Genomic DNA, 1,001,980 nt, shown 5'->3' on the forward strand with positions numbered 1-1,001,980 from the left:
CATTGACAGTCTCCAGAATATACTAGAACGTCCAGAAGGCTTCAGATGGGACTATGGATTCTTCGAAAAGTACTTGAGGTATTTTAGAGAAAATAAAGCAGAAAATCAAAATTTTGATTTCTTTAGAGTGTTTGCTTGAAGATGCATTAGATCAAACCACGAATTGACTGGAAAATCATCCTTCGACCTTAGTTGAAGTTGAAGATATTGTGAATAACAGCTCCAGTCTTAGAGTCTTCCCTCTAAGTCTTAATTTCAATCGCAAAAGTTATTTATTTGGTCTAAAAGAACAAGCTCGAAGAAAAAATGACTTTAATTCACAATATTGATACATTGATACTTACATATTTGAAAAAATGAGCGAAAACATTTATATATTTGTCATTTTGTGTGTCATTTATCAAAAACAAGAGAATATTCATTCGATTGAATCGAAGAGTGAACCATTTGATGTCACTTAAATAACAGTTCCAGCTCCATTGGTCACATCCTCCCCTCTCGATCAAGTCAATCGTGCTCAGCATCGAAGAAAACTGTTGATCTACGCCAAAATGGCGAACGTGGGATAGACAATCTTTTCTTGTTTTTTTTTCGGTAGTGAGAGTTGTTTTGTATTGTTTGTGTGGTGATAAGAGTAATCTTTATATCTGTTCTAGTGAAACTGATACAGCTGAAACTGAGTATTTTTGCAGTTGTTTCCTTATTAATTCTGCAAGTAAGATTTTCACTGTAGTGCTCAAGTTTATCAAACATAAATAAGTACGAGTGTAGTAAGATTACAAAGTGATAATCCAGTGGTAGCTGAAAGGTACAAAGACGAATTTGAAGCTTGAGGTGGAGTTCGTTAGATGAAAACTGCTTTAGAATCCTCCTCATTTTCCACAAGTTTCCAGTTTACTTGCTTTTCAGACTATATTCACCGCTTATCTAGTCTTTCGCACTTTTTTAAGTAGTAACTCTTCAAAAAGAACTTATTTTCCCCACGGCGGCCATTTCTAAATTGGCATCAGCTGATTTTAACAATTGCTCAATTGCAGAATCTCTGTATCATACGTCGGGTGAAATATGTCACTACAATTAATACTCAGAAGTGTAGCACAGTTTCCGAATTAATATGAAGTACTGAAATCAATTTAAAAAGTTGAACTCTTTACTTATGTAAGTTGAAAGTTATGGGAAGTAGACTGGGGTGATATCTAGTGGCGGTGTAACTAAATAAATTAGACATCTATAGTTATTAATATGAATTGAAATAAAACACTTTGTCAAAAAACAGTTTTATTTATCTATAAAATAAATATTAAATTACAATACTACGTTTATAAACTTGAATTTAAAAATTTTATTTATGAATTTCTGTTAGATAACCATCAAAATAACTCAAATCAATGGGATATTTACATGAAGTGAGATGGGAACTTGACTTTGATTGAAAAATAATAAATATTACTTAAGTTATTAAATAATTTTGTTTATAGAACTTTTAACTATTATATATAATGATTTTTCTTAGAATCTGCGTAAAAAAAAGGAAATTGTTGAATGTTTTGTCGATTTTGAATGAAAAATCTGCATTACAACTATGACAAGATACCTTGTAACAAAATGAATTTAATTTCTTGTATTTCATTCTATAAAAAAATACTGATTGATGAGTGAATATTTTTTTTCAAATATACTAATTAATTTTATACAAAAGTAACGAATTTCTGTAGTAAAAGATTCAAAATACGTAGATCTACGTAAAAAACGTTGAGTTGACAACGCTGTTTAGACGTACAACCTCGCAGTTTTAAATATTCGTTTATAAATCTCTTTTTGATGATTTTTAATTGTGAGAATGAGTGTCATATTAAATAAAAGAAAATTTGATGTTTTATTTGTTTATAATTCAAAATATGAGCAGTTAAATTCGATAGGAACATGAATAAATTATTGCAAAGATTGATAATGTATCTTAAGTTATAAGGACTAGAAAAACCGCTCCACTTAATTACGAATGATAAAATGGCTGTTTAAATATTTTGTAAAATATCAGTCAAAAGACGTTTTTGGTTTATTATTGTTTTTCAAGTACTTAAATAACGACGTTATCGGCTTTAGAAATTTCTACCATTTCTTGTGGTTGTGTATTTATGTTATCAGAATCTGGTAAAGTGCCTAATTCTCCAACACTCAAGTAATCCACCAATTGGGCACCCAAACAATCGCACATCACGTTAATAGTAGTCCTGAATCTATCACTGAAAATCAATATAAATATCCTTCAACATTCTCTTAAATGGATTCCAATGATCAAAAATAACCTCAAAATAACTTTTTTCCGCATATTTTTCTATTATTTAAATGATTATCAGTTTAATTAGGATGTCAGATATACATTCAATTAATAAATTGATACTCACAGAAGCCAGTCTACTGCTATGATGTTAATTACTTCCTCAGAAGGGAGACCAACTGTGTCAAGTACCATCACCATAGTGACGAGACCAGCTTGTGGAATGCCGGCAGCTCCGATACTCGCAGCTGTAGCCGTCACACTATAAGTGAATTTTTCGCGATTATATACGATTTATATCATCTAGATATTATATAGGGTGTCTAATATATAATGTCTATATCCATTCACTTTGTTTATTAAATAATCATACGAAAAGAAAACCTCAATATTCGAAGTAGTTCAACAAGCTCTTCGAGACCTTGGTGAAACCATTCTTTCGGCATGGATCTGAATAAATATATATTAAATCTGACGGTACAAGGTCTGGATTAAATGCTGCTTTTGTTTGAGTTAGTTTATAATTAATAATCATAATGAACAACAACATAAAAAAATAAAAACATTACTCAACTAACTTACCAAACAGCAACCGTTTTCCCAAAAGTTAAAGGAATGTCTTTAAGTTGAGCTATGAAAATAGCAGCTACTGCTTCATATAAAGCAGTACCGTCCATATTTATTGTAGCTCCAATAGGGATAACGAATCTGGTTACTCTCGGATCAACGCCCATTTTATCCATAGTTTGAATACTAATCGGCATCGTCGCTGAACTAAATATAATTTATACTCAATTAGTGTTTCGTAGAAGTTCACGTCTTGAACAAATCAGAAGTTTGTGATTGGTGAGTGTGAAACGAAATGTTTTGGAAACAGTTCCATCCCTGCTTAAAATGTGAGGGAGGTTTAAAGATAGTGAGTAGTTTTGTTCAACAAGTAACTGCAACAAATTGTTTGTTTTGTGGTTGAGGTTGCTGCATCCAAAAAAAAAAATGATTAAGATGAACAGGGATATCTCCCACGACTAGTCACTATAAATATAGTTTGGAGGTAAACGGAAGGTAGGATCAATTTGAGGACAGTTTGTTTTACTTTAGGTTTCACTGAAGTTAAAAAGTGACTGTCAGAACATAAAACAGAATACTTTTAAATAGAATGTAATATATCGAAAGTTTCCAGCAAAAAACGTCATACAAAAGTCGGCATAAGATAACAAAGGGATTCGAAAAAGGGCTCAAATTTATTTACGGCAACGTTTCTTAATAGAGAGGCAGGTCAATTTGTCCGCGAAAAGTTTTAAATTATTCTTCAATTGCAATTCGAAGGTCGAGAAGGGAGCGTGGTCTTCCTGCAAAAACGCGGTCCTTGAGAAGACCCTACAGGAAGAAATCACAGGTGTCAGTTCACATGAGCGTGCGGGCCCTCAATGAATCCTTTTCTGCATATCCATTCTCCAAAATTAAGTTCCATCCTGCATGAAATGATGATATCCATTTGCCCACGTAAATCTTCGAGCATTTCCAGACAAAAAAGTATGGACCCGTGAGACTTCCCGCATGGATACCTGCCCATACACACACCCCATAAAAGTTAAATTATTCTTAAATGAAGACGTGAAGATTCCGGTCGTTCCAGTAAACGCAGTTAAGCCGATAGCAGTACCGTTCATCTTGAAGGTTGCTTCATCCGATCACAAAATGGAGCGCTGGAGCTACAGATTATCCTTTCTGCACTCGCAAAATTCCAATCTGCGATCGAAATCATCTTCGTGAAATACGTGGAGGAAACGCGGACAGTAAATTCTCCCAATAGCCGCACTGAATATTGGTTCGGCTGCTCCACCAACGCCACCACCACTGTTTCTATATTTTTGTTAGTGGTTACAGATACCGGTCGTCCAAAACGTGGTGTGTCGGCAACAGAGCCCGTTTGTTAAAATTTCTTGTACGTCTTCATTCTGAAAACGCGTCTACTCGACGTGTACGTGTTATCATGACACAGAACAACTGTCAGCACGATATTGCTTCGTTTTCATCTTATTTGACAGCGTTGCTAGACGATTTTTCGTTGCCTGGCTTATGCCGACCTCTGTATTCTGGTTAACTAACCAATAAGTTTTATTATATACGTTTTTAAAAATGGCGATCATACCTGGAAGCTGTTCCGAACGCAGTAACCAACACCTGACTGAGCTGTATAATGGTTTTGAAAGGTAGTTTCCTTACAGCAACGAAATAAATTATGGAAAGACTGCCGAAACCGTGTAAAAATAATCCAGTCAAAACTGTCGCGAAGTATAATCCAAGTCTGCCAACGAGATCAGCGAAACTTACAATTTCTAAAACTTTGGCAGCTACTAGGAAATATACTCCGATCGGCGAAATCCTAAAACATATAATGATCGATCAAAGTTTTTTATTTATAATACATGCCATGAGTAGAAAAACAGTATAGATTATATTTTTAACTTTAATCGACCCGTTTCTCTCTAAACTCAAGCAATAACAGAAGCCGAAAGAAAATATTAATTAGTTTCTTAAACAGCTGCTTGCTACAAGTATAAGTAGCGTTTCCAGGTGTGTGGATGAAGCTGGATATAATTAGGATTTTTGATTACCCATTAAGGTACACATCTGATATCACCGTAAATCATTACCTCATGCGTTGGGTATTAATACTCAGTCTGTATGTCGCATTTCTAATTGAGAGCATTTTGTAGAAGGCTTCGGCGCGCGGCGTCATTTACATACAGATTCTTCAGCAACGTCTCCTTTGTTTAGCTTTCTTTTTGGTAATGAGGTCATTCATAACGATAAAAACACACAGAAAAGGACGCAAATTGTGAATTTCCTTCGCGAATTTGCATACATACACATACACCACTGTGTGCTGCAACGTTCGTTGAAAAAAATGACGGATAGCGTGCTTCGTGTGTGTCAAAAATTTTTGTTTACTACGTCACTACGTTTAGACATGAATCATGTGCGTCGTAAAAAATTTGAGGTGTGGACCCGACTTTAAGACTCCTCATCTCCATTGTTTTCCAATGAAAACATCGAATCGAAAACACAAACGCATTTCAATTGGCCGAAGCGGTCGGAAGACGTATGCACAAAATTTCTTTGAAATATTTCGGCTAGACAGTCTACGATAAGCAGTGGCGTAGCTCGGTGAGATTTATTTAATTCACAAATTTCTTTAAATTCATAGAAATATGGCGTTCTTTAGACCATCGGTGAATTAAGACAATGAAATTGCACAGTGTAGTGTAGTTTTGTCAACATGTGGTTTTATACAAAAAAGAAACTGAATAAATGGATGGCAATAACCGAATCGTCAAAGATAATTCGACGGCGACAAGATTATTCGCGTCAGATAAAAGACTACCGAGCTCTAATAGACGAATGGGGTACAAAAAAGGCTCAGTTCACGTCTGGTGCCTTGTTTAAACCAAACGCACTTACAAACAGGTACATTTCACTCGTCTATTTACGTTTTATAAAAGAATTTATAAAAAGGGTGATTCTACGCCTACAGTCGATGAAACAAAACTTTGAGGTTTTTCTTTGGCAGGTCAACATTACACAAAATAACGCAATAGATTGACACTGCGGTAAAAATTTTGTTTCCTTTGCTTCGGAAGGAAGACTTGTACAAGTGCCTTTCATAAGAATTTAAGAGATATTTGAAAATGTTTGATTTTAACTTATACTAAAACACAAAATTCTCGACGAAATCCGGTATTTTTAGCAAAATTTTTTGGTCTGTACGAGCATGAACGAAAGCACAATCATGATGAGTATTCCTTTGACTTATTCCATAGAACCCGATCGATCGTTTTAGAATACTGGCGATTATCTGCGATACGAAATAGCTTTAGTCGAAAAACCTACTATCGAGCTAAGCAGAAACATCTACTTGCACTATGAGATCATGTGACAGGGTAGTAAAAACGAACGCAGTTCATTCTCGGTCTACCAGTTTTTCCCTTATATTCTATTTTTTGGACGAGAGAGTAATAAAACCCAATTACCATTCCAAAACTTATTAGAAATAAATGAATATTTTCTATAAATGTAGATACCTGAGCTAATATAAAAACCTTTAATTGGTCTTTCATAATCATAGTTGTACAGAACAATAGAAAAATGTTTGGAGTGGTTAAAAGCCCTGGTATTAAAAACAAAAGTAATTTCAATTCCAAGAGTCTCTTCCTGATGAATTTCGCCCCGAAAATACGATTTTCATTAGTCTTTTATAACCTTTAGTTGTACAGAGCAATAGAAAAATGTTTGGAGTGATTAAAAGCACCGGTATTAAAAACAAAAGTTAGAAATTTCAATTCCAAGAATCTGTTCCCGATGAATTTCGCCCCGAAAATACGATTTTCATTAGTCTTTCATAACCTTTAGTTGTACAGAACAATAGAAAAATGTGTGGAGTGGTTAAAAGCACCGGTATTAAAAACAAAAGTTAGAAATTTCAATTCCAAGAGTCTCTTCCCGATGAATTTCGCCCCGAAAATACGATTTTCATTAGTCTTTCATAACCTTTAGTTGTACAGAACAATAGAAAAATGTTTGGAGTGGTTAAAAGCACCGGTATTAAAAACAAAAGTTAGAAATTTCAATTCCAAGAGTCTCTTCCCGATGAATTTCGCCCCGAAAATACGATTTTCATTAGTCTTTCAAAACCTTTAGTTGTACAGAACAATAGAAAAATGTTTGGAGTGGTTAAAAGCACCGGTATTAAAAACAAAAGTTAGAAATTTCAATTCCAAGAGTCTCTTCCCGATGAATTTCGCCCCGAAAATACGATTTTCATTAGTATTTTATAACCTTTAGTTGTACAGAACAATAGAAAAATGTTTGGAGTGGTTAAAAGCACCGGTATTAAAAACAAAAGTTAGAAATTTCAATTCCAAGAGTCTCTTCCCGATGAATTTCGCCCCGAAAATACGATTTTCATTAGTCTTTCATAACCTTTAGTTGTACAGAACAATAGAAAAATGTTTGGAGTGGTTAAAAGCACCGGTATTAAAAACAAAAGTTAGAAATTTCAATTCCAAGAATCTCTTCCCGATGAATTTCGCCCCGAAAATACGATTTTCATTAGTCTTTCATAACCTTTAGTTGTACAGAACAATAGAAAAATGTTTGGAGTGGTTAAAAGCACCGGTATTAAAAACAAAAGTTAGAAATTTCAATTCCAAGAGTCTCTTCCCGATGAATTTCGCCCCGAAAATACGATTTTCATTAGTCTTTCATAACCTTTAGTTGTACAGAACAATAGAAAAATGTTTGGAGTGGTTAAAAGCACCGGTATTAAAAACAAAAGTTAGAAATTTCAATTCCAAGAGTCTCTTCCCGATGAATTTCGCCCCGAAAATACGATTTTCATTAGTATTTTATAACCTTTAGTTGTACAGAACAATAGAAAAATGTTTGGAGTGGTTAAAAGCACCGGTATTAAAAACAAAAGTTAGAAATTTCAATTCCAAGAGTCTCTTCCCGATGAAAATCGCCCCGAAAATACGATTTTCATTAGTCTTTCATAACCTTTAGTTGTACAGAACAATAGAAAAATGTTTGGAGTGGTTAAAAGCACCGGTATTAAAAACAAAAGTTAGAAATTTCAATTCCAAGAGTCTCTTCCCGATGAATTTCGCCCCGAAAATACGATTTTCATTAGTATTTTATAACCTTTAGTTGTACAGAACAATAGAAAAATGTTTGGAGTGGTTAAAAGCACCGGTATTAAAAACAAAAGTTAGAAATTTCAATTCCAAGAGTCTCTTCCCGATGAATTTCGCCCCGAAAATACGATTTTCATTAGTATTTTATAACCTTTAGTTGTACAGAACAATAGAAAAATGTTTGGAGTGGTTAAAAGCACCGGTATTAACAACAAAAGTTGGAAATTTCAATTCCAAGAGTCTCTTCCCGATGAATTTCGCCCCGAAAATACGATTTTCATTAGTCTTTCATAACCTTTAGTTGTACAGAACAATAGAAAAATGTTTGGAGTGGTTAAAAGCACCGGTATTAACAACAAAAGTTAGAAATTTCAATTCCAAGAGTCTCTTCCCGATGAATTTCGCCCCGAAAATACGATTTTCATTAGTATTTTATAACCTTTAGTTGTACAGAACAATAGAAAAATGTTTGGAGTGGTTAAAAGCACCGGTATTAAAAACAAAAGTTAGAAATTTCAATTCCAAGAGTCTCTTCCCGATGAATTTCGCCCCGAAAATACGATTTTCATTAGTATTTTATAACCTTTAGTTGTACAGAACAATAGAAAAATGTTTGGAGTGGTTAAAAGCACCGGTATTAAAAACAAAAGTTAGAAATTTCAATTCCAAGAGTCTCTTCCCGATGAATTTCGCCCCGAAAATACGATTTTCATTAGTCTTTCATAACCTTTAGTTGTACAGAACAATAGAAAAATGTTTGGAGTGGTTAAAAGCACCGGTATTAAAAACAAAAGTTAGAAATTTCAATTCCAAGAGTCTCTTCCCGATGAATTTCGCCCCGAAAATACGATTTTCATTAGTCTTTCATAACCTTTAGTTGTACAGAACAATAGAAAAATGTTTGGAGTGGTTAAAAGCACCGGTATTAAAAACAAAAGTTAGAAATTTCAATTCCAAGAGTCTCTTCCCGATGAATTTCGCCCCGAAAATACGATTTTCATTAGTCTTTCATAACCTTTAGTTGTACAGAACAATAGAAAAATGTTTGGAGTGGTTAAAAGCACCGGTATTAAAAACAAAAGTTAGAAATTTCAATTCCAAGAGTCTCTTCCCGATGAATTTCGCCCCGAAAATACGATTTTCATTAGTCTTTCATAACCTTTAGTTGTACAGAACAATAGAAAAATGTTTGGAGTGGTTAAAAGCACCGGTATTAAAAACAAAAGTTAGAAATTTCAATTCCAAGAATCTCTTCCCGATGAATTTCGCCGCGAAAATACGATTTTCATTAGTCTTTCATAACCTTTAGTTGTACAGAACAATAGAAAAATGTTTGGAGTGGTTAAAAGCACCGGTATTAAAAACAAAGGTTAGAAATTTCAATTCCAAGAATCTCTTCCCGATGAATTTCGCCCCGAAAATACGATTTTCATTAGTCTTTCATAACCTTTAGTTGTACAGAATAATAGAAAAATGTTTGGAGTGGTTAAAAGCACCGGTATTAAAAACAAAAGTTAGGAATTTCAATTCCAAGAATCTCTTCCCGATGAATTTCGCCCCGAAAAAACGATTTTCATTAGTCTTTCATAACCTTTAGTTGTACAGAACAATAGAAAAATGTTTGGAGTGGTTAAAAGCACCGGTATTAAAAACAAAAGTTAGAAATTTCAATTCCAAGAATCTCTTCCCGATGAATTTCGCCCCGAAAATACGATTTTCATTAGTCTTTCATAACCTTTAGTTGTACAGAACAATAGAAAAATGTTTGGAGTGGTTAAAAGCACCGGTATTAAAAACAAAAGTTAGAAATTTCAATTCCAAGAATCTCTTCCCGATGAATTTCGCCCCGAAAATACGATTTTCATTAGTCTTTCATAACCTTTAGTTGTACAGAACAATAGAAAAATGTTTGGAGTGGTTAAAAGCACCGGTATTAAAAACAAAAGTTAGAAATTTCAATTCCAAGAGTCTCTTCCCGATGAATTTCGCCCCGAAAATACGATTTTCATTAGTCTTTCATAACCTTTAGTTGTACAGAACAATAGAAAAATGTTTGGAGTGGTTAAAAGCACCGGTATTAAAAACAAAAGTTAGAAATTTCAATTCCAAGAATCTCTTCCCGATGAATTTCGCCCCGAAAATACGATTTTCATTAGTCTTTCATAACCTTTAGTTGTACAGAACAATAGAAAAATGTTTGGAGTGGTTAAAAGCACCGGTATTAAAAACAAAAGTTAGAAATTTCAATTCCAAGAGTCTCTTCCCGATGAATTTCGCCCCGAAAATACGATTTTCATTAGTCTTTCATAACCTTTAGTTGTACAGAACAATAGAAAAATGTTTGGAGTGGTTAAAAGCACCGGTATTAAAAACAAAAGTTAGAAATTTCAATTCCAAGAGTCTCTTCCCGATGAATTTCGCCCCGAAAATACGATTTTCATTAGTCTTTCATAACCTTTAGTTGTACAGAACAATAGAAAAATGTTTGGAGTGGTTAAAAGCACCGGTATTAAAAACAAAAGTTAGAAATTTCAATTCCAAGAATCTCTTCCCGATGAATTTCGCCCCGAAAATACGATTTTCATTAGTCTTTCATAACCTTTAGTTGTACAGAACAATAGAAAAATGTTTGGAGTGGTTAAAAGCACCGGTATTAAAAACAAAAGTTAGAAATTTCAATTCCAAGAGTCTCTTCCCGATGAATTTCGCCCCGAAAATACGATTTTCATTAGTCTTTCATAACCTTTAGTTGTACAGAACAATAGAAAAATGTTTGGAGTGGTTAAAAGCACCGGTATTAAAAACAAAAGTTAGAAATTTCAATTCCAAGAGTCTCTTCCTGATAAATTACGCCCCGAAAATACGATTTTCATTAGTCTTTCATAACCTTTAGTTGTACAGAATAATAGAAAAATGTTTGGAGTGGTTAAAAGCACCGGTATTAAAAACAAAAGTTAGAAATTTCAATTCCAAGAGTCTCTTCCCGATGAATTTCGCCCCGAAAATACGATTTTCATTAGTATTTTATAACCTTTAGTTGTACAGAACAATAGAAAAATGTTTGGAGTGGTTAAAAGCACCGGTATTAACAACAAAAGTTAGAAATTTCAATTCCAAGAGTCTCTTCCCGATGAATTTCGCCCCGAAAATACGATTTTCATTAGTCTTTCATAACCTTTAGTTGTACAGAACAATAGAAAAATGTTTGGAGTGGTTAAAAGCACCGGTATTAACAACAAAAGTTAGAAATTTCAATTCCAAGAGTCTCTTCCCGATGAATTTCGCCCCGAAAATACGATTTTCATTAGTATTTTATAACCTTTAGTTGTACAGAACAATAGAAAAATGTTTGGAGTGGTTAAAAGCACCGGTATTAAAAACAAAAGTTAGAAATTTCAATTCCAAGAGTCTCTTCCCGATGAATTTCGCCCCGAAAATACGATTTTCATTAGTATTTTATAACCTTTAGTTGTACAGAACAATAGAAAAATGTTTGGAGTGGTTAAAAGCACCGGTATTAAAAACAAAAGTTAGAAATTTCAATTCCAAGAGTCTCTTCCCGATGAATTTCGCCCCGAAAATACGATTTTCATTAGTCTTTCATAACCTTTAGTTGTACAGAACAATAGAAAAATGTTTGGAGTGGTTAAAAGCACCGGTATTAAAAACAAAAGTTAGAAATTTCAATTCCAAGAGTCTCTTCCCGATGAATTTCGCCCCGAAAATACGATTTTCATTAGTCTTTCATAACCTTTAGTTGTACAGAACAATAGAAAAATGTTTGGAGTGGTTAAAAGCACCGGTATTAAAAACAAAAGTTAGAAATTTCAATTCCAAGAGTCTCTTCCCGATGAATTTCGCCCCGAAAATACGATTTTCATTAGTCTTTCATAACCTTTAGTTGTACAGAACAATAGAAAAATGTTTGGAGTGGTTAAAAGCACCGGTATTAAAAACAAAAGTTAGAAATTTCAATTCCAAGAGTCTCTTCCCGATGAATTTCGCCCCGAAAATACGATTTTCATTAGTCTTTCATAACCTTTAGTTGTACAGAACAATAGAAAAATGTTTGGAGTGGTTAAAAGCACCGGTATTAAAAACAAAAGTTAGAAATTTCAATTCCAAGAGTCTCTTCCCGATGAATTTCGCCCCGAAAATACGATTTTCATTAGTCTTTCATAACCTTTAGTTGTACAGAACAATAGAAAAATGTTTGGAGTGGTTAAAAGCACCGGTATTAAAAACAAAAGTTAGAAATTTCAATTCCAAGAGTCTCTTCCCGATGAATTTCGCCCCGAAAATACGATTTTCATTAGTCTTTCATAACCTTTAGTTGTACAGAACAATAGAAAAATGTTTGGAGTGGTTAAAAGCACCGGTATTAAAAACAAAAGTTAGAAATTTCAATTCCAAGAGTCTCTTCCCGATGAATTTCGCCCCGAAAATACGATTTTCATTAGTCTTTCATAACCTTTAGTTGTACAGAACAATAGAAAAATGTTTGGAGTGGTTAAAAGCACCGGTATTAAAAACAAAAGTTAGAAATTTCAATTCCAAGAGTCTCTTCCCGATGAATTTCGCCCCGAAAATACGATTTTCATTAGTCTTTCATAACCTTTAGTTGTACAGAACAATAGAAAAATGTTTGGAGTGGTTAAAAGCACCGGTATTAAAAACAAAAGTTAGAAATTTCAATTCCAAGAGTCTCTTCCCGATGAATTTCGCCCCGAAAATACGATTTTCATTAGTCTTTCATAACCTTTAGTTGTACAGAACAATAGAAAAATGTTTGGAGTGGTTAAAAGCACCGGTATTAAAAACAAAAGTTAGAAATTTCAATTCCAAGAGTCTCTTCCCGATGAATTTCGCCCCGAAAATACGATTTTCATTAGTCTTTCATAACCTTTAGTTGTACAGAACAATAGAAAAATGTTTGGAGTGGTTAAAAGCACCGGTATTAAAAACAAAAGTTAGAAATTTCAATTCCAAGAGTCTCTTCCCGATGAATTTCGCCCCGAAAATACGATTTTCATTAGTCTTTCATAACCTTTAGTTGTACAGAACAATAGAAAAATGTTTGGAGTGGTTAAAAGCACCGGTATTAAAAACAAAAGTTAGAAATTTCAATTCCAAGAGTCTCTTCCCGATGAATTTCGCCCCGAAAATACGATTTTCATTAGTCTTTCATAACCTTTAGTTGTACAGAACAATAGAAAAATGTTTGGAGTGGTTAAAAGCACCGGTATTAAAAACAAAAGTTAGAAATTTCAATTCCAAGAGTCTCTTCCCGATGAATTTCGCCCCGAAAATACGATTTTCATTAGTCTTTCATAACCTTTAGTTGTACAGAACAATAGAAAAATGTTTGGAGTGGTTAAAAGCACCGGTATTAAAAACAAAAGTTAGAAATTTCAATTCCAAGAGTCTCTTCCCGATGAATTTCGCCCCGAAAATACGATTTTCATTAGTCTTTCATAACCTTTAGTTGTACAGAACAATAGAAAAATGTTTGGAGTGGTTAAAAGCACCGGTATTAAAAACAAAAGTTAGAAATTTCAATTCCAAGAGTCTCTTCCCGATGAATTTCGCCCCGAAAATACGATTTTCATTAGTCTTTCATAACCTTTAGTTGTACAGAACAATAGAAAAATGTTTGGAGTGGTTAAAAGCACCGGTATTAAAAACAAAAGTTAGAAATTTCAATTCCAAGAGTCTCTTCCCGATGAATTTCGCCCCGAAAATACGATTTTCATTAGTCTTTCATAACCTTTAGTTGTACAGAACAATAGAAAAATGTTTGGAGTGGTTAAAAGCACCGGTATTAAAAACAAAAGTTAGAAATTTCAATTCCAAGAGTCTCTTCCCGATGAATTTCGCCCCGAAAATACGATTTTCATTAGTATTTTATAACCTTTAGTTGTACAGAACAATAGAAAAATGTTTGGAGTGGTTAAAAGCACCGGTATTAAAAACAAAAGTTAGAAATTTCAATTCCAAGAGTCTCTTCCCGATGAATTTCGCCCCGAAAATACGATTTTCATTAGTATTTTATAACCTTTAGTTGTACAGAACAATAGAAAAATGTTTGGAGTGGTTAAAAGCACCGGTATTAAAAACAAAAGTTAGAAATTTCAATTCCAAGAGTCTCTTCCCGATGAAAATCGCCCCGAAAATACGATTTTCATTAGTCTTTCATAACCTTTAGTTGTACAGAACAATAGAAAAATGTTTGGAGTGGTTAAAAGCACCGGTATTAAAAACAAAAGTTAGAAATTTCAATTCCAAGAGTCTCTTCCCGATGAATTTCGCCCCGAAAATACGATTTTCATTAGTATTTTATAACCTTTAGTTGTACAGAACAATAGAAAAATGTTTGGAGTGGTTAAAAGCACCGGTATTAAAAACAAAAGTTAGAAATTTCAATTCCAAGAGTCTCTTCCCGATGAAAATCGCCCCGAAAATACGATTTTCATTAGTCTTTCATAACCTTTAGTTGTACAGAACAATAGAAAAATGTTTGGAGTGGTTAAAAGCACCGGTATTAAAAACAAAAGTTAGAAATTTCAATTCCAAGAGTCTCTTCCCGATGAATTTCGCCCCGAAAATACGATTTTCATTAGTATTTTATAACCTTTAGTTGTACAGAACAATAGAAAAATGTTTGGAGTGGTTAAAAGCACCGGTATTAAAAACAAAAGTTAGAAATTTCAATTCCAAGAGTCTCTTCCCGATGAATTTCGCCCCGAAAATACGATTTTCATTAGTATTTTATAACCTTTAGTTGTACAGAACAATAGAAAAATGTTTGGAGTGGTTAAAAGCACCGGTATTAACAACAAAAGTTGGAAATTTCAATTCCAAGAGTCTCTTCCCGATGAATTTCGCCCCGAAAATACGATTTTCATTAGTCTTTCATAACCTTTAGTTGTACAGAACAATAGAAAAATGTTTGGAGTGGTTAAAAGCACCGGTATTAACAACAAAAGTTAGAAATTTCAATTCCAAGAGTCTCTTCCCGATGAATTTCGCCCCGAAAATACGATTTTCATTAGTATTTTATAACCTTTAGTTGTACAGAACAATAGAAAAATGATTGGAGTGGTTAAAAGCACCGGTATTAAAAACAAAAGTTAGAAATTTCAATTCCAAGAGTCTCTTCCCGATGAATTTCGCCCCGAAAATACGATTTTCATTAGTATTTTATAACCTTTAGTTGTACAGAACAATAGAAAAATGTTTGGAGTGGTTAAAAGCACCGGTATTAAAAACAAAAGTTAGAAATTTCAATTCCAAGAGTCTCTTCCCGATGAATTTCGCCCCGAAAATACGATTTTCATTAGTCTTTCATAACCTTTAGTTGTACAGAACAATAGAAAAATGTTTGGAGTGGTTAAAAGCACCGGTATTAAAAACAAAAGTTAGAAATTTCAATTCCAAGAGTCTCTTCCCGATGAATTTCGCCCCGAAAATACGATTTTCATTAGTCTTTCATAACCTTTAGTTGTACAGAACAATAGAAAAATGTTTGGAGTGGTTAAAAGCACCGGTATTAAAAACAAAAGTTAGAAATTTCAATTCCAAGAGTCTCTTCCCGATGAATTTCGCCCCGAAAATACGATTTTCATTAGTCTTTCATAACCTTTAGTTGTACAGAACAATAGAAAAATGTTTGGAGTGGTTAAAAGCACCGGTATTAAAAACAAAAGTTAGAAATTTCAATTCCAAGAGTCTCTTCCCGATGAATTTCGCCCCGAAAATACGATTTTCATTAGTCTTTCATAACCTTTAGTTGTACAGAACAATAGAAAAATGTTTGGAGTGGTTGAAAGCACCGGTATTAAAAACAAAAGTTAGAAATTTCAATTCCAAGAATCTCTTCCCGATGAATTTCGCCGCGAAAATACGATTTTCATTAGTCTTTCATAACCTTTAGTTGTACAGAACAATAGAAAAATGTTTGGAGTGGTTAAAAGCACCGGTATTAAAAACAAAGGTTAGAAATTTCAATTCCAAGAATCTCTTCCCGATGAATTTCGCCCCGAAAATACGATTTTCATTAGTCTTTCATAACCTTTAGTTGTACAGAATAATAGAAAAATGTTTGGAGTGGTTAAAAGCACCGGTATTAAAAACAAAAGTTAGGAATTTCAATTCCAAGAATCTCTTCCCGATGAATTTCGCCCCGAAAAAACGATTTTCATTAGTCTTTCATAACCTTTAGTTGTACAGAACAATAGAAAAATGTTTGGAGTGGTTAAAAGCACCGGTATTAAAAACAAAAGTTAGAAATTTCAATTCCAAGAATCTCTTCCCGATGAATTTCGCCCCGAAAATACGATTTTCATTAGTCTTTCATAACCTTTAGTTGTACAGAACAATAGAAAAATGTTTGGAGTGGTTAAAAGCACCGGTATTAAAAACAAAAGTTAGAAATTTCAATTCCAAGAATCTCTTCCCGATGAATTTCGCCCCGAAAATACGATTTTCATTAGTCTTTCATAACCTTTAGTTGTACAGAACAATAGAAAAATGTTTGGAGTGGTTAAAAGCACCGGTATTAAAAACAAAAGTTAGAAATTTCAATTCCAAGAGTCTCTTCCCGATGAATTTCGCCCCGAAAATACGATTTTCATTAGTCTTTCATAACCTTTAGTTGTACAGAACAATAGAAAAATGTTTGGAGTGGTTAAAAGCACCGGTATTAAAAACAAAAGTTAGAAATTTCAATTCCAAGAATCTCTTCCCGATGAATTTCGCCCCGAAAATACGATTTTCATTAGTCTTTCATAACCTTTAGTTGTACAGAACAATAGAAAAATGTTTGGAGTGGTTAAAAGCACCGGTATTAAAAACAAAAGTTAGAAATTTCAATTCCAAGAGTCTCTTCCCGATGAATTTCGCCCCGAAAATACGATTTTCATTAGTCTTTCATAACCTTTAGTTGTACAGAACAATAGAAAAATGTTTGGAGTGGTTAAAAGCACCGGTATTAAAAACAAAAGTTAGAAATTTCAATTCCAAGAGTCTCTTCCTGATAAATTACGCCCCGAAAATACGATTTTCATTAGTCTTTCATAACCTTTAGTTGTACAGAATAATAGAAAAATGTTTGGAGTGGTTAAAAGCACCGGTATTAAAATCAAAAAATAGAAATTTCAATTCCAAGAATCTCTTCCCGATGAATTTCGCCCCGAAAATACGATTTTCATTAGTCTTTCATAACCTTTAGTTGTACAGAACAATAGAAAAATGTTTGGAGTGGTTAAAAGCACCGGTATTAAAAACAAAAGTTAGAAATTTCAATTCCAAGAATCTCTTCCCGATGAATTTCGCCCCGAAAATACGATTTTCATTAGTCTTTCATAACCTTTAGTTGTACAGAACAATAGAAAAATGTTTGGAGTGGTTAAAAGCACCGGTATTAAAAACAAAAGTTAGGAATTTCAATTCCAAGAATCTCTTCCCGATGAATTTCGCCCCGAAAATACGATTTTCATTAGTCTTTCATAACCTTTAGTTGTACAGAACAATAGAAAAATGTTTGGAGTGGTTAAAAGCACCGGTATTAAAAACAAAAGTTAGAAATTTCAATTCCAAGAGTCTCTTCCCGATGAATTTCGCCCCGAAAATACGATTTTCATTAGTCTTTCATAACCTTTAGTTGTACAGAACAATAGAAAAATGTTTGGAGTGGTTAAAAGCACCGGTATTAAAAACAAAAGTTAGAAATTTCAATTCCAAGAATCTCTTCCCGATGAATTTCGCCCCGAAAATACGATTTTCATTAGTCTTTCATAACCTTTAGTTGTACAGAATAATAGAAAAATGTTTGGAGTGGTTAAAAGCACCGGTATTAAAATCAAAAGTTAGAAATTTCAATTCCAAGAATCTCTTCCCGATGAATTTCGCCCCGAAAATACGATTTTCATTAGTCTTTCATAACCTTTAGTTGTACAGAACAATAGAAAAATGTTTGGAGTGGTTAAAAGCACCGGTATTAAAAACAAAAGTTAGAAATTTCAATTCCAAGAATCTCTTCCCGATGAATTTCGCCCCGAAAATACGATTTTCATTAGTCTTTCATAACCTTTAGTTGTACAGAACAATAGAAAAATGTTTGGAGTGGTTAAAAGCACCGGTATTAAAAACAAAAGTTAGAAATTTCAATTCCAAGAGTCTCTTCCCGATGAATTTCGCCCCGAAAATACGATTTTCATTAGTCTTTCATAACCTTTAGTTGTACAGAACAATAGAAAAATGTTTGGAGTGGTTAAAAGCACCGGTATTAAAAACAAAAGTTAGAAATTTCAATTCCAAGAATCTCTTCCCGATGAATTTCGCCCCGAAAATACGATTTTCATTAGTCTTTCATAACCTTTAGTTGTACAGAACAATAGAAAAATGTTTGGAGTGGTTAAAAGCACCGGTATTAAAAACAAAAGTTAGAAATTTCAATTCCAAGAGTCTCTTCCCGATGAATTTCGCCCCGAAAATACGATTTTCATTAGTCTTTCATAACCTTTAGTTGTACAGAACAATAGAAAAATGTGTGGAGTGGTTAAAAGCCCTGGTATTAAGAAAAAAAGTTAGAAATTTCAATTCCAAGAGTCTCTTCCCGATGAATTTCGCCCCGAAAATACGATTTTCATTAGTCTTTCATAACCTTCAGTTGTACAGAACAATAGAAAAATGTTTGGAGTGGTTAAAAGCACCTGTATTAAAAACAAAAGTTAGAAATTTCAATTCCAAGAGTCTCTTCCCGATGAATTTCGCCCCGAAAATACGATTTTCATTAGTCTTTCATAACCTTTAGTTGTACAGAACAATAGAAAAATGTTTGGAGTGGTTAAAAGCACCGGTATTAAAAACAAAAGTTAGAAATTTCAATTCCAAGAGTCTCTTCCCGATGAATTTCGCCCCGAAAATACGATTTTCATTAGTCTTTCATAACCTTCAGTTGTACAGAACAATAGAAAAATGTTTGGAGTGGTTAAAAGCACCTGTATTAAAAACAAAAGTTAGAAATTTCAATTCCAAGAGTCTCTTCCCGATGAATTTCGCCCCGAAAATACGATTTTCATTAGTCTTTCATAACCTTTAGTTGTACAGAACAATAGAAAAATGTTTGGAGTGGTTAAAAGCACCGGTATTAAAAACAAAAGTTAGAAATTTCAATTCCAAGAGTCTCTTCCCGATAAATTTCGCCCCGAAAATACGATTTTCATTAGTCTTTCATAACCTTCAGTTGTACAGAACAATAGAAAAATGTTTGGAGTGGTTAAAAGCACCTGTATTAAAAACAAAAGTTAGAAATTTCAATTCCAAGAGTCTCTTCCCGATGAATTTCGCCCCGAAAATACGATTTTCATTAGTCTTTCATAACCTTTAGTTGTACAGAACAATAGAAAAATGTTTGGAGTGGTTAAAAGCACCGGTATTAAAAACAAAAGTTAGAAATTTCAATTCCAAGAGTCTCTTCCCGATGAATTTCGCCCCGAAAATACGATTTTCATTAGTCTTTCATAACCTTTAGTTGTACAGAACAATAGAAAAATGTTTGGAGTGGTTAAAAGCACCTGTATTAAAAACAAAAGTTAGAAATTTCAATTCCAAGAGTCTCTTCCCGATGAATTTCGCCCCGAAAATACGATTTTCATTAGTCTTTCATAACCTTTAGTTGTACAGAACAATAGAAAAATGTTTGGAGTGGTTAAAAGCCCTGGTATTAAAAACAAAAGTTAGAAATTTCAATTCCAAGAGTCTCTTCCCGATGAATTTCGCCCCGAAAATACGATTTTCATTAGTCTTTCATAACCTTTAGTTGTACAGAACAATAGAAAAATGTTTGGAGTGATTAAAAGCCCTGGTATTAAGAAAAAAAGTTAGAAATTTCAATTCCAAGAGTCTCTTCCCGATGAATTTCGCCCCGAAAATACGATTTTCATTAGTCTTTCATAACCTTTAGTTGTACAGAACAATAGAAAAATGTTTGGAGTGGTTAAAAGCACCTGTATTAAAAACAAAAGTTAGAAATTTCAATTCCAAGAGTCTCTTCCCGATGAATTTCGCCCCGAAAATACGATTTTCATTAGTCTTTCATAACCTTTAGTTGTACAGAACAATAGAAAAATGTTTGGAGTGGTTAAAAGCACCGGTATTAAAAACAAAAGTTAGAAATTTCAATTCCAAGAGTCTCTTCCCGATGAATTTCGCCCCGAAAATACGATTTTCATTAGTCTTTCATAACCTTTAGTTGTACAGAACAATAGAAAAATGTTTGGAGTGGTTAAAAGCACCGGTATTAAAAACAAAAGTTAGAAATTTCAATTCCAAGAGTCTCTTCCCGATGAATTTCGCCCCGAAAATACGATTTTCATTAGTCTTTCATAACCTTTAGTTGTACAGAACAATAGAAAAATGTTTGGAGTGGTTAAAAGCACCGGTATTAAAAACAAAAGTTAGAAATTTCAATTCCAAGAGTCTCTTCCCGATGAATTTCGCCCCGAAAATACGATTTTCATTAGTCTTTCATAACCTTTAGTTGTACAGAACAATAGAAAAATGTTTGGAGTGGTTAAAAGCACCGGTATTAAAAACAAAAGTTAGAAATTTCAATTCCAAGAGTCTCTTCCCGATGAATTTCGCCCCGAAAATACGATTTTCATTAGTCTTTCATAACCTTTAGTTGTACAGAACAATAGAAAAATGTTTGGAGTGGTTAAAAGCACCGGTATTAAAAACAAAAGTTAGAAATTTCAATTCCAAGAGACTCTTCCTGATAAATTACGCCCCGAAAATACGATTTTCATTAGTCTTTCATAACCTTTAGTTGTACAGAACAATAGAAAAATGTTTGGAGTGGTTAAAAGCACCGGTATTAAAAACAAAAGTTAGAAATTTCAATTCCAAGAGTCTCTTCCCGATGAATTTCGCCCCGAAAATACGATTTTCATTAGTCTTTCATAACCTTTAGTTGTACAGAACAATAGAAAAATGTTTGGAGTGGTTAAAAGCACCGGTATTAAAAACAAAAGTTAGAAATTTCAATTCCAAGAGTCTCTTCCCGATGAATTTCGCCCCGAAAATACGATTTTCATTAGTCTTTCATAACCTTTAGTTGTACAGAACAATAGAAAAATGTTTGGAGTGGTTAAAAGCACCGGTATTGAAAACAAAAGTTAGAAATTTCAATTCCAAGAGTCTCTTCCCGATGAATTTCGCCCCGAAAATACGATTTTCATTAGTCTTTCATAACCTTTAGTTGTACAGAACAATAGAAAAATGTTTGGAGTGGTTAAAAGCACCGGTATTAAAAACAAAAGTTAGAAATTTCAATTCCAAGAGTCTCTTCCCGATGAATTTCGCCCCGAAAATACGATTTTCATTAGTCTTTCATAACCTTTAGTTGTACAGAACAATAGAAAAATGTTTGGAGTGGTTAAAAGCACCGGTATTAAAAACAAAAGTTAGAAATTTCAATTCCAAGAGACTCTTCCTGATAAATTACGCCCCGAAAATACGATTTTCATTAGTCTTTCATAACCTTTAGTTGTACAGAATAATAGAAAAATGTTTGGAGTGGTTAAAAGCACCGGTATTAAAATCAAAAGTTAGAAATTTCAATTCCAAGAATCTCTTCCCGATGAATTTCGCCCCGAAAATACGATTTTCATTAGTCTTTCATAACCTTTAGTTGTACAGAACAATAGAAAAATGTTTGGAGTGGTTAAAAGCACCGGTATTAAAAACAAAAGTTAGAAATTTCAATTCCAAGAATCTCTTCCCGATGAATTTCGCCCCGAAAATACGATTTTCATTAGTCTTTCATAACCTTTAGTTGTACAGAACAATAGAAAAATGTTTGGAGTGGTTAAAAGCACCGGTATTAAAAACAAAAGTTAGAAATTTCAATTCCAAGAATCTCTTCCCGATGAATTTCGCCCCGAAAATACGATTTTCATTTGTCTTTCATAACCTTTAGTTGTACAGAACAATAGAAAAATGTTTGGAGTGGTTAAAAGCACCGGTATTAAAAACAAAAGTTAGAAATTTCAATTCCAAGAGTCTCTTCCCGATGAATTTCGCCCCGAAAATACGATTTTCATTAGTCTTTCATAACCTTTAGTTGTACAGAATAATAGAAAAATGTTTGGAGTGGTTAAAAGCACCGGTATTAAAAACAAAAGTTAGAAATTTCAATTCCAAGAGTCTCTTCCCGATGAATTTCGCCCCGAAAATACGATTTTCATTAGTCTTTCATAACCTTTAGTTGTACAGAACAATAGAAAAATGTTTGGAGTGGTTAAAAGCACCGGTATTAAAAACAAAAGTTAGAAATTTCAATTCCAAGAGTCTCTTCCCGATGAATTTCGCCCCGAAAATACGATTTTCATTAGTCTTTCATAACCTTTAGTTGTACAGAACAATAGAAAAATGTTTGGAGTGGTTAAAAGCACCGGTATTAAAAACAAAAGTTAGAAATTTCAATTCCAAGAGTCTCTTCCCGATGAATTTCGCCCCGAAAATACGATTTTCATTAGTCTTTCATAACCTTTAGTTGTACAGAATAATAGAAAAATGTTTGGAGTGGTTAAAAGCACCGGTATTAAAAACAAAAGTTAGAAATTTCAATTCCAAGAGTCTCTTCCCGATGAATTTCGCCCCGAAAATACGATTTTCATTAGTCTTTCATAACCTTTAGTTGTACAGAATAATAGAAAAATGTTTGGAGTGGTTAAAAGCACCGGTATTAAAAACAAAAGTTAGAAATTTCAATTCCAAGAGTCTCTTCCTGATAAATTACGCCCCGAAAATACGATTTTCATTAGTCTTTCATAACCTTTAGTTGTACAGAATAATAGAAAAATGTTTGGAGTGGTTAAAAGCACCGGTATTAAAATCAAAAGTTAGAAATTTCAATTCCAAGAATCTCTTCCCGATGAATTTCGCCCCGAAAATACGATTTTCATTTGTCTTTCATAACCTTTAGTTGTACAGAACAATAGAAAAATGTTTGGAGTGGTTAAAAGCACCGGTATTAAAAACAAAAGTTAGAAATTTCAATTCCAAGAGTCTCTTCCCGATGAATTTCGCCCCGAAAATACGATTTTCATTAGTCTTTCATAACCTTTAGTTGTACAGAACAATAGAAAAATGTTTGGAGTGGTTAAAAGCACCGGTATTAAAAACAAAAGTTAGAAATTTCAATTCCAAGAGTCTCTTCCCGATGAATTTCGCCCCGAAAATACGATTTTCATTAGTCTTTCATAACCTTTAGTTGTACAGAACAATAGAAAAATGTTTGGAGTGGTTAAAAGCACCGGTATTAAAAACAAAAGTTAGAAATTTCAATTCCAAGAGTCTCTTCCCGATGAATTTCGCCCCGAAAATACGATTTTCATTTGTCTTTCATAACCTTTAGTTGTACAGAACAATAGAAAAATGTTTGGAGTGGTTAAAAGCACCGGTATTAAAAACAAAAGTTAGAAATTTCAATTCCAAGAGTCTCTTCCCGATGAATTTCGCCCCGAAAATACGATTTTCATTAGTCTTTCATAACCTTTAGTTGTACAGAACAATAGAAAAATGTTTGGAGTGGTTAAAAGCACCGGTATTAAAAACAAAAGTTAGAAATTTCAATTCCAAGAATCTCTTCCCGATGAATTTCGCCCCGAAAATACGATTTTCATTTGTCTTTCATAACCTTTAGTTGTACAGAACAATAGAAAAATGTTTGGAGTGGTTAAAAGCACCGGTATTAAAAACAAAAGTTAGAAATTTCAATTCCAAGAGTCTCTTCCCGATGAATTTCGCCCCGAAAATACGATTTTCATTAGTCTTTCATAACCTTTAGTTGTACAGAATAATAGAAAAATGTTTGGAGTGGTTAAAAGCACCGGTATTAAAAACAAAAGTTAGAAATTTCAATTCCAAGAGTCTCTTCCCGATGAATTTCGCCCCGAAAATACGATTTTCATTAGTCTTTCATAACCTTTAGTTGTACAGAACAATAGAAAAATGTTTGGAGTGGTTAAAAGCACCGGTATTAAAAACAAAAGTTAGAAATTTCAATTCCAAGAATCTCTTCCCGATGAATTTCGCCCCGAAAATACGATTTTCATTTGTCTTTCATAACCTTTAGTTGTACAGAACAATAGAAAAATGTTTGGAGTGGTTAAAAGCACCGGTATTAAAAACAAAAGTTAGAAATTTCAATTCCAAGAGTCTCTTCCCGATGAATTTCGCCCCGAAAATACGATTTTCATTAGTCTTTCATAACCTTTAGTTGTACAGAACAATAGAAAAATGTTTGGAGTGGTTAAAAGCACCGGTATTAAAAACAAAAGTTAGAAATTTCAATTCCAAGAATCTCTTCCCGATGAATTTCGCCCCGAAAATACGATTTTCATTAGTCTTTCATAACCTTTAGTTGTACAGAACAATAGAAAAATGTTTGGAGTGGTTAAAAGCACCGGTATTAAAAACAAAAGTTAGAAATTTCAATTCCAAGAATCTCTTCCCGATGAATTTCGCCCCGAAAATACGATTTTCATTAGTCTTTCATAACCTTTAGTTGTACAGAACAATAGAAAAATGTTTGGAGTGGTTAAAAGCACCGGTATTAAAAACAAAAGTTAGAAATTTCAATTCCAAGAATCTCTTCCCGATGAATTTCGCCCCGAAAATACGATTTTCATTAGTCTTTCATAACCTTTAGTTGTACAGAATAATAGAAAAATGTTTGGAGTGGTTAAAAGCACCGGTATTAAAAACAAAAGTTAGGAATTTCAATTCCAAGAGTCTCTTCCCGATGAATTTCGCCCCGAAAATACGATTTTCATTAGTCTTTCATAACCTTTAGTTGTACAGAACAATAGAAAAATGTTTGGAGTGGTTAAAAGCACCGGTATTAAAAACAAAAGTTAGAAATTTCAATTCCAAGAATCTCTTCCCGATGAATTTCGCCCCGAAAATACGATTTTCATTAGTCTTTCATAACCTTTAGTTGTACAGAACAATAGAAAAATGTTTGGAGTGGTTAAAAGCACCGGTATTAAAAACAAAAGTTAGAAATTTCAATTCCAAGAATCTCTTCCCGATGAATTTCGCCCCGAAAATACGATTTTCATTAGTCTTTCATAACCTTTAGTTGTACAGAACAATAGAAAAATCTTTGGAGTGGTTAAAAGCACCGGTATTAAAAACAAAAGTTAGAAATTTCAATTCCAAGAATCTCTTCCCGATGAATTTCGCCCCGAAAATACGATTTTCATTAGTCTTTCATAACCTATAGTTGTACAGAACAATACAAAAATGTTTGGAGTGGTTAAAAGCACCGGTATTAAAAACAAAAGTTAGAAATTTCAATTCCAAGAATCTCTTCCCGATGAATTTCGCCCCGAAAATACGATTTTCATTAGTCTTTCATAACCTTTAGTTGTACAGAACAATAGAAAAATGTTTGGAGTGGTTAAAAGCACCGGTATTAAAAACAAAAGTTAGAAATTTCAATTCCAAGAGTCTCTTCCCGATGAATTTCGCCCCGAAAATACGATTTTCATTAGTCTTTCATAACCTTTAGTTGTACAGAACAATAGAAAAATGTTTGGAGTGGTTAAAAGCACCGGTATTAAAAACAAAAGTTAGAAATTTCAATTCCAAGAATCTCTTCCCGATGAATTTCGCCCCGAAAATACGATTTTCATTAGTCTTTCATAACCTTTAGTTGTACAGAACAATAGAAAAATGTTTGGAGTGGTTAAAAGCACCGGTATTAAAAACAAAAGTTAGAAATTTCAATTCCAAGAATCTGTTCCCGATGAATTTCGCCCCGAAAATACGATGTTCATTAGTCTTTCATAACCTTTAGTTGTACAGAACAATAGAAAAATGTTTGGAGTGGTTAAAAGCACCGGTATTAAAAACAAAAGTTAGAAATTTCAATTCCAAGAGTCTCTTCCTGATAAATTACGCCACGAAAATACGATTTTCATTAGTCTTTCATAACCTTTAGTTGTACAGAACAATAGAAAAATGTTTGGAGTGGTTAAAAGCCCTGGTATTAAGAAAAAAAGTTAGAAATTTCAATTCCAAGAGTCTCTTCCCGATGAATTTCGCCCCGAAAATACGATTTTCATTAGTCTTTCATAACCTTTAGTTGTACAGAACAATAGAAAAATGTTTGGAGTGGTTAAAAGCCCTGGTATTAAAAACAAAAGTTAGAAATTTCAATTCCAAGAATCTCTTCCTGATAAATTACGCCACAAAAATACGATTTTCATTAGTCTTTCATAACCTTTAGTTGTACAGAACAATAGAAAAATGTTTGGAGTGGTTAAAAGCCCTGGTATTAAGAAAAAAAGTTAGAAATTTCAATTCCAAGAGTCTCTTCCCGATGAACTTCGCCCCGAAAATACGATTTTCATTAGTCTTTCATAACCTTTAGTTGTACAGAACAATAGAAAAATGTTTGGAGTGGTTAAAAGCCCTGGTATTAAAAACAAAAGTTAGAAATTTCAATTCCAAGAGTCTCTTCCTGATAAATTACGCCACGAAAATACGATTTTCATTAGTCTTTCATAACCTTTAGTTGTACAGAACAATAGAAAAATGTTTGGAGTGGTTAAAAGCCCTGGTATTAAGAAAAAAAGTTAGAAATTTCAATTCCAAGAGTCTCTTCCCGATGAATTTCGCCCCGAAAATACGATTTTCATTAGTCTTTCATAACCTTTAGTTGTACAGAACAATAGAAAAATGTTTGGAGTGGTTAAAAGCCCTGGTATTAAAAACAAAAGTTAGAAATTTCAATTCCAAGAGTCTCTTCCTGATAAATTACGCCACAAAAATACGATTTTCATTAGTCTTTCATAACCTTTAGTTGTACAGAACAATAGAAAAATGTTTGGAGTGGTTAAAAGCCCTGGTATTAAGAAAAAAAGTTAGAAATTTCAATTCCAAGAGTCTCTTCCCGATGAACTTCGCCCCGAAAATACGATTTTCATTAGTCTTTCATAACCTTTAGTTGTACAGAACAATAGAAAAATGTTTGGAGTGGTTAAAAGCACCGGTATTAAAAACAAAAGTTAGAAATTTCAATTCCAAGAGTCTCTTCCTGATAAATTACGCCACGAAAATACGATTTTCATTAGTCTTTCATAACCTTTAGTTGTACAGAACAATAGAAAAATGTTTGGAGTGGTTAAAAGCACCGGTATTAAAAACAAAAGTTAGAAATTTCAATTCCAAGAGTCTCTTCCTGATAAATTACGCCACGAAAATACGATTTTCATTAGTCTTTCATAACCTTTAGTTGTACAGAACAATAGAAAAATGTTTGGAGTGGTTAAAAGCCCTGGTATTAAGAAAAAAAGTTAGAAATTTCAATTCCAAGAGTCTCTTCCCGATGAATTTCGCCCCGAAAATACGATTTTCATTAGTCTTTCATAACCTTTAGTTGTACAGAACAATAGAAAAATGTTTGGAGTGGTTAAAAGCACCGGTATTAAAAACAAAAGTTAGAAATTTCAATTCCAAGAGTCTCTTCCTGATAAATTACGCCACGAAAATACGATTTTCATTAGTCTTTCATAACCTTTAGTTGTACAGAACAATAGAAAAATGTTTGGAGTGGTTAAAAGCCCTGGTATTAAGAACAAAAGTTAGAAATTTCAATTCCAAGAGTCTCTTCCTGATAAATTACGCCACAAAAATACGATTTTCATTAGTCTTTCATAACCTTTAGTTGTACAGAACAATAGAAAAATGTTTGGAGTGGTTAAAAGCCCTGGTATTAAGAACAAAAGTTAGAAATTTCAATTCCAAGAGTCTCTTCCTGATAAATTTCGCCCCGAAAATACGATTTTCATTAGTCTTTCATAACCTTTAGTTGTACAGAACAATAGAAAAATGTTTGGAGTGGTTAAAAGCCCTGGTATTAAGAAAAAAAGTTAGAAATTTCAATTCCAAGAGTCTCTTCCCGATGAATTTCGCCCCGAAAATACGATTTTCATTAGTCTTTCATAACCTTTAGTTGTACAGAACAATAGAAAAATGTTTGGAGTGGTTAAAAGCCCTGGTATTAAGAAAAAAAGTTAGAAATTTCAATTCCAAGAGTCTCTTCCCGATGAATTTCGCCCCGAAAATACGATTTTCATTAGTCTTTCATAACCTTTAGTTGTACAGAACAATAGAAAAATGTTTGGAGTGGTTAAAAGCCCTGGTATTAAGAAAAAAAGTTAGAAATTTCAATTCCAAGAGTCTCTTCCTGATAAATTACGCCACGAAAATACGATTTTCATTAGTCTTTCATAACCTTTAGTTGTACAGAACAATAGAAAAATGTTTGGAGTGGTTAAAAGCCCTGGTATTAAGAAAAAAAGTTAGAAATTTCAATTCCAAGAGTCTCTTCCTGATAAATTACGCCACGAAAATACGATTTTCATTAGTCTTTCATAACCTTTAGTTGTACAGAACAATAGAAAAATGTTTGGAGTGGTTAAAAGCCCTGGTATTAAGAAAAAAAGTTAGAAATTTCAATTCCAAGAGTCTCTTCCCGATGAATTTCGCCCCGAAAATACGATTTTCATTAGTCTTTCATAACCTTTAGTTGTACAGAACAATAGAAAAATGTTTGGAGTGGTTAAAAGCACCGGTATTAAAAACAAAAGTTAGAAATTTCAATTCCAAGAGTCTCTTCCTGATAAATTACGCCACGAAAATACGATTTTCATTAGTCTTTCATAACCTTTAGTTGTACAGAACAATAGAAAAATGTTTGGAGTGGTTAAAAGCACCGGTATTAAAAACAAAAGTTAGAAATTTCAATTCCAAGAGTCTCTTCCTGATAAATTACGCCACGAAAATACGATTTTCATTAGTCTTTCATAACCTTTAGTTGTACAGAACAATAGAAAAATGTTTGGAGTGGTTAAAAGCACCGGTATTAAAAACAAAAGTTAGAAATTTCAATTCCAAGAGTCTCTTCCTGATAAATTACGCCACAAAAATACGATTTTCATTAGTCTTTCATAACCTTTAGTTGTACAGAACAATAGAAAAATGTTTGGAGTGGTTAAAAGCCCTGGTATTAAGAAAAAATTTAGAAATGTCAATTCCAAGAGTCTCTTCCCGATGAATTTCGCCCCGAAAATACGATGTTCATTAGTCTTTCATAACCTTTAGTTGTACAGAACAATAGAAAAATGTTTGGAGTGGTTAAAAGCCCTGGTATTAAGAAAAAAAGTTAGAAATTTCAATTCCAAGAGTCTCTTCCCGATGAATTTCGCCCCGAAAATACGATGTTCATTAGTCTTTCATAACCTTTAGTTGTACAGAACAATAGAAAAATGTTTGGAGTGGTTAAAAGCCCTGGTATTAAGAAAAAAAGTTAGAAATTTCAATTCCAAGAGTCTCTTCCCGATGAATTTCGCCCCGAAAATACGATGTTCATTAGTCTTTCATAACCTTTAGTTGTACAGAACAATAGAAAAATGTTTGGAGTGGTTAAAAGCCCTGGTATTAAGAAAAAAAGTTAGAAATTTCAATTCCAAGAGTCTCTTCCCGATGAATTTCGACCCGAAAATACGATTTTCATTAGTCTTTCATAACCTTTAGTTGTACAGAACAATAGAAAAATGTTTGGAGTGGTTAAAAGCACCGGTATTAAAAAAAAAGTTAGAAATTTCAATTCCAAGAGTCTCTTCCCGATAAATTTCGCCCGAAAATACGATTTTCATTAGTCTTTCATAACCTTTAGTTGTACAGAACAATAGAAAAATGTTTGGAGTGGTTAAAAGCCCTGGTATTAAGAAAAAAAGTTAGAAATTTCAATTCCAAGAGTCTCTTCCCGATGAATTTCGCCCCGAAAATACGATGTTCATTAGTCTTTCATAACCTTTAGTTGTACAGAACAATAGAAAAATGTTTGGAGTGGTTAAAAGCCCTGGTATTAAGAAAAAAAGTTAGAAATTTCAATTCCAAGAGTCTCTTCCCGATGAATTTCGCCCCGAAAATACGATGTTCATTAGTCTTTCATAACCTTTAGTTGTACAGAACAATAGAAAAATGTTTGGAGTGGTTAAAAGCCCTGGTATTAAGAAAAAAAGTTAGAAATTTCAATTCCAAGAGTCTCTTCCCGATGAATTTCGCCCCGAAAAAACGATGTTCATTAGTCTTTCATAACCTTTAGTTGTACAGAACAATAGAAAAATGTTTGGAGTGGTTAAAAGCCCTGGTATTAAGAAAAAAAGTTAGAAATTTCAATTCCAAGAGTCTCTTCCCGATGAATTTCGACCCGAAAATACGATTTTCATTAGTCTTTCATAACCTTTAGTTGTACAGAACAATAGAAAAATGTTTGGAGTGGTTAAAAGCACCGGTATTAAAAACAAAAGTTAGAAATTTCAATTCCAAGAGTCTCTTCCCGATGAATTTCGCCCGAAAATACGATTTTCATTAGTCTTTCATAACCTTTAGTTGTACAGAACAATAGAAAAATGTTTGGAGTGGTTAAAAGCAACGGTATTAAAAACAAAAGTTAGGAATTTCAATTCCAAGAGTCTCTTCCCGATGAATTTCGCCCCGAAAATACGATTTTCATTAGTCTTTCATAACCTTTAGTTGTACAGAACAATAGAAAAATATTTGGAGTGGTTAAAAGCCCTGGTATTAAGAAAAAAAGTTAGAAATTTCAATTCCAAGAGTCTCTTCCTGATAAATTACGCCACGAAAATACGATTTTCATTAGTCTTTTATAGCCTTTAGTTGTACAGAACAATAGAAAAATGTTTGGAGTGGTTAAAAGCACCGGTATTAAAAACAAAAGTTAGAAATTTCAATTCCAAGAGTCTCTTCCCGATGAATTTCGCCCCGAAAATACGATTTTCATTAGTCTTTCATAACCTTTAGTTGTACAGAACAATAGAAAAATGTTTGGAGTGGTTAAAAGCCCTGGTATTAAGAAAAAAAGTTAGAAATTTCAATTCCAAGAGTCTCTTCCCGATGAATTTCGCCCCGAAAATACGATTTTCATTAGTCTTTCATAACCTTTAGTTGTACAGAACAATAGAAAAATGTTTGGAGTGGTTAAAAGCACCGGTATTAAAAACAAAAGTTAGAAATTTCAATTCCAAGAGTCTCTTCCCGATGAATTTCGCCCCGAAAATACGATTTTCATTAGTCTTTCATAACCTTTAGTTGTACAGAACAATAGAAAAATGTTTGGAGTGGTTAAAAGCCCTGGTATTAAGAAAAAAAGTTAGAAATTTCAATTCCAAGAGTCTCTTCCCGATGAATTTCGCCCCGAAAATACGATGTTCATTAGTCTTTCATAACCTTTAGTTGTACAGAACAATAGAAAAATGTTTGGAGTGGTTAAAAGCCCTGGTATTAAGAAAAAAAGTTAGAAATTTCAATTCCAAGAGTCTCTTCCCGATGAATTTCGCCCCGAAAAAACGATGTTCATTAGTCTTTCATAACCTTTAGTTGTACAGAACAATAGAAAAATGTTTGGAGTGGTTAAAAGCCCTGGTATTAAGAAAAAAAGTTAGAAATTTCAATTCCAAGAGTCTCTTCCCGATGAATTTCGCCCGAAAATACGATTTTCATTAGTCTTTCATAACCTTTAGTTGTACAGAACAATAGAAAAATGTTTGGAGTGGTTAAAAGCCCTGGTATTAAGAAAAAAAGTTAGAAATTTCAATTCCAAGAGTCTCTTCCCGATGAATTTCGCCCCGAAAATACGATGTTCATTAGTCTTTCATAACCTTTAGTTGTACAGAACAATAGAAAAATGTTTGGAGTGGTTAAAAGCCCTGGTATTAAGAAAAAAAGTTAGAAATTTCAATTCCAAGAGTCTCTTCCCGATGAATTTCGCCCCGAAAATACGATGTTCATTAGTCTTTCATAACCTTTAGTTGTACAGAACAATAGAAAAATGTTTGGAGTGGTTAAAAGCCCTGGTATTAAGAAAAAAAGTTAGAAATTTCAATTCCAAGAGTCTCTTCCCGATGAATTTCGCCCCGAAAAAACGATGTTCATTAGTCTTTCATAACCTTTAGTTGTACAGAACAATAGAAAAATGTTTGGAGTGGTTAAAAGCCCTGGTATTAAGAATAAAAGTTAGAAATTTCAATTCCAAGAGTCTCTTCCCGATGAATTTCGCCCCGAAAATACGATGTTCATTAGTCTTTCATAACCTTTAGTTGTACAGAACAATAGAAAAATGTTTGGAGTGGTTAAAAGCACCGGTATTAAAAACAAAAGTTAGAAATTTCAATTCCAAGAGTCTCTTCCCGATGAATTTCGCCCGAAAATACGATTTTCATTAGTCTTTCATAACCTTTAGTTGTACAGAACAATAGAAAAATGTTTGGAGTGGTTAAAAGCAACGGTATTAAAAACAAAAGTTAGGAATTTCAATTCCAAGAGTCTCTTCCCGATGAATTTCGCCCCGAAAATACGATTTTCATTAGTCTTTCATAACCTTTAGTTGTACAGAACAATAGAAAAATGTTTGGAGTGGTTAAAAGCACCGGTATTAAAAACAAAAGTTAGAAATTTCAATTCCAAGAGTCTCTTCCCGATGAATTTCGCCCCGAAAATACGATTTTCATTAGTCTTTCATAACCTTTAGTTGTACAGAACAATAGAAAAATGTTTGGAGTGGTTAAAAGCCCTGGTATTAAGAAAAAAAATTAGAAATTTCAATTCCAAGAGTCTCTTCCCGATGAATTTCGCCCCGAAAATACGATGTTCATTAGTCTTTCATAACCTTTAGTTGTACAGAACAATAGAAAAATGTTTGGAGTGGTTAAAAGCCCTGGTATTAAGAAAAAAAGTTAGAAATTTCAATTCCAAGAGTCTCTTCCCGATGAATTTCGCCCCGAAAATACGATTTTCATTAGTCTTTCATAACCTTTAGTTGTACAGAACAATAGAAAAATGTTTGGAGTGGTTAAAAGCACCGGTATTAGAAACAAAAGTTAGAAATTTCAATTCCAAGAGTCTCTTCCCGATGAATTTCGCCCCGAAAATACGATTTTCATTAGTCTTTCATAACCTTTAGTTGTACAGAACAATAGAAAAATGTTTGGAGTGGTTAAAAGCACCGGTATTAAAAACAAAATTTAGAAATTTCAATTCCAAGAGTCTCTTCCCGATGAATTTCGCCCCGAAAATACGATTTTCATTAGTCTTTCATAACCTTTAGTTGTACAGAACAATAGAAAAATGTTTGGAGTGGTTAAAAGCACCGGTATTAAAAACAAAAGTTAGAAATTTCAATTCCAAGAGTCTCTTCCCGATGAATTTCGCCCCGAAAATACGATTTTCATTAGTCTTTCATAACCTTTAGTTGTACAGAACAATAGAAAAATGTTTGGAGTGGTTAAAAGCCCTGGTATTAAGAAAAAAAGTTAGAAATTTCAATTCCAAGAGTCTCTTCCCGATGAATTTCGCCCCGAAAATACGATTTTCATTAGTCTTTCATAACCTTTAGTTGTACAGAACAATAGAAAAATGTTTGGAGTGGTTAAAAGCACCGGTATTAGAAACAAAAGTTAGAAATTTCAATTCCAAGAGTCTCTTCCCGATGAATTTCGCCCCGAAAATACGATTTTCATTAGTCTTTCATAACCTTTAGTTGTACAGAACAATAGAAAAATGTTTGGAGTGGTTAAAAGCACCGGTATTAAAAACAAAATTTAGAAATTTCAATTCCAAGAGTCTCTTCCCGATGAATTTCGCCCCGAAAATACGATTTTCATTAGTCTTTCATAACCTTTAGTTGTACAGAACAATAGAAAAATGTTTGGAGTGGTTAAAAGCACCGGTATTAAAAACAAAAGTTAGAAATTTCAATTCCAAGAGTCTCTTCCCGATGAATTTCGCCCCGAAAATACGATTTTCATTAGTCTTTCATAACCTTTAGTTGTACAGAACAATAGAAAAATGTTTGGAGTGGTTAAAAGCCCTGGTATTAAGAACAAAAGTTAGAAATTTCAATTCCAAGAGTCTCTTCCCGATGAATTTCGCCCCGAAAATACGATTTTCATTAGTCTTTCATAACCTTTAGTTGTACAGAACAATAGAAAAATGTTTGGAGTGGTTAAAAGCCCTGGTATTAAGAACAAAAGTTAGAAATTTCAATTCCAAGAGTCTCTTCCCGATGAATTTCGCCCCGAAAATACGATTTTCATTAGTCTTTCATAACCTTTAGTTGTACAGAACAATAGAAAAATGTTTGGAGTGGTTAAAAGCACCGGTATTAAAAACAAAAGTTAGAAATTTCAATTCCAAGAGTCTCTTCCCGATGAATTTCGCCCCGAAAATACGATTTTCATTAGTCTTTCATAACCTTTAGTTGTACAGAACAATAGAAAAATGTTTGGAGTGGTTAAAAGCCCTGGTATTAAGAACAAAAGTTAGAAATTTCAATTCCAAGAGTCTCTTCCCGATGAATTTCGCCCCGAAAATACGATTTTCATTAGTCTTTCATAACCTTTAGTTGTACAGAACAATAGAAAAATGTTTGGAGTGGTTAAAAGCACCGGTATTAAGAACAAAAGTTAGAAATTTCAATTCCAAGAGTCTCTTCCCGATGAATTTCGCCCCGAAAATACGATTTTCATTAGTCTTTCATAACCTTTAGTTGTACAGAACAATAGAAAAATGTTTGGAGTGGTTAAAAGCACCGGTATTAAAAACAAAAGTTAGAAATTTCAATTCCAAGAGTCTCTTCCCGATGAATTTCGCCCCGAAAATACGATTTTCATTAGTCTTTCATAACCTTTAGTTGTACAGAACAATAGAAAAATGTTTGGAGTGGTTAAAAGCCCTGGTATTAAGAACAAAAGTTAGAAATTTCAATTCCAAGAGTCTCTTCCCGATGAATTTCGCCCGAAAATACGATTTTCATTAGTCTTTCATAACCTTTAGTTGTACAGAACAATAGAAAAATGTTTGGAGTGGTTAAAAGCACCGGTATTAAGAACAAAAGTTAGAAATTTCAATTCCAAGAGTCTCTTCCCGATGAATTTCGCCCCGAAAATACGATTTTCATTAGTCTTTCATAACCTTTAGTTGTACAGAACAATAGAAAAATGTTTGGAGTGGTTAAAAGCACCGGTATTAAGAACAAAAGTTAGAAATTTCAATTCAAAGAATCTCTTCCCGATGAATTTCGCCCCGAAAATACGATTTTCATTAGTCTTTCATAACCTTTAGTTGTACAGAACAATAGAAAAATGTTTGGAGTGGTTAAAAGCACCGGTATTCAAAACAAAAGTTAGAAATTTCAATTCCAAGAGTCTCTTCCCGATGAATTTCGCTCCGAAAATACGATTTTCATTAGTCTTTCATAACCTTTAGTTGTACAGAACAATAGAAAAATGTTTGGAGTGGTTAAAAGCACCGGTATTAAAAACAAAAGTTAGAAATTTCAATTCAAAGAATCTCTTCCCGATGAATTTCGCCCCGAAAATACGATTTTCATTAGTCTTTCATAACCTTTAGTTGTACAGAACAATAGAAAAATGTTTGGAGTGGTTAAAAGCACCGGTATTAACAACAAAAGTTAGAAATTTCAATTCCAAGAGTCTCTTCCCGATGAATTTCGCCCCGAAAATACGATTTTCATTAGTCTTTCATAACCTTTAGTTGTACAGAACAATAGAAAAATGTTTGGAGTGGTTAAAAGCACCGGTATTAACAACAAAAGTTAGAAATTTCAATTCCAAGAGTCTCTTCCCGATGAATTTCGCTCCGAAAATACGATTTCCATTAGTCTTTCATAACCTTTAGTTGTACAGAACAATAGAAAAATGTTTGGAGTGGTTAAAAGCACCGGTATTCAAAACAAAAGTTAGAAATTTCAATTCCAAGAGTCTCTTCCCGATGAATTTCGCTCCGAAAATACGATTTTCATTAGTCTTTCATAACCTTTAGTTGTACAGAACAATAGAAAAATGTTTGGAGTGGTTAAAAGCACCGGTATTAAGAACAAAAGTTAGAAATTTCAATTCAAAGAATCTCTTCCCGATGAATTTCGCTCCGAAAATACGATTTTCATTAGTCTTTCATAACCTTTAGTTGTACAGAACAATAGAAAAATGTTTGGAGTGGTTAAAAGCACCGGTATTAAGAACAAAAGTTAGAAATTTCAATTCAAAGAATCTCTTCCCGATGAATTTCGCCCCGAAAATACGATTTTCATTAGTCTTTCATAACCTTTAGTTGTACAGAACAATAGAAAAATGTTTGGAGTGGTTAAAAGCACCGGTATTAACAACAAAAGTTAGAAATTTCAATTCCAAGAGTCTCTTCCCGATGAATTTCGCCCCGAAAATACGATTTTCATTAGTCTTTCATAACCTTTAGTTGTACAGAACAATAGAAAAATGTTTGGAGTGGTTAAAAGCACCGGTATTAAAAACAAAAGTTAGAAATTTCAATTCCAAGAGTCTCTTCCCGATGAATTTCGCCCCGAAAATACGATTTTCATTAGTCTTTCATAACCTTTAGTTGTACAGAACAATAGAAAAATGTTTGGAGTGGTTAAAAGCACCGGTATTAAGAACAAAAGTTAGAAATTTCAATTCCAAGAGTCTCTTCCCGATGAATTTCGCCCCGAAAATACGATTTTCATTAGTCTCTCATAACCTTTAGTTGTACAGAACAATAGAAAAATGTTTGGAGTGGTTAAAAGCACCGGTATTAAAAACAAAAGTTAGAAATTTCAATTCCAAGAGTCTCTTCCCGATGAATTTCGCCCCGAAAATACGATTTTCATTAGTCTTTCATAACCTTTAGTTGTACAGAACAATAGAAAAATGTTTGGAGTGGTTAAAAGCACCGGTATTAACAACAAAAGTTAGAAATTTCAATTCCAAGAGTCTCTTCCCGATGAATTTCGCTCCGAAAATACGATTTCCATTAGTCTTTCATAACCTTTAGTTGTACAGAACAATAGAAAAATGTTTGGAGTGGTTAAAAGCACCGGTATTAACAACAAAAGTTAGAAATTTCAATTCCAAGAGTCTCTTCCCGATGAATTTCGCCCCGAAAATACGATTTTCATTAGTCTTTCATAACCTTTAGTTGTACAGAACAATAGAAAAATGTTTGGAGTGGTTAAAAGCACCGGTATTAACAACAAAAGTTAGAAATTTCAATTCCAAGAGTCTCTTCCCGATGAATTTCGCCCCGAAAATACGATTTTCATTAGTCTTTCATAACCTTTAGTTGTACAGAACAATAGAAAAATGTTTGGAGTGGTTAAAAGCACCGGTATAAAAACAAAAGTTAGAAATTTCAATTCCAAGAGTCTCTTCCCGATGAATTTCGCCCCGAAAATACGATTTTCATTAGTCTCTCATAACCTTTAGTTGTACAGAACAATAGAAAAATGTTTGGAGTGGTTAAAAGCCCTGGTATTAAGAACAAAAGTTAGAAATTTCAATTCCAAGAAACAAGCAAAAATAATACAGTTTCATATCTATACATCTTACCAAATTACCCAACTAGTAATTGTCATCATAGTCTCGCTGAGTACGCTGAAGAAGTCCAACAAAATTTTCGCTCTATCGCCCATTTTACCTAGAGCAATTCCGAAAGTGATCGAAAAAACAACCAAACCCAAAACGTTCGTTGTGGGTTCATAACGTTCTTCGAATCTCCAGTATTCGTGTCCCATGTTCTTTACTTAAAAATTTCGTATTCATTTTCAATAGTTTCTTAAAATTTATCTTACTTACCAGTGTCATTTTTGGGAAGTGTCAGGAACGTTTGAGACTGAAATCCAATAAAAAATTTCAAAATCCAAATGAAACAATGTACTTCATCCATTTACGTTAAATTCTGCCGGTCAAAAGTTTTTGTCCACCCTATAGTTTAAGTGATATAAAACAAATAATAAAATGTGATTTTGACATATTTCAATTTTTGATTCATCGAAGTAAATCCCTTTTGTTTTTTTTTTGTTTCCGTGTACAATTTATGCATTCTCTAAAACAATTTGCTTTTCAGGATATTCCTAAGATGAAAAGTGGAAATAGGACACTGCTTTCTGATTTCCATGTCCATTTTACCCCACTGTGATAATTTTTTCCTATATTCTTCCTTTCCAATTCCAAAAGAATGGTTGGGATCGTTACCATACTAAAAGAAAATTTCACCGCCAATCAGGAGCTGGCCTTAACGAACTTCATATCGTTATAGCCTTTTTTCTTCAAAGTACCTTCAATTTTTACCAGGTCTCCAGTAGTCGTTCCTCCAAAACATCCTTAAATCATCACTAGGCCTCCGCCTTATGTTTTACAGTCGGGATTACATCTAACATCCATTCTTCCTTTGATATGTCACAAGCCTTCTTCTCTTAAACTCCAGAACTTTAAACTTTGACTCGCGACTCCATAAAACTCTATTCTACTGTACATGCATCCAATTTTTATGCTGCACTGCAGGTTAATCTCCTTCAATCTCCTCTTCACGGTAGACGTACTCAAAGGTAGATCTCTAGATTCCTTGATCTGAGCTTCTACATCTGGGGCCATAAATTATCGATGACGTTTACTGATCAATACGTTTATCTTCAGCTATTGTGGTTTTTCGAGGCCGCCTTCAACGTTTTCTATCAACTCCTGGTGGATGCATATTTTTTCACGTCGTAGTCCATCCACGGTACGTCAAAGTATTTTTAATTGATACGATCACTTTTGCCTAGACTATGAAGACTTGAAATTACTGCACGAGCTTCAACCGATAATTTTTGGTTTTACCCATTTTAAAACTTAAAAGTCTGAATTTTCGAGAACAAAAATAATTCATATACCTACGAATTTCACACCAAACCACTTGGACCTTCACTTGATAATATGAAATTTGTTAAATTATCATTTTGAAATTAAATGAATTGATTTTAAGGTGAGATAAAACTTTTAACCGGTAGTGTAAATCGTAAATCCAGTTCTGTTTTCATATGTTACCGAAGCTAAATGTTGGCGGATGTACCGGGTATTTTTTGTTTTTTTTTTTCTTAGATATGCTCACCTTCTTTGTGACTGTTTTCCCTTAAACAATAACTAAAAACGCCTTTTTGTTTGTTTACTAGAGATTTCCAGAAATCAAAGGTTCTAGAATGTGTTTATAATATATAAAGCGAGAGTCTAGCAGTCGTACTTGTATAAACAAACTTCAGTCTCTGAAGACGATAACTTGGTTATCGAAACGCGTGTCAGACAGTGTGTTGTTGTAGTGGTAGTGTAAACAGTATTCATTAAGAATATCGCCGACGGTTCCAGCAATTTCAATTTATTCGTACTTTTATATAATTTAAAAACATGCCTTTTAAAGCTCTTTATATTGCTTTATATGTTAATATACTATTTTTTTAATGCTCCTGTAGACCCCATTTATATGGAAAACTGTAAGTTTTACCACAAGAGAATAAATTGGGCAAAAATTTTAGATCCTAAAATTATTTACAAAAACGGTCCATATACTTTTTTCGCTGAGATATCGCTATGTACTAAATACTTCATCAATTCGATACTATTTGAAGCTATTTGAAGTAAGATATATCGCAATTGCGCTAAGATATCGCAATGTAGTAAATACTTCTTCAGTCCGACACTATTTGAAGCTATTTGCAGTAAGATATATCGCAATTGCTCTGAGGTATCGTAATTTAGTAAATACTTCTTCAGTCCGGCACTATTTGAAGCTATTTGCAGTAAGATATATCGCAATTGCGCTGAGATATCGCAATTTAGTAAATACTTCTTCAGTCCGACACTATTTGAAGCTATTTGCAGTAAGATATATCGCAATTGCGTTGAGATATCGCAATTTAGTAAATACTTCTTCAGTCCGACACTATTTGAAGCTATTTGCAGTAAGATATATCGCAATTGCGCTGAGATATCGCAATTTAGTAAATACTTCTTCAGTCCGACACTATTTGAAGCTATTTGAAGTAAGATATATCGCAATTGCGCTGAGATATCGCAATTTAGTAAATACTTCTTCAGTCCGACACTATTTGAAGCTATTTGCAGTAAGATATATCGCAATTGCGTTGAGATATCGCAATTTAGTAAATACTTCTTCAGTCCGACACTATTTGAAGCTATTTGCAGTAAGATATATCGCAATTGCGCTGATATATCGCAATGTAGTTAATACTTCTTCAGTCCGGCACTATTTGAAGCTATTTGAAGTAAGATATATCGCAATTGCGCTGAGATATCGCAATTTAGTAAATACTTCTTCAGTCCGACACTATTTGAAGCTATTTGCAGTAAGATATATCGCAATTGCGTTGAGATATCGCAATTTAGTAAATACTTCTTCAGTCCGACACTATTTGAAGCTATTTGCAGTAAGATATATCGCAATTGCGCTGATATATCGCAATGTAGTTAATACTTCTTCAGTCCGGCACTATTTGAAGCTATTTGCAGTAAGATATATCGCAATTGCGCTGAGATATCGCAATTTAGTAAATACTTCTTCAGTCCGACACTATTTGAAGCTATTTGAAGTAAGATATATCGCAATTGCGCTGAGATATCGCAATTTAGTAAATACTTCTTTAGTCCGACACTATTTGAAGCTATTTGAAGTAAGATATATCGCAATTGCGCTGAGATATCGCAATTTAGTAAATACTTCTTCAGTCCGACACTATTTGAAGCTATTTGCAGTAAGATATATCGCAATTGCGCTGAGATATCGCAATTTAGTAAATACTTCTTCAGTCCGACACTATTTGAAGCTATTTGAAGTAAGATATATCGCAATTGCGCTGAGATATCGCAATTTAGTAAATACTTCTTCAGTCCGACACTATTTGAAGCTATTTGCAGTAAGATATATCGCAATTGCTCTGAGGTATCGTAATTTAGTAAATACTTCTTCAGTCCGGCACTATTTGAAGCTATTTGCAGTAAGATATATCGCAATTGCGCTAAGATATCGCAATGTAGTAAATACTTCTTCAGTCCGACACTATTTGAAGCTATTTGCAGTAAGATATATCGCAATTGCTCTGAGGTATCGTAATTTAGTAAATACTTCTTCAGTCCGGCACTATTTGAAGCTATTTGCAGTAAGATATATCGCAATTGCGCTAAGATATCGCAATGTAGTAAATACTTCTTCAGTCCGACACTATTTGAAGCTATTTGCAGTAAGATATATCGCAATTGCGTTGAGATATCGCAATTTAGTAAATACTTCTTCAGTCCGACACTATTTGAAGCTATTTGAAGTAAGATATATCGCAATTGCGCTGAGATATCGCAATTTAGTAAATACTTCTTTAGTCCGACACTATTTGAAGCTATTTGAAGTAAGATATATCGCAATTGCGCTGAGATATCGCAATTTAGTAAATACTTCTTCAGTCCGACACTATTTGAAGCTATTTGAAGTAAGATATATCGCAATTGCGCTGAGATATCGCAATTTAGTAAATACTTCTTCAGTCCGACACTATTTGAAGCTATTTGAAGTAAGATATATCGCAATTGCGCTGAGATATCACAATTTAGTAAATACTTCTTCAGTCCGACACTATTTGAAGCTATTTGAAGTAAGATATATCGCAATTGCGCTGAGATATCGCAATTTAGTAAATACTTCTTTAGTCCGACACTATTTGAAGCTATTTGAAGTAAGATATATCGCAATTGCTCTGAGGTATCGCAATTTAGTAAATACTTCTTCAGTCCGACACTATTTGAAGCTATTTGAAGTAAGATATATCGCAATTGCGCTGAGATATCGCAATTTAGTAAATACTTCTTCAGTCCGACACAATTTGAAGCTATTTGAAGTAAGATATATCGCAATCGCACTGAGATATCACAATGTGGTCAATACTTCATCAGTCCGGCACTATTTGAAATAGGGCTTCCGCATAGTTACAGCTTGAAATAACTTCGAATCCCTAGACCACCATTTAGAGACAAAATTAAGTAGTCTTTGAAGAAGTTTCTCGATAGAAAATTCTATTCTAGTTAGTCACAAGAAGAGTATGTTTTCCAGGTAGAATTTTTTTGGAATTTGGAAGTAAAACTATCCTTTTAATGATAAAAATAGTCTTGGTATTTACATATTTGTTAACTTACCTGTGAAATGCATGCTTGTACAATATTAGGAGGAAACAAATTCCTGAAAAATAGAGAAAAAACCATTATCATTAATAGCTCATATAAAATCGTCATAATGATGGGTAGAGAAACTGCTGAGCTTCGAGAAAAAATTCTTGCTGTTGCAAGACTGTCGCCGCTTGCTGACTCTATTTAAACGCGAATCTTCACTACAGAGGAAAGATGAATAAGCTTATGTGTACTTTATTCTGCGACTGACGGATTACCGTACGTTCACTTGGATCACTGAATGAAGCCTTCGTAAGTCAAAAACACCTTCGTCGAGGTAGAGAAGTTTGTACGCTTATTGCTGACTAAGATGCCCAAGGAATTCCTCGATACAGACATGAGAAAGTTTCAGGAGAGGTGGCAAAAACATCAAAAGAATTACCTAGGAAAATTTTTATAAATATTTCCGATAATTCGAGCGTTAAAACTAACATTAAAAAGTGAAATAACTAGTCGCGAAATAAGTCGAGGCCAAAGAGCAATAAAAGATCCGGAAAAAATTGATATTTTTTTCGTTATAATAACTTTAGCAAAGCAAGACATCCTGGTCCTGATGCAGGGATATTTTTTTTTGAGGGTGGTTTTCGCGAGCGCGTGTATGCGTATGCTTTATATCGTAGGGAAAAACATAGAAACTAAACGAAAAATATCACGTCGAAACAAAGCATAATTTAATGAAGCAGAATAGGCAAATGAGTAGAAACAACTGCATTAATCCCTAGCGTCAACCAATTTCTATATGATGAACAATATAATCAGGGAAATCGCAGAAAACTAGCGACATCTAGGAGCAACTTCTGTGGTGCATGGGCGTCACCAGTCTTCACAGTCTTCACCCGAACAAAAAGGTTTGAATCAAATCGCGGAGTTTGATTATTCTCAACCATCAACATCCATCAGAACTAGTGAAACAAACAATAAATCAATAGATTCCACACCCGATGAAAGTGATAAAGCTGCAAGATCATCATCAAGCAGTCCCAATCCCAGTGAAGCCGAATGTGAAGATGAGAGCAAAGAGGAAGAGGGCTCTGCTCAAGTGGCACTAGATGATCCAGGTACTTGGCCTAACATTTTAACAAAAAAATATATTGATTTATTGGTAGAACACGGTCCCAAACAAGGGCAGAAAATTTGGCTGTTCATATTATAACAAACCTTAAGTAAACGGGGAGAAAATAAATCTCGCGTGGCTCTGCCATTCCATAAAACTAAATAGTATTTTTTGTTTTGCATGTAAATTATTTAGTACAGATAGTTCAACACAACTTGTAAGTACTGGCTTTTCTGATAGGCGTCAATAAGCATGAAAATACTCTAAAACACTTTAACTCTATAAGATCAAGTATATTACTTACCTAATAAGATCCAATAGAGTATCCTGAGTGAGTACGTGTCTAGTAACTTTCTCCGATGCATCTCCGGTCCATGGAGTGGCTCCTACTCCGGGTCTTATCGTCAATACCAAACATATTCCTAATACTACAGCGAAAACCGTGGTTGTCGCGTAATATAATATAGATCTGATGGCTATTTTTTTCGATAAACTCAAATCTAAAGAGCCTATCGCTTGTATAACCGACGACGATAAAAGCGGTATTATGAGACATTTCAACATCCGAAGGAAAATTTCCCCGGGAAAAGCTAGATACATAACGTCCCTTTTACTCCAATGGTTGCCAGTTGTAGCTCTGATTATAACGCCGGTTAAAGTCCCTCCTACCACTCCTGCTACCGTTAAGATTGTGAGCAAATTTCGACGGATAAACAATTTTTTTCCCATTTCTGAAACAAAAAATTTAAATAAGAAATAGTTTATTCCACAAGTGAAAAGATAAATGACCACCACTCAATAAATCGTGTGACTAATTAAGAAAAACACATTTTTTGGCCAAAAATCGATTATATTCATCAATTTAATCTCCTACAAGAGAAATAAAATCATTTCAACGCTTCTCTAACTTCTCGATGTCGTGCTTGTAGAAGAATTTGTCTTTTGCTTCAGTTTTAGCAATTGCTTCTGCATTTGAGCTGAATGTCTCACCGGCCAGCATTTTTCTTGAGGTCAGCGAATAACCAGTAACCAGATCTGGACTATACGGTGGATTAGGAAGCACTTCGAGGTGTAATTCGTTCAATTTAACCATAATTGCCATCGACTTGTGAATAGGTGCATTGTCTTGGTGAAATAGTAGATTTTTCTTCGACATATGACACTGTTTTTTCTTGATTTTCACATTCAAACGATCCAACAGTTCTATGTAGAACTAGCTATTGATTGTTTCTCCTTTTTGGAAGTCAATGAATAATATTCGCTGCGCATCCCAACTTCCCAGTTGACTGTTGTACCTTCTGACGCTTCGAACGTGGTTCACCGGCGGCAGTCTACTAAGATGAAGATCGTTTTGATTCCGGAGTGAAGGACATAAAAAATCTGATTTATTACGTGAAAACACGGCCAAACACTGTTCTGCATCATCAGCAAGTTGTTATTTTGATCGACTGTGAGTAAACGCGGCTTCCACTTTAAAAAAAGCTTTCTCATGGTTTAATTCATGCATAATCATAAACACACTGCCTTCTGACTTTTTTATGTTTCCTGGAGTAACCACCTCAATTGGACAACCAGAACGTTCACCATCATCGATGTCTGTACGAGCACATTTAAATTCAATGAACCAATAACAAATGGTTCTTTTCGATGGAGAAAAGTCCGGATAACACTTTTAAAGCAATTGCTGAGCTTGTACAGTGTTTTTTTTTTCATCAAGAAGCAGTGATAGATTAACACACGAGATTGTTTTATTCAAAAGTAGCTTCACTTAAATGGTTGTCACTTTTTTAGACCAATCGAAATGTCATGAAACTTCTCACATAGTTTTTTGAATGTTGGTATTTCATAAACGTCATATGTTTTTACAATGACAGTGCCATCTATGTGTCAGTCACACGACTTATTGAGTGATGATATATTACGCCAAAGCAACATCGGATCTAGATCATTCTGAAAGCATTGTGGTACTTTTGGAATATTTTTAGACTATTTACTCGATTTATCGAAAAGATAGACACCATAGAATATGGCTTATCAAGGAGTAGCTTATTTAGTACTAAGTCACGAACGTATACAAGGTAAGATGAAACGTTGGTGACAAAAAACAGCTTAATAGACGATTGAAGAAAAATTCTCGACGTCTACGCATATCTTAAGATAATAATAATTGTTATTAATAAAATTTTTATACGGTTATTCGGTTTAGATCGAGGATATATTTGAATATAACAACTTTTATCCTTATGTTCTAAATTATTAGATAAACAATGGACAATTGGTCCAATTTTCGTATTATCTTTTTCAAGTAGTTATTGTCCTTGTTTCTTCAATGAATTGAAATGAATTTATTGACTTTAAGAAGGGTTCGAAAATTGTGTAATACTAATAAAGTTTTTAGTTTTATGTACAAAAGAGTAATAAAACTTACTAATTACTAATCCAAATCTTAATACAGTGATTTCAAATATTATTACAGAATTTTCTAAATATTTCTTAAAATTTTCACACATTTCGGTATTTTTTGTTCTTTTATAATCATAAGTTGTACAGAACAATAGAAAAATGTTTGCACTGGTCAAAAGCGCTGGTATTAAGGATTGCATGGTCGTATTATATGATTTATAAGTACTTATAAGGACAAAAAACTAGAAATGTCTTCTTGTTTTAATTTCAGATAGCTTTTCAAAATATTTCCATCTTTTTTCAATGAATTCAAAATAAAAAAACTAATAAAATTGTTCTTTAAGTTTTACTCAACAATTTTTGAGGTTATATAAAAAATCAATAAACAAACTTTTTTCATTTAAACCGAAAATTGCGAAAAAACGCCTCTCCATCCCTTTCAACCCCCAACATTCAGGTGTTGGACTTAATTTCTCAAAATTCTTGAATCATTTTTCTACCATTTTTCCCGCTGAGTTTCCCTTGTTAAAAATTTCTTCATCACATGGTATAACGTGATTTTAACTTCCATATTTTTCTGTAATCATCACACTTTTCAACAAATTCTTGTACTACCAAATATTAGATTCAAATTATCATGTAAGTATATATCAAATTTTCGCTCTAAATATCATTTCAAACCGGTGTTTAATATTTCACGACCTGTATAAAGGTTCATTTTTCAGACCTAATTTATTTTTATTGGAAATTTCCTGTAGAGCGCTGGTATTATATTCAATATTAGCTATGCAGAAAACTAAGAGATAATAAATTAACAAAGTGTACATCGAGGATAAAAAAATGGCTTGCATATTTTTGTTCGCCATTTGCTTTTTGCACAACTTACATCATTCCATTAATCTATAGTTATCTCATTTAAATATATTCATTAGTCAACAGTAATTAGTAAAATAATATCCTAATTCATAGTAAATATCAGTTCATTCAGAATGAATTAGCAACATCGCCAAAAATAGCTTTTAAAATTCAAAGAATATTTGAGGTTATGTATGTAAGCTTGAACCTAGACAGTGTTTGAAGAATGTAGACTATTATTTAAAATTATAAAATACAGAAAGGAATGACTCTATGAAATTTTTTTAAGAAAATTATTGTCTGCTTGTACTTAAAATTTTTCATAAATTGTTTCAAAAATATGATAAATTCGATATGATTACTTATTTCGATTTATAACGCTTCCTTCAATTTCCGCTGTTGCCGAACGTTTTTTCTCTCAAATTGAATTATCTATCAACAGATATTGAAAATAACATTTTATTGAGTAAATTAAATAAAACAGCATAAAAAATTTGTAATATGCTGTAAGTTACAGGATGTAATTTTCGATAATGTCCAAAATGGGTTATTTATTACTTGAAAATGTTAATATAATTAACCGCATAAAATCAAATGTCAATGTTACATTGCCAAGAAATGAGTCATCTTTATACCAGTGTCGTTAAACATTTACAAACAATCAAAAATATGAAAAAATGTCTATGAATATGTATAAATATGAATGACTATAAAAAAACATGTATAAAAATCGATAGATGTGAATCGACATAAATAAATATGAGTAATATTAAGAAATATGACTGATTATTAATAAATATAGATGAATGTGAATAAATATGAATAAACATGTATATAAATAAACAAATATGTTTAAATTGTAAAGAAATATGAATAAACATCGATAAACATAAATTAATGTGATTCAAGTGAATAAATCTGAGTAAATATGAATGAATTAACATGTATAGAAATAAATTAATACGAAGAATTATGACTAAAAATGAATAAATATGGTTTTATATCGATGAATATGAATAAGTGAATTCGAAGAAATATGACTCAATACGAATAATACGAATAAACATAAATAAATACGAAAAATTATGAGTTAATATAAGTAAAAATGAAAAATATGAATTAATATGAAAAAACATGTATAAAAATCAATAGATGTGAATCGACATGAATAAATATGAGTAAATATTAAGAAATATGACTGAACATAAAAAAATATAGATGAATGTGAATAAATATGAGTGAATATGTATAGACATGTATATAAATAAACAAATATGAATAAATATAAAGAAATATGAATAAATCTGAGTGAATATGAATGAATTAACATGTATAAAAATAAATAGATACGAAGAATGAATATGAATAAGTGAATTTGAATAAATATGAATTAATACGAATAAATATGAATAAACATAGATAAATGCGAAAAATTGTGAGTTAATATAAGTAAAAATGAAAAAATATGAATTAGTATGAAAAAACATATATAAAAATGAACAAATATGGATAAATATTGAGAAATATAACTGAGAACATAAATAAATATAGATGAATGTGAATAAATATGAATAAACATTAAGAAATATGAATAAGAAAGGATAAACATATATAAAAATAAAAAAATATGAAGAATTATGACTAAAGATGAATAAATATGAGTTTATATCAATGAATATGAATAAATATGAATGAATACATAAAAATGTGTTCATGGATGTGAATATCAAATGAATGTAAATCAACTTATATGTATATGGCTTAAAATGAATATGAATAACTATTGAAGAATCCGAATTCGGAAGAGAAGAAGTAAGCAGGATGTAAATCAAAGAAACGCGTTGTTTACGTCGTGAAAAATTTTATAATCATAATTTTCGCAAACAAGCAACAACTATACGAGGTGGGAACCAAAAATTTATTAAGATTTATTTTATTAAAAACAAAGACTTTCCCCAACGTTGAATCATTGAGGTTTCTTTCGAAATAGCTTTTATCTGATGTGTTTGTTTTTTGGAAAAAACAGAAGCCGCATGGTGCTAAATCAGGTGAGTGATGCGGATGTGGACTGACAGGAACACTTTTGTGAGCCAAAATCTCGCGATTGGAAAGATGCTTTCGACTTATTTATTAAAATAATACATAATTTGTTCTATTTTGCATATTTTCTAATTCTTCACTGACTCTCTACCATGTAATCGGTCATGTCATTAGTAAATCTTCACTAGATTATCGCCGTAGAGGTATTTTGACATTTAGTGGATTCCTTTGGACTTTTTTTAACTTTAAATCAAACTTTAGTAACTTATGGAAATGCGTACCCTGTATTTTTTATAATGCCTCGTATAAGTGATTTATTTTGTTGATATATGCGTCATTTTTTCGAATTTATTTTTTTACCTTTTGTTATAATATGTAAAATTAAAATTGGTTGAATTTTATAGAAATAACAGAGGAAGGAATAGGAATAACAACAGAGATTCATTTCGTTGGATGTGTTAAAAATGAACGTTAGTAATAAAAAAAAATTTAGTTCGCCAATCTCAATATGCAATTGCTAAAAATCTCTGATAAAGACCGTTAAATATTTATTTCCATTGTATATTAATCGTCTGCGGTGCAAACGATGTGAAAAAAACCATAAACAACTTTCATTAAAATGATTCTTGTGAAAAAAGTTACCAGCTTTAGAAAAATTAACATGAATCATCAAAAATTGAATTCAAAGTTTCTTTCATGCGAGAAAATACGTGAAATTTATACAAATAAAAATCCATATAACTATTCAATAACTTCGACCAAACCAATTTTGTGAAATTAAAAGTTTGTTTGGTTCAAATCACAATTTGTATTTAAAAAAAAAAAACTGATTAGGTATAAAAATTCAAACTCACTTAATCCAAAGTATTTCCGGTGGGCAATTGGGAGCAATTAGATCTGGAGGGAGTACTTCTGGAAGGGAACAGGATCACACATCAACTGTTATCACATACGCAAAACGAACCCCCGCCAAACATGCACAAACCGGCTTGCGAACTGCGCTTGGATTAATGCCGTAAGTGGCGGAGATGGCGAACAAATTTACAATTGGCGTTATTGTGATCCCACCAAATCTTGCAACATGAAATTAAAATGGGGGGATTCATTATTATTATTATTATTACTATTCCGCAGGATTTACCAGTCATTTATACTGTTGATCGGTTTTCAAGTTACAGGATGTTACACGTATTTTCGTATTAAAACATTTTTTTTTTAATTGAATGAATGTAATAACGAGAATTTGATTTAAAAGGTGAAATAATAACATTCAAAATAATTCATAAAAAAAGTTACTATTACTATTACCAAAATTTATAAAATGTAAACAAATCAGCTAGGATGTAATTTTATTAAATGTTATATAATAAACATTCTGAAATAAAAGCTTTATCCGAAATATTCGCAAAAAATAGATTTCAAAGATCTATCCATTTAAATACTATACACGATGATTTCGTTCGTTTTGTTAATCCCGTACAGATCGGATCAGTTTGTGCATCGCTACTTTACGTCAACTGATTTGAGATTTGATCAAATTATTACGATTCGTAGATAGTTCTATGAAACATGTAATATTGATACGGCTAATAAATATCTAATAGCATACAAATTTATTCATCTCATCGTCAATATGTTCTTAGTCATATATTATATTTCGATTATAATTTCAAAGTTTTATTTTTCGTCAAATTTAATTATTGAACACTTAACTTATTCTATAAAAGACCAACAGGAATAGAAGAATACGACTTTTGGTTGACGTTATAAATTGTCATGTATAAACTCATCTGTCATTTGATTTTTTGGAAAACATTAACATAGAGAAATAATACGATTAATTTTTAAAATGCCCAAAGTTCGAAGAAGCAAAAAGCCTCCACCTGAAGGTTGGGAACTTATAGAACCGACTTTAGATGAATTAGAACAAAAAATGAGAGAAGGTAATTAATTTTTTTATAATATATTTCATAGGTGATGTTATTTCGATGTTTCAGCTGAAACAGAATCTCACGAAGGAAAACGAAAAAACGAATCATTATGGCCAATTTTCAAGATTCATCACCAAAAATCAAGATATATATTCGATTTATTTTATAGACGGAAAGCTATTAGTAGAGAATTATATGAATATTGTTTAATGGAGAATATAGCAGATAAAAATTTAATAGCTAAATGGAAGAAGCAAGGATATGAAAGTCTATGCTGTCTAAGATGCATCCAAACAAGAGATACCAATTTTGGAACAAATTGTATTTGTCGTGTTCCCAAATCTAAATTGGAAGAAGGTAGAATTGTAGAATGCGTTCATTGCGGTTGTAGAGGTTGTTCAGGATAGAGAACTAAGCGAAATCTTGGGTAAAATATGTTATTTTATACATTGCAGTACAGTTAAAAACAATTTTTTTCTAGTAACTAAGTATCCTTAAGTTCTTATTAACGTATTGTATTTGAGTGTATGTTTATTCCACTAATGCTAATCATTGTGAAAATTTTTGAATAAAACATACTTTATCAGCTTGTTTTTTGATTTGTGTAAAGTCTCTAATAATCTACAGGAAATAGTTGCTTTGAATCCAAATGAAATAGAGGCTTTCTTAGTTAGTATCAATTTGGGAAAAATAATCTTCCAGATTGAGCAATGATGCCCTAAAATCTATTTTGTCCTAGTTTTGATCCTAGAAGTGATCTAATCCAAGAAGGTGCTACCAGATTAATTCTTTTAGTTTCCTCCATAACAACCTTTTTATACAAGCATTTTACTGTTAAAATCAAGATATATTTAAGTCCATGTTGTCTTGGTTATAGATTCAGAAATAAGGATCTTGGCAATAAAAAATATATTTAGATGGATCTGGCATTAGATTCAAAAAGAATCAAACAAAATACATAAATCTGATATAAATAAAACAGCAAGAGATGGACCAATAAAAAGGGGTTTTTTTCCTTCTAGCAAGCTTGAAACATTTTGTCTCTATGTTGTAGTGTCTGTTATAGATTCACAACTAAGGACCTCAACAATAAAAAATATATTTAGATGGATCTGGCATTAGATTCAAGAAGAATCAAACCAAATAGATGAATCTCACAAGCATTTGGAAAAATAGCAAGAAATGAATCAACAGAGAGAGTTTTAAACTTTTTCCTTATGATAGGCTTTTCAGAGCTACAGTAACTCATAGAAAAAGTGAATTTCTAAAATAAAACAATCAAAATCTGTCAAAAATTTATTTAAATTATATTTATAATCTTTACATTTCTGGTATATTGAAATTCCTCTTAATTATTTGTTAGTCAGTCAATTATAATAAATAATTATCTTCGTAATTTTCTCTTAAAGTAAATAAATTATCCAAACACTCTTCATAATCATCTTTATCAATTCCACCGCTCGAAAACTGATTAAATTTCGCTATTTTGATTTTTCTCGCTTCGGTATGTAAAGATTCCAACATATCCCCAATTTCAGATCCGTTATGTATCCCCGCAAGAAGTGGTATACTCTCTATTGCTGAAAAAAATTTAATAACAAGAATTTTTCTCACTGTAATTTAGACTTACGAAAATTTTCTTGCTGGTTGCTACCATTATTATTAAAAAATTTAGGAAACGGTGTTTTAACACTTAGAGGACTGTGCACAACCGTTACATTATTGGCAGTAGCTTCTGTTGTGTAAGATAAATATAAAGATAACATTTCTTCTATCGTATTACATCTATATGCTGGTAATTCTATTTGTTTACCAACTTTTTCCATTGGTTTCTTCAATTTTTCCTCTTTTATACCTCTTAATGTTATATGTTGCATCAAACGACGAATACCTAAAAAAGAAAATAGTAAAACATTGAATACCATTATGATTTTTTTATAAAACTCACCCAAGTTACAACTAGGTGTAATACTTTGGTACAAAGGTCCGTTCCAGTTATCCAAACATTCGAGAAGGTCACTATTTTCTTCAATGTGGAACGGAATTTGTATACTAGCTGCACTTGCTTTCCTTTCGTTTATAGTCAGATCTGCAATAAGGTCTCTTAAAGTAAATGATGAATTTTTTACTCTATGTTTCAATGTTATAGTATCCAAAGCAGCTGCTAGAATTGCACTAGAATGATATGGTAGTGTATGCTAAAAATATTTTATTAAAAAAAATTATAAAAGAAATTATTCAATCTCACATTATACTTCAAATTGTTGAATTTCCGTTCAGGTCCTGGTTGTCTCCAGCCCTTACTACCAACACTCAAAGGCACAAACATTGAAGAGTACATATTAAATTGATTAAAACTCAAAGCTAAATTAATTACTCTAACTGAATCATTTAATATTGATTGTGATTTTTCTATTTGATCATTTATATTTGGATAACTTGATGGTAAAACTGGAAAAACTAAAACTGATTTTCTGTCATATTCGTCTCTGATATACTCTAAGCAAGATGAGGTCATGCCAGAGAAAGCATTGGTACAATCTGTAAGAAAATGGAAACCCTGAAAATATAAAATTACTGAGGGACAGTAAGAAAAAAAATACACTACCAAGCAAAAGAAATGTGTATTTATTCATAAAAAAATATAATGCCACTATGTAAAAAGGTAGTTTGGAATAAAATGTAAAAAACAATGAAAGGGCTAATTTTAATGGCATTATTACCCCTTGGTATTAAGCAAACCTTCTATTCACCCTCCCATATACTGGGTCATGATTATTAATGCCAAATAGGCAAAGTTTGAATGCATCTAAGAAAATTGTATTCATTCATTTGTCATTTTCCTAGTCCAAACTTTAATTATTGTCTTAAATGTACTGGGATGTATTGAGATCCAGTTATAGAAACTGGGCCTCAAATCAAACTCTCTGAGTAGTTTTTTTGTTGATAAAGCCACGTAAAATTTTGCTGAAGTGGAGTAAACACAAATAAACTTTATCTTAAAAGCCTCAAGTTCTGGTTTCCATTAGTTTCATATCTATGGCCTACCAAACCTGGGACATGCCTCAGGGTAAAATAAAATAAAAAAGTTTAGCTTCGATGGAAAATTCACCTCAATACTAAGCTGTAGAAGTAAGAGAAATGTGCACAAACAACTCTAAAGCAGCAGAAAGAAGTGGAATAGGAGTGGTAACATACCATTTTTGATGCAGAAATGTATGCTATTGAAAAATGAAGAACCTACTAACACTAACAGGAGTCCTAAAGGGTCACTTTTGCCTCAATGGACACATAAAGATGCTAGACTTAGCAGATAATGTGGTGGTGTGAAAGATGATTTTTGACATGTAAATTAAGTTACAAGGCTTAGTACACTTACTGAGAGCATTTCTTGTATTTAGATAAATTTTCCTAATGTTTGTTTATAAAAATTTCTACCCAGACAACAAATTTCACATTAATTTTGCTTGGGTATGTGTAAACTGAACAAAAAACTAATTTTAGGATAAATGATAAAGTTATTCAATTTTATAAATATAGTTTGATAGAAGTGTACGAAGAAGCTTCAATTTAGTACAGAAAACATAAAACTGTAAAATTTCAATTTCAGCCATTTAAAATAAATAAATTTGAGATTAATTTGTACAATAAAAGATAATAATGGAAGTATACACAGAAATTCAATACTTACTTGGAAATTATCACATTCCTCTATGTAATTTCTGATTTTATCTGTGAAGTCTTCTGTGAATTGACGAGTTTTCCAAACGGCATTGCCAAGTGGAAATACATCAAAAGGTGTATTTTCATTGCAGTGTTGATATTGTTTCACGACTTCAACAGTCCTAGGATGAAATCTGGCATACAGGAAATCTGACCATACATTAACAGTTTCTTCTAAATTATAGTTTTTAGTCAAAACATTAGTGGATTGTATGGGATCTTCCAAATCGCGTTTAAATTTGTTTTTAATTTTACTCGGTCCCGCTTGAACTTCAATCGAATTTTCTTCCCAAATAACATTTTCTTTAGAACAATCAGGTATTGGTTCATACAAGTCCCCTTGTTCAGGTAATGATCCTAAACTGTTTTGTAAATCCACCAATAGCAATCTAGGAGTGAACGTGACTTCTCGCTAAAATGTCCATTAGTGAAATAAATAAATAAAGATAAAGTAAATAGAAATATAGGATCCTTCCAGTTTCAATTAATCATTTCACCTTGTTCGTAATCCCTTCGCGATATAATACATCGTGGTTAATTTCTGATGGATTATCCGAACCGTATTGAAAACTTAATTCCTGAATATTCCACAAATGTGCTCCTACGAAGTTTGAATAGTGACCTAATTGTAAAGTTAGAATCTCGCTTCCCATTATATATTAACTACTAAGATATATTTTTATTTGAAATAATTTGTATCAATAACAAAGCTAGAGGTTATGTGATTACAAAGAAAACATGTGCTTTCCCAACCATAGAACTATACTTAGGCTCCTATGGAAATATGCAACTTTAAAAGTTCGCGGGTCCATGACTTCTCCCACCCACGAATGACACTTTTGAAAGGGCCCATGCGATACTAAACTGATTCGGAATCACACCCACGAAAAGCTAATAAAAATGTAATGATTATATAGGGAGTTAGGAAAATATTGATAATTCGATTCTCAATAAAGATCACTCTTAGGTACATTAAATTAAAATGGCTAAGTACTATATAACAATATACACATAAAAATGATAAAAAATCTAGAGAATTACCATTTGTTATAATCAAATACATGATTTACCGGCGAACTGGGTCTAATAGAAAATGTAATGAGATTCACATTTTTTGCTTATTACTTTCACATTTAAAATATAATGTAAGCTATTTCAAATTTTTTTACCATATGGTAATTTAATAAAACGATATTGTTTTCTAGACCATAGACTTAAATTTGTTTATACTATTCTGTTTGTTCTATGGTCTTCAACCCCACCATAGCGAAGCGGATGTACCTTTTGTTACATTGGTAACAGTGTTATTGAAGCTTTCATCGAAGGCGAAGATAGTTGGTCGTCAAAGCTAACCTTCATTTTTTGCTGTACTCGCTTACACGTTTTTATATTTTGTGACGAAGTAATTAATATAAGCCCAAAAGTAAGTTATGTTTTTGTTTATTTACTTTACTTGATATTATATTTAATACTTTTTGATATATTAGGGGTTTATAAACTGAACTAATGTTTTTGCGTCCGTAAGCGGCGTTTTGCCTCGTGGGTACAGAAAATATATTTAGGATCAAATAATGTTTCAACATAAGAAATATATATTTAGTTTATTGTGTAGTGTTGTGTGTAGAGGTTTTTTTATATAGAAAAGTTTAAAATAATTTTTATATTAATTTTACTTAGGTGTTTCTGATTTACTTTAAGATATTCCATATTTCAATAGACCCGAATGCATTGTCTTTCTTATTTTCAGAAATGACTGACGTTGCACCAAAAACTCCTAATAAAAGGAAAAGTCAAGGTGGTAAGTCCGAGTCTCCGAAAAAAATTAAATTAGAAAATGGACAGACACCATCTCAAAAATTTGGATCAGCTAAGAAACAAAAGGGACAGACACCAAAAGTGCAACATCCCAATAATACACCTAAGTCTTCTCCAAAACCACAAAAGTTTAAGAATACGCCTAAAATTGAAAAAAATGAGGATACACCCAAACAGATGAAGAAACAACAAAAACAAGATACACCTATGCCCCAAAAGGCTAAACAATCACCAAAACAGATCAAAAATAAGCAGTCTCAGCCTCAAAACCAAGTTATTGTTGAACAAATACAGATAAATCAGCAAAAGATTAAAACTGAAGTAGTTACTGATAAAATCAAAAAACAAAAGAAAGGTGAACAGTCCAAGGTAGCTCCGTTTAAGGGTACATCACAAATAGAGCAGCCAAAAAAGAAATTCAACAAGAAATCTATAAAACCTGAAGATAAATCAGATTCTCCTAACAAAAAATCAATGAAAACAGCAGACAAATCAGGTTCTCCCAAAAAAAGAAAATCTATGTTCTATAGTATTAAACAAAAAATGCATTCAACGGATGCTAATGATAAACAAGAAGCTATTAAAATCATAGAAAATAAGCTTAAAACTATGGAGGGAAGAGAAAATCTTTCTAAATCAGCAATGCGTAAAATAAAGGTGTTGAAGAAATTTAAAAGGATAGCACAAGGTGATTCTGTGAAACCAGAACAATCAGAAACGAAGAATGCTCATCCTAAATCAGAAGCAACAAAAAGAAGGGAAAGGAAAAAGAACGCTAAAACAGCTACAGAAGCAAACGTTAAAGCTAAATCAGAACCTGTAGTATCTAAAAAGAAACCACTAGTCCTTAAACCTGAACCTATGGATGATGATGATGACGACGACAGTGAAGAAGAAGTGCTTGTAAATAAGAAAATGAAAGCTGAAAATAAAGGTAATGAAAGTGAAGAAGAAAGTGGCGATGAAGCAGAAAGTGATGATGAAGATGATGGTGAAAATGATGAAGAAAGTGGAGAAGAAGATGAGGATGACAAAGAAAGTGGAGACGAAGGGGAAGAGGAAACTGATGATAGTGAAGATGATTCTGATTAATTTTTATCAGATATACTTATTATATAAGTAAAATCAAAATAAAATGTATTTGCCATTAATTGATTTGGCTTATATTATATGTTTTTATGTGAATTACATTTTTTTGATAGGTTATTTATTGTTTCATTTCCAATATTGACCATTTCCACATAATGCTCAATGATTATTTGGTTTTGGGAAAATTATCTTTAAGAAAATATATTCATTTTGTAGTTTTATAGTCATTTTAATTTGATTTAATTCAAGTTCAGGGTGTATACGCAGGGTTGTGACTTTTATTATTTTCATTTTTTTGGGAGTAACAGCATATTCAATGTTTCAGATATGAGTAATTCGAAAGCAAAAAACCTTCAAAAGACGAAAAATTTTGGAAATTCTACAAAAAAGCGTAGAAATTTTGGCTCTATCAAAAAGAACAAGCAAAATAGTTCAAAGAAAAGGATAAATGCCCAAAAAAAATTCAAAAAAGCCAAAGAAACATTGTTAAGTGATGTAAAATTAAATATGGAAACAGGAAAAACTGATCAACAACCACAGACAGTTGATAGTCAACAAGTAGAGGTGAAAAAGCCAAAAAAAGATCAGTTTTTTCTCTTGAAACAAAAAATTAACTCCTCAAATGATGGGGATAAACAAGAGGCTATTGAATTAATTGAAAAAGGTCTGAAGGCTATCGAAAGTAGAAAGGAATTAACTAAAACGGCGAAAAGGAAAATGAGACAGTTAAAAAAAATTAAAAAATCCGCCGAAGGAGAAGTGACACCAGTTCCCTCAAAGAACATCAACGCCAAATCAAAATCGACTAAACGACGAGAAAGAAGAATTGCAGCTGCAAAACAAAAAGCCGAGAATGAAATCAAAACAGAAACCTGTAATGAAATGGAAAAAAAATAAACTTTATTTTTTTATGTAATTAATTCAGGATTAAACTTTAAATAAAATAAAACATTAAATGGCACATTTTATTTAGGGACTTAATTTATCACTTTAAAAGGGTGTTGTACTATCCAGTGTTAAGTGTCTCTAAAAAGGATAGCTCCTATGAGGAAAATCAAGCTTTAGGACAGTAAAATTTACCCCAAAATATGTTTTAATTAATAAAATACCAAATAACTTTGATTTGATAAAAAAGACCAGTAACGAATAGATATTTACTCACCTCAAATCTTATGCGATTCTTCAAGACTACAGAGAACCCTCTTTAACACGATTTTGTTAACCACTAGCATTCTATTCCTTTTATATAACTCGAAACCGGTCGAAAATAACATTTTTAAAGTTTTTATTAAAATATGAAATCTCCTGACTGATTTTGATTTAAAAATGCCCGATCAAATGTAAAAAATTTCTCATCATTCGCCAATATAAAAAAACCGATTGTGAACTTGTTGTTTTGGTTATCTACCTCCCAGGAAAATGACAAAAAATTGTGAAGAACAACAACAAACAATTTACAAATAAAAGGAAAAATCATAATTGGGATTCGTGTTTCGGCTTTCGAGAAGGTAACACGTGCGTAAGAAAATGAAGTATATTAAGTGCAACCAAGTGCCATTTTAGAAGGATAATTGGTAAGTGAGCTTATACTAATATAAACCTTTGTATAAAACAACCTTCATTCCTGGAAACTTTTCTTTTCTATCTTAAAAATTTTTGTTCTTTTTTTAAATATATTTAACAGATTTGAATGAATGCAGAAGAAATTGATATCGATTGTCAAGAACCGGCAGGTTCGAAAAAAGACAAACAAAATATAAAAACTAGTGATAAATACTCGTATTTAGACAAAGCACCGTTCGAAGTTTATATTGAGGCAGGTTCGGAAAATAAAAATATTGGAAACTATAATTATCTCGCAATTGCTAGAGCAATCTTTGATTAAAAAATAAATAAAAAAGGAAAAACTGGATCAGTGTAGAATTTTCAAAATACCGATGCTAATGCTAATGAATTTTTGATAAATCAAGATGTCAGGAATAAAGGGTAAAAAGTAAAGAAAAAACATTTCATGTGAAGGAATAGTCAAATACATAGACACATCAATTTCGGATGAAATATTAAATAAATATTCACAAGTAAATGATGGGGCTATAAAAGTTTTAGAAGCAAAGCGATTTCCAAGGAAAAAGAAATTCATAGACCGGGTAGATTTAAGGGCGGAAACAACAAATAATTCGAAGGATGGTGACGAAGAAACTAATAAGATAGAATTAGTGCCAACAGAGACTATAAGATATACGTTTTCGGGAACAACCCTGCCGACAAGTGTCTAGATATGCGGAATAGAGCACAGAGTACTACCATACATTATGCCAATTTTACAATTTACTATTTAAACTACGGACATATCAAAAAACACTGTAAAACCAAAAAGGAAAAAATGCTTGAATTGTGGTGAAACACACTTAGAGGAAGACAGAGCGGAATGCATAATGAAATGTAAACACCGCGCGAGTATGGATTGTCCAGAGAGAGAGAGACAACAACTTAAAAGAGAAGCGATGTCACTAGATAACATATCCTTTTACGAGGCAAATGATTTCCCAAAAGAAATCCAAAGAGAAATACACAAGAGGTATTTATGAGAAGATACAACGAATTCCCGGAACTGCCTGGCAATCCGACAAAACAAGACAACGGAATCACAATAAGCGAGAGAAGAAGCATATAATATAACAATCAAAACACTTCTAAAAGAAACACTTTCACACAAATAGTAAAAACCAAAAAAAGAAAACCCACTTCACCAGGTTACGATAAGGAAGCTCATCAAGGGGCCTTGATAACTCCCAATGGACAAATACCATATCATCAGTAAGAGACTAACCAACAACAATCACCAGCATCAACATACTACATACCACCCTCGATGATAGATAGTGAAGATAAAGCAGATACTAAAACATCAAGTGAAAACTCAGATATTTTACATGAAATTATGAATACGGCTAACAAACTTAATAAATACGATAGGGAATATACGTTCCAATTTATGGCAAGGCTACTGAACAAACCAGGAAACAGAATCTTCAACAATTAATTACAACCGAAGCACGAAAACCAATAAAGGAGATGATAAAAACCGAGACCAAGGTGGAAATCAAAACTTCAAAATAGTACAGTGGAACATTAGAAGAATCAGAGCAAATTATGATCAATTAAAATTTTTACTATATGAACTAAAACCACATGTCATTTTATTGAACGAAACATGGATGAACGACAACTATCTTTTTAACATAAAAAAGTATAGCATATACAGACAAGGCAGAACTGACGGATATGGGGGAATTAGCACCCTTCTTTAAAATGGTATAGACCATCATATCATATCATCAAAAAGCAATATTTCTAGAACTCTATAGGTAATAACAATTACGGTACCATCATTAAAAATTAATATAACTAACATATACAATCCAGCAGGACAAAAATTAAACTTGGAAGAATGTAATGAAATTGTATCTAATACAACAAATCAACACATAATCATGGGAGATTTTAATGCTCATGACAGCATGTGGGGATGCTAATGGCAAAATAATTAAAGAACTACTAGAACGCGAAAATTTAATAGCACTAAATGATGGCAAGTACACACTTATGGGGGAGCACAATCGCAACCCATCGGCACTAGATTTAACGTATTTAAAGTATTTGAAGACCCAGGTAATAGTGACCATTTCCCCACCATCTGTGAATTTTCTAATGGAATGAACTTTATGAAGGAGGTAATAGTAATAACAGATAAATTAACAGAAAAACAGGAAAATTTGGACTACAACGATTTTTATGACACCCTAAATGTAGCAGCAAACGAAACTATACCTATGAGTAAGATAAGAATGAACCAATCAAAATATGCAGCTTGATGGGACAAGGAATGCTTCGAACTAATCAAAAAACGTAGAGAAAACATCAACAAATTTATAAATTCACCTAACTTGGAAAATTACATTGAACTCAAAAGGATAAAAGCATAAGTAAAACTAAAATTAAAAAATAAAAAGAAACACCAACCAATAAAATTTGGAAAATAATCAAAGGCTTCAAAAATTATTCTCAGAACAATTACACTAATCTTCCGAACCATCAAATAGCAGAGAAAATTTTGGAAAGCCTAACTAATTGTAATATCAACCCAGAATTCAGTCTAGCAACTTGTAATGACAAGTTTGAACAGATAACATATAACGAATTCAACAACATAATTTCAAGAAAAAAAGACAAAGCAATTGGGAAAGATGGAATCGCCTACTCGATGATTAAAAATCTAGACAAAAACACAAAACAAACTAATTCCGATAGAATGGAAAGAAACCATCATACTACCATTTCTGAAACCTGGAAAAAATGCAGAAAACCACAACAGTTACTGACCTATTGCATTAACATCATGCGCAGGTAAAGTATTAGAGGGCATTATAAAAACAAGAATAGAATGGATAATCGAAAATCAAAAAATTCTCTGGAAATTCCAATTAGGATTTCGTAGAAACAAGGGATGCAATGAAGCTATATCATTATTAACACATTCTGTCTTAGAAGCATTCACCGAAAAAAAGCTCCGGCTAGCAGTATTCGTTGACTTAAAGGCAGTCTATGACAGTGTCGACCTACATATGCTATACAACGTAATGAGTGAAATTAAAATACCAATTAAGATAACAAACTTTATATTTAATTTATTCTGCAACAGAAATTTATATGTAAAAGATACAGAAGGGAATCTAATAGGACCAAAAAACAACAGTCAAGGCTTAACCCAAGGCTCACCCCTGAGCCCAGTCCTTTTCAACATCTACACCAAATCAGTACATGATATTAACAAAATATTCAGGATAATACAATACGCCGACGATATGGTAATTACATTGGAAGGAACGGATCGTCAAAAAATGATCAAAGAAATGAATAAATATCTGATTGAATTTCATCAGTGGACTAACAGGCATAACTTTCAAATATCCACTGACAAATGCGCGGCAATAATTTTCAGAAACAATAGAAGAAACTGGGCAACAAGTGAAAATATTAAAATAAACGGCAAGGAAATTGACTTCAAGGACAATATTAAATATTTAGAGGTAATAATGAACAAACACTTAAATTGGGGATCATACATTCAACACATTGAAAACAAAGTAAACAAGGGGTTAAACATAATGAGAGCTGTTTGTGGAACATACTGGGGAGCAGATCCAGTCACATACTACTATATAAAGGATTAATAAGATCTCTTCTAAATTATGCTTCTACTACACTTAAGCCAGGCAATAAAAAACACTTGATTAAACTAGATCAAAACCAATGTAAGGGACTGAGAATCATAACTGGAACCATGAAATCTACTCCAACTAATAGTCTTTTAGCAGAATGTGGAAAAATGGCGTTAGAATACCGTAGAAAATTATTAAGTACTAAATACTACTTGAAATTATACACAGAAGATCAAAATCCTTTAAAAGAATTAACTGACAAACTTTGGGAAAAGTGTAGAGAAAAAACAGGGTACTGGAAAAACAAAGAATGGCCGTACCTAATTCTTAATGTACCAACCGAAAGTTTTAAAAAAGATTAAGAAGACATTTGTATACATTTTAAAGAACAAATTAAAACAGAACACAACGAACACTGATAAAATTTTTTTGCAAACAAAGGAAAATGGTTTAATTCGATTCAACACGAGTTCCCGAAAACACCTTTCTTCTAAAAAATTCCATTTATAGATAGAAGGCATCTAACAATAATAAGCAAACTCAGAACTTAGAATTGGATGTGCTACTGATCCATACTGTATCTGTGGACAAACGGAAGATCTAAACCACATTTTTTTCGGATACTCCAGTAATCGAACCCCCAATTTTGATTTATATAACAAGCTAATTGAACTAAAAATACCTACACCAATTACGTTATCCAACATTTTAAACAGATGAAACTACAAAATTATAAATCTAATCATGAAATTTATCAAAATATAAAAAATTGAAATATAAACAAAAATAATAATTATAATACACATATACATTGAAAACTAAATATGAAAATAAGTCAAAAGAGAATCCTTCCTATTAAGACCTGGGTCCTATTTTTCCTAACCGAGGCAACATCCCAAATGTGTGAAATGCTCGGCCGGTGCCCCTGAGCGAGAAGAGTTTTAACTTTGTTGTGATTGTCTTTTTTTAACATGTCTAGCTCACAAGAAGAACAGAAGTTATTAAAAAAGAAACAGAAAAAGTATAAGCTTTGGTTTAAAATAAATCAAAGCGAAAACAAGTGCTGACCAAATACTGTTTAGGTGGAGGCCAAAATAGAGAAAAAAATCATAGTTGTTTGAATATTTTGGAAAATAACACTGCGATATTTGATCTTTTAATTGTATTGTGTTTCATCATTACAATAAAAGTGCTTCTTCATAATCTCTTCTTATATTCGACTTCTTTAATGTATCAACACGTCGGTTATAATTCTTATATTCATGTAATCACTAAAAATTTCACCTATACAGTTCTAGTCACAGTAAATGTAGTATTATGAATCACCGCTTAGAATTCTAACTGAACATATTACCTCAGTCTGGTCCTTCGAGCCGGATATGATCCAGTAACGTATGGGAGGCTATAAGGACCGATTCCAAGACTCCTATTATCCGTAACGGCGTTTTATAGACATATTTATTTCAGGAATAGGTGATTCGTTTTGAGAAAATGGTTTTGAAAAATGCGTTTTGGTTATTGAAGGGAACTAGAAACTTTATTATTGCTTCTTTTTATTAAAACAATGCCCCGATAATTATCATTTATTTTATAAATAAATCTTTGTACATTTTACTTTCGAATTGTACCTCTAGTGAATTGCTTTTATTTCTTAAAATAGTGATTGAAAACTTAGGCAATATTTTTTTAAGGAAAAAAATCATGTTACATGACAAAACAACATCCACTCTTTTAAGAAACAAAATTGAAATATTTACATCAAACAGGATAGAAAAAAAAACGAACAATGTAAACATATAATAAATTTATATATATCTATATATACACACACGTTTTCATTTTGGAAAAAAAACAAAAAAAATCTGATTCTGTATATCAATATTTTAATATTTCAGACGATAAAAAATAGAATGATGATGGTGAAATTCGTAAAAAACAAATTAAGAATCTAATTTTGAATGATTAATTTCATCCAACAACGTTATGTGGCCATGGGGGGCCAAGAACATATGGGAACGAAACCATAGGAACATACTGATACAAATTAACTTACCAGGTTTTCTTTAAGGTATACACTAAATAACGGAACATTCTGAAGAAATGTACATTGACAGATGAAATAAGTACGACATGTACAGGTAACTCAAATTTTTGTGATTTTACCCCCAGAAAAGTTAGAAAGATCGTCAAGGTATACCTCTTTGCCTTCATTCATGGTACTTTTTAGAAATGGAATAAATGAAAATAGTCTACATTAAATGACCGATTATTCTAAAGAATTGTACATTGATAGATAAAATATGTACGACATATGTAAGAAACTCAACTTTCCATAAATTTAACCCCATGAATGTTTATAAAGATTGCCTTCGCTCATGGTATTTTCCATAAATTGAACTGATCGAGTATGAAGCTGAAAATCGTCAACAGTAACTGCCAATTAATCTAAAGATTGGTGAAAAAAGTCAACATATGCAACTATCTTCCAGAAACAACTAAAAATATTGTATAACAAAATATGTAGTACAAACTAAGACTATTGGAATATCAGTACCAACCTGGACTAACAGTATCCACGGATTTGATCTGAAAAATCTAAATCAGTAAACAACCTTGGTTTAAACATTATAGAGTAATACAACCACCATATGAGAGTAAACTTTTAATGTGATTTATTCAAATCCAAAAACTTCTTCCACAAAGATAGATGTAAACAAGATCTTAATTCAAAAAATTAATAATCGAATATATAAAAAAAAAACTTATTGTCAGAATGCAATCTGATCTAAATAAATTATAAACAAGCAAAAGGATAGAACGGATAGGCGGTGTAAAGAACTGCGGACAAAATCTAGACGAAACGTTTGAACATAAAAAATTGAGAACTTAGTACAAACAACAAGTATATTTTTTATGATTCCTGTATTTGTTCTTACCGTCAGAAATATTTAAATAATAATCAATCCTTATAGTAAAAAAAACACAAAACTCAACAGTTCGACTATGCTATAAAATAAACTACTTATATCAAAACCCACCCCTGAAATTTCCTCGGAAATTGTTACCTCCTCTTTGAAAAAATCCTCTGTTGCCCCTGTTATTCCCTCCTCGATTACCCCAATGTCCTCTGAAGTTACCTCTGAAATTTTCTTGGTGAAAATTCTGTCCTTGGCCGCCTCGACCTCGTCCTAGATAACATAAACAAATAGAAAAACGTTCATGATGAAGAAACTGAAAAATTTACCTCTTTTAATGAAGAATCCTCTATTTCCTCTACCTCGAAATCCGGGACTACCTCCAGGATGTATCATAGGATGACCCATCCAATGAAGCTGTTGAGGATCCATATCTGACGGAAACGTTTCGTCTGACCAATTATTCTCATCGGTATTTCCTTGACTATTTACGGACATAAGATCTAATTCCTCGTCGCGTATCCACGGATTCGGATGCGGTACAAGTCCCGATTGACCCATCATCATAGGAGGCGGTTGTAAAGGCGGTGGCGGAGGTAACGACGAATTCATTGGTGGCGGCATTAACGGAGGACCTACCAATTCATTGAAATTCATCATGGGAGGAGGCGGTAAAAGCATAGACGTATTTAGAGATTCTAAAAAAATAATTATATTTATATTTAAATTCGCGTATTCAGCTTAAATCTACCTTCTAAATTTTCCATGTTTCCAAAATCGCCGCTTACATCGGTATTGAGATCATCGAGGAAATTATTAGTATCAACGTCATCGAGAAGCTCCGGTAAAGGTGGAGGCGGTTCCAACAAGAACGACTGATCATCACTTTTTGTACCGTCAATGATCACCTACAAAATAATAACACGATATAATGAAGCACGAATATACAAAAACAATAAAGAAAAATTGAAGAGGAGCTGAACAGAAGAAATGAATATAGCAGGGAAACAACGAGGAATAAGATAACAGGAATTAAGAAGAAAGACCCGGGATAGGAAAGAATGGAAACAGCTGTGGGAAAGGAAGTCCACGTAATGACTCATCTCCAACAATTTTTACAACTGAAAAGGTAGGAAGGTATCAGGATAGAGGTAAGGATAAATAATTAGAAGGTGATAACAGTTAATCACAAAGTCTCTAAATAACAATAATAACTAAAAATGTGTCTAGAAGTAGGTAGGAAACGATTGTAATTAAAAAAGTGTCCAGAAGTTATTATGGCCATAAAAAAGTGTCTAGAAAGTGATTGTGGTCATAAAAAATGTCTAGAAAGAAATTTTGGCCATAAAAATATGTCTAAGAGTGATTGTGGACATTAAAAATGTATCTAGGAAACTAATAATTAATTGTGAAATTAGTTATCAAAAAGTATCTAAAAAATTATACTAATTCATAAAAACATATCTAGAAATAAATAAGATACAATAATAATTAGAAAAATGTTAATAAAGTGATTGTGGTCACAAAAACTGACTAGAAAGTGATATTAATCATAAAAAAGTGTCAAAAAAGTCATTGTAACCATAAAAAGTTTTTAGAAAGTGATTGTAGCTATAGAAAATGTCAATAAAGCGATTGTGGACATAAAAAAGTGTCTATAAAGTGATTGTGGTGATAAAAGGTGTCTAAAAAGGTATTGTAATCATAAAAACTTTCTAGAAAGTGATTGTAGCTTTGTGGAAAGTGTCTACAAAGTGATTCTAGAAAGTTTTTATGATAGTAGTGATAGTAGCCACATAAGTGTCTAGAAAGTGATATTGGTCATAAGAAAGTGTCCAGGAAATGATAGTGGTCATAACAAAGTGCCTAGAAAATGATAGTGGCCACAAAAAAGTGTCTAGAAAGTGATATTGGTCAAAAAATGTCTAAGACGTGATTGTGGCCATAAAAAGTGTCTAGAAAACGAAAATAATGTTAGTGGTTATTAAAAAACTATCTAAAAAATAATATTAAAAAAAAATAAATAAAAAAATAGTTAGAAGGTGATTGGGGATAAATAAAATATATTTCACCTTCAAGTTGTCGTGTTTGTGCCTGCCTTCGTCGTCGCTCATATCCATATCGACATTCTCTGGTGAGGAAACTTGCGGCGGCGAAATCGATTTTTCGACGGGTAAAAGAGTCGGCGGTTCGTGATGATCTTGAAATTTCGTAGGTGGCGGAGGCGGCGGTGGAAGTTTTAACTGATCCAAATTGAAACCTAACCTATAATCTTGATCCCTATTTCTATGAGATTGAACCATCGGTGGGGGTATCCTATAATCCTATTAAAAATATTCATAAATGATTCAAATTAGTTTCAGTGTCAGCTTAATCCAAAGCTCTCAATTTTCATTCTTGCAATCAGAGTAGTCTTATTAGCTTGTTAATATCGCACAAAACCGTTTACAAACAATATAATGTAACGAATTGTTTGACTAGAGTTTGTGCTAAAAAAGGGTAAAATGGTACGTAACCTACCTGGTCTGTTTGATTCCACACATCATCCGGTAGAGAAGTTTGGGAATTCGATTGACCAGGTGATCCCGTCAGACTTATAAGATTTCGATGATCCACATCTTTAGTTCCAAGACTACCCATAGAATCTTCTGGAAAGTAAATATAGGATTTTAAAAGTTTGGAAAGAAAAATATGTCTGATTTTTATTTTTGTGCAGTTTTAGTAGTGGTTTCGAAAGTATTGCATTCTTTTTAAACTTGATAACAATGTTGATTCCTGAGTTTTTGTCTGTTCACATTCGCTTTAGTCACCAGATTTAGCTCCACGATAATTCTATCTAAAAGATAAAACGTTTTGACACCATTCCTGTCAGAACCGATGACAATCATTCCAGATATGCTTTATCAATTCCATTTGATATGATATGATAAATTCGTCATGATAACTTACCCAGTTCGTTAGTTATTCCAGGAAGAACTCTATGATCTACATCTAGCACGCCACGTGGTATTATAGCATCGTGGTACTCGATAGGATTATTGTAACCTTCTTTTTCGAACATCGGAGGACTTTCTGGTGTATCTAATAAAAGATATAAGGATCTTACATTTCTCAACTTCTTTTTTTTCAAGTGTCTAATAATTAACTGAAATAATTCATTTAAATAAACTGAATAGAAGAGTTAAAGTCTGTATAGGATTTTGATGAAGTTTGGTGTAAGGAGTTGAAGTACAAAATGGAAGATGTACTTGCATCATATACAGTTCTTCGACATCTTAGAATCTCACAAAGTCACTTCAGAATTAAACAATTGAAAGCCTATTTTGGTCTTGAGAATGCCACTGGGCAGTGTTTCGAGACCTCTTGTAGATAAATAGTACATGAATAAATTAGAAAATGAAACTTTAAGCTACCTGTGTAGACAACTGTAGGGACTTCACCAATAGAGCTCAACAATACATATTTATATGCTTAGATACTTAGATTAACATCGATCTACATTGATCGTCAAACCAATCCTTTCTTGTGCTTCTTTTTGCCTGACCTACACATTCTTGCAGGGTTTTTATCAGTGTGGATTTTATTTGTTTTCATTCCTCTATATCTGGATTTTTATTCAGCTTTGTTGTTACTGGGTTTTCTTTATCCCTTCCTATTACTTCACTTTTCAGTTTTTTTATATTAAACTTATTCATAACCTTTAATCCATTACTTCCAGTTTCTCATCCATGTATTCTTTTCCCAATTCTGACTTTTTTTTTCGCATCACATTTTCTTTTATTACTATACATTCTTGGACGGTTTCTATCCGTGGTGATTTTATTTGTTTTTATTCCTCTATTTCTTGCTTTTTACTTTGCTTTTAGTTTGCTCCTATTAAATTTATTCATAACCTTAATTTTTGGTTTTTTGATGTTTGGTACCTTCTGGTTTATTTTAGTTGTAACCAGAACACGATCCGAGTCTGCACCAGCCTCCTTGAAACCATAATAAGCACATGGTCTGTTTTTTATTTCCTTATGGTTCCTGCTTTTGATATCCATTTTGTTTTCATAGTCCAAACTAATGACCATCTTTCCATTTTCATTGCTAACCTGGTGTTTACTTTTTCTCCCTGTTACGTACTTGAATTTTTCTTATTTGCCTACCTTTGTATTCATGTATTATTTTAATATTAAAGGATGCTGTAACTAAAGAGTTTGTCATTGGAAGTAACTGCACAACTAACACTGGAGGCTGTTTTAATTTTTTTTGTGGAATTATAATAAATACTCTCTTTGTAAGTTTGTAGTTTCCATCAAATTATGGAATTTTTTTAAAATTAAAAACACTAATACCCCCATAATTAATTTTAACCAAAAAATAATTCACACAATTCACAGGACCTTGAAAAAAGTGTACATAGAAGACTTTTAATTATATATACAGTGTGTGTTCATAAAGTAACTCAACATTTATTAATAGTTTTCAAAAATTCGATGAAGAAACTAAATAATTAGTCAACAGACCTGTATCTGGAACTGCCGGTATGCCATTCCAACTAGGATCTGGTTCCCATGTAGAAACTTCATCTTCGGGATTGTATTCTTCACTGGGAGGATAGGGGTTAGCGCCGATGGGTGGTTCGAATATATCTTCACCAAAATTTTCTTCAGTCGTGTAATTAACGTTTGTTGTGTCATATGAAGGAGTCGCATATGTATTACCTACAATGAAAAGTCAGTAAATAGTATAAAAATCGATTATTTATAATAAAAAACTTATTATAATCATTTTTATGTTTACCATATGAGTTCGAGTTTGTCGTGGTTGTACCATAGCTGCCTGAATTACCGAAAGTAACTTCAGATTTTGAAAAAGGTGGCATCGGAGGTGGCAATAAAGGTATATGGCTAGTATCGTAATTAAAAGACTGTTGAGTCGATGGTGTTTCGACTTGCACGGGAATAATTTGTGTTGCCTTCGTTACAGGAGACGTGAACTCGTTTTCCAAACTAGAATCGTTTGTACTATTAAAGTTGCTGACGTTACTAAAAAGACTACTGCTGAAATTCTGCAAAAAAATTTAATAAAAAATCAATAAATTTCGTTATAAATGGATAACGATGCTCGAACTTACTTCTAAGTTAAAAGTTTCTGATCCTATAAAACTTGAAAAGCCGTTGGTACTCAAAAAACTGCTGGACGCATCAGCACTGGTATTGGCAGTAGTCGTTTGAACTGGAGTGTAATATCCAGCATTAAATTGTAATTCTGCCTTTGGATTATACAATGCAGGAATAACTAAAATTAAAATATTTTAGTGAAAAAAATCTGCTCATAAACCACAAGTAGCCAGTATAAATGAATTTTTTTGTGCTTTCAAAAGATTTGTAATCACAATCTGATGTAAAGGGAAATTAATGTTATTAACAGAGTTTAATAGTTTGTATTAATACAGGGTTTGTCCGGAAAGTAATAGGACTGATTTTCTTCCGCCGCGATTGTACTTCAGAGCGTGCGGTAGAGGGCGTTCCTAGCTAACAAACGAGCGGCTGGTCAGTTGTCTCCGAGCACCTGGAGAGTCAGGACAGGCATTTTCGCGCGACGTGTTTCTGTGAGTTATGCAAGCCGAAAATGCAGTGTTCGTTACAGCAGAGGTACGCGATTAAATTCTGTGTGAAACTCGGTAAATCTGCGACAGAGACGTTTGATATGATCAAGCAGGCTTACCGAGATGTTGCTTTAGCAAGAAGTGGTGTATTTCGGTGGCACCAGGCCTTTTTGGAGGGCCAGGAAGAGATCGCCGATGAAGACCGTGCTGGAAGACCTTCGACTTCGACAAACACCGACAATGTGACTCGTGTGCGCAAAGTTTTGAACACAGACCGTCGACTAAGTATTCGTTTGATTGCCCAGATGTTAAATTTTCCAAAATCTGTGGTTCATGACATTGTGACGGAGCATTTGAACATGCGCAAGGTGTGCGCGAAGATGGTCCCAAAAGTGCTCACTGACGACCTGACTAAGGCCGGCATTCCAACGCTTCCGCAGCCGCCCTACAGCCCAGATGTGGCCCCCCCGGACTTTTTTTTGTTTCCTCGCCTGAAAAGGCCGATGAAACGCAAGCATTTCGAGACGACAGGGGGGATCCAAGCAGCATGCACCGCGGCTGCCTATTCCGGAGAATGCCTTCCATGACGCCTTCAATGCTTGGAAATCGCGCTGGCAGCGCTGCATCGACGCAGAAGGAGCCTATTTTGAAAGTTTTTAAAGAATTGTAACGATTGGCTCAATAAATTTTTTAAAATCGACTCAGTCCTATTACTTTCCGGACAAACCCTGTAAAAATCTTTCAAATAACTGTAATGTAGGATTCTTACAATAAAAATTGTGAAAGTACGAATTACCTTCTTTCACATTCGATATTATTTCTTCTGTTGTTTCCTCAGGTAAATCTAAATCGGAATCTGGACTAGGAGATGGGGCATTGACATCTGGAGAAGGTATCGGACTAGTTAATGTTTCTTTATGTTCTTCCAATTTCCTCTGGAAGGTTTTGACTCTGGTACCAAACATTTTATACGCCTATAATCAAAAAATTTACATTCAAAGTCCTTTATAAATGTGCAAATAATAATGTGAGTTCAGTTTAGATCAGACAAAGAGCTGGATGAAATAAAAAAGTAATAAACTCACATTTGCTACTACTTTGACATCTTTTCTGTCGGCCTCCAGTTGTGACTCCGCTTGCTTCAATACACTAATTAGTGTTATCCTATTTTTTATTTCCAATTTCAACGCATTCATATATTCTTCCATATGTGTAATATACACTTCTATTTCTTTCTCTACATCATCCATGTGAGCACGATCTTAAATTAAAATGATTATTAACAAAGTTTTATTCTAAAGCTTCCAAGTGGTTTCATTGTAAATTACCTTTCAACGATGTTATAAGCCCGTCGTCTAATTGAATCTTGGGATTATGTTCTTTAAGTAGCTTCAATTTTGTGTCCGTATCTTTCTCCAGTTTAGCACAGTTCTTAATTTTATTTATCACATAGTTTGGCTAAAGTAGAATATCGATACAAAATTAAACTATGCATGTTTATGTTATAAATAAATTAGATATAGTATAAAAAAATAAGTCAGGAAAATTACTGCAATGATGAAGTAAAGCTGCCCCCTAGCAAACTTCCAAGGTCCCTGCAAGAACTTACTACCCCTAGTTTCTACTGGTATCGTAGCTCCAGCCAGTGTAAAAAAAGGAGAAGACCAAAGCTGCTGAGAGCTCAGTGCTTAATGGTTCCTGATCCTAGGGTTGCCTCGACCTCCCATCCTACTCCACCTAATGCTTTCAACGCGGAAGTCCGGGTAAAACCTGTTAAGAGGCCAAGAGCCCCTAGTTCCATGCCTATCAAACAAAGAATTGGATCCAAAAGCTGTAGTATTGGATCTGTTATAGTAGATGATAATTCATCGAGTGTCTAATCGGTTTTTCAAACGACTTCGCCCTTTGGTTATTTCAAGTGGGGCCTATGTGCTTAACAACCCTTGGCTGTCCACTATTTTACCATGAAGTAAAAGTCTTTCACAAGGAAAGGAAAAACCAATTAGGCAATAGAAAAGCTCTATTGCATTTTATATTGGTATATTGTAATTAAGTTGGTTAAAGATTTGATATGTACCTCAAAATTTTTTCCTATACTGTAAACCATATACAATGAGAACTAACAAATTATGACATTCGCATTTTATGTCTAATGAGCCACTTCTCATCCAAATAAACAGAAAAGTGATAACAGATGAAAAAAATTTAGTTTTGTTATGAGAAAGCAACATAAACAAGATATTACCTTATGTTTAGCACATATCTTTGATAAGATAATAACAAAAAGAATGATCATGCAAAATAAAAAGCCACAATAATTATTTACATTTAATTGGTTTAAGATCTTGTGCTACCTTAGAATTTTCAACAATCGATTTTATTTTAAATGGTACCCTAGGACATTAAAATTCATGTTCCAACAGATTTTGGAGGGGAAAAACGATTTTCAGCATCACAGATCAAGGATATCTCCAACTTATTCATGATTTTTTACTACCAAAAACTTTTAACACGATTATCTCAATACTGCTTTTTTTGAGATAGTTGGATTCATAGCTCAGACAATTTTCAACCAATTGACTTGAAATTTTGATATATATTGGAAAATATATTATTTTTGAAAGTACATAGGATTTTTTCTTTATATTGCATAGTTCATTTGTTATTAACAATTATCTGACGATTTTTTAGGGAAGTTTTTCAAATTACAAGTGCGCCAATATATCCCAAAAATTCTATGTATTTCTATAGCAGTTAATATAGATAATCAAAAAAATTCATTGGCTCATGATGATTAAAAAAATTACAGACTGTTAGTATAAGGTAGACCTTAAACATTGCACAGCCGCTATTTTGAAATAAATTGCCTCAACAAAATTATTGGGAGCAGTCACTGATATGTACAATAAAATCACTCTTCTGTTATCTCGATTTATTTTGTACTCTGGAAAGAAATCGTCGAAAAGCCCATTTTTTGGCCTAATGCAATAAGTGAACAAACAAGTGTTACACTCCATTGTATTATATTTATTATCATATCTCTTTCTAATAAAGGGTATCAAATAAAACAACTCAATTGGCATTTGAAAAGGAAATCATTTCACGAAGACAATGGAGCATGACACTTGCTTGTTCACTTGTTCCTTTTTGTCTATCTTTTTCCACTCTGCATATAAATCGCTAACACAGAGTTTCTAAAAATGAATGAATGAATGAAACAGTCAAAGTTGAAATGGCATTTAACCACACAGCATTCTGAGTTCTCTAATAAACCAATTAACTTTTTTACTGATCAGAAAAATGAATTGATTGCTGCTCAAAACAAAATGAAAATTACACTCTTACCCAACCAGTCAAATGAAAACCTTACTGTGACATACGATTTCCAAATTAATAGCTGATGAAATGGAATCTTTATGGTGCTAAAGAAACATTAAAAATTGCCACTTTGAAAATTGTTGTAATTAATATTTATGCGGAATAAAGAAAAAATTTTTATTTTCGGCAAAACCATTATCAAAAGATAAATTTAAATAGAGATTAGATGAACATTTAGAAGAACTAGTTGCTCAAGTAAAAGAAATCAAGTTTCTTTCCTTGCAAATAGATCAAGCACATAAATCGATGATAATGCAAATCTAATGTGTTTCATAAAATAAATTGACAATGACACCATCTAAAAAAATTTTGTGAAAGGCAAACAAGGTGGGTCGTGAAAAAATTACAAATCTTGTACTGAGCCACCATAAAAAAATTTGGACATCGCTAATTTAATGTAAAAAAACTAGCGATATTTTTTAAACCAAAGTTTATAATATTAATAGCAATTGTTAAAAAGGAATTAAACTTAACAAAGAAGACATATTAGTTTGCAATACATCATTTTTGTATTAGTTTTTAGTTGGCTTACCTGAAATTCATGTGGCTCATCATTTTTAGGAGCACTAGGTAAAACACTAAGTAATCCACACAAATCTGATATGAACTCTTCATTATAAACACATCTTTGTTCCCAGATTTTAAATATCCTAAGTATTTTGTGTTTAACCTTTTCATCCCTTGAAAACATATGATACTCAGTGAAGCAATTCTCTTTTCAGTTTAATTATCATATAAAACAACTAAAACCTACCTAACCATTGTTGTTGCTTTTTGTAAAGCGATGCCCCAGCTTTCGACGAATTCCAAATTTCGTCTTTTGGAATATTGAACAACATCGTTGGCTAAATAAAAGAGAATAAGTCTTTGTTCAACTTTAACTCGTTTCAAAACGTTTAGCCAAGCATTGACAATTTTTTTGTGATGAGCTCTGTTTTGTAAACACCACTGACAACAATTATTAATAGCCTCTTGAGAATCCTTCAAAGTGGTCAGTTGCTTTTCAAATTGTAAGACGTTAAATTCGCCTTCTAATAATGTTTGAGTCCCCATTAGAAATACATTTATCTCGAAAGTTCAATGTTTCTCAAACATTCTACAAATGTTTTACTAATTATAATACCATAATGCTATTTGTATGGTATAGTTTTATTAATCTAAAGATCATATCAACTAATGTATCCTCAAAAACTACACGTTACACCAAATTGGTATGGACGCCGACTTTTCTGTTTACAGTGCTTCTGTCAGAACAATTTTGAGAATTTACTTATAAAAAACTGTTTATATCAGCATGTATTCACTCAAAAGTAGTTTGAATAATATTTGTATTTCTTTATAATAGCAATCAATTTTACAAAATTAGTTTTGCTGTCAAAATACAAATGCATCCATTTATCAAAATTTTTGCAGCTGATACACTGCTACCAATTTCTCTAGAAATCAACCAATAAGAAAATCTTAGAATATTCACTGTACTATGATTGGCTGAAAATTTTTAGATGACATTTGTATTTTTTATTATGTTTTACATGTGAAGCTACATTAAAGTAATGGAAATAGCGGAAGATTTTTAGCGTACAGTTTTGTATGTTCCACGTTTTCAAATTTGACACTTGACACAAAACTTACCGAAATTTGTTCCAATTAATTCTTGTGTGCCAAGCTCATGAGCGTCGAGCCCATGAGTTTCGTGCTCAAAGTGCTTAATAAATTAAAAAGCAACTTTGGTGTTTGGTTTCCGAAAAGCCCTATTTAGAACGGATGACTTGTAGATAAGGGAATCTAATTATCTCTATAAAGTGGGCAGTGATTATAAAAAATGGATGTTTTTTAGTTTTGATAAAATAGAAGAAGAAAAAAAGTTATTTTCTACGATTTTCATTAAAATGCGAAATTTTCGATATTTGTGAATAAAATATGGAAACCGGTACAAATAGAAAGAAAAGGGAAGATAAAGACCTATTAGAAGCAGTTAATTCAAAAAATTTAGACGAAGTATTGGAAAAAGTGAAAGCAATTGATTTTCGATGCCCGTTTCAAAAATGTAAAAATAAAACTAAAGATTTTTCCATTGACTGCAAATTTTGTAAGTGTAGATTTTGTATTAGTCATGGTTTACCAGAAATTCATGGATGTGGAGAGGCAGTTAAAAGGGAAGAAAGAGCGAAAATGGTACATCCCGTACCACAAGTTTCGCAACAAAAATCTTCAGAAAACGCAGCAAAATTAACAAAAAAATTGAAACAATTACAATTAGAGAGAAAAAGTAAAGGCCCAAAGAAAAAATAACAATTTACTATTTTAAAAAATTACCATTGTATTTGAAAGTTATGTTGATAGTAACTAATAATAGTCAATTACTATTCTGAATTTTATTTTTTATGCTATTAACCATTGGTAAAAAATCATTTTTATGCTGCATTTGGTAACTATTCTGGATATGATGTAACAGAAAAAGAAAACTACAATTGATATACAAAAATTTAATCATTATTTCTCTTACATAAACTGATATATTCATAATAATATAAAACATACAAATAAAGTACTTCAATATTAATAATAGATATTTCTCTAAATGATCCTTCCCTATTTCCCCATTCCCACTAAAGCTTCATCCATCAATTCGTCGTCAGTTATGCCCGGAGAAGCAGATAAAGGACTTCTATTAATCAACGGACTCGGCGCTGGTGATTTTACTATATGAACACTAACAGAAGGAGACTGAGGTAGAGGTTGTTGCGGCTTTGCGCTAAAATCCAATACTTCTTCGTTTTTTCTTACATCTTTACGTTCATCTCTAGGCGCCGGTGCAATAAACTTCGATGAAGTAAAATCTATATTTTTTAATAATGTCGACGAAAATCCCATTGGATCCGGATATAATTTTGATGTAGATTCCATTCTGTTGTTGTCCTCCTTGCTGCCTGTAAAGGTAACCGAAGATTACACATCATGGAAGAATGGAGAAAAAATACAAAGTGAATTGAAACTTAAACAGTAACAGAAAATTACACTTCATGGAGGAATTGAGGAAAAATACAATGTGAAATGAAACCAAACCTTCAAGACAACACTAGAAGCCTTCAACATGTGGGCCTACCGCATCTAATCTGACCCATTAAGGGCTGCAGCTTTCAAAGTCAAAATAGCTATGAAGATGTATAAAACATGCATGTTTGGAAGTTCATTTGGGAGTATATCAAGTAAAAAAAAAGAACCTCCAAAAATTTGTCAATGGAGGAGGTGATGCGAGCATCGACTCTCCTGAATGAAGGATATTCAATATAAGTTGCTGGTTTGTTAGGAAGACATTAATCCAGCATCGGTCGCATAGAGAAATGGGTTCATACCATTGAAGACCATGAGAGGGGCGAAAACGTTTCACTAATCAAATTTATGATAGTTTTTTGAGACAACATGCAGGAAAGTCATCAGGAATCTGCTAAAAAATGGAATTATCAGACGTTTGAAATATCAAACGGTTAGAAGACGTTTACATGAAGCAACAAAGTAATCTTTGCTTACCAGAGAACACAAAGTTTAGATATTAAATTTTTTAAGACTACATCAGAATTGGACTATCAATGTTTCTGTTCTTTGATGAAACTAGATTTAGCCTTCAAGCTCCAGATGGACGTGAGTGTATCTGGCGAAGGCAAGGAGAAAGGTTTGCCTGTTGTAATATCCCTCCTAAAGTTTCTTTGGTGGTGGTTTTAAAATTTTTTGGGGAGCAATTTGCTTCGATGCTCTTACGAGGTCTACAAATGCCCAATATTACTTAGACAACATTTACCGTTTGCTGGGCCTAATTTTTCATTCACCTCCACGTGGCTATACAGGCTACTTACATGACGTCAATATCCCTTTATTAGAGTAACCACCTAACAGTCCGGATATGAATAGAATATCTATGGGACTATCTCAAAAAGCGGATTTGAAGTCATAGCCCCCCTGTTTCTAATCATAACCAACTCATAGAGGTCGCTATTGAATTTACCGGAAGCTTTTGTTGAACGTTTGATATCAGGCATACCACGACGCATGTATGCAGCGATATGAAGTAGAGGAGGGCCTACGTGGTATTATTGTTGACCCATATGCATTTATTATCTTTTACTAATTTTTTTTTTCAATTTGGTGTTTGATGTATTTCCAACAAAAACTTTTATGGATAAAATTGAGGTTATGTTAAGGTCATACTCGATTAATTTGTAGATATTCATTATTAAAGTGGTGCGTTAATTTTGTGCACTAGTTTATAAAGATGATACCATTATAATATACACTCACCTTGGATAGTGGATAAATTATGAGGAACCTCCTTTTTCCCTTGATTATCTTCATTAATTTCCTGTAAATTATTTCTAACTGCTGAGTTATCAAATAATTGATTTCCGATGAGATATTTCGAATCGTTTTTCGAAATTGTATCGTATACTTTTTGATCAATTTTATCTCTATTTGTTATATTGGTACCGTCGTTTCTGACTGATTTCTTTTCGTCTGATATCCTAGCAGACAATTTGGGAATTTGAAAATTTTTATCCAACGTTTTGATTCTACCTTCCATAAGGGTGGATTGGGATATTTTGTATACGTTATCTGCTTCTTCTCTACTCAAAATCGGACTAGATTTTCTACTTTCCCGTAACGATGATAAAAGAGATTTTTCCGAATTAGTTTTACCGAATTTTATTTTATCTTTCGATCGATTCAGTTCAATCGATGAATTTAATTTTGGCGAGCTTGTTATTTTCGAATTCGATTTTGATAAATTTGTGCTGTTACTGTTGCATGATGATCCCGATGAACTTTTCGAATAGTTGGTCGAGGTTGATTTGGCACTGGGAGAAAAAGTTTTAGAGCTACTACCACTACCGGCAGTGTTGCTACTGGAATTCATCGTTGGGATAGGAGAATATGAGTTTGTTGATTTTTGGACTTGCGGTTTCTTTGAAGCTGGTCCACTGTTAACACCTGGTTTCAAGCCAGTGTGTGTTTTCGGTGAATTGGTACTATTGGCTGTAAATAGAAAAACAAAATGATTTATTTATAAAAATTAAGGTAAATGAAAGGAAAAATGTAAAGCAAAATAATTTAATGTAGAATAAATTGATGTTTTCCAAATAATAAGCGAATAGTGTTTCAGGATGTAAGAGAAATTATTTAAAGTGTAAAAATAGAATCTAGATTATATAATATAGAATATATGCATACAGGGTATATTCTGGAAGTCTGTTCTGAAAGTAGTAGAACCCTACTTTTTTAACATATTATTTAATGAAAATAGTAAAAACGATTAGATTTTTTTCAAATTAGCACTTTCGCTTCTATTTACTGCTGCTTTCAGTTTTTGTACGCCTGTACCGGAATGTTATTGCGTCACGGCTTGTTGAACTGTGTCTACAGAGTCGTGACAATATGAAATAATGAAAGATTGCGATAGAATTGCATGTACAATCATATTCAAGTTATTACAAAAAAATTCTAATAATAGTAGCGTTCCTTTTGCATGAAATCTCACATAATTTGAACTCATTTAAGTGTAGCTCAATCAATTCAACATCCCATTCAATTTTACTCAAATCAGATTCACCTCCCCCATTAGCGATGCAACATAACTTTTGTTTTACAGAAATAACTCAAAATCAGTTCAGTTATTTGACGAATGATTGAAACTTTTTAGGTTAGATTTACTTGTTTTTTTATTAGAGCCCACAATGTAGTTAAAATTTGTGAATTTATTTTTATCTCACTTTTTTAACGACTAGTACATTTTGGTTTAGAATACAATGAACTCTCAGTTTGTCATTACATTTGACCCACCTTATCAAAGTGCTGATATTAACTTAATTTGAAATAAATCAAATCATTTGAAAAAGGAACGCAATGAATAGCCGCTTTCCATTTACATTTAAGTCAACTGAGACACTCAGTTATGTATCTTATAACTGAATAATGACGTCACTACTCAGTAAATAAAAGGAACACGTAGTGTTAATTAATATTCAATGACTATTTTCATTAATTTAGTATTGCTTATTTTGATGACAAAATCTGACAACGTGACGTCCTCAACTTCACGGAGCTCACTAAAGCGCATGGTCTCAAGCTTGCGCAGATGGCGGATAAGAACTCAGGTCTTAATTACGTAAAATAATCTTAAATGAGAATAATCTGATTTTTGGTGGAAATGGAAAACATCTATCGATTTAAAAACATGTAGATAAAGTGGAAATGATGTTTTTCGATATTATACAGATTTTAAAAATATAGTAAATAAATTTCCACTCACCTTTATTTACTAAAGCCAAACCGGATTGTTTACCCGACGAATTATCTTTACTTCTAGTTTTATTTATGGTAATTTTCATTCCATCCGAACTAGGTTTGACCATGTATTCGGAATTTTTAACGTCCCCAATTTTAACTATACCCTTACCGGATTCGCTCAATTTACTTATAGTTCTATCTTTATTACCGCTCGATTTGCCGGTTATATCCGATGCGTTATCGCAATGCTGAGCGTTCACTTTCAACTTATCGACGATGGCAGATAAAGATCCTTTCCGATTTATCCGAAGTTGATTCGAATTTATTTTAGAAGGATCGACGTTGCTATTCGGAGATGACGAATTATCGATTGCCATTTCGCTTACGTTCGATTCTAACGATTTTGATTTGTTCGAGGACGTTTTGATTTTTTGATTGAGAATGTTAATGGCGTTGGAAGTTTTTTTATCTTTGTCGCGTGAACTGTCTTTGGGGCATTTGGATTTCGAATCGGTACCGCTTTTACCGGAAGGTGAATTGGCGGCGTTTTTTAACGCGGACATACTGGGTTTACCGCTACCGGTTACCGAAGGATGTTTAGGGGAACTACCCAGATGTTTGGGACTGGAAAGCTCGGTTAGATTTTGTTTTGGACTGCTCGGTATGTGAGCCGGGGAATGTTTGGGACTGTGATGCGAAGAACTCGATTTGATACTGGATGATTTCATCATGTTAGGACTTAATTTTCCACTTAAAGAGCTTGGTCGATTCGGTACCGGTGGACTGAATTTTCTTGCTGCACTTGGTGAAGAAGGAGTCGAGGCTGGAGGTGATTCTGTCGATTTTAAAGATATTCCGATAGGTTTTGCACTGAATTCTTGTTTGTGGGGAACTTTTTCTGGCGGTCCCATCGGACTTTCGTCGCGTTTTCTCTTCCTTTTCTTCTCCAATTTATTTTTTTCGTCTCTCAACGATTTACTTTTCCTATCCCTCGTTTTTTCTTCGGGATTTTTAATTGAATTCATAACTGGGGTGATAGTAAGAGTATCTGTAACGACTAGTGGATCCGATGTTGGTCTTTTTTCTTTTACCGATGTTATAGGAGTTATACTTATTCCGTGTATCGTTTCTTCCACGTCATTCGGTAAATTCAAAGTCGTTTCTTCGTTTTCTCCTTTAAAATCTTTTGTTGATATTTCCTCCAGATCTAAATCGTCCAAATTTTCGAAAGCTTCATGTTTATCGGTTACATTCAATAAATCCATCGGATCTAAACTAGATAATTCAAGATCGGTATGAAACCCCAAAATAGAGTTTGGTGTTCTGATTTCCGTTTCTTGTGACACTGGGGTACTTCTCGATGTCGAATCGCAGCTCGACGATTCTAATATATCAGATTCTTCAGTTCCCACCTTCCGTTTGCCACTTTTGTTGCTATCGTCGTGTTTTCGCTTTTGACGCTTGGAATCTTTATCCACATTTTCTAAAAACAGAACAAACATTAACACAAGACAATATTTAATACAATTTACAACTTAAAATAAGAAAAATATCACAAAAAATGGGATATTGAAATATTTAAAATAGTTAAAAATAAATATTTCATCGACACTATTATTCTTTAAACTAGAAAAATTGCATACCCTTTTCTGAAATAGATTCAATCAGGATTTTAAAAAAATAAGCCTTTTGTAAAAAATCTACAGTGCACTCAATATTTTTCATTTTTGGACCCATCACTAGCATAAAAAAATTCAAATGTACCAATATCAACTACAGGTCTTTTTTTATATGATACATATTGTTTCACTTAATAACACATAATGGAAACATAAGAAATAGTTACATCTAAAGAAAAATGCATATTTGAGAAAATTATAAACAAATTATAGATAATTTTCACTGAAAACAGTGTCTTTTTCACTTTTCCCTTCGTTGTCTTCAGTAACGTTATCAATATCATTTCCAATTCATAACAGCCTGTATAAAAATTAAAAATGAAGAAATTGATCCCCTTGTAAATTATATCAAATTATCAATGTTGCTGTTGTACAGTGAGAGATAAAAGAAATTATCTTATTAGCTTGGTATAATTTGCAAATTTTTTGTTATGAAAGAAATTTTTTATGCTGCTAAAAAAAAAGTATGCAGTTGCAACTTCTAACAACAAAAAGTATTGCTTCAAATGTAGTTTTAGCTGACTTCCTTTTATACTTTGAATCATCTCTATGAAGTGTTTATAGTTTTTTTTTCAAATTTGTAGGGAGAAAAAACAAGCTGAGGTACCCAAAAGTCACATTCTTTTTTATATGGTCTCCCAGTAAACTAACTAAGGGGTGTTAATAGTTCTATCTTTTCACAAGCCAAATTTCTTGAGGTATTTTTCAGTATCAAGAGGAAAAAATCAATGTTGGTACCCAAAAGTTACATTGGAAACCTATATAGGCTCCCAGTAAACAAACTAAGGGGTATTGATAGTTTCTACCTGGTTACCATTGGATTTTTTTGGTATTCTTAAATATCAAGGATAAAAATAAATTGTTAATACTCGTAAGTTAAATGGGAACTCTATATAGGCTCACCTGAAACTAACTAAAAGGTGTTAATAGTTTCTACCTTGTAACAAGTCAAATTTCTTGTGGTATTCTTCAGTATCAAGAGGGAAAAATCAATTTTTGGTACTCAAAAGTTACAATGGAACCCTGTATATACAAACAGTAAACAAACTAAGGGGTATTAATAGCTTCTACCTTGTCACATATCAAATTGCACTGGTAGTCTTCAGTATCAAGAGCCTCACAACTTGCCCAATGACATTAAAGGGACGGAGGCTTCTCCAAGGTCATCTGCCTTTGGTAACATCAAGTGGGGCACGACGCCTATGTTCTCAAGGGCCGTCTACAATTAACTATGAATAACTTCTGAGAAATTTTAAAAGTAATCAAAATTTGATTTATTTGGATTTTTTAACAAAAACATCAAACTGCCACAGATTTAACCCGTCAGAGATCTGGAGTTAAATGATTAGAGTCATTGAAAAGACAAATTCTCCAATGATACATCTACATAATCAAATTCAAGTTTTGATTAAAAAAAAAAAGAAAATGTGTGCAACGCCCCTGACAATATCTGAATAAATCGTTGGCAAAATTGAGAGTTGGGTTAAGTTTTCAATTTATTCAGTTGGAAAATTAATTCCGGAAAGGTGAGGAACATTGTAGAATCTTCAATACGAGATACGAAATGTTTTAGTACAAAAAAAGAATAGTTTTTTATCTGTTTCAAATTGGTTAACTCACCGGAAAGAATGTTAGTAAGTTCCAAAGTCGTCAGTACCCCATCGGAAGGTGGGAAATTTGGAAAATTTGAGCTCATCATAGTTTCGTTTAAAAACATATCTTGACTTGCTTGCATCATCATATTGTGACCAGAATTTCCTGAAGATTCTTGCTTAATTTTATCGTTCAATCCCCCGAATTCAACTAAATTGGTGCCGGTTGGATCTTTAGGTCCTCCCGGATCACCAGAACCGAGAGGTAAATTAAAATTTTCGTGTCCCCCGTAATGATTCCTTTTCATCGATTGTTGTTCCCATAATTTTATCACAGATCGAAGGGTTATAGGAACTGATAAAGATTTATTCAATATTTTTGAACTTAATTCGGTGGCTATGTCGGGAGGAGGGTGGACAGGAGACGACGAACTAGGACTGTGTATTCGGCAAATGACGTTAGAAATATCGGACAAATCTATCTCTGCGGTCGCCATACTTTCCTCGACCGGATGCTCCAAAGAGATGGAAATGTGAACTGACGAAAGGGCGCTTACTTCGAACATTGTCATATTTTCAAAATCTAAAAATATTTAATTATCATTAAGGTATTTTAATAATTACTAATTACCTTGTTTGCTGTTAGGTCGAACGCAACTACTAATAATTGTGTTGAATAGAGCTTGTTCTCTTAATATCATCAAAATACTAGCGACGTTGGCAGGATGTGTGAAAGGAATTGTGGTTACTAAAACCCCTTCCATATTTTTACTTTCTGTCATAAAATAGCAGTGATTTTGATCTGGCAGTGTCTAAAAAAAACACTGCATCAGCTAGCAACAAAGGGATGTTGTACTTAATAAAATAAATGTTGAAATACTTACAACAAACAGTCCTTTATTGTTGGCAGATTGCATTTTATTATTACTACATTCGCTTACAATTAGATTAAGCATCGGTTGTACTGGAGCACTATCTACTTCAGTCCAAGGATATATTTGCTGGATTTTTCTTATCAAAGAAAGACACATCGGGAGTGGTTTATTCAATTTCAATAAAAAACATGCCGGAATTACAGCACTATTCTGGCTATTCACAGGTGCGTAAGACGGTGTACTGAAATAATACATTTGAAATACTGAATTATTGTTTTGTATTCAAAGAATCCTACATGATATGGAACATAAGTCAAAAAAGGTCCAGAACTATCAGGTGACCCTAAAGATCAACATAAGATCACTAAGAACAAAAAAATTGACAATATACTGAAAAGAGAAAACGTAGTAAAAAATAATAAATGTTACAGGCCCCTGTACAAGAAGGAATTACTAAAAAATGGAAATAAAAACATATCGGAATTATAACACTATTTTGGGTATTCAAAAATTTGTAAGACTGTGTACTGAAATAATACATTTAACTCTTAAAGTATAGTTTTGTTTCCAATAAATCCCATATAATAGGGAAAGATCCAGAAATATTAGGTGACCCAAAAGAGTACTAAATGATCTAAATTAGTCCACTGAGAACAATGAAATTGACAAGATACTAAAAACAGAAAACATAGTAAGAAATAATAAATAGTACAAACCCTTGTACAAGTAGGAAGACATCAAGACAGTTTACTGAAATGGTACGTTTGAACTATTAAAGTATTATTTTGCTTCCAACAAATCCTACATGATATGGAAAGGTCTAGAAATATCAGGTGACCCAAAAAAAAGGGCACTAAAGGATCAAAATAAGACCATTGAGAACAATGAAATTGACAAGATACTAAAAAGAGAAAACAGTAAGAAATAATAAAGGTACAAACCCTTGTACAAGAAGGAAGAAAGTAAGAAAATGGGAACATGCCGGAATTACAGCACCATTTTGGCTATTCAAAAATTCGTAAGATGGTGTAATAAATTTTAACTAGAGCTACTATCAGGAAAACAGATAACCGATATTCAAGAAATTAACAAAATACTAAGGGGAGGAAACTAAGTAAGAAAAACTAAATGATACAGACCCGTATACAGAAAGTGGAGACAGAAAGAAGAAGCAATCAAGAAAACGAAAGTAAAAAACTAGAAAAGCCACAAAGAAAAGAATGGATAAAAGTTTGGAACAGTTTTCAAAATACGAATTATATACACAACAATGGTATCTGATAGATAATAAAATGACAAATAAGAGCCTTGAAGAAAAGAAGGAAGTAACCACAAAGAAGAACTGATTTGATACTACTGAATTACAAGACAAAAATTAAGATTGGAAGAACAAGTAGAATTACCACCTGAAGGAAAAAAAATAGAGAGAAAAGTTACTGCGAAAGCATGAACATAGACAAGGACCTATAAAAAAACACACAAACGATTTCTATTTCAGTTTATACACGCATCTGTATTTAAAACAAAATGAAATAAAAATTTTTAAATTTTATATAATGATTTCTTACCTTTTACCATTTATATTTTTGTTGACCGTTATCAAAGTTGTTGTTTGTAATTTGTGAGCTGCGGATCCTTCCATACACACAGTCACACTGTATCCCAAATTTTTATTAATTATTGTATCAATATTAATTGGCTCGATTTCATTCTTCTCTATATTCAATAAATCGTAAGGAGATACAAAGTATGTTAACTTCATAGGATGACCACCTTTCCTTTTTTCCAATATACCAACAGGAGATTTGTGTATTAAATTGAAGGGTTCTTTTATAAACGTTTGCAGTTGTGATAGTGTTATCAAATCTGCTTCTAATGATTCCAAAGCTGTGAAAGCTTTGCATTTAATCTTCTTTTCGGCATTCAATTGGTAAATCGAAGTGAAACCTTCCAATTGAGCTGTAAAATCGCTGAAATCGCCCTTAGAAAGACAATTTACTAATTCGGTGCAGCTTTGTTGTTCCTTTTTACCTTCATGATGAATTTTTACATCTTCTACTGAACCGGTTGCACCCAGTACTATTTCCAAGTAGAACATATCTGATGAAATGAAAACACCTGAAGGTTCTACTACAAATTTTAATCTACAAAATATGAAATCTAGGTTTTAAAAAAAATCAATTTATAGCATGTAATTTGAAAATACTGTCATAATGATAATTATTATGGCATTCTAGAAAATTAAACAAATAGCTAAATAAAGAAAAACTGGTCAATTTTCAAAGACTAAGAGTTTTTTAATTTCCTTTATTTTCTAAACATTTTTGTGTGATTAGAACAAAAAGTTGTGTTCAAGAATCGGTCTAAAAATGATGAAAATTGAAGTAACCCTTTTTAACACAATGAAATATATTGGAGTTGGAAGCAGACCACTAAAAGAAGGTGAAGCAGTTTCTAATGAGGAACATAAAGTATTATGTGGACTAGAAGGAGCAAATTCAAAAACTATTAAAAGTTTATGTCTAGAGATGCCAAGTCTAACTTCCCAGCCTCTTGAAATAACAATTAAACTGAGTGATGTAGTTAAAGATTGGAAATGCATTTATTTATGTAAGTACGGGAGGAAGAAATTTGAATATTCCCACGAAACTACCTAAAAAGGGCACAAGAGTTTTATAGGCCTCGAGAATACGATTTTAACAACTAGTACATTTGTAGCGCTAGAACTTTTACCAGTGCACCTTATCGATGGGTAGTTGTTTTCATCTCGGAAAAGCACTTACTTTACTATTTAGACTAGAATTTCAAATAACATTTATAAAACAACAAAAATAATTTGTATTGTGGCTTTGTTGTTCATATATATTGAAATTTGAAAGAAAATTAACAAATTAGCCGGCAGTTGATTATATGAGTGAGATGGAATTGCATTTATTTATCATATAACTAAGTTAGAAAGTTGTATTTTCAATTATTGTCAAAAAATGTCAAATAGTCCATGAAAATTGAATTTTTTGGAAAACCATATTTTTGATCCAGGTACTAAAACAGATATTTCAGAAAAAATATATAATTTTCAATGGTTTTACCTATACTTTAGTTATAAATGTGTATTTTCAGCAATTATGTCAAAAAATCCAAAAATTTGACAAGCTTGTATAAAAAATACTATATCTCCAAAAACCATTTGAGATCAGAAATATTAATTACTTTTTTTTGTTGTTATTGGGTCCCTCCAGTTTCATATTTCTAAGAAATATACAGGGTAACAGTTGGAATAATTTTATTTCGAAAAATTACTCTATATAAATTTAGAGTACTTATAATTGTCAAAAGACAACGTTATAATATTGGAAGAATGTTGATATTATAATGGAAAAAATACTACAGCTTTTTCGTGATTTTACAATCATGATTTTTATATTTTTCAAAAAAAATGCATAATTTTCAATAGTTTTACACATACTTTCACTATAGAAGTATATTTTTGACTATTATGTCAAAAAATCCAAAAATTTAACAGAACATTTTGATACAAATCAATTGTGAAAACATGTGCCTAAGTCATAAAAATTGGATTTTCCGAAAAACTATAGATCTGATCCAAAGACTAACATGATTTTTACATTTTTGGGACAAAAATATAAAATAATCCACGGTTTTTTCTGATACTTTTGCTATTAATAATTCTAGTTCATAAAATAAAAAATAACAAGTATATTTTAGTTATTAAAAAAGAAAACGTAGATTTAAAAACTTTTCAACATGTGGATAAAGTAAAAATAATGTATTTCCACAAACTTAAAGAGTATGGAAAAAATGCAGTTGTAACACTAGTGATTGAAGAAGGAACATTTATTCTGGCATATTTACACTACAAGACTTTCCAAGCATTTCTCACAAACCAATTGCATTGAATTTCCATTTTATACTCACCCTAACTGTCTTGTTAAACTTTCCAATCTTTCCACCATGCTCTGTAATGAAGTAACTTTAATACAATGTTGTAAAGTGTCTAAACATTTTTGATGTTGACTTTTTTCAACACTATCAGAGGCATATCTCTTTTCCTACAAAAACAAATTATTATAAACTTATTTTACATATTACGTATATAGGCCCTACAAGTAAAGTCATTCTAACATTTTTTGATATTTCTTGTAGACTTTTGCATTGAGAAGCTTTCGATCTCAATTTTTCCATCAATATTTCCAATTGCCAGTCTTTTGCTTTGTCTTTATGCTCATTTTTAATTCCATTGGCTGAAAATAATGTGAAAACTAATATTGTAATTCTTTGCATTTTTTAATACTCACCGTTCTGTATTCGATTCATCGTTGGATTTAGTACATTCAAACGTTTTTAATTGCTTTTATTATTTTTAAGTATATCATTTTTTGCACCATGCTCTAAGCACAGGTTTATTCTACTAAATTCACATCAGTAGATTAAAATACCTCCATTATGTTTGCAGTTTATGTATTTATCTCAGTTTCTGTATCGTATATCTGTCACACAGAATAAACGATTAATAGTAAAATACAAATGATAAACAAAATATAGTTAAGCAATAATACGTGGCGCCACTCAAGTCCCGAAGGCACCTGCATAAACTAATTATGTATTAGTATTTCTGAAATTGTCCACCACATAAACTGAGAATTAAATTTTTCTATGTCCACAGAGAATCAACCGAAGAGCTGGTTGCTCCACGAAAGTGGCTCAATCGATATAATATAATTTCACTTTTCTAGGTTATATTCATGACATCACTAGGTGTCCTAACAGTTTTACTTACATTAGGATTTTAAATAGTTTTTGATAGTTATTATTAAAAACTTTATGTACGTTTATTTTTCATTTATTTTTTTTTGTAATGTAGTTCGAAATGACTGTTTTTGGCTGTTTTTTGATCCTTTTTTTAATAATTTCCAAAACACCAAGCTATAATAGAGGCTTTTAAAATTCAATAAAATATAGCAAGAAGCACAAGAAAAGCCACCATATTAAAAAAATTATGCTGAAATCACACATGATTTATGTATAATTTAAATATCCCAACATTATAGTAAATGTCACTGGATTTTGCAGTGTGATAATTCTCAGAAAACTAAGAAAGATTAATGCAACCATAATCATATTAAAACATTTTTAATAAGTCATTTATAATTCACTTGTTGAATTTAATTTAACTGCTAATTCAGTAACAAAAAAAATATACTGAACCATCCTTTCCTCGAACATATTCTATGATATATAGTACCTTTTTCAACCGCTAGGGGATTATTATGACGTACAATGTCAGTTGTTAGTATACAAGGCCGAAAAGGGAAGGGTATTGAGTTTTTAATTGGTACAAAACAATAAGAATAAGTGAAGAGATTTCTGTTTAAAATAAAATGGCTAAGAGCCCCCAAGAAGTAGTTTTCGAAGGATGGCTTACTAAATCGCCCCCAACGAAAAGAATATGGAGAGCTGTAAGTTTAATTATTTACACATACTTTTATCTATAATTCGATATTTTAAATTGATGATTCATATATTATAACAATGCAGTAATTAGGAGTTTTTATAAAGATACGATCTCGTATCATTTTTCCTCAGAATATATTCAAATATTCGGAAAATGATTTCACTTGGTTCAACACTAAATTGTATATAGCATATCTTAAAAACCTTTTGAGTAATTTCTAACTGAATATAACAGTACAGGATAAAGTCTGTCGAATTAAAATGAAAATGAATTGACACTCATTACACAAGAACACATTATTTTATATTTTTCATATTATATTTTATAATTATTGTAGGTTACTTTACATACATTAAATTTCAAAATAATATACTTCAACAAATTTCTTTTTCATATTGTCAAGTGAAGGTCGAAACTATGTCTTACAAACTAAAAATAATAGTGTCCGCTATTTGTTTACTTTATAAGAGCATATGTTTACATTTTGTCAGTGAGTGTGACAAGGTAAAACTTGCAAGCACCTGCTGATTTGTTTCTTATTCTTTAACTGCAAATTATTTCTTCAGTGATTATGATGTAGCTTAGTCCCAAAACATGTTATTATGAAGTTCGTTTATAAAATGTTTTAGTTCTTGCAAATTCAGACTTGTAAGTTTTAAAATAGGTCAAACCAAGGAACTATCATTTGAAACAGCATTAATTGCAAGTCTTCATAGTTTAGCTAAAAGTAACCGTATCATTGCCGCCGAATTAAAAATACGTCGACGTACCGTGGACTACAATGTGAAAAACTATGCAGCTTTGGCTGATAAAAAACATCAGTAAAGGTGATTGATGATTCATGAGCTTAGAGATAGCAGCTCAAATCTATGAATCTAGAGATCTGCATTTGAGTCATTCTACAGTGAAAAGGAGATTGAGAGAAGCTGGCAAGAAGAGTGGGAGATAGTTTTATGTAGAGATAAGTCAATTTTTGAGATTTTTGGGACATTTTTGGACAGAAAATGTATCTTCCAGCAAGACAACAATCTCAAGCATTCCTTGAAGTTGTGCAAAGAGAATTTAACAGAATTGGGAAGGAAGGATGTACATCACAGTGCCGCAATCCAATGGAGTTGTTGTGGGACAAATGGGTCAGGGAAGTCAGAAAGTAGTTTCCTAGTTCCATATCACTTCCCTTGAATATCCTGAAAAGCAAATGGAATCAAATAGATGACAATTATTAGTCAAAATTGTTACCCAGAAGGCCAAAATTGTGCACTGAAATAATAAAAGTACAATTACAAAATGTAATTTTATTATTACTAAATTCTAATCTATATATGTTCTTTAAAATATAAATATCTTTTGACTAGTAGATTTAGCATTCCATGAAAATTATTTATTAGATTATGGTGTTTTCTTGTGAAAATTATCCTTATATCTCCAGCAGAAGTTTTTTCTAACCCTGTATGTTGACTTTTCTCCTTATACTATTAATCAAATGCCGTGTAAAGTTTTCATAATTGTTCATAGTTTTTGAATTTTATAAAGAGGGATATAATATTACACCATTTTAGAGATGGAGAAGAAGATGGTTTTTACTTACACATTCTGGAGAGCTCCCCGGTCAGTATATTCTCACTTACTACACAGATAGGAATTGTAGAAAGCTGAAAGGAGTCATTCACCTGGACCAATGTGAACAAGTCGATTTAGGACTAAAATTAGATGAAAGAAAATTGAAATTTGATCATGTTTTTGACATAAAAACGCCAACTCGCACATATTACTTAGCAGCAGACACAGACAACGAAATGAGGTCATGGGTAACTTATATTTGTAAAGTTTGCAGTTTAAAACCTACTAATGAAGATGATGGTGAGTCTAACTCAATTTTAACGAATATTCTATCTAAATTAATTAAAATAACTCTTCGGGAGAGTTATGGGAGTGTGGAATGAACATGTTTCAGTTCAACAGGGACAGTTGAAACAAATATATTTAGAAATAATAAAGATGAGCTGATAAACAAATAAGCCACCAAATATAATTTGTGAATATGCATTTTCATTTCACAGCATTAAGCGTGGGTCTTGAAGGATTCTGTCCATCAACGCAACTACAAACTACTTGCCCTGAAGTAGAAATAACTGAAGAATATTGTGACAGGGTGAAAGTAATGGATCATTTTAATCAGACACCACCTGTAACACCAATCAGCTCTAGTCCTTATATTCCCATTTCGGAATGTATTACGGGGAAATCACCTGTTTTTAATACTGAGGTGAGTTGTTCAATCCATCATTTGAGTTTATAAATTTTTTCTTTTACCTTTGGGATTAGTAAGCACCTGTGCGAGTTTGATGTAACAAGAAGCACTTACTATATATTTATAATAGTTATTGTAAAAATTTTACTAATAACAAATTTTATTTTGATATATGCAGATAATACAAAATCAGACATTCGTTAATAGAGTGAAAGTCATAGAAAAAACTAATATTAAGGTGACAATATGTTTCAATATATATTTTTTTTTCATTTCAGGATCTTAAGAAATTGTTAAATTACAGTAAGAATGATTATTTTAATAAAGACCAAGGTGCCTATTATAATGACGAAGAGTTTATAAGTAGAGATTATTTAAATTGTAAAAATGTACAGGAAACTGTAAAATTTTATGATTGTCCAAGGAAATTAGCACCACAATGCCCTCAGTTGTATATAGATAAAGTTGAATCTTGTAGTGAAAAACATGGGTCTCCTTTACAAAGCCCTACTGACTCTGACAGTGTTTTTACTGATGAATATTGGTGTCATAATACACCTTATGAATTGGGTAAGTAAAATATTTTTAATCATTTTATTTTTTCCTAAAACGTCACCTATTACCTCTTTATTCTCCTTTCATTTACTTACTTTTTATGTCTGTATCCTGCGGGAGTGTAAAGTTAGAACATTTTTAATTTTCGTTAAGACAGTATGTAGAAATGTAGATATTTCAGATACATCAAAATCCAAAAAGTCGGAAAGTTCGGATGAAGATGGAAATTTCACTGTAACTAAAAAGTTTACTAAAGCAAATGCACCTAATGACAACATATTGAGACAACCACCACCTAGACCTCCAAAACCTACGCACATTTTCACTAGTATCCCATGTAGTAGTACAACGGTGTAAGTATATTCTTCATGTATATTTATTTTGATCATAAGGGAAAATGATACAATTTGAAATATTATACTTCAATTTTCCAGCATTAAAAGCTATTTTAATACAGTTTTTATCCAGGTGATTACAAATTCCGCATTATATCTTAAAATTCATACCATACTAAAGTAAAGATTGTTGTCTTTATAATTCTTTTTGCCACTTAGCCTTACAAAAAAGTTGTTCTACAAATTACCCGTTTTCTAGAAGGGGTATTTTCACTACAAAAGCCTTTCATTAAGGGTATGCTTCTATTTTTTAGTATAAAAAGCCAGTTAATACATATGTAGTTGTGATAATAGTTCATTTCACTAAAATTTTTCTGTCGTGGTGATTAAAATGTGTAATTCATACAGAAATTGATGTTTAAAATTTTAGAAAAGAACCAGAAGTAGTACCCCAGCAAAAAGTGTTAACAGATGATATGTATGACTTTCCTAGATCACATCATGTAGAAACAGAAACCACAACAATGAAAAAAAGACATTGTTATAATAATGCTGCCCCTTCGCAATGTCCAGAGGGTATCATTTTTAGATACGATATCTCCCCAAAGGCAGAAACTTCAACAGCAGTAAGTGTATCAATATCACAATTATTATATAATTATTATATAATATAATATTTATTGTTTTAGGTGTTCCAATATGAAATAGAAGATCAAGAAGAACCTCCATCTCCTGCACACTCTCATTCTTCATCGGCTCCCACTTACTCCAATTTACCCAGTCCGTCGTTAAGTGTCAACCAAACCATGCTACCACCAACTGTAAACAGGGAATTGAAACCCAAAAGAAAATCGTCCGATTCTCATTCGGTTGCTTCCAATCCGGAACCATCTTCTCCTAGAAACGTCCCATCAGTAGATAGAAAATTAAAACCACCGACACCTTTGCAGGTTAGTCCATTTATTTTTTTTTTTAATTTAATGCTAATTGTTTATATTGTTGATTTTAATTTGTGTTTGATTCTTCAGGAGGCTCACATGAGGAAACCTTTCCATTCGGAAGAAGAGCAAAGGAAACATCGTGCAGCACCAAGTCCAACTCCAACGCCACTTAATATACATCGATCTCACGATAGTTTATTATCTCAAAACGACGATGAACAAATGTATCATTATCTTTCGGGTAAAATGCAATATTTGGATCTAGATCTCGATGGTGCTAACTCTAGTTTTGGTGGTACCAGTATGGCACCAACAACTAAATCACAAGAAGACACCGTTTACAAAAAAGTCGATTTTATGAAAACTGAGGCGTTTAATCTCACGAGAAATATATTAGAGAAGGAACGACAGGTGAAAAAATGAAAGTTTTTGTATATACAGGGTGATTTACAACCATCTATTAATCTATTATTACGAAAGAAATTATTTTATTGTAGATATTTTTTTCTATAAGGTTTTTTTATACTTAAAGTGTTTTTGATTTTATAGTTTTGAATGATTGAATTTTCTTTTATAAGTAGATTCGATAGATTTCTATATATTGTACAATTTATGACATATCGCCTACAATTTTTCAAATTTTTATAAATCTTTTTCTAATTACATTTTTTTATATTTTTATAATTTGTTGGAAATTATCATTTGAAAACAATTTTTTTAGTAGATTTTGTAAATTTTTCGAATCATTCCGGGGTTTTTCAAAATTTTATACATAAATATCTGACAGGATCTCATTCAATATTCAATTTTATATACTAAAATTTAGTGAAATAGCTTTTTATAGTTATATGGGGGCCGTATAGACCTAATTACATATTTTTAAATAATAATCAATTTGAAAAAAAAAGAATATACTTTTTCAATTAATTAGTCGTCTTAAATTAATTAAAATCGTTTGATTACGTCACTAACCATGAAAAAAGCTATCATAACATACATTATCATACATAACATTTTGCTGTTTTATAATATAATGTTTTTCTTTTATATTGATATACATACACTAAACTACTCGCTATTCACTGAATTATCCACTAAAACTTAACTATTCACTAATCTATTTAAATTCGTCGTTTACTGAACTACAGTTAAGTAATTCAAAGTGGCCCTTATCACAGTGCCGCACCATTATCAATTACTTATTTATTACTCCTTGAGTTTATCATCATGATAAATTGTTTGTATTTCATATTTATGTCAGTTTTATGGATTGTCAACTTTAACCCCATTTAGGTATCATCTTTAATTATTTATTTTATATTAATGTGAGTGTACTCAACCAAATCTACTGATTTTATTTATTCATAATTATAATTGCATGAAATAAGAATCAGTATTTAAGGAAGTTTGTATACTAATACCGTGTTCTCGATAGTTTGATATTCGTAGAGTATGCCAGTCAGATTATTGAAACGAAATGTAACTTTAATTTATTATTAAATTCTCAGTTTGCTAAATAAATTGTTTTTTAAGAATTGAGTTATTTAATTCTATTACAACGCACCAAAAACTCATTTTTGGTCAGTTAACTTTAACAGAACTCTTTGTTTATCGGTTTGACATAGATCATAGTCAAGTGACACTTTTAACTGTTTTATTGGAGATTTTGAAAACTATTTTCATTGTTATGTTTTTTTAAACATAATTTATCATATTTTGTGTACAATGATTATGTTCTTGTTTATATAGGGTATATCTTACCTTACCAGGATATTTTTCTTCTGCTAAGTAATCTTTTGAAGATGTAAAGATGAGATGCTAGTTTTTAATTATTTTTAAAAAAGTTCTTTATATTTTCAAGTCTGTCATATCAAAATTATAAGGCAATAATTGAAATATATTATAGTTTAATGAGAATGTTTTTTATTGCAAACACCTTTAATTTTCGAAATTATTTGAATTTGCACTAAAATAATTTCTCTATATTTTGTTCCTTCAATAATTTTAATTATAAACAAAATTTAGCGAATTAATTTAAAAACAATTTAGTTCAAAAAATGTCGATTAATTTCTAAAAATATGTTCAAAAATAAAGGCACCTATTTGTCTTTATTTTTACCTTTCCAGGTGCCAGATAACGGTGCTCTTTATTCCCATTCCTTTCACTATCTTCTGCCTTAATTTCTCTAAAATATTTCCTTTTTTCTTTCTTTCTATTTCTTTTGTTTTTATTTGCTATCTCAATTATTTTCTCGTCAATCTATCTATCTTTCAATATTTCCACACCAATTTTATTGCTTTTTATTCTGTTAATTTTCATTTTCAGGTGTCTGGTGGAGGTTTCGATCCTTCTTCTATCAATTTCTTTGTTATTTTACCATATTTTTAATTCCTTTAGTGCCTTCCCTTTTCTTGTGTTCAAGATCTAGAATTTTATTGCTTTTTGTTCTGTTAATTTTCATGTTCATGTTTTAGATCCTCATTGTACCCTTTTCTTCGTTCACTTACCATATTTTTTAATTCCTTTAGAGTCTTTCCTTTTTTGTGTCCAGTTTCTTCTAGAACTAATAATAAGGAAAATACAACCCTTTAAATGGTTACATTGATAACCTTGTTTCAAGGGTTTATAAAAAATTGATTTCATGTCTCCATCCACTCCATTCTTCATGAATACAAGGTGGCTCTGGATAGCTAGTCACATTTGTCTTAATTATTTGCAGAAACTATTCCCTAAATTGTTGCCTGAGGCTTTTCTACTCAAAGTACTCTTGTGATCCGATAGATATCACCATTTTGAAAGCATTTACTGTAACCCTTACTATCCTACCATAAAATTACTTCGTATTCATATAGGGTAAGGCAGATGATGACATGAAATGCCTTATATGCCTTATGGGCACACTAATGGAACCTGTTTGGAAGATATTTGAGGAAATACTCTCAGTTTAGACATACCTTTACCTCTAGAAATAATTCTGGAATACATTGTGTATTATATCAGAATCATACCAAATTTATTAGTTTTGCTGGTATTTCCTGGACTTCTCATTTGGGCTTCCTACATCAAATACTGTCAAAAGTTTTTTTAAAATCAACAAAAAGGATATTTAGATCAATAATTATAGATAATTTTTCTTACCAAAATACACTGCCCTAATATATATATTTTTTTTTCAATTAAAAATGTTTTTGAGAATTTCCATTCTAGCTCAATCACTTAATTGATCTGTAATAGCATTTTTATCACATTTTCCACCTCGGTTGGTACTTTGTAATGTTGTTGAGTATTTTTTCTCAATTTCCAATAGTTATGGCATTTCTTCAATAAATGAAATGTGAAATATACCCCCAGGCAAAATTATAGCAAAATTCATTTCAAAAAGGCTCTATTGGAATTAGATCGGGGCTATTAGCTGGCCGTATCATTTTACACATTTTGTTCCTTCTCCTATGCCCTAGGAGAAATCGATTAATGCCAAATGGGCAAAATTTGAACACATCTGTGAACATAATATTCCACTACTGGTAGTTCAAATGATCCCAGTAAACTGTAGTCAGGATATAAAGTGCCTTTGTAGTTGCAGGACAAAATTGAACTTAAAGCAGTGCAACGCTGTTGGAAGGATATAAAGCAAAATAGACGGAGACATCTGTGACTACTGGTAATTCAAATGATCCCCAGCAAACTGTAGCCAGGATTTGCAAAGTGCTTGGGTTGAAGAATATCTAGTTGCAGGAATAAATTGAACCTTAAGCGGATACTTGAGTGACTACTAGTAGTTCAAATGATCCCCAGTAAACTGTACGGGTACAAAATAAAATGAATGGACACATTTGTGAACATAACATTCGATTACTGGTAGTTCAAATGATCTCCAGTAAACTGTAGTCAGGATCTTTGAATATTCTATTGTTAAATGAGGTCTAGTTGCAGGATCAAATTGAATTTCGAGTAATGAAGTAAAGTGAATGAATACTCTTTCAGAAGAAAGTGGCATTTGGCCTCATTTAAAATTTATTCAACAGATGATGTCAACAATTAATATAATATTGGACGCTATCAGTTTTTTAACGAAAAATAATTTACAAATAAAAAAGAAGAGCTAAAAATACTTCATATAAAAAATAATTTCAAATGATAAACAATACCCTCTAACAGATAGGCAAAATCTTGATATGAAGTGGGGAATTCCAAAAAAAATTTTGTTTTGTTTTTAAAGTGCTTATACAACAGAAATTGCAAGAGAGGCAGGTTGATTTATTGATTATAAGAGATTTTTGTGAAAAAACGTAAAAGGTCGATTGGGATGTTGAAAAAATTTTGTCTTAACTTTTTTAGTGCTAAAAATCGGTTTTCTAGTTATGTTTGACTTATTCCCGTGTCTTAGTAATTTGTACTTATGAAAGTCTTCAATGAATGCAATAGCTGCAGTACACTCATCGGGTTAAGCATATTTATATGTTGGGCAGTGTATTTATAATGGTAGTAGAACTAAATGGTAATAATTAATAATAATTTTCTCGTTTATTAACAATCATTAAATTTAAAACCAACAACACATGGACATATTTAATGTAAAAAGTATTCACAATAAATTAAAACAAATAAAAAATAAAGCATGTATTCCTTATACATATAATTTAACTACAAATGTATCTGTCATGGGCATTTAGTTATCGAAATTCAGTTGCAAATCATTCAACTGATTTGGACTGGGTGATGCCATTTTGATTGTGATAGGAGTCCTTTGCAGTGATTTAGCGGTAAGGGTTTGTTGTTGTTGTTGGACAGTCGTCTGTTGAGTTCTTGATCTTTGTAGCGGTGTTATCAATTGGAAAGATTGTCCACTTTGAGCTATTGACACGGTCTGTGAAGGGGACGATGTTCGAATGCCTTGTGAAGTTACAGCTTTTACTCCGGAAGTAACTAATTGCGCTAAAAAAATATTTTCCACTAAAAATATTCAACTACATTTCAAAGAGCAATATAAATGCCAATTTTTGAAACTCTAAATTTCCTCTGTGTCTCTTTCACCCCATAAATAATAATACTGGATGTTCCAATAAGAATTTTCAAAATTTCATATGAGTGTACTTGATAATTGCTATAATTGATAAAGGTATCGATTTCCAATTGATGGGTCAATGGTAATGGGAATTGGGACCCTCAGTAATTACATAACCCAAAATTCACAAACGAAGCTCTCCAAAACAAACGAGGAGGCATAGTGACTCATCAAAATATTCGAATCCATGTTAAGCTAGAGTAACCCAAAGACTCCTTCAGGAATTTAAATGGGATATTTTCATCCACAATTTAACACCGACTAAGCTCCTAGTGACTTTCTTATCTTTCTTGAACTGAAGCATTGCTTCCAAACTGAAATTGACATCAAAGAAACTTGCTTGCTATTAAGGGGGAAAAATCAAATATGTGGAGAGTTTTTGATTATAAAATCCTCAAGGCCCATTGGAGGTTGAAGAAAAAAACAGTTCTCGTATACACCGAAGTAATGATAGTATAACAGAAGTGGAAATGGAAAAGTAGATTAGATGCGGATTCCACCAGGAGAGCTGATGGATATGTGGAACACCAGTAACCTAGCCACTAAGCCACCATCTTCTGTCATCTCCGTCCAACCAGGGACTATTGTGATATTACTTTTGGTTGGCGGGTCTGTCCGTGTTACGTTTTTATGATATCGTGAAGAATTGAGTTTCTCCGGCCGTGGTCCGTTAAGTAGCTCAAAGATGCTGTCCTCTCGGTCGCTTTTTGAGCTTCTTCCGAATGTGGGGCCTAGGAAGACATCTTCGTATCTAAGGTCACTCCCAAATAGTTTAATTCGAATCTAGACTTTATTTCGTCTGACCCGATCTCAGTGGGCTGTCTTGTCCGTATCCGTTTCCGTTTCCTTTTGAGAAGCATCAGTTTTTTCTGTGGCGAGTTAAAGTTCGGGACCTGTCATATATCCCCCTACTCCTCTCAATGTCTGGGTAGATTATCAACGGTACTAGTGATATTAGAGGTTATGTTATTGTTATTTAGAGGTATTAATGTTAAAAGTTTATCATAAGTTTGGTATTAGCACGTTTTTGTCCCTGGATCGGAGTTTGGTTCTCTTCTATTTAAAACAATCTTCTCACATTTATTCCTTGACTACTAAATAATAGAGTGATCTGTAAGGAATTTAAGCTTAAATATGGACAAAGGGTCATCATTTCCCTATAGCCCACTATATAGTTTAGTAGTTTAAATGTGAAGATTCCCGCCAATGAGGTGCTCCCGCCGGAATTAATTTTCGCGGGAAAAGGTTTATTGGAGGGAAAATTTTGTATAAAACAGGTCAAGTCAAGTTATTAGGTTTTAGTTTACCTTCAGTTTCTGAAGACGGTAACTTGGTTATCGAAACGCGCTTCAGACAGTGTAATTGTGAGTATTGGTGTAGTGGTGGTGTAAACTCACCCAAATTTGAATTGCCGGAATTGGTCAACATAACGGTCTGAGGATTTATACCAACACTATTAACTCCACTAACGTTACTAGTTACAGCTGCTTGGGTAACCGAATTAGAAGTCTGTGTCGTGGTGGTCGGCAGGGTTACTATCAAACTCGCGGGATGCGCTTGTATATTACCGGCGGATGAAACGTTAAGCGAAAGCGAAATTGGTTGGGAGAAACCGGGTAATTGTACTTGTATACCGGGTATGCCGTGTAACTGCGCGATATTTAAACCTTGAACGTTTATTGTACCGCTCGTTTGAGGCGGGGGACTAGATATCGAATTAAGTACGGTAGTATTCCCTTTAGGGGGCTGAACCATGTATTGCTGATTCGGCTTTGAACTTTGAATGTAATGAGTTTGTTGTACGTTATTGGGTCCTAATTTTTCTAGTAATAACGAATTTGTATTGGGTCCTATTATATCCGGTCTGTCCGCCGCCGGAGTACCTACTAACAACGCCGACAGAGCGGATTTATTATCACCAGAATTATTTCCTATTAGTCTTTGGTTAGTTACTTGTTGTTTTATTGGCACCGTAGTTAAATTCGATAAATTGTTTGTATTAACCGAAGCCAACGTTATAGTCTGTTGACCCAAATCTTGCAAATTTAACCGAGAACTATTCAAAGTTATCAAATTATTGTGACTCAAAACTCTGGCGTTAGCCACGCTCGGAATTGTCATTTTACGAGAAACTATTTTTTGATTAACCGCTTGAAGTTGAGGTATTATTTGGGAATTGTTTATGGCGTTCACTACCGCGTCGGTATTTATATTCGAAGCCGGTGAGCTGTTTAATAAATTTAATATGGCGGTGTTGCCGGATAATCTGGATTGTTGTTGTTGAGGTGGTTCTTGTAACTGATGTTGGGACGACAGTTGTTGCGGTTGTTGTTGTTGTTGTTGTTCTTTTTTTGCGGATTCTGTAAAAAGGAAATTTTTAAGTGGCGCAAACTTTGGGATCGCATGTATTTCAATTTTTTTAACAAAATTCACTTAAAAAGACAAATGTCGGTTTGTTTTTGGAAAAAAGCCAATTTTTAAAGACAAGTATCAGTATATTTTTGGAAAAGGCAGTATTACAAGAAATACGTCGGTAAGTTTTTGAAAAAAGCCAATTTACAAAGACACATTGATTAGTTTTTGAAAAAAGGCGGTTTTCGCAGACAAATGTCGGTTATTTTTTGGAAAAAGGCAATTTTCGAAGCCAATTAGAGGCAATTTTTGGAAAAGGCCAATTTTCAAAGACATATTGGTTAGTTTTTGAAAATAAAAAGCAGTTTTCAAAGACAAATATCGGATTACGTTTGAAAAAATCCAATAAGAAACAAATGCTAGTTTTTTTTGAAAAATCAATTTTTCGAGACAAACAACGACTAATTTTGAAAAATCATTTTTCAAACGCAGTTTCAATCCAACAACCTAAAAAGGTGATCGAACGTAAAATATAAATTGACATTATCAAATTATGGAAATGCGTTTGGTGTTTTGATGAGTAAAAGATAAAGAAGGCGATGAAAATTTCTAATATTACATACCTGCTTGAAATTGCTGAGCGGAATTCATCAATTTAGTAGCCAAAGCACTTATGGCCAGCTCCTGAGTAGAGGGTTTCGCAGATCCCTGTAAATGACTTTTCTAAAAACATATAAAAAGTATACCGGTATTAACAATTCCAAATAACATATCATTATATATTAAAGTTAGTGATAAAACTGATACGACAAATTACATTTGTTTGAATTTAATGTAGTAGAAAAAATAAACGAGAAGTAATTGATTTGGTACATACAGTTACATGGACTGCTACTTTTGCTTAGAAACTGGCAAAACATCCAACGGGACTAACATATTCCATATTCCCTTTAACTGGATGCCTTTATCCAGTTACACGGTCTGCTGATTATTCCTAACAGAAGGAATAGTTGGGATTTTCTAGTCTTTTCTAGTCCTAATCGATGTTTTACTATTTTTTTTGTCGAGGAGAAGTGGGGAGCAGTGACAGTCCATGTAACTATTGATTTATTGTATGGATACATCGTAAGAATAAAGTTGAACTAATGGATGCTAGAATTACCATTAAAAAAAGAAATAGGAGACCAAGAAAGAAATAATAGTGACAAATAAACGGAATGGGGAGGAAAAGGGAAAAGAGTAAAAATTTAAGAGGAATTGAGGGAGATATTATTGCGCGAATGGAAACGTAATAGAAATAATGTAATAGAAACACGAACAAATTATTATCAGTTACTTCAAATTATTCTAATTAATTTTTTTATTCTTTAAACGTTTCCAGTAATTTTGATTCATTCCTCTTTATTTTTGGATTTATTTATCGATTATAATACATTTAAATATAAGACGAGCTATTTCTAAATTATTTCCAGTAACGTATATAATTATTTTGAGATATTCCAATTTATTTCAAGGTTTCTTTCCAGTTTTTTGAGTGATTCTAGTATATTTTCAGTTGTTTCAACTCCTTTTGTTATTATATATTTGTTTTATTTGTTTCAGTGATTTCTAGTATATTTTGAGTTATTTCTAATAATTTTGAGCTACTCCAATTTCTTTTAAATTTTTTAGTGATTCTAATATATTTGAAGATATTATGAGTTATTTTTTCAGTTATTTATAATTTTGACTTACTCCAAATATTTTTATAGTTATTCTGATATATTTGAAGATTTTTTGAGTTATTCTTTAATCGTTTCTAATTAATTTCTAATAATTTTGAGTTATTCCAATTTAGTTTGAAGTTCTTTTTTAGGTTTTTGAGTTATTTTTCAGGTATTTCCAGTATTTTCAAATAATTTTTCCCATTCCTCTTCATTTTAGATTTATTTGTGATTCTAATACATTTAAAGAAATTTTGAGTTATTCCTTAGCGATTTTCAATAATTTCAAATAATTTTGAGTTATTTCAATTTATTGGAAGTATTTTCTCAAGTTTATTTGAGCGATTCTAGTATATTCTTAATTGTTTTAACTAGGTTAGGAGTTAATGCAGGTTTTTTTATTTGTTTGAGTTACTTCTAGTACATTTTAATTAGTTACCAGCAATTTTGAGTCACTCCGATTTAGTTTGAGGATTTGTTTTAGATTTTTGAGTGATTCCTAGTATATTTTGAGTTACTTTTCAGTTATTTCCAATAATTTCAAATCATTTTGACTTAATCCTCTTCCTTTTTGAATTTCTTACTGATTCTAATACATTTAAAAAATTTTTGAGTTATTCTTTAGTGATTTCCAGTAATTAAAATAATTTTCAGTTATTCCAATTTATTGTGAGTCTTTATTCTAGTTTTTTGGGGCGATTCTAGTATATTTTCAATTATTTTAACTAGGTTATTAGTTGATTCAGGTTTTTTTTACTTGTTTGAGTTCTTCCTAGTATATTTTAATAAGTTACTATTAATTATGAGTTGTTTGAGTTCTTCCTAGTATATTTTAATAAGTTACTATTAATTATGAGTTGTTTCAATTTAGTTTGAGGTTTTCTTTAGTTTTTTAAGCGATTCTAATATATTTTGAGTTATTGTTCAGTTTTTTCCAGTAATTTCAAATAATTCTGAGTTATTCCTCTTCATTTTTGGATTTCCTAGTGATTCTTATACATTTAAAGAAATTTTTGAGTTATACCTCTTCATTTTTGGATTTTTAACTAGGCTAGGAGTTATTTCAGTTTTTTTTATTTGTTTGAGTTATTCCTAGTTACTAGTAGTTTTGAGTCATTCCAATTAATTTTCCAATGTTTGGGATGGTTTTAATATATTTTGAGTTATCTTTGACACATTTCAATTAATTTTAATTTTTTTAGGGCGATTCTAATGTATTTGAAGATATTTTGAGTTATTTTTTTAGCTATTTCCAGTCGTATCTAATAATTTTGACTTAATCCAATTAATTTTAACTTTTTTAGAGTCATTCTAATATATTTGGAAATTTTTTGAGTTAATATTTAGGTGCTCCTAGTAATTTTTAATGATTCCTCTTCATTTTTGGATATTTTCAAGAATTTTAATAACATTTAAATATAACACGAGTTATTTTTTAGGCGTTTCCAATAATTTCATATAATTTCGAGTTATTCCACGTTTTTTGAGCGATTCTAGTATATTTTTAGTTGTTTCTAGTAATTTCAAATTATTCCAAATCATTTTAAACTTTTTAAACAAACAAAATGGTAGAATCACAACTAAAGTATCGACAGGATATCGAGACTATTTCTCTATAATACATTTATCTGTATAAACTAGCTAAAAAGGTGGATCATATTCACTTAAATCTACTCTAATTTTTATTATTTTTTGTAGATATTAATTTCAAATTATTTTGACACTTTTCTGTTGTCCCAACTTTGATACCAACTGATTTTGATTCTAATAAATAGAATCTATCATAACTCATACTAGTAGATTGTAACTAAGAAGATTTTATGTTGAAATTCCTATTTTACATACTACTTTCTATATACAGTACGTAAAAAATTTCTTACCAATATTGTAACATTAGGAGCTTCTTGATTTGGTGTATTTAAAGAATTAACAACTGTACCATTCATCGCGACCGCCGCCGTCAATTGTTGTAAATGTTGTTGAGGTAAGTTGGTATTTTGAATGGTATTTTGTAATTGAACTTGTGCCTGCGCTTGAGCTATCCTCTCTTTATACCCCGGACTCAACCTATAACTTATCCTAACCGATTTTCTTCCGCTTTCCGTGAAAATTTCCGTAAATTGGTGGATGTATCTGTTGGCGTTCATACGAGAACCGAGCGAAAACATACAAGCCACGCCGTTTTGTTCGTTCTTTTTATGATCCCTATCTAAATAGAGTTCACCGAGGTATTCTGAATCTGACGGTCTTTGTAATATTGATAATTTAATGTGGTACACTCTCGGACTACCTTTTTCTTTTGAAGGCATATCCGTTTCCAGGATATATTCTTCTATTAATTGTGGCATGCAATCGTTCGTCTCTTTCGGTCTTTGATAAGGTTTAAATTCGGTTATATTAATTTCTTGAGGTGGGGTTAATATGGGAGAATCTAAATTTGGCACTGGTATATCTTTTTTAATATTGGTTCCTGTAATTTTTGAGGTTATGGAGGAGTTTGCGTTCGATTTAGTTTTGTTCCTCGTTCTAGTAAGAAACTCGTAAAATTCTAAACCGGGTCTATAAGTGAATTGGTCTAATTTCCTTTTGCGATTAACTGTTACTTGTGAAAACTTCTTAGCCATTCGTCGGAATTTGTATGTGTTCCACATTTTTCTCCTATTGTACACTTCTGTTACTTCTTCGCCTATTGTATGGTCAGGATCTAAACATAATCCCGGTGAGTTCGCCATCAAAAGCTGGCTCTCCAACTGTTCCTTTTCTTCGTTACTCCACTCGGGTTTTTCTTCCATTATATTATGTATATCTGCCATAACGCTCTACAAAAAATTATTTATAAATATGAAATATATATTAGATAAAGTTTATGTTTACCCTTTGTGTAGGCTTTAGGAGAACATGGTGGCTATCACATTTAAAATGAGGGTACGCCTGTCTATAGTCTTTAACTTCTGCTATTATACATCCATTATAAAAAAGGTAACTAAACTGTGGTTCTAAAAGATCCAAAATAAACGGTGGAAGTTCTTCGTTATCAACATATCGAAGGAGATCATCCTCTTCATAAGGCCACGGTTTGGTTTCTATCATATTGGCAGTATCTTCAGTGTAGTTGGGGTCAGAACGAGATAAAGTTCTAAATGCCAGTGAGTAACCTTTATTGCCGGGATAAAGGTTTAAAATCAATGTGTTCAGTCTTTCTTTAGCTACTAATTTTTCTAATAGGAGAGAGTAGTACTTTACATTCTAAAATAAATACTTTCATAAGAACATTCAATAAAATATAATTTAGATAAATACTAACAAAAAATCTACAGAACTTATGGCAGTGAACGTTAGGTAATCATACAAAAAAAAATTGTGAATATTTGAGATAAAAGTTATCAGAAGATTATATGGAGGAATTAGAATGAATGAATCAGACTGAAGAATCTGAAATAATAGAGAAATAGGTGATATACTATGTAATAACATCATCCAAATCATTAAAACCCGAAGGTTGTAGATGATTTTGCTACATTAAAAGAATGGAGGACAGAAGAAATATGAGTGCCAAAATATACAGCAGGAGGAAAAGAGGCAGACTCCGCAACAGATGGACTGATCAAGTTTACAAAGACTTACAATGAATGTGAGAGGATGTGAACATTAACACAATGATAATGCCATAAAAGAATGTGGATTTTATGAAATTTACAAATAAGCCAAACAAAACCAAAGATATGTAAATAGAATAAATAAGAAATGGGAATTAAAAGATTGATAAACCTGTAAAGGTCAATAATCAATGATAGAAATTTTAAAAAAGGCCAAATTCTTGAGGACAAAATTGATAAACTGTAAAAAGTAGTTTGGTCACTTAAGAAGAGTCAGAAACTATTGAAAAGTAATGAATTAAAAGATAAATAGAAGGTCTAATGGTCCAAAAAGAATTAAAAATTGAGGATCTAAACATTAGAATAGCTAAAAAGATTATTAATCAATGACAAGAATTTAAAAAAAGACAAAAAACACTCAGGAACCATTGGATTGGAGAGATTGTTAAGGACACAATAGGCAATACAATAAACTATAATTTGATCATGAAACAAGAGGTGAGGGAATAAAAGATAAACGGAATGTCTAAAGGCACAAAAATAATTAAAAATTGGAGATTTAAACATTAGAATAGCTAAACACATGATTAATCAATGATAAAAATTTTAAAAAAGACCAAAAACATTCAGGAACAATTGAATCGGGGAAATTCTTAGTGACAATTGATAATACTGTAAAAAGTAGTTTGATACATAAGAAACAATTGAGAGATAAGGAAATAAAAAATAAATAGAAGGTTTAAGAGTGCAAAAAGGTCCATATATAAGTGTAATGCTTTCTATATTCAACTATCAATATTGTTAGGTTTCTTCTGATTTTGAACAACCCTATATATTTTGAAAATATCCAATTATTTACTTCCAAATCGTTTTCCTCTTCCTCCTTAAATTTTTTGTCTTTTTCACAACATTCCTCTTTATGCAATTCTAAAAGTTTCTCAAAAATATCAATAGGAGGCTTTCCAGATGGATTTTCAGTTATTTCTTGTGAAGCGGCATTCACTGCCGTGAACTGTTCTTGATTATTCAGTTGAGATAATTGCGGTTGACTTGTTTTATACCTCTTTACGGAATTCTGTAAAACATCAAAATTTATTAACCAATAATTTATTTTGGGAGTTTTCTATTAACAAAAACAATTAATATAATAAATACTTACATCTCCCTCATCACAAGTTGTTTCTAAGCTTTGCATTTTTATTAAAACAAACTTTTATCAACATTGAGATGACCACATAGTCCACAAGTCACCAAAAAATTGTCCTATACCTACAACATATGATAAATCCCCTGTAAAATGTGTGTATTTAATTTGAAAAATTAATTAGTTGGGAAATGAAATTCAAAATACTTACTTGGACAGTATATCTATGGAATTTGTAATTTTGGACATGATCCATTGAGTGTTTCATCAAACTTGTGTGAAAGTAGGTCTGTTGATTGCTTGAGCTTGTTTTGTAAGATATTCTTATTTTCAGAATTAAAATTATTTCATTTTTTTTCAACTTAAATTGGTACTATTTACATAATGACGAAAAAGAGAAAGTTATACTATAGTTTTAACTGAATCGCTATAATTATGATGTTAGTTTTATTTATGCAGTCTTTTCAATTTATGATAATTAAAAGTATGAAACGTTTGATCCAATTTAATTATTAAATAAAACTAGCTGGTGAAATATGTATCTATAGCTGAAAAAAAACTTTAAAGGTAAATTTCAAATGTTGTGATGTCTCTGTGTTGTGTATTGTGATAGAAATAATAAATTAATTCAAAATCTAATATAACAAACATAGTTAGTAAAAATGGCAATGAATTTAATGTTACTATCTTATGTTTACAATAGTGTTAACCTAACCCTTCAATAATACAACAATAACAGGTAAAAACATAAATACCTGGTTCAACAAATAGTACTTCTATTTATTCATTTATTGGCAGGAACAAATTATTTCCGTATTTTTATTTTATTTAAAATCTGTAGAGTATTGAATATAGAGGATTCCAAATTATAAACATAGCACCATTAATCTGACAACACTGCTGTAAAAAGTGAAGATACCTTGTATCATATGCAGATAGATTGGGATCATAGTTGGGATGATACTACGGTAACATGATCAAATACCTGTTCGTCTAGAACAGGTTTATGACAATTTAAGGAAAGTAATCTTCATCGAAGAACAGCTGCTATACTATAAAAAAATGTCTGTTTACATTATCAATATAATAAAGTTATTCTAAAGTTGCTCTCTCTATTTTTTTTCATAATTGAAACAAACATCAATTGGCTACAGCTACAGCACCTTTCAGTGTAAAATACACTTAACGAGGTATACTGTCATTTAATAGGTAAAACGTCACTTGTCAATTACTCTGACATGACAGCTTCTATTTTGTTTGCTTACCAGATGGCCAAAATAATTGAAGTATAGCTGTCAACATTTGTAATTACGCGCGTTAATAGAGTTTAAATATAAATTAATTTCTTGTAACATTAGAAAAAGAGAAAATATCGATCAAGCCTAAGTGTTATGTAGTTCCGTTTTGTACAGAAAAATGCCAAATTTTTAGACTGTAACATTTAATACATGACCTGATATTGCTGTACTAGTTGTTATTTTGGAGACCTCACTCTATATTAGCGCCTCTAGTAGTGAATTTAAGAACGGTGCCCTTCATTTGATAGCCAAAAAGCTTGGAAATCAGTGAAATAATTTCACAAAAATATATGTCAATGTATGAATATCCAAAAGAAACAATTCAAATTTTTAAATTAGAACATTTGGAAGTACGCAAACAAAATTATTTTTCCCTAACGAAATGACATAAATAAAAAAAGAAGTGCGCTCTACTTATACTTTTGTCAAAATGGTCTATTTCTATTGAGTATGTAGTATTTTTATATTACCAATTATTTCATACCACACGAAAGAAATGACATTATTATTACTCTCATAACTAGTGTCATTTTAAATAAGTAAATTTTTGATTGTTAACTGTACATATTTATTAGCAATTGAAAAACTATCTTCAATATGATTGGTCAATTAAATGAAATCTGCGTCAAAACATCAGTTAAATAGTCACTCCTAATAAAAGAGAATGAAACCGGTATTTCTATCTCTTTCTTTCTTTTAATATTGAGGAGTGTTGTAGAAATGGCAGCAGGGGTAATTTTGACAATTTTTTTCAAAATCTACATCTTATTTAATCAATCCTTTGCTTTCAATATATTTTTTCAATTGTTAGATTGATACATTTCGCTAATAATATTATATTTTTTTTAGACTCTCTATACTTATCCCGATAACTTTCGGGCTGCCAAAACTCTTATTGCAGCTCAATATGCAAAAGCTGATATCAAAATTGCTCCAAATTTTGTTTTTGGAGAAACTAATAAAACCAGTGATTTTTTAAAGAAATTTCCTACTGGAAAGGTAAATAAACTTCATTTATTCAAGTATAGAATTAGCTTACATAAATTCTTTTAGGTTCCAGCTTTTGAGTCAAAGGATGGTAAATACCTACAAGATACTAACGCAATAGCATATTACGTCGCAAATGATGAATTAAGAGGTAAAAATGATTACGATAGAGCACAAATATTGCAATGGATTGGTTTTGCCGAAGGAGAAATTTTACCCGTTGTATGTGCTTGGGTATTCCCCGTCTTAGGAATTTTAAAGAACGATTCTGCAAAAGACGTATGTGTTACAACTTAATTTGTTTCAGCAAGCAATCAAAAGTTGTTTTTTTTTTCAGTCTTTCCAGAGGGTGAAGGATGATATTAAAATTCCATTAACAATTCTCAACAGCCATTTACTAACAAGGACTTATTTAGTTGGAGAAAGAATAACTTTGGCTGATATCGTAATTGCTTGCAATCTCCTTAACGCCTATAAATATGTACTCGATCCGAGTTTCAGGAAACCTTTCGTTGCTCTTAACAGATGGTTTACAACTTTAATTAACCAACCACAATTCAAAGCAGTGCTCGGTGATGTAGTATTCTGCGATAAAGTTGCTCAACTTGGAAATTTGGATGTATCAGCTCAATCGCAAGGTAAGTGGAAAAAAATTTACTTTTGAATAACTAGAAAAGTTGCAAAAACGAAATATATTTCAAGTAGACATAATAATTTTAACTTGCAATCACAAATTCAAAAGATTTTTGTGGAAAAACCTTGAAAATGTTTCACTACTTTGGGCTGATAAGCTTCCAACTGACGGTTTGTGATTTTTGAGAAAAACCTCAAAATTTTGAATTGTTTTATCTCCATTATTATAAAGAATTGATTATTCATTTTTGGCACATAGTCTAGTGACATTATTACTTTGAGTGAAATTTTATTTTTTATATATTTTTATCAGTTACAAGGTAAAAACTTATATATTTCCTTACTGTACTCGCAATACCATTGCCCTCCCTTCCAACCATGGTTTCTTTGTCCACAGAGCATTATAGATCTTGTTTTGTGTCTTTTTACAATATAAATTGAGTTATATTGTAAAAAGACACAAATTTTTTCAAAAATATCAGAACCATGTCAAACCAAGGTTTAATTCAAAAATTTGAATATTCTGATTCAAGTATACAGATGAATCAACACTACTGATTTACATAAGTTATTAACTGAATTAATTTTTATTGTTGGTTATTTATTGTGGAACATTTGTCTAAACCTACTAATGAATATCTTTGTTACAAACTTGTTCTGTCATAATAATTTCCTATTTAAAATTAGGCAACATTATATGAATGTAACCCAGACAGAGATACAGCCTCTTGTGTTGGGAACCATTAGGATAGGATTTGATACAAAGTGTCCCTTATTTTACCCTCCATTTATGTATTGTCTCTGATTACTTAATTTTTGTCTTACCGCTCCTAATGGGAACCAAAGTAATAGTTAAGCGATTCCATGTGTCCCTTAGACACTTGTAGATCCATTAACGTATCAAATTACTTTTATTTTATATTAGTGACCATAAATAAAATCAATTCTAGCTTTTGAGTACAATAGGATTTGAGTATTTAAAGAGGTTTGTAAACAGATACGAGATTCTTGATAGTTTTGGAATCTGCCGAATATGGTAGTCAGATTATTAAAACCAAGTTTAATTATTTTCTTGTGTGATAATAGATTTTTTATAAAGTAGTTTTAATACGAAGAATATGGAAAACCATCATTGGTTAGCCCGAAAATAAATTACAAAACTGACAAATTTCAAAACCACAATTTCATTGTCATAGTTATCTGTTATTTATACATAATTACCAAGTTTTGAAGGCTTCTTCACGGGAATTACAGTATAAAGGAAATTTTTCTTAAATAATTGAAGAAAATCATATATGAACAATGTTTCGTTTGATAGGTAAGAGCAAAAAGAAGGAAGCTAAGAAACAAGAACCGAAATCAGAAAAGAAACAAACTCCCAAAAAAGAAAAGGAACCTGAAGAAGAACTAGATGCTGCTGATGCCGTTCTAGCAGCTGAACCTCCAAGCAAAGACCCGTTCGCCGAATTACCAAAAGGGTAACTAAATATTTAAATTATTTTTACTATTTGTTAATCACAATATTTTTTTAAGAACTTTCAATATGGACGATTTCAAACGCGTTTATTCCAATGAAGAAGAAAGCAAATCAATCCCGTATTTCTGGGAAAAATTCGATCCAGAATGTTATTCAATTTGGTATAGCGAATACAAATATCCCAAAGAACTAACTAAAGTGTTCATGAGTTGTAATTTGATTACTGGAATGCAACAGAGATTGGACAAGATGCGAAAACAAACTTTTGCATCCGTGTGTTTATTTGGCACTGACAATGACAGTACCATCTCTGGTATTTGGGTGTGGAGAGGTCAAGACTTGGCTTTCACGGTAAGTTACATAAAAATCATACAGTGACATTCCAATTTAATTTCAATACTACTTTCAAAGTTTGGCAACAGTGTTCAAAAATGATCTATGACATGCAATTTTATCTATTCAATTCAGAAATCAGAGTAATATTTAAAATTTTTCCAAAGTTTCTTCTTTCCTGTTATGTTTAATTATTATAGACAAATATTAGATTAGATATAAATTTTTCTGTCTATTTTTTTTCCTGTTATGTTTGGTTATTGCAGACAAATTGAGACATTAGATTAGATCTAATTTTTTTGTCGACATTTCATTCTTTCCTGTCATGTATAATATAGACAAATTGAGACATTAGATCGAAATTTTCCTGTCAAATTTTCTTCCTGTCATATTTATTTGCTCAATTATTTTTTTTTGTTTATATATGTATCCTTCATATTCCAGGCTCTATAATTTCCATTAGTGCTCACTGTTACTTCCATTACAATTACCCTGCTGGTCCTTAGAGTCTTGCTGATTCAAATCTGGCTCGAAGGACCAGACAATAATTGTTAATGTAGTGTGATTTTGTTTATACAAATTAATTTTAGTTATCACCCGATTGGCAAATAGATTATGAAAGCTATGAATGGAAAAAACTGGATCCCAAATCCGAAGAAACGAAAAAACTTGTAGAACAATACTTTTCATGGACCGGTACTGATAAAGAAGGCAGAAAATTCAACCAAGGAAAAATTTTCAAGTGATTGGAAAATCGATATATGAAAAGAAGTCATGTTTTGTTTCATCCTATTAATTTTTATTTTTACTTAATGAAACTTTTATGAAGTCTACGTTTGTGTGTTATTTTCCTCTCTTTTTAATTCAACCAATACTTGAGAAATTGAATCTTAAGGTTCTTATTTGATTAAACATTATTTAATCACAAAACGGGTGGGATAGATTTAAACACACGCTATATCTTGCTTATCATTTACACACTAACTTTTTGCTAACACTTACACGCATACACTTAACTAATTTATTTATATAAATATACGGTTTTGTTCACTTTTGTATTGACTTGTCACTGTTCTGATGTATCCACTATGTCATCAATGTCCTATGGTTGCTAGATCCTCGCTTTATATATTGAAATCATTTTCTGGAAGCATCGGATTCTTGAAATTTCTCGATTGTAAACATATCTTAAAAATATCCTTAACTCTACCCAAACCTTAGTTTCGATGGTACAGGACAGGCTTCCGGTCTATATCAATGGACGAGTTTGTAACAATATAAATACAGAATGAGTCAACAATATCTTAGTTTATTTCATACTTTAACTGCGTCTGGAACTAAATATGCTTTAGATTTTTAATATTGTTATAAAATCGAAATATAACCTTAAAACGGTATTTTAATTATTTATTTCATACATAGAATTTGAAAACTTTTTTTTAAACTTCTCTTCCCTCCTATTGTGCGCTGATACAGAGACAAAAAATTCTCGTAGGGATGACTGTGTAATCATATAGGCAAAGGCCGCATAACAGAAAGAAAAAGAAGACCAACCTAATAATAAATTTTATTATGAAAAAATAAATAATTCAATTATTAATATCAAATTTTAATAATAAAGATATACAGAGAAGTGTGACAATTGTCTCCAAAATCGATTTAATTAGATGAATAATTTTTTAATATGATCCTAAGACACCGCTTGGACTGCATCTGAAAAAGATATTTTACATAGTTGCTACGTTGTAATTATTTTCCTACAATTGTTGGAATAAAATAATTGAAAGTAGATTATGGTTACATTACATAAAATAATCATAAGAAAACTATGGAAAGAGGAAATTCTTTGAAATTCCTTTTTGTTATATCTTATAATGGTTTATTTGAATTACCACTAAAACGGGCACGGCACACCAATAAAATACATAGAGATATTACCAATAGAGTAGGCATGCCTACCAGTGAGAGCGTCTTGCGAATGAAAAGAGAAAGATAATCATTTATGTATTTCTATTTCTTTCTTTTGTTGCGTACTGCGCATGCGTGTCTCTACGTACGTAACCTGTACGTCTGTAAATAAATATATTTGCCCAATTTAAATAAAGTCTAAAGTCATTGATCGTGATGGGTCGAAGACTGTATTAAACTCTTCGCCGTATGGTTTCATAAAATTATTTGTTATGGATCTCGATATAGATAAAACAAATCGACTCTTGTAAATCTCATTATTAAGATACTGTGCGAAATAATTTATAATGAGCGTAAAAAAGGCTAATCGTCTGTTATTTATAGCTGACAAATATTTTATGAAGGAACTTACAGTTTTAAGTAAACACAAGCTTTTTGGAAACTTGAATATATTAAATTTTATTGAGTAGCAAAAAATAGCTGATGAGCATGACTTACGATTTGAAATATAATATAATCGAATGTATCATATGCAATTAAAAAGATTTTATTGAAAAGCCGGAAGTAATATTAGTATACGTACTGGTTTTTTATGTAGTACTAATTTATTAATAAAGAATTGTTAAATAAAGTGTTTCATCTAATTCTAATTGAGTTTTGGTCCTTCAGAGTATTCCATTTTGATTACGTACTGATAAACTGGATTTATTCTTCAAATCACGTGCACTTTTGATAAATAATGTTGACTTAATGGAATGCAATAAAAAATTTTGTTTGATACAATAGGATTAAATTTTCAGATATAATGATAATTAATTAACCTTGCACAATTAATTTCACAAATGAAATATACAAGAATACCAAAAAATTCTCTCAAAACAATATCCCTATAAATATATTTTTATTGAATATTACTTGGTAAATATACAATTGTTTTCATTGCACTAGATTTTGTTTATCAACAGTATTGAAGGAAAAATCTTATTCTGTTTCAATTCATGTTCTGACACGAAATCTAATCAACGTGCATGTGCCATTAGACAGAGACAGCAATACATAAATTATTCCCTCTCTCTTTCTATCGGCCAAAAGCTCCCAATTTTATGGGCACCTATGGCATGCCTACTGTATCTGTAATATCTCTATGATAAAATACGAAGTTACAAAAGATTTTCCTGAAAATGAAAGCAGCACCATCTGTCGGGATGAATTGAAATTATAATGAAATACTTTTAAATATTCGGCAATGCGATCGTAGCGCAGTCTGTCGGATTCAACGTGAAACATTCTAAGTTCAACAATTTATTATTAATTAAATAAATAAACATTATCCATTGGACCGAATTGTGAATCTCAACTATTCTCGAGACATTAATAGGATATAACAAACAAAACAAAGCAATCGTTGCCACGTTATAATTTTTTTCTCACAACTGTTGGCATAAAATAATCGAAAGTAGATTATGGTTACATTAGGTAAAATGATTGTGAGTAGACAAAGTGAATTATTCATTAAAATTTAATTTTTGTTGCATACGGTGGTAATATCAATATCTCAATAAAACAGATACTAATAAAATTTTTCACTTTCACATTATTTTATTTTTATTTAATATGACATTGTAACATTAAACTGTTTCTAAAAGATTTTGATTACAAGTTCATAAATTTTGTATGTTTGTATTCACGTTTAAAACTCAATTTCAACTTTCGACGCTGTGTTTAACCCCTTTCTATTGAATAATTATTAAAACAATTGACATAATCACCTGATTTTGACAATAATAAATTTGTCAATATCTACGCTACACGACTGTCAATGTTGAGAATTTAATTTGTTCCAAATATACCTGCAATGCTTTCATTTACACTTTGAATATTTAGATTTTCGTCAGTGGTTGTTAATTTCCGCAATAAATGTCAAAATTTTAAACTTAATGTAAAGGTGCTTTCGATAATGGGTATGCAAAATACTTTTTGAAACTTCTTTTCTTCAAAAATGAGGATTTTTTTTTAAAAAGACTGACCATATTTTTCCAAGGTGAAAAAATGAACAAAATTTACTAAATCTACCAAATTTTTTTGATTAACTACTATACAATGGAGTTTACATAATAAAATTTGACCCTACTGTAACTTGAACAACTAAGCTAACAACTTAGTTTGTAAACTGATTCCGAATCAGCTTAGCATACACTGAAAATTGTCATTCGCGGTGGCAAGAAGTCATAGAATTAAATGTATTTTGAACTACAAAAATTTAGTAAAAATTGAATAACCTCAAGCATAACCTTAAAAACACTAAATATTTTTTCTCATTTTTATATGTTTAGAAATATCGAAAGTGAAGTGTATGATTGGATTTTCAATATTTTGTTTTTTAAATAAATTATTTGATTAATTATAAAGTGTATTTTATTTGTAATTCATTATTACGTTCAGTAGACTATAGTGTATTGTGTGTTGCCTGCATACTGCAATTTCTCTACCGAAACCTTGAACTCCCTGCAAAATAGGGAGTATTCCAAATTGCAATTATCGAGTATGCGCTTTAAAGCTTCTCTTTAGAATATTAGTTATATAAAAAATACAGTAAAAGCTATGTGAAGTAAGTGAGAGAATAAAACTTTATCATTTATTTGCAATTCTTGACGAAAATATCATGAATATTCACCGGATCACAAGCAAATAAGTAAGTAATAAGTTTTTATTAAATTATGTAAATTGAAGTGATAGTATCAGTTTAAGTATTTTTTATAATATTTATTTATTTATTACTTTAACATAATGAAAACTTCTAATGATTTTTTAATAAAATTTTACCAAATATGGTAATTGTTTTGTGGTTCCGTATTATCCGCTAGAGTTGAGTTATCGATCGAGTCCGTTCTTTTGCTTACGTATTTATTTGGATAAAGTATACGCGCAATTAAGTGATAAGGTGCGTAAAAATGCTTATTCGTCAATATTTTATTTAGTAAGTAGACATAATTAACAGAGAATTTAATTTTAGTCACCTAACAATTGAACTAATTAAATCCATTCGTAAATAATACCAAATTAAACAATTTTTGCCTGAAAAATTACAGAAAAATATTTTTATATAATAATTTTTGATAAAAATTGGTCAAATCAATGTATTATTCGTAAATTATTGATTCTGATTTAGTTTCTGATAGTTTTCCTTTACAGGATTGTTTTATCTTTTCGAGGTCAGGGTCTTTCTTCTACTATAGCGATCAATTTCTATAATACAATTCAATAAACAGTTTTACATTTCGTAATCTTCTCTATAATATCTCATTTTTCTTCAATAGAGTTTTTTTTTAAAAAACAATTATACAGAAGGTTATTTCAATACTATCTACATATACAATGCCCTAAATAACACAATACAGTATAAGCAAATTCTAATATAAGTTCTTTAAATTTATTTTATTACTTTATATAACTATTGTTATGTAATTTAACTACCTCGTATAATTAAGGCTGTGAGTATTGAAAACACTATGGATGATGGACCTCCTGTTTCGATATCTGACTGAAATATGAAAGAATCATTAAAAATAAATTCTGTATGACGACCTCCAGCATAACTATTATCTAGAATTGTCAGACTAACGTAAGTTAAGGTTATGGGATTGTGTCAATCAAACACCAAAGTAACTCTTTTTAAAATATATTGCGAGCTTTCGATTACTCATGTATTTCATCATCGGGGACTGATTTACGGGCGTAGTAAAATGTAAAAATATGTAGAAAACAATAACGATATGAAAAAATAACTCACATCGATCAATTCAGAATTGTGTTGAAGTTTTTTTTCTGTAAAAAATGATCAAAATCATAGGAATAAATAATCAATATGACACGTGACATGAATATGAAGTTTATTGATTTTTTTGTAGCTATTTTTTCTTAATACGTCAATTTTAGGATAGGTTCGGTTAAATAGTTGTGAACGAGAGTGAATTTTTATTGGTTAGATTATGAATGACATTGAGTTTTTTATAGGTTAAATTAGGTTATGAATGATATTGAGTTTTATAGGTAAGGTTAGTTGGTTATTCGATTCATATAAGTTTTTTTTATTGATGTACTTATCATTTTTAGCAATATAAGTTGTTTCTAAAAACGTTGGCTCCTTTATTGTCTCAGCCACGCGAATAGAAAATTTTTCAGGTGATTTCAATAGAATATTACTACACTATACACCACTTATAATAAGTTCTAAAAGACAATTTAGGTGTGTTCCAGCCTATAAAAAAATCGTTCTTGGTACGGTTACGATTCTGCGCAATAAAGATTTATCCTTCGAACCGGGTGGTTACCCTTATACGAACGATTCTGTTTTGTGTTCCAACCGACTTAGGTATCGTTTATGGACGATATTATCGAATATCATTGGAACGCTTCCAATAATCGTTTCAATGACGGTCCAGTTTAGCAAGTTGGAACCTGAACCATAAACACTAAACAATGCAATGTTTACATGCATCGCCATATTGGTAATAGGCGATTTGTGATAATAATATAAAAAAAAATATCATAATTTTGTTAAATGTTAAATTTAGTGGTATGATATATCATTTAAACTATTTTACAAAATATGTTAAATAGCCCATCGAACAACGTTATACCTAAGAAGGTTTTTTTTTCAAAATGAGATATTTACGTCCATGATCCGCAATATCCACGACAGTTTAATTTTTTCATTAGCTTCGTTCGCGGTAGATAATTTGAGCACATTCCGAATGTATTCTGAATATATTCCGGACATTTCAAATGCGTATGGTTTGTTCAGGATATGTTCTGAACCTACATTCCTCCAAGAACAATTTATAAACATCTAAAATTATACTATGAATTCAAAACTGGCTAAAAGAATGAAATGTATTTAATTAATCAGTCGAAGGTTTATTTCTGATATTTGCGAATGTAAAGTTAACTACCACGTTTTTTAAATATAATTACGTAAAAAACCACATAGATTAGAGGTTATTTCGTGGTAAATAATACAAAAAAGATGAATGCACATGCGCCATATTGAAAATCCTTCCTCATGTCCGAGCGTAATCAGAACACGTTCGGAATTAGAAATCTGTGCTCCACGACCACAGAACTGTAAATCCTGAACATGTTTTATTAGCAGCGCGAACGTACAATTCTACACTGCGCATGAATCTGGTGACGGAACATGTTCAGGATGTCTATCTCGAACAAAGCTATTATATAACTTGATACAGGGATAAAATATAACCTTAGAAGGTTACCAAGGTTAGTTGAAAACATTAAATACGAATGAATTGTTTCATTATCACTAAATTTTCTTTTTGCTTTTCATTAAATGTATCACCACATTTTTGATGACAGTAGAGCTGCCATAGAAGCTATAACGGCTGAAAAAGTGTACTCTAGTCTAGTGCTGAAGTGCAAGAGAGTTCTATAGAATCTGGCGAGTGATGGCTGCAAAATCCAGCTTGTTTGAGTGCCGGTCAGTGACGAAGCGGACTCATTCGCTAGAGTGGGATCGGCGAACCCACCAATGTGACCTAAACCCGTCCTTGGTGTGGCCAAAAGCGTCGCCATCGCGTCTTTCAACGGTCTACTCGCAAGGCGGGCTGGGCAGAGATGGATAGAGACACCTGGCATGAGACAAGCGAAGGCCCATAGAGTGACATAACTTCTAACCGGACACTGCCAGTTAAGACACCATCTCCATGCAAGGAGGAGGACGAAACCACAGACCAAGTTATCTGCGAGTGCCCTGCACTCACTCGAGCGCGGTTTAAACACCTGGGGGGTCTATGTGCTCAACGGCTCCCTAGCAGCCCACATATTTGATTATACTGTATGTTTGGAAATGAAACTTTAAGTCAGTTTTTTTACATTTTATTTTTTCGTTATTGAATCCCAGTCATATGTAATGAATCGTAGTTCTTCTATTGACTGTAGAAACACTTTTTTATTTAAAATAAGATTTGATATTATTACGAATAATTAGATAATTTATTTTCTTCAATTGTAAATCAATAAATGGCAAAAATTTCTTGTTTGTATACTTAATTTGAAATCATTATGATGCAAATATCGCCACATTTGTTAAAATAGTAGTTATTGCCCGCATAACGATAAGAAACTGTTATCGTGATTAATTCCGGTGAATTTCTATATTTATCAACGTAATTCTAGTTTGAATTTAGGTACTTGTGATACGTTGACTTGAATATTATAATAAAAAGAAAGAAAAAGTGTTATTGAATTCTAAAAGTGGTAAAACATGCTTATAACTATTGAATTTTACGGTAAGTTAAAGAGATCAAAGATGTAACGTCTAGTTGTGGAGATATATATATATAAATCTATGCTACGTTAATTAAAATTTCCAAAAAACAAACTTGTTCTCTCTAACAATCATAATAAAATGAGTCATACTTGGATGTTTAAAATGGATGTTTCCGTCGTACTGGCTGTCAATGTAAACTTTGAATTCGCTTGAGCAATCTAACCAAATGTCAAAATCCATTTAAAAATGGCAGCCGTAGGATAAACAAATGCTTTTGTTGTAAAATAATACAAAACAACCGAACTACTAGAAAGTCGATTGTTAACCCCACGGCCGTCATCGTAGATCAGCTGTTTGCCTAATGATCCTAACTACAGATCAATACATTTAGATAGAGCAAGACATTTTTGTTTGATCTAACCGAAATAGCGCCATGTTGGAGTATAAACCTTAACTACCATATTAAATAATGGTAAATTTAAATTTAAGTGTTATTTTACTGCAGCTTGAGAGTATTTGAAATCACTTGAGCTTTTAAATGCTTCCATTTTTTGACTTAGTGTTGAAATTGATTGTTGGAAATAAGTATGCTACAATGTCCATATTGGAAGCTGGTGAAAAATGAGGGCGATTCTGACGAAAGCTCTTGCCATTTATTTAAAAGGGGTCAACTGAACCTATAACTGTAAGTTTGTTCTTATACCTTTCAGCTGCCACTAGGTTATCACTTTGCGACCTTAAAAAGTATTCACGCATGTTTGATGAACTTAATAGATAAATTTGAACGTTCCCATTGACAAATAATGCTACAAAAATTATCGTGTTTTACGCACCAAATGAATGGAAGCGTTTTAAATTTGGTAAATTACTTGAAAGCTTGCTTGCCAGACTGACTAAAAATAATTCAGAAATACTAACTTCACTGAAATAGAAAAAAAGTATTTATGGAGTTCTTTTAACGTCAGAAAACGAAAAAAAAATATATAAAACAACTCGGGTAAATACGAGGAAATCGATAGTTTACTCCACGACCACCATTTTGACGTAAATTAGCTTTTTGCATAGATTGGCCAATTGTTGATATCGAGTCGCCATCTTGTGAAACGTTTCAAATCATTATGAGGAAATGAAAAAAAACGCATTATTGCTAAGTAAAACTTTATTCAACTTAACTAAATGAATTATTTTTATACTCCATTTGCTTAGGTCAAATGATACAATAGTTGCAAAAAAGTTTGATAGACGCCTGGTCAATTTAAAAATCTCCTTATTTGATATTACGATATGTTTGTTGCAGGTTAAATGACCGTTGATATTTAAAATCATCGTTGTATGGATTTGATAGATAGGTGACCCTTCCAAAACAGACAAAATGTTTGTGGATGTTGAGAGGCAGCTAATATGCCCTCGACTAATAGATTACCTGACTATAGTCGGGGTACGATACAGCAATAGTACTTCTAGACAAAATACTGGGGCACATGTGCAGGTACTATAAAATAATAATCAAATTTGAAAACAAAAACTCGTCGATATATTATATTAATATATATTTATAGATTCCAGAACTTCTTCGGAGATATCCCATTCAAGATCACAAAGATTTTCCTATGCCTTTAGACATGGTTTATTTTTGTCAACCTGAAGGTTGTTCTTCGGTAGGACCTCGAAGGACGGCGCTTAAGGAAGCTTCTTCATTCGTATTTACGTTAACTGATAAAGATTCCGGGAAGACTCGTTATGGAATTTGCGTTAATTTTTATAGACCTATAGAAAAATTACCGACTAATTTAACTGTAGGTAAAGGAAAAGGTAATACAACTTTACGGAGGGATTCTTGGAGAAAAAGCATGGAAAAGAGTTCCGATTCTGCTTTCTCGAGGTAATAACGAAACTAGTATATTTTTAAATTATTTTCATTACCGAATTCTCATTATTGATTTGAAATAACCACTTTTTATCGATCCTACACATACTTTGGACCCTGTATTATATCTTGTAGTAAAATTCATCGAAATTTTTGTAACTGGACTCACTTTTCACACTACCACTACACTAACACTCACAATTACTCTGTCTGACGCGCGTTTCGACAACCAAGTTATCGTCTTCAGCGACTGAAGGTGATTAAATATCACCGACGCTTCCAGAAATTCCATCTTAGTTCGAATATAATAACAGTCCCCAGGAGTAAAACATTTTTACGCCATTTCTAGTGATTTTTATAGTCAACAAGATAATAAATAAGAAACTAGGCGTAAATACGATTAACATTTAATAGACAGGGAAATTGAGACTTGAAAGTTGGTACTACTTCACGATGTTGTTTAGGTTAGGTTCAGTTTCTCAGGCATCAATTTCGGAATTAAAGTGTTCTATGTACCGGATGGGCAACTAAAGACGGCCGCTGACCATATCCAAGAACGGAGCTTCAGTAAAAAACATTATAACAGAAGTGGCCCCGGTATGTGCTACACTTAAATGAGTTCAAATCTTCTACGAGGATGGTTCGAGAAGTACCTGGTCTGATACCAAGAATCTTAACTTAGCTCCACGGGTCAATTGAGGAGTAGTTTAAGATAATCTCCAGAATTTCTTATAATATTTCTTACATTTCGAGCTTCAGCTCTTCAACTCTTGTTTTATCTCTCTTGCCGTTGCATGTCTTCTTTCTAAATCTTGCCATATCAAACGTATAATTTTCTGCTTATTCGACTTCAGTATGTTGATTTCATTATCTTATGCTGCAAATATTAAGAAACGATGAAGACGTACATCAATTAACATTTTAGCGACTACAGAAGTAGCAATTTAGGTCCTAGTGACTCTGAAAAAGATTGTCCGAGCAGAAGAGATTCTGAACCAATAACAACTAACCTTCCTCGATTGGGCGTTATACCAGCTAATGATTCTGAAAGCGGAGGAAGTCATTCGCCATCTCCTAGAGCTAGTCGTCGACGACAAGTAAATAATTTTTGTATCCATAAAGTTTTAATACCGAATTGTAATGGTATTTTCAGAGATTGCGAAATTTATCGTTAACATCATTATGTATTCTATCGCATCATCCATTTTTCACGATGTTTCGAGAATGTTTATTCATCCTCAAGAAATTAATTGATGCTTGTAATGAATCTTCGAACCCAAGAAGAGTTGGCGGTTCTAAACAGCTGTTAAGGTAAATACTTTATATAATTATCGATTTTTATTCATTTTCTTATTTATAGGGATACTGTTTGGAGTGTACTGACAGGTCGTGCTACAGATACAACATCTTCGATTGTCATTCATGATGTGAAAGAAATTGAAACGTGGATATTAAGATTACTTTCTTCACCTGTACCAATACCTGGTAAAACTAGGTATACTATAAGAATAGTCATTCAATATCAAAAATTTTATACTATAATTTGATTTTTAGAGTTGAAATTGAAATATTATCAACAAGTTTATATGATCCACTGGTGTTTGCGCTACCAAATCATACAAGGTTTAGTTTGATAGATTTTCCTTTACATTTGCCCTTGGAACTATTGGGTGATTATACTACAATCTAATTCTGAATCTTTTGGTAATTTTTCAAATGTTTTTGTAGGTGTGGAGACATGTTTAAAAGTAATGACAATAATTTTATTGGAACATAAAGTAGTTTTTCAGTCGAGGGACTATAATGCTTTGTCGATGTCTGTCATGGCATTTGTAGCAATGATATACCCTCTCGAGTACATGTTTCCCGTCATTCCTTTGTTACCAACTTGCATGAGTTGTGCTGAACAGGTAATTTCCAACAATACATTCATTATACAATTCTAATCTTTTTCTTTAGCTTTTATTAGCTCCAACACCATTCGTTATTGGACTTCCTGCTAGTTTTTTAATGTATAAAAAGAATTTCAAGTAAGTATATACACAATGGAATATGATAAACCCGAAAAAATAACTTTTTAGGTTCATTCATTAATATTAAGCTGTTCAATGTTCTTTATTCTATATTTGTTAAAGTTTTTTGTCTTTTCTGTCTTTTCTGTACTTTCTAGACTAATATATCTAGGATTCTGGTATCTTCTTCAATTTGGTTTGTCCAGGTATTTTGGTCTGCCTCTGCCTCTTGGCCATAGAGGTATCTTCCTCATTATTTCTGTGGGTTACCTTTTCATGATGTATTATTCTTTTTCTTTATTTTTCTTGAATCTTCTCTCTCCATCTTCTGTAATATTTAGTCAAAGTATTTTTCTCTCGATTATCTTCAGATGTTCTTCCTTTTTATAAATGACTGTTGTTTGCATGGTGTACGCAATCTTATTAATGTTTGATATATTTTCAAACTTTTCAGGTTACCCGATGATATTTGGCTGGTAGATTTGGATTCTAATAAACTGATATTTCCATCCGAGGTTCCTCCATTGCCAGAGCCAGAGGGTACCATCTTGAAAAACCATTTAAAGCAAGTAAGTCGATTCATTTCTTCGTTTTTTGGTAAATGGGATTCATACTAAAATGATTGGAGTTTCTTCTACATTTTATCGAGCAATTAGGATATCGAAACATTGGAAAAGTTGCAAAAATGTCGAAATGAGATGTGGACGTTGGTTTCCATCTACATATCAAATAAAAAAGGTTCTAAATGGTTATGGTGATTTGTCTTCCATCTTCAATTTCCTCAAGCATTATTGGACACAATTTAGACACCTTTGGATATTTTGTAATGTGCTACTGGTATATCATAAGCGCCTAGGATAGTACCCTGCGACAATCCTCAAATAATTTTCAATTGAAATCTTCTGCCTAGTTTCAGAAAACATCAATGAAATAATAATAGACAACAAGATCTTAGATATGAAAAAATAAAAAAATTAACAGTTTAAGTAAAAACAAAAAGGGAAATCATGGAAAAAAAAGTTTGGTTCCATAAACTTATTGGATAGTTTATGCTTTCCACTACTGATTTATACTTGCGTATATAGAAATCAGCGCACTGTTAACTTTTGACTTTAACTATTTTATGTTTTTTCAATACCTATCGGATTAAAAAATATGCTGTTTGAAAGACAATTTAATATGCTTTAATGGTTACAAGAGGAGCGTTAGTAAGCCAATCTATTCAAATTATAACCTAACCCAACCAACCCGAACATGGAAAATCAGTAATTAGACGAAGGACTTCGCAAAGAAAGGCCGAATCGAGCGAAAAGGTGTATGTTTGGTGGAATTATAAAGGTTTGACATGCTACCAAATAATTCCAGATGATCGGGTTATTAATGCCGCGGTATGTAAGTTTTATCGGAGAGATATCTAGGTTTAATTAACCTAAAATGGGTTCTTCCACAACCAGACAATGCTAAACCACATACTGCAAAAGTTACATAGATCATTTAGTCTGGATCTTGCACAGTTGCACGTATTTTGGGTGGGAAAAATGTTGATTTCAAAGGAGATTTTGAAAATCTAAGCTCAAAAATGGTTTTACCAAGGTTAGCATTAAGATTTTTACTATCAACATAAATAGAGTTATTGACAATTTATAACTTAACACTTAACTTCTTAATAATGGGTATAACTTCATCTTGTACCACTAACATCTCTCATACGATTAGGCATAGGTCTAATCAAGTTAGCTTTTATTTCTTGTGGGATGCTAAGCAACTTTTCTTCTCCCGAAACAAAAAGTTCTGAGATAGAGTTTGGGGTAGGATATGGAGGAAATGTTCTATTGGATTTAGGTCAGGACTGTATGCTTATCACTCCATAATCCGAAAACCGACTTCTGCATTATAATCTTGCACAGTTCTAGCGGTGTGCGGCCTTGCATTGTCATGCAATAGTCGACGAGGTACCACATGAATTGCTAAAATCTCCTCGACATATCTATCAGCGGTTGAACCTATTCTACCTTGAACACGATCTTCCCGAATGGACACTGTCGGTTCGTGCTCCTACAGAAGTTGCAACCCAGATCATGCAGGAATCACCTCCATAAGCACTGTCTCTTGGTCTTCGGTACTTTTTCCTTCTTCGGTGGCTACCATGGAGGCATATTTTGTCATTGTTAGAACCTCCAATTAAGACGATCCTGTACAAAAAGCAGGCGTGCTTGCCGATGAGTTGGAGTAAGCTTTGGACCAATCGCAGGTGTTTTAGGTGTCAGGTTATTTCCTGCAGTCTTAGTCTTACTGCCCACTGACTAGTAGTTATTTCTCGCACTTCACGGAGCTGTACCTGCACTAGATTAAGGTGACTATATCTCAATGTTGTTGACACAATAAAGCGGTCATCAGGAGCTGTTGTAAATCGCTTTCTGCCTGTTACAGGTCGCCTATGAAAGGATCCAGTTTTCTCAAAACACACTCTTCGAACTGCTGCGTGGGTCATACCCAATTGTCTAGCAACTGATCATCAACCAAGTCCATTTTCGATTAAAGCATATTTCTTTTTGTGATCTGATGAATTATTTGATAAAAAATATGTAGTTGAAGTCAAAACTTTCCATTGGACCGAGTTCTATGCACGCAAGTGTAGATTTCTTGTGGTAGATCTACTAAAGGCTTAAGACCTATTATCCAAAGTGAAAGTAGTAAGGAAACTGAGTACAATAGACAACACAAAAGATTTTCCAGGTCTAAGTGAATTATATTCCATTCAAGCAAACATAGATACATAAAAATCTTGATTTTATTCTCAATTTTTTATACGATTATTATTGTCATTAATATTAGCAGTTTCTTTACTAGAATTTAGATTAGTGTGGATATTAGACAACTTCGTATGTAGGTAAAAATAAAAATTTAAAATTATTCAAGAAATTTAATGATATTTATTGAGGTTACGGTATATTGCAGGCTATAATAAATTTATCAGCTCCGTCTACAGCAGCTCAACAACTACAGTCTTCTCAAAGAGAAAGTACATATTTACAAAATACTTTTAGGTAAGTGTAGTGAAAGAAATTGAATGAAATGTGATAAATAATCAATATTTTTTGTTTATAGTATATCGAAAAGTAGAATGTCAGATCCGGAAGATATTCATCAACAACAATCACCACATATTCCAACGGTTCGTCCCCCTTCACCTTCGACTGGCTTTAGTCCTTTCGTTTATGGAAATGATGTTGATTCTGTCGATGTAGCAACTAGAATAGCAATGGTAAGCAGGGAATAATACGAAGTTTAATATCTCACTACAATTGTTTTATAAATATTAGACTCAGTTTTAATCCCAATTTCTCCTCGAAAACTAGCTTAAAAGTAATGTGGCTATAGAACGGAAATAAATGTACTTCTTTGCTGGTTTTGATATGAAAGGGACTTTTTGATTTGCCCATAACTTGGGCTACAACTTGGTTACACAAAATTTGCTAAAAGGACAGCCGAGACAGGAAAAGTTACTGCACAAAGGAAGCATGGCCCAAGTGTGGATTACCTATGTCTAAAGATGACAGCGGATTCTTATACCTGGAAGAGAAATTTCTCAAATTCAGCAAGGCAAAAATTGAAAAGGGAATATTTATTGGTTCACAAATACGTAAACTAATGAAATATACAAACTTTGAAGAAAAGCTGAACGACCTGGAACTTGTTGTCTAAAATTTCCATTAATTACAAAGACTTAACCAATGATCTTTCCTTATTTTTAGGTACGTTTCTTCAATTCTCAAAATCTATTAGCTAATTTCTCAGAACATACACGAACTCTTCGTCTTTATCCACGTCCCGTTGTGGCGTTTCAAATCAATAGTTTCCTTCGATCCCGTCCAAGAACTTCAAATTTTCTCAACAGATTTTCGAGAACCCAAGCAGTGGAATTTTTCGCCGAATGGTCGTTAACACCGACGAATGTCGCTTTCCAAAGGGTTCAAACAGGAGTTTTGGATCCCTCTTTAATCGGAGATAAACCCAAGTGGTACATGCATACTTTGGAACCGATAAAATTCATAGTATGGGACGATAACAGTTCGTTGAATAGTAAGTATGATAATGATCTACTGGGTGTATTTACAAGATATACCAATTTATAGGTGCCTTGAGGAGTATGCAAACTGTGGAACATCAACCAACAGACGAAAGCGGTTCTGATTCTGAAGAAGGAGAAAGTACAAGTTCTAGTTATTCATCGTTGAGTGATTTTGTTTCTGAGATGGTATCGTCGGATTTATCACCGGGTTATACTTCTTGTCAAGAATATAGGAAAGCGAACGCACAAACATTCCATTTTTCTTCTAGTATTGACGTTGAAACAGTTTATAATCCTCCATCTCAGCTTCAATATCCCGAAGGTACGTTGTGGCTACTTCTACATTCTCGTGTGCCTAAATGTTTAAACGCATATCATAAAAAGCTTCGTGATTCTTGAAAAATGACAATTGACTGAGAAGATTCAATTGAATCCGAAATATCGATTGTCACTATATATTTTTAATGCCATAGGGTTATTAGGAATCTAAAAAAATATTTGTTGTTACTTAAAAGACAGTTATGCGCATTATTGTACACGTCTGGGATGAGCTTTTAATTTTTAGGTGACTGACTTTGTATCTGGAGGCTTTTTTGAGATTAATTCAGTTGAAATTTGGCTTTTCTAAGTTTAATTTAGTCAAAAAATAGTAATTTCAAGTTTAGTTTGGCTCAAAGTTGACTTCTGAATTTTATCTGATCGAAAAGGGGTTTCTGAATTTAGTTATGGTCAGAAATTAGCTTTTCTGGATTTAATTTGGTAAAAAAATTGTTACTCGAAATCATGTTTGGTTGAAAATTGGCATTCCCGAGTTTAATTTAGCCAAAAACTGGTTTTTTGAATTTTAATTTGATCAAAATAGAGCTACTATGAATTTACTTTCGTCAAAGAGTTATTTTTTAGTTTAATTTGGTTGAATCTGTGCTTTTCTGCATTAGGTATGGTCAAAAATTGACTTCTGAATTTGATTTGATCGAACAAGGGCTTTTAAATTTAGTACTGGTCAGAAATTATCCTTTCTAGATTTAATTTGATCAAAGCAGCTTTTTGGTTTAACATTTGCTTTTCTAGAAAAATTTTGAATGTAGTATATTCAAAAATGTGCTTTTTGAGGTTTATTTTGATTGAAAATAGTTTCTATATTTTTCATTTTGTGATAAATTGACTTTTTTGGCCTTAATCTGTGCAAAAATTCATTTTTTGAATTCATTGAGCTAAAAATTGTCCCATAAAAGTTCAATTGGGTGAAAAACATGAATTGAATTCCATGAAAAATTGGATTTTAAAATATAAATTCCATAAAAAAATAGTTGCTATGAGGCAAGTTCAATCTCAAAAGTTTAATACAGTCAAAAATTGACTTTTATTTGGTTAACAAATAGTTTCTATAAGTTATTTTCACAAAAATTCGCTTTTTTGAGTCAGAGAGAAATTTTTTGAATTCAATTTGGTCAAAAATTGACTTTTAAAAGTTTGATTCGATCAAAATATTGTCAATATGAGTCAAGTTTAATCACAAATTGGATTTTACAAGCTTAATCTGTTCAAAAATTAGGTTCAGTTTCCTTTAAAAGGGTTGTTTTCAGCTTAATTTGATTAAAAACTTCTTTTTCTTGAATGAATTTGGACAAAAAATTGGCCATCGACCTTTGTGTCGACATCAATATCCCTAAATGTTCGCAATTGTTGACTAGTTTCGAAGTACTTGCGTCTCTTCAGAGCGGCGTAGAGATTTATCTATAAATTAAGAATTTTTTTCTTTTAGGTGAAATTCCAGTCACAAGATCAGATTCTCCCCGTTCCACATCTAGTAGCGAATCTGACGTGAGTTCTCTTTCGTTCAATAGAGACTCAGAATTAGAATTTGGTCATAGACTTAAAGAAGAGGCCGTAACATCTTCGAAAATCGATAGAGACGAAACAGGAAGTAATGAAAATGAATCTGATTCTAATTCTACTACAACACCCAAAACTGTTGTCAGCGCAAATAACGCTAGATCCATATCACCTACCAGTGAATTAGATAAATCTAGTAGTTCGAGGAAAACGAGAAGAACAGTAACGCCGGTAAGTTGATCATCAATTGGAGCTCCAAACACATAGCAATAATTTTTCGTTAGGTTCCTCCAATAGGTCCAATGTTGCAAAAACAACCCAGCGTCGGTAACGTTTTGGCGAGAACTGGTAGCTTCAGTTCATCCGGTAATGTGAGTCCAGTTCCTTTTTCATCAACCAGTAGCATGGTAACTAGACAAAACTCTCAAGGATCAATTTTTGAACATTTCACTTCCCAAGCCAAAGAACTAGTCAAAGAAACTACTAGACAGAGTAGTCAAGACGGAATTCTTGCTCAAATGGATAAGGTACCACTCTCTATTATATTCAATTTATATACATTCTTTTATTTAATGTATCAGTTAGTTTAGGTAACTATAAGATCAATATGTCTCAATGGTGATTACAAAGTTCATTTGTAAATTGGTAAAAGAAATTATGCAGTACAATTGAAGATCGGTACAGCAATGTGGATTGTAGATTGTCTATTACTATGATTCGTAAACTAAACAAGTAGATCACTTGAAAGTATTGTGATGTAACTGAATTGTTGTCAGCTTTTTTACCACGAAATCTTCTAAGAAATCAATTGGTTGAAATTGGGATTTTGGGATTCGAAGTAGTTGATTTGAGTTTATGTATCTTTGCAGTGGAGATGCTTGAAAGACTTTAGTAGGAATCAAGCAATGTCTTTCCAAAACACTGGATTGTTTTAGATGGATGTAAACATTATTTAAATTCAGTTATAACATTCTTAAAGTGATTCCTTAACTAAAATGAGTTTGATCATATAAAAATATCAGTATATCTATCATTGAACATATCATGGACTAGTTTTGCTTTGATTGTTTCTTAGTCTCGACCTAAAAAAGTAGGTCAGTCGAAAATGTTGCGATGAAGTTGAGTTGCTGTCAGATGTGTCGTGAGGTGGAATCAACTGGTTGGGATTCAAGAAGAGATGATTAATTTGAGAAGAATGAAGATTCTTCTAATTCACTTTCTCCGATTTTTTCTTCTTTGTCTTAAACTAAAGACGCAAATCACTCAATATTTTGAGATGTAGCTAAATTGCTCTGAGCTTTGTTACCACGAAATCTTCTAGGAAATCAATTGGTTGAAATTGGGATTTTGGGATTCGAAGTAGTTGATTTGAGTTTATGTATCTTTGCAGTGGAGATGCTTGAAAGACTTTAGTAGGAATCAAGCAATGTCTTTCCAAAACACTGGATTGTATTAGGTGGATGTAAACATTATTTAAATTCAGTTATAACATTCTTAAAGTGATTCCTTAACTAAAATGAGTTTGATCATATAAAAATATCAGTATATCTATCATTGAATATATCATGGACTAGTTTTGCTTTGATTGTTTCTTAGTTTCGACCTAAAAAAGTAGGTCAGTCGAAAATTTTGCGATGAAGTTGAGTTGCTGTCAGATGTGTCGTGAGGTGGAATCAACTGGTTGGGATTCAAGAAGAGATGATTAATTTGAGATTCTGTAGTGTTTTGTAGTGAAGATGCAAGCAAGTTTCTTCTAATTCACTTACTCCGATTTTTTCTTCTTAGTCTTAAACTAAAGACGCAAATCACTCAATATTTTGAGATGTAGCTAAATTGCTCTGAGCTTTGTTACCACGAAATCTTCTAGGAAATCAATTGGTTGAAATTGGGATTTTGGGATTCGAAGTAGTTGATTTGAGTTTATGTATCTTTGCAGTGGAGATGCTTGAAAGACTTTAGTAGGAATCAAGCAATGTCTTTCCAAAACACTGGATTGTATTAGGTGGATGTAAACATTATTTAAATTCAGTTATAACATTCTTAAAGTGATTCCTTAACTAAAATGAGTTTGATCATATAAAAATATCAGTATATCTATCATTGAATATATCATGGACTAGTTTTGCTTTGATTGTTTCTTAGTTTCGACCTAAAAAAGTAGGTCAGTCGAAAATTTTGCGATGAAGTTGAGTTGCTGTCAGATGTGTCGTGAGGTGGAATCAACTGGTTGGGATTCAAGAAGAGATGATTAATTTGAGAAGAATGAAGATTCTTCTAATTCACTTTCTCCGATTTTTTCTTCTTTGTCTTAAACTAAAGACGCAAATCACTCAATATTTTGAGATGTAGCTAAATTGCTCTGAGCTTTGTTACCACGAAATCTTAGAAGAAATCAATTGGTTAAGATTGGGATTTTGGGATTCGAGAAGAGGTAGTTGATTTGAGGTTATAAAGTTCCGTAGTTAAAATGATTGCAAGGAACTAGAGCTGCTGCTGGTTATATCAGAGTTTCTTAAAGACTTCATGCAGTGGCTTCTTGAAGATCAGTATACCTAGAACACCTTCAATCACACAAAATGGTTTCTAACTACCATTGAAATTGCTATTGTGAACTGATTTTATGACGGAAGTATTTTTTGCTACAAGCAGTGTTTCTTAGTCTTTGATAACTTATATGATTTTCTAGTTTACGTCCCAAGCGAAAAAAGCAGCTGAAGAAGCTACGAAAAGTGTACAAGTAGCAGGAAAAAGCGCGATAGAAGCAAGTAAAACCGCAACCGCTATGAGTAAAACGACTCTAGATGATCTGACTTACGTTGGAAAATCGACATTGGGAGATTTGACGAAAAGTGCGAAAGAAGCAGTTACGAAGAAAGGTTTATTGAGGGTAATATACAGAAATATACTACCAGGCTTGTTCTATTTTAGTGTTTTATATATTTCTAGACTGATTCGTTCACAAAACAAGATCCGGGTTTAAGTAACACCGCATTAGCTACCTCGAATGTCATAACAGGAGCCGGTAGAGATTTTTTCTCTAATATAAGTTCAGATATAAATGGTTTGGCCGTTTCGACGACCAACATGTTTTCTGATTTATTTGGTAGTAAAAAAGAACAAACCAAAGTTGTAGAACAAAGACAGAGCGTTTCGAAGCCTAAAGAATCAACGAAAAGTATGTTCGGACCGTTTAATAGAGGCCCCAAGGGATTAGCCGAGAAAAGTCCTTTGATAAAACATACTTCCAGAGGACAGGATGAATTGCAGTGGAAACAAGTGGCTGACAAAACTACTACTAATACCGAGAACCAAGCTTTTCTGAAAGATGTAAGTGTACACTATAAAAAATATTTTATTCGACCTTCTTTTCAGTATTTTTTGTAAGTTATAAATCTGGTATCATAATTGTAGGTCATTACAAATGTTTTGGATGGCGAAGGAATCGGTTGGCTCAAGCTGAACCGATTAAAAAAGTTGATGGAGGACGAATCCTATAGAAACTTTGTTTTGAGTAAACTGAACAAGACTATAGATAAAAAAATAGGACCTGATGATCATATAGATGATGTGGTGAGTCATATTTTGATATCTAAATTTGAATTAAATAGTTCATTAACACGTAAGTGAAGTACAAAACAAACTACCACATTCGAATTTCTTAAATTAAGTTGACGATGAAAATCCTTTGAAAGAACTGGAAAACTTGTTCTGGTAGATTTTTTTAAAATAGTTTTTTACAATTTAGTGTTGAATCAAATTTTATCCTACACTATAAAATAATTTTTTTCAGTCCTTGGAAACTATTTTTGGATCATATGAACACTAACCGGTTCCAATCTATTAGTATTCAAATAGAATAATGAACTTTTCCACTGGATTCTCACTCTACACTAAGTATTCTAATGTTTCCTGTAACTTTATTACAATATAAAACGATTAGTGTCAAAACAAGAGCGATTAGGTGGACCCCAATCCACAAAAATGATCTGCTTCTTATTTCTTCCATAATAGTTCTAGCGCCTATTCCTTCTTCGATATCTTCGATTGTCACTTCTCTGTCGACCTCTACGTGTTCCAATTGCATTCCACTTTATATTGGATTCATTATTTTTTACGCTGTGATGTTTTCGATTCTTTCCCGGTTTAATAGTGTTGTTTCCGAGATCCGCCTGAGAATTTTTTTTCTGTGGTGTCCAAAAGTTTCTGGTCTTGTTTCTGATGTAAAGGTCTGATTGTCGCTTTATAAATTTGTGGTTTTGTTTCTTATCTTAGGTTAGTTCCGCCATATTAGTTTCTGAAAACATCCCGCGCACTTTATTTGCTCTGGATACTTGTTTCTGGATACGTCCCCATAACTGGTTATGTCAACTCCAAAGTACTTCCATTCAATTGAAAAAAATATTTTTGTGACAAATAATTTGAATTGAAAAAAAGTGTTTGCTATAAGATCTTGGAAGTAAAATGCATTAAAAAGTAATTATAAAGATGAACTTTAGGATAATTTAACAAAATTTAAAGGATTGGATTAATCCACATTTGTCAATTAAAAATTGTTTAATAATCTATTATACAGCTTCCCATTGACTGTAATTATATGTTTATCTCCCATATTTTATTTATTTTGATCAATTATTAATTAATTGCCGAGCCTACTGACTGCGCCAATTATAATTTTCAATTAAAGATTGTTTGATAATCTATTATACAGAAAATGAATGAGATTATTTGAAATTACATCACAAACTTGCATTATTTTTCTTCTTTAATCATTTGGAACTAAATCTGGTGATTTCGGAGGACACTTAACAGAACCACGAGAAGAAATACTTCTGTTGTAAAGAGTAAAACTTCAGTTTGGTGTAATTCATCTCAAAGTTATATTCAATATACCCCTTCTAGAATGTATTTAATTTTGTTATTTCATTCAACATTGATATTTTCATATTTTGAGTAGTATTTTTCCAGTAAAGTTGGACTAATTAGATCTTATAAATCACGAATTTTTTAGTGCGTGTCCAAACCTGTTTGGAAAGGAACTTTGAAAATATTATTGGCAATAGTTCATGGATTAGAAGTGACTTATAGCAATTTCGGATTAGGTGGAATGGCTTCAGTTTTTCAATTGTGTGAAATAGCCCATACGCATTATTGGTCGAAAGATATGACCGAGAATGTTCATGATATGACACAGGTGAGAATTTAAAACAAATATTTGAACAAATATGTAAATATTCATCGAAGAAGGCCAACTCTTGTATTGTCCCTTTTCATGATAGTTTACACTGAATTCCAATTTTTGTCCATTAATAGCTTTACATCTGTAGAGAGCGTCTAAAACATTTTAAGTTCCTCTTTTTTACTCTAAGCTAAATTTTTTCACTTCTCCTAATGAATCTACCTTCCAATGACCATATAGATGCTCTAACTGAACCAATGCTATCACGAAATGCTTTATAATATATTTAGAGAGCTATCGGTACTTTCAGGGCCAATTAAACATCATTTACTCCTTTTATTTTTGTCAATTCGGCTTCTAATTTCCAAAACATTCATTGTGATGACTACTTCGTTATCTATTCGTAAATCGTAGACATCATTAACCAGAACTACTTTGTCTGTAGAATTAGGTGTGACAATATATAATCATTGATGGTAGGCTAATATATATTAATTGAAATTTTTAGAGTTCCAGTCCAAGATCTCCACAAAGCCCAAGATATTCTTTACAATCTTCGGATTGGGATGCTTCGAGGAAATCCTCGCAAGCAGGTAATAGTTCACAACTGTTTATCTTTTTTATTCAATTGTCGATTAATTGTTGAACCTATTGACTGCGCCAGTTATAATTTTCATAATCTAGTAAACTTTCAGCTTCCTATTGAAGCTAATATTATAATTATATGTTAATCTCCCATATTTTATTTATTTTTATTCAATTGTCTATTAATTGTTGAACCTACTCACTAATCACAGAAATGACAGACTTCGAAGTTTAGGGATGAGATACTTGATTTGGTTCAATGTAGCAAATTTTTTGGCTTTTATTTTATCTTATTTTATATAACACCCCCAATTTTTGTAATTATTAACAGGTGTTTTATTTTTGTACATTTAAAAGGGGTTACTTGTCTTCTTCTTTTTTTTAGACATCAATCTCACACTATAATAGGATCACTAATCTAAAAAATCTTTTTTTCTTTATAAACTAGTACCTCTATTCTCAACATTAGATAACTTGAAAAAATTTGCAATATATATAAAAAATAAGGAACACTAGGAATAATGAAACAATTAGAATAATCAGGTAGAAACAGCGAGAAAACTAGAAGAATTTGAAATATAAGACAAACTGGAAAAATTAGAAAAAAATTGTAAAACTAGACTTCAAAAAAACAAGTTTTATTTATTTATATACAGAGCCCCCAGAAGTGCGTTTAATTCAAGGCGACGATTCCGACAAAGAGCAATCAACAAGTGAGGTGTTCAAAGACATGCTTACCCAAAAGAAAAATCTACTGTTGAGTAAACTGACGTCTTTCGATTCAGACGTAAGTATTATTCACTATATCTTTGTTTTTTCAAATTTCGTCACCTATTTATATGTTCTTTTGCAAAAAATATGTACTTAACTTACTTATTAATTGATTATCTAGCTTATAATGTCATCTTAGAGCTTAAAAATTTGAGCAATCGATTATAAATGAAAAATTTATAGTCACAGAAAACAGAATGAAACGAATTTGAAGCAACAATAGTTTTTTTTGTCAAGTTTTGTAGTAAATAACATTTTTTTTGGATATCGTGACATAATTTTTGCAATAGAACATTTATATGTCCTTGGTTTGATGTGTGTTAGGGTGAGAGCACTGTGCATGGTTCTGGAGGTACTCTATCTCCTTCCGCTGGTTCTATAACCATGGGACCCGCTTGCAATCTTAATAGAGGCGGTAATCAGGCTTCGTTTCGATCCACAGTTTCCGATACTGAAGTGGAAACTTTACAGGTAAGTTTCTATATGAATTTTGACAGAAAGTTACATACAAATAGACAACTTTATAACTTAACAACAAGAGATAGAGTGTATTGTATTTATCTAAATCCAATCCAATCCAATCGGTGGTTTAAAGAAAAACTAACCGGGGTCACTGATTGAGTTAATTGTATAGGTTACTAAGACTTGAGGTTTTTTATCATTTTAACAAATAAATATATGAATCACCTGGTGCCTGACATCTACTGTAGCTCTGTGGAAATTCGTTATGCAATTGGCCGAATATATATCCTGGAGGTTTTCGAGATATCTGAACACGCATGTTACGACGGCGATGACCCCCAAGGTCACTAGTACTCTGGGTAGCTGGTTTATACGTCATCTCTTGGTGTCCTGTGGACATTCGTTATAAAATTGGCCGAATGTCACGACGGCTTGATAAAAGTTTATTTACAAGTGCACATGAGGCTTTTCGGGGAGTTATACTTGCAATTTTCAATAATGAGAACCTGGTAATTGGCCAATTATATAACGAATTTCCACAAAATTCCAGGAGATGACGTATAAACCAGCCTTAGGTAGCAAGAGTGATAAAAATCTGGTTCTGGGCTAGGATCCGCAATCAGCTGATAGATGATCTAATCGATCTTAAATCTTTCCGAAAAGCCCTTCAGGAATACGTTCTGTTTATTATTATTTATAGCCGTGATTTCCAAATTTATTAGACCTACAGCAATAGAAAAATATTTCTCAGCGCCCCTGTATATATATTTATATATTTTTTTAATTTAAACAACAATTAAACAGTTTTCACCCTTTTTTAAAATTATAGTGAGAAAGGGAGAGGGAAGTAATTGTGAAACTTGAAATAGAAAGAAAATAAAACAGAAGTAAAAGTTTCAAAATCATCGTAATGGAAAGTCTTTTCTTTTGCAGCCAAAATTAATTATAATCGCTTTCGAAGTTGAATCAATATTTTCCCATTCTTATTTTATGTTATAAACACTTCCTTACCCTCCAAATTAACTTATATCCTTTCTTGAACCGCTATAGCACGTGAGCGTCCACCTGGAAATCAATAATTTAAAGGTATCACCTTCATTTTCATATACTTTTGTTGAATGTCTTCAAATATTTTTTCCTCGAATATTTTTTCTTATATCTGTAGTTTAGTATTCTCAATAATTGTTTGTTTCCCAGATAACTCAGTTAGGCACTTAGGAAAATAGAAGCATTAAAAAGCTGTATGTGAATTTATGATACAGGTGTATCCAAAAAGTTACTTGGAATAAACAACTTAATACAGAAAAAATAAAATGAAGAACCTGTGTTTCTGACTACATGAAGAAGAAAAATTTTAAGAAGAGAGCAAAAATGAACAAAGAAAGGCAAGATATAGTTAAAGAATTCAATTTGTTGGACAAACTGAAAAAAAGAATCTCTATATCTTGCTAGAGATAGAAGATCTCATAGGAGACTAGTGAAACTATTGAATTTGGAGCTTCACATCAAGAAAATGTTGAGGCAACGATGGAAGTAATTCCAAATCGAAAACTATCGAGGAGAATGGTAAAATAGATGATGGAGATCCTAGGAGTTTTTGAATTTGGTGCTTTTTGCAAATTTTCTTTCTCAACAGATTGAGAAACAAAATGTGTGGCAGTTAATAATGTGACTGAATGAAGAAGTGAGTGAAAACATGAAGAAGCAGAAAACGAAAAATATCGAGGAGCATGGTGAAATAGATGGTGTAGATCCTAGGAGTTTTTAATTTGGTATTTTTTGCAAATTTTCTTCCTCCTAATTTGAAATTTATATATAGTACAAGTGAATTCATTTCACTGTAGATACTAAATAATGGAAAGTTTGGAAATTGAGCAAAGGAAGTTTGAGAAAAACCTTAAAAAATATGAGATAAATCAACAGATTGAGATAAACAAAATGTGTAGTAGATTGTAATGTGACTCAATAAAGGAGTGAGCAAAAAAATAGAAAAGCAGGCAATGAAAGCGATAGAAAAGATGATAAAGATAAATAATTCACTTGAGCTACAAAATTTGAGCAATGAATATCAAAAACTTGTCAACCATAAGACAGATGTTCCTTGAAATTTTGATTTTGACCAGTTTCTCGTTTATCTTCCATTTAAGTAATTCCATATTGAAAAATATGTCAGATACAATGAAATTTATTATATTGCAGTTTACAAAGATACCAAAACAGCGTACCTCCAGTGTATGGTCGAGCAAATCCTCGTTGAGTACTGGATTTAGATATCACGGTGGAAATATAATCAACACTGCTTCATCTCCGAGTCCAGATGGTGTAAGAACTTATTTATTCGAAGGTCTTTTAGCAAAAGACAGATCGACTCTTTGGGATCAGATGCAATTTTGGGAAGATGCGTTCTTAGATGCTGTTTCTCAAGAAAGGGACATGATAGGAATGGATCAGGTAATAATTTCTATCGCTTCTCCATATTTCGATGATAAAAATTGATTTATTTTCATCAGGGACCGCAAGAAATGATGGAGCGCTATAAAAGCTTGAGCGATACCGAAAGGAAGAGGCTGGAACACGAAGAAGATAAACTATTAGCTACGCAACTGTACAATCTAGTTGCAATATTGGTGATGTTGAATTGTAATAAAGAAGAAATCAAAAGGAAAATCAGGAGATTACTAGGAAAGAGCCATATTGGTTTGGTATACAGCCAAGAAGTTAACCAACTGTTAGACCAGATTACACATTTGGTGAGTTTTATTTATTAAAATTATCAATGCAATCTCCGATTAAGTTATTTCAATGGCAATTTAATGCCAATGTTTCTCGGTACTTCTTTCTAGCTGTGCTAGAAGATGAGGTATATTTATTTAATGTTTATATAGCATGGAAATGATATAGACTTGAAGCCTTTGGGTTCGAGACTTCTTCATCGGCAAAGTTTTACAGTTCATCATGGCACCGACTGTACTGGAGATCTTAGGTGAGCGAAAAAAATATATTGATATGCGGTTCATTATTTACTATTCATTTGAACACTTTAGACATAATTTAATATGTAGTTTGACATTTCCATACTTCCAAACTGAACATTGCGCTCTTTATATTGGAAATTGACATTCTAGACGTTGTTGTATCTATTTTTATATTAGTGTACTACGATACCGTGATCCAAAGGATCTATATTTTCTTGCTGGAGATCTTCTTCTCTCTTAGAAAGTGTGGGATTGCTTTAGCAAGTAGAGATCTTCGTCTTCTCTTTCATATTCTCCCAGTGTAGTGCTCTGGAGTTTTGTAGTGTATCACACTCCGAGAGAATGTGGATAGAAGCTTCGTCCTCTGCGCAAAACAATCTGCATGGTGTCTTTTCTGTTAAGTTTAGGATCTTCGAATGTCCATTGAGTCGACATGGCAGCGTCCCGACAGGATTCCTGCTATACTTAGTTTGATACATTCAGCAGATTTTTTCTGGTTATAGTTTCCCAAAAGAGTTTTTGCCTCTTTAAGCCTCTGAAAGTTGTCCCAGTATTTTACGGTGCTTTTTCTATTGTTCTGTAGCTTATATCACAAAGGTGTTCAGGTCCAATGAAGGGATTATCTGGCGTTATTTTAGCGAGTCTCTCAGATATTTCGTTTCCTTCCACTCCTGTGTGTCCTGGATTGTATTGAAGGAAAACTTCATTCTTGTTGTCTAGCTCTTTTAGGTTGTCCAGGCATTCCCAAACTATTTTGAATGATGATGGTCTCCTGTTTGTGATAATTCCTTTCTAGATTGAACTACGCACATTTTCCAATTGCATATATTTCTGAAAAGTGCTTGTTGTGTTGCCCAGGTTTTCACTGTACAGTACAATTTTTTTGAATTTATTTAGTATTGGACTCGATATTGACTAAACCAAAGCTAAAAAAAAGTTTTTATGAATAAATGTTCTTCAATTTAAATTTTTGTTTAGGTTTATGGAAGTGAGGGATGACGGTCTAGTATTAAGGTCAGTTAATGGTGTTATTATAGAACGATGGTGGTTCGAAAGATTGGTAAATATGACGTACAGTCCCAAAAATAAAGTTCTGTGTCTTTGGAGGAGGAATGGTCAACAGACGCAGCTACATAAATATTATACAAAAAAGGTATGTTTTAAATTTTGTATTTTGGATAAAGTTATTTTTGATAAAAAGTTCTGCATGTGCTAAAATCTGGAATACAATATTGCACTTTTTCAGTTGTATACGAGGGTTGTGAAAAAATATGAATTTTAATTACATTAGAAATTTTTTTAAATGGCTTTGATTGAATATTTGAAAGTAATTTTTAGTTCTAATCAACTTTTTATTATCAATATTATTAAATATACTCAGAAAACATTATTTTCATTTAGTATTATTTGTTATATACGATTTGATGATCTAAATATAAATTTTTGCTCATAAATTCAGTAATGGGATAAAGCTTCTCCACTTCCACAACCCTCCAGGCATAGTCATGGTGAGTTGTTCAATAGTTTCTTCTTCCATACCACCTCTTATCTCATGGCAAGAAGCCATCGTGTTTGAGGAAGATGTAAATGTCCCACATATTCTCAATTGGGCATTTTTGGAACTTATGATGAAGACTAAAGGTGATTTTGCACCAGAAGCAATAGCACCCTTTATCATAACTCTACCATGTAACCAGGTGATGAGATCATGCCCAACAGCTGCACTAGAAGTGATACTAAATCTCCCACCTTCATGCTTAAGGAAGAAATCCCAAAAAAGTTAAGCTTTGTGAATAAATTTCAATACTAAGCTGTAGAAGCAAGCGGGATCAGAACACCAGACGAGAACTGAGCAGAAATATTATTAAATGGTGAAAGGATTGCTCTAAAACAAAATTAGAATAGGAGTGTACGAGCATAGAACCAAACATTCTGGAAGTGGAAATGGGTCCAGTTCAATCTAGATAGAAACTATCGCAATCAGGACATCATCCTGTCCTGCTCTAAGCTTCATAATCATAAAATCCAAAATAGTTTGAGAATGCGTGGACAATTTAAACGAGTAAGGCAAGAAAAATAAAGTTACATTGCTATGGATTGGAGTGGAGAGGAACGAAATAGCTGACAGACTTGTTAAAGTAAGTGCAGACAAACACTTCATAGGGTCTTAGCCCTTCTGTGGTATCAGCTACAAAACAATGGAGAAAGCATTAAAAAGAATGTAGATAGGAGTAAAATCAGTAACTGGAATAATCTACAGGGAGTGAAGGCTCTCCTGGGAAACTATAACCAGAGAAGATCTACTGAATGTATCTACGTGGGCAACATCAACCTACGAATAATACTAGGAGTCTTGTAGGGATATGATAGTCTCGATGAACATCTAGACTTATCAGATAATGCAGCGTGTAGATTCAGTTGCGCAGTGCACGAAACCTCTCTTGAAGCTCTACACCTGGGAGTGTATGAAATAAAAAACGAAAATCTGTGGCAGTTACAGCCATCCCACAACCTGAAATTTATAAAAGGATTGGGATTACTAGATCAGCTGAAAACACTGTGTCTCCTAGTATCGTAGATAGAAATGGGATAAAATAGTTATTTTGGGTCGCGATGTCCATGGTATCCGAATATACATATATACTTATATCCCATAACTGTAATATTGTGATATACATGCCATTCAACAAAAATTTAGGGTAACTTTTAACCCTCTTCTGTACATAATACATATCTAGGCAGAACTAGGATTAATCCTTACAGATATACTGTTTTATCTCGCAAATATACATGAAGTATTTTAAAAATAATATAAAATAATATTTACTGGGTGTTCAGGGTCTTATGTTATATATTTCACTCCTAATTCGAATTAATATTTTTGACAAACCCACTAGGCATATGGTATAATATTAGGGTAGTTCTCTTAAAAAAAAAACTAAATTAGGGATCAACTTCCGAAATAACTGAAAATCGTAGGCAACTGAAAACATTTGGATTGAAGGATCCTTTCTATACAAATTAAAAAAATATATATTTGTAGTTTTCAATATACGACGATCGTCCCAGAAGGCCTGATCAGGATTATGTGATAGTAACAAATAAACATACAGATGGTTCCTTCGACAAAATTACTGTGATAAAATATAATGGAAACTCCTCGAATCAAGAATGTTTATATGCTTTTCCCGTTTCCTCAAAATATTGATATTTATTCCAGAAAAATTTATGTAAATCATTATCGAGGTTTTCCGTTTTACTAATTGTGTTGACGTCGTAGAAATACAATAAAATTTTCGCTATTTCAACAGATATCTTCGTAAAAATTGATATAAGTGCCCCTCTACGAGGATGGTGCCAACAGTACCTAGCCTGACCTAGAGATGGCGGTTGTTGCCTTGAAAAATACCACTATATTGAAGAATATACAATCTATACAGCATATGTTTCAAATTTGAAGACACCAGGCTGTTTAGTATTTGGCAGCCATCAATAGTCAACGAATTAACTGAAAATTTAGACATGAGAAAGATGTGTACAGGATGGGTGCCGCGTTTGCTCACAATGTCACAACGGAACAAAGACAGCGTCGTTTCCATCGAGCGTTTGGGTCGAAACGTGGGTCACACATACAAAATAAAGCTTTAAAGAAGGCAAGATCGTTCCAGCTGCAGGTCAAGTCATCAAGTCAAGTTTTTTTTGGGATGAGCGTGGGATAATCTTTATTGCAACGTTTGAGCAAAGAAATCAAGCAAATCGGCCGCATTTGACCAAGAAAAAAGTGTTGTTTCATCAAGACAATGCATCAGCTCACATATTAGTTAATGCAATGGTCAAAATTAATGAATTCAAGTTTGACCTGCTACGTCATGCACCCCATTCGTCAGATTTAGACCTCTGGGATTATTTTTTGTTCCCAGACTTAAAAATGATTCGAAGGTCAAAGATTTTCCAACAATTGAGAGGAAATGTATTCAGTTAATAGCTGGGAAAAGCATTTTTTTCTGAAATTTGTGTGTTTTCTTTGTTGGACCAGGAACTTCTGGGACCATCCTCGTACATGTCGTTTCAGCCCATCATATACCAAGAACAAAATCATGTGTTATCACGAAATTAAATATATTTTTTAGTGTAAGCAGCTCTATTACTGTATAAAAGATGCAATGGAAAAAGGAGGTGTTGCAGGTACTGCTCCTGAATTGGGAGGGGAGTTTCCTGTTCAGGATATGAGTACCGGGGAGGGCGGTTTATTGCAGGTTTGCATGGAAGGAGTAGGGTTACTTTTTGCAAACAGCAAGGTATTTGTACAGTTTCACTATATCATTCGTAGTAATAATTATATTGTTGTTTTTAGAATTTGGTGCTCATTGATTAGAGCAACATTAAAAAAAATGTAAAAATACATAAATATATTAACAATTTTTGCGAATAATAATTAAAAAAATGTAAAATGATCATGAGTTTACTGAAAATTTTATAATACTTGAACTTATTAGTTCTTAGACCTTTTTTATTTGTTTTTATTGATAGACCATATTGATTTTAGGATTTTTCTATTTTAATATTAATTTTTGAAACATATTTTGATGACGACAGTGATTTTTTTTAAATATTTATTATAATAATAGTGTTTTTTTATATAAATAACATCTATGAGCACCAATTTTATCATTTAATATGTCGTGAAAAATATGAAGATTAAAGTACACTCCGTATTTTGATTTTCATGGTTTTTGTTAAATTTTGTTACGTGTCGTTTGATGCGCTAATGTGCATTTGTTTGCAAGGACCACTCAAACTTTCCTATTTGCTCTTGCCACTCGCTCGGTCGCTTTATTTTCATTTTTCTTTCAACATATAATCGATTGGGTAACAAAGTTTTTTTTCATATCTCACGTATATCTAAAATCAAACAGTATATTAATGAAGTGTTCAGAAGTTTATAGAAAAAAATGACATTTGAATGTGTTTGTCTTGATTAATAATTGTGCTATTATTTTCCAGCATACAAATTGTAGTATCGATTTTAAAATTCTGGGTTGTAACCTCCACTTTCTAACTATGGTCCAAATTGATACTTTTTTTTTTCTCAATACTTCTATATTATCAAAAATACCTATTCTGGGGTAAATAATTACCTAGTAGTTTCTTTAGTATACATGGTATAATTTACTAAATAATTCATATTATAAATTCATTTATATACCATCCTGAAGCTTTAAAATTCTAGATAGTTCGACGTTTAAAGTGAATTTTCTTTTATATGATTAATATTCAGGAGCCTAATGATAATAATTGTTTAAATATTGTGGTTTAATTCATATATGATCTTGGAAACAATCCGAGGCTACGATTGAAGAGATCCTCAACGCAAACTTCTATTTAGAAATCATCAATATCGATAGTTCTCCTTTATCTGAATTTCTGTTAATTTTTTTTACCCCTACATATTTTTGATTATCCTTATAACATACTTCCTATGCCATAATGATACCACTCATGGAAGCAATTTGATTGTTCTAATTTCTAATGTCAAATTGTTGTTTTTTATATAATTTAATAAAAACCGTGTGTATAACATCTGTTGAAAGTTGGCAGCACTGTTGATAGCCCAGTGTCTGTATGACGATGCTTGATTCGCCATAGCTTTGTGATTCATGTATGTCTATTTTCAAAAAATGCAGTGACATTTATTCTATTTAATCATTTCAATTATCTTGTTTTATAATTCAATATCTCAGACAATAATTTGTGCTTTTTTATTTCAAACTATCAACTTTTTTCTTTTTTGAATTCAGTGGCAGAAATTTGACGCATACTGAAATGACATAAAGTTGGCGGCGATAGTGACAGCTGACAGCCCAGAGTCTGTATGACGATACTTGATGTGCCATAGCATCATAAAATAAAATAATTAAACAGAATAAATGTCACTGCATTTTTTGAATATATGCATATATGAATCACAATGCTATTGCGCATCAAGCAGCGTCATACAGTCTCTGGGCTGTCACAAGTGCTGCCAACTTTATGTCAATAGCACAAAATCTCAGTATGCGTCAAATTCCTGCGAATGAGTCCAAAAAAGTTGATGGTTTGAAATAAAAACGCACAAATTATTAGTATTGTTTGAGATATACAGATACTGGGCTCAGATAATTTGTTCTTTTTTATTTCAAAATATCAACTTTTTTGGAATCATTTGTTGAAATTTTTACACTCAAATTTTGTGAGCTTGAATGATCCAACACAATAATTGTCACTAAATACACAATGTATGAATTACAACGCGCAAAAAACACCTTCATACAGACTTGTGACTATCACCAGTTTTGCCAAATTTATGCTTTCAACAGAAAATATACACCATATCTTAGAAACGTTAATTAATATAAAAGTTTCAAATTATGAGTATATGGTATCATTAAAATGACAAGATACTTTGGGAGAAACATTTATAGTGATATTTGAAATGAAATATATTTCGACATATTCATGCTTTTTGTAATTTTTTTTCACGCACTCTTTCTGACAATCTTGTTGATTTTATCGAAGCTGCAGAAATTTATATAAATTCTTGTAAAGAACTTTCCAAATAACAATTTAACGTTCGGTTCCTAAAAAGTGAATCTTAATTTTTTACTTTGGGCCACACTGTATGATGAATTAGTTAAAATATCTCTAATATAGATTAATGGATACTGCACTTGGTTCATTCAAGATTTTTGATTTGTGAAAAAAAGTTTATTTTGTTTACATCGTTTTTGGAAATGCAGGAAAAGTTTTTTTTGTCTTGATTCTTACTAATAAATTATTTTTTCCACCGTTACTTTTCAAAGGAAACTTTTTTATCCAAATACTTGGCATATTTTGCCGCTGGATTTCACTAATTGTCATAGATGGGGCTCATAAATACGAGGGCGTCTGAAATATAAGCCGAAATTTTGCTTTAAAAAACTTATTCAGTTAAAAGAGCTGGAATTTTGCAATTTTTCTAGATGCCACCTCTCCGGAAGCATCCGAAAGCTTTTTTCGTAAAAACTTCTCGGTTTCTCACGTAAATAATCACGAAGGATTCAACACCAACATTGCTTTCGAATCGTAGCCCGCCAAGTGACTATTTCAATTAATCAAAGAAATGAAAGTCACATGGCGATAAATCGGGACTAGAAGGAGGGTGTACGTGTCTTGAGGCAATATCTCACTACGGATTGGAATATAGCGTCGTTTTTATTTGTAGAAAGATTTGAACGTGTTTTTTAGAAGGTTATTATAATACTTCGCGTTTATCGTTCGTTGTTCAGTGGAAAAATCCACCGCAATGACTCCTTTCATGTCTCAAAACACAGTATAACGCGTGTTTACTCTCCGGAATATAGTCCTGTGTCCAAGTTTCGTCCATAGGGAAAATCTTCTTTCTGTTCATAGGAGATGCGAACAAACTTCCAAGTGTGTTGATTTCTGCTCAAAATTCAGAAGTCTTGGCATCCTTCTGGATGGAGTTTTGTGGTTATTGAGCCGTTCATGAATCATTACCATAACTTTTCGGCCTTTTCGGAAAGCAAACAATATTCATACTCTATTGTATTTGAGAGGTACTCATCCCCGAATTCCACAGGTAATTTTCGAAATTTTGACCAAACAACGAATAATGATGCGTTGCAAAACAGACACTGGTACATCTCTTTGGCTATTGGCTATAAGTAAACTAAAAAGCGAGGTTATATGATCGCTGCTGATCTCTACGCTTCGTAATAAACCAGTTTAACATCCAGTGCACAAAATTTTTTGCACGTTTATTCAAAAATTCCGGTATATATTTTAATCCGCCAGTATAGAATCATTTTTAATTATAAATTGTCTTCGTAGAACTGGGATTATGTTGGTACGAGGTAGAAGTACAGTCATTTGATAAGGCTTTGGATCACTAATGTAGAATTAGCCCTTTGAAAAATACAAGATGGGATCAAATTAACATGAGAGGATTTATTATTTTGCTAATACGTCAATTAAATAGGATTTGTGAGGTATCTGGATAAAGTTGAAGTGAAATATTGGTTTTTGGTAATCAAGACGACTACAAAATAGTTTGATTTCACGTGCTGTGGAAATGAAAGTGACAAGCATGAATATGTCATTAGAAGGAAGTTTTTTTTAAGTACAAAATATAAATCTTTAAATGGAACCATATTTTTTTTGTTTTGTTTATCATGCGATTTTCTATTTTGCATGCTGCTAGATGTGATCTTTTAGCTGTATTAATATTTTAAGTATATCTTCTTGAATGCTGAATGTTTGGTTTTTGATATCATCCTTTATCTATTTCTATCAACTTAATGTTCGACTGAGTGGTCATTATTGCCGATACATATTCGGCAGGAGTTGTCTTATTGAGAAAACTTAGCTTAATAGGAACTTTTGAGATGGTCCTTTTTTGTCAAGTACAGTACTAATTGTTTATTATTATTTTTTTCTATCTCTCTCCATATGTCCACGTCGATACGTTGCTGCTGCTTGCAGGACTTTGAGGTATATACATAAATAAATCTAGAGTTATTTATAGTTAGTCTTAGTCGATAGTCTTTGTTTAGATTAGTTGCTTTCCTGTAGATTTCAGCTATTGCATCCTTCCGATTTGTTCACAAACGGCACCGGATTTCCTTAACAGACACGTTTTAAATATTCAATCAGTTTTTCTGCTTGAATTTTATTGAATCGACATCTAATTGGTGTCCCAAAATTAACGCAAAATTTGAGTTACATAGAAAACACAGTTTTCAGTCTATTGATTGTAATTTTTTATTGAATCATAAAGTACATAAATGTTACCGAATTTCGTCAATGCAACGTTGAATATCTTCCTTTAATAAACGTGTGGTTGTGGCCTCGCTTACGTGATTCCAAATAATCTCACAAAAATAAATCTAATGGTGTTAAATCACACGATATAGGAGGCCAATTCTAGTCACTGAAACAATTGGCCACATGTGTTACAAAAGTAACAGTAACTGCTTGACCAGACTCATTTTCAAAAAAGTATGTCTCCAGTCCAAAATTCACCTCAAACATTGTGGCTGCATTTATTTCTCGACAATCACTTGTGGGTTTTCAGAGCCCCAAAAGCGGCAATTTTGGCAATTAACAAACGGATAAAGGTGAAAAATCAGCATTTGTTGATGCTAAATAATCCATTCAAAAAACTTCACTGTGCATGGTCATCAGGCTTCAGTTGTTGTGTTGATTGAAATTAGTAAGCATGGAAATGTGGGTACACGCCGTAGAGAACTTCTTGAACTTCAAAATTCTTGTCCACGATGTCGAATTGACGTTCCTGGATTTCATCGACATTTTCACGCATTGCTTCAATATTGTCATTTGAACGATTTATTTCTAAACCTGTGACCCGGAATTTTTCAATGAATCTCTTTACGTTCGACGTTGCTAGAACCTACTATATTTTTGCCAAGTTTTCATTATTTTTGAAATATTGTTCAATAATGAAGACATTTTGTTTTATCCTGTAACGCTCCATTTTTAATAACCCCAAACTGTCAGCTGTCGATTTGATTTTTTTAGTGTTGTCAACACTTTACTGCATAAATGGCGGCAAATTTGAATCTTGCGTTAATTTTAGCTGAATAAACCACTGACTTTGGATAAAATATTTTTTTGATATATAAAGGGATCAATATGAAATTATTCACTTTACTATTACTATTATTCATATAATTCCATAAACGTTTTATAAGATCATCTTTACACACTAGAATTGAATACTACTCACAACTAATTTCATATAGAACTTGGAAAATTCCATAATTATATGGCGTCTTATCATAATTTCACTATAAAACACTTTCATCACCATAATATCACGATAACCATTGATTTTACCATGAAATATTGAAAATTGCATTTACCCTCATAAAGATACTTAACTCAGATAACCAAATATTTTAAACTAACGAATTTACGTACTACTATTCAATTACTAACATTTGGAATTTATTGCAATGATTGTTATCAATTCACATTGATAATTGTGGAAATCCCGACGTTTTTCTTCGTATGTGTCATTTTTTTACGTATTGTAGTTGCAAATGGCTGATCACGAAATTCAACAAACTTCTTCGTCTTCTTTTTTATTGTGGGTGTGGACTAGATTAAAAAAAAAACTATTAACGATGTAAAAGCCAATATTCAAAAGTAGAAAACAATATTTATGATATTGTAAAGTAAAAAGAAGAATACAAAATTGAAAACACTGGATTTATATCAAATAATAAATCTGTTTTTTGTAGCTATTAATTAATTGAAATGAAGTTGAAACGGATAAAAATAATCTAGATAATATGATACTGAAATTACTTAACAAAAAAATATTTTATTGAATAGTAGCCTATATAAATGAATAGATTTTGTCGTAAAACGTGTCGTGTAACCTTTTTTGGTTATCTCACTAATTTAGTTTTATATATAAATTATTAATGAACCAAGACAAATTAGTGCTGCGCATATTTGTAGCCAACGTAGCTGCTTATTTTTGCGGATGACCTACCGCATGGTAACAAACACTTAAATTGTTGCACAATTTTTTTTAAAACACCGTTTCGACACTAATACACGTCATATACACTCTAATTAGGTACAAAAACGTAGAATCATATCAACATTATCAAACCATCTCTAAAGTTGCCTAAGGCTCTAAGCACGATCGCTTTTGCGCATGTATATTATGCTTTATTTGTTTATAACAATTTATATTTGAAACTTCGACTGAATTTTAACGAGTTCTAGCATGAATTTTGAAAATTTCTTGACAAAAAAATTGAGTTTGATTTTGATTTTACAGTTTTTCGTACGGATAGTCCACATAAGGAAATGTTTCACCCAGAAATCGAATATATTTGTTATAGAAGAATTTAGTAAGTTAATAATACATATTTGGTGTTTAATTATAACGAATAAATTATTTATTAACATTTTTTTCTGTCTTACAGATCCAAAAACTCGACATATTATCCAAAGAAAGTACAAGTCACCAATGGTGAGTAGTATAACATAATTTCTTATATTAACCGTTCATTGTACCCATTTTTCTCGTTACATACTGTGTTATCATATTTTCACGAAGGTAAAACAATTATTGGTTTCATTTTGTCTATCGGAATTTTCTTTATTTCTCAAATTCATCGCTTTTTCACTTCTGGGCTTTCAATTTCATACTAGTAGTGGCTTTATCGACTTTATCTAAAAGTAGACGACTTTGCACTTATTTTATATGGTGATGCTTTCAGCACTGCCGTTTTAGATACTTCCATAAATTTCTTTCGAAAATTGTTTTTCGGAATAATTTGAAAATATGAATTGATAAATATACAATAGACTTTTAGGTAATTGAATGAAAATGTTATATTTAGAAAACAAAACGAGGTACTTTTGTTTTTCAACCTCCGATCGCTCCGTGCAGAAGAGGTCGGAAATGCCCTGTAGGTGACTGCGAAGCTCTCGCTCTACACACTCCGCCATTGTTGACATTCGACGTCAGTCGGCGTTGTGCTACAGCCACTTAAACATGTCCGCCATTTTTAATGCTACCGCCAAGTGTGAATTGATCATGATTGATGGTGAAGTGCGTGAATGGTGTCAAAAGCTTAAATATGGCCGTAATGATGTGTATGATGAAGGGGACTAAGGACGCAAATCTGTCGTTTCAGATGACTACCAATCTTTTGGTAATGAAATTACTGATTACTGTCTTTTATTTATAGCCTATCGGAGGTTGAAAAAAAAAACAGCCGTCGTATGTTTAGATCCTTAAATGATATTTTCTTGTGTAATTCTTTTCCAAATTGAAATTTTAATGAATTTGTTAAGACATAATTTCTTCTATTCACTGTTTCTGTAATAACTTTCTACAATAAATTCTTGAAAACAGAAGAAGAAAATTTGAGAAAATATTAGAGAAAACTTGTCAGGGAACAGGAGTAGTGTAGACTACAAATTTACTAAAAGGGACTGCGTTCGCTGAGCTGGCAGGAAGGACGGAAATCCGCGACTACAGATAAACACAAGACAAAATAATCGATTAATTTTTGTTTGATTTAATATACTGAAAATTTTATTGGAAATGACGAAAAAATAGTGTACAAATTGGAGCTATCAAAGATGACGAATCGCAAATTTCAATTTCACATTTCAATGATATTTGAACTTCTGTCTCTAAAGTTCTTATAAAAAATTTGGAGATCTACAAAAAAGCTCTCCAACAATTTTTTCATACATTCACTCATTCAAAAGTCAATCAAGGTAAAAGTTGGATTCATATCAAATTTCAACATTCTTTAATTTGCAACCATCAACCAGCGAATTTGGAAATTTGCGCTCTTTTAACAGACAGAATAAGTGGTATCAACAAATCTTAAACGTAAAATATAACCCCGTGTAAGGGATTGTCTTCAGGGCGTCATTCTTCCGAAATCTCCAAATCGGAAATTTTGTTGCTTAGAATATAATTTCAAATGGAGGAATCAAAAGAAAACTATCAAAAAATTTTTTAAAATGCCAACGTTTCGATCTTTTATTTGATCTTCATCGAGGCTAAAAATGTTTTGTATATTATAACTCAAACGTTGATGAAGATGAACAAGTAAAAAAGAATTGTGAACTTGGAAGTTACACAATAATTAGATAGTTTAACAGTATAAAAATGAATAGGACAAACTGTATATGAGACAAAAATTTAGACAAACTAGTTTAGTGGTTAGTTTTACTTCCAATTACACAATTTTTCTTTGATTTATTCATCTTCATCAATGTTTGAGTTATAATGTACAATATATTATTAGCCTTGATGAAGATCAAATAAAAGATCGAAATTTCGAGTCCCCAACCCGCAACATCATTCGAAATTACATAAAAATAATGTCGCTGAGAATGTCGATCGGCGGATCCATTCAGATGATTTTCAAATAAAACGTTTTATTTTTATAACGTCTTTGGTGGCATGCCATTTTTTTCAAATTTCACCTGCATTAATGTTTTAGTTTGCATGAATTTTTTTTGTTGATTGTAGGCTAGCCATATCTTGCATAATTTCCACAGGATATTATCTATTTGCATGGCACAACAATTAGCCGCCGAATTAAAAAGTAAGAAATTTTTTGTTGCATAATAATTATTTATACCATAATAATATTATTTACATTTATCGATATATTCTCTATTTTTCAGGCTGACCAAATCTGTTACTCGGTATTGTGTGTCTTTTCGTACGTAGCCGCTGGAACTGATAAGTCTAAAACCGTCAAAAAACCAGTAGACGTATCGCAATTCGATATGACTGCTAGTCTAAAAGTATCCAGTCCGGTAGAAGCTCCTCCTGTATTGACACACTTTACCGCCGTGCCTCCACCGCCGAGTCCCGAACCAGGATCCGTTACACCAATCGGAGGTCCACCGAAATATCCTCCACCGGCGTTACCTCCGGGTGTAGCTCCGCCTGCTCCACCACCTGGCGTTAAAACGATTCATTCTCAATTGTCGTTACCTTCTAGCAAACCTCCTCCTATTCCCAGTAGAAGTATGCAGTCCAGACAAATGACTATCTCTTCTCAACCACCTCAACCTCCTCCTCGACCAAAGTGACATTATAAACGATACTCCTTACCGTTTATTTATGGGGCTGATTGTAAAGGGCCGTCTTGTCTTCCTTGGGTGTGATCTCCGTTTTAGTTTTAGAATTGAGGCTAGAAACATATTCGTTTTTTGGATTTTGATAATTTTTTATTTCCTGATTCAGAAAATGTAGGAAAAATATATGTAATAACAGGAAATGGATCGGAAAGATTTTTATTTATATATCGAATATTTGATTCATTTTTTTGGGTTTATAAAAAGAATTCTCTTAAATAAACACTCTTGTATTTCACTATTTGTATTTCTTTCACAAGTAATTAAAAGGAAAACTTTCCAGAGTCGATGGAAAAATATTTTTTGACAACCATTTTGACACACAAATTCCTTCACAAGAAAAAATAGATCAAAAATAATTGAGAAATTCGATCTCAAAATTTGTAGTAGCGAAAATTACGCGAATCATTTTAATTCCTCTTTGGTCCAGGATTAAAATTTTTAAAGGGGAAAAGGGACTATAACATTGAGTAATATTTTAGTGCATCATAATTTTCTATAAGTTTTCATTTGAAATAATCTGTTAATAAAAATAAAAACCTAACCTAACATAACCTGATCTGTTCTAACCTTTTTTCCCTTTAGATTTGAGGTGGAGTTTAATGTCTGATTCAAGGCTCGTCTGTAAAGTTGTTTTGGAATTGTGTAGGGTTCACACCTCATTCACACCCTCCTCGTTTTATGGGAAAGTTGGAAAAATGCTCCTCCTTCTACTATACCACAATGGACCTCAGGCAATCAATCTAGATCGAGTTTATCTGTACTAACCTAACCTAACTTAATTTATCTTGATTATTCCTACTATTCACTTTTACTATTAATACCTCTGTGGTCTCTACCCTTGAGCTCTTTTTTTTCATTAGTATCAAAACGTAATTGTACGTTATCCTATTTTCGATCGAACTCAACCTAATCTAATCTTACAAACTTAATTTAATCTAACGCAACCTTCTATAACCTAACTTAATCTAACCTTTTTTTTGGCCCTGAGGTGGCGTGGAAGCTAATACTGTGAGTTTGTGTGGGACTCTCACCCACTAAACCACTCTCCTCCTTCCTAAATCTTTGGGAGTTGCGTACGCCGGGAGGATCACAAGTTGTTATTACATAAGCGTAACTTAATGTAACCTAAGCTAATTTCATCAAACGTAATCTATCATAACCTCACTGAATCTAACCCAACCTAACCTATTTCAACCTAACCTTTTTTTTGTCGAAAGGGAATTTGTTGGAGAAGCAATCTTTATAGACACCCGATTTAACCATTTTTTCTGATTCTGAACTTCAACTCTGTATGCATTTTCCCATTCTTGTTTATTCCTTACTTTACTGCCTATGAACTATGTCTGTTTACAAGGCCTAACCTAGCCCAACCTAACCTAATGTTACCTAACCTAACTTTAACCTAATCTAATCGAACCGAACCTAATCTACTATTCTAATCCTAATCTTTTGCGAGACGGCTCTTCCTATTCTTTAAGAGGATATCCGGAGGCAATTTGTATTTGCAACGATCCTCTTCTTTCTTATGTTCTTTCCAATATTCTGAGCTCCTTATATAGTTGTTACGTTTTCTTCCAATGCTGGGAGCTCATCTATTTTCTCCCCTGCTCTTCCTAATAACCACGTTCATCCTAGGTCATTTCAGCTACCACACCGTCTACGTAAGTCATCAGCTGTCCTCTTCAATTCCTTGACTTGTGAAGAGTTGCGAGGCTTAGAGAATTATCTACTTCATAGATGAAGCACCTCTTACTACCATGACAGCAACTGACAGATCGCTGGAGATTCTTCCTCTGAATCGCTACCAATTTTATCTATCGCATTGGTTTTTGTTTTTTCTTTTGTTTCTAGAAACTTATGTAACATATAAGATCACACTCCTTACTAAAGCTTATTAAAGTCTCCCCAGATCCTGTTAAGTTGGTCATATTTCAAACACACTGTTTATACTACTACTACACCAACAATCAAAATTCTAGTGTTTGACGCGTGTCTCTGAAGATGATGATTTGGTAATGGAAACGCGCGTCAGATAGTGTAATTATGAGTGTTGGTGTAGTGGTATTGAATTCAGTATAATCCTTTTAAATTAATTCAGCTCTGGTTTTGCTGCTATTGGAATATCATTATTTCTTGTCCACTACAATTAGTTGGGAGTACGCATCATTTTAGAATTAGCCCCCGCGAAACTTACCTATCGGTAAATGGGTGATTCCGTTCTAACTGTGATTTTTTGTATTCAAAATTTCAAGATTTTAAAATTTAACTTTTCTAACTTTTTTATGCATATTATTCATCTATTTTACTGTAAAAATAAAACTCTAAGAGGAATTTACTACAACTTCAAAGTATCACGAGCAAGACACAAATGTCGGATTTTGAGTTCCACGGTACTGACTCATTTATCCACGGTACTGACATTGTAACTTAAGATATTAAACAACAAGTGCATCAATTTTCCTCAGTTTGATCATAAACATTAGAATTTATAAGGTAATTAGTTTAAATCATTTGTTACGACAAAAAAAATTAATAATTTATCGGTAAATTCTAGGAATGGACATGACACGGTACTGACATTCAAGTGATGTAGTATAAGTTTTCTTTAAGTGGCAAGTTATATTGTATAAAAATAATGTTTAAATATCTTAAGAATTATTCAATTAACACAAAATTTTTATTAATTGATTATTAATTAATGACTAGTACAAAAAAACAATACAGGACATTGAATATCACAGTTAGAACGGAATCACCCAAATACATTTTGAGATCGAATTTTTCAACGCCCCTTCCTAGAAATTCTAAAAGATATTTTATTCTTTCGACACCAAGAAAGTTTTTGTGATTTTTTTTAGTTTCAATAATTTCTTACATACTTTTAGGGAAATAAAATTTTTTTTGAATTCTATCATATCGTAAACGCGAATTTTTAAAATTTATGATCGTTTTTGGGTAGTTTAGATCCTACGAATAAATTTAAACAAATTCGAGTGAGCATACTGTATATCGTAATAACTATTGTGCCTCAATTATAGTTTTATGTATAGAAGTGTTCTGTATATATATATGAATTTATTTATTTGTAAAAAAAACATGATTTTAGTGAGCAATACTAGTCACTTTTGTTGTTGAATGATTTAACAGAAATGCTTGGAATGTATGACGTTTTACATGTTAATAAAATTGAGAAAAACATTTGTATTTTAATTACAAAACTCCCCATCATTCCAGAACTTTAACGACGCAGGAATATCACACAAAACGTATTGGATATGTCAGCAACTACTTGAACTTTCGTCCCACTAATAACTATTAAATAACGAGACTACTGATATTTTTATATTATTGTAATATTTTTCTTATTTATTTATACGATTTCTATTTGTTGGGTGAATTAATAAATACGGTCCCTAACGTTCTTAATTCAATTAAAAACTATACACTACACTAACTTATAATAGTTCACTTATCATTATCACTTTACTAACTTGAATGATTTATTCAAATTCTTCAATCAGTTTCTATTTCGGTTTGTTCACTACGACTATTTATTATAAACTAAACTAAACAGCGCGAAACAAACTCCCTATATATATCCGAAAAGAATTCTTAAAATTTCAGAAATTAAAGAAACTAAACAAACAAATTAATAGACCGTCCTAGAAATCATTCAAAATAAATCAAATCTTGTTCCTTGCAATGCAGATTTAATCTTATGAAATAGGTAGGAGTCGCACGGTGCAAAATCCGGCAAATAAGGTGGGTGGTCTAACAGCGGGATGCTACAATCGACTAGAAAACGTTTGAGCGACAAAATTCAAGAGGTGATTGCTCGTATAAAATTAAGATGGGTGTTTCCTATAACAAAATTTCCTCAGCCCACCCCTTCTCGAGATATCACCCTTAAAACGTGACTAAAATTGAGTTTTTATTTGTTTTTCCTACAAATTCAGTGAAGCTAGAAACATGGAATTCTGTAATGTTTGTGTATTCGCAAAGGACTAACCAAGGGTATTTTCACAGTATATATTTCCTGTTTTATTATACGGTACTGCAATTAGCAGCCCTTAATTTATTTGGAATCAAAACTTTTTTTTAGATAAAGTTTTATGAAATAGATTTATTACTTAAAACACCCTGTAGATTTAGTAGTCGCACGAATACTTAGAAGTGAAAGGGCGATCCGAACGTGAATCATCTTCAAAATCTTTTTGAAAACTCTTAAATCACTCAAAAACACTTGGACAAACATTCACATTGCCTTACACTTGTTTCAAGTTTAATGTGAAATTGCACAACAATCTGTCGTTTTATTCCAACTTCGATCATTTTTACGGCAAAATAAGAAAAAACGTAGAGCACGACTACACTGGTTTGTCTACAGACACGGTAAATATCGTATTTGAAAGATGAAAAAAAAAAATGAAACGCATATCTCCAGCATTGCAGACCCACTAAGATACATAGAGATTGGAGTAAAATTGAATTTAACAAGAATTCCCTTGGATTTTTGATACAACTGACATTACAATGACAGTTTTTGGATTGTAAGTAATTTATTTCGTTCTGTTGATTTTCAACCACAGCTCGTTTTGATCCACCAATATTGCATCGGCGAAATGACCGGGACGCTCAAGACCGAATTCATTGGGTACGTTCTAACTTTGACAATGATCTCGTCAGCAACCACTGAAATATTCGTTCCACTTGCACTAGAAGACCATGATGGTTGTGTATGGGAGTGTTTCACACGTCTTCAGTACTATCGACATCATGATTGTACGTGCAGGTTAGAGTAAAACTGGATTTACCATGAATTCACGAGAAATTGTTTGTGTTTTCGACCGAATTGAAACAAAACATTTGTTTTTTATTTAAAAAACTCTCCCACAGCTAAGAACATAGCAAGAAGTGGTCGAAAGATTTTGATAATGCACAAATAGGACATCAAATGCATTGGGTACGTTCTGTTCAATGTTAGCTATGCTCTGGTCAGCAACCACTGAAATATTCGTTCCACTAGCACTAGAAGACCATGATGGTTGTGTATGGGAGTGTTTCACACGTCTTCAGCACTATAGACATCATGATTGTACGTGCAGGTTAGGGTAAAACTGGATTTAACAAGAAATCACGAGAAATTGTTTGTGTTTTCGACCAAATTGAAACAAAACATTTGTTTTTTATCTAAAAAACTCTCCCACAGCTGAGAATATAGCAAGAAGTGGTCGAAAGATTTTTATAATGTACAAATAGGACATCAAATGCATCGGGTAAGTTCCGTTCAATGTTAGCAAAGCTCTCGTCAGCAACCACTGAAATATTCGTTCCACTAGCACTAGAAGACCATGATGGTTGTGTATGGGAGTGTTTTACACGTCTTCAGTACTATCGACCTCATGATTGTACGTGCAGTTTGGGGTGAAATTGGATTTAACATGAATTCACGAGAAATTGTTTGTGTTTTCGACCAAATTGAAACAAAACATTTGTTTTTTATTTAAAAAACTCTCCCACAGCTAAGAATATAGCAAGAAGTGGTCGAAAGATTTTGATAATGCACAAATAGGACATCAAATGCATTGGGTACGTTCTGTTCAATGTTAGCTATGCTCTGGTCAGCAACCACTGAAATATTCGTTCCACTAGCACTAGAAGACCATGATGGTTGTGTATGGGAGTGTTTTACACGTCTTCAGTACTATCGACCTCATGATTGTACGTGCAGTTTGGGGTGAAATTGGATTTAACATGAATTCACGAGAAATTGTTTGTGTTTTCGACCAAATTGAAACAAAACATTTGTTTTTTATTTAAAAAGCTCTCCCTCAGCTGAGAATATAGCAAGAAGTGGTCGAAAGATTTTGATAATGCAAAAATAGGACATCAAATGCATTGGGTACGTTCTGTTCAATGTTAGCTATGCTCTGGTCAGCAACCACTGAAATATTCGTTCCACTAGCACTAGAAGACCATGATGGTTGTGTATGGGAGTGTTTTACACGTCTTCAGTACTATCGACCTCATGATTGTACGTGCAGTTTGGGGTGAAATTGGATTTAACATGAATTCACGAGAAATTGTTTGTGTTTTCGACCAAATTGAAACAAAACATTTGTTTTTTATCTAAAAAACTCTCCCACAGCTGAGAATATAGCAAGAAGTGGTCCAAAGATTTTGATAATGCAAAAATAGGACATCAAATGCATTGGGTACGTTCTGTTCAATGTTAGCTATGCTCTGGTCAGCAACCACTGAAATATTCGTTCCACTAGCACTAGAAGACCATGATGGTTGTGTATGGGAGTGTTTTACACGTCTTCAGCACTATAGACATCATGATTGTACGTGCAGGCTAGGGTAAAATTGGATTTAACATGAATTCACGAGAAATTGTTTGTGTTTTCGACCAAATTGAAACAAAACATTTGTTTTTTATTTAAAAAGCTCTCCCTCAGCTGAGAATATAGCAAGAAGTGGTCGAAAGATTTTGATAATGCAAAAATAGGACATCAAATGCATTGGGTACGTTCTGTTCAATGTTAGCTATGCTCTGGTCAGCAACCACTGAAATATTCGTTCCACTAGCACTAGAAGACCATGATGGTTGTGTATGGGAGTGTTTTACACGTCTTCAGTACTATCGACCTCATGATTGTACGTGCAGTTTGGGGTGAAATTGGATTTAACATGAATTCACGAGAAATTGTTTGTGTTTTCGACCAAATTGAAACAAAACATTTGTTTTTTATTTAAAAAGCTCTCCCTCAGCTGAGAATATAGCAAGAAGTGGTCGAAAGATTTTGATAATGCAAAAATAGGACATCAAATGCATTGGGTACGTTCTGTTCAATGTTAGCTATGCTCTGGTCAGCAACCACTGAAATATTCGTTCCACTAGCACTAGAAGACCATGATGGTTGTGTATGGGAGTGTTTTACACGTCTTCAGCACTATAGACATCATGATTGTACGTGCAGGCTAGGGTAAAATTGGATTTAACATGAATTCACGAGAAATTGTTTGTGTTTTCGAACAAATTGAAACAAAACATTTGTTTTTTATTTAAAAAACTCTCCCACAGCTAAGAATATAGCAAGAAGTGGTCGAAAGATTTTGATAATGCAAAAATAGGACATCAAATGCACTGGGTACGTTCTGTTCAATGTTAACTATGCACTCGTCAGCAACCACTGAAATATTCGTTCGAAAGTCCAAGCGAGTTAATCGTTGGTCCAATCCACATTCGAAACCATCTTACAAAAATGTTTTAATTTTATTTTTTGACCAAGATTAACAATTCAAGTAACTATATACAACTCAAATAGCACTCGTATGACAACACGTTCTGAATACGTTGACCATTGACAATAAACTTTAGTAGCAATCCTCGCAGCTATAGTATTCAACGCATAACTTTTTATTATGAATTATCAAGTTTACTTGCGTGAGTTATGGCCTACATTACAGCTCAATATATTATAAAAAACAATAATAAACAACAATGAAAGTGAACAATATTCTTAATAAACTCGTACGGGTGTATTATAAGCACGTTTTAGTAAAGGTGCATGCAATCACCTGGATAAACACATAAAATGTTTTAAAGAATGTCGCTAGTTGAATAATATAATGAATTGTATGAGCGAAATTTATAGAATATTCTCGATTATTTTATAACAAATATATAAACTGAAAAGGTTTCATATGGCGCACTGCTTGAAGCTCAACTCCGCAGCAACGTTGGCGGCTAGAGATCGTTCAGTTTACCGCCAACTTCATAACAAACAGGACCTACTGTTCGATATATCCGGGATAATATCAACCGAATTTCGTTACTACGTTCAATTTTTTCGTATTAATTTTGTTTACGGAGATTAATACGAGCGCGTTTTGACTTTTTTTCTCTCAATTTTAGAAATTCATTCATGTTATAACAGTGCTGTTCACGAAATATCAGACAGACAATTGTTTAAATCTCAGTAAGCACATTATCAAGGTATGATTTTTCATGAATTTGTTTCCATAGAAATTTTTCTCACTACAATACTTATTACCCAATACACATTCAATTTTATTTATATCATAAAATGATAGACGCTAGATATCGTTACAAAACGTCAGGTATGAGCAGAAATCTAAAGGAACAAAATCAGGCGATCTCAAATACTGCATCGAGTGAACTCCTAACCTTTGTTTATAATATCACATATATAGTAATATTTACATTAGCTGGAATAGGTTAAAACAACCCTTTTCTTTGTTCTTTGAAGCTTTTGCAACGTTTTTAACAATGAAAGGCTTGCTGACTATCTCGGTGATTAACAGAAGTCTACCATCAAGCGATTTTGATAACTTATTAGTATAATTCTCATATTCTGGCTTATGGCCAAATAACATCTTTCATATTGTTTAAGAATTAATAAGGAAGAATCTCAAACTCGTTATGAATCCAACAAAAACTGTCAACTATAATAGCGAGTCAACAGGAATTGTAAAATGAGGTTAGTTAGTCAAAACATCAGTTTATGGAGGATAGAGGTGAGCAGAATCATCTCTGTTTAATGTTTAAATCAAGTTCTAAAACTTAAAAACCGTGGAGAAGTAGATAAAACGGCCTTCATGATGGTTCTATTGTCTTTATAATAGTGGGGATTGTGCGAAAGTTTTCAGTTATGTAAGCTTAGAATATGTCGTATGGATTAATATAAAATTGAACTGAGCATGAATTTCCGTAAATTTACGGCTGCGATTTGAATAAAACTGAATGCAATTTCACTGAAACGTCAGTGGGGGACGTGACAAGTTATTTATTTCGACACATTGTTGAATTACCGCCATATTTTGATGAGAGTTACGTAGCGGTACGAACGACGTTAAGTGGAACGTACCTAATATAGCAGCGCTACCAATTTCATCTATGCGTATTAAACCTAGTGGTTTTTTACGTCAACTGTCATTCCATAAAATTCTTCTATACTTTCTCTTTACTTCTGTAGGTAGCAGATTCATTTGTGGTGATGCATTTAGATTTCATCAAAAATACTCGATCTAAGTGTAGTTTACGTGATACATAATAGTTATGAACAATTCGATCGATTTTGATTTTAATATGTTAAAAAACTTATGAGTAGATATTATCATAAATGTACTGTCTGTAATTTACATTTTTAGAATTTTGATTTATCGATGTAGCCCTATTTTTCTTTTATTATTTTGGTGCCCAATGCGTTCTTTGTAATCATTTCTATTACAAATAATCGACATCTATTTGATTCCGTTCTCAACTCAAAATATTCAAAAGATGTAAAGTAGGAGAAGGAGACGATTGTTTCTCAAAATTTCCTGTCCAATTTGTCTCACAACAACTCAAACGGGTTGAGGGCGTGTGTGGCAGCCAAATCATTACTTTCAGTACTTTCTTCCATTCCAATTCTGTCAAATACAAACACTTATAGACAGTGTCAGTAGCTTTCCACATTTGCATGACAAAAAAGGGCCTATACAGGGAATTTCTATTGGTTTACCAGTAATTTATAATTATCCCCAATTTACTGCATAAATCATTAAATTACCACCAAGAGTTTAGTTTAATGTTAATTTTAATTTTGACTGCATAAACCAAGCTTAAGTTAACCTAACTTAACTTAACCAAAAATCCATTCCTCTGTCTGCTTAATATGCGTTAAGAGACAATTCCCAATCGTTGAATAAATACAAACGCCAACAACAATTATTAGCATTTATTCACTCACTCACCCTCTAGGTAAAACCCGTTCAATTTATAAATCAAGTCCAAAAAGACGAATCGGAAGTTCACCAATGAAATAAATTGGTAAAATAGAAAATACTACATCTAGGACATAGATAAATGGATTCTAAGATTTCGAAAAACGCTAAACTAATATGTTTTTTTCAATATATTTTATAATTTATATATATTTAATAATTTTTTATAGTCTTTTTTCAAAATATGTTCAAAAATTACCAGGTCTCTAGTCGTTTTTCTTTCAAAACATGCCTAAGATCACTATACTGATCAATAAAATACTTTCACCGGTTCTAGTTTTTCGAGGCCGCTCTGATCATTTTCTATCGCCAAAGCTCCTCGTGGATGCATATTTTTTCACGTTGTAGTCCAAGGAACGTCGAGGTATTTTCAATTCGGCGGCATTGATACAGTTACTTTTGCCTATGCGATTAATGCATAAGATTCGAATACAAAAAATATGTCTTGTGGACTAAACTAAATCACAAACACTAAATGACTAATAACAGTTGAAGAAAAGTCGAAAAATGCGCTCGTATAAAGTATACAAATAACTATTTCGACCTTGCCTTGACAATATGAAATAGTTATTTGTATGGCAAGGACAGAAAGTGCTACTTGTCTATTTTCAGACGCGGCGTACACAACATTTTTTAGACGACGCATAAGATCCAAAATTTTTTCAATTACTCGGACTAAAGAATATAAATAAGAGAGAATCATAAACATTTTATTAATATTAATTTATTACTTATCTGCAAAAAGATATTGTGACTGTACCTCCAGGACAATTATTGATATTTATTGGATTGGTTGCAGATGAAATATGTATATCTCTACTAGATGTTGATGGATTCGATTAACTCTTCATCGCTGATGTATTTTTTTACATCATCATTAATTATTATTCATTAATTTAGACAAAATTTCGGATAAAACGAATAATTTCCAAAAAATTAAAAATTAAAGGTTATGCAAAATCATTGAAGTGAAACTGTCAACTGTCAACATTGAAGTGGCTAGAGTGACATTTAAGGAAGTTGAAGTTGTTTACTCCAGAGCGTCCCGAAAATATTTTGCAGTACGGAACTGTCATTTTCACTACATGGAGCAATCAAAACGCAACTTTCGGTATGTAAATGAATACAGAACGAACAACTTCCAGATGGCGTTGTCTAAAAAAGAAATTTGTTAAACTGAATTATTTCGAAATTTAACCAGTTGATTCAGGCAGAAAATTCTGACTGGATTATGTGATAGTTGCAGACACAATATACAGATCGTTTCCCTTACTAATAATTACTGTGATAAAATATAATGGAAACTCCTCGAATTAAGACTGTTTATATAATTTTCCCATTTCCTCCTAGTATTAATATTTATTACAGAAAACTTTATGTAAAACATTGCCAAGGTTTCCTGTTTTACTAATTGTGTTGACGTTGTAGAAATAAAATGTTTTGTCAGTAGTAGAGTCATGCATCATATTATGTTAAACAAACACATCATTTAGTGGATATAATAGGTAACATGAATGTATATATACATACCAATATATAGGTCGATTGTAATCAGGATAAATTGTAATTTTCATATATAACGACAATAAATTAAAACGTGACATATACTTAACTTATGTCTCGCATCAATTACAGATAAACTGGACAAATCCTCGTAAGTTTCTCTATTTTTTCTAACCGATCAATATTTCTTTTTGATATTAGGGACTTATGTCAGAAGATATGTTTCATTTGGATTAGACATTTTTGCTATCTCAACAGATATCTTCATATATAATATAAATATAAATCTTCAGAAGTAATTGCTTAAGAAATACCACCGCGTTACACAATCTATACAGCATATGTTTCAAATTTGAAGACACCAGGCTGTTTAGTATTTGTTTGTTAACCATCAAAAGTAAACGTTTTCAGTGATTTGTAAACATGTCATTTTTAATTGATTCAATACTTTTATTTGGAGGGCATTAGCCCAACCAATGTGAAAGCTGAGCTAGATTCTATTTTGGGTGAAACTGCTCCTTCGTTATCAACAGTAAAATATTGGACAGCAGAATTTAAACAAGGCCGTACGACCTGCGAAGACCAGCATCGCAGTGGTCGACCAAATGAAGTGACCCTTCCAGAAATGTTGAAGGAAATTCTCAAAGCGGTACTAGATTATCTTCGACTGAAAATACACAAATTAGTAGACAAAGAAAGGTCATGGCGTCAATTTTTTGGGATGCATGTGGGATAAATTTCATTGAATATCTTGAAAAAACTATCGACGAGAATTATACAAACTTATTGCAACGTTTGAATTCATAATTGAAGCCCAGCCCACACATCCGTTATGGCAATGGTCAAAATGAATGAATTAAAGTTTTAATTGCTACCTCATGCACCCTATTCACCATATTTAGCTCCCTCAGATTATTTTCTGTTCCCAGACTTGAAAAAATGGCTGAGTCGTCAGAGATTTTCCAGCAATGGAGAGGTGATATGGGCAGTTTTAGGAGCTTGACGATTTTTATTATAAAAACGGTATCGAAGTTATTGAAAATTACTGTGAAAAGTGTTTAAATCGTCTTGGGATTGAACTCTAATATTCTCCTTTATGAAGCTTCATCATTTGATATCAAACATTGGCGATTGTTACTTTAATCTGATCTAGATACAATTTGTGAGTAGTGCAGATAGAATGCACTTCCTCTGAACATTTCAAAATGTAATACCTTATTTGATTTCCAATAATGTGCTTAAAAGTTCTACAGTAAAGTAAATTTTGATGAGAATATTAATATCATCCTTGGTGGAGCTTTTAGAAAGCTGTGGTGAAAGTTTGACAAGTTTTATCCACTACTTCAAAGCACAGTGTTACAACGTTTTAACCTAAGCGAATCTTCAAATTTAATTATTAACTTCTATGTATGTTTTTTTCCTTTTAAATTGGGGCTTGGGCTGTGGAGTAGTGTGAATAAATGAATAAATAAAAGATAGGAGCAATTAAAGCAATAAAATGATTCATATCATCGATCGAAAATCCAATTTTCTTAGTAAATGCTTCTACGAAGTCCTATTTGTCCCACCTCACCGTATTTGCTTCATTTTTCACTTAAATGATTTGTTTAGCTATAGATTTATGTATAATTCATGATCGCATTATATATGAAGTCGGTAAAGATATCCCATGACAATGGTGGAAGCGGATCCAGTGAAAGCCACATAGAAAAATTTACAGCTGACCTGGTACGTTCATTAATCAATGGGCTGTTTTGTTGAGATGAAAAGCGCCTCCTTTATCTTCTGTTTCGTGAATCGTTAGACCGATACAATATTCTCTTACAAATTCATTGTTTTGTTTTCTTGTTTTTTAGAGATTAATACATTCGACTGTTGTTTTTTGAAAATAATCGAACGTGTTATATATTTTGAAAAAAGTTTGTCAATAGAAAGTTTTTGAATGAGAACAGAGACGCTTTGTGAGAATCCTCTCCAGAATTAAAAACCCTTTTAAATTGTTTTACTGCATTCAATCTTCTGATTAGCTTACATTGTTCATTAGTAGCTTCCATTTTGATGGAAATAGTGGTTTATATCTCTTAGATAAGAGATTTCCAGCTGTTTGAGCGAGAAGATAATATAAAATAAGAGAATTTTCTTTATTTTACTAAATTTATTAGTCAGTTAAATTGGTTTAGTGTGCAAAGCATTATGTCCTTTGTGTTATTTTTTCACAAAAATTTCGAATGAGATTAGAATACGTTTTAAATTGTTTTACTTCGTCACAAATTTTGATTACTTCTTATTGTTTATTAATAACTTTCATTTTGATTGAAATAGAAATCTACTTTTTAGTGTGACTTTTTCAATATTTATTAAGAGGAAAATAGGAAGAAAAATAATAAGATGAATATTTGAAACTGGCTTAGGTAGGGATTTCTTTTGTGTATCGTTTAGTCTTTAATCCCTCCTCTCCACCGCCAGTTTCAATACAAACCAATTTTGTTAAGTATTCCATTGAAATATCCACCCAGACCATCCAGGAACCTCGTGTAAAAGCCACGTTTTCTTTCATACAACACTGCACGAATCTACCTCAAGTTTCCAATCCAATTAAAGTGTTCTCTGGCAAATCGTAGAGGGGATACTCGGTGGATTGGGGTTAATTTAGGGCTGGGCTGGAACTGTTCACCTACTCACAGCGACTCCTCGCGTTTCTCTGAGCTCTTTTTGAACTTGAGCACCAGTAAATGTATGTGCTAACAATGAATTGATCATCTTTCTCGAATGTGCACGTTTTCTATTTTCGGAACCACGTCTTCGACTGATTCATGTTCAGCGTACTGGCCACTTCTCGCTGACTCTGGCTTTGTCGTAATAGAGTGAGACCGCTTGAGTTGCTTCCTCACAATTGTAAACAACCATATCGATGATTGTATAAGTTTAAAGATTTCACTGATTAATTTTGTGTCAGTGACTTGCGATTGTATGTATTGGAAGATAGTTAAAATATATTTGAACTGGTACGAACATACGGAGAGAAGCCTAAGAAGAGAAAGTACAGAAGCAAAAAACCAGATAGAGAAGGAGAGGAAGACCCAGGAAACCTTGGTTACAACAAGCAGCACAGGAAGGGGAAGACAAGGGAAGGATCGAAAAGAGTGGAAACAAAATAGTTAAAATATATTTGAACTAGTACAAACATACGGAGAGAAGCCTAAGAAGAGAAAGTACAGAAGCAAAAAACCAGATAGAGAAGGAGAGGAAGACCCAGGAAACCTTGGTTACAACAAGCAGCACAGGAAGGGGAAGACAAGGGAAGGATCGAAAAGAGTGGAAACAAAATAGTTAAAATATATTTGAACTAGTACAAACATACGGAGAGAAGCCTAAGAAGAGAAAGTACAGAAGCAAAAAACCAGATAGAGAAGGAGAGGAAGACCCAGGAAACCTTGGTTACAACAAGCAGCACAGGAAGGGGAAGACAAGGGAAGGATCGAAAAGAGTGGATACAAAATAGTTAAAATATATTTGAACTGGTACAAACATACGGAGAGAAGCCTAAGAAGAGAAATTACAGCAGCAAAAAGCAGAAAGAGAAGGAAAGGAAGACCTAGGTAACCTTGGTTACAACAAGCAGCATAGGAAGGGGAAGACAAGGGAAGGATCGAAAAGAGTGGAAACAAAATAGTTAAAATATATTTGAACTGGTACAAACATACGGAGAGAAGCCTAAGAAGAGAAAGTACAGAAGCAAAAAGCAGAAAGAGAAGGAAAGGAAGACCTAGGTAACCTTGGTTACAACAAGCAGCATAGGAAGGGGAAGACAAGGGAAGGATCGAAAAGAGTGGAAACAAAATAGTTAAAATATATTTGAACTGGTACAAACATACGGAGAGAAGCCTAAGAAGAGAAAGTACAGAAGCAAAAAACCAGATAGCGAAGGAGAGGAAGACCCAGGAAACCTTGGTTACAACAAGCAGCACAGGAAGGGGAAGACAAGGGAAGGATCGAAAAGAGTGGAAACAAAATAGTTAAAATATATTTGAACTAGTACAAACATACGGAGAGAAGCCTAAGAAGAGAAAGTACAGAAGCAAAAAACCAGATAGCGAAGGAGAGGAAGACCCAGGAAACCTTGGTTACAACAAGCAGCACAGGAAGGGGAAGACAAGGGAAGGATCGAAAAGAGTGGATACAAAATAGTTAAAATATATTTGAACTGGTACAAACATACGGAGAGAAGCCTAAGAAGAGAAATTACAGCAGCAAAAAGCAGAAAGAGAAGGAAAGGAAGACCTAGGTAACCTTGGTTACAACAAGCAGCATAGGAAGGGGAAGACAAGGGAAGGATCGAAAAGAGTGGAAACAAAATAGTTAAAATATATTTGAACTAGTACAAACATACGGAGAGAAGCCTAAGAAGAGAAAGTACAGAAGCAAAAAACCAGATAGAGAAGGAGAGGAAGACCCAGGAAACCTTGGTTACAACAAGCAGCACAGGAAGGGGAAGACAAGGGAAGGATCGAAAAGAGTGGATACAAAATAGTTAAAATATATTTGAACTGGTACAAACATACGGAGAGAAGCCTAAGAAGAGAAATTACAGCAGCAAAAAGCAGAAAGAGAAGGAAAGGAAGACCTAGGTAACCTTGGTTACAACAAGCAGCATAGGAAGGGGAAGACAAGGGAAGGATCGAAAAGAGTGGAAACAAAATAGTTAAAATATATTTGAACTGGTACAAACATACGGAGAGAAGCCTAAGAAGAGAAAGTACAGAAGCAAAAAACCAGATAGAGAAGGAGAGGAAGACCCAGGAAACCTTGGTTACAACAAGCAGCACAGGAAGGGGAAGACAAGGGAAGGATCGAAAAGAGTGGAAACAAAATAGTTAAAATATATTTGAACTAGTACAAACATACGGAGAGAAGCCTAAGAAGAGAAAGTACAGAAGCAAAAAACCAGATAGAGAAGGAGAGGAAGACCCAGGAAACCTTGGTTACAACAAGCAGCACAGGAAGGGGAAGACAAGGGAAAGATCGAAAAGATTGGAAACAATGAATAAAAGAAGAATGAAAACTAAAATTCAAATACTCTGGCGTTCGAAAAAGTATAAAGAGTTCTAGACATTTGATTATTACCAAAAGCCTGTTCGTTAGTTTTTTTGAACTAAATATAATATATTGGGAAAATAATTTCTCACTAATATTGTCAATTTCAATATACGAGGCAAAGCGAGCGTCGAATTTAAGAAAAACATGCATTTTGATACAACGGTAATTATTACCGTGAAGTTATATGATGAATTACCACATTTACTGGGTAAGTTATTTCAAAGAGATCAAAAGAAACTCATAAACTACCTGAAAGATTCGCCAACTAACCAACAACATCTAGATTACATCTAGATTGTGATCCCGGAGGTATTAAACCTCAATTACTCATTACGTGGTAGATCCGAAAAGAAAGATCTTGATTTGTTTTTTGTCTGGAGGCCTATATTTAGGGAAATTCTTTTTCCACTATTAGGCCTCGTCATGCTTATTTTCTTCAAGTCATCACTGCGAAGAGTAAGACCGTTACACTATTTTATGCGTGCTAAAATTTTCGAACGATCTAAGCTTAGTTTCTCATTACATATTTTTGTATAAATGGACATTTATTAAAAAAAATACAAGTGCTTGTTGATTTTTATGAGCGAAAATATAATTATTATAGCATTTCGGTAGGGTCAGATTAAAAAATATCTCACTAAAGACAGATTTGAGGAGGAAATTTATTAGGAAACTTTGTCGTTTTCATGCCGCAGATGATACTCGATTCTTTTATATACTCCCACGAAATTCTCTAACAATATAGGTCAAACGTAATATAAAACTCAAGGGTCATATAGATCCGTACAAGATACAGACGTAAATTTCTTCGAGACGTCAGAAATTTTATTTGATATCTCTCTACCTGTCTCACTCCATATGTATAAGAGAGTTGAGTTCGATAAATGTAGTCCTACTATTTATTAATTTTGTGATGGGAATTGATGTTCCAATTACCCTGTTTGAGTTAGTTTTGGTTTCAATGCTAATTAGAAAATATCCAAGCTTTATTTAGGACAAGGTTGTTCAATTTCAAGTACTACTTTACAAATATAGTTTGTGGAAACTGCAATATAGAATAATTCGTATGCAACGATATTAGTTTTCATCAACTGATGCATCAATGTTAAGTTTGATATTTCATGCAGTTTCTTAGCTAAATTTTGATTCATTTATTAAGCACCTTTTTGTTTCTTTGGACTATTTTGCAAAAGAATTAATATCATGCAATAAGTCGTGTGACTTACTAATAATCGTGTTCACACGATCAAACAACTATTTGCTTCTGCTTTTCTTTCCCTTTTGGATAGTCGATGAACAATATTCCATACACATTCCAAAATACTGAAGCCATAACCTTCCTACCTGACTGTTGTGCCTTTTAACGCTTCGGACGTGGTTTAACGGCTGCAGTTCACTCAGATGATGATCTGGAGGAATATAAGGGATCCATTTTTCATCCATTGTTACATATCGATGCAGAAAATCTAATTTATTACATGTTAATATAGTCAAACATTGATCTGAATCATCAATACTTCGTTGTTTTTGATCGACTGTGAGTAAACGCGTCACCTACTTTGAAAAAAGGTTTCTAATGGTCAAATTGTAAATACACTGCCTTCTGATAACTTTATAGCCTCAGCTATTTCACGCAATTCCAATTTACGATTAGATATAACCAATTTGTGGACCTTTTTGATGTTTTCTGGAGTAACCACCTCAATTGAAGGACCAGAACGTTCACCATAATCGGTGTCTGTACGACTACGTTTAAATTCAGCAAATAACACAGTATAGAAATGATATGTTGTTTTCCAACTACAGCCTAAGCACTTTTTTGAAAATAGCCAAGCATCCTTAGTAGATGATTAGCAAGGATTCGAAAGGGGTAGATACAGAAGCAAATAGTGGTTTTGAGAATAAAGATGAAATTTGATGAAATTACCACGAAAACGAAGTTGATAACATCAAAAACATTACTTAGATGAAAAATAGAATTGTGAAGGAAGCTTATTCCGAAGGAAATGAAATTTAAGTGAAAAGAAATAAAAATATCAGACGTCGAGGAGAAGGTTAATTATTATAAACTCGATATTCGTTATTTTTCTTTTACTATGGCTATTAGCTTTTGTAGTACGTATTTCTTCCGCGAGACGCTAATCAACCGTCCGAATATACAAAAATTCGAAATCTTGTACTAGTGAATATTGAACAAGTATTAGAGAATGATGAGTTATCTAGGAGTTCGCTTCCGAGGATTTGAGAACGGAAAGGGTTGCTTCGAAATTTGTTCCTGCAGCTTTATCTAATAAATAGAAATAAGATCGAGTTGAAATATGTCTCATTCTGAAAGAACAGCTAAAAACCGATCCAGATTTCTTGTTAAGGGTGGATAGTCATGATGCTATGGGACAAAATTAAAAAAAAAAACAGTACAATTGTTGAGTGAGGCGTCATTAATTTGCTCACAAAAGTCAAATCGAAAATAAAATCCAACTTGATTTGCTTCTTTCGTGACAAGAGTGTAAGACGTAAGACTAGACATTGTTATGTCCTCATGAGTTAAATGTTTTTACCGCATGCTCACCAAAAATGTTGACGGGTTTTTGAAATTTTGGCGAAAACGCAATCGCATTCACCATTTTTTCAAATAGAATCTAGGCTACTTGTTAATATCATTTTCGATTCTTTTTTACTGAATAATGATTTTTAATAATTGAATTTTAGATAATTTTTTTTGTAATATATCATCACGTGTTAACTTGCGAACAACCTCTGTTGAAAAGAAAGATCGTTGGGCTTATTTATAGGTTAACAGAAATCTAATATTTCGGAATAGCCCTGATACAGTTGTAGGGCGATGTTTTATGTAATAGTAATAGAAAATAGACTTCAATTGAGCTAAATCAACATGAATTAATATAATAGACGTCAAATATATCAATCGATGTCAATTGACATCAAAATATATCAATCGACGTCAATCTATATCAATCGACTTTAATAGACATCACTAAACATCAATTGACAATCGACTTCAATGGACGTCAATCGACATAAATTGATAAAAATAGATTTCAATTGACCTTAATTGACATGAATCAATATCAATCAATATCAATTGACAATAGACATGTATTGATAAAAATATACTTCAATTGACATAAATCAAATGATCTCAAATGACTTAGATTATCATGAATCGACATCAATCGACGTTAATAGACATCAATTGACAATCGTCATCAATCAACTACAATGGACGTCAATAGATATGAATTGTCAATAATATATTTCAATTCACCTAAATCAAATGACCTCAAATGACTTAGATTGTCATGAATCGACATTAATCGACGTTAATAGACATCAATTGACAATTGACATAAATCGACTTCAGTGGACGTCAATCGACATGAATTGAGAAAAATATACTTCAATTGACTTGAATCAAATGACCTCAAATGACTTAGACTGTCATGAATCGACTTAAATCGTCATGAATCGACATAATTCATCTTGAATTGATAAAAATATACTTCAATTGACCTAAATCAATTGATCTCAAATGACAATCGACATCAATCGATTTCAATGGACGTCAATTGACATGAATTGACAAAAATATACTACAATTGACCTAAATCGAATCACCTCAATGACTTAGATCGTCATGAATCGACATTAATCGACGTTAATAGACATCAATTGACAATCGACATCAATCAACTACAATGGACGTCAATAGATATGAATTGTCAATAATATATTTCAATTGATCTAAATCAAATGACCTCAAATGACTTAGATTGTCATGAATCGACATTAATCGACGTTAATAGACATCAATTGACAATTGACATAAATCGACTTCAGTGGACGTCAATCGACATGAATTGAGAAAAATATACTTCAATTGACTTGAATCAAATGACCTCAAATGACTTAGACTGTCATGAATCGACTTAAATCGTCATGAATCGACATAATTCATCTTGAATTGATAAAAATATACTTCAATTGACCTAAATCAATTGATCTCAAATGACAATCGACATCAATCGATTTCAATGGACGTCAATTGACATGAATTGACAAAAATATACTACAATTGACCTAAATCGAATCACCTCAATGACTTAGATCGTCATGAATCGACATTAATCGACGTTAATAGACATCAATTGACAATCGACATCAATCAACTACAATGGACGTCAATAGACATGAATTGTCAATAATATATTTCAATTGATCTAAATCAAATGACCTCAAATGACTTAGATTGTCATGAATCGACATTAATCGACGTTAATAGACATCAATTGACAATTGACATAAATCGACTTCAGTGGACGTCAATCGACATGAATTGAGAAAAATATACTTCAATTGACTTGAATCAAATGACCTCAAATGACTTAGACTGTCATGAATCGACTTAAATCGTCATGAATCGACATAATTCATCTTGAATTGATAAAAATATACTTCAATTGACCTAAATCAATTGATCTCAAATGACAATCGACATCAATCGATTTCAATGGACGTCAATCGACATAAATTGACAAAAATCTACTTCAATTGACCTGAATCAAATGACCTCAAATAACTTAGATTGTCATGAATCGACTTAAATCGACATAATTCATCTTGAATTGATAAAAATATACTTCAATTGACCTAAATCAATTGATCTCAAATGACAATCGACATCAATCGATTTCAATGGACGTCAATCGACATAAATTGACAAAAATCTACTTCAATTGACCTGAATCAAATGACCTCAAATGACTTAGATTGTCATAAATCAATATCAAGCGACATCAATCGATGTTAATAAACAACAAAAGACATCAATCAACATCAATTGACAATCGATATTAATGAATGTGAATCTACATCAAATGACCTCAATTGATATGAATAGACGTCAGTCGACATCAATAGACAGCAATTAACATTATATCACAATCGACTCCCATTGATGTCAATCAATATGAATTGACAAAAAATAGAATTCAATTGACATGTATAGCGTCAATCGATGTCAATAGACATCATGTATTATTGCTTGTCTTCAACATTTTGTTGATTAAGATGTTCATGAGGTTACAGGAAAACCGCAAATATCGAATAGCAACTTATTTGTATCAGTGATGCACGTGTATTTATGTTTGGAGTACATTTCTTCTTTCTTCATTTTTTATTATGATGAAAAGTAGCAACAGTTAAATAAAAAATATTTCCATTGAATATTTTATATACAATAAGACCCCTTCCACATTTTACGAACTTATGAAACGACTTATAAAATTCATTAGCTCGAAAGTTCAGTTGTTCTTCAAGTTCCTTAAGAAATCTCACATCTTGTGCAATCTAAAACTTGTTGCTCCGCACTTCTTCAAGATAGCTTCAAATGACGCTAGAGAAATATGTAATAAAAAGTTTTTACGCTTTTTTATAATCAAACGAAAGTTTGAAAAATCCTTTTCTTGTGAGGAGCAGATTCAAATCTACAAGCTGCGGTTGATAGTTCGCGATGAATATCTATGTTTAAGACTTGGAATAGCCAATTTATTCCTTCTTCATACTTTAATCCACGAATATTCTCAATAAATAAAAGTAATGAAATGTAATGAATACAATAATAAGGAAAAAACTCATATACTCATGCATAAAAAATTCTTACCAATTTGGAGAACAGATCATCAAAGTTTATTTCTTCCACGCACGAAACGAATAATTTTACACAGATGCAATTCTTCCATATGGCACAAATAAAATCAAACACACTCTATTATAGTACATTCTTACCAAGTTTATGTTATCTTTAAGAAGTAGACAGTTCGGAAAACCGCGACAAAATTGACCATTCTAAGGATTATCCTGTATTGAATACAGCGAACTACTCCAGTTGTACACGCTACTGTTTTAAGCCGCCGTGGTTCATCGTAGGCTATGGAAAGAGCGCGTAGAGCACTTTAAAGAGTTGTTTATTACAAGATCACTAAATTATTTTTATCAAAAAACAAAGGAGTTTAGTGTTGTAGCTTCTAATGGTTAGTTCGTGTGATGATTAGTTGTGACGGCAACTTCTTTTCTTTCTCTCATTTCTTCAGCTTATCTATTGATAATTTTCTGTGCTTATCATGAAGAAAGTATAGAATTTTTCTGAATATTATACGTTTAATAATTTGATGTTATTGTGAAAATATTTTTGTTGGGTGTATAACTAGCTATGAAAAAATACTAGTTACGTTTGATGTTACGTTTTACATGTTTTGTAAGCCCTTTTGTACAATTACTGTAAACATACACAAAAAACAAAGGAAAATTATGACCTTTGTCTATGTTAATGTGTTGGTAGAGCATAAACTTTCAGTGTCAGGTCGACGTTTACCCAAGAGTTGGATGGTTCACAAAATCAATACCACGAACACTGTTGTAGCATTCCGTATTATCATGGTATCTTGATTTCGGTACCTAGTTTTTTACAAAAGGTGACGCATTTTTAATTCCGATTCCTTAAAATTATTTCTCTCAAGGCACTAATGGTTTGGATTCTTAATAGTAACGAAACTATATCCTTCTCATGAAATGATTTGATTAGAATACTACTAGTGAAGTCTTCTTAACCCATTTACACCCAAAAATTTTGATTAAATAGCAATATGCTATGTCAAAATTTCATTTTGAACAAAATGAGAAGACTTATTTCACTTTGTGACTCATACATAAGGTACAGTTGCTTATCAGGATTTATAAATTCACCATAATCGTGAATAGCGGCCATAAACATTTCGGCCACCCATGAAGCGGTTGTATGTTTGAAAAAGCAGCTTGGGGTCATTAATTATTGACTTTTCTCAGTTAGATTAACGTTTCACTTCGCCTAAAGGCTCTACTTTATCATAATCCGTTTCCATGGTAACCACATTATTGTCTTGATTTTATAAAACCCACTTTCTTCTTTTTTGAAAAGTTTTGTCGTCTTGTACATTTTTCTTTGCGTTCTCATAATTCATAATTCGCGAAACAGTTATCGAAGGAAACCTCAAAGAAGTTTCTGGTGGAAGCATCTAGAAATCTCAGAAGGATCTTAGACAGAGAACTTTATCCTGGCATCATCAATCGATAGCTTGATATGAAAAATTCTTTATTGCTTAAACTTTTGATGGAGAAAAGACATAAGTTTCTTGACATTAATACAGGGACAAGTATAACACATGAAGATCTTCATAAAGGCTTCAATGCATTCCCAAGGATTTCCAAAGAAGTTCTTATATCAGTATAGAAACTATAATCGTTGTTTTGTGCCGAGAACAGATTTGTTGTTCCACAATTAAACTAACAATATCATCATTAACAATTTTATTAAATACTTCAGCAAGATTTAGATCTTCTTACTTCCGACTATTCATATTCATAGTTCTTAAGGCTTCTCTTGGGAAATAATCGTACTAAAAGAAAAACGTCATCTCAAAAGCATCGTCACTGCTTTAAAATCGTCTTTAACGTGGCCAGGAATATCAGGAAGTGACTTTTATTTGATTTGACAATCGACTGCAGAAGGAAGACTTACGAAATGAAGATCACCAGTGCGTTCAGACGAATCTATATCAGCGATGGCGCAGATACTATATACTATATGAAACTGGCCTTTGTTCATCTCAAATTTTTCTACGTTAGAAAAAAATAACTTGATCGTATATAGGTCTCTGTGAATGTACAGGAAATGGAAATATTTTGCTGTTTTCTAGCAAGCTCAAGAGGGTAAACCTCGAAACATTTATGTGATTAGAGTGATGTCTGCAGTCTGGAGATGCCTGTTGATGTTTAACTTCTGTATTTGGCCACGTGACCATGCCAGGACCTACTGCTCCCAAATTCAACACCCAACAAATAATGTCGTAGTGCTAAGCCTGGGTATTTGCTGCATTAAACCTTTCTGAGGTACGAACATCAATAACGACTTGGTACTCAATTTATTTAGAACGATGACAGGCGAAATCCTGAAAATACTTCGCTATGTCCAGAGCGATTGCTCGAGATTCATATTGAGGGACGCTGAGTAATCGGATGGTACTTTCTGGGAACTTTTTTTTGCTTGGGATGAGACCGATCAAGTTACCAATTTGCAGGGTACGATGGGCTCTAATGGGTTAAGAGATACTTAGAATTCAAAGTCGTTAACATGTTGTGGGGAAATAGCTGTTATGCTCAATAGTCGAATTGCTGTTTTTTTTTTTATTTCGAAACTATATTTTTCATATAATACTCAAAGATATTTAACATACTGACATTTTTATTACACAATATAATGTTAGAATGAAAATTCTGCGGTTTGCTAATGTAAGTAATTTATATAAAATTCTGGAGTTTTTATTGATAGTATTTTATCTAAATGATAGTCATCAATTATCACTTTGTTATTTTTACAGCTAATATATATAAAATTTGTCCGTAATAGTACATTTTTCCCCACCGAATACGAATTTAAAGGTGAGCCGTCTTATTTCATTTATAAAAAACGCGTCACGTAAAACGGAATCAGTAAAAAGTTAGTTTTATAGCTGAAACTGCGGCGGCCCAGCACTGAAAAATTAATATCGTACAACAGAGTTGTCGCACATAAAAATAAACTAAGGGTCGCACGCTTCTTGCCATTATATTCAAGTGTTTAATGACTATCACTTTAAGGGAAATTGGAGTAAGACGGGGAAGTCCAAAGCATAATAAATTAAAGACTTGTATAGTGAATATAAAGCAGTAGACCAGTACTAATATTGACCAATCTTCCCAGCTTCAGCTTTATCAGTTTTAAAAGGGCTAAGTTTTCATTTTTTATAGCTAACTAATATGACAAATATTTCGAATTTGCATTTATTTCCGAGACAAAATGCAGAAGCGTTTTTGATTGCTAGGAGATGTAATTTGGTAGATCTCCAATAGTTATATAAAGTTTCCTCCAATTTCAATAAAATAACTTAGACATCATCGCCTCATTGACAAAAATCTTCGTTGAATAAGAACTTTGAAATCTAATGAAATGATTGGAAAGCTCATCACATGGTTTTGTTCAAAAAAATAATTTAAAGTTAATTAGTCTAAGCGAATTGCAAATTCGACAGAGATGCTTTAGAACCGCAAACGACTGATGGGAAATATTCGTAGGATGATGGGTATTCAGCTTATAAACGTCCGTAGTCAGCGTCGCATCGACAATTTTAAATTGGAGTCATTTGGGATGTTGCCAAATTTTTATTTGAATTATATTTATTCAGTTTTTGAAAGATAAAGTTGAATTATTTTTTTGCCAACAAAGTAACGAACTAACATAAGTAACTTTCTAACACAGAAAGAGTTTTTTATCAATTTCCTAACGTCGCATTCTATTTTTACAGTGGAAATTTTAAATTTGAAACTTATGGAAATCTTTCATTTTTATCATTAGTTTTGTGAAACAGTATCTAGCAGTTTATGAGAAGAAAGCAGTTAAAGAGAACGAGCCCTTGGAATATAGAGAGAAAATTTGTTAAAAAAAAGAAAGCATGGGGAAAATATATCACAACAAATACAAAAAAAAACGTTTAGAATTGGTACAATGAAACAAAAAAAACAGAAAGGGGAAATATTTGCTGAGAAGTTGCCAGAATGATGTAGATGATCGAAAATTCCAGACAAAGATAAAAATATTGAAACAAAGTAAAAAAAAGGACTTGAAGCAGTTAAAAATATAAATAATTAACTAAAAATTTCAATGAAAATGAAAACAGAGAATATCACAAAGTAAGCAATGAGCAAGTGGATTAGGAGTGCTACAATAACTGTAGATAAAACAGATCTCCCCCACTAATATAAAAGTTGAACGAAAAATCTCCATTGGTTGTAACCCCCAAGGTAGCCTGAGCTTCTTGGAGTTGTAATCTTCATCTGTGTCATGCGTGTCTGGAAGCTGCTTTGATGTTGCGTTCTTCTTACTAAGGCTGGTAATGCAAACTTTTGGCGTGTGACCTTTTTTTGAACAGAGTTCGTAGAAAAGCTTCTTTTGATCTATATAGCAATCGTTTGATCTATTGGAGGCCGAGGCACAGTTGAAACAAAAACCGTGAATACCCCACGCGCGATTTTTCGTTGCTGACTCTGAGGTTGCTGACTTTTTGTTGGATGGAGAATGGTAGTTACGGCATGGCATGTTATATGTGGCATTTCCAAGAGTTAAACTAAAAACTACCTTGATAGTTATTCCAAATGAAAAATCTAGACAAATCCCGCTATATAGTATGGAAGGAAATATTAGATTAAGGCCCGATTTCAAAATTAAAATTGTGATGACTCATATATAAGTACGGATAGTCTTTGTTGACTAGTTATAACAAAAATCAATAAATTGGAACTTGCAGCAAATTTCCGAAAGATCCAAGGTTTCGGGAAGTGTTTTCCCCATCATCAGGGTAACTACAATATAAGTGGAGAAGTAAATAAAAATCAAACAATGTATATAACACGAAATATATTTTGAAGTCTACTAACGTTCAATTTGAGGATGAATTTCTAGGTGTTGGGTTAGGTTAGTAGTAACTCGGTGTTTTCGTAATCTTCTACTATACAGGGTGTCTCACGAGGAGTTAAAACTATCTGTATACGGCAAAATACTTATAGTAAAATCATGAAAATTTCTACGTTTGGGTTTTCGGATACGATCTTTTTAAGTAAAACATTGTCAAAGATACATATAGACCACGATAGAATCCTCAACAATTTGAAGGTATTAGGTTCACTTTAAGCAAAAGTTAATAACGAACGAAATCCACGATTTTTTTTGATATCCTCCTCGTAAACAGACAAATTATTTCTAAATTAGTTGCATCGAATGTCATGTATATGAGTTGAATAATAAAAGATTTGAGTTACTAATAATAAACAAATCAACTAAGATTTCTCGGAAATGTTTTAAAGTAAATGTTCAAAAATTTTCAACATAGATTCAAATACGTCTGAACCTGCTAAAAGCAACCGAACAGAAACCATTTTCATATCTTTAAGGATATCTTCGTAAAAAAATAATTTATAAGGATCTGCAACGGTCAAATTTCTAAACAAAAAATTAATAATTCAAAAAGTATGCGTTTTTCGAAAAAAGTTTGTAGACAAAATTATACTAAAATTTTACATCGATTTCAAAAATGTATTAATATACAGGATGTTTTATTTAAAATAACAAAGTTCCGGTTCTATCGAATGCAGGCTATCATTGAAAATATTTCAGTTAAAAAGATCGTATCCGGAAACTCAAACGTAGAAATTTTCATGATTTTACTACAAGTATTTTGCCATATACAGATAGTATTAACTCGTCGTGTATAAACCAAAACAAAAACTTGGAGCAAATTTTGGAAAGTGAGAGCTCTTTATTATTTAAATCACCAATTCATGCTTTTTATTATTTTGTGAAAAATATTATTTATTTTCCATCATTTAATCAGTATTTAAATATAATTTCTAAAAAAATAAATTAACAAAAAAAAAAGACCTAGCAAATCTTTTACAATTAGGTACTAGTACTTATAAATACAATTTCAAAAAAAAACGTTAATGATCCAAAATCCTCAGCATTTATTGAATGAAAGATTCTATTTTGCAGATCGTTATGGTCGTTCATACTTTATATACAGGGAATTTCTGATGTATCCTAATTCCATACCTATCATTATAATCAGGGTGAATATTTCCCATTTAAATTATTGAAAACAAAACAATTATCCGACCGAAATTTGAATTTTAGATACATTTAGTATTAGTTGTTGAAGAAAATTGGGAATTTAGTTGAATAGATTGCGTGTATTTAACTTTATACATGTCATGATACAAACAGACTTCACGATTGAATAATACCAGAAATCATAAAACTGCCTTAACATTTTCGTCCCACTTTCAAATTTATCGTTACCGTTATATGTCATGCCATTTACTTCCGAGATACTAGAAACTAAAATAGTAACAACACAAATTTACAAATTCCGTTCCGACTAATTTGAATGAAAATAAAAATAGAAAGAAAAAAATCATTGTAAACAAACATTTAAAAAAAGACTATAATTGAAATCCATATTTATATATAGACAAAAAGTACACACAGCAAATAAAACTGTGCATATACACCTTAACTATAAGACCTGTTTCACACGTATGCGTTTCCATTCGGCTCGGTTCGTTTTCTGTTGAATGCATTACCTCATAAATGTATTTTGGCGTTGAAGACGGCTCCTATCTTCACATAAAATTCATGAAATGATTTGGTTAAAATCCTGAAGTATTTAAAAAATTTATTAGCTTCGGAAAAATAGTGAAAATGCTCCAAATTTTTACTGCAAAGTGATGAGAGGATACACCCAATGAATTCCTGTCTTTCTCATTGGTTTTTTCATTCTTCTACACAGTACAAACTTGGCCATAACTTGCCTTCTTTGCACGATTACTGTACCATGATTCACTTAGCTTGACAGTTTATTTTGTTTTTTATTAGTTTTTTTATAAGACTTGTTTTTGCATTTTACGTCCATTACTGTCTATTAATCCTTTTGTGCAGACAAACCAGTGTAGCAGTAGCCTTCGTTTGTATTGGTGCTAATAGAGCAACGAATTGTCGTGAAATTTCACATTAAACATAGAAAAACTGTAACTGAAACTTATATTCTATCGAAACAAGTGTTTTTAAGGGGTTTAACGGTTCTAAAGATGGCCGACAAGTTGCTTCACGTTCGAGTCGCCTTTTCACGACAAATACTAATCAAAACATCAAAAAATTCCTGCATGAGCATTCGGGTATACGAAAGTTGTGTTCGATGTAGCTGCTTCGTAAGCTTATAATCGACCAAAAACAACAAATATGTTATAGAGCAGCTTTTGGAGATACTGAAACGTAATAAGCCGAATTTTTGCATCGACATGTTTAAACGACGTAATCACCGACAGACAGCCCAATTCGAATAAGTACTATAATAAAACTGATACAAAATTTTATGAATTGAATTGCTTCCGTATTCAGATTTGACCCCTAGCGACTTTTTCTAGTTCTCAGACCTCAAGAAGATGCTAGTTGCAACTGAAGCTTATTTTGAGGCAAAAGATAAATAGTACCACGAAAATGATATAAAAAATTGTATGAACGTTGTATTGTCCTCGAAGGAGAATATATTGATAAAAAAAATCAAATTCTATATGAAAACAGACGTTTTTTATACTAACCTACGTACTTTTTAAGCTGGTGTTATATAAATAATCAATTAATAAATTTTCTTTCAATATATTTACTACAAACAGCCCCATCTTCCTAATTCTCACTGAAGTATTTTCTCACTGACATCTAGTGTCGGCGTCCCGAACTCAAGTTTCGATGTGATCGTGCACAAAAGTGTATGAATGAAAAGTTTTACTTCAAAGGAGTTCGCAAGAGGTCGCATTAGTAGAAAGGGAGTTTATTTCTTAATTATTGATTGAAAATTTGTAGGATTTCCGGGTGAAAAGGGCGTGTATTAAATAGCTTCATGTAATTATTAAAATCCGATATAGAATAATACTTCGTAATGTATGGCTGCGGGAAATCATTAAAGGAAATTGAATTTATTAACTATGGAAATCGATTATTTGAAAAGTCGTTTACATTTTTCAAAATGTCAGTTCACTAATTTACGTCATTAGCCTTTCTCTTTTTGATTTAATATTCGAATAATCGATTTAAATATGTCATTCAACCTTAACCATATGATATAAAATAGAATATGCATGAATCTACAGGGTGTGATATTCTTTACGATGTATTCGTGGAGTAACTTACTAACCAAACTAGCGGAGCTAAAACAAGTTTGTTTTTTATTTAATTTCCGATGAGCTGTAAAGAAAAGGCGGATTAATATAGAAAAAATATTTATTACTAAATGTAAGTTACAATAAATTTTCTACCTTGATGATAAAGGTATATGTCATATCGGTCAACAAGCTTGACAAACCATTTACACAAAATGTATTCACCAATGATTGGAAGTGAATTGTGAATTGACATCGACGTCAGTTTGGAAGCGCCGTTCTCCAAGTCACTGCCTCAGTTCAAGGAAAACATGGAAATCACTCAGTGCTAAGTCGAAACGGTATGGTGGGCGTTCGAAAATGTCCCATTGAAATTGCTGAAAGAGTTGTTGGGTTACTCAAGAGCTATGATGACAGGCATTGCAACAGAAGTCATGTCTCTTTGTTCTTTCAAATAAATTTCCGTAAGTTTCACAATATGAATCGACATTAATTGTTGTTTCAGTCTGCATAAACTCCACAAGACTTATCACAACTCTTTTTGAGCTTAAAAAAAGTTGTCATAAGAGAATTTTATGGCTGTTGATTGTTCGTGCGAATTTTGTGGGTCTCTTTGGAGAATTTTTGTGCATCCATAGGTGTAATTATCGTTTCGTGTCGGGCGTGGCATACAGATTTCAGAAAAACTTCTCCATCAATATTGTAATGGTGAAGAAACTCCAAAGCTGCATCAATTCGGTGAGTTTTGTGGTTTTCATTCAACATTATTGAACTCAACTGAACTAGAAATTACGTGCTGGACTCTTCAGCGATAGAGTGTTTGAGTGCAGTTGTCTAGTGAGCAAACCAATCACCTGCTGTATTCCTGGTCATCATAGAGTGCATTCGAAGGTTGCAGAAGATATTCTGGATTGCACTTTGGTATTTTTATAATCTTGATGGAGCCTAAGAATCATTTAAATGATATTTTTGCGTAGTAGATGTTAAATGTTTCAATTGAAATAAAACGTGGAGATACTCAGAATTACAGTCTACGAACTGTCCGATTCTAAATAGTGAAAATATATTTCATCCTATTTATGCCTCTAAAGTAATTCACATGCAGAAACAATGATGTTGCTAAATTTACAGCAATCGGGACCGTCTACCATAGTTTGGAAAAGCTTTGTGTTGGTTGTCGATAATTTCCTAGGTAATCATAAAGCAGCAAATTATGAAGAAATGGTGCAAAATATGCTGAGAAACTTTCAGACTTTAGGAGCAAATATGAGGATTAACCATCTAGATACATTTGCGGATAATTTAGTTCCACCAAGAGAAGAGATCAGGGTCGATGTCGAAAAAACATATAAAAGGAAAAATAAAATATATTTTCGACATTTTCCTCTTTATTCACTTCGATGTATCCTAATGTCTCAAAACGTAACTGATTTTTTAACTGTATCTTTTATTGTGTTTTTCTTTTTTTTTGATTTTAGTAAAGTAAAATGAAAATGAAGGCTTCAAAAAAATTGGAGTGAACCTTACAAAAGCATTGATAGTTTTATGAATTCTCTGCATATATACACCCCAAAATCATTTTCATATCTAGTGTATAGTAAAATTTTCTTCATAATTATTTATTCTAGAGTATATTTTCACACTAATATACAGGGTGTCCCATCTGTATATGGTAAAATCATGAAAATTTCTACGTTTGGTTTTTCGGATACGATCTTTTTGAGTGAAATATTTTGGCCGACTTCCAGTTTTACCGGGATTCGACTGCAACTTTGTTATTTTAAATAGAACACCCTATATATTAACACATTTTTGAAATATAAGTAAAATTTTAGTATACTTTTGTTTAAAAACTTTCTAAGTTATTAATTTTTTTGTGACAAATTTGACCATTACAGACCCTTTTTATGAAGAAACCCTCAATGATATTAAAAAGGTTTCCATTCGGTTGTTTTAAGTAATGTCAGAGGTATTTGAATCTATGTTAAAAATTTTTCATTTTATACAGGGTTTGTATAAAAAGTGTTCAAAGTTTAACTTCATAAATATCAAATATCTTTATTTTTTTTTAAATTGAACCACCCGGTTTTTTCAATGTTAATGCATTCAGGGTTAAAAATAAAATAATTTCATGTATACTTTCCCATAACTAAACCTTACCGTTATCCAGATATTGATTGTATTCTGTAAATTTCTAGAGATGCAGATGCAGGTCAATAACTGGTTTGAATCGAACTTTTGCTTCAAATAAACCGTATGGATTTGCCTTATTTTTCATCCTTGAATGCATTAAAATAGAAAAAGCTGGGTGGTTCTGTTCAAAAAAATGTAGAAATTTGATATTTATGAAGTTAAACTTTGCACACTTTTTATACACACCCTGTATATGATGCAAAATTTTTCAACATAGATTCAGATACGGCTGACTTTGCTTGAAGCAACCGAATAGAAACCATTTTCATATCTCTAAGGGTATCTTCGTAAAAAAATTATTTATAAGAGACTGCAACGGTAAAATTTTTTACAAAAAAATTGATAACTAAAAAGTATGCATTTTTCGAAGAAAGTTTTGAGACAAAAGTATACTAAAAATTTCCTTATATATATATATATATATATATATATATATATATATATATATATATATATATATATATATATATATATGTATATTAGCACGAATTCTTCTTCTTGTAAACTAACGCGTGATTCGAGCTTAATCCACGGTATAAATCTAGAATTCGTTTAGCTTCATATTGCTAGGATATCAGCCATTATTGATCATATTGTGTCATTAGTTTCCCCTTCGTGATGTAAACACGCTGGGGAAAACAAATATCACTAACCCTTCCGGTGTTGGTCATCCAGATTGTTTAATGCACCACCATAGAACAAACGCGTCGTAATTTCGGGTCAAATGTATCGAATTTTGTAGTGAAATGATTATTTTTATCTCAGCGGAATCGACTTCTCGTTATCTACATGTCGCTATTTTTCCATTATGGAAAATATACTGATTAAATAGAGAAGATCTTTTTAAAATATTGATGGATATGGAGCTAAAAGGAAATATACAAACAGCCAGGTTTTATCATTTCACGTTTCTAATACACATTCTCGTTTCACTAGTAAACACCGAAATGATTTTTATTCATGTTGCTCTATTCTCATTACATTATGTATGATATTTTTTTTAATCACGTTCATTTTTTTTGTCTGGAAACAGAAAATAATCTGATTAGGCTAAATCTGGCGAATAGGGTGCATGAGGTAGCAACTCAAACTTTGAGTTATTAATTTTGGCCATCGCAATAACGGATGTGTGTACTGGTGAAACAACACTTTCTTCTTAGCCAAATGCGGCCGTTTTAGCTCGATTTTTTTCCTCAAACGTTGCAATTAGTTCGCATAATACACGCTGCTTTCTTTTTCAAGATAGTCAATGAAAATTATTCCACGCCCATACAAAAAAAAAACGATGCCATTATCTTGCCTACAGATTAAACGGTCTTTGCCTTTTTTGAAGTCTGTAAAGTGATTGTTATGAAAAGGCGCAAAAGTTTGTCTTTATTTCTTTGAAAGATTGCTAAACACTCGATGGATACATCTTCAAGGCGCTGTTTTTGTTCTATTGTGAGCAAATATGGCACCCAACTTGCGCACAGCTCTGTCATGTTCAAATTTCCAGTTAATATGGGATGTATGGCACTTTTTAAAATATTATATTTGCTAGCTAGTGCCCGTTCAGTCGATTCGACAATCATCCAGTACTGAACATACCTCCTCCTCTTTCCATTATCCTCCAAAGGATGAAGTGACACCATTTATATTTGATATAGCAGTTGTTTCCATGCTTGCCTATCCTGTACAATTTTTTCGGCATGATTCAGTCTCATAATTATTAAGGGTTTTGTTTGGTCTACCCATCTAGTTGAACATCTACCTCTTGGGTACTTCTACTTTCCCTTCCATAATTAATTCTGATATTCTAGCTATATGTCCCAGGTATTGCAGATACATGTGGTTTATCTTGAATAGCATGTATATATCTTGTACATGGACCAATTTCTTGTAATACGGTTACGTTGGTTCGGTGTTTTATCCATGATGATGGTCTATAAACCCACATTTCAAAAACTCTATTAGGTTGCAATTGGGAATATAAGAGAATCAACTAGACGGAGTTTCGTTGTTTTCTTGATAGATTTGTCTTTCCATATTTTATTTAACTTGGTAGTCGCTGGTCATAGTAAAACGACGGCGTATTTTGCTTTCGCATTTTCCAGTGTTGGTAATTGAGGAACCAATATAGTTAAAATTGTTTACCAATTCGTAGCCTGCAATTTCTGATGTTTATGGAGAATTGTTGTCCGACAACTGCAGATGCGCGTGAGATAATTTTCATCAACTATATTTGAAAAAGGGAAAACTATCAAGTACGAGTATCATGCGAACTTATTGCAAAGTTTAAGCGAAGAACACGAGGAAAAACGGCCGTATTTGGCTAAAAAGAAAGTGTTTTTCATCACTAGCTCACTTAACCATTATTGCGCAATGGTCATAATTAATAATTAAAGTTTGAATTGCTACCTCTCACACCTTATTCGATAGATTAAGCTACCTTGGGTTATTGTCTATTCCCAGACTTCAAAATATGGTTCTGTGGTCAAAGATTTTCCAACAATGAAGAGGCGAAGTCGGCAGTTAATGACCATTTTAAAGAGCTAGAAGATTCTTATTAAAAGAATGGTATCGAACTTATTGAACATCGCTGGGAAAAAAGGAAATTACGTTGAAAAACAAATATATTTTTTTTCAAAATTTTTGTATTTTGTTTGTTGTGCCAGGCTTTTTGGGATTCGTGCTAGAGGCTCTCTGCTTTATAAGATTATCGCCCCAACGAGATAATCATCTACTTAGTATTTTTGAAATATAAATAAATTGACTTTTCGATTTATTTCGCTCTCTATCATAATATATTTTTTCATACTGTACTGTAAAAGTCGACTTAACAGTACTAATTTGAGTCCGGAAAATGTCACCGTTTGAAATAATTATATATAAAAAAACAATGACCATCAACAACTAAATTTTTATTCTATACTTTTACCAGAAACATTTATTGGAGGAATAACTGGATGTACTTTTTTATTTTGGTTAAACATTTGTACTAAAGTTTTACTCACTTGTATAATTCTTGGTATTTTCTTTCTGCTCTCGACGGATTCTTCCACATATTTTTCAGTCAACGATGAACTCTTCTATCCACCATGCCGTTTTAAAACATTGATATCATCTCCAGCGTTGGCCAACAGCAGCGTTGACGAAGTCCTTCTGACACAATGTTCGGTATACTTAACTGGATGCTCAAGATTTGAGGAAACGTATTCTCTACATCGTCATAACTATCAATTTTTTTAATAAATATTCTTGATTCTAGGTCCAGGAATAACTGGATGTTCTTCTTTATTTTGGTTAAACCCTTGTACTAAAGTTTTACTCACTTGTATAATTCTTGGTATTTTCTTTTTGCTTTCGACGGAATCTTCCACATATGTTTCAGTCAACGATGAACTCTTCTATCCACCATGCCGTTTTAAAACATTGATATCAGCTCCAGCGTTGGCCAACAGCAGCGTTGACGGAGTCCTTCTGACACAATGTTCGGTTTACTTTTCTGGATGCTCAAGATTTGAGGAAACGTATTCTCCACATCGTCATAACTATCAATTTTTTTAATAAATATTCTTGATTCTAGGTCCAGGAATAACTGGATGTTCTTCTTTATTTTGGTTAAACCCTTGTACTAAAGTTTTACTCACTTGTATAATTCTTGGTATTTTCTTTTTGCTTTCGACGGAATCTTCCACATATGTTTCAGTCAACGATGAACTCTTCTATCCACCATGCCGTTTTAAAACATTGATATCAGCTCCAGCGTTGGCCAACAGCAGCGTTGACGGAGTCCTTCTGACACAATGTTCGGTTTACTTTTCTGGATGCTCAAGATTTGAGGAAACGTATTCTCCACATCGTCATAACTATCAATTTTTTTAATAAATATTCTTGATTCTAGGTCCAGGAATAACTGGATGTTCTTCTTTATTTTGGTTAAACCCTTGTACTAAAGTTTTACTCACTTGTATAATTCTTGGTATTTTCTTTTTGCTTTCGACGGAATCTTCCACATATGTTTCAGTCAACGATGAACTCTTCTATCCACCATGCCGTTTTAAAACATTGATATCAGCTCCAGCGTTGGCCAACAGCAGCGTTGACGGAGTCCTTCTGACACAATGTTCGGTTTACTTTTCTGGATGCTCAAGATTTGAGGAAACGTATTCTCCACATCGTCATAACTATCAATTTTTTTAATAAATATTCTAGATTCTAGGTCCAGGAATAACTGGATGTACTTCTTTATTTTGGTTAAACATTTGTACTAAAGTTTTACTCACTTGTATAATTTTTGGTATTTTCTTTCTGCTCTCGACGGATTCTTCCACATATGTTTCAGTCAACGATGAACTCTTCTATCCACCATGCCGTTTTAAAACATTGATATCAGCTCCAGCGTTGGCCAATAGCAGCGTTGACGAAGTCCTTCTGACACAATGTTCGGTTTACTTTTCTGGATGCTCAAGATTTGAGGAAACGTATTCTCCACATCGTCATAACTATCAATTTTTTTAATAAATATTCTTGATTCTAGGTCCAGGAATAACTGGATGTACTTCTTTATTTTGGTTAAACCCTTGTACTAAAGTTTTACTCACTTGTATAATTCTTGGTATTTTCTTTTTGCTTTCGACGGATTCTTCCACATATGTTTCAGTCAACGATGAACTCTTCTATCCACCATGCCGTTTTAAAACATTGATATCAGCTCCAGCGTTGGCCAACAGCAGCGTTGACGGAGTCCTTCTGACACAATGTTTGGTATACTTTTCTGGATGCTCAAGATTTGAGGAAACATAACCAAATATCGCACTGTATTCCTGGTGATAACAGTAAAAACCCGTCGAACGTATGTTTTTGTGTGATTAATATGAACCCCTAACTGAGAACCAGTATCCTCTACAGTCTACATCGTCTACTTCTAAATTATGAATGTCTTTCCTTCGAAAACCTCCAGCAATACCAATTAATACGATAACTTTCATCAGTAAATAGTCTTTGTTGGAAGCGTCCCTTATAAATGTTTCAACTTCTTTTTTTGTTTTTTTTTTAAAACTGGTAACTTAGAATAATGGGAAATGTTGACATTTTCATTAACCATAATCATTGATTTTACTATCGACTATTTAGACCATAATGAAGAGTTATCCGATGTTGTTGACTAAAAATTTAAGGTTTGAAAAGAATTTTTTCACCACATCAAAAAAATAAGTCAACATCACATTTTGATCAGTACTTTTTACATGCTTTTGTCTGCCTTTGTTTACAAGAGACATTTGTTAATTTTTATTTTTTTAAATAATAAGAGAATAATCAAAAGAGTTATTTTTCAATAAGATTGACAAATATGACATTTCATATTTCAATATAATTTTGTTATAAGTCCGGGAAGTGAATTAGTACGAGATAGATGTTTATGGACGAGGCGACGAAGGAGCCGAGTCAAGAATATCTAATCGAGTACCGTAGTAATAATTTTTGGTTTTAACTAAAAAGCAAAATTATATTAAAATATGAAATGTTATATTTGACAATTTGACTGAAAAATAGCTCCTTTGATTATTCTCTTATTATTTGAAATAATGAAAGTTAATAGAAGTTACTAAGATAACATTGTGAACAAAGATTTTTTATTTCTAATTAATTCAAATGGGATTGGGAGACTTTAAGAGTACTGTAAAGTACAAGATTACCGTAAAGTGTCATTTTCCGACTGAAATTAGTACTGTACAGTCGACTTTACAGTACAATATGAAAAAAAAAAAACATATTACGATATCCGTGAAGTTATTTTTACAGTACTCGAATAGATATTATTGACTCGGCTGCTTCGTCGCCTCGTCCATAAACATCTATCTCGTATCGTACTGAATTACTTCCCGGGCTTATAACGTAAATAACTAATTCTGATATCGAAAACCAACTAATAGTCGGAGAGGTGGTCGCAACTTCCACTAAGGTACTTTACAAGGCTGAAATTTTTTCTATATGTTATTCAATATATTTAAAGTGGAAAAATCAACTTCTGGCAGGGCTAGCGGGGTTGCAATAATATCCACTGTTTTTTGCACATTGCAAATTTTTTATTTAAAAATTTTTAGTATAAAAAAATTGCCAGATGATTTGCCGGTTGCAAGTATCTGTAAAAGTGATCGAAAGCTGCTAATCACAAAAAAAGTTTTTACCTTTAAGTTTGTCAGTTGCAACGCTGCTTATTTCGGAGCAAGTTGACTTAGTCATATTTACTAACGAAATATATAAAAATTGCATTTTTATACTATTTTTGAATACTTAATTATTCAATATCCGTTTTTTCCATATTTGAATGTTTTTAGAGTCAGTTTTCTTATATTTTTTTCATATCTCAGCTACATTATTGTGATCAGTTGTGCGTAATAATTTTCTATAAGTAACAAAATCGAAAAATCTACTTGTTTTCATCAATTATGGGAGTTTTTTGATGAAAAAATAATAATAAATTGGGTTAAATTTGAACCTTGATCAAAAATCAATGAGGTATTGAACATCAGAAAATCTCTGAGACATAAATATAGTTATATTGTTTTACCTGATGAAATAAACTATACAGCAGGATATCATAGTGAATTTTCCTGCAATAATGACAAAATATTCGTCGGCAACCGAGCGAATTTTTTTATACTCATAATTGTCTAATTAGAAATATACTTAAAAGCCAGATTTGTGAAGATACATATTTTTAAATAAAAAATTAATCCGATCAATTTAGACAATCGAAGTTACATAAATTCCCATCAAGCTGAAAATCACTAAAATTGTTGAAATTGAACATAGAATTGGAATGTTCTCAATCATTTCCGTGTATAGAAAAAATTTTAATCAAGGTCAAAGGTCAATAAAATGAGTTTTAAGCAAAACGGTGAGTTTTATCATAAAAATAATTTAGACAAAAATTGTAGATTATGAAATTAAATAAAAAAACGTTTTAGTATTTTTTTTTCCTGCAAGCCACTGTTTCTGAGATATAATGATTCAAAATTGTGTGTGTCAGCTCCGACGCACGACTGGAGTTTACTCCTTAAGTTCGATAGTCTAACCAGACGCAAAAAGAGTTTATTTAACTTAAAAAAAATTGGTGATTGCCAGAATATTTTGGGCTTCCATTAATTTTTTTTTAATCTGTAAGCTCGCTGTCTCTCGGCTGGAGTTTTTGGAGGTTTAGATTTTTTCCTAGTCAAAAAATATAAAAAAAAATTAGAAAACTTATAAATGCATAATTATAAAAATTTTAACCGACTTTAAGAAAATTGATAAAAAAAGGTTTTTATAAACATTTTTTTTTAAATTATTATAATTAATTTTTTATTTAAAATATAATATTATCTTAATAATTAACAAAAATGGTTATAAAAAGATAATTATGTCACTAAATCTTTTACATACAATAATAAATAGTACATGAAAATTATTTAAATAAGCTAAAAAATAACTTTTCGAAATTATATAAAAACATTATTATAATGAAAAAATATTGTCGATTTTTCTGATAATATTATCGAATTATTGACTACAGTTGTTAATTTTTAAAAATTATTCATAAAATAAATCATAATAAAGTTGAAGAATTTATAGACATCGACAAAAAAATTAATTTTTGGTTAGGTTAGAAATTTTCTATTTTATGTGGATGCGCTCGATAATTCATATTGGGTTGATTATCTAATTTTATGTATTGTTTTCAAATATATATTTATATGAATTACATCGATAATTATTAAAATATTTAATAAATACAAATTGCACATGCTCATACATATAATACATGAATTATAACGTACCTTGCAACCACGTGTTTGTTAGATGTTCCGGCAATATCATCTACACCTTTTTCTGCCATAGTTATTTGAAAATACTTTCAGTTCACTTTAGCGGAACACAATGATAATAAAACTTCACAATGACAGCAATATAAGTATGTCGACACTGACAAATTAGAAAGTTGCGCATCATAGGGTGCGCACCAAAAACGTAACGAGGTCATTCATCGATAGATTTTACTCCTCACATTTTTCTCATACCGGGCCCCTTATATATGCAAATCGATTCTTAAGGAGTAAACTCCAAAAAGTTGTAAAAGTTTTCGTATTTAATAGTTGCACCAATATATTTTCAGCAGTAAACTTTTCTTACAACATTGAAATGAATCGAGACTTGTGAGTATTTGTTAGAAATTTCTGTTGACTGGTTGGAACTGTCATAAGTTCATCAAATAAATTATCAATTGACGAATATGTTGCTAAAGTCCGACGATGTTGTAGTGCAGCTTTGGTATTTCTCGTGCAATCATTACAGCCATTAAATACGACAGAAAATCTGAAACATTATAACTTTTACAACTTTTTGAAACGTTATATCTCAGAAACGATGGCTCGTAGGAAAAAAAGTATACATATGTTTTTTGTAGACAATTTTATGATCTACAATTTTTGTCTGAGGTATTTTTATGATAAAACTTACTATTTTGCTGATAATCGCGATAATCTTTGACCTTGAATAAAATGTTTTTCATACACGGAAATGATGGGGAACATTCAAATTTTATCTTCGATTGTATTTTGAACAATTTTACTGTTTTCAGCTTAATGGGAATTTATGTATCTTCACTCTTATTTTTTAGTCTAATTTGACCGGACTAAATTTGCAATGTGTAAAGAACAGTGGATATTGTTGCAACCGCGCTAACCCTACCAGAAGTTGATTTTTCTATCTTAAATATAACAAATAACATATAGAAAAAGTTTTAGTCTTGTGAAAGTACCTTAGTCGAATTAGCGACCAGCTCTTAGACTACAAATAGAATAACATCTTATTAAGGACACCACTACGACAGATGAATGATTACCTCAAAATGGATAAATTACCGTAGTTTGCGAAACTTTGTTGTTATTATTAATAAATTTCCGTATTTGATAATGATTTGTATTCAAAATGTTTTATAACAAACTGATGATGTACTAGAACGAAAACATCCCATTGGACCGCCAATATTCAAACATTTATTCTTCTAGTTTTATGAGGATAAAATGCCATTAGTAACAGAAAATTTACGATTATTATGTCGGCTGTAAAAACTCACCAGAACTGATGCTATAAAATTGTCGTAAAAATGCTTTATTCCATTAATTTCTCTATTTTGAATTGTTCTAGATATATTCATTAAAACTTCCGTCTATATAAAATAATGTAAAGAACGTAATTGGTTTGAATATTTCCATTTAAAAGCGACGATATATTCAAAAAGAATTATTTTTGAAATTCTAGTAATTCGATGAATACTTACCAAACTCCAACAATCTTCACCATACCCGTTTAGTTCCAGTACTTATTTCATTTTATAAATAATTTATTGTGTGTAATTTGTGCGGTCTTTTAGTATCCACCCGCTCTCATTCATTATCCTAATCTAGTCAATAGAAGGAAACTCAACAAGGATTTACAGGGTCGCTCTTTTTACGCTTAGGTGCTCATCAAAGCGACGTTGACAAGACAAATAGAAAACGGTTAGAAAGGGGATTGATGCTCTGCTATATTACGGGAGAATAAGTTTATTGTTGCTGAGAGGTACTATAGAAAGAAGTTATCAAATATTTTCATAAATTTTGAGTGACTTAAGATGACAATTAACGTTGAGGGTACCGTTGTAATAATAACAGTAACTACTACTAGTAGAGAACGATTTTGCGAATCAAGTTCGAGACTAGTAAATTTACTTATTACCCGTGAAGTGTGAAGCTCTAGTTTCTCGGCTGTTTTCTTCGGCTTTTTCAATAATTTTTTACGAACGAACCATTGGAGTAATCAATCTAATTGTTGTTGCTTAATCTTTATTAACATTTGAATAAGATTCACAAATTTTTTTAAAGTCGGAATATATAATATAATATAAGTTTTAGAGGCCAAAAAAAAGACGTAAATTCGCAGAGCTGCTTGACGGTCATCAATATTGCGGCTGTTTTGCTTATACGAAATCAAAACTCCAAACGGCACTTTAATCTTCATATTTATAAATAAAGTGTTTCTCTCTTAGAATGAAAACTATCGTAACAATCATAATAATCTTCGCTGGCTCATGACATAGTGAAGATACTATATAAATTTGAACAAGATCGAAACAGTAGTTTATAAAATATCGTGGTTACCGTTGCGAAAAATGTTTTCGAGAAAAAGGCGTTTGAAAGGTCGCGTGTGATTTATACTAAAAGTTTCATTTCAATGTCAAACTATCCCCTACAAATAAGAGTACAAAGAAATCTGTTAAACCTCACTTCAGAATTTTTATTTTGACCAAGTTTTTCCGCTGACATCGATGTAAACGAACTGTCTTGTTCAAAAGTGTGCTAGTTCTATGCGAATATTCGCTTTTTAGCTAGATCTTCACATCCTTTCATCAACATGTTGAAAATAATTTTCAACTGAACTAACCGACGCTTTATGGCGTCTATCAACAGCTCCAGCTCCCCCCTTTTTGTTTTAAACGACTTATCGCACTTCCACAGCAAATAGTTTTGCTGGGAAACTTTCACTTCCACTGCGGGTTCCTGCGTCGCGGTGGGGCTCGGACGGATTGTATGTCACTTTTATCTGAACTCCGCTCATTTGTCATTATGGCACCATTAACAAATATTTCTTCATAGTGATGAGCTGCCTTTCTTGTGATTCCTTCTTTTCTGTTTTGCTCCCTACGTCTCCCTTCCCCTGCTACATGCAGGGATGAGGAGTTCGGGTCTATCTATTATCTTCTAATGTTGCTGTGTGTTTAGACCTCTTTGTCTACTGTCCTGTTTCTTTCTTTTTAGAATTTTTTCCACCATACTCTCAACAGCTTTTCATTTAAAATCTGCTTCCATCATGATCTGCACTATATTTTCTGGTCGTAACTCAGCTCTTACTGTTATTTCAGACAAGTTTCTAATATCCGCCCACGCAGGACATTTGAAAATTGTGTGCTCTGCATTATCTATCTCCGAGCTACAGTATAGGCAGAGGTCATTTTCAGCTTTACCTATTCTCCTAACATAACTTTGGAAGGAGCCATGGGCTGTCATTGTTTGGGTCAAATAGTATTCAATTTCACCACAGGATCTCTCATACCACGGCGTAATATCTGGTACAGCAGTTTGTGAAGCCACACGTACTTGTCGCTGGCGTTCCATCTATTTTGCCATTTCTGTACCGTTTCTTTTCGAAGAGCCTTTTTCTCACCTGCTGTCATTCCTATCGCTCTCGATCTCTCTTCAACTAGAAGATCTATAGGTATTATTCGTGCAAGTACTCTTGCAGCCTCGGTTGAGATAGTACGATAGCCCCTGCATATTCTCAGCGCTACTCTTCTTTGTACTCGGCTGGCTACGGTGTCATATTTGTTAATCTCTAGAACACTTCCCCAGATTGGAGCTGCGTATAATAGTATGGGTTCCGCCACGCACCCCAGAATCCTCCTTTTTGCTTCACATGGGCCTTCCATATTAGGCATTAGACGACTGAGAGCAGAAACTGTAACGTTCGCCTTGTTACTCACATATCTGAGGTGTTCAGTGAACTTGAGCCTTCTGTCTATGATTACACCTAGGTATTTCACATGGTTCTTTGGGTGAATGGCGAGATCTCCGATCTTAAGTTCTATTGGGCCATGACGTTTCTTCTTATCTATCATCACAGCTTCTGTTTTATCGGGAGCTATCTTAAGTCCAGCTGACCTCATCCAAGCTTCTATTTCTTCCAGAGCATCATTGCACCTTTCCATTAGAACTTATTCTGTTTTGGCTTTGATCATGACTGCGAGATCATCTGCATAGGCCACTGTCGATATTCCTTCCATTAGTCCTAAGTTTAAAACCCCCCGGCTCCCCTTTACTTATGCCTGATTCACCTAAACTTCCGGTAGTAGTTAGATCTAGAAATATCAGTAAGAGTACAATGGTCAGCTCCAGGGTTATATCTTGTGAACCACTTCGAATACCAAAAATCCTTTGGCACACATTTTCCCTTAACGTGACAGTTGAACACGTGTCCTTTCTCTTTGTGAAAGAATGTTGTTTGACGTTTCTTCATTTATTGTAGAGCGGTATTGTTTGAGGTAGATGAAGATGGCAGACATATTGATTTGCAGTGTCCGAGATGCTGCAGCTGGATCTTGGTGAGAGGATAGGACAGCAGTGTCTTTTGCATATTTCGGACCCTAGGCTCATGAATTACTCAATATTATTTTAGAGGCGCGTTTCGATAACCAACATAACGTCTTCGGTGATTAAAACCTATCAACCTATTTCATATTAAATTTTCCTACCCATGAACCGTCTACTGCGAAAAATAAATGGAAAACGGGTATGTCCATAAAGGCAGTGGAAAAGGGGTGAACTTGTTCTAGGGTACTGTGCTGTGATATAAAGCCAAACTAGTGGTCAGGTATTAAGAGCTTAGTCCCCATGTTTCTCCAGCAGTAATTTTTGAAGTAGTTTGGACATGTTTGGTGGAAGACTTCACTTTTTCAATTGGTTTTCCCGTCTTTGATATCAGTATGACTACATTCCATGATAGTAGAAAGTTGCCAGCTGCGTTAAATATCCCTTTTAACAAAGTTCTTCTCAGTATAAAGTTCTTTTAAAGTGTATTTTTTCAAAAATGGTATATTTTTTTTCGTTTTCAGTAATAACTAACTTTGAATTTCTCAGTGTTTTCAAACTACCTTTTTTTGATACGCCAATTTAATATGTACAGATGTGTTGATGGTTGTATCTCCATTATGTACGCCTAGAACTGCGCGCTTACGTAGTTCTCCCACTAACTCTATCTTTCCTACTCTCGTGCAAAGGATACGAAAAAAAATCAATGGCAAACCTAATCAAGATAATCAGATATTTTGGCGTCAAGAAGTCAGTTCCAAACATACAAACACAGCTGGAGTTAATGTTCAAACGCCAATTTTAACTTGGTTTGTGCTATAAGCTTCATAATTTTCCAATAATTCCACTATCCAATCTTCTCTTTCTTTATCGCTAATTGTGTTGGTCAATATTTCGTAAGATTTCGTTGCATTTCGGATTCTTTTGCCTAAATATGTCCGAATTATATTGTTACGAACGCGTCTCCACCTTGGAGTCACTCCTCCCTAGATGAAGTGGAATTCTAAAAGTCGGTAACGGAGTGCGGAGCCTTTCACATACCTTTTATAAACAACGGAATTCCTTTGATGTTTGTTTTATATAAGTAGTTATATTATAATATGTCGTTTATTCACATTGTTTCTTTAGAATAATTTCTAATAAGGTTCATTTGTTTTGCTTCTTTATTTTCTAGAACTTTTGAGAATTCTTTTCGGATATATATCAAGAGGTTGTGTAGCCCAGTTTAGTTAGTTTATAATAGTCATAGTAAACACAACGAAATAGTAAATTATGGAAAGAATTTAAATAAATTAGTGTTAGTGATGAGTTAATTATTATTAAGTTAGTTGAGTGTAATGGAAAGTGCTTAAATAAATTAAGAATGTTAAAGGCAATTTTTTTATAAATTCACTCCACGAATAGAAAGAGTGTAAATAATTAAGAAAAATATTTCAATAGATAAATTTATGAGTTTTAAGTTTGGTGATATTATAGATGCAAATCAAAGAGACGTTCACATTTCAAGTAACATTTCCCCACAGACAATTCGTGTTTGACTAAATTCATCATCGTATAAATATTGACATTGACATTGACATTGACATTGACATTGTCATTGACTAATTTCATTCAATTGCTTTACATCTCCTGAACCCTTCCACTAACTTGATTATATTATAGAAGGTATAAAAATGTTGTTTTTAGACTATTTAAGGCAATTTTTAAAATTTTTCTTTCCGTAATGACCTTCCTTATACTTCAAGGAATATTATAAAAAAAAACTAGCGAGATCTGTTAAGCTGTTCTGAAAATTTGCACTTAGCAACATATTCAGCGATTAATTTTTATATATATATAATTGTTATTCATCTGAAATTGCTTCAATTTGCTTTATATTATAGCAAAGTCAAGGCTGATTTTACTCTACTTGTACGGTTTCTCGGTAGACGAGAATCGTCGAACGGTTTAAATTTCAAAGTGTGCACCCACATGAAATTCTAACTTCGAATATATGTAAATAGGAGAGAATTTACGAACATCTGGAATGACTTGACGAAAGTAAACTTCTTCAACTCTAAATCTAAGCAACCGTCACTGCGGCAGTCCAGAAACCACAAACCACTACAGATTACATATTCCTCAGTTTCCAGAAGCGAAAAGTTTCCGAACTTTGCTGCAGATATTTCATGCATTTATATTTATCATTATGATAAAGATATTCTTTGAACTATTTTCAGTTTATTCTAATTTCTATACGTACGGATAACTAATAGGGGTCACAGTCTTTTGGATGTTTTCCGTAGCTCAAAAATGTGAAGCCTACCAATGTCTTGATACTTGTTTACAAACATCTTACCTTTAATAAACAAGTATGCTACAACGGCTTCATATATCTAGTAAATAAGTTTTAGTCCTTTGGATATTTTAGAAATATTAGATTGGATTTTTCATAAAAGTTATTCACTTATTTTATCAAAAAAGTAATCCTCTTGTAAATACGTCAGATAGTATATTGTTTATGCTCGAACTAGAACCAGTAGATGGCACGTGAAGTTTCTTAACAAGCTGCATTGTTTAACTTCTGGAATATTATTGAGAAAACTTTTTAAATAAACTGAGTTACCTGTAAAGTTCGAAAGGCACCCGAGGTTATGTCGGATAAATACTGACAAAATGCTGTTTTCTGGAATACATTTTCGAGATTACTTCAAGGGCTTATAAGCTGTTTTTATATTTTTACCGACTTTAATAAAAAGTTGGTCGATGAAAGGACGATTAGACGTACTTCTTTGGAGAAAAACGTGATTGAGAAAATATTCTTATTTCTATCATAGAATTTTTTTTCTTCAAAATGAAAAAAAAAGTGTCTCATACAGATATTTTTGAGTGCGACAAACAAAATTCTAAAAAATATATTTCAATAATATTTTTCTCAGCAGTTTTTAGGTTATGTAGAAGATCTAACTAAGTAAGCTAGAGATTTTTTAATATCTTACAATTCACCTTCGGTATCTGAAGACGATAACTTGATTATGATCTTTTGGTGTGGTGATTTCATCCAGAGAGATTTGGGATGGAATATTTGTACATATACAGATTTTAGGGTGTTAATTTATAACCAAAAACAACTCAATTAAATAACATAAAAATATGAGTAAGAAAAATTGAATAGTACAGATATGTATATGTAGATCTGTATTCTTAAAATGGAAATTCATAAAGCTGCCGATTATACGAATTGAAACCTAACCTAACCTAGCCTGTATTACTTTTTGGCCGAATTTACCAATGAATTTAAAACGATTTTTGTAATACCCTAGGTCGAATTTACATCCTCCGGAGCAACAGTTAATTTTATTTGTGTATATATAAACAACTTATATAAGTTAGAATACAATACAAAATAGTTAATTTTGATTATACTGCAAGAAAATTAATATTTCTTTCATAAATATCTCTAAGCTTCCTAAATTTGGTGCTCAATAATGGTTTGGTGAGATTGTCAGTCAATTAATCAATCCACTGAACAGCAGTATTCAGTCCATTATTATTTTGTTCAAAGGACCAGATTTTATCAAATTATTGCACTCTATTGATTAATCAATATACCAAATACATTTTGGAGATTTGTTAATTTTGTTTCAAATATTTTTAATTATTCTTTCTGCTTGCAAAATTCTGTAGTAGAAAACTTTTCTGTTACTGCAGTTAACAGTATATACTGGATTGATTGATACTTTAACGAGGAAAAAATATAATAATATTCTGAGCTTTTGAATACGGTGACGTTAGCTTAACATTAAGTAAGGTACATTTCTTTTTTTGGTTTTCATAGTTACCGAAAATGTCGAGTTTTTCACTCAAGTAGAATAGACTGTTTCTCTATAAGGAAGACTTAATGTTTTATCATTATCTTGTTATTTTCTGGTATTATTGGTGTTTGGTTTACTCTATTTCAATTTTGTAAATAAAGTTTTGAGATTCTTTGAGTCTTTATCGATCAAAATTCCATTATTTCCATGAATAGCTTGATAATGAGCTTTTCTTGCCATACTTTTTTTTTTGATAAAACGTTTGTACTTAAAAATTTTTTTGACCAACTATAGGAAATAATACTTAATGATTTAATTTCGTCAATTGAACTGAAAATGTCTTCAAAGTTCAAACTTTCACCTTTCTTTTTACATATTTTAACAATTTCTAATTCATATATTACATGGCAATTGGATTAATCAGTTTTTTATTGATTTGAGTTGAAGTCATAGATGATACAAAGTAATCAATTTGCGGTTATTGTTGAAACTCAACTGATCAGTTGCAACAAACTTCATCTGAGTGACTTATGCCTTGTCACGTTTCGTAAACAAATAAATATTCAAAATACTCTTATAAATATTGAACAAGTTCAATAAAATTTGATTGAAACGACTAGTTATAATTAAAAAATATTAACCTTCATATCTAAATTAATACGCACGTACAATTTATTTATTTAGGCATTTGAAATACGTACTTCATTTCGAGGCGTAAAAATTATACGTTCTAATAAACTCCATCCCTTAAAGTTTATTATAACGTCATAAAGTTATGACGCATATAATGTCATGAAAGTTCTCGACAACCAATCCACACCATTTTTGATTTCTAATAGCTGCTATTTTCTCTTATAAAGGGAGCCGAAAATATATTGCTCAAACATAAATAAAAATATTTAATAGGTTTTGTGAAGCAATATTACTGAAATGGGATTTTTGTGTCTCTTTATTCCTACGGAGACATATTTGCGGTCTTTCAAACTACACTTTAAGATACTTTCAATATACAGTGTATCTCTTGTGTACACACGGACTACTCCGGTTAAAAAAATACAATGATAAAGGGCGATAAAGGCAATAAAAAGGTAAGAAACAGCGTTATAGATTATTACAAGAGACCACTCTGTATATTTTGAGATACCATGACGAGCTAGGGCTGGCAACATTGCATTTTTGAATACCTTGATTTGACTTCAACCTGAAGAAATTGATAAATGAAGAAAATTCATTAATTGTTTGAGAGCAAAGATCGACTGACCTCAAGCTGTTAATTTGTGGAAACTACAATTGAAAAAGAAGTTTTCAAAATTGGATTAATGCAGACGAGAATGAATATTAAATATACTGTACAACTTTCAATATATTACCAAAGAACATCGTTTGGCATGCAACTTTAATTACAGGTGATTCAGCAGCACATTTTCCATATCTTTCCCCTTTGAGTGCTTCAGTTTTTCAAACCTTCATTTTTCGTGATGTAAGGAAAACTGAAGGACGAAAATTCAGGAATCTTGAAACCAACGAATAAAAACTGAAGTTTGATTATCGATCTTGAGGCAGTAAATCATTACTTGTTTTATGTGCTTGAAATCAAATTACAAATCAATCAACTTCCAGGTAGTGCTTCACAATGAACCTTATTACAAAAAAGTTTTTGGTTAAACCCTTCAATATTTCATTGACTAATTATTTGCAACAACAGTTATATGCTTACTATTACCAAGAAAAGAGAGGCCTCATCCTAATTGCCTATGTAAAATATTTATAATATCACTGGTCTCTTCAGCCTTTGTTCTTGGTGTCTGTCCAAAGCTAGAGAATGCTCGAGGCGCCGCTGGATTTAAATTTAAATTTGTCTTCTTGTGTTGATAAGAGCTTGACTGCATTGACTGCAGAGAATATCTGTTCTAGTTTTTTCTTAATTCCCTAGAACAAGTTGATTTATTATGGATTGAACATAGATAAAGTCATGTAAATAAAAACCAGTAGTAGTTTTCATGTATCTTCTGGTGTACCGCGTTAAACTATTACTGCGCTTAAGAAAATATTTATATGCATCAATTATCGAAAATCATTAATGGTAGATCTAATATCTAGGTAGATCTAGATGCTTAAAATGGAAATTCATAAAGCTGCCGATTATACGAATTGGAGCCTAACCTATCTAGCATGTATTACTTTTTGGCCGAATTTACCAATGAATTTAAAACGATCTTTGTAACACCCTAAGTCGAATTTAGATCCTCCGGAGCAACAGTTAATTTTATTTGTGTATATATAATCAACTTTATTATTATTTCTTCCATAAATATCTCTAAACTTTCTAAATTTGGTGCTCAATAATGGTTTGGTGAGATTATCAGTCAATTAATCAATCCACTGAACAGCAGTATTCAGTCCATTATTATTTTGTTCAAAGGACCAGATTTTATCAAATTATTGCACTCTATTGATTAATCAATATACCAAATACATTTTGGAGATTTGTTAATTTTGTTTCAAATATTTTTAATTATTCTTTCTGCTTGCAAAATTCTGCAGTAGAAAACTTTTCTGTTACTGCAGTTAACAGTATATACTGGATTGATTGATACTCAGAGTTACAATGTATTTAAAAAATGAGTTCATTTGACTTTAACGAGGAAAAAATATAATAATATTCTGAGCTTTTGAATACGGTGACGTTAGCTTAACATTAAGAGGTGTAAGGAAAACAGAACGACGATTGTCTATACAATGAAATTAACAAATGGAGCAACAAAGAAACCAACTAATAAAAACTGAAATTTGTTTCACGGTTTTGAGGTAGTAAATCATGACTTGTTTTTTGTATATGAAATCAAATTACAAATTAATGTACTATATATATATATGAACTAGAACTTCCAGGTAGTGTTTTTACGCTTAATAATGATCCTTATCACATGAAAGTTTTTGGTAAAACCCTCCAACATTTCATTGACCAATTATTCCCAGGATTTGTCTTCTTGTGTTGATAATAATGGTTAATACATCAACTTTCCAGATTTATCATATTTTTTTTGATATCACAGCTAGAATGGTTCAATGAAGTTCACATCAAAATTTGAATCAAACTTCTAAAGCGGGACATATTGCTGTCCCCACGCTAAATCTGGAATATCTCGCCAAAACCGAAACGTTTATACACCTCAAATATATGCTAATTTACTTTTAGCAAGAATACAGAGGCCTTTTCAGTCCTAATTGCTTATGTAAAACTTTCATAATATCACTGGTATCTTCAGCGTTTACACTTGGAAGCTGTCCAAAGCTAGAGAATCATCGAGGCACCGCTGACTTTGAAGTAAGGCTATTCAGTTAAGTCAAAGCTCGGGATTTTTTTTCTGGGTTGATAAGAGCATCACAGCAAAGAATATCTGTTCAAGTTCCGTGTTTATTCCTTAGAATTAGTTGATTTACTATGAGATTTAATACAGAACCTCGTTTTGAACATATAAAAACAAAACAACACTGAAAAAAGTACAGTCTACGTCAAAAATATCATATTTCCTGTATTCAGAAGTCTAAAAACCACAAATTCATCTAATGGATAAGGAGAGAAGTCACATAAAGGAGGAACTCACTCTCTGAAACGAGTCAAAAAAATACTTCAAGACAGCAACAAATATATTAGGAGACGAGTCTACTAACCTATAATTTACCAAAGGAATACTTACTCCTTCTTTTTTCATAGAAAACTTTCTAATGTTGATTTGAATTATTAAAATTCTATCCAAAAACACTTTTTTCCTCCTCAATATTAACGGTTTGATTGGTATGTCAAAATATATTTTTTCTACTACCGTGCATAAAGTACGTACTTCAGACACACTTGTAAAGACGTGTAAAGAAACAAACTTCAAGCAGTAGTGCGTTAAAAATGTTTTATTAAGGTCTCCGTAGTGTAGTGGCTAGAATACAAGGCTCATAAGCGGGAGGTCCCAGGTTCAAGTCGAACTGATGCCATTTTTTATGTTTCTACTTATGTAGAGAGAAAAGTTGACAAAACTAATAACATAAATTTGTTTGCTGATTTGTTCTAATTCAAATGTTCAAAATATTAATAAAACTATAATATATTTTATAACGGAAATTACCATAAAACTTCCGTATTTTGATAAAATTTTCGATAGTAGAAAAAAATTGTATGTTATTCGTATGTAAAGTCCTTTTTTAGACGAATGTGAATATTGTCATATGAACTGCCGTCGAAAAACGCTACTTTACATACTTGTTACATAAATAACGTTTTTTTTAAACATTTAAAGATTACGGCTAGAATGATTAAAAGAAGCTTAAGCAAATATATTTTTATTTCCAGATGAATGTTCCACAAATGTGATAAAAAACATCTTTTATTCGTAACATCGAAAAAAACTTTTACCCATGTCGGGAATCAGAAGAAAAAGAAGTCTAGAATGGCAAGACAGATGTTACAGTTCAAGCGAAGAAGAAATGCCTGCTAGGACAATTGATACTCACGTATTCGCTTCTCTGTTGGCTAAAGCACAACAAGAATATTCAGGTTAGTCTCATTTCGAGCTTATAATTTATATTAAGACAATATCAAATGAATTATTTTGATATGTATAGTAGTTGTAGTATAAAATCTATGCTAAAGCTAAGTAATTCAAAACAACCCTCTTCACAGCGGCGCATCATTAACAATTATTTATTTATTATTATGAACTCTAGCCTCATTGAATTATCGTTGCTATAAATTTGTCTATGTTTAGTCTGTCTGTCAGTTTTATAGATTCCACTTCAACCCCATCAAAGTGTTGTCTTCAATTATTTATTATTAATGTGACTATAATGAACCATAAATATATTTATCTAACCTTATGATTATTATTCTATAAGATAAGAACTAATATATAAAAAAGTCTGTAAAACTAATAATTCGTTCATTCAATTTGATATTCGTTTAGCTCGCCAGTCATATTAGTGAAACTAATTGTAACTTTAAATTATTAAATCCTCAGTTTGATAAATAAATGGTTTTTTTAAAAGCAAGTTGATGAATTGAATTATTTAATTCCAGTATAAGAAGTGACTTCTACTAAGACAAGAAGCTCTCAATATGAGGTATATAGGAAAAGCACCGCTACTTACAGGTATATCCCGGTTAAAATGTCAATTTCCAATTTCTGGTACATCGTCAAATTCATTTTCTACTCAAGATTAAAAGTTACAACGAGAAAAGAACTCAGCGGTTTTGATAAGATAATTGTATATAGGTTCATGAAATCTCTCTCTGAAACCATCTTTTTATCAAAATCATAATGAAAAACACGAGTAATTTCCTCGGTATTTTCCAGTCTTAAGGAATTGAGAGGAATTTTCAATAGAGTGCGCTCAAAATTGGTTTATAAATACAGAAATACATTAAAACAATTATTGTGTGGCGATCTGTAATAATTATGACAGGAAGTATGTTGGGCAGACTCAGAGACGCGTTCATATTAGATTTAAAGAGCATATGGCTCGTTTAAAACATAATTGGACCAAAAAATCGGGTATTGCCCATCACGCCGCCAGTAATAATCATGAAATAAGTAGAAACAATGTTAAATTGTTATAAAATTGATCCGACAATTATTCGTTGGATTCATTTGGAAGCATTGAGATTGTTAAATGTAAAATAGTTTGAATAGGTATAAAGGGCTTATTCTTTACAGCTCAGTTTACAGTTTAGGTCAAATCAATAGGTTTTAGTTTGAAGTCTGAAGGCGATAACTTGGTTATCGAAACGCGCGTCAGACAGCGTCGGTGTTGGTATAATGAGACGAAAAATATGCTGTTTTTTACAGATTTGATTTCTGATAACTTGACATTTATTTGAAATAGATATGACACTTTTTTGATTTAATCACTTAAATCATTGAACAACGGCAATTGTTTATTTAGCATTCCTTATATTTATGTTTCAACTGCTAAAAAAAAACTTCAATTGAAAAAATGTAGAACAATACGACACAAATATGCATATGAAAGTAACTTATGTGGGAAATGTGGGTTGTTATACCATAAATTACGTTTTCTAGCCAAACGAACAATTTAAATGGAACTATTCGGTGGCACGTTATATTCGTTTCATGAATACGCTTTTTTTTCGTTTAAATTCTTGTGAGCTACAATAAATTAACAGTTATCTCATTATGATAATGGATATATTTCATGTCAACTCGTAATAGTGATGTTAGAAAGTGATATCTCTTGTTTATTTTACTTTAAACTTTTCAAAAACGATACTTCCTAAAAGAGATGGTATACTTTTATTCATTTATTAACGATGAGAACGTTTGTAAACAAAATCGACCATTTTATTATTAGACGGGCTGAAAAATTTCATCGGTTTACATCTAGATGGCGCTATCTGCATTGAATCCATATGATTTTCATTCAGTCTCAGCATTCAGAATATACGTGTATAGATTTGACAGCTTCAGTATTGTCAGTTTGTGAGTTGTAGCATTTTGAGTGAAGCAGCTTTTGTTGGTTTTAGAAAATGTATAAAAAAGAACATCACATATTAACAAAGCTTTGCTTTTTTGTAAAAAAAGACTATAGAAGTCACCACTTGACTTGATTATAAGGCTTCACCCTAGTAAAATCAACCCTTAAGAACGTGGTTTGCTTTAAGTTTAAACGAAACGAGTACCGCGGACGATGCACGCAGGGGACGCCTCAAAAAGCTTTGATCAATAAAAACCTAAATAATGTTCAAAAAATAAATTTCCGATGACCGTCAGATTAAACTCATTGAGCTAAAATTCTACAGATATCAATGTGTTGGATATAACTTGAATGAATATTTAGGTATGCGAAAGGTCTTTGCAAAGTCACTATCGATCAAAAACAATATGAATTTATGTTCTGGGCAGTGTTTTGAGCTATTAAATCGTGGAAAATCTTTACTATTGACGTCGATATGTAGTAATGAATGAAGTATTTCATATTGGAGCCCCAATCGACAGTCAGTCAAGTGACCTGCTCTAAATCAACCAACTCCAAAGCGAGGAAAAACGCAAAACTTGGCTGTCAAAGATATGACATAAGTATTTAGGGGTACGCATGGTATAATATTCATCATCAACAATAAAAAAATCCCTAAAAAGCGACTATTTTGTAGCGTTATTGGAGCTTTTGAAGAAAGAAGTTGAGAAAAACGGTACCATTTGAGAAATAAAAAATTATTGTTTCATCAACTCAATGCACAGTGTCTCAAATCAATAATGAAATTGCACAAATTGGGTCCAAATTGCTTCCACATCTATCGTATTTTCCAAATCTGTATACCAGAAACTTTTTTCTCTTCCCAGACCTTAAGAGGATGCTCGCCGGACTAAAATTACGCGCTGATGAAGAAGTTATCGCTGAAACAGATGCCTATTTTAAAGTAAAAGAAAAGTCGTATTATGAAAAGATTTTCTAGTCTACAAACTTGATGATGACGATATTTAATGATCAATAGAAATATCTAATATATTTTTTGCATATATTTATTCATTTTAAAACATACAAGATGTTAGGTTAGGTTAGATTAGATTAGGTTAGGTTATTTTAAATAAGTTTCATTGACAATAGTCACATAAAAAGCTTTTCATTAAACAAGATATTAAAAATGATGAATTTCATATTCATTTTCTGAATAAAACTCACTCGTTTTCAAATTTCATAGCATGATGATATTTTGATTCACACAAACGCAATACCTCTTTTCCTCAATCAATGTTTTTGATTTTCCTGCTTAAAATTTATGATTCTTAACATCTCAACATGTTAAAGTAACCAATGGTTGTCGAAACAAGTTGAGATTGTTCATGATAATCTGACATTCGTGATTCGTTAACTTTCAAGTCAAAGAATATATATATTTACCACGTTTATCAGGCTAGGATTTTGTTTGGACAATTGAGATGTCCTTTTTCAAGTCTTTGATGGTAAATTGAGGGAGAATCAAGTGATAAAAGTAACTAGTAGAATTTAAGAAAGACACTACAACTGGTTCGGTGATATATCGTTTACGTAACTGAATGAGTTTCAGAAACTACTCTGGGCTAGTAACGGAATCGTTGTTCTATATGGGTGATTCCGTTCTAACTGTGATATTCAATGTCCTGTATTGTTTTTTTGTACTAGTCATTAATTAATAATCAATTAATAAAAATTTTGTGTTAATTGAATAATTCTTAAGATATTTAAACATTATTTTTATACAATATAACTTGCCACTTAAAGAAAACTTATACTACATCACTTGAATGTCAGTACCGTGTCATGTCCATTCCTAGAATTTACCGATAAATTATTAATTTTTTTTGTCGTAACAAATGATTTAAACTAATTACCTTATAAATTCTAATGTTTATGATCAAACTGAGGAAAATTGATGCACTTGTTGTTTAATATCTTAAGTTACCATGTCAGTACCGTGTCATGTCCATTCCTAGAATTTACCGATAAATTATTAATTTTTTTTGTCGTAACAAATGATTTAAACTAATTACCTTATAAATTCTAATGTTTATGATCAAACTGAGGAAAATTGATGCACTTGTTGTTTAATATCTTAAGTTACCATGTCAGTACCGTGGATAAATGAGTCAGTACCGTGGAACTCAAAATCCGACATTTGTGTCTTGCTCGTGATACTTTGAAGTTGTAGTAAATTCCTCTTAGAGTTTTATTTTTACAGTAAAATAGATGAATAATATGCATAAAAAAGTTAGAAAAGTTAAATTTTAAAATCTTGAAATTTTGAATACAAAAAATCACAGTTAGAACGGAATCACCCATATATTTGAAGCCCTCCAATATTTTTTCTATATGATAATTTTGTTTCCTTTAAACTTCAGATTCGTATCCATATTTTTGAGGATGTTATGAATTTCATGATCAATTTTTATATGAATCCATAAATCGTATTTTTCTCTTAAAAGGTAAATAATATGTGCCCACCTCGACATTCGCATCAGAATGTAACATTCGTGAAGACCTTTTCGCAAACGCAAAAACTTGGAATAAGTATATGCCTGAACGGCTTCATTTCATTCAAATATATTCAAAAATAACATTCCTATCCTTCCGTATTCCTTTTATTATGCCGGTATAACAGATAGAACAGAACTGGATATTGTTTGCATCAAAGAAAAAGTTTGCAATATGAACGTTCCAAAAAATGGGATAAAAATTCAATAAAGTTATTTTCATTTGTTACAATATTTGCACGATTTTTTCTTGGCACAAGATTGAATTATGGCAGTTAACTATAATTGAATAGATTAAATACATGAAAGTAATAGAAAAGCCCAATAAAAGCAGCAAAACTCAACAGAGGTTTACCGTAACCTCTAATACTAACAGGAATTCGACGAGGTGATAGTCTGGACCCATTATTGTTAGCGTAAAAGAAGTTTCTGGAGAATACAAGATGGAACGATGATCAATAAAGATATGATACTACATCGACGACCCTAAAACGAGGATGACCTGCAGCGTTTGATATAACGGTTCAAAACAACAGCCGAAAACCTTAAAATATCTGCAGAAAAAAAAACAGAATCAATTAGCAGAAGATGTGAACTAGCTGTGAACAACTGTTCCATTCACCAGATATAACTTGAATTGGGTATGTGAAAGGTCTCTGCGAAGTAGGTGCCACGCAAAGTCACTATCGATCAAAAACAATATGAATTAATGATTCTGAGCAGTGTTTTGAGCTATTCAAACGTGAAAAATCTCTACTATTGACGTCGATATGTGGCAATGAATGAAACATTTCATATTGAAGTCCAATCGACAGTCGGACAAGTGAACTGCACTTAATCAACCGACTCCAAAGCAAGGAAAGACGTAAAACTTGACTGTCAAAGAAATGACATAAGTATTTAGGGGTACGCATGATATAATATTCATCATTAACAATAAAAAAATTCCTAAAAAGCGACTATTTTGTGTCGTTATTGAAGTTTTTGAAGAACGAGGTTAAGAGTAACGAAACGGTACCATTTGAGACAGAAAAAAAGAGTTTTTTCAGCAACTTAATGCACAATGTCACAAATATACGGTTCAAAACAACAGCCGAAAACCTTATATGCAAACATCTGCAGAAAAAAAAACAGAATTAATTAGCAGGAGATCCTACAAGATGTAAACTAGCTGTCAACGACTGTCCCATTCACTAGTGTATGCAATGTACATACTTAAGAGATCTCAAGGGCTAGCAACTCATAATAGAAGGTACCCAAGTAAATAAGGTTCCAAGGATTTTTGGTTATCCGCGAGACCTCATATGGAACAACAAATATATGTCCACAGATATTATATATGCAGGAGAAAGTTGAGAAACTTGATACAACAAAAACGAAAATTGTGATGATTGCAGAAGAGATTAAAACATTGAGTACTATTGAAGGAGCGAGCCTTAGAGATCAATTAAGAGACAAAACTATGAGAGAAGATTCAGGATATCTCATCTCAATTTTGTTATACAAACTATTTTCGGTAATTAATTAGTTTAAGTTGCATATGCCCGATTTCCTTTAAATTTGAGTATGTTATATAGTTTTTGATGCTGGAAAATAATATATATGTTGGGTGCGGAAAACATTCCTTCACATAGTTTTTAAGGTTTGAACATTGGAAAATGTACACTATCTTGATTAGCTGATATATTTTGCAAATACTTGATGTTGGAGAGGATTAGGGGCGGGGGGTTGGTTCTGTTAAAAATTTTAAACTATCTTTTAACACCCCCCGCCCCCAATCCTCTCCAACATTGAATATAATTAGTTACGACTAATGTAATGACACAAATCAATTTCTAACAATAATTATTTATTTACACAATCATTTATATTGGATACATTCGGGACATTTTCTTCAATAAATACTTCATTTCTATATAAATAGAAATTTCTATATAAATTTAAATAGAAATATCACCAAAATACTGATGATAATGGGATATAGTTCCTTTATAACAAGGTATGTTATCACGGATATCTCGTAAAATTCGTACAATATTTTGAGTATGAGCCTATATATTAAATTAATCAGCATAATTTTCTCCACAACATACTAAAATTTCAAGGTAATCGGGCGTATGGAACCCAAACTAAATAATTATGGATGGATGGATGTAATGCTGCAGGCTTTTTCCTGAAAAAGTAACCTGTATCAATCACATCTTGAATAAATTTATTGATATTATCCCATGATAAAGCTTTCCTTAGCATCCCACGCTGTTCTTATTTACGAGCGAGACTCTAAACAAATATTTTCCTTAACAATCAATGTACTTTTTCAATGTATACACTTTATAACATAGGGGATTTCATCATTTTTGGTTTTTACTGAAAATATCACATTTTCAGAAACTTTTTCTACACGTTTTACATTCACGAAAACGGTCATATTCATGACGGTAACATATTAAATACTATTGCATTTGCTTCCTCAGTTATATCTGATTAAGTATCACTATCATAATCAAGATCCAGCATTTTGAAAATAACTGGAAATAGGAGCAACTGCGAGCAAACACAGTCAAACCGTTTCTAGAGTAACTGCAAAGAATGATCAATGGATGTTTTGAAATTGTATTGAAAGAATTGATAACATGTATGAAAATGACAAATATTCAATTCAACAGTTGCTTAAAAGGACAGAAAACCATGTAAAATTGCATTGGAAATATTTATTTTCGATATATTCCAAACGATGTAAATTCATCTTCATAGTTGTACAAAAAATATTATTCGTATCTCGTGTTTTTTTAGTAGATTTGAGAAGATATTTGGCCTCGACCAGCACACTCTAATGTGCCAATTTACGCACTGAAAACAAAAATAGCAGTTTTATAAAGAACAAGACTCGAAAATTGAAACATCTCGTTCTAATTTTTCACAATTCAAATATTTTCTATATTTATATTCTAAAATATCCTTTTCGCTTTTCCTTTTTCACTTTCCTCTACTGATTTCCTGTTTACAATCGCGCATACTTATGAGTTCATAAAAATCACACTCATAACAAAATTTCCGTATCTATCTTGAATCTCAATCTGCAAGTTATTTTACCGATTTTTCCTCAAGTTGTTACCACTTTTCGACGCTTCATTGCACATCACCCTCTTGCGGAAAGTTGTTTCCCCTTCATATAAGAAATATTCGTCAATTCTGTAATCAAAGGACATCTTCTCTTACTGGGTTCAAGTTCGTTACCACTTTGAAGCAAAAATTAGAACAATAACTTCTTCAAATAATTTCATTTGGTATATACAAGATGTTTCAAGTCAACAGAATGCCACCGAATGCTCAAGATTTATTAATAAATTGAAATTAGAGGCGATTTGTTTAACCAATTTTTTGATTTATACCGAGAAACTGAAAAAAAAATGAGCGAAGTGAAACAATTGCCAAGAACCAAATCAAGATTTGAAGAACAAAAAACATAACAAAAATGCCACAAAAGAGAAGATAAGCTTTAGTTCAAGCAGGTTATAGAAAACTGGGAACGAAAATCGACACCCAAATATTCTGAGATGCAACAAATCAAAACCTAGAAGTATCAGTGACAACGAGCTTGCTCCCGCTAAAGTATTGGGAATCTTTATCGAGCGAGTTTTATTTTACTTTTGACAGTAACGGCAATAATGAGACTTATTATTCTCAGAAATAAATTCAAGAGTGTATTTCAAAAGACGCAAAAGGTTCATCGTACATTTATCCTTCTGGAAATTCTGTAATCTCTAAAATTTATGGAAAAGAGTTTGTGAAGGTATGGTTCCGTTTTATAATGGAAACAGTTTTGTTGACGCGGCTCGTGTCATCTGTCTAAAATAATTCCTGACGCGAGCGCCATCGCTTTCTCTTTGACCGCGCTCTAATTTACTGAGAATAGTGTAGTAGTCCACAAATTGGATATTGGTAGATCAAATGCGTGATTTCCTCTCGTATGGAAAGTAATAACCTCATATTATCATCATCCAATATAATCAATGCACCTAAATTTTGCATTATAATTTCTCGGATCTCTGTTTTCACATCTATTTCAAAAAAAACGACTGTCAAACCTCATATGTAGACTTTTTAACCAAAGCATATGACTGGCAGTCTCAATGAAATTATAACTTTAGATTTAGATTATTGCAGTTCATGAAGAAAAAGCATAACAAAAGAAATTTTGTGTTTGGCCGGATATAGTAACTGGTCAATATGCAAAGGACGTTGTGGAAGCTTTTGCGGAATTGAATATTTTGTTTACTTGGGGATATTCTTAATGTACCTCAACTGAAGTCAATTGAACGATTTTGGTGAAATTTGAAACCAAACGTTTATTCTGAAGATTGGGAAGCAACTTTATATGAAGAATTAGCAAAAAAATTGACTTCAATATTTTATATTTCAAAATTTAAAAACAAATGTTACAAACAAGTTAGCGAAATGGTTTCTTAAGCCGGCCCTGTTCGGCTATTATAGAATTCTAAAATTCGGCGAAAGCGTACTTTTGATGTACGATTAAAATATCAGGAATTCTAAAATACACCGGCCCCCTTCCTTTGATATTTGATTTTTATATAACTTTTTATTATAAGTGGTGGTCTGTATACATCAGGGCTTCTCAAACTTTTTTATATAGCGACCCCCTTCAAGCTTAGGAAATTTTAAACGACCCCCTCCTCTATATAAACGTTCAGTTGAAAATCGAGGAGCGCGTTGTATTTATTATTTTAAATGCTACTTCCATTTTGCATTGCCACTTTTTTCAAAAAATAGTTATAATAAAACTACAATAGTATTTTGTATGATTTTTATTTGTATTTATATTTGTACGTAGTGTGTATACTAATTTTAAAATTTTATTTATAATGATTGAAAAGCATCAGATCTTTGCGACCCTTTTTCAGTAGTCTCGTGACCCCCCTGGGGGTCGCGACTCACAGTTTAAGAAGCCCTCGTATACATTATTCCTTTTGAATAATTCCTAGGAATGTCCCTTTAAATATTTGTTTTGTTCCTTTATTTTCTAGAAGTTTTTAGAATTCTTTTGGGATATATAAGAAGTTTGTGCAGCGCAGTTTAGTTAGTATATAATAAATAGTCGTTGTGAACAGAACTAATTAGCAAAGTAAATAAATTATTTAATTTAGTTGAGTGATTGTGATAAGGGAATTATATCATAAGTTACAGTAGTGTAAAGTATTTTAATAAATTTAGAACGTAAAAGACAGTGTTTATCGATTCTCCCCACGATTAGAAAGAGTGTAAATAAATATGAAAAACATTACGCAAATATTCTAGTATATAGTAACCATTATTTTATACAGTAAAGTGCTAATAATTAAATTGAAGCAAACAGTTGGTACAGTTTTTCCTCCACACCATTATTCTACAATTTGGTCATTCTTTCTTCGCCTCTATGCCTAGTTATGTTAAAGAATGTCGCTTCACTTCAGTTTCGTTCGTTCTATATTTTTGTGACCCGGAGGTTCCTGTTATTAATTTGCTCTTTATCTATCGATGATATTAACACCCAAGAAGCCTTTTCAGCTGTCACATTTTACTGTCTGTCTTTATTGATTTGATTATTGCCTTATAAATTGTGATCTTCGTTTTTGTTTTGGCTTGCTCAATTGATGGGTAGATTGAGCAGCTTGCTGGTGATATTGGCACCGGAAATTCTACCATGAAGTACTAGAATTTCGAAAAGAAAATTATGGAATCAACTGTATATTAGATTATTGATAATGCAGATTTTTTCGCGAATTGCTTGTGAATACTAATATTTTTAATATACTAATAATTTTTCCATACTTAGATAAAGAGAAACCTTTAAAACGAAAATTTATCCATTTCTATATCCAAGAGTCAATGAACTTAATAATATTTGAGGTTTTATATTCAAAATTGTAGTCCTGGTGGTGAATAAAAGAATAAAGGAGAAATATTATGCAAAATAATCATCGAAATGCACAACGATTGTATTATTTTGCGTTACCTTGTTAAAACGGAATTTCATTGTGAATCTCTTCTGCTCGACAAAGCTTAAAAATAAACGACGGGCGTTTTAGTAGCAACAAGTGACATGATTAGGCATAACAGAGTTAAATTGCAGACCCTACCGACAGTTAGCTGTGCATTTCCCAGATTCAACGTGTCTGGAATTTGCATTCCCTCATAATTTGGAGTCTGGACGCATATAACTAGCATGCCAATTATGACCTGAACCCCAGCCTCCCTTGGTGCCGTTAAATACCAACAAATTCAACTGTTTACTATACGTAGTGTCTCGAAATAATGTGCAAAATGAATAATTCCAATAGTACATATGAACTTTGAAAAAAAAAAAGTAGATAAACAGATTGTTACTCACTTTGTCGTTCCTTGAGTTGAAATATCTGTCAATATTTCTTTTAATTCAAATTTTCACTTCGTAAAAGCTTTCGGTTCATTTTTTTTGTTCTATATTTTCAATCATAGGAAATTGTTAATGGATAATTCACTGTCCATTTTATTGTTGTCTTCCTCTTCTTAATCAAGCTGTCTATCTATTTCTGTCTTTCTAGTCGTCGGTTCTCTAATTCTTTATTGCTTCATCGACATTATCTTACCAAGATTTTCTCGGTTTTCTTCGTTTCCTTCTTCCCATGAGACTCCAAGCTTTTTATCCATCTGGTATTTCCGATCTTCTTGTATCTCATGTATCCGCAAAACATTTGCTCTAATTCCATTCAGATCAATCTTTATTTATTTATGAATTATATTAGGATGAGGTGGATGAAATGGAATGAAAATTTAGAAAAGGTAGAAAAACATCTAAGCCTGAACTTGTTTCTCCGAGATCTTACGTGCTCCGTTAGCTCACCTTGTGAATTTTTAGATACTAACATGCCAGAAGAAGAAATCCTGTTGGTAAATAACCAGAATGAATTTATAAAAAGTTTTCTCATTCTTCATTGAATATTTTAAGAGCTATTACAAATTTTATTTAAGGAAAAAGCTGATAATAATTGGACCTTCACCTTCAGATTTGATGAACAACTGATATTGCAAGTACTTTTCAATATTTGTGCCATGGAATTTTCAGTTGCTTCACACCCATATATTTTTACGAAAATTCATTTCAATACTGTTTTTGACATATGATATGTAGCTTCGTCTTGTCAAAATCCTTTTCCGAGTTCGAAGTTTTTTGTATTATGTGTAAAAAATGTTTTTAAGAAGATAAAAATATTTCCCCGATATCTTTGGTTGACGTAGACCCCCACATTATAACATATGTTGAAAATTCAACTTTTCTTTTAAGATAAAATTGATAAAAGTCTCATTTCTTTCACGGACTACGTAACTCTGTTGCCACCTATACAGATATCAAATCGATACTCATCACTCCAATGTATTTTATTTCACTGTTCTCTTAACCATTTCAATATTCTGTGTTGAGGTCAATAATGGTTCTATATCCTAAAGAAAAAGGTATTTAACGATAAAAATTAGTATTAAAGAGATTCCAAATTGTACTACCCAAGTTCAAATTTCTTGACTCCTCGACCTGGGATCATTAGGTATGTCTTCTTAGTCTTTACACTAAGTGACCCTAATTAGCAACCCTATAATTGAATATTTCAAAGCTTTTTCTACGTATTATGGGGTTTTGAAGTTGGTTTAAAAAATATCGGTTAACCTACATCGGTTGGATTCGAATTGCATCCAGAGGATTTGTATAGAACTTTGGAAAATGAGTCTGTAAGGAAAAATCGCAATCAAAACGTACAAGTTGTGCTGTAAATGTTGATGTGTACACCAGAGTCATTTTCGTTGCTAAATGAGGGAAAGGAAAGGTTATAGCAGGCTCAATTCATTTTCTATCGTTTACATAAACTCAAAATAATGCAGAATATGTTGACTCGTTTTTTGTACAAAATATAATTCCGTTAATTTTATAGTAGAACGTAGCTAGAGTCCCGTAGATTGTATTATTGAATTGATGTATCCATTTTCCTCAACAGCAATTTACTGTTTTTTTTTTTACTGTTTGTAAACATTTGAATATAATTTGTTTCATTATTTATAACATCAACACTAGACCCTCAAGTGGGGGCGCAAGAAAATATTAATAGCGTTATCCTAAGTGAATCCCATAGCTGTCCAGTTGAACTTGATGATGATGAGGTGAACCAGATCTCAATGGGAGATACTCTATAAGAGTTTGAGCAAATTTCCAATGTTAGATCATAATATTTGTTGACGAGATTTGAGAATACAAAGAAGGATAACATCAAATTGTTTTGTACTTAGATTTGAACTAAAAAAGTCGAAATTTCATTCTAGGTTTTTATTAGGAAATTAATTGTGCTCTTCAACATTTTTAATGAAAGTTGCTTTCATATTTCTGCTTTATTTGTGAACTTTTGTTCAAAATATCGTGTAACATACATTGAAGTTAACCTAACAAACCTCACTGATAAGCCACTACACTAAACATTTAGTAGCTAATTATAGTAGAAGATTCGTTAGCTTTGTAACCGAGCGACGTCTCTGGTAATTAGGTGGTCTTCGCAACATTGTTATAATTGACATTTACCGGATCCAACGGCGGCGGTGATATTGGAGAATAGCCATTTGGTTGCACGGTGTGCACATTGCGCGCTGTTGCCGTTAATGAATTGGGTGTCGTGTTCTAACGGTTGCATACTCATTTTGCGACAATGTATTTCGACCCCTTGTACTGGTGATGAAATTTGTGCGCTTTAGGTTTGGGTCATTATCATTTTAAGGTGGAAGCAATTAATTATCTCATGGTGGTTTTCGGTAACAGTGGATACAAAAATATTTGGAAGTTTATTCAACGGTAAAATCTTTCATTGAATAATTTTCATTTTTTTTTTCTGATATCTATTTTACAAGAGCGATTTAATGAAACAAAATACGAGTTTCAAATAGAAAGGATGTGAGTGAATTAAAGTCACTTTCAACACAAATGTCACACAACTTTTTTTGTTCAACTACCTTATTTTGATAATAAAATAGGCGCATTTAGAATGACATTAGAATAGAATTAGACATTTTATAAACCAAAAAACACAAGGTTGTTGTGAGTGCTAAAACGTTGCTAACTATGGATATTTACAAATACAAAAGATGCTATCATTTAGATTGAGCTCTTGTCCAATTTTTGTTATTGGTTCGTGATTACTTAATATGTTTTTCGACATTGGAATAATTCATAAAAGTGTTGATTTGGTTGTATATTGAAGAGCTTTCAAGAAGAGCATCTTTTGGATACCTAATCTAAAAATCAGATCGGCAATACGATATTGCTTATACCTGACTTGGTGTAAACTGAAAATTATGAGAAGGAATATTAGTGAATCTGTTTTGGGCATACTTACAAGAAAAATCAAAAATATAGAGCTCATCAACTTTGTGAAACAAATTTTCAATCATCAAATCAAGCGCCTTTATTGAAAATGGTGTTGATGATGGTAAATACTTCATGGTAATGGTATATATAAATAAGAAAAAAGAAAGACATCGACTCGAAAAAAATCAAAAGTTCTCACACATGAACAAGATAAGATGTTTATAAGTGAAATGCGGATTATTTTATGTCTGTCAGCGTGAAGAGTTTATAATTTATAATAAATCATTGGTTATACAACTTCCAAACACAAAAATGAAACTTATTCGTTCTTTATATATTATCAGAAAGTATGCTAGAGATGGAAATACATATTGGATTGAAGTCTACGATGATTCATTCCATTGCCTATAGAAATGCCGTGGCGAAACAAATTTTTTAACCTCTACCAACTCAGCAGATTTGGAAACCTCATCAGAAAATATTGTACTTCCGGTTTCTACTAGTTATGATGGTACTGGAGATTCTGTTAATGTATTGCCCTAAAGTTAATGTTCGTAAGCAATTATTGATTTGCCATTCGGAAAAATATTTTTATACTTCGAAATGATTATAGAGATTGGAGCTGGAAGGCTGAGCTGACGTTCCAACGAGGAAACGTATTTGATAAAGGCACTTTTAAATTACTATTCCAAGGAGTAAAACAGAAGCACATTTGTGGTCACTACTGGAAATATTGACGGTGTCAATCCTTTTGACCTTCTCAAAAAGTATAGAAATATTAGATTTCCAGCTTTGAAGTACGACAAATTTTTTGAAACATATTATATTGGAAAATGTGGTATATAATCTACGGGCATGAATACCATTGGAAAATTACCAGTAAAGCTTGCTCACCTGGGGATACACGCTCGTCAGTGACTCTCCTGACAGACTCAGGAGCGGACATTCTGGAAATAAATCAGCACGGAGGATGGAAATTCAACAGTGTAGCCAACGGCTTCATATGAAATTAACATTAGACAGAAAGTTCAAGAGGATATTCACCCAGAAAATGGACTAACTTCAAATAAATGTGCCAGTTTTCACAGTAATTAATAATTTGAAACTTAAACAATAACATGAAGCTTTACATAACTAATTTTTATAACCGATATATGAAGGTTATGAAAAGTGACGTTTCCTAGTGTCAAGGAGTGACTTGGAGTGTCACATTTGATAGCAGAATTGAGTAAATACTAAACATAGATGAAAAATAGTATACGCACCCCGAGAGAAAAGTAGGGTTTCCTCCCCCGCGATTTTTGTCACCCTACCACTCTCCCTAGGTGCGTAATGTACTATTAACTGTTGTTTGTCATTGAAAGTTTCACTTTTATTGGCAGTTGTACAAAATGAACTTTGTTCTATGATCATGAGAATTTTCGTTAGTCTGCAATTATTGCAGACAAACTAACCGCATTGTTTCTCATACACTTTTTATGCATCCTGTCATGGAGCTTAAAATGATGAAAGATAAGTGCTACTCATTGAATAATTTTCAGTAAGTGAAAAAAATCATTCGGAGAGTCGCTGGACTGGAAATCAGACTCATATCTATTGATTCCTAAAGACAAAATTTAAAAACGTCGTTGGAAGTACCCTAGGTTTTATTATAGTGTGTAAGCATTTTTATATTTTAATTCGAATTTAGCCCTCTAGGGAGGGAATTTTTTGAGAGATTAGGTTGGTAACACTGATCGAGTTTTGGGTAGACAGATGTGAACACAATTAAAATGAAGATCATTTTAAAAAAGTTTTTTTTTTGAATTTACACTGTCCATCCAAAAAAGAAGTTTACAAGTCAAATTAGTTTTTTAGTCGGTGATTTTAATCTCACATCAAGAATTATTTCTCATTTTTCAGTTTTGGTTACCAAAATCGTGTTAGATTGACATTTTTGAAGGGTATTTTTCGCAAAAAAATCCATTTTAAACGTCCGTTCGTCTGTCTGGAACAGCAATATCTACTCACAGGTCGCATATAGCCTAAATTTTTTGCATTTAATACCTGTATAGTTGTAGATGTGCAGAGACGGAATAAATTATTAGGACAAAATTAATTAAATTAACCGAAATTCATTTCTAAAACAAAATATTATAATTAATTATTTATTTATTATTGATATTTTTCTTCATGGAAACTTCGTTGTATAAGTTTTTCTTAATATTTAGTGCTAACGGTAAAAATTGGGCTAGTCTTTGGCGCCTAGAGTGCGCTGACTTTTTTACTTGTTTTTTAAGTGATCATTTTCGTAATATAAACAAAAATTCTCTAAAAATCCCTTATACAGTAATCAAATTCACAATAGGTACTCTGGTAAGAATCAATTTAGAAGAAAATAAACTGTCCCTTTCCAAATGTTAAATACTACGCTTCTTTCTTTCCCATTTCGAATTAATTCTCTTCACATTCCAAATACCTCGCATTCGCTTAGTTTGTTAAACATATATAGGTAAAACATTTCGCTTAATTGCTCGACAGGAAGTATTTTTGAGTTTTGATTAATTATGCTTGGGGCGGTAATGTGTGGCCGAATGGAATTATGAGTGGTCGTTAGAAATGAGACGAGTAGCTACCGTTCGAAGTCGAAATGAATTATTAAGTTCCAGAGGTAACGAAAACAGCAGTAACGGTAGGTAGGGCGAGGCGTATTGTTTCAACTTTACGCTCGAATGGTTTCTGCAAGGTAGCGTATTGTAAATTACATTTCGTGCCGTAGCTTTCAATATAATGTTCTATTTACTAATATCATATTGGAGAGATAGAATGCAGTGCAAGTGGATTTTGTTATATAGTGAATTCAGAAAATCACATTGATGAACAAAACCAGATTAAAACTGGGTTCTCACAAATGTAGAAAAAGCAACACGTTTACAAAATACTTAGCTAAAGTTTTTATCCCACTTCTATCAAATAATCCAATAATAGATTTCGAGATAGAATCTGCCAACCAATTATCACCTCTCCTAGGAGCAACCCTATCAGAAGTGTACAGAGAAATTCAGTTGGAAGTATGCACAGATGTTAGCGAAGCCAGGAAAACCTCACCATGAACCCAACTCATACAGACCTCTTAGTTTACTACCACAACTATCTAAACTCTTCGAAAAAATCTATCATAGATTAGGGAACAATATCAAGCAAGCACTAGAACAAAAGGAATCATGTGTATCAGAATTTTTAGACACCCAGCAGGCTTTCGACAAAGTATTGCACCAAGAACTACTGTTCAAAAATAAAACAAAAATTACCCGATCATATCTCCCTTTTACCTTAATCTTACCTAAGTAATGGACAGGTCAAAGTCCAAACTTCCTTATCCAATTATCAACCCATAAAATCAAGCGTTCCCCAAGGAAGTGTCCTTGGCCCTTATCTGTACCTTATGTATATTGCTGATATTCCAACTACCGATGATACTCTAATCGCTACTTTTGCAGATGATACTGCAATAATGTCTTCAGAGACAGACCTTACAAAAGCTACAATACAACCCGAATGTTCTACAAGAATGGCTACATCAGTGGAGAATGAAAATCAACACATACAAATCCAAACAAATCACGTTCACCACAAAACGAGGTATCTGCCCGCATATGGCCATTAACTAGATGCCGATTCCAGTGAAAATAGAAGTCAAATACCTCGGACTACACTTGAACCAAAAGTGGGCTTGGAAGAAACACATACAAGCTAAAAAAACACAACTGAGAACTTCAAAATAAGATACTTATGTACAAAATCATCATAAAACTAATATGGATATATGGCATAGAGCTATGAGGTTGCAGTAAACCATCAAACACCAAGATACCGCAAACTTTTCAATTCATAATAGCTAATGCTCCATGGTTTATAAGCAACCGCACACTATACACAAACTTCGGTATTCCAACCATCAGTGAACTGCGATAAGAAACAAAAACGCAACGAAAACCATCAAAATCCACTAATATCTGAGCTTCACACTGTTCCAATGGAACAGAGAAGATTGAAAAGACGCTAGCCAGAAGACCTTATAGAGTCATCTACGGAGACCCATCAGTGGATAGTACCCGCCTCAAGTCATTTAGCAAGAAACCATATCATTTACTTATTACTCTGTATTTTTTTTGAGTGAGATTGTAAATTTGCAATTGAATTAAAAAAAATGTACAATAACATCGCAAATAATTCAGTCAGAACAAACAGGAGAAATAATAAAAATTGACATAATTGAAGAAACAGAAATAAAAAATTAGTAAAGAAAAGAGGTGAAGAATGGAAAAGCACCAGGATACAACAAAGTAACTTTGGAAATGATAAAAAATATGAGTTTAAGAGAAAAAGACATGCTGTTACACATTTTCAATAGAGCCATAGAAGTTGAGACACTTCCAAAAGACTAGCAGAAGGAATTGATACTACCAATATTTAAAAATGATGAAAATAATTAGTTTAACAATAGAAGATATACTTGAAGAATCTCATAGAGGATTTTGAATGGGAACAAGCACCCAGGATCATGTATTCTACTATAAAACACATAACAGAAAAAGCAATATAAGAAAAGACGAAATTGTATGTGGCCTTCTTAGATCTTGAAAAACCTTTGATAGAGGACTTAGAGAGGAAAATACAAAATATTTGTGAAAATAATGAGAGCTGTCATAAAAAATGACAAAATCTTTAAAGTATTCACTATAAATATAGGATTAAGACCATGGGGAAGCTTAAGTCCATTATTATTTATCATATTCATGGACGAAATAAATAAAGATGTGCACGAAGTTGAGTGAGAAAATATCTGTGGGGCATTCGCAACTACAAAGAATAACATTAGCGTGGAATATGTGCAAAGTACGAAAAATAATTATAAGAAGAGACCAAGATAAATTTGAGAATTGATACGGAAACACTGGAACAAGATACACACTACCAATACCAAGGAACAATGAAAGACGAAAATGGGACACAAGATGCAAATATAACTAACAGAATTGCAAAAACCAATAAACTATATAACGCCAAGAACACTAAATTGATAAATAAAAAAGAACTGAAGATATTCAAAACAATGTGTTGACCAATTCTAGCATTTGGATGTGATTCTTGGGTATTGGCAGAATGACAGAAAAGTAAAATTCAGGGTACAGAAATGAAACTCCTAAGAAGAGTGGAATGTGTGACAAATTAAGAAGAAATGAGAAACATAGATACAAGAAAAGACCGAAATATACAATATACATTAGATTATATAGAGGATAGACAACTGAAATAGTGGGGACCCTTACAACTGATAAATAAGAAACGAGCTGTTGAAAGAATATGGAAAGCTAAAATTGGAAAAAACAAATAAAGAATGAAAGAGGAATGAATTGTAAAGAAAGGGCTAGTTCCTAACAGGGATAAATGGAAGAATCATAATCATTAACACCCTACACCACTAAGTGGTAGAAGGGCTTCCATGTAAAATAACGTTAAGGGAAAATCCAGTATTTCACATTGCATCATTTTACCCACAATATTACTATTTTCTTACTGTAATAATAGATGTTGAAGCTTTCTTTTTGACGTTATTTGAGCATGAAACAAATGTTGAATTGAAGAAGAAGAATTTTATTCTTAATATATAGAACTGAAAATATCCCTTCTTTTTCCAGCTTTTCTCAAAGAACTTGGAAACCTAAACTTTTTCCATAGAATTCACACAATCACACCAAGTTCAATGTCCAGTATCTGTGATAAGTATCTTGAATGATATTTTCTTCTTCCACTTATTCTAGGACTTGCCCCGTATTCTAAAATTTTTTCATTTTCAATCTGAGGAAGTCTATATCAATGATGCGGCCCATCTCTTTGGAGGTCCATGGGCTGATCTTCTGGAGGTTGGCTCCTCCTTGGATGCTTTTTCCACCAGCCGAACCTTCATCATTCTGGAGAGGTGCGCCTTCCGCGTCTTCTCCTCCGTACCCATTTGCTGCGTTTTCTGGTTATTGATTTAAGGGTTTTCATCTCTTTTGTTCGTAAAGCTGTTCTCTCCTGCTTGTATACGATTTTAAACTTGAAAGCTTGAGGTCAGTCTTTTCTGATTAAAGAAGAACTATAAATCCCAGATGGTCAAATCAGACGAAGAGAGTGAATGTTCAAAGACTGAGTTACGATTTGATATTTGACAGCTGTTTTAGCTACAGGTATACAATATGATCTGCTTATCCTGATGTCTAATATTGGAGGAATTCACACTACCAAGGGAAATACAAGCTGTGCTTTTACATACTTCCACATCTGATCAAAAATCAAAAATTTGGGACGTTTTTGACTGAGTATTATCTCTGAGTCTACGACCACGTGCATCACCACCAAGCCATATCCTTCTTCTTTTAAATTTTCTATCCCAGCGAGACTCAGTTTCAATTCATTCAAAAATGTAGTACTGCCAGTTCTAGCTACTCCTATTCCAATGCACCTCAAACACAATTTGTGGGTCTAGTATTTTTAATAATGTATATCCTAACGGAATTCTATAAGCAGCTTTGATACAGAAACTTGAGATTCGATTTGATAATCTATAGATTTGATCGAGACAATCCGTATAACTTCAATTCCACCGTTTGTATACCAAAAACAACTTCAAAATGATCAATACTTCACACGGAGAAATATCGAAAATACTTATAAAAACCGTATTTACACCAAACATAATATACAGTACAACACTCTCGCTATTAAATATCGTTCCGCCCGCCCGATGTATTGGCTTCTGTTTGTGTTGTGTCGGTTATGGTCTATAGAGGGAAACGGGTGTAAGGAAGGTACTTTGATTGATAGACGTTTCCTATAATAAAACCAATCAATCCTTTTCACCCTTCTAAGTTCGTGGTCTTCTTTAATCACCAAACGCGCCGACCGACGAAGCGTTTGAAGGGTAGAAAATAAAAAGGTATTTGGAAAAGTATATTTTCTTAATGTCGGTAAATACTTATTAAAATAGAATTACGATTATTACCAAAGAAAAAATAGAAATGTACAGAAAAGCGTTACATACGAGGCCGGTTATACCGTACAGATACTAATCGAAGAGCACCAGATTAATTTTCTGCGATAACAGTGGATGAATAGGAAGTTTCATCTAAAAATGTTCTATAATCACAAATTTGGTATTTTTTTTCCTATTTCGGAATCAAGACGTGTCAAAAAATCAGCATAATATTGGTCAATTATCATCTTTTCTATTTCTATATAATAAAAAATTATTTAACCTTTAAAATGGTATTTTATTGTTAGAAACATGTTCTATTCTATGTTCTATCAAGTGTATTTTCATTTCTGAAGTACCTTAGCGTCATCTTCTATGATGTATTGTTGGTAAAAATCATTTAGTCCAATCAAAATTTTCACAACGGTTTCAAAAATTACAATTTAGCTTAAAATTGAATCCAGAAGCTTCCATTTGATGGAGACAGTTCGCATCATTATTAAAATGATTCTTTTACCAATGGTGAAAAGAGCATTTAGATTTATTTGAAAAATTTTTTCCGCCTTTTCAACGAAGGTGGTATGAGGTGCTTTTATCTTCTAGCAAATGTCGGTTTTGCGTTTTTCAATTGATATCATCACAAGTCATCTTACGTTTACCTTATTTGGAGATATTTATATAAAGTGAAAAAGTGGATCAAGAAAGTATACAATGAACAAAACATTCAGCTAACTTGGAATATAGATATTCTCAAAAATTATAAGGTATCCATTAATATGGTCACCAATGTCATATCTTCCAAATTAGGCTTTATCAAAAACTATGATATGATGAATTAAATTGACCGGACTAACATTATTTGGTACATATTTAAACAATATTATATCAAATTTGTGTAAATTCGCGTGGAGGTTGATTTGTTCAAGTTTCTTGATCATTTGGGCTTTCGAGGTCCAGGTTTTCCACTCCGTACAGCAGTACTGACCAGACATAACATTCCATGAATCCTAATCTGACGTTTGACCACTTTTATGTCCAAATTGACTGGACTAACATTATTTGGTACATATTTAAACAACATTATATCAAATTTGTGTAAATTCGCTTGGAGGTTGATTCTTTTGTTCAAGTTTCTTGATCATTTGGGCTTTCAAAGTCAGGTTTTCCACTCCGTACAGCAGTACTGACCAGACATAACATTCCATGAATCCTATTCTGACGTTTGACCACTTTTATGTTCAAATTGACTGGACTAACATTATTTGGTACATATTTAAACAATATTATATCAAATTTGTGTGAATTCGCGTGGAGGTTGATTCCTTTGTTCAAGTTTCTTGATCATTTGGGCTTTCGAGGTCCAGGTTTTCCACTCCGTACAGCAGTTCTGACCAGACATAACATTCCATGAATCCTATTCTGACGTTTGACCACTATTATGTCTAAATTGACCGGACTAACATTATTTGGTACATATTTAAACAACATTATATCAAATTTGTGTAAATTCGCTTGGAGGTTGATTCTTTTGTTCAAGTTTCTTGATCATTTGGGCATTCGAGGTCCAGGTTTACCACTCCGTACAGCAGTACTGACCAGACATAACATTCCATGAATCCTATTCTGACGTTTGACCACTTTTATGTCCAAATTGACTGGACTAACATTATTTGGTACATATTTAAACAATATTATATCAAATTTGTGTGAATTCGCGTGGAGGTTGATTCCTTTGTTCAAGTTTCTTGATCATTTGGGCTTTCGAGGTCCAGGTTTTCCACTCCGTACAGCAGTTCTGACCAGACATAACATTCCATGAATCCTATTCTGACGTTTGACCACTATTATGTCTAAATTGACCGGACTAACATTATTTGGTACATATTTAAACAACATTATATCAAATTTGTGTAAATTCGCTTGGAGGTTGATTCTTTTGTTCAAGTTTCTTGATCATTTGGGCTTTCGAGGTCAGGTTTTCCACTCCGTACAGCAGTACTGACCAGACATAACATTCCATGAATCCTATTCTGACGTTTGACCACTTTTATGTTCAAATTGACTGAACTAACATTATTTGGTACATATTTAAACAATATTATATCAAATTTGTGTGAATTCGCGTGGAGGTTGATTCCTTTGTTCAAGTTTCTTGATCATTTGGGCTTTCGAGGTCCAGGTTTTCCACTCCGTACAGCAGTTCTGACCAGACATAACATTCCATGAATCCTATTCTGACGTTTGACCACTATTATGTCTAAATTGACCGGACTAACATTATTTGGTACATAATCAAACAACATTATATCAAATTTGTGTAAATTCGCTTGGAGGTTGATTCTTTTGTTCAAGTTTCTTGATCATTTGGGCATTCGAGGTCCAGGTTTACCACTCCGTACAGCAGTACTGACCAGACATAACATTCCATGAAGCCTATTCTGACGTTTGACCACTTTTATGTCCAAATTGACTGGACTAACATTATTTGGTACATATTTAAACAATATTATATCAAATTTGTGTAAATTCGCTTGGAGGTTGATTCTTTTGTTCAAGTTTCTTGATCATTTGGGCTTTCGAGGTCCAGGTTTTCCACTCCGTACAGCAGTACTGACCAGACATAACATTCCATGAATCCTATTCTGACGTTTGACCACTATTATGTCTAAATTGACTGAACTAACATTATTTGGTACATATTTAAACAACATTATATCAAATTTGTGTAAATTCGCTTGGAGGTTGATTCTTTTGTTCAAGTTTCTTGATCATTTGGGCTTTCGAGGTCAGGTTTTCCACTCCGTACAGCAGTACTGACCAGACATAACATTCCATGAAGCCTATTCTGACGTTTGACCACTTTTATGTCCAAATTGACTGGACTAACATTATTTGGTACATATTTAAACAATATTATATCAAATTTGTGTAAATTCGCTTGGAGGTTGATTCTTTTGTTCAAGTTTCTTGATCATTTGGGCTTTCGAGGTCCAGGTTTTCCACTCCGTACAGCAGTACTGACCAGACATAACATTCCATGAATCCTATTCTGACGTTTGACCACTATTATGTCTAAATTGACTGAACTAACATTATTTGGTACATATTTAAACAACATTATATCAAATTTGTGTAAATTCGCTTGGAGGTTGATTCTTTTGTTCAAGTTTCTTGATCATTTGGGCTTTCGAGGTCAGGTTTTCCACTCCGTACAGCAGTACTGACCAGACATAACATTCCATGAAGCCGATTCTGACGTTTGACCACTTTTATGTCCAAATTGACTGGACTAACATTATTTGGTACATATTTAAACAATATTATATCAAATTTGTGTAAATTCGCTTGGAGGTTGATTCTTTTGTTCAAGTTTCTTGATCATTTGAGCTTTCGAGGTCAGGTTTTCCACTCCGTACAGCAGTACTGACCAGACATAACATTCCATGAATCCTATTCTGACGTTTAACCAATATTATGTCTAAATTGACTGGACTAACATTATTTGGTACATATTTAAACAATATTATATCAAATTTGTGAGAATTCGCGTCGATTTTTGGATATTATCCATATTGATCCTTCGAATTTAACATTATTTTGAATATAAACATATGAATCATTTTTAGAGTTGAAGTATAATCTAATTTTCTAAAAATTATGAAACGTAAAACGATGTCGTATCTCGTTCTTAATAAATAATTATTTGTTAGTTCAGTATTTTCTTCGTCGTATAATCAAGAACATAATTTATATCGAAAATAGATACAAATTGTTGTTTTAATTTGAGTTGAATGTAGCAATCGGGATCTCATTATGCCTTAATACTAAACAACGCCCAACTTTGAAATCTCAATCCAATAATAGTAAATGTTTAACAGCATCATTTCCTTCTCGCATTACGTATTTCTGGTACATTTGATCGTTTGATTTAACAATTAAAGGAAAGATCTAGCACAAATTTATTATGTCTGCGTGTTATTACAGTTTCAATTACATTTTCGTTCAGTAAATTAGTTCATTACAACCGCAGTTTAGAAACTATAATGGATGCGAAATATCCCGTGACAATATAATAAAACGCACACTTGAAGTAGTTGATGAGGAGGTAGCAAAACAATTAAATCGACTGAAACAGTACAGATGTAATTGTAATTAGAATGGAATTTAATTATTTAGTACTTAGTTATAAATTTACCTCCTATTTAAATTTATTTTCAATATATTCGTAAATATTTATACTAAATAATAGGAAGGAAACTTCAGAGACCTTGGAAATTAGTTTTAGTGTAGTGTTAGTGTAAATAGTGGAGTGGTTGTGTATATAGTGTGTTCAGTCTGAATATCACCAACGCTTCCAAATTCCAACGTAATACGCCAGTTTAATGAACTAAATTTATATTGTTCATTATTAATTTCCTATCCAAAGTAAAATATCAGGTTATAGGAATGCTATTACATCTATAAATATGAAATGAGGTAGTGTTAGTTATACTATTTATAACTAAAGATCGGCCGAACCAATATGGCTGAAAATTGGTCGGAAGGTAGATTAGAACCCCGTTTCCGTGGGACGGGACATAAAACCAGGTATAACAAAATGCAACAGAGGAAGAAATGTAAAATTTATCAGTAAAAACATCAGTCTAGCCGTTCATTTATTTAAAATGGTATAGCAAAACGCAACTGAAAGCTAAACGAATTGTTACGAACAAGCTCACGAAATGTGTACTTCGGCCGGTCCCGTCCAACTATAATGATATTTTAAAATTCGGCGAACCTTTCATCATTTTTTATAAATGGCGGAAGCGCCTTTTGATGTTTTCTTTTAGAACTAAAATATTATAGCGGGCGGTTTATTTATACTATTTTTTTGAAATAGTTTCTAGGAAGGTCTATTTATTTATTCCTTTTGTTTCTTTTCGTTCTAGAACTTTTTAGAATTTCATTTAGGTATATAAATGATTCATGTAAATACAGTTAGTCAGCTTAAAATAAAAAATCCTAGTGAAAAGAACGAAATAGTGAAAGTAATCGCAGAAATTGCTTGAGTGATATTTATAAGTAAAGTATTGTAAGTTAAGTGTATTGTTTAGTGTGTAAATAAATTAAGAACGTGGAAGACAGTGTTTATTAATTAACCTCACAAATATAAAGAACATGAATAAACACGAAAAACGTTACAGTATTATTATCTATGGATAAGTATGATTTAAAATTTGGCAATTAGAAGTTTTGAAGTTGACTGGTAGATGTCTTTATTAGCTTATCGAGTCAATATTATCATTAACAATGCCGCGACAATGACGACAACATTTTTCCTGCCAAATCCGTAATACAAATAGAATCAATCTCAAGAGAGACAATGAGACAGCCCGCAAAACGGTTCGGTTGGGTTTGAAATGTATGAAGTACTGATTTGAATCAAGTAACATGCTGCCATCAGCCATTGCATTCATTGCTTCGTGGTGAAACATTCGAATAAAAAAATTGACTAGAAAACAATCAAAAATACAACAGATGTTATTAATTTGAGTAAGATATAATCAAAGAACAAGGATTTCGAAACATAAACCAACCAAACTGGGTAACGGAACGCGTTTGGTGGTAAGTATAGGAAAATAGCTGCATACCAAATTGAAACACCAAATCACAGCTTAAACGCGCTGGGGTACATATGGGTGATTCCGTTCTAACTGTGATATTCAATGTCCTGTATTGTTTTTTTGTACTAGTCATTAATTAATAATCAATTAATAAAAATTTTGTGTTAATTGAATAATTCTTAAGATATTTAAACATTATTTTTATACAATATAACTTGCCACTTAAAGAAAACTTATACTACATCACTTGAATGTCAGTACCGTGTCATGTCCATTCCTAGAATTTACCGATAAATTATTAATTTTTTTTGTCGTAACAAATGATTTAAACTAATTACCTTATAAATTCTAATGTTTATGATCAAACTGAGGAAAATTGATGCACTTGTTGTTTAATATCTTAAGTTACCTTGTCAGTACCGTGTCATGTCCATTCCTAGAATTTACCGATAAATTATTAATTTTTTTTGTCGTAACAAATGATTTAAACTAATTACCTTATAAATTCTAATGTTTATGATCAAACTGAGGAAAATTGATGCACTTGTTGTTTAATATCTCAAGTTACCATGTCAGTACCGTGTCATGTCCATTCCTAGAATTTACCGATAAATTATTAATTTTTTTTGTCGTAACAAATGATTTAAACTAATTATCTTATAAATTCTAATGTTTATGATCAAACTGAGGAAAATTGATGCACTTGTTGTTTAATATCTTAAGTTACCATGTCAGTACCGGGGATAAATGAGTCAGTACCGTGGAACTCAAAATCCGACATTTGTGTCTTGCTCGTGATACTTTGAAGTTGTAGTAAATTCCTCTTAGAGTTTTATTTTTACAGTAAAATAGATGAATAATATGCATAAAAAAGTTAGAAAAGTTAAATTTTAAAATCTTGAAATTTTGAATACAAAAAATCACAGTTAGAACGGAATCACCCATATGTATCCCAATAGCCGTTACGTAGATTTTTGGGCTTAGGGTGATGAAGGTTAATATATGATTTTTTTGAATATTTTCTTTGAGTTTGAATATAATAGAAGGTTTCCCATCTTTATATTTAGTGAGCTGTAAGCTCTGGTTTGTAAGTAAGCTGACTATTCGTTTTATGGACAGGCTGATCCTAGCAGTTGGATTTTGTTTTTGCTTAGTTTTGGAATACTGTGATGATGATATTATAAAAAAACTAGTAGAAGATCAAGGCACTCAGACTCTTTATAAAGTTGTTTAATTCCATAAACAAAGAATTAAAGAAAGTGAAGCAATTGTACTCTTCAGAGAATTAGACTAGTCTTAATAAACTTGAATTGAAACATAGAATTTTTCTCAAATGAAAACCAACATAACTTATTAGACACCCTCGGTAATATCAGCCGTAGAAAAGGGGACAACTTGGTAGTGGAAAGACAGATTCGAACTAGAAAAAAAAATCAATGTGATTTGTGATTGCAGCATGATTTTCACAGTTTCAAATTTCTTGCATCTTTTGATGATCTCTTTTATTTGAAATATATAGAAAAAAAACTTTCCAGGCACGTTTTGAAACATTTCTCTAGTACATTATCTTTCCACTTCGTCATACTCAGAAAAATGTCAACGAAAGTGTTGATGTGATAGATGAGATTTACCGAGTCGACATTTTGGTCTCCAGTAACGATAACATGAAACCCTCTCTCTCTTCTTTCAAGAACTTTCATGCCTAATGTGTCACGTTCACGATTTGTGTTGAAGGAAATCACCGGACTGTTGAACCGATCGAACAACACCCTTGAGAACACGTTACTGGATGTTATTACAGTTGTTTTGTTTCTAGAGAAACGCACCAGCCCTTTTTATTAGCGTTCTCTTAGAATAACGATCGGACGGCAAAACTTAGAGGATTTGTCGAGTAGAAAGTTTGATTTTCATCACCTCAATATTTTATTAACTACGTGGTCGTCAATTACCTTGCATACTATAACGGTTTTTCCAATATATACTAAACTTACAAGTGTTAAATTAACATTAAAACGTATCTTTATCGTCACACGAGTTAAATAACTTAATTCATAACTTTGTGAAAGCAATTGACATAAAATATAAATAAAAAAGTTTCAATAATCTGACTACTCGTACTCGTTGGAAGTCAAAACTATTAAGAACACACTATGTGTGTATTTACTCTTTCAAATACTAATCCTATTGTATACAAAAGTTATAATTAATTATATTTATGTTTCTAAATGTTCCTGGTTTTAGGTCCCTTCTGTTTTAAAATTGGTTTTTTTTATAATTTTTGAAAGACAGATAGGGATTTTTAAAAGAAATTGATTATATTCCTGATCATTAGAGTCACATCAATACAAAAATAAGGATAAGTAATTTGATAAGTGGATGGAACTTCAAATGTCTAAGGGACATATGGAATCGCTCAATTAAGACGTTGGTTCCCGTCAGGGGATGGTCGGTTTAAAATAAATCTTAACGAATACAATAGCAAATAAAAATTCTTCACAATCACATCAATATAAGACACAAATTAGGTAATCCGAGACGATACGTTAATGGGGAATAAAAAATTATGTTAGGAGATCTACAGGGAATTGCACGTAGTCCGATCCTCTGTCTTATGTACACAACTGATATTCTCACATACAACAACGTAACTACCGCGATATTTGGAGACGATATTGCTGCTTAGAGAATAAAAGTGAATGGAAATAAATCTGTTTATGTTACCTACACCCAACGGAGAAGGACCTGTCCTGAATCTTAAACAGGCATCTTCTGTAGCAAAAAGAGAATGCAAAATATTTTGGGATTCAAATAGACCAACGACTAATCTGGAGCATTAACCAAGAGAAAGCAATTGAGACTAATACTCAGCAAACAGTTTTGGTTAATAGGTCGTAGACCCTAATTAAAAATCAACAACAAGCTGCTAATATACTAAGTCATACTGAAACCCATGTGGAGTTATGGTATTCAAATATAGGGCACTGCATCCAACTCAAATATAGTAAAAAGTACTCAGAACTATTGTTAATGCTTCTTGGTTTGTCTCTAATAACTTTAGTATTTGTGACCTTCAAATTAAGTCAGATAAAGAAGAAATATCTCCCTTCTCTTAAAAATATTCTCACAGCTTTGGAACCCATCTTAACCAATTGGCTCTTCAACCTCTAATTAGACCTCTTACCCAGCGAAGGTTTAGAAGACATATTCCGTGTGATTTGCCTGACAGATATCAATGTCGTAGTGATATCTTGTGAAGTTACCATCAATCAAACTATTTTTTTTTAAAGCAATTTTCACTGTGTAATCTTCCTATAAGATAATAGAGATATTGATCTCGAAAAGGACTATGACACGGTGGCGTTGAAAATTTTTTTGATAGAAAGTCAAAGTCAAGTTCGGAAATACAAAACCATTTTTGTATTCGAAAGGTTTCAGACAAGGGTGCAGTATTCAGGAATCCCTGAGTAGTTGGAGAACTGGAACAAAAACAAAATTTCTGCCAGTAGGAAGTGAACAAGGAGTTCCCGATACGCTAATGAATAAGATTAGAGGATGTAGACAATTCAAATACCTAGGAAGCATAACTTCGGAAGATGGAACAACAGAAGACGAAATAAGAAATAGAGAAAAAACTACGCAAACTCTGAATGAACACAAAAATGAGTATATAAAAAGTAATAGTGGAACCCAGTGCTGGAGAGGAGAACATTATTGAGGCTGTGGAAATGGACTACTCGAGATATACAACGAAGAACAGGTCGAGTATAAACGACTTCAAAGAGAATCAACTAATCAACTGCTCTGGTATGGACATGTGAAGAGGATGGAGCAGAACAGGTGGCTGAAGAAACTATACAGAATAGAAGGAGACGATGAAGACAATCAAGAACCTGAAAGATGGAAGCAACTGCTCTGGAACGGACATGTGATGGGGATGGATCAGAACAGATGGCCTATGAAAGCTTTGATTGAACAAAATATGGAAGATATGGAAGATAAAAATATATATTCGGACGCACGCAAAATAACCTCCAGAACTAACTAGATGTTTGTCATTAAATTATTGTTTCAATTTAATGTAAAAATATAAATTTGTTCTATGCGGTTGTGGGTTGATTGATGATACTTTCAATATGTTGCTAACAAGAATTTTGAAATAAAGATAAAAATATTCTGATTCATTCCGACATAACATAAATACTGTATTCACCTGTCTGTACGATTGTATCATTTAAATCACTTTCATATCCTAACTGTACATTTATTATAGCAATAGCAAAGAGAAAGTAAAAATACTGGAACGAAAGAAAATTCGAAAGAAATGTAACTTTCATTATTACCGGGTAGACTTGTACGAGAAAATCGAACAAGTTGAAGCGAGTCTAGCGTTCTCCCTCGGGCGAACAACTCAAGATTGAATATGAAAATTTAATCAGGTAATTTCATAGGGGATGATGCTTTCGGGCGCTACGAAATTGTATTTGTAGCTGCTCCTTTACTTACTCCTATGCTTCAAAACTCCACCTTTAGAACACGACCTTAGTCGGTTTAAAATGTAATTATCGATAAACTAGCTTATCACCCAATTCATTCTCTACTCCAATCGTGAACCAATTATGGCGGAAAGAAGTTTTATGAAGTAGATGGATTAGCAACTTACAAGCGTTATGAATTTTTAACATGTTGTCGTCGCAGCCAAACTTTTTTCATTATATAATTTATGATAAATATAACTGATAGATGCTAGGAATTGATCATAGCTACGGCTTGGCAACGTGAACTTACAGGCGCGTACAGGTGAAACCTGTATATACCGTATATGGGTGATTCCGTTCTAACTGTGATATTCAATGTCCTGTATTGTTTTTTTGTACTAGTCATTAATTAATAATCAATTAATAAAAATTTTGTGTTAATTGAATAATTCTTAAGATATTCAAACATTATTTTTATACAATATAACTTGCCACTTAAAGAAAACTTATACTACATCACTTGAATGTCAGTACCGTGTCATGTCCATTCCTAGAATTTACCGATAAATTATTAATTTTTTTTGTCGTAACAAATGATTTAAACTAATTACCTTATAAATTCTAATGTTTATGATCAAACTGAGGAAAATCGATGCACTTGTTGTTTAATATCTCAAGTTACCATGTCAGTACCGTGTCATGTCCATTCCTAGAATTTACCGATAAATTATTAATTTTTTTTGTCGTAACAAATGATTTAAACTAATTACCTTATAAATTCTAATGTTTATGATCAAACTGAGGAAAATTGATGCACTTGTTGTTTAATATCTTAAGTTACCATGTCAGTACCGTGTCATGTCCATTCCTAGAATTTACCGATAAATTATTAATTTTTTTTGTCGTAACAAATGATTTAAACTAATTACCTTATAAATTCTAATGTTTATGATCAAACTGAGGAAAATTGATGCACTTGTTGTTTAATATCTTAAGTTACCATGTCAGTACCGTGGATAAATGAGTCAGTACCGTGGAACTCAAAATCCGACATTTGTGTCTTGCTCGTGATACTTTGAAGTTGTAGTAAATTCCTCTTAGAGTTTTATTTTTACAGTAAAATAGATGAATAATATGCATAAAAAAGTTAGAAAAGTTAAATTTTGAAATCTTGAAATTTTGAATACAAAAAATCACAGTTAGAACGGAATCACCCATATACAGGTACGCTAATGGCCGTTGTTGACGGGAGCTCACAACACGTGTTTATTTACATGAGATTACATAATTAGTTACAACTGTCTTTATCATTTATCAATAAATTGTGATTAAATAATTATTCCACTGAAAAATTCGTTCATTATTGACTCATGTCTATCAAGGAGGACACAATATGAATTATGGATCTGTCAAATTTTTGACAACTGACAAAAACTACATAAAACGTTAGAAACAACATATATCGCCCAAAATGCAATGAATCAATAAAAAACTAATTCAAATAATCTTAGTGTAATTAATGCATATCTTTTAGATTTAAAAAATAACAAATTCTATAACAATTCAACGCCATCAACAACCAATGAACCTCACCTAACCTATAAATTTCAACTTCACTTATAACGACTTAACCTATAAATTTTATTGTCATTTATATTCTAACCAATAAATATTCAGAGAAATTTACGATGAGATTAAAATTAACATGAGAGTTGCACAGAAAAATTATACGTATAACAGTCACTGCTACGATCGATTCACAAATAAAACCAAAAAAAACTGATCGATTGATAATTGGTCGGTTATCGACCGGTTAAGGCGGAAGATCAAATTTGATTGAGAAAAAAATCACAATTGAAGCAAATTATAAAAAATACAAAAATTTCGATGGAAAAATGAGGGTTTATAGTAGAGGGGTGAAAAATTCAGAGTGATATAATATTTTTTATGTCAAAAAAATATAAATCCAAATAATAATTAACAAATAAAAAATAGGAGTTGATAGTAGAGGGTTGAAAATTTTGGGTTGTATGCATCATAAATAAAATAAATAAGAACATAAAATTTAGGTATGGACCACCCTTAACATTTAGGGGGATAAAAAATATGTTGTTCGATTCTCAGATCTACCCGATATGCACACAAATTTGATGAGAATCGGTCAAGCCGTTTCGGAGAATTTCAATTACAAACACCGCGACACATTAGATATATTTCAAAAATACCTCGTATTTGGATATGGATTTTTATCAGGAAAGTGATCCAATTGATGAATTCACAAACACGAAAAATATCATTACCTATAAAATTTCGTTTGTACAAATGAAACATAGAAATATCTAACATATATTTTTAGGGTGAATTGATTTCTTCTAACTTTACATATATCATCCACATTCACAACTTCTGAAAGTATTGGGTCCCATATTCCATTTAAGGACGTGATATATCTAATAAATTTACATATAGTATCTGATAGAAACCTATAAAAATCCAAAATCCCTTTTTATACGATGTGTCCCTTTTATAAACATATTTATATTAACTATTTCGCGTAGAAAACTCAGGATTTCAGAAGAAATTTGATAAATTGACCAAGGTGAATGCATGTCGAGAATTTGTTAAAACAACTGAAGCGTTTGGTCACGTAAACTGTGAGTTCTAATGAATTTGGAAAGGTGATAGTTTGCAAAGTTTACAAACTCTTATTTGTAGATAAATTGGTCACTGTTTTGAGCGGTTATTCTTCTCTGTTCACGATTCTACAGCTAATTTGTTGAATAAAATAACATCAGGGTTCAATTAAAAATTATGCTGTAGGTAGAGCATTGAGGAATTGGTGCGAAAGCTGGAAGAAGCTTCAAAATAAAGCTATGTCGTGGAAGAAGAGTCAGAAGAAGAAGATTGTCTAAAGTTGGTCTTAGAAAGTAACGAAGATTTAAAATTGTTAAAACTTTTTCCAAAACAAAAGGAAGACCACAGATAGACCACCAAATAATAATCACAGGAAAAATTGTTAGAGAATTTTCATCAAGCAAGGAAAGAGAACAGAACGAAAAATTAGAATGTCCAAGCTGGACTACACAAACCTTAGGAAGAAAGCCCATCAATTGCTTCAAAACAGAGCTATATTTCTCGAACATAGAGCAAAGGCAGAAAATGTTACAACTATAGTGACAGAAGAGTGTGAATAAGAATTTTCATCAACTGAATTAAGACTAATTACAAATATACCAACGAAAAATTGATCTGAAAGATTGACTTCATAGACCCAAGAACGAGGCCTAGTAGTAGGTTTGAGCTACTAAAAGAAGAGTTAGAAGAATAATGTGATGATAAATATGGTCACATAAGAGATCGGAAGAATTGATATCATCTTTGATATCATTATATACTGATTTGAAATCATATTCTGAATAACGTTTTCCAATAAATCTGTATAAAAAATGAAATTTGATGTAACTTACGAAATTATGGATCTTTTATGATTTGAGATCCGACATAGTATATATTATTGGAAAGAGAAAATACCCATTCGATAGAGAAGTTAGATTTGTCGTATAAAACCTTTTTCTCATCCATCGCTCTCAGTTTTGAAATTTGTAGACCTGTTGGTATTAATACGTTGAAAGGTACATGAATTTTTAAACTGCATGCCGTTAGATAGAGCTTCCTACATTTTACAACACAAGATTTTCTTTTGCTTTCGAACAACCGTTAGAAAATCTGATCTTGGAGGATATAATTTTGTGAAGATGTTGAATAATTGCTGCTCTTATTTTCCCAGACTGAAAAGTTGAAATTGACGTTATTTATTTAAGAAAATTGTCTTAGCAATTTAAACTTTTTTGGTAGTACAGTCCACATTTGATGATGCCATTCAGTTATTCTTGAAATTTAAGCATTACGAGATAGAGTCATCAAAAATTCTGATAAACAATTTCCACCATAAGCACAAAACTTTTCTAAATTTCCAAATTAAAGAACCTTCATCCATACAAATTTCTGTCTTTTTTTTAGTATCCAGTTACGTTTAAAAAATTCTTCTTTTCAAATTAAATGATTGGAGCTTCAGTAGTTTCTTCTTGTAACGTCCAAGGATGGATACTGAACAGGGTATTCAATTACCCTTCGTCTGCTAGTTCTGTAGAAGATTCTTTTCGTGAAGGGTTAGCTTCGGTGGCTCTAAATACTTGTCATTGTAGTTTGCGTGTTTATATTGCTGTCTGGAGTGAAACTTTCTTAACCTTCTTCAAGAAGTGAAGCTTTTATCCGAATGATCCTTCGCCTCATATCCTTCTGTCCTTGATCAACAACTCATCACATGCTTATCACGCAAGGTTTCAAATAATATTCTTATACAGAAACTCAGTCGCAGTTTCAACTGTATCTTCTATTAGCTCCACAAACTACGATGTTCAATACCCTTTTAATAACAAGAATAGTCAAACTCTTCAAAATAGCCATCAACTCTTCATTGTTAATACATCTTTGACCACCAAGCCAATCATTTAAGTCTGGGAACAAAAAAATAATCCAAAGGTGTTAAATCTGGTGAAAAAGGTGCATGAGGAAGCGAATCAAATTTTAATTCATTTTTGGCCAATGCAATAAGGATGTGTGAGCTGTTGCATTTACTTAATGAAACAACATTTTCTTTTTTGTACCATTATGAGCAAAAGATTTCTCATATTCAAAATCTCAGTTAATATTCGATGTACCGCAATTTTTAAATTTCCTACTATGTCTACTAGCCCGTGTACTTTAAGTCGACGATCATCCAGTACCGCTTTGTGTATCTGGAGTCGTCACTCATTTGATCGACCAATGCAATGCAGGTCGTACGGCCTCGTTTGAATTTTTTTGATCAAAATTTTACTGTTGATGTCGAAGGAGCAGTTTACAAATTCACTAAAAACGTTGATGGCTGCCAAACGAATATTAATCAACGTGGCGTCTTCAAACCCGAAACTAATGCTGTATAGAATGTATACTTTCTAATACAGTAGTTTTTTCAAGCAGCAATCGCCATCTTTAGGTCATACCAGGTATTTCTGGGACCATCCAGACAAGATGCTATTCCATTTATTCAGTCACTATGGAGCAATATGAATTACAGTAGTTTGTCTGTGACAGCTAGAAGAATCTTGGTCCAAGAAGATGTTAAGAAGTTGATAGGAAATTAACTATACACGAATAGAATAAAAGAAAAAGTTTGAACATTTAGGTTTAATGATATCAATAGATGGAAAAGGAACGGGAACCAGCGGGAGAACGACTGTTCGATGATAAAAAAAAACACATTTCCTTGAGAAAAAAAGGGATTCAGTTGATGAGAAAGTACTTCAAGGAATAATTAAATGTAATGCAGAAATCGAAGACAATAAGATGAGTAGTAAAACAAAAACTTATAATAATAATGAATAGTACAAAAAGGTTATTGTACACAAGAAAATCAAGAAAATTATTCAAATGTTGAAGCTAATGAGAGAAAAATAAAAAAAATGGAAAGAAATAGATAGGTCAGAAATGATTGGATATTGAGAAATGGGAAATATTTTGATTAGTTTCCTCATTAACTCGATGATTTTCTGGAACAAATCTTTGGAAAACATGAAGAATATTCATGCGGTTATATTCAATGAACACGCTTAAGGATATAACGCAGAATGTACGGCATTAATATTCATTTCTTCTTCATTATTTCGTGTATAAAAATTAAGATGGATAGATAATTATTTCGAACTGTCTAATGAGAAACAATTACCTGTGGCAATATGGAAAACAGCATCAGTCATTTGAATAAAATGAAATCGTATACTTTGAAAACAATAAGAGAATAATAAATATCATAATAAAAATAAACCGCATATTGGAATTTAAAAAGGAATAAAATCTCATTATTATACTGAAATTTATTTAATGAAAAAGTTATTTGGAAAAATAAGCCGAATTGTAAATGTGAATAGAAAAAAATTGATATGTCAGGTTTCTTTGTGGCATCAAAGCATATACTTTCTTAGAAAGTACAAACATCAGCTGCATTGAGAGAAATTATTGCTCAATATAAGGAAAATATTTATGATTTTCATAAACATTTAGCTCCAGGAAAGTTTTCAACAATAATCTTGAGGTCCGTTTCTCTTGATTGCGCTTTATCATTAAGAAAATTTCCTGATGAAACCTCTCGCCACTCAAAACACCCCAATTAGCCGAAAAGAAATCTAGCTGAGAGTCCAGCATATGTAGTGACATTTTCTTGAAAGTTTTGAAGCCTTTCTAGAAATGGTTCAGGAGTTCTCTAAAGTTCTAGTGACATTTTAGGTCTCTTTAAGATATTTGAATCCGTTTTTGAAAGCTTTGAAGCTTTTTTAATTAATTCTTATCATTTTTTACAATCTTGGTGATGTTCTATGTCTTTTTGGATATTATGAGCCTTTGCTTCAAAGTTTTGAAGCCTGTCTAAAAGAGTTTAAGAGTTTCTTTATAGTTCAAGTGACATTTTCCTGAAAGTTTTGAAGCCTTTCTAGAAATGGTTCAGGAGTTCTCTAAAGTTCTAGTGATATTTTAGGTCTCATTCAGATATTTGAATCCGTTTTTGAAAGCTTTGAAGCTTTTTTAATTAATTCTTATCATTTTTTACAATCTTGGTGATGTTCTATGTTTTTTTGGAAAATATGAGCCTTTGCTAAAAGTTTTGAAGCCTTTCTAAAAGAGTTTAAGAGTTTCTTTATAGTTCAAGCGACATTTTCTTAAAAGTTTTGAAGCTTTTCTAGATATGGTTCAGGAGTTCTCTAAAGTTTTAGTTACATTATAGGTCTCTTTAAGATATTTGAATCCGTTTTCGGAAACTTTGAAGCTTTTTTAAACAATTCTAATTATTTTTTATCAAAAATTATGTGATCGTGGTACATCATTTTTAGCATTTCTATGGCCTGGAGTGAGGTTCTACATGACAGCAATTGTTTTGAAATTATTTGCTTCTCGAACAGACCCTGGTAGTTGTATTTTTTCTTCTTGCAAACGTTACGAACAAAACCAAATTTTCATCATTTGCTACCATCTTTTGTATAATAATATAAACGTCTATCCTCTTCTAGTTCAGTATCTACTTCTGCTTTGGCATCACTTTATTAGGTCCCTCCACTACCAATGTCTGAATTCTATAAGATCTGAGTGCGATACGGAACTATCTGAATCTTCAGCTCCTTCTTTCTTTCCTTTCATATGGATCCATTTTAATTAACACTAACATAAAACGTGAAAAAGTTTAGTCAATTATATTTCTATGTGAAAACCGACAGAGATCTGGATCAGGTTTACCATAAATGATCCATATCATGATTACCTTGTATGTTTCTGATCAGGATTACTTCAAATTGTTTCAAATACTTTCTGGTCAGGCTCTTTCAACGTGGTATTGATCAGATTATCCTTGTATGCATGGAGTCCGTATCTAGTTTGTATGGGGGGTTAAAACAAGCAGATTGATCATGGATATTCATCAGGTTAACCATAGATATTCGATGCAGGACAGTCTGAAGAACCTTGAATAGGATTATATTGATGTTATCCTAGCGTGAACCTTGTCAGGATAGGCCTAATAAGGTTAACCTTGAATTAGGTCCTCATGATGTTTCAAGATAATGAAGAATCGGGTACATGGTGTTGCGTGAGTTAATCCAGAGTGCAAAAACCTATGTAACTAAAAAATTCATGATTTTTTCTCTGTACAATCTTAGCTGTAATGGTAGGAACGTATATAGGAGATGAATATTTCTTTATCATCAACGGAAATGTTTATATACAACGTTATACAGTGTTGAGAGTAATGCTGGACTATTACGTTCAAAATTTTAATCAACAAGTTTTCAAATTATGATATTTACTAAAAAAAAAATGAAAATATCTACCCTCTTCTTGAAATTTTGTAATGAAAATATTAGAAAAGGTGAAATCCTTGGATTGAAATCATACTTAAGTCTCCTTTCTTTGGTAGTGCATCTTACAGCTAAAGTGATCTAAACTTTTCCGTTTCCATCTATTTTTCATTTGGAAAAATTATAAAAACTCCATTTCCAGTATAAATTTATATTTTTTAAAACGTGACTACCCTGTAGTCGAAGGAAAAGCCCACGATTCGCTTCCTATGACCTCTCAACCAACTCCATTTTTATGTGTCGTTTCAGGTATAGAAAGGTCGTACAGATCGGACGATACAGAAGACGCCGCGACAACTGATAATCCGACAACCCCTTTCCCGACACCCCCTCCGACGTTAGCGTCACCCAGATCGCCCATTCCTCTTCATCGGCAGGCTTCACCTTTCCCTTTGGAGAACACCAACTCAAGAAGGATGCATTATCAGACACCGCAAGATAGACTGAGGGGAAATAACGGTAAGTGAAACGTTATTAATACACAGAATACGACGATCTATTGGAGATAAAGAATCCGGAGTTAAGATAAAAAGGGAAGCAATGCCACATACGGGGTGACATATATAAACTCTTTTATAGAAAAAAATAATTTTTAATAGTTTTAATAGTTTTTTAATGAGCAATCTAAGAAAGTGCCTTTACTATTCACTATAGAAATCTATATAAAGTTCGATAAGACCCAAAAGTCGTTAATTTATGGCTATTTATTGGGAGGGCATTGTGCAGGGCTGAACTATTATATTAAAATTACTGGTAATTTTCTTTATCGTTTAAAAAGAGATTTGAATTTTATAGAATTTATTTGATTTAAATAGAGGTTATATTTACTTTATATTGTTGTATTAGTGTTAGTCTTGAAATAACATACAGTGTATTGATACTTGTTACGTAAGATTTTAAATAGGCAAATAAAAACAAATATCTATAATATAATCAATACACTTCTGCATGTGTTTGAACAAATTGTTGAAGCATTTTTTCCATTCCGATTGAGGCACCTCCAAAATATGTGATTTTAACGCATCAACCGCTTCTTCAGGAGAAGGCAAACCGATCATTAGATGCTAAACAAGGACTGTACGTCAGATGAATCATCATTTCGATGTATTGACAGTTTAAAGAACGTTTTTGTTCGAACTGGTGTGCGAGAGCTCGCATTGTTAATCTCTACAATGATTCGTCTTCGGCGATAGTTTTCACAATAGCGGTAGCTAAATGTCCAATTATTTCGAAAAAATAGGCGACCATTTGCTTCGAAGTACTTTGTTGGATTTGGTATGTCTTGAAAGATCCGTTGCGGTAAATAAAGTTTTAGAGACATTATAAGTCTCTTTTAGAAATTTCCAAAGCTTTGAAGTTTTTTTAAGCAATTCTAATAATTTTTTACAATCTTGGTGATGGTGATGTATATGTCTTTTTGGAAAATTAGAACTTTTCCTTAAAGCTTTTGAAGCCTTTCTAAAAATGTTTAAGGGTTTCTTTATAGTTCTAGTGACATTATAAGTCTCTTAGAAATTTCGAAAGCTTTGAGGTTTTTTTAATCAATTCTAATAATTTTTCACAATCTTGGTGATGTCTATATCTTTTTGGGAAATTTGAGCTTTTCCTTAAAACTTTTGAAGCCTTTCTAAAAATGTTTAAGAGTTTTTTCATAGTTCTAGTGATATTATAAGTCTCTTTTAGAAATTTCGAAAGCTTTGAAGTTTTTTAAAGCAATTCTAATAATTTTTCAAAATCTTGGTGATGTCTATATCTTTTTGGGAAATAAGAGCTTTTCCTTAAAGCTTTTAAAGCCTTTCTAAAAATATTTAAGATTTTCTTTATAGTTCTAGTGATATTATAAGTCTCTTTTAGAAATTTCGAAAGCTTCGAAGTTTTTTTAAGCAATTCTAATAATTTTTCAAAATCTTGGTGATGTCTATATCTTTTTGGGAAATTTGAGCTTTTCCTTAAAACTTTTGAAGCCTTTCTAAAAATGTTTAAGATTTTCTTTATAGTTCTAGTGACATTATAAGTCTCTTTTAGAAATTTCGAAAACTTTGAAGTTTTTTTAAGCAATTCTTATAATTTTTCAAAATCTTGGTGATGTCTATATCTTTTTGGGAAATTTGAGCTTTTCCTTAAAAGTTTTGAAGCCTTTCTAGAAATGTTTAAGAGTTTCTTTATAGTTCTATTGACATTATAAGTCTCTTTTAGAAATTTCGAAAGCTTTGAAGTTTTTTTAAGCAATTCTAATAGTTTTTTACAATCTTGGAGATGTTCTATGTCTTTTTGGGAAATTTGAGCTTTTCCTTAAAGCTTTTGAAGCCTTTCTAGAAATGTTTAAGAGTTTCTTTATAGTTCTATTGACATTATAAGTCTCTTTTAGAAATTTCGAAAGCTTTGAAGTTTTTTTAAGGAATTCTAATAATTTTTCAAAATCTTGGTGATGTCTATATCTTTTTGTGAAATTTGAGCTTTTCCTTAAAACTTTTGAAGCCTTTCTAAAAATGTTTAAGATTTTCTTTATAGTTCTAGTGACATTATAAGTCTCTTTTAGAAATTTCGAAAACTTTGAAGTTTTTTTAAGCAATTCTTATAATTTTTCAAAATCTTGGTGATGTCTATATCTTTTTGGGAAATTTGAGCTTTTCCTTAAAAGTTTTGAAGCCTTTCTAGAAATGTTTAAGAGTTTCTTTATAGTTCTATTGACATTATAAGTCTCTTTTAGAAATTTCGAAAGCTTTGAAGTTTTTTTAAGCAATTCTAATAGTTTTTTACAATCTTGGAGATGTTCTATGTCTTTTTGGGAAATTTGAGCTTTTCCTTAAAGCTTTTGAAGCCTTTCTAGAAATGTTTAAGAGTTTCTTTATAGTTCTATTGACATTATAAGTCTCTTTTAGAAATTTCGAAAGCTTTGAAGTTTTTTTAAGGAATTCTAATAATTTTTCAAAATCTTGGTGATGTCTATATCTTTTTGTGAAATTTGAGCTTTTCCTTAAAACTTTTGAAGCCTTTCTAAAAATGTTTAAGATTTTCTTTATAGTTCTAGTGACATTATAAGTCTCTTTTAGAAATTTCGAAAACTTTGAAGTTTTTTTAAGCAATTCTTATAATTTTTCAAAATCTTGGTGATGTCTATATCTTTTTGGGAAATTTGAGCTTTTCCTTAAAAGTTTTGAAGCCTTTCTAGAAATGTTTAAGAGTTTCTTTATAGTTCTATTGACATTATAAGTCTCTTTTAGAAATTTCGAAAGCTTTGAAGTTTTTTTAAGCAATTCTAATAGTTTTTTACAATCTTGGAGATGTTCTATGTCTTTTTGGGAAATTTGAGCTTTTCCTTAAAGCCTTTGAAGCCTTTCTAGAAATGTTTAAGAGTTTCTTTATAGTTCTATTGACATTATAAGTCTCTTTTAGAAATTTCGAAAGCTTTGAAGTTTTTTTGAGCGATTCTAATAATTTTTTAAAATCTTGGAGATGTTCTATGTCTTTTTGGGAAATTTGAGCTTTTCCTTAAAGCCTTTGAAGCCTTTCTAGAAATGTTTAAGAGTTTCTTTATAGTTCTATTGACATTATAAGTCTCTTTTAGAAATTTCGAAAGCTTTGAAGTTTTTTTAAGCAATTCTAATAGTTTTTTACAATCTTGGAGATGTTCTATGTCTTTTTGGGAAATTTGAGCTTTTCCTTAAAGCCTTTGAAGCCTTTCTAGAAATGTTTAAGAGTTTCTTTATAGTTCTATTGACATTATAAGTCTCTTTTAGAAATTTCGAAAGCTTTGAAGTTTTTTTAAGGAATTCTAATAATTTTTCAAAATCTTGGTGATGTCTATATCTTTTTGTGAAATTTGAGCTTTTCCTTAAAACTTTTGAAGCCTTTCTAAAAATGTTTAAGATTTTCTTTATAGTTCTAGTGACATTATAAGTCTCTTTTAGAAATTTCGAAAACTTTGAAGTTTTTTTAAGCAATTCTTATAATTTTTCAAAATCTTGGTGATGTCTATATCTTTTTGGGAAATTTGAGCTTTTCCTTAAAAGTTTTGAAGCCTTTCTAGAAATGTTTAAGAGTTTCTTTATAGTTCTATTGACATTATAAGTCTCTTTTAGAAATTTCGAAAGCTTTGAAGTTTTTTTAAGCAATTCTAATAGTTTTTTACAATCTTGGAGATGTTCTATGTCTTTTTGGGAAATTTGAGCTTTTCCTTAAAGCTTTTGAAGCCTTTCTAGAAATGTTTAAGAGTTTCTTTATAGTTCTATTGACATTATAAGTCTCTTTTAGAAATTTCGAAAGCTTTGAAGTTTTTTTAAGGAATTCTAATAATTTTTCAAAATCTTGGTGATGTCTATATCTTTTTGTGAAATTTGAGCTTTTCCTTAAAACTTTTGAAGCCTTTCTAAAAATGTTTAAGATTTTCTTTATAGTTCTAATGACATTATAAGTCTCTTTTAGAAATTTCGAAAACTTTGAAGTTTTTTTAAGCAATTCTTATAATTTTTCAAAATCTTGGTGATGTCTATATCTTTTTGGGAAATTTGAGCTTTTCCTTAAAAGTTTTGAAGCCTTTCTAGAAATGTTTAAGAGTTTCTTTATAGTTCTATTGACATTATAAGTCTCTTTTAGAAATTTCGAAAGCTTTGAAGTTTTTTTAAGCAATTCTAATAGTTTTTTACAATCTTGGAGATGTTCTATGTCTTTTTGGGAAATTTGAGCTTTTCCTTAAAAGTTTTGAAGCCTTTCTAGAAATGTTTAAGAGTTTCTTTATAGTTCTATTGACATTATAAGTCTCTTTTAAAAATTTCGAAAGCTTTGAAGTTTTTTTAAGCAATTCTAATAGTTTTTTACAATCTTGGAGATGTTCTATGTCTTTTTGGGAAATTTGAGCTTTTCCTTAAAAGTTTTGAAGCCTTTCTAGAAATGTTTAAGAGTTTCTTTATAGTTCTATTGACATTATAAGTCTCTTTTAGAAATTTCGAAAGCTTTGAAGTTTTTTTAAGCAATTCTAATAGTTTTTTACAATCTTGGAGATGTTCTATGTCTTTTTGGGAAATTTGAGCTTTTCCTTAAAGCTTTTGAAGCCTTTCTAGAAATGTTTAAGAGTTTCTTTATAGTTCTATTGACATTATAAGTCTCTTTTAGAAATTTCGAAAGCTTTGAAGTTTTTTTAAGGAATTCTAATAATTTTTCAAAATCTTGGTGATGTCTATATCTTTTTGTGAAATTTGAGCTTTTCCTTAAAACTTTTGAAGCCTTTCTAAAAATGTTTAAGGGTTTCTTTATAGTTCTAGTGACATTATAAGTCTCTTTTAGAAATTTCGAAAGCTTTGAAGTTTTTTTAATCAATTCTAATAATTTTTCACAATCTTGGTGATGTCTATATCTTTTTGGGAAATTTGAGCTTTTCTTTAAAGCTTTTGAAGCCTTTCTAGAAATGTTTAAGAGTTTCTTTATAGTTCTATTGACATTATAAGTCTCTTTTAGAAATTTTGAAAGCTTTGAAGTTTTTTTAAGCAATTCTAATAATTTTTCAAAATCTTGGTGATGTCTATATCTTTTTGGGAAATAAGAGCTTTTCCTTAAAGCTTTTGAAGCCTTTCTAAAAATGTTTAAGATTTTCTTTATAGTTCTAGTGACATTATAAGTCTCTTTTAGAAATTTCGAAAACTTTGAAGTTTTTTTAAGCAATTCTTATAATTTTTCAAAATCTTGGTGATGTCTATATCTTTTTGGGAAATTTGAGCTTTTCCTTAAAAGTTTTGAAGCCTTTCTAGAAATGTTTAAGAGTTTCTTTATAGTTCTATTGACATTATAAGTCTCTTTTAGAAATTTCGAAAGCTTTGAAGTTTTTTTAAGCAATTCTAATAGTTTTTTACAATCTTGGAGATGTTCTATGTCTTTTTGGGAAATTTGAGCTTTTCCTTAAAGCTTTTGAAGCCTTTCTAGAAATGTTTAAGAGTTTCTTTATAGTTCTATTGACATTATAAGTCTCTTTTAGAAATTTCGAAAGCTTTGAAGTTTTTTTAAGGAATTCTAATAATTTTTCAAAATCTTGGTGATGTCTATATCTTTTTGTGAAATTTGAGCTTTTCCTTAAAACTTTTGAAGCCTTTCTAAAAATGTTTAAGGGTTTCTTTATAGTTCTAGTGACATTATAAGTCTCTTTTAGAAATTTCGAAAGCTTTGAAGTTTTTTTAATCAATTCTAATAATTTTTCACAATCTTGGTGATGTCTATATCTTTTTGGGAAATTTGAGCTTTTCTTTAAAGCTTTTGAAGCCTTTCTAGAAATGTTTAAGAGTTTCTTTATAGTTCTATTGACATTATAAGTCTCTTTTAGAAATTTTGAAAGCTTTGAAGTTTTTTTAAGCAATTCTAATAATTTTTCAAAATCTTGGTGATGTCTATATCTTTTTGGGAAATAAGAGCTTTTCCTTAAAGCTTTTGAAGCCTTTCTAAAAATGTTTAAGATTTTCTTTATAGTTCTAGTGACATTATAAGTCTCTTTTAGAAATTTCGAAAGCTTTGAAGTTTTTTTAAGCAATTCTAATAGTTTTTTACAATCTTGGAGATGTTCTATGTCTTTTTGGGAAATTTGAGCTTTTCCTTAAAGCCTTTGAAGCCTTTCTAGAAATGTTTAAGAGTTTCTTTATAGTTCTATTGACATTATAAGTCTCTTTTAGAAATTTCGAAAGCTTTGAAGTTTTTTTGAGCGATTCTAATAATTTTTTAAAATCTTGGAGATGTTCTATGTCTTTTTGGGAAATTTGAGCTTTTCCTTAAAGCCTTTGAAGCCTTTCTAGAAATGTTTAAGAGTTTCTTTATAGTTCTATTGACATTATAAGTCTCTTTTAGAAATTTCGAAAGCTTTGAAGTTTTTTTAAGCAATTCTAATAGTTTTTTACAATATTGGAGATGTTCTATGTCTTTTTGGGAAATTTGAGCTTTTCCTTAGAACTTTTGAAGCCTTTCTAAAAATGTTAAAGATTTTCTTTATAGTTCTAGTGACATTATAAGTCTCTTTTAGAAATTTCGAAAGCTTTGAAGTTTTTTTGAGTGATTCTAATAATTTTTTAAAATTTTGGTGATGTCTATATCTTTTTGGGAAATTTTTGAAAGTTTTGGGATCTTTGTGCGAGAGCTCGTATTGTCGTAGTCGAGAATGATTCGTCTTCTGCGATTAGGTTCCACGATTTTTTACGGCAAACAAATGCCAATGTACTATTCAGAAATCACAATTCCACGTTGCTCTTATAAAATGGTAGCGAAATGTCCAATTATTCCGAAAAAACAGGCGAAAATTTGCTTCGAAGTGCTTTATTGCATTTGGTTCTTGAAAGATCCGTTGCGGCAAATGAAGTCTTCTTGAAAGGAATCAATACACCATGGTCTTTTGGTGTTATTTTAGAAGCTTTATACAATTTTCCAAATTTTTATATCGCATATAATTGAGTAGTCATAGACTGACATAGAACAAATCTTGTACTTCTTTTTCCTAGGCATTTTATTTCACTAGTTCACCGTTTTGGTCCTCCATATTTCTCTTTCATTCCCATCTTGAAATCGGTCGTCTTTTAAGTCCCTAAAGGTTCCCTTCCTCATTTTTCATGGCCACCTGTATTCTAATTTCAAAGCTCTCCTTAATGAGAATTAAGTATTTTGTCGGTTCTTGTAATTTGTAGGCACCTTCTCCTATAATCCAATTCGACCAAACATAACCGAATGGTTATGAAATATTTTGGATGACAAGCTGTTAATTAAAAAATTATCTGCATGTTATGCTGATCAAAGTTCCAAAAGAAAACGCGATTTTATGCGGAATTGAAGGCAAAACGACTGCATTTGTGAAAAAGAGATTTCCTTTTACACCACAAAAGAGCCTGCGCATTAATCCGTTATTATTGCAGAAAAATCAGCTGAAAATGGTTCAATGTAAAGTAATATCAGACAAATGAAGAGGTGACTGCAAAGATCTGATAAAACTTCCAAAAGGATATTTTTTGGAAACTCCGAATGAAACTATTCAAGAATATTATCAAAGACTACAATGTTTGTAGTATTAGATTCATAAGCCTAAACGGCTTCAATCTAATCACTGGTCTTCTGAACACATTCTGAGGTTATTCGTTGAGTGTTTTTTTTTCATATTTCAGGTGATATGATCTATGCTCAAAGTAATAAAATGAGCAGCTCTGTACTGGGGGTATCAGGAGGAAACATAACATCCAGTAGTAGTGGAACTTCTTGTAACAGTTGTAGTGATAACGTGATGGTTTCGAACGGTGACATCCCCTATCACGAGAACAACCAACAACAAAGGATGTCTTTGAATAATGGTAAGAATTTGTTCAAGTTTCATAATTGGTAATATTAACTATTAAATTTAAGTATATTGCATATGAGATGCAGGTTAACCAAGTATCGTGGTGCTTATAAATTCATGTTAAATTATGATAAATCTTATACAAAATTTTATCACTATTACCAGTAGGTGGAAATGTTTATTTGATATGAAGATTCTTATTGATAATTCAAATGATCACCAGAAGTTTTCTGGTTAATTCTTAATTATATTTATCTGGTCGTCAGCAAATGATTTCAATAGAAAGAAAGTTGGATTTGAAAAAATCTAATAAATAAATGAGAAATTAATCGAATTTGTCGGTTTGAGTTATGGAAAATATTTAATAAGGTCACTTTATAGCTTCTCCAATTTCAGTACAGGTGAATACTGATATGTTGTCGACTCTTTGAAAATTATCTTAAGTAGAGAGAAAGGAAAATTGTTTATTGTAAAAAAATTGTTACAATTTGTAGACAAAAGCTTGTGAAAACTAAAAAACAACCATAAAAATAACTAAATAGAGATACAATAAATAAACAATAAAATTTCAATATACAGAAGAAACCTGCAATGAGTAACAAAATTATATCAAATATTATTATTAGAATAGTCGTTTATAGAGTAGAAGGAATTTCAATTGGCAAGTGATTGTTCATTTTTTGCATTGTAAAATACTGAGCCCTCAACTAATTTTGAACGTAGAGTAGGTAGGTAAAGGTTGTGATCCGCGTTCTTAAGATGATAACCGTGCTTACGAATTAGACAAACGGATTTAAAGATTAATAAGGAAGGAAGAGTCAGAATTTTTAAATTTTCAATGAGCCCTGCTCCGAGTCCGAGTGAATATCTAACAGCTCTCCTTTGTAGTTTGAATATTCGCTCAAATTGAGTCGCACCACACGTACCCCAGAAGGAAAGGGCATATAGTAGATTCGACTCAAGGTGGTGGATAATTTTAGTTCTTTGGAAACTGAACTGAGTGCAAAATGGGAGGGTATATAAAGCTTCCAATAGATGGTGGTTAGTTTGAGTTAATAGTTTGTCTTAGACACGTTTTTGTGTCGACTCTGTTAACCATTTTCATATAAAGTAGTTTTGGTGTGAGCCAGATTACTGTTCATTACAAATCAGGTACAACAATTTGTGATTCATATACTTTTTTAGCAAATAGATACGAGGAAAGCTAGCAGATTTTTACTAGTTTTATTTTGAATACAGTCACGTTATATTCCAAATTAGAAAAAAATAATGGAAAATAATGTTGTTATGTCATGTAGATGATGGAAAATCAGTGACAGAGAATAAGGATTATATACATTGCCTACTACATAGGATAAAGACAAACGTAATAAATATAATATTACCATTATAACTAAGAATATTCAAAAAATGATCGTAAAGAGTGTACAGAAGAGCAGAAATATTAACGAGTACGACTGGACTGATGAAAATGCTAAGAAAAATTAAGGAGGCGTGTCTCTGCGATAGAATGACCAGTCAGGAATTACGGATGGAGCTAAGATGAGTTAGAGAAAATTGAAGAGGCTGGAGAGATCATATTGAAAGAATATCAGAAGATAGATGGGAGGAATGGGAAAAAATCAAACGCATGGAGACCACTAGATGGATTAACAAAAATTTGGTATGAAAACTGGAGGCCAGCATCTTAAGAAGAACTCAGTATGAGGTTTAAAATTTGGAATTAAACAGGACATCGTTTTATTAGAGGAAAAAAAGAACAAAAGGATGCAAAATATACAACTTTATATAAATTTTAAAAATAATTTTTTTTCACAAACCCAATTATATCAACTGGTCTATTATGGGGAAATGGAAATGATCATTTCCATTCTCTCGATTACTATTTTCGAACGATTTTATGCAATTCAATTAGCAAATGTTATTAATTCAATTTTGAGCATATTAACAAAAATACAGTGTTCATTAAAATATGCATAAATGAAATCTAATCTGGATAAATTTGCATATTTTATGAGTTATATGAATTTTATGTAAATGCCATAGTTTACTATATTTCTAAATTTGCTTCAGTGTACGCGTTAATGTAGCAGTTAATACAAAAAAAATTCTAATTTGATCAATTTGATATTTCATATAATTTTACTCAGAGGAACTAGAAAGAAATATTTCTTGAGAGAAAATCATTGTACGTTATTCAGAATGAAATGTATAATATATTTTACTGAGAATTGTGATAGTGACAATAATATTTGTACTATTTTGGGCAGTAATTACTGATAGGTCGTTTTGCTTCATTAAATTTGAGATAAATAAGTCCAGTTGGAAGTTGAAGTTGACGGGGTAACGTATGGAGCTTCTACAGCATTTTTTTATTCTGATTTTTGATATTTAAATTGTGTCGATAAAGGCTGCAATAAATTTCCAATTTCTATGAATTCTTAGAGTTAAAACATCTGCCCATGCATTAGTTGAGATACTTTGAGAATCAATTGCCTGTATATAATTTCGGATTCGATAATCCCGAAAATTTCAGCTACATCTTTTGTTGTAGCGCCACATATATTTTTCCCAAGGGTTCTTATGGTACAATTGCTGAAAAAATCTGAAATTAAAGCTGAAAATACAATATTCCATGAGATTTATCAAGCTTACCTTTACCAAATACTCATCAGTCATCATACAGTCTCCTCTCTGTTCAATTTGGCTTTTGTAGATTTGAATCAGCTCTGGAACATTTTATTTCTTTTAGTACCTCATCTTTAGCTCTCTTTATTATTTCATTCTGATCTTTCAAGCTGTTTATTCTTTATTTCTTCATGTAACCTTCTCAAAGAGCTTCTTTTTCCTCCTGGTTCCTATTGGACGAGTTGTCTATCTATGTTATCTTGTATAATTTTTTCGCTGATCCTCTACATTGTAATCTCGCTATCCTGGGTTTCTCCGGTTTTATATACAAGCAATCCTTCACTTTCACCACTCTTTTCAACTGTACGAAGATGGTTCCAGATAACATGACACAACAAAGAAATTTGAGAGTAAAGAATATTTATTTCAGCTTCTCGAAATAGCCACTAACTGCCGACATCACCTCTTCATTACTGGAAAATCTTTGACTACCGAGCCATTTTGTCCAATTTGAGAACAGAAAATAGGTTGCATGAGGTGATAATTCAAACTTTAATTTATCAATTTTGGCCAATGCAATAACGGCACCCATTTTGCGCGTCTGTATAGATTGTGTACTTTTTAATAGAGTGGTTGTTTCAATCAGCTAACGCCATCTCTAGGTCAGACCTGGTACTTCTGGAACCATCCTGGTATGTTATGATTATCTTTTTATTGTCCAAATTCTCTTCTATTTATAGAGTTAATCAAAGATATTGCCTTCATCCCAGAAGCACAGATTAATTGGTTATACTTGTATTATTGTGTATGTATGTCACCTTTCTGCGAAATTAGAGTAATCAGAGTTTATGGAAAACTGTACAAAGTTAGTTATTAACATCTTTGGAACAATCAAAGATTCACAGTCATTTAAGAAATAAACTAGAATAGATGGTAAATGATTACCGTAATGGGATTAACCAATAACATTTAAAGTATGGTAATGAATGTCGACTTCTAATTAACTTAGATCTAGATAGGTGGCGGCAGTAGTACAAGTATCTCGCATCTACTAACGAGATTACGTCGTTATCTCGAGGTATCCACCCGCATGCAATAGGGAATTCAACTGAAAATGACAGAGTTTTCTCATTACTCTTTTTAATTTCTCTTTTGTATTTGACGTGACGAAATAGAATTAAAAAGAATTCGCCCAACTTGGAATTGAATCAATGTCGTGATTCGTTTGTCTGTTTAAAATTTCAACGGATTAGAATAAAATGGAAAGGTTTTTACATAATTTCATTCTCAATATTGGAAACGAATACTGACATTAGTAGAAATAAGATCAAATTGTATGAACGTGTTTCCCACCTACAGTCGACCAAATTAATCTTTAGTTCAACGACACTAATAGCAAAAAGACAAATCTCCTTTGATAATAATTCTAATACTTTTGGTGGAGATATGAATAGTAACAAGTTTGATAGATTACATTCAGACAATAAAAATGTTAACAAAAATAATTTTTGACCGAATTGAATACAAAATAAGCATATTTTTGGGCAAATTATCGGTGAGGAAGCTCATATTCTGATAGATTACACTCAAATAACCCAAATCTCGCCAAACTAGATTAACAAAATCAATTTTTGACCAAAGTAGAATCTAAGAATCATGTAGTTAAAGGAAAAAACACGTTTTTGGGGTAAAACTTGAGTCTTTGAACATATTATGGATTGATAGATCCTTTTTTGATGAATTTAAAATCGGAAAAGCAGAATATTACAAAAATTAACTAAGAAAAACAGTTTGCTACGAAATAAAGAATTGAAAGTATAGTTTTGAGCAACTAATGGATGGTAAAACTCGTATTCTGACAGATTACACTCAAAAAACCAGGATTTTGCCAAATTATATTTACAAGAATAATTTTTGAACAAATTAGGAACTAACAATCATGCTTCCACCAAATTATTGGAAAAAACACTTTTTTGAGGAAAAACTTAAATTTTTGAACATATTATGGATTGATAGATCTTTTTTTGATGAACTTAAAATCGGAAAAGCAAAATATCCCAAGAAATTAACACAGAAAAACAGTTTGCTACGAAATAAAGAATTGAAAGTATATTTTTGAGCAACTAATGGATGGTAAAACTCGTATTCTGACAGATTACACTCAAAAAATCAGGATTTTGCCAAATTATATTTACAAGAATAATTTTTGAACAAATTAGGAACTAACAATCATGCTTCCACCAAATTATTGGAAAAAACACTTTTTTGAGGAAAAACTTAAGTTTTTGAACATATTATGGATTGATAAATCTTTTTTTGATGAACTTAAAATTGGAAAAGCAAAATATCCCAAAAATTAACACAGAAAAACAGTTTGCTACGAAATAAAGAATTGAAAGTATATTTTTGAGCAACTAATGGATGGTAAAACTCGTATTCTGACAGATTACACTCAAAAAATCAGGATTTTGCCAAATTATATTTACAAGAATAATTTTTGAACAAATTAGGAACTAACAATCATGCTTCCACCAAATTATTGGAAAAAACACTTTTTTGAGGAAAAACTTAAATTTTTGAACATATTATGGATTGATAGATCTTTTTTTGATGAACTTAAAATCGGAAAAGCAGAATAGTACAAAAATTAACTAAGAAAAACCGTTTGCTACGAAATAAAGAATTGAAAGTATATTTTTGAGCAACTAATGGATGGTAAAACTCGTATTCTGACAGATTACACTCAAAAAATCAGGATTTTGCCAAATTATATTTACAAGAATAATTTTTGAACAAATTAGGAACTAACAATCATGCTTCCACCAAATTATTGGAAAAAACACTTTTTTGAGGAAAAACTTAAATTTTTGAACATATTATGGATTGATAGATCTTTTTTTGATGAACTTAAAATCGGAAAAGCAGAATAGTACAAAAATTAACTAAGAAAAACCGTTTGCTACGAAATAAAGAATTGAAAGTATATTTTTGATCAAATGATGGATGAGAAAACTCATATTCTGATAAATTACACTCAGAAAACCCAAATCTCGCTAAACTAGATTCACAAGATCAATTTTTTTATCAAATTAGAATCTAAAAATCATGTATTTGAAGAAAAAAACACATTTTTTAAGGAAAAACTTGAGTTTTTGAACATGTTATAGATTGATAGATTCTTTTTTGATGAACTTAGAATCAGAAGACCAAATATCACTAAAATAAACTAAGAAAAGCCGTTTGCTACCAAAGAAAGAATTGAAAGTATATTTTAGAGCAAACTATTAATGGAAAAACTCGTATTCTGATATTTAACACTCATAAAATCCAAATCTTGCCAAACTAGATTCACTATATCACCATTGTGATATAGTGAACTCCAATTAACATGAATGAAGATTTGTGAAAATTTAAGAATAACGAGAACGTTAGAGACTGGATGGTATGAATAGAATCACCATCACGATGGAGAAGCTTGAGACGCCCTCAAAAACAAAGGATCGACAATCCATCAGTACACTAGGCCGACTGACAACGAGAAAGAAGCTTATTTAAAAGAAGACAAATATTTTTTTTGAGATGAAATATTTATTGATCATTTAGAAGCAAATCAATTTGAATCTAAAGACACGTAATAAATAACAGATTTTATAACCCCACGTATCCACTGATGATGCAATAAATTCCAATAACTATTCAATTTTTCATTACACGCATTCATATAAATTTTCTTTCAGATATGGATGAAGAATCTCCTCCCGAACCAGCTCCACCAGAAGTTCCTCCAAGAGGTCAATCTTTACACGCTGCATCTCTGAGACGTCTAACCGAGTTCAGTATACAAGGAGAAGCCAAACCAATCAACCAGGAGTCGCATTTCTTCAGCCAAACAGGTGAGATTTTTAAGAATAATTCATACGATGGAATTTATTATACTTGTTTCATATAATTCACAAAATTTTGATTATGTTTGACGTAATGAAAATTTCCGAAATAACTTCTTTGACCTACCAAACATTCTGTATATTTATCTAAATAAAAATTCGTAATTTCGGCAACAATTCTGGCGATTTTTTCTCAAAACTACGTAAAAGATAAAAACAAATAGTTATATCTTGTTACCTACTTACATATTTATGTGAAATGGAGAAAAAATCCTTTGTGCCTTATATATACACACACACGTCTCCGCCGTGTATTTCTAGAGAAACTTATGAGAAACGGCGTTCTCAGAAATAAGACGTTCAATAGTTCTTAATAAAGGAAAAGGGACGTTGTAAAAACACATGGTTGTTCCCTATACGAATTTTTGGAAATGAAGACTTTCATAAAATTCTCTCTCTGCTCATATTTTGTGAAAAAAAATTTGAATCATGAATGGAATGGTATTTTGTTATTAAGGCTACACATTAGAAGGAAAAATATAAGAACTATATACGTGAATTGGTAGCTTTGTATAGCCCTAAACTTTTTCTGCCAGAACCGATCTTATGATCCACTTGTATATTGAAATCACATTTTACTTTGTACTATGATGTACTGTATCCATTTTTTTTTCAGTTCATATTTTTTCAGATATTCTCGTTGAATGTGTGTTTTTTGCAATCGATTTATTACAGTTACAAACGACGTGAAGCTGGATATTCTAATAAAAAGAATGTAGCAGTACTCTGTCTAATATAAATTGTAACATGCCATTCGACTTATCACGTTTTTCTTCGACAATTTTGAATATTCCTTTGTTATTGTGACACAGAAGTCAGTTCTGATTTATTTATTCGAGTTTGTGAAGTAATTAATTTGTTATCGGCATCCGACTCCAATCGAAAAATTCAATAAAATCGTCCTCTACCTACCTACACTCCAGTGTTTAAATCAAAGTAAATTTCAGTAAATTTGTGGTGATTTTGTCATTTATATTCGCTGGTAAGTTTTTCAAATGTCTTCTTAACTTTGCTTTTTTATTATAGTGCTCGCAAAAAGCTCCAGTTATCTTCATTAATTTCCTTTTGTTTGAAGAAAATTTTGTATAAAAGTTTTCAGGTAAATTGATATTTTCTATTTATTTATGCAACAGAACGAATAGAATGAAACATATTCTTGTTAAGTTATATTCTAAAAAAATATAAATTCAGTTTTTCTTATGCTAGATCAGAAGCAGTACTTTTTGTGAACACTGTGATAAAGAAGCAAAGCTAAAAAGGATATGTGAATAACTTAATATGAACACTGGAGTGTAGGTAGTTAGAGGACGATTTTGAATACATTCCGAGGTTTTATTTCTCGAATGTTAGAATAAATAGATCCGAATAGGTGAACAAAGGAATATTGAAAATGTTCGAAGAAGAACGTAACAAGCCTAATGGCCGAATTCTTCTTTGTGTCTACACTGTTACTCTTTCATCAGTTCTCCAAAGGTGCTACGATCCAACAAACATTCGATTTTTCTGTAAACTCACAAAATTAAACAACCAAACAGTTCATTGAAAGGTTCAAGTTCTTCCAATCTTTTCCTGGCGTTGTTTTTCATAATCTCTTGATTCTTCTTCTTGTCCTACTCACTATAGAGCTACTGGATATTGATCTACAAAATGGCGTCCACCACTTGCCTCAGTCTTATATTCTGCTAGACTTGGAGCTTTTTTCGGTAGCTTCAAGCCGTGTTTTCCTAAGTTACATGATAGAGATAGATTCCGCGATTTAATCTTTGATCTCCTTCCTAGTACTAGTTATTTTTTTCCATTTCTCCACTTGATAGTAGATATAGAACAACAATGGTTGCTACAGAGTAACTACTTTGAAGTGTGATTTTCTAGTATCTTATTGTGAAGCTAGGGAACTTCTGTGTAGATATTAGTATACTAACAGTTGAATTAGGGGCTTAAAATAGTAGAGAATGCAAAAACAAAAACAAAAAATGGATGGTAAGTTGGGTTTACTCGAATTTAAAAAGTAGATTGAATAACTTAGATATATTCTATTTGATTGTGAATTAGCGCTCTTGATTTTTTACCTCAAAATAGCTAGATTTTCGATCATTAATGCTGAGGAACATTACTACTTCTCAACTAAAGTCACTTCTTTTTTCTGTTGTTCTTTATTGGAGTTTATAAATTCTTTATAATATACTCCATTATAACTATAATGATATATGGAGTAATGCAAAGAATAGAATTTTCATCTATTTTTTAACCTTTTTCCAAATCTTGATGTTCCAAATCAAGATCAATCGTCTCTTAGAAAGTTTCTTATCCAATTCTGTTTTGTTCCGGAAACTATGGAAAGTAAACAGTCCTTGTCAATACGTTAGGACATCTTTTCAAATCGAAATTTATTTTCGAATGATTATGAAGGAACGAGTTAATGAGCTGAATTCCATATCTTCTTTCGTGTATTAGGCGTAGCTGCCTGTTTTATCTTCGACATCCTTGCCTCCTATCCTGCTTCAAGGTTGTCGCTCCACCTTTTTCTGGGTCGATAGAACCCATTCGTTGACGTCATCTATTTTGCACAATCTTCTGATGTTCTAACTTCTTTTCCTGTCCAGTAGGGTTTTTCCGGCTATCCTGCGTAGATGAAAGTCATCTCATCAGATTAAAAGATAAAAACAACATTAACCCAAACGAGGCAGAGAACACCATTTGGAAAAAGATAGAATTCCATATGTAAAACAAAATCTACAAGCTTTTTATAATTCTATAATCGTTATCTACTCTCATTTCTCTAATAATTCTAGCAATTCACGATTATAGTTCAAATATTTTAGAGAACCAGCATTATAGTGTTAACAATGTTATGATTATCAACGTTGGGGTAGGAAAATCTGTTTTACTACCTGTTACTTTAACGGGATAATCGACAGGACGAATTATGTAAGCTTATCCTACACATTATTGCACTCTACAGGATGCAATAATCGTAATCATCATCATGTTTAATCGATTATTACAAAGTGCTGGAAGTGATAGTGCTAAATTAGACAAACAAAATCGTTATGATACAGTAAATTTAGATGTCTCCTTACGGTACAATCAATCTTGTTCAACATTATCGATTAGAGCGTAGTAAATAGCTGAAATATTCCAGGCGAGGTGTATCGGGAGTTGAAATAAGATAATCCAATGTACAGTGATAAGTTCAAACCAAGACACAAAAAGTCATCCTAGGCTCCCTCTTGAATATCAGATACCACTCTTTTTATTCTAATGAATGCTTCCTATTGTAAGGAATCCTTTTGTCCAAACTCCAATCAGTGCTTTTGTCTATTGCAGTATAACATTAAATCACAAGAACTTTTCTGATAAACTGGTGCACATTCATACTTCACTTATGCCTTTTCAGGTGTAAAGTTTGTTGAAGTTGAGTCTCACATAGCTCCCTTTTACCCTGTATTTTTCATTTTATTTACTGCCATCTTATTTCTCTATTTTCTTCTGTCACCTTAATTTCTTCTGTTCGATTCTTTCCTCTTTTTGCGAAAGTTCGTGCTACATTTATCTTTCGTATTCAACTTTCCTCATCCTCGCGACATGGCTTAACCATTTAGAAAACTTCTTCTTGTACTTCATATTTTGATTTTTTGTTTCTTCGTTTTATATGTCAAATATAGCCGTGGCTACTTTTTTAGGTATTTTCTATTTGGCTAGATACTGTGGCTTAATAGCTTTGACTAATCCTCCAGTTTTCTCGTTTATCTCTTGTCCCAATCTTCATCTTGGGGTAGGGTCATGCTAAGGTATTTACAGCTCTTCACCTGCCCTATTTTTGCTTCTTCTAATTTAGTCCCATGTTTCTTCATTTTCGGATTTTTTTATAATCGTCTTAGTCTTGAGCTCTTTTATTTTCATATTCATTTTCTGCTCATAGTATCTCTGATATTTTAATATCTCCCAGTTTCCAGTGTCCTATTTTACACTGATTTACTTATAATTTGATAAATAATAACGGCTTTTCAAAGATTTGTCATCTGCTATAGCTTTTCGTTATTCTCCACTAATTTTGAATCTTTTATGGCTTTTTTCTAGATCTTCTCTAGTCTTGCTTCTATTATTATTGTGTATATGTTTCTGAAAGAACTCAGTAATGTGATTCCTCTATAATTGTTATAGTTTATCGTGTCTCCTTTCTTGTATATTTTCCAATATTCCGGATCTTTGGTATCATATATTTGATACAAAATGATTTGTGGTATCTCTGTTATTTTCATTTCTGCCGCTTTTATCATGTGTTAGCTTTTCTTATTTGGTCAATTCCTCGTGCGTTCCCTAGTTTCAGTTCGTGTATTGCCTAATGAAATTCTTTTGTTCTTTGGGTTTCTGCTACTGCTATTTATTCTTCAGTCTCTTTTTGGTTTTTGAAATAAACGTCAAAGAATTTGGAGTTTGATATCGGGACCTAAATATTGCAACGTATTTATCTACACCCTTTCTATTCATGATGTGAATTAATAAGCACTGACTCTTACGTTATTAATTTATATACACACTATATAATATACTTAATTCATAATAATTTACTTATAAATATTACTTACATTATGTACTTATATACCCATTTCAAAAGAATCCTCTAGATTTAGAACATAAAGAAACAAAGCAATTAAATAGACTTTCTTGCAAATTATTTAGAAGAAATACTATAAATAAACCGTCCGCTATAGTAAAAAGTTCTAAAAGGAGCCATCAAAGGCGCTTCCGCCTTTTGTAAAGCCGTGAAAGACGCCGCGCAAATTCACCGAATTCTCGAATTTCCATAGAAGTAACCCTGTATACTTCTCGTATAAATAAGAAATCGATATAAAAATTTCGAAAATTATTGTTGGATATTGTTATTGTGATGTTGGTAGAATTTTTTTGTATTTTTCTTCTTGTATTGTCGAACAAATCAAGAAAATATATAATGTTGTCAAACACCATCTTTTCTTCCAATATATCCAATTCTTTCGCCATCAAATAAAGTAATTTTTCGCAAGAGGCAACGGTAATCTTTTCCTCTTGAAAACGATAATGGTCCGAGCATTATATCTCACCTTGTCAATGGCAGTGTCCCCTCAAGACATGAGTTGTAGACGTTATTAAAATGAACGGAAGCTGCAAATCAAGTTCACAATAGCTCAGTCGGAGAGCGTAGCACGCTTTATGAGATCATTAGTTCAATTTGCAACGAAAGGGCGGTCAAAGTACGGTAAACCTTTGGCACTGATACAGAGTGAGACTTTGGAGAGTATGAGATACCTAATCTGCATATAAACGTAGAAAATCGATTTTCTAAGAATTTTCTCAGTGACGAATACAAATAAGTTTCGATATAATAGTTATTTATGTAACAACTGTATAAAGTGGTACTTTTTCGACGAATGTAAATATTTTCGACATTCACATGAGTCGAAAAAAGGCCTTTAAATACGAATTGCATACAATATTTTGTCTACTAGCGAGAATTTCATCAAAATAGAGAAATTTCATAATAATTTTCCTTATAAAATATATTAATAATAATATTTCTTGCCAAATAGGTGAAGAGCATTTCCGTAGTGGGAATGTGGCGAAGTAAACACAAAAGTGTAGTAGTTTTTTCGAGCTTTCGCATACTTTTAAACTGTATAGTTTCTTGTAAAAACATGGATTCCAAAATTCAATATTCAAATTGACGCTTCATAGATTTAATTGTTTGAAATATTGATTCTGTTTGCTATAGAATCATTATTTTCATTGGTTGGCTTATGAATGACGTTGAATTTTTATAGGTTAGACAAGTTTAGGTTGTTGTGAATGATTTTGAATACTGATTGGTTAGTTTATGAATGACAACAAATTTTTTATAGGCTTTGTTTTTAAAAATTTGAAAAATATTGGCCTTAATCTAGTATTGAACCTACAATCACTAAAGATATTTCGAATAAAACTTTGTTAAATAATTATGTCTTGTACACAAAATGAACAAGAAAGAAATGTCGTTGTAGCCAAAACAAAAATTTAACGAACCATATTGATAAACCCAAACAATCTTCTATATTTAGAGATCTATTATATCCAATGAAAAAAAATTTTTTGAAGAAAATCCAAATGTAATAGTCATTACATCTGACAAAGGTAATGTCACAATAGTTTTTAAAGAAACAATAATATTTAGATGTATTCAAAGAACTAATCTACAATAATACATCATACAAAGAATTTACTAATGATACAACGTTCAAAACAACTAATAATTTTGATAAATTAATAAAATCATCGATGTGATAAACTAACAAAAAAAATTGTTTTGAATCCATTGTTTTGAAAATAACAAAAGTAACTTCACTTTTTTCAGACTAATCGAATTGTTACGAAATTCTACACATAGTCTTCTAAAAGTTGATACTTCATAAACGTCATATGGATTTGATAATAGCAGCGCCATCTGTGCTACGGAAAATAGATTTATCTAAACAATCCGAACATGGAAAATCAGTGGCTAGACAAAGGATAAATACCAGAAGCCAGGGCCGGATTAAGCTAGGGGCTTGGGGGGGCTATAGCCCAGGGGCCCAAGTCCAAGAGGGCCCCATCATTTGGAAATCATTCTGTATTTGATGTGTTGATACCACAAATCTAATGTATTGATATTATTTTGTGAATTTTTCCGGGTTTTCAAATTCCTTAAGGGGGCCCCGTCATTATTTTAGCCCCGGGCCTTATAAATCGTAATCCGGCCCTGCCAGAAGCCATCACAAAGAGAGATCGATTCTATCGGAAAATCTTGAAAGACCATTCTAGATGGTCGAACTATCAATGATGGACATCAATAAGACAATGCTAAGCCATATACTGTCGAAGTTACGTGAAACAGAATCGAAGAAATTGATGGTATTGAATTCCTACTACATCCAGTATTTAGTCCGGACTTGGCCCAGTCAGATTACTATTTATTCAGATTCATTAGAAATTTTTTGGGTAGTAAAAATTATAATCCAAAGGAGGTGTTGAAAATGCGGGAAATTTTTTTAGTGTAAGCCTAAAGAATAGTTTCACCAAGGTCTTAAAGAGATTTCTGAATTCGAATAATGAGGCTTTTTTGTTATATGACCATTTAATAACCAAAGAAATCAAAATTATTCATGAGACACTCTCTATAAATTCAAAACAATCATCAATTTCATTCTAGTTTTGAGAAATATATGTGGAAGAGTTCACCATATACATCTTGCTGTGATGAATACTAATTCGTGTACTCTTTGAAGGTTGTTACCTCTTAGCAAAGCATTAGAACTGATTGCGAACCTTGTCGTGTTCACCTCATTGTAGTGATTAGTTTCGCCATTTGTCGAAGTGGGTGAATTAAAAAAGGATTTCAGATTGGAACTGCGTAGTTTTTTTACCTCGTCGGAGGGGTATGTCATTTTATTAATGCTTTTTGTAATGGTAGAATAATGTCCGACAGGGAATGCGAACGCGGCCCTAGTTTAGAATTCCATTCGAGTTACTAGCTTTACGTTTAGTGCATGAATAATTTTATGAGGATATACGACGTGTTTTACAAGAAACTTTCAAAATGTTTCGAAATATATTTATTTCTATATGGATAATATATAGAGACGTTTGAGAAACATTCGCAAAATTCTTTTTAAAATGTATTCATTAATGGAAGAGTATTAAAATAATAGTGCATTTGCAATACATAGGCGTATCACTTTTTCAGTAGAGAAGTTGAAACATTTTTTCAAGTTATACATCGAGTATTTTCGTATGAAATAATGAATGCACTGTTATATTTTTATCTTATTAACCTGCCTATTACTTTTAAATAAAATAAGGTGAAGAAGTGCATATTTTTTGAAAAATGTTTCGTTTTTTCACAAAATATCTCAAGAACGTTGTGTCCCTCTCGTTATATAGGCATGTGGGTTCAAACTTTGACTCTTAAACAACGTTACGTGCATAATTAATGCCTTTGATATGAAAATGCACCAGTATGAGAAGAGCTTCTTCTAAATTGGAATCTGCCTTTCCCCGTTATCAGGCTCCACATTATTTGCATTCTCTTAAAACAACTGTTCAACATCAATAATTTTGAAAGAACCATTTTATCTTCAAATCTCTTCCTCTGTGCGCAAACCAGTTCAATCGGGTTCAGTCTCCAATGAACGATTTTCTTAAATTTAATTTTTCTGTAATTTCTCTTTATTTTCATATTTTCTCTTACAGAATTGAAATAAAACTGAATATTGTTCGATTAGGCAATTCTGCGAATCTGTTTTCAACCACCTGGTTATCTGAGAGTTTTTTCAAAATTCCGAATTATAACTTGCATTATCCATCACTTTGATCAAGTTCTGAGAAAGAAAATTTACCATTTGGTCTTTCCCTTGAAAGTTCTTCCTCTGTTTGTGCGCTAACCAGTTCAATCGAGTTCTGTCTCCAATGAGTGATGTTCTAACGATTTCCTGCAAATATATATTCTTGTAATTTCTCTTTATTTTTTATTTTCTCTAAGAGAATTGAAATAAAACTGAATATTGTTCGATTAGGCAATTCTGCGAATCTTTTTTCAACCACTTGGTTATCTGAGAGTTTGTTAAAAATTCCGAATTATAACTTGCATTATCCATCACTTTGATTAAGTTCTGAGAAAGAAAATTTACCATTTGGTCTTTCCCTTGAAAGTTCTTCCTCTGTTTGTGCGCTAACCAGTTCAATCGAGTTCTGTCTCCAATGAGTGATGTTCTAACGATTTCCTGCAATTATATATTTTTGTAATTTCTCTTTATTTTCATATTTTCTCTAAGAGAATTGAAATAAAACTGAATATTGTTCGATTAGGCAATTCTGCGAATCTTTTTTCAACCATTTGGTTATCTGAGAGTTTTCTTAAAATTCCGAATTATAACTTGCATTATCCATCACTTTGATTAAGTTCTGAGAAAGAAAATTTACCATTTGGTCTTTCCCTTGAAAGTTCTTCCTCTGTTTGTGCGCTAACCAGTTCAATCGAGTTCAATCTCCAATGAGTGATGTTCTAACGATTTCCTGCAATTATATATTTTTGTAATTTCTCTTTATTTTCATATTTTCTCTAAGAGAATTGAAATAAAACTGAATATTGTTCGATTAGGCAATTCTGCGAATCTTTTTTCAACCACTTGGTTATCTGAGAGTTTGTTAAAAATTCCGAATTATAACTTGCATTATCCATCACTTTGATTAAGTTCTGAGAAAGAAAATTTACCATTTGGTCTTTCCCTTGAAAGTTCTTCCTCTGTTTGTGCGCTAACCAGTTCAATCGAGTTCTGTCTCCAATGAGTGATGTTCTAACGATTTCCTGCAATTATATATTTTTGTAATTTCTCTTTATTTTCATATTTTCTCTAAGAGAATTGAAATAAAACTGAATATTGTTCGATTAGGCAATTCTGCGAATCTTTTTTCAACCATTTGGTTATCTGAGAGTTTTCTTAAAATTCCGAATTATAACTTGCATTATCCATCACTTTGATTAAGTTCTGAGAAAGAAAATTTACCATTTGGTCTTTCCCTTGAAAGTTCTTCCTCTGTTTGTGCGCTAACCAGTTCAATCGAGTTCAATCTCCAATGAGTGATGTTCTAACGATTTCCTGCAATTATATATTTTTGTAATTTCTCTTTATTTTCATATTTTCTCTAAGAGAATTGAAATAAAACTGAATATTGTTCGATTAGGCAATTCTGCGAATCTTTTTTCAACCACTTTTTTATCTGAGAGTTTGTTAAAAATTCCGAATTATAACTTGCATTATCCATCACTTTGCTTATGTTCTGAGAAAGAAAATTTATCATTTGGTCTTTCCCTTAAAAGTTCTTCCTCTGTTTGTGCGCTAACCAGTTCAATCGAGTTCTGTCTCCAATGAGTGATGTTCTAACGATTTCCTGCAATTATATATTTTTGTAATTTCTCTTTATTTTCATATTTTCTCTAAGAGAATTGAAATAAAACTGAATATTGTTCGATTAGGCAATTCTGCGAATCTTTTTTCAACCATTTGGTTATCTGAGAGTTTTCTTAAAATTCCGAATTATAACTTGCATTATCCATCACTTTGATTAAGTTCTGAGAAAGAAAATTTACCATTTGGTCTTTCCCTTGAAAGTTCTTCCTCTGTTTGTGCGCTAACCAGTTCAATCGAGTTCAATCTCCAATGAGTGATGTTCTAACGATTTCCTGCAATTATATATTTTTGTAATTTCTCTTTATTTCCATATTTTCTCTAAGAGAATTGAAATAAAACTGAATATTGTTCGATTAGGCAATTCTGCGAATCTTTTTTCAACCACTTGGTTATCTGAGAGTTTGTTAAAAATTCCGAATTATAACTTGCATTATCCATCACTTTGATTAAGTTCTGAGAAAGAAAATTTACCATTTGGTCTTTCCCTTGAAAGTTCTTCCTCTGTTTGTGCGCTAACCAGTTCAATCGAGTTCTGTCTCCAATGAGTGATGTTCTAACGATTTCCTGCAATTATATATTTTTGTAATTTCTCTTTATTTTCATATTTTCTCTAAGAGAATTGAAATAAAACTGAATATTGTTCGATTAGGCAATTCTGCGAATCTTTTTTCAACCATTTGGTTATCTGAGAGTTTTCTTTAAATTCCGAATTATAACTTGCATTATCCATCACTTTGATTAAGTTCTGAGAAAGAAAATTTACCATTTGGTCTTTCCCTTGAAAGTTCTTCCTCTGTTTGTGCGCTAACCAGTTCAATCGAGTTCAATCTCCAATGAGTGATGTTCTAACGATTTCCTGCAATTATATATTTTTGTAATTTCTCTTTATTTTCATATTTTCTCTAAGAGAATTGAAATAAAACTGAATATTGTTCGATTAGGCAATTCTGCGAATCTTTTTTCAACCATTTGGTTATCTGAGAGTTTTCTTAAAATTCCGAATTATAACTTGCATTATCCATCACTTTGATTAAGTTCTGAGAAAGAAAATTTACCATTTGGTCTTTCCCTTGAAAGTTCTTCCTCTGTTTGTGCGCTAACCAGTTCAATCGAGTTCAATCTCCAATGAGTGATGTTCTAACGATTTCCTGCAATTATATATTTTTGTAATTTCTCTTTATTTTCATATTTTCTCTAAGAGAATTGAAATAAAACTGAATATTGTTCGATTAGGCAATTCTGCGAATCTTTTTTCAACCACTTGGTTATCTGAGAGTTTGTTAAAAATTCCGAATTATAACTTGCATTATCCATCACTTTGATTAAGTTCTGAGAAAGAAAATTTACCATTTGGTCTTTCCCTTGAAAGTTCTTCCTCTGTTTGTGCGCTAACCAGTTCAATCGAGTTCTGTCTCCAATGAGTGATGTTCTAACGATTTCCTGCAATTATATATTTTTGTAATTTCTCTTTATTTTCATATTTTCTCTAAGAGAATTGAAATAAAACTGAATATTGTTCGATTAGGCAATTCTGCGAATCTTTTTTCAACCATTTGGTTATCTGAGAGTTTTCTTAAAATTCCGAATTATAACTTGCATTATCCATCACTTTGATTAAGTTCTGAGAAAGAAAATTTACCATTTGGTCTTTCCCTTGAAAGTTCTTCCTCTGTTTGTGCGCTAACCAGTTCAATCGAGTTCAATCTCCAATGAGTGATGTTCTAACGATTTCCTGCAATTATATATTTTTGTAATTTCTCTTTATTTTCATATTTTCTCTAAGAGAATTGAAATAAAACTGAATATTGTTCGATTAGGCAATTCTGCGAATCTTTTTTCAACCACTTGGTTATCTGAGAGTTTGTTAAAAATTCCGAATTATAACTTGCATTATCCATCACTTTGATTAAGTTCTGAGAAAGAAAATTTACCATTTGGTCTTTCCCTTGAAAGTTCTTCCTCTGTTTGTGCGCTAACCAGTTCAATCGAGTTCTGTCTCCAATGAGTGATGTTCTAACGATTTCCTGCAATTATATATTTTTGTAATTTCTCTTTATTTCCATATTTTCTCTAAGAGAATTGAAATAAAACTGAATATTGTTCGATTAGGCAATTCTGCGAATCTTTTTTCAACCACTTGGTTATCTGAGAGTTTGTTAAAAATTCCGAATTATAACTTGCATTATCCATCACTTTGATTAAGTTCTGAGAAAGAAAATTTACCATTTGGTCTTTCCCTTGAAAGTTCTTCCTCTGTTTGTGCGCTAACCAGTTCAATCGAGTTCTGTCTCCAATGAGTGATGTTCTAACGATTTCCTGCAATTATATATTTTTGTAATTTCTCTTTATTTTCATATTTTCTCTAAGAGAATTGAAATAAAACTGAATATTGTTCGATTAGGCAATTCTGCGAATCTTTTTTCAACCATTTGGTTATCTGAGAGTTTTCTTAAAATTCCGAATTATAACTTGCATTATCCATCACTTTGATTAAGTTCTGAGAAAGAAAATTTACCATTTGGTCTTTCCCTTGAAAGTTCTTCCTCTGTTTGTGCGCTAACCAGTTCAATCGAGTTCAATCTCCAATGAGTGATGTTCTAACGATTTCCTGCAATTATATATTTTTGTAATTTCTCTTTATTTTCATATTTTCTCTAAGAGAATTGAAATAAAACTGAATATTGTTCGATTAGGCAATTCTGCGAATCTTTTTTCAACCACTTGGTTATCTGAGAGTTTGTTAAAAATTCCGAATTATAACTTGCATTATCCATCACTTTGCTTATGTTCTGAGAAAGAAAATTTACCATTTGGTCTTTCCCTTGAAAGTTCTTCCTCTGTTTGTGCGCTAACCAGTTCAATCGAGTTCAATCTCCAATGAGTGATGTTCTAACGATTTCCTGCAATTATATATTTTTGTAATTTCTCTTTATTTCCATATTTTCTCTAAGAGAATTGAAATAAAACTGAATATTGTTCGATTAGGCAATTCTGCGAATCTTTTTTCAACCACTTGGTTATCTGAGAGTTTGTTAAAAATTCCGAATTATAACTTGCATTATCCATCACTTTGATTAAGTTCTGAGAAAGAAAATTTACCATTTGGTCTTTCCCTTGAAAGTTCTTCCTCTGTTTGTGCGCTAACCAGTTCAATCGAGTTCAATCTCCAATGAGTGATGTTCTAACGATTTCCTGCAATTATATATTTTTGTAATTTCTCTTTATTTCCATATTTTCTCTAAGAGAATTGAAATAAAACTGAATATTGTTCGATTAGGCAATTCTGCGAATCTTTTTTCAACCACTTGGTTATCTGAGAGTTTGTTAAAAATTCCGAATTATAACTTGCATTATCCATCACTTTGATTAAGTTCTGAGAAAGAAAATTTACCATTTGGTCTTTCCCTTGAAAGTTCTTCCTCTGTTTGTGCGCTAACCAGTTCAATCGAGTTCTGTCTCCAATGAGTGATGTTCTAACGATTTCCTGCAATTATATATTTTTGTAATTTCTCTTTATTTTCATATTTTCTCTAAGAGAATTGAAATAAAACTGAATATTGTTCGATTAGGCAATTCTGCGAATCTTTTTTCAACCATTTGGTTATCTGAGAGTTTTCTTAAAATTCCGAATTATAACTTGCATTATCCATCACTTTGATTAAGTTCTGAGAAAGAAAATTTACCATTTGGTCTTTCCCTTGAAAGTTCTTCCTCTGTTTGTGCGCTAACCAGTTCAATCGAGTTCAATCTCCAATGAGTGATGTTCTAACGATTTCCTGCAATTATATATTTTTGTAATTTCTCTTTATTTTCATATTTTCTCTAAGAGAATTGAAATAAAACTGAATATTGTTCGATTAGGCAATTCTGCGAATCTTTTTTCAACCACTTGGTTATCTGAGAGTTTGTTAAAAATTCCGAATTATAACTTGCATTATCCATCACTTTGCTTATGTTCTGAGAAAGAAAATTTATCATTTGGTCTTTCCCTTAAAAGTTCTTCCTCTGTTTGTGCGCTAACCAGTTCAATCGGGATCAGTCTCCAATGAGTGATGTTCTAACGATTTCCTGCAATTATATATTTTTGTAATTTCTCTTTATTTTCATATTTTCTCTAAGAGAATTGAAATAAAACTGAATATTGTTCGATTAGGAAATTCAGTAAATCTTTTTCCAACCACCTGGTTATCTGAGAGTTTTCTTAAAATTCAGAATTATAACTTGCATTATCCATCACTTTGATTAAGTTCTGGGAAAGAAAATGTATCATTTGGTCTTTCCCTTGAAAGTTCTTCCTCTGTTTGTGCGCTAACCAGTTCAATCGAGTTCTGTCTCCAATGAGTGATGTTCTAACGATTTCCTGCAATTATATATTTTTGTAATTTCTCTTTATTTTTTATTTTCCCTAAGAGAATTGAAATAAAACTGAATATTGTTCGATTAGGCAATTCAGTAAATCTTTTTTCAACCACCTGGTTATCTGAGAGTTTTCTTAAAATTCAGAATTATAACTTGCATTATCCATCACTTTGATTGAGTTCTGGGAAAGAAAATGTATCATTTGGTCTTTCCCTTGAATGTTCTTCCTCTGTTTGTGCGCTAACCAGTTCAATCGAGTTCTGTCTCCAATGAGTGATGTTCTAACGATTTCCTGCAATTATATATTCTTGTAATTTCTCTTTATTTTTATATTTACTCTAAGAGAATTGAAATAAAACTGAATATTGTTCGATTAGGCAATTCAGTAAATCTTTTTTCAACCACCTGGTTATCTGAGAGTTTTTTCAAAATTCCGAATTATAACTTGCATTATCCATCACTTTGATTAAGTTCTGGGAAAGAAAATGTATCATTTGGTCTTTCCCTCGAAAGTTCTTCCTCTGTTTGTGCGCTAACCAGTTCAATCGAGTTCTGTCTCCAATGAGTGATGTTCTAACGATTTCCTGCAATTATATATTTTTGTAATTTCTCTTTATTTTTTATTTTCCCTAAGAGAATTGAAATAAAACTGAATATTGTTCGATTAGGCAATTCTGCGAATCTTTTTTCAACCACTTGGTTATCTGAGAGTTTTTTCAAAATTCCGAATTATAACTTGCATTATCCATCACTTTGCTTATGTTCTGAGAAAGAAAATGTATCATTTGGTCTTTCCCTTGAAAGTTCTTCCTCTGTTTGTGCGCTAACCAGTTCAATCGAGTTCTGTCTCCAATGAGTGATGTTCTAACGATTTCCTGCAATTATATATTTTTGTAATTTCTCTTTATTTTCATATTTTCTCTAAGAGAATTGAAATAAAACTGAATATTGTTCGATTAGGCAATTCTGCGAATCTTTTTTCAACCACTTGGTTATCTGAGAGTTTTCTTAAAATTCAGAATTATAACTTGCATTATCCATCACTTTGATTGAGTTCTGGGAAAGAAAATGTATCATTTGGTCTTTCCCTTGAATGTTCTTCCTCTGTTTGTGCGCTAACCAGTTCAATCGAGTTCTGTCTCCAATGAGTGATGTTCTAACGATTTCCTGCAATTATATATTCTTGTAATTTCTCTTTATTTTTATATTTACTCTAAGAGAATTGAAATAAAACTGAATATTGTTCGATTAGGCAATTCAGTAAATCTTTTTTCAACCACCTGGTTATCTGAGAGTTTTTTCAAAATTCCGAATTATAACTTGCATTATCCATCACTTTGATTAAGTTCTGGGAAAGAAAATGTATCATTTGGTCTTTCCCTCGAAAGTTCTTCCTCTGTTTGTGCGCTAACCAGTTCAATCGAGTTCTGTCTCCAATGAGTGATGTTCTAACGATTTCCTGCAATTATAAATTTTTGTAATTTCTCTTTATTTTTCATTTTCTCTAAGAGAATTGAAATAAAACTGAATATTGTTCGATTAGGCAATTCTGCGAATCTTTTTTCAACCACTTGGTTATCTGAAAGTTTTTTCAAAATTCCGAATTATAACTTGCATTATCCATCACTTTGATTAAGTTCTGAGAAAGAAAATTTACCATTTGGTCTTTCCCTTGAATGTTCTTCCTCTGTTTGTGCGCTAACCAGTTCAATCGAGTTCTGTCTCCAATGAGTGATGTTCTAACGATTTCCTGCAATTATATATTCTTGTAATTTCTCTTTATTTTTATATTTACTCTAAGAGAATTGAAATAAAACTGAATATTGTTCGATTAGGCAATTCAGTAAATCTTTTTTCAACCACCTGGTTATCTGAGAGTTTTTTCAAAATTCCGAATTATAACTTGCATTATCCATCACTTTGATTAAGTTCTGGGAAAGAAAATGTATCATTTGGTCTTTCCCTCGAAAGTTCTTCCTCTGTTTGTGCGCTAACCAGTTCAATCGAGTTCTGTCTCCAATGAGTGATGTTCTAACGATTTCCTGCAATTATAAATTTTTGTAATTTCTCTTTATCTTTCATTTTCTCTAAGAGAATTGAAATAAAACTGAATATTGTTCGATTAGGCAATTCTGCGAATCTTTTTTCAACCACTTGGTTATCTGAGAGTTTTCTTAAAATTCAGAATTATAACTTGCATTATCCATCACTTTGATTGAGTTCTGGGAAAGAAAATGTATCATTTGGTCTTTCCCTTGAATGTTCTTCCTCTGTTTGTGCGCTAACCAGTTCAATCGAGTTCTGTCTCCAATGAGTGATGTTCTAACGATTTCCTGCAATTATAAATTTTTGTAATTTCTCTTTATTTTTCATTTTCTCTAAGAGAATTGAAATAAAACTGAATATTGTTCGATTAGGCAATTCTGCGAATCTTTTTTCAACCACTTGGTTATCTGAGAGTTTTCTTAAAATTCAGAATTATAACTTGCATTATCCATCACTTTGATTGAGTTCTGGGAAAGAAAATGTATCATTTGGTCTTTCCCTCGAAAGTTCTTCCTCTGTTTGTGCGCTAACCAGTTCAATCGAGTTCTGTCTCCAATGAGTGATGTTCTAACGATTTCCTGCAATTATAAATTTTTGTAATTTCTCTTTATTTTTCATTTTCTCTAAGAGAATTGAAATAAAACTGAATATTGTTCGATTAGGCAATTCTGCGAATCTTTTTTCAACCACTTGGTTATCTGAGAGTTTTCTTAAAATTCAGAATTATAACTTGCATTATCCATCACTTTGATTGAGTTCTGGGAAAGAAAATGTATCATTTGGTCTTTCCCTTGAATGTTCTTCCTCTGTTTGTGCGCTAACCAGTTCAATCGAGTTCTGTCTCCAATGAGTGATGTTCTAACGATTTCCTGCAATTATATATTCTTGTAATTTCTCTTTATTTTTATATTTACTCTAAGAGAATTGAAATAAAACTGAATATTGTTCGATTAGGCAATTCAGTAAATCTTTTTTCAACCACCTGGTTATCTGAGAGTTTTTTCAAAATTCCGAATTATAACTTGCATTATCCATCACTTTGATTAAGTTCTGGGAAAGAAAATGTATCATTTGGTCTTTCCCTCGAAAGTTCTTCCTCTGTTTGTGCGCTAACCAGTTCAATCGAGTTCTGTCTCCAATGAGTGATGTTCTAACGATTTCCTGCAATTATAAATTTTTGTAATTTCTCTTTATTTTTCATTTTCTCTAAGAGAATTGAAATAAAACTGAATATTGTTCGATTAGGCAATTCTGCGAATCTTTTTTCAACCACTTGGTTATCTGAAAGTTTTTTCAAAATTCCGAATTATAACTTGCATTATCCATCACTTTGATTAAGTTCTGAGAAAGAAAATTTACCATTTGGTCTTTCCCTTGAAAGTTCTTCCTCTGTTTGTGCGCTAACCAGTTCAATCGAGTTCTGTCTCCAATGAGTGATGTTCTAACGATTTCCTGCAATTATATATTTTTGTAATTTCTCTTTATTTTTTATTTTCCCTAAGAGAATTGAAATAAAACTGAATATTGTTCGATTAGGCAATTCAGTAAATCTTTTTTCAACCACCTGGTTATCTGAGAGTTTTCTTAAAATTCAGAATTATAACTTGCATTATCCATCACTTTGATTGAGTTCTGGGAAAGAAAATGTATCATTTGGTCTTTCCCTTGAAAGTTCTTCCTCTGTTTGTGCGCTAACCAGTTCAATCGAGTTCTGTCTCCAATGAGTGATGTTCTAACGATTTCCTGCAATTATATATTCTTGTAATTTCTCTTTATTTTTATATTTACTCTAAGAGAATTGAAATAAAACTGAATATTGTTCGATTAGGCAATTCAGTAAATCTTTTTTCAACCACCTGGTTATCTGAGAGTTTTTTCAAAATTCCGAATTATAACTTGCATTATCCATCACTTTGATTAAGTTCTGGGAAAGAAAATGTATCATTTGGTCTTTCCCTCGAAAGTTCTTCCTCTGTTTGTGCGCTAACCAGTTCAATCGAGTTCTGTCTCCAATGAGTGATGTTCTAACGATTTCCTGCAATTATATATTTTTGTAATTTCTCTTTATTTTTTATTTTCCCTAAGAGAATTGAAATAAAACTGAATATTGTTCGATTAGGCAATTCTGCGAATCTTTTTTCAACCACTTGGTTATCTGAGAGTTTTTTCAAAATTCCGAATTATAACTTGCATTATCCATCACTTTGATTAAGTTCTGAGAAAGAAAATTTACCATTTGGTCTTTCCCTTGAAAGTTCTTCCTCTGTTTGTGCGCTAACCAGTTCAATCGAGTTCTGTCTCCAATGAGTGATGTTCTAACGATTTCCTGCAATTATAAATTTTTGTAATTTCTCTTTATTTTTCATTTTCTCTAAGAGAATTGAAATAAAACTGAATATTGTTCGATTAGGCAATTCTGCGAATCTTTTTTCAACCACTTGGTTATCTGAGAGTTTTTTCAAAATTCCGAATTATAACTTGCATTATCCATCACTTTGATTAAGTTCTGAGAAAGAAAATTTACCATTTGGTCTTTCCCTTGAAAGTTCTTCCTCTGTTTGTGCGCTAACCAGTTCAATCGAGTTCTGTCTCCAATGAGTGATGTTCTAACGATTTCCTGCAATTATATATTTTTGTAATTTCTCTTTATTTTCATATTTTCTCTAAGAGAATTGAAATAAAACTGAATATTGTTCGATTAGGCAATTCTGCGAATCTTTTTTCAACCACCTGGTTATCTGAGAGTTTTTTCAAAATTCAGAATTATAACTTGCATTATCCATCACTTTGATTAAGTTCTGAGAAAGAAAATTTACCATTTGGTCTTTCCCTTGAAAGTTCTTCCTCTGTTTGTGCGCTAACCAGTTCAATCGAGTTCTGTCTCCAATGAGTGATGTTCTAACGATTTCCTGCAATTATAAATTTTTGTAATTTCTCTTTATTTTTCATTTTCTCTAAGAGAATTGAAATAAAACTGAATATTGTTCGATTAGGCAATTCTGCGAATCTTTTTTCAACCACTTGGTTATCTGAGAGTTTTTTCAAAATTCCGAATTATAACTTGCATTATCCATCACTTTGATTAAGTTCTGAGAAAGAAAATTTACCATTTGGTCTTTCCCTTGAAAGTTCTTCCTCTGTTTGTGCGCTAACCAGTTCAATCGAGTTCTGTCTCCAATGAGTGATGTTCTAACGATTTCCTGCAATTATAAATTTTTGTAATTTCTCTTTATTTTTCATTTTCTCTAAGAGAATTGAAATAAAACTGAATATTGTTCGATTAGGCAATTCTGCGAATCTTTTTTCAACCACTTGGTTATCTGAGAGTTTTTTCAAAATTCCGAATTATAACTTGCATTATCCATCACTTTGATTAAGTTCTGAGAAAGAAAATTTACCATTTGGTCTTTCCCTTGAAAGTTCTTCCTCTGTTTGTGCGCTAACCAGTTCAATCGAGTTCTGTCTCCAATGAGTGATGTTCTAACGATTTCCTGCAATTATAAATTTTTGTAATTTCTCTTTATTTTTCATTTTCTCTAAGAGAATTGAAATAAAACTGAATATTGTTCGATTAGGCAATTCTGCGAATCTTTTTTCAACCACTTGGTTATCTGAGAGTTTTTTCAAAATTCCGAATTATAACTTGCATTATCCATCACTTTGATTAAGTTCTGAGAAAGAAAATTTACCATTTGGTCTTTCCCTTGAAAGTTCTTCCTCTGTTTGTGCGCTAACCAGTTCAATCGAGTTCTGTCTCCAATGAGTGATGTTCTAACGATTTCCTGCAATTATATATTTTTGTAATTTCTCTTTATTTTCATATTTTCTCTAAGAGAATTGAAATAAAACTGAATATTGTTCGATTAGGCAATTCTGCGAATCTTTTTTCAACCACCTGGTTATCTGAGAGTTTTTTCAAAATTCAGAATTATAACTTGCATTATCCATCACTTTGATTAAGTTCTGGGAAAGAAAATGTATCATTTGGTCTTTCCCTTGAAAGTTCTTCCTCTGTTTGTGCGCTAACCAGTTCAATCGAGTTCTGTCTCCAATGAGTGATGTTCTAACGATTTCGTGCAATTATATATTCTTGTAATTTCTCTTTATTTTTATATTTTCTCTAAGAGAATTGAAATAAAACTGAATATTGTTCGATTAGGCAATTCTGTGAATCTTTTTTCAACCACCTGGTTATCTGAGAGTTTTTTCAAAATTCCGAATTATAACTTGCATTATCCATCACTTTGATTAAGTTCTGGGAAAGAAAATGTATCATTTGGTCTTTCCCTTGAAAGTTCTTCCTCTGTTTGTGCGCTAACCAGTTCAATCGAGTTCTGTCTCCAATGAGTGATGTTCTAACGATTTCCTGCAATTATATATTTTTGTAATTTCTCTTTATTTTTATATTTTCTCTAAGAGAATTGAAATAAAACTGAATATTGTTCGATTAGGCAATTCTGCGAATCTTTTTTCAACCACTTGGTTATCTGAGAGTTTTTTCAAAATTCCGAATTATAACTTGCATTATCCATCACTTTGATTAAGTTCTGAGAAAGAAAATTTACCATTTGGTCTTTCCCTTGAAAGTTCTTCCTCTGTTTGTGCGCTAACCAGTTCAATCGAGTTCTGTCTCCAATGAGTGATGTTCTAACGATTTCCTGCAATTATATATTTTTGTAATTTCTCTGTATTTTCATATTTTCTCTAAGAGAATTGAAATAAAACTGAATATTGTTCGATTAGGCAATTCTGCGAATCTTTTTTCAACCACTTGGTTATCTGGGAGTTTTTTCAAAATTCCGAATTATAACTTGCATTATCCATCACTTTGATTAAGTTCTGAGAAAGAAAATTTACCATTTGGTCTTTCCCTTAAAAGTTCTTCCTCTGTTTGTGCGCTAACCAGTTCAATCGAGTTCTGTCTCCAATGAGTGATGTTCTAACGATTTCCTGCAATTATATATTTTTGTAATTTCTCTTTATTTTCATATTTTCTCTAAGAGAATTGAAATAAAACTGAATATTGTTCGATTAGGCAATTCTGCGAATCTTTTTTCAACCACTTGGTTATCTGAGAGTTTTTTCAAAATTCCGAATTATAACTTGCATTATCCATCACTTTGATTAAGTTCTGAGAAAGAAAATTTACCATTTGGTCTTTCCCTTGAAAGTTCTTCCTCTGTTTGTGCGCTAACCAGTTCAATCGAGTTCTGTCTCCAATGAGTGATGTTCTAACGATTTCCTGCAATTATATATTTTTGTAATTTCTCTTTATTTTCATATTTTCTCTAAGAGAATTGAAATAAAACTGAATATTGTTCGATTAGGCAATTCTGTGAATCTTTTTTCAACCATTTGGTTATCTGAGAGTTTTCTTAAAATTCCGAATAATAATTTGCATTATCCATCACTTTCTTTCAGTTCTGAGAAAGAAAATTATCATTTGATTGAACTATTCTTCGAATATATCTGCATTCAGGTCCTCATGGAAGTCAACGGAACGATTAGATTCTTAAGTTAATAAACCACCATCCGCTGCGCCACTTTCCTGATGGTGGAATCAAACCGCTAGATGAATCATCTAAAAAAACTGTTTTCTATTTGCAGCAGTCGCATCTTTCTATATAAAATAGATTTTCTTGAATGCTTTTTCCAGCTAGAATTTATTTCCTTCAAAACTTTCCATAATGTAATTCCTTATCGTTATCATCTCGAACAATGTAAGGACGTTGTACACTGTCCACTATGTTCTTCAAAGTCTTCCTTCCAAATAATTTTCTATTCGAAATTTTGTTATTCTAATTTGACTAGTTTTACTGGCGAGGAGGTAAGGAGGTAACTCAATAAACAAAATTCGATAACCTAAACTTACTATAATACATCAACAAAACTATATATAAGGAAAGATTAAACTACGCGCGAGCAGGGTGAATTGTTTTTTTCCAGAAAGTGTATCATGTATATAAGGGAGGATTAATTTAATTGTATTTGCTATCAGGACATGAACAAAGTTACTTGGAATATCCTGGTTCAGGTATCGGTCAGTCAGATGTAGACGGATTATCGTTTTAAAAAGGAAGTGAGTCTAGAAATGAGTTGCATACATAAGGACTAGAAGGCTGTCAAAAATGACATAAACAGTGAAATTTTAGTTCTATTTCAGAAATTTAATAGAATTCAATAATAAATAATTCAATTGATGAGATCTAACAACTGAGGAAAAATGATTTTTTGTGGGTGGAACAGATTTAAATTTCGATATTCATGAGACGATTCATCAAGAGGAACATATGAAAGACGAATTAGGAAGTTGAAGGAATTTCTCAAGTTAGGGTTTCCTTAGGATTGTTTCCTCGCTCTTACTGGACTCTCCGTCTTTTATGTTCAATTAAGAATGGAGCAATAACCTGTAGAAATCCAAGTAGAGTAGGTGATGATCTTTACAACGACACAATTCGTGACCTAATTTCTGAATCTATTAGATATGTGTTCGATATTGAATCAATACAAAATTTCTAATACTGAGCTGGAAAGACTCACACACAACCGAGCCTTGGAACGTTCAACAGTAACTGAATTCGATTTACGGAATACGTGCTGGTTATTTTTAGTAGTGGAATCGATTTCAAATTATGCTTTTAATAATTTAAAAGAAAATTACTCCCAATTCTCTTTTGACCTCTTTAACTGGCTTTCAAAATTTCCTCATCAAGTTCCTTAATACAAAGTTTTCATCCAGCTTTGTTATATTCACATTTTTGTTTATTGCCTCATATTTCAATTGAAAAAAGGAAGTCCTTTTCTATACACATCGTTGCATAATCGTTACATTTACATAGAATCGATGAGTGACGATGTGAGCTTTGAGGATTAAAGTTTTGAAAGAAATCGTGAAGGGAGGAGACCGGAAAGTAGGGTGAAAGTTGTACAAAGTGCCTCACTTTAGTAAAGAGCACCGATTCATCATAAACAGTCTAACTTACATAACCCCTGTAGTAGTTTGATTGTTTAGAGATCCTAACAAATAAGTGAAATAAATTACGCGTTTCAATAAATGTGATTTCTCCATATTGGGATCAATATGTCCATTAATATCCATTATTATCACATTACAAATATTATTAATTTAATCGACACCTAATCAGCACTGTATTTTTTATTTTATTTAACTAATAAAACTTTCAGCGAGTCGGTCGTAAGCTAATACTAATACAGGATGAGGCATGAGGAACTTTACATACTTTCACCACATGTGGAGCCTCTCTGGGAGGATATGATGTGGTTACTAAAGAGTGTAAACTCCTTTTTTTAATAATGTATAGGGTTATTCCAGATATTGACAATCAATTCTAATTGGCTTCAGTGTTTACACGGCTCATTTAGCTGAACTACTAGAAGCAATCCCCATCTCAAATTTCTCGTTAAATTGGAAAAAACTCCGACTTAGTGCTATGAATTGTTACAATCTATCTCGTGCGCGTGTTTTTGAGTGGTGTAAGCGCTTTAGTGAGTACTGAAGATGACCAGCGCCCAGGTCGTCCTGTGACTGTTTCAACTCCGGAAATAGTGACCAAAATCAACCGAATTGTGCGTGCAGATCGTCGAATGAACATCCGGATGATTTCTGAGGCTGTAATTGCCGATAAAGAAACGGTTAGAAACATTTTACACGAGGAATCACACATGAAAAAAGTCTGTGCAAAATTAGTGCCAAAATATCTGACTCCTGACCAAAAGATCTTGCGTCAACGGTTCTGCTCAGATTTACTTGAAAGGTTAGAAAAAGATCTGCTTTGAAAGGGACTCAATTTCAGTCGATGGAAGCGGTAAAGCAAAAAATAGCAGAGCTCCTGAAGACCATCACCAAAGAAGACCTCCAGCACTGCTTCGATCAATGGAAAATTCGTATGGAAAGGTGGTGGGGGGAGGGGAGTGTATTGAAGGGGAGCATTCGAATAAAGAATAATTTTTATAGTGAAACTCTTTTTCGTAACCAGTTCCGTTATTTAATAACCAGACCTCGTAAATTCTAGGTCCTACTTTGGAAAAATCAATTTGAGGATTCGTATTCAATATTGAGTCCTATAAAATATTTTTTATAAATGCAATAAATGATTTTTAAACTAACAAATAACCAATGAAAACAACATGGCGACAAAGCTGTCGCATTTTCATTCAATTTTCAGTGTAATATCAAATGATGTAGTTATTAAATCACTTATTGCATTAAAAAATATTATACAAGATACAATTTTCAATCTGAACCCCTAAATTGATTTGTCCACAAGTGGTCCTGAAATTTTAGCTAATACCAGTCGAATGCTTGATAGTAGTGAGGAGCATCATGAAAAAAATTTTGAATCAATATAAATTAATAAAAGAGAGAAGTTGACGCGTTTTAGTAGCTTCCCTGAGCTTTTTTCCTTGATTTAACATTGGTCTGTATTGAGTAGATCCGTCGAGTTAGTCGATTAGCGAGTGGGTGATTATTTTTTACCATGATACATCCATTAGTTCACGTCATTTTGAAAGATTCAACAACATGACACTGCGACATGAAGTGGAGAAATTGAATACTATTGAGGAAATAAGTAGACTTCAAAAAATATGACTTTGCTAGGAAATATTCCATTTTGTACTCCATAGATTCATGATATAATTCATAAAAACCGTGAGCTACAGTTAGGAAATATAAAGATCAAGGCTTTGCTTTTTTCTAATAGCTTTTTTCAAATATTAGTAATTATTAATATCAGTTCTAAAGTACAATGACTTTTACTTAATCCTCATTTCTTTCACGTAATTGATTGTATGTTTTTTGGTATTAAATCATTTGTTAATGTTCTATTTTTTTTTTCATCGTTTTGATGAGTTTTAAATTTATTTTCTGAATAGATATATAATATTACTTCTTTCAGTTTTGGGTGATTGAGATTGGAGTTGAATAAAAAAGGTGATAAATTTTTCATATTTTGATGTATTATTCCTTAATTGATTATAGTATCTGCTTATCGTTTTCTTCGTGTCATTTTTGAATTTTTGAGGACAACTATTTTCATTCAATGCAGTTTTTGTTGCTTGTTGTAGTGAGGTAAAATTCTCGAGAGATGATCAAGAAGGTCTCACAGTATTGAAAAAAATCATCCACGCCAAAATAACAAGAGTATTGAGCTGAAATTCTAGGGTGGTGTATATGAAGGTTGACGGTACGTAGAAAAAATCCAGGACTATGCCCATTGAGCCCATCATTTGATATGGATGCTCTCATAGCACAACCATCAATTTTTTCATATATTTCATTTCCAAATTTAAAGTACTACTAGCTTTTACCCGCGGCTTCGCTCGCATCGAATCCATTAAATAAATATCAGAAATCATTATAATAGAACAGAACGAACTCTGTAGCTATATTAGAACCTGAGATATAGATCTTGCCAAAAACCTACAAAAATCCATAACTCCACATTGAATGTCCGCGCCTAGCTCCTCTTCAACTCAACCGATTTAAGTTTTCAAAAACTCAAAAGAAAGAAAGTATTTCAGCGAGTGTTCTTAAACCAAAACGAACTCTGTAGCTATATTAGAACCCGAGATATAGAATGTAGAAAAATTGCCAAAAAACTACAAAAATCCATAACTACACATTGAATGCCCGCGCCTAGCTCCTCTTCAACTCAACCGATTTAAGTGTCCAAAAACTCAAAAGAAAGAAGATGTGTCAGCGAGTGTTCTTAAACCAAAACGAACTCTGTAGCTATATTAGAACCCGAGATATAGAATGTAGAAAAATTGCCAAAAAACTACAAAAATCCATAACTACACATTGAATGTCCGCGCCTAGCTCCTCTTCAACTCAACCGATTTAAGTGTCCAAAAACTCAAAAGAAAGAAGATGTGTCAGCGAGTGTTCTTAAACTAAAACGAACTCTGTAGCTATATTAGAACCCCAGATATAGAATGTAGAAAAATTGCCAAAAACCTACAAAAATCCATAACTCCACATTGAATGCCCGCGCCTAGCTCCTCTTCAACTCAACCGATTTAAGTGTCCAAAAACTCAAAAGAAAGAAGATGTGTCAGCGAGTGTTTTGAAACCAAAACGAACTCTGCAGCTATATTAGAACCTGAGATATAGATCTTTGAATGTAAAAAAATTGCCAAAAACCTACAAAAATCCATAACTCCACATTGAATGTCCGCGCCTAGCTCCTCTCCAACTTAACCGATTCAAGTGTTCAAAAACTCAAAAGAAAGAAGATGTGTCAGCGAGTGTTCTTAAACCAAAACGAACTCTGTAGCTATATTAGAACCCCAGATATAGAATGTAGAAAAATTGCCAAAAACCTACAAAAATCCATAACTCCACATTGAATGCCCGCGCCTAGCTCCTCTTCAACTCAACCGATTTAAGTGTCCAAAAACTCAAAAGAAAGAAGATGTGTCAGCGAGTGTTCTTAAACCAAAACGAACTCTGTAGCTATATTAGAACCCGAGATATAGAATGTAGAAAAATTGCCAAAAACCTACAAAAATCCATAACTCCACATTGAATGCCCGCGCCTAGCTCCTCTTCAACTCAACCGATTTAAGTGTCCAAAAACTCAAAAGAAAGAAGATGTGTCAGCAAGTGTTCTTCAACCAAAACGAACTCTGTAGCTATATCAGAACCCGAGATATAGAATGTAGAAAAATTGCCAAAAACCTACAAAAATCCATAACTCCACATTGAATGTTCGCGCCTAGCTCCTCTTCAACTCAACCGATTTAAGTTTTCAAAAACTCAAAAGAAAGAAAGTATTTCAGCGAGTGTTTTGAAACCAAAACGAACTCTGCAGCTATATTAGAACCTGAGATATAGATCTTTGAATGTAGAAAAATTGCCAAAAACCTACAAAAATCCATAACTCCACATTGAATGTCCGCGCCTAGCTCCTCTCCAACTCAACCGATTTAAGTGTCCAAAAACTCAAAAGAAAGAAGATGTGTCAGCGAGTGTTCTTAAACCAAAACGAACTCTGTAGCTATATTAGAACCCCAGATATAGAATGTAGAAAAATTGCCAAAAACCTACAAAAATCCATAACTCCACATTGAATGCCCGCGCCTAGCTCCTCTTCAACTCAACCGATTTAAGTGTCCAAAAACTCAAAAGAAAGAAGATGTGTCAGCGAGTGTTTTGAAACCAAAACGAACTCTGCAGCTATATTAGAACCTGAGATATAGATCTTTGAATGTAGAAAAATTGCCAAAAACCTACAAAAATCCATAACTCCACATTGAATGTCCGCGCCTAGCTCCTCTCCAACTTAACCGATTCAAGTGTTCAAAAACTCAAAAGAAAGAAGATGTTTCAGCAAGTGTTCTTAAACCAAAACGAACTCTGTAGCTATATTAGAACCCGAGATATAGAATGTAGAAAAATTGCCAAAAACCTACAAAAATCCATAACTCCACATTGAATGTTCGCGCCTAGCTCCTCTTCAACTCAACCGATTTAAGTTTTCAAAAACTCAAAAGAAAGAAAGTATTTCAGCGAGTGTTTTGAAACCAAAACGAACTCTGCAGCTATATTAGAACCTGAGATATAGATCTTTGAATGTAGAAAAATTGCCAAAAACCTACAAAAATCCATAACTCCACATTGAATGTCCGCGCCTAGCTCCTCTCCAACTCAACCGATTTAAGTGTTCAAAAACATAAAAGAAAGAAGGTGCTTCAGCGAGTGTTCTTAAACCAAAACGAAGTGTCTATCTTGAATAGAACCTGATATATTGAGGATAGAACGTGTGTATGTGAAAAGCCATAAGTAATGTACAGGGGGAAATCGCATTTGAGTATAACTTGAAAATGATGAAAATTAGATGAAATCCGATGGTTGATGGCTAATCTGTGCATCAATACCTTTCATTAAAAAAAAATTAAGCAAATCGGTTGGGTAGAACGCCTGAACGGACTCGGAATGGAAATCAAAGATATTCAGTAAATCTGGTGATACTATTTGTATTATTTGTTCTCGGTAATTGTCTCATATGAATTTTCTGGTCCATTTGGATCCATTTTGTCCTATATAGAATAGATTCTCAACTCATCAACAGTCAAAAGTGATCATTTTCGTTTAAAAATCTCCCATTTACTCCCAAAGTTGAATTTTAACAAGACTTACTAGAGTTATTTAGTTCTAGTATACAAAGCAACCATGAATGTCTGAATTTAGTTTTAACGAAATTAGTAGTGGCAGATAATTGATGAAGAAAGGAGAAGTTAGAAAGCCTGAGTTTTCTTACCTTGTTTAAATGAAATAAAAAAAAAAATTTGGCGAATCTAGTAATTGATTCGAATTATTTTCTATAAGAAATAAATTAATGGAACCTGAGCATCTGCGACATTACTTACTTCTTTTTCAATTGCTATAATTTACATTTAATTCGTTTACAATGGAATGGGGCAAGGCGTAATGCGGAGATCTGCACTACAGTCCCGAATGTTAGTACATTTGTACTCACAATTTTGTACATACACATCAAATGATTGATTATTATTATATACAAGGAAGAAGAAGAGATTGAATTGCAGCTTTATTCTTGTTAAATATTCAGGTCACATTCAAGTTGGTTTTCCTTATCTAAAACCTTTTTCGTATTTCCCTATTTTTAATTCCATTAATTTTTTCACTCTTTCATTTATTATTGTTGTTAGTATTGAAGGTATTCCTCTCTAATTGCTTCATATCGTCGATTTAGGAATAGTTCTCAGTTTTTACTGATCCATTTCTTGCTGTTCACCCCTTTTTCCGAATTCCCTGCACGGTCTCAAAGAGAGATGACGAATCACTAATCACTAATTTGTGAAGAGTAGCTTGCATCATCAATGCTATCGATAGCTGCAGAAGGAGGTGAAGAATTCGACGACAAATAATAAGTTGAGCAGCCTTAGGAACTGTATACTGTGTGTTTTTTCCCTTTTATGGGATTAATCAATTACGTTCTTCAATTATTGAGCAACTATCATTGATTTCTGTGTAACTTATGGCTTCAACAATGAATGGTTTGTGGTCTCAGAGCCAACCTCCATCAAGCAATAAACATCCCAACATTGAAAAAGCATAACCAAACAAATAAGAGCTGCTGTCAGTTCAGTTTTGGAGTTTTGCTTCGTAGGGTAAGTGCTTATGGTAAAATATGTCATCTTGCTAGGAGCTGCAACAAGTATCAGCTGCATGTTGATTACTATTGTGAGGAAGAGAAGCTCTTGAGATTGGACAACTGAAGCAAGATTTCCTTGATGGTTATGTTGGTAGTCTCTACTCATGTCCTCTGCTGAGAGATTCTCTTTTAGATAAAATGTTTTTCATGCAAGATGCACAAGCTTCTAAACTCGACCTCCGTTCATTTGCTAAAAAGAAGCGCTTAGAGAATAAATTCAAATTAGGGGGTATGTAATTATTAAGTGGCCAAGAAGATTCTTCATGTCTGTAATAGATAGATAGATAGATAGATAAAGATACCTAATTTCAATTTTTAGACGAGATAATACAAGAACAAACATTTTTGCATGAAAAAACTAGTGATTTATTATATTTCGAGAATCAGGCAAAAACTACGAGTGCATTTTAATTCGGCATAGTTTTCTAGGTAAACAATTAACCTTCATAGAAGAGTTCAAGATGAAGACTGAAGTGCAAGATGTTATATTTGACGAAAGAAGCTCTAACGTCAGAAATGAAAAACTCTCTTCCACATAATTCTTCATGTCATTTTGAATTAATTGGTTTTATTATAGAAAAAATAACATCCTTTCGAAATATCGTAGACTATTCTCCAAGCATTGTTTTTGATTCCCATACAATTTCCATGTGAAAATTCTGTGCCTCAGGTTAGTTTTTGTTGGAATGAAAAGGTTGTTATATAACCTCAAAATAATGTTTCTGCCTCAAATTACTATCAAATATAAATCGTTTCAGTAAATCAATTCAGTCCACGTATCACCATCCTACATTCTAGCCCTAATCACGAGATGATCACAAATTTACCAAGCGAATGAAAAAAAAATTAGCATCGGTGCGAAGTCGGTGGATATATTTCCGGTACTAATGTAGGATAATTTATCAAGAAGTGATATTGAATTTGACGAATGGATCTGCTAATGGCATTTTTAAGAAAATTATTTTAGATAGCTTTCAGAGATGAACGTCGTTTCCGTTTTTCTGATGGTTTTCAGATGTAGAGATATTTAGATGTAAGGAACTTACAGAGTCGTAGTTATAAGAACTCCTCGAAGCCTATTTCGTTATTCTTTCTGTTGTTTTATGTGACTCTGTGAGTAGAATCCCTTAAATTGAGCTCTATTTGATTGGATAACACTTTTTGCTAGAAACTGTAGTCCTGGATGTCAGTTTTAAAGTTCTTTCAAGTGAATTCACTGCATTGGCTTCAATCATCTTTTTGTCATGGAAACAATTTTTAATTTGGGAAACATCAAGTAGTCGAAAGACTCATATAGATTGGGAGGCTTTGCAACTAGGTTCCTTAGGTGCCTTAGTAGATACTCCTATACGAGGTTAGAATTAATTAATTAATTAATCAATCTTGTCCACTATATTTCACTATCAGGACAAAACTTCACTAAAAATAAAACAGTCAATATTTATGTCGTGTTTTTTTTTGATCTTAGTATTTTGGAATACAGTGAATATTGTAGTTTTCTCTTTGTATTAGGGTAAACACTTTTTGGAAAAAAATTGTGACTCTATTTAAATTTTTTTCATACAAAATTGAGAAAACGACTTCAATGTTTGTGTACCACAATCCACGGAATTAAACAGTTTTCTTTCATGATGGGTAGTACAATTTTGAAATATGGACATTCTAGGCGTCCTTCCAGTAGGAAGAGTTGTCGTGGTCAAAAGATGGGGAGATGGCACAACGTAGTAATGATAGAGTAGATATCCCTTTCAAGTCCACACGTCGACAGATAATACACAAATTGGAATGAATTGTGCAGATATTGTGTAACTATTTTGGACATTTTATGAATTGAATCTAGTCTACTTTCAGTATTGTTTTGTTATACTGCTCAAAACATTCTACGCATCGGCTGTCTGAGTTCGGTTAACCATCATCAACTCTGGCTAAATTTGATTAGATTTATTCATCACTGTTGTCATAGTCTGCTTTCTTATTCGACTTTGATAATGGTGCAACTTTTCTTCGTATTTCTTAGCTGTCATTTATTAATTTATATGTGAGAAATCTCTTTGTGGTAATATTGAAACCTCGGACTTAGTTTTTGCAACATTTTACCTTGTGTAATATCAGAAACAGTTGATTCAGAGCTTGAAGTGATAGAGCTGTGGCAAAGAACTCAGTTTCTTCCTCCGAGAGACCGTTGCTTACCCAGTAATTTTTTTCAACAATACTTTGCTTAGCTATGTCTTAAATAACAGTTCTTTTAAACCTACAATTGGTTTTGCGCGTTTATCAGCATGAAACCACGCTTTCCACTAAATTTCGCCTACGTCTCGTATGGTTCATTAATCAAATTCTGGCAAAGCAGAGTTTTAGTAGTAGTAGTTTTATTCTGCTATCTCTAGTCTGTCTACAATTAACAAGGTTTTTTCAACTGGGTTCTTAGAATATGAACTGCTCTTTAAGCAATTTAGAAAAAATTGGAATTAATGAAAGATGTTTATCTTAACCTAACTAAAGATACCAACATCAGTACTGTCATTGAGTAGTCAGCCCTTTTCTATTATATTGATCTATGTTTAAGTTTGGCGGATGAGCGGAGCAGTTTTAGTTAGATCTGTTTACATATTTTTTGTAACCAGTTTACATTGTAATTGTTTGTATGGAAACAATTTCTTAGAGGTTTGTTTATTTGATGTTAGTGATTCAGTAATTATCAATACATGCAAATAAAGTTGAAATGAGAGTGTTAAATTCTTAAATCATGAGCTCAAAATTCAGCTAGTTAAGTGGTTAAGGTATGTATGAAAACAAGGTAAAAATCTATAGCATACAAGATGATGCAATGGAATTTCGGTGGTAATAAAAGACGCAGTAGGCTTCGTACAAAATGATTAAAAGAGGTGGAAGGTATATGGGGACTAATCCACCCCAGAAAGGGTAAGTATTTACAATGTCATCAAACACACATCCGACATAATATAAAAGTTAGTATTGGGAACTGTCTGTTGACACACCCTTTGGAATTTTTTTGAAATCGAAATTAGAAATATAAATAGACGTGTTTTCCCAACCGCTTTCATTTTTTAACAAATTTATTCCATTCCAAGTACTTTTTATAAAAGTTTCGAATAGAATAAAATATATACATTATTCTTTTATTTTTTGAACGAAAAACTAATTCAGGTCAGGTAGGTTTTGACTAAGTTAAAATGAAGTTTTCTCGTCTTGGCGAATCCATATTGTGCATTAGGAACACGTACAATATGGAATACGGAAAAGTCACCCCAACCGATTTGACCGTTCTGATTTTTAAACCGAATCATCAAAGATGACCAACTCGTATATAGCAAATATGGTTCGAAGTCATTTGGGATTTCCCTTTAGAGCTTCTACACTTACTTCTCTTTTAATTTTCAAGACGTTACGTTTCAGTTTCTACAGGGTTATTCGTCACAAAGTACCCATCCCTTTTACGTTGTCTACTCCAAATGGAAGCTTCTATTAACAATTAGAATATTTTTTACATTATACGAGTTAATTTTCAAGTGCTAGATAATTCAAAATATTTATAATGTCTTGGTGGTGCAACCTCATATTAGGTCTATTGATCAGCTTTCCACTTTTTTTTCAGTCTGGAGTTGCTGCATTGAAATTGACAATCTGAACTGATCTTTTGGATGAGACAAATCTACGCGGGTTTTTCTGGATAGGAGCAGATTAACCATACATCGTACTATCCAGACTTAGCCCTGGATGTTTTTTACTTTTTCCGCTATGCAAAAAAGTTTTCCACATTCACACTCAAAATCTAAACATATTTTTTGGTTGAAAATACATCGTACGGTGCAGACTTAGCGCTTCAAAAGAGTTTCTGGGTGACAAATCAGGCAATAGAGATCTACAATTTAGGCATATACAAAATTGTAAAAAATAGATACATGGATGGAATGTAAGCTTTTGAAAAATCTTGAATATTTCATGATTTATAAGTAATTGCCCTCAGTTTTTAAATTTGTCCCTTTCTCATTCATTAGAATATCAATTAATCATAATTTAATAATCCACATATGATACTTTATACTTTCGTTGATAATTTTATAACCCAGTTTCATAAATTTGAAACAAAAGCACTCAAAAAATTATTACTCATCTAGTTAGCAGCTGTCATGAACCAAATTTCTGGTTTTTCCATGTAATAGGCCAGGCTAGTGATGTTCTTACAAAAAAAATTAGCAGTAAACCTTTTGATCAGTTTTATAAAAGGCGAATGAATATTTGTTTTGTTGAAAGAGATAATTCGTAGATAACGAAACTATATAGAAATGAGACTACAATCTTATAATTAGAGACACACAAAATTAGGAGAAACTAGAAAATTTGGCGTTATTTCGAAAAATCGTAGCTTGGAAAAAACCTCATTTAAATAATTTCTAGCTGTACTTGTGAAATGCGGTGGAGCTACGTCTTGTTGATAGTTAATAGATCGATCTGATTTGGATGATTATCAGTAGGAAAAAGTCTTTGCAATGTGCCCTCGAAAATAAGTGCCAATAATTTTATTGTTAATGATACCAGTCCAAACGTTCACTCTCTTAGGATATTGAATGTGAACCTTACATATCCAGTGACGATTTTCTCTGCTCCAAAATCTACAGTTCTGTTTGTTAAACTTCATCAAAAAAAATTATTTTGCTCATGAACTGCGTTCATTCTGTCCATCAATGATATTAAATATTTCGAAAGCTCTAAATCAAAAGATTTACTTAAGTAACAACGCTCTGAAGAAGTAAATCCGATTAATCGACAGCACCTGCCTTTTGGAGATATAAATCATCAAATCTTAAATGACTTATATACAAAATAAACGCAATATTCTAGTCCAAAATATATTTATTGGACACAATAACGAAGTTTTGAATCGCTACAGTTTGGCCTACAACCTTGTCGACATTTAAACGAAATAGCCGTTAAAAAAGTTTGAACATCAAACGAGATTAACTGTATAATTTAGGGGCGAAATGATATTAAATATGTACGCTATGAAATATTAACTAACTTATGCTTGTACGCGAAAAAAGTCTTTACGTCTATCTTACTTGATTACAAAAAATATTTTATATGTTATACTGAATATATGATAAATTGTTTCCATTACATTACAGCAAATATCAAGATTAAAATGAAGCATTTCACAATGAATAACCGATACAACAATTATTTCGGAAATCGCGACTCCCAAATTATTTAACATTGTGAGAGACGTAACAGAGATTCTTGAAAACGGGCTCTGTTGTCGACGCGCCGCTTTTTGACCGACCACTGGAGTTAGTTGAGAAGCAGAATCAATTTGCAGTACGGCTATCGTGTACTGGATCTACCAGAATCCTCACGTCTTTATTGAAGAATAATCAAACCTGTTTGGGGTGTGTGTTTGTGGAAGGTTACAACACAAAGTTATCTAGAACTGCTCGAAGATCTGTGTGGGTAAATGGACAACGATTAAATACTGGTGAGCCTTCGTCATTCGTTGAGTGTCTCTACAACCTGTGATTTTTTCCTAGGGGTCTTCTCAAGGAACGCGTTTTTGAAGAGGATCACGCATCCTTCTCGATTTCCGAACTGCAATTGAGTAGGCCGGATCCTATGTTGAGAAATAGTTGCTCTAAAAGCATTGATCAAAATTGGCATCAATTTGAACAATCACAGCTACCCTTTTTTTGTAATATTTTGACGCTGCATTTTTCTCACTTAATCCAAATGCCCACTTGGCTATTGTTGTATTTCAGCTTTTTGACTATTTGGAATAGAAATATTTCCATTGTAGTGTCCATGGAAAAGTGTCATCTATCACAAAAATTGATTGATATTCTATACGTTGCTGAAAAGATTTAAAACACACTTTGAAGCAATTTATGTCGAAGATCGTGTTATTTTCCTTCACAAATCAGCTATTGCTTCTTTATACGACTCGGTTCTTTAGCCTGTTGGTGCTTCAAAGTATGTCAAAATACCTCCAAAGCGTAGCGAGTGTTGGTGATTGTTAAAAAAAAACTCAAACTTTTTTATACAATGTTTTCTTATATTTCATTCAAACGGTAGTATATTTGCTGAGGCTGTTTCATCGTCTGATGATTATTTCTTGTTTTTTTATTAGTTCCCACTCATGATTGGCGATTCTTCATATATATTGAAGGGTAGGAATCGATTCTATGGTTTTACATTTAGATTATTCCCTTGAAAATATTTATATTTACACGAAAATCTACGAAGTCCGTAACACTTTCGATAATTTGCTGAAATATTACAATTATTCATTACATTAAACAGTGAATTTATACACAACTCGGTAAGTGGCGCCCTCGTCTATTTCCAAGCTAACCATAGCTTGATATTGAGCGATGCTGTCCCTCTTCCTGTCTCTTTTCGCTCCCACTTGTTGTCTCCCTTCTGCGCCAGTGAAACACGAATTTACGGATCGACATTTGCCGGCATTTTCATTTTCAGACGATTCTTTATAATCTTGCATGCTCTTTTGAATAATAAAATGCCTTCCATTCTACTCACTCTACGTATATTTGGAACTAATGGTAGCGAGAATGATTTTAAAAAAAATTATATAAGAGTATCGATAGAATGCTAAAACAATATTTGTATCAATAGAATTTTTTTTTTCGTTCCACAGAAAGGTAAACATAAAAAGGCACGATGATAATGAAAGATAAACTATTCTTAAATCAGTTGTAGTTGATCGATCCAAAATCTTATACAAATTTATTTATCTGAAGACTTAAAGAATGGAAAATTTCGATTTCCAACAATTATCATAAACAAAAACGCACTTGTGACTTACTAGTTTCCATTTTGAGATATAGAAGTCAAAGGACTACTAATTCAGTATAAGTGGTTTCCATCTTAACAATCAGAGGCAGTTGATATTACTAGCGTTTAAAAAAAATCGTCTAAGGTAGGCATTATTATTATTGGAAATAACCTAATTCAATTCACACTTTGAATCACTGGGTTAGTTTTTCAGGATTAGGAAAAGAATGAGATCTGAATGTGCTGAATCTGGCAAAAAAGTCAAATAAGTTATCAATTCAAACTTCAATCCATTGAATTTCGTTAACGGATTTTTGAGCTGGTGAATTGTATTGATGAAACAATATCTTCATCTTAACCAAATATATTGGCTGGAAACTCTCATAATACTCATCTCATTCATAATTGATAATTTCTTATTGGTTTTACCTTCTCAATCTATTATTTTGAATCTTCATTTGACTCCAGTGCAGATCTAGAGTATGAAATATTGTAAAAATTCTGCTTTCTTGCTTTAAAAGTTTGCTAATTACTAAATTAGAATGCTGCTTTTGATGGAATTGGAATAAACGCTGCAACCATCCTTATTTTGACACATTTTCAGATAATATGCGATGTATTGTACTTTTTTAAAAGCCCACCATGTGTATACTGAATATACTGGAGACGATAACTTGGTTGTCAAAACCGCGCATCAGTTTACTTTCAGTCTCTGGGTTATCGAAACGCACGTCGGACAGTGTGATGAATGTTGGTGTAGTGGATTCAGTATGAGCTGCTATACAATATTCCATCGTTGTAAATTCATTAAAAAAGTTTGATATTCATAGTTAGCAAAGAAATATTACAAAAAGTGGAGTCTTTATATTTGTAACACACTAGGTCATAATGGTCTAACGTCCTTTCGTCGCTACGTGTCGGTTTGACGCCAAACTTTAGATATTGGGCTCCTCGAGTGCCTTTTTTATCGTGGTATACTCCGGGTAGCTAAAGACAGTTGAAAAGATTTTACTTAAATATAATAAACACAGACCTCGGTGGCTAGCCTGAGCGGTCTTCGGCGGCTGTTGCAGGTACTTGACTTATAACAGTTTATATGGGTTTCTCCCACTTCAGTTCGGACGAACTGGTGCAAAATCCTGGCAACAAGTTTCTACTCTTCTACGGATGTTGTCTTCGCTGTAGGCTGCGTGGTTTCCCAGTTGTTGGTTCTCCGAGAACCTACCGATCCGCTAGACCTGCGTGGATTCCAGTTGAGACAAAAATCGCTCCGATGAGGACGGTGGAACGACTTTTCTTGGTATTTTTCTTGGTTATAAACTTAACATTTTTGTGTTAAAAATGGGGGAAATATGAATTTACATGTAAAATTGACAATCTCTTTGCTTGGTACTCTTATAATGGGTACTTATGAGACCTATCAGGTAAAAGATCAAATTCACCAGAATGTAATACAAGTTAAAAACAAGCTGCCTTCGTCTTTTGGTCAGTAGAAAGGAATTTGAATATTTACTGTTACTTTTGTCAATTTTTTATTTAGTGTGTGTTTATTATTGAACAAATATTTTATGATAATAAACAACGTTTGATTTTTTGTTAAGTCTGTATCAATTTCAATCAAATTGTGGTATATTTTTGGAATTAATTCAGTAGATTTGAAAAAAGCTATTAGTAACAATCTCCGAGTTCATATTATAGATATCACTTGGGAGATTATCCAATATTCGACCGTCAATATCCTACTTGGAAATTAGATATGGAATTTTATATGTTTACATTTACTTTTAAAGTTACACTTTGTATGAAAATAAACGAGGACGTCAGTTATCCTCTGTTGGAAATCTGGGAGTCATAAAAATACTTTTACCAAAAGTTTACGTTTATGGCGGAATACTTTTCCGTCCGGTATCTTTGCCTTCTCGCACTTTCTCTGATACGATGTACTAAATGAAAAATGTTCTACGGCAAGTTTTTTAAACTCAGTATTTTCACCTTTTAATCTGTGATACCGTGAAAAATGAATTGAATTCACCCTTCGTTTAATTTTTTGAAAGTGAAATATATCCTTATTTTTTTTAAGTGAAAGTGTGAAAACTCTCAAGTGTGATAATTGATTTTCACAATGAATGAAAATAAGTTGATAGGGATCAATAAAGATATCATTACACATTCTTTCTGACTGCCTTTAAAAGACTTGGAATCAGTATTTTACCTATACCTTAGTTATCAAAAATTCAAATTATCATTACAAAGCATCAGTTTTCAAACGATTTCTCACTATATACTTAACTATGATCTATTTAGCTTCTTCTGTGCCCCTATGGTATCCCAAGTTTCTTGGTTTTATGACATTGTTGATAATAATATTCATAAATTGGAATGTTTTCAACCGTACGTATGTTATGATGATTGATTAATCTGTTTTCTAAATATTGAGATGACTGTCCTATGTTAACAACAATTAAATTATTATAAGGAACCTCATATTTATTTTTTTCTATTTCACTTTAGTGAAACATTTTCATTTTGATTGTTTTATATGTATTTTCACCATAATTAGTTTTTCTTAAAACAGTTTTCTTAATAGAATTCATGATCTGTTACATGGATGACCTGACTTCAAGTTGAAATATCTTGAATGAATTCCTGTCATATCTCGAGGTGGTGAGAGAAGATTTTGGCAAATGTGTTGTATTTACAATGAAATTGTTACGAGATTGGGTTAATTTGGTTTGAATCATGTCCATAATTTGATGTCTATTGAAATCTTTTATGGGAATAGAAACTAAACTTACTTTATCTCGGTGTTCTTTACAACACTAGCTATGCAATAGATAAAAAGTTTATCTACATTAATTGAATATTTTTTTCATATTTTCAACAGTAATGAAAAATAAAACTTTAGATTGAGTTTATTCAAGATCTGCTATCACTAATTGGTCGTTTCGAGTAACGTAATTTGAGATATTGGCCGTATTGTCGTGATGAATAAAGACTTTATTTCATTTGTGTATGAAAAATTGATTGTTCCGAGTTTTCTCTTAATTGAAATGAATATCTTGTCCAAAAAACACGAAAATGAAGCAAAGGGCTGTTTTTTTCAACCTCCGATACACTATGATAGAAGAAAAGTTCATATAAAACAATAATTTTATTACCAAAAGATAGGGTTACTTTTGGACATAATCACCGAAGCAAATCACCGTAAACAAGCTTTTCAATACCCTCTTCAAAGAAAGTTGCCGCCAATGTAGCCAAGCCGTTGAGAATACAAAACAGACCTTGAAACTTCTGGAAATTCCGTAGACAAAGCAGTAATGGTGAATCTGCGGTTTTCTTTAACCATTCTGTCAACTTGTTGAACCAGGTCATCTGAAACGACAAATTTGTGTCCTTGGTTCCCTTCATCATTACGGCCATCACGAATTACACTTGGCGGAAGCTGTAGCACAACGCCGACTGACGCCTAAATGTCACAACAATGGCAGAGTGTGTGGTGCGAGAGCTTCGCAGTCGCCTATATATATACGAGGGTGGTTAAAATATAGAGCGGAATTTAATGTCGTGAAAGTGGTTGCACTGAGAACGTAAGCGCTGTAGAAAAACTCATTTCGAGAGACCGACGGATCAGTTATCGCAAAATCTCAGCCAAATGGGTGCCGACGAAAAACAAAGATCATACTGTCAGCGAGGAAGGTTTTGTGTAGCGGGTTTTGGAATACGCGATTAATTTTCCTGCTGAACAACGAACTGTGAGCTCGCCGTACTATAGTAACCTCCTAGAAAACATGGCAAAACTTATTTACAGATCATAACGATGATTTATTCTAATCCCTAGTGCGATATTGCTGCAAGACAACGTCAAATAGTATACAGCTCGCTTTTTATGGAAACGTTAAACAACAAACGAGTTAAAAACTCTCTCTTATAGTTCCCATTTGTCGCAACGCGACTATTATTTATTTGGTCCATTCAAAGAGGCACTTGGAGAATAGAGATTCGGAAGCAATGGTTACTTAACTTAATAATAAATTTTTCATAGCAAAATTTCAATATATATTCCAACCAACCTCGTATAATGGAACAAGAAAAGAACTTAATGTTATTTTTACTTGAGATATTTCATCGCTAATTCTGCTATAATATTTGATTCAGCACCTTCGTCAAATTGAATATATAATTAAATCTTAATGGCTGTTTTTTGATTTGTGTCCCAGTTTATTTTATTCTGTTTTATTGGTAACATTTTTACGAAGTTTGAAGTTGAAAATGTTTTTATTTGATGATAAATAGTACCGTTTTAACCGTATGTTCATGTCAGGTTTTATTATTTTCCTTCTACACCCTTTGATTTTATACTTAGTTTTTATATAACCTCCTATTTGTTTGTGGTACTTTATTCATTATCACAATTGACAAGTGTCTCTGTTCTTGAAGTTGCTAGTGCACTGCTTTTAATTTAGATATGATACCTAGAATTTGCCTCTTCACAAATTTCTTTCTCTAAGATTTTTCAATTGATGACCTTATCTTTTTACTCTCAAATTGGATTGAATTCATCTTTGCCTTGAAATCATTATCAGTAAACGTTAATAAACAATCCATTATCTACTGTTAGTACTGAAACACATCCTCTTCTTCTTATTTATATTTCATGTTGTTAGTTTTTCTCCACCGTCTTCTATATTCTGTATCTGTTTTTAGTTCATTACAATCTTTTACTAAGTTGATGTCATTAACATTTGTATGATAAAACTAACAAATATTAAATTTTCATTCTAACAATAAAGTTTTTGATGACTCTGCATCGTACATTAGTAAAGAGATTATTATCTAATTTATCATGTCCTGGAATATGCTCAACAAACATATTTTTTTAGAATGTATAGAAAAAATCACTAGTGAAAGGTGATAACTTTTATCTAAATTCAATAATACCTCTCTCTAAAGGACGATTAGTGATTCCCGAATTGTTCACAGCATCGAATAGTAACGGTTCTTCCGACGTCCATTGCATTATAGTTGCTACATTTAAACTGATAATTGATGTTCAACGCCAGATTCTCCGGAAATCTACCCTTAACCCTGAAATGAGAACTAAGCCTCTACATTGGGGTAAACGCAAGCTGAATATCTAATGTTCTGGAATCGTCTTGTAAGAAATTACCACTTTTTTAAGAATGCAGCTCCAATTCCACATGTGGGAAGTTGACATTTTGCTTGGTGTGTACCATAATATCATCATAGTTATATATATATTTTCTCCATCATCAAGATGGAAAACAGTTTTACCCCTGGATACAGATTTCCCACAAGAAAAAATTCTGTTGAACAAAATTGTAATCCATTCATATTAAAAAAAAGATCAACGTTGATTATTTCGATACAAATATGATAATTATAACAACCCCAAACAATGAGAAATAAGATTGCCATAAAACTATCTGAAATATGCCCAAAGGTTTTTTATTGATGGAGATGTTCCTATAACTCATATTTTTGCACAGAACAATATAATTTGGATTAATGCTTTACTCAACGAACACAAATCTTCGGGTTTCTGAAAAAATTGTTATGTATTTGACTTCAAAAACCACTGAATAATAAGCTAAAACTAATTTTGGACAAATTTTATACATTATGGTTTATGCAATTTGTACTGTCACAAAGAATGGTTCTGCAAGAACTATATGAAGGAATCTTCGAGTTCATGGTCCCCTTTTTTTGTACCATAACCTTGTGTTGTATTCTTCTCTTAAGATGTTTGTCCAACGACAGATCCGATGTCTATATTGAGATATAGGTACTATACTATTGCTGATTGGCGATTGGCAATGAACTTCCTTTTTATATGAAGCTGAAAATCTTCTTTTACTGATGGATTATGAGTGATATTCGACACCCTATGGCTAGAAACAACCTTAGACTTTTTAATAGAATTCAGTTCGCTCTGAATCTCTTGTCTGAAGTAAATCAACTTTATCTGTTTTGGATGCGCCTTCAGTATCACAAATCTTTTGGATGTAAATCTCTTTCCACGAATAGTGAGCTTGGAATCAAAACTTAGTAATAAAGGACAAAGTTGCTGGAGATGCCTGTGGATCTTGTACTTCTGTAAATAGTAATGTTCGAGAAAGGTGTCTTGGTAGCTGATTTCATATGCTTGCTCTTCTCTAAAGCTTCAGCCGTCGTAGTATCGGTACAACAAAGTCAAGTTAGGGACCTTTCTTTCATGCTCTAAGATGTCCAAGCTTCACATTAACTCTGTAAGTCGAATTGCTCTTTTCTGTATTGAGTCGAGAAATCACAGACTTACCAGCCGAGCTCGAAATGTACAAGTAATACTCTAAAGATATATGAATCTGAACCTTGCATAAATTAATGGTAGTTTTATGGTATCAAAGAGGGCTCCAAGTTTTTGTGAATCTGCCTCAACTAATTTAGCCACGTGACTATGCCAGGACATTATGCATGCAACCTCGACACCCAATAAGGGAATTTGCGGTAATGGTGATATTTTATGTCCATATCCAGAACCGCAGTGCCAGTCTTCTTCGTAAAAACAGTATCTAGAGTCTTTGCTGCATCGAACTTATTCGGATTGCTTCCATTCCACTCCAGAATGTTTTTAGTATTGATTGTAGTGATCTGTTGCTATCTCAGAATCTGGATGTTAGCCGGGCTTATTGAGGCGGCTGATTAAAATCTCAATTTATTTAGAAGTTTGGAATGGCATAGATCGTTGAATAGAAGAAACAGTTTCAAAATGGTATATAGTTTATGTTGCTTACTACATACTTAACAAAAGTCATACACAACAAACTTAAGTAGCCCAACTTTTATTGTGATAACTGCATAATCTAGACAGGAAAATTGGTATTTTAGATTCTTAGAAATATGTTCTGGGGTTTATAATAATTAATATGAATTCAATATTTTGTTTTAAAAAAATTATACGTTGCAGGACTTTTTTCTAAGTTATTTTTTGTTGTTATTTATTATTTGCTAGTATGTCGAAATACGTAATCTGTGAATTGAAGTTTATGATTTTGTTATATTTTGTTAATAAAAAAGAGCGTCGACTTTAAGCTTACCATGCAATTTAAATCTAAAGAGACCTAATAATTCCAGATTAACATACACTATATTTACCATCCTGACAATATGATACAAATATAATACTATACTTTCTTTATGGTGTGTATCAACTTTTATATTGTAACCGTCGATATGGAAAAGCATTTTGTATGTTAAATCGAAAGAAAATGTTGATTTAACCAGCTGAAAAATGCCGATAAACTTGACGTTTCGAACACGTCAAACCTAGAAATAATCAACTTGATGTTTTGATGAGTTTTTATTGCTGCGAATTTCTTCATTCGATATGATTATTCGTTCATCCAGAATCTAAATCGAAGTTTCAGCAGACGTATTTCAACTGGACGCGATGCGGATACCGTCGCCGTCATTGGACTTATCGCAACTGCATTGGAATGGTAATTCAATGATTAACTGATATTATTGTAGTCATCTGTACGGATAGAAAATTACTTTAGTGATATATAATTTCATATATGACAATGTCGTTTGAAATTTACGAGGTCTGTGTCCTCAAATTCTCATTACATTACATGCTGTACCCAATAAAAAAAATTCCAGTTTTTTGAGTCTAACTTTGAAATAAACTCAAGAAATGATTCAATTTATTTCATACTTTCACTTGGAAGCAGACTCTGGTTCTCAGAAGATAGATAAAAAATTAAAATCATGTTTTTGGAGACCAAAAAGTTTTTATTTTGCCAAGACGAAAAATAATTTACCAGAAAAAAGTTATTAATAAGAAAAAAACAGCGATTGATGCGAGTAAAGTCTCGATTGTGTTGTTAGAAGTGGAAATCAATTGGTCTACATGCCAATCAAACTCTCTTTTTTCCTAAGAAGTATACCAGGTGCGATTAGAGTGTTTATCTGAAACAAATTCATCAAAATAAGATACAGAGAAGTATGAAAAAAACGGAGAGGCGACCCCGTATTACTACTCACAACAAACATGACTCGTACTAAATGATTAGATAATCTACAGCTGGAAAAATCCGGTTATAACTTCATAGATTATTTTTTCTATGAGAGCTATTGAAGACAGAATATATACTTAGTGTATGAAGTTGTTCAGCTTTCGGGAAGATATTAATAATGGTCACACACTATTGAATAATTTGTAAATTAGTTCTTAAATACTTCAAATAGTCGGAACATTACCAGAACATAATTTTTCATTCATATCGAGTCAACTCTGTACTATTGAAAAAGTGTTGTTGAATAGAGATGACAATCTAGTTTTTGTACCAAACGGCAATCAGTCCAGAGGTAATGGCTGAAAATCAAAGCAGAAAAAGTGCAATTATTTTCATTCCACTAGACACCGTGAAACTATATAACAAATGAAAAGCAGATAGACAACCACCTAAACCAAATAAAACAGACATTAGCAATGGAAACAAAATTGTCAAACATCAATGAATCAAAGTATGAATTGCTACAAACTGTGATAACCACAGATACCTTAAAAATTGCTCAACTAGTCATATTTATAACAGAAAAGAATTTCGAGAAGCTTTCAAGTCTTTTAATGAAGATAATCTTGTGACTACATAAATTGTGATGTTTCAAAAGTTTGAGAAAGATGATCCTATCCTGGTAGTGTATGGAACAACAACTGATAAATTCAAAATAAAAGATGTGTGACATATTTCTCTAATTCTATTCTTTCGTATAAACAGTACAACACGAAAATGCACAAAGAGAGTTTATTTTCACAAAAGATTTATTATTTAACGATAGAAAATTCAATTGGAACATGTTATATGTGAAAAATATTTCAACAGACCAAAACCAGATGTAAAAAGTACACAAATAGGCAAATTTATCACGAGAGATGGTCGAATAGATATTTAGAAAGTAGGATGCAGGGAACAGATTGCTAATCTATCGACCCAAATTCTAATTCCGACCAAGTTTAGATCCCGAGAAGCCTAATGGGCTGATATTCATCTAGGCATGATGTTAAGTTTTCCAATGCCAAGTTTTATTGATAAGAAAATCTAATTTTCTTGATTATACATCATAGTACTTTAGGCCCTCAAGGCCGATGGCTAAATATTTTTACAATTAAGAAATTCACAAAATATCTATTTAAAAATCTTAAAATCATCAAATGTTTTTACTTCTTTGTTTACTTTTCTTAGTATATCTCTTCGATTTCAGTTCTCTGTTCTCTCTCTGCACTCAGTTATTCCCAGTCTTCTTAAATTTGATGTTACTTCTCTCATCCATTTCTTTCTCGACCTGTCTATTTTTCTCCTAATTTCCTCTACCTATGTTTGTGCTCTTTCGACAATTTTTTGTGCAATCCCTCTGCATATATGTCTTTGACACTTTGGACTCTGATTTGGCTTATTTTATATTTCTTTCAGCTCAGTATTTTCCAGAATTTTTCTGGGTTAGCACCCAGGACACACACCCATACAGGTCTGTCGGTCTAATCACTGTTTTGTACAATCTTATCTCTGTTGCTTTGGAGATGGATTTTGCTTTTAAAATGTTTTTCAAAAACTCCATTGCTATTCCGTTTTTCTAGCTCTAGTCGACGGATTGCACTTTTTCAAAATGCTATTCCTCGTTTTCCGCCCTGAAGGGTCTATTTTCCCTCGATTCTTGTCGTTACATTTTCATCTATTTAGTCTATTCGCTATTCATCCTTAGGGCAAATCTTTTTGATTCCTTTTCCAATCTACTATAGACTTTCTCCAATTTCCCCAGGTTCTGCATATGCCAAAAATTTGATAATTTCGTGATAGATCACTTCTAATGTGAGGTTGAAAGATGGAGTGGTAAAGAGGTCCCTCTGATTCAGGTCTCTTTTTACTACTTGAAAACTTTTTGATAGCTGATCTTAGTTCTATTCAAATTCAGCTTCACCATTCTGATTAATTTTCTGAGGATACACCTAAAAGTGGAGAGCTGTGAATTTAGTCTAGCATTAGTGAACGATAGAGTCTCTTATGGTTCAATATTAGGACCACTTAGTTTCTGATATATTTTAACGATTTTAACGTCTCTCAAATATCGATCAGTTTTGCTTGCCGACGATGTTGTATTTCTAATAAAAGGGGTTGAAAACGTCAACATCGAGAATCTAGATCTTTGTTTGATTCTATTTGAAATCAAATGAAGCAAAAACTGTGCTAAAAGAGGCATTAGTGGGGATCACATTAGACCTCGGTATCAATTGGGGAGAGAATATGCTCAAAAATATCATCACAGCTTTTTGCAATGGGAAAATTGAGCTCCTCTATTGGCAGTAATTGCGTTATACGCAGGATTTAAATTGATTTGATCTACATTCACTTGGCTTATGGTATCTCTCTCTATGGGACAACTCTAGCAGAGTCCAAAAAGTCTTCAGAAGACTGCTTTGATTATTATTCACAATGCAAGTCGAGAACATTGTCTTCATGGAATATGGGATCTTTCCATTACCTTGCATGTTCATATTTGAAACAATTTTGTGTATTTATAGGGGTGTATGAGGTAAGGTGATATACCACCAGAGATGCAGGTGCACTCATTGTACTATTTTCTAGGCTACATCAAAAACAATATGAAAAACTTGACTTTAGACTGTATAACAAGTTTCTAGCTTTGCATACTGATCAAAATTCGCTACGCTTGGCCCCTCACTAAAGCCTCCTTGATATTTACTGAATAGGTCCCAGTTTGATCATAATCAATTCACCAACACCTCTTGCATTTATTCTTGATAATGCAAGTTCTTCACAAGATGGCGTCTACAGTTCTATCCAGCTTTTGTGGAATATGAGGGAAGCCTATCCAATTTGAACCGTTCTTAATGAACTTCAACTGAACAATCATCGAAAGAAAATGATAACGAACTTCTAAGTACATTTATTTATACAACGCCACCAGAACAAACTAATGTTGTTTTTCTTTTATTTTGAAACATTCAACCTGCCGATTTTTTCTACCTCTATCAATTGTTTTGGTAGAGATAAATATATAACTGTGGTTAGTTCATGAATCTTCAACAGTGAACCTCATGTAGGTAAATAATTATCTCGAAAACAAAGTTATATTAAAAGAATGGTCTAACGATAAATATCCTATATACAGTTTATAATGAAATTGTATTTGACCCCAAGAAAGAAATATAAATGTTCAGACGAGAAAAAACAAAATAAATGAATTCAAGTTTTGGTATACACAGCAGTATGGAGTGACAACTGGACTAATTTGTGTTTTTTAATTTACCAATGGAATAATCTGTTTCTTTTAGGAAAACAGAGAAACCGTTAGCTCGAGTCAAAGTAATTTACGTTCAGAAAAGGTAAGTCAATAAAATTTTAATTAGAGCGAAAAAAAAACAAAAGGGAAGCAACATTTCGATTAAGGATTAATTGTATCCTTTACAGGCATCCAACGGTGAAGTAAATTGGCTTTAAATGCGTCAACTTGTCTACGTCAATATAGTAGTAATTAATCATGTGAAAATTTATTCATGATATCTGCATTCGATGTTAGTAGAAGAGGTATTTACAAAACAATATTTATTTGTATTTTGGAAATTCCTAATTTGCAGAAACTTCGAAAAGACATCAAATAAAAGTCATTTATTACAGTGAATACTGGCGGTTATTAGTTGAAATAGAAAGTGTTTTCTCGTTTAGTTCGCTGAATATGAATTGATGGTTTTCCAGTTTAATTCTCTTCCTTATTTTGCCTACATCTCTTTAGTACCTTTTTGATATTTCTTGCAGTTGATGTGAGACATTCATACATATTGACACCAAAACGTTTAAATATGTCATTCATCAAATGTCAACAATGTTTTTTCGATTCTGAAGCTGTAAATCAAATCAATTTTTCTACAACTTAATTTCAGAACCACATATTGCTCTTACTGTGAGAAATATTATTTCTCACGGTACTTTGTTCACACCACATACATTTATATGGAGAATCAACAAAAATCGATGAAAACTTAGTTGGCTATGGTCAAATTTAAATACACATCTATACACAGCTCATTGCTTCAGACGTTCTTCTGCAACAATTGCAGGAGGTTACATGTTAGCCTTGAAGCGCCATGGAGGATGGAAATCCAATACCTTGGCAGAAGGATACGTCGAAGAGTCCAGTAAGAAAATTAACGTTGCCAATAAAATCGTTATCTCCATTGAAAAACCCCTCAAACCCTTTACAAAATGGTAAGACAGATACATTGTATATGATCTATCAACTCTCAACATCTAAAATTAACATAACAGAAAATTTAATAAAAAGAAATGACGTTTAACTATGAAAAATTATAAAAATTTCACTAAAACTACAATTTTAGATAATATTATTTAGCAGTTAAATTAGATTTTGGTTTTACTAATCATAAAAATGAACATTAAGTTCCATTACTTTTATTATTTCAATTTGTGCAGTTGTAGGAAAAGTATAGTGTGCAACATGTGGGAAAAGTACTTTTCTCACTTGCGCGTTAGCGGCACTCGCTCTTCAAGTTCGTGTCACAATCTTCCACACTCGTGAGAAAAGTTAAACTTTTCCCACTTTGCTCATGTATAAATAAGGGTGTTATATACACTTTTGATGTATGAATCCAAGCCTCTATTTTTTTATAGTGTTTTCTTTATTGTCCTGTAGTTTTTTTCAAAAAAAGAGTTCATCCACCCCTTCTTCAGCAAATCTGTCTGCTATTCAATTTTCTTTCACTCTAGCGTTTTTTTATGTAAAAAGCAAGCATAAAAGAATAAATCCCTTTTATACTCGAGTAGTTCGAGTGCTGCTTACCGTGTGAAGATATTGATCTCAAGCCTCTGTAGGTTGTAATGTTCGGAAAAGCCTTGGTAGCTGATTCTACAGGCTTGCACTTCTCCAAAGAAATGAGTCTTTATGAATTGACGTTCTGAACGTCAGTAGTTGAACTCGGTGTTCATGAGCCACGTCTGCTCTTAGAGTAGATCTTGTAATTACTTCCCTGGGATTATGCTGGATATAAGAGCATCTGCCATGATAGTATCGGCAAAACAGAGTCAGTTAAGTGACCTTTCTTGTATGCTTTAAGCTGTCCAAAATTCTAGCTAACTCCGGATTGCATGTAAGTCGAATTGTTCGCTTCTGTATTGAGTATTCTTAGGATATTTTAGGAAGCCAAGTTCAAATGTGCGAGCAATACTTCAAAGATTCTGGGCTTTGTAGAAGATTAAAAGCTGTCTCGGAGTATACAGTTTTTTGAGGTTCATGTTTTTATAAGACCGCCTTAGATAATTCAGCAACGTGACTATGGTAGGACATGTTGCCTCCAAACTGAACATCCAGCAGTGAATTTGTAGTGATGATGTAATTTTATGTCCAGACAGGACCAAATGCTCATTGTAGTGTCAACAGTAATATATAAATCAGCAGCCTGGGTATTTGTTGCCTTAAAATTGATCAGATTACTACCACCCCAATTGAGAATGTTTCTAAGATCGGTATTGATAGTGGTGATCTGTTGCTGCTTACGGATTTGGGTGTTTTTGCGGCTGCTGATTTGAACGACGACACTAGTATGCTATTATCGGTGAAGCTGTAGATGGGGGTTGCAGTTTTAGAACCCATTAAACTGTAACTTTGTGTCTACACAGCTTATTGTCTAGGTATGCTCAAACCTCCACATTTTCCAATAATATATGGAGTATTGGAAGATTTATCACTACTAATGTAGCCGTTGGGCATGTTCTCATGCCAATAAATATGATTTCTTATGTCGTCTGTCAAATTTCTACTAAAATCTAACAGATAAATCAGTTTTAACACTCATATTCTGTTGTAGGGTAGATATAAAAAAAATAATTTAGTTGATGCTTGAGGCGAAGAGTTGATTGGGAAATTATTATAATGATTCTTCCGCAAATAAACATCCAAAATGGTTTGAATTTGAATGACTACGTTCAGAAACTTCAACCATTTGTTATCGTATACGAGTCCCATTCACGTTTTTTTGTGATTCAATAAATAAATAAAATAAATAAAAGAGAAGAATGATTTTAGATGATAATCATCATGAGAATTCATTAAGTCAACCTAAAGGTCGATTTGATTTTCAAAATAAGTAAATTGGATTAATACATACTGTTTTTTTATATAGTCTTCTCTTCTCATTTTTCTATCTGACCTCTCTATGCCGTCAAAATTGTATTTATTATCGATTTATCAAATCTCTTAATCTTTTCCTGTACTAGTATCATTATTTGATTTATCGTCTTTTTCTATATCTGCTATTTGTTCGTTCTATGTTTTCCTTGGTCTGCTCATTTTTCTTCTTTCCATAGTTGTCGTTTCCCATATTCGTTTTGTTAATCTATCTTATTCCATTCTTATTGAATGTCCAAACTAACTCAAGATTCTTATTCATTTTTTCTTTGATTTTTTCTTGATGTTAGTTGTTTCTCATAATTCCAATTCTTATCCCTTCCATTTTTGTAGTTACTTCATTTCGATTGTGTTTACTCTACTATCTATTTTATTATCATTTACCCACGTTCCACTTCCATATGTCAGTGTCATTGTATTGAATATGCTCAGTTTTACTTTCTTCAATATCTTCTACCGTTTCATGCACATTATATATTTGTTGCTATTTTGATTTTGATTGTAGCCTCCGTTTCCATTGTGACTTGTTCTATTTCTTTTACTATTAATCAGACTTTAGTTTGTCAGCAGAGTGAAAATATTAGAACGAATGCCATCAAATGAAAATCTCGATCTTAACGTCCATTTGAATGTCAGTGCCTCCGTCATTGACATACTCGAAGAAGATTCGCCGGTCCAGGGGAAAAAAGCTAATGTAGTAGCTGGAAAAAGCATTTCAATCGGCGATAAAAACAACCAGTTGCGGGTCCTAGTGGTGGCTTCATGCCCTACCAAAAAAACTGGGATGATGTCCAGTGACTTCGACAGCTCTGTTATAATATTTCCCTTCAATCGGAAGGAGACCAAGGCTTCAAAGAACTTGAAAGTTATAGCTAGACTTACTAGAAAATACAAGAACTGGATGTAACGAAGAACTTGAAATCGGAAAGTTTATTCTGCTTTTATTTGAGAAAAAGGTTTATCCTGGAAAGAGTGGTTATTATTCAGAAAAATGTGGAGCAATATAAAATAAAATCTCTTGCACCTAGTGGAGTGTTTCAGTGAAAATGGCCCACGCAAAAAAAGAGATTCTGCAGATTATAGAGGAACCTATTCCATCCAAGAGAGGTTTCTTTAAGATACCGGAAATAGAAAAATACTCCTCCTAAGCTAGTGTGGGATGACTCGATTTTTTTGACCAAAGAATGTTAATTTTATTTACCATTATTCTTTCCAAAGAATGTTCCCTTATTCTACAATTGAAATCATCATAAAACATTTTGTTTCTACAATCATTGTTATACTTATATGCCTAAAAGCAAGAATAATAACACAAACCTATTTGGCAATCATAACCATGGCCAGAGTCCCTTATATCCCTGCGTGTTCTCACGTTTCCTAGATAAAGCAATTTGTGGCCAAAGTAACCTAATTTGTCTGTCTGACTTTGGTACTCCAATTTAAAAAAAATGGATTTAGATATCCTTCAGCTTTTTGCTAATTTCAAAGTTGAAAGTACTAATATTGACCTACAAAATAAAACTAAGAACAAGTATTTATAACATTTAGCTCGATAATTATGAGAATGTATAGTTTAAAAATGGACCAGAGTGACCCAAAATCAATATTGTTTGTTCCAATTGCCACTGTGTACCACAGCAAGTGCTGTTTTATTTCATTTACTTGGCGTATTATACCAAACACAAGATATAACGCAAAATACAGAAAATTGGAAGATACTACCCAATTAAGTCCCCTGACAAAATATTACTGCAATCTAAACATAATTCCGAAGGAATTATGCCGAGTTTTCTCTGCCGAGAACAAATAGAACAATTCATTAAAAGATGGGAAAGTTTGTTAAGTGATAAAGTACTAGGAAAGCTGACAATTTAGCCGTCGAGTTTCTTTGGGGGTGAAAATCCTACGGAACATTTATAGAGACCGTGCACATATTGGCGAAGGCCAGAAAAACAACAGCCGTTTTCTGATAAAATATTAATTCAAAAATTTCGTTAGTGCTAACGATCCATATATTTTCCCAAGCAACTGTTCCAGTGAAAATTTTCTCAGGAATGAATAATGAATCTACAAGGTATTTCAAAATATTTCCTACGTCGATTAGAGTAAAAAATATGACTTAGTAGTCTGGAAGAATCGGTTGATTGTAATAAATATAATGTTTTCATTTATTGTAATGGAATATCAACCAATTTTTTCGAACATGTCGCTCCAATATCGCAATTTTATGAATTAAATTTTTCACTTGAGACACCCGGTAGTGGCGGAAGCTTTCCTTATTCACGTGACCGTCAAGAGACATGTCTTGGTATTAAATTACTAATGGTTGTTTTATACATGGAGGGATTTCAAAACTCGTTTAATTCATATTAAAATTAGATTTCATCATTTTATTATGATTTAAATATAATTAAACCTCAGAAAACATCCCTTATATTTCGATACAATTTTTATATGATAGTCACATCATCAGCAAACCATAGGCCTGGCATTTTGAATTAATTTTATATTAATCTAGATTGTTTTCGATGCCTTTCTAAAGATATATATTACATATTCAAAAAATGAGGGAAAAAAAGTAGAAAGGAGAAAATTCTTCAGAATCTCAGTTGTATATTAAGAGCTCTTAGACTAATTTTTTGCTTTAATCATAAGTTCCTTCGCATATTTATGATTTTTCCGCTATTTTTCTGCATTTTTCCACTTCTAGCTATTACTTTACCATCCGCGGACTCCCATTGTATTTGCCTTGATTTCATTACTCCAGTGATAGTTTCTTTATTTAATATTTCTCTAATTTCAGCGTGTTTGATAGACACCTCAATTGAAATCCCATCACAACAGCTAAATATCGGACTATTTTCTGTAGCTCACTCTGTATATCCTCCAATACAGTTGATATATTTGTTATGAAACACTCACCTCATAATGGGTTATTTTGAAATAATGGAGTAAAAACGAATCAATAGTTAATTTTACTTTGGTTTCACGTCGATTCCTGTCTTTAAACTCATGTATCCAAAGATTTGATTCTCAGATCAGATGAACTATTTCCATTTATCAAATCGTAGACATTACTTCAAAATCGTTGCCGATTCCATCTTCTAATATTTAAAATGGTGCTTGGGAAAAGTTCCAATTATAAGTAATCGTATTTCATCACTTCCTAATTAAGATTATAAGATGTGGACTGATAAACAATCAGCAAAACTTTTAAGAACTTGGCGCAATTAAAAAGTCAAGTTGATTAAGTCGAGATACCGTCCGCATTGAGGGCATTTCAAATTAGAACGAACTAGTGAAAAATAAGCGAAAAGTTATACTTAAATGAATTCGATAATACTCAAGAAAATTTTTAAAAACCATTGCCTATTGTGATATGAAAATTCATATTTTGTGATGTTATATGAAATTGTTATAGAAATATTGCTCATGCTAGCTTATAGATGGTTGAAAAAGTCTTAGTTTTTGTCATTTTTGTAGAGTATTTTCTCTTGAAGAAGCTAAAACATCTGAACCACAATGAAACTCATGTATCTCTCTGCGATACTGGAGATAATGGAGAACCAGCTTAACCAGCGATGACGGTGGGTTGTAGTCGAAGAAAGGAGAATACCGAAGGCTTAAATTTGATGATATAGTATAGAAACGGATCTATCTTCTTTTTCAAATCATTGATCAATAATTTGATGCTGTCGTAGGTTCAATTCCTGAAATTGTCGATTCTGAATAACATTTCCATCGGCTACCACTCTAATTAGGTCTAAATAGCTAACACAAGTAGATGAACAAGTGATATATGTATTATTTGGTTTCCATGAATAGATTCTAATTATAAAAGATGAATTATTTGTACCTAATTTGTAATTATGAAAAAAACACGCTATTTCTTATATATTGACTTTTTACTCTTTGTTCCAAAAGTTTTGGTACAAAATATTTAACAATATATCATTTTAATAATATATTGATAAGTATCGTTGCCACCGTTCATCATACACATGATAAAATTGCCGCAAAATTGTCATTTGTCTGGGATTAAGGTAAATTAACCCTGTATAATATCTTGGATACACCTCTTGTCGCATACTAGACCAGAACTTTACCAGCGAATTTTGTTTTTTCTTTATATTTCAAATTGTTGTCTTCTATATTGTCCGTATGTAAATTATCGGTTCCTTTGATATCCCTAGGCCGGTCCTGTACAGCTACTATGAAATTTTGCAAATTCAGCGAATTGGCGCGGACTTTTTCACATATATTTGTGTACAATTTTTTCAGTAGCAGGCGGTTTATTCACTGTATTTGTTTTAAATAATTTCTAAGAAAGTTTATTTATCCATTTATCATGTTTCTTTTTGTTCTAGAACTCCGTAGAATTTTATTTAGGTATATAAATGATTTGTGTAAATGCAGTTAGTTTAGTTTTAAATAAATAGTCGTAGTGAGAAGAACGAGTTAGTAGAAACAATCGAAGAAATTATAAGTAAATTATTATAAGATAAGTGTATTATATAGTGTGTGAACAAATTAAGACCGTAAGAGACAGTGTTTATTAATTCATCCCACGAACGAGAAAGAGTGTGAATGAATAAAAAAACATCACAATAACAATGACTTTCTCTTTTTTCCAAATTTTTTGATATTTTTGAAGATTTCTTGCTAATTCTAGCGATAGGGTACCCTTTGAAATAAGTGCTAATCCCGACTGTGTCTTGCTTTTCTCACCAATCTTTCTGCTATTTCTCGAGTGAAAGTTCTTGATTTTCTTCGTTATGGGTAGTTTAGACGTGATATATCTTTTTCACATTCAACTATAGCTTCAAAATAAATGAATTATACCAGACTTAGGATCTGTCAATCAAATTAATGTATGTTTTGTCTCATTTACAAATTTGAGTGAAATGAATGAATGAAAAATGAATAATTTTATGATTTTATTTTGCTACAATTTATCTTCAAACTCATGAATTCGATGCTAAAACTATTCCGACACAGGTTAGTTCAACGGAATTTTTGTTTAAAGATGATTTAAGTTCTACTGAAAAATATCATGTGAATGTAAATAAGTTCAGTTACGAATTTTAATTTATCTTTTCATCTTTTCGTAAGGTCATCGATTTGAAATCTACTGAAAATCAAATTATTTGTAATTAATTTTGAACAATAAAAAAGAAATAATTATGTGAAATTTCCCCAGTTTCCTATCTTCAATCTTCAGCGAGACAAAGCGTATTGAATGTCACCTAGGTCGCAATAAATCGTGCTCAAAGTGTCACTACGAACGAAAAAGTAGACCTTCGGGTATTTGAGGCGTTTGCTTTGGTACATTCATTGTATACAGATGAACAATATTTTAAAACTATTATATCTGCTTACGATTATTTTTACAGTTTCATTTTTGTATTAATCATAATCTAATACACTGAAAATTATGATTTGAAACGCAGTTACTGAATAAATACACAGTTGTTGAATTAAAGAAAGGTTGAACAGAATGAAATGAAACAAATGATTGAGGCCAGGTTTCTTCACGTACAAATTGTCTCGTTGAATATCTAGCATTCGCCCATAGAATAATAAGGAAAGAAATTAGCAAAAATTCTATTGATAAATGTTTTGGTAACGTTTGATGTTGAAGTAGCCGCTTAAGTTTGAAAATGAACATTCACCATCCTAGACAAAGATGATTTTAATAATAAAAATATTATCCTGATTAGTATGGATAAGAACCAGGATAAATAGTCAAAAACTTCCCTACGTCGAAGCAAAAATAAAAAGTTTCAAGTGTCGAAAAACAGACTCATGCGATAAATTTTCGAAAATGAGTATTATCGAAAGGAGTTGGTGGACATCCAACTTGCTATTGCAAGAAAAGAGAAGACGTTTTAAGAAGAGAAGCCAGCTTAGAAAGATAGAGAGCGAAAGAGTAACATTTAAAAAAATGCTTTTATTATGAAAAAAAAATTGAACTTGTAGGGTCAGAATTTATAATGGGAATACAAAATAAACGATGTGAATAATGAAAGGTTACTTAAATAATATTTTTTCTGTTCATAATTCATTCATTGCGTATTTCTACGATAATCAACAAATTTTTATTATGTTGTCGAATATTATAAATTTCAAAATTCTCTTGGGTTATTTCCTGGTGTATTGTCAGGATCGTTAAAACAACAGAAGGACATTTTTAAACCACGTATATTCTAATAATAATAAATTATCTGTCTACTAGCTTATTACCTTATTAAATACGAAGATGGCCCCAGAAGTACCTGGCCCAATAAAGAAAACACAAAAATTTTGGAAACAAATAAATATTTTTAACGTAATCTCCTTTTAACTCTAAACCTTGTTTGAATTCTGTTTTCATTCGATTGTTTTGATTGTTTTCATTGTTTTTTTGTTTCGGTTGTGAAGTGATGGATCCACGTTTCGTCCATGGTTATGAAACAGCGCAAAAATCTGGTTTTATTTCTATGAATCATTGCCAAATACTCGAAGCAAACATCTTCGCGACGCTGTTTTTATTCCTTTGTGAGAAAACAGGTCATCCATCTCGCACACAGCTTTTTCATGACTAAATTTTCAGTTAATATTCGATGTACCGCACTTTTTCAAATGGCTTCTATGTCTATTAGCTCGTGCACTTTCAGTCGACAATCATCCAGCGCCGCTTTGTGGATTTTCTTCAACATTAGACCTTATATGGTCGATCAACTGCCATGCTGGGCGTACAGCCTTGTTTAAACTCTGCTACCCAATATTCTACTGTTAATAACTATGGAGCAATGCCACACAGAGTAGAAGCTAGTTCAGTTTTTATGTTGGTTGGGTTAACTTATTTCAAATAAAATTAAGCGATGACAATATTTTCCATGCTTACAAATCAACGTTAACTATTGATGGCTGCCATACAAATACTAAACAGCCTGATTGAAAGTGGTACTTTTCAAGCAACTACCGCCATCTCTAGGTCATGCCAGGTACTTACCATACAATAAATATATGAGTTGAATGAATCCTAGTGTTTAAAGTTAATGTAATGGTGTTAGTAAATATTTTATATCTGCTTCCTGCTGCATTTGATAGTTTGATGAACTGAATTATTTCGCTATTTGTCTTCTTCAATATCTGGAATATAGCACAAGTAGTGGTAATGTTCATTTTTAAATTTTGGTGCACCTCATCCCTGTAGATCAGGGGTGCTCAAACTTGAACTGCTGGCGATCTACCTCAATATTTTTAGACTACTTACGATCGACTCTGAGAGGCTGCAAGTATGTGTGATGCAGGGTTGTCGTACATACACGATACACCCTACCTACCTAGGTAGGATGTACCGTAGCATATATAGATATTAGCTTTCTGCACAATATTTTAGTCAAGGTTTGGGTTAGGTTTAGTTAGGTTCTTCTCTGCAATATCAATGAAAAAACTCATAGTTATTCAAAATTGCGAGTTTATTGGTTGTTACAAAACAAAAGAGTTACATATGGTGTTAAACCTAACTAAAGAGTGGCTTTGGATGTTGAAGCGTGGCACTACATGTCCTCAGCATACTTTTCATAAGATGGTACGTAGCCACTGAGTGCTAATCGCAAGCATAATGACATATGATCGTCAGTTAGTCGATTGCGATATTTTGACTTAATTATCTTCATTTCAGAAAATGCAGACTCGCATAAGTAAGTTGACCCAAACAATGCCGTCAGTTGAAGGGCGATTTGCCTCAGATTCGGATATTTATCTTCAGATATAAAACAACAGAAATTTGTATCAGATGCTGTAGCTTTGAGATGTATATCTGATATAATCTGCACCAACTCATTTTCAACAGAACATGAGTTCATATTAAACTGACTTGCTATTTCAGTAGCTAATTCCTCAATGTTTTTTACATGAAAAAGGATAACTCATAAATGATGCTATATTTTCCAATTTACGGCAATCATAAAAACGCATTTCGAATTGTCCCAAAATATTTGATAATTCAGCCTCATACGTATCATAATTAAACTGAGGAATCCTTGCTTTCAAAGACGGAAAATGTTTCAGATCCTTTCTTTTCAGTTGATCTATCATACGTTGCAATTTACTTTTAAATGCGTTTACTGCGCTAATCATCTCAATAATAATTTTTTCTTTACCTTGAAGCTCCAAGTTAACGATGTTTAAGTGCATTGTGATGTCAGTCAAAAATGCCAAATCAGTCAGCCATTTTTCGTTTTTCAAAATCTGAGTGTCATCACCTCTTTCGTCTAGAAAAGCTGTTATTTCGGGCAATAATTCTTGAAACCTTTGTAGGAACTTTCCGCGACTCAACCACCTGACGTCTGTGTGAAGAACTAAATCAGTGTGTTCAGCTGACTCCCTATCTTCCAACTGCAACTGAAAGAGCCGCCGTTGCAAGCTACGTGCACGGATGGAATTCACAATTTTTGTTGCAATGCTCATAATTTCCTCCGTGTTTAAAACTTTGGAACACAAAACTTGTTGATGTATAATGCAATGGAATGAAAAAAATTAAGGGAATTCTTCATTAGCTCGACACAATGCCACAAAACCGTTTTTGTTTCCAGTCATTGCTGGTGCTCCATCGGTTGTAATGCACACTAATTTATATATTGGTAGCTCGTAGTTTTTTACAAAATTAAAGAAAACTTCATATATATCTTCGCCACGGGTCTTCCCCTTCAGAGGAATGATTGTCAAAAATTCTTCCTTAGCCGAAATGTCATTGAATACCATCTGAATAAAAATACACAGCTGGACAGTGTCTGTCATATCGGTGGATTCGTCGAACTGTAAAGAAAAGTATGTACATTCCATGATATCATGATTTAGTTTATCTGCGATGTCCTGACTCATGACTTCAATACGCCTTGTGACAGTCGGACGAGATAACTGAAGATCTCTAATAGCAGACATGATTTCTGTTTTATTTTTAAAATCTCCAAATAAAGTCTCACCCGCTTCAATAAATGCTTCCTTCACCACCGATCCATCTTCGAATGGTTTCTTTTGTTTCGCCAATATATGAGATATTTTAAATGACGCGATCGTAGCAGCTTTTGATTGTTTGGCTGGTCTTGTAAACATGGTTTGTTCTTTTTTCAAACAAGATATAAAATCACTTACTTTTCGTTTTCTTAATTCACTCTGTGGCGGAAAATCCTTTTGATAGTTTTTATGAACCGTTTTATGATGCCTCTCTAAGTTACCACGCTTAGGTATTGCAACTGACGCACGACAAATAACACAAATGCACTTATCCTTCACCATACAAAAGAAAAATTCTTCCTCCCAATTCTTATTAAAATGATACGTTTTAGATTTCTTCACTGCACTCATTTTCCACTATTTAATAATAAACTTTGTATCGACGTAGTATCGCTATCAAGTTACAATTCAGAAGGACTCCAATTCATGCAGGCGCAACGTTTATATCGACGTGAAAGAAAGTCTCGAATGTTCCCGTTAAACGCGCCGCCCGAAACTAGACAGTACAGTCTAGTCTAGAAACAACGCGGCTTTTCTTTGACAAGTGCCGCGCGTTCCTTTGATAAAGCCGCCTTTTGCCGCAAGCAGTTTTATTTTATTACGTAATACATTTTTGTAGTTAAGTTACCTACCCCTACTTATTAAAAATTTTTTTCTTCTCGAGATCTACTCAAAAAGCACTCGCGATCAACTGGTCGATCGCGATCGACCGTTTGAGCACCCCTGCTGTAGATAATATAGGAAATCGTCTTTCTCTAAAGAATCGTTTGATGCAGTTTCTTCTTATTTGTGATTCATAATACAAATTTTCCCATTCTTCATGTGGATATGAAAATAGGGTTGAAAGATAGGGGCGAAGGGGATGTCTATTATCTCCATCTTATTTAGCCAACTTTAAACCTCATTTTTATTTGTGCCTCATCAAAAATCTGACTATCCGAGTTGATCCTGGCTAACTTGCCATATACTTGAAAATTTAGGCTTAGCATCACAGATAAATGAATTGAAAATTAAGATTTCCTGTTTCTAAACGTTTCAAATCGATTTTGTTCCAAAAATTAGTATGAAAAAACAAAAATAACATATTTGAGAATCATCCATACAATTCATCATCGGACCAAACATTTGTGATGATCAATTTAATGTCAATTGGAATAAGCTCGTTGATCTGGCATTCCCTGTATTTTTTCAATCAATTTCTCATCAAACAAATCTTCTAAATTTTATATTAAATAAACGAAGCCCAAGACATCTAAATAAATAAGAATTCATTGATTATAAGATCAAAACAATGATAAAATCATTAAACGTCTGTGTTTCTGTATCATTTCCTTCTAGAAAAAGTTCAAAATTATTAGTTGTAATTCGGTTTGGGTGAGATATAAAAATCGTCAAGCTGGATGGTTTTGAAAATAATACGTGCATGCGAGTGTGTGTATGTGGGGTGACCAACGGTACATGAAATATGAACTCCATGTACTATTGCGAGATCAAGCCCCGAGACCTTCCCCCGACTTGTTCGACGCATCCGGCGGACGATGCGACGGGGTTGATAGCATGTAACCAGTGGTGATACACTATCCCCTATCTTCCATTCTACACAGTCAATGGCGTACAAAATGGTTTTAGAGGAAAATAAAAAATTATTGTTTTAGTAGAACTTCCAAGGAATTTAGTATTGTGTATAAAAACTCAAAGTCGTAGGTATTAATTTCGTATCGATTTCAGATACATTACCGATCAAAGTTTTTGTCCATTCCATAATCCAATAACTAAACTTCAGAATAATACACTCTAACAAATTTATCTTTCACATTGTCAAGGGTAGGTTTATAAGGGCGCATGTTTTTCGATGAGTTTAATCAATTAAAACCTTCAAGTACCAACTAATTTGTTTATTATTCTCTACCTTCGAATTATTTCTTCGGTGTTTATGATTCTAGTTTAGTCCCAGCTAGCCTGTGGAAGGGTGCCAGTGATAAAAGGTCAAAATAAAATTAATATGTTGCAGTGGACTGGAAAAAATGGAAAAGAAGAACGGGTTCATGTGAAATCTTTACTGTAAAACATTGCAGAGACTCGGTGATGATTTGGAGATGTCTTAGAGGAAGGTCGATTGAGGAGCTAGTAAAAATTGAAGAAAATTTGAGGAATGAAAAATGTATCTTCCAGCATGACATTTCTCGAAGCTATGATATGATTTGACCATTACAGTCGACTAGTCTCAAACTGATAAATTTTTTGTGGGACAAATTGGACAGGGAAGTCACAAAGCAGTGTCCTGTCTCTTCATATTTGTAGAATATCCTGAAAAACAAATGGAACCAAATAGACGTTGATTATGTGTCAAAATTGTTGCAGAGAATACCAGAATGTGTAATAGCAAAAGGCAGTTTTATCGTGGTTTTTTTCGAGTATCACATTGTGGAGATCACATTGTAGAAGAATAGCTTCTAAAACTAATTTAGATTATATCTGTTTCTTTCTCCTAATTGGCCGTCGAAGACTGAAGGCACAAAGAAGGAAATTATAGCAGTCTTTATGAAGCTTCGAAGTCGGAAATCATCTATATTCTCTAAATTGACATAACCTCAATACAATTCTATTTGTTACCAATTTTTTTCTCAGATTTCACATCAATTTCGTTCGATTCACAGAACTGAGAGTGTTCAACAAATAAGAAAAAGTTTTGGCACATCTACGTTATATTTCAATTATAATGTTCATTTCAGTGTTAGTTTTTTTTCTTTTTTTATTATTTTTTCCCGCTTACTTTTGTATTTACACAGATTTCAAATTCCGTAATTCAGATGGTTTTCAAATTTTGCTGATTTTTTTGTATAATTGAGTGGAATTATCTTTTTACTTGTATATGCTGGTTACTCATTATACGTAAATGGTCCCAAAAGTACCTTTCTTGACCTAGAGATGGCGATAGTTGCTGAAAATGCCACTTAAAAAATACACGATATATACAGCATATGTTTCAAGTTTGAAGACGCCACGCTGTTGAGTATTTGTTTGGCAGCAATAAATAGTAAACGTTTTCAGTAAATTTGTAAACATGGAAAAAATTGTCATCGCAGAGGTCGACCAAATTAAATGGCGACTCCAAAAATGCTACTAGCAGATATGGTAGCATTTCAAAAAGTGCGTTGTATCGTATTTAAACTGAAAATTTGGACATGAGTAAGCTGCGCGCAATCTGGGTGGCTTGCTCACAATGGAACAAAAACAATGCCGTGAAGACGTTTTCATCGCGTGTTTGGTAATGTTTCACAGAAATAAAGCCGATTGAACATTCTTGGGTACAGTGTATGAAACTAAAAGGAGATTATTTTGAAAAATAAATGTATCTTTTTTCAAAATTTTTGTGTTTTTTTGTGCCATATAATTGACAATTGATACATAGATAATCTTTGGAAATGATCAATGAAAAATTTGGAAATATTATCTCAAAATAATATCTAGTTCACGAAAAAACGAAAAAATTTTATTTGTAACACTAATATATCAAAAAAACTACAAAAATGATTCTTGTACCAAATTTTGGATTTGTTTGTCACGCCACTGCATAAACTTCCATTTCTAAGGCTCCTAAATTGGACCTGAACAGGGGAGAATCGTGATTTGGATTTCTACGTAGTTCTTTGATGAATACCTATTAAATGGGACATTAATAAGGGTTCCTTTTTAGCATGTTGACCCTAAAAAGCTACATATTACTTTATTGATTCAGTCAAAGGGCTTTAATATTTTCCAAACTCGCTTTTCCAATCTCAAATTGTTAACGTTGTAGTGGCTATATAATTATACGTAATAATTATAAATTTTGTTATCGCGCGGTAATTTGAAATTGAAAAAGGCGAGACATTCGAGAACGTTAAGTGACTGATAAGAATTGGTGACAGATTTATTATTCAAACACATGCAATATTTTATGTCACTAAAATTATAAAATCATATGTCAATGGACTTTGACTCTTAACATACAATTTTTTCCAGGTTTCATGACAGTCATTTGGGCGGAAATAAACTGTAAATCTTTTTAAGACAATGAGAAATTCCAAAGATATGAGCTCGGATTTAACTGTATACGAGTATTCGTACATAATTTCTCTTTTACAAATATTTCTTCCCATTTCTTACAATCATTATTTCATTCCTACAAATTTTTTTGTTCGTTTATTAGTGTTTGTTCTAAATTTGGCTTCAGTAAAACTATTTTATCAAAGAAAATACATTAACTTTCCATTTAAACGTCATGTAAGTATAATGTCCAATTACCTAAGAGAGAAATTACAAAAATTTTGGGAGAAAAATATATTTATTGTTCAGCGTAATCTCTTTTTGCTTCATAGACTTTTTCCAACGATGTTCAGTAAGTTCGATACCTTTTTTTTTTAATAAGAATCGTAAAGTCTCTCAAAATAACCATTACCTCTTCATTGCTGAAAAATATTTGACCACCGAGCTATTTTTTTAATTCTGGGAACATAAAAATATTCGAGGAGATTGAATCTGGCAAATAGGATGCATGAGGTAGCAATTCAAATTTAATTTATTTATTTTCCTCATTTCAATGACGGATGACGGCTGGTTCATTGTCTTGATGAAACAACACTTTCTTCTTAGCCAAATGCGGCCGTTTTTTCTTGATTTCTTCTTTTGAACGTTGCAATGAGTTCGCTTAATTCTCGTAGTTGATAGTTTTTCATTTTTCAAGATATTCATTGAAAATTATCCCTATACTCGTATTAAAAATCCGACGCTATGACCTTGCCTGCAGACGGAAATATCTCTGCCTTTTTGGAGCCGATTCTCTCATTTTAGTCCATTGTTTTGATTGTTTATTTTATTTCAGGTGTGAAGTGATGGATCCACATTTAATCTATCGTTATAAAATGTTGCAAAAATTGAATTTATTTCTGAAAAAAATTGCCATATACACAATAGAAGCATCATTGTGTGCAAATTTTCAGTTAATATGCACTTTTTGTAATGCGTACCAAGTCTGCTAGCTCGCGCACTTCCGGTCGACGATCATCCAATACTGTTTTTGCATTTTATTTAACATTTCTGGAGTATTCAGCTCATTTGGTCGACCACATCGACAATTACTAAACAACATGGCGTCTTCAAACTTAAAATATATGCTGTATAGATTGTAATACAGTGGTACTTCTCAAGCAATTACCGCTATCTCTAGATCAGGTCAGGTACTACTGGGATCTTAGCGCCTTCGTTTGGTCTTGTTAATCAATATATGTTTTGTTTTTCTTTAGACTTTGAGACTGTTTATATATTTGTCAAATCTATGCTACAATTATCATGAATTTTCAATTTTTCACGAGACATACAAAGTTCAAATCGATAATTTATATGTTTTATTTTTCCAAACCATGCGAAATTGAAAGTATAGACCATTAGTGGAATGAAAATATACGTTTCTTTGTGTCATTCGACATAACACATCATTCGTTTATGTATACAGTGGATATACACTACTCCAACAAATTAACGTATTAATGATGAACAAATGGAAAAACTATATAGAGAGATAATCGTTGCAATCTTCGACATTCATCTTGAAGTACCAAGTTCGAAGAGTTAAATCTAATGGTTGATTTGGAACATATTCAGTAACTATTTTAATAAAAAGTAATTGACTAAAAGTAGAAAACTACATATAGATTTTCCATTATAAATAATTCATTTCCCGATGTATTTATTCAAATATAAATAGGAAAATTTCAGGTAAACTAACTATTAATAGAATTGATTCTCGATGCATTCGCTCCCAAATGATATTTTTCACAATAGCATCGTGATATATCGTATAATTTATAGTTTTGAAAACAACGATTTTATCAGCATAACTCATCAATCATCTGGAAAATTAAAAAAGCTGATGAGTCACTCTGCAATAAATGGGTACAACAAGTGTTTCTCATTACCACATGTTGGTACAATCGATCTCGGCTGTCAAACTAACGTGGAAAGCTGCTCATTTCATACAAAACATATTATTGGGTCCAAAATATATGTGTCATAAACACAATACGTAGTTAAATCTCATGTTTTGTATTATGTTTGACGTTATCAAGGGTGGCTGCTAGAAACATTTCAACTGGTAATTTCTTGGAAGTTCGAGGGAACAGATATTGAATTTGAAATGTGGTAGTTACACTTGACGACAAAAAAAATTACGACACCTCATGATATTATGTAAACAAGGTTTTTTATAACAAAATTTCCTCAACCCATCCATTTCCTCGAGTTTTTACTCATTTTTTTTTTCAAATTTCCGTGATGCTAGAAGAAGACATCGCACTCAATATCAGACAAAACATGTGGTTCATGCACTATTAGTGTATTCATTAGGATTGCTAGGTAACATTTAGATGCAACACATCCCCAACCGTAGGATTGGTTGAGAAGTGCCCCAGAATTGACCTCCTCGATTTCCAGTGTTAAATTCTTGTGATTTCTGTTTATTAGTTAACCTTGAATCCAGGTATTTTGGCTAGAGATGGATATTTCCAGCAGTTACATCTTTACTGTTTTCTACTCAATTTATTGAAAAGATTATAATTATCTCATGAAACTTGTCTTGAAAAAGTTGTGATATTAAATAAAGTAAGGGTTGCTAATTAAACCCCCGTATAATGTAACAGGAATATTGAAAAAAATCTTTGCAGTGTTTCAATTTTCTAGCTTCACTGAAATTTTAGATACTACTTTAAGGTTGGGCCACATATCATCTATATTTAGATGGATTACGACAATGTTATTTGTTCTAACCAGATAGACATCGACTGAGGGTCTGAGCTTGAATAACTAATATAACATCCTCTACAAAATACTGGTAAATTTGAATTTTATTTATGGCGCGTGATTTGAATTATTCGAGATAGTTCATACTGCTATCTTACCACTAATAAACTTCCAAATTTATGTTTTTTTGATAATATTTCTCAGAATATAACATTTTCAATATATTGTATCACAAAATTTGAAACTTTAGAAACTATTATGAGCAAAAAAGATAAATTTGAAAATTGTAAAAGCACTTTTTTCCTTACTTAAGTAAAATGTAGACTAATCGTGCTTCGGAAGTGATATCAATTATGATAATAATCTAAACAGAATGTCTTGTTATTTATTGATCAATTAAAATGTAACGTATCAAATACTTAATAACTAATTTTAATAAATATCATTACTTCATACCAAATTCCTTGCGTCTAATTTAGTATTCTTCATAGTCGGCAGCCATATTAAAACATACTAAGTCCTTATGAGGATTTGGGAACAAATGCATTACATTAATCGATTCATAATGTCATACACAACATTTATTGAAACCCATTTTAATAAATTAACAATAACTGACATTATAAACAATCAAAAAGATACAAAAACCTGACCTAAACATCAAGTTCATATATAGTTATGCTGGCAGATCCATCTAGGGTTCCGAACTTCAATTACCAAAATGATTCAACCATCTATATGCTTCTATATGGACAGTTTTCATAAATGGAAGCTGTTCCTACTAAACAAGACAGAATAGCAACAATTTAACTATCCTTCGAGGTTAAGGCTCGGTTCTGAGCATTCTCAAGCATGCGCAGTAAAGATAAAGTGTCTCGAACCTTGAGCCATCTGTGCGAAACGTCTATAAAAGAGGTTCGTGAGGTGTGTTGAGGAAATTTTGTTGTGGGAAAGACCCATCTTAATTTCATACGAGCAATCACCTCCCGAATTTTCAAATACCCTGTGTATTTCGTTGAAAAAACTGTTATAGGTGTATCAATGAGAATTATTATTTGCTATATATGAGAAATTTTTTATTTGAAATTGTTCAGAAAATAAGTAATTTACAATATTAAACTAAGCATTGAGACAACAATATTTTTTCGTTTCAATGTTGTTGCAGTATCTTAAAATTTACAAAAATCACATCTCACTTCTCCTTTTTCTATCCAAAAATATTTTGTAATCGAATCCTCGAAGTAACCAGACTAGATCTGCTAAAGAATAAGTACTCATGCGTCAAACGTTAACACTGTCAGTTGTTTAGCATGAAGCGTATTCTTTTGTATGCGATATCTACTGTGTCTATGTGTCAAATCTGTGTAGCCGTTGTCTTGAAATTTCACATGACACTTGGAAAACCTACAGCTGAAACTAAAATTCACGGAAACAACTATGTGGAAATGAATATTTTTCGCGTGTACGTGTTTTAGCGTGTTCACGCCTAAAAAAGATGAAAATATCGAAATATTTAGTTATATTGTTCGATTTGCCTGCGTATTCGTGCAATTTCTTAATCTTTAAGAACTGACAAAGAATATGTGCGACAAGCATACTCTTTCGAATACGATATCTACCGTGTCTGTTGTCAAACTAGTGTAGCCGTGCCCTTAGTTTGTATAGGGGCTGTTTTTTTGTTTTGCCATAAAAATAGAGCAACGGATTGTTATGAAAGTTCCCATGACACTTGGTAAAACTTATAAATAACGGAAACACAAGTATGGTGATGACTGTTTGTCGCGTGTACGTGTTTGAACGTGCGATTGTTTAATCTATAGGAAATGATGAAATAAGGATGAGTGCGGCGAATTTTACATGGGAATTTCAATTTGTGAAGTGTTTGCAAGACTAGTGACTAAAATCCTCGCGAAAACATTCGTTTTGTCGCTTTGAATGCAATTGAATATCAGATCTTACATCGTGCGACTGCTACATGTTTCCTAAGATCAATAAAAATCTTATCAAGATTTAATCAGTATAATCATAGATGAGTGAGAAGAAAATATTATGACTTCCACATATATTTATATCAATATTTGCTTGTAAATACCGAGATCTGGAATTTCTTCATTCCATAAGTGATAAATTTCATGAAAACAAATAGAAAATATGAATAAATATAAGAAGAAGAAAAAAGTTAATAACTTATAAAATTATTGCTAACTGAATATTTATCTAAATACTGTTAAATAGTTAATATTATATATGTATTTTGAGTTGATGTACGATTATATCAAATTGAGTTCACAAAACTCATTTTAAATAGGACAACCAGGATTTATTACTCTACATTTAACATACATTAGATTAGATATGTCGTTTCCGACGATAATAAATAGAAATACATGCAGTACAAATGGCCTCTGTCAAATTAATCTTTGCTAAATTATTAATTTGAGTATTTCTTGTAACAATATCTGGATTTACGTCACTATTTCAATTGAAAATTTGTAAATACAGTCATAAATTTGAATTATTACCGCAATGTTATGAATTTGATACTAGACGTGGTAACAATGAATATTTTGTACTTCAGTTTGTTTGAAAAGGTTTTCTGCACGTTAACTTATGGAGATGTTTTCTCGAACCACCTAATATCTCGCTGGTTTGGCCGATCTCGATCTAAATAAGTCAGCATTTTGGAATATTTTCACTTATTAAGCCACTTTGAACTTTCAAGATACTTGTAATTCATTGCTTGTTGTATTATTTGGGCTTCTAGTTCTTGTATCTAACATAACCTCCAATTTTACTAAATTCCTTTTCACTATTAACAACTTGGTAAGGGCCGTCAGGCTGTTTCCCCACGTATATTTCCAAGTTGTAAGTTTAATAAATTCTTGCATCCACTACGGATAAGATCTTTATGCCTTACTTAGACGGCTTGGATGATATAAATTGACGAAATGGACATTTGCCCCGGAATGCCGGTAACATTTCATCAATTGTAACATATTCGACAACTCAATAGTTTTTCTGACAATTTACAACAAAACTCAATTATTTGTCTGATAGGAGCAGGTTTACCAATGACTCTCCTTCATTTCTGGCGTCAGTGGCCCAAAGATCCTCAGTATTTATTCTGCTATTTCTATGGAATCCTGCCATCTACAAAAGCCCTACAAAAGCTTTCATTTCCTCCAAATATACTTATCAGTAGGATTGACAATAGAAATTAACATCTAATCAGTGAAAAACAAACCCTAACATACCGAATCGGACTGTGAAAGTTTCCCTGTGCCCTTAACGCCAGGTAAATGACTAACAATGTTATGTGAACATGTTCTTACCTTCTAAGCAGGGGTATCTAACCTCCATTTAGTTGTCCCATCTCTTCCGAATACAAATTTAGCGTGACATTACAAATCATCTTGATTTTCTTCTCCATCGCCACTCGTATTTTGTTGTTGTTCCTCTAAATCGTCTCCTTTGCCTTCTTTGCTATCGTTTGGCTCTGAACATTCTTGATCCATTCCAATACCATCTTCTGCAAGAAGAACGTGAATGAATACATTCACCTGTTAAAGATGCAACCGGTTGAGCTAATTCAACTTTTAATACCTTTCTGTAGGTTTAAATTGAGTTTCTGGTGTAGACCGTAGAGATAGAAAACCAAAAACCGTGGCTCAAGTCTATAAAATGAAGATCTTGAAAGTTATAAAACGGACCTTCAAAAAATAGTAACAATCATTTTGAGTTTTTGAGCATCAAAATTAACATATGATCTTTTCGCATACAAAAAGAAAAAAACGAAAAAGAAGTTTAATATTAACAACCACTCCGACGTCATGGCGGTCTTAGCAGAAGTCTTCAAACGGTGATGATAATCAGTGAGCGCATCCAATCCAAAGCTGTTGTGAGATCTTTGATTCATGCCCATATAGGATTTTACGATGGGTCCAGTATATGCCCAGACTTGGGCTAAGTCTGTAAAACTCTTTCATCAAGAGGATCATACTTCTTTTTGTACACCTGTGATTATAAATATTATTGTATATATGTTACGTCCCAAGCCCGATCTTGTACGGAGTCGAGCTTCGTACAACGAATTTGTACGAAGTCCGATATGTACAAGCCATTTTGTACGAAGCCGAGATTGGCGGACTTCGGACAGAGATGATTGTACGAAGTCGACTCTGTACAACGCTGGTTGTACGGAGTCGGAGCATCGATACTCACTCGGTAATGAGCGCGTTATTCCAAAGTAGTACACGCAACCTAACCTAACCTAACCTAACCTAACAATAGATGGTAGCCAACTAGCCGGAGAACATACTTTCAATCACAATAACTACGTTTGTGTTTACTAACATCTTAATAGCGCGCTCATTACCGAGTGAGTATCGATGCTCCGACTCCGTACAACCAGCGTTGTACAGAGTCGACTTCGTACAATCATCTCTGTCCGAAGTCCGCCAATCTCGGCTTCGTACAAAATGGCTTGTACATATCGGACTTCGTACAAATTCATTGTACGAAGCTCGACTCCGTACAAGATCGGGCTTGGGACGTAACATATATATGTTATTCCAAAGAAATTCCAATATATATAAAACTCGCCTTTGTGCAAACATAGATATAGATCAAATTACAATAAAATTTATGTAATAAAAATATGAACGTGTGTACATGAACTGTGACCAATCGCTCTAAACATTCTTCAGTCTAAATATGAAGGAGCTGTTGAGTTGCTTGCAACCGGTATCAGATAAAGGAGGTTCTCTGGCGTTTTGTAGACGCCACGCGAGCAACGGAGGGTTAATGACTCCGTCACTAGAAGTACCTGTAATATCTTCGTCCCGAGTTCGCGCATCAGATTAAAAATCATCACGAGCTGTACCTATACACTCAAACAACATTTGGTACAAAAGTAATTAAAAGCTTTTCTAATATGAATACCACTGAACATTACAAATATTTTTTTTATAATTTAATGAAACTTTTGTAGAAGTTTTCAGTCTATTTTCGATTAATATTTGGTATTAACACTAAACGAAAAATATAAGTGTCGTTGAGAAAATACAATAGAAACGGTAATACAAATTTAATCACCATTTTTCACCGATAAATGTAACCGTTACACGAAAGTTACGATCTTCGAACGAATTTCAATGTAGTTTATATTCAAATGCACCATTCTTGAAGCTCGAGCTTGTTACAATTCGTGGTTTTTGATTACTTTAATATTTATTTTACTGCACCAATTTTAGAGCAGATATCTCTTGAATCTTATACTTAAACGACACGACATTTTATCGTATGAGACAGAAATAAAACGAAACAATGTTATTTTCATAAATATAGTCATAAATCTACACTAAACTAGGTAACTGGCAATAATAATTAAAAATACCATACGGCCCATTCTCTACATCAAGAGTTCCCAAACTTTTTTTCCCTGGAAGCCAATTTCAAAATATCAACTCGTCAAAAAATAGATCTTACTATGGAAATTCAAGTAAACTCTTGTCGAAGAGCTTCCCGGGGATCCCTGGGAGTTCACCTAGACTAATTTGGGAATTACTGTTCCACAGTAACTTCTGAATTTACGAATAATTTGCACATTTCCACAAACTCACTAAAACTAAACACCGAAACATTAAATGTCTTTTTACAGCATGCGATCTGTATGAACACTTGATCAAAACTAATGCGCTTTGTTATATCTTACCATAAAGAAACCATACTTTAGGCTTCTTCCTACGGTTCATGTGCTTGTTCCTTTCTTTCGTCCTTCCATAGTTTCAGTTTTGTCAAAAGCAAAAACTAACAAAATTATTGAATTAGTAGAAATAATACAGGTTTCTTGGAAGTAAAAAAATCGTTCTAAAATATCAAAACAATAAAGTAAAAATAGTAATAAGATGGCTTATATTAAAATTTTTAGTAACACTGATTGTTTCAGATCATCACCAACATTTCCAGTCACATCTTCAATAGCTTAAAGTTACTTCTTGTGTTGTGTTTTTAGGAATATAAAGTATATTTTGGTTGATAAACTAAACCTTCTGTAGTAATGCATTGTTAGAGTTCGTTAATTTGCTTAGACGATTTTAATCTAATGTAGTTAGTACTGTGCATTCTGGCAAATGAAGATAAAAGCAACTTTCTCATAATCTCACTACATCGGCAACCACACCGACATATCAAGCTTTCTATTTAATTTTAACCGAGTCTGGAGTAATCCAAGTGCATTTCTTAAGTACTGGAATTCACAAATGTGCTCGTAGAGCTTCTGTTTGTTTCAGTTCCCATTAACATTAAGTCGAAGTCCCCAGTGGTGGGACATTCTTTCATTTAAAATAGCGAATGAATGCATTGTTACACAATGTTTAAAAATAATATTTTATATTTGAGGACTTCTCTTATATGATAAAATTTTGTCCATATCATTTTATGAATCGTCTAAATTTGATTCAAAGCTTTACAAATATAATTGATGATATAAATAGTCAGTGGAAGTGTTGGTTTGGAAGCCTTTTAAAGAGGCAGTAGAAGTATCATGCAGACCTCAAATTGAAAGAATTAAAAACACCATTCACACAGATACCGGTAAAGTCTATGAGGATTTCCAATATAGAACGCACTGCTCTCAGCGGAGGATACCGACAAATAGCTATCGAATCTCTTATAAATAAGGAAAGGAGTGAAACTGTTTATTTATATAAGAAATACAAAAACAATTTGAAGGTAGACATTATTCTTGAAAATGTATCTGTCTCCAGGTTGCATCAATAGTAGATGAGGATGACAACGACGAAAATGACAAAGCCAACCAAAGTAGATACCAAAAATAAAAAATATTTTGAGAAACACTTTGAGCTATGAAAATTCACCTATAGAATCGTATTTTCATAAAACCAGCATGAATGCTGAAACATATCTATGGAACGGAATGTTTATCTAACGACGTATAGTGGGTATAGATTATGAACAGAGATAATTCCGCCTTGGAATACTTGGCTAGTAATCGATTATCCTGTAGACATATTGAATTCTACAAGAAGCTAGTTCTTCATTGTTATAAAAACTACCAATTTATTGAAATCTTGCAAAATCCTTCAAGAATCTTGACCAGAATCATAATTTTGTTACCAAATTGTGATTCCCAGTATAGCATTTAACATGAATAGAAAATTACTTCTGATGAAAAAAAAATTCTAGGTAATTCCCCTATGAAACAAATAATTTACATACTGATTGTTTCCCCTATGGAATATTCTATCTGCCAAACAGAACGTCTAACTTGTCTACGGATAATTTTAGATGTACTATAGGACCATATAAATACCTGAGAACATTATATTTTGACCAAGAAACAGTTTTCCAGCCTAAAGAATATTTTACATGCATTATAGAATAACACACATGCCTCTAAAATATACATACCTATAGAATATTTTACATGCAATACAGAATATCTCACTTGTCTACGGACCATTTTAAAAGTATTATAAAACCATTGAAATACTTGTAGAGCATTATATATTGACTATGAAACAACTCACTCACATAGGAACATTATAAAACAGCTATAGAATAACCCTCATGCCTATGGAACATTTTGTCACCTGTCTATAGATTATTTTACATGTGTTGTAGAACAACTTAGATGCTTGTAGAACATTATATATTAACTATGGAACAACCTACATGTCTATAGACTATTTTTTGTTAGCTATGGAATGACTAACATACTTATAGAATATTTTATAAGTACTTTAGTACTATAGAACTACTGAAATGCCCGTAGAACATTATATATTGATTATGGAACAACTCACATGCCTATAGAACATTTTCTATTCTCGATGGAACATCTAACATACTTATGGAATATTTTACATGCAATCCGGAGCATCTCACTTGTCTATGGATCATTTTACATGTACTGTAGAACCATTAAAATGCCTGTAAAACATTATATATTGACTATGGAACAACTCACTTACCTAGGAAATATTATAAAACAGCTTATATATCTATAGAACAACCCTCATGCCTATAGAACATTTGCTATTTGTGATGGAACATTATGGAGCATTATATAATCACTATGGAACAACTCACTTACCTAGGTAACAGCTTACATGCCTATAGAATAACCCTTATGACTAGAACATTTTGTCATCTGTCTATAGATCATTTTACATGCACCGTAGAACAACTTAAATGCCTGTAAAACATTATATATTGACTACGGAGCAACTGATTTACCTGGGAAATATTATATAGAACAACCCACATGCCTATAGAACATTTTCTATTTATAATGGAACATCTAACATACTTATAGAATATTTTACATGTACTATAGTACTATAGAACCACTGAAATGCCTGTAGAACATTATATTTTGATTATGGAACACCTTACTTGTCTATGGATTATTTTTCCTGTACTATAGAACCATTAAAATGACTGTAGAGTATTATATATTATTATGTAATAGTATAAAACAGCTTATATATCTATAGAACAACCCTCATGCCTATAGAACATTTGCTATTAGTGATGGAACATTATGGAGCAATATATATTCACTATGGAACAACTCACTTACCTAGGGAACAGCTTACATGCCTATAGAATAACCCTTATAACTATAGAACATTTTGTCATCTGTCTATAGATCATTTTACATGCACTCTAGAACAACTTAAATGTCTGTAGAGCATTGTATATTGACTATGGAACAACTCACTCGCGTTTGGAATATTTTACATTCAATATTCATATCTATGCAACTTTTTATGTACCCATGGAATCACTCACATCCCCACAGAATATTTTATATTCACTCTAATGACGATAAACGTGTCTATGGAATATCTTACATAATTATGGAATATTTTATATACACTAAAGGACACCTTATATGTGATTGGAGCATTTCATATGCCCTATAGAATATTTCATATGTACTATGGAAGATTACATGTGTGCATAAACTATAGAATGTTTTGTGGGCGTATTTTCTATGAATATAATAAAATAAAATCAGAGCCTCAACTTAAATAGGAGAAAATGTGATTAACTTGGTTTGAACAGCCAAGAAAAAATTCAATTCGAACTAAAGTTGATGTTGAAGGAACAAAGGATGGTTTCTATTACGGAAGATAAAAAAATAATCAAAATCACTTTAAATAAGCTGGAAATTAGTTGCATCATTACATCATACTTTTGTTTGAGTATCGATAAAATCGATATAAACATCTGTCATTAATTACGAAAATTAATGAATGGATTTGTTTAGCACCCGTCTGAAAATCATCACTTGAGATGTTCTTTTGTATTATTTCGAGTTTTCATGTCCCCACATTTAACGTAACAAACCAAGCATAACACTTGACCATTATGTTCATGAGCTTGAGACTCCGACACTTAAGAGGGGCTTCGATGAACGAACGCTCTTTCTGAATACAGATCGACTAATATTGAAGTTGGAATGTAACCCAGTTTGAGAATTCTTTTCATTAGGAAGTGAATGATGATTGTTATTTATGTAGCCTGTCTCGGATGTTATATCTTGTGATGGCTTAATTTGCTGTGTAAGATCTTTGAATGAAAATTGGGTTAATCGTGGGATTTTTGAAAATGAATCAAAATATATGATTCGAAATATTTAATAAATTCATACGTTTTTGAAATGGAACGTATCTTGATATATAAAATTATCAATACTAAATCGGCTTGATTTTTAACAATGAATTTCGAATTTGAAGAGACCTTGAATAAAGACGATTTATGAACAAGGCATATTGAAATATTTAACTAATATGAAATGAGATAACATTATAATTTTTTTCTTTAACACTAAATGAAAAAGCCGCAAAGTTTGATAATCAGTTTCAACTGATTTTCTGAAATATTCTTAATATTAAGCTACAATTTGAATTATATATCATTTGACACAATTTTCAACAATATTGCTTACTACATAAGTTGAATGGAAGTGAAATATTCGTTGGACCTCGAAAAGATATAATCCCTAAGAAGGATACATATTGAAAAGGACAAACCAAGAAATAAAGAGTCTGTATGAAGAAGAAAAATTTATGATATCCTGAATACTAAAATGGCTGGAGCACTTAGAAAGAATGCCGGAATCAATAATTGGAAATATAATGAATGATATAAATCCAGGAAACCTAAGGAAGACTTAAAAAGAGATGGTATGCGGAGGTACCAGGAGATTGGATGGAACGTGAAGTCAAGAACAGAAAAAAAAAATGACAGAAAATTACTACCACGCTATGGTTCTAGATGGTGTGTGTAGCACTATATAAAAATAAGTATATAAATTGGAAGGAAGCCTTTGCCACCAAAGTGTAGTACTTCTAATATATCACCTAGCTTTCGAATGTATTCTTTATCAGGCAATTGATTAATTGAGAACTGTGGTGTATTTCATTATTTTTTCTGAAAACATTAAATTCATAAAATTCAATAATCAAAATGACCTATATTGGAAACATTTCTATGATAAATGAAGATGAAGGGCCAGTTAGTTTCTGTCTTCTTGCTAGTTAGCTAACGTTAATTGACGAGTTATTCGTTTCTTTGGTAAAATCAATACCTACAGAAACGGACTTCATCTAATAATTATTATAAAAAAGTAGGATTGGATAAACTATACGGAAAATTAATGAGAATATGAGAAATTAATCAAATATTATTCAGATAAATAGGATCCTTTACTTTTATAATGACCACCAACGTTAATACAATACCAATGACAGACGTTTGTTCTTCAAATACATTGAATTTCGACAAGGAAATAAAATAATTGTCATGGAAAATATATAAAACTAACCATCACTTCATAAGTTGTGTGACTAATTAAGAAAAACAAATTTTTTTGTCAAAAATCGATTTTATTTATCACTTTACTCTCTTTCAAGAGCAATACGATCATTCCAACGCTTCTATAACTTCTAGATGTGCTTATAAGATTTGTATTTTATCTCAATATACGCTTCATTTTCTGCAATTACTTCTTCATTTGAGCTGAATTTCTTACCGGGGACCATTTTTTGGGGATTAGCGAATAGCCAGTAGTCACCGGGGGAAAGATCTGGACTATACGGTGGATGAGGAAGCGATTCGAAGAGTAATCCGTTCAATTTAACCATCGTTGACATCTACTTGTGAATCTGTGCATTGTCTTGGTGAAACAGTGAGTTTCTTTCTTCGACACATGAGGCCGTTTTTTCTTTGATTTTTGCATTCAAACGATCCAACAACTCTATGTGGCATTCGCTATTGATTTACTCTGGCATAAAATTTGATTTAGCTGGTTGTTGTTTTTGATTGACTGCGAGTAAACGCGGCACCCACTTTGAAATAAGGTTTTTCATGGTTAAATTCATGAATTATCGTAAAGACACTACCTTCTGCTATCTTTACGGCCTCAGCTATCTCAGTTAATTTCAATTTACGATTAAATATAACCAATTTGTGATTTTTTAAAATGCTTTCTGGTGTAACCATCTCAATCGGGCGACCATAACGTTCACCATCATCATTGTCTGTACGTCCACGTTTAAATTCAGCAAACCAATAACAAATGGTTATTTTCGATGTAACAGAGTCCGGATAATAATTTTGAAGCCATTGCATTTTTTTTAAAAAATAACAAAAGTAGCTACACTTAAACGGATGTCACTTTTTTCTGATCAATCGAAATTTCATGAAACTTCTCACATAGTTCTTTGGTTAGGTAAGTTGGTGCTTCCTAAACGTCATATGGATTTGACAATGGCAACGCCATCTGTGTGTCAGTCACACGATTTGGAATGTGTATGTGTGTTATGTTTCATACGTGATTAAGTGACAACAAATTGACGTCAGATTTTACATTTTAATCGATTCTTTTCAACGTATAAATCTAGGTAAATTAATGGTTTTAGCAGAATGATTTTTTGATTTCAGTTCATGAAAACAGCTACTACCATTATTGTGGAAGTACTATTTGTTGGATTTGTAATGTTTGAATGGTCCATATGTTACTAGTTATATTTTTCACATATGTCTAAAATATACAAACTGTATTTACGTAGTGAACTCCACCTAGGCCAGTATCGATTGTTTGGATTGTACGAATCCGACAGTGCCAATCTTGTCGAATAGAGGATTGTGTAAATACAATTAGATTAAGTGTCAGTCGTTTCGGCACAATACATTCATTGTTATTGTTATAGTCCGAACGAAACTGAGCTGAATAGATATAATTTGTTAAAGCGAAACCGACAATGACTAGGATTATTCCAAGCTGAAAGCCAGAGATTTAGATTTTGAGGAAATAATTTTTAAAAGCATCGCGTTTCCTTCGGTCTAGACTGGATATTTTCTGGAATTCAATGAATGTATCGGTTCTCCTACTTATTCATAAAATCAAATATCTTTTAACGACCCGTCTGGTAGTTTCAGATCGTTGAGTTCATTATTTCATACTCGATTTAATTAAAATCGATTTTGGTGAATAGTTAAATTATTTATACGGCGATGCGTAGCAACTAAAATACCAATCAATTTCGGTTTTGTATTGTTTGCATTTTTTCGAGCCGTGGAGAAACTCATTTGGCTTCTAAAGCTATACAAGCACATAACATAGCAAATTACAAAACGAAATTGGTCATTAAAACGATTTATTCGTCTTCTGCTCATATGAAATTTTCTGCAATTTTCATATAATTGAGGCTAGGATTTATATGCTCAAATTTTTGGAAGAGTATCTCGAAATATGCAATAATAAATATATGCCCCTAAAATCAAAAAAAATGATATGAGAAATTTATCTACTTAATACTTATACTTATTTAGAAATATTTCTTTCTTATTAAACCTCTTTTATATGGTTTTGTTGATCAATTATCTTACACATAATGAATATCAAAATAACAATAAAATCAAAATAGAAATTCATGTTAGATTAAGATTTATATTCAAGATTTATAAAATGAAACTACAAATTTAAGTTATTTAGACCTTTTTTTAGCTTCTTCATTTTTATGAATATGAACCAATTCTAAAAATTCCCTTTTCCATGTATTTGATTCCGTTTAAAGAATTTTTGAATCTTTATAACTGAATGTGTTTTTTTGATATTCCGTGGTTCGTTAATACAAATTTATTTTTTCTTCATATTGATGACTGTTTAGTCAATTTTCTAAATACTGAAAAGTCTGCCCTATATATGAAATATTCGAATAATATATTTTGTTCTTCATGGCTCATACTTATATCATATTTATTGAAATAATTCGATAGTTGTTGAGAAAGTCCTTGTACATATCGTAAGGAAAAATGTTTGGTTTTGATATTTAGTTTCTGTTTTTCTCAATTGATTATAGAAATTATATAATCATTTTCACACAAAACAGTTTTTACTTTTTGAATAGCCAAGTATTCAAATTCAGAATCTGATAGTTGGATAGATCTATTAACCAAACTTATCATCACGGATCTCGGAAGATGTTACTATTAAATATTAACGCTGTTAACAGAACAAGTGGATCTAGCATTTGTAAAAAAATCTTTCATCATTCTTTAGAGGTGTGAAATTACTGCATTGGAAAAGCACTTTCATGGTACTTTAATGAAACCCGCGCTTCTTCTTTGAACCCAAAATTGTTTAGCGTTCCAGTGTTTATACCAAAATACAGAAGCTATAAACTTGCCAGCCAATTTTTGCATTCAAGCTCGCTTTGGACATCTTTGCTGGGTCCAATTTACTGAGATGACTGCCAATATGTTTACTTACTTGCTTGGAAAGACTGAATATTGGAAATTGAATGAAGAGGAAGGAAAAATTAAAGGAGAAGTGATCCCATTTACTCCTTATGAACATTTTACCCAATATAAGATCTTGACCTGACGTTGTTACCAGAACGAGTGGATTTAACATTTGTAAAAAATCTCTCATCATTCTTTAAAGGTGTGAAATTACTGTATTGGAAAAGCACTTTTATGGCACTTTAATGAAATCCACGCTTCTTCTTTGAACCCAAAATTGTTTAGCGTTCCAGTATTTATACCAAAATACAGAAGCTATAAACTTGCCAGCCAATTTTTGCATTCAAGCTCGCTTTGGACATCTTTGCTGGGTTCAATTTACTGAGATGACTGCCAATATGTTTACTTACTTGCTTGGAAAGACTGAATATTGGAAATTGAATGAAGAGGAAGGAAAAATTAAAGGAGAAGTGATCCCATTTACTCCTTATGAACATTTTACCCAATATAAGATCTTGACCTGACGTTGTTACCAGAACGAGTGGATCTAACATTTGTAAGAAAACTTCTCATCATTCTTTAGAGGTGTGAAATTACTGCATTGGAAAAGCACTTTCATGGTACTTTAATGAAACCCGCGCTTCTTCTTTGAACCCAAAATTGTTTAGCGTTCCAGTATTTATACCAAAATACAGAAGCTATAAACTTGCCAGCCAATTTTTGCATTCAAGCTCGCTTTGGACATCTTTGCTGGGTTCAATTTACTGAGATGACTGCCAATATGTTTACTTACTTGCTTGGAAAGACTGAATATTGGAAATTGAATGAAGAGGAAGGAAAAATTAAAGGAGAAGTGATCCCATTTACTCCTTATGAACATTTTACCCAATATAAGATCTTGACCTGACGTTGTTACCAGAACGAGTGGATCTAACATTTGTAAGAAAACTTCTCATCATTCTTTAGAGGTGTGAAATTACTGCATTGGAAAAGCACTTTCATGGTACTTTAATGAAACCCGCGCTTCTTCTTTGAACCCAAAATTGTTTAGCGTTCCAGTATTTATACCAAAATACAGAAGCTATAAACTTGCCAGCCAATTTTTGCATTCAAGCTCGCTTTGGACATCTTTGCTGGGTCCAATTTACTGAGATGACTGCCAATATGTTTACTTACTTGCTTGGAAAGACTGAATATTGGAAATTGAATGAAGAGGAAGGAAAAATTAAAGGAGAAGTGATCCCATTTACTCCTTATGAACATTTTACCCAATATAAGATCTTGACCTGACGTTGTTACCAGAACGAGTGGATCTAACATTTGTAAAAAAATCTCTCATCATTCTTTAAAGGTGTGAAATTACTGCATTGGAAAAGCACTTTCATGGCACTTTAATGAAACCCGCGCTTCTTCTTTGAACCCAAAATTGTTTAGCGTTCAAGTGATGATTCAATTGATTCGAATTTTTTCCTTGGAGTATTGGTTCAGGATATGAAGCAGTCTGTATTCGTTCTTTACTACTAATTCAATTCACGGCATTTGATAATTAGTTTTCAAGGTGCATTATTTTGTGCTTATACCAAAATACAGAGGCTATAAACTTGCCAGCCAATTTTAGCATTCAAGCTCGCTTTGGACATCTTTGACTGGGTCCAGTTTACACGGATGACTGTCATTATGATTTGGATCTAGTAGAATACAAATTGACGTGAAACTTCTTTCTTATTTTATCCAAACAACTTCAAACAGTGCTCGGAATCACTAATACGTTTATGCGTTTGTTCAATATCATTTGGAAATAAGCTTTTCTCTTTTTCTTTCTTTCTCTTTTTCTTAAATCCCTATGTAAAATGTTATGAATACATCTATATGATATCGAAGCGATTTCTACTATTATTTTCGTTTTTACTAAGTGGTTTTCCTTTACAGTAAGACGAAGTCGAATTGCTAGCTATGAATCTATCGATGATGTCATGTAATTATAATTAAAAAGTCCAGTGAGCAGAAAACGACGTTATCTTTCAAAATAAATTATATTAAGCATTATTTTCCTTGACTTTATACTTTTCATACCTTTCTATGTGTTTTTCGTGATAATTTGTCTTGATTTTAGTTGTCTTCTCTATGAAAATCACTTAAAAATAAAATTAAATTAACATTAAATTAAAAATTGACGTTCCGACCAACTTCGGAAATATATTTTGAACAGTTATCAAGTTAAACATAATTCTGATATTTCCTCGTACTCATTATATGATTAAGAAGTACGTAAAGCCACTAAATCTTATTGATGCCCGATAAATTTCTAAACTTTTTCAATATTAATAATTAATTTTTTACATCTGATTGATGAATTATGTCAGTTTACTTGATATGCAGGGTGTTTCAGGGTTTAATGCAAAAAATTCGAGAGTAAGTAGATGATATGGAAATAATGCTGTAACTAAAAAAAAACTTTCTCATACGACCCCTAGTTATAGACCTTTTGAGTTATAGGTCTTTGAAGTTGCGAAATCATAACTTATATTTAAGAATGTTTTCAAAATTATATATTCGAATATTATGATTTTTAATGGATGATTACGTAAGTCTATGTAGTATATTTGACGAAATAAATAATTCTATACTACTATCTGAAGGCCAGAGGCGGCGCATGCTCAATAGTTATCAATCCGTAACTTTTACAGGGACAATCGGTAGAACCATTGGGCCGCCCCGCGCCTATTTATTCTATTAAACATACTACATAGACATACGTCCATTAAAAAATCATAATGTCCGAATGTATAAATTATGAAATATTCTTGCATTCTCATTCCGCAACCTTTGAAACCTATAACTCAAAAATGAGTGGTTTTATGACTCCCGATTTTTTTGCATCAAGTCCTGGAAATTACATATCAACGTTTAAGTATCAGAAATTGTGGTTTGAAACAATTTCTGAAACGTTAATTATGAATTAATTCATAGAATGTATTATGTATGTAAACAACCACCATTGTTTGTTTAATATTTCAGATGTACATAAATTGTATTTTTCTAGCAAAATTCTCTCCCTTTCAGCTGCTGGTAAAGCTTATTCAAATAACAACCATTGAATTTAATTTTGTTGTATTTGTGTTAGCGTTACCTTATATTCGCTATATCTGGCACTTGGATAGGGGACTATTATCCCCAGGACAGTGTTTAGTGTATACAGTTTAACATGATTCCATATGTACATTTTAGACATATGTGGTAAATATAATTACGTGATTCTTTTATAATGTTGGGGATTTCTTTTCGTTTACACATATTACTAAGAGTATTGATATTTGTAATAGTTATTGATAATATTGATAATTTTATAGTTGAAACTCGCTAGGATTGTCAGTAACCTTTCAGGCAATCTAATACTTTTAACCAATTTTCAAAATTTAGAACACTCGTATTTATTTTTAGCTCAAAATACGGTCGTAACAACCCTTAAACCTCCAGGTGATACTCATTAGAAAAAAAAAGAACGTTAGCTAGAATCCTTATACAAGTTTCCGATATGTTTGATTCTAAAAAAAACAACAAAGCTACGTTCCTAAGAAGAAATTTTATACTTTTCCTAGTGAAAACTCTTCAAGAAACCACAAAACACATGTGGTTTCAACACGATGGGGCATCTGTTCATTTTGCTGCAGCTGTAAGAAATTACTTGAACAGACGTTTTAGAGAAAAATGGATTGGTTGGGATTTTTTGCCTCCAGGATCACCTGACTTAAATCCTATTGATTTTTCATGCGGGGCTATATGGAGTGTTTAATGTACGAAACAATTATCGAATCTAAACAAGATCTCATATCTAGAATTCAAGCTGTGGCAGAAATCATTCAATCCCATCCAGATTTGGATTATTTGGTATTATTTAAATATAGTTTTGTTTGAAAATGAGATTATGAATAATTTTTATTTATTTTAAACTACTTGAATAATTAATTTGTACATTACTTACGTGCTAGCAGACTTTTGTTTAGAGGCAAATTTCTACAACATACAACCCCGTTCATTTTAGCTTCATAAAAGGTTATTAGTTTTTTCAACTAAAAATAATCATGCAATTTAGAACAAAATTGAAAAAAAGAATTTGCTCCAGTGGCGTAAAAAATAGGGAGATAAAAGTTACAACTAACCCTGACAGCGCGCCACTGTTTGCGCCAAATTTGAAAGCGTTCTTGATTTATCGCAAATTTTTGATTAAAAATTTTGAACACACCATATCTCACCAACTAGGCCTCGTAAGGATTCGTATTCCTATATAAAAATGAATCGTTTATTGAGATCTCTTTGTGGTAGAGCATTGTCGGTCGAATATAGAAACACCCTGTCTATACATTCATTTAGATTGTCGTAGTTGGACCAACTCCACTAAGATATGGTTCATAATCACATTCTCTAGTATCCTATGCATATACAGTACTCTGTTCGGCAGTCGATGAACTAGTAAAATAAAAAAAAAAAACGAATAAACGGAAAAAGTAACAGGGTTAAAAGCACCGCATTACCATAGCGAAGTAACGCTTTCATAAGCAAATATAACGGTTCTGCAAGCATTTTTCTGCGTCGACTAAAATGGTAATCTCTTTGAGACAATGTTGGACGTGACATTCGAGCAATTACGGTTTTGTCACGGTCTCCGAAGCTGGTATGAAACTGGGTTTGAAACAACACACGTCAGAGCAGGAATTTGCAATAACCAAAAGCTCCATCAAGTGGCTGCTAAGTGTTTCAGTAGCGTATCGCTTTATTGGAAATTCAATTTTCTCAAATTGAATTTGAATATAAACCACTAATATTTTTCCATAGTAGATTCAAAGCGAATATTTTATAAATATAAAATTGAGGGTAGACAAGGACATGACCCGCTCTTGGAATATTTAGATACTGTTGTTATTTTTTAATTATCACTTTATTATGGAGAGTAGAGGAAAGGAGACTAATCTGTGTATATGAAAAGTGTTAATTGATGGTGTGAATATTTTCATATTATATTTACTATATAATTTTGTATAACTGCTTGAGTCGAAACCGGTTTAACATTTTTTAACTCGGTACACTTCAATTCATCTACAATTAGTACATTTATCCCTTTGTCTACATCAGCACTAGTCCGAAAGGTTTTCGAATGTTATTTAACGTATACAACTGGGCACTTTTTCAACTTTTCTCCCTTCCTCATTCACTCTACCCACCATACACTGTATACATACGTTACCAAGTGTTTTTAGAGTGAAACTTTGTACGAACACATTCATTGAAATGAATCAGTCTACTCAGGTAAACACATCAACGTTATTATTTATGTAACATTGTTCCTGAATTGATTCATAACATTCTTCTAGAATATTCACTACATGTGAGTGCAACGTTGCCATATAATGTTTGAAGTATCTGTGTATACAAAATGCTGATAGAAGTGTTGAAATTGGAAGTTTCAGCGGTATTTTCATTTTCTTGTTACCCCATGATGAACAGGGTTATAATTTTTTCAAAAGCAGAAGGTCAAATATGAGTTTCTCCAGGATTGAATTCATGAAATAGCAGCTCACGAAATTACTAGGGAACGTTGGGTTAAAACGATCTCAGACTGAAAAATCGAAAGTACCGTGTTTTAGAATACTCAGAGGATGTTGTCCACGAGGTTTTATGAGACTGACAAAACAATATGCCGAATAGAAGCAAACTTTTGCCTATCTAAGCAGAATCCAAGATTGAAACGTTTTGTAGAAATAATCTTCTTACATTCCCGATTTAGTTCGTAGTGACTATTTGAAGATGAAAGTTAAAAGCCAATTGGACGGTACGGATAAATCTCCCAATTATATCAAGGAGTAAGCTGAGGTAAATGATTTCTACTTGAAGTTTTGGGATAGACAAATTACGATCGAGGTGATTTGGAAGCGTCAACCGTTCTTCAGGTAAATAAAAACGTTGATCTCGCAGTTTATTTTTGATCTGCGAAAATAAGGAAAAATCAATAGGTGTCAAACAAGGACTGTACAGCGGATAATTCATGAATTCGGTGTTTTGAGTGTTCAAAAACGTTTTGGTTTGAACTGACTTGTGAGAGCTCACATTGCTGTGGTGGAGATTGATTGGTCTTCCAGAAGTACCGCATTTACTTTTTTTTAAAATTTATTTGTACTAATCGTCACAAACTTTGATCATGTTTAATGTTTATGCAATATTGAATTTATCCGTGTGGAAATGATGCCGGAATATGCCTTCTCACAGTATGTCACAGGACGATCCTGCAACAACCGATTTTGGACGACTTTCGCACGAGAATGTTGGCAATTTTTTCTATGTCTAGTTTATTTCCTGCTTCAGTATACAATTACCTTCAATTGTAATTAATAATCCATCAAAATCGGAGGTTTTTCTTATTTGTCTCGATCTTTCACCTAGTGATTTTTCACTAGTGATTCAATTTGGTTACAATGCAAATAAGATAAACTGAAGTCGCTCTTTCAGATCTAGAAATAACATTTTCCTCGCACTTAATTTTTTCTTGTACTCCAAAGCCCTCTCCATTTTTTGAGTAGCCTTCGTATTATGACTATTTAACGTATTGTTGAGGAAACGTTTGATGTTTTATTTTTATACAAGACGAATTATGGTTTGATTATCTTTTAGTTGAAGTTATTTCGCAGTTCATAATTAGCTTCTTCGATGCATAAATGTTTTAATTATATTTTTGAAACGTAAAGATAAAAACAAAACAATTTCCCTTCATAATCATAACACATTCCGAGTTCTTATCTGAAAAAAGTTCACTAACAAAATTACACGAAATTCTATTCACGAGTAAAATTTAATAATAACCTGAGGACATTTTCAGACATAATTAGAGGTCAGGACGAAGCTCTCCACTTCTCCAGTTCTCCTTCATTTTTGCGTCGTTTTTCCCTGCTCTCGCTATTCCGATTTTCATATTTGAACGCAATATGAATATTAGATTTCCAAGTTTTACGTTTTGTAAAGACCTTATTGAATTCATGCCATATTGCCACAAATTGACGAAAGCAAAGAAAAAAGAAGCTGCTCTTTGGTATATGCTCATTTTGGAGTTACATCATTGTTCGATTTCAATATGAAATTAATTGAAAGCAAATTATTACGAACCCAAAATTACTTATAATGATACGATGTAATTGCAAGCTCTGTGAAGTAAGTTAACATTTCAAAAATTAAGCAAAATGTTGTACCATGTATTGAACTCTTGAAATCGAAGTATTTATGAAATTAAAAAAATAAACTCAATAATTTTGTCCACACAACACCATTAAAATGGTAACCTTAATCATTTGGTGTGAATCGTATTAATTACCAGAAGCTTGATCTTATCAACAACCCAGATATAATCCAGTCATTATAGTACTTGTATATTGACACCCCAAAAGTTGTCTCAAAGCCTACATATGATAGGGTGTAAGCAACTATTAAATTTAAATGTCAAATGTGACAAAGATCGGCTTCTTGTGGTTTTTTTGTATACATATACATACAAAATTATCTATCAATTTTGTTTGAAAAAATTTCTTATACGGTGAACCGATTTCGAGATAGAGGGCGGAGAAAGCGCAGTCACAGGATCACTTCAGGTCAACTGGTGCCTCCGGTTGAAAACGGATCATATATAGTTGTTAAACTATCGATAAATCAGTGGTTATAACTGTTTGTCAATTTTTATTAACTATTATATTATATTTTATCATTTTTTGCCTAACTCATCCACTTTCCGTTCAGTATTAATTTATTTAACAACACTTACCTGCCCATGTAATTGCAGAATTGTTAATGAATTATTATTAATAACTTTTTACATGATAACAAGAAAATAAATAAATTATGAAATAATCTTTTTATTAAAAAATATCATTCAATACATTTATTTTTATTAAAAATGAAAAAATGGAATAAATGGTACAAAAACTACAATTTATCATTTTAATCATCTTTTTCGTCTTCATCGTCGTCTTCCGGCTGCTGGTAAATTTCAAACTGATCTTCATTATCGTCTTTAACGACCTTTGTCTCAAGTTCTTCCATGATTTCAGGATAAAAGGTTATATCTTCGTTAATGTTGTTCTGATATGGTAGAGCATTGAGACAAGCTTGCCCATTACATTGGCCACAAACATAGCAAACCCGCTTTCCTGTATCCGCATCGCGAACCACAACCACTCTTGCAGCTGCAGAAAATTGTAGTTAGCAAATCTTCTGGAGCAGGTCGTGAAATTGGCATGATAGGCTCCAGAAAATCGTTTCGCCATACCTGGGGTTCCAAATCATGCCCTAACCAAGTTTGAGCTTGATAATACACACGTTTGAAATGTTGAGCAGCTGCACTTGTTGGTGGAATATTTGAAAGCTGCACAGGTTTATTAAGTTTTGAAGACTTGACGTAATGCATATAACGAAGATGATCGAGACTTTTCACAGATTTCCAAGCATTATAGACTGCCAATAAGGTTTGAGCTCCACTCTCTAATAATCTCTGGACCGAACAATTTTCTTCCTCAAATGCTGCAGCTAGTTCATCCAAATTTGTCAGTTTTCAAAAATTTTTTAAAATGATTTTTTTCTTTTTCTAAAAAGCGCAGAAGTTGAGTCACAGCCACTTAATGCGTGCAGAAATGAAACATGTGTTTTGGAATGAGGATTATTATCAAAAATTTTAGTCGAGTATATCTCCGTTTTTACATTTGCTTTCCCAACTTTTTTAAAGAAAATTTCTTGTTCGTACGCCCAATTAAAATGAAAAGTGAATCAATATCTTGTCCTATTATAACTGCGGTTTTATCAGACTTTGATTCTTCAGTTTAGTAGTAATATTTGCCGCTTGTAATTTTTCAATTAACATATTAATGAGCATATCTTTGTTATTTCGATTTGATAAAAATTTTTCTTGAGTAACTGGTACAACCAACCGTATATGGCGCGTTCTCTACCAGAGGCACCGGTTGATCTGAAGTGATGCTGTGATTACGCGATCTCCGCCCTGAATCTCGAAAACGGTTCACCGAATGAAAAATTCTTTCGAACAAAATTTGTAGAGAATTTTGTTTTCTACAATATTGGTAGGAAATACAAACATCAAAAAACCCATAGGAAATGAGATATTTACAAAAAAGCGCAAAAAACCGATTTTTATGAACTTTGACCTTGAAATTTAATAGTTGCGTACCATGTGTAGGTTCTGAGACAACTTTTAGGGTGTCAATATTTACGGATTTACAGCTGAGTATCTCAAATTCCGAGATTCTTACCTAATTTAAGCTTAAATGACTGGACTAATAGTTAAAGTGACATTTTACATGAAGTTAATAGTTGAATTCCAGAGTTGGTAAAGTAAATCACTCATGTAATTGAATTGTTCATTCCCGTTAATTTTTTTTGGTAATTTTGGATTTTCCTGTAAGTGTGCTTTGCTTGGAAGTGGTTTTTTGCAGTTCTTATACAAGTTATAGAAACATATTGATCATTTGACATCACTATTATCAAGTTAACGTAATCTGAAACGAACGCACAAAGTACATTTTATTTCACATAACTCTCTCGTAGGAGATATATAAAGAGCAAAAATATACTACTCCGCTTTTGGTAAATTGAAAATACGCCATAAAATGTCGAAGATTACAACTCTCCCCTAAACTCAATTCGGAAATAGTTGTTGGCCAGAAAAGAGGATTATTTTTTATATCTAAATGTCACATATGTCCGTATACTGTTATCAGACTGTTATTTTGCAGTGAGATTTTCCCTTTCCGCGTTTTTCCGTTTTGAAACACTGTCGAGTTGTCGGATAAAATCTCACGTCAAGCGGATATTTCGAATGAGATTTACAATTAACTTGAAATAATCTATTTTTTAGGATTCGTATTTTGCCTCTGAATTTTTAACTACGTTCAAAAGAGATTTTCCAAAAAACAAATGTCTCATTTATCTCTATTATAATCCTTGTCCTTAAAAAATATATAAAGATGTATACACTATGGAATAGTTGAATGTATTATCTCGTATACCAATCTTCCACATATATATGGCTGTACACCTCTTACGAAGTTGACTTGTGTAAAGCTTTCTGTTTATTTTTGCGTGATGGATCAATTCTGAATGTCCATTCTTCCAATTTCTTCTTTAATACCGTTTTCTCTATCCCTTGAATCCCGCTAAAGCTCGTTTTGATTCCAAATCCGCTGAGCTAAGGATGCGCCAACTCGGGACGAGTTATTTCAGGTGAACGAAAAGGTAGTCCAAGTACATAATACAACTCGTGACGGATTCATTAGTATATAAGTATTACCTGGAATTTAGTACCAATCCACTTCGTAAAGCTGGAAAACCCAAACATTGAATCCTAGAATTTCCAAATTTCCAAATAAAATTTCATGGCATGGTTAAGTTTGATTAAGTTGGGATACAAAATGTAATATTTTGTTTTTTTATTTGTTTTGTTATGTGTTTAGAAAGTAAAATATCTTTTACTTAGATACATTGTGAACATATATTTTATTATTTCATAATTAGAACCTCGAACTGCAAAATCTTCCATCACAAGTTGTCTAATCTTCATGACAATCACAATCACGAGTTGGCATATTGTAATAGAAGTTAAAATTTTATGGTGAGTATTCAAATCACGAGTTTGCGTACGCCCGATTTCCATTCGACTCAGGTCTCCTTTTAACCAATTCGATATGGCTTTTCTCCTCATTCTTCTACCTCTTGGATCTACCATTATAGTATCGACTTGTGTACCTTCAGCCGCTTCTCACAGATGTAATTATATCTTCCTGTTCCAATTTCCACTTTATTTCATAATTCATACGTAGTCTGTATTTATTTTATCAATCTTAATTGTTTCTATTATTGTTCTTATTATCTTTCTATACATTATTCTCCACTTCTTTTCTTCTCTTTTTGTTATTGTCATTATCATGTTATTCTCAGATATTTGAAAGTTTCTACTTCTTCGAATTCATGATCTCCCACTTTTATTGTTTTATTTTTGTTAGTTACTTCCCTATAACTTTCTTCCGTGTTATGATCTAGTCTTTTCCAACGTTTCTTTTCTTCTGATTCATTTATAACATCTATATTTTAGTGGATAAAAATACTCCTTCCAGATTTCTTTAATTTTTTTCTCGTTTTTCATTACTTCTCGACTTTTATTATTTATTCCTTGTATTTCAACTCTATACTTAGTTATTTCCCTATAACTTTGTTTCGTGTTATGATCTAGTCTTCTCCAATGTTTCTCTTTTTGTTTATCTAAATTATCTATTATTTTATTACTGTTTTCTGTAAACGCTTCATATTTCTTTTGTTTCTCCCATCTCGTTTATTTTTACATCATGTGGTTATTTTCCATTGTACTATTTTTTTATCTTTTCTCTACTCCAAATTATTAATGCACTGCTTTTAGTAGATATTACTCAATATTTTTTCATTCTTCTTCAATATGTGGAATATAATCAATGTACGAGAGCCATTTTTGGAGTAAAAACTTTTATTGCATTATTCGAATGCTTTAAATATTATCTACATTTGAAAGATCAACTAATATCAATTTTTATTACAAAAACATACAATGTACGTTCTAAAATTGACAAATAATGAAACGGACATAATTAATGTTTGTCATTTAAAACATACAAAATTCATAGAGAAACTGTTTCCTTCATAGGAAGAGGATTTTTCTGCATTTCGTATAATTCCTCTTCCCCCTTTTTTTCTCTGTTGATTATCAAAAATAATTAATATAATCTCTATATACAGCTACCCTTCAGTAAAACTAATTATTTTATTAAGGTCTTACTGTTTCCATTAACCTTTTTTGTATAGTTGTTACTCGAAATCCGCTTAGTCTACACCAGTATCCACACTCGTACGATATGAGGGTGTCTGCAAGCATTAACACAACGTGGTTTGACGGTGTTTCCGATGCCGGGATGCTATACGGTTACCTATAGAAACCACATATTGTCTTAAGTCGAACTTTGGGAATCGACTTTAATGAGAACTAATGTATCTAATTGAAGCCAATATCGCCACCTAATTAGTAGGGACTTACTCGAGTTGGTATCTGATAAATTAGTCGAGTGACGGGGCTCACATTATAACGTGCTATAACATAATAAGTTAATTAAAGCAATAAATATAATCAATCATTATTGAAATAATATTAATTAATATATTAATTAGTTTTCGCGTACTAACGGCTCTTTTATAGCAATGGCTTTATCGAAAATTTTTTATAGGCTTAACAAGTTTTTTCCAATGAGATTGCTCTGCTATCCCAAATACAAATCAAGCAAGAGTTGTTCGTGTTTTCACATTCTTCTTCTTCCTCTTTCAATAGAACCATGTCCTGTTCAATCCTGTGCGTTTGGCCTTTTTCCTGGACCTTCCTGGACCTCTTTGGTGGTCTGTCTACAGGTCTGCGTGTTTTAGCCCTCTTTGGCAGTCTTTCTACGTAATCCTTTCAGAATCTTGACCTATCTTACCACATACTGTACGCTCAATTCTTCTCTTATGTCATCACTCCTTATTCGGTTCCTGAGGGTGGCTCCCTTGATGGTCCACAGTATTTTCATCTCTGTGGTTCTCATTATTCTTCTTGTTGTTGATATCCCGACTCTGATTTCTGAGGCATGTGTGATAATAGATCTCACATACGTTTTATAGATTCTGGTCTTGCTCTGTGAGCTCATCGCTTTGTTTTTCCACACTATATCTCTCAAACTTTTGATGCTTTCATCGCTTGTGTTTGCGCCTCCTCTGTCAGGTTTCCTTAACTAGATATATTCACTTCAAGGTAATTGTTTGTTGTTTTCACTTTGTTGTTAAGAATCAACCATTTTGAGAGAATTGCTGTGAAGAATTTGGCAACATCAGCTAATTACTTTTGAAACGTAAATAGTCACATTTCACAGACTATAAGTCTGAATATGTCCACAGTTGATTTTGATTAAAGTTTTCAGCATCTACTACTCAAGTTTATTATCATCTGAAAATTTCTCATAATGAAGTTTTTTTGAGTGTAATTGAAAATACTTACTTGGATCTGGAAATATCCGAGCCAACTTAGGTATAATACTATTTTCCAATAAATCTAAATTCGCCCGACCATTTAAGTTACCCTCAATAAAAAATGGATCAATTATTTTGTTGTTATTCGAGTCCATGCATCCAGTTTTTCAGGATATTGGGTGTGGGATTCACGCATCCAACAAGGATTGTTACGTGATCAGTATCTACAATTATCCCGATTTACCTTTCCATTAGTTTAAAAAGTATTCTCATCGCAGAACATAACATCACTTAAAAAATGTCTCTTCACGTCTAACAAAATCGTCATCTGCCAACTCTTGAACCAACGTTACTTTGTATGGATGGAATTTATTACCACCTGAAATTTTCATTAAGGATGTTTGCGAAATATCAAGTTCCCTGGATATTTGTCTAGTACTCAAGTGTGGATCGTCTTCTAACAGGACACAAATATCTTGTTTTCAGTCCATGCAGTTGTTCTGCGTCTTGATTTGAATAAATCTTGTACTGAACCAGTTCCGTTAAACATTTTCACTAATTTACTGACAGTAAGGGATTTCGGTTAGGATATAAATTATTATACGTTTCTTGTTGACTTCGTTCTTTTCCAGATAAACGATCTATTGAGACTTTCAATAAACTTCAAAAATAATAATTTATCGAAATGTCAAATTTGTTATTATAGCAGTCATAGTCACCTAAATGTATTATTTTAACTTCGGCGAGGAACATCAGATGAAAAATAAGGATTTCGGAAAGTTAAAAATGTACAGGGCTATCCTTTGAAATAACAAAGTTCATATAATACCGGCCGTATCACAAGACCTTTTTCGAAGTTAATTGAGGCGTTCCATACATAAAACTCACTCTGTATTTTTAATATGGGCATAAATATTTGAGACAACAGAAAACAATTTTTTTTCTAGAGCTCTGTAAAATCTAACCTCACCTAACCTTCTTGACTATCCAGAAGATTAAGGAAATAGGTGGAGCTGCTTGAGGGTTTTTATTAAACCCATATTAAATAAAAGTTAAATAAAAAGTACTTTGATGTTTTTTTCTTACAAAGAATGTTGTATTATGAGAAACAATTACAAAGTAATATATTTAATATGAACATATATATACATATACTTTTCTAGAAAATAGAATGGAAACCTGATTATTTTTCTTGATATTATATCCGAAAAAAAAGAACAAAACATGAAACGAGTTTATATATAAAGAAAGCATATTATTCAGCTTTTTGTACAATTGAACAATTCTTTGTGCATAACATGCTTATTACGTAAAGTAAATGAAGTTTTCAATGCTACAATGGTTATTACGAAATGTCAGAAACAAATGTTTTTCAAGTTTATCAAACTATTATCAGATTTTCCTTATCTACTTTGAACTTTGTTCAGCAGACTGAGCAACTGAATGTAGGAGGATATCGTCTTTGAATTTTACGCTTCTCATAACTTCAGGTTATCCTTAATATGCGTTTAACGTTAAGTTCTTCCTTTGAAAGAAACTAGGATTATATCTGATTACGTTTGCAAATTTGAGATTTAATTTTCTAGATAATGACAATTAATTTTCCACAGTTTCTGCTTATACAGACGTAAGTTTTAGCTTTAACAATTTCCTGGCACAATTTTAAACACTATGTTGATTATGATAGGGCCTTTGAGACCGTTTTCAATTTATGGATGATTGTACCTATTTAGAATCACTAATCTTGACACAAATTAGGAAATATATCTGTCATTAACTACGATTTAACAATGACAAGATTGAAGAATGAATTGAATGTATTTTCGTAACAGTACATCCTGTAGGTATTTTTACCTCTTCATAAGTCTTATTATTCGTTTCATCATAATTTTCTCGTATGTAATGATTGTGATATATGTCTTTGTCGAAAAATAAATCATAATTAATGCATCTGTATGATTTCGATTTTACGATTCATCTGTTTTAAAATTAATTTTTGGAAGATAAAATTTGACGTTTCGACTTTTCTTTTGATAAAGACCCAAAGAAAAGTCGAAACATCAAATTTCATCTTCCAAAAATTATTAAAAAAAACTAATTTTAAAACAAAATAGACCTTAAATCAAGAACATTTAGGTGCATTAATATATCAAAAGGTCTAAAAAATAAGAAATTGAAAAAATAAATCATTATTCAATGATTCTTAAAAAATTTACTTTATAAATGTTACCAAAAACCACTTTTACTCTTCACCGACGTTTTAACTTCAATTCTATTTTGCTTTTATTAAATTTCAAGAGAGTTTGCTAAATTTCAATTTTCGAAAATGTCCTGAACAACTATTGATGGGAAATCATAAGACTAAAGCGGAGTTTCTATAGGTATTTGAATATATTTTTTGCTTGTACCATTAAATTACAAGAGAGGTTTTATTTGGTGTCAACCTGAGTCATACACTATATTTTTTAGGATCTCGAAACGTAGTTTTTTTTAAAATATCAGTAGATGCAAATCTGGTAGTTTTTACATAACCAAACCAAAATTTTCGGCATAGCAATATATAATATAGTAAAAATAATGATCTTTTTTCAAATTAATCCTCAAATCCCTGCATGTTAGTTGCTTATCATCGCTACTCCATCATAATTTTATTCTGTATTTTTTGGAGATTCTTTTACTGTCAAAAAATTTTTTAGGTGCTTACTTAAAACTGCATCTATTCTAGATAAAAGGTGTTCATAATCTTCGCTGAGTGTCAATTCAAAATTTGATACTTTAAGTAGTCTCTCTGATTTTCGAAAAATTCTCAGTTATTTTTGTTGCCCACCATTTTAAACGTATTAAATCCAAATCAAATACAATAAAAATCGTTGATTTGGTCAATTTAATTTCGAAAAAGTATCCCAAACATCATTTCGTCTTGGTTAGCTGATGATATTTAAAGAGCTGTTGAATATTCACGTACATGACACTGTCACAAACCGAACGCCGTTAAAAGCACGAACATCGAAAACAAATCTTCAACAATAGGATTGGAATCAACACGAAAATTTGATTACTGGATTAAAGAAATTATGGTTCTTCCAACTACACTGGTAAATCATTTTTTGTTATTGTTTCAATAACTTCAAACCACGTACCCATTTTGAATAATAAAACTGAATTTGTTTTTCGAGCTAAAAGATGATTCTCTTTTATATTAAATTAGTATTAGATATTTTTAATATATTTTAGGGTAGGTTGATGTGAATAACAGTAAACAACTCAACAAAGAACCAAGGAAAAATTTATTAATAACCAATTTCAACGTCTACTTTACTATTATTTTCTTCTACGTTGGGATTTGAGTCTCCTCTGTAGCAATTATGATATTTGCGTGCAGGAGGGATACAAGTATGGTGTTTGGTCTGATGTTATTGATGTATGTATAGGGTAGCTCTTATGGGGAGAGTTAAGCCTTAGGACTGTACAATTTATCCAAAAATATGCTTGAAATTGAGTTTGAATTAATAAGATATCAAATTAGTTTTGATTCTGAAAAATAACTGGTAACGAATATAGATTTACTCACCTCAGATCATATTTAGTTCGTTAGAACTTCAGAGAGCTTCTTCAAGACAGGTTCGGTAATAATCAGCAGTATTTTAATTTCATATCATAAAATCGTCGAAAATCTGGAATCCGTTGTAAAAATGCTCCTACTCGCTCGAAATTCACAGGTAGAGATCAATATATTCCATTCCCGAACATACAACTAGTTACCAACTTGTTATTTTGGTTGTCTACGTCACAGAAAAAGAATCAAACTATATGTATTGAATAGAAATCTGACAGACGATGAAATATTTTTTCAACAGTTAGTGCACAGTTATTTACATAAATTTTTAACATATTCTACTAAAAACTTCTTTCTTGTTTTTTATCTCCACTTTCTTTTTTATTTTATGAATACTAAAGCACGTTTTGTTTCAAATATTTGCTGATATTTGTCAGAGGTTAAACCTTATGGTGTTTTTTTGGTTTGGCATTCATTTTTGCATTTGAGGGAATGTGACCACATTAGAAATAGTGAAAATGAAGTACCATCCTTCTGAATCTTAGAAATAAAATTAATTTTGCACCGCGCGTTGGTCCAAAGTAGACGTACAAGTAAATGAAACAGCAATACTAATATAGAACAATTTTCATTTAGCTGCCATTCCAATTTTTCATTAAGTATATGTACTGGACTTGATCTTGTATAAGAGCTTTGCAGTTGTGGTCTGGAATCAAGAAATTCGTTAACTATTGGATAACATGTCCAATAGTTGAAAATCATAAATGTGTAAGTTAAGTCGAGACTTCAGATCCAAGAAAATAGTGTATATTTAACTTTAATATAGTACAGCAGCACTATACATGAATTTTCTTGTAATTATTTGATCTTATAGCGCGAAATTATTTGTAAGTAATGACTTCTAGTGACAAGAACCGGAATAATCGAGGCGCCTTTGCTTAATATAGATTCTCAAAATATATTTGTCCAATAATTGTGTACTGTCCTATTCCCTACGCAAATTATATTACAAAAGCTATATTATATTCGGCAATATTTCATGGTAATCTGATAAAATAAGAAGAATGGTTTCAAGATATCACAGTGCATATCAATAAGTCAACAGGTAAGAGATTTAAGCCGTTATGGTTCCAAAGTTACCTTGAATAAAAGTTGTGGACAATGATAAAGCCACTAAAAAACTACTGTGACTTTCTACAAAATCCTCGAAGCTTAGTCAACATCATAGACATTGAAACCATTTGATCAGAAATTTTGCAAAATATCCAACACCAAAATAAAATCAAAATATGAAGAATGAAAAATACTAGAACAAATTACAGATATTGGATATAAAATATAATAATAAAGAAGTTGAACTGGATAATGAATAAATGGAATGAATTTTGAAAATTTTGTGTGAAAACGCATCCAATTACCTCTGATTGCATTGATAAATATTCCTATGACAATGAAGTTACCTAGATATTCACCAACTTCTTTGGTTCTCCGTTTGTTTCTTATTATCCTGCCCAAAATTTTGTGGGTCACTTCCAGAATTGTTATACCTCTGTAGCTCTAGCAGCAGTTCTTGTCACCTTGCTTATAGGTAGGGCATATTACAGCGTTGCTCCAATCATTTGGTAGCCGCCCTTAATCGCAAATTTTTCTTATCAATATGCAAATACTTCTATACACCTCTCGCCCACCCATTATTGAAATCTCCACTATTTTCTCTTCCACTCTTATTAATTTTTCATTTGCCACATTCCACATTCTATCTCTGTATCTAAACATTCTTCTACGTCCCTCGCATCTTCCTGATTTGCTGCTTGAGATTTCTCTATTATCTTTCTCGGCCACCTCTTTAATATCAAGTGCTGGTTTCATCTCCTCTATTTTTTACCTTGTGCTTTTTTCATCTCCTAGTGAAGATTTCTCATTTCATTATCCACATACTTTTCTCTATCTGGCATTCTACTTTTCCATGTTTTATTTTCACATCACATTTTCTATTGTTGCTATCTGTATTTTGATTTATTAGTCTGAGTTTTTTTTATAGCATCTATATTGTCAAATAAATCCTTTTCTAGAAATTCTTACATGGTCTCTATCAGTGATAATTCTATTTGCTTTTATTCCCTCATGAACAACCTCTATTTCTGGCTTTTCATTCCGCTTCCTTGTTACTGTGTCTTCTATATCCTTTTCTATTACTTCACTTTTCAGTTTGTTGATATTAAACTTATTCTTCAATTTACTATTCGATCCAAGTTTGCATCTGTCCCTCTTCATATATAGGTTTCCAAAGTTTTAAATCATTGACTATAAAAAATATGATAATGGATTTTATGAATGATTAAGTTTAGATATAAAATAATTAGATGTATTTATGTCAAAATTATACGAAGCCGATTTTTTTTTGAGATGCGGTTTGTTATAGTAATTTTGACGAACATTTCTCTTGAAACTAACGATGCATAATGAATGATTTTATGAAGTAAGCACTCAGCGACCGGGAGCCAGTGGTAGCACCGGAACGAGAAGGGTGGTCAGGTGAATTGCTAAACTACTCGTTTCTATGGTAATAAGAGTTGATTACAGCACTAGAGTGGATAAAGTCGCCAATTAGAAAGGGTTGAAAACCGTCAGGATTAATAAAAGTTCGAGTCGGTGCCAAAAAGGACGAACTCCTTACGCTTTTAAACAATAATTATTCACGCTGGAAACGAGTTTTGGATCGTTTTTGATAAAAGCATTGTCCGTTGCAATGAGTACGAGCACGAGGAACTTTGTCCGCGGCTCTAATACTCATATTATTATTCAGCTAAAATTTAGATATATTGTGCGTATCGCAAACTTTATACAACAATATGTCGTTATACAGGGTGTCTCGCATAAAAACCAACAGAGATCAGATGCTTAGAATATGATGATTGGGGGCAATTTAAGTCTGTACCAAATTGCTTCCTTTAGGAGTTATAGAGCGTTCAAATAGAGCCCAAGGTTTCGAAAACATCAATTTCTTCGCAACCCTTCAACTTGAAAACATCGAATTGAGTATTGCTAAGTAAGAGGCGATCTAACCATTCTGGAGAGTTGATTAGAGGTATTAACCTTCAAATTATTATCGACCAGAGATTTCACCAAAGAAAGTTAATTGAAGTTTTTCCAAAATATTCTTCCAAATTAAAACATTGGTTTATGTATGCTGGAACTCCACCTAATTTGTTATAGGGTTAAAGGGCCTTCAAATAGAGCCCAATGTTTCGAAAACATCAATTTCTTCGCAACCCTTCAACTTGAAAACATCGAATTGAGTATTGCTAAGTAAGAGGCGATCTAACCATTCTGGAGAGTTGATTAGAGGTATTAACCTTCAAATTATTATCGACCAGAGATTTCGCCAAAGAAAGTTAATTGAAGTTTTTCCAAAATATTCTTCCAAATTAAAACATTGGTTTATGTATGCTGGAACTCCACCTAATTTGTTATAGGGTTAAAGGGCCTTCAAATAGAGCCCAAGGTTTCGAAAACATAAATTTCTTCGCAACCCTTCAACTTGAAAACATCGAATTGAGTATTGCTAAGTAAGAGGCGATCTAACCATTCTGGAGAGTTGATTAGAGGTATTAACCTTCAAATTATTATCGACCAGAGATTTCACCAAAGAAAGTTAATTGAAGTTTTTCCAAAATATTCTTCCAAATTAAAACATTGGTTTATGTATGCTGGAACTCCACCTAATTTGTTATAGGGTTAAAGGGCCTTCAAATAGAGCCCAATGTTTCGAAAACATCAATTTCTTCGCAACCCTTCAACTTAAAAACATCGAATTGAGTATTGCTAAGTAAGAGGGGATCTAACCATTCTGGAGATTTGATTAGAGGTATTAACCTTCAAATTATTATCGACCAGAGATTTCACCAAAGAAAGATAATTGAAGTTTTTCCAAAATATTCTTCCAGATGGAAATAGTCTGTTTATTCTTCTCCAGTTGATTCTCAAAAAAAATTGCAAAACCCCATTATAGACAACAAATGAAATTCGATAAAAAATCATTATCAGTCATCAGTAATTGGCCAGACTCGACTCGATTTTCAGTAATTTCCTTAAATTATAAATATTCAAGTTCTCTTCATAATATTATAAATTTATTTTACATTAAATTGTATTATAAATATTTTTTTCAAATCAACTGAAATTGCAAGTTTAAAGAGTTTGAAATGAAATTATCCTTAGTATCAATATAAAATTATTTTGTCCACAATTCGTAATTAATTTCATGTGATTACGAACAAAAAAAATATACTGTACTGAAGTGGCAAAATATGTCAAAACTGTAGTGTAAAGTTTATGAGAAATAATTTTATTCTTTTTCCGTGATAACCAGAAGTAAATGTATTAATAATTGATGATAACTTGGAATATCACCCTACATTGATGTTATTTGAAAAGTATTTGTGTTTTCAATATGTTTCTCTGATCAGTTTCACTTATTTTTATAATTATTCAGGTATTATAATAAGTCTCCTTCAAAGTACTCTCTCTGAGACTTTGCCAATTTTGATTGCTGGAAGTCCTCAGTTGTGACGCTGTTCATTTGCCGTGTCGTTTCTGCCTTGATGGCTTCCTCATCTCCCCCGAAGCACCATGTTGCGTGTCAGGTACAAGAAGAAGTCACAAGTCACTCACTGACTGGAAGGGATGACAACAATAAACATCGTCTTCATATTGGACCTTGATTTGCTCAATTTTTTGTTCTCAATTTTTCTGTTAGATTCCATTCCTCGTTGTGAGATTTGAGCTCCACATCGAATACGTAAAACCAGTACTCGTCTCCAATGGTTAAGAAAGTCTCATCTTTTCTCTATTTCGGTACGATTTTCGTACACAATTTCTTCACCCCAAGTTTTTGTGTGTATGAACGATTATTTTGGGGATTGACAGCTCGTCAACTATCTGATGATCTTCGAAATCCCGTCCTGGGGAAGTCTCCTTTCACTCCTTCTCGACCTTCCAGAAACCTTTTTAATTGCTTGTTCACAGTTGACTTCTTCAGAAAATTGTCTCCGTAAACTTGTTTCAAGCAATCAAAACTCTCTCGGTCTAGATTTGTAAGAAACTTTGTACTGATGCGTTCCAAATGAACAATGGTGACTTTCAACAAACAGCCATTCACTTATACAAGCAGAGCGCTCCAACTCGAACTGAGCTTGGATGGGATTGGATACCTGTGAAATGAAGTTATTATTCAACTTTAATACGTATATGTTCGTAACCGAACACGATTGTCAAGTACAAACAGTCAGGGATTGTTGGTAATACACTATTTCAATATTTTTATCCGATTTTTTGTATCAGATGAATCAGAATTAACAATTTCCCACGTGAGAAACTATATTAGTTTTTTGCTCTGTAGATGCATAAGTGACTAATTACTATGACGTTAATAGAAATATTGAAAATTGTTGAGTATAAATCGTGAATAAGATGCAATAATATACGATATATCATTATGTATATAATTAAGTATTAGTCTGGATATGTTTATGTAGTAGCATTTATGGTACGGTGTATGAGAACTCAAAATTAACGATCAAAGACTAATGTAACGATGAAATATTAGATGAAAGGATTGGATGGCGAATTGATACATAACATGAACTATAAAAGCGTGTTTTCCAGTATTTTTTCAAATCCTAATGTATCTTCCTCTTTCAGGACAAATAAACAATGAAGAAACATAATTGAATTATTGATTGTGTTCGTATTTTACATTTAGTTGGGGTGAATCATGATGCATAGAATCGACGATGTGTTGGTTACTTCGTCAATAGTATTTTTGTGAGATGAAAACGAACTTTAATTAAAATATATTGTTCATCGTGATAAAAGATAAAAAAGACTTACTGGTTACACTACAGTGGATATTATTTATAATTAATTGTTGCGACCATAACAAGCTAATATGGTTTACCCGAAATTCTGCTTTCACGATATGTGCACGAGTTCATAAAGGGAATATTATAATAATGTTTCTGTGTGAAAATAAGGCTGAATAGAAAATTCGAGGCGAATAATTCATGCGGATGTGTTTCGGACGAGTATACAATTAAGTTTGGGTTTCCAGTAAAGAGATAAATATAATCATCCTATACGAATTCAAAATGCAAACGGGTGGAAACTAAAAATATAACAAGATTAAGTCTAATTATATATCTCTCTCATACCGTATCTTTTTTTTATAGGCAATACGATTCAATTTCAAATATTATCGTAGTGTCTTGGAAGAAGTCGTGTTCAAAACATTCCGGAATCTACTACTTCTTAATCTGTAATTCTTCTTGAAAACTGTTCACATGTATGACTTTTCAACATTTTTACTTTAATATCTGACCACCTGTTGATAATAAGTGCTTAGAAGTATACATTAGTAACAGAAAATAGTGGAAAAGGGATTCCAAACTCACGATACTAAAAAATTATGCCACCTGGTGCCGGATGGTTCCAAATTGCTCCTGAGGACACAAAGTATCTGCTATGATAGAATGTGAGATCAGTTTGCTGATCTTTCTCGCCAGAAAGATCAGAAAAACTCTCAGTAGACCCAGAGCGAATTTTTAGTCTACTAGCTGAAAGATTAACTATATAGATGAGCATTCTAGCTGTCTTTCCGCTTAAGTAGGCACGAAATAGGACTGGTCTTTTGACTTCAATTTCTATGGATCGGAATGGCGCTAATGCAACAATCAAAAGTACAAAGTTGAAATACTTGTCCAGAAGCTTTATAGTTTCGCCAGGTTCAAACTAAAGTACCTGATCAATCTGTCCAGTGACATCGGTTTCTGTGAGGTTACGAAGGGCCTAATTGAACGCCAACTATGAACTAGGACTGCAAGAAATGCGAATAGGAGTGTACGAGGACTGCTACTTAGGTTTTGAGATAGACAAATAGTGTATATTGTTTAACAAAATATTCTCTATTTAGATCAATACACTTTTGCATGGGTTTAAACCAATGTTTCGCCTTCTGCGATTGGTTTCTCTGACCTTTGTTCTTCTCCTCGAAAACAAATGCTAGTGCACTTTTCAGAATTATTCGTTCTACGTGGCTCTAATGGAAGGTGGCAACACGTCCAGTTATACCGAAAAAAACAGGCGACCGTTATAGATGCATAGATCCAAGATTCGTCGCCAGTGATGATCTGTCTGATGTCTTTTGAAACACTACGATTGAATTTATCCATCTCTATTTTGCACCAATCGATACGAGCTTTTTTTTGAGCGATTTTCAAATTATTCTATTCAAATCTGAAAGTACGTATATTGACGCAACGTTGCACTCTGTTTCTATATTTTCTTTTTTAATTGATTCAATTGCTTCCAGTTGTTTTAGTAACTTGATTATCCTTGCTTGTTAATGTTTTTCTTCGTCTCAATTGCTTGTATTTAATTACTTTCTTTTCTAAATCAGTCCTTTATTCTTGTTAGGCTTTGTTAAGTTGAATATACTTTTTAAGGTTATCATTAAACTTCAATTAAATCAAAAATGGATCGATTTGATCATGTGAATACAAATGTAATTATTGGCAGCGACTAGTATAAAAACGAGGAACAGTGAAATTTATGCGGAAAACTTTCATCTATATCCAATAAATCGAGCGGAAGTTTGTTCTAGAGCTTGTTCCTCGCCTCCGTATCAACTTTTGATGAGATTATTCTCAATTTTTATTTTTGCTTGTAAGGATCGCTGTTCAACACTATAGTTAAACAAATATGTAAAGCTGTACGTGATTTATCTCCTAATATCGTCAATATTTGCCAGAGTCATAAGTGCAAATACCAGAAGAATTTTCAAGTATAAGTAGTAGCAAAAAATGGGCTTTTGTTATTTGGAGAATAATCTTTTAGTGTTGTTATTATAACTATATAAAAACGAATTTGTGAAAAAATTCTGCAATAGATCAATTACATTATTAGAATCTTTTTATTCATGATTATATATATTATTAAACATATTAAGTCTGGTCGTAGTTCCGGGGGGGGCAACTGAGAATGGCAGTTGATTATATTTCAGGAGAAAAAAATTGAAAAAGTGGCCACAAAAAACAAATAAATTTCATTTGGTTTGAGAGAACTTTTGTCCGATAATATCAAATATATGAATTTCAAGCAATTTAACTAGCAACGTGAATGCTAGAGAGCGTGCTTCATATATTTTAAATACTGCTAAATAAAAAAGATACCACATAACGATATCTTTTTTATGTCCCGAGATATCTCAAGAAATGCATCTAGCAGCGAAGAAAACATGTTGATGAAGTCTTTTCTCGTGTCTTTTTGGTAAATTGATTATATATCTTTCGATAGCTTTCAACTTGTGGTCACCATCAAGAGTACTATCAGCTTCCATAGTTCCATAGCAGAAGTTCTTTATGTGAATATAGCATGAACCTACGAACCAAAACATTTTCCTATATCTGTTTCCAAATTTTTCTCTCTCTTTCTTCAGCATGAGGTTTCCAGTAGAGCTTCACATCGAGCGTTGTTGACATATTATATCGTTAAAGTTGACATTCACAGATTTTGCTCCATTCTTTCTGATTTCTCAGTCCAAATAATTGGAAGTTATTCATAACTTTTCAATTGCTTCTTCACCATTTTTCACTGCTTCTGTTATAGCTGTAAGGTCAGTGAATTGATAATAGCTTCTTCGATAGCTTCTATCTTCTGATTCCCATCAAGAATACTGTCACGATTTTACCAGAAGACATATCTGATTAATACAGCTTCCATAGTTATCATCTGACTTTAATATTTGCTTGTATAGCAGAAGTTCTTTATGTGAATATAGCAAGTAGTTTCTCCCTATGGATCAATACATTTTCCTATGTCTGTTTCCAAATTTTTCTCTCTCTTTCTTCAGCATGAGGTTTCCAGTAGAGCTTCACATCGAGCGTTGTTGACATATTATATCGTTAAAGTTGACATTCACAGATTTTGCTCCATTTTTACTGATTTCTCAGTCCAAATAATTGGAAGTTATTCATAACTTTTCAATTGCTTCTTCACCATTTTTCACTGCTTCTGTTATAGCTGTAAGGTCAGTGAATTGATAATAGCTTCTTCGATAGCTTCTATCTTCTGATTCCCATCAAGAATACTGTCACGATTTTACCAGAAGACATATCTGATTAATACAGCTTCCATAGTTATCATCTGACTTTAATATTTGCTTGTATAGCAGAAGTTCTTTATGTGAATATAGCAAGTAGTTTCTCCCTATGGATCAATACATTTTCCTATGTCTGTTTCCAAATTTTTCTCTCTCTTTCTTCAGCATGAGGTTTCCAGTAGAGCTTCACATCGAGCGTTGTTGACATATTATATCGTTAAAGTTGACATTCACAGATTTTGCTCCATTTTTACTGATTTCTCAGTCCAAATAATTGGAAGTTATTCATAACTTTTCAATTGCTTCTTCACCATTTTTCACTGCTTCTGTTATAGCTGTAAGGTCAGTGAATTGATAATAGCTTCTTCGATAGCTTCTATCTTCTGATTCCCATCAAGAATACTGTCACGATTTTACCAGAAGACATATCTGATTAATACAGCTTCCATAGTTACCATCTGACTTTAATATTTGCTTGTATAGCAGAAGTTCTTTATGTGAATATAGCAAGTAGTTTCTCCCTATGGATCAATACATTTTCCTATGTCTGTTTCCAAATTTTTCTCTCTCTTTCTTCAGCATGAGGTTTCCAGTAGAGCTTCACATCGAGCGTTGTTGACATACTGTATCGTTAAAGCTGACAGTCACCAGTTAATTGGAAGTTATTCATATTTCAGTTGCTTCTTCACAATTTTATACTGCTGCTGTCATAGATGTATCGTCAGTAAATTGATAATAGCTTGTTCGATAGCTTCTATCTTCAGATCCCACTCAAGAATACTATCACGAATATACCAGGAGACATATCTGATTGCTACAACTTCCATAGTTATAAGATCATCTGACTTCAATATTTGCTTGTATAGCAGAAGTTCTTTATGTGAAGATAGAATGGAGAATAGATAAGTAAAGAGGTACAGATTCCGACCCAAGACTCTAGATTCACTAGGTTTCAGTTCTGGATATGCTTTTTCTCTTTTCTTCTCAAAATATCTTTCTCATGTGTACATATGAACGTGTGATTGCAAAGTACTGTTTCATTCTTGGTTCAGTATCATGTCAAATGCTTGAGCTACATCCATAAATATTGTATATCACGCAATTTTTTCTTCTAGACATTTTCAAGTATATCTGGTATAACGTATAACTTGTTTATTTATGGATCCAAATTAGTGATTAAGGATTAATTCTTTAACTTTATCATGGATTTTAATCTTTTTAGTATAAGTTTCTCGAACAATTCTGATAACAGCTTGGGAACTAATGAAAATGAAGAAAATAAGAAAAAATGATAATTTTCCACAAAAAATGGAATAAAGAATATCAAAATAAAGGGTTGAATTGAAAATAACTATAAGAATTGGACGAGTTCTTAATTTCTTTCTCATCGAAAATATTCCCTATCTGCTTGCATTATTTAAAAAAAAAACTAACATATTGAGATATAAAATTTGAATTCAAAATATATGAACCGAATTAACATTTAGACATGCATTGAATCGTTTTGTGTCCGGCTCTGAGTACCAAAAACTAGGGCAATCGATATAGAGGAACACCCGTAGAGCAAATCCGTCGCATCTCGCCCGCTTTCAAAGTGCGTGCCGACTGTCAAATAATGTGAATTCCTTATTCGAAAAACACAACAATCCGTGAGTTTTGTTCAAAGTTCGTTTTGCGGCATCTGTAGGTCTTCTCTTGAAACTCACATGCATTCTAGAAGTGTGAAGAAGGATCGGAATATGGTGGAGTACGTCGATAGGATTGGTGAGTTGGTAGAAATGACATTTGTTGAGATTTAAAATGTGTGTCAGATGTTCATCGGCATGTCCAGTTTTCTTCAACAGATATAAAAATGATAAAAAAAATATAACAAGGATATGTTTGAAGCAGTTTCTCGTTTTTCTACAAGGAAAATTATATATTTCATTTTTCATTTACAAAATATGATTACCATCACTTGATTTGACATGTGAACGATATTTTTCTAATATTTATCAGTTCCGTTTGGATTTTTTTTGCTCAAAGTAAAAATGCGAATCTATAGTACGTATTCTAAAAACTTCATTCTATACTGAATGATTTTAAAATAAACAAGAGTAAATATATTTCTTCCCATCACACACTTAATTTTCACTAGCTTAGTTCATTCACAAATAAAATCTGATCATTATGATCAATAATGACCAATAATGAATTTGATGTCGCTAGTATTTGAAAATTAAAACTGAGATTTACTCAGCAACGTCTCAAATTCTATGGTATTGCATTACTTGTGTACTTAGAAGCTTTCTTTTGATCTGAAATCAGTAATCAAAGAGCTTGATCTTTTTCTTTATAGCCCAGCAGAGTTAAGAAACTGGATGGTCTCAGTACTAACATGGTGATTAACTCTTGGTTGATCATTTGATGGACTGGTCAACAGTCCAATATCCTTTTCCAGGTCCCTATAGAGATTACTACTATATTCATCAGTTCTTTGCTTCGGAATCTTTGGATGATTGCTAAATTAGTTTCTTCAGTGTATTATCACCATCACCGCAAATTCGCTTGTTGAATGTTGAGGTTGGAGGCAATATATCCAACAAGCTGGAGCTCTCTTTTAGATCAAAAAGCCCTATATACCTCACAACAGCTTCTAATTCTCTACAAAAGCTCAGATTTGTCCATCTTTAGAGAAATTCGACTTAAAGGCTATCCAGAGTTGACCAAAAAGATCGCTAGCCTGTTTTTTTGATCGATACTACCAGGGCAGAGATACTCTTCCGAGCTTTCCATCATAATCCCCCTAGAGACAAGCAGACGTGGGTCATAAATACAAAGTTTGTCTGCAGATGCCCTAAACGTAATGTATCTGGTATATTTTTCTATATTTAAGACGAAGTTTACTTTTCAACATGCACTTTCCATTGAAATTCGTTATCTGAGGAAAGTATTTTGATATGTTTATGCGTGGAATCAGGTTATTATTCATTGTGACAGGGATATGATTCATAAGTTTATAAAATCAATTTGGACTGATTTGGCTCCATTAAATTTGATAGATAAGTATCAGTAGCTTGTTGATTGCTTCTTGGTTTTCCAATTTCGAAATGTCACATGTCTACATCTAAGTATAAGTACACTTCCTCGTGGTATTCCAGCTGCAATTTCTAGAAGTTCTGAGAAGGTTACTTGCTTGATTCTCAAATATCTTTTCCATGTATGAATTTTGTTCATTGTTTTGGAAGAAAAAGCTGAAACTTATGTATCAAACGATAAGGCCATATTAAGAGAAAATCTAGTGAAAATGTTTTTGTTTTCTCAATATTTCCAAAGATCGTTATTTCTAAATTGAACATTGGTGATTATGGATAATTTATGGTTTTAGTGTCATGACTAAGTGTGTCACAAATAGTTTAGATATGACAGCAATAAGATTGGTACCTAAGATGATACTGCCTGTGGTAGTTCCCTTCTATTAGAGCGCTTAGGTAAGCAGATGGTCGGGTTATTAATGCCAGGGTATAAAGTTGACAGCAAATGCGAATATATGAGGTTTTATTTGAGAAATATCCAGGTTTGCTTAACCGAAAGCAGATTCTGCCAAAACAAAATAATGTTATACCACAAACTACGAAAGTTGTTTGTTAAATTATTGTGTGGCAAAAATTTTGCATACAAGCGAGATATTGAGATTTCTTTTTTATGTGATTATTAACTATTAACTCTCTAAATTTAGATTTGTTACATTAAAAATTTATATTGAAGTAACAAAAATTTAAATCATAATTTTCTTAGATCGATGACATATGATTCAGAGCAATACAAAATGTCTCCGTATATCCGAGCATAAGATATTCATATTGTTATAAACGCATCTCCGCACATACGCTACCCTTATTAATTTTTTCCGCATCCATATAATCAAAAATTCACCAGCATTCAACAAATTTTGTAGAACTCCGTTTGGATTTTATCTCATTTGAAAAGTGGCAGTGAGAAGCGTTGTAAGAAGCAACGCAGTACATTCATTTCTATTCAATTCCCAATGGCAATTATTCGCTGTCTAACTGACACTGATGGACTTTGGATTCGGAGGAACTTGACAAATTCTGATAAAATATTGTACGGAGGGATGAAGGGTTGTTACAAACAACTTGTTTATTTCCTAGCTAGTTCGATTGGACCTACAGTGGAAATGAAAAGATGGGGTTGGTAGATTTAATTTGTTAACTTGAAGAGTTCATAAATATAGTTCATAGTATAGTACTGGAATATATTGGTCAAAAATATATTTTAAATTCCAGTATCCAATCTCTTCTTGGGATATTTTAATGGAAATTAAATAGTTATCTCAGACAGAGTGGGCGGTATTGTCGGTAAAGTTAACGATTGATATCAAGTCATACCTTACCAACAGAAGTCAGCTTGTAGGGGTTCATACAACGGTGTCTCCTTGCAAGTCAATAGAATGTGGAGTGCCCCAAGGCTCAGTACTAGGTCCTATTTGTTTTTTTTTCTGTTTATAAACGACATCGCGGTATAATATATCTATTTGCAGACGACACTAGTTTCTTTTGGAGCAACCTTGATCTCACGGCACTTCATAGAACTATATACAGTGACCTAATCAACCTTAAATCATGGAACGATTCTAATTTTCTGTGTCCTAACGTTCTTAAAACCAAAATTTAATTAAATAAAAATACATTGCAGCCTTCTTTATTAAATAACTGCTCTTCCCTTCTGGGGTACTTGTGGTGCGACTCAATTTGAGCGAATCTTCAAACTACAAAAGAGAGCAGTTAGATTTTAACTCGGACTAAACATCAGGGCTCACTGCAGGGATTTCTTCAACTAATTAAAAATTCTGACTTTTCACGGCTATCTACTTGGGAACGGCTAGCACGACTTTTACCTACCTAATTCACGCTTAGAATTAGTTAAGGGCTCAATATTTTACAATGCAAAAAATGCACAATCACTTGCAAATTAAAATTTCGCTTTCGAGTTATATAGGAATTATTACCTATTACTATTACCTGTAATTTTGTTACTCACTGTGATTTTCTTGTATTTGTATCTACATTTAGTTATTTTCATGTTAGTGTTTTAGTTTTCACAAACTTTTGTCTACAAATTGTCACAATAAAGCATTTCTCTCTCATAAATCAATTTTTTCGCAATTACATCCTTATATTTAGTAAAAATGTCGCATTGAACAAGCCCGACAGATATTTTTGACGTTTAGAAGAGTGCTTACTTGTCCCGATTTTGATCTTAACATACGACTTTGGTTCGTGAAGTGCTACGTTTAGTCGGTGCTTCTCTACAGCATGGAAGGCTGAACATTGAAGCCGAATGCGATTAACAAGTTGGAATCTTTCGAGATGTGGCTGCACCGCAGAATCTAGCCTTGGACGGCTAGATGGAAAAACAAAGAAATTCTGAGACGGATCGGCAAACAACATGAATCATTTGAATTAATTGAGAAGAGAAAAACTGCGTACCTAGGGCGTATTATGCAAAATAAGAAATATCAATTTTTGCACCTATTGATCAAAGGTAAAATTGGAGGAGAGAGAGAGATCGGAAGGAAGGAAATATTTTGACTGCGAAACATCAGGCAGTCGAGAGGACTACACGATATAAAATCCGCACACACCGCAAGAAAAAGAGAAGAAGATTTAGTAACATTCTTCATTTCTCAGTTTTGTTAAGCATAAAATCATGTCTAATAGTTATTTTTTGCTATTAATAATCATTTTTTCATGACTTGTGCATCCTTTTCAAGTTATTTTTAACGGATTAATTTTTTTTCGGTTTTTCTCTTGTTGATATGAATTTTTTCACCACAACAATCTACAATAGATTTTTAGACGACGCCATCTGAAAGTTGTTCGTTCTGTATTCATTTACATACCGAATGTTGCGTTTTGATTGCTCCATTTAGTGAAAATAACAGTTCCGTACTGCAAAACACTTCCGGGACGCTCTGGAGTAGACAACTTTAACTTGCTTAAATGTGACTCTAGCCACTTCAATGTTGACAGTTGACAGTTTCATTTCGATGATTTTGCATAACCTTAAATTTTCAATTTTCTGAAATGATTTAATTTATACGATGTTTTATCTTATGCGTCGTTTAAAAAATGTTGTGTACGCCGCGGCTGAAATAATACGCGTCTGTTGCTCGCCTCGCATCGCTCGTCTCGCAATTATCAGACTCGTCCAGCAAAGTATTACTTTCAGTCCTTGGCATACAAATAACTAATGATGTGAGTGAGTGTTGGATATAATTAGTTTTATCACTATAACTTAATCCTCAGACAGTTGGAAATATTGAACAATTTGTTTCTTATCAAACTCAACTACTATTAAATTGTTATGTAGAAATTATGTAATGCTAGGGAGTTGTTATACAAAGTTACGAACTTATAATGACTAGAAATCGATATCCATTCTCTATCAAATTCAAACCGTCTCCGAGAATTCTTATTAAGAATATCATATTTCTCCAAAAACAAAACTAATCAAGTTTTTAATTCAGCATGAATCGATACCCTTCGTTCCTATCGAAGTAAACATATTTCCTCCCTTGACAGGCGATATCAACTTCGAGATATTAATTCCACTGCACCAGTTTCTCAGAATTTTTGCATATCCTTACCAAGACAGATTTACTTGTTATCTACCCTAAGCTATATTTCACAGATGACTGAATTCAAGAAAGATCAGTGCCGCGTTTGTGTCTCGAGAAAGAGATAGGTAGTTGATCACTGTCGCTCGGCAACCAACTCAAATGGCAATTAGCAATTAACTCACTCGCTCTGTATGTATGTGTGAATCAACACCCCATGGCTTTGAGTAATGTTACCCTCTCTGCTCTATTACTGGACTTTCACCGTTGCGTTTACAAGGTAAACAGGTCTCTTATATAGTCCAGGTACTTTGAAATTGAATATTTTCTTCTTGTGGAAAATATTGATAAAAATAGGTTATTTGGGTCAATTGAGGTAACTTCAAACTCTAAAATTTTTCATACCTATATCGATTTCGAATCAAAACTGTCGGCATATTGAATTGTCTCAAGTTAATTCGTGTAAAATCCAATTATCGAGCTCCTATTAATACGTAAAATTGTTAAAAATTGGTTTTGTTCATCGACTTATTTAATGATTTGTCTCTATGCCTCTAATAAATAATATGTCGAAATCTATATGTGAAATGTAATGTGTGAGTTATTTAAATATTATTCCAGGTGTTCTGAGAACACTGTGAAGCCGGTCGTGTTCTGTTATGATTGAGGTATAAAAATTAACGAATTCGCTGCGTACCAACACCTGTACGAATCGCAGCTGTAGAACCGAAGTACGAAGAGGTTCTTCAAGAGTACGAGATAGACCTTCCCTGATTTGTCCGATTCCCTTATCCAGCACCAAAGAACTTGATGGAATGTTTGGGCATCCACTGATGGCCTGCGCGACCATTACATGTGGATTAACCCTTCAGAAAACCTTAGTACATACCTTGACTGCTGCTCTTGAATTTGATACAGCCACGAAAGCTTCGAAATATAACGAGAATGGAGCTATACAAGAAGAAGGTGACGAGACTGAACCAGGTCATCAACTTGTTGAAAGGTACGGTTAACTAGAAGCCGAAAAAAAGCAAATGTCGGAATTGTGGTAAGATGAGGCATGTACGCAGTTCGTGTAAGCGTTCCGAAACTTCCGCAAACAACAAAGTCCAGTTTCAGGGAAAACAATAACGAGTCGTTTACAAGAAGGCTCATAACTTTGTTTTCCACTACTGTAGTCACCGAAAGGCCGGTACCATGTCTGGACATCCGTACCCATCACCTACACGCGGTCAACAGCTCCCGAAGTACCCGAAGTCAATTGTTTTTTGTACAATCTATAGTTGATGATTCATACATTGCTCAACATAAACTAGGGCCACCTTGTAATTTGATGTTATTTGACAATTCCTTAATTTTCGCATTTTTTTTTCGGTTGTAACGTAGTTTGTTTGGCATGATTTCCCATTCTGCGGAAGACTGTCCCATTCGTGTACCAGTATATCGTGAAACACTCTACAATTTATGGTTCAGTAAAACGTCTTCCTATCTTATTCCAAATGTGTTCAATGGGATATAAATCTGGACTGCACGCAAATCAAACAAATCCATGGTGAAGAGATATCGATTCGAGCGAAAAATATTTTCGTGTGTCTGCTGAAATTATGAATGTCAGTATACTTCAAAATTGTTATACACGTTCAGTTAACCTAAATCATATTTCTCATATTTTTTTCAATATTTTCGAGTCCTTTTTCTATGTGCTCCGTTTTTTTTTTGTTTCATAATTATAATAGAAGTTTTATGTGGTGTTCAAAACTTGTATCCTCTGTAGTTGCTACATTATAGGCTATTTCCCGTTTCAAATATTGGAATAAATTGTCCAATATTAGGTATTGACCCTTATTTATTCAATCAGTTTATAGATTTTTTTTTAATATTTCACCTTTTATATACAAGCTCAGTTCGTTTCGTGCCGTTCCTCTTTACTTGCTCAATTTTAAAACTATACAATCACTCACAAATCCATTTCAGGATAATGATTTTCTCCCAAGCTATTCTTTTGAATGCGATATATACGTCGTGTAGACAAACCAGTGTAGCTGTGTCTATTGTTTGTATAGCGACTGTTTTTTTGTTTTGCTGTAAAAATGATCGATGTGGAAACAGAACAACGGATTGTTGTGAAATTTCACATAAAAATTTGGTAAAACTTCAACTGAAGTTTATAATTTATTGAAGTAAATGTATAGCAATGGATATTTGTCGAGTTCACGTGACCGTGTCGCCCTTCCACGTTAAAAAATGATGAAAATTTCCAAAAACAAGAAAGATCGTGAAAATCTTTGTATCGACACTTTGAATGCGAATGACTCATTAGAAGAGTTAAGAATGTATGACGAATCAATCACGCATTAAAATAAAGCAGATTTGAGTTTATTGAGGCTGTATCAAAATAAAATGTTTCATATCACCAGCCTTGTTATTTAATACCCAATCCTCGTATTTTGAAATTAATTATTTCATACGAAAAAGGCTAGAAAAAACTACCAATAATAAATGAGAATAAAAACTAAATTTATTATAGAAGTGTTTAAGTGACGTAACTTTTTGTGTTATGTCTTTATCAAGATGAGATTCGACGAATAAATATTCTGATCATTTTTCACGGCAATATTCTCCATTTCCCATAAATTCTGTAGTATGATACATCAACAGCACTTTAGTATTACAAACTCGATTTAAATCTCATTTTCCTCCTGATTTTCGACTTACATCTAAGTCGTAAAGTTTAGAATCCCATTGGAAAGTGTCACATGTAATTCCAAGAACACGACTAGATGATAGAGATGTACAGTTAATTTAGGAAGTGTTGAGAGGTAGGAAAAAACAAGAAAACTCGAAGCGGTTTCGGACAGTAATCTAAATTGAGCAGGGTTAAATTGAGTGCTGGGGCGCTCCAGAGCCGGTACAGTGAAGATAATGAATGTTTATCGGATTGAATCTCAGCATTTGCTATTAAAATAGGGAATGTCTGGTATCTGCAATTCTTTTATGAGGAAATTACTTCCACGGAATAGATAGCTTCTAATATTTTACTTCCTATATAGTAATCAAATTTTAACAAAAAAATATTTTTAGTTCGTAAATAGTTGCTTCAAATATTTCTACTCATTTTTCCAAATTCATCGATTTCTCATATTCTCTTCCTAATTATTAACATGGTTGATCTTTCAAAGTTTTGTTATTTCTTTTATCTCTCTTCATATTTCAAAAGGGTTTCTGTATAGCACCATCTCGCAAAAAACGTCACGTCTGGCTTACTTTATATTTTGTGTTGTGATTGAGATGAAAAGTTTCTGAGACAGTCAACTGAATGTCAAAATTCGTACTACTATGAGTTGATAACTGAGGCTGTAAACTCACATTTTATACTTACAATATTCACCATAAACTTTTTCATGCGTTGAAACCAATTGTCGAAGCATTTTTTCAATTGCAATTGAGGAACCTCCGAAACATGTGATTTGGACACATCAACCGCTTCTTCAGGTATAGAAAAACGTCGCCTTCGTAATTTATTTTTAATATTTCTAATATCTGTAAACAACTCAAATAGCAATCGAATGACAACACGTTCTAAATATTCACTATTAAAAATGTCAAACTTCATGATGGTAATGTCAGATTTGACATCAGTGTTGCCATATGTCCAAGCTTAGTAGCAGTCCTCGTATACCAAGCAGGCGACTTGGAACGGGAATTTGTTATATTAAGTCTTCGGGAAAATTATAACAATATTGGTCCTGAGAATCATGTCGAAATTATTTACAGAATTATAGATCCACCACTTGAGAAAATATCAAATTAAAAAAACAAACATTAACCAATTGCAAATTTGAAAAGAAACTTGAATGTTCAAGTATATACTTTGAAAGTTAATTGAATTGACATCAAAATAGTGCAAACAGCTTGTCAATATCTTTTTGATTTCCCGAGTTATCTTGAAAAATAATACGAGTCTGGTTACAAAAAAGGGTTTTACTATAGAAATTACTCTACATTCGAATGCCCCTCTTCAATATACTCCCCACCCCTTGCCACACACCTTTCCATACGTTTATTTCCATTGATCGAAGCAGTGCTGGAAGTATTCTTTGGTGAGCGCCTTTAGGAGCTCTACCGTTTTTTGCTTTACCGCTTCCATCGACTCAAATCGGGTCCCTGACCAAGCAGACCTTTTTCTAATCTTTCAAGGTAATCTGAGTAGACCCGTTGACGCAAGAGCTTTTGGTGAAAAGTCAGATTTTTTGGCACAAACTTCCCACAGACTTTTGTCATATGTGTGAAATTTTTCCAACCGTTTCTTTATCGGCGTTTATAGCCTCGGAAATCATCCAGATGCTCATTAGACGATCTGCACGCACAATTTGGTTGATTTTGGTCACTGCTTTCGGAATTGAAACAGTCACAAGGCGACCTGGGCGCTGGTCATCTTCACTGTTTTCTCGGCCATCACTAAACCTCTTACACCACTCAAAAACTTTCTCATGTAAGAATTTAGAGCGCTCAGTCGCAGCTTTTTTCAATTTAACAAACCGCTACTGTACAAATACCATAATAGTGACAGAAACGTGGTTTGAGATGTGCGAAGACAAGATATCTAGACACCCAATGCTCTAAGAGTTTTTTACCCCACATCTCTAGGGTGCCCTCTAGGCACGCAATATCGTTATTTAATAGTCAGACCTCGTAGGCTCTTTAAAACCTTTCATTTATCTTCGCAAAGACTTAGTTGTCTCATTGACCATACTTCTACGTCGACAATTATAAACTAATACAAAAGTCGGAATACATCATCACAACGCGATCAACATTACACGCGAGAGTGTTACAATATTTCCTTCTTCATTTGTTTTAATATATGATGCACCCCATTATCTTTGCTATGAAAAGCTGAAAAAAAAAGTAACGGTACATACGACAAAATATGGTATACTAACTACAGGATACTTCATCCATCCATCACAATAAGAAAAAACAGCTAAAAATCCTAAAAACAAATACTAGCCAGGAAAAACTCAAATTGAAGTTGGATTTACCACGAGGTCGAAATGATTAGTATTACGGAAGTCAGCTGATCTGAGACGGTTGGTTGTTAAGTCAAAAGTAACTAGATTTTTCCCACAAATTGTAACTTCTGTGAGATCTTGTATGAAACAATCATCTAGCATGCTTTTGATCAAGAAGTATTGCGTTTTGTATTGCATCGCACGTTTTCTTGCATCATACCAAGCTAGCTCAAGTTTCTGCCAACGTTCGACGGAGTAGAAAGAGATTTTGGAGCTTAAAAATTATATTTCAAACTCTTTGAGTTGCTTGGAAGGAAATGTACAACATCCTTTGGATTCATCAAAATAATATGACAATAAGTATTTCAGATACCTCAAATTTGTTTATAGATTTTACTATATTTTTGGCAAGTTTTTGAAAATAAATTAAGTATGTGATAAGTTCCAATCAACCCCTCTTTCTAATTCCAATTCCGCTAGATAATTAATGTAATTAAATAGCCTAAAAACACTTCCCCTTCAAAATAAATGATGTTGACGTTTCTATAAGGGCTGAATATATACGGTGATTAGTTTTCATATTGATATCTTCTATAATGAATACAACACTTATGATATCAAATTATTCTTGTCTATCGAGAAATAATTTTATAGTAACAACTTTACATTGAAAGATGCAAATATTAGTACCTTTGGTACTCTGATTAAAGGACTAGCTCGTATGCTTTTACATCTACTAATAAATTGAGTTTTCTGAAAGGCAGAGAGATTCAAAAGGTATGAATCAATTAGGCGAACGACATGACAAAGTGAATTTATTCTTATTGGGTAAGGTAGAAGCTAATATGCAATATCACTGAGAAGTGGAGTGAACAAAGCGAAGTTTTCTTAAAAGAAAAACGAATTTTTCTCTTGAATATGATTTAGATTGAAGAACTTGCTACGGTAACAATTTTAATTTTCATTTGAAAATTTAAAATTCATCACGTGGATCTCCCGACATTCGTAGTCTTCCTTATTGTTATTATAATGTTATTGTTAGAATCGAATAAATATCATTTTTCTAACTAACTTTTTGGTATATTATTCCAAGAAGTTTGAAGAGCTTACCAAAGATCATCCGAAGTACTGGGAATCAATTTTCTAGCTTACCGATCCAGTTCATTTCGCAATAATTCTATTGGATTTAGATCTGGAGATTGTGGAGGCCATTTGATTATTTTTAGCTCACCAGTATCTGCTTTATTTTTTTAATAGCTGAGACAAAGTTTAAACGTGTGCTTTGGGCTGGCTGAAACGTTTACCCACGATCAATTAGGTGCATCGCAAAAGGGTTAGAATGCGTTTTTAATATATAATGAGAACAATTTCTGCTTGGGGTTCCTTTAATTCTTTAGATATCCCCCACTTCACCATATGAAAAACACCCCATCACCATCATAGAGCCACCTTCATGTTTAATAGTTGGTGACGAAATTAACAATGAAAAAAATGATTTTTTTCTTCTGAGTATCAATAACTGACAATTTCCGGAGCAACACTGATGAGCAGATGTTATTTAAAAGTTTTCAAATTTGTAATTAGCTGACAGGTATACTGGACTAAATTTTTTTTGTGAAACAGTTCAAACAATTATTTTTCTAAGGCTAATACTTTCCAACTAATAGAAAAAATATTGATACCAATTGCCCAAGTAGAAATATTTCATAATCTTTCATTTAGTTAACATTTGAGTTTTGAAGTAAATGGTTATGTGGTTTTTTTAACGACAAAAATGGTTAGCTGCGAAAATTCTCCTGTCAATTCTGCACAAATAAAAAAGAATTTGTGCAGAATTCCTTTTCCACCTTTCTTACAAAGTTGTACAATTTTTCGCAACAACTTCAGAAATCGAAGTAACTTCATCTTGTTCTACAATAATTCCTTCCTATTGTAGATCAAAATCAATCATCAGGAGCAAAATAATGTACCTAACTCTATATAGCGTTCTCGATTCACTTATTTTTTTCAATGGTTACTTAACGGTGGGGTAAATTCATATACACGATCTTCATTGAAAATAATTTATTCATAAGAAAACTGAACTATGCACTATAAGCTAAAATATTCACTAACACTTATTATTAAACTATTCACTAATTTATTTAAATACATCGTTTGATTTACTTTCCATTAACCCGATGACATCAATTGTTAACTGACTTTCCGGCTGACTGACTATCTCATTTTCCAAATTGTACGGTTTTTTAGAAATCTTGAATTTGGCGTAAAAAAATGGAAAGACTTCGAAATTTTATTTATAAAAACAGTTACAACATAATGTGAACAGCTCCTAATTGCCGCTACATTCGAAGTAGCTAAAAAGTAATTGAAATTGTCAAACTTTAGTATCGATTAACGAACTGGATCGGCTGCACAGTCTGTGTTAGTGGACGAGTATGATGATAATAATTGGAATTATTTGCAAACGCCTTTATATTTGTTTATAGACAATTAATGCAATACATTCTGTGAATTTGCTACGTGGTAATTCGTATAAATTCACGTATTTTTTCAGCACAAAATTTTCACTCATTTTGTAATAACTTAATAGGAAAAAAGTCACATTACTTTCCATAATAATAATTATGGAGAAGAGATAACATTTTTTTGAATTTTGAAGGGACAACCTAAACGTATATTCTTTGGGGTAAAAGAAAAAAGTATTTGTACATTTGGGAAACATTGAATAGTTTAACCTATAGGCCGCTTGGTTTTTTCAAACTAATCTGACTTTTTTTGTACATTCAAAAACAACTATAAAAAAAGCCGTGAGCAGCAGAGCTCCATCACGAAAGTCGAATATTTCGTCGAATGAAGAATTTAACTAATACACAAACAAATCTTTCCCGGTGGTCTCGAACCCTCTTGTTCAATTCCAATTGACAACAAAGAAAAAATTATCATAATGACAAGAAATTTCGAAATTGGGAAGTAAAAAAAATCACCCTAGCAACGATCATACTAGTATAATTCATTAAATAGGAGACGGTCCAGTTCAACAATTACAACGATCAAAATGATTTCGGGCGTTTTGTGCTAGAAGAAATGAAGAAGAAAACTTTGAACTTGAGAAAGACAATTCTTCAACATCACCCCTACTTGCATGCGAAGTTCGAACTCTCTAGTTAAACTTTTTCTGGCCAAAAAATAAAAAAATATAACAAAAATGACTATAAAATGAAGAGGGGTGAAGATGGAAAGTTTCGACCTTAGACAGGAAATCATCTCGCAACTAATTGAACCTACATGTGAAATTTCATTTTTCAGTCGCTTTTCGTTTGACCTGCAGAGGTGAGCAAAGGTCAAAAACCAATTTTTTTGCACTGCGACCCGTCGAAATATTCATTTGTTTCATCAATCCGCCGCCAAAAAAGCCATGTATGCTAATTTTGAACCAAATCGGACCCATAGCAATTGCTCGAGAGACGAAAATAAGAATTGTAGCTTAAACAGACTTCAGACTACATTAGAAAAACCATCATAATCGTGTTCAGGAGGTCTCGAAAAATGATGTGCCCCCCATTTTTCTTCGAAAAATTCGACTCAAAAACAACTTTTTAGTACGTCTAATTTGATTGGACTACAAAATCGCTCTACAATATGAGTAAATTCTACGATTGTGGGATTCAACTGTAGTGAGTTATAGTAGTGAGTTATTATAACCCATATTTGTTTATGGATCACTATTAGTTGCCTAATGCAGTTGGATAATTAATAGATGAATTAATAGAATTGAATAAATTTATTTAATAGTTCAAGTAAACATTACAAATATTTTGTAATCATTAATACTGATGAAAACTGAAACGTAATCTGTTGATAGGCATTTTCATTTATTTTACGTTCTGCTATAGAGGAGTTTAATGTTTTTAAACGGTACATTTGCTTTATCTGTTTTTTATGTTTCCAAACGCGCTAATTTATACTCTAAATGGCATTTTTCATTTTATAGACGTCTTAAATTGATGGAGCGTCCCTCATCTTTTCGAAATATACATAAATGCTTTTATTTGTTATAAAATGGTTAGTTGATAAGGTTTGTGAACAAGCTTAAACTTGCCACATAAAATTAACGAAGGATCCAATCGTATATTATTTCAGCAGAATGTTTTTACGAATCACAAATATTGAAGATAATTTTGTTATCTAGTTTACAGTTATTATTCAGTGATTCGGATAGTTGATAATATTTTTCTATGCAGACTACCAAATTATGCTCGAATAGATACTTTACACTGCTCAGAATAAATCAAAATAAATACGACGGTTGATACTTAAGTTTCGATATAGACACATTAAACGTTGACCTTGCTATTCATTTTTGATCTGCGGAATCATTGTATACCAAAGATTATACGGTGGATGATTATTTCGATGATTTGACTGTTCAAAAGGTTTTTATTCGAACTGAAGTACCAGAGCTTGCATCGTCGTTGAGGAGAATAATTCCTGTTCTGAGATTGATTCCTCTGAATTTTACAAAAACTTCCAGCAAACAAATGCTGATGTACCATTCAAAATTGAAAGTTCTAAAAGATTTAATTGCCTACTAGCGACATGTCGAGTTATTCCAGAAATAGACGACCATTTGCTTCGAAGCAGCGTGATTGATTTTTGTTGGATTCAAGACACCAACACAGTCAATTGATGTTTAGTTTCGGTTTCTTATGCATAAATCCATGATTCGTCGTTGTCACAATATTATAGCCGTCGTTTGATACGATTTTTCCAGCACTAATCGACACCAGCTCTTTTTGAGTGATTGTCAAATTATGCGGTATCCAAATCAGCAGTTTTGCATGTATGCAAGTTGAACTGATGCCCTAGTATGCATCAATCTCACTATATGCATGATTTTGGACGACCTTGATTGAATTCGGAAAACCCACGGTAGCTGGACTTGGTGCTTCATCACCAAAAGTCGATGCAGCACGGTAGGTGGACTTGGTGCTTCATCACCAAAAGTCGATGCAGCTGTTGCTATTGGTTTAATCTAAGTCACATTTTTTACCTGTAAACAATTCTAATAACATTCACATGACAACACGTTCTGAGTACGTTCAGTTTTGAAAATTGCATGCTTCATGGTGGCAATGTCAAATTTGACATATTCATATTAGTGTTGCTGTATCTGCTCTAAAAACTGAAACTGAAAAATATGAAGCTGTTGAAGAATACCTACTGTAAATTACCCAATTCGAGTATCGTAATGAATCATGTACAGTGATTAAATACTTGCTTTCAAAAGTGTTTTATATTAGGAGAATCTGGATGATCAGATGACATATGGAGTGGACAATGACGTGAGTTTGAATGTAGTAGACAGTCGTGTATAATGATGATGTCACAATCGTTATTACCAGAAAGAGTTGCTAGCTAAAAATCATTGAAGATTCGACTATATTGTGAGTGTGTTAATTGGGTTAATGTGGAGGAATCAGCCATTAATATTCTTTTGGTTAAGGCTATAAACCATAGAGCTTTTTTTGGCCCTAGAGTAGGGAGCTCTATACGATAGAGCTTCATTTTTCATAAAGATAGTGCGTCACCTCATTGAAGCCATGAGGTCAGCTGTACTTAATTATATCTGATCGCTGGATCAACCACAAAGACAGGATTTGTTTACTATGGTCTCCATAGTCACTAGATCCGACGCCATCAGCTTCTTATTTTATAAGCTTATTACTACCAAATCACCTTACAAAATTATTAACAAGCAGCTACTACAATAATAAGTAGAGAAGCACACTGATCAATATTTGTCATTTGTATTTGTAATGCGCTACAATGATTTTGAATTTTTGAATATTTGAAGATTTTGAAAAGCTCGAACGCCAGACTTTTTGGATTAAATGATTTTATTCATAGTTAACGAGCTATTAACCGTTATCTTACCGTTATCTATGTTCCATTTGGAAATTTATCTATTGTTATTTTTGTCAGTCTATCGTCAGTCATTCGTCTTAAATGTCCCTAGATCCTCCTGAGAATTTTCTCTTCTGAGGTCAAAACAGCTTCAATGGGCTTGTTTCATGCATAAAGTTTACTTGTGAGATTGAAGATATCCAATAATCTTTGAAGATCAACTCCCTTTTCGGCACATATTCCATGACGTTATCAGCAAAGCAAAGGATTTTGATATTTCTGTCACCTATTTCGTATTTTTGCTTAGCCGCACCTCTTTTATGATCCCATCCATATTGATGTCGTATAACGTCTTCTTGACTGATACCGCTGTTGACTGCTACTTTTGTTTACCACTAATGCGAGCCTGAACTTTCTTATCTGAGTTTTCTTTGATCTGGATTATATTGATAGATATGTCAATGAAGCAAAGAAATGCTGGTAAATACTGCGTCTAAGCAGGATCTTCCTAATCTGAATCCTTGCTGTTCATCTTCTAGTGTTGTGATCGAGTTAATTTTGTTGGTGATAATTTTTGAAACGAGTTTGAATGTTGTATCTAGTAAATTCATTTTCCTGTAATTAATCTCTTTTTTTAAACATGTTTATAATTGTATTGGGAGATTTTTTTCGTGGGAGATGATGGCCACTGTAATTTAGTAGTTCATTATGGACTCCATCCTGTCCTGGAGAATTTCTGCTTTTACAGTCAGCCCACATTATGCGGTATGTCGCTTTTTTTTATTATTACCTTCTCCTTTAAAAATTTCGTATTCAAGTAATCATTTTAACTTGTTATGACAAAATAAGATCATTTTTCCTTATTAATATCAATAAAAAAAACTTCCATGATTCTAATGATACTCATTTTATTGATTTTAAGTTGGAATCGAGATAGGATCGCTTATGAATACAGAACATTTGTTTGAAGTATTATTCCCATGATACCGAAGGCAGATACTTGGGGGAGACGCAATTGTCAACTCTACACCCATCAGAAGTTATGGCCGTTATTTTTCTTATTCTATTTTGATACACGTTTTTCAAGCGTGCCGTTGTAATATGCTGATTAAATTTAAATTCTTAAAATATTGCGTGTCTAGAGGAAGGCCAGAAAGATATGTTTACAATGAAGAACTACTGAAAGTGGATGATATATCATTGCAACTGTGGTTATAAAAAAATGGGTATCATTAACATATATTTGAAAGCATTCTTTAGATTTTTGCTTTATATTCAAAATCGAAATTGGATCATGAGGTGATAGGTGATACTGAAAATTTATAATGAAAATCATCTATATCAAATGCTGCTGACAGAAGCTGTTTCATACACGTCGATTCTCCTCCCGTTCTCTGTCCATAAAGCATGTTGAATGGTGTTTTAACACAGAGTGGCTGAAAGTTTAATAAAAAACACAAATTAGAAAATAATTCTTGGCAAAAGAATAAAATTATAACGGTATGACTAAATTTGCACATTGTAATCATTAGATCTGAATCTGTAAGTACCGGGACTGTCTGATTGATTTTTTCTACTGATAACGTCATAAAAATCACCTCACACTTTTTTTTAAAGATAATTCTTATATGCCAAGAGTTACTTTCCACTTTTTAATATAACTTACTCTACTGTATCTTATTTTTTGTTCGTCAGTTGGATTTTGAACCTGTCTTCAATATGTACAGATCTGTTGATGGTTGCATCTCGATAGCTGTTGAAAAATTAGTTACATTCGCTATTGAAAGCGAGTTGAATTTTGTGTAGTATCCTAAAATTATGTGTCCTTTTTCTCCATTTTGTCTACAATATTTACAAACATACCCATTATTAAAAGAACGTGGTTTGTTTTCTGTATCACGATGTAGTAGTAAATAAGTACTTTTGGAAATTGACTCGCCATCTACTTTATTGCTATTTGTTTGTATTGTTAGTACTTCTGATTCATTGTTACTTGGAGGCTTTGATTGATTCTGTGGAAATATAAAACATTTTTTACACATGATTCAATGTTTATCTGTTTCTGAGATGTTTTTTATGCTGATTTTATATCTACTTTTCGTTTCATCACGTCTATATTTTGTACAATTTCATAATATAATTTCTCTCGACTGTGATATGTATTTTATGAAGAAAAACACGATGTTTTATAAATGAACAATAAAGTATTTTGGTTTTCAATTTCAGTTTACATGCACAGAGATGTATGAATGAAAATGAATAGTTGTACAGGATGATCTTTTAATTAATTTTTAAAAAATCATGGCATTTTGAAACATCGAAAATTGGATAAGATAGTAACGTAAAAGTATCTAAGTTTAGCTTTTGAAATTTCTTTTTTTTATTTGCTGCATACTCTTGGGTGTCTTAACAATTCTTCTTGAGATTTCACCAGTGGTACGCCATCATATTTTTATTCCACCTACCTTGGTACCCTTTTTCCATTTCTTCTATGTCTTAATAGAACCGTTTATCTTGCTCTTTACTACAAAGAACATCATTCCTATTAAATAAACCGTACACAAGTTCATCCAAGCTAGTTTTTCTTTCTGATTCATACTTTTTCCAAAATTTGCGCCTTTCACCAAAATTCGAATTTGTTGACCCAAGAGTATTCCTGTCTTGATTCTGATCCTGTCTGAGCTAATGCGGGAAAATTTGTATGAAAGATACTTGAGACAGGCACCTCCTTTTGATTAAACGGTCACAAATTGCTCCATCAATCAGAGCTTTTTGTGCAGCGGTGGTAGCAAAATATTTTTAGGGTAATGTAGGATACTTTTCATAGCAAGTACAAAATTTTGTCGTTTGAGCCAGAATCTGTGTCTATCTAATTAATTATTACCCGGGAACGAATTACCATGATAGAAATTATCCGTTTGTAAGTTAAACAGACGTGGTAGAGATAAAAAACGAATTACATTTTTGAAATCATGATAGAAAATTGCTCGTATAAGATCTATTTCCATTTCATTATAGATTTTGATGCAGGAAGGTGTATCATCCATTTAATCTACTGAATTATAATATCTTTGTTATGCCTAACTACATATATCGTTGCGCAGCCTGGAATTTTTTCATGAATTATTTTTCCAGTGACTATTCAAGCTTTAGGTAGTTAGTCCAAACTTCCCTTTTTCAGTTTGAGTTGAATTATACACGTGATATCATTTCTTATGAATTCTTGTCATACCAATTTCATCTATTATCTTCATCATATATTATGATGAAGATGTAAATAAATGCGATCAAGAAAGATACTTGAAATTGAGATAATTTTCTGAGACACCCGTATATGTCTGGGATAGAATACCACGATATTAATATATCATAACAAAGATTGCTCACCCTACGAAATGATTAACAATTTAAACGTAGTAATTAGTCTGTATGTGGTTAGCTTACTCTTACCGTCGAAAATTCTCATTAATTGTAAATATGTAAATTCTGTTTCAGAGTATGTGCTTAGCGGAAGCCCCAGGGCGTCTGCATTTCCGGCCAGATCGCCAGTGGCAACAAATTCTGCAGCTACTACTGCGAATTCTCAACTCAGGTAAGATAAAATTTTAACAAGCTATTTATCAGGCTATTCAGGATTTCAAGTTAAATACTCGAACATACTGTTTAACATATTATATTAACACAGTGTATTTGTGTAGAACAAGTTGAAAAAAGAAACTAGTGGGAATATAATAATAGAGAAGCTCATGAAATATTAATTCGTTTGATATGCAAATTAAGGAAAAAATAATAGAACATGAAATACGATTCGTAATTGCACACTGAATAGTATAACTGAGAAAGATGTAAAAAAATTGGGATAAAAAGAAAACATCCAAATTTTATATCAATTATTGTAAAATAGTGACGTGATTGTTCAGTTTCGACCGGAGATTTGGGCCTCAAAAATAATCACAAATTTCACAAGTATCGACACTTATTCTGTGAAAAATCACAACAATTCTTGTTTGCGAGAGTTTCGTCTCGTCTGGTCCCGCTTTTAAGACCAGACGAGACGCTAAATATTCCTTGCGAGATAAGACGAGAGAAAGAAGTTTTAATTATGATTGATGTTATTGAAACATATTTTTTTGAGACGCACAATAGCGAGCAGCATTTTCCGAGATACTGCCGTTTGTACTACTATTATACTAGAATTATTTCTTCGGATAATTTTAAATCTTATATATTAAAAAAATTGATGATTTCCATTCCGAGTCCGTTCAGGCGTTCTACCCAACCGATTTGATTAATTTTTTTTTTCAATGAAAGGTATTGATGCACAGATTAGCCATCAACCATCGGATTTCATCCAATTTTCACCATTCTCAAGTTATACTCAAATGCGATTTCCCCCTGTACATTACTTATGGGAGTTTTTCACATACACACGTTCTATCCTCAATATATCAGGTTCTATTCAAGATAGAGGCTTCGTTTTGGTTTAAGAACACTCGCTGAAGCACCCTCTTTCTTTTATGTTTTTGAACACTTAAATCGGTTAAGTTGGAGAGGAGCTAGTCGCAGCCATTCAATGTGGAGTTATGGATTTTTGTAGGTTTTTGGCAATTTTTCTACATTCAAAGATCTATATCTCAGGTTCTAATATAGCTAAAGAGTTCGTTCTTCTCCATTATAATGATTTCTGATACTTATTTAATGGATTCGATGCGAGGGAAAATTAAAATATTTTCCTATACGTCAGATAAATAATTTATATTGGGAAAACATCTATCCCATTTAAACTTTCTAGTACCGTACACCAAAGATAAAAACATTATATATGACCCCAATTTACTCATTTTCTAATAACTTCTCCATGAATGTTAACACTTCCACCATCCGAAGTCGAATCTTGGTTGGTAGATTTTTCTTGGAGCTTATCAGATCGGGTCTTATTATGGTTCTAGTTGGTTCAATGTTTACCTGCAAAGAATATTTCTTCCCATCCACTTCTCCATCCACATATACACTGTAACTGCTACATCTGACAAAAACTCTCAATAAGAGACAGTCTTTCGAATAATCCTGGGTCGGATGCGAGTTCTTCATGCGCGGGAGTACTTCGTACATGCTTTAGCTCTCCACAATTCCAGCATCGAATTATTGAAAGTTCCTATTAGATGAAAATACATTTCATTATTGATCTCATGGTCATTCCAAACTCAAAAGTATGAACAGAACTGATATTTTACCATATATTTATTCTTTTTCGCATACCGTGACCATTATCGATTGTTGACTGCCATGTTGGCTATCATATTGATTATAATTGCTTCGTTCACTACAGCGGGGAATAGCTGAGCCCTGAACGATTGACGACGATTATCTAATCACGATGTTGTGCATTACCAAGTAAAGACCACGTCTTTGGAATGTTTAAGATGTTAACAGTAATAAGGAACATCTAGGAAGAAGCAGCAGAAATACTATACATAAAAAATATAACCTATTCGATCATAATCGTGCTTAAAAAGTGAAATTAAACATTTAATTACTGTGACAAAGTTATTAAAACCCTTTTTTCTGCTTTTATTCAAGTACCAGATATTTAGATCTCAACCTTATCAATTTTCACGGCTTTTCTTCAAGTAGATTAATTATTTCCATTTCCATTAGACACTCTTCATATTATAACAATTATAAAATGAAATTTATATTCATTATGTTGTAAATCATTAATTTCTTTTTTCTGAAAACCATTCAAAGCGTATTATATTCCGTTATATAAGTAATAACGAGCGAACCTCTTGTTAAGGGTTTAACTTAAATATGCAAAGTCCTCAGTTTCAACCACACGCACGTTTGAATTTCTCCCGTTTTCACGTTTTCTTATGAATTGCTAGCGAAACAAGAGAGATCAATAGGTAGAAATTACATAAAGACGATCCGACATCTACGAGTATTGGATTTAAAGTAGTTCAAAGAAGTGATTCAAATATGAATCCATAGTATAAATATTCGATACGATTTTTATAGAAATTGATCTTTTGATTTGTAATCTAAGTTGGAATTTCTAAAGACGTTGTTGTTTCCATAACCAAGTTATCATCTTCAGAGAACGAAGGTCAAATGTTTTACTTCTGGAGATAATAACTTCGTTATGAGAACGTGCTTCGGATAGTATAATTGTATGTCGGTGTAGTAGTATCCTGGAAGAAGTCGAGTCAAATTAAAAAGTTTCGAAATAATCTCAAAGTGCGCAGTTTTCACCTGAAAAAAGTATAATCCAGACCCTTGACTTTTTTTTTGACTATATTATCAGTTATATGATCAAATTCTTACGATACTTTTGTACGCAACTTTCAGTGCCCTAACACATACAGCTACATTAAGGGGCTGCAGTAAATGATTGAATTTGAGTAGGCACCGAAATTAGACGATAGGAGAGTTCAATATGATGCATAGACATCCAAAAACAGTATAACTCGTTCTCTAGTCAAGTATTGAACACATTTTATATGTATTTATGAAATGTAGCTACATATATCCACCCATTGAAGTTCCGATACCCAATTTAGCAAATTACTTGAAGCAAAGTGTCCAAGATCTGGCTTGCAAGGAAAAACAATCATTGCTAGCACAATAATCCCAGCAACGTTTATAAAAATCAGAACTGTGGAATTCATATTTTCATCACCAGAGGCTATGTATAATTTGAAAATAAATCAAAAAATCCTCTTCTGATTGGATCGCTCGGGATCAAAAATACTCTTGCTCTGTCAAGTAACATTTTACTTCTTCAACGCAGATCCTGATTCCATATTTGCTCTTCTTGTGAGCTCCGTAAAAGTTTTTGACTAGATTCATCCATTATTTTTTGAACTGATTGGAATAATTGAGCTTTTGTCACTAGGAAATGTTTTTTAGACATTGACAACTTAATTGATATTGTTACTGGATCTGTAGTGAGTGTAGTAGCAGGACCAGGAAGATAAAAAACTGATGATTTTCCTTGTATAATGTTGATTATGCAGTTCTTGGAAAACCGTACATCCTGTAGCCTAGAAATTGCCTTAAAACTAGTTTTCACAGCTCTAGAGAAAATTCTGTCGTGCGATTTTTCTAATTTTCTGAAAGATCATGAAATTTTGAAAACCCTGTAGTTTTTGCGAATATAGGATTATTCCTATACTATAATCTATAATTCCCACTATTAACTACTCAAGCTACACTTTCATCTCACTGCTTATCTTCCAGAGCCGGACCATTTTTTGGGGTGATAGGTTCTTCTAATTGGGCAGATGTCTATATAAAAACAAAAATCTCATGTCTAAGTAGAGAAGAAAAAAAGTAGAAGGAAATTATCCAAAACAAAGTAATAAGGTAACATCATATCCTCATGTTTTACTCAAATCGAGAAGCCTTTTTAGGGAGAAGTAAGTCACTGACCTCCCAGAGTTTTATAGGAGACTTTATATCAATTTCAATTTTATTAATCTTCAGTATCAATTTTGATAATAAAGACAGATTTGAACATTTAGAAAGTTTCTTTGGAACTTTTTTGAACTTGAAACAAAACTCAATGTAAATGATTTTTGTTACGTGATAGACAAGTGATTGTAGTATCAAATTGACAAGCCGAAACAAGTTCTTGATTACTTGAAGAAAATGCCACTACAGAAATTCATCGAAAACGTTCCTTATTACACCTCGTAGTATTTTTGTTTCAAATTTATAGTGTGAGATGGAGCTATAATCCTTCTTTATGATGAATAAACAGAAATCCTTCAATCCCGAACGTTAATACTATGAAAATAAGTACATCCCTTTCATTTCTTCTTCTTAACAGAGACGACTTTCGAATTTAGTCTCGAAATACCTTATCAAGTTATTCTCTATTCCACGATTGTTCACTGCAATGTCCACTGATAAATATCAGAAGGAATTTATTTAATTAAGACAGTATCGATCGATATAAATTTTTTATTAAATTTAGTGTTCTCTGTTTTATTACTTGTAATAATTCCTTATTGCCAACTGAAGTGATAAGAAAATGTCATTATTGTTATGTGAAATAAATAGGAAGAATGGTCGCTGAACGGCTTTGTTTGCTTTTAATTAATTCCAAATGCATTACGTCGTCCCGACGTCTTGAAGTACATCAAATTTTCGATGATATTATATTTGCGCCTCAAGCAAACTAGTTTAGTTAAGTAATTGAATACATAATGGAGAAATGTTATATGAAAAATTGGCTATTTGTAACTTTATTAATTGATTATTCCAACACTTTTATAAGAGCCCTTCTAGAATATCCGATAAACAACAAAAAATAAGTTCAGATAATCGCAAAATGCAGTTAATTGCGATAACTTGGGTATTCGAAGGCTCTGTTCAAAGTGGGCGCCGTGTCAGCTCTAAATCAACCAAAAACTCTAACGAATTGATGATTATCAGCAATATTTGGAGCTGTAAATGTGATGAACCCAAATTTTAACGTTGATATGTGAAAACATAGCTCTAATATTTCACAACGGAGTTCAATCGACCGTCCACCGAGTGGACTGAAATTGATAAATCACCTTAAAAACGGTTGGTAAGGTTACTATCTTGAAAAAGCAAAATTGTAGACGGCAACTATGACATTGAGTTATTGGAGCATTTGGAAGAGATGATCGCGGAAAACCAGTTCCATTTGGAGAAAAAAGAACTGTTCTATCAACACAAGTTTTAAACTGCTATCACATCCACCATATTTTTCAAATCTGGTCTCCAGTACCTTAAAAATTTCACTCCGAGAAAGAGGCTATTGTCGAAACTAAAGCCTATTTTGAAGCTAAAGTTCAATAGTCTATATATAGCTAACTATATTGAGTATAATAGAAACTGAATGTATTAGAAAATATAGAGGTGCGATTAGAAACGATTTAATCAATAATTTGGTTAGAATTTAAACTTCTGATACCAGAAACAGTCAATTTGAAATAACAACGTAGCAACTTCTAACTTTCAATTTAGATAAAAATCTCTAGAGAATGAGAATTGAAAGCAGCGACGATGAAGATTTCGTGATGGTAAAAATAAAATACAAGTACCTTTATAATATGTTTTATTGTGAAGTTGGAGATTAAAACTGCTAGCGTACTCCAAGAGACCATTTATTAGTAGTAACATCAACTTGCATCTTGACTGTTCACTCGCATACTTACCACGTGGTTAACGTGGTATAAAACAATGTCTTCAATTCATTATAAGCATTTTTTTAACAGAATGCAATGTAACATAATGTATAACAATAATACTGGGACTTACTATATACATTTAAATATAAATAATTGATATTTGATACGAGATACTTGCAAGCAATGAAAAATGCTTAGAAATCATAATGTAATCAATATCGATTTTGTATTATGATACTGATTGTCTCATAAACCATTTCACCCTCTGGACCTATACGAATAGCTTAATTCGCAGCTCTCGACTTCAGTTCATAGATAAACTTTTAAAATTTCACAATATTTTGTTATATAAGGAGCAGACATTTTTATACGAAAAGTATGATTGTCAATTTGAATATTGTAGAAGATTCTTCCTAAGCCCGGTGCTGTACCAATTTAGCTAAACACTTTCTTATGACCCAGTTCCAACAAATAAATTAGGAATTTTCTCTTCTCATTGTTTCTTTCATCTTTGATCCCTTTGAGCCTTTAAATAATACGAATAATTCAAGTGTAAGTTTTGTAAGTCTTAATTTTTCCGCTTTCTTTCAGTCATCACTTTGTAAAAAATTGCTCAATTTATCTTTTTGTTCAAAATTTGAAAAGAAGCGCCGAAGATTCATCAGATATATCAGACATTAAAATGGGTGGCAAACTGTTTCATTGGTAAGTATCATTAGATCACTATTTCCATTAAATACCAAATTAGTTTTAAATAAAATCTATTCAAAAGTAATTACAAAAACTTGATATAGAAAACATTCACTGTTAATTAAAATTCCAACACTTGGCAATCAGATACAAAAAAAAACAAAATAATGAAATATTTACTTACTTAGGTGAAGATGTCATAAAGCTGTACAAGAGTTTTTTGAAATGCCAACCAATCTTTTATTTGATCTTTATCAAGACTAAAAATTATAACTGAGTTAAGATGTATTCAACACGCAACACTATTCGAAATTATCTACTTACTTCTAAGCATTTTGTACCTCCATGGAGTTTAATAACCACTAGCAATCGTCGAGGGAAACTAGTTATCATATTTAATGTGATTGTTTCATGAATGTTCTTCTAAACAAATATTTTTTGAACATTCAAAAACTCTCTTGAACTTTAGCCAAAGCTGAGTTCGTATTGTATATACCTAACGTTGTAATTCTGCATCAATACACCTTGGACGAATAGGAAGCAGCTCTGTGTCTATCTCAAAAAAAAATCCTCCCAGAACTAACAACAAATGATTCCTTTGGATTTGGATTTGGTTCTACTCAAACTTTTTCACGATTATATGGTTACGACACACTTAAGTTACATGAATTAAACTTTTTGTAAACAAAATCTTGTTAAAACTGGAAAACAAGCATAAAAATCACTAAATAAAGATAAAAATAGAATAAAATTTCAATATATAATGAGTAACAAAATTATATCAAATATTATTATTAGAATAGTCGTTTACAAAGTAGAAGGCACTTTCCAGTAAATCTGTCCTCAAATTATTGCGAAAGGTGGGAAAAGATTATATGGATTTGATTTCAAATGGCAAGTGATTGTGCATATTTTTGCATTGTAAAATATTGAGCCCTCAACTAATTCTGAACGTGGAGTAGGTAGGTAAAGATCGTGCTCCGCGTTCCTAAGTGCAACGATCTTTCTGAAATTGGAGAAGCGTGCTTACGAATTAGGCAAACGGATTCAAATATAAATAAGGAAGAAAGAGTCAGAATTTTAAATCTTTTAAAGAAGTCCCCGCAGTAAGACCAGCTCTATTTTAAAGTTTGAAGATTCGCTCAAATTGAGTCGCAGTATACGTTCCCCAGAAGGGAAGGACATATCGGAGATGCGACTCAATAAGGACATAATAAACAGTTGAGGAGGTGGATAAGTTCAGTTTCTTGGAAACTGATCTTAGCGCAAAACGAGAGGAACTTGCTGTGATCTACTGTTGTGCTGGCATATCTTCTATTAGCCTATTCCTAGATCATTTGTCAAGTTAATAATTCAAATATGGAGAAAAGAATATTCAGTAGACATCTTTAGTGTTTGGTGAAAGTGATTATAGTTGTTTGATTCTCAGACGCCGAACCATATCAGCTTTATACCAAGAATCACCTTCTCATTTATTGTTCGAAAATAAATTCATGATGCAAATTCACGTTCTAGAAGGTCAATTTTCCTTCTAAACGTTGTAGTATGGTTTTGAAATTAGAATTAAATTCTATTCCTAACATAGAAAGGAAGGTCATAACTAATATTACTTCCACATACTTCCAAATGTTTATACAGTTTCAATAAAATCAATAAAAAAGATATCCTCGCATTCCCAATATCTTGTAGCAATATTTTTTCCATACTTTTCGTGACCTACACGTTTATTGACACTGGTTCTCTTTTACGATGCCTCTCCATGGAATTTTGTTGGGTTCATCACTTATCACAATTGATAGGATTACACTTCCTTGGTCATCGCGGCTACGTCCAAAAATCGCTCAAAACCGAAATTAAACGTTATTTTTGAACTACGCTAAGAATTCGAAACATCCTCCTGCTCTAATTTTTGCCTTGTATAAATTGCTCATCTAGGGTCCTTAGAACACTTGTTTAGGACATGTTGATCTGTACTGCATTTTTTTGTTCTTAGGCTCCGACAATTTATTCCAATATATTGTTTTCTGGAGTAGTTACCATATAGGATCTCTTGCACGAGTGATTTTCGTTCTCAAGGAAACAACTTAGACCAATTTATAATTATTAAAAATGATGTCTATTCTGTTTTTGATTTGTACTGGCGTTAATCCTTCTTCAATCAAAAATTTTATACCAGCACTTAAGTCAATTTGATAAATTATCCAAAAAAAAACTTGAGTGATCTTTCGAGCTCTACTACCTATAATAAAATGAATCGAAGCAGCAACTTGAAACTTTTTGTAAAGCTTGTTGAGACTTGTCGCTGACACGTGACTATGACGTCAAATAATCATGGACTATGTAGGTCATTTCTCATAGCAGTTGTAGAGAGAATACTTCTATATCTATACCATATATCTACTGGTTATTAGCGATTTTTCCGGATAATGTTTCGAGTGGAAGATTTAATGATGATCTTTCCGCGTTAACAGATGGACCCTCTAACGTTATATGTTTTGTTGTCAATTTGCAATTGCAGTAGCTATTAGTCAGTCACGTATGACCTAGACGGAGACGCGTTAGAAGAACTTCATCTCTACGAATCTCTCACTTCAAGAAGTTTGTATGTGGACGTTGACGAAGTTTACGCACTCCGCACTATCATCATTCACAGTTTTCGCAGCGACCAGGTCTGCTCCTTTGTTTCCTTTTATTCCAGTTTGTGAGAACATCCAACAATATGCATTGTTTTTTGTAGTTATCTTGTATATATTGCAGTTGGTGATCAATTTTTAAGTATGAAGTAATTAAGTACGTCTGACCAATTAGTGATGTATGTAGCTCAATATATTGCATATAATTCAGCAGAGAAAGTGAATGGAGCTGGAGGAGCTCTTAGCATATATTTGAAACTTGGTACAATGACATCGATACCCGTAGCATCTTGAAATTTCGATGTGTCTGCGTAAATATGTACAAAGTTATTGTAATCATCAAGTTTATTAATGAAGTGTCTTTTGCTTAGTGAATGGTTGGTGTGATTTTTGACTAATGAGGTCAGCATGCTAACTAATTTGATGTTTATTATTGACTATAGTGTAGTCGGAGAATATTCGATAAGAATGCATTCAAAAAGGAAGAAATTTGATCCCTCTAGAAAGATTCTAGTTATAGTATAGAAAGGTTTGGTGGTTCTAGGTTTATGTGGAAAACGATTTTGGAGTTTCTTTGGAAAGGTAGAGCGGAAAGGATTGGTTATTATTTTGGCTCAAATACATTCCTCTGTTTCCTAAGAATAGTTCTCTTTATTCGTAGTTCAGATTCTCGACTGGTGTTGTTTTGAATGTAACTGTTATCAAATGCAAGGCTCAATTGTAGAAGCTGTCGAGTCTGGTCGATTTTTTCTTGGTAAATATCGATATTAAAAGTTAGTGACACGTTTTAATTTTGAACTGAAGTATAGTTAAACCTGTACAAACACGTTCAACTATCGTTTGTTACTTGTACGAAGCACGTTCGCAGATGAAATTTAAAAATGGAAGCTTAAATATAAACACTAATTCCGAGGTTATAAAAGACCCTTTCATGAATATTCACTTGATATATCCACCGCCATCACTTTGTACTAAGCTTGAATGATTTATCGTCATTATGGAGGACGTAATATTAATGTTTTATAGCAGCACATGTTTGAACACGCCATTATAAATTGTTTATATTGGAAAATTAAACACAAATACGGTGAAATAACAAAATTCGAATTACACATTGACGTTATTATTAATTAATTATTCTAAAAAGTTATACAAAAAGATTACACAGACGTTAATCAAATCGACCGAATAATTGACACCGAGTGTTTGTATTCGCGCACAATTAATGGATGTTTTGTTTGTCGAAGGTTCAATTCGTATATATTTGTATGTATACAGGTTTTTTTTTTCGGAAAACTCCATTTCATCGATTCGTACTAATTACATCGACAATTTAATATATATAACAATTTATATTTCAACTATTTCAATTGCGTCGCAATGACAATATATTGTAGAACCAGCTAATAATTCTATACAAATAGTTATTGGAAATCGAAGAAAATGTATTAATTATTTCAATTTCTCCTAACTTTCAATTAGTTCGATACCTTTTTTATAATAAGAATCGTCAAACTCCTCAAAATACCCGTTTGAAATGATACCTCATGCACCCTATTCGCCAGATATAGCCCCTCAGATTATTTTTTTTCCAAGACGTGTTTATTTTTTCCTCAAAATTTTATTTCCTGTTTTCTGCTACTGATGTTAAACCTAATGTGGCATTATTTATAATTTTATATGCCACAACCCTTGAACCATGTAAAATTCAATGCAACACGAGATTTTCCACAACAGGTGGATGTCGATGTCGATTCCTGGTGCTAGGATGATGTTTTATTACTTAAACGTATTACACATGGAAAGAAGGAAAGTTTCATCACCATCAGTGGAGGAGCTCAAGCAAGACTATCAAAGTCCTTATTACCGCGAAACATTGATTAACAATATTTTTCATTGTGGAGTTCTGTTCAGAAAATTCGTTTCACTTTCACGTCACGATATTTTTTCAAAAAAGAGTTTGATGTAGCTACAAACGTTTTGAACAGAGGGATTATTTATAAATTTGGGTCTACAACTCATTGATATTGAATCAGATTTGGTGGAAAATTATCTGGTTAATCAAATACACTGATTTTATTATTTTGATATCTTAACTTTGCAATTTGAATGTTTTTTTCTAAAACAATTAACTAATTCAAGAATAAAGATATGAGTTGGAGCTTGACTCTTCGAAATAATTAAAATTTCCACTTCTCTGATCTTGTTTCTTTTTAATTTATTGCAAAATAACAGGTTATAATGAATGTTCCCGTGTATTTAGGTTTCTTATGCGACAACCAATAATTTAATTGATGACTTGTACATAGTTTTCTCATTTACAATGTTTTCTAATGATGAAACCATCAAAACAAATGTTTTTTATTTTACTTATAGATGGAAATTGGAGATTTTTCTATTCAGTTTTTTTAAATATAAACAGTATGAAAATCGATATAAAGTTTAGGAGAAATTCGAATTGAAATAAATTGAATACGCCCGAATATAACGTGGCACATAATCAATGGAAAAAATTTCTGATGATTTTAATCAGTAGTTACTCATCTTTTGAATTCCATAAATCAACAAAGAAAAAGGACAAAAATCCGTTGCGAGGGTGGCTACGTATTTCGCAGGGCTCATTGTTTATGAGAACAGAAGACTCCTGAATAAGAAGTCGGCATCTGGATGTCCGCAGAATTTTCTCAGCTAAAATAATAGCGGTGCCCTTCTCGTTTTCTCTTCACGAAGGTGACGGCGTTCCAACCTCTCTAAGAATGCCATAAATTCTCCAACCTCCGACTGCCTGACAAACAGAAAACGTCCCAGTTATTTCCCTTATCAATTTTATGGAGTCTACCCGCTTCTTTTGACGGGCCTCTATTTCTGTTTAAGACTAAAAGTATACGAAAGCAGGAGAATTTTTTCTGATATTTCATATTTTTTGCGAGGCACATTTCACTGAATGGAATTTCATATTCAAATCGACCGGATTATCCAATTTAATACTGAGGGCTTCCAGTTCTAAATGAATTAAAAGCACAATGTTGAGATAATTTGATTTTTAATCTTACTGGATATTAATTAATTGATAAGAAAAGTATTTTCAGTAATATTATATAGAAACAACCTATCAAAATTTATTATGATTGTTTGAAAACAGTGTGGTTTTTGACAAAAACAGAGAACTTATCCCTTTGCCATATACATCTCACGCATTTATAGAAGAAAGTTTAAAATAGTTCAGTCAATGTAGTAAAAATTTGAATTTAGGTTATACTAGTCCTTTATTTTCTCTACCAGACGTGGCATTTTACCTGGAAGTGGATGCATATATGAAAATAAATTGATTTTTGTCAATTAATATTTCATTTATTGAAGAAATTATGAGTTTTCGGGCAAAAAAACCACATTCACAGACAGTTTCTCGTAAATAACTGGAAACATATGCATTTAATTGACAATATTGACAAAATAATATCTACTAAAAAGAAATAATTGTGTTTTTATGATGCACTCAGGTCCTATAGAACCGATATTATTGCTTGTCCAAAGTTAATTGATATTTTCCAACGCCAAAATAGAATGTTTCTACGTACAATAACCAAAAATCAATGCATTTTTCTCAAATTACGTCGATTCACCTTTGTTCTTATTTTTAAATCCTATCATTAAAACTAAGCGAGTTATGAAGAGAATAATGTTGATTCGTATTTTCTTTTCGATAAAAAAATATTCTCATCCGCTCTTGAACAAAATTGTTGCCGATCATTCATTATACGTTTTGAGTGTTGGACCAGTATAAAGTATTTATCAGAAAAAAATTAGTTTGAGGTGATTTCGCAATTAGGCGGAATATCAAAATAATTAAAAAACTATTATTGATTGATTTTATCGTTTTTTTATGAGCTAGAAAATATTTTATAGATATTAAAAAACCAACGAAAAGGTTTTTTCAAGGACTTTATTGCTTAAAAACTGAGCGACGGAGAAATCAAAATCACACCTCTGCAGAAATTAGAATACAGTTTTAAATCTTTCAAACGTCATTGACTGGACTAAAAAGATATTTCCATGTTTCTATATAGACAATAAAGACCTAATTATGGAAGTGTATATGCAAAAACAGAAAATGAGGAAGACTAAATGAATGATAGAATAGACAAAGATAAAAAATAGATATGGAGGCGGCGAGCTTGTAGAAACAACCAATCAAATAAATTATGCTCTAAAGGAGATAATAATTAGAAAAAACGAAATAGGAGAAAATTAAAAACAGAGAGTTATTTTCACATGATATGATACAGTTTTCAGGAGAAACAAATTAGAAGAAAACGTAAAGAAGGAAGTATACCAGCAAATATAAGTCAACCAAATAGCCTATTACTATAAACAACAGAAACAAAAATTGGGAAGGGAAACTTTGATACAGCGTAGATAGTATAAGAAAAGAGAAGAAAGACAAATGAAACATATAGCAAGGGATCTAAAAAAGAGTGGATAAAGAAGAAAGAAAAGAAAGAAAAGAAAGAAAAGAAAAGAAAAGAAAGAAAAGAAAGAAAAGAAAGAAAAGAAAGAAAAGAAAGAAAAAGAAAGAAAAGAAAGTAAAGAAAGAAAAGAAAGAAAAGAAAGAAAGAAAGAAGAAGAAAAGAAAGAAAAGAAAGAAAAGAAAGAAAAGAAAGAAAAGAAAGAAAAGAAAGAAAAGAAAGAAAAGAAAGAAAAGAAAGAAAAGAAAGAAAAGAAAGAAAAGAAAGAAAGAAGAAAAGAAAGAAAAGAAAGAAAAGAAAGAAAGAAAGAAAAGAAAGAAAAGAAAGAAAGAAAAGAAAAGAAAGAAAAGAAAGAAAAGAAAGAAAAGAAAGAAAAGAAAGAAAAGAAAGAAAGAAAGAAGAAAGAAAAGAAAGAAAAGAAAGAAAAGAAAGAAAAGAAAGAAAAGAAAAGAAAGAAAAGAAAGAAAAGAAAGAAAAGAAAGAAAAGAAAGAAAAGAAAGAAAAGAAAGAAAAGAAAGAAAAGAAAGAAAAGAAAGAAAAGAAAGAAAAGAAAGAAAGAAAGAAAAGAAAGAAAAGAAAGAAAGAAAGAAAGAAAAAAGAAAGAAAAGAAAGAAAAGAAAGAAAAGAAAGAAAAGAAAGAAAGAAAGAAAAGAAAGAAAAGAAAGAAAAGAAAGAAAAGAAAGAAAAGAAAGAAAAGAAAGAAAAGAAAGAAAAGAAAGAAAAGAAAGAGAAGAAAGAAAAGAAAGGAAAAAAAGAAAAGAAAGAAAAAAAAAGAAAGAAAGAAAAGAAAGTGAAGAAAGAAAAGAAAGAAAAGAAAGAAAAGAAAGAAAAGAAAGAAAAGAAAGAAAAGAAAGAAAAGAAAGAAAAGAAAGAAAAGAAAGAAAAGAAAGAAAAGAAAGAAAAGAAAGAAAAGAAAGTAAAGAAAGAAAAGAAAGGAAAAAAAGAAAAGAAAGAAAAGAAAGAAAAGAAAGAAAAGAAAGAAAAGAAAGAAAAGAAAGAAAAGAAAGAAAAGAAAGAAAAGAAAGAAAAGAAAGAAAAGAAAGAAAAGAAAGAAAAGAAAGAAAAGAAAGAAAAGAAAGAAAAGAAAGAAAAGAAAGAAAAGAAAGAAAAGAAAGAAAAAAAAAAGAAAAGAAAGAAAAGAATGAAAAGGTAGAAAAGAAAGAATAGAGAGTTAAAACTGAAGGTACAATTCTCTATCGTTGGAAAGAAGAAGATAACTTTTGGGGAAGAAGAAGAATATTATTTTCATCAAGTTCACAACGCAGACGTTCTTCGAGTATTGGCAAAAGCTGGAGAACCAAATTTGGAGAGAAGAGCAAATTTTCAATTAATTCTGAGTAATTGCTATAGCGGTTGTCACAATGGGGAACATGTGATGGGATAAGTTCCTAATGCGATATATACCGCATTTGTATTTGATCGTTCCTAATAATTTTGTAGGTAGATATATTTTTTTATCCTTACTGATTTCTACGTATCGAGTAGAGTGGGCGAGGTAATTACTAGGTCCAGTATTTGTTTCGACTTAATTTGCCCCAGTACTCGACCACAAATCTACACGCATCACAAATCAGACCACGTCTGGAAGTTCTAGTTATAACGTTGTGAGATTATATCAATGGTTCGCTAGGAGTTCAAAGCCCTAGTATTTTGACAGAGCCTATGAGGTTATATAAGAAGTACTACATAAAGTGTTACGAGAATTAATAAACAAAGAACGTAAAGCATGGGTAAAAAACAAGTGAAGATGTGAAAGAGTGATAATCTGTGTTAAGGACGACTCCCCAAATATTTGAGTGACTTTAAGATATGATATGATATGTTATGAAACCCAACAAAACAATGAACTACAGGACAAACTCTTCATCTAATCTTCAGACTGAATAAGAGAACAGGCAAATTGTGGTGGAGGGGATAGCTATTGGGCCGACAGCTCGTTTCCCAATTAAACCACTGGACTTGCCGATTTGTCTTCATCAAGCGAGTAGGCGGACGAATGTCAAGTCGGATACTCTCCCATATGTACTGGGACCTTTTTATTTTCAATTGAATCGAGGAATATTGAATTGCTGAAAGGATTTGGTTCATTCATTAAGATATGTTATGCATATACTTATCAATTAAATGAATTAACTATAGAAAATGATAACAAAATAAAAAGATGTCGAGTTTAAGTTAGCAAAAGTGTATTAAAAGATGAGGGCTTCTTGGTATTATACTACTATAATTTTTCATTACGATCTTACTTTGATTTTTTGTTTGGCGACATGAGTTTTTCTTTTCAAGATCACTATATTGCTTTAAAACGGAATTTTTTTCCAATTTTTTTCCAATTTTTTTTCCAATTAGTAAACTTTATCGTAATGAAAATTCTTCATTTCAATTAGATTGAATGTTTTTCTGGTGAGTCTATTTGCGTTTATAGTAGTTATTATTTTCTTGTAATTATTCTAATTACAGTGACGACATCGAATGCAACGACAGATTACATTCCAAACGGCACCGGTATGTCTGAGAATATATATTCGAAGTAAATCACGAACACACAGAAAGAAAAAAGTCATATTGTGTGTATTTATTGTGAAATATTTTTCTACAGAATCGTACTCACATTTCCAAAGTTATATAATCCATTTCAAAACATTTCACTGCTAAAAATCTGATCCATCTTTTTAACTAGACTTTATTGGACGTTCCACGCAAGATTCTTTTCCATACCTAGCCACTAAAACATAGTCTTCGTAGTGTTTTATATATTCTTTCTGATAGAACTTTTGGTACTCTTCAGTTGGCCAACTATTTTCTCAACAAATTCATGGTTTTAGTAGGAGATATGATGTAAGGTTGAGGAAGAAGCATTTGATAAATATCTTGGTGTTTGGGGACTCTGTGTTAATACAATTTTTAAAGTTACAGATGTTACGCAGTCTATGATAATTGATTTGAGCAAGTGAATCTTCTCGGACGTATTACAGTCCTTGAATAAATTTTTGCTATTATTTATACGTTTCTATGGGTTTGATTCACAAATTATGAACCGAATCTGATAATTCTTGGTGTACAATTCTTTTAATAGTGACAGAGTAACACTTTTTTAAGCTCTTAGACATCAAAATGACAGTGAAATAACCAAATTATCGTCTTCAGAGACTGAAGGTAAACTGTTTACCAATTACCTTGTAGTAGTAGTGGTATAAACAGTGTGTTCAGTATGAATGTCTCTAACGGTTCCAGAAATTCCAGCTTAGATGACAGCAAAAGATTAGACAATTTTTATCAAGTAAACCACTGGACCTAAGTCAGAGTGCTTATAGATCAAGTCAAACAGTTGATTTAAAATGAAGATAAATCCAGGAATCCATGTGAAAAATAATATGATTCTATACCATTGATTTAATGAACCAACCATAATAATTAGATCAAAACAAATCCTTGTGAACTTTTTTGTTTCAAATAGCTCTAAGCAATTCCATCAAGCAAATGGGTATCAAGCTATAGTCTTTATTGGCTAAGGGATTTGAAAATTTACATTAGATAGAACGAAAAACCGAAGTTTCGATCAGAGAAATAATGAGCGTTTTGTAATATATGTATATGATATATTATACCATGGAAAAGGCGAGTTAAACCTGCCATGTCATAAGATCTATGAGCACGAATGGGAAAATATTCGAACGGACTATCATACATTCATGATCGAATCCGTTTTAAATGATAATAATATACTATTTTAAGACAGTGATTAAAAGTGTGAGAAGTTCCAAAATTGCAATCATATATTTCTAGAAAATGTGATATATGTGGATAAATAAATAGATTTGGGGTCTCGTATACACTGCCACTCAAAAGATGTATTGTGTCCCCGTTTCTTGCTGCGATACTGAGGATCCCAGTGTTTACAGATGATCCCACTTCTTCTAAAAAGTTTAGAATATGGGATGGTTTAAATTCCTAAAGATCCCCGTCTTCTATTTTAAGTGCTCCCAGGTGTAGGGCTCTGGAGTTTCTTAGTCTTTCACACTTCGAGAGAATGTGGATAGAGGTTTTGTCTTCTGAGTAACAAAACCTGCACGGCGTAATATCTGCTAGCGTCTTCATGAGTTTGTTGAGGTGAAAGTGCCCTGAATGAGCTCCTGTTAGTTTTCGTAAATTGTTCTAACTTACGTTGATACATAGAGCAGATCTTGTCTGGTTATAGTTTCCCAGAAGAGTCTTTGCCTGCCTCTGCCCCTATAGATTGTCGCAATAATTTGCTTTCCTTCTATCTACTTTCTTTTCCAGAAAATGTGATATTTACAACAAATAATTGATTAAGATTTTACGTTTAAAACATTGAATATAAATTTTTCCAATTATTTTAAGACTTGTTAATTATGAAAGTTGAAATGAAAGTTGTGATAGTGACAAAATAATAATTTATACATATCATAATTGGAAAATTACATAGTTTTACTTCAGAACACCTCAAATTATTAATTCTTAGGTGAACTCATTATTTTTGAACAGCTTCAGCTAGATTTCTTGTCAATTAGGGATGTGATACATGTATTTTGAAGCAACATGGGAAATAAAAATCTTCGGTTATTGTTCAAGGATACGCAAAGAAAATTATCAGTCATAGAATTCAAATATTTCATATCAAGAGCTATTATCTTAGATAGATCGTATTCCTGCCTAAAAAATACGATGTTATGAGCTAAAAACGAATCATCTGGTTCATAAATTGGTTTACTAGCTAAGTATTTCATTACAGATAATAAAAAAAATTAGGTAGTTCAACAATTAGTCACAATTTAAATATTGATGACACTAATTCACAAAATTGTTGTCTGTTGCCGTTCACTTATCACTTTTTTCGGATTTACCGTTAAAATGAGATACTTGGTTTCAAGCATACGAGGGGGTACTCAAAAATAACCGGAATTATTTTCTAAATGCTATATATTTACAATTATTTACAAAACAACCTTATTCCCTTCAAAATACTCTCCATTACAAGTAATACATTTGTCCCAGTGGTGCTTCCTTTGTTCGAAACATTGTTTGAAGTCATCTTTAGAGATGGCTGCACAAGCTCCTGTCTCGTTCCTCTCTTAATCTCTTCAATGTTTTCAAATCGCCGTCCTTTCGTAACTTTTTTCATACGTGGAACCAAGAAAAAGTCGCACGGAGCCAGGTGAGGCGAGTAAAGTGACTGGGGCAGAGAAACCATGTTATTTTTAACCAAAAACCGGCTAACCGTGATGGCTGAGTGTGCAGGTGCGTTGTCATGGTGAAAGGACCAATCACCTGTTTGCTGAACCGAGCTCCAAGATATTCCACTAACTTCAGACAGTTGATAAATTGTATGTCGACGGCCTGTGCGCACAAGCTCTCAAATTCTTTCAACGTTTCCATCGATTCGGACAGTTGAGGGATGTCCACAGCGAGGTTTGTCATCAATCGACATGTCGCCAATTTTAAATCGAGAAAACCACTCATACACTTGAGTTTTCCCCATAGCATCATCTCCATAAGTAGTTTCCAGCATTAAAACAGTTTCAGAAGCGTTTCTACCGAGTAGAAAACAAAATTTCACATCGGCACGTTGTTCACTTAAATTTGCCATCATAAAGAAACTAAGCAGCAGTGAAACAGCACTAGCAAAAACGTTCACAACGTGGCAGGAGAACGGCCCGCGTGGCACTGTACTGGCGACGAGTTGCGCTAGGCAAGCCGTAGCGGCAGAAATCAGTACTACTATATTTATATATATATATTATAGTATCGATAAAAGTCATCGAACAGGTTAAAAATACCTTTTATAGGCATCGTATTGTACCTGAGAGTTTAATGACACGAGGAAACAAGAATGAAATGTTTGTATTGCTAATTATTTTGATCCTTCACACCTTTGACCTCAGCCAATGTAAAATATGCAGTCATCATGGATGCCAGAATGTCAGAAGAATTAACAGAATCCATAAACACTGGAGCACAAAAATGAAGAGAATTTTTGTTCCACACAACACAACCAACACCCTGTTTGGACCTCAATAAATCCGGGACCTGTCAAATCACGTCACGATAAATAATGATGCGTTTATTAAATCTGAGTTGCGTTGCACTATTTAATAATAACACTATACGATTGAGAACAAATTAATTGAGGAATGAATGATTTCATAATAATATTGTATATATCCTAGTTATTTAAGAGCTGTGAAATTTGCTTGAGTTTTGTGAGAAATAACGCAAATAAATTCTAATGGACCCTCGCTTACGATTGTGGTCCCCTATTTCTTGTCACGCGCAATTTCTATTATTCACAATGAATCCAACGGAAATAATCGATATTAATATGAATAATTAAAAACTGAAATAGGTAATACAATGTAAAAACGTTACTATATCTAGTATGATAATGAAGGATTAAGATTATTGTAACTCTTGAATGTTTCAAATTCAGAAAAAGCAATAAAAAGTTTATATTATGCATTTGGTTTGAGAACCGTCTCTGTATATCGTGTCTAGTCAAATCTACCACACGAACACAGCTCAAACATGACTGACTCATATTTTGATGTATGCAAATTATGCTATTCGGATGTTTTTTGCGATTTCTACTTTCATATTCCTTTGAAATATGATGTATGTGCAAACCCTCGAAATTCTTCGTTATGGATAAGGGCTTCGCGCTTTGGCTTCTCACATGCTAATGTCTTGTTATGTTCTTGTCTTACAAGACACTGTTGGAATTTTTAATAAAGCAGAAAATGAAATGCTAAAATTCTCTTTTTTTATATTTCCCAGTTTCCTGGTACCAGCAGTTTCTACAACGGCACTGTATGATATTCCGCAGATATTTCATAATTTGTTCCGGCTATTCACGCAGGAGATATGAAATCGAATAAACTACTTCAAGAATTTCATATGTTGAAGAAAATGTTTTATATTTTTACGAAAACCATGAAGCTAAATGGTTAAAATGTAGAAAAGTTAAAACTATACGACGGTCATTCTTGAAGAAAGAACCGATTGCACAACGTGTATGTGTATTTTTATCTTTTCCATTCTCTCTCCACGTCGACATTACCAGATATTGGTGGCATGGCTAGACATTTAATAATAATGCCCCCAACAATTAACCATTGTTAATAAATTATGTGAGATGAAGGAGAAATGTTTACAATTGAGAATAATTTGGACAGTGTCATAAATAGAGATGTCAAGCAAAGACTTCCTGAATACCTAATTACCCTAAAGGGGCTCTTAGATTTCCTGAAGCTATAAATTAGTAACTGTCGGCTTTGGAAAACTGAAAAAACTGTTTCTCAATGTCTCAATAGTCAGGCGACATATTTTTTTAAAAACATTGAAGGTCTTTAGCGAACTCATTCTGATTTCAATGTATCATTTAATAATTATCTTATGAATAGCCCTTGTAGTAGTCAAACATTTTTGAAGTCTCTTCATATATTTCAACATAAAACATAAATAAAAATGTCATCGCGTTGATCAAAATCCACGTTCTTTGAAAGACATTACAAACAATATGTTGATGACTGTACTGACTAGATAGAACGAGTTTAAACGTGTCACTGCTTGTTTCAACATTGAAATACGTGCATTGTTGGTACTAATAGAAATGTATTAATCGTTTTTTGGCGGTAGAGAATTGATTAGAAAAAGTAAAGATGATCTTTAATGCATTTGAATCAAAATTAAGATCTCTGCTGAATGATTAAAATCCTTTGAGTTTCGATATAAACAAATAACAAAAACCACTGAAAAGGAGTAACTTCTCAAATCAATTTATTACATGAATTCGTTTCCCCTTAACCGTAACCTCAATGGTGTGGTTATAAATTTATTCACCCCCATAATATTATTTTATTTTATGACTACAAAATTATATGTTTTGATTCTTGGCAGCTTTAAACATAACAAATTTCCCCAATTATTTTCTGACCTAATTGATTATCCTATACTATTCCATAAACGTTACCGTTATTTTTATTTAGACCAATAATAGACATTGACTTAAAAAAGCCAATTAAAAGAAACATTCGGCGATAACTTAAGCAACGATTCGCAACTATTATCAGAAAATTATTTTCATCATAGTTTAAGAAATTTGATTATCCATTGAAAACAAAAGGATTTAGTTAGAAAAAGCTCCAATTATTTATGGTTATTATCAAGGAATTGGATGAAAATCACTGAACTAGCTCTCATCTAGCCATGACAAAAATAGAACACATTGTTTTGAAATAAAAGTTATTAGACATGAATGGAAAATTATATATCAACGTCTCGGGCTGACCAACCTAGACCCTGAATTCTAGAAAATAGCGCCGGGTAAATTACTCAAAGCCTAATGATTGTTCTCCTTTAGTTACAGTTCTGATCTTGGTTTATCCATGTAGACTAGACTAGACTTTTGATAGGAAAGTTATCTCTCCTTTGTTGGAAAATCTTCGATCGTCGTCAGCCATTTATTCTAGTCTGGTAACAGAAAATAATCTGGGTAGTCTAAATCTGGCGAATAGGATGCATGAGGTAGCAATTCAAACTTCAATTCATCAATTCTTAGCCAATTGCGGCAGTTTTACTTGTTTCCTTCGCTGAAACGTTGCAATAAGTACGCATTATCCCACGCGCATCACAAAAAACCATCGCCATGACCTTGCCTGCAGATAGAACGATCTTTGGAACTGGTTCTCTCTTTTCAGTCCATTGCTTTGATTGTTCTTTTTATTCGGGTGTGAAATTATGGACCCACGGTTCATCCATGATTATGAAACGGCTTGAAACTGGGTTAATGCCATAGCTTTCACCTAATAATTTCGAATTGCGATGTATGGTATCTTTAGAAGTTCGATAATCGCTTTGGCCCACGTAGGTGGATGAACACCAAAGTTGTATCAACCGCTTATTAAGAATTGTCAATGAATTCTAACAAGTTGTTAAACCATCTGAATAAGATGAATCAGTCTGTGGATTCAACTACTTGCCACGGCGATTGTTATACTGCTTAATGAGATATCAAAGCGTCTGGAATATTCTAAAACTTTCTTCATTAAGAAATGGAAATGAGGTTAAAACTTTTATTATCTGATACGGATATAGATGGAGATGATTCTGTAGATGTTTGTCTCTTATTTGACTCAATCTCCATTGAATAAGTTGTTAAACCACTTCAACGAGATGAATCTGTCTTCAGTGGATTCAACTACTTACCACGGCGATTGTTATACTGCTTAATGAGATATCAAAGCGTCTGGAATATTCTAAAACTTTCTTCATTAAGAAATGGAAATGAGGTTAAAACTTTTATTATCTGATACGGATATAGATGGAGATGATTCTGTAGATGTTTGTCTCTTATTTGACTCAATCTCCATTGAATAAGTTGTTAAACCACTTCAACGAGATGAATCTGTCTTCAGTGGATTCAACTATTTGCCACGGCGATTGTTATACTGCTTAATGAGATATCAAAGCGTCTGGAATATTCTAAAACTTTCTTCATTAAGAAATGGAAATGAGGTTACAACATTTATTATCTGATACGGTTATAGATGGAGATGATTCTGTAGATGTTTGTCTCTTATTTGACTCAATCTCCATTGAATAAGTTGTTAAACCACTTCAACGAGATGAATCTGTCTTCAGTGGATTCAACTACTTGCCACGGCTATTGTTATACTGCTTAATGAGATATCAAAGCGTCTGGAATATTCTAAAACTTTCTTCATTAAGAAATGGAAATGAGGTTACAACATTTATTATCTGATACGGATATAGATGGGGATGATTCTGTAGATATTTGTCTCTTATTTGACTCAATCTCCAATGAATAAGTTGTTAAACCATCTGAATAAGACGAATCAGTCTGTTGATTCAACTACTTGCCACGGCGATTGTTATACTGCTTAATGAGATATCAAAGCGTCTGGGATATTCTAAAACTTTCTTCATTAAGAAATGGAAATGAGGTTACAACATTTATTATCTGATACGGTTATAGATGGAGATGATTCTGTAGATGTTTGTCTCTTATTTGACTCAATCTCCATTGAATAAGTTGTTAAACCACTTCAACGAGATGAATCTGTCTTCAGTGGATTCAACTACTTGCCCCGGCGATTGTTATACTGCTTAATGAGATATCAAAGCGTCTGGAATATTTTAAAACTTTCTTCATTAAGAAATGGAAATGAGGTTACAACATTTATTATCTGATACGGATATAGATGGAGATGATTCTGTAGATGTTTGTCTCTTATTTGACTCAATCTCCATTGAATAAGTTGTTAAACCATTTGAACGAGATGAATCTGTCTTCAGTGGATTCAACTACTTACCACGGCGATTGTAATATTATTAAATAAGATATAGAAGTATCTGGAATATTCTCAAATCGTCTTCAGCCAGCTTAATTAAGAAACTAAAATTGGATTACAACATTCATCTGATACGGATACTATGATGACGATTTTTGTATCTAATTTGTTTCAACTTCTATTAAATAAGTGGTTTGATCATTCGATTGTAAAAAATCTGTCTTTAGTGGCTGACTAAGGTAGTGAAATTCCTACTAAATGAGGTATGGAATCTTCTATAATTTTATTCAATCTTCGTGAAGAATGGTTGAAAATTTTCGTTTGATATGGATATGATGTGTGTGATTTCATTTTCTATGAGTAAAGCTTCATATTCTTAAGGAAATATAAAGAACGTTAACGATCAAATATTCGTTTTTGCATACGGGGCTAATAAATAACGGGTTTATTGGTAATTGATTCCATTAGAAAGTGATTTATTACTTAAAAGAACGACCTCTGGGCAATAACTATCTAATCGATATATTAATTACCTCATGCAAAGTGAAATAAAGTTCGACGGTCATTTCCGGAGCAGTTCATGTCAAGAATAAATGATAATTAGTACATATAGTTGAAATATAATCAAAACAGAATGTCAACTTCGTGTTATAGGTTGATACAATAGAATATTATTTTTAGATTAATATGAATTTGCCAAAATATGAATTTAAATAAATTATCATGAAAAACATTCTTCTTGAAACAAAAATAGAATGATCAGTATTTAGTAACTAGTTAAATGAATAGTGAATTAGAGCCAGTATGATACTGAGTTGAGGTATGTTGGCCCTAAGCAATTACAACTTCTTGTTTATCAAATTTATGTCCCAATTTATTTAAGGGACGCTATAGAATTTAGAGCAAGTAGTAACTCTTGCTAAATTTCATTATAAAGGAAATATTAGAGGAAAAACAAATATTTAAGTTCTATTGTATTGTAATCTATCATATTTATCAAAGTATTGGAATAACTTTATTTTTTCAAATAGTAGTGAGACTGGTAGCAATTAGAAGTAAATTAATACTTTTAACTGGGCGAATACAAAGAAAAGAAGATTCGAGTCTGATTTCTAGTCACTGAAACTTCTAAATTCATTTTCTCCCTTGCACTATATATTCTCATTTACTGAATTTTATATCTCGATAAAATAAATAAAAGAATGAATGTTATGTTACTATAGGATTTAGTCACGGATTGTTAACAAACAAAAAATTTATGAGAAAGTATGAATTTTCCTTTGAACATTTTATGAATCATTACTCTACAGAATAAGAAGATTGAGTTTACGTACGATGTTGTATGTTGGAATTTTAGTTATATTTTCAAATTCATAGGCATAACATGAAAAATTTGACTCTAAATTTTCGGTAGAATTTTCCAATGAATATGGACTCTAACCACAAATCAAATTTGGAACACGTTATTTGCTAGGAGAAAAGCAATATAAGAGATCAAAGTCTAGAGATAAGGAAGTGGAAGATACGAAAACAATTGGCCTCTAAACAAAATAAGTAAAGCAGTAATAACCAAGGGTTAACTTCAATCTCTTTAAGACATATATAGTAGACATTTATTAAAGCTGATGAAGGAACAATTGATGTAGAAAATAACGATATAATCATAATCATACAGCTTCAGTAGTTTGTGGTATCATTTGATTTATAGAGCACTGAATATTCAGTTACAATCATTTGTTTTTAAATCACCTTTTCTGTTTAAGCAAATTTGAGTCGTAATTTTCTGCTGGAATAACAAGTTTAGTGAAATTCGAAGATCAAACTAATATATTCTTATGGAACGTGAGAGAATGGAGTCTGTGGAAGTTTAATTTAATTTAAGATGTCAAAAAAGATTCTAAAATTAAATTAATAGAGTAGTAACAAGTAAGTGACTCCAATATCTTTGAGATATGTATATACATTGGGGGGGTAAATTTTTTGAGAAGTTGGAAGATCATGAAACATTTAAAAAATAGGGCAACAACACCTACGTTGATCCAATTTCAAGTGTTTTTGTTCAATTGAAAACTTAATGACTTACTCCAATATCAAAGTCATTAATCCATATTCTATCATCAATTATTAATCTTCACGGGTTTGAGCTTCTACGTGCATTTTCAAATAGAATAAAGAAATCATTTGAAATGGTCTATACTGAATTATGGAACACCAAATTCTCGATAGCAATATGTCTTAGGTTGAATGTTGTTTTTAAATTAAATTTTTCTTTGATCAAATCTTATGCAACATTTCGAATCGTGTCATGAATTATTCATAACATACATTCAATACTGAAGTATTGCTACCTTTTCGAGTTTAAGGCGAGCTGTTGAGTCATTACGTTGTCCTCATTTTTCACAGCAAATTCCATTCTTTCTTATCCTGTGCCTTTGTTTTGTTTCTTGTCATATTATACCTCGATTACCCCCTTCCTTGATTTCTTCTTTCCAGCTTCTTTTTTCTATTTCTTGCTTCATATATCATCGGTATTAATAGTTCTTCTTCTATTCTCAAAAGATGATTAAACCATCTTAATTGTATTCTATTCAACTTTGTTTTAAATTGAAACTGAATCCAAATTTTCTCTCGTGATTTTATCCTTTTTTCGTCGTTTCATGATTTTTATCTAGTTTCCTCATAAATCTCATTTCTGTACTTTGTATTTTGAATTTTTGTTGCTGTGTGAATGTCCATGTCTCTGATTCGTGCGACCATATGGTTTTTTTCTATATTTCCTTTTTAATTTGTTTTGGTATTTCCTTTTTGACTAAAAACTGGATTATAATTGCATCTTATCATAACCCAACTGATTCAGTTTCCCCGTTTATCTCTTGTTTCAATCTACTGTTTTGTGTTAATGTCATGCCGAGGTATTTGAAGCTTTTTACTTGTTCCATGTTTGATCCTTCTAGTTCTATCTTATGTGTCTGTCTTCTCCTTCTTTTCCACAGTTCATTGTCTGTTTTTATTTGTAACATTACACATTCATTGGGAAGAAACATTGGATTGTAGTACAATCTTCTATATGTGTAGGTAAACACAGATTTAACAGAAAAAATTTAATAAACTTGTGTCTCCCAATTTTCGGTAATTAATGATGCGAGACTTAAAAAAAATTTTATCAAATTGATAAGTTTCTGCAGACACTTATTAAAAACCTCCAAGTAAGGTTTGTAGCTAAAGTAATTAGTCTCCGCCACTGCCGCTCTGGATATAAAAAGGCGTTTCGGCGTGTTTTTTTATTACTTGTTTGAGAAAAAAGATAAAAATTAATGGCATTGGAAAACGAAATATGATAAGGTGATAATAAACACGAAAATAAAAACATATGGTGGTCGTAACTCCTTTTACTTCTCCCAGAAAATCGTTCAAGCATTGCTCTAATATATTTGCATTGCAGAGAAACTCTCGTGAAGAAATATTCGTTTTGATAATCTTTATAGCTACAGATTGAACTAAATTTTATTGTGCTGAAATAGATGCAACATATTTGAATAAAATTCATTCAAACGCGATAAATATACTCAAGTAATAAGACTTTATGACCTCATAGTGTAAAAATAGATATCATAATGATATATTTTTTGTATATGCACATTTCTGAAAATATATAAAATGGTAATAAATTGATTACACTGCTTTATATGCGCTGCTATTTTATAATTAATTATTCGTTTTGCTTTGCGTGATAAATCTTCAACAGACATTTGATTAGTTCCTTCATATATATAATCGGATTCGCATATCACATAGTAGTGCATGGTCTGAGTTATGTACTACGGGGATGGTCCCATAAGAACCTGGCTTGGCTTAAGATGGCGGTAGCCACTTCCATATCATAACACGAGATGTTTCAGCTCTTGAATCAATTGTATGTACAAGTACATTTTTATCTGTTTTTAAGGATGAATAATGTTTTGAAATTATAGAGCGAAGTTTGGAATACAAATTAACAATGTTAAAGATATCGAAATCCAATTAGTTTGATTATCTGATCCACAGATTTGTGATGTTATGGAAGATCCTCTCTTTGCTTTGCTTCAAAGCCATTCAAAAAGAGTTTTTAAGAAATAAAAAAAATTATGAAGATATTATTGTTAACTTATTGAAAGAGTTTCAGAAAGAAATGGTTATGTTGTTTAACATCGGTTTCCTAAACTCATATTTGAATTTTTTTCTGACAACATAGTGAAGAAAGAAGGAGATTTTGATGAAATATGCGCATATATATGCACAGAAAAATCAAAAAACACCGATAGTATTAGCATATATTTTGTATTTACAAAAATACAATTCCTTTCAATTTATTTAAAAAAAAACCTACGTATAAAGATTTGTATTAATGTGTTGTGGCAGAGCCGCCATCTGTTGATTGAAGGTGAGGGTTCTCCAATCCATATTTTCAAAATCAGTCGTATTTTTCCAATTAACACATTCACTAACAACTTACAGAAATCTAATATTTCCTGACTTTCCTGATATTCTGATAAATCATTTTTCAGTGATTGTATGAAAACTAGGCAAAAATTCTTGATGATTATGCTTCAAGGAATCTGCTAATAATAAATATTAATCATATTATTTCCTACATATTCCGTAGAAATCACAGTACAAGATCTGAATGCCTCTATATCACTGAAAAGCTAGAAGAACATTGAAATTGTATTCAGTCCGTTCTCAATTTTTTAAGTCTTCATTGTCTAAATCTTCTATTTGTGTTCCAAGGTGTTTGATTGTGCTCATCGTTTCAATCCTCTATTCTTTTATTTCTTTATTCATTGTTTGTTATGTTAGTGCTATAGCTTCAGTCTATTCAACAGTTATTTTCATATCAAACTGATCTAATGTGTAGTTACAGGATTTTTTCTGAACAGTTTGGAATTTTAATCCGAGATTTTCACTCTATACAAACTCTTATATCTAACTAACATTTTTTGAGTTGAAGTTGTAGGTATTCATTATATGGTCAACGAATATGTTAAAAAGCAATGGACTCAAGGTTGTCTTACACTTTTTATGGAGCAAAATAGAATGATTTCTGATCAACCGTATTATGGTTATTGAAGCGTTAATTTATAACATAGAAGTTTTACTGAATATCATAGAATTGTAAAGTTATATTAATTCCCTCGCTATTGTCGTCAACAGTCTATTCAACAGTTTATGCTTAAACCGACTGCTGCAAACTTCCACCGATGCAAGTATGAAACATCTACTTCGACATTATTGATCAAATTCGTCAATTTACTGATCTACTATTTTTGTTTGTCGTTGCGTCGGTTGTTCCCGTTGCGGACATGTTGTTAATTAAACTATAAATTACAAATTCACGAAAACTGATACATAATTAATATCAATTGCATATGAGATTAAAATATGTATAAAGGGAAAAAGGGAATTACCGTGACGGGGTTTGCGCTAACGAAGTTACTGTAATTGCATTCTGTATGTTAGTTCAGGTTTGTTTTTCACTATAAATTGAAAACCTACTCGCAATAATATACAGTACATACATAAAGTCACGTATGTATTAATTATACACGAAAAATCAAAAATTATTTGGTTAAATTTATTCACGATGCTATAATACTTCATTCATAAGCAAACCCCAAATATTTTTCAGTTTTCTATCTATCACAGAGACGGGATAACCTTTTTTTAAACACCCTGTATAAAACAGTTATTGATATCACGAAATTAGTAAATTTTAGTTTATTATCTTCATCGTATCAAGTAGAAAAACATTTATTCAATCAAATTTCAGCTTCTAATTTTCTCTAGATGGGTCCTTCATATATACCCGCTTGGGTCTTTCTAACTTATTAACCAAATAGTTATTCGATCGTCAAACGAACAGCTAATAAAACAGATTTGATTGGCGGACTGAATGTAATTCCCCATTGCGATATTTAAATTAGATCTCTATTGTCTACTGACGGAATCATTGAATTTTGTTTTCATTTCTGTTGATGATTGAATGGAAAAATGTAAATTTGGTTGATTCCACATCTATCCAATCAATGACGCAATCAACTATTATGTGTGCAAGAAGTTGGATATTCGGGGAATGACTGGCATTCTTTATATCTGTGTTAAATGTCGTTTTGAACGTTTCAAAAATTGACAAAATTTTATCTTTTACAATATCCATAACATGAATGTAATAACCAAGATAATACGAGTGTAATGTTTTTTTTATAGAGCTATCTTATTTGAATAAATAAAGAAAATTTTATGTGAAACGTATTTCGTCAAAGCGATTGGTCGATTTGCTATTCCTCTTTAACTTGGGACCGTAGGCTTTTATTGCGCATAATTTATTGCTTATCCTTTTTTACTGTACTGGGATTAAAGTAAATTCGAAACAACCTGATAAAAAATTGATACAATAAAATGTGATTTTATAGAGGTTGTATAAATTTCGCTAATCATTGTGTTTAAATTAAAAATATAAAGTTAAGTAGGTCGTTCACTTCGGGAAATATAATATAAATACAGTAGTTTCATTTCGCTGATAAATATGATTTCATAAAGATTATTTGTTATGTATACAAAAGTATTTCAAATCGATAACTTTCCGAGTATGAATCAAAATATTTCAACAAATTGAATCGAAATAATAAAATTTATGAGGAATAGTATTAATTCATGACTATAAATCATTTAATTCCAAAACAATACTTATATCAAAGTAAAAAACCAAAGTTTTGAATGTGTGACTGAATATAATTACCTAGGAGTCATATTTGATGGTTCATTGGGTTTGACAAAGTTGGCAGAAGTATAAAATAAATAGAACTCATATTATAAGCATAATTGCTTTTATTTCAAGTCGATAGGATTAGTATTAACAGACTTAAACAGTTTGGAAGTTTGGATATATGTTATATCGCCTGAGATCCGTTTCAAATAGGTAATACGTCATCAGCGCCGATTGTGTAGGAGAGCGGCCGGCCTATTTGACAAAAGCTACTGGCTAAAGTGCTATTTTGACGACAAAGAGTTGATCTATTGCTAAAAATGGAGCAGAGGTTTTTTCGTAGCTCTTCAGACAACTTGTTTCAAATTGATTCTCTTGACACCGCGGAATAACAGATGAACAGATGATATAATGATGTAATCTTAATTTTAAGGTACCAAATGTTATATAACTAGTTAAAGGTGTCAACAAACTAAAATTTTTTCATAAAAAAATATGCCCGTCGATGTGCATATGCGATTGCTTTAGATTCCACATATTTCTCTTTAGATTCACTCCATACGTTAGTGACATAGACCTGATAGTTCCCAGTTAATCTATGGAAGCCTTATTGATGGTCCTAATGTTGTTAACAGACTCAAGATTTGCTGATTAAGGACTCCATGACCTTGGCACTGGCTGGGACTGAAGCAATCGAATGGTAGTTATTGAGAACCGTCTTTTTCCCTTTTTAGGGGAGGCACATCATTTTTCCCATGTTTTGAGACCTCCTGAACACGATTATGATGGTTTTTCGAATGTCTGTAGTTTATATATATATCTGTTTAAGCTACAATTCATATTTTCGTCTCTCGAGCAATTGCTGGTCTATTGAATTTATGAATTTTCATTCGAGAGAGAGAGAGTTAACTTGTGAAATGAAAAGTTATTGAGGAATAGCAAATTTTCCATATAAAGAAATAAGATTGAGAGTTGATATCATTTCCAAGAAATTCATTTTATGGAAAGATTTGTTTGTGTATTATTTAAATTCTTCATTCGACGAAAAATTCGACTTTCGTGATGGAGATCTGCTGCTCACGGCTTTTTTTTAGTATGGATTGAACCTGATCAACTTCAGTTCAATTCAACCCACGTTCAACTTACGTTATCTATGGGATACGTTGATCATACTTGACTTTCTGTATTTAAACAGCTGAAGCTCTCACTTGAAAACTAATACCAACATAAGGGTAAAGTATTATTGAGAAAAAACAGTTCTGGGTTTTAATGTTTTAATTAGACACAGTGTATATCATAACCGTCGTAATACTAAATGAATATTCTGCTAAAATTTGATAAAAATAAATGTTTCTCAATTAAGTGAGATAAATGAAAAAAAGTATAGAAGGTACATGAATTCGATTTAAAAGAATCTCTCTCCTGGCTAGCGTTCGCTATCCTATTACAAGTTCCAGACTTCAAAGGGATGGAAATTTGCGAAATGAAATTATTGGTACACTTCACAAAGGTGATCATTATAAAAGTTCCTGCGATCAGATTAAATTCGTTATCTCAGACATTTTGTTACATACAGAGAAATTAATAATGAAAATTGACTAACGAAAAAGGTACGATGTATTAAAAAAGAGTCAATATTCCGTAAAAATCCCACTTGAGACATAAATCATAGGAAAAACGGGAGATTATGTGTCAGAAAATTGTAATAATTTCAAAATTCTCATTTGTGTATAGCTAGTTCGTTTCCTTCATCAACTTTATGTTTATGATTTATTAGTTAACTAAACCTGGATATTTTTTCTCATATTATTCCTCATATATTTGTCCACTTGATACCTCGGGATTGAGAGCACGATCATCTGGAACGATTTGAAAGTACACTAAACTACACTAGACTCTCTACTCGAATCTCTTCAAATAACAGATAGAGGAAAGTGGGCACCTTGTTAAGGATAAATGCCTGTAAGTCCGGTTCTGCTCAACCGACTTTTTTAAAACTCGATATGGTTTGTGAGACCTTTTGTCGAAAGATACAAAATATATGGATTCTTAGCAATGTGATCACAGAGGGCATTGTTTCATATATTCTAGGTATTGTTATTTCTCTTCACAAATTTTTAGATAAAACACTCTGTATATTAATAGATTTTTGGAATTTATTGAAAAAATTTGACAGTTGGTTCTGTTCGGTTGCTTGAAGCAAAGTCGGACGTATTTGAATCTATGTTGGAAAATTGTTCATTATATACAGGGTGTGTATAAAAAGTGTTCAAAGTTTATAAATATCAAATTTCTTTATTATTTAAATAGAACCAACCGGTTTCTTTTATTTTAATGCATTCAGGGATGAAAATAGGGAAAATTCATGTATACTTTCCTATACCTAAAGGTTATCGATATATTAAATGTTTTCTGTAAATTTTTAGAGATGCAGGTGTGGTCTAAATTTCATTTATTCGTTATTAAATTGAGAACGAGCGTTTTTAACGATTTATCGAAGAAGTATCAACAATTGATCAATGACAGTTAAATAAGTGTCATTTATTACAAAGCCTACTAAAAGTATACATGAAAATATATAAAAAATTGAAAAAAACTTGTTAAAAAATACAATAATAATTTAAATCTGGGAAACGATAAAAGTTGCAATAGGATTAGTAAATACAATTTGATTTGTACTTTTTTATTTCTTAGTGTTTGTATCAACGCGTAACGGTGAGGTTTAGGTATTTCTATATACCGAACAGAAACCATTTTCATATCTTCGAGGGTATCCCCAAAAAAATAATTTATAAGGGCTTCCAACGGTCAAAATTTTTTAAAAAAAAACCAATTACTCGAAAAGTATCGAAACAAATTTTCAGACAAAAGTATTAAAATTTTAAGTAGTTTTCAAAAATGTATTGATATACAGGGTGTTCTTTCTAAAGTTACAGTCGACTCCCGATAGAACCAGTAGTCGGTCATCTTTAAAAGTAATTTAGTTCATATTAATCATAATAATGATTTTACTATGAGTATTTTGTTATATACAGATAGTTTTAACTCGTCGTGGGACAACCTGTATATAAACTGAATTATCATTCAAATATCGAAAATCGAAATTACATGTTGAGCTAGAACAAGTGTCCTTCCACGCGCCTCTCTGTAGGAACCTAAAGTTACCCGGACTCAGTGGCGTTTTCTACGCTTTGATAGATCGTGGGTGGTACTCTCGGTATTGGTGGTAGTTTCCTGGACTTCTCGTCCAATGGTTGGGGTAGAGGCCGTTCGCTGGTTATCGGGATGTTGAGGAACGTTCTGTTGAATAATAAAAAGTAATAATATTTTGCGAAAAATTATAGATGTGATTGTACAATTTTAGATTTAACCCATATCATACGATCCTACATTAGAGTCTGAATGTTCGAGATTTTGATATAAGACTGAATCATTAAATCTGGTTATTACATTTGATACATGACGATCCTGAAATACATTCACGAATTTTGTGTACAGATTAGGCTTCGGCTCATAGTAATGGTAGAGTAAACTGCCAATATATGCAATACTGGGAAACAAATCCCCGTCCGAATCAGGAGATCCAACTTCAAGGTCGTTGGTCTGTAGATGTCTGGTGCAGAATTCTAGGCGCACAAATAATTAGACCATTTTCTTCATTGGAAAATCAATGAAGAGAGATATTTAGACTTTTTTAAAGAAACGACTCGCTACTTCTTGTTGAAGATATAACCTCAGCCATTCGTCTTGACATGGAGGACTTTATTTCATATAGGTTCGGTATTTTTTGGATCCTATCCTGATAGGTGGATAGGACATAAAAGTTGGGAGGTGGATAGAAGATGGAAATTTATTTATTTGGCAACCCAAATCTACATACCTAACTTGCTTAGATTTTTATTTGTAGGGCCGAATAAAAGATCTCGTTTACACCAATGGACCCACGATAAGATTCATTCAATTCAATTCATCCAATCACGTGATGATGTGATTGAATGAATACTACAGGCTTTACAAAGTATTTTAATGGCAGAAATAAATTAAGACTGCTCTCCTATCCACCCTGCAACGACTGATATCATGTATAGAAAATGATGGACCATAATTCAAACACTGAAGCTGTTAATTTCTATATATATATATATATATATATATATATATATATATATATATATATATATATATATATATATATATATATTTCTTTCTTAAAATCTCGGATCTAGAAAAAGATATCGACGTTGCTAATTAAATTGTTTATAAAATTGAAGATCAATTTTAACAAATTACATGTTTGAATTGAATACCGACATTACTTTTGAGAGTCCCTCTGTAATAAACTGTTGTATTGCAATCGTCTTTTTTAGACGACGGCAGACGGAAAACAGTACGAACTCTTTATTGAGTGGTTTCACCAGAAAAAAGCGAAAAACCCAACGGAAAACGTAGTGCCTGCTTACTTTTCAGAAAAATCTCAAATCTGAACAAGTTCTACTTTATGGTCTACATTCTCGATGATTTAAAGTACTCTTGCAATAAAACAAGATGTTTACATCAACAAATATCCAAAACTCATCAATTCCCTGAAGAACCAGAACAAAGGGTACACTACAAAAAAATCAAAAACTTTGACAAGATAAAATATATGAAAATTCTTGTTACATTCTTATGCGTCGTCTAAAAAATGTTGTGTACGCCGCGGCTGAAATACTACTCGTCTGTTGCTCGCCTCGCTTCGCTCGTCTCGCAATTTTCAGGCTCGTTCACCAAATTAGCACTTTCAGTCCTTGGCATATAAATAACTATTGATAAATGTCTAAAATTTTAACGATGTAAAAACGTATTTTTCGTCTGGCACAAGTTAAAAATTGTATATGGGTGATTCCGTTCTAACTGTGATATTCAATGTCCTGTATTGTTTTTTTGTACTAGTCATTAATTAATAATCAATTAATAAAAATTTTGTGTTAATTGAATAATTCTTAAGATATTTAAACATTATTTTTATACAATATAACTTGCCACTTAAAGAAAACTTATACTACATCACTTGAATGTCAGTACCGTGTCATGTCCATTCCTAGAATTTACCGATAAATTATTAATTTTTTTTGTCGTAACAAATGATTTAAACTAATTACCTTATAAATTCTAATGTTTATGATCAAACTGAGGAAAATTGATGCACTTGTTGTTTAATATCTTAAGTTACCATGTCAGTACCGTGGATAAATGAGTCAGTACCGTGGAACTCAAAATCCGACATTTGTGTCTTGCTCGTGATACTTTGAAGTTGTAGTAAATTCCTCTTAGAGTTTTATTTTTACAGTAAAATAGATGAATAATATGCATAAAAAAGTTAGAAAAGTTAAATTTTAAAATCTTGAAATTTTGAATACAAAAAATCACAGTTAGAACGGAATCACCCATATATCGTATGCGCGGCTATCCACGTGATAAAATATATCATTTGCCAAAGTATCGCAGTCAACCCTTTCGAATAAAGTATGAGAGAGGAAAGGATTAAATTACTATTACAGATTCCTACGGTATCAGCAGATGTTGAGTCTGTACGGAAAGTGCTTACGCACACTTCTGCCGGCACTTGAGACAAGAATTGATATGGCTTAGTTACCATCGAACCATTAGATACAGTTTCCCGATGCTTAGGTGAGTAATTTTGCCAATTAAGGTGGAATAATTTTCAATTAGTGGGATAATTACTTTTGAGCGTCTACGATTTGGCGGTAAACCCCGGTTTGTATTCAAAAACGATCTATTTTCACTGCATTCGAATCGATTGCTTCGCAGAATTTATTATACCGATTAAAAAAAATTCCTTTTAGAAATTCAAAAAAGTTTGCATGAAAATCGGTCAAAGGTTACTAGTATAAAAACAAACTAAAGAATATTGGACCCGATTAAAGTTGGTGAATGTGAAAAAAAAATGAAACTTACCAATAGATCTAAAGTATCACCTGGAGTCCTGGAGAAAACAATAAAAACTTTGGGTAAAATATATATCTAGCAAAATATGAAAGATCATTATTCTTTGTTTCGAAAGAGATATCTTGATATAATAATAGGATATAAACAGAAAAGGCCATGGGAGAATAATCTGTTGTCAAAAGAATCATAGTATTTACTTAACATCATCACAAGAAATAATATACACTAGCGGTTAAAACTTTTTGCCTGGCCTATAGTTAAAGTGATACACAACAAGTAAAAACAGTACGATCGATTTTGATATTTATATTTCATATATATAGACACGATTGTAGTAGAGGAGAGGATTTTGGGGATTAAGACCCCCTCCGTCCCGAAATAAGCAGAATATTACCTAATATTACACCGAAGAAATACAAGGAGTGAAGAGAGTTAAATTATTACATTTGAATAAATATATTAGCGCCTAGCGCCATTTTTTGACGAGAGGCAGACGCAGTTGCAGCCGAACTAGTAGACGTTGCGCACAGTAACGACATCTCTAGTCGAGTAGCCGAACTATTTTGTGTTGTAAGGAAACTTTGCGTTGTTTCTCGATTATTCGCCACGCTCCTCGGTTGGAGTGAGCGGAGATTTGTGGAAGTTTCTGGTCGGCTTTTTCATGAATATATAGATGTTAAATTTCATGTAAGTATATTTTTGTTGTTTTATTTACTTCAAATAAAGCTCTCCCTCCCAAAACTAAATCCTGGCTACGCCCGTGTTTATAGATGAGAATATAGCAATCACAAAACTACAGCCTTTAATTGTTACATTTTTTTGATTCATCGATGTACACTTTGGGAAATACAAGAATGAATGTGAAATATCCGCGCTCTTCAATACGCGTTACTACATGATGGTAGTAAGGATTAGTACGGTCCCTCAAGTAGGTATACTTGACTACTATTGTCAGTTCTATTGTGTCTGTTAGATAGTGAGGAGTAATGTGTGGGTGCCTACTTTCATTGTTTTGACTTGATACCGAGATAGAATATATGTTTTATTCAGGGGTACAGGAATTTAGCACTTTGTTATCCGAATACTTTCTCATTTTAACTTCGTTGCCCTATCGTACGGTTTTCGATAACTAGGAAACTATTTTCTGACTTTCCTGTTTAATTTATCCCTCAAAAACTCAAACGGGTTGAGTTACGGTGACTGGGACGGCCAAATAAATCCTTTCAGTACATTCTCCCTTGCCAATTCTTTCGAGGAATGCTTGGGATCGTTGTTGTGCTGAAAGATATATTTTCTACCAACCTGGCGCTATGGAGAACCTACTATATATTCCTTCAAGATGTTTTATAGTTATATAGCTTCAAAATCAATTTTATCAAGTCCCGACGCTCTAGTTCAAAAACATCCCCAAGACATCACCGAGCCTCTCCAGAAGTTGTGTTAATGCACCAAATTTTAACACCATAAAAACGATCTCTGCGCATAGAGTTGATGATGATAACAAGTCCATTTTTCATGTCTCGTCCACACTAAGAATAAGTATGCCTGTAGAACACCGAATTCTGTCTATAGAAACTTTTGGATCAGGAAAATTTTCATACAACGTGTTTTTCGATGTTTTCTCAATTATCGTACATAGAACATTCATTTAATTCGACGATTTTACGATGATGGGTCGAGAATCTTCTGGTTTATCATTTCATCAATTTTGCTATTCTCTGAAAGTTCAATTTCAACTGGTACTGAAAGTTAAGCATCTAAATCGTTTTCCACAAAACCACCTCCATCTTTATACCACTAATATCTGGTCAACGTTCTCACTATAAGTAATTTCTAGAGATTTTTTTAGTTAAGCCTGCGTGACTAAATGGTAACGGACTGATAACACCTGACAGGACTATTACACCATATTTTGTAGCTCTAGCATAATTAATAATATATCGAATCCTTATCTATAACTTAACAACTAACGTTCACAATATTTTCAAAATAAAATAGAACTTCTTTGAACTAACAAAAAGTATCGGGTAAACAACGCTCGTACTTGCTTGATACCCGGTCTATACCATATAGTTTTGTTTTGTTTGCTTTTTTCATTTGTCTTAAATGAAAAACTCAACTCTCGTTGATATGCCATGAAATAAGACTGCACAAAGAAGATATGGGTTAGTGGGTTAACAATGGGACCTGGCTGAAGACGGCAGAAACCTTTGTTACTTCTTTCCTTGGCCGTTTTTTCTGTTTGATTTACAATGAACATTTTTCTCGATAAATCCAATCTTTTCGTATTTCCTCGTTCAGAGAAACTACTAAAAGTATTTTTGATACTGGAATTAGCAAGACTCACACAAATTTTACAATTATGTAAGTGATTGGTACATTTTTCGATTTCTACATTGTCTATGCAATATGTCTTCTACAATATATATAATACACCCTTTTGTCTTTTCCTTTCCCCTCATCTAGTTCTTTCTTCGTTTTGATTACCAACGGGCTTGCGGAGTATATTTGTTTTAAACCGTTTATAGAGCTCAGAGAATCGGAAAGGATAATAAAGTTTGGAGAGTTTGAGGTGTTGACATATTATACCGTTTCGTATATTCCGTGAAGTTTGGCTAAGAAAATGGAGAGAAGAAGTAGAGAGTAAGAGTAGTCGGGAATTTGTCAATTGAAGTAGACGTGGGTGTTACAAATGCTGCATCCTTCAATAATTTCCTACGCATCCGTGGTAATTTGAGTAACATTTCTTTATATATTCAACAGATACAAGAGAAGTATATCTGAAAATCGGTTTTTGTCATATATAATTCCAAAATAAGACTGTAAGCTCCAATTTTAATCCGAAAAAATGATATTTTACAGGAAATTTCCATCTGAATTGATAAATATGACGATTGAAAACTCTGGAGAAAAAAATTTGATGGAGGACGGGCTAGCAAAAGTAATTCCAGAGGCTCTATTAACATCACAAGATAAAAAAATGCGTGCATGTCTCTACAAATAAACCTTGGGCAGAATGAAAGATCCGTTGTTGTCCGGTTTAAAGAGCACAAAGCTCGTTTGAATTATGAACGGACCGGAAAATCAGGTATTGCCGATCATGATATAAATATTAATAATGTAAAATTGTTGAATAATGTATCCAATAATAAATTATTGGATGAATTTGGAAGCAACGAAATTGCTAGATGTAAGAGTAGCCTAAATGGACAAAGGGCCAATTTCTTACAGCCCACTCTATATAAAAAAATGAATGTGAAGATTCCCGCCAATGATATTTTTCCCGCAGAAATTAATTTTCCAGAGAGAATGTTTATTGGTGAGAAAATTTATTATAAAACAGGTAGGTTAAGTCATTAGATTTTAGTTTACCTTCAGTCTCTGAAGACGATAACTTGGTTATCGAAACGCGCGTCAGTCAGTGTAATTGTGAGTGTTGGTGTAATGGTGGTGTAAACAGTGTATTCAGTTTGAAAATAGTTGAGTACTTCCATTGTAAAATAGGGAAACTCAATGTATAGTCTCCTACTTAATACTTAATGCTCAGTTTTTTATGACATTATTATGCTTTTCCTGACAATAGACAGGATCAAGAGCTTGTTAATTATTGTATTACTACTACAATTTTTTTTATGAAGCTAAGTCTACATAAAATATTTCTCATAGTTTCATAGTTTGTAAAAGTTTTGTACCACCCTATATTTAGAAAGCAAAAAGTTATTTTTCCCTAATATTTTTTGAGAAAAACTATTTTTAGTTTGATATTTATTGACGGATACGTTGATTATATTAGTTTATCTCGATCAATTCAATTAACTTTTTTTATAGCATATGTCCATTATCCAAACTGTGCCTGGTAGATTTTATTGGTTATAATTAAGTTTGTAGGGTTCATTTAAAAGCACTAGCTTTGTAGAGCGGCGGCAAAGGGGTAGTATAAATGGATCTTATCTATAAACACACATCCATCCTGCCAGTTCAAGCGCATCTATTCGAAGTACAACAAACCCATTTAACTGCTTGCAATACAGTTAATTAAAGCCAGACGGAAACTGTGTAGGTAACCTTATGTGTACACATATATTGTTTGACCATATTATAATATTGTGAAGAATCAATCTCTCCTGGGGAGAATAAAGAGACATTGTAAAATATAATTAAACGTCTAGGGTTGGCTGAAATCACATAGAATGCTTAACGGGTGATAATAAGAGCTAAATAATGATACAGGCCAACAAAAAATTTATTGCGAAAACTTTTAGTTATAATTAAGAAGATATATTTATACATTTTTTAAATAGCTCTCAATTATTTTCATGTTGATACAAACAAGCCCGCGAAATGGGTCTTTAGCCCGGCCCTGTCCAGCTACAATGGAATTTTGAAATTCGGCAAATTCGCGGCACATTTCATCTGGTTTTTTTATAAATGGTGAAAGCGGCTTTGATGATTTTTTTATAGAAGACAGTATTTCTTTTGAATCCATTTTTAACTGTCCCCACCGAAGGAAAAATCCACATCCAAACGGTACGCGATTTTCTTCCAAAAACAAATATTCCACACACGCTTTTTGAAACATACATACAATTCAGCTGAAATTTTGACAGTACAAAAACATACTAATAATGAGAAATTGCTTTCGCTTGTCTAGTACCATCGAGCGGTGAAGCATACATTGTAAGATTCATAACCTAGCTTTGCAGTCACCCTGAAACAAAATGCTTTTGAGAAGTTTTATGCAGTTGATTTGTTCAATAATATTGTCTCTAGATCTCGCTTTGCTTTGTTTAGCTACCACTCCCGTTGTTTCAAGATTCTAGAAACATTTTGACCTTTCAAATGGAAAAGTAATTAATACTTTAATTTCGACAGAAACAATGCTACTTTTAATAATAGAAGTAACAAAGTACCTCCACTTAATTGAAGCCAATAAAGGTATCATTCGGTTGTCTCATTTATTTATTTTGCTCTAATGTCTCCCCTAAACAAACTAGCCCGGTTATTTTTTGTGATAATTATTGCTTGGAGCCATGATTACCCTTTTCGTTTAAATATTCCTGTTCTTTTTTGTTTTTTATTTCATTTCATTAACTGGTATCTTATTTGTTAATTTGGTCATGGGTACAAACTATTTTAACTTTCTACCGTTTCAACTATTGATTCGACAGTTACTTCTCTTACTGCTTTGTTTCCAATTATGTCTTCACTTCTTCACTCTCCTTAAGTACTCTATTATCACTCGTATTTTGTTCTGTTTTGTAGTACACGCTTTCTGTCTCATATATCGTTATTTTCTTGCTGATTTCTTTATTGCCTATAGATGATCTTGAATATATGCAAAATACAATTTCGAAGCACTAGATAATCTTTCATTCATTTCTTTATCTTAAATTTCTTCTCTGTGTATTGTCACCATTAGATATATAATCATTTGTTGCATCGTTATGTTCATCTGTTTATTTTCTTCTTCTATGTGTATTATTTTTCACTTTCCATCATCAATATTAAAATTCTTCAATCCCATATCTTGCTATTATCAATTGAGTGGCTTTTTAGATGTCACTCTTCAAAATAAAAACTTCAAAAATAGCCTTATGGGTTCTGTTCATTGTGGATAATCATCATTTTTTTATATTTCTAAATCTTCTTGATTTTAGGTCTATTTTCATTTAAAGTCGAAACGTAAATTTAATCTATCTTTCAAAAATTATTGAAAAAAACTAATTTTGATACAGAAGAGATCTAAAATCAAGTAGATTTAGAAACATAAACGTATCAAAACGTCTAAGAAAGAACAAATTAAAGAAATTAAAGAAATTAAAGAAACATCGTTTTATAATAAAATCTCAAGTTTCTAAATAAGAAAATAAAACTTTAATCTACTTAGAAATAAATTCACGGCTTTAATGGGGCTCTATAGGCACTTATTTCACACAATGTAAACGCAATTCAAACAAAAATAGTGTTCGTACAAAATGATTAACTTCAATCATCGACATATTGACATAAATTGCATTGAATTTTGTATGAAACTAGCCAGTCTCTACGTATTTAACGTTGTGTTTATTAGCTGCAATTTATGCTGAAACTATTTAAATTCAAAATAACTTAATATAACATAATCAGATTTAGAATCCCTGGAGATGTTCTTGTCCCTGAATAATATTAACATTCAACTGGGGTGACGACACCCGGCTACGACGACACGACGGGTATCACTGAAAGGGTAGGTAGGGATAGTAAAACGAAGGCACGTTACTAAACATTGCACTCCAAAACTAAATTGAGTTTTATATCAGATTATGCATTATGAGTCTCATTATTCCAACTAGACAAAAGATATTGAAGTATTTCTACTTTAAGATTCGGATTTTTAGAATAGGATGAAAAACCAATCGTATGCCGTGACTGTTATCGATCATTGGCAATCAAATTGGCTATCACTGCTTTATTTACGACTTCGCGGTATAGTTGAAGATTTTTTGTGTGTATGCTAAGCTATGATTCTCCTATCTATCGCATCACCAATTGAAGAAGTTTAATAAGTTGCGTATCATGACTGAAATACTCCAATTTGAGGTGCTTCATAGTGTTGACTATTTCTATTTAAGAAACTTCTTTGCAACCCTATCGAGCCATATTATCTTTATCTATCCAATATCGTACGAGTCGCATACAAAGATCAGGGTTAACTTCATCCCCAGGGAAAGGGTTCCATATTTGAAGAGATGAGCTGTTTTGGGAGTATGCCTGTTGGAAATAAATGAGAACAAAATTGAGTGACTGCGGAAGACGCTTTCGCGTTGACAATTCTTCTCTAGGCTATCTCCACGCTAGGATCTCTTTTACCAGGACCTTATACCTATTTAGTCTCCTTTGTATTAAGTTTTAGTCTGTAGTATTCAATTAACCACACACTTTATTACAACCTTAATCTATAAGTGAATTTTTCAGAATGTCTAGCATCTTATCATGTCTTCAACATTAAAACAATTACTATCAGTATAATTTTTTCGATTCCATAATATCACAATAATATATTCATGGCAAATATTTGAACATTATATTTTCCTTTCAATTCATCCATTTTTTAACGTTTCTCATAACTACTCAAGAAGGGGAAGTCAAATCACTCTCGATATACAATTTCAATTCTGTTTCGAGGGCTGCTAACGTATTTAAATGATACGGAGACTATTAATTAGACTGTCGGTGACAAGGGCAGCGGAGAAATTGAAATTCACGTATAAAACATGCTTCAGTCTCAAAAGTTGAGAAACAAAGCGCATACGGTGTCGCTTTTGTACGGGGGATTATAACCCCTGTTAAAAAAAATTGAACGCTGCCATATCAACCGACGAAACGAAGTCGATTTCATTTTTTTCTTTTAGTATAACTCATGTCCGACGCTATACAAACTGAGGAGGATGAAAATTGGAATTTTTAGTGACAAATATTATTTTTACTGCTAAGAGAGAAGCCCTTATAAATTTTAAATTAAAATAAGTGTAGGTTTCATTGTCTTGAAGCTAATTGCCGCTAAGTTAATATAAAAAGAAGAATGTAGATGAAAAACTTCAATGTTAGAGTAGAATATCCAGATTCCACCAGAATCTGGTTTGTAACAATTAATTTGGAGCAATACAATAATAGATAAAATCACGAAGACCTAGGGAAGATAAATACGAGGAAGACGTCAATAACACTTCACGTCTGATGAAGGAATTGTCGAAAATGTATATAAATACATAAACCATACTGAAGAGAAGAGAAAAATAGAAAAGAATATGCCGCAAAAAGAGGAGAAAGAAGACGAATAATATCAATTGTAATCACTTGACTTAAACAAGATGAGGATGAATCCAGAAAAACGCACTAAAAAGTCACAAAGATGAATGAAAGGATTTGCTTTTAATGTCTAACAAATGATTGGATAGATCTTTTTGACGATATTGATTCTCGAACTTTCTCGACAAGATTATCAGATGCTACAAAACAGCATTTCCTCATCCATCGCCCTCGTAAAACCAATCATCATAAATCGTGGACTGCGAAAGGAGTACGTACTTGATCCGAGAATGTGAGATCATTCTTGTATATGGAAGAGTTCACAGATAATCCTCACATACTCAACTATATCAATAATTATAGAGCATTGTATCGGAAAACTATCAAAACTGTGAAGCAAAACTATTACTACAATCGCTTGGTCTGTTATCAATAATTTGTGAAACAAATCGCGTTCAAGGAACATTATCGACCAGACGAACTTAACAATTATTTCGTTACTAGAAATATTGGCTCTAAAACATCCACATGTCGAGATGCTCTCTCTTGTCTTGATCCTTCTAAAAGAATCACTGACAGTCTCTTCCTTATACTTGTACATGGATCTGAGCTAGACCAAACCATACTCAGCATCCAAAACAAGACATATTGCATCAGACAACATCGATGAATGTTATTTTTGGGTTTTCCGGAAGTAATGATTGACGTTTTATGTTTTCTAATGAACGAATCGTTTGAAAAGGCCTTTTCCCGAGCTGTCTAAAAACAACTACAATAGTTCCTCTGCACAAGGATGGCTAAAACAATAACACTAAAAATAATCGTCCTATCGCATTATTACCAATTATTATTATTAATTATTACTAAAGAAAAACCGTCTATTACCCTTTCTTCTAAAACATAAAATCCTGACAGCAAACAATTTGGTTTCCTATCTAATAAAGGCACTAATGACGCTATGTTTTCTGTTCTCAACGAAATATATACTTCACTTAACAATAAATTTTATACGGCTCAGGTTTTTTGAGATTTCACTAAAGCCTTCGATTGTGTTGATCATAAGATTCTGATTAACAGACTAGAATATTATGGCATCCGACGTTTTCCGTTAAAATGGTTTGTATCTTACCTTGAATAGTAAAATTTCAAGTAATTTGCCAATTGGCAGTGGTGTGTTTCAGGGTTCAGTTGTGGATCAAGTTATTTTTTTTATAATCATCAATGATCTCACTGACCTATGGATCAATAGTCAATTGACTTTATTCTCGGATAATACCAGTATAACCTGGAGTAGTCCAGATATACAAGCTCTACATTCGACCATGGGCAATGATCCCATAACTAATAAGTCCTGGTCTGACGCGAAAGATCTCTGTTAAAACACTGATAAAACTTTAGTTTTATCCTATAAAGGAGCTTCACCTAGTACGTCTCTAGTTTGAAGTTAGTGGGAGAAAGTGAGAGTAAGAATACTAAAAAGCTAATTCAGAATCTAACCAATAGTGAGAAAGCTAAATTGGAATCCAATACTATACAGAATAATTAATCCATATTGAATTATTGATAAACATGACTATACCTCGATGTTTTGTGCAGGTTATTGTTATCTATAATTTCCAATTACTGGAGAAACAATAACGTGTCCCTGCAATAGGCTGCAAACATAGGGTTTAATATAAATGCTAATGCTATAAGAATGGAATCGATTGCTTATATCGGTATGGCTCCACACAATATTGTATATTCATAATGACATACTAAAAAGTAACAATAGACGCTCTTGAAATTGGTTACTGTTTTGTTTCTTTTATCGGGATCCTTTCAACTGAAAGTGAATAGAATGAAGTACAAATTACCGGGATAATTTATAATCAGTATATGAATATGCTTTTTGTTACAAAATTTATCCGATATTATTATAATTGAATTTTAAACAGTGATGGATTTATTAATCAGAAACTCCTCTCTAGTAGTTTTTAATAAATTAAAAAGTGAAAATCCTCCATCAAAAATGGTAGATACTACATTTTTTGAGAAAGTTTAAAGCTTGATATAAAAATATTTAACTGAAATCCGTTTTGTATCCAATATTTTTGAAACTAACGCTTAAATCGATTCACCATCGTTATGTTTCTGCTTTTTTATTTCAAAAAACCAAAAGTTTCAGGTAAAGCTCAAAACTTCATAAGTTTCTATTTTTTCTATTGACCTCGATTATCTGAGATATCAAGGAAGATGTTAAAGATGTCCTCATTCTCCTATATATTCAGATGTACGCGAGACTAAGGAAAAAACTGCATCTGACTTAATCATATCATTCTAAAAACACATTCAGATAAAATTCTTGATCCTTGTACTGGAACTATACTGGATTCAAGCATAACCGATCCCTCCGCAACCATTATTGATATACCTCTGGACATAAAACAAAAAAATTAAACATCATAAACTTTGAGACTTATATAGACCTCAAGAAATTGAAAGAGGAACTGAAAAGTATAGAATGGAACAGTCTTCAAGGATTAAACTCGCATGATACAACAACTGATTGATACTATTAGAGAAATTGTTGAAAAACATAACAAAGAAAACAGAAATCAAACGAGGGTAGGTAAAAACATAATGCTTGATGACTGATGGGTTAGTAGAATAAACTGACACAAAGAAGGACCTCTACAATAAATATGAAATATCCTGAAATTCACAAAACAGAATACATAAACTACAAAAAACTCTTAGACTGACTAATATAAGAAACAAATGAAAATACCACATTAAAAAAAATGGTGAAAGTAGCAATCATTCGAAAAACTTGTGGAGCATCATAAAAAATTGTTCGAAACTCGCAAGATACAACAACTGATTGATACTGTTGGAGAAATTGTTGAAAAACATAACGAAGAAAATAGATATCAAAAGGGACTAGGTAAAAACAAAATGCTGGATGACTGATGGGTTAGTAGAGTCTACTAACACAAAGAAGGACATCTACATTAAATATAAAACATCCTGAAGTGCAGAAAGCAAAATACATAAACTACAACAAACTATTAAGCTGACTAATATAAGAAAAAAACGAAAATATCACATAAAAAAAATTGATGAAAGTAGCAACTTGTGGAGCAGCATGAAAAATCTTTCGAAATCGGAAAATCCAGGAGATGACATTAAGAAACTATTACCAAATGAAAACTATGTCGACCAACACAAGGCAGAAGTTTTCAATAATTATTTTTCGGAAATTGGAATCAAATTGACCGGAAAGACCTCTCCCAAAATGAAAGCTACATACTCAATATTTTTCCTCAGACCTACTACACTTACAGAAATTATAAATGGGTGATTCCGTTCTAACTGTGATTTTTTGTATTCAAAATTTCAAGATTTTAAAATTTAACTTTTCTAACTTTTTTATGCATATTATTCATCTATTTTACTGTAAAAATAAAACTCTAAGAGGAATTTACTACAACTTCAAAGTATCACGAGCAAGACACAAATGTCGGATTTTGAGTTCCACGGTACTGACTCATTTATCCACGGTACTGACATGGTAACTTAAGATATTAAACAACAAGTGCATCAATTTTCCTCAGTTTGATCATAAACATTAGAATTTATAAGGTAATTAGTTTAAATCATTTGTTACGACAAAAAAAATTAATAATTTATCGGTAAATTCTAGGAATGGACATGACACGGTACTGACATTCAAGTGATGTAGTATAAGTTTTCTTTAAGTGGCAAGTTATATTGTATAAAAATAATGTTTAAATATCTTAAGAATTATTCAATTAACACAAAATTTTTATTAATTGATTATTAATTAATGACTAGTACAAAAAACAATACAGGACATTGAATATCACAGTTATAATGGAATCACCCAAATAATATACAAATCCTGAAGAGTGGACAATCTCCCGGTTTCGATGGTATTATCGCTGAAACTTTTGAAATAATTGGGAAGAAATTTGCATATTTCACCATCATAATAAATTAAATTTATGAATATACATGCTCGGATGAGTTAGAACAGACTAACTGACTTTTTGGAAAAATTTTAGCTGACATCTAATTAAATAATTCGGATTTCGCAAGGGAATATCCACTCAGGTTGCGATTACAAATATCAAAACTCCAAAGTACAATAGGAAAGAAGAAAAGCCCTTCCTGTGCGTATTCCTAGATCTGTCGAAGGCAGTTGATACCGTTCATTATTATTGGATAAATTAGAGGACGCAGGAGCGCGAGAAACTACCTGGAAACTATTCAATAGCTTTCGAATGTTGAAAATTACTTATGGTTCTTAAAGCTCTTAAATGTTTAGGGATAACATTTAACAGACACTAAGATGTCAGATGGGATTGGCATATTCACAACATAACCAAAAACCTGCGGCGAATGGTACATAAATTTAAGTTTTATAACAAAATCTCGCTTTTTTAACATATACAGTGTGAGAAAACTATTACGAAATTCGACCTACTGGGCCAAGATTTTCCATATTAGGCTGTGCATCACACCAGACTATACAATCGCAATCCAACAACTTGCCATGGACATCAGTATTGCTTCTTAACAATGCTATATGTCATCCTGGTGAAGATGAACATGAAAATAAGGATATAAATGCAATGTTTTCACCTCCAAATGTAGCTTCCTTATGTGAACCTATGAATTAGGGAACATTAGAGACAATGAAGAGGATTTATCTTTAATGGACTAAGGAGAAGATATGGTGAACAAATTGTGGTTCAGTCATGGGTGATATTGGAGCAGACACCATTTCTAAATCTTGGAAAGTGAAAATCGAGAATCTCCAGGTGGAGAAAATTCACAGAAGGAGACTGAAGCCTGATTCAATTAATATAAAAAGTGCCGGGTTGCGCGGACGCAACAGGAAAAGATGTGAATGAGTGATTGGCTCAAGATGAACAGTATGAAGTGACAGATGAAGAAATAGTGATTGTGGTGAACGGAAAAGGAGAAAAAGGCAATGAACATGATATGGTGTTAGAAGACAGTGCGCAGAAAGGACGCAAAGCTTTAGAAATAACGTTAAAGTATGCGGAGCAGCTGGACGAAACATCTACCGCGGAGCTTTTGCTTCTGAGGAGACTGCGAGATATAGTCTAAACACTCTTAATGATGCAGTTATTGAATCCAGACTAACCTGGATGGGTGGTGAAGTCAAAAGTCAACTAAAAAAACTGTTACACACAATTTATTTTTAAAAATGATTTACAAAACGAAATACAACAGAATAACTTTATAAAGAGTGTGGGTGCCTGATCTTAGGCGATTATTTTTCTACAATAACGTTATCATGGTGTACCAAAATAGACATCAATCAATTGAATTTTCTTAAACAAGGATATTATACTAGATAAGAATAAAGTCGGCACTGCTATACTTACTTACAACCTAAAGCACACTGAATATGATCATGAAAAACTTACTATTGTAATTTTCTTTCCACAAGTGTAGTGTTGGAGGTTTCATCTAGTTATGAATTCGCCCAAAAAATCCTACTCATTCTGCTGAAACTGCATCGATAAATCCTAGAATATATTCTATCGAATACATTCTTCAGTCAGATGCGTTTTTTTGGTACTCCGACAGTCTCTTCTATCTCTCTAACTTCAATCAAACAGAGGTCTAATACTCTTCCGATGTTATCGCTGATTGTCCTACTTGTTGGCCGTCTTGAAAGCTCGTCTTCTACCACTCCAAAACAGCCACGTTCGAATTCAGCTGCTCAAAATTTTACGATCGTAAATGTGTTTTCGTACACTTTGTGTCGAACTTGTTTTACAAAAACATATCATTCAGGACATTCCCATTTTCAGAAAAATCTCCACTGATACGATAGTCAAATAGAAACTAATTGTCCAAAATTATATTCAGATAATCACAACGCAAGTGCTGACACCTCTTAGTTAAATTCGGAGACATTTTAGACTTACACCTTCGTCATCCTCCTTACTGAATGGAGCTTGTTATATATCCAATTTTCCTTCATTACAATTTTCCAGAGTTCCTCATTTCCATTTATCTTTTGTAATAATACAAAGTCTTCAATTTTTTTTCGTCCTAATACCAATGAGTTATTGGCAATGAACAATTTTTCCGATTTCACATTGAGCAGCTAGAAAATTGTAGATCATGATTCTTCTAAGTCCTTTCACAGAAATGATACACTGTTTACTCATGTTTTTATTTATATTACTCCTTTTTTGTTTTGTAGTATGCAAGCGAATTCACAAAATCGTTATAACTGTTGATGTCTTGTAGATTTGATCTTAATTTCATGTTAATGGGCGAACTTACCATTAAGAATATTTACTCTTGAAACATCTCTCCTCAAACATTTCATGTTTTGAGCTAAGAATTGTATTATTCGACGTTTCAATTCAGTTGTATAGGTTTATGTAATAAATGTCTTCTAACAATTTCGAATATATAGAGCTTACTTTGCAATTTTCTAGTAAATAAACAATTGCACGGGTTTCTAAGCATGGCATAAAATTATGTGCTAATTCCACAATCCCTTTTTATGAATATCTGAGGAGTTGGAATCATGAGTTTCGTCATCGATCACTGAAACTCTGCATTCCCTTTATACAAAGAAACCTTTTATTGTTAATTCTCGCGATGCGCCACTCTTTGAAATAATTCTTGATTTTCAGAGAAGGTTCAGATATGGTATTCCGTCCATATTATGATTTTTCAGTGTACGTCAGGTTGAGATATTTGCCAAACGAATTATAATTCGTTCTTCCCATATCGAAATTAACTTAACTGATATCAAAAAAATAACGTGAAGTTTTTGTTTTAATATTGTTATATTATATTTTTTTTTAAATTGAATTTGAAACGTGATACATGAAAATTGAAACCAGCAAACAAGTTAAATGCCTCTCTCGCATTTTTAATTTTGATTTAGTCAACGTCATTTCGAGTTCAAATATTCCAACTTCTCTTAGTATGAATCAGTATAAGCATCATTTTAAATGATATTTTTTTTAATTTTCTTCTCAAATCACGAGAACTAATCAGTTTATCCATGCTAATAACGCTTGTGTTTCACGGTGAAGGTGGTAAAAATTGTTGGTTGCTGGGGTGAAAATGTATGCCGACAAGACAGATGGGTAAATATGTTAACTGCCTCATAAAATATCATGCGCGCGTTGAAGCGATGCTACGTTTTGAAAGCCGTGCTTCTCCTTATTATGTAATATACCATCATAAAATTTTTCAGCTTCGCCAAAAACATAGGATCTTCTATATATTTGCATATTTTCTAATTGTTTATCAGCAGGTCGAAAAAGATATACCAACAACAGTTTTTCTCACTAAAAAATATCTGATGACATTCATTTCAAAACAAGAGCTATGAAATATTGATTGAATTTGACCCGGACTGGTGCATATAAACTGCACGCGTGAAATTATTTACCTAACTAAAAGATTTTTGTTATTAACATTTCAGTAACAAAGACACATCAACAAACAAGCTATTTGATTGATTGATCGATTTCATTTGGTTTATGATCCAGAAATACTATTGGACGCAACTGAAGGACGTTGTCTGATGATAGTTTTAATATTACATCGTGCTGTGTGCCTGGTCGTGATGATTTGAATATAAACATTCAGATACCTTCATTTAAGCCGATCGATTCCATTATCGATATAAATGAAGTAGTCAAGTGTGAAGTGTCCAAATGAACTTCTGAATTCATCGGATTTGCCAGGATTACAACCACATAATTTGCAGTTCAAGGTTGGCTCGCTGATAATTCACTAGTCGATAAAAAAATAATTTTTTTTGATATAAATACGAAAATATGAAAAAAATAATTGTAACACGTGAGGATTTTTAGTTACATTTATGGAACCATATTCATCGGTAAAATATTTAATATTTATTAAAAAAAATAATTTTACGTTTTTTAAATCGTATATATTGACACACATCTATTGAAAAAAAAACACTCTAAATATCAATTAGCTCGACTTTTTCCTTTTATGAGGGGTTTCACATTCTCTTTTTAAAAAGCAACAGTAATCACCCATCATGGCCGAATCCCATCGTCCTTGATACTGAATTTCCATTGTTCTAATATCTTGGCGGAACCTCTCACCATGCTCATCACTAACAGCTCCCAAATTATCGGGAAAAAATCTCAGATGGTTATGGAGGAAATGAATGTTCAATGACATTAGCACCAAGAGATTTATAGGCGTTTAAAAGTTCATCAACCAACTGTTTGTACTTTGGATCCATATCGTTGCCCAAAAATCCCCTCACTACACTAACAAATGCCTTCCATGCTGTTAGTTCCTTTTTTTTCCATTCATCAACTGAATCAATGATATGCTACAACTAACACAGCAGGCGTATGGGCCCGCTGCTTGTCTTGGTCTCCAATTAAAGTACCAAAATATTTCAAATTGGCTTTTGTCACATTTTCAAAAAATGGCCTGGCTTGATATTTCAACATAAATTCTCCACAAATATATCAAAATTTGTCAGAAGTGTCGCACTGCGGCGCGTTTGACTCGACATTTTCGTCTTTAAAATCACTTTTTGCATTATGAACAGAAAACTACTTACTACTTACGAAACTCAACAGAATACTAATTTTTAAATGTTATTTTTATGTTTTTTATTCTGAATAATACAGTTCAGGTATTTTTTCGGCCATAAACAAACAGGGATAAATGATACGTGTTAGGGCTTAATAAATATTTTTTCTGTTATTGGACGGATATCCATTTCAAAAATAAAGGTCTCGCCTGTGTTACAAAAATCTTGTCGGCCAGTGATAATTATTTCACGAAATCTGAATAAACCAAAACGGTACAACGGAACAAGACTCGCTGTTGAACAATTATGAAGATTTAATTTAGTTATAAAAAAGTTCAAAGGCAAAGATGTGGTTATTTCAAGAAAACCACTATTGCCAACTGACTTTCTTCCATTACTCCTTTGCCAATCGCCAGAATGAACCTTGTTTTGCCATTTTTTCCGCTTGAGCAATTGTACGTGCGAGCGAGTCGGCAAACCATTGACCCTATATGACTTTTCTCCAAAAGGTAAAACCAAAAATATTGTACACTTCTGTTAATCGGGATGAATTTTCAACTGTGTAAATTTACTCGACATTTGTTGCCATGTTTACCAATATTAAACTTTTTGTTATGTCATACTTATTAACCTTTTTCGTCCAGCTGAGTTGAGTGAATCCTTACCATCCAAACCCATTTGTTCGTTACAAAGTATGCTTGAGAATTATAGTGGAGGATCTTCATTTCGTCTTCTTAGCGTGCCGTATCAAGTCCCTTTGATGTTGGCGATCAGCATGGCAAAACTCTCTCTATCTTGAGTTAGTCTAAATACTTGTCCTGCTTCTCTTATCCCAGTCTATTCTCTAATATTCTATAACCAAGAGACTTGTTTCCTTCCAACTCCTCTACCACTTTCAACTTTACCCATCATAATCAACCGGGGGATAATAAACCGGCTACCACGAGTTATGTGTCCCAAATAAGCTATTGTCCTGCATTTAATGTTATCCACCAAATCACCAACCGCATTTGCTCTGTTAAGGACTGCATAGCTGTCCACGGTATCTTGAGCATGATCTGAAGTCCACTGAAGCGTCCATCACTCACTAATACTAAAAAATTTCTTTTCACCGTGGTATCTATCGATTTAGAAGAGTTTGAGTTGATTAAAAACTGTATTTTTTGGGCATGAGGGAAAAAGTGCTTAGTGATCTACAATTAAACAAAAAATCAAAACAACTTCTCCAGACCTGTTATATCATAGATCAAGATATAAATGAATAACTTTTAGAAGATTCCATGATAAAATTTTAAAATACCGAACAGAAGTAGACAATAGATTATTGACTAGGAGAAAATATTTGTTAGTGATTAATTAGAGCTTCATTCTTTTCAATTACTTTTATCAATTTTTTTAACATGAAGTGAAATGAATTCCAACAAATATTTCCATCCAAATTAATGTTATTCTTATGGCTTCTCATAACTCTTCTTGATTTCAAGGACGGAAATTCTTTAGCACTCTGGATTGATTACAATTATTTTAAACCAATGCTTTTCAAGTACTTGAACAGTTTTTCATATCCGAAGCTTTATTCGTGTACATGTCGTAGTACTGAATCGTGGAAAGTTTGTTGCATATGAAACACTTGTAGCCAATTCAAAACCATGCTCTCTTAAAAAATTAATCAATGCAACATCTTGAGGGTTATTTGAAATTCACTTCCCTTCCGACCTAACATCTCGGTGCAAGGTCCCATCTTTTTCTCATCGCTTCTTAACTGGCCACAGTATTCGCATTAAGAATTAGATGAGTTGCCAATCTTCCCATAGATCAGCCATCTGTCAATATTGCAATTATTACAGCTTTACGAATTTCACTTACCTGAGGAGGTATTTACTACACTTTCAGTTCAACTGAGCCCAAATGATTGAATTATCTGTCACTGACAATGACACATGAAATTCTTCAATTTATTGACAATTGAATGTATTCCAATATTTGTCAATGGACAAATTACGGGGGCTGTTTTTTTTTTCAACCTCCGATCGTTCCATGCAGACGCTACACGGGCAGAAGAAAGCGAATATATGCTGGAGGCAACTGCGAAGCTTTAGCCCTACACACTCTGCCGTTGTTGACATTCAGGCGTCAGTCGGCGTTGTGCTACAGCTCCCACAAAATGTGATTCGTGGTGGTTATAGAAAACCGCAGATTCACAATTATTGCTTTGTCTACGAAATTTTCAGAAGTTTCAAGGTCTGTTTTGTACTGTGTACTAATGTTTTGATAATAAAATTATTGTTTTATATGAACTTGTCTTTTATTTATAGCCTATCAGAGGTTGAAAAAGATAACGGCTTTCGTCATATAATGAATATATATTATTTCATTTTAACTTAATTTCAATATATGGGTCCCATTGAAAACAGAAGTTATAATCAATTTTTTTTAATTTTGTCGTAAAACAAAGTCTTTTTTGAATTCAGAAAATAAAGTGGAACTAAGTTCGTCAGTTCGGCTAGCTGAAATATTAATTTCAATATTAATTGTTTTAAATAAATGAAATTCTCATTGATAATTCCTCTTCCTTGTTTCTTTGAATAATACATTTATATCAATTTAGCTCGCAGTAAATCAGAGTTCACTTCATTTTAAAACGAACATCTACTGCATATTTCTGACCAATTATTTATTCATTGGAACGTAGTAAATCTCAAAAATATTCAATTTTTTTTTAATCGTGAGATATCTAATCTGCGGATGACAAATCGGGCAAGTTAATCAAATATGCATGTTACATTTGATTCGATGGCATCGCCCATCAATATCCATTACTGTGAAGTGGACTATATGCATGTTTGTGTAATTCGCATGAGGTTTGGTCTTTTTAATGCGAGTTTCACACTGAAATGGACTTTGTGCGTGTTAGACAGCAGTCACTGTGGGAAAAAGACTGTTGGTCTATTCCTATTTGGTATAAAAAAAATAGAGTACACGAGACAGTTTATGGAATAAGTAAATGGAATGGATTGAAAATTTAATGGTTTTTGAAATGTACTGTGGTGTTTTAATGAACTTCTCTATCCCTAGAATGCCTTATCCGTATCCATATATCAGTTCATTTGATGCTCGATCAACAGATCTGTTTATCATATATGTATTATACTCTATATTTATTATAGAAATAGTTGTGAATCACTTAATATTTTATGATTGAATACATGACTTGAAGCGATTCTAAAGAGTGATTATATAGTTGGAAAATAGGTTGAATGGATGGGAATAAAGATAATACCAATGAAACACACGGTTTAACAAAAAAATATTGATTTTCTTTTTTTACTAGAACATGCTGTTTCCTTCACCTTAAAATTAACCTCACTTTCAGGTTTTTTCTACATTTACCCAGTACAATGTCTAATGTGATCAAAAATCACCAGATATTGATCCATCTATTGTATTTTCGAACTTAATTTCTTGATCAGCAATGACCTTAACTATATAATACATTTTCTTCAAATGGCATATGTATAATTCAAGGTAGTCCTTAACTGAAATCGAGAATACCCATGATATGCTATTGCTGTATCAATTGGTGTTATTCCATGACCATAAAAGTAATTGGGCAGATGTTAATTACTTTCAAGGCCGGTTTAGAGATGTGTAAAGAGAAAACAGCTAGAGTACGATAATAATAGGAAACTATAGTTGGCCACTTCGCTTTTCCGCGAATTCATGAGAAAATCTGCACGGAAAACTTCAAAGCAAAAAGATAGAGGACAAATATAGAGGTTTTTTCAGTGTAAAATTGTAACATTTTTCGTATTTATTTTCACTTGTTTTATTCGCGGGGTGAATTAAGAAACACTGTCTCTTACTATTTACACACTATGACTTAAACAATTTCTGCGATTACTTTAACTAATTCGTTCTTCTCACTACAACTATTTATTCAAAACTAATTTACTGCGCTACATAAACTTATTTATATACCACAAATAGAATTCAACAATGTTCTAGATTAAAAAGAAGCACAAGAAATAAATAAACTTGCCTAAAAATTATTATGTAACGAGTTTCAATGTGGTCGTACATCGGTTTTAATGAGGTACTTCGGATACGATTATCACAGAGATATTGTGGGAAAAATCCACGATCTCGTTGCTGTTACAGTAGATATTTGAAAATATCGTGTGAGCTATATTTACATGAATTTTTGACCATGCGGAAGCTGTGGATGCTCCAGACTACAACATAATATCACTTCAGAGTAGTTTTTGGTGATGTTTAAGCGTCGTTTCGCAACGGTTGATGAATCGTGGATTTAGTGGAACAGTGGAAACAGTGAACTTCACCTGACGAATGTGGTCCAAAGAAGACGCAGACTCTTTTATTGCCTGGTAAGCTGCCAGCCACATTTTGTGGTATTCACAAGACGTAATTTATATCGACTCCCCCGACCACAACACAAGCTCCTAAACACATGAGTTTGAGAGAAAAATGATGGTATGATGTGGGGTTTATGTCAAGTATTTGAGTAAGAAATTAACATTTTTTAGAATTACGATCTAGGTATTATGAGTCCTAGTACGAAAGTACGAACTAAGGAATAAGTGAATGCATCAAATTCAAAAAATGAATCTATTTCCCAACAAAATGTCGCTGCTTATCATACGGATAAAGAAAATTGAAGATTGGATATAAGAAAACGATATTCTTGCTTTAAAATGGACGTGCATCTCCTTATATTTTCTCGAGTTAAATTTGTGGCATAAAAGCTCAGATAAAGTCTTGTGAAAACAGTTCTAAAATTTCGAATCTATCTCAAAGGAAATTGTAATTTTTTTACACCACATTTCACACCAATCTTTAGTTGGTACTACACCAAATAAAAGGCCATGCAGCACAGCGGTTATTTGATTTTTTTTTCACAGGCTTCGTATGTATTTTTTCCCATTCGATATTTTCATTATAAAATATTTTCTCCTAGACTGCGAGTGTAACTCACAAATCGTATATTATATAGTTCAAAATAGCTGTTCTTGAAGTATTATTGATCAAAGTGTATATATACATTACTAATTGAATGCATTGTGTACGAACAGCTGTCAATTATTCAAGAACAACTAGCTAAATACGCACAGAGGAATTATTACATTGGGATCATTATATAATCCATCACATAATTAGGCCACTGTCAAGCCTGATGTACTTCATAATCCAAAAGATTGATTTTCTAAGCAATTAAGTTACATATGTAATGAATAAATAATCTTCAATGATTTCAAAGTAGCTTCAGATCAAGAAGTTAATTATCATTCTTTAGATACAAACGAATGCACTTTTTAGGTTTTTCATAGAGGTTATTGGATGAAGTGTTTGGAAATAGAATTCCAACAGGATCTGCTACAAGCTGGAATTTCAAAATTAGAATGGTTAAAACAGCATTTGGAAACCGGGAATCCCTTTATATCGTGTATGGGAAAAGTACAATCTGATACCATCACTTCTATGATTATTGTATCATACTATTCTCACTTTTTCATTATGTATTTTCTATCGTATAATGCCTCATATAAATATTCCATGTCTGAATATTCCATTTCACTCAATTCCGTAATTCGAACACCTAGTAAACATTTTTAGTTTTTAATATTTTTATTAAAAATTTCTATCACGTTAAACTATGCTAGAAGGAACTATGCTAGACGGAGAAAAAAAGAGAACTAGAATGAAAGGTAGACAAGAAAAAATACTCCTTAACCCAGACAACATATATCAGCAGAAGATATAATTGAAGCAATGAATGAAAATACACAAGAATATAAAATTTATACAGATAGTACAGTATTCAACACAGTTAAGCACCTTTGATTCATGGGTTTTCAGTGGGCTTTCGATAATATGAGAATGTGTTGTTTGGATGTCATAGAAAATAAAGAAGAGAACGAACGTTGAATGGAATCAGGAGACAATATGGGAAGACGACGATGCTATAAGAACAAAACAGGAAATATCAAAAACATATTAATCACACTGTTCCTCTTGGTTGATTTTGATGAAAATATAGAAGAAACAAGAACCAAAAAACAAGAGATCGTACTATCGGAAATTACCTAAAACAAAAGTATGAACAAAATTCAAGAAACGTGAAATGCAAGCTTTGAGAACACCAGTATGATGAGAAGAAAACAAAGATACTGATAAGTACCAACAAATAAGTACGTGAAATATGACTGGATAGAACAAAAATGAAACAGGTGTGAAACTTCAAATATCTAGGGTCAAAAGTAACGGAGAAACATGCATAACAAAACAGAAACAAATAAATAGGATGCAGAGCATGAAGATGGGATATCTATGGAACATAAGGGGTGGAATGATATTGAAATCAATACATACAAAATTAATTGAGAAACAAAATCTAGTGAAATAGAAGAAACGCAGTTACAAGGATGGTAAAGGACAGCAGCATAAAGAAAGATCCCATGGAATATGGAAGATGGAAAGTAATGGATAGATACGAATATAGGAGAAGTGGTACGGCATCGTACATACACTTTTTACGTCCGCAAGGGTAGAAAATTTTAGGTCCAGTCCAGTCCGAAATAAGTTATTTCTAGACTGAAGGAAAACGGAACGATAACATCACGATGATTGAAATTGAGTCAATGTATAAAGAAACATACATTCCAAGGTGTATGTACCAATAATATGATTAGAGAAGGTTTACTTCTTATCATGGATAGAGCGAGAAACCTTTCAAACCGGCTTATAAATTCTTTTAAGAGTGGAGAGGAAACAACAACATAGATCATAATTTATGAAAAGAAAATGGCTAGTATGGTTACTTAGTTGAATATTTGCACAGAAACACGCTTCTCATTCAGTTGCTTTTAATTTATAAGAAAAAGCATGTTGAATAGACATTACAGAGATTAAGGGAAGTTAGTAGAGGAATGGTGAAGGAAAAACTTTCATCAGTAGTTCACACAAGTTTGAGCTTCACACAAAGTTCATTGACAACTAGAAAGAAATTTTTTTAAAGAAAGTTTGTGGCGAGGAAAAAGTTCAATCGAGCCAATATTTTGTTCAAACAGAGACCAATTTACTGACAAAAATCCCTCACTTGTATGGTAGTTATGATTATTTTCTAGTTTATTGATCGGGAATTCGTTTACTCGAGGTGAGAAACCGAAAATAAACATGAATATTTGAAAACGCAATTCAAGTTTTGAGCAGAATCAGCATCAGGGTGAAAAGCCGCATAACTAAAGCAAGATTAAAATACATTATATGCAAATTTGAAGGTGATATCAGAGGAGTCAACATAAAAAGGGTTGTCTTGGGAGCAAGGCACGTCGGTTGGCGTGCGGGAATGCTATGAGAGGCGCTGAATCATTAACATTCATTGTTAAATACAATATTTGTTCTAGTCGCCTTCGCTTTCAGCTTCAAGCTAATATTTGCCATTAATTTGGCTAAAACGCGGAAATATTTCAAATTTTGTTCGGCCTGAAATTCATACTGTAAAATAAGAGAGAATGTATTACTGTATTTGATATAAGCGAAATTGAATAAATTATCATTCATTGTAAACAAATATAATTTATATATGGGTAATATTGTAAAATAAATAAGTAAAAGCAAACGCAAGAGAAGAAACCCATTCGAATGATTCGAATGGTGCCTTCTTTGTGGAGATGCGTGTGGATATTTATATTGAATCAGGAAAGACGTTTCTTGGTAGCTGATTCCACAAGCTTGCACTAAATTGACTTCTGAGTTTGTGCAGGCGAACTCGGTGTTCATGAGCCACGTCTGCCTGTCGAGTAAGTCTTGCGAAAACTGCTCGGAATTATGTTAGACAGCTTGTAAGAGCATTAGACGTGGGATTATTGGTAAAACAGAGTCAGATTGGCGATTTTTTTCTATGATCCAAGCTGTTTGACTTTCTGATCGCCTTTGAGTCGAATTTCTCTCTTCTATATTGAGTCGACCATCTTCAGCATATGCTTGGTAGTCGAGCTCCTAATATACGAAATATATTCTGAAGGGGGACGAATCTAAGCCTTGTAGAAGATTAGAAGGTGTAGCGGGGTATATAGCTTTTTGGTCTTAAAGAGGGCTAGAAGTGTTTGCGAAGCTATCTTGGCTAAATCAGCTTCGTGACTTTGCCGAATATATTTCTTTTACTTACTTATACTTCAACACCCAATAAACCAATTTGTGGTAATATTTTATGTCCAGGCACTACCAAACCCTGAGCTGCACTGTCAACCTTCTTTGAAAAAACAGCAGCCTGGATCTTTCCTGCATTAAACTTAGATTGCTTCCACCACATTGTAAATATTTGGAGAAACCATCATTCACACTACACCAGATTAATTCCAGTGTGTTTGGTTATGTATAGTTTATAGTTTTTAGAGATAGCGTTCTACTCACTTTACATATTTTGCCACCCCTTCAGAAGCTTTTTAATGTTTTTTTTATTGTCACGTAATCATTCGTACATGAAGTATTCTACCAATTGCTTTCGAATCGCAGTCCACCAAGTACCTCTTTCAATGAACCAAATAAATAACAGTCGCATGGTGACAAATCGGGACTATAATGAGGGTGTTCCAGTGTTTCTCAATCCAATTCGTTAAAGTTTCCATCGTAATCAGAGCTGTATGCGGCCTGGGATGCAGGAATATCGTACTACGGATTGGAATATTTTCAGATTACTATAATACTGTGTGTTTACAGTTCGTTGGTCAGTGAAAAAAACAAACGCAACTACTCCTTTTATGGTCAAAAACATATTACACAACACCTTATACAGCGCTGACGTTGTTATCGTCTTACCATTTAGTGCCGCGTATGTGGCAAGTTTCCCACGATTTTTCGCCTTTTTCAGAAGGCAGAATATCATTCATACAGTTGATTCTTGGAGATGTACTTTTCTCCGAATTGTTAAAGTAATTTTCAATGAATTTCCGCTTATTTTGACTTATCTTTGACCAAAAAACTAATATTGATGCGTTGCGCCATAGATACCGATACATGCTTCTCGTTCAGGGCTATTAGTTCACTAAAAAGTGAGGTTATGCGATACCGGCTGCTCTCTACGTTTCGTAACAGACCCGTCTAGCATCCAGTGCAGCCACTTTCACGACATTTTAGCGCGTTGTTTCAAATATTCTGGTTTATATTTAAATTCTCGTATGTAAAGCTGTTCACTCATTTGGAATTGTCAAGCAGGGTCCTGTTTGCTAAGTTAGGTTAATCCACATTAATTTCGTTGTGATTCTACTTATTGGGAGACTATATTTGGAGGTTTTCATGGAAACACCTAAATACATATAAGAAAAAGTAACAGCATTTAATTTGAAATCATTCACCACTTTTAAATGAAAAAAATATTTTTCTATGGCTTCATTCTTATTTGGACCATAAATTTTCAATAATATCGTTTTCCTGGATAAAAAAGCGAACAATTTTTTTACTACTTACAAACTGAATTATTCGAAATTTCATGTTTTAAAGTCAAAGTCGATTATTATGTTGACACGTGTTATATAAATTAGAAATGAAAATCCTTCAATACCAATATTACTGACTAAAGTAGGTACTGGTATGAAATAATCGGAAAACTTTCCAATATCAGTGAAAAGTACTCATTGAATACACGCCACAGATTACTATCAACTCTCAACTTTCTACGTCGAGAAAGCAATCTGATGGAACAAATAAATTGTAATCAAGTGTTTTCAACTGAGTTATTACAGTCCCCTAGCAACGGAATCATAATATACAGAGGGAGATTCCTAATTATCAGAAATTCCTTCCCAAATACTTGAGAGATTTTCCATTACAGTACATTTGATTCTTAGTGACGCTCCAATGGGAAGATACCATTCAGTTGAAAATTGAAACTTGACCGAATCCATTAAATGTTATTTCCAACGGTGAAATTAACGGATTGTTCGAAATGATTGGAAGCGTTGATTTGATTATGTTAATTAAAAATTAAGTTTTTTCCAAGAAATCATAATATATGAAATTTTAATAAATAAACTTGCAATTTATTTTTTTATAATTTTTACAACACTGCTGCCTGTTTTTCTTCGCTTGCTTTGACTGTTATCGATGATTTTCCTCTATGTTGTCTATAATACTGATTACCATTGTTTCATTCAACTACATTTCAAGAACTTAAGGAAAGCTTAAAATTTCCTCAATGGGTCTGTTATATAGTGTATAGTGAGGGATGGCTAAACGTGGTTGTGGTGGCTCAATTGCTACAAAAGATTACCGCTTCCAACCAAGTTCCCCAGATAAGTTACATTTACATAAAAAACATCTAATATTTACTCTGTTCTATGAACAAAATACATGAAACATCCATTAACACATCTTAAAATACTTGAATGGTCACTTTTCTATAACTGTACTGTCCATCAATTCGATATTCAAAAACGTTTTTGTTTGAACTGATGTGTGAGAGCTCGATTTGTCGGGGTGAAGAATGATTCGTTTTCTGTGATTGGTTCCCCTCATGGCGAGCATTTACTTCGAAGTGCTTCGTGCGCGAACAACTGTTGAATTTGGCTCATCTTGAAAGACCCATACAGTCGATTGTTGTTCAGTTTCAAGTTCATATACATAGATACATAAGATCAACTGTCTGGACCTTATAAACTTATCGAAGTACCGCGACTGAATTTTGTAAGCATTTCTTCATACCATTTGACACGATTTTTTTCTGAGTGATTGTCAAATCATACGGTATTTATCGCGAACAAATCTTTTTAACAGTCAATTTTTCATGCGATATTGAACGTGGATCTAATGGCAATCTATGTCTCAATCTCACGGTATGTCACTTGTAATAACAATTTACGCACAGAATCGGATTTCTTGCACAACAGTTTTTTAGAAATTCATCCTGTACCGAAGTGCGACCAAGATTGGATTCATTGGATTTGAAATTCATATAAAATTCAATTCAATTCCGTTTTTTGACCAAAATGAATGTTTCAACTACCAGTAAGCAACTCAAACAACAAGACGTTCTGAGTATTAAAATTTTGACATATCTCAAAACTTCAGTAGCATCTCTCGTATAGCCCAATCGGTAGTTCCGTCATAATAAAATAAATGTATTGATTTGCTACGATTTGCTTGTTGACTTTTTTAAAGGTATCACTTTGAATGTGAGTCACATAATGTTTTCTTAATCGGGAACACTCTCCTTGTGATATTTTTCAATCAAATTTTGTAGTTTTTTTAGAAGTATAGTCGCACAAACCTTTCAGTTATTTATTTTGTGTCATCTGGTGATTTCCAGGTGTAATGTCGCCTATTTGGCTGACTGTAACATGAGTTTGGGACAATCATTTTATTTTACTGAAAAAATCTCACACAACGGTCACCCAACTCGTTTCTTACGCTCAGGTTAATATCTCTAATAATTGGCTCGACGTTTCCTTTACCTACTTTGTTCTCTATTGAAACATTGATATCAAGATTTCAGTTGCGTTATTCGATTTGTAAATAACAATATTGGACAGAAAGTTTCGCAATTTTCACCATTTTACATCAATATTATGAAGCAGGTATAAGAAAATTTGTTTAAATGTCACTAAAATTAGCAGAGCAATATGAGGAGACAGCAAAAATAATATGCGAAAAATCAAGTGCTAATTGGAAGCTTATTAAGTGCCATATTACGAAATTTTCCACAGTGATAGTTTTTCAGCAATTTGTTGTTCTGATAACTTTAGAAAGAAGTTAGTAAAGAAATGCAAGTTAAAAGTGCAAAATCAATAGATAATTAGAGTGGAATCCTTCCATAATTTAATGATCCGTTGTTAAATGATTTGAAAGAAATTTTTTGAAAAAATAATTTTCCTATTGTTGGACGTCGTGAAAAATGACTTTTCCGTATTTTTCTCAGCAGAAAACTGTCATTGGTGAAGAGTTATAAAGTTAAGGCCTGTAGAATCAAATGCTCGACTAATGTTAAGTCATTTTTTCGTGACGTCTCCAAAAATTTCATTTTTTCCGCAGCATTTAATTATACAGGCCCTAACGAGGACACAAGAGATTGTGATTCTTCACCTATGATAGTTTTTTGTTGAGGAAACTTGCAAAAGTCATCAAATCCTGATGTCCAAGAATAGAAAAAAATCTTTTGCTCAAATTTTTGTTTTCTATCATTGAACAACGTAGCATTAAATTATGGAAGTCATCAAATCGTGATGTTCAAAAATAGAACAAATTCTTTTGCTCAAAATTTTTTTTCCATCATTGAAGAACTTAGCATTCCATTATGAAAGTTATCAAAACGTGTTGTTCAAGATTAGAATAAATTCTTTTGCTCAAAATTTTTTTTCTATCATTGAACACCGTAGCATTCAATTATGGAAGCATTCTACTTCAATTATCTATTGATTTTGCATATTTAACTTGAATTGCTTTATCAAATATTTTCTCAAAAACTATCACAACAGCAAATTTCGTAATATGGCTTTTAATTAGCATTCAATTAGCACTTAATTTTCTGCTCATATTGCTCTACTAACTTCAGTGACTGTCCTTAACAAGTTGATTAGTTTATTATTTATAGCTCAACTCTCAAATTCGTCCACAACAGTATATTCATTTACTGAATTAGTTTCCATATAAAGGAAACTCAAATTACAGTTTTTGTTCTTTGAGAATGACTTGAAGGCAAATCTAATATCAACAGATAATTTATGTTAAAAAAAATTAGAATTTTATTTGATTTCGAAGCAATTTTTTTTATTGATTGGGTACAATGTTGAACTTTTTTCCATTGTTCTTATTCTGATTTATTGTTACCCGTAATATATAAATTTCAGCTCACGCTATACAAAATAGAGCTACATAAACTGTGTACGTGATCATAAGTTGTACTGCCGCAAATAGTCTACTTCTAATTTAACACCTTCTCCAAACGCCCTTTATTATGAAGGAATTTACAAGTATACCATTACACATGGGTGTTTTAAGTACATTTCCTTAACTGTAATCGATGCTTTCACCCCAGACGAAGCACCGTACCTAGTTTCTTACATTTTGCGACTACTGCCGTTTTCAAGTAATTCAGAATACACTGCAGACAACAATCAACTGTTCCAAACTTCATTATAGTTACACCCTCGGAGACAAACAAGACTAAACCATTCCTTTGTGACGCTGATTGCAGGACTTTTGACTACTAGTACTACTGCAGTATAATTTTATTTCAACTGATACTGGTCATTCGAAATGTTACGAAGTATCTTTAGAATAATTTATCAGTCTGGAATAAACTCTGTGTGATGTGTAATCACTCACAGTCTGGATTTGCGCTAAAGATATTTCAAGTTATTAGATTCAAGATTTGTGTTCAGAGAATCTGTGATAGTCCGAGAGATTTGTAGCCTCGATATCATGTATCAGAATCGCGTTATGTAAAACTTCATTTTCCTTTAATAAAGAAGTCTGATTATGTAAAAAAATAACATTTATATTATACTATATCAGTCTATTCTATTCTATCAATAATTATCTTAAAAGAAGTAGATTTTTTGCTTTTCCAAATAATTTAGAGAATATGATGAAGTGAAGATTTTCAGTAACCAACTACAGTTTCCATTTTTACGGTGGTATACGGAAGATTTCGTGTCAATCATGTACGACTTAAAAGAATTATTCATCTAGCTGGAGAATTAAATATACAAGTTCCCATACAAAGTTGCCGATGGTCAACTATTCTCCGATGATCGGCCAAAGTACGGCTACTAACGCTCGGCCAAGCATTGGCATTTTTCAACGGCTTATCATCGTCCGCCGTAATTATACACACTATAAATAATTCGCGATCCTCAGCCGATCCTTGGCCGATGCTATGACGTTTTTTTTTGGCTGCGCATGCGTATTGAAAATTACATCAGCTGTTCGGTAATAAGCAGTTATTGAGGAACTAGAAACTATATGTGGACATACTGATGTGGATATATCTAATGTTAAAATATTTTATTGATAAATAAATAAAAATTTTTTTCAACATGTCTGATCGCGTCAAAAAATTTCGTGCTATAAAAAAAATAATTAACAAAAAAAAATTAAAAAGTAGAATTTTATCTCATATGAGAATTGTAAATAACATGAGTCATGGTGACAGTAATAATAGTGTAAATAATAAAAAAACAGTTGATACTTCTCTGAACAGTGAAAATAATTATTGTATAGTTCATAATGATGTTAATGATGAAAATAGTTTATCAAGTGATATTTTTTTTGAGAACTATATCGAATCTGAAAATGCGTTGAAAAGTGAGGTTATAGTGACTGGTGAAATGGAAACAACTGATGACTCTAGTGAAAATGAAAATGTGACTCTGGAAAACGGTGAAAATTCAGACAGACTGCAAGAAAGACTTCGCGAATGGGCTTTGAATAATAGAGCTAGTCTTCAATCAAATACCATTTCAGAATTACTTGTTTTATTGAGGGAAGAAGGTCATCCTTCCCTCCCTAAAACGGCACAAGCATTATTAAAAACAAAATCTCAACAAGTCGTAGAGTCTATACCATCCTTAAAAGAAACAGACAGTGATTATAAATATCTCGGCGTAGCTGAAGGACTGCAAAAGATGATTGTACCAAAAATATTTCTTGAGGATACTATTGAAGTCCTGATACATATTGACGGAATGCAAGTTTATAAAAATTCACAAATACAATTGTGGCCCATCTCTGTTAAATATATTCAGGACCAGCCAAAAAATCAGCAAGCCATTGTAACTGATATCAATTATGATGATATATACTGTTTGGTAAGTGTTTATGGTTTTTATTTAAAGAACAATAAATTGAATACTTGTTGATTATTTTCTTTGAAATATTGATTTCTCGTATTTTTCGGAAAAAAAAATTTATTTTCATTAATTATTATTTACCATTCCAACTTTTTACATGAATTAATTTTTACGGATTTGATTGAACCAATTATTCTCTAATTACGATGTGAAAACAACTAATTAATATTTTATTTGTATTTGCATATGCATCGAATTTGCTTACTTTATTTCCAAGTTTTTTTATTGTAAGAAATATTGATTATTTTATATGTACAAGTCTTGATTTTTCTAGCTAATTTTCTTCTTAATAAATTTTATAATTTTTATTATTAATTACTCAAAATATTTTTATATGTTTTATTATTTACTGTTGTTTTAGATCGTATAAAGGCTTATGTTGATGGAAAATTTAAAGAATTGTATGAAAAATTGGATGCCTTCAAAATAAGCACTGAGTATGTCGTCAAAAATGAAGCGAAAAAACTGTTATGGAGCCTTTTAAAAATATGTTTCCCATCAATGACAAGGCGCAATTTTTGATTTTTGATAAGAACCTGGAAAATGATGATGAAAAAAATAAATTGAAAAACTTATTTAGAGTCATAATGTACGGTGAATCAGATATTACAGTAATTATAAGAAAAACTATATCTGAGGTAATTACACCTACGGTGCAATTAAATTATTCTGGCACTGGGAGAAGAGTACATAACATTGGCAAAGAAAATTTTAGTGCTACTCATACTTACAATTGCTTAAAAGGTATGATGTATATGTTTAAAATCTACATTTGAATAAATTTATGTTTTAATTAAAAATATTTTTATTTTCAGAGGTTGTTGAAGAAAAGTTTGGAGACTCTGATCAGTCTAAATCATTAAGAGTGAAGCTTGGCAGTTTTCTTGCCAATGCAGGGGACAGAGATGGAGGTCGCCGTCAACGAGCTATTAACCGCGATAACAATATTAACAATAATAATAATAATAATAACGAAAACAATAATAACAGCCAATAATTAATTATTATTTTAAAATTACTTATTTTCTTTTTTAAAAACTTAATTACTTTTGCATTATTTAAACTTATTATTGCGGTGCAATATTCTTTTAAAATATTTAAAATAAAAATAATTTAACATTATAAATTAATATATTTATCAAATAAATATAAATTTTTCTAAATAAAAAATTTTTTTATTTCTAAATTAAAAATAATTAATAATAATAATAATAATAATATGTTCGGCAGAGCTTTGTATGCAATGCTTGGCCGACATTCTAATGTTACGATCGGCCGCTGCTTGAATCCTATGCTCGGCCGATCACAGGATCCGATATCGGGATGGCGTTACAACCCGATACTCACCCAGTCTTCGGCCGACGACATATTCGGATACTTGGCCGATACTTTTAAATCGGCTGCCTGGCTTGGCCCATTAATGGGCCGATCCTCATTCTTTGTATGGGTTGGTTATTTCAGAGCTTAAGTGACATATATCTCTGTACTTCAAGCCTCCTTCATTCTCTTTAACGAGAGAGAACCTTTTGTCGATTTAGAAATCAAGAATGTCATTTTTCTATTGGAGAAAACTACTAAATTTGGTTCTGATACTGTAAAAGTTCAGTACACCCAAGGATTAGAAAATCTTCGATTTTTTTAACATATACTGATATTATTCCAGAACATGAAAAGCCCAGACAGAATCTTTTTGCTGCTTCAATTTTCTTGTGCATGAGTGATAAATCACGGATTCAGATATTCAGTAGGTTCGGTGGATATTGAAGAAATAATAATTATTTCCATTAATCGATTGTACCATTATTTTTTGAGATATTTGAATCGAAATCAGCACGTTGTATTCTCCAAAATTTTGATACATTTTATTTTTGTGAACAATTTAATAGTAAATAGTTAGCTTTCTTGTATTCAATTGAAATACCTTTTCAAATACAATATTGATAATTATTTAAATGAGAAATTCAGTAATTGATTTTTGAAATGGGTTGCATAGGAAAATCTGCATATTTCGCTTCAGGTAGAAGTTTTTCAATTTATCTTGTTATACCTTAATCTATACAATTTTCCATCATTAAGTAAATAAACCAAAAACGATTCTAATGTTTTGGATATACAATACGAGGATGGTCATAGAAGTACATGGCCTAACAATGGAAAAATTTTGGAAAAAACTATATTTATTTTTCAACGTGATGTCCTTTTAGCTCCGTACACCATCACCAGCGATGTTTAATAAGTTCGATACATTGTTCCAGATCTAGGAACAAAAAATGATACGAGGGGGCTAAATCTGGTGAATAGGGTGCAGAAGGTGACAGTTCAATTCTTGATTCATTGATTTTGGCCATTGTAATAACTGATGTGTGAGCTGCTGCATTGACTTGATGAAACAACACTGCTTTCATAGCCAAATGCGGCCGTTTTTGATTGATATCTTCGCTCAAATATTGCAGTAAATTCGCATGATACTCGTTGCTGATAGTTTTTCCTTTTTCAAAATAGTCAATTCAAAGAATTATTCCAGGTGCATCCTAAAAACGGACGCCATGACCTTGCCTGTAGTTGAAACAGTCTTTGTATTCTTGGGAGCCCGTTCTCCCTTTTCAGTCCATTGATTTTATTTTTTTTTATTTGTTTTTGTTTTGAAGTGATCGACCAATCGACAATTCATCCAACCCACTTTGCCAAACACTCGTTGGAAACATCTTCAAGATGCTATTTTTGATCCATTGGGAATAAAAGCGGCAACCATCTTGCGCACAGCTCAATCATGTTCAACTTTTCATATAATATGCGATGTACCGGGCTTTTTGTAATGACTAATATGTCTACTGGCTCGCGCGCTTTTGATCGACGATTATCCAGTACTCCAGACATTTCTGGAGTCTGGGTTCGCCAGTCGTATTTAAGTGGAGCATTACCATTCCTTTGCCAGAAGTATTTCGAAAAATATAGAAATCAATCGCAGAAGACAAATAAGTCTCTACTACGACAATGCGAACATCAGTACAAAAAAAAACGTTTTCAACAGTCAAAACATCAAATTGATGGGTATTCTGTCTTACAGTTCTTGTTTGGCACCCGATGGATTCTTTTTATTTCTGCAGATCAAAAATAATTTGCGAGGCCAACGTTTTTCTACTCCTAAAGAAGCGGTTGATACGTTTAAATCAGATGCTTTGAAGATACCTCGACAATCAGTACAAACACACCCAAAAGTGTATTAATATTGATGAAGAATATTTTGAAAACCAATAAAGCCATATCCAATTATAAATATTTATCTACGTCAAAACTTGAGAAGTAATCTTCATATAAAAGACTTGGTATTCAATGAAAACATTGTTTTTACTCGGAGTCAATGCTAATCTTTGCATCGCTCTATGCTTTCTAGCTTTAACTTCTCCAAAAACTTCGAATTATGATCTTATGATCTTTCAGCTGATATTATTAGGTTCCAAAAAATTAGAAATTTCCCACGTACATGAGAAGTGCTTCTATTATTTTGTTATTATTACTAACAGCTTAAGAGTGCGTCATAAAAATTTAATGACAAAATATCGATTATCGGCTACGTTTCAGTGATTTGAGCAGCCAAAACTTGAGATATTGAAAAAATTTGTTGTATTTCTACTGCAGTTTCGATCCTGTGAGAGATTAAGTTGCTTTTAGTTCGTGCTGATCTTCGTCCTCCTCCACAATCAGTCAAAAAATTCTTTGTTGAATTTAGATTTAAAGGAAATAGTGCAATAATTTTCGTAGTGGACACAAATTCCTATAAACTGTTGACTTATTTTAGGCTACAACTTTACTTATTCGAAATACATAAGAAACAGAAGAAAATTCGAAGTAACGGATAAACTTTATTTACTTACCGATGATAACAAAGTTACAGTCTCACCCAGAGTAGAATCTAGTTCATTGGATCACACAACGATGAACAATTTGAACTTGAAACATTATAGATTGTGTACTTTCTAATACAGTGATATTTTTGAAGCAACTGCCTCCATCTCTAGGTCAAGCAAAACTTTGCAAGAAATTTTCGTTGATCTAATTCAAGATACATCACAAATCGTGTAGTATAATTTCAAACTTATGAAAATGTCATTCCAAATGAAGTATTTCGAAATCAATTCTCATTGTTATATCTCGTACATCGTAGTAACCAAAATAGTGATTGTAAATCCGTAGAACCATTTGATTTTACTACTGAATATAATCGCTTAAAACATTACGCATAATTTTTAGTGTCCTCTGTATATAAATCATGACTCGATATCAATTTTCGTTTCAACTAACAGTCTGTCACACACAAATACGTGCTTTGTGAAAGCCTAAACTATATATTTTATTTTACGTCGGAAAAAAATGCAAATTTCCATGAGAGGTGGCAAGATATATATGGTTCACTTAATGAAACGAAACCGTAAAGTCAGTTCTTATATAAAACGCGATGAATAATCTAAAAATAACAAATCCGCTAAAATTAACTTCTTCGTTCTCTTAATGCAGTGATATCATGCATGTGAATAATTTTTTATTACCACGAATAGTTTTTTGACACTGCTTATGCTTGCAGACTTTTTAATAAAAATATAAACGAGATTCAATGAACTTGATGATTAATAAAAAATACTAGACTGGCAACTGAAGGAAAGGAAAAACGTTAGGTTTAATGAAATCTATTGTCATTTCTATGAATTCTTCTAAATGATAAATGAGATCATCTAACATAGATAATCTATATTTACACTTCGTTAACATAAATTTCGATTCACAAATTTCCTTTGAAACAGATTCCACAGCAGGAAATCCGCTGGAGTTAAAACTCTTGTAGGTCTAATCATAAGGCAAAGTTGATTATCAGTAGTAATACTCTAAGGGGTTTGATAATTGCTAAAAAAAGTGTATAACATATTTGGAAAGCTTGTTGTTTGGAAACAGATCGAAGCCGTAGTCGGAGGTCTGTTTTCTATAAGAGACAACTTGAGAAAATTTTCGAGCATCTATCAATGTTTGAGGATAATAGTCAGTAAAGCAAGCAGCACCTTCACCACCTCACCAAGCTTATTCTATCGTCTCTATGCTTTCATTTCTTCATATTTTTTTGTAACAATTCACGGTTTTGACAGTCTAATCTTTTAAGACCAACGCCACTTCTTTCATCATACGCTTTCCGTCTAATTTATATTTTCTATCCTTGCATAAGTCCATAAATGCTTTTGATGCAATTTTTTTTGAAGTAAACGTTATTTTTTGGCATGTTTGATTCTATAATTTCATCTACTGTTCTGTCAACAACCAAATCGTGACATTTTGCATTGATTCCATTCATGGCAACGTGATAAAGTGGAAACAGCCCATGGTATCTTTTTATAGTATAACGTTGTACTGTTTTTTTTTCTTCAATAGTATTAGCCACAAGAAGAAAACTTAACCCAATGAAGAAGCCTTGTTTCTAAGTCGTTCAAAAGGTTTCTCAATTTTGAAGAGACTCAATCGGCTAAGGACACTGCGAAAGGATTGATGAAGCAATTGGTACCCACGAAGCATCTCCATTTATATAGTAAATGTGTGGTAATTATCCCCTGAAAAGAGTTTAGAGGGTTGAAATATAGTGAACTAGATGTCTTTTATAGCATTGTTTTTTGTCTACTCATCCAACGATGTGGAAACGTTTCTTCTAAAAACAATCGTGGCTAGAGACAGTAAAATGGACGTGTCCTATTTGGATGGAATGATAAGAATGCTTATAGCAAATTTGTACGAAATAACTCCATAATTATTCATCTCTGTAGTGATCTACTTCATCATCATCATCGTCAAATGGCTCCCAGTGGAGCAAATGGTATCTGTCAGTATTCCAGCAGCTGTGCTGAAACGAAGAGCTCCGTCCAATTTGGTTGACGAGGGCTCTAAATTTTCTTTTTTTTAACTAAATCTATTAAATCAATCTGTTGCAGTTTTTTCTCGATAGTTCTTTTGCATATTTGTTTAGGTCTGCCTCTTTTTCTTAAGAATATTGTATTATAGTTTAAGGCCTGCCTGGATCACTTCTCAATACTTCAATTTTCTTTCCCTTAGTTTTTTCCAAAGATTTTCAATTACTCTGGACAAAAAATTTGGCACGTATGCCTAATTATTCTTTTACCTAACCAAAATAATATTGAATAACTTTATAAAAAAGATTTTCTGGCAGTATTGCGCCCCAATTATTTGTGGAAGGAGTGGTTATCATTCTGATTATTCTGGATCTTCAAATGCAACATGGTTTGTATGGCAAGCTCAGTTACTCATGTCACCAAACATCAGTAAACAAACAGATACCTCGTTATCCTTGGAAGAAAGTAGAATTGCTTTTGGTGTTTTTTGAGGAGGAAATGAGTACCAGGTAAGTTATTCAATGGAAACCACAGACACAAAATCTACAATCAAACAATTGAATTTCAGTTGAGGAAAACGGTCCTGAAACAGCAAGTAATATTTTTTGCTAATAAATAACAAAACCATGTTATGATTCCTTCTATTCCTTGAGTTGTGTATCATATTTACCTGAAGAGGCTGTCTTCTAACTTAACTATTGCAGTATCATCAATATTAATATGGTAAATGAAAGATTTCACTTTTATTATGAAGGTACGGAAAGCTTTCCAAGTGTAAGAATTTATGTGTGCACAATTTTTTAGAATTTTGATCGTCCTTCTATTAAAATTGAACGGAAAAGAATACATGAATATGTCTATCTTCATATTTACTGACTCTAACAGTATGTCACTTTTCATAAAGACAATTCTGAATGAACGACCTTTTTGTTCGTTTACGTTCTAGAATCCGAATTATCGAGACATGCGCTTTGTATAAATAGGCGCTTGTTTATAAGTGAACAGTTACTAAATGATCTTATATCATTTCGAACACATCGGGATAAACATCTAAACGGTTTGTTTAAATGAATTACTATGTTATTAATTCGATAAGTCGTAAGTTAATGTATAGTTTGGTGCATAGTGAATAGTTTATTGTATTTAGTTTTAGTGTATAAATGAAGTGGATAATAAATGAATATTGTGTAGAAATTCATCCTTGCGTACAGAATCTCTTTAAATAAATAGTAAAAACATCACAGTTTCACCATGTTTCGATATGATTCTATGATATGAATGCAATCAGCTTTATATTATTTGGGATATTATTCCAGAATGCAATATCTAATCCAAATTATACATCAAGATATTTAATCCTTTGAGCTTCTTGATATTTTCAATACAATCACTGCTACTTAGTTTATTTACTTAGTAGTCTGTGAATTGAATATCAATGATATTTTGTTTTTTATCAAGATTTTTTGAAATATTTTGAACCCGGTGCAAACAGTCCGCTCCATTTTTTGCTAGTTCGGATCATTATCAATAGCAAGAATTTTCTGAAACATGAAAAAAATTGTAAAATAGCCGGTGGTGGATATTCTATGAATTCTCTCAACTGAAAAACCATTTGAATATTACTCTTTTTTAAAAATAATGTATCTACCTAGTATGTTATAATGGATGCTTACATGCATGAGGAAACCGTTGTAATTTCCGGACTGGTACAATTTCCAGTTGTATATCAGTAGATCGGAACGTTAATAGTGAAAAAAAAATTTGAAATAGAATGCTTCACTACTAATCCACACAGTTGTTGCGTTCCAAGCAGCAGTGGTGTGCTTTATGTGATTATATCTCTAAATTATGAGTTCTCAGTGGGTCTCGAATGAAATATTTCAAAATGACGAACATAAAAATGGTAATAATGAGAATAGCTAAAATTTAATTTCAAATAATATTAGTGTAAATCCTCAGCCAATGTTTAATTATTGAGGTGTGGAAAAGACAATATGGTAGGTTAACAAAAATGTTGGAGATCTTCCTACATCAATAGAAATTCCAAATTTGAAACATGACAAACAAATCGGTCGATTATCTCAAGATATGTATTTAGTTGTATTATAGATTTTATATGTTTGATAATACGGCCTGAAGAAGGAGACAAGTCTAAAATAGTCTGAAATGAGATAAGTTCGACATTCCAGCTCTTCATCAGTGATGTAAAGCTGTACAAACGGAGACCCTACTGAAAGTGGTTTAAAATTAATAGTAATATGAGTAGTTAACGTCCCTTTTTGAACTAAAATATACCAGAACAATGTGGTTATGTCTTGCCTCGTGTTCATATAGGGATATTTCATATTGGGTAAGGCTAATAAATATGTCATATTGTTTTCTGAAACCTTGGTAGGTCAAAATAAGAATCCCCATGTCGTAATGTTTTCAGTGGTAGTCATAAATTTCCAAATCCTCGGCATACTAGGATAGAATGTGATACGGACCATTTTTCAATGGAAAAACATAAGAAAAAGTATGATCAGCGCATTGACCATCATGAAAATTCGTATTTATATTTATTTATTAATTATATTATCATTTATATTTATATTAACGACTATTTTTATAGAAATTTCTGACAGTTAAAGATGTGGAGGACTTCATAGCGGATATAAAGAAAGAATTTCTTGAGGACGTTCAGAACGTTATTTCCTTTTGTGTTAAATGATCTGTTTAAGCTACAATTCTTATTTTCGTCTCTCGACCAATTGCTATGGGTCCGATTTGGTTCAAAATTAGCATACATGGCTTTTTTGGCGGCGGATTGATGTTATTAGAGTTTGGTTGAAAACAAATAAATATTTCGAGGGGTCGCAGTGCAAAAAAATTGGTTTTTGACTTTTGCTCACCTCTGCAGGTCAAACGAAAAGCGACTGAAAAATGAAATTTCACATGTAGGTTCAATTAGTTGCGAGATGATTTCCTGTCTAAGGTCGAATCTTTTCATCTCCACCCCTCTCCATTTTATAGTCATTTTTGTAGCATTTTCTTATTTTTTGACCAGAAAAAGTTTAACTAGAGGGTTCGAACTTCGCATGCAAGTAGGGGTGATGCTGAAGAATTGTCTTTCTCAAGTTCAAAGTTTTCTTCTTCAGTTTTTCTAGTACAAAACGTCCGAAATCATTTTGATCGTTGGACCGCCTCCTATTTAATGAATAATACGAGTATGATCGTTGCTAGGGTGATTTTTGTCACTTCCCAATTTCGAAATTTCTTGTCATTATGATGAATTTTTTCTTTGTTGTCAATAGGAATTGAACAAGAGGGTTCGAGACCACCGGGTCTATTGAAATTATGAATTTTCATTCGAGAGAGAGAGAGTTAACTTGTGAAATGAAAAGTTATTGAGGAATAGCAAATTTTCCATATAAAGAAATAAGATTGAGAATTGATATCATTTCCAAGAAATTCATTTTATGGAAAGATTTGTTTGTGTATTAGTTAAATTCTTTATTCGACGAAAAATTAGACTTTCGTGATGGAGCTCTGCTGCTCACGCGGCTTTTTTTCATAACATTGAATACAAAAAATAAATTCATTATCCGTGAAAAACATCTTTTCACTAAACAAGTTTTTTCTTTAAATACTACTATCAAAAAATTTGAAAAATTTCAATGGCTGCTTTCTCAAAAGAAGTATTTTTGAAATGTCTCTTTCTTCACCCACACAAGCAAATTGTTATCCAGTTACTAACTATTCACCCCTTCAAATGATTTTTGCATCAAAATTGAATATTAATCAGCTATTTTCATGCCAGTGTGCCAAAAAGTATAAAAAGTAGACAGTCACTTAATAATTTGAAGTTCAAAAAACCATAGACAAATAAAACAATCCGTCAACTTAACTCATTTATTCACCGATCTATTAGCAGAAAGTATCATAACGTGATCTGTTTTAGTTTCTGAACATTCAGACCATGATCAAGTTAACCCGATCATGGTTTCCGAAAAGTCCTTCAGTTACAGTAATCTGTAGTCAAAAAATCTGCATAGATAAACATTTGTGCATTATCATTACTTTTCCTATAATTCTAGTCAATTTTTTTTCTATAAATAATAACTTATAGTGCTATCAAATTTCATAAATTCTTCACCTTCACGTGTTAATTTATTCTTTGTTTGAAAATTTTAATTATAAATCTATCTGTCGACTATATTTCGCACTAGATTAATTTGAACAAAACTCCAGTATAATATACTGTAAATGGGAAAACTTCCTTTACAAACAACTAGAAATTGAAAACTTTCAGTAGCATTTTACTTCTTCGTTTTAACTTTCCTATATTAGGATACATTTAAATAAGCGACACGAAAAAAAATGTTAAGAATATACAAGAAATGCTCTAATGGAAATCAAGAAATTTAATTATTATAATACAAGCTAGGACCATCAAATAAGGTGAATAAATGTGCAAAAAACAAAGTTTTGATGCACGAAACACTATAACTAGTAGGGGTTAACCGGGAGGTTTGTCTACGTGGAAGAGTTGAATCAACTTACAACATTATATTTAAAATTAGTGTTAACGAAACGTCAATGCAGTATAACTGTGGATATTTATCACGTTATTGTGTTATTGAGTGATTTTGGTGTTATTTATATAGCTAAGAAGATGCTTCTAGCATAAGACGACGTTGTATATCAAGAACTGATAAAAATTCTAAGAAATCCATAATCTATACTACATGAATTGATAAATGATTCGCTTAGCATTACTAACATGCAAAAAAGTGTGCTAAATTTGTTCTTAATCGCCTTTGTTGGTCAAGAGTTTTTAATCAAATTTATCATTCTATTCTGAAACAAACTTCTTTCTACGGATCTTGAGACTTGTGATTTTCCTGTTACTGCTCTATCCACTTAAACCCTTCGGCTTGAATTTTTTTTTCGCCTCATGGAACTTTACCACTCTTGAAATCTCCATCTTAAATGTTACGAGTTTTCCAAGTTATTAGCTGTCCCTACAATTCTATTAGTTTTTCATATCTTTTTCATTATTTTGTTATATATTTTCCACCTTTCCTTTTGTGTGTACAACATTTGCTCAATTAAGTTATCTGGTCTTATCGTTGATCTCATTGGTTCCTATTTAGTGAAGGTGATAACAAGTAAATATGTATTATTTCAAAATAAACAGTTTTACAACGACACCCCGTATAGTGCTCAACAATTATGGAATAATTATTGGGAAATTGAAATGGCTGGAATCTGTCCTTAAAATATTGTAATATCTAGATGAAATATCACTGAAATTTTTGAAAAACCTCGGTCAATACTTCTACAAGGTTTTTACAAAAAGTTAAACAGAAAGAAACAATTCCGAAGTAAAGTGTTTCAGTATTTTTCTTCGCTCTTAAGGTTTAGATATTTTCATGCTTTTCTACCAACTCGAAACTAATATCGGTGAAACTTAGTTCTCAATAGCTTCTTCAAGTGATAAAAATCGCTATCCGCACCCTCTTTGTTTGGCAGTGGGTGACAATAAAAAGTCATTAATCGATAAATCGTGTGAATAAGGACAAAGAGGCATTAAATTGGATGTTTTTTTTCCTCAACTATTCAGTCCTTTAACTTGCTTTAAGGGAGCTAGCATATGGAATTATTTTGGAATATATCTTTTTCACACCTCATCGTTTATATAAAATCGATTGTCTTGCAGTCTGCGATATCTCAAAAGCAACCTCTATCTATCTCTTAGCCAAATTTCAATCTTATTTAACTATGCTGCTTACAGCATCAAGGTTTGGCCTACCTTCTCGACATTTATCACTAACGGACACACCAGTATGACGCGATTCTGCACACCAATTAGTATAAACAGTTTTGTTTGATTTTACAAGTTAATTTTTGAAATACAACCGTATTTCAAACCATGTATTGTTGTAAAAACTTGACAGGCAGTCCTCGTAGAAAATTAGAACACTTGTTTCAACCTATTTGAACTGAAATTTTGGGTAAGTATATTTGTCAATCTATTTCCTTTTCAGAGCTGCAGATTTTATGCAGTTTCCATGTAATCTGGTCAGTAATTTTTATTAAAAATATCTAAGCTTAACCGCAACAAAATCCAAAGCAAGCCTCTCTTTCTTTTGTGATGTGATATACCAAATTTTCCTGATATTTTTTATCAATTTCCATAGTTTAGATAATGATAACTTTATTCACAAGTGAATAACAACTGTAATGAAATAGATGCTGAAGGATCAAGGAAAGATAAACTGGCAAGATATTAACCGATGACTGTTATGACATTTATACCTCAAGTAAGGTTTTAGGAAATTTTTTTTCTAATTTTTGGACTTTGTTTCAATGAGGTATCTTATATGATAACTTGCCGGTTTGAGGGTACTGAAATTTATAGTTATTTAGCTAAAAATATCTAGAATCCAGCTGAAATCGCGTCTTTTGTTTCCTTTTCTCACATTTAGATAGTCTTTCTAATTTTTTTCAAATTACCATACAAAGATCACATATTCTCTTTGTCGGCTCAGAATAATTATGAATAATTTTTGTGCAAGCCATTAAATTTAGTAATTAATTAGTTTTGATTTTTATATATGATAGAATTTTTGTTTAAACAAGGCCCATGGCCATTCAATCATATCAGTTAGATGAGAGCAATAAATTAGACAATAACGCATCTTAGCTCAAAATCTTATTAGAGATAACAATTTATATACATAATGATACACAAAATAATAATAAAACTAAATTTTAAGAATGGGCATAGAAAAAACAAATTAGTTATCAGAATCGTACAAAGTATCAAATATGATACTTTCAGAAAATGCATTTTCTAAAATAGAAAATCAGTTTCACGATTTTTACGTTCCATAATTGCATACAATACAGTATTATGAAGATAAGCACTCCAAAAATCGATATTCCAATAAACAACTTACCTTTTTAGGATGAGGCGCCATTTCACTGATGAGATTTGAGTTATTGAAGGTTTTTGTTGATAAATGTTGTTAGAACTTTCGTAGGACGTGAAAACATGTGATTAACACATTCACAATGAAATTTCCTTGCCCTGAGAAAAGGAACCAGGTCCAATTGTTTACCGCTGATTTTTGAAAAAAATTATTGTATGCCCCTTTGAATCTAAGCTGTACAAATAATTGTTCAAAATATATGATTTTGTTGCTACCAAGGCTATTATGACAAGGAAGAAGTCATAATTTTATGATAATACAGTTATAATTCAATTGCAAAATAGCCTAAGATCACTTTAGATGATGTTCTCCAATATTCTCTTTTTTTAAAAGATTATGTTTGTTTATGATGTTTCTGTCTTGTAATTACAAGAAATTGTATTCTTAAATCATAAACTAGAATAATATTTATATTGCCGCGTATATCAGCATGGTTTATATAATGCCAGTCATCAGCCATAATTTACTTCCAACAATTACAATGTTAGGCAAATATTTTCGAGAAAAACACACCATTATTTCTGGATCGAGGACTGTCAAAATATTAAAACCGTTTCGTTCTAGCATATTCCAACATTGTTTTCATAATATTAACATAAAGTTTGTTGATATAACAATGTATAACTTTTACTGTAACAAAAATTGGGTGAGGTTTTTAGAGATAATATCATTTCGCCACTTATGTGGTGATTCTTGACGGTATATAATTTCAATGTCGAAGTTAGCTTCACATTCTTTTTCTCACTCAACTTCGTTATTTATTTGCGAGGAACTTCGCAGTATAATTTTATTAAATTTTGATGGATTTATGTTAACTTTCCAGTATAAAAATAGAAAAACCCTACAAAATCATCATAATAATCACTATAATCGCCAAAAGAAAATTGACATTTGTGTATAAATACATACTTTCGAGGCTTGGTATAAGGCCTTTTACCAGGATGGTCTCTATAATCTCCTTTTAGCTCCATACACTTTTTCCAGCGATATTCAATAAGTTTGATACCCTTTTTATAATAAGAATCATCAGGCTCCTCAAAATAGCCACAAACTGCAGATGTTACTTCTTCATTGTTGGAAAGTCTTTGACCACCAAGCTATTTTTTCAAGTTCGGGAACAAAAGATAACAGATGTGTGAGTTGGTGGGTTGGCTTGATTAAATAGAACTTTATACTTTCGCTCAATTGTTGCAATAAGTACGGATTATAATGGTCGTTGATAGTTTTTTCTTTTTTTAAAATAATCAGTTGAAATCATCCCTCACGCATCCAAAGAAACCGACGCTATGATCTTGTCTGCAGATGGAACGATCTTTGCCTTCTTAGGAGCCGGTTCTCCCTTTTCAGACCATTGTTTTGATTATACTTTTATTTTGGATATGAAAATGGATATGGAAACATCTTCGCGACGCTGTTTTGTTTTATTGTAAGCAAACGCGGCATCCACTTTGCGCACATCTTTCTCATGTTCAAATTTTCCGTTATACGCGATGTACCTCACTTTTTGAAATACCTAGTATGTTTGCTAGCTCGTGCGCTTTCAGTCGATGATCATTCAGAACCGCTTTGTGAATTTTCTTCAACATTTCTGGAGGCGTCACCTCATTTGGTCGACCACTGCGGTACAGGTCGTAAGGCCTCGTTATTTCACTGTTTATAACGAAGGAGCAGTCTCACTGAGAGTAGAATCTAGTTTAGCTCTTTTTTTGTTGGGTTAATGCCTTTCAAATAAAACGAAGACCACTACGTTCACTACTGATGGCTGCCAAACAAATACTAAACAACGTGGCGTCTTCAAACTTGAAGCATACGCTCTATAGATTGTATACTTTCCAATAGAGTGATATTTTTCAAGCAACTACCGCCATCCCTAGATTGGACCAGATACTTCTGGGAACATACTAGTAACTAGTATATTTAAAATTTTATATACATAACAAATTCAAGATTGATCTGTCTCTATTTTCCATTTAATTTAATCAATATTCTGAATGGCAGCAAATGTTTAAAAAAAGATCTAACCATCAAGAATGCTGTAAATCTAAAGCTGTGAATCGTTATTATCAAATTTATCTTCAGTTTATGATAAAATTTAACAAACCATTATTTTCATATTATATAGAAAGACACTTTTTAAATGATAATAATGGTAAGTGGAATCAGAGATTTTTTGGACCAGAGATTCTTGAAATCATATCGAATGAACACCATAATTAATCACAATCGCGTAAACTGTATGTATTATTAGAATGTCATGTACACTACGATCCAAAGGATCTATTTGGTCCCCTTGTCTTCTTGTTCTAGCTGCGGCACTGGGAATCTCAGTATTCACAGGTGAACTATCAAACCTACTCCTCTCAGAAAGTTTGAAATGTGAGAATGCTTTAACTGCCAGAAATTTTCGTAGTCTATTGCAACGCTCCTTAGTGCAATGCTCTAGAGAGCTTTGTAGTCTCTCACACTTGGGTATAGAACTTGCTTTTTCTACGTAACAGAATCTGCACTTCACATTCTTTGCTAAACCTAGAATCTTCAAATGTCTATTGAGGCTATAATACCCGACAAAACTCCTGGTGATATTCATAGGCTGCTGTTACCTACGTTGAATCATTCAGCAGATCTTTTCTGGTTATAGTTTCTCAGAAGTATTTTTGCCTCTGTCAATCCCAGTAGATAGCTTCAGGAACTGGTTTCATCTATTTACTTTCTTTTCCAATGCTTTTTCTATTGGTCTATAGCTGATACTACTAAAGGGTATGTATCGAGTCTGTCATTTGTTTCCCTCCACACCAATATGTCCTGGAACCCATTGTATAGTAACTTCAGTCTTTTCACGTAGCTGAGTGCGCTAGTAAGCTCAGAACTCTAATGATTGCTTGACTATTGGATAAGATGATGATCTCCTCTATTTGGTTCTAGGCCCGTACACCATTCCAGTTTCCTCTTCCATTCTGGGATCATTCATATACAATTTCATTGACGTAAACGCAAATTGAAATTTAGAATATATTGAATTCAATCTGTTGCGTGAACCTGATGCTTTTTCACTACGTATGATATGATGTTGAAGAAGTGTTAAGGTAGCCTTAGAATGCCGTCTATCTATGTTGAGTTGTAACTAGAGCTGATAGCTTCGGTTGAACTTCTACTTGAGCACCTCTTCTCTTGTGATGGTGATTAACTCTCTTCCATCATTCCATTGGCTTTTTCCAAAGCACTTTTATTGTAAGGATTCATTATTGCCTATTTTTTTTTGTAAAATTCTTGTGCGTGAGTGACATATGATTAATTAACATTATCCTGATATGATTTTTTGAAGTTGTGGAGTTAATAATCTCCTCGACTTTCACAATTAGTTTTTGTTAGTTTGTAAACCTTTTCATCTCTACTTTGATCAACTCAGTTCACTTATTTATAACCTGATTTCGATAATTATTAGTTAAAATGAGTACAAAAACATCTGCTCCCGAAGTTTGTAAAGTGAATTCTAAAAAGACTTATGTCGAATATAAAAACTGCTATTTTTAAGAATCAGAAAACTCCATGTTAATGCTTTCCACAAACTCAGCATAAATTTCTGTAACAAAAAAGTTTAATACTGTAATTAGTAGAAGTTCAAGTTAATGTAGAAAATTTGTGCACTTTTAATTCCCGAGAATTTTTCAGGAAACGTGGCAGAAGGAAAACTGAAAGCTTAATCCTGCCTCTTTGTTCTTTCGCGACATTACACAGCATTTCAGGCTAAAAAGGCAGAAAATGTTTTTTTGTTAAAGAATTTAATGAGTGCAACGTATTCGAAAATGTGATAAAATGATAAATAATTCGATAGCCACTCCATGTATTTGTCGTTTTTAACATCATCGTCAGGAATAAAAGGTAGTTTCATTATAAAGATTTCTATATAATAATAAATAAAATGAAAAATGAACGGAATTTTCTTATATTCTCTCAAAATTTTCCAAATCAGACGTAAATTTATTTTTTCTTAGCTGCTTTTGATTATTTGTGAGCTAATACGCTGCTCAAACATGTTCGATCGAACAATACTAGTATCCTAATTTGAGGGTGATCCATTAGCAAAATTCCTTTTGCATTCCAAACCGAAACACCAGGATCATACCTTTATTTAGCCTCTTTGTGTCGACATTTTAAGATTCAAAATAAAAAAACATGATTTGAACACACCAATATAACAAAAAGCCGTGAGCAGCAGAGCTCCATCACGAAAGTCGAATTTTTCGTCGGATGAAGAATTTAACTAATACACAAACAAATCTTTCCATAAAATGAATTTCTTGGAAATGATATCAATTCTCAATCTTATTTCTTTATATGGAAAATTTGCTATTCCTCAATAACTTTTCATTTCACAAGTTAACTCTCTCTCTCGAATGAAAATTCATAATTTCAATAGACCCGGTGGTCTCGAACCTTCTTGTTCAATTCCAATTGACAACAAAGAAAAAATTCATCATAATGACAAGAAATTTCGAAATTGGGAAGTAAAAAAAATCACCCTAGCAACGATCATACTCGTATTATTCATTAAATAGGAGGCGGTCCAACGATCAAAATGATTTCGGACGTTTTGTACTAGAAAAACTGAAGAAGAAAACTTTGAATTTGAGAAAGACAATTCTTCAGCATCACCCCTACTGGCATGCGAAGTTCGAACCCTCTAGTTAAACTTTTTCTGGTCAAAAAATAAGAAAATATAACAAAAATGACCATAAAATGGTCATTTAATAATATAACATCAATCCGCCGCCAAAAAAGCCATGTATGCTAATTTTGAACCAAATCGGACCCATAGCAATTGCTCGAGAGACGAAAATAAGAATTGTAGCTTAAACAGATATATAGACAGGAGGTCTCAAAACATGGGAAGAATGATGTGCCCCCCATTTTTCTTCTAGTCATGCCTACCGTAAAAATGCCTTCGAAAAATTCGACTAAAAAACTACTGTATTTATACCGGGCAAGGAACTACGTACGGCCATTAGGAATATCTCAAAAAGGGATTAAATTATAGCTCCAGGAAAAAAAAAGATTAACACAAGTGGCTTCGAGAAACACGTGGAAATAATTTTCAGAATTCCAGGTCCAAGTTTTAGTCTATCTTTTTGAATAAGAGGTGGGGCATGTTTTCACAACAAGGTGTCCACTCTCTTACACCTCTTATTTGAAAAGATAAACCAAAACTTATTGGGTTGAAAATGTGTAGAAGATGCTGAGGAATCTAATTATGGTATATAAAATGCCACTTAAATAGTTGAATTTGAAAAAAATGTTTTTTTCGTTCAAATCTTTCAAATACGCTCTCTAGTTGTGGACTTTGAATGCTGGAAATAATTTCCACATGTTTCTCAGAATAACTTTTGTTATAATTTTTTTTCCTGGAGCTAGAATATAATACATTCGTGAATTGTGATCAACTTCGTTGCTTAGGCAATTCCTCGAAATAGGAGTTGCATATTTCCACCTTATCTAAAAAATTAAGTTCCTCCTGTTTTGCGCTGAGATCAGTTTCCAAAGAACTGAATTCATCTGCCTCCTTAACCTTTTATTATGCCCTTATTGAGTCGCATCTCCGATATGCCCTCTCCAAAAGAAACCTGTTAGATAGTTACTCGGACTAAACAGCAGCCAAGTGAAATCAACTCGATATCTTTTTCCGCATTCCGGAATAATTTGAGGGCATATTTACACATCTTTTTCCACACATAATTTCAATAATCAGAGGTAAACGCAAACTCAACAAATCCTGTATACATATATACAACGGAATTGTCTCTAGCGAGAAATAATTCCAACGTGAGTTAGGGTTGGGTGAGTGAGGTTAGGTTAGTACGGTTAGTGATCTATATTGGTCGTAGTTCACTCAGAAGCCCGAAAACCTTTTGTTTTCCACAATATGAAAACTTGGTAAAGTATCTAATAACCTCCTTACTCCACTTTCAGAATTAAATAAGGGCTCAATACTTTACAATGCAACAAATGCACAACAACTTGCCAATGGAATTCAAATCGACATCATCTTTTCCCGAATTTGGCAATAATTTGAGAGATGAGGGACTTATATACCAATTATTACCTATTACTATTACCTATTTACAAGCTTTTGTTGACAAATTGTAACAATTTTTTGACAATAAAGCATTTCATTCTCTGTTAGTCTCCCACCCGATACTATTAAAAGATTTTTAAATTTTAAGTTTTCGTAACATTTTTATCGAAACATCGTGTATATTCCATACTTATTTTATTCGTGTGGTCTTTTTGATCCACCTTAGCCTGATTTCGAAAGCACTAGGCGATTATTTCCTCGACTCAGTCATGTGAATATTGATGCAATTTTCACTTGAATCGTAATTTCTCGCACCAATATATAAATTAATTATTCCAGAATAGTGCAGTACATCCAATTATTAATATTGAAATTCTGATATGAACAAATAAGCGAGCTTATCACCTTTTCTGCCTAAATATCATACTAATTGTTGATTTTCAATTTGAAACCAATAATTATCATCATGTTTTGATGGCTAGATCAACACTATGGGATTTGAACAATATTTGAAATATGAATTGAACTAAAATTCAATTCATTATACTTTCGAAGATGAATTTGGAATAGTTCCATTTTATATCTATGCTAGAACTCAACAAAAAAGAACCATCAAATAACTACGTTCATGTTTTTCCTTAAGAGTATCCGCCTGAGAACTAACACAGTTGTTTGTCTACTTTGCTCAAAGAAATATTTTTAAATTCTTATCAAAAACGAACATGGTTCAATTTTTAATGTGAAGTGATAAAAATAAAAAAAAATCTGTACAATAAATAGACTTCATTGCTGTTTCTAAATAGTATCGAGCTGGATTGAATTCTAAATGTTCACAGAAATGAGTGTCCGAAAGCTATTTCATCATGGTTTAGAGGCTTTAAGTCTTTAATCGGATTCATTTTTTTTCCAATTATATCTAGAATATATGGTGAGTAGGTATTCAGCCTTTCAACTGTATCTTTTTTTTTGCGATTAATGCAGCTAACAGTTCTACATATTAGAATATCTACGTAAGTTTGTTTCCAATGAAAAGATGCCTTCGCTATTATTATATTCTATATAGTACTGGAAAACGTGGCAGAGAAAACAACACTTAGAATGTTCAGGAATTAAATCATCCAAGAAAACCCGTTCCTAAATAATGACCATGCCTCAAGAAGTTGCATCGGAGATATTTAGCTTTTAGAAAAACTTCACTTCAATAATAAACTGTAGAAGCAGGTTCAATTAAAACACCATAAAAGAAATTAAAATAAATGCCATTAAATGGTATAAGGATGGATCAAATAACAATAGATGGAACTGAAATAGGAGTATACGGGTCCAGAAACAAACACTCTGAAAGTATGTGCAGCGCACTCAGTATTTTTCAAGCAAAAAACTATGTAATTGAAAATGTGTTCAATTCAATCTTAAGAGGAGCTATCGCAAACAGAAGATTATCCGATAGTCAAGCAGCCATTAGAGCTCTAAGCTCCAATATGACAGATATAAAATTCTTATCGCACGAAATACATCTGTCAACACAGATTTGCTGCTGAGTCAATTCACCAAAAAATAAACTACGAGAACAATCCACCTCTGTCAGTCCTTGGTGCAACTGAAAATGGTATAGATGCATTGTAAGTTCCACCAGTAGAGCGAAGGCACATCTTTGTTCTATGATATATTTTATATATCACTTGAGATCCATTAACCTTCAAATCTTAGATCATATCTTTTATATGAAAAATCATTTTTCCGAATCATTTTAAAGTTTTCAAGCATAACGATATTCATTCATATATTATCAGTTTTGCTCTATCATTCTTATGTAATTTTCTTCTTATCACATTAATTTAGTTTCTGCTAGACTCATGGTAATGCCGCACCCTGTATGTTAGATTCCTAGTCAAACTACGAGAATAACTTTTTTATAGTACTACTTTGATACTTCATGATATATAGATATATTTTTTAGGTCTAACTCTCTTTTTTTGTAATTTAAAGATAAATTTCAAGTAGGTTGTAAGTTTCGTCGTGGTTCTGGATTCCGTCTCGTTTTAAAGAGGCTTACCGGCTAAGTATTTAACATGATATTGTGTTCCTGTCCTATGCAGAACTCAGTTATCAGCGTTCGCTTTGTCTCAAAAACCCTCTACGGTAATCTCGACCCATTGTGAAAACTCTTCCTTTCAGATTTGTCAAGATAACTGCTGCTGCTACAGCCCCTCGCAACGTATGACGTCCGCGTTTACCGCTGTTTACAACGCCACTTATTATTTTCAAAATTAATTTGGTATTGTAGATATGGCAAAAAATATATTCAAAACAATTAAATATATAATTATTAGAAATTTGTTAGTAACACAGATAGAACAACTGATTTTATACCTTTAAAATATTCCTACCACTTATTGCTATGTTGCTATTTATTTATTTGTTAAAAAAAATTATTAAAAATCTGCTAAAAAGTTTTGCTTTATTCATAGAGAATCTATGGTTAGTCCCAAACCACATTTTTTAAAGAAAATACGTGAAGTTACTAACTGAAGAGACGAATATAAAACGTTAAAAAATAGATATGCGGCGTTTTTACATTTTCTCAATAGGAGAATTCGTTATGGAAATATCATGAAGTGAATTTGGTCTCAAAAGTCCGGAATCTCAAATTGTTAATTATTTGTCTTTTGTACACCAAAAAATAAGAGAGCGAGAAATATGCTTTATTGTCAAAAAGTTATCACAATTTGTAGACAAAAGCTTGTAAAAAAAAACAAACATAAAAATAAATTAAAGGATACAAATAAAATTGAATTCCAATATACAGAATAAACCACAATGAGTAACAAAATAATAGGTGATAATAGTATACAGCATGACCGGAATTATTATTAAAAAAGAAGTGCGGCAAAATATGAGAACCATTTGATTTCAATTGGCAAGTGATTGTGCATATTTTTGCATTGTATTATATTGAGCCCTCAACTAATTCTGAACGTGGAGTAGGTAGGTAAAGGTCGTGCTCGGCGTTCCTGAGTAGATAAACGTGCAACGAGAAGCGTGCTTACGAATTAGGCAAATTAAGTCAAAGATGAATAAGGAAGAAAGAGTCCTTTTGAATACACGTTGAACTTGGAATGATGGAAAGCCTTGTGAAGGCTAAAGATATAGAGAGTGATGAATTAAATACCTAAGACAAGTCTTCAACACTTAAAGATGAAAGCTTTGAACTGCGTTAATATCGTGATTTGGATTTTTGGGCAAATTACCTACAACTCGTTATTGAACTTTTGGATTTCTACAAACTGCTTGGCTGGAATCTGGGAGCTGGTAGCACAAGCAAGGTAAAAGGTTTGACCAAGATAATAGAACAATGAATACTAGATACTGAGGATAATGGGTGGTTACTGCTGGTTTTTGAAGAAGATAGAAGATAGATAGGCCATTTTCGTATTGAAATAGATTCATTCTCCTGTAATATGTTATTATGTCCCAGCACGATTTTCCTTGTCTACCAATGCAGTTACTTATTATCTTATATGAATGGCTCAGTACATTGTGAATTAATATGTACGGAGGTCGTTTTTTCTCTTGACGAATAAAGAATTTGTTATATCTGTGAACAATATAATTTCATAAAATGTAGTCGCCAATGATTGCAAGTGCGTTGTGACGATTTTTTTTTGAGATCCACGACAGTTTGTAGGAGCCGCTTTCCAAGTCTGCTTCAATTCAGGAAAAAGGTGAAAATCACTTAGTGCTAGGTCAGGACTGTATCGAAAATGTCCCATTGAAATTGCCTTTGGATTACACGGGTGTTGTGTGTGATTCAAAACAAAGCAAGTTTTGTGGTTGTGAGCGTTGGGACCCAGCGTAACTGTTTAGTGATAAAAAGGTAGAAAGTAGATCTTGATACTTCAGGTATTGCATCGATAATTCATAAATGGGGAGAGTTTCTGCTAGAGCTTTTTCAACTTGTTGAACAATCTTCATCTTCAAATTTTCGGTAACAATCACTAACAACGCCATAACTTATAAGTTCTCTTCATACAGTCGACAGCTCGCAATCCACACTTGGCGAGAGAATTAATAGCGACAGCCATGTTTTTCTGACTATATCTCAACAGGAAATCATCTGTTGGAATTGCCAGTGACAGAGCGTTTGAGCTGGGAAGATGCGCAGTTACCTACTACACACAACAATTGCTTGCTGCATTTCTGGTCATTATACTGTACAATTGAGATTGAAAAGAATCCTGTCGCAAGAATAATAATTTTTTGTTATTAAATCTATTTTTTAAAAGCGTTTCATGTGGAAATCATTTCTTAAAGCATGTAGCTTCATACGCATCATTTGTGAAATTATTAATACCACCTTGTATAGTTTTTTTATTTAACGAACAGATGGTAATTTTTCATTATTTATGGAAAACCTTGAAAAAGTGAAAAACACCTATATAAAACCGTTGATCCACTATATATTTCAGATTTGGAATAAACATTGTTTGAAATTTCACTTTTTCATTATTCCCGGACGAGTTTAATATTATTTGAAGCTCGTGTAGAATTCAGAATATTCAAATACTCTTTTAACAACGATAAGGAAAAGTTATCTCCCGGTTTATTATTCTTAAATAATTTAGAACATTTACTGAAGAAAATTTCCACGATGTTATGGAATTAATGAAAGGTTAAACTGCCACCAATTAATCTTTACTTATAACGCGGCGTAATAATTTTTCCTCGAGATAAATAGGTCTATTTTTTCAGTACATTTTTTTATTAAAAATAATCTACAGTCACTCCATGTTGGATCATCGATTTCTTTTTGTATATGAGTCAAGCACTGTAATAAGATGATTGATGCCGTGTAAAGTGAAGAGTGGAGACCCACTATACGTAAAAAAGCAACAAAGTGTGCACAATGGAGATAATGAAGGAAAGCTGACAAACAAAAAATATATCGAATGCGCTAAGGTGTATACGGGTGATTTTACAGAAAAAATTTGAGGTCGTTTTTGACACTAGAATTGTCATAATGCAACAGCATATTTAAGATTAATCATTGTTCATAATCCAAATATTCACAATAAAAATTATTGAGTCTTTATTAAGAGATAATATCTCTAAATGTAGGTATTGTTTGTACTTATTGTGAAAAGATTTGTTTTGATGTCACAAGACAACGCAAAGTTTCCTTCTTCTGTGACCCCACTACATTCAAAATTTCATGGAAATTTTCTTGTGATAAGAAAATCTGAATTTTTTCTAACCAGTGTCATCGGCGTTGCTTTGTCAACATGATAAACCTAGTATTAAGTTGACACACGAGGATGATTCCAGAAGTGCCTGGCTTGACCTAGAGATTGCAGTAGCTTGAAAGTTTGAAGACCCCACGTTGTTTAGTATTTGTTTGGCAGCCATCAATACTGGATGTTTTCAGGGAATTGGTAAACATGCCAAAAATGAGGTGACGACTTCAAAAATATTCTGTGGCTCTGGATGATTGTCACAATGGAAAACAAACAGCGTCATGAAGACTATTGTTGATAGTTTCAGTTCAAAGAAGTTTTGTTGTCCCACTTTGTTATAAAATTGACTTTTTATTACAAAATTTTGAGGTATTTATTTTTAACAGAAATATTTCAAGTATTTAGCAAATAAGCAACCAGTTTAATAAATTTTAATCTAAATACAATGATAATAATACGAACCTACATGAACATTTCAGTCTCTTTTATTTACATGAACCATGGTTTCGTTCCTTTCTATATTTGGCTACTCCGGTTTTCAATTTTTAATTCCTTTGTACCTTCTTTCATGTACATGTACCATGAGTTTAATCTTCTTACCACGTTTTATGTCATGTGTATCTTGTTTATATCTCATTTTTGGTCTACTTCCTTTATTTATTCCTTTATTTTTTAGTTCATTTGTACCTTTCACCACTTGTATCACTTATCTGATTAACTGTGTTTATCTTTCTTTCCATTTTGGTTCCATATTATGTCTACCTTCTATTACCTACATGAGCCATGGTTTCGTTCTTCTTACCTCGTTCCTTTATATATTTGGCTGTGCTACTGTGGTTTTCAATATTAAGTTCACTTGTACCTTCTTCAATCAACATTGTTTTAATCTTCTTATATCTTTTCGTTATATATTGAGTTTTGTTTCTCCAGTTTTTGGTTTTTAGTTCATTTGTACCTTTCACCACTTGTATCACTTATCTGATTAACTGTGTTTATCTTTCTTTCCATTTTGGTTCCATATTATGTCTACCTTCTATTACCTACATGAGCCATGGTTTCGTTCTTCTTACCTCGTTCCTTTATATATTTGGCTGTGCTACTGTGGTTTTCAATATTAAGTTCACTTGTACCTTCTTCAATCAACATTGTTTTAATCTTCTTATATCTTTTCGTTATATATTGAGTTTTGTTTCTCCAGTTTTTGAGTTTTAGTTCATTTTTACCTTTTCTAATTGTCTTAATTTGAACCTATCTCTTTTATTTTGCCTCCAATTTCACACCCGAAGCAAAAGAATAATCAAAATAATGGAGTGAAAAGGGTTCCAAAGAAGGCAAAGACCATTCCATTTGCAGACAAGGTCTTTGCGTCAATTTTTTAAGATGCGCGTGGGATAATTTTCATTGAAAAAGGAAAAACCATCAACGGCGAATATCATGCGAACTTATCACAACGTTTGAGCGAAGGAATCATCTTGTTTCACCAAGAGACAACTGACACATCCAATATTGCAATAACCAAAATCAATTAATTAAATTTGGAATTTGATGAACCCTATTTAGATTCAATCCACTAGGATTATTCGATGTTCCCAGACTCGGTGGTCAAAGATTTTCCAACATTTTGACGATTCTTCTCTATAAAAAAGGTATCGAACTTATTGAACATCGCTGGGAAAAGTGTACGGACCTAAAAGGAGATTACGTTGAAAAATAAATATCTTTTTGTATTTTCTTTCTTGTACAAGGTATTTCTGAGACCATCTAGGTATAACATGTACCTGGTTGATTTAAATTATCATATATTATAGGAGGAAATTATTTATTAATATTTATATATTGATAATCGTTTATACATCCCAATAGGAATAGAAAGCGTTGAATCAAGAGCTCTTTGACTCTTTTTCTATGGTGAGTTAATTTATATTTCAATCAATTTTCTCTTTTGAACTTGACTGAACTGAAGTTCATTACATGTTTTTGCTTTTTATGTTAAATTCTTAACTCCCTCGTATTTCACTATCGCCATTTTCTAATGTTTATCACCACCCAAAAATGGAAACTCGCTGGTTTAGGTGTATATATTTAGAGGAGATTATATTGAAAAACAGCAATAAAGGAATTGGGAAGTCAAATCCCCATTGATAAGAAAAATTCTTATTTCTTTCCTTCATATTTTCCCTGTGGTTAAACTAAAATAGATTTCACCACAATAAATAACAACTTGTCCTTATGTCACCACCCCAGTAGGTAGCCTAGGAAAAAAGTAATCGAAACATATTGTTCAGATTTTTTAATAGAGGAACGTGCTCCCTGATAATACTTCCACTATATAAAAGCTGCATAAAGTAGGTAGCAATAATAAATCATATAAAAAATAAAGGGACATACTATAGGGATCGTGTGGCACCGTTTTTATTAACTAACTCATGGGCTCCAATACGTAACGGTCTTCGGATGACTAAACTACAATAGAATGGATTATTTATGACGTAACATTTTACCCTTCAGGTATGATTATTTCGTCTTGGAAAACACTCTCCTTTATGAATGATGATCCCTATTTTGATTTTAGCGTTATAATTCTTTCTCTAATTGTAGGGAATACATAACATATTGGAATTCAAAGCAGCATGTTTGTCAACGTTACTTAGACAATATTATCAATAATCAGATTATTATATCAGACTTGCTACATTTTCGGATGACCAAATTTCAATAGAATAGATTATTTATGACGTAACATGTTACCCTTCGGGTTTCATTATTTCATCTTGGTAAACACTCTGTTAAGCTGATACTACACGATGCGTCCAACGATTGTGCCAACATTCGCGTTCCAACATACAGCTGAACATTGAAAGAAAGACTGGATGTAGTGCGGCAACTACATGATGCGTCCAACGTGATAAAAAAGTGATGGTCGACATACAACATATATTAATCATTTACAAATAAACTGCATGATACTGGGAACTTTGTTCATGCAAAACACGTTGCATTGACACCAAGAGGACAAGAAGTGTGTGTAGTTGTACCACAAGTGTTGGTTCCAACTTCGTTCCAATGTTGGGTACAGCTTTGACGCGTGTCACAAAATAGATGAAAAACATAAAATCATAACCAAATAAATTGAAATATATATACAGTGACGTTGTTTATATACACTAGAATATAACCCAAAACTAAAAATTACATTTTTTTCAGAAACAGTTATCAAAAATATTGCCTGATGTCTACATATATAAATACAACTTTCTACTTACACTTACACAAAAAATGATAGCTAGGTACAACAGAAAAACAAAAAATATTTATTGTAGTGGCGATATTTCTGAGACTGGTTGCAAATTCATTAATCAGTTGTCTGAAATTTCTCGTTCAATTGCTAATATTGCTGGCCCAGACAATCTTTGTTGAAACATTATCGATCTAAAATAATTTTTAGTGATTCTCAACTTTGAAAAAGATACAGGCAATGTCAGAAGGCTTTTCACTGATATGTTCACATTTGGAAGGATGCAAATTAAATTGTTTTAAAATATATGATATATTGTATAATACTTAAGGTAATGAAAATAACTTTGACGCTTCCAATTCATTAAACAAATAATTGTACTCTATATCCTTATTATCCTGGTCTGTCAGTCGTTCTTCAAGGACAGATCAACGTTTTAAGAGATCGCTGTCGTATAAATTGAATATGTCGCTGAAAAATCCGAAAATATTATCCTACTCATTTAATGAGTAGAATCGGTTTTTTAGGAAGCTTAAAGTTTGAACTATAATTCTTAAGAAGAAATTAATTTTTAAGGCGGTTTTTGAACCATTAGGGCTCTCATCCCGGTGTTCATAGTCAAACAGTTTTGGTATAAAATTCCTCCTGACTGTTGGTAATGGCGAAAAGTTTTCTTCAATTTCGAGAAATGATGTACAAGAATTTCTTGGTCAGATCTATATTGCTGGAAGTGATCATCTAGACTTTTTAAGTGGTTTCGACATACTTCAATATTAATTTTAGCAATTTGCATTTGTTTGTTGTGAATATTTATATGAAATTGAACATCATATTAAATGATAATTCCACAAATAAATTTTGTACAGACCTCAAGAAGGAGCTCGCTTTATGTCTTGCATAAATGTGAAAGGTATTATCTTTAGCTACTTCTAGAAGACTTTGATGAATTAAATAAAGTTTAAGGAGCTTTATTACATCAATTCTGCTGGACCATCTTGTCTTACTTTAAACTTAACTTAGGGATATTTTTTTTCGTAATATCACGCCTTTTGGTCGATGATGGGAAAAATTATATAACTCTTGCCTAAGATTGATGAAGTTTTATTGTAGCATCTGACACATTGTAGCGTCATTTACAGTTCAAAACAAGGTACAAAATGTGTCTACTACTTATACTTAGTTACGGATTAACTTCTTCGAAATTTTCCTGCGTCTGTGATAAACATTGGTGGGACTGGGTGAGATTACTTTAATTAATAAATTTTTTTCAAATAAATAGGAATATGGGATTCTTCAGACCGCGGGCTAATTAAGACAATGAAATTGCACAGTGTAGTGAGGTGGTAGAATGGTATAGTATGAATTTAATAATAAAGATTTTCATATAAAAACATAGCAATCTAATAATGTAATCATAATAAGAATTGCTGAATTAACTAAAGTAATTGAATTTTCCATTTATCGAGTAGTCATGAATGGGATTGCCGTGGATCATTCACAGAACCGAAAAACATGTAAAAAAAAACTTAAATCAGTTGACAAAGCTACTCAAGATTTTATACGTAGGACAATTTATGTTTTATTTATAGAAACATTGCGTCAAGTTCTGTCGGCTTATGATTTTAAACACAAAAAACTAAATAAACGGATGGCAATAACAGAATCGCCAAGGATAGTTCGATGGTGACAAGATTATTTGAGTCAGATAAAAGACTACCGAAGTTCTAATAGACGAATAGGGTACAAAAAGGGCTCAGTTCACGTCTGGTACCCTTTTTAAACCAAACTCCTTCACAGGTGGGTACATTTTACTCGTCTATTCATAGTTCGTTTTATAATTTGATAGTTGTAGCAAGTTAACGAGGTATAATAATGTTTTTTTTCTATATTTAGGACTACATTTAAGTGCATCTGTCTGAGGGATCTACGCCTATGGTAGATCAAATAAAATTGTCGGCAAGGGTTTTTAAAATCTGCAATTGATATTGGAAGAACTATAAAACATCTATTATCATTCGGTTTTTAAGTTTCTGACTTGATTTGGTATGAGTTTTTAGACGTATTTTCAACTTAATAAAATTAATCCTTCAGCTATTATCCTTCAAAGATGCCCAGTTTCTATAAGAGAAAACTGAAATATTTTGTCGGTTAAAAATTAGGTATACAAAATTTTAACGTCCTTTAATTCAGAACTATCATTAACTACGATATATTTTATATAATCTCTCTATTATAATTATAGTTTTCAGTACTTAATCATTATTCTAAATGAGGGGTTTATTCGCAGATAAAGGTTTGCATACTGGGATAAACAAGCACTTCAAACTTACCCTCTGGAAATGACACAATGCAGGAATACAATACTTGTTTCCTACAAGTACCTAAGGTCTAATCCCTCTATTATATTCAAGGTCGTATTCCGATTTTTCTCGTTCGTTTTGATATCACCGACATCAGAGTGGGATTATATTTACCGTTTTATCATGGACGTCGTCATAACTACGAAACGCACCCTCGTAGCGGTACAAAATATTAAACTACTCGTTATAACCAGGGAGGTGTGAGATTTGATTAAGTCTCCTTATTTATTCCCGCTATTTGAAATATTTTTCCTAATCAATAAACGAGACTTGTTCGAAAAACTGGGAGGTAAATGTATTTTTTTAGAGATCGGCTCACAATATTCGATTATAACCATTAGCATCTTAATTTCTGTACTATCTCTTATAATGGTTTATAAAATTTGTCAAAAATATCAAGTGTTGAAATTTCTTTCTGGATAATCAATAACTTTACCTGACCTTGTATAGATCTTATATTTGACATTTAACATTCGATTGATTCTCAATCTGTTAGTTATTACTGGATTATCATTATTTTATGAATTATATATTTTTTCTTTCCTAATTTCCACTGTTCACCATTACTTTTGGGTATTTAGATGTATTATTTCATTTCCAGACCTTCACATATACTAGATATATATACAGGGTGTTTCGGAATAGCCCTCCAATCTCTCGGGAAATGATTTGGAGTAAAATAACTTCGTTAAATGCCTAATAAATGGATCAAACTTTCAAATAAAACTTCAATTCTGAAGAGAATGATGTGTAAAACCTCGAAAAAAGTAAATGCAAGTTGGAAATATCTTTATTTTACTGAATGAAAATCAGAACAAAAATGAGCAAATTGTGTGAGTAACTTTTTATTGAGGATGTACGCATCATTCTCTTCAGAATTGAATTTTCTGTAAGAATTTTTCGATGTTTAATGCATTTATTGGGCATTTAACGAAGTTATTTTACTCCAAACGTAAAGAAGTGTATTGTGGAGCTGAGTTTTTTGTATTTTACGTCAATTAACGTAAAAACTATTACAATTACAGATCTGAAATCTAATATATTCAATTTTTCAAGTCAAAATACGTATAGACCAAATAAATTTGAATGACACTTTCAGACCAGAGACATTAAATATGGATTCCTATTATTAGTGAATCAGGAATCCGGGGGAAATCTATCGCTCACTATAACTCTCTTACGAAACGTTTTTTGAAGTTTTGTTGATTCCTTATATTTATCTATAGAATCATTTCCTTAGAGGTTGGAGTGGTATTTCGAAACACCTTGTATATATATAAACTCATTATCAAAGATCTCTGCTTTATCTCTAATCTAATTAGTCTTAAAGACAATTTACTCTGGGGTTCTGATCACAAAAATAAATAGCAATAAATTCTATCACCATTTTTTTCACAACTCGGAAGATTGCATATCATTTCTTTCTTCAATCAAGAGAAATTAATTTCAAAATGATTGGTTATCATTTAGGAAACGAAAAAAAATTTTTATGGATAGGAAATACTATTTTCAATCCATTTTATTCACCTTATTATCAAGAAGAAGCTTGTCGTCTGCCAAAATATATTTCGTAGCTCAGCATTATCCATAGATTAAATAATAATCATAGATTCTATTCAACTGAAAATATCTATCTACTCATTACATCCTTATATTCAATTTTGGCCAAAAAATTGATCACATTTCTAGAAGTAATCAGTCCATACGACAAACTTTTTTGTTTTAGTCTACGTTTATATTTTTAGCTTTAGAAACAACCAATTGTTACTAGAAGCAAAATCTAGGGAATGGCGTGGCTGAAGGTATCCTAATTTTCACCATATTCACACCCTTGTGTTTCTTTCTTGTTCAAATGTTGGCTGATTAACCAACCACAACGTTGTATCAACTCATGAAATCCATGGTTATAAATACTGTTTGGTCTCTGGTGTATTCTGGTTGATCCATGGTTATGGATCAATTAAAAAATCATTCTTAATTCAAATATTCATTCAATCGATTCAATAAGATGCAGAAATATTCGTTATTCCTTGTTTTTCCATTTTTAACGTTGCCACTGTGGGTCCTAATGTGTGCTAGTCATCATAACCTGATAAATTAACTTTATCGTTGAATCAACCCATGAAATCCACGGTTATAAATACTGTTTGGTCTCTGGTGTATTCTGGTTAATGTATGGTTATGGAATTATTAAAAAACTGCGTTGTATTGCGATTGAAAGATGACAAATTCTTTTGCTGAGACACTAAAATTTCTTTCGAGTAAACGAAGTGTAAATCTTGTTCAAGTGATCATTCAAAATAAATTATACTGAGTTATGGAATAATTGATTTCTACAGTCGCATTGGACATTCATTTTGTTTCAAAGTCAATGAAACTGCAATTATAAGATTACTGCAAATATTAATGAAATATATCTTTCCAATTTTGCTCAATGTTTTTGTTGTTCCTGTTCATAAGTATCTAATTTGTATGATTCTGTTATTTTTAACCAACACATAATTATGAATTAAGTCCTGACATCCTCGAAAATAATTTAGTAGGCTACGCTAATGGGATTAAATTGTTCGCTCGACATATTTAGCGAGTGTTATTATCTGCGATCAAAGTTGGGACACATCATGGTTTACACTTCATTTCTCTATCTGAATCTCGTCCTTTTCACCCCGTATTGATTCTTTTATGTCTAGATGGAGTAATAAAGTTTAGGAAAAAGCTTAATATAATCGGGGCATTCACTTCTCGAGTACACTTACGGTTGCAAAAATTTTTGAAGTGGATGGCCTATTCACATTTTTTGTTGTCGCGTAATTTGTTTCCGACGTTTTTGCCGGGATGCTCCTCGTGAGGATTATAATTTTTCTATTTCGAAGAATGATGATAATCGTATAAAAAAGTCCTACAAAGAGAAAAAATGTCATAGAAAAGAGGAATGTTATTGTAACTGTATATAGTACTTTGAGTCAAAGCATTTCATTAAGGACAAAGAATTTCAAATCTACTTTTGTTTATGGGGTTGTTTTTTAATACACAAGCATTTACGAATTTAGTGCAATGTTGATATTAAATGTGTTAAAATTAATATCTAAACAATGTGGAATGTTTTGGTTTAGTAACAATTAACCCGCGATTTAAATTTGCAGCTATTTATGCAGTCAAGTAATAACAACCCTAAAAAAAACAAATCGACAGCTGACAGTTTGAACTTAGTAAACATGGAGCGCTACTGAATAGACCAACGGGTCTTCATTACAGAACAATATTTCAAAAATTCTAAACAAAGTATGGTCGGGATAGAAATCTAACTTCGTCAACTATCAACTAAAAAATTTCGGAAAACAGGATTGGTTGGAGATGTCAAACATAATAGTCAGCCAAAAACAAATTGTTCAAATGTAAATTTCGAAACAGTGCGTGTGAGTGTCGGTGACAACCTATGAATCTCAATTGGACATCGTGTACAAGAAATGCAGATATCAAAAAGCTATAGCTTTTTGATAATAGCTGATACTCAGTAAGGAGCTACGTCTGAATGTTTAAAAAGTCAGTCAACAAAACAACTGAGGCCTAATGACCAAAGACATCGAAAAGGGTGTGTTGAATACATTATTGAGCTTCAACAAATGAAGTTTCACTTTTATGAATTTGTTAATCGTCACAATTACCGCTTTCAAGGTTCTGAGAACACACATGAGATTGTCCACAACGTGTCAATGTCAATTTTGGGCAGGAGGCATAATTGTACCATACTTTATTGAAAATGAGTCTGGTCAAGTAGTGACTGATACTTTTGCTCAATATTGAGAAATGATAGCCGAAATTGGTTGATATGGCCAATATGTGGTTTCAACAGACGGTGCCACATGCCAAACACTTCATTTCTTGCTTGAGGCATTTCCAGGTCATGTTTCAGGTGATAGGTCGTGTGATTTAACAACATAAGTTTTTATTCTACGGGGTTATTGAAAATCACAGTCTACTTTAACAAGCTCACAATCAGGCGTGCTTTAAAGGAAGAGATTCAACGTTGCATTGAGGGAATTCAGCCAGTAAGTGTATACAAAGTGTATATAAAGTACACCACGTACTTTATACTTCAACGAAAAAATTACAATCAAAAGACAATAATCTGTGTTTTCGATTTAATTCAAATCTTGCCTCAATTTTGGAAGGACACCCAATATATATTTGAAAATTATTAGGGAGATATTAAAAACAACATATTGCCCGAAATGTTGGAATGTAGCATGTGAGTACAAATATAACCATGAGCAAAATCAAACATAAAAGGAGCTAGTGATCTCCGAATTTCCAAGAGAACGAAGGTCAAATACTTCGAATGGAGGAAAAGAAAATGCCGAATAGTTTAATTCAATATTTAGGTGAGTGGACTAATTGGAAGACTTCGGAAAAGAAGACGCAATCGGTCTTCCAAAGATACACAATAGGAAGAGGCCAATTATGAACAGAAGTGTTTAGGAAGGTCAAGGGTCGCAGCGGTTTCTAGCACTACAGAAAAAAAAGAATGGAGTTCAAAGAAAATTACTAATTCGACAGTTGATTGGTTCATAAAGAAAAAAGAAAGAATGTATCATCACATTACCTCTGGCAATAAAGTAAAACTATCCTTCAACAGTCTGAGAATTATCCAAAAATTTAAGAATATTTCTATTGTCTCTAATAATTTTTTAATTTGTGACAAAGTTTCTCAAATCACTGTAGGGAAAAGCTTTCAAGACCTGCTCGCTTCGGTGTCCCGAGAAAGAGTGAACATAAAATTCGATCTGACGTCTTGCGTGTGAAAGGTAGAAGTATATTAGTATACTGGTTTTTTCTAAAACATGCTACTAGGTATATTGAACAAAATCAAGTTAATTATTAGGTTATGAAAGAAGAGTGACTTAGGATTCTCTGATTCAAGAATCAATCAGTCAGGGGTCGAAGGAGTACTGTTTTGTTGAAGGAATTATCAGCAGAAACCTCCGCAATATTCTATATTACTCTCTTGAATGTGAATCTGTAGTAATCAATAATTTCTTTGTATTTGAATACATCAACTGATTCATGAGCAACAAATATATAGAATCATCAAAAAGAACTTGATTTATTTTCCTTTGGAATAATGATGTAATGATAGACACAAAAAAATGGATTGTATTATTGTTTCCGCATGACATACCAATTGGACTAATTGTTCAATACATTCTTAATAAAATTCCTCTCCGCGGATTTCTCATAACCGTATTATTTGTACTTCGAGCTGGAAATCGTCAATTTACTTCGGATGGTACATCCAACCAGAAACTAATATGGCATTTCCTCTTATTTCATTAAGACTTTATGACTGTAGGTTATGCTCCGAGGCCTCTCTCATCCCTTCGAACGAAGGCAATAACACTATGAAACCACCATCGATTTCCCCTTTCAAGTAATGTAAGAGGAAAAATGAAGATTCGATACAGTACGTTTGTCAACGGATAAAAACTAAGTAATGCGTAACTACGTTTTCTTACACTGGTAAAAATATTTACTATACAAAATGTGTTTTCTACTATATTGATTGAGATAAATGGAAAATCAATATTTTAGTTCAATTGTATGTGAGAATATGAACGCTAATTCGATGTTACTTCAAAATCACCGTTTAATTACATCAATAATCATTAGATTAAAAAAAAACTACAACTGCCGTGCAGCTTGAGGTTCAGCTATGGACTATGTATGTAGATATTGGAATATTAAATACACTACGACTCTAATAAAATTTTATGTCCCCATTTCTAGCTGCGATACTCGGAAACCCAGCTTAATCCCACTCCTCTTAAAAAGTCCAGAATGTGGACTGGTTGTAGCTGTCAGAGATCTTCGTCTTCTATTTCACGAGCTCCCAGGTGTAGTGCACTGGAGATACTCAGTGTTTAACACTTCGAGAGAATGTGAGCGCCTCTAGGTATCTATTGAGGCGTAAGTTTTCCGATAGGACTTCTGTTAGTATTCGTAGAATGTTCTTACTTAGGTTGACTTATTTTTTGCTTCTATCTATCTTCTTCACCAATGTTCTTTCTATTTATCTATAGCTGATACCACAGAATGTAGTTGAATGGTAGTTAAAGATTTATCACAACTTGGTAGTAAACAGATACTAAGAAATTGAGGATATTCGAACTTAAAATTTAATTGTATGTCTGGTATAAATTTCTGACTGTGGAATGCCATAAACGTAACAAAGAACTTAGAATGCAGCATTGAAAGAATTCATGAAAAACTTTGATGAAATAGAATATTTAAATAATAGCCAAGGAATCACAGCAGTAGATCTTAACATACTTTGAATCAACCGATGAATTTTGTGCGATTCATTCCCAAACTTTTGAACGAAGATTATTTCTAAGCTCTTCTATAGTTTGTTGTTGTGGATTGTGATCATTTATTGTTCTTCGTAACTAATTTCAAGCATTCTCTAGTTGATTCAGATTGGGTCGAAACGGTAGATGTAGACAAGCCTTACATACTTATCATGTTTCCATCCAGTAAAATCAACTCAATATGACCATTCTAGAAAGGTGTGGATTCCTTGAACAAGATATTGATGCGAAAGCGTCAAGAAATTGTAGCTTATACGTAGGTATGAATAAATTTGTCTGGGTAACGAATTCCTCTAATGATTGTTGAAAGTTTTAGGTAAATATATCTAGGATTGATAGCTCATTTGGCACTTAAGCAAAAGCATTATTGAAATGACACTTTGCGACACATTTAGTCGATTTTGAGTATAGCAAGGAATTTTGCCCGTTTGCAAATTTTTCTCCGGACATGAAAACTCATGAAGAAACACCACAATAATTTCATCACTTAAATTTACATTTCAATTAATTGAATTTGGGAGAACATTGAATAATTATTTTTCCTCGTGAGTATCTTCAACGTAACAGTGTCAAACAAATTTATGGTCACGCTTTGTATACAAATATATAAGTAAATGAATTTATCTCTATTTAATTCCGTAGAAAACTGGTGTCTGGTTGGTGAGTTGAGAATGAACCAGTCGACCATATCGAGATAGAAATTCAACAGGTTAATTAAATTATGTAAATTCTGCTTCACAACTAGATGACATGAATATGTAAACGTATATTTATAAGGAATGCATCGATATAAAAACTAATTTGCAGCAATGGAATTATGCATACATATTATCCTCTTTATTACATCTAATATTTCTCATATTATGATTGTGTTGAATAGTAGAAATATAACTCTATATATTCTAATTAAAACAAAACAAACAATTATTCAATCATTTATAATAAAACATGTGAAAGTTTTCGAGTAAGTGTTAGTTTATTGAATAATCTTGTAAATAAAATATGCGAGAATATAGAAATTTTGACGATGATGTGTAGTGAGTTGTAATTATGTGGTAATGATCCAGGTTTATAACAATTCTATATTTTCTTTTTGTTGCTTAAAAAATGTAACTTTCAAATTCTCTAAGCTCTCTTTCATTCTTCATTCTCCGCTCTTTTTATTACACCTCTCCATCCGTTTACGTCCACTGCTCTTTCTATCCACTCATTTATTCCCACTCTTCTCAAATCTTGTTACTGTTCCCATCCATTTCTTTTTCGGCCTATTTCATCTCCTTCTAATTTCCTTTCCCTTCATTTGTGCTCTAGTGACAACTCTGCTTGCATTTAATCTGCACACATGTCTCAACTACCTGACTATTTGCGTGCTCAGCTTTTATTCTTCTCCATTACTCAATGTTCATTTTCATAATCCCCAGTATTGTTCTGAGTACTTTCTTCAACCAAGCTTTTATCTTTTCTGTACTCTTCTGTGTTAGCACCCAGAACTCACAACCATACAATATAGTCGACATAATCATTGTTCTGTACAATTATATTTTTGTTGCTTTGAAGATTACTTTTGCCTTGAGATTATTGGTTAAGAACCCCATTGTTTACTACCCTTTGCTAACGGATTTTCTAGCTCTAGAGAAAACACATGGAGGAGAAACTGGAAGCGATAGAAGAAAATATATGATTAAAGAAATAAGAACTATTCACCAGGAGGTGAGAAGTGCACAAGGTAAAAACCTAGAGCAGTCTAGAGACAATGAGCTAACAATCATCGAGACCAGAGCTTGAGATTTAGAAGGTGGACCGATTATTTTGATAATATACTAAACAATAACAAAGTAAACTCCAATATTATGGAACAACAGGCGGTAGAGCAGGATGATTTAAGGGAAGTAGAGGAGCCTGTAGACACGGAGATAGAAAATGGGTATGTTAGATCTGCATAAACAAATCTGCAGATTGATAAGAAAAATTTGGAAAGAAGAGCGGTTGGCGGATTATTACAACAATGATGTGATATATCCTATCTATAAGGAAGGTGACAAAACTTAACGCGAAATCCACAGGGGCATAGCACTACTGGATACAAACCAACAAAGTTTGGACCAAAATAAAAATAAATAAGGGGGCTTTAGAAAGGAGCTGAGAACAGCGCACCAAATCTCAACCTAAAAAACAATAAAGAGCATTAATTAAGACCAATATTCAGAGCTACATCTACTGTTCATTCAAGCTTGCGATACAATAGAGAGAACAAAGTAGTATGAGTCTTTAGAATTTTTAGTTATTTCCAGAAAACTAGTAAGAATGGTGAATCTAACTTTGAATAGAATTGAGATTAAAGTATTGTGTAAATGAAGACTAAAAAGAGAGCTGAAGCAGGGAGACCTCTTATTCATTTCTGTTTTTAACCTCACATTGGATGTAATCATAGGGAAAATGTGAATAGATCTATCACAGGAAGCACCAAATTTCAGTATATGCGAACGATATTGGATTGCTAGCTAGATTCCAAGGGAATTGGAAAAAGTCTATAGTAAATTGGAGAAGGAATCAAAAAGATTTAGCGTCAGATTTAGATTGAATATGCTACGGCAAAGGAAAAATTAGTGAAAAAACAGACCTTTCAGAATGGAAAACGGGAAATATAATTTTGAAAAAGTTGCTTATGGCGTAATTTAAAAATTTGTACAAATTGTGTCGTGGCAGTTATCAATATTTGGAGAATACGAGTCTCTTTTCTAATGTAATTTTCGATAGCTTTTTCCATCGTCTTGAGTAACATTAGTCGAAAGAAATGCGTGATGTCCCTATTTCAAACTTTTGTTATGAAAGATACTTCAGCTCTTCTCGAGAACTCTGGTATATTTGCCAATTCTATAATCAAGTGTGACAAAATGTTTTCTTCCTAATATTATGTCACTCATTTTTCTGAAAAACCCCAATTGCTCTAGGGTGATCTAAATCATATGTGAATTAACACAAATATCACAACGTGAAATATTGAATAAACAATTAGAAATAGTACCGATAGAATAATTTTTATTAGTGTATAATTCAATGTATCATTCGATTGAGTATGAGTTAGTTATTAGCTGGGGTTTCATAAAACTCTTCACCCTTTTTACAAGGGTGACGTATCGAGGGTTACGAAGTTTAGATTTTCAAACTTGGTTATGACAGGAGATTTAATTTCTTTGATTTTTTTTTCATTCAATCTTACGTTGATCTGTTAATTATAGCTCGGCGATATGAACAAGAAAGAAACTTAATTATTCAATTATGAACAACTTGTTCTGTATGACATAACTGTCAGTTAATTGAGCGTGAAGTTAATTTGATTCATAATCGAATTCTGTCGACAAGAATTGGAAGGATTAGCACCAGCACGTGATTTTTGGTTTGTACATTAGATCCTTTTCTATAATTTGCTCCATTGTTTCTGAATATATTTGCAATCCAGTGACTCAATTTTTATTTTAAAAAAATTAAATCCTTTCCAAACTCGGAACACTTATTTTGAAGGATGTTTTCTTTTTGTTTTTATGTTCTGTTTTGATTGAAGGAACCACCACTCATAATTATTAGAATGACCACTATAATTTTCACATGAAAATGAGTTTTTTCGCAAAATATATATAACCAGTTTGAAGTGAGGTAGATTGAAACACGTGGATCAATAGTGTGGCCAACCATACCATCTGATCTTACCTCAACTGTGTTTTTTTTTGTGAGGAGATTTGAAAAGTCAAATCTACGTTAACCGATGAGATAATGAAGAAGACTTAATAGATTAGACATCAAATAACTCGTGTTAATCAGGTCTACCATCATCTTGGCCTGTATGAGCTGATGATCGGGATGCAGTTTGAACAATTCCCGTGAGAAATACTTTGGGTTTAGAGGACTGCCTAATTAGTTTTATGTCGATTATTATCAATTTTCTAGTTTTTTCCCCTTAAGCTTTATCAAATATTTTGAATAAACTCAGTTTCCATTTTTGTTGCAAAACAAACAGCAACATATATTCCTCTTTCTAGATCATATGTGCTAAATTCGTTTTTAGGTTCAGATACACATTTGCCTACTTCTGTCTCTTCTTCGATTACTACCATAGTGTCTTCTTTATCATCATCTTGAATATTTGCTTCGGTTAATGTACGCTGACTTCTCTTTCTACATTTCAATGTTTTTCATCCAATTTCATTTTCGTCTTTTTCATTTTCTTCGTAACTAAGAACCTCAAATCTGACCCATTTTCTAGGTTTCATTTTTTATGTCTTTTCCTTTCCTTTTGTTGAAGTTTCACCCTGATTACTGATTCGTTTATTGAGATCACATAATAACGCTTTCTGGTATAATCTTATTGGCATTAGTTTGTATTTTTCCATTAATTGCTATTATGAACACAATTAATTGTCGACTCTTTTGATTTTGTATCTGTCAATAGGCTGCTTCATTGGACTGAATAAACCAACATCGAACAGTTGGTTAATTCGGTGGCAGCAATACAAATATGATGTTCAGTCTTTGATAGGCTTGAAGAATATCAACATTGATGTGTGAAGATGAATTGTGTCCAATAACCACTTTTGGACAATTTTGTCTTTTTTGCCCAAGGTACACTTATCTGCTGGAGCCAGTCTTTCAAAGTGCCTGAGGCAAGCCACGTGTTTTTATTGTAAACTATTTATGGTAGTCCTCCAGACAGACCATACATTGAAAACAAATATGATTATCTTCATATTCTCTCTTCATGTTAACATATTTTTCAAAACGTCTGTTGAATATTTTAACTGTTAGCTCACTTTTCAGCTTTAGGAACAGAAAATAGTCGGACGGGACCAGATTTATTAAGGCTGTACAGTGGGTGTTCAATCTATGTGAAGCCACATTCGTGTACAGTAGCATTCGAAAGCGAAGCGGTGTTGACTGGAGCATTGTCATGAAACAAGCGCACATCTCGGCTGATTTTGCTGCTTTATTTTGACTCAAATGTCTTAGTATCATCGTAGAAGACTATAGTTTGATAAACCGTTACAATTGATTAGATTTCACTTTTGTCCTTGTGGTAAAGCCCTAAAAATCGCTCACATTTTACTCGACGCTACTTTTGCACTCTACTCAGAGTTCGAGGCACCCACTTCGCACTAAATCCTTGGAACTCTTGCTTCGGAAATGCTGATCGATGCTGCAAATCAGGGATATATGGTGGCGGTTCAATCTCTGTGAGGTCACATTTTTGAACAGAAACTTTGGAAAACGAAGCAGTGCGGATTGTAGTAACCGTCGAAGGAAATCCCGCACGTGGATCATCTTCTGATGATTTTCATTTCCAGTAAAAATAATGGACACAAGTCGATGTACACAGCCTCTATTCTGTTTTTGAGTTGTGCTGAAATTATTTCTTTTTTAGTCAAGCGTTTTATAACTCAATTTGAGAAGTTTTTCGAAGCAACTTTATTGAGTGGTCGTTGGAGCTCTACTAAAATAAATTGAATTAGAGCAGCAAGATGAAACTTTGTGTAAAGATTATTGAAATATATCACTGACGCGTGAGTAAAGATTTTCGCTAACGTACTTCGTAAATGGTTTCAATTTCTGTTGAAATTTATGCCTGTTATTTTATATTCCTAAAAATTAATTTTACTATAAAAAAATCGTAGTACGGTCCTGGACCATCAACATACCTTCCCAACTATGCTAATGAGTAGTTGCGATGGACTGTCGCGCCGCTCCCTTTTTCGGCGTGAGTCAATCTGGGATACGCACTGTGAAGTTCGTTTATTCAGTAGGCTATTGCAATTTGCAGGGGATCTGCATGGTTTGCGTCTTACTTGTATTTCGTCCTCAGTACTCGGTGTATCTAATAGTGTTAGCGTTACGAATTTACCAATTTCTTCACCCTATATGATATTTGGAATATATGAACGGGGAACAAAAAACTGCACTCGATCGATAAAAATGAATTAATATAAGCGTTTTTTGCTTTACGAATACGAGGAATGTAAAGCGAAATAATATCTTTTGTTGCAGAAATTTTGTTTTGTTTGAGCAAGAGGAAACTTGATTGTTCGCTAAAAATTGATGATTATGATGATATCAATAAGAACCCATTAGTACAAAAACATGTAAAACACATAAGCGCACAGTTTCTTGTGTTTCGAGGGTGGTTTTCTTGATAACATTCAAATGTACATATGAAGCACTCAGCTTATTCTAGCATTGATACTTGGAAATAGAATCAAATTAATATCAATTTAGTTGTGTGAGGGATGAAAGTTGAGTTGGACTTGGGATCAACAAAGGTACACAGAATAAACGGGACCATGGAGCGCTCTAGACGTTGATATGTCGAAGCTAGTTCAATTTGTTGAGAAGCCGCGATAATGCATAAAATAACTGCGCCTGTACGCGCTCGTGACTTCGGAATTGACCAAATTTTTACGCGATGAACGTTAAAAACATAACCTCACATTTCTTGAGCAGTTTGTGATTGCACGTGGTAATATAATAATCAGTACAAGGCTCATCGATTTGTTATGGAATAGAATATAAGAAATAATTTCTCTAACGGTGAATTTTCGAATTTCAAAAACTCCCTGATCCAATCAACACTCAAAATGGGTAATTCTATACTCTCGCTGTCCCCTGGTTTTTTGGATCTAGAAAATCGGAAAAGCATAAGATTTCGATGAAATTTTTTCAAAATCTTCGTTTTTACGATGGATTTATGAAAAAAAAATTGTAAAAAAAAATGGAAACTTATATTGGTGTCAGGGTTTTAAATGTTCATGAAAATGCACTCATTCACGTCTAATTGTTGATAACTTTTTTCCAAATAATTATTTGAAGTTATTTTTTTTTCATAATCTACACAAAACGAACAAATTGGAAAAAAATTTATACAAAAACCTTTTCTATTAATTAATCATTAAAATTATATGAACAGAAACATCAAGTACAATCAAGTGTATAATATTAAAAGTTGACTTTGAAAAATTGAAAATTTTCACCATTAAAAAAAATGGTATCTTACTAAGGTTGACTGTTAGAAATAAAAAATGAATGAACAAACATTTTTCAATTTTTTTCCGGAAATGTTCGTTTTTTGTGTAGATAAACAAAAAATATATAAACTGCGAAAAAGTGCGTTTCTGATCACGTTTAAAGTCATAAAAGTATATGAAATCTCCAGGTAAGATATTAATCATAAATCCGCCGTATAACCGGAGAATTTAAAACAAATTCGTTGAAGTCGGATGATTTTTTTATTTTCTAGAGCCAAAAAAAAAACGAGAGGACTGCGAAAGTATGAAATTACCTCAAAATGTACAGGTTTTCTTATTGAATATTTTGGTAAAGCTCTCTTCAAAAGTACAAAACTTGATCTCATAATCAGTAGTGTATAAAGGAGATACACATCCTGAAGTGTATCCACACTACAAGAGAAAAGAGGAAGGAGATGACCACGAGGAAGCTGAACAGAAAATCTATGGCAGGATAGAGATAGATTGAGGTTAGAAATAGACAAAAAAAGGAGATTAATGTCTCAATCTGCCTACTCCATTGGATTTTCACGAGGAAATAGAAATTATTAAGATAGAAATGGAAGAAAATGCGCTTAAAATCGAGAATACGTGGACACTAACAATATTTCTGCTAGTTGTGAACGAACTAATGAGCTAGCGGGAGCTATTAGCAGTTTTTGTCTTTTGGCACGGGTGGAAAGTATGTTATTAGAGGGATGGGTAATCAATGTATGAAGTTTGTCTTCTCGGATAGATCTCGAGAAAATTTTATTATTATTAGCTTTAGAGCAGGCTGAATTGGCATCTGAAAAAGGTGGATAAAAAAGATGGGTAATTATACACTTTCACGGTCACCTGGTTTTTTGGCTCTAGAAAATCGAAAAATGGATGGATTTTAATGATCTTGGTCTCAAAATGTTCCACTTTACGGCGGATTTATAAAAAAAATTAGTAGAAATAGCTGGAATGGAAATTCCTCATAGTTTTACTGTTTTAAATCGCAAAAAAAACGGTTTTGCGAAATAATCCTTTACAAAAAATTATGGTAATTATACACTTTCGCGGTCACCTTGTTTTTTGGTTAGGTTAGGTTAGGTTAGGTTAGGTTAGGTTAGGTTGGCTCTAGAAAATCGAAAAATGGATGGATTTCAATGATCTTGGTCTCAAAATGTTCCATTTTACGGCGGATTTATAAAAAAAATACGAAAATTAAAAAAAATAAATATTTTTTGCAGTTTCATGACTTTAAATGCAAAAAAATGACTTTCTACATATAATCCTTCGTAACCGTTTCTGACGTCGTGGAATCAAGTTCGTATATTTTTTTTCGCAATTTACATAAAAAAATCAATATTTTGAAAAAAAAAGTTTTTCTACTATTTAAGGTTTAAAACTATTAAAAATCGCAAATTCAGCCACTACCCCCGTGTTTTTCATAAATTCGTCGTAAAATGGAACATTTTGAGAGCAAAATTATAAAATTTATCTATTTTTCGATTTTTAATGGTCCAAAAACTATTAACATTGAAGAATATAGTACGAAACTATTCACGAAAATTGATTGTTTTTCATCGATTTCATTTTAAGCTATAAAAACTGAAAAATTCATTCTTTTTGGATTTTTTTTCAATTGTTTATTAATTTATGTAGAATAAAAAAAATATAAGAACTTTATCTGATAATGAGATAATTTTTTGTAAAGGATTATTTTGCAAAACCGTTTTTTTTTATGATTTAAAACAGTAAAACTATGAGAAATTTTCATTCCAGCTATTTCTACTAATTTTTTTTATAAATTCGCCGTAAAATGGAACATTTTGAGACCAAGATCATTAAAATCCATCCATTTTTCGATTTTCTAGAGCCAAAAAACCAGGTGACCGTGAAAGTGTATAATTACCAAAAGATGTCTCAAAGTCGACGGTAATCTCTGGTTATTGTCCATTATATTCTAGCAGTTTCGCATTTTGCTATCTCGATAGCTACTCGAATTATTCTGGATTTGAGAGATTTGAGAACAAAGTAGGAAGATGGATTCTATTATTTATACGTTGGCATTCCAAGGAGGAAGCAGAGGCCTTGGATTTAAGCAAAAAGAGGCGACTCATTACGTGAAATAGACAGATTGAGACCACGGAGTTAATTCAACCTTCTTATCAATGGCTTCAAACATCGTGAACTTCAAATATGATCTTAATGAATCTTATTATATGAATCTTATAATACAAATATATTCGATTGAGCGATAATTTTGAATGTCTCAGTGCAGTCTTTGTCACCCCCAAGATATTGCCCTACGCACAATAATGTACAAAGAATGTACCGGCGCAGGGAGCTCTATAAAATTTCATTAGTTGTTTGATCTAATTGAAATGCAGTTTTGGATTTAAATCATACGATAGGCGACACCTCCCCCATACATTCCATTTAGAAAGGGCGCCGTAATTTACTATACTATAAAGTTGCTTACGCCATTGTCGTACAGATTTAATTAAATTTCTCTTTATTTGTTTCGATACGGTTTCCGATATTTTTTTTACAATCGTTGGCATTTCGTCATTAATGTGGTGGAATATCAACAACGTTGCGTTTTTTTTACGAACCGGAACAAAATCTAACGAGGATTTACAACCGGAAGTTCTTTGTAAAATTTATTCACAAAAGTTGGTTCGTAAGTGAGTTTTATCAATGTTAAGCATAAAATTTGATATAAAATAACGTGCGACTTCAATTATTGTCATTTACTTCGTCAATACTAGATGAATCCCTATTGTAGTGTTTCTATTAAAGTAATTTGATTTTCAAATTGAACCTACAACGACCCGAGCCTCAATTAATTGATACCGTTGCTTTTGAGATACAACTATGACATGACATATATAGGTGATAACTTTTAGTACAGAACCTAGGAGCAGATGTTCTAATGAAAATATCATCCACCAGTTTCCAACCAACGATATTGCATTAATCGATGATATACAGACAAGCTTATCGGAATACTTGAATATCATCTGCTAGTTGTTGAGCTTAAATTGCTTGTAATACATGCTGAAAGTAAAAGCAAAGATCGCTATCTTTAATAATCATCATAAGCGACTAAGTGATGAAGATTACAGAACCATGCTCAATAACTTTATCCTACAACTGTTGGGTAGATTGGAACAGAACATGAAGTTCTAATGAAATCGAGGTGTGGGTATTAATCAACGAGACTAGCGCTGCTACAGACGAAGTACGCATGCGCCAAAACTAGCGTCTGTTAGCTGTTTAGTCTAGATCCTACTATTGCTATTGCCATATCTACCGTGTGTGTAGACAAATTAGTGTAGCCCTTGTTGGTAGAAAGTAGCAAATTGTTGTAAATTTTCACATGAAACTTATAATTTGTTAATTGATTTAGGACCAAGATGAACATGAAGATGATTCACGTTTAGGTCGCTTTTTCATCTCAAAAACGTACGCTAAGTATTCGTATCAATGCTGAATCTATGGGAATTTGCAAAGAATACACATATTCTTTGTCAATGTGCAAACTTCGCATGAAAATTTTCTACACGCGAAGATTGTATGCTGGTACCTCTATCCGCACTTTGGGTCAAGAGGTTTCTAGCCAAGTGAGACATACCAGTGCTAGACTACCTACTTAATTCGACGGATCGTGCACCAACGACTCGCGTTCTGAAAGAACTGACGGAAAAACATGCAGTAAAACATTCGCATGAAGCGATGTAGAGATGGAGAATTAAATATTGAAGGTGATATATCCAGATAAAATATTTTATACTGTACGAGCTACAATTGAAATGATGGGACCAAATCAGAATGAATTAATCTCTTTCTGTTGTGATTCACACTGGTATGAGTTTTTTGACGAGCTTATGACAACAAGACTTGGAGAAGTAGCCTTTCGGTCTTCCTTGGTCTCAATATGGCTAATTCATGTAATGATTCAATACGTTTGATTGATTTCAATGCCCCAGTCTGCTTACTCCTTGAAATTCCAAAGTGAAATTTCGGTGCATTAATTCTCGTGTTTTCTTTCTCTATCTTTCTATAAACTTTGATGGCTTTTTTTGTTATTCGTGTCTCCTAATATTGCATATTTGTATTTTTTGTCTTCTCTTACTCAGTCTTTGCATTTCATTCTTGGTCCTTCTCTTTAATATGGAATCCAGCTCTGATTTAGTCAAATTGTCATCAATTATGGTCGATATAGTTTTTGCTAGTCAATAGTAACGAATTAAATAGTAAATGAATACAATCCAGAAGCAGAACTGGAGTTTTCCATTCATCAAAGAAATTACAGAAGAGAATATCAAGTAGCGAATTGTGCGCAATATGTGTGGATAAAAATAAATAATAAATTTTATTTGCTCCAAATTCTCAATCACAAAATTTCTCTTATTATTAAATAGAGTTATTCATATGAATACATTATATAAGTATTCAAAATATGTGCTCATGGAATATATTAGATTTGCCTGTGTCACCGTACATATTTTTTATATTTAAGAAGCGCTTTGAATAGGGTACTTGCATGGTTTGAGAATAAAATAGTTTTGGATAGTTTATATACAATTTTTATTATAATTTCAAAATAATTTAAAGTTTCAATAAATCCAAAAATTTTGTAGGTAGTTTAAACATTTTAGTAAGAACAACAGGTTGAGTGACGTCATGAGTATAAAATAAACACTGAACATATGATATAAAGTAAATACGACAGTTATTATCTGGGTTATTCTAAAATAAGCATTATTATTAAACTTTGATTAATCTGAAAAATGGTATATAAATAGTGTTTTGTACCAAAATGTAAAAATACCACGACTTAAATACCTATTAAAGTTTTTTTATGGTACCAAGAAAAATCGAGTATACAACAAAAATGGTTAGGTTAGTTCAGTTAGATTCAAATACAACTTATTTTAATATTTTATATTGATTGAATTTATTATACTTCTAATTTTTAACGTGATTAAGTAACAATGTAAGAAGTTAATCACTTTATTATTCTGTATATGGAAGCATGTTTTATGTGATGTCTGATCATCAAGCTGACAACTGTTCAATGTTTTTTGCTATTTCAATTAAATATAAAGATATAATTTTTTTACTTTTAAATGAATATTTCACTTCCCGACACAAGAATTAAGAAGAATAAATTGATACTTTTGGAAAAATGCAAATACCCTATTCCACACTTGATATAGCGCTTTTTATACTGAAATAAAGACTCAAGCAATTTTATTCCATAAGTGGTTTCCACACAGTATGCCAAATACATTAGTTATCATTTATCATCAATATATTCCGACATATTCCGTAAAATGTCATTAACCTAATTCCTCTAAACGTCTATTCCTATCCTCCCTTGTTGCTGCCACTGGTAGCAAACTTTACTTTGTCTCAAATTACATCAATTTTGGATCAATATCAAAATAGTATCCCAGTAGAATGTTCGAGGATGATGCGTTTATCTTTCTGATAGCTTCCAACGGAGCGACTGGTTCGACTACCGTGCCAAATACTATTTTCCTTCTATTCGCCTTGCAATATTATGTTGGTAGGAGTCGAATTTTTTGCGAGAAAAGAATTTGCACAACAATATCCGGCGAAAAAACCTTATTGAATAGCTTATTTCCAGATGAACTGCATCATTCATATCGACATGCCTTTGATACTATTATCATTTAAAATAAAATTTCGTATTATTCAGAATAGAGTATATACAATAGAGGTAAAGTCTTCTTTTTGCACATACACATTTTTTTCCATAAAAAACGATGTCAAATTATTTCACGTGAAGTATTTAATCATTTTGTTCAGAGCTGAACTTAAATATGGAGAGAGAAATATGAAAAACTATTAGAATTATTATACATGGTGATTGATTATTGTGATAAGTTCAGTGCCTCATTTTTACTTAGAGATATCAATTGGAAAATTTGAGAAAGTCTAGTGATAATAAGTCTTCACATTGCAATGCACAATTGCAATGCAGATTTGCATAAAAATTGTAACAAGTTCAATACCCTGTACAATGTACAAATTAATGTTTTGCTGGCAATTGCTGAAAATCCACATACACGTGCCAGAAGTATTTACAGCAAACAAGAACTGAGCTCCTACAGTATACAAAGAATTCTTTGAAAAAAAAAAAAATAAAAGGCACCCTAACCACATTCACTTGCGACAGAAATTGACTGAAGTTTGTTTTGAAGGAAAACTAACATTTTTTAGTTGGGTTTTAGAAAAAATTAATCAACAGAGAGACTTTTTCGACTATGTTCTATTTTGGAGATTGACCTACGTTTAATAAAAAATGGTTGTGTTAACTAATTAAAACAACGTAGCAACACTTGACGAAATAAACGGTATTTTCCATAAACCAATTATCTCTTCTATTGAACAAAGACAAATTTCATACACGTGAAAAGATGCGGTTTTTGCACGATGATGCGCCTGCTGACGACAATCAATTTATCGTAAACTGAATGAACTACTTTCAGGGAGATGAATCGGAAATGGTCTAGTGCAGTGGCCACCAAGGTTGGCAGATTTCAATAAAATGGACACATTCGTCTGTAGCCACATCAAGAGTTAATTGTACAAATTACCTCCGACAAAAAAAAGGATGACATCATCCTTTTGCTAAAGTAAACCTTCAAGAATTTCATAACTACGTTTTTTTGTTCAAACTTTAATTTCGTACACGTCGGAGGATGTGGCTTTTGCAAGATGGTGCGCCTGCTTAAGCCAATCAATTAATTAATCAAACTGAATGAACTTTTTTCTGGAAAATATCTTGGAAGAAATGGTCTAGTACAGTGGCTACCAAGGTCAGCAGATTTCAATAGAATGGACACTTCATCTGTGGCCATATCAAGAGTAAATTTTACAAATCACCTCCAGCAGAAAAGGGAGAATTGTATAGGTACTTTTTCTTGGCTTAAATTCAAATAATGCGTCCTAGCCTTACCTTCAGGACTCTCTCGCATGCTTAAGCTCTAGTTCCAAATAAAAGTGAATAATTCTGTTCCCAATTAATCCCACCTCTCCCATCTCGTCGATATTATAAATATATCAATTGAATTATTTTTAGAACCATATATACCCATAATCTTTAATTCGATTGAACCACTTGATAACGACTCAAACATCAGAAAAATATTTGTAAAGCTTATCTCCACTTACTTCGAATCAAATTTAATGTATATATGTTGTACACCCTCAATATTTTCCAAAGCTTTTGTCAAATAATATAACAGAAATCGAAAAATTACTGAAAAATCCACCGTATTAAGTCCCTCTCTTATCTCCTTTCTTTCGACCTCATCTTTTGTCCTCGCCTGAAATATTTTTTGTAGAAGATAAATAAAATCAATGATCCATCCATCAATGATAAAATTACGGTGATTGATTCTGAAGACGCTTATATGATAAACCCACAACTTCTGAAATATTGCGTTTGAAGGCTTCAAGTAGATCCATCATTTTGCTATATTAAAATACCTTCGAGGTAAACGCAAATTACCTTTTAGAGCTGCCCTAATTGCATATTCAGAGCAATTCATTGTTTACGGTTATAATAGCTCTAGCTTCGAATATACTGAGACATAAATAATTTACAATGTAAGGAGAAGATGTATAATATTCGTAGGTGCATTTTGATTATTAATCATCATATTATATATATATATATATATATATATATATATAAATCCAGAAAACAGGATTTAAATGTAGAATTATCTCTAGGTTTCTTCTAATCTAAATCATTCAACTATAATTTCATCTATACAAAGCTTATAAACTCATTATTCGTAAATGAAACGAATAAGAGACAAAGTTGTACTTCACCTGTACAAGTATAAACATCTATGAAGGTGTTAACGTGTGTCGCTATGGTTTTGGCACAAAATTTTAGCTTGTAATAACACAATATCAAAATGGCTTTGTCCATAAAAAATTATTCATTTTCATTACAATAATTGAACAAATCCTTTCCTATGTCAGTTGGATTCAAACGTCTCTTGAGTTGTAAATAAGGAAAAGCATTTGGACAGTGCTCTATGCCTCTCAGAAAGTGAAACATTCAAGATATAGCAGAGAGAGTGGGATTAAGAAAAAAGACGGAGTTCAGGTTGCCTTAAGAAAACTAGCGCGTGATTACCATACTTCAAAGAGTACTATATCGTAGAGGAGATTGTCAAAAATACTAAATTCTCTCGAAATTCTCTAAATATACCCCAAACAAATTAACCAAGAGGATGCAGTCAACAAATGTGGATATATTTTGCAAATGAGACAATCATTATTATGGATGACAAAAAATACTACACACTTACTAATTTAAAATCGAAGAAAAGATCATTTTCATACGAACAATATAGAAAAGTGCCCTAACAATGTATAATGTGAAGAAAAAGCAACGTCGCTGATGGAATTCTGGTCGAGTAAGGGAGAAGCTGTGGATGTTTTTGTTATTATGAATGAACCACAAACTATGAAAACTAAAGAAAATGATATCACTTAAAAACAGTTTAGTCGACTTCCAATTCACTTTAAACAATGAATTGTTGCGTATTAAGGTGATAAATCATTATTTTCGGAAGATACCTACCACAATATACAAAAAATGATGAGCGCAGATCCATTATACGAATACTGTTTAACCCAATTTCATATTAATTTTAGTTTAGATAGAAACAATTCTGATTTTCTTGTATTTTTAATTTGTTTGCCAGCCCTTTCAGTTTCTGCTTATCTTTAGCTATATTTTTAGAATAACTATTTCTTCCAATTCAACCAACCATCTCGAAGATGGTCTTCGTCTTTTCCCATCCTTCGTCGACTTAATCATAATTCCTATCCCAACTCTACATATACGTCCTAGCTATCTTATTCTCACTTCTCCTATCAGCTTTACTACATTTTCTTCCTTCAGCACTTAACTTATTAGTCTCATAATAGTACGCATACTTTTTGTTCTCAATATAAGCATAATTTTGCCATTTTTTTATCATACACATTATCTCTGCTCTTATTTATGCTTCATTCCCTTATTGTTCAACATGTTTTTCCATACATGATATTTCAAAATTGTTGAAAAGTGATTTTACATCACCAGTGATTTATACTAACTAAAATCTTGGTTATATTGTTTTCTTGTGGAGACAGAGCTCTTTCCAACGATAACTGTTAATTTTTATATAACAAGGGGTAATTGGCATTTTTCTGAATTTATGTGCGATGAAAAAACCTCCCAAATATCTACACGATTTTGCTAATATGAATTACTGACCATATATTATAAATATATTATCCCTGGTTGAAAGTACTTGTCATTTTCGAAATTTCTTACGCCGGTATCATGCAGACTTTGATGCTCTAATAAAATTGGTTATGATAAATTATCCTCTGCCTACTCAATTCCATCTTTATTTGCTTGCACAAATACGTTGTGGTCTTCAACACAATCAAAATATTGTCAGTTAGAAATGGGACGTACAGGCTGAGCATGTGTGAAATGGCTAATAGAATAATTATTGCAACCGCATGTATATGGAATATTTTGCGTAATCACATTTAAAAAAAAAAGAAAAATATTGGTTTTATACAGCAATTAGAACTATATACTAATATTTGTATTGGTACCATAACATATGGTAAAAAAGCAAGCAAAAAGAACCTTACGATAATACAGATGATGGTAGTGTTGAAAATCTTAGTAACTTTTAGAAATATCTGCACAAGTAGCACTAGAAGCAATCCTTAGCCTGCAGCCTATACAGTTCAGGTGTAGTCTTGACGGGTGCTCACAACTACCCTGCAGGAAATGGGTAAATCACGAACAGAAAAGATTAGGATGAAATATTCATCAAAAGAGAAAAAGAAATCTGAAATCTTCAATCTTTTCTTACGTAATCTAGAAAAGTTCTCCAGCCGGAATTGTTTTAGTTGCGATAAATTGGAAATTATTATATTATGTAAAGTGAGAGCAGTTATTTTTTTTAGTAACCAAACTTTTCAAATGAAAAATTACCATAAACTCCAAAGCTCTTACATTAACATATTTTAATTAATAAAAATATCATGAATAGACAAAAAATCAAACAAATATTGACGTAATATCCGTTTTCCAAAAAGTAAACACATTTTCAATAGTTAATGTGTTGTATTCCATATATTTACCTCAATTTATTTCTGATCGGAATGTATTTAACTGGATATGCCTGTTTTTTTTTCCGTTTTATATTTAGTTAATAAAAATTGTATACATTTGTTGAAAGGCTTCGAAATTCGTTTCAAATGCAATACGATTCAATTTATATAATCGATAACATCATACCCGGTTACATTACATTTTCTTCTTTTTCCCCAACAAAGAGAATAGATTTTAAAATGGAATAACTGAGATTATTCAATTGCGATGCATTCATACCAACGTTAATATCAGTGTGTGATCCACTTATACAATCAATTTCGAATATCCAATTCAATATTTTGACCTTCAATACATTGTACAGTGAATTCTAATAGTTGATGGAATCAATCAAGTGATGTCCAGATTCAAGAAACTAAATTATGTTTAATAAGCAAGAGGTCAATAATGTAAGTAAAAAATAGATTGAACATCCACATTTAGACAAAAATTTAAAATTTTGTTGTCAATTTTAATTAAAATATTATAGATTCTCAACTCTTTAGAGACTAAAAAAGAAGAACTGGAAAAAACTCATCACAGTATCAGTTAGTAACCTTTAGAACAGCATAAGGGTTATATATCCTCAAAGAATTGAGGGTTGGAGTAACTGGTCTTATCATTTTGATAGGCAGTAACCAAATAACGCCAGACAGAGGATTCCAAAACCGCTATAGTGAATAATAGTATGAATATCTTGGCCAAGGCAGGCTTCGAGGAGGTCTTGAAGAATACACTTTCGTTTTCTAAGCAGAACTGTAACTTAAATCTGCTCAGGCAGCAGAGGTACTATGAAATCCGTAACAGTTGTACTGATGAGCTCTAGGTTTATGCTAGAGCTGAACTAAGCTCTATATCGCATCTCCAAGAAATCAACTAACCATATAATCTCTACGTAGATTGATGGAAAGATCTTACATTAGATAATTTGAAGTACACATAAATGGGCCTTCTGTCTGGGTCTTTCAACTTTTCAACCGCTTGTACTTGGAGGATAATGAAACTGCTAAGAACTTCATCGATGGTGGGTTCTAGAGGTCAAACATTCCTACTTCTAGGAATATTAGGAATTCCTCTTTTGCTCGCAGAAGAAAAAAATGCCAATCACGTATCGATGAATGCCCGGCATGTAGTTAGTGTCAAGGTGTGTAGTTAGCTTATTGGGGACATCAACCTTTGGTAGTTATTAGTGAGACTTAACGGGCCTAACAAGAGGACTATATGCTCAGAGGTTTATGATCTCCAACTGTCATAACTTCAATTATGAACTTGGGAGTAGTTTGATTATTGTTTTTCCAAACAACCTAAGCTTCCCATTTTTGAGAATGTTCTTTATCTTCTATATCGTTATAGAGAGGGAGAGAGAGAAAGGCTTTATTGTTAAAAAATTATATCCTAATTATTACCTTTTACCATTACCTATAAGTTGAATATAAGTCCATAGCAAAAATTAAATCAGTATGCATCATGCTTTGAATTACATATTATTTCCAGTAAAAGTAAATATGCCCTCAACTTATTACGGAATGCGGGAGAAGATTTAAATTGGCAAGTGATTGTGCATTTTATTGCATTGTGAAATATTGAGCACTTAACTGTTTTTAAACGCGTAACTAAGTGGATAGCCGTGCACCGCCCTTTCTGAAATTGGAGGAACGTGCTCACGAATTACGTAAATGGATTTAAAGATGAATAAAGAAGAGAGAGTCAAAGTTTTTAATGTTTCAAAACCCCAAAACCTCTGTAATGAGCCATGCTGTATAGTCCGAATAGTAATCTAACAGCTTTCTTTTGTAGTTTGAAGTTTTGCTCAAATTGAGTCGCATTAAATGGAAGAAGGGAGGGGCATATCGGAGATGCGACTCTATAATGACAATCAATACATTTTTTTATTTGTCTTGCTGTCACTTTTATCAAATTTCAAATATTGACCTGTCTTATAATTCCTGTTCTGTTAAAGTCTTAATCTATTGGAATGAGTTCTTCTCATACAATTATCTGAAGCATTTCGGTTAATGCCTCTTTCTAATGCTTCTCTTTGGGTTTCTTGGAATGTCTTCCATTTCATTGATGATAAGGAGTTGCTACATGCACCAGACCTTGACAATTTTCCTGGAAGATATTTTTGATTATATCTACTGTGAAATTCGATTTGAATATAAAATTAGAAACAATATCTACATACATTGCAGAGATCACAAAACAATAAAATTGGGAAGAGTTCTATAAAAGTGTGACATAAGATACTCAATTTTCGTGTGAGTTGAAGAGACTGTTTCTACTGATACAACACCAGAAAAATCAATTTTCACAATTCCTTTTAAATATAGGTCTCAAAAATACTTTTCCACAATCCACAATTCCAATTATATAGATTTTGCAAATTATTAGTGATTCCAATAGGCTCAATTTTTAAAATGAGAAATTTTAAGGTTAATTTTTTTTCGATTCATGCTGTGATATTAAAATAAAACACCAGAGATAATTCAACGCGAGACTCCCAATTAGTTTGATGAATACAAACTTGGAGTGCAATTATTATAAAGAGATGTTATAAAATTTCAAAAGATCTTTCATTCTTTACGTTTGATAATTCATTTTACCTGTAAAACGGATCAATAGCAAGAAGCTCTAAATTTTCTCTATAATGATCGGAAGTCAGAAGCACAAATAAAACCATCTTAGTATCTTTATTGTATACGGTAACGTATATAATGAAAGAAAAGAGGTTTAATGTTGGCATCCTGCGCTATAATAAAAAAGATAACTTTATAACTCTCAAGACAAAATTTGTCGGAGCAGTTTTCTTTATAATTGGTGCTGTTTCTTGCATTCTCATTTTTCATTTTGTTAACGTACAGCTCTTGAAACTAAGTATTCCTGCGAGTCATAAAGTGAAACGTGAACTTCACTTGAAATGAAGGAAAACAGAAAATACTATTATTAAAAACAGTATCATTTAAATAAATTTTCTGTGCAAAACTCAGATTAAATGAGATAACTATATCTGTAGATCGATTAACATATACAAATAGAAATAAATAAGTTATTATTCACCAGAGAATACAAAACAAGATTTATCTCATATCAACCGAGAAATTAAATAAAATGGACAAATATGTGCTAGTGAACAAGGAATGCTAGCGACCATACCTATCCATATCGATAGTATCCTCATAGATAACATGCTCTTTTCGCCCTTTATAATATGTCCTTTTGACGTAGCATCTTTCACTCTGTATAATATGCCTTTTTGACATCAACATTTTGTGATATGCCTCAATGTTTTTAAATGGATTCATGTCTGAACTGTCACGTGACTGGAACACACAGATCGAACCACATCATGCCTTCTTGATATCCTATTTACACCTCGTAATTTTTCAATATACCTTTCGACACTTCTTTCCGATGTTGACTAACTGGCTGCGGTTAGGCGCGATAAGTGGTGACGCCACGATGTACTTTGAACGGCGAACTATGGAGACAGTTAGAGTGCTACTGCTATTGAAATAGCCATTGGAGTTAAAAATCAAGGTTTATAGTCAAATAGAAGTGGTTGTACGATGTCGAGAGCGACTTGGCCAAGAACCAATGAAAAATAAAACATTAAAGATAATAAGAGTCACGAAAAAATGATATATAAAACTTTTACAAAAACAATTGGTCACTGCACTATTGATACAGGACTCCAGAAATGGGTAGTGACAACGAACATAAATTACATAAATTAGTAGAGAAGAAAACGAAGTAGCTGCTCTGCCTTGACAGAAAAACGAATGCTGGAGGACGAATCACTTCGAAAACATAGCGGAAATAGACATAGAAGTGAGAAACAATAATCTGAGTTGATGATTCTAAAGGTATAAAACAGAAAAGGTTGAGAGGGTAATTAGATAGTTAACTAAGTTTCTAAATTGTGGTAAACAAAGAGTCTTCTGACTTCCGAGTAAACTACGACTAATCTATATCGATTTTACCCCGTACCAACCTAACCTAAACCTCATTTTGGAATTTCGGAAAATAAATAAGGAAGAAAAAGTCAGAATATTTTAAAGATGTCCTGCAGTGAGCTCTGCTGTTTAGTCCGAGTAAATATCTAACAGGTCTCTTTCGTAGTTTGAAGATTCGCTCAAAATGAGTCGCACCCCAGAAGGAAAGGGCATATCGGAGATGCGACTCAATAAGGGCATAATAAGCTTTTAAGGAGGTGAATAAGTTCACAACAAACTCTAAGAATTTTACGCCGTCATTTGCGGTATTATGTAATAAAAAAGGCAGCAATGTATTTTTATATGATAAAATTGTAGTTTTAGAAACGTTGAGATAGAGAAGATTAGAATCACACCAAGATTTAAGGGTGATTAGGTCACAATATATGGTCCTATGAAGCGCCGTGAAATCAGGGTTGCTTCAAGAGGAACTAGTATCGTCTGGAAATAGACATATTTTACCACTGATAGGCGATGTCGTTTATAAACAGAAGAAACAAAATAGGACCTAGTACCGAGCCTTGGGGCACTCCACATTCTATTAGCTTGCAATAGACATCGTTGTATCAACTCTTAAAAGCTAACTTCTGTTGGTAAGCTAGGACTTAAACCATACGAGAGATGTTTCCCTGAAGCTGTAATACTACAATTTGTTAATTAAAATGTTATGATCAAGACAATCAATAGCCTCAGAAAAATCATAAAAAGTTGTTGCAGTTGAGTGATGGCTGTTTAGGCAAAAGTATTTCAACGATTCAATTGATTTGAAATGACATTAATATTACATATTATCCAATTCGAATTTTATTTAACACGTGAAATCAATACTCAATCCAAATTTAAGTAGAATCAAAAATTCATTGCTCTTTCCCACTATTATAGTAGTTCATGTCTGGACATTAATGCTAATGAATCTAATGGACACTATATTAAACACCGGCATGTGGTTTGGACTCACATTATCAGATTTATGAGGTTTTAATCTTCCTGACGACGGTTTCGGGTGCAAGCTAGTGAATTGAATTATACCTTTCGGCTATTTGTTATCAAGAACTTTAATTATAAGTCTATTGTAGATCTATAAATCAAATAATTCGATTTTATTCTGAAAAATTGCAAAAAAATTGAAAATAAAATATGAAAATGATTTGTATACAAGCAATAAGTAATCAAAAACTATCACGTTCCATAGAAATGTTTATAAACTTAACATGAGCAAATCTTCGAATACAACTTGTTCTTTAGTTGCGAATATTCAATTGAGTTTGTACTAATTGATAGATCTCTATATCTGGCTGTAGCCTCACAATTATACAAACATTCAACTGCAATCACGATCTACTAGCATCTGTTTTGATCCATTCCACTCACCTCTTGGATCCTGAATTTCAAAGAAATTCAGATCTTTCAGGAAACTTTTCCTACATCTGAGATTGAACCTGCTTCGTGGACTGCAATACCTCCATTATCTGGGATGCTTGGCAAGCTGACTAGGATCTAATAAGATGCGAGGTGATCTACTTATCCTAGCAGTAACGCGGGACACAAATGAAACATGACGTTAGACTCATAAGGTGATTAGGTAATTACGCCGTTAAGTCTTACAGGCACATGGTGAAGTGAACTTCTAAACGGACTCGGACAATTCAACGCTTGTATACATCGTACGAAAATGTTGGAGATTTTTGTTTGGGTGTATTGCCCAGGAGTTGCGGGCGTCAGCTGCGGTGGCAAAATAAAGATGGACCGGAGAATATTAATCCATGGATGTTTTCAACTAAGTTAATCAAGGAACGTGAGATAGAAGTTTGGAGAATTTTCACTACATGGAAGTAATACTCACGCACTCATGCGAAGTTCAAAAAACGGTTTTTTCAGTAGAGAGGATACGTTATAGTATTTCACATTTGCAAATGTCAAAACTAAACTACTTGTCTTTTTCCAGTTTTCGGGATGAATCGCCCCACATGAAAATAGATTTTTGAGCAATCGTTTCATTGAATATGTTCGTTAAATTAATTCAATTCGGATACAAATGCAATAACTAACTGCAAAAAAAATATGAAATTATGACAGACACACAATTTCACATGAAAATGTATTCCAAAGTGAGCTTTTCGATCAAAATAGAATGTGGGTCGATCAAGTTTGAAAGTACCTCAAAATCCAACAAAAATTATGTCACAAAATGGAGGACTCACTCAAAAACACACCAAGGAGTAAAATGAAGATGATAATATGTAGAAACAAAACAATTAACTACTGATGCGTCTATAAATATCTAAGCTGTAGTTGCAGCAAATTCCAATAATAATTATAATAATAATAATCAAGTAAAAAATCAAATTTTATATTCATTACACTCATTGCTATGCTGTACGCTCCTCGTTGGAGATTTTTCAAAACTCTTTCTCCTTGTTCGCGGCGATGTTCGCAACGACGTTCGCTCTATTGCAAGTGGAAACGCACCTTAAAACGTATCCAGAATAGAGGTCCAGTTCCATAGACAACTATAAACTCAATGTTTTTTTTAATAATAGCAGAAACTATCTATATCAACGTTATGTAAAGTACAGGAAAAAGTTTGATGTAGCTCGGATTTATGATAAAACAGGAGATGTAATATATTTTGGGAAATTCGCTACAACCTTCTCTATGATTCGAGCTAAACATGAATTCGAAAACTGCGAGAAATACAGCGGAGATTTAGCATACACGTATTTTTTATAATATTCAGAAATATCGGTGAAGATTCTCTACTTCAGAAGTTTATCTCTCCTCTAGAACCCAAAAGCACAATATTGTAATGAAAATTCCCAAAAAGAGAGAGAACGTAATAATCGAGTGAGTTTCCTGATCAACACAATCGAAGGCATTAGCGAAATCACAAAAATTCGAAGCTGTAAAAAAATTTATTATTAACTGAGAGTATATATTTCGTTAAGAGCATCCAGTTGATCCTCAAATTATGAACGTCTTTATGTAACTTCCTGCATTATGTTTCCTGGAAAACTGGTCTTTGGCTCCATATTCAAATGAATTCTCGTAATGAACTTTTTTTTTAACGAATAACCTCTCTGCATACAAAAACAATAAATTTGGAATATCCGGTCCCGTGTCACTCCAGGTTGGAGTATCCAAAAACAACCTTATCATCATGTAAGAATTGATAATAGGAAACTTTATATCACAATATTAAAATGACTATGCAAATTCTGTGACACTTGGTATAAAGAGGAGGAAATAGCTTCACATACCGAAGGGAATTAAATGATAAATTATGCCGAAATATTCACCCAACTTCGACTCTGATTAGACGCGAATTTGAGAGAAATTCGTCTAAGCAAGTTTGAGTCAGTTTTTAAATTACGTCCTTACTGATTGATTAATATTTGTTTTAGCTGCTGCATTTAAAAATACAAACTAGACTCAATCATTAAAGGTTTTTTGCAGAAATAAAGCGTTTCTGTACTAAATTTGATAAAAATCTTCTTATGTTACTTTTCGGACTTAAAACTGTTAAGCACTCATTTCCGCTCCAGAGCTGGTCCAGCTTGGATATAGTAAAATTCTAAAATTCGACGAAAGATGAAATATCCAGAATTCGTTTGATCTTTTTGGTAATTTTTATACGACGAATATTATTTGTGTCAAAATACAGAATTTCTACTATTCACCTCTAAAATAATTTCGAAATCCCATATTTCTAAAATGAATTCTGCTGTTCTTCAATAGAGAAAACAACTACTTTCCTGGCTAATGCCTCGACGAATATTGCATCACAACTATTTTGAAGGCGTGATGTCCTTCGAACCTTTTGTCTATCCCTAATGGCTCGCAACTGCAAGGAGAGGTTGTAATTACTGACTAGTTTCGACGTCATTACGTCTCATCAGAGCAGTTTCACAAACCTTGTTCAGGCTTGAGACCCGAACTGAAGAGGAGTTGTAATTCAATTTTTGTCGAGGCATTAGCCAGGAAAGTAGTTGTTTTCTCCTTTGAAGGAATTCATTATCAAAATATTCAATTTCTAAAATATTTCATATATATATATATATATATATATATATATATATATATATATATATATATATATATATGAAATTGACTTAAAGAAAGGTCAAAACGTCAATTTTCATCTTTCTAGAGACCTAAAATCAAGAATATTCAGAAACAAGTGATATAATAAATAAAGAAATTATTTAAGTTAGTTAAGTGATAGGGATAAGTGAATTATTATAAGTTAGTGTAATGTATAGTTTTCCAATAAATTAAGAACGTAAGAGACAAATTTAATATCGAAAAAACACTTTGGTTGAAAAAACTATAATCTTCGAAAGAATACCTTGTTATTATTATTATTGCTCCAATTCTTACTATATTACTGGTACTATAATTGACTCGAAAATTTGTTCTATCACCTGCACCGAACGTCAATCTAAAACTCGATTCGAAGGGACCTTCATTTTATCTAAACGGAACTTTAACATGCAACGATGATTAAGTATCCTAAACGGTTTTCGTTTAATTTGACTCAGAAATAAAATATGATGTTCGGGTATAATGAGAGCTGCAACTGTAAGTCACTTTAATAATCACGAATTTGTTTCAACTAATACTATTATATATTCAACTAACTTTTTCGAAAAAATTTTAAAAATTAAACAGAGATCGTTAAACTTTTCATTCAATGTACTTATGGAATATATGAAACAACAAACAATTTTTCTTTGACAAGCTACTATGCTATGATAAAAATGATAAGTGATTCAAAATCTACCCCTCTTTAAATAAAAAAATCACTAATTTTATTTAAAAAAGGGTTAGTTGTTCTGTATTGAAGAATAAATGCAAAAGGCGTAGCTACCGACATCTATAACGATTTTCTTATTATTATATTAATAATTATTTATGACTCACAAACTATTTTGTAGAAAAACTTATCTCTGTATTCTCAGAAACTGTCTTACCACCAATTCGGTTGCAAAACACTTCACAATTCAACAATTCCACAGGATAATTAACAAATAAAAAAACCTTAGAAGAAAAAAGGTTAGTTCTGGAGTATTTGTCGACATACAGAAGCAGTTCGACAGAGTCTGTCTTGATAGTCTCCTATACAATCTGAAATACCTACTCAAATTTACCATACGATAGAATCTGGAGTACTTCAATCATGGTAATAGATGGGACAATAGAATTAGAATAGAAAAAGTACAAAATCATCTAAATTTGTTACAAAACTGGAAAATTAACGTCAATGCAAGTAAATCAGATCAAATAACATTCCGATAAAACCAGTTGTCAAATACTTAGGGTTGCATTTAGATGGAAAACTTACATGGAAAACACGAGAAAACAGTTAGATTTGGAATAAAAAATATGCACTGGCTACTCAGAAAAAGGTTTCGACTAAGAATCAGAGTAGAGTAGAGTATTGTATATATATTGTATATATGTATTGTAGTATACTCTTCAACATTATAATGGACGAAATCATAAAAGAAGTCAAAACGGCAGGCAGAGGATACAGAATGGGAAAACATGAGTTTAAGATAGTTTGCTACGCTGATGACGCGGTTGTGATATCCAAAGATGAGGATAATCTGCAAAAACTGCTACACAGATTTGAAACAGTTGCAGGAAAATTCAATATGATCATATCGAAACAAAAGACACAATCCTTGACAATAGCGAGAGAACCAAGAAGATGCAAACTGGCAATTTATAATAAAAGTGTAGAACAGGTTATGTCTTTTAAATATTTAGGGGTTAACATCACGAGCAATAGGAACTTGAAACAAGAAGTCAAAACGCAAACAACAGCAGCATCTAGGATATCAGGATTCCTTCGAACCGTGATATGGAGGAATAAATTTTTAAGTATCGAAAGCAAAACACGGATATATAAAACTTGTGTCATTACGCTCAATCACAGGGAAAACACTAAGAGACAGAATAAGGAGCAATGAAATTAGAAGAATGTGTGACGTTCCGGATATAGTGAGATGGGCCAGAACTAGAAGAAGAGCATGGAGAGATCATGTCAATAGAATGAACAACGATCGACTGGCGAAAATCACAAAGGAAGAGAGACCCAATACAAGTAGACCCCCTGGAAGACCACCAAAGCGCTGGTATGAGAGCTGGTCCTCGCAGTCACAACTTAGGCTGCCTCTTTGAAAACACAAGACACAGTCTTAAAATAAGAAGAAGAAGAAGAAGAAGAAGACTAAGACTCGAATTGCTCATCTACAAAACCATATTTATACCAGTCTGGTCGTACGGGGTAGTAAACCTAAATACGAAGATACTTCAAACATAATTCAAAACACTCCCGTATGTAGAGTAGAGCCCCCTGGTACCTTACTTACCAAACGATTCATAACGATCTGAACATCCCACTACGCAAAGATGTGATACAAAACCATTCCACAAAATACAACATTCGATCCAATGACCACAACAATTAGTTGATGAATAATCGATTCAAAAAGTCAATAGCAAGGAGAAGATTGAAGAGAATATTGCCAGAAGATCTCCCACATTAAATACTCTCAGAGTACCGTCAATGGATGGTTCCTGAATCACTTTAGTAACTTATTTATCACTCTGTTCATGGAGTAGATGGTAAAAAAGCTGTGTTTTGATAAAAATAAAATATTTCGTTTTCGCTGTAAGACAATGTGTTTTTTATCATGTCCAATATCACTAAAATCAGGGCCGGATTGAGCTAGGGGCTTGGGGGGCTATAGCTTATGTCCAAGAGGGCTCCATCATGTGGAAAAAGTCTTAACAGTGCCCCGTTATTATTTTAGTCCCGGGCTATGAATTTTAATCCGAGCCTGACTATATTTAATCCTCATAACCTAACCTAACCACTTAACACTTTATAGGACTAGATTTTATATTAGAAATACTAACTATGTGTCGAAGGCGACAATTTTACGAAATTTCATATTGATACTGTCGTTTTATCAAAAGTAAAAGCAAGTAAATTCGGCTTTAAAAAAATCGTGATTATTTAAACAATAATTGTTTATTTTTGCAATCACTTCAATGAAACCAGTATCATTAATAGAACCAAAATTATTTCATTTTGAGCATAAAAGAGTATAGATGCCAAAGTGTATTATCAATACAAACAAACCTGTAGTTTGTCGCTTATATTTTATGTTGATTGCTAATAAGAACAAATATCTAATAGATTCTCTCTGAAATAATTTTATCCTATGTTCATCTCGACAGAAATGAGTTTGTAACTCAAAGGAAACGTAGGCGAACCGCAACAAGGAAATGAAATATTTTCTCCGAGATCTAAAAATAACCACATGTTCGCGGAAAAACGGTAACCACCTGGCAACGCTCGTAGTTCTGTTTAGCTAAACGGGGGTGAGTTGAACTCGCAGCTGCGATTGCGCTTTAGCCCTCTATCGTTCGCGCCCCAAAGTCAGTATACCGCATCGAAATCAACCCCACTTGAGAACAAACTGTTGAGCAAGCGGGATACCATCGCGGTATATCGTGCGTGATATTTAGCTTTGCGGACCGCCTGTAATTTTTTTTCTCCCGATAGTAATCGCGACTCGAAATTCATGTTAACATGGTGTTTTTTATTTAATTATTGTTTTTCCAGTGTAGCGTGAGATTAGGATCTCAGGTGACGTTAAAGTGATTTTTTGACGTTTAAGAGGTGGGCCTTTAGCACAGGTAAGTGATGACATGTTCTCAACGACAAATTTGATACGCGATGAAATTGCATAACAACCCTCAGTCAGCAGGTTTTTCCGTTACGGAAATACTACTACTAATTGACATATATGAGTTAGCGAAAAAGCTAGCAAGGAAAAATTTTACTTAAAACGTTGAAGGAAATATCATTCATATTCATTTCGATTCGATCTTTGTTATTTTTGAAGGAAATATGATTTGAACAATGAACTAGTAACTAAAAAGTCTGCTGGACTCTATTACTTTACAGGCAAAATGTAGGTTACAACAATTGAAACAAATTTATTTTATAATGAGAAATATTTCATAGTGTAGAAGCAATTATCCATTTCCACTTTATCCACTTTTAAATTAAAACAACTAAACTGTCTTTGAAGTTTAAATTACATTAAACATCAAAGGACAAAAGGATCAAAGCTTGGTCGGATGACTTTAAGATGCGTAAACCTCCAGTTCCTCTAAACTGTTACCGAGATTTTGAGCATTTAGTTAGTTACTAGAGAAATATCAATTGCATCAAGATATGCCCAACGTACAATGTAATTGTTTATTTGTTTTACATAAACCATTTCTCAATTTTTGAGATCTAAAACCGTTTTATACTTCATGCTATTACATTTTAAGCAGCTGTAGTATTGTTAATTGATGTAATTAGATGTTGATAGCAGCCATATTCAGAAGTGTCTATGTAATTACAAGCAACCCGCATTTTCTCTGTTATAATTACAACTATAAATGTTAACAAGAGAGGTTTTCCATGTAAATTTATCAAACGCGATAATTTGAAATGATTTACGATAGTCAAGTTGTTGAAAATTTCCCATTATTGTACAAAAATGATATTAATTAATAATAAATATCAGTTGTGGAAATATCAAGATCTTAAATGAGAAAACCTACATATATTAACGTTTCCGAAGTTTTTCACTATATTTTCCTCTAAATATGGTATTGGGGTTCAAATTACATGAACATATAGATTTAAGAATTGCTACAAAAGTTTTTTGTTAGACTGTCTATTCCAAGAATTAGAGAGATTGCTTTTTATCTTCAAAATAAACTATCAATTGTCTCGATTTCAATGACCTGTAATGCAAAATACAAAAAAAATTGGAATATTTCGTTAAATTTATTACCATTCTCCTTATTAAGGGTACAGAGAGAGAAAATCAGTATAAACTGTTTGTTTTAAATCAATTTTTTGCACTTTACTTCTCCATTCGGCTCGGATTTGTTTGCTCAGAATTTTCTTTTTTTATTGTCTATGTGTAGTTACTTCACAAGCTTCATAAAACATGATTCGTCTCAAATTGCATCGAAAACGCTCAATTGAGGCAAATTGGAAACAGATAAAGTCCCCTGCCTAATGAACAGTTGCTATAACATCAAGGATGCCTTTTCTACATTAATCTAACACTCTTTTTCATATATTTTGGCAGCTATAAAATTTACAGAAAGAAAAATGTTTGCTGAAGAACGACCACGAAAAGATATCGTCAACCATATCAGCACTTTCGACTCTTTATGTCTTTGGAAGCACCTCTCGCTTTTATAATAGTGACATTAATTTAATTATTATATCGAAGACTGTATTTTTCAGTTTTTCTGAACTGAATTTTATTTTCAATCATCAAATATACCTCGGTTTGTATCGTCAAATATTATCACGAGTTCCTTCCTAATGATTGAAAAATGTTCTTGCTCTGTATATGGTTGTCCTTCAAAATCCTAAGAACTTCATCAGGTAGAATGTATATATCTTATATATTCCATCTCCAATACTTTTAATTAACATTGCAAGTATTCAAGCTTTCAAATTGAAGACTTATCCTCTGAAAATCAGACTCTCTCAACATTGACCTTCGAGATCTATGTACTCTTTACATATCTTTCCAGTCATGGTAGCTTCTTGAAAATATTTTAAGTTATAGTCTTTGATGGTATTCGTATTCAAACCGTCGGTCATTGTTGATAGCAAATTATTCTGTGTGCTATCCTCAAATGCTATACTTGCTTTTAGTATTATCTAATTTGGTTCATACTACATAGAAATATGCCCATATTCGTTACATTCAAAACAAAGTGGATTACGAGGTGATGATTGCCATCTACTTCCTTCTATTTTTTTGGTGTTCTTCAACTATCATTACTTTCCTTAACGTTATTCTACATTTTGTTTTGTTCTATTTTTTGCATTTTACCTCTAGATTTTTCATTTATAACAAACTGTAGGTATTTATCTTCGGTGTTGTATTTTGTTTTCGATCTTGATAGAACTGCGAATATCTTGTATATCACGTTTTTCGCTATTATAGACTGATCTTGATACTCCTGGTCACTCATTATTCATTTATTTGATCAGGTCATTTTCTTTGATACATTTTTGGCTATTGCAGACTGATATTGTTACTCCTGGTTACTCATTATTCATTTATTTGACCAGGAAACATCCATTGACACGTTTTTGGCTAGTCACACTTCTGAAAACTAAGGATTCTCTGGTTAAGGTTCTTTGCACTGTTTTTGTTTATTTTATAGAGTTATGGACTCATTTTTGTTATTCTATTTTAACAAAAAATTATAAAAATAACAATATCCTATACATCCCTTTATCTATTGGCAAGCGGCAATTGAGGTTCATTCTTTTTTTCTTTCTAAATCTTACTCCAATTTTTTAAACAATTCGTCGTTAAAAGTCATTCATACACGATGAAGGTATTCTCTAGATTGAAATTGATCTTTTTTTTTATTAAGTCAAGCTTTGTATATTTCATAATTTAACAATGCTAATAGATTGTATTTTGTGATAAAATTTCATTTTACATAACTAAGGCTGAAATTTTGAACAATTTATATCTCAGCAACGATATCATCTGATAAACTAGAAAGTATTGTCTCTTATCTTTGTAGTAGTGACTAAAATGGTTGATTGTCGTGGACATGAAGATGCATAATTGGCTAATAAACTCTTAACAAGGACGATTGAGCGTATGTCGGTTGTTGAATTTTATTATTTAATCGACCGAAAAATTGGGAGATTTAATTTAATATCTCTTATTATATTTTTGAAGTGGCAATTATTGTATTGTTTTTATACATGAAATGCTTCATTGTATCATTCACTTAGAATCAGAAGAAATTGAACATTCTTTGGAATGTGGCTAAATTAGACACCAAAGTGTACCATCCCTAATATATTCCGAGCTTTCGAATACTTATATATTCATCGTTTGGGACTGAAAATTTGTTGTTTGACTTTCCCGCATTTCCACAACGAAAATGCTCTTATATGGTCTACTATAGGATTATAATACATAATAAAAAAACTAAAACTATGGTAATACTCAAAATAACATTTTCTGACTGAGTTTCTATGACCGAGTTAACTTCTTCAAAGATTATACCTACGTCCCAGATCGTCCTTACGACATTGCTGAGTTTTCTAATCATTAGAATGATCTTAGAAGGATATTTATGCTATTTGTGTTTCTATGAACAATAAGTTCAAATTATATAACTATTTTCATGTATTTGTCATTCAAAACTTGTCTTCAGACGTAGATGTCTTAGTACGGATTTTGCTTAAGGTTTAAACTTCGACTAATCCTCCAATATAGTATAATCATCAATTAACAATGTATGAACGACAGTTCTTGTAAAATACGCGATGTTTTCCATGACTCATTGTGATAAAAATACTTCGATTCATACACGAAAGTTAATGCAAAACAAGGCCTATAGATTTCTTTTATTCAAGTATTGCTAAGTACCTACTTTTCTATAATGGGTGATTTTTTTTCGTATACCCCGAGCAACTGTAATTTAGCAGCTTACTAACCGTTTCAAAAAAATAAAATTTTCTGGAATCTTGAATATAATCAATTTATCACAAGTTTCTTTTGAAATTATCTGAAATTAATTCTCGCAAAATCAGTTTACGTGGAAATTCCTCTCTCTTTGGAATATATTACGTTTTAAATGAAATATTTTTTGTAGATAATTTCAGTTGAACTTCGTAGTGTACTCGACAGAAGAATGAACTCTACCTTGCACGTTCGTCGTTAAAAAGTAAGATATCTCTGAAATAATGGATAGCTACCAACCCCGTCCGCCTCCATTACCGAGGAGAGTAAGAAACATTTATGCAGAACCTTTCTCCCATGAACCAAGGTAATAATCGTATATATTAATTATCGCTGAGAAAACTCTGGTTATATAAATTCAAATTACTGTATATTTTGGGTTTTACTCCTGACTACGCTAATAAAACCGAAAGTTATTTATAGGAAAAATATTCAGTTCCATTATTTGAATCATTTTTAAGGAAAATCTCGCTAGTATAGACCAAAGAGCTATATTAAGAAATAGTTTTATGAATATAGATTATCCCGAAATAATAAGATCTAGATTCTGGCTTGAGGACAAGTTAAATATCCAAACCCATCTTATACGAATGGTCTAAAGATTGAATAAGTAGCCAGTGATGTTCCGAAAATTATAGAACAGATTATGATAAAGGACGTACCACTAATAACCTGTTTTTCCTTTCCTATTATAGCCCAAGAGCTTACAGCCAGCGAATTTCCAAAATATTTGTTAATATTGGCAGAAATTTTTGTTTCTAAAAAGAAGTATGAAGCATTAATCTTCATCTTTAACATACACACATTACTACAACGGAACAACTGCGATGACAAGAGTGTGTAGCTACCGGAACTACCCCGGTAACGGTAAAGAAGAGAAAACCTCTCGGAAGCTCGTTTAGAACTAGGAAATGGGACGGAGAATACATGGTAAACCAAGGAGGACCTATCGAAAGGATAGGAGGTGGAGTATGTCTTCCAAAAATACGTAAATAGAACTCACAACATTCGTATGAAGCATCAAATAAATTCATGGTTCTCAGCATACGATATGGGAAATATGGATATTGTACACAAACAAAACAAAATTACAAGAAATTCGGAATAGTCTTCACTCCAGATAACATAGTATATAACAAGAGAGAAACTAATTGGAAAAAAAGAACCAGGAAAATAGGAGAATTTTAGTCATTGCGAGGCCTCCATCGATAGTTTCGATGCTGGGTACAAAAAGAACACTTACATAGAGAGCACTGACTACCACACGCTCCTCATGGAAAAAGTACCTTTCTGGTGACGTACACAAATTTTATGTTAGTCTGTATGTAATACTACGATAATATGTACTTGATTTTTTTTATTATCAATATGAATATAAACAACATTATCAGAAGTACCTAAGGTGATTTTCGTTGTAAACAATTGTGAGCTGTCACGGGACACCTGGTAGATGTAAAAAATGAAAATTGATCTGAATAAGTGATTGCAAAGAAAAAAAATACAAGAAATAAAATGAATTTTAATAAATTGTTATCATTTCATCTAAAATTGGTTCATTTATCTTTCCTCTGATTAAGATAATTCTCTATTTTGTAGACGTTGCCTTCTTTTTGCCTCACATTGTCAATTTTTTAATTCTATGCTCATTCTTCTGTTGCTGTTTCCATTATTTGAAGAGCAATTCTTTGGATTGATTATTCCTTCGAATGTATTTTGTCCATGTTTCTGACGAAGCCAATAACCTTTGACAAATATCAGCTGATATTTCTTCATCATTGAATTTTCACTGTCCTTCTTCCTCTGTTCCGATCCTCTTCATTTGGAGATATTTTGTTAATCTTGCTTATTTCTTGGAAAGTTTTATGTTTATGTTTCTAACGAGGCAAATAACCTTTGACAAAAATCAATTATCATTTCTTCATCATTCAATTTTCACTATCCTGCTCTCTCTGTGCGGTTCTTCAGGTCTTAATTTCACTCAATTGAAGAGTTTTTCTTTAGTTCAATAATTCCTTTCAATGTATGTAGTTTATGTTTCTACGAAGACAAATAACCTTTGATAAATAGCAGCTGCTTTTTTTAATTATTCAATTTCGAATGTTCATTTGGATGGCGTTTCTTCAGCTTCAGCTCTTCTTGAAATGTTTATGTATCTCATAAGGCAATTGAACTTTGACAAATAGCCAAATAACAGCATTCATTTCTTCTGAACTGTCAAGCTGATCTAAAAAGCAAGCATAGAGAATCAAACTCAGGAGAGAAGCTTACAGTAAACTTAGCAAAACATCCGAGGTCTCTATTTGCAGCTGCCAAAATCTATCAATTATATTTTCTAGAGTCAAAGAAAAATGACTATATCTGATTCACATATTTAAGGAATCACATAATTTAGGAAGCAAGTATAGTTCTTCATATCATTTATATTTATTAGGTACAATATGAAGAAATTCTGTGGCCAAAAGCCTCAGTATGAGGTCATCATACTCCCACACACACAACAATGGGAGTAGAAACAATTTCATCACCCCGACTGACAGTCATTTGTGAATAATTATTTTTCACCTTTTTTAAAAATATTTTATTTCAAACTAAGTAATTCTGAACAGTTGATGATTAGAACAAAGACTGGTTTTTTCTAGAATTGTTAAACAAATAAAAAGGAAGCAAGTATGCTGAATAAAGTAAAATAACATGTAATATATGATAACTATCGTATTAACAGGATGTCTACACATGTCTGCTGATAATATGAAAAATGTTCTAAAACACCTGAACGCAAATAATGTGGGAATTGCTGAAATATTTCCTGTACAAATATAACAGTGAAATTATCAAAATGAAAAATATAAATGCTGATATTCCTAAATGATTTTGTTGAACTTCAATAGGCAGCAATTTTGAATCTTGAAACTGGGATTTCAGCTTGATTGGATAGTCTAAGTGTAGATTCTTGATAGAAAATGTAGCTGTTTACAACATAGGGTGTACTTCACTACAGACAATATCCTGTTAGCAGCGCCAGTTAAATTTTAAAAGTAAAAATTTACTTTTTTGAAAAGATCTAATTTCAAACTAAGTGATTCTAAACAGTTGGGGATTAGAAGGAACAAAGACTGGACATTTGAATACAAATAATGTGGGAACTGTTCTGTTAGCACTTACAATAATATTATTTTATAATTATGTCGTTGTCTCTTTATGACTCGCTGGATATTCGATCTCAACCGACGAATCTGCAAACGAAGAAAAGAAAATTTCGATACCGAAGCAAATTTTATTATTAAAACAGATTAACGGATAAAACATCAACTTCTCTCACTCCTTTAATTATGTACTTTAGACCAGATGCACGTGGAGAGAAGAGAAAGAAAAGCTCGCCAAAAGTATTTAAAACGATTGAGTTGAAATTGTATTGGTATCTGAGAGTTTTTACGAGTGAAAAATTCGAAAATCTAAATTCGATTTGTAGACTTTCGGTCAGCTTTCCAACATTTTGCCCCACTGTGGGATATAAACAAAAATAGAATACACCACACGGGCAGAAGTTTGGGATCTTTGCACTGCGCGCTGTGAAGAAATCTCAAAGTATGCCAATATCATAAAATATAACTTTGAGGTGTTTTACACTATATTTTTTAAACGACCTACATAATACTTGATACTAGGCTCTAGAAATATGTTAGAATCTTTTTTTTGCGAAGAGCGTTTTTCTAGCAATGACTTTATCAAAATTCAAAACTGGTTTATGAATCTAAATATTAAATACTTTGATTAGATTACCAGAAAAAGCATATTTCCTTTCTTTGTATATCGAAATCAAAGCTTCAGATGTTGTTACATCAAAATTCTTAGCATTGAACAAAAAAAGAGAACGGAATCAAAAGAAAAATGTTTTTGCCATTTTTGTATCACTAAAAGTAACATTATAAAATAAAAAATAAGACCTCAACATTTTTATTACTGTGGATATTAAAATGTATCATCTGAAACCATAAAAAATTCCTTTTGGTATACCAAAAAGATATCTGCAAAGAGCTCCTTCTCCATTTAGTTGGACGAACTTCAAAGACAACTACAGAGACATTCATTTCAAAGCTCTTCGTTTGTTTTCCGTTTCATAAAAACACAATTCACGTCACCTGATATTTTTCACATAATATTATATTTGCGAAACCTCCCCGATTTGTGATTTGTATATATTTGGGGTCGTTGTGATACACGTTAGAAATCCCATATAAAAAAATTGGATTTATCGGATATATGTGAGTTATATCAACTATATTGGAAAAGTTAATAACTCCCAAAACGAGGAATCATGAGAATTTACAGATTTTTTCCCTTTCCGTTTGTGCCTTTTCACCTCCTTCACTCCGAGAAGATTAGGATTGACTAAGTTTGTACTTTTTCCTACTTATACAAGTGAGTCTCTATTTTCCTGTATCTCTCTAAAAACATCTCTTGAAGTTTTAAGTGTATGCTAAAAGCGTTCTCGCAAGATACAGGAAAACATCCTAAGATGTTATTCCCGATTGGGTATGATTTTATCCTCTCCGTTTGTTTTCATGATGCGCTTTTTGTGTGGGGAATTTATATATCCTTGGCTTTGGTTTTTGATCGACGGGAATCTTTCTTGAAATCATAGAATCAAAATTGGCAGTCCACTTTAAAGAGATAAGTACTTTTTCTATACGGTATTTATTTAAAAGAAGTTGATATTCAGCTTTAAAACACTGTGGGTTTAATTTCCGCGATAAGTTTATGTCTAATTTGATAACTGATTTCTCTCAGCGACTCTTCTAAAAAATTTGTAATTTAGTTGAGAGTAAACTATAGTCTATAAACCAAAACTGATGAGATGGGATCAGATTATATTTTTCTATGAGTGGTAGCCATTTAAACAGCAATTTTTTGAATATTTTCAACAATATAAGGAAAAAATATATAGGCCTGCAAGAACAAACCTCCATGTTGGATTATAATGAATGATTATAATGACCTTCTACCTTCTACATCAGTAATACATATTTTTCCCTAAAATTTGCTATTGCTTTCTTGTGTGAACTGCCTCATAACTTTATCAATAATTATATCAAATTCAACAGCATCTTCATAATATAATAATTTCTATAAAATATATAAGATGAATCTTCTTGTTCCACTCCACTCCTTGAGCAATATTATCATCATCTTCACTTAGCTGGAAAGTATCTTGTAGATATTTGACCAATTTATCACCATTTTGTTGATCAATTTTTTCGTTAATCACTTTTTCATTCAATTCTTTGATTACTTAGCAGAGTTTGAATGAGGCCGTACGACCTGCGAAGACCAACATCAACCCAATGAGGTGACGACTCCAGAAATGTTGAAAAAAATCCACTAAGCAATGATCCTAAACTGGGAGTGTGTGAGCTAGCAGACATAGTAGTAGGCATTCCAAAATTCCACAGCTGTGAGCATGATGAGTGCCACCTTGGCTCAAAATGGAACAAAAAAAGATCTTTTCATTGAGTGTTTTGTATTTTTTCCCAGAAATAAAGCGTGGTAACTTCACAAAACAAAAGCACAATCAAAACAATGAACTGAAAAGGAAGAACCAGTTCCAAAGAAGGCAAAGACCGTTCCATCTGAAGGCAAGTTCATGGCGTTCCATTAAGCATCTTGACAAAAGGCAAAACTATCAACAACGAGTGTTTGCGAACTTATTGAAACGTTTGAGCGAAGAAATCAAGCAAAAACCGCCACGTTTGTCTATGAAGAAAGTGTTGTTATATCAAAACAATGCACCAGCTCACACATCCGTTATTCCAATGTCCAAAATTAATTAATTAAAGTTGAATTGGAGCTACGTATTTCTGGAACCATCCCTATACTCTTGCCCGTTTTTTTATGTAGTTATCACTATTTATATTTATCTTGTCACTAGATCGTTACCTTCGTATTCTTTTCTCAAGAATAAAATTTTTTCGGCTAGTTGTTTCCTTTGGTTTTCTGTGTAATAATAGGGGTATTATTCCACCCATAATGTAAAACATAAGAAAATACAGTATTTAATCCCTAACATTTGCTTTGTAATTTCCAAACCGTTCAAACGGACACGTTGTATAATGAAACAAATTCATTTATTTTGGTCAAATAACCCTATCTCCAGAATAGTAAACCTCAAATGTAGATAACAACCGGGATCCCAGGTCCCATTTTAATCAAGATCCTATATTTTATCTGTGATTTACACATTTTCTGAAGTTGTTATTTTCCGTTTTACTAAATATAGATTCTCCGCTTCCGATGTCAGAGAAAGAGGATACATTAGGACCGAAATGACAGGAAATAATAAACAACTCCTCCTCGCGCTAATTTGCATACAACAGTACTGCAACCCTAAGTTCATAATAAGAACGTTGTGTGTTACTTTCGTGTGAATTATTAACATCCATTATAAACTTGTGTGTTTTATTATATGCCAAATGACTCTACGTACACTCATAAAAATGTACAAATATTAATATATATCCTGAGATATTCTCAGATAAAGTCTAAGAAGAATTTTTATTATACCACATATTATTTGAAAATATGAAAAGAGGTGAATACAAAAAAATCCCACACGTGCGGCGTAGAAAATTTTTATTACTAATTAAAAATTCAGCGAGAACGGTTCATGAAACATAAAATCTGCTATCTACAAAATCAAAGGGGAAGTACAAACCTACATAAAAGAATTTTTTAAATCAGCAACGAAAAAAATAATAATAAACAAGAAGTACAAATCGTCCTGACTATGGGTTATCCATCTTAAGAATTACCTGAATTATTCACTTTAATATCCAGTTCATCGACCAGAAGAAACCAGGGCTTCTACATCAAGAGAACTAAATAAAGAACCACCAGATCATACATTTGTTTTGGCCGAATTACATCATCAAAAACGATATTTCAATATATTTATTAGCGTTTTGAACACATTGATTTAATCGTTTCCTGTGTTATATCTATATGATACATACACTGGATTTACACGTACAATACGCATAATTTATTGTTTTTTACTTGTAATTTTTTCCTCATTTCCCTGAAACATTATAATGATCTTATCAGGTTAAAACAAAGTTTAAATTCAAACAAAGGTGACGAGGTCCATGCTAGGAGTGCATCAGGATAAACCCTATTTGAAATGAATAGATTTTCGATTAGGTTTCCCTGATCATGTCCGAGGAACCTCTCAGGAATATCTTATTGATGAGGAAAATATTTCTTATAGGTTATCCTAACAAGGTCCACATTAGTATCACATTAGGTTGACTCTATTGGAAATAGATTATTTTTTATTAGGTTCACCTTATTGGAAAAATGATATTTTTCGGAGAAAATTTGGATCAGCTCTAGAAATTGCTTATTCATTTGTCTATGGATTTGGATATCAAATGAGAGAGGTAGTTCATTGATGTTATAAATCTAAACCAGATCTAAATCTTCGCGTGAATAGAAATTTCTTAACTTAGTTAACATGATAATATATCGCTTATATTAGTTCATCATTGTTTATATTAGAAGCATTCGGATCTAAAGAACGTTCTGTCTCATTTTTTTGCATCCAGATGTATGACATTCCTACTGTCAAATGCTGTAATAATTTTCCTATTTATTTTAGAGTGTTTTGTTAGTGATTTCTCAAACCATTACATAGGTTTCCATGTGATGCTTAAGTATTGGAAATGAGGGAAATACCCTAAAGACACATTGAAATAGATAAAAAAATAACATTTAAGTGTAGTAATGCATCAACGATAAAGTTCAACATCACAAACTTATGCAGCTTTTTAAAAAATTGGATTTGGACGAAAAGGACATTCGTTGTATCGAAAATCTGTACTGGCACCAAAAAGCGCAAGTCAAAGTAAAGCATGGTCTAACTGAGCAAGTTCGGATTCGCAAAGGAGTACGACAAGGTTTTATATTGTCGCCGCTCCTGTTTAATATATACTCTGAAGCCATCTTTCGAGAGTCACTTGAAGATAGAGACATTGGGATCAAAGTCAATGGAATCTGGGTAAACAACATACGTTACGCCGATGACACAGTGCTGATTACAGATAATATAGATGACCTACAATAACTAATTAATATAGTAGGAGGACATAGCCAAAACATGGAATTAAACATCAACATCAAAAAAACTAAAATCATGATTATCACTAGGGAAGCGAATACGTTTAGAAAATCTATAGTAACATATAATGGAAAACCTATAGAAAGGGTAGAAAAATTTAAATATCTAGGAACATGGCTCTATGAAGAATGGTCGTCGGACGGTGAAATAAAATGTCGAATTGAACAATCTCGAAGTACATTCATAAAATTTAAAAATGTATTTACATGTACCGACTTTGATCTTGATCTTAGACCTGAGACTTGTGCGGTGCTACGTTTGGTCAGTGCTTCTTTACGGGATGGAGGGTTGGACTCTTAAGGTAAAAAACATCAACAAATTAGAGGCATTCGAAATGTGGGTATATCGTAGAATCCTGAAGATACCATGGACTGCCAAAGTGAGGAATGAGGATATTCTCAGGCGTATCAATAAAGACCGTGGTTGCGAACATCCATGGATAAGCATTAAAAGAATAAGAATGCATCGACAAAGTTACTGTTTCATGATTTTGAGCATTATTTATTATTCGAACTTTTGAAATAAAAAAGAGTGTTCATGATTTGTTTGAATGTTTTTCATAATATGAAATTTTCAAATGAAATTTATGGTGGATATGAACTTCTATGATAAATAGAGTATTCTTAGAAATGCGCCAACCTCTTACTCCCATATATTATGTAATCGTGATTAGAACAAACCAAGACAATACTGATGAAGGCTATGTGAAGTTATCCTGATCAGAACCTTATACAGTAATTCTGATCTTATTAGACAATCCTGATAAGGATCTTACGAGGCATTTCTGATAAGAAGTAAACGTGATCAGGATCTCATTAGTGTTCAGCGTTACATCCTAAAGTCCTTGTCACGTTATCCTAACCTATACCTTACCATGCTGCAGAATTACCTGAGGTTCTTTACGTGTCCTCACAAAAAGCGTCATAGCTCTGTACTTGAAAAACATACTTGTTCAAAATTATGTGTATTGTATCTTGAGCTTAACCTGGACTCATTCGTACTTGATACGTCTCCAAAGTCTTGAATCTTGAGTATTCCATGTTGACACAAAGGAATTCATGGTCATGTATTCAATGCTATTTTCCATGTTTACATGTTGGTAATAACTATCAATCATACTAGGTTCTCACCTGAAATCCATTTACGTTTTTCTGTTATATATCCAGCGTGGTTGAGCATGTTCTTTGTTTTTGTATGGGCATGGTTTGGTTTGAATTGAATTATGTCAACCGTTATTTTGGTTATTCCTTTTTTTTAGAGTATCTACTATAATTTTGGAAACGCCCTGTAGAATCATCTTTGTCTTCACGATATAAATTAATGTCTTCAATGTATAGCTCAGACATATTTCATTTGAAAATTTCATGCCGTTTTCCCATAATGATACAAATTAGTAATCACAAGCGGAATGCTTTTATTTTAGCCATAAAATGGAATACCCCAATTTCAAAACGATCTGAGGTCGACACCAAAGTGTGAAAAGACCAAAAATCGACTATAAAGGCTATCACTAATCCTCAATTTTTTTTAGAAAGAGGAAAACGATGAACACAGGATATTACACAATGTTACGAACTCATCTTCATCCTGGAGTCAGTCCTCCTTGGATATATGAAATATAGAATTATAAAATTCGGTGAAGGCGCCGCATTCCACGAAATACCCGGAATTCCTACATTATTTGTTTTTATACAACTTTTCTACAAGAGTTTTCTTCACCTCGTTCTTTATGAATAATTCTTAAAAAGATCTTTTGATTTATTGGTTTTTTTATTTTTCTAGATCTTTTCGGATATATATATATATATATATATTTATATATATATATATATATATATATATATATATATATTATATATATATATATATATATATATATATATATTTATATATATATATATATATATATATAAATATATATATATATATATATATTTATATATATATATATATATATATATATATATATTTATATATATATATATATATATATATATTTATATATATATATATATATATATATATATATATATATATATATATATATATATATATAAGTTTATAATAAATAGTCACAGTGAACACAAGTAATCGAAAAATTTGAATAAATTAAGTTAGTGGTAAGTGAATTATTACACATAGTTAACTGTAGTGTACAATATTAAATAAATTAAGAACGTAAGAGACAGTGTTTATCAATTCACCCGACGAATAGAGAGAAACGGCCTTGTTTGAAGAAGAAAATGCTGTTTAATAAAAACCTGCTAGGAATCAATGTGAAGATTGGCGAAATTGCATGAATTGGGTCTTAAATTTTTTCAACATCCACTATATACTCCAGATCTCATCCTAGTCACTTATTTCTGTTATCAGATCACAAAAGGATGTTCGTTGGACAAAAATTGTTCAACCGTTTTAATGTATCCCCCTCGAAGACAACTTCTAACAAAAAAAAATTATTTTTTCTTTATTATCTCACGTGTTGGTATCAGAAATATTTTTCCACGATGTATAAAATAGTGCCTCACAATATCAGTTTCTGATTATGACTTTGTCGTTACATTTCCATTTGTCACTCTGTTTAACGCAATATATGATAACTACCGCATTATGTCTAATTATTGAAATGGTTTTGTTATGGTGCGTTGGATTTACCATTAAATAATTTATTATAACCAAACCCCAAACTACATTAATTTTATGATTGGTTCGGGTGATATTTCTGACTATTCGAATTATGATGACACTTTTTTTTGCTTTATTAATATCGATAAACTCATATTTCATTATAATTTATTTCCGTGTCATATTCAGTAGTCATGAAACCTGAGTTTAGTCAATCTAATCATATTAGCAAAAGTGATATTGGTGCCCACTATCCTTGTAGAACGAAATCTATAAAAATTACACTGTGAAAAGCATTAATGTAATACACAAAAAAATTATGATAAGGTATTGTTTCACCTGAAAAAACTGCCTCACAAGTTGTTGCACTTTTTGTGGAAACTATATATGAACTTCTTAAACAGGTTCATCTTTAGTCCAGTTGACAATGGTTTACTTGAAATTCTAACAGTAGGTGGTGTAGTATTTTTTTGATAAAACAAACCATATAAATTGATATAAAAAACATTCTAAGAGCTTTGTCGAGAAATCAATACTTATTCTTAATTGAAATTTTGAGTTTTTGTTCAAAAAAACGCCTATTTCTAATCAATTGTTCACGAATAACTCAGGAACTTTAGATTTTATCGAAAAAACGTTCAATTTCACAAAAAAATGTATCGAATCGTTTTCTTTCCTTTCAGAAACCATTTAAATGAGATAGACATTATAAGACTTCGTAATACATAAAATAAGGGAGTAATGACGAAAATAACATAGAATCTAATCATTTCATGGAATAAAACGTCATTTCTACCCTTGACCTTGCCACCCCAATTGAAATAAAATGTTATTAATTTAAAAGTCACTCCAATTGAATAGAAATAATATGATCTAGTAGTCTGAATGGTTTAAAGAGCTTGATTTTGAAAAGTATAATAGTTACAATAGAGAACGCTTTTTTATTTTCATCAAAAACAATTTGAAATTATGTAAAATACCATATAGAACAAATAGTATAGAGTTTTTTTGATGAATTTTGATTTAATTTAATTTTTCTTAACTTCAGAATTAACCCAGATATAATCTTCCAAAGTAGCGTGTAACTGATACCGTTTTGGGGGCATTTGAACGTTATTCTTCTAAAAAATGGAGGGTTCAATGTTTTATAAAGTTTTTCAATCTAATACAAGATGAATTTTCCTACAGAATTATTTTTCAATCGATTATATACCTTAAAAATTAAGAGAGTTATATCTAAAACAAACTGATACATTTTTTGGCCGCAACATCAACATATCAACAACTGCTTATGAAAATCATGATGATAGTACTACAAAGAATGAGAAAAAAGTGTAAACTGGAGGGTCCCGACATAAGGACGTAAAATGCCTACTTCGGACCAAGTCGTTATCTTTATTTCTTTTTGGATATATGTTTCACATCATTGGGACAATTTTTTACGTCATCCGCGTCAAACTCATGATTGCCTCCAATTTCTAAACTGTCCTTCAGTAAATTTTGGACTATTATTCCCTACTGTATACACTGTTTACACTACCACTACATCAACACTTACAATTACACTGAAGATGAACTTCAGACTCTGGAGACGATAACTTGGTTATCGAAACGCGCGTCAGACAGTGTAATTGTGAGTGTTGATGTGGTGATGGTGTGTATTCCTATCCTCTCTCTCTCTCTCTTCAGTTCTCGACTGATGTTCATGTGAGAAAACCTAAATCGGCGATCAAACCTTCGAGTTGATGTTCCTAATTCATTTTAAGCTCACTCATTGTATCCCTTGCTTATATCCATCCGCTGTCTAAAAATATTCAAAATGTCAGTTTTTGACAACCGTCAGACCTCAAGGAAAGCTTGTTGAATAGAAATTTAGCTCCAATTAATGGGTTTGCGGAAAGTGAAACTTTTCAGCTGACCTGTTATATAATTGCTGTTAACTTTCAACTGAAATTCCATGAAAAATTTAATCGAAATCATTGATACAAATATATAGAAATAACTATTCCATGAATAATACCTTCCATGTATAAAAAGTCTCACTTGGTGCTCAATATTTTTCAATCTATAACATTTCGTCACTTTAACAGTTCATGAAGACCTTTTTATCCACCCCATATTATAAATTATGTTACCAACACCACATATATATCAAAATGCCCCTTTTTAGTATGGTTACCTAGCGTGAAATCATTTTGACTTCCGATTATATTCATTAGAAACTTTTGTACGAGACCGTTCCACCAAATCAAATCGATTTCTGTTTATGCTTGATATATTATTAACATTATGCAAAATTTTTTACTTTGTGACCAAGAATATGGAATTATTAATAATTGTGGGTAATTGTAGCAGAAGTTATAACGGAGAAGGAGTTATCTGGAGAAAGGATAACGTTGACCGAACTGACTAAGAATAGAGAAAACAGCCACTAGAGATTTATATACTTTTGAATCGGTTCTTGTTAGTTTCGGGACTATTTCTGGTATCTCACTTTAGCAATAATATGAACTTGTTTTATGATGAAAGACAGTTCTAAAGTTTCACAATTTAGTTAACAGGAGACACATCTAAGAGAAATTTTTATTTCTAGTAATATTTTAGTCCAACGGTTGTGGCAATTGTCTTCATATCATCGACATTTACATATTAAATCAAACTGAGTATACAGAGACCTACAATGACAAAATCTTCAATTCTAGACATATTTATAAGTATAGTAAATTGAAGATCTTTGGAGGTACCAAAGTTTTCAATCTAAATATGGAAGGAAATGTATACTACAAGTCAAAAGGTTTTGCCTACTCCATAATCAATTCATTATTGATAAATTTCTCTTTCATATTGGCAATCGAAGGTCGAATCAAAAATAATAGTGTCAGTGAGTGCGAAAAGTTTATGATTGTACTTTAATTCCAGCTAGCACCGCGGGAACGTGCTATGATTTATAATTTTTGACATGAAGACATATTTTTGTGACGTCCATGTACGAATTGTTTTTGTTCACGCAAATTCAGTTTTAAAATAGATAAAAGCAAGGAGCTAGGTCAGCAGTCACGCATTAATCGCAAATCTTCATAGTCTTCACAGTACAACGTGGAAAAATATGCATTCACAAGAAGCTTTGACAATGGAAAACTTTCAGGGTGTTTGAATCATTGAACGTGATCGATTACTCACGTGCTCAGATATAGCAGCTCAAATTATTGAATCTAGGGATTATTTGATTACTTCTATAGTGGAAAGGAAACGAAAACCTTTTTGGAAAGGTGGCTGTGGAGAGAGATCAAAATCAAATTAAGAGATTGCTGCGGACTGTGCAACATGGAAATTGAACGCATCAAGAGTGGATGATATTTTTATGGAGTGAAGAGTCAAAGTTTAAACTCTGTAGGTCTAAAAGGGGAATGTTTTTCGTAGATGAAATGAAGAACGGATGGTAGATCCATGTTTAATCAACTGTAAAAAACGGCGGAAGCGCTCTGATGGTTTGGGGAAGTTTTGGAAGAAGAGCGACTGGATACCTAGTAAAAATTGATTGAATCTCGATGAAAGAATGCTATGAAAAGTCATCAAAAGAAAATATAATACGCTTGATTGGCAGAAAATTTGTATACCAGCAAAGATAGAATATACTAACAGTAATGATCTGGAGATCATTACATATTTTATTAATCCTCCAGCTAATACATTAATTAACATTTTTCGGCGTTGAGGCTATACTAATGTTAACATAGTGAGCCTCAAGCTCCAATTTTGTTGGATTTGAACTCCCCAATAGTTGCCGATAAGGAACGCATTGTTACTATTATCATTTGTTTTCTTTTCAACCATAGTGTTGACAGAATTCTATACATACTTTCCAAACAAGTTTTGTATGTATAGATTTTTATATATTCCATTAAATTGATTATAGTGAAATGTCAAATTTGATAGAAAGTAAGATAGAGTAGGAACAGCTGTCACGATTCAAAATATAACTTCAAAAATTAATGTGAAAAGCGAGAAAAATGAGAAACTCTCCTAAACAGTAAGCGAAATAGGAGGACGATGCGAAGGAAGATAATCAAGCTGATTCAGCAGTTTTGATAACAAAAGATAACGCTAAATCAAAGAATGAAACTCACTGAGAGAAAAGAGACTGTTTTGGGATTATAAAAAAGAAGAATTATGGAAAAGAAATTACATTTCGAGAAGGGTTGGATGAATTTCTTGATCATTTTTCTTTCTGCATAAACTCTAAAGGATATTTTTATATGTCGTAACAAATCACGCGATATGCATTTCGTCTAATGGATGCTGTCGGCGTTTAACCAGCTCAGACGTATTAATAACTTTTATTGTACACTGCCCCAAGGAAAATGCACATTTCAATAGAATATATACCCATTTATTCAATGTCTAATTTATTTAAATTTTCCGGAATAACCATTACAAAATGGAATTAGGCAGAATTCCATTTACCGTAATAAAATCATTCAGTTTTATGAGCACATCATTAAAAATTATGTTCCCTATACTAGATTGCTGCATGTCTGACCCATGATATTCATTTTAGCGCCGATGATACAACTGTTAATATCACTGTTTAATTTATTTTGATGGAAAAAGTCATAACTTGTATTATTTTTATCATTTTCGCATAATAATTTTGTTATCAAATAAAATCTGTGATTTTAGGTAGTCTTACATAATTATAAGGAAATACACCCTTTGGAAAAAACGTGAACGAACTATATATTTAACGACACAAGACCTCAATTGATATTAATTTCTCACTAAACAGCTCACAAATAACTGAAGACAGTATTAAAAAAGCATTATACGATGAAGAAATAATAAATTTATTGGCCTCTTCAGAAACACAAAGTGTTAAACACTATACTAACAGAAGCTGTGTTCAATTTTGATCCCCCTACCTAAGAAGACAAAAGTAAAAGAATCCGATTATCCTGATGAGTGATACCTTGAAAATATTCCCAAAAATCAAACACCAAAGAATTTACGAATTTAAGAATTTACTAAGAATTATTAAAGAGATATGAGCGACTCACAATTTGGGTTAAGACACGAGAAGCAATTGTCACCACGCAAATATTAGTACAGAATTGCCATGACTCAAATAACTCGTCATAGATCAGAACATTTGATGCATTGAAATCTTATATTAGAATTAAAGAGCACACATAAAACTAAATAATATCTCCACCATAAAAATCCGAAGGGGATTAAGACAAAGAATTGTGAAGTCTCCACTCTTGTTTAATTTATTTTCGGAGTCGATTTTTTAAGAGGCTCTTGAAGACCTGTTGATGGACATTGAGGTTAATGGAGTGTGAATTAATAATATAAGATATGTTGCTGTTGACACGGTTTTAATCGCTGATTCAAGCTTCTAAAGACTGGACATCAAACAGAAAATAAAATGCAGCATTGAACACGCACGACAGGGAATTCTGAAACTTTTGTTTACCTATTTTGACTTTGACCTCAATCTACGATTAAGATTCATCGTGCTTTACTATGACATGGAAGCTTGGAGATTCATGAAATCTGGAATTAATGAATTATGGCCGTTCCTAATGTGAATACGCAGTCTGGCTATTAAATAACGAGACTGGGTACGGACAAGGATTTTATTATAAAAATTATTCTACATTCGAATGCTTCCCCTCAATATACTTCCCTCCCCCCGCCTCAACTGTCCAAGTTTTTTCCATTGATCGACGCAGTGCTGGAAGTCTCCTTTGGTGAGGACCTTTAAGAGCTCTGCCGTTTTTTGCAAGGAAATCTGAGCAGACCCATTGACGCAAGAGCTTTTGGTCAGAAGTAAGATTTTTTTGTACCAGCTTTGCACAGACTTTTGTCACGTATAATTCCTCGTGTAAGATTTTTCTAACCGTTTCTTTATCGGCGTTTACAGCCTCGTCAAACAATAGAATGCTTATTCGACGATCTGCACGCAAAAGGTTCGAAGGTCGGGAAGAGATTAGGAAAAAGAAATATTGGCTGAGAAATATCAGACAGGAAGATGAGAACTGGATTACGCAACGTTGAATAATTGTTTTAGAGTAGTTTCTTTTTAAAAAGGGAACATGTCGATAGTGACGTTTCTTCGACGTTTTCCAAAAAAATTAAAAGCCAAATGTTTTGACGATGAGCACATTTGAAATGGCCTTGTGCTTATTGTTTTTTTACCTAAAGTTTGTTTTTGTATCTTTCAGCTTCCGCCAGGTTATCAGTTTGCAAAGTATTCACTGGTGTTCGATTAACTTGAACGTAACACTGAATAATAATGTTCGAAAAACTGTTATTAAAGCACAAAACATATACAAGTGTACAGGTGCTAGTAAATTACTTCAAGTATAATCAGTTCCAGCTGAAGTAGTTTCATTTAAACATATCCAAAAAGTAACACCATACAATAAAAAACAAAACAGCTCTCACTTTCAATAAAAAGTAAGATGGGTAGCTATGAGGAAAATTATTATTTACCCTAAATTGACCTAAATCAGTTGTTTTTTTTTTAGATTGACTACTAAGTTATGCTTTGCTTAGAGCTCCCTTAAGGCCGCTTGACATGATGTAGAAATTGCACGTAATTCCTTGCAAAATCAAAATATTTCATACATTAATATTTCACGTTATTTGACATTATGTCAGTCTCTTATCACTGCATCATGGTTGCCACTAATCAAAATTCCAAAAGTAAAAGTACACAATCTCCTAACCTCAAGTTAATTCTCTCTCAGTTTAAATTTGGAAGATTAAATTGTTTTAAAATCTCCAACTATTTTGAATTACAAAATTCACCCTATATATTTAGGAACTAATATAACTTAAGAAGAATGGCATTTTTTATGCATTTGTTCAGTTTTTTTAACGAGAAAAAGATCATCAACTGGCGTAACAAGTTTCTCCTTGTAACAGAAAACCAAAAGACGGAGTGCTCAGAATTTTCTCATCAAAAACATTAAATTTATCTTGTAAAAACATTTGGAAAAAAATGTAGATAATTTAGTAAGACTTTCATATGAATCTTTTTCATTTATTTACGCAACAAAGTTAGAAAGTGGCCAATTATAGGGATAAACTATTTTGTAAATATTACTCCAAACTTAACTCTCTGTATCTCGAGAATAGTGCATTAGTTGGATGATATTTATTGTGCAACTGATTATTGTACTGCGACGCTTTTTGGATGAGATGTAATTGTTTCCGTATGCGAAAGCACGAAATCCGAATTAAACGAAGACTCATTGCCCAATATTACAGCCGGGATCCAATTATATATTTAATTTCATAAAGTTTGCATTCACGAGCTTCATATTTCGTCGAGGGCAATGATGGGGTTGGATAGAATTTCAGAGTAAAGTGGTGGGAACCGATTCCAGGCATGCTGATGTTTTTGTCAACTAACCCTTTATGTGGTGGTTCGGCATCAAAGGATTACGACAATGCCCCTATATACATACATTTTCTACTGAGTGCTGACAGAATATAAATTCAACTTCGGTTTCGAAACGAATAGTAGGAGGTATTGATAATTTATTAAAAATTTTTTCACTCTGTACAGCTGTATTTTTAACCCGTCCCAGTTCTCGTGTATTTAAATCTTCAAATCAGATGAGTAAGATAATATACAGTAGTTGCCATTATTGATTCAGTTGCTTTTTGATTCTATTTCTTAAAGTTTAGTCTCCTTAAGAGAAATGCAATGTATTTAGACTTCATCTAAATCCATTTAACTAATTTTGTAACCAATATTTAGTGTAACTAGTCATATTATAGTGAAATGGACAATAAATATATCGAATAATCATATTATTTCATCTTTTTTTTATCTTGTTAAATGTTTGTCGTGAGGACTTGATCTTGATTTTGGATCTCTGTCGATAAGAAGTCAAATCCAAAGAGGAAGTGAAAATCTGACGTTTTGGTCTCTATCACAAATTTTGATAAAGACCCGAATAGGTCGAAACGTCAATTTTTTTATTTATTTTTCAACTGATTTTCCATCACGTTTCTTGCTTTTACCTCAATCTTCCCTCACCGTTTCTTGTAATATTTGGTCGGAGTATAGTTCTTAGTATTTTTCTTTCCATTATTTCTAAATCTTCTTCTCCTTTTTATTTTTGAAAGTTATTTCCATGGCTCCACTCCTTTTGGTCGGTAGCAACTTATCTCCATTCAATCCTTCCTAACTCATCTATATCCCTCTTGATTCCTTTTAGCCATTTTTTTCTTTGGGCGCAGCTTTCTTCGTTCTCCTCTTTTTCGTCCCTTCAGCATCAATCTCACAATTCTCTGCTGTGGATATCTGGCAATTTGTTTTGTATATCATAATCAGTTCTTTGTAGGACCTCTACAATTTTGACATATATTTCAAGCGGAGTTTTCTTTTTCCTATGTTTAGTATATTCTTATTTTTTTATCATCTTTCATGTTTCTGGGTATATAGAAATGTATATAGGCCCATATCATAGAAATGATTACCTTCCACTCATTCCTATTTTTTCTTCCGTTTTTTAGTCTTGAATTCCTCTTTTTCATAGATATTCCGTCACCTCTGCGTACTATCTTCTCCTTGGCGGGGATTTGCTTCCCAGTCAAAACTAGAAATCATACAAAGATCATAAAATAAGGTCCTTAGAATTTTATACGACGCTACATGGTACGTGCTCAATTCTGTCATAGAAAGATACTTACACATTCCCACCATCAAATGTGAAGTACAACGCTGCAGTGAGAGGTATACAGATAAGATTAAATCTCATCCAAATGTGCTCCCGAGTGAGTTATTTAACACGACAGGTGGATTACGACTCCTAAGACTTTTCAAAGCAACAGACTTTTTCACTTGGCTTCAGCTAATCTTCAGCTTTGTTAAGAATGCACGTTTCACTTCGGTAGGTCATCTTATTATTGCTTTGTATAGATGTTTTGTGCATTATGCATCAAATTTAAACCGATGTTGTGTAACCGTAATGTTTCCTTTGACCTTTCGGTATAGAATGATACGGCATGGAAACATAGACATTGAAGATATCGTCCATTAATAGACTAGAAGCATTTGAAATGTGGACCTTTCAAAGAATGTTGCGTATACCATGGACAGACAGAGTGAAGAACGAACGGGAACTGAGAGAGAGTTGATCAACTTGATTAAGGTGCGAAAAGTTAGATACTTGGTCACGTTCTTAGAAGAGAAATATATACAATACCCCAATTGATCATACAAGGTAAGATCGAAGGAAAGAGAGGCATATGCCGAAAACAATTGTTATGGCTACGCGATATGAAACACTGGACTGGCATAAATAACATGTATGTGTCATGCCGCTATACATAGTTGTCTGACCATAAGATAATCGCCAACGCACTGTAGGTGCAAGGCAGCAGAAGAAGATAGATGAATCGTTTACTTTTCTCCGTCATCTTTGCTTCTAGATTTTCTACCTTGTCATTGTCTTCCTTGATAACCACCCCAAGATATACGTAACTTTGAACTTGTTCTAAGTTTATTGTCTTTTCTTCGTTGAGTTGTATTAAAAAACTTCTCATCACTCCTTTCTTTTGTGGTGTTGTCATTATCATGAACTGTCTAGTATCTAGAGGGCTCTGCAAAATTTCTTAAGATCGTTTTCCGATGTTGTAAAGATTATTACATTGCCTGCGATATATGATTTTTTTTGTTTTCATGTCATTAAAGAATTGCGATAATTCTCAATAATAGTTACAAATCGAAGAATAATAAGTTGAACTCAAAACGTGTTATTTTATCCGATTTGAAGCTCGTATTATACAACGCGTCTAATCGTGATAATGCTCCGCTGATGGAAGCGAAATATTTTCGCTACTCGTTAAAAAAAATTAGCATTTCGGAGTTGCTAGAGACAAAGCTTTATCGTTGGAAAAATACGAATGTGTTAATTTTATCCTATTACAAATTTACAATGACAATAATGCAAATGTTCGTATCCGGCTCATTCGTTTTCAATGTTTCTTCTACAAATAAGTGAAACAGCGGATATTCACAAATATAATTAAATTCACCCCCCGGAACTGTTAGTCTATATAGGAAATGGAAATCGAATAAGAGATGCGAACAGTTCTATATATTGAAAGAAAAAATTTAAATTGCAAACGCACCAACGCGACTGAAATAAAGCAGATATCTTATTCTTCATAGCAGCTGGAACAGCTAAAAGGCCTTAATATAGAATAATAATAACCTTAACGCTTTCAATTTACTCGCTTTTACATGCTTCAAATAACCAAATGCGTTGGTTAGTTTCATTTTACTATTTTCTCTCAAAAGTATCGATCTACACATTGAAGTTTCTTATCGGGTAAGTGACATCCTTCGAATATGTATTTGGTAATACGTTCCCAGGGGTGTTTCCACTTCCTGAACCATCCCTAAAAATATCTTTGCCATCTCAATGAGCTCCACCTAGGTTATAGGGTCCGAAATTATTACCTCTTTGAGGCGTCCACTCCGTGCATCGTTTTCGGTGGGCGTTTTACCTCGTTTATACTTGACATACCACTCCTCAATGGTTGATATTTATGGAACAAAGTCCAAATAATATTTATCAAGCTTAGCCTTGGTTTTATCATCAGCTTCACAAAATAACAGCTGTCAAATTTATACACGTGTCTTTTAAAGGTTGAGGCTAGCTGAAAATTATTAATTATTTGGATTCAATTCAAATAGCACCATCTATGAGATTGTTTATATATTAACCTGTGAGTAACTTTCTTTAAGAATCTTATTCCCATTGGATTGATAATCGCGAATAAATTTTTCGTTATTTCAGATCATTCAAATTTCAACACTTTTGGAAATTTTGGAAAAATGAATACTATCCTCACTCCTTACTTCGATTCCGTTGACCCAGAGATGTTCTAAATTCTTCAATTCGTCTAAAACAAACAACCTTTTTTGATGAGTACGCAAAGCAGGTATTCATGGCGGTAATCACTCGACTCAATTTCCTCTTATTGTTCCAATAATTCAGCATGCCACAACCGTGTTACCATTATCCAGATGGATGACGTCGATTTTCAATCCTATGAAACGGTGGCTGTAGTACAAGTAGATCAATGCTGAAGCGAAACGACGCGGAAACAACTTTGAAGTGTCATGTACTTCTCTAAAGTCGTCTCACGGTTACGCTTGTTGTCTGAAGTGAACACACACAGCACTTCGACAGCTTTTTCATGTCAAAAATGTCATGATCCAGGCGATTGGAACGTCTGTTGTCTCAGCTTTCTGGCACATTTCAATCGACGGTCTGTGAGGTAGCTTCGTTAAGGGCACTTAGGGGGTGGCTCATCAAATATGGACGTGTTATCACGTGGAAACTCGCTAAATCCAATATTGATGGTCGCGATCCAAGAAGAAGAGTTATTATAATCAGCATCTAGACGCTGTTTGATTTCATTGCGCTACCTCTCTCCCTTAAAGAAGAATCGAATTACTAACCGAAACTGCTCGGTTTTAGAATCCATGGACACGACACGCGGTCAAAACAAAACCACGCCTTCAATCTGGATTAAATATCGAGAAAAACCATCTACTAGAATATACTATATTGTAGATTGCTCTAAAAATACTGACGCCATCACCAACGTTGTGGTAAGACTGCCCTCATATCGACCATAGGACTCTCCTTGTATGGTGATGCTCGTTTCTAATGGAAACAGGGTTATTTGGATATATCTGTGATTTTTGGAATATATTTTATCGCCCCGGAAGATGGTTCAGTTAAGAACAAGTCCATAACATGGGCCGTGAAGCCAGTCCTATCTGGTTATAATGGCATTTTAAAATTTCGTGCTTTTTTCTAAATTTTTGAGGAATTCGTTTTGGATATATAAAGGAGCTTGTTTATCGGAGTTAGTTTATGATTAAAACTTATAATAAAAGAAACGGCATAGAAAATTGATCGATAAATTTAAATAAACTAAACTCAACAATTAAAAACCGGACACTTATAATTTTGGTAAATATATTAGTTTATGGAAAGAATTGGTTTATTCATAGGTTATTCAAGCAAAATCTTCCAAAAGTAAATAATTTTTACTGATTATTTAAAAAAAATACATTATAAAGGAAAAATTATAGATCAACACATTTTTAAAAAAACCTTTTTCTTAATTTTTATTAGGTTTTCTAGCAATTTCTGTAATTCTACTGACGGGTATTACTCCTTCTGCTACGGAGATGGTATCTTACCCTGTCAGATAAAGAATTTAAATTCTGGACGTACTACACGGGTATACCATCCCAATATTCTCGAAGAGCAATTTGGAGCTGATTTAAGTCACTAGGAGAAGGTTGACCACGTCTTACACGCCTCCTCAAATTATCCTACGAATGCTCTGTGGGATTCATGAGATGAGATCGTGCAGGCTGGTCCAGAACTGTGGTTCTCACTTGCTCCAAGTATTCAGTAACAATTCTGGCGGTATGTGGACAAGCATTATCCTGCATTAATATCAATTGCTCAACAATAAATGGAGTAAATGAGATAACAGCCTCTAGAAAGACTTCCTCGATGTACCTCCGAGCAGTCAGAGCCCCATTATTTATGAAACTCAGTTCAGTCCGAGCGTGATCAGTGATAACTGATCTCCTTTTAAAAGGCCGTAATTTACGAATGGCACGTTGAGCAAATCGCTCCGCTGGTCGTCTCCATATTCTGTCTCGATCGTCTGAGTTGTATAGACCAAATCGAGACTCATCTGTGAGTTTCCTCATTACTCCAGAGTGCAATGAGAATATTGATCGGCAAATAATCGCCTTTCTCTTCGATGCCTTTCCTCAGTCTCCGTGGCACTGCGTCTGTACTTACACGTGTATGTTGAGCCACTTTAAGTCTTCCTCTAACCTCAGGTGCTGTTAAAAGTCGGTCTCTCAGTAAATATATGTAATAAATAGTAGTTGATGTACGGCAGTAGTTGATCGATTTGATCAACTACTGCTGTTGTTGCCGTTGGATGTCCACTGCCGTCCCTCCTATCGTAGCTACCAGTCTCCAGGAGACGCCGGAGTGCATCGTGAATGGTAGACTTCGCTACCTCAAGCGTTTCGGAAATGTACCGTAGGCTCCGGCCAAGGCATTAGCTCGAGCTATGTCAATATTTGAAACAACCGTTATTCTGAACCAAAGTAAACAAAAACATGTCTATTAATCCGAGAAAAGGCTTGGTTGATGAATTAAAGATGTTTAAATCTGCGAAAAACTACTTGCAGTTTAGAATAGGTCCGACAAGTAAATTTCAAGACAAATAAATATCAAATTTGAATTTTATATGTCTCTAATAACTAAAATACCCACAAATTGCTGAAAATTTGATTTTAATAAGAAAAATCTACCTCACCGATCGAAATAATATAAATTAATAAGAAAAACATTACATTTTAATGTATTCTTGATTAATACGATATAAAAGTAAACCTTCATTTTGCTCATTTTCTCATAATGAAGATCTAAACGAGAAATTGATTTTGAAAATTTTGTAGCTAATTTTGTATTGTTATTGTAAGGTGCTTTTATAATTAATAAAAATAATACTCAGCGATTTGACGCGGCCATTTTCCTACCAATAATTTAGCTGAAAGGTAGTAAGCCGCTTACTTCATTTATATGGTTTGTGTAGCGAATAATAAACGTCGTATATACCGTAAAATACAGGAAATAACACTTCTAACTTTTTTAAATTAGTATAGCCGTAAATCAAAGAAATTCAAGCGATTCGGAAAAAAAGAAATACACGTTCGTGTTGGCACATTTTATACGACATCCAAGTGGAATTCTATGTTTACCGACAACAAAACAGTTAAATTTGAAGATATTATCAAGAGGCGGAATTTAAAAGGGGCCGCTCAGAGCGTCATCTACGTTACACGAAAGCAACGTTTCATGTAAACATCATATTCATGCTGAAATGATGCAGATTTACATATATTGTTTACTTCCACCATTTTTATGCTATTGTAAAACCAGTTCTCAACTGAACAAACAGAAAAATATAAGAACGAATCGTTTCCTACACGAAACAGTTACTTACATACAGCAATGTAATAAATATTTGTCTCATACATATTTATGATATGCATTAGTTGTTTCAATACGGAAATAAGTGTGATTTGAGAAAGCTTTTTCAACAATTTCCATTCTACAAAATAATTTGGGCAGTCAAATAATCCATTATCTTCCACATACTATATGTTAATAAGTCAGTTGAATAAATTGTATTTGAATTAATGCACAAGAAATTAATCTCATATACAAACTATGATATCAAGTTAATAAAGTTTGCACAGAAAATCGAAATGTTTTGATTATTTTATCCTAGAATAGTATATTTTGTAACAAGTAGAAAAAATTCAACTTTTCTCACGAGTATGGAAGTTTGTGGAACGAGCCAGAACGGCGAGTGTCGCAAACACACGAGTGAGGTAAGTACTTTTCCCACATGTTGCACATTATACTTTTTCTACAGCACAAATTAAAATAAAAGCAATGTAACTCAATTTTTATTTTTATGATTAGTGAAACCAAAATAATACTCAAGTATCCTTTCAACTATTAGATAATATTTAATTATTAGCAACGTTAATTTTATTTGGCGCTTTAAGGTTAATATGTCCCCTCCTGCATTTACTAAAATTGTTGCCGAAGAACGTCTGAAGCAGTGAGCTGTGGAGGTTTTCTAGTTTTCAAAAAATTGCAATTGGCTTAGACATATTATCGAATTTGTTAATGCCTATTATATTTTCCGTGATAGTAATTCAAAAAGAAACGTTTTTCTCTCAAATCAATCGGTCGAAGAGCTGCATATTTTTTATATATCTCATAAAATTCTCCCGTTACAATGAACGTTTTTGGCTTTTTTGCTTTGGTGTTATTTAATTTCACAAGTAAAGCTGAATTTGATTTCTCTAAATTATCTAAATATTGAAATATTACAAAAAAATTCTTGTTTTGAACTAGGGACTACTGAGTTCCAAGAGGACATATTCTCCACTGCACCATTGACCATAAATTTAAAAGTATTGATTAAAAGTACAAATATCTATCTACCTAACCTAACCCAATCTAACCTAACCTAACCCAATCTAACCTAACCTAACCCAACCTAACCTAACCATATTTGATTTTTTCATCTACAGAAAAACCCACTAATTAGAAAAATCTCTGTTAATTAAACGAAAAAATAAAATGAAATTCTAAAAATATTTCCTTCTAAATAAATTTCCTTCTATGAGTAGATATTCCTTGCATGGAGTTTCGTTTAAAAATTTCTGCATTTGGTCTACTGTTAATATGTTTGATTTTTTGGGGATGTAATTGTAGGACTTTCTTTTCAAAAATGAACGTAATTTTCGATTCGTGGATATATCAATGTCATTTTTTTCTTTTTCATTTTTTTATATTTTGTCTCCACTCCATAAATTTCTCGTATTCATATTTTTTATTTGAAATTTCTGGCAACAAATCTTAAGTTACTTTTGCTGTTATGTTATGTTATAAAACTACCTTAAGAATTTAAAAAACTTCTATAATCTGACAGTTGTGTTAACTATTTAAGTTTTCATCGATTTTTATTGATTCTCCATATAAATGTATGTGCTGTGGGGAAAGTGCTATATAATTAGTTAACAATGAGAAATCGTCACTTTCCATAGCAGTTGTAGAAAAACTAAATTCAAATATTATAACGTCGGGAGGATATTTGAACTGACAGTAAAAACTAACAGTATTATTGGCAGTTAGACATAAGGAAGCTTCATTTTATGCTATAATTTTTCATTGCTAAAATTGATTTGCAAAATTGAATTAAATTTTTGTTAATTAGCATCGACTAATGCTTCATTTTTCTTCACTAAATTTCTCCATCTGATCTTGTCCTGTACCTCTTCTTTCCATATTTCCATGCCAAAATATGTTTCTTTTACTCTTTTGTCCATTTCTTCGTTGGTCTTCCTCTTCACTTTTTTTCTAATTCTTCTGTACTCAATAACTATTTCTATATTTAACAATTATCCATCGATCAGAGTTTGGAAAGGATTTTGAGGATTTTCAGTTTCTCAAAACTCCAATATAAATTACGATGCGAGATTAAGATACAATCAGTCAACGAATCAAAATGAAAAAGAAAATACGATGAGTATATGAAATGTTTTCAAAAAAATTGTGTTGAAATTTGTTCCTAAATCTTCTGATCGTAAATAAACAACAAAATTTAATAGAAAGAGAAATAACGACGTACAAATAAACTGAGTAGAAAAATTAACGTACATGGGACCGTGGTAAACAATAAACGGGATTCTAGACTGGAAATACAAGTGAAAATAGCTAATAAAGCAAGAGGAAGTTTCATAAAACATTTGCAGCTATCTTAACCTTTAACTGCGTATGAGGATTGTATGATGTGATGTCGAGGATTGTATGATGTGATGTCTTTCTAGACCTCGTGTATGGTGGAGATGCACAGACTCTCAAACGTTTGAGATGTGGGTTTATCGCCATATATCAAAATTTGGTTGGTAAAGAAAACTTTAAAAAGAATCGACGCTATAAAGAGACGTAAGTTAGAATACTTTAGTGATACGCAGACCTAGAATATCTTCGTCAATTGTTGGGGAAATCAAAAACTCATCTACTCTTTACAATAAATAAAGCAATGGTAGTCAATATGATAGACAACGTAAGAGACAATTATCGAGCCCGGCATACGAATAATTAATAAAATTAATGTCTAATGGCCTAAATTTAAGTAATATAATGTACGAGCTTTATTCAAATGATGAGTTTCAATAACAGATAAAAGTGACATGAGATTTTAAGTATAAAACTGATGTTTATATGATTGGAGGAACTTAATGAACAATCTTGATATATCACTTCCGTGACCGCATTCTATCAAATATGGGAAATTTTTTCTCAAAAAACTGAAAAAATCGTTCATAATTGCGTAAATAGTTTCAGTTCAAGTGGATAAACAAAGGAAAAGACCTGGAAAATCGAAGAATGAGCTTCCTTCTTCATTTTAACAAAAACGACAATCACAATTGGTCACAAAATATTTTCATCGTTTGATAATTTTTGCGCACGACACTGGTTGAATCGCTGCAACAGAGGAATTTCTTATCTTTTCAATTTCCTCAACTAAGTTTGAACAAACGCTGGTGTGTATTTTCTCGCGACTGAAATCCAAATAAATAAACTGAAAAACAAGCTTTTATAGCACATGAAATTTAAAAATTGAAGATAATTTTCAAAATATGTTTAAAAAACAATAACATTATTGTTTTAAGCATATTTTAGAAATTATCCTCAATTTTTAAATTTCATGTGCTATAAGAGCTTGTTCCTTAGTTTTTCTATACATTTGGTTGATACCACCCTCGTATAATATCCATCCTAACTTGTATATAGCCATAACGGTGTAGTTGGTATAGATTTTCCAATATTAATTACAGAAGACAGTTATGCGAGGAACAATCACTATTTCATAAACACGCACGGCACGCATACCAAATTAAGAAATGAAAAATAATGTTTACTCCCCGTACAAACCGTCAGTCCACGTGGACTCATCATCTCCACTGCTTGTTGTCGAAGTGCATAATTTCCAGCATGGAGATCGGAGGTGCGAATCCTGTGTCGAACGAATATTATTTTATTGAATAAGTCACTTGCTCTTAGTCCAAACAAACCCACATACAGGTGAAGTGTGAATTCGCAATTTTTCAATTTTTCTCAGCTTTGAATAAACTATAATAATTGAATTGAAGTTTTTTCGTGTGTATTACATGCTTTGTTGATAATTTGTCCAACTGATATAACCTTGTTGTTGTAATTGATGAGTAGATGATGAATATTATGATTATATCAGTTTACTCAAACTGCATTCACCACTTTCTTATATCTCTCCCCTTGGTTATGAATAAAACATTTCAATACAGATGATTTCTCGATAGCAATTTAACAATACGTCATATTATATATATGTATATCATATCATTCCGCGAGTTTTCAACCGTGAAATTGTATTTTGAAGCAAAACGTTTCAGCTGGTGCTTCAATCCATATGATGTATCGTTTTCGTAACTTAATGTTCAATGTACCGTATTCAAGATTCAGAGATGAATATTTGTTCAAATTAGGAAAAAAGATATATCACAAACATATCCAATGCAGTTTTGATTGTTTTCGTATTTTATAAAACTTATTCTTTGTCTATTACATTCAACATAATATTAGAATTAATTTTGTTTGGATAACGTTTTCCATTTTAAATAGTTTTCTTTCTTGACAACCATGTAATATTAATACTTTACTATTAAATATTGTATTGAAGAATGATATACAATTCTACACCTCTTGGTGTTCACTTTGGAATCCTCAGCGCCGTATTCTTACGAACAAGTTCACAAAATTATTCTCTAGGCCGGCCATGTACCACTACAATGAAATATTATAAATTCGGCGAATTCGCGCGGTGCTTTTCGGACGGCGTCTTTCACATTTTTTATAAATCACGGAACTCGTTTGATGTTTATTTGTATATATTTTTGCTTTAGAACTCTGTAGAATTAATTTAGATATATAAATTAATTGTATAAACGCAGTGAGGTTGTTTTAAATAAATAGTCGTAGCGAAATGTACGAATTAGTAAAAGTAATCGCAGCAATTATTCAAGTGATATATATCAGTAAATTATTATAAGTTAAGTGTATTGTATAGTGTTTAAACATATAATTCTCTCACGAATAGAAAAAGTGTAAATGAAGAAGAAAAACTTTACAGTATTTTGGGCTTTGTTCCAAGTCACATTGTAAATAGTAAAATATTAGTTGCTGATATCTGGCAATATAATTTCATATGATTCTTTCACAAATTATTTTCAATATCGGGGGAAGTGATTATAAAAATGAATGCTCTACGCTGCAGGATTCGTGGAAATTATAAGCATCCATCAAGAAAACACTGGTAAACAATAGAGTTTCCATGGAATGTGGAAATATCAATAAAGTGACTTCTTTAGAGACGCTCCGTGGAATAGAAACCTTGTGGAATATAAAATCTAATCAAAGAAGTAGATTGAGATTTAATATTCCCTTAATAATAAATCTTTCTACCCCTGTGGGTGTGAAGCGTATGTGGAGTTAAGCTACAATGTAATTTCACTTCTTCTAAGCTTTCTCATTTTATTCTATCAATTATTTCTCGTCTTATTCTATTGCATTCAAAATTTCTTTTTCTTACCATTATCTTAAATCTTTATTTTCTCATACCATGGTTTTGGTCTTTTTTTTCATTTGTTTTTAGCTGTTCTTACTCCGTATACTAATTTTAGCTGCGCTGCTTCTTCTTTAATATCTACAGGTTATCATCCTGGATTATTCCTGTATGTGTCTCGTTTCTTCTTCTATCTTCCTTAGATATCCAATCTCTATGCTGTGTGCCTTTGTCTTTGCGTAGATTCAAAACATTTACTCCACAAGAAATAAATGAATCAAATTGGCATTGGCGTGAAATTAATGAAGTGTTAATCGGAAATATATCTTTCATAATATAAGAAAAAAATAAATGAAAACGAAAATTGGAAATACTTTTATATGAGATATTCAGAGAATTTTATTAATGTGTCTATAAGCTTCCGATATTTTCCTGTGACAATATATTTCATTGGAATGCCGCCTTTCTTTTCGCATTATCATCGAAAGGAAGAAATTCTTCGTCTCCGAACCGGATATCCGATTTTTATAGTAAAAGGTTTAATCGAGAGGCTGGATATCGGAATATTTGTCGGAATTGTATGTATACACCGATGATTCCTACATTTTCATCCACTTCGGGATTTTTATATGTTTATTCTTAATGTAAAGGATCACTGAGCGTGAATTTGAGAATGACAGGCTGATAGATTAATGCATTTTTTTTATAATAAACGATAGTAACTGAATATATAAAATGATTACATAGGTTATATTAAACATATAATGATATGACACAAAACTGAGGCTTAGAGGGAAGCCCAAAATTCTGGGAGCTTAAGTAAAACTGGCCTAATTGCACAGAAGTTTTTCCTAACATTTGAATCAAGAAATTTCAAATTCATACCATGGATAATTCCATTCTAAAACTCATTTCACCGCTGTAATTTTATTTGGTTTGATAAATATCATTCGCACTTAGCGATGGTTATAGCTTTTATTTCGGATTTAAAAAATTAATAGATACTTATTTATAAACAATTTTATGAAAAAAATTGATGGTATTATACAATCATCATTTTCCCTTAGACACAAAATGATTCCTCATTGAAGAAGTCGATTCTGGCGAATAGATGATGACCATTTTGTATTGATTTGACATTGCGATTCCATAATTTTTCTCGGGAATATACTGAAAAAGAATAAACAGATTCCTCCAGCAGCCTCCTCCTCTAAAGAGAATAATCATATTTATTGGGGTCTGATGAGCGGGAGGCTATAATTTCCTCGTTCACTCCACTTTTTGAATATTGGTTATTCAAAAAGTTTCTTAAATTTTGACACTCAAATTAGTGGTGCCCCAACATGCATAAATTGATTGGTTCAATATCAATCGTAATGACAAATCAAATACAAAAAAGTATTTTGGAGAAACTCTAAATAAGTTTCGACTAGACAAAGCTCTAGTTCTAATATACTTTTTAATTAACGTCGGAAAAATAAATTTAAGAAAAATTAGTGGAGTAGAAAAAGCTTTAGAATTAAATTATAAATTATTTGAAAATGACATTTTTTTAATCATCTAACAGATTAAAAGTTTCTGTGGAGTTTTGAGGTTGGTTCATCTCTAATTAACCTACCAGATTGGTTCAATCGCCTTCTGCTTAACATTGCTTAATGCCCTTAACCTTTCATTAGTCGCGCATGTATCTACGAGATACATAGCTAACTTTTTGCTAAATATTTATTTATGTAATAACTCTAGAAAATGGAGATTTCCAGTAGTTCTCGGCAGATGTATCTCGAAGCTTTTCCTAGAAGTACAATCGGCTGATTTCACTTTGACACCCCCTGGCCACCCTAAACCCGTTCGACCGCCGGATTTGTATCTGCTAGATACAGCGCGACCAAAAGCGGTATTTTATATTCAGATTTAGTTGGGATAAGTTCTCGTTCATTTTGACGTTTTGTAATTATTCAAACGTAAATTTTATTGTTTTTAAGTGTTTATTTGAATATACAAAAAATGAAACGTTAGTTTCATATGTCCCGGAAAAAGGAAAAACCGTAGTCCTTATTTCCAGTTTGCATGTGGCGTCGAACGAAGTGGAAGAAGATGCTTCAAAAATGCCAGAAATAATATCATTTTATAACAACACAAAATCCGGCGTTGATGTGATCGACAAGCTTTGCGCTACTTATAATGTTGCTAGATCAACTAAGAGGTGGCCTATGGTAATTTTTTACCATTTACTGAACGTAGCTGGAATCAACTCGCGGGTGATATTTCTTGGAAACAAAAATACGTTTGTCACAAGAAGAGAATATTTGAAAAAATTAGGACTAGCCTTGCTAGACGAACAACTAAAAGTGAGGGCCCAAATAAAAATTCTTCCACGACAAACCAAAGATTTGCTCAACAATTACAAAACCTTGGAAGCACAACAAGAAGTTCAAGAGGCAACACCTGGACCAAGTAAAAGAAAGCGATGCGAACCATGCTATGTAGAAAATAAGAAAACGTCAATGTCTGCATATTGTTGTAAAAAATGTGGAATTCATTTATGTATAAAACTCCATACAAATATGATTTGTAATAAATGTTATAATAAAGAAATTGAAGAGGGTGAATACTCCGATTAATTTTTTAGGTTGGAAAAATATTTTGAATAAATAATGTAACTTTAAACCTAGTTCTGGCGATGACCTGATTAAAATTTTACAAATTTTACATATAAAATAATTATTTTTTTTACTTCCAAAAATGTTAAATTAAAAGTGGAGAAAAGAAGTATTCACATAAAATTTACTGTATTAATATATTAAAAATAATAATAACAAAAAAAAATTTATTTGATATATGTATCTGCTAGATACAACGCGACCAAATACGTTAGAAATACCCGCGCGCCTAATGGAAGGTTAAAAGTCTCGTAAAGTATACCAAATTAGGGTAATTTGTAGTTTAGTTATTACAAAAAATTGCTTTTCTCATAATTTTGGCCTCTACTTTAAGGCTCTATAACTCCTAAGTGATGCAATTTGGCATGTACTTTGCTTGGTGTCACTTTTTATGCGGGACAGCCTGTATATTATGGAATACAAATGAACATAGATATTTAATAGAGCTATGGACATAGAACTCACACAAATTCCAACTACTTCAGAAATAAATTAGAAAATTGTAGTCACCCTCTCGATAAAAATATTATTTTGTTAATTATAAATATCGAAAAAAATTAATTTTGTTTTTGATGGTAAAATGAAACTAAAAATACACATACACAAGGACAGTCTCATAAGTACTAATCCCAACAAAAAAAATTTCGAAAAAAACGTGATCTCCTTTAGATCCATAGACTTTTTCAAGCGATGTACAATAAGCTCTATACCCTTTTCAATAATAAGAATCGTCAAGATCTTCAAAATATTCATAATTGATTTCGACAACCCCTTAAATCCATCATCAGGTCTAAAATTTTGAAATTAGAAAAAATATAAGTGAAAATTTCCTACGTCAACATTTTAGCACTGATGATGACTAGAAGAAGTAGTCAAAACAAATCTACGAGTTATTATTTGGAGATTTTATTAATTTGTTTCGGAATTATAACTCATTCATTTGCTCCGTTGAATATGAAACAGTTAATTATGATTTCGTATCGTCAATAATTTTTATATCAAATATTGCTACTAAAATCACTATCGTCAAGCCAAATCATATATTCCTTGTGTCTGTCTTCCTCTCATTCCATTTTTGCCTCTCTTTTTCTTCTTCTTCTTCCAATATACTTTCACTTACTAAAATTTGAATTAGGACTATACTGAAATGAACTACTGATAGATGAACATTCTATTCCCTTTTCCTCACATTCATGTCACCTAAGTCTACGTAACTTCGGAAAAAAAGTCACCAAAAAGCTGCACTGACTAAATTCCAGTCTGCATTATTATGAGTAAATCTGCGAGTTTCCGCTCCCATTCTTTGGGGGACATTTCGCTTGCGAGCCACTTCTGAATTTTTGAATAGCCCCGATAAAAGTTTTGCTTCAAAACTTGCCTGGTTTGTTTTGGAACCAATCGATAGATGATTTCAGATCTGAAAGTTTACCTTTCGCTCCAAATCACCAGTAATAAAAAAGTTTCCAATATATTAACGACCTCGTTGTACAATACAATTGAGGTAATTATTTTTTTATGTTTAATTCTACTTGGTACGAACTATGTATTCAACGCCATCTATGATAGTCTGATATAAAAACAAATTCTTGGGATTTCTCATGTTTCGAAACATATTCGTATGAAATGAAATTACAATGTTGCCAGTAGCTTCAGCAAAATCGTAAAAAATGTACATATTTTTTCCTTCAACTCTCTTTCATAAATATCAGTGGCGATAAGTGAATTTTTTTATGACTAACTCATAATTCTTCAGGTTTTTAACTAATCCCAGAGAGAGTATCACCTTTTTTTAAAACATCCTGAATAATAAGTTATCGTCAAATTGAAACTACAGCTGGTGCAAATGGTAGTGGTGGTAGGAGACATTCGATAATCATGGGTGTGTCTTGAGTGGCCGATTCTCATCCTTCTTACAATGGTTAAGTCTTGTCTGATGAGGTTTGCAAAGTTACTGGGTTGCGGGTGATTGTATAGAGTGTTCAAATTTTTTGTCATGTTATTCTGCTTTTTCATTTAGAGTGTGATTCTAAGTCCTTATGGAAAGTTAAACTGTCGGTAATGGTATTAGTAAAAGCACCTTTTGCTTGGTTGCTGGTGGTCTGCTTATTCGTAACCTACGATTCCAATGTAGGAAGGTAACCAGATGATAGTAACCGTTATTTTATAGGATATGAGAGATTGGTAGGAGTTATTTTTAGACTGGAAAGTGGCTCAGTCAACCTTGCAAGTTTGATTGGAAATTGCTCCTGCTTCATTCTTGGAAGCATCCGTATATAAAATTAGATCATAGTTGCTACTAGTTGTTATTCATTTCAAAGCATTTTCGATTTCTTGTTTGTCGTATCTCGTAAGGGATGAATTGAATTTATGATGGTCAGTGGTGCATGGTAGGGTTGTGGGAAGAGGAAAATGGCTTGTTTGTGAGAGGTTTCTGCCGTCGAGTAGCTGTGATAAAATAAATGGTGAAATAGTTGATGGTCGGAATGAATTATTGATGGTGGTTATGAATAGATGGTGGACAGAACTGAAGAGGGAAGATAATACAGAGGCAGCATAAGAAAGAAGTAGTTGCTGTCGTCTGATACAAAGTGAAGATTTATTAGCTTCATATTTAAGGCTTTCTTTAGAGCTAGATAGAAATTATTTGAACGAATTTTAATTGGTTTATTTCATATAATGAACAATTTTATTAGTAACGAACCTAATTATTTTTATATGAATAATTAAAAGAAACAGAACACTAGAAAACCTCAATTTCAGTTGATAAACGATAAAATAAAAAGTAAGTGAAGTTTCAAAATTGCTCCGGAGAGTGCTAAAAATGCTAATACTTTCACAAACTAAGCATTAATTGAAATTTAAATATTCATATTTCATGGTATAAAAATACATATTTCGATTGAATTAGAAATGTTTTTTTATATATTTCAATTCAAATTTATTCAATTTCGTGGAACAATAAGCTGCAGAAAAAATGTGTAGAATGAAAAGTTGTTTGTGGACTTTATCAAAGTCGCAAGAAAAATTAAGAAAAAAGTTTATTACATTGAAATATGAATTTGTTCGTAATTTGGATGAATTGTGTTATGAAATGTTCAATCAGAATTAAATTACACAGAATTTTTAACGAATAGACATTATGAAATGAATGGAAGTTGAAATAATTGTTATACAGAGTAAGTTTTATATATGGAACACTTCAACTATCTCGGAAATGGCTTGTACAATTTTTATAAACTCTGTTATTTCGAATAGATCGCCCTATATATTTTGTGTTTTGGGAAATCCGTTTGAAATACTAGTTTTAGTTACATTTACAGTATCTCTACCAAAGTTACAATAAATTTTAGATGACTACGATTGAATAAACTCGTTTCATTTGAATATTCTTCAATACTTTATAACCTTATACAAATCTTGTTGAAAAGTTTAACGAAACATACTACCACTGAAGAAAAATCTTTAAATGTTTATGTCATGTTAGAAGTAGATCCACATTTGTGAAGCTGGAAAATCTCGAATTCTACAAAAAAATATAGTGAAAGCTATTACAGCAGATGCTCAAAACAACAATACACGGGATTTTTAAAACGTAAGCCAAACGGCGAGAGCTCTAGTGATCTAACAGATCTTTATCGGATTTCTTCTACCAATCTAAATATCTAGAAAGTTATTTCGTTCTCTGAATAATTCCAATAAGTAGTTCTATTGAAGAGTCCGTCAATAAATAATGGTCCAATAATATGATAACCTGAATCATTCATTTCCGAAAAGTTCTGTGTACGGTTTCTCGATGAATATACGACAATTCAATAATTACGGTTATGTCTATTAACTTTATCATTTAATATGATAAATCACTGATTTTTTTACAAAATTTAAGCCGACCTATAATCCTCGTTTAATTCCTACTTTTATTTCACTTCATAGGGAGGAAAATTTGTGGTATATCAAAATTTTTCTATACAATTTGTTGACATATCACATTTTCGAGATAGTACTCTGATAGATTGTGCACAGTTAATTTATGAATGTCTCAATACGGCCACGTATTTATTTCTCATTGGATGTTATCGTTCAGAATTTTTGTTTCTGAAGACACTGTTATCTAATGTTTTTTCCGGGTGCTTGTTAATAAACCTATTATCCTTATCGTTATTACATTGATAATGTCCTTGGTATACCTTCACTACTTCAATTTATCTGTCCGTAGAATAATTCATTTTCGTAAGCATTGACAATAATTTATCCAATCAATCAGTCACTGACAATTTAAGAAGTAACTCGATATTGGTACTACTATCTTTTCATATTTGAAAGACTAGTGGTGATAAAAGTTCTAGATATGAAAACTCGACTCCCTTCCAACGTGATCTTTGTATTTCAAAATAATCCTTGGTTAGGTTGTGAATGTCAAGTTCCAGTTTGATACCGTGGAAATTAAGTAATACATCTCCAATATTCAATTAACTGAATTTCGTAAGATCCTGCCTCATATAAACTCTTGGAATAATTGTTTTACAAAAATTACCTAGAACCATAGTTACCCAATAATAGATAGAGTCACCCACTACATTGAATTCTAGCCGGCGACGTTACATGCCGTGCGGATGTGTACCCGTCACACTATAGTTTACACTACATTAAATTATGACAAGCTTCTTCATAAGTTACGTCTCTGTCAAAATGAGACAGTAAACATATAAAAGAATGAAACAGAACAGAAAACTTATTCGACAAGTTTCTCAACAGTTTACTCTATTTTCAGACTCACTCCGGCTCTGCAGCAAACGCAACTATCACAGGCCATACCAACGGGACCTCCCGGTACATTACAGGCAACTGTTCCCGGTACCCAAACTTCAAATTTGGTGATGCCTGTATTTCCGTTGGTACGACCAGCTCCACAAACAAGTTCCTCATCGCATTACTCGCCGTATTCACCGTCCAGGTTTCACATCGACAAAAGGTGTCAGCACAGATGCTCTTGGAAATGTCTAAGTATCGGACTGATCTTATTGGCAGTTGGATTATCGGCAATGTTGGCGTATTTTGCAGGTGAGAAATAATAAAAGAAGTCGTTTTCTAATTGTTGTATTTGATTCGAAACAATAAATTTTGATGGTAATATACTGACACACATAGAGAATAATGTTTTGGTTGGACAAATTACGATGTTATTTAGTCATAATTCGCAATATGGCAACAGTGCATCACTTCGTTAAAAACCAGGTGTTTTCCCTTTAGGTTACTTTGAATTGATAGTAGGACTCTGTTTTGTACATATATTTATAAAAAGAAAGTGAAAATAGTTGACTTATAAAAAAAACTCTACTCATGAAATTTCCGGAAAAAGTTCTTGTAAATTGCAGCTAGTATTGGCAAAAACACGTGTTTGTGCATGATCCTAGTAGTTAAAAGAGAGGCATGGATCAGTAGAAGACATGGAGAGCTCCTGGAAAGGTTTCTGATAAGATCGTGCCAAAAGTTCTCAGTTAAGAAAAAAAAAACAAATACCAGTAGAGATCTTCGAAGCTTTGTATTGCTGCATTCGTAACCACAATAGACTAGTCAAATGAGTCAAATAATGAATTGTGATGAAACTTGTATATTTGAGTATGACCCTAAGACCCCTAAACCAAGTGAGCAGTGAGTTGCAATGAGTGGGAAACGTCCACCACCGTCGACTAAAGGCAATGTAGCTAATTTTTTTTTATATTCATCACATCGTTCGTCATAAATATGTTTCTTTCGTCCAAACTCTCACTGTATACTTCTATGTTAGTCTCTGGTTGAGGGCATGTGTGACTCGAACTCGCCAAACCAAGCTAGATATTACAACACAACTTACCAAGAAAGAGTTTGGAAAAATCAATTATTTACAAAGTTGAATTTAATACATAATTAAGTTTTGTATCAAGTTTCATTTGCTGGTTTTTTATTGCTGAAAGGAATAAAATATTACCAAAATTTCAATTTGAATGAATTTGACATCTAACTAGAAGGGATTAGAGGAATTCAGATGATTCAATCGAAACATCTTCAATTCAATTTTTTACTGCCAGTTCACATCAACACACAGTTTCAATGGAATGATTAGAAGAATGTGATAAATTTGAATGGCTCTGATGTGGCTTTTTCGGTATCAAAAATGATGTGAGAACCTCTCCATTTTGATTAAGAATCATGACTTGAGAGTATCATAGCGCCATTTTGTGGTAAAAGGAATACTCCGTTGAGTTTTTCATTAATTTGAACATTTTGGAGTATGAAGGACATATCGACCGTTTCTCGTCTTCAACTCATTCATTTCTACTCATACTATTTACAAACTATCTTAAAACTTACTACACTATCATTGAAAAGTGATTTGAATTTTTTTTTAGCCTCCTCAGCCTTTTTTTGTTCAAAATCAGTGCCTAAGAAGTGTTTGTTTCTGTGGACATTTTACCGAGAAAAGTAAACTGTCGAAGAAAATGATTTCTGTCTGAAGTGATATATTAGAAATAAATGAAACGAGAAGTTATCTGTATAAATAGAGACGACAGTTTTTAAGATGGTAGAGTCCTTGTGACGAGATAGAAAAGAATCTTCCTGATAACAATTCATCGTCTCCATATGTAAACTTTCTGCTCATTGTTCTAAAAATAATAAAAATATAATTATTCATCTTAGAAACGTATCTTCATACAAGCAAATTCAATAGAAATGAACCATACTATTTGAATATTTTATTCGAATGAATTGAATTGATTTAGCACTGGTTGCATACTCGTCAATTCTTTTGAAACTAATGTTCATTATTTTGCAAATATATTGAATTGTCATTCAATATTCAATTAATTATAATTAATAATAAATTGAAAGAGTGGACAATTTATTATTAATATTATCTCTTATTAACTGTCAAATTTCTCTTATAGTATTTTTGTCAGAAAAATATCTTGGAAAGGGACAAAAACTTCACCCAAAACATTTGCGTGTGCACATCTTACGCGGCCTGGGAGACATTTTGACTCGTATTTAAAAGTTTTTGGCCATCCCTGGGTTAGATATATACTACTAAAAATTGTTAATAATATTGTATATATCATTGAATTGTTTGAATCTAAATTTGAGGTTATGAATATATTGAAATTTTATCATGAACCTCGTTTTCTAGAGCCTTATGTTTTGTTACAGCAGTGAGCACTATGAAAACAAACATAGACTCTTCGAATTGCATTTTGGTTCAGGATGTCAAAGATGTTACGAACGATCAAATAATTATGGGCTCATCGACTTTACCATCAACCGAAGGTAAGTTTAGTCTAAGTAAGTAAGTCTATTATTCATCAGACGTACTTCCTGTTACCTTGAAATTATATGAAAAAATATTATCAAAAATATTGAAAACCATCATAGAACAAAAAAAATCCATTTCCATCACATCAATTTGAATTTAGAGAAAACTATTAAAGTATAGATCATACTCATAGAATAACTAATATCATTGTGGTATTCCTAGGAGGAAAGAATGTAAGGGTTAGGTTAGGTCTACTGTCTTTCTCGACGTAGTGGAAGCTTTTGACAAAGTTTGAAACTATTAGACTCGTACAAGTAACGAAGCAGTATACTAAAACATCAAAGAAATTAAGGCAGCAGTACCTAAGAAACTGTATTATGACCTTGTATCTATTATACACTAGTAATATTCGTGAGTTAGAGATAAAATCGAAGAAATATTTGGACCAATCGTCGGAGTATTGAATTCAATGAAAATAAAGCTGAAGGTGTTGATTATACTAACAAAAGTAATCGGTATATACCAATTAAAATAATACTCAACTTCTGTATGCAAACTCTATGCAAAATATTTCTGCTCTACTTTAAATGCGAGACTAAGCTGGAAAGTTCATGTCACAAAGAAACGAGAAACGCTTAACAAGTTTTAGAAAATGTTTGAGCTGCTTGGAAGACATTCTAATAATGTTATATTAGTAAATATTGGTACCGATGTGAGCATATGGTATTCAGCTTTGAGGATTAGCCAGACAAAGTAACTTATAATAAAAAAAAAAATTCAAAGAAGCAAAATTCAAAGATTAAGGAACGTAGTCAACGCTTCTTGGTTGAATAGACCACATATTATCGAATATTTGCAGTTATGGAAGACTTTAACAACATATAAATGTTGAGGCTACCCAGCTCCTAGACAACAACCATGTAGTAAGAAGGATAACCTTGTAGAATTTAGTTATTCAAATCTCCCACATCAATTTAGTTTATACCTGTAGAGGTAATTTCAAGAAAAAAAATAATATCCCTTGTAAATAAGTGATAATAATCTGAAATTCGAATGAAGACGTAATTGAAAAACAATAAAGTAATTGAAAAGTGCCTTTGAATTTCTAAAAGCAATTGCAGTTTCATGTGGATAGAAAATTATATAATAACCTCACGATGAAAGCAGATATTTCAATTCCGTCGACCACAATTTTTATTTTAATAATACAATACCTCCTTATCGTAACAGAATGAAATGTGAAAATATCCTTTTGTAGGTGATTACTCGCTACAAACATGTTTTTAGAGCGTGAAACGAATAATATTTAAGTTTAATTACAAAAGCCAGAAAAAAACATCGGACAAAGGGTTGAATACATTAAGCACTTTATTCAACGCCTGTATAAACCGAACGCCACATCCCGAATGTCAAAGTTAAATGGAACAAACGTACAATTTACAATTTCATTAGATATTCCTAAACTAAACGTTAGAATTCCAGAAAGGTTCGAAAATAAAATACGTTATAAGTTTGTTTCAAACGGAAATACGAGAATAAAAAGTTTACAGTGTATTATATTTAGAATAAATTGTGTATTATCATAAACCGATTCTGCTAAAAGAAATATCCTTGCTTGACCTATATACGCAGAGGATTTTCTAGGTACTCGCAATTCGCACCCCCATTTCAATAGTGCTATAAACTCATGGATGCTCATTTTACAGGAAAACCAAAACAAAAACGATTATGAATGAAATGTTTTCTGGATAAGTTAGTTCGGTATACATTTTATCATATATTTTTGAAGCAGCGACTATTGTTTCCCATTTCTTTCAGACCTGCTTCTGTTTGCTCCACTCACGTACTCCCAGATTTTGCATATCTTGCCCAATTTGATCTCCCCATCTATTTTTTGGTCTTCCAAGCAATATTTTCTTATTGAGTCTCCATTCTGTAATATTCCTTGGATCCTGACGTTTTTCACTCTTTGAATATGTCTCTACCATTATATTTTTTCTGCTGTAACTGTATTTTCTACTATATTCGTCATTTCATAGTACATAAATTTTCTATACTCATCATAAGTATGATTTTTTCTACTTTTTCTTTTCTCACATATCCTCAGTTGTTCTTCATCTATATTCATTAGTCTTATAGTTGATGTGCATTATAATTTTGACTTATATGCTTTATTTTTCGCGAGAATTCTTCATTTTGTCTCATTTTTTCTGTCATTTTTGTTGCTTAGTAAGCAACTAAATACTTAAAGGTATAGACTACTTCAAAGATGAGGACATTTCTATTTAATTGGTTATTTTCTGTTTTATTTTCAAGCCTCTTCCCTGCCTCTCTTACGTCCATCTTTGTATAGGGTGGGATCAAAACCACTTCAATGTCATTTTTTCTTCCTCTTTTCCTTGTGACCACTTTTTGAGAATCGTTACTCTCATAGGAGGAACGAACTTGAAAGGAAAAGGGTTTTTTCTCCTCGTATCTCACGGCTTTCATATTTGACGATAAAATTCATAAGGGTTGTACCATAACCTAAAAACAGCTTCGATTTTTGTAACCTCACTCGAAGAAAGGACATAACATACGGCCTCAATTATGTGCGCAAAGTCGGGAGTAACTCATTGTAATAGTGACACTTGGCACCTCATGTGGAGTCTTTTGGTACTAATTACAGTAAATTCATTAAAAATTGATGAAATACCAGCAGCTGGATCTTCTTGCTTGCGAGTACTTGTAGCATCGGGATTGTCAACCCTCAAAGTTGATAGAAAGAGGAAACACAATTTTTGGCTTAGTATGATTCGAAATATATCACCATCTATCGCAAAAAGAGTTTATTTATTGTCATCATCAAATCAATAGCGCTTAAAACGTTTTTGGTTCCAACAAATGACATTTTCTTATATCATTCGAATCTTTTCATACCCAATGCTTATTTGAGTAAATTTGTGGTTTGATACAGTAGTTCTTCAAACAAAATTTTCAAATAAATTTCAACGGAAAGCTGGACGCTTTTTTGCCAAGATCACGTGTTTTACCTAGAAGAATCATAATTTCCACTACAATATTATGTTTTTGGCACGTTTCTAGTTCACTGTATCAACTCCACCTTCATTGCAGTTGAAGTAGGCAATAATTTTTTGCTTTCGCGTTTATTCTAGGAATTCCGCATTTTCACTATTTTCGTTCTCTAAATTGTTCGGTTGCCCTGTTTTCACAAACAGTGTCCTCTTCCCCGTTTTCTGAAACTTCAGAGGTACTGTCATGTTCGGACATCAAAACAAATACCAAATAACGTGGCGTCTAGGTTGCTGGAATCCACTCAATTTTTAATAAACTAATTGTATAATTAGAAATCCTGAAACAGGTATGGACCTAAGAGATTCAGCTTTTGTGATGTGTCAGACAAGGCAACACCCGTTCAAAATAAACGATAAAATAACGAAATAAAATAACGATCCTAATCGGGACCTGGAAATAGACACAGTAAGGCAGGTATCAACTAAATTTGCAAACATGTAAACATCGAAACCGTTGAGCTCCTCGATAATACCAACCTAGAGAGAATAATAAAGAGAATGAAGCCTTTTTGAGTTAGTTGATTAAGTGCTTAGTTCAGAATAGCAAAGTGCGGAATTTTATATGCTAGTGATAACTAGAATAATTGTAGTTATGATAAAAGAAGAAGCTTCTACTGAGTTAGTTTCCAGACATTCATAATAATTTAGGATTGGATAAAATTATTCATTTATCGTTATTATGATCAGATTACATAATAAGGAAACCTTTCAGGTTTTCTTTTTACGACGAAAAGGAAAACTATGTCTCTTACGCCAGTTCTTACATTTTTTCTTTTTTAACGTAAGTATCAATCTTCTCAGCTTCACAGAAGTTTCGCTTCTATCCATTTCGCTATTATTATCAAGTTTTTATTATTATCAATACTAATATTTCGTAAAGACTTAATTCAACAATAGAAAATAACAGTTAAGTGCTGTGTCATAGTAAGTACATCTGACTAGAAGAGTTTGCCGACGAAAAGTGTCCGAAGACGAAAAATTCATTCAGAAAATATGGATTCTAATGAAAAAAATAGTTAATAAGTATCATTTAAAGCAACATTAAGGACTAATAAAGATTCATAATATCGAAAACTAGGAAAATTACTTTTCATATTTCAATATTAAATTCGCATCGCTAGTTTTTCTCAAACGACGTATGTACTAATTAAAGTACCTGATTTGTTATAGCAAAAACGATACTGTGACAAGGTTTCTTCGTAAACTAGCGCACGTCTAAGAAGCAATTAACAAAACATCCAATTTTGAAAACATAATAGAACATCAACTACTTTAATTTTCTCAATTTCACAGTTTGAACAGGAACTTTTACCTATTTAAATCACGGAAAGTTCGTTAATGTAAAGAGTTTGCCGTTAACTCGTTAACTACTGACAATGACATACAATAATTACCCTCTCATCTCCATAAAACTCGTAGTGCTTTTCTTCCCGAAGTTCAAATTCTCATCTCTAAATTACCAGTAAAAAGGAGATGAATAATACTAATAGTTCGGGAACTGATTAAGAAATGAATGTTAATTCACGCTTAATATCCAAATACCTGTTATTATTTACTTTTATAATTCATTTAATTAATTAATTTCTGTAAAATATTTCACGTACAGGAGACTGAAAATTTTTGTAGCTTCAAAGTCTACGAGAGTTGCTACTTAAATATATAAAATATAGCAACACTGATGTGAATATATCAAAACTGACATTGTCGTCATAAAGTTTGACATTTGTAATGATGAACGTCTTCAAAAGATTTTATATATTCGTCTTCACAAAATGGAATCAAATCGAGAACATTATTTTTATGACTGTCGATGTGGATTAAACCAACAATATAGTGTCGATCAATTCGTTTTAACTTTTGGCTGGTTTACCGAATTACATCGTTTGCTACAGTATAAATTTCCTGTAAGTCATCAAAATTGGCTATTGTGCCATAAAACGTCGATGCTGTACATAAACTGATATTACAAGATCTTCATGTGGCCTACCATGAGATTGAGGTATACTTGGGTATTAATTCCACTCGATGGTGCTTCAAAATGCGTCTATAAAATGGTGACTATGCATATTGACTCAAAACAAAATAAGCAACCATCGTTTTAAGTCAAATCCAACAAAAGATGTTCATGCACGAAGCACTTCGAAGCAAATGCTGGCCTGTTCTTTTTTGGACTAACTGTATTTTTCTCCATTATTAGAACAACGTAAAACGTTCAATTCTAAATGGAACAGTAGTATTTATTTGCTAGAAAAAATCAAGGAAACCAATCTCAGAAGACGAATCTTTCTCCACCACCACAATGCAAGCTCTCACACCTCAGCTCAAACAAAAACGTTTTCGAATAGTCAAAATATCGAATTGAGGGTTCAACCGCCATGCAACACCCAATGATTTTTTCTTATTCACGCATATGAAAAATAAATTGGGAGGTCAACGTTTTTCTACATCTGAAAATGTAATGATCTTAGTGATGATCTCAATGGAGAATATTTTGAAAAACAAACACGCCATATCCAATTATTTTCTATCTCAAAACTTGAGTAACAACCCTCGTAATTACTATAATTTTTCCAAGCTATAACGACGTTAATGTATAAATCCAATTGATTGCATATCACATTGAACAATTCGAGGAACTTCACTAAATGTTTATACGATTGATGAACCCAAAACTTGCGTCTCTTCTCTTCATACTTTGTTCAATATAAAAAAATTAGTTTAAGCAAATTAGGCAAAGTAAACTAGTTGAATTCATAGGAACGAGATACTTCTATCCTTGCTGAAAAGAAGCTATGGAAAACGTCCTTTCATACACTGTACGTAATGGAATTAACCATTAGAGCGTTGTTGAAATTTGCCGCGTAAAAAGAAACATGAATTGCATAATAATGTGGAAAATTGGAGTGCGAGCGCTGGAGGAATTACAGCTTCGCTTACTTCTCTTTCCTTTATGTTGAAGAGGTTTCTTTAGTGTGTGTTAAAACAGTACAGTTAGTTAATCTAAGAAAAGATTCTATATAAATAATAGCGAACCATTCAATCCGAAATAGAATATGAGTTACAGACGAATGGATTAATTGCCATATAATCATCAAAAAAGGTCGAGATGTTTATCCTAAATAACAACAAATGATATTTACCCCGCATGAAACGAATAGAAGCTTGAAGGCATTCGAGATTGGTTGTGGTGTGACCTGAGAGTTGATACTTTATCACAGTGGTTTCTTGGTTTTACTGAAGCTGTTAAACTTCTTCAGAGATGAGTTTGATGAGATATTGTTTGTCAGTTTTCAAATAATTCAACGTTATATGTCTTTTGTAGAAATAGCCTCCTGCTTTGACGAGATTTTTATAGTTCGATGACGATATAATAATGTAGAGGAGATAATAGTCAATAAGAGATTAGTTCTAACAGTTTTTAGATATATCTTCCAGAATTTAGTTCTATAACCAAATTTCTAATGGAATATGGCGACTCGATGGATAATTTCTATTGAATACTATACAAAATGATCAAAATTAAAAACGTTAGCTGCTAAAGAATAAGTGTATGTGATGAATCAATATATTTTTTTCTTTTCAGAGTCGTTACCAACGAGTACGGCCGAGCATTCGGCGAGCGCTACAACAGCTCACAGTTCCATCCAACATCAACAGCCTTCACAGCAGCAGCAACAGCAGCAGCCACAAACGCAGTGGCCTCCGTTGCCGTTACTCGAACAAACCGAATTGGACACCGTACATACAGCAACGATTCCACCCTACCAATTTTGGAACAGCGAATTTCGAAATAAACAACCCGCTTTTATAAATTTTAATTTCACGTTACCGTGGGGTGCGAATTTCGCAGTTTACGGCAGAAGGAACGTCGCTCCCAGTGTAACGCAATACGATTTCGTGGAATTCGTCAAAGGAGGAAGGATTGACCATAGATTGCGGAGGAAAAGAGACATAAACGGAGGTGAGTTGGATAATTGTTTCATTAGAAAATTCTTTTGTAGCTTTGCAACAAATATTCAAATTGAACCATAAATCGAACGGCATAAAAAATCTTGAAAATTGAAGTTAACGACTAAACTTCAGCTGTACTTATTCATATATTGAGAAGTTTCAGTTTTCAGAAGAACGTTCATTGGCCATAATATGATCAAATAATAATGTTCTTTGTATGATTATATAATATAATCATTTCCTACAACTTCTTCCTCATCCTAATCTGAATTTTCAGATAATATTTCAAATTTTTGAAACTTATTTTTGTTGTTCTTAGTTGTATCATTTTTTTCTTATCATCCCTCTTACGGTGACAAATTAGATTGAACACATTTTCCCATATCTACCGAAATTATTTCTTCGACTTCCATTAGATCACTCCATTTCCAGTTCCTCCATAATTCCATCATTGGAACTGAGTGCTCGCATCATTGGTATGACGACCTGCATTCAATCAGCTTTTTTATCGCGTGAGTAAATGCCTAAATAAAGCGAAAGTTCCCTCTAATTGAGAGAAATTGCTCTAAAAAAAACTTCATAAATTCATTCATGGAACATTAAATGTAGTGGAAATAATTTCCATTTGTATAACATTTTCGTAACATAGAAAACATGTTGTCGCAATAATTTCCACGATCTTCAATATCCATATAACTGGATGTGTGTGATAAAAGTTCACACCAAAGAAGAAGCGAACAGAGAAAAATCATACCATTTATTGACACATGATATGGAACCTCAACCAAGGACATAAAGACAATTTTAATTCGCGGATAGAATGAAGAAGTAGCTCACACATAAGTTCTTTGTAGACGGATGCTTCAGGAACTAACTTCATGGTTTCAAACATCAAAGTTAGATTTAAGGAAGCTAACGAAAGTTCAGATACATCCTGTATAGTTCTTCGTATCTGGGAATCAACAAATATAGGAAAAGTTACGGCAGGAAATATGGTGGAAGTAATGATGTCATCAGATAACGCCTGGATAGCAACGAGAATCTTTTTCGGCAGAGGTACTGAAAGAAGAAAAAGAAGAAGAAATATGATATAGCATTATTTTCACAGGGTACACAGATACCATAAGAGGAGGAGATCTTTTAGTCAGTATTGAAAAATATTGCCAAGCAAAACACAAAGTCTTGCCGATACACGAAAGTAGTTGTAACCGAATATCAACTCAAAAAACAAACGATAGGGCAAACCGAACTCTCCAAGAATGCTCCAATTAAAGAACGATACATTTCGGGAAGAAATTCCCACCTTACCTTCCTCATCTTATCAGATGTAGTTATATGTCGTCTTTGTTGCACGCTCTTCTTTATCCTATGAGTTCATAGGTGATTTTCTTCATATCTTGAAGATTGTGCCATCTTCTTATTGGGTATACGTTGTTACTCGAGATCCTACTCATTTTCAAAAGTTTTAATGCCCTTTAATAGATGAATGATGTTGTGGTGGAGATATTTCTTTTGTATTTAATACCTGGTGTATTCTTCCATATTCTATTCCTTCATCTCACTCTGATGAATGCTGGGGAAACTTATTAGCTCCTCCTATCGTCTTCTATTGATGTATTCTATAATACCAAAGTCCTTCATTATTGTCTAGCTGTCGGTGGATCTGATGAAAGTGCTATATATAACACGGGACGTTCATTTCTTGCCTTGGACAGATTTTCTGAACATATAACTTCTTGTGATCACTTTCAGCAGTGCATCTTCACTATTTGTAACTTTGCAGCTGTTTTCTATGCCTAGTATACTTAGCATAGTATTTCCAGGCTCACGTCAGCTTTCTCAACTTAATGTTGGATTGCATCCTTAGCACTTCTAATATTCTTCCGGCAAAATATTTCGAACTTTATTCTTATCCAATGCTCCGTAGATCTGCTGGTTACTTATGTACCTTGGGACGTGGACTGCTAGATTCAGACTGATTTTCTAGGCTCTTCACTCACTCACGATGAATTTTTTCAGTGTCTAAGGTAGCTGACATGAAGCTTGGCATTCAGTTGCAGTTTTTATAATCTTTCGATGTATCTATAATTATATTCCATTGAGGAGAATGGTCAAAACTAACAATCAAAATGTTGATTGAATGATCTCTATTTAAGATCTACTTCTTTGAATAACTTGTCTATTTTTTCTATTATTCCATTATAACATAACAGCCTCATTTGAATTCAAAGAAACATCGGAAATGGATACGTTTCTCGTTATAACTTCTTGTGATACATTTGAGCAAAAGGTATCATTTAAATTCAGTATGAGCAGTAATATCAAATAGGGTAAACATTCTTCCAAACAATGTGATATTAAATTACTGAGTTAGGAAGAATTAGTTTCCACATGAAACTTCGACAAGAACAACAATCGAATCAAATTTTAGACTGGGAAATGTTACAAATAGCCTGCAGTAGTACAGGAAAGTTTTCCTTTACAAACAGCTTTGTGTCAGTATGTGTGTGTGTGTGTGTTTGTCTATGTGTGTGTGTGAGTGAGTGTCTGTATGCCTATGTGTATGTGAGTGTGCGTGAATTCTCTCTCTTTCGTATCATAGCAGAGACGCATTTAGGACTCGCAATCAGACTGATTCAGTTTATTCATACTTCACCAAATATTATACTTTCTTTTCATGTTTTCTCTACAGCATATTTTAGCTCTAGTTCGTCACTTCAGTTTAGATACTTTACTATACTGAAGTGACACTCCAATATTTGTATCTACATGTTTTTTTATCATTTACCAAATTTGAACATTTTCTTTTCTTGTAGTACCTTTAGGTTAGGCTATCTCCGTGATATGATAGATGAGAACACAAAGCAAAATGAGAGAATACAAAACATTCTCGACAAGGCAAAAGAAATGGCAGCCGAAGTATCAACAATCAAATTTGAATGATGATGATATTATGAGAGCACAAAGCAATATAAGAGGATAGAAAACATTCAGGAAAATGCAAGGGAAATGACAGCAGCCAAAATATCAACAGCAAAATTTGAACATCTTCTTCTTCTCTCCAACCGTGGGCTATTTCCGTGACCAATTTCGTCGAATTGGTATTGTTCAATTGGTATATATCTGTCGCTACTTGGAATACTTGTTCCAATTTCCAATATTTGGTAGTCACTATAGGTTTTTGCGACTGGAGAATGTGATTTGATGCCTGTCTTGATGATATGATGAATATGATGAGTAAGACTAAAATGAAAACGATAAGAACTAGGAACTTAGAATGTCCTGATATGAACTAAACAACATGAAAATGGGTAGAAAGATGATGTCGAAAAAAACACATGAATCATTAGACATAAAACAAGATGGTATTAGAGCTGCAGCTGATAGTCTGAAGAAGAGCTCAGAATAGATATATATATATATATATATATATATATATATATATATATATATATATATATATATATATATATATATATATATATATATATATATATATATTAGGAATTAATTAATAGATTCTCAACTTTTCCTTATCTTTATTATCTTTGATCTAACAATCAAACAATAATACCTCGAAACCTTCGACAAATGCGTGAGACAAAAGCAACATATCTAGTCCCAAAACAGTATTTTTCAAGTAAGTGATGTGGAACAAAGTATTTATTATATTTATCTCAATCCGGTCCTGTTGTACTTCTTTCTTTCTTTGAATAGGCGACGCGACCCTTCACCCTGTGGCCTTTTCCAAACTTTACAAAGTCATACCAAGTGATGGCTTTTCTGTAAATTGATGGATGGCGTAGATTTTACGAACATGGCATTTTACGACCTTCCTCAGCTATTAAAGGAATTAAATTTCTGCAGTGCTAGAATTTTGATGCGTCTTTTGAAACGACTATTGTTTGGTTAATTGCTGATAGCTAGCTTTCGGAATTCGATCTGTTTCTCGAAACTACTTTGATACAATTTTTAAATGCAATGAGAAATCAATCAGGCATAAAATGTGTTATTTAATGGAAATACTGAAGGTTTCTTGGTCGATTGTGTTGAAATATTTGGAGTTAACCCTTTATTCTTAAATATAGTTACTTGGAAAGCGACAAGAAAAAAAGTTATTCAATACACTGGTACTTGATTTCCTTTAAATCCACTCTGTATATTTGAATGAACCCCGAAACTAGAAAAGGAAGAAGGAAAGTATATTTACACAGTTACTGTTCGAAACATTGAAAGACTGAGATGTGTGCTCGAAAAAGATCTAGATTAGGACTATCAAGTGATAGATATGACCATCCAAGTTTTTCTTTGATAATATACACTTCCGTGTAGGTAAAAACATCGTCTCATTTAATATTTTCAATTAATGAAGAAAGTAGATCAGGAAATTCAAGTTCTAGTATTGCTGAATTTTACTGTTTTGAATTCATTAATGATTCCAGCTTATTTTAGATTCACTAGAGTGTCTTTATTGTCTAGATGAATATCTGTTTCACACCTAACCTAACCTAACCTAACCATTTACATCTTATATAGTCTCTGAATAATCTAAGAGTTGACCTCAACGAAAAGTCATGGTGGTTTGATGGGTGACAGTTGGTTTGACCAAAGTCTGAACGTTAAGTTGGAGATATAAAATACTTCGAACATTGAGGTCTTCTTGATAAACAAAGTGAACATTAAAAACCAAATTTATTTGTGAGACACCCTCTATATATTCCGGAATATCCAATTGCTTAAATGAGCGTACAGTAATTTAACAATAATAAAAGTGGATAATCAATTAATTTGCTATTTAATACGAAATAGAAATAAATTTTATGAAATTTCATCAAATTTATATCATTATAGATCTGATATGGCAAATTAAAACGAACTTACCATCTAATACGGATTAAAAGACATTATAAAATCGGGTGAATTATCGATACTAATGCTTTGAAGGAAATTTAAAGCGATATTGTTAAGAAAAAAAAATACAATTTGCTTTCAAATTCTAACCGAATCCACTGGGAATGATACAATCATTTCCTTTTTCATTAGGATTAAAACTCTGTTACTCCAATAACAGTAGGGAGAGAAAAACGCTGACTGTCGAGAGAACAGGAAGATGATCTTTCTTCGTCTTTCCCTGTCGAAAATGTACCTTGATCCTGCCTCGATTATTATACCCTTGTGTAGCTAACAAAGCAACATTGTCTCGCAATTTCCGACTAATTATAGTCGAAATTCACAATAAATTTTGAAATAGTAAACTTGTTCAAATCAGGGTGCTGTCAAGAGATGATAAATGATATGTAGCCAAAGAAGTGACAAGGATAATATTTCCGAAAGACGATAATCTACGAATTTATATCCTGTTTTGCAAATTTACCATCATGTAAACATATCTTGCTCTAAATTAGGTCATAGAAAACGAACCGTGGGGGATGAAGACCAAAAATTTGTGTTTCAATATTTTCCTACTGATTGTAACGCTCTTCCGTCGCTACGTGACGGTTAGACGCCAGAGCTCAGGTATCAGATTGCCCCGGGTGCCATTTTTTTAACGTGGTGTGCTCCACTTACTCCGAGCAGCGTCAGTGGAGAAAAGAAAATAGTCCAGGAGTCAGAATAGTGATAACGGAAACGCTAAAGCTAGTTGAACAGATTTAACTTGTCCTCCTGGATTGGTAATCTGGGTATTTCCTGCTAGTGTAACTTACGAAGCTTCTGAGGCATGGAGTCGTGTAAGAAATCTTCACAATTGCTAAACATAATTTCCTTCATTGTAAACTAGAATAAAAATATACGGTGAGACAAAGCGAAAGAAAATTACCACTTTTATCAATTCCGGTAACAACTTTTCGAAATGCTTTCCTACTCGATTGCCTGAAGGAGCTAACACAACTACTGGAGTGTTAATACTCAGAGCATCGAGTAGCAGTTTCCATACCGTTAGTATAATCGGTTGGCTGAATGTCCTAATACGAACTCCACTGAGATGTGAATAATCATCGCCCTCAATAGCAGTTTCGTGACTCCTATTGGAGTGCCAATACTCAGCTACTCCAATGGCAGTTTTTTCACTATCGGTAAAATCGGTTAACTGAATGCCCTAACACGAACCCTACTAAGATGTGAATACTCAGCGTGGCAGGTTTCATGATTTCTTCTGGAGTGTGAAAAATCAGCTCCTCTAGTAGCAATTTTCTTACCCTCGGTATGATCGGTTGACTGAAGATCCTATCAAGACCACCACCTAGATGTGAATACTCAGAACTCTCATTGGCAGTTTCCACGAAACCCAAAGCTCGGCGGTTGAGATCAGCAATCCCATAAATACTAACCACAAACCCTCCTCGGATTTTAACCTGATAGGTCAGGTGCGGTTTTTGGAGGTTGTTGCAGAAACTAATGCGGCCTTTTACGTAAAGTTTCGGGTCTTGTCTTCGCTGTAGATTTCATGGTAAATGGACTGCTGGTTCTTCGAGAACTGCCTTTTCTCTTCCATATATTAAGTCGGCTATTGGTGTCTCCCATTACACAATCAATTAATTAGATATACTCTTTTGACGAAAAATATTTGGTTGCAGATTCTTCAGACTCGTCGTCAGATTTGAAACTCACCTACGACTACAGGACGACTCACAAGTCTGACGTATTGGACTCAATTTCGAGCTCCTATGAAGGTACCAAAAAAATTCTAGCAGATTCCGAACCTCGAGGTCCTTTTTATATACCTCACAGTATAAAAATTGATTTTGAAGGACCATTACCTGATGATCATTATCGAAACGAGTTCAGTACGGATTTACCTCATCCTACTTTGGACATTGGAATCGAACGGGACGAACTGGATCACGTGATTGCGAAAAGGGAAACGGAAATTGAACCGATGATGGTTAATGTTAGTTTGCTGCATTATCTAGATACTGGAAGATGGTTTTTATCGGTAAGTGAATTGATTTTTATTAACGTCGCCCAAAAATTACATGGTTCTATGTAACTACGTTTCATAGGCTTTCTTCTGCTACTTTCACATAGATGATAGCACGTTTACAAACCTCTAAAATAACAAAATTACAATTACACACAATTACAACAAAAACATTACGATTGGGTTAACAGAGTTGTATGTTAAACATACAACTTTCAAGATCTTAAGACAGAGTTTTAACAAAATTGTTTTGGTGTATGTAATAAAAAACAACTATGTAATATTCTCTCAGGTAGTTCAACTTTAAGGTTATGTCAAAACGTTTCGTGTGTTGATGTGAGGAAGAAATTGGAAAATTAAATTAAAATTAAAGGAAGAGATGGTTCAGTTTCTGAAGATGAAAGAAAAGAATATGAATTCCACATAACCGAAAAATAGAGCATGAGGAATGAACGAAAAAACGATAGAGAAGGAGAAACAGCTATTTGTGTTTTGATCTACAGAACGTCCTCGCGTGTCCAAAAGCCGATATTATAAACTTTTTTTATAAAAGTAAACTAAACGTTTATAATATGACAGCCTATTTTTAAATAGCGAGAAAAATTATACTGCGCAGTATGGCGGAAAACTTTGCAAGGAAGAGCTGGAAATGACATTGCAAGTTCATTTAATAAAATTCTAAATAAAGTCTTCACTGATCATCTTGATATAACAAAGTTAGTGGTTTGGAGTGATAATTGCGTAACGTAGAATGGAAACAGTTTTATCAGTTACGCAGTTACTCAAATCATACAAACATATAAAAATGTGGTAAAAGTTACAATGAAATTTTCTAATTTTCTGTCCCCGGTCATTCTTGCATACAAGAAGTATGCACGCCTCTGGAATTATAGCTAAGTACTATATTCGAAAGTTTGCATGCTCCAATTTAACAAAGATCATGCCATTAAAATATAAAACTTCTTTCATCCAACAAAATTAGATCGTTGCCCATGTTCGACATACCTTGCGTAAAAAGACAGAAATTACACAGAGACCCGAGGAGTCAATGGAACTACAAAAATTGAAAAATACAAAGGTATCTCTAGCTAAAAATAAAATAGATTCTTTGCGCAGCATGATAAAATGGATGCCAGCTGTTGATAGACAATATTATGACACCATTATTTGTTCAACTGCTACAACAAATGAAGAAAAAGAAAAAATAACAAGTACATAGTAATCTGTTGTTACTCAATTAATTGTCTTATAGGAACCCTCTTTATGTTTAAAAACATAAACGTTTAAAAAGTAAAGAGTGAAATTGATTTTGAAAATATTTTACAAGGGTTTTCGAATTTTTCTTATTTACACTAAATGTACTCGTACGTAAACTATTTTTTAGCTTATAGATTTTTTACATTGATAAAGTAATAAATACTTTAGAGTATAATCATTTTTTGATTTATATCTACAGTTTTGTGGGTTGTTGTATTTTAAAACTGCTTTTTCTCGAATCTACGAGTACAATAATGTTACTTAGAACACTGTAATTTTGGGGCGACGATTTGTTCGATTTTTTTTGCTAGTTAAAATTAAATTGATATTAACTTTACTTGATGATAATAATTATTCCGATATTTTGTTTATAAAATAACCAAGAAGTTTTGAGAAATTCCCAAAAAGTATTATCAAACAATTTAGACAAAAGCTTTTTAGCAAAAAAGTAGATTTTTATCACTTTTTTGGTTTAATTTCCAAAATAAAATTTAACTGCTCACGTTTTATTATAGATTCAGAAATAGGCTATTGATATTTGAAAAACTTCTTGAAAATATTTAATAATACATTTCCTACTTGCCTCATTGGAATTGAGAGCGTTACAAGCTTTCGTTTTCGATCTCCTTCTTTCGTGTGTCTTGTCCAGTCTCCCTGATGTAGACAATCACCAACCCTTTTTATGCCAGGTCAATCCCTGAATCCTGCTTATAACCAAGATTTAATGTCATACGGCCATTTTTTGGTCGTCAAGAGTTGCATTTTAACTTTCTCTTTTTTTCCTGTTATTTAATGGTCCCGACCTTTAGAGTCTACGTCTCTGCTTCATACAGCAAAACCGACAATATGTAGCTTTCAACCATGCGTTGTTTTAACCTATATTTTTATGAAAATTATAGAATTTGCTTCCGATTGAGATAAGCGCTAATAAATTTATTTATTGTGCACTATAAAGTCAAGGGTTGAGATTCAGATTTCAGAAAACTACTTCTTGTGTTAAGCGGAGAAGCTTTTATATATCTGTTTTCTTGATTTCGATGTGTGCACCTTCCAAGATGTCTTCTTAAACATAGGGCAGCACTTGTTGGATATTAATCGTGATGGGCATTGTTCTTGATATGCTTTGTCGTATACCAGTGGAAAGTAATCAATGGACTATCCGGCTAGCTTTCTTGAATAGCCATCTGAAGAATATTTTAGTGTGTCGCATACCATTGTTTATAAATAACCTCATTAGAAAGCTGTCGCCTGTACTTTTGTTCATTCGATTACTGAGGAAATCATTAGATGCAAGAATTGAGGAGACCGATAACTTAACCCTAAACAATCAGGACTCAAGCATTTACCAATAATGATAACTTTACCATTTTACCTGAAATAAATGATTAGATTGCAATGTTTTTACAAATAATACCAATTCGTGTAGGAAGAATTCATATATAAATATTATAGTCCCATCAGACAGTCTGATTTTAGTTTATTCCCCATTTTATTTCAGATCAAATCACGCAAAAATAAGGCTGTTTTGTGTGTATATATATATATAGCTTTTCGATGTTTCCTTTCTCACAATAAAAAGTTCCGAGGTAACGTAACGGTAAATACATCGAAAGTTTGCAGAAAACGTAGACGTAGTTGAAGTGGTTTGATTGAATTAGAACCTCCCTAAGATATAAACAGAAAAAGGTTTCGTTATTAAATTAGAACCTTCCCTCTAGAAACTACTTTCTAATATGCGGTAGATAGGTGGTTTCAATTACTGAATGCTGTTTGATTTCATTGAAAGGAATCTTTGATTTCTCAAGATATTTTCAGGTGATTAATCGTAATGGAATTCTGTTACATAAAAGAAAATCTATCATGGTCGTCAGTAGAAATATCAGACTCCATATTCATCATAATTTCACTCTAATGTAGCCAAAAATTTGAATAAATTAGTATTGTACTTGAAAATATTAGAATAAACTGATTTTGGAAGAACCATCTTTGATTTTCAATACGTAAAATGGAATAGACTGAACAAAAAAACGTTTCTCCGTAATTTCATACAAATATTTATTGTTGCCTTACAAATAAGGCTTTATTTGGTAAATACAAGTATGAGAACGTTCAATATAATGCTCAAAATACTACTAGAATTTTGGAACGTTCTTAAAAAATTTTTGAATTCTATAGAGAGATAAAAGTTACAGAGAGACAAATCTCTCGAATACGGTGGTTGATTGAAGATTTTTATTTCGCGTTTGACCAGAAAACCTTTCAAAATTATGCTATAATGTGATGGCGCATTATACTGATGGACAATCTTCTCTCCCTAAATCGTCTGTTTTACGGCAAATTGCTTCTAGTAGACGCCTTACAAAGGTTAAGTAGTACGCCGTTTAACTCTCTGCAACGAATTCATAGTGAGCTCCACTCCACGGTGATCCAAGAAAACGATTAACTTTGTTTTTCGACCGACTTTGAAGTGGATGTTTCGATTTTCGATATTCACAAACCCATCTCTCATTTCATGAATGTAGAGCGTTGAGCTGCTTGTGCGCAAAAGATTCAGGTTTTTGGTACGACTCTACTCATACCAAAAACATTAACCAATGTACGTTGAGTCAATCCATAAGAGATCTTGAGAGCTTTTACTATCTCTCGGAAGTCGATATGACAAGTTTAGAGCACTATTTCGCAATTTTTTTGATGTTATCTTCATTAACAAACTTGGATGGGACAAGATTCGGAGTATTTCATGATCTTCACTTAATGCTTTCACTCAAATAATTCAGTTTGCTATATAGCAGACCCACAGAAACAAGTTGTAAGCTTTTAAAAGATTCCGTAAACGAACAGACTTTAATTGAAATAAGAAGTATAAAATTGGGAAAAGATAAATTCACATTTGATCAGACTATTTGTTATTTCTACTTTTCCAGTCAAATTGGACTCATTATTTTAGAATAATTTCATGCAAATTTATCTGTTTGCAGGTGTACAATGACGAGCTCCAGCCGCACGTCGTGTCTTTAATAATATCGGAAGCCGAAGGTGTTAGTGCAACATGTCCTAATGATTGTTCAGGACGAGGATCATGCTATTTAGGGAAATGTGACTGCATCGATGGGTTCCAAGGAATAGATTGTTCTAAAAGTGAGTACTTTTTGATGAACAATTGCTTTATTTATCATATAATCATGAGGTAATAATATTTTTCAATAAGATGACTCTATCAATCCAGTGTTCTGATAATTTCAGCACAAAATTTATATTTTTATCCATTAATTAAACTAGAAAATTTTGTAGCTTTTCTAGGAATATTCATAAGACAGACTTTTTGACGAAATAATATTGTCATAGAATCAACTAATACTTGTAGTGAATATCTTTTAAAATTTCTCAAAGCACCTTTGAGTGTTCAACTAAAATTCGGAGGGTGCATATCGTAATCGTATCTCACCCGACCAGCTCTTTCTTTCAACGGTTTATTGGTAAATAAAAACTTCAAACAGCTTCAAGCTATAAAACAGAGGTTATCAAAACAACTTGTCCCAACCTGATTTATGTTTTATACATTTTTATATCCCGTACTTTTATAAGTCATTTTGCAAACATCGTATAAATTCCAACTATATACGACTATAGTTGATTTGATTCCCAACTTAATTCCTATGTGTTGTATATAAAATATATCGGGAAATAGCGACTTTTTATAGTAATTTTTTATATCTAAAATTACAGTTGCAAAAGTTCAACATTTCAATGCGTGAAGAAATTACCAATTTATTGTATCAAACTATGTCATCATTGAATTCAAATCGAATATGACATTGATTTTGATGAAAAATTTCACATCTTTGAAAAAAAACGCGTATCTGCACGTTATTAAAAACTTATGAGATATTTATAAAACCATTGACAATTTTGACGATATGACAACGTTGACAAAACCTGACGCGTAATAGTATTTTTATACTTCAGTTTATAATTTTTTTGAGCACTAAGCAAGGATAAACTAAGGATAAACATACGAGTTAAAAAGAAAAAAATGCCTTGGTAGCTGATTCCTCAAGCTTGTACTTCTCCAAAAAAATAAATCCCGATAAATTGAAGTTCTGGGTGTCTGCAGGCGAACTCGGTGTTCATGAGCCCCGTCTGCCTGTCGAATAGGTTTTGCAAATACTGCTTTAGGCTAAACAGCTCGGTAGTATCGTTAAAACAGTCAGGTCAGCAACCTTTGTTCTATGCTGAACGCACTGTTTACACCACTACTACACCAACACTCATAGTAACTCTGCCTGACACGCGTTTCTATAAACAAGTTATCGTCTTCAGAGACTGAAGGTAAACCTATATCGCCAACGGTTCCAGAAAATCCAACTTATTTGTTCTATGCTCTAAGCTGTCCAACTTTCCGGTCAACTCTGAATCGCTCAGCAATAGTCCAAAGATGGAAGAATCTGAATTTTTCAGAAAATTACTGGATGTATAGCCGTTTGGTATAAAAGAGGCTGAAGAAGTTATTGTTGACGTGCCTCAACTAATTCACCCAACAAGCGGCTTTAAGGTGATTGTGATATTATATGTTCAAATAGGACCAAATCTTGAGCTGCATTGCAAACCTTCTTTGAAAAAACGGCAGCAAAGTATTGACTGCATTCAACTCGGTCAGATCTATTTCTGTTGGCTGATTTGAACGACTACACCAGTGTGTTATTGTCGGCGAAGCTGTAGATTAGGTTTGCAGTTTTGTCGCTTACTTCGTTAATGTACAGGAAAAAGAGAATACAGGAAAATGGACAGGATACATCCCTGAAAAACTGCAGCGTTGACCTCAAACCTTTTTTAGTTGTCCACCGATAGCTATCTGGATGTATCAGACTATGAGAAAGCTACTAAGCTTGTCGATAAGTGAGAAGACAAACCATACCTAATATATCTAGAAGGTTCGGATGCCAAAACCTGCCAAAAGCCTATGGATTCCTCAACTTTCTCTATAGCTTGAGTCTAGACGCTAGTGACATAGGCTAGGAGATCCCCGGTTGATCTATGTTTATGAAAGTCGTATTGATGGTCACTGATGATGTAGAGAGACTCAAAATATGTCGATATTTGATGGTTAACGACCTTAGCAATAACTGGGACTGAAGTAGATATTCATCTTTGGCTCCAATAGTTATTTGTATTGGTGGTAATCATCACAAGTTGTGAACTACTACACAAATATACATTTTAATAAGACTTTCTTTCAACTAGAAACTGTAATACTCAAACTGTTTTTTCAAATTATATGAATTGAGGATTTGAATGTATATTTAGCTTACTAACAATGTGAAAATATTATATCTAAGAATCTGATTTTTATATTTTAGTTGTACCACTTTTTTTGCTGCAGTGAATTTTTCTTGAAAAAGTTATTTAAGTGAATGTGTTGAGAGTAGAAAACATTATTGAGTACAACTGTTTATTGCTTTTACTAGTTCTTCCTGTTGAACTCTTAAAATATCTTTAACTACAGCATCATTACCTTTCAAAATGAAGAACTTTTTTTCATTTTAACTTCCTAATTCTTCGGTTTTCTTTTGTTTTGTTTATATATGAATGAATCCAGTGATGCACATTGATCCACTTTCCGATCAAAAGAAACGGTTTTCAAATAGTGGATCTTATGGAAACGTGTATTTTTTCACATAAACTTGAGTTCAATTGCAATCATATTCGGTTATTGAACAGAGAACCTCTACTATTAATCCCAAAATTACGAAATTTGACATACATCCTTCTATTCCTTTTGCTTCGTTGCTTCTAAGTGAATTCGAAAGAACTCGAATCCTTTCCGTCCTTGAAACACTTCAAATGGATGTTTTTTTTTTCGATTCTAATATTATATTTTGATTCAAAAAGATTACTTAAGCCACAATTCATTGAAATAAGCAGTATAAAGTCCAAGGAATACTTAATACATGTCATGGACTTAGGATACTTTTTTTTTACTAAATTCATGTAATTTTTATTTGGGTGGAAATGGGAAAAATATTTCACAATTTACTTTTAGAATTATATTGAACCTTCTTATGTTGACAGCTTTTGCTACAAATTCAAATATTATGTATATAGAATAAAATGGAACATCATTGGATATTTTCCTTCTCTGCCAGTTATTCCAACCTTCATTAACGATCCTTGCAGTTGTGATCCTTGCAGTATAGTCATATAAAATGACTACCGTACGTACAAAGATTGTGATATTCAACATCCATTTATTTCCTTTCAATTTTACAGTTAAATTGTTACCTTACGATTGTTAAATTTGTCTGTTATGGGAAATTTGTTTGGACTCCTTTGTATAATTCCACACCATTTTTCTTTTGTCAAACAAATAAGTAACTTTGTAATTTGCTTATATTTATTTTCATATATTTGTATTTGGTAAACAGCACGAAACAAATTGAAAAATTAATAACAAACTGGACGTGCTTGAACGAGAAAAGTACAATTTGAGAGTTAATCAAAATTATTTATTTCAAATCTCACAAAACTGAAGAAATATTTTGAGATTTTGAGTGAAATAATTTATTACTTACACATAAAACAATGATAAGCACTATCTTCTTATTAAATTCTTTATTAAAAAATCCATTTTTCTATAATTAAATTTAAATAATTGATGTTGAAATATATTTCCACCTCAATATAAGATGATATATTACTAACTCTCTTATTTATATAAATAGGGTCTACTTTGAACTATCTCAATTCTATTTGCGGCTTCTAGGAAATATATTTCTCTAAAAGTGAGTGTCTTTTCTTATCAGTGTGCTTCATATACTATAGTGGAGTCTCAGTTGCTCTTTTCAGTAAATCTCTTTTGGCAGAAACCTGCCCTCGAAATAAGCCCTACTTTTACATGTCGATAAAACAATTCTGAGAAACGAACGTTTTAGTTATAGCAAAATTGAATATATTTCATAACCTTTTAGAAAAAAAAAATGGTAATTATATTTTTTATCAGAAAATTTAACTCCAGTTGCAAAAAAATGTTTATTGAACATACTTTTTTAAAGTTTTTACTTCGAGAAATGAAACGAACTTCCCTTATTATATATTTAAGATCAAATACAGTGATCGAATGCCTCAATTATCTCGGAAACGGATTGTGCGATTTTTATAAATACACATTATTCAATAACCAGAATATCCCCGTCTATCTACACATCGAAGAGGAAGTCTGCAGGTGCTCTATGTTGTTCAAAATTTATCTCGAGTTCAAATGCTTCCCTGATTAATTGTGAGTTTGCCAAAAGAATGAATAAATATATTTGCAGTGTCACTCAGTTTATTTGGAATAGATAGTTTCAAAGAACTCTTTGGGTACAATATGAAAAAATGCCTGTGATCAATAGCCTAAGTCTAAGGCTATCCGCTGTATCTTCTCTAAACACACACAAATTATGAAGAAACTCAAGAAATGTTAAGCTCTGTCTGTATTGATGATGTAGTAACTTTCAAAAGTGTTCATAACTAATTTGAACAATTTGAAAATGAACATAAGGTAGTTAAGGACAAGAAACGTTGGGAATATCCTTCGATCTCAAACATATAATGGAATTAGCTGGAGAAGGAAAAACTTGTTGATTTTTCTTAAAAATAGCGAATGTGATTTGAAATGAAACTTCTTCAGCTCCAGCTATAACCAAGTGGTTATCTTTTTGGTTGCACTGAGGCGCCATATCACAAATCGCTTCAATTTGCGAATGTTGATGTGGTGTATTACAACTTGCTGCTAAAAGTCTATTCTACATCTGCTCTACTCATTGAGCAAAAATAACGAACCACAAAAATCAATTGGAGCTTCGTCAACTCCAGCTTTAAGTATATTTAATCATAGATTTTTTATTTTTATTTATTATTTTTATTATCAAAATAAAAACTCAGATACAAATGTTTTAGTGATCTGCATCGATTATTGTTCAATGTCTTATGGTACTCTCATTTCGGTTATTATTAATTTGTTGTTCAAATTCATCTTGAAAAGAGTTTCCTGGGAGTTTTCCACCTCCAGACATTGAAATCTTCTGCCAAAATTAATTGCAACGTACAATGATAAGTATAGTCTTGTACAAAATATATTCTAGCTATAGCTATAGGGGGGATGGAAAGCGAAAACGATAACTCCAAATAATCTACAATCCAATGGCAAATATACGATATGATCAACTATTTTATTGGCAAAATGTGAATAACTACAATTATGATTCATCAATATGGATATCACGAAGGTATCGTGGTAAAATTGAACAACTATCTCTCAACCACTCACCCGGTCCAACTTTTCGTAATGCTCTCAATACTCATGAATCAGCTTATTCCCAAAGTGAAGTGTACATGAAGAAGTTGTACTTCATAAATGTGCTAATATTGTTTCGATAGCATCCTTGATGTTTAGAAAGCCACGACAAATCAGACGGAAAGATAAGGGCAACATTAACCAAGAGCAACCATAATTTGGTTTTTCTCCTACTTTCATCGAACTCTCATAACTTGACTGTAAACTCAACAGATTACCTTCATCTCTGAAGATGATAACTTGGCTCTGGCTAGCAATAATATACTGAAATTTGATGCTTCCGGTGGAAGATTGAAAGCTCTTTCTCCTTGAAAAATTCCTCATGGACTGTTTTCTGACAATTTCACCATTCTTGTTAGTTTATTTGGGACACCGCGTGCTCTAAAGTCTTCTCGATATTCACCCACTACTCGGTTACGAATCAATGAATATATATGATTTTTATTCATTTGAAGACATCAAAAGTCACACATTAAAATCAGTTTCAACTGTTGGTTAGTGCGTATGAAACGACTGCAGTTTGATGATTTCTCTACAAAGCAAAATGAGACGCTGTCGTGTCTTTGGCATTTTCACCCTTTCTCCCTGGTTTTCCGCTAGGACGCTTCCAAACAAAAGCACGCATTTGAAAATTTAATGTAACGTGAAATTTCACCTTGGCAATAAATAACTCTTGATAAGACTCATAAGCATTAATAACAGGATAATATTCCTTCGAAGGAAAACATTTAGGATTTCCGATAACTTAATGTTATAGGCGTGTTTGTATTTGAAGCGAAGCAATAAAATGTCTATTTCCAAGATTTCGAGAAAGAGAATTCCAACGAAGGATCAATATTTTATTATTTATAAACGGAAAGTGAGAATATACAAGCATTCATGTATGTATTTATGTAATGAGCTATCCTTCCACATCTTTAATTCAATTGAGATATTCACCAATTCCATAAGAAATTCGAAGAAAAGGAATAGTGCAATAAAATCCATGTGCTCATTTATATATGTGATTAAATTATATATAATAACTAATCCTTTTGAGTCATACTCATCTTTAGACAAAGGTTTTTGTTGCTTATTTCAAGGTTTCAAATTCGGAGAAAAATTTTGTTGTCTACTCATTGAAGAAAATTAAGTTTCTAAGTTTGTAGAAATCACGAAATATAATTCGCGAAAAGGACAACAATTTAAATGAATTCAGTAAATGATTTGTATATTCATAAGCAGTCGAGATGATTTTTTTTATTTTTTTCATCCACAAACGTCTCTAAATCAACTTCAACAGTACCTAGAGACCATAAAGCAAATGCAGAACAATTCAAAACAATCACAATCTGTGGAGTTACAATAAAAAATGTTACAATCAACAGGATATGCTCAATTTTTCATAAATTATTGAATTGAGTATTGGTGTATATAATGCCCATTACAAAATTCATGAGTTTTGTCAAGTAGAAGTAATTTCTCGAGTAATTTGAATATGGTTGATAGTATACTAATCGACCAATATGACTCCATTTTCTCAGTTGATTTTTCCATCTTTGTTATAAGTATGACTTCAACTACCTAGAGGAATACAGACCGTTTTCAGGACTGCATTTATAGTTGCGTCAAATATTAGACCCCCTTTCTAGGAAATTATTGCAACTACCATGTCGTATATATCCTGGATATGTTTTTCTTTAGATTGGATTAAATATTGTACTTGTTTATTTGTGAACTTGTAAATGAGTGGCTTTAGTTGATATGTTCTTCTTCTTCTTCTTCTTGTAGTAGGACGAGGTCCTGTCAGGTCTGTCATCTGCCCTCTTGTGACGCCGATGTCCAGCTATCGTATCAGCGTTTTGGGGGCCTACCGATTGGGCGTCTTGTGTCTGGTTTTTGTGTTTTGGCCCATTTGGCAATCCGTTCTGGAGCCATTCGTTCTACATTGTCTCTCCATTGTCGGCGTCTTGCTCTTACCCATCTAACGACATCTTGTACTCCCAGTTCTCTTAAGGTATCTGTGTTGGGTATTCTATCGTGGAGTGTGGTACCCTTTATTGTTCGTAATATCTTCATCTCTGCTGTTCTCATTTTTCTCTTTGTTTGTGTTGTGTCTGCCCTTGTTTCTGCGGCATAGGTTAGTATGGGTCTGATACAGGTCTTGTAGATTCGCGTCTTACTTTCTATGCTCATATATTTATTTCTCCATATAATGTACCGTAAGTTGATATATTGTTTCCAGGAATTGCCTTATATCTTCTGTAATGTCGAAATTATTTACAGATAAAATTTGGAGACAACTATGAAGTGTTTGGAAGACTTTTTAATCCTTTTAGCTTTTTGCCTACAGTCCATTCCACTATTTACTTTTTTGCTGCTTCAAAAAGTGACAAATCGCTTGTTTGTATGACCGACAGGTTTTGAGAGAGTTCTGTACTTCTTTTGCGGTGATCAAGTGGATTTTTGAAGTCTATCATTTCCTGATTTAGATTTTATTTTCTGGAGCTCTAAATCTTTGCCATATTTCTCTTTCGTTTGTCTGCAATTCATTTTTTGCTTCATGAACGACGGCATTTCTTGTTGCTTACGTTATATTCCATTCTTAGGTGTCGCTGTCCATGCTACTTCATGAATAGACGTTGAAGGTGTTTCTTATAAGTGAAATGTCAAGATTCAGCGTTTCGTCAAGTATCTTCCGAAATAACAGATACCAAAAAAATATTTAATGTTTTGTTATAGTGTGAATACCGCCTCTTTACGTGTATGATATTGAACTCATTTCAAATGAAAACTTTGCGTATATTTTTCGGAGAAATTAATAAAGAAGTATGTAAATGTGGTAAATCATTATTTTCCATGATATATCTTTTTTCGGTATCATTCATTCATTTCTTTCTTGATCTGCACTATGTCTTTAGGTTTTGATCATTATTGCTAGATCCTCCTTTCCTTCTGAAAGATTCGTACATTATTCTTGGAACTAATACTACTCCGTTATCACAGTTTATTCAACTCACTCTGTTAAATTGTTCGACTGTTTAAATGGAATTTCGTAATAAAATTTTAACTTACTCTTAATCAACATATTGACTCGAAATTTCGTATTGTTTTCTTTGTTTAATAAAAATACATGAATCAATAGAAGAACTTTGACGCGAAGAAATAGGAAAAAGTCGCTGGGGAGTAGATCTGGTGAATATTGTTGGTGGTCAAACAATTTGAAAGGAGTGGCTGATGTGTGTTGACCTTTTTCTTCAAATGCGGTCATGTTTTTGCATTTTATGTCTTCAAATTATCCAGAATTTGTGCACGATACTCTCCTACTTGTTATTCAAGAATAATGTAAATAATAGATGCTTATGATGACAAAGTAAGACATATTGTTAATATATACGTACAGTAAAGGAATGTTGATAATATACTTTTATTTTTAATTTATGTTTTTTCTATATTATTTCTATTAGAATTTTAGTTTCAGTTTATTTTCAAAGTTGAAAATATTCCATATCACTTCATTTCATCAACTTATTGAGACTGATTTTGAAATGGTTTATTTCTGTATGTCTTGATCGAACCTCGTATTCATGACGACAAGAGAAATAATTGACAGTTAAAAAGCGGAAAATAAGGATTTATCACATAGAATCAAACATTCGATAATTGAAAAAAAGATTGACTTATTGGATTAATGATGTCCATCAATCTTTGTGGAGCAAAAATAATATCCAAATAACCTGGAGCAATATCATCGCGTTAATTATTAGAGAGACCACTCAAAAACAGGTAGAAGTTTTAAATGATAACGTGAAAATGGTTGTTCCATCAACTACCCTCATTATTCACGTTTCATATGATCTCGATTTTAATCAATTCCAAACTCAACGGACCGGGTTTTACAATGATAGGAAAACTTGTTAATTGAAGGACAGAAATATAGGCATTGATATATTTTGTGAGCGATACAAAAAAATATGTTAATTGAAACAGAAAAACTTGCCAATATAAAACAAATATTGATGCCCCTTTTGAATTACAAGCTATACTAACTAGTCAAAAACGTTTGCTGTAAACAAATTTATAGTATACATTTACGAGATTCCTTATAGGAAAATAATTCATACTACGCTTACAAAGTGTATTTATTGAAGCTTTCACAAATTCAATGCTTTCACTTACTATATCTAGAAAAAGTTAATTACGATCAAACAATGGCGGTTGAATTATCGTTAACAAAAACTTTGTGATTGAGAAAACATGCTTTGATTTCAGTTCATTGCTTGATAAAAGTTTCTTCAAACACTGCAGCTTATTCATATAGGTCAATTGAGAGTATACAGGATGTATTTTCACTATAAAAACCTATTTACCTGGGACACAATGAGCTTGTCAGAAGGTCTATGTCCAAGTATTACACGGTATATATTTGTTTTTTTTGGAGTGATACACCTTCAGAACATATCTCACCTGTTGAAATTTCAAGACTGTCATCCACCTTTCTCAACAATTAGCATTACATAATTACCAGAAGGTATAACATCTTGGTATATCTACTAGACCTTTTTGGGTTCCATTTATTATTTCTGTACCATGAACCCTGTTTTTTCAAGACAGTAAGTTCAGTAAGTTTCCAATTTGTTGTATGGTTGCTTTACATTTCTTCTGTCATCTTTGACATGCAAAAAAATATTGTTTACCGACAGTGTCTTCCATGTTAGGACAGTGAAGATAAGCTAGTGAGTGAATAATATCAAAGAAGCCATGAAACTCACATGACCTGTGAGAAGAGATGGGTCTGAAAATAATTTGTACGTCCATATTTTCTATTGAACCAAATATTCGGAATTAATCTTTTTGTTCAGGTACCTCTTTCTATCTTACTGGCATATCAACTTTGGTGGATATTATCTTCTCTTTTCCATATTGTCTTCGCTATAGATCAAACTTCTTTCTCTATCAGTAAATCTGTGCGTATTGAGTCAGCAAGTAGCTCTGCTCCAATTGATACTGTTCGAAATGTGCTGCAGATTGTAGTGACTTGTTTTCTTCCAATTCTCTCGAACAGTTTGCTTTACTTTTAGAATTAGATCAACACAGTCAGGATTGAATAAGTGACTACTTTTGAGTGGATATCCCCAAAAATTTTTAAGGGCTCTTCTGGTCCACCAAGTAATGGAAGTGAAACTTTACCATCGGAACAGCACATTCCAACAGTTTCATCTTTCCATTTAAGACCATCTCAATAGTGACATTTTTTATTCATTGAACCAATGACAATCAAAGGATGCTTATGATATTCAACTGAACGGTCATATTGGAACCCAGTACCATTGAAAACCGACCAGTCCTTACGCATGAAATTTCGACGGCGCGTGGTCTGCATTTCTGCATTATGAATTCTTCTAGCCCACGATTGTTCTGGAGTTTCTATCGCTCTTCCAGCTACCTGTAGCATTGCTTGTCTTTCTGAACGAACTCGTACCTGAAGTGGAGTTTCAGCTACTTTGTCGCTCTATTTGCTGTTGTTTTCTCAGCATGAACCGAGAATTCTGCAACTTTCATTTGCATTTTTAAAGGACAACAAAGTAAGAATTAAAACCAACGAGTGAGACTGAAGCAAAGAATAACATCTAACCTCCGAAATTACGTCTAACCTAAGAAATGCAAATAGTTTTATACTTCATATATAATTACAGAAAAAAATAAAAATAAATATAGAAAAATTCCAAACAGCTGAAACTATAGTCAATTGGATTGGATATTGACGTGACCGTCGGTAATACTTTTTCGTTTCTGGACTGCTAGTTGGCGCTTAAGAAGCTAGATTTTGAGATATTTTACGTGAAAAATAAATTTTTGTCATAAAAAGTATCCTATGTTACTTCTTATACCTCCAAGAATATGTGCAAAGTTTCATGAAAATCGATTAAGTAATTTTCGCGTGAAAACCTTACATCCACATTTATAATATTAGTATAATATTGATGGAAAATTTGAAAAATAGAATCCTATATCATCGATAAATGAGATATAATTTGCTTGTTTGTGAATCCCAAAATTTGCAGTCTATAGACTCCAACATATACGAAACTACCAACTAAATTCCGAATTATCCTCTCAAATTTAAAAAAAAAATAATATTGTAATTTGTGATAGTGATAAACGAACAAATCTCTATCCATTATATAAGGAATTGACGTGGTGATTGAAGATCTTAATAAAGGATCCATTGTTAGAGAGATTTGAATATTTCAAGCTGTCGATGACAGAGAGAGATTTCTACAAATTATAGAGCGGACATTTTTCATCACTTTGTGTAGTATTCGGAGAATGAAGCGGTCTGTGAGATTAGAGAACTGTAAGTACACGGCGAATCTGATTCGAAATCACACTGTCTCTGTAATACACAATCTCCGACCCCAATGAAAGGGACCAAACGATAAGTTGTCTGTAATTAATGCTGAAGGCTCTTGATGTTGTATCGGGTTTCAGTATAACAGGTAATTAAATGAATGAAAGGTTTTCAATTGAATCACGGATTAAGACATAATCATTATGTTTGATAAAAAAAATAGCATTGATTCAACTTTTCCAACAAATTTTACTGATCTGAAGAATTACTGGTGAACCAGACAAATACTGCAATACAAATAATATCGGAGTGTATGAAAAAAATGAATCTGGAAGTCGCGGAAGAGAAGACTGAAGCGGTAGTCACGGTCGACCGTAGGGCAGTTAGGTAGGTGGCTATAGAAGTTAAGAACACACGCGTCAAAACTAAACCAGAATTATAGTACCGGGGATCTTTTATGAAAAGACATATTTTGAACACCTGCAAAAAGCTCAGTCATAGGCGATCATCATCATTCAGATTAATTGTTATCTCGTGTGGTTGGGGGAAGCTAGACCTGATTTTCATAGACCACGATATATCTACACTTGTACAGTAAAAGTTGGTGAAAATCCGGGCATTGTTCTTTCTTTATCAACTCCAAAGTATGTCAATGAAAGCAAGAGTTACACTTCTAATTCCTTGACTCATCTGTAACACTTAACATTGAATTTTTGAAGGCTCTTCTGGTTCACCAAGTAATGGAAGTGGAACTTCACCACTGGAACAGTACATTCCAACAGTTTTATGTTTCCATTTGAGTATATCGCAATAATGACATTTTTTATTCATTGAGCCAATGACAATCAAAGGATAATTGAAGGATAATATTGAAACCAGTACCATTGAGTCATCTGCGATAGCCTTAAGCCGCTCAATACCAAATCTCAATGTTCCTACTTCTGTAAAACGAAAACTCTCAAGTCACTAGCTATCAGAATCTGTAGCGCATTTTGAACGGAGCCAACGGAATCAGTAGGACTCGATACCAATAGACTTACTCGTAAGGGAAATAATTTCCACGTATGGTAAAGATAATGAAGCCAAAGCAATGGAGAAAGAGATATCCTTGGAAGGCTACCAAATACAATGGGCCAGTATGACAGATAGAGGTTGCTGGTCAAAAAGATTAATTCCAAATATTTGAGTTTGGCTCAATAGAAAACACGGATGTACAAATATCACCTGACGCAGCTATTCACAGGGCATGGATGTTAAAATTACAGACTCACCAACTTGTCCTTACTATCATAATGGGGAAGATACTGGAGAGCACACCTTTTTTGTCTGTCAAAGAATGCAGAAAGATCGCGGAACAACCATACAAGAGCTTGGAAGCGTTGTCCTTGAAATGACAGCTAGCATGAAAGCCTGGAAAACCATATCTGATATGGTGACAAAGATAGTTACCCAATAACAAAAAGTAGTAGTAGATAGACCAAGATAAGTCCAAGCAGTATAATGAAGTAATACCTTCTGGTAGTTCCGTTGTACTCTCTGTTGATTAAAGGGGAGTTTTAATGGGTAAGAATCCCACATAACCTCGAAATTCCAACTACTACAGAGTGGTGTGTAGTAAAGTTTACAGTTATGTATTCTTTTTTTGGTAAGGACGGTTATTTTTGCTTCTTCCTTTCTTTGTACATTTCGCTTTAGATCTCCTTTTTTGGTTTGACCTACTTTCGCTCCCCACACTCTCTTCATTGGTCTTGACTCCTCCACTCTTTGTAAAGTCAATTGTCTTTGTTGAATGAATTCATTTGTTAACCTATCATTTCTTGTTAATTGTCTATAATATAAACAACAAAAGCTTTAGACATTGTTGGTTATTGGTGCCTTATGTTATTAGTTATGGTTCTTATTTTTTGACATTTTGTTTACAAAATTTCGTTCTAAGTGATAGCTTAATAATTATCTGAAATATGACGCTACTGCAGGAAACAACTAAACCGTAATATCAAAAAATATATTTTTAAAATAACTTTATTTCCCGAGATACTTTTTAAACGTTTATTTTTCAATAAAGCGACTTTCTAATCTTCTCCTCTTCCTTTGAACTTTTCTTCCAATCTAATAAAAATCTATCTTTTTTCGCACGTTCCTTTTATGGCCTTGCTAGAGCGTTTATTGTTTTATCCAAGCCCCTTCTGATAGTGAACTTCAAAAGATATTGGAATTAAAAAACTTTTGCTTCCTGCACATTCTATATAGAGTTTTTCTTTTTTCATGAAAAACTCGTCGGTATCAATACAATCAGAGAAATCTTTCAACTTCGTCTTGTTGTTGCTTTTCTACCGAACAAAATACTTCGGTTTCAATTAAGAAGTCTTCTTGAACAATAAACTTGAGTGTATTTATTAATCAAGTTCAAGAAAAAAGTTTTGTATCAACAAATCAATTATACAATTAAGTTAAAACAACATAAAAGTTATGAAAAACTGAATAATAAAGATAAGTATCAAATTAAAAATCCATCTTTGAAAAATGTCAATTAGAAAGTTAACATATTGGCCAACAGATCTGAATGATATCCTTGATCTTATTGATTATCTTATAATTAGGAATATATCCTCAAATATGTGAACGTAGAAGAGGATTGGAATGTAAACTTGGTCATACTTCTACACTGGGTGATGGTACCTTCTTCTTTTTCTTCTTTTTTTCCTTTTTTTCTTTTTCTTTTTCTCCTTCTTCTTCTTTCTAACACAGACCACCATATTAGTAGGCTATTGCCTGTTCATTGTCAGCAAGTTCTCCTTATCATCATTCAGGTGTTTCTTTCCTGTGGATTTTTCATTTCTGCGTTTTTACAAGTATTTTGTCTTCCAACGAAATATGTAAATACGAAGGGAAGTAATGACAACAGGAAATCTCTATTTAAGATCAGAAATCTTAGAAATATTGAGAAAAAAGGATCTAAATCATAGACTAATTAACCTAATACAAGATATCAATACCCAGTGTAAAACAAAAATCAGAATCAAAACAACAGAAGATATAAATCTAAATACAGAAGACTCACTCAATCCCTTTGATAATGAATGAAATAAAAGAAATTCTGCCCAAAACAGCGGGATTCGAAATGAGAAATGCTTTCTTCCACATCGTCTGCTATGTTGACGATACTGAAGATAATAACCAAAGGCTACCACGAGGTCTGGCTATGAAATAACGAGACTGGTTACTAAAAAGGGTTTTATCATGAAAATTATTCTACATTTGAATGCTCCCCATCAATTTACTCCCCTCCCCTCGCCCCATACCTTTTCATACGTTTTTTCCATTGATCGTTGCAGTGCTGGAAGTCTTCTTCGACGAGTGCCTTCAGGAGTTCTGCCGTTTTTTGCTTTATCACTTCTATCGACTCGAATTGGGTCCCTTTCTAGACAGGTCTTTTTCTAACCTCTTAAGAAAATCTGAGCAGACCTGTTGACGCAAGAGCTTTTGATCAGGAGTCAGATTTTTTAGCACCAACTTTGTCATTTGTAATTACTCGTGTAAAATTTTTCTAACCGTTTCTTTATCGGCGTTTACATCTTCAGCAATCATCCGGATTTTCATTCAACTATCTGCACGCACAACTTGGTTGGTTTTGGTCATTGTTCCCGGAGTTGAAATAGTCACAGGGCGACCTGGGCGCTTTTCATCTTCAGTGCTCTCTCGGTACTCACTAAAGCGCTTACAACATTCGAAAACACGCCCACAAGATGAAGAATTGTCTCCATAGGTATCTTGCAACAATTTATAGCACTCAGTCGGAGTTTTTTCCAATTTAACGAGAAATTTGAGATTGATACGTTGCTCCTGAGAAGCTCAAATGCCTAGCGATGTCCAAAGGACCAATATAATGGAAGTTGGAAATCGACTAAAAAATTATCAAACAAGAGCATCATTTTGAAGAACTGGGAGCAGAAATGATGAGTTATGAAAACCTTTATAATGAAGTAATGAAGAACCTTCAATGGAAGTAGCTCAAATTTTGAGATATCTGACAGATAGAGCTTGGAAATACCTGAATACACATATATAAAACGACTATGAGACATATTATTACATACGCAGCAGAAAGAAGATCAGATACAAATAGGAAACTACAGACAATGAGAATAGTTGAAATGATAATACTAAAAAGTATATAGAGACAAATCTCTACACGAAAGTATGTGGAAAGAAGTGGAAAATAAGACTGGAGGATGAGATAGAGATGGAAGTTATGGAACAAACCTATTAAAATAATGGAAAACAGACATTGATAGTACTTATAACACAAAAAAATGCACTTGTAAATAACAGAAATAATTGGCTAAACTTGAAATTAGTCGTGAGTAGGAAATTTATTGTCAATGCAAACGATTATATCATAAAATAAAATGTTCTGTAACAAATAATCAGCTAACAGTTCGAAAAAACACCTCTACAATTGAATAGGGAATAATTTCCCCGAAATTATGGATCTTTCAACCAGGTAAAAGATAATTAGAAGAAAATGGCAGCAAACCAAAGCAACAGCTGAAAAAACAACTTCAAATAAATGAACTTGAACTCGAAATGATTCAATTGCTGGATATCTGAGTTAATTAACTTGATAACGATACGGTTTAATCACTAAGGACAGCAACATAACGATTAAAAGAACGATTCTACATGACCCACCAATTGGTAATATGGATGGAAGCTGGGGAAAGAATAATATGCAAAACACATTCCCGGACCTTCTAGAAAAAATCTTCCAGACATCGGAACAGGAGGATTTATTTCATTAAGAGAAGTTTCTACGGAAATTATGAAAACCATAAATCCTAAAAAAGCTTCTGAATTTGATCTCACAACCGAGGAAAACTGAAGCATAAAGCAATTAGTCAAATTAATCAACCTTTCAAAGCGTTATGCCTGAAACACGTTAACTTTCCCAGCAAGTTCAATTCTACCGGTTTATCTTTGTTTATCTTTTATCTCATTCTACAAAAAATTGTTCCTTAATAGACTGAAGCATATAATAGATAAAAAGAACGTCATCCCGTCTCCTCAGGTTTTCGAGAGAAGAACACATTCGTGGACCAATTTAGTAGAATTATAAACGTACATTTAAAGTCACTAAAAGGGAAGAAAACTAGTATTCAAGGTCTAAATTACAAGTTAAGTATGTCACCAGCCCACCAATATTCAAAACTACTTAATTCTTATATGTCGGACAAATATTTTAGAGTTGAACAGAAGGAGGGATACTCTTATATAACAGATATTAAGGCAGGAGCACCTCATGATAGTGTACTTTACTTACTGTATACTAAAGTGCAGTCGGTGAAGCTGTGCTTGTGAAAAGTAATATTCAATTCAAATAAAGTATTGGGTAACATCGGTCATGTACCTTGGTATCAATAATCTCAATAGAGAGCTCGATGTAGAAATTGTTGACCAGACAAAAGCCAAAATCACTAATTGCGAGGAAAAACGAATACTAAGATATGGGAACGTCGAGGATATTCAGCACCTCGAAAATGCTAATTTAGAAAGAAGGTCCAATAAGATCAAGCTGTTTGAGTCAGTGAACTAGTTTGAATATTGGTGTTGATAGAAGTCGATACACGTTAACAGTGGTGTTGTTGAAATTTTTCTATATTAGCGTAAACCAAATGAATAGGACTAAAGCATTTGAGAATTTCCACGTTGTTATTCGATTTAGGTTAGAAAATAATGAACAGAACAATTCCTTCAAGAGGTGTTTCTTTCAGAAACGAAAATATTTATCTGGTACAATAGAGAATCAAATATTTCTCAGTACGACATTGTTTCAAAATTTAAATTGAAACTGTAAGGTAATTCGGATAATCTCAGAAAAATTGCGGCTTACATTCAAAGGTTACTGCAACTTTAAGGAAAGTTTTTTAATCTGAATGCCTTTGAAGTTTTTCCTGGCATCACTAAACAGTAAATACTTATGATAAGAAGAGTAGAAAGCTTTTAAACCTTTTAGAATTAATATCCTGAGATAAATGAAAATACCAAAATGACAGAAGAAAACTAGAAATTTTATCGTTAATTATTTTCGGTTGGGTTAAAGTAATTGGATTTTATCATAGAAATCATCAGAAAAAGATGAACTTTTGAACTATTTATTCAAAAAAGTGATGTAATGAGTTTATAGAAAAAATTATACTCGCTATCGATGGTCACAGAAAGATTTGAGATCAACGATGTACTCAACAAAACTGCAGACCCGATCTTCATCTTCTTTAACGATAACACACTAGTGTCAACGTTAAAATCTGCCGCTCCCAAATCATCACCATCAATACCGATCTTGAAAACATTCGGAAAAAGGGTGGAAGCAATCTGAATAAGTTTAATGCAGCAAAGACCCAGGTGGCCGTGTTATAAAAGAAGACTAAAACTCGGACTCAGGATTTCATTTTTTCTGAATACAAAACACCATCATGAATCACGATAAATTTGCTTGTTGGGTGTTGTGGTTGATAGCGATATATCCTGGCATACTCACGTGGCCGAATTAGCCAAAAACTGGAACCGTCTTTCTAGAAATAAAGATAATCTTTTGAGTATCTATTAAAATTCTAGATTTCATCTGAAAAAATGAATCCCGAGTGGGCAACTGAAAACGACTTTCGGTCATATCTCAGGAACAGATTATATTGTAGCTCCAGGTAAAAGAGACAGGTAAAAAGTATTTGCAGATTTTAGACCCACCCCTATTTGAAAACATAAAATTAAAAAAGCAGAATTAACCCAATTAACTGGTACTTCATTCATGATTAGCGAATTTTTCAACAAAAACTACGTTATTTTCTGTCTTGAAATAATAGGTGGGGAAGAGGGGGAACTTTGTTATGAAAAAATACCTGTAAGTTCGGTTCTGTATATAAACTTCAAGCGATTCAGCAACGTGAATGATAGAGGGAGTTGTTTTACATATATATTCCAGATATTGTCCTCTGGACAAATTTAACTAGAACCAGAAATATTTAAGTCGACATTAGAATGAAAAGAACCGCACGTTGTTATCTTTTTTCTGTCTTATATTAAGAAACGACTTCAAACGTCTATTGGTTCGCACAAACGGAAATTGAAAATTTATTCTGCACAGAAAGTTCTTGCATAATCATATTACTACTTATACTATACTAATTAAATAATTTTAGATTGCATGCATATCTGTATGTTTGAGATTTTTATATCAGGATGGATTATTGCATTAGGCTATTAAAATGATACACGGCGATCCTAGAAAACTTTCAGTTATTATATAATGAGATAATAAGAATCACAATATCTCAAATATATGATACAACGCCTTTTATCTTTTTGCTTATAACATTGCATATAATTGATATAAAATAAAGTGAGGATTGCTAATTTCATCCCCGTATAATGTAACAGGTTAGGTTAGCTCCAAACAGGAGCTACTTTTTTGGAACTGCAAAATAGCACTTAGTAGTTAACAAGAAAATTAAAATCAAAAGAACGGACGGAAAAGACGCCTTCAGCTCATAGATAATAGAACAACAAAGAAAAAAATACGAAGAAGAACTGGAGAGAGCTCTAGCAAAACAACGGAGCTATAATATTAATAAAGAGCTGAAACATTTAGAGAAAATCATGAGGAAGGCGTCAAGCCAAATAATACCACAGAAAATGAAGTAGGAAAAAAGGGACGAATGCCAAATGTGAAGATGAATTTGTGAAGAGGAAACGAGCCAAGCAGAAAATGTTACAGACCGAAATAGATAAAGCTGAAGTACTGTATGAAGTACAAAGAAAAACAATGAAAAAGACATGAAGAGCAAAGAAGAACAGCGAAAAAAACATGTAGAGCAAATAAACGCAAAGGAACGGAGAGCAGAATTAGACGCATTGAAGAAAGTTTTCTAAACAAAGAAGTGAAGAATTTCTATGAAGAAATAAAATACAATAAAGGATAAGCTGAGCAAAACACTTTTTATACGAAAAATCAGAAAGGGGAAATAATAATAGATGAGATCCAAATGAACCAAAGATGAGAAGAGCATTTCAAAGAAACATTAAACGCAGAAAACGAAGGTGGACAATCAAAAATATATTGCCACTAATAAAGGAGGAGATACTAAAAATAATTCTGGCGCTAAAAAATGGCATTGAAGACGAGAATATATCATTTAATAAGTAGAAAAAGGGAACAAGGGACGGTACCAGAAACGTGGAAAATTGCAATAATGGTACAAAAACACTAGAAAGAAAAAGAAATGAATGCAGAAACTACAGAGGTATAGCGTTATTAGATAAAACCTACAAAGTTTTGACTAATGGCATAGATATACTTGTTCGGAGACTACCAATGCGGGCTTAGATCTGGAAGATCAGTCAAAGACCACATTCTCACACTAAGGGAAGCGCAAATAATGTGGTATGCGGATTAATTTACTCAGTCTTCATTGATTTCCAAAAAGTCTACGATACTGTGAACAGAAACCATTTGTACAGCATTTTGAACGATCTAAGTATTCTAAAAAAGTTCATAAGTTACGAAAATGACACTCGAACATACAAAAGCGAAGATAAAGGCAAATCAAAGAATATCAGAATGTTTCCAGAACAACACAGAACTGAAACAAGGTGATCCTTTACCCATTACGCTGTTCAATACAATATTAGAATGGAAAGTACGTGAAATCGGTGTGAACAGAAAAAGGATAGTGAAAACAGGGACAACGCTACTACTGCTATACGCAGATGATGTAGTAATCCTTTGAACATCGAATAACGAGCTTAAGTAAACCTGCAGAGCCTTCATAGAAATGGCAGAGACAGTGAATCTACGAGTCAACGAAGATAAATCGAAGTTCATGATAATAACAAAACCACTCAGAAAAAAAAAACAATGAGAAGTTTGTCAATACCACTGAACGAAGAAAATGCAATGAACTTAGAACAAGTTCAAAGTTATGTATATCTTGGGTTGGTTATCAAAGACGAAGGTGACGAAGGAGGAAATCTGGAAGCGAGGATGACAAGGGCAAGTGAACAATTTGGTAGCGATGAATGCCATAATAAGAACCAAAATAATCTCCAGAAAAGCGAAACTACATCCATACAAAACAATAATACGAACAACAACGAGCTACGGAGGCGAAACGTGAATTCTTAATAAAACAGAGGAATAGAAGTTAGATATATGGGAAAGAAGGATACTAGGAGGTGAAAAGGAGGAAAAATCAATGCTAAAGACAACAAATACTGAAATGAGGAATCTAAAGAAAAGAATAGAGTGGCTGGGTCTTATACAGAGAATGTCAGATCTTGGAGCAACAAAAACAATGATGGACATAGAACAAGGAAGAACAAGAAATAAAGAAAGACCATTGAAAAGATGGATACGCAGAGGTGATGAGAGACCTAAGAGAGAGAGAGAGAGAGAGAGAGAGAGAGAGAGAGAGAGAGAGAGGAATTCAGGACTGGAAAACGAAAGCAAAAAATATAAGAGTGGGAGGGAATCACTTCCATGGTAAGAGCTTAAAAATTACTGTGAATGAAATTGAATAAATTCGATACGATGAGAGATGTCTTCATGGCAACAATCGATTAAGAAAACTTCCATCTTACTCAACAGTTTCATCGCAATACTCATACATACGCGTATTATACAAGATGAACGTTGAGACTAATATTATTTCTAATATTATTTCTCAAAAAAATCCACATAAAAATTCATATTATCCACAGATTGGGAACTGAAATGTTGCAGTGTGGAGAAATCGGAAGAAAAACATAGGTACTATCATAGACAAAATATACCTCCTTTTCTTTGATCACGTAATGCGAGTTATAAAGCTTTGAATTTGAGCTTATGGAACGGAATTCGTCATTTCAAAGGAATGTGTGGAATGGAAATGGAAAAAAAATCTTTTGTCTCCGGTTTTCACCAAATTCTGCACATGGGGATCAAATGGTATGGAGATTTGATAAAAGTTGTTAGTTTTTTGGAAAAAAAATTATGACGAGAGGAAAATTCTGGAAAATCCATGAAAATTTGATTTTCGTGAAAACTACGTGCCCGGGTCAAAAACTGATATATGTTTTTGAATCTCTGGCGAAAACTATATGATATCTGATTATTTTTCACATACTTTTAATGAGAAACCATAATTTCAAGATTTTGGCACAAAACCGAGAAATTTTCGGAATATTGTTGTCATACCTGTGTATAAAATTGAATATATTCAATACTATGAGAGATATGAATCTCCTCATGACGCCAATAGATCAAGAAAACCTCTAACTTACTTATCAGTCTCTTCTCAATACTCTCAAAAATCTTATACATACGCGTATTATACAGGATGAACGTTGAGACTAATTTATTTCTCAAAAAATCCACATGAAAATTCATATTATCTACAGATTGGAAACTGAAATGTTGTTATGTGGAAAAATCGGAAGAAAAGCATAAGTATTATCATAGACAAAATATACCTCCTCCTTGATTACGCAAAGCGAGTTAGAAAGCTTTGAATTTGAGCTTTTGGAACGGAATTCGCTATTTCAAAGGGGTAGAAAATGGAAAAAAAAACTTTTTGTCTCCGTTTTCTACCAAATTCTGCACATGGGGGTCAAATGGTATGAGGATTTCAGAAAAGTTCCCAGTTTTCAGGAAAAAAAAAATTATGATGAGTGGAAAATTCGGTAAAATCTATAACAATTGTTTTTGCGGGAAAACCATATGTCCGATTCAAGAACTGATATGTTTTTAAAAATCTCCGGCGACAAAAGCTTGATAACTGATTATTTTCCCTATGCTTGCAATACGAACCCATATTTTCAATATTTTGGCACTAAACGGAGAAAAATAGAAATTTTGTAATAGAAAAGAGCCATCTCAATATCATACGAACAATCACCTCCTGAATTTTGTCGCATGCATTTAAAAACACTCTTAATATTATCGCAACATTAGAATAAGGAAGTGATAAGTGAAAAGATGATAAAATTGACGACCCTTTGTGTTGTATACATGTATTCTTTGAAAAAATCGAAATTTCATCGAAATCTGATAAATACTGTCGAATATCGGATCGGACTGTGACACCACAACCAAATATTTTAATTTACTATAAAATCAATTGATGAAGCTTTAAAAGAATACATTTATTGGTTGTCAGCTGGAATAGTGGTATACAGAAGATTTAAAAAACAAAACTAAAAGTTTCTACTGTTTTAATTGTATGGCCGTATCACTACGGATTTAATTTGGTAGAATTAATCTGGGTTAGCTTTAATAAAAGTTAAATGGGACGTGAAAATTCGACAATTTAGTTGATGCCTATATACAACGCGGTTGGGAGTTCTATGGACAAAAGTTAATACTCTATAAATAAAAATGAACAGTTTAATGGTTTTGTAACAATAAAAAAGTTTTATGTTTCGTTTATAAAAATTATCACGGTTTCCAATTTACGCATATTGCATTTCTATAATTTGAAATTTGAGACATTGATATCAAAGACATTGCAAATTGAAACCTTCAAGAAAACTTTGAAAGAAATAGTTCGATTCATAGTGATACTCGTACAGAGGCATATTCAATCTATTGGTTATATAACGTGAATTCAAAAACGACTTAATCGGCGCTATAGAAATAAGAGACAGAAAAAATTTTGCAGAAAATTTTGCTTCCATTTGAGTTTACTACAACTAACTGCTTGAACTATATATGCACCTAGTTACAATACTATATATTAGTATATATATTTAATTTTTTCCTCTTTCTAATTTCTTGGGTTGGTAGATTGTTTGTATAAAATAGTGAAACTTTGATGAAATATGACATTTATATGTATAACTTAATTATTAATATATGATGATTAAAATATTTGTAGAATAGATAAAAACATATTAGTAGATATCTTAAAAACATTATTAAAAAATTAGTATTAGAATCTGTGTATTTACCTCGAAATTTCAATAAAACAATATTATACCAGGAAGTTTGAAATAAACTAATTGATCGAATGATGGTAAATTTGGCTGAGGTTTTTTATATCTTGTCTATCATTCACAGAATATTTGTCTTGTTTCATCTGTATCATTTCTTTGATTAATAATTTTTTTAAAATCAAATTGATGATGTTCATTTTTGTCATGTTTATGTAGAGCAGTCGATGCATTTTTGGTGTATTTGTGACCATTTATTCTGTTCTTTATATATTGTGTAGTCATTCCTATATAATTTTTAGGACAATTCAAACATGGTATGGAATATGTAATATTTGATTTCTTATTTTCTTTATTATTGTTTTTTAGTGTAGTGAATAGTGGTGATAATGTGTTGTGTGATCTATGACTTTTATTTATGCTATGTTTCGATAAAATGTATTTCAATTTTTCTGATAGTTGGTATTTATAGGGGAGTGCTATCTATGTATATTTTTCTTTACTTGAATTTATTTGTGCAGTTGGAGTTATAATGTTGTTATTGTTCAATTTATATGTACGATGTCGGATGATTTGATTTTCTGGATATTAATTATTCTTCAAAGTATACATCCCACAAAAATTATCGCATCACTCATTATTTTTGAAATATTTTAAATGTGTTGCCTGCTTTTCGAATTTTATTATTATTACGAATTAAAACACCAATAGATACGCCTTTTGCAGCATTTATTTTATATGAGTTTAATCTACGGAGGACAAAAAGTTGGATTTTTCAAAACAAAGAAAATATCAAAAAAATTATACAAAACATCTATATAAAAAAATGAATGGTGCTTGAATAGCGTGTGTTACAGCTTCCATTCGTCTTGGAAGGCTTCTAAACAGATTCTGGACGTATCCTTGCGGCATGTTTTCCCAGAAGTTGAAAAGAACATTTTGAAGATCATCTAGTGTTCTTATTGGTGCTGGATATTGCTGAATTTGCCATCCTAGATAGTCCCAGACATGCTCTATTGGATTAAGGACCGGGCTACGTGCAGGCCAGCTCAGGGTGGGTATCTCGACCTCTTCTAAGTACTGCCGAACCACTCTAGCAGCGTGTGGACTAGCATTATCGTGCATTAGCACAGAGTTGTCACTGATATGAGGCATACAGCACTACATGGGTTCTAGGATATTGGTTATGTACCTGTCAGCATTTAGTCTTCCATCATTCACTGGTACTAACTCCGTGTGACCCTCGAAATAAATTCCTCCCCAAACGATTGTGCCGTTCAACACGTTGCTTATAAACTGGTATACGCCTATCTGATGAATACAGACAAAATCTTGATTCATCCGTGAATAAAATATTGGACCAATCTTAAATTTTCCAATTTGCGTGTTCTCGAGCAAATTCCAATCTTGCTACTCGATGTTCTCTGGTAAGACGTGGACCTCTAGCTGGCACTCTGGCTTGTATGCCCACTTCTCTCAGCCTATTTCGAACTGTTTGTAGGCTTATTACGAGCAGCCAACAGATCTGTTTGTAGCCTTCGAGCGGTGGTATGCCTAATTCTTAATGCCGTTAACCTCAAATAACGATCATCTACTACCGAAGTTACCCTTCCGCGGCCTTGTACGGGTCTTCTGGTTAGCTGCCCTGTTTCTTCGTAACGAATAACAACTGTGGATACAGTGCTTTGTAGAACTCCAATTACCCTGATGACGTATCTTTGACTGCGGCCATCTTGTATGGGTGCAATGATTCTAGCGGCTTCTTCATTCGTCACATGTTTTGTTAAACGTTGAGGCACATCCATTATTAACAAAATAAATTTGAATGTTCACTATACAATAACACAATTTGCTTAGAAAGTTCTCGATCTCAATGAATTCTCCAAGAGAGAAATGATTTACTCTAGCATTTTTACTTCCAAAAAATTTGTGAGAAATTGTGATATTTTATTGCCCATGATAAGAAACCAGAAATATCTATTAAGTGGAAACATATACAGATTATCCCAAACAACTAAAATCAAGTATTAAAAATATCCTAAAATACCAGTGATGTGAAAATTTTTGTGGGTTTTTTTATTACTTCATAGTGATATTTTGGAGAAGTTAATTCTTATGCTCTATCTGTTAATTGACGTTGTTTTTTGTGATTTGTGATGGCATGAGTTATAATTAAGATATTTTCCAGATTATGTTTCTTTCGTATAATATTCATTTTTTATTGTGTCATGTCTAAGAAATTAATCTTGTTGTTGCTTTCAATTTCTAAAGTAAATTGGATACTTGGGTTAAATTTATTTAAAGTTATCAAGGAATATATTGCATTTGTTACTATGAATTACCGCTAAACAGTCGTCAACGTATCTTCTGAAAAACACTACATCAATATCCATATCATCCAGTATTTTCTCTTCTACATATTCCATAACAATTTGTGCTATACTTAAGGAAATTGAAGATCCCATTGTACATCCGTTTAGTTGCTGGAAAAAGTTATCCTTATATGGGCAATATTACGATATATATCACTTTATATAATATACAGAATGTTCGAAACAAAAGGGTTTTATTATTGAAAACATGTCGTACCAAGAAAAATGGTGAGATTTTTTATTATTTTGTCAAGACCACTGACAACACTTTCCATACTATAGAGGTGCAGTTCATGAAGAATTAAAATTCAACGTGATTTCAATGAAATCAAAGCTGATCTTTGATCATTTGGATTAATTAATGAGAATTGAGGATATTTCGGATTGAATTCAATTCTATCCTAGATTTTCAATCTTCATTTCAATTTTTTTCTTGTGAGTTTCTGTAAATTGATAAGTTTATCATCACTTTAGAAAAGCATCGATTATTGTTTCATAATTTTAAACTTGAAATATTCCAAAAACTGTGCACAGTATCGATTTATACCAAGAATCCCTCTGGTTTAAAAAGTAATGTTTAAGAGATGTATCAGGTCCCAAAATATATTCGTATAAAATTAAACTACATTGTTGCCAGTAGTTTAGGCAAAATCCTGAAAAATGCATTATACAAAAATTTTTTACTGAGAATACCCCTATTATTTTCCAGCTGTCTACCTATCCTAAAGACTGTGTCACCTTTTATTGGTACCATATTTGATTTTCTCTGTGACATCTGAAATATCTTCTGAAAATATAAAAAAACGCTTAAAAATTCTGGTTAACAATTCATCATTTTCCTGTTAAACGGCATTTTTTGTGTTATATAAAAAGAAGCATTTAACTGAAACGTTTCAACATACTTAATGTTTATACAGGAAAGTTTCTACCTTTCGTAAAATCAATTTTTCAATTTTCAATAGAAAGATAGGAAATTGGTTGTCAGAGTCAATTCAAAAAAGTATATAACATATTAAAAGAAATTCAGAATGTTATATCCGGAAGATAAATTGATGTTAACGACGATTTTGGACACAATATGTAACGTCTAATCCTAGGGATTCTGATTCAAATTGATAAACTAGATTTCAAAGTTTTCTATAATTACCGCTATCAATATTAACTTGGGAATTCATCATTAATTTCAAGTTTTGGGATACAAAATACAAGAAATTAATGTTATTATTCCATCAAAGTTTTATTAAATCTTGAATAGATTTGAAAGTAATGAGAAAATAGTTACAGATTACATGAAGGTATCTTCAGAATCAGATAGATAGATAGCTTTGTAGCTTACGTTGATGTTTCCCTACGCCTTTGACAAAGTTTTCCGGAAAGGTCTTCCGTACAAAATGAGAATTAATTCTTCATATATTATTGATGAAATCTGGGGTACCGCAAAGCAGCGCGCTAGAACCAATTCTATATCAGTTAATTCAGATATTCTACAGATATTCCTACAACAGGCGTCACTACTCTAGTCTAGTTTGTAGATGTTATAAAAACACTTTCTCTGGACTATTATTACGATTAACAACTATTGATTACCCCAATAAGATGTGAAATAACTCTATCAATGCCGGAGCCTAACTTAGATTAGATAAATACGGCTAAAGAGATTAGAGTTTGTATTCAAAATCATCATGACTGCTTTTTGAAGTCCAACAAACAATACGAACATCATTAAGATAGTTTTGCAATGTGAATTACTCAGATTGATGGCTTCATGGTTTATTACCTCACGTACTTACCTAGCTGTAGACAATAAGATAATAAAAAATATGAGAATATCAAGAAGCGGTAATTTTATGTCATTTATCAATATGTCAAATCAAATTCTTGATAATGTTGAAAGAGGCAGATACAAGACGAAAAAATGGATGTTTTATTACAAAATTTTCCAAAAAGTATCAAAATTTCTTCAACCCTTTTCATAATAAAAAAAAAACAAAGTGGAACGGGGAAGTGTTTTGAGTAGAGATCGTAATTCTAAAAACGATCATGTCAATGAGATGAATTAATCAAAATTTTGAATTGATATAAATCGTTCAGAACCGTTCAAGTTTCAGTTCGATGCGACGCCGACGTTATAAAGTGGATTAAAAGAATAATCAAAAATCCCGTGAGTTGAATTTCAAAAGTAAATATTTACTTTTCCAAAAACTTTATTTACTCGATGACTACAACAATAGGTGATAGAATGAATTAACAAATATTAAATAAATAGAAAGATGCTGAATACAGTAAAGTGTAATAAAATGATAGTTATTATATTAACAGGATGTCTACATATGTTTGCTGATAACATTAAAAATATTCTCAGGTTTTATGAGAAAACTAGAAATGCTGAATACAATTAAATATAAAAGAAAAAGTATATATTTGTTTGCTGATAACATTAGAAAATTATGATCTAGTTTCACTGCGAAAAAATAAGTTGTATGAACTGCACTGTCATCACTTTATTATATTGAATTATGTAATTGTCTCTATAAGACTAGTGCCTAAGCAGATACTTTTAAAAATGGCGGTTGGTGTGGTATCCGCCATATTTTGAAATTTATAACAAAAAATGATGAATGCGCAGTTATTATTACCATTTTGTGAATCTTTAATAATTTAGCTAAAATCACGGTAACTGAATAACTGTTCACTGCATAGACAATGAATTATTAATATTCGGATATAAATGGAGAGGTATTTGTGGTATCGTTGATTTAATTCGTACTAAATAAACTATTCACTCACTATCACAACATATACACTACTTGACGTGTGTTTCTCTAACCAAGTTATCATCTTCAGTGACCTATTATGAACTTAACAACTTTATTGGTGCTTCTATTCATATTGGAGCCTCAAATCGCCTCAATCCAAATTTCTTTTCGATAATTTTCCCAACCACTCTATTATCTGAGTTTTATCACTCATTGGTTTACTCTTGAACTATGAGAAATATAGTTTTTAGATATCTAATCTTTTTGCTAAATGAAGTTAACCTTGAAGAATTAAATAAATTTATTTCCAAAATTTTTGTGTTTTCTTTGTTGGGACAGGTACTTCTGGAACCATCCTCGTATGTTCCAATGATTAGTCAATGTGTCATCACAGAAGTGATGTATTGTATTGTTTAAACTAACCTATTTCGGATTCTAGTTCGTAGAGTAAATATTAATTTATTATTGAGCACCAACATCAATTGAAGCAATAAATTTCCCTTGTATTATCAGTAGGCTTCGATACTTGCAATGATTTTTTAAGGGATTTGTTTTGATAATCTTCAATTGAATGCTTTTTCAAATATATAATTAGTTAATTATGCAACAAGTGGGACAAGTAGTACTTTTTTCACGAGTAGGAGCAATTCCTACAAGTGAAAAAAGTTACTGCACTCGCGAGTTTCACACAAATATTTGTACGTCCGTAGACTTAAGAAAATTCGACAAAACTTTTATCAATTTTCATTTTGTAATAATATCAAAAGTACAGCTGGGAACATTATTAATTTGAAGTGAAGAAGAATATACATTACTATTAGTACTTGAATTGGCAACATTTAACGAGTTCAAAGAAATAATATCGTCTATAGTTGTAATAGTGTTTAATGAATTATTGGTAAGATCGTGGAGTTGTTTCCGTTAAAATTGTCACTGAGGAATCCATTTTGTTTTTTATTGAGTCGTCTACGCAACCCTCCGCAACTGTGTTGGATTTCCACCCACCGTGCTTCTTTAGTTGAATAATATCACCACCGGAATCTAGTAATACAGACCCCGAAGAGCGTCGAAATGTATGCTCAGTGTTTTTTTTTTGGATTAGGTAAATTCAAATATGTTGCGATAAGCGAGGGAATTTTGAAAATGTATTGATACCTACAACTTGTGTTTTGTTCTTCCATTTCTATATTGGGAAAAGGGTAATCTTATACTTTCGCGGTCCCCTCGTTTTGGAAAATCAAAAAATCATCGGATTTCGATGAATTTTTTTTAAAATCTTCGTTTTTACGGCGGATTTATGAAAAAAATATGGAAATGAAACCTTATATTGGTTAGGTTAGGTTGGTGTTAAATGGATTTTTTCAACGGTTGAAAATTTTTAAATTTTCAAAGTTAACTTCTGATATTTTACACTTAATTACAATAAGTGATTTTAAAAATTTTTTTGTTCACATAACTTTAATGATTACTTAATAAAAAACGTATAGACGATTATTTGTTAGAAAAGGTCAATTTTAAAAGAAATTGTTATCATTTTTAATTGTAAAAATATGATAAATCAACATTTTTATATAAATTTTTGTCAATCTATTCTTTTTTGTGTAGATATTTGAAAAAATATAGGAAAACTTAATTTTATTATTTGGTAAAAAGTTATCAACAATTATACGTGAATGAGTGCATTTTCATGAACAATTTAAAGCCCTGAAACCAATATAAGTTTCCATTTTTTTATTCTTATAATTTGTTAAGTTTTATTAAAGAATTATATTCCTTTAAATACTGTTCCCTGGATTTCTCAGGGAGAAGATTCATAGTCTCTGCTGTTGCCGATTCAACAACATCTTCTGGTGTGCAGTTTAAACTTTCTTCACTATTTCTTTCCATCACTAATAATAATACTACACTCTTTCTAATTAGACACAAAACGGCTTTTCTTCAAAGAATATCAAAAAATAGAAGCAAAAACATATTATCAGAGAAACCAATTGACAATTTTTATAAAACAATTTCATAATTGCGTTGAAAAATAACACTTTTTTTAAGCAAAAGCGTAAAAAAATGAGCCGCTACGGTACTTTTTTTCACGCTTTTTGACCAATTTAGAAATTACATTCTTTATGAATGCAAATGAATGAAAAAAAAAAAACGTGATTATTATAACGGACGTAGAAAAAACCCATTAGAAGCATAGAAATATAAATTTTTAAGCGATTTTATGAACTTGTTTGTTCATTTTCAATATTTGCTTCTTGTTTCGTCAAACAACTTTTCGGTTCAACGTAAAAACATAAAATGGAAACTGAAGTATTTATCTATCCTCCCTTTCGCGTGTAATTTAAAGACATGGTTGAAAAGGCGCAGCGCCACTCCTTCCTCCTACTCCTTTATAAATTAATCCTCAGAAGATAAGTGAGTTTGAAATTAGTTTTTCCTTACCTTCTCTGGCCTTATGCCGGAATCGTGTTAAGAAAAATACCGCAGCATAACTTTGTAGGCACTCCGCCAAGACAAATACTTTTAAATTAGAATCAAGTAGTTATCGGAAACAATTACGAAGTTTCGAAAAGGTTTAAAGCTTATTCCTTAGCTGGTTGGGGTTATAGCTATTTTTTTCTCGCTTCTGCAAACAACTACAAGTTTAAATTAAAAAATAATTAATTTTGGGGAGATATTTCAATTACACAAAATGAGAGAATCGTTTTGAGACAATATCCTTTGTAGCCTTACAGTCGTCGTAATCAAACCAGAAAGCTGAAAAAGTCTTTCCATACTACTTAATAAGGAGAAAATATGAGTAGTGGAGAGCGATATATTCCAGAAACAACAATATACCAAAATTGCTTCATAGAAAGAAACTAATCAGCGTAAAGTTTGATACACTCCAATAACGGTTTATTTGATTTTAAACTTGATACCAATTATCCTGATTTCCAGATATAATTGTTTATTCCTTTTAGCTTTTCATAACAACCTTTATTCATTTAAAATCTTCGAGTTAATTTGCCCACAAGATAATTAATTTATACATATACAGCGGGGGTTCTACAGCTTCCATTTTATATTTTGTACGACACACTTTTCTATCTACCCTCTATCTTTCATAGTCTGTTCAATTTCTTCACTCCAGTTCCAGGCTCTTGACGGTCTTTATCGTATTTTTGTATTCTGCGGTTGATACATCGAAGCTTCCTTCGGCCACCTTTTTTGATCCATCATTATCACCGTACCAGAGCAGTTGCTTAGTCTATATTCTCTTTGAACTTGTGTATACTCGACCTGTTCTTCGTCGTATAACTCCAATTAGTTCTGGACATCCTGCACAATCTTCTAAAATTTAAATTGTCATTTTTATGTTGAGTTCAAATTTTTTTAACAATGCAGTATTAGTTAGTTCATTATAATTATTTAAAGCTACGTTTCAATTTAAATTGAATGAAATTCTAAGGCAGCTTTCTCATTATACTCATGACTTCAGAGGATATAACTTTGTACCACTAGAAATCAAGTTTTATTAGTTAGAAGCACACATTGAAACGTGAAATTGTTTAAATAGCTTATTCGAAAACTGTTTGTTTTAGCATATTAAATATTCAAAATGTTCTAACAATAACTTGTTTGCGATTACCTAAAAGTTTCATCCAACTTTATATAAAGCTTGAGGTTATTTTGTGTATTTAGTCAAATGTTCTCTGGATAATAACCACTACAATAGATTATGGTGAGCAATTTGTCGTCTAGACAATTGCTTCTGAATATTCTAATAATACAATCACAGTTTTCAGCTCAATTTTTCTAGCATGATACGAACAATATTAGCTAATGTGAAATCACTAGAATTGTAACTCAATATACATACTACTTGATATTGTAAAAGCAAAACTATACACTCTATATATAAAAATTGTCCTTACAATAGCAAAACCACGTTAAGCATAAAACTTACTCCCTTTTCTAGCATTCCAAAGGACATAGAGGCACATTTATTCCCTTTTTTCTGCTTGATTTGAGTTTTATTGTGATTTAACTCTTCCTCAATGGTCTTTCCAACATTTAGGTGATTGTCTTCAGTAGATTTTTTTACCATAAGAGGGTTTTCAAGGTTTTTATAACAGAAGTAAGAATTTTTTTGGTCCATTCAAACAATTGTTCGATATAAAATTGAATACACCAAGTAGTGGCGTTTAATTTTTCTTCGTGTTCTAACTGTAATAAAAGTTAATAGAACCTCCAGTAGCATCGTTAATCTTTCAAATCTTGGACTTTCCACCTCATTTCTTGTTGATACATCTATTTTGAATCTATATTCTAATTGTTACAATCGACAATACACTGTTCTTGCTAAAAATCAATCCATATCTGAAATAGTTTTATTTAAACACTTTTTCCAATAAATTTATCGAGTACTTCCAGTTTATAGATCCACATGCAACCTACCAGATTTTGCCACATGCGCTTCTACCTTTTTTAAAAAAATAAGCAATTTAAATAAAAATAAGGTTCTGACAATGTTTCTGACATTGAGAAATCCATAAAAAAGCGAATGAGTGCGTGCCTATCAAGGGCATTCATGTTTCCACTTTGTCATTTACCTTTCCCTGATTTATAAAAATTGAACAAATAAATGGAGCATTAGAAAATTGTACACTTAGTACAATCACTGATAATTTAGATATTCACTTTGTTTGTTTTTATAAGATATTTTTGTTTTGTTTTTATGCAACAAGCATTCACTATAATCATGAAAATTTCTCAATTTTTTATTTCTAGCATTATTCTTATCAAAAACGTCCACAACATAAGACATTTTAGTAGCGAATAAGTTCAATAAAGCTGTTTAACAATAAAAGGATTTCTTAGAACTTTTGATATATTAATGCATCTAAATGTTCTTGATTTTAGTTCTCTTCTATTCTAAAATTAGTCTTTTTAATAGTTTTTGGAAGAAATATAAAATTTGACGTTTCGACTTTTCTTTAAGTCTTTATCAAAATATGATATTGACATTATGAACATAGTTTTATTAGAATTTATAAAATAGAGCTATAAATTTCACTTAAATTATTCATGTCTTTTTTATCATTCATGAAATCAAAAAAGCTATAAATTATTTGATTGATTAAGTACTGCTACATATTTGAGATGTGAGGACTAAAGAAAAAATAATTTCTCTTAGTAGAACATTTTCTATTTTGATTTTAGTCTTATTTTGATGTTCATAATGTCAATATCATATTTTGCTACACATTATTCCAACATAATGCAAAAAATAATTGATAATTTTTGTGATTTAAATAAGCGGAGACTAAACAAAAATATTTCACATAAATACTTTTGTTAACTCTTTGTTTGCTATTAAACACATCAATATTCTGTTCATAATCAGATTGGCATTTTATGAACTTGAACATCATTTAAAACCGTCTTGAATGTTTCTATAACCACATAACATGCAATTCAAGATTCCCGTAGTGCAGTTACAGCTATAATTAAACAAGAAAGGCATTCTTGTAATATGAAAAAATATTTGTACGTTTATTATTATAAAGAGAATTTCTAAAAATGATTCACAAACATAGAAACAAGAAACCCATGAATCAAAAATGATCAAAAAACTTCTGCATGGCTTAATAATTCATCAAGTTTGAGGTTACGTTAGGTTTAATTGTTACAAACGACGTGAAACTTTTATAGAAATTGTTGTTGAATCAGTACTTTTCCTTAATATATTTATAATCTTGAACAGGCTTGTTTGGTAATTTTTTTCAATATTATTTCTTTAGCAGATTTGGTATCCATGTAATATCCTACATAAAAACTCAACGTCTCCTCCAATTTGCCCAATTGATACTTCAAAAATGAGATAATATAGACATGGATTGTTTTTTAAAACATATGTATTTAATAAATAGTAATATCGAAACTCTATATCAATTAACATGAGCTATTTTTTAATATTCCTTTATATTATATTATTGTTGGCGACAAAGTAATTTCGGTTGAAATAAAACACTTTTTCAGTTTTGCACAATGACCTTTTGCCATCTTCCTTTCAGCTTCATGATTCCGCGCTCATATATGACTGGTTCTTATATCAAAAAACTGAACCAGGTGCGATTGAAGGTCAACGTCATTTGTGAAAGTTTGATTATTCAAAGAATTCTGCAAACTTCGAAATAAATAGTAATCAGATGGTGCCAGGTCAGGGTTGTATGGGGTATGTGCCAAGCTCCAATAGTTTCCCACGAGTTGTGAAAGATGTGTGAGGACTCGTGGTGGAACACTAAGCTAACGAAAATAATCAGAATTGTTCGTTTGGTTCCTTATAAGCAGCTCAAAACACACAACTTTGAAATGTCACCTAACTGACTGCATGAACTTTTTTTGTTGTTTTTATGATCGTTTTCGAACCAAGTTAATATACAGGGCTCATTTTTCCTCATTTTTCCGTGATGATTCTTTTCAATAAAGGATCGGTTTGTGTTAAAAATTTCTTTCAATTACCCCAAAATACCCAAATATCAAGCTTCGTAACTAGCCCAAGACATTTTAAGTATTTTTCAATTATTGTTTGCTGTACATGTAGCCTCTTCGCAACCTCTTGAATAGTTATATGATGATTCTATTCAATTATGACTTTGATTTGGTCATCATCAACTTCTGTAGGCCGACCACAACACTCATCTTTGAGGAGAAAACCTCCAGAACGGAATTTTTTATACCAATTCTGACATGTGCGCTTGTTAAGCAATCAGCATCATAAATTTCTCCTATTACTTGCTTCTAAAATTACGTCAATGTGACCAGTATCACGTGACAAACGGCAAAGTTTTCTATCATTGAGAAGAGAAAGTTACCAATCTAATATTCTAGATAAATCGTCTTGATTCAATGCCTCTTATGATAAAAAGTAGGAAAGTATTAGCATTCCTAACTTTTTCGGTCTCTATTTAAAATATGACCTAATTTAACAAGTCAATAGATCGAAATTCCAACTTTTTCCTGTTCTTTCAACAATTTTTTTTTTCAAAAATGAAATGAAATCAAGACGATACATCAAAAAAGCATATAAAAAGGTTTAAAATACATATAAATATATTTAAAAAATTCACTTTATTATTTTATTACCACGAACTGATAACCACCTTCTACTTTTTCTTTTCATTAATTAACTCCACACACTCTTATTTACTTTTTGTCATAGTTATTATTTGATGCTAGGTTTTCCTCATTTATTCCAATATTTCTCTTGATACCAAGTTTCCTATGGTCTACCTCTCTGTTATTTGATACTCCTTCTCATACTCAACAATCCACCTACTATAAAACCTTATCACGTGTTGTTTTTTATAGTTATTTTATAATTTTGCGTTCGTTACTCCATTTTCTTCAATTACTTCATCTCTTGTTCTGTTTTTCAGAACCAGCTCTCAGTTCCATATGTTAATATTGGTGGATATAGTGTTGTAATACCGTCATTATGGTTTTCCTACTAATTTATGATGTGTGATCTATTGATTGATAGAACTGTACAAGTTGTTATTATCAGGCAATATTTTGATAAAGATCAAGATTAGCTCAAAATATCGAGGGTATTACATTTTGAAAAGGTGTAAATAAATCAAATAGACCTAAAACGATGAATTATCAACAAAATAGTGAAGTATTTCTGAACAAATCTTTGCCTATTTTTTCGGAATAATTTGACTTGTCGCCTCCGTTCCATTAGAGCAACGTATTTGTTTACCAGAAGTATTAAAAAATCAGGGAAATCTTGAATGACTCTTCACCACGATAATGCGATCTCTCACACATCAAATCAAACAAAACCGTTTGTGAACAGTCAAATCATCGAATTGATGCGTCATCCACCGTACTGTTTGGCACCCAACGATTTTTTCTTATTCCCGCAGGGGCAGTTCCACTTGCATACATTTAATATTGCATGAAAATTGGACTGCCAAAAGATTTATTAGCGTTGGATACCGTATAATTCGATAATCATTCAAAAAAAAGCTCGTGTCAATTGGTGCGAGGAAATCCTGATAAAAATCAATCACAGTACTTCAATAGACGTCTTAAACATCGTGACAGGCGACGACTTATGGATATTGATCCAAAACTAAACAACAATGGAATCTATGAATCTTCCAAGACGAGCCAAATCCAGTAAAAGTTGTTCGCGCTCGAAGCACTTCGAAGCAAATTGTGCATGCGAGCTCCCACATATCAGCTAAAACAAAAACGTTTTTGAACAGTCAAAAAATGGAATGATGGGTCTTCTACCGTACAGTCCTTTTTGGCACTAAAAAATTTCTAATTATTCAGATCAAAAATAAATTGCGAAGTCAACGTTTTTCTACACCCGAAGAAGTGGTTAATATGTTCAAATAACGTGTTTGGAGGTACCTCAATCGCAATTGGTTCAAACGAATGCAAAAGTTTATTCATCTCAATGGGAAATATTTTTAAAAACAATATCCAATTATGAATATTTGTTTTCGATTGTCTATATATAAACTTAAGTAGCAACCCTCGTATCATCATCTTTCAAAATGACAAACACAACGTTCTCTATATAATTTCATAGATTTTGTTACTGATGAGTTTTGTTGTTTACTATATAGTATTTAGAAATGAACAATAACAGATATTACTTTTACCTATTTTCACATTGCAAATAAACTTTTTCCATGCAAACAAACAAACTAAACGCCACGTTATTTCCAGGTGTTTGTCCGGTGTTATGTTCGGGGCACGGGCAATACGGTGGCGGGCTCTGCCATTGCGAACAGAGCTGGAAGGGGCCGGAATGCGATATCCCCGAGACAGACTGCCGCATCGCAGACTGTTCGGGTCACGGGCAGTGCGTGAGGGGCTCCTGTCACTGCAAACCCGGATGGAAAGGTAAGAGAACGAGATTTATAGGTAGCCATTCGTGTAAATTGAGGCCTCTAGCCTCCGAATAAAAACCAAAAGGTTTTTAGTAAGGGTGGCGATAGGCGAGGAACGAAAGTCATTTATTTTGAAAAATAAATCTACACGATTTAAGATACACGCGCAAGTGAGCCGGCACGTCTCGCAAACAACAAACATATATGATTGCGGTCAATTCGAGGCTTATGAGCTACTATAAAGTAACGTTTTATATTAATATTGTTCCTGAAAATTGATGAAACATATATTTCCGCAATTGCTATCTTTTCCTCAAGTTATATTTTAAAGAAGAAGCATATTAATACACAATATGAATGAAATTGACTTATTCTTGTCTAATATCAATTGTAAACTCTTGAAAACGTTCTCTAGAATCTTTCAAAAAATTCTAAAACACATCAGAATTATGTACACAATCGAAATGTCTGAGGTATAATCTTATATTATACATTTCCTTAAAATTAATCATCAAAAAAAGAGAATTAGCTGAATGTTAAGGGAACAAAATATGAATGTTGATCTAAATAAATATAATAATATAAAAAACAAAAGAGTGAAAAGTATCTTAAAAGATTTCTCGAATTTCCCTTGCAGTGATCAGAGCATGACATCTGTTAGGCAAGCTGATAATGATTTCAACGATTTCCAGTTGGTTAAAGATGATTCAGAGATTAAAAATATAATCAAATGTTTCGTATGAAATGATCCTCAAGAAGACTGCGCAGGTCATGGTGAAACATTAAGTCACGTATTTTTGTAGACGATCATTATCTTGTCTGAGCTGGATTTTTGGGCTGAGTAGTGAGGTATAAGGGATTGCAGAATGTCACTATAACTGGCAGTATACAAATAGCCCTCCAATAGATAGAGGTCAGTTCTCAATATGAATACCGCCTCCTAGACAGTGGCAAGACGTTTCAGATTTCTAAGTCGTCTACACACAAGGAGACACTTCTCGGAGAAGAGTACAAAATGTTAATATTGATGTCTCAAGTTCAAGTATTCTTGTTCCCATACTAATTTTATACTGCAATTGCTTTTAGTTGCTAGAGGTACCCAAAACGATCTACGATCTGTTCCTCACACTTATACGGTGTAGCTCACTTACCGAAAATTTACCCGTTCTGTGATATTCAATCTGCTTCTTTTTTATTAATAAGGTTTTGACGGCACTAAAGCTTTTTTAGACGAGATATGACGAGAAAAATGCGATCAGAAGCTTCTGCACAATTTCCATAGTTCCTGAATATTTGACCTTCATTTAAATGTCATACTTAGTGCTTAGCTCGTCTCAACTTTCGTTTCACCAAATGGATTATTGATCCATGGTGATATTTCTATCGACAGAATATCTTCAAATCAATGTATGAATATTTCCATCAAAGCATTTGACTTGAACTTGCGACAAGTTTGAAAACTGTAAAAATTCGCGCCGACCAATATTCTCTCTCATAAATTTCAATTTACAAAGGAAAACTGAAATTTCTCTCTTCGTTTTTATTGTAAAATAATTGTAAGTTGATGATATTAAATTTTATAAACGCGATGTCTGCTTTAAAATTGATCGTGTTTCCTTTTAAATCGGCATCTTTACTTTCCAGAAACTCTAAAACTGAGTAAGAAAGTGAATAAAATCTCCATGCACCGACCACCAAATTACTTCGGTATGTATCAGCAATAGTAGGAAGTCTTCATCATTTTCATCACACAATTGTGCTGCATCAAATGCATTGCTTCTTATTTTGTCACAAATTGAATCGATTGGTGCAATCTATCACTCAAACTTTTTTGCTTCTAAATGTTGACGGTGGATAACACAGTGAATTGCAGTTTCCTCTGGTACAATTCTTTTAAGATGGCTTATGGTATATGGTTTTCCAGATTTTGCTATAAGTAATAATATATTGTGAGATGCCTGCAGGCCATCATCGTTACTTTTAGACATTGAAGCGGTGGGTTTCTTTCCATATTTTTCCTTCAATGATTGTAAATCTTTCAAATCTTCACCTATTTTATCAGGATGACACTTTATTAGACGATTTTTCAGCTTTGAGAGTTTCATAGAGGCCATTGCTTAAAATTTTGGAAATCACGAGGTTAAAGCTAATCTGGAAGACAATATTGTCTTCTTAAGGATAAGGTTAACGCATTAGCTTTAGTAAACACCAAAACACAAAGGTAGAGCCGATGAACAGTGTTGTGTAAAGATTCTGATAAGTTCGTGTAAGACTTGAAAGCAACCATGTATATGAAACATAGTCATCAGCCAAAAAAATAAGAACTGGAGAAAATTGAGGTTGATGATACAAAGATTGGTCAAATTTTGTAGTACGATCAATCCAGTTTCCCCAGAGACATTTCACCGTACATTTATAAGCTCTAAGAATAGTTACTAAAGTACAGCGAATCATTTTATTCAACCAGATAAATCTTATTTAACACCGAGAAGTTGAAAATAAATTTCGAAAATATCCTTTACACTGTTTAGTATATGTAAATATGTTTTTAATAAAACGAAACTATGTGGTTCTGGCATTGAGAGAAACGATATCAGTATTATTGATCCGGCAATTTTTTCTTATTTTCCATTGGGGACACCGTCTGGAATGAAAACATCTAGGAAACAAATTCAATTTCCAATGTTTGAAAAAGCATCCTCAAGCTCGTAATTTATCTCTAGAATAGTCTAGAGTATGCCCGTGAATATTTTAGGAAGAGCTACAATAAACAGTAATCTACATTCTACCTCGTCATAAAATTCTAGTTTCGGTTTAGGATAGCATTCAACTGAAAATGAGATCTAATTATCCCCTCGGAGTTGGGTTTATTTTATCTTTGTTTTCCTTGTAAGTTTATTATTTCCCGTCATGGGAGTCGGAAGTTAGACATAACAGAATTATTATTCTAGGAGTAGGAACGAGTCGGGTGTTTTCTTTGACTGAGGGTGTATTAAGAGGAATAGAGAGACCGAATAGTACGATTGTTATTGTTGATGTTCGAAGAGAAAGTCAAGGTATCTTCAATAGCATTCACTGTCCAATCCTCAAACCTCAGAAGGAAACAATTATTAAAATTGTGACATTTTTGGAAAATTTATTGTTTTAAGTATGGTTTCAAAAGAATATTTTTTTTCTTATTTTCGTGTATAAGTCTTGATACTGATCAGTATAACTGTTATTTACCATAGAAGCTAAAAAAAAATAGTACATTATGTTACTAGGAATAGAAGGCTATCATTATTGTTGAGCCCAGATTCTTGGGCAAACTGGGCGAAACATATAATGGATCTTCTGCTTCGAGTGACTTATAGATACTATTTTTTCTTTACTGAGGGGTGCTCAAACGGTCGATCGCGATCGACCAGTCGATCGCGAGTGCTTTTTGAGTAGATCTCGAGAAGAAAAAAATTTTTAATAAGTAGGTAGGTAACTAAACTACAAAAATGTATTACGTAATAAAATAACACTGCTTGCGGAAAAAGGCGGCTTTATCAAAGAAACGCGCGGCACTTTTCAAAGAAAAGCCGCGTTGTTTCTAGACTAGACTGTACTGTCTAGTTTCGGGCGGCGCGTTTGACGAAAACATTCGAGACTTTCTTTCACGTCGATATAAATGTTGCGCCTGCATGAATTGAAGTCATTCTGAATTGTAACTTGATAGCGATACTACGTCGATACAAAGTTTATTATTAAATAGTGGAAAATGAGTGCAGTGAAGAAATCTAAAACGTATCATTTTAATAAGGATTGGCAGGAAGAATTTTTCTTTTGTATGGTGAAGGATAAGTGCATTTGTGTTATTTGTCGTGCGTCAGTTGCAATACCTAAGCGTGGTAACTTAGAGAGGCATCATAAAACGGTTCATAAAAACTATCAAAAGGATTTTCCGCCACAGAGTGAATTAAGAAAACGAAAAGTAAGTGATTTTATATCTTGTTTGAAAAAAGAACAAACCATGTTTACAAGACCAGCCAAACAATCAAAAGCTGCTACGATCGCGTCATTTAAAATATCTCATATATTGGCGAAACACAAGAAACCATTCGAAGATGGATCGGTGGTGAAGGAAGCATTTATTGAAGCGGGTGAGACTATTTGGAGATTTTAAAAATAAAACAGAAATCATGTCTGCTATTAGAGAACTTCAGTTATCTCGTCCGACTGTCACAAGGCGTATTAAAGTCATGAGTCAGGACATCGCAGATAAACTAATACATGATACCATACTTTTCTTTACTTTTCTTTTCGACGAATCCACCGATATGACAGACACTGTCCAGCTGTGTATTTTTATTCGGATGGTATTCCTTGACATGTCGGCTAAGGAAGAATTTTTGACAATCATTACTCTGAAGGGGAAGACCCGTGGCGAAGATATATATGAAGTTTTCTTTAATTTTGTAAAAAACTACGAGCTACCAATATATAAATTAGTGTGCATTACAACCGATGGAGCACCAGCAATGACTGGAAACAAAAACGGTTTTGTGGCATTGTGTCGAGCTAATGAAGAATTCCCTTCATTTTTTTCATTCCATCGCATTATACATCAACAAGTTTTGTGTTCCAAAGTTTTAAACACGGAGGAAATTATGAGCATAGCAACAAAAATTGTGAATTCCATCAGTGCACGTAGCTTGCAACGGCGGCTCTTTCAGTTGCAGTTGGAAGATAGGGAGTCAGCTGAACACACTGATTTAGTTCTTCACACAGACGTCAGGTGGTTGAGTCGCGGAAAGTTCCTACAAAGGTTTCAAGAATTATTGCCCGAAATAACAGCTTTTCTAGACGAAAGAGGTGATGACACTCAGATTTTGAAAAACGAAAAATGGCTGACTGATTTGGCATTTTTGACTGACATCACAATGCACTTAAACATCGTTAACTTGGAGCTTCAAGGTAAAGAAAAAATTATTATTGAGATGATTAGCGCAGTAAACGCATTTAAAAGTAAATTGCAACTTATGATAGATCAACTGAAAAGAAAGGATTTGAAACATTTTCCGTCTTTGAAAGCAAGGATTCCTCAGTTTAATTATGATACGTATGAGGCTGAATTATCAAATATTTTGGGACAATTCGAAATGCGTTTTTATGATTGCAGTAAATTGGAAAATATAGCATCATTTATGAGTTATCCTTTTTCATGTAAAAACATTGAGGAATTAGCTACTGAAATAGCAAGTCAGTTTAATATGAACTCATGTTCTGTTGAAAATGAGTTGGTGCAGATTATATCAGATATACATCTCAAAGCTACAGCATCTGATACAAATTTCTGGTGTTTTATATCTGAAGATAAATATCCGAATCTAAGGCAAATCGCCCTTCAACTGACGGCATTGTTTGAGTCAACTTACTTGTGCGAGTCTGCATTATCTGAAATGAAGATAATTAAGTCAAAATATCGCAATCGACTAACTGACGATCATATGTCATCATGCTTGCGATTAGCACTCAGGGGTTACGTACCATCTTATGAAAAGTATGCTGAGGACATGCAGTGCCACGCTTCAACATCCAAAGCCACTCTTTAGTTAGGTTCAACACCATATGTAACTCTTTTGTTTTGTAACAACCAATAAACTCGCAATTTTGAATAACTATGAGTTTTTTCATTGATATTGTAGAGAAGAACCTAACTAAACCTAACCCAAACCTTGACTAAAATAATGTACCTATATTGTGCAGAAAGCTAATATCTATATATGCTACGGTAGACCCTACCTAGGTAAGTAGGTAGGTAGTATCGTGTATGTACGACAACCCTGCATCACACATACTTGCAGCCTCTCAGAGTCGATCGTAAGTAGTCTAAAAATATTGAGGTAGATCGCCAGCAGTTCAAGTTTGAGCACCCCTGCAATACACTTTTCAAAACTGACAAACATTAAATTGAATGAAAATAACTTCCTGCCTACTCGGTCAACACGCCCATAATAAGACGTTGCTATAATTTCTCATTATTTTGTTACCAGTATAATAATGAACGTCCATTATTTTACTAGTGAAATAATAGGTTATTTCCACGATCTGTGTTTCCGAAAATAATTAATATCAAATATTAATATTAGATGGAAAAAAAATATTTTTTCTGCTGCTGAGCGTAAAGTACTTTACGCAGTAGTGCGTAAATAAAATTATCAAGATCTCCGTACTCTAGCGTAATGGCTAGAGTACAAGGCTCATAATTATGCGGAAGGTCCCAGGTTCAATTCGCGCTCATTCCAATTTTTGAATTTTTAGTAGGCAAATTTTATAAATTTACTCTAATATTAGCATTGTAACCAATTGAATTAATCTACTGTTTTGTTCGTTCTAGACTAAATGTGTGAAATATCAATAAATATATTTTATAAGGAACCCATAATATATTACTTACTTCTGAATTTGGATTGAAAAAATATTGTATGCTTTTCGTGTGTAAAGGTATTTTTTCGACTCATGTCCCATTCGCCTGTGGCTTACGCTCATTCTATTGGTCAAAAAAAGGGTAGTTTATACACTTGTTATATAAATAACTATTTTTCCATGTCCATAATTTTTGCCAATACAATAATTGGTGAAATATGTCACCACTGTAATAATTGTCGATTTAATCAGTGTAATGTTCAAATCGATTCTTTCCTGAAAGTAGATTTTACTAGATCAGTTTTTACCTTATAAATGAAATAAATTTATATTCAGCACAGATTAAAATTATTTGTTTAACTAGAAATTATTCATATTCCAATTATTACTTTTATTTGAGAAGTTTTAGCTTAACTAATATAAAAGTTGAACTAGATTTTATTCTGGCTGAGACTGCTCCTTCGTTATCTATAGTAAAATATTGGGAAGCAGAGTTTAAACCAGACCATACGATATGCGAATACCGGTATCGCAATGATCGACTAAATGGAGTGAAAACTCCAGAAATGTTTAAGAAAATATTGGTTAGATGGGTTCCTCCTTTGCCCACAATCAATGGAACAAAAACTTTGCTGAAGAGAACGATGTACAATCACACTGGAACTTGTTGGAAAATCACAAGAATTTATCTCTCGAAGTTACGAAGACTACAATACAACTAAAAGGGGGCCACGAGAACATTCACAGAGGCCACACTAGAAGTCATTCTAAAGCTTCCATCTCTCCACATTTTATTGGAAATTGTGACCAAAAACTACAATTTAGAATGTTCACAGTAGCAGTCATCAGGAATAAGTTGGAACTTCCTCTAGAAACTTCAACAAATCTGGGACCTTCCAAGATGTAAAAAGCCCAAACTTTGTCTTGATTGCCAATATCAAGACTAAAGTGAAGTTCGTAAGCCTGTATCACATGAGGAGTGAAATCATTTGAAAATTGAAGCTTCGGAATTAACTAATTTTAATACTATGTTTAATATTATATAAATTCTAAGTGTATAGGATTCAGAAAACTTATTGGTGATTTACGATTTAACCTCACTTCATATTAAAACACATTACAAAGAAATAAAACTTCTCATGCCACATTTGCCATGTTTATCAGTAATTTGAACGAATCGTCAGAATTATTATCTCCTAAAAAATCCATTATTTTTCAGAAGAGACCTAAAATCATGTTAATTTATTCATGAGAGGGTTGAGAATGAATTAATATCTTCATAAAAAAAAATTCTCTCCCTTAGTATAAGAATCATGCTCCAGCATATCTTTATAATCATATGAATACTACCTAATAATGTAATGAACTTATCCAAAACTTATAACCAAATGTATTGAATGAAAACATTAATTTTTTTTTTTTCAGGAGAAGGATGTGAAGAGCCCGATTGTGAGGATCCTACTTGTTCAGAACACGGCGCTTGTGTACATGGACAATGTTACTGCAAAGCGGGTTGGAAAGGTACTCATTGCAACATTATCGATGAACAAGTTCATAAGTGTTTGCCTACGTGCTCTGATCATGGAGTCTACGATTTAGAAGCGGCAAAATGTGTTTGTAACAGGCACTGGACCGGACCAGATTGCTCTCAAGGTAAAAGACCGTGTTTTTATTGTTTACCCTCGTGATAATAGAACGTTGTTTTTTCTCTAAATTCCCAATAAACGTATAGATAATATAATTATCAAATATAATCACTTATCTAGAAAAGAGAGGAATACATTTTTAAATTAATTCGTGATTAGGCTCAACTTTTTTTGTAAATCTGAAATAAAACTCGAATTCGTTTTTATCAGTTAACATAGAGTGAAACCTTTAGGAGTAATCAGTTTTTTATCATCAGTTTTGTAATAATTTCATTCTAATTCAAAGTATTGAGAAGTAAGAAGATAATAAAGTTTCAAGTTGTCATAGCCATGGGCTTGCCATGTGGTAGTGTACATTACTACATTACTACATTACTACATTACTACATTACTACATTACTACATTACTACATTACTACATTACTACATTACTACATTACTACATTACTACATTACTACATTACTACATTACTACATTACTACATTACTACATTACTACATTACTACATTACTACATTACTACATTACTACATTACTACATTACTACATTACTACATTACTACATTACTACATTACTACATTACTACATTACTACATTACTACATTACTACATTACTACATTACTACATTACTACATTACTACATTACTACATTACTACATTACTACATTACTACATTACTACATTACTACATTACTACATTACTACATTACTACATTACTACATTACTACATTACTACATTACTACATTACTACATTACTACATTACTACATTACTACATTACTACATTACTACATTACTACATTACTACATTACTACATTACTACATTACTACATTACTACATTACTACATTACTACATTACTACATTACTACATTACTACATTACTACATTACTACATTACTACAGTACTACATTACTACATTACTACATTACTACATTACTACATTACTACATTACTACATTAATACATTACTACATTACTACATCACTACATTACTACATTACTACATTACTACATTACTACATTACTACATTACTACATTACTACATTACTACATTACTACATTACTACATTACTACATTACTACATTACTACATTACTACATTACTACATTACTACATCACTACATTAATACATTACTACATTACTACAGTACTACATTACTACATTACTACATTACTACATTACTACATTACTACATTACTACATTACTACATTACTACATTACTACATTACTACATTACTACATTAATACATTACTACATTACTACAGTACTACATTACTACATTACTACATTACTACATTACTACATTACTACATTACCACGTTAATAATAACTATCTGTAGTAAACAATTCTATCTGTGTTTAATTATACATCTTGTTTATGTAAATTTCTGAATATACAATAATTGATCGTCCTCGCGTTCAGTTCAACCATATTAGTCTCTCTGACCTTCGAGGTTAATAACCACGTAATTCTATATTCATAAAGAAATGAACAACACAAATTATATCAGTTAATGAAGTAAATGTATTTTTATTCCAATTATGAATTCGATGGGATTCTTATAGAGACTATTCATGCAAGAACCCGTACTTTGGTAAAATTGTTTCCCATCTCTATTTAGACGTAGTTCACCCCCTGTTGTTATATAAATAAATAAATAAATAAATAAAGTGTGAATTGGAATTGGACATTTTACTTCACACCTATGAATGATATTAATCTTATTGTTTATGTCAGCACTTTGTAATTTGGATTGCGGACCTCATGGTAAATGTGATACCGGAAAATGTCGGTGTGATCCAGGCTGGACGGGTCCCAAATGCGAACAATTACCTTGTGACGTTCGATGTCAAGAACACGGTCAATGCAGAAACGGTACTTGTGTGTGTTCTCAAGGATGGAATGGACGCCACTGCACTTTACGTGAGCATTCTTTTTTGTTTTTATATATCTATTCATTTTTAGAAAAGTTCTTCGCACTTAATACTGAATTCCAGTTTGTTCTCAACATACATATTAGTGTATTATACACCAGGATAGTGCAGACTATCATTTTTGACCAACCACCAAGATTATGGTGCGAGGTCTATGAATATCTTCACAATCTTGGTGTATATACTATTTTTTAACACAAAATTTAGAGCAAAAATTGAAAATAAGATTTTTGTCTCATCAAGAAGCATAGCAAGTAGAGATTCATTTACTTTTTACAAAAATATTAAAAAATAGGCAATCAGTCAAACTTGTCATTTGAACAGAATAGTTTTCACTTGATGTTTTCTGATAATGTGTTAACTTATACTCCGGTAAAATCAAAAAGTGTGGGCACTAGCACCTTTGATACTTTATAAAACTGATATGACAATAAAAACTTACCTGTGATTACTCAAAAGGTACTGCTAGCTTATTTTGAAGAACATTCATAAGACCAAGAAGTTTCCAGTTTATGTTCTCTTTATTCGATATTGAGGAGCATGCATTTGCTGATCGACAATTCAAAATTTCTCAAATTAGGAAGTTATCTCTAACAGGCTCAATGCCAATCACAAGCCTGAGAAGTCTTCTGTGGAGGATATCATAACATTTTTAAGACAATCACCTGATGGACATCGTTGTTATTATTATTAGAACTAACAAAACTTGCCCATTACGAAAATTTGTGATTATGGACCCTCTATGGATACAAAAAATTAAATTATATTTATATATATTATATATTAGTTTGACGTTTACTATTTGTTTGTATATGTATGTTATTTACTGGTAACATAAATTAATAATTCCACCTGTTCATGATATGGGATACCCTCTTCTTTTTTGTCAACAACATATAGAGTAAAGAGCCCTGAGTATTCTATACTAGATGTCTGTGCTCCATAAAATGGTAGTAGTAATACTAATAATAATAGAAAAAGTACGGGAAAAGGAGGTGAATAGGAGAAAAACCAATTATTGGGACAACCTACTTGGCCTGAGACAGGTAAAGACTCTTCTGGGAAACTATAACTAGAGTAAATTTGCTGAATGTATCAACCTAAGTAAGAACAATCTACGAATACTAACAATAACTCTAGCACCTGAAGACACTACACCTAGCAGATAATACGACGTGCCGATTTTGTTGCAAAAGGACGAAACCTCTATCCACATTCTCTCGAGATGTGAAACCCTAAGAAACTCCAGAGCACTACACCTAGGTGCGTATGAAATAGAAGACGAAGATCTCTGGCAATTAAAACCATCCCACATTCTAGATTTTTTGAAAGCAGTGGGATTAATGGATCAGCCGTGAACACAGAGTTCTCCAGTATCGTAGCAACAAAGGGGGGGGGGAGACACAATAGATCCTTCGGGTCACAGTCTATACGATATCCCAAATCCATACATTATACTAAATTATTATCTTCCTCCATAACAGATTCTTTATAGTTGTTTGAATTTTTTTTTCTGATGTTAAAATTTCTAATCTTCCAAAATTTTAACGAACAGATGTTGCTTTTTCGATTATCAAGTTTCTTTACCAAATTGTTTCCACATTGTTGATTTTGGTTTAATCGTTTTAGTCGATATTAAGTTATTTACCTTTACTTTAATTTCTTCCAGACTATCTTTTCCAACCACGCAACATTTGCTTCCCACAAACGAAAGTTTAATAAGGTTTGAAAATTTGTCAAGACAGCGTCAAAAGAAAAGTCATGTTATGTTTACATCATTTTATTGATTATGTCAAAAACTATATTTTCTAGTTATTATTTACAGTATAGAATTTTCGTGCCAAATCTCCCACGAGTAAATTATCTCCTAGTAACGAATTTTTCACGAAAATTTCCAAAAAATTCGCAGCTCGAAAACATTTTCGGAAATAATTCAAGCCTAGAGAGATTATAAATAAAAATTGAACTCATCGGTATTTTTCTTACTTCGTTTTTTCTTATATTTTTGTAAGTTGATTATTTGATTTCGAGATGGATCCTAAAGATGTTTGAGGTCTATTAAAAGCAATATATGCGATTTGTAAAAACCTACAATATTCAATTAAACAGCATGGAAGAGAAGAAAAACATATAATAACGTGAAAAAATATACTTATTTAAGATGGTGATGGGTACCTTAATGAAGCAGTCTTCTTTTTAATAATTTATTCATGCCTCAACTTACTCTTGAGGTTCCAAGTACCTATTTGTTTTGTTAAATAAAAAATTTGGTCAATTTATTCTGATATTATGTACAAAAGGGCGTCATATAAAACATAGTTTCACATCCCTTCAAGCTGTCTCCAAATAGCGACATTTTTTATCAATCCGACTTCCCCCAGATTAAATAGTTTGTTTGGATTGCTCTGGGCGTAAGCAGAAACACACCAAACCAAATTCTAATTACATTTTTTTGTGTTCTGTGCGGAATGAAACAGTACAAATAACCACGGAAAGAAAAAAAAATGTTTTCATCTCACCGTCAGCAACTTCTTTTTATGAACAAAACCACCGAGATGACTCACTAATAGTTTTTCGCATTTATCTCTTTAACGGCTATTCCGAGGACATAGAAAAACCCTATGCGATGTTTTATTTCCTTGGAAACAAAAAAAAAAGATACATTTATATTTATTTAGTGTAGACATTAATTATAGTAGATAGTAACGTTTATTCACATACAAAACTATTTATGTAAAATCCACTTATGAATTTATTTATTTTAAGAATGTTTATCTTCACATTGTCGTACTATTTATTTATTTTGAAACATTGATCATTCTGGATGATTCCTGACTACCCCAAAGCAAATCTCATATCGATTGTCGAAATTTGTACATAATGAAATTTCACACAATATTGATTGCGTGAACAAAGTGTACGATGGTTCCAGAAGTACCTGACTTGATCTAGAGATGGCGGTAGTTATTTGAAAAATACCTTTGCATTAGAAAGTACACAATCTATACAACATATGTTTCAAGTTTGAAGACGACATGTTGTTTATGTGGGCCAGAACTAAAAAAATAATAGTTCAAGTATAATTATAGTACAATCACTTTTGGGTCTAGGCTTCGGCGTAGGCATCGATTAAAAATGACTATGATGTTTAAATACGAAGAAATTTCGTTTACGATTTAATTTTGAAAAGTATTAAATCATTTAATCACATTTTCTATTTTCTTCTTCGCTTTTATTAAATACCAAATTCTTGACGCCAAAGTAGAAAACTTCAACATTTGCCGAACCTAGTAAAACTTAATTTTATTCCTTTGCCCCGAAATGTTTTTAGCTCGACGGATGTGAAAGTTTTCACCAAAACTTACAAAACTCGATTTCTCTGAAAGCCACGTCAAATTTTACCCCCGGTAGTTTGTTATAATTAATATTCTATTAGCGAAGCGAGCTCTCTCCGTAAACTCTCTACAGATTTTTCCGTTGCATAAATATTTAGCGATCGATTTTATTTAAAATTCGTTGAGGTATATCGCTTTTCGACGCAATACAGCCATTCTGTAATTTTTTATGGTATTTTATCGGAAATTTTGATCTTAGATTCTATATAAAGTGGAGGATATGAGTGAATTTAGAGCAGGGCATATTTTATAAAATATATGTCAATATTTTCGATATATTTGAAAGGGGTTTCCAAAACCCTTTGATTGGAGCAGTTAGAACATTTCCTATTATAATTCCAGGTAGGCTTGTCTTCAAACATAAGCTAATTTTTGAAGATAAATATTGGCGTAATTATTAAATTACAATTCATGACTGAGTTGATACTAATTTAATCTCGAAGCATGGATATAAAACAGAAAAACAAAGTCTTGAGAGCACAATACATTGAAAGTTATCGAAGAAATTATTCAACGGGTTTTTAAATCTAAAAATGTATATGTCGACGTTGCTGCAAATTTTTGAATTCGATATAATATATAGAGAGAAATGAGAAATTGTGAAAAAATTGTTACAATTTATGGACAAAAGCTTGTTTAAACTAAAAAACAAATAAAAATAACTAAATAAAGATACAAATATAATAAAATTTCATATACATCAATTCCGATGGAGGTACTAAATATGTGATTTGAACGCATCAAAAGTTAATGTCGATTTTTTTTTTCAATTTTCGGGCATAAAAGGGAATCATTAGATGCCAAATAAGGAAGGAAAATGACCCAGTATTTTTGACAGCCAAATGTTCATGAAAAATTCAATATATGCGATTGGAACTAATGCTCAATTATGATCTTGCAATAACAGTTTACGTACAGCATCAGTCTTTTCTGACACAACAGCGGATTTTGGACGATCTTCAAGAAATTCATCTTGAAGACCACGATTGAATTCAGAAAACCAGCGAAACACGGTAGCTAGAGATGCTTTATCACCAAAAGTCGAAACGATTTGATCGGCACAATGTTGTTGGTTTAATCACGTCGAATGTTATATCAAATCGTCGCATGAAAATGTTTTCACCAAGATGAATGTTTCAAGTAACTGTAAATAACTCAAATAGCACTCGTATGACATCTCGTTCTAAGTACGATCAGTATCAAAAATGTTGGTTTGACATATTCATATCAATGTTGTCTTATCACAAAACTTAAGGAACAACCCTCGTATACGTTATTACTCATTTTAAATCACTGTAATTCATTGACATTATGTCTTAATATCAACTGCTTTTGTGTGTGATACTGATTCAATTATTTTATTTACAGCTGGTTGCGAAAACGGCTGCTCTGGACATGGACAATGTACCCTCGAAGAAGGTTTATACAAATGCGTTTGTATACCTGGTTGGGCAGGTTCTGACTGTAGTATACCACTAGAACAGGATTGCCATGACGATTTAGACAACGATCATGGTAAGTACCTTCAAAAGATAATTGAAATCCTTTACAATTGAGGAGAGAAAGAAACGCTTTATTCTCAAAAAATTGTTACAATTTGTAGGCAAAAGTTTGTAAAAACTGAGAAACAAACATAAAAACTGAATCAATATACAAATACAAGAAAATTTCAATTTACAGAAGACAACCATAATAAGTAACTAAATTATAGGTAATAATTAGTAAATAAGTCCATAGCAAAAATTATTAGTAATAGATTAGGAAGGAATAATTCCAACTCTCTATAACCAATGACATTAACCCTTAACCACAGACATGAATTTGATTGACATTACAACAGACAGGAGTCAAATTGACTCTTCGTATTTTTAATGGGTTTTTTTTTAGAATTAATATGAAACACTTGAAGATTTATCTAATTAAAAATTATTTTCAAGTTTAAAACCGTTTATTATAAAAATCATAATTATAAAAAACAAATAAAAAACACATTCTAAGAAAATGAGTGAATAATTATTTTAAAATTTAAAAACGTTTAAAACAAAACAAATTGATTCTAAAAAAAGATTAAAAAAATATATTTAAATGCATGTTGAACATATAGGAGATGAACATTGTAGGCATACTGGACGCCTGCATCTAGAGCATAATGTAGAAGTTTTCCTTTTTAGTTTCTTGGGGCAAATTGAACAGTATTTTCTAATGGCGAGTTTACCTACTGGTTCCATTGGTCTTCTGCTCTTCTTTTCTTCCCAAAATGTTTCTAATAGCTACTTTTATTTCCTGTCTTACACGTGAATTACTCTGTCTTCTCTCTAATTCTTCAGTGATAAGCTGCTTTCCAAGATTTTTCATAAACTCCAGTCTTGTATCTTTTCTTTCAATTTTGGTACTTTTAAAAAGAATATATGCATTTGCTGCACATATATTTAATATTCTAAAGAAAATTGCCATAGGCCATCTTTGCGTTCTACGGCTAGTAGAATATAAAGCACATTTTTGATCTAGACTGTCAACGACCAGACTTCGTAGTATTATAGAAGTGAATCATTTCTGGTTTGTCAACATCAGGATCTTGAGCTGCGGAGGAATGCATTGATGACACGAGTAATACAGCCTTCTGTTTTTTTGGTACATGTGATAACAAAGTGACATTTTCCGAAAAACCATAAAGGGAACTTCCAATTTGTCTCGTCCTATTAGGCTGAAACTCGGGAGGTATTTCCGATTTATTTTTTTTCCAAAGTACCGACTTATATCAAGTTTTTGGTCTTCAAAACATTAACCAATTCGATGGATGAAAACCAGTTATCAGCCGTTATGTTTCTATTACTTCCTTGAATAGGTATTGATAAACGTAGTACTGCTTGTGTTGGAATCAACAATTTTTTTTCAGTTTCAGTAAGCGTATTCCCATCAGTTTTTTTCCCACAATACAGATATCCGTTATAAAAATAATTATTTCTTGAATCAGTTAGTGCCATTAGTTTCAGGCCATATTTGCATGGTTTCTGAGGTATATACATTTTAAATTTGGATCTTCCTCTAAAACTTATAAGCATTTCATCCACACAAGCCAAATGTCCTATAGTGTAAGCAGCTTGACAATTTGCAACAAATTTCTCAAATATTGCAGAAATAGGTGCTAGCGGATCATTCTCCTTTCGTTGTTGTCTGGTTTCTGAATCATCAAATCTAAGGCATTGTAATAAAATAGCAAATCGATTTCTGTTCATAACACAATTTCTTCTAACATATTTACGTCTAGAAGGCACGTCCACGATTCTTTTTCGGATATTTTGTCTCGCTGGCGCAGAGGATGGCGCAATCCAGGAAGTTGCCTTATTATATTATGTTTTGGTGTTCTCACATATGAACTTACTAATGGCGTCTTAGACCAACGAAATTTAGATTCTCCTTTTTTTCCTTTACCATAAAAATATTTATTTTTGTCTTCCGTTTCCAAATTTTCATCACATTGTTCATCTTCCTCCAAATATTCACTTTCTTCTTGATCAGTATCACTGTTATGATTACTAAGAATGTATTCAGAATCACTGACATCATTATCATTGTTGTGATCCGTCTCAACTTCATCACACCACCTTGTTAGGGTTTTCTCAAAATCTCTGTCAGTTACTCGAACCCTTTTTCTGGGTGGTCCCGAACAAGAATCCATATTTCTATAAAAAATGATAGAATATAGAATCCCTATACAATAAATTCTTTAAAATTATCGAAAATATTTTATTATTTACCTTGTAAACTCACCGGGTTATATATTAAATATTTATCACGTAACAACAGACGGGAGTCAATTAGACTCCAAAGATGCGCGCAAAACTTTAAAACCAAATAACGTAAACAAAACAATGTTGTTGATCACTTCAAGCTCTCAAGCGTACTGAAGAATATTAGATTCGAGGGTACCTTGAGGAAGCTTGAGCGCTGATGCGCGCGCAAACAAAAAATATTTTGATTATAAATTGCACATGGAGTCAATTTGACTCCTGACTGTGGTTAAGGGTTAAAGTTGTATTTGTATATATAGAAATTCTTAATGATTTCAAATGCTCTTGATATTACGTCTCTTCTGTTTTAAAACTAGTTTTTTTCCAATAATTTTTGAAAGATTGATAAAACAATTGACGATTCGACTCAACTTCAGTATTTATCAAAATTTTGATAAACATTTAGAAGCATTAGTATATCAAAAGTTCTAATAAATAAGGAATTGAAGAATTTTAGAAATTCTAGGTTATGTCAAGTCTTCTGAACATACTCGGTAGACCTCGGTAGAGTTATCATTCACTTATTTTGCTTCCAAACAGATGAAACTGCAGCGCAGAAAATTCTGTATCATTTATGGGGACGTATGAAATGAACGACAGTATCAGAATTGGTTTGATCGGTTTAGTTCCGGATTTTTTTTTATTTAATTGCAAATTTAATATCTACACAAAAAAATACGGAGTAATAAGTAAATGATGGTTTCTTGCTAAATTACTTGAGGCGGGCACCATCCACTGATGGGTTTCCGTAGATGAGGTCTTCTGGCCAGCGTCTTTTCAATTTTCTCTGTTCCATTGGATCAGCTTGGATATTTTGATGGCTTTCGTTGCGATTTTTGTTTCTCATCGCTGATTTCTGAATAATGGTTGGAATACCGAAATCTGTGTGTAATGTGTGGTTGCTTTTAAGCCTTGGAGCATTAGCTATAATGCGAAGTATTTTATATTGCAGTATCTTGGTGTTCGATGGTTTACTGCAGCCCCATAGATCTATGTCATATGTCCATCCATGGTTTTAGAAGGATTTTGTATATAAGTATCTTATTTTGTTTTTATGTGTTTCTTCCAAGTAAACTTTAGGTCACATGTGGACAGACACCTCGTTTTGTGGTGAACGTGAGTTGTTTGGATTTATCAATGTTGATTTTCGTAAAATAGCGATTAGAGTATCCTTGGTAGTTGGAATATCAGCAGTATACTTGAGGAACGTCTGATTTTATGGTTTGTTAATTGGATAAGGAAATTTGGACTCCAGAAAATTTAATCTTAGAATTGAACCTTATAGGAAAACTTTTCAAAACATTGGTGATTGTAGATGAACACATTTCACAGCCACAAAGCTAAATGTTAACCATAAAATATACGTGAGACTAAATTCTAAAATAAGCTTCTAAACGAATTGGGGTTAAAAAAATTTAATGATGGAATAGAACCAATTGAAACTTCACAAGAGTCGCGGAGACTGTAATGGGGCCGATGCTTACTGTTTAATATAAACAATAGATGCAGGGAATGAGAAACAATTGATTTGATCAACAGAAAAAGACTCAATATTGATAATTTCTTGTTTGAAAGCTTTGATGCATTTACTGTGGAGCATTGACCTAGCTTGGTCTTGATGGAGCAAAGCTTTGGAAAATCACCTGGTTTAGTTTTATTCCTAGAAACTTTTTTACTATAAATAATCAGTTAATCTATTTCTTCGAATTTAAGATAATCGTTTTGAAATCATGTTCCAATGTTTTGATTTTTTTCTTCAGATGGTATGACCGACTGTTCGGATAGTGAATGTTGTTCGCATCCAAGTTGCTCAGATCATATAATGTGCATATCAAGCAACGATCCCGTCGAGGTATTACTTCGCAAACAACCCCCTTCCGTGACGGCATCATTCTATCAACGCGTCAAGTTTTTGATTGAAGAGAATTCGGTCCAATCTTATGCACATATGGATGAGTACACAGAAAGGTAAGAATTCATTTAAAGTTCAATGGTATATTAGTGCTTTCAATACAGGGCTTAGTACTGGTATTTCAATTTAAGAAATATATCACTCATACTTTCGTTATAATAGTTTAAATCATTATTATCATTTAATCATGAAATTTATTTAGATACAGTCTCAAATTTGATTAGAATTAGATTAGATATCTCTTACCATTTCCATCTCGAGACATCCTGTAGAAAAGCTGCTACATAAAGATTTAGATATTGTTGGAATTTCATTAGGGTTCTGTATAGACTTAAAATCAAAAGATATAAGATATGAATATGGGATTTAAAAAATAGTGAGGATATGATATATTTCTTATTTTGATTTATACAAAATGGGCTAAAATAGCCACGCTGTCGATCTACTTTCGCGCTATACACAGGATTTCAGCTCTGCACGTTTGAGTGGAGGTTGGGGAGTTATTATTCTCCCTAATTTTTTGCTCGGGCATAGCACTCCTTTAGCGGAGCTCTATCCTTTTTTTTACCTTTACGCCCTACCTTCCCACCCTCCTATCACCTTATCTAATTTTATTCGTACAATTATTTATAAATATGGAAAGTATGAATTAATTTAGATTTGGTGGTTTGGGATATCATTGTGTCTCGTTTACAATATCCCTGTGTTCGTCTAAACCTTATCCTTAGCCCGAGCTGTCGCTCAGAAATGCGGATTCATCCCTATAAAAATAATGGCCTTCAAATATCCCGCTGTTATTAATTTTATGTGATTTCCTTACTTATAACTAACTAAATCAGTAGTTTAGATTTGATTGAACAACTGGAATTTCGTAAACAATTTGGTTAAGAGATATTTTTTAGCCAAAAATTGACGTATCCATACCAGTGAGGAAACATTTAGTAAAATTACATTTTAAATCAGATTAATGGAAAAAGATGGATTTAAAAATAATGTGAATATTTACTTAGGGCTTATAATTACTGCTTTTTAATCTTATTTTTAGGCTTGAATAAACCATTAAGGATTGCTTGAAGAGCGGTAGCCAAATAACATTGAAAAAAGTTTTATAACTCTCTGTGAATTATTAATTCCAAACTTCAGATTAGGCTGGCTTGAGTGATAAAATTCTAACAAATTTATCCATTAAAAGTTTATTATGTTCTACAACAAATTCTTGTTGTAATTTTTACATAAAATTAATTTTGTCTATTATAATTAGCAGTGAGAGAGTGTGGACACCTTTTTATACAAATTTAGTTTATTCAATAATTTCAACTGAAAATTTCTGAGCTGTTGATAATATTGTCTCATAACACATGTAGTCTTTTATTTGATCTTATCGAAAGTAAAATTGTCGAAGTAATAACGAAATTGAGCAGAAATACAATTGAATGATATACGGACGGAGCAGACAGAACTGAAATGTGAATGTGGGGGTGCCAGAAACATCACTTTGGAAGTCTGGGCAACACACCAAGCATTTCTCAAGCAAAATTTTACGTAAATGAAAAATGTGTCAAGTAGAGAGAAACTATCGTCTGATAGTCAAGCAGCTATTAGAGCTTTGAACTCCAATACCATAAAATCCAAACTCGTTTGGGAATTAAAGGAGCTAGGCAATAAAAATGAAGTTATCCAAGAATGGGTACACCTATGTGTGGGGAGATGAAGAAAAGCCATTCATGGGACCTGAACCCTTCTGTGGTTAGAAAAAGCATTGGAAACGGACGTAGAACAATTTATTAGGACAATCCACGTAGGCTGAGACAGGCGAAGACCTGGGAAACTATAACCAAAAAAGATCTGCTGCGTCCTATTGTGGCAGTGTCGCCTCAAGGGACACCTGAAGACGATAGACTCAGCAGATAATGCGGCAGATTTTATGGATGAAACCTCTATCCACATTCTCTCTGACAGCTGCAGTCATCCCACATTATAGATTTTCTAAAAGGACTGTATCGCAACGACAAAGATTCTTTAAGTCACAGTGTATATAACATCTCAATATCTATCTATTCTACTATAACGATTAAATCCATTAATTCAAGAAAAAGAACTGAGAGCTTGATCAGCTTCTAACATTGTTCGGTTCAAAATATATTATTGTGATACAGAGCTTGGTTCTCTTCGAAAATGAATTTTTCTGTTTAGATTCATTTATTCATTTATCTATTCTGTTTTTTACATTAATTTTTATCGTACCTATGAACTGATACTGGATACTGGAATTGATCATCCCAGTTTTATATTAAATTGAAAATAAGATGAAGATTGTCCGAATAGTGATAAAAAACCAAATTAAAATCAGGATTTATTTTATATTTACTCAATTCAAAATTATGTTTGTTTATTATGGTATAGATTTTGGGAAATTTTTCTTCGTGTACAAATAAAAAAAATTGAACAATTTGGTTGTCTCGAGGTCTATAAAATGTGTAAATGAACATTATTTACTTAAATTAATTTTGATGAGAATTATTGAAATTCTTATAATTATTTCATATTTTAATACAAATTTGAAAATTCTGATTTGAACACTCTAAATTCTTATCTAAAAAATCTGCTTTCTGAAAATATAACTGGACTTCGTCAGAATCACTTCTCAAATTTTATTATAAACTAAAAAAACGTTGTTTTTCGAATTTTATAGCATTTTCCGAGTGAAAAGCATTATCCTGGAAACTACAGATCTCATTTTGAGATTAAATAATAAATAAAGAGATCAAAATGTTTTAGAAGTCTACCATCAGAAAGCTTCATCGGCTTACTTTAAACCGTTTTTTCCATTTTAAGGTATTTCTCAGCTCAATATATTCAGAAGCTTTGCGGTAAAATCTTTAAATAGAAGCATGAATTTTGTACAAATTTTGTTAATTTCAAAGTCACATTTGATAATCCTCATAATTTATAATAACAACTTTTCAAAAGTACTCTCCAAAAGACGTGTAATAGAAAGCTACTTTTTCATAAACTTTCATAAATTTTTTCATTACTGTCTGTAAGAATTATACAAAACTGGGTGAGTAAAGTCACGTGCAACAGCTAGTTAATAAAATAATCAATTATAGTAGCAATAGGAAACATTAAGATAAAATGAGCCTTCAAAATTTCTAAATCAATCTAAAGTTATATTATAAAGTTATAGTTGTTTATATATCGCTCTGTAGTTACTTAGGTTTCCACTCTCCTTACATATAATTTGAAAGTACAGATGGAATTTTTTATATTAAATATGAACAAAATTTCCTACAATTCACAATTAAATAATTTGATTTCCTTATAAGATTTTGTGACAACTTTTTGGCACATTCTGTATATATACATAAAGTTCATTATTTACATTCTAAATATCAAAGAAATCATTTTTAAATATTTGTAAAACGAAAAACAAACAACTGCGTGAATAAATCAGCTATAGATTATAGTAAGGAATAGGATTTTCGATCCTTATTCGGATTATACTGATGATAAAGATCCTTAATTTTGGTATAATCCCTTTACCTGGTTTAAACTGGCCCTAAGAGTGGTGAGAAGCTTTAACTTGGGAACGACTATTAGTAATACAATGGTAAAACTAATTACACGGTAAAATGTGCAAAACATTTGTCATTAATTTTTTGTTAATATAACTAGTTTTTGTTTTTGAGACAACATTCATTCAAAGATTTTATTGAAAAATGCAATTTATTCAAGCTCCAAATTTTAAGAATGCATATTTTTCAGAAAAAGCTTGTCCAATTTCTTTCAATGGTCGATTATTGATACAATAATTGAAATGTTTATGATACAATTTGAGAATAACTTTAGTAACTGTTGAAAATTGAACAAATTCCTATGAATTGCTCCATAACCCATAGTATTATCTCTGTTACCATAAGAACTGAGTTTGATGTTGATCTAAAAACATTTTATTGATTGAATTTTATAGAAGAAAAGTTAGGAATTCTGTGACAATAATTTAATAAACAATCCTAAATAATATATAATAATAATAAACTTATCTAATTTTAATTATAATTATTTCACTTTCCTGAGCCTCCTCACTCAAAATCTGAGATATAGTTTCAAGTGAATATATAGAATTTGGTTCTCTCTAAACTTGAATAGATAAAATATCGAATTTTGATAAAATGTAGTATCACCAAAGGTGTACAAAGGGCAATTATGGTTTTTTTCCTTCTTATACTATATGCTATTTGCTTTTTAGTAACATTTTTTCGATCCTGAAATATCTTTCATATAAATAATACCCTTCTTATCGATTTCATCAAGATTTTACGGGATATTTACAGTTCTTTGTAAATTCTTTGATAATTGTTCGATGATATTGCATATAATTTACAAATAAAACATTATCATTTATTGTGTAGAACAATAAACTCAATATAAAGTGACAGTACGAAGGCCACTCGGTATCGAAGATGCCACGAAACTAGAGAAGCATTTCAGCTTCACATGACATCAACCTTAAATTGACAGCAGTTGAGTCAAGAGAACATATAATCTAAATGATTTTAAGATTGTTTAATGTCAACAACAAAATATTGTTTGATTGAAGGCATCCGCCAGCTTCCACTAGAGTTGCTAGTTGCGCTGGTACAGCTTAGATTAGTGAAGATCAAGCAATACAAAAAATGGCGAGAAACTAAAGTCAAGAAAATCATGTACGTACATGGTACAAGATTAGAGGATAGCAGTTGAGCTCACAGGTTTATATTTTCACGTTAACATCTACAATATCCGCTCGATTTGGATATGTGTAATTTGTGGTTATTCTTTAACCTGAAGAAAATTTACGTGACGTAAAATTCTGGGATAATAAATTTCTCTTTTTATACTTCTTTGGTAGGTATAATAAATTACGAAAATTTATGAAAAGATATCCCATAATAATGAAGCCGAATTTATACTTTGACTCAAAATAATCTGTATTTCGGATCAGATTATTAAGTTCAAAATTTACTGCATAAAATATTTACAGTTATTAATGAATCTTCCTGTATAATTCTGTGCATTGTCCTCGTTGGATAATGAGTATGTATGTTGAGAATTATAGTTAAAGAAACGATAAAAATTCAAAAAAATTCTTTACGAGCACATTGATGTAAAAACTGGATGGATACGAAAAGTTTTTTGTTCTCAAAGCTTTTGGTGAATACTAACATTTTTGTGGTGAGACGTTTTCGAAACATTACGAAATTCCAGTTGTTTTCAAAGTAGATATGGTATTTTATTATAATCAACTATAGACTCAGATAATCAAAATTACATTGAATGATAGACGTCGTATTTTAGGTAATACTACAAACATTTGATTTTGTTTTGGTAACAAAAGTGATCCGATTATTTATTTGGTGATAATATTGCACTAAACTTTGCTAATAACTAATATCAGAATTTACTAACTAAATGGGTAAACGAGAAATTTTTTAATAAATTTATCAGTCACATATTTATCCACAGTTTTGATTCAAAACATCAGAAATACACTTCCCTTATGTTTCCTTTCATACTTTTATCTTGAACTATAATTAGATCTCATGAAAGTTTAGCGTTGAACTGAAAACCAGTATATGTAAAAACCGGATCATAAGTGACGAAGTAAGTACCATAAAATGAAATGATCGTAGAATGAATGAAATATACGGTATATTCAATGACAATAAGTTTACAAAAACAATGAGGGGCGCTGATATAAGCTGTGTTATTTATTTTTTAGGTCTTGAAAACTTGTTATGTATAAGAAAGAAAAACTAACATTTTAAAAATAATTCACTCACTTAAGAACTCAAATTCTGAGTCATGTTTCTATTGTGAATTAGAATAAACAAAAAGAACAAGCCGACTTTGTGAGATTTTTAAAAAGTCATGATAATCAGATCTATCTTAGAATGAAAAACAAAACATTGAAAAACATTTTAATCTGACGGTAACAATCATCAAATTATGGTTATAATTAGACTCAATCCTCGAAATTGTTGACAACTTTCCAGAAATGAGTGCAGCAAAGAAATTTGTTTTTTAACGATTTTAACAGTTTCGTTGAACATTTAAATCAGTACAGTGATTACAAATGGCATGTATGTGGCTTATGATCCTCAACATTTCATAATACAAACAACTATCGGTGTTTTCCTATAACTTAGTACATAATCTGTTTCTTTTCTTGCTCTGAAACGACGGTAAAACTCAACGCCAAAACAAACTATTCTCACTTCAGCAATAATAACAACTGTACAATATTGTATTTGCAGGATTGCACACAAACACGTGTGCAAAGTCCTGCAGAAATAAGAAATCTTATATCGAGGCCATAAAAAATACATTTATTTATCGTACTGTGGAGAGTCATTCTCCAAGATCATCTGAAACACATTCTTCTTGATTCATATATTTGAAGGTAATTAAATCTCATCTCAATTCTTTTACATTGAAGCTGCATATATTGAATCATCTATCATGAAATGATTCATTTTTTCTAAGTTGATTACAACATTAGTTCGTTTTTCAAAGTTAGAAGTAGGTTCATCGAGGTTTCTTTATCTGAACATATACAGAAAACAAACATGTCCATTAGGAATTGGAGCGCAACATTTTCAATTTCCTTGAAAAAACTAGTAATTTAGTGTATAAGTTCAAATAGATGTTGAATCAATGTAATATTATAAAAATTATTTGGATTCGTTTAGGCATAAGGAATTATAGAAGATTAAAAAGCTTTTAGTTTTTTGCTTGTAGCTTGTAAAGTAAAAATGTTTCCAAGTTTTCAAAAACATAACCTCGAAATTGAAAGAAAAAGAGTAACAACATTTTCTTCTCTATTTATCATTATATTATCGTTTTTATACTTGAAACCCCGATGCTGTACATAAACTGACATTGCAATATCGTCATGTTACATACGTTTTGATCTCAATTGAGTATATGTATTTTGAAAAACAATAAAGCGATATTCAATTATAAATATTCATATATATATCAAAACTTAAATAACAATCCTAGTAGATACTGCACATTTTTTTCAAAGAATAATTGATTATTATGTCGGAAGAATATCTGGAAAAGGTTCTAAAGCATTAATATAAATATTCAGATGTCATGTTCGATTCATCAGATATTCTACATGTAAAATAGATTACCCTTCATTTCAATTATGATGTCTTACTATCAGAAATATTATGCTCAGCTTCCAGACAAATAAAATATGATGGTAGCTAGTGATATCAATCCGTCAGATATATTTTCTCGATTTTTCTGCTAGTCTATCCAATTTTTCTTCATTGTATCTACCTATACTTCAGACGTGGAGAACGATGACCCTTCAAACCATGTTGTTTTAGCGAAACTACGATCTGTACCGCTGATTCTAACATTGATTTTTCCTTTCGTTCTTTCTAGTTTCTATATTTCCTCCAATACCGTAATTTCCCCAAGAGATTCATAGAAATAATACACAGTGTTTCCAGGAAAATCATAAATTAGGATATACGAAGATGGATGGAAAACTCTATCAGTCTGTGAAGTTTTAGAGTTAGGCCACTCCTAATTAATTTCTCAGATTTAATCGATTTGATATTTCAGAGGTTATAAACAAATTAGAAATTTGCGACCCCATAACTTGTTAAAGAAGTAAATTGCCCCCTATCTTAATATTTTGAGATCCACTATCCTGTATATTGATATTTATCATGTCTTACAATTAATATTACAAAATTAGCTTCGATTGCAGAAATAGCTCAGCAAAAATTGGAATTACATAAACTTTTTGTCATTCAAAATACAAGGTGCTTCATTTGATAGTAGTAAGGAAACGGAAGATTTGAATTTCTATCTACCCAGTGAATTAGTATCTAATATCGAATACGAAGATATTGCGTAATACTTCAAAAATCTGTTGGGTTGAGTGAATTTTGTTTCTTTCCCATACAGGACGAAACCACGAGTTTTTTTACCTCATATAAACATTTACTATCTCTTAAATGACTCTGGATAACGTGGCACAACTTCGTATCAAAAGCTTCGAAAAAGCTAAGCAAACCGAATTCGAATATTATACAGACATTTTTCAGAAAGCTAGAATAAATAACAAAATTATCTGTTGTGTAAATGTATTGTGGTATTTTTCTAAATCATGGAAAATGTGTGCTTCAACTGTTTCTCGTTTACCCAATATAGTGATTTCAAATTTTCCAATTTTCGAAATTTCATGAAGAGTGAACTCTTAAATATATGATTGAATAAACAAACTTATTAAAATGTGATATATCAAATGTGATAAAACTCAATTATCACATTTCAAAAATCAAGTATCTAGTTGAAATCACATAAAACATATCGAAAGGCCCGAATATTTATAATGAAAATCATTTCTAATATGATAGAAATGACATATTTAGTTATAGATAGTTAAAAACTTATTTCTAGGTATGTATTAACAAGACATGGTGGACACAAGTTGAGCATGCTACCTACATGATGTTTCACAAACGTTCGACACTGTTCCTTAGTATTTATTTCGCAATACCCTATATAATGCTTTAACCGAGATCAATTGATTAGCAAGGCTCAGAAATATTGATAATCATATGTAATATGTAATTTTTTATATTATAAAACAAAACAATTCTTTGTCAAACAGATTAACTTCAATTGTAGATAACTTTTTTATTATAAAAATGAACTTAGTGTATTCGACTTGCATACATTTGAATATTAAACATTCTTCTAAATTTTATTTCATAATATCTTTCTACATTCTTGTTGTGGTAATCCAAATCTTCCCATCTAACAATTTTTACAGAATCTTCTGATTAGGTTTCGTATATTTGAGCTGTCTCCAAATTAATCGTTTCTCAACCTCCCCGTTTAAATAGTTCGAATAGATTGCTACCAACTTCTTATATTGTTTATTTACAAATATCATCTTCGAATATTGCTATAGAAGATCGCTTATACTCGTGTTTTATAATAAAATAACCTGCTTGTATGATTAAAAAACGGATGACATTGTATAATATCAATCATTTATTCTACAAACAGTACCGGATGTAATTAATCAAATTATACTTTGTAGTATCCACTATTCACAAAATCAAATTAAAACCATTAATCTCGTTACAAGTACATAACAATGTCATTTACATTCAGACGAATACGTTAACATAGTGTCAGTTTATGATGAATATAAGATTAAATATATACAAGCGGACACGTGAGAGAACCCATACTATTAAACATCCACCCCTGGACAATGTCCACGATGCGAAATAAAACATTCCACCCCATTTCATTCTGATAGGACATTATAGTAATTAGCGTTTCGCTTTTCTCTTTATAGCTCTGGGATGTCTTATTTATTCTAAGGAGTAGCGCTGTGTGTTTACTGTCTCAGAAAGATCTAAGCTGTACATCGTCCTCAGCGCTGGCTTATTAATGTGTCCTTTAGCTTCTAGATTTTTCTCATTTTTTTGTTGTATTTGCTTTAATTCCGTATCTGTTATTGTTCGCAGGACCCTTATTCTTGCTCCCGTTATTTCTAGCACTTTCTCCATTCCTAGCTCTTTGCATAAGACTTCTTTTCCGGAGTACTAGTCACGTTTTTTGATATCATACACATAGATCTTAATTTCGTGTTTGTGGTACTATTCTACGGTGCTTTTCTTCGTTTATGGTGGATATTAGACTTTGTTCCATTTCTATTCTTGGTGTTTCATTTATTTAGTTCCTCGTTTTCTGTACAAGACGATTTGGCTTCGATCTTGGAATTTTTCTAAAATAAATAGTTAGTGGTAGCTCTAAATTCTCGAATGTCCTATATACGATACGTATAATTACCACCTCCACATTCGGTATAATCGATATCAGTGAGAAATTGCATTGAAATAAACCTTCGAGATAGAAACTAAAACCTGGAAGTTATCTGGATAACAGTAATTATTAAATAGTTTCGTTCCCTAACAAGAACTGCTCAAAAACGATACAATTAGAATATTCACTGATTTGTATCAGGTTACACTTTATCTCATAATTGCCATATTTGGAATTATAGCATTCAACTTCCTGAAATGTTTCCATTAATTTGGAAAGTTCTCTCATTATAGTTATATTGGTAGTATTGCTCTCATTTGGTACATAAAATCAAATGTAACGTATATTTGAAGACAAATATATATTGTTCTAAATATGAGATAATTATATATTAGAATATATTAGAGATATCTTGAAAAAGTGTATCTTACTTCCTGTAATCGCTATTTTTTTTGGAATGTACCTTATTGAAACAATCACATCATAATTTTCCCTGAAAAACTTGCGTTCCTAAGGAGAAACTTATGACTTGATGACTGATTTCGGTGAAACTGCACCTCATCTGTGGAAGGTAACTGTATCTTCTTTTACATTTCGCAGTTTGCGGTAGAAACAAGATGAATTTGTATATAAAAAGAGATGTCGACCGATAATTATTACTCAGTAAATTGTGCTTTGATGGCTAGAAAATAGCAACAAACAAGCAGTAGTGGTGGCATAACGGTGAACGGTAACATTATCGGAAGTAATCGATTAGAAGAATCTCAAACTTTTGCCACAAAGAAGAAATCTAAAGATGAATTAGCAGGAAACGTTTTTGAGAAACAACGTAATTTTTGTATTTGGAGATAATTGTCAATCCCTATATTCCAATATTTAATAGTAAATTATGATAAAGAAGAAAATTGTCTGAAGGGGATTATCTCATGAGCTATAACTGCTCCAAATTAAATGGTAGAAATGACATAATTGATGTGATTTTCATGTTCTAATCCAAAAATCTCCGACCGATACGATTTATGGCTTTGCAGAGTTTCAATTACTCGAGAAATTGAGTTTAAAATACCAGCGAATAAGAACACATGAAGTATGTTCTAACGTCAGACAAGATGACAGCACTGAATGTCACAACCAGAGTTACCAACGACTCAGAACGAATAACTAGTTTCCCCAGACTACCGCTACAAAAATAACCATAAAGTCGATATTCTCCAACAAATATTACTGAAAAATAACTAAAAAATGTCGACTAGTCTAATAGGTAATACATATACAATCTTTAGCTTGATCCACTTTCCAATTTTAAACATTTGTCTTCTTCCAATTTCAACAATAACTTTGCTATAAACTATGTCATTCTTTACCAAATATTATTCTTTCAAATGTATCTACTGATTCTTTGGAAATCGAAAGTTTATTTATTGTATTATATATCTTGTTCTTTCTTAGCGTTCATAAGCTTGTACACATTGTTAACTATAATACAATGTGAATTATTCATCGTTGACTGTAAGTGAGGTTAGATAGGTATGGGTAACCTCGACCTAATTAGACTTTCGAAGCTCACTTTATAAGTACTTAGTTAACCTCCCATCTACCTTTTTAGCTCATTCTCAACCATTTCAAACCATTATTTTCCTCACTTTTTCTATTTCTAATTTTGCTACATCTTCAAAACAATCTATTATGTCATCTCCTAGAGATTGACCTCGATTCTCCGTCAAGGCATGGCAACAACAGAGTAGATCTCCATTCGTTTCTTCTATTTTCATCACACTATCAGCAAGAATTATTCGTTATCAGTTCCTAGAGTTTTGTGCAATGTTCAGTAGACACAATTTTATTTGTTGTTTTCGTTAGCCACTCGCTTTGAAGAAGATGCAATCAATTTAATTGAACTATAAATCTTGATGTTTTACTCTGATTCATGTATCAGTAGCAACTTTTAACAATCCTCTTTCTTGGTTCCACTTCTTGTAAGCCTATCTGCTCTAGAGTTATAGAGTTTCCTTCACCATCAAAGTATCCAGGTAGCAGGACTTTACTCTAGTAAGATCCGGCTTAAGTTTAAAGTTCAATTAAATGTTTATTGAAAGCATACAATAATCGTCCCATGAAAAATGAGAATTTAACTGTACTATCTATTTGGCAAAGATATTTTGAAACACGAAGTATAAATTCAATTAACTGTTTGAATTGACTAGATTTAGAAAAGAGTGAGATCAAATATACAATACACAATCAAATATTTACCTGTAAAATTGCATTTGGTCTCGGTTATAAAAGTAATTTTGAGCCTACGAAACCTTTTCATTCCTGTGTTTGCATAAAATAGAAAGCCATCTTTCCATTATTTATTTTGTTTGCAAGTAGAATTTTTTGCCTAACTTGTGTCTGTCACTGTCTGTAGCTAACGTTTTTTTGTTCACTTGTTTTGTTTATTATTTAATTTTTTTGTTGTGTGTCCGTCATATTTTGTCTCGTCACAAATTGAGATTGAAGAATGAGACGTTTGGGTGGATGATTAAAGCAACATGTCGATCTTAATAATTTCAAAGCGTATTTAATAAAAAGAGTTCTTGATTACCTTCAAATGAAATATTATGAATACTATATATTATTAATATTAAAATAGGAGCTTATAGTTTGAAAATAAATCATTTTGTAGTTGTAGAATCACTCTATACTCCAAAATATTGAGAACAGTCCAATTGCTTATTACCTAGGATGGAAATGAATTGATTTTACACAATTAATTATATCCGAAATCGTCTTGTTTAAATGGTAAAATGCGGTGAAAGTTTTTCAAAAATATTTGTTACAAGAAGAGTTTGACTGAGATCTATTTTCATAATATTCATTATAACAGCTTCTGTCACATTTTCAAGTAACTTGATAATAATTATCTTGTCGTCGATTTTGGTGTCAATGTGGTTTTTTGGAATTTTGGGATTTATTCTATAGAAAATTCGAATATTTCTGCTACGGTTCTAATTCTAGTCCAAAAATTCTTTTTTGTTCATTTTCCTTCAACAACCTTGTGTCCTAGGTCCTTTAAAACGTTCATTTCATCATGAGTACCTCTCACAGAATGTTCTCATCCATATGCGGATTACAAAATGCGCGAAACCGTCCACAATTCCCATCGAATGGCTTAAAACTCCTATTTACTCAAAGAAGTTTCTGAATTCTTGCAAATTTCATAAGATCTGGCTCTAAATGATTAAGAACCTTTTTTTATATATTCTCACACTTCTACATTTATTTTTCGCGAAAACAATAAGAATATTTTTCAGCTAGGATTGATAAACTTAACTTTGCCTAACCTAACCTAACCTTACCTAACCTTACCTAACCTAACAAGAAACTGGGAAATGCATAGGATGCGGCTGATTGGAAAATATTCTTTTGCGGATGAATCTTCAAAATTAGAGAAAAGTTTTAATGATATAGAAAATATTGTACAGCAAGATGATTGTTCGAAATATCAAAAATACATCTAGAAAAGTTTCCTCACGTCATAATGGCATACCAAAAATGATGGGTGCCTTGGATAAAACGCATAAAGATTAACATATAATCAGATTATACATATTATTCAGTATAATTGTTATCCATTGTGATCGTTTCCAACGATTTGAATGTATTTCTACTATACATTTCGGAAAATTGTCAATTAAAACTTACAATTAATTTGAAACATAATTATTTATTAATCCATTCAAATTTGGATGAATAATGAATTATTGTCAAAATGATTGATAAATAAATCAATCACACAATCTGGATTGAATTTATATATCTCTACAACAAAAGAAAACAATACCAACGGATCAACTTCAAATAGTTTGAGCGGTGTTTGTTGAAAATATGACTTAGTAGATGATATTTTCTCCAAATTGTATATAACCAATCCCTCAAGAAAAGTTTCCTAGTTTGCGTTAAACTTTTTGCTTCGACCATTGACCTCCTCTTCTTTTTTAAGACTTTCCTAGTGTCCCATGTTACTCGTTGTCTCCTTTTCTTTCTTTTTTCTGGCATTTCATGCCAAATTCTCTTAACTGGCATTGTACTATCTATCCTTTGTACGTAAAAATTGCTTCCTGTTTATGAATTCAACTTTTAAATTTTCTTTTATACGCTAGTTCTGAAGTTTATCATTTCTAGGTAGTCCTTCCTTTCTTTTAATGGTATTTCATCTCTGTAGCTCTTACTTTTGTCCCTCTTTGTCTTTAAAGATTCATTTTCAGTTTATGAAACCTCTACATAACCTGTAATAAACCTTGTTCGCCTTCTTTCTTCCTTATACTTTTCAATTCTTCATCCTATCTTTGTTTTTATTACAATATGATTTCTAAGTATTCAAAGTTCTTTGTTATATAAGTTCCTTTTCAGCTATAATTCCAATTTTTCCTATCACATAACTTTTTTTTTCTTCTTGTTTATTTTCATTCCGTTTCCTATAAATATTGGTCTGTCCAGTTGTTCCACGTGAAGTGGATTCCTCTAATTTTCTGCCATAATCATTATATCGTTTGATATATAAATATTTTTCCGTTATCGCAATCCCATTTGAAATGGTTTAATTGTCTTTTCGGCGTTTCTAATTAATTCATCCACGAAATCTCTAAATTATAATGAGCCCAGATTGTCACCTTGTACTCATTTTTGTCTTGTGAAAATCTCTGATCTCATGTTTATGGGTATTTTCTCTGATCTCTATTTTTATTAGTTTTCATGTAAACCCAAAATCAAATATAACACGAAGATTTGTTATGAGACTAAAGGAATGAAATTCTATATCTTTCAACCTAAATCGTCATCTCATAAGATGTTTTTTTCCAATAGATTGGGTTTAAAAATTTCTGTGTGCTTTGAATACGATAGCTCTGATACCTCAATACTTTCATAGATTTTTATCAGGTTCATAATTAGTTTCTCTTGAATTTGATTCGAAGGGTTTGAAAATTGTTCTCAAGTTTGATATTTCTACAACTAATATACACAAATTTTCTCCAGCTCTAATTTATCTTTTCGTATATAGTTTCATACGTTTGCTTTGTAGAATCCAACATAATTCATCTTAAGGTAACAAAAAGTTAGAACAGAATATTTAGAAATAGATAAACTCGATAAGAACATAAGATTTTTCTGAATTTAAAGGAGAAGATCCAAAAAAACTGTTGTTGTACGGTAGCAACACACTATTTTTTTCACTACAAGTGACAAACACCAGAAAAACTACCTCGAAATTACCACTAGATGTATTAGCAACGTGAGATCACGAAAATGTCACTAGAGCCCAAATACTTGTTCATTTTGTGAATAAATAGGAATTGTTGTAAATATTTTCCAATACTTCGTGAATTGTGGTAGGAGCCATTCTTCGGATAACTCATAATCTTATTTCACAAACTTTCGAATGTTCTGGGAAGTGTAGTTGTTCCCAAAAATGACTTATTCAAGAAAATTCTATCTCAATTAACGTACCTATGAATAAATATTCATAAAAACTATCGATAAAATCATTCCAATGTCAAATTGAAATTCCCTGTGTAATTAGATTGCACTGAGTTGAATTTTATATGATTTATTGAGTTACCTATATCACATTTTTCCGCCTGGCGTTTGGAGATGCCTTGAAACTTCTGTAGTTTCTATTGGCTCGGGAGAATCCACATCAGCCTGTCGAGTAGGTCTTGCAAAAACTGCTCTAGGTCGGATTATGTTAGAAAGCTCTGAAAAGCATTTGTCGTGGTTATATCGGTAAATCAAAATCAGCTCACCGACCTTTCTTCTATGTTCTAAGCTGTTCAAGTTTCTGGTCAACACTAATTCGCCTATAAATCAAATAGCTCTCTTCTGTATTGAGTCGAGCATCTTCAGGTTATGCTTAGGGAAATCCAGCTTCAAATGTGCGAGCAGCAATATTCTAAAGACGAATCTGGGTCTTGTAGAGGATTAGAAGCTGTTGCAGAGTAAAAATAGGTTTTAAAGAGAGCTTCAAGTTTTTATGAATCGGCCTCCAACCTCAACAGCCAACAAGTGAATTTACACTTTCATCTTCTTCAAATGGGGCAGTTCTTCTGCCCCGATTCATCACGTACCGTCCACTCTGTCGAGGCTGCCTGTCGAATGATCCCAGTGTGAAATGACAGAGCCATATTTTATTTTTACCCAAAACTTTGGGTACGTTTGATATCTTTGGGTTCTCAATTACTCCAATCAATTTCATTTTACGATTATCCAAAATTATTTTATGAACCTTTCCGATGTTACTATTAATGGAACTATTAGATTTTCAAATTTATACACGTGTATATTGAGGGCCATGAGAACTGAAAATCTATTAGTTAGTTAGTTAGTCTACCCAGCAGTTTATATCCCTGATATAGTCTGTTTTTTAAGTGCATTATTACTCAGATTAAAGTGAATCTATTATTATTTTTTATGTAGATAAACGAAGTTTTATTTCCAGAATATCATCTAGATAAAATTGAAATGACAATTATTAAATAATTTTTTATTTCTGAATAGTAACAAAAATGGTTTTCAAGAACTCTTTTTCTTGCGGTACGCGAGTTGCTTAGTGGTACAAGAGCAGAAGTTGCACTTTGCGATTAAATTGAATACGAGAGTAACTTTTAAACGGTTATTTGTTGAGCAAAAGTGCGTCTGCTCATTGTATTGCAGTGTGATTAGTAATTTGTCCTGTCTTCTGTGTTCCCTATGTCGCTGCTGCTGCAACCTCGAAATGTAGCGAGTTTTGGAACTCCTTTACACCGCGGTAAGTGGCAGCATCACCCCTTGTTTGTATACTGTCTGTCTGTTCGTCAATTCGTGTGCTGCCTGTTATTTGACAATAACTATTTACAGCCTGAAGCAACATGCTGAAATAAAAAGTATCATTTTCATCGTAGAAAACTCGGTTGTTCAAGAGACGTTTCACGCAATCCAAAATAATTACATATTAAACAACTAAAGAAATTCATTTGTATAACAAAAGCTTAAACTCAATAGCTAATAATTTATATTCATATTACCTGTGAATTAGGGGGTTTCTTCAGAAAATCTGTTTTTATTCAAGCATGAATAGTACACGAGGTTTGTATTATAGTACAAGAAAATCAAGATTCAAATTGCTATCAAAAAGACAAACCGGCATTTTTTAATAAAAGTTAATTTAAGCATACGAAGTTTCTTCGTTCAAATTTTTGAAATCGTTTGTGATATCTTTAATCAAGACTTTATTAACGAATAATACCTTATCAATCACAATTACTGAGTCAGTCTCTGAAGACGTCAAATTGATTATAAAAACGCCTGTGAAACAGTGTAATTGTGAGTATAGTGGTAAACAAAAGCTCATTTGGGGAGAGGAAATAATTTAAAATTACCCCTAAATTGATATTTGTCAAAATATCTCAAAAACGTGAAGGGGTATGAAAAAAGTTTCCAAACAAAAAATGTGAGAGATATTCGTATGAAATATGAAATGATCAAAATGTATTGATCAACGGTACGGTAACTTTTTGGTCAATTTATTTATATATTAAGGTTATTCAGTGGATATCTACAACAAGAGCTTGAAGATAGGCTAGACACCTACGCAGACGGTAGAAAATCAGTCTGTGTTGTAAATGTGAGACTTATCGAAAATTTTGATCAGTTTAACCCAGATCACATTAATTGTTCGGAAACGGATCGAGTTAATCGGGATGTAATCATATGATAGAATCCTTTTCACCTGTTAGACCAGTTGGTAAGTGCGATCAGCCTATGGGTTATTTCATTTGTTTTAATTTTTGGAAATTTCAAAAATTATTTATATATAAACATATATATAAAGAAATAGCTTATTAGGCTCAAACTTTATTGCAAAATTCGTTAATCCTTGACAAACTTTTTTATATTTTATTCCTGATAATTTCTGTTCTAACGAGAAAAAATGATTTTTCCTTACTTTTCGCATGTTAAAAATGTGATGCGCCCATCAATAAATTAATTCGTGGTTTTATAAAATTTATAAATAGAACTACAAAAATTACTTTAATTATTTAAGACCTAATAACTGTTTATAAAAATCCATTATACAACTAAATAAATATCATGGATGAATTGAAGCATAAAAGAAGTAATACAAATGAAAAGTTCTTGTAGATCATGTTTTGAATTTGAAATTTTGACCAATAATTCAACGCGACGTTCGGAAACTGTGATCTAAACCTCGTTCTGCGTTAGGATCCACCTGATCCCTTGTGACAGAAACCAAAACATGATTGATGAATATAACCTCTTATTAGCTCAAAAATATCCATGTCGTCTATATTTACAATGGTAATAACGCGGTTATATTCATCTGCGGCCCCATGGCTCCTTAAAAAAACGTCAACTCTGGCATTCCTTCAAAAAAATGATCGTATCATCTGGATTTCGCGTTTTCTCAAAGAAACTAGAGACCCAGAGAATGAATCATTCCTTTGCTGAGGAACATTTAGCTATCACCAGGACCTCCCAGTTCTGATAATTTCATTTTAATACTGACAAATAACTTATGAACTTGAATGATATTTTATAGATGAAAATTATTTTTGCGCTTAAATGCCCGCGCGAGTCGTAATGTGTATAAAGTAATTCATTATATAGATGGTATCTAAAACATAATATTATACTTATATTACATAAAAGTTGAAATATTTTCAATTTCTATACTTTTAAATGAATACTTATATGGGAATACAAATGTCTAGAATTTTGTGAAATGTTAAGAAAAGCTAGATTAGGGAAAATTCTGATTTTGATAAGAAAACTTTCAAAAATCACAAATATACTCAACTCTTAAGATAGTGTATATAAAACTAGATCGCTGATATTATTCGCTAGATTTTTTACATGTGATTTAGTCAAAAAAAACCGTACTGTCAATATCTCGCTTTCTATTGCAAAGACGTAAAATTTTCTAAAGAAATTTCAGTCCCTACATATTTGCATATAATTATTTAGTATTAAGTAACACTTTCAAAGTAGTTTCCGATTATTCTTTAATTTATTAGTTCTAAACTAAAAATTATTCTCATATTTTCTAGAATCCACTTATATTGAAAAAATGAAAATTTGCCTGTTGGATACCAATTTGAATTCTGATTTTACCGAATTATTTTCCACATTATCATTGTGAAACACTTTTACTTCAGACTTCAGTTTATCCCGATTAATTTAGTTGATTTAAATAGTGTTTAGTTGTTACTAAGACTTATAGATTACCTAACTTAACCACAATGGTAATTAGTTTGGGGTTTTAGAATTCTGGGCACTAGTTAACATGTATTAAACATCTTTACTCCAAAGTTTGCTACTAATTACATAAAGTTTTATACAGAATTATCAAGTTGATAATTATCTTAATACAATATTCATTAATTAATAGACTCTGTAACAGTAATCTTCTAAACTACTTTCACAGCGTGTCATATATTCTGGATCCAGTTTCTCGGACATCGATAACTCAAACTGATATAAAAAACGATGTTAATAAAATAATCAAATATGTGTAGAAATAAATCTTGATGAATATGTAACATTGAAGATAATCCTAATTAATAAATTGTAGATTCTTTCATTGCAAAGTAACTATTCTAATAAATACGACGAAAAATTAATCCAATTTTTACTAAATGACTATGATCACATGGGAGAGTTTTCCTTTTTTACATGGCAGTGACTACCACCCCATTACCTAAATGACAACAAATGTGGAAACAGCTACTTCAAAGTTGAATATAAGTAGCTCAACTGCACAGAAAGCACCTTCTTAGCAATTATAACAAAAGCCGTGAATGAATAAGTAAAACAAAGACAGATTCTCAAAGTTAATAAGTCATTCCTATGGTGAACACCCCAATACAAACTAGTTACAAAAACATATAAAGCCTGTCACTACTCAATGATATAAATTCTTCTTCAAGCACGTTTTTAGCAATCATAACAGACGCCGTAAATAAAAATACGACAATAACCGATATTCTTGAAGATCATAAGCAACTTCCATGGTGAATACCTGAATTCGAACGAGTTACAAAAGCACATAAAGCCTCTCACTATTCAAAATAAAGATGATTCATCTACAAAAATTACAAATATCACTAATGTAAACTTAAATTGTTAGTTAACCCAAGCTTTCCTGCTAAATGATTGTTGCATATTTCAAAATAATTTCAAATTCAAAATAACTTGATAAATATTTCGAGTAAAATTTAAATTTTGACTAACCTCGTATACTATTTTGAAAAATTAATATCTGATAATGTGATATCAAATATTGAACCATGCATAACATTTTATTGAGAATGATTTTGAGTAATGTGGAGTCTATCCTATTTTGGTAATGAAAATTGATTGATATTTTAAATAAAGTTTTTCTTTCTGTTTTTATTTATTTTTTTGAAGCATTCAAAATGAAAATGAAACTTACGCAATATTATGATTAAAACATGAAGTATGAAGAAAGGGAATCCTAACCTAACCCAAACAACTTTTAATAATTTGTAAAAATTGTTCAAATTACGATATTCAATTGTTTTTTATTCAAATTTTTCGTTTTTGTCTGTAATTATTGAAAAAATACGACATTCGTGGAGAGAAAAAAATTGAGTACATTTTTCTGAGGAAAATCAGGGAATTTGGATTTTTTTATTAACTGAAAAAAGAGTTGATATTTCCGTTTTCAAACTAGAAAAATAAACGAAATAAATACAAAAATGATCAAGAATATTGAATTTTAGATTTTTTATGATCAAAAGTAGGGTGGACTACATTTTTATATAACCAATAATAGAATATATTCCCATTATATGGTTCCAACACTATACAGGGTGATCAGGGATTTGATGCAAAAATTTGTAGTTGCGAAAACAGAACTTATATATAAGTATATTTTCTGCATTATACATTTGAAGATTATGAATTTTTAATTGATGTTTAAGTATGTCCCTGTAGTGTGTTGGACGTAATGAATAATTCTACACTACCATCTGAAGGCCAGTGACGGTTCATGCCCAATGGTTAACAATCGTCTACAGGGTACAATCTAAAGATAGCAAAAATGAAACTTTCAATCGATTTTTTAAAAACGAAGTATTTTTCAATAAAAGGAGATATGTAGATTTTTAGATCGTTGTACATGCCAAGGAAATCGTTCCCATAAAGAGACATACATTAAAGAGAGAAAATTATCATAAATTTTGATTATTAACAGGAAATAATAAAACAAAATCAAACATTTCCAATTGAACTACATCCTGTCCAACAACAACACTTACTTAAGGAAAAATTGAAATGTAGAAAAATTCAGTTAGTTAGCCCACAGCTAATAAATGTTGGAAGTGAGCACCTTGCACTTCTACACAATTCCGGAGTCTACAGAGGATATTTCTTTGAACTTGGAAGAGCATTCCAAGATTCTGCCTAATAGCCTCACAATGGAAGTTCATTCTATCGATCAATTCGTTCCTTATGTTGACCGGTGTTGCATATACCAAGATTTCTAGATATCCCCAAAAAAGTTAATCCATTAAATTCAGGTGGTGGCCATGTAAATGGACCTCCTCGACCAATCAACCTATTGGAAAAATGTTATTTTTTATATTTTGATTATTAATGACTTTCAAGTTTTCCCTTATGCCAGAAATATGTTCTTCGATAGTATGTAGTACAAATATTATGTTATGTTTTGATATCCTCTGTAAGTATTCTCAATAAATAATTAAAATTTATGATAATTTTCTTCAGAATGTCTCTTTATGGCGAACGGTTTTCTTGGCATGTACAACGATCTAAAAATCTACATAAATCATAAATTTTATGGAGTTAAACAAAGAATACCTTAAAAAAAATTATCTGAAGCAATGTTATGTACTAAATCGATTTCCTGGTGAAGCGTCGAACATATTTTGTGCTAATTCCTTGATATTGGTCAAGTTGGTAGTTAAACTAACGAAATTTTCGATTGTAAAGGTTGAACTATCATAATTTTTGCATAAAAGATTCTACACATTTCATCATAAACAGAAAACCTCTCAAGAACTAACTAGCATTTGTTATACAAATATCTTATACAAGACCACGGAAACGATCCAAAAGCATTTGGAGTTGTCTAGCTTTTAGCATAAACTCCGCATTTAAACTGAACATGCAATAAAGTTTGACCCTAAGTTCGGAACATCTCAATTTTAAGAAGGTTATTAGAATTACGTTTTAATTTCTGTTAAATCCTATGATTTTATGTAATTCTATAGGAAATGTCCCTTGAACAACCAGACTTTTACATCCTCATATGTTTGTCCATAAATTTTATGTACTGTTTATCTATGTTGTTCATTTAAGTTCATGCTTTTCTATTTCTTTGGATCCTCTTACAAATATTTTTTAAGGTTGAATTTAACATTAGTGAAGGATCACCTAAGTTACCTCACTGAGACATTTAAATGATAAATTGAATCAATGTTAAACTAAAATTGAAAATATAGATATAAAACTAAATACCAAACCAAACATAAAGTAATGAAGTTTTTAACGATATCCATCAAAACTTCTTCTGAAATTTCAATTAATTGGTTTCTTAATTTGACAATTGTTGTACTTTTTCTTTTTATCTCGGTCACCATGACTCTCTTACGATGATCTTCAGTGAATAGACAAAAATGTGACTCGTCAATAAACAGTGTCGTTGACGTTTGTTAATGGCAAAACTTAGACAGTTGCGACACTATATGAAATAGAACATCATTTTGACTGGCGTCCAATTATTGTTCTCATATGTATTTTTGCATTTTACAAAATATGCATAAATTTCAATCACATTTTCATCATCAGTGTCTTTGTAATCATTCTTTTTTCCTAAATCTCCATTCCAGCTGATTAATGATTGAGTCACGGTTGCGATACAAAAAATACGTATCGTGAAACAAGTGCAAAAAGCTAAAATTGTAATGAGTAGACTTCACTTTCTTATTTGCAAACTCTCCACAAATAAAACAAACTTCTACTATACAAACGAAACCTAAGATCAATATCAAAATACGCATCCTCAGTTTATCACACAATTTGCACTCCACACTCAATTCATACACACTGTCAATGACTTCAGAACAAAAAACTTCTGTATGGTTCGCTAATCACATAGTTTCGTTGAAAAATTTCCAGATTCAATACTCCAATCATGGTTAATAAAAGCTTTCACAAACAAATAAGAATTATAATCAATTCCTATTTTTTAGCTGCTTTTCAGGCGAAATATTTTGGGAGTTACTACTGTATACTGTTATTGTACACGCATTAAATTGGTGGATTTTGCCTCACAAGTAAAGAGCCACCAGATTATCTGTAGATGCACGCAAATCATCAAAGGATCACCAGAACTTGGGCCAAAAATACTTCTATGTATATCTAGTAGATGATTTGTTATTAGGGAATGAAACAGTTAACGAAGACATTTTTAATAATAATAGTAACAAATTATCGAAAGTTGTCTAACAGGAGATTCTTGTTGTGTTGAAAATGAAATTATTGAAAATGGAATTGAATAAAAATGTTAAAAATCATTTGTAAGAGGATTCGATTATGTTTAGTTTGCTGTGAATGTTCATGTGCTCTTTCTATTATCATATCTACATTCATTTCCATATAATTAACAATAACCTACATACTAAATAACGAAACAGAGTACATCAACCAAATAGCGATTTTAAAAATTTTTTTTCAGAAGAAAAACGTTAAGTTGATTACCATTTTATGTTGTAAATTCAAATATCAAACTATTTTAAGTAGTTTTCGTATATAACTATCAGTTATACCCAACGTAAGTATGCTTTAATTATATGTGAAATTATCTTCTGTATATTATTCTTCAGCAATCACATGATGGAAAGAAATGAAAGCTGGTTATTAACAATAACAATAATAAAAGTAAGAAAGTTCCATCGTAGCTTATAGACAATTCCGTTTAAGCAATACGAAATTGACTAATACAAAACTCTCATTATTAAATCTATTTCTACTAAAATAAATGATAGAACACCAATTGAATTGCCTAGCTTGGTGTGTGAATTCCTTGTTTAAATTATGGCAAAAATTATACCGGTAAGTTGAAGAGGTCACTCACCAATCGGATTACCTCTCACAACAGTGATAGCTTATTATATCCTGACAGGTATTCATTAGCGACAAATGTCTACCATGAAGGACAAAATATGGATTACGAATCTGTCAAAATTTTGAGTTTGACTGAGAAAAACTACAAAAAAAATCTATTTTTAGAAACATTATATATCGGATCACGGTTATCAACTGATTAAAATAACCTTAGTGTAATCTATGCACATCTTTTAAATTTTGAAAAAGCAAATTCCTAACCTATGAAAATTTAATGTCATCTACAAGAACCTAACCTGATCTAACCTATGTAAATTTTATTTAAACTTAAATTATGGCAAAAATTATACCGGTAAGTTGAAGAGGTCACTCACCAATCGGATTACCTCTCACAACAGTGATAGCTTATTATATCCTGACAGGTATTCATTAGCGACACATGTCTATCATGAAGGACAGAATATGTATTACGAATCTGTCAAAATTTTGAGTTTGACTGAGAAAAACTACAAAAAAAATCTATTTTTAGAAACATTATATATCGGATCACGGTTATCAACTGATTAAAATAACCTTAGTGTAATCTATGCACATCTTTTAAATTTTGAAAAAGCAAATTCCTAACCTATGAAAATTTAATGTCATCTACAAGAACCTAACCTGATCTAACCTATGAAAATTTTATTTAAACTTAAATTATGGCAAAAATTATACCGGTAAGTTGAAGAGGTCACTCACCAATCGGATTACCTCTCACAACAGTGATAGCTTATTATATCCTGACAGGTATTCATTAGCGACAAATGTCTACCATGAAGGACAAAATATGGATTACGAATCTGTCAAAATTTTGAGTTTGACTGAGAAAAACTACAAAAAAAATCTATTTTTAGAAACATTATATATCGGATCACGGTTATCAACTGATTAAAATAACCTTAGTGTAATCTATGCACATCTTTTAAATTTTGAAAAAGCAAATTCCTAACGTATAAAAATTTAATGTCATCTACAAGAACCTAACCTGATCTAACCTATGAAAATTTTATTCACAATTTCACCAATGAAAATTAATAACGATTTCTGAGTTAAGCAGAATTTTGAAATCCATGAGTTTAATGTTTTTATACAATTTGCTGCAAGTGAATTTCATTATTTATACATATTTCTTATATTGTATTTGACCATAATTTCAGTTCCAGACGATGAATACATAAGTATTCGAAAGCTCTGGATATATTAAAAGTTTGTTTTTATTTTGCCATATTCTCACTTTTAAAACTCTGAACAAAAGAACTAGGTTCTCGGATTGGACCACGTTGGAATTTTGAAAATTCTTGACGTTTCGGCTCCAGCTTTGGAGGCATTAACAATAGAAGGGTGGGGTTGTTATTGATTCATTGGTAAGAAGTGATCGGATTCCGTGGTTTAAATCCACCTACTCCACCCCTTATTTTGAATGATTCCAAGGCCTTAATCTGCCTACTCCTTGGAATTTCAGCGAGGAAATCAATTGTCATTAGTACTATGTCATCTGCATATGTCACTGAATGTTTATACAAAGGCCTTTTTGATTGTAACTTATTTTAGTGCTCTTTCGAAATCTGTATCGAATAACGTTTCCTATGTTTCCTTGAAATGATTTTTGCTACAATTCCAACACTCCTTCAGTTTGAGCAAACGAGATTTCAGAAATCTATAGGGAAGCCTGAATTCCTTACTCATTCAAGGGCTTTACCGATAACAATCCGTGGTTTGATAAAAACTGCACTAGAGCAGTCCACAACAAAAATTTTGCTTGGTCTGAAGTAAAACCAGCCAGCTAAGTAAAAAATTCCACCATCGTTGTCTGAAGGAGATGTGACCAAAAAAGAGAAGGCGGACTTGTTGAATCTTATGTTTTCTTTAGATTCAACTCTCGATTTGCAGGAAAAACTATCACCCAGCCTGCCTAGAAATGGTATCTATGCCTGAAATTGAAAGTCATAACTGACATTATTGACATTTTCTTTTCCTAAAATTGATGCGGTAAAGATCGCTTAATTTTTTATAACTTATTCTACTGTTGTTACCGCAACTGAAAATTAGTGATAGTAGATTCTTAACTATTCCTGAATGAAATTCATTCAATTCAATGCTTTATCTACTTGTATTAAATCTGTGTTGTTTTCAATTATTTTTAATTTGTATATATTTGCATTCTAAATATTTTTCGGTACTTCATTTTCTTTTATACGCGTTCCTTCATTATGCCGAATGATTCAGAAATTTGCATTAACGTAACTTAATAACTGTGACAAAAATGGAGACTTTTTTTAAACAGGGACATAAACTCCAAAGGGACAAGTCGATAGCTGTAACAAGCGAACGGGTAACACATTTTAAACCTCTTATTTAAGAGTAAATGTGACGAAAAGATTTTGTTCGTTCCACGTTTCTGCTGTTATAGAGATTCATGTCATTTTTTGGAATTTTCGATGATACGTGATGCATATAATATAGACACTGAATTATTGTTATCAGTCGGGAAATATATAACCCGTTCAAAATGTATACAGATATATTTTGTCTCTTATTTTTAGTTTCACCTATGAGCTCTATAAATTACCGGAGAAATTTTCTCAGATGCTGTGTTCGCAAAACAAGAAAAATGTTACTTTCAGCATCCTAAGGAAACATATGCCATTTATTTCAACAGAGTCATTCAGGGGATGCACAATATACAGAAGCGTGACAATAACTTTCTGAGTGGGGTTCCACATGCATTTTTCACAAGAAACACAACTTGATATTCGGCGTCCTATCTATAAGACATAAAATGTGAGTAAAAATTTATAAGCAAGGCTTATCGTTTATATGCATAGTAACCGTATTTATGTGGTGATTGTAACGAAAATGACAAATTTAATGCGGGACCCTAAACTCGAAATCAATTCAAGAATTGAGCAAGCGCGAAAAATTCTTAACAACATGAGGACACTTCTGGCAAACCGCAACCTCAGCCTGGAACTCCGGACCAGAATGCTTCGCGGTTACATCTTTCCTGTTCTTCTATACAGATGCGAAAGTTGGACCATGGATGCGGCCACAGAGAAGAAAATTGATGCATTCCAATTGTACATCTCGACTAATGTAGCTTGAGACGTCAAATGCGCAGACAGAGAAGAGAGACATCAAACGAAAAATAATGATAACAATTTGATGCGTGGGAGCTGGCTGATTCGGATAGCGAGTAGACTTACAGCGTCGTCCCATTGGTACTTTTGTATCAACGTTTGAAGACGAACACTATGTGAATTTATATCAAACATTATTGAAAATCAAAATATCGGCGAAAGCTAAATATGTGTCGTTCGGTGCGAAACAAATTGTTTTTTGGGGATGGAGTCAACAAAAGAGAATATAAATGTGCATATTTTTTCTACTTTACTTGAAGATAAATCTGAAATCATCTGAATTGGATGTTGGGAATAAATTCTATTCTCAGATGAGAGTGTAGCGAAGATTTGTAGATTGCTGCTTCGAGCGGAGTGCTCATGCAAGTGGTTCCTGCATGATATAGGTTGCAATTTCCATAGGAACACAAACCGACTCTGTATTCATTCATAGGGGTGACCGTGTTCACGGAAAAAGAGGTTCAACGGCTGATGGATATATCTAGGAGATTTTAGCAATAGAATTTACCTAAGGCCGCCCACCGCCAGAATCGTGGGATATTACATTTCAGAAGACGATTTTCGGGTTAAGGAGTGACCAGCATACAGTCCTGACCTAAATCCGATAGAACCTTTATGGGATGTGCTAAAAAGAAGAGTTCGAGCTAGACCGCAAACTCGATCCCAGAGCTTATTGTTGCAGTAGAAGATGAGTGCCTTAACATCCCACAAGAAACAATAACTGACTTGATCAGATCCATGCCTATTCGTGTGAGAGATGTTATTAGGGCAATAGGAGGACATAACCATTATTAAGAAACTAAGTGTTCGGGTTTAACTTGCCATTAACTCTATTTATTTTGATAAAATAAAGCTTAATTCACTATGTTAAACATAGGACGTCCAAATAAGTTTTCATGAATTTATACTCACATCAAAGCATATTAATAATCTTTCAAAAAGCATATTTACTTTCATCTTATGAATAATTTAAAAGAAAAAGATAATTAAAGTCAAAAGTTCACAGACACAGAGAAATTATTTATTGTACAAAAATCTACTATTGTGATAATAATTTTCCACAAAGTTTTCATAAAATTGTAGGCAATCGTTTTTGAATGATATCTTTATATAAGGTTGTTACCTGTGTTTTGAACCATGTAATATTTAGTTCGTCATAATCGTTGAAAAGTTGACCACCAAGTGAGATTTTTAGTGTGAAAAGAAATGAAATTTACTGGAAGCGAAGTCGGGGCTGTACGGAGGATGATAGAACACGTCCCACGCCAAAATCCTATAGGATTTTTGTAGCACGTTTGCAATGTGAGGATGGGCATTATCGTGCAAAAAACAACACCTTTTGACAGTAATCCTTGGTAATCAATTAGCAAAATTCCTATTCCGTCAGAAGATTAGTTAAGCTCAACTCAAGTCATGACGAAGTGTCCTTCATCTCATCTATTGACGTTTAGTTTCTGAGTTTCGTGCTTGTGCCTGTGACTATCTAAAAAATAACAAACACTGTCTTGATTTTATGTGTCAAAAACTGAAGTGACATAGGAATTAACGTTAGTTTTTTGGAATTCAGTTCAGCGTGATTATATACAAAATGAAAACTTACTAAAAACTATAAGCAAATCGTGGAAAATTTAGAATATATCTATATAAAGAGACAGATTCACGCGAAGACAGCTTATCTTCATTTTTATTTTGTCTAAAGAGCGCTCTTAATAATTAATTATTTGTTTTATTCCATTGTGAGTAGATGCAGCACCGACTTGGAAATAAGCTTTTGCATATTCATATGCTCAGGTAAACATTTTCATAAAATATGTTTGCGATTTCTAAATTTTGTTTCAATTACATTCTGCGTTTTTTCCTCGCGATTTTCAGGATCTTTTACACGCTCTGATAGTTTGAATTTCATCGAGAAAATAAATTCAATTCGTAAATGGTGAACGTATTGTTTTTGAAAAAGACACGTTGCTACACCACTGATCAAAACAGCGGAATATACACCATCTCATCTCCTCACATGATGGGATTGAATACAAAAAGTGATTTTCTCAGCGGTGTTGAGAAATTAGGTCAATGTACGATAAGATACGCTCGGTTTTAGATGTTTAAAGTAGGATTTTTCCAAGTGTATTAAGGGTGGATTAGCAGGCTACGTTGTCTTTCAACGTAATCCAGTCGTTGAAGTAGATTGAAGACAGATATTGAAATATTATATGGATTAATCAAGTGTTTTATAAGATCTATCAGTAAGGAATACAATTTTTCATCAAAAGACATGTATATCACGATAAGGACCGTTAGTTTTTGTTGACAGTGTAGTTGATAATTAGATTGTGAACAAGCATTATATTTTTCGATAAAAGTCATATTATATAATAAATATATAACATATACAATAAAAGTTGATTTCAGGGCAACTAGCTCTCTGTATTAGCTTTAGTAAACATCGATGGTACACCTTTAAGTTTAGATTTTAAATATGAAAATGTGTCGATTCTTATTTGTTCATACTATGAAAAAATATGCAATTTCCTCATTATAAACTTTACGATTTCGTGACATTATGTTAAAATCGTAAAAATTATCTCGACACAACAATTATGGATATCGCACGTGCACAACACAATACCTTCACAATCACTACGAAGTACAATTAAAATCCTTCTCCAACCGTATCGTTTCGATTACTCGACTCAACTGACTCACGTCGCGCCGACGCACTCGTTTTATATGGTCAAGGAAGGTTCTAGTCTAGGCTCGAGGCACGTGAAAGATTCTACCGTTCTCGATAAAAATAATAGCTTATTTCCACTTGCTGCTAAGAGATAGCGATACTGTTTTTCTATCTCGCTTGTCTAGGTAAGCGCTACCCTTGAAATTACTTATAAATATCCGTAGACTTGAAAGTACGAATATTTAAAACGTCTGCAGACGAATCAAATGGAGTCTAAAAGCTCTAAAAAACATGATTTTTCTTTCTGTGACATATTGCAATGGCGGGCCTTATTGATACGGCCCAAGAGCCGGAAGCTGTCCGCGGTCCGTATCTTTGACATGACTGCTAGAGTTATTGAGATGATTTACCTTCCATCTGTGTGAAATGAGATTATAGTGCAAATATTATGTCTGTGAATGTATAATCAAGAGAAATTTTTTAACAAATACGTACCCCACACCTGACGCCAATGTAATTTTCTTCTTATTTATTTGCACGATAATTATACAATTTATACACAATGTTTCTCATTCACATAATTTATTAATAAACTAATACACTCAACTAGTCACTATCCACTAAACTATACACTAAGATTTATTACTAAACACTTATCTACTTCTTAACTAATTTATTTTTATACGTCAGATTATTTAATGACTACAGTGACTGTCAGAAACTCGTTTAAATATATTTTAATCATATCTAGAGTTTTAAAAATCTCTAATTCAGAGCTAACAAATACAAAGGCTTTCTAAGGGATTGAAATGACCACAATATACTGTGAATAAGTTATAAAAACAATATAAAAAAATTACCGCATAATTTTAAAAAAAAATTATGTAAACGGTCCGTCAGTGGACGAATTTGTGAAAATTCTGAAGTTTAAACTCAAAAATCAGAAAATTACTAAGTGTAATTGGTACATTATTAGCAAATTTAACCCTAAATGAAGTTGATTTTCAATATTTAGATTCTGTTATATAGGCTGGTAAATTTAAAACGTCTACTGATCGAAAAATTGAACATACTTAACGCCACATCAAACTTATTTTCAAATAAATACTTTTCGAGAGTGAACATATCTCGTAATATCCCCAAAACTATATTTTAAAGTCGCTTAACTACATTTTTAAAACTTCTCTACCTTTTTGTCGGGTAGTTTCCGAAACATTAAGTGAAATTTTGAGAATATTTTATGTGCTAAAATCAATAGAACGTACCTTATTTCATTAAATTTTTGAAATGTTTATAATTTTTTTAATAGTGATAAAGTCTGGTTTTAAGTCCTTTCTCAAATTTGAAAAAATCGCTTTCCCGATTTCTCTACACACTTTTATTATAAACTTCCCAAATTTAGAAGTTGAATTTTACGAAAAATCGATATTAAACTCTATTAAGAAATAAAGGCGTTAAATTAGACTCATTAGGATTTCCCTGGTGCTGAAATACCATTTTTATTAGATGAGATGATTTCTATGGCCTTGTCTAAACAGAAAGGTCACTTCAGGAGAGATAATTGCATTTGCTCATATTTATCGAGATCTGTTGAAGAATAATATCAGAAAGATGAAAAACAATTTTGGTTTGCAGACTTATATTTTGAAATTCGCGTATAAGATTTGTTTGATGTACATGTACAATCATAAATCTGGCAACATAAACGGAAGACACAAAAAACACGATATGCAGCAAGATCTTTAATGTATATTATGACGGCTCGGCCGAAATTCTCCTTCCTTTGTCTACGTGTCATATGCCAAATTGTTTTTACCTTTGTACGACCTTTATCCCTGAAACCTATTAACAATAAAACCTTTTTGCATTTTTTGCATTGTGAGATCGATTCACTATACACCATTTTCAGTTAAATTCATTGTGGAACGCTGAATTATTTATGAGATTTTTTTCGGAATTTGGTAATCGAGCTGTTAAGGGTTACTTTAATGAGAAAAAAAACTCTTTTTAAAACAATGTACGTCTTTTTTTGGTTTGTTTTTCCTAATAGAGAACTTCAAATGAATTCAAGAGATTTATTTTAAGCAGACCAATGGTAAGTAGTACTAATTTTAATGAATGTAGTTTTAAAAAAATTGTTCATTCTACTGTACCTTGAAAAAATTCTGCAGCTTTCACTACTGAAGTGTATATAAGTAATTTTCTAACCATAAGCACAGTTCATATTGAAATAATTCTTTAACGTGGACATGTTCTTCATGAAATTTTTTCTAAAAATATTAAGAAATATACATTGAAAAAAGTTCTCATGCCCCAAAAATATTTCCCTACATAACAATTTCTCAAATATTTTCCATTGAAAGTTCAAAAAATATCAAAAATTTTATAAGTACAAGAATATTTTTTCATTAGTTGTATTTCACAAATATCCTTAGGTACGGAGATAGGCAAGAAAAGGTATATATAGATGAGCCTTTTCTCCAAATCAATTACTTCACTTATACAGGAACAGAACCCAACTGATGACTGGTTCTTTAGCGTCCATACTGTAGTCATCATTGGTAATTCAACTTGTCGTTAAAGCATGAAGCAGAAACTGCAGACCACGTAATCGGTGAGTCCCCAGCACTCCCACGTGGCGTTATAGTTCGCTTATATAATTATTAACTATTCCTATCAGATCTATCTGACAAAAGCTGCTCTCATAGCTCTCATGGAGAATCATATTATTACATAGTTTGTCATAGAAATTGAAGGATAAATTGTAGCCTTTCCGTATTCATCCAACTGCTACATTGTGGCCTAGTTTTGTCTACTCGTTTCCCTCATAACTATTTGTCTTTCATTTTCTTTTTCGCTCCATTAAGACTGAATACGTATACACCTTGTCTCACATTTATTCTATTCACAATTGGTTTTCACTGTGTTATCTTCTTCTTCGGTGTATCTTCTTCTGTGAATGTGCATATACCGTCCCAGTCTACGTGCTCTTATGAATTTAACTAGTCTCTCTATGTCTCTATTGTTGTTATAATTGATTTTTCTCCTCGATTGCTATCTACTACGTGAGGAAAAAGAAAACTGTCAGAATCAGTCATAGCCATATGGAACTTTTGAAAAATCTAATCGTATGAGTTGCTAAATTGTCAAGTAGCAACGACGGCCGATACAACTTCACACAATTGATCCTTGGTTATTTCCTTATTTTTTTTTCTAGATTCGTTATCTCTGTATCATAGACCACCAACGGTTTTATCGCTGCTTCATATATTTCCATTTCAAGAAATCTATGCTCTAATTCTATTCCCTTATTAATTTTTGAAATTCTCTGTCGTTATTTCTAATCTAACCTGAAAACTTGTTACTACTGCTCAATCGTGTCCTTCTATCTCAGTTATTCGTAGCTGAGCGTTTGATCTACATAATTCATCATTGATTCAACTTCAAGTCACCTTTTCAGTACCAATTTTATATAAAAGTTTTCCAGTTCTTCTCGTCCTTGAAATTGGAGCTGTTACGTTTTAATCAGTTCAAATTTGTGTCTATATTGTTTTTATGATTCTTTTCAAACCAGAAACGATAATAATGGTTGTATACGATTGTTCAAATCACTCTTAAATTTGAATTATTTTATTAGTCCTTCTGTCATTACTCTTGCTTCAGCGTCGGGTATAACATTAATTCGTGAACCTTTTCAATCATTTCTCTATTTATACTATTGATATGAATTGGATCTATAGCTGACTTTCTTCTCCCAAATACTTATAATCACCTATTCGTCCTTATATCTGTAAAAATTGCGTAGGTCAAGTTTGAAAAGGCAATTGACAAATTGAAGTGGATCTCTTTTCTCACGAATAGCATAAATGTTTTTTACCTTTATTCTTTTTGCATCTTCTCTTTTTTTCAATATTTCTTGGAGTTAATTGAAAATGAGCTCTTTGAATTTAGTGTCTCCTTTTCACGATAGTTCATATTCTTTAATCTCTTTTTCTACACTTCTCTAATATCCTCGCCTTCTTCCTCTTGCTTTATATCTCAACCTTTGTCGTGAATCTTTTGGTTTTCTGTTGATAGCAGGTTTTTGACATGGTTATATCATATTACCATATTTATTCTTGCTAAGTTGTCTTTCAATTTCTTTTTTTTTCGTTTTAGTGTTTCTACTGATTCTTTCCTTGATTCTTCTGTAAATCCAAGATCTTACTGGCTTATTTTCTATGTTTATTAATTCTGTCACATTTTTTCCAATTTGATCATACTTTCTTGTATTCTTTGTTTTATTTACATTCGTATTTACTCAACGATAGTCCCGTATTCTTCCATAAAGTCAGGCTGGAGGATCACAATCGAACTTGATAGGAAACGCAAGTTATGTAGTAACTACAAATCTAATATTCGCACATCGCTTCATGTTCGCTAGTCTTCTCTTTTGGCACTAACTTATGGCAGTGCATCCATCGCAGGCGCCACCTCAGTTGTATCAAAAACAGTTTGAACTGCTTCGAGGTTTTATGTAATGAGTATTATGAAGCGTTAAACCTTTCATAACACACAGTTTCCTAGATGATTCTAAGTTTACCACATTATCTCATTCTGTTCATAAAATTCCAGTTTTTGTGTAAAGTTGGTATAAAGGATTTGCATTTTTGTGGTTTCCATAGCCAAAACATGCAAAAAGTTTTACGACTCTGCCCTTGAACAATGTTTTTATTTCACAAAACATCGAATGCGTAGCGTCTAAACTGGGTCAGATATCGATGTAACTGAACTTTGCATCGGAGAATTGAAAGAAATTTTTGAAATCATCAAGAAATAGACTTGTGGAATATTTTTGTTTGTTTTTCTAATTACGCTTATTTCAAATGAATCATTGACCTAGAAATCGATAAATCATATGGAACAATAGCTGCATTTTCCACGTCTTCTTGAAATCTCCATTTTTGGTTTTTTCATCAACCCTAGTTATAAGTTTTCAACTGCTACTATCCGAATGCTACCGAATCGATGTAAGATCAAATAACGATGAAATAAGGTCATTTTCTTTCTTTATACCTTTTTGAACATAAAAATAGGTTACGACACAACACGAATTTGATAAGAGTTCAATCACTAATGCCTCAGTGATCCAAAGTACTTCTAAATATTAATTATTTACGTCTTGATTGTTTCTTCTGACTCCTCGGGTATTTCTGAATGAATTATTAAGAAGCGGATCAATATAAATTAGTTTTCTCAAATTTCAACAAAAGCTTCAATACAACATTCAGTGCACATCAAAGTTCAACAATTCCACGTGTTGAGAATTAAATAAAATAATTGACGGAAGCCATAGATTTCGAAAGTCCTAAAACAATTTCATATCGCATTTCCAGTATAATCCTGTTTACCAAACTACTGTTTTGTTTTCAATCTGTTCAATACATAAAAAAGTTGAAATGTTAAAATTATTATTAATGACCGATGAGAATGCTTCACAAACAAAACAAAACAAAAAGGTTGTTGTAGTCTGTCATTTTGTGTATTCTGTTAACACCCAAAACATTATTATACGTATTCAAATAGATAGAAAGGTTGTTATTGAAGTAACTTGAGGTCTATTTCTGAATCTATTGGGTCTTTTAAATATTGATGACATTTTCTAGCCTTATTATTCTCATGCTATCAGCTTATAAACTGAAATGACAAAATTCACGTCAAGGCGCCTCTGTCTATTCCAACAATGTCTAAGTAACAGAATCATTTCCCTATCTTCACTTGCTTGTTTTAACATAAACTACTTAGCAGTATTTAGATCATCTCATCTGTCGTTCCTCCCCAGGCCGTCGTTACTTAATCTCACATGCACAAATTCTCAAAATCAAGAATTGAGTTCTTTTAGCGCGGCTTGACCATCTCTAAATATGGCAATTGAATGCTTTCTTCTTTACTATCTTTTTATTCCTTGCATATTCCAGTAGTTTCAATCATTACTCGAAGTCTTTCGACGTATTGGAGCCTTAAGTTTATTAGATAGCATCCTTCAATATAGATCCTCACCTCTCTGGAATTCCCTACCTAATACAGTTGATTTAAACATTTATTTGAAGCTATATCCTGAAGCTCTAAAATCAGTGAGTTGTCTTTGTCCTATCCGCTTTTATTTTTGCTTCTGCATTTAGTTTCAATACCATGCGTCTGCTTAAGAAATATGTTCTTTATAGATCTAATCGCACTTTATATAAAAATTTACCAATATTTCCATTGCAGCTTTGGTAGAAAGCATTGGTTGCAAATTGACATTTCTCCAAAAGAAGGTGTCTCGATTGATAGACATTCTGGGTATCTGCAGACAAACTCATCGGTCACGTCCACCTATCGAATCAATCTTAGATATACAGCTATACATGGGATTATGTTGAGTAACACAGATGAAGATCCATCTTGATTGTATCTGTAAAGCGTCAAAAAAGTCAAATCAGCGACTTGCCTTCTATGCTCCAAGCTGTCCAATGTCCAACTCTTAGTCAACTTTAAGTAAATTTGCTCTTTTTTCTATTGGACATACTCAGGATTTGCTTGGGAGATAATCTCCATTTATGTAAGCAATACTCCAAGGATAGCTGAATCTGGACCTCACGGATTATACAGCTTTTTGGTCTTTTATGCATTAAACTCAATCAGACTGCTTTTACCACGTTACAGAATGTTTCCAAGACCTATTGTTGGCCACAGATTGGTTGTTAGCGGAGGTTATTGGAATTTCTGATTTAAATGCAACACAAATTGTTAGCTTCACCGATAAAATGAATTGAATGAACCACGTCGTCAAGCCTACGAGGATGGTTCCAGAAGTACATGGCCCAACAAAGAAAACAAAGAAATTTTGGAAAAAAAAATATATTCATTTCTCTTTTAAGCTTAATATACGTTTCCCAGCGGTGTTCAATAAGTTCGATATTCATTTTATAATAATAATCGCCAAGCTCCTCACAATAGCAATTGACTGTCGACATCACCTCTTCATTGTTGCAACATCTTTGACCATAGAGCAGCTTTTTTCAAATCTGGGAACAGAAAATAATCCAAGAAGACTAAACCTGGAGAATAGGATGCATCGGCTAGCAATTCAAATTTAAATTCATAATTTTGGGCATTGGAATAACAGATATGATCTGGTGCGTTGTCTTGATGAAAAAACACTTTCTTCTTAATGAAATGCGGCTGTTTTTACCTGATATCTTCACTCAAACGTTGTAATAAGTTCACATAATACTCGCTGTTAACAGTTCCTTTTTTTTTCAAGATAGTCAATGGAAATTATCACACGCGCATTCCAAAAAACCGACGCCATGACCTTTTGTGCAGACGGTCTTTGCCTTATTTGGAACCAATTCTCAATTATGAGTTCATTACTTTGATTTTTCTTGCTTCGAATGTGAAGTAATGGACTCACGTTTCATCCATGGTTATCAAGCGGTGCAATTTGGCTGTATTTCTGTAAAACATGTCTGCTAACTTGCGCACTTTCAGCCGTCGAACATCATCCAGTATCGCTTTGTGGATTTTCTTCAACATTTCTGGAGTCATCACCTCAATTGGTCGACCACTACGAAGCTGGTATTCTCAGATCTTGATTTAAGCTCTGCTACCCAATATTTCACCGTTAATTATAAAGAGTGTCGCCCAGAGTAGAATCTGTTTCAGCTTCCACATTGGTTGTTCTAAAGCCTTTCAAATAATATATATTGTATCACATAACGATGACCAATTTTTTCCTTGTTTACAAATCACTGAAAACTTTCACTATCGATGGCTTTCAAACAATTACTAAACAACGTGGTATCTTCAAACTTTGAATAATCACTTATTCACACGCTGTATCAATTTGTTAATCATAGTTCCAGTCGGATTTTGATTATATATTATAACCGTGTCTTTTAGAAAATTACTGTACACATCAATTCCGAAACTATTGTGGAAATTGTTTAGTTTACGTTGAAAATAGTTCATCGTTTCCACCAGAATGAATTTAATATACTCACATCTTAGATGTTATAATGATTTTATTAAATATAACGTAACGCACATACATTTCGTTGCAAAAATGGACCGTATTATAATCACAACGTTATTAAATGTGTTCAATAATAATTTTTTTCAATTATATACCTTGTTTGAATGGAATAAACAAAAAAGAAACGAGAACGTGCATTTTTGCAACATTTTGCAGCTTACATATTACAGCTTTGGTAACTGGTGCATGGGACATATTTTTAATTAAATTTTAATATACGCAAAATATTTCTCTTCTATTTCGATTGAATTTGCGATCAATTTAATTGCTAAAATATAAACTTGTTTGTTGCTAAAAATATTCATTTAAACAATCAATACGTTTATTAACATCCGTTTACATTTGGGCTAGTTTTTTATAAAAGAAACATCGTTAGGATAACTGAAAATACATGATCAAATAATTACCAAATGGGAAACATATTTTGTATCATGAAAATTTATTTAGTCACAGAACTTAAATAAGCGAACCAAGCAGTTGAAAATTTCTTTTAGAATGTGAGAACAAAATTTAAAATTTTCTTCCGTCTATTTCTTTCTTTAATTTTTTTTAACTATATAACAATATGAGCAGCATTTTAGTTAAAATATAGGTAATATTAACAAAAACTTAACTGCTTTAAGTTTTCAGTTTGTGGTTCAAATTTTTCAACACCTTCTGAATATTATCAATTCATTCCAAGATCTACAAATGAAATTAAGTGGATCTGTAGTAGTATCCAACAATTTGAACTTTCTACGTAATTTCCTGAGTTGAATTCTCAATTTTTATATTAGAATGAATATTTTTAGCCAAAAACAATTTTATAACGCCAAATCCAAAATACAAAAGCTTATTTTGAATATACAGTACAAAATTTTTGGTATTAAACACTTTAGAAGAAAATAACGATGATGTAGCTAAGGTAATATTAAATATCAAACTTATTTAAAGTATTGTATGATACCATATATCTAATAGTTGCTTTTCAACGCACTAAGAACTTTGTGCACGAACGTGCTCGACGCTCTTGAGCTTGGCACAGAAGAATCGATTGGAACAAACTTCGTGTCAAATTTGAAAATATTTCACAAAATATTTGTTTATTTGTGACGTGTTCAAATACAAAGTTGAATATGAAATAAGAATACTATTTGCACTTCATTAAAACATTTATATGGTGTTTTGAAGACAGATCTTAAAAACGACAATTTGGAAAGTTGGTTTGAAGCATTTCGCACCCTTTTGCTCGATTGGATGCTCAAATTGTGTAATTGGAAAGCGACTAATGATTCATCGCGTTCAACCTAAAAAATTAATTTGCATCGAATTAAGCGTCGTTTACTCGAACGCTATCTAATTTAAATTAACGATAAAAAAATTGAGGTTAGCATAACAGATGCGTTAATTATATCGAAAAGGTATTCAATCAAAGTAAAAAAAAAAAATCAAAATATCTAAACGATTATGTGAAAATAATATATAAGCGTATGATAACGTGTCAATTTACGTATCGTACGTCGATTTTCTCAATTAAATGTCATATCTCAATAAATTCGATTCATATACTGAAAAAACTTTTTGTACAACTGTCAGAAAAACTTGACATTTCTGTATCTCTTTTGATGCGTGAAAAATATTTCTCTTACTGCAAAAACAAATCACAAATAGTTATTTATACAATTAGTGAGTGAAGTAATACTTTTTTTTCAACAGTAAAACGGTTTGGCAATTCCTACGAATTAAAAAAGTTACTTTTCTCGCGAGTTTCATACAAACATTTTTCTGCGTCCGTAGACTTGCAAAAATTCGACAAAACTCTCATCAATTCTTATTTTGTCAAAGTAATAATGAAACTAGAATTGTGAGCATTATTAATTTGAATTGAAAACGAAGTTACATTACTATTGGTACTTGAATTGGCAACATTCAACGAGTTCAAAGAAATAACATCGTCTATAGTTGTATTAGTACTCATTGGATTGTTGATAGGATCGTGAACATTCACAATGTTGCTCGAAGTCGAACTAGTTTTTCCCGTTGAATTTTACACTGCGGAATCCATTTTGCTTTGTATTGAGTCGTTTACGTAACCCTCCGCAACTGCGTTGGATTTCCACCTACCATGCTTCTTTAGTTGAATTATATTACCACGGGAATCCACTAATAGAGACGCCGAAGAGCATCGAAATGTGTACCCAGTGTAGTTTTTTGGATTAGGTAAATTCAAATATGCTGCGATAAGCGAAGGAGTTTAATCTATTGTAATATATTTCACCAAGTAAATCGACGTTGAACATGAGTTTTTGTTATCAGGTATTGTGATTATTGAATATTTTCGGTATTAATAATATCGTTACACTTCATTCTATTCCTTCCTCCACAGAGCTCTTGCGATTCCGAATATTGAAGAAACCTGAAAGATGTTACAAATAATATCTGAGCTTACATTAAATTTTTTTGCTGTCATATCTTATGCATGAGACAATAAACGTCTGGAGCTTGCAACAGAAACTTATTCATTGATTTATTTTTCAAATATGCAATGAGTTTCGAGTATTTATTGATATCTACGTCGTATTTACCATTAGGGTGCCTTTCAGTTTTGAATAAGTCGACCAAAGTGTTGAAGACTTCCACATTTTATATTTAGTTTCAAAGTAAGCTAGTAACACTCTTTCTGTGAAGCTGTTTATGCCTTTTTTCAGGACGCCAATCCATAAAAGAATTATATTCCTTTAAATACTGTTCCCTGGATTTCTCAGGGAGATGATTTATAGGCGCTGCAGTTGCCGTTTCAACAACATCTTCTGTTGTGCAGTTTAAAGTTTCTTCCTTATTAATCTCCATCACTAATGATAATACCACACTTCTTTTAATTAGACACAAAACGAATATCAAGGAATGAAAGTAAAAACGGTTTATCGGAGATACAAATTGACATGAGAAAGAGTGCCTTCACAGTTCACTATTTTAATATAACAATTTTATAATTGCGTTAAGAAATGACACATTACGACATTTTTTTTTCAAGCTTTTTGACCGATTCAGAAATAACATTCTTTATAAATATAAATGAACAGAGTCAATCATCAATTAAATATCCGTCATAAAACAATTCCAATCCATGCTGCTGGTGATCAAAAACGTTAGATATTTCTTGAATAGTTGATTAAACCATTTTAAATTGTTTGAAAGACTATGGCCAATTTAATATTTTATCAGAAATCTCAATTTTATTATTCAAACTATCTTCTATATATGCTATTTCTGAGGAAGCAAATTTGACGTTTTATATATGCAATGTTGCCCCCCTGCTTTGACCAGAAAAAATACAGAGCTTCTCTTAAAACAATGGCCTGTATAGCTCTTAAACATGTTTTTTTCCAAACCCATTTTGCAATCATGCAGGCAACTTCTCTTGTATTCTTATAATCTTATATCTCAATATAATCAAAATTTGAAACAGTAAACGTTATTGCACAATAGGTCTTCGTATTAAGCAAATCAATAATCAATATAGAACCAGCTATTCCAATTGTATCCAAAGTTATGCGTAATAATTCTTCACGACGACAGGCACTCAAAATAAGGATCATCAACAAATGAAATATATTGAAATTACTGCTAATTATGTACCTACTAAAGTAAATTTGTTTCGTTATCAGCATCTTGTATAAATTCATCTATATCATCCCTTGACGAAACTTTAGATTTGAGGCTTCAGAAATATTAGTTTTGTTCGCGGTAGATGATATCCTGAACATGTTCACTCGCCAGATTCATGCGCAGTTTGGAATTGTGCATTCGCGGTGCTAATAAAACCTTCTCTGTTCTTGGAGGACAAATTTCTAATTCTGAATGTGTTCTGAATACGTCCAATGTATCCTCTTGGGTAAGGATTTTCAATCTGGAGCATGTGCATTCATCCTTTTTTAGATATTTACCACGAAATAACCTCTAACCAAATTGGTTTTTCTTCGTACTTGTATTTAAAAAGTCGTGTTAGTTAACTTTGTACCCACAAATACAAAGAATAAACCTTCGGCCAGTTAATTATATACATTTTATTCTCCTAGCAAGCTTTGAATTCAAATAATAACTTTGGATATTCACAAATCGTTCGTGGAGGTTCAAAACATATTTTAAACAAAGCATACGCATTTGACAAGTCCACAAGATATTCAAAATACATTCGAATTGTGTCAAAATTATTTAACGAGAACGAAGATTTTATTTACTTACTTAGTTTTTTCAAGACAACAGTCTTGAATTGATGTGTGTGTGAAGATGTATTGAAAGTATTTATTTTTATTATATTTCAGACGATTCAAATTCACATTCACAGTTGTACAAAAAATGTTGTTCATATTTCGTGTATAAAATTCGTTTTTTCACGGCACATTCGAGTGAATTTGGAACTGCAGTCATGAAAAATGATATGAAAATTATTCATTATAATGACTAACGAATAAAACCTCAGAAAGGGTTAATCATCACAAATAGACGCGGGAATTATTTTAATCGAATTAAAGTTTGCGAAAATATTTGAGCTACTGGAATGAGATTAAATCAAGCTTTAAGGAAAGCAATAATAAAAAATATCCTCTGGTATAAATGATTTAGAAAAAAATTACAAAAAGAAATATAAGCTCAAAATATTGAATGAAACAATCAGAATATGGTAAATAAAGTAAAATATATGCTACCCGCGATGAAAGGGGTTTTATCCAACCGAATCAACCGCTTTTCCAGTGCCTCTGAAAATTTTCCTTTTCCATGTTATCTTTGGAGCGTCTATACAAAAACTAGTGGAATTTTGAAACTGAATATTAAGGTTGTCGAGTTCTCTACTAATGATGATAGATGACCTGTTTGTCAAAGATCAACAAGGTAATTGTGAAATAATTTAAAGCGACACCCCTTTTCAAAAACTTATTTAATGACATCAATCTTGTTTGTGTTTATTCATACTGAATGGAGCTCAAGTTTCAATGCTTGATATCAATTAATGAACATATTAGAGAATCTTCTTTATTAGCTGCTTGAAGTGATCTCCATTTCCTTCCCAATATTGTTAATTCTAATGGGGTAAGTTTTCTTTTTAATATACTGTTACCGAAAAAAATCCAAACGTGTAAGGTACTGTAATCGAGGTGGTTATTCTACCGAATATCGCCTTCAAACACCGTCTTATAGCAACGAATAGTGTAAAGGAGTACTAACCTGTTATAACCTATTCACCAGTTCTGTTTAAATCATCACCAGGTGAATTAGTATCAAAAATAGCACCATATGAAAATGGATTTTCCGTACTCTTCTCTTTCAATACGTGAGTTAAATAAATTGAGTTTTTGTGTGACATTATCAGAAAATTTATTGATAATTCTGTGTTCCTAGAAGTGCAATCTGGAGTAATAGTTACCTCAAATCTTTAATTAAACCATAAAGCTTCATCGTCATTGTTCAAGTGATACATTACGCAACGTATTGTCATTCGTTTTTTGGTGTAAGAAGACATTAAAAACACGGAAATTCATCGGAATTTACGAAACCAAATCGGTAGTGAGTCCCTGAGTCTGCTCTATTTAAATTGTCCTAATCTTTCAAAGATGCCTGCGAAATGAACAGCAATGATCGTGAACCGTGAATTAGCATCGCGCCAGACAACATTCGTCGCGTAGAACTCATTTTTGAGAATCGTAGGAGAAATTTCGGCTGATCTCGGCATTGGTATTGATAGTGTAGAGTCTATCATCTACGAATATCTCAATATCGTAAGATAACAGCGCGATGGATTCCTCTACTTTTAAACTTAGAGCAAAAATTCATATGGTTGAAAGTTTACCGAGGCAATTACGAGGCGGAGAGGTATGGTTTTCTAACGTAAATCTACATTACAGACAAAACATGAGAAGAGGCGCCGGTCAAAACGAAGATAACCAGGTCCGCAGAACAACCTTCTATGAATGCTTCATACTACCCTTGCAATTATTTTTCTCCAGGATTCTTGCACTCATACCAAGCGTCTCACGCTCAATTCACTATCAGAATTGGGGTGAAAGGGGTACTCCTAATAAGATCCGCGGTTTGCCCAAGGAATTCTTCGATTCCAGCATGAAAAAGCTTTCAGAAAGGTGGCAAAAATTGATATTAGTGAAGGGAGTTACCAAGAAAAACATTTGTCTTCATTATAAGTGAGTTTTTTAAGTTAGAGATTGATTTGATGCATTTAGGTACCTCAAAATATTCACTCAAAAATAAACAAACAAACAAAGTGATAAAAATAATGTAAAAGCAGAGGTTTCCCAGGTTACCGTTTCAAATATTCACCTCCTCGTGAAACTGTACCTTTATTTCAAGGAATACATTCTATTCAGATATAAAATATATTCATCTCCCCCAGTCTTCGGATCTGATGGTATATGATTTGATTCAATTGTATGGGTGGAGTTTGTTTTTGTTTTCTATACTGAAATTTGACTGTCTTCACAATTAAAATTCACTATAACTTCGTGTATCAATTCTCTTTCTCGTCTAAAATTTGTAGTTTGTCGTAGCGTTTTGCATTATTACTTCGCAAACCATTTGTCTACTTTCTTCACTGTTGATTCACAACCTAAAGCAACTAACTCTTTGAAGCAGTCAAATTAGAGAGACTCGCAAAAAAATTAAATCATTTGACATCTTTCCAGAGCTGGAACTTGAATTTCATATTTTAGTTTCAGTTGAATAAATATAAAAAAAATTGTGATTTATAATCACTATTAGGAAACATTACGCCCCTTAACAGTCAGTTTACATGTTTCTCTAGTTTGTTATTATAGTTTCAAAGATAAAAAGGATTTGTAAAGTTCTAAATATCAACTTATGATGTCTTCATATTCACTTACACTGTTAATTATATTAATACAACGAAAATAATATTGAATAAATATAATGAAGATTGCAAATACAAAATTGTTAATTCTGAGAAAATAATCATATAGAAAGTTGTGAGCAACATTATTTTTTGTCTGTTTTCATTCAGTTTCACTACAAACTATTTCTCCAATATTCATAAACGTGGCCAAACAAATAAAAATACTCAACGTCTTTTGAACACGCAACAACTTATGTCGATATCGTTGAATTGCCAAGCAACTTTTCTAATAAAAAGTTTTCTAATTTTCTAACATAGTTAGAAACATTGAAAGCTAGAAAAACAAAGATAAAAATAGGTAAATACTGCAAAATAATATTTTTATTAAAAAAACCATTAAATAGTTGATGTGACCAGAAGTTTTGTACTGTATATTTGTCTCTAAATTCATAATTTGTTATTAACGATTTTGATTGATTTCTAATTTTATTTTCTATTAATTAGTCGAGTTGCAGTTATGAGGGGCCAAGTTGTTACTCCGCAAGGCTTAGGAATTATCGGAATTCGAGTCTCAGTTGACCGAGAATCCAGATTTGGATTCACACTAACCAGACAAGGAGGATGGTGAGTATCCTTTACATCATTCAAATGAACTTTATTGAATAAATTTATTATTTAGTAATAAACATTTATTCACCGTTTATACATCATATAATATCTATGGTATGTTGTCAGATCTCCATTTGCACTACAAATTATTGGATTCAACTTTTGAAGACAATATTTACTGCTTTATATTTACTGTGGTGCTTCAGTTTGAATACTGACTGTTCTACCGACTTTCAGTCGTTTATCTAATCTAGAATCAAAGGAAAATCTGAGCCTTCGCCATATTTATACAACCGAGACGTTCTATTCGATATACAGGGTGTTCCGGGAATGAGAAGATGACTTGAAAATAATGCTGTGACATAAGAAAATTTCCTGATCCGATTTATGTCTAAATTATACATTCGAACGTAATGAATTTTCAATGGATGATTGCGTATATCCATGTGTTAGGTTTCACGGAATAAATTATTCTACACTACTATCTGAAGGTCAGAAGTGGTTAACAATCAGTAACTTTCACAAGAAAAACCTATATTTTCAACAAAAAGGTTGTTTTTGTTTAACTAGAGATAAGTAGACTTTTAGATCGTTCTACATGCCAAGGAGACCGTTCGCTATAAAGTGACATTCTGAAGAAAATTATCATAAATTGTTATTATTTATCAAACATTTCTAATCGATTGGTTAGCCTACAACTTATCAAATAAAAAAAAATATTACCAATGGTGAAGAAAACAATTTTCTTTGGTAGTTGGTAGTTTTTTTTAATGAAAAATTCATATACTGCATGACGAATTACCTTTTTGCTGAAATTGTCAAATTTAATCCATTTTTTTTCCTTTAATCTCAGCCTTCGAAGTTTCAATATCGATTGTTTCATCTTTTGTTTTAATTATATTGTACACATTAACTTCGGAAACTTTTGTCAAAACATCATACTTATATTTATATTTCATTCTTTCATGTCTTTCAAACACATTTCTGATCAAAGTTTTTTCTTTGGGTGTTGAATTGTGACGTTTCCGGTATAATCTCATCGATTTGTCAAAATTCTCTTAATGATCCATGGTGAATTCGAAAACTATAAACAATTTTTGCTCGAAGAAAAACTTTTGAATAGAAGTAAAGTAGGTTAGAGCTGGAGTATAAATAAAATCACACCTAGTATCTCTAGCTCATGTTCAATAGGAGATAATCTAGAAAAATATTCTTCCTTACGACTCCCAAAAAGTTGAGATACTACTTTCAATTTCATTTCAATCAAATGTGAATCTTTACTAGAAACACAGAAGTTTTCGAATGTTTAATTAATATTGTTTATACATTTCACGTACTTTGTACGAAAAAGGGGAAAATAAAATAAGAGAGTGATCATGTCGCCAACGGGGATTAAAGGTGAACATTATAAAGCACAAAGCCGTGACGAGTCGGTCTAGGGTTCTCTTAATTATTGGTAAATTGTTTGACAACAACAAACCTAATTAGAAAATGCCCTAAGAAAAACAAAAATACCAAAAAAAACAAAAAGTTTGCATGCGACAAGCTGAATAAAATCGAAAAAAGGGAACTTTGAAATTCATTGCTTTGATTTAGGTAATCTTTACTTGTTGTTCATGATGAAAAGTTTGATTATTTTCCAAATCCAACATTCATAAGTACGAGGTGAGAACACAAAATACGATGAATAAGTTATTTCCTCTGTAACGTCTTGAAGACAAATTTGAACCTGTTTTAGCAGTTTCTGTTATGTGACATAATTTTCGTACAACTTATGTTTGTTTTAAGATGGAAAAATGCACCTAAGCAGCTATCTATCTGCTAGTATGAGTAGTATGACCAATTTACAGCTGAAAATGTGTCAATAAATAATGTAGAACTGTTGGGACGTTCCTTGACCAAGAAAACTGATAAAAATATGCAAAAACTTAACAAAAATGTTCCTTAAAATAGACGAATTAGTATTGAAGAGCTTTCTGAACAATTTCAAATCTTGTAAGGGCCAGCAGCTTTCTTTCTCAACATGATTTTGAGTTGTGTCATCTCCAAAATGTCCACACTCAATTTATTAACTAGATTTAGCGCACCATGGACTACACACATACATACTAAGATATTCTACACTAAATAAAAGCTTTTAAAATAGTTTTTCCAAACATTACCCACCTAGAAAGTCCATCCAAGAATGCTTGCCTTGAGAAATATATGAAAAAGTCCACCCAAACTTTATCCTTAGTATGTCCAAACTGTGTTTTATCCAGATAGTAATATTTCTATTTTCTTCACGAAATTTATCATTTTTTCTAAGGTATTCCCGTCTACTACAGTTTACTGCTTTTTCTAATAAGGAACTGTTCCTTTCTCGTATATTGTATTGAAATCCCATCACTTTCAATAGATTATAAAATGATGATCTCTTGAAATCCGACAGGTCCTTATCTTCGTTAACTACTCTTAGAACTGTATCCACTAGGTAATCATCGATTGATTTTTTTCCTTGATGGATACTTTTTTGAGTTAGCCACTGAATGATTAGATCTATACTCACGAAGGAATCGGTAGATATTTGAAAAAGATACGGAGGAGATTCAACAATGCATCAAGGATATTCATCCACATTTATTCAGAATGGTCATGAAAAATTTCGTCAAACGAGTGTGTATGTGTATGGAAAGCCGTAGATACCATTTGTCTAATGTGTAACGTGTTTCATAAATATTCCTGTCCTATGTACTGAATATTACAAAAAAAATTAGACTTAAAAAGACTCAAAAGACTTAAAACTGTGTTTACTGTATAATTTCAAATCATGCGTTAATTTTGAGACATCCATTATGATGATTGCAGCTACATTGTTGTCAGATCTTCCAATATTTAAGTATTGAAACTTGTTTTCGCTTGCATATTTCCATAATTTTCCAACTGAATATTCTACATAAGTGCTATGAGCCCGAATCTTTCTTTCAAATAATTTTCAACCAATCAAAACGTTCATATTAGTTATGTTACCATTATACGAGGGCAGCTTGACGAAGTAGTGACTTGACAGATATTGACATTTTCTCTATCGTGATTATTTGGTGAGTTTCCGCTATATATCTTATGTCATCTGTCAAAATGTCACATGAATCTAGCAGATAGATTAGTTTTTCACGTAGAAAACTTATCTGAAAAACCGCGAAAAGTTGGAAGAATATTCGTCTTATGAAATGATTTGTAAGTGAGTCTCAGCTTTTAAAAGTGGATATATGAACACGAATGATGCTCAAACTATCTTCAAAAGGTACACATTATAAATAGTTATTTTTTCTTAGTCACGGGGTTCATTATTCATACGTATCAGGTACAGTAAGTGACATTATATATTCAAATTCCGGTACCTAAACTAATTTCTGCAGCATTATCTGATTTATAAAGAATGTGTTTCGACATAATCCATTGAAGAAAAATCTTAAATCATAATAAATCGTCCAACATAAGCCTTCTAGATTGCCACTGGCTTTGCAATATCAAACGTCAATATTCACAAATACAGTGTTGCCACAAGTCTTTAACGCCACCTATTATTCGATTGTAGAAACTTGAAAGGCAATCCTCTTAAATAATTGAAGCACTGAGAGTGAGAAAGGTAGAACTACAGAAGATAGATGAGTAAATCGAAGGTGGAAAAAGGGGAGGAAGACCAAAGGAAAAGTAATTGGAGACGGTTAGAAGAGATTTGAAAAAGTTGGGAGTGAAAAAAAAGAGTGAAATATATTGAAATAACTTGAATACTTGAATATTGATTAGGATATCGGTATTATTAGAGAATTCTCACATATTTCACTTAATTTAAAGTTCAATGACTACGGCATTTATTTGATTATCATTAAAGCTTTTATCATTAGAAATGTATCCATGATGGTAGCTCTTTATCCTATCATCGGAATTATGACATTTTTTATTAATTCATTCTACTAAATATCGTGATCTATAACCTCAAAGATAAAACGGTGTGATAAATTTCAACGATGGAATATATCAGTTGTGAAATCGTGTCAATGGATCGAGTCAGATTTACTCTATCGCGGAGTTTTAAAATACAACTTCGTTTGAATATATTGCAAAGAACTTTCGAGAATTGTATAAAACATCCGGTATAGAACTAACTCAACAGCTACTTTACCTAACATCAATTACCAACTTCGACTAACGTTCAGAATCGACTTATTTCAGAATAGTGTTCTCGCAGGAAATCAGTTCCTAAATATAAGATGAAACTTTTAGATTTACTCCAGAAAGTTTAAATGATATTCTCCACATGAAAGTTTCGTTACGTAACGTCACCCGTAACTGCATAAATTTAATTATTTTAGCAATATTGGACAATAAAAAATACAAAACGAATACGGGAAAGTGAATTTAATTACAACTTTTGGCACGAGCATACGCAAAACAAGATTGTGAATAGTGTTTATACAAAATATTGACTAAGTTGGACTTTCTGGAACGGTTGGTGATATTAATTCTGAATACACTGTGTACATCACCACTACACCAACTGTTTACTTTGTGGTGATGTAAACAGTGTGTTCAGCATAGAACAAAGGTCGCTGACCTGACTTTGTTTTACCGATATTACTACGGCAGATACTCTTTATCTTTTTACCGAACTATTTAACATAATCCAACTTAAAGCAGTATTTTGAAGACCTATTCGACAGGCAAAGGAGGCTCATGAACACCGAGATCATCTGCAGATACCCTGAGCTTCAATTTATCGGGACTTTTATCGAAACGCGCGTGAGACAGTGTTATTGTGAATGTTGGTGTAAACAGTATATTCAGTAACAAAGTAACTTATCATAATTAATGGCTTAATATTATTACCTTGAACTAAATGGAGGCTAGACCTAATCTTCTGCGAACGACTTTCATAGGTTTTGATTTCATGAACATCTGTTCCGCATATTTTTGTTAAAATTCTACACCGTAATTCTCCCATATTTTCCGTTTGTCATCTTCCATCATAAATTTTGCGAGATAAAAGTGCCCAAAAGTCTTAAATCAGACGATCTTGGGGTATGTATATGTGTGAAAGGCTTGAGAACAAGTCCATCAACCACAGAATTTTTCGATGATTCTAAATATTTATTTTAATATCCTCGATAGAATTTACCGTTTGTTCGTTATGTCTGCTTAAAGGGTGTGTAAGGTTCAAAAGTAGGTAGTAGTTTTGTTTAACAAGGGGCTGTAATAAATTATTTGTTTTGTGAATGTGATTACTGAATCCGATGATTGTATGATACTCAGCTTGGCGAGATGGGCGGGCTATAGGCCATAACGGGTCTTTATTCTAAGTATACTTGATGAGTGAAATTTTGGAGTTGTGTATAATTTGAGGTTCGTGAAACGGTATCCCAGTGTTTTTGCCAGGATACGAACATTTTATCTTTCAATGAATTAATCGCATCTTTTCCTGTATATACGTGAAAAAAACTCCGTAAAGTACTGAATCTAGTGCTAATCAATCAGCATTTTCATCACCATCTATTCCAATACTTCCTTTAACTCAAATCAATGTCAAACTCAAATTAAATAATATGGGACATTTCATTTTTTCGAGATTAGTTAAAGCATACAGTGCTGATCTAGAGGCAAATAGGAATCATACTCCTGTCTGATTTATTTGACTTCAACCTTGAAAGACTGTCTAAGACAGCATACAGCTCTGCAGAACATACGCTAGATATACAGGATAATCTAATTCGTGAAGATTGCTTTCTATTCATTCAACTCCATCCCTCGTCTTAGATCCATCAGTGGATCCATTCTCTTCCCAGCAAACTCTGCTAGTTTGGATTTTTGAACAAGATTGAGTTAATCCGAGTAAATTAGGGATTATGATCTTGTGAACTTCAAATGCTGCTTAATAAGGAATGTTAAATATTGATAAATTTCTGTTGACTTTGTATATATTGTTGAATTTATTGGTTTTAATGAAGGTATATCTATTATTTACCATTTATGTACTATTCATAAGTTACCAAGTAAAAATACATTTAGAGACACTGAATAACGTTTTCAAGGAACTAGAAATGTGAGACCAAAAACTTGAATTCTGGTAGACCACAAGAGCAACAAGATTAATTAATGAAGGAATCATTATGAATTTAGTTGATCAAGATTCAAAAGGGAGGAATATGACAAAACAAACAAATATGTCTACTTCAAGTTCATGGAGGATACTCAAAGAGTAGCAGGTACATCGTTATCATTACAGACTAGTCCAAAAGCTCTTGCTGGAAGATATACCAGCTAGAGTGGATTTTTGTCAAACATTACAAGAAATGACAGACCTCAATTCATATTTTTTTAAATATATTTTTTCACGAGATAAGGTACGTTGGTGTGATGAGAATCAACAAATCAAAAGAGAATCTCATTACTAACATTTATCTGAAGTTAAAGTTAAAGCTCTTTAAAGGAAGGTGTCGTAATTTATTAAGTAACCACTTTCCCAATCGATGGATTGGCCTCCTTGATCAAGCGACTTTAATTCTTTGAGCTACATGATCTAGCCGTATCTCAAGGAAACAGTTTATGCTATAGGGGTAAATTCACGAATTAAAAGGTAGAATTTAACGTGAATAATGATCTCGTAGCAGATCTCACAACATAACCGAAATTTTCACCAATAAATCTAATTTTAAATAAGTTATGGTCAATACTGATACGGGCCGTGTAACTGGCGCCCTCTATGATAATAAGATAAGAGAGCATATTCATAAGATGTATCAACTTCCAAAACATATTTGCATATGATGTTATCAGTAGTTTTGGCAAAATCTCGAAAAATATATATTTTTGTCAATTTTCTGTATCTAGACAAACACCAATTATTTTTCACCTTTCTATGTTTAATAGAGTCTACTTTTTTTTAAACATAAATCAATAGGGAAGATAAAGTAATTCATTGGTAGAAAATTTCATGATCTAATGAGACAAAACAGTTGGAGTCGTACAGTTTAATTTGCAATTAAAACAGCTGCTAAATGAATAAATTATTAATGGGAGGAGGAAAAAACATCTAGATCGGAGCTTTATACTATCTGGCGGCTTTTCTCGTCGAGATGTCTTCTCCGTTTTAAGAATTTTTTTCTCAAACGCTCGTCAAATCAATAGAACTCCATAAGTCGTGTCATTAACAAATAATTCAAACGGCAATTATTCTAGAAATCTAATTAGGATTATTATAAAATTATAATACAAAAAACGTGACGCTACTGTTGAGTAAGCATTATTTATCCATTCAGCATGTTAAGTCCCGGGAGGTCAACGAACTACCAGTTGTAAATTTTCCTGTTTATTGCAGAATATTGCACCAGGAACATGGCATTACGTGTATTACCTTAAAGCACTGTCTACTATTTAACTGTACAATATGCTCTTTTCAGTTGATGTGTGTATGCTTTGAATATTAGTCTTGAGGGAACTGAATTGTTTTATGTTGAGATATGATCATGTGCTTGTAATTTAATATAATTCGGATTTCGTACCAGTGAAGTACACCGATAACAAATAGGCTGATGTATTTTAGAAAGTTTTTATCCAAACGCCATTAGAACAAGACATTCTTCAATAAAAGTCTCGAGAAATGAGACTTTTTGACATCGATTTTGCCCTACTTTGAGCAATCAAGGATCAGGATTAATAAATGTCTTTATGCATCCTTTAAATGAGCTACCAATATAGAGCTAGAATCGAACTACGTAAGCGCGCAGTCTGTACATTAAATAATAATAGTAAATTGAAATATAAAGCTAAAAATGGAATACGCTTCAATAACTCTGCGAAGCACGAGTTAATAATAAAAGGAAGTGAGTTATTGTTTTCATAAAACACAATTAAAAAACACTGAGAAAAACGCTGGAATAGAGTATGCCGCTTATTATTATTGTACTTCCATCAATTTTTACAAACAAGCTCGCGAAATGGGTCTTTAGGGCAACCCTATTCAGATAGAATGGAATTATAAAATTCGGCGAATTCGCGCGTGCCTTATGTATTTTATAAATGGCGGACGCGCCTTTTATGAACTTTTTATTACAGTATTTCCTTTGAATAATTTCTAAAAAACTGTATTTATTCATTTCTTGTTATTCTTTTTCATCTAGAACTTTGTAGAATTCTATTTATGATATATAAATAAGTTAATGTAGCGCAGTATGTTAGTTTTAAATAAATAGTCATAGAGAAAAGAACGAATTAGTGAAAGTAATCTCGGAAGTTATTTAAGTGATATTTATAAGTAAATTATTATTAAGTTAAGTGTATTGTATAGTGTGTAAATAAATCAAGAACGTAAGAGACGGTGTTTATTAATTCACCCCACGAATAGAAAGAGTCTAAATAAATACGAAAAAACGTTACAATATGTTTGTTTGAATTTTCGGAGCATTTAAAATTTTTGGAGTCAATTCATTTCACTTTGTATTGCGAAAAGAATAATTAATTATTATGTTTTAATTCTCCCTTGTTTGAATTATCAATTTTATGAGTTGATTTCAATACTGTTGTAAGCCCCTTACTTCATATTCCACATTCCCTTTCTTGACCAAAGTTTCTAAGTTATTTTCTCTTGTGACTTGTTGGTATTGGTATCTTGAATATAAAAATCAAATAGTAATACTTGATCTGAGCTCCCATTAGTCGATTTCTCGTTCATATCAATTTTACAGAATGAAGTTGGTCAGATAATCTGACTGTGTGATAATCTCGAGCATTTCCCTAGTCCATTGAAATGTTACATGGGCCAAACATTTTTTAGAGAACGCAATTTTATCTATGGAACATATAGAGGGGCTCAATACAAGCTTGACCCTAAGTTTTTGGGGTTTCTATCCTTGTTTTCGGCCGACATTTTGGAAAAAGGGGTAAAAACACGTTTTTCGCGATATCTCGAAAACTATCAATCTTAAAAAAAATTTGTGCAGATATATTTTGTTTCTAATTGCTTTGCCTTCAATTATATTTTTGTGACTTTTTGTCATAAATCCAAAACTTAAAAAATTATGAGAAAAAAAGTGAAAAACTTTCATCAAAAATTTCCTTTTTTGAGTTATAGATTTTTTCTATTGATTTTACCATAAAATTTTGTGAGAACAATATTGTAACGAATCTCTCCACGAAGACTTTCTTCCACAATTTTTTCAAATTCCATCCATTTTAAACGCTTCACCAGCTCTCCTAATTTAACCGGGTTCGTCAATGATCGTGACAACCCGGTCAAAACAAAATGTTTACCTGACTGTTTTTTTTTATTGTAAACCTATTTTTGATATTTTTTTTCCAATCCCCACAATTTAACTTATTTTTTACTGACTCGGATAAGATAATCTTCGACATAATTATATTATCAATCAGTTTTTAGCTATTCTATTCTACTCTTCTTCTTTGGTCCGGGCTGTAGCTCAAAATCTAATTCAAGGTTTGGGGAATGACATGAACTAAAGCTAAAGTCATCGTTGCCAGTTCTTCTTCAAATTCTTTTTGTTCCATTGAATTTGGTTATTTCTATAATGTTGGTTCAGGTTTCTTTAGAACAATTGAGGCCTGCTTTCTGACATCCAAATGTTTCCGTGCTTTTTCCAGCCCCAATCTTCAGATTTATAGTATTTCCCAAGCCAAGATTGGACCTGAAACAGTTGAATTACTTTGTCCCCAAACGGTAACTCGGACCGTTTCTACCTTCTTAACATTCTTAAAAACGTATATTCTTCTTAGAAATTATTGTAATGAACAATAATTCTTCAATTTCTGAAGTAAGGAAAAGACTGAAATTGTAGAGTATGAAAAAAACCTACGAAAATAGGTTTACAATAAAAAACCGAGTTGTCATGAGCATTGACGAACCCGGTCAACTTTGGAGCGCTGTAACAGCGTTTCAATAGTATGGAATTTAAAAAAATTATAGAGGAAAATCTTCACGAAGAGATCCTCTACAAAATTGTTTTGTTATATTTATTTTGTAAAATCGATAGGAAAAAATTTTTGATGAAGTTTTTTCGCTTACAACTTTTTAAATTTTTGATTTATAATTCAAAGTTGAAAAATATGTCTGTACAAATTTTTTGTAAGATTTATAGTTTCCGATATATCGCGAAAAATGTGGTTCCACCCCTTTTAACCACACAGCGACCTGGGGACAAGAGCGGTAATACCACAAGCTTGGGGCGAAGCTTGTATTGACCTCCCTAGATATCCGGTAAATAAAATTGCGTCCTCTAAAAAATGTACAGTTTGGCCTTCATTTCAATGGACTATATCACGTAAAGCTAAGCTACCAAATATTGTTTTGCATACGCAAAAAACTTCGATTTCATTTCCTGGATTTGTTTATTCAGGTTTTAGATATAAATATGGGATTGAGGACTATATTATGTTGTGATAAACTAAAAATTACAACGAGTAGCTTCGGAGATTTTTGAATGTACAAAATTTACTTTTAGTTACAATAGACTAAAATTAAATTGTTTTGTGATGGTAAATAAACCTTGGAATAATATTTACCTACATATGGAACCGCTATTAGTGAAATCCCTTCTACGATGTGTTGTAATTGGAGCTACTGAAAAATTTATATGAAATTTAATTCAACATAATGTGAATTGGCTTTTATTCGATAAAATATCTGATTCTTTTTTTTTCAAATAGATTTTTGTAGCACTGAGAACCATTATACACACTGTATGGAATATGGAAGCCCAATACATTGGTGTCATATTTCTCTCTAGCTCCTTTTCACATTCGTCATCGAAATATAATCCTCCATATCCACAGTTCCTTATTATTGATGAAAATTACGCTGAAAATCAGAATAAAGAATATATATAATAATGAAATTATTAGAGAAACTTGACTTTCTTTTTGGTTTTTGAAACGAAATTTTTCTTTTTTGTATCCGACACCAATGTAAATTTCTTTTTAACATTTATCAGTTGGATTAATTCAAGCACACAGTGCATTTTTTATCCTAATTCATCCACATTTCACTAAACACTATACAAAATTGCCTAATTTGATCTTTAGAATCTGCACTATTCACTAATTTACTTTTAATTATTATTTTTCCCCCTAAACACGCTAATTTCGTTGGAAAATGTTATAAACGAAATCCATATAAAATTTTTATATCTCAAAATACCTCAAAAAAATAATTATTAGAAATAGTATTGTTTGCAAATTTCAAAACATATTATATAAACAATTTCTTTCTAGGTTCGACGTCCTGGTTAATGGAGGTGGCGCCGTCACGCTACAATTTCAGAGATCTCCATTTAGACCTAGAACTATTACGGTTTTCGTCCCATGGAATCAGATAATCGTTCTGCCTCCAGTCCATATGCAATTAAGTGAAGACACGGAAGTGTCTCATATACCACAAAAAAGGTTAGTCATACATTTACATACATATATCTCAAATATACAGTGTGAACATTAAAAACTTTTTTGTTATAATAAGATAACAGACGATGATTACAATTTAATGGTATTGTTGATTGAAATTATCAATTTTTAATTGTTAACTCATCTTGTATCACGGCTAAAATGTTAAAGAAATAAAAATTAAAACGATACGTGTTTTGTGAGAAAATAATGAGATATTAGTTTGTACATGTAAGTACTTAAAACCCGCACTAAAGACAAACCTTTTCTAAGAATTCGACAGGTATGCTTAGAAATTAAAATTGACCTTAGAGGATCAAAAATGTATCAGTTTATGAGCTTCAAGTACCTCGATGTCAATGTTACCAGTAGCAGAAACTCATCAGAAAAACTTAAGAGCTGAGTGACAAACGAAACTATAATATAGAGTTTTCTAAGTTGAAAAACTTGTAGAAACTAGCATATATCAATTAAGAGTAGAGTATGAATCTACGAAATTTATGTTAAACTTATCATGACGTAAGCTGATGAGAACAACCGTCGTTACTAACAATAACAGCAAGACGTTATTAGATGGGTCAATAATTAAAGAAGATTCTGGAGAAATCATGACACGAAATGATTCAATGGACAGGATTGTCAACGACTTTCTTGTAGCAACAGGAATGTATCCAAGTTCTCCACCAAGAAGATAATAAAACAGATGGACTTCAGGAATTAGACTTAGTTGTTATGGTTTAGGAAGCAACCTGAGAAGTAACGATATAAAATAAATCGAAGAAGTTATTAGTTGGGTTAATGGTGAAAGAAAAATCTGGAGAAATCATGACACGAAATGATTCAATAGACAGGATTGTCAACGATTTTCTTGTAGTAAGAAATGTAACCAAGTGGTCCACCAAGAAGATAATAAAACAGATGGACTTCAGGAATTAGACCTAGTTGTTATGGTTTATGAAATAACCAGGGAAGCAACGATATAAAATAAATCGAAGACGTTATTAGTTGGGTTAATGGTGAAAGAAAAATCTGGAGAAATCATGACACGAAATGATTCAATAAACAGGATTGTCAACGACTTTCTTGTAGCAACAGGAATGTATTCAAGTGCTCCACCAAGAAGATAATAAAACAGATGGGCTTCAGGAATTAGACCTAGTTGTTATAGTTTATGAAATAACCAGGGAAGCAACGATATAAAATAAATCGAAGACGTTATTAGTTGGGTCAATAATTAAAGAAGATTCTGGAGAAATCATGACACGAAATGATTCAATGGACAGGATTGTCAACGACTTTCTTGTAGCAACAGGAATGTATCCAAGTTCTCCACCAAGAAGATAATAAAACAGATGAACTTCAGGAATTAGACTTAGTTGTTATGGTTTAGGAAGCAACCTGAGAAGTAACGATATAAAATAAATCGAAGAAGTTATTAGTTGGGTTAATGGTGAAAGAAAAATCTGGAGAAATCATGACACGAAATGATTCAATAGACAGGATTGTCAACGATTTTCTTGTAGTAAGAAATGTAACCAAGTGGTCCACCAAGAAGATAATAAAACAGATGGACTTCAGGAATTAGACCTAGTTGTTATGGTTTATGAAATAACCAGGGAAGCAACGATATAAAATAAATCGAAGACGTTATTAGTTGGGTTAATGGTGAAAGAAAAATCTGGAGAAATCATGACACGAAATGATTCAATAAACAGGATTGTCAACGACTTTCTTGTAGCAACAGGAATGTATCCAAGTTCTCCACCAAGAAGATAATAAAACAGGTGGACTTCAGGAATTAGACCTAGTTGTTATGGTTTATGAAATAACCAGGGAAGCAACGATATAAAATAAATCGAAGACGTTATTAGTTGGGTTAATGGTGAAAGAAAAATCTGGAGAAATCATGACACGAAATGATTCAATAAACAGGATTGTCAACGACTTTCTTGTAGCAACAGGAATGTATCCAAGTACTCCACCAAGCAGATAATAAAACAGATGGACTTCAGGAATTAGACTTAGTTGTTATGGTTTAGGAAGCAACCTGAGAAGTAACGATATAAATTAAATCGAAGAAGTTATTAGTTGGGTCAATGGTGAAAGAAAAGTCTGGAGAAATCATGACACGAAATAATTCAATAGACAGGATTGTAAACGGTATTTTCTTGTAGTAAGGAATGTAACCAAGTGGTCCACCAAGAAGATAATAAAACAGGTGGACTTGTGGAATCAGATCTAGTTGTTGCTATGTCTCAAAAAAGGAAAAAGAAGTTTTCATCTTCATCGTCATATAGGAGATCAAAAGGCATCTGTCGGTGTTTCAGAAGCTGTGGTTGTGTATTGCAGGTCTTTCTCGATAGTTGATATAAGGCTTCCAGATTTTTTTAGTCTCTGTGTGTTCAATATTTATCTGTTTTACTCTAAAAATTCCGCATATAACTCTTAGGTATCAGTTGATAAGTCCCTGAATTATCTGGAACAACTTCCTGATATATTTCCAAGTTTTGGCCCCTATTATAAACTAATTCTGTCTGTTTAAGTAGTAGTTATTCCAAGAATTATCCATAAATGAAACTTCCATTGCCATCCATTGTTGATACATGATGGTGTTTTGTAATTCATAGCTCGAAATGTTTTAAAACTATAATATGTCATAGCTGTGTTATTAATGTGAATATTTTTTGGGAATTCGAATGGTCGCTATTTGGAAAAATTCCAAATTTATAAGCGTGAAAACTTCATATGAATATGAATAAATGTAGCTCTAAAATAAACATTTGACATTTTGTTTAGTAGTAGAGATTTCAATCGATTGAAACCTTTAGCTTTCACATGTATCTCTCCAATCGAAATTAATGACACCGTTTATAAGCGGAACAATTCTCAAATTCAGAGTTCCAGTTGTAAAAAAATCTATATCTACATCCATTCGTTTCAAATATACTTACTTATGAATTTTTTTATGATTATACCTACAGAATCGATCACAAGAATACCTAATATCCAAAGGGTGGTTCAGGTGATTCACATAATAATTAATTATGTAGTATTCTCAAAATTAATGGATAATTTGCAATGTACCATCAAACCCTAATCATTTGTCAAGGAGTTCACCAATCAATGAAATTATTAACTAGTGTTAAGATGAATATCACTATATACCTATACAATATCCATATTATCCCTTGGATCTACTACTCTATTGCTTCATTTCAAAATGTCTTTGACTATTTTTTTAAGAGATTACCACATATAGTAATGAAATTAATATCAGTAATGAAATTAACGACAAAGAGATAGATTAATAAATTATGAAACCACTTAATATGATCCCAATGAACATAGAAGGCTTATCATATGCAGAAGACGTTATAGTTGTTGAAAAAAATCACACTAAATTATTGTAGTACTAACCAAAATTTGGACGGAATAGAAAGAAAAGCTTCAAGTGGAAATTAACATAGAAAAACGAGATAAAAGTCAGATATTATAAGAAAAGCAACAAATATATATTGAGTTTAGGATAGAACGGTATTCAATAAAGAGGAAATAAGAAAGAAAATAAAAAGGAATTGAAATTGAGGTAGATAACTAACAATAAAATAGAAAGTTCAGTAAACACAATCGATATGAAGTAACTACGACAAAATGAATAGAAAAATCTTAAGCTGGTTTGGACATTTAACAAGGATGCAACTAGATAGATTAACAAATCGAATATGTAAATCAGAAACTAAGAAAAAGGAGGAAGGACAGACCAGGAAAAACATGAAACGACAAATAGCAGATATATGAAAACAAAGGCAGCAGACAATAAATCAAATGATAATTTCTGGCAGAAGGCAGGAAAAGATGAAGGAAATGGGCAAATGGATAATAAATAGAGGCCCTGGACAGGGGAAAAAGGAAAAACAAGGAGGGAAAATTACAAATTCTATTAAAATGTTATGTCTACTTCCCTCAATTTTCACGTGATAATTTTCAGATACCTATTAGAAGATAGTTCAGTCAATACTTCTTCATAGTTTTATCTAATCTATCCTCAAAATTTCTAAGTGGTTCAGACTTCGGATTCGATGAAATGTACAGCTTTTCAAAAATTTCTACTAACACGTAATGGAGAAGTTCCGATAATAATATAGTAGGAGCAAATATTATATAAATTTCGATATAAGTTCTAGTTGTCTAATAATAGACTTCCAAAGTTTGCTTTTTGTACTTCACTGTAGATTCTCCATTAGATCCTGAACACCTTATATATGTTGATAATTTGAAATAATGATCCCTGTACTCTGTTATTTGGTTTTTAGACTTGGATATAAAAAGTTATTGCACTGCATTCTTAACATCTCCTTTGGATTCAAATTTTGTCTCACACAAAAATGTCGCCATGGATCTGAATAAATAGTAATCTGACAATGCAATATCCGAACTAAATAGGTACTGGATGCTCTAGGAATTCAATACCACCAAGTTCTTCGATCCAATTTCACGTAACACATACATTTAGGTACATCAGATGTCCACTATATACCTTCGCATTCATAGTTCGATCATATGGAATGATTTCGATGGACCCTAAACCTTTATAATTCCACCAGACACACATGACTTTCCGCTAGAGTTGATCTCTCTTTGCAACGAACTCCTTTGTCCAACCACAGATTTCCTATGTTAGGTTGATTTAAACTAATAAAATCATCATTTGGTAAGGAAAGGAGCTGCGTGAATAGCGATGCTTTTCGGAATCTGGTGCTAGGTGTTTGTTTTTTATCCCTTGTAACCTCAATATCGAAAGCGGGTGAACAACTTGAGCGCGAACTATCTTCAAATGTCAAATCTCCACTATGGAAACGATTAGACCAACAAGATCAGTCGTGGAAGATGATAAAACATTTCCAATTTTTTTATTATCGGGAAGAATCAGAAGTCATATGTTGCCAAATCTGGTGTGTAAGATTGCTAGAATCAAGAGTGATGTAAAATACGCTGTGTTGTTATGAAGAAAATATTTTGAGTTCGAAAAACGACTGACTCATTTCTACTTTTAAAGTGTAAATATCACAGTCTTCAAAGCTTCTAAAATATAACCATAGACATATTTCGATATTTTCGGCACTTTTCCACTTAAAACTAATTTCTTTGTTCTAGATCTGTATCATTGTTTATATTTTAGCTTCAAAATTGGAATGGGTGTAATAAATAAGAAATAAAGATTGTTTTTCCATCATAACTGATAGAAATAACTCCCTAACTTGGGACCTAAAAACTAGACCATGAAGAAAATAAGGTTTTAATTCACTATCAGCAGCTTGAGACTCATTTGTATAATGTTTAGTTTCGATTTCGCATTGTTTGAAGATTCTGTATACTCCCAAATAATTTCTTTTCTTACAACACATCAAAAACTACTGTATTTTATTAACAAGAAATTTTACAAATTCTGCCAATAATTTTGAATCTTACTCCTAATTCTAGTTTTCTGGCACGAAATCCGGCCCTCAACTTTCCCGGCGTATCCAGGAATTTCTTTGGTCAAAACGGGGCCCTACCTCTTACGTGTGAAGAACATGACGCCGAATTACTCACTCCAATCATAACTGGAACGTGGATGCCTGAGGCAGTCGGCGGTATGCAAGGCAAAAGTGTCGTTTTTGCCGAAACACAAATCATTCAAGAATCGATCACTATACCGGGCTCCGATTTGCACCTTCTCTACCAAAGCTGCCAAGCCACGGGATACTTAAGTGTCATCTACATGAAATTAACCGGACCAAAAATACCAAGTTCTTTAACGCATGTACATGTCAGGTAAGTTTAGTAAAATATAATATTTCCATCATTATATTCATCATTGAAATTTTTAGAGTTGAAGTAGAAGGTTCACTACATACGAAAACGTATGAAGCTGATCCAAATCTACTACATACGTTTGCATGGAACAAACGTAACGTCTACAAACAAAAAGTATATGGAATCGTGCAAGCGAAAGTTTCCATAGGATATCAACATAGTACTTGCTTAGAACCAGTATGGGAAACGCAAACAGTTGATATAAAAGGATTCGATGTCGATATATCAGACATAGGTGGTTGGGGATTGGATATCCATCACCATTACAATTTCCATGAAGGTAAAAAAGTTTTATTGGTACAGAAACTCTTGTCAAATCATAGCATTTGATACTTACTCACTTACGAAAAATTATGTCCGACAAGTAATGTTCATTTTGGGCAATACATTGTTGTAGCCTTTGACGGAAACTGGCCTTAATTTTTTGTAGCATGTCTACATCAATCTGGGTGACGTGTCGACGATTTGTGATCTTTAGGTCGCCCAAAATACGCGCTTTATTGTTATACACACGCGATTTCGAAAACCTCCACAGAAAAAAATCACATCTACTCAAGTCGGGAGACCGAGGGAACCAAGGAATGTCACCGAATCTGGAAAAGATCCTTTCCGGGAACAAATCCCCGAGAACAGCAATTGTTGCCCTCGCTGTGTGCGCTGAGGCCCCATCCTGCTGGAATATTAAATTTTGAAAATCAATTCCTCGCATTCGTAACTCGGGGATGAAAAATGTATTGAACATTGCAATGTAACTATCAGCTGTTACAGTTACTGCAGAGTAATTTTCTTAAAAAAATACGATCCAAGTAAACCAATTTTTCCTACAGTCACCTTTGGCCTATGAAGTGATCTATCGTGAAGCTGATTTGGGCTTCTTTCTGCCAAATACCGGAAATTTTGTTTGTTGACGAAGCCATTCAGATGAAAATGGGCTTCGTCACTAACAATATCAAATTTTCTTCAAAAACGGTAAGCATTTGTCGACAAAATTGTAATCGCTGCTGGGAATTTCGCTCTCTCAACTGCTGCACGACGGCAAAAACAAACCTATATATTAAAAAATGGAGATTTAGAATATGAAAGCGGAGATGAGAAGGATAAATTTTAATTAATGACCCAAGCTAGGGTGTTTAGAAGAGTATGTAATGAGAAAAAACATTATCAACCAACAAGAAAGAGATATGATTTAAAAGAGAGAGAGATAATTATTTGTCAAAAGATAAGCTTACAATTTTATATTAGATAATATGAAATAACGACTAAAACTAGAACTTTAGGTTCGTTAGAATATAAGACTTTGAATACCTGGGAATGACAAGTAAACGGGACGAATACGAATTGGAAGAATTCTACAAGAGATTGGCAAGAAGCAATTAAACAATTGGAGCTCTAGAAAATCTATTAATGTTCAAAGATATCTCAAGGATAGCGAAGCTAAGAAGTCACAAGACAGTTATACAAACTACGGTGTTGTGATATAGTGAATGTTGGGTCGTGGATAAGAGAAAGGAAAGAGGCTAAATGCATGGGGAAAGAAGAAAGGGATGCGAGTGGAACAAGATATGCGGATAGTTAAGGCTATATGGTCAGGCAGAGATCGGATAAAGTAGTAAAGACAAAAAGATTGCGTTGATTGCAGCATATAACCAGAATGGAGGAGAAAAGGTGAGTGGAAAGAGCCTTAACAAGTGAAGAAGACACAAAAAAAAGAAGAGGACGTCCACGTAGAAAGTAGCTAGATGCATCTAAGGAAGACTTACTAAAATTAGGGATAGCGACCTAGTGCAATGCAGCCGTGAACAAAAGAAGTTATAGAAAAGCAGTAGAGAGACATCAAGCCATGAACCTATAACGCCAGCTAATATAAAAAAAAATTTGGCTCGATAATAATTATAACACAATATTAATATCATACTAAATATTGAATTATGCCAGTAGACTGTAGATTGTAGAATTTTGTCATAGAATGATAAGATCTCTCAAGTAGAAATCCCCGGAACCTATTAAATGTATTTGTTACTCATAATTCTGAAGGTAGGTGATTGAATAATTTTTTGACATTGATGGTGATGGAGTTTTTCACTAAATAAGAGGGCGAGGGTATCGTTACATGAATATACAATTTTTTTCTTCTAGTAGGGTAACTCAGCTGAATTGTGAAAGTGTTTCGGACAGAATCTTTTCTATTTGTCATCAAGAAAATAATCTAGGCTTGGGAAAACGGACTCAGACATATGCGAGATAACATACAAGAGATTATTCAATGAAGTTCTGTATATCAGATCCTTGTAACATTATAGAAAAACGTACGGTTCAATAATTCAAGAAAACAATAATTTTGGTCCTTCTCAATAGACGACATTATATATATATTTATATATAGTAATACTCATTCAATTCTTATGAAAAGTAACTTACTCATTAAAAAATGACTCTGCTTTGATATTTGAGATTCCATAAGGTTACATTTCACTTTTTCAATTGTACAAAAGGAAAACTATATCCAGGTTTATCAACATTTCATATTTATATGGTGATGAGTGCTTAAATCAACATGATAACTAGAATTGGTTTGCTTAATTACATTCTGGAAACTTCTATCTTGAAGAAGGACCTCAATCAATCAATATCAAACAATACTGGAAGTATATTGTATGTCATGAGCTACGTGAATTTGACCAAACAGTCTTCGTCAACAACTGATACGTTGAAGCAGGCGATTGAAAACAAACAACCAGAATTGATCAATAGGAAAAGCGTTCTGAACACACTACACCAACACTAACAGTTACACTTTCTGACGTTTAAACAGTTTACTTTCAGTGTCTGAAGATGATAACTTGGATGTCGAAACGCGCGTCAGGTATAGTGGTGGTATGAACGATGTGTTCAGTAGGAATATCACCAACGGTTCCAGAAATTCCAACTTGGGAAAGACGTATTTCTGAGAAATTAGTTGAGTAGTTTCGAGTCAACCATCTTATAGCCCCGACTGATTTATCACCTTCATATTCTGCAAAATTCTCTTAATTATGCAAAGCTTCAGAAAAAAGTTACGAAAATCACTTCAATTGGTTCAGTTTTACGCTCTTAAATCTAGAAGTCGACATACAAAAATCATACAAAGATAAAGCCCCGATTATCGATATCCCACGCAGATGGATGACCTATGCGCGTACGATCTTCAAGCGTCATTCACTTTGAATCAACGCTGCGTCGTTTGATCATTAACTTTGTCATTTGCTCGATTGAATTTTACATTTATCGCACTCCATACTATTTATTATAAAAACGTACTGCGCCGTCAATGAAGAAAGAGAATTATTGGAAGGCAGTGAAACTATTGTACTTTCCATGGAATTAGAGAGTAGTATTACGTTTAAATTGATGCTTACGAATTCTCACATAATAAAACATTGAGTAGTTTATAAAACGTGAAAAAAGTATTGTACAACCAAATATTTTAGACCAAGAGGATGAAAAATGGAAAATGATTACCACCAAATTGAGAATTGCAAAAAAAACGTGAAAGTAGTATGACATTTACTTTCAAATCGATAATTGCTTAATTCTATATTTTCCTTTTATGTTCTGTTAATTTCATGTAGTTGAAACTATATAATCTCCAATTGTCAGGTATCTTACAAAAGGGAGACGGCTCCACTTTACATTTCAAACAATACCCTCGCATGGTACGAGTGATCATGGGAACAGGCCTCCAGAGAGCGCTGAATTGCCCGAGTCAATGCGGGGGTCCGGCCAAAGATGCAAAACTCTTAACACCGGGATCACTGGCGACCGGCCCTGACGGCAGTATCTACGTTGGAGATTTCAATTTGGTCAGGAGGATCACTCCCGAGGGCAATGTATATACGGTGTTGCAATTAAGGTAAGATGTATACGTTTTTGTACGCGATGACAGGTTTATGTAGTCACTAGGGAAGGAAGAGGTTAAGTTTAGGGATTAAATTCTTAGAGTCGCGTTTCGGAATAAAGACATAAACTATTATATGAGTTATTAATGAACATCGTGCGGGAGATTTTCATGAATAAATTAATATCGAAAAAGCTGAGCTTTTTAATGAATTTTAAATCACTGTAACTAGAAAATTTCCATCGGAATATTTGTACTGGGTCTTCTATATTTATTTATAGGGTGTTCTAATAAAAAGCAATATCTCTAAAAATTGAAAAAAAGTGAAATACGTCTACTTTGATTTCAAATGAGATACATGTTATCATATGACTTGTTTACGTATTTCTCTTCAAATTTAGTATAGATAACGTCTTCGCCTGATGAGAATAATTCTTCTAAAAGTAAAATTTAAAGAATGGGTAACAGGGATAGATCGCTATGTGTCATATCTGGTAAATACGGTGGGTAGTCAATCAGTTTATATTGTTCTGAAACAAAAGCACTTTCAGTGTTACAGTTACTTTTTTTACATCATGAAGCATTAATACGTAATCTATGAACACAATCGTATGACTGTTCCAATAAAGGATTGTCATCACTTTTCCCACCGATGAAATCATTTTTGCCTTTTCGGAGCAGATTCGCGCTTCGGGAGTGTAATAATGCAGTCCGAGCGCAATCGCACCCTTTTTTGAAGTCTTTGAATCATTACAAAATGTATTTCAAATATTAATATATGAATTTTTCGAAAAATCCTTTATCATAACTGGAGTTTCATTTCAGAATATGTATCTTCTAAAATTCGTATGATTTCTTATTCAGTTATCAATCAGCTAGCTTAAGAGGCACTCCAGTATCATTGTGAATATTTCGTAATAAAAAAAGGAAGTTCAGGAATGTTAACCATATTCCTAAACGCTATAAATATTTTTTACAGGGCTACACAGGTTGCGTATCAGTATTACTTAACAGTATCTCCTGCAGATGGACGACTTTATGTGTCAGACCCAGAGAAACATCAAATTTTAAAAGTTCTAATGTTGGAACCGGTGCAAGATCCTAGTATAAATAGCGAACCGGTGAGTACCTTATGAAAAGAAAATGCAATAAAGAATAATACGAAGGCTGCTACCAAAGTCTGAGATAGACAAATAAAAACAACGATTTATATATTGATATGACAAATAATTGATATAACAATTGTCGAAGTATTTTTTCCATTCCGATTGTGTGATTTGTGATTTGGTATAGAAAAACCTTGACCTTGCAATTTATTTTTGATCTGCGGAAATAAGAAATAATGGTTTTGACTGTTCAAAAACTTTTTTGTTTGAACTGATGTATAAGAACTCGCATTTTAATGGTGGAGAATGATTCGTCTTCTGCGATTAGTTTCCCTGATTTTTTTTTTTCGAACAAATCTTTTTGACAGACGAATGTTCATGAAATATTGAATATATGCGAGTGAAACGAATGCCCAAGTATGTCACAATATTCCGATCACAATCTTGCAATATCAATTCACACACAGCATTTATGTTTTCCTGTACAACAGCCAATTTTGGACGGCATTCGTGAAATTTATCCTGTAGCGAAGTGCAACCATAATTCCTCATATGGTCCGTTTTTTGTTATAAAATTTTCCTCTATTGTATTAACTTTTGGGTTACTTGGGTTTTTCTTTGTCCTCGTCGTCATCGTCGAAGTAGATGAATAGCATTTATGTACTAATGTTGTGTCATAGCTTTTTTCCATCACTCAGGAGACTAAGCTCGATATATTTAGAAATATGTAGAGTATTTAGCTGATAATCTTCTATATTGAGTGAATTATAACCAAGTAAGATAAGATGATGTATACATTCCGTCATAAAGAAGTCACTTTCTTGTCTTTCCAGTTCATTCTAACATTATATGAAAAAATTATGGAACGTATCGTCTGGCTTAATTCATTAGTTTTAGAAATAGTTTTAATTTGAGGATATAAAAGCAAAAGGTATCTCACTAAAGTTTTGTTCAAATTTCCAATCAATATATCAAAAACAAGTGAAGAAATTAACAGTAACTACTAGAAAACAAAAATAATATCAAGTGCGATACGTTATTTCGTTTAAAACATAAAATGTTGTCACCCAGTTGGTCTATGAATTATAAGTTGAAATAAAATTTTCTTCCTCACGTTTATTTGGTAGTAAACACATTTTTCAGTGAGTCTTTCTCTCATGTCGTTCAAATATTCTCATTAAAACATCTATTTCTCAGTATCCTCAAGTGTAACTAATTTTATTTTGCATTGTATGAAAATACATTTCGATAATCACATTTCCCTCTATAAAGAAAATTCCTTCTGAGCTGTTGCTATTAATTCAAACCCACCCATTCACTTCCTCTGATCAGCCCGGTGAATACAACATTAATATCGCATCACCAAAGTTAATTTTGATTACAAAAAAACTTTTATTTCTTCTATTTCTCATAAAATTCCAAACTAGGATCGGTATCATCCATAGCATATAGTCATAAAAGAAAGAATGGTCTGATTACCACTCATTTTTGGACTGCATTGTTTATACAATTTATATACAGCACCATTTTAAAAAATTTAATATTCAAGCAAATTTTACAAACCAAGAACTCATTTCGATTGGATGTGGCAATTTCTTAAGCCTTCTTCTATGTTACAGATTGTAGGTAATGGTGAAAGATGTATTCCAGGAGATGAATCAGCTTGTGGTGATGAAGGTCCTGCAAAAAATGCTAGATTAGCTCATCCGAAAGGTATAGCAATCGCAGTTGACGGTACCATGTATATTGCTGATGGTACAAACATAAGAGCAGTTGATCCTAAAGGTATCATCCACACTTTAATAGGAAATCATGGACATCACAACAGATGGACGCCTATTCCTTGTAAAGGAGCCGTCGAAGCGACACAGGTATGACATTATAATAAGTTCGGTGATTACACTCCCTAATCACAGATCTTGTAAACATATGGAAAATTTGCAAGAAATCTTCTAATAGTTTGGAGTTCAAAATCCGTTACGCTTCTTTGGATATCAGAAATGTCATGAATCATATTCATTTTAAACTAGTTTGAGGCGTGTGATAGGGAGAAACATGGAGATTGAAATCTAATATATAAGACGGATGCACAATTTGTTGACTACTGCCTTATTGGTTAAGTGATGGCGAGAATTACCATGAACCGAAAAACCATTAACCTTCCAGCTTAATTGTATCAGAGGTGGCTTTTGATAGTTATTAGTTTGGCATCCAGCTTTTTGTACGTATTTCAATTTATATACGTTATTTTAGGTTCAACTTCAATGGCCGACAGGTCTTGCTCTCAGTCCATTAGACGGTTCGTTACATTTTATCGATGACAGATTAATTTTTAAACTAACAGTGGATTTGAAAGTGAAGGTAGTAGCAGGAACACCATTACATTGTCATCGAGAAGATAACAGTACTAAATTAACAGAAAACGTATTGGGAAGTGTTTTAGCATTAGCATTTGCTCCCAATGGAGATATTTACATCGCAGAATCTGATACGCATAGTGTTTATTATATAAGACTCATAGATACTGCAGGTAAATAACGAAATATTTTTTTAAATAAAAACCACTCTGTATATCAACATTTTTTTCAGGTAAAATAACTCATTTCGCTGGAAAAATTCCCGAAAAACCTAAAAAGAATTGCGACTGTGCTCTGAATATAACAACAGCTAATCCTTTGGGAAGATCTCAAGACGTTCCGCCATGTTTATGTGCAAACGCCGAAGAGACGACTAGCAATGCTGAAACTCTGTTGTCGTCTAATGCCCGTTTCCAAGCAATTTCCGCTTTAGCTGTTTCTCCTGGAGGAGTTCTGTATGTAGCCGATCAAGGATCATTACACATATTGTCTCTGGAACATTATCTTCCAGCGCATGATGAAAACGGGGAATTTAGGATCCCATATCCTGCAGGTATGTCTCGATTTAATGAGTAATTCAACCAAAGATCTATATTAGTACCACGGAATGTTGAATAGTTATAATTATATCATGAGATACGTGAGTTTATTTATCTAACTATTGATATGGGGTGTTTAAAAATTGACATCCCGAATATTAATCAAATTAAATGCGATTTATTTGGAATAATTTTATGAATATATATTTGTATTTTATAACAATAGATTATAAAGAAATATACGCGCTCTCTAGAATAAACTAGTACGGTCTAGTCTAAACCAATTTAACAGTCGAAAGTAATTGAGCAAACAAGTACATGTGGGAGTTAGATTTGTAATTTTAAATGCATTTTGTGTCTAGTTCCTAGCCGTGTGTAACGTATTTAGTTAATAACTGCAGCTTAAATTTAAAAGTTTACATATTAAACCACATTAGGTTTTCTTCTTTTTCAATTTGGATGAACCTAGTTAAGTCGACAAGCTATAATCATAAACAATGAAGAGAAAACAAATTTGACAAAGTGAACGTGAAAAGTCTTGTCATTATTATGTGTTATCAATGAAGTTTGGTTAGGTTAAGTTAGGTTAGATTAGATTAGGTTAGGCTAGGCTAGGTTCAGAAAAAAGAGCAGAGGGAAAGGACCATAGAAGAATGGCAGAGGGAATGGGAAAGCACAATGGACAAATGTGCTGATCCCGTAACTCAAATAATGGGTACACTGCAAGCACAGGCAGATAAATTCTTGGTTTTCCCAATGCTTGACAGGACATGGATCTTTTAACTGTTTACAAAGAATCGGGAAAAGAGACAGAAATGATTGTAGCGCATGTAATAGGGAGGATAACATGAGACACTCTATTTTTGAATGTAGCAGATTTTACAAAAAAAAAGTATACTTAGGGATAGATATTGGGGACACTTGCACAGAAGAGAATGTAATAGGTAAAATGGTGGAGAGCGAGGCAAATTATCGTAAGATTTTAAAGTATATTACTGAAATTGTAAGAAACTGACGAAAACTAGCAAGACAAGGAGGTGGAATGGAATGGCTTAGGGCATTTTGTTCTCCTACACGTGCATAAATCCATTTCAACCACCTCCCAAAAAAAATACTAGGTTAGGTTAATTTAGGCAATGATACTCTGCAATTGCTGCTGCTGCTGATATGATTATCGCTATAATTAAAAAACACTTATTATTTATTATAGTATGATTGTTTGTATTACCAATTATCCTTAGCTTTTAACGACGAATCATTATTTTTTAATAGAATTAATTTTTTATGCAGTTCATCTATTTATTTTGACTCTAGATATACTAGACTAGGCCGTATTAGTTTATTAGGGAGTGTGCGTATTCATATCAGGATCAACTAGTTTAGACAAGGTAAAACTGGTTTATCCTATCGAACTAAGGATAAATTAGCTTGGACTATCGCGTATATGAATAACTAAGCCTAGGCGAAACTAGTTCGTCCTGAAATGAGGTTTGGCCGGTAAGATATATAATAAGCCTGACACACCCGCGAAACTTTAGCTTCTAAAAGAATGTAATATGTAATTCTTTAGAAAAACTGGAAAGAAATATTAAAAATTTTCAGCTGGTGAAGTGTACGTATTCAATCGATACGGTCAACACGTTGCAACGAAGGACCTCGCTTCGGATAAAACGAGATATACATTCCTATATTCTAAAAATACAAGCTTCGGTAAACTATCTACTGTAACAGATAGCTCGGGTAATAAAATTCAATTCTTAAGAGACTACAGTAACGCCGTTAGTTCTATTGAAAACACTCAAGATCACAAATCTGAACTTAAGATTTCTGGAGTTGGTTATTTGGTTAAATTGAGCGAAAAAGGTAGAGCTGATATCGAACTGGATTATGATATGAATACGGGATTGCTTTCCAGTCGCTCTAGGGTGAGTAAAATAAATTACATTCTACAAATTGTACTATGAAAATCGATTACTTCGAAGTATTTTCACGATTAATACTTTCTTTTGTTTTTTATCTTATTTCGACTGATTTTTTTCAACTTCTGAATATTTTTATTGCGATTTCGCTAATTTCTTTCCATCTTTTGTTTTTGTATCATATTCGGAAAACTTCATAATCAGAAAAAAATTCTTCCTACATAAAAAAGGCAAACGTTTCTCAACAGAGAGGCAGGACCAGCGAAGCATGTAAAACAGTCCGCGAATTGTTTCAAATTTCAAAGGTGTGTGGTCCTCTTACAAAAACGCGGCCGTATAGGAAGAAATCCAGAATGTCAGTCATACCACTCAACGAATCCTATCCATTCTCCAAAATGAACATAACGCGTAGTGCACCGAAGCTCCATCCTGCATGAAATGAAAGATGTTCGCGAGGTTTGGATCGTTGTCCATTTGCCCACGTAAATCTTTTTACGTATTTACTTCCATGATACCTGTCCACACACACACACACACACACATCTTAGGCAGATTCAATTCTTCTTTAATTGAGATGTAACGGTTCTGTTCGTTCCAGTATACGCAATTATATCGATTGACCGTACTGTTCAGTTTGAAAGTTGCTTCATCCGATTATAAAATGGAATGTTGAATCCGAGGTACCATTCGAAAAATTTCAAAATGATTCTCTTTAATGCGTGAAGGCAACGCGGACGGTAAATTCGATAGTGCACGCGTTTGAACGATAATCGTGAAGAACGATCAGATAATTGAAGTTCTTCCATTAGCCGCACTGCAGATGGGTTCGGCTTCTCAACTAACACCAGCGCCACTATTTCCTTATTCTCGTTAGTTGTTACAGATACCGATCGTCCAGAACACGGCGCGTCGGCAACACAGCCCGTTTTTAAGAATTATTCATTCTGAAACGCGGCTATTCAGCGAGCACATGTTATCACGACACAGACACATGCTTCGCCAAGTCGAGCCAAACTGATTCTTAATGAAATGAGAATTATAAATATTCTCCGTTATTGATTTACCATATTTTCTTCAAAAGTTTGTGCCATTGATCTTTAAAAACGTCTTCACGTAGCTTTGTCGTACAATCAACTAACCATAATTAGTATTCCCATTTTGCTTTATTAACAATTTTCTAAATATGCTTTGAACCAAATTAAAATTTTAGTATATGTGCTTAGAGAAACTGAACAATATAGTTTTGTATCGATTTTTAGGGAAGTGAAACCGTTATGTACAATTACGATTGGTTGGGTAGAAGTACAGGAGTTATCCTTCCTAGTGGAGAAACATTCCAGTTAACCTCTAAAATTTCAGACAATGGAAACTTGGAAATATTCGTTAGCAAACCAACAAACGTCCTAAGTATCAGTGGGAAAGTTCACAAACACGTTTTGAACATTGACAGTATGTTTTTGATGAAAAAAAATATATATTATTATTAATTAAACTCAATTTTTAGGAAAAGAAGTTACCGAAATAGTAACTTTAAACAACTCCACAGTAGCTGTTAAATCGGCTTATGAAGGTTCGTTAAAAGTATGCGCAATAGCACGTCATCCTCTATTGGAAGCTTCCTTACCAGTCGAAGCTGAACTACTTCCCGTTTGGTCTGAACAAACCACCACGTTCGGCGATAACATCCATAATGTGATGAAAACATCGTTTAGCCTAGTAGGAGATGTGAGAAATCCGCAACAAACTTTATATAGAGAAATTTTCGTTAACCACACTAAGATATTAGGCATTGAATTCGATCAGTTCACCAGTAAAGAAACTTTCTTTGACGTAGATAAACTTCCTCTTCTAACAATAAGTTACGATCCAGCGGGATTACCTCTCTTATACACCCCTTACAACGGTGGAGATGTTTTAAATATTACCTACGATCACTTTAATCGAATAGATAGTTGGAAATGGGGAGTATCTGAATTGAAATATAATTACGATCGCCATGGGTTACTATCTGAAGTCACAAGTCCGTTAGACGGTACCCAGATATTCGCCTACGACGATACCAATATGTTATCAAAAATAACTTTGGCAAGTCAAAGAAGTTTTTCGTTGAGTTACGATGATAACGGAGGTCTTAGACACGTTACTTTACCTAGCGGTACCAAACATTCTTTCAGTTTACAACCTACCTTAGGTTTCTTACGAGCTACTTACACACCACCAGGAAGTAACAAGTCGTATCTACAACATTTTTCTAATTCCGGTAGACTTTTACAAACTGTATTCCCCGGTGAAGGAGCTAGAATAGTTTATAGATACTTCGATAATGGTAAACTAAAAGAAGTCGTTCATGGTGACGGGAAAACTGTTTATCATTATTCTGAAACTTCTGGTTTACCTAGTCAGGTAAATCACGTCGAAGCCGATATCGAATATAGATGGGATTATCAATATACAGGCGGTCTACTAATGGAAGAACGTATAGATTTCGGTGCCAAAACTGGTTTGAGCAACGCCAAATTTACCTACGATTACGATAACAATTATAGACTCGTTACTGCTCAAGGTAGAATTGGTGGACAAAATTTACCTTTACATAATTTAGGTTATAACTATAAGACTGGTTCTCTAGAAATGATCGGACCTTTCAAAATCATTAAGCTGAAAATAAACGAAACCAACGTGTACGATGGCACAGCGCTATTTTCCAGTACCATCAATTCAAGATTCCTGGAAACCAAGCTCGCTTTAACTATTCACGGAATGGAAGTTTTTAGAATGGAGTTTAGTCACGATATTCATGGGTAAGTCGTTGGTAATTCAAATTCAATGTTATCGTTATTGGAGCGTTTTAAGGACGATATCGTGAAAAATCGACCGCATTTGAAGAAGGAAAGTGTTGTTTCAAGACAATACATCCACTTTATCCTTAAGATACGATAAAGTAGTGCCGAAACTTAAACCTATTTTGGGACTAAAGACATTTGCTTATATGAGTATTTAAATTGGACTTACGATTCTCGTGATTAATAATCAGCAGTAGTACTCAATTTTCTTTGAAAGAGCTAAATCTTGGTGGTATCACTCTTGATTGTTAATCAATCCAATGTCACCCAAAAGACCGAAGAAGAAGATCTAGAGACAGAGAACGATTAAGCAGTACAGATTTCCAAGATCCTCACTTGAGGTTATTCACTCCAAGTGATCTAGAGTACAGTAGAAGTCTAAAAAATCGTTTTTTCATCGACCAAGACCATAGCAAATTAGTAATTTGCAGAATATAGAATGTATTCAGTACATAGAAAAGAGAGTTTCAATTTTTTTCCATACCAATATCTAAAACAGAAGAAGGAATCGACTCAAGTAGTTCCCAAAACGGCTGGAGTGGAATCAGGATTCGTATTCAGTGATGTAATCCGATTCTGCATTGACATGCATGATGAGGATAAGAAGGAGTCGAATGAATGTCGTATTCCTGAATTTTTGGTTCATCAGCAAAAAATAACAATGTACATTAAGACATTGAAGAAATAATGGATCTTAGTATGATCTTAGAACATGGAAGGTTAACAAATCATTCTCAGAAAAATTAGTATATAGATATTGAGACTAGATGTATTCAAATTAAGTATGAAACCAGAAAATATCAATTTTGTTCATAGATTATTCACTCTTTGTTTCATTTAAAATTAGTTTGTGTTCAATATTTCATTGTTAATATTATTATTTTGAATTCTAGGAGGATTTCTCAGACACGAACTTACACCAAAAATGTTGGAGTAAACACCTACACCAACGTCAAAAATTACACGTGGGATTGCGACGGTCAGCTGCTTGGAGTGGAAGCTCAAGAACCATGGGGATTTAGATACGACGACAATGGAAATATGTTATCCCTGACTTACAGGTACTGATATCATCAAAAAAATTAAATATATTATATGCTGGAATATTTGTACACAGAGCTATTGTAACTCAAAAAACCGAAAATAGAAAATCATCTCCACGAATATCCAGAAGGTTTTCGATCAGGTGTGACGCACAGAAAGCTTCTGGTTCATTGGCTACCATACACGATAATAAAATTGATATATACAAGTCTCAATGACCGCTCCATTAATGTCAAAGCTAGTTATTGCTTATCTTAACCATTTACTACCCTAATTGGGGTTCCACAAGAATATATACTAGCTCTTCTTCTATTCATCATATCTATCTTATCAACCCTTGGAAAAGTCTAATTATACATGGACAATAGCGCCCTAATTGCTTCCGCACCAGGCAGGCATACGCTCTCTCAGCTTACGTTCCAAAGTCTCTGGAATGAATTCTCAGATAGGAGATAGAATGTGACTCTTAATTCTCAAAAAACCTAAGCCATCGTCTTCAAACATATCAATACCCGAAGCGTGCAGCTTTTACCTCAAAATGTCCACTCAAGACTTTGAGAAAAAAGTCTTGAGATCCGCAGAGTAGCCCTCTATTTAGCTGTGAGATTCACTCACACTCTCAGTTGGTCGGCGGATCTGACAGAACTCGGTACAGACTAAGGAGACGCTTCTGTCTCATCAAAGCGCTTAAAAGAAAAATTCTAACGAATCCACCCTCTTACCACTATCTCTTAATCGAATATAGGCAATTGCCTACTGCACATTACCCAACCAACTTCTCAAAAAGCTTTTGTCTTGCGGGAAGTCCATTCTCACGTACTGCTGACTCAGCCCAAGTAGTACAGTTGATATAACATCCGTTCTGAACCGTCTGACTAATAAAAAAACCGATACATGATTCGCTCTATCCAATCAAATAATTCCCAAATTTGCCAAAAACACCCTGGTAAACCCCTATTTCACTAATAGATGATCGTTTTTTTCAAAGCACAAGAAGAAATTATCTTCTTTCCCTCTTCAGCTGCTAGCAACGGCCTACGAAGAAATTTTTCCCTCATCGTCATTAGGTGAAACCCTGTTGCAGATGTCGTTTTTTTGGCGAGTCATTATTTTCTTCTTCTTTCTTACATTTTTTGCTCTTTTTATCTTTTAAGTTCAGTTTCAGTTCAGTTAACAACACTCTATCCTTCTAAATTCACTAATCTCCCAGTCCTGCAGAGGAAAATGTTCCTATATCAGGGCCATATCTAAAATATCCCCACCCTACATGATTCATGTCCCCATCTCATTCACAAACAACCCATCGAATCTCTCTTCTGACTCATTTATATATAATTCCTTGATCAATGAATATTTCAAAAAAAAATGTTAGGAAATTTGTGTTTTTCTATCAAAACATGAAGTTTTGGAGTAAAAATAAAAATTACACTCTATAATTATAACTTTAAGGGTGGAACTTCAACCCTCGATTGTTATCGTTGCATATTTGCATATCTTCTTTGCATGACGTACTTCTTTACTTTAAAAGTAGTCTATAACTTATTCATTTGGAAGAAAATTATTTTTTTATATTGAAAATATCAAATTTACCAAAAATCCTGAGTAGCGGATTTAAATGACACCAGAATCCATACACTTGATTTCTATATTGAAAATCCTTGTATATAAATTGATTGAAACTAATCTACTAAAAATCGACCATAAAAATTGTCTTTTCCTATAAATTGGTTAAGTTTCTCTTTACTGGACGACAGAAAATAATTTACTTATTTCTGACAGTAGGCATTAGAAGCAATGTTAGTTGAATCGTTTATTTGTTTCAGGGGAAACACTATTCCCATGGAATACAACCCAATGGACAGGATAATTAAATTCGGCGAAGGACAATATAAATACGACAACAGAGGATTAGTTGTACAGAATGCTAGGGAAGAGAAATTTCATTTTAATTCCAAGGGGTTGCTTGTAAGAGCAACAAAGAGAGGCAGATTTGATGTTAGATATTATTATGACCATATGGACAGGTGAATATTTGTTTTTATTATAATATTATAAATAATGGAATTGGTGGACTGAATTCAAACATAGTAATCCAAGAAAAATTGTCTAACTAATTGGTGTGTTCTTATCAGTGAAAAGCGAGAAGAAAGCTCTACAAAGACATGTAGAAATTTGACACGCATAAAAATTCTATAAATGAGCTTTCACTATATGTGAAGTAGAACAAAAATCAATTTAAATTTACATTTGTTTAGTTCAATAGCAGTTCAATAGTATACAAAGTTCATAAAAGTGAATATCTACTAGATATTCAGTAGCTTTTACTAGGTATAAGGTTGAAAAAACACAATTACAGATGCTTCACCAATTGAAACTCCAGTTTCTTTGGTTCGGTTTCCAGAACAAAGTTGGGACTTTAGTAAATGACAAGGAAAAAGCTCTATTAAGACTTGGAGGAGTTCCAAAGTTCAAAAACGTACTTCTACTAGATGTGAAGTAGGAAAAAGCATAATTGCAGATGCTTTACCAATTCAAACTCAAATTTCTTTGGTTCGGTTTCCAGAATAAAGTTAGGATTTTAGTAAAGAGCAAGGAGAAAGTTCTATTAAGACTTGGAGGAGTTCCAAAGTTCAAAAACGTACTTCTACTAGATGTGAAGTAGGAAAAAGCATAATTGCAGATGCTTTACCAATTGAAACTCCAGTTTCTTTGGTTCGGTTTCCAGAACAAAGTTGGGATTTTAGTAAATGACAAGGAAAAAGCTCTATTAAGACTTGGAGGAGTTCCAAAGTTCAAAAACGTACTTCTACTAGATGTGAAGTAGGAAAAAGCATAATTGCAGATGCTTTACCAATTCAAACTCAAATTTCTTTGGTTCGGTTTCCAGAATAAAGTTGGGATTTTAGTAAAGAGCAAGGAGAAAGTTCTATTAAGACTTGGAGGAGTTCCAAAGTTCATAAACGTACTTCTACTGAATGTGAAGTAGAAAAAAGCATAATTGCAGATGCTTTACCAATTCAAACTCAAATTTCTTTGGTTCGGTTTCCAGAATAAAGTTAGGATTTTAGTAAAGAGCAAGGAGAAAGTTCTATTAAGACTTGGAGGAGTTCCAAAGTTCATAAACGTACTTCTACTGAATGTGAAGTAGAAAAAAGCATAATTGCAGATACTTTACCAATTCAAACTCAAATTTCTTTGGTTCGGTTTCCAGAACAAAGTTGGGATTTTAGTAAATGACAAGGAAAAAGCTCTATTAAGACTTGGAGGAGTTCCAAAGTTCAAAAACGTACTTCTACTAGATGTGAAGTAGGAAAAAGCATAATTGCAGATGCTTTACCAATTCAAACTCAAATTTCTTTGGTTCGGTTTCCAGAATAAAGTTGGGATTTTAGTAAAGAGCAAGGAGAAAGTTCTATTAAGACTTGGAGGAGTTCCAAAGTTCATAAACGTACTTCTACTGAATGTGAAGTAGAAAAAAGCATAATTGCAGATGCTTTACCAATTCAAACTCAAATTTCTTTGGTTCGGTTTCCAGAATAAAGTTGGGATTTTAGTAAAGAGCAAGGAGAAAGTTCTATTAAGACTTGGAGGAGTTCCAAAGTTCATAAACGTACTTCTACTGAATGTGAAGTAGAAAAAAGCATAATTGCAGATGCTTTACCAATTCAAACTCAAATTTCTTTGGTTCGGTTTCCAGAATAAAGTTAGGATTTTAGTAAAGAGCAAGGAGAAAGTTCTATTAAGACTTGGAGGAGTTCCAAAGTTCATAAACGTACTTCTACTGAATGTGAAGTAGAAAAAAGCATAATTGCAGATACTTTACCAATTCAAACTCAAATTTCTTTGGTTCGGTTTCCAGATCAGAGTTGGGATTTTAGTAAATGACAAGGAAAAAGCTCTATTAAGACTTGGAGGAGTTCCAAAGTTCAAAAACGTACTTCTACTAGATGTGAAGTAGGAAAAAGCATAATTGCAGATGCTTTACCAATTCAAACTCAAATTTCTTTGGTTTGGTTTCCAGAATAAAGTTGGGATTTTAGTAAAGAGCAAGGAGAAAGTTCTATTAAGACTTGGAGGAGTTCCAAAGTTCATAAACGTACTTCTACTAAATGTGAAGTAGAAAAAAGCATAATTGCAGATGCTTTACCAATTCAAACTCCAGTTTCTTTGGTTCGGTTTCCAGAACAACGTTGGGATTTTAGTAAATGACAAGGAAAAAGCTCTATTAAGACTTGGAGGAGTTCCAAAGTTCAAAAACGTACTTCTACTAGATGTGAAGTAGGAAAAAGCATAATTGCAGATGCTTTACCAATTCAAACTCAAATTTCTTTGGTTCGGTTTCCAGAACAAAGTTGGGATTTTAGTAAATGACAAGGAAAAAGCTCTATTAAGACTTGGAGGAGTTCCAAAGTTCAAAAACGTACTTCTACTAGATGTGAAGTAGGAAAAAGCATAATTGCAGATGCTTTACCAATTCAAACTCAAATTTCTTTGGTTCGGTTTCCAGAACAAAGTTGGGATTTTAGTAAATGACAAGGAAAAAGCTCTATTAAGACTTGGAGGAGTTCCAAAGTTCAAAAACGTACTTCTACTAGACGTGAAGTAGGAAAAAGCATAATTGCAGATGCTTTACCAATTCAAACTCAAATTTCTTTGGTTCGGTTTCCAGAATAAAGTTGGGATTTTAGTAAAGAGCAAGGAGAAAGTTCTATTAAGACTTGGAGGAGTTCCAAAGTTCATAAACGTACTTCTACTAAATGTGAAGTAGAAAAAAGCATAATTGCAGATGCTTTACCAATTCAAACTCAAATTTCTTTGGTTCAGTTTCCAGAATAAAGTTGGGATTTTAGTAAATGACAAGGAAAAAGCTCTATTAAGAATTGGAGGAGTTCCAAAGTTCATAAACGTACTTCTACTAAATGTGAAGTAGAAAAAAGCATAATTGCAGATGCTTTACCAATTCAAACTCAAATTTCTGTGGTTCGGTTTCCAGAACAAAGTTGAGATTTTAGTAAATGACAAGGAAAAAGCTCTATTAAGACTTGGAGGAGTTCCAAAGTTCATAAACGTACTTCTACTAGATGTGAAGTAGGAAAAAGCATAATTGCAGATGCTTTACCAATTCAAACTCAAATTTCTTTGGTTCGGTTTCCAGAATAAAGTTGGGATTTTAGTAAAGAGCAAGGAGAAAGTTCTATTAAGACTTGGAGGAGTTCCAAAGTTCATAAACGTACTTCTACTAAATGTGAAGTAGAAAAAAGCATAATTGCAGATGCTTTACCAATTCAAACTCAAATTTCTTTGGTTCGGTTTCCAGATCAGAGTTGGGATTTTAGTAAATGACAAGGAAAAAGCTCTATTAAGAATTGGAGGAGTTCCAAAGTTCATAAACGTACTTCTACTAAATGTGAAGTAGAAAAAAGCATAATTGCAGATGCTTTACCAATTCAAACTCAAATTTCTTTGGTTCAGTTTCCAGAATAAAGTTGGGATTTCAGTAAATGACAAGGAAAAAGCTCTATTAAGAATTGGAGGAGTTCCAAAGTTCATAAACGTACTTCTACTAAATGTGAAGTAGAAAAAAGCATAATTGCAGATGCTTTACCAATTCAAACTCAAATTTCTTTGGTTCGGTTTCCAGATCAGAGTTGGGATTTTAGTAAATGACAAGGAAAAAGCTATATTAAGACTTGGAGGAGTTCCAAAGAGTTTTATCATGATAACTGAATTATGAAAAGGATAATTAACTTTGATTATTTGTTTTTATAGAACGTTTCTCAAGACTTATGTTAACTTATTCTGTGCAATTCTTTCATTGTATTAATAATTTAAAAATTTTATCACCTTTTTTTCAGATTGTCTGCAAGAAAAGACAATTTCGGAAACGTGACGCAATTTTTCTACAACAATATCCTAAGACCCAGAGAGGTTAGTCAGATTTATTCGCCAAGAGATGGTAAACTTATGTCGCTCATATATGATAATAGAGGACATTTGATATATTCCCAAGTCTATCGACATAAATATTACGTAGCTACGGATCAGTGCGGAACGCCCGTCATGATTTTCAATCAATATGGAGAGGGAATACGAGAAATAATGAGATCTCCCTACGGGCACATTGTTTACGATTCAAACCCATACCTATATCTTCCGATTGATTTCTGCGGAGGAATTCTAGATCAGGTAATTTTACTTTTATTTTTACATCAAGAAATGTACCATATAGTTTATGTATAAGATACGCCATATTTTGTTGATTAAGGCAGATATTTTTAAAAAATATTTTGAACTTGTAGCCAAGAAAACCGTTTCGACGTTCAGAAGGCGAAAATAATATATTCATTGAAAACAGTAGGTCTAAATCTATTCCTTAGTGACATACATGATGTTCAACTGACAATTTTTTTCGAAATTATTAGTATTATCCCCGTTCTAAATTGTTTTCCATCTTAAATAATGAAGATAACAATTTTTTTAAGAGCTCCATTGATTTTTTAAGAAAATGATTAAGTCATATTAAAGAAAGAAAATACACGATCTATACAGCACATGTTTCAAGTTTGAAGACTCCACTTTGCTTTAGTATTTGCTTGGCAGCCATCAATAGTGAACGTTTTCAGTGAATTTGTAAACATGGAAAAAATTGGTCATCGCTATGTAATACAAAAACTTTTTTTTAAAAGGCATTAGTCCAACCAATATAAAAGCTGAGCTAGATTCTACTTTGAGCGAAACTGTTGCTTCTTTATCAACAGTAAAATAATGGATTGCGGAGTTTAAACGAGGCCGTTCGACCTACGTCTCATGGTCAACCAAATGAGGTTATGACTCCAGAAATTTTAAAGAAACTCCACAAAGCGGTACTGAATGATCGTCGACTGAGATGTGTGCCTCATTTACTCACTATGATACAAAAACACCGTCGGGAAGATGTTTTCCATCGAGTGTTTGGCAATAAAGCCGAATTTTTGCGCCGTTTCATAATATGCCAACCATAGCCTTCGTAATGTGGGATTCTGTAAAACGCAAGAAAGTTTGTGAATAGCTCTTATAATACGGACCAACCAGCTAAACTTTGTTCGGTTGGGTTAGTAAAAAGATGGAATCGTAAGTTAGAATGTGATAGACAGTTGTGTACAGACAAACTTTCAGGTAGAATACCCACTAAAACACAACAATTCACCTATATTGTTATAGTCACCTTTAGAAATGCCAAAGTCTTCAACAAAATCAAGCAACTATATAGTTTGTGATTAATATCTCCTGAGGTTTGGAAATAGGAAAAGTTTCATTGTGTGGTATTGGTCTTCATGTAGAAGAACCTTCAAAATATGTCTTATTTTTAGGTGACGTCCTTGGTTCATATGAATAACGGAAAAGTTTATGATCCCCTTATCGGTCAATGGATGTCGCCACTTTGGGAAAACGTATTGGAACGTATTCCTACACCAACTCACCTCCATTTATACAGATTCAACGGAAACGATCCAATCAACGTTGAATTGGACAGAGCAAGACCTCAAGGTATTCGATACTTCAATTTAAAATTGTTTTTGTTTATAATTCAATATTATTTCAGATCATCTAGATTGGCTAAAGAAAATCAGTATGAATTTGAAAAATTTAGCTCCACAACTCTACCCAGACGATCTTCCTGGCGGTAAGATGCCTCCGTTTCTATCGCATCCTCCGACTTTCTGGAATCCGTCCAAGAATGGTATCAGCAGCCAATTGAATAATCAACCGTATTCCGTTGAAATTCATTCGGGATTTTTAGCGCACGTCAATTCAAGAAAAATGTTAACGGCCGAAGAACTGTCTGTATTCTCTAAATCGGCATTGAAAGTTAATGTTATCGATTTGGTGCCAAAGAAAATAGGATCGGCGTCTGATCCGCCCTTCGGACGAGGAATTTTGGTGTCTCAGACTGAATCAGGTCAAGCTATCGTATCTAGTGTACCAGCAGCGAACGCTATTTATAGAGACGTTTACACTTCGGTGTTCAATAGATCCTATTTACTGCCGTTTACTTTTATCGTACATAACGCTCAACAAGACGCCTTCCACTTTGTTAAAGATGAAACGTGGAAAGCAAATGAGGATAAAGGTAAGAATAATCATTATAATATTCGATATACAGGGTCTAGCCTAAAAGCCAACGCGTAGGGGAGCTCAAAATATGACGATTAGGGGTATATAGCAAGTTGCATCCCTGAGAAATTATAGGGCCTCAAAATTATAAATTTGATGTATGAATTCATAGCTCTTAGTTCTTTTTGGATAACATTGTTCAGAATATGCCTTTGGTTATTCGACTTTATTGAAAATTATAGAGTTTGATGAATATTTTACAAGAATCAAATTATCCATGATATGAAAATAAAATATTAGCAATATGAGCAGATTACTTCAATCACTTCTGAACAAAGCACAGAAGGGGACGAGGAAAAGGAGGAGGTTGATCAAGGAGTCTTATCAGAAAAAATAATAATAGGGAAATCATAAATAACGTGAGAAAAGGAAAAGTACCTGGTAAAGACAAACATAGAGCTGATAAGGTATGGAGGAAACTTCATGAAAAAACATACCAACTAAATAGGGGAATTTGTTTTAAGAAAAAGATGCCAAAAGAAAGGAAACTCGGAAAAATTATCACATAAGAAAGATGACCAAGACCAATTCAGTAACCGTGAAGTATTAAACTTTGCATGTCAAGAGTAATCCAGAAACCACTAGCTAGTAACTCTCCAGAAATATTAGGACAATATCAATGCGGCTTCACAAGGGGTAGATCTGAAACGGATGCAGATAGACATAGAGATGCTCTTCCTCGATTTCAACAGGCCTTTGACTCTGAAGAAACCACATATTAACACCACTGAAAGAGCAAGATGTATACACAAAACTGCATGGGTTCAAAATTAAATAAAAACAAAAATAAGGAGATTTGGATAGCAATGCCAAGAGGGCCTGTATGAATTTACGGAAGTACAAATTATTAAGTATATAAGCGTTATGATTAATAATAGACAACATTGAGATAAAAATAATTAATATGAATAGAGGCTTCCGTGCTAACAGAAGTAAACTACTTACAAAACTAACAAAGTTCAATTTATATAAAACGATGATTAGACCAGTAATGGTACACAGCTGAAACAATGGCACTAACAATAAATGATGAAGATATATTGAGAAGAACGAGAGAAGATACTATGAGAACAGTAATGGGACCGGTAAGAATTATGAAGGGGAATATAGATAAGAACCAAGAAATAACTGACTAACTCAACTGCAAAGATGTAAAATAATGAAAGCTCAGCGAAGTTAGTAATTAAAAATGGTTAATAGAGGAATATGATGAACCTAGCAAAGTAAGAACTAGGAACTGGAGGGAAAAGTTGTTGTAGGAAGCAAGAAGACTTGGATTATGGGGATTGATTCACCTCAATAATAGAATCCAGAGAACATTTTTACGCCACAACTCCGTTATCATATTACGATATGAAAATAAAAATTTTCAAATCAACGAAAACATGAATTTCTGTGAACTTTTAAGGTTAGGTCACCCCTAATTATCCTCCCATAATGATTCGATCTCCTTCTACTTACCATCAAAAGTCTCCTACAGTATTTATGTTGTAAAGAAATTATTTTTTTTTCCAAAATTGTCGGCACTACTTTGAATCTCTATAACTTCACAGGGATGAAACTTGATATAGATGTAAATTACCCCAATTGTTATATGTTTGGCCCTGTATACGCCTCTGATTTGTATTGGTTCTTATGCGGGACACCCTGTATATAAATGAACACTCACAATGACACTAATGCACATTTCGATAATTAATTGTTGTTTTCGGAAACAGTTTACACGGGGCGCTAAATTCTATGTACAAAGAGTAACTGAATTCTTTCGCATGAATATTCAAATACCCTGTATATTTTTTCACGAAAATGTATGCAGTAAATGTAAATTTAAATCTACAGGACAACTGAAACGACTTCAGGGTCAAGTCAATACAACTTTCCACGAAATAGCCAAAGAAAACGGAAGCGGCACCAACTACTTTGACGTGAAAATTCATGGATCGAATGTGGTTATCAATTTACGTTACGGTACAACAGTGGAAAAAGAAAAACAGAGATTATTGCATCACGCCAAATTATCGGTTATCAGAAAAGCTTGGCACAAAGAAAAAGAATGTTACAAGAATGGTTTTACTTGTAGTGTTGATTGGAGCATAAGCGAATTGGAGGAGCTCTCGAAACTAGGTTACGTTAATAATTTCGAAGGTGAATATATACACGATGTCCAACAATATCCGGAATTAGCCGAAGATCCTTACAACATCAAATTTGTTAAGAAGCAAGTGGAATCGACGAAGAAACGTCGAAGGAAAAGAGATCTGAGGAAAACATGCAGAGACCGTTGGTGGTTCGACTTTTCCGAAATATGCTAGTGAAAAAAAAATACACGAAAGTGGATCATTTCAATTAACTAAGTGTGATGTACCAAAAAAGAAAAAAAAAGCTTACAAAGTAAGCCTTTTTATACCAAAGTCTATTTGTGTAAGAATTTCAAAGATGCCAAAAAAAATGTATATTATTTATTTAAAATATGTTACCTATATGTATGTGATTTAGATGTTTAAAATGGGTTTTGCTCAATCAAACTCTTTTTATAATTTTTGACATGACTGACTATTGATTCGCAAAATCCATTTCAGACCAACTTTGTATATATTTTGCATAATTATAGAGAAGACAAATGAAAATGTGTAAGTCTTACAATTTTCAAGAAACATTTTCAAACAATATAACCAGGTATCTGAGAAATAATTATCCATTTATAAACATTGCTCTTTCGGTAGTATTTATCGTTATAAATTTCTTATTTGTTAGACTTTTTGATATGTTTTTAAATGTTCTTCATTTTTTTTAAGATAGATGAACATTTGAAAATTCAACTTCTTCTAGTCTTTATCAAATATCAGAGTTAAAATAAGTTTATTTTATAATTTTTTAAGGACAGATGAAAATTTAACATTTCGACTATTTATCAAAATACGCATATTGTCAGTATCAATATCTGATATTTGATGAAGACTAAAGGAAGTCGAAATGTTAAATTTTGTGAAGAGACCTGAAACAAGAATATTTATAACTACATAAAGTTATCATTTTATTATCTAAATTACATATTAACTCAAACAAGATAATTTAAAGATTATGTCATAAACCATACAAATACATTTACTACTACTTTGTTCTCGAAAGCAGCTGAAAATCTAATTTAAATAGGTTAATAGTTTAGGTTACTTAATTAACTACCAACCTCCAATCTTTCACCATTTTAATGAAGATGCTCATATCTTCTCCTCTATATTCTTTGCAATACTCATCTGTTATCATTCCCTATTTCTAGAGACTTGTGCGCTTTTGTTTTATCTTGACCAAACCGCTCTGGATATTATGCTACCACATCTGTGTCGATAGCATCCAACTATGTATATCCTCTCGTTTTGCAAGCTATTCTCTTTAGAATTCCCTTCTACTTCATGGTGTCCAAATATCTAGCAGAGGCCCGAATCAGTGTCATGAATCAAAAAGATTATCTCGCGGTAGCATATTACCATTTCTTAAGGTTTCCTGGTTTTCTGTATATCTGCTTGAGTCACCACCTTCCATTAATAGTCTGGTAACTTCTATATTGCGTAGAGGTCTGTATATCTCTATAACATCTCCATTTCTTTGAATTATCTGTTGATTTTTTGTTTGAATTTTTCTCGTCTTAAGAAAATGAATCGAAAATTCTGACTGATTGATTTTAGTCCTGATAGATATTTGGCAATTTTACTTATCCTGAAAGGATTATGTGAAGTTGCAGCAAGATTCTCCTTTTTATTGTCTTTTCGAATTCTATTTTAAAAATTGCTACTTCCTTGCAGACCAGACCACAAGGTAGTTTCCTAACAGCAATTATACCTATTCATGCTGATAAAGCAACTAGCAGCAAACCTACTGGGAAATATCTTAAAAGGATGGTAGGAAACAACAAATAAAAAGTGGAGAATGAATATTGAAATAAAAATTACAGTAATCCACAAATTCGGATAGAATAGCTAGATCAGAACGTTTTTTCTAAAATGTCGACTACTGAAGATGGAGTAAGTGATGTGGTGAGAATATTTATTGTACAGGATAGCCAATCAAATGAAGGACTCTTTGCACAAAAAGTATTTGTCGCAAAAATGCGAAATGAAAGAATTATGACAATTGAAGCCTAAAGAAGATACTGGAAATAAGTTTTAAATTTCCAAAATGTTTGCCGCATTCTTGAAATTTGATTGCCATTTTTTGAAAAGTATTAACTAGCATTGACATCGTTCTAAGCTGACGTAAATTCGATTCTTTTTCAAATCTATTTTTAGACCACGATCGAGAAAGTGGCAAGAATTACTAATATCAAAATGACAACTATGTATGATGCCCTTGGCTGCTTTTAATATTTTCGATTATTTAAATTCCAATTATCGAGATTATCAATTTCTAAAAAAAGAAGCAGAAAGTGATATTTCTATCTTCTAATACTGGAAATGAATGAAGTCCAATCGCTTTTTGGAAAAATAGTTATTTTTATTTTCAGAAAGGAAATCGAATATCTCCACTAGTTAACATTAGCTCCTTCATTTTTGCTGTCGAAGTTAGGAGAAGTAATAATCTATGTAACTGGTCTATGGCGAATGTTCATAAAAATATTTATTAAAAAGTAATACTAATAGGTTAGAAACAACGTCCTCTTTTCAATCAAAGACAAGTGGCATTTGACACAGTGTTAAGTGTTACCAACTATTGATTTTTATATTGAAACTTCGATTTGTAATAAATTACGTGGTATAAATCTAAAAATTAAACTCTGAATCTAAAAACAGTAACAAGGAATAAATCACTCTCAGATAATTAATGTCAGTCTCTTTATTGATACAACTAATTTATTACTATATAAAAGTTGTTTCTAATGAAGTTTCACTGATATACTTGATTCAATCGCTAAAAAACTGCTACAAATGAGAAATTTACTACAAAAATTAACACTTGGTAGCACTTAACCTCAAATTTCTCATTTATCAAATGTCACTTGTCCGTATTAAAAATGTCGGCGGGAATTCTATGAGTATTGACAAAGAGTTGACATTTTATTTTCTCTAAGTAATATTTTAGGTTAGGGGAGAGATATTGTCATGCCGATTTAATTAGCTTGTTAATTCTTTATTTCACTATTTTTGTAGCAATAAAAGTCGTCATTGTATCCAATTTTTTTGAGAAAATCCGTTTTATTTGTAGTTGTCGCTAATTGCTCTCTCATTACGTTACAAGCAATCTAAATGAATCCGAATTAAAGTTGATAAACTACAAAAACACCCTTAAATGTCATAAAATTTGTTCAAATCCGTTCGACTATTTTGAAGTTACTGATATTATTTCCAAAAAGGTCGAACACTCCCTACTAGTTTCCCTTCCCTTACTACTTCCCAAACAACACCATGTTTGTTAAAGTCTATTCAGTCATTTTGAAATTACTGACACTTAGTACCGGATATCCCCCACTACTCCTCGTTTAAACGTTTCCAAGTTTGTTAAAATCGATTTATAGATAGTAAAGAGAAGGAGGAGCATCTCTAATGGAGGAAAAGTTGAAAAATTACGCAGCTGTATATATGACAAATCAAAAACTTTCCACAATAGACAAAGGGTATGGTAGGAATTTTGCAATTATAGATGAATTAAAATTACAGAATTAAATATCATAGCTCATTACTGAAAATTTCAACAAAAAATTGTACAATTGTACAAAAGGTGAAAATTGTCCAGGGCATGAATAATATTTGGTTAGGTTATGTTATGTTAGGTACCATGATACTGATATGGCGCCATATTTATCTTATTAATTTTCAGATTATTTTTCTATCTGCCGTTCATAAATTCATTCATTAATTTTGAAATTACAAACAATTATTTCCGAAAATAGTTGGACACTCCTAGCCATTTTCATTTTATAAATGAAGCAGAGAGATTATAATGAACTAAGTTGGAATTTCTAGAACTGTTGGTCATATTCATACTGAACACACTGTTTACACTTCACTACACCAACACTCATAATTATATGTCTGGCACGCGTTTCGATAACCAAGTTATCGTCTTCAGAGACTGAAGCTCCATCTTAATTATCGATTTTTATGAAACCATAGAGTGTTGGTGTAAACAGTGTGTTCAGTATATAATGAAACTTTAAAACAGTGTCCACTTTAGCTAACTCTATCATAGGAATATGTGTTAAAAAACAGGATTAAGAACTGAAGAATGTAATTGAGAAAACATTTTATATTGGCAATTCTAGTTATAAAATTTTAGCGATATTTAATTTTCGAGATAATGCTAAATTCACTTAGTATAAAGCGAATTCTTGAACCTTTTACTGATAAGATATTTGGTTATATTTATCTCTCCCATATACGAATTCTCGCTATTAAATAACGAGGCTGGTTACGGAACAGGGTTTTATTATAGAAATCATTCTACATTCGAATTCTTCCCTTCAATATACTCCCCTTCCCTCGCCACACACCTTTCCATACGTTTTTTCAATTGATCGAAGCAGTGCTGGAAGTTTTCTCTGGTGAGGATCTTTAGGAGCTCTGCCGTTTTTTGCTTTACCGATTTAAATCGGGTCCCATTCAAATCAGATTTTATCTTCGGAAACAAAGAAAAGTCGCACGGTGCCAAATTTGGTGAGTACAACGGGTGCTCGGGAACTGGAGTGCGCTTACTGGCCAAATACTGCTTCATAGATAGCGCGTTATGGGCAGATGCGTTGTCCTGATGCAAAATCGGGTCGTTTTTTACGAACTCGTTCTCGCAGTTGATGCCAAAACTGATAAATAGTAAGTCTGGTTGACAGTCTGACCCTTTGGAACCCATTCAGTCGTCAATGTGGAAAAAAATAATAAACATTGCCTTGAATTTTGCTTTACTCTCTCGGCCTTCGCTAAAGAGCTCACACCACTCAAAAACATGCGCACGAGATAGAGAATGGTCCCCGTAGGCCTCATGCAACAATTTATAGCACACCTCGGAGGTTTTTTCAATTTAACGGGAAATTTGAGATCGAAACGTTGCTCCTATTTTTCGTCACGAGAAAAAAAAACACATTCGTTTCAAACCGCTACTGCATCAATACTATAAAAGTAACGGAAGCGTGTTTTGGGACGTAACAAGAGAAGATATCTAGACAACCAACGCACTACTAGTGTTTTACCTGTCTAGGGCGCCCTCTAGGCGTGCAGTCTCGTTATTTAATAGCCAGACCTCGTAATCTCATTTCCCTCGTATTTCGTAGCATGTTTCAACCAGTGTTTTCATTCTATTAGACGAGTGTTGCTGAATTTTGTTTCTTGAAAATGCAAAGTCATTATAGCGCTACATTTATATTTAGTGAAAAAATAATTGAGCTACACGATTGAAAAACGAAATGAAATTTAGAGGTATCAAAAAATTGTAAATATAGTCCAGTTAAAACTTTTTAATAATTTAAAATTGAAAGAACGAATTTATATTAGGTAGGGTGATTAAAAAAAAACTATTAATCGTATATGTTGTATTGCTTTTACGGATTACTTACAAAAAAAATATATCATTGTGACTGATCTGTGTTGAACGATATCCATACCTATCTACTACCGTTTACCTTGCCATTTCGTAACACCTCAAATTTTTATTTTGTTTACGCGATATATCAAAAAGTATATGATACAAATATCTATATATTTTCACTTTTTAAACGCGCGCCTGCCACATAGTATATCCATATTCTGTGTGCTCCTTGTTGATATATAATTACTTTAGAAAATAGCACGTTTCAAGTAATGTCATTGCAATTTTGTTTCTTTGGATTTGTATTAATACACAAAATATTATCTGTAATATTAAGCAATCCAAACATCCAACTAAACCCACTTGAATTTTTTTTGTATAACTTGTGCCAGACATCTTATGGAAGAAAAAAATCAAGTTTTATAACTTTTTTTTTGAAATTTAGACATTCTTCTTCTAAAATAAACAACTTCTATCAACCATAACATTCTAGAATAATAGATCACTTTATATTAACTGCCAACTACGAAATAATTAACTTCTCCGATGTGATTTTGGTTCCTACAAAGGAGTATACCTTTCAGTGATAACTTTGTATTTAATCAGTATTTTTACTGCCATTAAATAAAATTGTGAAAATGGCCTTGGCAGTCAACGTGTTAATATAAGCAAAAATCGACAAAAGAAAGTAAAACCAATCTAGACTTGTTACAATATATTTATGTTAAGACCGATTTCATGAAGAATATTTTTCAAACCTACAAATATTACTGCAATTTCGGGAGTTGACTCTCAATCCCCTTATCCATGAATAATTTGTAACTATAATAAATTCGGGTTGTACTGCGCGAAACGGTTTCGCGAAAATGACTTCGGTCGACTGGACGAAACGCTTCGGGTTCCAGGCGAAACACGGTGAAGAATACGAAAGGCGAAACACTGATGCGCGAACGAAAACCGACTGGCGTTGGCTCATTTCGAAGAATACAAGTTTCGAAGTGAGTACTGTTAAGCACTGTCATACATGAACGTAGTAATACGGCTTATTTTGCTTCTGAAAAAAATCTAATAACAAAAGAATGAAGTTAGAAATCTACAGGACTTTAATAAGACCAATCGTAAATTATGGCAGTAGTTGTTGGGTGATGACACAAAAAGACCAAGAAACATTAAGAATATTTGAAAGAAAAATTATCAAAAGAGTATATGGAGGAATTAGAATGAATGAAGCAGCCATCGTCCGATTCATTAAAGCCCATAGGTTGAGATGGTTTGGAGAGCAAGCGGATGTCTAAGATGATCATAAATATACAGCAGTAGAAAAAGAAGCCGATACCGTATCAGATGGACTGATCAAGTTCACGAGGACTTACATACAACGAATGTGAGAGGATGGAGAAGATGAGGAACTTTGGTGTAGAGCGTACCAGTTTTTAGGCGAATTGTCGAGGAGGCCAAGGCTTATACCGAGCTGTAGTGTTAATTGGGAAATGGCGTCTGATTTTACGATGGTCGATTTGAAATTTCGATTTGAAACTAGAAATGAACAAAAAACAGAACAATAATTTAAACCAACCATGAATAGTATTTACAAGCCTTATAACTTATAAAAGAAATCATAGAAAGTGTTGTTTGTTGCAGAAAAATTTTGTTTTGGATTTTATTGTTGTTGAAAATACGAATTTGGATTTGGGAATAATTTCGTTGATTAAAATTTGTCTCATCTTTTTATTTAAATGAAAATCAATCAAATTAACATATACATTTGGAAAATTTGACATTTAGAAGTTAACAAAAGGATTGGAAACTACAACAAGATCTCTTCGATCAGAACATTCGGATTCATGCAGCGTTTGGATTGCAGCACAATCTATAGGGTACATCATAGTCTTTTTTTTAATAAGGATAGACATAGAGGCCAGATATTATATTTCGAGAAAATAATTGAAGAAAAATAATACAAGTAAATTAACACGGACTGTGGTTAGCTTTAAACGAAATGGGGATCTGGAATTGCGTAGATTTTTATTGTATCGGATATTTTTGAGCCTTCACGAGTTTTTCTGTTAATAGATGTTTTTATAAATTATGTATCTGATAGTATCAAAATGTTTATATAAGAAAAAAAACTTTGTCTCGTAACTAACGTAAAGTAATTTTCTGGTCAACCCATATATATTTAAATTTAAGGCAGAAACCGCGATTCAATTAGTAATGCTTCTTATTTCATCATCAGTAAGAGTTTTAGTTTCATTTAGGTCAGCATTGTTTAATAAGAAGCTATTAATTTCAGCTTCAGAAAAGCATCTCTCAACGGAGTCTCATCTTCAGTTTTAAAGTCATCGTCTGTATATTCTTCAATATTTAATTGAGACCACAAGGGAGTCCAAGATTTTATTATTGGGTTCACATTCAATTGATACTAATTTTTAGAAATGAAAAAACAGCCTAGGATAGGACCTAGGATACTGTATATTCATATTCCAATTACTGTTGTGCAAAAACTTGAGGCAAAAATGTTTTCTCATAATTCACCTTTATATTTTTTTATATAGAAGCAAGATCGCTTTCAGTGATACGTTTTTCTTAGATAGAAATGTTTCAACTTCAGGGATAAAGTATCCTTTAAACCACTCTAGAAATATAGGTCTCGTCACCTATGCATTTCTTTGCCCCATGTAATGTACTGGTAGCTTTCGTACAGATGCACGTGTCTTTTGTACTTTTCCAATTACCAACAAAGACAGGTTTTGCGTCCCAGCAGCTTTCACAAAGGGCATGAAAGTTATGTCTTTATTTGGAATCTTTAGAACCTAGGGCTCTAACTTCTAAGACAGATGACAGCGTTTTGTCTGATATCGTTTTCCAATACAAACCAGATTTACTCTGCGGATAAATCTCTCTTCTAGATAATATCCATGAATTTGTCATGAAATTTTTTAACAGCATATTCGTTGTATACTAACGTTGAAAGGAAGACATTCGTCGAATGACCACTAGATGCGTCCAATCATACCAATCATTAAACCAGCGTTTAACGTTGGAAGCACTGGACGCATCGTATGGTATAGGCTTCGGATTAAAGAGGTCCTGCTGTACAATCCTGGGTTGGATAGATCAACTATCAGGATATATTATACAAGATATAACAATTGGTTAGTTGCTGCTATTGCTAAAAGGATAGTTTCAAAAATATTCCGTTGGTAGTTATTTCGATACTAGATTTGCTACTAGAGAAAAAATATATTAGCAATTTAGAAAAAAGATGTCTGGGAGCCAAAAGAACCGACATTACTTAAAAACTTCCGCCATTTTCTATAAAATACTCATAGTTTGAATGTTATATATGTTGTCAACAGATCGCTGGTAATAATTGTTTATAATGGGATATGATGTTCATTCTATTTATGTAATTCAAATGTTTATTTATTTGTACAGTTCTTTTTGTTTATATACATTTTACGCTAAATAAATTTATTATTTTACTAAAAGTATGCATAAGTATTATGAATGTTTTTTGAAATAAAGAAATTGTTTTTTAATTATTGTTTATTTTCAATAACACCTCCTACTCAAAAAGAAATTGTTTCTATTTTAATAAAGGATTTTTTTTATAATATATTATACAAACTCTATAATTGGGAATTAATATGATACCAAGTTGGTAATTTATGGAATACGGATTGTTTGAGAAAGGTTCAAGACGGATAGATCTTTCCAAGATGATTCAAGGGGTCATTAAAAATTATATTCAAAAATGTATCATAAATTATGAGAATTTGCTTATAGACTCTGTAGAACTTTTAGATATTATTTTTTTTTTTAGATAAAAAGTCAATTATTTTTTTTTAATAATAGTAATTTTCATTTATTTTCAATATTTTTTTCTTATCAATGATTTTATTTCATTCCAGAGGTTAGAGGAAACTATATATATCTTATTGTTTTTTTCTTCTCATAGATTCCATCTTATTGTTATTCTATTCAGACTGTCCCCACGACGTTTAGAAATCTTCTTATAATTTTCATGGAAAATTTGCCACTTAATATAGAGATAATTTTGTTATTTTATGGAATATTTTCTATAATTTGACGTACAAGGGTAGTTTGGGAAAGTTGTAACCAAATAAATATTTATATTATAAATAAATATTTTCAGAATATATATAAAGTAGGATTTAAAAAAAAATCAAATATTTCATTACAAATTATAATTATTATTTTTCAACTTTCAATTGCAAAGTCCTTTTGTCTAGTTGAGCTTAAAAAAGAGATTTGTTTCTATACTTACAAAGGATTCCATTTTATTTTTATTGTTATTATATACAGAGTGTCCCCACGACGTTTGGCGAACTATTTATACATTTCGTGGACTTTTTTTGAAAATTTGCCGCTTAATGTATAGAAAATTCTGTTATTTTATAGAATATTTTCTATAATTTGACATACCGGGGTAGTTTAGGAGAGTTTTAACTAACAACAAATATTTTCTGAATGTATATAGAGTAGGATTTTTAGAAAAATATCAAATATTTTATTACAGAATATAATAATTATTTCTCAACTTTCAATTGCAAAGTCCTCTTCTCGAGTTAGGCTTAACAAAGAGATTTTTTCTATTTTTATCATGGATTCCATCTTATTTTTATTATATACAGACTGTCCCCACGACGTTTAGAAATCTGTTATTTTATGGAATATTTTATAATTTGACATACATAGGTTGTTAAAAAAAATGAACCAACTATAGATACTTTTAGGATATTTAAAGAAAGATTTTGACAAAAAAGTCAATTAATTTATTACAAATTATAATAATTTTTTTCAATTTCCATGAGCGGTCTTTTTTTCTAGTTGAGCTAAAAAATACACTTTTTTCTATCCTTGTCCCGGATTATACTTTATTTCCATTGGTATTATATACAGACTGTCCCACGACGTTTAAAAATCTGCTTATATACATTATATGAAATGTTTTTGATAAACTGTCTAACAATATGAAACAAACTTTATGTTTTTTCATTTAATATATAAAGTTGTCCTAATAAAATTTGAGACCTTTCGAAATATTTTAAAGCAGGATTTTGTGAAAAAAATCAATTATCACCAGATATATTTGTTTTTTAATTTCTACGTATTCATAATTGTCAAAAATCCTTCACGAATTGGGCTTAGAACGAGATTTCTTCATATATTAATCAAGGATTGTACTTTATTTCAACTTGCATCATATACAGACTGTCCCAAGATGTTTAGAAACAGAAAATTTCTGATTATAGAACAAACTTTGTAGCTTATCCGATTTTTTCTATTATTTAACATATATGAGACAACTAGTCATTTTTTTTTTCGGAATTTTTTAAGGATTTTTGTGAAAAAAATGGTTTTTGAATTTTTATTTATTTATAATTATCAAATACTTTTCTATGGTTGAGCTTAAAAACAAAGTTTTCCTATCGTAAATTTCAATTCATTTGTATACAGACTGTCCCACGATGTTTTGAAATCCGCTCAATTTATACATTTTGGGAAAAATTACTTTTCAATATAGGACAAACTATATTTGTTTGAAAAATATTTCATTGACATATACAGTTCATCCAAAGAACATTTGAGCTACTGGAATTTTTTTTAAGAATTTTAAAGGCAGATAATTATTTTTTAATTTATTTTCAATAGCTTCTTCAGCTTAAAAATATATTTTTTCCTATTTTCGGATAGTTTTTGTAAGCAGACTGTCAAGACAGACAAATTTATTTCGAAAACTCAATCTCTTACCATAATTAACGTATACACATTGTTCTAAGAAGTGTAGAACCAACTATATTATTTTCAGGATCTTTAAGGCAGGATAATTGAGAAAAAAAAAACAAAAAATTCAATTATTTTATTACAAAATGATAATTGGCTTTTCAGTGAAAATTTTATGTACAAAAGTTGTTAAAAACAGAATTAAATTATTATCACTAATATGCAATGGTCTTTGTTAATAGTATTCAGCCTCTTTATCGAAATAAAATCTATACGATTAGAACAGCTTCTTCAAAAAACGAAACACCTACACTAGCAAATTTAAAGGAAAAGAAACTTTCATGAATATTCATGTGAATAAATTACTATTAAATGAAAATTTGATAATGGCAAGATAACAAATTTTACAGGTGGTGCATGAAAAAGAAACCTTCAATGATTAAGTAAGACAATAATTATTTACGTAACTAGTTATGAAACGAGCGATATTGTTCAAGAAGTATAATATTTGCCAAAACGAGCTCTATAAAATATTAATTCGGAATCAAATGGTGTTGGAAATATTGTTACTATCGAAGCAAACAACTATTTTTCAAAATAAGTAGATACGCCCTGGCCTATCAAAAATTTGAGGAACATCAACAAAAAGGTACAACTTGCTTATTTTGCAAATTTAAAAACATTAAAGGCGTTGATTTTGTGGACTTATTCAATATTGAGATCTGAACTCACCGTGAGCAAAAATGTAGATAACACTATGCTTTTGGATTGGCTAAAGAGACGGTCAGTAGGATACCATGCAGAAAAATCGAAAATTTTGACGAAGGAGAATGTACAAACATTTATAAAGGAGGTTGAAGATGAAATATTTCTATTTAAAAAAGCACGACTCATGTTTATAATTTATTATTAAATCAATCTGTTCCTTAGGTCGCAATGATAATATAGTCCGGTCAATTTAGACATAAAGACAAATATTAGTTGAGAGCTAGTGTTTACCATTACAAATAAAAATCCCTATCGATCCTTTGTGTGCTACAAAAGTTATTCGGGGTCGAAGGTCAAAATTTGAGGCTTTTTGAATTTTTCTCCAAAACGGTAAGTTTTATCAAAAAAACTGAAACTAAAGTTGTAGATCTTTTTACAAAAATTCACCATTCCTGAGATATCGCAACTCTAAGAGTCATATAAATACCTATTTGTGTCCCAAAACAAACTCAAAATGACGCAGATGTCATAAGAATTTAAACAGCAATAGAAAAACTTAATACAACAAACACAACAATCGTAGTTGGTGGATATGTTGATACTACTTACTGCAATGACTCTAATGGATAAAATTAATTATTTTCTGAAATATGGAAGGGCTCAACAGCAAACAGAAACATATTATTCAAAAATTTTTTTTGTGTTCTTACTTTAGTATACTTTTATAATATTGATTTTAATATGATTTAGGAAATAAAGTTTTCTACTAAAAATAAAGAAAAAAAGATTTTTGAGCTACAGATCATAAAACCAGGTATAGGTTTATGTATACAATTGATAATAAAATCCAAAAATGTATTGAGGTTAGGAAGTAGATAGTTCAGTTCTCTCCGATCCTTAACATTGTAAGGACATACCTCCGAAACTTTAAGAAAAATAAAATAATCTACCAATTGATAACGTATTTGGTTTTTTTTTATAAATACACCATTACCTTATCCATAATCACAACATATTCCCATAGAAAATATTGTTTTCAATGTTTATAAATCTTAAAATACTGTTGAATTGAAACAATGAATTAATAGTCGGTTTAAATAATGAAATAAGTTATGAAAAATGTGACCTAATGTGGGGTAGTGACTTAAAGTGTCACATTTGATAGCGGAATTGGATAAAAAAATAATCAGAGAGCTTGTAGAGAACTTTGGAAAACATCTCCAAATTGAGTTGAACTATTTCACTTACGTGCATGCTATAAAAGATTTTCCTATATAGATATTCAATGAAAAATAGAGTGAATTATATAAAAAAGTAGTACTTCAAGTATGTACGTATGAGATGATGCTTTAAATTTGCCGGTGTCTTTTACAACGTTGATATGAATTTTTTTCTATCAAATTTGTATCATTGCATATAAAAAAAGGAAACCAATATTTATAATTATACATTATTAATAACTAAAATTGTGATATATACATTAAAATGACGAACTTAGTCTAAATAAGGTAATTTTTATAATTAAAAAATTATAATATCATTGTTTTTTTGTTATATTTGATTAGAAACCTATGAAAAAAATTGGAGCTACCATATTTTTCCCCTGCCACTGTTTTAGTATATTAAATCTGTATTACGTGTTAATTCTCGATAATTTTTAGACGTTCATGGTATATTCTGTATAGATCGGATTCGTTTTCATGTAATAAACAACATTTCCATTACATTTTGTTGCTTTTCAGATCATTACCTAAATCGTTAGAACCATCTAGAACAATTTAAAATCATTTTTTACCAATTTAAAACTCTCCAAACTAAGTTTAAAGCTTGTAATAAACAACATTCAATTACATTTTGTTGCCTTTTAGATCATCATCTAAACTGTTAGAACCATCTAGAATAATTTAAAATCATTTTTTACCAATTTAAAACTCTCCAAACTCAGTTTAAAGCTTGTAATAAACAACATTCAATTACATTTTGCTGCCTTTTAGATCATCATCCAAACTGTTAGAACCATCTAGAATAATTTAAAATCATTTTTTACCAATTTAAAAATCTCTAAACTCAGTTTGAAGCTTTTCATATGATAAAAAGCATCTCAATTACATTTTGAAGCTTTTTAGATCGTTCCTGAAATGTTTATAAGTATCCAAAATAGTCTAGACCCTTTAGGGTCAAGTTTCTGTAATAAACAACATTTCAATTACATTTTGATGTACTTGACGGAAAACAAGCCCATAAGGTAAGGGCTGGGGTCAATTATGGTGGTTAGATGTGAAAATGGATCATAAAAAATTTATAACTGCAGACAACAATGCAGAATTTATAGAAAATGTTAGGGAAAAAGGTAGGACATTAAAATAAAGCTAAAAGAGTGATTTTGGTAATGTTATATCATATTCTTCAATGACTTTGTGGACCACATCTTTCTAAATTCTCTTTTCACAAAACAAATACTTCTTTCGGGAAGTTCTAAGATATCTAGAATGTTTTCTTCCATTTACAGATTACGGATAATCGACAACTCACATAAAATGGTTTGAAGCTTCCATTTTCACAAAGATATCATTCAATTCTTGCAAATATCTCATAATTCGACGCCAGATGATTGAAAAATTTTTCTTGGTACATATTCTGAACCTTCTTCGACAATTTCCTCCACAGTTGGATGTATAAGTTGCTTTCAATAACCTTGTGGATCGCATCTAAATTTTCTTTTCACAAAACAAATACTTCTTTCGGGAAGTTCTTCTAAGATATCTAGAATGTTTTCTTAATGAAAAGCACGAATTTATTCGATCATTGGTACCTCTGCACCTTCGAAAAGACTCTTATCTGATCGCTACACTCAGAAATTGTTCAATATTGTTAGGAATCACTACAAAACCTGCCTTTCTGCGTATAATCCTTTGTATGTATAATATTTATACCAATACTTATTACTATTTTTAAAATTTGTTTTAAATTTTATGATAAAAAATGTAAGTAACGATTCTTTTATCGATACCTGAGTATTATTGGTTTATTATACATTCATCCATCAGAGTTATTGAAAAGAAATTAGAGTGGCTAAGAAAACGTTCAATTGTGGCATGGAATAATTCATGATAAAAATTGAAATATCATCCTTAATAATTTTTAAAATAAACTGATGTTTGTAAAATTAATCCCAGGATATTTTCCAAATACTACAATTCTATTCAATATTTTGAACTTCTTCTAGAGTTATATAACAACGAAAGAGTTATTGCATTCTCTTGTACAAAGTACAATGTCTTTTTTACCCTGTCTATTTTTATGTATGTCATTTTTCTTTATGCTTTAAGGCTCATACAATAAATATTCACAATATAAACTAATCGTTATCAATTTTCTCTTTTTTTAAAATACAATTATTAATTTTAAATGATTATATCATCATTTTTTAAGAATATAGAAAAATTGAATCATGAGAATAAATATTTATGTATAAATATAATTTTTTGTAGAATATATTCTCTAATTACCCTAACTTCAGTCCACATAGAATATTTGTATATATTTTTTGGGTAATGATAAGAAAAAAACAATGAACTCCCCATAGTTTGATTACTAGGAGCCGATAAAGAGCTGAGAAGTAACTTTTGGGGACTACAACTCAATTTTCTCCAAGAGAATTACAAAAATGCAAATTTGAGCTTTAGTATGTTACCAGATAACTATCGGAACTTAAAATCGAAGTACAGAAGGATATCAGTTGAAACTAAATTTTAAACGAATCCTTATTTTGATAGAAATTGTTAACTGTTTTTTTTTATAGTACGAAAAGAAACTGAAAAAAGATCTTAAATAAAAATAAGAATTTTTGTAAATTACAACAGGTTCATAAGATATTTTATCACACACTTTACGACATTTATAATTCGATATTATACAGGCTACTTTGAATTAGAATTAATAACTTTACTGAAGATAAGTGAGTGCTGATGACGGACTACAAATGAACTACTCCCCAACGTTGATAGGTTTCTATAAACAAACAAAGTACTTTGAAACATTAGAGCTTATAGAGTCGAATGGGCTACTGGTAAATGTTATAATTATAGTAACAAATGAACTGCTTTGAAACGCAAGTCAAAGTTTTGGTTGAGAAAAAAACCGATAAAAACACCAAATATAGCAAAGTAATTTAAAAAATTTAAATAAAATTGAACTTCGAGGATATGCTGATGACGGGGTAAGAATGAACTACTATTCAACGTTGATACGCTTCCAGAGACAATTGAACTACTTTGTAACGTCGATGACTATATTATTAAATGAAGTACTGGAAAAGTAAGTACTGGAAAAGTTACTGTTTATGAGTTTTAGTTTTCAGTAAAAAAAAACAAAAATGTAATTTATTTGAAAATTGAAGGAAAAAATCGAAAACAAAATCGAAAGATAGCAAAAGAATCAAAACAATTGAATTAAAATTAACCTCAAGGATAATGGGGTACAAATGAACTACTTTTAAACGTCAAAGATAGTGTTTACAAGACAACAAACAAATGAAGTACTAAAAGTGATAATTATACAAACAAATGAACTACTTTGAAAAGTCAAAGATACTGTTTACAAGTCAAAGTTTTGATTTCCAGATAGACAAAAAAATATGTTATTTATTTAGATACTGAAGAAAAACTTATCAACACCAAAATATTGAAAAGACCTTCGAGGATATGCTGATAACAGGGTACAAATGAACTACTCATCAGCTTTGATAGGCTTCTAGACACAAATTAACTACTTTGGAACGCCAAAGACTATACGGTCAATTGAAATGTTAGAAAAATTTCTTTTTACAGTCAAATTTTTGATTTTCAGAGAAAACAAGAAAAAAAATTTCATTAATTTAAATACAGAAAAAGAAAAATCGACATTAAAACCAAAATATTGCAAAATAAAATTAAATTTCGAGGATATGTTGATGACGGGTACATATGAACTTCCTTTCAACGTTGATTGGCTTCTAGCGATAAATGTACTAATTTGGGCCATCCAAACTTATAGAGTCGAATGAACTACTCGTAAACGTCATAATTATAGAAATAAATGAACTACTTTGAAACATCAAAGTCAAATGAGCCTCATGCCATTAATATATCACAAGAATATTATTTTTTTTTTGACAGTACACTAAGAAAAACTTCGAATACATAGAAATTTTTAGTTGATATTGTACATCAAATATTAAATCACACTCAATATACACCTAGTATATAAAAAAATATATTTTCAGTTCTGTTATTTCTCGAAAATCGATATAATTTTTGAATTTGGTGAAATACTAAATATGGGGATGTTAATAAACAAAATAATTGTAATAGTTGTAAGCTGCCACAAACATCTGTACGTGCAAATAAGTTGAAGCTATAAAAAATACGTGTAATATAGCAAATCTCAAATAATCTTGTACTACAGCCCGACGCGGACCTACACACTTCTTACTATTAAAATCACAAGTAAATGTACCGGTCCGATAGTAGGAATCTAACATTTTTTCTTTCTCCGACCACCTATCGAACACCCATTTAGTAAGATTTTCTGAATCCTGAGGTAGGTCTTTGCAGGGGTATAATCGGTAGAACATAATTGTTTCACAAGCTTCACGATGTCCAAATACTATATGGCTCAGATCTACAGGCCAACCGTTAGGATATGCGATCGTTATATCGAGGACCCATTCGATTTTTGGAATTTCTGTTTTATCACCTGAAAATAAATGCAATTACATTTTTATAAAACCACCCCATATTTGCATAGCAATTTCTGAAATAATATACGTATTGAATTATTTATATAAAATAAATAAAATTAATTTGGAAATAAATTGTGAACTCACTATTTTCAGAATTAGAATTATTATTTATGACACTCTTTTGACTCAAAGTATCCATTATAACTTGCATAGCTCCAACTCTTGGTAAAGTAACATGTTCAAATTTGGGTAAATTCATTTTTTCGGCATATCGTTGAGATATAGCTTTCCGTTTCCTTAAAAATCCACCTTCGGGAAACAATACCAACCATTTCCTTTTAAGGGGGATGTAATAATTCAACAAATGTTTTCTGAATTCTTGGAGAGATTTTTCACGCTTTGCCTTACCCTGAAATTTGTTTTTATTAATTTGATTACTGAAAATTGTTGTTTAAACAATGAAAAGTAGCGAATCAACCTAATCATCTATCCAATAGAACCTACAAAGCTCACAAATTTCAAATCAATTAAAAAATAAACAAAGATAATAGTGGAAAGCTTATAATGAAACTAATAATTTCAAAATTAGCAAAGGAACTGTCTTAAAAAGATTTGGCATTATCTACATAAATTCCAGTTGTATATAAATCGAGAGAAAAAATAAAGTGCACTCCCCCTTGAAAAAGTCTCAATAAACCACATAGGAGAGCACATGAGACTACAAACCAGCTCATAAAACAGTAGAAGAGGTTTGCTGATGTTATTAATATAAATTCCAGATAATTTGAAGACACCAACAACTGAAAAATGACTACATAATGGTTGGAAAACCTAGAGAAAAACTACAGTAGCATTTACCACCGAAGAAGTCTCATCATACTAAATAGGATAGCATATGGGGCTACAAACCAGCTCATAAAATGGCTGAAGAGGTTTGGCACTGTTAGTAACATAAATTCCAGTTATTTTGAAGAGACCAACAACTGCAGATTAACAATATAATGGTTGGAAAGCCTAGAGAAAAAATACAGTAGCATTTACCACCGAAAAAGTATCATCATACTGAATAGAAGAGCACATGTGGTTACAAACCAGCTCATAAAACGGTTGAAGAGGTTTGGCACTGTTAGTAACATAAATTCCAGTTATTATAAGAGACCAACAACTGAAGATAAAACATAGTTAGAGTATGGTAATGGTTGAAAAACCCACAGAAAAAATAGAGCAACATTTCCCTTCGAAAAAGTCTTATCTTGCTACATAAGACACATGGGACTACAAAATAGCTTATAAAACGGCAAAAAAGGTTTGACAATGTTATCTACATAAACTAAGGTAATGGTTGGAAAACTTGAGGAAAAAATAGAGCAGAGTTTCCAACTGAAGAAGTCTCATTAATGTCACATAAGAGGAAAAATGGGGTAAAAAACTAGCTTTTAAAAATAGATTCTGATAACTATTATTATTAAATAAAATATTAGTACTAATCATTTGAAACCTATTAGATACTATGGAATTGATACTTAAATTTCAAGATTTCTTTTATTGGTTCCACGATCAACTGAAAACATCTGGTTCTGCAGAATTTATGCCTCAAAGAAAAATGTAAGAATTGATAATTGCCCTATAAAATTAAAATTTATACTAAAAATCAATAAAAACCCTTTTAATATCGAAAAAGTTGCAGAGCATTCAAATATGATACAAAAGGGTCAAACACTCACCGACATAATAAAAAAATCCTTGTGCAATACACTAACAACTCCAAAATTTGTATATTTGAAGACACTGTCCATGATCCACATTATATTTGGTATAATTTGTTTCCTCGGATTGAAACAAGCAAATAATAAAGGCACATCAGCTGTAGATTGATGATTTGCTATTACAAGTGTCCGATCATCTAAACATTCCGTAAGATCATCTCCTAATTCCACAACTGGAAATTTCTGAATAAAAATCTCCAAAATCTTCAAATATTTCAACTTACTGTTATAACCTGCCGAATAACTCCATAATGAAACCATGGCTAAAAGCCAATGGAAAAAATATCCTTCGATCTTCCAATAAACCTCTGGGTTAACTTTTCTGAGTGGTAACAAGAGGAACATCCACATCACATACGTTGGTATTGAATATAAATTATTTATTAAAATAAAGCACAGCCTTAGTATACCTTTTGGTATTTTATACCAGTCTCTGGAAATCGAAGAAGAAATCATACATATTCTCTATATAATTGAAATTTACAGTTTTTAAAAAATTTATGTATAAAGTTCAAAATATTTCGACAAATTTGAATCGACATAGGTCTCTCCGATCATGAATAATGAATGAATTTAAATTCAGCTTATCATATCAGTCATTCTTCCATCTAGTACTTCTTCCACACTTTAAAACTTTGCCTTTCAAAGTTGCAATTAATAAATTTCATATTTATTATGAAAATAAGTTTTTTAAACGAAAACCCACCCTTTTATCTGAAGCTATATTCTAAAATCTTCATTTTAAACTTTGACCAAAGCATAATTTCTTACTTTACATTAAATGATATTTTCGAAAATAGTCATTAAGTAAACTAGGTTGAAATGAATTATATATTAAAATCTAGTTACACTGCTTAGAGGACGTTTTGATAATCAAATTATTATCTTCAGACATACAACATCACTCAATAAGTCGTGTGATTGACTCACAGATGGCGCTGCTATTGTCGAATCCATTTGACGTTTATGGTGTACCAGCTTTCAAAAAACTATGTGTGAAGTTTCATGACATTTTAATTAGTCAGAAAAAAGTGACAGCCATTTAAGTGAAGATATTTTTGTTATTTTCAAAGCAATCGATTCAAAACAATTTCATATGTTAATTTATAATTGCTTCTTGATGAAAAAAAAAAAATACTGTACAAGTTCAGCATTGGTTATTTGTTTGCTGAATTTAAACGTGGTCGTACAGACACCTATGATGGTGAACGTTCTGGTCGTCCAATTGAGATGGTTACTTCAGAAAACATAAAAAAAGTCCACAAATTGATTACAACTAATCGTAAATTGGATTTGCGTGAGGTAGCTGAGGCCGTAAAGATATTAGAAGGCAGTGTTTTTACAATTATGCATGAATTTTGACCATGAGAAAGCTTTTTTCAAAGTGGGTGTCGCGTTTACTCATGATCAAAAACAACAAAGTGTTGATGATTCAGAGCATTGTTTGGCCACGTTTACACGTAATGAATCAGATTTTTTGTGTCGATATGTGACAATGGATGAAACATGGATTCCTCACTTCACTCCGGAATCAAAACAATCATCATTTGAGTGCACTGCAGCCGGTGAATCACATCCGAACCGTCCAAAGGCATAACAGTCAGCTAGGAAGGTTATGACTTCAATACTTAGGGATATGTATAGACTATTTCCAAAAGGGAAACAATCAATAGCGAATACTATATAGATTTGTTGGTTCGTTTGAATGCAAAATTCAAAAAAACGGCCTCATATTTCAAAGAAAAAATCACTATTTTACCAAGACAACGATGGTTAAATTGAACGAGTTACACTTCGAATTGCTTCCTCATCCAATGTATAGTCCAGATCTGGCCCCCAGTGCCTATTGACTATTCGCTGATCTCAAAAAAATGCTTGGTAAGAAGTTCAGCTCAAATGAAGAAGCAATTGCGGAAACTGAAGCCTATTTTAAGGAAAGAGACAAATCTTTCTACAAGCATGGCATCAAGAAGTTAAAGATGAATTCGAATGATTGTATTGTTCTTGAAGGAGATTAAATTGATGGATAAAATCGATTTTAGGCAAAAAAATGTGTTTTCTTAGTTAATCAAACGACTTATTGAGTGATGTGAATAAAAGAAAAGTCGTATCAAAGTTAAAACTTATTTTTAAAATCTTATACTTACTGATTGTATGTAAATACTGAATTATAAAAACAGAATGAACTTTTCGACATTATCTAGTACTCAAAATTGACCTTCGGCGACTTTTAATGGTGTCATGGAAAAGGTCGATATAACAAAGATTAACATAATAATAAAGTTTATCAACCTAACACTACAACTGTTAGTTAATGGAATCAAAACATTATTATGATCACTAAAAAGAACAGTTTTATTCATTTATATCTGTACTTCAAAAACCACAATTTTCAGATGAAACAATTACAAAAATTCTCATTGACCATGAGTAACAACAATTTAAAATGTAAACATTTTTTCTATCTTCAGGTTTGTAAGGAATTCAGTACGTTTTATGGAATAACAATTGCCTAGTTTATTGAAAAATTTAAGATTAATGTCCAGCAATTATTTGAAGTATTTAGAATATTGATTACACTGGTAAACACTATTTATGTCACAGGAACTTTGTGATGATTTTTATATATTCTTATTTAAAAAAAAATTATTATTTTGTTTCAGTCACGACCAGTTTTTTTATGATAGCTATTTATTCTTTTCTGACCTCATCTTACGTGTTTTTGATTAAATAACTTAATTTAGGTGACTGTATAACGATTGCATTTAACTAAGTTAGGTTTACATTGTAAATAAAGTATTCTAATAACCCACGTAGTTTTTGTTATGTGAATTAACATCTTTTTTACATCTCAGCATCAAAAATTTCCACCTTTAATTTAAAAGTGATATTTAGTCTTTCCTTTCGTTATCCTGTACACCACCAAGATAAATCTTAGGTTCTATGTTGTATAACGTCTGTGAGACAAGAATCTGCCTTTTAGTATAACGATAATTTGAACGGAACCAAAAGATTACATAAGTGATTGATTCAAACAAAAGGCGTCCAAACATACTGTTCAGTGGCAAAACGTCATTATCGACCAACAGACAAATTTAAACTTTAAACGATTTAGTACATAATTTGAATTTGTCTAAACAACAAGTTGAATTTTTGGTGCCTAGATGAAACGACTGGAATTTACTTTCTCCTGGCAAGAAAAAAAATTTTTTTGTTTCAATCAAATGAAACCATACAGATGATTTAGTCTTTTGTAAAAACATTCCTGTAGTGATAAATTTACAAGAAAATGAAGTTCCTTTTTGAAAATATTGAATACAGTGAAAATATTTGGAAAAATTGTGGAGATTTTAAAGTCATTGCTCATTTGCTTGGCCTACATTTCACAAAATATTTATAGAAAAAGTCATTACACAAAGGAAGTATGACCCAAGCTTAGATTACTTACTGGATACTTATACTTAAAAGACAAACTCAGAGAGGCAAAAATTGAAGGAGTATTTATTGGTTAACAAATACGGGAGCTAATGAAGGATACAAACTTCAAAGAAAAGCTGCATGATTTGGAAAAAGTCGCCTGAAAATATTTTGTGAATGTTATCTAGAACTTCCTAAGAAACCATGGAGTGGAAAATTACAAAGACTTAATTAATGAGCTTTGGGATGTGATATTCTTTGAAAATACATATCCTGCACCTTCATTTGGATTTCTTCCTCGAGAATTTGGGTGCTGGAGTGACAAACAAGGCCATCAGAACATTTCCTTAATAGAAAAACGTTATCAAGAGAAAAAAAGTCCAACAGATTACTGTTGGAGGCTCTCATCAAAATCACGAGTTATTTATTGTATATATGTCTTGATATCACAAAGAGACTTGTTGTTTGGTAGCCATAGTACATTCAAAATTTGGTATAAGTTTTCATGTGACAAAAAATTTTTAAATTTTGTTGACCAGTGTAACTTTCTAAAAATGATAATTAACTAATAGTTTCACATGCATGAGTTTTTATTAGAAAAATTTCATGAAATTTCTCAATTATCTATACTGCAGAATTTTTTTTTCTTTTTTATTAGTTCATAAAGGTTTCAATATATGTTGTTTTGGAATGAATGAGCCAACAGATGGATTTTTATCACTTTTATCTCTACTTTTTTCGCCCAATTTAAACTATGATAACATTTTATAATTTTAATTGCACTGGAAATGACTAATTATTGATAGCTAAATTGTTTGATCAAATATAGCCTATACATTATACAAATCATATAAAAATCATTATGGAAAAATGTCTTTTTTCTATTTGTTTAGAAAAGTGTGTTCCAATTTGCAACTCCAGTAAAAGTACACCCATGATTAAATCCTTTGGACCCCCCTCTTAGAATGTAATACAAAATTATATCAGCCTTTTTTATTTCATAAAATCCACCCCTGAGGAATTCACATTTTTGATGAAGTGGTGAAGTTGAGCAAGAAGTTATCTGCTTTTATCCCACCATTCGTTGAAATTTGTTCATAAGTTTTAAACTGCAAAACAAACAGTATAATCAAGTTGGAATTTCTGGAACTGTTAGTGATATTCATACTGAATACGCTGTTTACACCACCACTCACAATTACACCGTTTAACGCGTGTTTTGATAACCAAGTTATCTTCTTAAGAGACTGAAGTGAAGTTCCATCTTAACTATCCATTTGAAACCATAGACAACAATCGTTGAATTTGTAATGTATATCAGCGATAGTGAATTGAATTTTTGACTATATACTTACGAGAATCAATAGCTGAATTGTAGATTTTTTTCTTAATTAACTTATTTTTACGCTCTTAAGCCTTTATAGTGCGTTATAACATTTGATATATTTTGATATAATAAACTTATTGAACATTGTCTAAATGACATTAGATTGGTGTACTAACAAATCTATTTTTAGGAGTCCATTGTTTGTTAAACGGACCTTATATGTGAATTATTAACAATTTTAACTAATTTAACCAATTGTAGTGGTATATAACATTTTTTTATTGCATAATTAATAATAATTACGTCCATATAATGTTTATTTATTTTACAAATTATTTATATACAAACAAAAATAAAAGTGGACTTACCTAATTGAATTTCGAACATCCATTTTATATTAATTTTTCACTTTTTACTAAAGTTCATTCCTTAATAATTACGTCACCAGAGCATAAATAAAAGTTTTTCAACAAATTATAACCTGACTTTTGACATCGTTCCTCAAAATAATCGATAATATTATATAAATATGTGTCTCTTATCTTAATTAGATATAATTTGGAACTGAAAAGTGGAATACTACATCAGAATATTTGAATGAAATGATATCCTTGAGAGTAACAACTAGGTATGTTATCAATCATTTAACAAATAACTGTGATGTTAATGAATACAAACTATCACGTACCACACGTTAGAAAATGTATCATAAAATTTTACATCACTCTTATACACAAATACTTAAAACTAATGTACCCGGTTAATACAATCACTTAATTTGACTTGAAAAAGTTAATCCTAAAATATGATAACAACTAAATTCTGTCAAGTGTCTTTTATATAAAATGTCAAATGTCAAAGGAAAAAGTCATTGAATTTTTTAGCGGAGTGGTTAACTAATTGACATTGAAGTAAAATCAAAATATCCTCTTTGGTGATAGTGAAATATTTGGTGGGGCACCTAAGCAATGCTTCAAAAGTACTTATAATATCCTATACTGCGTCAAATAATGAGATAGATTCTCATGGATACAATAGAAACAAAAGAATAGTTCTGCACAATCAATTGCAACTCAAGATTTATTCTATTTTTAGAACGCCACAGAATTATATTGGTATTAATTCTGTGATACCACATATAATTCTGTGGCAGCACTCATAATGGATGAACTAGTAAATATATTTGAAGTCTCCGTGGGTAATGAAAATTTTTAGATTATTATTAGTTCCATACAAAAATAATCAATAAGTAAATGGTATTAAAAAATCTACCTTCAAAATCAAATGCAATTATGGCTATGGAATAAATGAATCAATATAATTTGGTTTCTTGAATAGTGTCAGAATTATAGTTATTTTTAAACTATATTAGAAATATCTTTTATACACCTCATTTTTTTGAAATAATCACGGTAACATGACATACTATTTGATTGAAAAAAATTTGATCAATTATAAAAAAAATAAAATTGTATCATGGAACACAAGTTGGGTGAGTGGATTCCGAACATATCTTGGCTCTATAAGATGATTGATGAAATTGACATTTATCATTGATGACAGTCTATAACAGTGACGTGCTAAGCACGGGGTGACGACGTGTTTTTCAAAAGATCTATTTGTCCAAAATATAGTAAAGATGTTGGATTTATTTACTATTTTTAGTAAAGGTGGCATAGTATTATGGTGTTTTCAAAGTACAAATCAAATTTTCACTCCTTCTGTGAATGCTTTAATCAAAAATGTGATTTTACAGGTAATTATCCAATATTTCATACAAAATATGTTATTGTCCAAATTTTAATATACCATATGTCTTTCAAATAAGGAATAAAATATTTTGGATTATTTTGAATTTTATTTTCGCGTACATTATTTCCTAGAATCTTTATTATAATTTCAAAACAAATTATAATAATTGTATATTTAGTAGATGCCTATTAAAATATTTGTAATTTAAAAACGATACATTATATATTAAAAATTGTTATTTTGTGATCGTCAAAATGATAAAACTTTGATGTTATTGAAAGCGGAAATAATTAAAAATATTGATTTGTGAGTTCAATATTTAGTATTGAGTTATAATAAGTCCTATGCATACATTTAGAATACATTTCAAGCTATTGCTGTATATTTTACTTAATTTATTGTAAATATTTGCTTATAGCTATGAAAATATATATTTTAGGAAAGAACAGGTGTCAACTTGTTCGATCATAATGGATTACAATTGCAATACAAATTAGATAATGAATTTGATTTGGTATTCGTAGTAGCCTATCAAAAGATATTACAGCTGTCCTATGTTGACAAATTTTTAAACGATATTCACCTAGAATTTAGAGACAAGTACAAAAATGAACTTACCGAGAAGCTGTACTTTCAAGATTTCAATTTTATGGATATTTACAATATGACACTTAGATCCGCAGAAAATTGGGGTAAAATTCAGTTGAAGCAACCTAAACAAATGAGGACTTTTGAGGAGTCTGTTAAATCTAAAAAGACTGTATCTTCAATGATAGAAAGAAAAGGAGAGGAGAAGCCACAGAAACCTAGTAAAAAGAAAGAAGTGAATTTCAGTGAAGGTAAATATACGAAAATATTTATGCAATACATTTCTTATCAATGATAACTGGTATTTATAATTTACTTGAACCTAAACATGTTTTCTATGGATGTGATTTGTACTTGGACTAATGAAAATTCTATTCTTTTCATATCTACTTTATTATATTTGTAAAAAAGTAAATTATTAGTAAATTTGCTAAATGTAAAATGATAATCCCTGGCAATCATTTCAATTCATGGGAAAAAGAAGCTCTCATGCAGATTTTCTTTAAGTGGCTGAAAGGACATTTCAGTACTAGATATTTAAGTAAATAATCTGACTTAGATGAAAGATTGGCATCCTATATATTGATGCCAGTAGTTTCAAAAGCTGCAGCTGCTTTTTACCCTATTGTCGACAATTTGGCAGGTGAACTGGTTCAGGAAGGACAAGAGAGTGAGAGAGAGGAGAGGGAGAGATTCGTTGGGTATATTTTGGGGGGGATGAGGAAATTTTTCATGGTGAGGAGGCTGCATTGGAGTTGGCCTTGATATAGGAAATGCTACTCAACAGGGCTTGGTTTGGGTGGTTGATTTGTAATTGTACTTCTCCTGGCTGAAAAAAGAAAAAAAAACGACGGATTATACCGATTATATGGGCTTAGGAATAAAAAGAGAGCGAGAGGGAGAGAGAATAAAAAGAAAAGCTCTATACAAAAAAACGGCTCTCTTCGGATTTGGGCATGTGTTTTTGTTGTTTGAAGTTGTTTTGTTTTTTTTTTGTTCATTATTTACTAGGTGAGCAGGTAGTTGGGTGGCGAGTACAGTGGCAGCTGCTTTATTCCCTATCCTCGACCATTTGACTGGTGAACTGATTCACCAGGTTACAGAAATGGCAAGGGAGTCATAGAGAGACAGTAGAGGGAGAAAGAGAAAGATTTGTTGGGTTATTATGAGCGGAAAGAGGAATTTTTTTATGGAGAGGAGAGTTTATTCGAATTGGCCCTGATATAGGAATTACTCCTCTGCAGGGCTGGGGTTGTAGTTATTTGTTTGTGATTGCTGAAAAAATAAAAAACGAATGACCCTATTGGGATTGCTGACAAAAGAAAAAACGACCCTACTGGGATTTGAAGAAAGAGGAAGAAAGGGAAAGCTCCCGCCTAAAAAATGATTCTTTCCAGGTTTTGGGATGTATTTTTTAATTCATATATTTCTTTTTTTTTTCAATTTTTGAATTATTTTTGTTTTTATTTTCTGTTCTTTATTTAATAGGAAGCGAGTAAATTGGGGGGCGGGTACTTCGACTTATTATTCCCTATCGTCGGCCATATAGCTGTTGAACTGGTCAAGTTATCTGTTATCCTTTAAGTAAAGAATATTGGCCTTTTGTGCTAGTGAAAGTGGTCACTATTTTCTCCACAAAAATGCTGTGGTTTACCAGGGGTTACAAACCTGGACAAGGTGCTCTATGTTCCAAGCTGAAATTCTCCATATTTGTCATGAATTATTATTTTCAGTTACCTTCCAATAGGCTTTTGATTATTACAATGGTGCTCTCAAGATTTTGCATACTTATGTTTTGTATTCAGAATGTTTGTGTTTCCTTTCTTTGATTTTCTACTTTTTAGCAATTTACAATAATTATATATATTGTAATTTCCCACAAAACAAAATTTTTCACTTTTTATTTGGATAAAAGTAATTCATGTATTGTAGAAAAAATATTGGCTCCCCCGTCTCCAAAACCTCAAACGAACGGTTTGATTGATGAAGACACATTAGCAGCTAACAGAGCTAAATTAGCTAAAAAAATGCAGAAGAAGAAGCCGGATGTAAAGTAAGTTTTTGTTATATTTCTCAGGTTAAAGTTTTTTAATTATTCATATTTTCTAGAAAAAGTCCCAAAAGTCCACCAATGGAAAAAGCTGGTAAGAAACCGAGAATTTGGGATTTGGGTGGAACCAACAAAGATTTGGAGACATTGGAAAGAACCACAGATCGACCTGAAGATGCCAGAAGTAATTATACTCCTGATGTAGAGGTAACCAAACATCCTTCTTCTCAATAGTTTATATAAACTGAATGTTCGATTTTAGATGGTTGGTCAAATGAAAGGGGTAATCAAAGATCTAGAAGTTGAATCATCTGAAGACGAAGATTACGAAGAAGAAATAGAAAATGTACCAATCTCACAAAATAAAACCAGTAAAGGTGGAATGTTTTCCATATTCAGAGGATTAGTTGGATCAAAGAATCTTACAAAATCCGATATGGAACCGGTGTTGGAAAAAATGAAAGATCATCTAATATCCAAAAATGTTGCCGCTGATATCGCTGTGAAATTATGCGATTCAGTTGCTACTAAATTAGAAGGAAAAGTATTGGGTACATTCGATAGTGTAGCTACCACCGTAAAAAATACCCTAACGGAATCTTTGGTACAGATCTTGAGTCCTAAAAGGAGGGTAGATATCCTTAGAGATTGCCTAGAAGCACAAAAAGCTAATCGACCATATGTGATAACATTTTGTGGGGTAATATACCACAATCATTTTTTAATCATTTTTAAATTTATAAATTTCTAGGTGAACGGTGTAGGTAAATCAACTAACCTTGCTAAAATTTGTTTTTGGTTAATTGAAAATAACATGAGAGTTCTAATAGCAGCTTGTGATACGTTCAGAGCCGGTGCAGTGGAACAACTTCGAACTCACATGAAATACCTGAATGTCCTTCATCCGCCGGAAAAACACGGTGGGAGACAAATGGTGCAGTTGTATGAAAAAGGATATGGAAAGGACGCCGCTGGTATCGCAATGGAAGCTATCAAATTCGCAAGAGATTCTAAAATTGATGTTGTATTAATCGATACAGCTGGTAGAATGCAGGTAAATATTGATTTTAATAATTTTTTGTGTTAGATTCCACGTAGATACAGAAATATGTTTCAAAATAATGTATTTAAGTGGTTTCAAATATTGTTTGGGAGGTTGGAAATTATTGGTACATTTTTACTTTATAATTTAAAAAAAAATTAGCTCCAAGAAACTTTCCTTCTATAATAAATTTGCCTTATGCTACCTAAAAAATTTTCTAACGAATCTCTCTCTTTCTCTTATGTTACTAACCACTACGGTGTATTTATATGAATCGTTAAAAAAAATTCAATATTTTATTTTTAGCGTCAATTTTTAAGTTAAAAAAGCTAGTTGTGGGTGTATTCAATTAATTTATTATCTTTATTATCATTTTTTAAACTTCAGCCATCGCCCCATTAGCAACCAGGTCCCCGAGTACCCACAGTACTAGTATATAGAAACTAAATTGAAAATGATTTTTATAAATGAATGCGACTTTGCTTCGTCTCATAACTCACTAAAAACGTTGTACCAAACTTACCTAAAGTGCAAGCTGAGTTGAAATTTTTGTACCCATCTTCCTTAAGTTCTAAAGTATTTTACAGCCCCCCAGATTCTTGACCATTTTTTAAAAATATAAAATTTTCCCCATTTGAAAAATTATTCATAAACATTTATTTACATACACAAACTGCAAATTTTACACATAATTATAGAACTAACCTAACCTAACCTGAAATCTGAACAGTTTTTCAAATAATCTTTTAATATTTAACTTTCTTTACTAAAGTTTGAACTTTTCAGGATAAATGAACTTGTTTCGTATATTATTCAATCTCTTACTTGATTCCACTCACTCAATGAAATTAAAGTTGGGTGGTTGCTTTGGAGGGAAATCAACTTTTTGTAAAATCCAATCAAGTTTCAAGGCTCCCATCTTCCCCATACTTTTCATCCTCCCCTAAAAGTCGAGTTATATTTTAATACAATACTTGTAATATTTTCAGTTGTTGGATGTGGGTTTGGCATCTACTTCAATTTAGTTTGTTCTTTGTCCGAATTCAGTTTTTGTTCTTCGAATTTCACACAGAATTATAAACTAATCAATTTTCATCTAAAATCAATTATTTTAAGATATTAAGAAGTATATTTTTGTATTTTATTGTGATATAAACTAGTGTTTCCAACTTTTTACGTTATTTTGTGTATTTTACTTCTAGATATGTCCTTTTCCATATTTTTATGTAAATACCTTGTCAAAAGCTGATTTGAAATCAATCAATAGTAGGTACAATTAGGTCTCTATCACTATTGTTATTTTTATTCCAAATAGTCAAGTGTTTTTCACAAAAAAATTTCTTTTGTCTGCATATATTTACATTTTTGGATTTCTTAGTTGGAGATTCAATTACTTTTCTATTTATATACATATTTTTTATAATATCGTAAAAGAAAATTTTCGATACATCTGTGGTTTAAAGTAGTTCTAATTTTAGGATAACGAACCTTTGATGAGGGCATTAACTAAATTAATTAAAGTGAATGAACCAGATCTAGTACTTTTTGTTGGAGAAGCATTAGTTGGAAATGAAGCCGTAGATCAATTGGTAAAATTCAATCAAGCATTAGCAGATTATTCTTCAAGTACAAATCCCCATATCATAGATGGAATTGTGTTGACCAAATTTGATACAATCGATGACAAGGTAATCGAATTATCATTGTTTAATATAAAGTGTGATCAAAAAGTACGGCGAATCATTTTATTGATAACAAGAGGAACATAAAATTTGAATTGATCTTTCAAAGTACACAGTTCTTAGTTTCCATTGCGCTTATACTAATTGTGAATTTGTAACCTGTTTCCGAATAACTATCATATATTCTACTACGAATCAAGAGGTACTGTACTTTTTAATGATGAAGAAGAATATTTTTGATTCATCTAGGCTCTTAAGAACAAATAAAACACTAATTTTTTATGGAAGACACCAATTTTTTATGGAAAACACTAATTTTCTATGGAGAAACACTAATTCTCGATGGAAAACACTAATTTTCTATGGAAAAACACTAATTTTCAATGGAAAACACTAATTATCTATGAAAAACACGAATTTTCTCTTGAAAACATTTTTTGTGAACAAAAAACTTTGTATGAAAAATGTTACTTTTCTATTGGAAAACGCTTATTTTCTATTAGAGACTCTAATATAACATAACTTCCTATGGAAAACACCAGTTTACTATGGAAAACACTAATTTTCTATGGAAATACGTCAAGTTATTGACGAAATATCAATTTTTTGGTGTTTTTTTCGATGGTTTTCTCCGTTTTCCACGGTAGTTGGCGCGTATGACAATTTTTTTCAAATTTTTCACAAACTACTCAAAAATCATTACTATCGGTTTTGATCAAATTTTGGGTACATCTCCTGGACTATTTATCGCGACACCTAATTTGAAATCAACTGAAAAAAAAAACATTTTTAGAATAGAAATGATAAAAATGATAAAAATGATAATGATAAAAATTTCAAAAAACTAATTATTGATGGTGATGTCGTTTTTTAGGTTGGGGCAGCAATATCGATGACTTACATAACAGGACAACCAATAGTTTTCGTTGGAACAGGACAAACTTATACGGATTTGAAAGCCTTAAATGCTAATACTGTAGTACATTCTCTCATGAAATAGAAATCTTAAAAGTTGCCTTAATAACCGTAAATTGGAATATAAGTATATATTTTTTTTTAATTCATAAAATTGTGGCATTTTTAATACGTTGAAATGGTGATCGTCTTTAGGTTTCGTTCTTGTTCAGCTAGTGCATTTTTTAAAACTATTATTATTTATTTTCTTATTATTTTTAGTCGTAGTTAATTTCAAAAATTTTTGAAAATAAATTGTATATTTAAAGTTTTAACTAACTAATTCATAGTAATTTTTAATTAGAGTAATATTTCAATTTAAATTTATACATTTTCTCATTTCAAACCGATTATTGGTCGAAAACTTAGTTAGTTTTGTGAGTTTTTTCTTTTTCTATTTTTTATTATTATTACTTAATGTTTTTATCCCTTATTACTCAATATATAAAAATCAATTATTGAAATATTAATTACTCTAATGTATTGATTAAATTTTTTAAAAAATAAAAAATTTATTGTTGAAAATTCCATTTTTAAAACTTAATTCGGATGTTTTTGTTAGATGTATTTTTTAATGTTTTTTTTTTAATTGTTTATCAAATCATGCTCATTGTATATAATGTGGTGATATTTTTGTAATAAACAAATATTTTCGGTTTAAAGAATAAAAAAATTGTTTTCCCAAATTTGCTTTTCATTGTTTCCTTATTCAACCCTTTGGAAGTATATATAGCATAAATATGGTAATGGAAGGGAAAATAAAACGTGACATAATGGTAGATCACCAGTTAATTATTCGCAAGGAAAGTTGAAAGTTAACCAAAAGATGAAATTATAAAATAATTAAATGATGATATCACAAATTGAATGAAATAAAATTTTATACAAACCTGTCAAGATTTCGGACCTCCTTTTTTACAACCTCTTTGTTGCAGTTTTATTTCTGCTGCTTTTGGAAACTGCTTCAATATTTGGACATCTGTAAAACTACGTCCTGCTCCAAAATTACCAAATATTATTTACTGAAAGCTTTTTAGGTAGCTGAAGACTCTAGAGCTTATTGTGTACTTGCAGAAATACTAGAAGAAATAAAAAAGTATTTTTCTTTATCTTGTTAAGATCTGTATAAAAAATCAAATAAAATTGTATTTACTAATTCTATTCCAACTTTTAGTCGTTTCCGAGATATTTGAGGTTTTAAATTATTATTGTATTTTTTAACAAGTTTTAGTTTTTTATGTATACTTTTAGTAGGCTTTGTAATAAATGACAGTCAATTGTTGATACTTTCGAAAATCGTTAAAATGGCTCGTTCTTAATTTAATAATGAATAAATAAAATTTAGACCACACCTGCATTTCCAAAAATTTACAGAAAACATTTAATATCTGCATAACGGTAAGGTTTAGGTAGGTAGGTAGGAAAGTATACATGAATTTGCCTTATTTTTTACCCTTGAACGCATTAAAATAGAAAAAACCGGTTCTAATAAAAAAAATAAAGAAATTTGATGAAATTAAACTTTGAACATTTTTTATACGCACCCTGTATAAAATGAAAAAAATTTTCAACATAGATTCCATACGTCTGACCTTGCTAAATGCAACGGCACAGAAACCATTTTCATATCTATAATGGTATCATCGTAAAAAAATAATTTATAAGGGTTTGCAATGGTCAAGGGTTTATAAAAAAATTAATAATTCAAAAAGTATGCATTTTTCGAAAAAAAGTTTTTGTACAAAAGTATACTAAAATTTTACGTAGATTTCAAAAATGTATTAATATACAGGGTGTTCCATTTAAAATAACAAAGTTACAGTCGACTTCCTGTAGAACTGATTTTACTATAAGTATTTTGCCATATACAGATAGTTTCAATTCATCGTGGGATACCCTGTATAGATTCTGAATGGCTTTTACAAGCTGTTTCTTGGAGTACTTCTTCTAATTTCGTAATGGGTACGTTATCGTAAACTTTTTGTAAGTTAATGAATAATAGATGTGTTGTCCTATTTCTTTCTAGTTTCCTCTCTATGATTTGTTTTTTAGGCAGAAAACATTATCCGTGCAAGATATTCCCGCCCGAAAGCCACGTTCTTAGTGCTTTTATTCCGTTTCTATAAGATATTTTATTATTCTTCCATAAATTCTACTTATGGTATTAGTTACAGATGAGCCTCTATAACTGTTACAGTCTAATTGTTGCCTTTCTTGGGTATCGATGTTATAAAGGCCATTTTCTACTCTTCTAAACCTAACCTAACTCTTCTGGTATATTTTCATCGCTGGAGCTTTTAGTAAACTGATAAGCCAGCGAAGAATACAGTTTTGCAGTTCAATTTTTAAGTAGTTTAATCGTTTACCCCTCTTGTCCCGGTGATTTTCCCTTTTTCAGATGTTTAATTGCATTTTTTACTATATTTTAATCTTACATTAGATTAAAACCCTCAAGGTATTTGTTCCATAGTTTCAAGTTATGTGCATTTTTAGTTCTTTAGCTTTCGTCCTGTCAAAAGATTGAAAAAGAAGAAGAGAGGACAGTGAAAAAAACATGGTAGCTTGTAAACCTGATAATGCAAGTACCTACTAATAAATATAATTACTAGTATAAAATATAGTTTTAATAAAATATATATAAAAAAAATTGATTAAACAATAAACAAACGAAACGGTATTTTCCTACATTTGTCAATAAAAGAATTTAAAAAGCTTCAATGTGGCAAACGCGCCAACCATCTCCGGTCCCTCCTCCTTCAATAAGTTCGGTAATGAATTGAATATTCCTCAAGTACATGATGAATGTTACAAAAAAAGTGTCGCCTTCTGCTCGAAATGACTTCCTTAATGTTTAAAAATATAATTTAATCATTTTATGAACAAGAAACTTTTATAATGACGAATTTAACCTAAATCAGGATATTAAGAAATAAATTACGAAATCGTGGACTAAATATCTGTTCAAGGACACTCTTGTCGTATTCGATGTGTACTCAAAACCGTTCTTTTTCATTTTAAGTGGCAAGTCGAGGTTCACGTCTGCCGATTGATTTCGGTTCAGACAGGATAAGTTAATTACCAGTCAATTTCTGCTGAAACATCGAATCTATCGCTCGATAATCCGCTAAATCGAACGTTTTGGGTGTATTTGGAATCCCTCGTCTAACTCCATTTGAGGGCCGGATATAAATCTAAATTGTGAAACAATTTACTCTTTGGAATATTATACAGGGCGTGTCAAAATAAGTCTAGGATAGATATAAAACTGAAAAATATTTGTGATTTGCTCAGTAAAAAAATTTCGTAACGCCTCCAATATACAAGATAAAATTCGTTAAAAAAAATATAAACATTTTTTACGATGTTCACGCAACTACTGGCAACATTGCAATAAAATTTTATAGGAATATGTTTTGGAAGCTGATACATCCAAAGAATTTGTTTTTATGTCTGACACGGTTCGAACCAAGTAGTATTGAACATAACATAACACAATATTAGATTTATCAAAGTTTATTCATATCATATTTTAACACTTATAATTTATCAAAACACTAACATATTATATATTTTTTAATGGTACTAATTGGTATTAACATTCTTCAATTATCAATAATAGAAGTTTGCAAACATAAACATTATTGATAATATAAAAACAACATATTAGTTCACTTCCTTTCAAAGTATTACGTATAAGTTTCGTATGTATAAGTTCTAGTTTACAAAATAAATTATTATACACTCGCGAGCAAAAAAATTGACTCAGGCGACATCCGTGCAATCGCAGTTTCTGGCAAAAAAACTGGAAACGAAATTTTCTTCTCTTGGCTGCAGGATGATATAAAATAAAGAAGAAGAAGACTTAAGGCAGCTAAAACTGAGTCAAAAATCCAGCTACTGGACTCAAATTAACCCTAGCTCACCAAGCAGACACTATTTGCCAGACACCACTGTAATTGAACTAACAAACAATGAGGTTTCGTTTTTTATTCAGGCGAAATCAGAGTACGCAGGAATGGTAGAGGTAAAAGAGGCCGAGTCTACAGAAAAATTCGCGCAGTGTTGTACAAATGAAAACGTAGCTTTTGGACGAAATTCCTGGATAGTTTGAGTCGGAATTTCAATAGAAGCGAAAATCGAATTGGTTTATATTGAAACTGGCGGTAGATCGGCGGGATTAACGTAAACCGATACATAGAAGATATTTTACGGCAGTTCCATAAGCGACATCTTCATCCTACTGCAGGAAATACCGATCCACATAATGCAGGTTTCGTACGTTAGTATTTACAGGATGTCGGAATTGCCGCTATGGATTGACTGGTGTGTAGTCCGGACTTTAATCTTATTGGGTATTTATGGGATAGACTGATCACTTGTGTACTGCCAAGCAATTGCTCATCCAGTTCAAAAAACAGTGTTAAAGTTTCTTTTAAAAAAAGTTTTTGCTTCTATTCTGGTCGGCAATTCAGTTCAGTTAAAGAAAATCTATACAAAACAAAAAGTTAAGGTCTTCTCTGGGGTCAGATGTCGGATTTACTAAATTTGCATATTTCCTGTGTGAGAGGGAATAGTAGGAACCGAGAATAGCGTTGGACAAGAATAGACTGACTACTTTAACACCTGGAACCGAAAAGTAGTTCGCGAAAGTCTTGATTCTCAAACAGTTTTATTTTTATCAGATCAAACTCGTTAAATTTATAGAGACGTTTAATAAGGAAAGGTAGTAGAGTAGAATATTCATTTTATTTCTTCATATTAACATTGCTCTATACAAGGTTGCCCAAATTGCAAAAAACTTTGCCAGCGGTAGTTCACGGATAGAAGAAAACCATTTGCGATTTTGATTATTATTCTTCCTTGTCCAGGTCTTTGTTAGTTCGTAACCGTCTCAAGATGTCATTGACCTGGATCACGCCTCAGCAGCGTGCCCAGTTGATCTTATGTAACGCTAGAAATCAACAAAATAAGCAGAACAACAAAAACTGTCATCAATGACTGCTACTCCACTAAGTTGTTGGGTGCAGTTAAAAACTGATACTGTTATGTGTGACTTGCATTCAAATATTGTAGTCAAGTAATAGATGTTTGTACAGAGAGGAATAAAAAGTGATAGACGCACTTATTATGAAAGAATAGGCATAAAAAACTATATAAACATATATGACTAGATCTAGAAAAACGTATTCTAGTATTTACTTAAGTGATCAGAAAATTAATCGTCCAAATTTTTACACCAGTCCGCAAAGTGTATTCCAACGTTTGTCTTACCAATTAGCATATAAAAACTTCTCGTCTAGCACTCGTTGCAAATTAACCAGAATGAAATTTATTAAAACATTATCAGTGGGTCTCACATTGGTTGTCACAATATCTCTTTACGCGGAGATTCCAGAAGTTTTGTTCAGAAAACTATTTTACGTGCTAAGTTATAAGAATAATTTTTCCGCTGGAACGGGATACATTTTCATTATTTTTTTATTTTGGATAAAGTTTTTAATAAATAAAATTTACGAGCCACCAGGGAAAGTGGAAGAAGGAATATAATTAGGAGTTTTAATGGACACCGTGCAGGAAGAAAACAGGTGAGTTGCTTTATGTTAATTCGGGTGAAAGTATAGGGTCATTTACAATGTTTTGAGCCCCTACAACACATTTTGTAGTGCTTGATAGTGAAATAAATATTTCAAATTTGGTAGTAGAATGTCTTGGAAATTATTTACCTACGATTAATGATTCCTTTGCTCCGCTATAAATCGAATAAATTATTTAACATCACGTCAAATTGTAATTCATAGAGTCACACTACAAACTGACAATTATGAGCTTTTGGAATAGTAGAAACCCGAATTCGAGAGAGTTACATGACAGTACCAAAGTGAATCGTGTCGAGCAATGCGCGGTGATTAGATATTCATGTTTAAAATAGTTTCACCCAACTCAAATTCATAAAGAGTTAATAGATATCATTGAAGAATCTGCAATCACATATCATATAGTGAAAATGTGGTCTTTTGAGTTTTGTGATAGACAGTCGGATACCAACGATCATGTAAATGAAGTAACCATGATCATTGATCTCTTGTGGAAAGAGCGACTATTATGGTACTGTTAAATTGAACAAAAAAATTGCCTGCATGATGGGTACCACGAATATTAACAAATGTACACAAGCAAACTTAAAGAGAGATCTGATTCCGTCTTTCAACTCTATATAGACAAGATAAATGACATCTTTTTAAAAGTTTCCATCATTATGATGCAGTGATCAAATTGCAAATACCTTCATTACAGTGCAATAGTTCTAAGTCATATATTTATTATCAAATATATGATGATATGGGTATGATGAAGAAATATTATGTAAAGTATTATAAAAAATGTTTTGCTATTTACACTGTCATATTAATTTGATAACATTGTTATTTTTTTTTCGTGATTGTTTGAGCTCTATAATGACTATTTGTTTATTGTTACGTAAACAACAGTGACATCAAAGAAATACAAGGAAAAGATTGTAGGTTAGACAGAGAGTATCCAGACGTGAGCAGTTGGAAATTCAAACCATCTATTTAAATAATATTTAAGTTAAGTTCTAAAACATTACAGGAACTATTCAAGAATTGATAAAACTTTTTGTCTTGTGGCGTAAAAAGTCCATAAATTAATTTCAAGGAAAAATAATCATTTGAGTAACAGTATAAGCGTGAAAACATTTTTTTAAAGAATGAAGAACGAATTGACTAAGAAATAATTAATCGTTTGTTTCTTGTGGTCACCATTTTTGATAAAATACAGCATTTTATTTGAAAATTAGAAATTTTGTAGCTATTACCGTCTACTGGAATTTCTTAGACGCCATTTTGATTGGAAATATCGTAATATGTTCTCTCCAGGAGATCAGAAGTTAGTTTTTCCATTATACTGTAATATTTTTCATATTTGATAATAAATATATGACACAGAACTATTATAGTGTGATACAGGCCAAAGTGAGGAGTTCGAGGAATCTAACCAACTCCAAAAAAAATCAAGATGCAACATTCAGCAGGTCAAGTATTATTGGATGAGAAAGGCCTAAAATATCTGCAAAATTGAGAAGTTCTGCGACTTTAAAAGCGATTATATAGCAAAATAAAAATAATATCTTATCAATTTTTTATAGTCAATGAAACGAAGACGGAGCAAAGGGATCAGTCCTCTTATAGTTACAGTACTTTGAACGAAATTGTTGTTGTTAACCAAACCACTCATTCAAGCTATCAAATTATTTGAATCAAGATACATTTTGCTAACTTTTATCTTGTTTTCAGCCTCTCCTCTACACTGAGTCCAATTGTAGAAAACGATGCATTCTCATTACCTGCATCTCCACAATTACCGACCCTGCAGTCAACAGGATCTCAGGTTTATCAATCTTCACCTGCTCCTCAAGTATCTCAAATAATAAACGATTTTATGAATTCTTCAAATAGAGCAGTACCTGAACAAATGACAGATAGCACTAATAATTCAAGAAGTAATTCTCGAAGAGCTTCGGTAATAATTCAAGCACTCCGAAGACCGTCACAAGCTGTAGCTCTCTCAGCTGCACAAATTGTAATGTCACAAAGGCGATATATATTGGGGTGAGTGTATGATCGAAACATTTACATTAAGTTTTCTCCAACGCCTATGACCTTGACATTGAATGCGTATCAGTTATGTCAAAATTATGGAAGTGCCAACTGAAAACGTAGATTTAAATGTAATAGTAAAGTGAAAGTTCACAGTATTGGTTTAGTATTATAAGTCAGTATCTTTAGGTGTTTATACAAGGTGCGGCAATCGATCCTGTATTTTTTAAATCGTTGCGGATACGTAGAAAGTTAGCGGGGCGAGTTGTCAAGGTTACCGTTTTCCCCACCTCAAAGCATATCAGGGGGCATGGAACAGTATCCAAAACAAAACCGAGCGTTTACTACGAGAGCGTTTTACCAAACCAGTAGCCATGTAGCAGATCAGCGTCGTTTTCGTACTCATTGTGAAGTTATTGCGATCAGCCTGTGCCTAGTGAAAATTTAATAAAATTGTGGGAGACAAATTTTGGAAATATCGGTGCAAACGAGGTGCATTTGCACCATCACCCTTACAAAATTCAAGTATTCAATGAAAATTATTTAACTGATCAACGGCAATTCTGCGAAACGTTTTGGGGTATGTGAACCAACATCAACTTCCCCACTCAGCCAAGGTAAAAGTTTGGTGTGCCATGTCCTCATGGGGAATCGTGAACCTCAACTTTACTGATCATACTTGATTCCAACAAGAGGGAGCCACAAGCTACACGTGTGAGCATGAATTTTCCCAAATCGTGTGATATCTCGAAACGGAACGATTCCTTGGCCTCCCTGTTCACCCGAACTCACATTATATGATTTTTTCTTGTGAGGATTTCTGAAAAGTGGAGTGTACGAAGAACTACCTCGTATAGTTAAACTGACTTCTACTACGGGGATAAGTTAATTAAAATAAGGTAATGAGTTACACCTTATAAAAGCTCCGTCCACGTTTATGCAGAGACTTATTGGGTGAACAATATATCTTTTATGAGCTGGATGTTGAAATTAATGCATATAATTAGTCATTTATAGCATTGGTTTCTTAAAAAATAGCTGGATTTATTGGCAATTGCTGCAAAGCTAATTTTTGTCCTGATGGATGGATGGATACACATCCACGAGAACAGACAAGCTTCTATCAATACAAATAGTAAAAACTTGAGATTTCAGTGAAAGTGCCTTGGTCCATGATGATGTCCATAAAGAGGACTTCAAATCTTCATATGCACATTTAAGATTTCCAATATGTAATTTTAACATTATCAGTCCTTGCTAGAATTACTAGGATTACTACAACATACAAAAAAATATTTAGATTCAATCTTCTAAACCACTGATATCACCATGATAATAAAATAATTCCATAAATTTGTACAATTATCCTTGTAAGGATCAGTAATTTGTATATAATGAGATGTTGTGACTCTTTTTTTGATTCACTTCAAATGATCATATAAATTCCAAATTCGATATTCTCATTTCAATCTGGCGCGGTCACACAACATTACAAAGCCACCATAAGAAAAGTAACAGAAGCACAAAGAAGTAAGGGAATACCCACGAAGACTTGGGCTAGAACAAGTTGCCCAGGTAGAATGTAAAAAGGATATTCTCATTTCAAACTGGCGCGGTCACACAACATTATAAAGCCACCATAAGAAAAGTGACAGAAGCACAAAGAAGTAAGGGAATACCCACGAAGACTTGGGCTAGAACAAGTTGCACATGTAGGAGGTAGAAAGGATATTCTGATTTCAAACTGGCGCGGTCACACAACATTACAAAGCCACCATAAGGAAAGTGACAGAAGCACAAAGAAGTAAGGGAATACCCACGAAGACTTGGGCTAGAACAAGTTGCACAGGTAGGAGGTAAAAAGGAAAAAACAATAAGAATGACGTAACAACGGACCGGAAAGAGTGTTCGGAGAGAAATAGATAAAAGGAGAGTGAAAAATTAATCCTTGATACTTTGATGCTTGAAAGGCCATAGAGAGTCCTAGAGAAGACGTATTTTTATTAAGGAACGATGAAAATACAATCATTGTCTGATTTCATTTTTATGATCATTTCAAATGATATTATGGATACAATATATTTTCGTTTTTAATAAGTAAGATGATAATATAATAAGTTCACAAATTCAAACCATTACCCTTGTCAGGATCACAAATATAGTGGATAAAATCTTGTACTATAAATATAGTAGAGGAAGGAATTTTAGTCCATTTTAAATAATACATTCAAAATTGAGAATTCTTACTAAGAACAAATGATAATTTGATAACACAAAAATATACAAAGCACTCCTCAATTCTAGTGATAAAAATGTGACATAATTAACAGCTTTAACGTTAGATTTATTCAAAAATTGTTTTGGTTTAAAAGTTGTCGTTTGTTCAAATAATAGAAATTGAATATTATTCCACTGACGTAAAAAAAATATTGTTTTATGTGAGTATCACTGAAATTTTCCAACATATTTCGTTCACTAGCTGGACGAAGGACGTAGACGAAATTATTCAGTGACAATAGATTGAATAAACAATTAATTACAGATTAGATTTCATACGTCATTTATCCATTTCAATAATACAATTTGGTGTGAAAACATGTTCGTCGAACTTATTTAGTGTGATGGACCCTAAATTTGACATAGTAAAATTCTTAGAGTAAGTGAAGAATCAATATAATAAAACTCGATATTTTACGAACGACGAAGGATCGTTAATCACTAGATAAACCATAAAGTCACTTGTTAGAACAATCTAGAACGTTTAGAGTGCTAAGAGAAATCAAACAACATAAGTGTTAAACTCATTACAACACGAACTATTTCTTTTTATTATTTTAATAATTTGTATTTCAGGCTTTTTAACGATTCTTCAGATTTATCAAAAAAAGAAGACATGGAAAACAAAGAACTGCAGAAATTGAAGCACAACAGGAAAATTGGGGAGTATGTATAACATCATAACTGAATAATAAACAATTCAACATATCAATGTACATCACTCAATAAGTCGTTTTACTAACTAAGAGACACATTTTTTGTCAAAAATCGATTTTATTCATCAATTTAATCTTCTTCAAGAGGAATAAAATCATTCCAACGCTTTTATAACTTCTCGATGCAGTGCTTGTATGAGAATTTGTCTTTTGTTTCGAAATAGGCTTCAGTTTCTGCAATTACTTCTTCATTTGAGATATATTTCTTACCAGGGAGTATTTTTTTGAGATCAACCAATAGCCGTTAGTCACTGGGAGCCAGATCGGGACTACACGGTGGATGAGGAAGCAATTCGATAATTTTACTATCTAGTATGAGTCCTAGATATTTCTCCTCTGTTTTCCACTCATTGACGTCTAGCTTGATGGGCTCGAGGCTGAGTTTTTTCTTCCCAGTAAGCGAAATTAGGTACTTCTTACTCGTCTTAGTCGTGTCGACGTTCAGCCCCACCGATCCATACCACATTTTTGTATAGTTGGGTACTATGATCGTTGACTATATCGTCTGCGTATCCTTGACATAATATGTCAAGTTGAGTCAGCCCGCATAAGAGTTCGCCTACTACTAAGCTTCACTTGAGTGGAGCTGCGACTCCCGCTTGTGGATATCCCCTGTTAGCAGTAACAATAATTGAAACGTTGTGCCATCTGGAGGTTGTCCTATCCATCCTTTCTTCGTATAAGTGTTCATAAAATCTTTTGGTAAATATTAAATTGCAAACATTATACATAAAGCATAAAATCACATGCAAACACCCTATTATAGTATACTGTAATTCAATTCCAATCGTCATAACAGTTTGGAAAGTCGCGAAAAAAGCGCTAACCACTGTATTACTCGTTGCGCTGGTCTAAATACAGCTACTATAACGTGGATCATAACAGCGTGAATTGAAAGTTATGTGAATTATTCAATGGTACAATAAAATAAGGCGAACTATTTGATGTTTTTCTAGAACTTCGCAGCATTAATGTCGTGCTAGTAATCGTTAACGTACTTTGATTAGAAGAGCAATAAGGCATCGTCTAACCAACCGTGTTCTGGTTCTATGTGTAGGATAATTAAACGTGCTCTTTTACAGAAAGAATTTTTAGTCCAGTGGTAATCCAGTTTCATTTATTCCAAAATTCATTATCGTCAAGTTACGATATCATTTCTTTTTAATAACACTTTCCGTTTCCTGTTTTAAATTTAAAAAAATATAACGTAAGTATATGTCTGTTTTTTGAGGATAATTTTTCTAACCTAACATTCAATTGCTTTACTAAGAAGTACAAGGAGAAGCTTTAAGTATTTGACAAATCTTTATACTTGATAATTTGTAATAGGGTTTTCTCTAGTGACATTATAAAAAAATTTTATGATCCTTCCCGTAGAAGTTTTCACTTCTTGAGAAACATTGAAGTTAGTTCCTGTTACCAGTCACTGAGATTAAAATTTTTCGTTAACCTCCTAGTGTTAATCGCTGAGTATATGGGGGAAAAAGAGTTTCCAAAGTATAATTTTATCAAAAAAATAATTTCGATTTCAAATTTGTTCCCAAAAATGGCCAAATTTACTAAAAGTAACAGTAAAAGTCGAAAACTAACAAAAAACACTTTTAAAGCCTAAAAATACCTTTCAAGTTTGAATTAGATCTCAAAAACCAAAATATGGGATTTAAAAGTCTAATATCATGTATAAACGCTTTTCAATTCCTAAATTTTCGAAAAAGGCCTTTGAATGTCTAAAAATGGCTTTCAAGGTTGAATTAGATCTGAAAACACCTTTCAAGTTTAAATTAGATCTAAAAACACCAAACTATGGGATTTAGAGGTCTAATGTCGTCGAAAAACACCTTTCAAGTTTAAATTAGATCTAAAAACACCAAAATATGGGATTTAAAAGTCTAATATCATGTATAAACGCTTTTCAATTCCTAAATTTTCAAAAAAGGCCTTTAAATGTCTAAAAATGGCTTTCAAGGTCGAATTATATCTAAAACAACTTTAAAGATCTAATTTTGTCTAAAAACACCTTTCAAGTTTAAATTAGATCTAAAAACACCAAACTATGGGATTTAGAGGTCTAATGTCGTCGAAAAACACCTTTCAAGTTTAAATTAGATCTAAAAACACCAAACTATGGGATTTAAAAGTCTAATATCATGTATAAACGCTTTTCAATTCCTAAATTTTCGAAAAAGGCCTTTGAATGTCTAAAAATGGCTTTCAAGGTTGAATTAGATCTGAAAACACCTTTCAAGTTTAAATTAGATCTAAAAACACCAAACTATGGGATTTAGAGGTCTAATGTCGTCGAAAAACACCTTTCAAGTTTAAATTAGATCTAAAAACACCAAAATATGGGATTTAAAAGTCTAATATCATGTATAAACGCTTTTCAATTCCTAAATTTTCAAAAAAGGCCTTTAAATGTCTAAAAATGGCTTTCAAGGTCGAATTATATCTAAAACAACTTTAAAGATCTAATTTTGTCTAAAAACACCTTTCAAGTTTAAATTAGATCTAAAAACACCAAACTATGGGATTTAGAGGTCTAATGTCGTCGAAAAACACCTTTCAAGTTTAAATTAGATCTAAAAACACCAAACTATGGGATTTAAAAGTCTAATATCATGTATAAACGCTTTTCAATTCCTAAATTTTCAAAAAAGGCCTTTAAATGTCTAAAAATGGCTTTCAAGGTCGAATTATATCTAAAACAACTTTAAAGATCTAATTTTGTCTAAAAACACCTTTCAAGTTTAAATTAGATCTAAAAACACCAAACTATGGGATTTAGAGGTCTAATGTCGTCGAAAAACACCTTTCAAGTTTAAATTAGATCTAAAAACACCAAACTATGGGATTTAAAAGTCTAATATCATGTATAAACGCTTTTCAATTCCTAAATTTTCAAAAAAGGCCTTTAAATGTCTAAAAATGGCTTTCAAGGTCGAATTATATCTAAAACAACTTTAAAGATCTAATTTTGTCTAAAAACACCTTTCAAGTTTAAATTAGATCTAAAAACACCAAACTATGGGATTTAGAGGTCTAATGTCGTCGAAAAACACCTTTCAAGTTTAAATTAGATCTAAAAACACCAAAATATGGGATTTAAAAGTCTAATATCATGTATAAACGCTTTTCAATTCCTAAATTTTCAAAAAAGGCCTTTAAATGTATAAAAATGGCTTTCAAGGTCGAATTATATCTAAAAACAACTTTAAAGATCTGATTTTGTCTACCTTTCAAGTTTATATTAGATCTAAAAACACCAAACTATGGGATTTAGAGGTCTAATGTCGTCGAAAAACACTTTTAAAGGTCTAATTTCGTCGAAAAACACTTTTAAAGGTCTAATTTCGTCGAAATTTCGTTGTTTGTATGTAACATACGCATTAAGTGAAACAGCAGATAATTTAGACAAATTTTCTTCATATAAAAACGATGAATTTTCGCTGCTATAAAGATAGCAGATTCTGGAATTATTGATGATAAATTACAAATAGAAACTGCTTCTTCTATACTAGACTTGTGTGTGAAATTGAACTCTCAATTAACTTTACTTTTTAGAGATGCTTTGTCAATAATCCTATCTGCACTTTATGCCAAACTGATCGTCGTACTTGGTATAGCGTTTCCCACATTAGAAGTTATCACTAACGCGAAAACATTTTTCTATCAAGGTTTTTATTTGTATTTGTATATTGGAAGTATATTATTTGTTATATACATGTACGCTACTCTACTTAAAGAAAAGGCGCTCGTTGAAATGATAAACAATTACAGTAAGTATAATTTGATATAAAGTATATAGAATTCATAGAGATATATTTTCTTATCTGATTGACTTCCTTGTGAAACGATTGTAGTTCTATTATACAATAAACAGGTCTCCTATGACATTTTGAGCAAAGACAGCTGTATTTACGAGGATGCGCCAACTCGCGATTTTCAAATCCGCCACAAAATTTTAACTTCTAATACAATGTGCCAAACTCGTGATCGTGGTTGTCATGAAGATTAGACAACTCGTGACGGAAGATTAAGTAGCTCGCGATTTTAATTATGAAATGAAAAACAAAAATAAAATATATATTTACAACGTATTTCTGTCAAAAATATTTTACATTCTAAACATATAATAGACTAATGAAAAAAAAAATATTACATTTTGTATCTATAAGAGACCTGTTTCACAAATTCATACGCTATTATTTTATTCCATTAACCTAACCTGACCTTCTGAGGTGGGGTGGAAAGTAATGCCTTCCTCGCAGCGGACTGCGCAATGTTGAAATCACCTCACTAAAACACACTCCTCTTTGTGCTCCTTGGGAGTTGCGTACGCCAAAAGGACAACAAATTGTCATATCATCGGCGAACTTAACCTAACCTAACCTAACTTAATCTAACCAAACCTAACCTAAATTTTACAAATTACGGCTTGCACCAATTTTGAAAATTCATTTCTCTATTGTATATTGTTAAGTACTTACCTAATAATAAAATTCAAAGGATTTGGAAATTCTAGGTTGTAATTTTGGGATTTCCCAACTTTACTAAGTGAATTAGGTACCAAATTCCAGATGATACTATTAACGAATCTGTCACGAGTTGTATTATATATTCGAACTACACTTTTTATTATTTTTTTGTTTAAGTATAGTGAATAATTCGTAATGAATTCTTATTTCCCACTTCATACTCGTGGGAAATGACTATCATCCCTTGGTCGTTGAAAAATATACTATACTTATATATCGATTTCGTTTTCACAAAAAAAATATATTTATAAAAGCTTTTTCAATTGATTCTGGCCATCACCATAAATCGTTTTATAAGGTGGTTGTTTACCTTTTAATTTAATTGTTCAACAAAGTATTTGGAGATTAGCTAACTTCAAGAGGGAGTTTTACTGGTGACTGATGTTCTCAAAAAGGCTGAAATAAGATTTTAATTGATATTTGTAGATCGAGGAAAGTCGGGAGTACTTCAAAAAACTTCACGTGTCGCCCCTAAATATGGAAGTTTCTACTTGAGGTTAGGAGCAATAGGTATGTAATTAACTATCATATAAAAATTATATTCATTTCTTCTAGTAGAGCTATATATTCATTCCAAATTTCTATTGCCTCTAAATCGATAATTGAGGCAACTTTACATGATACATCTTGCAATGCAATGTATATTTCTTGATCAAATAAGCTACGAAACCTCCCGCATAGACACCTGCCTACACACACTCCCCAGGCAGGTTTAACTATTCTTAAATGGAGACGTGTTTCTGGTCATTCCAGTACGCGCAGTTATGTCGATTGGTCTCACAGTTCAGCTTAAAGGTCATTTCATTCGACCACTAAATGAAATGAGATCATCCCGACTGTATCTGAGTTACATTCGCAAAATTCCAATCTGCGATCGAAATCATCCTCGTGAATTGTGTGAAGAACTCTCGATAGTGTATGAGTTTCAGCATTCGTCGTGAAGAACCATTGAATATTTGAGGTTCTCGAGATAGCCACATTGCGAATTGGTTGGCCAGCGGTACTGGTTCCATATTTTCGTTGGTTGTTACAGATACGGATCGTCCAGAACGTGGCATGTCGACAACAGAGCCCGTTTTTAAGAATCTCTGGTACGTCTTCCAAACTGTTGAACGATTTGGCAGCGACGAGTTCGGAAATTATTGTTGAAATTCGGTAAATATAGTTTCGCAATCTGCGTTAGTATGCAGATACCTCGGAACGAAGAAACCCTTTCTTGAAGCGTGAACTTGTATCAGTTGTTCTTTCTGAAAACGCGTCTTCTCGAGGAGCACGTGTTATCATGACTCAGACCCAACTGTCTGAATCACGAACATGCTTCGTTTAAATCTTTTTCGAAAGCGTTGCCAGACTTATGTGCGTTGCCGGACTTGTGCCGATTTTTCGACAGCGTTGCTGGACATATGCCGTGCAAGTTGCAATTCTGGAGAGGAATCTAATTACATACTTTTAATTATGGAATTTTGGTTAGTGGCAGCCACGATGCAATTACAAGAGACTTGTAATATTCATGCAAAGAATTATATGCTTATCATTGTAGTTTCTCTAGTCGCTGCTCTTTTATATACATGCTAATAATTGCTTTAAAAGTATTATGTCGTTTGGAAACTTGTCTTCTTTGATAATAGCTTCGAGTAATAAGATTATATTTAAATTGGATTTTAGCGTCCCTAAAGCTTTAATTTCTTTCATTTCAACGATATTTCTTTCAATAAATCATAATATAATTATAATTTTTTAGTAAGTAATTGACTTTATACAACCGTAACTCACGCTTGAGCTTGTATAAGCCCATATACGACTATACGCTGCGCACTCTTCGCGCTCTATCTCAAAAATAGTTGGTTTTATGGAAAAAAAGCTCAAACAAAAGCTGTAGAAAATTTTATGCTCTACAACTTTTATAATGAATATAAATCACATTTGAGCAATAGGAACCGAGATATTCACAAAAGACCGATTTTAATGACCTTTGATCTTCAGTATCTTAAGACGCGGACACGATAGCAATGGTGAATTTTGAGGCAATATTTAGAACGACGAAACAAAGGTTTATACCAATTTTCAGCTTATTAATTTTTATTCCGATGTTGACTCCATTTTTTACCTAATATGACTGGGCTATAACTCACTATATTCGTAGAAACTTTTAAAAAATAATTCAGAAAATCTAGTGATACTTTATCAAATTAAAAATGTCAAAATATTTCATTTTTTTGGGATAATGGAAGGGCCACGGACAGCGGCACGTAATGTCAAGCCGCTACTGTTTAAAAATGATTTTTATGTGTTTGATAAAACTATATTTGATCACTTCACTTGTCAATTTTAATAAAGTAAACTGTTTTTTTTTTACCATATTTCTGTCAAATTATTTTCATATTAGTATAGTTCAAATTGATAAGTATACGGAATCAAATTTCATACGTTTATCAATGAATAATTAACAATATGACCACAATAAAGTTGTATATCGAGCTGAAGCTATAACGCCTAATATACTATATTAATCAATTGGGATTATTATTTCCAACAAACAATAATAATTGTTGTAAATCGCACTAACTGCATTTCCATTGCAATTTCGCAACAGCCCTATGTAATAATCCAGCAATTTATCCAGTAATTAAACGTTGTGAACGCAGTTAAACTCTATCGATTGTCTGGGAATCCCCTATAAAGGATTGCGTTAAAAATTGTTTGCATGGTTTAGAAAGTTTGCTGTTCTTTATTGTTTACCATAAGTAACAATTCATGCTTTCAAAGGAACAGGAACATTATTAAATATTTACATTTCTGTCCGATATATATTCGAGAATGTTCCCAGAAGGACCTGGACTAACCTAGAGATGGCGATAGCAGTTGCTTGGAACGTACTACTGTATTAGAAAGTACAAAATTTATACAACATATGTTCGTATGTTTCAAGTTTCAAGACATCACGTTGTTTAGTATTTGTTTGGCAGCCATCAATATTGAAAGTTATCAATGAATTTTAATGGAAAAAATTGGTCATCGATATGTGGGCCTTAGCCCAACTAATATAAAAGCTAAGCTAGATTCTACTTTGGGCGAGACTGCTTCTTCGTTATCAACAATAAAATATCTGATAGCAGAGTTTAAACGAGACCGTAGAACTTACGAAGTCCAGCATTGCAGTGCTCGACCAAATGAGGTGACGACTGAGAAGAAAATCCACGAGGCGGTGGTAGATGACCGTCGACTATGCGGTACATCACATATTATCTGAAAATTTAGACATGAGAAAGCTGTACGCACAGAGTCAAGGGGATGTTTCCATGGAGTGTGTGGCACTGTTGCACCGAATTTTTTTACCGTTTCGTAACCATGAATGAAACGTGGGTCCAGCACTTTACACTCGAAACAAAAGAACAATGAAAACAATAGACTAAACAATTAGGACCGGCTCCAAAGAAAGCAAAGAGCGTTTCATTTGCAGGTATGGTCACGGATTGGGATGCGCGTGGGATAATTTTTCTTAAATATCAAAAATAAAAAAACGGAGAATATTATGAAATTGATTAATCAAAATTTGAATTGCTATCTCATGCACTATTTTCGCCGGATTTAGCCCCATTTTCCCATATTTGCAGAAATGGCACGGTGGTCAAAGATTTTTCAAAAATGAAGAGGTGATACCAGCAGTTAATGGCTTGACCTTGACGGTTTATCACACAAATATTGTAGCCAGTTATAAGCAGCACATTTATTCACAAAGATATGATGTCCTTTTTGCCACAGTATACTAATGTTTTTTTGAAATTTGATGTATTAAGTGTTGAAGATAAGAAGATAATGTTCAAAATATTTCATATTGCATAATTGAACAAGGTAAGAAACAGTGGAAACGAATCAACTCTTGGAGACCACCGATACGAAAATTATCAAGCGGATCTCGGGTATAGCACTATAGACCTAGAAAAAAGCGGAAACATCAGATCATGTGACGTAGATAACATTAATGAATGGATGTGTGAGAAGCAAAAGTAAAAAAACATAAATCTCCAATTGGAACATGGAGTAGAGGTCGATCGGAAAGAGGTGACAATATAGAACCCGGATACAGGTATTGCTGAAGGTACCAGCGAGATACCTAGAAAAAGAAGAGGTAACTAACATGTATAAACGTTCAGTATTAGTTATTATGGATGTCAAAAAGTACTATCCGTACAAAATTCATTCACATCAATAGTTCAACGATGATGATCCCGATCACCTTATGTAGATTTATCATATTTTGCAAAATTTAATCAACCACAATCCACGTTTTAATAAACAAATTATGTTTTCTGATGAGGCAACATTTGTCTAAATAGTTCAGTTAATAGTGAAAATTGCAAATATTATAGTCAGGATAATCTTCAATAGATGATCGAAGGTCATATCAACGACAAATATGTCAAAGACAATGTCCATGTTCTTCATCCGGCGCCCGTGCCGTACCAATGCGGTTCGTAATCTGAATGTCTTACAGATTGAAGAATCAGAGCTTCTATATTTCACTCGATTCCTCCACGGAAATTTTGAAAGGGCAGCGAGTGTCTATACGAGCATTTGATAACAGAATATAAACTCGATTGGAATATATTTGCTATATAGCTGCTAAACTACGGATGGTGCTTCATTTAAAACAGAAAACATCAGGGAATTTTACTTTTTACATCGGGAATTATTGACATTCAAATATTCGAAAATTGACCAAGACATGCAATATTGTAATGAGTAGAGTTCAGGTATAGTTCAGCCATATTTTAGAAGATTTGGATGAAAAGTTTTCTGATGTCTATGTTTCACCGAAATTCGGCAAAGTCGACGCATAGTTTTAAAAGCATTTTTTGATCGCACCTTTTTGGTAAATATGAATAAGCACTCGACTGATATGAATGTGAAGTTACTGGGTCAAAATCTCATTCTAAAATGTAATTAATTCTTTGAAAGTTAAGGCTGTGAAAAAATCAGTTAAAAAAATCAATTTTCGTATCATTTTTCTCATTTAAGATAATCCAATCCATCAATTATGAACATAATGTACGCAAGATATTGAACCCGTGCTTTCTTGGGAGGCGAAGACCAAGACCCCCAAACATCACGACTCAACATTTTTTCCTATGATGTTATCTAAAATAAAAGATTTATGTCGATAAATCCCAAAATTCACAGATGCTGCATGATTGAATTGGGACAAAGTTAATAAATTAATCTCAAAAATTATTAGTAACTTGCAAGAAGAATGTCACTGTTTCAAAACTGTTGACGTCATTATTAGAAAGCTCATTTTTAACTAAAAGTAAACCCGAAAAATTGAATTTGTTCCATAATTTAACCGCGCTTTCTATTTCAGTTTAAGATGGACTATAATAACGGCATGAAGACAATATGTGTTCAAGAAAACTCAAATTAATTCCCTTCATCATTTTTGTCTTGTTTCTAGCAATTTCTTATCTTAAATGATTTTTTCTTTGGTCTCCTTTTCCATTTCTCAATCCTTTTCCAATTTCTTTGAGTTTTCTCTTATGATTTTTAAATCGCTCTGTTTTCTGTAATTATTATTATGCTAAGTTCTTCATATTTTTCATATACTTCTTCAGATTTTCCATTTTCTTTTTTGCGCCTCCATTTCTTCCTTTTATTTACTAGTTTATATTTTATTAGTTTCGTCTATTTTATCTATAATTTGATTACCTTCTTCAATCTTATTATCATTCACGTTCTTTAATGCCATCCATAAATTAAGTCACACGTTAAGGGAGTGGTAGGGGGTCGAAGAAGTGTGACATTGTGTTGCAAGTGATCTTAAATTTCGTGACATTACATTTCAAATTATTATCTAAATGTTAAAACATGAACTTTAAACTATTACTTTACGAAAATCTCAAAAACCTATGATATCAATCGTTTTGTAAACCACTCGATCTACTAGAGTTATGTGCCAACCGCCTAGGCGCCCATTTAATAAATTCTGTCAAGCACATTGTGTCTAGCAGTGACTATATTTTGCATAAAAAGCCATGAATCAACACAAACAACTACATAATATGCGCGATGTTTCGTTTTCAAAAAATTTGGTTGTGCAGATGATGACGATGATGCTGTAAGGTTCGATGAAACAGATGTTGACACAAATAGTGCTCCTGGCATTAACAACCAAAATGAGTAGCTGCTGAGCTATTTATAAATAATTTAAAGAAGTGGATTCAAAGTTCATAGATTCAGGATTATTAAGTTTATATCTTTAATTAATATAATTCTATTAATATTTTTGTTTTTGTTAATCTAATTAATATATTTTATCATTTGGTGTTTTGTAAATTGTGCGATTTGATTTTATTAAAAACTAATTTAAATGGAAATAATTTCTAAATGTAATTTGTAAAATCACACTAGGGATGGGGAGAGTCTCGTAAATGTAACCAGCTGTGACAAGGAAGAACAAAAAACCATGAAATTCGTGTGACGTAATTTATGGATGACCTCTTTTGGTTTTCTGGTATCATTGCTTTCTTTGCGTCCATTTTGACGCATTGATACACGTTATAATATAAAAATCGAATATATCATTTAATTTTTTGTTACTCCAAACTATAATTTTGATATCCTTTATCAGATATATTGTTCTCTATTTCAGCTTTCGGAATTGGAAGTATGGTATATTCCGGATTGGAGTTTGGACGATACTTTGAGCTTAAGAATAATCTAGAATGCAATTCTAATATCCTTCATGCCATAACTCCTGTTACTAGAATGGTACTTACTTTAGTTCAGGTGCAATTCATATTTCTTAATAGCAAGGTAAAGTTTATTGTTTAATTTCCAAACTTACTGTTTCAGATATTGTTGGATATTGGTAGTTATCTAAATATCTGACTAATTTCTAATACTAACATCAATGTATATTGACGTTTCATTTTACTAGAAGTTAGAGAATCGGAAAATTGTTCAATCAATCGCTAGTAATAATATAAAATATAAATTAAGCACTTGAATTGATGAGATTACTTTACGTAGTTAATGTTCCAATAAGAGTGAATTTCGGTTATACGAGGTATGGCTATTAAGTAAACTAGAGTTGCTATAGAAAACGTACGCATGCGCCAAAGGATAACATCTTGGATAACTTGAATTGTGTTTGTTGAATTGTTGAATTATGTTTTAATTGAATCTTCTAATTTTTTGTTTATCAAATTATATATCCTTGTTGCCGAGACATCAACAACAAAAAGGATAATGGGAACCACATACACAGGATGTATTGAGTGTACAGGATGTGGTGAGATGATTCTGGAGGGATCACGTAGAAAAAAGCCAGAAGACAGATGGGCAAAGTGGGCTAAAACTCAGACACCGAGCACAAGCAGACCACCAGAGGATGGTACGACAGCTGGAGTTCAGCTTCTCAGGAAGATCCAGGAAGAGGGCCAAACTACAGGATTGAACAGGACCTGGTCCTATTGAAAGAAGAAGAAGTATCCTTGTAGCCTCATTTTTTTTTCAATCATTCGTCTTTCGCCTCTAAGTATTCAAACTTTATCGATTTCTACAATGCTATACATAATTATTTCCATTTAACTATACTAAGTGACATAGAAATTCGAAGACCCAGTATTATTGAATTTACTAGTTTAAGTCAGATCTAGAGGAAAATTACCATCTCATCAGGAAATACTTCAACAAATCATAATTTTTTTCTCTAAATGTTGATTGATATATATATATCTAAGACACATAATTAATCACTCAATACGTCGTGTGACTAATTAAGAAAAACACATTTTGTTTTTTCTTTTGAGATCAACGAATAGCCAGTAGTCAGTGGGGGTCAGATCTAGACTATACGGTGAATGAGGAAAGCAATTCGAAGTTTAATTCGTTCAATTTAACAATAGTTGCTATCGACTTGTAAATAGGTGCATTGTCTTGTGGAAGAAACAGTGGCTTTTTCTTCGATATATGAGGCCGTTTTTCCTTGATTCTTGCTTTCAAACTATCCAACAACTCTATTCAGTATTCGCTATTGATTGTCTCTTTCTTTTGGAGATAGTCGATGAACAATATTCAATGCGTATCCCAAAATACTGAAGCCATAACCTTCCCAGGTTACTGTTGTGTCTGTGGACGTGGTTAGGTTAGGTTAAGATTCCGGAGTGAAATGATGGATTCATATTTTATTCATTGTCGCATATCGACGCAAAAAATCTGATTTATCACAAGCAGCAATGATAAATTAGCACTTGAAATGGTTTTGAAAATAACAAAAGAGGCTTCACTTAAATGGTTTTCACTTCTTTCTGACTTATCGAAATGTCATGAAATTTTACATATAGTCTTTTAAAAATTGGTACTTCATAAACGACGAATAGATTTAACAATAGCAGCGGTATCTGTGCGTCAGTCTTACGACTTATTGAGTAATATAATATATGCAAAAAATTGTTGAAACAGAAATGCGTGATACTGGGTGATCTGTTTTATATGTCTCAATGTATATTACGACGATTTACTTTTCAAATTATTTCAGAATATAGATTTCAATGATCACAAAACTATCGCTAGATTTGGTATAATGCATATGATAGCAACCAATTTATCGGAATGGTTGTACGTGTTGGTAGCTGAAACTAAGCACGAAATCATCCATCTATCAGGTTGGTTAAAAAAGGTCTTTATAATTACAAAACTAACTTTTATTGTGAATATATAGAAAATCGACATGCAGTGGAAACAGTAGACAAATTTTGTCAAGATGGACTAATAATGGGATCATTAGTTGCGAATGCCAGTCCATTTTTGTTTCCATGTACTATTGAGTACAGTCTTATCTGTGCAGTGATACTTTTTGAAATGTGGAAGAAGATCAAAATGGAACCGAAGCATAAAAATGTGGAAAAAGATAAAAACGTCAGATTTCAACCTGAACAGAATAAAGTAATGACGCATTTTCAGTTTGGTGAGTTTTTTTTATTATAAACATTACGTAAAACGTACTTCGATTTTTATATTAATACAACGTGATCCAGAATTATGTACAATCGAATATACAACTTCACCACTCACTTCATCCTATTTGAATTTTGAATTTTTTTCATAAAAAGGTGTCATTGTAACAATTTCAACGTTTACGCTTTATTCTACTAAACATTTACAAAAATATGTGACGTAATAACCAATTCAATTAGTCGTGTTTCCATACACGGTTGATTTCATTATTTGTTACCATTTCCACCATTTCTGGAGGGTTACCCATGACTCTTAACCGTTGACGAGTAACAATTTCTTTCACGTAAAGATGATTATCCAACACCAAGAGCTGCTTCAATCGCTTGATAGGTATACCATGGATTTCATTCGATCGTATATCTCACTTTCTTAGTGTTCCCAACAGTACTTGAAGAACATTGACTACTAACACGTACTTCATTACCAAGTCATATCCTCCTCTTTTTGTGATATATCAATCGCTTTGTTACGTTTTTCATGAAATATTTTTTATATTATCTCTTTCACTTGTTGTGGATCAGTAGTTACTTCTGTTTTAGTATCACGTTCTTGAAGACATCAATTTTTTGTCGACCTTCTACTACATTCAAAACATTGAATAAAATTTCTCTAAAACGTCCTCTACCTACGTTCTATAACCGCTACTGAAGGTTAAATTAAATGTAAATTTGTAAATATTTGTATATATTTGCTGTTCTACAGATGCCAAGTTAGAGTTTAGTGGCAATCAAGGGTCTAGCATCCTTATTACTTATAAACATCTTTTCGACAACTTGAAACTCATTTGAGGACTGCAACCATCCCGGCTTTCCGTAGATAAGTCCCCATCCTTTTTAACATATCTAAGTGTGAGTTGTTTTTAATATATCACTGCTTAGCTGCCTCTAGAACGCATCTAATTATTAAGGATTTACATCACCAATTGCGCGTTGCAGCCATTGAAGACTGGCAAATCGTATGTATCACTTTTTATTCTGTAATAGCAGCGACTCACTACAGTCAGAGCTTACTTTTTGAGGATTAAAAAAGTTGTGTTGCCAGCTCCTAATCCTCTAGTTTCGTGGCATCTGGAATATACAAAGTTGTATAGGTTCTCTTTTATCGTTCTCAAAATATGCTCTATTTGGGGAGTTGTATTTTTTTTCTTCTGCAGTTGAAAAAGTGTGTATGAAGCAGTAGCCTTATTACGTATTATTTGGACGTACTAGAAATTAATATACATAGATCTGAATTACCTCGTATTAAATATACATATATAAGGTTTGTTTCAACAAGGCAGTTACCTCTATACGAACGATCCTTATTTGTGTTCCGACTTAGTATCGTTTGTGAACCGTTTCCGGAAGGATCTTTTCGATGCTGGGTTGGTAGCAAGTACAGTTACAAGAACCATGCATAACCAGAGATTGCGCAGAAAATATCATTTAAACGCTTCCGTGGCCGTTCCAAGAACGATCTAGACTAGCAGGTTGAAACAAACCTGGAGTAATGAAGTTCATAGAATCCAGTACCATGATTTAATTTCAATTGTAATTTACAAAAATACATATATTAGTTTCTTCTCACAATGAATATTTCTATTTCTATTCTTTCTATTTTTAGATCAATTTGGAGGTAAAGTTATAAATCCGAATCACCATTTTACTATCGATTGCTCCAATGCGCACAAAGGTCTATTTGCAGGCATATTAGTGAGTATATTTTATGTCGTTTCACTTGGTTAGTACAGTTTTCAGAACGAGGTGTAGCTGGTGGAGAACCTACCAGCTACGTTATGTCTATGGGAGACAGAAAAACTTAATATCTAGCTACGTAACTATTTTGTTATAAGCAACTTGAATCAATATGTGCAAATTTAAGTTGTTGAAAGAAGTTGCTCAATCAATCTCATTTCTGAAAATGGATGCCATGTTTTTATATTAGGACGACGCACCACATTGAATTGTTTGTCTACCCACCGTATTCACCTGAACTGAGCTTTATTGATTTTGTCCTATTTCCCAACCTTGAATATTCACTTGTAGGGGAGAGAGAGGATAGATGACAGCACCGATTATTTGGAAGGATACTATAAATGAGTGTGCGGGAAAATTATTGTTCCTTTGTTGGGCCGGAAATTTCTTAAAAAATCCTCCAATTTCAGGACTCACATCTATTGCTACATGGAGTAGTAATTTTTTGTTTGTGGACGCATTAGTAGCTTACGCTGTGATTTCTGTATTTTAGGTGATTGTATTAACCATCATTTCACTAATAATGTTCTTTGTTCTGACAAATACCAAACGACAAAACGAAAAAGTTGCTATATTCGAGGTTAACGTCGTAGAATTATCTTTGTATGTCGTAACTACTTTGGCTGTTATCGTGGCAATGATAAAGATGCGACACTTCAAATACGACCGGAAAAATGGTAAGTTTTGGATAGAACTATCCCTGCTTCAATTTAAGTATTATAGAATAATGATTTCACTAGCGGAAGCGATTGAAAACATATTATTAGGCAGTTATTTGTTACTTCACCAGAACGGTGTTCCTTGTGTTTTTTCATAAAATTTCATAATAACTTTGGCGATTTGGAATTTGTCGACGTTTGAGTGGTATCTGATTTTATGGTATTAATATACCTACTAACCAATCAAACCTTTCAGCTGATTTCAATGCCTCAGTATACTCACTTTTTGGTATTCTATGGAGAAAAGGGAGGTATGAATATGATAATTGGAATGAACAAAAAAATGTTAACCATCAACAACACTGTGAACATGAACGAAACATCATATTATCATATTATGTAAGGTTTTTGACACTGCATAATGAGTCCTACTATCTGAAATCAATCTTTTATCTATTTCCATTTACTCTGTAGAGTACTTTCTAGCCACGAGAAAATGAAACAAGTGAAAAACTTATCGGAAAGTTAGTAATGAACAAAAACATCAATTTAATAAAAGTGCTTCACTCAATCATCAGATCTTACCGACATTATTTGGTCGTTAGAACCAAAATCACTAAAGAATAACTAGATGTCTCTTAACTCTAATCTGGTATGATGTGTGGACAATAAACAAGGCCAGTGACAATAGTATGGACAATGGAAACGAAAAAGCAGACGATATGGCCAAAGAAGCTGGGTCTAAGCCAGGACCAGAGCTCTTTTGCGGCGTTGCAAAAACAACAAACGAAACGATCGAAAAAAAATCGGTGGACACAACTTTTTGCTACACAACTCTGCAGGTTAAGGACAAACAGTGGAGTTCATATCAGATCGATAGCCAAAATTCACAACAAAACTGATAAATAAAGATAGGAAAACATTTAAAGCTGTCGGTTGTTGATTGAATAGGCTCTACCAATCATAGAAAGAAATATACTGCTTTAGTTTGACAAGCAAATAACTCTGATATCAATAATTTAGTCCCTAAATCGACAAATTTCATAATAAGAATACAACTGAACTAAATTAGATAAGAGATATGAACATCAATGAAACCCATTCACTATCACCATAAAATAGCAACTTATATGCTTGAATTATTAGTCCTTTTTCCAGATTTGATGATAAATTTTCGTAATTTCCTATTTTTTCAATGGTATTCGAGTCTCAATTTATATTGTGGAAACTTGATTTCAACCCCAAAAAGCTGCTGGTTTATTTATTTCGCTGGTTGTTATTTCAATTAGAAGATGCACCCTTGAAAGTAAGGCAAAATATGTTTTTTAAACTAGTTGATTGTACAGCTTATTTATAAAGGAATGGAGGGAACTATAATTTCTAGTTTGAACCTAATCTCCAGATCTTATCTATTTCGATTTTATCCACAGGATCGGTTAAGAGTAATCTTACCAATAACGGCGATTTGTAAGTAAGGATTTAAGAGGCTATCCGCAATCGACCTAGAACAGTTTATTCGAGTGTCTAACAATAATTCTTCTTTATCTCCTGTGATTCTTTTGTTGTTAGTTGGCTACTTTTTAGAATTTTCAAATTTTGATTATTTTTCATTTCATTTAATTCTATTATTTTTTTATTTTATACAAAATTAGAGATACAACTACTTTTCTACTTCAATTGGTACTGATACCATTGAATATAAACTACTATTATCATGACAATGAGATCTTATTTCTATAAAATCTTATTTCATATTACAAGAATTTGTTTTAGTTTGAAGGTTATCAAAATTCCTGTGTTGTGATATTTTTCTTATTTAATTACAGTTTCTAACGGTTGTTTCTTACGTACTTAAATAATTTATTCATATATCAATATTAAATACACTTAACTATTCCCTATTCACCAAACTATGCACTAAGATTAATTACTAAACACTTATCTAATTCTTAACATACTAATTTATTTAAATACGCTAATCCTATGTGTTTACTACGACTTATATACTGAATTTATGGCTGCTCATATCCTATAATTTTTTTCCTAGAAATCTCTAGTTTGTAGACAAAATAATTACTTAGAAATTGACTTCATATAAACAGCCACAACATACTATAAGCATTTATATACTTTTTTTTTTACTGTATCAACTGCATAGGTCCTAGAATTACGAGGATGTATTGATATCTAGTTAGCCTAGACCAGTTCCATGCATAAACAAAATATTGCGTTACCATAACAACGAACAATAACTTATTAGAAGTGTTAGTGTAAAGTTTGACGTCAAAAAAGTAAACCAAAGTTACGCTATTAATTAAAAGAAAAAAGATGTCCACCCAAATTGCGAAAATCGAAAAATTGGAGTAATGAGCCATCATCAAGTACCTTTATTTAAAAGGGTTAAGAGGTAAACAGATTTACGAAGATATGCTTTATACCCTTGGTGATCAATGTCCTTCGTATGCGACCGTGAAAAATTGTAAAGAGGTAAATTTTTCATTGAAGATGATGACCTATCGGGAAAGTCAGTCCCCGAAAATATCGATGCAGCTCATAAAATGATTTTATCAGATCGAATTGGGTTAAAACGGATATCTGAAGCACTGAATATTTCATTCGAACGCTTTCATCATATAGTTGATGTCAATTTGGACATGGCTGCAAAATGGATCCCCAAATGTTTGAATGTTGACCTAAAGCGTGCAAGGGTAGAAGCATCGCGTTCGATCTGTGCTCGATTTGAAAACGATGTGGACTTCTTAAACAGAATTATAGAATAATAACTGGAGATCACTATTCGACATTTCTGACCACTCTACGGGAAAAAATTAAAGAGAAAAGACGCGAAAAGCTATCCGAAGGTGTTTTGTTCTTGCAGGATAACGCCCCTGCACACAAATCTCATGTTGCTATGCAAAAAATTCGTGATTTAGGGTTTGAGTTACTAGAACAATCCCCTTATTCACCAAATTTGGCTCCATCCGACTATCATCTCTTTCCTTAACTGAAAAAAAGTTTAAAAGGTCGTAAATTTTCTTCCAACGAGGAGGTAATAAAAGCAGTGGAGGTCTAGTTTATAGCAACGTCTAGAGACGTTGCAGGTTCGTTGTAATAAATATATCCAATTAAGAGGAGAATATGTTGAGTATTTTTACATTGAAATTGTGTTTGGTTCTATAGTAGACTAAGTATTTTTCAATATATCCTCATTATTAGTTTAAAAATTGGAAAAATATACATAATTTATTTATTTGTATTGATATTCTATAGGCCAAGAAGGCAACAGCTCGGGAATTGGTTTGGACTGCATTTTGCTGGTGGTGGCTCAAACTGGCATGTTTATTTATTGCGTATTTTCCGTAATTGGTTGTTGCTTCACGTACGACGCTAACAACGAAATCGAAGTCGCAGTCGAGATCTTTTCATTCATACAAACTTGTATCCAAACAATTTTCATTTTGGATGCGTGGTGGAGAAGATGCAGAAATATTGAACAATTCAAATGTAAACCTGGGAAAGAAATTATAACTTTTCTAATAGTTGCAAACATGGCGATGTGGGCGATAAATACTTTGGAAAAGAACAGAGCGGAGTTTAGGCCTAGTCATTTGGATTTTTTCGGCGATTGGGCTTGGACTATCATAACACACATTTCTATGCCTTTGGCTATTTTCTACCGGTTTCATTCTACTATATGTTTATTCGAAATTTGGAAAACTGTTTATAAAATTAAAACTAAATATGATACGAATTCGGTACCCCTAATGTAATTCAACTGTCATTTCTTTGGTGGTTGAAGACTCTGAGAAAAATAAATGAATTATTATATATCTATAAGATGAATCCGATTGAAATATCATGACGTTAAAAAATTATCAAGTATTTTGTGATAAGATAAGATAAGATTATTGAATCAGTTATTTAATTACCATCCAATTTCTAAAAGACATGACTAAATCTTTTTTATTATTGGGGAGCTGAAGAAACTGATCTAATCATTATTATTTGAGTGATAACAAGAAGAGCGCTCTGATTTTGTATAATTCAGATCTGGATTCAAAATGAATTATTCTAAAAAATACTGAAATTAGATGAAACTAAGTTGAATTTCACATTTATAATTAATTAGTTGATTTGTATTAAATTCATATTTTATTTGTAAGATACTTAATGTTTTTGCTAGAATAAATTTTATAATGAAGTTGTGTTTTACTCAAACCTATGATCAAGTACGTAGTGGCAAATTATTATTTCAAAATATATCCGGAAGCGTTTATTTCATATATATATACTATCGCTAAACCAACACTCACGAATTTATTATCTGGTCTTTCGAGCCGGATATGTGCCAACGACCTATGGAAGGACAACATAGTGTTGTCGTGGATGTTGGTGTAATCAAACAATATATTCCGTACCAAAAGAGATTTTTGATATTGTTGGTCCACAAACCACGTTCTCTATGTTTATGTGAAATCTAGCTAACGTTTTCAACATATTCTACAAGTCTACAACATATTTCGGTTCATTTTCTACTGGATAACATAAAGGCCTAATTTAGAAGCTTGAACTATCCTTCCAAAACAATATTCAGATAATATCTTTCAATCAAACATATCGGAAATATATTTTAGAATCGAGCAAGAACAAGCCTATTCCAACTTGAAGATATTGACGGTGGAATACAGAATTTGATATTCCAGAGCTAGAAAACAATATTATAGCCTCCTCAGCTGAAATCACTGCTGTTTTAACCATAGGAAAGAGTAATTAAGAAGCAACCATCAATCCACAAACAGCTGTCCATATAGGACTAGACGAAGAGATGGAAAATTAAATTTAATGGAATCAAATCAGTTCTTGTCAAATTCATAAGCAATAAGATCATATTCCATTCAGAAACAACAACCTGATTCCCCACTTAAACATTGCAAAATACTTAGTACCTTAGATTCCAAACTTCGATGGAATGGATTTGCATGTTAAAAGGAAATAACAAGGACTAAAATATGGGAAAATGTATTGGCTAATTGAAAGAAACTCCATTCTTTACACAGTCAGCTTATGCTTTATAAGTCTGTATAGACTTAATGCAATCAACTATTGAGATGCACCAAAGCAAACAACTTAGCAATCGTTCAAAGATTCCAAAACAAAGTACTTTCGCATTACCTCCTAGGGACCTGGAAATGGACAATGTTGACCAAACCAACAAGAAATTACCTAAGAGTCATGAGGAAAGACTCCATCCGTTAATGTCGAGGTTATTCAACTTCTTGACAATACTAGGTTAGAAAGAAGACTTAAGATGATCAAGGTCGATGAAATAGTTTATTGTTTTTAATATAAACAGAATTTATGTGTCACGTTAAACTTTTAAATTTCAAACTTTGGGTCGATATCAAACCATTTTCAACATAACTTTACCGAAAAGTATTGGCTTTCCTGAATTAAGTTCTAATAAAAAGTTTATATTCTTAATGGATAAGTAATTAACTATACTGTCAACAACATTCTGCCATCTAGTGTGCAAATGTTCATGCCAAACCGATCAAAATTATCATTTTGAACAGCATCCAAATTTTTGCCACTAAGGAAATGTTTTCCTTGGTTCGTCTTGCACCAGCACGGTCTTACTTTATCCTTCTGCAGAATAAAACCTTTTCTAGTGATAATCAAATAATCGATTCTTTCCGATTAGAGATTAGTTCACTCAATCTAATTGTTTGCAAATGCTCAGGTTTCAGCGATTCTAAATGGATAATGTTGCGTATACTCTATAAAATTTACAGAAGCTAGAACTTCATGGTGATTTATTTGAAAAGAGTGCGTTTTGCAAATCATATAGATCCAAATTTTCGTCTCCAGTGATCAAAAAACGGTTCTATATGGTGTCAATAAATAAATACGTTGCATATGAATGATCGGTTGGCTTCGATCCCTTCTGACAACTTGTTGCAAATATTTTTTTTCGAGTAAATTGATTGTTTGACATAGATTTGCGTCAATTTCTTCTCTTAGCATATCTTCTTATTCAATAGGAATCAGTTGAATTATCGAATTTGAGATTAGAGAACCTTTACGGAAGTCTAATTCACTGCTGACACTTATACGTCTTCTGAACACTTCTAATTTCATCCACAGGCTGCGACTTTCTTTCTTACTATCTCATATGTGTTTGTCCTGGATGTCGAGGTGTGCTTGTTTTCACTAACGTTTATTTGGCTTATTGTTTACGTGGTATCTCCACGATCTCTCTGTTTCTTATCCAATTCACCAAGTCCTTTATTCCGTATATTTCTCTTGAAACCTTTGCATAAATGGTATAGGTGATTTAAAAGTGGAAACGAGTCATTGACATGATTTCCATGAGCTGACAAATGACAACCATATATCGACATGCGCAGAAACGATATTACCAATATTACCAAGTTAGAAATATTTAGAAGTTTATGCTACCAATCTTCTTGTTTATAAAAAAAATCAACATTATCGAATGAAATGTGATATTATTTCTTAAAGATTTCAAAATACTGTCCATTCGCATGTCAATGAAAATGCGACACGTTTTTACATTTTGCTTAACAAGTTAATATCGAGTGACCGTGTAAACAATCCTACCGATTTGTTTACCTTAGATGTAATTAACACACTAAAACAATAATGGAGATTCCACAAGTCCAATTAACTCTACGGTCAGCTCATGTAACGTCATTATACTCTACTGAGCTCATTAAAATCAGTTAATGGATTATTTTAACCGAAAAATTATCTATAATTACTAAATTCGGGATGTCAATGTAATTTCTCTCTATTAATATATCCAGTAAATGAATAAAACTTAAAAAAAGGAGTTTAATTTGAGTTATGATGAACAATTTCTCAAAAACATTGTTCTTAACATATTAATAGTAATCAGAGTTTAAAAGATTTGGTTGCAAACATTGAATGTTGTCTAATATTCTCAGAACATTGTTGTTAGCTCTATAAACCCAATATATGCTTAAGATTTTCTGTGAGAATCCATTCATCTTCGCTGTATGAGTTTTCTCTTCTTGTTATCCCAATAAATCATCTAAAACATGTGAGAAAGATGTGTGTAAAAGTTTTCCATGTGCCAACGCTGGCTTTTGCATCGAATTTGTTAGTACAGCATTACCGGGATCTTTTGTGTACTAGATTTTATCGTGGACCTAGAACTGATTCCTCTACAGATAATTTATCGATCAGGCGGTCGGAAACAGATACTTGAAACAATAATGAGCTTCTAAACTCAATAATTCAAACTTTTCTTCCAAAGAATTTTCATTCTAGTGCGATAGTTTTTGAAATCACCAAATTTCCTGACGTGATGAAATTCAACTAAAACTCGAGTCTATTATCAAAGTGATGGATGTTATGGGACTCAGCAATAGTTCAAGAGTTTGTCCATCATCACATGATTATTGGCTCGAAGATGATTCTATGGTTCAGAATTAACTGTTTGATTTAATTTCGAATTATAACTGTTTTTCTGTAGAAACTGCTACCATTCATACAACTTCTTCAGTAAATAGATAACTACAAAAAGATTAATTGGAACATGTACTTCTTCACTTGCAAGTAGAACTTTGAGTTGATTTCCTTTGATTTCGGATAAAAAGAAAGACGGAAATCTTGGCAGAAGTGGAGCACTTTTTAACAAGCTTTTATTAGTTTCACCTGTATGTTTGTTACCGACTTTTTGGCTTCTACAATTAGCGATCAAATTTAATTTAGAGTTTGCACTGTACATACATCTCTAAACGAAGGCACTTGAAGGTTTTATTCCGAAACCTTCGAACGATTTTATTGTTGAGGTACTTGCAGAAACCCAGAGTTGAATCCAATATGGAGTTTGAAAGAGGAGCAGCTAATTTCCAATGTTTAATCGTGAGCTACTACTGATTAGCTCACTGAGTTGTTTCCTTTTTGTGAAAATATGTTTACTCTATGTTAATTTCTTATCTAGGTACACACCCAGATATTTTGTCTCCTTTGTTTTGTTTTAGCTGAATATTTCTTAGTGTCACTGGTTGGTATGTATCTTTGCGTGAGTATATGTTACCTGAGTTGAATTATACATATAAGGCTGGAATTTCTACTTGTTCACACAGATTTAAGTAGATTCTTCGATGCGGTTTGAGGATTTATAAGAATTGCTGGGTCAACAGCAAACGTTGTTATTTCTGTTTTCCTGGTGCTTGGTAGATTAGAAGTATAAATTAGATCCTGAATTGACTGACAAAGAAATGTCAATGTTTAAAATTTAATTTTGATAAGGTGAAACTGACATGGAAGCTTATTTTGTATAACAACCTCTTTCGTGCTTAACCTTATTAAATGCGTGGCTGATATCTAGAAACGCTGCTGAAGTAAATATTCTCCGATGCGGTTTGAGGATTTACAAGAATTGCTGGGTCAACAGCAAACGTTGTTATTTCTGTTTTCCTGGTGCTTGGTAGATTAGAAGTATAAATTAGATCCTGAATTAACTGACAAAGAAATGTCAATGTTCAAAATTTAATTTTGATAAGGTGAAACTGACATGGGAGCTTATTTTGTATAACAACCTTTCGTGCTTAACCTTATTAAATGCGTGGTTGATATCTAGAAACGCTGCTGAAGTAAATATTCTTCGATGCGGTTTGAGGATTTACAAGAATTGCTGGGTCAACAACAAACGTTGTTATTTCTGTTTTCCTGGTGCTTGGTAGATTAGAAGTATAAATTAGATCCTGAATTGACTGACAAAGAAATGTCAATGTTCAAAATTTAATTTTGATAAGGTGAAACTGACATGGGAGCTTATTTTGTATAACAACCTTTCGTGCTTAACCTTATTAAGTGCGTGGCTGATATCTAGAAACGCTGCTGAAGTAAATATTTTTCTTCAATGGATTCATTTATATTTTCCACCAATGTATGAATTTGCTCTATTGCTAACGGAAACCAAATTGATATTTAGGGATTATTTTTTGGTTTTAATGGATTACATAACAGTTTGGGATTTTTCGCAGGTTTTGGAACCATTATTATTTGGGTAACCTCCCATTGGAGAGGACAATGTATTAGCCTAAAGGCTGCGTTACAGATAAGTGAATCTCTTAATTGACATCCTTGTAGTAAAGTTCCTGTTATAAGTTAGTACCCAGGAATTTCTTTGGGTTTGTCTTTCGTAGGATCAATCGTTTGATTTCAGCGGATGAGAAGTTTTTATAGGCTTATCTAACTGCCGCGATGCCTCTAAGCAGATTTAACACAGCAAGTTGAATTGAAAAACATATACAATACAGTTTAAAAACACCGAGTGACACGCTTTTATACTGAGTTATACCATAAAGTTGAAACTGAATTATAAGTTTAAATAAAATACACTGAGAAATACGTTTCTAAATTTAATTATACTAAAAAGTGAATTTGGTCAAATATTTATAAATAAATGGATTGAATACTTTGTTTTATTTACATAGTTTATAAAAACATAATTTAAAGAACTACTTTTGGATTTATAATTCAATATTTCAGTTTTATTTACTTCTCTGCTGTTTTGTTTAACTGATTTTATCACATCGCATTCAGACGCGTCGTCTACAATTTTTGTGAATTTGCAAAGTCAATATCTCGTTATTGTGTACAATTTTAATTTGTTATGTTGGTACTTTCGATTACGATGTTTGATTTTCGTCTAATTTTCACTTTGGTGTAAATTTTTTATGTATTTATTCAGTGCATCTGAAAGAGTACTTAGATATAAAGCTTTTTTTTTCTTATTTTGTTCGTTTCATTTGATTTTCATTAAACGAATACTGGATACATCGGAAAATAATTATTGTTACCAAGTGTATGTGCCATCATAAACAACATATATTTTCACATAACAAACCTTCAAATGTCATTGAATTAGTTTAATATGATTACAAATGAAGATTCATAGGAAAAATTACATGCATACCATTTAAAATAATGATTGTAATGATGAAGGAAAGAATAAGAAACCAGATTGATATGACAATTAGAAAATAAAGTGAGAAATTGATTTGAGAAAGATGAAGAAATTTATTGAATTTTCATAGATTTGTAGAAACTCAATAAGCAACTAGGGAGGCAAGATTTATTGAAAGTACTTAAAAACCGTGATGTACAAAGTGTTCCGCAAACGTGGTGGCCATGCAAATGGACCTCCTAGCTCAATCGACAAAATATTATCAAGATGAAGAATAATTATTAATCTCTTTCAAGTTTTTCCTTATGCCAGTAATATGATCTTTGATTGTGTGTAGTACAAATGTTTATTTATTTATTTATTACATCTCCAAGAAATTTTTGACTGTATTTTCAATAAATAATCACAATTTATGATGATTTTTTTCATAACGTCTCTGTATGGCGAACGGTTCCCTTGACATGTGCAACGATCTAAAAATCTACATATCTCCTAAACCATAAATTTTATCGAGTTGAACAAAGAGTACCTTTTCGTTGAAAAATCTATTGAAAAATTAATTTTAGCTCTTTTTAGATTGTTCAGGTTATCCCTGTAAAAATTACAGATTTTTAACCAATAGGCATGAGCCGCCCCTGGCCTTCCGATGGTAGTGTAGAGTTATTTATTCTATAAAACAGATTACATGGACATACGTAATCATCCATTGAAAATTCATAATGTTCGGAAATATAATTTGGAAAATATACTTAAATAAAAGTTTTGCTTTCGTTACTTTGAATGCCTATAATTCAGAAACCAGAGGTCATTCTCTTATGTCACAGCATTTTTTTCACTCATTCCCAAATTTTTTGCATCAAGTCCCGAAACACATGGTAGATCTGAAGACAATAGCAATGACAAAAGCAATGTATATAAGAACTAATAACGAATAATTAAAAAACTTTACGATAAGGTGTTAAGCAAGGATGTGTCGTCTACCAATGTTCTAATAGTAATAGGCGAAACAATAAAATGAGCAAACAATTGGACGAAAAATTCGATATAGGGGCTTGGAGGATGGAATCAATGTAAATAACTGAATTGTTATTTCATAAATTTTTATATTATAATCATAACTTTTTAATACGAAAATACAAAAAAAAAACGAAATACTAATTTTTCCACCACCTGGACCGTGAGGCCAGTTCTGTTCGACTATGTTGGAAAAATCTAATGATTAGCGAATGTGGCAATTTTCAGATAGGCTATTTACATGTTTTCATAAGACAGCGAATTTTTTATATTGTTTTTATACACAAAATGTTTCTCACTTACTTAATTTATTTATACACATACTTTTGAAACAATTACGTATGCACTAAACACTCAACTCTCTATTCATAATAATTATCCAACGATACTATTCACTATACTTCATTTGAATCCACCGTCTCACTTTTTCGATCCGCTCACTATTCAATTATTTACTGATAAGCGACTATTTATACAAAAAGAATTTCTCGATAATTCCATTCTAGAAAGTAGATAAACAAAAAGGTATTCTTAGAAATTGATTCTATAAAAACAATATGAACAAATCGTCGCCGTACATCAAAACTTGTAGATAGGTTTTCTGATAATTTATGCATTTGTCAAACTTTAGATTCTTTTATTATAACCGAGCAGTGTCAATACCTAAGAGCAGTAATATAAAGTAATGGCGAACTAGAACAGGAAATAAATGAAAATCTATATGGAGTTAATGAGTTATTCAATACTTAACTATTCACTAACTCATACTTTATTTAAATCCACCGTTTTACTTTTTAGATCCGCTCACTATGACATTCAATCATTCACTGGCTTCCTCGCTGATAAAGCAGCGACTATTTATACAAAAAGATTTACTCGATAATTCGGTTCCAGAAAGTAGACAAGCAAAAAGGCCCTCTTAAAAACTGATTTTATAAAAACAATATAAACCGATCGTCGCCGTATATCAAAACGCATTCGTATAAACTTTAATATAATCGAAAAGGACCGGCTGGATGGTCCATGTCGTGGACGAGTTTGTGTCAATATCTAGGAGTAATAGTACATAGTAATGGCGGACTAGAGCAGGAAATAGATGAAAAATTTTATACTGTTAAACAACTATTCAATATAATGGAAGCATCATTCTTTGAGAAAAAGGAGTAACAAAAAAAAATTATGTAAAGACATGGAGATTGAATCGAAATCAAACAGTCTATATAAATGAAATGGAAATGAGATTCCTCAAGAAACAAAAACATAATATTAGAAATATATTAGATAAAACTAAAAAAAGAACCATTTAGAGATAAAATATATGTCCGAAAACAGGGTTTCAAAGAGACCGTTCGAATCCAAAATGACAGGTGAAAATTATAGAGGAGAACGAAAGGCACGAACTCAAATAGTAAACGAAGCAGCAAATGCAAAAGGGATAAAATGGAAGGGAAAAGGAGTTAAAATAAAAGACAGTAAGACATAGTATTTTATAGGGTTAATGAATGAGGAACTAAATTTGATTGAAAATAAAAAATCACAAACTTCCCTTTAGTGCTTTCTACGTAGTAGGTGTTTTCCACCCTTTACTTAGTACGCTACCAGGTAACGGAAAAGCCCGTCTGTGATATTTCAGGTAGCTTCAGCCTGATGTTATTTGATTCCACCATTAGATGGTTCAATAATTTAGACATTATAGAGGAAAATAATGTAATGGTATTAGCTTTGAGTATCTTGGTGGTCACTGATTCCAATGTTCCTCAAATATTTCGTTGAGATTATCTCTCGTGATAATATTGAGATGCTTCGTTCTGTTGACACTATAGTGTTTTACTGGAGATATCTGTTGAGAAATATACCTACTATTGATTCAAATATGCTAAAGTCCAAGTCGAGTAGGGTTTCCGTCAAAAAGTATGTACATATTTACTCGTATTGTCTATTCTTCTGATTCAGTTGATCCACGAATCTCACCCCTTTCAGAAAGTTCAGGATGTGGAATGACTCTAGCCTCCAAAGATATCAAGTGTAATGCTCGGAATAGAAATGTGTTTCGTCATCTACGTCCTCTGCTTTATCTAGGTATCCATTGAAGCAGAAATACTCCGACAAGGCAAAATTTGGTTCTCTATTGTCCTGTAGTCATTTCTCTAGAAAGGCTTAGGTCTTATAAAGGGGTTTATCCATTCCTACTTTAGCAAGTCTGTCCTCTAGTCTAGTACATCTTGGAAGCCATGCCGGAACTTTATTCTTTTGGTAGGTGATTAAACGTGTGTAAGTATTTCCGAATCAGGTTGGATCTTATTGAAGCTCAAGGCTCAAAGGATGCATATATTTCTTTCTGAAAAATATACTCGATGTATTGCTCAAACTTTCAGAGTTTTTGGATCTTAGCTCTGACACTCCCAATTAATTTTTGTCTGCTTTTCTTGGAGCCAACCGGGTATTCTGATCTCATAGTACAGTTTAGTTTTGAGGTTATGATTCTCTAGAAGTTTTTTGGTATTTAGTCCTGAGATTTTATGTAGTTTAGATTTACATACAGTATTTAACAAATTTTCGTATTAAATTTTAAATAGCTCATTGTTAAGTACTCCAGAGAATAATTATTTGATATATCGAATACGTTCAACTTTACCAGTTGACATAACAATGCGAATGATGCTGAATGATTGAAATCTGCGTACTGTTATTTGTATTAAAATTATCGGGCAAGTACGATTAGCGAAAATAGGTTCGATTATATTTTCTGAAACTAGTACTGATTAAACCTTACGATGGAAAACAGGTAATGTGGAGTTTAATTTTCTCTGTAAGACAAACTGAAGTGATATAATTTCGGGGATATTGTGAGGGTAATCAAATTACACAGTATTTAGTTTCGATACGTGTGGATATATTGAGGTGAGAATTATAGTCACTGCAAATTTTCTGTTTTAATTTAATGCAGTGTGCATAAAAAAGTAAAGTGACGGCATGCGTGATTTATTCTGTGTCGATTGAGAAATCTATACAGAATGTCTCGTTTTGAACATTGAAAAAGGAGATGTAAATTGCTTTTATTTCCAATTTAGAAGTGATGGGAAATGTTATTTCGATATTAGAGATCTGCAAAAATCATTCATATTTTATTTATGAGAAAAAGGGCATTAATAAGTTATTTGATTTTCGTATCGTTTTATTGTTACAAAATTGTTCAAAAAGTTATTTAAAATTGAAAAATCAGTTAATTTAATTGGCTTTACACCTTTTAAAAATCATGGGCTATACTAGAAAACATCTTCTAGGTAAGTGTAGTGATTTGTAATCAAATTATTACCAACAATGTATCGAATATATATAAATCAACATTTAACGTTAAATTTATCATTTTTGATAAACTTTTATATATCGTAAGCTGGGAAAGCTTTGGTATTTCTTAGGGAAAAATTATATTTTACCTTTTAAACATGTTGAATCTAAAAAGGTGACTAATTCTGATCCTGAATCTTCTTTATACGGGACTTATTTGTAAAAATGTGAAATTTAGCAATATGACATCCGTTTTGACAGCACCTAGTGTTTTAACTGCTAATGTGTGAACAGGTAAAGTGTGTAAACTTTCTGCTGGGAAGAAAAAACTAGTTAAAATATCTAAATTTGGTGAGTACATTTTAGTAAGTAGAAAAAAGTTTTTGTAGAGAATAATTGAAAAAATCATCCACAATATAATTTCATTTAAGTAACAAATATTAACATTTGAAGGTAAAATCAGATTCTAGTAGCCCACAATTTTCTGTTTTTTTTTTCAGATATAATGCCCAGCACCAAACATCGTCAACTGTTGTGTCTAGTGACAAAAATTTTAGTGAAGAACAACATGAAAATTTATTTCATTTTGTGATGCGGAGCTGTGAGGGATCCTGTAAGCTAATATTTACAATCCGATCGATGATCCAGGAAAATCAGAAATTTTTACAAAATCATGGGATCAAATATCCAGAAAAAGTCCTCTACTTTTTAAAATTTTTCTTATACTTTGTGAAAATGCAGAGGGTGAGCTTGCTTCAGTATATATTTATTACCAAGTCTAAAATTTATGGTTAACCTAAATGGAAGACGGCGGCTTTTGAATGCACTTTTTTACCTTACCGGTAAGAGATGTTTGGATTTCCAAGTTATTAAGGATTGGATCATCAATTTAATGCTCATCCGAAGAGGCAAGAGTGTCTTATAATTGTAATCCCATTGTATTGTGGAGCAAATCGAATAGTGTGAATTAAATAACATAAGATTTATTACATCACTCTACAACACTACACATTGCCAACAACCCCATGAAAATACAATACCGCCGGAGGATGTCGTTTTGATTGAGGTACCGAAGGCGCAAAAAATTACCGAAGGCACAGAAGATGCGGGAATCACCCTTGCTTACTGTTTTAGTTTGTAGTTTACAACTTTTGAATCCCATGGTTAACCTATACGTTTTTGTAGCTATAAGAGTGAAAAATATTGTTGCGTAGTAATAAAAGTTTGAAAATAAATCTTTGGTGCTTTTTTTCTATCAATTTTGAAGTTAAACCATGACAAAATATATTTGTTTGAACTGCAATGTCTATGACCAAGACAAATGTTAATAATGTTGAAATATTCATATAAAAAGCCACCCCAAATGACATAGTTACGTTAAGACACTTTTAGAACTCAATATCTCCTTAAATATCAATCGCAGAAGACGAATCATCATTTTCTACCACGACAATGCGAGCTGTTACACATCAGTTCAAACAAAAACGTTTTCAAATATTTAAAAAATCGAATTGATGGATCATCCACCGTAAGTCCTTGTTTGGCACCCAATGATTTCCACAATTCCCGTAAATCTGAAGAAGCGGTTGATACGTTAAAATCACATGCTTTGGAGGTACCTCAATCGGAATGGAAAAAATGCTTCGACAATTGGTTCAAATGTATTCCAAAGTGTATTGATCTTATTGGAGAATATTTTGAAAAATAATGAAGCTGAATCTAATTATAAATATTTGAATTTATTTGTTTATTTCAAAACTTTAGTAGCAGTGTTTCATTTAAAAACAGATAAATTGATGCTGAGTTTTCATCGGTTTTTCAACCAAGTTTTAATTAAAGAGGCCTAAAAACATGACAATTTATTAACAAAACTATATAAAGAAAGGTCTAAGTAAGAAATTGGAGAAATGATGATCATTATATTGTCAAAATTATATGTACGTTTCTAATATCTTAATTTTTATATATTCTAGATTACATCATTCTTTGCCGACATTAGATATTGAATATCCACGTGAAAAGAATCAAAAGCATCAGCATCAGAAGAAAAAGAAAGGAAGACAACTAGAAGAGTGAGTGCAAACATTTAGTTATATGAAATAGTTTAAGTTACAAAGTAGATTATGTATTTTCTGTTTCCATCCTTACTATATATTTTATATAATATAAATGTGAAAGCGTCGATGTTTGTTACGCTTTCACGCAAAAACTATTTGACGAATCATCATGAAACTTTGTACACATATTTTGGGAGGTACTAGAAGTAACATAGTATATTTTTTTTTGGATTTTTGCGGTTAGGTACCATTGTTATTTTCAACTGTCACTGGAAACGTATGTGTGAAAAATGCCTCAGAAGCGTAAATCTACATTATCTAAAAAATCTTCACGGGCCCATGCAGCAAAAAAATCTTCGGTTCATGCAGAGCTGAGAAGACCACAAAGCGACAAAGTGATTTGAGAGCTGCTGAAACACCTCTTCACACCCAACGTCGTTTAGAAAGACATGCTCACAATTACAGGCTAGGAGAATTGTTCGAGCAGAAATAGATACCGCGCGCCGTCGAAATTTAATGTGTAAGGAGTTGTCCGTATTCAATGATAATGGATTTCATTATGACTCTACAATGGAATATCACAATCATCCTTTAATTGTTATTAGCTCAATCAATAAAAAATGTCAGTAATAATAAAATTGCTCAAGAGCTAGATTGTGATTTCGTAGCACTACAACATCAAGTGACTGAATTAGTCCCTCAATTACTTCCAGAGCAAAATTATGTTTTCCATCAAGTTTTACTAGAATAGACTCCGGCAATGGTGGAAATGACTTGAAAATAACAGTTGCAGTAGCTTACAGAAAAATATATTTTAACATTTGTTATTGTATTTCAATAAAGCATGTTTTGAAACGTCATTGTATGTAGTAATTTTTAAAAATTGATAATACTAACCAAGCAATAAAATCAAATAATTCTCTAATTATCAATAAATTCGGATTATTTTTTTTAGTGAAATCTTAACATACGTACTTTCGGCATTTTATGCGAAAATATTGGTTTTGATAGGAATAGCATTTTCTATAACACGATCTATTACAGAGAAAGGAAGCGTACAACACGATGTGAGTATTTGAATAAATAAATTGGTCACTATCTTAGGGATCATATATAAATTACATCATACCTAAGGTAGGGTAGGGTAGCAGTAAAGAAATGAAAGGGCTTATTGGCTTTGTAATGTCATATGTAACAGACTAAATTAGTATTACACATAACCTCAATTTAACAAAAAATAATGAAATTATCTGTTTGATGAGTGCTACTTCGACTGGTTTTGCACGTATACGCAGACTTTCAAATATCAAATTATATTAGTTTCAAGACTGCTGTACATTTAACGTACTTTAAACTAGCGAACAAATTTTTTCAAAAATGACTTTTGATTAGCTTAACAATTGCCGTTTTTATGCCGTGAAATTCCAAGAAATTGCCGGTAGTTAAACAACCTCTGGTCCGCTATCTTAACACATAAGTTAGCGAACCTCACCCTGAAAAACCGCTTCCCCACGTACGGCAATTGTATTTGAATACATCAATGATTGCCGCTTAATTTGCCGTTCAAGAAATCATCGTTGATTTATCCGGACCACATCGGGATCGAGTAAAGTCGGAAAATAGCAATTTCTCATATAAAATTAGCGAGCCGCACCCTGAAAAACCGCTTAATTTATTATTTTAATGGTTAAAATAATTTAAAAAACCGCTTCCCAAGGTACGGCAGTTAAATTTGAACCTATTGATAAATTATGATGAATACAAGAAAAGACGTGGTATTTGTAACTAAAATACATATTGTTCGCTATCTGAACGCATTAATCAGCAAGATACCCCCTTGAAAAAGTGCTTCCCAACGTGCGACTGTGGTATTTGAATGCTTCAATAATTACCGCCCAATTTGCCATACAAAAAAATACCATTGCATCGCTGTAAAATGTTTCGGCTTCAACTTTAAAACGTAAACATAAATTTCCCTTATGAGAGCAATGAAACATTTGTAATATTGAACTTTCTCTAGGATCAACACGTGATAACATCTATGTTTTTTCAATTCATGTATACTTACTGTTCAAGAATGCATCATCATGTTTTAAATTTAAGATTTTCACTAAATATAAATCTCGTTCTTTGCTAGAATCCGCAATCAGCTGATCGCTGACCTACCCGAATCCAGGTTATAGTTTCCAAAAGGTCATAAATTGAAGATTGATGTGGAAACTTTAAATTTGTTATAGGAAAGGTCATTCAACCAGACGATGAGGTGGTTGATAAGAATATTTATGCCAAATTGATTGAAATAACGATCTGAAAATAGAGTAACAAAAAAATATTTTGTTGGAAAGTATTATCGCAAATTATTGCAAGTTTATATGGAAAATTGTTATTTCCCAACTTGCGCCCGACTCCGATGTGCTCCAAGAAATCATCGTTGATTTACCAACGATGATTTCTTGAACGGCGAATTAAGTGGCAGTTATTGATATGTTCAAAAATAATTGCCGTACGAAGGGAAGAGGTTTTTCAGGCCGTGGTTCGCTAACTTATGTGTTAAGATGTTAAGATATTTTTTTTTCAAATAACTAACGGCAAATTCGTGGAATTTAACGGCAAAAAATGGCAATTATTACGCTAATCAAAAATCATTTTCTTAAAAATTGGTTCGCTAGGTTAACGTTCGTGTACATTTATTGATAGGAATAGAAAGTTTAGATGAAAGTTGTTACGAAAATATCACTCCATCACTAATTCTATGCGTGATAACTCTCGATCCTCTGAAATGAGACATTCCACATGTGATTCCAATGGTATTTCCTAATCTAAAATTATGTGTGACTAACGTACCTAAATAATTTTAATTTTTGATTCTCAGATTCTACCAGTACCTAGCCCAAAAATAAAATTTTGGAAAAAATATATTTATTTTTCAAAGTAATCTCCTTTTATCTCCAAACACTTTTCTCAACCATGTTAAATAAGTTCGATACCCTTTTCATAATAAGAATCGTCAAGTTCCTCAAAATAGCTATCAACAGCCGACATCACTTCTTAATTGTTGGAATATCACCGAAGTCTGGCAACAGAAAATACTCCGAGGGCATTGAATCTTGCAAATAGGGTGCATGAGGTAGCTATTCATCATTTTCATTCATTTCAGAACGGATGTGTGAGCTGGGGTATTGTCTTGATGAAACAAAACTTTCTCCATAGCCAAATGAGGTTCTTTTTACTTGATTTCTTAGCTCAAACGTTATTGTGTATTGGTGTGGTGGTAGTTTAAAAAGTGTGTATCAATGTTTCCAACGCTATCGGAAATTCCAACTTAGGTCCTCTCCGATTTCTTGTAATTATTGCTTCAAGATTCTCTAGTATCATTTCCAGTTTGTAATAATCAACATTCACTGAGATCTGTACCTCGTCCATTCTTCTTCTATAATATTAATTACTTGTACTTTTCGGTAGCTTGTTTCATTTTCTGTTAAGTAGTATGTTTTCTTTTTGTTACCACAGTATAAGTCTGCCTCAATTTTTGCTGGGAATATTTCGCAGCTCATTTCGGTTGAATTGTAGTTGTTTGTTCGATTTCTAACAGTTTTTTACCTATCATCCGGTACTGTATCGTGTTTATAAGTGCTTCCTTTTTCTCTTTTGCCAATTCCCCTACTACATCTTGGCGTTTCTATTTCTATTGTTGTCCACTACTCTCACGCCCATAGTTTTTGTCGAACTTTGTTTTATATTTGTCTATTTCTATATCAACGTTCTCTTCTGCGTTATCTTCTCTCTGCATACATACGAATTCTGTAGCTAGTGGACTTTGAGGTATCTAAAAACTATTTAAAACACTCAAAAACACAAATACGTGATAAAAGTTCACTACCATAAATTTTTTAAAAAGTTTCAGTTGCGTTTCTTCAGTTTTATTCAATTTTATTAAATTTACACTTTTCCGGCGAAATAAAAAAGAAATCTGATGCTAATAAAGACTACGGCTACACCGATTTGTTGTTGGCACTATTTTGAGCTATATCATTATTAATAACTGAGACGAGACACTATAATTTTTTTTAACCAAACCGAAATATTTCTATTTGCAGATATATTATATATATTTATACACGGGTAGTATCATGTTTTTACTTTACATGTACCTGATCCATTCGAGAACCAAATCGGTACTTCAAGGTATCTACAATGGAATTAACAGGCAGTCGAATGAATTGATGGACATCTTTAAAAAACAATCTTATATTAGATATGGAAGTTTTTATTACAGAATGGGAATCATAGGTGAGTTAATACTATAACAACTAGAGGGACTTCCTGTTTGCTACATCTTCATTATCAGCCTTTCTACATCTACTTCTATACATAGACTTCACTTTTCATCATTAATCTATGTTTCTATCTAATTCATCTCATTTACGATCCGCTATTTATATAATATCGTCCATCTTTTAGAGACTTTCATACCTTTATAAAGTTTTGTTTTGAGTCGTAAAGTTCATGCCGATCTTTTATCTAAATGAAGTTAAACTCGATATTTCTCAGTTAACACATAGCCCTGTCGTATCCTCCTAAAGCTACCAGAGTCCTACGAAACTGACCTTAAATTTTTGACGTCTCTGGGTAAACAATAAGACTTGAAACTTACTCGTGAGTGAGCGTTGAGATTTCACTGATGACGTGGTATGCAGTTTCTTCCTTTACCATGCATCAGCAGCAACCCCGTGATGACCGTAGCAAAGAGGTGACTGTTTACAGTTGAAAGACCAATCACTAATTTTAATCGCCCCTGTTTAAACGGAGCAGCTGATTGGTAAGACAGCCTATCCAAATATGCCTTAGCGTGTGATATCTTGTAAGTAGCATGCTCCGTAATGTGATGGGTACCAAGAATGGGTTCTGGTTGGACTGGTGGCTTTATCGATCTCTATTCCACAAGCCACATATCCAAATTGATGATGGGAGAACCACCTCCATTCAATCTTTGTAGAATTAGTTTTCCAAATAGTATGAAGATAACTGGAAATAAACTCATTGGGCACTTTGTGATATTTCCTATTGGGTTTATGTATCATCATTATCTATGCTTTTGGTTAAGTCGTATAATTACACTATCCATTTTTAGCAATAATTTCAGCATTTTTTAAACTTTTTTTGGATTCAGTTAACTTATATATCACCTCTTGTACCTATTTTGGTGACATATATTGTATGGCATATACATGTGAGGATAATTCAGCTTCAGGTTATACATTGTCAAACGACCAATTAAGTTCTGAATAGAAAAAAACTATTTAGGAACAGATCTATTTCGACTAGACCAAGTATATATTTCGATTTTTAATTGTTTTCTTCACGTAGTTTTGTGGTTATCATTTCGTTTATTGGAGTTGAATTTATCCTATTATTAGAAGTTCATTGGAACTCTTCTTACACAAAGAGGTCATTGAACGAGTCTACAGTGCGAAATGTCCACAATTTGCAAATACAATTAGTATCTCAACAAAATTTCAAATATATCAACACAAATTTTGGGCAGCGTGAGTCATTTCTCGGCAAATTATGAGTATAATCATGTTTGTTGAAACAATATATCAAGAAAGACAACCACATCAATGTTTTTTACAATACTATTTGAGAATGATGTTTCGACTTTTCAGGTTTTGGAGTTGGTTCATTGATTTACGCAACATTGAGATTTGGAGAGTATTTTGAATACGATTCTAATGAAAATTGTGCATCGATTTTAAGAGCCGTCAAGCCAGCAACACGAGTAGCTTTTATTTTATTACAAATGCTCTTCATTTTCTCATTTAGCAATGTAAGTATGATTTTATTATCAAATTCATAGAATCCCATTTCATTTTAATAACCTCACCAACAAATCTATGCCTTTAGGAGCTCTGCCGTTTTTTGTTTTACCGCTTACATCACCTCAAATCGGGTCCTTTTCAAAGCAGATCTTTTTCCAATCTTTCCAACCTTTCAAGAAAATCGAGCAGACTCGTTGACGCAAGAGCTTTTGGTCAGGAATCAGATTTTTTGGCACCAACTTCACACAAACTTTTCTCATGTGTAATTCCTCGTGTAAAATTCTAACCGTTTCTTTATGGCGTTTACAGCTTCGGGAATTATCTGGATGCACATTCGACGATCTGCACGCACAATTTGGTTGATTTTGGTCACTGTTTTCGGAGTTGAAGCAGTCACAAGGCGACCCAGGCGCTTGTCATCTTTAGTGCTCTATCGACCTTCTCTAAAGCGCATACACCACTCAAAAACATACGCACGACATAGATAATTGTTCCCATAGGTTTCTTGCAACAATTTATTGCACTCATACGGAGTTTTTTGTGATTGATGATTTCCAGCACGAGAAAAAACACGTTCGTTTCAAACGCACTACTCGTTTTTTACCCCACCCGTCTAGGGCGCAGTCTCGTTATTTAATAGCCAGTCCTCGTATATTAGATAACTATATTTACCATCTTGAACTAAAGTTTTTAGCAGTGCAGAAGAGCCAAATTATAGCAAAATTTGGACTTATGCATCTGATAGCGACAAACGTCAGTGATTGGTTCCAAGTTTTAACAGAAGAAACTGTTCACGATTTATGGGAATCTATTTTAACCAAGCACAAACTCGACAATAATAATTCAACCACTTCACTTGTAGAAGAAAAAAATAGTAGAATTTTACAAATAGTGCAAATTAAAAACGATCAATATAATCATTGTTTGAAAATACGTATTATATCGCCTATTTTACAAAGAATCGAACCTCATCTAGCTTCATGTGCCGTGGAATATAATCTATTATGTACGATGATTTTATTGCTGATGTGGAAGAACAGCACTTCACAAAACAAAGGTAGGTGATTTGTATTTCCAATTATTTAGATAATTATTATTATACTATCCAAATTAAAGTATTTCTATTCACACTTCAACTTCTCCACAGGGATTACAGTCTGGTTTTTGAACCGTTTTGTGACATTCTGTCCATCCATCAACAACTTTTGTTAGAGTTAAAATATATTATTCAAGAATTTACGTTTCATTTAACGCATTAACTCCAATAAATAAAGTAACTATAGATTATAACTTCATTGCTTTAAGCCCACCTCGCAAATCTTTATTGAACATTGATTATGTCGCGTTAGTTTGGTATATATAATTTCTTACTACGAAAGCAGCACTGACAATTAAACATAATAGATATAAGAATGTATCGTGTATTAGAATGTGGACCTGCCTGAAACAAGAATCAACTCAATTCCTTTATTCAGTTAGATTAGCTAATAAATTATAGAACATAGAAACACAAAATGCGAGCGCAGAACATTTGTACGGACAGATAAAGAGATACATGCAGGAAACGGATGAAGAATCTCTAGGATACCAAGAGACATAGAATACAAAAAATCCGGAATGTTAAACAAAAACAATTAACAAGCTGATACCAAAGAAAAAGAAAGCCTATAGTATATACCTTAATTCATATAGATCAGACGACAGATACTGGAACAAATAAGTGAGAGAAAAAGTCATAAGAAGTAAAAATAAAACATGAGAAACGAAATGTGAAGAGATTGGTAAGTATATTGGTGAAAAGAAGGTAGCAATGACGTGGAAAACAATAAGAAACGCGAGAAAGGAAAAAAACTACAATATAATTTTTAATCCAATAGACATAAGTCAATGGAAGGATTATTAAGAACAACTGCAGATGGAAAAGAGAACATAGTTTGAATTACGGTATAATGATATCCAAATTGATAACCAAGAAGTAGAAGCGCTAAATTCGGAAAGCTTTACAACAAAAAATAAAAAGAGCTGGACACGCAAATATACCCATTGAGCTGGTGAAACATGGACCGAAAATATGGTTGGTTGGAAAGGTTGTATGGCAAAGTATTGACAAAAATACAATAAAACGGTTTTCGTGCGGGTTGCTCATGTATAGATAATACATACAGCAAATACTAGAGAAATGTAACGCCAGAATTTGAGCGACACGGTGCCGTTGAAAACTTTTTTTGATATATTGATGAAATCTGACCCCGGCAATGTTTAAGTTCGAGCTATTCAGAACTTATACACAGAGTCAAAAGGTTTAGTCAAGTTGGAAAATACCCTATCGAAATCATTTGCGTATTCAAAAGGTTTGAGACAAGGGTGCAGTTAATCACCAACATAATTTAAAATAAACATTCAGGAAACCCTGAAATGTAAGAATGAGAATTGAGATGAGGGGTAAGTGCTCAACAACTATTTTTTCGCTCAACTATCAAGTTATTATAGCTTACGAAGAGGACGATGCAGATTATATGCTTGAGAAAGTTGGAGGACGAATATACAAAATGGAATTTGAATATGAATATGTCGAAAACAAAAAATCTGCTGGTGGGAATAACACAAGACCCCGAATTTCAAATAAATAGGGTTAGACGATGTAGACAATTTGAATACCTAGGAAGCATTATTTCGGAAGATGGAACAACAAAAGACGATATAAGAAATAGAATGATACAAGGGAAAAAAACTACACAAATTCTGAACTCATTGAAGAAAAAATTAATCTAAACACAAACTCATAGCGGAGCCTATTTTAATGTTTGGTTGTGAGTGCTGGTAGCTAACAGATAGACAGGAGAAAAATAAAGAAGATGTGGAAATGAGACTACTTAAGAAGATCTTGGAGGATATTCATATACGGAATGGATATACACGACTTCAGAGAGAATACAGACTAATCAATTGTTCTGGTATGGAAATGAGTTGAGCATGGAGCAGAACAGATAGCCGAAGAAAGCATTGATGTATCAACCTCAGAATAGAAGAAGACGAGGAAGCCTCTCAATGACTTGAAAGGAAGAAATTGAAGAAAATGTGAAAGACGGATTTATCCAGGAAAACGAGTGGATAGATAGAAACGTGTGGCGTACGAAATGCGGGATGCTGCAAAAAAGCAGTAATTTCTTCCCTATAGTAATAATTTATTCTATAAATCTCTACCAAATATCAGAAAAGTATTCTCAAACATTTATAGTTGTAATCAACGCAGCACTGAGAACTCCCATTGTCAAAAATCGAAACCAGACTAAGTATTTTTTTCATTTTTTAATCTGAACGTTTCTAGACGTTCAAGTTCTTGAGGGGAACTTTGATTCCTCACTGTAGCTACTATTAATGGGTAAATGGGTATTGGAAGCGCTTTATAAAAACTTGCTACGACATATCAGTTTTGAACTTGGGACTCGTTATTACTTTTTATAGTAGAAATAAGTAGAAATAGATACACTCTACATACGTGCTTTGAATTGATTAAATAATATTCTTATTTCAAGTGTTTCTATCACAAATTGCTCCCGTATATGCACTGGATGTTACGAGAAGTGATAATTAACATTGTAATGCCCTCGCTGTTTTGTCTGTGTTCAAAAATTTATTATTTCTAACATAAACATGTATAAATATGGACTAATTGATGTAAATTTGTGACCAATTTATATTTCAAATCTTCCACTTCCACTCATTTTCTCCCACTCTAAAATGGACGTGTACTACAATATTCGAATAATCTCTTTTATTACAATATAATTAACTTTATCGAAGTGCATATTGAATAGGGCCTATCAGCAACATTTGTTTTAGCTTTTAACTTCTATTTTGATTTGAGGGTACACGGAAAACCTAAATTTTGTTTACCTTTTGAATCTAATTTTCAGAAGCTTCTAGAGACCTTTCAACCGAAATATCAAGACAAAGTGGTTCTAACGTAATTTATGGCAGGAGTCAAAATCAATTTTCAGTCGATTGCGCTCAAACACAAAGAGGGCTGTTCAGTGGAATATTGGTACTAGCTGCGACAATCATCAGCCTTATTTTGTTTTTCGAGCTCATACCACATACGAGTGATGTTGCTTTATTACAGGTAAATCAATAAATTATTTTTTATATAATAACTAGCTGACTCGGCAAATTATTAATAGATGTCTAGACATTAAAAATAATTATTCATATTTTTACTATTAATTGCGCGAAAGTATGCCACATATAGTTGTCCAATAATCACTTTGAAATGAGCCAAATATTGTACATCAGGCTCATACTGGAATGCTAGTAGAAGAAATAATCTGATGTTATTGCTCGAAGAACTTTTTGGCATTGTTAGTCAATTCCTCTACGTTTGTTTACTATGAATCTTTGCGTTTCTTCCCGTTCTAATTGTCTCACACGCACATCTGCATTATTTTGTTCGCCTGATGTTCGTGTTCTAATATGCATGAGATTTGATTGTTCGACTACTCAAATTGGTTCCTTTAATTCTTGTTGGCAATGCTGAATGTACAAATAACCTGTAAATAAATCAAGTTAAAATACTTATTTGTGAGAAACAGTGACTCATTATTGTATTCGTTTGCTTATTATTTGACTTACCTTTCACAATAAATGAAAAGGTATATTTATTAAACACGTACATGTTTCTGATTTGATTTAAAACTATTTTCAAAAAATGTTAAGTACAATATGTACAGGTACGATAACAGCCATTGTTAGTGGAAGCTCACAACACGTGTTTATTTACATGAGAGTAAAAACTGACTTTTCAGTTATTAATAAATAATTATTGCACTGGAACTCAATGATAAATTTACGATGAGAGTAAAATTAACAAGAGAGCAAGGAAAAATCAAAATGATATGTAAACAGTCACTGCTACGATCGATACAAAAGGGAAATTGAAATTATAAATAAGAATTTATCGCACTATACTTATTATATTCCATTGCTATCTTGCAATCCTATTGCGGATCTGAATCTCGTGGAATGACACAATAAAAACATGAAAATAATAACAAAAAAGAAGCTTGGGTAGAGCTATTCAAGAGACAAAACATTGAAAACTTTCAATGAATACAAAATATAGATATAAAAAGTTGAAAACAATGTTAATAATACAGAACAAAAGGAATAGGAGGCAAAAGAGCAAAAAGTTACATATTAGAAACCGTTTGAACGTAAACGGAACACAGATGCAAAAGTAAGGTTAAACTAATAGATATTACAAATGGATAAACAGAAATAACAAGACGTGATTGAGGAACTAGAAGAAGTTAATGAGTACCCTTCTGCCATCATAAAGTTTGACATTTTTCAAGGTGAACGTACTCATAACGTGTCATACGAGTGCTATTTGAGTTACTTGAAAGTTTCGTCTTGGTCAAAAAATATCATTAAATCGTGCAACTGTACGTATGATGATGTTCTATAACTTTCGACGTGGATTAAGCCAACAGCAGGGTGCCGATCAACTCACTTCGATTTTTGGTGTTTTCCCAATTCAATCGTTTTCACTTTTAGCTAATTGTGCCAGAATAAATCGATGCTGGCCGTCAACTGATATTGTGAGATCATCATGTGACATACCGTGAGATTTAGGCGTACTTGAGAATCAGTTCTACTTGCATATACTCAATATTGCATGAACATTTGACTGTTGGTGCAAAGAAATGCTCAAAAATGTAATCATTGTACTCTAAAAGACATCTATAAGATCGCATTCCCAAGCAAATGGTCGCCTGTTTTCCGGAATAACTAGATATGTTTCACCGTTGCATTAGAGCAATGGTACACCAGCATTTGTTCGCCAGAAGTATTCGACAAAAAAATAGGGAAACCAATTACAGAAGATGAATCATTATCCACCATGATAACGCGCGAGATCTCACACAGCAGTTGAAACAAAAATGTTTTTGAACAATCATCAGCCGTACATTCCTTGTTTGGCACCAAAAATTTTTTCTCATTCTCGCAGATCAACAATGAATTTCGGAGTCAACATTTTCCTACATCTGAAGGAACGGTTACTGCGTTTAATTCACATATTTTGGAGGTACCTCAATCGGAATGGAAAAAATGGCTTCGACTTGATTCAAACGAAAACAAAATCTTAATAAAGAATATTTCGGAAAACCATGAAGTCATATCCAGTTATAAATATTTGTTTTCATTTGTCTCTCTCGAAACTTAAGTAGCATCCTTAGTATATATCTATAAGAATCCCAACGAACACCACTGCGAATTATAAAATACTAAACTTATCATAGATAGTTTCGAATGTATATGAACCATCATTAGATAATATAAGAAATAGAACAAAAATTAAAAAACTCACAGTGTAGCCTTAGAAAGGGTGAGCTAAATATCACATTTTTACCATAAAGAGTTACATGAAGGAAATAACCTAGCATCTAAAGATTTGGAACAAGCATTTGATAATTAATTCATGTAAATTATATGTTTGTAATAATAAAAAAATTGAGAAAAAAATATGACACTACGTATAAATGTACAGGAAACTATTGTTACAAACAGGTCCTTAAACCGGTCCTGTTTGGTTTAAGTGGGATTCGGCAAAGGCGTTTAATATACGTTTGATATATCTGGAATTCGTTTTTTCAAATAATTATGTATCATAGCAAGCGATTAGTTCACATTGTTTCTTTAGAACTAATTCCTAGGAAGGTCTATTTATTTATTTGTTTTGTTTCTTTGTTTTCTGCAACTTTTGAGAATTTTATTTGGATATATAAACGAGCTCGTTTGGCAGTTTAGTTAGTTTATAATCAATTGTCTTAGTGAACAGAATGAAACAGGAACTAAACGAGGAATTTAAATAAATTATTTAAGTGTTAGACATAAGTTAATTATTAGAAGTTAGTTAAGTGTAGGCGGAGTACTAATCCCGATGTTACTCAAAATTTGTGATAACCTCGATTGCTTTAGCTACATATAGAGTAAACCAATTTTACCAATATCGAATTAATATATCATAGGGCAAAAACTGAAAATAGTAATAAGAATATTGTTTTAGATGAGTACTTGGGAAGCGATAATTTTCGTCACGTCGACTGTTGTTACAATAATGTGTACGATACGGTTGAGAGATATGAAAATAAGTCAATTTAGAACAGAACTTCAACTGGAACATTTACTTTTGTTAGTGACACAGTTTGGCGTGTTCATTTATTTCATATTTCAAATAATGAGCGGATTTCTAATGGGATATACCAGAACAGAAGGAAAAATGAGGTAAATTTATTTTATGTTGATACATTGAATTTTTTACAAACGAAATTATAATAAGTACGATCATTATTTGATCTCATTAAACTAAACAAGTTTCCTAAGATCTAATAATGTCATTTCTTTCTAATAGAATTCGGATTGTATCCCTTTCTTCAAGATATTTAAGATACTTTATCTTCTGTATTCAGTTTCTGATATCTGTGACTCTTTGATTCTTCAACGTTGTATTTCTCCATATTTATACTTCGGTTTCACTGCATTTTTTTCTAGTTATTGTGATTTAACTGTGACCTGAAAATAGCATATCATTTCTAGTTATTTGAGATTTCTACTATTTATAACCCCATGGTTTATGAAGTCTCACTGGAGAAACACTCCAGGCCTCTAAGATAATCAACAATATTTCTAGCTATATCAGAAAAGAAGTCGGAGGAACTTTTCTTGAAATCAAAAACAACTAATTGGCCGTCGGTTTTCTGATTGGTCATTGCACCATCAAATACCACCTTAAGACGATAGGTATGGTAGAGTTGCAAATTCTGCGAGCACGTCAACGTATTTTGGAAAAAGAGCTCCAATATCTCTAAATCTAAATCGTTTAGGCATCGAGCATATTTTACAAATCAACAATCTATAAATCCACAGAAATTTTGTTCATACACATCTCTCTTTTTTTTGGGTATTTCGCCAGTATTTGTAAATTACTTTATTTATTTGGTCGAACAACATTTCACAAATATTGAAGAAAGTTTACCATTGCATTATATCAAATTAAACTATGATAATGATGATGGTATATTGTCGTTATAGAGAGGTCAGACAACACTCGAGAAATCACGTATTGCTCATATATCTGGAAACGTTGTTGAAAAAGATTAAAACGAAGCATGCTCGAGCTTTAGACACTTGGGTCTGTGTCAATATAACATGTGCTCTTCGAGTAGATGCATTTTCATAATGAATAACTTCATGTTTCAGGAAAGAGTTTTTTTGTAACGTCGTATCTGCATACGAAACTATGTTTACCGAATTTCAACAATAATTTCCAAATTTGCCGCTACAAAATTGTTCAACGGTGTGGAAGAAGTACCAAAAATTCTTAAAAACGGGCTTTGTTACCGACGCACCGTGTTCTGGACGAAAATGTGGAAACATTGGCGCTGTCATATTTCTCGTGGAATGGATTCTAAATCCTCAATTATCTTATAGGGAGTTCCTCTCACTATTCTTTTTCATTTAATGACATAACTTCTCTATGGGTGATGAGTTTGAACTGCTTGTAACTTATTCTGACAATGAAATATTGTCCTGAAACCATTTTTTTGCTGCTTTTGATGTATGACATATGCTTCAGTTTGTTGGGATTAAGAAATTCTTCCATTCGGGGTAAAAAACATTCGTTAAGAAAAGCTGACGATTTATCAGTGTTGAGAATACCATCAACATCAACTCCTATATATAACTGATACCGCAAATTCACAGTTCCAGACAATATGGATGATATGTCTCATTACCTTCAGACCTACTTATGGATCCAGTATATTTTGTTTCATTTTTTCTTATCTCAATTATTCTGGTCTCTGACCCATTTGAATAAATTTGTATGTTATCTAAGTGTTTTTTTATCCTGGGAGGAAAATATTCAACAATAAAAGCAGTAATTTTACAATTGTTGTAAGGATTTTAGATTTCCTGTGGATCTTGAAATACGTTTTCCTGCTGCTTATTCTCCTTCTAATTATTTTTCTTTAATAATTATTTTTTTCCTTCCTTACTTTTAAAACGTTTGTTTTTACGTTTAATTATATACAAAATCGGTTTTCGCTACAAGTTTGCCTTTTTCACAATATTTGTTTTCTTGATGTATATTTTTCTCACGTTTTCATTTTGCCGACTAGTGATTCAACCATATTTGGACAAAAATGTTGATAAAACCTTAATTTTCAATGAATTGTATATTGCAGAATCATAGCTCCTTTTATGGGCGTAATTCAGAGCTTTTGTCAAACAGCATTTATTTTGGATGCGTGGCGTAGACAATGTGCTACAGAATGTCAAATCAGAAGAAAACCCGGAAAGCAGCTGATAACATTTTTACTCCTAATCAACGTATCTTTGTGGGTAAGTTATTTTTTAAAGATATAATCTCAATATTTCACTTATAGAATCTACTCTATAAGTACAGTAAATTAAATAGTCTATAAGTCACCAAATAATTCAAGAGCCATTCATTGACGGTACTCTGAGAGTTTTTGATGTGAAAAATCTTCTGGCTATAGTCTCTGCTAATTTCTTCTAATACCTATCTGATAGATCAATTATATATTCATTATTGTGGTCGTTAGATAGATTTTTGTATCTTATGGAAGAATGGTTCTTTATTAAATCTTTGGTTAGTGAAATGTTAATATCCTTATTAATTGTTTGGTTAGAAATTTCTGTTTTCTTGAAACCATATAGAGTTGTATCCATATAAATCGTTGTAAGGAATAGTTTTAGAAGCAGCTCCACCGCGTGGTTTGATTTGACGTATCCAATATATTATCAATGATTTGTCTAACCAATGTGGTCGATGAGAAAGCAATATACTATAACCAAGAGCAATTTGAGTTTGTTTAGAATAAATACAGTCCAAATGGCGGAGATCTTCTATCACGTCATCAATATTCATGTGAATCAAATAAAAATTTTTGTGTACTTAGTAGAAATAATCGTTATGACTAATATTCCAAAGGTCAGCTTCTTATGAATTGGTAATTAAAAAATAAATTTTTCTTAACTGTTTGTATTTTATTCATTTGTTAAATATCAGCATATTTAGCAGAACTCTTTTGAATGAGTTACAAAATCCAAAATTAATTTTATCGTCCTACCAAGAACTTAATTCATTTTCTTTGGCATATATCTATGCTTCATCTTAAAATATATAATTTGCCTCTATATTTTCGAAGAAAAAATGTACTTTGGTTAGCAATATATTCTCCCTCTATTGATGTCCTTTTATTGTCTTTCTTTCAATATTTAAATATCAAATGTTTCGATAACATCAAGAAAGAAATACTTTGAATAAGAAGATTTTTCTCATTTATAAATTCGTCATCTATGCTTTTGACAATAACAATAAAAAATCAAGGCTACTTACTCTGTATAGCTCAATACATCATACTATTTTCAATAACTAACCAGCTGAAGTAACAATTTTTTTTATTAGCTTAGACATAAATTATTTCTCTATGAAAGTAAAATCAAAACAAGAGTCAGAACCTCTATGATGAAACTTATAGCCAGTTTCTTAAGAATTTAAGATATGTTCCGAGACTTGATGTAAAAAAATCGGACATGAGAAGATAACGTGAAAATATTGCTGTGACATGAAAATTTTTTCTTATACTACGCCTCGTTTCTGAGTTATAGTTGCTAAATCAGAACTTAAATTTAAGTATATTTTCTAAATCATACAATTGAACATTATGAAGGCCAAGGGCGGCTCTTGCCGAATGGTTGAAAATCCGTAACTTTTACAAGGACAATCTAAAGATAGCAGGAAGAGATTTCTCAATCGAATACCTTTTTCTTTAACTCGATAAAATGTATGGCTTAGAAGATATGTAGACTTTTCGATCGTTGTACATGCCAAGGGAACCGTTTGCCATGAAGTGACATTCTGAAGAAATTGTAATTATTTATTGAAAATAATTACGGAAGGTATTAAAACACAATTAAACATTTGTTGGAGAAATAATGAATATATAAATAAACATTTGTGCTACATAGTATCGAAGATCATAGGCAGAATGATACCCAACTATTAGAAATTTTGTTGCTTAAGCAGTTGTTCTACGTGAATTAAGTAAACTAGTTTTCTTGAAAATGATATTTTAGGAAGTGTCCTACTAAAAAAAAAGAAGGCGTACATCAGTTCTAGAGCTAAAAGCATTAGATGCAGTTGATGCGGATCGCTTAACTAGCGTATGTGAAATGTCACTACAATTTAACGTATCGACGACAACTATTCATAGGATTCTCAAGGTGCAGCTTCTTCACCTCGTTCACATCCAGAAAGTGCATGCCATGGAAGTACAGTTTTATCCAGCAAGACGCTCGTTTTTTTTAGATAAACAACGAGTTTATAATACATTTGCTGGAAAAGTGAAAATCTTTACGGTACAGTTCAAACGGAACGAAATGATCGTCAGAATAAATTTCTATTGGGACGCTATAAGATAGAATCTTGGAATGCTCTTCCAAGGAATATTCTCCTTTTTCTTATGTGAGTAACACGATGTTCGAAACTATGCAGTTCAATTAGAAATGTTTGATGGTATTTTCAATAAATAATTACAATTTATGATAATTTTCTTCAGAATGTCTCTTTATGGCGAACGGTTCCCTTGAAATATACAACGATCTAAAAATCTCCTAAGCCATACATTTTATCGAGTTAAAGAAAAAGGTAGTCGATTAAAAAATCCATACGTGCTATCTTTAGATTGTGCAGGTTGTCCCTGCAAAAGTTACGGATTTTTAACCATTGGGCATGAGCCGCCCTTGGCCTTCAAATAGTTGTATAGAACTCATAATGTTCAAATGTATGATTTAGAAAATATACTTAAGTTCTTTAAACACCTATAAATGAGAACCGAGAGGTCGTATGAGAAGTTTTGTTTTATGTCACAACATTATTTTCACGTCATCCACTCACTCCCGTATTTTTGCATCGAACACTCTGTAGATAATAGGATATGTACGATGATACCACGACTTTTTAAGTTCACGGTCACTGGCTATTATTGATCACTCGTGTATTGTCATGAATGTAATGTTTACGATATAAATCTCGAAACTTTAAATTGCTTCTCGATCGAATGATCCATGGATGGAAATAGACAAATTATGAGGATATACCAGGAATACCAATACCAGGAATCATTAAAGTTACTACCTTATTGGAAATTATCTACTTGTACATCTGATTTTTTTACAAATATTCGTAACGTAATTTCACTAGCGAATCGTTTGAATGTAGTTTTTAGGACGATTGTAGATGTCAAGATTATTCACTGTGTGACAAGACAAATATGAACTCGCAAAGATTATTTTCGAGCAACTCTACATTAGACAAATTTGTTAATATTTCCATTGTTTGATTGTATCGAACGTGATAAATTTAGTACTAGCAACTACAACACGTTCGCGTGTATAATTGTACATAAACTTACTCAACCACCTATCCGCAGCAACACGGATTCGTGCCTAGCACATACAAGATTTGTTAGCAGGAAGGATCAGGGTAAACAGTTATTTTGTAAAGACTACACTGGTGACTTTTTGAAAGTGACTTTATTGTAGCATTATCCCTTTTCAGTGAGAAAATTTGAAGGACAAACCCAACTAATACAGATGAGCACCAGCGTCAAATCAAGAACAAAACACTGCCCACAGTAATATTGTGAACTAGGTTGCTTAAAATCTATGAAATTTGAAGAAATTTTTTGAAATACTTATTAAAAATATTTCTGCGAATTATATATTTAATAATGGTGTGGGGACAGAAATACCGTTCATTCTTAGATAGCTTAGCAAGTGAAGTAGAGGACTGGAAATATTATTAATTGTTTCTCAAATTTTCCAAGTACAAACATTACGTTTCTGTTGTGGTTTCAAGTAACGAAAATCTAACAGAAAACGAGCGACGTCAAATAATTATGATTAAAATCAACATCTGGAGAATTCCTTTGCGGTTAATCACTTTGTAAGAATGGGAATAGCCAGACAAACAATTTTCGATATATATCGGCGTATTGAGACAGGTATTGAATCGTAATTCAAAGAAAAGCAGAACCAGGCAGAAAAGCCGATAAAAAATACCAAAAAAAGAAGAGAGAAGCTTTGGTTAAAGCGGCTTACGGGAAACAGAGAGTGAAAATTTGGGAAAAAAATTCGAGATCGATAAGAAATATGTAAGCAACATTCTAAAGAAACACAGTGTGTTTCTGAAAAATTGAAAAATCGACACCCGAGCATTCATAGAAACGACAAATCAACAAAAATCACCATAATTTCGCCCGCTGAAGGTTTGGGAATTATTATCGATGACCAGACATATTTTATAATAAGAGTTACTATTATCAGAAAATCGATAAATTAAGTGTATTGCAAAATATACAAAAAAGTTCAACTCGAAACTTTTAATATAGTTGGCGATATCCCGTGGTCGTTCTTCAGCACACATTTGACCTTCTGGAAATTCAATGACCGCCAAAATATATGAAAGGAAGTTTTGTATCCATATGAATCGTTGTAAGTTATAGTTTTGGAAGCAACTCCAAAATGGAGTTTCATTTGACGTATACAATATATTATCAATGATTTGTCTAACAAATGTGGTCAATGAGAAAGTAATATACTATAATCAAGAGCAATTTGGGTTTGTCTAGAATAAATACAGTCCAAATGGCGGAGATCTTTCATCACGCCAGCATCAATATTCATTTGATTCAAATCCAAATTTCTGTGTACTTAGTAGAAATAATCGTTATGATTAATATTCCAAAGGTCGGTTTCTTATGAATTGGTAATTAAAAAATAAATTCAGCTTTTTTAACGGTTTGTATTTTATTTATTTGGTAAACATCAGCATATTAAGCAAAACTCTTTTGATATAAATATCGATAAACTGGATGAAAAAAAGTCGAAACTGTTAATATATTTGGCGATATCTCTTGGTCGTTCTTCAGCACACATTTGACCTTCTGGAAATTCTATAACCGGCAAAATATATGAAAAAGAGTGTGTTAGCAGTACATAAAGAAAAAGCATCCTGAGGAAATTTTGTATTTTGATTAATTGCTCATAATACAGAGAACGTTGTGGGATCGTTTGCAGAATTGAATATTCAGTAACTAAGTTGAGACCAACTGTACGGTTTTGTAGTATTAACTCAATAAATTTTTCTTAAAAAATGCAGGGTTATAGTGTCAAAGAACAAAAAGAACACACACATCACCTGCACAAAACATTTGACGCCTTTTACTTTGAATGACACGTTGCAATTTATGTCAACTGTTTCACCACGTGGAAGAAAGTCGTTAAGAATAATGCCACCAATTCCTTGATTGCCGCTTGGTTTTCTCATCGGTATTTTATTTTTTACCATTTTCAAAGGTACAAGTCAGGTATAAAAAATAACTATGAACTTTGCCCACATTAAATAAGAGGTTGATTACTTTAGCTTTCCACATTTATGTTAATGTTAAATACCACAGACATTCCAGTGAATATTTTTCTTCAGTGTTAATAACCTCACTTATTTTACGTATATAAATTTATGGAAAGTGATAATTAAATTGGCAAGGGGTCACTTGCTGTTTAATTTAGGCGATAATAAAATATTAACAAGTTTTTTTATTCCTAGGCTACTATTATTACGAATGTAAGTGAATAAATATTGTTCAATTAGGGATGTTTGAATAATTAACAGTTCAAATTTCTCCAAGTGGTACGAATTGTATGAAGGGAATAGTGCTAAACTGTGAAATAAATCGAATATATTTATCAGTAATAATAAATAATAAACTAATAATTTTCTGATTAAAGTCACAGACAAACAATAATCTACTGTATCTCTTCGACTCGACCCACCAAACATCTTGTATTTGTGAATATATACAGTGTAGCCCACACGTAAATTTGCTGACAAGAAATACCTGAAATTCGCCAAAAGTTGTCTTACTAATATATATCAGATTTGTTTCTTGACGCATTGTTTGTTGTTTGAATAGAGTAAAAAATCTTGCTTGTACTTACTAAATATTATTTTTAGGCTCAGCCTTCATTGCCCCATCTAATTTATATACTTTTTTTCCGTTTCAGGTCATTAATAGGGTGAAAAACAATCGATCTGCGTTTCATCCGAACCAAATGAATTTTTATGGTATACTTACCTGGAATATAATAACCCACGTTTCCATGCCGCTCGTAGTCTCCTACAGATTCCAAGCCACCGTTTGTTTTTACGAAATATGGAAACAAGTATACAAACAACCCATTAAACATACTTCAACGGATTTATATGAACTTGAAGAAATGATTTAAAGTATTTTCTATAAATTTGAAACCCCTCTCAAAAAGATTCAAATAAACATATGAATGAAGATATTATCCGATTCAATGATTATGGTATAGCCATAGAATCTACAGTGGAAATTATTCAAAAAGCAACGGTTAAGCATATCACATAATATGATTTTTTTATATTGAAATCTAGAATTTTTTATTTATTTAGAGCATTAAATCATTTATACAACGATGCGTGATTGAATTCAGTCCTTCTTGAACCTTCCTTTCTTACATTATATGGTAGTAGTTATGTAATTAAAAATGGTAATATAACTTGAACGAGTTGAAACTGGATAATTTCTACGATCGATACCCTAAAAAACATTGGTTATCCTTATTAGAGAAATGATATTATTGATCCTATTTTTTTTAATAGAATATTATACTAAACTCTACAAAGAGAAGGTATAAAACACATTTAAAACCGCATATTCGACAAAAAACTGATAATATTCATTTTTCACATATGTTTTCTTCCTTCATAAAACGCTTAAACTACAACTAGTTCTAATTCTCTTAAAAGTTTATTTTTTCGCGCCATTTGTTAGATTGATGGGTAATTTTGATTCATGAACCCGTCTTTAATATGTGAAGATATGTTGATGGTTCCATCTCAAATTAGGGACTTAAAAACGTGATTAAAATGCTATAATTTGATTTAGTCCGAATACACCTGCCCGGGGCTAATCTGATTAGATTTTCTATTATTCAAGAACGTATTATATGTTACATTTCTAAATTGCTTCAACTCAATTGACCCTAGAATACTATTAGTTCGTTAAATTTACCGTGGTTGGTCATTTTCACTAAATTTTTGGTTCTAACGACGAACCGGCCATTTCGAGATTTTCAGTGCCTTCCTGACTGGTCGTGATCGTTGGTCAAGGTGTATAATTGGGTGATTTTGGAAAAGTATCATCAATTCTACGTTAACGTTTATACTTGGGGAATAATAGTTTCAGATGAACTCCGCCCTGTCAACAGTAGGTAAAATAATTTTTGATAAAAAATATTTTTGGAGAAATAACCAATCTTTTAATAAATTGTCAGCCAGAATACCTTTAGTCAAACTAGAGTTGCAAAGAAAAGTTCAAAGAATAATGAATGAGGAAGAAAGTATTTCAGAACCAGTTGATAATAGCGGAAAAAAGATAATTTGGTTAGGTCGAAGAGCCTGATTTAGATGACCATGACATCAGTGGGCTTGACGAAATACCTTCGCGCCATGATTTACCAGGTTCACCTACACAGGGAATTTGTAATTTTGCCAAAGATGCTACTGAGGCGCGCATTTCAATACAAAGCATTGCACAAGCAAATGACAGTTGTTCGGTAAAAGATGATCTTCATTTATCTAAGGACAAGCTTAAGAGTGAATCACTGCTCAGGATCATCACTTGCATTTCACTTTTGATGACATGGTCGATAAAATACTCGAACACACCAATAAAGAAATTACGAGTCATTGTGTGAAGTATGCTAAGAGATAATCATCTCATCTCAAACTCATTTTATAAAGCTGCATGTGTTATGAACGTTTGAACTCACTTTTTAGTTAATTGTCTCAGATTTGATGATAAAGAGACTAGAGAAGAGAGGAAAAAAGTTGATCTGTCTGAAATATTCGTTCATACCCGCAGAAGCCGTAAACACTATCATCCTATCTTACCATAGACAAACGGCTCCAAGGATTTCGTGGTAGGTGTCCATTTAAAATGTATATGCCTAAAAAGCCATCTAATTGTATTGCTATGGGATTATTAATGGAAATACTTAATTGACGGCTGTCCATATTTAGACAAAGGAACAAAAACGGATGATCTAAGTAGCAAATCATCTTGTCAAAGAGCTGACAAAATCTGTTTACGGTAGCAAAAGAAATGTTACGATGGACAATTGGTGCAATTCGGTGGGACTTGCCGATTAACTTTTATGAGAGTGATATAAACTTATAATCTTAAGAAGAATAAGAAAAAATAAGAGAGACATACGTCCAGGGTTATTAAAGTACGAAAGACAATAGTACTAAATCTTCTGACAAAAATAAAACTTTGGTTTCGTACATGCCAAGAAAAAATAAATCAGTATTATCGCTTTCCACATTACATGAATGGGGTGGAAATTTCAGAAGAAAACTTATAGTCAAACCAAAGGAACCATTTTGCGTATTTTTTCGAATGGTAAATTCTGCTAGTTAAATTAATATGTTATATATTGCTACAAATTAAAAGGGGTGGAAAATCCTAAGAATAAAAATACTCAAGGTAGATTCGATAGATTAAGATGCGGTTCTTCACGAGAAAAAATGTGTTGTAATATTTTTCCGTTACTAAATATATAAGTAGGAAATTTTTGATTATGGACCTTTTTAAAAATAAAATGAATTTTGTATGTTATGGTTTTTCAAATTAGTACTATAGTATTCTAGGATTGAAATTGTTAAAAAGCACCCTAAAAAATGAGTACAAATGGTTATTTAACTTAATATTGGTAATTTAATTATTAATTGAGGATATTTGTTGTGTAGATCCTAGGTATTGCAGGTTTCGTCGACAACGAACCAGTTAAAAATCGGTTACGATGTCTCGAAACCCGTAACTTCTAAGATTTCTCTAAGATCTCATCGAATCCATCAGATCTCCATAGTTTTCTTCTTCTTTTTGTCTTACACTTACTCGTTCAGCGTCACCACTCGTTGGGTCTCTTCTCCCATTTTTATTTATAGTGATTTTACACTCTCTTATGGCTAAGCTTTAGTTCTACAGATAAAAACATCTATTTGTAATGTACAGTGAAAATTAACAAGTATTCTATAAAATATTAATCACAGTTGTAGATGAAAAACAATTGTTATTCCCTTTGTAACCTAATTCTTTATTTTTAGAAATTATTCGATAGAACACATCGTTTGAATTTTGATTTTGAAGCGAATTAGGGATTTAAAAAGTATTTAGAAAGCTAGTGATCCCACAATCTTAGTTGTTTCCTTTCTATGAATTTTTGTGTATGAATTCTGCTGCTCCAATTTAACTCTTGTTCTTTTCTGTTAATACTCGAGAATCGCAATTATATGTGAGAATTTGCCTTGTAAATTTCTTTGTCTATCATTTTTCTTTGTATTGAGATTTTTTGTTTATAAGCATATCATACCTTGTTAGACTTCTCTATTCCATTGTTCAATTCTGAATTCTGTCTTCTTGTTTCTTCCAACATGTTTCCTGGTTACTAAAAGCTACTTTTATAACCCTAATATCAATTTTTTGTTCCATATTTGCCACTACCATAACTTCGACTTTCTTTATATATAAAACAACCAAATCTTTATCTTAATCTTAATATTGCTTCCTACATGAAAAATGATCAGATTTTCTTCTCCATTACATAATTCACGGAGAAATTTCGACCAATTATGAATCCTCGGGTACTCGTTCCTCTCTACCCCGGTGTGTGTGTGGTGCTTCAGAATGGTGTGTGAAACCATCTCTATTTCCTTTACTATAAAATTGGAGTATCCACTTTCTCGGTATACGTCAATTGCCTAGTGGGATGTTTGACTTTTTTTATCTCATCTGTTGTTACCTTTCCTTTATTTCCATGATTTTGCTAATGTTATTAATTATTGTTCTAGCTGAAGTCTTGGTCCTATCCAACGAAGGAATTCAAATATCGAATGTTCTGGAGTATCTTGTTTAATAAAGTATATAGATTCATCCGTCAGCGTCTTGTAGTTTTTTTGTATTACTGCCGAATGTACCGTGTGTCAAAAAGTATTCAGTGAGTCGGTATTTACACACTACTCCTTTTTTTATATCATATATTATACTCCTGGTCCATTTGGAATTTTCTTGTTCTTGCTTTCACCGGTTTTGGCATTTATGTAGTGTAAATACTTTTTCCTCCTCCTTGGTTGTGCTCTTCGCTCCATCCCTTCTCCAATAGTCTACGTTTCCAACATTAAAATACCCAGATTTAGTTTTGATTAGACAGTGGATATCTTCTTTTGGTATTTCCTTCCAAATCTCCTAAGAAATAGCTGCTAAATTGAATTTTTGAGGTATGAAAACACTGATGTGAATATGTCGAATCTGACATTGACGACTACAACGATGTTTAACTGCTGATTGCAGCAGCTGCTGTAGACAATAATAGAAAGCCTAAATAGACAATCTTGTCGTTCTGTGGTCACTTTATGACCTGCAGCATCAGCTCGTTTTTACTGAGACCAAAATCTTTGGCAGTGTAAACTAGTGCGTGAAGATCCAAAGTTTCCATTGAAAACTCTTATTTATTTTATTTTCCATAACTACCTATTTAACGCAAACTACTGGTTATGAAAAATAATCTTGGAACAAATAATGAATTTAAGAGAATTTCTAATTTAGTATTTTCTATTTACATTTTCAGTCACTTGCTTCTTTACATTCATATTTAATGATTTAAATACTTCATTCTAGGATAATTGCAGATCGTAAATAAAATATTTATTTCTAAAGTTTGGTTTCCAAGCTGTTTCGCCTATATTTGAATTTAGTAAATTGCATAAGTGGAAGGGTTGCACTATTTATAAATAGGTAGTAGACAAAGTGGTTCATTCCCTTGGAGTTAATTTTTATCATTAAATAAGATTTTCAATTATTTCGAAATATTAATTTAATACATTGGAGAGTAAGATTGATGCTTCATGTACCTTTCATATTTGAGTCCCATTTATTCAAAATATTCCAGCTGATGAAAAGGGAAATACACACCTCGTGAAGGTTATCATGAATGCTGATAAGTACCTATAAATTTTTCATCATAACTAGCAAATATCAAAATGAAAACAAGCAATGAAATAATATTGAAAGTATTTCCCAACTGGATGATGCTGTTGGTTTTGAATATTGGATATCCTAAAACAAAATTTTTAGTGTTTTTAAGGATCACTCACCGTTCTAATCAACACTTGCAAAACCATTAGAGAACTGTCAACCTGTCTTCAAGCTCTACAGCTGTATGGTTGAGAGAGAAAAACAACTATTCTTCAGTGAAGAAGAAGAAAAAAAAATTTATTGTATATTAGCACTAAATGGAAGCAAGTACAGTATGAAAATAAGAAGATACAAAAGAAAAGAATCAAATCTCAATATTTATAGAAAATTTGAACACAAAAAATGTAATAGGAGCAACCCCGCCGTGTGCATTCCTACTGGACGTTTCTCCGACCAATTACCTTAATAAACCAATATTTCTTTGCCATTCAACTGACCTATGCCTCACCAAGGAATTCCAAATTGATTCCTTTCGGGAGAATCAAATTTCCTTTCTTTCATAACCACCTCGATTTCCTAACGGCATGTAATTAACCTCATTCCCTCCAATATATCTTGTAGTACGTTTCAGAAAAAATCAACATATCTGTCTTTGTATTCATATTCAAAAGAACAAAATATCTAGAAGACCGACAACTAAAGCCTGAGTGTTGTATCCTCCAAACAATTTTAAAAACTTAAGCGCAACAATCATGTAAAGTAAGCTTTTGCTGGGTACCTGCAGTGGATGGGATAGTTTAACAAAAATTGTAATGAAAGAAGATACGGCCGAAAAGACACTAACATTTCTACAACCGATGGAATTGATGAATGGTACTTTCGAGAAAAATAAACGATGGAGTATCTGCTCTTCCATTAACCTGTGTTGACAACATCAATTTCAAGAATGCAACTCAATAGATGGTATCTAACAAATAATAGCAAAATTAGAAACAGAAAGATCAATAAAACTTCATTATGAACAGGAAATGTTTAGAAATGAACTATAGAAGATGGTCTACTAAGTTTGCAAATTATGGGCGATAAAGTTTAACATAATGAATCTCAGGTTTCTGATTGAACCACATGATTGCTAAATATTATTTTATGGTACGCCAAGACTAATAGAAGCAGTAATAAATCGAGTCGATTGGGAACTTGGACAAATTAGAGCGTAGAAGATTCTGTTTTACCGACACTACCGCAGATGCTATTTAGAGCTGTCCAATTCCATCTATAGCAGTATTTGCAAGATCTACTCGACAGGCGTACGTGGCTCAAGAGCACCGAGTTCGTCTGCAAAGGACGTTAATTCATTGAGACTCTTTTCTTTGGAGAAGTACAAGCATGTGGAACCAACTACCGAATACGTCTCTCCATATGGAAAAAATGATTGAAAGTGAAAATTCGATATTTTTTATTAAAAACGAATAAAGGTATTATTTGTAGTTTGAAATACATGATAGTTTCCATTTTATTACCGCCAATTGGTAAATTCTTTTAAAAAATATAGTTTTCATAGCTGAGTTAACTCCATTGAGATAGCGCTTGGGGACATAGTCCATAGTTTTATGGGGGAGACTGCTTGAAAAAAGTCTGATTTCTTCTACTTTAATTATCTCTCTTGCTATTTCGGTAGGTTGAAGGTTCCTTCTCCAAAGAGGACCAATTCCATCTTGAGCAGTATTTGCAAGATCTACTCGATAATCCTATGTGGTTCATGAGCACCGAGTTCGCCTGCAAAGGCCGAGGACGTCAATCATTGAGACTATTTTCTTCGGAGAATTAGAAGCATGTGGAACCAGCTACCAAATACGTCTCTCAATATAAAAAAAAATAAATAAAAATTCGATATTTCTATTAAAAGCAAATAAAGGTATCATTTGTAGTTTGAAATACATAGATAGTTTCCAATTTATTTCCGTCAATAACTAAATTCTTTTAAAAAATATAGTTCTCTTAACTGAGCCAACTTTATTGAGATAGCGCTTGAATAAACCCGTGAGGATATAGTCCATAGTTTCATGGAGGGAACTGCTTGTAAAAAAGTCTTATTTCTACTACTTTCATTATCTCTTTTTTCTGTTGCTATTTCGTTAGGCTGCAAAATTCCTTCTATAAAGAGGACCGATGTTTACATGTTCTTTATAGCTTATTTGACCTTCCTCTTTTTTCCAGTAACTGGGATTTGTGTGACTGTCATTTCAAGAGTTCTTGAATGTCCATAAGTCTGTAAGTTATAATACGAGGCATATTTTTTGAGTAAGTACCGTTTTGGAATTAAAAAAAAAAGTGCAAAGATCTTGCAATAATTTTATTTTTACATGAAAGCCTGTACCTTAATCTACTTTTCTACATAACTACCATGAATATTGAGGCACTTGTCATAACGTGGCACCAGTTTTTGAATACCCTCCTCATAAAATTCTGCCGCCTGACAAGTGAACCACTGTATCACAACTATTGACGTTGACGTTGACCGCCCAGGTGTTTCTTCAAGTGCAGGAACAAATGGTAGTCGCTGGGCGCTAGATCAGGGCTGTAAGGAAGAAGATCTAGAATTTCCCATTGAAAAGATTTGATGAGATCTTTGGTCAGAGTAGCCACATGTGGATGGGCATTGTCATGCAGCAAAACGATGCCCTTATTCAGCTAAACACTACGAAAATATTGAGGAAAGTAGTCGCCAATGATGAAATTGTAAAGCGTCTATTTTCTCTCACCTTTTCATCCACTTTCTGCACCAAATCTTCATTAACGACCGAAGGACGCCCACTCCGTTCTTCATCATGCACATAATGATTTGTCTGTAAACTTCACAGATCTCACGATGAATATCGATCGGTTTTACGCCTTTAGCACCAAGAAATCGTATAACAGCCCGTACTTCACAATCGGCGGGACTCACGATTGTCGGAGGTACCTTAAACACTCAGTAAAAAACGTACACAATGAAGAATCAGACTGTAATGGCGTCAGTGCGAAGACAAGAAATGTAGGTAACCAACGCGCATGTGCGGAACGCCGACCTTGGGGTTACGGCGGCGGAATCGCAAAACGGTACTTACTTAAAAAATATGCCTTGTATATATATATATATATATATATATATATATATATATATATATATATATTTGTAGCTCAATTTTCAAATAATGAACAAGTTTATTTTATAATTTTTTATCATTGGGGTTACTAGAAGATTGACATTTCTCTCTAAAATTTTTTTTTCTATAATTAGTTCAAAAAATTTGTTTCTTAAATACTTCAAATCGTTTTAATTTCTTGCGTAAATTCTAGTTGCTCTATTGTTCTCAATGAGACATTGAACTCTATTCTATTTTCATCTAATTTAATTTCAGTTTGTTTTTTTGTTTGTATATGTTGGATTGAATTTTTTCATAATTATATTTTTACTATATATTATTCGAAATGAGATACTTGTAGTAAAATTATTAGTGACTCAGAAGTTCATTTGATATATAAGTTCATTATCATAATCATCGAGATAACAATGGAATTGTCTATAAAAATTTCTAAACTTGTCCATTTGAAATTGGTGCTACCACAAAGTATCAAAGAAAGTCTTTAATTTCAGTGCATGAATTAATTTATTTCTGTCAAACAGCAAGTAAATAAAATTTACCTATTGGCAGAGAGCGAAGTAATTATATAATGTGGACAATTGAATCGACCACAGCGCACGATGTGGTGAGATTGTCGCCAAATCATGAATCATCTTAGTAATCAATTATTTCAACAATTTCTCTTACTGCAGTTGTCTTGCATCACATTTTTTTACATTTAACTGGTTAATCTCGCAGGATTCTGAACTTACTTTTTTATGACAAGAAATTTTTATCATTTTATTAATTTGAAAAACATTATCATAGTATTTTTAATTTGTAAGTTTTTTTGATCACCAATTATTGTCATATACAAAATATAAAGTTTGTGACCCGAATTCTCTACCTTTGAACACTTAAGTGCACAATTTCGACGATAGTTTCAAAATGAATTTTGAAATTACATTATGTTTATAGGAGTGTATTGATACACATACTCTCCATTAGGTATATACCTAGTTAACTAAATCATATACATCAAACGAAATTGAATGATCTAATTATGAACAATATGTCCCCACACAACAACAACCGCACGTTAATTGCATGTTCTATCAAATATAAAGTACTCCCCTTATTTATTGTATGAAATCCAACGAACACTAATAGAAGGTATAGTGTCTAATAAAAATTATACGGGGGAACTTAGTTCGTGTTATTTGATAAAGCTAATTAGAAATACGGCATTGTACGGGGTGTTATTCATTCTTATGCATGAATATTTTACCAAGAAAATCGAGGATGGTCCCAGATGTACCTGCCCTGACCTAGAGATGGTGGTAGTTGCTTAAAAAATACCAATGAATTAGAAGTACACAATCTATACGTCATGATGTTTGACATTTGTTTGGCAACCCTCAATAGTGAACGTTTTCAGTGAATTTGTAAACATGGAAAAAATTGGTCATCGTTTTGTGATACAATACTTTTATTTGGAAGGCATTAGATCAACATATATAAAAGCTGAACTTGATAATATTCTGGGTGAGACTGCTGCTTTGTTATTAAAAATAAAATATCAGGAAGTAGAGTTTAGTATAGGTATTAAGTACTACCTGCCAGGACCAGCATCGCAGTGGTCGACCAAATGAGGTGACGACACCAGAAATCCACAAAGTGGTACTGGATGACCGTCGACTGAAAGTGCGCGAGATAGCAGACATAGTAGGCATTTCGAAAAATGCGGTACATCGCATAATAATTGAAAATTTGGAAATGGAAACGCTATGTGCAGGATGAGTGCCGCGTTTGCTCACAATGGAACAAAAACAGCATTCTGAAGATGTTTCCTTCGAGTGTTTGGTGATGTTTCACAGAATTTTTGCATCTTTTCATAACCATTGATGAAAGAACGGACTGAAAAGGCAAAGACCGCTCCATCTATGGGAAAGATCATGTCGACGATTTTTTTGTGATATGCGTGGGATAATTTTCATCGACTTTCATCTTAAAAAAGGAAATAATATTAACAACCAACTTATTGCAGCTTTTAATCGGAAAAATCAACTAAGAAGAATGTATAGCTTCATCAAGACAATCCACCAGACTTAAAAAGGGGTGTTTGTGCAAAGATTTTTCAACAATGAAGACGTAATGTTGGTAGTTTGTTTTCTTTGTTAGGCCAGGTATTTCTGGGACCATTCTCGTAGATACACTGAAAAGAGATGTTATGCGATACCAGCTATTCTCTACGCTCCTTAACAAACCAGTATAACATCCAGTGCAGCCACGACACACACGCCTCTATTTGAAAAATCAGGTTCATATTGGATTTAACCTATTTAATATCTTATTTTCACACTTATCAACGATTGGAAGTGGTCTCATCGGTAGAGAGAAGATATCCATTGTTAATTGATTTTTATCATGATACTTTGATTTAAATCTTGAAATATTGTATGTGAAATATATAAGGGTGATTATTCATCTATTTTACTGTAAAAATAAAACTCTAAGAGGAATTTACTACAACTTCAAAGTATCACGAGCAAGACACAAATGTCGGATTTTGAGTTCCACGGTACTGACTCATTTATCCACGGTACTGACATGGTAACTTAAGATATTAAACAACAAGTGCATCAATTTTCCTCAGTTTGATCATAAACATTAGAATTTATAAGGTAATTAGTTTAAATCATTTGTTACGACAAAAAAAATTAATAATTTATCGGTAAATTCTAGGAATGGACATGACACGGTACTGACATTCAAGTGATGTAGTATAAGTTTTCTTTAAGTGGCAAGTTATATTGTATAAAAATAATGTTTAAATATCTTAAGAATTATTCAATTAACACAAAATTTTTATTAATTGATTATTAATTAATGACTAGTACAAAAAAACAATACAGGACATTGAATATCACAGTTAGAACGGAATCACCCATAAATAAATATATTATAACCTTGAAATAAATACAAGAAACAGTAAGTGCTCACCCTGCTATGCTTGTATTACATCTTACGACACAACAAAGAGCTGCTGAAAGAAGGCTCAAATTTCCTACTATATATCCACAATTTTAAATTGTATATTTAAGAAACTTGAGCTATTCTATCACCTCATGAATTGAGAATAAATTGGGAAAGTAACAGAGCTCCAGAATCTATGCTCAATATTCTGAAAACATAAATTGCAATATGATAACTTTGGAGAGCACAAAAAATTGTTTTCAGCTCTTCCATCCCGGTTAAAATCGAGTTGAAACGAATAATATGCAATCGTATCGAAGTCATTAAAGATTTAATTACATGCTTTAGTTATATTTTGGGGTGAACATGACTCATAACTTTCATATTATTTAATTTACGTTAGTCATTTTCCCTAACCGTACTAATGGTTGAAACGCAGTGGGGTACGAGGATTTGAACGTAATTATAAAATAAATGCCGGGGGGCAGGCGAATATCTGATTACCAAGATGCGGCGACGATGGACTATTTCAGCTTCGTCGCTTCAAAATCTAGTTATCCAAGACAGTAATTAACGAAATATAACCCGAATATTTGCGGGAAACTCGGGAGAAGAGAGGTATCATAATAATTTTGTCTTGAGATAACATTGAATTGTTCTTTTTTAAAATGCATTCGGTTAAAATGAAAAAAGATATTTCGTCTTGACTCCAAGAATATTTTTACCACAAATAATATTTGAGTAGCTATTTTCATTAATTTATTACGTACTGCTATTATAATTGATGATATATATACATAAACATGAATTAAATATAATGAAATGACGTTAAATTCACTTTCTTAATAAAATGGCAGTAGTTACCTATCATTGCTGGTTTACAATAACTTTGACATCGAGTTCTCAGAGCTCTAATGTCTTGATGGAATCTTTCTCCTTATTAATCCATGTTAAAATTGAAAAAGCTCTTCTATGTTTTCTGAAAAACTTTCAATTACTTTCACAATTTATTTCCAAGCTTCACATATCTGTTGAATCAGATTTTCTTAGAAATCACAGCAGCAAATCAATTTTCGATAATAAGGTCCAATGAAAATTGCTCTCTTTAAGCTTGAGTCGGCTTAAATATTTTTATTCGCCACATTTTGAGTCCAAAGCCTTTTAAAAATTTTTTAAAGCTACAACTTAATGCAAAGAGAGCATAGTAGTTCTTTCTAGCTCCAGGTTGAAAGAATGGTCACGAGATATGGCAACACCGTTGTGAATATATCGAATCTGACATTGCTATCATTAAGTTTGACATTTTTTAGCATTAGTTTGCTAAATATGTTTGGAAAAATAAAGAAAATTAATTGCAGAAGACGAATAATTCTCCACAACGGCAACGCGAGCTCTCACACATCAGTTCAAACAAAAACATTTTTGAACAGTGACAACATCGAATTGATGGGTCATCTACCGTACATCCCTTGTTTGACATCCAATGATTTCTTGTTATTCTCGCAGATCAAAAATAAATTGCGAGTTTAACATTTTTCTACACCTTAAGAAGCGGTTGATTGAAATCACATATTTTGGAGGTATCCAAATATAAATATTTGTTTTCGTTGGTCTGTCTTAAAACTTTTGTAGCAGCCCTCGTATTACATTTAAAGTCAATCTTTCTTTTTTCATTTACCTGAAGTAAATACCATGAAAAGTTTTCCAAGCAAGAGAAACTCCGAAAAGCACGAAATAATTGTTAACTACCTGAGTCTGCTAAAACTTCCACAATGTTTCACCCAACTGAAAACTTATCTGGTTACTTTTCAAAGTTTCTGGTTTCTATATAACGGACAAGTAAAAGATTAATGCTGGGTTTTTAAATTAGCCATAAGATGACAATATACTAGCCAATTATTACGAATGGTATGCCAGAATATTAAACCTGGAGTAAAGAAATAATTCAAGAGGTTGCTACGAAAGAAAAAGCTTGTACTAAAACAAATATTGTTTTTTATATTCTCAGTATAGATAGAATACGTTGTAATAAATTTGGAAATAGAGTATATTCCCTATATTCTTCTCAAATAAGGAACTACCCTTAATTTGTTTCTACGAGGTGATTTACACAAACAAGTTCAAAGTCAATATGAGCTCATTTTTAAGTTTTACTACAAGTATGAAGTTTGGCACGTTTGGGTTCTGTTTTGGCTCCATTTTCCTCGATAAATGTTTTGAAGGGTCATGAATATGATTGATTTCCAATCAAATCCGACGAATGACCCTCGTAAATCCTTCAAGAGGTTTATCTTCTTCTTAAAGTGCCATCTTCGGACGAAAATTAGCGACCATCATGACTATTTGTATTTTATTCACAGCTACTCTGAACAATTGGTTTGATGTGGAGTTAAAACACCAAGACGTTTATGAGTGAGTAAAATACGCTCCACGTGAAGGAACTTTCAAAACAGGAGCTGGATTTGTCAGATAGTTACTAGAAATGTACCAGGATCATTAATTATAGCCCCCAGATCCGTAATAGATCAGAAATATCGAACAAACCTCACTGAAGGAAATGTTCATTGTTTTAATCAATATCGTTGGTTAACATAAATCTGTTTATCAAAAAATTACTAAATAGTCCTAGTTTAGTGCCATGGAGTGTGTTCACGCCAGAATTAATTCAAAACTCATGAAAACTGGCAACGCTGTCCGACGAACCGACTACTGAGCGAATGGAAGAAATGAGATATATAATAAGTTCTGTTGTTAAAGCTATGTAAAAAATTTTCTTACAAATAAATGTTAATGTGAACGTGTTAATAATAACTATAATACAAAAAATGGTCCTTCGAGCCGGATTATAAACAAAACCAGTGAAAATTCGCAATAAACAATATATTATTAACAACTATAACCCAAAAACAATTTACCACGTGCTGCAAGCAACTATCAACGAGTGCAAAGTGATCGACCAAACAAGTAGTCGATACAATATCACGGCGACCAGACATCAACTCAACTGGCCGACTAGTTCAATTGCAAGAATCAGGCAGTTCGACCGAAATCAGAGTGAGTTTGTTCCAAATTATTTATTTCCGAATTTTTCTTTCCATTTGCGATTTCAAAGCTTCTCTGTTTGTGCTTGAACAATTTGACAATATAAAATGGCAGAACTTGGCAAACTAATAAAGAAAAGAGGTGTAATTAAAGCTCAGTTAACTATTTTCACAAAAGCGGTAAATGAATTTGCAACTATATCTAATTTAAGCCAAACAGAAGTTACAAAATTAAAAGATAGGTTACGTGATGCCGAAAATTATCTTGACGAATTCAAATCATATCAATTAGAAATAGAGTTACAGGATGATATAAATTTAGATGAGCAATTAATCGAACGAGAGAGATTTGAAAATTCATATTATGATGCAATCGCTGTTGCTAAAAACATTTTACAAAGCTACAATAATCACGATAATGATACAAATCTTAGCGTGATTTCAGACAAAGCTTGTTGTAAAAACGAGGGTATAAAGCTTCCGGATATATCACTTCCTAAATTCAGTGGAAACTTTGAAGATTGGTTAGAATTCAGGGACACATATAAATGCCTTATTCATGATAGTAAAAAATTAGATAATATTCAAAAATTTTATTACTTGCGAAGTGCACTAGGAGGAACAGCAGCGGCGTCCATTTCCAAAATCAAATATACGGCCGACAATTATGAAGTGGCATGGGCCACAATTTCAAAAAGATTTGACAATACTAAAAAATTAATATATGAACATATTAGAGCTATTTTTTCATTAGAAAATATACAAAAACCGACAGCTGAAAAACTACAAAATTTAGCTGACGATATTCACAAACATTTGGGATCTATTGAACAATTGGGGCAAAATATAACTAATTGGGATCCTCTACTAATTTTTTGGATTACTAATAAATTAGATACTAGCTCAAACCTTGAATGGGAAAGGGAAAATAGAGATCAGGAAGAATTGCCAAAGTTAGATAAATTCCTACAATTTTTACAAAAACGTTCCAATTTTCTTAATATGTTAGAATCAAAGAACAGTCTCAGTTTAAATAAATCAGATTCAAAATTTAGTAATGAGGAAAATAAATTCAATAAACAAAGTAGAGTAAGGTCATTGACCTCAAGTACATATACATGCTCCTATTGCAAGAAAGAGCATTCAATATATCGTTGTGCAGAGTTTCTCGGATTAACAATAACACAAAAAAAAGATTTTGTCAAAAAATCAAATCTTTGCCATAACTGTTTGCGTTCGGGTCACTCTGTCAAACAGTGTAAATTAGGGCCTTGCAAAGTGTGTAAAGCTTGGCACAATACAATTTTGCATGAAAAACTCGAGATAGCGGACAACGCGAGCTCAAGTTCCGCAGCACTAAGCAGTGGCGTAGTGGTACCAGCGGCGGGGCAGGTGCTATTATCTACCGCCTGTTTACTCATTTCAGACAATTTCAATAATTTTCACAAAGCAAGAGCGTTATTAGATTGTGGTTCTCAAACTTCCTTTATAACGGAGGATTTGCAAAAGCGTTTGAATATTGCGACACATAAAACAGATCTTTCAATTTTCGGAATTTCAAACAATATTTCAAAGGTCAGTAAAAGGTGTAAGGTTTCATTTAAATCTATACATACCAATTTTAAAGCGCATGGCAATTGTTATATTCTAAAAGAGATTACAAGTGTGATGCCGTGTTGTCGAATCAACACGCAATCTTGGGCGATTCCAGGTGATCTAAAGCTAGCTGATCCACAATTCAACATTCCCGGACCAGTAGACATGCTCATTGGCGCGGACCTATTTTGGACAATTTTAAGCAATAACAAAATTTCGTTAGGAAAAAATATGCCGCTATTAATTGATACAGTGCTAGGTTGGGTTGTATCTGGGCAAATAAGTACTAACAACGTTGAAAAGGCTTCTTGTAATTTAAGTATAAACCAGGAATTATTAAATTCAATAGCCAAATTTTGGGAAATCGAGGAAATATCTAGCACGCGACAACTTTCTCCAGATGAACCATTTTGCGAGGACAATTTCATCAAAACTACTACCAGAGACGCGAACGGACGTTTTACAGTCACTATACCTTTGAAGCAACAACCTTCTAGTTTAGGTGAGTCAAAAGCTCAAGCCGAAAAACGTTTCTATGCATTAGAACGAAAATTCAGGAGAGATCCAATGCTGCACAGCAGATATATACAATTTATGAACGAGTATAAAGAGCTAGGCCATATGACAATTTGTAACGGCAATGATTCAAGCTTCGAATATTTCATGCCGCATCACGGAGTTTTGAGAGAAGAGAGTTTGACCACAAAACTACGGGTAGTTTTCGATGCATCAGCGCCCTCTAGCAACGGTCTATCCTTCAACAATATTCAAGTCATTGGACCCGTTTTACAAGACGATTTACTATCAATAGTCTTAAGGTTTAGGAAATATAACTATGTAGTTTCGGCAGACATAGTTAAAATGTACCGGCAAATTTCAATAACGCCCGAGCAAAGGCATTTGCAAAAAATTGTATGGCGCGAAAATCCGAGTGATAACCTGGAAGTCTACCAGCTAAATACCGTTACATACGGGCAAGCCTCTGCCAGTTATCTTGCAATACGCTGTTTAGCTAAACTCGCTGAGGATATTCAAGAAATGAACTCGGAAATAGCCGAAATCATTAAGCACGACTTTTATGTAGATGACCTGTTAACAGGTGCACCTACACTTGAGCATGCGCAATACATATGTAAAGCGATAAGTGACACTCTTAAATCGGGATGTTTCGCACTCCGAAAATGGTGCTCTAACGACACCAACGCGCTCAAAAATATAAGTTCAAATGATTTAAAATCCGATATACTAGAATTTGCGCATGATGGCAAAATAAAAACATTAGGCTTGATATGGGTTTGCAATAACGATAAGCTTCAATATAAAATTCATACCAATCCTATAGGTACAAAGGTCACAAAACGCACAATTTTATCTACTATATCAAAAATATTCGACATCCTTGGTTTACTAAGCCCATGTACTATTATCGCAAAAATGATAATGCAAAAATTATGGGAAAATAAATTAGCCTGGGATGACGCTATTCCAAAAGCTATATCTGAAAATTGGGTAAGGTTGGAGAAGGAGCTTCTTATTTTGAACGATCTTGAGTTAAACAGACAAGCTATTTGCAAGAATGCTGTTGAATTACAACTGCATGGTTTCGCTGACGCTTCGGAAAAGGCTTACGGAGCCTGTGTTTATTTGAGAAGTATTGATTCCGATCAAAAGGTTCATGTATCCCTGTTATGCGCCAAAGCAAAGGTGGCACCTATAAAAACAATACCAATCCCGCGGTTGGAATTATGCGCAGCATTGCTTCTAGCCCGCCTAACAGATAAAGCTAAAACTGCTTTAAAAATTCAATTCAAATCTTTCACACTTTGGTCGGACTCAACTATAACTCTAGCTTGGGTACGCACAAGCCCGAATCTGCTAAAAACATTCACGGCCCATAGAGTGGCAGAAATTCAGTCTCTCACTAAACACGCCGATTGGAGGCACATCCCCACCCACGATAATCCAGCAGATATTGCTTCAAGGGGAATATATCCTAGTCAAATTTTAAACTCTGATTTGTGGTGGCGCGGCCCTACTTGGCTAGCTAAGGACCCAAGTTTTTGGCCCAATGACAAGCTGGAGGTGGTTCATGATTTACCTGAACTTAAATCCAGTCTTCTGACCAATGTTGCGCCCCCTACTCTGAGTTTTCCCTTTGAACGTTTCTCAAATTTCTCAAGAATGCAACGAACAATGGCATACATTTTACGATTTAAGGATAATTGTCTTCAGAGAAATCGCAGAAGAGGCGGTTCTCTTACAGTACAGGAGTTAAGTGATTCTCTAAAATGTCTCATTCGAATTTGTCAATCTCAATCGTATTCTACCGAAATTGAAACATTGAAAAATAACAAGCCTTTGAGCTCCCATAGTAATCTATTAAGTCTTAGTCCCTTTCTAGAACCCGATGGTTTGCTACGCGTAGGAGGGCGACTAAAACATTCAAATTACTCCTTTGACAAAAGGCATCCAATTTTGATCAATTCAAAGCATCATTTTTCAAAGCTACTATTTTTACAAGAACATGAACGCCTATTGCATGGCGGCCCTCAGCTGCTCTTAAGCACTATAAGAGAAAATTACTGGGTTATATCCGGTAGAAATCTTGCACGAAAGACTGTTAAGAATTGTGTGAAATGCTTCAAATTCAATGCTAAAACCATACAGCCAATTATGGCCAACTTACCGCGCGATAGAACTAATCCTTCTAGTGCATTTTCAATAGTGGGAGTTGATTACGCGGGGCCATTTATGATTAACGATAAGAAAGGTAGAGGTTGTCGTTTAAGTAAATGTTATATTGGCGTATTTATTTGTTTATCAACTAAAGCAGTCCATTTGGAATTGATTTCTAGCCTTTCTTCAGAATCATTTATTCAAGCGCTATATCGTTTTGTCTCTAGACGAGGCAAACCATCAAAAATATTGTCCGACAATGGAACAAGCTTCGTCGGGGCACAGCGAGAGCTAAAGGATTTTCTAAAACATGGCAGCAACACTATAATCGAGAAATGTAGCTCTCAGAATATAGAGTGGAGGTTTATACCACCCTACTCTCCTCATTTCGGAGGTTTGTGGGAAGCAGCTGTCAAAAGCGTAAAGCATCATTTAAGGCGCGTTTTGACCCAAGTTTATTTATCATTTGAAGAATTTGCCACAGTTCTCGCACAAATCGAGGCGATTTTGAATTCGCGTCCTTTATGCCCACTGAGCTCTGATCCCAACGATTTTGGACCTCTTACCCCAGCTCACTTCTTGATTGGAAGACCAATAATTGCAGCACCTGATCAAGATGTCACCGACATAAAAATGAATCGACTTTCCAGATTTCAGCTCGTACAACAATTAGCACAGCACTTCTGGAACAGATGGAAATCTGAGTACATTGCGGAGCTCCAAAGACGCACCAAATGGAAGTCCAACCAAGGCCATCTAGTAGAAGATTCTCTCGTTTTAGTGAAAGGCGAGAACACTATGCCCACTCAGTGGTTATTAGGTAGAATCAGCAAGCTCCATAGAGGCCCTGACGGTATCGCTAGGGTCGCTTCTATAAGAACTCCCTCTGGAGAAATCATCAAAAGAAGCTTTCAAAAAATCTGCCCCCTTCCAGTTGACCTTTGAAAGCCATCCTTATGCTTTCAACGCGGGGAGTATGTTCACGCCAGAATTAATTCAAAACTCATGAAAACTGGCAACGCTGTCCGACGAACCGACTACTGAGCGAATGGAAGAAATGAGATATATAATAAGTTCTGTTGTTAAAGCTATGTAAAAAATTTTCTTACAAATAAATGTTAATGTGAACGTGTTAATAATAACTATAATACAGAGTGGTTGAAGCTTCATACAATAATGCTTACTGGCATTTCTTCTACTTCCCTCGATTTAAAACAACTCGTGTCGACACGTCAGAGAACAAGAAACTATTTCCATAGAGCTAACAACATTTTTTGTTGTCTATTTTTCTTGATAAATTCTCGGTATCTATTTACTACACTCTGTTTATAATTATCAACTGTTCTTAAATTTTTGAAAATTGGATAGATAAAAGCCATAGAACAAACAAAGGATGGAAAAGCAACAGAAATACCAATTGAATTTTCAAAAGTTATCAATGAGGACAATCTGAATATTGTGTTTAATCTGTTTAATATGATACCGGTCAATTTCTATCCGACTGGTTGAATTCTACGTTTATAACACTCCCCAAAAAGCAAATTTCAAAAAGTGTAACGGATATGGCCTGATCAGCTTAATGAGCCACACCCTGAAGTTATTCTTAAGAATTATTCATTCCAGAATAAAAGCAAAGTTAGAGGAGCGTATAGGTCATACACAGTTTGGATTTGGATTTATATGCTGCTCTGGGACACGGGAGCCCCTATTTGCGATGAAGGTGTTGATTAAAAAATGCCAGGATCAACAAAAAGATGTTTATGCTTGCTTTACCTATTACGAGAAATTCTTTGACACCACGACGAACTATTATATCGTTCAGGACTCGACATCAAGGATATTCAGATTATAAAAAGTCAAGACAAGCGTTGCAAGGGAAGTTAGAGAGCGTTGCATTCTAACGCCGTTGCTGTTCAACTTGTGCGCAGAGCAAATATTTGTAGAGGCACCGGAAGAATGTTATAAGGGCATCAAAATTAACGGTGTACCATCTCCGCTACGCGGATGATACTTTTATACTCTATAGAGTAACTGCAATAGGCGACAAAGCTGGTCTCAATATCAACAGAAATAAAACCAAATTTATCGTGATAAGTAAGAGAAAAATACAAAATGTAGATCTGAATACAGAAACTGATCCCATTGAAAGAGTACAACGCTTCAAATACTTGGGATATACAATAAATTATGATCTAGAGATTAAGATTAGAATTGAAAAGATTTAGAATTGCTTATAGCTATTAAGAAAAGAAAAGCGTCCTATCTAGGCCATATATTTCGGAATGAAAAATAAGGTTTGCTACAGCTTATCGTGGAAGGCAAGATAGCAGGTAGGAGAGGGTTAGGTAGAAAAAAAAATCTTGGCTGTAAAACCTAAGCTAATGGTGCGAAATACTAAAAGCGTCGAATATAATTCATGTAGCGCAAAATAGAGAAGTCTATCAAATGATGGTCGCTAACAATCCAAGAAGGATAGAAAAAAGGAGCATAAGGAAAGTATGCGATCACGAGAATAGTAAGAAATGAAAATGGATACAATTATGAACTTTTTTTGGAGAAATTAGAAGAGAGAAAAAGGGTACAAAATAGAGCGAGCCGATTAAAAATGATTGGAATGAAAACAAAGGCTTTCGATAAAAAGTTTTTATAAAAGAGAACGAAGTAGTTATTATTATATATAAGTAATGTAATGAAAGTAGCAAGACAAAATGCACGTAAAATAGCCAAAATCACAGCTAGAAAAGGTGAATTATCAGTAGGTTAGCAAGAAAGAATGAAAATAATAATCTCTGATTATCTAAACCACGCCAATCAATCTTATTCGTCTATATGTAAGCTTTTTCATCAACAACTTTCAAAGCTGTGGTGAGGAGGTTTTGAAGATTGATAGCTCCTGGACTATGAACTTAAAGGATCTCATGGTCATTTTATAGAAAGTGATATTGAAAATAAATCACTATTTCTATGTTTGGATATTATTTCTATAAAATTTTTAGAAGACTGACATTATAATGAACGTGTCAATTTCAATTTTCATGATATTCGTAGCTTACGGATCGGAGTTACTCTTAATGTTCATATTTCGGATGTCAATGATTAAAAATTGAGATGTTTTTGCAAAACATGCAGTTAGAAAAAGGTTCTGTTAATTACAATGCTTGAAAACTTTGTCAATTCGTCTCGTCTCTATAACGGAGTTTTTACAAACTTTTTCCATTCAGTAATAAATTTGTTTTCTATAATGAAAGTCTAATTTTTGTTGGTAATAACTTCTCCATCTCCAATTTTTCTTGGAAGGATAGACTTTTGAAGTCTAAGAGAGAGATTTCCATGCTGATTTTACAAGTTTTAACGTGAAACGCAAATTGCTATAGATATGATTTAAATTTCTGAAATTTGACAATAACCAAAAATAAGTAAAACGAAAATAGAATTCAAAAACGATTGTGATAATTGATAACGTAAACTCAGAATTAGATGGTACGAATAACAAGCTTGGATAATCAACTTAAACAGGCGACTATATACAGTGATCTCTTGTAGTAAGAAACGATTGTCCACGACGACTACTGCGTTGTTTCGAATAGTAGTTTTTCGTTCAACTGAAATACACTGAGAACTTGAAAGAAGATTACACACAGGGTGTTAAAAAAGGTCTCTAGGATAGACATCGTTTAATTTCACACTAAAAATATACATCTTGATAAAACTCGATACTGTGTACCGTTTTTCGAATATTTTGGAGAGGTGCCATTGGATAAAACTGGATATAAGAGGTTAAAAACTATATGGAAGATTAACTAGCTCATACAGTTTTCTGATACCTTGGAACCCGTTAGAAGTCTACTTTACCCTTAAGAAAAATTGATTCAGGAGTGATATAAAGTGTGTTGATACCTCTCCTACCTACACCTCTTGTACATATCTTGAATGATGAATTAAAAAAATTATCCTTTGCCATATCAGCAGAAAGAAAATAGCTATTAACAAACTAAAGGATTCAAACAAAACCAAAGACAAATGGGATAAAAGTTAAAGATTGAAATATTTGAATCTATAGAAAACAAACTTCATCAATAAATACTTAGCTCTTATTTAAAAGAGGGTATTGGTCTTTGTCTATTATAAGTATATAATTTTAGTTGCTGAATTATTTTGATTTCAAGCCTCTTCTGATTGAAAATTGACCTATTTCGAACTATTTCAATATTCAATAATCAGAAATATTATTGATGGACCAAAATATGTCTAATTGTCAATTTTTTCCAGTTTTAAGTTTTAATTATGAATCAACAAAGGCCTAAAATAAAGATAACTTAGCAAAAAGTTGTAAAAGGGACTCATTCGGTCGAATTTTCTACAATAACGGGGCTGTGCTAGTAAAGTAGTAGTAGATTTTAGAACATAATACTAAAGATACACCTGGATATAATCGAAACACAACCTGGATGGATACAGTTGACCAAACTATGGTCACTTGTGTTGGTAATCTAGTTCCTTGATTCACCAGGAATACCGAGAAGACTCAAGAGGAATAAACCTTTCGAGTTGGTGAAATGAATATCAAAAACAGGTTGATGTGCGAGATAAATGATATAAAAAATGTATCAGAAATCTAATGATATTGTTAACTAAGATCTTACAGAGTAGTAATTCAAATTACCTAGTGTAATATTATAAGAAATAAAAAATATCTAATCATTCATGAAATTACTGATAACAAAACTTCGTGACTCGACAAAATAATTTTTCTTTTGCTATTATTTCCAACGTAAATGAAGCTTTAATTATTATTTATAATTTCCCTCATTATTCCAGTTCCTTATCCCATTTCAACTGGAAGGGATTATAAAATTATACGGAGTTTAATTGAAACAAATATTTTTCTGCATTAAAGTAAAAAGTCGGTATAAATATTGAGATAATATGATTCAACAAGCTCATAGTTGAACGTAATTATCATTTCAACAGTAAATTAAAAACAAAAACGACGGAAACTTTTCAAATTATGTTTAATCATAAATTTGTTCTTGCTGAATTTGTAGGAAGAGATTTATAAAACTATTGTGATATGTAAAATCATGAAATTTTGGTAAATATCCTGAAAGAGGTAACACAATAAAATATTTTAGTAACTTTCTCTCATCTTCACTCAACTTTCACATACGAAGCAAAGAATGATTTCAGACATTTTCCAATATCAAAGAATATATTATTAACTACCTTGGAAATGATTTGAAACGAATTTTTTGGTTGAACAAGATGTTGAGGTTTAGTTTTACATAGATAAAAACTAACAAGAAGCATTATTATCAAGTTGATTAATGGAAATGAACCAAAATTTTCTATATAAAATAAAATTGTGTAAACCTCTACGAAACGAACTTCTATATAACGAAAAATAACCAAGAAATTCTTCAATATAACGAATTAAAATGCTCTGAGGAAAAAGTAATTTTTATTATTAAAATTACAGTGGACAAAAGGAGTCACCATAAAAGAACCCACCAGTTATCGGCGAGCTAATGTTTGTCACAGCTGGTGGCTACGAATTCCCACATTGACAGTACTGGCTGGGCTCGTCGGTGGCTCTGATTTCTCAGTATAGACGCATTGAGAACAGAGCATTCGCGATGTCTAAATGAAAGGCTTTAAGTGTAGCAGTTAAAATTAACATTTCAAAGGGAAACAGAAGAAACTTATAGTACAAAGTATGAAATTCCTCCAAGCACTCTCTCAACAGCAATAAAAAATAATGATGCGATTTTGAAGTATCAGTATAAGAATTTTAATTTCCATAATAGCTTAAAGCGCCATGTTTTCTTATATATTACTCAATACCCTCAAAGTATCTCATTCCTTATCAGAACTATTTATCTAACCTACTGATTAAGTCTCAAACATGTGCAATTGGGAACGAATCTTGGATCTTAGGGTTCGAAGTGCAAGGTAAATTTGACCTTGGTGGAAGTAGTTCAAGCTTTATCTGGTTATGTAGAGATTTCTGAATGTTATACTACTGAAAATTTTGGATTTGAAGTATCTTCTATTAGGTTACGACCTTCAATTTGTATCATCCCAATATAAAGCTTGTCTAAATAGTTCTAAGCCACTACTCTGGTCTTTGTCGTTGGGATATGTTTATTAGATCTTGTCCTTATGTTATTCTGTACCTCTGGTTCTTTTTATTCCTACTTCTAGGTACCATATCTAATAAAATTTGACAACAGTATATACTTTTGGAAAAGACAGTCTAGTTTCCCGAAGAACTAATTCTACTTTACTGGAATAATATGCGGTTATCTCATTCCACACTTTTGTAAAACAACGCTTGAAAACACAGATATAATATGTACTGGGTGTTTGTTTTTTTTTGTTACTTAGTAAGTTACTTCTCCGATATATCCAATTCAACCATTCAATTTAGAAATCAATGAACAGTTAAGATTTAATGAATAAATGTGATCAGGGAGCTCGTGAAAATTGTAAAATTTATAAATAAATTATTCCTGAATCGATTGTGTATACGTGAAAACCTGTTAGTTTGATTACTTTGAAGATATGCGGACAATTAAGTATATAATTATGTAAACAATCCGAATTTTTTTTTTAGTAATTGATGCAATATCCTTAGTTCTAGACATTTGTATATACTATGAATCAAAAGAAGACTAATTACTAATTATTGTTATACAAGATTTGGTTCAATGTATATCAAAAATAACGCACTGTACACTTTTTAGAAATTATCAATGTATGAAGCTTATGAAGGTCATATACGAGGGTTGCTACTTAAGTTTTGAAATATGGCAACAACGATGTGAATATGTCAAATAATCAAGTTTGATTTTTTTAATAGTGAACTTATTCCAAACTTGTTGTCATATAAGTGCTATTTGAGTTGTTTACAGATACTTGAAACGTTCATTTTGGTTGAAAAATGGAACTAAATCGCTATCTGTATTCATTTAATATTGCATAAGCATTTAGCTGTCGAATAAATTCCAATAACCAATAACCATCGTTTTAACAACAAATGTTGTTCACGCACGAAGCACTTCGTAGCCTGTTTTTTCGGAAACAATTGGGAAATGTTTCCTCAGAGCAACATAGAACTGTCAATACTGAATGGTACATCAGGATTTGTTTGCTAGAAGTTTTCGAAAAAAAAGAGGAACCAATCGCAGAAGACGAATCATTCTCCACCAATACAATGCGAGCTCTCACACATCAGTTCAAACAAAAACGGTTTTGAACATTCAAAGCATCGAATCGATTAATCACCTGGCACATAAAGATGTTCCGCAGATCAAAAATAAATTGCGAGATTAAGGTTTCTACACCTGAAGAAGCGGTTAATGAATTCGAATCACATGTTTTTGAGGTACCTCATTCGGAATGGAAAAAGTGCTTCGATAAATGGCTCAAACGCATGCAGATCATTCTCCATTGATCTGAATGGAGAATATTTCGAAAAACCATGAAGCTGAAGCCAATTATAAATTGTCTATCTTAAAACTCAAGTAGCAACCCTTGTAGTTTCACTATGTGTCAATATTGACACGAATGGCTTCCTCATCAAAATAAACTTGATATATAATAAAATGTATCCATTCATATATATTGAATATTTTCCTAAGTAAACTTCTCATCATTTTAAGTTGAACGAACGTAATAAATCATTGTCCAGAGTATTTTTTTATATCTAACGTAATTGATTATCAAATAACTTGATGATTTCAAAGCTTTTTCACTAAATTTTACGCTAAATACATCAGACATGTGTTATAGGTAATTTGTATAGTTAAAACAAACACGAATTCACTTCTATTCCATTCTGTATGAAAAAGAGTTGTGTATAGACTGGACAAATATTTTATTTCTTATATCCCATGAGCTATAAACTATTATAATTTTCATAACGTTATTCATAAGTTCTTAGAAGAATTAATTGATATCAATTAATATTAAAATTCTTTCAAATAAAAAAATACGAAATGCCCTCATGATATTATATAATTTATGATGAACATCACTAGAAGTTATTTGAAGTATTTATTATAAAATAAAATGTATATATGAGAGAGTTGACTTACATGCTATTTGTGAACCTCGTGTTGGTATATTTTGATCTATCAGGATGAGGATTGAGGCCCTTCCTAACACCACGACGTCACTCACATTACTAAACTCGATATGGAAAGAGTCTAAAGGATCCAGCTTCGGGCGCGTCGCGATGTTCACCGTCGTGATGCTCTGGCGCCTGTCCATTCCATCCCCTAAAGGTAAACTTATTTGGGTTTATCTCCGCCCTCTCGCCTTTTTCGATCAACCCGGAAATGTATGTACAACATTGGCCAAAATAAACATAATCAGAAAGCTATATTCAACTCTACTATTTTTGTATGGATATTTTATTGTAATTAGTATCATCATTAAAATCACTTAATGATTGGTTGTGAATCGTAATGAGTTTCGAGGCTGTAGCTATCGGAAGGCGAGAGTTAATCTTGGAAAGATATTTTCTTTCGGAACTTCTTCGGGTTAAAGAAGACGAGGAGGAGCTGTAAATTGAGTGACAAAGACTTGAATTTTTAATTCATTTCAATGGTCCTTATGATTTTGCGCTCATATTATTGCGTCCATTTAACCGTTGAACTTCTCGTAACATTTATATCAAGCTGCGTTAACCTTGAAGACTGTTTTCTGTAATCAATGACTATTTCTAAAAAATAAATAGTCAAATTATACAAAAAGACATCGAAGAATCTCTCGTTATTGTAATTTGTTAAGCTCCTTCAAATAATGCAGTACTAAATATTTAAAACAGAACAATTATATTTCAAATTAACATTTTTGTACAATTCGAATTGAAATTTATGTCAATTTACATAGTGTTTCAAAAAAGGTGATCTCTTCTTTAAGATAGATAGGAAATTGAGAATATTTGGCGTTTTTTACGATTTTGCCGCAACTACTGGCAATATTGTATTGAAATTTTATACGAATATGAAGTTAATACATCCAATGAATTTGATTTTATGTCTGATTCTCTGAGGATGCTATTTACACAGTTCGTGCCAATTAGTATTGAACATAACTTTTTCAATATTAGATTTGTTAATCAAAAATTCAAGTGAACTTAAACATCATTAATATTCACACCAAAAAGGTTTTCCATCTATCAGTTTGGCTAATCTATTTGTCTTGATAAATGCACTTGCCACCAAATTTTTTCTGTTTTTTGCTCAATTAGAATTAAATAGTCCTTACATTTTTACTATAACTATTTTTTGCTCTAATAGTGCATATAGTGATTGTTTTTCTATCTTAGATTTAAAGGCGGTTCTTGGGTATCTGTCAGAATTAGATAACAAGTGGCAAATTATTATGTAAATAGGAATCCTATATATGTGAGCGTATGTAATCAGCCCTTCACTAGTTTTTATTTTTATGTGGTTAATGTAATGCATTGATAAAGTCGGTCGCTTGAATCTGTCGGAGGTTCACATACACATTAAATTCCAGAAGATCAGTTGAATAAAGAAGAGAAAAGATCAAATTCAAAACCCTTTTCTCACCTTATTTGTTTCTAAAATATCTATCAGTTAAGATATCTGGATATATTTGTAAGGAATAGATAATCGGAGTAACTTGGGTAACGTCTAACAATGTCCTTGAGTAAAATCTGATCCATTCTTAGACGTCTTAATCACCCACAAGACCGATTATTGCGACAATCATCGTTCTCATTCCCCTTTCTTCGACACCCAAGATAAAATTGATCTTCGACTATTATCCGGATCCACCCCATAACATCAAGTCCCTATTACAAACCCACAGATGGTGTTATAGATTTTCTTGTAACTTGGTGAATTTATTTATAAGACAATTTGCGATTAGAGGCTAATGCAACCGTATCTGTACCCGAATTTTCATCTACTCGCCAAATAGTTTGTTTAAAAAAAGGAGTGGAGCTTAAATACGTGGAACCACCCCATTAAAAACTCCATAATCTAGTAATCATATCTCATTGTATTCCAATTCACCTATTTTCGTTATTCAATTTAGTATGGATGACTAGTTTTCAAAAGAAACTATATTCCAAAGTATTCAGCTCATATTGATCCTAAGGGCCTTCTTCTCCTTTCCCTTCACTTAAAACTTAATCTTGTTTCTTCTACTGATCAGTTTCTTGAGAAATAGGTGTCTGATTTCCGTATCGTCTTTTAGGATGTCACCTGGGAGGTCTTTTTGAAGTTGGTTTATCATGCTTGGTGCATTTAGTCCATCGATCTTCTATCATTCTGACGACGTCCAATATCGTCGTATCGATCTCGTGAATCGCACTATATCCTGAATTGTCAGATCTTCTCTTATAGTTTTGCTTCTTATTTGATCTCTCAGGCTCACTCCTCTTATAATTCTCAATGATTTCATTTCTGTTGACCTCATCACATTCTTTTTTTTTTGTGTCCGATCTAGTTTGACCTACATGTGTTAAGTCTTATGAGCGTTTTGACTTTACTAGTGGACATATATTAGTTTTTCAATATGAGGTCCCGCATATAGCCAGAGATTCTTGAGTTTCAAGCGCTTGTGATCTCGATATCTAAATATGTACATCGCATACATTGGTGAATGGGGTTAACGTTCACAGCTAGTTTACATCTTGTATGGTATATTGCAATTTTTTCTACAATTATCTGCATCTTGAGGTTTTCGGTTGTTGTTTGGAACCGATACAGCAAACGACGCAGGTCAACATCGTTTTCGGTTATCAAAATCGTCGTCTTTATTCATTTTCGTCCCATCTTATATTCTCCAGAAACTTCTTCTACGTTATTAATTATTTTATCCATAATTAAAGTGAACAAGAATGGACTCAGGCAGTCACCTTGTCAAATTCTGTTAGCATTGGAGCTTGTTCAGTAAGCTCCTGTTATGCTTTGATCTGTGTTCAAACTTTTACGTGAAAACAGTGAAAAGGTGTGTTGCTCCAAGTTATCTGATTAGATATCTTGATTATAGTTCGTTTTAGCACCAAGAAATTGATAATTACTCCTATTTGCAGTATCCTAGTCAAATTTCTTATAAACGTGAATGTTTTATCTAGATACAATAGTTATATAAGTTGTTGGACTATATTTAAATGAATCAATTAGAGCTAAACGAATAATCAGAACTTACGGAAACAATTTTCAGAAAGATGTAGGTATTATCCGTATTACTACCTAAATTATATCTGATAGCTGAAACCAAAATGTAGGATTTATGGTATACGAAGGGAACTTGTCTCCCTCAGGGATTCTCTAACTATGCCATTGATCTTCGGTCTATCCGACGTTTTGTTGTGTCACTACAGGTGGTCTGCTCATTAGCCCAGATATCGCTACCAGAAATCACAATTCAACTCGGATTCATTTCACTAAACTAAACAAGCATCGGTTACTATCTCTAGTTGATATTTATACGCGAAATATTTGAAATATGATTTTTTCGAAGGTTGAATTGAAAATATGGATTTTACGGGTATTAGCTTCCTCCCTATGTTCCAGTGCCAAATGACCCTCATTAAAACATTGTTATATCTAAATTTTCTAATTTATATTGACATTTATCTTGAGATGATCATGATCGTAAGATGAAGGTTTGCGAAATCAAAATGCAAAATATAAAAGAAGCCACGTTCATGATAAATAGTACAGTTCATATCCACAATTGTGGATATAATCGTTAAGCTAATTCTATATAGATATGGGAAGTGTCTTCGAAAGATGAAATTTAAGCAGGTATTATCATTATAACCGTATCTAGATGAGAAGACGCTTAATTTCGTTGATTTGCTTATTTATTTTTCTAGTATCTGGCTACTGGTCATTTTCAAATTTGTAGATAAAGTTCCAGAGAAAATCGAATTGGTTGACCATTTCCATTTTTACAAAATCTGGTTTCCAGCACATTGTTCCTGTTTCCTAGCCTTGAAATTTCAATGGCAGGAGAGATATTTTCACAATAGGATGTCTATTTTGAGCAGAAAAACGGGAACTATTATCTAGAAGGATAAAGGAGGAGCAGCTGTCGCTTTTGATCTGTTTCTGATATTGAGATAAATGTAAGAATGACCAATAGAATTTTTGAATCTATAAGGTGATGCGGCGAATACATATAAAATACAAATACATAGAAAAGACAGGTATGAGGTATAAGAAACGAGCAATAGTTGGCAAAAAGGAAGTTTCAGACCTTTCTTACCATTATTCTAGCGCATACAAAACCAGGTGACCTTCACCCACCTTCTGACTAGGATACACATACCTGTATTCGAAGAAAAAAAAATGGAAATTTATAGTTAACGCGCCTACCTGTATTTGGAGAAGTTAAAGTTTCAAGGGAATAGTTATTTTTCTCCGATTCATTTCCTATGTTCTAATTACATTCTCTATGATTTGTCTTGTACGTGCTAGTTGAAAAAAAAATTGTTACAGAAAACAATTAATTACATTATTTATTTCTTAAATATTCTAAATACAGAAAATAAATTGAAAAATTTAATGCGCAATACATAGATTAAGGTGTAATGTATAGCGGTGTAAGGTGTATAACGTACACTCGGTTTGCTCGTCTTCAAAATGGGCTGCCAAACTGTCTAACAGTTAGAGGCTAGACAACCATTTTTTTTCTAAAAATTGTAAGCTCAAGCTTCCATTTGATACCAAAATCATGGTTTAACTAATAAGCTAAGCAAATATACCAAAATTTAAAAAATCAAAAAATGGTTGCATAGTTAAGTGACTGACTATAAATCCTATATTATTATTTTCGTCTATTTGAGTACTACCTTTTCCAATAATATACCAATCATGTGCTTTTTTGAAATATTGACTCAAAATATTTTGGGCAACAAATGAATTTCTTGGAAATGATATCAATTCTCAATCTTATTTCTTTATATGGAAAATTTGCTATTCCTCAATAACTTTTCATTTCACAAGTTAACTTTCTCTCTCGAATGAAAATTCATAATTTCTATAGACCCGGTGGTCTCGAACCCTCTTGTTCAATTCCAATTGACAACAAAGAAAAAATTGTCATAATGACAAGAAATTTCGAAAATGGGAAGTAAAAAAATTCACCCTAGCAACGATCATATTCGTATTATTAATTAAATAGGCGGCGGTCCAACGATCAAAATGATTTCGGGCGGTTTTGTGCTAGAAGAACTGAAGAAGAAAACTTTGAACTTGAGAAAGACAATTCTTCAACATCACCTCTACTTGCATGCGAAGTTCGAACCCTTTAGTTAAACTTTTACTGGCCAAAAAGTAAGAAAATATAACAAAAATGACCATAAAATGAAGAGGGGTGGAGATGGAAAGTTTCGACCTTAGACAGGAAATCATCTCACAACTAATTGAACCTACATGTGAAATTTCATTTTTCAGTCGCTTTTCGTTTGACCTGCAGAGGTGAGCAAAGGTCAAAAACCACTTTTTTGCACTGCGACCCCTCGTAATATTCATTTGTTTTCAACCAAACTCTAATAACATCAATCCGCCGCCAAAAAAGCCATGTATGCTAATTTTGAACCATAGCAATTGCTCGAGAGACGAAAATAAGAATTGTAGCTTAAACAGATATATAGATTCGAAAAACCTTCATAATCGTGTTCAGGAGGTCTCAAAATATGGGAAAAATGATGTGCCCCCCATTTTTCTTCTAGTCATGCCTACCGTAATAGTCTAATTTTTCCATGAAAAATTCGACTAAAAAGAATAGAGATTCTACTATAAAGACTAATTTGTATGTCATAATAACTTGTGAGTCAAAATTATTTAGAGATAAATTTTTATCAGAAAAAATAGCTGATATGCAGCATGAGATGATTATACCTTCCTTTGAATCAAAGTTTTTACATTTATAGACATCTCTTATAGTTTCTGCAATGGAAAATGCAATAGATGACGATCCTAATAACATTTGTCCTCAGCAGGATCTCAATTCACGAAGACAGGGGGATCGGAAGCGATAGCACAATAAAGTGGTCTGCCGGATATCCCGATTTATCACATTTATATTTTTTTATAAGATTAATAAGTTATTTTGTCCTGTTATTTTCTATTGCAAGAGAGTAGTTTAAATTTAAAAAATTTCTGAATAATATTTTGAATAGTTTTATAATTTTTCCAATTTGAAAATGTTATATTAATACAACGATATTTTTAATTTTGGCTTGTGAATTCTGTATGCACTAAAATTAGATTTGCCATTTACAATATAATAAAATTTTGCAATAAAAGCTCTCATCCGGCTTTAATTAATTTTATCCCTAACCAAATTTATTCATTACAGTTAGCGCTTTGTTGTTGGTTGTAAAATATCTGGCATATGTATCTTTAACGATATGATAATATCTAATAATAGTTCGGTATACTTAAGTTATAAATAAATGATAAACTAGGAAGGAATATCGTATATATTAAATCCGATAACATTACTAAGCAAATTATTAACAAAAAAGATAACTGGTAGCTGTATTTCAATTTTGTTTGAAAACAGAAAGATGCTACTTTAAGTAAAAAGATATCTAGTATCATAGATACTTTGTTTCATAGAGATTTGCAGAAAAAGAAACTGAATCATAATTTAGAAGTAATAGGACAAATTACTTGTCACTTGGTAGCGATTTTAATTCCAAAGACTTCATAAATAGAAGAAATTTATTGCAACTTAATTTTTTAAAAAGTTTAGCAAGCAAAAAAGATTTCCAACCTAATTTCGATATGATACACTTGGTTTTTTCAAACCTATCCATTCCATTTTCATGCTAAGATTTATCTTTGGCTCCAGAATAGGATATTTTCCCAGCAAAAACTTTCTTATTTGATTGATGTTACAGCCAGCAGTCACCAGTTGTTTAAGGAAACGATGTGTAAGCAATTAGAAGTCAATAGTCTCTCCAATTCTCGAAACCTACAAATAATATTTAAGATGAGTAGCCACACCTATATTGACATACTTATTAGAGACATTAACATTCCCACAGAAACAAAAAGGGAAAATAACAGGTACGGAAATGATATTTCTAAGATACATAGAGAAAAAATCAAATAAAGTTACAAAATACAATTCAAATTGAAAGTCGACTCAAAACAAAACTGAAGAAGGAAAATTAAGATGGTTTTGCCATGTTATGCGAAAAGGAGAAAAAAGATTAATACGAAAAATATATGAAGTATGAATTTACAAGCAAAAACTGAACATAAGAAATTTAGATGGCAGGGATTAAGATAAAAAGGGAAGAATAGAAACTGCTGCGGAAGAGTGAACCCACGTAATGATTCCAGCATGCCTTACATCCGAAAAGGTAAAAAAGCGTCAGAATTAAGTAAGTAAGTAAGTAAGTAAGTAAGTAAGTAAGTAAGTAAGTAAGTAAGTAAGTAAGTAAGTAAGTAAGTAAGTAAGTAAGTAAGTAAGTAAGTAAGTAAGTAAGTAAGTAAGTAAGTAAGTAAGTAAGTAAGTAAGTAAGTAAGTATTTTAATGTCTGTGAGCAGTAGAGGGAATTTCTGGAGCAAGCAAATTCATTTGAAACTTTTAGTTCTAAATAGTGCTTCTTAATATTCGTACCAAGTAATTATATTATTTGAACATAGAAGACCATTGAAGGAAAAATAATTTGAAATGTATTTAGAATTATGGAAAGTACATCAGCGCATTGCAAATATTTTGACAAATAAATTATTAAAATTACCAGAATCATTTTATATATTAGGAAATACCACAAAATGGCCTTTAAGCTCTTCGAGTGCTGTTTTATTATTCGAGAAAACCCTTCTTTGCATACAACCAAAAAATTTTTTACTTTTTTGAAAATAAATTGTATTGGTTTTCTTTAAATACGAGAACGTATTGCTATAATTACAAAAATATTTTCAATTCAATCTTCTTCGTGATAGTAGAATGTTAAATTAGATTAAAATGACCTGCTGGTTTTTGAATGAACAAAACCTTAAGTAATGACATATTTATCAGAAATTTTGATTATTTGTAACCTTAAATAGAAATTCAATGTCAATTATCAATTCATAGAGGAGACGTGTAAGAAGTAGATATCTACAATTAAACATTCAAAAATGATCTAATTGGATATGGAACATAAACTGATTCTTCTAAAAAAAGCACAAAAGGAAAATCGAACTGAGAATGATCTTAATTAGACCTATGAAGGTTATGGATGGAAAATTTCATGATAAAATTGTGTTCGAAAATTATTGATATGGATTAAATTCAATTTTAAAGCTGAAACATAAACACCTAAAAATATTTTTTCACTTGTTGAATGCCCAATACAGATCATAAAATCTTTTTCCCTATGTTATAATTATTAAAATTAAAATACAGTGGCGGAAAAAGCTTATGAAATAAAATATATTAAGTAGAATTTTCAAACATCAGCTATTATATTGTAGGTATCACAGCAGCAGAACTTCTTGGAATTCTTACAACCAATAAATTAATTACGATTTCTGCCCAAACTAGTGAAAATATTTGTAACCTTCTCTAGGTTTCTGGCCGTAGATTGTAGCCCGCGATTACCCTAAATATGCTTCATTGGATTTAGTTCAAATAACTTGGTTGGAAGTAGCAGATGGAGAGAAACTTTTCAATTTCTTTTAAAATTACCCCAAATCGATGTCGTCTCGCATTTCTTCAATTAAAATAAATTTGAGGCCTATAGCTGTAGAAAATTACATTAGTATGTGGGCTACTTAGCACTTGATTCCATTAACTGTTTCCTACAAACGAGTGAATATCTTGGATGTCAAGGGACTTATCCAAATTTTTTCTCATATATTACATAGTAACTATCCATAAATTCGTTTTTATCTCATTACGTTAGTTTTGGTGTTTTTATGCCAAAGCTAATCGTTGTCTATTCGTGGGTCTCAAAAGTCGCAAAGTAGCCTAAATTTCAAATTAGCGTTACGGATTCTTCTCCTTATTGAGATCGATATAAAAAAATTAGAAAATTTATTTTCCAGGATTATACAGGTATAACTACAATTTCTAAGAGTTGTAAATCATTAATCATTAATATTGATTATTATTAGCAGTTGTTATCCTGGGTTTGCTAGTTCTTCATCTTTCGGCAACAGTTTCAAATTCCTGGAAGCAATTAAGTATCCTGGAAATGATACTTTGGGATACAACTAATTTAATGACTCTAGAAGACTGTTCATAATTAGATTTCTTCTTCAAATTATCAAGTAAACTCTCTAAAATTGTTGTATGGTCGTTTATTATTTTTATAAGAACAAAAATAGGCAATTCTGAATTTTGACTGCTAATCATGGATTCAAAACATTCAAAAAAAGCAACACAAATATAGAACTCATTTGTTTTCTTTCTAATATGTTTCCATTAGAAAAAACTGAGATAAATAGTCAAAGATGATGAGCTTCTATCCTAATTATAAATTTTGATAATGTAACAGTCGAAAATAATGTAAAGACCTTGTGAAAAAAATTTACAAAATATTGCTAAGGTATCCGTCAAGTCAAGAAATAGAGGCAATGAAAATACTGTATAATATTGATAAAGTAGAATTTATTAAAAATCCTCTTCAAACGGATCCCAATCACTCTCCAACAGCGATATACCGTGAAGCGTGACCTCATCAGCATACTTAACTTTCGAAATTAGTTTTTAGTCGAGTACTTACACACTCACTAGTGTCCTTTAGAAAATATGAATCGGGATTTAATCCAGAAAATCAGAATACTCAAGCATAACGAAAATTCATTTCAGGTGTGATTTAACGGAAAATCTCTACTAACGCCGGCTTTCAGATAGACTAATTGGGGTGTGCATATCACGAACACGTGCACTAGGCACATCAAGATGGCCACCGACGATTGTGAACGGTGAAGGTGTTTGCATTGATCAGTAGCGTAACTTAACTCAAGTCAAGTCTATGTTATTATATTATTCAAAATATTTTTCATTCATAAACACTTGTAGCTGCTTTTTAAAAAGTGTCTGGATATTACTGATGATCACCTCTTGAGACCTTTTTAATAACCGAATAGTATCACAATCACAGTCCATAAAACCACAGAAACATGTCCGTACTTGACACGATTCCGATACAGGTTTGTACTTGTTTACGTTCATCACTTTCTCAAAACTATTGCCATATGTTGAAAATGAACACAAAATTATTAAAAAAAATACAGTGTATCTAACTTTTGACTCTAACTTTGATCTAACTGTTAAAATACCAAGTATACATATTTTCTTATATGCTTCGTATACGTATTCTTTTATGAGTTGTTTTCTTCTGTAATGATGATTGTAGAAGATGATTTCTTGAAATCTTTTACATTTTGATAGTATTATCATTTACTGATTGTTATAAGGTGAAATTTGATCTTCGTGCAAATTTTTTTCGTTGTGATTTGAGTCCATTTCTTGTCCAATTTATACGAAATTAATGACGGCTCTAGTATAGCATAGCCAAGAAGTTACTTCACTGTTTTCACTTAGTCACGATGTATAAGGATTCGAGCTAAACTATTATGAAAAACATAATTTCTCAATTAGTATCCATATCAATTTTAAAGATAATTATTACTCAAAAAAAGGATTTCTTGGACACCAGCAATTCTAAATAATTTTGGGTTGAGCAGGATCCATTGTTGAGATTCTTTCGGCTGATGAGATTCATTATTCCGCAAATTGCTATCATTTTTGAATGATTTTATCTTTTTCTTAGTCTATTCAGTGGAAATATCACCTTTGCTATTATCTATATCAGTACGTTAGGTCTCTATTTCTAAACCTCTCAATCCGCTGTGAGAAAAAGTAAACTTAAATAGCGGAAAATTCAAACAGAACATGACGTATCCTTTGATAAAAAAAATATCCAATCGAAAGACCCGTTCGAACTCTGGTTCGAACAAAACCTCGTCTAATAGTAGCCTGCATAATTTAATCAGCAACCGATGCTAGTAGCCTTATAGAAAATATTCAACCATATTTTGTAAAAGCCAATAGCTTATGCCGCTGGTTTGATGTAATTCTGCCTTCAGAAGATCCTCATAGAAACTTTTATAAACCAGAGATAAGGAGGTGCAGTATTCGGGATTTATGTCTTCTCAACTTCTTAACACAAGCCCTCACAGGCCATTAATACTTTCGCAGGTAACTTTATACCAAGGAGAGATCAGACACTCCTAAATACGATCTTTCACTGCTCCAGATGGAAAATAGTGAGAAATTTGTATTTGCAGAAACGTGGACGAAGTTTCAATATTGCCAAAGTGATAGAATGATTGTTAGAATCAGAAGAGTTCTGGAAGTACACCTATGTAGCGATTCGGGATATAATAGAAACCAAAGAGAAAAAAAGTAGAAACTAGCCAAAACAAAAGACAACCTTTGCAACGATGCAATTGGAGTGGATACTATTGCAAAGTGTAGTAGTTTAGGGATGGTTTAATCGGAAAGAGTCCGAAACTACCTGATAACAACGCCAGGTGTCTATGAGGATTTTCTCTCCTACAGGAAAAAAATAAGATTCAGAATTGCATTTTGTATAGACCATATCTGATCTATGAATGATTAGAAGAAATTTTGTCAATAAAGCTTCAGATGGACGTGAACGTGCTGGGTTAAAACATGTTAAAAGGGTAATAGTGGTATTAAATATTTGAAAGTATAGCCGCTACCTATGTTTGAAAGGTTTTAACTTAGTTTATGATGATATGAGACTCAGATTGACAAGATGAGCGTGATTTGATCTATTAATAGTCTTCATTCTGTATATGCTTGCTGAATAGATTTTCAAATTACATAAATTAGTAGAGAGATTTGCGTGGCATCTTTCACATTTTCCCAGTATACGCATTGCAAAATATCAATAAGATAAGTTTTTACTATCATATCTGCCTCAACCTGGAAGTCACATTTGAAATCAATAATATTGTTTTGCAGGCCCGATGAACGAACATGCATTCTTCAATATAAAACCTCAGTCAGTGGCCGATGTATCTTCACCTTAATCTTAGTTGCACCTGTATGTGTGTTTGAAAGCTTGTTTGTTTGTAACTCTCCTTTATGGCTTATTACTGTTAGTATATCCCACCACTTTAATTGCGTTCGTTAGTCGAGCGGGCTAAGGTGTCAACTTGTGGATTCGCCGGTCGTGGCTTTGAATCCCGTTTACGCTTAAATAAAATGTTTCGGCAAATTTCTTCCAGATATTATCACAGTAAATTTTCTTTTTATATCGAAACCACATTTATAACTCTCTGCTCTTTGTTTGAGATTTAATACATTACTGTATCAGTGTTACTTTAGAATTTAACATCTTGGGTTTATTATGCTGTTTCAGACGAATGACTGGAACTTATTTTTGAAAATAAATCGAAATAAAAAGTGGAAAATAGATGTAGTTTAAAAAATTAAAATAAAGTACGCTTTTAAAGCAATCACTTTTGTTATTGTGAAAAAAGTATGAGCGCTTTTCAATTTTTTATTTCGATGTGCTTTAATAGCAAGTTTCTTAGTTTTTCCAAACTATATTTACCATTTTTGTTACCCGCTCGTTTTTTTCACTTAGTGGTCAATTCTACCTATCGCTTTCACCTCATAAAATTCTTTCACCTGCTTCGTTCTCTGCCACTGACGTAGATAGGTAATTGCGAACACGCGTTCTATACATACAAATAGGGCGCTGATTGTCCTCATATCGCTTCGCCAATTTTATACTTGATTTTCAAAGAAAATTCGAATCAAATTGCTACACTAAGCATCTACATTCCCATTTTCTCTCAGTTTCAACTTATACTATATATACATGTATATGATGCAAATGAAAACATTCAGGGCTGGAATTAGTGAACGAAGCGTGTCCTAAACGAATTGATCAAACAATATCGATAAATTATTGGAATATTAGATCATAATATTATAATGGTCTGGATTTCACAGTTTTATGAGTTTAGTGTCGTTCTCATCTTTGTTTTTCTTCTTCTCAGAAAACATTCAATTCATCATGTAACTACTAACGGACCTTCCCATACTATATTTTCAACATTCTTTTTACTTGTACATTTTTCCCGTTTTGTTCTCAATCAAATTCTCTATGTATTTCGATTTTTTTTGTCTGATTGGAGAGGAGACCACGGCGGAATTCTTGGATTTTATTCACACTCTCGATAATGTCAGTCATCAGAGAGACGAATATTAGCTTAAATAACAACAACTTCCACTGAAGTCATATGAATCTTATTAAGAAATAATCTTGTAATAGATTTGGAAATGAATAGTCAAAACTGAAATTATTAATAGCTGGTCTGTTATCAAAACAAAGTACAGAAGCGATATTTGCAGACAACAATTTTGTAGTGGCAGTTGATAAAACTGAAGAATAAGTTCATCAAAAATCCAGACAAGCATGTACTGAGATCATTCTTGTGTTATAGGATGGTATATTGAATTGAATTAGACTAAATCATTCCGTATCCATAACATAGTATTTTTTAAATGAACATAAGTATCTAGGCATGAAATAGATGCGTACATTGAGAAGAAATGAGATGACCTGGTTCTTCTTTTCCTATTACTCAGAACTACTTTTGTTTTTTCAAGTGCCAGAGTATTGTATTTTTAGTTTTAACACTTCTTTAATCCATTTTCAACTGTTTCCGATCTTTCGCTACTTCTTTCATTTGTTGTGTTGCTTTCATTTTTCTTCTTCCTTCTTGTGCTACTTGTTGTTACCAAGTTTTACTAGGTCTTCTTTTCCTTCTTTTCTTATGTGTCTTTGCTTTCGTCACTTGTACATGCACATACCGTACGTTTTATACTTTCATTTTCATATCCCAGGTATGAGGTTATTCAATCTACTTTTGATCTATTTTCTCAATAAATATTCTATATGTTCCCTTCTTTGGTTTATGGCCATACTTTTTGATGTCCACTTTTATTCTGAGGTGTTTTTCAGTATTTCATAACAAAGTATGGAAGTGTTGCCAATGTTCTTTGCTAGAAACAGCCATCATCACAGAAAGGAAGTGTAAAAACTTATTGGCAATCCGATAACGTGAAATATTGTATTGTGTAATTTCACCAAGAAAAAACCAAACCACTCACAATATAGCTAAGTCTCCAGTATACGTTATTGTTTATGTTTTTCTTCCTTATAAGGTTTTAGATCCTTATCAATATCAACCATAATAAGGGTGATAACACTTATTCCAAAACGTTTAGAGCTCTTAACAGAAACATTAATTCACATAATTCTTCTCACAAAAATGTAATTGAATCAGACTAGACTACCTTCATCTGGACTACCTAGGCTACTGTTTTCACAAAGAAGACTAGTACTGTAGGTCTGGATTTGGTCTTGTGAGGTGTGGAGGTTTAGAGCAATATTTTCTGGCACACTAACATCGCCGAATTAGTTAAAGTAGCTTCAGCAAAAGCTAGGAGCCCCAAAAAGCTATATACATCGCAACAGCTTTTAATTTTCTACAAGCTCCAGATTCGTTCATCTTTGGAATATTGATCGCACATTCGGAGTTCGGATATAAAACCCTGAGGATGCTAAATACAGAAAAGAACAATTCAATCCAGTTTTTATCAGAAGCTTGGATAGCTCAATCAATCACAATCCCACCTTGAGCAATTTCTGCAAGACCTACTCCACAGGCAGATGTGGCCCACAAATACTGAGTCGCTTGCAGAAAACTAGAACTTATGGGGATACCTTTTTTTGGAAAAGTGTAACCCATGGAATGAGCTACCAAAATACATTTTACACTATAAAAATAATATCGACACCATCCGAAAAGATTGTTTATATAATTTATTATTTTTATTATTAAAAATTCAGCTTATCTATGATGTTTAGCTCCAGCAGGCTATGAATTTTTAAAAATTCAACGATTATAGATTTATTTCAAGAACAAATTTTAAGGAATTCCTCACCTGGTATGCAGCTCGATCATATTGTAATACTAAAGATAAGAAGTAATTATAGCTTATTCCAACTTAACGACGATGAAATCTTTTGTACTGCAGTTAAATATATTACGTGGATTTTCATGATTCGTCAGCATTATGAAACATGAAATGGAAACTTAGAGATAAGCGTGGTTAGGACAACAATGAGTCTAAGTCTGCTTCTTAGTGAGATAGGGGATGTTAAATTAATAGAATGAGTTAAATTTCTGATAATAAAACTGGTACTATTCGCGATAATTTGGAAATTGAGTATGAATTGGTTTCAGTAAGAATTTGTTAAAGGGTTTGAGTAGGGATAGACAAACAAATTAAACAAGTTATTTCAACTTATTTCAATATCATGCGAAAACACTTTCCTAATTTTTAGTTTTTAGTAAACAGAGTCTGTCATTTATGTTTGAGCGACAAATTTTTGATAAAATAATATGTAATACAAAGACTTTTCGGAAACTACCATCCGGGTTTAGGTAGATCACTTATCAGCTGATCACGGATCCTAACTCGAACGAGGTTTAGATCACAGTTTCCGAACGTCGTGTTCAAATTTCGATGGAAATTTCAAATTTACACATGATTTATGAGAACTTTTTTGAGCGTCAATTCTTTCATGATTTAATTTCAATCATAATCTTCTATTTTTTTTAATATTTCTCATAATATTTATAACATGATGACTTCATTTTAATTAAGACAGTTTCCTCAAGGGAATCATTTTATTCAATTTTGATAGTGAATCGGAGTTTTCATAGTTAGAATAGAATGTTTGATTTATGTTTTCGAGTTTTGAATTTTTTTGTACAGCATTAATGCAGTCATTTATTTCATTTAACGAAAACAGAGTGAAATATTCATGTTTGCTTAAGATAGTTTCCTCAAGATCTTCCATTACTAATTGTTGTAACATTTATAGTGATAATCAAGGTACGGACGTCTTCGTTTTGGATCTTGTCCAACGCTGGCACTAATTTGACTTAACATAAGTTATATCTTATTCGTTGAGTAACATATTTTGTTACAACGTAAATTTTTATCAGTTTCCGTTTCACTTTCAAAATTTAATGCATGTTTTGAGAACTTATATGGAATTTTTGTGAATATATATGCATTTTAGCAGATTTTCGTGCAGTTTTTGAAACTTATATTCATCTTGAAAATTTAAATGCACTCTTGAGAATCTATACGTATAAAAAAAAAGGAATTAATATTCATGTATATGTATTAATATACATTTATATGAATTAATATGCATTTTTTAATAATATATGTAATATATTATATTTTTGTTGAAGCATCTGCAATTTTTGATAATATAGATGGATTTTAATAAATTAAGATCCATATCTATGAATTTAGATGCATTTTGTTCAATTTATATGACTTTTTCATGAATTAATATACATTTATATGAATTAATATGCATTTGTATGAGTTAATATGCATTTTTTATTGATTAATGTATATTTTTGTTAATGTATCGGCAATTTTTAATGATATAGATGCATTTTTTCAATGTATATGACTTTTCATGAGCTCATATGCATCTTCAATAATCTATATATGAATTAATATACATTTGTATGAATTAATATTCATTTTTGAATAGTTATATATATTTTTGTTGAAGCATCTTTAATTTTCAATAATATAGATGCATTTTAATAAATCAAGATGCATATCTATGAATCTAGATGCATTTTACTCTATTAATATGACATTATCGTGAATTAATATGCATTTATATGAATTAATATGCATTTGTATGAATTAATATATATTTTTTTTTAGTTAATATATATTTTTGTTGAAACATCCGCAATTTTCAATAATATAGATGCATTTTAATAAATCGAGATGCATATCTATGAATTTAGATGGTTTTGATAAATAATATGTATTCTTTATATCTAACCTCTCGACTGGATTGCGTACACTTCGTACTATTCGATATCGTATATCTAAAATGGTCGCCAAAAAGCCATAACCACAATGAACTTATAGGCACTCTTGAGAATCTATAGGTATTAATTAATATGAATTAATATGCATGTATACGAATTAATATACATTCTTATGAATTAGTATGCATTTGCATGAATTAATATGCATTTGTATGAGTTAATATCCATTTTTTATCAATTAATATATATTTTTGATGACGCATCTGCAATTTTCAATAATATAGATGCATTTTAATAAATCAAGATGCATATCTATGGATCTAGATGCATTTTACTCAATTTATATGACTTTATCGTGAATTAATATGCATTTATATGAATTAATACGCATTTGTATGAATTAATATGCATTTTTCATCAATTAATATGTATTCCTCATATCTAAACTCTCGACTGGTCTGCATACACTTTGTACTATTCGATATGGTATATCTAAAATGATCACCAAAAAGCCATAACCACAATGAACTTAAATAGTTAATACTAATAAAAATTAATGATTAATTATTGAACTCCATTTCTATTTTTTCTAGCATAGTGTATTTACAGATTTGATTATCTCCTACACACCTGTACCAAAAATTCCTTTGTTTTAATGAAGAAATTCCAAAATCAGTTATACTCGGATAAACCGAAACCTTTTAGCTAAACCGTTAAGCACAACCTCGTCACCTATTGCTTCACCAAGCACGTCGCTTATTTCTTTCCACAATGGTATTATCACAACATAAAAGTAATACGTATAGTCTGGTCTGTGGATATAGAACCGACTTCCACTCGACTGATTCTAAAACAACTTTGTTTCAGCTCGTTTAAAACCAAAACTAATACTCTTGTAAGGGTATTTCATCTATAAAATCACATCAGTATATTATCGACCATTCGAACTCTCCAGCATATAGTTGTATATGTATAGAGTAGAAGGCAGCGTTGTCCACATAAAATCTGCGAAAAGGCGGCTGTGATCTGCGAGGCGTTGTTAAAGCATAAACATCAAGTGTGCCTTGTTCCGGTACATCGACCGACTGGAAAATTATCGCTACCAAATATATACGAGAGCGGTTTCACGAGATGACACATATCCCCCGATGGTTCGAAAAATTTGTTGGCAAGTAGCTTCGCCTCATAAAACAAAATTTTTAACTTTAAATTGAGTTATCCTTTATCAAAATACTGCTTTTATTATTGTTATTTATTAATAAGAAATATTTATGTTATTAATGGAATAATTACATTAAGTTCTTCTTTATATAGTCCGGTGAAGTTAAGAGAATGTTCGATGTGTTTAAAGTGTTTTAAAAGAATACTTTTATTATTATAAAAAAGTGAATCAATTGAAATTTAATTTTTTGGAAGAGGAAGAGAAAGAGAAAAAGTGAAAAAAAGAGAAAATAGGAAAAGATACAAAGAGAAGAAAAGGAAAAGAGAAAAGACATAAAGAGGAAGAAGAGGAAACGGGAGAAAGAGAAATATTCTTATTTGATTTCCATAACAATTTTTTCCGGAAACAGGATTTTACATATATTCTCTTTCACTGTTTCGATTTAGGTATATCGGTATCCAGTGTTTCGTTTTTAATGTTTCGGCTCAAGTTTCCAGTATTTCGTTTTTAGTTTTTATTGTTTGGTTTTTGAGGTTTTGGTTCCAGTTTTCAGTGTTTTGATTTCAGTTTTCAGTATTTCGATTTCAGTTTTCATTGTTTCGTTTTTTGTGCTACGGTTCCAGTTTTCAGTGTTTTGATTCCAGTTTTCAGTGTTTCGGTTCCAGTTTTAGTGTTTAGTGTTTCGGTTCCACTTCTCAGTGTTTTGGTTTCTGTTTTGAATGCTTCGGCTCAGGTTTTCAGTGTTTCGGTTTCAGTTTCCAGTGTTCTGGGTCCAGCTTTCAATATTTTTGTTGCAGTTTCCAGTGTTTCGGTTTCAGTTTCAGTGTTCAATGTTTCGATTCCAGTGTTTCATATTCAGTTTCCATTGTTTCGAGTTTCGTTTTTAGTGTTTCGGATCAAGTTTTGAATATTTCAGTTACAGTTTACAGTGTTTCGGTTTCAGTTTCCAGTGTTCTGGGTCCAGCTTTCAATATTTTTGTTGCAGTTTCCAGTGTTTCGGTTTCAGTTTCAGTGTTCAATGTTTCGATTCCAGTGTTTCATATTCAGTTTTCATTGTTTCGAGTTTCGTTTTTAGTGTTTCGATTCAAGTTTTGAATATTTCAGTTACAGTTTACAGTGTTTCGGTTTCAGTGACAAGTGTTTCGATTCCAGTTTTCAGTGTTGAGGTTTCAATTTTCAGTGTTTCATGGTTTTGGTGTATCAGTGTTTCGGTTCCAGTTTTCAATGATTTGGTTTCAGTTTCAAGTGTTTCGGTTTCAGTTTTCAATGCTTCGGTTCCGGTTTTCAGTGTTTCGGTTTCAATTTTTAGTGTTTCGGTTTAGCTGTTTCGAATTAGAGTATTTAGGTTTCAGTTTCCAGTGTTTTGGTTCCATTTTTCAATGTTTCTATTTCAGCTTTCAGTGTTTCCGTTCCAGTTCCCAGTGTCTCGGTGTCAGTTTTCAGTGCTTCGGTTTCAATTTCCTTTTTTAATGTTATTATTGTGGGACTTAGACGGTAACTATTTGCGAACTTATACAGTTAATTCATGACGCAATTCACTGAGTATGAAATTATACACATGCAACGTTAACAGAAAATAAGTGAAAAAAGAAATATTTTCTTGGAATTTACGGCCAAAATTACAGATTAAATATTTTTTCTGTATTCGATAATGTTATATATCAAAAGAAATTTTAGTTTGTTGCAAAGAAAATGGTTATCTATAAAGATAATACCTCAAAATACGAGGATTGCTGCTCCAATTTTGAAATAGGCAAATAGAACAAATATTGATAATTGGATATGGCTTTATTATTTTTCAAAATATTCTGCACTAAAATCAATACGCTTTTGCATACGTTTGAACCAACTGCAATTGAGGTACCTCATGCGATTTGAACTCTTTAACAACTTCTTCAGGTGTAGAAAAACGTTAAAATCTCAATTCATGTTTGATCAGAGGGAATAAGAAGAAATAATTGTGTATCAAAGAAGGACTTGTACAGTAAATGACACATCAATTTAACTGTTCAAAATTTGTCCTGTAGCGAAGTGCGACCACCAATGAATTCAAATAGAATACGAATAGCACTTATATGACAACACGTTCTGAGTACGTTCACTATCAAAAATTTTAAACTTTATGATGGCGATGGCAGATTTGACATATTCACATCAATGTTGCCATGTCTCAAAACTTAAGTAGCAACCCTCGTATGCCTTAATATCGTTGATTTTCAGATTTTAGTAAAGCTTAGGTGAACCTGGAAGCCGAAGGACAAGTGACAAAGGATTGAAACAACCCTCATCAAAATATTTCTCAAGGAATTTCTGAAAAACTAGATAGGGAAATCCTTGGCAAATTCGTAAGCGTCAAGTTAATGAGATATCAAGATTATGTTAACTTCAACTTTATGCCTTGTTAAATATTATTAAATAGAAAAATGACGAAAAGATTGTTGATTAAGTCGAGGGCTGTTTGGGTCGCTTGTCAATAGATAGTACCCAAATTAATAAGGAGTCCAGCTTCTTTGGGATAATAATTAAATAGTTATCCATTGAAAAAATTAGAGTAGTTAAAGGAAATAGTTATGGAACTTGTGTACAAAGCTAACATCCAATTTCATACACAGTCGACTTTTTTTCTTTTCCATTAGATCAATTATAAGTACCAATTATTTGATGATTATAATAAATTGTTAAGCTATAAAGACTTTATATTCTTTTATGAAGACAGATAAAACAGAAACTGAATTGGATTTAGTTTATATATGGATACCTACGCTAAATCCCCTGAGTTCTATAACGGACAATGAGCTTTCAAATAATTGATTCTGGTACACGGCTCGCTACAGCTACTCGCAAATATAAAGAAGCTATTAAAGGAACAATATTGGAAATTCTTTTCTTAATAACAACCTTCGTCATTTATTTTGACAAAATGTGGGGTTGGTTTGTTTTTCTTCGTCCTACACTGAACGACAAGACTAAAATTTGAAATCAAAATTTCATAATCAATTCAATAATCTTCTTAATATTTATAGTGTATATGTTACGGCGAAACACCAAAATCTGGACAATGTCGACTTTCACTTGTGAATGTAAACATTCAGCATGCAGTAATTCAACCTCCGATAAGTTCTAAATAAATAAAAAACAAGTTCATACAAAAAAAAATAATTTTATTACTAAAAGATTGTTACATTATCTGTGAAAAAGCTTTTCAATACTCTCTTCAAAGAAAATTGCGCTAACGAATTCAAGTCAAGTACAAAACAAACCCTGAAATTTCTGGAAACTCTGTAGACAAAGCATAAATGGTGAATCTGTTGTTTTCATATACATTTCTATCAATTCGTTGAACCAGGGTATCTGAAACGATATATTTGCGTCCTTGGCCGTTTTCATCATGCACATCATTACGACCATCTTTAAACTTTCGACACCATTGACGCACAACACCTTCACCTTCATAAAGTTTTCCCCATGCACACGACTCATTCTCCGATGGATTTCTGCAGCACTATGGCCTGTAGAAAATGAATCACACTTCGCAATTCACACTTGGTAGGAGTATTGATTATGGTGGACACGTTTACGTAGCTGCAGCACAACGCCGACTGACATCTGAATATGAACAACGGCGGAGTGTGTAATGCGAGAGCTTCGCAGTCATCTATAGAGCATGCCCGCTTTTTTCTGCCAGCATAGCTTTTGCACGGAGCGATCGGAAGTTGAAAAAAAAAACGACTCTCGTATTATGAATTTACTGCATTTATTTGTGGAACACACTTTCTTTTGCAATGATTGCTTGTATAGCCTTGCTTCTTAAATTATCTGCAGCTTCTTTTCCAAACGAAATATCTTGGAAATAAATTTCGTGTATGGAAAATAATTTCTCTTCACAAATTACGTGTTAAGTGTGTAAAGCAGCTTGGTATTCCTGTTTTTCAGTCTGAGCTTGATGTGAAGACGTGGTAAATTGATATATTTCTCTTTGGTATATGGTTTTCGGTATGACTACCACTTAATTTTTTTTACCAGTTTATTGAAGCTAATCTTTGGTTTTGAAAGTATTGTTCTCTAGGCAAAAAAGATGCTAGGCCTCTTATCGCTTTCATGACAAACACGGCTTCATAAGGCTTACTCCTTCGTGCTTTGGCAAATTGAAAGCCTTATGTTTGACTGTGACGAAGCTTTCCATGAACCATCCCGGTATCTTTCCACATAGCGCATATTTCGAATTTGATTTGACTAGTGATTTCTCTACCATAGATGATGTTGACACACCATTATGAACTCATATTCGGCATCTCTGTTCGACTGTAGATCTATAAGATAAACTTGAAATCTTGAACTAAAAACTTAGATGCACACAATTGATTGTATTTATATTGAGCATATTATCAATTACTACTATATCTACAATGACATGGGAATTTTAAACAAATTCGAGTACACGTGACCTCTGTTTTATTTATTTCTGAAAACATTATTCACACTATCACTACATCAATACATAATTATATTGTTTGACGCGCGTATCGATAAGCAAATTATTATCTTCATAGATTGACGGTAAACTAAAACCTATTAACCTGACCTACCTTTTTGCACCAACTTTTCCCACCAATGAATAGGCTCGTTATCTGCATTCAAACTATTCTTCAAAATGTATTGAACAATTTATCATTGAATATATTTTTTGACAATTATTCATTATATGGTTTCCCACTTGGTGCTCGGTAATACTTAAGTTTTCGGACCTTTCTTATATTAAATGAGCTATGTGCTCTTTAAACCTAAACATAAACAGACTTCCTAATCTGCCCAACATATTTATTGTCACAATCATTAAAGTCAGTTGCAGAAATGCCACTCTTTTCAAATCTGGTATTTTATCCATGGGATCACCGAAAAATTGTTTTAATGTGCTATGTTTTAATAAAATTAATTTCCGAAACAAAAGTTTTTTTCATGTAAATAGTTTCAAGCAGTACGCCGAGATAGCCCATAAACAAAATTGAATTTATTTTGTTATGAGGATCATTTCGGTGCGGGTGCTTTATAAAAATATTGTCGACGGTTACAAATGTAAATGTAAGTGAGTGGTAATCATACCGAACATAACGTCTACTCTACAATAACTGAATTCAAAAATTTCGTCTTTAAACAATTTACACAACAAACTGAGAATTTAATAATAAATTACTAATTAATAAGTTACTTTTGGTATCAGTAATCTAACTAGAGTACTCAACGAATATCAAACTATCAAAACCACAATAGCTGTGTACAAACTGCCATAAATACTAAATCTTCTTGTATACAATAACAATTATAAATAATTATAGAACCAGAAGATAATGATATTTATGATGGATTACAGTTATATTTATATAAGATAAAAATAAATAAAAGAAGATACGTTAATGGGGTTAGAACTGACAATCTGTAAAACTGTCATGAATATAAAATGTAAATAATGTATTGAGGTTAGAGTTCGAAGTTATAAATAAGTAATAGATAATGGTGCGTTACTATTATAAGGGACACTTTGAATCACTATTAGATGAATAATCACACTCAGCAAACGAATTCACTCTCTGAAGACGACAATTTGGTTATCGAAACACACGTCAGAATGTCATTGTGAGTGTTGTTGAAGTGGTAACATTAAACAGTTCTTTTTTTTACAGTATTATATGATTTAGATAAGCATTTTCAGTTATATTAAACAGGCAATTATGAATCAACAATATTCAATATAAAAGTAATTACTGTCATTTTTTATCGTAGCGATCTAATAAAAATGTTAGCTTCTATCAGCCACTTCATGATTGGATCGAGAACCGAGTCAAGTCAACGAAAGTCTATTATAAAATCGACACAAACTAGAGTGCTCTTCACGTCACCCTACTGTTCAATTACTTGTTTTCTATCACCTTTCGTGAAAGGCGTTTCTAGAAAAACTGCCGTTTGCACTATTATACTAATCCATTAGAATACGATACATACTTCAATTACCCAGTGGGATATAGAAAAATTACAAAAATACCACATTTTTGAGTTATTTGAAAATCGTTCTTTCCTCATTGCACACCCATTCGTGAGCTTTCTCATATATAGTTCTAATAGTTTTGGCACAAACTATTTAATCATATAATTTTGTGAAAAATATATTCATTGAATTTTTTATAATTTACTACAATTAACAGCTCAGTAACTAACTAACTAACTCAAACTAAATGCAGAAACCCGTGATTGATTCTATTATAAGCTTGGAGAAATTAAAGTGACCAAAAATCCTCCATTAAACGGACCTGAGGTAAATTAAAGGGGGTATCTTGATTTCGTACACAAGGTATATTATTTTTATATAACCTTTGCATAATGGAAGGATTTTCAAACTATTAAATTTTCTACCAAAACGATTGTGACATTTGTTAGTTGTAAATAATTTTGCTGACACAAACAATTTATTTCAATGTTAATAAAGTTTTTATGAAATTATGTTTGAAATTAGTATACTAAATAAACTTGTTTCCCTCTTATTTCCTTTTACTCCAAGCAAGAATAAGCCCCACAATATAATAAATCAATATTTATGTTGTACGTACTCATTTCTTTTTTTATCAGTATGAATTTTTGAAAAATTATCTTCCACAAACGCTTATACACATTAAAGTGCTGAATAGAGAAAACCGCACACGTTTCAATGACGTTTCTAGGTTTTGAACGACCGTTCCAATGTTGTTGTCGTAGAACAATTTCTTCTGGAAATAGATAATTGATTTAACTTGAAAGAAAAATGAAATTTATTCCTTCCGATTCCCAAATACATAAAATATCAGGTCACTCTACGATTAAAAAGTTTTCTGCTCATATAAAGGTATAGATCAAAAGGATTTCGTTTTTTTATTCTTTTACCGTCATTTTCCCAAATCAAATTAACTGCACTTCATCACATCACATGTAAATATTCATCTTGCTATTCTTTTATCCACCTATAGGAGTCTTATATAGTACTAAATTAGTAAAAATTTAATTAATTTTTAAATACACAATTTTCTTTCATTTATATCAACATATAATGTGGAAACGGCAGTGAAATTGTTGAAAATGTATTTTGGGAAGTTCAATTTATCACGAACGCAAATATATAAGTGACAAAGAAATAAACAGAGAAGTTGTCGGAAATTTGCCTGATGCCAGTCGCCCATTCTCAACGACCATAACGTCAACAAAGCTGGAAAAAATCATCATGTGGTTATCTGGAGGCTCTCAACATCCATTATTGATCGACTCAACATATTTTGGTTGATGTTTTATGAATGAAGCGGGTTAATACTAAACTGATACCAATAGACCTGAATCTTTTGGAAAAGAACATTAGTAGAGGTCGCAAAAAATTTTTAGCAACTCAGCCAATGCCCTTACATTTATTAAATGCATCATTACTGGTAAAGAGAAGTAAAAAAAGTGCTTCGCGATCTAGCAAATGTTTCTGCTTATCATTTTCTTTAATTACCTTTGTGTAGTTGACCACGAATTCATTTCAAAAGATCAAAACGTCAGGAAAAAGTACTAATTGACTGTTTTAAGGTGTTCACGTGGAGCAATTCGTTGTAAACGACCGGATATGTGAGGAAGCAATTAATGGATTTCTACTACGATAATGCACGGTCACATTCCATAGTTTGTAGCGGATTTCCTGGCTAAACACGAAACGAGAGAGAGCCACCGTATTCACCAGATTTGACTTATTAAGCTTTTTTTCTATTCTCAATTCTCAAATGTCTGCTTCGGAGAATTGATAGTTATCTATGTTGAATATGTAAAACAGTAAAATCAAAATATGGATAAAGAACTAAGCGATATAAGTGGATGGACAACAAGTCGAGAATGTCTTGAATAGAACGAAACTAGAAAACTTCTCAAATTTGGAAAAGGGAGTATCAGTGTCAAGATCAAGAATATTGGGAATCGTTGAATTTGATCAAGAAACGTATAAAGAAGCTACTAGTCATATTCTTATAAATTTACGGAACTGCATTATTAATAAGAAAACCCAGAAAACAACTAAATTAACAGATAAAGTCGAAAGAGAACAACTACAACATGGCGTATATAATAGTTTACAGATATGGTGCAAACAATCTTTGATGTCGTGTTTTCTCTTTTCGGATGATTCTGTCTCAATTATTACCCATTCAATGGAAAAATAAAAGTAGCGTTAATAAGAAAAAGGATGTACGAATCAATGTGATTGAGATTCAATCAATTTATTTATCTTTGTAGGCGTTGTATTTACTTGAAATATTTAAATAATTAAAAAAATATTGGAAGGTAACTTCATGATTTTAATTTCATAAAAATTCTTAAATTGCAATTTATCGGTAGATTGAAAAGCTAAATGGAATTTTTTTACAACCAAATCCAGAATTTATGCCAAAAATTTTAGTTTTTAGTGGTTTTAATTTTGTTTTATTTGTTTTATGAAACTAAAAATTGACAAGTTTTTCCAATAAAACATTTTTCTTCATGTCCCTAATGAGATATGAGATTCATTCCACCAACTATGGTATTACAAGCAACTTTACAATAACTTCATTTAACTGGCCTAACCTTATCTAACCTAACCTAACATTACCTAATGCTCAACGAGTCGGTAAATGTAAACTTTAATGCCGTGCCAAGAGATGGCACGAAAATTGGACATCTACTTGTGGCTGAATAGTAGAAGAAACAAGATTAAATCTTAAGAAAAGAAGACGTAGCGAAGAGGCATTACTATATTAATTAATGTTCCTCAGAAAAAAAGGTGAGGGCATTCGTTGAGAATCAACTAGCGAAGCCCAAAGTGGGATTAGTATATTTTACATTACCACGTATTCACAAAGAAACAACTAATAGAGAAAATTAGGAGAACATTGACAGATTGGGAAGCTTGAATCAATGAAGCAAGCAAGAAGTACAACATCTCAGTTCTACACATCTGAGTAAGAAGTAAGGGGAATATTATACAGAGAGTTTTCATGATTTATATTGTTGTCAGACTTTTCCTTTTTCCGTAAAAATAATGAACTTTGTAATTTCCAGTGGATCACCCTGTAGATTATTCGTTTTTCGAAATCCTTAGGAATAACTTTCTTTCATCTAATGCTTCCTTTACTTAAATGCCTAAATTTTGGAGTCATATCTACATTTACGTTATCTCTGCCAAAGTGAAATTAATACATTTTGGTGACTATAACTGCTATAACAAATTTGACGTTTTGATGTTGAAATTATTATTGTTAAAGTTTATTGAAAGTCACAATGGATCGAATATATAAATGATATCAGGTTATGGTGATAGGCGTAGAAGTCAACAAGTAACGTGTGATATATTTAGTAATTTATATCCTAACCGAATCCCATAACAAGATCTGCTGTCATTATTATCTATATCTATAAAAAAGGATGTCTTGACTGACTGACTGATTCAATCACTCTTCAACGCCCAGCCAAAACTATTAAAGATAGAGACATGAAATTTTGAGGGTATGTTTGTATCGGTGTGTAGAGGTGCGCTAACAAAGGATTTTGCGAAATTTCGATTTTAAAGTGGTAAAACGGGATATGTTTGCAAATTCGATATTTTCGTTTTTCTCGGCCGCTAATTGAGAGGTCGACTTCGTTTTTGCACTAAAACATTCTCCGTACAAATATCTAAAAACTAATTTCTGCTTTTTGCAAAATTCGACTTGGAAATGGTTCAAAGAGTTGAACAAAAATTTTTATTACTGAACCATATATTTAACAATTCTTCATAACGAAATAATATATCAAAGCGATTCTTTTTTAGAAATAGGTCCCGTGTGAATATCTAAAAAATAATTTCTCCGTTTTATCACAAGGTCAATCTTTGGAAGTGTCAGGAATCGATTTGAGAGAGAATTGATTCTCCCATGGTCAATTTTATGTAGCCTATTCACGAGTAAGTTCTCCGTCAAGTTTAGTTATTTTAGCAAAAGATTGCAAAACAACTAATGTGGAGTATTGACATAAATTATATATGATACAATATTTTGTTTTGCGTTTTTGTAATCATTGTTACTTGACTACTAAATCTTTTATTTAATATCTTTATGTTAATGAAATGTATGTATGTATTTGTTATATTATTCATCGTATAAATAATAAAAGTGTACAATTTTTAAATGATAATGTGTCTTTTCTTTTAACACTTCCAAATTGAATTAATGCATAGAATACATAAGACGTTTTCAGATCTAATTATGGAAATTTCACAATCAAAACCATCCAAATTTTTAAAGTAATGTTTTGTTTTGCAATGAAGCTACTTTTTGTATCAATAGAAACGTAAATAGTCATAATTGTACTGGTCACATAACAATCCTCGTTAGATGCGTGAATCCCACGCCTAATAATTGGTCCCTTTTTCATTGAGTGTAACTTAATTGATCCAGCGTATTTAAATTTATTGGGAAATAGTATTATACCTGAGTTGAGTCGGATATTTCCAAATGCAAGTAAGTATTTTCAATTACATTTAAAAAAAACTTCATTACTAGAAATTTTCAGACAAAATATATAGGGTAATCCATTTGAAAGAACAAAGTTAATTATTTTTCCGGAAAAAGGAAAGATCTGACAATAATGTAGATACCAATATAATACCGGTCGAATTACAAAAACTTTGCGCACACAAATTTATAGAAATCGTACGTTTTCGAGATAAGTGAAGCGGTCTATACATAAAACTAACTCTGTATATGTTTCACGTGAACCTTTTTGGAATTAAAACATGTGGGAGGTACTTGACATGACATGAGGTTGGTATTAATATCAAAAGTATAAATTTAAACATTGACATTTTCTTAGCCTTATTATAAATGAGTTAACGGGGGGATTTGATTAAATATAGACTTTGTCGATTTGAGCATTTTCAAATCAATGAATTATTATTTTATCTGATTCATTTACTTTATCGACAAGTTTATAATTGAATAGTTTTTATTGAAATATATTTTTCACAATACAAAGTGAGTGATATATTGGAGCTTAAGGTACATTTGGGATTTTACAGCTTCTATTCTATAGGAGTTATGCAATAGGTCATCGCCAACATTTCAGCTTGCAATTCATTTTTGTATAAAAGCACTGAGCCGGATCTCTCACATATCCTCCTTTTCAGACTTACGTTATTGTACACCTTTTTCCTCTCAAAATCTCCAACAGAAATAATTGAACTTTGATCAATATCGTTAGAGCTACAGATAATCTGTTCCAAAACGAGATTGTTGGATTCGGAAAAGGGGAATCTGATATTATTATACCAAAAATCCTAAATTAATTAATAGTAAGTTTAACTATTTGTTTAAATTAAAATTGGTTCGGAGTTTGTTCAAACATTTTGAAAAACTTAATTTAGCCACAATTCTAAATTCTCGAGGTAAAAACAGAACTAGTTACATTTCTAATTTCTAATAAATACAATAGAACAAAACAATTTATATATTACGTTTAAACAACGTTACATAATAGAATTTACGAGGTAGAAGTCTCAATTTAATGCCCAAGCATCGACGGAAATTCGCAGAAAACATTAAAACAATAAGCCTGTAGATTACATTGTTGTCGTCGTATTCCCTAACCAAACCGCCAAAGCTCTGACATCCCCACTGCCTTCGACACAATCGTATACGACACCAGTACGACAAACTTGCTGTTGATAACTTCATTCGCTATTGCTGCAGCATTTATTCATTGCCACGGTGTATGCTAACAGAATCGTATTTAACTAATTTTCTTATTTGATATAAAAGAAAAAATATCTTGAAGTGTTGTATCCATTTCAAGACATTCCATGTAGAGTTTGAGCTAATAAATAAGGCCAGTACCAACCCGCAACAATATGTATATTAATCCTTGATTATATTGTGAAAATGAGAAATAGATAAGATAAAGTGAAGGACCAGAAACAAGAAACAAAGAAAAATTGATAGATGTGAGTTTTAAGTGTGTTGTAACTTGATCATATTACACCACGTGTATCTATTCTACAAGTTCAAACACTGGCCTCAGCCCCCCATACATGTTGAGCCAATTAATTGTAAGTTATGAATTGTTAATTGTCCCGTTTATGGTGTTGGGAGCTGGTCTCCAGCTTTTGAAATGTGGCTCTTTAGAAGGATCCTTAAAAAACCATAGACGGATCGGGTGACCAACGACGAGGTGCTAGGACGAATGAACAGAGAACGAGAACTATTAACCATTGTAAAGAGATAGAAAGCTTCTTACTTTGACCAAATTTTTAGAAATCATAAATGTGCCTTGTTACAGCTGATCATGGAAAGGGAGATAGAAGGCAAGCGCGGTCTGTGTAGAAAAAGATTTTCATGGCTGAAAACCCTTCGAGATTGGTTCCATGTACGTGATGCCGTAAATCTAATATGCTTGACTGAAGATCGTGAGGAATTCCAAAGGATGGTTGCCAACGTACATAGATGGTGGCACTGCTATTATATTAAATTCTATCATTATGATCTATACAAGTGTTGAAGAACTTCAACTGCATACTTAGTGAAGATATAAGCAGTGATTGGAGCAATTGGCGAGAATAAAAAAAATAATGGAGAGCACAGAAATGAAAATGTGCGAATAACTTTAAATATTTGAAAGAAATATGAAACTCATCACGACTGACACTGCAGAAGCAATTATTATGACAAAGAAAGAGGCCGAAATGATTCTGGGAAAGGAAATAAAAATCATTATTACTATAAAACTAACAAGCAGAAAATATAAGACGTTCTGAAGTGAGAAAATAGGCTAATGATAATAAAGCAAGATTAATATTTTTTGAATATATGTAGTTGGGGAAATAATAATGGTAGAGTGTACACCAGATGAGAGAGGAAAATCGAGATCGAGATAGTTGGATAAAGTAAAGATGGATTTGAAAAGAATGGAAGTGAGAATCTGGGAACAAATGGCTATATATGATATACCGATATTGAGAAGACTAGTTAATAAGATGAAGATGTGAAGAAATGGAGACAAAACCTCCCTTGAGAACGGCAAAAGACTTTTTTAATGGTTCTAAATTTAATTGACAGCAAAATGATATTATACGGTGAAAATAGCGAAATATATAGGGTTGTAGCCTACACTGCTAGAGGGAAACTTTCTCAAACATGGAATTTTCAGTGCATGTACTGCAACCTGGCAGGATCACCATGTGGTGTATGATTACGTTGAAAGATGACACTTACGTCTCATGCCAACTCCAATGATTAATGTGATTAAAGACTAACGCCCAATAGGGAATACAGGGTGGACAATGAACGACATCTGGATCACACACTAAATAACAATTTACGGTCAAATTCAATACATATATATTATTATTCAACTATATACATCACTTCTATATACAGAATGTTTGTTTGCATAAATTCCTAAACTAACTTTCATTTGTTTAATAATATTATGGACGTGATTTTGATTTCTATCAACCTTGTCCTCGTGTCGGTTAATTTAGTTCATATTGGCTTTTTATAATTGCAACTACCACACACCCTATTTTATATAGCCTCTTTTCAGAGGTCGATCTGATCATGTAGCTGGTCTTCTTTTACTTATCCAACTTTCGGAGAAGTTAATAGTTGTCAATAAGGATCGTGTGATAAACTGGAGTACAATAGTGTGAAAATAATATTCTTTGGTCAATATTAAACGGAAAATTTTATAGTAATAGTTGATATTTATTGTCAAAAAAATCAAAATAGACATCGTGACATGAGAACTAATCAATTTTCAAGTTGTATATTTTACATACCAATAAAGAAAGTGTCTAATCAGATATTTTTGTTATGTTCTAATTTCACTATTGTAAAATAAACGAGGGATATTCGTATCTATATGCATTATGTCTAATCGTAAATATTTATTTCCATGTTTGTTTTGAATGAAAAGTTTTCCAAGCGTCGCTTTAGGGAATTCATGAATATACATTCACATCTGTGGGTTTTTTTAATTTCATTGGTACACTCTCTATATTGATCATATTAATCATTACACAATCTTCTACCTAATTAAGAAGTATATTTGTATTGTTAACAAACTTCGCTAAGTTCGGTCCTGTTCCTTTGAGAGCATTCATAAGCTGTATTATGCGTCGACACTAACATGTTGACTGGTTTGCAATGGTTCCAGATTGTATCAATTACAAACAATGATGTCGGTTAGAATGACAACACTGCCGTTAGTTGAATCGACCAAAGCGAAGGGTGTAAACGTGTACAGGTTTATGGATATCATTGTTTTCAGTTTTTATATTTATCTAAAATCTTGTAGAAACTGGAATAAACAATATGAAAAATACGTTGGATTAGTTAAATTCTGCGTTCTCCATAATCTAAACCGATCAAATGAGTTTTATCGGGCTTAGAGAAATAGCCGATGGAACCAATATCAAGGAAGTAAAAACACATAATGTTCTACAGAATTAAGGATGAAAATGGACTTTAACAAAGATGTGTGAAAAGCCGTTTACTAATTAACGCTTCAATGAAGTATTATGGGTCAATGAAAATGAAAAATTAATTACTTAACACTATTAGAAACTCGATGATATAATACAGAAACTGAGAACACAATCTACATAAAGTGTAGTGAGAAAACACGATATTGAAAGAGTTTAATTATGTTTGTGAAGAAGAAAGACACAAGATGAAAATTTGGAAGCTAGAAATAAAGCACGTATCTTTAAATCAATATTACAACCTTTGTGCCTTCTAATATCTAATAGATTGAATCAGAAGAGCAGAGTAGTTGAGGCTATGAACTGTTGCGTATTTTCAACATGGATTCAATATTTCTTTCGTCACACTTTCGAAAACGGTTGTAGTCGAAGAAGTCTCCTACCAATCCGTTAATAAAGCTCTTGATGCGTTTGCGACTTAAGTATTTTTTGAGCCTCAGAAAAAAGGGTAAAATCGTAGCTGAATACGTCTAGGGGAGTACATAAAGATGTTCTCCGTGCCTTTTTGTAGTATCTTATTCCTCCTTATTCCATTTTCAGTTTATCTGCTTCTATGGAGCATGATGTAAATTGTACAATTCCTCAATTATATATACTGTTAAACCGTTAGTCTATGGAAAGTATTGCAAGCTAGATCATCATATTCGACACATTTTGGATGTATTTAATTCTGTTGACTGCGCCAGCTTTCTTAGAGAAAATCCATAGTTCTACGTGCAATATGTAGAGGATGCTGCTATGCTGTAAAATAAATTGTGGACGCTGATGTAGATATAACAGTGAAATAATTTGTAGAACATTTCTAACAAAACTAACAGCTGTCACATTGCCTCCAACAAACTCAAGTTATGATGGGTTAGTCCCCAAATTATTACTTCCACAGTCCTGTCTACAAGCTTTTTAAAATTAAACCCAATACCAAGTTGCTATTGATAACAGAAACTAAAGAGAATTATAATTCAAGTAAATCTTAAATTTGGTAAGTGTTCCAATGTCATTTTATTACTTTCAGAGTAAATGTTACATGTTTGTAACTCAATATCATGGTTATAAACTATTTTTTATATGAGATAACGGCGAAGACATTCCATCAGACACAAGAACTACATCCAAATCATCTAATTGTAATAGAATTTGCCAGAGAAAATTTAGTAGATCTTTCTTTCATAGAAATGAGTTGTTTGTTCACGATATTTTCTATACTGTCAAATGGATATAGTTTCTCACTATAATTTAAAGTAGTAAATCTTTTTTGTCTAGTTACCCATTACAACTATCTTAACTTTCGTTTTACGCCTTTGTTGATCAGTTGGATTGCTTATTTGTCGTCTGTTCCCAGCTTATGACCGTCATTGAAGTACAGTGAAAACAACTGGCAATTTCACGATATGTTGATTTTGATTTATTCGAATTTGGAAAAGGTCAAATATAGCCAAAGATTAGAAGATCAGAAATTATTTCTTCTGAGCCTACCGGTACTAATAACACTGAACTCAACAACTCAGCAAATAATTTCGTATTTGTATGCATAAAATTTGAATCAAAGTCAGAGTAAGGAATGATTCGATACTGTCTGATTGCAAACTAATTAAGATATAATCAATTACATTCATAATCACAATCATGATTTAATCAATCATGCAGTATGGTTATTACCAGCATAAATGAAAATTTTACATATTATATTGGAGACACGTTTAATGTGGTACATGTTTCTGAAGCTATATATTTAGAGATACCTTGCAAAACACTCTATAAACCATAAAGGTACAACTTGAACAATTTTAATGAACGTTCAATGTTGCATTACCATTTAAAAAATTTCTCAAGTATTATCCTGTAGCAACATCATTTCCTGCAATAAAAAATCACATGCTCTTTACCATGGGGTCGAGCTTTGTCGTAAAGAAGCCCAACTTCCTCCGTAAGTCGTTCCTCCCCGGAAATTCCGATGGGTTTTTCGATATTATTCAGTAGTAATTCACCGAAAAAGGTTCAGTAAGCATACCTGTAACTCTTCTTAGCCCAATGAGTACAGTTATTAGAATAAGAACGAAATCTCTTCGGTGGATCACATATTTATTATTTCCTCTTGTTCTGTCACTTTCATGAACAAGGCTTCATGACTTATTAAGAAATCTATTCAACAATAAAATGAGTTGCCTTGTTTTCCTTCGCCAAGTGAAGAGATAATTTATTTCAGGGCATTCCAGTTTGCCTATGAACTCACATCAAAGTTATATTATTAAATGCTCTCATTGCACTGCATCCATTCCCATACTAGCTTTGAGTCAAATTTTTGTAGGACTGATCTCTTGTCTGATTGATTGAACATCTCAGCATTACGATAGTGCAACAGGCTGCGCATATATTTGGAAGGTTCTGAACTCACCTCCTCTTTACTTGATTTCTTCTGTTCAACTATTTTTAGGTTTTTTCCGTATTCTTCTCACTCAGATATACTATCTAAAGCAGTTGTCTATCTATTTAATGTGTGGCTTCCATTATGATCTCATCGTTTATTAGCTGCTTCGTCTTAAATCTTTCCTCTGGTCTCCGCTGGAAATTCATTTCCGTAGCTTTCAAAATATTATTTTCTCTTACTTTCTACGTCCACACCTCTGAACTATAGACTGTCTATAATTATGAGATTCACAGTGTTTTGAATGAAGAGATACTGAATGGAATGAAAATTGTACGAAAGAAGTGGTTGAGCCGTCAATACTACAGAAAGTTTACAATTGAAGAAACTAGGCTGGTTAGGATGTTTGAAGAAAATGGATAGAAACATACTATTGAGATTAACCAATTATTTGATTGTAATGGATAAATATTGAATTATTAGTTATTATATTATATATATAGTTATTATATTGGTATCACTGCCTTAAGTCACTATGGATAAACGAATTTAAGCTGGAATATTTCTAATTGAATCATCAATAACAACAAAAAAATCTTAACCAAAACTAATCTTAAAGTTCGGTGTTTCACTTTCATGGCGTTCTTTCCAGTAAAAAGTGTCAGGGGATATAAAATCAAGCCTAAATTCAATTTCTGCAGTAAGTCAACATCCCTTTTATACCTAATAATTCTCCTTCGACTCGATCAATATTACGATGATAGAAAATATTTCTATTGGATCAGGTTGTTACTTGAAATTTGTATACAAGGAGAGTTGAGAAAAATGGCTCCATAGTAAATAATTTCATGTTTTATAATGATATTTTCAATATTTTCAAATTATTCACTATCTGGTAGTCTCTGCCGCCATCTCTTTATTTGTCAGAGAACTATTTTTTCATTTTGAAACATCAAGTGATCGTAGTTATAAGGAAAACAATCATTAGGATAACATTTAAAGATATCTAAATATTATTTTCAATTTTTGAATGAGAAGTTTTGATCAGCATTCATAAATTGAAGCACCCACTTTGCCGATAACGTTTTCATATATATATTCGACGATTGAGTACAAGAGCACGGATTTAATGCACCTTTTTTAAAATAATTACAGTAAAAGAGGGTCTCGGAATATTATTTCTATTCATGTGATAAAAGCATGTCACAATTTACTAATAACTCTATGCAATTAGTTCCAGATTGATATTTACGTGACTTTTCTTTGGTTTCTTCAATTTTTCCTTCACAAAATAATGTTTAATTAGTCAGAGGTTCACATTTCTTCAAATTTAGTCTACAACAGCAACAAATGGGTATCAAAACCAGTCTTTCTGTCAGATTGGTATGAAATTTTGACAAATATCATCAGAAAAATGACAAAAACTAATAATGTAATCACCGTAGCAAATCAACGACATTTTATATATATCTACAGGAAGTAGACATAGTTTTTTTACGATTAATTTTTAATCTCAATGATATAATTAAAGCTTTAGAAATGAGACGATTTCTTCGTAATTCGATGGATACAGTCAATTCATTAGAATGGAAAAATGCTGTAAATAACAATAGTAAAGAGCAACGATAGTGACCATGAGAACAAAAGTATATTGAAATGTTTTTATAGTGCACTTTTGAAATATTGTAACTATCAAATACACTACTACTTGGAATTTGAAACTTCTATTTATGATAGTATATGGTAGTGTTGTATATCCTTGTTAAAACAATTCTCTTCTCTTCTTCTTCTTCTTTGGATTCTTTTCTCACGAAATTATTTCTCCATTGATCCGATAAATAGTAATCTGATAGTTTGAGATCTGGACTAAATGCTGGATATGATAGAAGTTCAATATCAATATCAAGTTCTTCGATCTTAATCCGCATAATTTCCGTAGTAAATTTTTTTGTAGGAGAACCCACTTTCACTACATCTATTTTAGCAACTATCCACTGATCCACTGTATATCTCGGCATTAATAGCTCAAGCATCTAGAATGATTTCGATTAATTCCACCAGAAACATAAGATTTCCCGCTCAAATCGACCTCATTTGCGACGAATTCTCGTAATCGTCCTTTCTCTAAGCACTTATTTTCCATGTTCCGATTATTTGGATATTTCCATATTTTAATACATGAGTAATGCAATTGATAAAACAATCAGAGCAGAGACGTTTCACTATTCGACAATTTGTATGAATCTTACTTAAGGACTTTAAAAGGTGATATATTATAATATCTTCAAAAGATCTAAGGGAGTCCGACAGTTCATCGGCTGGTGTTGGTACTAAGTTGGTTTTTTTCTCACGCAAAAGGATGATAAAACAATCATCAAGCGTCAATATTAAAACGATTAAATCAACGCTGTGCAATCAGTAACTATGTCTTTCCAATTTTCAACATTTTGTTAATTGCAACGACGGCTTTGAACTTTTTTTTTCAATAATATATAGCAATACTCCGTACTATTTATAAAAAATGTACTGCGTCGTCAATAAACAAAGAGGAAATGATTATTAGATATACATAATAATAAATTGTGATAATTATGTAAGTGATTCATGATGTTATACGTTTTTGAAAACAGTCTTATATTTCTGAAAGCCTGTAGGTATCCATATTGATCTTTTTATTAAGAACTTGTATCTATCTGTCAAATATCGGTAAATAGACGAAAAAATATAACATAAAACTAATACCAAATGCCCAGAAGCACCGTCGTGAAACTCCTAGCGAGGATTTCGAATATCTGACGTTGGTTACGGATCACCAGCTAACTTTTTATCGTGTTCTTACTCTGTTTTAATGCCGAGTATTTTTCTGTTCCACGATAAAACACTCATCATTCATTTTTCCTTTGAAATCCGTCTTGAATCTATTTTCATCTCACTAGCGTGGACTGGATGTAGAATGTGCGCAAGAAAAGTGAAAATCAGAGATATGAGGGTATTTGTAGAAAAATTTAAAAATACGATCTTGACATGTCCTGTATTTATATAAATCATAAGGAAACATGTGTATATTTTAAGACATTTATAAACGAAAATTTCTTCTTTAAGATACAACAGTGGTTAAAATCTCACGGTTTTTATGTTAAATTACATAGTTTAAATGTGTATGAAAAAAAAACTTTCAAATCAATATCAACAGTTTAAATAATCCTGAATATATACAGAAAGGAATGAGAAATAATATGAGTAAAAGGGATAAAAAATCCTCACAGATTGTTTGTTTTAATTTAATTACACTGGCCGACAAGATTTTCGTAATACAGGCGAGCCGTCTAATATTTATTAAGCCCCAACACGTATCACTTTTTAATAGCATAATTATCCCTGTTTACACTAGCAGGTAGGCAATTTTATAATGGGGCCGTTGATATTCATAAATTTTATGGTCGAAAAATACCTAAACTGTATTATTCAGGATAATAAACATAAAAATAACATTAAAAATTAGTATTCTGTTGAGACTCATAGTGCAAAAGGTGATTCTAAAGACGAAAATGTTGAGTCAAACGCGCCGCAGTTGCAAAGCTTCTCCTGACAAATTTGAAAAAAGCCTTTTTCAAATATTTTGGTACTTTAATTGGGGACCAAGACAAGCAGTGGCCCCCCTACGCGTGCTGTGTTAGTTGTAGCGTGTCAATGGTGCAGTGGATGAATGGGAAGATGCCTTTTGCAATTCCACTGGTATGGCGGGAACCTACTAACCATTTTGACGACTGTTATTTTTGTCTAACAAAGATCGAAGGTTATTCTAAGAAAGTAAAGCACAAGATCGAGTATCCAAATTTGCCGTCTGCTATACGACCTGTACCCCATAACGAAGATTTACCAGTACCGATTGCGCCTTTAGCTCCGCAAAATGATGTTTTAGAAGATACTGGAGACAACGTATCATCAGGAAGCTCCGAAGAATAATGCACCGACCATATTTTTATTCCGGCGAGCCATACTTGATTATTTAAAGTGAATGATTTAGCACGTGATTTGGGGTTATCAAATAACAGTCTGAACTTCTTGCTTCCCGTCTTAAAGAATGAAACTTGTTAAACAAAAAGACAAAAATTACGACCTTTAGAAAAAGAAACTATATATTCTGTGCATTCTACAGAATGAAAAATTTGTTTTGTGCGTATATGGATATTGATGTTCTAATGAAGGAACTTGATCAAGGAAACCAGCTTAAACGTTCACTTTTTAGGATATTGAGTGGGAGCCTCACATTTCAAGTGAGGATTTTCTCTGCTCCAATATCCTGTTTGTTAGCCGTTTCGTTTAAATGGAACTCTATAAATAGATGATTTATTGACATCATGTCGGCGGCAAGTTCTCGAATTGTCTTCAACATTTAGAAGTAAATTGATAATTTCTACCTGGTTTTTCAAATTTTCTTATTTCAATGATTTGAGTGGCAATTTTAACATGAGATATTGAGGTATAGCATATGTGATCAGTCTTTCCATACACTCCAAAGTATAAAGGGTGATCTAATCATGAAGTACGATGTTAATAATAAGCCACAACTCAACGTCCTACGCATAATTTTGACTGAAACTCTTTGACAAATTTACTATGGAAAAGTCCGCAATCGAGCAACGTGTTGAAATTAAAGTTTTCTTTTTTTGAAAATCGATGTTAAAGCAAATCACATTTCGTGATTTTTGTGAAGCATAATCGACCAAATGTGTCTACAACGAAGAAAAGTGTACGCAAAAACTGATGGATATACAAAACAGCAGAATAAAGTCTTGATTTTGAATATTCTAATATTGATTCACTATATCGATTGGTTTAATCCGCATGAGAATCGGTTCATCAGTTTCGGAGTTATTTACTAATATATACAAAGAGCATAGGCATGTAGATCTTTGGTTTCAAATTTGTGTGGAGTCTTGATATCTTCAAACCATATTTGCAGGAGATTTGAGAAGACCTGTAAATGGTCACCCAGTTCGTTCGATGCTGTACAGGATTGTGGAGCAAAGGAGCTGTCAATTTCGAATCGCTGATCGACTTGAGGACATCACTGATGTAAATATCGATTAGTGACCTAATTGTACATGTTTCAAAGTTTTGATCTACTGGTAAACTTGAACCTACTGACCATTTCAAGTGTCGTTTATATGCTGAATGTTTTGTGAAACATACAAAAGTGAATGATGATTTTACTTTGCGATGATGAATCCTCTCATTTCAGTGGATTCCGCAATAAGTAGAATGTCGGTATTTGAATGAATGAATATCCACGAGGGATTGTTAAGAAGTCGGAATAAATAGTCACGAAGAGTGACTATTTATTCCTCTCCTTGTTTGAAAATGGGGTAGGACATGTATCTACCCTATCACGTAAGAACATTTTCTATATACGCCATGAAATCAAACAGTATGGTAGAAAATATATTGTAGTGCGCATATTTCTTGTTGATATTAAACCTTGACTGAAGCGTAAATAGATAATGAAAGATGAATATAGATCAGAAAATATTGACATTGAAATGAGACAATCCAAAAAGAAAAGACGCTATTGAGTACCTAATAGCAATATGGTTTTTAAATTTGAGTTTATCAGATCATTAATATAAATTTTCTCCAAATCCGTGGAATAAATCAATATATAGTAGTTTTTTCACTATCAAAACTTGAGCTATTTATTTTAGGATTCATTCAATTTTCTGTTCATCATCTATACATATAATTGTAGATAAACAATATTCCTTAGTGAGATCTGTTAATTTCCTTTCTTTACAAGTTTATACGCTTCAACACAATACGTATTGTTTTGGATATATCATTGTTTGGACAAAATTTCTGGCATATTCCATTACTTTATCTCCCTTTACCAGCGATGAGACGTTATATATCAATCTCACAATGATCTCCAAGAATCAAAGTTAATAATTAGTATGGGATGATTGATAATTTTGGGAATCTTCAACGTAAGGAATAATTATTTTATTTCGAGATATGAAATATTTTTTTTTGTATAAATCAAGTAATCGACATTATTCAGAGATTTGACGGTGTCGTAAAACCAACCGAAATCTATTGCGGAATCAAATTGTATGTTTTAGATGAAATGGTAATTAATTTTGCTGCAGTTGGAGAAAAAAATATCAATTCCGTTGTATTATATTTATCATGTGAATTATTTGAATAATACCAACTTACCGATATCGATGGATTGAAATATCGAACGCACGCTAAAATAAACAATTTTCTAGCGAAATCGAAAGAGGACCGTGCGGGAAAACGTCGAGTAAAGCGAGGGTCCAGAGCAAGGGCACTGATGGGATTTACTGGAACCGGCGTTCACTTTGAGAAGAACCAAACTGCGATGATGGAAGTGCATGAATTGGAAGTGAATCAAGTAATTACGTTTGCCGAACCATATGAGTTGGTGTCACGCCCTTGTCGCTCAAGCATATCTCCTCTATTTTAGCCAGTGGTTAACTCCCCCAGCATGAAAAAGCTCTCTTATTCTAAATACATTATGAAACGTGAATATCAGATAAATTAAGATGTGAATATATTTTTCACTATTAGAAAAAGTACCTGGAGACAATAAAATTTGAGTTTTACACATATTAGCTACACATATAGTTAGTAAACTTGTAATATGAGCATGAATTTTTAATGTACTGTCTATAACTTAATTCGTGCGGTTTGATAAGAGATGGCGTAACTTGTATAATATTACATCGTTCCAATACAACGAACCTGCGTTGGAAAGCTACTGTTATTGTACGTCTTTTCAGTATATTTCATTCATTTAAAGCGTTAACGACAATCATTTTTTATTCTCACAAATATATCGAACTTTGTTCCTGAAAAAGTTATTGCGGGAAGTTCTTCTTCATTACTTTAATATGAAGAAAAATGCTGCCGAAATTAATCGTATTTTGGTGGAAGTTTATGGCGAACATGCTCTAGCTGAGTGGTTTGCACGATTTAAAAGTGGTGACTTTGGCTTGGAAGACGATGAACGTCCCGAGCAGCCAAAAAAGTTTGAAAATGAAGAACTGGAAGCATTACTCAATGAATATTGTTGCCGAACACAAGACGAGCTCGCAGAATCTGTGGGTATCACTCAAGCAGCCATTATAAAACGTTTAAAAGCAGCTGGATATCTACAACAGCAAGAAAATGAACTCAAGCCGAGAGACGTCGAAAGGCGATTTGCATGTTCGAAATGCTGCTGGAACTCCACAGAAGTAAGTCATTTTTACATCGGATTGTTACTGGTGATGAAAAATCGATCTATTACGAAAACCCCAAACGCAAAAAAATCATATGTGAAATCCGGCCAACAGCCAATTCAACTTCAAAGCCTAATATCCATGGCGCGAAGGTAATGCTCTCTATTTGGTGGAATCAGAAGGGGGTGTTGTCTTATGAGCTGCTAAATCTGGGTGAAACCATCAATGGAGAACGCCACCGAACACAATTAATCAGTTTGAAGGGAGCCCGGAATATGCTACCAGACACGAGGCAATAATTTTCCATCATGACAACGCTCGGCCCTACGTTGCTATTCCGGTTAAGAACTATTTGGAAGACAGTGGATGGGAAGTTTTACCTCACCCGCCTTATAGCCAAGACCACGCTCCTTCTGATTACCATTTGTTCCAATCGATGCAGAACGCTCTCACTGGAAAACGGTTTACATCAGAACAAGATATAAAAAAATCGGCTTGATCCATTCTTAGCTGCCAAGCCGACGCAGTTCTTTTGGGGTGGGATCCACAAATTGCCAGAAAGATTAGAAAAGATCATAGCTTCAGATGGGAAATACTTTGAATAATAATATTGTAATCACCATAAAATTCTCTACGATTCAAACTATTATATTCACAGCTTTTAACCCCTTCTTCGCCACTAAGATGAGTTTCTTTGATGTGTAATTTAATCTTGAGAAATAAAAAAGTTGCAGAGGGGAGTATCGAATCGTAATTATTCTTTGCATTTGTTTGCGTTCATGAGTGAGAGAGCTTGATATCATCTTTGTGTAAATCTTTCGCATGTTTGAATTCATTGAAATTGAATTGGTCGACATTCCTGTTGGTATTAGTCGTGACTAAGCCCACCTCATGCTCTACTGATTCACGTCCTTCTTTGAACTATTCAAATGCGTGTTTCTGAGATAAATTTCTCTCCATATCCAACTACAATTTGCGAAATATATGTAAAGTTTGTTAGCTAGATATTATTAAAAATCGAGTTACTTACTTCCACTAAAACAATTTATATTTAGTCCAAGAAGATATATATATGACATAATTGAACTATTCAGAAAACAAAATAGTTCAACAACTATTATTCATGCTCACATTGGTATTATAGGTAACAGAAAAGTCGATTGCCTCGCAAAAGAAGCCACTCCTCTCACCTCCATGACTATCCTTCAAATATCTGGAGATGTAAAAATCTAAATAATGTATGTGACGTTCAGCCAATAGTTAATAAATCAACTGAGTTTAATTTATCCAGACGAAATATGACTGTCATTCGCAGATTACGTATTGCCCACACTCGCATCACATCTGATGTAGGATATCCTCAGCCAAATTGCCACACGAAGCTGACAGTAAAACATATTTCCTCTGAGTGTCCAAACTACGCTATGAGACTTCATCAGCTTGGTATAAAATCGAACTTCCATTTAACTTTAAATTCAGCATGTGAAGTGATTAAAGTGATTCAGTTCCTGGAAGAAGAACAGCTTATTTCTAAAATATAATATCTAGTCATTAGACGTTAGATATATAATAAAAAACGAATTTTATTATATAGTTTTTATAGGTTATCAACATCGTGTTGTGACCGTTTTTATAGAGTCAGTTTCTAAGGAGACCTTTTTATTTTTTACGGCAAATTAGATATTTCCATTTAGTCATAGTGATAGTGTATTAATAAATTAAGTGTCTATATATTCACCCCACTGTTAGAAAAACATTACATTACACTATCGGCTCAACATTTGACATCAGTTTTCTTTGGCGTAGTGCATAGTAATATTTATTGTAATTTGTCCAAATATCGTGATCCATAACTTTGATTTTGAGAACCCTTGTAATTTGGAGTGCTTTCATCATCTGATGCGAAAGAATTTCAATAGGGGATAAATCGTGATTGCTCAAACACCTCGTGAAGACCTACACCACCGATTTCGAGAGCCTAACCTCACTTTGGAGGCAATTGTTAGGACATCTCACTTCAATAATCGCTAGTAGATACCTAGATTCACCATTCTGGTTAAATGGAACCCAATTTTAGTACTATTTTACCTAAAAAAATCGCTCCATTCTTGGTTTTTCTGTACCAAATGGTTTCTCTTTCGGCTGAATTGATAAAATGTGTGTCTTTTTTCATTTTTTTAATGTTTATTACATTGTCCATTGGTTTTATAGGTAATTCCTATAATTCCTATAATTACCTAAAATAGGTAATTGAAAAGAAATTGTACCTATTGGTCAAACGATTTACCTAACCTCGTTGGACCAAATTAGACGCAACTCATCCAATAGACAGAGAACTGTGAAGAAAGGAAGGGAAAGCTTATGTTTCAATTGGACTTATAAACCTGATGAGATAGATGTACTTGTAGAACAAACCCATCTTTTATGGTACTCTTAGAAGCGCGGTCTAATTTAACCTTTGTTCGAAATTTTATTTGAATTGCGAAATAATTTCTCACAGTTTCTTGAGGAATATTTCAAACATGACAGCTGAACTACCACTGGAACAATGAAAACGTCCAAGTTTTGGATATAATGTTAGAGCTTTGAAATATTAGTATTTGAGGATAACAAAGCAGTAATAGCTTTTGTCTTGGAACATTTTGATCGTAGCACATTAATCTTAAATTATAGCTTTAACGAAAAACGAGACCTGATGATTATATATATTTTGAGGTTTTTTTCTGTTTATATGCAAAATTAAAGTTAACTAGCACTGTCTCCTTACTAATCCTATTTTTGCATTTTAAATTTAGAAAAACGTGACTTATAAGATGAAACAGGGGGAATTGACGATTTTCCTATTCTGATCCACATCCCAATTTTACAACAGTTTCCTCGTTCTACCCCTTGTACTCCCCGCACGATTCTCTTCCTTCCGTTAACTAATTTATCTACCGTAAACATATTCACCTATAGATAAAGTCCGATCATTAGGATGTTTCCGTTCAGTTCAAACACAAATTCGGATCAAATTAAATCTGCTACATAATCTCATTATATAGCGATTATTTCCGAATCTAAATCACGTGAACTGGATACCTAAAATTTTTTAAACCTGGGCGAATTTAATCGATTCAACTATTTCGATAGCTCGTTTCATCTTGAAAGGTTTGTGCGTCTATAAAGCAAAATTGAGCGATTACAGCATATGAGTGATTTTTGGAAATATCATTCACTATATTATCTAGTTAAATATTGACTTAATCATGCTACCACAAGATCTACTGTCGGTATATTAGTTAAAATGTTTAACGAGACTGGTTCAGTAAAAGATTAATTCCAAACTGGTGCGCAAAAAAACTGCATCAACTGATATCAAATCCATACAAAGTAACGTTGGTTCAAGAGTTGTCAGATGACGACTTTGACAGATGTGCAGAGTTTGCAGACCTAATGATGGAAAAATCAAAATTGAAACGATCCAAATTTTTTGGATGTGAGATCACTTTTTGTATTAATGGAATCGGCATAATTGTATATACTGGTCACGTAACACTTCTTGTTGGATGTGTGAATCCCATATACAATATCTGGAATCTGGAGTGTAACTTAATTGATCCAGCGTATTTATTTATATCTCAAACGAAAATATCTTGTTACAACAAGATGATGCCCCGCATAACTATGCGTGTGTAAACAAAACCCGAATAATATGTTTTCCAGAAGTTGGATTGGAAGGCTTGGTTTTATCGGATGGCCCCCGCGATCATCCGACATGAATCTTTTAGAATGTTTCCTGTGAGGTCACTTAAATAACATCGTTTATAAAACAAAAACTGCCAATATTCAGGAATTAAAAGATAGGAGATTACCACAGAGATATGAAGAATTGAGCAGTCAGGGATGTTGCAAAATTTATCGCATGGCTTGTAGTATTGAAGTAAGTGGACAAATTTTTGAGTATCTGCTGTAATTTTTCCACTTCACAAATGTACATCTACTTCTAGCTGACACAAACATTTAAAAATTTGTCTTCAGTTATTGTAGGTTAGCGCCATGATTTGGATAAATTTTTACTGCGACAATTTCGTTAAACTTTTCACTAACTTACTGACATTAGACCTTGTTACGACATTTGTATTAGCACATAAATTATTATTTTATTACTTATGTTCACTCCGGACTCTATCGAGGTTTCTCCTAGAGGCTCTTGACACAAGTCCTAGAGGATGCAGGCAGTAGGAATACTAATCATTCACACTCTAGATTTATTCAGCTGCTCTCTAAATCATCAGCATGATAAAAAATTGGATACGCTGGTATTTGCGGCTCCCCGCGTAACCTCGCGAAGAGTCTCTTTATTCAGATCCTAGTGAAAGCGTTGTCTTGGGTCTTCACTATCGCATCTTAAATCTTGAACCTTGTTAACATGTTTTATATAGTTTCTTGATAATTTCATGCTTTGTAATTACGTTAAAAATGTTATACTATCTATATAAAATCTTTGCTAGACTCACTTTCAGTCTTAAATATGAAAAAACTTGTATTTTTCTTTCGTCGCGGTATTTGGAAGTCATCAAGTATTCCACTCTTATATTAGCCTGATATAAAAATTGTAATCATTGTAAAATCATTGTAAAAAAAGCTAATTGCTACATTTTTTTCTATTTTTTGAACACCTATCACTGTTGACTTAATTTTCTGCAGTTACCGAAGAGATAACTGAGTACACTGGTTTATAATTCATCTACCCATGTGAAAGATATTGATTATTGTTTCCAGTTAATAGATAGTCAAAAACAGTGATAAAAATGTTCTTCTACTCATCGAATCATACTTTCTAAGTTCTCTAAAAAAAAACTAAAATTTTAGTACAGAGCTTGAATCTTCAACAACGTATCTATCAATATATATTTAACATTTTTCAATAAGTCAATCTCATCTTCATAGTTTTCAGTTTGCATATTTCCTAAAAATTCTTCGACAAACTTTTCAAATGACTTCACGGACCTGTGACCCAATTTTCTCTTTCTTTGGCTATTCTCTGGTTATATTTGGACTTGTCACTGATGTTTTCGTTTTGATAAGGTCTCTCTTTTCTTATATGATGGTGCATTCTAGCTCTGTTGTCCCATAGACATATAGAAACATATAGACATGGAAAACAGAAATATTTGATAAATTCACCTTCTAAACTTTGACATTCAAGGAGCTACACAATTTTCAAATAGTCCTGTGCCTTTGCTTATACAATTTAAATCTTAATTATTGTTTATTTTCAAACTATTCAAATGAAGACATTGCAGCCAAGATATATCAGTGGGCAAATGGAAGATGTTACCACTTTTATCAAAGAAAAGTAGTGAACCAAAACAATGATCAGTGCGTGATCAGCACGTGAACATCTCGGGCGAAACGAGGCGGACCAAATCTGTGGCATCATAATATACTATAAATAAAAAGCTGTTGAGAAGGGCGAGCACCACATCTTTATAGAAGTCGTTAGATTAGATGTAGGACAGGGACGGCTTCATATGATCGTACAGAAGTACGATTTAAGCTAAAAAGCTTAAAAAAAATTATGACAAGACTGTTGATGACTTTATACGACATATATTTCGGGAGTATCTTCTACAAATGTCTACTGAATCGTTCGTTTGTATCAATTAATCATTCAGTATCTGACAGCCAAAAAAGTATTCATCAAGAAGAAAATTAACAATTAACAAATTCTAGTAGTAGTTAATGAAGGTAAGGACTTGCCGGATTTCAAAAATTGATATTTTACAATTTATTGAATGAAATGCGATTTTAATACAAAAAGAAAGGAAGGATCAGTTTATTATTAGGAAAAGCACAAATAATTTGGTGCAGGCGAGAATAATAAAAAAAATAAAGAAATTTGTCGTGAAGAAAATAGGAAAATTTAATACCTGGATGAAACATACTATTATAGTCAAAAGAAAAAAATTTGAAATAATTAATTTAAGCATTTGATAATTTTCGCTTTGGATGTTTTAGTACCCCACCCGCCCACTCTCGTCAATTTTTTTATAGTGCCTACTGTATTTCTATAATAGAAAACTGGATTTGGGCATTCTCATGTTCAAAAAGGCAAATGATATATTTGTTATATCTGAGGAGATTATTGTAAGAAATCGAAGCTAACTATTTGAAAACAAATAAACTACATTACTATCCATATTGTTACGTTCGTTACATTGGGTCCTTTGGCATATCCAGCTGCGATGGAATTTTAATATTCAGCAAATTCGCGTGTTGTCTTTCATCTGCTTTTTATTAATGGCGAACTCACCTTTGATGTTTCCTTTTAGAACTTTTTATTATGGCAGGCTGTTTATTTACAGTATTTATTTAAAATAAGTTCTAGGAAGGTCTACTTATTAATTTGTTTTGTTTCTTTTCGTAATAAATCTAGATAAATCTTTAAGGATAGTTTAGTTTTAAATAAATAGTCGATTTAGTAAAAGTTATCGCAGAAATTATTTAAGTGATATTTATTAGTAAATTATTATAAGTTTGCATAGTAATAAATTTGAGAACGTAAGAGACACTGTTTATTAATTCACCCCACGAATAGAAAGAGTGTAAATAAATACGAAAAACTTTACATTCTATTTTATTATAAACTCATGCAAATCCTGTATTTTTAATTCAAGTTATTGAAAGGATGGATTGTGATTGAAGTATTCTATATGAGAATATTTTTTTATCTATTTAATTCACCTATAATGAACTTCCATTATGTGCGTTTTAATTGAAGATATCGATGGAATAGAGAATAATGGACGTAAATTCAATAATCGTAAATCGCACTCTAAAGCAACTAACAATTAATTGAAACGAATGAACAACCCAACGAATTGACTACAAATCCAACGGTCCACGTCGAAGCGCACTATTTATTTAAATTTTTGTATTCGATTCATTATTGGAAATTGAATCTAGGATCGGTCTGCAAAACGGATATGTTTAGATCGTCGTTTTATGAATACACCTCACAAAAACTTTTGTATGAACTTCAACTAACCTTCGGATGAATCGGTGGTACGCTAGAATGGTCGAATGAACTCGCTATATTGTATTTCATCACTCGTGTATGAGTGGGTGGATGTGCATCAATATGCTGCAATCGCTTGCGTCCTTTTTTTCATTTTCTTTCGATAAACTAGTACAGGAAAGCAACACTTTGTTTATTTTTCCAAATTTCTGTAAATATTTGAACTTATTGATAGGTTATTCTCGTAACAACTATACATATCAATAGGTCAAACACTAGAGAAACGTTGTTACTGAAGATAGAGATTATTACAATCAAAGAATGAGCTCCAAAATACAAATTGTAGGTGAAGGAATACTTTTACATCAAAATGCGGTACAAATGCAATTAAACATCTGAAAAATGGCAAAGCAGTCGGATAAATGCAGAACTATTTGAAAATAGAGCTGAAAAAATATATTCTTCTCTGGCTCCTCTGTTTACAAAATGCGCCATTGGTGAAAATTATTTAGCTGTACCCAATCGAATCCAATATTTGATTGACTACGCTGATTTTCTTTTGTAATGATTCGTCAATATTGTGGCAGTACTGCGACAAAAGCAGTGACCGGTATAAATTCGAATTTGGAAGATTTAAGTGAGCAACAAATCCTTAACCTATATTTCCAAATTTACTTATTCCTACCTTTCGTTTGTCGCATTTTCTGTTCACGTAATTTATAAAAAAAACGAATTCATACATTTTTTGGATGAGGAGTCATGTACTTTTGGCAGTTTTAATTCATTTTCCGGAAATACTGAATTTCCGTATTATTCTTGTATCACTACCAAGAGGGTTGTTTCAACTAACTGGTGCAGCTCATGTGCTATACAAGCACCCATAGTACTAATTGTTATTTTTCATATTCACATTGAAAAACTAAGACTTTTAAATATAAATATCTGATATCATTGGTTTTCTTGATAAATTTATTTATTTTATTTTCAGGCTGATATCCTTCAATTTCTTTTATAAAATGCATGTAATTAAGAATATTTGTATATGTCTATTTTATGTTTCATAGATAATGCAGATTTTAAAATTAAATGTATCCATAGACTTCGTAGTTTCAATTTTTTCTATAACTCATGAAAATAAATAATTACGACGTTTTCTGAAGAGCTCCTAATCTTATTTTTGTCTTTGTACTCCATAAACCGAGAGAGAAATTTTTCGTAAACTTTTCCTGATTTTACGAGCAATAAATTATTTACGAATCTCGAGTCATAATCTATAATTCTTCGTGGAGTCAAATTCTTAATATCACTTCAACTATCGGACGTTTTTACAGATTTTTAATCGTTTAAGGATGTTTCAACTCAAGACGGCGATATTTCAGGTAAACGAAAAGGTAGATTAAAACTCGTGACGGATTCAGAGTATTACCTGAAATCTAATACCTAAACCACTTGTGGGAAATCTGGGAAATCCAAAAAATAGAAGTTCTAAATCCTTTAAGTTGCAATTTAACAATAGGTAGGTACTAAACAATATGTATGCATGCAATTGGTTGAAATCCTATCCCTAATATTGCCGATGATGCCCCGTTCTTCATTTTTCAAACAGATTACATAGTGTGGGTGTTAAAAATGGCATTAGTAGTAGATTATATGTTAAATTCAAACAACAGTGACTAAACAAAAATGGCAATGTTAGGTTCGGTTGAGTTAATTTATTTTTATTACATAATGCATAATATTCTGACAAGAGTTGTCTAATCTTCGTGACCCCCACGATCACGAGTTGGCACATTGTAATTGGAGTTAAAATTTTATAACGCGTATTAAAATCACGAGTTGGCGCACGCCCGGTAAACTTTTGTTACATTTTTTCAAGATTGATAAATCACAAATACGTCAGGTAATAGTTGATATCCAAATATTATGCAATGCTGTATTTCTATTGGTTATAAATTTCTGTATCTTAATGAATGGTAGTGGTACTTATTAAAAAAATAATTGAAGTATAGTAATTGAAGAAAATTATTATGAATCGTTCTAAACGTTTTAAGTTATGACTATGAAGGCATAAAATACTAGATTAGTCAGTCTAAAATTTTAAAATGAGATAGAAATGAAAATCTTGTCCAGATTTTTTGATTATAACAAAGTTTTATATCACGTAATATCTAACAAGTATTTGTTGTCTGTTTTAAGGCTTAAAACAATACGAAGTAAAGTTTCTTGTCTCAAATTCAAGACATGTATCAAAATTAGAAGTTCCTCGAAATGGGAACAATGCCACTATATATCTCAGTTACGTAAAAACTTACGTGTCATGTAAGATGATTTATATATATTTGGTAGCTTACTGTTTGTTATAAGTTTGTCCCAAATATTTTATAAATTTGAATAGTGGCATTTTCAATTGTAACTTAACTATGAAAACCAAAGAATTTTAATACAAAAACGATGATAAAATCTGTTGTGATTCTATTGATTTTTTAATTCTATCAAAATGTCTCTATTAGAACTACAGCATACATAAACGACATTATAAAAATATAAATTTCTCCATAGTTTTTTTTGTTGAATTCTCATTATATATATTATTGAATTTTTTCGAAGTGTACCCATAATCCTCCTATTGCGTGGCGCATGATAAAATAAGGATCTAATTGCAATGGTAACTTGGTCTTAGAGCTAACCTTCAATCTAAAATTCTTGATTATATTTGCAGTACCAACTTTTATTTGAGTTTGTGCGAATCTTTGCCCTAAAAAAAAGAATAAGTTAAAGTAGTATATACAAGACTTGAGTAGATGACATGAAAATAATGCTGTGACATGAGACAAGTTTTCTCATACGACCCCTTGTTTCTGAGTTATAGGCATATAAATTGGCTCAATCAGAACGCATGCCCAATGGTTTACAATCCGTAACTTTTACAGGGACAACCTGTACAATCTAAAGATAGCAAAAATGAATTTTTAGATGGTTATCTTAACAAAAAAGTACTCTTTGTTCTATTCGATAAAATTTATGGCTTAGGAAATATGTAGATTTTTACATCATGAGATATTTAAAAAAATATATATCATCAGTCAGAAAATGGCCACTGAAGAAAGCAGACGCGTGCTTTTCAATGAGTTGGTGTCGTCGAAAAGTTCAAACAGGTTCATTTCAATAACGAACAGAGAAAAGTTGCAATGGGTCAGAAATCCCAAAATCAATATCGATATTTGAAGAGTTGAGAAGTTTATTGCTTGTGTATCTAGCATAAAAAATTACGTTGCGAACATCAAAATGTTTGATATTTTCCCACATTTTGAAAAAATACAAAATTTTATCGCAAAACATCATTAAGTTTTACCTGCGCTCATGTGAAGAGCGTCAAATAAAACTAAAATTTGTCAATCGGACAATAACTGGAAGTTTGCGAACTGTGCCATTGAAGAGGTATGTTTCCTTTGGAGGGGCACCGCCAGTTGCAAGTCAGCGTGGACAAGGCAAATCAAGATATACAAAATACGCTCATAATGTAAATGGAAGATGAAAGCTACGGGCGATGGTCAGATGGAAGGAGGAAAACACATACGAATAACTATGAAAGATACATTCGTAAAATGGTCGAAATGGAGAAGTTTATGAAAAGAATCAACAACCTCAGCTTTAATCAAGATTTTATGGAGAGCTTATGATATAAATAGTTGACTGTCTACAATCTATAAAAGATCTCTAGTTTCCCAATTTAAATTATGAATTAGGAAAATTATGAAAATCGAATCTCTTCATTGGCAACAAAAGCTCTTTGATAATGACGTTACTACTTTATTAATCGAGTAGATTCGTAGATTTCATAAAATGTTGAAGCTTATTTAGGCCGAATTGAACACGTTTTGTTTACGGATTTCACAAAAAAATCGAAAAATTTTGCTGTTCATTATTACATCTCTCACCTAAACACACCCGTTGCCCATCTCCAAATGGAAGATACGTGGATCTATTATAACTAATTGGACCAAGAAACCTTTCTGGTTTGAATTTCTGCGGTTCATCGAAATATTTAGGATCCATCTGTAGTCCGGTTAGAGGCACTACAACTGATTCTCCAGCTTTGATTTTTACTGTTATATTTTTGAAATCGGGATTTGTTGGAGTATACGTGTAATCTTCGGTACAAATCTTGTTCAAGTTGTGTACGATCGAATTTTTTCGGAGGCTTTCTAAAATTTAACAAAAAACAACAATAGGCCAGTAGTTGCTGTGAAAATTGGGAATGAAATGTGCTCTGGAAAATATCAATAGCTATATAAAAATGATTAATGATCTATGAATAATACTAATCAGACAATCTACTTCCCACTCACCACTTAAGCAAGCATCTAAATATTTCATATTGTGAATAACTTCATAATTTAAACTGTTATCGTTATTTTCTAGGACTGTGTTAATTTCATTGCGAAGTTTGTCTTGAATATCAGGATTTGCAGCCAACTCAAAAACTAAAAAAGCCATGACCTAAAAAAATTGTTGCACTTTAATTTGTAATTACACACTTATGAAAATTTTTGATAATATCAAATACCATCCAGATTATCAATTATATAGAAACGTTTTGATGCTTTAAATCGAGCGTTTCTTCTAACTCAATTAGGCTAGAAGAACTAGGGTGTGAAGGTCATGAATGTATCTTTATATACTGATCTAGGACTATTCACCAATCAGGTATTAAAGACCCTTCAAAGTGTCTGGGAGTTTTGCTGCTTACCTCTTCTGATTCTAGCCTTTCTTAATGTATATCCTTCATTCACAGGAAAAGATAAGAGCTGTAGAAAGTTATTCCAATAATCTGCAGGTGGTAATTTATCAGACAGTATGCTGTGAGCATACCAGTAACTCTTCTTATTTCGTTTCTACCTAACGAAAGAAGTTTTTGTATTGAAGTTATAAGTATAAGAAACAATTTTTCTCAAGATGAACAGCTTCTTTACTCTGGTATGTGTGTAGTAACCACAACAAAGTTTTTACCTTGTTTAGTGAGTTCAAATACAGCGCGCATTCTCGAACCAGCTTCGATTCAATTGTACAAGAGTCTAGTACGTGAAGGGCTGATACGCTGTCGAATAATATGAATATCCGCGCACTGCAGTTTCCACTTCCAAAATAAAAAATTTCGGATCCGTTGGGGGAGCTTACTCAATTCTAGAGACCTACTTGTATATCTTCTCTTTCCGAGCCAACTGTGTATTATGTCGAAGGGCATCGTGGAAACACAATTTTTACATTTGCCCATTACTTTCGACTTGATATTTTAATTTTACGGTTTTTGTTAAAGGATAATCTGGAGCCGTAGTTTAGTATTTTTCCAATGCTGTTAATTACAGCAATGGAAACAAAATCATGATTGAGCATTTGCACACTGCATGTTTGCACGTTAACGATGCTGCAGCTTGCAACTGGATGAAAAAGATGGATTGAACATTACTTCATTAATATCATATAATGATGAAGATGGGAAAAGTTGAACACTGAAAGCTTTTAGAACAGATGACTTGTAAGTAAGGATTAAATAGAAAAATCAAACAAATTATATTAAAAATTAAAATCTAGTTTAATCTAGGGTAATTAGAATAAGAAAAAAATTACAAGGAAGAACAGAATAATTAAAAAAGTAACAGTATTAAAGAGAAAAGATCGCGAGGAATTAATAAAAATCAATTGGATACATTTTAAAGGAAAATAAAGAGACGTAGACAGAAATCAAGTTTCTAGCCAGTAAAAACCAATCAGTGTACTCAATTCCCAATATCAAATGTATGGAATGAATGAAATCTAATGGAACTTACCCGCGAACTTGTTTCGTAGCCATCCCCAAAAAAACTTGCAGCATTTGCCACAATATCTACATTGGTAAATAAGCCGTCTTCCTTTTGTAAACTACTCACTGCATCTAGAAAGTCATTTCTAACAATATTATTATCCCTTCTATACTTTAATGAACTCTTAACAATTTCCATTAGTTTATCTTCAACATCCTTTGGTACCAATCTGAATGAATGTAAACAGACATTGGAAATTGGCATTACTTGTTAAATTTGTTTTTGTATTTATAATCTTATCTCTATTACATTCTGATACCTGAGTAAGACTTTTTCAAAACAAACATGTAAATTATGGTACTCAAAAGTGATTTGAGGAATCTCATATAAGGTGAACAAAAAGTAAGATTTCGACTACGAGCAAATATTGATTCAGAATTGGGTTTTATTATCACCCAACGCATTTTAACTAACAGAAATGAAGGATTATTGAATTTGCTGTTTCTATTACTTTCAAATTATGATATTTCTCTGTTTTGAATCAAATATATAATAACCCTTCCCTTCCCTTATAAAGCAAATTCAAATTTCTCATCTTCTGAACATTTTCAATACGTATATTTGATATATACATACGTATATAGGTAAGAGGAACTAAGAATAACCTAACCTCACAATTTTCATAACCTCCGTACATTGTAATAAAATTCATATGAAAATATACATCAAATATATAAACATAAAGTGAATTCCATGTACATAAAAAAATTATTTCAATACACTTATTCCAGTTGTGTTTTACTTTTTGAGCTCCGTACCTATGAGAATCTAAAAAACTGTCGGAATAGATTTACAAAGCTGTTATTTACCTCTTCCTTTAATGGAGAACATTTTCCATGATTTGCTTAGATGTAATAACAGTAATTGCTAAGTTGAATACTGCAACAGTTCATCTTTCAATTCATTGATATTTTCGATAACTTTTGGAGCTAAGCGAGATTGTGATAAATTTTTTTTATGAAGAAACTCTCCCTTTGTCACTAGCTGTCACATACAGTTTATTCAAAAGATTACAATAATACTTTTATTGTATTTTTCCCAGAAAATAACACATCACTCAATAAGTCTGTATATAATATTCGCTATTGATTATTTCTCCCTTTTAGAGATAGCCGATGAACAATATTCGATGCACATCCCAAAATATTGAAGCCATAGCCATCCCAGCTGATAGTTGTGCCTTTGGACGTGGTTCACCGGTTTCAGCGCACTGAACTGATGATCGGATTAACATCGCTCCATAACTTCTTATTTTGATTAATAATTATGATGGCAGACCTGAATCTCATCTAAAGTTATAATATGAAGCAATGATTCCTTTCTATATTTTCTAAAATGTCCCAAAGTTGTCGCATATTTATATATTTATAGTATGTTTCATAGATCTTCTTGTAAATGAAATCAGAATATTGCTTAAAACGCTTGATGAGACGCTTAAGGTTTCTACCAAACTCTCTTTGGTTGACCGCTGATCTCATATTATAGAATCCTTTGATTTTTTGTGTTTATACACTTTTTGGACATCTTTCAATTGGATCGTATTTGGGACAACTTTCAAATACGGCAGCTTATCTTATACCTATACTTTTAATAAGCGTTAGAATATTTACATTGTTACTACACTTTCCAAAACTAAGAATTTAACTACATCTTGTTAAGCAAATTAACTTTACACTTTGGGAAAGCTAAAACAACGAACTCAATAACGCCATCTCTATTAAATAACAGAACTTATTGAACAACCAGTCATTTGTTTCTAGTACTGTACATATGAATAGAGTATCGATAAATAGACTATTTCTAAAAAATATCGTCAATTTAATCAACTACTCCGTATTTTTATTTATCTTACTCAGAAATTTTTCAGATTTCTTATCCACATAATGTCATTTTATTGAAAGTTAATGATGTCTTTTTGTTGAGTCATCCTATATATCCCGCTGATAAATATGAAGGTGACATCGAGTTAATAATGCTGACTAAAATCACTTGTATTTCATTGTAATGATCGAAGGAAGAAATTGGTTATCCTGGGATATTATTTGAAGAGCTATGGGTCAGTTTTTAAGATGACTAGGGAAAATGGAACATTTCATGTTAAAGTTATTTTTAATATTAAAAAGAATTATCGAGATTTAATAATATGTTTTTCTAATTATTTACAAACACCTCTTCATCTGGTAGAACTGAATCTTATCAGCATTGTTGTCTCGCATGTTGTGATTTCAAATATTTTTTGCAATAAGTAGAACTAGTGTTTACCAAATCTAGCTATGAGCAGAGATACTTAGATGCATGTCTTCTCCACTAAATTCCATCAATTTTCTTTTAGATTACAAAAATAATATTTCACAATCAACAATAATGAAGCTTTCTCATGTCGCAATTCAAATACTCTTTAATCGTTATTATCAAATTAAAATTCAGTTTCTAGTGAAAAACATTTCCTTTATATTGTTTTTCCAATTTTATAGTACTATGAAGTGCTTATAGTTCAGTGAAGTATAAGGTTTGTTGTAACATAATATTCGGCTTGTAACGTTTTTCTTCAAAAATTTTGAATATTCATTGGTTCACGTATCGCTGCACAGTAGTCACTTCTGATTTATTTATTCTAACATTCGAAGAAATTAATTTGTTATCGACCGCCCATTCCATCCAAGAAATTCAAAAAAACCTCGGAATGTATTCTAAATCATCCTCTACCTATCTAAACTCATGTGTTCAAATCAAAGTAAATTTGGTGAAATTTTTGTTGATATTATCTTCTATATTCGCTGGTAAGTTTTTCTAATTATTCACAAACACCTGTTCACATGGTAGAACTGAATCTCATCAACATTTTTGTCTCTTTATTGATTTCCTTTTGTTTGAAGCAAATTTTGTATAATAATATCGGTGTTAGTTTGGAGAACAGAACGAATAGAATAGAGCGGATCCCTGTTTCGTTATATCTTAGAAAAATATAAATTCCGTTTTTTCAAATGTTAGAGTATAACCTTCTTTTTATTCAAATCTATTCTACCTACTTATTCTGTCTTCAGTAACTTCAATCAGTGTTCCCGTTTACTTCCTATATTTTTTGCTTGCAGCCCTCAACTGAATTCCCAGATGTTGGAGTGGAGTTGAATTTGTTGTTTGTGATGTACCGTATAGAACCCTTAGGTGTGATTGAGCTCCCAACTTTGCGTTAAAAAAATTAAATAAGGAAAGAAACGAGAATGTAGATGGAAATTACTAAAGAGGAATGAGTAGGTAGAACAGATTTGAATTAAAAGGAGCTTAAGCTCTAACATAAAAATAAGCTGAATTCATATTTTTTTTATAAAATATAACGAAACACATATCTGTTCTATTCGTTCTGTTCTACAAATAAATAGAAGAGACGAATTTACGGAAAAGTTATTATATAATCAGAACTACAATACGTGAACAAAAAATTAATCAAAATGCTGGCCGAATGGCATGTTGTATAGTATCAATTTCAGCAATATTTGTTTTAATGAGTAAGAACTTTTTTGTTTTTCATATAAAATGAAAAGTTACAATTCGTCTGTTCTTGACAATAGGTCTTATATCGGAGTCAGATTGTAATCCTTCAGAAAAAGGCAAAAGTTTTGTAGCACTGTAGTTTATAGCTTGAACCACTCTATGTAAAGGTTATTTCTCAAAATGGTCAATTTGGAATATAACTATTCGACGACCTAGTAGAACCAATAATGTATATTTCATGGTAATTTTGCTAGAAATTTTGGTAGGCGTCAATAATGAAGCAGACTGATTAGTTTTATGTAGAATGTGGAATTGAACTGTATGTAATTGCATATTTATCACCCGATATGAATCTCTTGAACAGTAATTCTGTTTTTCCAACAAAATATAAGCAAAGTTTATTCTAACTGACTTATACAATTTTGAGTTGCATGAGGTGGCATTTGTATTTATGAAGATGATGAAGCAATTCGCAAATCCATTGCTTTGCCGATGGATCCACGATATGGAAAGACAAATAAACTCCAACAATCGATTACTTCATTTCCAAAAATAGAACGATCTTATAGAAGACTTACTTAAATTTCATTTTTTTGAAAAAACTGGGACATAAAACAAACAACAAGCCAATAATTTTATTCCTTATACCATCAGGTGATATGAAATTATCAGCTAACTCTCTGAATTGCGAATATGGCTCATCAAATGACTTTCCCTCTAACCCAAAAGCACAAGCAGCCACATTATCCAGAGCGAATCTCACACAAATTTCTCTCGCTTCAAATTCATCTGATGACTTCGTTTCGTCTTCTATGTATTGAACCATGCGATTAGAGGATCTTAAAAGAAATTGGTACATTCCTTTAATCTACAAAAGAATTCTTAGTTAATTTGAGAAATATCTGATGGAAATTCGTCTGATATGGAAATTTATAAGAAAAGAAAACGATATATTTTATTTATCTTCACAAATCTAACAGTAATTGATATGGGGCATAGCCATGGGACCAGATGAATTCACAAATATCTCAAGAAATATGAATTATGTCAATTCCTCACCTTTCCTGATGTGAACAATGTTGTTAATTGAGCTCTCTTACTTTTCCATTCGGCTCCTTTCATAACAAATGGATTCCTGCCAAAGATGGGATCTACTTCTTTGTCAATTTCAATATCATTGTCGTGGAAGTGTTTGAAGTCTCTAACAAAAATATTCTTGACGAAATCTGGATCTCTGACCAATAACACTGGAGAAGTAGCTCTATATATTCCAACAAATGGATAACCTTCATATTTACTACAAAAATGATGTTCATTTGATGATTTTTTTCTCATTGTATAATGAAAAAAATTAACAACATATGTATGGTAAAATACTCTTTGCTTAACTCAATAAAATTTGAGGTTTAAGAAATATGTAAATTTTCAGATCGTGTACATGCCAAGGGAACCGTTCTCAATAAAGAGACATTCTGAAGAAAATTATCATGAATTGTTATTATTGAAAATACTTACAGGAGGTATTGAAACAAAATTTTGTTTGTCACATTATTTTCATTTACTTTTCTTTGTGGATTCTTTATCGAGAGGCAGAGGAAGAAAATTTTTTTCAAATTTTTTGTTATTCACAGTCGAATGTACTTTCTGTAATAATAGCTTAGCGAATAGTTACAACTCTCACTATAAAGACACGGAAAATAGGCACTTTTTTCATACCCTGGACCGTCAGAATCAATCGAGCTTGAAAATTTCTAGTGGCATTGTAGAGAAACACGTAATAGGCACTATTTGGACTGAGGGATATTTAAAAACGGCGTTTTGGGATAGCTGGGATATTTTTTGACTGTCAGAACAAAGATGTATGTAGAAAATAAGATCCCCACATCTAATTTTCATGGATTTTTCCATGGAACGTGAAAAATATTGTTTACAGTACTTAATCAGGAAAATGTTGAGCTTTTAAGACATCCTATACTATCTATTTCAATTAGATATGTATATCTTATGCAAAGCTAGTTTTCCACGTAAATTTGAAAAATATGCTAGAATATAGCGCGATGCTTTTAAAATGTATATTCGATTTGTTCAACTACTTTTGATACATTCTATATGACTTATTGATAGCTACAAAACAAAAATTTTGCAGAATGTCACCTTTCGCTCAATAAAGTCGTTATGAATACAGGTAAATACATTGAAAATAAATTTGGTGAATCTTAATAGATACGAGAGGGTATTTCAAATATAAACCGGAATTTTTGATCGACTGTAGTCAAATATCTTTGCTCTAAACAATCAATTATCTCTTCCATAACTTTCCCTTGGTTAAAAACAATTTTATCGCAAATAACAAAACCAAAAACTGCCTCAAGGTATCCTTCTGGAGTTGTGATACGAAGATAAGTCTTTACTGGGTACTAGGATTATATGAAGAAAACTCTATTGCCGATATGCATCGGTAAAAAATGGGACGGGAGAAGAAGACACAGAAGATATAATCATACCGGTGGACATCAGTTTCAAACATTAGGATTGTACGTATTGTAACATTGTACGCAGAGGGATATGGCCAAAAATGGATTGAAAGAAAACAAAAATGGTAACAAGATTCACGAAAAACTCAATCTAGAAGATCATTGGAGTGATCACTGGACATTGTACTGTTGGCACAATACTCAAGAATGAAGAATTACAACAGACAACTGTTGCAAAGAGACGATGGAGCATTTTATATACCTGTGCTCTGACTTAACGGAAAAACAAAGCTGCTCTGTGAAAAAATAACTCAATCGAAAAGAAAATGAAGAAAAATTCATTCTGGATTGGAACTACTTGAAAAAAGGCTACAAGAAGGAAAAATTCAGAAGGGTGGTTAGGTAGTTAAGTAGGTTTCAAATCTTGGAAGGTGAAAGGCAACAACGACAAATCTCTAGCAATCTAAACTTAATTAGTATATGTCAATTGTCTCATGCTTTCTTTGGGACTCATAACATCTAATAGATCGCTCTTGTTATTTACTGCTGTAATAAACTAGTCCAAATGTTTCTATTTATGAAACGACTGTCATTTCTATATAATTTTTACTATTTTCACATCCTCATATTTAATTTTTTCTTACAGCATTTTGTTATTGTAATATCAGTACAGATTTTCTTTTATATCCTGTTGTTTTTTTCCTTCCCTCACTTCTAATAAACAACTATTTTTATAAATACCTAATTAAGTGAGCATGCTCCAAAATAGTTAGGTAGGATGTGTTGAATATGATAAATTTAAATGATTATTGAGTAATTTATATGCTTTTACTTGTAAATTTCGGTAATAATTTCTCCAGCGGATATTTTTCCCACAAAACTCCTATAAAAATTACCAGCTATCGGTATTGGTTTCGGCCCAGGTATCCCATTTCTTTCCCAGTAACTATATTGTCTTTTAATACAAATTAAGACAAGAGTTATCACTAATACCAATAGCACTAACCACATTTTATCATTGCCAATGAATTACTGTTGGTAAGTGCGTTGTTCATGATGGTTTAGTAACTAAATTAATGAACACATTATTGGTATTGACAAATTCCTCTTACTTTATCAAATAACTTCATAATTTTGTTTTTTCTGTAGTATTCTTAAAAATAGATAGTTGCTATGATATCAGTCAATATCTGCTTCAAATTTTTCTTCTCACATCAATAACTATTGATACTTGCACTGAAATAAGTTATTGATTGTTTCAAGCAACAGTCACCTTACTTCCTCAACAAGAGTCTCTTTATCAGTAAGTGGTGTCCAGCCTCAGTTGAAGTATATAAATAACTGGTACTCGGATCGGGTGAACAATTAATATTAAACTGGACGTCTCCAACTTTTCAACTAACCAAGTTAAAATTGTATGAAACAAGCTGCGAAATCTGAAAACACCTTGCGGATTAAATTGATAAAAAACAAAACCACCCCCGGACACGATTGAAAAAAATAATAAATTGGGAATAACTACGTTTATAAGTTGACTGAAAAAAAGCAGTTATAAATTAAAACCAACTTAGATTTCTATATAATCAAGATAAGACTGGAACTTATCTATAGAAATCTGAGGTGGTTGCAACCCTCAACTAAATTCCCAGATGTTGAAGTTGTATTTGTTGGTTTGTTGTGGTGCACTGGTTGAATCCTTTGTTGAACTCCCAACCTGGCAGCTGTAGACTTACAGGGAACACATATGGAAATTACTAAATGAGGAATGAGTAGGTCTAACAGATTTGAATAAAAAGGAGCTTATGCTCTAACAAACAAATAGACTGATTTCATATTTTTTAGAGAATATAATGAAACAGGGATCTATTCTATTCGTTCTGTTTATCAAATAAATAGTAAATACGTATTTACACGGAAACTATTATACAAGATAACTGGAATTTTTTGTAAGCACTATAATGAAGAAAACAAAGTTAAAACGGTATTTGTAAAACTTACTAGCGAATATAAAAATAGTATCACCACAAATTTTATAGAATTTACTTTAATTTGAACAGTTGATTGTAGATAGATAGAGGACGATTTAGAATACATTCCGAGGCTTTCTTGAATTTCTCGAATGGCGTGGGAGATCGATAACAAATTAATTTCCTCAACAACTCGAATCATAGAATTAATGAATTAGAAGTGAATACTGTGCTACAATACGTGAACAAAGGAATATTCAAAATGTTCGTAGAAAAACGTAACAAGCCGAATGGCATGTTACTATAATGAAATGGAACAGAGTACAATTTTTTCCAACATTAATCTGCTCTGTTTATGCTAGTGCGATTTATATAATTCTATTCGTTGATTAGATACAAATATATCTTCGCTTTCTCTTCTTCATTTCTGTAGTTTCACTATACATCTCTTGTTACCTTTCAAGCCCTAGTTCCAAGGGCACTAATATATTTTATTATATCGTCCTACTATTCATAGCGCAAGGGTCGAGAGCGGTGGCTTTGGCAGTACGCAGTTTTTCTGGAATTTGCGAGTATACTCATCTGGAGTAGTATAGCGTGATGCGATATGTGTTTTGTGATGAAAAACAAACCATGATGGTTACACTACCACTACACCAACACTCACAATTCCTTGTTTGACCCACGTTTCGATAACCAAGTTATCGACTACAGAGAATGAGACAGTTTACTTCTAGTCTCTGAAGACGATAATTTGCTTATCGAAACGCGGGTCAAACAATGAATTGTGAGTGTTGGTGTAGTGGTAGTGTGTAAGCAGTGTGTTTAGTGTGAATATCACCAACGGTTCCAGCTCCAACTTAACTATTTATTGCTTTTGCGGACGTATTCGGCTGATAAAAGGCGTGTCTGATAGGCAACCATGCTAGGTTTTGTAATCTACCAAATATATATTTGAAGATTAGTTTCTTAATTTTTACCAAAATACTAGCATATGTCTAGATCAGAAATTCCCAATGGGTCGACATAAACGAAAACTGTTTTTGGGGGTCGACGACGTTTGAAAATTAACTAACTCGAATTTTTATTCAAGGAGATGTTCAATCAAAGCTATCAGAAATTCTGGTTGCAACGCAACATTAAAACATAGTATCCTGCATTGTGGAACATTGCTGAAAAATACCTTATCGCTTTTCCATCAACTTACCTCGTCGAAAAAGGCTTCAGTGTGGTTACAAACATTTTGACAAAACAAACGTACCTACCGTTTGAAAATTAACGAACGTGGCGATTTAAGGCTGCAACTCACCAATATTGAACCGAATTTAGCTAGATTGGTAGAAAGTCACCAGATTCATCCATCGCACTGAATTTCTCACTATCTTATCTTTACTTTGCGATTTGAAAGTTTTTTCAAAAAATAATTCCTACTCAAGTATTCTTTCGTAACTTGTATTAATAATTATTAATTATACTTAATACTCTTCTGAGTTTTACTGTATTTATTTTGATAAATTTTGATGACTAAAGAATGTTAAGTTCACTCACTTAACAAACTGCAAAATTTCTAAATTGGTAAGTGTTTTGTATCAATAAAAAAAAAATAGAGAAAGATTTTTTTAATTAATTGTAAAGTAAATACGGGAGTCTGAGATATCAGTTCAGATAGGAAAAGGGGTCTCTTGCCTAAAATGGTTTGGGAATCCCTGGTCTAGAGGATAACATATTCACTTTGAGTTTGACCGATAAAATGTTTTTCGCAAAATCGAGTCGTTTCAACGGTTCACAAGCATTGGTTTTCTATTTTGTGTGGAGTATCCAATAATTCGTCGTCTACTTAGAGGCCAATTAAAGTCAGAACGATACTTTTCGCTGTGCCAATGTCAAAAAACTTTTACATTACCTGTGTATTTTAGAAAATCCGAAATATACCACGTCTCGCAGTAGTCACATATTAAAAAATTTCATCAGTTGATGCTTGAGCTAGATTAATTTTCCATTACATTCAAGTTTTGTTGTCGTATATTAAAAAAAAATTTGCAAATTTGTCTGTATTCAATTGCGATGAAAGCGGCTTATATTATTGGTTACTGACATCGCTTCTAGTTAGAATTTATCCCAACTAAGACTTATCTAAGGCGTACTGCTTTCGCGAAAGGTTTTGTATCAGTTGTCTAGCAGCGTTGCCACCACAGTAAATTTTTTTGCTGCACTCTTAGAGTTTATTTTGCTGGAACAGTGAGATCCTATCTAAATTTGGAAAGCGAGTTACCTCGATTCGAGCAGTATATTCATCACTGAAAATATTCGTTTTAAGTACTGAAAGGTTCAATAGATTCTCTATCAAAAAGACTTTCGATAAGACTTTGGACTTTTATTCAAATGTTCAACTTTTTATGTTCTTCGATTGTTTATATTGTAATGTTCTTCTTATTTCCTAATTATTACTATATCTATCGATGGATTAAATTTATAAACACTGTCTCTCATTTATTCAAAACACTTGCACAAGCCTTAACTAACTTATATAACTTATTTGAATTCATCGGCTAGTTTTCTATTTCGTTTTGTTCTCTTTGATTGTTCATTATGAACTAACTAACTCCGATAAACATAATCGATTTTATATCAGATACGACATTTCTAGAATTCTAGAAAGTGAAGAAGTAAAAACAAATAAATAAAAAGACCTTCCTAGAAATTAGTTCTAAAAAAACATTTCAGCTTTCATTATGAGAGTAAAGGGCCGGCTTCACAGCCCATTTCGGGGACGGGTTTGTAACAATATACTTCATTGTTGAATTATATCACTTACCATAGGTTAATACACTCGTGGTCAAAAATAACGCACCACCAAATTAATATTGCTATTGCTTAACTTCTTTTCAATTATTTTGACGCAATAATAAAAAATGTGTAGTAATTTTGAGGGATTTTTAATGAGTAAAAAAATAAAAATAAAAACATTACAATAAAACTATAACTAACTCTAAACAATAATGTTTCCCATTCCTCTAATGCCGCTTCTTCAAGCTCATTTAAATTTTGAGGAGATGGATTTCGACGACGAATGTGGCGTTTTAAAATATCCCAGACATAGTCGATAGGATTCATATATGGACTTCTTGGTGGACAGTCCAGTGTATGAATTCCTAATTCGTTTAGGTAATTTGGAACATCTGCGACAACGTATGGTCTAGCATTATCATGCCTTAAACGAAAATCATCACCAATAATCGGCCCAAGCGGAATGACGTGATTTTCAAGACAGTTATGTATCTTGCTGCGTTAAGGGCGGGTCTAGGAGGAGACTCTAGTTCTATGCGGGCATCAAAACAAATTTCTCCCCAAAACATGATAGACCCTCCTTGAAACGGCTCCCTGGGAATGATACTAGACTGCGCGAATCTTCTCCTCGCCTTCTTCGAATTTGATTACGTTCATCTAAACTTCTTAGATTGATTCTTGTCTCATCAGTTAATAAGACTTGGCACCAATTTTCTAAATTCCAATCTAAATGTTACCTTCTGCCTTCTCTTATTGATCTATCAGAGATATTAACATTTTGACTTCTAGTAAAAGGATGTTGAGCTCAACACTTGTCATTGACCAATTTCGTAATGAATTTAATTGCAAAAAACGATCATCTCGAGGAGTTAAAACTGAAGAACGTCCTTGTCCAGGTCTCCTAGAATGTGAACCTATCTCTCGAAATCTTTGCATCAATCTGCCAATGGTTGTGGGATGTACGCTAAACAGATTTGCCACTTCACGATAACTTAACCTAAACTCGGCTATTCTTTCAGTTTCGCATTCACTTATAACTGCCTGATTATATTCATTTTTTGTTTAACTAGTCTCGACTTTAACACACCTTGATTGACTTAAATTACTGCTGTCCACAAGTTGGTAGAATAATAGAATGGAAAAAAACTTTAAAATATGCATAAAATTAAAATTTTAAAAAACCACAAAAACAATTATTTGCTGATAAGAAATTTTGCTACATTTGTCCGCTAACATTTAAGATACTTTAACTTTTTCTGATAGAAAAAAAATCCAAAAAATTAACATTTTAGGTTGTGATATTGAAATAAAGGGTGGTGCCTTATTTATGGCCACAAGTTTATATTCTTATCTGTGTTTTCCGTTCCAATGCACATCAGCAACTATTTCTATTTTGAATTATTTACGTATTCCACTACAAATGCTGTTGTTATACAACCAAAAGGTATGTGGTTGTACTAACAAAACCATGAGAGTTATTCCACTGATTTTTATCGCGTTCTTGTTTCTTGGTAATCAGGGCAGTTTACTGATGCTTTTATAAATTGTCGTTGTAATATAACCCCAAGGTCATTTCAATAAAGTCCCCCAGAATATAAGCAATACTTAACTGAGTATATATTTCTATTTGATTCGTAATTGAGCTTTGATACCATAAATCCTAATGAATTTAATTATTTTATCATATTATTCATCTCACTTTGTACAGTTTTTTTTATTTGTGAAACTGCAGCCTCGCTACACATTCTAATTTTTATATTTTCCAGTACTTCATAAATATTCAAAACTTATTAAACTTGATGGATGTTGTTCATGATATCCATTTTAATTGAAAGAATTGAAAGAAAGTACTTTTTTACAAATGCGTACTTTTGAGTCTTCCTATTAAGCCTTTTTACATTTAATATAAGTATATCATGTTCAAGAATAATTTTACTCAGTGACTCAGTGATCTCTAGTATTTATTTATGGAGGGCTACTAATGTTCACATTAGATTCACTTTGAAATCTTAGTAAAATCATTCTTTTGGCTTAGATGCGAGGATTTCTCACACTACATTTTCAACATTTTTGAAGTCAAATTTTTCCCAAGCAAGAATTTCGCGAAGGATTTGAATAAATAGTAATATGATTGTGCAAGATCTGGAATAAACGCTACTTTCGCAGTATTTGGTTTAGCATTGTCTTGTTCCAAGAAAATCCGCACTCGGTTAACTAAACCTAAGTATATTAAACCTTCATAAATCAACCAAACGTGCAAGATTGTTCTCGATCTATCCACAAATAAGCTGTCGTCGTTTATTCAATTATTGTACAAATTTCAAGATGATGAACGATCCTCTACGAGGATGGTTCCAGACGAACAAATCCCAACAACAAGAAAATACAATATTTTGACAAAAAACGTATTTATTTTTCAACGTTATCTCCTGCTAGCTCTATACATTTTTCCCAGCGATGTTCAATAAGTTCTATACTCTTTTTATAATCAGAATCATCAAGTTCCTCAAAATAGTTATTAACTGCCGACATCACCGAGCTATTTTGTTAAATCTAGGAATAGAAAATAATACCAACGGGCTAAATCTGGAGAATAGGATGCTTAAGGTAGCAATTTAATTTTCAATTAATTATTTTTGGTTATTGTAATAACGGACGAGTGAGCTGGTGCATAGTCTTAGTCTTTCTTCTTAACCATATGGGGCCGTTTTTGCTTGAATTCTTAGCTCAAATGTTTGCATAATACTCACCGTTGATAGTTTTGTCTTTTTCAAAATATTTAATGAGAAATATCCCCTGCGGTTCTCCTTTTTTAGTCTATTATTTTAATTGTACTTTGCTTCGAGTGTGAAGTGATGGACCCATGTTTCATCCACGGTTATGAAACATTGCTAAACACTCGATGGAAACATGTTCACGACGCTGTTTTTGTTCCATTGTGTGCAAACGAAGCACCCATCTTGCGCACATGTCCAAATTTTTAGTTAATATGCGATGTATCGCACTTTTTGAAATGTCTACTATGTCTGTTAGCTCGTGCATTACCAGTCGACGATAATCCAGTACCGCTTTGTGGATCTATAACGTTTCTAGAGTCGTCACCTCATTTTGTCGGCCACTGAGAACCGAGAAACCTTTTTTGATGATCTAGATCACATAAATAGTGTACTAAGATCATAAGAGAAGTAATCAAATTAGAAATCTTTTGATAGTAGCTCTGGGCTCCTCGAAAATCAAACGTTTATAGTTTCGTGGAAAGAATACTCGAATCAAACTTCTTGGTAGTAAACTAGATCAACGTAAACTTTTTTGCGATTGTTCTTTTGTCCATTTATCTAATTTTTTGTCAAAAGCATGTCTAAATTGTGTATGGAAATTTGATGTACATGATGGTACTGTCGAAAGTGTTCAGTTTAGACTGAGGTAAGAGAACGGGTCTCGGTTCTCGCTCTCATTTATTTTATTACAATCCTAGTCTTGTTAGTTGTAAGAAAAAATATCATGGTTCGATTTTTTATTTTTTATTAAATTCAATCTTAAAACATTCAGAAAATTATAACTTTGTTAGTGTCCTGACGGTTCATAAGCAAACTTCCAAATATCGCACAAACAAACAGACGAATGGAATCTGTAAAACATCATTAAAGGTAAACACATATGTCCTAAGATAGTCCATAATTCTTTTCCAAAGTAATCGTATCTATGGTCTTCAAGTCCGTGCGCTTTAACTTCAAAAGTGCTAAATAACCATAGCGAAACATTAGCAATTATTAAGAACGTAACTAATTCTCTGCCAGGTTTAATCATTCGAAGTCTCTTCGTGTTGCTTGAACGTCTCACACCGTCCAACATAAAAACGGTTTGAACTAGAACTTGAACGATCTAAAATATAAAATAATTGAGTTCATAACTACATTTCTATATTCTAACTATATTTACATATACAATACACTCATTTTATAGAAATAACTGAGTGAAGCAACATTATTGATAATTTTTAAAGGATCTTCTGAAAGAATTTAATTCCTTTCCATTTCCATTGATATTCAACTTTAAAGTTGTAGTATATCTAGCATTTAACATTGAATTCATGGAAGAAATTGCTCTAAGTGACCGGAGCCTAATAACAAAAGAAATTGCAGCGGAGAACGGCGTTTCCAGAACAAGGTTCCTACATGAGCATTTAAATATGACAAAAATTATTATTAGATGAATTTCTAGAATTCTCAGCGCAATTCAAAAGCAGCGACGACTGAATAAATTTGTCGCGAGGACCAGTGTGATGCTATGCGTATGATTCAACTTCCAAAAGTGATTCGTTGGAGTGGTATGATTTAACAGCAATGATAAAATTAAACAGTGTACATTTCGACTCCAAAGATAGCAGATAGTCTCTAGTCAGACTTTTTGAAGAAAGTTAACGAAGAAATAGATTGGTCTGATTAAATATTCTGCATTGACACAAACTAATTAATCATGGTGTCATTTGTATGATGATTATGATTTTCGAATGAAAATATTTGGGATTATCAAAATATCTTTTTACTTAGACTCTAGAAAAACTATTCAATACCTTATTGTGTTGTAGTTTTATCTTCGTATCTCGGAAAAAGAACTCAAAAATGATGTATTACTTGATTAATATTGTATAAAGACTTTCATTTACCTCGAGTGGAATTGAAACCAACATCCACACGTTGATATTAACAATAGCAGGAATAATGGTAAAGATACCGTTTAGAAAAAAAGCAGGAATGCATATAAACAACAATATATCATCTAGTAGATTATGATGAACCGAATTAAGATCCAGTTTGGTTATTTGTTTATAAGCCACAAGAGATGCCATAAGCATTGTGCTCAAAATTATAATTGCTGTTATCCTGTTAACCATTAATCCATTTTCTGAATCCCTGTGAAGAAAAATAATCATGAGTTGAGATCCAGTGATACACTGTAAATTCAAACATATATGTAATGATTGATTGTGGTACTTACTCGGTACTGGCATAAATAAACGAGAAAAATAATATGCAGCTAATTATTGTTAGTAGCAAGATTGCAAAACCACCAAACAATCCCTTGTTGCTAGCATGACAATTGGCATAAATTACTGTATTTCCTCTTCCATTGTCAATGTTTTCGATTGGTTTTTTACATTTTAATGTAGAGTTATCCTCGCTGTCGTTTTCAGAGTGACATTTTTTTATATTACTCCATACTAAATAGAGTACGCCAACTGAAAAATATCTAAAGTGAGATATTACTTTGCAAAAAATGCGGAAACATTTATATAATTCGCCAGACCATACAAACAGTTCCAAACAACGTATTCAGTGATGATTTGAACTGAATCAAAATATCTTTCTCCACAACACAAAGGTAACGTCTTGAGGAATGAATTATTGACAACATAATAACAAATTTCTTCAATTTCTTAGATGCATCAATATAAAAAGGTCTAAGAAATAAGAAATTAAAGAAATTGATGCCGGCATGGATGAAATAATGCCTACCTACCGTAACAGTGAACCATTTGGAACTGAAGCCAAACAGAATCTGAAAAATTGCCAAAATATCCTCCACAAAATTGCAAAACTGAAAAACCGAAGAATTTTTCTACTCAGATGCAAAAAAGATGAGTTGATACCCACATTTCTAAATTTAAAATTATGCCATATAAAATTTACAAACAGTGGTCTACAGCATGAATATCAAAATCACGTTTTATCTAGTTTTATTTTCCAAGTCATACAACTATTTATTACCGAATCAACTACCCAAATAAGAAAATTAGAAAATGATTTAAAAAACTTAACATTTAAAATAGATGAAGTAATTCTTCTTAATATTTTCCAAAAATTCAAGGAAAAATGTCCAGAAAGAAGTGAATCGCTTTAAATGAATACAAAGAAAAAAAGATTAAGAAAATTGATAAGCTAATATTAAAACAAAAACCTATTGCTATGAAATAAAATCAAAAAGGACGAGAATTTAACTCATACTGTCATACCAGATGAAGTGGGAAAAGTTTTATCTTTAGATCCAAATTTTGCCCAAATATTTCTAGTGATAAAGAATTACCTGTGACAAATATCTTATATAACATCAATCATCTAAATAACGAAATTCAAAATAAAATAAGATCCGATACTTGTAATATTATCACTTATTTCAAAAATAAATTGAAAAACAAACAACAACAAAACAATATCAAACCTCAAAATATAACTAAAATAGAATTTCAATTTCAAAATTTCGAAAGCAGATAAATCTAATGAAACTGTTATTAAAAAATCAATAGATTATTATAATAAAAAAATGAAATTATTGAACGATAAGACAACTTACAAAAAAATTAACCAAGACCCTCCGAATTCTTATCAAAAACAAAATAATGATCTAATTTGATATTGGGAAGAACAACTTTTTATTTCGCCATCAGACGCAAAAAAATTGAAAATTCACACTGCCTTACCCCCTAAAATATATGGTTTACCAAAACTGCACAAGCCTGACATTTCCCTTCGACCGATTGTTTCACCCCATTATCTAATTATTTGAAAAAAATTTTGAAAAAAATTTTATATCAAAACAAATAGGATTCCAAAGACAAAATTTAAAGTATCAAAATTCCTAATAAATATATATTTATTTCTTTAGATGTAGTTTCTTTATATAAAAATATTCCTATTACCTACCATTGTGAAAAATATATTAATGAGAAGAAAACGTCAGAATTTATCTTTCTTTAAAAAATTATCAAGTTTAAAACAGAAAAGACCTAAAATCAAGAACATTTAGATGCATATAATAACAAATAGAAATATGAATCCTAGAAAAAAAGCTAAGAGGCCAGTGCTAAAACGAAACCTATGTTGGGATGATCATGTATACAAATACCACCATTTCATAGCAGATTTGACGAACTAATAAGCAAATTTGGAATAAAATCCTTTGAAATAAGCCATTAGACGCACCGAAAAAGCATTTGAACTACAACGAATAACTAAAACCTTGGTTTAAACAAGTTTATTTGATGATGAGAGAAGAAAACACTATTAGAAATACTGTCCAACGATTGAGGTATAATAAGAATGAAACTGGGATTGATAGGATCAACAAAAAATCTGGATGAATGGAAGGTATTGTCCAACGAGAAAGCAAAAATATGTACTGAAAAATAATAATAGAACTAATGAAAAAATTAAAAAAATATTTTTAGAATCGTTGATATAGAGAAAAAAAGCACCCAATAGATCAATTCTATACATAAAACACAGAAAATAAGAGCCAAATTGACAAATACAGGAGCTCTAAGGATTGAAGAGATTATCAAAAATGGATGTGATATATTTGTAACTGATTTGGAAAATTGGCAAAAAAAACCACTCACTAAGAAGTATATATCAACTGAAATCTATATTCAAAGATTAATACTGACTCCAAATTGCTACAGCTGAACTGGACATGGAAACTACAGCTCTTAGTACAATACAAGAAAAGTTATCGAAGGTCTTTTTTGAGATATTTTTAGGGAGGACAATTGAACAGTATAATGTCATAGTTCCAGTAAAAATTTTTAGGGCGTTATGACTGTCTATTTATTTGTTAGACTTTTCGCGAAAAAGTTTCCAAGGAACAGTTTTGGAAGTTTCCAATCGAGTAATCGGATAAGGTTTCCTTTCTTTTCAATTCCTCTTATTCCTCTTCCGTTCTTTTACCTTCTGGAAACAGAAAAGTTTTGGTCTTAGCCGTCTTTTCCTTTAAATTATTCGATTTTTTATGCCTCAATGTGCTGGCCCGAGATTACAAGGAAAATGTTCAGTTTTTTCAGTGTTTTCAGATATTCCTTCAATCAATTATCTACAAATTGACCACTATGTCTATTTGACTACCGAATATGAGGTCTGTATCTCTTTTTGAGATTGAGCTGATCTCACGTTCCAATAGTTTGACATTCCACCTTGAAGATGGTCTTTGGCTCATTTACATCTATTGCCATTTCAACGGCGACTTTGGACGCATCGGTATACTATGTCATTGTATTATTTATTATTAATTTAGCTGCAAAATGTTTCCAATTTCTTTTGTCGGTAACAATTTTAGGTAAAAAAGCAAATGTAAGAAATTATTAGAGCATCGGCTGAATAAGTGCTGCACAAAACCTGCTACAGAAGAAATAAAGTCAAGTGGAAATTGTTAACCACAGCAAGTATGTAGACTTAGAAGACATGTTTTTCTTGGGAGAGCTAGCCTGGAAAACCACGGAGAAAATGCGTTGTCAACGATTCAGAGAGAGGAAACATTTTCAGTGATCAGGTACCAAGACGTACAGTTAGTATAATTTGATACACAGAATAACAAAAAACTTAAGAATTTAGTTTTTTCCATGTATTTTTATTATAAGAAAGATGTTGTACAAATCCATATCCACTTACCAATTAGAATACTGAATTCCACGCTAAAGGGATACAAATATGGTGAAAATATATTAAATATATTTTTCCAGGTTCCCGAATAATCACAAACTTGCGTGAATCTTCGAAATGTCATAACCTGATCTGAAATAGTAAAATATTCAAATTGATTTCTACAATCGATTGAATAAACAATTATAAAGGCATCTACCTGCGGGATACGCTGGTTGTTTCCCTTAACATATGTTTTGATTTGATAAATTACTGGATTTCATATTAAATCAGTTATATTCACATAAACGCGGCTTTTGAGGTATCTCCTGAGGTGAAGCCACCGTGAAGATCATTCATTATCGCCCTCTGTAAATAACCGATGACGGTATCTATGCTTTGTAACTCTACAGGTACAAGTGAATGAATATACTGCTTAAGAAGAAATTTGTTTACAATGTGATTTTTTTGGAAGCTGATTTCGTAGGCTTTAACAACGGATTTGGAATGAAATCCAGCAAATTCCTCTAGCATTAGATCACTATGGCTTCTACTATTTATGTTCAGATTAATGTGTGCTTGACACGTGTTTCATAAAAAACACCATTATTGTGTTTTAAATGAATCGATTGAAATTTTATTATTTGGAAGAGGAGAGCTGCTTCAATCTAGTCTCTACATTCTCTATTTTCTATGTACATATATAGTAAGCTTTAGTATTAATTAACAATTTATAAAATGTGTTACAATCAACCGATTGCAGACTTTGTGAACTGTTTGTGTTATTTATGTATACAAAGAAAGAAGTCTGATTGTAAGATATACGAGAATGTTCCCAGAAGTACCTGACCCAACAAAGAAAGCCCTAAATAATAATAATAGATATATATTTTATTCATCGTAATTTCTTTTCAGCTCCTTACACTTTTCACAGCGATGTGTGACTTCGATACCCTTTTCATAACGGGAATCGTCAAGATCCTCAAAGTAGCCTTCATTTGACGACATCATCTGAAAAATCTTTAACAAATGAGCCTAGAAACAAAAAATACTCAGGGAGGTACATGAGACAGCAATTCAAACATTAATTTATTAATTTTGACCATCACAATAACGGATGAGTGAGCTGGTGCATTATCTTGAGGAAACACTTTCTTCTTAACTAAATGCAGCCGTTTTCGCCGCATTTAGTTTTTGCTGTTGATAGTTTTACCTTTTTTTAAGATGCTTAATGTGAATGATCCCACGAGTATTCCAAAAAACCGACGACACGACCTTGTCTGCAGATGGAACGGTCTTTGCCCTCTTTGGAGCCAGTTCTCCCTTTAAAATTCATTGTTTTGATTGTTCTCTTGTTTTTAATGTGAAGTTATGAAAGCACGTTTCATTCATAGTTATTTTGGCTTTATTCCAGTGAAAGTTGTCAAACACTAGATGGAAACATATTCACCACGCAGTTTTTGATTCATTGTGACGTTCGCACCCATTTTGGGTACAGCTTTCTCATGTTGAAATTTTCACTTGATATGGGATGTACCACACTTTTTGAAATACCTACTATGTCTGCTAGCTTGCGCACTATTAGTCGATGATCATCTAGTATCGCTTTGTGGATTTTCTTCAACATTTCTGGAGTCGTCTTCCCATTTGGTTGACCACTGCGATGCTGGTCTTCGTAGGTTCTACGTCCTCGTTCAAATATTTTACTATTGATAACGAAGGAACAGTCTCCCCTAGAGTAGAATCTAGTTCAGCTTTAAATAAAAGTTTTCTATCACATAACGATGACCAATTTGTTCCATGTTTACAAATTCATTGAGATCGTTCGCTATTGGTGTCTGCCAAACAAATATTAAACAACCTGGCATCTTCAAACTTAAAACATATGCTGTATAGATTGTGTACATTCCAATGTATTTTCCAAGTAACTACTGTCATCTCTAGGTCAGGCCAAGTACTTCTGGGACCATCCTTGAAGAGACTAGTGCAGACAATCTATCAACGGTTTACCATCAATAAAGTCATGGATGACATCCCCCAAATCGTCATTCAAGAAAATAATTTCCGTCAACTTTTTTCGTCAAACCCCAGCTATAGTCTAAAAGTTGAATCTTTTCTGTCACGTGAGTTAGTTTACCATATTTCACATGTCTTCTCTATTAACCTTTCACTTTCACCAAAAGTCCATTTGGTCAATATAGATTTTATACTAAAATTAATAAATGAATGAAAAGGAAGCTCTAATTGGTATGTGATCAAATTTTTTGTAGTTTTTGTTTTAGTTTTCTACCATTAACTGTTAAATATATAAATTATTTATAAAGATTAATAGTGAATAAGTGAAGAATTTATTCTATTGTACCCTTGGAAAATTCATATAAAAGTGAAAATCTTGTAATTTAATCGATATTGTAGAAAATTATTTCAACTGTCCGTGTTTGAATCCGGTTCACATAGTATCCTCACGTATCAGATTCACCATTTAAATTTGATTTGTCCAGTATTAGACCTATTTGATACATCTCTAATTGTCTCCAATAATACGTCGATACGTTGTCGATGTTCAATTATTTGATATTTGAAAAAATAATAATAAAATTGGTAAGAAACCAAGGGCTGTATTTCTAAACAAAGTAAGTCAATATTCTCAACTGGAAAAATTATATGTATACTCACCTTCAACAGAATTTGTAGTTGTTGTTTCGGTGCTAGTTTCTTTTGAACTAAGGGCTTCTAAAACCTCCCTGGCGATAGTCCATAGCCAAAAACATATACTTGACGACAAGCAATGCATGATACCAAAACGACACAATACAGTTGATTTATTTATAATTACCTACAATTTTAATAAGCTTTGATAATAATAATGATCTAAATGAATGATTCCCAAAGTGATCAAGGTACACCCCCAGGGGTCCACGGAAAGCTCTGTAATGCTGTATTCTCATTTTTTGACGAGTTGGCAATATGGTGTGAATGTATCAACTAAAACTAGTAATTACTATATTAATAAAAAATAGAGTTTTCGTAAGAGGATTGTGTCAAAATTGAGCACCAAAGTGTACTTAGAACAATATATTTCCGAGCTCTCGAATACGTATGCATCTATCTTGTGGAAATTATTTAATTAAGAATTGCGGATTTCAACTTTTGTTGATTTTCTTAGAAAACATTAAATTTATCGATTTCAAAAAGCAATAAGGATGCTTGATCAAGCGCAATTCTCAACTAAGTAATTAATTCCCAAACGATGAATATATAAGTATTCGAAAATTATCCTAATCTAGCTGCTAAAGACTTTGTTCCAATTCACATATTAGTATATTGTATATAACGGATTTATTGAAGTTACTGACTAATCAACATCCACTAAGATTTCACAAAAAAGCAGTACATGCGGTGATTTGATAGTTAAGTTGTTTTAGGTATGGTCACAACAGTTGTAAGTGTAAATTTAGTCATCATTGTTATCTTCAAAGGCAAGTGATACATCTACAAAGTATTTCATTGAAAATATTTAATAAAAGATCCGAACGCGCTTGACAGATTGGGATCAGTAAATCCACCAATATGCCTAGAGCCTATTCTTCGTGAAGCTGAAGCTAAGGTATACATAGATGGATCTTCTGCCTATCTCACTAACCAACTGCTTCGCTCAGTGAAAATTCGTTGAAAAATATGAAAATTGGACTTTTATTCAAAAATTGAGGAGTGAAAACATATTTCAGTTGAATCGGATATAAATCCAACGTCAAAATTCCAGAAAATTTTTTAAAACAACCAGTCTCATCTGAAATACTTCTTATAGAAGGATTCCAATTCAATTTTTTCATTTCCTTCTCGAGGTTCTAAAATGTTTTTACTCCCCCCACAGTTTTGTACGTATTTTTCCAATCAGGACTATGTTGTTCCAGCTATTTCTGCCAGAAACCCAAGTCTTCAATATCTTTGACTAGACTAATTATAAGTGCGGATAAACCAAATAATAACAAGAATAGCATTTAGTGCCGTTTGTAGTTTCTTGTGACTTGTTCTCTACATCTGCAGTGATTTTTTGCTAGCGCTACTACTGTTTTTACATGCCAAACTCAAGTGAATAATGTGCAGCTTCGAAATTTGGTTTTAAATTGGCGACAGTACATTAGAAGCTGGTTTTTCCACTTTTATAATGCAACTGCACAAAGAGATTTTTACTTTATTGGCATAGTTACGCCCCTTACTCGCCTGACTTGGCACTGTGTGACTTTTTCAAAGAGGGAGCTATCAGCCATGAGAATGTTTCGAACAGTAATGGGAAGCATTTTGAAACGTTATTATGTAGAAAGTTATATATATATATATATATATATATATATATATATATATATATATATATATATATATATATATATGGTATCTTGTACTTACATTAGAGTATTTGAAAATGAAAAATAACATCAAAAACGAGTAAAATGGATAAACGAAGTTAATAGCCACTAAGTAATCTGAAACGCAATCGTAAATTTCCGCATCATCACTGATTAAATAAACAAGTTGATAACCAGCCGATAACCCAAGATGTATGAGATGCCCCAGGCAAAAAGCTGAAATTCACAAAATCTGATTAAAATTTACTCCAATCTCCAAACATTCAACAAAAGGCGTTGCAATACGCATCAATGAGTATTAGGTTTAAGTTTTGTATACATTTTCTATAAAGTTCGTTCAATTTTAATTTTCGTTCATGTGAAGTACTTAGTCCGAATTTCTTCCTGTTTATCCCTAAATAAAGACGAAATAAGATTCTTGATTCAGTCAAAAGCTTCTACAATAAACATTGATCGATATTTATTTTGAGGACTATTGAAGAATAAAAATGATTATGGAAAAAAATGAGACATAACTTTCGTAACTTTTTTTGTCATTTTCGAGCGATATCATTAGAACTAAGTGAAAATGTCATGCATTCAATAATTTCTTATAAAATTTCACATATCTTTGGTAGATTTTCAATATTTTTAAAGGCAGACATATGCATTTATGGGGCAATACTTGGAGAGGCTTAAGATATTTTTTTCATGAATCGTTCTTAGATATATTTCAAAATATAGATTTGAAATTTCAACTCAAAATTCCTACTAGTTCAAAAGTTATAAGTACAGCGCCCGAAAACATGACAATCACCGAAAATTTATCTCGGAATGATTTATTGGAGAGATATTTACGATGTCATACTCAAAATGATAATGAAACTTTCAAATCAACTGTTTGGCGTATGGATTCAAGATATTCGCATTACGACTAAAAATCTATTGAAATCGCTGCTTACTTGGCTGCTTGCTTGTTCAATAAAAGCAGTCCAAATGTTTCATTATTTATGAACGAACTAGATCTCATAAGTTGTAGATTGTAGATTGACTCGATGAGTCGCTTTGGCTTTGCAGCAACTCTGCACTTAAGCCTAGAAGATATCTCGTACAAAACTCTACATCTTATTGTTCTGCTTCCAAAATACATAGACTCCTTCTAATGGAGGCTATTTATTGGATTGTGTCTCACTTCCCCAGTTGTTAGTACTGCTCCTTCAAGGTACTTAAGCCTTTTAGCGAAATGGGCAGGACAAGCTCTGCTGTTCATATGGCTTGCTCGCAGAATCTGCAGCTGTCGTCATCTGCCATGTCCATCGTCTTAAAGTGGTATTTGACGGAGCAGTGAACAGGGAGAAAACCCACCACCATTTTCATCTCGTTTCTGGTTATCACGAAAAGTTTTTCTATTGGTTCTTCTGGATTTTCTTAAGCCTGGAGTGTTTGTCCAATAAAACTATCTGATTATTTAGCCATTCGTTCAGTTCGTTATTAATGTGGTATTTCGTGAGGCCACAGTAGGGCTGTAGTCCAAGGCTGCCCTTTTTTTGGAAAGGCTGTCTGCTTTCTCATTTCGTGGTATATCCTGGTGGCCTGGAAGCTACATTGGGATTACTTTCTTTTTGGTAGCTAGTGCCTTTAGAGTTTGTTTACCGAGATAATGTATATGTGCTGTTTAGAGAGGTTTCTCTCCAAACGCTCCTGAACATATTTGTTTATTGCCAGTAACTCTACCTAAAAAGTGGTAAGTCATGTTCCTAGACATACGGAGAGCTTCCATTTTGGTCTAGAAATGTACAGTTCAGCTCCTTGCGTTAGCTTCAAACCGTTTGTGTACAACGAGATACATTTAGAGCTTGCGGAAGATTTTTTTCTACCAATGATTGGCGGTTGTTAATTACCGCTTCGAATTCTAGCTTTATTAGCCATAGAATCCTTAGGTGACCTAACAGATTTTCTGGCTTAAGTTTCACTGTCAGGATTAGCCTGTGGGCATTGGCCATAGTTGGTAACAGAAGTTTCAGTCATCACAACAATACGACCGTCTACGCGTAGTTTGATAGAATTGACAGTAAAAAAGCCCGAAAAGCTCGAAAACTAGAAGTGCGAGCTGAAAATGAAGCATATGAAGCTGAATAAGAATTGAAGAAGCTGGAATATCTCATTAGTGGGTTGTTTTAATTAGTTTAATTAAACTTCACATTAACTTTTTGTCACTTTTTTTAAAGCATTTTTTTTAAATAAAAGTTTTTCGAAATCGTGTACTCTTGATTAAAAAGTTTTATGCCAATCGTCTTGAAATTAGCACTATGAATCTCAATCATAATGGTAATTTTGATTTTTTTTAAATTGAAGTTCTTACAGAAGATTCACATGTAAAATAAGTAAATTTTCTATACCATTGATTACTAATAAAAAATTTTGGGTTCCTTTCGTGTCGAGGATGTGTATCAACTAATATCTCCGCTACTTTTTAATGAATATTTTTATAAAAGATAAGACCAAAATCATCAAGATTTGTATAAAATAACCTTATATTTTCAATATTATGATAACTTTTTGTAACGAAAATCAGCAGAAAACATATTTCCCTCCTTAACAAACTGAATTTCCATCTAATATGTTACGTATCTCGTATATATTCCATTTTTTCAAACCATTTGTACAACATTCTGTTCATTTGGTGTAACTTACGTATAAAACATATTTATTTATATCTATTTGCACCCGGTAGTCAATAAAATTATGGAATATAATAATTGCTACAAATTTTTCACTCATACCGTTTGATACTTACCAGCTGCGCCAATTTTCAGATAAAAATTCGTACTGTGTCTATCGTAATTGAAGCAGTAATCGTGCCTCAACTTTTTTTTCAACATCACAACATCAGGTATAATAAAATTATATTGGAAATCTCCACCTGGTAATTCAGTAACGTCTACATTGTTATCCGCCATTCTTTTATCGATCTCTTGTTGCAATTTTTGTTGTTTATAGGCAAACCACGAAATATCAGCGATCAAATATGCAATGAATATACAAGAAATTGATACTAGTAATAAGCTGAACATCTAAAATGTACATAAGATGGCATATATCGATAAAAACTTTGATTATAAGAGGGTCTTACCTCCGACTGTTCATGAGATCCGTCAATAACATCGGCTACAATCAAAGCTAATCCAACGGTTACATTAAACAAAGCGTAAAATAGACTACAAGTGTTTACCAATATATCACTGAAACAATTTTTTCATAAATAGTTTATGTTGATATTAATTTCAGTCTAGAGTTTTAGATGGATCTGCCAAAAGAAATTGACATCAATTTGAAAAAAAATTACTAGGGTGGTTTATGATCATTTTTATTTGTTAACATAGTCTCCTCATAGTTCATAGTCTTCTTATTACTTAAAATCTCTAACCTAAAAGTGAAACTTTGAGGTTAAGAAGCAGAAACATGTCACTGGGGTTCCGCTCTGGTCCATATGGTGGGTGGTCAATCAATCAAGTAAAATTCGTGAATTGTATACATGACGATCACAGAACTATGAGGAAATACGTTGTTTTAAACAATGTATCTTTTATCAAACAATGATGTGAAGTACTCTCATATTATTGTTTTATATTTAAGAAGTGGATGATCACAATTCTATGATTATCACAAAAAACTTTACTTGGGGCAGTTTCGTTCTTTGCTTTTGAGAGCAAACAACTTTTTTTGGATTTGGCTCGTCTTGAAGGCCAATACAGTCGATTGTTTTCCTAATTCGGGTTCTTATGCATAGATCCTTGATCCTTATAGACGTCTTTTGAAGCACCAGAATTGTTTTTTTTTCAGCATTTCTCAGCACCTATAAACTTGCCATTGTCTAATTATGCGTTTCCAACGCGAACAAAACTTTTTGACCGCTAAATATTCTAGTAATGGAAATTATACGAGTGGAACTAATGCTTCAATATCACAGTATGTCATATGACCAGCTTGCAATATCAGTTTCCTTACAGCATGGATGTTTCCTGGCACCGCAGCCAATATTGGACGAATTTCATAAAATTCGCTGGCTCTATATGGTGGTGCCCCTTCACCAAAAATTGAACATGTTTGATACTCAGTATTTATCTTATGTAATGAACTTAATGCTCAAAATTTACATATTTCGTCATTTCTAGGCATTATACAGTATAATAAATATTTCTATATCTGTATGCATCATTCACATGTTTACTATTTCCAAATTGTCCGATATACATTTTCGAAATTATCGCATATGACGATTTTGCATCCGAATACAAAAGGGCATTGAGGGTGAGAGGGTAAATGTGCGCACGAAAATAATGGCTATGAATTTCAGTAATTACACTTCGCTCAGGAAATGGCATTAAATTTGAAATCACAATTGTATATTGTTGATGTGAGATTGATGTCGAGATTCCAACTAATTGGTTGGTATTTTATTATGGTTTACATTCATGGATTCGTTAATCTGAATTTGGTCCTAACACAAAATTGAAACATTTCAACATATTTTTTCTATGACTTTTTCATATTATCATTTTGAAGGTAAGTTACGAATCATGATTCTTGTTGTTTGAACAAAGAAAGGGACTTAACCAAATTTATTTTCATGTATCCATAGAGAAACCATTAGCATTCAAACTATACTATTTCATTTCGTTGCAAGTTGAAACAAATCCAGTCTCAATAGTTTTGACAACTGTAGGTACGGACATTCTAAATATAATTGAATTAGTTATAAATATCCAAAATTTCAATCTGTAAAATAACTTTTTGCGACACTGATATATTTAATTACTTCAACAACCATTTTGTAGTAGTTGTATAAAGTGAAACTTACGAAAAAGCTTCTTTCTTTTTCTCAGGCGGTGTTGGTGTATCGGCATGAGGAATACTAATAACAGATCCTAAAGCTTCAGAGCCTTGTGACAAAGGTGTTTGAGGTACTTTCACATCTGTAAAAAAATATAAATAATTGAAGGGTAACAAAAATCTGTCTCAAGAAATAAAACAGACAAATCAGGAAAAGTGTATTCGAGTCCAAATTACATACAACAAAGTTGAATAGAATTTTTTTTCAAAATCATATAAATAAAAATCGACACGATAATGGAAAGGGAGAACCTAATGTCATGGAAGAAACAATACATTCTCTTAAAAATGGAAAGGCAATAGGGAATAACCGTAATCCAGAAGGCTAATACAGACACATACATTTCTTTCAATAAAAATATTCAATCCATTTCTCAATAACATGTTGAATGATCAAAAAATCCAGAAACATAATCAAACTACTAGAAAAAGGAAACTAATCTAATTGTGAAAACTGGCGACGCATCACGTTATTGAACATAGTAAGATCATCGATAGAATTATTCTGAAAAGAACTGCTAACCGTTAAACTACCTAGAAGCCCAGATGGATTCAAAAATGGTAAATCTTGTATTGACCATATTGTGTGATAATAATACTAAAGAAAACAAAGGAATAAAATTAATTACGGATCTAGAAGATATAGAACTAGTGAAATTGAATTAGTATAGTATATATAGTAATTCACACTATGTATATCTGGTTTCTCCAATCAATTTGTAGCAACTATGATTTACTATGATTCCAAGATCGAATTAAGTGAAAGATAAAGTTTTGAACGATTGAAAGCGCAATTACTGACGACAATCCTTTACCAAGAACTGTACTTTAGAAGTACCGAATTAGAAAAGCAATTAAGATGAAGCTGAACATACAGTAACAGAAAACTGGTGCATCACAAAATGTTCATTTGTAGTTCTTGAGCTAGTCAATATTCATTTTTTCATATTGTATTGGGAAGAAGACCAATCACGTTTGAAATAATTTGAAATAGAAAATCAATTGACATCAATAACTAAACTTTTATTCTAATTTTTGATTATTAATGGTGCAACTACTGTTACCAGAAACATTTATTGAAGGAATTATTGGATGTAGTGAGATGAAGCAACCCATCAAAAAACATTTTCTAGTTTTCTAGTATCTCAAAATGTGTAGCGTCACTTCTACATTAATGAATCAAAAGTCTTGCGTCAAATTGAGCCTGATAAATTGTTATAATCCCGCTATTTCGTAATATTCTTATTTCTTTCAAATTCTGTTAAATATTTCGAGTTTAAGCTTTCAGTGCAATAGGAAAACTTGCGCCCAATCTTATTGAAATTCCCATGACAGACAACAATATTTGTTTAACTCCAAATGTACTTGTTGAAATAACAAATTTGATAAAGGCACTTGAAGGAATAACTCCACTAATTTCATTTCATATTTCCAACTATCAGTAACAAATATCTCTCACCTAATGAATTTTGTGCTGGAGCTCCAAAGAAACTGCCGTTCCCAATAGGTGTATTTGGATAAGTGTTATTTCCTGGTAATATTAATTGAAAGACCATACTATCAGATTTCTGGAAAATAGAATCATTCATTCTCATTAAAAATTGAAAAAATAGTAGTTTATAGTACAGGAAAAGTTAGTAAAATATTGATATTAATATTTTAAACTATCTCCATCTTCTAATATAAGAGATTTGTAGAATAATCCTTTGTTCGTTCATTTCGAACGCTACTAATTGTTAGATTTTATAGTAAGCAAGATAAATGAATACATTCCAACAAAGTGATGTTTGGACGAAATTTAATAAAAATTGTTATTTATATCATCCTCACATTGGTAGTCATTATAATCAAGTTGAAGTCCTTAGTTTAATCAAAGATGATGAAATTGTAAATTGCAAATTACAAAAGATAAAAGTTTTCGAAGAACACACGATGAAATCAATCGAAAAGAAAAAATATACTAGAGAAATGGTGGAAAGATAACCAAAAAAAAGATTTCTTAAAGCACCTGATGAAGATATTACATTGGCTGAGATTGATTACTTTAGATAATTGATACAAAATTGAGTGAGTTGTCACCATGGGTTTTTCAACGGAAAAACCTGGTTTTCTGGAAAAGATCATTAAAAAGTATGTCTTAGAGTTAATAACTATTCATGATACACATAAACTTTTCGGGTCAAATTTGACACATGCGTGAGGGCATGACGTCACGCTGGAATCAGAATATTTTCTTGGCCATCAAGATTATGTTGGAGTTGTACGTATTTACTGAGTTTTTGTCTTTGTTATACTTTTTTTGTGATTAGCGTCTATTATAGAGTTGAACTAATTCTTATTACTTTCTTTCAAAAGATTGTACTTTCTTTTATGATAAATGTGAAAGCACTAAAAGAAATACCAATGAAACAGATATTAAATACTCTGATTTTAAAAAAAAAAAAGATTTGGGGAAGCAGTAGATAGGACCTTGTGATCGGTAGGATAAAATTAATTTGGAATAACTTTAATGGTTGTCGTAAATCACAAAGTAACATTTCTATTTTTTCCAATAATTATACTTATTTTCTGTTATTGTGGATTCACTTGTAGAATTATTAACAAAAATGGTTTCAGTTTGGTTGCAATTATTTAGATTCGACACCCCTTATTAATGTGTTATTTTAATTTAATTTTAATTTTAGCTCGTGTTTGTTTCATTCAATTCGAAGATTATAGTTCCATTTAATGCAAAGTTTCTAGGTTTAAAATATTGTTTATATATGATTTGCTGAAATAAATGAATAAAATATATCAGAAATAATATTATTAAATTGAATAATTCCATAATTTTATAATATTTAAAATTTCAAAGAACAGGCAGGAAATGATATTCCTTGTAAACCGCACGCGGTCTTAAGAATGCGAAATTTAACCTGTAAATTCAATAACCACATAACCAAAACATATATAGACATGTCTTTGTATCAAATATTAATTTTGGAATCCAAAAAAAAACTTTATAATAGGTTTAGACTTTGAGTATATATTATACTTCACATTTTGATTCCAACGTGATGTCACATTGACGTGATGTATGTATATCCTGTTTACAATGAACTTTAAGTCAAGAAAAGCTGAATTTTGTTCTAGTTCTTTTATACAAATAATCAGCTCATGATATGGTGAAGCTCCTGATTTTTCTTTTCTTTGTATGAATTCCAATTATTCAAGTTTGTCAAGCATATTTCTGTGCTTATTTTTCAGCATAAAACAAACTTGTTTATACTTCTCCTACATTAAGTGATAATCGACCTCAATTAACTTCAATGGATGTAAAAAAAATCTGACAAAAGTAAACGCCAATTCACCCAAATGTACAAGAATTGATGTGATTCGACTTCAATCAGCGTCAATAGATTTCGAAAATCTTCAATCAACATAAAGTGACAATCGACCTCAACCGAAAATATGTGACTAATCCAAACGCTAATTCAACCAAATTTATATAATTCAATCAACATTAAGTGAAAATCAACCTCAATTGACTTCAATAGATACAAATTGAACTCAATTGACTTCAATGGATGCAAATCGACTATATCTGACAAAAGTAAACGCCAATCAACACAAATATACCAGAATTGATGTGTTTGGAGTTCAATCGGCGTCAATAGACATCGGAAATCAACATAAAGTGACAATCGACCTCAATCGTTAATTTCCACTGTTGCTTCGTGAAATACGATTCTGTCTTTGGTTTTTCCTACATATCCCAGTATGTGCAGCTTGTTTATGTCAGCGTAAGTTGATAAATGATAGATCAACTTTCATGATTGTTATCTAACCAGATTTCTGACAAATTCGTTTTTACTTTGTGGAAAACGACAGTAATACTACCTGTATAATTCATCTATATACAAAATAGTTCTATCCTTAGTTTTTGAAGATATTATAAAGTCACACTACTATGTACAAGACTATAATTCAACCTCTTCAATTTGTACACAACCAAACAGGTAAATTTACTCTCAAAGATATTTCCTAACACATTTCAAACATCTCAATTATAGATTTTCAACTGTACGAAGGATGAAAAGCTTCGGAATTTGAACTTACCTTGATACCATTTTTTGAAGGAACTCCAGTTTGATGATTTGTCGTAGAATTTGCTTCTCTATGAGTTATGTGGAAATTTGGAGTTATTGTAGCAGATAAAATAGATCCTGGTCTTTCTCCTCTTGAATGTGAAACCACATCAGAACTACAAACGGACACGTTGTCCTTTGTTTCTCGAACTTGTACTGGGTTGGAAATCGGTGATACCTTGTAGAATAAAGAATAGTTCAACATAAATTGGGTGACTTTATTTGAGCAAACTTCTATTAAAAATTAGTAAGTATGTTGAAAGAATACTTTTATTGTACTCCTTTGTTTGTTTTTGAATGTTATTTTTATTTCACAACAAGATATATTATACTATAAATTGTAGCAATTACAATGAAAATATATGAGCCTGAAATTTTTGAAACAAATACGAGATGTGAATATAAGTCTAATTGATTCCTGGACATAACTGTCTTTGTAACTGTGCCAAATGTTGAACGTTTCTTCTTTACCGAATCTACAGTTATGAGTGATCCAAGCAGCATCTACTATCGTCTTTGAAATCTTGTAGTTCTATTTCCTACTGCTAGACTCCAATTCTAGATGAGTGTAATGCATTTGAAGGACCTGCTTTCCTATTGATCAATGACCACCTTAACATATACTATTACTATGAATTTGGAGTCATTTATTCTCACCATATGTCATGTCACAAATTTCTATTTTGTTATTTTGTTTTTTGAAATGCTATTATTATCATGAGAAACTTTAATTCCAGCTTTTGTAAAAGTCCAGATTGAACAAATATCGCCAATGCAGTTTTCTACAATGATCCGATGATCTGATCATGAAACAGAAAGCAAAGGATTATGTTCCTATATTACTAGCATCAAGACAGAAGAGCAAATAGTATCAAAGGAAAAATAAAAGTCAGAAATGAAAATATTACTAGAAAAAATTCAATCAGAAGTGTTGATATTGAAAAAAACTGTGTATCATGCATAACTCCTTAAAATCCTAAAAAGATAATGGAAAGACCTCATTGATGAGAAGTTTATTAAAGATATCAATTCAATAAATCACTTACTTCAGTTTTTTCTTCTTTATTAGCATTTTCAACTTTAATTTCATTCTCTGTTCCGGACATTATTTTTCGGTGCGAAGATCCTCCTGGAATTAGACAGTTTCTAAATGTGTCATAAGAAAAACATATCAACAAATTATTTTATGACACGATATATAAGGAGTAAGCTACTTTATCATAGGTTGTAAATCAAAAATATCACTTTTCTCAATTATCAGTTAATTTACTGCTCCTAGATATTCCCTTGACATTCCATTAAATTATAATCAAATTTCTTTCTTCGATTAATTTGTAGAAATTTTTTATTGCATTTTATCAAATTTACCTTTAGCATTAAACCAATTATAAAATTTATTATAGACGATGTCATAAATACGTAAACATTTTTTCGACATTGGAATTATATTGATGAATTTATTATAAAGCAAAAAGCGAAAAACAATTATGAAATGATAGATAGGATAAAAAGAATTCGTGATATTTCGCGTTATTTTGTTCAACAAGTAAATACGAAACAATATTATGAATATTATTTGTATGTAATTACTTTTAATAACAATCAAAAAGCTTTGAATAACTATTTGTGGTTTGCAAGAAAAAATATTAGAAACTATATTTGTCCGAGGTGATAACACACGTGCGAACTGCGCTCCTTTTGTTAAATAAATCATAATTTACATACCAGGTGTATTTAATTTACGTCAAAATATTTTCAATATATTTAACTCATCTGAATAATACGTTTTAACTCGAGATCTGCAAAATAGGTTTCCGTAGAGGCGATGGCCTCTTCATTCGATTCAAACTTCTGTTTGGAAACGCAAATGAAATAGCACGGAATCAAATCTAGAAATAAAGTCAGTTCTTTTCCTCTTTTCTACACCAAATGGAGCTGGTTTTTCTTCGATTCGATATCGAAACCGCCCAATAATTCGATAAACTACAACTCACAATTTAGCCCTTCTTCTGATAGTCGATTTGAATCCCAGAAAACGGTGAGCATCACCTATCTAGCCGATAGGACAGTCTCCGGCTGCTTTGGAGTGCGTTCTCCGAGTGAATTACACTGTTTTGACTGTTCGTTGGTGTCTGGTCTGTATCAGTCAATCGCCGTGTCGTTGTCTGCCACGAAATGACGTGAAAACCCCTTTTAAAGCATCGAATAATGCACGCGTCGATTGCTTGCTCATTCCCGAAATTTCAATGCTTACTATCTAGCGCACCTTCGATTGGCGGGGTGAAATGCCCAACGATGTTTTCTTGACATGTCATTTTCAGTGATAGTCTCATTAAATACTCACTTGCGACCACATTGAAACTCGTTAAACGATTGATTGATGGTCGCTATCCAAACAGAAGAGTCACCAAAAACAGCATCAAACTCTCTTTGATTCCGCGGAGTGATTTACCTTTCAAAGACAAGAACCGAATTACCCACCGATCCTGCTCACGATCCTTTTTCTAAAATTCGTGAACACGCCTGCTACCATAATCTTTTTACGATACTTTCATGATAAGTAGTGATGAAAATTGAATTATTTTTATCCAGAAATGATTCCAAGAAAGCAAAGTTCATTTATAAAACTGCATTCATAAATTTTTGTATGAAAATATAATATTTTCATTATATTTTACTCATCATCCACTTATCTATACTTTTATATATATTTTTGTAATGTTACAAGCGTTTAAAATTATTTACATTTAACTTCTTCCATCTATTTAAAATAATCTTCTGCATAAAAATGTGCAGACCCATCTATACGTATACCAAATTTTTATCGGTCATTTTTATAGGTTTCTATAATGAACACAGATAGTACTTTATCTATTTTTCACTAGATGGCGGAAAAATCACATATTTTAATATGATGTTTATATATATTAAATAACTATGTTCATTTATTTTGTTATAAATATGATGATATCAAAATATTTGACAGATACAATACAATATTGATTAAATATCCTCGGTAGTGAAGAGTTCTATATGTCAAATCCTACCATAGCAGTTTTCTGTAACTGAGTATTTTTTATTCTTGCGATATTTCGAATATTTCAGTAGATGTCGCTGTAGATTTTGCATTGAATCCATTCTAAGCACAACCAAAATAAACAATAAAATTGATCTTCACTAGAATGTTTAGTTTAGTATAAAATTAAATATTGTACTTAAGTTGACTTGACCTCATACAATAATCAATGATAAAGTTTAGGTCTGTATTAAACGAAGTATATAGTTAATTTGTCATAAGGAATTATAATGTGATTCTTACGTTTACTTTAATGCCAAACATAATCAAATAAGAAAAAATAAAGAAGATTCAACAAGGATAGATGATTACTAAGAAGTGTTGAATTGAAGTTTATTGGATTGAAAATTTGAGTGTAGCTCTTTGCCCATGTCCCAAGATTAGAGGAATTTCAGCTTTGGATCAATTGGCGTTTTCAGACGTATCAAACTCTTAATCTTCATATTCTCTCTCCTTTTGTCCCATTATCTTACCTAATCGAACATTGTTTCTATATATTTGACTTTCAATTTTTTCAAAACTTGTATCATCGACAATTTAAACATCCCTCAAGCTTATGCTTAACTAAGCTAGCTTTATATACAAGTTTCTCAAAAACTCATACTCATCGCCCCACAGCTTTTCTAAGGAGTTTTTCGCTTTGATTTTATCTCTATATGCGATCTCAAATCCCCATCCAGTTTCTCTAGGGGATCATTCAATTTCCTCATTTGTTTTACCATTTCGCAACCACAACGACTATTCACAATGTATTTTTCGTCTTTTTCTCAATCAACATCCTTTCCTATTTTACACTACTATTATATCAATTAACTTATTTATCAAAATTTATTGACTACTTACATTGAAATAGCTTCTTAACTAAAGATAACTGGTAACCAAAAATCCAATCGCCTCGCAGACCAAAGTATTCAAATTTTGTAGATATCTTAAACAAGCAATCTTTAGATATGAAATCGTTATAAGGTGGCTATTGTCTTCTTGCTCAAGGTTAACTCAACCGACATGCTATTTTAGCAATAATCTCAATTCAAACACATACATAAAAGATTCCTACTATTTGCAGTTACAGACACTTTTTGTACATAATCGATTTTTGATCGATTGGATTCTATATGATAAATCAAAACGTAATAGATAGTGACTAAAACTAAGTATATCAACACAAAGTACTGCAAAGCTGGGTTTACATCTCAAAAGGTGCTTCTATGTGTTTGGTTGAGTATGAGAATTATTCATTTTGAAGTTTCGAAACCTAAAAACTTTGATGCTGCACTCTGTCTACATCAACGACAAATTATTCGGGCGAGAGAAGCTTTTTTTTACTTGAAAACAGTGAAGAACCAATCAAGACCGATTTTAAGTCAAGAAAACCTAAATTCTTTAGCTCTTTTATGCATAAATTCAAACCGAATGAACAAGATTTCAAACGGCGATATAATTGATGCTCTTGCAATTTAAAAGACCATCTAAAACGTATTTAATTGTTTTTTTTATAATCATGTTGAACATGATTGAAATTATTTTTGTTTCAAATAATGTATTTCGACTATTCTTTGTCCTGAAAATAGTATCTTAGTTCTCAAATTAAGAGCTGACTTTTCACTGTAAATAATGTAGTTTAAATAATTGTGTACTAAGGTATAAAATTTCAGAGGTCAGTAGAAGCGGCCAAGGATGGATAGCCTCTAGGTGGCGAATATATTAAAAAATAATCACAGTTTTTGTTATTTATGACCTTCTTTTTATGTGAGGTAAGAATTCTTTCAACAAAATCAATTCATATCCCTCAGTTTATCAATTTTACCCTCAGCTAATTTCACCAACGGATCGTAATGTAATAGATGGAAAGTATAACTAAAAATATTATTTATCCTGATTGGTCTTGACCCGATATTCCAAATATAGTGTACATTCAGTGGTAGTCACCTTGGTTGTTTTCACAATAATCGATACGTATCCATCTCGTTCAGCTACTTTGCACAAATAATTGATACAGTCAAGAATGTTGTTTAGTATTCCATTAGCGTTGGGGAGTCTAAAGTGACGTTATGACACGTGTTTGTCTTGATGTAACATAAGCTGTAAGGGAGAGCAAATAAGTTACATGTCATAGTAAACAAGGGTGTGTACGGGCCGAGATTATGCAGTCAAATGAGATTTTGGAATATGCATGAAAGCCACCGTGGGACCGTAGCACACCTGGATGTATTTACGTACGATCATGGAGAGATGTTGATATATCTATCAGAGACGTATTAAAGTTTATTTAACGTAACCTTACACTGAGCAAAAACTACAGGGTTTATAATCACTCACATCTTTAAAGAAATAATCCTTCAAATAATTAGAGAAATATATCTTGCGTTCTATTGATATTATTTGATACACATTTTTGAAATAGATAAAAAAGATTATAGGTGAGTATCATAGTGCTCAAGGGTGGATTATGACAAGATAGGTGCTGAGGGCTAACTATGATATCACTAATTTTCATTAACTCTAGTCTTTGAGTTTAAGCTATGTAGATAAAAGTCATGAGTCAGCTGTCTGTGTCGCGATAACACGTGCTTGTCGAGTAATTGTGTTTTCGGAATGAATGACCGATACAAGTTCACGCTTCAAGTTTCTGTTACGTTGTATCTGCGTACGAACACGAATTACGAAACTATGTGTACGGAATTTCAACAAGAATTTCCGAACTCGTTTTATAAATCGAAGACGTACCAGAAACTAAAATATGGAAAGAGTGAGCAGCCGCGTACTTTTGACGCACTTCACGAGGATAATTTCGATCGCAGATTGAAATTTTGCCAGTGGTATCTCGGTACATGCAGTCAGGATTATCCGCAGCTTCAGAATAAGTCCATTTTATGATTGGATGAAGTAACCTTCAAGCTAAACGGTACGGTCAATTGGTATAACTGCGTGTAATGGAACGACTGGAATCTTCACGTCTTCATTTAAGAAAAATTAAACCTGCCTGGTGTGTGTGTGTGGGCAGGTATTCATGCGAGAGGTCTCGTGTGTCCGTACTTTTTTGAGGGTCACGTGAAGAGTCAAAGATAGCGAGAAATACTCGAAGATTTACGTGGGCAAATTGACAACGATCCAAGAATCGCGAACATCCATCATTTCAGAATGGAGTTTCGCTGCACTACGCGTTTTATGTGCGAGAGTACCTTGATTTTAATTTTGGACTGTAATTGAAGAAGAATTTGAAACTTCGGTGACATATTGACATGCATCTCTTGGAGAAACGTTGCCGTAAGTGCATTAATCAAGGGCATCATTTTGAACACTTTTTCGAATCCCTTCCGTAATTTCTTTTAATAAATTAATTTTCATGCTACATTCCTTTCTCTTATTGCAAATTTGTTGCCTTATATATGTCGACCTTTGTATAAAAGAGAAAATAACACAGAAGCTCTTGTACAAGCTCAGTATAATTTTCTGATTTTTCAATTCCGAAAAAATTCCAGACACGAAAGTCTTAAATTCTATCTCAGTTATAGAATTTCCAGATTGATAATTGTTGTCTAATGTGAGCTTCATAATAATTCCCAGAGTGAACGAAGGAAATTTTTGCTAAATGTAAGGAAAGTAGTTCCCTGTGAATAATTTATAACGAATTCTGAACTATATTTTTTTCCCACTTACATATTTTCTTTCAAGGATCAGTTTGTTCTTAATCAAAGTTCTTGCTTAGCTCTGTCCCAAAGACATGCAAAACAGTGCAACCACTTTGTTCATCGAAAAGAATACTCACCATTTATAAACTGACACGAATTTGACACTAAAGGTCATTATATTTTGTTTTTAATTCAAATTTGGTGACATGTTATAAGCTTCTATACTCTGTGCAATAGGTACCTCAGCTTATTAATTTCCATAAAACGCCAATCGTTTATCTGAATAAAAGTTATTACCGTTTACTTCGGAAAAATAACCCTGTAGTTCTACATCTCTTTCACGATCAAAACTAATTTTAGTGTTTGAGGAAGGTCAATTTTTTTTTTTCAGTCTTGCAGTTGTCTATATGTGTAGGATAATAAATAGTATAGTTTTCTACCTAAGGATATTGGAGCGAGAAATGATCTGATTCTATAAACCAAGTAAGGCTCAAAAGGATAGAAAAATTTTCATAAATACTTGGCATTGACTGTGATGAAAACTTTAGCTCAAGTATCCAGTTATCGTCGGTTTAATTATCAGAATGCGTAACTCCTCGTGGGTGAACATTATAGGATGAGTAAGTAAAGACTAATCATTTTTACTATAGATGTAAATCATTCAAATGTAATAATGAATCTAGTAGTGATTTTAGTCAATTTTACAAATTGTTCCTAAATTTGCAAATCACATTATTAAGAAAATGGATTTTTCTATGATGCAATATTCAATCTTATTTGGAGTTGAGTTAGGACTTTTTATTCTTTTTATTTATAACTTGACTTGAGTAATAATTTTGTGATAAAAGTCAAGAGTCACAATGTCTCAGATAAAAACTACCAATAAATAAGTATAACTCTTAGTATTATTGTTTATTTAGGCACAACCTTCAGTTTGCAACATTTCATATTATAATTATCTTACGAAGTGAGTCACAGAGAGAGAAATGCTTTATTGTTGAGAAAATTGTTACAATTTGTTGAAAAAAGCTTGTGAGAACTAAAAAACAAACACGAAAATAGATAAATGAAGATACAAATAAAATAGAATTTCAATATATAGAAGAAAACCACAATGAGTAACAAAATTATAGGTAATGGTAATAATTAGTATATTAGTACACTAGTCGATAGCAAAATTAAACCAGTATAGAAGAAGTCCCTGCAGAGAGCCCAGCTCTCTTTTATTTGAAGTTTGAAGAATCGCTAAAATTGAGTCGCACCACACGTACTCCAGAAGGGAAGAGAATATCGGAGATGTGACTCAATAAGGGCATAATAAACTGTTAAGGAGGTGTATAATTTCAGTTCTTTGGAAACTGATCTCAGCGCAAAATTAGGTCATTAGATATGGTCCTATGAAGTATCATGAGATCAGGGTTGCTCCAAGAGAAACTAGTGTCGTCCGCAAATAGACATATTTTATAAACAGAAGAAACAAAATAGGGCCTAGTACTGAGCTCTGGGGCACTCCACATTGTATTGGTTTGCAAGGAGACATCGTTGTATCAAACCTCATAAGCACTGTAAACTTTTGTCTTTAAGTTCCTCTGCTATTTGTGCTTCATGGCCAAAAATCAATGAACTAGACTTACTAGGATTGATTTTTAATACATGTTATTTGAAACTGAAAGTAATTTCAGAGAGGTATTGATTTAGTTTGTCTGAAGTATATTAGGAAGTTTGAATGAGTAATAAATCTGGGTGTCGTCGGCATACATATGGTATTTACAATGTGTAAGGTAAGTATGAAAGTTGGAAGTGTATAATGTATATAAGAGGGGACCTAATATGATAACAAGTATTAAAAATGAGCTAAATAGGCATAAAATATGCGATAATCCTTCTCCTACTTATCTTTCCAGGTAATAAATGCAAATATTTCCGATTCTTTGTTTTTAGACTTGCCGAAAATAATTGAGGAATATTATACCAACGAATGGCACATATTTTTTCATCCTGGTTCTTCTCACTCATTATTTGTATGTATCAATTTGTATATAATCTTTGAATCAAGTGTATACTTCAAAGTTCTCATATTAAACAGTTTCAGAACACCTGCCCTTTTTCCGTGTCTGATAGACTTGGAAAAGCCTATGCTGTCTGAAAATGGATAAAGATGATGGACTTCTTTGTGTCTCTCTTTCTCTAGGAATTTTTGAATAACAGTTACCTCAGGCAGCATGCTAAAATTCAGTGAAATATCTTTCTTGATCATCCTATCGAACTCTATGAATTTTCCTAGAGTAGAGACATTTATAGTAGAAAACTCGTCACTTATTAGTTTTTCTTTACATTTATTCCAGATGTAACATAGGCTTTGTTTCGTTTGACATCTTATGGGTGAAATTATGTATTATAAGTTTTGTTTTATAATAAAGATCTTAAGAATACTGACATTTATTGCACAGGAGCTTCATTACTTACAGACATCGCACAACTTCCTTTTTGACCGTGTCAAATCAAGTTCTCAAAAAAATCTTTACTAAAACTTGAAATGCTCATGGTTATATATTTTTCTTGTTGACATAATTCATCGTTAAACCGATAACCAAAACGCGTTTTTTGTCGACCATGTACTCTAAATATGAGAACATCTTGAGCATCAATGAAGTTTTGCAATTGAGCTGGTTTGTCATAATTATAAGGACTAATAGGGTGATAAACTATTTTGTTTTAAAAATAATATATGTTTGGCGTTAAGGAAAGTGAAAAAAATTCTCCATAATACAATTTTCTAACATTTATATAAAGAAAATACCATTAACGTGGAGAAAACTTGATGATCTACACTTTACGACAAATGTCTGCTCAAGGGAAATTACACAGCTTACCCGCTGGCAGGTTAACATGAAATAATTGTGTTGTAAACGTTAAATTATTAATTAGGAATAAAGCACAGAGCAAATACTTATAAACAATGAATCCTCAGATGCCCGTACTTTCAATTTAAGAAAATCTAGTTATGATTGTACCAAAATAGGTCGAGTGCATTTGCTAGACAAATAATAAACAAATCATTTAATTTCAGTACACGTATTGACGTTACTAAAATCTCTTGGAAATATGGTAATATTCGAAACGTGAGATGATTACAGCCATACTAGAACTGTTGAAACTTTTAATCTTATGCTCAGCGCACTTCGTCGACGGTTAGCTTTACTTGCATAGCGGCACAGAGTTTACTTGTGTATTTGTGAAACAATTTGGCTTTGGTCCAGATTCTTTGCAATGTTACACAACATTAGTTTAATTTGGGATACACATATTCTCAATATTTACAATTTTGTTTGTCTACTCTTGTGATGAGGATAACAAATATCTTCTTAATATCCCACCGCGTTCACTGTAACTTCTTGCCTTAACTCGATTCATAGATTTGTTCAAGTCTGTTGAATTTTTTTCCTTGTGTGTATGCTGAACATAATATAATCAGATATTTATGGTGTGTTTGTAACATTACATTAGACTTGTTACGTTTTTCTTCAAACATTTTGAATATTCCTTTGTTCACTTATTGTGAAACAATAGTCACTTCGGATTCAATTATTCTAACATTCGAGCTTTTGTTATCGACCTCCCACTCCATTAGAGAAATTAAATGAAACCTCGAAATTGATTAGAGTTCCTCCTCTACCTATCAAAATAAATTTTAGTAAATTTGTGGTGATTTTGTTCTTTATATTCAATGTTCCACGGCTGCCAGATTGGGAGTTTCTACCACCAAGGATCCAACCACCAGACTACAAATTAAAAATTATAAGAGAGAAGTACAAATTATGAAAAACCCGGTATATTAAAAGTAACGATTTTAAAAGTAGAACAAGTTTTTTACTATTGAGAGTAACCGATTTACTCTCGAGAGTAAAACTCGCAAGTATGTGAGTTTTCGCCGAAAGTAGAGGGGGAACTCTCCGAGAGCTCCCCCTTTTTTGTCACAGTATCAGGTGTAAACGCTTCTGAGAGTTACTCTCAGAAATTCAATTCAAGTTTGACTCTCTGAGAATACTGTCACAACATAAAACATTTCTCCTTACCATATGTACAAGGACTTTTCTAACAATTATCAAATTATTTCAATAAATATGATAGTATAAATCATAAAGGACATAATACGTTATCCAAATATTTCTCTACATTAAAATTAAAAGCACCAAGTGCCTTGTACTAATGGTGACGCTGTCCACATAGGGCAGACCTCTTAATATGTAGAAAATAGACGAAAAGGTCATCAGTACGATAAAAAAGTAAAACTGAATCAATGAACCATGAAATATCAAAAAACATGAATTCAATTATAAATATTCAAAAATTCTTGGAACGGAATCTAATACAGGAAAAAGAGAATTTTTAGAAATTTATTTCAATTTATTATCAATCTTTCAAAAATTATTGAAAGAAACAAATTTTAAAACATAAGAGATCTTAAATCAAGAACACTTAGAACATTGATCATTTTTATATGAGTTATAATTTTTTCGGTTCTAATTTTTTTTTGGTCAGCTCTAGACATTGCAGCGCTTATGCAATAGCAATCCCTGTGATCATAGAAGAATTTTGATCCTCTTTACATAATTTTTATAATAATCAGTTTACATATACATCGATGTAAAGTGTAGAACATTCTGTACTACTGTGTATTACTATTCTTAATCGAGGAGTCATTTTTCTTAAATACCCAATTCACTTTTTCATTTTTCGTTAAAAATGATTTTGAAACATTCTAAATCAATAAATTTATAGGAATGAGTTATTGATTGAAATATCAGTACTTTATATATCAAATGTGCGGGTAATAAGGGATATAAACCGCATATTGGCATATTAAAAACGAATATGATACGTAACATCCGCATCGAAGTATCATTTAATCCATTTGTAAAAATAAACAATTCATAATCACGTTCTGTTGTTTGTTGTTTTTAGCATTTTCATAAATATCATCTGTTAAAATTCCATATTGGTTTTATTTTCATTTTCGGGAAGTTTTGTTAGTTTTAGTGAGATTCAATATATGACCTATTCAAACAAATATACGAAATGTACTTCGAAAAATAATGTTTCATAATTTTTGTTAAAATATACGAGGATGGTCCCAGAAGTATCGCCAAACTTCTCAAAATAACCATTAACTGAGACATCTCCTCTTCAATGCTGGAAAATCTAGGAACAGAAAATAGTCCGAGGGGATAAATCTGGCGAATAAACTGCTTCAGGTAGCAATTCAAATATTAATTCATTAATTTTGGCCATTTCAATAACGGATTTGTGAGATGGTGCATTGTCTTAATGAGACGACACTTTCTTCTTAGCCAAATGCGACCGTTTTTGCTTGATTTTTTCGCTCAAACGTTGCGATTAGTTCGCATAATACTTGTCGTTTACAGTTTTTCCTTTTTCAAGATAGTCAATAAAAATTATCCCACGCGCATAACAAAAAACTGACGCCATGACCTTGTGTGCAGATGGAACGGTTTTTACTTCCTTTGGAGCCGGTTCTCCTTTTTAGTCCATTATTTATTTCCGTGAAACAGTGCCAAACACTCGTTGGAAAGATCCTTACGACACACAGCTTTCTTATGTCCATATTTTCAGTTAATATGCGATGTACCGCACTTTTTCAATTACATACTAGAGTTTTTTAACATTTCTAGAGTCATCACTTCATTTGGTCGATCGTTCCGATGCTGGTCTTCGCAGAACGTATGGCCTTGTTTAAATTCTGCTATCCAATATTTTACTGTTGGTAACGAAGGAACAGTCTCACCTAGAGTAGAATCTAGTTCAGCTTCTATATTGGTTGGGCTGTTGCGTTTCAACTAATTGTATTGTGTCATATAACGATGACGAATTTTTTCCATGTGTACAAACAAATACTAAACAACATGGCGTCTTCAAACTCGAAACATATGCTGTATATATTGTATATTGTGTACTTTCTGATAGAATGGTATTTTTCAAGCAACTACCGCCATCTCTAGTTCAGACCAGATACTTCCTCGTAATAGGTAGTGCTAATTCGATCTTTCTGTGTTTTATAATCTTTGTTTGGATAGATTATTATAGTTTTACATTGTAATATTATTGAAATACTTTTTTCATTTGAAATGTATTCATCGAATACTTTAGTAGAACGTTGTTCACTTTCTGATAAAACAATTTGTTACCAAGAACCTTTTCTATAATGGACGACCACCATTGTCACCAACACTATGCACTACGCACTACGCACTACGCACTACGCAGTTAAAGAATACAATATCTCTACATACATTACATTTGTTGTTTTTTTTAAGAAAACCTATGCTATATACGTACAAATCAATGGCGAAATACCTCAAATGAAAAATAGGAGAATGTTTTATTTAGTGAAGGATATATATATAAATATATATATGGAAAATGATATGATCACAGCAAGTCCGTCAGTGTTTTTGGCGACATTTCCTGCCAAATCAAATATCGTAAAAACCTTTGATAGCTTTGAGTCTTGATCGTATTTCAGTACTTTTTTTCTTGTTAAAACTTTTTGAGTTTGAGCCCATGTCGGACATTTCAGTCGCATGTTTTCTGGGGCACCTGGTATACATAAACATCGAATTGGGAAGATCATCATCAATCCTCAAAGACCAATATACGTATAGAGATGCACGATAAAGCCAAGAAGGTGAAACTAGCAGTCAACATGGAAAAACCGAAAGTATTAATAAAAGCCCGTACGAACAGAATGCTTCAGAATGTTACAATAGGAGATGTTAATTTTCCAGGATTAACAGATTTCACATACAACTTAACAAAGTTGAAAACAAAAGCACAGGGATCAGAAGAAGAATCAACAAGGCAACAAAGACATACTTTGCACTCTTGCACATAATCAAATCTATAATAACGCACGACTGTCAAACGTGAGTCTTAACACAAAAAATGGCAGATTGCATCAACAATTTTTAAAGAAGATATTATGGACTATTTCCTTCGAAATATTTAAGCCAACCAAAAAGCTGTAATATTTTATGTTTACCTAGCAACGATCAAATTTCAGCGATAATACTGCACTAGTGCAAATTATCGATAATTTGCACTAGTGCCAAATTTTCGTCTAGGATGTAAACTCATTTTGAAATATTTTTTCACGAACAAAACTGTTGTCAATAAGTTACCGTAGATACCAATTCAATGCCAATATGATGATCGTCAACTACGGTATAATTTAAAGAATAACAAATTTTAAACACAGAATTAAGTTTATTTTGAATTAAATTTTTCTCAGGAAATAGTCTGCCAAAATGCCCTCTCGTGCATGTCAAATTGTCTCATAATTTCCTCTTGTGCGCATTCGCGCACTCGAGAAAATTAAATTATCGACAATTTGACATGCACTCGGGACATTAATATTGAAAATATATGGCCCGATGTGTGAGAATGAAGTGTAGGAATCCGGATATAGTCCTGAATTAATTCAAAAATAGAAGGAACCACAGATTCCGCGATTTGTCAGAGTACAGAGACTACGATAGGCAAGTCATGTAGTAAGAATGAATGAGCAGATAATCCCAAGAAAAGTATTTGAATCCAATTTTAAAGTCGTAGGCCAATTGGAAGACCTCGGAAAATTTCACAGGAAGAAGCCGCAGAGGGTGCAATCACTCTTCTAACTAAATGCAAATAATTGAAGGCCTGTAGCAGGTAGTAGCATCATAGAAGAAATACGAAATATTATTGGGTGATTAGTTAGGTAAAATTCCATGATTAGGTTTCTTCTCATGTAATATTTCATTGGTGAGTCATTAAGAAATTGAAATATAGTTCGGGATAGAACAAAGTGCGACTCTACGATTTTTGTTTTTTGAATATTTGTTTTTAAGGGTTCGAAAAAACGATTGATTTTTAGAATATGTAGATTGAACTTACAGAAAGGGATAGCGGAGCTTCACCTAAAAGAGGTGTTATCTGCTATATTTATTTCAAAGGGTTTTGTTTTTTTTTTAATATGGGAAAAGGGTAATGATTCATCCCTATGTAAGTATTATTAAAATATCATTTGAATTTATGTGGAGGAAAAAATCAATGCTAAGTATAAGACCAAAAATTTTTGAAATTGTTGATATGTATTATAGTTTGCATTTATCTAACTGTAATATAATGAGATATTTTGATGATTGAGTGCCTATCTAGAAAATATTTCTCATTATAGTGACAAACTATCAGACAATCTATCACCCATTTTTCGTTTTGTAAGAAATCCGAAAAATCTAACTTTTTTGGCTTTATTCGGGCGCGGGCGTCTGGCAACGCTAGATGGATAAGTGTATACCGAGGAAAATAATCAAAAAGGAGGAGAAGATACTAGAAAACACCACGAACTTTGCCTGGACTAACAAGGTATGATACCTGTAAATCATCCAAAAACAGGTACAACGATCACGTCGACTACAGTCAGATTTAAAGATCAATAGATAGCAAACTTTATTGGAGGCAGTAATATGTAAGAATGTAAATATCCATCGAAATTCAATTAAATTATTCTGGTTCAATTATTATACTTTATTGTATTGTATATCGATATTATCATTTTTTAAACATATTATCACCGAATTAATATTTTTCTTCCATCAAAGAAAGCAGTATATAGTTATTTTCCTAACAAGTGCGGAAAGTGATACTTTCCCGCACGCGACTGCAGTTGTCCCGAACGACGCGGAGCGGAGTTCGGGCAAGCGGTCAAGTGCGGGAAAGACACTTTACGCATGAGTTAGGAACATTATTTTTTTCTACGACCGTATATACAAAAAAGTATACCAACCCATTTTTCTAAAATTATTTTATTCAAACAAACATAATAATTTACAAAACTTTAACTAAAAACTACTAATTATTATAAATATTAATATTGAAAACACAATTAGTTGCATTCTGTAGACTAGTAAGAATTGCCGGTCCAGTGGAGTTATTTGGTTTCAACTGGAAGGTAGACGACGTCGATGAGGATGGCATCGGTTGCAGGTCGCATAAAGATGACGGTGACGGCAATGGTTTTAAGTCATTTGGCAGGTAACAGCTCGGAATTAGTTTCATTTGCAGCCTTCAAAATGGCTTCGGGAAGTTCTTCGTCGGATAAATCCATTAATATTATTGTATCGGATTCGGTTTAATGTGGTTTAATTTAGAAGAAGATTGCACTTTGGTCACTTCGGTCACTTCCATGACGTTTTGAACAACTTTGACGTTTTAGTAACAATTACATGGTTATATAAAAAATATCTGTATTATTTTATATTTTCAAAAAATTAAAAATGCTACAAAAGCTAGAAAAGGTTTAATTTTTATTTGATGGACTATTTCGTAAATATTTATTTACCTGTAGTAACAATAGTTATAATCTCAGAAGCAAAAAACTATCTAATAAGGTAAAAATTTACATAATTTTACTTTGTGACATTTTCAAAACTAAAATGCGTACGGGAAAGTGGGTTAAAACGCACGGTCGTAGAAAAAATATATTTATGTGATGTGGTTTGGAGGATATAACATTTAACAATTCTTAATCTGCTTGTATTAAGTTTATATCAAATTAAGTAGGACATAGTAAATGAAAAGTACTCATACATGCAAATGATTAGAAACAATGCATGTATTGAGTTGTCTGTTTGGTTTTCGTTTGAGAGCAGCCACATAATCGAATCAAGAGACTTACTAAACTACAGACGAGAGAGCTTAGGAAAACTTTCCGGCTACAGCTTCTCTACCATTATATCGGTAATTCCTTGTTGAACAACACAGAAATGGACTCACTTGAAATATTTTAAAACACCACTGGAATTTTCATCATAGAATAGTAACGAATATTTTGATGTATTGAAATGAATGAATTGAAATAACATGAAAATAAATTCATATATAGCGTAAGTAGATGACATAAAAAAATTCTCATACAAATATACGCCTTTGAAGTTGCGAAACCAGACCTTATATTTTAGTATATTTTCTGAATTATATATTCGAACATTATGGATTTTTAATGGATAATTGACATTTGAGCGGCTCATGCCCAATGGTTAACAATCCTTAAATTTTACAGGGACAACCTGTACATTCTGAATATAGCAAAAACGAGTTTTTCAATGAATTTTTCAACAAAAAGGTACTCGATAAAATTTATGGCTTAGGAGATATGTAGATTTTTAGACCTTTGTACATGCCAAGAAAACCGTTTGCTATGAAGAGATATTTGAAGAAATATCATAATTTGTAATTATATATTGAAAATACTTACAGGAGGTATTGGAATACAATCAAACATGATCTTGATCTGACAACCAAGACACTTTCATCAGCGTTCTATAATATGTCTTTGAAATTAAGATAGAATGCACCCGCCGCTTAATACTCTTTTAATTTTTACTTCAGGGAAACTTTTGTGAGCTCTAGCGCAAGTAGAAATTAGCAATAATTCGTATTCAAGCATCTTCCTCAGTATATCGAACGCTTTTTCAAAATCGAAAGTACATATATTATATTGTTATGATCAAGTTCGCGAAATGGGTTCTTAGGCCGGCCCTGTCCAGCTACATTGGAATTTTAAAATTCGGCGAACTCAAGAGGCGTCTTTCATCTGTTTTTTATAAATGGCGGGTGCGCCTTTGATGTTTCCTTTTAAAAATCTTTATTCTTAGAGTAAATTGAGAACGTAAGAGATAGTGTTTATCAATTCATCCCACGAATAGAAAGAATGTAATTAAATACCAAAAACATTACAGTAAAACATCGTGATTCATATGTAAACCAGCACTTAAGTTGTAAACGATACATCACACTAATGCAATACAACTTCTTTTCCAATAATAGGTTTGAGTTGTTTTATGTATTTTTGAAAAATTTCGAAGCAACTGATATAAGACAAAAGTCGTCTTGATGATCTTTCCTCTTGTTTTATTCTAAAGATTGGGTTAAATATGTTTCACTAGTGCTTTTCTGAAGACATTGAAGAATTTGCATGTTATCAGGTCATAAACAGCTGTTTTTTGTGTTAATGTTCCACTTTTCTTAGCTCGCTAAAAACTTATATTTATTATAATAATTTTTGTTGTAAAAGCCTTGAATGTTAATTTTTCCATAGTTATCCAATCTCATAAACAGTCTTTGTCCATTCAATTTTATAGTTTTACCTTTTTTATCTCAATCAAATATGATTATTTATTCCTTTATACTTAACAAAGATATACATTTGGGGCGCTACAGCCCTGCTTTATTTCTATGGTCCCTCTCATAGAAATGATATTCTAGGATAATGTGAAGTTGACCAAGGATAGATTTTTCTTACTCAATTATTGGTTTTAGCTTGCTGTAGTGCTTCGTATTTCTACTATTAATTTTTAAATAAATTTGGATTTCCATAAATATCGAATTAAATATTTATTATTGTATAATTTCAAATTTATAGTCACAAGAGTATTATAAAAAATATATTTATACATTATAATATCGATTCAAATGAATTTAATCCAACAATACCTAGCACATGCCCACAATATGAAACATTTTTGTTTAGTGAAGATTTCCATAGTCTGTGTGAATATATTACTGAGATCTAATGACACTTTCCAAAAAATCAGCTATCACAGAAAAATATTTGCTATATCAGGGCTAATCTTAAAATATATTTTATACAAAAATGTTCCTATTCCACTCAAAAAATAATCCAACAGGTCTCTAGCTCTCTCTCTTTTTCTCTCTCTATCTCTTTCTTCATGAGAATGCGTCTTATTATCTCTGAATAAAAGATTTACAGCTCATTATTATATATGTCTTAACCCCTATAGACATATCTGACGAACGGCTTCTAGATCTTCCATTCTATCCTTCCACTTTTTTCTGTTTTAAACTCATTTTACCAGTTTCTTTCTCCCACTGTTCTCTTATAATATTATCCAATTATTTCTTCCTTGGTCTTACTCTTCTTCTCTCTCTACTTTTTTCACCTTTCAGTGCTAATTTCACGCAACTATTTCTCTCATTTTACGTATATATTCCAACAATCCAGTTTCTATGCTTAAATTTTTTGGGTATGGTTTTTTCAGCCCTATAACCAACATTCTATCTTTCCATTTTTTTTGTTTTACCTCATTTTGCCAATCTCTCACCGTTACTTAGTCCCTTTTAATCTCCTCCTATTATTTTTTCCATGTTACCCATCTATCTTCTCCCATTTCACCTACATATTCCAACCATCTTGTTTTCCTTAATATGTTTAAATTATATGGGGTATGCTTTTCTAGCCCCATAGGCATATCTGACCATCGGCTTCTACATCTTTCATTCTATCTCTTCATTATTTTTTTGTTTTTACCACTTTCTGTGCTTCAATTATATGGGTTATACTTGGCTGCTCATACAATTCTTAAAGTTCTTTGTTTTTCTAAACATTTCATCTTCAATTCTTCCGTAAAACTTTCTGAGCATTAACGCTCCTATATTTCTAAATAATTTTTTCTTGGTCCATTTTTATTCAAGCTTTTTGCGTGTTACATCATTCGCTCTTGCTTTCTTGCTTGCCTTGCAGCAGCTTAAATATACTTTGGAGCGCTTTTCTGGAACTTGCTATGAGTACTATATCGTCCCCTTATTCTAGGTATGGATGTTTATTTTTATAAATTCAACATCAGATTTCTATACAACTTTCTCTTATCGTTAGTATGATTTCTAGAACAAAGTTGAAGAAGCTTTTAGTCTCTTTGACTCATACTTTTCCCTATCTTGAATTCGATAGAAGTACCTACAGCCAAAGTTAGTTTGATTTCTCGGTTTTTTGAATCGCTATTTCTTCATTTATCATATTCATTCCATAGCCTGTCTAATATCGATGAAAAGCAAATGCAGACTTAGATTTTATTGGTAAGCATTCTTTCAAAGTTGTTTCATAAAGAAAATTTGTTTTTTGTCGATCTTCCTGGTTTGAAGCCTCCTTGATACTTTCCCACATTTTCATTGTGGTATTTGTCCAAACTATTTTTGTCAGAACTTAGTATGTTCCCATAATTGTGTCAAAAAACCCAGATTTTTTTAGTTAATTGTTCACCTCGTTATTACAAAGTGATAATTTATTTAAGACAGACTCTCCTTAATATTTCTGTACTTATATGTACACAATATACTTTTACAACTTTGTCTTCATCAGTATCTATTATTTGAATGATCTTTACGGACCAGTTGTACCATGATTTACTTCACAAATTTTCTACTAGTTTTTCAATGAAGGGTGTTTTTTTATAAAAGATATTTTTACTTATATTTCAGCAAATTCTGACCATAGAAATTCTCAACGCAGTGAAATTGTATACTTTATGTATGATCAAAAAAGAAAGGATTCATCTGTTTCCAATTTCCAATCTCCGCTCAGGAAGGGAGCAATGTCCTATCATGTATTCCTACCAATATTTGTCTATTTTATGCACTAAATTTTTGTCCCAAAAATTTGGAGTGAGAAACGGTAAGAATATTTCAAAATATTTTGGTACGTCAACGTATATTAGGGTTTTACCGTTGATCCATTCCACAATATTCTACTATTTTCGCAAGAGTGAATATTTCCAAAATCAGATTCCACCAAATTCTCTAGTGATTATAATGGAAATATTTTTATTTCATTAATTCAAACTTGTCAAAAAATGTGGAAGTTTTTTTCCAATTCTATAACTTTGTTTCTCAAATTAGATCAACAGGCTCGGACAAATTCATCATCTTCAGGGTTCTACAGCTTGGGTGTGTTGGTAAAGATGAAGTTTGATTTCACATTGATTGCACACACTATTTGCTTGAAACTCGACTCAATTTTACCAGAAGAACCTCAACCGATCCGGCCACTAATCTGAGTGTTATCGAATGTTATTTCCACATAAAATTGATATGATATATTTTCAATATAATTAAAATTTTCATCAATTCAGATTTATATTAATCTCCTTTTCAATTTTCTCACTGTATGTTTGCTTGGATAATATTTTATCCTCACATAATTTGATTCCAATCTGTGTGACTTATCTTTACATTACAATAGACAGCTTTGACTATCGATATATTCGTAGTAGTCTAAACACAATCGAGAAAATGATTGATGTCATATTGTAGAGCTTGGAGTCAACTAAGATAGTAAATAGGTCTTCCCACTGTTATGATATGTCCGATTTTAGTGATAAGTATATACTGACTGTACTATGTATTTAATCGTCCGGTGTTTAACAAATAATTAAGGTCCGAGTATATTATAGCGATCCGCTCTGCTACGAAGCGAAAATATACTTTTACCCGGTATCTAAACATTAAACAACAAATGGAATTGCTCCAATAGATCTTTCTTATAGTTTACATCTGTTGCTTTGGATATGAATTTATATATATTTTTTTAAGTACAAGCTTAGTCTTTTGTGTCTTTTGCTTCATAATCAAATCAGTTGTTATCACGCTTATAGATGTCATTCGATTCTCATTCATGTACAGAATGCTCTGCAGAATTGCAACGTAGATCTGAATGAATTGTCTACAATATATGTTTACTTTTATTTATTAAATGTTGATTCTAATTTATAAGATGTTTTTCTAGAAGTTCACATCTTCTCAGTTGGCAACATGTTTTTGTTTGACAAACCGTTTGCACTGAAGAACCTGAAGTCGCTGCACAAAGAACCATTAGAGAGGATGTAAACAAATCAATACGTCGCCGCTCTCTGCATTTGGGGTTGGGTTTTCAGAAGATTTAACTTAAACATCTTCTCAAAAGATTTCAAGATTGAAGATGTCATTTGTATCTTTTACCAGCGTCGCCATTAGGACGAATTGGTTAAAGCACAAATTAATATTGTTATTGAATCAAATCAAATTGGTTTTCTTCATTGAAGCTAATTTCGATCCACGATTAAGAGAATTGACAGAAAATCAATTTTTGATGCGCTTTTTCTAAAAATACATTTGCATGTGGTGAAATAGAAGTAAATACGGAAATATACAGAAGAATCCATATGAGACAAATGTAAAAAAACTCCATTATCACCTAGAGAGTTATGTGAAAATGAAATTTTTAATGTTAATAATATTGAGTTCTTGAACGATGATGTTGAAGATGATAAAAATGCAGATTCTTCTCATAAATGCAAAGTTGTTGGCAATTAATTGAAAGTTGATAGAATGAACTGATATCAAGTGAGAATGAATGCAAGAAAGTAATTAAAACAAATTGTAGAGTTTATTTTTTTTATCTGAAAATATTGGTCAGTTGGATAAATCATTTTTCATACATACCTTGGATATGTTTGATCGTATCTTGAAGAACAAGTTTATGCTACAGAGTTAACTTCACCTCAAGAATTGAAAGACAAAACTCAACGTTACTTTAAAAATCGGAAGTTATTTTGAACTTTTGAATTTTATGTTATTTAATACATTGATCATTACTTCATACCAGTATCAATATTAAATGATGCGTTGCGAAAATTTTTTTTTTGAGCAAACAACAAATATTTTCAGTTTTCTATTAATTCTAGAGACGGGTCACCTTTTTTTGAAACATTTTGTATAGTCCTTGTACGCTTTATCCTAGTTTGTAGTATGGCCTCGCTAGAGCATACATGATTGAACTCATCATAAATTCATATCGTCGATTATATATGGTTTTATTTGCGGTTGTGGTGAAAATCTAAGTTGACGCCTATCCTAATTGGATGAAATCCAAAGGATTTAATGGTACTTGATATGAATAGAAGTAATCAGAAGTGCACAAACATTCAATACTATTCCAATAGTAATTATCGAATCAATATGAATGCTATTTAATATGGTGTATTCGTACTTATTCATTTTTATGGAATAACGTCATTACTATTTTGGTTTACATAATTTATAATAGGCCTCTGCGTTATTTATAACGATTTATTTTTGATAATGAAGTTTGCAGAATAATTTTATGTGAAGTTATACATATTCAACTATAATCGCTGAGAATTCAGTTGAGTATTAAAAATTTTCATCGTAAAAAAAATGTTTTTAAATTCAAAATATTCAAAAACTGTTTTGTGGAATGATTTTTAGTTTTCTATGGTCTGACACAATAATACTGGAAGAATTCCATAAAAGTACGAGAGTAGTCTCAGAAGTACCTGGCTCGACAAAAAAAAAACAGGAACGTTTTGGAATTATTTTTCAACTTAATCTCCTTTTAGCTCCATAAATTTTCTCAGTGATGTTCAATAAGTTCGATCGATACCCTTTTTATAATAAGGATCGTCAAGCTCGTCAAAATAGCCATTAGCTTCCAACATCACCCATTGTTGGACCACCGAGCCATTTTTTCGAGTCTGAGAACAGAAAATAATCCCAGAAGGCTAAATCTGGCTAATAGGGTTCATGAGGTAGCAATTCAAACTTCAATTCATTAGTTTTGGCAATTCCAATAACGGGTTTGGGAGTTGGTGCAACGGCTTGATGATACAACATTTTCTTCTTAGCCAAATGCGGCCGTTTTTGTTTGATTGATTTCTTCGCACGAACATTGGAATCCCAAAAAACCGACGCCATGTCATTGCATGCAGATGAAATGGTCTTTGTTTTCTTTGAAGCTGGTTGTCCTTTTCCAGTCCATTGTTCTGATTTTTATTTTGTTTCGTGTGTGAAGGATAGACCCATGTTCCATCCATGACTATGAAACGGCGCAAAAATTGACTTTATTGTAATAGGCTTACAACTCGTGTAACGTACTATACTTTTTCCACGGCCATTCATAGCATGCTACTTACGAAAACGTGTCCTATTTTTAAACAAATTGCATAATGTGCTGCCTACATTTAGGGGCATCACTGTTTCAATCCTAAATAAAGTCTTACGTGAATAAAAATTTGATTGTAATTCAATTAAACCAAGAATTTTAAGTTTTCTTTTCAAAACGCACGCGTATATTATAAGATCTCATTACGTGCAAGTTATTGTTAAATGCCATTCACAAGGAATGTTCACAGTGTGATTTTTTACATTTGCAGACATGGACGTTGAAAAAAGTACTTCACAATAGGATGAATCAAGAAATTCTAAATTGATAGATTGGAAAGTAGTGCTTGAACTAGGGAAGTGTCTATTATTTATAAGTTGATAGAATTATTATCATTCTTCATATTAAAGAATAATTGATAATACAAGTAAAGTGGTAACCAAAAAAATATGATTCATCTACCGCAACGGTATAGTTTTTTTAAATACTTTAATATTTAAAAGAAATAATGAACTCAGTGCTAGCCTCTAGGCAAATTCAATTTGTACTGAATATTGAAATAATTCATTCCATAATCAATCGGATATAGCTACGCATTTTTATTTATTAAAAATTGTATCAATATTCATTAGTCTTTGAGCATCTATGAACCCCAGATTGCGCCTGTTTCAAAACATGCGAATAGATTCGATGAATTGATGCGTTATAGCGAAATGTCATCGCATATAATAAATATTGACAGATAACTTCATATTCGACGTACAATAATTCTATAATGGATATTTATTGGTATCATATTGTTATTCACATAATTAAAATATATTTCAGAATAAAGCTGACTTTTAACAAAATTGTTTGTATTATTTGGTATCCAAATTCAATAATTGCATAATTTAATAATGATATTCGGTGCTGGAGATACTGCAAATAATCAGATTATTTTATAAATAAAATATTTTAGATCATATTTATTTTACAGAAGGTTATTAACATTCAAAATAATAAACAAAACAAAGTTCCAGTTTTTGATATCAGAAGAAAAATATATTTAACATAATTATGTTGGTCAATAGTCTTGGGAAGTTAAGTCAACAAATCAGCCTAAGATTTACTACTCCTCAGAATTTTATGTCATCTAATATAACCATTAGAAATTTTTAGTAACATTCTCTTATATCCGAATGAAGGAACGTTTCAAGACATAAAAGAAAAAATTCTGCCTTCCGTTCTAACATCTGAAAAGTGGCTGGAGCTTGCGGAGCAAGTGAAACTTCAAAAAGTACAATCAAATATTGAAGATATTCACCCCAACGAGATTGGCAAAGAAAAAAAACTCTCAGATAACAAGAAGAGCTTGTTACTGAGTATAATGAAGTAAACAATATTTATATTATTGTTAAATACAAAAATCAATAATTTTTCCCGGGAACAATTAGAAATCGAAAGAAGAATCAAATATAACTTAATGCAATGGAAAGTTGTGGAAACGACTGGAGATGGACTGAAAGAAACGACGAAATTTTGTATGATGAAGTTGAAATTAATGAGAAAACTCATCCCCTCGTAGAAAAATCAAGAGGTTACTTTTCTATTACTATTATGGATGAAATAATAAATCTCACTCTCTCTGCCTTTTATTTTGGAAATCAGTAGAACCAGTGTGTCCATAAATGGTACAAAAGAATTATTTTTACAGACTCACTTTTATCGGAAAGCCACAAATTTCACATATTTGTTTTAGACATTCAATACGTCTACGTGTAAATTGTTTAAGCAAAATGAGCATGATTTTCTGGTCAATTTTTAATTATAGATGAAATCTGTATCTCTCTATACAATTTTGAAAAGTGAGGTGAATTGCGAAGGGCGAACTTGCTCAGAAAAAAGGCAAAGACTTTTTCATCGACCGGAAAAACATTACGACAGTTTGTTTGGGATATTCATGGGATTGTTATCGTCGACTATCCTCAAACAATAACATATCACGCATCTTTGTTTGATAAATAAGAAGAAGAAAGTGTTTTTCCAGTAGAATACCAGATATTCTCAGACTTCGGTAATTGCAGTGGGCAAAATTCACGAATTAAACTTAATTGACGACCCACCGTTTCCACCAGATCATATTTTGTCTAGTTTCCTAACCTTGAAATTTCACTAGGAGAAGAGATCTTCTTATTAGATTTCGTGTCTTAGCTATGGTGACTATACTGGAAAATAAAAATGATTATAGAAAAATATGTCTTATTTCCTTGTTAGATTGGTTGATACAACTCCTTTAGATTAAATATAACGATGGGAAACGCGTGTTGGAAGTGGTGGGAAAAGTCAAAGTTTCGATTGACAGAAAGTTAACGACAAAATGGAGCAAATAAAGTTTTATTTTTTCTTTCTTTTCTGAAAGTTGATGACTTAAAGCAAATATCCTCGGGATAATTCTAAACGACTACATTTTCACAACTAATTCTCTCTAATTTAAGTGAGTAGATCCGGAAAGACAAAAGAAACGTCTTTTTCGGTCATCTGCATACATATGACCGTCATTTCCTACGTCTCCGGATTTCCACTTCGAAAAGCCAAAGACATTAAGGAAAATTGAAAATCACTTTTAATGAGAATTGTCCAAAAGTTTTTCATTTTAATTGACCGAAAGTTTATAGTTAGAACGGTAATAAGACCAAAGAAGGCTTCTTAGAAGAGAAAATCTCATGAAACATTGCCTCGTCTCCGAACCGACAGAGAAATATTAATTGAGTTGCATCTAGGTACTTTGAATTCTTAAGTACATAATTAAGTAGTTTTTCATTTTGCAGAAAAATCGCTAATTGCTTTTTTCTACAACTCCTACGGAAAGTGGAGTGTTACTCGTAGCTTATTTAATTTCCATATATTTATATACAAATATAGAAAATATGATGCTCTTCGATCGATGGATTTACCAGAAAAATGTTTGTTTTCAAACTACCAGCACGTAAAATGTACAAGATAGGTAATTGGCTGAAAAAAATCAGTAGTATTGCAAAAACAAATACACATTTTAAAAAATTGAAAAACTTCCATCTATATATAGGTCAGTGATTCAAATATTCTTCCGCAATTATTTTAGTAAAGGCAGGAAGGGATATATTGACATTGAAGTGCCATAAAAAATAAGAATTTAGGAACGTTTTAGAATGAATTCAATAAAAATAAAATTACCAATACATACCAAAGAATTCACAGAAGGGATGAGACATTCCGGGTTTGACTACAAAAAATTGTGTAAATTTCATCATTAAATATGATTTTAAAAAAATATTCGACAGTTCAGAGACAGGATACTTTGAATTTATTTTTGTCTTATTAGCAGGGACAATTATTTAAAAAATATTTTTTTTAAATTGAATATTCCAGCCTTTCAGCACACAATTTATAAGATGAGCTTAAACACGATAAAAATAACGATAAATGTATAAACGGAATTAATTAAGTCAAAGATATCAACGTACGGCCAATGAGAAGACAGCGGCTAGCTCCAAATTTAAACTGTAAATCGGTCACTAGTTAGATCCACGGTCGCCATCGCCAAAGGCCGACTATCAACCATTGGGTTTTGATTAAAACTTTGAATTTCAATAAAATTAAGTATTACATACACACATTTAGGAGTCAAATAGAAGAGAAGAATTGATGATCACGGTTGATATAAAAAATGTTTCCATCACTGTCAGACGGGACTTCATTTTGGAGGTTCTTCGTAGAATGGATAACTACAGAGGATGGTACTTTATGGGCAAAATTCTCAAGTAAAGAAACAACCTAAGGGATAAAGTCACTAACTGAATATTATATCCTCTCTCATGTAACATATTTAACAATTTTATAGCAATAGAGCAATATTTGGCTGAAATAATTGTGGCAAAGTACCTAAACTTCCCTTTTTATATGTTCCGATTTGTAGGTACTGATTACCAGCAGGAAACAAGTTGCAAATTTATCAGATCCCAATACTCAGGAGTGGTGATTAATACCAGATAGAACATCCAAATACAGGCCAAGCTCAAGAGCGTAAAAACTTCTTATCTTAGTGTATGCAGAACTTAAAAGATTCATAATATTGGAGAGCCGTGTTCACATCTGTGTATTCCCATCTGAGTATGTGGATTAGAGAAGCTGGAATCAGAGCTGAGATTCATATTAGTTTATCGATTGGGTGCCCTATGAGTTGCTAGTGCATTCCACCCACGAATTGAGGACGCAGTATGTGTATTCTGCGAAAAGCTGCAAATTGAAGTGTTAACGAAGGAATAAAGATCCTTTCACCTGTAGAGAAGATCTACCTTGGAGCGACAAACTTATTTCGCGGGTAGGTATTTGGCTTAGCGGCCGTTCGGAAAAGGTAAATGACCACTTAAACCAATTACTTTCTGGACGTGGATGCTCTACAGAATACCTTCATGAACAAGAACATGAAGATCCCCTGAAGTGCTAACTTGAACCAACGAAAATGTGATGCATGTATTCTTCATATGCCTTTGAAGAAGGAAATATGTTAGAGGTTATGCCTCCATAAAGACTGTCTGAATAGTAACGAGCTTGTCCGTCACTGAGTTATTCAAGAAACTTTGTTCTAAAGAGACTAAGTGGAGGAGTACAGCTAAATTCTGTACTCGCGAAATAATGTTTAGCGGCGGTCCCGCGGAGTAAATAGAGAAAGTTTTTAGTCAGTTTGGGGAAACTGTTTCAAGTCACACATACCAGACACAACACAAAGCCTAGGAGGTACCCAAACCACATACAATTAGTACGAAACCCGCTCTGTCCAGAATCCTCACTTCACTTCAATGAATTTGATAAAATTGTTCAATCTTTCTTTTCTACATTCAAAGTCTTCTGTTTGGTAATGTCGTTAGGCATCTGTTTATAACAGCCTCTACAATGGTCAAATTTTTAAAAGCCTTGTCTTAACTGAAAACGATCTTGGAGAGAGAATTCAGCTTCTAAAGCTGTTCTCCCCTGCCGATCTCCCTGGATTGGTAAATCTTTCAATAAATGGTCCCTCTTCTTCCTTTTTTCTTTTTGACTCCACTAATAATCATAGTATAGTTATTCTCTCGGCCTTGGATGCCTGATTCAGGATGTTGTGGTGAGTCATTAACTTTTGGAACCTTAGTAGTGTATCTTCACGATGCACTTGCATACTACATGATGACTTTTAGAATAGTCCTGATGAGTGAGGCTTGGCCTTCACTTTTTCAGATGAGTCCTACCAGTTGTTCTCTCCCCTTTCTAGTCTTATCCACTAGGTAGTCGATGACGTCATTTAAGATCAGTCCTTGGTACAAGTTGTTTCACTATAATTATTCAGGTGATTTCTTTTTCCAGATAAATGAATATTCAGGAAAAGATTTACAACGTGGAGAAGAGTCTATCTCCTCTAGAAAATGTGCAAATATCAGTAAAAGTATGAAATAATTTGCCTGTTTCTTTGTACTATTATCTCATGACCAATACGTTAAAAAAACTTTGCATATTCTATTTGTATAACATTAGAAAGATTATTATTTCAGAAAAGTTGAGGAAATTACTGCTACATGTCTTGTAATTTTTTTATACAAGACAAACGAGTTCGTAAAAAAAGAATGACTTAAAAGTTTCTGCACAAACAATTTCTCAGTTCTCAATTAAATGTTATTATAACAACAAAGAACTAAGAAATTCGTTTTGTGTGGGTAAGCTACACCGGCAAACAATTATATTTCCACAAAGAATTGATGTCACAGAGGTATTATATTCATTGTACAATTCCGGGAAAATATTACTTCTGAAATCGGTTCAAAATTGCTTCTGGTCCGAAATAATCCTCGACAGGTAATCCGCATCAAAAAAAGCACCTTTTAAGATAACACACCATAAACCTGAAAGTACAATGAGAGATGAAACTAGGATTAAAACAGAATTATTGATAATAAACTTTGTAAAAAAATACGGTTCGTAATCAATTATCTTGAAATAGTTATTTGTGGATCAGTTAACTAAATTACGAAAGTTCACTTCATATAAGTTAAATAATGAATCTTATTAATTCTAAACATGTTATTGATAAAGATGTTTTATGAGGAAAAGAAATTTTGAAATCATTGTGTGTTTCTGGGTAAACCAGAAACATGAACAGACAACAGAATTAACTGAAAACATTTCTATTGATGTTAAGAAAATGCTTGTAGTATTCAAATACAGAGAGTGTCTCATGAGTAATATCAGTTTTCACATGGGAAAATTTCCTACATCGCAATTTCGTATATTGTCAAGACATTACTGACACAGTTGATGAACGAACGGCACAGCGTTGGTTTAATCAATCTAATAGTGGATATATAGCTGCCGCAGTGTTATAGCACTAACAAAACCTCAAAAATTTATAAGCGATAAAAATAACACTAGTTTTTCTCATTGCTAATATGAAACAGACCTTCTTATACACAGATAAAGACTTACTATTCTTCTATGAGCAGTGAAAATAATTAACTACGAAGCTGTGCATTCTATAAGTTCTGAAAGATTGACTTATATTGCCATGCTACCTTAACGCACCCTATATTCTTAGATTGTAAGTAAATTCATATTTTGGGGTGGAAAAATGTTGTAAAATGACTGATTGTATGCGAAAAATGCAGGAGATCATTTTTGTACTGAATTCAATTAACTTTTGTTATGTAGGAATATTCTTTTTTGTATTTGTGTATTCGAAGTATGATTAAAAAGTGTATTTTTTCACCTTCTGTCACCCATTTTTTGGCAAACAATGTTTTTACTTGAAATACATCGTGTCAAGAAAGTTTGTACCAATTCTCAACGTGTTACCACACTTCTGGCCAATTTTGGCCTTTGCTTCTCATACTAAGGATGTTAGAGAAAGATATACTCAATCACTCAAGTCGTGTAACTGCCACTCAGATGGCGATGCCATTGTCAAATCCATATTCCATTTATAATGTACTTTCACTTTTAACAGACTATTTGTGAAATTTCAAGACAGTCCGATTAGTCAGAAAAAATTAAAGCCATTTAAGTGAAGCTACTTTTGATTTTTTCAAAACATTGTTTCTTGATGAAAAAAAAAAAAATTAATTCTCTACAACCTTAGCGATGGCTTCAAAAGTGTTATTTGGATGCTACTCCATCGAAAAAAATCATTTGCTATTGGTTGATGATTTAGAGCTGTGTTTGGCCATGTTCTAACATAATAAATCAGATTTTGCGTCGATATATGACAATGGAGTTCGGTATCTGAGTGGACTGCAGCCAATGAACCACGTCCGAAGCGTCCAAAAGCACAACTTTCAGCTGGGATGGTTATGGCTTCAATATTTTGGGATGTGCATCGAATATTGTTCATCGATCCAAAACGGAGAGACAATACATCAAAGAAAAAACTGTTTCCCCTAGACAATGCACCGTTTCACAAGTCGATGGCAACGATAGTTAAATTGAACGAATTAAACTTTGAATTGCTTCCTCACTTAGCATATAGTCCAGATCTGACCTCTAGTGTCTACTGGCTATCTATAAATAGTAAGAAATTCAGCTCAAATGAAGAATCAGTTGCTGAAACTGAACCTTATTTTGAGGCAAAAGACAAATTTACAAGTATGATATAGAGTTACTTTTCATGGAACAATCTTGAAATGATTCTGTGAAACTTTAAATAGCAAAATACTAATATATAAGTATATATAACCGACATCAAAAGTAACGAATAAGGTTCGTGTGTAAAAAATACAGATGTTGAATAAATGATTTGGGTATCGAATGAATATTTGATTTCAATAATTAGATTTTAGTTTTCCGGTAGAGAAACACACACGATATATAGCAAATGATCCTTGAGGTTTGATAGGTGAACTTTTCAATTTGTTTTATTTGTTATCCATTTTTTAGATCCGTTTTTTGTACTTTTTTCCAATATTATTTATTTATATAATAGTATATCCCAGCTCCGGTTCTTAAATTTTTACAAAAGGGATGCAAAAACAAAAAAAACTTGTCCTTTATTGCCGGTAATTTTAACTTATCTCAACTTATTTCAACTACACCAAAACATCGACTGAGGCAGTCGCAAGTAACTGTTAAAGAAACTGAACTCGAAATTATTGAAGCCACAACTAAAGAAGATGTTATAATCTTTAACCCTTTTTATGCTTATTTATCATTAGTGGTAATTAGGAGGACAAAAACAGTTTGCAAAATCTTTAAACTAATGGTATTATCTTATAAATAAAATTTTATAAATGTTTCTTGCTCTCACAGTCTAACAATATGATTGATTACCACCCTTTTACTGCTTGTTTACAATAGTGCTTATAGGGAACTCAGACCCTTATAAAAGGTTATATACCTGACCCACCACTATCAGTTAGCTATTAAACGTCATCCTGAATATGGACAGAACAAGTAATAAAGCTACTCAAGCGGTCACCCTTTTGCAACAAGGCCAGAGTCACTCTCGTTAACAAGAGACTTCTTTTGAAGACTTGGTACCGGAAGAATAAATGCGCATCGGTGAGAAATGGAACTCCACTGATTTACATTTCACTAATAAGGATCGTGAATCGAAGTTAAATGTCATGGTTACGTTGAATTATAATTTTATTAGGGGAACATTTACAAAATGATGTTGGAAGAAAGAGAACTGACATATCTACCAAAGCATCACGTTCTTATGATGACAATAATACAAAAGTTTTAGTTGATTAGAGACAGTTTTGATATATATATAGTGGATAAAACCTAACTAACCTTATTAATCAAATGTTGTGATTTTTAATTATCATCATTGTTTGAAATTAACCATCAACCTGTCCAAATTATTGAATCAGTTTTTCAGAATTTTTAGAGTTTCCATATTTTAATTAACGTGATAAAACTAGAAGCTAAATCAAAATATGTTTCACATGGAAATGGAAATACTAAATTGGAATAAAGTTGTACTCGTTTGAATATCATGCATTAACACTAACAAGTGGAATTTATTTGTGATCTCTGATAATCTCGATAATAAAAATTCAACATTCGGGTCGAATATGCAGTGTTTTTTGAATATATACTGCTACCAAACACAAAGTGGTATCATTGATAAATAATTGAATATGGAGTTATTCAATTATTATTCAATGGAAATTAGAAAAACAAGCAGTGAATTAGTTACTTTGACATGCTCATAATCTTAAAGTATCACTGGATGCTCATACAATATGAGATCTTTGGCAGATAAATATAATATTGAGAATTTGAGCTAAGGAAACTCGAATCAATTCAATTACCTCAAAGTAACATCTTCAAGTTAAAGGGATTTGGAAGAGGAATGTAAAGACAAAATTAATATATCAAAAAAAATTACGAAAGGAATTCAAAAAGGGTTACTGTAAGAGTTCAAATTGATCTTGATCAATGCAATTCGGAGTTCGGGGAGGGTGCGTGGTATTCTTGCAAAATCGCGATCCTTGAGAAGACCTTACAGGAAGTACTCTGAGTGTCAGGTTACATGATCGTGCGGGCCACCCAACGAATCCTATTTATTGTCCCTAATGAACATTAAGGTACTCCCACACACATAACGCGTAGTGTGGTGAAGTTGTATCCTGCATGAAATGACGGTTGTTCACGAGTGTTGGATCTTTGTCTATTTGCTCACATAAATCTTCGAGTATTTCCAGATAATTTCGGACCGTTATGTGACTCTCAAAATGACTGATAACATGTTAAGAGCAATTGAAGGCTTGGGAATGAGAAATCAGGATATTAAAGAATAAATAGGAATTCATAATATGGTGTATGGTTAAAAGAACGTAAAGATTGGAGATATCGTTTTTAAATGCCAGGAAACAGATCCAGAAACCAGGAACCAAAAAAGAGGAAGATCACTTGGCAGACTACCAAAAAATAGTATAAGAGTTGGAGTCCAGCGTCTCAAGAGGAACTATTAAAATAAAATAAGAGTGTTTGATGAATCACAAATAAATACAGCAGTAGAATTTTGGTAACAAATGGTAACCTGAATGTCTTTGGAGACCAAAATGAGTTTCTCACCGTCGATTGGGCTGAATAAAGATAAGAAGGAAAAGCTGTGAGTAATTTTCAAAACGATAAACAGAGTTGACAACATATGAATGGAAATTCTGCACCTAATAATTTTCATATGCTTTTTTCCTTCATGTAGTTTGAGCTATTTATATTTATCGTAGGTACTTTTTGTTTTGACATCGACATGGTCTACCGCCTCTTCAAAGTATCTAAGTTAAATTAAATTAAATACATTAAAGAAAGTATTCTGAAAAATTCTGTATCCATATATACCACATAGTAATAACTCATAAAATGATAATAACACAATAAAGGGCATCAACTTTAACAAAAAACCATGCCCAAAAATAACAAATTGTCATTAACACATTGCATAACCAAAACAAAGATCCGAATTGCTTCAAATCATCAACAGGAAAGACTTGCTCCAAAACCTTAACTATCTATGATAGTATTTCTTTTAAATGTGGTTCAGACTAAGGCTGCAACGTTTTTCCCAACTTTTTCAACTTGATTAACTTGTCTGCATCTATGCTGTCTCCATCTTTTGTTCTTTTGTTTTTGTGATCTTCCCTTTCACAGTATCATGTTTCATCAACGCAGACAAATATTCTAATGTATCTGGTTTCCTTCGTACGTGCTTTGTTTAGCATTCATAATTTTGTAAGAATCAGAAAATAATCACATTTATTGGTACAATTCAAAAATATGAAACAAAGAATAGCAGGATTCCAATTATCCGGAAAATAATGATGGAATAAACATGCTAGTCCCCACTATTTCTAACGGCTTCTGGTGCAAAATATAGTCCAGTCAAGACCCGTACATAGCTGATTTTTTACTTCTAAGTTTTTCTAAATATTAGAATCGGTTTTATAATGTTCTACTTCATATAATGTTAGACCTCAATGCTCTATGTCAAACCAGTCTACAGCCAATTGAGCTGTCGATTTTTCTATTTATTTTACTTTTAAAGCTTTTTTATCTTTCTCTATCTGTCTCTACTAACTTGAATTTCAATCCATTATTTTGTTATACGTAATCCTCTCAATTCTGTTTTTACTTTCAACGACCATAAATTTGATGAGTTTATTGTGATACTCATAGTCGATATTGAGTAAAATGCTTAAAGGTTCGGAAAAAAGCAGTTGGATGGTTTTTTGCGAATATGGTACTGGCAATAAATTAGAAACCACAAATCTTATATTTTTTGATACAGATCAAAAAAGAGAACTAGAGCTGCTTCAAGAACTTTAACTTTTGCGTGGCAAACTGGAATAGTCAATTAAATCTGGATTTCAAAATTAAGCAATTTTGGATTCTCGTTTTTAAGAAATAAGGAAGAGGGTAACATTATTATAATCTATAAATAAAACGAAGTTTGTTAAAACGACAAGATGTTATTACAAATAATAATTGGAGTATAACAACACCAAATCGGTTCTATTTCGAATATACAGGGTCCTTCACGACGAGCTGAATCGATATGTATATGAGAAAGTACAGCTACTGGTGTTCTGAAAATTTGCTTGCATGGGTTTTCCGAAATGTTCGTTTCAGCTAAAATAATTTCAGTTTTCTGAAACTTCCGGTTATACCGGAAGTGAACCCAAACTTCGTTATTATAAACGGAATGCTATGGTTTTTATTTAAGGCATCATATACCTAAAGTCCTCCATTGTTTATTCATTCCACATTTTCGAAATTTTTTGACACACGCAGCCATCCACTAAAAAAATTATATTTCTAAGTTTAAGTGAGACACGTCTAATATTTTTGGGAATTGGACAAATAATACCTACAGCTTTCAAAATCTGTGAAAATCTTGGGAAAAATTTATATAGGGTGTTCAGAAAATGGTGCCGAATTTCGCTATCTAAAAACTTCGAAAACTTAATTTTTTCAAACCCCATTTTTCTCTTTATTATTGAATTTTATGCTTTAAATTACGGGGAATTTGTTAGTAAATACATAAGTATGAAATTAACGGTTTCTACTGAAAAAACTGAGATCTTCATGGTTTCTAATTGTCTGGAGCGACCAAAAACAGCTAACATATCAAATCATCAATGAGTTCAGATTGCATTTCGAAATATTTCATCGCAAGAAATTAAAAAACGCCACTCAGCCCGAGTTTTTAGGAAGTATCCATAAATGTTTGGGAGTTAGGGGCAACCATTTCCAATATTTACTTTGGTTTAATTTTTAGTTTTGTTCTTCTCCTCTTAGTGTAGTGTTTTTAAATATTTTTTAATTGACTAAAGTATTTTAATTTTACGTTAATACGTTGTTCGCCATCGATCGGCAGGTGACAAATAAAAACCATGGAAATTTCAGTTTTTTCAAGTTTCTACAAAAATCGCTAATTTCAGATATATGAACTTTCTAACGAAGTCCCCTTAATTTTAAGCGTAGAATCCAATGGTAAAGAGAACTATGGGGGTTGTCATTTGGAAAGATTAAGTTTTCGAAGTTTTTAGATAACGAAATTCGGCACCATTTTCTGAACACCCTAAATAAATTTTTCTTAAAGTTTGAAAGCTGTAAGTGTTATTAGTCCAAATCCCAAAAATATCAGACCTGACTTACTTAAACTTGAAAATATAATTTTTTTAGTGGAGGGCTGCATGTGTCCAAATATTTCGAAAATGTGAAATAATTAAAAAATGGTGGACTTTAGGCATATGATGCCCTATATAAAGTTCTGTTAAAATTTCGCGTAGGTTCCAAAAACGAAGTTTGGGTCCACTTCACAAGTTTCAGTAAACTTAAACGAGCATTACGAAAAACCCATGCAAGAAAATTATCAGATCACTAGTCCCAGTACAGTCCCTGTACATCGTAAAAGGACAAACAAAAAGATTATTTGGTGTGACCTAAATCAACATTGGGAATTGAATACAGAAGCTGGTACAGTAGGGTCCTTCACTTCTCACGTGCAGTCACGACAAAAAATCACAAACAGAAGGTGATATATGTCATAAATGCTTCTTGTCAATAATAATAGAAATCTTTCAACACTTCATTGCATTTGATAGTTTTTAACTTTCTAAAATGAAATATACTCAGAAAATGTTGTTAACATTCTCGAGTAAAGAGCTTTGGTGTCGAAAATATTTTATTTGAGTTTAAAATGTTTTGGTATAATGAGGATTAAACATTACGATCCTACACTTTAGTATGTGTTAAGTGCAACTCTTGGTGCTTTGTAGGTAATACCAGACGAGAATAGATTTTCATTACAAAATAATAAAATTCTTTCAAATCAATTTCTTGCTACCAAATAACATATTTTGAACTGAACTCATCGCAGATCAATCACCAAAACTTTCGGTTCATAAATATACCTGCGGCATTTTCTTTGTTAACTAAAATGAATACGCTGCAATACGAAGTGACATTTGAATAAGCAAGCGGCAGCGATGTATTTGTATTATAAAACATTATGATTCGACCAAACAGAGATAGATAACATTTAGTGGAAACCATTTATCAAATCGCTCATGCAGTCAATGATAGGGTGCTTTTAAATGGCACATAGAAATGTTTTTTTCATAGTTATAGTACGGCCGCTTCGAACTTATTTTATTGGTGGAAAGTTTTATTTAATTATTATATCAAAATTATGTCATCTAAGTAAACAAATTGAAATGAACGTCGCTATAGTCTTGGCACAAATTTTAAGAGTTTGAAAATAGGTGATAATACAATATCTTTATGGCTTTGCACGCTAGAAATTGTTTATTTTTTTCCTTTTTCTTATCCGTTTTTAAGGCATTTGCTTTAAAATGTCTAAATTGGAAATAAGAAAAAGCATTTACGAGGATTGTCCCAGAAGCACTTGGCCAAAAATATATTCATTTTTCAACGTAATTTCTTTTAAAATAAGAATAATAAGTTGAGCTCTTCAAAATAGCCATTAAACGTCGACATTGTTGGAAATGCTTCGACCACCGAGCCATTTTTATCAAGTTTGGGCACGGAAAATAATCTGAAGGGGGCTCTTTGTTTTCTAAGCATACATTAACTTAATTCACCCATAAACTGTTTCCCAATCTTATCGTGTGTAGTAACTATTCATCTGTGGGATAGTTAAGATATTACTCAGGATTTTCCGATAGAAACATCATACATAACTTCTTGATGAAACCGAAAAAATAGCTTAGAAATGCCTGCATTGAAACTAAACAGATGCAGGAGAAACAAGAACAGTAGAGGAAATGAAAAGACAAAAAAATAACAGCATACGAAATATACTTAACAAAGGAAATAAACAAATGGATGTAGGTCGGATTGAGGAAATATAATGAACTTCTAAATAAAATGGGTCGACGAAATTTGCAAACATATGTAACAATGAAAAACTATAACAAAATATTATCTGGAAGGCAACCGAAACGATCCGTTCATAGTTCTTCTAATATCAATTGCAGAAGACACTTAGGCGAGGAATATTTCATATATACACACGGCATACATACCAAATTAAGAAATGAAAAATAATGTTTACTCCCCATATAAAATTCGGTACATCTAACAAACCGTCAGTCCACGTGGACTCATCATCTCCACTGTTTACCAATGAAAACATCGAATCGTAAACATAAATGCATTTCTATTGGCCGAAGCTGTCGGAAGACATATGTATACAATTTCTTTGAAATAAGACAATGTTTGAAAATGGAATATATTCAGCATAATGCAATCGTAATAAGAATTGCTGAATTAACTAGAGTATTTTTCATTAATCGAATAGTCACGAAAGAAGTTGCTGTGGATAATTCACAACAGGTAAAGGAAAACTGAAATCAGTTGAAAAAGCTATTCAAGATTTTATAGGAAGGACAATTTATAGTTTATATAAGGAGAAAAGGGCTGCGACATTAGAAGTAATACAGCAAAAGATAGAAGATTATCCGAAATACAATTGTATCAGTTTAGAAACATTACTTTAAGTTTTGTCGGCATGTGGTTTTAAACACAAAAAACTGAATAGACGGTTCGAAGGTGACAAGATAATTTGCGTCAGATAAAGGACTACCGAAGTTCTAATAGCCGAATGAGATACAAAAAGAAGTCAGTTCACGTCTGGTACCCTGTTTAAGCCAAACTCCCTCAGGTAGTTACATTTTACTCGTACATTTACGTTTTAAAATTTGGTTCCCTCTCTCCCCTACCTCTTTTTTGAAGAGGTATTTGACTAAAACTTATGAAATGAAAAATACGCAGAATTTGTTGAAGAATTTTGTTATTGTATGTAAAGTGCCGCTTAATTAAGTAAATTTCAAAAAAACTCGCTTTTTAATTTCATATCTTCAAATATGCCCTTTAGTGGTGGACGTAACGTGATAAAAATAATTTTTGTTCCCTAAAAGTGTGATATAATCTGTTTCTGATATATAACTGACGGCCTTCCTTAGTTGCCCAACCGGTGTATTCATTTGTTGTTTTCAACAAAAAAAAAAAGAAAACAAATATAAATAAATTTGCGTCGACTTCTCAGCGACAAGACTAAGCAATCGATGAAACGTTTATTTACGGCAAATTATCTTATCATTTGTCATACCAAATATAACGTTTTGCTTTAGTCTGCTGACAAAATCTTGATCGGAAATTAAGTGACACAATCGGTGACTCTATGTAAAAGTCATTTCATCGGAATAACGTCAAAAGCGAATATCAACAACGAAGATGTATAGGAGAAAATGAGTTTTCCGGGCTGATTTTAACAAAAAGACTGCATACAAAGTAATATTTTCAAGCGAAAACGTATCCGCTTAAATCACGAAAATTTACTACAGATTGTACGAAAAGAGTTGCTATTAAGTACTGGGATACCAGATTCATTTTTAGATTAAGAGTTTTATAAAACCGAATACTAAAGGCCGCATTTTATAGAGACTAGTTCAACCCCATGGACTCTTTCACAAGGGATAGGACGATCTACTTCCATTAACCCCACACAATCCAACAGAAACCGTAAAACTATCCTATGAAAGCTTTCATCTTGGTGACATTTACAAGAATAAGGTCCTAAATAATGCAATCAAATCTTCTTCCTTCTTATAAGGTAGGTTTAAAACCTGTTTCTTCGTCAGTTTCAGCCTCCTGGATCCAGATTTTCACACCATCTCTTTTTCGGTCGACTAATACTTCTTCTGCCTGTTGGTGATTTATCCCTTGCGATACCCACTAGTCTTTCGCTTGTCATTCTGCTAATGTGACTATTCCATTATTGTTTTCGTTTTAGTACCCAGTCAATTACATTTTCCACTTTGCACGTATTTCTTATGTTTTCACTTCTTTCTCTGTCTAAAAGTGTTTTCCTCGCCATTTTCCTGAGTACTTTAATTTCCGTTGTCTCTAGTAGTTTTTTTGTCTTAGTTGTATCGGGTCTTGTCTCTGCTGTGTATGTCATTAATTATAGGTCTAATTGTTGTTTTATATATTCTCCTTTCCATTTCTTTCGTAAGATGTTTATTTTTCCAAATTGTGCTATCGAGGCATCCTGCTTCTTTATTTGTTTTGACAACCTGCTGTTGCACTTCATTCTCGACATCTCCATAGCTCGTTATGTCTTTTCCTAAATATCTAAATTTTAGTACCTGTTGTTTTACATGACCATCAATTTCTATTTTGCAGCGTATAGTTTTCTTAGAGGTTGTTATGCATTTTGTTTGCACAGCCGAAATTATCATATTGTACTACTGTTAACCTATTGTGTTGAAGATGTGTACTAGTCTCTGGAGATCGTCCTTGGATTCAGCGAACAGTACGGCATCATCCGCGTAGCAAAGTATTTTAACTTGTTATTAATTTTGGCTTGGACTTGGTTACGGGAAGATGTTCTCGATGGTATGAACTATCTAATTTTATTTCTTATATACATATACGTAAAAAATTGCAATCAAATGATAATCAAAATCCATTAATATGTTGAGTGAGTTAATATTCTTCAGGATTTTTCCTAAAAGAGTATGTGATCTTTTTCTTATTATATTCTATATATATTCCACATATTAGGTACATCTGTATTTCATGTGTTAACATCTTTATAAATGAATATATAAGACACCCCACACTCCATTGTCTATTTTGATTGTCTGCATTTTCTTCATTTCTGCAGAGCAATCCAAAGCCATGGTTTGCACAACACTAATATGGTTGCTGGACGACAAACAACGTGTTTAGCGATATTGTGACCACTAGGTTTTGCAACTATATGTAATTTATTATTAAAAGACATCATTTATTGTTTCGGTAAAAAGTGTTGTGACTTTTTGTGTTTATATTCCAAATCTGCATGGCATATTCTGGTAATCCATACAACTGTGTGAGAATGAATTTCCATGGGTTCCAATAAACCTACAATAATTTCCAAAAAAGTTTCGCCTGAAAGGATAAATTTAAATGATGTTCTAATAGGAACTAACTTAGTTAAATCATCAGATTAGTCTTCTAATGATAAATCTTTATGCACTTCTTGAGTACATACACATGGACATTCTCATGGAACTTTTTCTGTACTTGTTCTTGGATTCTGAGTATCTACTAGTGAAACATGAATTATATTTTATATGGAAAAATAATATTGAATTACATTCTGTCCATTTCCTACATTACAGGTTATGTTTTGTACCTTTAAACGTTTTTTCCACTTTTGTATCTTTTTTTGCATAGATGAAGGTTTCACATATTTTATAGTTATAAATTTGGAACCCAATAAGGTTTTAATGTATCCTTCAGATGTATTTCCGGTATATCTGGACTGCTGTATCTAACTAACATATATTATAGAGAATACTTTTCCTAGGCTGCTGTGAAGCACAGTTTACTAATAAAGTAAATGCAGCATACACTTATATATCTCACTTTTTTTACTCTTTTCATAACATATAACTATCGTTCTCTATTTTCCTTGGACAGCTGGTTAGGTTAGAGCCAATCTCTTGTCGAATTCTTTAATTTTGTCTCCTTTACTTGATACCGTCCCTGGTATTCAAACTCTTGTACTTTATCGAACCGGAAGTCCTTGTTTTGCTCTGTTGTGATTTTTAATTGGTTATCACTTGGTATTATGTTCGTTAGCACGCAGGACATATATTTTTGCTGTCGTTTCAAACAGTAAAAACATTTTTTGTAGTTCCTATTTTGTTTTGGTTGATACTGATGAGCACTACGTCATCTGCATATGGCAGGATTTGTCTTTTTCCATATTTTAACTCATTTCTTGGGATTGTTATCCACTTTCCCTGAGAATCAACTCTTTTTTGTTTCAAATTTTTCGGATGAAACGACAACGAGTTCTATCTGCTATGTTTTCGGTGTTGTTCAGTGTCATTTTCACCAATCGTATCAATTTCTTAGGTATTCCAAGTTTTGCTAGAACTTGGTACAGCTGTTTTCTTAATATTGAATCACATCCCTGTTTCAAGCAGATAAATGATAGCTCCAAATTCAGTCCCTGCTAATAGCTTTCATTCTGTATTGTTTTAAATACAATTTTAACGTTAGTTGATATATTTTTTTAACCCGCCTTGCTTGTCCAAGTATTTGTTTGATGTGCAACGTATGGTTCTCGCTAGCACTTTATACACAACATCCAGTGAGGTGATTCCTCTGTAATTTCCACCTTTCTTATATATGAGGAAAATGAGATGAATGAATTTTGAATAGTGTAGATTATTTCGCTTTTTTATGTCCATATTTAATAAATAAACACCTTCCATTATATCGCAACTCACTTATTAATTCTTAAAATAATTTCCTCCAATTAATTAATTGATATCGGTGGCTGGCAATCGCAATTAAGTCAGAATAATTGGTCAATCTCCGTTTATTATTATTTCATCTATTGCTGTAAAATTCAATTAACCCAGTTTATTGCTTGATAAATGAACCAAAAGCAAAATGCTGCTTGTACGAAAATCATACCATTAATTTTATTTGATCATAGGTACATATATATACGAGGATGTTCTCAGAAATACCTGACTCAACAAAGAAAACACAAAAATATAATTATTTTTCAACGTAATTACTTTAAGCTTTATACACTTTTTCCAACGATGTTTAATAAGTTCGACATCCCACATCTTCAGGACGTGTTTGTTCAATTGTTGGCAAACAATATGCAATGTAACGCACTTTTTAAATGCCTATTGTCTGCTAGCTAGCGCACTTTCAGTTGATGATTATCCAATACTGCTTTATGGATTTTTTCCAACATTTCTGGAGTCGTCACCTCATTTGGTCGACGGCGTAGTCTCACTTAGAGTAGAGCCTAGTTCAGCTTTAATATTGATGAAAGTGAAGTGAAACGTTCACTATTGATGGCTTCCTAACAAATACTAAGCAACGTGACGTCTTCAAATTTGAAATATATCGTGTACTTTCTGATACAGTGTTATTTTTCAAGCAGCTGCCGCCGGGAAGGGAAGGTACTCGAAAAAATACTGCTTTTAAATCCTGTTAACTCCAGAGAAGTTGTTTCTAATTATATATTTTGATATGTTGTGCAAAGTTATTATGAAAGCGATCAATCTTATATATTAAAAAAAGTGATGACTTCCATTCCCAGTCCGTTATACTCAAATGCGATTTCCCCCTGTACATTACTTATGGGAGTTTTTCACATACACACGTTCTATCCTCAATATCTCAGGCTCTATTCAAAATAGAGACTTCGTTTTGATTTAAGAACACTCGCTGAAACACCTTCTTTCTTTTGAGTTTTTCAACATTTAAATCGGTTGAGTTGGAGAGGAACTAGGCGCGGACATTCAATGTGGAGTTATGGATTTTTGTAGGTTTTTGACAATTTTTCTACATTCAAAGATCTATATCTCAGGTTCTAATATAGCTACAGACTTCGTTTTGGTTTAAGAACACTCGCTGAAACACCTTATTTCTTTTGAGTTTTTGAACATTCAAATCGGTTGAGTTGGAGAGGAGCTAGGCGCGGACATTCAATGTGGAGTTATGGATTTTTGTAGGTTTTTGGCAATTTTTCTACATTCAAAGATCTATATCTCAGGTTCTAATATAGCTACAGAGTTCGTTCTTTTCTATTATAGTTCCGACCTATATATTGTATATTCTGATGGAAATGATTATTTTCGTTCTATTTTGTATATCTATCCACATAAACCGACAAAATTTTAGTTGCCTATGCTGCGGGAACCTAATAATAAAAGAAAAAGCATTGACGTCTGTATTACACATTTTTCCGCGGAACGTTAGTGTTATTCATAACAAATTCAATGCATGACTTCACTTTGTTGAGTTTTTCATGATATCAAGCTTAAGTTAGAAACTTGCACTTGTGAAAATTTTGTTTCCTACTCCAGAAAAATGATGCTAAACTTACAAAGATAGCGCTATTGAAGAAACTTGAAAACTTTTCACGGTTCAATGATGGCTACATATAGAGTGATTCCATATCTTGTGTGGACATCCATCAACTATCCAAATCGATAAAAATTTTGAGAAAATCAGAATCTTCTGCTAACAGACAGTAAAGTGATAATTGATCAATTGTCAGTGAGTAGTGGATTATTTGAAAATCAGTTCAGAAATTTGAGAATTAAAAAAGGGTTGTTACGGAATTAGGAGTTGGAAAATTTTGTGAAAAGCTTGAAACTGATGGTGATAAGTCAAGATACTATGGTTATGACCCAGAATCGCTGCCCTACGCACCTCACTAGTCTAGCTTGAAAAATACTAATTCTACAGCATTGGAGAGATTAAGATAGAAGCGACGAAAGAGCTGGGGACACTAATGGAAGCACCAATAGGACAATGGGAGTATTTGACGGGAATATTGATGTTTTGAAAAAAAATTTTATATACTTGATTTATATATCTTACTTTCAAAGGTCTGCTTATTTGCTATACAGATTATAATCTCGTATATAAACCTATTTCGCCGCTCAAAGATTTATCACGGTGAACTGTTTAGTGTGCAACCGTTTCTATTTTGTATTCTTGTCTATTTCCAGACTTTCATATTTAGTTTCTTATATGTTCAATTTACTTTGTTATGTTCACAATTTTCTAATAAATTGATTACCAGTGTACCTTTTAATTTGACCTAACCAAATCCTTACTTATATTATCGTAGCAGAATATGAGTACATAAATACTCCTCCAGAAATACCCATTTCCAAACTCGGACATATTTAGATATATGATTCTCTATCGAAAATTAAAATACCAAATAACATTTCCTTGTTAAATGTTAAACTGGGCCTAAATAAATAGCAAAAAAAATCAAATTTCTACTTGCATACAAATTTTCATGTACGTTAAATGTAATACTTAGAAAAAACGAAAAATCGCGACAGGATTCACTCCCTTGGGTTGTGAAGCTGACAACCTCCTGTAGTGGGACTGTCTACTTGTTGCGGGACTAAATCAAAAGCAGAAAAATCAACTTTCTACGTACATAAAGATTTCCCTGTACGATTAATAGACTCCCTAGGAAGAACGCACTATTTTCGCGACAGGATTCACTCCCTTTGGTTGTGAAGCTGACTACCCCCGTTGTGGGACTGTCCACCTATCGTGGGGCTGTATCCCTTCTGTTGCGGGACTATCTCTCCATTTCAAAGAAGATCCTTTCACTGACTAAGCTCTCCATAAAATTCATGAATATCATAACGTAATTGTTTTAATAACAATCGATATATTTGGTGAAAGAATTTTGTTTTAATTCGGTCAGTATGTCTACGTTTTTTAGCAAAATACCAAACTCTCACGAAATGTGCTGAATCAGTTAAAAATAATATATAATCTTATAATCTATATAATCTTTTTTATTTCAATTGATCTTCCATAAGTTCGTGTTTATCACAATTTCTAACGTAGATTCTGATGTATGACTATGTGGGGACAGTTATGAGACCCTAAAGTTACCAATAATGTTATCTACTCAAAGTTAATATTCTTAAGAAGCATCATTGTTTTCAATTGTTCAATTGAAACATGTTTGAATTTTTGTGAAATTGTACAGTTTCAAAAACTCTAATCCCATTTCGTACAAGAAAAATGCATTCTGAGTTCCAATACTCGTATTTATGAGACGTGAATTGTCATGATAAAGCATCTACTTGTCTCAAAGCCTAGTTTATACAGAAATCAATATTTTCTTATCTTCTTGTTTAGGGTAATTTCATAAGGTTGAAGGTAATGTAACTAATTATTTCTGAACAATAATCCTCACTGTTAAAAACAACAAACAACATGGTTTTGATCCTCGATTAGCTTATTCGATATAACTGGAAAATTTTATGAATTAGATGAACCCACACGTATCTTAAATTATGTTTGTGAGGTTTTAATATAAATGTAACATATGCTACAATCGTATTTGATGTGTTCAAATTTAACTATGATTAGACGACAAGGTTCTCAAATGTACAACATTTTTGCTGTTGAAGGTCTTTATAAGCATTTTTTTTGGCATTCCAAAAACATTTTGTGCTTTTAAAGAGCTTGTGCACTTTCTAATCGACTGCCCATATAGAGTTAAACAAGCCTGGGCCAGTACTGGGCAGCCGAGGTCAGCCGAGCATTGGCCATGCTTGTGATTTCCTAGCCTGGGGCCAAGACTGGCAAGCCTACTGAAGGGCTTACAGGCTTGGTCTAGTCTAGAGGCAAACAAGCATGGTAGAGCCTTGGCAGTGATACTTAGACCAATGGTAGCAACCGAACCTGACACCCTGTTACCATTACAGACATTTACCTCGGCTGGGCCAAAGTTGTGCAGCCTTGCGCTAAGCTTGGCCCATATTTAGCCCCGTTGTTTCTTCTTGTATGGGTGGTTTTAATCTATCAAAATGATCCACACCACAAAATTTTATTAGGATGCCGATCGTTCATTTTTTGAGATACTTCACTGATGGCATTGTCAAAAGTAATATTTTAGCTGTATTGAGTTAAAACTCATGATGTATAAAGTAGTTCATGAACCTATCCATTACACGTCGGTAGATATCATATTACGAGATCACTAACAACATCTTTTGTCTCATTCCTCCAAATTGTTGCAAATTTACATTTTTTAATCCGTAGTAAACATGAAATATGACGATTCTCTAATTTCAATACACTTAAATGTGATAATATGAAATATTGACTGAGTTTTATGATACATACTAACAAAAATAAACGACTACATTATAGAAAATGGTAGAAATCTCGCTTATCTTTTAATAAACTACCGAACTCATCGATTTAGGGTAGCATTTATATTTCAAATACACCTGCGCATGGTTATAATTAAATTAAATAGAATTAATAACCCATTCCATTATACCTTTATTGAATATCGGCCACTAACCCAACTAGTTTATTCAATACTAATAACCTAATTAAGTGAATGAAGCAGTAATGTTGTTCATGACAAACATGAGCTAGATTGCCGCAAAAGTGGTCTGTTAGCCCGAAGGTATACTATTCCAGCTCTTTGGATTCCGAACGGAATTTCCACTGTTCCATCCACTGCTCTAATAAACACGCAAATATTTGCATTGCCAATGTAGTGATAGAGGTTTGATAAAAAACGGTTTCAATGCTTTGTGTTGAACAAAACAAAAATTATCGAATGTTGGTATATAAAATAAAATGAAATATTAATAATATGTTTTAAAATAGTACGTAAATATGATTTTCTATTACATTATACGAGGGTTGTTTTGAGATAATTAAAAATTGGATTTGATTTTATTATTTTCCCAAAATATTCTCCATTCAGATCAATCATTTTTTTAATTTCTTTTGAAGTACCTCCTAAACATATGATTCGGAAGCATCAATCGCTTCTTCAGGTGTGGAAAAACGTTGACCTTTCAATATATTTTTAATCTGGCAAACAAATATTGGTGTACCATTTGGTGTAGAAATGTGTCTATTGTTATATCTGGGCCAACCAGTGGTTCTTTTATTCTGTGGACCTCTTCTCTATCATCATCAAATGAATCTTTTATATATACTTTCCACCTAGCTAGCTTTCCCTCTATATCTAAGATGATTTGTTCGTTCTTATCTGCAAGATTGCTATACCCACTAAACTTTCGTGATCCTATGGTTTCTTTGATTTTATTATAAAGATGAAATACGTCGTGTCTTTTATCCAATTCCAAGGCAAAGTTTACATGACATAATTGAAACTGGCTTGGGCCAGCCAGACTAATAGACTTCTGAAAAGAGAGAGACAGAGATTCGTTGGATAATTTTTAGGTAAGATAAGGGAATTTTTATAATAGGGGAAAGATTTGTTGGATTTGGTCTTGAAATAGGAGTTGCTTTTCTGCAGGAAGACTTATGAAGAAAAATTCTTGGGGCTAACACATTTCTTGTATGAAATTTATTGAGAATTTCGATTGTTGTATGTAAAGATGACATTTGATTAGATAAATCGTAGAAAATTTTATTTTTTCATTTTATATTTATATATTGTGCTGAACTTAACATTTTAAAAATAATTTCCACGTGTTTCTCGAGGCTACTTCTGTTTTTCCCCCTGAAACTGTAATATACGTTCCTGAGGTTCATAGTTGCCCACCCGGTTATAAAAAACTTCCTATTCCTTTGGACCATCTTCTTAAAACGGACTTTGGACCCTCCTGTATCTCAGAATAAAAAATTGCTTCTCCTAACAGTATATTCTCATAATACAAATCGGCAAATCCTTCAATTTAGTAAATTATTAACTAAAATTAGAAGAAGCATAATTTACTATAGACACAAAGACAATTTCCCGAATCCCTTGTGAAATCTGTAAAGTGTCCCCGTTTCGGCTTACTCAGGCCTACTACCTAACATAAGCGTAACCCTCTATGTTCTAGAATGTACGATATTCCACGGTCGATTTAACTACCGCGGTTTCTAGTATATCACGCTTCTCTGACTTCGCAACATTATGCTTTCTGATAGTTACTAATTGAATCTCAGAAACTCTGTGACGAACGCGTCGGACTCATCTCAAACTTGTACTAAATTCACCCAAAAAGTAATCATTCAGTTACATCAGAATCTCGTATTATATACACGTCAGTATGATTTATGTTTTGTAAATGAAAAAATATAAGTGTCTTTTTCACTTAACACAAAAAGGATACGTTCATCGATATCTTCATTTTATTTCTGTTGCCTTGAAACGTTCAAAAAACCTCTCTAAACATGCATAACGCGATTTGGAGTCGAAATCAATCAAGTCTATTTGAAAGGCTTAGCAGTTGAATCGGAGAACTTAATCTAAATGCTTCGACTTGTTGTGATATATATGGCGAACCACGAACGGTCTATTTCGCACATGTCAGATAATTCTGAGAGAGCCATAAACTACTGGAACGTGATACATTGTTGATCAGGTAACACCACGCCGAATACAAAAGTTAAATTGTGATATTTTTGAAAAGTATACAGGTGGTTTGACGTATTAGTGACTTTTTGCAGTTTCCGCCATGTTTCTAATGTCATATGTCAAATTTTTTTCATAAATTTGACCCCAAAGGCGGGGTCAAATTAAAATATATGAAACATAGAAACAAAACATGATAAAGTATCTGAGACTTCTCATAAGAACAAAAACAAACATAAATAAATTTCGCATTGAAGGAAATAAACTTAAATAGTTCAGTTACTATCAAAACTCATGTAAACATAAAGTGCACTGACACCAAAACTGCACTCATCATGAGCCCAATCTTGGTAACTGTACCCATTCTTCTCTTGGAAGACTGAATAAGACTGAGCAAACACTAGACAAAAATAATCATTCTCCTAGGTGTTTTCTTTACATTTTTTGTCTTCTCATCAATAAGCTTTTTATTATTCTTTCACAAAGTAATTCTCTTCACCATAATCTGAGTAGGTTCATTTCCATTAATAGATAACTCTGAGCCATCAGATTCTGGATCACAATCAGAGTCTATATCATCACTATCCTCAAAGCAACTGTCGTCGCTTCCATAATGAGGAACTGAACTACTTTTTGGTCCTTTACTCATCTGTAAAAAATTACGAAAAATTTATGGTGAACCATCAAACATGGAACTCTTGTAATCCTTTGTATATCAATCATACGACCTTTATAATATGATACCCACCGAAAAATACCAGCTTTTATAAAATTTTTCAATATTTTGTCTTAGAAACAGAATTAGATAAATTGGATCAGACAGACTTTTTAGAGGCAGGGCCAAATAAAACAAAAAATTATGTTGGCGGACAACCAAAAATTATAAACGATGAACTTCATATTTGATTTTCACATCACACATAACTTATCTATTTGATTATTTTTTAGAAAATAATTGAAGCGTAGGCGAGATATGAAACTGTGTACAGAGCTTCTAAAAGTTGTTCGTAATCTGGTAGAAATTAGGATGAGCCGATTCGCAGAAATGAAGATAAATTGTCGTCAGTCAATCAATTTCTAATGCTGTTTTTGAGGAGCAGAAGTAAACTTCGCAATTATTTTCTGAATTTCAGCTTTCTAGTTTGGCCAACTCGATTTTGATAGGGTCTTGTTGAATTCAATTTGAGAAATAATTGCTTCAATAATTGCAAGTCAATAAGTCGAGTTGCCTTTCTGGTTTGACTGTAATTTACATTAAACGGCATGCTGAATATGTCCAAATCTTGTTCAATAACTTTAAAGTATTTGAATCTTCATTCATATTCTTCATTTCACAATTTTCTCATAGCTCTCAAGTTTGTGTTCCATAACTGCAATAGTTTTTAGTCTTCAAAAATGAGTAAGTCATTCTTGATTAGTTGTTTTGGAAAAAGTGCGATTTGAAATCTTTGATATGACCCCAAATATCTTTCCTGAAATTTGAAGGAACGAGAAGATTTGTAGAAAAAAATTTTGTGAAAAATGCAAAGACTGGAAGCTAGGCAATATTTTTCAAATATTCGCACTGATCCAATCCTTTTTTTCTACGAAAGAGATTATTTCGTCTTTTAGATCCCAAACTCGTTAAAAAACCTTTCCTGCACCTTAAACAGACTGAAGAAACTCATGGAATTGTCCATGATTGAGTGCTCGTGATCTAATGCTATTAACAAGTCTAATATCAACATCTAGTACAAGTCCCATGTTTGGTGCAAATTTACAAAGAGCTTCTTGATTTATGACATAATAAAGAAACATAACTCCATTTCACGTCATGGTACAAATATTGGTCACAGATACCTCGCTTATTTTTGACAGAAGTTATGAGACAAACTGTTTATCAATAACTTTCATTCTAGAAGTAATTGTTTTTCGAGGCAAACTTCCTGTCTCAAAATCTTTTGTCTTCTTTTCATAAAATGTCACACAAAGTTTCTACAAATTTTCTATCAGAAATGATTTGTTAGTTCTCGCTTTTTTGTACGCTACAATTTAACTGGTTTGTGTAGTTAGCTTTTGAGAACTGCTTTACTTTTCACAAATACTGTGAGAGCTGATAGTTTTTCGTTAGAACTCTGGCATTTTCCTTCCATTCTTCCTCAGTCATAATTTCATAAGCTGTGTTGTTGTGTTTTGTCATGAAGTGTCGTGAGAGGTTGAATTCCTTGATTACAGCTACAGCTTCATTGCAAATTAAGCACATAAGTTTACCCTTCATAGGAGTGAAAAAAACTGTTTTCAAGTCCATTCATCTTTGAAAACTGGACATTTTGAATCAACTGTACGTTTTTTACTTGTCATTGAAACGATCAAAAGCAGCAATGTACTGGCCCGAGGGCTGCATTTCGCCCGTGGGCTCTACATTGCCAATAACTGAATTAGATGGACCAAAAAATATTGTAACGATATTTATTTCATAACAACTTACCCTTTATTAGTTTTTTAAACTTCCATGTAACAAACACTCTTACACTTGTTTATTAAGTTTTATAGTACAGTGTTTTGGCTGCAGTTTTCTGATATTCCATTAGATGTTATTGTAAGTCAAATTTTTTTGTATAGTCATGAAGAAGTTATAGTTTTCTACTTGCCTATAATGGATGATTACAACATTTGTCTGAGGCTCGTGTCGTAATTTTCGATATAGTGAATAATAGACAGCATTATACGCTCGATGTAGAATATGCTTTTCGTTAATAGGTAAATATGTCTGAGGGTTAATTGAACAATTATATTTTTATTGTATTTTTACGTACACAAACAATTGGAGAAACCGAGGAAAAGTTACATAAATATGATTTGATTTGGACTTAATGTAGCTGGAATTTAGTACTAATAGATTACAAGATGTTTATTTGTTACAAGTTTCCTGGCTTACAAACTTAATTAAAAATATAGTAGATATATTAGAGTTAACTCGCTACAACTGCTAAAGCAAAACTTGCAGTTCGTAAAGAAGAATTATTAAAAAGTGTCGAAAGTATCTTACTCCGAAAAGGATTTTAATAATGTTTTCCTTCCAAAAAGTTCAAACTTCTTGATCTCATAACGAATTTTTTATTAGATAACTTTCTCAAAACAGTATGCAGCTGTTAGATTATAATATTCCTGCTCAAGTATGAGATTCCTGGCATAAAATATCTACTATACTTGGAAAATGCCGGTTCATAATACGAAAGGTTGAAAACTTTCAATTGGCCTATCACACTTCGAACCCATTTACTAGTTTTTAAAATTTTTTTCGTCGACGTAACGTGTTGAAAGTAAAAACAAAAAGTTGGTGAGTCTATCCATTATCAATAACTTAGATATTACTTATATTAATAAAATTGTGTTAGAAGACTTCAATCGAATACAAAAATTTGCAGTTTTTACCTAAATATATTTCTAAATTATCCTACTTTTCAAAGTATTCATTAGAAAAAAAATGAATTTTATTTCGGAAAAATTGAAATTTGAAACATTGAATGAAACTTCTGAAGACTAGTTACTTTTGAAGATTCTAAGTAAAAAACCAACTGTTGAAGAGGCTTCTTGTGTTATTGGATCACTCGAAGAGGGTTCAGCACAGACGGATATTGCAAATCGACTAAAAGTTTTTTTTCTGGAATGCTTAATCGACTCCAGGAAACTGGAACTGTTGGCAGGAGACGGAGAACTGGTGGATATAGAGTAAAAATTGCTATTCGGGATCGTTACTTTGATTTTCGAGCTCAAAAAATCCTAAAAACTAGATTTTTAGATGCTAGACGTGTTTGTGTGACGATCTAAAAATAGCAGGAGGCATCCGTGAAATGTTTATGACAAATCATTGTGAAGCAGGAAAAACTAAATACTAAGAGGTTCTTATTTGAATACGTACAAGTATGATAACCCAATACAATACAGAAAAAAATTGCATGAGCAATTCCTACAGGATTAGCCAGTGATTCTATATCTCTGACGAGGAAGATTCGTTCGCCATATTGTTCAAGCAAATCGACCAATTGTTTCAGAACCAATTCTAGATGAATCGTCTACTTGCAAATCAAACTACAAAGATGAATGTACCTGATATGCGGTACACATGGACCTTCTGCTTCTCCCACAAATCAACCGTTAAACATGAAGGAAATTCGACTGCCAACTGGTTTTTCAACTGGACACAGTCATCTACAACGTTATCTTCATATAATATGCAGAATGCTGCTGATGCATGGCGGAGAAGATACTGCAGACTACGTACTCACACGTGCGAGGATCTAGCACTTGGTGAAGTTTTACTGTTGGCCTAGGATTATTTAAATGTTTAATCAAATATACTTGTCTATTACAAAATATAACTGATTCAGTGAAGTTTATAACAACCCCGTTTTATTTGCAATCTGTAGAATTAACAATGAGATAAATCATCTGACTAAAATCTGTCAGGTAAATCACCCGGACGATGACTTCTATATCTTCAATGGGTGAAAGGTCTCATTAAAGGTTCATCCCAATATGGATGAGTTTCAATGCGGTGAGAATACAGAGCTCTGCATAAGTCAGGCAATACTCTCAAATAATCAGGAGTTTGGCAACGGTCATCAAGTCATCAAGTCTGAAAAAGATTGAAACAGAGTATGCTCGTGCTTCAGACAGTTGTGTCTGAGTCATGATAACCCGTGCTCATCGAGTAGACGCGTTTTTACAATTAATATTTGATACAAGTTCACGCTTTTTTCTAGAATTGTTATATTTGAGTTGCAGTACCCCATAGTTGAATATCAATAACTCTAGAAGGGTTCACTTTGACTTTGTATATTAGCAGCTTGTTGTTAATTGTTAGTTTACTGAGTTCTAGACCCATTTGCTTTCTCTTGATTAGTACGTGCGTGTTCCAGATTAGTCGTCGGTCCAAATGGATACCAAGGTATTTTGCACTTCCTTTTTAATGCAAAAGATATCCGCTTTACATTACCTACCTTCTACTACTAAATTTCCTATTTATACGATACCAGGCGTCAATAACTTCATTTATTTCAATATGTTCTTTGACTCGCGTCCGAAAAACCGACACCAAGCGGAGCAATAGATAGACCGCGTTCCCTCTGGCTTTATTAATAAAAGAAATATTCATAATCCTCAATTATTGGTCTCTAAAGCATAGCTGCAAATAATTCCAGATACATGATTCAATCTTGTCTCAAGTATGAAAAAATACAGAAAGGATTGTTGACTACGTTAATCAATCTATGGGTTTAAGGATTATATAATTGACAGCTACGCTACAACTCTATGATTGTTTGGTTTTGTACTTTAATTAATTTGAAATCCGGATATCATGACTCAAGGTAAACAACACGCCGTTTTGAAAATTGACCCAAAAGATGAGAATCCATTGCAACAAAAAAGGCGAGGGCTTAAATTTTACTTTGCCATAATACTTATCTGATAAAAACCCTTCAAGATTTATGTCGAAATTATCTTTTGGTTTGAATCTATTCCACAAATGATCATCCAATGTTTTATATTTGAATCGAATTAAAAGATTCCAATATCGGTAAACTGATACAGTTAGAACTAAAATAGTGTTTATCAAAGAAAGAAGCGCCCATTTAGATTTTGCGACGTAATCAATATCGGAGAGTCAAGCAATGTGGAAATTACAATAAATCACTATTAGATAGTAAGTGTATATATATCAAGAGAACTCGGTCCACTATCGGCTAGTTGTCCCCAAATGTATTACCCCTGTATCTCTTTGAATGCCGCTATAATCTATTAAATGACATTCAGATGTTTAATTAGGTAATTAATCTTTGTATACTATGCGTCACTTAGTGTTTGGAATAATTCGAAATTACTAATTTGCTTATAAAGGGATAAACGGAATTGTTAGGATTATTTACAATATTCTAATTGTTTGTTTGTCGATAAGCTTCTATTTTGCATTCATTTGTCTGTTCATACTTTATTTCAATTCTTTTCTTAACTTAATATTTCATATTTTTACTACTTCTTAACAATGAGATAAGCTCATCTACTCGGTTAAAAATTGAACATAAAAAATATGCAAATAATATTTAAAAACCCATAAAAATCGGATTCGGTAGAGATGATTGGCTAAATCTGTAATTCTTTCATACGTCATACTATACTAGTTATAAGTATAAGATTTAACTTTTTGTCTGTTGACACGAATCTGTAGTAAAAATTTTTGAACGTCTTGACTTTATTTATATCAGATGTTTATCACTTACGACGATATATTGAAAAATTCTTAGCCTACTATAGAACCAAACAAAATTTCAATGTCAAAATATTTTATTACTCAACATATTTACCTCTTAATTGGATACATTTATTACAGCGAATCTGCAACATCTCTAGACCTTTCAAAAAAATGTTTCTTCTTGCTCTGCAAACCAAACCTCCACAGCTTTTATTACTTCCTCGTTGGAAGAAAATATACGACCTTTTAAACTTTTTTTCAGCTGAGGAAAGAGATGATAGTAGGACGGAGCCAAATCTGGTGAATAAGGCGGGTGTTCTAGTAATTCAAATACCTTTGGATAGCGTTCCGCGTCTTTTCTCTTTAATTACCTTACCCCCAGTAATAACATTTCCAGCAGATTTTTGGACACGAAACTTCTTAGGTCTTAGAGAACCAGAATGTCGTCCTTTCCATCGATTGTTGCTTAGTTTCTAGATCGTAGAAATGTAACCAAGTCTCATCCATAGTAACAATTCGGTTTAAGAAGTCTACATCGTTTTCAAATCGAGCCCAGATCGAACGCGATCGATGCTTCTACCCTTGCAGGCTTTTGGTCAACATTCAAACATTTGGGGATCCATTTTACAGTAATTTTTCTCATGTCCAAATTGACATGAACTATATGATGAAAGCATTCGAATGAAATATTTAGTGCTGCAGATATTCGATTTAGCCCAATTCGACGGTCTGATAAAATCATATCATTAACTGCATCGATATTTTCGGGGATTGACACAGAAACTGGCTTTCCCGATCGGTCATCACCTTCAATGGATAATTTACCTCTTTTGAAGCTTGCAGTCCAATTTTTCCAGGTGCATACGAAGGACATTGATCACTAAGGGTATTACGCATATCTTCGTAAATCTGCTTACCTCTTAACCCTTTTAAATACAGGTTTTGATGATGGCTCGATTCTCCAATTTTTCGATTTTCACTATTTGGGTGGATATCTTTTTTCTTTTAATTTATTGCGTAACTCTGGTGGTTCACTTTTTTGACATCAAACTTTTTACTGATGATTACTAATGATACTAATTTTGAAGATATGACAAATGAACTAAAATACTTATGCCAAAATGAGTCAGATGATCTTGTTAGAGATGAATATCATTCTAAACAACCTTCAGACCTGTTAGCATGTAGACTGAAAGAGAAAAAGTTTTTTTCCTCGTACATTAAAATAAGTTTTATCGTGAAGAAAATTGGACTGGGTACCTATCGAAGAAAGTCCTACCGTAAGAGGAAGATTTGTGTGGATTTAACAACGGGGGCGCACTACAACTCGTGACGATTTTCGATCCATTGAGATAAGGATGTGCCAACTTGGAACTCGGGGATATTTCAGGTAAACGAAAAGGTACATAATATAACTCATTCATGATTCATTGAGAATATTATCTGGAATTTAGTAATCCACTTTGTAAAGAATTTATAAATCTTTTAGATTAGGTTATACTCCATTCGGAAAGAATGTAGAGTAATAAAACAATCCCTCTCCTGGCCACCATAGCGGTAGACAAATTTAAGAACAATTTATTTCATTAAATCTTAGCAAAAGAATCCAACATTTAGTTTAAATTTCCAACTATGTTTACTTATCGGCCAAAACAATTCCTTTGGGTATTTCAAGAAGTTGACAGGTAAATATTTCACGCCCTTTATAGTATATACCTATACCAGAAAGGTTAATTTGAAAACGATTTGTAAAATAAAAGATTAAAATATGAGGTATACTTAAATGGTTATTGACGAGAAAAAGTCCTATTAAAGAAAATTCTCAATACACAACTGCATTTCTAGCGCAGTGTTTGTCACAGAAACGTTTACAAAACTTTAATGAATATTCAATACGCCGACCTTCAAAAACTATACTCCAATACATAAAGTGAAGACGCATGCACTCTCTGTTAACGAGAAAGCCATTGCTTTAAATGTATATGTTGCATTAAAATATCAGTTTCCTTCAGTGAGTATGGATGATGTAACAAGTATGTGTTCGAAGATGACAGGTTTAGGAAAATCAACGGTCTACTATTATGTATTCAAAATGTAGAATATTTTTTTCTGGAATTCACTGTAAATATATATTTCATTTTTGTTTTACATTTCACGAAAAAAATCCCGTGAGAACCACGATTACGAGTTGATACATTGTAACAGAAGCTAGAATTCTATGGTGGGTATTAAAATCATCAGCAATGTTGAACATTCTTCTAGGTCAACAAAGTGATTACAGAGCTAAACAAGAGCATTGGATAAGAAGAAACTGGCTCAGAATTCATTAGTAGCTAGTGACAAAATTATCCTTCCAGCAGTATATTTGAAACTGGGCATCTTGAAAAAATTTTCTCATCTGAATATGGTATTATTGATATCTCCCAAATAAGACAAAGATATTCAATTTAGATGGGTTAAAACTAAAGGCTTGAACATTTTGGACAACTTTTGTCTTTGATACAGTATTTAATCAGAAGAATTATTTTTAAATTGTGGAAGGAATACTCAGACATTAAATATGCTAAAAATCTTGAAGTTCATTTTAGGAAAAAATATATAGTCAGCAAAAGTTAAAATTTCTTTGGCAACAGATTCATTGTAAGTTAGAGTTAAATTTGACTATCACAATATATTAAAATGCTAATTATACTAAAGAAATATCGGTTTATTAATTTTCAAGAAACAGTAATATTTTTTAGACAAGTTGTAATCTATCACACAGAGAACGAAATTCTGAAAAAGTAATGAAACCATCTTTATTTATATCAGCTTCTTCCATCATTTCAGCAATATCGCTGTCTGTTGTTTTCTCTCCAATTCTATTCATAACAATTTTGAGATCTTCGGCAGTTACTCGACCTGAAATAGCAATCATGACCAAAATTATATAACGTCTTAACATCTTGTATAGTGGTATTTATAACTATGATAATGTTTTTAAAGTAGTAGAAAATTCTAGTAAATTTTCTTGTAATACCAATACTATTGTATAAAGATTAGGATAGTAGGTTAACCTTATGAGGATATCATTTGACGAGGTGGATGCCACCAATAGATGGCAGTGGAGAGTTGGCGTCCACAGCACGTCTTTTCTTACTGTACGTCGTAGCTTGAATTACGTGTTTTCTTAGCTTCACTGCCAGTGAAGCTCTATTTCTCATGATCAGAGGAATCTATAGCAGCTGGAAAATTCCTATTGCCTACTTTGTATCGAATGGTGGGGTGTCATATGCTTCCTTATGGTGTATAATTACCAAGGCATTGGAAAAACTTAGTGAGACAAAACTAGACACTATAGGCATAGTGTGTGATTTATCAACTACCAATCAGAGACTCATGAAGCATTTGGGGGTTAACAAAAACCAACCTTATTTTTTTTTATAATGCGTTAGAAACAATTTTTTGAACACTAGTTTCATATTTAATGTGCAGTTCATATGTTTTTCTGACATTCGAAAATTTTATGATCTTGATAAAAGGAGCAAAACAGGTCCAAGTCCTTATTGAAACTAACTGATAAGCACATCAATCCGAATTCTTTCGAAAAAATGAAGGTAAAATTAGCTGCCCAATTGTTGAGTCACAGTGTTTATTCTGCCATAATGACATCTTTGGAAACTGGTGAACTTATTTCAAGTACAGCTAAAAACACGGCTAACTTTGTTCATACCATGAACAATTTATTTGATGCCCTGAATAGTACACGTTTACATTCAACAAAACCCTGTAATCGTGTTCTGAGCGATACGAATTTAGAAGTGTTAGCAGCTTTAAGCTCAGGATATGATTTATTGGAAAATCTATATAAAGTTATAAAAAAGGGAAATTTGACCAGACCTGATAGCTTTGATGGTTTTCTTCTCGCCATTAACTCCGTTAAATAATTTCAAGTGATCAAAAAAATGAAGGTTTCAATTATTTATTCACAGACAGACTAATTCAAGATCCACTTGAAAATCAATTTTCTGTTTATCGTCAAAGAGGAGGATATAACAGAAACCCAACAGTGAAAGCATTTCGAGCTGCATTTAAAATAAATATTGTCGCCAATTTAATGAGGCCACCTAGATGTGCTAATGCAGGCAGTCACCTGGATGATGATGATAATATACTGCTTTTATCCACAGATGACAATGAAGCACTCGCTTCATTAAATGTTGAAGAAGAATCATCATCCGAACAAACGGATTCATCCACCAATTCAATTTCCTCAGAGGTATTGCAAGTACTGTAAAGTCAGTTTAGAAACTTCTGATGACATAAACAGTGGACAATAGCTTCTTATGCTCTATAAGAATTATTATTTAAGTGTGCATTGAAAACACCAACAACATTATTGAAACATTTCACCATGATAGTATCTAATAGCTTCGACAAAAATATAGGGAAAATTTCAGATAATAAAATAATATTGAATTTGGAAAAGAAAATTGTTGGAAAAATAGGAAAAAATCTTCTTGAGTGGTATGCAACAAATGCAATCTGTTGTTCATTAAAAACTAGACAAACTAAAAAAAATGATAAATTATCAATAATTCAGCATAACTGAACAACCAACATATTTTGTATGTTTCTTATGGTATATTCGTTCTGTTTTTTTTTTGGTAAATCAATACACAATCTTTTTTATGTCAACGTTTCGGTAGCGTTGATCCAGCTACCGTTATGAATAATAATGTTTTATAAAATTGTTGGTCTCTAGCTTATATATTATATAATATAATATTATATATTATTATATAATAAGATGGTTTATGATTGCTGCAAAAAATTGTCGTATATTTTTCAAGGTCCATCCACAGTAGATTATATTTTCGATAAAAGGTGATTATTGAAATATTTGTGTGGATTGCGGTTTGATTTCCAATATTTAACAACAAATAGAAAAATGAATAACCAATAATAATCAACGTTTTTATTTATAGTAGGTGTTTCAATAGTAAATGTGATTACTTGACTTAATAACACATAGTCCAAATGGGTCGTGTACTGGTTATAAAAAAAATAATGTCCAGAAAACAAAAATATTAGAATGTGAATATTGTTCCGAAGCAACACACTATCATACTTTTTAACAAACATTTTGAGAATTTGAAGAAGTTTTAAAATTACAATAAATTTACTCAATTTGTGTTGGCCATTCGAATTTCCCACTAACAATATATATACAGGACCGTACTACTTGTAGTTTCTGATAATTTTTTCAAACGCTCAGTTTATAATTATTATAATTTTATATCAACAATTTTATAGAAAGTTTAGTTATTATTGTTACTTTATTTAATATTTCCGTTCGATATTTTCTAATAAATTCATTCACTAAAACTGTGTTTTATTTAGTTATCTAATATGAAGGATGCAATTACCTCAGAGCAAAAGTCCGTGATTCCTGACATTTATGCCAAAATCTAACATTTTTTTTATTTACATCCATTTATTTCAACTTATTCATAATATATTTCATAACTTCACATTGTATTGAAAGTACAAAATTTTAACTCATCCTACTCTATTTATATTGAAATTCGTCTGTTTACAATTTAACTGAAAGTCCAAGCATAAGATGTTTATTGTCCAACCGACCTCTGACCTGCTAGAACCTTCATGCTAAAAAATTATCATCTAGGTATCTTTAGAATTCTAGAATTATAAGCAATAAATAGATTTTTTCTACGACCGTGCGTTTTAACCCACTTTCCCGCACGCATTTTAGTTTCGAAATTGTCACTTTCCCGCACTAGTGCGGGAAAGTAGAATTATGCAAATTTTGGCCTTATTAGATAGTTTTTTACTTCAGAGATTATAACTATGTTACTACAGGTAAATAAATATTTACGAAATAGTCCATCAAACAAAATTTAAACCTTTTCTAGCTTTTTGTAGCATTTTTAATTTTTTGAAAATATAAAATAATAGAGATATTTTTTATATAACCATGTACATTCTTACTAAAGCGTCAAAGTTGTTCAAAACGTCTTGGAAGTGACCGAATATGTGCAATTTTCTAAATTAAACCACATTAAACCGAATCCGATACAATAATATTAATGAATTCATCCGACGAAGAACTTCTCGAAGCCTTTTTGAATAACAATTAATAGTTTTTAGTTAAAATTTTGTATATTATTATGTTTGTTGGAATAAAATAATTTTTGAAAAATGGGTTGGTATACTTTTTTGTATATACGGTCATAGAAAAAATAATGTTCCTAACTCATGCGTAAAGTGTTTCCAGCACTTGACCGCTTGCCCGAACAACTGGCGGGACAACTGCAGTCGCGTGCGAGAAAGTATCACTTTCCGCACTTGTTAGGAAAATAACTATAGTAAGTTCAAAAATATCGACGACGGCATTTCTTCAAGAAAGGACATATTGCACAATCGAAGAATTTTACAATGTCATTAATTGAATTACTAGTACGATATTGTATTATGATACATTTAGTATATTTCATCTTGTTACGTTTAAAATATAGCTAGAACTTTTTACAAGTTATTGTTTTTGATTTTATCAAATATATTAATACAGTACGAAAGCGGAGCAAAATCAAAAATATTTTTCCCAGGAAGGAAAGGGGAAAATGGATAAATCACATAAATCAACTGAACTAACCAGGACTTATTTTTTCGTCTCTTCAAAATATCATCAAAATATGAATGTTTCAAAAATACATTCATGACCGAGGTTCTGAAATCGCAAATTCATATTATTTCAGCCACCACCAAGTATATAAATTTTATATTCCTTTGTGCAAGGATCCTTTTTTTTATCCCAAATTTTAGTGATTAACAGATTAATGAAAAATTATTTGTTTCATTTGCTAGTGCTACACGAACTCATTACAAAAATCTTTTGGTTAGTTTGGTTTGAAATTAGTGACAAATAATTAGTACTGAGATTAAGTTTATTTTCGGTTCGAGATAAATATATGTTATAACATTATTAGAAACATGATATTTCAAAATATCAAAATCTATCTATTGTAAAGATTCCTATTGAATAGGTAATTTGTGTCACTTTCGTAATAAAAAGTGAAATCGGCAACAATGTACTTTCGGTTCGAATTTCGAAGATAAAGAAAACTTGACATTTAGTTGGGATCTTTCCAAAAAAATTTAGTTGTTGAAAATAGTGCTGTTTATTTCAGATGGGTCATTTTTATGAAGAACGAACGTAAAAGTAACTAGATAGCACGCAAAATTGCCTCAAATGGTTTTAACATTATCACTGTTCTCCTATCCTATTCTTTATACAATGCCAATACTAACTCTAATCGAATACTATACAACTAATTTATATATAAATATACCTGTTTTTCTGATATCGAATACTTCATACATTTGACGAATCTCTTCTTCTCTATTTGCAACCATGTCAATCCTTTTCATCATTATTAAGAATTCACCAAAGTCTATTACACCGTCATTATCTATATCGACTTCAGAGATCATTTCCAAAAGATCCGATCTATAAAATAATTAAAATATTATCGATGGTGGTCTGTCTGCTAAACAAACCAATAAGAATAGAATTCTGGGTATCAATTGGATTAATTATAATTGACTATCTAACCCAGCGAACTTTCTTCCACCATAGAAGCAATAAATGATTAATTTTTGGATTTTATTAAGTTCATTTTTCCATTTGGATAATAAATCTGTTGGAATCATGGTGATCCTCGCAATGAGAACCGTCGCGTGAATCATATTTTTCATCAATTTACTTACTACCACCGTTCCATTGTACAATTTTGGTTTGTTTATGTTTAGATTTAGGTTTATTAATACCATGCCAACCTTTAGTCTTAAAGAGTGTGGTGGTGAGTCGAGGCACATCCAAATAAATAACTACCTTGGATGTCGGATTAAATTATCGTTCTTTGATAATGTCTGCCACAAATTAGGCCATTTAGAAAATTCCATGTTTGAATACTTAGCTAGTAAAGAACCAATGAATGCACTCATGTTGCGTAGTTAATAAGGACAATTTCACTGTCCCATGAAGGTAGCAGAATCCTGGCGTTTTTTCGAAATATAACGACCTTTCAAAACAGTACAAGAATTTCTTCTGTCCATTGAAAATTATCTAGTTGTTGATCTGTAATGTTTGCTCGACAATTTCGTATTGCCAAACGAACTATTTCCTGTGCTGCTTAGCTTTGCTATTACGATTGATAAGCACGAAGAACAAGATATTTTTAAACTTACATCATAATAAACTAAAGTTTTTTGCACAAAATTAGTTTATAAAATAGTAAAAAGGAATTAATAAGAACTAGTATTGAATCTACTAACTGTTGCATTGGTTGGTTAAGTTTTCTCATAATTGTTTGCAATTCTTTCACAGATATATGTCCATCTCGGTTTTCGTCGAAAAGATTAAACGCATCTTGCATTTCTTGGAGTCGCGTTTTTGAGAACGTGAGTGTAACTACTTTTTGTTTAGATTTTTTTGCGCCCATTTCATCGAAAATTTAATATTTACATCAAAAAATAATATTTTAAACTATCAATGTGACGTTTCTTGCTGTCAAAAGAACATTTCAGTGATTAACATCAAATATTATCACTCTAAGCGATGCACAGAATGAACGCGATCAGGTTCCTTGGTAAACATAACCTCAAAAGTGCATATATATGGAGAAATTTTGAGCAGTGATCAAAGTTTTTCAGTTATTTATAATGTATTATATACTTACTTTAATTTCTTATTTCTTAGACCTTTTGATATATTATATATAAAAAGTGACATTTGACACGGCTTTGGTGGGTAAAAACCCCCAATTTGAATAGAAATATCAGTCAAATTTTTTAAACATAGAAAAATGAATCAGGGTTTAGATGGTCAATTTTTGTAATTATTGAGCAGAGAATCGATTATATCGGGAAGTTGATCACTGGTTTTGTCATGGCATTTTTAAATGGGAAGAGTATATGCAACTACAAACTATACTAGAAAAGTGAGGTTATATTTTTGACGTTCAGTTGACAATAGAAAGTGAGTAATATATGTAATACTCCTATATGAATAGTTTCAATATGACCAGTTTTGTCACTTCCTAATAAAGTCCCAACTAACTATTATTTACCGAGTAACTAAAAATTCAGTGTCTTCACCTTCTAATAAAGTAAACCTCCAAGTAGATCGAGTTATTTGCCAAATAAGTTATTCGGCAATCACAAGTGTCAAGTTAAGAGATAAGTTGAAACTTAACCTTTAATATACATCAAAAGTGGTTTGTTTATTTATTATAGGGTTGCCAACCGTTCTGCTTTCCCAGGACTTGTCCTAGTTTTTGTAGTATCCTGGGACGTCCTGAATAGTTTTTAAGCAGCGTCCTGGGTTTTCAAATTTTAAAATTCGCGCGCCTCTTCTCAAATCTTGCATTAGACATACGGAGCTAGCTATCCAGTCAGATTATTATTTAGTTGTAACTATATGTTATAGTATCTAATATCTAATAGTTATATAACTTATCTAAGTTTCAAAAATTTGTTACAAACTAAAGTGTTTGTTCTATTTTGATAACTATTCAATTTTATTCAAATATTTTTATTAAAAATTGTTATTATTCTAATTATCTGAATTTTATTTCATCTGTTTTCACTAGAAATTTATTCAACTATTGCAACTCATTAATGCGTCCTGTTTTTCAACTGAATTGTCCTGGTTTTTCGAGCTTCAAATCCTGGTGTTTTAAATTTGAGGTTGGCAACCCTAGTTCATTATACCTATATTTGATTAGTTAATTTTTGGGAATATTCGTCTTACAAATAATTAAATATTTAATATGGATGCTTTTCAAGATTGTTTGATGAAGAATTCATCGAGGAAAAACAGAAAATTTCAGAACAAGCTTATTCCGTTCGTCATAAAATTGATCATTACAATGAACTATAATTTTCCGACCAACATATCTTCCTCCAACTAGCGACTACTTTAACATTAACCTTAAAAACATACGTGCAAATATAACTAAGCACAGATCGTTATCACCAACGTCAATAGAAGAATGTTTTTTCGCTTATTTCTTTCCTTATTCAATACATGGACGATTGCTATATAGACATCTTTCATAGTGTTACCAACAGTAGACTATTTGTTGAATATATCATAAAGTGACAAATACTTATCAGTTAGTTCGGTATTAAACCAACTATAATAGGGTGAAGAAACGGTAAACATTTATTCGACAATCAAAAGTTCCTACTAAAGTTATGTGGCTAATAATTATTTGGCACTTTATTAGAACGTGAAGGAAGCGATCCTAAGTGATATAAATAGTGTATCGTTCTCTCTCTCTCTCTCTCTCTCTCTCTCTCTCTTCTCCGGGTGCTTCAGTTAGTTCTGCGCAGTATACATTTTTTCCCATAAGAACTGTCCATTTAGGAGTATTACATATATGGGTTAGTTTCGACGTGAAGAGCGTGTTCAAGCGTGATCATTGTGTACGTTATCACATTTTCTCAACAAGTTGAACTAACTTTGACATTTATGAACGTCTAGAGCCCGTCGTGCTCGCGTTCATTCTGTTTACCGCTTTAAGAGTATTCACACAATAAGGTTGTTTAGATATTTTGGTAAAAGCTTATGTTTGGAACTAATTTCATAATAAACGGCTTTGTGTTATTTGTGTAATTAAATATAATTTAACATGGTGGCTACAAAGCTGGAAAGCCTCAAAAACCTTGAAACGTCAG

The 1,001,980-nt window shown here is 32.3% G+C and overlaps 19 protein-coding genes and 1 long non-coding RNA gene across 41 annotated transcripts; 10 read left to right on the top strand and 10 right to left on the bottom strand.

Annotated features, from left to right (window-relative positions):
* Positions 1-1,261: 1,261 nt before the first annotated feature.
* LOC130894473 (excitatory amino acid transporter 3) lies at positions 1,262-49,532 on the bottom strand. Its single transcript, XM_057801336.1, has 9 exons — positions 49,338-49,532; positions 43,490-43,916; positions 42,102-42,144; positions 37,725-37,761; positions 37,479-37,671; positions 4,431-4,664; positions 2,861-3,052; positions 2,406-2,540; positions 1,262-2,243 (listed from the first exon to the last, which is right to left on the bottom strand). The coding sequence occupies exons 2-9, from the start codon at positions 43,912-43,914 to the stop codon at positions 2,078-2,080; spliced, it is 1,425 nt and encodes a 474-aa protein (XP_057657319.1). The 5' UTR covers positions 43,915-43,916; positions 49,338-49,532; the 3' UTR covers positions 1,262-2,077.
* A 736-nt stretch (positions 49,533-50,268) lies between these two features.
* Positions 50,269-51,000, top strand: LOC130894021 (protein BUD31 homolog). Its single transcript, XM_057800535.1, has 2 exons — positions 50,269-50,426; positions 50,481-51,000. Exons 1-2 carry the CDS (start codon positions 50,333-50,335, stop codon positions 50,819-50,821), a joined length of 435 nt encoding a protein of 144 aa, XP_057656518.1. The 5' UTR covers positions 50,269-50,332; the 3' UTR covers positions 50,822-51,000.
* Positions 51,001-51,696: 696 nt separating this feature from the next.
* Positions 51,697-54,951, bottom strand: LOC130894020 (protein misato). Of its 2 annotated transcripts, none has more exons than XM_057800533.1 (6): positions 54,635-54,951; positions 54,106-54,549; positions 52,663-52,974; positions 52,363-52,612; positions 52,045-52,305; positions 51,697-51,994 (listed from the first exon to the last, which is right to left on the bottom strand). In XM_057800533.1, exons 1-6 carry the CDS (start codon positions 54,788-54,790, stop codon positions 51,786-51,788), a joined length of 1,632 nt encoding a protein of 543 aa, XP_057656516.1. In that variant the 5' UTR covers positions 54,791-54,951; the 3' UTR covers positions 51,697-51,785. The 2 variants fall into 2 exon arrangements, with proteins under 2 accessions (XP_057656516.1, XP_057656517.1); XM_057800534.1 differs by having other exon boundaries at positions 51,705-51,988.
* Positions 54,952-55,433: 482 nt separating this feature from the next.
* Positions 55,434-57,158, top strand: LOC130894022 (glutamic acid-rich protein-like). Its single transcript, XM_057800536.1, has 2 exons — positions 55,434-55,560; positions 55,885-57,158. The coding sequence occupies exon 2, from the start codon at positions 55,887-55,889 to the stop codon at positions 57,042-57,044; it is 1,158 nt and encodes a 385-aa protein (XP_057656519.1). The 5' UTR covers positions 55,434-55,560; positions 55,885-55,886; the 3' UTR covers positions 57,045-57,158.
* A 6,625-nt stretch (positions 57,159-63,783) lies between these two features.
* LOC130893946 (regulation of nuclear pre-mRNA domain-containing protein 2) lies at positions 63,784-75,692 on the bottom strand. The gene is made up of 14 exons (XM_057800406.1): positions 74,904-75,692; positions 74,682-74,829; positions 72,100-72,229; positions 71,857-72,032; positions 71,568-71,745; positions 70,298-70,461; positions 69,964-70,231; positions 69,687-69,884; positions 68,128-68,259; positions 67,699-67,826; positions 67,251-67,502; positions 65,930-66,086; positions 65,508-65,876; positions 63,784-65,451 (listed from the first exon to the last, which is right to left on the bottom strand). Exons 1-14 carry the CDS (start codon positions 75,200-75,202, stop codon positions 65,291-65,293), a joined length of 2,760 nt encoding a protein of 919 aa, XP_057656389.1. The 5' UTR covers positions 75,203-75,692; the 3' UTR covers positions 63,784-65,290.
* A 121-nt stretch (positions 75,693-75,813) lies between these two features.
* Positions 75,814-76,712, top strand: LOC130893680 (DNA-binding protein SMUBP-2). Its single transcript, XM_057799961.1, has one exon. It carries the CDS (start codon positions 76,070-76,072, stop codon positions 76,439-76,441), a length of 372 nt encoding a protein of 123 aa, XP_057655944.1. The 5' UTR covers positions 75,814-76,069; the 3' UTR covers positions 76,442-76,712.
* Positions 76,616-91,747, bottom strand: LOC130893678 (mediator of RNA polymerase II transcription subunit 1). The gene is made up of 11 exons (XM_057799958.1): positions 91,636-91,747; positions 88,891-89,082; positions 88,700-88,836; positions 88,511-88,644; positions 86,143-86,718; positions 84,584-84,815; positions 84,331-84,511; positions 83,728-84,282; positions 80,451-81,911; positions 78,446-79,177; positions 76,616-77,079 (listed from the first exon to the last, which is right to left on the bottom strand). Exons 2-11 carry the CDS (start codon positions 88,907-88,909, stop codon positions 76,742-76,744), a joined length of 4,365 nt encoding a protein of 1,454 aa, XP_057655941.1. The 5' UTR covers positions 88,910-89,082; positions 91,636-91,747; the 3' UTR covers positions 76,616-76,741.
* Positions 89,836-96,043, top strand: LOC130893679 (GRB2-associated-binding protein 1). The gene is made up of 8 exons (XM_057799960.1): positions 89,836-90,051; positions 91,607-91,907; positions 92,108-92,313; positions 92,577-92,868; positions 93,035-93,206; positions 93,619-93,814; positions 93,878-94,138; positions 94,217-96,043. Exons 1-8 carry the CDS (start codon positions 89,974-89,976, stop codon positions 94,550-94,552), a joined length of 1,842 nt encoding a protein of 613 aa, XP_057655943.1. The 5' UTR covers positions 89,836-89,973; the 3' UTR covers positions 94,553-96,043.
* A 1,444-nt stretch (positions 96,044-97,487) lies between these two features.
* LOC130894065 (transcription factor SPT20 homolog) lies at positions 97,488-109,184 on the bottom strand. Of its 11 annotated transcripts, none has more exons than XM_057800619.1 (9): positions 108,746-109,174; positions 108,202-108,363; positions 108,006-108,115; positions 107,706-107,921; positions 106,125-106,496; positions 105,131-106,069; positions 102,171-102,270; positions 100,593-101,555; positions 97,488-99,065 (listed from the first exon to the last, which is right to left on the bottom strand). In XM_057800619.1, the coding sequence occupies exons 3-9, from the start codon at positions 108,039-108,041 to the stop codon at positions 98,800-98,802; spliced, it is 2,892 nt and encodes a 963-aa protein (XP_057656602.1). In that variant the 5' UTR covers positions 108,042-108,115; positions 108,202-108,363; positions 108,746-109,174; the 3' UTR covers positions 97,488-98,799. The 11 variants fall into 11 exon arrangements, with proteins under 11 accessions (XP_057656602.1, XP_057656601.1, XP_057656598.1 ...); XM_057800618.1 differs by having other exon boundaries at positions 108,202-108,538; XM_057800615.1 differs by having other exon boundaries at positions 100,503-101,555; positions 108,202-108,538; positions 108,746-109,163.
* A 632-nt stretch (positions 109,185-109,816) lies between these two features.
* LOC130893602 (elongation factor 1-gamma) lies at positions 109,817-113,551 on the top strand. The gene is made up of 7 exons (XM_057799825.1): positions 109,817-110,020; positions 110,138-110,287; positions 110,342-110,554; positions 110,613-110,913; positions 112,227-112,386; positions 112,442-112,736; positions 113,309-113,551. The coding sequence occupies exons 1-7, from the start codon at positions 110,009-110,011 to the stop codon at positions 113,462-113,464; spliced, it is 1,287 nt and encodes a 428-aa protein (XP_057655808.1). The 5' UTR covers positions 109,817-110,008; the 3' UTR covers positions 113,465-113,551.
* Positions 113,552-117,174: 3,623 nt separating this feature from the next.
* LOC130893988 (MAP kinase-activating death domain protein) lies at positions 117,175-157,561 on the top strand. 6 transcript variants are annotated; one of them, XM_057800465.1, is made up of 32 exons: positions 117,180-117,318; positions 122,210-122,401; positions 122,472-122,794; positions 123,705-123,876; positions 123,933-124,090; positions 124,140-124,274; positions 124,334-124,449; positions 124,508-124,689; positions 124,739-124,809; positions 125,246-125,360; positions 127,750-127,838; positions 127,900-128,056; positions 128,547-128,874; positions 128,928-129,185; positions 130,629-130,930; positions 130,984-131,226; positions 133,386-133,586; positions 133,646-134,026; positions 134,111-134,269; positions 135,708-135,890; positions 136,384-136,468; positions 137,117-137,247; positions 137,556-137,702; positions 139,893-140,144; positions 140,204-140,443; positions 140,579-140,676; positions 141,647-141,821; positions 144,799-144,966; positions 151,521-151,593; positions 151,669-151,715; positions 153,744-153,819; positions 153,902-154,179. In XM_057800465.1, the coding sequence occupies exons 2-32, from the start codon at positions 122,285-122,287 to the stop codon at positions 153,904-153,906; spliced, it is 5,187 nt and encodes a 1,728-aa protein (XP_057656448.1). In that variant the 5' UTR covers positions 117,180-117,318; positions 122,210-122,284; the 3' UTR covers positions 153,907-154,179. The 6 variants fall into 6 exon arrangements, with proteins under 6 accessions (XP_057656442.1, XP_057656448.1, XP_057656445.1 ...); XM_057800459.1 differs by lacking the exon at positions 153,744-153,819 and having other exon boundaries at positions 117,175-117,318; positions 153,902-157,561; XM_057800462.1 differs by lacking the exon at positions 153,744-153,819 and having other exon boundaries at positions 117,207-120,931; positions 153,902-157,561.
* Positions 157,562-162,129: 4,568 nt separating this feature from the next.
* Positions 162,130-735,041, top strand: LOC130893827 (teneurin-a). Of its 5 annotated transcripts, XM_057800233.1 has the most exons (35): positions 162,130-162,365; positions 207,031-207,234; positions 246,346-246,555; positions 254,220-254,402; positions 260,755-260,910; positions 387,922-388,018; positions 562,077-562,366; positions 564,491-564,607; positions 571,251-571,628; positions 578,194-578,552; positions 582,773-582,932; positions 620,277-620,453; positions 628,259-628,486; positions 630,230-630,415; positions 635,190-635,336; positions 639,373-639,580; positions 656,134-656,160; positions 684,770-684,889; positions 696,134-696,304; positions 701,783-702,115; positions 702,172-702,437; positions 705,794-706,046; positions 707,011-707,152; positions 708,757-709,008; positions 709,391-709,667; positions 709,727-710,047; positions 711,636-711,958; positions 713,212-713,401; positions 713,457-714,753; positions 715,689-715,856; positions 717,663-717,863; positions 721,695-722,025; positions 723,189-723,366; positions 723,422-723,949; positions 725,833-735,041. In XM_057800233.1, exons 2-35 carry the CDS (start codon positions 207,096-207,098, stop codon positions 726,303-726,305), a joined length of 8,886 nt encoding a protein of 2,961 aa, XP_057656216.1. In that variant the 5' UTR covers positions 162,130-162,365; positions 207,031-207,095; the 3' UTR covers positions 726,306-735,041. The 5 variants fall into 5 exon arrangements, with proteins under 5 accessions (XP_057656216.1, XP_057656217.1, XP_057656218.1 ...); XM_057800234.1 differs by lacking the exon at positions 656,134-656,160; XM_057800235.1 differs by lacking the exons at positions 162,130-162,365; positions 207,031-207,234; positions 246,346-246,555; positions 254,220-254,402; positions 260,755-260,910 and adding an exon at positions 368,533-368,652.
* LOC130893828 (uncharacterized) lies at positions 217,002-218,372 on the bottom strand. Its single transcript, XR_009059253.1, has 2 exons — positions 218,091-218,372; positions 217,002-217,411 (listed from the first exon to the last, which is right to left on the bottom strand). It is a non-coding gene; the product is annotated as an uncharacterized LOC130893828 (long non-coding RNA).
* A 5,354-nt stretch (positions 735,042-740,395) lies between the features above and the next one.
* On the bottom strand, positions 740,396-751,033 carry LOC130893995 (acyl-CoA:lysophosphatidylglycerol acyltransferase 1-like). Its single transcript, XM_057800475.1, has 6 exons — positions 750,879-751,033; positions 750,559-750,754; positions 745,671-745,879; positions 745,405-745,619; positions 743,825-744,089; positions 740,396-743,694 (listed from the first exon to the last, which is right to left on the bottom strand). The coding sequence occupies exons 2-6, from the start codon at positions 750,579-750,581 to the stop codon at positions 743,285-743,287; spliced, it is 1,122 nt and encodes a 373-aa protein (XP_057656458.1). The 5' UTR covers positions 750,582-750,754; positions 750,879-751,033; the 3' UTR covers positions 740,396-743,284.
* A 703-nt stretch (positions 751,034-751,736) lies between these two features.
* Positions 751,737-758,944, top strand: LOC130893802 (signal recognition particle receptor subunit alpha homolog). Its single transcript, XM_057800192.1, has 8 exons — positions 751,737-751,946; positions 752,382-752,781; positions 754,463-754,583; positions 754,640-754,787; positions 754,843-755,280; positions 755,332-755,634; positions 757,101-757,310; positions 758,179-758,944. The coding sequence occupies exons 1-8, from the start codon at positions 751,830-751,832 to the stop codon at positions 758,302-758,304; spliced, it is 1,863 nt and encodes a 620-aa protein (XP_057656175.1). The 5' UTR covers positions 751,737-751,829; the 3' UTR covers positions 758,305-758,944.
* Positions 758,945-763,538: 4,594 nt separating this feature from the next.
* Positions 763,539-789,010, top strand: LOC130893835 (proton channel OtopLc-like). Of its 2 annotated transcripts, XM_057800247.1 has the most exons (11): positions 763,539-763,843; positions 765,572-765,886; positions 768,728-768,817; positions 772,429-772,643; positions 773,829-773,912; positions 780,049-780,212; positions 781,939-782,065; positions 782,122-782,367; positions 784,020-784,108; positions 784,644-784,827; positions 788,080-789,010. In XM_057800247.1, the coding sequence occupies exons 1-11, from the start codon at positions 763,818-763,820 to the stop codon at positions 788,577-788,579; spliced, it is 2,040 nt and encodes a 679-aa protein (XP_057656230.1). In that variant the 5' UTR covers positions 763,539-763,817; the 3' UTR covers positions 788,580-789,010. The 2 variants fall into 2 exon arrangements, with proteins under 2 accessions (XP_057656230.1, XP_057656231.1); XM_057800248.1 differs by lacking the exons at positions 763,539-763,843; positions 765,572-765,886 and adding an exon at positions 768,449-768,530.
* A 9,474-nt stretch (positions 789,011-798,484) lies between these two features.
* LOC130893937 (proton channel OtopLc-like) lies at positions 798,485-822,537 on the top strand. Its single transcript, XM_057800397.1, has 10 exons — positions 798,485-798,572; positions 801,049-801,147; positions 802,088-802,199; positions 805,230-805,422; positions 806,799-806,959; positions 807,639-808,008; positions 810,869-811,074; positions 814,018-814,235; positions 816,197-816,353; positions 822,105-822,537. The coding sequence occupies exons 1-10, from the start codon at positions 798,562-798,564 to the stop codon at positions 822,324-822,326; spliced, it is 1,749 nt and encodes a 582-aa protein (XP_057656380.1). The 5' UTR covers positions 798,485-798,561; the 3' UTR covers positions 822,327-822,537.
* A 77,660-nt stretch (positions 822,538-900,197) lies between these two features.
* LOC130894038 (probable cytochrome P450 6a20) lies at positions 900,198-910,603 on the bottom strand. Its single transcript, XM_057800563.1, has 7 exons — positions 910,387-910,603; positions 908,140-908,377; positions 907,659-907,948; positions 903,556-903,757; positions 902,077-902,227; positions 901,666-901,932; positions 900,198-900,482 (listed from the first exon to the last, which is right to left on the bottom strand). The coding sequence occupies exons 1-7, from the start codon at positions 910,563-910,565 to the stop codon at positions 900,316-900,318; spliced, it is 1,494 nt and encodes a 497-aa protein (XP_057656546.1). The 5' UTR covers positions 910,566-910,603; the 3' UTR covers positions 900,198-900,315.
* A 7,210-nt stretch (positions 910,604-917,813) lies between these two features.
* LOC130893645 (proton channel OtopLc-like) lies at positions 917,814-937,699 on the bottom strand. Its single transcript, XM_057799909.1, has 12 exons — positions 937,132-937,699; positions 936,057-936,263; positions 933,418-933,526; positions 931,927-932,041; positions 930,199-930,307; positions 929,863-930,139; positions 927,127-927,302; positions 925,396-925,555; positions 922,750-922,872; positions 919,307-919,547; positions 918,975-919,221; positions 917,814-918,190 (listed from the first exon to the last, which is right to left on the bottom strand). The coding sequence occupies exons 1-12, from the start codon at positions 937,189-937,191 to the stop codon at positions 917,873-917,875; spliced, it is 2,142 nt and encodes a 713-aa protein (XP_057655892.1). The 5' UTR covers positions 937,192-937,699; the 3' UTR covers positions 917,814-917,872.
* Positions 937,700-993,923: 56,224 nt separating this feature from the next.
* Positions 993,924-999,871, bottom strand: LOC130894001 (neo-calmodulin-like). The gene is made up of 3 exons (XM_057800480.1): positions 999,575-999,871; positions 998,590-998,747; positions 993,924-994,138 (listed from the first exon to the last, which is right to left on the bottom strand). Exons 1-3 carry the CDS (start codon positions 999,739-999,741, stop codon positions 993,975-993,977), a joined length of 489 nt encoding a protein of 162 aa, XP_057656463.1. The 5' UTR covers positions 999,742-999,871; the 3' UTR covers positions 993,924-993,974.
* Positions 999,872-1,001,980: the final 2,109 nt, after the last annotated feature.

This window comes from Diorhabda carinulata, chromosome 5 (genome assembly GCF_026250575.1).
Source record: "Diorhabda carinulata isolate Delta chromosome 5, icDioCari1.1, whole genome shotgun sequence".
NCBI lineage: Eukaryota > Metazoa > Arthropoda > Insecta > Coleoptera > Chrysomelidae > Diorhabda > Diorhabda carinulata.

Excerpts from the sequence above, each read along its gene's own strand:
- LOC130894473 (XM_057801336.1), bottom strand. The coding sequence starts at position 43,914 with ATGGGAAAAAAATTGTTTATCCGTCGAAATTTGCTCACAATCTTAACG. Across the intron at positions 37,762-42,101 it reads TACAAGCATGCATTTCACAG|TCTCAAACGTTCCTGACACT; the intron begins GTAAGTTAACAA and ends ATTGGATTTCAG. Across the intron at positions 2,244-2,405 it reads ATAGCAGTAGACTGGCTTCT|TGATAGATTCAGGACTACTA; the intron begins GTGAGTATCAAT and ends ATTGATTTTCAG.
- LOC130894021 (XM_057800535.1), top strand. The coding sequence starts at position 50,333 with ATGCCCAAAGTTCGAAGAAGCAAAAAGCCTCCACCTGAAGGTTGGGAA. Across the intron at positions 50,427-50,480 it reads AGAACAAAAAATGAGAGAAG|CTGAAACAGAATCTCACGAA; the intron begins GTAATTAATTTT and ends TCGATGTTTCAG.
- LOC130894020 (XM_057800533.1), bottom strand. The coding sequence starts at position 54,790 with ATGGGAAGCGAGATTCTAACTTTACAATTAGGTCACTATTCAAACTTC. Across the intron at positions 52,613-52,662 it reads TCAACAATTTGAAGTATAAT|CATACACTACCATATCATTC; the intron begins GTGAGATTGAAT and ends AAATATTTTTAG. Across the intron at positions 51,995-52,044 it reads CAACCAGCAAGAAAATTTTC|CAATAGAGAGTATACCACTT; the intron begins GTAAGTCTAAAT and ends AATTTTTTTCAG.
- LOC130894022 (XM_057800536.1), top strand. The coding sequence starts at position 55,887 with ATGACTGACGTTGCACCAAAAACTCCTAATAAAAGGAAAAGTCAAGGT.
- LOC130893946 (XM_057800406.1), bottom strand. The coding sequence starts at position 75,202 with ATGGGGACTCAAACATTATTAGAAGGCGAATTTAACGTCTTACAATTT. Across the intron at positions 71,746-71,856 it reads ATGTCAAAGTAGTAGCAAAT|GCGTATAAAATGTTTGGTAC; the intron begins GTGAGTTTATTA and ends TTTTGATTATAG. Across the intron at positions 66,087-67,250 it reads ACAAACACGACAACTTGAAG|GTGATCATTGACGGTACAAA; the intron begins GTGAAATATATT and ends ATTATTTTGTAG.
- LOC130893680 (XM_057799961.1), top strand. The coding sequence starts at position 76,070 with ATGGAAACCGGTACAAATAGAAAGAAAAGGGAAGATAAAGACCTATTA.
- LOC130893678 (XM_057799958.1), bottom strand. Across the intron at positions 88,645-88,699 it reads ATGTTAGAATGACTTTACTT|GAAAAGAGATATGCCTCTGA; the intron begins GTAGGGCCTATA and ends TTGTTTTTGTAG. Across the intron at positions 84,283-84,330 it reads TCGACCTAACAGCAAACAAG|ATTTTGAAAATATGACAATG; the intron begins GTAATTAGTAAT and ends AAATATTTTTAG.
- LOC130893679 (XM_057799960.1), top strand. The coding sequence starts at position 89,974 with ATGGCTAAGAGCCCCCAAGAAGTAGTTTTCGAAGGATGGCTTACTAAA. Across the intron at positions 92,869-93,034 it reads TAATACACCTTATGAATTGG|ATACATCAAAATCCAAAAAG; the intron begins GTAAGTAAAATA and ends TAGATATTTCAG. Across the intron at positions 93,207-93,618 it reads CCATGTAGTAGTACAACGGT|AAAAGAACCAGAAGTAGTAC; the intron begins GTAAGTATATTC and ends TTAAAATTTTAG.
- LOC130894065 (XM_057800615.1), bottom strand. The coding sequence starts at position 108,041 with ATGCAAAGCTTAGAAACAACTTGTGATGAGGGAGAT. Across the intron at positions 107,922-108,005 it reads CAACTTGTGATGAGGGAGAT|AATTCCGTAAAGAGGTATAA; the intron begins GTAAGTATTTAT and ends GATGTTTTACAG. Across the intron at positions 101,556-102,170 it reads CGCTCAGCAATTTCAAGCAG|AATCCGCAAAAAAAGAACAA; the intron begins GTATGTAATATT and ends TCCTTTTTACAG.
- LOC130893602 (XM_057799825.1), top strand. Across the intron at positions 110,555-110,612 it reads AGAACGATTCTGCAAAAGAC|TCTTTCCAGAGGGTGAAGGA; the intron begins GTATGTGTTACA and ends TTTTTTTTTCAG. Across the intron at positions 112,737-113,308 it reads GTCAAGACTTGGCTTTCACG|TTATCACCCGATTGGCAAAT; the intron begins GTAAGTTACATA and ends AATTAATTTTAG.
- LOC130893988 (XM_057800459.1), top strand. The coding sequence starts at position 122,285 with ATGTTTGTGGATGTTGAGAGGCAGCTAATATGCCCTCGACTAATAGAT. Across the intron at positions 134,270-135,707 it reads ATGATCATATAGATGATGTG|TGCGTGTCCAAACCTGTTTG; the intron begins GTGAGTCATATT and ends CGAATTTTTTAG. Across the intron at positions 137,703-139,892 it reads CTGAAGTGGAAACTTTACAG|TTTACAAAGATACCAAAACA; the intron begins GTAAGTTTCTAT and ends ATTATATTGCAG.
- LOC130893827 (XM_057800233.1), top strand. The coding sequence starts at position 207,096 with ATGTCGGGAATCAGAAGAAAAAGAAGTCTAGAATGGCAAGACAGATGT. Across the intron at positions 571,629-578,193 it reads GAAAAGAGACATAAACGGAG|ATTCTTCAGACTCGTCGTCA; the intron begins GTGAGTTGGATA and ends ATTTGGTTGCAG. Across the intron at positions 714,754-715,688 it reads TTTAGTCACGATATTCATGG|GAGGATTTCTCAGACACGAA; the intron begins GTAAGTCGTTGG and ends TTTGAATTCTAG.
- LOC130893995 (XM_057800475.1), bottom strand. The coding sequence starts at position 750,581 with ATGGATGTTCGAAATTCAATTAG. Across the intron at positions 745,880-750,558 it reads GATGTTCGAAATTCAATTAG|AGACTGGTATAAAATACCAA; the intron begins GTAAGTCCACTT and ends TTCGATTTCCAG. Across the intron at positions 743,695-743,824 it reads TAATTCTAATTCTGAAAATA|GTGATAAAACAGAAATTCCA; the intron begins GTGAGTTCACAA and ends ATTTATTTTCAG.
- LOC130893802 (XM_057800192.1), top strand. The coding sequence starts at position 751,830 with ATGTTGGATTTATTTACTATTTTTAGTAAAGGTGGCATAGTATTATGG. Across the intron at positions 754,788-754,842 it reads ATTATACTCCTGATGTAGAG|ATGGTTGGTCAAATGAAAGG; the intron begins GTAACCAAACAT and ends GTTCGATTTTAG. Across the intron at positions 755,635-757,100 it reads ATACAGCTGGTAGAATGCAG|GATAACGAACCTTTGATGAG; the intron begins GTAAATATTGAT and ends TTCTAATTTTAG.
- LOC130893835 (XM_057800247.1), top strand. The coding sequence starts at position 763,818 with ATGGACACCGTGCAGGAAGAAAACAG. Across the intron at positions 780,213-781,938 it reads TCATATTTCTTAATAGCAAG|AATATAGATTTCAATGATCA; the intron begins GTAAAGTTTATT and ends AAATTATTTCAG. Across the intron at positions 784,828-788,079 it reads CAAATACGACCGGAAAAATG|GCCAAGAAGGCAACAGCTCG; the intron begins GTAAGTTTTGGA and ends GATATTCTATAG.
- LOC130893937 (XM_057800397.1), top strand. Across the intron at positions 814,236-816,196 it reads AGAACAGAAGGAAAAATGAG|AATCATAGCTCCTTTTATGG; the intron begins GTAAATTTATTT and ends TGTATATTGCAG. Across the intron at positions 816,354-822,104 it reads TAATCAACGTATCTTTGTGG|GTCATTAATAGGGTGAAAAA; the intron begins GTAAGTTATTTT and ends TTTCCGTTTCAG.
- LOC130894038 (XM_057800563.1), bottom strand. The coding sequence starts at position 910,565 with ATGTGGTTAGTGCTATTGGTATTAGTGATAACTCTTGTCTTAATTTGT. Across the intron at positions 908,378-910,386 it reads ATTATTACCGAAATTTACAA|TAAATATGAAGGTTATCCAT; the intron begins GTAAAAGCATAT and ends TCATTTTTGTAG. Across the intron at positions 900,483-901,665 it reads TGGGCAACGGGTGTGTTTAG|GGCAAAGATTCGCACAAACT; the intron begins GTGAGAGATGTA and ends TCTTTTTTTTAG.
- LOC130893645 (XM_057799909.1), bottom strand. The coding sequence starts at position 937,191 with ATGTCCGGAACAGAGAATGAAATTAAAGTTGAAAATGCTAATAAAGAA. Across the intron at positions 922,873-925,395 it reads AACTACAAATTCTGTTGAAG|ATCAGGTTATGACATTTCGA; the intron begins GTGAGTATACAT and ends TTACTATTTCAG. Across the intron at positions 918,191-918,974 it reads TGGTTTCAATTCCACTCGAG|ATCGTTCAAGTTCTAGTTCA; the intron begins GTAAATGAAAGT and ends TTTATATTTTAG.
- LOC130894001 (XM_057800480.1), bottom strand. The coding sequence starts at position 999,741 with ATGGGCGCAAAAAAATCTAAACAAAAAGTAGTTACACTCACGTTCTCA. Across the intron at positions 998,748-999,574 it reads CTTAACCAACCAATGCAACA|ATCGGATCTTTTGGAAATGA; the intron begins GTTAGTAGATTC and ends ATTATTTTATAG. Across the intron at positions 994,139-998,589 it reads ATTCGATATCAGAAAAACAG|GTCGAGTAACTGCCGAAGAT; the intron begins GTATATTTATAT and ends TTGCTATTTCAG.